This window comes from Lissotriton helveticus, chromosome 3_1 (genome assembly GCF_964261635.1).
Source record: "Lissotriton helveticus chromosome 3_1, aLisHel1.1, whole genome shotgun sequence".
NCBI classification, from domain to species: Eukaryota; Metazoa; Chordata; class Amphibia; order Caudata; family Salamandridae; genus Lissotriton; species Lissotriton helveticus.
The window spans coordinates 576187960-577341392 of record NC_136061.1 but is presented as its reverse complement, the minus strand read 5'-3'; the positions used below and the strand labels follow the sequence as shown (position 1 = coordinate 577341392).

The 1153433-nt window shown below is 44.9% G+C and overlaps 2 protein-coding genes across 12 annotated transcripts; both read right to left on the bottom strand.

Annotated features, from left to right (window-relative positions):
• Positions 1 to 210930: 210930 nt before the first annotated feature.
• On the bottom strand, positions 210931 to 717398 carry LOC144822716 (ADP-ribosylhydrolase ARH1-like). 7 transcript variants are annotated; one of them, XM_078680537.1, is made up of 6 exons: positions 339802 to 339873; positions 326237 to 326310; positions 305273 to 305323; positions 298162 to 298504; positions 258023 to 258383; positions 210931 to 218088 (listed from the first exon to the last, which is right to left on the bottom strand). In XM_078680537.1, exons 1-6 carry the CDS (start codon positions 339860 to 339862, stop codon positions 217701 to 217703), a joined length of 1278 nt encoding a protein of 425 aa, XP_078536663.1. In that variant the 5' UTR covers positions 339863 to 339873; the 3' UTR covers positions 210931 to 217700. The 7 variants fall into 7 exon arrangements, with proteins under 7 accessions (XP_078536663.1, XP_078536666.1, XP_078536668.1 ...); XM_078680540.1 differs by having other exon boundaries at positions 305215 to 305323; positions 339802 to 339852; XM_078680542.1 differs by lacking the exons at positions 326237 to 326310; positions 339802 to 339873 and adding an exon at positions 717336 to 717398.
• On the bottom strand, positions 535313 to 1073884 carry LOC144822715 (ADP-ribosylhydrolase ARH1-like). 5 transcript variants are annotated; one of them, XR_013608680.1, is made up of 8 exons: positions 717336 to 717445; positions 644257 to 644362; positions 636231 to 636573; positions 575913 to 576273; positions 559638 to 559716; positions 553654 to 556001; positions 543999 to 547088; positions 535313 to 535622 (listed from the first exon to the last, which is right to left on the bottom strand). XR_013608680.1 is itself a non-coding variant. In XM_078680532.1 (7 exons), the coding sequence occupies exons 1-7, from the start codon at positions 717394 to 717396 to the stop codon at positions 555694 to 555696; spliced, it is 1278 nt and encodes a 425-aa protein (XP_078536658.1). In that variant the 5' UTR covers positions 717397 to 717410; the 3' UTR covers positions 555505 to 555693. The 5 variants fall into 5 exon arrangements, 4 of the variants coding, with proteins under 4 accessions (XP_078536658.1, XP_078536660.1, XP_078536659.1 ...); XM_078680532.1 differs by lacking the exons at positions 535313 to 535622; positions 543999 to 547088 and adding an exon at positions 707805 to 707878 and having other exon boundaries at positions 555505 to 556009; positions 559645 to 559716; positions 644312 to 644362; positions 717336 to 717410; XM_078680534.1 differs by lacking the exons at positions 535313 to 535622; positions 543999 to 547088; positions 644257 to 644362; positions 717336 to 717445 and adding exons at positions 783683 to 783798; positions 1073779 to 1073884 and having other exon boundaries at positions 555505 to 556009; positions 559645 to 559716.
• Between the last annotated feature and the right edge of the window lie 79549 nt (positions 1073885 to 1153433).

Here is a 1153433-nt window from a genome sequence, read left to right as displayed (position 1 = left end):
TGGGTGTTTGGGCAGTGATCCTTAAGGGGCCTTTTTATACTTGTCCCGGCATGCTAATTAGAAGACCCCCACACCCTTTATGGCTTGAGGTGGGTTTAGAGCAATGTCATGGTTGCCTTTGGGTGGGAACCTTTTCTATCCTTGTACAGTATAAGCATTACAACATTTTATTACTTTGACATCTGTTACTCAAACTCATGGCCTATCTCGGGACGAGTAGGGTTAGACAGCTGTGCTTGTGCGGGAGGGCCATCACAAAACTCTCTACACCTTCTTGACACTTTTATAATGGGCCTCAGGTGTTAAAGCTGTTTGGCACTTCTCCTGGGACAGAGGGATCCCGGGAACAGGCTCTATCTCCAATCCTAAACCCCAGCACCTGTCATTTTTAAGGCCATAGTTTTTCCTGCCAGGCATGTCAAGTTTATGACCAGGGGCTTTGGGTGTGTGTGAATTACATCCTAACAGCTGGCACCCTGTTTCAGGGTCTCATGGGAAGCTTTGGCTCTACATGCCACCTGTCTTTTTTTGCACCTCAAAGCTCAGGGGTGGCTGTGGTTTATTATTTTATAAGGGGTTTGTATTAACCTATTTTTTTTAGAATTACCATAGGTAGGTTTGTGAGGACCCTTTACCACTTTGACACCTACATGCCATATTCTTCCTCCCAGGCCCTGGGCTGGGGGACTCAGGACTGCTCCGCAGCTGTTCAGCCAACAACTGTCTGCAACCCCCCAGTTTTAAACATGCCCAGACATTTCCCTCCTACATGCACTCACTTTTCTTTGCACTTTTAAACACATATACAATTACCCATGTTATGCAGCTAGACCTGTCAAATTTAAGGCCAGCGTTTGCTGCCAGACCTGTCAAATTTAAGGCCAGCAGTTTGCTGCCAGACCTGTCAAATTTAAGACCAGCAGTTTGCTGCCAGACCTGTCAAATGTAAGACCAGCAGTGTGCTGCCAGACTTGTCAAATGTAAGACCAGCAGTATGCTGCCAGACCTGTCAAATTTAAGACCAGCAGTTTGCAGCCAGACCTGTCAAATTTAAGACCAACAGTTTGCTGCCAGACCTGTCAAATTTAAGACCAACAGTTTGCTGCCAGACCTGTCAAATTTAAGACCAGCAGTTTGCTGCCAGACCTGTCAAATTTAAGACCAGCAGTTTGCTGCCAGACCTGCCAAATTTAAGACCAGCAGTTTGCTGCCATATCTGTCAAATTTAAGACCATCAGTTTGCTGCCAGACTTGTCAAATTTAAGACCAGAAGTTTAAGGCCAGACCTGTCAAATTTAAGGCCAGAGTTTGCTGCCAGACCTGTCAAATTTTAGACCAGACCTGTCAAATTTAAGGCCAGAGTTTGCTGCCAGACCTGTCACTTTTCCGGCCAGAGTTTGATGGGAGGCCTGTCACTTTTACGGCCAGAGTTTGATGGGAGGCATCCCACCCTACTACTATCATGACATACATATAATAAAGCATTTTGTGAATGTTTTGTGGGAATAAAAAGAGTTTTGTTGTCAAAAATAATACCATTGTCTTGTTGTAGTTGAAGGCGTGGACAATATTCTTTTGGTTTCTATAGCTTGACACTTAGGGTTTCAGTGCCGATTATTTCTAGGGAAGTGGAGGCCAAGGAGGACACAAACTCTTTGGAGTCAATTATCTTTTCAAGCTTTTCTGATAAGTGGGGTAAGAATGTTGTCTTGATATTGTTATTGTTATTGTTATTGTTATTTTAATTTTATACCGCGCCTAATCACCTGCAGGTCTCTAAGCGCCCAAATAAAGCACAGTTACTGTAATCCCAGATCCAGGGATATACGTATGTGAGAAATCGTATTGTTGGAAAAAATATGCCCAACAGGCTTGTCGACTATTTCAACATTCCACTTGTTGAAGCACTGCTAGATTCCTATAATCGGTGTGGACAATCACTCTATGTTGATCCTCAAGTAAAAAATGTCTCCTTTCCAAAAATATCCCCTTTGATGGCTAAGAGCTCTTTTTCCGATACTGAATAGTTTCTTTCTGCAGGAGTGAATTTCCTAGAAAAGGAAGCCACAGAATGTTCTCCTGCTACTTGATTAGGTTGAATCAAAACTGCCCCCATGTCATATTCAGAGGCATCTGTTTCCACTATAAATGGTTGATATCTGGTTGTTGCAAGATCGGTACTTTAACAAATTCAGATACTAATCTGGAAAAGTCTCTCGAAGCTTCAGGTGACCATTGAAAGGACTGAGTCTTTTTTTAACAATTTAGTAATTGGTAAGACTAGTTGAGAAACGTTTCTAATGAATATTTGATTGTATTTGCCTAGCCCCAGAACCCTTTGTGCTTCCTTTAATGTCGTAGGAACAGGCCAATTGAGTATTGCTTACACTTTTCTATTATCCATTGCAAGGCCAATGGAAGATAACATCTCAAGGTATTCCACAAATTCTTGGTTGAAAAGACATGTTTCTAGTTTAGCTAGCAGTCGGGTCTGGTGTAGGGGTCTGTGTTTGAAATCATGGTCACAGGTTCGAATCCCTGCAGGTCCACTTAGCCTTTATCCTTCTGAGGTTGATAAAATGAATGCCATTGAGTTGGTTAACAATAAACATCTGTTATTCAGCGCCAAGATATCCTTGGGTGAACATGCGCTTTACAAATACTTGCTATGTTTATTTTCCTGTAATCTGAAGAGTACTTGTTTTACATGGCCTACATACTTGGTTGGCTCTTTGGAAAAATTGACTATATCAACCAGATAAAACAGACTACGTTCAGCAAAGACCATAGGACGCCATACGTACCCCTATAAACAATAAGATGGAAACAATAAGTAGTTCAGAGATGCATGACGTGGCGTCAGTAATGGTCCTTAACCCAGAAGACATGCGCAGATGTACCCTTCTGATAAATCTTTTAAAATCAAAAAGCTCCTAACATCATAAATGCTTAAATACAACGTAGAAAATAAATGAAGGGGCAATTGAGTTTAGACAACAACCGGAATGTTACTGACTCCCATGAGCTCCTCTTCACGTTCCCTCTGAATGCTAATCCTTTTAAATGCACAAAAAAAAGTGGCCAAGAGTCATGAACTCTCACCTCCGTGAGCCAGTAATCCCAAGTACTGAATTGTTAGTATGTTGACTGCCACATACCTCAGAAAAGAATACAAGTTTCTCCCCTTTCATTGTGTACTTCCTATCTGGAAACCAGCGCTTTTCCGGGTCTTTGGAGAATGCTCACGATCCTCCAATCATTCGTGGGATGCAAGCCTGTTATTTCCTCCCGCGGTTCATCCAAAGAAACACCCGTCTCGGAATCCTTGAGAGAAAGGCGTAACAAAGCGGTTCAGACTCCTCGTCTGACCGTGTACACAGAATCATCCAGTCTCAAATCCGTAGAGACTAAGGAGGCACAAACAGTACCTCTACCGGCACGGATCCTCAGTGCCCAGGAAGCGGGCTGACGGAGATACAAGCCCCAGATGCAGTTCTCAGAAAACAAACAGGAGACCTCGCAGATTCAAGGCCAGTCTCCTGCAACAGGACACAGAAACAATTACGCACAGTTTGCGGGGTGGACTAACGTGTTTTATCCCATGATGCAGGGCTGCAGGACTCATGGGATTTCTAGTTCCTTGATGTATTTACGGGTTACATGAAGGTAGGCGCCTCGGCAACTGAACCCTGACAGCATGCCCCCTTCCCATGCGCCTTTTCGCTCCAGGCTTAGCAGGGTTAGCTGCATCATACGCACTTATCACAGCAGGGGCATGTATGTTAGCCACAGGTTCCCAGGAATCACCCTCCGATGAATAGGCTTTCCACAAAATCAAGTACCATAACTGGCCCGTCTGTACTTGGAATCCAGGAAGCGACGCACCTCATATTCCAGGTGCCTATCCCTCAACAAAGGTGGAGCAGCGCAACACGGCATCCCCCAACCCGGTTTCAACAGACTGCAGTGGAACACAGGGTGAATCTGCATATGAACGGGCAGACGCAGTTTGTAGGCAACTGGGTTAATCCGTTTTAGCACAATGTAGGGTCCTATGTATCGGGGATGAAAATTACCGCGCACACTAAAACGGATGTTTCTTGTTGACAACCAAACCTTATCTCCAGGTTGGTTTTGCGGACCATCTCCACGATGTCTGCCAGTCCATTTTTTGTATTGTTGTTTGGCATGATTCAAGTGGACTTGGACCTTCTTATGAAGGGACTGGATTTCCTTTATGCAGGAATGTGTTTCAGGTTGGTTTTCTACTTCACTGGGAATGGTTAGTAGAAGAAATTTAGCATGGAATCCATGGTTTGCGAGAAATGATGATAGCCCTTTGGAACTCTGCCAGGTGTTGTTGTATGCCAATTCTGCCAACCATAATAATGATACCCATGAAGCTTTGGCATCTTTGGCATAGCGACACAGGTACTACTTTAGAGTTTGGTTCAGTCTCTCTGTTTGGCCATCGTTTGTGGTTGGAAACTGATGGATAAAGAGGGAATTAACTGTAAAGCCTTGCACCACATCCGCCAAAAACGTGCTATAAATTGTCGGACACAATCACCTCGGGTAGACCATGTAATCTCACCACATTTCCCAACAACAATTGTGCGATTTGCCCTGCTGTTGGTAAGGTGTTACATGGAATGAAGTGAACCATCTTTGTAAGGCTATCTACCACCAGGATAGCAGTGCTATTCTGATTGGCAAACCTGTAACAAGATCCATGCTAATGTTCTGCCATGGTTGCATAGGGGTTGGTAGTGGGATACGTTTACCTTTTGCTTTTGCAGGGTCTCCCTTGGCTCTAGCACAAACATCACAATCCGCCACCCACTCTCTCACATCTTTTGGTATCGTTTCCCCCCAAAACTGTTGTTGTAATATGTAAATGTAAATGTAGTTGAGCTTATATAGCGCACAGCTACCCGCTGTGGGTTTCCCGGCGCTTGCTTAGGGAACCCTTCCTGATATTCCCCTGTGAGATAGCAGGGTATCCACAAGGTGAAAGTCAGGCATCCCGCCGCGAGGGGCCGTTGTGGAGATTAAGCAAGCTATTGCCCAGAGTCGCAGAGTGTGAACCCGTGAGTCGAGGAGGCACCGGGGCGAGAATTATCGAGTCCGTGGAATTTTTAGCCCAAGACCCGTCGAGGCGGATGAATAGTCTTAGCCATACCCTGGTGTCCTGCCATTACTAATTTATGACACCAATCAAATGCCTTACCCTGAATGGTTTAGATGGTAAATACAGTTTATTGTTGTGGAAAGGTAGCCCTTGTTTGACGCTCCGCTGATGATGTGCACCAGCCCATTGATCCCATGATTCAGCAGAGTTGTACTTTTTCACTTCTTCCAGGAAGTTGTCTGCCGTTACCACACATAATACTCTGGCATGAGCAAGGATAGCCTCAGGATGTACATTCTTAGGGTTGCTTTCAGTTCCTTGTCTAGATAAATAGTCTGCCTTTCTGTTTTCAACTCTAGGATGAAAAGTGATAATAAAATCATATACTGCAAAGAAAAGCATCCATCGCATTTGTCTCTGGGAAAACTGTTTTTATGTACTGCAAGTTCCTATGATCTGTATACACTGTCACCTGGTGTTGTGAGCCCCACAAATAGTCTCTCCATTCTTGGAATGCCCTTTTGATGGTGACTAGCTCTTTTTCTGCCACTGTGTAGTTACGTTTGGCAGTATTTAATTTCTTTGACATGCATGCTAATGGGTGCAGTTCCCCTCTATGATTGTCTCTCTGAGAAAGCAGCGCTCTGATTGCCACATAAGAGGCGTCCCCCTCCACAACAAAAGGGTGTTCGGTTTGAGGATGTTTTAAAACTGGAGCAGATGTGAAAGCACTTTTCTCAAAGGCCTCCGTTGCATCACTGGTCCATATGACCGGTTCTCGCTTTCTCAACAATCTAGTGATAGGAGCCATGACATGCGAAAAATGCAGGATGAATCGCCTGTAATAATTGGCAAAGCCTAGGAAACTTGGTACCTCAGGCACATTATTAGGAACAGGCCATTCCTGCACTGCTTTCCCCTTTCGTTCAGTCATCCACAGTCTGGAGGGACACAACATTACTTCCAAAAATTCAACCTCATACACATGAAAGTCGCCTTTGCTCAACTTGCAGAATAAAAGATGGCCTCTGAGTTTCTGCAATACCAACAGCACATGGTTCTCATGCACGGTGGAGCTTTCAGAATAAATCAAGATATCATCAATGTAGACCACCACGAAAGTGTCCACATATTCTTTCAACACGTCATTCAGAAAATACTTAAAAGCCGCAGGGGCGTTGCATAACCCAAAAGGCATGACAGTATGTTCTAATAGGCCATAGCTTGTTTTGAATGCAGTCTTCCATTCATCCCCCTCTCTTATCCTGACCAAATGGTGCGCCCTTGTTAAGTCTAGTTTGGTATAGATGGTGGCCTCTTTTACCTGATCCACGAGTACTGAAACCAGCGGTAGCGGGTATCTGTTTCTAATAGTGTTTTTGTTAAGTAAGCTATAATTAATACACGTTCTGAGATCTCCATTGGCTTTCAATATGAAGAAAAGAGGCGAAGCCGCAGGAGATTGAGAAGGTCGAATAAACCCGATGTCAATGTAGTGATCTAGATACTCTCTGAGATGTTTTGTTTCTGACTCAGACAATGCATAGACCCTGCAAGATGGTATTGTGGCCCCCGCTATCAAATCTATCTGACAATCGTTAACTCGATTGGGGAAGGAGCTTCTTAGCCCATTCTTCACTGAATACATCGACAAACTGGGCATAAGCATGAGGGAGCTGTCTCTTTTTCTGCTGCTGTTACCAAACAAAGAGGATGCGCCAATGCATTTTAAAACGAAGATGTATGTTGTAGATATGAGTTACTGCAGTCTTCAAAGAAGAATTGTACTGTCTTCTTTTTCCAATCTACGGACGGATTATGGTGCCACAACCAAGGCATACCCAATATGATTTCGTATTGTGGTGCCACTATAATGTTCAAAGATATCTCTTCTGTATGTATTTGGTCAGCGACGTTGACTGACAAACTGACAGGTTCCGTTTGTTCAGTATCAGGCCCTGAAGTCAAAGGCTTGCCATCAACAGCCAGCACTCTCTCTGGAAACTTCCTGAGTACTCTGGTTAACGCCAGCCTTTGCACCAAACCCTGATCGATAAAATTCCTGGTGGCCCCAGAGTCAATCATAACCAACATGTGAAGCACCTGATCAACCACCTGTAACAACATGGGAAGCAATATATGGGACTCAGTATCTCTAACTACAGATATCGATAAGGAAGGGACTTTCTACTTAAGGTTGTCTCCTTCTTCCTTATCTACCAAAGCTGAAGTCACTTTTGAAGGTTGTTCAGGTGTCTGTTGTAGAACCGAGACTACCACGTTTTCACCAAAAGGGCTGGCAGTTTTTGGTCTTGTAGGACATTCCCTGACCTAATGTCCTTTCTTCCCACAATACATGTACTGCCCATTCAATCTACCTGCCTCTCTTTCTTCCCATGACAGAGGAGACCGGACAGCTCCTACTTCCATAGGTTCCGTACCGGGTTCATGATCTATGACAGGTCTTCTGAAACCCTATCGTACTTGATATTCATGTGTTCACCTTTCCTTTTTTCCCCACCCCTGTCCGTCATTCGATGATCCAACCTAAGACTAAGATTCATTAAATCCGTACAGTTAGTTGGCTGTGGATCGATTTGTGCAAGCACGTCCTTCATTTCCTCTCTCAACCCCCGATAGTATAAGGACATCCTCTTTTCCTCTGGCCAAACGGTCTCTGCCACTAATCGATCGAATGACGTTAGGTAGGTCACTAGATACTTCCTTCCTTGTCTGAGTTCCAACAGTTCTTTGTCTGCACTAAAAGTGGTAGCTCGCCTGTCAAATACCCTCTCAAACTCTCTACCGAAAGCCCTCCAATCAGATAAAACAGGGTCATAGTTTTTTACCAACGGGATTGCCCAATTAGCTGTGTCTCCTGCTAAGTAAGAAATAGCGAATGCCACTCTTGAGTGATTGCTAGGAAAGGAGGAGGGTTTGCAAGAAAAATGCAACATGACCTGTGTTAGAAATACTTGTACTTTGTGTGGCTCTCCTGCATACCTCTCTGGGGTGAGTAAAGGTATCGGAGGCGGAACATGTACCTGTATCTGCAAAGGAGAAGAGGATGCATCAAACGGGTTACGTGTTAGTCTTTCTAACTTCTCTTTTACTGCGGCTGTTTCCGCCTTAGATGTAGTTAATACCTGTTGCACCAACACAAACGCCTGAAACACATCATCTAAAGTGGCCATCTCTGTACAGCACCCCGGTCGGGAGGAGTTATGTAATTCATGGGTGAGTAAATCTGTCAGAAACCCTTGGGAAGGGAACTCCTCAGAACCGAAATGCTGCACAAAGGGATTCACCTCCTAATCCTCCCAACTCTGTAGGAACAAACTCTACACAGAGTAAAGAGTGATCAAGCGAGGGATAGGGAATATAGAAGGGAACTGCAGGGAATTCGAACTGTGAAATAAAAGAACACAAAGAATTAGTATGGTACAGGAAACAAGTCTACTCTCAGTAAGTTTCAATAATTTCCGTAAATACCATAGAGACACAGAAAGGTGTTCTGGAACTCTATTGCCAACAATTTTGCAGCAAGGGAGGAGCCAAGCCAGTGATCGTAATGGCCGCTTAGGCTCTCAGCTCCGCCGACCTTCTTATCCTGCACACTCATCCTGCTACTTATCCTGAACCCGAGCCACAACTTTGTTACGGAGAAATGATGCTGCCTCCGGTAGTGTGCTCCCGAGATTTCTACCAGCTGTAAAACCGGAGAAATGTCCTCGTTCAGTCTTCGGCCCCAAACAGACATGGAACCGGGGCTTTGGGTGAGTGGGACGGCCAGCCCCTGACGTAGCCACAGTGGCCATCTGCTGCGGGGTGGAGTCGGCCTGCCGGAACAAGTCGATTGAATTAACCACCTTTGCCGCAATTATCCAGCTCCCTTAGCGGGTCGAGTGCTTGCATCACACCGTGGACCCGAGTGCTCATATTTAATCTTTTTCCTGCCCGTGTGCCGCTCGGACATTCTTTCTCCTTCCCCCGATGTTGTTGTGGGAGACATTTTGGGCATCACGTGAGCTATGCCTGGGCACTGAGGACTCTCGTTGGCGATAGCCGTCCTGGCACTTGTCGAGTCTGCTTCCACGCTACTGTATGCAACGCTATGGAGTCTGCCACTCCTTTGGTCGCGGCTCGACTGTCTTTATGTGTGCGACAGGATGGTGACCGGCTGGACGCTCTGGAGAGCAACGTCCTGTCTGCTGAATCACAGCCGGCCGGGGAGCTACCTGTGAGGAGGAATGCTGCGGCTCATGACTACGGGGCAACGCCGGGGATCGGGGATGTTATGGCGGCTCTTGATGCCCTGCGTGTCGCCCTGGATTGCACCGCCCGCGACCTGGGGAGAAGATTAGACGCCATGACTCGCATTGCGGGACGCGCTATACAGGATTGTTCTCGGGTGCAGGGCACTGGGCCACACCTTGCACCCGAGCGAAGTGTATTGATTGCTCCGGCGGACATGGTGATGCTGAAGTACCGGGACCACACCATAGCTACTGGGCTGATTGCTGCCGGTAAGGAGGGGTCCGGGGATTTTGGACCTGCACCGTGGGTGGAGACTTGGCTCCGAATGCTGCTTCTGATATTACAGCTGTGGATCGATGGGGTGGCCCTCCCTCTTCTCCCGGAATTGGTATTACTGAGCCAGATAACATGCACTGGGGACTTACGGTTGTGCATGGAACTTTCCCACAGTGACTTTGACTGTACATTGTTGTTTCCCACCGGCTTTCAGGGGCAGTCCAACGGATTATCCTGGTCACCATGGTCTCCCAAACCACCTAAAATGGCGGCTGGCCAGCTGAACTCAACATGTACAATTGATCGCACGGGCCTGGGCTGAGGATGTTTCGGTGCTTTCTGGTGTTTGTTTGGCTGGTGACAAAGTGGGACACGCATTATAATGAGTATAACGTATAGCGTCATGTGGCACTGTATGACTTGCATTACTATATGTTAATTGACTATTAATCCCGAGATTGATGACTACCGGGGGGGGGGAGGCTTGTAGTTTGCATACGGGAGAGACCGTGAGCCTGTTCGACAGCTCTCCTCTACGCTTCCTTTTTCCCATTTCCTTTTCTACTTCTATGTAGGTTTAACAGTGTGGGGCTCGGGGGGGTCGGTGGCTGGGAGCTCGTATAGTGATTTCTTCTCCTCCTCCGTCTTTCTTACTTCTCTTCTTGTTATATTTCGGATCTTTTATTTTCCTCTCTATTCTATTTCCTCTCTCTTCTATATTTCGGGTTTAGATACTGGGCGACAGGCACGCTGCTAGGGGGGGTAGGCCGTAGCCATCTACAGGTGTGCGGGGTGGGGGGTTGGGGGTAGGGGTTTATTATTTTTCCTTTTTTGTTTCTATGGCCCTTTTTCCTTCGCTCTTTTGGTTCTCCTTTCTCTTTCTTCTTTTTTCGGATTTGGGATCAGTTTATTGGATTATTCACTGAGTTTTCATTGATTTGTTGTAATCCATGCCTTAACTGTTGCTGCATTATTGGTGTAATTGGGCGGGCGTCTACTCGGTGCTCGTAGTAATTGTATGCACGTATATCCTGACTCTCTGCTGCGGGACCCATGTCTTATTTGTGATCGTCTCATTATGCGGGACTTATTGTCTGGCTCACCCATTGTATGACTATACCTTACGGTTAGGCACCTGATACCCACATTTCTTTACGTTATATTGAAGCTTTTTACGTTCTTGATGTCATCCTGATTTAAAAGTAAAATTGAACCTCACCTATCCGGAAATATGAACGATGTGTGCCATGATAATATGTCTTTACTATGCTGCCGTGCCCCGGGATGTTCGGCTACATAGCGGTGTACACTTTCACATAAATAAAGGTTGTAAAAAAAAAAAAAAAAAAAACAATTTTGCAGCAAGATTCTCCCTGCATGAACCGGACACTACAAGAAACAAACCATCAACAATCATAGACAACAGTCATCCCTTCTTAGTACAAACAGACTACATTCATCAAAGAGCATAGGACGCTATATATACCCCTATGAACAAAATGATAGAAACAAGATGCACTCCTCTGATGAATCTTTTAAAATCAAAAAGCTCCTGACATTCATAAATGTCTAAAGACAACATAGAAAATAAATGAAGGGGGAACTGAGTTTAAAAAACAACCGGAATGTTACTGACTCAAAGGAGCTCTTCTTGACGTTCCCTCTGAACGCTAATCCTTTTAAATGCACAAAAGAAATTGCCACAAGTCACAAACTCTCACCTCCGTGAGCCGGTAATCCCAAGTACTGAATTGTTAGTATGTTGACCGCCACATACCTCCAAAAAGAATACAAATTTCTCCCTTTTCTTCGTGTATTTCCTACCTGGAAACCAATGCTTTTCTGGGTCTTTGGAGAATGCTCACGATCTTTCAAATAATTTGTGGGATGCAAGCCTGTTATTCTCCCCCCCCAGCGGTTCATCCAGAGAAACACCCATCTCAGAATCTTTGAGACGCAAGCATTACAACGAGGTTCAGACTCCTCGTCTGACCGCGTACACAGAATCATCCAGTCTCAAATCTATAGAGACTAAAGAGGCACAAACAGTACCTCTCCCGGCAAGGATCCTCGGGCCCAGGTAGAGGGCTGGCGGGGATCCAAGCCCCAGATGCAGTTCTCTGAAAACAAACGGGAGACCTTGCAGAGTCAAGGCCAGTCTGCTACAACAGGACACAGAAACAATACGCACGGTTCGTGACGTGCGCTAGCGCGTTTTATCACTTGATGAACTGGGCTGCAGGACTCTTGATATTTGTAGTTCCTTGATGTATTTATGGGTTACGTGAAGGTAGGCGCCACTGCATTTGACACCTTACAAAACAACAGTTTAGCACTGCAAGGGTAACCAGACTGTACTTGGCCGGTGCTCTTCTGCAGAAAAAGGGAAGTGACGTCTGGCTGTGTGTACCTGTTATGAGCCAGCAAAGAAGAGGGACACTGCACTGCACCAATGGTAAGCAGCAGGCAGTAGCAGGCGGGAGCTAAGTCACATTTACTGACTCCAAGAGGTCTTGCAGACAGCGCATGCATGCTGATGATCGACCCAAAAAAAAGCCTAATATGGAATTTCCAAAAGTAGCCGTGTCTCCATCCTCCTCACCTCAGTGTCTGGATCTCCTCCCCCAGCTACAGGAATGCAGGTAATTCAACTGTTTAAAAGCTTAGTCCTGACCCTCTATCTAGGGCTGTGGCAGGCATATCATCATGCATGTGTTACACCTACTACATATGCACCAGACGTGCACAGGAGATGTAAGTGCATGGGTCTAGGCAGACGAGAGGAACTTTATGCTAGTGGAGCATTAGGCCTTTCTCCAGAAACACAGATAAAAAGGTCTGGTTACACTACTAAATTAACGATATGCTGCCATCATCTCTTCATGTGTTATATCCAGGACAGAGACAGAAGCCCACACCCCATTATGAAGCCATGCTTGGTGTGCCCCTGCAGGTTACTGGACCTTGTGTGGTCAGGGACAGGACTCCACCTCTGCACGCACACTTGATTAGCATGATGTTAGAGCAAAAATGGCAGAATACAAGCTATACCTGCAGTTGGCACTCAGGAATGGGATACTCGTCTTTATACAATGCAGGGGATATTCCCATCTCAACAAAGTATGTCGGTTATCATACTAAAATAAGCTCGGTACAATACGAATGTTTGCTCAATAGTGCTTCATATTATATAGACCAAAGAACATAAATCTCTTTTGACTTATACATGCAATCTATTTATTTACTTTTATATTATTGCTTGACCTTTTCATATGTTTCAATAAAATAGACCTTTTGTCCAGAATTGTTACAGTCAGCCTAGAATTTGGCTGCTGTTCACCCTAAATAGGTGCTGTCTAGATATATCTGTGTAGATGGATGTTCCCTGGTTTGCTTCAAACATAGCGCAGGTGTTAATGACACTACTGCAGAAAAGTCAAAACTACTTTGGGTTACTTTACTCGAGTCAACCACCAGATCTTTTTTATTGGAGGCTCTATATTCATTAACATCCTTTCTGGGAAGAAGAAGGATTAGATTTGAATAAGCGTGAAATATTTCCAGGATGTGAGTTTTGCTTTTTCTGATTGAAAACAATAAACAACATATGTAAGGGTTATCATTTATAAAGTCGCCTACTGAAGCATACATACACCACACTTTTAGCTTTGTCATCTATCTCCATGTCACCCTAGCTAAATTACAGCTCTTGGTTTGAGCCACAAAATCTGTGCATGAAGAAAACACCCAGCAATGTTAACACCTACACGTAGTATTCCAGCATGATGAACAAGCTTATGTCAAATGTACAGTGCTTGGTCTTTCATTTAAAGAAATGGATCCCGTTGAGGCTGACAGGATCATCCAATATTTACAATAACTGCATTGTACAATATTGCAGCCTCTGTGTCAAGCTTTATTCCCCTGATGAGATTACAAAGAACTTCAGTTAGATTCAGGCTCTTGGGAGCTTTTTCAGAGGTTGTTGTTGGAAGGATGTTGGTTTTAGTTTGTTCTACATGGGAGCTGTTGTGTGAGAGGCATGATGTTCAGTCATGCTTTAAACCAGGTGCCGGTACATTTGGCTGCATATAAACAGGAAGTGTTGTGAAGTATTAAAATAGAAGCACTTGTGCCTGTCTCCTTTACAACTTAACATAGCTTGCCGTCTGCAATTTGTGATGATATGGATGGGAATAACCAGGTTTTAGTGTTATGTGGAATTTCATGTGATGGTCAACTGTGTTCTGTATTTTTAATAGGATTACTAGGGGTGCTCCATAATTTCTCTGTGGTAAGTATGAGAAAAGCCACCAGAGACATACCATAAAGTAGAAGCTTCATTAAGAGAATTGATTAACTTTATGATATCTGAGTCCATATTCATTCCTTGGTTCCTCACTTTTAGGTGTATGTTGGTGTGGGAAAAAAAATTCAATTCATGAGCCCAACCTGCCCGTTTGCCAGAAGATTGCCCATCTGCTTAGGAAGTGACCTCTGGATTTCCCATCATCCATCTGGACAGGAAATAACATCACTGGTTTCTCACCAAAACCCTCACTTAAAAAAGCCAAGCAAGAAGACTTTATTGCCCATCTGCACAGAAAGTGATATCACTGAATTTGCCATCATCAATCTGCACAGGAAGTGGTATCACTGTGTAGGAACGTGCCCTTTTTTGACCGGGTCACCCCACTTTTGCCTGATAAATGATGTGATTTTGACGGAAGGTGCACTGTGTTCCTGCTAACCAGGTCCTTAGTGTCAGAGCTCTTTCCCAAAACTGTACAATTATTTACCACAGTTGTCAAAACCTTTACCACCCTCTGTAAGTCCCTAGTAAATGGTATACCTGGTACCTAGGGCCTGAGGTACTAAAGAGGGCCCCTAAGAGCTGCAGCATGAATTGTGCCACCGTAAGGGACCCCTCACCAAGCACACAAGTACACAAGTACATGCAGGCTGTGTGTCTTTGTGCAGACAAAAGTTAGAACAGGACATATCACACATCCCTGGGTGTGCCATGTCCCCTACCGCCCAAAGAAAAAACAATGGCGGGAGTGAAGAGTTGGTGTTCTAGTCAATGAGAGAGAGAAGACCTAACTTGTTCCAGGGAACAAGGTACTAAAGACAAATAAAGCCAGAAGGGAAATCCCTGGAATCCTCAATATATCCTTATTCACACCATTCTTTCATCACTCTATCATATAGCTTTAAGTTAAAATATATAATGGCCAACTAAAATGTAACGTTTACAATGTTGTTTTATTTAAAAAAAGGAGATTTTTGTTTTCTGTAACAATTTTAAAATTTCAGAAATATTCCTGAAAGCATATATATCAACAGTACATAATATGACATGGTACATAGCATAAATACAATTTAACCATAAAAGTCCCATCACAGGCACATTCAAGACGAAACATTTTCAAAAAAAAATATAAACATAACATAATAATCACAATTAATCATAGTTACCCCTTTGACAAAAAGCAATTCTAAAGCTCTTATCTGATCTATCCTAAGATCCAAAAAGCCTTTTAGTCTTTTGTATTGAGCTTACACTACCAGACTTTCTGTATATCTGTAGTCTCTTAGGCTTTGTTAGGATTCTAAAAGAAAATGCGTCGACGCGTTTCGGTGTTAAAAGCCAAGAAATATGGAGACACCTTCTTCAGGACCATGATTCTTTCTGGGGTCACTTTTCTGAGTACTTTAAGTTCCTTCTGTATATGTGGGAAGACAGAAAGAAATCTTAAGTTATGGCATATAGCCATCATATCTGATTTCACCTGAAAGAAATACATAGAACCCTAGATTGTAATGTATTCTATGTCATACATGTTCAAACTTATTTCCGTAGCATTTGCTCATTTTAGTCAAACGGAGCATCTATGATTTCTGTATCTGTAATATATGAAATACTCATTTGGAACTTTTGCCTATCCAGAGTTGAACGTGAGTTCGCCATGCCCATAATTTTATCTATGAGCCATTTTTGTATTTCAGATTGTATGGCTTCATTTCTAAGTACTACTTCTTGATTTCTTCGTAAGTATAAAGACACAAATATACAACTTTAATAATCATAGATCTCCAATCAAAAGACATTCCCTTTCCTATGTGGGCCATATTATTACCTCTAAATTCGTAATGTTATTCTTATGGAGTACATGTTCACAGTTTGGTTATATACACAATACAGAAACATGTTCTTTACCCATAACCTAAGAGACATGAATTCATTACAACATTACCAAGCATATCTCCTGCCTACATTACATTTTAGTGTGTAGCTTTATGTGTTTTTGTCTACACTCACACTCATACATCCACATCACAGTCTACTCGATTACTGACCTTTTTGTTTATCCCAAATTAACTGTATGTAATCTTCTTTGTTTTCTTTCTAGCTGTTTAAGGTTGATATTCCATAACAGTCTTTCAGGGCACCTATTATGGGATAAGCACGATATTTAATAATGGTCTTCCCTGCCACTATAGGGAACAGTCTAATATTAATGGACATTACCTCATTGGGCGAGTATTTGTATCATCTTGTGGTAGCTCTGTCTTTAAATAATGATTCTTTCTCCCGCCTAGAGGGTAACTGAGACACGAAGTGTTTATATAAAGAAGCGTTTCCTCATTCATTCTCTTTTTGCTGCTATTCTATGTAGTTTTCATTACCTACTTTGTTTAGGCTTGAATGGACTTGGGGAGTAGTTCGTAATCTTGACAGCGAGATATGTCTGATAGATGATTCTCACTCTTCGATGTTCAAAACAAGATATGTTCTGTAGGTAAATGCATATTATTTTAAGAATGGTTTATTCTGCCGGGTGAATGTTTTTAGATCACTTTACTTCTTTCAATCCCTTGTCACCTCTAAAATCGTTCGGGATACTTATGTTAGGGGTCTCATCTCCTCCCTCTGCCGATCCCTTGGGCGTAATGGGTGGCTCCTGATTAGATCTAGACGCTTTCTACGTCAAAACACTAACCTGTGTTGCGTGGTGCTCCTCGCTCGTCTCCACGTCCTTTTGGTAATGGGGGTGTGCTGTTTTTTGCCCTCTTTTTATCCTACCTCTAATTAGCCTTAATCGTCAATTGCTTTTGGCAATTATTACCGCACGCGGTTGTTCCCTGATTTAGCTCGGTCCTACGCGGCGGCCATCTTTGAAGGGAGATGTTTACATCAATACTGCGTCGTGTTGTAACCTTATCACAGTAGAACATGCCCTTTAGTTGTGATTAGTCTAATTTATTCAGTTACGTATTATGGTATCCTGCTTTCATAATTCTATTTCTTCTATTTGTGAGAATGCGTGTCTGGGATACTAACACGCATGTCTGGTGGCCATTTTGATTTCTTCTACGATGTTATTCTATCGAAGTTCGCGGCCATCTTTAAAGATTTCGGGAGTATCGTATTACTGTGCTCCCGCATTTTATCTATTGTTCCAAAACGTTGTTAGGAACGACCGATAGGGATGGATCATAGCTCCTAAATACATATGAGGCTTTTTGAGGTTTTTTAGATATACATATATACGGCTAAAAATGATAAAAAACGATAGAATAAAATCGCAGAAGGATTGAAACTGCACAGTAGACACGCGTGTAAATATTGAATACATGTTAAAGGATAATGACCGGTAGACGTGTATCTGAATCCAAGGCCAAGCAGGTACCCATATATTCACAATAAAATATAATAGACAGTCGTCTTTACAGATTAATTAACAAATTAGATAAATTACATCAAATAAAATGCGGGAGCACAGTAATACGATACTCCCGAAATCTTTAAAGGTTCTCACAAATAGAAGAAATAGAATTATGAAAGCAGGATACCATAACACGTAACTGAATAAATTAGACTAATCACAACTAAAGGGCATGTTCTACTGTGATAAGGTTACAACACGACGCAGTATTGATGTAAACATCTCCCTTCAAAGATGGCCGCCGTGTAGGACCGAGCTAAATCAAGGAACAACCGCGTGTGGTAATAATTGCCAAAAGCAATTGACGATTAAGGCTAATTAGAGGTAGGATAAAAAGAGGGCAAAAACAGCACACCCCCATTACCAAAAGGACGTGGAGACGAGCGCGGAGCACCACGCAACACAGGTTAGTGTTTTGACGTAGATCTAAAAACATTCACCCGGCAGAATAAACCATTCGTAAAATAACATGCATTTACCTACAGAACATATCCTGTTTTGATCATTGAAGAGTGAGAATCATCTATCAGACATATCTCGCTGTCAAGATTACGAACTACTCCCCAAGTCCATTCAAGCTTAAACAAAGTAGGTAATGAAGAACTACATAGAATGGCAGCAAAAAGAGAATGAAGGAGGAAACGCTTATTTATATAAACACTGCGTGTCTCATTTACCCTCTAGGCGGGAGAAAGAATCATTATTTAAAGACAGAGCTACCACAAGATGATACAAATACTCGCGCAGTGAGGTAATGTCCATTAATATTAGACTGTTCCCTATAGTGGCAGGGGAGACCATTATTAAATATTGTGCTTATCCCATAATAGGTACTCGGAAAGACTGTTATGGAATATCATCCTTAAACAGCTAGAAAGAAAACAAAGAAGATTACATACAGTTAATTTCGGATAAACAAAAAGGTCAGTAATCGAGTAGACTGTGATGTGGATGTATGAGTGTGAGTGTAGACAAAAACACACAAAGCTACACACTAAAATGTAACATAGCCAGGAGATATGCTTGGTAATGTTGTAATGAATTCATGTCTCTTAGGTTATGCGAAAAGAACATGTTTCTGTATTGTGTATATAACCAAACTGTGAACATGTACTCCATAAGAATAACATTACGAATTTAGAGGTAATAATATGGCCCACATAGGAAAGAGAATGTCTTTTGATTGGAGATCTATGATTATTAAAGTTGTATATTTGTGTCTTTATACTTACGAAGAAATCAAGAAGTAGTACCTAGAAATGAAGCCATACAATCTGAAATACAAAAATGGCTCGTAGATAAAATTATGGGCATGGCGAACTCACGTTCAACTCTGGATAGGCAAAAGTTCCAAATGAGTATTTCATATATTACAGATACAGAAATCATAGATGCTCCGTTTGGCTAAAATGAGCAAATGCTACGGAAATAAGTTTGAACATGTAGGACATAGAATACATTACAATCTAGAATTCTATGTATTTCTTTCAGGTGAAATCAGATATGACGGCTATATGCCATAACTTTAGATTGCTTTCTGTCTTCACACATATACAGAAGGAACTTAAAGTACTCAGAAAAGTGACCCCAGAAAGAATCACGGTCCTGAAGAAGGTGTCTCCATATTTCTTGGCTTTTAACACCGAAACGCGTCGACGCATTTTCTTTTAGAATCCTAACAAAACCTAAGAGACCACAGATATACAGAAAGTCTGGTACTGTAAGCTCAATACAATAGACTAAAAGGCTTTTTGGATCTTAGGATAGATCAGATAAGAGCTTTAGAATTGCTTTTTGTCAAAGGGGTAACTATGATTAATTGTGATTATTATGTTATGTTTATATTTTTTGTTTGAAAATGTTTCGTCTTGAATGTGTCCTGTGATGGGACTTTTATGGTTAAATTGTATTTATGCTATGTACCACGTCATATAATGTACTGTTGATATGTATGCTTTCAGGAATATTTCTGAAATTTTAAAATTGTTACAGAAAACAAAAATCTCCTTTTTTTAACCGCATCGTTGCGGCACATCTTCCCCTGCTGTGCTGGAATATGCAAAAACCCATTGTTCATGACGAGCTGGGCTCGTCATGAGCGTGCTGGGAGGCTACCTCATGACGAGCCCAGCTCGTCATGAGCGTCGAAGGGGTTAAATAAAACAACATTGTAACTGTTACATTTTAGTTGGCCATTATATATTTTAACTTAAATTTTTATGAAAGAGTGATGAAAGAATGGTGTGAATAAGGATATATTGAGGTTTCCAGGGATTTCCCTTCTGGCTTTATGAGTTGGTGTTCTACACAAACACCTGGGGTGGATTCAGCCTCCCCTTACAATTATTAATGAACAGAAAGATCCACTCTAGGGAGAATGCAATTAAATGAAGGTTGATCAAAGGGTAAGTGTGTTCCTACAATAGTAGGGAGCACATCGTGTTTCTTAAATACCCCTCACACACCAAAAGGGCCCTTGGTGTCATGCTTCGTCATAGGGGTCTTCGCATCCCTCTACGGAATGCGGCGTGCTACTACCAACAAATACGTGGGAGCACTGATATAATTAATATGTGTGGTGTGTAGGAACACACTTACCCGTTGATCAACTTTCATTTAATTGCATTCTCCCTAGGGTGGATCTTTCTGTTTATTAATAAATGTCCCCTACCACTGCATATAATATTTGTAAGTCACCCCTAAAGCAGGCCCGCCAGCCCTAAGGCCGGGTGCTGAATATTACATATGTTATGTTATGTTAATTTTTATTTATCAAGCGCATTATCACCTGCAGGTCTCTAAGCGCTGTCAAAAACAAAGATCTAGCCTTCACAGGAGGGGGCTCAAAAAGCTCCCCATGCCTCTGCAAAAAGTACTGTTTTTAATTTCTTCCTGAACGGTAGGAGGGCGTGTTCCTTGCATATGTTCTCCAGCAGGTTGTTCCAAATGTGGGAGATAGATGAGGAGAAGGCTCTACATCCTTTCGATGACTTATTAAATCGTGGATGTAGCTAGGGGCCATAGATGGCTTTATGTGCGATACAGAGGCCTTTGAATTTTGCTCTCTGTCGGACGGGGAGCTTTTTTAAGGAGGGGTGATGCATGTGTTCGTCTGGGCGCTCTAAAGATAAGCCTAGCAGCGTCGTTCATAATCGCCTGCAACCTATTTAGAAGGTTGCCCGGGAGGCCAATATACAGGGCATTCCCATAATCCAGTCGTGATAGTATCAAAGCAGATACTGCCATTCTAAGTGTGTTGCAAAGTCATCCTGTGCCCTGGGCACCCCCCAACTTTCTGCTGACTGGAACTGGTAGTAACTGACTCCGACTGACCCTGGGCTCTATTTAACCAGGCCCAGGGCCAGTGCCAAGCCAAAAGGAACACATTAGAATACAGTTAAGACACCCAACATACACTAGGGTACACTATGGTATGGTGGGGTACCCCTGTAATTGGCATGGCCTACCCATAAGCCCCTACTATGTAATAGGGCAGGGGATTGAAACTACCTGGAAGTCTCCAGTATCCTGGGGCATGGCAGTTTAGAGGCCAGCAGATTTTCTGCACTTGCATGTGTGCACTGAGGACGCCTGAGGTCAGTTTAAAAGCAGAACTGGTGGCCAGGACAGCTTTTAAACCTCAAAGTGTGCCCAAACTCGACTTTAGGGATAGGGGCACTTAAAAATGAAAAACCAACCATGTTTCTGCATATTAGGGACCCCCAGGGTAACACCTAGGTATCCCAGGGGTGGGAGGTCAGTTATCTATATGGAGCGCCCTTATAAAATGAAGTTTTATATGCTTGGGTAAAGTGACATTTTACATTTCACTCCCCACATTGTATTAAAGAGCTGCTCAAATTCGACTTTGATGCTAGAAGAATTGGGTATGGATGATCTGCAATATTTCTGCAGATTCAGAACCCCTGAAGTCTCCTCTAGTTGCACAGGGGGTGGGGGCCCTGTAGAAAATAGGGAAATACTTATAACATATGGTTTTATAAGCCCTGGTGCTGGAAAAGTGGCCCCAGTCATTTTCCCATTGCAAACCCCATGGCCCATAGGTTAACATGGTAGGAAGTTATTGATTAATAAATATTGATTGGAGGGGACTAGCCGGACCATTAAAAGACTTCCCAGAATGGTAGTAGTAAATCCAACAATATTATATTGTTGAATTTCTCATAAAGTGTACATACAATAAGTTATGAGACTTTCTTGTTTGTAAGTCCAAATTCAGCCTTTCAGTGGTCTGTCCAGATTGGTCAGAGTTAAGTGGATTAGCCAGGCTGCTGGGAGGGCAGTGGGCTGTTCTATAGGAATGCCAGGCCAGGAGGTGGTGTTCATAAACTATGCTCTTCAAAGGCAGAGGGGAGGCCTGTGTTTCAGTCCACTCTGACAGTCTTGACCCAGAGTCAGGGTTAGGCTTAAGGAAGGTGTGTGCAGATGGTAGGGGTTGTATTTAGCCAGCTCTTACCTCCTTGCTGGAAAATCAGCCATTATGGATTTGGACGAATGATGCACTCTGGGACAAACTAATGCCACACTCTACAGGATGTGGTCATAACTATGAGGAGTTGCCCTGCTCTCATTGGTCAGCAGTGACCTGGTGCTTGACCCAGAAAATTTTGAATAAGTATCTGAGAGGGGCAGAGCCCTCCAGAGCTGCTGCTTGAAACTAAATGAAGCAAGAAGAGCCCTGCTGGAGAGGTTTTCTGTGCAAGGAACTCTAAGGCCTGACCTAAGAAGACTGCACAATCTGAAACTACAGGCCTGTGGATTACCTTGCTGCCAAAGGACTAAGAGTGGACTCCCTGCAAGCTACAGGTTAACAGAACTCACCTGGACAGCCCCACAAAGAATTCAAAGCCTGGAGTACCAGTGGATTTGTAAGGGTTTTGTTCAAGTGGATTGCGGAATTGAAGTTTCACACTTTCAAGGACCCTCTTGGAGATTCCAGAACCTTGGATTGTGTGTTGGATTCTTTGGGACCCGCAAGCAGAACGCCAGGAAGGTGTTCTAACTGGACCCCGCTTGCTGAAGAAGGCGGCCCACTACAGTGGTGAGAATTCTTCAGAACAATGTATAAAGGTGTGTCCCTGACAGAGAAAACGAAATGATTTGACAGTGACTAATCTTTAAAAATTCATATCTCTGGTTCCCTACAGTGGATTATTTTCATTTTGGTGTCATTTAAAAGATAAAAATATCACCTATTTTTATAAATTGGTGTTGGATTTTTATTTTGTGTTGTGTCTTAACTATTTACTGAAATTGTGTTTTTAAATGCTTTACATACCTGTCTTTGAAGTTAAGCCTGTCTGCTCGTAGCCACGTTACCAAGGGTTGAGCAAAGGAATAATTTTCTTAGACCTATGCTGAGTCTTATCATGTGTTAGTGGCCTTATTGCCAGTGGCAGACCTACATTTGCCCCTACATATAACCCGCTTTCCAACAATGTGTATTAAAGGTGAGTAATGGGGCAAGCTTACGAAGCTGTCTCAGCATGCCTGTGCATGTTCCCACAACTGTTGATACCTTTTGGGTCATAGTGAGCTTGGCATCGATTTTGATGCCCAGACTTTTTGCAGCCACAGCCGACTCTGGGTAGATGCCGAGCTCTTGTGGCCAAAAGACCGCTTTCCACGGGTTGGAATCTGAGGTGACGGCCAAAACTTCTGTTTTAACCCAGTTGATTTTAAGAGAGTTGGCCGTCATCCAGTTGACCGTGAATTTCAGAATGTTTTGGAATCTTAGATGAGCTGTCGTGGAATTATCTATCTGAATGACAATTTGGGTGTCATCAGCATAGTTATAAATTTGACACTCCACATCGTTCAGTGCCGCTATCAGGGGCTGGAGGTAGGCATTAAACAGCAGGGATGATAGTGCCGAACCCTGTGGTACCCCGCATGAGAGCAGTCCCAAATCGGACACATGATCATTCAGTTGTATTCTCTGCCAGCGGGCTTTAAGGAAGGAGCCCAGCCATGTAAGGGCCGTGCCCTGGGTCCCTAGCTCCGAAATCCGTGACAATAGTTGTTCATGATTGACCGTATCGAATGCCGTGGTTAGGTCCAATAGGACCAGGGCGCATATGAGGGTATACCTGCATGAGCAGATATATCCCTGTGCTGGTCAGTTCTGTTATTGCGAGAGCAAGTGACCAGGGAAGCCATCTTCCGACATGTGCTGCACACTGGTGAAAAGGAGTTCCCCAGCTACATGATGGCTTCACTGAAAATAGGTTTGCTTGGTATCAAACATCTCATATTGTTAAACCTACACTGATGCTAGTGTTGGATTTACCAATACATGCACCCAGAGGGCACCTTAGAGGTGCCCTCTGAAAGCCTACCAGCCTCTGGTGTCCTTGCTGACTGGATTCTGCCAACCTGCCACCTGATATGCTGTTCTGACCTCCTAGGGTGAGAGCCTTTGCTCTTAGGGGGCCCAGAACAAAAGCCTGTCCAGGAAGAAGGTCTAACACCCCCTTCCACAGGATGACCTGCTGATTTGCCTCCTTGGGCCGGTGAGTTTCAAAGAAGATGCTGCCTTTGGAATGCACATTTGGCTCCCCTCAAAGGAGAGGAAGCCACCCCCTGTCCAGAGCCCCCTCGGCAACTGGACAGGTGGGAAAATTAGCTAGTCAGATAGACGTGTCACATCCAGGCTAGTACCACCCCTAAGGTAGGCTACTGTGAGGTGAGGTGGACAGGGTTATTCTCACTTCCCACAGGAAGAGGTCATGTTGGAGGTGTGGTGACCCCAAAGGTTAGCAGCCGATTGGCTACTACCCTACACTCCCCTAAATTCACTATTTAGGGGAGTCTCTAGCACCATAGAATCTGATCTTGACGACCTAAGATGAGAGAGGACACGGAAGAGCTGCAAAAGCTGAGATGAGGAAGAAGCAGCTGACTATGTACCAACCCTGCCAGCCTGCCAGCCTGTCTGCATCCCTCATTGAAAACAAAACTAAAGTCGGCTTGTCCTTGTTGGACTTGGCCCTTTCTTACAGGGTCATCCCCGAACTTTTTGCCTTCCTCATATATTTTTTTCTGACCTGTTGTTGATGGGTTTAGGACTCTGGGCACTTTATCACTGCTGTTCAGTGTTAAAGTGCATGTACTCTCTATGGTAAACTTGGTAAGATTGGTCTACACCTGTTTCGCATATTTAATTTACCTATCAGTCCCTTGTAAAGTGGTATCTCATATACCCAGGGCCAGTAAATAAATGCTACTGTTGGGCTTGCAGCGCTGCTTGTGCCACCCACCAAAGTAGCCTTTCAAACCTGTCTCATGCCTCTGCTATTACAGGGTCTGTGCGCGCAGTTTACTGCAGCTGTGATGTGGCACATAAAGTGGTTGCCATGTCTGTGACTCCCCTTTTACTACATATCAGTCACCCCTAAGGTAGGCCCTAGATAGCCCTATGGGCAGGGTGCACTGTAAGTAAAATGTAGGGCATGTGTCTTAACTGTGTGACATGTCCTGGTAGTGACAAACAGCCTATTTGGTTTCTCAATGCTGTGAGGCTGCCCTCTCATAGGAATGCATTGGGGATATTTCAGTGGTAATTCCTGATATGAGAAGGGTGGCGTGATCAAGTTTGGAATAGTGGTAATAAATGCTGTGTAATGGTGTTCACAGATTTATTATCACTATTTTAGAAATGCCACTTTTAGAAGTGGGCATTTCTGTGTTCTATGTGTCTTTGTGCCTGCCTTTTATGTATTGCATGTCTGGCTCCGGATGACAGGGGCTGGGGAGGTGCAGTGGCTCCAGAGGGCCTGTGTGAGTCAGCGCTAGGCTGAATAGACCTGATCTGCATTTGGAGCAGTGGGAGGAGTGGCACCTGAACCTGAATAGGACTGTACCTGCGTTCCACAATGCTGGGTCCGCCCCCCCTGTGGTGTGTCTGGGGCAGGAGGGCACACTAACATTGGGGACTGTTGTTCACGTGATAAGTGCCCCCAAGAACTGGTTTGGACTAGGTCCAAGGCCCTGTGCCAGGGCAGAAGAAAGACTTGAGGAACATAAATATTGGGGCTGTGACCCCATGTTTTGGTTGTGTTGTACCTGCTTGGAACTGTGCTTGCTGAAGGACTGCTGGGCGCCAGGAGGAACCCCCAGAAAGGACTTCCCCTCTGCTGAAGGGCCCTGTGAGCTGGCCTGCCTGGGCCCAGCTCTGCCCTTTGACAGTTTCATGAGAGGGGCACTGCCTACCCCATGTTGTGTCTCGCTGTGGTAGACACCGAGCATGGTAAGCGCTCTACTTTTTCTTGTGCCTGGTGCCCAGAGCATTGTGTGGCCATGCAGCGTGTGTTAGGCTGCATTACCAGGGCCAAGACGTTGCGTAGACGTTGCTCCATATTTTGTGGTCAGGAGCAGCTGAGCTGGAATCCCGAGAGCAGCCGCAAACCGGAAGTCAGGCGGAAGGAGCCTGACCATGGGCGGGGCCGGCCGGAGAAAGCCTGAGTGTGGGTGGGGCTCCCGTGGTGACGAGGAGAGCCCTGCATGTCTTCTGGGCCTGTTGTGGGTGGGACCGGTGGCGAGAGAAAGACGGAGCCTCGGGCGCTCATCTGGCAGCCAGAAGAAGGACCGGAGCCTCACGGACTCCCTTCTGCAACTTCCTGCCTTTCACCTGTAGCAGACAGTCTCTCGCTGAGGAGCCCAAGGAGACCGGGGAGACCAGAGGATGCCCTGGTGACAAGCCCTGTTCAAATTTCCCCAGTCACAGTCACCAGGTCAGTGTGATCCGGGAAGGCCTCCCACAAAGGGGGTGTTGCCTGAAGCTGGGCCGCTGTTAGTTTGCTCCGAGTTCGGAGCAAGATAATGTCTGCAGCTGCACCATCGGATCACGGGCAGCTGCAGAAGGGACACAGGTGGCTAGGGTCCTAGAGGAAAGCCTTAACTTTGGCAGGAGGACCACAAGAATCACTGCCACCCCTACAGAGAGGGGAGACCTCCACAACCTGCACCATAGGATCATGTTTTATGCATTACCAAGGGCACAGTGAGATGTGGGTCGTATGCCTAAATAGAGACATGAGGTTGCTATAATGTGCACTGCTGCTGATGGTGTTTATGTCATACTGTACACGGGTATGGTCTTGCTGATGTGACATACTGTGCAGTTATGGTTAGGCATAAGGTGATTATTATGTTTTGCATAAGATGGTGTCCTAGGTGATGTTATGGTGTTCATGCCTAAGGTGTTTATGCTAAGTGCAATGTTACCAGTAGTTATTGGTAGTCTTCACTAACGGTGATGTTATGACAGTGGCCCAATTGGCCCTGTAGCGTATATAATCCTTGTAAAGTCATACCAAGTGCCAGGTGGCACACTGTATATATGTGATATGTTCTAATGTGTTTTTATGCTAATACAAAGGCTATTTTTTATATAACCTTGTGTGGAGTTTCTTTTGTGGTGTGACTAGTGTGTTGCTGCTGTGTGAGTGTGTTGCACAAACGCTTTACACATTGTCTCGGGGATAGGCCTAACTGCTCTGCCAAGCTACCAAAGGGGTGAGCAGGGGTTATCTTCAGTGTGTAACTCCCTTGCCCTGACTAGAGTGGTGGTTTCAGCCTGGCTTAGGCGCATGCCCTAGGCAACCAGAAATTCGATTTCTAACAGTCCTGCAGCTGTGAGTCCAAAAACTTGAGAAGACTGCATGCCTTCGAAAAAGACTCAAGACCTCCCATTTTCAGCGGACCTGCTCTGACAAATCTCCAAAAGAGAAGACTCTGAGGCCTCCGGTACTGCCAGAACCTGACACCACTACACCTGTTGCCTCTGGCCCAAGATGAAGTAAGCCACAAATGCATACAAGGCTCCCCAGCTCTCCTGCGCTCGAGTCCATCATGATTTCACTCCTGGACTCCCGGACGCCTGCATCCTCTGCAAGTAGGCCACCTCAACCGCGACTGCTCCAGTAAGGAAAAACACAATGCTAAAGAGAAGAGGACCAAAGGTGTCTCCAAGCATCTCAAAGCCTGAATCCACTTGCTGGTTCAGCCGGACTGGCTTCCTAGCCAGAGTCTGCAGCCTCTTTTCACAGTGACCGATCCCCATTGAAGTGCATTGGGCACCCGACACTGTTTTGCACCTTTCACCCGGGCACCCTTGAGCTTCTGGTGGTGTACTGTTGGTGAACTTGCCCAACACTCACCGTAACTCCTGGAGATTGGTCCTGTAAGTTGATGTACTGTACCTGTTTGCAGAACATGTTCTTCCTCTAAAAGGATAACATTGTAGAACTCAGAAATTGCAGTAAGGGCCTGATTACGAGTTTGGCGGTGTTGCAGCGGGCTGCCAGGCCACCACCCCACTGTAACACCGCCAAACCCATAGTCAGACCTCTCACCGGGTTCCGAGTTGAATCCGGTGCAGGCGGTCCAGGGGCGGCAGTCCCTTGGCGGTGCCTTTCTAAGGATCATATATGAGCCTTTGAAAGGCAGTGCCTTGGGAGCACCTTAGCAAGTGCCTGTATGCCATAGACTGTGCAGTCCATACTGTGCAGGAACAGAGGGTGCATGGTGTGCCCGCCTGCCTGTACTCCCAGGCCCAGAGGCAAAAGGGGGGCCCTATGAGTTTCCTCACTGCTACCCTTTTCATGGCAGGCTCACCAACATAATTAGGAGAGCAGTGAGGAAACTCGTAATATGCTCAGCAGTGCTGCAGCCGCACCGCCAGCATGTTGCGGCCTCTGACCGCTGCACCACCACCGCAGGATCATGGTGGTCTCACCGCAGAACTTGTAATAAGGCGGTTGGACCACCAGTGCGGTGGTGCATTGACCCCCACCATGACTAAGTTGTCCTATGGACCTTCGTAGTTGTAATCAGGCACTGAGGGCCAGATGTAGCTCGCCAAATACCGGTCGTTAACGGCCGATTTCGGCCGTTACCGACCGGTATTTGGGATTTGTAATGTAGGGGGCCATTGATTTACAGAATCGGTAATTTTACCGATTCGGTAAATATACAGGGTCGGTAAAATACTGAATCGGTAAATTTACCGATTCTGTAAATCAATATGTAGGTGGCACTGTAATCAGTGCCACAGGCCCTTACCGAATCGTTATTTACCATGGAATACTATTCCATGGTAAATAACAAATTCCTGTGTACATGCACATCTGTGCATGTACACCTGTGCCATGTGGCACACAGACATGCCCTAAGGACATGTATGTGTGTCACATGGCACACAAGCCACAAACAGGGGTGCAACAGGGTGTCAAAGTGACACCCTGTCCCCCTTGTAAATTTGGTATTTTTACCGATTCGGTAATTACCGAATCGGTATCTGCCATTGAATCCTATGGGCTTCAAGGCCCATAGGAATCAATGACAAATACCGATTCTGTAATTACAGAATCGGTAATTACCGAATGCTACGGATTCGGTATTTGTAACCGAATAATTACCTACATCAGATTTACCGATTCATGAATACCGAATCGGTAAAATTCGGTATTTATGAATCGGTAAATCTGATTTACCTACATCGTGCCCTAAGTGTCGTGTATTTAAAGTGAAAAGAATTTATATTTAAAAATGACTCACCTGATGCTACCTCGATGCCAAATCATATATAAAGGTACTTGGTATTTTTATAACCCTTGAGTCGTGTTGTCATTTATTAATCATTGTGTGTATTTTGCAAATGTCTTGCACTCCTCTGTATTAGGCCTAAGGCTGCTCACCCATGTTATCCCCTGATAGAGCACTTTGGGATTGCATAGCAAGCCACTGTCCACTCATAAGAGAACCCCTGGACTGTTTATGCGGTACATCAAATTATTGATATATCACATAAAGAGCCAGCTTCCTACACACTGGATTTCCCATCATCCATCTGCACATGAAGTGACATCACTGGTTTCCTGCCAAAGCTGTCCTTAAAAGAAGAGGCCATCCAGACGACTTCATTTCCCATTGTCCTTCTCCACAAGAAGTGATATCACTTGATTTCCCATCATCCATCTGTACAGGAAATGACATCACTGGTTTCCTACCAACGGTACCCTGCTCTCCTCCTACCTCTCAGGACCCATTTAATGGCCGGTTGCAGTGCAGACGGTTGGCTGGCATGCCAAAAGCAAGCCTGTCAGTTCCTGGAATGCACCCAGTGTAAGGCTCCCCCTACCCACTGATACACTGCTGCGCTCCTCTGTGCCATTAATCCCACTCGTCACATTGCTGCCACACTGTGCCACACAATAAAGAAGGTGTGTTCACATGCACCTCCTGCAAGTCTCATGCACTCTCCCACACCCTACACCCACCCCTTCTGCACCAACAATACCAGCACTGCACTCACTCACACAAACCAGCCGCCCACTTACACAGACCAAACACCATCCAAACAAGACCCCCCCCATGCATGCATGCTTCTCAACACCCGCTTGTTCACCAATCACGCCACAGAGCTATGGCGTGACCGTGCTTGGGACCTGCTCTTTCTCACGGAAACATGGCTTAATCCAACCTTGGCACTGGACATCGTCACAGCCATTCCGGACTGCTACAAGATCGTTAGGCAAGACTGTAAGCACAAGCCCGGAGGTGGAGTCACCATCATATTCAAAGATACCATTAGCTGCACCAACTACTCGGGCACCCCTACCATCTGCATGGAACACCTCATGTTCAAGATACGCATTACGGCCACCTTATCCATGAGCGGAATCTTTGTATACAGACCACCAGGAACCTACACCAATTTTGCCAGTGATATGACGGACTTAGTCACACCCCTCTTTATTAACTCCAGCACCTTCTTCCACCTCGGAGACCTTAACTTTCACATAGAAGAATGAACCAACTCAAACTCTATGACCAGAAAATCTTAGAGACTTTGGCCTCACCTAACACCTTACCGAACCCACCCATACCGCTTGACACCTATTGTACCTGATGTTCTCCTTAATCAGCAACATTGCAGTCGACAAGACAGTAACTATGACCAGGACAGACCATGCCCTCTTCAGTTTTAGCATACCCATATCACACCATCACAGACCTATCACTAATGCCACCCGCCGCAGCTAGAAAAGCATCTCAGAAGAGGAGTGGGCTTCTGCCCTTTCTGAGTACCAGGCCAAACTGCCATCACCAAATGCGATGCAGTGCGCGCAACGAAATTTGTTTTATTTATTTATATGTTTACTAACCTGTTAAACTCCGTAATCCATACATTACTACCCTCCACCCTGCCCCTCCCCCTCCCACGTCACCGCCCTGCAGGACTCCTACTGCCGACTGCGGCTGTCAGCCAGGCTATCTTGAATCCAGTGGCAAAGTGAGTAAGGGAGCCACGTCTGGGAATACCCTGCCAACTTAGGGTGAACAAAGTGATACCAAAGGGGATGATGGACGGAGCGCTAGAGCAAATCAAACACACACCCCCAGTCAACTGATCTGGGTTTAATCCATCATCATTCTTTAGCTCACTCCACCACCCCAGTTCAGACATGACGATATGCAAATCAGTCTGACCCGGTGCCTCTTGGGAACAGTCCAGCCCGAACTGCCAAACCATGTCTTCCCTGGACCTGAAACAAGCATCCTGGGATCGGTTTCGGGTTCATAGCCCTCATCAGCCAGGCTATCTTGAATCCAGTGGCAAAGTGAGCAAGGTACCCACATCTGGGGATACCCTGCCAATTTAGTGCGAACAAAGATATACCAAAGGGGATGATTGCTTGGCAGTGTGGGCTGAACTGTTCCCATGAGGTACAAGGTCAAGACTGATTTGCATATGGCCATGTCTGAACTGGGGTGGTGTAGTGAGCAAAATAACGATGGATTAAACCCAGATCTGTGACTGGGGGTGAATGTTTTGCCAATGTGCAACATTCCGTCCATCATCTTGTGTGTTTTTATATATTCCAGGATAGACAATTGAACTCCTATGTTATCAAGCCCTATAAGAGTGTGGGATGATGAGCATATATCAAGGCAAATGAGAGCTGAAGTAGGAGGATTACTTTTATTAGATTTAAGACAAATGTAGTGTTGCTATCATCCCATGTGGCTATATATACTGCTACAGTAACGTGGCCAGGAGGCAATCTGTTTTGATGTTCGATAGCAGATTATTCTCTTCTTTCCATGCCCATATTGGATTGAGGGGCAATCTTTAAAATTAGTTTTCCTAAAAAAGTCTATTGAATATTGGTCAGTGTTTAAAATGGCTGTTTGGTTTCAAGACCACAGTATCTTTTTAATTATGTCTTATGCACGCAGTTTTTAGTTCATGTGGCGAGTGTTGCAGTCACTAAGCAGTGACTAATGATGGCTCTGGCTGCAATAAGAGCAGACATGCTTAAGTGTATGTCTTTGAATACATGAGCCAGATATGAGTCAAATGATAATCCAGATAAAACAGGTGTTCTTTTGGTGTTCGTGGGGTCCTCAGAGGCGAACGAATAAACCGAAGTAGCTCTGGTCCTTACTTTTTATTTTGAGCCTTTTATTTATCAAAGTATGTTTCCAGTTTTTTTGCGATGAAGTGGTCAGCCAGAGAGGCATACCGTTCCTGAGATTGGTTCATTTATGAGTCTAGACTTTGGGGGTTAGGGCTGGAATTCTTTAATAATTTCATATATTTAAGGCAAGACATTTCATAAACCTGTCACGATCTGTGGAATCACTTATATTTTTTTGACAGTGGTCTTTTAGATTTTGGAATGGTGTTAGGATGGCAGTTTGAATTGCTATAAAATGTCTTACTAATTCTTTAAAGGGCTTTTCTATTTGCGGGTAATCATTTTATTCCAGCCCCTTTTCCTCAGAGGTTTTGTCACTGAGAAAGACTTAAGTGGGATACGAATGTCAAGTACAGTTGCAGGTCCCTGGGAGAACTGCTGAATAGTTATTGTTGGGATGGTCTTTGAACTAGCATGTTATAGAGAACAAAAGGAGGATAGGTCCAATTTCCAGCATGGTCTGACACTCAATACTTTGTGTGGGTACTAGCTTCCAGTGCTGATGAAATGGAGAGATTGACTACAATAACATGATGGTCAGTTCAGGTGATGGCTAATCAAATGTGTGCCCCCAATACGCTGCATTTATCAGTTATTTAAGAGGATGTGGCCAAACGGCTAGAACGGTCGATCTCTGAGCTGGGAGACCAGGTCCGAGTCTCGGCAGGGGCGCTCTACCTCCTGTGATTCTGGGAAAATCACGTAATCTCCCCGTGCCTGCCTAACAAAAACAAGCATTGGCATAGCCAATAGGTCTCGCCTTTAGGACCTTCTAAGTATTTAGCCATGCAACACATTATCCTGGGTGCTGTAACATCTACTGTTACTTCATGATGCTGCATAAATGTGGTCATGTAAGAAGCCTCAGGAAAAGCTTGTAGGGCTGGGGCAGAGTGCTTAGTAGAGCAATCTGCAGCTGTAACAACTTTTTAGTCACCACATCGGATTCCAAAGCAAAGGAAAAACTATAATTCGATGTGAAAAAGAATTCTGGCACCCCAAAATCGTAAAAAAAAAAAAAATGCTGAATTTAGGATTTATGGTTAGAAATCCCATAGAAAGATGTTGCCCATTTGTAGCTCTTGAATTTGCAAGTGTTCGGGTTACACAACCTATTGGTATTTATTTTACCGACCTAATAAGAATGAAAGGCTGCATAAGCCCCGCTGGTTTCCAAACCAGTGTCCCACAGATGACGTCTGTGGGAAATCCTGGAGATGGCCTGAGCCAATGAGACTGTTCATAATCCACTATTTTGTTTAAACTACTACTTTCACACCAGGGAAGAATTACATGTTAAACACCAGTGCCATGTCACTGATTGTTTTTCATTCACTTGGCTTTCTTGTCTATTAAGGCTTTAACAACACCATAAAGGGATCTGTAGAGGTAATTGGTGCTAACCGACACCCCACAATGTATAAAAAAGCACATCTATCTCTTACACTTCCCCATTTTGGACACCGTCAAGCACTATGTCCTATAACATAATAACCACACCTCTGTCATCATCACACATTATATGGAAACACTTAACACATAAGCTCAAAACAAGGACAACACATTCCAACTACACCCCCCATTACAAAGCGTGCTATTTGTGTGGATAAGAGCATCAGGACCCCATAGAGATAGTGTATTGCATTGTGGTGGAAGGGCGAGATTTTGATCGATACCTTATCACTATTGATCTAAACCTCGATCTGGTCGACTGAACCTTTGTTGCCTGTCATTGAGGGAAGAAAGTGCATCTCTTACCAAGTTAGTTCACCCAATAAAGGACTCCGCTCCAAAAGATCACAAACAACTTCTAGCTTTCAAAAGTTTATTGTAAGGTTAGGATAAGCTGCAAATACAGGCATCTCAGAATGAGATTCACGAGATACACAGGTCCAACTACATACATGTGCTCTCTGAAAGCCCTCAGACGAGCAACGGAAATTACCAGCACAAGTTCTAAGAATAATAAAGCTATCAGCATTGACGCATATTGAGATCTCTCCTTCATTTAAGTTGGAGGAAAACACACAGGTTAGGCTGTCCCTACCCTGCTCTAGATGGTATCCCTACTTAACCAAGTCTCAACCTAACAAAAGGTGTCAGCAGTGAATGACCCCCAAGGGAAGTCACTCACTCTTAGTCTCTTGGTGAAAACCTATAGTTCTCCAGTCATGACCCCTCTCTGCCTACCCATCCGCTCTCTAAAGGGTCCTCAGGCATCTGCTCTAACTCCACCCAGGGGTGCTGTCCCTAATACAAAACAGTCAACAACATTTGAGACGCCCCTCGTGAGACGCCCCTCACGTGGTGTAGCTTCTGGCTTTTTCCATGCTGCTTTGTATTGGGCCTCATACGTTGGAGTTGACCTTGCTTCTCAGACTCTTCTCCGGCCCGCTGATACCCCTTAAAACATTCCGGAACCCTCCTCCATGTCTGGGCCGTCTTCTGAACAGACCTCTATTCATATTATTTATAATTGGATCCCCCCTTTTCTCTTGCAGACAGACATCTGCAGCCAAGATCCCAACTCTCATAGACTTCCAAAAAGTTTCGCAACATTTCTCGGCCCAGACCAGTACGTGTAAATCAATGTTGAAACATTTCAGGCCTACAGCATTTCTCATAATAATTATAGCATTCAACTTCTTCATTAATTAAAGCATGTTAATACTCTTATTCTATTATTCAGTAAACACATCTATACATCATGGCCCATTAATGCAATGACCAAAACATTAGTGCAATCTATGTCGTGAAAAGAAACACCTTCCCCTTCCCTTCTAGCTCTGGCCCTGAGGCCTACCACATTCTGCGTTTAACCACATGCCATCTTACATTTTAACAGCTACACGACATGGATTCAGGAATAATCACATCTAATAAAATCATATAGTGTCACACATTTCTGTATTAGTTCCACTTCTACTTAAATCTCTACATTAGCTACACATTCAGAATATAATTGCAGATACTACTAGCACTCATGGCATTTCTCCTCATGATTTGTGCTTACTACGGGTAAGTGTGATGCACTCATACATTTAGGTCAGTTTGCGCTCTCTCAGTTCCCCCCTTTGATGACCTCTCGGGGTCATCACTAACATTTAAACTGCAGTTATTGCTAGCATAACTTGTCTCTGCGCTTCCAGAGCCCTCAGACTCCTGTACTGATTATCTTGTATGGCAGCCAATCTCTGCAGCTGCTCTCTTTGGGCCCTTTCTGACCTTTTTGCTCTGTACCATTTGAATACCCTCACCAATCCCCACAATATGATCCCACAGATCAATATTATGATGATAGGTTTTAGTATATACCACACAAAGCTTTTGCCTAGGGTGGAGATCCACCCTCCAACTTCACTCATTCCGTGGCCCACCTTTTCCCAGACATTTTCTCTACTCAAGTCTTCGATCTCCTTGTGAATATCAGTTATGTTCCTAATAACTTTCTCAAGGGGCTTTGAATTGTCTGGAATGTAAGTACAACATTCCTGGACCTTCAAAGCCTTACAGACTCCGCCCTCTTTTGCTAGTAGGACGTCTAACGCAAGACGGTTCTGAAGAACCATAGCCCTTATCGATTGCATCTCTCCTTCTACCAGCATTAAGGACTGAGCAGTGCTGGCAGACAACCTGTCGACGACTGTTGCCAGTCGTCTAATTTTAACATCATTAAGGATTAGTCCCAAAAGAGGGAACACAGCTCCAAAGACATCTCCAACCATTTCTGCATCTCCTATATCTCTCCTTCCCCTCGATGATGTCTTGCCCTCGATGATCTCTAAGTCTTGTGCATGATATATTTTGGGAAAGACAATTGCTAGGTAACATGATCCATACCAGTTGTCAGGTAGTCTCACGTAGGCATTTCTTCCACATACAAAATACACATTTGGAATCACTTGCATTCCCTTCAGGAAATCTTTAGTATAGTACTCTATATTGAAAGCATGTTCACAGCTGACTTCTCCCACGTATACATTTTCGTAATACGTTTTGGCTCGGTGAAGACATAGCTTTCCTCTCTGCGTCTTATCTAAAGCTATTGGACCACTACTACCCTTTCTCTTGTGTGCCTTCTCTTCCTCGGTCCAATCTGTTTTCCATTGTCCTGATTTTTTCAAAATCTTTTGTCTCCTGTAACGATCATCCACCTGCCCTATGAACTTCTTCTCGACTTCTGACACTTTGCATGTCAGGTTATTTCTACGGGCATGTGAAGTATCTAAGGTAATCCAAGGAATGAAGAACTTGGCCAATCTGTCTTCACTCTTCCAGTAGTCCCATTTGTTCATCTGCTTATAATTTGGGACTTCTGGCAACACTGAATCATAGTTGGAGAAATAGTATTCAAAACTATCTCTCCCATAGAATATACTAAGCAATAAGCTACATGTAATGCCATATGTCAGCGGGAGGTGATGATATCTAATGCCTTCATCTACAGACGCCGGCAACTGCATGCAGACGTAACAGTCCTTAACCTCCATGGCATCCACGTATTCATATAAGAGTTTAGCATAAGCATTTGACCTAAAGTCTCCTTGGGACTCATCTACGTGTAACCTGCGGGCTTCTGCAGCTAATAACGCTTTCTCTTGAGTGTTTTCCCTTTTCTCACCAGCAACAGTGGGTGTAAGCGTTTCTACAGATTTCACATCAGTTACCTTCGCCTCTTCCTCATGTCCCTTTACATAAGAAATTGTTACCACTAAAGCTATTAATATTATCACTCCTACTATTAGTGTACCTATTATACATTTAGCTCTGCGGTTCTGGGTGCCGGCTTCCATTTCGTCAGACAATATGGCTCTCTCTTATCTTGGCACAAAGTTCTTTTCTTCTCGTTCCTTTACAGTCTCTTTTTACTCCTTTTGTCTTTAGAATCCACACAACTGGAAGCTGACAACCTTCTTCGCAAAGGTCCTTTAACAGTTCAATAAAGACAACCCTAGCCCTTCTCCATCAACTCAAGGGAAGGTCCCTAATATTCTCTGCTTCCTGGGCGCTAGGTAATCTTCTTTTTCTGCTCGCTTTATTTACAAAGTCCTTTAAGCATCTACTATCAGGTTTGTGCCTGCAGCTTCGATAGCAAAGTTCAGTATTTCCAAACGAAGATTGTGCTCTTCATGGGCTGTTATCGTTGTACCAAAGTCGGGGAATTGCAATTCTGTGAGAAACATGTGTTTTAACTTGCTGAGGCGGGGAGGTCTGGGGAGCATGAATGTTAGTGACCCTTCTTGTTCGACTCCGGGTACCAACAGTCGTATTTCCACGGTGACGATGGGCTCAGAACTGGACACCACCACCGCTCGAATCCTCCCTGTCTCCTGTTTCAAAGACATTTGTCGCCAGATATGTCCACTCAGGGGTGGAGTATCTTCTGCTAGGCACACGCACTCTTCTTGACCTTCTTCGGTCCGGTGCTTCAGCGCCCTGAGCACCTTCTTCCGGGTCTGAGTCTTCTGATATCGGAGGAAGGGTTATCTCTGGAGTTGACCTCAGGCTAGAGCTCCTTCTTTGCGGCCAATTAGCTTCTCCACGTGCCCTTCTACTCCTTCTCCTTCTTGTCTGTTCTCGCTCTCTGTCAGACCTGTCAGTGTCTGACTCGTACTCCCAGCTACTTTCTCCTTCTGTAGCGTCGTCCGTTTCGCTGTTGTACTGACCGTCCTCAGCTTGGTCAGACTCGTTCCCTGCTTCCGCTGGCACCTCTACAGCTTGGCTAGCCCCCTCTATGGCTTCTCGGTCCTCTGCTGGACGTCTATCCGAGAGAGGAGCTGTTTCTTCCAGAGGTGCTGGAACCCTTCGCGTATGTGACGCGTGGATCCAATTGGGCAGGCCTCCCACCTTCACAGCCGTGTTCGCGATCAGGATGATCTGGAAGGGCCCACGCCAACGAACATCCAGGCAGCTTCTTCTCACATGTTTTTTCACCAGGACCCAGTCCCCAGGGTACAAGTCATGGCACGGGCCCTGGCACGATGGAACCTCGGCAGCCTGCACCTGAAGGGACACAGAATGAATGGCGTCAGACAGCCCCTTACAATAGTCCAGGATCATATCATCTGTGATATTTAACAGTGCAGTAGTTGGGACAGATGGCAGCCTCATTGCTCTCCCCATTAACACCTCATGTGGTGACAACCCCGTTCTTCTGTCTGGGGTACTACGAAGGCTCATGAGGACCAATGGCAGGGCGTCAGGCCAACTCAGGGTCGTTGAGGAACACACTTTTGCAATTCTGGCTTTGATCGTGCCATTGATCTGCTCCACAATTCCTGAGGCTTCTGGTCGGTAACTGCAATGCAATTTCTGATCTATGTTCAGAGCCGCACAAATCATCTTCACAAGCTCGCTGTTGAAATGCGTTCCCCTATCTGATTCCAAAGAGGCCGGCACCCCGAAGCGCGGAATGAGTTCCCTAAGCAGTAACTTGGCCACTGTGAGGGTGTCGCACCTACGTGTAGGGTATGCCTCAACCCATCTGGAGAATACACAAACAACCACCAGGACATAGCGGAGGCGGTTGCACCTCGGCATTTCAATGAAATCTATCTGCATTCGATTGAATGGACCTCCAGACCTTCCTATGTGGCTTAGTGCAACTGGTGTTCTTTTCCCTACGTTCAGCTGCTGACAGGTCACACAACGCTGGCACACTGCTTCTGCTGCTATTCTAAACTTAGGATTGTACCAGGTCTGTCTAAACACTCTCAGCATAGCGTCTCTCCCTAGGTGTACGGGACCATGTATGTGTCTGGCCATTGGGCTCACCATCTCATTGGGCAACACTGCTCTGCCATCTGCTGAGACCCAAAAATGGGACTCACCCACTACACATCCTGCCTTTTCCCATGTTTCTTTTTCAAAATCAGGAGCATTTTCTTGCATGTTTGTCAGTTCGTCCCAAGTATCAACAGTTTCCAATATCATGGCTAATTCAGTCCTTACATTTATTCCACCCACTTCCACCTCTGTGAAAGAGTACCCTTGTTCCGCGCAATACCGCGCGACTTCGTCGGCATATCTATTGCCTTTCGAGACGAAGTCCACATTTCTGGTATGTGCGGTGCACTTTACAACTGCGATACCTGCTGGACATTGCAACGCCTCTAACAACAGGCGCACAAACTCTCCATTGCGAATGGGAGAGCCTGAAGAGGTCATGAACCCTCTTTGAGACCATAACTGCCCGTAATCATGAACCACCCCATAACCATATTGGCTGTCGGTGTATATGGTGACTCGAATTTGATTGCTTGCCAAGCAAGCACGTGTCAAGGCAATAATCTCGGCTACCTGAGCGGAGTGTACTCCTTCCAGGCACCCAGCTTCTACAACTCCAGTAATTGTACAAACAGCGTAAGCTGCTCTCAACTGCCCAACTTCGTCTCTTACACATGAGCCATCGACAAAGAAAATTTCATCTGGGTCGGTCAGTGGCTCATCTACGATGTCGGGTCTGGGTTTGGTGCATAGTTCAGTCACATCGAGGCAGTCATGGTCTGTACATTCATCATCATCCTCGATATCATTTGGGAGTGGCATCAAGGTGGCAGGGTTCAAAACAGAGCATCTCCTGAGGGTCACATTCTCTGCAGCAAGAATAACTTGCTCATAGCGCGTGAGCCTGCTGTTGGTCAGATGCTGTGTTTTGGTCCTGGTCATCAACAGTTCAACAGAATGGGGCACGCACACCTCTAACGGGTGCCCCATGACGATATTTTCACATCTCTCAATGCTGACACCCGTTGCAGCAACGGATTTGAGACATCCGGGCAACGCTGCGGCTACTGGGTCTAAAGTAGCCGAGAAATAAGCAACTGGTCTACGGGCATTCCCATGGATTTGGACTAACACAGACAACGCGCAACCTTCTCTCTCACAACAGTAAAGCAAAAATGGTTTATTGTAATCAGGCATTCCCAATGCCGGAGCACGACACAGGTCCTCTCGCAGCTGTAGGAATGCCATCAAACAGTCTTTGTCCCATGGTACCGGATCGCTCACCTCCTTATGCGTCAGTTTTTGCAAGGGCTTTGCTTTCAGTGAAAAGTTCGCGATCCACTGTCGGCAATAACCCACCATCCCTAGGAACATCCTGACCTCTCTCTGTGTCCTAGGCGCATTCATTTTCATGATCGCCTCTATCCTGTCTGGTGACACCTTTCGTTTGCCTTTCTCTATTCTGTGTCCCAAGTACTGCACTTCTGTCAGGCAGTACTGCAACTTTCCCGGGGACACCTTGTGCCCATTGGCAGCTAGGTGATTTAACAAAGCAATGGAGTCCTCCCTGCAAGCTTCTTCTGTTTCTGACGCCACGAGGAGGTCGTCTATGTACTGGACCAGAACTGACTTCTGGGGCAGCACTAGACTTTCAAGATTTTTCTTCAAAAGCTGGTTGAAGATCGATGGGCTTTCTGTATACCCCTGAGGAATACGACACCATGTTAGGACGCGACCTTCCAGCTTAAATGCGAAAAGAAAATGGCTTTCTTCGTCCAGAGGGATCGAAAAGAAAGCCTGACAAAGATCAATCACAGTGAACCACTCAGCTTGGAATGGAATCTGAAACAGTATCACTGATGGATTCGGTACCACTGGACAACACGAAACGACTATGTTATTAATCTTTCGGAGGTCCTGCACTATCCGGAATTTCCCATTTGGTTTCTGCAGACCCATAATCGGGGAGTTGCATGAACTACCCACGATTTCTTTCAGTATTCCCTGTTTAATCATGGACTCGATCACGGGTTTTATGCCTGCAATCGTTTCTGGAGTCAATTTATATTGGGGTGTTCTTGGGAACTCAGCATGCGGTTTCACTACAATTTTCACTGGGTCCACCCCTTTGACCAATCCAATCTCTTCCCCAGTGAAGTCCCATACTTCTGGTGCCACTGTCTCTCTCAAGTCCCAGGGGAGCTCATCTACTGTCAAAGTAGGGTACAGCTCCACGCATATTCTTGAGTTTGCAACTTTGAAGTCTGCATCATCATCATTGGTCAATACCTCCACTCCCTGAGGTGTACAGTATATTGTACAATTCAATTTACACAACAGGTCTCTGCCTAGCAGACACACAGGACTTGAATCGCAAACCACAAACTGGTGCTCATCGCTGTACTTCCCTATTTTCACCTGTACCGGTTCTGTCAATTGGCTGGTTATTCTCCTGTTTGCGACCCCCACCACTTGTATGGTCTCTCCAGACATGGGCAGGTCTGGAACTGCAGCTGATCTGATCGTGGATCTAGTGGCTCCTGTGTCCACCAGAAATGTCGTGGGGCACCCTGCTACTTCTGCTTCGACATAGGGTCCCCTCTGGTCCACCTCCAAGGCTGCCCCGAGGGTGCAGTCTTCTCTTTCCACTCTCTGTCCGGTTAATGGGTCCACATAATAGCACTCTTCTCCTTCTACAAACAGGGGCATCTGTCTATAGGTCTTACCCATAGTCCCTACTCGGGGAGGTTGCGGGAACTGGGCTCGGGGAGGAGCCCCCCCCCCTTTGAGCACCTTTCCCTGGTATGGCGTCACCCCTCTCGTAGGCGCGCTCTGGACCTCTTCCTCCTCTATCTCTTGTTCTCCTATCTCTACATTGTAGGGACACTCGCGTTTCCAATGTCCCACCTCGTTACACTGGTGGCACCTAGTCGTTTTCTTCAAGGCAGCTACGTCTATTCTGGGTCTAAAGGTGGAACTCTCCTCATTGCCCTTGTTCTGACTGTACTGCTTCTTTCCTCCTGTACCCGTTCCTTGCTGCTGTTGCTGCTGTCCCCCCTTCCCTGCTGCCTGCATCTGTACCACCATCAATTTTTCTTTTAGTTTCTTAGCCTTGGAGTCTATCTCATCACAGCAGTACCTGGCATATCTCAGTATTTCGTCTAGGGGTTTATTTTGCCAACAAATCAAGTGTTGCTGAATCATTAAACTAATATCCGGTCTCAGTCCCAGGACGAACTTGGACACAAATTGCCCTATGTCTTTTGGATCCATTACATCCAGGCCGCTATACTGTTTAAACGCCTTCAGCAATCTCTCATAATATTCGTGGACTGTCTCTTTGGGTTCCTGTCTGGTTCGGTCTATTCTGACCCAATCTATGTCTTGCATTGGCACTTTCTCTTTCAGCCAAGTCATCACTCTCTCGAATTTTGCCATCACAATCTCGGACGGCCCATTAGTCTTAGCATCTCTCTCCGGCTCCGTTGTGGGCCACTCAGCGCTAACCTTGCATGCTGTCCACAGATCTCCTGGTACTACAATGTCAAACAGCGTGTTCAGATCTATCCATAGGACCTTTGAGATTTTTACAAATCTCTCAACTTGCTTGTACCACTCCACTGGGTTTTCCCGCAATTTGGGGAAGGAGGTGGTAAAAGCAGCTAAATCTCCCCTACTCCAAGGGACATGCACATAATTCCCATTTGCGACTTCACGCAAAGGGTATGCTTCTATTCCCTGCAGCCTTCCTGGTGTCGTACCAAGCGTGCTTCTCCTGACGGTCCCTTTCTTGGACCACCTCTCTTCCCACTTATCTAGTGCCCTCCATGTCCTTATTCCAGTGATCAGTTCCCTTATGTGCGTTTTCAGCCCGATCGTTCTCCTCTCATCTAGGTCTCGATCTGTGTAATGTAGCCTGTGGTTACCCTGTAATGCTTTGGTTCTTGACAGGTCCACCATATATTTGCCTGCTAGTTCGACTAACTTCTCATGGATTGCTCTCGCCTTTCAAGTGATGTCCTTTGCCATATACAGTATTTCATCCTGCTCATACATTTCCATTCTCTCTAAAGGCAGGGTACCATCTACCATGTCATCCAGGTCTGACCTTAAGCTGGCAACATCGAGTCTCTTGGCTTTTATCTCAGCTCGTAATATGTCTTTCGAAGGGGGCTCACTGGTCTCCCTACCATCCCAACTCCGAGCTCTACGTTTGGGCTCGGGAGAGTTAATGAGTGCTCTCCCTTGCTCCCATCTCTCCAGGTCCCATGCTCGGCCATCCGATCTTGGAAGGTGATGGAACACGGGCCTGTTACCCCCACTCTTGCTCTGCCCACTCTCTCCTTCTTCTCTCCTTTCACCGTACGCCTCTCTGTTATTTTCCCTCTGGTCGCTACTCTCCCTTTGCCTAGTATCGCTCAGTATCCGATACGATCCTTCCTGGTTCCCCATATTCCCTGGGCTGCGCTCGTGTCCGTCATCACAGGGACTATGGTGCGACCTCTCACAACTCCCATTCAGTTCTCTGGTGCCGGGCACACAGTGGGTACACTTAAAGCTGTTTCTGTACTCTTGCGTTCTCCTCTCCCCTTCACTGAGTATTGGGCGCGCCACCCCTCCACTCCCGGGGCCCCCGTTTTCCAGGTCCGTTCTATCTCCACTCCGGGCCCAATGGGTGACTCCCCTACTATCTCTCTCTCTCCAGTCCCACTCCGGGCTGCTCTCCCCAGCCCCGCAGTGAGTCCGAGCTCTGCTGTCCTGACTTTCCCTTTCAGCTTCCGCAGCTATGATGCTCTTGTGAGCCTCCACTGCCTCATCCCACTTCTTCATGTACTCATTTAGCTCTTGAAAGGATTTTCGTCCAGATCCCCTCATATCCACTGGCCATCTAGGGCCCCCAGGATCCCCTCCTGGATCCCCTGCTGTGTGCACCGGGGTGCTCCACTCTCTTGGTATCGGCATCTGACTTGGGAAATTGATCGTATCGTTCCTCCTTGCCGTCTCTGCTCTTTCTCTGTCCTTCCGTACCCGTTCTTCCCCTCTTGCTCTCTCTGGGTCATATATCGATATTATAGGACCTATGGTAACAGGTACCTGTAGTGCATCTGGTAATGCGTAGGATGTGGCGCACTCCGTTTCCGGCGCTCTTTGTACCACAAACCTCCCGACTACCTGTTGCACCTGACTAGGCTGGGACAGCTCTTTCTTTGCCTCAGGATCCCACTCTGAACTGGGAAGCGGTCCATGCTCTCCTGCATTGCCCCCCTTTTCTCTTTCACTATGCTCGACCTCTCCCCCTGCTCTATTATACGGGGGTGGCCTGTCTGACAATAGTCTGTTTATCAGGCTGTCCTCTGTTTCGCTCTCATCATCTTCTTCTAGGGGGCTTTTATTTCCGGGCACCTCTAACACTGGGTACAGTTTATTGACTTCCATGTTATGCACTCTCCATCTTTTAGCATCCGCATCCCATCTGGCATCCTGTACTGCCCTTACCGATCGTTTCACCCTTTCTTGTCGTCTGTTCATATTCTTTACATGCGCTGCCCTAATCCATGCATCAAGGGCTTCAAACTGGGTCGGTCTAGGCAAGGGTCTCATTGAGGTCATGACTGATTTTAATCGATGTAACACCTCTAATCTGAACGTCCCGTACTTCGGGAACGTCAGTTCCTCATTTCCTTCCGTAATCTTACTCCACTCTGTTATCCAAAGGATCGTATGCAGCCCAACATTCACTGCCATGTAACGAGCCGGCGTACCCTCCGGCGGGGCTTCTTCCCCTTCATCCGATCCCCGCTTCTCTTTTTTAAACGCCGCTCTCAGCCATTTAAAACACTTCATAATTATACGCACAATATCCAGCCTCGCTACTCTGTTTACTTCCTGATGACAATCCACCAATCCTAGCGCGGCTTTGCTAACTTGGCCTATCGCAGCGCGGTCTTTCTCCGGTCGGCCAATCCCAGCTCGACACTTTCTGACGTCTTTGCTAGCTGGCCTATCACAGCGCGGTCTTTCTCCGGTCGGCCAATCACAGCGCGACACTTCCTGACGTCACTTTTCTCCGCTTCGCAGCAGCACCCCTCCTTTCTCAACTCGTCTCCCGGTCATGCATGCGTCCCATTCATACACCGAAAAATGACTACTTCCGACCAAGCGGTCACTTCCCTCGACTGTACGTCCACAGTCTATATGTAATTGTCAACACAACTGACGAAATGTCTATCGTCTCTCTGATAGGTTGCTTACACACACAGTAACCTCCGACCAGCGTCCGTTACTCACGCACTCACTCTTACGTTCCCCCTATCTCGGTCTTTCGGGTGATCAATGGTACCTCATGACCCCCTTCACACTAGTTGACAATTACTCTGGGTGTCCGATACACCCGAACCACTTAAGCTCTCCTTGAACTTAAGATTTCCACCGGTTGCGCGCGCTCACAACCTGTTCCACAGTCACTCTACAGACATTCAACTCCGCCAGACATTACAACATAGATACAATACAAAAACACCGCAATCTAACACGCATGACCCTTTATACTCACTCTCGACCGATACTGCTGCTTTTTCTGTCTCACGTCATCCGGATCTTCTTCGGCGGGCGGTTCTTCCGATCATCGATCTCTAGGGGCCTTGGGGTAAGCTAACCTGGCCTAGGTCACCGTCCTCAAGAAGGCAACCATCCTCTATAGCTACCAACTGGAAGGGCGAGATTTTGATCGATACCTTATCACTATTGATCTAAACCTCGATCTGGTCGACTGAACCTTTGTTGCCTGTCATTGAGGGAAGAAAGTGCATCTCTTACCAAGTTAGTTCACCCAATAAAGGACTCCGCTCCAAAAGATCACAAACAACTTCTAGCTTTCAAAAGTTTATTGTAAGGTTAGGATAAGCTGCAAATACAGGCATCTCAGAATGAGATTCACGAGATACACAGGTCCAACTACATACATGTGCTCTCTGAAAGCCCTCAGACGAGCAACGGAAATTACCAGCACAAGTTCTAAGAATAATAAAGCTATCAGCATTGACGCATATTGAGATCTCTCCTTCATTTAAGTTGGAGGAAAACACACAGGTTAGGCTGTCCCTACCCTGCTCTAGATGGTATCCCTACTTAACCAAGTCTCAACCTAACAAAAGGTGTCAGCAGTGAATGACCCCCAAGGGAAGTCACTCACTCTTAGTCTCTTGGTGAAAACCTATAGTTCTCCAGTCATGACCCCTCTCTGCCTACCCATCCGCTCTCTAAAGGGTCCTCAGGCATCTGCTCTAACTCCACCCAGGGGTGCTGTCCCTAATACAAAACAGTCAACAACATTTGAGACGCCCCTCGTGAGACGCCCCTCACGTGGTGTAGCTTCTGGCTTTTTCCATGCTGCTTTGTATTGGGCCTCATACGTTGGAGTTGACCTTGCTTCTCAGACTCTTCTCCGGCCCGCTGATACCCCTTAAAACATTCCGGAACCCTCCTCCATGTCTGGGCCGTCTTCTGAACAGACCTCTATTCATATTATTTATAATTGGATCCCCCCTTTTCTCTTGCAGACAGACATCTGCAGCCAAGATCCCAACTCTCATAGACTTCCAAAAAGTTTCGCAACATTTCTCGGCCCAGACCAGTACGTGTAAATCAATGTTGAAACATTTCAGGCCTACAGCATTTCTCATAATAATTATAGCATTCAACTTCTTCATTAATTAAAGCATGTTAATACTCTTATTCTATTATTCAGTAAACACATCTATACATCATGGCCCATTAATGCAATGACCAAAACATTAGTGCAATCTATGTCGTGAAAAGAAACACCTTCCCCTTCCCTTCTAGCTCTGGCCCTGAGGCCTACCACATTCTGCGTTTAACCACATGCCATCTTACATTTTAACAGCTACACGACATGGATTCAGGAATAATCACATCTAATAAAATCATATAGTGTCACACATTTCTGTATTAGTTCCACTTCTACTTAAATCTCTACATTAGCTATACATTCAGAATATAATTGCAGATACTACTAGCACTCATGGCATTTCTCCTCATGATTTGTGCTTACTACGGGTAAGTGTGATGCACTCATACATTTAGGTCAGTTTGCGCTCTCTCAGTGGCATTTGTATAGCATTTACTATCTCAAATGCCAATAATATTGTTTAGTTTTACAGTTTCATGTCCTCAGATTGCTTCCTATCTCAAAAAGACAACCCCCACTATATTCCTAAAACCCTGGAAAAAAATTGTCCTTGACTGAAAGCTATCAATCGTTTTCCTCTCCATTCTTTCTGTTGAATGATCCTCTCCTTACCTTCCACCGTCCGCATGCATAGCCTACTTCAGTCGTATTACTTGCCCCCAATTATTGTATTTCTGCAAACTGCCCAGACCTTGTTTCATAGTTCACAACTTCTTGTCCTTTGAAACCACTTCCATGCAACCTAACAGTAATTAATCTCCTCTAGTCTATATATTCACCCCCAACAACCATTTGATGAACTCCCATATCACCCCCTCTAATGATAACAACCGATTCCTATAAATTGAACCTACCACAAGCTAGTGGAATACATGCATGCAATGGTCTTTGGAGCATACGAGTACTACCCATAATAGCCAATTACTACTGGAGTAACTACTAACATTGGGTTCCGGAGAAGCGTAATACGCACCAAAAGGACGTCAACGCCTCGACAGCGGTATTAATCCTCAAAATTACATATATATTGCGCGACTTGTACAGCAGGTGTAAGAAATTCTTGCATGGCCATTCATTTCTTGCACAATGCTGACACCCTGTGGCCAGTTTGGCCTTTATTCTGATTTAAACCTGCCGATTACCTTGCATCATCAGTTTGCCAAGCTCCAACCCTGATTTATTTAATAACATGCTTTCAACAATATTATTTTCCTGCCCATATTGTGCCCAAATGAGAGCACTTGGGAACATATGATTTGCCTTTCCAATAGATTAATACTTCTTGACTGGTTTCTTGATCAAGTTTAATTGATGCATTAAGCACGTGTTGCGGTGACCAAGATTCTGGAAATATGAGCAGTTATTAAGTAGATACGTTTGAAGGTTTATTTGCTACATTTCTAGTTGGAAATTAATGTGCATATTCATTCATCACACAATCTTGTAAATGGTTGCAGGCTTCATGCCAAGTTGCAATGGAAGAAAAGAATAGTGAACTAAGCATCAGTGGCCTACAGCAGTTATCAAATTGCCTTCAAGGATGATGTTGGAGAGAAAAAAGCAGACTTTGCTTTAGCACTGGCAGTGCTCTTCTTGAGCAAACACACAAGGTGATCGACGGAATTTTGCACATTGGCAAAACATTAACCCCCAGTCACAGATCTGAGTTTAATCCACCGTTATTTTGCTCACCACGCCACCCCAGTTCAGTCAGGGCCATATGTAAATCAGTCTTGACCCTGTGCCTCATGGGAACAGTCCAGCCTGAACTGCCAAGCTATGTCTTCCCTGGACCGGAATCAAGCATCCTCGGACCGGTTTCTGGCTATCAGTCGTCATCAGCCAGGATAGATTGACTCCAGTGGCGTAGTGAGCACGGGACCCACGTCTTGAGGACAAGACTAAAAACCAAGAGACTACAAATTGAGTGACCTCCGAATGTTTGCAAAATTGTGCATAATCTAATTGGCTCTTTTTATATTTAAAGAGCCTTTTGGGCAGCAATAGAGTGCTTTAAAATACCAACGGAATTTATAATGTGTGAGATGGATTAATAAACGCCCAAAAGCTTCTGCCCATGTGTGTACCTCAACACATTACAAAACAGACAGATGGGCCACCAGAGATCCTCTCTGTCCACTTTTACGTAAACTATACATAGAGCTATTGTGTTCTTAAGACAGTCGGGGACTATTCCACCTACTAAAGCGAAATGATGCAGACAACGTGAAGGTTTGTACTAGCAACCCTTTCCAAGCAATCATTGGGAAAAAAATAATTAGCGGTGCATTGTGGTGCTCTACACTGATATAAACTAAATGCTGAAAAGACATTTCATAAATGGAAACCTGCCTGGATGTATCACCTCTCAGGAGAGATATTTAGGAGTGGTGTTGACAAAGGAACACCAACAACTGAGGAAAGAGATTGCGAAACGGTTGGAAGGGATGTGTCTACACATGAAATGGTTGAAGAACTTGCCAATTTTCAGTTGCAGGAAGAGCTATTTTGTTTAAAATGTCAATTCTACTTAAAATTCTTTATTCGTTTTTTGCCTTACATTCAGACGCCATGGTGGAGGCCACAGGGCAGACAGGGGCTTCTGGTTCCCACCTGTGGTGGCTAAACTTTAAGTTGTTTACCACTGGTGTCCTGGGGTTTGTTCTACTCTTGGTCTGCAAGCCGGGTCTAGTGCAACCCTTTCCACGCCTGTCCCCCAGGATAGCAACGGTCATCAGTTACAGGCTTATCAGAGAGTTAATGTGGAGGGGCAGAAGTAAAGTATCTAGCAGCGCTAAATAATACACAGTTCAATCTAGTAAACTTGCAGAGTTCCGGGTCACAATTTGGTCTTGTGGTGCTACATCTGCTGAACCTCCTCCTTTTGTAATCTCCTCCTGTGTGATCCTTGATACGTCTGTCCCCCGGCACTTATGGAAGAAGCAGGAATCAGGCTCAGATGCAGATGGTTTACCACAAGTCAAATGCGCCATCAGTTCTTGAATATGGTATTGTGAGTCAATGGGAAGGGAGTTAGTCTGAGTCTCTCGTGCTCCACTGGCGCAGATCTGGCGACTTAGTAAAAAACCGGCCGGCGCCCAGGTAGAGGCCATCCCTAGTTAGAGGCAGCCCTCAGAAGTCACGGAGAAGGCTGGGTGCCGCCTGCTTCTTCTTACACAGTCACCTGTGTTCAGTCGAGTTTCGACCGGCAGCCCTGGCACTCGGTGTAGGTGTAGGCCTGGCTGCTGCAGCCCCGTCTGGTCAGTGACATGACTGCACCAAGATGAGCCATGTCACTTCTTCAAATACCAACAGAATGAGGATGGTGGCCACTGCGTATACTAAGCACTATTTTTGGGCTTCATAGTGACTTAGACTTGCGGGGGATATATCTAGGCTCGAGGGCCCGGCAGGCTGCATCTCACTCAAAACTAATTTTTGTAATAACTATAGTCAAGTCAAGTCAAATAACTTTATTCGGTTATTAATAATAACAACCATAAAAGCATATTTCATTAGACATATGTTAGCTCATACATGCAAAAGAATTTTAAAAACAACATAGAACAAGAGAATCACAAGCAGAATGTACTGTGAAAATATAAAAAGTACTATAAGGATATAAAAAGTTATTGTTAGCTAAGGATATATCTGTCAATGGCACTGTTACCCCTCCGTGCTTTTCTTAAATTTAAGTGCTAATTTTAAAAAGCTGCATACAAATAAAGTGTAATCACAACTTAACAGCTGAAGGTAGTAAAGTGCGGGTATGATTTGTTTAAAATTCAATTTTTTGAGGCAAGGTTTTAAATATAGCCTCCGTGGTACAATATAATAAGGGCAGATAAAGAGAAAGTGAGCCAAGTCTTGCGGAGACTTTTCGTCGCAGCCGCAAGCCGACAACACTTGACCACGGTGGGTCCCCTTAGGCATGGCCAGTAATAAGTGAAATAAGTCCAGGCGAAACCTCGTCAGCAGGAAACGATCGTAACCTGCCATAGGCCATGTCAAGTACGGTTCTATGAGCAAAGATGTTTTTAATAGCACATGTTTCTGTACACTTCCTTTCTTTAATTCACCCTCCTCCCTAGCTAGATATCTAGATGTAATAAAAGCCTTCTTCACATTAACAACATCCAATTTCGTAATGAATTCTGGGGTTAAAAAGAGTTTGGGGCGCCCTAATTCAGTAAAACAATTACTTAGGTACTTTATCCAAGGAACCTTAAGCCTATTTTCCCATGTTAATGCTTCCCTCAAGATTTGCTGGGTAAGAGGTAGATCACTGTTTAACCAGCAATTTAGCCAGCACAGTAAGGGGTTAACAGCTACCTTGTCACTTAGGTAAGGCATACCCAGCTCTTCATGTACAGAAAAGTTGGCTGTTCCCCTTGGAACCCTCAATATCTGTTTTAAAAAGTTATTTTCTACTACCTCCAGGGCTCCTAGTGAGGCATATCCCCATAACTCGCTGCCATAGCAAGCAATAGCACTCTTAGCCTGGTAAGGTTGGAGCAATGCAACCACCGGGCTATTGCCCATTTTTCTTGAAAAGTCAAGTATTGCAGCGTTTGCCCGGGTTACCTCTCCCTTTTTCTTCTGTACCGCGGGTCCCCAGTTCAGTTGGTGGTTGAACAGGACTCCGAGATAGGAGAATGTTTTTGTTGCTGGGATTTTTTCCCCGTTAACATTTGGGTAGTTTGGCTTTTTGTTACCTTGGCCGACCTTCATTACGAAAGATTTGGAGTTGTTAATGCTCAGGTCTCGAGACTTCATAAAGGCATAGAAGGAATTTAACAGTATTTGAAGGCCAATTGCAGTCCTGGATAACAGGACTGCGTCATCTGCATAAAGCAGAAACGGCAGTCCCTTCCGTCCGACATAAGGGTAATCTGCTCCTGTATTTAAAAGGTGCTCTTCCAGGTCGTTAATGTATAGATTGAAGAGGAAAGGGGCTAAAATACACCCTTGCCGGACACCCTGGTGCACTCCAAAGTCTCTTGTCACTTTTAGGTCTTGTGTGTACCGGACATTTGCTCTCGTGTCAGAGTGCATATCTGCTAACAAATTAATTAGGTTCTGCTCTACACCCATTTTAGCCATGGCGTCCCAGAGCCTTCTACGGCTTACGCAGTCGAAAGCCGACAATAGGTCCATGAACGCCATGTGAATTGTACCTTGACGGGCCATGGTGTACTTTCCTATGATCAGGTACAGGTTCAAACACTGTGTGATCGTGGAGTGACCGGGCCTAAAACCATATTGAATTGGGGATATTATTTTATTTTCATCTGCCCATGCAACTAACCTGTTTAGAATTACTCCCCCCACTACTTTGACCACAGAGTTAATTAAAGATATTGGCCTATATCAGATGGGGCTATTACGGTCTCCTTTCTTGAACACGGGTATGATGGTGGACACCCCCCCACGACTTAGGGCAGCCAGAAACCACAGCCGCATTAAGTACAGCGGTGAGGACAGGCGCCCATAGCGATATGCAAGATTTAAAAAGGTCCGGAGGGAGGCCATCTGGCCCTGGAGCCTTATTGCTTGTTAGCCCTTGAATTCCTTTTTCAACCTCACTAATTGAAAAGAGCAAAGAATTCTCCTTAGGTGCTACCAAACTATATTCTGCTTGAAACTCATTACTTTTAAAAATTGAACTAAAATGATTTACCCACTCCTCCTCAGGGATATTTGTACCAAGAGCAAAATTACTTGGGTGATCAAACAGGGGTTTGTTTATTATTTCCCAAAACTTGGCACTATTTCCCAAAGTTTTGGGATCCAAGAGGGTCTCCCAGACACTTTTCTTTACCTCTTTCTTTCGAATGGCAAGGGACTTTTTATACCTGGCACGCATGGCCTTTATGTGGTCCGGGTCTCTGGGTTTAGTTTTCAGGGCCATCTTAAGATCATGGCTAGCCTTAGAGCAAGATTTATCAAACCATTTTGGATTACTGCTAGCATTCCCTTTAACTGGCACCATTAATAACGACCCTACTGTTAATGCAACACCCTCAAATGCAGCCAAGATTTGTTGCGATGATGATACTAATGACACACATAGAGAGAGTTCGGAACTGCACAAATTATTAATAGAGGTGTCAAAATTTTCACAGTTCACCATTGTCCATTTTAGGTGACGCTTTCCATTTATACACTTTAAGGACCCACGGTCTTCACGTGGCTTTCGCTGTTCAAAGATTCCCCCACCCAGTTTAATGCAGATGGGGTTGTGATCACTGTAAATGTTCATTTGGATGGAGAAGTCCAAGACAGTGTTAGCAAGGTCAGCGGATAATAAAATGTGATCTATGTACGACCCATTTGTGTGTCCTTTATACGTGGGGACTATAAAGTCAAGGATTTCACTTGTGCCATCTCCCTATAAGACCAGAGTAACAGTTGCAAGAATTTAGAGAGATATGCTGAGTTCACAACAGGAGCTAAAGATATATTGTGGTATGCAGTGCTTAAGGTGTCTAAAAGCTCTGCTCAGAATCCCACGTCTGGCACTATTACACTTCAGCATGCTGAATACCAAGCCTACCTACTCTTGAATCCATCCCAGGCCTCTACAATCCACTGGCAGAAGTACCCTGACCATTATCTCAGTATTGTGGGTTCCGGCTTTTTAGGTCGAGCCTTGGCAGTGCATGCGCTGGTCTGTGAGGCATGCTGTACTGGGGTATGTACTTGAAGCTCCACCCACTCTCCGCTCATCTTTTTTATTGGCTCCTCTTGCTGTCCTTTCTAAATGGTTGATTCTGATTCGTTAAGTGGCTTGTTAGTCCCTCCTTAGTATCCCTTGTCTGCATTTGTAACCTCCCATGAGTACTGGACTTTTTACTTGTGTGATTACACGGTCTGCTTTATCTAGTCAGTGAGCACTATTTTCATTAAGTATTTTGTCCTACTTAGACACGACTTTCCTGCAAAGGCTTTTAAAACGTGGGTGAGGCTTCAGTTTAAAGAATGGCAGCCGCTTAATTCTTTTGTTATACTCTGCTACTGAAATTAACGCAAACTCACTAATGGTGCTCACAGCTCATAGCCCCTCATCTCCATCCCGCCCTCGTGCGCCATGCTTTAGGTTTCCAAAGCGGTACAAAAGGGGGTGGTGATGGACGGAGCATCTGAACCAATCAAACACTCACACCCAGTCAAAAGATCTGGGTTTAATTCATCACGGTTCTTTAGCCCACTCTGCCACCCCAGTTCAGACATGGCCATATGCAAATCCGTCTGACCCTGTGAGTCCCTTGCTCACTTTGCCACTGGATTCAAGCAAGCCTGGCTGAAGACGGCTGTAATGCCAGAAACCAGTCCTAGGAAGCTTGTTTCCGGTCCAGGGAAGGCATGGCTTGGCAGTTCGGGCTGGACTGTTCCCACGAGGCACAGGGTCAGACTGATTTGCATATGGCCATGTCTGAACTGGGGTGGCAGAGTGGGCTAAAGCACCGTGATGGATTAAACCCAGATCTTTTGACTGGGTGTGAGTGTTTAATTGGTTCAGAAGCTCTGTCCACCTACGACTCTACAATCACCACCCCATTTTGTACTGCTTTGTTCACCATAAGTTGGCAGGGTATGCTCAGATGTGAGTCCCTTGCTCACTTTGCCACTGGATTCAAGCAAGCCTGGCTGAAGACGGCTGTAATGCCAGAAACCGGTCCTAGGAAGCTTGTTTCCGGTCCAGGGAAGGCATGGCTTGGCAGTTAGGGCTGGTCTGTTCCCATAAGGCACAGGGTCAGACTGATTTGCATATGGCCATGTCTGAACTGGGGTGGCATAGTGGGCTAAAGAACCATGATGGATTAAACCCACATCTTTTGACTAGGTGTGAGTGTTTGATTGGTTGAGATGCTCCGTCAATCACCACCCCCTTTTGTACCACTTTGTTCGCCATAAGTTGGTAGGGTATGCTCAGACGTGAGTCCCTTGCTCACTTTGCCACCGGATTCAAGCAAGCTTGGCTGAAGACGGCTGTAATGCCAGAAACCGGTCCTAGGAAGCTTGTTTCCGGTCCAGGGAAGGCATGGCTTGGCAGTTCGGGCTGGACTGTTCCCATGAGGCACAGGGTCAGACTGATTTGCATATGGCCATGTCTGAACTGGGGTGGCAGAGTGGGCTAAAGAACCATGATGGATTAAACCCAGATCTTTTGACTGGGTGTGAGTGTTTGATTGGTTCAGATCCTCGGTCCATCACCACCCCCTTTTGTACTGCTTTGTTCGCCATAAGTTGGTAGGGTATGCTCAGACGTGAATCCCTTGCTCACTTTGCCACTGGATTCAAGCAAGTCTGGCTGAAGACGGCTGTAATGCCAGAAACTGGTCCTAGGAAGCTTGTTTCCGGTCCAGGGAAGGCATGGCTTGGCAGTTCGGGCTGGACTGTTCCCATGAGGCACAGGGTCAGACTGATTTGCAAATGGCCATGTCTGAACTGGGGTGGCAGAGTGGGCTAAAGAACCGTAATGGATTAAACCCAGATCTTTTGACTGGGTGTGAGTGTTTGATTGGTTCAGATGCTCCGTCCATCACCACCCCATTTTGTACCGCTTTGTTCGCCATAAGTTGGCAGGGTATGCTCAGACGTGAGTCCCTTGCTCGCTTTGCCACTGGATTCAAGCAAGCGTGGCTGAAGACGGCTGTAATGCCAGAAACCTGTCCTAGGAAGCTTGGTTCTAATCCAGGGAAGGCATGGCTTGGCAGTTCGGGCTGGACTGTTCCCATGAGGCACAGGGTCAGACTGATTTGCATATGGCCATGTCTGAACTGGGGTGGCGTAGTGGGCTAAAGAACCATGATGGATTAAACCCAGATCTTTTGACTGTGTGTGAGTGTTTGATTGGTTCAGATGCCCCGACCATCACCACCCCCTTTTCTAATGCTTTAGGTTTCAGCATGGCGTCCGCTTTACGATTAACAACATGGGCGCCAGCTAGCACATTAACACAGGAGCCCACTTTCTTTGCCACCAATACACATGAAATGTAGCGCACGAATAATCTAATTTCCACTGCACAGTGCTACTGCACAGCAGGGACACAAATTGAATGCTTTGCAACACCAGGTTGTGTTGCAAAATCAATCGCATCCGGTCGTTGGATTTCCTCTCAGCGCCATTGCAGCATGTGTTAGAGAGAAGGGTAGGTTGAAGAGGGCCCGGCCCTCCTTTTCTTGTGGTCCGTCGGCGCTCTTTCCCGATACCCAGCACATATCCTCCTCCGGCCTTGGTTCTGTGAGAAACCCCACCGTGGCCGCAACAGCCATGAGCAGCCCCCCTACACCCATGGCACTGCCCTTGTGGGAGTCCAGAGCTTCAAGGATAGCATGAAGAAGCACTGCCCTTAGCGTTGTGCTGCCGGTGAAGCTACAGAATCTGGCATGATACATCTTGGTAGGGGGAGGCCAGCAGAGGCCTCCACAGACTCCGCTGCTCCTGCTGGTGGACGCCAACAACTGCCTGCCCCGCTCTACAGCGTCTTCTACACCGACTGGGAGAAGGGCAGCCTACATGAGTGGGACAAGCGGCAAGGCAACGAGCGCCACGCAACGCAGCTGATCGTCAGTCACCTGCAAAACAAGGGCACACCGCCAGCCAAGGTCTGTTTTTTTTTTTTAATAAACAAAAAAGGGCTTAGCGCCTTCCATGAGCCTGGCGCTGCTTTCACATCAAGGTAAGCGGAGAAGCGGCATGCCTGCTCTCCACGCCCGTTTTAGCCTGCTTTCGGCATGCATCCTAGTGTTTTACTGACACCCCAACTTTCCACCATCGTGCCCTACTCGCTTGACTCTTTGCATCCCTTTCCATCCCTGCCACCTGTCACTACCTAGCACTGGCCTCTCCTCAACGATCACCCCTCCCGACTTTCTGTACCTCATAGGACATGTAATCAAGGCCTCCAAGGATCCAGTGATGTACTGTGATTTTGCCCAAAGGTATTGAAAAACAATTTAAAACAATATAAAAAGTACTTCACAAAACCCCACCCCCTCGATCCTCCTTCAGGCCATTTGCTTACTGTCCTCACAACTTTGTAGAAAACTTTGCAATCCTGATCTACCGCCATTTTTTAATCACTCAACATAGCAGCATTACCCCATACCAAGTTTCTTCCAACTTGACTGGTTAACTCTATCACCTTATAGAAAGCTGCTGTTGTAGTTATTTTCTCTCTAGTCCAAATAAATGACAATGGCTTTTATAGATGTGCACTTTGTGCTTATAGTAGTTGCTTTCAGGTTTTCAAAACATATAAATAAAAGCCATTGTCATTTACAATGCAGATAGCTCAAAATCTTGCAAATGTGAGACCTAATGCATTGTAAATGGGAGAGAATTGGGAGAGAATGTAGCCTAACTCCTAGGGCGGTCAACCTTGGAGCTGGGGAACCAGGTGTGAGTCTCGGCAGGTATGTCAACATTCTGTGATTCTGGGCAAAACACTTAATCTCCCCGTGCCTAGCAAAAATGAATGTGTCTGTCTGTAACGTAACTGGTGCTTATGTGCAGAGGTCTGATACCTTCAGGTCTAGTTTGCGCTATATAAAATTACAGAAAGAAAAATGCTTGTTCTTGTTGTGAGACAGGGTTTCCGTCTTTCCGCTTTGTTTTTCCATCTTTCGCTCTCGGGAAATGTCCGAAGAGGAAAAATAAGTGCGGGTCTCCAAAATGAGTGACGGTGGCACCCACTGGCTAAAACTAAGCACTAGTGGTATGGTGTTTCGAGAAACTCTGATTTTAAATCTCAAATATTTGTGAAAGTGCAAAGTGCCTAGTGGAACAGCAATCTTCTTTTTCATTTATCAACTATTTGATAATGCCAGATATAAGGTTTGTGAAAGTTCATGAATATTATGGAATTCCCCAACTAGCATTCTTTAGCTACTTACAGACTCATCACTATTTTATTGCCATTCAACTCTGGCATGGAGCTCTCCATGCCACTAACAATTGAGTATTTGTTTGCATAATTCAACACTACTTACTAGTTTTGATGTCGTCAATATCTGCTGATAGCAAGTAATGAATGGCTAAATGGCCTGGGTGGTCAAGCATATAGATAGATGAATAGCAAGAGTCTAATAACATTTTTTGAAGCACTGCTGGCATTTCCAAATGATTTTGATATAACTATAAGTTATTGGTGGAAGAGGCACACCCTCAACATACATTCGTAATGTCAATTGAGTCACATACAGAAAGTAATATATGCTATCTCAAGGATAAGAAAAAGAGACACAATAGTTGTTTCTTAAAAGACAAGACAACACAAGTTAGTTGGTCTTGTGGAAGCTAACTTTAGATAACAATGGTGGCATCCATTTTGTATAATTTGACATTGTGATAATTCAATGATGATGGGAATTATATACAAATATAACAATTGCTTAATATCATATGACAGTCTTAAGTAAGAGTTTGAATTTTGCTTTTAGTAAGCTGCCTTTAATGCGACGCATTGCAAGGCTTGTACAAAGAGTACATTTCCATGGTATTACATTTCTGCTTGCTTGCATTAGCAACAGGCCCTGTAGGCCTCAAAACGTGTATTCAGCGACATCAGCTAATGAAGACCATTGTGATTGCATTTGGGCCTAAATGTAATAGTTAACTGTCTGGCTTTAGATACAGGGTACTTGTACATAGGGTGATTTCCAAAGTATTCTTGTGTAACGATCTACTGTAAGTTTTCCGAGCTAACAATGTTTCTTCAGTACCTGCCGGGACATGAGGGCCTAGACAAGAACTGTCACACAGACAAATTATTATGAAATGTTGTGGTCTGTGTCTATAAATGCTTGTGTTTTACGTTTGCTATTCAAGCACTCAGCACCCATCTGAGGCTCCCGTGCACGTTGAATAAATTATCTTTATTTTACTCAGGTGGTTATGACGGAGTTATGATTTTGGGTTCTACAGACCTTTTCGGTTTCTACAGTCTAATTTTTAAAGACTTGTTCTCTATTTTCTTGTTTCATGCAAAGCAACAACCACAGGCAATGTGTTTCTTCCCAAAAACAGAGGGACTTCTTCAAGGCTATTAAAAGACATGACAAACAATTCCTAAGATTAACACTCAACAAAAGACAATTTAACAACTAAGAACACAAAAACAATATGATTTGGGTGACCCTAAAATTGTATAGTACAAAATGTAAAGCAATTCTTACAAAAAAGGCAATTCGGCTGAGACAAATATCATCAAGATGCAAAATAGCACTTGTGTCTCTAAGCTAATATTGGTGGTGCATGAGTTGCGTGTTTCATTTATTAAACATTCTATTGTAATAATTCCAAAACAACAAAGAGCAAGAATAAATAATTTATAAATTATTCTATGTTATTGCGTGATGTCTTGTGTATATTTGACTTATAAAGATCTCATATTTGTGACCTGGAGTTTAACTAGACTTATCGGTAAATAACCATACTTTTTAACAATTTTCTTAAAATTTTAACTTCAAGGATAGGTATGAAGTTGATCAGAATGAAACCTCACAGTAAACATCCAAGAGCCATATGTAGGTAAACGGAGAATACCGAATCCTTAATACCGAATTTTACCGAATCGGTATTAAGGATTCGGTAAACGCGATGTAGAAAACATTTCGTTAAAGTTTACCGATTCGTTATGAATCGGTATTAAATACCGAATCCGGACAAATCGGTAAAAAATGAGAAGCTAATACCGAATCGGTGTTACAGAATCCATTACCGAATCGGAAATACCGATTCGGTAATTCAAAAAATCGTAATTTTGTGAATCAGCCAATCCTGAATCACCCAATTACCTCCCAAACAGGAAGTGGCCACACCCAGCCAGGTGCACAGGACCTGGAGCTCACAGTGAGGCAGGCAGGCAGGCAGGTGAGCTGAGGAGCCAGCAGCAAAACTGCCACACAGCCACAAGCAGGACTGAAAAGCTACAAGCATTGAAATGGCAAGCCAGGACAGGGAGAAGGAGGGAGGCGACAGAAAGAGAAAACTCAAGTTCAGTGACAAGGAGCTGGAGGTCCTGATCCAGGATGTCAGCCAAGAGCACCACAAGCTCTTTGGAGCCCAGTCCCACCAAGTGCCAGAGTCACAGAAGAGGCAAATCTGGAGTGGCATCAGGGACAAAATCAATGCCATAGGTGTGACCCAGCGCACCATAGAGGACATCAGGAAGAGGTGGTACGACCTCAGGAAGACAGCCAAACTGAGAATGGCAGAGAGACAGAGGCAGGCTGGAAAAACGGGAGGAGGGAAAAACAGAGCCCCAGTACCAACACCACTTGAACTGATGGTTGAATCCACCATCCAGCAGGAGAGTGTTATTGGCGTGGGAGACGCCGACAGCTCCGCCAGAGCAGCTAGAAAACAAGGTAAGAAGCATGCCCAGCATGCTGTGCTACCCCCTCCCAAACCCCAATCCCCATAGTGGCAAAGGGGCTCCCACTCCACCCCATGTCTTACTGGAAACCTGCAATGCATTATGGGTGATGTAGTCAGAGGGAACACATGAATAGGACAGTCAGGCTAGCAAACACAATAGCATGGTAAAGTAGTTGGCAACGTCAGGACAACCAGTGTGCTCTGTAGGCATGTTGTTTAATGTAATTTCATGGCAGACAGAGCAGTGAGTATATCTACATTTGTGTCATTACAGGCGAGTCATCTCGCAGTGCAGCAGAGAGCAGCCGAGCAAAGTCAACCAGGCCAGAGGGGAGGCAAAATGAAGACGTCAGCAGGCCTGCAGGGACCACAAGCTCGGCGACATCACAGCCATCTATTCCACCACCACAGCCATCACCACAGCGCCAGGGAAGTCCGCAATCCCCTCTCACACAGTCCCCACTGCGAAGATCACCAACACCCCCACCCCCACAGTCAGGCAGGAGGCATGCCGTGGCCACCCTCCAGCAGATGGAGGAGTCAGATGAGGAGGGCAGAGGGGGCGAACAAAGTCCCATAGGGGAAAGATCCAACAGGGAGAGGTCTGGTTCTGCATCCGAGGGTGCCCACATCTCATCCAGACGCCGCAGGGCAAGGCCGGACAGTCCAGAGGCAGCCGAGCAGGGTGACAGTGTGTTTGCTGGACTGGAAGGCAACATGCTGAAGGTCCAGCGCCTGCAATGGAGAGAGATGAAGTCAATGCACAGGGAGGTGGCACACATAAACAAGCATATGCACAGGATGGAGAAGGGCATCAGTGCTATGGTGGAGAACATGAGTGCAGGAATGGAAAGAGTAGCTACTTCGGTGGACAACCTCTGCAGCCAGCTTGAGCAGGACCGTCTAGCCAGGCGCAGGGAGAGACAGAGGCTCCAGCCCTATACCAAGTCGGTGAACCGGCTGGCCACTTCAACATCACTGATGTGTCGCAGGTCCATCGCCATGCAGGAGGAGATGGCGCATTGCAGCAGGGATGTGGCCAGGGGGATGGTGTCCATGACCTCAGTGCTAGAGCAAATGCAGAATGCTAAGGCCGCCACAATGGAAGGGGGGGGGCAGTGAGGGGGCCACCAGCCGTGGTAGCATCACGCCCTCATCCACTGAGTTCAGAAGGCGTAGTGAACGTAACGTGCCTTCACATGAACAGTCCGACACACCAGACAGTGTTGATAGGGAACGGTCACGGGCAGCGCGTGGCCGCAAGAAGTAAGGACCTATGGCTGTTACCATGCATGAGATGGGTGATGTAACCCATGTCCAATTGGACATTGCTCACATTACTGGGGGTGTGCCTAATAAACACCTTAAAATGTAACTTTAACTGGCTCTGTGTCGTTACTCACTCAGAAGTAGTTTGCCGTTATCTCTGCCCGTCTCTGTCTCCCATCATGTTCAATAGCAACGCCTGCTGCGCCGGGCTCTGGCTGAGGGTTGTCCTCGTCATCTGAGTCAGTCAGTTCCACTGCTGTTCCTTTTTTGATGGCCAGATTGTGTAGCATTGCATATGTAGCAATTATCTTGCAACATTTGATGGGGCTGTACAGACGTGCACCTCCAGTTTTGTGGAGGCAACGGAATCTGCTTTTGAGCAATCCAAATGTGCGCTCCACCACGTTGCGTGTGCTCCTATGTGCCACATTGTATCTCCTCTCCCTTGGGGTTGCTGGGTTGAGATATGGAGTGAGTAGATACGGCCGGAGGGCATATGCGCTGTCACCTATGTACAGATGTAAGTGGCATTAATGTGTGTGATCATTTGCTTTAGCCAGGGTGTACATCAGGGTGTGTCACATTTACTTACCTAGTATGTGTCCGTCTCCAAATTCACCTGCAAGCAGACGTGTATGGATGCCACTGTTCCGGAAGATGTACGCGTCGTGGCTACTCCCGGGGAATTTGGCCACGATGTCAGTAATTATGAACTTGGCATTACATATCACCTGTACATTGATGGAGTGGGTGGATTTGCGGTTCCTGTATATGTATTCACTAGCTGTAGGTGGGCAGATGGGTATATGGGTCCCATCGATGCAGCCGATGACGTGTGGAAAGTGTGCCATTTGGTAGAACTCCAGCTTGGTCCTCTGCAGCTCCGCCTGTGTACTGGGGAAGGAAATGTAGTGTTCCATTCTGTCCATCATGGCATCTAGGAAGGTGGTGAAGAAACGGGATAAACAGCTCTGTGACACTCCACCCACTGCAGCTATCACACCCTGGAAACTTCCTGATGCAAGGAGGTGCAGGCAGCAGAGTGCCTGGACATGGGTGGGGACAGCGTGGGCCCTTGGTGTCTGATGCTCCAGATAGGGTTTTAGGTCCCGTATTAGGTCCAGGATGGTCTCAGGGTGCAGTCTGTATCTTTCATGAATTTCTGCTTCTGTCAATTGGAACAATGTGATGCGCAATCTGTACACCTGCTCCTCCCGTCTCCAGATCCTTACTCCAGCTGCTCTCAAGCGTAGCCGCGGTGCAATGAGGTAGAGGCCCGCCATTGTGTTCCCACTGGTGCATTTTGGGCCTGTTTTTATACACTGCACCTGATTACCACATGCTCCAGATAAGTGGTAAATACCGAATCGTTATTACCAAATCTGGTCATATTCGGTAATACCGAGGTTTGCTACATCGCATTTTTGGGGAATATTCCGAATCGTTATTTCCGATTCGTTATTCTTTGTTTCGGTAATTTTGATTCGGAAAATAAGTAATCAGTAATTTATTACCGATTCGTTATAAACGAATCAATTCGGTATTACGTACATCTCACATGGCTAATTACCGGTCGGTAACTACGAAAACTGGCCTGTTTCGGTGTTACCGACCGGTATTTGGCCACCTACATATGGCCCCAAATACCCAATCCAGACATAGAGTATGATGTTTTATCTCACCCAAATTTGTATGACACTAATGTGTGCCCTATCTAGTGAAGAGAAATGTCATAATTTCTGTACATGTAATTCAATTGGAAGTTTGTATCTATATTGTTGTACAAAAATAGGATCAGTATATTTTATTCAATTTCCTGCACATCCTCACTTAAAAGTCCCCATGCATTATAGGTGCCTAAAGAGAAGAAGCAGGGTGTTCTCAAAAACCCCAAGGAAAGGAAAGATAACTTGCTCATTAAAGTTATTATTTATAGTTCATTAACAGATGGGAAAGAGTTAAGTTAAGCCCAAAGGGAAAGTACAGTGATGAAATATCCATTATGTTCAGATGAACAAGACATGTGTCAACAAGTGTCTAGTTGTCAACCAAGATGGAAGATATAAGGGAAGATATACATCACATAGTCCTGAATAATAAATGCATCATACAGGATGTAAATTTCTCCAAAATGTGACAAAAACATGCAATGTGTTTGGTCCCCTCCTATGACACCCAGCAAGGTAGTGGACCGTCCCACAAATACTCTTATCATGTCATTAATATCATTGCTAAATACAAAATCTGAGGACTCCTAAAACAAAGAAAAATGTGTCAAATGCCAAACGAATCCAAAAGAAAAGCTACCATTAACTGCAGCTGGACAGAAAAGAGAACAAGATGCTGCAGATATACGGCAAGAGAAGACTACAAAAGATAGAAACTGATGGGTGAAGAGGATAAACTATTTTATCATTGTATCAACAAGTGCTGCAAATTAATACAATGGAAAAAAGCCTAGAAAAAAGTTGTCAAAAAATAGCAGAAAGCAGTAAATCACAACAAGAACCAGAGTCTTCTGAGAAAGCGATGACAACCAAACCCAATGCCCATCCACTGAAAATATTTCTAGCCAACAAGTCTAGAATTTTCATTTCTATTACGGACTTGGAGGTGAGGATTATGCTTTTCTCTTTCTTTGCTGTTTATTAAATAAAATTCACAGCAGCCAATTTAAATGTAAAATGTAAACAATTACATTTCCCAACATTCTCTTTATACAATGCAACCACTATCACACAAGTCAGGTCAAGACTATGCCAATAAGATATTCAAGTGCCATCTTCATTCCTCTTTCTTTGCCAGCGATGGTGAACAGTCCATAACGTTGCAATTTTGCTACTTCAGAAACTGTAAGAGATCAACAATTAATTAGAGTGAAGAACCACGGATGATTATTTTCTGGAACATCCATAACTGGTTCCCAGGGTCAACCTGCTGGAGCTTGCTCAATCAGTTTTCTGGTCTCCGCTTACAAAAGAGAATACACGTAATTGCTGATCTATAACCAATTGTATAAACAGTTAACACAAATACAGTTATGTCAATAAATAAACAACTGTATCAATATCAGTGATCATTATAGGGTGGGTAAAACATTATGTACAGTCATCATACTTCATCTACAATGTGTTCAGGGTGGGATAATCCTAGCCTCCGAGTCCTCAATAGAATTGAAAATTCTAGACGTGTTAGGTAGAACATTTTTCATTCTCTGACAGGACCAGAGGCTTCAGATTATGGTTGTTTAAAGTTGATCTACTATCACTGAGGCAACATCCCAAATCAATTAAAAGTAAATGCAGACTTTGAGGACAAATCTGGAGCCCTAATAATATTCTGTAACTGAGAACCCAGGAGAAAAGATCTTGAGTCCATAGAACCTCTTAATGAATGAGACCCAAATTTGGAAGGGTCAACACCCGCTTCTCCAAAAAGCCATTTCACCCATCTTGCTTTAAACATTGAACAATACACAATTTAGGGTATTCAGAAAATGCTGGTACAAAATCTGTTTAGTACCAGTCTTTGTCTGCCTGGATAGGATGAAAGAAACTCTACTGGGAGTAAATAAACACTCTACCTGTTAAAATCAGTGCTTTCACGTCAGATACCCTTCTGCAAGATACCAAACAGAGCAACATAGTGAGTTTCGCAGAAAGTTGTTTCGTGGAAAGATTGGAATTAGCTGAGCACCTTTCAAGGAAGGACAGAAAAATATTGGCATCCCACCAAGCTGTGTATTTAGGTCGCAAAGGATTGCTTAAACAAATGCCTTGCATGACCCTGTTAACTAACTAAAGGATGGTCTCCTACTGGTCTATTATTCACTAAACTCCAGGTCCAATCAGACAACGCATCACATTTTAAAGGTAGATTAGTCCAAGAATATTGCGCCCAACATAACATTGAGTGGGTATTTCATATCCCCTATTACCCGCAGGCTGCAGGTTTGATTGAGAGAATGAATGGCCTTTTAAAAGATCAATTGCGTAAATTGTCTGATGGTTCACTGAAAAATTGGAAAGATTATTTGTCTGAAGCATTATTAATTTTGAATAATCGTCCTTATTTGAATTCTGATACACCTTTAATGAGAATGTTGTCCCCCTCAGTTAATGTTCAATTTCATGCTACTGAACATACGATATTGTATTGGGAAATTACTCCTGGGGCTTTGGCTCCGCACAGAGCTACCACTGGAGCTGCTGGTCTTGACTTACATTCATTGAAAGATTTTCTTTTATGACAAAGAGATATTGCTCTTATTGAGACCGGAATAGGTGTTCAAATACCAACAGGACACTTTGGTTTAATTGCTCCGCGCTCCAGCCTAGCACTGAAAGGCATTCAGGTGCTTGGAGGCGTCATTGACAGTGATTATCAAGGAGAAATAAAAATCATTCTCTTGAATAGTGGTGACCTGGATCTGTCATTCAAAATTGCGGATCGCATTGCTCAGTTGGTCATTATGCCTGTCTACAGTGGTGCAGTGAAGAAAGGGACTGCCCCAACCTTGTTAACTGTCTGTGGAGAACGAGGTTTCGGTTCCACTGATAAAAATACAGGAGCTAAAGTGTGGGTTCAGTCACCTAATCAACCCCCTGAGCAGGCTGAAATTATTGCCACTGGTAGTGACAATTTCCTTTTAGTAATGAGACCAGGACAGGATAAATGGGACTCAGTCCCTGCTGATAAATGTTATCTTCATGAATGAATAATGCCTGTTTTTGACTTAGGGCATTGTGTGGACTGCTGCTGCAGGATGTGTCGTCGCTGGAATCCTTTCGGCATGGTGCGTTTGGGGCCGAGAAGGGCCGGGGAGATTCTGGAGTGACTTGACGATCCGAGGTCGTAGATCCATTTCTTCGCTGGATCCTAAGCTTAATTTCTGGACGGAACAGGCTCATTGAATTTCTAATTCTTCTCATTTCTGCATGACGCGTCTTCGTTCCGTCACTGATATGCTGTCTACATGGTTCGTTTCAGTTCCTGCTTCGACTGCTTCTTTGTTTTATTTTTTCAATGTTTCGGAGTCCAACCCTGATTTCATACATTCGGACTTTTCTGCTTACGACTACTGTGCTTTGTGCACGGTTTTGACGGAACTGGATTCCTCTTCGACTTTCTCCATTGCTACTTTTAATGTCACCGACGGTGATATTGGTTATAATTTTACGTATGATCCCCAATTGATTGGCAAATGTGTGCAGCTTACAATCGACAATACTTCCACGCTTTCTCAACATGAGAAGATTTTATGTGTTACTCATACACCTGAAATGTGCTTTTCAGTCCGTAATTCTATGACATGCAGATGTTTCGTTCTTACTGCTAGCCACTACTATAATGTGTTGCTACCTTGTGGATGGCTCTTTTCTTATGGCAACATTTCTTGGTCCTACATCCCAGCGAACATTTCTGGTGGCCCATGTGCTTTATCACGTTTAAGCCTTTTGATGTTTTCTATGTCCCCTTCTTTGCATTCTCGGACTGTGCGTGAAGCACCTTTATTGACTGAAGACTGTGATTCTCACCTTGTTCTTTTATCGAAGACTGAATACGTTAGTTTAGCTGCCTCTATTGTAGGTATTGCCGGACTGTCCATTTACAATTCCAGAGCTATAAGTAGATTAGCGTGTCTTATGGTTGAGTCTATTAATTCTACATATGCTGTTTTATCTGAGCTTTTATTAGATGCACAAGGAGAACGCCGTGCTATCCTACAGAATAGGGCTGCTATTGATTATTTGCTGTTAAAACATGATCATGGCTGCTCAGATTTCGAGGGCCTTTGTTGCTTTAATCTGTCTGACCATTCTAAGTCCATCCAGTATCATATTAATAAATTACATGATTTGTCCCGGGAAGTTTGACAAAATTTGGATCAAGGGTGGTTAATTTGGCTTTTTGGGTGGTTACCTGATTTACATTTACTTCGTCCACTTTTGGGTGGCATACTTTTAGTTGTTTGTTTTTTAATTGCCATCTGCTGCTGTATTCAATGTATACCATCCTTTTTGAGTTTATTTCGTCCACGTGTTATATCAAGATCGATTAGTTCTGTTTCTTATTATTCTACTACTGATGTGCGTGCTATATGATTTGATAATATGTTCGATGTTGTTGGACAATGGTCAAGGGTGGAATGTAGTGACAGAGATATTTGTACTCATTGGTGTGGTTTTGACCATTGCCCACCACCATCTCAGCATATTTTGCTATTGTTTGTATATGTATGATGCTCACTTTATTTCCGACTTTACCTCACCTATTGGCAGAGCTTACCTACTTGCTTTGCATGATCTTATGCCTCCTTTCTATGATCTTTTTTCTTTTTCGGGCCTAGAGGCCTGTGCACGAGAGACGCCATATTCTTTTCTGACTCGATCTTTCGGAACCGCTTGTAGGTGAAAGACCATGTTTTAGTTGCAATGTGTTATACGCTAGCTATGAACCAGAGAGAACCTGTTCTTATCGAAGGAATGTGCTCATCCCGCGCCGAGGTCATAACAAAGGATTAGCTACCCTGAGAAGTGGTCTTGGTAAAAGGTGGCACAGGAATTCAGTGGGAACCATAGCAGGAGTTTGCTAGAAGCTTCGATAAGAAACTGCATTCTATATTAGTGAAGGGAGAGATTTACTGGTCTGACAGTTCTTACATTTCGACAACCTATGAAGTCATGGCGGTCTGGTGAAGCAGTGTGGTGCAGACGTGTATCTACGGCTGTGGAACAGAGAGTCCTGACTGGACCAGAGGGAAAGAGAGGAACGAGTCTCTATTCATCAAGCGAGATGCCTAGGATTATGGTGAGGTGTTCCAAGTTAGCCTATTGTATCTAATCATATATATTTTCTTTTCAGCCTTCATATGTATGAATGTTTTGGTGATTGTGATAATGCTTAGTTATTTCTTTTCTTGTCACCCTATTATTATGTAATAAAGAGATCCCAATGTGCATTTATTTATTTATTTATTTATTTTTAACATTTGTTAAGCGCGAACAATTGCCCACAGGCGTCTCGGCGCTGTACATTTGTTTGCTCTCCTGTGTGGTTTTGTGAAATTTTAGAGGTTAAATAACCATGTTTTCAATTTCTTCCTGAAGGACATAAGATTTGGGCTGGATCTTATGGATTGCGGGAGTGTGTTCCATAGTTTTGGGGCGGCAACCAGGAAACGTCTGTCTCCCCAGTTGACCAACTTAGTCCGTGGTACTACCAAATCGTTCTGTTTTGCTGAACGGAGTGTCCGAGAGGGAATGTATGGGACAAGATGGTCTCTCAAAAATTGAGGTGCTTGATGATGTAGCGACTTGTAAACGATGCACAATGTTTTACATTTAATTCTGTTCCTAACAGGGAGCCAATGAAAACCTCTTAAGGTCTCAGCTATGGGCTTAAATTTGGGAATATCTGAAAGAAGTCTGGCTGCTGCATTTTGGATTGTCTGCATTTTCTTAATAACCCTGACTTGGGCATTGGCAAACAAGCCATTGCAGTAGTCCAATGCTGATAGGACAAGAGCGCTGACCAATGTCTTGCCTACATTTTTGGGAAGAAAAGGAAGAATCTTCCTGACCAGGCGTAGTTTGTAGAACGCTGTGGTGGCCGTCTGATTGGCATGAGCCATGAAATTGAAATTGTCATCAAAGATGACGCCCAGATTTCTCACTTTCGTGGCAGGTTTGGGCAAGGCTCCGAAGGATGATGGCCACCATATTGGGGACCAGTTAGGACTGAGATGGCCAAAAGTGACCACCTCCGTTTTATCGGAGTTTAGTTTCAAACAGTTTGCTGACATCCATTGTCCGATGGCCAGCATGCCTGCTTTGAAACTCTCCGCTACTGTTTCCCCATCATTTCTGACAGCCAGAATCAACTGGGTTTTGTCTGCATATGAGGTAAGGTTCATCCCATGCGCTTTGATGGTTTTTGCGAGGTCCGACACATAGATATTAAAAAGTGTCGGACTAAGGGATGAACCTTGAGGTACCCCACATGGCAGTGATAGCTCTGCAGATTCAAATTGACCCAGGATGACTGCCTGGGATCTCTCCGCCAGAAAAGATGCTAATAGATTTTTTGCTAGGCCTTGCACGCCCATCTTTTCGACACGGTCGACTAAGATCTTATGGTCAACCGTGTCGAAGGCGGCCGATAAATCTAGAAGCACCAATAGTGCAGCGCCACCTTGGTCTCTAATTAGTCGAATATCATCCGCCGCTTTAATGAGCGCTGTTTCAGTTCCATGAAACTTGCGGAATCCAAATTGTGTTTCATCGAGCAGATGGTATTGCTCGATGAATTCCGCAAGTTGAATGTTCATGGCTTTCTCTACTATTTTGGCAAGAAACGGTAGGTTAGCTATGGGCCTGTAATTTTTCAATTCAGTTTTATCTAGGCCGGGTTTTTTCAGGAGAGGTTTTAGTAAGGTCTTTTTTAGGTGGTTAGGAAAGATGCCTGTACGAAACATTAAGTTGCATATTTGAGTTATGACTGGAGTCACAGTGTCCATTAACGGGCGGAGGGTATTCAGGGGACATGGATCTAAAGCCGATCCAGACTTAATGGTTTTAATAATGTCCTGGATTTGGTTTTCTGTGACTTCTGCAAAGAAAGATAGATTGTTGCTTATAAATGGAATAGTTATCTTTTCAGTGCTTTGATTATCACCAAGGTTGAATGCAGAGAAAATATCGTTCACTTTGGTGAAAAAGAAGGATGCCAATGAGTCACAGAAATTTTGTGAGCAGGGGGGATTCAGGTCTGGGACACATCCCGCCAGCTGTTTGGTTATTTCGTAGAGCTTTTTATTTGAATTTTTAGCACTTTCGATTTGCTCAGTGTAGTACTTTTTTTTGGTTTCTGTGATCAAGAGTTTATATTGGGTTAAAAATTCTTTATACGTTTTTCTATTTTCATTATCATAATTTTTCCTCCAATGTCTTTCTTTATTTCTGCATTTCTGTTTGAGTTTTTTAAGCTCCCCGGTATACCATGGTGCTGAAGGGGAACTTCTATTCCTAGACATCCTTTTTACTGGTACTAATTTATTGGCAGCCTGGTCCAACCATGCTTGGTATTGTTCAGTAGCAATTTCTGGGTCATTAGACAGAATGGGTTTTGAGATCTCTAATGCGTCCTTAAGGCTGGAAGTATTAATGTCTTTCCATACCCTAAACGATTCTCGTTTGGGGAATGGTGTTGTTGCGATAGATGTTTTGTTAATTTGTATCATGGCCAGTACCAGGTGGTGGTCGGTCCAAGTCATTGGCAGGACATCGGTCACTAGCAGATTCTCTAGATTGGTAAATATTCCGTCTAGGGTGTGTCCTGCATTATGGGTAGGTCCTTTCACCAATTGTGATAGACCGAAAACCTCCATTTCTGACTGCAGAGACATAGGGCCCGATGTAGGTAAAATAGATTTACCGATTTTTAATTACCGAATCATACCGATTCGGTAATTAAAAATCGGTAAATCTAAGGGGTGGAGATGTAGGAACATCCAGATGTTCCTTTTACCGAATCGGTAAATATCTGTATTTACCGATTCGGTAAATACCGACCGGTAATGCCCCATTCATTCCTATGGGCTTTGAAGCCCATAGGAATGAATGGGGCATTACCGGTCGGTATTTACCGAATCGGTAAATACAGATTTTGACAAGGGTGCAGGGGGTGTCACTTTGACACCCTCTAGCACCCCCAAAAAAGATTCGGGGGCCATGTGGCAGGCATACCTGCCCTAAGGGCAGGTCTGCCTGTCATATGGCACAGGTGTGCATGCACACATGTGCATGCACACCTGAATCGGTATTTTACCATCAAATATATTTGATGGTAAAATACCGAATCGGTAAGGGTTGTGGGACTCAGAAGAGTCCCACCTACATAGCAAAAATACCGAATAGGTATGAATACCGATTCGGTATTTTACAGATTCGGTAAATTTACCGATCGGTAAATTTACCGAATCTGTAAAATTCTGGGCCCTACATACCAAATCTTATTTACCGGTCGGTAACGGCCGAAAATACAGATTTTCGGCCGTTACCGACCGACCTACATCTGGCCCTATGGGCCCGATGTAGGTAAAATAGATTTACCGATTTTTAATTACCGAATCATACCGATTCGGTAATTAAAAATCGGTAAATCTAAGGGGTGGAGATGTAGGAACATCCAGATGTTCCTTTTACCGAATCGGTAAATATCTGTATTTACCGATTCGGTAAATACCGACCGGTAATGCCCCATTCATTCCTATGGGCTTTGAAGCCCATAGGAATGAATGGGGCATTACCGGTTGGTATTTACCGAATCGGTAAATACAGATTTTGACAAGGGTGCAGGGGGTGTCACTTTGACACCCTCTAGCACCCCCAAAAAAGATTCGGGGGCCATGTGGCAGGCATACCTGCCCTAAGGGCAGGTCTGCCTGTCATATGGCACAGGTGTGCATGCACACATGTGCATGCACACCTGAATCGGTATTTTACCATCAAATATATTTGATGGTAAAATACCGAATCGGTAAGGGTTGTGGGACTCAGAAGAGTCCCACCTACATAGCAAAAATACCGAATAGGTATGAATACCGATTCGGTATTTTACAGATTCGGTAAATTTACCGATCGGTAAATTTACCGAATCTGTAAAATTCTGGGCCCTACATACCAAATCTTATTTACCGGTCGGTAACGGCCGAAAATACAGATTTTCGGCCGTTACCGACCGACCTACATCTGGCCCATAGTGTCTTTATCTTCACTACAGTCCAAATGGAAATTGAAGTCTCCTAGCAGTGTTATAGATTTATCAGTAGCGGAGGCTTCTAGAATGGTGGCGATTTCTGTAAGAAATCCCGACCGGATTTCTGGTCGTCTATATAGTAATACGCCTCTAAAGTTATAGGAGGGGGACAAATAGATATCAAATTGAAACGCTTCACATGTTGTGGAAGGAATTGCTGTGGTACGAATTTTAAAAATATCACGAGCAATTATGGCGATCCCACCTCCTCTTTTGCCAGTTCTGTCCAGCCTGTAGGATGTAAATCCTTTTGGGACGGCTATCACAAGGTCTGGGTCCGATGCTTTATCCAACCAAGTCTCTGTCAGGAACATCATATCAATGTTCCTGTCTGTAAGTACATCGGCCGTTTCTTGCCTATGTTTGGCCAGAGAGCGCACATTAATGAGGGCTATTATAAAATTTTGTGTCGTCTGTTTAGGGTTGTCACTTCCCACCGTTTTATTTAGTAGGGGGATTGACGCCTGACAATGCTTGCAATTTAATGCAGTCATAGACGATATAGAGTCTGGGCTATATCTAGTGCATCCTTCCTTAGTTTGTGGGCGGAGGTCAGTTAGCCCGGAGTGAGAGTATAATGGAAGGCGAGCGCATGCGATGGAGCCAGGGATAGTGGCCCTAGACCCGGGTCCGGCGCGGACGGGTGCAGACGGGCTTGCCTTTGGCGGGCCTTCGGCGCGCCGCCGGCGCGCCCGCTGCGCCCGCCCGCTGCGCGGACGGAATGGCCTCATCATTTTGTACTCTGCAGAGGAGGGTGGGAGGCGTCCTGCCACTGGACCGCCAACCCTTCCTCCCTCCAAGATGGCGCCTTTTCCCCGCGTTGTCAGCCCCTAATCGGCCACGCCGGGAGGAAAAAGGTGAGAGGAGTGTGCCTCGGTGCAACGAAAATCTTGCACACGAGAGCGCGGTCATGCAGTGAGAGTTAAAAGCGGTACTGTTAAAATATATACAATTTTTAAAAGTTACCGCTTGTATCACCACAAAAGGAAAGAAAGTAGAACCCCCGGCTTTCCGCCTCAGGGGAGAGTAAACTAGTACACAGAGTGATAATCAGCCCTGCTTAAATATCCTGGAGGGCGGGAGGCGTCCTGCCACTGGACCGCCAACCCTTCCTCCCTCCAAGATGGCGCCTTTTCCCCGCGTTGTCAGCCCCTAATCGGCCACGCCGGGAGGAAAAAGGTGAGAGGAGTGTGCCTCGGTGCAACGAAAATCTTGCACACGAGAGCGCGGTCATTAGTATCATTTGTCTGTTTTCCTTTGAAAGGGAGTAAGTGGGCTCTTCTTAGCCAGGTGCTGTCGTATAGAAGGATGGTGAAATTCCCTTCTTACAGGTAACTGATGACAGGAAGGTGTGCTGCTTCTAATCAGGGAATTAACTGCAAGTGCAATTTCTACCTTATACATTCTGTCAGGGAAGGTCGGGCCCCTTGTCCATGTAAGGGAAATCGGCTCCCAACATGTATGTCCAAATTATAGGTGTTGCTCCCTGGCAGAATTGCGTTGTGTCGCCGGAAGGCCTTGATTCGTCGGAAGACGTTGTGTTGTGCTGTGAGTGCACGTTGTGTCGCCGGAAGGCATTGATTCGTCGGAAGACGTTGTGTCGTGTGGTGAATGCACAATGTTTCGCTGGAAGGCGTTGATTCGACGGAAGAGGTTGTGTCGTGCTGTGAGTGCACGTTGTGTCGCCGGAAGGCGTTGATTGGTCGGAAGATGTTGTGTCGTGCTGTGAGTGCAGGTTGTGTCGCCGGAAGGCGTTGATTCGTCGGAAGACGTTGTGTCGTGCTGTGAGTGCACGTTGTGTCGCCGGAAGGCGTTGATTCACCGCAAGGTGTTGGTTCTTGTTGCATTGTTGTACATATCCCTCAAGACTATGGCTCTGGATTTTCAGTACTTTTAGTTGTATGTGTGAGTCTATTTGCATTATTCCTTTCTCAGGCTGGTATGTTATATGTCCACGTGTGGTGTTTTTATTTGTCCTGAGGAGGACTGTGGTAAGTAGTGGCTTGGGACATGCTATGTTATTGCTCAGCGAGTAGTATGAGTTCCAAATTGTGCTAGAACCGAATTCACTACACCCGTTCATTGCACCAACGCAGCCAGCGTCACCAAGAAGAGGCGTAACGTTTGTGGTTGGCATCTGACCATCAGCAGAGAAGGAAGACTTCAGCTTGTTCTGAAGGCCCAGGCAAGAGCCAACGGTCCCTGAAATGCGCCACACCACTAGATGGAGATGGCCAGGTGTCATCAAAGGATGTTGAAGCCCTGACAGGGCCAGAAGTGGGTGATCTGGGACAGGCAATCGCAGGACAGCTCCATGAGTATAGGGAACCATGGTTGGGATCTCCATTATGGAGTGATGAGGATGAGCTCTGCCTGTTGGAAGAGAGTGTGGGTTGACGTACGAGTTACTTACCTTCGGTAACGATGTATCTGGTAGAGACAACTCTAGCCGCAGATTCCTTCATGTAGCATTATCCCCAGGCTTGAGACTGGCTCCAGAAACTTTTTTGCCACAGCATCATTGCGCGCCGGAGGCAGGATCACGCAACTCCGCCCAGGCATCGTCCGCGCACGTGACGTCAGCGAGGTCACATAAGACCCACCCAGGCGCGCCTCCGTCAGTTTTCTTCAGAGAACTTTTCCGCACCACAACACGGAATCACCAGGTAAAAAACTGTGGAAGCATGGGAACAGTGTGCGAAGAGCAAAAAAATTGGAAAGAAGCGGTGACTAACCACACTACACAGAATAGTGGCAACACTGTAGAACACAAAGACAGGAAAGAAGAAAGAGCAGCCAGAGCCCTGCTCAGCCACCCTGTCAGCACATGGGCAGCCTCCCACTCCCGTGCCCCAGAGGCAAGGAACATGCGTAAAGTCATGGTACACGTAGTAAACCTAACACCCCTATCCAGAAAAAGGGGACCAGTCCCAAGACAGACAGGGACAACAGCCCTCCAAGCCACCCCAACATAGAGGGCAACCACCACAAGGGACAAGGCAAGGCATGGCCAGATGACCCATAAGCAGGGGATAGCACTGGAAGGAAGGAAGGCGCGGGAAGGACAGGGATAGAAAGCAATCTCCCCCCAAGCCTGGAGTAGCCAGAGCAGCAGGGCACCGGAACACCGACCCCGTCCTCCAAGGACCAGGGAGGAACTAACTGCTCCCAGGCAGAGCGACCCATCAAGAACAGGAAGGCACTCACAGGAGACACAGCCCCCCACAGGGAGGTGAGTACCGAAGACCAACCCAACGGTCCTCGCAGAAAAGGGGAGGAAGGGTGGCCATGAAGGAATCTGCGGCTAGAATTGTCTCTACCAGATACATCGTTACCGAAGGTAAGTAACTCGTACATCTGATAGAGACTACTAGCCGCAGATTTCTTCACGAAGAATAGATACCCTAGCAATACCCACTGGGGAGGAGGGTCTGCCAAAGGACCCCACCAGCCAATACAGAACAGAGGGTCCCAAGGGACAAGATCTGCGGACCAGGAAGAACCTCGTCCCTGCCAGTCAAGGGGAACCCCCACAAGCAGAACTCTACTGACTCCAAGGGGATATAGGAGGGAAAAGAAGGCTGAAGAGGCTCGTACACTCACAGCAAAGGAACCCAAGGCAAGGGCAGAGAGGCCGAAGCATCCCACTCCTCCACAAGGCAACACAACTTCCGCCCAAGACCAAAAAGGGAAAATGGAAGAAGAAGCCTAGAGGGCCCAAGGAAACGAGGGAAAAGAAGGTGGACCCACTTCAGATGGAGAGCAGCCTGCTAGCCAGAACAGCACCGGCAGTCAAGCCGCCAGAAGCAGGAAGAAGAGAAGAAGAAAAAGAACAGCCCGAGGCCCCAGGAAGGCAGAGTAGGCAGCACCTGGCAAGGGAGAACACAGAGGCGTCCCAGACCTCAGGACAGGAGCAGGGAAAGGAGGAGATGCCCGGGGACACCACTACAAGTGGACGCTCACATGACCTCAAGGAGCAAAAGCAACCAACACAACCGCCATGGAGAACAGGCACCCGAAGGAAACCAGAACGCTCCAGCAGAGCACAAGCCATATGACCTAGGGTACGATAAGCCCCAAGCATGGGAACCCTCTTCGGAAGAACTTCCGCAGCAGAGGAACAAACAAAAGAGCCACTGGTAAAAAACACCCCCACGAAAGGCTTGCCAAGCAGCCCAATCAAGCAGAAGGCCTAATCTCAGGGCCAGGTCTGCACAACAATTCCATAATCAACAAAAGGGCCGTCCAGCACCCAACAATGCCAAAATCCCAAGTAGGACGCAATGGCCAGAAAACGCACTCCAAAATCAGAACAACCGGCCTAAGAAGGCCCAGACTCAATCAGACTCCAGAATCACTGAGGAGGGGACGGAGGAGGAGGATGATAAGGCGGAGGAGGAGGACGGAGCCCTGCCAGGAGCCTCTGGATGGCGGAGTTGGCCGGGGCATAGAAAAATATACTGCCATCAAACAGAAGATCAATGAGCCGCTCCAAAATGTTCTCTGGGAATACTACATCCCGAATGGCCAAGCATGGTGACGGAGAGCGATCGAGGAAGCCATGGTCCGACCTAACACTTCCAAAATATCCAGGGCAGAGTGGAGAATAAATGCAGCCAGCTCCCGGCCATCCAACGCCTGATGCCGCAAGTCCACCTGACCACCCTCCTGGGACGCTGCAGATCCCAGAGACTCAGCCGAGTCTCATAAACAGGAGGAGGCCCGAGCCAGCACACATAAGGTGTTCAGGGCCCGCAGGGCAGCACTGGTCAAGGCGAACATATTGCGCCTCCAAGGGTCCAGCCAGCGGGCCTCTCGGGAAAGGCAGAGTCAGCAGAGGCGGCAGGGAGGGAAAAGCAGTCCGCAAAAGAGCCCCCTGTCAAGGAAGAAAGGAGTGAACCTTCAAAGGGAAGCAAAATTTCCCTCCCACCAAAGCCCTGGTGGAGGACCTCCAGTAGATGGTTCGCCAAAAAGTGAGCCACTGGGCCGCCCATATGCAGGATGCCCACAGCCGTGGACACCACGTGAGCGACAGCTGCACTTGCCTCTGAAGGGCCCCATGGCAGGCAAAGCAGCTCCTCCATGGGCGATGGCTGCAAATTAAGGCGGCTGTCCCCGAGGCCAAGCGGTGTGGGCAAGGGCCAGACCTGGAAGTCAGAAGGAGCCGACGAATGAGGGACCTGCCGCTCTTCCGACAAACACCTCTGCCTCAGGAAGGGCGGAGAGCCGCCCTTCGGTGGCAGTGAAAAAGACACCACATGGCGACCCGTCTCCGGGGGGGATGACACCAAAATACAGCCTGCCTCCGGAGAAGGAGCGTCCGAGGACGAATCCGCGGCACGACCCCTGCGCGGAGCAGTACAGTCTGCCACCTGAGGCGGAGTGCTGGTACCCTCCGGCATCACCAGACCACGTTCCCCCCAGGCTCCCCGCACCGGGGACCGGAGCGGAGACCGGAGCGGGCCGGCGCAGGCCAGACCTCCACCATCTGTACGGGGGAACAAGATGGCCCTGGGGAGGGACACAAAGCGGCCGAAAAATGAGGTGTAGATTGCTCGGCAACCCATGAGGCGGTGCCAGGGATGATTCCACTTCCGACTCGCCCCCGTCAAGGCAGTCACCTGCGGGGAGGACAAAAGGGGCCTGGAGAGGGGCAAGGGGTCCTCACCCGGCCTCGGCCCGGAGCGGGCGAGGAGGGTTCACCAACCACTGTGGCTTAGCATGGTCCAGCTGCTGCCGGCGCCGTAGCGGCATCACCTCGGCCTTAGACAGGACCGCCCTGCCAAAGGACCGAGAGGGGCGAGGGGATGCGACCCGAGCCTCCGCGACCTCCCTCGACACCACAGGGACTCCCGCAGGAGTTTGCGGCGAGGTAGAGACGCCGTGGCCTGAAGGAGGTGCCTCAGCAGAGCCGCACCCCAACAGAGCCACACCCTCCAAGCCTGGATCCGAACCAGTCGGTGCCGGGGCTGGAGCCGGCACCACAGAGGGTCCTGGGCAAGGCGGGGGACAAGCAACCGAGGCCTGCAAAGCCGCCACGTATGTCTCCATTTGGACTCTCGACGCCCCAAAACCGGGGAATGGTGGATAGGACCACATGCAGGCCCCATCACCCCCTGGTAGGCCGAAACCCAGCCCCCGGGACAAACTGTGACACTTACCCACCGGGGAGCGACGCTCACGTGACATCGGAGAAGGGCGAGGACGACAACCACGGCCGAACCTGAAGCTGTCCGCCAAAGCAGACCAAGGGGAGGACGTCGACCTGGAGAGACGCGCCGAAAGAAGTTACATGCGGGGCTCCCTCCGCGACTTCAGCTTCAACTGTTGACAGACCTCGCAATTGATGGTGCCGTGATCTTCCCCCAAACACCACATACAAATGAGGTGCGGGTCCGTCGCCGACATAAGACGCCCACAAAACGTACAAGTTTTGAGGCCCGAAGGCATTCGCAAACGAATGGAGAAAAAAGGGGGCCCGAAACAGGCCCATAGCAAGGACCTGATCCGCGTTGTACGCGGGAAAGGAAAAAACTGACATAGGGGCACCGGGGCGGGTCTTATGTGACCTCGCTGACGTCGCAGGCGAAGTCGCGTGATGTCGCCTCGCCCCCGGCGCGCAGGGACGCTGTGGCAAAAAAGTTTCCGGATCCAGTCTCACACCTGGGGATAATTCTACGTGAAGGAATCTGCGGCTAGTATTCTCTATCAGATACCCTTGGTATCAAGAGAAAGGGAGGGAAAGCTAAGCATAGAGGGCAGTGCCAGTACTGAAGAAAGGCGTCCGTGGCGGTGGCCATAGGGTCCGAACATCAAGATGAACTTTGGAAGTTGCTTGGATAGGCAAGAGGATAACAGGTCCTTGTCCCAGGAACATCACAGTTTCTGGAGAAGTAGGAAGATGTAAGCATGAAGCTTCCACTCACTGGAGTACCAAAGATGTCGGGAGTTCCAGTCCGCTACAGTCTTCTCGCGTCCCGGGAGGTACACTGGAATGATTGTGATGCGGTGTTGAAAGCAATAATGCCAAAATTCCTTGGCTATCTCAACTAGAATTTGGATTTGGTTCCACCCAGTCTGTTGATGTACTGGACTGCCTAGATATTGTCCATCCTGAGTAGTACGCAACAGCTAGAGGTGTGAGGCATGGAGTCTTGATGACAAAAGAGCCCGCAAACAGTTCCAGGCAGTTTATGTGAAGATGGGATTCTTCCGGTTCTAAAGTCCGCTAGTGGAAATGCTTCCACATCTGGCTCCCCAGCCCTATTGGCTGACGTCAGATTCGGTGACATCTGGCCAGAAGCCGAAAATGGCCCTGCCATTCCAGGCTGTCATGTATTTGAGCCACCTACACAGTTCTGCTGTAGTGTCCAGTGTGAGAGTGATTGTCTCTGAGTATTGTAAATGATGGCTCTTGAGTTGCTGGAAGGCTTGATTGTGTAAGGGAGCTGGGGAAATGGCTTGTATTGATGACGCCAGAAAGCCTACAATCCTGGCTCGAACTCTCAATGAGACTCTGTCTTTGGAGAGGGCGGCCCCAGTTGCTTTCTGGACCAATTTTCATTTAATTTGAAACCAGAGAAATTCTATACATTGGAAGGAGCACAGGATGCCTTTTTTCTGATTGACCAGAAACCCCAGATCCTGGAGCAGCAGGATGGTGCAAGAAAGATTAATTAACAGCATCTGCCTGTCCTGCACCTTCAACATGATGTCATCTAGGTAGATGATAAACCAGACCAGACTCCTCTGGTGCGAAGTTGTTCCTCTACAGGATGCATCACTTTGGTGAAACACCACAGAGCGGAAGACAGACCAAAAGACCTTGAAGTGAACCATTACCTCTCACTTTGGAACTGAAGAAAATTGCAAGGAGGGGGGGGGGGGTAATTGGAATGGAGAGATAAGCATCCTTCACGTCGAGGAGGACCATCCATTCGCCTTCCTGATGGAGGGCTCTGAGGAGAAAATCCGCTCCATTTTGAAGTGCTGATATGAAGTCCAGTAACTGAATTCTTTTAGGTTGATGACTCGGATTTGTGGGGCTAACTAAATCTTGATGTGGTAGGGAAAAAAGATGGCCCTGGGGAGGGACACAAAGCGGCCCAAAATGAGGTGTAGATTGCTCGGCAACCCATGAGGCGGTGCCAGGGATGATTCCACTTCCGACTCGCCCCCGTCAAGGCAGTCACCTGCGGGGGAGGACAAAAGGGGCCTGGAGAGGAGCGAGGGGTCCTCACCCGGCCTCGGCCCGGAGCGGGCGAGGAGGGTTCACCAACCACTGTGGCTTAGCATGGTCCAGCTGCTGCCGGCGCCGTAGCGGCATCACCTCGGCCTTAGACAGGACCGCCCTGCCAAAGGACCGAGAGGGGCGAGGGGATGCGACCCGAGCCTCCGCGACCTCCCTCGACACCACAGGGACTCCCGTAGGAGTTTGCGCCGAGGTAGAGACGCCGTGGCCTGAAGGAGGTGCCCCAGCAGAGCCGCACCCTAACAGAGCCACACCCTCCAAGCCTGGATCCGAACCAGTCGGTGCCGGGGCTGGAGCCGGCACCACGGAGGGTCCTGGGCAAGGCGGGGGACAAGCAACCGAGGCCTGCAAAGCCGCCACGTATGTCTCCATTTGGACTCTCGACGCCCCAAAACCGGGGAATGGTGGATAGGACCACATGCAGGCCCCATCACCCCCTGGTAGGCCGAAACCCAGCCCCCAGGGACAAACTGTGACACTTACCCACCGGGGAGCAACACTCACGTGACATCGGAGAAGGGCGAGGACGACAACCACGGCCGAACCTGAAGCTGTCCGCCAAAGCAGACCAAGGGGAGGACGTCGACCTGGAGAGACGCGCCGAAAGAAGTTACATGCGGGGCTCCCTCCGCGACTTCAGCTTCAATTGTTGACAGGCCTCGCAATTGATGGTGCTGTGATCTTCCCCCAAACACCACATACAAATGAGGTGCGGGTCCGTCGCCGACATAAGACGCCCACAAAACGTACAAGTTTTGAGGCCCGAAGGCATTCGCAAACGAATGGAGAAAAAAGGGGGCTCGAAACAGGCCCATAGCAAGGACCTGATCCGCGTTGTACGCGGAAAAGGAAAAAACTGACATAGGGGCACCGGGGCGGGTCTTATGTGACCTCGCTGACGTCGCGGGCGAAGTCGCGTGATGTCGCCTCGCCCCCGGCGCGCAGGGACGCTGTGGCAAAAAAGTTTCCGGATCCAGTCTCACACCTGGGGATAATTCTACGTGAAGGAATCTGCGGCTAGTATTCTCTATCAGATACCCTTGGTATCAAGAGAAAGGGAGGGAAAGCTAAGCATAGAGGGCAGTGCCAGTACTGAAGAAAGGCGTCCGTGGCGGTGGCCATAGGGTCCGAACATCAAGATGAACTTTGGAAGTTGCTTGGATAGGCAAGAGGATAACAGGTCCTTGTCCCAGGAACATCACAGTTTCTGGAGAAGTAGGAAGATGTAAGCATGAAGCTTCCACTCACTGGAGTACCAAAGATGTCGGGAGTTCCAGTCCGCTACAGTCTTCTCGCGTCCCGGGAGGTACACTGGAATGATTGTGATGCGGTGTTGAAAGCAATAATGCCAAAATTCCTTGGCTATCTCAACTAGAATTTGGATTTGGTTCCACCCAGTCTGTTGATGTACTGGACTGCCTAGATATTGTCCATCCTGAGTAGTACGCAACAGCTAGAGGTGTGAGGCATGGAGTCTTGATGACAAAAGAGCCCGCAAACAGTTCCAGGCAGTTTATGTGAAGATGGGATTCTTCCGGTTCTAAAGTCCGCTAGTGGAAATGCTTCCACATCTGGCTCCCCAGCCCTATTGGCTGACGTCAGATTCGGTGACATCTGGCCAGAAGCCGAAAATGGCCCTGCCATTCCAGGCTGTCATGTATTTGAGCCACCTACACAGTTCTGCTGTAGTGTCCAGTGTGAGAGTGATTGTCTCTGAGTATTGTAAATGATGGCTCTTGAGTTGCTGGAAGGCTTGATTGTGTAAGGGAGCTGGGGAAATGGCTTGTATTGATGACGCCAGAAAGCCTACAATCCTGGCTCGAACTCTCAATGAGACTCTGTCTTTGGAGAGGGCGGCCCCAGTTGCTTTCTGGACCAATTTTCATTTATTTTAAACCAGAGAAATTCTATACATTGGAAGGAGCACAGGATGCCTTTTTTCTGATTGACCAGAAACCCCAGATCCTGGAGCAGCAGGAAGGTGCAAGAAAGATTAATTAACAGCATCTGCCTGTCCTGCACCTTCAACATGATGTCATCTAGGTAGATGATAAACCAGACCAGACTCCTCTGGTGCGAAGTTGTTCCTCTACAGGATGCATCACTTTGGTGAAACACCACAGAGCGGAAGACAGACCAAAAGACCTTGAAGTGAAACCATTACCTCTCACTTTGGAACTGAAGAAAATTGCAAGGAGGGGGGGGGGGGAATTGGAATGGAGAGATAAGCATCCTTCACGTCGAGGAGGACCATCCATTCGCCTTCCTGATGGAGGGCTCTGAGGAGAAAATCCGCTCCATTTTGAAGTGCTGATATGAAGTCCAGTAACTGAATTCTTTTAGGTTGATGACTCGGATTTGTGGGGCTAACTAAATCTTGATGTGGTAGGGAAAAAAGGAGGGGGTGAGGGAGGAAAGGTTGCGGGGTATCCTGAAAAATTCAATCTTGAACCACAAGACGTTGTGCAGAACCCACGGGTCTTGTATAATCGACTCCCAGTTGTGGAGGAAGAGTTGTGTCTTGCCCTCCAACTGCACAGAGGATGGAGGAATATGGTTTACGTGGAGGGCTTGAGGTGGTGTTGTAATTTCCCTGTCCTCGAGGGGGACCTCATTTTTAGTGGTTGCACCATTCGCAACCTCTAGAGGGATAGATGGAGGATTGAGACTTCATATTGTAGTAGCGGTTTCCACCCTGGTAAGATTTGCCTGAGGCTGGAGGATATGGACAGCAGGTCAGCCGTCCTCTGTATTGGCCGGCCCGCCCAAATAGGTGCTGATTGCAGAACACTTTTTGTAGGGATGACTGCGCTTTCTCTACCGCAGTGAAAATCTGCAACAAATTGCTGATATCTCTTACAAACTTGTTGCCAGAGAGATGGTCATTAGCTTTTGGTCCCGGTTCAGCATTAGCCAATTCTGCAAGCTGCGAGTCTATGTGTAATAGTATTTACTTGCGGCGCTCTTCCGAGATGGCGCAATTAGCATTTCCCAGAAGGCACCAAGCCCTCTGGATCCACCCTGCAAGGGTGTCTAGGTCGATGGGGGAATTGGACTTTTTGGCGGAAACCGCCAACTCCAAAATCTTACAAAGAGGGCCATTGAGGTCAAGAATCTTATCTTGACAAGTCTTCCAGGATCTATCAAATCCCTTCTTGGGATCTTTAGATGATCTCTTCAGGAATGTCACCAGGTTGGGGCCTAGCTCTCGGGGTCTCAGTAACTTTGTCCATATAGTTGTGGTGATGGCACTCTAACCGTAGCCTATTGCGGACCTCCTTTACATATCCTTTATGGATATGCCATGTACATGTCTGGTGGGAGGGGGGGTCCAGGCCAAAGAGTGAGGGTGGATGATAGTGTCAGGGTCTAAATCTAAGGGTGTTAAAGAAGGAGGAGTAGAGTGAGAGGAGGTGCAGGGACGGGAACCGTCTACTTGGGCTTTAGTTCATTTTAAAGGGGGAAGTGAAGTCATTGTTGTAAGGGGAGAAGGGAAGATCGGGATCATGGGAGGTGGATGGTATAGGTGGCATTTCCTCTGGAGGCAAGGTTTGAAAGGAATATGGGTGGTCTGAGGTAAAAGACTGTGATACACGAGTCATGATGACGATGTAGGGCCAGTCTTTGGGAGGTGGGGTGTTACCTGTATGAGAGGGACCAGGTGGAGGGATAGGGTTGAGGGAGTAGCATTGCAGGTGGCTTGTGAGGGGTTGTAGGGCAACTGCTAGAGCCCTATTATAGTGTGTCACAGAGGCATGTAGGGCCTCCAACAAATTTTCCTCAAAGAGAGCCTGATCATCAGTCACCTTTAAGTCTTGCTCATCAGCAAAGAACTGGTGCCCTTCCATATCTGTGTCAAATGAGGGACAGAGCAGTTGACAGCAAATATGCTGAAACAATCATCTGAGGTGGGGGCAGCCTCTGTCAATGAAAGACAGAAAAAATGGCGGACCGCAGGAGGCACAACAGGTGACAAAGAAGCCCCTCAGGGAAAGCCTACAATATTGTGTATCTTGCTAGGTGTGGCTGAGTACCCATCTACACACATCTGCATTCTGATGGTCCTTTCTGGACAGGAGGTGAAGGAGGGGCTAACACTTAAACTTTAATAGGTAGTGGCTAACCCCGCATGAAGGACTCATTACCCCCTATAGATAGCCTGGCAGACAGGACTGGGTTGAAAAGGATACTGGTGCACATCAAAACCACTCTTTGAAGTCTCCCCCACTTCAAAGGCACATTTGGGTATAAGTCTTGGGTCTCTGATCCCACCAAATCAGTACACTTCTGGACCTGTGGCTTCTCTGCTAGGAAGAATAACTTATATGCTGCTGAAAGGGCGGCTACTCTGCTGGACTACTACTTTGCTGGACTCTTCCTTGCTGTGCATCTGCTTTGCTGATACCCCTGCTGTCTGCTGTTCTCTTGCCTGGGTGAGGAATGGACCTGCATCACTTGAACCCAGGGTGACTCCAAGGGCTTGCAGGCTTGCCCCCTGTTCTGGAAGTCTCAGGGCCATCAAAGACCTCCTGCAACTCTGCTGCTAGACTTTGCCATCTGTGAGTTCTCCCTCGCCTAAGGTGCCAATGCAGTCCTCAGACATGAGTTTTGCACCTGTTTCTGCTTCAAAATCTCTGCAGTGACGACTTTTCGCCAATCAGAACCAACGCATTTCCCTTCGATGGCGAAGCAGATGCCGATCAACATTGCCTCAGAGGACTGCGTGGCTCAACATAGATGCAGAGCCTGCATCGCTAAGGGGTTTGGAGACAAAGCATTAACTGACTGCGCAGACCAGCACCAACGCTTTGCCTCCAACCATGAGATCGACAACGACACAGCATCACCTTGACTCCTTGAACAGAGTCTTTGACCTCAACGCTTGCTCCATCCAATATATTTTGTCAGCGGGACCTGTCTGGGTCCTGCAGCAGGCGTGCCCTCCATTTCGGTCGGCCTGAACTTTGGATTACCATGGTCCAAGTGACTTCTTAGGGCTATTGACTTCTAAGCACTGTTTTTGGATTTAATCTTTAAACAATTCATACCTGAAGGTATACTTTTGGATTTTTGTCATTTCTGCCTTATTTTATTCAGATAAATATTCTCTATTTGTCTAAAATGGTGTGGAGTCTTGTGTTTTCTCTGAGTTACTGTATGAGTTAATACTACACACTGAACACATTGGCTTCTAAGTTAAGCCTGCCTGCTGTGTGCCAAGCTACCACGGGGTGAACACAGGATCGTTTAGGTTGTGTTGTGACTAACCCTGACTAGGATTGTGGTCCCTACTTGGACAGGGTGCATACTTCTGCTAACTAGAGACCAATTTCTAATAGTTGTACTCTTTCTATATCTGAAATTGAACGGAAGTGCAATTCTAGTCCTGAGATTGGATCCACAAAGTGCCACCATTTTGAGGTCAGGCACACGTGATGTTTCACTTGCTGAAATTCACAGTCAAGAAGAATGATGACTCATTGCTTGGGAAGCCCAGGTCAAGCCTATGGAATCAGGAGATGCAGTTCGGCAGTATGCCGCCTCCCTACCAACAGTTGGAGTCTATCCGTCTGCCTCTCTCTGCCCACCCATCCACCGGGACTAGGAGATGTAGCTCTGCAGCAAGTGCCACTCACTCGCGGCTCCTCGGTATGCCACCAGCCATGCTCTCTCTTCTTGGGCTGTGCTCACTTGTCTGCGCAGTTGGGGCGCCCACAGCCATATATATTTAGGTTTCTCTTGCACAATGCATGCAGCTGTGGGGGAGCGCGAGTGAGACCTCCGACCTTGGTCCTAGGCTCGCACTCTCCCCTTCAGCTCCACTGTGCTCTGCTCTGCCACTGAAGCCCCTCCCGTTGCAGGGTTCGAGACTGCCCTGCGCCTGATTTTGGTATTCTGAGTCTGGTTTTTTGCTCATCCCATATTGTTGCTCGGTGGTTTCTTTTGTTTTTTTTGTTATTTCTTATTGTGCCTTATTGTATTGTATTGTTGGGTGTTGTTGGTTTTCCCTTCCTTTCCCTTCGCTCTTCCAGCCGCCCCATCGCCCCATGACCCCTCCCTCTGACCGCCCGCCTTCTGGCTGCACATCCCTTTCCCCTCCCCTACATAATGGCGGCCGATGTGTGGTCGCACGCAAAGGATACGCCTAATGCAAGCCCGTCTGTGCCCGTCTGCGACCCGACCGCTGCCAGCGACAGGAACACTGGACGTCCTGGACCACGCCAATACAACTCCGCTGCACTCCACGCACTCAACCCCTGGAAGACACACCGACTGCAAAAGATCCTCGCCCAACACCACCCATGGACAATTCCCGTGCAGACTCTGCCGCAGATCCTTCACCATCGACAAAACCACCACAACCGCCGAAGGCTCGTCTGAAGCTTGCACCGCCGAAACCCTGACATGCATCCTCCTCAATGTGCGCTCCCAGCACCAACATGCCGTAGAGATCTGGGACCTGATCGACACCCTCTAGCTAGACGTTGCCTTCTTCACGGAAACCTGGACCAATGCCACCTTCGGCCTGACATCGCCACGGCCATCCCTGACAGCTACAAGATCCAGCAAAAGGACCGCCCCCACCACCCAGGAGGACTCGCCATCGCACACAAGACCCCCCGACTCTCCACATCCAGCATGAGTGACCCCCACTCCAGCACAGAACACCTCCACTTCCAGATCCAGACAAGCCCCAGGACCACACTACGTGGCACCCTCATTGTTAGACCGCCGGGACTTCGCACCCAGTCCACAACCACCATCGCCGAGCTTGGCGAACCCACGCCATCACCTACACGGACTGCATACTACTCAGGGATCTGAATTTCCACCTCGACAACGGCGACAACCCCGACTCCACCACTCTCCTCGATAACCTTGCCAACTGAAGCAGCTGGTCAACACGCCCACTCAGAAAGCCTGACACACCCTTGACCCAATCATCGTGGGAGAGACAAACATCTGCTTCAGCCACACCACTAAGCCCCTCTGGATGGATCACCACTGCGTCCACTTCGCCTTCAACACCACCACCGCACCCAAGCCCCCCGCACCCACCATGGAGGAACTGGGACAAGGTCACAGAGGAACACCTCAACACCACCCTCCTCCAAGACCCCCCCAGCGCCACATCCAACGCCAACTCCGCAGCCATAGAATTTCACTGCTGGATCTCCTGCTGCGCCGACAAGCTTGTACTCTTCCACCACCCCGCCAAACAATGCCCTCTGAAGGCCGCCTGGTTCACCACAGAACTACAAGAATCCAGACGCTCCTGCAGATGCCAAGAGAAAAACTGGCAAAACCAGAAAACCACGGAAGCACGGAACAACCACAGGAGCGCCCTGAAGGAATACAACCAGTGCATAAGAGACACCAAACGGACCTTCATAAGAGACAAAATCCAGACCAACACGACCAACGCCAAGGAACTGTTCAACGTCATACATCAGTTCGCAAAACCTCCCAGCGAAGCCACGGACAAGCTTAGCTCCTACTTCCACCTGAAGATCAAGGTCCTCTACAACCACTTCAGTGTACAGACGCCGGACTCCACAACCCTCCCCCTATGCCGCCGATAAGCTAACCATCATGACCTGGAATCCCGCCAACGTCACACACATCACCGCGACCATGAAGAAAACCCATTCAGGAGCCCCAACGGACCTCTGCCCACCACACATATTCCACAGGGTTGCCGCCGCCATCCCACCCAAACTAGGACAGACCAACAACGCCTCCTTCATATCCGGCATCTTCCCAGATGACTGGAAGCGGGCGGAGGTTAAACCCCTCCTCAAGAAACTAACGACGGACTCAACAGACCTGAAAAACTACTGCCCATCTCTCTCCTCCCCTTAGCAGCCAAAGTCACAGAGAGACTCGTAAAGGCCCAACTGACCGCCTTCATTGAAGAGAACTCCATCCTGGACGCCTCCAAGTCTGGATTCCGCAGCAACCATAGCACAAGACCACTCTCCTTGCCGCTACTGGCGACATCTGCATGCTATTTGACCAGGGGCATACTGCGGCCCTCATCCTTCTAGACCTCTCCGCAGCCTTCGACACAGTTTCACATGGCACACTCGCAGCCAGACTTCACGACGCTGGGATACAAAGAGCCGCCCTCGATTGGATCCAATCCTTTCTCTTTGGCCGAACCCAGAGGATCAGACTTCCTCCTTTCCTCTCCAAACCCACCGATATCAACTGCGGAGTACCCCAAAGATCATCACTAAGCCCCAAGCTCTTCAATATCTACATGGCCCCCTTCGCCGCCATTGTCAGACAGCATGGGCTCAGCATTGTATCCTATGCCATTGACACCCAGCTCATCCTCTCACCCACGAAGATTCCCGAAGACACCAGACTCTGTTTTCAGGAAGGAATGTGGCAGCCTGGATGAAAGACAGCTGTTTGAAGCTCAACTCAGAGAAGACCGAAGTCCTCATCCATGGACCCTGCAACTTCGCCTGGGACCACTCCTGGTGGCCCTCCGCCCTCGGGAATCCACCCACCCCTACAGACCACGCACGAAACCTCAGCATCATCCTCGACTCCTCCCTCCATGAACCGCTAGATCAACGCTGTCGCCTCCACCAGTTTCAACTGCCTGCAAATCCTCCGCAAGATCTTCAAATGGATCCCCCTGACTGCAGAAGGGCTGTCACCCACGTGCTCATAACCAGCAGACTGGACTATGGCAACGCCCTATACGCCGGAATCAACAGAACCCTTCTACACAAACTCCAAACCATCCAGAACGCCGCAGCCAGACTCATCCTCGGGATACCACGTCACAGACACATGACCCATTACCTACAAGACCTCCACTGGATCCCTGTAGAGAAGAGGGTCACCCTCAAACTTCTCACCCACGCCAACAAAGCCCTCAACAACATCGGACCCAAATATATCAACAAGAGAATATCCTTCCACGTACCCAAGAGGAATCTCCGCTCCGCCGACCACGCCCTGGCAGAGGTCCCCGGCATCTGCAGAAATAGAACAGGCAGGAGAGACTTCTCCTACATCGCAGCCAAAACCTGGAACGAGCTCCCGGTGAACATCAGATGCTCCCCGACCCTGCGCACATTCAGGAAGGACCTCAAGACCTGGCTCTTCCACTGATCCGGAGCTGCTCCCCCCTCCAACCCTTCCCCCAGTGCCTTGAGACCCTCATGGGGAAGCAGCACGCTTTATAAACCCCTGATTGATTGATTGATTGACTTGTGAAATCTATAGCATTTATTAGAAATCTTCAAAGGGGCTTACATCCCACCCTCTTGCATTTCTTGCTTTTCATTGGTTCCTGTGATTGCCACCTACTTTTCCTCCATTTCTTTTGGCTGTAGCATACTGTTTCCTGTTGTTCCTCGCTTGTTCCACGTGTGCTTCTCTTCTCAGTTTCTCGGCGACCAAGTATTGTTTCCATCCGCTTATGTGGAACTATTTTTTTAACGTTTTGCTTGCAAAGTTCAGTGTTCTACTGCTCTTGCTCTCCAGTGTGCACCTCGGCTGCATGGCACTATCTGTTTGTTCAGCCCTTGTAATAATTTCCCTGCGGCTGCACTACAGTAAAAGCCTCTGTGAAACCAGGAGCTGCACTACCCATAGCAATGGCACTCACCAGTCCCCCCACTCCCCGGGGCACCAGACACACTCATCAGTCCCCCCAGGCTGCATCAGAGGCTGGGGCTTGTTTTAAGATGAAAACAGCCTGTGCAGCTGCGAACCTTAAACCATTAGTGGTAAGTACCTCATTTGTATGTGTTAGCTTTGTATTTGCCAATGAATGGCTCAAGACTGTCTGCTTGGATTTCTCACATGCTTATTTTACCTTTCAACATGCACTCGTTGAGTGCGCATGCCTTCAAACCCCGACCTTCTTCCTCTCTCCCCTTAACTTTCATTCTCATCTCTTATTTCCCTCTCTCTTCCCATTTTCCCACACCTTCTCTTCCTTCCTGTGCCTTCCTTCTGCCTTCCTCGCTGCATTTTACACCCCTGCCATTCACCTCAGCCTTTCAGTTCTACTTTTCTCCCTTGATTACCCCTTTATTCTTTCCTGTATTTTTGAGAGCAGGTGCCTTAATTAGGTATGGGTCCAGAAACAGACTGTTGCGTTCACTCGTGTTTTATTAGAGACCTGAAAGGCGAAGGCAGCAAGGAAACTATGAAATCTGTAAAAAACACATGCAGCGATAATTGTTTAGTTAGGGAAGAGAAGCTCTGAGCTCACGAGCAGAGAGGAAACTGCTGATGTTCTTTGCTAGCAGAAGAGAAAGAGTGAGGCTGTGAAGTTAACGTGGGATAATGCTATTTGTACAAAGATGTGTGTATATCACATTGTGGGGCAAGCGTGTGCTTCTGTACAAGTGCTGTATGCATTCCCAGTGTTTGAGTGTTTTTATTTGTTCACAGGTGCATGCGCTGCTTGCTTGCATTCCGTTGCAGATTGTACTGGTTTTGTTGTTTTTGATCTGAAAGTCTCGAGCTTGGTGTTCCTGTACTTACTGGTGTTGTGGCAAACATCCAGAGAAAGTGGTCTGACCATAGTAGGGAAGAGCTCTGGTTTAAGTCATTTAAAAAAACAAAAATGCCATTAAGACAATATTAGGGGAGGTCTCGATCGCTCACAGAAACCATCCCAACACAAGGATAATTTCCGCAAAATCACTTCCCATTCTTTAAAAAAAGTTCAGATTTGTTATTTTTATTACCAGTGCATCTCATTACCAATTTACATGTGTAAACGGGATAGCACGGCCCTCCCCGTCCCTTCCTCTGCTTCCTCCTGGCTGCAGCAGCACGCAGTTCAGTAAAGCTGTAAATACCTTCTGTGGCTGTCCTCCAGCCTACAGTGAAATGCTGTCTTTTTTGGACATTTCTCTTCTAAAGGTGACCATAAAACTTAGCAAGTCTCATGCCTCTCTTTAAAACACACCCGTTTAACGAAAGAAACCTCCATCCCAGGCATTTTCAGTTAAAACTATTTCAACTACGTCTCCTATTGTACTTAAACGGGCGTTCCTCCTGGATAGGAAGATCCAGAGGGAAGGAGTGGAGCTCCAGAAACAAAGTGTGAGAAAATTTGTCTTGTTAAAAACTTGTGTAACCACCGAGCCATATCTATTGGGCTCCCAGACCTCTCATGAAAAGTTCCTGCTAACAAGGATTAGGCTGAATCTTTTCCATCATCTGCTGGCTAGGCCAAAAACTGTTAATTTTAATAATATTGCAGTAACTTGCGGCTGCGACGGGAAGTCTTCGCAGGATATGCTGCATTTTATATTTTTATGTAAGTTTTATGAATATCCCCGCAAGCGCTATCTGGTGACTCTTTTAAAAAAACTCAATTTTACACAGATTAGGCCGGCGTTAATTTATTTACAACTTTTGCACAGTGATAGTATTCTCCAAATTACTGAATTTTTAAAATTAATCGTTAAACTGAGAAACTGTCTCGATCAGTAGTGGATTCTTGTGATGAATTTTCTTAAATCCTCTGATTTTTATGTAATGAAGTTAGTATACTCTTGCACTTATTCGCACTTTATCAGATATGTTTCCATAACAAATGTATTTTTTTTTTTTTAAATGTGGTATTATTGTATATGTACTTTTATGGTTTGAACAAAACCGAAATAAAGTTTTCTGACTGACTGACTATTCAAAGTTTTGGACGTTACAAAAAGATTCTGGAGCCAGTGCTTCTTGTTTCAGTGAGCAAACTCGGATTTTCTTTGCCTTCGACAATAAGCAATATACAGTTCAGAGTGCTATTTTATTTGAAGTTTGTTGATTATTACACAGCAACAATTGTATTTGGATGGATTCGAGTATGTTTTTTTGTAGTTTTAATACAGCGCAAACTTGAACCAAGGGTATTAGAGTGCTCTACATAAGCACCAGTTATATTACACAAGCACAAATTCATTGTTCTTAGGTACATGGAGATTAATTGATGTGCACAGGATTCCAAGATGATGAACTAGTGCTCGGACTCAAACCTGGCTCTCCAGCACCCCCTTCTCTATGAATTCCCTCAATAACACTCTCCAACAGTGCACCTCATCTCTCTATAGCCTGTCTCTGACTTACATTTTTTATAGCACTACTCAAAGTTCACTCACACTCATCATCATTAATCTTATTCGACTATTTAAAGATTGCCATAAAAGAACAGTCATTATAAAATAAAACCAATACAATCAAATTATAAAAAACATTAGAACTTATACATGTGTATTGACCATAACAATCATGCTTCTATAGCATTGAGGTAATTCATAATTATTACAGGTAAAATGATCATTTATAAAAACTAATCATGTTTAAAACCATAACAAATCAGTACTCCTATGATCTTATACTTTTCCTCTTAATAATTGCTTTCATAATAAACAAGGTCACACTATAACAGGTCAGGGGGTCACCTAATCGTACCAAGAATTTCATAGCCTCCATATGTGACCTGAAGTTATATGAAATAAATAGTGTCTTTAAATAAACTCAGTTCTGTGATCTGCATGGTACACGTTCTTTGCAGCAGGCACTTTATGAAGAGTCAAAACTGCCACTAGACAAAATTCAGATCTCTCACAAGTAGTAACATTAATCACCAGAGGTATCATGACCTTTTGATTGTTTTCGGAAAACTGCTGGATGCAACAGAGACCGCATCTGTGCCACCTAAGAAAATGACTCTAAGGTGTATAGTTACTTTGCGTCTGAGGAGAAGACACAAACACAGGAGAAGGAGACCCCTGATCTAGCCATGGTCTTAACCAAGGAAGACCTGCTCAGCTCCCTGAAGGACTTTAAAGTTGACCTGCGCTCTGAATTAAAAAGGGACCTATAAGCCTCCATGGCCCAATTAGAAACGGATCCTTCTGAAAAAAATGACTTCACTACAACAGGATGTAGAATCCATCGGAACGAGAATGCTGGATAAGGAGACTTAAACCCAGGAGCTCGACAAACGCACAAAGGACATGAACGACAAGGTTCAACTCCTACACTCGCAACTCCAATTGGCCCTGTTGAAGAATGAAGACCTTCAAAATAGGTCTAGGCGAGAAAATATACGCATTAGGGACCTGGAGGAGGGAGCGGAAGATCCAGATTTAGAGGTGCTTGTGGAAGGCCTCTTCTCAGAGATCCTTGGGCCTAAAAGACTGAAGATTAAAATCGAAAGAGCGCACAGGGTGGGCCCTGCGCTGCCGGGTGAGAGATGCCGCACCCAAGACATTCTTGTCAAATTTTACTCATATAAGGTAAAAGAAGCTATCCTTCAAGAATCCAGAAAGAAAGACTCTATCAACTTTTAAGGATATCGCTGTGTGCTATCCAGGATCTGGCGCAGGAGACCCTTCAGAGGAGACAATCCTTCAGGCCTCTCACAGAGAAACGTAAAGACCAAATAAGATATCGACGGACTTATCCTTTTGGGCTAGCGTTAGAATATAATAACAGTCAGCGTCATATCACGGAGCTCAAAGAAGGCATGGAGCTTCTTGAGATCCCCATGCCAGAAGGTGAGGCCTCCAGCTCCCAGTCCGGACGAAATGACCATCCTCAGTCCATCGCCACACAGTGGGAAACCATCACTAAAGGACGAGCATCAAGGGCCTGACGCGAGGGCGGTAGAAGGAAAGGAAGGCGTAATTGGAATTGACACATGCGAAAGGTCCTGATGCTTGTACAAGTGCACAGGAGGACTTACATAATGACCGACAGACAAGGTATAGGTGGTCAGAGATTTGGTCTTAATCTAACCTACATCAGCCTACGGGTTGAAGGGCTCACTGGGGAAATAAACTGCACCTCAACTAAAGGAGGCACAAGAAGGCCTGCACGACAACAAGACAAGAACAGGACTTTTGCAATACAGTCCTCGGAAGAGATTGGAGCTTTATGGTCACTCAATGTAGTGCGGAGCAGCAGCTAAGGCTACCAAGAGAACAAAAGGTTCGGAGTAGAGACTCCTTTGTCCCACTTGGCTCGGGAGGAGTCTGGAACTGAGCGGACGAGGCTCACGATGCAACTGTTATACAGCTACATTGGACACTGAAACAGAGACAGCAAGGTGACGGGGCGAGGGCCGAGACCCCGGCTCAATGAGAACTGTCGGAACTGCAGGGCACATAAGGGTCCTACAACCACACACTGTTATACTTTAGGGTTTTGTCTTAACTTCAAAGGGAGGGTTCGGGTGGAGGGAGGGCATAGGTACAACAGATTAGGGGAAAAAAGGACGAGGGAGTTTATTGGAGGAATACGCAAAGATATGGGAATCAGAATTAGACGACAAGGGGGAAGCCTCTTTGTATGGCGATTTTGATCAAGATCTCTATGAAGCAGCGCCCCCTGACACTGCGGCGCAAAAGGCCTACTTGGACTCGCTCACCCTACCTAAGATCTCAGAAACTTGGAGGGAACAGTTGGATGCGCCAATCACTGAAGGTACTTCATAAATCCCCAGGGTTGGACGGTCTAACAGCCCTCTTTTACAAAACATACACATCCGAACTATTGCCCCATCTGACATCCCATTTTAATGACATAGCAACGAGACAGGCGGTCACCCCACTATCGCAGTAATTCCAAAGCCGGGGAAGAACCCACAACTTTGCGCCTCATATAGACCGATAGCTCTCCTAAACCTAGATGCCAAGTTTTACTCAGCTATCGTAGCGACCTGTTTAGAAAATCTACTGCCCGACATTATCCACCCTGATCAGTCTGTTTTTATAAAAGGGAGGCAGATGCATGACAACATTCGCAGGACGCTGCACCCTATAGAAAAGCCAACAAGTTCAAACTTCCAGCGATAGTGTTGGGCTTAGATGCGGAAAAAGCCTTCGACAAGGTGGACTGGCACTTCTTGTTCCTCACCCTGGAGAGGTTTGGCTTTGGCGATAGGTTTTTACAAATGATAAGAGCCAATTATTTAAGCCCGCGCTCTACAGTTCAGATTAATGGGGTAAGCTCAGCGTTCTTCGAGCTGGGACATGAAGAACCGGGTTATTTAAGACCCAGCGGCGCCAGGGGAAACACCCTAGTCTCCGGGTCCACCTGTCTTAGAGTACAGAGACACGGGTGATTCTTGGTGACGCCAAAGATCAATTTTATTAGCTGCAGCCTGTAACAGAGATCCTAGAAGTACAACACGGTGTATGTTCTCAGGAGACTGCTCGCTCACAAAAACCAGTCATCCCTTTTTATACCAAATATTATGCTTCAGGCAAATATCCCTTAATTTACAGTTGGCCACTCACATGTTTTCACAGAAAGGAAAAAGGCAGGATCATGATGACAAGTCCATTTTTCAGTTTGTCCAGCCCATAATCAACTATTGGTCAATCCCAACATTCTTGATCAGACAGGTCGATCGAACCCACCATAAAACCGGGCACATCCCCATCGTAAACAGATCATAAAGCAAAGAGTAGAGACAGGTGTGAGCAAGATAAGACATAGTTATGCGCAATAAAAGAGTTTGATGGTGTTTTGTGTCTCGATCCGTAATCTCGATCAGCTACCGGGGAAGGGACTGGTTAAACCAGTTTGGCTTCAGGCAAGAGGGTCGCTCGTTCAGGTCATTCAGAAGAAAGCTAAAGTGTACGTGTGTTTGGAGACTCGTTCGGCCACTGTCACAGGCCTATGTGAGGGCAACCACAAAATGGCTGCCGTACGCAAGATGGAACCTGAGGGTTCAGAACGGACTCCCTGATTTCATGGTGATCTCGTCACTCGAATAGGAAGAAAATACCCACACATCTAGCACTCGCCATATTCGGTCTGCTGATACCAAATTCGTCATGATACGACGACTTTTATAACAAGGTTCAGAATTTCAATACCGCAGTCACTCCTTTTGCCCTTACATAGGCAATAACCTAAACCCATGTCAGTCTGAGTCCAGGTCTATACTCATCAGATCATCAAGATGTTGCTGTAGCATCATCCTATTACTTAGCACGTCTCTTGATAGGGGTTTCCTTACACACGATGTAGCACAGAAACCACATATAGCAGGGGTACACTATACACAAAGACAGAGCAGGAAAAGGATGGCTAAGATCACCCCAATTACCATCAGAGTCTTCCATCCCCACGTGGATAACAGTTCCCAGAACCACCCCATCAACGACCAATCTCCTTTATCCACGTGTATAGATTCGGAGATTTTATGTGCTTTGGAAATGGCCTGGTACACTGTCGGAGCATTGTCTGGAATAAAAACACAGCAACTTGATTGGATCACTTTACATACCCCACCTCGATCGGCGAGTATGACATCTAGCGCAACTCTGTTCTGGAGAGTCATAAGACGATCCGACTGGAGCTCAGCAGTCAAGTTACTAAGGGCACCGGCAGTTTCAACTACGGTGGACTCAACCACCCTCGTCAGTTGTCGTATGTTCCTGCTGTTCACCATAGGTCCCCAAAATGGCAGAAAACCCTTCAAGAAATCTCCCAATTCTTGTCCTGCAGTATCTTCCTTACTGAAGATACCTCTGACTACTCTTGTCTTGTGGTAATCTGCCGCGGCTGTGTAGGTGGGAGGCAACAGGAACGAGACAAAACATGTGCCCGAGAAGTCAGGGGGCAACCATGTGTATGCTCTATCATAGCAGATGAAATAGGTACCCTTAGCTGCTAGGAACGATGGGGAAGTCTGGGACGAAAAAACATACGTCTCAGTGCAAATACTACTCCCTAAGTGAGCTCTCAGATTCTTGCCATTACCCTGCAGACAAAGATGACCCTGATGGGGTACAATCCAAATCGGAGAGGATCTTTTCGCTTGCTGGTTCTTACTCAGACTAGCTCCATATCCGGTCACGTTCCATCCAATATACGCTAGTGTCTCATCTCTCGGGATAGTCTCATAGGAACTAGCTCCTTTAATCATATCGACTATTCCCTTAACTAGAGCACTATTCTTTGGACTATCCTTCACAGAACGTAGGGGGTGGACTTCGCGAGCGTAGATGAACATCGTTCGGTACGCCCATACGGAACCATTGTAGCTAAATGGCAGGACTAGATAAGGAATACCTTTATCAGTAGTATGAGGCATAAGACCACACACCCAACAGTTAGTCGTGTTCACTACTAATTGGTGTTGGTGCAGAAGCTGAACGAAAGAGTTATTAACGAACTCCAACCTTCTAACAGTCTCATGTTCAGGCAGAGGATGAAAAGAATGCGAAGGAACAATAGAAGAAGGTATGGGTTGTGTAGTGGGTGCAAACGTCACTTGAAAAGAGAATATAACATATCCCATTAAAAACACCATTAAGCTAAGCAACATGAAAACGCACAACATTAAAAAACATTTTCTACTCATTATTTCACATATTTTGGCTCTAAAGTTTGTTTCTTCAACAGGTCTCTCCATCTCGAAAAACTCCATCCTCTAACCTTGCTGCTCGCGGAGGTAGGGTGTTCCGTGCTAAGGAATGCATCTGTCAGTCCAGGGAACGCCCTAGGACCAACCAGAACCGTTGACCTTGTGTCTTCGGCTTGCACTCCAAAGACTTGGCGCCGCGACCCTACAGCTGAACCCGGATGGCGGTTCGAAAAACAAAAATCCGTCAAAACAGTATCTCTGATGGGGGAGCTGATCTTTCAAAAAAATAGTAAAGAAAAGGATTTTTATTTTATTAGTCCCATGACTCTTGGTCGCAGATTATAACGGTTCTTGCCGGGCGTTGTGTGGTTGCAGAATAAGGGTTCAGGTTCGGTAGTGTCCAGCCGCACTGACGGTGGCACGGCTTCTTGCAAAAGATTGTCACTTTCACGCTCAGAACTTGTCCCAATTAAACCTGCATCGCTAAAAGGCAGAAAACGAGGCACAGTTTCGGTCTCAGAATCAGGAATGCCCTCCCGGACCCACCGGTCGTACGGTAGAGGCAGAGGAACCCTCTTACAATGTACGCCGTGGATCCAGTTTTTCTTCCCTTGCACTCGTACTGCAGTTCTCGTAGATAAAAGCACCAAGTATGGACCGGTCCAGCGGGGCTGATCGTTCTTTGTCCGTTGAAAGTTCTTGATCAGCACCCACGATCTGGGATCGATTGCATGCCCTGGATCTTCAGAAGTCTGAGGCAGTGTATCATGAACCTGTTGGTGTAAGACACGCAATTTAGCCGTCAAATCATGCAGATAGTCAAGCAATACAGGGTGTTCAATCTCGCTAAATTTCGTCGGCCTCGGTACTCCCCATATGTTTGCCGGGCGACCAAAAATTATTTCATATGGACTAAGTCCCACTCGTGAATGCACAGTCATCCTAGTCGACAAGAGTGCTAATGGCAAAGCATCAGGCCATTTAGGACCAGAGCTCGCTTGTATCTTCGCCAGCTTCAATTTGAGGGTGCCATTGTAGCACTCCACTAGACCAGCTGATTGGGGGTGATTCGCAGCGTGGAACTTTTGGCGGATTCCTAACCCTTCACACACTCTCTTCATCACTTGACCCACAAATTCACTCCCATTATCACTCCAGACCATTCTCGGCAAACCATACCTAGGGAAAAACTCTTTGACAAGTGCTTTAGCTGTGGACAAGGCGGTATTATCTTTTAGGGGGTATGCTTCTACCCACCTTGAGAAGGCACAAACAACCACAAACACGTATTTTAGGTTGTTGCATCTCTCCATGTGGATGAAATCTAGCTGCAAAACCTCGAACGGATACGTCGGAGGCGCAAAATGACCAGCTGGAGTTGGAGTTCCCTTACCAGAATTGTATTTCAGGCAAACCATACAATTCTTGACCACATTCTCTGCACACTTAGGAATCCCAGTATTTTGCTATACTGGAGCCAACAACTTACAGATCCCTTTCACACTGATATGAGCCATTCCATGCGCCATTGTAACCACTGCAAGCACGTACGCATCGGGTAACAACCATCGCTGATGCTCTGACAACTCAACCCAGCAACCATTCGCATCCAATTTACCCGTACTCTCTCTCCATACGCTCAACTCTTTCTCTGTAGCTTCAGCTTGGATAGACTTCACACTTTCTATCGTATCCTCACACGTTCCAACATCACCAATCCATCTTGCAGGGCCTGCAACATACATTCGACTCATCAAATCCCTCGCTTTTTCTTTCGCAACTTTGTCAGCAAACGCATTACCGCGACCCACGTCGTCAGTAAACTTCTTATGTGCACTGCATTTCACAATCGCAACTTGTAACGGCAAGGTAAGTGATTCAAGAAGCTCATTCACCAACTGTCCATTCTGAATCTTCGTTCCATGAGACGTGAGGAACCCACGTTCCTTCCACAAGCGTCCAAAGCTATGAGCCACACCAAATGCATACTGGCTGTCAGTATATATGGTCACTTTCTTTCCTTTCGATACCACACACGCTCTCGTAAGTGCAATCGGCTGCTTGAGCTGAATTATGTGGGATACCTGCAGCTTCAACAACCGTCTGTGAAGTCGTGACAGCATATGCCGCAGTCGTATCACCATTTGGAAGCTTGAAGCATGAACCATCCACCCATAAGGTACCATCACACTTCTCAAGAGGAGTGTCCCCAAGATCCACTCTCCCTTTCGTTTCCTCCTCTGTCCTGAGAAAGCAATCATGCTGTTCAGAAACATCTGTCTCTGCTACAATCGGCAACAACGTAGCTGGACTCAACGTATTGCATCTCTTTATGTGCACATGACTTGCTAAGAGTGTCAGCTCATAACCTGACAATCGAGCACTAGTTAAGTGCTGTGTCTTAGTCTTATTTAACAAGGTATCCACTGCATGTGGAACCATTACAATCAACATATTATTCATCACTAACCCAGCAGATTGTCAAATAGAAACAGCTGCTGCCGCTGTGCCTCTCAAACAACTCGGCAACGCTCTAGCTACCGGATCCAAGGTCGACGAGAAATACGCGCATGGACGTTGCTTGTCCCCAAAAGACTGTGTCAACACTGACAACGTGCATACCTCTCTCTCGTGGACATAAAGCGTAAAAGGCTTACTGTAGTCGGGAGTACCCAACACAGGAGCCGAACACAATGCATCGCGTAATTCAGAAAAACTTTTCTGACAGTCGTCAGACCACGGGAGGGGATTCGGTGTATCTTTACAAGTAAATGCCACCAGAGGTTTGGCCAGCAAAGAAAAATTTGGTATCCATTGTCTGCAATATGACGTAATACCCAAGAAAGCACGCACTTCTCTTTGTGTAGTAGGCACACTCATTCTCGCAATTGCTTAAATTCGTTCTGGGGTCAATCTTCTTCCCTCCTTCGATAAGAGATGACCTAAGTAGGTCACTTCTTGTCGACAATACTGCAACTTCGAAAGAGACACTTTGTGATGGAAATCAGACAAATAACGTAACAACAGCAAGGTAGCTTCCTTACAAATCTCCTCAGTATCGACAGCGACTAATAAATCGTCAACGTACTGGAGAAGAGCAGCACCATTAGGTAAAGCAATCGTATCAAGCTGTGTTTTTAAAGCCTGACTATAGATAGAAGGACTCTCGCAATAGCCTTGAGGAGCTCTCTTAAACCGGAAGCTTTGGCCTCCTAAAGAGAAGCCAAAGATATCCCTACTCTCCTCGGCATTCGGGATGCTGAAGAAAGCATTCTTCAAATCAATTACCGAAAACCAAGTGGCTGAACCCGGAATCATGGTCAGTAAGGCAGTAATGTCTGGAACAACAGGAAATTGCGGAACTACAATCTTATTCACCTCGCGAAGATCGATCACGAACCTATATACAGGTGGTTGTGATGAATCAGTCCTTTTTAGAACAGGCAAAACCGGGCTATTGCACACATTACCTCTCGTTTCTTCAATTACATCTTTCTCAATCAGGTCATGAATGATCGCTAGCAACGCTCTTTCACCTTCACTAGAGATCTTGTATTGGGGAATACGTGGCATTTTAACATTTGCTTTCAACGTCACCACATATGGCGGTATCTCCAATAGACCCACATCATTAGGACCAGTAGCCCAAAGAATATCAGGAAGACAATACAATTCTGTCGGAAGTTTATCCTTTGACAAATACATCGGGGAGACCACCTTCTTACCTAATGTAAGTTGTACTCCCAAAGGAGAGCAATACAATGTCATGTACAATCTTTTCAACAGATCCAGTCCCAACAAGTTCTCACCACAACCTGTCGTCAGAATAAGGGGTGCTTCGAATTCACAAGGTCCAACAGAAAGAGATATAGGACTAGAAATCGGGTTCCTAACCGGGGCGCCAGAAAAACCTACTGAAACATTCGTCTCGCCAGACAAAGGTGCGCCAGGGAGTTTAGAGTGCATAATAGAACTCTTTGTAGCACCAGTATCCAACAGAAAAGGCTCTGACCCACCTGATGTAATCACCTCAACATAAGGTCCACTCTGATCTACTGGAACTGAAACAACTCCCTCTCTTTGTCTATGGCTGTCCTAGCAATCATTACCTTCCATATTCCCACCTTCGACATAGTAGTCGTCAGCATAGTACTGAGTCGTCCTACCAGACGTGTGATTCTGCTGATCAAAACTATTCATTGAATTTTGTGGAGGAAAGGGACGTGTGTTCTGGGGGAACCCTCCATGTCCTCTACCTCTAGGAGCTTGTGGAGCATTCCGACCTCTTACGCTAGTGACACCATTCATACGCTGCGACAAAACAGGGCAACTACTCTTAAAATGACCCTCTTCTTTGCAATATGCACACTGATTAGGGCCTACAGGAAATCGCTGTTGTAGAGGCTCGAACCTTTGTGAGTTTCGCTGAAACTGCGGAGGCTGTTGATAGTCACGCTGGTTACTACGGGGCGGATATGCTTGCTGTAAAAGAACCTTCGTCTTTAGCTCTTTAGTCTTTTTGTCTGCCCTATCCTTCTCATCCTTATCCCTATTTTCATAGTATTGTGCAGTAGCCAATATCTGTGCCGATGAGGAAACAGCCCACGAACTCTCGGATCTTTCAACTTTGTACATAACTCGGGAAGAAAATTATGCACGAACTTATCAACAAACAACTGTTGACCACCTTCAGTACTCATGTCTTGACCACTGTGGTCAATAAATATTTCTTCAAACCTAGTGAAGAAATCGGACACAGTTTCATCTTCCTTTTGCTTACATGCAGACAATTTGTCCCAATTTACTCGCATAGCAGGCATTAAAGTCTTCATGTAAGTAATGATCCTACCAGGAAGTTCTGCAACTACAGGCTCCGGTTTAGCACCACCAACTTGTCGCGCATCGGCAGCACTAATATTGATCCAGGTATCACCTAACTACTGCGCATGGTCCGTGTGCCGGATCAAACCCCATGAAGGTTGTGGAACCACATTTCCAAGCAACATGTCTATATCAGCTAGATTCATGACACATGAGTCTGCAGTCCGTGATAATTCCTTATAGTACCCTGCGGGATTTTTACGAGGATCAGGCAAAGTCTGTTTAAGAGCCAGAACTTCCGCTCGCTTCCGCGGAACATGGACCCAAACACGTTGAAAATGAGCCGGTACGGCTACAATACCAGCATTAACATTGGCCTGAAAGGCCTCTTTCCACACCGGAGGAACCTCTCTCATTGGATATTGTCGCACTTTCTTCCTAACCGAAGGGTCAGGCTCAAACAATGACCGAGAAGGAGACTCGCTCCTGAACGAAAGCAGTGTCGCTACCGCCCTTTCAACATCGAGACCCACAATCGTGCCTTTCGCAAACTCTGATTGCACATTGGACAACTCAGGTGGAGTTAGTTCCAGATCACCATCTTCCCATTCCTCACGAAGGAACGTGCACATCTTATCAAAGACATATCTCTGCTTCGGTGCTTTCCATTGACGGAAAACATTCATAACAGACTCGACATCGTATCTTAAGGGAAGAGTGACCCATTTATGCGCTAAATGATCTAACACTTCCCTCTCTCGGGAATCAGGCAGTTGACTACGCAACTGTTTACGCTCTGAAAAAGGGGTCATACTAAATGACCCAAAGAAAGGGGACAAAAGTGTAGTGACAGTATCAGTCATCCTCTGTCGAACAGAAGGGGAAGTTGACAGGACAGGAGATAAGGCGGACTGAGAAAAGGTCAACGTAGGAGCAGAAGCAGAAGAGGCAGCGAGAACAGGCGGAAAAGTCACAGGAATTAAAGGTGGAGCAAGTAGCAAAGTCGGCAGCCCTTGAGAAGGCTGCACCATAGGAGTAGGAGCCAACTGAAGAGGAGCTGGCGGTTGTGCAACAGCAAGAGGCAAAACGCCAGGAGGTTGTGCAACTAAAGGTTGCGGAGGTGCTGTAGCATTCTGAGCATAAGGGGGTGGTAAATTCAACAAATGCGACATCAAAGGATCTTTCGCAAGATCCTTCATCGCATCTTGCTGAAGAGGCGGCAACACTGGATAGCATTTATCGATCGCCATTTTACGTTGCCTGTGCAACTGTTCACTAGCTTGTTCTTCTTCATTATCTTTAAACTGCATAGCAGCTTGCATTATCGAGATACCCTTTTCTCTTTTATTTTTCTTCGCTAATTTAATTTCTTTCTGTTTGGCTTCCTTTCGCCATAGGCGGAAAGAGTCAAATATCGCCGGCCGGGCTTTCTTCTTAAAAAGTTTAACTTCTAGGGGGGCGTGGCTAGCAGCCGATGATGGCGGCAGCATAAGGGACAGGCTCCGCAGTTGAGGCGGCCTCTCCGACGATCCGACTAATAATCCGACACCTTTTTCGATCCCTGACGGAGGAGACCAGAGCCCAGGACCGGGCGGTGCAAGTGGCGACAAGCAACGTCCAAATCTGACGTCTGGAGACCAAACTCCATCGGAGCAGCGGACTGGCCCGCACAGACTGTTCGAGCCGGGATCTCCCCTGATCAACTTGTCCGGTAGGAAGTGAGGCCGCTCCGGGGGATCCGCGACGGAAGTGCCCGCACATCGTAAATGGCGGCCGGGACCCGGTATGCGCACCGATCGACTGGATACTGCCTGCAGTCGGAGGTACAGTGGCGACGTCTGCCCACCTTAACCGCCACCTCCAGATCCGCATAGTGCACAGCTGGCTGCCGCACACGGAGGGGAACTGCGGAATGTAAAAGACAGCCACCATTTTATAGACGGCAGAGGTTAGTGCGCACCGACAGACCGCGAAGGGGTACTTGCCCCGCTACAGATGACAGATGGCGCAAGGAGCCCGGGCGGTGATCACCGCTGAAGGCAGCCGGGGGTCTGTGTGCGCTGCGGGCGGGTGGGGGTCTCGCCGCGCACTGCGCGCCGACGGAGACACTGCACGACCTCGGCGGCCGCCTGCACCCTGTCGTCCGCCGCGCCGGTGGGACTGTCGGCGCGGTACGCGTGGTGCGGGGGGTAAGGTACACTCCCCCCCCCTTTAGTGCGATTGATTTGTGGACACCTGGGCCGGCCGCCCAATATACAGTGCACACGGGGGCCTATGACACGCCACCCAGCGCAATTCTCCCACAGCGACACAGAGGAGCCACTAACGCCGCAGCGCAACTGGGTACGCCGCCCGGAAGATAGGCACTCCAGTGGGAGCGCAACCCGCCCTGAGGGACGCAGAGACGGAGCGGCTTGCCTGTGCCCAGCTGGTGGGTCGGATCACACCCTGTAGACCGCACCTGGTGGATAAGGGCAGAACGGGCCTAAAGAACTTGGCAGTACCTGGCTCACTGGCGCCCGTGGACAGTAAAGGAACTCCCTGGTCACCCACGAACGTGGGCAAAGACATCAACGCACTGCACCCATCATGGGTGGGGTGGACCGGACACGCTGGAACGGAAAGGCCTGAAAGCCTCGAAGACCGCAAGCATGGCGGGAAAAAGACCGAAGTGTAACACCACGCAGACCCGTAGACCGCTATGCCTGCGACAAGCCAGCCACCTCCCCCACAACAGGAAGAGAGACGGGCGGCAAATCCGCGGATGCCCCAGGGGGAAAGAAGGCGACATTGGACGACGTGATGCAGGCTTTGGCTCAACTACAGTCGACAGTGGGCTCGATCTCAACGGATGTAATGTTGCTCAGAGCCGACCTCCACAAAATGACGAAGAAAGTCAACGCCATGGAAGTGGTCACAAAATTACTTGTAGAGGATGTCTCTGAACATAAGCAGGCGGTGGAGAAGTTGGCGACAGATAACAAGGTACTACGTGAGAAGCTCGATGAGCAGGAAGGGCGCTCCAGGCGGAACAACATCCGCATAATTGGTGTGCCAGAGTCAGAAGGCACGAGAGCCATGGACTTATATGTGGAAAGCCTGATCACGAATTAACTTAAACCAAAAGGACTGTCCGCATTCTTTTCCGTGGAGAGGGCACACCATGTGCCGGGTAGCCAGCCGAAACCTGGGGCGTCCCCACAACCTATTGTTGCCCGACTGTTCAATTTCCGGGACCGGGACGCCATCTTACAGGCGGCCCGGACGTCCCCCCCCCCCGTCAGGCTCCAGAACTCCACTGTGGCTTTCTTCCCTGACTATACGGCGGATGTCGCACGAAGGAGAAGATCCTTCTTCGAGGTGAAGAAAGAACTCAGAACACGTGAGGTCCCATACTCCATGCTCTTCCCGGCCAGGCTCCGGGTTATAGCGGAAAACAAAACATGGTTCTTTGATACACCAGAATCCGTGCACGACTGGCTGGAAGGATGGAGGCCGGGCCCACGCCCTCGGCGAACCAACCGGCATCCAAAGGGCCGTAACGCCGGGCGTCATCCGGAATCCCAAGTATCAGGAGGGGGCCCGGAAAGCGGCTCGCCCCTAAGAGACGACGTTGGGGAGGAGGACAACGAAGATCAATGACCTCCAGGTGATACATTTTGCTAGACTTATTGTGCTGCAAGCCTACAGCCCGCCACTGGACACTGGGTGATGGACCTCCGGGGAAGAGACTGAGGGGCCGCTGACTGCGGAGAGTCCCTTACACTGACGCGCAAGTACACTGTTTTGGGGTTGGGGCATGCACTCTGCTCCTTTGGGGGGGCGGGCAGTTTTGAATCCGTATAGCAGGGGGGCAGGGGGGGGGGGGTGAGTAGGGGAAGGGGGATGGTTATTGTTCGGGACCAGTTGGTCCTAAAAGTTAAAGGTTTGACACATGCACATGCTGATTGGTATGACACTGCCTCTGCACAGCACCACATGACACGGGGGGGTCACATGACAATAGGCATCCTGGCGTTGCACCTGCTTTGTTCCTGCCCAAACACACTGCCCCGAACACAGGGAGTTGGGCCCGCTGCCGGATGAGATCCTTCCATGGGACACGGGATGGGCCAAACCCTGCGGCACTTCTCAGGCCCCGTTGCCAATGGTTGCCATGGCCAGGGTAGATAATCTCACCCCGCCAGCCCCGCTGCAAATTATGTCCTGGAACGTCAGGGGCCTGGGCGATAAGATCAAGAGAGGCCTGGTGCTACAGGGAATTAGGAGGCAGGGACCCGCCCTGGTTCTTTTGCAAGAAACACACCTAGTGGGGGCGGCCACACAGGCACTGGATAGGCGGGGATACCGCATGATTGCGCACGCAGAATTCACCTCAGGGTCTCGCGGTACTGGCATACTGCTGCGAAAATCCTCCCAATACATAGTGAACTCCACGAAGACAGACGACCAGGGCCGCTTCGCGGCGGTGCATGGCCAGTGGGAGGGAAGGCCACTGAACGTGGTCTCTGTCTACATCCCACCGGCGCTACAGGCTGTGGCGCTGCCAGACCTTGGCAAGTTCCTCTTAGGACTCCCTGAAGGAGAACTACTCATAGGCGGAGACTTTAACACAACACTACATAACATCCATGATCGGTTCCCAGTACGAACACACACAGATGGTCCTAGCAAGCTCCAGACTTTTCTGGAAGTGCAAGGGTTAGTGGATGTGTGGCGTATGCTGCACCCGGAGCAACAGCAATACACTTACTACTCGGCGACGCACAATAGCCTCTCAAGGATAGATTACTTTCTCACACCAGGGAACGGTCTCCTCACCATTGACGAAGCGAAGATACAACCGGGGGTATTTCGGATCATTCACCGATCACTTTAACCATGTCTAGTGCAGGCACCAAACGCAAGAGGATCTATCCGATATTTCCAGGGTATCTTAAAATTCCATCTATTAGTAAAGATCTGAAGAAAGCAACCCGACAATATTTCGAGGAGAATCAATCCTCGGTAGACTCCCCTTCAGCATTATGGGAAGCGTATAAAACAGTGTTCAGGGGGCAAGCAATTGCGGTGATAACAAACCACAAGAGAACGCTAGGGAGGGAAGCTTTGGAGCTGGAATTGAGCCTAGAGAGGGCTAACACTGCCCATACGGCTTACCCATCAGACGACACACTACACAATCTGCAACCCCCTCTAACTCGGCTACGTAATGACGTGCAGCACTGGAAGGAACTTCCGTTAACACTGCTGGGCAGAGCAGCATTATTTAAAATGATGGCGCTACCGCGCTTTTTGTACATACTTGAAAATACTCCAACATTGGTACCCACCAGCTACTTCCAGAAGGTGACTGCACTGATATCGAGTTTACTATGGGGGACTCGACCAGCCCGAATAGCCCACACGAAACTTAACAGGAGCTGGTATGATGGCGGGATTGCACTGCCTAATATGCAGCTGTACTACTGGGCGGCCCAACTCAAGATCCTCAACCAGTGGATCCACGCCCCGCAGGACGACCCAGCATTCAAGTCAGACAGGGCACAACTGGGCGCCAACAGTTTACTGGCGCCTCTGTATCGCAAGGGTACGGCGGCGAAACTCATAGGACCCACCAAACATACCGTGCAGCTTTGGTACAGGGCGCAAACGAAACTACACTGGGAAGGGACCATCACGAAACTCACACCACTGTGGGACACTAAGGCACTGGGCCACTTGCGGCGTACTAAGGGTTTCACCCAGTGGGACAACATTGGGATATCAACAGTGGGGGACATGTGGACTAAAGAGGGAGTGGTCCCGTTTGCGTCCCTTCAGGAACAGTATGAAATGGGGAACACTGAGCTGTATAGGTATATACAAATTAGGCATGCCCTCCAGGCGGCGATCCCACCGAATACGATACCCCCGAGTCCTCCCCGCTGGAAGACCGTCTGCTTACAGACTATATGCAGGAAGGTGCAACTTCCTTAACATATCGTAAGTTGCTTAATAATCTACCTGACCCCCTGGAGAAATTGAAGGGCAAATGGGTGGAAGACGTCGGAGATTTTGACGACTCCGAATGGAACGCAGCCATTACATCCCCGCGTGAGGCTGGCATCTCAGCTAAATTCCGCCTGGTACAATTAAAAATCCTACATAGGATATACTATACGAGACCTACTCTACACAAATTGCGGAGGGCAGATCATCCCTATTGTCTCAGGGGCTGCGGTGAGGAAGGCACTTTCATGCACACACTTTGGAGCTGCACGGGCGTTGTGAGTTACTGGCAGCGAGTACTCCGCACTATCGCTCAAACACTTAACACCTCACTGACACTGGACCCACGTGTATGCCTGTTGAACGTGTGGGGACCTACAGATCTAACGTTTTATGGGAGGGTTTGGACAACGATAGGCCTCATGACGGCCAAACGAGACATTGCACAACAATGGGGGGCGGCAGAGCTCCCCACCTTGGCACAATGGAGCAGAAACATGGATATGCTCATGTTAACAGAGAGGGCGGTATACAAACTGAGAGCTAATCCGCGTAAATGGAATGGTGTCTGGCAACCCTGGAACAAGTACAGAGGGGACATTTGTGAACCATTGCCGGAGGAGGATCTTAATAGCTCTGAGGACGAAGAGGACATTGAGTAGCGGCTAGGGGTTACGGAGAGAGGCATACGCAAGGGGTACGAGATTAGTTCAGTACAATGGGGCTTAGTGATGGCGGGGTTAAAAGGATGGGTGTAACTCTGTGCGGCTTGCAGGAATGACTTCAAACAGGGTAGCATCGATACCGGTTAGCAAAGTATACATAAAGTGTATTTATACCGAGTCATGTGTAGAGTTTCTTAGTTACACATAAAACACAAAATGCAGGTTGAATTTATGTTTGTATTGAATCCATTTTTGCTGATCAAATAACATAATTGACCGATAGTGCGACAACGCCCGGGGAAGGCATGAACGTACGTAATTGGACCATCCATATGACGCATTATATGCCGGCCTCAGGGTTGTAGGCACAGATATGTATTGTTGTTGAAGATATCTATATGACCTTGCAATAAAAAAAAATAATAAAAAAAAAAAGTCTAACTTCTAGATTATCTAAAACTTCCGTGTCAAAACTACCATATTGGGGCCATTTAAGGACACCGTCCTTTCTTGTGTAACGGATCCACACTTCGTAATACGTGATGGGGCCCACGCCATGTTTCACATAGAGCTCATAGGTTGGAGTTCCAATCAGGGGAACCGGACACGAGTCCTCCAATCGGGAATCCCTATTACAACCACAACAAAATATTCTTCCAAGTCTGCTAAGACCAGGCATCTTTGCTCACTAGTCTAGCTTCAAACTTCAAGGGAGTATCGAATACGATAGTCTCGTGAATACACAAGTCCCTCGGCTTTGGTACTTGCAAGTCCCAAATCAAAGATCCCAAGGGGATACCCAAAAACTAAACTAAGGACTGGGAGACGCTCCACTCATACTTAACTGAGGTATCGATGTCGGCACCAGAAGACCCGTCTATTGTCTCGCTTAACAAATCATCGAAGGCTCCAAGACAGGGCGACAGTCAGGGCAGCAGTTCTTCGTAGCCGTCAGAAAGCGAGGAACCTCGCAGCAAAGACTTTCGGACCACGACGACATACAGGGGTCGATGAAGTGGTTGGCCTTCCTCCAGAATTTTCACACGAAGCTCCTCACGAACCTCAGGCTTGGACCGGTACCGCTGAAGTCGCCCCACGTAGGGCACCAACTGAAGAACCGGGTTATTTAAGACCCAGCGGCGCCAGGGGAAACACCCTAGTCTCCGGGTCCACCTGTCTTAGAGTACAGAGACACGGGTGATTCTTGGTGACGCCAAAGATCAATTTTATTAGCTGCAGCCTGTAACAGAGATCCTAGAAGTACAACACGGTGTATGTTCTCAGGAGACAGCTCGCTCACAAAAACCAGTCATCCCTTTTTATACCAAATATTATGCTTCAGGCAAATATCCCTTAATTTACAGTTGGCCACTCACATGTTTTCACAGAAAGGAAAAAGGCAGGATCATGATGACAAGTCAATTTTTCAGTTTGTCCAGCCCACAATCAACTATTGGTCAAACCCAACATTCTTGATCAGACAGGTCGATCGAACCCACCATAAAACCGGGCACATCCCCATCGTAAACGGATCATAAAGCAAAGAGTAGAGACAGGTGTGAGCAAGATAAGACATAGTTATGCGCAATAAAAGGGTTTGATGGTGTTTTGTGTCTCGATTCGTAATCTCGATCAGCTACCGGGGAAGGGACTGGTTAAACCAGTTTGGCTTCAGGCAAGAGGGTCACTCGTTCAGGTCATTCAGAAGACAGCTAAAGTGTACGTGTGTTTGGAGACTCGTTCGGCCACTGTCACCGGCCTATGTGAGGGCAACCACAAAATGGCTGCCGTACGCAGGATGGAACCCGAGGGTTCAGAACGGACTCCCTGATTTCATGGTGATCTCGTCACTCGAATAGGACGAAATACCCACACATCTAGCACTCGCCATATTCGGTCTGCTGATACCAAATTCGTCATGATACGACGAATTTTATAACAAGGTTCAGAATTTCAATACCTCAGACAGGGAACACAGCAGGGGTGCCCTCTGTCCCCACTGCTGTTCGCTTTGAGTATCGAGCCGCTGGCAGTCCGGCTTAGGGCAAATCCAGACACTCAAGGAATCAGATTTGGAGGAGATGAATACTAGGTGTCACTACTCGCGGATGACATTTTGCTAACTCTCACAACTCCTAGATCATCCCACCGAGCGCTTCAGACGGAACTAAGAGCATTTGAGGTGGCAGCAGGTTTTCGGGTTAACCTCTCTAAATCTTCCATACTGAACTTAACGCTATAGGAGGGGCAGAAGCTATCAATACAGGAGGAATCATGGGCTAAGCACAGTTTAACATACTTGGGAATTCAGATTACCCCAGGTATAGAAGGTCTGTTCAGGGTGAACTTTCCACCCTTACTTAGACGGGTAAAACAAGAATTACAGCGATGGAAACCCCTGGGTACTCGGGGGAGGCAAGATGGCGGTCTAACGCTAGACCGGGTTTGCAGCACCACGCCGAGCTCAGTCTTCATTATGGCTATTTACACAATCTAAAGCAAAAGACTGTTGGCTATTGAAAAAGGAAAGCTATGGGAGCTGATTAAAGTTAAAAAGCGTCTGTCGAAGCTAAAGTACGCTAGGGTACGCTTTAATTGCATCTTTGCCTTCTCCTTTTTACTGATGGGACGCTATGCTACAAGAAGGGATTCAATGTTGCAACTTCAAAGGAAGCCTCGACAAACGCACAAACCTTCCTGGAGCTTCACCGAGTGCCGAGGCTTTCCCGCACAGCGCGTTAGGAAGACTTCGACGTGCATTGACCGGGCTCCTGTGGGTGTGTCGGGCGGCGCAGCTGTCATATCCGAGAGCTGAGCTTGTGATCTGTGGTTTTGTCTGCCGGGCGCGGCCGCGCTCACAGAGAAGGACGCTGAGGATAACGAGGGCAGCGAGAGCAGCGATGCCGCCACCAAAGAATGCCTCGGCCGCCGCAGCCAGAGCGCGGGTTGCGAAGGCAAACAAGGTACTCCGTAAGGAAGCGGAGCGGCAACAACGCGAAGGCTCATTGGATGGGGGAGATTCCGACAGCATACCAGCCAAAGCCCTGAGGTCGAAGAAACAACAAACAACGCTGCCTGCAAGTAACACTCCAAGGCAGGAAGTCATCGCTGCTAGAAGAAAGTTAAGTACTGCTGGGGGGAGGTCAGTACTTGATTTATTGCTAAAGAAACAATTGGGCCAAGCTAGCTCACAACCCGGGGCTGAGGATGAATTTATGTTTGTGAATGACGGTCAGACTCATATATCAGATGAAAGCCTCCCAGCCCTTACTATGTCTCAGCCTCAGCCTAATGGTGTTGTGTGCTCGAACAATGTAATACCTGACTCCCAAAATGTCTCCGCCATCACTCAGCCCATAATTGACGCTACACCTACCAATCTGTCGGTCATTGAGACCCCTGGGACCCCCGAACCCACACAAAACATTGAGACTGCAGAGGGGCTAGAAACTAATACTAACCAAGTGGAGGAGGGGCATGCTATGTCATTTACAGGCCCTGGAGGGAATATCTTGGGAGTGCAGACTGAACAGACAGAACTGACTCTGGAAACAGAGCTAGACAAAAACCAAACTGTGTATAAAACACCGACTCGACACATAGCCTCTACTGAAGAGCTAACGGCTAGACCTCCACATACTCCCCCTGAGCAGACTGTAATTAATGAAGCTATTTCTGAGTTAATCCCGAATGCAACCCAGATCCAAAATGTTCAGATCCTGGAGGGCGAGAAAGATCTTAGTGAATTCTACTCCTTCTCTGATGAAACCGGAGAGGTTGGAGCCGATGCTGTGGGAGAATGGTCAGAGAGCTACGTATCTACGGAGGCAGAGGAGGAAGAGGAGGAAGATGAGGTATCGGAACCTCACCCTTACTCTTCAGAAGATAGCTATGAGGAAGGGAGGCATAATGTCAACACCGTCAAAGCTAAGGCTAAGTCTAAGTCTAAGTCTAAGGTAGCGCTTAAAATTACGCAAAATAACCCACGTCAACTTGATAACTACCAGGCTGCTACCCCGGCTACCACGGAGATACCTCCCACAGCAGTTGAAACTATTTTGCAAGCGATAGCAGCCCACAGAGAAGAGACTGCACTTGATAGCAAAAGGTCCCAGGCAGCTTTGCGTAAAATGCAAGGGGTTGTCAAGAAACTTACCAAAACCTGCAATCACATAGGTGAAAGAGTGACAGAAATGGAGGTAAGGGTGATGTCGGCTGAAAAAGACTCCTCGGAGAATTCTCAAAAAATCAAGCTTCAAGAAGCAGAACTGATGGATATCAAGTGGAAGCTTGAGGACCATGAAAACAGGCAGCAACGCAATAATTTGAGTAGCTTAGGTGTACCGGAGAAAATGGAAGGGGAGAACGTGCGAGCCTTCGTTATCAAACTGTTTAGCGAGTCTATGCCTGAGATTCAAGATTGGAACTGGGATATGGAAATTCAACGGGCCCATCGAGTCCCGTGCAAGCTACCACCTAAGCCGGGGGTGTACCCCCGTGCCATCTTAGTATATTTCGGAAACTTCTTGCTACGCCAGGCGATAGCAGAGAAAGCTAGACCGGATCGTAAAATTTCTTTCAGTGATTTCTCATTTTTTTCAAGGCCCGATTTTTGCCACGCTACAGTGGAAAGACGATGGCAACTACGTCTATTGATCAAACCTTTTCAAGAAAAGGGAGCTCTGGCGTTCTTGAATAATCCTGCAAAACTAAAAATTGTTCATGGTGGCCAGACAAAGTTTTTTCAGTCCGAAATAAAAGCAAAATCTTATCTTGATGAGATATCCTAGATAAAGTTTAGAGATCAATAGACATATCAGGTACATGCTTAAGAAACAATAACAATTTCTTATGATTGGTCTGTATTATGTATTTGATCATATCTCTGTAATAAAAATTGGGTTGGCTGGCTTGCTGAGAACTATATTGATGTCCGACAGGGTACAGAGGTCTATAGAAATGTATTAACCAACGTCATGGACATGACCTAATTTTCATTTCTTTTGTCTTTTTCTTTTATTATTATAACCATCACGCCTAATATTCTTGATATTGATCTGCTGTTGTTGTCAAACGGTAGCTCAGTAGTGGTGCAGCAACTTCATCACACAGACTCTGGGGGAGTCTGAATGCCTACAACAGGGGGAGAGGGGTAAAGGGGGTAATTTTTGGAATGGGGTTTTGGGAGTTTTGGGAGGGACTCTTGGGGTAGTGGAAAGGGGAGAGTGTGGGGACGGGGGGGTAAAAATAAAAAATAAACCAGGTTTATTAGCAAGAGTATGTATAATTTCTGAAACATTAGCAGAAGAGGTACGACAGGACAAAAGTCTTTACTGGAACAAAAGTATTAGGCAACCTTACTATATTTACAATGGCTAAACTAACTATTCAATCCTGGAATGTAGGAGGGCTCTTATCTAGAGATAAGCATCTTAGACTGGGGGAATTAGTGAAATTAAATCTTGTTGATGTTCTGTGCATCCAGGAGACACATATTCCTTGGAGTAAAAGAGCCCTATTAAATCTCAAGGGATACAACTTGTTAATAACAACTTCCCAATCTTCAACTATAAGGGGTGTTGCTATTTTTGCAAAATCCAGTCTTGGACAGGGAATACGTCACCTAGCTGACACACATGGAAGATGGGCAATTGTTAATTTGGCTAACGGAATTACTATATGCTCCATATATGGATCGAATCATGATGACCCCGCAATATTTCAAAACCTGGAAATAGAATTAGCTACGTGGCAAGGCCCGTTAATTTTATGTGGCGACTTTAACATCTCACTTATACCTGTAGCCTCGGTGCAAATGCAAATACCAAAACAGAAATATATGGGCAGTAAACCAAGGGTATACCGTGCTGTCAAAAGTTTGGTTTAACTGATATTTGGACACAGAACAATCCCGCTGATCACGGTTATACATATTTTTCCCACCCTCATCAGAAACATGTCCGGATAGACTATATCTTCACGTCCCAGGATTTAGTACCTTATTCACATATAAACAAATTACCGAAAATAATCTCGGATCATAATCCTTTAGTTTTGTTAACTACTTATGATATCAATCCTACTCAAAAGAATTCCTGGTCATTTGATAGGAAGCTACTATCTAACAATGAGTATATTAATCATATTAAAATCTGGACTGATGAATTTTTTAATATGAATCGTTTTAGTGCGCCAAGGAATATTGTGTGGGATACCTATAAAGCTGCACTAAGGGGCGAGACCATCAGCTTCCAAAACAAAAATGGGAAAATTATTAAAAAAGAATATGAACTGAAAATCGCAGCCCTAGCTAAAGCCAAAGAAGAACATACTGCCAAGATTATACATAAACAAGAAGCCACCCATTCGATGATGCAGGTAACACTGTTGAAATCAGAACTAAATACTAAACTTAGCCAGAAAGCTGCCCAAACATATCAAGCGCATAGGAAACATATTTATGAAAACGGGGAGAAAGTGGGCAGACAATTGGCACTCTCTACACGCCAGAAAAATGTTAGGAACAATATCTCCTCAATAGTAGATAATGGTCAGACTTTTTCCCACGCTAAAGATATTAATTATCAATTTCAAAGGTACTATCAAAATCTCCACTCGGATGAAACCCCAGCTATGGAAAAAGATATAATATATTATTTGGCCAATTTTCTTATTAACCCTAAAGGTATGAAGCTATTAGATGATGCCACCAAAGAAGAACTTAATAAAGAAATTACACTTCCAGAGGTCAGCGCTGCATTATCATTATTATCATCAGGCAAAGCAGCAGGTCCTGATAAACTGCCGATTGATTTGTTTAAAGTTCTTGCTCACCAATTGTGTCCTATTTTACATGACTTGTTCCTTGGGATTCAATATAATGGTATCCCACCAACTTCTTGGGATGAGGCCACTATAATCGTTTTTCCAAAAAAGGGAAAATCTCCCGAACAGCTAACCTCGTATCGTCCTATATCCCTGATTAATTCGGATTACAAATTATATTCAAAGGTCTTGGCACTCAGACTCAGCAGGATCGTTGAGCATCTTGTCTCCCCGTGGCAACATGGTTTTATACCTGGCAAAGGAACCACGGAACACACCCGCAGGGCAATCGCCTTATTTGATGCTAAAGTTGCCACGGGGGGACAAATGTCGATGATCCTGCTTGACGCTGAAAAAGCGTTTGACCGCGTTTCATGGAAATTTCTTTGGGAAGTTATGAAACGTAATAACTTCGGCTCCAAATTTATCCAATCCATTAAATCAATGTATTTCCGTCCCAAAGCAAAAATTTTAGCAGCAGGGTTATTATCACGACATATCAACATCGCTAGAGGCACCAGGCCCCTGCTTTTTGCTCTATATATCAACCCCCTTGTTTTGAAGTTATTAGAAAGCAATATTATCAAACCTGTTGTTAGTTGTCACTTTGAAACTAGAGTATTGGCCTATGCCGATGATATCGCGGTCACTACACCTAACCCGATTGAGGCTATTTGTAAAATAGAGAAATTAACTACTGAATTTGGGCGCTGCTCGGGTTATTCTCTCAACAAAGGAAAAACGATTATTCTGTGTACTGATAATACCATCTGTTTGGATCAACGAAGAGCTAAAAAGGCCACATATTTGGGTGTTATTCTGTGCACAAATATTAAACAATTACCAAAAGCCAATTTTGATCCTTTAGTGGCTAAAATTAAGAATGATTTTGAAAGGGTTAACAGCCTCCATCTTTCTATCATAGGAAGAGCCAACTATGTGAATATGAATACGTTACCTAGATGCCTTTACTTATTCCGAGCCATCCCACTTGCCGTTGACCAAGAAATGTTAGTACTGATCAACTCACTTATATCTAAATTCATTTGGCAAAATGGGAAGACTCGGAGATCGCTTGCACTTTTATCACTCCCGTTGGACAGAGGCGGTCTTACTGTACCTAATATAATTCTATACCATTGGGCAGCTTTTTTAAAACAGCTTACTCCCATGATTACTGACTATAACTTAGAGAGCTCAGAAGGCTTTGAAGAAATACCCTCCATATATGAGCTTCTCATAGGGCAGGAGGCTAAGGGCTTACTTCTCCGGAAGACCGAGGCAAGAAATTATAAGGGTTTTAAGGGAGAAGTAATGACTAGTGCACGAAGAGTATGGAACAAAGTGGCCAAATATATTCATATTGGGAAGATCAACCGATATACGCCACTCTGGCATTCTAATGTCATTCAAGGTCAGGATTTGGCTTCAGTTGCGAAGAAATGGGACAAGTTGGGAATTAGAACAATTGGTGAGTTTCTAGTAAAAGGTTTTGATGCTACTTTTTTTGATCTGAAAGCCAAATTTAATTTACCAAATGGTGACTTTTTAAAATTTGCACAGGTATTTGCTACGCTGAAAGCTAAAGAGTCCCTAATTTCTCTACATAATATTGAAATTTTGGATGTAATATCTAGAATAAACACTAGGATTGGAACTCTGTATAATAGTCTCTTGAATAAACAAAAAGATGACCTTGACAAAACTGAAAATAAATGGGCTAGAAAATTAAACAATTCTAATGTAGATATCGATAGAGTATTAGAATTGGGCCAGAAGCTACTTATGGCTAGCAATCTTAAAGCGCAATTATATAAAACCATATTTGATCTTTATTTTACTCCTGCTAAACTATTTTCGTGGGGTAAGCGTGAGAATGATTTATGCCCTAGATGCACGCAAGGACCAGCAACCCTCACTCATATGTTTTATAACTGTTCTGAATTGACGTTGATTAAAAATATGTTATTATCTTTTTGGGAAGAAATATTCAGTCATAAAATACCAGAATCAGAAACTCTGTTTTTACTAGGGCATGATTATTCTTTAAATTTAACTAAACCTGAAGAAAATTTTATTTTCATAGGTACAGCAGTATTAAGACTAATTCTATCTGCCCGCTGGAAGGAAGCAGACCCACCAAGCTTCCAGGTGTGGCTAGCACATTTCCTAGCGGTTTGTAGATATGAAACCGCAATATTTGAAACAAGAGGAGTAAAAACTAGGGCGCGCGGAGAAGCTCTCTGGCGTCCAATTTCCAACTGGAAAGCGGGGATTATTCCCACTGGTATTGGTTGATCTGAAATTTATGAACCTTTAAATTATGTTTTCTGAACATATCGTTGTTTTTGAGCTCTTATTTTGATTAATCTGATTTTGAGTTCTTATTTTGAATTTAATGTTTTAGCAATTGTTCAGCTTGTATCAATTTGCCTTACCTCCTCTACGATCTAGTCATATTCTGTTATTTTCTGTAATCTTTGTAAATTGTATCATGCTTTTTCCTGGTTTAAAAAAGAAAAAAAAAGAAAAAAAAAAGGAAACCCCTGTTTATCTCATGGCTGGGCAGGATCCATGCAGTCAAAACGACCCTTCTCTCTAAGCTGCTCTTTTTGTTCCAGGCACTCCCAATAGAAGTGGAAAAGGAATACATATAAGAAGTACGATCTATAATACTTCATTACATCAGGCAAGATGGCAGAGCACTGCTACCCTTTCATGTATTAAGGAGACCTGGGGGGGAAGGAGAGGTGGGTCTCCCAGACATAAAGCAGCACAGTTAAGTGTAATCACAGAGTGGTCCATGCGAGAATCGGACAAGCACTGGCTCCACATGGATCATGCCATCATGGGCAGGACAATTTGGGAATTTGCTGTGGAAACCCTAAAAGGATAGACCAGCGAATGCCTATTTAAGCACCCCTATAAGGACCACTCTTAAGATTTGGGACGCGGTAAAGAGGAGCCGGGGCTGGACATCTTTTGCATCCCTGTATACACCTAGAAACTTTAATCCGGGGTTCCCGCCCTCGCTAAAAGTTGGGACATTTGATGCTTGGCGAGAGGGGAGTTGCAAGGTGCTCTCAGATCTATTCCACAACTACGACATTCTCTCTTTTGAGAATTGTCAATGGGATTTTGGGGTTCAACCGTCAGAGCACTTTCACTATCTGATTCTTAAACATTGGGCACTTCACCTGCCGGTTAGGGAGGCGGCGACTCAAGACCTGACCCCGATAGAATCACTGGTGCGGAAGGCCAGTACGACCAAGGGCACAATCTCTTTTTTTTACAAGCTACTGGTTTCCACTACGTTAGCGCCGCAGCCCCGATACAGATCTACATGAAACTAAGTACTGGGAAGGGAGATAACTGAAGGGGACTGGAAACACCTATGGTCAGACATCACCAAATGTAACCACTCACTTGACTTGAGGGAGGTACATTACAAAATTCTATTTGACTGGTGCCCAGTATCTGTCAAACTCAGGAAGGTCTTCCCCCTCACCGCAGATCTATGTTGGCGAGGGTGCAGTATTATTGAGGATTTCCACCACATTTGGTGGGACTGCCCAATGATCAAGCCATTTTTAGAGGAAATCCTGGCCCAAATGAAGGACATGCTAGGTTACCCATCCCGAGCTCCATAGATGTAATTCTCCTGGGCATTAGAGATACAACGCTTAAAATTAGGATTTTTCTCAGTTTGGGAGTAGTAAAGTTAGGACTCCTAACTTTACTACTATTAAACTGAGAAAAATCCTAATTTCAAGACTTTCGGCATTCACAGAAGGCATTTAGGAGTCCTAACTTTACTACTCCTAAACTGAGAAAAATCCCAGTTTTAAGACTTTCGGTATTCACAGAAGGCATTTAGGAGTCCTAAAGTTAGGAGTCCTAACTTTACTACTACAAAACTGAGAAAAATCCCAATTTTAAGAATTTCGGTATTCACAGAAGGCATTTAGGAGTCCTAAAGTTAGGACTCCTAACTTCTGTGAATACCGAAATGAGTAAGTGCCTTCTGTGAATACCAACATGAGAAAGTGCCTTCTGTGAATACCAAAATTGTAGTAAGTTTAGGATTTTGTCTTAAGTTAGTTCTGTGAATCGGGCCCATAGTACTTAGCGGCAAACTGAATGATACCCATCAGACACCGAGCAGAACCAATGTACTCCATCAGTCAGTCCTTAGCAGTAGCTAGGGGAGGAGGGTTTGCTTTTCCACCACTGGGAGGGGGGTGTAGGAGGGGGGTTGGGGTCTTGGGAGTTTTAGTTATTTTGTCTTTTATCTTTCTGGCACCTGACATTGCATTAAGGGCCAAAGTTGAGCTTCACAAGACGTTCATTCCTGTTTGAAAGGACACTGTGACAGAATTAGCTATGTATCACTTTCAGCATAATGAAATGTCTATCTGCCAAGATGGTTTGCAATTGTTTATACTTAAATGCCAAAAAACAGAACTTTGACAAAAAAAACATCAAAATGAGTCCTTCTCTTCTGTGAAGCGCTTTTATGGTCTTGGGCAAGGTGTGCGCTGTTTAAATTTCCCATAGTAAAATGTGGATTCTGCCTGACACCCACATTCTAATGTAATGCTTCAAGAATTAAGGACAAAGAATAACCTTTGATATAAGAAAGCAATTCCATTTAGAGGCTGACCTGACAGTGCGAAACTGGAAAATCAGGGATAAATCCTGGCTTCCCTGCTTGACCAAAAGTGTGATCCTAGGCAAATGCTTTATTTTAAGAAGCTTCCTATTGTTCTTTATCTCATACCAGAGCAGTTTGAAATATGTGCGCTCAGGAAATGTGGTGAACAAAAAATCATTTCTTGTGTTAGTTCTAATAGCCTATAATGTTGTAATAAGTATTTAGGCAATATTTAAGGTGTACAAAACAAGAATTAATGGTGGGAGAGGCACACCTGAAAATTAACAATTCTCACTAAATAGTAATATGTTTACTCTTCTACGCGTGCTGCGGAGGTAGACGCAATGCCCATACTGCGCCAGTCACTGATAAATAATATGATCAAGCGAAACCGCTTGACCTCTGCGCACTGTTGCGAATCCAAACTGGATATAATAAAATTAATTATCTAATGTACAGTTTTAAACAAACACTTAAACACAAACTTTTCAGTAAATGCATATTTTTTACTGTAATTTATTTCATCAACTCATTATTTTATGTCATAATGTTCTTTGTTATCTGGTAATACAGTATTTTCATCAAAAACTCTATTTGATCTCACAAGTTGCCCATGCCCAAAGCATTTCGGGCCATGCGGCCCTTCGTCAGGGGCTGTACCTGAAAAACATAAACAATGCGTACTTTCACTACATTGAAAGACCTTCAACTTCACAGTTTACAGTTCACTGCAGCAATCAATTCAATCGTTTTATATCTAAAAAAGTGTTTACCATAAACACATCATGAAAAGAATAAATAGCGTCATTTTGAATCAGTGAAAAACATGTGTCATATGATTTACATGGTATTAAACAACTTAGTCCATAGCACTAACTCACTTGTATGGAAATAATGGCTAGAAAACAATGTGGAGTCTTAGAAGTTTCCGAACGTAGAGGGCTTGACGTATCGATATTCTACAATGTAAACAAACCGAAGATGACAAAAGTGTTCAATGTCCATGTTAAGTAAATATGTGACAGGTATTTGTCTCTAAATATTCTACAAGCTCTAATGAAATCAAGAAGAGTATCAACCGACATTGGAATCTATTGATCCATGAGACTTATTTCAAAGAACTTTTCGCAAATAGACCTATTTTTGCTTATAAAAGATCCCAGAATATCAAGGAATTGTTGAAACCCACCTCACGTTCAAGCGCGACAACGTACAAAGGAATGAAGAGATGCCAGAATTGTATTCAGTGCAATAATGTTATGGTGACCAACACGGTGAAGCATCCCCACACAGGAGAAACTATTCCAACCAGGATTAATGCTGATTGCAACACCATGAATGTCATTTATGCGATAAAGTGTCCCTGCGGCTTGTTGTACGTAGGGAAAACAGAACGTAAGATTAAGACCCGCATCTCTGAGAACAAGAGTACGATTCGCAATAAAAATACAAACAGTAGCCTGGCAGTACACTGGGATATCAACAGACATACAATTGCTCATGTTAAATTCCAGATCCTTGAAGTTGTTACTCCCACACCCGGAAAGAACTTGACCAAGACTTTGTTGCAGAGGGAGGTATTTTGGATCAAAAGACTAGACACCCAAGATCCGAAAGGGATCAATGACCGAGTAGATTTAGCATGTTTCCTGTGATTCAGGCACGACATATGTACGCACAAGGACTGGAACATTGTGTGTTTTTTTATATTAATGATTTGTGACCTGTTTAAAAGATGTTTGCTTTTGCTCTAAATTTTCATGTAATATTTCTTTTAGTGAACAACATTGTCAAAATGTCCACATTTCATCTACATATTTCCATCATGGTACGCTTGCACACATGGTTGTAGGTAAACATCTTTGTTTATCCGTTTCATCATGGCGCTCGCGCCGACACTATTCTCTAACCTTCACCTCCTGGGTGATAGTCCGTTTTCGATCGTTACTGACACTAATGCATTATGGATATGGCCGACGTATATTTCGGGCGTTTGGATCGGGTGCTCAAACACGATGGGCTGATTCGGTTTGCTTCGCTGAGGTCTTTTTTTGGTAACAGGTACGAGACATTGTCGTTTGCACACATGAGAGGTGGTTTATTTAACATCCCACACTTATTAGGCTACGCTGTTATTTTTGCAGATGATACTGCTGAAACACCGGCAAAACTTCTGCGCATGGAAAGAAGGTTTCAGAATTGGGCATTGTACTGTCTTTAACACGAAAGGTTGGTTCGGGCGGAATGTGCTCGGTTGAACAACTGTTTTTCAGTAAAAAAAAAATTATGGGGCACTTTATAAACGTGTGCTCTCTTTAGGCATTGAATGTGATAATTATTACGAGTCATAATGTGTTGACCTAGATGTCGTGTTTACGCCATTTTCAGATGTGAGTTCATTGCTCATGACAGTTTTTTTATCGTCGCATATTAAAACGCGTTGTCAACGAATCTTTGTTTGCTCCTTAGAAAAAAGGTTAAATCACATCGCATCCTTGGGGGAAGGATTACGAACGTGCACCTGTTTCCTATTGCCGTTGCGCATCATTATTTTCAAGTGAGTTAAACGCTCAGTGTTTCACATATTTACTTAACATGGACATTGAACACTTTTGTCATCTTCGGTTTGTTTACATTGTAGAATATCGATACATCAAGCACTCTACGTTCGGAAACTTCTAAGACTCCACATTGTTTTCTAGCCATTATTTCCATACAAGTGAGTTAGTGCTCTGGACTAAGTTGTTTAATACCATGTAAATCATATGACACATGTTTTTCACTGATTCAAAATGACGCTATTTATTCTTTTCATGATGTGTTTATGGTAAACACTTTTTTAGATATAACACGATTGAATTGATTGCTGCAGTGAACTGTAAACTGTGAAGTTGAAGGTCTTTCAATGTAGTGAAAGTATGCATTGTTTATGTTTTTCAGGTACAGCCCCTGACGAAGGGCCGCATGGCCCGAAATGCATTGGGCATGGGCAACTTGTGAGATCAAATAGAGTTTTTGATGAAAATACTGTATTACCAGATAACAAAGAACATTATGACATAAAATAATGAGTTGATGAAATAAATTACAGTAAAAAATATGCATTTACTGAAAAGTTTGTGTTTAAGTGTTTGTTTAAAACTGTACATTAGATAATTAATTTTATTATATCCAGTTTGGATTCGCAACAGTGCGCAGAGGTCAAGCGGTTTCGCTTGATCATAATATTTAAGGTGTACCTGACAACTAACTTTACTCTTAGTTCACTAATAGCTTTGTCATCAGGGTGGGGGCAGGAATGGTGGTCAGTTCATGTTTAAAACTGACGTTTAATAAATACTTTCCAAATAAACTAATGTACTACGGAGAAAGGCTTCCAGTGTTAAAGAAATACTCTTTCCTAAATTTTGAGTACACCATACCATACTGTACCATGATGTTCATTGTATGATTTACATACTGTTGCAAAGTCATCCTGTGCTCTGGGCACCCCCCCACCCACAACATGTTGCTGACTGGTACTGGTGGTAACTGACTCTGACTGACCCTGGGCTCTGCCTAACCAGGCCCAGGCCAGTGCTATGATGAAAGAAACACTCAGAATACAGTGAAAACACCATCACACACTAGGGTACACTATGGGTTGGGGTACCCCTGTGATAGGCATGACCTACCCTATAAGGCCCTAGTACATTATAGGGCAGGGGGATTGAAACTACCTCTAAGTCCATAGTATTTAATAGGGCATAACAGTATAGAGACCAGCAGCCCTTTCTGCACTTGCATGTGTGCACTGCTGAAGCCCGATCTTTTTAAAAGTAGCCCTTTGTTGCAGGACTGCTTTTAAAAATGTGAAGTATGCCCAAACTGGACGTTGGTGTTTGGGGGCACTTACAAATGGATAACTTCCATGTTTGGGCATCTAAGGTACCTCCAGGGTCTCCCCTATGTGTCCCGGGGGTGGGGTGTCAGGTACATATAAGGAGGGCCCTTATAAAATGAGTTTTATATGCCCTGGGGTAAGTGAATTTGCACATTTTACTCCCCACATTTTTAGTGCTGCACAAATCGACTTGGGTGCTGGGAGCACTGTGCAGGGAGGAACTGACACCTTTTTACATATTCAGAGCCCCTAAAGTCTTCCCTAGGTGTTTCAGGGATGAAGGTCCTGTAGCTAACATAAATATGTTTTTATAAGCCCTGGTGCTGGAAAAATAGCCCTAGTCATTTTTCCCATTGCAAATCCTGTGCCGCACAGGTTAACATGACAAGAAGTTAATAACTAATAAATCCAGATAGGAGAATAATAAACATAGCATTTAAAGACTTCCCAGAATGGTATTGATAAATCCAATAATATGATATTGTTGAATTTCTCCTAAAATGTACAGACAAGAAGTTATAAGACTATATTGGCTATAAGCCTAGATTCAGCCTTCCAGCGTTCTGTCGTGATTGGTCAGAGTTAAGTGGATTAGCCAGGCTCCTTTGAAGAGGTGATTAAGAGCCCCTGGGGTTAACAAGCTCTGCTGGGAGGGCAGTGTTCTGTTACACAGGAATGCCAGAGTAGGAGGAGGAGTGAGTCATAAACAATGGTCTTCAATGGAAGGGGAAGACACCAGTGTCATTTACAACTCTACTCTTTTGAATCCAGCCAGATGTTAAGCTTAAGGAAGGAATAAGCAGATGCAAGGGGAGAGACTATGGAGATTGGCCATCCTAGGGGTGTGCTTATCCAGTCCTTCTCTCACTGTTGGAAAATCAGCCATGATGAATTTGGAAGAATTGGTGCACTTGGACAAAATAGTGCCCCACTCTGCACGATGTGGTCATACCTTTTTAAATTATTTTTTTTTAATTCTGTTTATTGATTTACAACCAATGCTCATACAGAAATCCGCCAGGCTGGCGGTACACCATCAACCACAACAATCAACACAACAAATTGGAGGTGATCAATACCATTTCTACATACATAGACAGAAGATGAGTTGTCACACATTATGTACCTGATATTCATTAGGGGTTACAGATAATATACCAACGACACTTTAAGGAGTAATCGGAAGGTTTTGCTGAACGTTCGTCAATAAATATTGCTGTAGTGGTTCCCAAATGTCTTCATGTTTAGAAGATGATGGTAGTTCTTCTGCATACAACTCGAGTTTCTTTACAGTAAACCATGTCCTTTATCTAGTTTTCACGTCTTGGGATTAGTGAGCTCTCCCATGTCATTGCTATGCGTTGTTTCGCTAATAGTAAAGCAATCCGTAAGAACTTCCCCACTGCACCTTTAATATGGGGCACATGATGTGGTCATACCGTGGAGCGTTACCCTGCCCCCCATTGGACAGGATTGCCCTCCTGCATTACCCAGAGAACTTGGAAAAAGTATCTGTGAGGGGCTGAGCTCTCAGATCTCCTGCTTAATCCTAAGAGAACAAGAAGGGCCATACTGAGAAGTTTGATGTGCATTCCCTAAGGGAGGGAACTCTGAAGATCGCTACTTCTGCACCATCTAGAACTACAGCCCTGTGGACTACCTTGCTGTAAAAGGACTAGAGAGTGGACTTCCTGCAAGCTACAGGTTAGCAGAGCTCACCTGGAACATCACCACGAAGAATCCTCTACCTGGAGCACTACCAGTGGATTTGTAAGGATTTTGTCTAAGTGAATTGTGGGAACTGAATTCCTCAACTTTCAAGGACCATCTTGGAACTTCCACAACCTGGGAGTAAGTTTGAGGTCCTTTGGGACCCTTTTAGGAACTTCAAGAAGAAGTTCCAGAAGTTTGGAAAGTTTAGAGCAACTTTAGAAAAAAAGTTCCAAAAGTGGACAACTCAACCTGGCCAGCCAAGCCGCCGGCCTTCAACCGCAAGTCGGCCTACAGTCCAGGTTCGTACCACTGAAAAGCTTCATAGATCCGACTTCCAGAGTGTGACTGGGAGTAGGTAAAATCCGAGACCGGCGAACCTTCACTGAATCCAGCCTGGTGAAGAGCATCGAGGAACCCCCCAAGAAAAAGCTATGTAAAAGTTTTTAAGTCTGAAAGAAGAAAAGGTGACTGGGAGCAACCGTGAGAGCCAAGCTGCCTGCCTTCAACCGCGAGCCGGCCTGGATCCTTGGTTCGTCCCGCTAGAAGCTCCATAGGTCAGACTTCCATAAGTTTGACCGGGAGCTCGTCGCAAGCCAATCCAGCGAATACTCACTGAGTTGTCAGAGGAAAGCTGCTACATCACCACGTTCCATACCCACCTGGGGCTGCGTCGTTATAAGCGACTGAACTTCGGAATATCCTCAGCGACAGAGATATTCCAGAACACTATCAGCGAGATGCTATCCGGGCTGCCAGGGGTGATAAACGTCAGCGATGACATCCTGATCCACTCTGCCATGGCTGCTGACCATCACAAGCATCTGAGAAGCACGTTGAGGTGTCTCAGCGAACATGGAGCGACTCTCCACAGAGAAAAATGCTTTTTCTTCCAACCTTCTCTAGAGTTCTTCGGGTTTGTGTTCAACCAGGAAGGCATCCAGGTGGATTTGAAAAAGTCACACGCCATCCAAAACGCCCCAGCTCCAACCACACCTATTGAAGTGAGGAGTTTTCTAGGTATGGCTACATATTGTGGGAGGTTCATTCCCGATCTCACGACCCGTGGCAAACCGTTGAGAGCCCTCACAAGAGCAGATGCCAAACTGCACTGGGGACAGCGGGAAGAGGAGGCATTTCGGAGCATCAAGGACTCGCTCCTGGGAGAGGCCACCCTTGCCTATTTCGATCCAGCAAAACAAACAGAACTACTGGTAGACTCCAGTCCGGTGGGGTTGGGAGCGGTGCTGGCCCAGGAACGGGAGCCAGGCAGGTGGCAGCCTTATCGTTGTTGACCACCACTGAAGTAAGGTACACTAAGATCGAGCGCGAGGCCCTCGCGATAAAGTGGGCCTGTAATCACTTCCACCTGTACCTGACAGGCCAGCCGTTTACTGTTGTCACCAACCACCAACCTCTGGTTCCCCTTTTCAAGGGATCAGCCCCTCATCAACCTCCTCGGATCGCGCGATGGGCTGTACAGCTCCAGCCATATCAGATGGAAGTAGTGTACCGACCAGGGACTTTCTGTCCCGACACCCACCACCACAGAGTGAGGCGGGCGACCTTGAAGGGTCGGAACAATACATCAACATGATCTCAGCAGCGGCATGTTCTCAGGCCACGACGCTTGAGGAAATCGAGGAAGCCACCAAGAAAGACACTGTATACACCCGGGACCTTCAGGCTGTCCAAAAAGGGTCATGGAGGATCTACCTTCAACAAACCAATGCCTGGGCGCCAGAGGACCGTGAAGTGTTGACAAAGATATGGAGGGTAAAGAGCGAGTTGAGTGCCACGGCAGACTAAATACTATTGAGGGGCTTGAAGCTGGTGATACCTCAGGCTCTCAAACACAGAGTGACCCAACTGGCCCACGGAGGTCACCAAGGTGTAACCAAAATTAAAGCGAGATTGAGAGAGATCTGGTTCCCTGAACTTGAAGTAATGGTTGAAGACCTAGTCCGCCGGTGTCCAGCCTGCCAACTAACCAGTGCTCCCGAGAAGCCGGCCCCGGTAATCACAGAAGAAGCCTGCACCCTCCCATGGTTAAACGTGAGCATAGACGTTGGAAGTTTCCCTGGAGGGAAACAAATGCTCGTCATTGTGGATGCACTCTCAAAGTATCCCATAGTAAAACCAGTAGTGTCAACCGCCTTCTCCCACGTGATCCCTATCCTGAAGAGAGTGTTTGCCACGTTCAGAATTGCCCTGGAGGTCCGGAGCGACAATGGGCCCCCGTTCCACGGGGTTGAGTTTGCGACCTTCCTGCGTCAGCAAAGGGATCCGCCACCGCTGCATCACACTTCAATGGCCCTAGGCCAACGGAGACGTTGAATGTTTCATGCAGACTCTAAACAAGATGCTACGCATTGCCGTGGTGGAACAAGCGGATCCTGAGCAGCATCACCATGAGTTCCTCAGGGAGCACAGGAGCACTCCACACAGCACCATGCTCTGGAGCCCATGGTCCCTCATGCTCAAAGGCCCCTGGAGAGATCTGATCCCTATGTGCCCACGAAGGACACCCTCTCCTCTAGATGCCCAGGAAACCCAAGCAAAAAGAGAACGACAAAACCACTGAGCCAGTGCTTGACGCCATGCCGCACCACGGTCACTCCGTCCTGGTGCCACTGTCCTGCTCAAAGACCACCGGCCAGGGGGAACGTTCCAGCCTATCCACGAACCAGGTACCTGGACCGACATTGCCAGCAATGGCACCATGATAACGGATCGGAAAGGGAGCAAGGAAATATCACGAAACATCTCCTGGTTCAAAGAGGTCCCCGCTGAGACTCCAGACGAGCCTCTGGAAGATGCTCCCCCGCTCTCGCAGAGCCCAAGCCGGAGCGTCCTGAGCAGGGAATCAGAAGATGGGGGTAGTGCTGCGGTACCCGCTTCCCCAAGCACAATACCTCACTGTTCACCTCCCAGCCGGCCAACACCCAGTGAACCACCCATACAAAGTCAACAACATTGTTACAGTCTACGGCCCAATCCTCGCCCTAACCAACAGCTTCAGGATTTTGCGTGCTAAGACTGTAAAGACGGAACCCCACCGCACTATGTGGTTGCTAGACTTTGTTCTGAATCCTTCGTTTTCAAAAAACCAAGTTGGAGAGGGATGTAATGGTTAGCAGTCTTGTTCTCTGTTCCGCTGGCCAGAACTTACACCCCCGTCATCCGCAGGCCAGGCATGGCCTGCTGGGTTGAATAAATGGGAAGGGCCCGCTCGGGCCCTTCCCATTTGTGTGCGTGTCCAGTTTTGTGTAAGGTCACCCCCAAGTAAAGATAGGCCTCACCATAATTACTGGCCAAGCTAGACCAGCATATCACTGTCTCTGCTTTCCCTCTCCCTGCCCCTCCCAGTCAGTCAGCAGGCTCCAGCATAGCAGCAGAGTGAGACAGAGAGATGGAGAGGGAGCGTTGGGCTGTAGCCTGCCTCAGAGCAGGGGCACTGCTGGCTGTGCCTGCCCTGCTCCTCGCAGCTGCCCCAGCTGTGGACTGGCTCTGGTCTCCGGGAGGACTGCAGGTATTATAAGCTCTTTATCAGCGCAGCACCCTTTCATAAGCATCGCCCTGGTTTTGCTTTCCTCGTGTGTCTTCCATCCCCCACCCCTGCTCCTCCAACCCCCTCTCAACTCGCCCCCGTCCCTTGAAATCAGTTACAGGGCTCCAGTTAGTAAAAATTCCAAGCCTGGAATCTTCATCCCGACGTCCATTTATTGCACCCGGAACAGCGGCTTTGGGCAAGCACACGCACTGGAGACGAGGCGGGAGGGCATGCAGCGCTTCAGATCACAGCTGAGGGAATGATGCACCTGCCTATGGAGCGCCACATTCTTCCAGCGAGCGCACCTTGGCATGGTTAACTTTTCAAACAGCCGGAAAGCCAGTGGCGGCAGGTGCAATTTAAAAATGGTGAGGTGTAAATGCATGCCCCACATTGGATTTAGTGAGCGAAGAAAACCAGCCCAGCATTTTCAAGAGGGCACTGGGGCATTCTCTTGCAAGACAATGCTGAAAACGAGAGCACACAGAGGTACATTTTACAGCACACTTTGTGCAAACAAATGAGCCGGAGGGACCTTGCATCTCTCTCCATGGGCTGCCATTGGTAGGTGGCTAATGGATTCAAAACAGTAGCCACAGTCCCTGTCTGTGTGGACCTCTTGGCTTGTGCCAACTCCACCACTCAAGTAGGTGTAGAAAGTGCTTAATTGGCATCAGTGGTTGCAGATGGGGACCACTGGCACCAATTTTCGTTATCAGAATTTGACCCAGAGCAAGAGAGAGAAAAACACTCAAGAGGAAAGGAGAAGAAGAGGAGAAAAATGAAAAGCAACGTGTAAAACCTGAAATAATTCGTTAAATGGGCCGGGAGTGCCTGCTGGCGTATTATAGAGGCATGAGGCTGAATAAAGACTACAAATCCTTGGTATTTAGCACATTGAGTAGCGTTGACTGCAGGTTTCTGAGGAAAACTTTGGGTCCTTGGCACCCTACGAATCAAGTACTGGGGTAGTACTACCCTGGCAAGTATTTTCTAAATAAGGCTTTTCCCTGGCAAGCAGTATTTTGCAGGACTATACAATGGTGTGTGCTCCCAGTAGAAGTTATGTATTTAGAGGCAAACATCACTTTGAATGTATCCACATAAGAAATGGAAGCCTTAACAATACATTAACAAAATGAAAAGGGCTAGTTCTTAAAGCTGAATTAAACTGAAATTCTTTTAAAACGGAGAGTGTGACTCAAATGACACGTGTAGTAGTACCTCTAAAGGTTTACTTATTTTACTAAGTGCATGCAGCTTCCTTCTCATTTTTGCTCTCTCACACATCACATTTTACTTTTCTATTTTGCTGGTAAAAAAAATACACCAAACCCTTGACCATAAGCACCTGTGGTGACAGATGAAGACTTTCTAACACTAACACAGTTCATTTTACAGCATCTAACCTTGGCCTGTTTGCCAAATACAGAAAGGCGCTTCCCCTTAAATCAGAGAGATCATCTGAATGATTAAATTGCTGTGGCTGTAATCTGAGAGAAAAATCCCAAAAATATAAATGTGCAACTGTGGGGAGAATAGAAGCGGGGGAGGATGAAGGAAGCGAAGGCTGGGTAGTAAATGAAAACAATAATAAAGATGCATCTCCGGACGAAATATTTTGCCAAAAAAATGTGCAGCGCAACGAAATAGGATTACAGGATCACAATGTGCACACCAGTGTAGCATGCGTTCATGCCCAGAAACAAACAGCCAAACGGAGAGAACGATATTGTATTGAAAGAGAACAGAGGCACTGCCTCCAGGATACTATGAGGTCACTGACACAGTCAGGGCTTGACCCAAGTATATCCTGTGATTCTGGGCAAATCACTTGGCCTTCTGTTGCCTAAATAAATTTGACCTTAAGTAATGTAACAGACGCTCCCGTAATGCGCGCTAATACCTGCGTGAAAACGGGAAACGGCCACTACAACGCGGCCGTTTCAACGAAAAGCTTAACCACGCATGCATTACAACGCATGCGTGGTTACAACAAAAGCCTTACCACGCATACGTTTACTACGAGGTACGTAGTAAAGGCATGTGTGGTAAAGTGTACAATTAAAAAATGGGGGCTGGGGGGGTTTCCCCCCCCAAAAAAACCCACTAACCTTAAGTCGAGAAGTGCAGGCAATCGGCATCGTAGAGGAAGGAAACTGCCGTTTTTTATTTATTACGTATGACGTCACCACGGAAAAAACGTGGAGAAGGATATGCGTGAAAATAGTATTCCGTTGTAACGCATGCGTGGTAAAGGCATGCGTTACAACGGAGTTCGTTGTAAGAACATACAACCCGTGAAAACTACATGACTGCTGAACTGCATGCAAATAAAAAATCCACAAAAGGTTAGTTAAATCAAATGTATTAAATAATTACAGCTTAAAGTGAAAATAGGCACCTACCAGCCTGTATTCTTTTGAGCCTACACTGTGACAAACACGAGGCATGGCTCACCTTCAGCTGCATAACGCTATCAAAAGTGAAAGCACACTCGACTCCACGTGAGGAAAGGAATGAAGAGCGCAGCGAGCTGCACCCCTCCTGTTAATGCTTTTGGGTTACAAACAGGGACCTCTGATGTTCCATACAATCGTTCATTAATGATTTACACACTCAAGATCACAAAAAATTGAATATGTATTGCAACATATTTATTTTAAAATACACCCTCACTGTGCTGTCTCTAAACACTATGCTAGTTTTAGCAGATGAATAAATAATTTGTTGCAGAGGTTGTGCACATACCAGGGCAACATTGTTTGTTGTCTGTTTGGAATAGATTGTCAGCTTTTTTTATGCACAAGGCCAAGAGCTAGGAGATTGTGTCGACAAGAGAACACAATCCTGACAGCAGTTTGTGAATGCAGAATGGACTGCTCTGTAGAGCCTCAGGAAGTCTTGCTGGAGGCTTCTACAGTCAATATGGAATCTGGTGATCTGCATTCTGAGTCTGAGACCTGAGTGAAGTTTGTCTCCTAACTAACTGGTCAAGTGGTAGTTCATATATTTGATCTTATCTAAGATGTACTTTGTAATCTCACCTCAGGAATTTTGTGACCTAATCATATACATAAGTGGATGTACTATAAAGGTAAAAATACGTCAATATAGACTAGATTATTTGGGTTATGGTTCTACATGACCTTGAAAAAGGCACCCGTCCCAGACTGATTTCGCACTTGGGGTTTTGTTGCTGTCAATATCTGAATGACTTGACATTTTCATAGTTCTTAGAAAGATAGGCACAGACGACATCTGTACCAAAAGCAGACATGTTGATGATTCAGCATAGTTTGAGGAAAAATGGCAGCTTTCATGCCCTAAAATGGCGACCTCCACTACCCAGGATGTATTCAGGGCCAAAGGTAAACAAGCTGGACCAGCTAACTCAAATGGACATTATTTCTAAAATGGAACCTGTCCTGTATGTGTTTAAGAACCTAAAACTAAAAGAAGGAAGTCTAAAAGCAAGTGCTCTAAAGAGATATTATTGAGGGAAACGGTCATAACATTTATGACATTCACAGAAAACTTTCTAAGCCAAACAGCCACTAAATTATGAATGAATGTGTTTTTGATTGATCTTACTTATCAGACATGTTCATTATTCATTTAGAGAATAAAAGCACATCCCAGAAATGTGCATTTAATGAGATAGCCATTCAACTTGTTACATGTTCATAACACATCTTGAAACTGAAATGAAAAAGGAGTGTCTGCGCTGGAAGACATGATCCTTACAACACATGGTTTTACCCACGAAGTCAAAAGTGATTCAACAGGCTCTCGCTCCTCGCAAGGCCACTGAGATACACAGCTTTGTGGGAATGACCACATATGATGGTGGTTTCATTTCCAATATCTGAACATTAACAGAGCCACTCAGGACTCTCATGAAGATGGGGTAAAGTGGGCCTGGAATCACAAGGAAGCTACTGCGTTCGAAAACATCAATGAAGCCCTGCTTGATGATGCCACAATGGTGCGCTTTGACTCCGAAAAAGCAACGGAAATAGTTGTGGATTCCATTCCAGTAGGTCTTGGGGCTGTGCTGCCACAAAGGAAAGGCCCGCTATGCCTAGATCAAGAGAGAGGGTCTGGTGATAGAGAGGAGCTGCAGATATTTTCATCTCTACCTGTGTGTGTGTGTGAGTTCAAAGTAATTACTGACCATCATCCCTTGGCCTTCCTGTTTGGAAGGACGGCTCCACATACGCCCTTCGCTTCGAACTGTGGGCGGTGCTGTGACAGCAATACCGGTTCACAGTTGTGTACATGCCCAGGGAGAGGAACCCTGCAGACTTCATGTCCCAGAACAAACAAGCCCAATCAGCACTGACTCGATGACTGAAAAGTATGTACGGACGGTATGCAAAACCGTATGCCAAAGGCCGACGGCTCAAACTGTGCAGGAGATTAGCCAAGCCACGCTTGAGGACGAATCACACCAGTAGAATGTCACCACCCTCCAAGGTGGGATGTGGAAATCTTTCCTCAAAGGTGTCAACCAGTGGATAACCCCTGACAAAGAGCGACTATATCAGCTGGGGAGAGTTTGGAATGAGCTCAATGTAAGCCTGGATGGGCTGCTTCTATGGGGGCACTGCATCACTGTATGGACAATGCTGTGCAAGAGAGTGACCGAGCAGGCACATGCCGTTCATCAAGGAGCTGCAAAGATGCTATTAGGGATGGTACATTGACCATCGACTCAATTTTGTATAACTGACTCCGTTTCCTGTGCTCTTGCCCAGTTCCAGCATGGGAGGAGATACTTTTGCTCTTCAACTGTTTTCGCTCTTCACCGTGAAGAGTAAGCTGGAACATGTTGTGTGGGGTGCACGTTTGGTGCCTTTCACATCATTGAGATTGCTTTTTCTAGAGAAATGTGCAGAATGTACAGCTCTATCTCAGAGTCAAAAAACAGAGGTTTGGACAACTTCCGTCTTGACCTTGACACAGACCAGTACGGTTAGCCTGGCTTTCGTAACAGAGAAAGGGGAGAGGTTTTTAGAAACTTCTCCTCAGGTTGAGAAAAGGTATTAAAGGCAGAAGATCTTGGTTCTTAGACAAAAGCTCGCCAGTGGGGTGGATGCACCGTCACAGGGTTCCCAATCGAGACTTCTCCCTGACCGTCAACAGCTTTCCGGTCGAGCTGGCCAGAATGATGAGTGAATCTCGCTTGGTGAGGTGTTCCCTTTATTTACTTTGTATATATAGTTCATGAGCTCCCTTGCTCCTTGTATATATATCATGTTTTCTTGCTTCGTGCATATGTTACCGTACATTTGACTCCTTTCGGAGTCATTAGGAAACCTGCATTAACCAATATATTTTGCCTTCCTCCTAAAAGTTTTGAATTAATAAATGCACATGTTCTATTTTAAATGTACCTGAATCTGTTTCCTTGCCTCATCTTGGGAGTTTCGATTCCCTTTTCTATGTGTGTCATTGAAAGGTGTAGCAGTACATTTATCTCATCTTGAGAGTGCCGAGTTTAAGGGAGTGCTATTTTTTCGAATCAGAAGCAATACACCCTCTAGCTAACGAAAATTTGCAAATAAACAGCAATTTTTTTTTTAAAATAAAAAAACAAACGCTGTTTCCGGCGCTTGTTTTTAGTCAAGTCTAGTGGTGGGCCAGGTCCTGGGGGCATGGCAATAATTATTACAAAAAAGGAGGAGGGTTGCACTTGGCTCCCCTCCTGGGCAATTTATGCCCCTAGATCACCACCTCCCTGGGGCAGTGTGTAAAAAATAGAGGGGGTACGTGACGATCCCGGCCTCGGGAACCACCACCTCCCTAAGTCAATTGCTTTTGAAATAACTAGGGAGGGGTATGCATTCCCCCCCTCCTGGGCCATATATGGACCCTGGGATCACCATCTCCCCAGGGCTGGCCCGTGAACAACAAAGGAAGAGGGACACACACCCCCCATCCTAGAGCCATATATGGGCCTGGGGAACGCCACCTCCTAGGGCCGGCTCCTGCTATGTCCCGGGGTGCCCTCCTCCCCGGGCATAGCCGTTTGCTTTTGCTTCACCCACCAAAGCAAAAGCAAACGCTCCGCTTCCAGCAAGTGGGATCTGTCAAAATGCTCCCGCTTGCTGGAAGCGGAGTTTTCATCTCTTCCCCTACCCGCAGGGAAAGAGATGAGAAATATTGCTCTTGCACACAGGGAGCTGCTAGTTCCCTAGGTGTGACTACAATGCCAGCTCCCACAGGAGACAGGGAGCCGTCTGGGACAGCGGGCCTTTAGGCTCTCCAGTGGTCCCTTAGCACACTAGGTGCCCTAAGGCTGACCAGGGCACCCAGAGACACATGGCTGGACCCAGAAGGATTGGGTCCCTGGGGCCGAAATCAGCCCGGGAAGAGGGTTGCGTGCCCCGTCCTCGATTGAATTGTGGCGGGGGGACCAAAATTGGCCTGGGGATGGGGTCGGCACGCTCCCTCCACCCAATTAAATTTTTGCAGGGCCATTTTGGCCCTAAAGCTAATTTCAAAGAAATTGAACCTCAACGTGAGGCACTTACAAATATAAACTTAGCAGGATCCCTCATTGAAGTTCTACTGCTGTAACAGACAAATGATCCTAAATCCGGGCTTTGGTGAAGGCAAAGCAAGTGTGTTTTCTCAGCAATTCCGTGTTGAAAAACGATCTAAAATCCTTTGTGGAGTTGACTGCATCGTTGATCTATTGGAGTGCAATCTGTATGTGACTGTGACGAGTCTTTGCTGTACTGTCCATGTGAGCAGAGTCCATGGTTCTCCCTTTAAATTACTATGAGTTTGCAAATGTGCAAATCACTAGGAAGTTTCACCTGTTTCACCCTGCCCAACTTAGTAGAATGCAAAGGTCCAACTGCCTTTTGCAAGGATGATGCACGACTTAACAAGCAGCCATTTCCCAATGAGTTTGATGAGTTCTTGATGCCGAGGAATATGAGGTCATCTCCACCAAACAAAGAAGCACTTACTTCATATAGTTAAAGAGGAAAGACCCTGGTGCTGGTGGGGTTTACCTCTTTGTAGTCTTGTTGCCTCCTCTGTAGAAGGATTCATGTTATCACATACTTCTGTATAAAGACGCACCAGGAACAATGATCAAATAAATAAAATAATGTATGGCATAATTACTTACAATCGTTGCACACTCAACGGTAACACCCACATTGCCAAAACGCACACAAGGTAATTGTGGTGTAGAATACGTATTGGACATTTACCCAAGGAGGTACCACTTAGTAAATAACAAGTAGGAAGTACTCCACTTGGGTAGATAATTTGTGCAAAACTGTGGACACTTCTTGGATAAAAGGGCAGGTGTGGTTACTTTGTGGCTGAGTCACGCACACAGCTACACTGACACACCTAAACAGACCCTTAAACACTCATTCACACACTCACACACCCACGCAGACATTCACAGATGCACTCAGATGCTCATTCAGACACTTATGCACTCACTCAAAGAATTATAGAGCCAACCACAGACTCATTCAGACACTCATGCACCTACTCACAGACCCACTCTCATGGAAGCACTCGGATATCCGCTGAGACACCTACACCTACTCACAGACCCACTGAGACACTCATGCAGACTTACTCAGACTCTCGTTCACCTACTCATACACTCATGCACCCACTTACAGACCCACTTAGATACTCTTGCACCCCCTCACTCACCCAGTGAATCACGTATGCAGTCACTCCTATACCCACACAGACACTCACTTACCCATTCGGACACTCACAATCACACACACCCATTGAGACACTCATCCACTCACTCACACATTCATTCTCAATGGTTACAGGTTGCGGGAGACGCAGCGTGTGGGCGAGCGGCAGGACCCAGCGCCGCAGGAGATCAGGAGCACAGCGGCCCCTCCCCCTTGACACCGGGGGTGATTAGAACGGACCTCGCGACTCCCGCTCCGCGGGAGACGCAGTGTGTGGGCGAGCGGCAGGACCCAGCGCCGCAGGAAATCAGGAGCACAGCGGCCCCTCCCCCTTGACACCGGGGGTGATTAGAACGGACCTCGCGACTCCCGCTCCGCGGGAGACGCAGCATGTGGGCGAGCGGCAGGACCCAGCGCAGCAGGAGATCAGGAGCACAGCAGCCCCTCCCCCTTGACACCGGGGGTGATTAGAACGGACGTCGCGACTCCCGCTCCGCGGGAGACGCAGCGTGTGGGCGACGGCAGGACCCAGCGCCACAGGAGATCAGGAGCACAGCGGCCCATCCCCCTTGACACCGGGGGTGATTAGAAGGGACCTCGCGACTCCCGCTCCACGGGAGACGCAGCATGTGGGCGAGCGGCAGGACCCTGCGCCGCAGGAGATCAGGAGCACAGCGGCCCTTCCCCCTTGACACCGGGGGTGATTAGAAAGGACCTTGCGACTCCCGCTCTGCGGGAGACGCAGCGTGTGGGCGAGCGGCAGGACCCAGCACCGCAGGAGATCAGGAGCACAGCGGCCCCTCCCCCTTGACACCGGGGGTGATTAGAAAGGACCTCGCGACTCCCGCTCCGCGGGAGACGCAGCGTGTGGGCGAGCGGCAGGACCCAGCGCCGCAGGAGATCAGGAGCACAGCGGACCCTCCCCCTTGACACCAGGGGTGATTAGAACGGACCTCGCAACTCCCGCTCCGCGGGAGACGCAGCGTGTGGGCGAGCAGCAGATCCCAGCACCGCAGGAGATCAGGAGCACAGCGGCCCCTCCCCCTTGACACCGGGGGTGATTAGAACGGACCTCGCGACTCCCGCTCCGCGGGAGACGCAGCGTGTGGGCGAGCGGCAGGACCCAGCGCCACAGGAGATCAGGAGCACAGCGGCCACTCCCCCTTGACACCGGGGGTGATTAGAACAGACCTCGCGACTCCCGCTCCGCGGGAGACGCAGCGTGTGGGCGAGCGGCAGGACCCAGCGCCCCAGGAGATCAGGAGCACAGCGGCCCCTCCCCCTTGACACCGGGGGTGATTAGAACGGACCTCGCAACTCCCGCTCCGCGGGAGACGCAGCGTGTGGGTGAGCGGCAGGACCCAGCGCCGCAGGAGATCAGGAGCACAGCGGCCCCTCCCCCTTGACACCGGGGGTGATTAGAACGGACCTCGCGACTCCCGCTCTGCGGGAGACGCAGCGTGTGGGTGAGCGGCAGGACTCAGCGCCGAAGGAGATCAGGAGCACAGCGGACCCTCCCCCTTGACAACGGGGGTGATTAGAACGGACCTCGCGACTCCCGCTCCGCGGGAGATGCAGCGTGTGGGCGAGCAGCAGGACCCAGCGCGGCAGGAGATCAGGAGCACAGCAGCCCCTCCCCCTTGACACCGGGGGTGATTAGAACAGACCTCGCGACTCCCGCTCCGCGGGAGACGCAGCGTGTGGGCGAGCGGCAGGACCCAGCGCCCCAGGAGATCAGGAGCACAGCGGCCCCTCCCCCTTGACACCGGGGGTGATTAGAACGGACCTCGCAACTCCCGCTCCGCGGGAGACGCAGCGTGTGGGTGAGCGGCAGGACCCAGCGCCGCAGGAGATCAGGAGCACAGCGGCCCCTCCCCCTTGACACCGGGGGTGATTAGAACGGACCTCGCGACTCCCGCTCTGCGGGAGACGCAGCGTGTGGGTGAGCGGCAGGACTCAGCGCCGAAGGAGATCAGGAGCACAGCGGACCCTCCCCCTTGACAACGGGGGTGATTAGAACGGACCTCGCGACTCCCGCTCCGTGGGAGACGCAGCGTGTGGGCGAGCAGCAGGACCCAGCGCGGCAGGAGATCAGGAGCACAGCAGCCCCTCCCCCTTGACACCGGGGGTGATTAGAACAGACCTCGCGACTCCCGCTCCGCGGGAGACGCAGCGTGTGGGCGAGCGGCAGGACCCAGCGCCGCAGGAGATCAGGAGCACAGCGGCCCCTCCCCCTTGACACCGGGGGTGATTAGAACGGACCTTGCGACTCCCGCTCCGTGGGAGACGCAGCGTGTGGGCGAGCGGCAGGACCCAGCGTCCCAGGAGATCAGGAGCACAGCGGCCCCTCCCCCTTGACACCGAGGGTGAATTAAGAGCCCAATAATTCCGGTCCTGCGGGCGCGCGCCGGGCTAAGCCTGGGCAAAGGGCGGGCCCTCTGTGGCCCTCAGAGGCCTGAGGAGGACGGGACGGGCCACCCCCCTTGGCTTCTCCACAAGAGGAGGTAAAGAGACTTGGACTCCATAATCTGTGGTTTACCTAATATTTGACTTTATTAATGGACTTTAACTTTTGTACATTAAATTTCCTGATCTTCTCGCCGCTTGGTATTACCTATATTACCTATATACATCTCACCCATTACCAAGCCACATTATGATTCGTAAGGGGGTTAACAGGAAAGTCATTCCTCAGAGGGTTCGTGCCATGGGACACAAGTTCACCACCCAAATGGGATAATACTGCCCATTCCTAGCGAACAGATGCGGGAGACGCAGCGTGTGGGTGAGCGGCAGGACTCAGCGCCGAAGGAGATCAGGAGCACAGCGGACCCTCCCCCTTGACAACGGGGGTGATTAGAACGGACCTCGCGACTCCCGCTCCGCGGGAGACGCAGCGTGTGGGCGAGCAGCAGGACCCAGCGCCGCAGGAGATCAGGAGCACAGCGGCCCCTCCCCCTTGACACCGGGGGTGATTAGAACGGACCTCGCGACTCCCGCTCTGCGGGAGACGCAGCGTGTGGGCGAGCAGCAGGACCCAGCGCCGCAGGAGATCAGGAGCACAGCGGCCCCTCCCCCTTGACACCGGGGGTGATTAGAACGGACCTCGCGACTCCCGCTCCGCGGGAGACGCAGCGTGAGGGCGAGCGGCAGGACCCAGCGCCACAGGAGATCAGGAGCACAGCGGCCACTCCCCCTTGACACCGGGGGTGATTAGAACAGACCTCGCGACTCCCGCTCCGCGGGAGACGCAGCGTGTGGGCGAGCGGCAGGACCCAGCGCCCCAGGAGATCAGGAGCACAGCGGCCCCTCCCCCTTGACACCGGGGGTGATTAGAACGGACCTCGCGACTCCCGCTCCGCGGGAGACGCAGCGTGTGGGCGAGCGGCAGGACCCAGCGCCGCAGGAGATCAGGAGAGCAGCGGCCCCTCCCCCTTGACACCGGGGGTGATTAGAACGGACCTCGCAACTCCCGCTCCGCGAGAGACGCAGCGTGTGGGTGAGCGGCAGGACCCAGCGCCGCAGGAGATCAGGAGCACAGCGGTCCCTCCCCCTTGACACCGGGGGTGATTAGAACGGACCTCGCGATTCCCGCTCTGCGGGAGACGCAGCGTGTGGGTGAGCGGCAGGACTCAGCGCCGAAGGAGATCAGGAGCACAGCGGACCCTCCCCCTTGACAACGGGGGTGATTAGAACGGACCTCGCGACTCCCGCTCCGCGGGAGACGCAGCGTGTGGGGGAGCAGCAGGACCCAGCGTGGCAGGAGATCAGGAGCACAGCAGCCCCTCCCCCTTGACACCGGGGGTGATTAGAACGGACCTCGCGACTCCCGCTCCGTGGGAGAAGCAGCGTGTGGGCGAGCGGCAGGACCCTGCGTCGCAGGAGATCAGGAGCACAGCGGCCCCTCCCCCTTGACACCGGGGGTGAATTAAGAGCCCAATAATTCCGGTCCCGCGGGCGCGCGCCGGGCTAAGCCTGGGCAAAGGGCGGGCCCTCTGTGGCCCTCAGAGGCCTGAGGAGGACGGGACGGGCCACCCCCCTTGGCTTCTCCACAAGAGGAGGTAAAGAGACTTGGACTCCATAATCTGTGGTTTACCTAATATTTGACTTTATTAATGGACTTTAACTTTTGTACATTAAATTTCCTGATCTTCTCGCCGCTTGGTATTACCTATATTACCTATATACATCTCACCCATTACCAAGCCACATTATGATTCGTAAGGGGGTTAACAGGAAAGTCATTCCTCAGAAGGTTCGTGCCATGGGACACAAGTTCACCACCCAAATCGGATAATACTGCCCATTCCTAGTGAACAGATGCGGGAGACGCAGCGTGTGGGTGAGCGGCAGGACTCAGCGCCGAAGGAGATCAGGAGCACAGCGGACCCTCCCCCTTGACAACGGGGGTGATTAGAACGGACCTCGCGACTCCTGCTCCGCGGGAGACGCAGCGTGTGGGCGAGCGGCAGGACCCAGCGTCGCAGGAGATCAGGAGCACAGCGGCCCCTCCCCCTTGACACCGGGGGTGAATTAAGAGCCCAATAATTCCGGTCCCGCGGGCGCACGCCGGGCTAAGCCTGGGCAAAGGGCGGGCCCTCTGTGGCCCTCAGAGGCCTGAGGAGGACAGGACGGGCCACCCCCCTTGGCTTCTCCACAAGAGGAGGTAAAGAGACTTGGACTCCATAATCTGTGGTTCACCTAATATTTGACTTTATTAATGGACTTTAACTTTTGTACATTAAATTTCCTGATCTTCTCGCCGCTTGGTATTACCTATATTACCTATATACATCTCACCCATTACCAAGCCACATTATGATTCGTAAGGGGGTTAACAGGAAAGTCATTCCTCAGAGGGGTTCGTGCCATGGGACACAAGTTCACCACCCAAATGGGATAATACTGCCCATTCCTAGCGAACAGATGAAAATAATTCTCGCAAGTCCGTAGATAGCTTATCCAGCCAAGATTCTCCTTCACTAACAGCCGGTATTGCGCAAAGCCTCTCACTGGAAGAGGAATTAAATATTCTGTGTAAAACTAGGTATGTTCCCGTGGAACCAAGATTTGAACAAAATAGTGCTCTACCCTGTCCTGCAAATAGTATCGGATCATCATCCCATAGCGATTGCCCGCTCGAACCCCCCCTATTACCTCAAAAAGTTAACACCCATAGCATAGCACTCCCCCAGGTCTCATCCGTTAAAAGGAAGCACGACGGGGATAAACACAATGGGAATCACCCAAAGCTACAAAAATTGTGCGTAAGCCCCTCACTGTCCACCACTTATTCCCCCTTAACCTCAGAGGCTGCAGAAGAATTAGACCACCTAGTACCTCCCTACCAATTGGCTTTACTGTCCCAGATTGAACTACTGGGTAAATCTTTTACATTGCCGTTGGTGGAAAAACTAAATACTCTAGGGGACAGGCTGACGGGTCTAGGAGAAATGATTAAGGCCAACTTGCCACCCACTAAAAACTTTGTAAGATCTAACCATTCCCAGCCCCCTGCTGCCTCCAAAGTGCCTATGCAAACTACACAAAGCATTAATGTCCAAATTCAGCCTGGAGCCCTTAATACCTCAACCCCAAATGCTGCTAAGATCCCTTTTAAACCCGTATTAGCACAGCATACTGCTCCTAGAGCAGAGTATAACAAAGCACCTTATATACACCTACCACCGGAGGCTGCCCCATTTGTGTATGTCCTTTCGGGAGTACCAGCACTCACTTATGGAAAAGTCAAAAGACAAGAAGACCTACTAAACAAGGTTATGTATTGGTTAACAAAAAATAGACCCCTGCCAACCGACCTTAATGGAAGAATAGTGAGTGTTAGAAGGGTGGGCTGGTTAGGTTCTCTCCCAAAAGACATTCCCGGTGATCTAGTGCTAGTCAAATTTAGGCACAGACATATTGTCCCGTACCTGCAAACCTGGCAGCCCCGAGAAGGAGACGGCCCTATATCCACCTGGGATTTACATGACTATTACCCCAGCGCGTCATACCCCCCTATCAAGACCTGTGTATTGAATGGTAGTAGTTTTTCCGCTTCTAATCGACTTGAACCAATGTACAATACCTATAAGCATGGAAAGTTCTATTAATTTGCTTCTAGTAAGTGACAATCTGATGTAATGGTGGAACTGGGAGAACTGTGAATGCTAATCCTATGAAAAGCACGTAAACAATAATGAAATTACTCCCTCAGGCTGGGCCTAAGTTTTTTAACTTGTACATACTTTGTGCTATTGTATGTTTTGCTTATGACTGTTTTTAACTGTACGCTTTTATGATTTTAAACCAAAATCGAATAAAGCAAATTGAATTGGAATTGGTTACAGGTTATAGTTAGGAAATAAAATAAAATAAAACATAGAAATTCAATTACAAAACTAAAGGTTACAGGGGCATTATAGCCTTGAAACAATATTATAAAAAACCTTAGAAATTCACTGAAAAAACCAAAGGTTACAGAGAAGTTATAATTAGGAAATGGAATTTTAAAAAACTTAGAAATTCATTGAAAAAAACAAAGGTTACAGGGAAATAATAAATAGGCTCAGATATCACACATACAAAACCAGTGAAATTCAGCAGTTCTTGTTAGCTAAGGTAACTCTAACTTATGCCCCCACAATGCACTTCTTATGACCTCACATATTACATCACTTATGACAAGGTCTGTGACATCATTGATGACATCACTGATGACAACATCCACAGAAGCACTCATACACCCACTTAAACCCCATACAATATCTCCTATACCCTCTCACACCCCACACAACCACTCACATACCCATTTAAAGACCCATACAAGTACTCATACAACTACTCACTCATCCATAGAGCCACTTGCAAACCCACTCTTACAACTAATCACTCACACATACAGCTACTCAACCAGTCACTTATCCATGCAGCCACATATTCACCCATACAGCTACCCACACACCCGCTTATTCACCTATACAGCCACTCACCCACCCACTCATACAGCCTCTCCACACAACCACTCACACGCCCTTACAGGCACTCACATTCAGTCACACAACCACTCACATACCCATTCACACTTCCACACATGCACTTACTCATCCACTCACTCATCCATACATCCAGTCACGCAGACCCTCACTCTACAATACAGTTACTCACACACAAGCTCATTTAACCAAACACCTACTCAAATAGCCACTCACTGCTAATAAATCTATTAACAGCATTTGTTTCAGTGTCTCACACCATACGGCTGCAAATGCTTAAGAAGCTGAGCATTATGGTATGGCACTTATATGGCTGCATTCATTTCTTTTTAACCGTTTTCAGATAGTTAGTCTTCTTCCAATCTTCTCCTCTACATCTTGTCTTAAACATGGGATGCCCAAGGGCTTATCACTAAGCTTCGTCACATTTACATCTATATGGCTTTCCTTGCCAATTTGGTTCATTCCTTTGGAATGAAAAATATTTCTTACGCAGTCAACACACAACTGATCATCTCAAATACAGGCAATTGTACCTGGCCTCAGGACTCTTTTAAAGCACGTGTTTTTGCTGTCATGATCTGTATGAAGGACACCTGTCTTAAGTTGAATGCCAATAAAACTGCAATTCTAAGTCTCAGCCCATTTAACTTTATTTAGTCTCCCACTCAGTGGCCATCGGAAATAGCCTTCACTCCATTATCCTCATCCGTAGTCATAAACTTGGGAGTGACATTTTATTGATGTCTTTTAGTTAAAAAGAAAATCCTGTGCCTGCTGTTTTTCTCGTCTACGTGCACTAAAACAATTGTTGACCTCCTTCCCATTAGGACACATAAATCTACTGTCCATGCAATCATCACAGCTAGGCTTGATTGTACTAACTCTATTTAGCTAGGGCTTTCCTAACGTTTGATCCACTGTCTTCAATTAGTTCAGAACGTGGCTGCTTAACAAATCATAAATATCCATGCAGGTAGCTATTTAAAAAAATCTATAGGATCTTCACTGGCATCAAGTACAGAAAAGAATCAAATGTAAAGTCTTAGTTATAACTCATAGTGCTTTTCATAAGACAGGACCATCTCACATCAGTGAATGGATTTTACAATATTGCACAATACTATAACTTGATTGGCCTCTGCCAACTTCATTCAAATTTCAAAATGTGCCCATGATGAGCAGAGAGTATGCTTATACACTGCATGCAGCAAAACTGTGAAACAAACTCTTTGTCAGTTGCCATCATAAAAATGTTTCATTCACTATTTTCACTATTCAATCACTGCTTTATTTACTGTACAGTTTATTGAAGAGAAATAACTCACGAAAAAGCTGCTTGTGGGTAATATAGATACTGTTAGAAATGGGGGTCTTTAATTGGCAGAGGTAGGTACCTCTGTCCAAATAGGGACCCTTGATTCTAGTCAGGGAAAGGGGGATACGCTTCGGTGATGCAATGGCAACTGCTACGGCGGCAACATGCTTCTCGTTGCATCGCGCTTCCAGCTCCCAGCGACAAACAGTCTCTAGAGGTCCTAAACAGCTGCAGGCACCTCTCTGTAGGTTAGAATAGCCAGCAAGGAAATTCTGGGGGAGCTGGTGGTGAAGTTTTTGTGTCCCTGAGACTTCAGACAGTAGGCAAGCTCAGTTCAAGCCCTTGGAGATCTTCCTCAAGATGACAAAGCAAACAGCAAAGTCCTTTTCTCCTTTCCTTGGCAACAAGTAACCACTGCAGGCCAACCCCAGACAGCAAACAGCTGAGGGGCAGTAATCCTCCTTCAGCTTCTCCTGTTTCTTCTCCTTGGCAAAGGTTCCTCTTTATTTCCCAAAGTGATGTAAAGTTCTGGGGTCTGGGTCCCCCTTTTTATTGATTTGATTTATAAATTTGTAAAGCACGCGATTGCCCATGGGCGTCTTGGCGCTGGGTAGATGCAGAGAGACCAGGGATCTGCCAAGACTAGGATCGAACTGGAAGTAAACAGCCAGGTTTTTACCTCTTTCCTAAACGAAAGCAGGGAAGGGCTATTTTTGATTGCAATTGGAAGAAGATTCCAAGCCTTGGCTGCATGCAGCAGAAAGCTTCCTCCCACCTCCTCCCCCCCCCCACACACCTGACATGTTTGAATTTTGGCACCTGAATCAGTTTTGCTTGGCTAGATCGTAGACTCCTGGATGGCTCATACAATTTGAAATGAGTTTCTAGAAACTGAGAACCCATCCCATGAAGGGCTTTATAAGCCAGACACACAGACTTAAATGTTATTATTTTTTCCATTGGAAGGCAGTGAAGGGATCTTAATCTGTGTGCAATCGGCTCAGACCTGGGAATGTCCAGCACCAGCCTAGGCCCTGCGTTTTGCAAGCGCTGCAATTTTGTTCGTGCTGGACCTGTATCCCAGCTAACAGAAGGTTCCCATAGTCTAGCCTTGATAAGGCCTGAGCTGTTACCACCGTTTTACGGGAATCAAGGGGGAAAACGGCAGGAGCTTCCTAATCATTTTCAAGATGTACCAAATAGTGGATGCATATTTGTTTGACTGGGCGTCAAATGACAATTTGTTGTCCAGTATCACTCCCAGATTTTTCACTTTGTTAACTGGGGATGGGCAGTCGCCTAAACTAGCTGGCCACCACTCTGGAGACCAGATATTTATGTCTGTCCCCAACCGCATGACTTCGCTTTTATCTCCGTTTAACTTTAGGCTATTAAACTGCATCCATTGATTGACTTGCCTCATGCAGTTTTTAAATTGATCTGCCGTCTATTTTGGCATTATTTGCGATTGATACCCCTATTTGGGTGTCGTCAGCATAGGAGACCGGTAGGAAGCCACAATTCCTTATAATTGCTGCTAAAGGTGCCACATACAAGTTAAAGAGAGTGGGACTTAAAAAAGACCCCCTGGGGTACACCACACAGGGAGTTGAACGGTTTTGATGTTTCCTCTCCCAGCTACACTGTGAACGTTCTGTTAGACAAATAAGATGCTAACAGTGTTTTTGCCTTCGTGTGAAATCTGGCTTTGGATTAGGAGTGTATCATGGTTTACCGTGTTGAAAGCCGCTGAGAGATCCAAAAGGTATAAGGCGGCCTTTCCTCCGGCACCCAGTACACTCCTGAGGTTCTCTACTGCAATGAGCAGGGCTGTTTCCGTTCCATGTCCCTCTCGGAAACCAAATTGCGAGTGTTCTAAGGCATTTACCTCCGAGAGGAATTGGGCAAGCTGTTTATTCAGCAGTTTCTCCAGAACTTTTGAGGCGAACGGTATTCTCGCAATAGGTCTGTAGTTCCCAGGTTCCTGTGGGTCTAGATTTGGTTTCTGGTGCCTAGTGGCAGCACTGAGGCTGTGTTCCATGCATCTGGAGAAGCGGCCCGCTTTCACTATTTGTGTGAATAGCCTTCCTAATTGCTCGCTCAACAGTTCAGGAAACAGATGCATCACCTTCGGTGGGCAAGGGTCCGTTAGATCCCCAGACTTAGTTGTCATAACCACCTGAAGAATCTGTTCCACTGAAGGTGGCGAGAAGTGAAACAAGGGATTCTGCTTAGGTAGGAATGGTTCCTCTTTAAGTTCTGTGTTTGGCAGTGTAGGAAGATGCTTGTCTGTCATTTTGAAGCACTCATAAACTGAGGTCAATTTATCCACAAAATATTGGCCCAAATGATTGCAGAATTCAGAGCTAATTACTACCAGTTTGTTACTGTTAATTTTTGTTAGTTTTTTTCACAGTGGTAAAGAGTTCTTTACTAGAATTTTTTGCTGCGTTTATTTTTCATATGAAATATTTGCTTTTTTCTTTTAATATTAATTTTTGGTAAATGGCCAAGGAGGTATTATATTTGTCTTTCAACCGTTGGTCATAGTCAGTCCTCCAGCTCTTTTCCACCTTTCTGCAGTTTTGCTTATGCGCCTTTAGGATTTCTAGTAATTCGATGTCATTATTGGAGGTAAAAATCCCATTGAGAGTGTGCCCTGCCTTGTGGGTATTATGCTTGACAATCTGTTCCATGGCTAGGTTGGACAATGCATCTTTCAATGTTACCGTGCCTGTGTCTAAGCTCTTCTCTAGGTGCAAGTTGAAGTCGCCCAGAACGGTAAAATCAGAGCCCTTCACACTGGAAACCAAGAATGGACTAAGTAATTGTGTCAGTGGTGTTTTAGCCCTAGGTGGTCTGTAAATCTGTTATACACACAAATCCTTTGTCTCAGAAGGCAGAGAGCGTTTGTACCAAGTCCAATCCAGTTCTGGGTGTATTCTGCCAGTGCACAACTTCTTACTTTGTCAGTGTGGGCCAGGGTCATCAGATGCACCATAGGAGGTGGAGCCAGCATTGTGGAAGGCAGGAACAGCCCTATTCAGGCCTAGTTGCCACTCCTCCCACCACTCCCAATGCAGATAGGTCTATTCAGCCTAGTGCTGACTCACCCTGTCTACTGGAGCCACCCCAGCCACGGTCACTCACAAACCAGACATGCAATACACAACCTAGCAGAGGGAGGCTGAATGGTTAGGCAAGAAAATACCTACTTTCTAAAAGTGGTATTTTCAAACACAAATTTTAAAACCAACTTTACTAAAAGATGTATTTTATCATCCTGAGTTCAGGCATACTAAATTCGTTTTTCTGCCGTGTACCCTGGGTCAGTTAGGATTATAAGATGTTATAATCACATACAATGCACCCTGCCCTTGGGGGTACATTGGGCTTACCTTAGGGGTCACTACCATGTAGAAAAGGGAAGGTTTGGGGTCTGGCAAGTGTGTGCACTTGCCAAGTTGACATGGCTGTCCCAGACTGCACACAGGTTCTGCACTGGCAGGCCTGAGCCACATTTTGCAAGCTGCTTCTGTGGGTGGCACAACCAGTGATGCAAGCCCACCAACAGCAGTTGATTTACAGGCTCTGGGCACACATGGTGCACTGTACTAGGGTCTGAAAAGTAAATCAAATAAGCCAATCATGGAGTCGCTAATCCATTACAACAATTTACAAGAGAGAGCATATGCACTTTAGCACTGATCAGCAGTGGTAAAGTGCCCAGAGTCATAAAACTACCAACAACAGGTCAGAAAAAATACAGGAGGAAGGCAAAAAGTTCAGGGCCGACCCTGCAAAAAGGGCCAAGTTCAACAGATACTATGTTAGAGAAAGACATAATAAACATGTACGTAGAAAATACAGAGAAATGTTAGACATTAGATTTTTTTTACAAGGTTTGAAGCTGAAGAACCCATTGTAATAAGGGAGTTTTTAACGTTTTTAATTGATATGCTACAAAGAATAAAATAGTATATAATTTTGATAAATAATTTTTAAGTCTTATTTTACATAGTTCATAGAGTGAATTTATTGTCTGATTTATGAGCTATCTTCAATATTAGGATGATGTGAAATAGATTTTATAAAATGTTGACGTTTGAGGTTGAAATAAAGGGGAATTTGTTTTTTCATTGGTCCAGGGGTCTGTGAAACTCACTTTCCACAACTCTTGCCATTTCTGCTGCTCGGACTGATACACAAAGCATAGGGTGCTCTCTAAGTGGTAGGAGACAAACGAAAGAGGGATCGAGGCAGGCAGTAACTTGCGCGGAAGTAAGAGATGATGGAAAATGAAAAAGACAAATAAAGGGAATGTTGGGCAAGTAGAAGAATTGAGGGAGAAATAAACAGGGAACGAAAAAGATGAAGGGAAAGTGGTAGGAAGGAGGAGAAAGTTGACTGATATTGTACAATAAAGTAAAAGGATGAGTGTGACAGGTACGTGAGTATAATGATATGTAAAGAGAGAGAAAAAACAGGAAACAATGTGCAGGATCGAGTGAGAAAGGGGCAGAAGAGAGAGAGTGAAAACACTGCTATAGAAAGAAGAACCGGGAAGGGTAAAAGAGAACACATCTTTAAGTACGCTTTGATGATGGAGTGGAAAACAAAGGAAAGAGAAAGGAATAGAAATAAAAAGGTTTGAGTGATGGCAATATAAAAGGGCCAGGAAGATTAGGGAGGAAAAGGAAGCTGAAGAAAAAAGGAAAAAGAGAGCACGTAGAGAGGGGTGATGGTAAGGAAGAATGAGAACATTGTACCAGGGAACACAAAAGTGAAATAGCTGAGACAGAAACAAACATATATAAGAATTTAGCAAAGTCATTTGGCTTTGCCTTTTGGCTTTGCTGATATAACCCCATTTGCTTTGCCAATGATTTCTATTGATGCCCTCCAGCATTGGAAAAAAAGTAAAAAACATCAATGGAAACAAGCATTTGCAATGCAATAGGTCTCGCAGTAGCAAAGTTTAAAGTTGTTGGTATTGTAAATGGCATTGTTTATTATCTATTTTTTTAAAGCAACAAATATATAAAAGGTTATTTATAATATTAGTATGTGGAAGTAGGGTAAATGTGATCTATACGGTATTGTGATCAACTATATAAAAGCGGCTACCACAAGTAAAAATTATGTCTTCCTGTAACCACAATATCCTTGGTGCAACAACATCAACTGTTGCATGGCTAAACACTTATAAGGTCCCAAAGGCGAGACCTATTGGCTATGCCAATGCTGGTTATTTTTTGTTCTTGGGGGAAACCGGGCTAGTGCCAGGAGGGTCAAGGGTGAGTGGCAGGGAGGTGAGGAGTGAATGCCAGGAGGGACAAGGGTGACTGTCAGGCCATGGGGGTAAAGGGTGAGTGCCAGAGAGGTGCAGAGCTGTAGAAAACGTCTGGGTATGCACCAATCCTACGTTGGTGGCATAACTTTGCTCAATACCATCTTACACGGATGACATAGCAATTCAGAATTATAAGTAGAGACAGTATACATTTACAGAGCAAACTACTTTGTGCAGGCAACAATAGCTTCTTCGATTCAAGCAGATTTTGGACACCATGCAAATATTCTGTAGCTGGTCTCTGAACTTCAAGGCACAAAGAACATTTGTATAAACATAAAACAGGAAAGAGGAATGACTCGGATAAACTATAGGAAGGTCAATATAATTATATTTCGCAAATGAGTCAGTGTGAGGGAAGTAAATAGAAGGGAAACAGTTTGAAAAATAAAGAATTGATTATGTAGGCGAAACAAATGTTGAGAAACGTACCTGGTGCTACCATACAGGAAAGAAAGCAGTGATGACAGGAGCAGCTACAAATATGCACAGGAGCATTGCGGGTTTAGGCAAGACGTTTCTTAGTAGTCCTTGGAAGGAATACCATGTAAAGTTCTGTAATGCTTTAACGCATTTTGGGACACGGTTTGGTTGCAAAGAGAGATAAAGACTGATGCAGAGGGACAACAAGCTCTGTAAAAGATGTCCAGCAAAAAACCCTTCCACTCCACTTGATCATGAGATTCAGCCAATGTGCAGCGCTTTTACTTCACTGAGGTTTATGTAATTGTATACAACATCCATGACAGATGTTGCAGAGGCTGGGAAGTGATGAATGCCAGAACTGAAAATGAAGTTAGAGGAGCACTATTTTCAGCAACTGCTTCAGGGGACGCCAAATATTGTATTTTTAAAACATATTCTAATTGTTTGGACATACTGCATGTGGGCAAGAAGTTTGATATTATTCAGATGAAGACAGGGTACCACAGTTCAAGGGCATGCTCTAAAATAGAAAATAAAGTCTGCCTGCTGGGTGGACCCTGGCAATAGGTGAACGCTTCCTTTTAGAAAGCGAGAGCACAGAAGACAAAACAAACAATCTTATCCATCTGCGGCCATGGAGGGAGTTCTGTGGGGCAGACAGGCGGGGCGGGGGAGGGGCAGGGTGGGGGGTGGTAAACACTGGAATATTTATGATTGCAGGTAAGTAAACAATTACATTTAAAAAAAGAATTTCGCAGCGCGCCCGGCATCGCATTTTGTTAATGTGATTCTGCACGAGGCGAAGCAGAATATCTTTATTAAACTATAAAAGCCTAGGAGAAACCAAAAAATATATTATTTAGGCATCCCTATGTACAAGACGCCATACTGGAGCAGCACTTGCCTCGTTTGTAAAGCCATAAAGTCTTTTCGTGAATGTTCTGTCGGATCCCGTTGGTGGGGCCGCGAGGAGAGAAGGCTTCCGAGGCCTCTCGGCTGGGAGACTGCCAGGGGTCTGTTCCCAGAGGCCCGTTAGGATGTGGGCGGCTGTCGACACATGTTCACAGCTGCACATCAATGGCCTCTCACATCCCACCCGCAGAGCCGCGCTTTGAAGGGCTGGGATTCTGGAACCGAGACAGTACTGACAAGCGTTTTAGACACGAGCAACCCCCCACCCGCGCCCTCCCCCCACACACACACACAGCACCAGTGGCGGCTGGTGACATGTGAAATAGGTGGGGCGGAAAGTGATAATCATACTGCACCGTAGCGAGCGAGCGTAGCGAGCGAGTCCGAACCCCCTAAGGAGTGTTCGTGTCGAATTCCCCCCGAGAAAATTTTGAAAAAATAGTGGAAAAATGGTGCATTTCCAAGCAAATCTGAGAAAGCAGGAAGGTTAATAAAGCAATTGTGAAAGTGCAGGGATTACATCATTAAAGAGCTGTCATATAACATACTAGGTAGCTGCTCATTCAGTATAACAACAGAGCTTCATCACAGACTTCAAGATACAATGCTGAGAACCTCACAGATTGTTTTCATTTAAACTGCAAACAACAAAACAAACACCTTTTTTGGTTTAAACTGCAAACAACAAAAGAACCAACTAAACAGGTCACAAACTATCACCATTCAACATATTTACTTTTTGTATCTAAATTCAGCACGCCTGTCTGTGCTACCTTTCCATGAGTCAAAACTTCCATTAAACAAAACTCTGATCCCTCTCTCGGAAAAACATGAACAATATCCTTGGTGCAACAGCAATGTTGCATGGCTAAACATTTATAAGTCCCCAATGGCGCTCTGCAAATGGGTCTATAACATAACATAATAGGCCAAAACATAGCATTACTAATAAATAACACCTGCAGCATAACACACTTAAAAATTACATAACATCAGAGCTGTTGCGCAGCACTAGAGACTGAGAACTTAGGGGATCAAAAGTGTTGCTGGCACAGCCTAAGATTGCTCCCATGCACGATGCACCGCCACCACCACCAATTACAGCACGACGTCACGCCTGCCCAGTGCACACACCCTGGCCTGCATATGAGCCTGCCTTTATTATTTCCTCCTGGAAATCGCTGGGCTAACAAAGATGTATGCAGGCGGCCCCTTACTTGTCTGCACTGAACGCCATGGCTTTCTGTTAAACCGACGTTTTCTGAACAGTATTTATGTGAAAGGCCATATAAAATGTAGGCGCCATGACGCTAGGCAACGTGTTCAGAAACTGAACAAATCAGAGTTCATATGTGAACAGTGTAGGCAATTAAAATTTTCATCAGAAAAGTATGCTATGAAATTACCTCTTTTCTTTGGAAAAAGCAATAAACCATTGGACCAGTCACCATGTGATGTGTGTGCTTTCTATTCCCCATGCACATTGACTGCATAATGTCAAGCTAGTAGTTCTGGAAATTAGTGGTGTAACACAAAATTATTCGCCCCCTACTCACCCGCAGGCCCCTAAGCCTCCCATATCTCAAAGATATTTATAGGCCTGTAAATGAATTGGGCCCCTGAATGGTGGGTGCCCACCTGCCCTGTAAGAATTGTGGGCAGGGTAGAATTGGCACAGAAAATAGTTCAGCAAACTAAAATAAATGTAGCCAAAATAAATGTAGCCTCCATCAGTGAATTAGACAACTAAACATGTGACCCATGTTTGCATGCATGCTGCTCTATGGATTGCTGGCTGTCCTCCAGAAGAGAACAGATGCTACGAATGTGTGGTGTGGGAGGAAAACATATGCAAAGCCGTACCCCTTTGGTGTAATTATTTTTGAAGACTGATGTGACCCTTGCCATATTATGAGTAATTAGTTACAACAGCAATTTTGTCTACATATGTGAAGGAACAGTACAGGCACTAGATGGGTTATTATTCAGCCGCGGTTTGTTGAGGAAACGGTTGGCACCTTTGCTCCCTGTGTTTACACCTGGGGTCCTGCCAAGCCAGGTTCCTTGGACGTGGGCCTTTAGAATGGTTCAGCAATGCATGCAAGTGTGACAAGGGATTCCTGGTGTCAGATGGCCATAGGCCAGAGAGTGTCACACAGTGTCACTGACTGTGCTATACTGACCGACTGGAATTGTGGAATTTGCCGGACGGAGAGTTAATAGTTAAAGGATTTAAGGAGGGTCCCACTGAGTACCACTGTGCCGAGAGTCAGTACCACAGTGCCTGCGCCCCTAATGATTGTTTCTTTGTTTTACCTACAGAAAATGGTTGTGGGGCCACGGTCTGCTCACCCCCTCTTTTTATAGGCTGCTTTCAATTCTCGGTACAGTGGGACCGGTTGTGCAGTACCCGAAAGGTCCAAGGAAGAAAAAACTCATGAGGCCACATTGGAATTACGGTCCCATGGAATCTGTCACCTACAGTCCAGTGATGCCTACATTGTTATCCCCTTCAAGACCACCGTTGGAACCAATTTAAAAGCACATTGCTCAAAAGCAGTGAGCTGAATAGATTTACACCAAGTAGGGAAGTATGGGAATTAACAAGGGGAATCAATGATTTGTTTTGGCTCGGGTCAGTTAATTTGCGTGGGGAAGCCCTCGAATGCTGTAGCTGTTGCTGGCTTGAAGGAAACCACCTTCTTTTTAATTATGATTTGAACTCTTTACTTTCGATGTTGACAGGTGTAGTAGTTCCTCCTAATATGTTTTTTAAAACAGAAAACATCGCATTTCAGCTTAACTTTACGAGCCTCATTAATTAAAACATCTCGTGTTGATTTCGAAATTTCTCTTCACACATATTTCTCTGTCTGTCATCATGGCAGTATCAAGGCCTGCAATCAGAGCTGCTGTTCTCTGCTCAAACAAAGCCCTGGGCGAAATAAAACTTGGCACAAGGTACGCACTTGTCATCTTCAATTGTCAGTGTGTTGAGAAAGTAGGGGAAGGTGAGGGGGAGCGAAAGAAGGGAGAAAGACAGACAGACTTAGAACAGTGTGTTTACTACACTTTTCTTTCTAGCCCCAGGTTAGAGGGAGGCTCAGCTGTTGTAGCCACTCCTGCACCCCTCTGAAGATCGGCGCCCGGTTACCCAATGCCAAAGGCTAGCCCGGCTGCTTGCAATGTTGATGGGTGAGCCAGGAGCCTAACTGTATCAAAACCACGTCACAACATGAAAGGCACTCATCTTTATGATGCTTCAAACCTGCTTTCCTCTTCTCTGAGGTTCAAACAAAACGTGCTTTCGCATTGCAACAGCTCCCAGGTGGCCACGTTTCAAATGTAGCATTTTCAGCCAGTTCTAGCAATTTCTCTTGAAGGGACTTATAAATCCCCACTTGCAATCAGGGAAGCTGGAATTATGCGGCAAAGGAGGACAAAATGAGGTATCCGAATAATTTAAAGTATGTAGCAAAACAAAGGTAAACTATTCATCAAGCAAAGGCAAACTGGTTCATTCAATCAGAGCTGTTTAAAACATGAGCAAAGAGTCGGGGGTCCTAACTCCCAGGACTCCACAATAAAGTGAAACAGTGTGCATAAAACACATTTTAACTCTACATCTGGGCCAGAGACGTTTGAAGGCATGAGCAAAGTGGGCTCTGGCTCAGTGCCTCACCCTTTCAGGGGCCCCCTGAGAAAGTCTTGGCCTTATGACCTTAAATAATTCTTAAACAGATTGATTTAAATAACTTTTCCATCAATTGATTTTTAATGTGAGGAATGAAAGAGAGTCTATTACAGACCTTTTGTAGACAAATATGTTTCTTTTTTATGCAACATCCATAAAAATGTTTTTTAGAAAACAGGACCTCACATAAGAGAAATGGGAGAGGGTGACAGAGATTCTTTGCAGTAAGATTGGTGAGCTGCTGCTGTGTACAGTATTGAAAACACACATCACTATCTCTGAATGTTAGATGTAAACACCTTTAGAATTTAGACCAGTGTGCCTGAGCACTGTCAGTAACCTTGCCAAAGAGTCCATGAATGAGCTGTAACTGGGTCATACATTCAAAGCTGTTCCAATCAGCGGCCCCCAAAATACCTTTGGCCCTGGCCCCCCAAAATCCTTTAGATATCCCTGATCTGGGCTTGCCCACCCTACTCAACCTTAACCCTCAGGCTCCCAGACAGTTGAAAAAATTACATTTAAAATAATCTCAGCCCTTCCCTCTCCTTACATGACGTCACGTACACAGCTTCCCCCTCTAGCTTTACCTCACTCTCCACCTCTCTCCACATCTCTGCCCCTTTTCTCATCCATGTCAGCTCTCTCTAGCTCACTTATGTCTCCTCATCACTCTCTATCAAAATACCTCTCGAACCTCACTGTCTTTACAACACACAACTTCATTTCTGCCACTTTCTGTGCCTACTTACACACCTCTACCTCTCAAGCTGCTCTCCCTGCCTAAACGTTCCCTCAAACCTCTCTGCACTCCACTGCTTTGTTCCCATGTCACCTCTCTCCACTCACTCGCCGCTTCACCATCTCCGTTCTACTGCTCTTCCCTCTACTTCATCTCTTTTAATACCTTACACCTTTCTCAGTGCATTTTCCTCTACCCGTCTACCTCCACCATCTCTCTCTCCATCTGTTTCTTCAGTGTCTCTCACAGATACTCATAGTTCTGAGGCTTAGTGGGGGGGGGGCCTTGTGGGGTTTCGGGGCTCCCTACACTGCTGGGTCTGCATTATGTATCGGATTACCCTCTCTTTCCTTTACATCTGTATCAACCTCACCACTCTTTCTCTGCCTCATCTCTGTCTCTGTTTCACCTCTGTATCCCTCCCTCTCTTACTGTTCATCAGCCCTCTCTCGCTCGCTACTCTCTCTAGCATGTCTGCCAATGCCACGTTTCATTTTGCCCTGCTCTCTACCTCACTGGTGTTTTTACATTGCACCGCCCTATACATCTCTCACTATTTCACCTGTCTGCCTCTAACTCACCTCGACTCTTTCTCTACTTCTAGGTTCTATGACTCACCCTTATCCGTTTCTCGACATTCCCGTTTCACAATCTCTAGCTCTCTCTCTCACTCAAATCTGACCTATGTGCATCATTAATAAAAATAAGTTAGACGTTACAACAACGTATTACTAAACAAAAAAAAGATTTGTCATCGTCATAATGACACACATGATGTAGAGATACTGGATTCAGGCACCTGATAGCTATCTCTGCCGCTCGCTCTCCCGTTTACTGAAGGGCCCCTGTTTTGACTTTGCTCACCGAAAGAAATGAAAACCGTTACCCGACGCATAAATTACAGACCCAACTCAGGGCCCCTGGACCCTACTACCAAGGCAAGACTGCATTTATTTGGGAGCTGTGTTTCACACCCTAAGCAACCCCCTCCCCCCGCCACGCAGCCACGCATCTGCATAATAAGTAAAATAACTAAACTATAACTGTCTTTCTTACGTGGGGTGGGTGGCAGCAGCAGGCGGTCCGACCGTCGAATCCACACACACATGACGACACGCAGTCAGTACTGGTGGTCACGATGACGACTACCACAACGAGTAGTCAGCACACAGTCACTCCGTCCTCAGACTCAGTCACGACTCACGCGCCCACTGACTCTAGTCTCACTATAGTCATCACATGAACCAGGCACTTACTTAGTTTCACTTTCCCGTATGGTGTTGTTGTCGTGACTGGCCATGTGAGCAGCTCTCTGGCATGATTCCAGCGACGAGGGACAATGGCCAATCACCGACGATTCTGGCTCAGACCAGCCAACACCCACGCGCGGCACCATTCTGCTGCAGCATCCAACCAATCCTGGCACAGCGCAGAGCAGACTGAAATCTGCCCCTTACGAGACCCGGGGCCCCGAGTCCATGCCTATATTCCATAGTGGCAGAGGGGGGAGTGTAAAGGGTGCGCATGCGCGGGCCAGTCAAAATCTGGTCTTCTCCGGCCTTTTACATGCGCACTCACTGGCAGTACAGTAACGTCACCCTCTGCCTGTGCGCTGCCTGCCTGTCAATCTCTGGCGCAGCACCGCCCCCCACGGGCCGGCCGGCCCACTTCCTTATGGATGCCCGATCCTGTCGGGCTTCTCCCCGGGCCTTAGTGCGCTCGGCACCGATTCATTTTTCACTGTTTGCCATGAATAAAAACAAAATTATTATTACACATGTTGCAGTGCAGTCGGGTCGTCCAAGCTAGTGGGGCAACGCCCCAACGCCCCCAATGGACGCACCGCCACTGCACAGCACAACAGTGTGACATCATCACCAGCCGGGTGCCCCAAATACGAGGACAGTACCAACGAGCATTTTATATTTCCCAACCCTAGTCATGTACAGGCTAGAACATTAACTTGATGGCAAATAAGTAAAACAAATAAACATACATGCTTCTGATACAGAGAAAATGTTGGTTGGAATATATACACACATATATTGACTAAAGGGGCATTCACTATGGACTCCACAAACCAGCATGCAACAGTCTGGTGAGTGCAAAGTTGTAAAACAGCGGTGAGGCACAGGAGGGGCCATGACAAGGCTCAACTGGGAGTGGTCTTTGCAGCATCTAAAGGACCCCCAGGTAAAGGAAGCTTGCTCGGTAACTTGGCACTGAAGAAAGGATACCGTCTGAAACGCGTCTGCCACAAAGGTTACAGGAATTGGAACTTGCGCTTAACAACATCTATTTGAATAAATCCACTCGAACTCAACCAGGTGGTGTCGAACCCTTTTTCTTGAATGGAAAGTTGGGAGTGGGTGGGGGGTGGAGTGGGGGGGGGGGGTGTACATATGTGTGTGTATGCGTGTGTATATATGTATATACACACACACACATATATATCAAATGCCCCGTTTATCCTCCAAAGGCCCAACCAACATTTTTTCTAGTTTTCTATATCAGAAGCATTTAAGGGGAAGCCATTTTAAAGTGACACTTACAAAGCCGACGGGCTTGCTTGTGTATAGTATTTGCACACATTCACACACCATGCTGACATACGTGAAAAGCATGCATAAACCAGCACACCCAACAGACACACAATATCACCTCCCAGGTCCAATGGACAAACAAGAAGTCCTGCACAATGGTCTACACTAATACACGGCACTGTGCAGCACAAGGAAGCAGAGGAGGATGAGGGGGCACTGGGGCATAGTTCACAGGCATAGAGTTTTCTGCAATATGCTAGAACGGAGTGTTGCAAAAATATGTAGAATGGAGGATTAGTGGAGGGGCTGGCAGAGCATGGTGGGTACTAGACAGCGCGGAGCAAAGACTGAGGTTTCAAAAGGTACCATGCCATGCTTTAGCAGCTCATAGCAGGAAGCTACTGTGGGTAGATACCACACATACAATGTCCTCTGCACAATCCACGTGCTTGTACCTGGATGAAACACAGGGGCATTCAAACAGGTTTTCTAGAGATCCATGATATACGTGTGACAGTCAGTAAATCGTTGGCTTTTTTTTTAGCATTTTCTTGCATGGTGCAATATTATGGTAATAATAACAGCTACAAAATCCAGTACGTACGCACCTTGTGGAAGGGCAAACTGGGTCATTTCATTGTGCAATGGATTCCACATGTACTGTATTCTGCGGACTGGGATTGGAGTCATGCGTCACACTGCTCACCAATACATTCATTTGTTTGCAGTTTGTGTTCAGTCTGAGGGGGTGTGAATGTTTAACTCTCTTCTACAAGCCTAAATCCTCTCTGTGAAAAGAACGACTCTCTTTCAGCTTACTTAAACCGTTATACGTCCAGGTTCACCTTGGACTCTCTTTCAGTAAACACCATTACCAGTCTGAAGTGTCTTTGGTATTCCACCCAAACACCGATGCACATCCCTTAAAGAGGTTGAGCTGACACCAAGCGCTGCCTGACTCGGAGCACTACATTCAGAGAACTCATTTCAGGTCCCCGGGAACTTCTCTGTACACAGTGGGCTTTTAAATGCATGGGTGAAGGGGAGTACTCAGTGCCCATCACAACTCCCTTGAATACATCAGAGCTGATGTGAGACTCACACAAAGGAACTGTTAAGCTCTGCAGCAACATTAGACAGCAATTCCTTGACAGGAGTGGACCGACCCGGCTTCCTTCTGGTATTCAAACAACCAATCACTACATTCAATTAATCTGTTCTTAAGGGCTCGCAGTTTTAAGAGCTGTAGAAATAAAGCACGGCCTTCAACCAATCAGAGAACACTGCTTTTTTAAATGAATTTATAAAACTGCAATATCGTAGAACAGTGTGTCCTGGCGCTGGGATGGAAGAAAACCTCTTACACAAAAGCCAGATTTTCGATCGTAAATATCACTGGCCTTGATTACAGAGTCCGCTGTGAGCAAAGCACGTAGCTTGAAACTTTGATCATTCTTTTACTGAGAAATTCTGTATCAGATCAGCGCACAAAATTATTACAGATTCCGAATAAGGCGGAGGTGAGATCAGGGCTTTAAGTGGGATAAAAAACAAGCATTTACAATGCAACGGTTTCGACTTTGGAAAAATTTGAGCTATTGGCATTGTAAATGACAAAATTTGTATTTATGTGTTGGTTTTGAAAACAGATAAATAAATGGCATTGTCATTTACATTGCCAATAGGTCTAACTTTTCCAAAGGCGAAACCGTTGCATTGTAAATGCTTGTTATGTTTGTGCCTTATGATTTCAATTTAACAAAATGTAACCATTGCACCAATTTTGTCAAGGCCAGACCTACTGGCTTGTTTTTAAATGTGCTCAGTTGTCATTCGATATTGTCCAATACGTTTATTATTAATTGTCACGTTTGTTTGTTTCATTTGGCTTTCATCAGTGTTGGCACATGTTACATTAGAGGTTGTGTACTTTTATTGAGCCATGGTCAAGCACTGTACTGAAATCAAATGACCTGATTCTCTCAAAAGGTTTAGACTGTATATTCATTTCTGAGACATGGACGAGAGAAGACTCTGGACCTGAACTAGTAAGCTGCTTTACCTCCTGAATACTTGATTGCTACGCTACACAAACCCCTCTGTAGAGGGGGAGGACTGGCCTTGATTTTCAAAAACTCGCTAAACTGCTCACTAGAACCCTTATGCCTTGGGCCATCCGAAACATACGAGATGGCCCGTTTTAGAATCAAAGTTAATTATAACTCCACATTTTCAGGGCTTTTGGTCTACCCCCTCTGGGTCACTGGTTAAAGATTATCGAGGAATGGAGATTCGTATTGCAAACTTACAGCACTTGTCACCGTATACACTATTTTGGGGGACTTTAATTCCCTTCCGGAGGACACAGACTATAGTGACTCCACTAGGCTGCTGGAACTAATGAAGGACTTTGGTTTCACCCAAGTAGTGGAATTACCTACTCATATGGTAGGACACGCTTTAGATGGTATCTTTGTTAATCACAATGCTCTGGAGGGGGGGGGGATCTTCTCCCGCTGTACTGGACTGACAACTTTCTGGTACCTTTTAAAATTACTTTACAGAATGACAAAGGTCAGCGGCAGAGCAATATCTCTACTTTTGGGAGAGGGAATATTATCACTTCTGAAAACTTAGAAGTTGCTTTAAGTGAATCCCTAGTAAGGATTTATAGACCACTGGAATACACCTTTAAGATCAGGACATAAACCAGAATATCTCCTCCCTAGTTCTCACAGGACTTAATAAATCTTAGACTTGAGTGCAGAAGGCAAGAGCAGAGATGGCGGCGTATGTCCTCAACGGAAGAAAAAGATAAGTCTAAAGAATTGGTGCGTAGGTATAAGTGTGCCATCGTGGCAGCTAAGTCTTCCTATGTTTCTGCAAAAATGAGATTGGGTATTAATACTCCCAAGGAACTTTTTTAAGTGATCAACAGTCTTTCCACCCCGCCGGCCCTGCAAATTGTGTAAAGCTCACAAAGCTTTTGCAATAGTGTGGCAGCTCAAAACAGGAACAAAATCATGAAGAGTGTATCCTGTTTCATTTCTAAGGAAGATGATTCCCCCTTAGATAGAACTGAGGAGGTAATTAACCCTGCCTTGTCTCCCACTCTAGCTGCCTTTCCGCCATTTCTTTTTAAAAATTAAAGAGCTTCTCCTGCATTTAAAATCCAGCTCTCCAGATGACCTGTGCCTTCCTAGAATTCTACACTTGGCCCTGGATTAGGTTGTCTCCTTTCTTGAAAGAGCTTTTAACCATATTCTTACAACTGGGATGTTTCCCCCATCTTGGAAGGAGGCAGGAGTCAAAAAGAAACCCAAAGGAGACCGTGAGAACCTAAGAAATGTGTGTCCTATTTCTCTTTCGAATGCGAAGATCCTTGAAAAATATATTAATCAGGAACTGACGGAGATCCTTGCCACTAAAGATCTTCTGGATCCTTCACAGAATGATTTGCAGAGGGCCACTGCACTCAATTCGCCCTGATGGTGGCTACTGGTGCTATATGCTGCTTGGTGGATCAATGAGGGTCTGCCGCATTGGTATTGTTGGTTCTCTCAGCTGCATTTGATATGGTGTCCCCTTCCCATCTGGTCCATAGGCTGCACCAGGCAGGTCTGAGGGACTCCACTTTGGCCCTGTTGAATTCCTCTCTCATGAATAGGACCCACGTGGTGAGTTGTGGGTATTTCAAGTCAGAATCTTCCCAGCTGCCTTTGTGGGGTTCCGGAGGCCTCTTGTCTTAGCCCAGCTTTGTTTAGTCTGTAAGTTGCCCTTAAGCAAAACTGATGAAGTGTCATATGCGGTTGACACCCAAATTATTGTCTCTATTTCAGATGACTTTCGTGAGGTAGCTGATGGGTTCAAATGTTGCATGACAGAAATAAGTACCTAGATGAAAGAGACTTGGTTAAAACTGAAAGAGATATTCCTGTTTGGTGAGCACATTTTGATGTGGTCTGAATTGTGATAGCCAGAGGTCTGTGGCCCCTTACTGCGTCCTGTCACTGAAGCTAAATATGTAGGTGTAATTTTTGACTGTAACCTCTCTTTTGATTCTGAGACCAAGAGAATAGTGAGCACCTGCTTTCTCATCATCAGGATCCTAAAAAAGAGTTTCCCTTTCATTCCTGCTGAGCTCAGAGTGGTAGTGGTCATTGGCCTTATAACGTCTCGGTTGGGCTAATGCAATTCTCTGTAATAAAATATCAATTAATCTACTCTCAATAAACTTCAGAATGTCCACAATGCAGCTGCTGATTTGATTCTAGATGTCCCTAACCGATTATATGTTAGGGATGGCATTCGGTCCCTTCATTGGTTGCCGATCAGGAAACGTGTGACCTTCAAAGCTCTGTGTTTGGTTCACACTGCCCTGCATTTGCAGGGCCCACTTGCCTTGAGAATGACTTTCCAATGGCATATTCCCAACAGATGTTTGAGATCGTCCTCTAATATGAGGGTGAATACTTCAAAAGAAACTCAACACCTGTCTTTCCTCCCTTCCGTGATGGTTGGTTGTTGTCTTTCTCACGTGACTGCCTCTTCCATCATTGCTAGCGCTTTCACATTCTCGGGTATAGTGCGTTTTAAAAATTCCTAATACAAATACATTTGGAGCTATATATGCAGGCTGCATTAGTGGAACCAATAGAATGTCCCTCTTCGATGATCAGATCGCCTGACTCACACGAGTGCTGCTGGAGAGAGCAGGGGATGGATATGTTAAACTTTCCCTGCAGTTTACACCAGGGCTCCAGAATGGCTGCAGTAGCTGCCATTAGTACGCAGCATAGTTTTTTTTGTTCGATCACAGCAACTAATGTGCCTGGGAGAAAAAAGCTTAAAAACAACATATGTTTCTTAGTTTCCAATTTGAATAAATTGCTTTTATGTTTTGGCAGGATAAAAAAAGCCATCCGTTACAGACTTGTATTGCTGAAGCAAGCAAAGTAGCGTTGATGGAAGTCGAAATTGCACTCCAATTAAATGATGTACATTGTACAACGTGCGTGCACGCGTTCGATGTTTTATATATAGCGACGTTAGGTGGGCCCAAACAGCGTCTCACTGCGTTTGACGCACGTAAAGTCCTAGCCGAGAAGCCGCCATCTGCAGACACCCCAAGCAGAAGGAAGCATCAACCAAAATACTACGTTTACTGAACGGCCACGGGGAAATAACGTGAGCCTTCGCATGTGTCTTAAACCCAGGCGAGGAGTTTTTATTTTCGATTGCATCAGGCTCCCTGCCAGCAACAGTCATTTATTTCGCTGCTGCTATTTTTAGAGCGCCGTGTGTGTGAAATTGTGAAGGCTGAAGTGCCGATCCCAATCCGCCGTGCGCGAGCTGAATTACAGGGCGCGAGGCAGTCTTTATCTCCAAACTCGTTCAGCCCCCCCAAAAACGCGCGTTCGAGTTCAGCAAAGGAGGCTAATTCTGTCTCCGGCATTGACGTCACTAGCTTTCCTTGTACCAATCTATTTTTGGAACTGTGCTGAATTTAATCTGGGAGCCTTTGAACGAAGCTGTCGTGCCATAAAAATACAGATAAAACGTGCCCCGTGTTAACTAATCTTTTCTCGCGATGCTACCCATGCGAATTCAGCAACCTTTTATCGCGGTCAAATGAAATGGTGTGAGCCAGCGCCGTGCAGCAGTACGAGTTGAGACTGGCAGTCACTATCACCATTTCCACATCTGTCAGTATTTGTGCTGTTGATGTAAAGATCCGTGTTGCTTGCTTAGACACAGACCCTTCCTGATGTTTTAGGCCTGGCTCGCGTGGATAGAAATAGCTCTCTGACGCTGTCAGTGGGAGAAGTAAATAGACTTTAGTGGACTTTGAGTACCCTGTTTACACGGCGGGAGGGGGCGGGAGGAGGCGGGAATGGACAGCAAATGTGAATCACGGACGGCGGGAGAGGACACGGACGGCGGGAGGGGGCGGGAGGAGGCGGGAATGGACAGCAAATGTGAATCACGGACGGCGGGAGGGGGCGGGAGGGGGCGGGAGGAGGCGGGAATGGACAGCAAATGTGAATCACGGACGGCGGGAGGGGGCGGGAGAGGACACGGGGGGCGGGAGGGGGCGGGAGGAGGCGGGAATGGACAGCAAATGTGAATCACGGACGGCGGGAGGGGGCGGGAGAGGACACGGACGGCGGGAGGGGGCGGGAGGAGGCGGGAATGGACAGCAAATCTGAATCACGGACGGCGGGAGGGGGCGGGAGAGGACACGGACGGCGGGAGGGGGCGGGAGAGGACACGGACGGCGGGAAACGTGCACAGGACAGCGAGGGGGGGGCGGAAAGGCACACGGAGGGGGCGGGAATGGACAGCGCATCAGTGAAAGGGGAGGGAACGGGCAAAAACGTAACTCCGCCCTGGGAAAAAATCTCGGGAACGCCCCCGAATCTGGTCCGGCCTTGACGGACAGATCTCTGTTCCAATGGCTAGCCTCCATTTATGGAGCTAGCCAATGGGACAGGGGGGCGTATTCCATTCTCCTTACTGGAAATCAAGAGATTTCTCTGGAGGCGGAGCTAAGAGCTCCGCCCTCCAGCCGAAACCTAAAAATGAGGGTTCTCTCAAAGGGGCGTGGCCAGTGTAATTAGGGGTGTGGCTTTAAAACACTTACGCTAAAAATCTGTGTATAGCATAGTGTGCCACCGACTTCTATTTTGCTGTTTCTGTCATTGCATCCAGATATGTGATACAAGAAGTAACATCATACCTACAACAAGTCAGGACTATTGGCTTTTTCAATGGTTATTAGTTGCATAAGATAAATAAGCTGCTGCTATGGCTTGTTATATATAATATAGAAAAAAGCTTCCAATTAAAGCCCTGGTGTCCCTAGCACAATGTTGCTGCTCTTGCGTGTCAGAAAGAGAAGGGAAATGCAGAAATAAAATTACTCTTTAAAGGATTTCCCTTCCCCCACAACGCTGGCATGACGTCATGCCGTAACTTCTCCACTAGTGAGAAGTGAGCAGTGTGGGCACCGTACATCGATGTGCCTGCTGTCTCGAAACGGGTCTCGACTATCAGGCTGATTTGCGCCCTGGCACTTTTTTTCCGGTCTGCAGTGACACTGCAGTCTGGAAAAAAAAAACGGACTGACTGTGCCAGGGCTCAAAACAGAGCCCGATAGAGACCCGTTTCGAGGCCCCCTTTAAACAAGCATTTGCAATGCAATAGGTCTCGCAGCATTAAAGTTAGAGTTATTGGCATTGTGTATGATAATGCCAATAGTTATAACTTTTGCAAATGTGACACCTATAGCATTTGTAATGCAATATGAGTTGTATTTACGTGACTTAGATGTATTGATATTACAAATAACTCCAACCATTAAAAAAACAAAAAACATTACACGCGCCAAAGGAGCTGGGTATATTTAAATCTCGTGTTTCAACATACTTGCGTATACTGTAGCACCGTTACCCACTCTGTGGCTGTCTGTTCCTTTCCCATTGCTTTTTCACCCAGTCTATCAGTGCTATTCACATGAAGGGGTTAGTCTCATAAAGCCAGGACACCAGTTTCCAGCTACTTCCCATGTGTGGAATGTTTGTAAAGTGTCATGCTACGTGTGTTCTACATCTTCGTTCCTCCATATGTCTCATATCCAAAGCCATGTGTCACAGACACCTATATGTCTGAAACTAGGAGATCTGCTTAGATTTGCAGCTTGCTGTTCGTGTAACAATCTCCAGTGGTACGTAGCCAAGCCTCTGTCCACGTAGCCATCCACCAGACCGACACTTCTCTCCCGTCTCCAGCCCCCCAGCTAAAGCAGAAGTGCTAAGGCATACAGGGGCCTATGACCAGTTTTTCGCACTACTTTCCTCAAACACTGCAATGTGATCGCAAACAACTGTGCGCAGTCAATTGAAGGAACATCTTTTACTCAGGCATGTACTAATACTGCAACATCACAGGAAATGTGTGTTTTGTGGTGGGATCCGTTCACTTTTAATTCACTCTCTTAACATTTTGTTTTACATCTATCCCTTATGCTTCAAAATAACTGACCTGCAAACGCGCCAAAACACCACACCAACGCAAGCCTCTTCGCACAAGCAATGCCATTAACAAACTCTAATTTAAACGTGCATTAATTGCGACCTTACATAATAAAACAGTGCAATGTGATTGGCTGTGCCGCACGTCAAAACAATAATACACGCATAGCAACAAACAACTAGACAGAATGCACGTACAGCAAAAACAAACTACAGCGCTTAACTAAGTCCAACAATTAACAAAAAATAGAATCAGTAAGGTAGTTCGTGCATGAAAAATATTAATTATGTGGTCTGTGTGTTGCAAAATAGAAGCTCTTAATTTTGTGGGCGTTGGAAACGGGCACGGAGGGGGCTTATATATAGGGGGCTTCTTGTACACCGTGTATGATCATCGCCGGCCTGGCCCAACTCCTTTTTACCCCGCATCAACCAACCCCAGTATTTACCACCCCCAGCCATGCCTGGTGGAGCGGCCCCCCCTGACCACCCCGTACCATGTGGCGTACTAGAACTATAAAACGTGTATGACTATAGAACGGTAGAACATTTATTATTATCAAATGATTTCCTGAGACCAGAAGAGTGCGACAGCCATAACTGTATATTACTTTTGGTAATCTGCAATCAGGGTAAAAAAAATGCAATTAAAAACGCTTACCAATTGCTACTTTTTTCTTACTTTGTTTCATCTCAATAATTCGTTTAAGAAAACCATCAGTAATCTACGCAAATGACTCCTTCCTTATTTCTGAAGTTTGCCTACTTTTCATAAATGCATTGCTTTCCGGGATCACTGTGGGTTTGGCACTGGTTTCTAAGACAAGCTGCGTGTTACTGAAGACGAGCGCGGTGACAAACTACCGTGGGGCGGGACTTCCGTTTCGTGCTGGAAGCTCGCGCCCACGGAGTGGCTAGCCAGGAGAGGAGCAGTGGTGACGCGTGGCTCCCATTTATTAATAACAAGAATAATAGTAATAATCTGGAATCTGCGGCTTCAAATTTGTGGATCGGTACCTACAACTTGATTGATAGCATTGGCAAAAAGTTTCGCTGTTCTCTCAATCTCTGTAGAGAGGGCATCGTAATGTCTTTTAGACCCTGCTCCTGCCCCTGTATGAGATTTGAGATCTCTCGCACTCCATCCAAGGGCAATTCTGGTGATTCTTTTCAGAAGGCTAGAAAATGTCCTGCAATGGGCACAACTGTCTTATTGACCACACTCTAGTTCTTCAGTGAAAGTATGCAAACGAAGACTACGTTTGTTCTCTCAAAAAGCCCATATCTCCTTAGTAGTCATAGCCATTGCAGGGAACTACTTTGTGAGTAGATGTGGTGCCTGTGAAAGACCACAATGCTGTCCCTAACAATGAAATTAGCAAATGGCTGAAGTGGGCTGGTCCTTTGCAGTATGAAATAACAATGTAAATGAAAAAACTACAGACCAAAGAATGAAGAAAACGGACTGAAAGCCACTGTAATTATTATACGTATAGTTTCCTGTAAGAATATTATACGTATACATTTAAAATCAAAAGGTTTTAGCTAACACTAGACTTAAACATAGTCAAATGCTAAATAGGGTTTTAAAGAGCATTGGCACCAAATTCGGTGGCGGTCTGGAAATCTGAGACAGCTACCAGAGTGCTCCTACATCAGCCCATTAGGACAAGCGACCTGCAGACACTTTAGGCCTGAAACACCTCCGCTTTAGCTTCTTGAAACAGTTTCCTTCTCGGCATTGCCCATAGCCCTGCAGAAGAAATGGAGAAGTGGGAGAAGGAGCAGCTCCCTGAAGGTAGAATTAACAGCATGTGTCGAAGCTTCTGTCATTAACCCTGTGGTGCATGGAAAGCGATTCAGAATGACCCTTTGGTACGCTCACTGAAACATCCTCATTCACAACTAAAATGGTCCCCTCATTGGAACGAAATTGTACTAAAAAAAAGCAACTATTCTATTTAGCAACCTGAGTCTTTTAATAAGACTGACTGTGGACTTCCTAGTAGGCAGCAGTAAGTTCAGCCTTATATACTTTGCTGATGCCCCTACCCGTCCCCACGGTTACTGATTATTTATGTCAAGATGACCAAGGCTTATTTTCCCAGTCAATTCACAACTGTCTTGAAGCGAGAAACGAGGCACTACATAGGCTATCGTTCAAGGGGCAGAACCCCTTTGATTTTCTAAAATAATCCTCACCCACCAGTGTTGCCCCTTGGTCGCATGCTTCTTCATTACGTTCTTCCAGTTCCGCAGTGGAACACTAAGTGCTGCGACCTGAGAGGTACGCGGGAGCTCGGAGTGGTATATTATAATGATGAAAGTGAGTAGGAGTGGGAGGAGTCTTATGCAGAAGGTCAAAAAGACCTGCCTGGTAGGTTAGTGAATCCTTTAATCAGGCCTCTAGGCGGTATAATTAAAAACAGGGAGAAAGTGGGAAGTTTAGGTGATAATGCACCGGCCTTCCTAGGGGTGTACATGTTTCAAGCCAATCCCCATGGCTTTTCTTCAGGACCAAGGATCAAACTCCCCATTTCAACTCTTAAAGTAGTGCTCATATACAATTCTTGTACACACTCTGCATGCTAAAATATAAACTGATGGCACCCAACACTTGGTTGTCACTGCTTAATACCTGCAATATATAATGGAAAAATTAAAATGTCATCAGACATTGCAATATACGTGTATGTCATTCCACACGCTTTTATAATTAATGTTACTTCAGCAGGCTGTGTAAAATCATGCTATGTAGCAAATCATCACCTCAGAGTGATTAATCATGTGGACTCAAAAATTGTTGGTCTTTTTCAAATAGTCTGGATTCACAATAAGTTCACAGCATGCCCTGCTCTGCAGCGGAACGGCAATAACCCAATGATGAAGCATGCCACAAAGGGCCAAAACTGGAGTGGCAAACATGTTAGAGAATTCATACTGAAATGAGACGTGGGGTGATATGGGATGATTAGGAAGATCACCATGGGCGAAGGAGAAATGCAGGGGAAAAAAAGACTGCACTGTGGCGTTAATTTTAGAATGAAAAAAATGAAGTTCCAACTGCACTGTAGCGTTAATTTTAGAATACAAAAAATAAAGTACCCCAGTGTAAAGCTTTTGAGTTGAAGAGATAGCCAAACGGGCTGCTGCCCGATAGGCAAGACTATCAACAAGCATTTGCAATGCAATAGGTCGCGCATTAGGAAATTTGGAGCTATTGGTATTGTAAATGTCAAAATTTCTATTTGTGTTTTAGAAAATAGCAAAATTTATAGCTTTGTCATTTACAATGCCAATAGTTATAGCATGTGGTGGTGTCCCCGAGTGATGTGGTGTTGTCCCCGAGTGATGTGGTGTTGTCCCCGAGTGATGTGGTGGTGCCCCCGAGTGATGTGGTGGTGCCCCCGAGAGATGTGGTGGTGCCCCCCAGAGATGTGGTGGTGCCCCTGAGCGATGTGGTGGTGCCCCCGAGCGATGTGGTGGTGTTCCCTGAGTGATGTGGTGGTGTTCCCTGAGTGATGTGGTAGTGTCCCTGAGTGATGTTGGGTGGAGTTGGAGGGGTGGCGTTGGAGGGGTGGAGTTGGAGGGGGTGGAGTTGGAGGGGGTGGAGTTGGAGGGGGTGGAGTTGGAGGGGGGTGGAGTTGGGGGGGGGGGAGTTGGGGGGGTGGAGTTGGGGGGGTGGAGTTGGGGGGGTGGAGTTGGGGGGCTGGAGTTGGGGGGGTGGAGTTGGGGGGGTGGAGTTGGGGGGGTGGAGTTGGGGGGGGTGGAGTTGGGGGGGTGGAGTTGGGGGGGGTGGAGTTGGGGGGGGTGGAGTTGGGGGTGGGGCGGTGAGGGGTGGAGTTGGGGGATGAGGGGTGAGGGTGTGGATGTGAGGGTCAGTGGGTGAGGGGTGAGGGTGTGTGGATGTGAGGGTCAGTGGGTGAGGGGTGAGGGTGTGTGGATGTGAGGGTCAGTGGGTGAGGGGTGAGGGTGTGTGGATGTGAGGGTCAGTGGGTGAGGGGGTGAGGGGGTGTGGATGTGAGGGTCAGTGGGTGAGGGGGTGTGGATGTGAGGGTCAGTGGGTGAGGGGGTGAGGGTGTGTGGATGTGAGGGGTGAGAGGGTGAGGGTGAGGGGGTGAGTGGGGGTGATAGAGTGACTGAGGTTGTGTGAGGGTGATAGGGTGACTGAGGTTGAGTGAGGGTGATAGGGTGACTGAGGTTGTGTGAGGGTGATAGGGTGACTGAGGTTGTGTGAGGGTGATAGGGTGACTGAGGTTGTGTGAGGGTGATAGGGTGACTGAGGTTGTGTGAGGGTGTGTGAGGGTGACTGAGGTTGTGTGAGGGTGATAGGGTGACTGAGGTTGTGTGAGGGTGCGTGAGGGTGATAGGGTGACTGAGGTTGTGTGAGGGTGATAGGGTGACTGAGGTTGAGTGAGGGTGATAGGGTGACTGAGGTTGTGTGAGGGTGATAGGGTGACTCAGGTTGTGTGAGGGTGATAGGGTGACTGAGGTTGTGTGAGGGTGATAGGGTGACTGAGGTTGTGTGAGGGTGATAGGGTGACTGAGGTTGTGTGAGGGTGATAGGGTGACTGAGGTTGAGTGAGGGTGATAGGGTGACTGAGGTTGTGTGAGGGTGATAGGGTGACTGAGGTTGTGTGAGGGTGATAGGGTGACTGAGGTTGTGTGAGGGTGATAGGGTGACTGAGGTTGAGTGAGGGTGATAGGGTGACTGAGGTTGTGTGAGGGTGATAGGGTGACTGAGGTTGTGTGAGGGTGATAGGGTGACTGAGGTTGTGTGAGGGTGATAGGGTGACAGGTTGTGTGAGGGTGATAGGGTGACTGAGGTTGTGTGAGGGTGTGTGAGGGTGATATTGTGACTGAGGTTGTGTGGGGGTGATAGGGTGACTGAGGTTGTGTGAGGGTGATAGGGTGACTGAGGTTGTGTGAGGGTGATAGGGTGACAGGTTGTGTGAGGGTGATAGGGTGACTGAGGTTGAGTGAGGGTGATAGGGTGACTGAGGTTGTGTGAGGGTGATAGGGTGACTGAGGTTGTGTGAGGGTGATAGGGTGACTGAGGTTGTGTGAGGGTGATAGGGTGACAGGTTGTGTGAGGGTGATAGGGTGACTGAGGTTGTGTGAGGGTGTGTGAGGGTGATATTGTGACTGAGGTTGTGTGAGGGTGATAGGGTGACTGAGGTTGTGTGAGGGTGATAGGGTGACTGAGGTTGTGTGAGGGTGATAGGGTGACTGAGGTTGAGTGAGGGTGATAGGGTGACTGAGGTTGTGTGAGGGTGATAGGGTGACTGAGGTTGAGTGAGGGTGATAGGGTGACTGAGGTTGTGTGAGGGTGATAGGGTGACTGAGGTTGTGTGAGGGTGATAGGGTGACTGAGGTTGTGTGAGGGTGATAGGGTGACTGAGGTTGTGTGAGGGTGTTTGAGGGTGATAGGGTGACAGGTTGTGTGAGGGTGATAGGGTGACTGAGGTTGTGTGAGGGTGTGTGAGGGTGATATTGTGACTGAGGTTGTGTGAGGGTGATAGGGTGACTGAGGTTGTGTGAGGGTGATAGGGTGACTGAGGTTGTGTGAGGGTGATAGGGTGACTGAGGTTGTGTGAGGGTGATAGGGTGACTGAGGTTGAGTGAGGGTGATAGGGTGACTGAGGTTGTGTGAGGGCGATAGGGTGACTGAGGTTGTGTGAGGGTGATAGGGTGACTGAGGTTGTGTGAGGGTGATAGGGTGACAGGTTGTGTGAGGGTGATAGGGTGACTGAGGTTGTGTGAGGGTGTGTGAGGGTGATATTGTGACTGAGGTTGTGTGAGGGTGATAGGGTGACTGAGGTTGTGTGAGGGTGATAGGGTGACTGAGGTTGTGTGAGGGTGATAGGGTGACAGGTTGTGTGAGGGTGATAGGGTGACAGGTTGTGTGAGGGTGATAGGGTGACTGAGGTTGTGTGAGGGTGATAGGGTGACTGAGGTTGTGTGAGGGTGATAGGGTGACTGAGGTTGTGTGAGGGTGATAGGGTGACTGAGGTTGTGTGAGGGTGATAGGGTGACTGAGGTTGTGTGAGGGTGATAGGGTGACTGAGGTTGAGTGAGGGTGATAGGGTGACTGAGGTTGTGTGAGGGTGATAGGGTGACTGAGGTTGTGTGAGGGTGATAGGGTGACTGAGGTTGTGTGAGGGTGATAGGGTGACAGGTTGTGTGAGGGTGATAGGGTGACTGAGGTTGTGTGAGGGTGTGTGAGGGTGATATTGTGACTGAGGTTGTGTGAGGGTGATAGGGTGACTGAGGTTGTGTGAGGGTGATAGGGTGACTGAGGTTGTGTGAGGGTGATAGGGTGACAGGTTGTGTGAGGGTGATAGGGTGACAGGTTGTGTGAGGGTGATAGGGTGACTGAGGTTGTGTGAGGGTGATAGGGTGACTGAGGTTGTGTGAGGGTGATAGGGTGACTGAGGTTGTGTGAGGGTGTGTGAGGGTGTGAGGATCTGAGGGTGTGTGAGGTTGTGTGAGGGTGATAGGGTGACTGAGGTTGTGTGAGGGTGTGATGATCTGAGGGTGTGTGATGTTGAGGAGGTGTGAGGGTGAGGGTGGGTGAGGGTGTGAGGGTGAGTGAGGGGGTGAGGGTGAGGGTGAGTGAGGGGGTGTGATGGTGAGTGGTGTGTGGTGGGTGAGGGTGAGTGAGGGGGTGAGGGGTGTGATGAGTGGTGTGTGAGGGGGTGTGAGGGTGGGTGAGGGTGTGAGGGTGAGTGAGGGGGTGTGATGGTGAGGGTGTGTGATGGTGAGTGGTGTGTGAGGGTGAGGTGTTGCGAGGGTGTGAGGCTGAGTGGTGTGCGAGGGTGAGGCTGAGTGGTGTGTGAGGGTGTGAGGCTGAGTGGTGTGTGAGGGTGTGAGGCTGAGTGGTGTGTGAGGGTGTGAGGCTGAGTGGTGTGTGAGGGTGTGAGTGTGTGTGAGGGTGTGTGATGGGGTGAGGGTGAGTGAGGATGTGAGGGTGAGTGAGTGGGTGGGTGTGAGTGTAAGTCTTTTGTAAGTGTGTGTGTTGTTGTGTTGTTGTGTTGTTGTGAGCTTGTGTGTATGTTTCTATGTGTGTTTGTATGTGTGTGCGTTCTGAGTACGGATATTGGCCTAGCCTCTTAAAGAACCAGGAGAATTATGTTTTGCCCAGGATCACATAGTTCAGTCAAGCGTTGGAGTCGGGACGGGAACGTCGTTTTCTTGACACTACTCAATACTTCGACAAATCCAACCCATTTGTGGAAAAAAAGAGGAGCTGGTGGACTGAAAGCATCAGCAACGCAATTATTCAAGTAAAAAGTTGTTCCACAAATACAGAAACTACAACCAGACCTGCACTGAGCATCATTTAATTTGCACACGGCATCATGCAGGCAACTGCTCCGTGTGTCGAGGCCAGGGGGACATGTGTAATAACAGAGCAATACTAAAACTCAAAGCGCATATTGCCATAATTGTGCCGTTTTCAAGCGCACTAAACAACAAATGCTACTATTGCCCAGTTTAAAGGTGCCCATGATGGGGGTGACATGTCAATCTCACGTAAAGTACTTAATGTATCATTTATTCTGTGAGGCACCTCTCAGAATAAATGACAAAGTATTGCACTTTATGGTCTGTTCAGTCAGTTTCTCATCTCTCCCGGTTTTGCCAAATAAAGAACCTGGAGAAGATTTTGCCCAGGATCACATAGTTAAGCCAAGCGTCGGAACTGGAACCCCGTTTTCTTGACTCTACCCAACACTCGGCCAAATACAACCCATTTGTGGAAAAAAGGAAGAGGAGCTGGTGCGATAAAACCATCGGCAATGCAGTTAGATGAAACTTGGAGAAGACGGGACAAAAATCGTTTTTCATGCAAATAAACGGTAAATGATTTAGCTGCGAATGCTGGTGGCGGGGTCTTCTGATTAGAAAAAAAAACTTTTATCACCAGTTACAAAGTGAGCAGCAGACTTCTGCAAGTGCAATAAAAGAAGCAGAAAATGTGCAGCTCGGCATGATGCTGTGTGTAAGCCAGCATCACACCACTGCGCTCTCTTTGAAAGTACAGGGCTCTGACTGTACAGATGTTTGTTTTTTTTTTAGGATTAAGACTTTGGGAAATGTGCACTGCTCCCGCATCCGAGGCAGTTTACATGCAATGGCTGTGCCCAAGGGAGGGTTTCCGTGACTTCCTGCCTTTGTTGTACTGTATCAGTGCTAAAGGGAAAGCATGCATATCGTGTGGAGGGGAGGCTCTAAATGCGAAGCAGCAGGGGTGTGAGGAAATAACTTCAATGAGCATGCAGCGGCATGCAAAATGCTCCTAATGTGAAGCAAAAAATTCTCTCAATGTGAAGCAAATGAAATCCCGACGGGGTTGGGACAGGAGGAGTGGCACTTCAATGGTTGTAAAAATACAAATTATGCAGTAGCCGATGGATTATGTGACAAATGCGGCAAATCAGCAATTATGTGGAAAAACGGTGTAATCACGGGCCTGATCATACATCAGTCGGCCTCCTACTGTGAAAAGCAGAAACTGCAAAACTTGTGAACTATCCAGAGAAAGCAGTTGTGCGCCATTACCTAAGGAGTCAGACTCATGGCACACGTGTACCATTTCATTTAAGGACTGATATTAAGAAAAGCATAGGCTACAGGGCATGCTATTGCTCACTACACAATCACTTACAGTGCCTTCTACTGTGAGAAGCAGACATTGCACAACTCGTGGATTCTCCATAGAGAGACACTGTGCACAATTACCTGCTACTTGTAAACAGAGACTGTTGGAGACATGAACACTTGCATTCCAGCAGCAAACCATGGAATGCCTACCACTAAGGGAAGCTGAGACTGCAAATCCAAGTAAGGCTGTGTGCGGGGAGAGAGAGGGGAGGTGCTAAAGAGGCTAAAAGGGAGGGGAGAATGCACGTAGCACATTCCAATGAAGTCTGGTGGGGGGCGGGGGTGGGGAGCAGGCATATGGTATTTCAGTGAGCAGCCTTTGATGTGCGAGCGAGTGGGAGGGAACAGCAGGGGGCGGAGAAGCAGATTGCCTTCAAGGCAGGAGGCAGGCAGAAGGCTCGGGCAAGCTCGTGCACGAGAGCACATGCACTCGTGAAAAACCTCTTTTTTGGGCTCATGGTGAAACTCTTGGTTTCACTGCTATAGACTCGTCCTATTCCATTCCTGCGGAATGGAAATAGGCCGAGACCTAAAAACTGCCGGTGCTCAGACCCCTTGAGGCCCGGCCCACTTAAAGCCCTGGGTGAGATAATGATTCCAAAGGATGACCCTGATACAATGATGCAGTTGTCGAGGAGTGATAACAGAAATTCTGCAACAGATCAGCTCCAAGGTACGCACAAAATTTTGACAGATTCCGAATAAGTCGGAGGTGAGATAATGATTCCAAAGGATGACCCCGATACAATGATGCAGTTGTCAAGGAGTGATAACAGTTATTTGGACATCTGTACGTCGAACTTCAATAGGCGGGAAAGGCAAGACTTTAGAGAGCAGGCACATAGACTTAAAAAAGAAACTAGCATTGGCAGCTCGCGGCCGCGAGACGTGGTGGGGGAGGTGAAAACAAGCATTGGCAGCGAGACATGGTGGGGGAGGGGGAGAAGTGGGTGTTACAAGCATTGGCCGCGAGCGGCACCTAAAGAGGCAGATGACGGCTGTGAATGCGCGCGTTCACGCGCACATGCACGCAAGCTTTAGGCCACATGCACGCAAGCTTTAGGCCAGGGTAGCACTTCCAAAAGCCCCTTACTAAATGTCGAGCAACAGCGCATGCGCTAATGTAGGCTTGACCTAAAAAGGAAGCAACTTAAAGAAGGTGGATTTGAAAGAGGAGAGCTGCACATGAAAGAGTAAGCAAGAAAACAAGTGCACTCTAATGGAGTGCTACAAAAAATTAAAAAGCAGTTCTTTGAATGTAAGTAGTGAAAGGACACATACCATCAAATCAGAACATAGTAAAGAAGAAGGTTTCCAAAGGCGGGACACATAAAAAAAGAGGAAGTAAATGCATAGAATGAAAAAGGTGGGAAATGAGATAGACAAGAAAGTCATCCAATAAGGAGAAAGGGGCTGACCTAAAGGGGGAACAGCGTTTACAACGCAACTTTTACAACAAAGTACCTTTACGACGCAACCATTACAGCGCAACTTTTACAACGACTTGCGCTGGGGGGCGCTCTAGGATAGGGAATAGTTTTAATTTACTATCCAACACCTTCTCTACTATCCACGGGGACTGGAGTTGGAATAGTAAATTAAACTATTTACTATCCAGCGCCCCTCAACGCAAGTCGTTGTAACGACTTGCGTTGTAAAACTTGTGTCGTAAAGGCATGCGTTGTAAAAGCATGCGTTTTAACGATGTACATCCGACCTAAAGGCCAGTATATGTATGTATTTGAATGTAATAGAGACAATAGGTGTAGGCAAGGCTGAATAATAGAGCTGCAGCAATTAGAAACAATCTGTGAGGGATTGGAAGGAAGTGTACTGGAAAGACCTCTTTTTGCCTTCTGAATATCGAGCCTACAATATCAGTGGGACAGACTTTTGAGGACGAAATATTGGGAAGAAATATAAGCAGGTAATTAAGTCTAGATTCTTCCTACCTAACTACATATACAAGCACCTCCACAGTACAAATATCTTCAAAGTAAGTAGATGTGGAGTTAGGAATCTTAAATCTATTCTCCCCTATCTGTACTTACCCTTTGATAAGTTCTTCCTCTATATTCGGTCCTCAATATTATTATACCAATATACTGTAAGTGTAGATATTCAGCAGTAAAATTTACAGACATGTATGAAATATATCTATCAGCAGTAAGTGTAATATTATGGTCATTATCATTCCTTGGCAAATGGGCCTAAACTCTCTTTGCACCTCTGATTTGCTCCTTTAATACTGCAATTCAGGAAGTCTCAAAAACATACTTCACCACAATCTTCCAAACTCTTTGACCATAAGGCTTCACTTTTCCTTACCCCACCGTGATGCTGTATTTCTTCATTTGTATCTATTTATTGTTATTTCTTATTGCTAATGTTCCTGCATGTCTCTCAACACCTTCACATGTTGCCTAAATATCCAGAAATATAATTAAGTATTAAGTAAATTCCTGCTTGCCGTGAATTATAAAATCATTTCGAATATTCTTTCTTTCTCATCTGCAAGGATTAGTATCATATTACGCACGTTCTTGGTGTCAAAACTCCTATTGATTGTGAAGGCTCTGCCATAACTGATTGAACTACTCTTTAAATTTAGGACTTAAATACACCATCACTTCAAGCAATAAACAGAGGAACCAGGGCTTAGCAACATAAAATAATACCACTAGGGAGACAAGAGACCTTTCACAGTTACAAGAAGATAAGAATATCCATTTGATGTGCAAATGTCAAAACCGCTTTTTAGGATTTAGATTTTCAGTATTTCATACACTTGGTTAGATGGCTACTTGGGCAAAGTACATTTTTGTGCCATCCCTATATATGGGAAAAGAAGTCTTGCAGATGTTGCTATCTTCTTATTTACTGGTCCATTCTTGTGAGTTTCGATCTGCTCTTTTGAGTTTTATGACTCTTAATTTAGATCCAAAAAGCTCTTGCCTTTGAAACATTTGATGTTTAGGGCGTAGGTATTACACAAAATGTTTTACCTGTGACTCCATGATTTCTAGCCATGTTTCGACTAGCTCTCTAGTTTTCACTAAGGAATGCTTTTTACAGGACCAATACAGGTGTTCTACACCAAGCATCTGTTGTCACATTGAGAGCAGATGCTCCAGGTGTTAAATGTCAGAAAGAGATGGCATTTGTCCCATAGGAAGGCAAAGCAATCAAGAAACACAAAGCAATTATTTGAGGGGTTTGAGGACCAAGCCCCTAGAACATTGTTGTAAAGGAGACCATCTCCAGATAGATTGTTGCCTGTGAAACCTAATCTGTCAGAGAAATAGATGTATGTAGTGCTTCATACAACATTGGTTGAATTCATCAAGATGACCACAGGGGCTTCTGTAAATGTCACCACTAAACACACATGTGCCTATGCTGATACTTGGCTTGGAAACTCAGCTTTGTCTGATTTTTTCGAGTACTGTTCTCCCTTTGTCTAGCTCACCCTTATGGGGAAGCTATGCCTGTGCCTTTGGCTAGTAGCCGAAAAAGGTGTAGGAGCTGTGGTCATCTTTCGGAACCGGTTAGTGCATCTTTTTCACTCACCACCTGAAAGACCTAAACTACACCCACTTTGCTGTATCTGGCAGCATCCATATTTAAATAAGAGATGGGACCGCAGAGAATGGTGAATGTTCCATCAGCATTCTATGGGAGGTGTACCAGTCAGGGGTGAATGATTCACTGGTAGATAATGCCTTGAACAACAATGTAAGAAGTGCTGAAACATTCTTTTCCTAAGGACCCATGAGCAAAGTATAGTCTTATGTTGGAGGCTGGCTATGGCTGGAATTGGGGACTAATTGGTCAATTGTGAAACCAAGACACCTGAGTTCTAGCTGAGGCTTTCTCATGTAACTGATTTGAATGATTACTTTCTATTGCTGTGCCGCTGATCCCTCCCCCATTGTAAGGTGGCAGTACTTACAATCTATGTCCCACAATAAAATTGGATATTTAGTAAAAATAACTGTTTCTTTCGGAGAGGCTCTATTACAGCATGCTGTGCATAATACCAAGCTTGCCTTATGCTCATTCTAGCCTCTGTCACATATGAGCTTACCATCCTCCACTCCTCCATCATGAAGTCCCACCATGAACAAAGCCCACACCTCCTTTAAGAGCAGTGGTATTCTTTCAGCAACCCATGGCATTTTGCACATCAGCCAAAATGATGAACAAATCACACCCCTGCTCTTGAAGGACACCCAGCCACAACAATTTAAAACCTCAATGTCCCCTCAACCACCTCTTCATAATACACATTGAGCGAACAGTCACCTTACAACTGGTCCATTCAAGCCATTGCAACCTGCTACATGTAGCGTCCTCCCCATCATGACTACCTGTCAATGAATACGCCACACACAGAGCTTGGTATTACACATCTTTATTGGTCTGCGTATAACCGCGAACTCAATATTATAAACCTGCATTCATTTGATTTTGCTCCATCACTTACATCATAGTCCTATGAAGTCCACTGGGAGCCAAGATGGTTCCGTCATAGCTAACTCAGACAACACTTCATCTCCCCTTCTGTTAAATAAAAAATATTTTTTTTCCGGATATATACACAATCATAGCTCTTCGATGAGCCTTCGTGACTCTCTGATTACTTGTCCCAATCGGGTCTTAGGAAACTGGGAACTGACAGTGGTAGTACTTACAATCTATGTCCCACAATAAAATTGGATATTTAGTAAACAGAACTTTTTCTTTCGGAGAGGCTCTACTGCAGCATGTTGTGCATAATACCAAGCTTGCCTCATACTCATTCTACCCTGTCACATATGAACTTACCATCCTCCACTCCTCCATCATGAAGCCTCACCATGAACAAAGCCCACACATCCATTAAGAGCAGTGGCATTCGTTCACCAACCCCTGCCTTCTTGCACACCTGCCAAATGATGAACAAATCACACCCCTACTCTTGAACCACACCCAGCCACAACAATTTAGAACCTCAATGTCCCCTCAACCACCTCTTCATAATACACATTGAGCGAACAGTCACCTTAGAACTTCAGGTCCATTCAAGCCATTGCAACCTGCTACATGTAGCGTCCTCCCCAGCATGACTACCTGTCAATGAATACGCCACACACAGAGCTTGGTATTACACATCTTTATTGGTCTGCGTGTAACCGCAAACTCAATATTATAAGCCTGCATTCATTTGATTATGCTCTATCACTTACATCATAGTCCTACGAAGTCCACTGGGAGCCAAGATGGTTCCGTCATAGCTAACTCAGATAACACAACATCTGCCACTCAGTTGGATAAAAAAAAAAAAAATTACAGATATATACACAATCATAGCTCTTCGATGAGCCTTCGTGGCTCTCTGATTACTCGTCCCAATCAGGTGTTAGGAAACTGGGAACTGACAACAGCAGTGTCTATGATCTGTGTTGACGATGAAGGAGCAACAGCAGTCAGGTAGTCTTCAAGTGTTTTTTCAGAGCCAGTCTCTACATTGACATCAGTACCTGACGAGCGTTGAGCCACATGATGGAAATGCAAGGAGTCTTGCCTAATGGACTTCCCAGGATGTTGGGCAGTCACAATGTGTCCTTTGGTGGTCATGACGTGGAATGGCCCAGCAGCAAAGAGAGTATCCGACTTTAGTTTTCTCGACGGATGAGCAAGCACTCGATCTCCTCTAGTGAAAACAATATCTTTTGCATGTCATCGCTTGTGTGCATAGACCTTCATTTTCTTTTTAGAAACCAAGACTTTTGTACAGGTTTCTTCCTCAGTATTTGATCTTCTGTTGGGCCATTGAGGTAACTTGTTCATCATAGGTCTCCCAAACATCAAGACTGCAGGGCTTTCCACTGTGGTCGAGTGAGGGGTCAAAAGGTAAGCTCGCAATGGAGACTTCAACACCGTTTTAAGGTCGAGCTTTTCCAACACAGCACACTGAACAGCTTCCTTTAATGTACTCATGAAACATTTGACAAGGCCATTGGCCTGTGGCCATAGAGGTGTGCTTTTTTGATTCTTCACATTAATATGATTAAGAATGTCTCTGAATTCTCCACTGTTGATCAGAGGGCCATGCTCAGATTTTAAAATCTCAGGAACACCCTAAGTCGCAAAGATGCCATCTAATCTTTAGATGACTCTTTCTTGAGTGATAGACGAGAGATCTCCTATCAACAAAAAACTGAAGTTTTCGTCAACAATCACCATCAGCTGATATCCATTGTCAAGAGGATCGAAGAAGTCAATGGCAATTCTTCCCCAAACATGCTCGGCAACTCTGACATGTTCAAGTAGTGTTGAGTAGTTTTAGATGATAGGCAGTTGCATTGGTCACAGGCCTTCAATTCTCTCACCGAGATGAGGAACCCAAACTTAGTCTCTGCAACTATTTTACAATGTCCTTCATGGGCCACTTCAATTATCTTTTGTCGTAAGCTTTCCGGAATGACAATTTTCGAACCTCTCAGGATAATGCCTTCTTGAGTAACGAACAGTTCATCTTTAACATTATTATACTTCTGGTATTTTCAGTCACGGGCAAGAGGTCGAGTATGTTTGTTCCAAGATCGACGTCCTGCAGCTTTAACATGTCACTATCTTGACTCGTGGCAGTGACAGTTTGTTCTATTGAAATGGAAGCTGGTGTGTTTGATTTCACAATGACATTTATGTAGACTTAAGACGTGTTGGGAGGAGTACTATGACTGTGTATAGGCGCTCTTGAGAAGTAGTCAGCATGGTGTTGATCTTTCCCTGGACGGTGCACGATTGTGTACTGTATTCTTGTAATTGTGTAATTGCCAAAGAAGGTCAATAATGCATGATATTGCACTTTAGCTTGATTGAGTGTCATATCCTCAGAAAAGATATGGCTAAAGAATGTTAACTTGTTCTTATAGAATTTACATTTCTCAGCATTCAAAGTTAAACCTGCATCAGCAAATAAATGACACTCTGGCGTGAGAGCTTTATCGTGCTCCTTCTGAGAAGCTCTACAAAACACATGTCATTGATATAGTTGAAGGTACAAAAGAGGGTGGTGATGGACGGAGCATCTGAACCAATCAAACACTCACACCCAGTCAAAAGATCTGGGTTTGATCCATCACCGTTCTTTAGCCCACTCTGCCACCCCAGTTCAGACATGGCTATATGCAAATCAGTCTGACCCTGTGCCTCATGGGAATAGTCCAGCCCGAACTGCCAAGCCATGCCTTCCCTGGACCGGAAACAAGCTTCCTAGGACCGGTTTCTGGCATTTCAGTCGTCTTCAGCCAGGCTTGCTTGAATCCAGTGTAAAAGTGAGCAAGGGACTCACGTCTGAGCATACCCTGCCAACTTATTGTGAACAAAGCGGTACAAAAGGGGGTGGTGATGGACGGAGCATCTGCACCAATCAAACACTCATACCCAGTCAACAGATCTGGGTTTAATCCATCACCGTTCTTTAGCCCACTCTGCCACCCCAGTTCAGACATGGCTATATGCAAATCAGTCTGACCCTGTGCCTCATGGGAATAGTCCAGCCCGAACTGCCAAGCCATGCCTTCCCTGGACCGGAAACAAGCTTCCTAGGACCGGTTTCTGGCATTTCAGTCGTCTTCAGCCAGGCTTGCTTGAATCCAGTGTAAAAGTGAGCAAGGGACTCACGTCTGAGCATACCCTGCCAACTTATTGTGAACAAAGCGGTACAAAAGGGGGTGGTGATGGACGGAGCATCTGCACCAATCAAACACTCATACCCAGTCAACAGATCTGGGTTTAATCCATCACCGTTCTTTAGCCCACTCTGCCACCCCAGTTCAGACATGGCCATATGCAAATCAGTCTGACCCTGTGCCTCATGGGGACAGTCCAGCCCGAACTGCCAAGCCATGCCTTCCCTGGAACGGAAACAAGCTTCGTAGGACTGGTTTCTGGCATTACAGCCGCCTTCCGCCAAGCTTGCTTGAATCCAGTGGCAAAGTGAGCAAGGGATTCACGTCTGAGCATACCCTGCCAACTTATGGCGAACAAAGCGGTACACAAGACTGATTTGCATATGGCTGGGTTTAAAACTGGAATGGCATGGTGAGCAAAAAAACGATGGATTTAGGCCCAGATCTCTGTACTGGGGTGAATGTATGACATTGTTCTGCATTTTGTCCATCACCTGTTGTTTTTGCATTTGTCACCCCGAGTGGGACGGGTATGCTCAGACGTGAGTCCCGTGCTCTCCATGCCACTGGAATAAAGCTATCCAGGCTGATGAGGGCTGAAAGCCTGAAACCGGTCCTTGGATGCTTGTTTCCAGTCCAGGGAGGACCTGGCTTGGCAGTTCGGGCTGGAATGCTCGTATGGGGCACAGGGTCAAGACTGATTTGCATATGGCTTGGTTCAAACTGGAATGGCATGGTGAGGAAAAAAACGATGGATTTAGGCCCAGATCTCTGTACTGGGGTGAATGTATGACATTGTTCTGCATTCTGTCCATCACCTGTTGTTTTTGCATTTGTCACCTCGAGTGGGACGGGTATGCTCAGACGTGAATCCCGTGCTCTCCATGCCACTGGGATCAAGCTATCCAGGCTGATGAGGGCTGACAGCCTGAAACCGGTCCTTGGATGCTTGTTTCCAGTCCAGGGAGGACATGGCTTGGCAGTTTGGGCTGGACTTCTCCCATGGGGCACAGGGTCAAGACTGATTTGCATATGACTGGGTTCAAACTGGAATGGCATGGTGAACAAAAAAACGATGGATTTAGGCCCAGATCTCTGTACTGGGGTGAATGTATGACATTGTTCTGCATTCTGTCCATCACCTGTTGTTTTTGCATTTGTCACCCCGAGTGGGACGGGTATGCTCAGACGTAAGTCCCGTGCTCTCCATGCCACTGGAATAAAGCTATCCAGGCTGATGAGGGCTGAAAGCCCGAAACCGGTCCTTGGATGCTTGTTTCCAGTCCAGGGAGGACCTGGCTTGGCAGTTCGGGCTGGAATGCTCCTATGGGGCACAGGGTCAAGACTGATTTGCATATGGCTTGGTTCAAACTGGAATGGCATGGTGAGCAAAAAAACGATGGATTTAGGCCCAGATATCTGTACTGTGGTGAATGTATGACATTGTTCTGCATTCTGTCCATCACCTGTTGTTTTTGCATTTGTCACCTCAAGTGGGACGGGTATGCTCAGACGTGAGTCCCGTGCTCTCCATGCCACTGGGATCAAGCTATCCAAGGCTGATGAGGGCTGACAGCCCAAAACCGGTCCTTGGATGCTTGTTCCCAGTCCAGGGAGGACCTGGCTTGGCAGTTCGGGCTGGACTGCTCCCATGGGGCACCGGGTCAAGACTGATTTGCCTATGGCTGGGTTCAAACTGTAATGGAATGGTGAGCAAAAAAACGATGGATTTAGGCCCAGATTTCTGTACTGGGGTGAATAATGACATTGTTCTGCATTCTGTCCCTCACCTGTTGTTTTTACATTTGTCACCCTGAGTGGGACGGGTATGCTCAGGCGTGAGTCCCGTGCTCTCCATGCCAATGGAATCAAGCTATCCAGGCTGATGAGGGCTGAAAGCCCGAAACCGGTCCTTGGATGCTTGTTTCCAGTTCAGGGAGAACCTGGCTTGGCAGTTCGGGCTGGACTGCTCCCATGGGGCACAGGGTCAAGACTGATTTGCATATGGCTGGGTTCAAACTGGAATGGCATGGTGAGCAAAAAAACGATGGATTTAGACCCAGATCTCTGTACTGGGGTGAATGTATGACATTGTTCTGCATTCTGTCCATCACCTGTTGTTTTTAGGTCTCGCCTATTCCATTCCGCAGGAATGAATATGCGAGTCTAATGCCGCTAAACCAGCGCTAAACCAAGACTTAAACCCAAGGCTCTTAAAAGGCTCTCAAAAAGCGGATTTCCACAAGTGCACGTCCTCGTGCACGAGCTTGCCCGAGCCTTCCGCCTGCCAGCAGCATTTCTCCTCCCCTTACCATTTGCTCCTGTGCTTCCCCTGCACTGCTTCACACTTCACGGCCGCCAGGTCGTGACTCGCATTCTCCGAGAGCTTCAAAGCTCCCCTGCACTGCTTCACACTTCACGGCCGCCAGGCCGTGACTCGCATTCTCCAAGAGCTTCAAAGCTCCCCTGGGCTTCTTCCTAGATCAGGATTATGCATGCCGCTCCCCCTTGTTTATTGCTTGTTTTCTTTATCGGCTCCATAGTGCTTCACTCTGGTGTGTGCTTGTTCAAAACACTTCCGTGCAGGCTCCGACTCCCCCTGGCTCCTATCCAGGACAGAGAAGCAGACAGGCCCATCTTCAGCCAATTCTACTACTTGGTGATAGCACGCACAGTGGCCAGCTGGGTGTTGTTGCCCCTTATCTTGAAGTGTCCCTGTTGTCTTTGTACTGTTGCAGCAAAGACTACACGCAACCAGAAGATGCAGTCTGACCCGCCCCCATAATCTCTGTCTCCTACTGCGAAAACTCTCTAAGTAGGAGTTTTTTTCATTACCTTTTGCTTACGTAAAAGCCTGTTTGGCTCAGACACTTCGTGCAGTTAATTACATCATCAGCACCGATGTCAATGTGTTCTGTCGGGATTCATAATTTAAAAAAAGTTGAAATGGCGCAGCGTCTTTCCTCAAAATTAATTTGGAGCTAGCACTTGCAGGTGGGGGTAAAATGTTAGCACTCCGCAGCTTGCGCGTGGCAACATGTGGCACTACAATAAACAGTGCGTCCTGCTTCTCCGCTAAACTGGAAGCCATTATTTCAGTTATGATTATGATAGGCCTTTCTGTCTCATTATATATTCTTGTGTATTAGGTTTTAAAACAATTAACATACACCAAATTGTTTCGGAGCCCCTCAGCGGGCCATGAGTAGTTTGTTCTCTCTGAAGGGTGGTGGGGCGAAGGTGTCCTTAAATGCATCAGGGTGAAGGTCAGATGCAGACAGGGTTTGTTGATCTATTATTGCTTCTTTTGTGACCTCGCCTGCATTATTTGTGGTTTACCCTCCCCCTGCACTTTGAAGAGTGGTTCACCAGATTTTCCGGTGCAGAATTGCACATTAAAGGACTACATCCCTGGGCTTATTAACTAGTAAACTGCACCCGCACCCTGGGTCTAATTTAAGCTGCACTTAAAATTGGATGCAAACTCTTTCTTACCAAAAAGGTACTCTTATTTATTATGACAGGAGATTGATGGCCTATTGAGTGAATCAACTCACGAAAAACTGCACAACTAGGTCATAAGTCAGATTTTGCATCATTGCCAATTGTGTGTATTGGGGATTCGCATAAGTCATAAACGAGGGCGTGATTTTTTAATGTCATTTTTGACACTTCATGAAAAGTAAGAAATCCATTTTTGTTGCACCGCCTATTATAATCAGCAATCCCTCTGTTGAAAAGAACACGCTAGGCCAGGGGTACTCATAGTACGGCCCGCGGGCCGGATGCGGCCCGGCAAGGCTTCCTTGGCGGCCCGCGGACCTTCGAGACAATCGTACCTGTGCTTAAAAAAATAATTTATCAGTGTTGGCAAACACCGCCGCAGCAGTGCTGGGCTCGGAGACCTTGATAATCACCGCTCCCCCGTCCCCCACAGAGCAGAGGCTTTGTTGTATTTCACCTCTTAGCGCCTCTGCTCTGTGGAGCCGGGCGAGATGTTGGTCAGAGTGGAGATGCAGGGGCACTACAATAAAGCCTCAATAATATGTAAATGGTCTTTTAACGACCTGCTAAGTACTTTAGTGCGACTGATGGACGGCTGTCTCTTTGCCCCCCACGCCCCCTTAATCACCCTGATGCGGTGTCCATTCACTCACAGTCGTGTGGACACTCCTAAGAAGGGCACGCGCAAACTGCATTTTAGTCATGAGAAACTTCTTGCCAGATAGGGATCTTTCTGTGTGTGCGCTGAGGAAGCTGTATCAGCCCGGGCTGAAGGCTGACACAGACAGACACACACAGTGAGATGACAGAGGGGGAGGGAGAGGGAGAGCTGGATGGAAAGAGAGATAGAGAGGGAGGGCAGGAGGGAGAGAGGGCAGGAGGGAGGGAGATGGAGGGCAGGAGGGACAGGGAGGGCAGGAGGGAGAGGGAGGGCAGGAGGGAGAGGGAGGGCAGGAGGGAGGGAGATGGAGGGCAGGAGGGACAGGGAGGGCAGGAGGGAGAGGGAGGGCAGGAGGGAGGGCAGGAGGGAGAGAGAGAGGGAGGGCAGCATGGAGGGCAGGAGAGAGAGAGGGAGGACAGGAGGGAGAGAGAGGGCAGGAGTGAGAGAGAGAGAGGGAGGACAGGAGGGAGAGAGAGAGGGAGAGAGAGGGCTGGAGGGAGGGAGGGCGGGAGGGCAGGAGGGAGGGCAGGAGGGAGAGAGAGAGGGCAGGAGGGAGGGCAGGAGGGAGAGAGAGAACAAGAGGGAGAGGGAGGGCAGGAGGGAGAGGGAGGGCAGGAGGGAGAGAGAGGGCAGGAGTGAGAGGGAGGGCAGGAGGGAGAGGGAGGACAGGAGGGAGAGAGAGGGCGAGAAAGGGCAGGAGGGAGAGAGAGAACAGGAGGGCGAGGGAGGGCAGGAGGGAGAGGGAGGGCAGGAGGGAGAGAGGGCAGGAGGGAGAGAGAGGGCAGGAGGGAGGGGGAGGGCAGGAGGGAGAGGGAGAGGGAGGACAGGAGGGAGAGAGAGGACAGGAGGGAGAGAGAGGGCAGGAGGGAGAGAGAGGGCAGGAGGGAGAGAGAGAGAGAGGGAGGGCAGGAGGGAGATAGAGAGGGCAGGATGGAGGGCAGGAGGGGGAGAGAGGGACAGGGAGGGCAGGAGGGAGAGGGAGGGCAGGAGGGAGAGGGAGGGCGAGAGAGGGCAGGAGGGAGGGCAGGAGGGAGTGAGAGGACCGGAGGGAGAGGGAGGGCAGGAGGGAGAGAGAGGGCAGGAGGGAGAGAGAGGGCAGGAGGGAGGGCAGGAGGGAGAGGGAGGACAGGAGGGAGAGAGAGGGCGAGAGAGGGCAGGAGGGAGGGCAGGAGGGAGAGAGAGGACAGGAGGGAGAGGGAGGGCAGGAGGGAGAGGGAGGGCAGGAGGGAGAGGGAGGGCAGGAGGGAGAGAGGGCAGGAGGGAGAGAGAGGGCAGGATGGAGGGCAGGAGGGGGAGAGAGGGAGAGGGAGGGGAGAGGGAGGGCAGGAGGGAGAGGGAGGACAGGAGGGAGAGAGAGGGCGAGAGAGGGCAGGAGGGAGGGCAGGAGGGAGAGAGAGGACAGGAGGGAGAGGGAGGGCAGGAGGGAAAGGGAGGGCAGGAGGGATAGAGGGCAGGAGGGAGAGAGAGGGCAGGAGGGAGGGCAGGAGGGGGAGAGAGGGAGAGGGAGGGCAGGAGGGAGAGGGAGGGCAGGAGGGAGAGGGAGGGCGAGAGAGGGCAGGAGGGAGGGCAGGAGGGAGAGAGAGGACAGGAGGGAGAGGGAGGGCAGGAGGGAGAGAGAGGGCAGGAGGGAGAGAGAGGGCAGGAGGGAGAGGGAGGGCAGGAGTGAGAGGGAGGGCAGGAGGGAGAGAGAGGGCAGGAGGGAGGGCAGGAGGGAGAGGGAGGACAGGAGGGAGAGAGAGGGCGAGAGAGGGCAGGAGGGAGGGCAGGAGGGAGAGAGAGGACAGGAGGGAGAGGGAGGGCAGGAGGGAGAGGGAGGGCAGGAGGGAGAGAGGGCAGGAGGGAGAGAGAGGGCAGGAGGGAGGGAGGGCAGGAGAGGGAGGGCAGGAGGGAGAGAGAGGGCAGGAGGGAGGGGGAGGGCAGGAGGGAGGGAGAGGGAGAGGGAGGACAGGAGGGAGAGAGAGGACAGGAGGGAGAGAGAGGACAGGAGGGAGAGAGAGGGCAGGAGGGAGAGAGAGGGCAGGAGGGAGAGAGAGAGAGAGGGCAGGAGGGAGATAGAGAGGGAGGGCAGGAGGGAGAGGGAGGGAGAGGGCAGGAGGGAGAGAGAAGGCAGGATGGAGGGCAGGAGGGGGAGAGAGAGGGAGAGAGAGGGCAGGAGGGAGGGGAGGGAGAGGGAGGGCAGGAGGGAGAGGGACGGAGAGAGAGGGCAGGAGGGAGAGAGAGGGCAGGATGGAGGGCAAGAGGGAGAGAGAGGGCAGGAGGGAGGGAGGGCGGGAGAGGGAAGGCAGGAGGGAGAGGGAGGGAGAGGGAGGGCAGGAGGGAGAGAGAGGGCAGGAGGGACAGGGAGGGCAGGAGGGAGAGGGAGGGCAGGAGGGAGAGAGAGGGCAGGAGGGAGAGAGAGGGCAGGAGGGAGGGCAGGAGGGAGAGGGAGAGGGAGGGCAGGAGGGAGAGGGAGGACAGGAGGGAGAGGGAGGACAGGAGGGAGAGAGAGATGGAGAGGGAGGGCAGGAGGGAGAGAGAGATGTATGTATGCTGGGTCTGGTGGCTCAGTGGATGAAGGCATCTGCTGCAGGGACCTGTGTGCAACCTCATGGTCACAAGTTTTCTTTTTGTTTTAGCCCCGCCCCCTCCCCCTTTGACCCCGCCCCCACCGGTGCGGCCCTCGGCCACAAACCACACTGTAAATTTGGCCCCCGAGAGAAAGTTTGTAAGTACCCATGCGCTAGGCAGTGCAGTTGTTTTGTTTTAAAGCCGCCACGCTTAACATCACGAAAAGAGTCCATTGAGAAACCCAACCATGATGCTCCTTTTCCGGGTGAAAGATAAAAGACTGAGCCAGCCCTGCTGCATGATCCACGCACGTGTGACCTGCAGTTCATATACAATTCTGCAGCACGTGCTCACTGGGCATCTTTTTTCTACGCTCCCAGGCCTGTTTCCACGAGGGGCTTTGTCTGGAGGGCTCCCCAGCGAAGGAGTAATCATGTTTCAGATAGAGCAATTCACAAATCCCTCTACACCCACCACCCTCCCACTGTGCAGACCAACTCTGCACGCAGGGACAACTTGTCTTTCTTCTTGGCAGCCTTGTTTAGATTTTTCTTTGCTTCATTCGAATCACCCAGTTCCCCAAGGCATCCGTTGATAAAGCAGGTAGATATTTATTAAAAATAACGAGACGAGCAGATGTGCAAGCTGGACTAGGGCGCAGAAAGGTTACCCAAGGTCGCAGTAACCAGACGCTAATTTTAACAACCCTGTCGAGACTGCCCTGACTTAGAAGGAATTGTTTCATTCGCCCAGCTCCCCTGCTTTGCTTAAACCCTTTCTTTCTCCTGCTACATTCAGGGCCTCTCATCGTGCCCTCTTTTCCCAGCTTGCCACCCTGCAGTTCACACCCTTTCTCACAAGAACCAGAGGAATTTGACAACTGTGCGCACTCAACGAAGACTTTGTTTGAATGCCTAGCTCCTGCTGGTTCTCACCCCCAGTCTTTTAAACAGAACTTTATGTGGAAGAATATGTTTGCAAACTGGATCCGACATCTGACAGATGGAGTTTGTCCGAGTAAATTACGCCATTGTCTTGCCACTGGGCACAAGTCTGGGCCTGCTTCAGTAAAGTTTTTCAGGTCACAGGGTTAATGAGCTTGAAACAAAACTGTCTGTATGAGGTGAGGTTACAAGTTTAAATATGTTTAGTCAGTATTTATTATGCTCATTTACAGAGGACCCTGGCACTATCATACCTGTACCACCACGGCATACACAGGGTGTCTGGCGGAAGCTTGGGGTGGCATTGGGGTGAGAAACCAGGCAAAGGGCAGCTGCAGTCACTGTCTGATTAACCAAGCCAAAGATCAAAGTGTAAATGCAGAAAGGGCGTCCATAAATGAGACCGCCTTCCTACTCGTCCACGTGATTTTGTATTGCCTGGCTTGTAGTTGCAAGCCTCCCTGTGTAATTGTTGGACTACCAGTCCAATAATGCAATTTGGTGTTTGGTGAAAGTCAGGCCTTGTTGGTGTTCTTACACATATTATGGGACACTTATCATCTTTGCATCTCATCAGTCCCACCCAACACCTTCCTTCTCCCACAAACTCTTTCTCTACCTTTCTCTCTATCGCCATCACTCTATCTATCTATCGCCCTCACTCTATCTATCGCCCTCACTCTATCTGTCTATCTATCTATCGCCCTCACTATCTAACTATCGCCCTCACTCTATCTATCTGTCTGTCTATCTATCTATCGCCCTCACTCTATCGCCATCACTCTGTCTATCTATCGCCCTCACTCTGTCTATCTATCTATCACCCTCACTCTGTCTATCTATCGCCCTCACTCTATCTATCGCCCTCACTCTTCCTATCTATCGCTCTCACTCTATCTATCGCCCTCACTCTATCTATCGCCCTCACTCTATCCATCTTTTGCCCTCACTCTGTCTATCTATCTATCGCCCTCACTCTATCTATCGCCCTCACTCTATCTATTTATCGCCCTCACTCTATCTATCGCCCTCACTCTATCGCCCTCACTCTGTCTATCTATCTATCACCCTCACTCTGTCTATCTATCTATCGCCCTCACTCTATCTATCGCCCTCACTCTTCCTATCTATCGCTCTCACTCTATCTATCGCCCTCACTCTATCTATCGCCTTCACTCTATCTATCGCCCTCACTCTGTCTATCTATCTATCACCCTCACTCTGTCTATCTATCTATCGCCCTCACCCTATCTATCGCCCTCACTCTTCCTATCTATCGCCCTCACTCTGTCTATCTATCGCCCTCACTCTGTCTATCTATCTATCACCCTCACTCTGTCTATCTATCTATCGCCCTCACTCTATCTATCGCCCTCACTCTTCCTATCTATCGCCCTCACTCTATCCATCTTTTGCCCTCACTCTATCTATTGCCCTCCCTCACTCTATCGCCCTTCCTCCATCTATCGCCCTCCCTCCATCTATCGCCCTCCCTCTATCTATCGCCCTCCCTCTATCTATCGCCCTCCCTCCATCTATCGCCCTCCCTCTATCTATCGCCCTCCCTCTATCTATCGCCCTCCCTCTATCTATCGCATCACCACAGCATCACTCAGCACCACCACAACATCACTATGCGCTACCACAACATCAATGAACGCCACAGCATCACTCGTCGCCACCACAACATCACTCAGCGCCACCACAGCATCAATCTGTGCAACCATTCAACAACAACTGGTTCAAATATGTTCTCTCAATGTTTCAAGCTTTATTACAAATGTCGCAAAAAGATGTTAATATTTCACTTCTGTTCTTGGATTTTCGTCTCAATAAAATACACTGAACATAATCTTCACAAAAGTTATTTACAAAAGTTTAAGCTATTACCATTATAAATTCTAATAACTTTTATTTAAGTATTAATTATTTTAAAAAAAATAAAAGCCATTATTATTTGTAATAGCAATACATCTAAGTCACGTAAATACAACACATATTGCATTACAAATGCTATAGGTGTCACATTGGCGAAAGTTAAAACTATTGGCATTGTAAATGACAAAGCTATTAATTTAGCTATTTTCAAAACCAACACATAAATACAAAATTTGTCATTTACAATACCAATTGATCAAACTTTCCTAATGCGAGACCTATTGCATTGCAAATGCTTGTTGCATTTGTCCCCCAGAGTGGGAAGCGTATGCTCAGACGTGAGTCCTGTGCTCTCCACGGTCCTTGGATGCTTGTTTCCAGTCCAGAGAGGGCCTGGCTTGGTAGTTCGGGCTGGACTGCTCCCATGGGGCACAGGGTCAAGACTGATTTATATATGGCTGGGTGCAAACTGGAATGGCATGGTGAGCAAAAAAACGATAGATTTAGGCCCAGATCTCTGTACTGGGGTGAATGTATGACATTGTTCTGCATTCTGTCCATCACCTGTTGTTTTTGCATTTGTCACCCCGAGTGGGACGGGTATGCTCAGACGTGAGTCCCGTGCTCTCTATGCCACTGGAATCAAGCTATCGAAACCGGTCCTTGGATGCTTGTTTCCAGTCCAGGGAGGACCTGGCTTGGCAGTTCGGGCTGGACTGCTCCCATGGGGCACAGGGTCAAGACTGATTTGCATATGGCTGGGTTCAAACTGAAATGGCATGGTGAGCAAAAAAATGATGGATTTAGGCCCAGATCTCTGTACTGGGGTGAATATATGACATTATTCTGCATTCTGTCCATCACCTGTTGTTTTTGCATATGTCCAATGGTGTGGACTCCACCACATCTTACCCAAGACACAGTTCCACATGTATGACCTACTGGACCGCAGTGCAGGCCTGAAGCAGCGGTCAGCGCAGGGCCATTCACCAAGTGTCGCCGGCTTGAGTTGGATGGCCCCACCGGCCTGCGTAGTTCAGGTTCAGTGGCACCACGTATCGCCGGCTTGCGTTGAAGAGGGTTAGTGGCACCACGTGTCGACGGCTTGCGTTGAACAGGGTTAGTGGCAACGCATGTCGACGGCTTGCATTGAATAGGGTTAGTGGCACCACGTGTCGACCACTTGCATTGAAGAGGGTTAGTGGCACCACGTGTCGTCGGCTTGCGTTGAACAGGGTTCGAGGCACCACGTGTCGCCGGCCTGCCATATGGAATTATGCCTCACTGAGCAAAGTGGATTTGGTGCTGCGGTCGCTGCCACGGACTTGGGGACACTGCCATTCAGGACCCAGTTCCACATGAGAGGCCTACTGGGCCAAAGAGGACGCTGGCAGAGTATGTAAATAGAAAGGAGTAATGTGGGCCAGCGTCGGGGACCAGCGATGGTCTGAGGAGGGTGCAAAGGTCTCGGAACTGGTGCTTGCAGCGGCACGTGGTGGGCCCTCTTTGACACTCATCGGTGTAGGCAGATGAGCGGAGCCTCGTTGGTGCACTGGGGCAGGCAAGAGGGGTCTGGGGACCAGCGGCCCGGGGTGCAGCAGGCGCACAGGGGTGCAGGCCCTGCCGCGCTCGGCACAGGACTCGTAGCGGGCTGAGAGGTGCCACCCTGGCAGAATGAGAAACATTGAGCAGTGCAACAGGCTTTTTGTTCACACCCCTACTCAGGCCTGGCGTACTCAGGTCCAACCCACTACGCACACGCATGCAGGTGGATATGTAATGTGCAACATTTCCGCTTTCTGCCCCACAGCCTGTGGGGACATGATAGCGTCCACTGGCCACTGCCCTCCGTGCCAAAAAATCAATGGAGGAAGAAATCACTTGTCATGAGTAACCAGGGTTTTATAATCTGTTAGTTTCTGGTTCCGATAAAAAACCCTCATTCACGTACCAAGGCTCGAGTGGCGGTGTATCTTGATTCTCCGCCTTGTTTGAGCAACGTGACAGCATCATTAAAGGATTTAATTGTATGCTTCCTCCACCCGGAGGTAGACCACTGGTTAGTACAGGAGTGATTAGTGATCAAAAAAAGATGGTATGTACAGTTAAAAAGGGCTTTCTTAACCAGTTCGGACAAATTTTAATTAATACTGGAAAAGAGCCTAGTTAAAATGGTTCCGCGTGCGTAGGAAGCAGGAGTTAGGGGGCTTCCGCGCTGTCTAATGTCCATGAAAAGGTCGACATGTTTCAGCCATCAACAGCCCATAAGGGGTCAGGTTGGCTTTCTTCAGAACCTAGTATCTATAGTGAAAATAAAGAAAGTAAAGCAACCTTATTTTGCAGGTTGATTCTTGGAATACTTTTCCGAATCTGGGAAGGCCTGTAAGTACCTTCGAGTGTTCGCTAAAAAAACCCAAATAAAACAGCAGTTGTTCACCACATGGGCATTTCCGTGGTTTGCACTCTGTGGTCTGCCAGGCACCTCCAGGCCACACCTGGGATTGGGTAGGTTCACATTCCTTGGTCAGTTACCGTTCTCGCACATGCCTGCTCCATGCCTCTCCTCACATCCTGCTATTGCATGATCATTGTCTCCATGGCATCTGTGGGTTTTCAGGTGTAGCTCTTGGGTGGGCCCCCTTTCATGTTGTGGGTAGTCGTCCTGCTTAGCACCAGCAAAAGGTAGGTGTTAAATCCCAGGTGCTATCACGGCTTATCGCCTGTTTTAGGGGTGCTTCGCAGATCTGGCATTTCGTTGTGAAAGTGGTGTTCTAATTTTTTTGTGTGTTTTTGCACGGGAACGGCTACTCTGCATCTCATATGGGTTAGTTGGTAGTGTCCACCGTAGGGATACATTTTGAGGCAGTTATCGGGGAAATACTGGTGACGTCCAAGGTTTGAACCAGCTTGTGAATGGAGTAGGGAAAGTGCTGTACTTTGGAGGGGTATAATGTACGACTCCCACTCCATCCTGTGCAACAGTGGGGAAAGCGTTGGATTTCGAAGGAGTGAAATTTACTATTCCATGGCAAACAGGGCAAAAGTAGGGAAAGCATTAGATTTGAGAGGGGTAACATTTACTATTCCTACTCCAGTATATGCAACAGTTGGGAAAGTGTTGAATTTCGATGGATGAAATGTACTATTCCCACTCCAAACAGCGCAACATAAGGGAAAGTGTTGAACAGCGAATACGTTAATTTTACTATTCATACTACAGTTTAAGCAAGAGTACAGATAATACTTCAAACGCATTACATATATGAGAAACCCCATGAATGTAGAAAAATATTAAACTGTTAATAAAACATATATTAACATGTATAAAACATTAACATATGTATAATAAAACAAAAAATAAATGTACATTATTACTATTCAGTAAAGAATTTATTACCAATCAATGAATTTTAAGCAATTATTAATTAACTTCCCAACCTGTATTTCTACAAAACTTAGAAGCCCGCACTCAAAATTTAAATAACTCTTCCATAACTTACATACTTAAAATTAATCAAATAATTAACAATTAAGATTAAATTGTCAATTGATTATTACTTAACTCACCATACTAGACCGCTACAAACATAGCATCCTGCAACTAAAATAAAATGAAACTAAATAGGTGTTCCACAATTTAAATATTTAAAATTCAGTTAAATAAATAATTTACAAATAATAAAATAGTTAATTGTACTTAACTTCCCACCTAATACCCCAACTAAAATATAAGTAAAATAGATTAGTATTTCATATTTTATATAATGAAATAACAATTAAATAATGAATTAACAATTAATATTAAATATTTAATTATCACTTAATTAACTTCCCACCCTACATCCCTACAAACCAAGCAGCCCACAAGTAGTAAAATACCAATACAATAAATAGGTATTCCATGAATTACTTAATAAAAAATCAATTAAATCATTAACAATAATAATTGTTAATTACTTACTTAACTTCCCATCCTACTACTTTAAGTTTCCAACCTATGCCACAACAAACCTAACAGCCTACAAATAACATATAATGAAAATAAAACAATAGTACAAAAATTACATAATAAATATCAATTATAAAAATAAATAAAATTTATTAAATCATTCTCAGTTCTTTATTATCTAATTAACTTCCCACCTTATCAACCTACAAAACCAACACTATAAATTACAATAAAAAATTACAATAAAAATGAATACAAAATTCTGAAATCACTTAAAATTACAAGCTATATTTTAATAAACAATTACTATTTATATTAACAATAGTAACATATGCAATTATTATATCAACTAAAACATATTAAAATAATTAAAAAACGATATTTCTAAACACATTATTAGTGAAAACAATATTAAAAACATAAATTTATTTGCAACAATATTACTTACCTAAAAAAACTATATTCTTTTCAACATTAGTGCATTACAATATTTGTATTCAATTATATTTAATTTCCGATATTTCTGTCTCTCGATATTTTTAAAACAATATTTTGCCCAAACACCCGATGGGTTTAGGGGCCGCAATGACAAGTGAATGATGCAGGAGGAGGAACTGGAGCCCATCACTCAAAGGTGGGCAGAATGCCAGGAACAGGGGTAGATGGCAATTTCAAAGGACGGCAGTCCATCTGATACCCTGCTCAGCCCTTTGAAGTAATGGAAATGGTTCCTTACTGTTTTAAAGGGCAACAGAATCAATCCGTTTTTTTTCTCCCCAAAAACCTCTGTGAGCCAGAATTTCAGGAAGAACGGAGAGAGTTGGATGTAAAGTGGGATGCAATCCCATCCCTTGTAGTTCCTTGAAGCCCAGTTTTTTGTGCAATCAGAAGATTATGTTGTTTCTTCCAGAATTTTAGGAGGAACAGCCAAAGCTGGATATTAAGTTGGATGTAATCCAACCGCGGCCCGTGCAAGTAAGAGCAGTGGGGCGGTGGAGCCCAATGGGGGGGATTTTGACAGACTATGCTGAGGGAAACGTATTTATTTATTTAATTTTTCCTCTTCATCGTCTATCGAAATTTCCCACCACTCTTACCTGAAAGGGCCACGGCTGATGTAATCCATCCTTGTTAGCTCCTGGAAGCCCAATTATTTGTGCTACAAGGAAGGTATGCTGAGGTCCATCCAGAATTTCAGAAGGGATAGTGAGATCTGGATATGAAGTTGGATGCAGTTCCATCCGTCTTAGCTCCTAGAATCCCAATCATTTGTGCTAACAGAAGATTGTGTTGAGTTCCCTCCAGAATTTTAGGAGTGATGGACAGAGCTGGATGCGAAGTTGTATGTAATCCCATTTTTGTAAGCTCCTTGAAGCATAATTATTTGTGCCGTAAAAAGATTATGTGCTTTGAGGATTACCTAGATTTAATGTCATCTCTTTACCAGAGATTTCTTAATTTGGTATTTCACCCAGGCTTCTACTACCTTTTCAAACCTTTACAACCAAATCTATCCATGTAATTGCTCACACATTTTTCAAAAATATCAAATACACTGCCTTTTCCTTGTAATTCATACCTTAATTTGAGATACTGTTGGTATACACCTTTTGTATCATAATAGAAGGGATCGCTTCACAATATTGAGATTAGAATAGGTTGCAAACATTCATTACGGTACTTCAAAGTTTTTTTGAATTGACCTAACAGGTTAGTATCTTTCTTACTTGTAGTGGTCTTCCATCCACCCCAATTAATAATTCACTTTCTTACACCGCTCAGTTAGAGTAGTACTGTCAGCTGCAATATATGGCACTTTGCAATACTGCTATGGAAGATGCACCAGGCAACAATTATCAAGCTTTCACAAAAAGTGACACAAAAGGGTTCAAAGGCTTGCATTGACATTTACTTTCGACTACAATTCCAGATTTGCAGAAGAAAGTGGCCCTACAGTAACACAAAATAGTCCTTTGCAATCCTTTGTGTCAAGGTGGTGTCTCATCAATGAAACATTGGTGTTTCAATACAACCACCCATGCTTTTGGTGCAAAGCCCTTTGTACTATAAATGGTAGATGGGGATTATTTGCCAAAAAGATCTACTTAAGACAGGCATAATGTTGGAGAAAAGTTTTAATTTCTCCAAATATTTCCAACTATGAATTTGTGCTTTAATGTACAGCACACTCAAAATTGGACTGTTTTTAAACTATGTGTATGCACAGTATTGTTTATTGGAAGGGTACCATTTCAGTAGAAAACCTATACTAGATATCACAGCACACTCTTGTACTATTGTGCAAGGGTGTATGAATGGCAAAAGGCAGACTAAAGTGCACAAGTGCTAAGGGAGAGGCAGCAGTGCTACATCTTAGCAGATATTGTGCAGTTCTGCTCTCTCTCTTTGTTTCATCGCAATACATCGCAGCACCTTTGTTTAATGTCCTGTGTTGTGCTGTATTAAACACTATGCAACAATATTCTCAACCCAATAATCAGTAAAATCTTGTTGAATTTCACACTGGCCGGCTGTGCTTCAAGAAGATATTCAAAAGCATGCTGTCTTTCTTTCAATGTTTGATGTCAGAGAAATCTAAAGCTGATCAGTTGTAAATCTCAACGAAGACACATGTGAAATGAGTGCCTGACATCACTGTTGTTCCTGCCTGATGTTTGACAGCAAAAAGATTGCGCAACCCCATATTCACCAAATCCCTATCTCATTTAGTACAAGTTTCTCTGCTGGGGAGGAGAGAGTGCCATATTTAAAATTTAAATTAAGCTGCCTGCTATGTAATTTTATGTTTTTAAGTGTATTTTCTGTGATAACTACTTGAAGTGACAACAGCTATGCCAGAACAATTTTCTGTCTTGGGGTGCTAGCCAGGGGGATCAGTTCACCAAAATTATATATAGTATAAAGTACCCCCTCCAACACATTATTAAGGCACAAGAACTTTCCCTAAAACCACTGATGGAGCAGCGATTTCCGTAAATAAAACCTGCTCGGATTAAACCTTTGATAGTGTGAAAATCATTAACAAAGTTTGAGATTAATCTAGCAAATACTGAGGGTAGAGGCTATAGCAGACCGCACCCGACAATTTTTAGATTCCTCATTGTAAATTCTGGACTGCTGAAAGAATTACCGATTGTGAAACCGTACTATGATTCATATGCGGTATGTCGCTAATACTTTCACTTTAGTGATGCCAAATGTAGATGAGTACAATGTATAAGGATGCTCAGACAGGATCGGTGTTACCATGTCACATATGGCTTAGTCATCAGAGAAGGGATGTGATTAGACTCTGTATTTTTATATACTGATGATGCAAAGGATGTTATGACTTGTTTTTCATATTCCTATTGGGCTGATGTTCCCCATCGTGATATTGTTAGAGACAAAACTAAAATGCATATAAAACATCATATAGATAATGTAAAAAAAAAAAAAGAAGTGTACGAGCATAAAATGACCTAGAATGTATTTATGAGACTGGCGTCGTTTTTAATGAAGTTTGTATTCATGGAGAAACTAGATGTGGTTTTTAACATTTTTTTTGTATGTATGTTTTTTTCTATAGCCCTGAAGAAGTCTCTTATTGAGACTAAACGCATCAGCTATAGTCCTTGAGTTTTATGAATATTGAATAAAGAATCGTCTGGAATAAAAAGAAAATACTTGGATTCTGGAAATCTTCTTGATGTGTTCACTACAGTACATCTTGTCTTGACATATTGCTTTTAGTGCTGAACCAACTTGTTTTAAAGTTTGAGATTAATCGAAAAATTATTAACATATGGTTTGCGAAAAAGAAATAAGAAAGGTGCGGGAAAATGACACTGTGCTTAAGTAGGCCACAAACGATTCCTGTACCATGAGCAAATACAGAACAATGTATGTATTGTTTATCAATGTAACTAAGCCATATTAACTACACAGAATAATAGTTTAAAATTATTATTTTTATTCTACTAATGAAAGATTGAAATGAAAATTATGAAACTGAGCTTTTATTCTGAGCGAATAACCAAAATATTTTTTTTCTCCTAGAGCAAACTGCACGCTTTACAAGAAGGCCTAAACACTGATTTAGGGTTGATTTTGCTTTAAAATGTAAAAATGCAGAAAAAAAGTTTTTTACTTTATAGACACCTATTGTGTTCTTTCTTGCTAATGGTTTCTACGTGTTCATTGTATCAGTAGTATTTCCTATAGTCCAAGGAAAAATGTTTTCTTGTGGATAACTTAGCTGGAGAAATGTTTCTATGTTTGTTCGAATATGCTTGTGTTGAGGAAGGAGAAGATTTGATTTTGTTTGCTGAAGGACGGTGATAACAGCATGAAACTAAAACAATGGACGTTTGGAAGGAATGAGTGACCGAAGTGGTGTGACTTAACACCCTATGCTTATAGACCAATAGGAGGAAAGATTTCCCAGATTTTTTTACAAGAATAAGCCTGAACTGATTAACATGAGGGTATCATTATTAGTGATAGATTCTGTTGCGGGTGTTGAGGGAGAGTTCTATCTTTGTGGTTGGTGTTAGATCTATCTGAGGCGTTCGTGTGAGCTGTTTTGTTTAGATTTCCAGGCTGATGCTGTGAGCTGACTCCTTAACTTTGTGGATTGGCCTGGAGGGGACCCAGAAATTAGCCAAAATACAGCAACATCTTTTTTTTTTTTAAATGGGGAAAAAGTGCTGCAGATGAAAGAGTCTGCTTTTTCCCCTGCAAATGGTATCAACAAAGGGTTTTTGGTGCTAAAATCACCATCTTCCCAGCTTTCAGGGACAGACAGATTTTGTCAGAAAACTAACATTTTGTACACAGTTTTGGCATTTTACAGGGACATAGCTTATTTTTGCTACTTTTTGTGCTTTTAACCTCCTTCCATTTAGTGGTAGAAATGGGTGTAAAAGCAATAATGGATCCCGGAAAGCTATACATTTCTGAAAAGTAGACAACATTCTGAATTCAGCAAGAAGTCACTGTGTTGATCCTTCAAGGATTTTTTTATAGAAACTAATAGTTGTACTAATTACCTAACTAACAGCGGCCTAGTGCCCGCGACAGGAAAAGGGCCAAAACATAAAATGGATACACCACATTTTTGCAGTGAAAACTGACCCTTTTTTCTCCAAGTGGCTAGCTGTGAATTTTGAACCCTAGCTCTGCCGACACCTAGGGAAACCTAGCAAATCTATACATTTCTGAAAAGTAAACACCCTGGGGAATCCAGGATGGGGTGACTTGTGTTGCTCTCTCCAGGTTCTGTTACCCAGAATCCCTTGCAAACCTCAAATGTGTCAAAGAAAACACATTTTCCTCACATTTTGGTGATGGAAAGTTCTGGAATCTGCGTGGATCCACAAAATTCCACACACCCCACATTCCTCAAAGTGGCCCGATAAAAATGGTAACCCACTTATCTAGGTGGGTTAGGGCCCACAACAGGAAACAAGCCAAAACGCAACGTGGATGCATCATATTTTTACAGTGAAAACTTACCTTTTTTTGAAAAGTAGACAACATTCAGAATTCAGCAAGAGGTCACTGTGTTGATCCTTCAAGGTTTTTTTTAATAGAAACTAACAGTTGTGCTAACTACCTAACTAACTAACAGCAACCTGGTGCCCGCGATAGGAAACGGGCCAAAACGCGACATGGATACACCACATTTTTACAGTGAAAACTGACCCTTTTTTTCTCCAAGTAGCTAGCTGTGGGTTTTGAACCCTAGCTCTTCTAGAACCAATGGAAACCTAACAAACCTATACATTTTTCGAACTAGACACCCAAGGGAATCCCGGATGAGCTGACTTGTGTGGCTCTCTCCAGGTTCTGTTACCCAAAATCCATTGCAAACCTCAACCTTTGTCAAAAAACACATTTTCCTCACATTTCTGTGATGGAAAGTTCTGGAATCTGTGTGGATCCACAAACTTCCACCCACCCCGTATTCTACAGAGTCTCCCGATAAAAATGGTACCATACTTGTGTGGGTGGGCCAAGTACCCACGACAGGCAAGGGCCCAAAACATATTTTGGAGACATCAAAATTACCAGTCACAAAACTACCTGGTTTTGCAAGGGGGGCACCTGGATTTTTGGCCAGGGCTCGGATGCCATCTAGGGAAACCTACCAAACCCACACATTTCTGAAAACAAGACACCCTGGGGAGTCCAGGGAGGTATGGCTAGCGTGGTCCCCAAACATTTTCCTATCCAGAATCCCCTGTATACCTCAAATTTAGCTGAAAACCCCCCACTTTTTCCACACATTTTGTATGGTATCACCGTGCCGGCAGAAATGTCCTACCACCCAGCGTTCCCCTTGGTCTCCAGATGGAAATTATACCACACTTGTGTGGCTTTCCAATGCAGAATCGGCTAAAACTGTATTTTCTATAAAATGTAGTGCTTAGAAAATTCGCTATGCTATACCCTAATTCCTAAGTGTTTGGCCCTTCCCAGTCACAGGACCTTGGCCCACCCACACAAGTGAGGTATCATTTTACTAGGGAGGGCGAGGGGAACGATGGGTGGTAGGACATTTGTGCCTGCACAGTGAGCGGACACAAAATGTGTGGAAAAAGTGGGGTTTTCCATCTACATTTGAGGTTTACAGGGCATTCTGGGTAGGAAAATGTTGGGGGATCCACGCAAGCCATACCTCCCTAAACCCCCAGGGTGTCTAGTTCTCAGAAATGTGGGGTTTGTTAAATTTCGATAGATGAACGCTGAGCATGGGGCCTAAAACCCAGGTGCCCCCCCTTTGCAAAACCAGGTCGTTTTGTGATAGGCAATTTTGATGTCTCCAAAATACGTTTTGGGCCCTTGTTTGTCACGGGTACTTGGCCCACCCACACAAGTGAGGTAGCATTTTTATCGGGAGATCTGGCCAAACGCTGAGGGGTAGGAAATTTGTGTCAGCCCAGTGACCCCACAACTTTCCCCCACAAAAATATTTTTTTTCCAGCTAAATTTGAGGTTTGCATGGGATTCTGGGTACGAAAACGTCTGTGGGTTCATGCAAACCATACCTCCCTGGACTCCCCCGGGTGTCTAGTTTTTAGAAATGTGTGGCTTTGGTAGGTTTCCTTAGATGGCCGCTGAGCCCGGGACCAAAACGCAGGTGTCCCCCTTAAAAAAACAGGTTGGTTTGTGATAGATAGGTGGGCACCTGATTTTTTGATCCTGGGTTTGTAGACATCATGGGAAACCTAAAAAACCAAGACATTTCTGAAAACTAGACACCCGTGGGAGTCGAGGGAGGTGTGTGGCTTGTGTTGATCCCCAATATTTTCCTTCCAAGAATTCACTGCAAACCTCAAATTTAGATAAAAAGTCACACTGTATTGGGAAAGTTGTGGGATCACTGCACTGCACACATTAGCTACCACTCAGCGTTGCCTTCAGTCTCCCGATAATAATGATACCTTACTTGTGTGGATGGGCCAAGTGCCTAGGACAAAAATGTGTAGAGATTCAGGGGGGCCCAAAGCGGGTTCAAAAGGGAGTTTGTTTATATGATTTTAGGCTGATGCTACTTTGGGCACCCACACAAGTGGGGTATCATTTTTCTCGGGAGACCAAAGGGAACGCTGGGTAGTAGGAAATGTGTGCCTGCGTGGTGATCCTACAACTTACCCACACAGAAATGTGAGGAAAATGTGGCTTTGCAAGTACATTTGAGGTTTGCGGGGGATTCTGGGTAAAAAAACGCTGGGGGGATCCATGCAAGCCACACTGCCAGCCAAGTCTGTACACATACCACCATCCACACACATCACCAGCCAAGTCCTATCCATGCACAGGGCGAGCCAAGTGCCATCACACACACCCCCAGCCAAGTGCTATCCACACACATGGCCAGCCAAGCGCAATCCATGTACACCACCAGCCAAATGATATCAATGTTCACAGTCAGCCAAGCAATATTCTCGCACACAGCCATCTAAGCACAACCCATGCACTCCTCCAGCTAAGCGCCATTCCTGCACACCACCAGCCAAGCAGGGCCGGACTGGGTACAGAAACCAGCCCTGGACAGATTACTGCTTGACCAGCCCTGGGAGGAGGGGGGACGTGCTAGTAAATAGCACCACTCCCGCTTTTGTTACTGGAACCCGATATTTCAGCACTGCTTCTAAACTGGCCCCCAGTGGCAAAATTGCCCCAACGGCCAGAAAACCAGCTCCCACCCCATCTACCCACCGGGTAAGCGTCCGGTGCCTCCTACGGCCAGTCCATACCCACAGCCAAGCACCATCCATGCACACACCCAGCCAAGCCCCAGTCCACATACACCGCCAGCCAAGTGCCACTCCACGCACACCACCAGGCAAGCGCCAATCTACACACAATGTCATCAAGCGCGAGTCAATCCACACGGTAAACAACCTTTACAACGCAACTTTTACCACGCAGTGCCTTTACAACGCAACTTTTACATCGCAAACCATTACAACGCATTGCGCTGGGGGGCGCTCTAGGATAGGGAATATGTTTAATGTACTATCCAACACCTTCCCTACTATCCACGGGGACTGGAGTTGGAATAGTAAATTAAATAATTCACTATTCAGCGCCTAAAAGCACTATGCGTTGTAATGGTATGCGTTGTAAAAGCATGCGATGTAAAAGCATGCGTTGTAATGTCATACATCCAATCCACACCATTAACCAGGCAAGCGCCAATTCACACACACCGGGAGCAAAATGCCAGCCAAAGTTCAGTAAACACAGACCGTCAGCCAAACACCAGTTTACACACACACACACTGGTTTCTAGTGGTTTCTGCCCCCGCTTGGGTGCAGATCAAATAAAAATATTACTGAAACAGCCAAAATGTGTGCCTAAAAAAAAGGGACCACCCTTGCCTCCGGGGCTTCTCACTGGCATGCTCATAAACATATCCCTGGTGCCTAGTGGGCTTTCTGCCCCCCTGCGGGTGGCAGGTGGGGCTATTGCCCCGACCTGCCTTCTGGGGGGGGCAAAAAGCCTTTTTTGGTAGTAGGGGCATTAGCATGTCCATTCTCGGCAGCCCCCATCCCTACGTATAAAAAGAAAATCCCTGGTGCCTAGTGTGCTTTCCCCCGCCCCCCACACACCCAGGAGGGCAGATTAGGGACTATTGCCCCCATCTGACTCCCGGGGAATGCAGTAAGGCTGTGGTAAATATTTTTTGAGGGGTGGGGGCATTGGTATGACCATTTTGGGCAGCCCCCACCTCTATGTATAAAAAACAGATACTTTCCTGGTGTCTTGTGGGAGCAGAAAGACTGAATTGCCCCAAAGATAATTGGGGGTACCAAAAGCCCTTGTCCAAGGGGCCTCTCCCCCTCCCTGGTGTCAAGTGGGTGGATCCCTGCTCGGGGATCACCCTCAAGCAGGGATCCACTAGTGAGGGGTATCATAGGAAAGGGGGGATTCTCCCCTTTCCGATGATACCTCTACTGACTTTCTAGGTGCTCAGGGGGCTGAGGTTGCCCCCTGGGCATGTAGAAAGTGAAACTGAAATTAGCCAATCGGCTCCTTATAGTTTTAGTTTTTATGAAATGACGCTCTTCCCCAGCTCCCGAGGCTGTTGGGGAGGGGGGGGGGGGGGGGGAAGGAAATTGGGGGAGGGGGAAAGGAATTTGGGGAGGGGGAAAGGAAATTGGAGTCGACCTGCACACACAAGCTCCATGGCGCAGGACGGTTTCTGGCCGTCCTGTGCATGGAAGGGGTTCAACACAACAAAAAAGCCTAGATATTTGTTGCAAAAAATATTAGAATCACTTTAATACAAATATGTTTTTAAAAAAATGCATAGCAGCTCAGAATGAGTAAGAACATCCAGAAAGACTCTATCTATATATATAAAAACGAAAGTATGTCAGTCTGTCTGTTTGTCCTTTATGCATTACTACACGATTCAGCCGATCACCATGAAACTTTGGGAAGTTGTTAAGTACACTCCCGCGAAGGTTTCTGGCATAAATTCTTTTAAATATCGGCCCCCCAGGGCCCTCATAATCTTTCGAATACTGATGTATGCACCAGACGGAAAAACAACAAATCGTGTATCCACAAGCACTCGAATAAATAAACAGAATTAAAACACCATTCATCCGATCGCCATGAAACTTTGGGAAGTTGTTGAGTACACTTCCGCGAAGGTTTCTGGCATAAATTCTTTTAAATATCGGCCCCCCAGGGCCCTCATAATCTTTCGAATACTGATGTACGCACCAGAGGGAAAAACAAAAAAATCGTGTATCCACAAGCACTCGAATAAATAAATAGAATTAAAACGACACTTTGAAATGTTTTCCATATTAAAATGAATAAGTTTCAATAAAAATGACACAATGTATATTGAATGTTATAACGAGTTTCCTTGAATTTCCTTTCTTCGGAGATCGCAGCAACACGCGACGGGTGAGCTAGTAATCAATAAAAGCAGTGCAAAAACTTTTTGCCATAAATATCTAATTTCTGCTTGTCTCTATAAAGCTAGAAAAGAAGAGCAGAAAAAAAGAAAGGCAAAGGCAAAATTTAGTTTTGCTCCTTAAAGAGCTGCTTTAATTTTGCTCCGTGACCTGACCTGCCGTTCCCCTAAGACGCTGGCAATAGTCATTGTGACGTCAAAAATCAACTGTAATAAGTGATTGCCATTCCCAACACTCCATGGCTCCCAATGGACTTGCTAATTGCACAGCTCCAGAGACCCATTTCTTTCAGCAATGGGGGAAGGCTTAGGTTAGGAAAAGAATATCAATCATGTTTCTCAGACTTCCTCCTGTCACTGCAGGCTGTCTAGAACTGCTTTTCGCTCCTGGACTGTCACTGAAGAGTCCAATTTCAGCATCTTGGGCAACCGCGCCACTTCTCTCCATCGTGGGTGCAGATGGCAGGGAGATCCCTGGCTCCATTGTGTGTGCAAGGATACACCCTCAATCTCTAGGCCTAACAAGGAGTATGCCTCTGTGAGGGATTAAAGGTGTTGAAAGTGATCTTGCCAAGTGGAGATAAGCCTGAAGGGCTGGCCCCAGCCATATTTAACGCCTTTGTCAGCATGCAAACTTGTCCTAAATGATCATACTGAAAAGGCAGGTCAACGTCTAGGACAGGAAGCAGTGTAGTTCGGATACAGACTTTGGGGCTCCTCAATTGGACCCATCACTAATGACATTTTGATCAATTCCAATATTAAATGCTGAAACATTCTCATTAGAATGACAGATAAAGTTTGTTGTTTGAAATTTTATATAAAGTTGTAACAGGCAAAATACATGAAATATGCCATCAGTAAGTTTAGAAGCAAAGTGCTCAAATCATAAATATAAAGAACTCAGTACGGTTCTATATGAAATTTGGCATAGATTTGCTTTCTAAAAGTGAGGAATAAGGATTTTAGGGGTATAGAAAATTACACGTCCTTTTATAGAACCTTAGCCAAAGACTATCATATATTCTTTACAAGTACATGGTTTTTAAGGTTATGGACCAATGAGTAACAAGCAAGATAAAACATTTAACTGCAAAATACATTTGAGGATTCTCTCGTGGTAGTACTACATTGGATTTCAATCGTGCTCACAGGTTATTCGAGCATGCTAGTTGATATATTGGAGGATAACAGCCTGAGACATTTAGGATGTCCTTTGTTAGGTACAGTGCGGGGAAAGGTTTCCAGGAACACTTTCTCTTTACTAGTGAAAAACTCTAAATTCTTTATTCAGAACAAGAAGCAACAGGAGAAGTTATCACGTGATGTATTGTGACGTCAATGCAAGATGGAAGACAGTGTAAATACAGTTTATGTTAGCGTAAGCTACATTTCTAATTCATTTAATATGAGGAAAAAAAGATCAACTCCCACACTTTGTTCGCGGAGAAAGTCAGTCACAGGTTTAAACTCCCTAAAACTGTGTCCTTGAAACTCTACAGCCCCTTTATCCCAGGTGACTTTGAGGATATCCTCTTTCATGGTTAAGTGGTTGACACGTGCCAGTCTATCCAGCACTCTGGTGCGCTTCTATGGCTGAACCTGTGTACTCTGTCAATTTCAATGTCTTCTTCACTATCTGGCTAGGATGTGGAAGAAGAGATTTTGGACACTATGTGTGAGATTCTGGTCATCTGCATTAGGAGGGACTCCTTTAATGCGGATGCTTTGTCTCATGGAGTGGTTCTCAAAATCCTCTGCTTAGGCCTGAAGATCTTTGTGTTGGTCTTTTAATATCAGGACATCCTGCCTTAGAATCTATATCTAACCTTCTCTCGTATCTCTGGCCAAGACCCTGGTGCCAATATTTGGCAGGTCCTGCTTGACCTCTCTCAGTTCCTTTGTCAAGTCCTGCTTCATAGCTTATTATGTCTGCCCTGAGAGCGCAAAATAGGGATTGCATTAATGTTTAAGTCAGGGGCTATTCTCTGTGGTTGGTTATTGAAGCTGTGCTGTCCCTCGATCTGATGGCTGGGCACATCTATACCAGATCAGAATGTCCCTAACATTGCCGTCTTTTTTAGGTCAAGGCAGCGATTGTGCTGTCTCATTGAGACATGTTTTATACTGTTTATGGACTTACAGCCCCGCCAATTGACTTTTTATTTGTTAGTTCGATTGTGCTTTAAAAGGCTTGCTTAATAGTGGTTAATCTTTCCTCTTTGTCCCTCCTTCTAGTCATTTGTTTGCCCTCACAAAGCGGAGCCTAACTACTGGTATCTTTTCACTTTGATGTTTATCCGATTTTCTTGGGACACTATTTTTTTCTTAGTTTCATGCGCGTGTTTGGCAAAGCTTCCCTTTTCATTTGCGGAGCATTCTCGTTTTTGTTGCTTTTGGAAGGTTCCCTTTTGTTCCTTTGTAAAATGGTATTTTGTCTTAAAAGCAAACACTCACCATGAGCGTGTTCATTTTTACTCTCCCATCGGTCCTTGCCTGTCCCCTCCATGTCGCTGCATGCCCGCCTCCACCTATCCCGTGCCACTGTTTGCTTTTTTATTTTCTTTGGAGTGCTGTTCAGCCAAGTCTTCGTGGAACAAGCACATGAGGCATTGCAGCCACTCACACAGTAATATGATACGGCGCTCCACAAGCACTTCCTATCAGGAATGTTTTTGTTTGGCTGGTTCCCTCTTGGTTCCATAAAGCATTTTAAAAGCCTCTGGAGGGACTTTCTGCGGTCTGTTCATAGTGACATCTTTTAAGTATTATCAGTCTTCTCCCTCTCCTGTGTTGAGCCATGAATAAATGTAGCATTGATGGTGCAGGCGGGCCCATTGTGGAGAGCGGACTTCTCTTCTGGGTGACGCTTGTACACAGTGTGGAAAATAAGCAATAAAAATCAAAAAGACATGAACTGGAGGGAAGCGAGTGATTATGTCGAGAACAACAACCAAAGCAAAATGGGCTTGCCTTTCGTTGCACATCAATAGCAATGTTTCTCCTTTTGTCTTTTCCATTATGGTGAAACGAAAAATTTGTGTAAATAATTAAGAGAAAATGGAAAAGAAGTGTGTGTGTGTGTGTGTGTGGATCCTTTATCACTTCCTTCTTGGCTAATGTTGGACTTCCCTGTGTATTGACGGATGTGGCAAGCACCACAAGTCATTATATATAGTCACAGTACATTGTTTTTGGGATAAAATGTTTTGCAATTGGATTCTGACGTCGCCAGGTTGCATCATCATTGATAAAGTCGGAATTGTGCCTGGCTCACCTTAAAACTGTACAAAATTTGTTTTGGTCTTGGGCATGCATGGGCTAAGGAAAATTTTATTTTGATGTCCTTTGTTCACTTTAGTAAGCCAACAGTCTAGAAAAACAGTTTAACGCTTAAAAAACACAATTTCAGACAAGTACTTTAGATCTTATATGTATGTGTTTTTTTATGTTTTAGAGACAATTCATGTATTAGTTCATTGAATAAATTCACGCAGTATCATGCCACAGGTGGTTTTTTTCTGATGCACATATTAGTTAGTGTAACCAAAGAGGGGGACTGTGGGCTTTTATATAGCTCCAGCATAAATGCCCAAAAGTAATCCAACAAGATGAGTATGCAGTTCCTACCGAGGAGAAGGCTAGGTGTAAACTAATGTACACCGGACGAAGGGAGGGAAAAGGTGAATTCCTCCTTTCGAAATAAGAGCCCTCACACACCCAGCCAGCTATGTGTCCTGCATCATCATAGGGCGTGCTCCTTGACAGGTCGGCACTGCAATACCTGAGGGGCACCCTATGAGGGGCTCTTTGGCAGAGATCTTTTATTCCATGCCGTATTGGTGCAGTGGGTGTGAGGGGCCTGAAAAAGTATAGATGTGTGAGAGGTGGGTCAATAGACTATGTGTGGAAATCGTAGTCCACTCAAAACAATTTTAATGAACCAGGCTCCTATCCTGATTAAAAAGGATATGGCGCAACCCTGTCTCAGTGTTACAGTATATTGCGCATTATCTGGTGGTCAACATGTTTCTTGCCCTCATGTCAAAGTAGACGGCAATTCTTCAGGAGCAAAGCTAACAATGTGATCTACACTACTTGTGGTTGTCTAAATGGGTAAAAACAGATAAACCACAAACAGCACCCTGCGTGTGGTACCTGTAAATCGGTTCAGCCAACCTAAGAAAACAAAGCATATTGATTAGGTGGAGGTGGACATCGTATTAGTCCACTAGAAAACTAAGGTATGTACCATGCATATGAAGTGTCAAAAACCGCTCATGCATGAAAACGGCGATAGAAAATGTGTCATAAAGATTTAAAAACAGGTGTTAAGGAGCCCGTCCTCCTGTGGTAGCTGGAAGAAACACCGACTCACCCTACTTGGGTTGCTGGCTCAGATCATCGACTCCCGTCATGAAAAGACACTCAGAAATGTAGTGTCCTAAAAGAGGTCAAATGGGTAAGGGGTTAAGATTACGGAGTAGCGAATACCACATACCCAACCAGCGATGTGGTAGTCAGGTTGTATTGAGAGTCCAATACAGGGATCACAGAGGAACCCCGTCAGTATGTCATGGGCACCTAGGGCACAACAGACATAACACGGTCTCCCCCTTTCCAGCAATGAGGCAAGAAAAGCCTAAGTGAGGCATTCATTATCTCAGTCTGGTGGGGTCGGGGTAGCCGCAACGTCTGATTGCCTATGACACCACCCTTCCCATCCCAACGTAGTACACACTCGTGTAGCTGTTGTCTCATCTTACAATAGGCACACACAATCCAGGAAAGATGTGGACATCAAATGAACCAAAGCATGCCCCAAAGTTAGTACTTATGTGTGTTCACCGCAGAACAGTCGGTGGACCTACCCCAAACACTGCCGGGACCAGGAGGCAACTGCTGAACTCTCGAGGTGCAGTTAAGCTCACAGCTGCGAGAAGTGGAGGGGTGTGGTGACACAGAGGCACAGGGTTAATGCTCTAGAGCCCGACCTCGTTGGGTCATGCTCCGCCTGGTAGCCCTCTCGGTTGAGGGGAGTGGCAAGTCACGTGCTCAGGTTACGTCCAGAATGGCAAAACCCATTGTGGACAATGTTTTGAAAAAAGGGGCAGACATTTCGGTAAGTCTAGTATCAGCAGGCAATAGTCCTGCAAGAGAGGCAGATCGCGCGCTGTAAGAGATAGCAATACACCATGGGGGTGGATGAGTGTCCAACGACGGAGGGATAATGTAGCCAATCAACTGAAATAAGGTCAGTGGCCTGTGAATCTAAGTCATTAAAGCCCAGAACGCGAGGGGGTGTCAGAGGTTGTCAGTGATCAGGATACACCCCTGCCCAACAGGTATAATGTTAGTGGTGTATAAGGAGACAATGGGGAATAATTTGGCTATTACCAGGGGTGGAATGGTAAAAGAAGGGAAAAAAACATTCATAATGCCAGAGTGTCACGCAGTGTATTCTCACTCTGATTGTACACAGGGCGCTGCAATAATTTTGGTGTAGTGGGGGGCAATGGTGAATAATTCGCTATTGCCAAAAATACGATGGTTCACAAGGGGTTCCATGTTTGTTGATGTGTCATACAGTGTAATGATCAATTTAGAGTCTATCTAAGGCAAGACTGGTGATAGTACTAACATGTATGTGCTACCTAGGATGTTTATAAATGACTTGCCATCTATTAATTGTACTCCAAGGGATGTACTAGTTGAGAACCTCTTTGTCTGTGGCCAGACGATGGACCCATCCCTGTTCAATCCTGAACAGGGTTGTTTTGTTCATTTTGGGACGTGCTTCTAGAATGACCCAGTGTAAAGTGTTTAGTAGATGATGGGGTTGTTCAAAATGTGCACACATTCTGGTATTGGTTCTGTGGCACCTAATGTTGCTGCAGTGCTCAGTGTTGTGAGTCTTAACAGTTTTGGTGGTCATGCCAATGTAGCAGAGACCACAGGGGCAGGTGATCATATAAATACAGTTAGCAACGTTACAATTGGTGTGCTTTCTCAGCTGCTGCTTAAACGTATCAGAAAACACTATCTCCTTGGTGGGTTTAGTTAGGGGACAGACCACACAAAAGCCACATAGGTAATGTCCTGTTACCGGAAGTAGGTTCCAAAGAGGTCTTTGTGGATTAATGTTCAGTGCCTTAGGTCTGGTATGTATCAATAGATCTTTAAGGGTATTAGTTTGTTTGAAGGCAAACCTGGAGGTAGGCAATTGATGTGTCCCTGTGTTTAGGATGCCCCAATGTTTCCCGATGATCTTTCTTATCCTGTTGGAATCTGGGGTGTATGTGGTGACACAAGATAGAGCGTCCCCTGGTTCCCTATGTTGAATCTCTAGTAAGGCATCATAGTTGTTGTTTCTGGCCCTTTTCATAGAGAGTGCAAGATTTCATTTGGGATATCATCTTTTGTACAGATTGTTAGTGAGGATTGCTGCCTCTGGTTTGAAATCCACCAAGGAGCTGCAGTTCCTCCTGGTTCAGAGAAATTGTCCAAAGGGTACATTTTCTCTGAGGGCCTTTGGGTGGCGACTACTAAACAGTAGAAGACTGTTACTCTCAGTTAGTTTCCTGTACAATGTAGTACTGAGTTGCCCATTGTGGAGTCTGATGCTAAGATCGAGGAAGGGGATCTCGCTCTCCAAGATGGTACTGGCGAACTTCAGGTAGGGGTTTAGTGTATTGACCCATTCGCAGAATTCATTACATGTGGATATATCGCCCTTCCAGAGGATCAAGATATCATCAATGAATTGTTTCTATAATGTCAAGTTGTTATAGAAAGGATTGGAGGCGTTGAAGGTCATTCTCTCTACAAGCGCCGCCATGGACAGGCATGCCACACTGGGAGCAAAGGTGCTGCCCATGGAAGTACCCTGGGTCTGATGGTAAAGTTGCTTGTTGTATTCGAAGAAATTATCCGTGAGGGCTAACGTGGCACACTCCAGAAGTCACGGTGTAGGTGACTCCCAGTAAGTTTTACCCAGAGCATCTTCTATTACGTCCAGGGTGGCACGTTGAACGATGTTCGTCTAAAGTGCCTCAACATCCAGGGTAACCAACAAATGTATTTCCTCTGGATGTTGGACCTCCTCAATGAGTCAAAGGACATCAGTGGTGTCCAGAAGAAAGGACGGGTCTTTCTGACAAGTGGTTGTAAAAAATTATCGCAGAACCTTGAGTGGGGTTCAAGAAGAGACCCGATCCTGAGACGATAGGTCTACCCAGGACAGGTGTGGTGCCCCTGTGGATTTTAGGTAATGTGTAGAAGTAGGGCACCTTGGTGTGTACTATGGTTGAGATGATTGTGGAGAGGAGAGTGGTGGGATTCACATTAATGGGAGTGTAATACTTTCGGTTGTTAAGTTGTCTGTGACATTCAATGTCATAGTCCGTGGTGGACATGATCACTACAGCCCCACCCTTGTCAGCCTGTTTGATGGTAATGCTCTGGTGATCAGCCAGGGACTTAATGGCCCTCAATTCAATTGTGAACAGATTGTCAAAGGAGTCAGATGCAGTACCTTCAACTACATCCTTCAGTACAGCTTGTTCAAAGGTGAGTAGTTTATGGGGTACCATACTGTTGTTAGGTGTGAAGGTGGACTGGTTGTGCAGTCCAGAGTTATTGTCAGGGGGTATAGGTTCCTCATGAAAGAATGCTTTGAGTCGCGAAATCTGTTGGTTTTAGGGGTAGGGACGTATCCCAAACTATTTTGTAAGACCCTTTGTTCAGGATCAGTAAGTACCCTGGGTGAGACATTGACCACTAATTTCTTTTCTTTGTTTGGCTCCGTGTTTCCACTGAATGTGTCGGTTGCTCCTGCCATTATACTCTCTTTTGGTCGCCCCTTCTTCACCCTCTTCCTCTTCCCCAGCCTCTGTCTCAAAAAGGGGAGTTGTTGCCAGGTGGGAAGAATTGTGGGTGGCCTTGTGAGTACATTGGAAACTGCCAAAAGGGAGGTCCCTGGTAAGGTGGCATAGTAAAGTTTGAGTAGTGCGGACATGTATTCCGTCCGGAGTTTCTGCTACCCCAGCTGCCAGTGCTAGAATCACTGCTCATTGAGGAGCCTCGTCTGACTGTGTTAGAACCTTCATCTGATGAATTGCCATACATTGGGGGGTTGGAGGGGGTCTGCTGTCAGGTAAGGATTTACTTTTTCTTTAACGAATTTTGTATGCCCTTTTGGAGTTTTGAAATCTTCTGCTTCATTAAGTACTCTCTGCTAATGTGGTTTTCAGTGCTCCTTCTGCTATCTGGATCCTGACCAGTAAGGTGTCAGCAATCCTTTTAGCTGTGTTGATGATAAGAATGAGCCAGCCCCTAGTGCATGTCCATGCTACTAGGGACCACTCCTTTTTGAATACGGCGTCTTCTAGGAACAGGTGAGCGAAGATACTTACTATGAGTCCATTGGGGACTATGTTAGCCCGTAAATATTCCGTCATCATGGCACCATGTAAGGTGATCTTAAGCCATTCCTGTTTCAAAGCGGTGAGTCAAGACCAGTCTTCTGATTGAAAACCAGAAGCTGTGCCACCATCAGTTCGCAGGATGGAGGGTATTCTAAGAATCTCAGCTACCATATCACCAAAACTGAGCCCCTGATGTTCTTCCATCCTGATGAAATGTCAGGGACGGGGGTCGTATGGGAAGTTCAGTTGGTGCAACAGTCTTGGAAGTACCAGATAGTGGGTTGGGCAAGGATCAGAAATGTTTTCTTTCCTGGTAACCTAGAGAGAGTAGTCCCACGGGGGTGCCCAGTGCAAACACTGTAACCAAAGAGGGGGACTGAGGGCTTTTATATAGGTCCAGCATATATGCTCAAAAGTAAACCAATAAGGTGAGTATGCAGTTCCTACCGAGGAGAAGGGACAATAGGTTGGCTAGGTGTAAACTAATGTACACCGGACGAATGGAGAGAAAGGGGAAATCCTCCTTTCTGAATAAAGTATGGAATTGATAAAGTATGGGCACGCCGTGGCCCTCAAATCATGCCCTGTTCGACCACTGGCAATATACACACGTGGCTGCGTCTGGGGGCCTGCAGCAAACATCCAGAAGCTCCTATAAATCTTGGTTGTCTGGAGCGCCCCACAGGTGCAGCAAGCCCATCCAGTACGCATAAATTGTGTGTTGTGTGGCAGGCCCAGGAAGCTCCCACACTAGTCCTGTGCATATGGTATGGGTGATGCGGGCTCACCTCACTCAGCGCTGTCCTACCAATCCTTGAAGATTGCCACCATTTCCTCTTGCTTCAACCTGGCAGGCTAATGGCATGGTATGTGGCCTAGTGGGGCCCAGTCTCCAAGTCCACCTCTAACATACTGTGAGCCAGAGGGTCCCTCGCTTCTCCAGTATGCTCTCCACTCCACCACAAGCGGCACAGTCCCTCTCTCCGCACACCCACCAAGAAGGCCCTTCTCTGGTCATCAGCTGTCCACCGCAAGTGGGAAATCCACCACTACCTTCAACTCCGGAGTCTGTCCCTAAGGGGTTGAGGGGAGGAGGAGGCTGGTGGTCCCGCGTCTTCAGTCAGGGCATCAATTCAGCATCCGGGTGTGCCAACTTTCCCCATGCCGCCCGCACTCCTATTGCTCCTGGCCCCCGGTCCACTGCGACTCTCTTCAGGGGGTGCCGGTTGGGCTGAGCACTATGGCTGGAGCAGGTCCTCAGGCTATGTTAGCACCTGCAGAGGCAGCAGTCTGGTCTATGAACTTCTTCCAATTCTGGGACTCTCCGTCCGTGCCAGTCGCCATTTTGTGCAGCCGGGCCTTGTCGCAGAGTACCCTTTGTTGTCGCAACCTGATTCAGAGCATAATTTCTTGGTGACAGGCTTATCCATGCTATCCCTTGATAGTCAGCTCGCTCTTGCGGTCGAGGAATAGTTGTACATGCCTTTTGCACACAAATTTGGCTGGTGGAAAGCAGTAGAATGGGAAGACGTGTCACACTCCTAAAATATAATTTTTTAAGAACACAAAAATAAAATATTAAAATCAGTGAGTTTACTTAAGTAAACATTATTATGGAAAATTAGCAAAGAAAATGATAATGAGCAGCAGATTTGCAAGCAATCAGTCTTAAAAAGGCCCCAGGTTGTTTAGATATTGTCCATTCTAAGAACAGGCATTTAGCACATGTTAGAAATCATTGTTCTGCCTCATGCCATCCTCTTCTTAACAGAGCTTATACAAAGCCAGTCCCATTGCTTGCAGCCTCTTCCGATATTCCAGATTCTTGTAATTGGCGGGGTTCACTCCTTTGAAGCCATACATGGCTCCCCACCAGCAGGCAGCAATGGCAGCTGTGGAGTCACTATCACCACCATGGAAAAATGCACGGTCTGCGAGCTCTTTCCAAGAATCGCCCGCACCTAGAATGGCGTCGTATGCGATCATGGGGGCATCATGGCCGCTGCTCCCGCCCCAGCCGCTGTAGCTGACCGACTTGTAGAAATCGTCTCGCTCTGCAACACCGTAGGCCTCTGGGAACACAGCAGGCCTCGTGCCATCAAGGAGATCTCTCTTCCTCAGGTAGTCTTGCCACTGATTTTCAAAGTATGACCTGTGAAGAGAAAAAATAAAGGTGCAAATGTTAGCCTCAGTCGTGGTCAGTGTAAGTTATTTTGTAAATTCATAATAATGTATTCGAAACCTTATTGATTGTAGCTCAAGTTGATGTTTGGCCTTATTTGTTAAAAAAAAAAAAAAAAGAAGAGGTATGGTATGTGTTTACTTAATTTATATGTGCTTCACTTGAGGGTTCAGATGCTTTCAGGGTACTGTCTAGTGTCTCCTATTGCATGTTTTATGTATGTACACTATTTTACAGTCCTAATTTCTGCATTCAATACCAATTTTTGTTCTTACATTAAATCCATACACTTATTTTTTAGTTACCCGTGGCATTATTGATTGCGTTCTGTTACTGTGTACTTTATTCATGCTTTTCTTGCCTCATTCTGCATGTTTCATTTGCGATTCATGATTCTATTTCTGCATTCTTTGTATCCTGTTCTACTTTTATGAGCACTAGTATTTGTACTAATCCAGTGTGCTTTATGTTTTCTTTTAATTATTTTACTTCTGGATATTGCTGCAATTCTCGATTTACTTCTAAACTATTTACCTGCTCTAATGCTCTAAGTCCACTTTTTTACTTTCTTTTAGAGTTCTCTATTTGATATGCTATTCTTAATGCTGTTTTTCTATTCTTGCTATTTCGTTGAGCTTTGCACTGTTATTTATTACCGTGTCTCTGTGGTGTCCGTTGTTACTATTTCTAGTACTGTATGCTTTATGTTGAATACTGTAAACTTGTTTTTCAACAGCTGAACACACCATCCAAAAGGAACTAAAGGCAGTCCTGTAATAGAGTATATGAGCTATGCAGAATGGGGTGTTAAGTATTTATTTACATGATTACCAAGACCATTCTCTATGCTTGCTTTCTTGTTTCATTTCGTACAATCTTTGTTTGCTCTAGTACTTTTATTTAATACCCAATATGTGCTGCTTCCAACTTTCTTTTCGTGTTATCAATAACCTACTCTATTCGCTGCATGATTTTCTTATGGTTGTATCTTCCTCTAGTCCTCGATTTCTGACAATTCTGTTACTCATTTATTTTTCTTTTGAAAAATTCTCTTGTTTTGGTTATGTCTTGTTATGTGCTTCTGATTACTCTTGCGTATCCTTAAACTCCATTTCATGTGCTCTATTATGTTTTCTTTTGCGCTCTCTCTCTCAATTGCTTTCAGCGTGTTCCTATCAAATTTTTATGAGCTATCTGTCTATTATTTATGACAGAGTTTATCCAGCCCCATTTTTACTGTTTACTGTTGTACTTCTGTGGTGGTTGGTACAGGATCACTATATTGCATCACAAAAAGATCTCAACTACTGCATCACATGGTAATCCCAGGCAAGATCCAATTGAATTTTGGTAGAGGCGGTGGACCTCTATTCCTTGAACATCCGAGTACTAACTGTTGCTTCTCCACAGTTTGGTACATACTGATACCGTCTCTCCTGGATGTCACAGCCCTTCTACTAATTTAGGATTGCTCTTACTTTCTGTTGGCTGCGGTAGGTACCCTAGGCCAAGTAAGAACTCTCGCTCCCACGTCAGGAAAAGGAAGGACGCCTTCTCAGATAGCCTCTGCTCACCCCCTTGGTAGCTTGGTACGAGCAGCCATGCTTATCTTCAAGGCACATGTGTAAAGTATTTGCAACCACGCTCACCGTGACCCAATGATGACACCACAAAAGGACACAAGTTTCATTGAAAAACAAGTATATGTTTATATAAAAAGATATACTATGCAACCACACGATAAGTTTCCAACATATGCGTATTTGTAATATTCCTCCTGGCTAGTTATTAGCTCAGCCAGCCCTTGTAGGTTCTGGCGGTATTAATGAGCAATTCTAGATAATCCAATGCAGTCCTAATGCAATGCTATGCGGTTCGTAATGCAAGAATCAGGCACTTTGCAATGTAAAAATAATGCAGTTTGTTATGCAACAATCCAGCAGTTCGTAATGCCAAAATATTGCAATGCACAATGCAACAATCAGGTAGTTCGTTATGCAACAATAATGCAATTGCTTAATGCAACAATCGGGCAGTTCGTTATGCAAACTAATGCAATGCGCAACGCAACAATCAAGCAGTTCATTATGCAAACACAATGCAATGTGCAAGGCAACAATCAGGCAGTTCGATCACTGAGCTTTAGACGGTCTCTCCGACTCTCGTGCTGACTTGCGGTCAGTTTCCGCCAACATATGCCCCCAACACGGGTATGGTGAAAACCAAAGTGAAGTTCCACACTCCGGCACCGGTCCTGCCCTCCTTGGCAAGTATGGGCCGCGATACGAGCTTGAGCAGAGGCTCTTGCTGCAAGAACGGGAGAGCCCGAGAGCATCTCTCTCCGAGCCCGCACCCCGCCCCAGGCGGCGACACACATTACCTGGGTGGGGGGGGGGGGGGGGGTGCGAGCTTGCTCTCCTCGCGACTTGGGCCTCCTATGCGACTTGGTTGACTCGGGTCCTTTCCTGATGGGGTTTTTTTCACAGTCCTGCTTCTGGCAATGGCAGACTCGGGCCGGTGGCACAGCTCCCTTGGAGATGCCGGTCTGGGCTGATGGCGATAATGAAGATCTCATGCTGCAACAGGGCTCACGCACACAGCGTCGCTAAGACTCTCTTGAGCATCGGGTGTGCGCGGTCCCAGGGCAATCCTCACAAAGGTCTCAGGCTACACGAAGCACATGCACACAGCCTCGTGGAGACTCACTTGAGTTCCAGGTGCACACGATCACATGGCAGTTCTTATGAAGGTCTCAGGCTGCAAAAAGCACACGCACATAGCGTCGCTGAGACTCGCTTGGCCTGCAAGTGTCCACGATCGCAGGGCAATTCTTATGAAGGTCTCAGGTTGCAAAAAGCACATGCACACAGCGTCGCAGAGACACACTTGAACTTCGGGTGTGCACAATCACAGGGCAATCCTCACAAAGGTCTCAGGCTGCACAAAGCACACGCACACAGCGTCGCAGAGACTCGCTTGGACTCCAGGTGCCCATGATCACAGGGCAATTCTTACGAAGGTCTCAGGCAGCACAAAGCACACACAACAGCGTCGCTGAGACACTTCTGGAAACTTTTGTGTTCCTGAGTTTCCACAACAGGGAGCCCGCTCTCCTCTGGCCCTTGGGGTTAAGTTACTTCAGGACACAGCACAGCAACGTCCTTTCAAGCAGGGTGACACAGCACACATCAAAGTCCCTTTAGCCTCTCCTTGGTTAAAGCAGCAAACCGCAGGCCAGCCCCAGAACACACAGCAAGGGTCAGTCCTTTCCTTCAGTCTATTCAGTTGTTTCTTCCTTGGCAGAGGTTCGAAGTAGGTTCAATCCTTTACAGTCTTGAACAGTTCCATTCCAAAGTCCAGGGGTTTTGGCTCTCATAGTTATACCTCTAAATGTCTTTGAAGTCTTTGTGTTCAGCGGGGCACGAACATCTGTCCAAACCAGTTCTGGGTGTCTCCATGTCAATACCACCTTCTGCCTTTGATAGTGGGGGTCTGGGTCCTTAATCCCTCAGCAGGAGATGGAGCCATTGTTTTATGGCAGCAACCCAGGCATCTTCACCTCCAGGGGCTACTCCTCCTCCCTACAATCCAGATGCAGGTCAGCCTGTTGCTGTCTCTCCTCCTCCCCTGGGTCAAGACATTCTCCAGAGCCTATCAAATTCAAATTCAGACAGTCAATCCACAACCTGGCAGAGACACACAGAAATGTTAAAACACAAAAACCCAGCCACTTCTAAAAGAGTGGTTTCTAAACACGCAATTCAAAAACTACCTTCACAAAAAGATGTGTTATTAAATTGTGAGTTCAGGCACACTAAACTTCACCTCTCCATCTTAAGCCTTTGGGAAGATAGGTTGGAAACATATTACACAGCCTTCCCCATTCTGTCCTATGGGCAAGATGGCCATTCAACAGTGAAAAACGAAATGGAGAGTATTTCGATGTTAGGACATGGTACACACCTTAGTACATGTCCTACCTTTCACATACACTGCACCCTGCCCATGGGGGTATCCTGGAGCTATCTCAGGGGTGTCTGATGTACATAGAAAGCGTAAGGCCTGGAGAGTGGGTGCACTTGTCAGGATAACATGGCAGTTTACCAAACTGCGTGCAGGCACTACAGTGGCAGGCCTGAGTTCTCTCTTTAAGGCTAATTGTGTGGGTGGCACAATTAGTGCTGCAGTCCCACTAATAGCATTTGCTTTACTAGCCCTAGCACACATAATGCACTTTACTTGAGACTTTACTAGTAAGGCAAACATACCAGTCATGGACAACCAATTATCATTACACTTTATACAGGGAGCACCTGCACTTTGACACTGATCAGCAGTGGCAAAGTGCCCAAACCATCTAAGTTGGCAACACCATGTCAGAGGGTCTGGGGAGAAAGCAGAAACTTTAGGGAACTTTAGCCAAAAAGGGCCAAGTTCAACACTTTCTCTATACATTGTCTTCAATACCTTACATTTAGTTTCCTTCCCACGACCTTGATTGCTTCCAATGTTACTTCCTTCTCTGACCTTCTGTACTCCTCGACTGATACCTTCTATTACCTCTTCAGCTTGCTGTGACTATACTAATAACTATATGGAGTTAAGCATAGTAAATACATATTTACTCTGATGTAGTGGGAGGAGATGTGGAGGATGCAACATTTTTGTAGGCCAATATTATCTACCTTGATACAGTAATGTTGTTATGTTATTGTTGTAGTCTTCCTTTTACCTGCTGCACTCTCCTTTCAATAGTTCTCTGCCTACCTGCTCAGCTAGTGATGAGGTCATGTAGAATGTTGGAGTGGGTTTGTATGAGAGGAGTGTCAGTTGATCTGGATGGCTGAGCAGCCAGGAGGCTGCTCCTGGTGGGGCAACTACTGGGGCATTTATAACAACTTAAGAGGCACTTAATGAACTTACCATCTTCCTGTAATTTAAGAATAAATATACATAAGTATCTACAAGACCCAGACTACGCATCATCTTTCATTACAATAGTTATGTTAATATAATTTATAATGTGCATGATTCACCCTGGAAGGTGTATCTCAGCACAGCAGGGCGCCATAGGGAAGCAGCATTAGTATCTGAAAAGTTCAATTTTGAGAAGCTTTCTAGACTGAAAGTGGTCCATACACTTCTGCAGATGGGAGGGTTGCTGATTCCGATATAAGAGGGCCAGATAAAAGAAAGATTTCCCCACAGAGCATGTTTTCCTAATGCAGGGCATAGTGAGAAGAGACTTCACACTGGACCGCAAAGATTTGCTTGGCAGGTACGAATTTCTCTCTCAGATATCTGGGTTCTCTGCCGTTCAACGAATTGTGCACTATGCAATAGATCGCGAATGTAATTCTCTTGTGTATGTGCACAAGAGGGGAAGAGCAGCAGTTCTGGCCAGCATATTCTAAATGAGGCGAGCCGCGGTGTTTTGGACAACTTGGATTTTGTTTAGTAGAGACTCACTAGTGGCGGCCAATAGTGCATTACAGAAGTTCAGGCAGCTGAGCCCTGGTGCCTGTACTAGGGGTTTCCACACTGAAAGTTGGAGTAAAGGGAAGATTCTGCGCAACAAACTCATCATATGAAATCAGGTGCCAGTGGTAGCAACTACATGATCTTTCATAGCGAGAGACTGGTCTAGGCGAACGCCCATATTTTTAACTGATGACTTGGGGGTAGGTGCTACACCCAAGTCAACTGCCCATCAATCCGGGGACCAAAGCAAATAGGCTTTACCAAAGAGCATAATCTCTGTCTTGCTCGTATTCAGCTGGAGAAAGTTCCTAGTCATCCAAGCAGAGATGGCTTTCGTACAAGCGTGCTTTGGTAGTATGTAGGTCTTTATTGAAGAAGATGATAAGTTGGGAATCATCCGCATAAGAAAGGGGCGTTCTGAAGGTTTTTGTCAAGAGGGGCCGCATAGATGTTAAACAATGTGTGTGTGTGGATGTATAGATGTAGACGGCTGTTCATTGGAATCGAACTGTAAGTACAGACTTAACTCTGTAATGCTACTGATTGCTTTATTACCAATTAATAAAAAATCAGTTTACAAAAAAAATAGATGTTAAACAATGTGGGGCTCTGACAAGAGCCCTGAGGCCCGATGGTCTGGGTTCGATGAGTTAGAAAACTCACAAACTATTGTAGGGCAACACTTTGAATACCTATCTCTTCTAATCTCTGGAGCAGTCTATGATGGGAAACCTTGTTGAAAGCTGCCGATAAATCAAGCAGCACTAACAGAGCTGGCAGATTTGCATCCTGGGAGCTTCTGATATAGTGTGTTAATGCTAAGAGAACAGTTTCTGTGCCATGCATGGCTCTAAAGCTGGGATTCAGTGGCCTAGCAAAGGGGGGCGGTCCACCCCGGGCAGCACACGTTTTCGGGGTGGCGGCCTCTCCCTGCTCTTACATTCAGCCACCGCAGGCGGGAATAGCAGGGACTGACACGGGCAGCACAAGGCCTAGCTACTCCACTGGCTGGATTGGGAAGAATTCAGGAGCCTGTTGGGTTCTAAGTGCACCATAAGTTTATTAATGTGTCCTTCCAGAAGTTTGCTTATCAGGGGGACAAGCGAGATAGGGTGGTAATTCAACCGGTAAGGAAGATTGACCTTCTTACAAATGGGAATAACCTGTGCGGCCTTCCAGTCTAGTGGAAGCCTACCTGAGCTCATAGAATGGTTTAAAAAAGAGCATATGGTAGGGGCGAGCTGATTGGCCTAAAATTGTAGAGATCTTGGCTGGCACTATGTCTAAAGGGGACACTGATTTGGTGGTCTTCAGCATTTCACAGACAGAGTCAGCCCTAAGGGGTACAAAGTTCTCTAGTATTCCCGTACTACCAGTGAAGTAGTGTGGCTCACTGGTTAGAGGCGGCAGACCCGAGAGCAGAGGACGGCCCGGGACCAGGGTTCGATTCCCGGCGCGGCAGGTTTCTGGACCAGGGTCAGCGGACTCGATAATTCTCTCGCCTCGGTGCCCACTCTGATCAGCGTTCACACTCGGCAACTCTGGGCATTAGCTTGCCTCATCTTCACTGACGGCCCCACCAGACCGCCGGGGATGCCTGGTCTCACCCTGGAGATACCCATTAAGGGACCATCTCTCAGGGAAGCCAGGAAGGGTTTCGCAGCGGTCGAAGCGCCTTGGGACCCTACGGGTAAGTAGTGCGCTATATAAATGCCTATGCCTATGCCTATACATTAGAGGGGAGGCAGCGGGGGGGATTCTACTCCCAATTGGTCACTTGCTCTAGGCAATTAGTTGTAGATCAAATTAACGCATGCATGCAATATGATTTGTAAAGTATTTAGAACTTATATACCTCTTATGAGGAGTTGTACAACAATGTGTGCCTTACACTTTTTTTTGTATATTACTATCATATTGTGAAATGGTTACTTTCTAGGTTTCTCTGTCAGTGGCATACAACTGTGCTGTTTTTTGTGACTTTCCATATTTCTTACTGTTTTGCTACATTCTTGTATTCTAGTCTTGTTATTCAGTGTAGTACTTGTATTCTTTATGTGACCATGCCCCCTACTTGCAGTTCTTTCCCAGTTGCTCTATGTGATGATTCAATTATTATTTCTTGCTTTAGCTCATTGTACTTTGTACTTTTACTCTTACATTATTGTGTTATGTTACTATGGGCCAAACCTCTTGCAGTATTTTTATTAATTCCAGATTCTAGATTTTTTGCGCAATTTCTAAATATCATTATTGTTCATGTTGTATTGCATGTATTGTTTAAATCTGCTATATTGTAGGGGTGGATGCATGTTTTATTACTCAGTCATAGTCTGGCGAATTCTTGAAATATTAGCCTATGTGAATTCTTAAAATTTCAGCTTTTGTGAACGTGCCTGGAGTAAATGATAAAAGTGCTCCCCATGATGATTGCAAATCCCTTAAACTAAATTGAATTTACCCATGATCAACAGTAGGAGGTGCCAAGGAGGGGAGGTAAACTGATCCATTGCATTTGTTGCTTTTCCTAATAGTGTTTGGGGATCTTTCATTGACGAGACAGATGTGCATTTGTCTGCTTCTGCATACATTTGGAAGTGGACCTTGATAATGCTCAAGTATGCAAATCAGCAGATGCTTAGGGGAGTACAGAGCCCCCCCCCACCCCGCAGCCCAGGGGGAAGAGGGGGCAGGGTTTCTATCATTGACTGTTAGTAGATGTAGGTTTTCACCTCTTTCACTGATGGTGGAGGAGTATGATTATTTGCCAGGCTCCTCAACCTTCCTAGAAGATTAGGTATACATAATAGAGGTCCTGATGAAATGCCATTTGTTGGCTCCCCGACATTTCCAGGCATAAAACCTTTTGACCGATAATTAAGATTTGAGTACACTTACTTGAACTTACATGTGACCACCACTTAGGAGACTTAGACCATGATATCCTACAGTCTCTTTTAGCTCTATTTTTAACCTCAACATGGACCAGATACCCTATTAAAATATATAGACATATGGTTCGTAGTTGATTTTAAGCCACAACATTTTTTTTACTAAATTTCCCTAATCTTCTCACTAACTGATTGGACACACTCACTGTCCCTCAGTCTCTTTATTGGTGACTAAAAGATCTCAGGTAAAGTACCACCACGAGGAGCCCATCGGGCATTGCAGTGCCAGCCCGACGTGGAACAAAGCCCAATGATGAAGCATGACAACCTCAGTTGTGTGAGAGTAATTGTTCCTAAGAGCACATGCTCCCAGTGACTCTACATATAGTCCAAAGTGAGTTCCTAGTGACATTCACAGAACGGTATACTTTTTTAACCGCATGCGCGCTAGCGGTTTTCCCGCTGCGCGCTGCGATTTTAAAAAACCCGCGTTACATGACGAGCTCAGCTCGTCATCCGCGTAGCGCAGGTTATGCTCATGACGAGCTGAGCTCGTCATGAGCGTAGAAGGGGTTAAACTATAGTTCTACTTTAGGAGAGTGTATACTGGACCGAAAATCTCCTTGTCCTCTTGCTATTAGTTCTTACTGGACAGTCTATGGAAATTTCGAGGTCGAGGAAGATTAGAACAAAGGCTTACTTTTTGTGACAAGACAAGATTTATTGAAACAAACTGAAATATTTATATAGTGTAACCGCAGAATGGCTGCACGCTTGAATTGTATAGGAAGTAAGTGATGCTGCTGAAATTGTATCTATTAAAATCCCTCTCTCAACTAGAAAGTGTATCATTGCAATGGACATGAAAAATAGATGGAGAGGTTTTGCAGAAAAAGGTAAAGAAAAGAAAAAAACATATCGAAGATCCTGTATGCAATCTACTTAGTGGGGTTGTGTGATAATGTTAGGTAGAAAAGGAAATGAGTAGAAGGCTGAATAACAGCAAGTCTCTTTCGATTTTTTTAAATGTGACATCAGAAGTTTGCCCTGCCCCTTCCCTTACATGTTCTCGGATACCCCCAGTTAACAATGAAACAAAAAATAAAGAATCATGTGCAAGATTCCAAATAGACACCCATAAAGTTAAGACCACTCATGCAAACCTTTGACTGAAGAGAAAATCTCTGCTCCTTCCTGTTTACTTGAACTGCTCTCATGAGAAAAGTCTAGTTCCTTTTCATACAATTTGTATTGCAGCTTTCAGTGGATAATGCACATGAGGATACATCCATAAGGTGAGGAGAGTGAAAGTGCAGCGAAGGCAGTGGAAGGTGAGGGTGGTAAGTATGCTGTATGATAGAAAAATTATTGTGGGATAATAAAAGAAGAAACCCCTATACCTAAGAAGCAACACAACTGGAACATAGCTAATTATGATAATTATCAAAATTAAATGCTGTTTTGAACTTCATTGCCTCTCCTATGGGTTCTGCAGATAGTTAACATTCTTGTACCCTGTTCACGAATATATCTCTTTACAACGCATGCTTTAGATCGCATGTATTGTTATTCCCGAACCATTACATCGCAAGTTGTTACAATGACTTGCTGTAGGGGGGGAGCTGGACTTGACAATAGTATAATTTACTATCCCTACTCCAGTTTGTGCAACAGCAGGGAGGGTGTTGGATTTTAAATTCAACACCTTCTGCCCCCTACAGCAAGTTGTTGTAACGACTTGCGATGTAATGGTTCGCGTTGTAATGGCATGTGATCTAAAGCATGCGTTTTAAACGCTGTTTCCCCTGTTTACTGGCCTTGTATAACACAAAAAAGGGATGCAATTCCCTTTGGTGGGAGGAAGAGAGTGCTCAAGGATGGAACTGAAGAACCGATCAGGAGGACCGGGGGTTGTGGGTGCGGGAGGGTCAGTGGCATTTCTTCGGGACCAGGTAACGGTACCTACCCTACAATGGATTGGAACCAATAATTACTTGTAGGTAACCAATTCAGAACAGTTCACCCGCACCTGCTGGGGTGAAGGAAGGATCCAACCCTTACGTAAAGATAGAGCTACTCCCTAGGGAAGACAGAGGGCTGCGTCTGGCTGTGGAACTCCAAATGAACTCCAAATGAAGCGTGCAGAGTGTTCGCCTTGCATACCACGTTTCATCCCACCAAACTAACCCCAAGCTGCAGAAGGGAGAAACTTTAAATAAATAAATACACCAAATCCGACCAAAGAACAAGGATGGCAGAAACTTTGCTTTGGGAAATAAAAGAAATTGGACCTAGAAAAATTGGGCCAAATTAAGACACAATTCAAAGTTCAAGTGAAAAATGTGAATACCCTAATAGAGCTAGACAACACAGTCTAATCCCACATGCAGGGGAGTTGTGAACCCCCACCATAGCAGGAACGGTCTTCTTAATGGGCCTCTTCTTGCCGTAGCTCAACAGACAAAAGCTCATTATTAAGCTGGAATACAGCGTCAATCCAAGCCGGAGAAAAGGAAAGGGACAGATGGGGAAATAGAATGGGGAAAAAAAGAAGGAATATCGGAACAAAGGGTGGAAATTATATGAATGAGTGGGTGGGTGGATGAATAAATGGGTCGATGAATGAGTAGGTGATAGGATGAGTGAATGATAGCTGAATGAACAGATGAAAAGATGGAATAAAAGAGATGATGGGTACGTGGATGGACAGGTGAAAGGATGGCAGAGTAAAGGGATGGATGAGTGGGTTAAAACATGAGTAAAAGGATTTCAGAGTGGAAGGATGGATGGCAGGGTGGATGGGTGAATGGACAGCAGAGTGGAAGGAGGGGTGGATGGTACAGTAGACGAATTATAGAATGGAGGGCTGGCAGAGTGAACATATGCATGGCAGAGTGCATGGATAGATGGCAGAATGAATTGAAGAATGTCACAGTGAACGGATGGATGGCAGAGTGTCTATATGGATGAATGGCGGAATGGATAGATGGCAGATTGGATGGATGGTTGAAAAGTGGATGGATGGCAGAGTGAATGGATTTATGGGTGGCAGATTGGATAAATTGATGGGTGGCAGAACGGATGGATGGGTGGATCGATGGTAGAGTGGATGGGTAGACATCAGTTTGGATAGATAGATGAATGAATGAGTGGAGTGGGGAAAGGATGAATGATGGATGACAATCAATGGATGAGAGAATGTAAAGGTGAAATAGTGGATATCAACAGGTGGATGAAAGAGTGAAAGAATGAATGGATGCATGCATGGATGGATGGGAGTGACAAGGAAGTTGTTTTAGGAAGGGTTTGCCTTATTTGCTTGGTGGCATCAGCGCTTTAGTTCAAAGTGGGAGCTATTTTAATGTTCTGGCTACTCACTCGCCCACTTGTAAAAAAGATTAGGCAATTTTACTAATATGGCACCTCCAGGTTTGGCCCGAGAACAATTGCACTAGGGCTAGTAGCAACTCGCTCTGCCCCCACACCACTAGCACAATTGCAACCAGGACACACGAAAGGCAGTCACTGGCCAGTGCAACTGTAGGTCCAGTGAGACCCCAAGCATCAGTTTTCACTTTAAAAGCTGACTCCGGTTACGCAGAAGGGCAGACTTACACCCCCTAACATTACATTACACATGCAAAGACAACCTAAACATATAAACTCGACTTTGTTTTGAGCAGCAGAAAGCAAGACCCATCCCACCATATTCTGCATGTAGTGGGAAAACCCTACACTCCTTCCACCCTACTCTAACTCATTGGGCAACGACATGTCTAAACACACAAGCAACTTCTGCAACAAAGCACTTGCAAAGCAGCAGGATCATTTAAGCCAACCTGGTGGACTAACTGACATAAGTAGTTATTTCCCCATACCTGCAAGAGATCTCTCTTCAGAAAGTGCCTCAACAAAAGCCCGATTGTATTTTCTGCAGAGGTGAATAAGGTGAAAAGTGGGTGCCGTGCTTTATTTTAGCCCACTCATCATTTTTTTATTTTGCATAAACTTCTTTCACACACAAATTCTTAAGACGGAAGTTACCCTAACGCACATGGAGTTTTCTCTATGCATGTGAGGCTTTGTTTTGCTCCCTACCCGAGTCTGTCACACCTTACAGAGCGGACCCGGACAAGGAATATATCCATCAGGACGTCAGCACCAATTAGGGTGGATCTCCCGATGCATACAAGATGGCAGCCTTGAGATAGATGGGAGGCCTCCTTTCAAAGACCACCAGGGAAACAGCCCATGCTGCCACTAGCAGTTAAGCAAACGTTTCCTTACTCTAAATTCTTCTCCAACATTCACAAACTCTAAAGGAGCTCATGGATGCTGATTCAGTGTCATGGGTAGCGAAAGGGACATCATAAACTCTTTGACATTAATGACATCACAGAAAGTGTTGCCACACGACTGTTGAACCTGTGATATTTATTTATTTTATGCGTCTTATAGAGCGCCTGAATCACCACCAAAGGGGTATCTCCGCGCTATGGTAGTGCTTTGAGGTCAGTGTTGGGTAGCTAAAGGGACATTACAGAGTCATCGAGGGGGACTGAAAAAGTGCGGTTTTGAGAAGTCGTCGGAATTGAAGATAGTTGGCACATTCACGAAGGAGAAGTGGAAGTTGATTCCAATATGAGGGGCTAGATGGTAAAATGCCTTCCCCCTGTGCGTGATTTCTTTATCCGAGGAACCACAAGGAGTGATTTCGATCCGGACCGGAGTGTTCTGGAGGGCTGATAGCACTTGAGTCTATCACTAAGAAAGCTGGGGGGGTTTGACTTAAACCCTGATTACATCAATTGACAACACTAAAACTCCACAATAAGTGCATTACTATCTGTTGTGTTTACATTCTTAATTGTACTGTTTCTTTAATTGTATTTATACAAGTTGTGTCATTGCTAGAATATGGAATGTTATACATGTCATGTTACAGTGCATCTTTTGTAAAGGACAGTTGTTCCTGTGATGCTGAACTTACTGGATGACATGTACTGAGCTCTTCGATTAATTAAAGGATTACTTTACTTCATATCCTGGATTTATTCTTCATTTCACTGGCGACGGGATTCGAAGAGCAGAACCTACGTGAGCAACTCAAATTTACAAATTTCTGGAATATTAATAAAGAAGATAAGAAAGAGTTTAAACACTCTCTTCATTTAACAATCTTTTGCTTTATATTACCGTGGAATATTTAGTTTGCTGTGCTGGAAGGTAACAACTTTATTTCCTTTACCGCTATTTGGAATTCTACTTAATTTGTAAAGGATTTCGATTTATTGGACTATTCCTTATTGTGCGATCTAAAGGAGAGTTGCGGGTTTTTTTCCCCCGACATCACCAAATCAACGCGTGTTTGGAAAGGAAACATATCAACTTCAGCGTGTTTGGAAAGGAAACATTTTAATCTTACTTTGTTTCATTCCGTTACTGACACGCACCGCAATTCAAACGTAATCGCCTCTTGGTTCGAATTCTTACACACTTCAGCACGCACCATGTTTCTAAGGTAATTGCTTACTGTTCGAGAGCTGATCGTCTCCTGGTTCTACCTTTGAGGAACTTCTTCTTTGGAATTCTTCCTTGGTTTCCAGATTCGACGCTTCGACGATCTGCATTGAATTGCATTGTGGGTACGCTTGCGTGTGACGTCACACGTACGAGCGGCCATTTTGGTAAAACGTGAAGGTTACAAACAAACATTCTTTACCAACTAGCGTTATCTTCAGCGGTGATTCGCACACCTTGTGTGTTATTTTCATCGGTGATTTGCACACCTTGTGCATTATCGTCATCGGTGATACGCACACCATTGCTTTTGACTTTATTAATTTAGTTGTTAATTAACAATTTTTTTATTTCCTTTTTTTTTTTGGTATCACAGCGAATCTACATTAAGTAACCTTATCATTCTGTGAGGTATTTATGCAGCTTTGATTACTACTATCTTACTATCAATAATTTTTACATAAGTTATCCAGTATCACTATCTGTTCAGCGTTAATTAACTATGTCTCAACCTAATTATAATATTAGTGCACCTCAAGCCTTTTGGGTTTCAGGCAGTGAACCTCCACTTAAATGGTTGGAGTGGAAACCTTATTTTTGCAACTATATTGATGCATTAGATGAAGATGGAAAAATGTCTTATGCTCAAAAGAAAAGACTTCTTTTACATTCTTTAGGTCCTGTAGGATTGAAAGTGTATGAAACTATGACTAAACCTTCTTTTCCTGGAGATTTAAATGTGTAAATGTTGGCACTATTACATTTAGACACTTACTTTGCTCCTAAAGTTTGTATAGGTGTAACTAGGTACAATTTTTTTTCAAGAAAACAAACTAAGGATGAAAACATTGATCGTTATCTTGCTGACCTTAAGAAATTATCGTTAGACTGCAAATTTGGTGTGTTACAAGAAGAACTTATTAGGGACCAAATTGTTATGCATTCTTATAATGCCTCCATTCAAGATAGATTGTGGATTAATGGAGATTCTCCTTTAGATGACATTCTGGCAATCGCACGTAAAGCGGAAATGTTAGGCAGATGTGCTAATGTAATCAAACTTGATAATACTTCTAATTCTAATGAGGTTGTTAGTAAAGTCAATGTAGTTGATAGAAGGAAATTTAACTATAACTCAAAGAACACTATGAGTACTGGTAACAGACCATTTTATGCAAAACATTCTCAAGCTTCCTCAAATTCTAAAGTTAAGTGTTATAGATGTAATAGTTCTGAACACTTGGCAGACTTTAAAGGATGTCCTGGCCTCAAAGTGAAATGCGCTAATTGTGGATTAAAAGGTAATTTAACAAAAGCTTGTAACAGGAAGAAGAAAAACAAAGTTAATTTTGTGAATGATATGGATGAGGATGAAATTCTGGAGAATGATCTGGAAGACAATTTGGTTATGAATTTACATGACAAATTAGTTTTGAAAATCCGTGATGAAGATGTGGTTAACAAACCCATTTGTTTAATGAGTATTGGTGGGGTGGATATTAAGATTTATGCAGATTCTGGTTCGCCCTATACAATTATTAATGAAGAGATGTGGGAATCTTCTTTTGTCCAACAAGTGGGTGATAAATTATTAGCTCCAGACATTCACCCTAAAGGCTATATGGGGGAACCTATTAATATTCTTGGTTTCCATTGGTTTGCATTTAGATTCAAGGGGAGAGAATGTAGAGGGAAGCTATACATTGCAAAAAAAGGTCCACCAGTTCTAGGATGGTTTGACCAAAAACAATTGCACATCATTTTAGACCCGAACAGTCGTGAACAAGTTTTGGTGGTGGATGACAGTACTACCGTAACTAAGGAAATTTTACATAAGTTTCCGAAGGTGTTTAGTAAAACTTTAGGAAACTTAGTTGGATTTGAGCACAAGATCATAATTAAGGATGACGCTTGCCCTAAAGTGCATAAATGTAGAAATGTTCCCATCCTTGTGAGAGATGAAGTGAGTAAAGAATTGGATAAGTTAGTTTCTACTAATATTATTGAACCTGTTGAGGCTAGCGAATGGGTTTCTCCGATTGTCGTTGCGAGACGCAGCAACGGAAAAATTAGACTATGTGTAGATCTAAGATACCTAAATAACAACATTGTAGTTGACAAGTTCCCACTTCCTAAGATTAATGAAATGGTCTCTAGTTTAGGCAATGCACAATGGTTCTCGACCATAGATCTATCATCGGCATATCATCAGATTTCCTTGTGTCCTGAATCAATGAAATTTACATCTTTTGTAACCCCTTTTGGTTGCTTCCGTTATAAGCGGATGCCCTTTGGCTTAGCCTCGGCGGCCGCTGTTTTCCAGCGATTAATGTATCAGCTTTTTAAGGAGGAAAAAGGTATCAGATTTTTTCAAGACGATATACTTGTTTTTGGGGATGATGAGAGTGAGCATTTGTCTAGGTTGGAGAGAGTTTTGAGTATTCTTGAGAGCAAAGGCCTTACGGTAGAGCATTCAAAGTGTAAATTTGCACAAAAGAGTGTGACTTACCTTGGTCATATTATTGATAAAGATGGTGTTAGACCTAAACCCACTTTGGTTTCAGCTATTTCTGATGCGCCTGTTCCTACATGTAAGGATGACATCAAGTCATTTCTAGGAATGGCAGAATTTTGCTCAAAGTATGTTCCTAATTTTGCAAATGTCACCTATAACATTCGGCAACTGTTAAAAAAGAATGTAAAATTTGAGTGGTCTAATTCGTGTGATCAAGATTTCAAAAATATCAAGTTAGCTATTGCCAAAGCCACTTCCCTGCGAAATTTTGATCCATCTCTAGATAGCATAATTACGACTGATGCTAGTAACAAAGGCCTTGGGGCTGTTTTAGTTCAAGTGGATGAGAATGGCAGGGAGAAAGTGATTGCTTATGCTTCAAGATCTTTGTCTCCTTGTGAAGAAAAGTACCCAATAATAGACAAAGAAGCCTTAGCGTGTGCTTGGGCATTAGAACATTTTAAATCCTTTGTTTGGGGGAAAATGTGTTTATTACGTAGTGATCACAAGCCTTTGGTAAAAATTTTAACAACAGAAGGTGTGATCAATGCGTCTGCAAGGTTGGCTAGGATTTCAATGAGGTTGCAAAATTTCGTTTACAAGATTGTTTATGTTCCAGGCAAAAGTAATGTTCTTGCTGATTTTTTGTCAAGGATGCCAGTCATGTTGGAAGAGTGTGACAATAATGAATGGAATGGATTGCAAGTTGCTTTGGTTCATGATGAAGGTCTTTCAGCTTTCAGTAAGGAGGAGTGGAATAAGGAGTATTCAGCAGATGTTATTTTACAGAAGGTAATTTCATTCACTGTTAATGGTTGGCCAAGTAAAAAAGATTTGTTGGATGATGCTATCAGACCTTTTTGGGAGGTTAGGTCTGAACTTTCTGTGGCACATGAAACACTTTTAAGAGGTGAAAGGATAATTCCTCCTGTGACTTTACGTGAAGGGATTATTGAACTCTGCCACGAGGGACATCCAGGTATTGTGCGATCTAAGTCATTGATTAAGCATTTGTTTTGGTGGCCTGGTTGTGATTCTCAGATAGAAAAGGTTGTTAGAGATTGTGTTATTTGTGCTTCTGCAGATAAGACTTTGCGGACTTGTCGTCCTCCAATGTTAGAGTGTTCCATTCCTGAGCATCCTTGGGAGTGTGTAGCAGTTGATATTATGGGTCCTATTCAAGGGAATGATGGCTCCCATCAATTTTTGATTGTTCTTATGGACCTTTTCTCGAAATGGCCTGTGGTTAAACTGGTTGAGAGGGCTGACACGGATTCAGTTCTTTCCTTTCTTGATGAAACTTTTGTTACGGAGGGAATTCCTTCATGTATCCTCACGGATAATGGAGTCCAATTCTTATCTTTAAGGGCGAAAACGTATTTTAAAACATTAGGTATTAGGCACAGAACTACATCACTTTATAATCCTGGTGGAAATGGTGTTGTTGAGCGTTTTAACAGGGTTTTGAAGAATGCCATTCAGTTGTCTCTGAGTAATAATTTAGATTGGCCTACACAAGTGGGGAAGGTGGTTTGGAATTACCGCATCACTAATAATGATTCAACTGGGATTTCACAATTTGTGTTAATGAAAGGTAGGAATCCACGTTCTAAAACCATTCCTGCTTGGTTATTTTCTAGTGATGTCGAACCTTGGTCTAGTGAATTGGTGAAGGCACGTATGGAACTTGTGCATGATAAAAGTAAAAAATATCATGACTTGAAGCATGGTTCTAAAGAAGTTCAGATTGAGGTTGGAGATTGGATTAGAGTCAAGAAACCTTTTAAGGTCCAGAAAGGTGATTCACAATTCTCTGAGCCTTTTCAGGTAGCGGAGGTTTTGAGAAACTCTGTTAAACTTAACAATGGGAAGGTTTGGAATCGGAGTAGGATTGCGAAATGTAGACTTGGTAATTCTCGCACTCTTTGGAAACCAGAAGATTTGGATGTAGATAGTTCTTCTGAGAATGACGAGTTACAGGTTAATCCCGAAGTGGTTAGTTGTCCTAGTATAAGTGAGGTTCCTTCTACGAGTGATGTTGTGGATTCTTCTACTAAGGTTTCAGAAGGAATTGTGGATCCTGAAGGAACGAGTTCTGTTTCTGTGAATGAGGACTCATCATTGTGTCGTCATTCCTCAAGGAAGAGGGTGGTTCCTCTTTGGCTTAAAGATTACATTATGAGTAATAAGTAATTGTCAGAAGTTAATTAGCAGTATTTATATTTTTATATCTTTTAGTGTTTATTTATTTTGTATTTTTTTATTATTAGGAAAGGGGGATGTGTTGTGTTTACATTCTTAATTGTACGGTTTCTTTAATTGTATTTATACAAGTTATGTCATTGCTAGAATATGGATTGTTATACATGTCATGTTACAGTGCATCTTTTGTAAAGGACAGTTGTTCCTGTGATGCTGAACTTACTTGATGACATGTACTGAGCTCTTCGATTAATTAAAGGATTACTTTACTTCATATCCTGGATTTATTCTTCATTTAACTATCTATTTTACATTCCACCTCGCATGGTTTTTGAAAGTGGTGGGGCATAATACTGCCACTAAATTGTAGCGAGCAAGAGAATTGAGTGAGCCAGCCATCCTAAAATTTCAACAGAAAGTTCTTAGGCTCAGAAAGGGCACTCATAAAATACTCAAGCCCTTTCATGGTGTGCCAAGTCAATGAAACCAGATCCTCACTAGGAGTTGACCACATTTTTTCCAAAATGTGCTACAGGTGCCCCAATATATATCAAAAAGTACCTCCATTGTGCCAGTGCCCAGCATTTTGTCATGTGTGCCCCTGTATGTCATGTCTGCCCCCTTTTTCCAAAAATCACATACAATATGCCAATGTCATAATTGTGCAATTTATGCCATCTATAGGTCGCGTCTGATTCTTATGTCAAAAATTACCTCTTGTATGCCAGGGCCAGCATTGTCATGGTGGCCCCCTTCCACTTGTCGCTGTTGTCCTCCTTTTTGTCAAGAATTACCAACAGTGTGCTAGCACCACCATTTTTCTATAGGTGCCTATGCCAAAAACCTCAAAGTATGGCAGCGCCAGCATATTTCCATTGGTGCCCCATACATATACGAAGAATTATATCCATCTTGTAGGTCAGTCCTAGAACCATGGGTTCCCATTATACCAAAAATTGCCTTCAGTAGGCAGTGTCAATATTTTGTCTAAAATGGCTACTATTCTAAGATATGTCTCCAGTATGCCAGCACCAGTATTTTGTCGCGAGTGCTTTGATAAGCCAAACGTTACATTCAATATGCCAAGAGCAACAGTAAACTTGCAAGCATAACACCACATTCTCACTCACGCCCACTTACATTCACACACTCACTCTCATTTATTTCCACTCTCTCTTGCATTCATTCTTTCACTTATAACTCACCCACACTGATTGACTCTCACTCATTCTTACTCCGATCACTAATACTTAATCACTTGCACTTCATTTTACTCTCCCTCATTGCCACTCACTCTCACTTATTCTCATTCTGTGAAATACATATTCCCACTGTCACCTACATTCTCTCACTCATAGCTTCTCACTCACACTCAATTGCACTCACTCTCACTTAGTCTCACTCACTCTGACTCATCATTCTCATTCAGTTACACTTACACTCTCTCACTCATTCTTATTAATTTTCTCTCAGCCGCTCAGTCACGTTTACACTCACTCATTATCACTCACCCTTACTCACTTACTGCCAACCAACCTCACTCATTCTCACTCCCCATCAGTCACTGACTCTCACAGGTATGCTCACAATACCAAAACACACATACATACTGTCTCTCAAACACAATTTCACGAATATGCACACATTCAAAATACAATTAAAAGAAAAATGATACTTACCCAGTAAGCATTAGTTCGAGGCATGTAGTGCTGTAGATTTACATGGTTTGCATAATCCTGTCATTTAGTGTTGGGCTCGGATATGTGCAAGTTGTTTTATTTCTAAGAAAGTCTTTTGAGTCACGAGGTATAGTGACTCCTCCTCTTGCTTGTAATGCGCATGGTCCACTGCTCCATTGTTCGATCGTTTTCCACAAGGAGGGTGAGGATGGAGTGCGAAGGATTGTGAAGTATAGTGAGATGACCATGTGAAAGGAATGTAATACATAAGTAACTCAAACCACCAGAGGTTTCCGGGAAGGAGGGTGGGTGCATGTGTATCTACAGCACTACATGCCACAAACAGATGCTTACTGGACAAGTAACATTTTCAGCTCAAGGCATATGCGGCTGTACATATACATGCTTAGACTGTAAAGCAGTTCTCCCTCATAAGCGGTGGCTAACCTGTGTGCATTGCAGTTGTTTGAAATTGTGTACATAGAACCGCTTGACCCACATTAGCTTGTTGGCAAGCCATGACATCTACACAATAATGTTTTGTAAATGTATGCGGTGTAGGACATGTAGCTGCTTTACATATGTGAACTATAGATAGGTATGTTTCCTAAGAAAGCCATTGAAACTCATTTTTTACAGGTACAGTGAGCTCTTGGAGGGACGTGTAGATTTCTTTCAGCTTTAGAATAACAGGTTTGGATGTGTTTGACATTCCAACGTGAAATGCATAGAAATGGACCTTTCTTTGTGTAGTTTTGAAAAGGCAAAAAAGAGTTTTTGTGTTTTCCCAACTGATTTGGTTCTACACAATATAGTACATGAGGGCCCTTTTACATCTAAAGTGTGTAGAGCCCTTTCCCCAACTAAGCCAGGTTGGGGAAAACATACCGGCAATTCATTAGATTGATTTAGGTGGAATTGAGATACCACCTTTGAAACATATTTAGGATTGGTAAGCAGTACCAACCTATCTTTATGTAGTTAAAAGAAGCTCACTGACCTGTCTGAGTGAAGTGATAGCAATTTAAAATGTGACCCTCCAGAGTAAAAACTGTAGTGTAGGGGCTCAAATGCAGGGCCCTTTGGCCTTGTTAACACAATATTAAGATTTCAAGTGGGAGATGGTGTTATTCTAGGAGGAGTTACTCTTTTGAGACCCTATAAGAAGGCTTTAAGAACTGGAATCCTGAATAGAGAAGTGTGCTGTCTGTTTTGGAGCTATGCAGCTACTGCTACTAGGTGTAGCCAAATAAATGTAAAAGCGAACCCAGAGGTATGTAAATGAAACAAATAACAGACAATGTCCTGAACTTTGTCCCTAGAAGATCAATGTGTTTGGAATGGCAATAATGAACACGTGTTTTCCACTTTGCAGCATAACAGGCCCTTGAAGAATATCCATACGAGTTTGTGGTAGATCTATATAACCAAACACTAGGACTTCAGAAGCTAGATCGAAAGGTTGAGGGACCTGGGTTTTGTCTGCGTAGGCAAGCAGCTACTACAGTGAGCAAGTTGGTGAAAACCTTGCGGGCTGTAGTGACCCCGAATGGAAACACTTTGTAGTGGAAGTGTTGGCCATTCAATACGAACCTGAGTTATTGGGGATGCACCAGGTGAATTAGAATGTGGAAGTAGGTGACCTTCAAGTCGAGTGCGGCCATGAATTTGCCTTTTGAAGTAGAGGAATTACATCTAGAATAGGTCTGAGGCCCATTATTGGTCTTAAGGACCTATCCTTTTTGTGAATAAAGAAGTAGAGTGAATAGATCCCTGTGCCTTGCTGGTGTAATGGCATGGGTTCTATGGCCCCTTTTTTTAACAGACCTTTAACTTCCTCCCTGAGAAACTGTTGATGGTCTGTTGAGAGTTTGTCTTTCAGAGGTGGAATATTTGAATCTGTGGAAGTGAACTCCAGACAATAACCATGTTGGATAATATCCAACATCCACTGGTGTCAGAGGTGATGTTGCCTGAGGTGGGAAAGAACCATTGTAGTCGTCCCCCGACAGGTGCTGTGTGATCGGGCGAGGAGGTTGGTAAGTCAAGGTTTGGTGGTGGTGAAGGAAGGTTTATTGCATCAGCCCTTACCTCTACCTCTGGAATTCTTGCTGCTGTATGAGCCCTTGTAGTATACCCTTGAGTAGAAAGTTTGGGCGTGTGTTTTTTGGAAGTAGTTTGAGATCTCAGTTAGGTAATTTTGGATTCTCCATGATGAGAGGAGTGGCAAAAGCAGCCACATTACGATGGAGTTTGCAGTGCCCCCATGGCTTTAACCATCAAACTATCCTTTTTTTGCTAGAAGGAAGTCCAGTTGAGGCCCAAAAAGAGGTTCCCCATCAAAGGGAAGAAGCAACAGATTTTATTCAACCCCAGGTTTAACACCTAAGACTCGTAGCCAGGTAGGTTTCTGAAGGATGATACTTGAGTTTAGGCCTCTAGCTGCGGTGTCTGCATCGAGGGCTCAGCGAATCGTGGTGTTTAAAATTACCTCAAAGGAAACTGGAGACGCCCTCAAGGAGATGTCGTCCCAATGAGCCCTGTCGTAGCAAGCAAAGAGGCCAAAAGAGTTTGTAATTCTCCAATGGTTGACAGATTGTGCAGTCATCCTTTTAACCGTGGCATCTATCTTCTTACTCTTTATCTGGTGGGGTGCCTTACCAGATGTATGAGAGGTAGCCCTTTTACGGTCTGATGCCACCACTAACGTGTCAGGTGGGAGTAGCCCTTTAATGTATGTGGAGTTGTTGGGTGACGGTTTGTATTTTTTGTCAAACCTGGGTGTGATGACCCTGGACTTGATAGCGTTGTTGAAAATATCAGGTGCGTTTCTGAGCAAACCTTTCAGCATTGGCAGATATTGTGCCGAACGCTGAGGAGACAAGTGGGCCTCAATAATGAATCATACTTTAAACTGGATTGTGTGAGGCAGTGGTTCCCAAACTTTTCTGACCCGCGTCTCCCTTGGCCTATTGGCCATTGGCCATTGGCTACGGCTCCCCTTTTTGTTTCTTTTTGTTGGTGGGTAGGAGGAAGTAAGGGGGATTGAAACCCTGCCTCGGCTTGCAATCAGTGTATGTATGTAAACAAATATACACTCAACCATTTATCTATCACATAATTATTAAATGCATTGATTTTTGGTTTACTTACTACTACACAGTGGAACCAATTTAATCAACCTTAGAATGGCAGTCAAAATTAAAACGTGCATGGGCTGTAACTTTTTTATGGGCATTTTTATATAGCGCAAAACCAACACAAAGGTATTGGAGTGCTTTACACGAGCTTCAGTTACATTGCACCAAGACATGAATTTGTGTTGTAGGCAAATGGAGATTAAGTGATTTGCCAAGAATCCAAGCACTAACGGAGCTCTTGAGTTTCACAGATCCGTGCACAAGTAATTTTTCCAGCACAGACTTTTCTTTGCATTATGGTGCTTGTAGTTTTGTTTGAGACTGTAAATTCAGGACTACGAGTCCCAAAACGGAAAGAAACAAGCTGGATTGGACGAGCAAGCCCACCACCTAGTGGGCGCCAGGTGCAGTGCACCCGGCCTACATACCAGCAGCCGACGGAATTCCTAATGAATTTTTCTCAGCAAATGTGACTGTGGCACCCCTGGCTTGTTTTGGTGGCGCACCAAGGTGCCGCGGCTCACAGTTTGGGAACCACTGGTGTAAGGTCACATTGCGGAAGGTGGAAGCCCCACCTAACAGGTCACCGTAGTTGGTCGTTTCGTCTGAGGGGGAGGGTTTAGCTGGATACAGATCTGAGTCTGTAGTTGCTGGTGGACCCGCATTGTAAGAGTCCCATGTAACATCCTGCTGTGGGATGGAAAATTGGTCTTTGTCCCCAGTCACCTGTATGAGCATATGGAACCCTCTGGGGAGTCTGCTGTAGGGTATGCAGGGGAAGGCGGAGGAGATCGAGTGTGGTGTGCAGCAGGCATTGGTGGGGGACTGGTGTGCACAGGGCTATTGGCCTTGTCCACCTCTTTATTGTGCTTTGGTGGGAAGGGGACATCCAAAGCTTCCTCAAACGACAACTGTCCTTTGGCTGACTGCCCCAGTGAGGGGGTCTGGTGTCTGAGTGTATCATTATATGCTTTTTGCATGAGTCCAACTCTTCTTGAAGTATTTTAAGGACTGGTTCCATCAATTCTGAAGAATGCTTAGAGATGGTGTAAGATTTTGGCTCCAATGTGGAAGTTTTCGATGCAGCGATCTTTGGTGTTGAGGCTTTTGGGTCCGAAGGCAGATTTTTCAGCACGGATATGGAGAGGTGATTTGACTCAGAAGTTTCCGGGTCTGAAGGGCGGCTCAACTCCGAAGGAGCAGGCGTCCGTTCGGGTGCATGCTGCCTGTGCTGTTTTATTGACGCCAAGTTATGGCCTGGTATGTCTGAAGCAGCTGATCAATGCCGACCACAGCCCAAAGGCAGTGGCAGCCGACAACATTCTTTGGTCGATCAGGGGGAGGCAGGTGACTCTTTGTAGAGGTCTGTTGTGGTCGGCGTGGAGGGGGCAAAGTATACATTGTTTGCCCTGGATTGGTATCCTGCATCTCTGTCGTCCTCGAGAGAGAAGGTGCCTCGTCAGCGGCCGATGGATGGGCTTGTACTTCCTGTTCCGGATCTTCAGAACAGAAAAGATTTGGCTTCTCTTCAGCAGTGCATCAAGACACCTTGAGGCATCGAGCTCTATGTTCTTGCAGCGTCTTCTTTGATCGGAAAGACCTGCAACCCTCACAGGTAGCTTCCTCATGCTTGGGGGTATTATGTTTTTATCTAGGAACCTAAATCGATATTTCTATTTTATGCCCTTGTTCGGCTATAATCAATAATATCCCTATAACGGCATAAGGAATCATATCCATATTAGTCATAGCCCATGCAGTCACATTTAGCAAAGCTACTTCCCCGGCCTCCTAGAAAGCACAACGAGTTCTCTAAACAAACCAAACCTCCAGCAACCTGGGAAATCCCCCTTGCTTTTGTTTTGATTTCGTCCTAGAACTCCTGTAAAGCACTGTAAGAACGGCGAGTTCTTAGTGACATCTTTATTGACGTCTTATGTCCAACCTTACGTCAAACCCGGCACCTTTCAGGTATAAATATACCAACGTTGCCTTAAGCAAACACACGGTGGTGGTTTTGGAGCAGCTATCTACTTGCCCGAGAGCCCAGCTGATGCGAGAGCCCACGGACGCTGCCCCTCCCTTTTGACGCACTGAGAGAGACGCTGTCTTTTCTCCTGCCGAGAAATCCAGCTCCGGTGTTTCCAGATACCTTCGCGGGTTACTGGGATATCGAGTTCTGAGAGAGAGATACAAGACCTCCTGCTCTCTAATTACCCAGGTACGGAGCTGACTAAAACCTTAGAGAGAATTCTTGAGTCAGATTCTTGGCAAAAACAAACTTAACTTAAACTGCTACTTACTTACTCCTTCCCACGTATTAGGCTTAGGTCAGGTACACCGCGGTAGGCGTATTTAGAAGCACCAGTTGAGTACGTTAGTCAATGTATATATGTATATATATTTTATCTATTTTAAAGTATCATATGGCTAAGAAACAATATCAATGCTTTTACAGTATTATTTTATAATCCTCCTTTTACTGTACGCACTTTACTTTACTATGAGTATTGCAACTGTGGCAATTCATTTCTCTTGTATGAGAAAGAAGACTGCTCAATAAATAACATCTTTTATTGAAAACGCCCGTCTCTCTTTTCTCTGCACTCTGGTGAAACTAAGTATGCACACTTGACTGAGTGAAATAGCTGTCTATTGTTTTCACACGACTCTAGAGATACACTCTTATTCTGAGGGAGCAAAGTTGTCATGTTATATGGTTGTCGGAAGCTAATCCCTTCTTGTCTAATCAGGAAAGTTAATTCCTTCTTGAACATTCGAGAAAGTTTCTAGTGACCTCTGAGCTAGCTGGCAAACCTTAAGTCTAATATAGTCAGTAGAGACCTAGTTAACCTCAGTCCTACGTCTACACTGCTGAATATATTATTCCAATGCGCAGAGCCTATTGGGAATATAGGAACTACACTACATGGCGCCCAACGTTTGGTAAGGCGATAAATCTAACGCAAGACGTTAGAGTAACTCAGTCGTGTTTTTATACACAGACCCTTTCTCCCGTAAATACTCCAAAAGACGTCTGGAGTGGGTAAAAGGTTAAAATCCGCCGGAACTTAGTAGGAAGAGATTTCTATGTATAGTTTTTGGTTTAGTCAACGTTGAAGGATACAGTGTTCCGAAATATTGTGCACCTAATCTTTGTTTCCTTGAAGCTTGATCTGCAACAAAAACTTTTCTGCCAGTAAAATGGGGGAAAATTAAGAAGAAAGGGAGACAGCTAGAATAGCAGCTCAACTCCTAGAGGATGACACGAGTCTCCTACAGAATGACCCGAATGCTATAATCATTCCGGTCAACATAAGAAAAACTATAACTCTTAAACTTATAGAAAATGGACTGACACCGAGAGGTGGAATAGTCGTATTCGTAATTGAGGCCCATGAATATCGACAGACAGAGGTATTCTATTCATGGATAAACTTTCCAGCAGCAAACGCTGTCACACACGACTTCCACTATTACAAAATAGAGGAACCTCCGGATGAATACACTCCTTTCGAGGAGGTTGAAATCCCATTAAAATACCAAGAGCACCTGCTCTGGTTTAAAGGCGCCCTGAAACATAATAATCACATAACCAGGCTCGGTCCACTAGGTAGACCAGGAGCAACGTGGCCGGTTCTAGCTAGCTACACACCACATCCAGACATTGAAAAAATGTCAGGACCAGAACTTTTAGTCCAGCTAAAAGTACTAATTAAAATACATAGACAATTAGTCCAATATGTAATGCGGACTTCAACAGTCCAACCAGCTATTAACATTCCACAGCTGACCCCTCATCAGGGGAACACAAACAAAATTACACCACAGAACATACAATCATGTCTGAGTAAAGTACCCACAAAACGGGAACAAATTCCATTCTGGTTAGCACAAAAAATAACTCAAATAGAGGCAGTATTTCCGGATACTACCCCTACTGAGAAACACAGAATTCTGACTATCTGTCTTCCAATGGGGATCGCACCACATGTGGAGGACTGTGACACTTGGGGCACAGTCTTTGCTTCCATTTACACAAAAACACATGGTGTTCCGTCCATGGCGATAATACCAAATGTGCTAAGACAGATTCAAAATGAATACGGTGCAGAACCTGCTTTAACTCTGGGTATGAAATTACTGAAAGACTTCAGGCAGGTCTCGGCTATATTATTAGCCAACATAAAAGGAGAAGCAGCATCTGTGGCGATCCGCCAGAAGTTGAAAGAAACAGATATAGCAGACCAACCAATTGAACTTGCCAGAATCATAGAAAAATCCTATGAAGAACTAGGAAGAGATAGTTTGGGTAGGAAACCAGTGAAACCCCAACTAACTGAAAATCCTGAAAAGATATTTATTAAAAATAATCTAAACACTCCAAAAAAGAGCTGGGATGGAAATAAACAATCCACTCCCAAGGAAAAAAGATTCCAGTCCAGAGGAGGGTCTCCTCGGCGGAGAGAAAGATCTCCGGACCAAGGACACAAGTCTCCCCAGAGGGAGCCCTCTGAGAAAAGATACAACCTTAGAAATAGGAATAATCTGAAGAAACCTGATAGATATCAAGACATTGATACACGTCCCTCTCGATCTTTTCAGACTTCCTCGCAGAAATCGGAAAGAAGAGGACGGTCAGAACACAGGGAAGAGCACGTCAAGTCCAAAGACAAGGAACCTGCTCATCAAAGTAAAAAAATACAATTTCCAAGAAAGAAGGTAGCCAGCATTAAAATAGTTAAACATGCCGAGGATACTGAGGACACAACTGAAAAACGGAGAGTGGGCCCAGACAATGCTAGACAGCGCAGCATAAGTGACAATAGTTCGCAGGATCCTGATGAATCATCTGGAGACAGTGGACATGAATGAATACATTCAGGTGGAAACTGCAGATACCAGAGTTAGCGAACCTCATAAAATATACGAGATAACATTACGTATAGAGGGAGATAAGACTAGGAAAGTAAGGGGTCTATTTTGGGATAATCTTTCCAAAGGCTATGACATCCTTTTAGCTGAGAAAGACTGGCCACCAGAGTTTGTCAGGGAGTGCCCTCATGGCGAAGAAATGATTATGCCTGCCTTCTCAAATCATATTCCAATTCATAAAAAATATACATATGCAAGAAAATGGGCAGTAGCCCAAGCTCCTGCATTATATAAAAATCATGTAGGATGGGATGAGGACTCTCCTCCTCACAAAATCCAATTAAAATGTCAACCAACTGCACAAAGGCAGTACCCAATTAAGCAAGAAGCTAAAAAACAGGTCAGGGAGATCTTAGATTAACTTGAATACCAGGGGGTGATTGAAACATGCACCTCACAAATGAACAATCCTTTGTTTCCTGTCTCCAAACCAGACGATACATATCGTCTAGTTTTGGACTACAGACACCTTAACTCATGTTGCAAGACATTTGCAGTACAAAACTCACACAGTGCAGCACTAATGAATAACATCGTGCGCAAAAAATACAAAACAACATTAGACATCTCTAACGGATTCTTTTGTCAAAACATAGCACCTGAAAGCAGGTATTTGACCGCTTTCTCAATAATGGGGTCACAGAAAATTCTGTCGACTCCCACAGGGATTCAAGAATAGCCCAGGATTATTCTCAGCAAGAGTAACAGAGTTACTACAAATATATGATGATGAGGCATTATCATATGTCGATGACATCTATCTAACAGATGATGACTTGGATACTCACTTGAAAAGAGTGAACACCATAATACTTGGGTTCGCAGCAGAGGGTTACAAATTCAACTTTAAAAAGTCACGAATTGCCCATCTAACTGTCCTGTTTTTAGGTTAGAATTATCAAGTGAAGGCAAAAGCCTAGCAGACAATTTCTTAGAAAAGTGTGCTGTACTCCAAGCACCTAAAAGGCTGAAGAACCTACAATCAATACTAGGTTTCCTGAATTTCGGAAGAACTTACATTCTAAATTATACAGAGAGGGTTAAACCTCTCTATGAATTAATAAAACATGATTTTAAACTAATCAATTGGACTCGAAAACACACAGAAATTTTGAGATTATTGCAAACAGACGTTAGCTAAAACAAAATTACCAACTCGCGAAAACACACGCAACCTTGTAATCCGAGTCATCCCAGGAAGATGCGGATTCACATACCTAACCTCTAATGAGGGAGAAAAGGTACCAATATCTTACAAGTCACACTTGTACACACAAGCTGAAAAAACATTCAGTCTTGCGGAAAATGTTGTAAATGCGGTTCAAACAGCTGTAGCAAAAGAAAGAGACCAAGCCCAAGGCAGACAGATAACTGTTTTAACAGCAGAATCAGCCTTCGAGGCATTAGCAAGCCCACACAATTTAATTACCGTGGCATTAGATCCAAAATGGATACAATGGGAAAATTCTCTTGCTACAGAAAAAGTGAAATACTATTTTGACCCGGAAATGGAAAAACAAAAAAATTTAACAAATGAAAAAGAATATCCTCTGCCAATCGAAATTCTGCCCATACAACTTTACGCCTGTGTAATATATACAGACGGATCTGCTCAACCCCCAGTTTGGGGAAAGCAAGCTTACAATGCTACGTGCTCGGTTGTTAAAAACCGGTGGCACGAAGGTAAATTGAGACCACTGGTAACTATGTCTTAATCCGTAAAAGACAATTCAGGTCAACAAACTGATTTATTAGCTTTAAAAATGGCGCTCGATATTGCCGATCGCGAATTCCCCACACTAATAGTGTGCGATTCGCATTACTGCGTCAAATCTTACAATAATGATTTGCAGAACTGGGTTCAAAATGGTTACAAAGATGACACAGGTGCCACAATAAAGCATAAAAAGCTTTGGGAACAGGTAGTTATTTTGCAGAAAGAACTACAAAAGACTCACGTGATACATACACTGAGTCATCAGCGAGATGGCGTTCACGTTGCAGGGAATTCATTGGCTGACACAGCCACAGCGGAAGCAACTAAACGGGCTTCCGTAGCCACAAAAAAGCGTTCAGAAAAATACATAGACGGGGAAACCATGCTGGCGGTAAAAACGTCTTCAAAAGGCGTCTGGGCAGCATTACCCGTGAACTATCCACTCAATTATACATACATAATCGATGCAAGTGGGGGATAGAGTAATTCCAAACACGAACAGGAGTATCCTATTAATAGCAGACGCACACATGGGAGAAGGTCTAGGGCATCGAGGGATCTTAAAATCTCTGAGAGAATTACAATCAGAATACTGGTGGCCGGGAATGAGCCTTCAAAACTACAAATTTGCAATGAGCTGTCCAAACTGCAACAGAGATCGCAGTGGCGAACTGCCCGGAGTATTGCCAGGGCCCTTCGTTTAGATAGCATAAGACTATCAATACGAAATACCCAGAAAAATGCGTCCCATTAATATTTTTAAAGGCTAAATTCACTTAAAAATGTAGACACCAGTGCTCGGCTGACGCCAGAACTGTTATAAAAGATTTGCGAGTCTATATCGGCACATACGCAATTGGCATGCTACATTCTGACCAGGGTCCTGCTTTTAGCTCTCGAGCTTATAAGGAGGCCATGACCAGCATGGGCATTGCATTGCGGTACTCCTGTCCCTTTCATCCTGAGGGAAATGGGATTGTGGAAAGAAAAAACCGAGACATAAAGCAATCTATAACGGCGAGGGTATTAGGTTCGGGTGATGGGTGGGTCCAACATTTAACAAGTGTCCAACGTAGTCTTAACAATCTGCCAAGAAATTCTCTAAAAGGTTTCAGTCCGTACGAGCTATTGTTCGGTACTAGAATGCATATTCAGGACTTAGATAGTCAGACTTCAGTGGTAGAAGAAAAATGCTTTGATATCAAAGATCGTTTGGCTATTTTGCAGGACTTAGATGAAACAAGAAAAGACCTGAGCAACATAAAGTTAAAACAGCAGCCAACAACCACTGAAGATAAACCACCAGTCCCAGCAAGGCCTGTCTGGATTCCAAAGATTGGGGATCTGGTCAGAGAGAAAATCGCGGTGAAGAAGGAATTTGGGCCTTCTTACAGAAAAGCAGTACCTGTCTTAGCTGTCAGCGGAACAAGATCAGTAGTACTACCGCCCCTTGCTGGTAAAAAGAAGAACCGAGTTGTATCCATCGACCTGGTAAAACCACAATCATGTGGCCAATAATAAGTAGTAGGCCCAGTGGACTCCCAAGAAATAGCAGAGTACCAAAACTTGCTACAATACAAGAGGTTCAAACTGAGAGACTAATCACATTCGATAAACCTGCAGTGAATAAAAAAGGACTATGCAATAATGCCATGGAACTTGTGCCTCTTGAAACCCAAATTGCAACAGTTCGTCAGGAAACACCTGTCTATAACGATGTAGCCTCAGCCTATGCTAATGAAAAAGAAAATTCCAAAAGCAAATGAAAATCCGGAAGCGATTCCAACAATTGACAGAACTGCATCTGGCTACTTCATCAATTTCGATGACTTTTCTGAGGATCCAAGCGAGCCTGAAGAACAGCCAACAACAAAAACTTTTAAAGACAAAGCAACAGAACTCTTTCATCAACTCAAAGAAACCTATCTGATTTCCCCATGGATTGAATTTTGGATTGTGTTAGGTGTACTTTTCCTCCTGCTTTGGCTCATCATGGTTCTTTGTTTGGGAAAATTCATTGAGGGAAAATACAGTACAATGGACACAGCAAGTCAGAACATCAACTTGGTCCTAAAGCCACACAAGTCATCTCACATCGAGAAAAGAGAACTATCGTCAGTGAATGTCACAGCCAATCCATTACCCGGTGGGGTAGCTTGGGACAAAACTGATTACGAAATCTATGGCCCGGTCGAGCTCTTGAAATATCCACATCAGTTCAAGGTTTCATTAAGTGACTTTGTAAAACCGAGTGCATTCTCCGATGATTGGGACTTTGAAAGCATTAAGGATATGATGTCAGATTTAGTAATGTCAGCAACATTTACAGAACATTATTATTTACAGGGTTCATCTAATTATGAAGAAATGTATTGCTACAACCACTATGCACATCACTATTTGCATAAATCTGCTCAGCCTAGAAATGTTTTTAATTATAATCAATGGGAACATTGTGCAACTCCTCCAAAAGGTAGTTCGAAAACATTTTATGAGAAATTCCCATATTTCTCAGGGTTTAACACAAGTGATGCTGAAACGTTTTATTACAAATTGTTAAATAAGACAGGAATGAAAACAATGCTGACAAACACTAAATTAATCTATTCAGAAGCATTTTATGAAAAAATGACTACATTTGGTTTTGATTTTTGGAAAAAGAACATTGAAACAAAAACCATATGGGGTACCAAAGATTGGCAGGTCCAAGGTATAGAATCATTATTTAGAGCCTGCATGATCCCAGAACAAATAATATTCTTGAATGACACCATTCAACAGACAACCTGTCTTGGTCTTGCCAAGATAAAGGATTTAAACAAACAGTCTATTCCAAAGCCAACACCTGACAGTAATAGCACTACAGATGTTGAGATAGACGTATCCCATATTTTTAACCAAAACAGAACACATCCTGATTGGAAAAAATGGTTGATCTGGCCCACAGACACAAATAACTGTCAAGATAGATTCCTGAACAAAATACAGGGGTTCAAATTGACCAGGCCAGACCCTAGATACTCCCAGAGACAACATCCAGGGATAGTTACAACATACAGTGTAGGAAAACTCTGCCTCGAATGACTACAGACATCCACACTGGCAGAAATTAAGCAACACTTGACTTTACTTAAAGACGGTGCTGACTTGCGTGATTTCATAATGGGACCACGCAAACAGCGGCAAAAACGTTTCATAGCGGCCGGTGTATACGCTGCATACAACGAAGCTTGGAAAGTAATGCAAATTGAAACAGCAGAGAAAATACAGGAAATTGACCGTATTAATTTGGAAAAATCACTTTCTGTTGTGGACAATGGGTTAATGACTGTCTTCCAGAATATATTCACTGGACAGTGTTGTATCATCTGCTATTGATATAATAGAGCAGGACTTACTAATGTTACAACACGGTCAGTCCCAATTGCGTTCTATTGTACAGCTTGGCTGGACGTTGCAAAATCTGCGTTCAGGCTACGTGCCCTGGCGTTTAATCAACACAACGTCATTATTCTCTATCTTTAACCTTACTGATACACAAATCAGTTTGGCACAAAAAGAAGCAGACTATACGATTCTGAGCATTGAAAAACTTGAGAGATTACCACTGACAATGTCAGAAAGACCTGTCATTGAATGGATAATACACGGAATAATAACAATTCCGATATCAACTTTCCAATTTAAATACTGTCAAGAGTATATACCAGCAGGCCAGTATGAAAGGTTGGGTAAAGGGTACATTAAGTCATCATGGAAATTGCCTTACACACACACATGTTATAGTGAAAAGGAACAGAATGTATTTCTTAGTGGTAACAATTGTAAACGATCACTAAGTGGTATACTTCTGTGTCAAGGTATTAACTTGCATGGGGCCTGTGAGGGGACTTCAAATAACCTTTCATGTCACCAGCATGGCACACCTGCAACACGAATAGAGCCATTCTTTAGCCGGCTTTCTAACGGGAGCTATATTCTAATAGTGGACCACAGATGTTGTGGCATGGTGCCAGGAAAAGCTTATCTTGTGAGCGTTAGTTCCATGGTCACTTGCTGTATGCAAGTATTGTATCCAAACAGCACTCCAGACACGGAGGCGAAAATTTTGCCTTTTTTGAATAACTCTTCTATTCGAATTGATACTTTAAGCAGTATGAAGTCTGTTCTTTCACAGACAACTGTGCCCTTGACGTCATCAAAAGAAACGTATGATCTGCAAGTTGCAAGGACAACAGCAGAGATACATACCCTTTTATCAACAAATTGCCCCGTGCATTTCGCAGAAATACTAAGCCAAATCCTAAATATGTCTGATACCAGCGGTATCCCACATATATTTAAGACAATTTTTTCGGGACTGTTAACTCCCTTCAAAACAGTTCTGGGCATTTTTCCTAATTTGGTCAATTCTGTCTTTTGCGGCCTACCACTTCTATTGGGACTTGTAGCAGGCATTTTATTTTTGATACTTCTGCTTCGATATGGCAAGCCAAGTCAAAGACAAGACTCCAGCAACGATGGAAGAAACGATCCTAGCTATATGCTATTGGGACCGCATAACTAAAGTCCTTGGATTAGCCCGGCTAAGAGATCTGAATATGACATGGTTTCTTTCATTCAGACCCATCTGGCATCTTACCTGTGCTTCGATGTATGCTATGCGGAGAAGAATGCGTGTTGGACGTCTGTCTTACACTACCATCAGCAGTACCATTGGATACAGATACTTTGCAAAGTCCTGTAACGGCTCATGCATCGTGTTGTCCCCAGCGGCTACCAATTCTGATGACGGCATTCGTTGAGACTTCACCACTACGATTAGAGGGTAGTGAAGTACGAGATGAGAGCAACATCACCCAGGTACGACCTTCTGTGAGCATTGCTGATCCTGACATCGATGATAGCAATCATTCTCACGACTGCACAGTTGCGGCATTTTCCAACTTGGTCGAACTTTCACCTGAAGCGGTAGACCACTTTTTTGCAAGTCTGTCTGAAATAATGTTCTCCCCTGAACAAAAAAAATAACTTTTAAGCAAACTAGTACACGGCGTTCCCTGAACTCTGAATTCGGCCTTCGGCTTTGATAGACAAAAACTACTGAACATATTTGGAACTATATTTTTTTTCTCTCTCCACTGAAAACGAAATAGTTTTTTCCCAATTCCAAAATATTTACCTTTTTTCTGGCACGTGTACTCTGCTTAAAGTAGAACTATTCTTAGAGAACAGAGCTTCTATTTTTAGGAACTCTAGAGACAATATATTACCTCAGCCTCTAGCACGTTTACAGCAACTGTGTTTATATGTGATGGAATGGTCTCGACCTTCTTTTCTGTATTTAGAGCCATTTCATGTGTAAATTTCGCAAATCATTCATGCTGTTATATATATGCATCTTTTTTACTGAATGATTACACTGCTTGAATAGCGTACAGTACCTATAATCATTTTCGTGTATATCGTATGCACCATTTGAAATGCTAAAAATTTATTTTGGGGTGGGTTGGAATACACATGCACTTTTATATGTTTACTATTGCTTAGTTTTAGTAATGATGGACATTAGATCGTGGAGTGGGTATTGTGTTTTTATCTAGGAACCTAAATCGATATTTCTATTTTATGCCCTTGTTCGGCTATAATCAATAATATCCCTATAACGGCATAAGGAATCATATCCATATTAGTCGTAGCCCATGCAGTCACATTAGGCAAGGCTACTTCCCCGGCCTCCTAGAAAACACAACGAGTTCTATAAACAAACCAAACCTCCAGCAACCTGGGAAATCCCCCTTGCTTTTGTTTTGATTTCGTCCTAGAACTCCTGTAAAGCACTGTAAGAACGGCCAGTTCTTAGTGACATCTTTATTGACGTCTTATGTCCAACCTTACGTCAAACCCGGCACCTTTCAGGTATAAATATACCAACGTTGCCTTAAGCAAACACACAGTGGTGGTTTTGGAGCAGCTATCTACTTGCCCAAGAGCCCAGCTGATGCGAGAGCCCACGGACGCTGCCCCTCCCTTTTGACGCACTGAGAGGCGCTGTCTTTTCTCCTGCCGAGGAATCCAGCTTCGGTGTTTCCAGATACCTTAGCGGGTTACTGGGATATCGAGTCCTGAGAGAGAGATACAAGACCTCCTGCTCTCTAATTACCCAGGTACGAAGCTGACTAAACCCTTAGAGAGAATTCTTGAGTCAGATTCTTGGCAAAAACAAACTTAACTTAAACTGCTACTTACTTACTCCTTCCCACGTATTAGGCTTAGGTCAGGTACACCGGGGTAGGCGTATTTAGAAGCACCAGTTGAGTACGTTAGTCAATGTATATATGTATATATATTTTATCTATTTTAAAGTATCATATGGCTAAGAAACCATATCAATGCTTTTACAGTATTATTTTATAATCCTCCTTTTACTGTACGCACCTTACTTTACCATGAGTATTGCAACTGTGGCAATTCATTTCTCTTGTATGAGAAAGAAGATTGCTCAATAAATAACACCTTTTATTGAAAACGCCCGTCTCTCTTTTCTCTGCACTCTGGTGAAACTAAGTATGCACACTTGACTGAGTAAAATAGCTGTCTATTGTTTTCACATGACTCTAGAGATACACTCTTATTCTGAGGGAGCAAAGTTGTCATGTTATATGGTTGTCGGAAGCTAATCCCTTCTTGTCTAATCAGGAAAGTTAATTCCTTCTTGAACATTCGAGAAAGTTTCTAGTGACCTCTGAGCTAGCTGGCAAACCTTAAGTCTAATATAGTCAGTAGAGACCTAGTTAACCTCAGTCCTACGTCTACACTGCTGAATGTATTATTCCAATGCGCAGAGCCTATTGGGAATATAGGAACTACACTACAGGGGAAAGGCACAAGTTATACACCTGATAGAGGTCGGTGCGTGGAAATTTGGCGTGGCAACAAGGGCAAAAACAGCATTCGCTCCGTGGCCAAGTGACCATCTCTTGGAGGGAGCGTCGAAGAGGAATTCCGCTACAATGGGTGAAAGCCCGAGAGGGTCACAGCTGAAATAATTTGCCTGGATAAGGCCGACATTGATAGACCGACTAGGGAGGCGGAGAATAGGCATGATCGAAACAATACCGGTGATAGTCTGAAAAAGTAAATGACGACGGTGTCGAATTGGAGCAGAGAAGCACACGTCCGAACAATTTAACAATGGAGTTGAGGACCATGAACATTACAATTAAGAGGAGGAGTCTCTACACCTCATGACTCGAAAGACTTTCTTCTAAAAAACACAAAAAACAACTTGCACACATATCAGTCCAATACTAGATGGCGGGATTACGCTAAGCATATGTAGCTACAGCCACACATGCCTCTAACATATATTTTTTCACTTACCTCAGCTGCCATAGAAGTTCCCATTCCAACTGCTGGTGCTAAATTTATATTACATTACACTAATAGGGAATAATATGTTATTATTTCCCTATTAGTGTAATAAATATTGTGCAAAACAAGGAGGGTGGGGGCCTGGAGCCCATAAGAGTGAGCTGCCCCTTTGTTCTTGCTACTGATTTTGTCACCTCTGAGGCCAGTGGATACAAAGGCTTTGCCAGTGTTCGCAGCAGTGACTTTTTAATGACATAGATGCTGCTACACAACTTATAGCAGCACCTGAGTATTTGTGCTGGAAACAGACTGCTGTTGCCTCTTCACCCTGCCTGTACCATGGTTAACTCATATTCTTTAACACCTTGTCACTCAATCTTGTTTATTTCCCCTCACTCACAGTTGCTCCTAAGTCTATTTCACTCATTCTTGCTCACCCATACTCATTTACTGACAACCAATCTCACTCATTCTCATCCACTGACTCTCACACGCATGCTCACACATACTGACACATAAACGCAAACATACATGCTATCTCACACACAAACACACTCTCACAAGCAAGCACACACTCAAAATACATTTAGAAATATGGTTTTCTAACCTCAACTGCCATTGGAGAGCCCGTTCTAATGCAACTGCTACCTCATAGATAGTGATACCAAAGGGGATGATGGACGGAGCGTTTGAGCAAATCAAACACTCACCCCCAGTCAACTGATCTGGGTTTAATCCATCACCATTCTTTAGCTCACTCCACCACCCCAGTTCAGACATGGCCATATGCAAATCAGTCTGACCCTATGCCCCATGGGAACAGTCCAGCCGGAACTGCCAAGCCATGTCTTTTCTGGACCGGAAACAAGCATCCTGGAACCAGTTTCGAATTTATAATCCTCATCAGCCAGGCTATCTTGAATCCAGGCATACCCTGCCAACTTAGTGTGAACAAAGCTATACCAAAGGGGATGATGGACTGAGCGTTTGAGCAAATCAAACACTCACCTCCAGTTATGCGGAGTGCTTATTTGGTCATCGCTAACTTTATTGCAGACAGTATGTTGTGTTTGCGGAAGTAATTTAGGCGAAATTCATTTCAAGTGAACGCATCACAAGGGGGCGCTTCCCAAGACAGCGCAGAACTGGGCCGGAGTCAGTCATGTGTCAGACTACACAAGACTTATTCTATCCCAAGCCTGCCGCTAAACTTACGGGCCTGCCAGGTATGTACATTAACTTTGCAGGCAAGGCGACTACACCTGTACAAAGCTATGAAACGATATTTAAAATTAAAAGAGAGGAAAGGAAGATTCAATCGCCAGTGCAGCGGTATATCGAGTGACTGGATCTGAGAGAGGGGCAGCGCGGTGCGCAGGCACTGGCCTGAGGGTGATTCAGACACTGGCGCGAGCTCCATCTTGTATAAGGTGAGTGGTGAGCGGCGCAAGATCCCACGGCCCGTGGAGGAAGAGACAGGGTACTGAGTATCAGCTCCAGGGCTGGCACATGACGAGCCTCCTTGCGTCATTTCACAAACACCCGCTCGGTGTAGCTCCTATCAGCCGAATAGAGTGATAGTGCACATGAACATATCATGCCTTCACGGGCCTTGGAGCATTCCTTCCTCTGCTTTAGAAACAAGCTTGCATGTGATCTGCACACAGGATTTTGTTCAAACTAAAGATCAGTGGTGTGATTGCGGCTAAATTCAGTCAAGTCTCTTGGAAGGAGCAGAGGCCTTAAACTGGTGTTATTTTGGGAAGGCTGTGATAGTCAATCTCAGTATGGGTGCCTTCTTACTCTAGTATTCTAGAATTTCAGTCAAAATCTCTAAAGCAGCTTCAAAAGGCACTGCAGCTGCTCGCTCCCGAAGTCGAAACGCCGTGGGATGCGAGGAATGCAGCTGCAGCTTCCCGTGAGTGGTGCTCATATGAAATCTGACACATAACAGATGGCACACTGCGCGCCGCTGCTCGCAACCGCAAGCCGTGGGCGGATACATTTCCTGGGAAAAGTGGGAGATGCACTCGCCTTTGCCCAATTGCGTGCTGTCTTTTTACAAAAGACGCAAGCAAAACCCAAAAGAAAAAATGCTGGAAAAAAAAAACCACTCACGAGCGTGTGGAAAGTCCAGAGTGATTCCTAGAGGTCGTTTTCCTAGGGCAGCGCATGTGCACTGTCAGGGGTTACAAGGAGCAAAGCAAGGCGTCGCATTAGCGACCCCAATGACTTCTAAATAAAGTCTATGAATGAACCTTAAAGTAATTGGGGGCATACGCTATCCAAAATAATGCTATAATACATTACATTTATGTGCTACCTAAACAACTTTTTACCAATTCTATCGGTGCCAATAGCTGGTAGGGAATTGGCTGTTTAGGAGGTCGGATCTGCAGGCAGCAAACAGCGTAAAAAGACCAAGAAATGTAGTGTAACCCTTTCCTTACCAGGATTCCAGATTCTCTGACACAAAGTGGTTGGCGTCTGTGATATACTTCTTAGCCACTGGCAGTACATCCATCAGCCCCTTGCCCCATTCTTGTGGGGGTTTTCCGTTTACTGCGTAGCTAGTGAACAGTGCAGAGGCCAGGGATCCCAAGTATCCAGTAGGGTGGTGATGAGTCATCCGTCCACTTTCTATGCTGACTTCGATCAGTAGGTCCTGCTGCTCGGGCCGTGGGAATCGCAGCCCAATGCACATAGCTCTCATCGCTGCCCCACACCCACCTTCCCTCTTGTTAAATGGAATCTTCCAGCCCTCTGGGACATCTGGCTTCAGGATACGAGCATTGCTTACACACGTGGAACCTGGAACAAAAACATAATGACAAGAGTCATACATCAACTATTTTCCAGTGTAGGGTTGTGTTAATCTAAACACCTAGCCTATCCCACTTTGTTCAATTATGTTTCATTTAAAAAAAAGAAAATTCAAAGAATCATTGAAACGTAACAACTGTCATGAATCCCTGTTTCTACCATCCTGTTAGTGAGGTGCAAAATAAATAGAGTTTATTTAAATATTTATTCCTATGGAGCCAGATTAACAAAACAGCTCTGGGAGCACAACCACAGTTCTTTCACATTTCTGTGCTTCTAAGGCAGTTTTGTCCTAAGAAGGGTGGTCGATGTTTCTTCTGCTCTTTCTGTTAGAGTCAATGCGCGGATGCAAAATTAGAGCCAAGGAAATGTAGAATGGGTGTGCTTCTATGAAACTAATATTAGCATAAAGGCCCATGGGGACACGTTAAAAGGTCTATAATTATGTATAAGGTGCAAATTCACAGCGCCCTAAAGCCCTATTCAGGGAGGGGGCTATTGTAAGCCCACCAGGGATGCCCAGTGGCTGAGGTTCACAGGTCTACTTACAAAGAGTGCACTAGGAGTGCCCTTGAGAATACAACAAAAGATTCCTCTTTTAATCCAGTGGCGGATGCCGTAAAACTTAATTGGGGTTGAGGGTTTGAGGGGGAGGGGGTAAAGGGATTCGGGAAATAATAATAATGTGAAAAAAATACTTGTCGTGCCGCCGACTCTGCCGGCTGCCTTGGTGCTCCTCTTCTTTCCTGCTCCTGATGGTGTCCCAACAATCCCTGGGAAACCAGCACAGGCTGCCCACCTAATCCCAGCGCTGCTCTCAACAGTAGGAGAGCAGTGCCAGGATTGGTCTGAGGGGCCTAGTTTGGAGATTCACGGTTTAGTGAATTTATTGGACCGAGCTAAGTTTAGGGTTGTTTGGGCCTTCGATGAATGTTTATATTAGGAGCTGCAATGTGACTGGTGCCTGTAATGTCACATTATGATCTTCAATAAGTCTGACAGTTTTGCCTACAATTGTGGCAGTTGCTGGGATACTAGAGAGAAAACAAGCAGTACAGGGATACTGAAACGTATTGGGTTCCAGTAGTTGCCCCAGACATCAGAGGTTCTCTAGATATGCTTATTTAAAGACAAAGCGGTGTTCCTCCTCAACCTACTCAGACGGGGGCAACTAGGCTGCCATACTGACGAGCGAACATGGAAGCGCCTTCCATTCTCGACCTCAAATCTAGGCAACCGGGTTCGAGTTATGGCAGGGACGCTCAACATACTGTGAATCCGGGCAATTCACTTAATCTCCGCATACCTAACAAAACAAAAATGTTATGTGTCCTCATGTAACGCAACTGGTGCTCATGTAAAGGGCCCCGACACCCGATTTTTGGGTGTAAAACTCTTTGAATTTGGGTTTGCGCTATATAAAACTTTGAGAAAAAAAAATTCTTAAATCAGATTTGAGGTTTGACCCTATGATGAAAGACTCAGAGATGAATTGCCTAGCGTATTTATGGTACTGCTGGATGATTGTCTCACTTATTTGAGAGGTAGGACAATGTGACTGTGGAGAGTGGATCAAGGGTGTCCATGAAGTTACCAGGGTATACCAGTGGATGAGCAAGGTTTAGTAGTCTATTGTAGGTCCAGGAAGGATGGATGGATTAGTGCCAGATTTTGAGGATATCCACAGAGGTTACATTTACTTACAAAGATACTGAATGTAAATCACATAGTGATTATCCTGAAAGCCTTAAATGGATCCAGCATTCTTCAACCTACAATGAACACCCATGAGACTAAGGTGTCCGCCAAGGCACAATGGCTCCAAACCTTGGTGGGAAGTAATGCTGCTTGGAATTCAATTACCATTAGTCTCAGTAACTAAGTGTTTATTGTTTGAGAAGTGCAGTCATGTATCCCCTTTATGGGAAGAAGGTGTACTGCACTTACTGTTTGCTGGAATAAGCCAATATAACTTAATAACATGTCTGTCTCTAAGACCCTTTCCAGCTCTAGAAGTTGTAAAATAGTACGCATATGGCGCAGAGACATTAATATGTTTCTTACAACTTACATTCCAAATTGGTTAAAAGACATATTTATTAGGTTTTAGTAAATGCTAGGTCTCATTTTGGTCATTTTAGAGCACTTAACAGAGGAGTAGAAGTAAACAGTAAGTGGGTTAGAGCCCAGTTGGATGGGTGAGTAACCTTATGTAGATTCTATGATTGCAGCCTCTGCCTGGTGTTCAGTTCTGCTCAAGACGAGTCTGAATAGTTGAGGAGATTTCCGAACTTGCAATTGGGTCAGTATTACAAGTTTAGACCAAGGGCATTACTGAGTATAGGTCCTAGTATGCCGAGGCATGCGTCTCAAGGGTTCATTCTCTTTAACGACTGTAGGTAAATCCAAATAATGGATTTCAGTAAAGGGCTCTGGTAGGAGCATAATGGAGAACCCGTTTCTGCAGGCATACTGGTCCTTTTCCCCACTATGGTGTATGGACGTTACCCAGATACCTAAATATCTACGTGTCAGGATCCCAGTTTCACATTTTAAGTGATTCATACACAGAAAGGCAGAACTCAATCTGATTTGTTGTCCATATTTATTTGTAGAATCGAAATAAATGGGAAAACACATTGTTTGATTAAATACATTTCCGATCCAGTGTCTGTGCAGACTAATCTTATCCCTTTGGCTCCACATCAGGAAATATGTTCCTTCTCAGTTTTCAGTTGTTGGTCAAATGAAACCTCTATGTTAATAAAAAGTGTGGATTGTGGCCAAATACAAGCCTATAGGGCACTTGACATTGTGTGCAAATTTAACTCGAATTCCTTCTTTCTCCCATGCACAGGTGCTATGCACACTTTAGGGCATGTACTGCAATGGGAGGTTTCAGGTGCATAAGACCTTTTGCAACCTGCACATTTCCATTGATATGCAATATCTTCGGGTTTGAGTGGTAATGAAATGCATTAAACAACGTCAACACGATCTGCATTTAGCACACCTAGCTAAAAAACATTTTACTTGTACTGTGACTTAATATTGTACAAAATCTCTAGACGCACACAAGCAAGAATGTACTTAGATGTGAAAAAATACTAGATGCAAACATATTTTCCAGAACAAACATACAAGTGAATACATATTAATAAATGGAGGCATTAGGTAAATATCGGTATATGCAAAAAGAATGTCAAATAAATAAACACTATAAAGCGAGAGTATCCAGTTTCTGCTGTCTCCATTTCATTCCTCAATCCAAAGAAACATTTTGGTTGGAATCAATTTCAATCTACAACAATAGACTGCCTATTTGAATTTGGTTCACAAAAGAGAAATGGAACATAAGGAACCAAATACTAAGTGGACTCTTTCATATCTGTATTTCCGAGTTTCACGGTCTTTGAGGTTTAGCCTTGTCTCATCCTGTAAATAAATTACGGACAGAGTAGTTGCCCTTATGAGTTAGAATAAGGTTCAGCACTGGCACGTGCGCAGGTAAGCACTCTGCATGCAAGCTTATTATATGGGAGGTCAGTCCTACGGTAAAGATTAAATCAGGTCGCTTGCTAATGCTCTCATCTCTAACTTCGGTGAGAGAGCTACGCTCGACTCTCAGGCTACCTTCCAGCACCATCTCCTAAAGGCATGGCATAGCATAGCATCTAGTGTCTGCTTGTATGTAGTACCAGGTGGGCTATGAATTCAAAGAGCTTTACACATATTCACCACTGACCAGTTTAGTTTTATTTAGTTGGCACACTCTTGCTTTTTTAGATCTACTTTTATCTAGAACCCATTTATCTCTTGATTATCCTGCATTATATTTGTTAATTTGTGTATTCCCAAGCTTCACTGGCAGATGGCTACATATTACCCGATTAAGTCCAACGGTACTTCAATAAGCCTTAGAACTATCTCTGTGATAAACGTATGGGAATTATGGAACTTCAGAAAAAGAGCATAATGCTTTTACGTAATCTTCCAACTCTACTCTGCTGATTAAGTCCATCTCATAATCATCTGAGGTAACATAAGTGCTGTCTATATCAACGATGTTCGTACGCCGTTCTAGAGAAAAAAAAAGAAACTGTAGCTATGCTAGATTTTCACAATATCAGCAGAACATACATTTGCATAACATGAATCTCAATTACCAAGCAGATGTACGATGGAACAATGCATGCCTTTACCACACATCATTCGGCAATCAATGCATTTACCACACATTACCTTTACCACGCATATGACTTTACGATGCATGCCTTTACAACAGAATGGTAAGATTATATCAGGCAAAACTCCTATAAATAAAGATATATATATCGCTCACTGAATGGATCTGCTCAGTATTGTTCAGTGGGTGAATTTGAGACGAGTGCGGCTAAAAAGAAGGGACACTAGCTCTTTAAGAGACTGACAAGGGATTACCCAGGCTCCAATAGGAGCCAACATTTGTGGAATTAAGGACTCCAAGCGGGGATGGCATGGCGCGATAATTACATGCTAGAATAACCGTTTAAACATGCAATTGTTATCGCTTATACTTAAAGATGGCGACTCCCCACGACTACCTATTCATAGCACATCCGCGTCCCGAATACACGGACCGCCGGCGAGATGCGGAAGTGAAATTCACCTCACCGCGGTCACGTGACTGTCGTCAGGGTAGCGGCGTGACTTCATAGTCTTAAAGCGGTATGTACCCGGCGAAAGAAAAGAGTATTGCTAACAAGCAACCGGGTGCTTATCGTATTCAGAAGAATCATCCCTTGTTCTCAAAGTAACATAAATCCTCATTTAAAGATATTTTTAATCATTGTGGGGTTATATTATTACGCAAAACAATGTAAAGGAACAGTTTCGTGCAACTATTCTGAAATCCACATTCAAAACTTTATTAGCAACCTTATGACATAACCATAAATGGCTGTTGGGGTACATTTATTCCCAAAATATATGAGAAAGGGAAAAAGAACAAAACAAGCCACACTCCTAAACTTAGACTATCGTTCTTGATCCTTATGCCCAGGGGGTCATGACTATTAATAAAGGAGGCCAAATTAGTAACTATGGAATATCACACAGTGTTACTTTGCGGAAAAAAATTCTGTTTCCAGCAAGACTCTCGCTATCAGTCTGTCAATCTATCAACGCCTCATCACAGTGCCCCAAGGGATATCGTCTTTCAGGCCTAAGAGGTGGGTGGAAAGGCGGTAGATCCACCGTTGTTCCTTTTCAAACAGGCCTCCTTCTGCACCTTGTTGAGTTGTTCAATGACTGTCCATCTGATGTCGTTGGGGGTATGTTTCATTTGTAAAAAGTGGGTCGTCAGTTTTGTCGTGTTTTTCTGGCATCGAATATTACTGCGATGCTTGCAGATACGAAGTTTTATTCGTCTCTTCGTTATGCCCCGTATTTCAGTCCGCAGGGGCATACGATCAGATATACAACGTTACATGAATTGCAATTCGTATGGTTACGTTGTTCCACTGTTTCCCTGGTTTTGGGTCTAATGTCTTGGTACTTGTGGTCATGTGGCACACGCTGCACCCTCCACAGGGAAAATGCCCAGTGACCGGAGGGAGGCCCCAGGCATTCAGGACACTTTCCTCACTATCCCTTTGATGATTTCTCGGGCGTGTATGGACCAGTGAATCCTTCAGACTTCTTGCCTGTTTATAGGAAAAGAGGGGTTTTTCCCAGTCATGTTTGTTGCTCTTGAGTATATTCCAGTGCTTGCCAATGCAGCGGCTCACGGCATTAGAGACAGAATTATAAGTCGTCACACACGTCAGTGAACACCCTCATTCGTGTCCTTAGGGTAGTCCTCCAACAGGGCATCCCTATGCTGATTCTTGGCCCTTTTACAGCTTTTGTTTAGAATGTGATTCAGGTAACCTCTTAACTGCAGTTTGCTAGTTAGATCTCGAGCTTGTTCTTTGAAATCTGTCATCTCCCTGCAATTCCTTCGGATGGGAAGGTATTGACCAAAAGGGAGGTTCTCCCTTAAGGGTAGTGGATGGAAACTTGAATAGTGAAGAAGGTTATTTTTGGATGTAGGTTTGTGGTAGGTCTTGGTCCGTAAAAGGTCTCCCTCTCTAGTAATCGAGACATCCAAGAAGACAATTTTGTCTTCGGCATACTCATGTGTAAACCTCAGATGGGGGTCACAGGTGTTAACCCAGTCAAAAAAGGAGTGTAAAATCCCCTCTGTCCCCTTCCAGATAATCAGTACATCATTAATGTACCGTTGCTAAAGGATTACATTTGATAAAAAGGGTTGTCAGGAGAAAGGATGTATTTACATTCAAAATTATAGACGTATAAACCCGCTACACTTGGGGCAAATGTACTGCCCATAGATGTACCTGTAGCCTGGAGGTAGATGTCCCCTTGATATTCCCAAAAATTGTGTTTTAGTGCCAATGTCGCACATTCAACTACAAAAGAACGAGAGGTGGTAAAATCCCATGTGGACTGTTCCAAAGTGTCTGTTATCACCCTTATAGTGTCGTCCTGTGGTATACAGGTGTATAGACTTTTGATGTCTAATGATACCAAAAAACAGGGTTCCTCTGGCATCGTGATCGTCCGTAGCATCGCTAGAAGGCTTTTAGTATCCTTAATATAGGTGCTGGTTGCCTGAATGAGTGGTCTTAAACAAAAGTCACAATATTTGGACAAAGGTTCAAGTAACAATCCTATGTCCGAGACTATAGGTCGTCCTGGCGGAGGGTGAAAGTTCTAATGTGTTTTGGGAAGAGTATAAAAATAGGGTATTTTATCTTCCAACGTGGTAAAAAAATCAGCTTCCTGCTTTGTAATTTGTCCATCACGTTCTGCTGTTGTTGCTAGTTCAAAGATGTCATCTTTGAGAGCGGCTGAAGGATCTTCACTGAGGTGAACATAGTTGATGTTATTATTCAGCAGTAGTCTGCACTCTCGATCAAAGTCTTCTGCATTTTGGATGAAAATTCCTCCACCTTTATCAGCACTCTTAAATCAGTATATTCGTGTTATTCTGGAGTGATTTTATAGCTTGAAATTCTGTTGCTTTTACATTTTTAAAAGGATCCGGTTCTTCTAGAGCTTCAACTTCATTAAAGACAGCTTGTTCAACAGCTAATAGTTCTGGGGGTACTGTATGTGGAGGAGGAGTGAAAGAAGATTTTGATCTAAAACCTGTGTCACTCGAGGGGGTCTGTGATGACTCCATCGTCTGCTGTTCAAAAAAACTCTTAAGTCTTAATTTGCGGGGAAAAATCAGTTCACAGTGCAATTTGAAGCAGTCAAGGCGGGGAGTAGGTATGAAACCCAAACCTTTCTCCAAGACTGAGCTTTCAGCTGGACTTAGAATCACTGAGTATACATTTGTGACTAGGCTCTCAGGTTGCTTGGGCCTGCTCTCTGCTCCTGAGTTTTGCTCCTTGTGTTGTTTACCCCGTAACAAATGCTGACCCTGTGCTGGGATTTCATGAATCAAATCTGAGAGAAAACGGTTTTCTTTCATGATTTACTCAAAGAGGTTATGAAAGGTGATCAAGAACCTAAAAAGAGAGCGGATTTTTTGTAAATTCACACTATCTTCCTCAGGCATGTGAGAGTAAAGTTGAGATTTGTCTTGCCTTGGTGTCGGAAAGGCTAGATTTTATTAAAGACACGGAGGCAAGTATTATGGATTCTTTTCTTGCTTTAATAACAACAGCCCCGAAGAAAAAACTACAATACCTAGAAAATCCTGGGAGGAACCACAACATTACGTCACAATAGAACTACCAATAGGACGTCAAGCAGAATTACTCAAAGCAGCAACTCCTCTTTTCTTGCTAAGAGTCAGTCAACAGGAGTTCCTGCGAGCAACAACAGAACAGAACTAAGGGTCAACAGAACTGAACCAAGGTTTAACAGAACTAGCACAAAATCCTCGAGAACATTCCACGGGAGCAGAGGAACGAAGATCCAAAAAGATGGTCTAGCAGAAAGCATATGCCAAGAAAAATCCAAAGGCAAATAGTCTCCAACAAAGTTAGGATGAGGTTGCAGTACTGTATGAAGACGAAGGGACTGCAAAGAAATAAATTACGGAGGGTTAATAAAATGGTGGTGGGATAATTCTAGTCTTTGTGTCTTTACTGAAATCTAGCCTAGGCTGATAAAAGACTGACAGGAAGTGTCTTGAATTGGAAAAAGGGTTGGCCCCCATTGAAACTGGAAATACTTCCTGTAAAATGGATGAACTAGAACAGTCAAATAAGCATCTTGGAGATCCAGACAAACCGACCATTTATTCTGTAGGAGAATGTCTCTAAGATAGAGAATGGTTTCCATCTCATTTTGAAATTACGATATGCTACAAAATTGATGAAAGATTTTAGATTGATAACTTGACGAAATGTGTTGTTTTTCTTTAGAACCAAACAAATAGTACTGATGAACCCTGTGGGAACAAATGAGGTTTGCTCGATAGCCTGCTTTGCCACATGGACCTAAAAAGATTGTTCCTGTGAAAAATGAAGATGGACGGGTAAATGGCGCTGAAACTGGACCTGATAAAGGTCTACACAATAACCTTGAACTGTTTGGACCACACAGGTATCTGACATGAGAGGAAACCAGGCATTTCAACAAAGAGCCAACCTGCTGCCTGTAGGAGGAAGGCCAGAATTAAAAATTCTTACCTGAGTACTGCTCTCCCTTGTTTCTGTATCTCCTGTTCTGGAAACCACATGAACGTCTGGGATAGCAGTGGGGTTTGTAATCCTGGTAATAGTCCTGTTGGGACCCTTGGTTATAGGAGCCTCTGCTGAAGGACTGACTCTTTTCAGAGTAACCGCCGGCAAAGCAACTCCTGCCTTTGCTGACCCTGCCAAAAACCTGGGAGGAACAAATCTTCATAGAAAATTGGGCTTTATCAATTGTCGTAAAAGTGGAGATATATTTATTCATCCTCCTAATAAATGAGTCCCCAAACAAGAGACCAGTCGCTGGCAACCCTCTTCTTTGGTAGAAAGGCTACTAAACTTGGGGGTCTATTTTCATTAATAGGCTCTTGCATTTTTCCTGTGAAATGTATGCATTGGCATTACCCCATATACGTATGGCCCACTGAGTCCAACTGGATAGAGTATTCGGGTGCAGCCTCCATCTTTCCCTCTTTGACCAAATCCAGAATTTTGGCCAATGGTCCCATCAGTTCCAAAATCCTGTCCTGACAATTGGACAAGGCTCCGTTTACTCCTTTTTTTTTTAGATCTTTTTCAAACTCATTAAAAAACAACAACATGTTGGGATCAATCACCGGGGTGGCAGTGACCTTATTGGAAAGGGAAGGACGGGGGCAGGAAGGTTTTAATTTATAACAAGAGGTTTTATCTAGGGCATGTCTCAAACGAAAGGAAGCATAATTGGAATCATGTTCCGAAGGGAACAACTCAGTAGAATTAGGATGGTTAATTATGGAGGGGTCAAACATAGCTTACCCCAAATGATCCACAATATCCTTAGACACTGGGTGAGAAACATCACAATCAAGAGGAGAACCTTTACGCCTTTTCCCTGAAGGCCCATCAACAAGAGGATCAGCATCCTTATATAATAAATTTGCATCTCCCAGTACGTCATCATCATTATCAGTATCCTGTAACTGGGTAATATTTAGGGGAGAAAAAGGGAGCCCGAAAAAGACACCGCTCGGGTAGGAGGACCAGTTTATGAAGAAACGTCTTTAAGAAGCACATTTTGAATCTCTGATATGGAAGTTTCTAAATTCTTGGACACATCCAACAAGGAAACTGAAACAGGTGGCTGCACAGAATCCTTTATAAGTGACTCTAAATTGTCCTTCATAATCTATGCTTGATCAGCGTTAGACATTATAAATGTCAAAACAAGGACCAATAAACACCAGCAATAGCCTGCTTAATACAATTAAATGGATAGAGAGAAAAATGGTGAACAAAGGATTATTTAATAAAGGAATGAATCTAAAATGGGAGAGAGACTTTAAGGGGCCAGGCTGAGTGGAAAGGAGGGCATAGCAGGGCGGGACTCATGTCCTGAAGGAGTAAGCAGAGCCCCAAACGAGCGTGCCTGAAAGCGCTCAACCGCGGGAGAAAACATGCCGTTGTGGAGGTTGCTAAATTCATTTAAGATGCCTAAAGAGCCGCTCTGGGCCCTAACAGCCAAACGGGTAACAGAGTTCAAAGAGCCAGCGCACACTACGGGGTTTGAGGCAGTAATGGAGCACGGCAGACGACGCTCTAACCAACTGCCAGAAAGAAAATGAGCATGTGCACACCAGCGGGGAATCAACCTGTGTGTAAGTAGCGCAAATATTTATAGACGTTAAACTTTAAAACATGAAGCAGAATGAAAACTATCGTAAAACAATAATAAGAGCAAGAGTAGTCATTATCTTGACTACGACCAGGAAGAAAAGAGGAGTTATTGCTCTCAAGATAATTATAGCAGTGCTCGACATTCCATTGGTGGTTCCACTGTGATGTAATATTGAGGTTTTTCCAAGAATTTTATGGGTATTGTAGTATTTTTTTTTCTTGGCTGCTGTTAATTTTAATGCAAGAAAAGAATGCTCAATATGAGCCTCCGGTCTTGTAATAAAATCTGACATTTTCAATAACGTAAGTACTTTCAACAGCAGCAGACGGTAGGCTGATTCTCCTGTGTTCTACTGCAGCCTCCCAGAGCGTTCTAAAGAACAACCTGAGCGCTAACAGTCTTACTAATGACAAAAGTGTGGCAGTCCTGAAGCTATCTTGATTGAATCAAACTGACAATATTTAATAAAAATCATTTAGAAAGGAAGAAAATGGGGAGGTCACATTGTCATGGAAATTATAGTTAGTGCTGTAGAAAAATTAGTTAGGAAACACTTTTAATGAGTTCTCAATTATATTCGTCATCTATTTAATTAAAACACTCCGACAAGCAGGCTGAAACATGCTCAACACCAGCAACGGACTGCCAGTTAACTCCCTGGTAACCAACTGCAGCTTTACCACAGTGTTCTAATGAGCAACTAGAGTGCTAACATTCTGAATTTATGACAAAAGTGTGGCACATCAGAACGCCATCTTGATGGCATCGAAATGGAAAACTGAAACCATTTTCTAGTGCGGATACAGCTGTAAATGAAGAAATTAGGGATCTTCATAACAAAAATGTCTCCCAAGATGGCCACTAGAGAAAAAAAAAGAGCCCAAATGTTGCCCAGTGCCACCCAAACGTAGACCTACCCGTAGCCCAATAACAGAAGTGTGAAAAGCACTGATTTCTTTATTTAAATTTTTTGCAGTTTTATATAGCCCGAAGTAATTGGAGTGCTTTACATGAGAACACATTCATTTTGGTTTTAGGCACAGGGAGATTAAATGATTTGCTCAGAATCACAAGATGTTGACTGGACGTTCAAGCTTGATGCCCAAATTCGAGCCAGGTTTCCCAGTTAGAAAATCAGCAGCTCTGGCTATAACACCACATTCTCTCCCCTAAGTGCAACAAATATTGAAGGGGTCAACTGGATTGGAAAATCATAAAGATAGCAAATAATTTAAAAAGTGTTTTGTTGCAATTTAGAACTCAGAAAATGTGTCCTCATTTGAGCTTTTTGAGAGCATTCACCATAATTTCTATGGGAATAGATCCCTTCTAAAGGAAATGCTTTTAGTTTTACAGTTTTGATTCCATCAAGGTAACTTCAGGTATACCACACTTTTGTAATAAATACAGAATGTTAGTGATCTAGTTGTTCATTAGAACAATAAGGGGAGGCAGAGGTTAGGGGTGCAGGACTGGGAAGACAGAAGACAGAGGCAGCAAGTTGACTCAAAATGCTGGGCAGGCGGGAGGGGCAGTGGCAGCACAACAAACCATGGAGGGAAGGAAAAAAGGGGGGCAAGGACATCAAACCACACTATTGACGGCAGAGAGGAGAGGCAGTGGTAGTACAAACATCCATGCCAACAGACCCGATTCAGGTGGGTAACTCATGACTGTTTTAAGCCCAAAAGCACTTTATTTAAGCTGTCTCATGCCTAAAATCTCCTCATTTTCAATGTAAGTCACTGGGGAAAATCAATTCCCCCGATTTCGTTTCAAAATCTCCCTTTTACAAGTTTGGATTGTTGGCATTTATGGAGCAATGGACCATGAAGGGCAGAATGAATGGGGTAGAGAAATGGGCTCAGACAACAGAGGGCAAGATGGAGGTGGCAGAGGCACCAAACTCGCCTTACAGGGCAAGCACCTGTGGTTATGGCTGCACAATGCACCATACAGGCAAGCAGCAGTGCAGTGCAGTGCAGTACAATGCACAATGGAAAGTATTAGGGAGAGGACAGGCCATGTACACAGTCAACAGAGGGCTTCAGGGCAGGAGGCAAGTGCAGCACACTGACCATAGAGGACAGGCAGGAGGGACAGTTGCAGCACAACGTACCATGGAGGGCAAGAGGAAGGGGGCACACCAAGAACCATAGAAGGCTGGAGGTAGTGGATAGGAGCCTGCACATGGACAATGGAGGGCAGGGGGCAAGAGGTCAGGGCGGGAGCAGAAAGTTGACCATGTAGGACAGGCAGGATCGGCACTTGAAGCACAACACACCAGGGAGGACAACTGTGAGCATATAAGGGCATACATATGGACAGCAGAGGGAAGGTGGGAGGGGGTCAGGGGCAGCAAGCTGACCACACAAGGCAGTGGCAGCATAAAAGACCATGCATGGCAGGCAGCGGGAGGGTTAGTGGCAGGACAACAGCCGTGGTGGGCTAGAGGGAGGGAGCAGGGGCATGTACAAAGGACCATGGAGGGCAGAAGGGAGAGGTAGGGGCTGGACACAAACATCAGAGGGCAGGGGAAGAGGGTAGGGCTTCTTAACAGACCACAAAGGGCGGGCAGAAGACGAAGTTGGAACAAAACAGAGCATAAAGGGCAGAAGGGAGCTGCAGCAAAATGGACCATGGAGGGCACGAGGAGGGTTTAGGAGCATGCAACCAGGACAAAGGCGGCAGAGAGGCAGAGAGGAGGGGGCAGGGACAGGAGGCAGCCATCTAACCATGCGGGCCAGGTAGGAGGCCAAGTGTCAGCTAGACTGAATACTCCGGGCAGACAGTAGGGGCAGTTGCATTTCCATGGAACATGGTGGGCAAAAGGGAGGGAGCAGGTTAAGCAGGAGGGCAGTGAGGGGGGAATAGACTCGAGCGACGAAGGGCAGGTCAGGGACAGCAAACTAACTGGAGGGCAATGGCAGCCCATAGGACCGTACAGGGCAGCAGGGAGGGTCAGGGGCATGGACTAGGGCAAAAGAGGGCAGGGAGGAGGTGGATATGGGCAGTAAGCTAACCATGCAGGGCAGGCAGGAAGGGCAGTGGCAGGACAATGGCCCAATAGGTCTGGAATGAGATGGCAGGGGCAAGAACTTGTACAATGGTGGGCAAGGAGGAGGCGGACAGGATCATCAAGCTTTGTCAGGGGTAGCACAATGGACAATGCCCGGCCCTGCATTTAAACCTCCCCCCCCCACGGTGCATTTCAGTGAACATCTTACTTTACATTTTTTTCAAAAACTTGAAATTCACAGAAAAAACAAAGATTAAAGTGACGTTATAGCTAGGATTTGTAAAAAGATCGAATTTTACATACTAAAATACGTAGAAATCATTGAAAAAAATGTTTAAAGAGATATTATAGATAGGTGGAAATGTTACGTACAACATACCATTCGAAACTAAAAAGCACACTGAAATTTACCAGTTATAATTATCTCAAGTAATTATGACTTGTGACCCAGAGTAACTTTAACTTGCAACCCCGGCATGCACAGTATTGTCAACAATGATGGCATTTCACATGTGATTAGGGATTATATAAATGTAGTCAATTAGTATTTCATGAGTGATTTAATATGAAAGAGTAAAAACAGAGGGATAAGGACCCAAGGCCAATTAAGGGTCAGGGGGGGAGCTGCATGCTCCCTCCCCCCTTAATATAGATGATTTGGCCCCAGATGATGGGGTTCTCAGGCCTGAAGACCAACCCTATGCTGCGCATGCCAAAGGCTGTACGTGGTATGGGGATGGCAGCCTCCTAGGGGTTTAGCCCCAGGGCCTGGAGCCAGGCCAAGCCTATGGTCAACCCCCTCTGAACACTGACAAAGGCTGGGCGCAGCATGGGCTTGGCTGACTTAGGCGAGTTGGAAGCAAGGACTGGCTGCAAGACAAGCCCTGTGGCTCACCCGACAGCAGGTAAGACCAAAGGCGGTGCGCGGCATGGGGTTGGCTGCCTTTGGGTGGCTGCTTGCTGCGAACCCTATACCATAATTAACAAGAGGCTTTCCGCAACGTGGAGTTGGCTGCTTGCGTCGAAGGTCGGCTACAGTCCTTACTCCTTTGGCCGTGTGCAGGCATTGCCGCAGGCCCAGTGACCAACCCAACTCTGAGCAGAGCTGAAAGCTGTGCGGGGGTTGGATCACCTGTGGTAATAAAATAGTACTTTATGTAAGAAAAAAACCCTAGAAGTTCACTGAAAAACCAAGGGTTAAAGTAACATTATAGTTAGGTGAATATGTTGCTGACGACATTAACATTTCGAACTCAAAAAGCCAAAGAAATTTACCGGTTATAGTTAGCAGAGCAAACTATAATTTGCGCCACCGTCCTACCTATGACCTCACATATTACATCAATCAAGACATGTTTTTAATGACATCATTTATGGCCTCGTTGATGACATTTCAAATTACATGATGGATTGCAGCATCCAGGCTTCTTTTGTATACATTACCCTATAAACTAGTATGCCATTAGAACCTTAAAAGTAAATATACAATAGCACAGAATGGCGGGAGGAGACGGTGGCAGTGTCTCCATACCGCTTGCTGGTCAGACTTGCTCCTAGTCTAATGTGATTAGATGACACTGCGATAGTTCGTTTTACAACTATTTTAAAATTGTGCGTGATTTAACATTGTGCCTTATTAGGTTTTGCCTGCAAGTGCACACGTAGTGCGCATGCGCTAAAAAACCTCTTGAGTTCTATATCGGATCGATGACCCGCCTCTGTCTCTCATTGGCTAGCTCCATAAATGGAGGCTAGCCATTGGGAGACAGAGGCTGTCAATCGCGCTTTCTTGGGGAAAACGCGATTCGGGGGCGTTTCTGGTACTTTTTTAAGCCCCGCCCCTTTGTCCCGGGCCGCGCTGTCATTGGCTGCCGGCCCGGGACACCCCCGTGATGTCATTTCCCGGGCCGCGCTGTGATTGGCTGGCCGGCCCGGGACCTGACTTGTTTGCAAAATGTCGATGCCAAACCGATGGCTAGGTTCGTGCACGGGACCTTTAGAGCCTTCGCTTGGCTCCCCCTGCTCATTTGTTGGCTTCTTCCCTAATTATGCAGCGAATTGTGACAAATTCAATTTAAAACAAGCATTTACAATGCAACGGTCTCGGCATTGCAAAAGTTAGAGCTATTAGCATTGTACATGACATGATTAATTTAACACGTGAATGTCGAAACATTTTTAGGCAATGAGCTGTCCTTAGCCCCAGGTGTATGGTATGTGGGAGAATGCACTGAACTGCCCGCAACACATATCATTCGTTTGTTTTTGTATTTAGTTCCTCGTGTATCACTATTGGTCCTTTTGTGAAGCGCTCTGACACCTTCGGGAATAAATACTTTTTTAACACCCTATTTATAGATGATTCACCAATTACATGTGTTTTGACCTTAGTTTTCAGAGAGACTGAAACCATAGTATAGTACTTGGACATATTTACCTTTAGTTCCAACAGATTTAAAAGAGGCAAAGCCTTCCAACAAGAGCTGTAGTCCATTTTCTGTTCTCGTAATGAGAAAGGCGTCATCTGAATATAAAAGAACTGGGATTGGTTGCTTCCCAATTTGGAGCACACCCTTTCCACAGGTTGTTAACTAGTTATCTAAGCCATTTATATAAAGTAAGAATTAAAAAGGGGCCAAACAGCATACCTGCCAAATATCTCGAAATTATTTAGTATGTGAAATACAGTCTCTATCTTGGGAACAGCAAACCTTCCCAAAAGTATCCCAATGCACGAGACAAAGAAGGTCAAACATGGCTTGTTCCACCCCCGTGGATCTAAACAAGCCCTATAATTTTGCACGGTTTACATTGTCATACAGGAGAGGTCCATAAAAGCTGTTTGAATGGTACCTCTCCTGGTTTTCACTTATATCCCTATGATCAGGGACAAATTGTAGCACTGCTAGGGCATCCCCATACCCCAGCGAAACCAAATTGATCATCAGAAATTGTATTATTGTCCTCCGCTCACTTTTCCAATTTGGACAATAAAACCTGACCCACAATTAGACATATAGAGCGATGACAAAAGAGATTCTATCTCCCTTTCTGAATATGGGGACAATAATTGTCTCTTTTAAAGTGTCTGGAAGCGCACCAATTATTGTTGTATGTAAAACATTTGTTAATAAAGGCCCCTATAAATCCACATTAACATAAAAAATGTCAGCTGGCACACCGGTGGGACCAGGAGCTTTCCCGCGGACTCACTTATTAATGTCATTAATCACCTCACCAAGATTGATTTGCTGAGTTATATAAGCAGATGCACAACTGTCCTCCTTCCGGTGCCAGCAGCCCCTGCCGGGGGCAGGCGTGCAGCATGTAAACAAGACATCAAGACAGGGAATAAACACGATACGTGTAAACCCTCAGCACAGGCCCCACCAGGGAGCCAGAGGGGGGCACGGTTTACGCCCCGAGCTGCCCCTTTACGGGATTCTGGGGGAGCCCCCACCCTCCCATTTATTCCACCTCTGTGGATGCCTGCAGTGTCCCTTGAGGTCTTGCTAGGGTGGGTCTGTGGATTCCTGCAGTGTCCCTTGAGGTCTTGCTAGGGTGGGTGGGTTTTCACCCTCAAACCGCATTTTGGTGCACGTGGTGTTTTTTCAGACAATCACTGAAGATGTGTGTGGTCAGGGATGCCATGTCCACATGAAAGCGCCACCTGCCTGGTCATCAGCGCATGTCCCTGTGCGTGCCACCCAATAGTGCCTTGCGAGGCTGGGGTGCTTAATGGCGCTTGCCGCACACAGGCCGTCCAGGCCGTGGTGTTTTGGACATGGCGCCCACGGTTACAGCCCCCCTCATAGCACGCACGCCACAGACCGAGCTGTGTCTTGCTGCGGTTACAACATTACTGCAGCTCTTCATGTGTAGACTTGGGAAGGCTGAAGGAGTGAGTTGGCCCTGCAGTTGCGCCTGTGCAGCACGGCCGGGCTCTGCTGTGCAAGAAGACGGTGTTTGCTGTGATATGTACACATCTCACGCCACACCATAGAAGTGCCCAGGCGCCGCTGCCGGTGTGAACGGCCGCACAATCATGTTCTGTGTGCAGCCCCGGGCCACACTTTGCGCTCTGTGGCCTCAGGCGCGCTGTAATCCCGCAGCGCTTCACGAGCCGAGCTGCAGTGAGCTCACCCGTGCGTGCCAGGAATGCGCTGCTCGGGCTTCCGTCAGGGCGGTGCCTGCAGAGTATAGAGCCTCGGGTTACAGCTCTGCGGCCCTCATGCTGGTGGTGTCTTTATAAACCTCCCGCCCGTCAGTGTGTGCTCACTGCTGTCCCATTCCAGACTCTGGGGTGTCTCTGCAGTGACCGAGCTGCCTGTAGGGTAATTCTCAATAGTGCCTTGAAGACAGCCTTCCTTACAGTATAGCGCCTCGCGTTACAACTCTGCGGCCCACATGCTGGTGGTGTCTTTATGAGCCTCCCGCCCGTCAGTGTGTGCTCACTGCTGTCCCGTCCCAGACTCTGGGGTGTGTCTGCAGTGACAGAGCTGCGTGTAGGGTCATTCTCAATAGTGCCTCGAAGACAGCCTTCCTTACAGTATAGCCTCGCGTTACAACTCTGCGGCCCTCATGCTGGTGGTGTCTTTATGAGCCTCCCGCCCGTCAGTGTGTGCTCACTGCTGTCCCGTCCCAGACTCTGGGGTGTGTCTGCAGTGACAGAGCTGCGTTTAGGGTCATTCTCAATAGTGCCTCGAAGACAGCCTTCCTTCCAGGGTTCAAGGCGCTGAGCTGGTCATTACTGGTGCTTAAAACGTAGAAGTGAAAGCGGAGAGGGGCGGCCAGGCTCTCTACTCGGATACCTGCCTGGTCTCCGCTCCACCGACCCGCCCATCCGGGTGCCTAGAGGCACAGTAAGTGCTTCCCCTCACACCGGGCTGCACTTTAGCAGTGACTGTCGAGCTCAGTCTGGCATTGAAGGCGAGCGGGGCAGCCGGGCTAGGAGCAACATGTACCCTACGTTTCCTTTACGAGTTCAGGATGGGAGCGAACACTGGCAAGCAGTACGGGAGTGAGGGTAGGTGAGGGTGCCGCTGCCTGCTTGAGGGGGCAGAAAGGGGCTGCGCTACTTACTCCGTCCTCTGCAACATAACGGTATGTTGTTGTGTGCCATGGAGCCCCGCTCTGCCCTCGGCCGCTTTCGCCATTGAATACGCTAACTTTTGCCGATGTCTGCATCGAGTCCCACTCGTTTCCTCAGTTTGTTTTTGGGCAGCGTTGTGCGATCGCTATAGTAACAAGCAGTGTTGTAGGCGGGAGGGGTGGTGCGCTTGTGCGTGCGCGTGTGTATGTGCGCTTGTGTGTGTGTGAGAGAATGCAGCGTGGGGGGCCTGTATGTGCGTGCGTGGGTGCATGGGTGCTTGTGTGTGTGTCTGAGAGAATGCAGCGAGCGCGTTCGCGTGATCGTTTCGAATCGCCTCCAAGTCGATGCGCGCGGCCAGGAATGTCTCCTGGAAAGGAGACACGGCCACAATAAGTTCTCGGCGGAGACGCGCTTCCGCGCGTTCAGCCGAGCCCTAAAAATATAAGACATGGAGAATAAAAAGCCAACAAACATGGCGTTTAACAATGGCAGAAGTACGTAGAGCGATCACTCTACAATCGTAGCATCTTATTGTTTATTTATGTCCTGGGCATGCGCTGCTTTGCCTGAAGAATCCTGGTAGGTAAATACATTATAAGCAGAAGTGACGTACTGCGAGGGGGTGGTGAACTGACATTACGGGAAATCGAAAGCTAAGGGAAATAGTAAACAGCAGGGGCTGCGAGCTGCGGTAGAGTACCCCGTGGGAGCTGCAAACTTAGGGCGGAATCACAAGGCGTTCCCGGAGCAGCAGCACGATGGGGACGGCGTTGGGACTATGCTCGGCCGCCAGCTGGGTAAGAAGGGTGCTCGGTATAGCGAGGGGAGGTCTGTAAAGGGTGCTGCATTGACGCAACACTGTCTCACCCCCGCAACGATCTAGCCAGTGGTAACCATTCTCTCACCCTTGTGCATAGATATACTCGCATGTATATGACTTCCGGTTTCCTTTGTGCGGACGGCAAGCAGAGCTGGCAGCCGCCGCATCCCCACCCTCAGTCAGCCTCCCTCTCTGGAACCTCCTCGTCCTGCCGCTTGCCCGGCCGCTGCAGCAGCACCCTGACTCCCTGACCCACGCTAACAGCGCTCGGCGCCCCCCCCCCGACATGGCGAAGATAGAGCAGGTGCTGGTGTTGGAGCCGCAGCACGAGCTGAAATTCCGAGGTAAGACGCGAGGGCCGAGGTAACGCCTGCCCGAGCCAGGCCCGGGGTGGCAGCCATCTTCATAGAGCCCCGGTCCGGCCTTATATTCCGCCCGGTTCGCCTGTCACTGCCCTGTAGTGCCACTCGGTAGCGCTCCCATCCCAGGAACCTCTTCCACTGTACCGTTTGCTTTATCAACACAGTTGTGTCATGGTGTGAGAGCATACACCGGCATCCTTTAGTGTTCTGTTACGCCAGAGGACATTCGATAACTCCTGCACTGCCTGACCTGATCGCTCTGAGTGTGTAGGGTTAATTATGGCTGGAAGGAATTTAAATGCCTTTGTCCGCGTCCCCAAAATAGCTGTACCAGCACTACAGTTCAATCTGGGGGTTTGCCGGCGCAGCCCCCATTGTGGTACCTATGCCACTCTGTTGCTCCATAGCATACTTTCATTGATAAATTGCGACGCCATGGCCAAACAATACCCTTATGTCTACTTTAAAATCATACGTTTTGTGTTGTGCTCACATCATTGTAAGTAGTTAACCATACCCCTGTAAGTCATGTCTCTTATCCTTTCGTATCCATCACATCTCAGCAGAGCATCTCCTATTTCCATAAATCTCTGAAGTTTCTGCATATAGATTTGTTTACAATCACATGCACCTCTTCTTTTTCTCCGAGTGTGTTTGTATCCTCAGAACCGTATAGATAAACCCACTGTAGAAGATGTACTGCTACTTAGTGTAACCCACTGTCATAACATGTTTGTGTTAAGTTAATGTGCTAAAAAGCAAATGTGAGCTACTATGCAAAAATAGATTTTACAGCATTCACACGAACGTTATAAGAATGAAATGCATCGTGTCGTAGGTTTTTGGATAGCAAGCCTGTAACTGAGCAATGGTTGGACAAGATGTATATGGTGAATTCTTTTGAAGAATGGGATTTTATAATTTTGGCTGACCTGGAGTTAATTTTTCCTTTGAGAAACGACACCACCTGTTTCTTCCGTCTGTGACCTGACCATTTAAAAAAAAAATTTGCATTCAACACGAAGGTCTATGCATGTTGTATGATTTCTGGTCAATCTATGGTATTCAATAGCGACTAGCTTTTTTTCCTGTAAGGGTACCTTTTGATTGAGACCAGCTGAAAGCTCCTCTAGCAAAATGCAGGGCATCTCTGAAAATGAGAGCATGTGCACGGAGCTCAGCCTACCGTTTTGAAAAGTGCTCCCCACCCAAAGTATCTGTGTTGTATTTGTCTACCTGTGAGTATTTCTTTTCATGAAGCCCTAGTGTATAACCTCAAATCCAAGTTTAACTTTTGAGAGTTCTATACTTGACATTTCTATCAATGAACATGTTGAGTGTAAAAAAACAGCACACCGCTACATGCGCCTTTTGTTTATTTGCAGTGATGGGGACAGTCAAAATCTGCAGAAGAAATGGCAGAATTTTTTGTTGTGTTTCGTAGAGCTATATATTGCCAAACGGGGCTCTCCATTATTATTTTCACCATTCTCGAATGGATTGTAATCAAGATAATTGAAATATTTAGTTGCTCTGTTACTTATGCTTCTTTTCAGCTACAGTTGGTGAGCCTTGATGGCCTTCGTCTCTCACATAACCCTTTCTGTGTTTTGGTATCAGAATATTCACACCCCTATACACCTTTCTCAGGCCCTCTTTATATATTTATACACCTGACAATACGGGCATGCTTGTTGCATTCACCTATATAGGATATTGGTCTAGGTGGCTTCACTGCCAAGACTCACTACACGGATACTCTCAACTCAGCCAAACTGGCATGTGATCTGCTGTCAGAATTGAGTACCCAAGGCAATGGTGATAATCTGTAAATAACCACTACCGCGGGTATGCCTCATTGTTTTCAGTCATACGTCTTACCATTCTGATAGTTCTACATGCCTTCTTTATGCCTGGAAATTTAGGCAGGTATCTAAAATGTGCAGGTTATTTAACATTTTTAGAAGAAATGCAGAATGTCTAGATTCTGGGGAATAGCTTAAAAATTACTATTTCAGTAGCCTAATGTGCACCTTAGAGTATATTTATTGTTCCCAGCTACCGACCGATGCACTTTTTAGGTCGCAGCCTACCAGACAACGCAGCTGTCTAGTTTGCTAAAGACATATTGGGTACTTTAAGAAAGTTGATATAGGAAGGCATTCCGCCCATAGCTTACCATTGGTTTTGTAACTCACATTTTCTGGCTTTCTGTTTGCTGGCTTTATTTGCTTTCTCTGACTTCAAAGTGAGAGGATTTATGTGACCTTCATGCTGGCATGGGGAGGCGGCGTTCCTGTAGTAAGGCTGTGTAGAGGATATGTTTATTTTCTAGCACACAACAAAATTTAAATGTCTGTAAATGAACTGTGCTGACGTTCAAATCAATGCATTGAGGGATGATATTTCCACATATCATTTGTGCGCTGTATACTTTTATCAGTAAAACTGTATGAGAGTGGAAATGTAATGGTCGTTTCATTTGAAGAAATGTGGTCTCTACTATATACTACCACGGTCTACTCTATGCCACTGCAGAATACTGCGCGGCTGCGCTCTGCTGCTCTACCCTGCGCGGCTGCGCTCTGCTGCTCTGCCCTGCGCGGCTGCGCTCTGCTGCTCTGCCCTGCGCGGCTGCGCTCTGCTGCTCTGCCCTCTGCGCTCTGCTGCTCTACCCTGCGTGGCTGCGCTCTGCCCTGCACGGCTGCGCTCTGCTGCTCTGCCCTGCACGGCTGCGCTCTGCTTCTCTGCCCTGCACGGCTGCGCTCTGCTGCTCTGCCCTGCACGGCTGCACTCTGCTGCTCTGCCCTGCACGGCTGCGCTCTGCTGCTCTGCCCTGCACGGCTGCGCTCTGCTGCTCTGCCCTGCACGGCTGCGCTCTGCTGCTCTACCCTGCGCTCTGCTGCGCTCTGCTGCTCTACCCTGCGCGGCTGCGCTCTGCTGCTCTACCCTGCGCGGCTGCGCTCTGCTGCTCTACCCTGCGCTCTGCTGCTCTACGCTGCGCTCTGCTGCTCTACGCTGCGCTCTGCTGCTCTACGCTGCACGGCTACGCTCTGCGCTGCACGGCTGTGTGTTTATGTGACTGCTCCAGGGTGTATGTGTATGTGACTGCTCCAGAGTGTGTGTGTATGTGACTGCTCCAAAGTGTGTGTGTGTGTGTGTATGTGACTGCTCCAGTGTGTGTATGTGACTGCTCCAGAGTGTGTGTGTGTGTGTGACTGCTCCAGTGTGTGTGTGTTTGTGTGACTGCTCCAGTGGGTGTGTGTATGTGACTGCTCTGGGTGGGTGTGTGTGGGGCTCTGGGTGTGTGTGTGTGTGTGGCTCTGGGTGTGTGTGGCTGGCTCTGGGTGTGTGGGTGTGTGTGGCTCTGGGTGTGTGTGTGTGTGTGGTAGTAATTGCTGTCTGCTGAGCTCGTCCGTAGGGTACAATAGGTCTCACATTTGCGAGAGATTAAGCTATTGGCAATGTAAATGACAATGCCATTTATTTATCGGTTTTCAAAACCAACACATAAATACAAATGTTGTCATTTACAATGCCAATAGCTCTAACTTTTCCAAAGGCGAAACCGTTGCATTGTAAATGCTTGTTTTTAAAATTGAAATCGAAAGTCCGCATTTCCCCGCACCTCACCGCAACAACACTCGCTTCAGGACACACTCCTTTTCGTGGTAGAAGCGCTGGTAGCTGCCTCCCACCTCCCGGTCTAGCAAGGGGGTGATAGGCATTCACACCACTTCCAGTCCCACTAGGAGCGGTTAGCGCTCTAGTGGCTGCACGCAGGGCTATTTAGCCCTCGCACCTCTTTGAGCACGCAGCGATCGCGCGCAGCCCCGCCGAAGACCTGCCAAAGAGCTGCCCGTCTGCGCCCGTCCGCGACAGGACGGGGCCAGGGGCCCGCCACTCTGCTGCCTTTGTATCATGGACGGGCCTACAACCGCCCCTCGTATCAGGTATTCATCACATGCCCTCCTTGCCCTACAACCCCAGGGCAAACACAGATGCATCAACAGATTGTCAGTATGCCCCGAAGGGCCATTTTCCTGCATTTCATGTGGGTTTCAAGCTACCCACTCCAACATTATAGTTGGGTGCCCCAGCGATAATTTAGACATTCCAAAAGGCTGGAAAAGTTTTTTATTAAATGTAAGGTCCCTCCCAAAACATCATATACAACTTTGGGACTCTATACACAGCATCAAACCTGGGATTTGTTTCATAACTGAAACCTGGCTTAAACCCCACACTATCCCCACTATCACCTTAGGAATACCTATGGGCTATAAAATTCTTCGCCAGGACCGGCCTGAGAAAGTAGGAGGCGGGGTCGCCATTATATATAAAGACACTCTGAATATTAGGGTTCTAGAACAAGTAATGCTACCCACCATGGAAGTAGTGATCTTTCATCTAAAAGCTAGCCCTAAGGTACACTGGAAAGGGGCACTCGTATACCGCCCACCCGGACCTAATGCTGGGTTTTCCCTAGCCTTGACTGAACTTTTAGCTCCTTACATGAAAACTAATGAAAACTTTATCTTACTCGGAGATTTTAACTTTCATATTGATGCTGTAGACCATCTTGATACAAAAGCACTTTTGACAGATCTTGCGCTGCTGGGCCTTCACCTTCGTAACAATGGTCCCACCCATACAGGTGGCCACACCTTGGACTTAATTTTTACTTCCCTCCCTAACGTTTATTGTCATCCTCCTAAACACATCTACTGGTCTGATCATAAAATGCTAGACTTTTCTTTTCTACATTTACCTGAAGCTACTAATCACCCTATTACGCAGTCCATCAAACGCAGACCATGGCATAAAGTCACTCCTGCCAGTTTCACACAAGTCTGGAAGCAGCCAGTATTTTTAAACTCGGATGACATTGAGACATCCCTCTCCAAATTTAACTCTACACTGATGACAGCCATTAACACACTGGCTCCTCAGAAAATTATTAAACAGCCAACCATAGCTAAGAGGGAAACATGGTATACTGAGGGCCTTAAAGCAGAAAAGCAGGGGTGTAGGAAGTTGGAGAAACGTTGGAGACGGACACGTAAGGGGGAAGACAAGGATCGATATTTGGTAGCTATGACCACTTATTATAAAAACATTAAAAAAGCGAGGAAAATCAGTCTCACCTCCCAAATTACAGAGGCAGGCAATTCTACCCGAGAGCTATTTAAAATCATACAGGCCTTCACTAACCCAGTAATTTGTGAGAGCCCGGATATTTTTACCCAAGATCTTTGCAATAAAATTTCCCAGTTTTTCGAAGATAAAATTGAGGGGATATATAAGAAAATCATGAAAGTCTCAGGTCCCTTGGAGACTGAGGCCTCTGAAATTCCCCCAACGGTGACCCTTGGGAATACCCTTCTTGTAATTCCAGAAATAACTCTACAAGATTTGACTATACTTATTAGCAAAATGAAGACCGGCTCTCCCACTGATTTTATTCCTGCTAAAATGATTTCCCCCCTGACGGAATCTCTAGGCCCCACTATTCAAAAACTAATGAATCTCTCCTTTGCCGAAGGACAACTTCCACAACCCTGGAAAGAAGCGGTAGTGAACCCCATACGCAAAAACACCACCCTACCTTGGTCAGAGCTCTCCAACCTTCGCCCTATTTCCCTCCTCCCTTTTATTAGCAAACTGGCTGAGAAACACGTCAACACCATCATTTCCAGCTTTATCGAGGCGACAGGGGGCCTGGACCAATCACAATCTGGGTTCAGGCCCCACCACAGCACTGAATCGGCCCTCCTCTCGGTGACTGATAAGATCAAAATGTCACAGGATAGAGGGGGTTCCATGATTCTAGTGCTGTTGGACCTGTCTGCGGCCTTTGATACCGTGTCTCATAACATCCTCCTCAGCCGTTTGCAGGGAGTGGGGATTGGAGGCTTAGCATTATCCTGGCTGGAGAGCTTCCTTTCCAGGAGGTCGCAATCTATTAGTCTGGGCCCCTACCGTTCCACCTCGAAGGTGCTCACGAAGGGGGTGCCACAGGGCTCATGCCTTAGCCCTACATTGTTTAATGTATATGTGGCCCCCCTTGCTGAGATTGTGCGGAAGTATGGGTTCACACCGGTTTCCTACGCTGATGACACCCAGCTACTCTACCCTTTCAGCTCCCTTGGTCCTAAAGTCAAGGAAAACTTTGCTGAGGGTATGAGGGCAGTGTCACATTGGATGGCTGCAAACTGCCTCCAATGTAATGTTGCAAAAACAGAGGTTATGCTCTTCGGCAAAGCAAATCTTCTTTGGTCTCCAGATTGGTGGCCGCTGGATCTGGGTCCAGTTCCAACATCAAAGCCACACGTTAAAAATCTAGGGGTAAAAATTGATCAAAAATTGACCCTTAAGGAACACACCAACCACATTGCAGGATTGTGCTTCCACACCATTGGCCTTCTAAGACGAGTCTTCCCGTATCTTCCTGACACCTATAGGAAGACACTCGTACAGGCCCTGGTTACTAGCCGCCTGGACTACTGCAACGGCCTGCTGACGTTAGCAAATGCAGATGCAGTAGGCCGTTTGCAGGTAGTCCAGAATACTGCGGCTAGACTGGTCATGAGTGCACCGACAAGGACTCCCTCTAAGCCCTTGTTGGATGAGCTGCATTGGCTCCCTATACGGCAGCGCATCAGTTTCAAGATATGCTGTACGGTCCACAAATGCTTATATGGGGATAGTCCTAAATACCTCTCTCAATCACTTGAGCTGTATCAACCCAGCCGGTCACTCCGCTCAAGTAACCAAGCTCTCCTAAAACCCCCTGCAACAAAAAAATCCAGACAGGGAGACCGAGCATTCTCCTCAGTTGGCCCTGCTTTATGGAATAAACTTCCAACAGATGTGAGAATGACCACCAACCATCTGTCCTTTAGAAAGGCATTAAAAACTCTCCTCTTCCAGGAAGCATCTCAGTCCCATTAATACATCTCATTGACTCTGTTAATGTTCTGGCTGGCAAAGCGCGGAGATACCCTTACGGGATTGAGTCCAGCGCGATATAAGAAATAAAAATAAAAATAAAATAAATAAAATAAATAATATAAAGCATATGTAATGCCATCACAAATACAACACCCTTAGGTGAAGCAAGCATGTGTTACGTGCAACACTGACCCTATACCATATTATTGTTCAATAGGTATACAGCTCTTCAGAGAGAGCCATGTTCTTAGATAATCAATGTCTGTTTCAAAATGAATGCCCTACAAGGGACATCTTTTATCTATATCAAACCCCTCACAGTCACCGAACCTAGATTGAGAAATTAAGTTGATATGAGTAGAAAAGTGGGTACTGTTTACTCTATAGAGAGAGTTTACTTTGTACCATACTGTTTGCCAACAGTGAAACTCTCATGAGAAATACACCACAAATTATTAAGAAGTATCTACAAAAAATACACTCTATACAACACTTGTAAAAAACTAGACAATTCTATTAAAATAATCAAGGCATGAAGGTGCTAATGATCATACTACCAGCAGCCTTCATGCTGTAGTAAAAACACTATAGGTCCTCTGAAGGAAAAGAAGGGTACACACAGTCTTCAATGTTATATAGAAATTGTCATGCTGAGATGCTTCTTCCTAATAACTCAAGGCTGCTTACAATAAATAGGGCCTCATTTACGAGGTCCTAGGGGAACTTTTGCGCTGCCAGAGTGTCACTTTTTAGATGCTTCGGTGGTGCAATGTGCAGCAGCATAATTACAAGGCCACGCAAAGCTACTTGGCATGGCTTTTCGTGGCCCCTTTAGTGCAAAACACTATGTCAAAGGGTAGTTCCTTGGTTGTTGCTGTGGGTGTTCCTGGGAATGCGTCAGATTGTAACGCCCCCCCCCTTCCCTCCAGGGTTGGCATTAGGGACTCGCAACTAAGAGAAATATCCTTTTTCTCCTTGTGTTTATCTCATCTCTTCCTGCACACATAGAAGGAGGAAATCACCTCCATTGATTGATTTTGTGCATAAAGGTGTTCTTTCTCATGAGAAGGGGGGGAGGTTTTCGCGAAGCTTCGCCTCACGTTGAGTAATGGTATTAAAGCTATTAGCCTTCGGATGCCAGGTGGAAGTTTACCACAGAATAGACGTATTGATGTGGAGGCGATAGAACTGGAGTCCAGATTGTACTCATTCCTGGGCTGTTGAAAGGCTTCCCCAGCTTGAGTTGGCAAGGATGATGCAAATTCAATCAGTTAGGTGTTCCTAACCATTTTGCATATATTTTCTACTCTTTGCTACTTGTATATACTGCATTTTATTTCAATTGTTCATTTAATTGTTCACTTAATATTTGGGAGTCTGCAATTACTGACATATTCAGCCTGCCTTTTTAAACATTGCATTCATAAACTTGTTGTTATTTTAAATGCACCTGAATTTGTTTGCTTGCCTCGCCTAAAGGGAATGCTATGTCTTTTCCTCGTCTTTAGGGAGTGCTGCTCAAAGTGTATTTAAAGGTGCAGTGGCATATTTGCCTCCAAAGTGGGAGTTTATGGTTTGGGTGTGGCTTATTGGTGAAAAGTCACATTCATTACAGGCCCTTGGTATGTACTATGTACAATCTTTGCCCTGTTCAATTTTTCCGCAGAACCAAAATACTTGAGTGGATCATATTGGACACAAGGCGTGAATGGTCAGCGGCACACAGATGTACGCTTCAACCACACTATTCCCTTATCAACTCCGAGCCCATAAACATTACAAACACCCGTACCAACCTATACCCTTACCAACCCCTAAACCCTTAAATTATCCCTACAACCCATTACCAGTACCCATCCATGAATCTTAAAAACACCCTTACCACCAATACCCTTTTGCCACCCCTAAATCGTAAAAACAGCCTTACCACCCAATACTGTTACCCGCCCCCAACACCCTCAAACATCCTTATCACCTAATAACCTTATCCACCCCAGACCCCAAAACACTCTTACCACCAAATACCATTACCCACCCCTAAACCCTATCCACCCCTAAACCTTAAAACACCCTTACCACCCAATACCCTTACCCACCCCATAATGCTAAAATAAATTCTGCCAAACCCCTAACCCACACCTAAACTCCAAAAACTCTTACCACCCAATACCTACCCACCCCTAAACCCTAAAGACACCCTTACAACCGTATAACCTGACCCAACCCTAAATCCTTCCCAACCAAAAATACAAAAACACCCTTGCCACTCAATATTCTTACCCGCCCCTCAAGCCTAAAAGCACAAGTTACTTACCTTCGGAAACGATATATCAGTAAGAAACAGTAGCTAGTATTAGATTCCTTACCTTAGAATATCCCCAGGCGTCAGACTGGATCCGGAAATTATTGCGTAGCAGTACCCATGCGCGTCGGTAGGTGCCGTCCACGACTCCGCGTCCGTCGTCGGCGTCGTGGGCGCCGTGATGACGTCGTCTGAGTACTTATACGCCGCCTCCGCGCGCTGACATCAGTTCTTATACACAGCTTTTCCGTGCCAGAAACGCAGAGCCATGATAAAAACCAACACTGGTGCCATGACACTAGGGCCCTGAAAGGGGATGACCTTAACCCTAGATATCGGTTCGCAGAACGGGGAGGATGGGTGGGGCGGTAAGGAATCTAATACTAACTACTGTTTCTTACAGATATATCGTTACCGAAGGTAAGTAACTTGTGCATCTGAAAGAAACCGGTTAGTATTAGATTCCTTACCTTAGAATAGATACCCCAGCAATACCAACCCCGGTGGTGGGTCTGCGAACCAATGATCAGACCAGAAAGTCCTGGAGGACGGAACGGCCAAAGAAGCCATCCCTCCGGACTTGGCTGTCCAGGCAGTAGTATCTTGCAAACGTGTGCAGCGAGGCCCACATAGCTGCCTGGCAAAAGTCCTGCAAGGGGACTTCCCAGCTCAGGGCAGTAGTAGCCGCCGTGGCCCGAGTGGAATGGGCTCTCAGCCCAACCGGAGGCTCCTTGTTAGCCAAAGAGTAGCATGACTTGATGCACAACACGACCCACCGAGAGATGGTCCATTTGTGCACCGCCTGCCCCTTCTTTGCGCCCACGTAGCCAACAAAGAGTTGGTCATCCACCCGGAACTGGCGTGTGCGATCTAGATAGAATGACAGCGCACGTTTTGGGTCCAGACGGTGGAGCCGCTCTTCCTCTTTAGAGGGATGCGGAGGCGGAAAGAAGGTGGGCAAGGTGATGGACTGCCCGATGTGAAAGCCTGTGACTACCTTGGGCAGGAAAGAGGGTCTTGTCCGCAACACAACCTTGTCCGGATGGACAGAAAGGAAAGGAGGTTTAGAGGAAAGAGCCTGGAGCTCACTCACTCTCCTGGCAGAGGTGATTGCAACCAGGAAAGCAGTCTTCAGAGTAAGAAGGGGAAGAGGACAGTTATGAAGCGGCTCAAAGGGAGCGCACATCAGGTAAGTCAAAACCAGATTCAAGTCCCACTGGGGCATCACGAAAGGAACAGGGGGAAACATATGAGTGATGCCTCTACAAGAATCTGTTAACAATCGGGGACTTGAACAAAGAAGGCTGATCAGGTAGCCTCAAGAAGGCGGTAAGGGCAGAAAGGTAGCCCTTGATAGTGCCCAGACCAGAGCCCTGCTGGGCAAGAGAAAGAAGGAAGAGGAGAACCTCAGAAAGGGGGGCAGAGAGTGGATCCACAGCCTTTTCTGTGCACCATGCCACAAATCTGTTCCACCTGCAGGTGTATACCGACTTTGTGGAGGGACGCCTGGCTGCCAGAATCACATTACAAACTGCAGGAGGCAAGTCAAAAGGCCTCAACTGTCACCGCTCAATCTCCAAGCATGGAGGTAGAGACTGGACAGGTTCGGGTGGAGGACCGTCCCCTGCTGCTGCGACAGAAGGTTCTCCTGAAGAGGCAGACGAATCGGGGGAATCGACTGACATGCTGAGTAGCTCGGGATACCAGTATTTTCGTGCCCAGTCCGGAGCCACAAGGATGACTTGGGCCCGGTCGCGCTTGATCTTCTTCAGCACTCTGGGCAGAAGTGGAATAGACGGAAAGGTGTACAACAGACCGCAACTCCACTCGCGTCGAAAAGCGCCTCCGAGCGAGTGCCGCCTTGGAAATTCCAACGTGCGCAACTGATGACATTGCACGTTCTCTTCTGTGGCGAATAGATCTAACCAAGGCTCTCCCCACTGCTGAAAGAGGCCTTGCGCCACGTTTGAGTTCAGACGGCATTCGTGATCCATCATGCACCGACGGCTGAGTTCGCCGCCCTGGCGTTCCAGCCACTGCCAGAGGTGCAGAGCCTCCTGGCATAGGGTCCACGACCCCACCCCACCCTGTTTGTTGCAGTACCACATGGCGGTGGTTTTGTCCGTGAACACCTGCACTACACTCCCCCGGACAGAGGGGAGGAATGCCTTCAGTGCAAGCCGGATCGCCCTCAGCTCCAGAAGGTTGATGTGGAGCCGGGACTCCGCCGGAGACCAGAGGCCTCTGATCTCCGCCTCTCCTATGTGGCCCCCCCAAGCCCTGGAGGGACGCGTCCGTCACAACTACGTGCTCCGGTTGGGGTAGGGAGAGGGATCTGCCGCTGACCCAATCGCGGTCCGTGAGCCACCACTGCAACTGTCTTGCAGTGCCCTCCGAGATCAAGACATGGTCGGAGAAGTTACCCTGATGCTGAGCCCACTGAAACTTCAGGTCCCACTGCAGAGCCCGCATCCGCCACCGGGCGTGATGCACCAGAGGATGCAGGAGGCCATCAGCCCCAGGAGCCGCAGCATCAACCTGACCGAGACTCGGGATAAAGGCTGAAAGATCGGAATCAGAGCCTGAATATCCCGAACCCGCTGCTTGGGAGGATACACCCGAAACTGCGCCGAGTCCAGAACCGCTCCGATGAAGAGGAGCTTCTGAGAGGGACACGGGTGTGACTTCGGCACATTGATGGAGAACCCCAGCAGGTGCAGGTCGGCGGCCATAGTCTGGAGGTGGCTAACGACTGTCTGGGGCGAGCCCGCCTTTAACAACCAGTCGTCGAGGAAGGGGAAGACTAAAACCCCTAACCTGCGCAGATGAGCCGCGACCACCGCCATCACTTTCGTGAACACCCGTGGGGCGCTGGTAAGGCCGAAGGGGAGCACGGTAAACTGAAAGTGCTCGTGGCCTACCGTGAACCGCAGGTAATGCCGGTGGGCCGGCAGGACGGGGATGTGAAAATAAGCATCCTGCAAGTCCACCGCTTCCATCCAGTCTCCGGATTCCAGGGCAGCTAAGACCTGAGCCAGTGTCAGCATCTTGAACTTCTCCTTCCGGAGGAAGCCGTTGACGTTCTGCAGATCCAAGATAGGGAGTAGGCCCCCTTCGCCCTTCTTGGGTACCAGAAAGTAGTGGGAGTAACAACCACACCCTATTTCTGGCCCAGGAACGCGCTCGATGGCCCCCTTGGCCAAGAGGGCCGTAATTTCATCTTGAAGAAGTTGCAAGTGATCTCCTGACACGCGGTGGCACTGCGGTGGCATGGCTGGAGGGGTCGCCTCGAAGGGGAGAGAGTAGCCCCTTCGGACGATTTGCAGCACCCACCTGTCTGATGTGACAGTGCGCCAGTGGAGGTGGTGATGGCGAACCCTGCCCCCCAACGGCGTCACATGGGCCTGAAAACTCGGACTAGGAAGGTTTTGAGATGGATGCTGCAGGGGTTGGTGTGGACTGGCCTCGCCGTTGTCCCCCACCGCCACCACGGCGATTTCCACATCCGTCACCGCGCTGAATGGTAGTTTGCGGCCTGTGGCTGGCAGAACGTGTGGGGACGCCCCTTCCTTGGCCACGAAAGGGGCGAAAAGCAGCCGTTTGCTGGCGCGGGGCCGAGAGGCCCAAAGACTTGGCCGTAGCCCTGGAGTCCTTAAAGCGCTCGACCGCATGGTATGCTTTGTCGCTGAAGAGGCGACGGCCATCGAACGGCATGTCCATAAGTGTGTTTTGGACATCAGCCGAGAAGTTGGCAGACCTTCTCTGCGAATCGCCACCGTCGTTGCCATCGCTCTGCCTAGTGAGTCAGTAGTGTCCAGCCCACACCGGATGTAATAACGTGCCGCATCTCGACCCTCAACAAGGGCTTGGCTGAGTTTAGCCCGGACCTCCACCGAGCATTCTGGCAGCACGTCCGCGACCGTATCCCACAGAGAGTGGGTGTAGCGGCCCAAGAGGCATACGGTGTTGACTGACTGCAATCCTAAACTCAGAGAGGAGAACACTTTCTTTCCGTATTGCTCGTACCTCTTGGATTCCCGGTCGGGGGAGCCGACAGGAATGCGGTCTGGGAATTAGAGGCCTGGATGACCAGGCTCTAGGGGTGGGGTGGGTAGACAGAAAGCAAGGGTCGGCCGGAGCCAGGCGGTGGCGCCTGGCCACGTTCCTATCTACAGGCTGACCTGTAGCGGGCTTGGACCAAGTTCCCAGAAGAACGTCTGATAAGGCTTCATTAAACGGCAGCAGAGGCTCGGCCGGCTTGCCTGCGGTTTAAGGACCTCAGTGAGGAGGTTAGTCCTCACGGCCGCGACGGGGAGCTCAAGGCCCAAGGCCTTAGCTGCCTTCATCAGCACCACGCTATAGGCAGCCCCCTCCTCCGTAGCCACGCTAGGAGGGGAGACAAAACCAGTGTCGGGCGAAGTGTCCAGACCACTGGCCTCCCCAAGCTCTCCTGTCCAGTCCGCAGAAGACTGACACTCACGTGCCAGAGGGTCCTCAGACCCCTCCCAATCCCCCTCGTCACCCATCGCCTGGTACTCAGGCTGAAAGGATGGGGCCAGGTCGTAGAAGTAAAAATCTCCCATCGGCGTCGAGAGCGGCGCCGGACCCGAATCGAGGGCAGGACCAGGGACGGAGTCGTCCTGGGATGGTGCCGGGGGCGACCCCTTTGGGGCCGGCGCCGGCGAGGTCGTGAGGTCGACCGGCGGCGACCCGGATCCGCGGCTGGATCCAGTGGGGCCCTGCGGCGTCGGGACCAAAGTCGCCGACTGCGCCGGGGCCGAAGCACCCGGCCCGCGTGGGGACCCAGTCGGGACCACTTGGCCCGAAGGCGCCGCAGAACCCGACGGAGGAGCGAGTGACTTCATGGCCATGAGGAAGTCATCAATCTCCCCCGGCGTCGCGTTCTGCCCAGGGACCGGCAGGTATGGAGCAGGCCGCGACACCTGTGGCTCCAGCGGAGCCGTGTGGGCGGTGTCGCCCGAACCCCCCGGCCGCATCGCGCGAGCGTCGGGGGGAGTCAGAAGAGCGATGGTGCCTCTTCGACTTCTTGTGCCTCTTACCTGAGGACTTCGAGCCCGGAGACCGATGACCTCCTTCCGGACCGGGACCTCGAGCGGCACGGGGCGGACTGCCGAAGCTCGAGTCGCTTACGGGACCGCTCCCGTCTAGCTTTAGACGTCAGGTCCCGGCAGTCGGAGCAGGACTTGTCGTCGTGGTCTGGGCCTAGACAGTGCAGGCACCAGCGATGGGGGTCGGTAACCGACATCAGTTGCAGTCGGCGCAGGGCTTGAACCCCGGCATCCCTACCGGCACCGGAGTCAAGAGACTTCGAAAGTAGATCAAAAAGGATCGTAAAAAGTTAGTCAAAAATTGACTAGGGTACAACTTTTTCCGGATCTGCGCTTGCTGGCATGGAAAAAAGAAGAACTGATGTCAGCACACGGAGGCGGCGTCTAAGTACTCCGACGACGTCATCACTGCGCCCACGACGCAGATGACGGACGCGGAGCCGTGGATGATGCCTACCGGCGCACATGGGTACTGCTACGCAAAAAATTCCGGATCCAGTCTGACGCCTGGGGATATTCTAAGGTAAGGAATATAATACTAACCTGTTTCTTTCAGATACACCCTTATCCTAATCCCTGAATATATTTATATATATATATATATATATATATATATATATATATATATATATATATATACACATATACACACATATACATACACACCTATATATACACACACATAATATATACATAAGAGCCGACTTTAATTATTTTGGCCAGCACAAGGTGTCGTAAACGCTTGTTGCTTTTGCTGCGTGAGAGAGCTGAAATAAGCTGTGGAGAGTGATCTGGAACCGGATTCAAACCGTGAAACAGCTTTGGGGTTTACCAAGCTCACCCTGGCACAGGAGGTCGACTGTTTGTGCCAGGATCGACGCGAAACCCTAAGATCACACAAGCCCCGTACACAACAAAAAAACAGCGGGCAAACAACAAATGCTGGCAGCGTCGGAAGTGCCGTGTCCGGAAGCTCAAACGACAACAATCCGGGTAAAACGGGACGCTGGAATCGCAATCAACGGAAGACGCGGAAGCAGAAACAAAATCAGTAGTCAATCTCTCAAATATCAAACTCACTTCAGCTGAGACTGCGGTACTTAATTTGGGACTCTCATATTGCCCTCCATGCAACATGAATTATGCCGACACCCGCATGGATATTTACAGGTTCACGAGGAAACTCAAACTTAAAAAATTTGTTGAACTACATCCAAAAAAGATTACTGAACCTGAAATTCCATCTAGTCCCACTTTCTCAAGCAGCCAAAGCCAGGCCAACTTCAATACAATCTGGGATTTACAAAATCAGTCCTCCTTGGGGAATCTAAGGGATGTTCCTCTAGAATCAAATGAACAGCGAGTTACCCCTTTCAAGCCAAAATCCACCTTTCAACCAATCATGGTTCATGACAATCTGGACACATTTCAGGAAAGCGTGGTCCGTGACATTAAACATCTTTATTCTGCCATCAACAAGAAAAAGTTTCACATTTCTAAACAAAATCAATGTTACAAACAACTAATTGTGAAACTTAAAAAGAACAATAATGTCGTCGTCAAGCAGGCCGATAAGGGCGGCAACGTGGTCCTGTGGCCTAGGGACATGTATCTACAACAGGCGGATTCACAACTAAATGACATATCCTGTTACCGCAGAAGTAACATTCAGATTGTTAAGAATGCATGGACTGCACAACATCAAAAATTACAAGTGTGGAGAAGTGCGGGGTTACTCACACATGAGGAATTCAAATACCTTAAGAAGGATTATCCTGTCATTCCCTCTTGGTATTTACTCCCCAAGATTCACAAAGACACCCATGTACCACCTGGCCGTCCGATTATCTCGGCCATAGACAGTTCTCTGGAACACGTGTCTAAATACATCGACTTTTTTTTGCAAAGCCATGTTAAAAATCTTCCTTCCTATGTTAAGGATTCCTTTGATTTTCTTGCTAAAATTTAACACTTCATTTGGGAGGACAACATGGTACTCATGACTTTGGATGTTTCATCCCTTTATACCTCAATCAGACATGAGGATGGACTCAGGGCTTTGGACCATTACCTGAATAAAGACTTACCTCTCCCTACGGCACACAATAAAATGCTGGTTGACATGACCAGAATGTGCCTAGAACAAAATTTCTTCATTTTCAATGGCGCAATTTACCACCAGGTCAGAGGTGTGGCGATGGGGGCCTGTTTCTCACCTAGCTACGCGTGTCTTCACGTTGGGCTATGGGAGGAACAGGTCCTAGTCGGTCAGCACCATGATTTCTTTTCTTACAATATTGTTTTGTATTTGCGTTATATTGATGATGTTTTCTTGATTTGGAGGGGCAGTGAGGAAGAGGCCAGAAAGTTTGTTGATTTGATTAATTTAAACACCATTAATCTTAATTTCACGGCGAACTTCAGCACTGAGTCTATCTGTTTCTTAGATGTTGAGGTACTTGTGGAGGGCACTAGTCTTAACACCAGACTGTACAGGAAGCCGAGTGCAGGAAATACCATCTTGCACTCCAACAGTCAACACCCAGCACATTTAATTCGGAGCATTCCCTTTGGGAAAATGCTCCGAATAAGAAGAATCTGCAGTACAGATGCCGAATGCGCGGCTGCGCAGGAGGCATGCAGATTACGCTTCCTGGCTAGAGGCTATTCCACTGAAACTTTGGCCAAGGCCATCACACGTTCCAACTCAGTCAGCAGGCAGGAAGCATTAATACCCAGAATGAGAAATGCTCAACTGAATAATGATGTGACCAAGGATGCTCAAACTTGTTCTTCCAGAGCTATTTTAACATTCAACCGACAACACGGGGCTCTTCGAAGAATTATCAATACGAATTGGAATTTAGTTCGCAGTGACCCTGTGATTGGTCACATGGTGGACACTAAACCGATTCTTACTTTTAGAAGATCCCCCTCAATGTCCAAGGCTCTAGTTAACAATACTTTAGAACCTAAGATGTCTACAACCTGGTCAGCATTGAGGAAGGGTTTCAAGACTTGCCCCCAATGTAAGGCCTGCCGCTTTGGCAGCAATAGGACACATTTCAAAAGTCCTTTTTCCGAGCATCCTACCGCCATTTCCAAGTGGCTCACATGCAAAACAGAATATGTCGTCTATGTGTTGGAGTGTCCGTGTGGGCTACAATATGTGGGCAGCACTAAGCTGCCCGCCCACAAGCGGATTCTCCAACACATACGGGCAATTTCTGGACATGACCAGAATTATCCGGTTGCCAGGCATTTCCAGGACAAACATTTAGGTGTCCCTGATTTACTTCTATTTTTTTTAATTGATTGTGTTGAGGCTTTGAGGAGAGGAGGTGACCGTGAGGCCAAGCTCCGTCTCCTTGAGACTCGATATATTCTGGAATTAAACACCAAAAATCCGAATGGCCTCAATGACAGGGAAGACCTTTACACTTGCCTTTAGAACCATCTTATATGCCTGCCCATGCCTGTCCGGATATTTTAATAACCATTGAACTGTTCCCTATAAAATTGTTTCCTGATGTACATATGATGAATTTTTCTCCTTTTTATCTTCAGTATATAACCATTTCTGATTTTAACTTTGGAATCACCAATGACTAATACTTTGCACTTTGTTAAACTTTGCACTTTACATTATGCACTTTATATGCCTATGACTACTATTGTGACTTGCCCACTTGGGCCCAATTTTGAATGCATATTCTCTTTGTGTCATCCATTTGCTGCTATCGGATTCTCATTATTTGCACTATTTGTAAATACTATATTCTTTTATACATATCGGAATATTTAGGGTTTTAACACTTCAGAATGTACATAGATGAATTTACTTATCGTGTGCATATACATGTTAGTGTTTCTTATTGATCCAGTTTTGCGATTTCTACATGTTTTTAGCTTGTATTTATCAATTTATATATATAATTGGTTGTAAATATGTAGATTGCTTTATCTTGAATCATGGTAGCCCACTTGGGCTTTATCCACTATTCCGGTGTACATGTTTGCAGCAATCACGTTATGAAGTATTTCCTTCATTTCCATGACACAATGTAATGCACTGTCACTTTAAAAGTCCAGCTCGATGCTCGCTGTTTGTCATGTGATCAAGCCTCCTTGGAGGCGAAACGCGTCATGGCGGCAGCGCTGGCTCTTATGGAATAAACACCGTTCACCAGCACCTTTGGGTCGGCTCTTTGTTACAAGTATTCGGACTTTGTTGTTCTGTGTGACAAGCTTCGCTATATATATATATATATATATATATATATATATATATATATATATATATATATATATATATATATATATATATATATATATATATATATATATATATATATATATATATATATATATATATATATATAGGTAAGTCTCTCCTCAACAGAAGAGAGAAGCAGCAGCCACGAGGGGAAGTGTAAGGAGGGGCTTTATTAAAATAACAACAACAGTCTGGTGGCGGCGAATACATTTCGGCGCATTGGCCTTCCTCATTGCCCAACACCTGACAAAGTCTCGAAAAAGCCAGCCAGCCGCTCGTTGATATTGGCGCCACTCCGCTCCTCCCCCATGCGATTCCGCTCACCTGTGGCGGTGCGACTTGTGTCTGCGCACCACAACCCCCAGAATGCATCATGATTACACAGTCCAGGCTGGTGTTGTGGGGAAGGGTGAATGATGTTCCAAAGTGATGAAATTAATCGGAGGCGAGGAAAAAGCAGCTGGGTTAAATAGGCTGATTCGGGTTTGTTCCATTCGAACAAAGTCACTCCTTGGGTATATATATATTGCATCCATCAAGGTCCTGCTATGGAAATTTGTTGTCTAAATGAGACAGAATAAGGGAACTTCGGGGTTGAACTAACAGGGCTACCTTCCCATCAAAACAGATTTCCCTATGTTATGGTAAATGTTGAAAGCCCAACTGTTTATTAATCCATCGTCTTGCAAAACAAAATGGCTCTAAAGTTGATCACTTAACCTCTAGACAAGCTCTTTTTCTCAGTGACTCTCTACTGTTGGGTGGCAGATCTGAGGCAAACCAGAGGTAATTTGATTCCACAAAATTGAAATAACTTAATGGCCACTAGCTGACACTGTGGGACAGGTGTGTGTGGCTGCCCTGCCTACGAAGCGGGACAGAAGTTGTTTGCTAACTGTTTGGTGAGCCCTCTCTGGCTGCATTACAGCCTGCATGGAGAAGAATCCCAGGCTCCCATTTCTTGGTTGAGCGTTCAACCAGGACGCTCATAACCAAGGACGCTCATAACCAATCACAACGCTGCAAAAGCCTGGGTGCATATGTGGCTTAGGCTTCCTGTCCCACATCACGTGGAGCGAGCACAAGTAAGGAACAGAGACGCGGCGGCGGGAACTGGCAGCAAGGTAAGTCTAATTTTTTCAATGCTTTTGTCATTGTGCTGTCACGTTCCCGTGGTAGCCCCCCTCCCCACGCCCTCTCCTGCCCCACAACCCTTGAGTTATGCCGGCCGCCCCTGGATAGAAAACCATATTGAGAACTGTGTGGTAGAGAGGCTAACTTCAGACCTGATTTACAGCACTTAAGTTCATTCAACAGAATGACCCACTGCTTTGTGCAACTGCTGTACATGTATTTATCTGTTCCTGTCCTCCAAACCACACTCCTTACTAGAACAAGGGGGGCTGCAGTGTCTCCAGTAGCAGCAAATACAGGGTACAGAATATATCGGTCACATATGACTGGGCTTCAGAGCTGCAGCAAAGAATAGTACAGTAGTAACTGATTCAAAAAGTTATATTACCAGGAGCTCTGCCGTCCATGTCCTCCATACAGTCCTGGTACTTCTTTGCAATGAGAGAATAGAGCTTGGGCATTTTGAAGTCCTTCCCTGCTTTAGCCAGCGCCTCAGCGGTCGCCAAGTGCATGACTGTATCATCGCTGACTTTCCATCCTTTTACATCGATTCTCTCCAGTCCGCCCAGCTTAGCAAGTTCTGTATGAATCTTCATGCCACTTCTGCAGAACTCCCAACTGCCATTTTTATAGCCGAGAGCATCACCGGCCCCACTGAGCACCATAGCCGCTACATACCGGTCAGTTAGTTCCGAAGACATACCTAGAGAATGCGAGATGTTTTGCAAAATCTGGAAACAAGAGAATATTGAACAATGATTTACATTTTTTCAAACCTCCTACACAGACATACTGGTGGTAAGATTACAGTTAGAGGTTATAATTCATGTGTATGATCCACAAGAGGCAGTGCTTTTGATAGGCCTAAATGATAGAAATATTAGTTTTGCCAATATCGGTTAATAAAATTACATATTCTTATCCCATATCTTGAAAGCATTCATATTACAATTGAGCTCTTACTGCCCTATAACCCTCTTTCCCGGATCCAGAAGTTGCAGACTATTGTAGGCTTCATGTATTCCCTGCCAACCAGGTGCTGCATGTCTTTTTCAGATAGAGTGCTGAGCCGCCAAAATCTCCTGGACTCTTGTAGGCAGCTGTCTAGACCTACCACATGGGAGGTGGTATGAAGATTGAGTCAGATCGAGTATAACACAATTATTCTCTTACTTTTCATATATGTTTTACTGGCAATTACCAATACAAAAGTAAAGATTAGCTATATAGATAAGTCATTAACCATATAGCAAATTAACGCATAAAAACTCCGATATATCGTTACAGAGATTAAATATATGTAAAAGTTATTCAATGTAGAAAACTTCATCCTCTAGAAACTGGATTAAAGGACAACATTTATTAAATGCATTTCTATTCCATCCCTCCCCTTTCTGGGGTTGAGAATCTACGAAATTAAGCAGGTCATTAGTTCCTGGCGCCAATGATCATATATGGGAGCAACCAATACAAGCTTTCTTTCAATAGTAGTAAACTACTCAGGAGAATACAGCTGAACTCAAAAGTCCAATTTCCACCAATATATTAGCATACATATTGTGACACCCTAATTAGTAAATTTGAGTGGGACACAAACATTTTGTAAATATAGCATAGCATGCCAAACATTAGGCATCGACCAGCATATGGCGAACATGTTCAATAAATCTGGAGTTTCTGCCCCATATCTTCAGTACTTACGCTGTTTGTTGAAGGTGGCAGGTATTGATTTAGAGCTGGAGTGAATAGATAATGAATACCCATAATCCAGCTGCATAGAAAGTGACACTACTGCATTTGTGCATAGAAAGTGGCACCACCAAAACTGTCTTTAAAGGAAGAAATCAAGCAAGAGGCCAGGCAAGAGGACTTCATGTTTTTTCATCATCCATCAGCACAGGTGGTAATACCACTGCATTTCCAACCAATTCCCAAGTCAGGACACCTTCTTACTGCAGACTAAGAAGTATAAAAAAGGAAATAAAAACAAGAATGCAGGTCTTTTCCACCTATGCACCCAGGATCTTGAACAATATCGGCGTATTCATGAGCACACCCAAAGCTGCTCCAATGTAAGAAAGAGTTAAAGATTCACCTCTTTAAGGAATACTAAATCGCAATGCATTAACCGTCCACAACTCAGCTTCCTCTCGTTGATATTATGCTGGCTTTTGACCATGTTCAGTGCTCGGTTTCCTTTTCGCTAGGTCTGTGCTACAGAAATACTGTATACATGCATACAAACTAGAGACCACGTGTTTGAATATAGCAAGTAGAGGCTTCTATTTACATCACTAGATGATGTTTCTACAAGAAATGGAGGCGAGTGTAAATGTTTTTTACATTTCACTCCTGCATCAGAAGGGCACCTTCCTGATCGAGCAACAATGCAGCATGCGGACACTTTGGAATGGATTAAAGTGGTTAAATCACCATTGACAGACACTGGGAGAACTGCTTGGATCCTTCTCTATTTTTAATCACCTTGTACTAAGAGAATCCTTCAACATCAGACATCATTGGAAAGTAAGAAGACACAATTTGGCAGGCTTGGTCTTCTCTATTCTGCAATGGTTCATCATAGATGTGTCATGCTAGTGTAAGAGGAAATAGATCGATTTGCCTGTATTAGGTAGATGAAGACACTGACCACCCAGCCCTAGTCTACTTCTTCTGGCATCTACTTCTCAGACTTCTACAGGAAGGGATGTATTGAAATTATATATAACACATAAATACCCCAAGCTAAATTGTACAGCGATGTGTGTGTTGTTTCATCACTAAAAAAAAAAGTCCTTTTTTGAACTGAAGTCCTCACCCAGCCAGAGGTGGCATGCTTCATTATTGGGCTCCTCACACAAGCATAATGCAGAATACCAGTGTGGGCTACAAGCCTCCTCAGTTGTAGGATGAAACCAGAGGGGTCCCTAAGACAGTAATGTGCATGAGGTATGACGAATAATACCGAGAAGGTCAAATGCGGACCCTACGGCAGAAGCTAATTATAGGTTCATCTTCCTTTTACCAACAGTCACTAAAAATGGGGAGTAGTTCTGGCTACGCGGCTTCCTAAACATCTTGAAGAGCGCTAATTGCTAGATGCTACCAGATTAGTTTAATAACTAGCATAGGCACTGAAACAGTCCCTGTGGCTGTATCGAAGGCAATCAGACAAGATTACAATGGTAGCATTTCCACCTACCGCATTCCATAGTGGTGGGTATTGTTCGGGTACTTCCAAAAGAGGATCTTGAAGAAAACCTTTTTATTCTGTGCCATTCAAAAATGTGGCTTGTTCATGTTATCATCATTTCTAGATTGAATTTAGCAAGTGCCTGCTACACTACCCTTCCTGAGTCTATTTACAGTACTCAAGAATTCCGAATATTTCATCATGACTGTTCATAGATTTCAACAGACTTCATAGGTTCTCCAAGGCTCGCAGTAAGGTGCAGTGGTTGCCAGTTTATAGAAGAATCCAGTACAAGGCGCTCTGCCCACAGAGCCTGTTATAAAACAGGCTCCATGCTACTTATCTGATTGCTTCCAAGTCTAAGCGATCCCTTCATTTTAGCCCATGTCTCATGCAATCAGTCCCTCGATTTAAAAAAGCTCAGAAGGTTGATGGTGGTGGGTAGCGGTAAGCATCCTTCTCTTTTGTTACTTCCTCTATGTGCAATGCACTCTGCCTCGGCATGCCCAAAACGGAGGACCAGTCTATGTTATGTTTAGGAAAGCTCTTAATATTCATTCCTTTCATTGATTATCTTCATACCTTTCCTGATGTTGTTAGTAAGGTCAGTGCCAAGATGCCTTAGGGCATTCATTTCGCTTTATAAGAAAAAACTCACCTCACATCTTGTATACGTTTTCAATGAATTTAGTGATTAATCACAAGGCTGGTGCCAATTTTAGAAGAAATCGAGGATCAGTTTCTCAGAGTGCATTGTAAGACAGATGTAGATTTTTCTTTAAGGTATGCCTTCTGTGGTTTTTCCCCAGGATGGTATCTATGTAGAGGCAGTACACCAGCACTCCCCATGTACAGGAATTTATTTATTTATTTTATCCATTTGTAGGGCGCAACAGCTACCCAAGAAGGGTTTCCCGGCGCCTAGACACAGCTAGTATGAGGACAGAGGAGAGGGGTGATGGCTATAAAGTTATTATTGTTCAAATAGCCAAGTCTTAACAGACTTTCTGAACCTGGCGTAATTTTCCTCCTTTCGGATGAAGGGGGGCAGCGTGTTCCAAAGTGCTGGTCCCAGATGGGCGAAGGATCTACCACCTACTCTTGCCCGTTTGAACCTCGGTACACAGAAAAAAGCTGCCGACTGCGACCGGAGGTTACGCTTGGGGGTGTAGGGGTGGGCGAGGGTCAGAAGATATTTAGGTGCAGTGCCCGCTTTAATTTTGAACATATAGTTCAATGCTTTAAAGCGGATTCTGGTTTCAATCCTGAGCCAATGGAGTTCCCGACGGTGGTTCGAAACTCCGGCGAATTTGGGGATATTGCATAGTAAGCGAACTGCTGCGTTTTGCGCCACCTGTAGTCGACCTACTACAGATTTATTTGCGCCCAGATATAGAATGTTGCCGTAGTCAAGCCTAGATGTAATGAGGGCATTGACTACGGTCTTTTGTGTGGAAACAGGCAGCATCCAGAGGATTTTCCTCAACCATTTGACTATGGTGAGGCATAGACCAGTAACTTTACTGGCCTGTTGATTCATGGATAAGGAGTTATCCAGAATAAATCCTAGATTTCGAACGTGGGTCACTGGAGTGGGAAAAGCGCCCATCTGGTCAGGCCAGTGTACGGGATTCCATAGATCTTGCTGTTTTCCCAGGACCAGAATCTCCGTCTTGTCGCCGTTGAGTTTTAACTGATTTTTGGTCATCCAGCTCAGAATATTTAGGAGTCCTTCTTTGAGTAGAGAAGGGGAATTGGGACAGGATTCGGATAGGGAGAATTACATTGTTGTGTCCTGGCTCCTCTAACTAGTATAGGGTGGCAGCTAAATGCTTATGAATTGTTACTCTGCTGTGAAACTAAGGCTGGGTCTGTACAAAGCAGCATAACTATGATATTGTGTACAGCAGGTTACCAAGGCAAAGGGACTGCACAATGAAGACACTATTGTGTGCACTACTTGGTTCCAGTGTTACAATGACAAACAGGCAACCATGTTATCAGCATGGAGTTTCTTGCGCCACATTACAGTATGTCCCTTTTCTAGTCAAGTAAGGCTAATTGCTATAATTAATTTAGACCTTTACGAACAACTATTAGAGAACATGGTCATTCTTCTCAAATACTTTACTTTTTGGAGAAATAAATAACAAATGTTACATTTATAATGCATATTGCTTTTGTGTGATCTAAAAACATTAATATTTAACTAGATTTGACACTTTATGTTCTGGGGCTTTAGAACAGGTGAAAGCATGTTTTTGTTATTATAACATGCTATTAAAAATCATAATTTCTGCGTGTGTTGGAGTGACCTCTGTGCAAGACGCTGCCTATCAGCCAATCATTCTATGTGTTCTGAAGTTCTTTGCACGGTAGAACACCATTTGTTGCAGAGTTATTTCAAAGAAACTACTTTAATCCCAGTTCTCTAGGCCTGGTGGCTTCCTGCATGGATGTACCCATGTCATATGAGAACTGCTGAATGTGGGGTTCGAACAAGAACAATTTTATTTCAATTAAGGATCGTGCAGATTACTGGTAGATTATTACATAGGTGGTAATATGGCCAACTGATTGGCACTCACGCATCCAATCTCAAAGGAAATGGAAGATGCATTTAGAATTAAACCTGTGATTTGCCAATCACATATCCTGCAATCAGGTGAGTTAAACCACTAAGCACAATTTTCGACTGTTCATGTTTTCTGCCTGAAACAAGCATGTTACAACTTCCAGATGAGCAGATTGAAAACCTACGTTTGGTCAACATTCATGCAGGATTACCTTTCTAAAGACAGGCTTAAATTAATTTCATTAGCTAACTGGCCTTTCACAGGAGGAATTTTCAGAGACTTTGCAAATGTCATAGTCTTGAAATAACTTTGTAACCCGGATTCTAAAGTGTCCCTTCACTCTCTCCCATTGTCACATCCCCTTTCCCGGTTGCACCACGTCCCTCCTATGTCCACCTTTTCCATGCTTACCAATTCTTCCCACCCTCTTGATTAGCTTGCGTGACTCTTGGGAGGGATAAAGTGTGAAAAGGAGGGTGAAGCAGCCTCAACGCTGGCATGAAGATGTGCTGACAGCATCACTGGTCTTAGACGCAGCCAGTAGATCTAGTAGACTGCCTGATCCTCCCTATGTTAACTCGAGTTCAGCTCAGGCCCAAAAAGCAGGGGAAGCCACTAGCTAGCATTAGTGGCTAATCCATTCTCATCAACGATATATTGGCGGTCTACCATACTGACTTGCAAGCTTGTGCTACCTCCCTTAGATTTCTATGTCCAAGCCGAACTTTTTGAAGCATTCTAGAAGCAATAAAAATAATACAAAAAACAAAATCACAAATGAAAAATGTCACTGCCTTAAGTTGAATACACTATATGGTACACTTCATTATATAAGAGGCCTTTCTTCATGGTAGTGAGGGAGATTGAGAGACATTGATTCTTTTGGGAGGAGATAGGGCTCAACTACTGAAACTGAAGAGAGACCCTACACAAGTTTCTATCAGCACAAAGGACACTTGACAAAAGGTAGTGACTTTCATTCTCCATGGAGGAGTAGTGACTTTAAATCACTGAAGAGAGGTAGAGACTTTCACTCATTACAGAGGCTTCCAATCTTTCTATACCCCAGTTGTAATAGTGTATCATGACAGCTGACATCACATATTCTGATCCAAAGCAAACCAACTGGTTTTACATGCCTCATATCGCTGTAAAAACGTTTAACTGGTGTGAAAGTTTGTCCTCCTTATTGTTTGCGTGTCTGTCAATGTTCTCCTCCACACCACATATAATTCCTGGCATTATACAGTTGAGGTCACTCCGTTATTTCCTCCACATGGTTTATGTTCTGGGTATTTCTTGCAATGTGATATGAACAATGGCAATTTATGTTTCTGTGTTTTTATGTAGATACGCAGATTATGTAGCAATATACAAGGTGTAAACACTGTATACTGTGATACTCCTGACATAGGTAAACAGCAATTATTATGCTGGTATTGTTCACTACTGAATTCATTGCCGAATGTGATCTCCCTAATGGTTGTCAAATCATAAAGAAATATAAATAAATAAAATCCTAGTGTGAAAATAAACTTTCATACACAAAACTCATACTTAACGTGTGCCTCCTCGCTGCCCTCCACTCTCTCCTACAGACATGGAGACCTATTAAACACAGGTTTACTTCCACATGATAACAAAATGGAATTTGCTGATTTTTTTTCTTTACCTTAATAATGATAACAATACTGCAGCACCACACTCCACTCCAAAAAAACAGATTATACCTTCGCAAAGCCAGTGGCGCCATACTTTTTCTTGCACTGCTGGTTATGCATCTGAAAAAAACAATATAATACTATGTAGACAAAGAAAGGATTACGGGCCCTGGTTGTATAACCACCCTTTCAAATGGTGAAACACTACCACTACTTAATTTAGCTAATTATTAACCATGAGGGGTATCACAGGTCTATCTTCTTTTGAATTTCCAGTGTGACTTTTGACAATGATATTAAAAGAGTAGAAGTGTTTTTTGAATGGAGGTCGTGGGCCAAATTGTATATCCAACAGAAAAAGTGCAGTAGGCGCCCAGAGTCCTGTTTTCACTGTGAAGTTCAACCACTCAAGAGATACCACACCTCAGGCTCTACAACACTAACCACTACATTTACTGAAGAGAATTACTTACCAGGATTTTTCATGAACCTTAGGATAGTCCTGCTCCTTAAAGAAAGCAATTAGTGAGGTCATCCCACCTCCCATTGAACGCTACCAAAGAAGCCTTTTATTTCTACTAACATACAAATATGTCCTTCATATAAAATCTCTCCCTCCCTCAGATTTTCAGTTTTTTTACTAAGCCAACAATTGTGTCATAGAAAGGGAAGGCGGGATCTTACTAGCAAGACTATCCTATGGGTAAAGAAGATAACCTGTAAGAAATTAGTTTCATTACCCCCCAAGTCTGTCCTTTTCCTTGTAATGATCACTAAGTGATGATGTACCCAAGCCAAGATTGACAGACACAATTATAGGCTGCTCAAAATCAAAATGTATTTGCAACAATTACTTCATTGGTGTCTTTATAATAGAAAAAACAAAACGGTCTGTAACATTAGACAACATTTCCAATTTATAATGTCAAAAGACAAGTATTAGATTTCACCCACGTAGCTGCTCTGCATATTTCTTGAAGCAAATAACCTGCTCCTTCAGCCAAAGATAAGCAAAAGACACATTTGATGGACGGAATGCAGAGCAAATCAAAACAATCACCCCCAGTCAAAAGATCTGGGTAAAATCCATCATTCTTTTGCTCACCATGCCACCTCAGTTTAGACCTGGCCATATGCAAATCAGTCTTGACCCTGTGCCTCATGGGAACAGTCCAGCCCGAACTGCCAAGCCAGGTCCTCCCTGGACTGGAAACAAGCATCCTAGGACTGGTTTCGGGGTTTCGCCCCTCATCAGCCACTATTGCTTGATTCCAGTGGCACAGTGAGCCAAGGACCCACGTCTGGGCATACCTGGCGCACTTAGGGCGAGAAAGCAAAAAGACAGAATTGATGGACGGTAGGCAGAGCAAATCAAAACATTCATCCCCAGTCATTATTTTGCTTATGCCCAGATGTGGGTCCCTTCCTCACTATGCCACTGGATTCAAGCTAGCCTGGATGAAGAAGTGCGACATACACTGAAACAGGTCCCAGGATGCTGGTTTCCGGTCCAGGGAGAACCTGGTCTGGCAGTTCGCTCTGGACTGTTCCCATGGGGCACAGGGTCAGGACTGATTTGCATATGGCTGGGTACAAACTGGGGTGGCGTAGTGGGCAAAAGAATAATGGATTTAACCCAGATCTTTTGAATGGGGGAGAATGTTTGCATTGTCAGCATTCCGTCCATCATTTGTTTGCTGTAACACATTCAGCCCAAGATAAAGCTACAACCCTAATCGATTTTGCCAACACATTGCCAGGTAAGTCTAAACCCACTGAAGCACAAGAATGTGAAATAGCCTGTCTAACCACCGACTAATAGTGGAAGTTGAATCCTTTTTAGGTCTCGCTGAGCCTGGGAATGCTCGGAGAGACATTTAGAAGGTGAGTTTTCAAAGTGCTACTGGCTGGCCTAGCGCTTGCGTTCACGAGAGCATGCATGCGCACAGCCGCCATCTGCCTCCTCCGTCATGGGTCATTAAGTTTCTTCTGCCTCCGTCCGATCACTTTCACTTACGTGGTGATCACTTTCAATTTTGCCGCTTACATCCCTTCTCCCCCTCCCTCACATCGCACACCACTCGCCAACCTCGAACTAGTATGCGGGTAGGACCGGCATTACATGGTGAGCCTTCTTTCCCTCGAAGCATCCACCGATCACTTTCACTTTTGGAGCTTGCCTCCTTTCTACCCCTCCCTCCCTCAAATCGCACACCACTCGCCACCCTCGATCTAGTATGCGGGTAGGACACCGGCATTACATGGTGAGCCTTCTTCCCCTCGAATCATCCACTGATCACTTTCACTTTTGCCGCTTGCCTACCTTCTCCCCCTCCCTCCCTTTTTATACAATAATTGAACCACAAGCAAATGGACTGTAATATTCAACTTACTACTGGTTTGTTACTTGACGAGTTGTGTTCCATGCCTCATACATCTTTCCGTCCCAAACTTCTGCCTACATTATTTTGTGCATTTTCCACATTTAAAAAAAAATCAATTTACCACTCGGTGTGCCAGCAGAATTTGTTTCCATTGTCTCACATACCCAACATTGAACTAAGATACTGGTTTATTTTTACAACAATAAAAATGTTCCTCGCATTTTTGTGTCCGGCCAGGAGTTAATCAAAAAGTCACATCGCTCTCCAGACATATTTTCCCAAAGAAACTGCAGATCATTATGTTTATCAGATTTGCTTTTCTATCCGAGGCCTGCGGCCTGGCAAGGGGAGTATAAAAGCATTTCCTCGTTTTTTCTTTTAGTTCTCTCCTCTCACGCTTGAGCTAGATTGCTAGAAGACACCTCAGTGATGGGCCGGTTAAAAGCAACCTTTCAGGAAAGGCACTTTAGAAGAATTATAGGGACGTATTTTCACACTCTCTCTCTCACACACACTCTCGCACGCATACTTTTTCACACTCTCTCACACACACTTTTTCACACACACACACACACACACACACACTTTCCCCCACACACACTTTTTCACACTCTCTCACACATACACACACATTTTTTCACACTCTTTCTCACAATCACACACACACAATTTTTCACACTCTCTCACACACACACTTTCTCACACACACCCACAATTTCTCACACACACACACTTATAAAATGAAGTAAGAGTCACATTAGAGAACACTTAATGCAGAGGTGTTGTTTCATCTCGTGGACCAACTCTAATGCCTCCTACTTTTGTTTTGGGCTTGATCTAACACAATTGGCTTGAGGTGGATTGTGCACATCCTGAATCTATATTTAACACAGTTGTTACATCTTGCTGTTGCCTCAGGGCACACCTGTGTAAAAGAAACAAGCATTGGCATAGCCAATAGGCCTCGCCTTTGGGACCTTATAAGTGTTTAGCCATGCAACAGTTGATATTGTTGCACCAAGGCTATTGTGCTGCATAGCTAAATACGTATAAGGTCCCAAAGGCGAGACCTATTGGCTATGCCAATGCTTGTTTCCCTTACAGGCTATACTGTAGGAAACAAACAACGATTGATCCAAATTCTCTTGTTTTGTTTAAACATACCAAAAGTGTCTTTCTAAAAACCAAATTTGAAGGTACATTATCAAAATCCTAGAAAAACTGAAAAATGAGGTCATATGGAATGAAAAAAATATTGCACTTTGTGCCTTAACTTAGCGTCTGGTCTGAGAACCAACTATCTGAAAATAATTTTCAATATAGGTAACAAATGAACAAAGATGTTAAATCTCCCAGCCATCTTGCATAAGTAATCGCAATGAGGATGGATATCTTGGCAGAAACCCAAGAAATGTCTGCTTGGTCTAGAGGTTCAAATTATCTTTTTTGTAAACCTTCAATAACAGCAGCCGGATCCCCAGAAGGAATCGGAGAAGTTACACCTGGATTTTTTTTATTTTAAAGAAAAACTTATTAGTTTTGTCACCAAAGAAAATGGGTGATAAACCTCGCCCTTGATTCTCTGCAAGAATTAATAGGTACCCATTGAGAAGATAATGTGGAAGGCGCTGGATCTTTAGCAAACCCATCCCCTAAAAATCCGGAATTTTAAATGATCCGTTGACTCTGAGTCCTGGTTCAGAACTGAGCATCAAGAGCAAAAGCTCTTCCTATATGTAGCATAAGCACAGAGTGTGGACTTTTTCTTTTTGAAAATATTTTTATTTCCTGTATTAAACATGGACATATACAATTGGATCCATCGCACTTAACATTACTCAAATACGTGAAGTCCACATATCACATGATAGTACACACATTTGTAATTTTCACGTTTTCTGTTACATTCCCAACCGCTTCCGCATAAACTCCCCCCACCCTCCCTCTACCCCGGCACTTACACATGTATATTCATTTTACACTTGGTACGTAGTCTTAGCTTTGCAAGTATATCTCTTAAGCAGTGCTCTGCCATAGCCACCTCTATTTCCACGTCCAGTATTAGCCAGACATGTCCCTTCGCACCTGAGCCTGCGCTCACCTAGCGACACATGAGGAAGCATCTAGTGAAGGGGAAGTGCCCTATTCGCTAGTCACGTAGTTCCTCGGCCTAATTGTCAATAGAGGATGAAGACATAGCACCGTCATTACCAGATTCAAAAGCCCCAAGCATAGCATTCCAATCGAGTGATATGGCTGGGAGTCTTCCTGAGGCCGTGTGGATTTTTTCTTTATAGTCTGTATGACACAGGATAATTCTCTTCAGCAACCTAGCTTTTGCAACTGAGCCCTCTAGATTTCAAACCATCCGTGTTATCTGATGTATCAGTCTAAATGATAGAATTGGATACTGCAGTGAACTCAGATTGAAAGGAAGAAGGAAATACAGTTGAGTTGCTAATTAGGACAGCAAAGGGAACCAAGGCCTCCTTCACCAGAACAGTGCTATTAGAATTACTGCCACCTGTTCCCTTCAAATCCTCGGAAGCACCCGCTGGAGCAGGGCAAATGGAGGCAATGCATATAGCATTTCCTGGAGCCATGGAAAGGACATCAGTCCCTAAGCCTCCAGACATGGCCTCTCTGTACCAAACCGAGGGAGCAGGGGACTGGCGGAAGATGCAAACAAGTCAAGAGTTAGATGGCCAAATATATCTGCCACCTGCAAAGCTTCATGGCGTAGAAAGATTTCTATTGATGAAGGAATATTCAGACTGTCTGCCTGGAGAAGGACTGCCCCTGGATTGTACACTGCTAGAATCAAAACAAGATTCCCTTCTGCCCAAGACAGAATCTCGCTGGTTAGCATTGCTAAGGCTGGTGATTTAGTGCCCACCTGTCTGTTTCTATATATTTTTGCAATTTTATTGTTCGCCCTGATCAGGACTTGTTTGCTGGACATTAAAGTTACAAAAAAATTCAGATCTCTTCCAATCGCAGCTGCTGCTAAAACTACTGGGAGAGTTTCTACATCTGTGCTCCCCTTTTCATGTTCTGGGGAGACAACTACCACTAAGGTAAACAAATCAATTCTGGAGACTGGAATCTCCATCTCATAATTGGATGAAGCTGGAGAGTAGTGTGCCACGACATATGGTACTAGCGATTTCAGATGGAAGTGGGACCAGGCCACTACCGCCGTGCAAGCTGACATCAACCCTTGGATTCTCCGCCATTAGCAAACCACAGCTGATCTCTTCTGTAATAACTGACAAAGATACAACTGTAGATTTTCCTTCCTCTCCTGTGGCAGAAAGACTTTGCTCAATCTGAGTCAAACAATGCTCGGATGCATTTGTTCTTTCAAGTGGGCCGGCTCTAGGCATGTGCAAGCTGTGCACCTGCACAGGGCCACCAAACCCCAGGGGCCACCACGCCAATATATATCCTTAATATATTAATCCTCTGAGGATGGATACATATTTGCGTGGTGGCCCCTGGCAGGGATTTGGCGGCCTCTGGCTCTGTTCCACTTCTAAACACCCTGACCCCCTCCCCTCTTTACTGGCCTGCGCGCTCCGCCCCGCCCGGACCCCCTCTTCCGGGCCCCCTACCTACGCTCCTTGCCCAGGGCCACCATGAGCCTAGAGCCGCCCCTGGTTGGTACTAGCTGTGATTTCAATCATATAACAGAAACCCAGGTATGGAACGATCTTGCACAACATCTGAACATCTTCCTGAGCCTCTGAAAAATAAAATGCCAGTTAACCAGTCATTTATGTATGGGTATATATGCATTCTGTGCAAATATGCAAATATTGATATGCTACATGGGTAGCCAGTACCTTTGTAAGTATTCTTGGTGAAGAAGCGCGCTCGAAAGGAAGCACTTTGAATTGAAAATGTTTGTTTTCTACTGCAAAATGAAGACATTTTTGGCAATCAATGGAATTATATTCTGCAGATATATCATTGTGAATGCGATACATTTGACATTTTTGCTCACAGTTTTCAAATCTAGGACTGGACAGAATTTCTCAGCTGGCTGAGGAATAAGAAAAATGATGGAATAAAAAATATTTTCCTCTCCATCTGTCGAAATTGTACCGTTGCGCTTTTCTAAAGACAGGATTGCACTCCTTGAAAAATAGCTTGCTTTTTCACCAGTTACTTGGGCATTGGTGTTTTAATGTAAAAAGGAATTCGTGGAATAAATAGAAATTCTAGCCAGCCTGAACTATATTCATAACCCATTTGTCTGAAGCCAGTTCGTTCTTAACAATGAATGAAAAATGGCTCATTTTTCCACCCACCATATCGAATTGTTTGTCATTTGTTCTGTTGCTAGTTTCTTTGGACTGCAACAGTTGTGATTGGGATTTTCCACCTGCCGTGGCTGCCCAACCACGAGCCCGGCCTCAAAAGGGCCGTTTGTTGTGAAATGCCTGATCGTAGCACTTTTTAACAAAATACTACTTTGCAGTCAGTAAAAGAAAAGCTTTTCCTCATTTGCCGCTTTTTCTAAATCATCCAGTTGTGAAGAAAAATGATTCTCACCAGTAATTGGCAAATGTAGAATCAATGCTGTTCGATCCAATGTCCATGATTTTAACCAACGATGCGGAGAACTGTAATAGAGGCTCCAGCCGAGGACCAGAAAAAATCAAATTAAACATCTGCCCAAAATTTGTGCCATAATACCCATATTTGCCCAAAAATCTGTTGGATCCTTTTGATTTTGAAGGCAATCCAATAGGAGTTGAAAGTCCTTTAGCAAAGTCTGAGAGGCGTGGCGGCTTATGTCGCCTCCCGAAACACAACATCTCAGGTTGCATAGAAGCTCTTTACGGAAGCGTCCACCTTTTTATCAATACAATCTGACAAAGACACTTCTTCTCATGCAAGAGAAGATGGCAAAGCCATTCTGGCTAGAACTGTATTGATGTTAAGAAATTAGGGGCATTTCCCCTCATATGAGACTAAAGGATACCTTTTTGAAAGGAAACCTGAAAAATATGTTTTACAATTCTTTACGCTCTTTTAAGTACATTCCCTGAATGACCCGATGGATTGGAAGGCCTTCAGCCACAGGGGTCTTATATTCATCATTTTGAATGTCTTTATGCTGAAACCACAACATGTCTCCAATATGTTTAAGCCTACGTTGCACCTGTGTCCCTTGCACATATCTCACGTTTGAGGTGGAGTCACTTTTATCATATTCGACAAAACGTTCCTCTATTTTTTAAGCTGGTTGTGCCAGAGTTGCATTCACAAGATCATCAATCGTTTCCTGCAGACTTTGCTCAGGAAATAAATTGTTTCCTCTACTGTTAGCGCAGGTGCTAAGGTGCCCGCTTGCTCCTCCTTTGTTAACACAAATGGGCAGCAACTTCCGTATTTATTGATTGCTTAGGCAACGGATCTCAACATGATCTCCTCTCGCGAGAAGAGATCCGTTGCCAAAAGAAACAAGCATTTGCAATGCAATTGGTCTTGCCTTTGGGACCTTATATGTATTTAGCTATGCAGCACATTAGCCTGGTTGCTGAAACATCTACTGTTCTTTACCATGGAGGGAAAGTAAGTACCAAACTGCGTGACACACCAGGTATGGGAACACATGGAGAGAAATATTGTCTTTCAGCGGGCAATAGTATAGTCCAAAGCTCTGGTTTCAATGTCGACAGCTTTTATACCTTATTGGAAGTTGTGCCTGGTTATGTCGGGTTCCTTGGTGAGGGAGAGGATAAGTTGGGTATCATCAGCTTAGGAGATGGGTATGTAATCCCCATGTGAGTGGTGACTTTGGCTGCAGCCACCTTTGTGGCACAATATGGAGAACTATTTCTACTATTTTATCGGTGAGACGTTCTTTCAATTTGATTCCCTACTTGCAGCTAGTTGCAGCCACCATTTTGGTTTTGTCTGCGCCGTTGGATGATGAGGCAATGGAGTTCCAATAAATTACAAGAGAAGACTAACAATTTTAATTGCCATTACAACATCCTTTTTTTAATGGATGGATTCCTCTGAATTGTACATATACACCTATTTTCACACCATTGTTTGTGGGAGATAATGTATAACTGGGGCCTTCACTTCTTACCAGAAATTATGTCTGTTGATTGCCTATTGTCTCTGTGGTGGCTGTGTATTAGGATACTTGTGTTTTACAACTTCATTTTATGTTGCTATTGTTATTTTAGAGGTCCTGCATTAATATTAGTACACCCTAAGGTCGCTGTATTCTTTTATATTGATGGTCTTTTTTTGCTGCTTTACTTTCAGCCACAAATTTCTCATCTTGAAAATGGTTAGGGATATTTTCATCCTTTTCTATTCTTCATTCTTTTTTTCCTTTTTTCCTATCTTTTTTCTTCTTCCTTTAGAATTTCTAATACTGTACCTTGTTAACAGCCAACAAAATTGTCAAGCAAAGAAACAATAGGTCAGAGGCTTACTTTATTTGTCTATTTATCTAAACAAAATTGGAGTTGCTATCCTTTGCAATAAATATTTAAGCATATATTGCGTTTCTAATTAATAAAATTTTGAAGGTAGATGGCTTGTGGTTAAACTTAACATTAAAAGGTAATGAAATTGATCTATGTATTGTGAATAATTAAGGCCCATATCATCCTAGTGCCAAGTTTTGTAACACAGTGTTTAGAAACATTACAGAACATTCTGATTATAACTTTATTTTAGGAAGAAATTGTAAGCAGCTAAGCGATCCCTTTGTCGAGAGAAATTCCTTGGTCAACTTTGTTCTAATAACTATAAAGCATTTACATTTATTGTTTCTCAAAGGGCTCTAACAGATTTGTGTAGAATTTTAATCCTGACCTTGGGCAATACTCAGCGACTCATCATGTACAATATCAAATTGATTGTTTTCAAGACAAAATATGAACCAATCCTTAGTTAATTCTGAAATTGTTTGTATTTTTATGTCAGTCCATGCCAAGGATTAGTCTGATTTCAATATTCTCCATATTAAAGCAAAACAAAACACAGATGGAGATTTAAAATACTTTACTAAGTGATTTCTTATCAGGCTACGAAACATGTGTTAAAGACTTTTTGAGTTTAATATGATAGAAGACACCACAGTTCGATTTGCTTGGGAGGCTCTCAATGTTGGCTCTTGGGCTGGGCTTTCTATAACAAGCTATGTTTTTATTAAGAAGAAGAACGCTAAAAGGAAATCATTAGCTACACTAGATAAGATAAAAAAGTGGAACATAAACATTATAAAATATAAAAATAATAAACCTGATTTTGCAGAACGTATTCATTCTAAAATACAATTCAATAAAAATGCTGTAAATAAGGCTTGTGGGTATTTACTTAACCCTTCCAGGCTTGTGACGGAACCAATCCGTCACAAGCCACGGGTGGCATGTGCTCATGACGGAGTGGTTCCGTCATGCCACGGCCCCTCCGGCCACGTGGCACTGATTCCCCGTGCGGGAGAATTAGTGAGTGGGTGGAGTCGTGACGGACCCATTCCGTCATTAGCAAAGCCCGCCCGTAGCTCGTGACAGAGTGATTCCGTCACAAGCATGGCAGTGCCGCGCGACCCCCTCTCCCCCCAGCCCGCGGCAGAATTACCGCCGTGGGTAAGGAGTTAAACAAAAAGCTAGATACTATGGCGTGTAAATACAGATCTAACTCTCTTCTAGCACATTATCTCAAGTTCAAAAAGAAAACTGTTAAGTTTATTGTTTTTTTTTTTAACAAACTTTATTAAACTTTCAGTTTAAGTTCAGTATCATGGTAGGTACACATGGCATTTTTGTTTTAATTGAAATTTGTCGAGTTATCATCAATAAAGCATTACACAGTTCAACGCACTGTAACCAATGTAGTACATCACATTACATACGTTATGAGCATGAGGACCATGCAAATCATCCATAACATATACTGCGAGGTTCAAGGATGATGGATCCATATCTAAGTCTAGAACTATAAACTGAATTAAGCTCCTCCCCTCCTGCCCTTCCCTCCCCCCTCCCCCCGTTCCTGGTCTGTCTATCTTCTGTCGTACGTCCCACCTCGTGCTCCTAGGTTATCATCATACTCTGATCACTGCAGCTAGTGCGTATTGGGCCAATCTGTGCCGTCTGCTCAGGCCATCGCTATCTATGGGCGTCGTTTCTAGGTATTTCCTAGTTCAGGGTTAGAAAAAGTGAGTTGGATATCTAATTGTTTAAGCTCCTCCAGCATAATGTCCCATTCCATAGAGATGGGATTCTTCCGGAGGCCTCGTGCTTCCTCACGTCTGAATGCTGCGCTCTTGCACTACCCCACCTAACTACTTTGTCCCGCCATGTGTGTATTGGGGGGCTCCTAGGGGATTTCCAGCGCATAATGATTGCTCTGATGGCCAATATGAAAGCAAGGTCTAAAAAGCACAATTGGACCTTAAGGGCACTGGTACGCTTGCGCAACCCCAGTAGGCAGTCCAGGATATTATCAGTGGTGGTGAGGTTTGTGATCTCCCCAAGTGTAGTCTGAATCTGTCCCCAGTAGTCTCGAAGGTGTGGGCAGGTCCATTACATATGAACAAAGCCCGCCTCTTCTGTTCTGCACCTCGGACAGCAATGTTGGGCATCAGGGAACATGTGGTGTATCCGCTGCTGTGTCAGATAGGATCTATGTAGCACCATCCTTCGTATAAATTTTTATTTTACGTTCCGGGAAACCGGTTTGGGGTGCTCTAGGATGCTCTCCCAGGCTTTGTCCGTAAGTTCCGTGTTAGCGTCTTTCTCCCATTTCGCGCGGAGTGCAGTCAGGGTAGTGGAAGGTTGCGCTCTGATACCTGTATAGAGCCATTTCACTAAATCCCCCCCCCATATATAATAAAGTAGGTGTGCTAGATCGTGACGTGGCGGCTCAGTACGTTGAGGTGCCCATGTCATCCTAACATAATGCACAATCGTCGCGTGAAGCAAATAAAGGCGGTCTGGTGCGCCATTATTCCGCATAAAGTTGGCATGGTCTGATAGAACCCCGTCGCCAAACAGAGAACCCACCCCCTCTATACCTGCGACGATCCAGTCCTGTAGCCTGGTCATCGTGAGCCTACCACCCGCGGTTGGTATTCCCAGTAATGGCATATTACTTGCATAGGGGTCCGTACTGGAAGTATACTGTAGGGCTTTTTTCCAGCACCTTAGTGCGGTTATTAACAACGGGGGTCCGTCGGCGGGCATTTTCACTTTCTGGAGCAGTAAATTATGCAGGGTACCTCTGTTTTTTGCCAAAGCCTCGGCTGTGAGATTAAACACATTGATCATGAGTTTTTGATCATGAGTTTTGTCAAATGCTGTCATATAGCAGATAATTCCTGAAATTAAAACATTTGATAGCAGCACTTACCCTTCATGCTGAAAAAGTTTTCTTCAATAGAGTTAATTGACTATTTTATGAGGGCTTTGAATTGGCATGGCTTTGGCCAAAATTTCTTAGATTGAAATGTCTTTTTATACTCTGCTCCAACATCTTCAGCTATAGTTAACGGTATTTGAATTCCTTACTTTCATTTGACGCACAGCAGTAAACAGGGTTGTATTTCCTGTAGATTCCTGCCTGCTGTCCAATAAGACAGCCATTGCAATTGGGATGCATAGTAGTATGCTCGGAAATCAGGAACACCCAACCCTGGCTTTGGCTTTGGCCAAAATTTCTTAGATTTAAATGTCTTTTTATACTCTGTTCCAGCATCTTCAGCTATAGTTAACGGTATTCGAATTCCTTACTTTCATTTGACGTACAGCAGTAAACAGGGTTGTCGTTTACCTTCCTTACATGTTATTCCTGCATTAGAACCATATTCAGCTTGGGTTAAGTCTTCTACAATTTTTTATGGGTTTATGTTTAAAGATAAGCACATTAAATGCACACATGTTGTTTTTCATGTTAAACCAAGTGCTTTCTCTACCAGCTCTCTTTAAGGGACTTTATATTTTGTCCACAAATTCAGATTGCAAGCTCAATATAGCTAAATCAGAGTTTTTACAGTTAAATAAATATTGTGTTAAAGAACCTTATGCTCAAGTTGGTCTATATTTGGAATTCGTCTTAGTTTAAAGATTTAGGAGATCTGGTATTGTAGCTCACTTAAAGATACTATTAATGCAAAATACTGTTGACATAGATAAAATTAGTCGTTATATTCAGTAATTGACCCCTTTGTATCCATCTTGTTGGGGCTGGAAAGATACGATTAAAATGAAGATTTTTCCCATTATACTTTTCTTCTTTATGAGCTTATCAGTAAAACTTTCAAAATTATTTTGTTACTAAATAGATACTATACTCTCCAGATTTCTTTGGAGCAGGAAAAGAGTTCAGATATCACAAGAGAGACTAAAACTATCCCAAAATATTGGTAATGTTACCTTCCTTGATTTTATGAGATAAGGGCTTTTGCTCGATCTTCCTGCAAAACAGACAAGCTATGGTTTAACTTAGACCTGCCAATGATTTCCCAATTTTCTTACAATCACATACTCTTCATAAGTTGTGGATGTCACCGATACTTTTGGGAGCCTATACTTTATTAAAATCATACATGATTCACAATTTACCTATGTTAGAGTGATTTTATAATAGTTTCATTTGGTTTAATAAATGTATTAAAAAGGGTGGAAGGATTTTGTTTTGGAGAGATTAGGCAGAAAAAGGATTACTTTCTGTTTCTCAGCTATTTACTGATGAAATTCCTATTCCTTTTTCTGAATCATCTCAAAAGTAGGATATGCCTGCACATAATATCTCAAGATATAATTCACATATTGGCATGCTTGGATCTGCATTGACCGTTTTGCTGCCTTCTACTGTTGATAATCACAGGATAATTGATAATTCTCTATATTATACTGTGCATGCAAAGACCTATCTTTTGTATAAGTTGTTTGTTTCTTCATGCACTCAGAGGATTAAATTCAATATCGGGCTTACCCAGGAAATGGAATTAGAAGGTAGGTGGCCTATAGATACTTGGAATACGATATGGAAAAAAGTGCACTCTACTGGACGTTCAGATAGCTTAACACAAACCTTACTTTTCTTTTATAGCAGGTTACACACCCCTGATCAGTTATCCAAATTCAAATTAGCTGGTCACCTACCATGTTGAAGATGTGGCCACACTGATGGTTCATATATGGATATGTTTTTATTTTGTCCCAAAGTTCTAGATTTCCGGAAAGCTGTCTGGTTAAAGATTAATGTTATTACTGGGATCTTCTCACCCATTTCCTTTCAAAATGTATATTTAGGTGAATTACATGATATTTGTTCTCACAATGCATTACTGGAAAATTGGTACATTTGTTAATAGCAAATGCTGTGCATGTTGTCACCTCTAATTTTAAAACAAGGAAAACAAATCTGTTCTACTTTGGTGAAACTTAATATATCATAACCATAGACTGGATATATATAATTTTAATTTACTCCAGTTACTATTATGTGTGACAGCTTGTGGTTATCAGTTACTAATTATTTCCCTAAAAACATGCTCAATCCAATTCGGGACCAAACTTGTGATGCTTAGAGTTCATTCGTCATTTTCCACTCAGTTTAAATATCTGTTAATACTATATTTAAGTTGTATTTTTTTCGTTAGTAAGTAAACTCTACACTTCATTACCAACAAAGTGGTCGACCAGGAAGTGGGACAGTACCAATCCTTAGGGGACTCCACAAGATATGCCACTGATCTCAGGTGGAAAGGTTCCAGCTTTCTATCGAGGCACATGTGTTCCAGGAAAAATATGAAATTGCTCAAAGTAATATGTAGGAAAGTGCCCCTTTTTGCATGGTTGCTCCCACTTTTTGCCTAATGTTGATGTACTTTGACTGAGTGTGCACTGGGTTCCGGCCAACCAGATACCCAGGGTCTATGTTCGTACCCTAAACTGTACTGTTGCAAAACCCAATTGGCAACTCTCTGGCTACATGTATGTCCCTTATAAAAGTACCCTAGATACCAAGGGCACTGTGACCAGGGAAGGCCTCTAATGGCTGCAGCACTTATTGTGAAACCCTTAGAGGCCCTGTACCGTTACACAAACACACACGCACTGCCATTGCAGGCTGCATGTTTTGGTGCAGAACAAAGTGAAGAGTCAACATGGCACACATCCCTAGGTGCCTTGCCTACAACCGACTGCCCTGGAATAGGTATGCCACCCCTCTAGCTGGGTGCACTATACCAGGGGTGAGGGTACAGGTGCATGAGCCCTGTACCCCTACAGTGTATAAGTCAATCCTTAGACATTGTAAGTGCAGTAATGCCATAAAGAGTAAACTGCCTGGGAGTTTGTCATTATGAACACCACATCACCATAATGGCTTTACTGAAAACTGGGACGTTTTGTATCAAACTTTTCAGCACATTAAACCCACACTGAAGCCAGTGTGGGATTTAATGAAAAAAGCACTCAGAGGGGATCTTGAAGATGCCCCCTGAAAAACGACCTAACTTTAGTGTCCTGGCTGAGTGGCTGTGCGCCAGCTGCAACCACCTGACATGTTTCTAGACCCCTGGGTCTAGAGCCTGCAGCTCTTGGGGTCCTGAAACAAAGCACATCCTAGGATGAGGTGCCAAGCTCCTCCCCGCCCCTGGATGGGCTGGGTCCACAAAGGGGAAACTTCAAATGCCTACCGCCTTCATGAGCTACCCCAGTCATTTTCTGCTCCCAGCAACTGGCCTCCACCAGTTCTGAGAATCTGCAGGGAAAACAAGTTAGGGTGAGAGGTGTCCCCACCATTGCCAACCCCACCCCTCAGGTGGGGGGGACGAGGTGAAGCACAACTATCAGTCCTTGCCATCTTGAAGATGCAGGGACCCCGCCAACCAGAGTGAGGCGTATGCCCCCTCCCACTGCAGGGTGGCATAATAGGGGGTGTGTCCACCCCAACTTGTACCTACCTGTAGCACCCCTAAATGTAGTATTTACAGTCAACCCTGAACCTTGCTTCCTCAGACAAGAACTGACCAGAAGAAGGACCGAAGAGCCGTGCTGAAGAAGAGGAGGACACCTACTGACTTGTCCCCAGCCCTTCCGGCTTGTCCAGACCTAAAACTACAGCAAAATCCAGGTGTGTCCTGCAGCCAACCAAAGACTTTGTCTCCTGTGAGCATCGGACTTGCTCAAGACCAACCAATCTAACTCTGGACGACTCCGTGTGTCCCCCACCACTCAGCACTCGAGGGGCCCAACACTTTAAGGAGGTCCCAATGAACCTAGCCTGGGTTGCAGTGACTCCTGAACCCCCACAAGCTTCTAACCTAAGCCTGCAGTCACTACCTGTGAAATCTCTCTAACCGCGACCAAAGGCCGCACTCAGACCGCCTCTCTTAACGAAGAGCTCAACCGCGACGGCCCAACAGACTCAGTCTGTAAACGCCTGCAGTCACAAGTTTGCAAAGATCCTATTCCCTGCCCAGGTCACTCAACGCCGCTCAGAAAACCTGACCGTCTCTGCCGCTTGGACCAAGACCGACAGTCCACACTGAGAAACTCTGGGATTCCAGACAACCACATTCTACACCTGGCCGCCTCGGTGCCACGGACGGTGTAGTGTTTGTGCTGGCAATTGGGCACCTTCAGTGCTAACCTCGACCCAAAGAGCTTTTTGTTCTATTAACAAGGTGGCCTGCCCATCGGAAGTCCCCAAGCCAACGGATGTGCTTAGCCCCTTGGCTAACTAGTGGCCCCTGCACTTTGCACCCGGCTGCTTCGGAGCTGCTGGTGGTACGAACTGAGTGCCCACCTAACCGAATCCTACTGAGGACTAAGAGGGTCAGGCGAGTAACCTTGAAAAACTCTACACTGTAGGATAAAACATATTAACTTGTTTCCATTCTCTTAGGAAATGTACCAGTGTGGTATCTAGAGATACCTCACTGAGTAAGAAAAGTAATTATAGAGTAATTTCGACTGCTTATTGCCAAAGTACACATTGCTGTAACAAAAGCTAATTCAATATCAAATGCATATTCGTGATACATTGCCTTTGGGAGTACAATATTGCCTATAAAATAACACTAAATAATAATTTTATGTAAACCAATTGGTCTGAGTTCAGTCTTTGAGTGTGACGCCCTTTCTTGGCTGAGTGTGTACAATAAATGCTTAAAACTACCCTCTGATAAAGCCTTACTGCTCACCCACACTACCCCAAATAGATATATTATCTACTTTTACCTCGGCCTACCTTTGGGGTTCCACTGGACTCTGTACACACTATACCTTACTTTGGTATAGTATATACAGAGCCAGCTTCCTACATGGTATCATCAACTCGTGCAAAACCTCAAAGGTACTTCAGCAGAATCATGTGATATCAAAACAGTACTTAATGATTATGTTTATAGATGAGCTGCAGTCTTCTAAAAATATTTACAATATTTAAAATACGTTTTCTTGCATACTATGGATGTACATTTCTAACTAGAGGCCAAAGTGACACCCTCCATTTGGCTGAAAATGGACTGAGATGGTATGCGAACCAGGCAGTGAGAGTACCTGAAATAAGAGTAGATATTCTATGCAGGGTGGCATGAAGGCTAAATCGAGGGAATAATAAGGCAAAAATAGTTCATTTTTGTCAGTGATTGTGTGTTGATCTTTCACGAGAGTTATGGACTAATGTTTGTAAGTGATGTGATATTAGTATATAAAACAATTGGGTTTTTTTCTTTCAGCAAGATGACTTTGGCCACATGAAGAAGGGCTCTGAAGCCCAAAATGCAATGAATGGCTTTGTGGCTGGACAGAGCAGGAGCACAGAAGGAAGGTATCATGAATATCAGTGAATGCATCACCAAGTGATTACAATTGGAAAATGAATATTCTTAAACCACATAAAACCTTGAAAAAAGATATTTTTATTATGTAATTGATAAATGTTAATTATGAGGAATAAGTGCCAGTAGGTGCCTACAAAGTAATGCGAAAAGTGGGAGACATGAACCCCGATATGGCGAACGCATTACAGAAAATGTATGATTTCAAAGACCGGTTGAACTAACCACCAAAGACAAACAAACATTTGTCAAAATGTTGCCCAGTAGAGACTATAAGAATGATCAATATAGGGCATGCCAATCACAAGGTTTGCTGACTAAATTAATGGAAAATAAAAACCTGCTTCTTAAGGGTATGTATAAAATGCATAGTGTACTAATGCTACCATTGGAAGCATTAGTAAAATATCTATTCTACTGATCGCAATGCGCTTTAGAATGCTGCATATCCGTTTTGAAACTATGTATGATTGGAAGTCGACTTCCCTGTTGTCTCTTTTTCCATTGTGTAAACTGCTGTGATTGGTCTCTCGCTACTCGCTTGTTCTTATTGCAAAAATAAAAATAAAAGGTAATAAAAACATAATGGCATCTACTTGCATTAGTGGCAACAATGTATGTGAGGGCCACAACATATCAAATTATTTTTGGCACCTAAATAATCGGTGTTGGTTTTATTTTATCACCAAGCAACAACAAAAGGCTCCGCTGACCGTGAAAGGTTCAGTAACATGTGCTGGAGCAACGGTGCTGTCTTGTTATTCATGGCGATACAAAAGGGGATGATGGACGGAGCGTTTGAACAAATCAAACACTCACCCCCAGTCAACTGATCTGGGTTTAATCCATCACCATTCTTTAGTTCACTCAGCCACCCCAGTTCAGACATGGCTATATGCAAATCAGTCTGACCCTGTGCCTCGTGGGAACAGTCCAGCCCGAACTGCCAAGCCATGTCTTCTAGGGTGGCAGAGTGGGCTAAAGAACGTTGATGGATTAAGCCCAGATCTTTTGACTGGGTGTGAGTGTTTGATTGATTCAGATGCTCTGTCCATCACCACCCCCTTTTGTACCGCTTTTGGCCACCATAAGTGTGGCAGGGTATGCTCAGACGTGAGTCCCTTGCTCACTTTGCCACTGGATTCAAGCAAGCTGGGCTGAAGACGGCTGGAATGCCAGAAACCGGTCCTCGGAAGCTTGTTTCCGGTCCAGGGAAGACATGGCTTGGCAGTTCGGGCTGGACTGTTCCCATGAGGCACAGGGTCAGACTGATTTGCATATAGCCATGTCAGAACTGGGGTGGCAGAGTGGGCTAAAGAACGGTGATGGATTAAGCCCAGATCTTTTGACTGGGTGTGAGTGTTTGATTGATTCAGATGCTCCGTCCATCACCACCCCCTTTTGTACCGTCTTGTTATTCATTGCATGATAAATGCAAAGTTATCATGATTTAAATGGAAAGAAACAATATCTTGAGTTCATCCTGGCCATCCCAAGGGTCACCTCTTTTTAAAGGCCAAATTAGATCTTTTGTGCTGTCACCTCTGAGCTTTAATGTTAAAAATGTTCTCTTACAAAGAGATCTGACATGCGGCCAATGGCAGAGAACCTTATAACCATAGTACAAGAGGACAGCCAAATATTCTGGTACATCGAACCAACGCAAACTATGGCAGAGAAACTTCTAACCATTATTGCAAGGAAAGCCCTAATACAAGACGACAACCAAATATTCTAGTACATCACCACGGCGTCTCCCTGATCGCGTGGTTTTTCCCACGACTCACAAGGACCCCCATTGCGGGCCTGTGCTTCTACTAGATGCGGTAAGTGTTGTATGTTTATGGTTTGGTTACAAATCGCTATACCCTTCCAATGTTCAGTGGGTTGATTTTTATTTATCTCATTACTATTATTTTTTACAGAATTGCCCTATATTGTGATACCGTAACAGCGGTTTTTGGGTAAGCGAATAATTCTTTGAACGTGCATACTCTCATTCGATCCCCCACTCCGTTTCTAAATCTCCTGTACTATTTCCCCACAGGATTGGTACATTGTCACTATTTATCATTGTAACTTTTGAGCCGATCTCGGCATCCCCTGGTAAGCCTTGTCTAATGCGAATAATTGCATGCTTTAGGTTCACTTTACGTTTCGTTCACTTTACGTTTCGTTTTTAATTCCCCGGTATTATTTTCCCATAGGTTTGGCACACTGCTACCTTTGACTATCGAAAACATTTTTGAAGCCGTATGCGATGTCCCCTGGTAAGCCCTGCTTAATGCAAACACTTACATGCCTTGGGCTTGCTTCACCTTTGCCCTATGGTCCACCGTAATTGTCATCGGAATAGTTTTTGCCATCTGGGCCTTTTGCGTTCTTTTGGAATCCCTTTTTGGGCTAAATCATGTAATCCCTACGCGGCAATGGTTCTCTTTCATTTTTCAATGCAGCCTGATTTGTGCGCGTCTGTTTTGGCAGTCGTTGACCGCACCATTATCGTCACTCACTTTCTAATTTTCTTCTTCGATCACTTTTTAACTCTTGCATGTATAGGCACTAGATGATCACCAACCTTCTATGGCTTTGATCACTTTTTGAATATGTCTTATTATTTCTGAGGTCACGTGCACAATTTTGAAGGACTTGCATGACAGTGGTCTAGTATGGCCGTAATTGTTAACATGCATTGAATGGTGGACATGCTTTAATATGTTTTTAACTTGTTCCATGTCCTTCCTTCCCTCCCTTTCCATCTTTTCCTAATTGTTTATATTGGCAAAACAATAACCCCACAGCGTGGGCACTATGTATAATTGTGTTCATTAGGCAATTCATTGTTGTCCTGAGGATGAACTTTGTATTTTAATTGGGTTCGAAACGTCGTCGACCTTGATACACTAAATGCATAACTATTATGTGATTTACAATTTGCATATGTGTATAAATTGTATTGTCTGTATATAATTTATGATATTCAAGCCGCCATAATTTGCCTTGAAATTCCCCTGTTCGTTTCCCTTGAGTGTGTTAGTTGGACACCGGCTGGTGTCCCACTTGTATAACACTGATTTTTATATGCATTTCATTCATTGAAAATTAAATTGTCCAGCTGGGCACATGATATAGAACTATTTAGTCTATACTTATTTGCATGCAATTCTTCCTGTCTAGGGACCATTGTCTCTGTTGATACATGTCATTATTCAGACGGCATTGTTTAGGCATGCAGGATTAGAGATTTCATTGTTCCGTAATACAATTGCATATTTCTAACACTGTTCGCCGCATATGATGGAGGAGTTTTTTTGGGACTTCACAGGGTTTGAACTCCACCCAGGTTTAGTGTACAGTTTTTTTGTAGAGTCTTTCTTTTACCTTCATTATTGAGATTTTAATTAATCATACAATAAAGCATTTTACATTTACATTACAATACAGTAGAGACAGCAAAACAAGTTGTTCGGGTCTACAGTAACTACTTTTACATTAAACCTCTCAGGCTTGTCCATAATAGCTTTTGGTTTTAAGAGACTTAAACAAGCAAGCCCATTACCAAAATCTGTCACAAAACTGAAAAGTGGAAAGCTTATTCAATTTTCTGAAAATGATGGCCAACGATAGTCTGACTGAACACAGAATCAGTCTAATTTAAGTAACTTTAAATTTTTCAATGTACTTTATTGGCTACATCTCACGTGTCAGGTCCTGATTGAAAGAGAATGAGGAAATGTACCTGAGTTTACTAAAGCTTGTTGGGGAATTGTTTGGTAGCAATCTAAATTAAAAAAACAGAATGGTGCATGCACTCACCTGGTACTGCATGTGTGGATTAGTCAAAAGGCAGACTGAGGCGGAAAACCAATATAAGATGAGATGAAATAGCACTTCAGTCAGGAAGCCACAGAAGACAGTGAAAGGGAAGAGGAGAAAAGACACAGTTAAATGAAAAGACAAAACTGAAGGCAGGAGGAACAAAGGAGATAAGAGGCCACTTCAACCTGAAGGCAGAAAAGCTGGATGGCTTAACTTTAAATCCTATAAATGATGTAACACTATCTTTCTCCCTCAGTTACACTCCAATTTACACCACTGATCTGCAAGCTACACGCAGACACCTCTCAAATTTTAAAACTCCATGCCTAGGTAAGTCAACCATTCAATTTTTTTTAATTTAAACTCCAGTGCCTGCAGCCATGCGTCTATTATGTCCTTATAAAGAAGGGTACAAGAACCAGAATGCAGAGAGCTTTAACTGGAGTCAGGAAACGAAAGCTCTGCACAAATCCCTGCAGTGTCATGAGCCATATTTCATTAAAACGTGTTATTAAAAGAATGATAAACACAATACCAAATAAATGAAATAATAATAACTCAAGTTAATATTTAGCATATATAACACAATCTACCAGTCCCTCTATGTCAATTCACCTTAGCAATTACCAAAATACAGAATAAAGTTATCAGAAACCTAAGTACAGATCAAAATCCCTCAAATAGCTGGTCACAGAATTCCATACTGTGAAAACCTTGAGAAAAAACTTCAATATATTCTTGGTGATGAATGTAGCCTATTACCTTGAACCCAGTTTTGAGAGTTTATTAATTCCGCCTTCAACTTTATCATGATTCCTACTCTTCCACTTCCTAAGAACTACCTTTTTAGCTGTAATCACTGTACAAACACAAGAATTAGATCGGAAAGTTTCATCCCTTTATTCAAAGTCGTCTTCCTGCCTCAGTGTAAGGTTTGTCCCCTGGGTCAGGTGAACCTTTACAGATTTTTCTATCATAAAATCTAGGACACAGTTCCATCTCAGTGGCGAGTATAAATACCCACTTCATTTTAGCATTCCCAACATGTGTCCAATTCAAGTAACTGTTCAGGTTTCATCTTCATTGGATTCGAGTGCATATCCGAGGCAGTTTATTGGCTACATCTCATGTGTCAGGTCATGATGTAAAGCTAATGTGGAAATGCTTCAATTAATGCAATTAAACGGAGTACATTTTCAACCTAATTACTTAATGAGGACACCGTGCCTCACAGACACACCCAGTTCCCTTTCCAAAAAGTTGAAAAGCCCCTTCCCCGTCATGACCTCCTGTTTTAGTTGACACAAGCACCCACCTAGTATAGTTGGCCTGGTACCAACGGGGGAGGGAGGTGGGGGGAAAGGGGTTAAATAATTAAGTTGAAAACGTAGTCAGAGTAATGCAATTACCAGTAAGTAATTGAAGCATTGCCTTCTCGTATGTTTCCCCCCTAATTAATTACTTAATGAGACATACCAAGCAATTACATCGATCAGGACAACTGATTATTTATGTACCACACAGTTTATTTAATCCTGTAACCAAACCTCCTATTACTTCATAGAAGACTGCAATTCTAACCCCAAAACCTCCTTCAGATCGATTCCCTGCATCACTCTGTAATGTTGTAAAAACGTAGCAGGTGGGGGGCGTGGCCGGCGATCGACCAAGATGGCCGCGACCTAGTGAGGCTCCGAGGGTGAGACCGATACCCCGTAATAATCCGGCCAGCTATCCTGATCAAGCATAGACCCAAGCAACTAAACCCTGTGGCGGAGGTGAACCGGCGCTCTTTGACCCTGCTCCGAGCTCTCTGTGACACCGGAGCCCGGAGCTGCATCGAGCGCGAGTTGGCAGCCTACAGCTGCAGCGTGAGCCCCGGCCTCGATTTGGGACAACCGCCGCTGAGGCACCGCTGATCGCCGCCGGGCATCATCGCGGAGCGGAGCTGGGACGACCGGAAGCTGGTAAGTGGTGTGGCGGCCCCCCCTCCGGCCCAGCCCTCACCTTCAACGAGCGCACGGGCGGGATAGCTGCTGCCTTCCCGCCGAACTCCTGGCCGGCTCTGGCGGAGAACCGGTGGATCAGCCGCCAGCGCTGAGAACTGCCGCGGCCCGGACCTGCGCCCTTGCGCCCCTCTGGGACGCACATACATTGGACACGCTCCGTCCCCCCATTGACTTCTGGGGCGCACTCCTGCAGCTTGGGCCGCCTCCTGAGGCAACAGACTTAGCGCCTCTGTGATTGAAGCGTGCTGCCTGTGACTGGTGTCCCCTCGCAGCGCATCAGCGGCGTGTGCAGTAAAGGGGGCGATAGGTGGCACGCCTTGGGAGACGATCGCCTGCCATTCTTTGTTCCTGGCGGACCCTCCAACAGTACGCCCACCAACTTTCTCCAGTGCGTCTTGAGGCAGCACTCCTCAACACCCCACGATGAGCGGCAGGGGTACACGTGGAGCCCAGCAGAGCAAGCTCGACAAATTTGCCTATGCCAAAGACTTTCCCCCGCTGACGGAGCAAAAGGGGTCCAACGCTAAGGGTGCGGAGGGCGGCTCTACTCCTGCCATAACGCTGGAAGACATCATGGCGGCTCTGAACCAGGTACAGACCACGGTGGGGTCAATATCGACAGATGTCACACTTTTACGGGCAGATCTACAAAAAATGTCGTCCAGGGTCACTGCGGTGGAACAGGTCACTACAACCCTTACATCAGACACTGCGTCACTACTGAAAAGAGTCGCGCGATTAGAAGACGACAACAAATTCCTGGTAGACAAAATGGACAAACAGGAAGGGCGCTTTAGGCGCAATAATATTCGCCTAATAGGCCTTCCGGAATCGGAGGGGGGCCTGCCATGGACCTTTACATAGAAGACCTCGTGAAAAACGTACTGCAACCGAAAGGCCTCTCAAAGTTTTTTTCAGTGGAACGAGCACACAGGGTCCCGGGGGGGCGCCCGCGCCTTGGGGCGCGACCGAGACCTGTGATAGCGCGCATATTCAATTTCAGAGATCGTGACGCCATTCTGCAAACAGCGAGGGTCGCGCCGCCCATGCGGATTCAAAATGCAGAAATTTCAATCTTCCCGGACTACACAACGGCGGTGGCGGCGCGGCGGAGAAGCTTCATTGAGGTGAAAAAGACGTTGAGGTCCCGCGAATTGCCATACTCCATGCTCTTCCCGGCGCGCCTCAGGGTGGTAGCTGATAAAAAGACCTGGTTCTTTGATACTCCGGAGGAGGCACACGACTGGCTCGAGGGATGGCGTCCGGCGGAGGGCTCTGGCAGACAGAACAGTAGGCGCAGAAAACAAGGAGAAACCGATGAGTCGGAAACGACCGGACAGGAGGAGAAGAACGAGACCGACCCGACCGTAGACTCTGGAGAATGACTCCTGATGTCTCGGGAGAAGTACTTCTCCTTTTCATTTGTGAACTATGGCCGGTGAGCCCGAACTTTCTTGATTGAGGTTCACCTCCCTTACTAGCTGCTGTGACACTCATAATTTAGCTGGGATGCTGGAACTGATGGGGTCTTCGGGTCCTCCTTGGACTTTCACCCCCTATGCTCGTGTAAGCAACGTTGTTTTTTGACAGGGATCATGAGCACTCTGCTGAGTTGGGGTGGCGGGCAGTTTGGAGTCCGTACGGCAGGGAGACAGGGAGGGGGAGGGAAGGGGGGTATGTTTCTTGTTGTCTGTTCAGTTCTATGTTATTGCGATACAGCGATCTAAACTGCATGGCATGGTGTTTTTGATCACGGAAACTGGTGATTCCCTATTTAACACACTGATCCATGATGACGGGGGCTGATACACGCACTGTTCCACAGGACGGCACGGCTGGGATAACACCATCCCTGTCTGTACTCACATGGAACGTCAGAGGCCTTGGTGACAAAATCAAGCGAGGTCTGGTCTTGAAGTGCATTAAAAGGGAGGGGGCAGCGGTGATACTCCTGCAGGAGACGCACCTCACTGGCGCGGCCACGAAAGCAATGGACAGATGGGGTTTTCGCATGGTAGCCCACTCCGAATTCACCTCTGGGTCCAGGGGAGTCGGCGTTCTAGTAAAGAAACAGTTCCCCCTACTGATACAGTCAGCTAGGTCTGATGCGGCGGGTAGGTTTGCCGCAATACATGCACAATGGGAGGGAAAACCCATAAATATTGTCTCAGTCTACCTTCCACCAGCCTTACAGGCGACGGCCCTATCAGATCTTAGTGCCTTCCTGCTTGGACTCCCTGAAGGAGACCTGCTTCTAGGGGGAGATTTTAACTTAGTGGCTGATAGCTTGATAGATAGAGTCCCTCCGAAATTAGCTCCAGTTGGTACAACACGGTTGGGGGGCTTCCTGACAGCTATGGGACTGGAGGACCTCTGGAGGAAATACAACCCCCTAGACAGCCAGTTTACTTACCACTCAAGCGTCCATAATAGTCTCACCAGACTTGACTATTTTCTTGGTTCAGCGGGTGGCCCGGGCACCGTGCTCAGGGTGGAGATCCGACCACGGGGCATCTCAGATCACTCCCCATTGTTAATCACCTACACGCACCACCAACCCACACGGCGTCGGACCTACCCAATCCGTGCTGCTTACCTCCTTAATCCTACGATCAAGAAAGAGCTAAGGGTACGAACTAAACAATATTTCCGGGACAACGTTGATTCGGTGTCCTCCTGTATCACTCTGTCGGAGGCCTACAAGACAGTGGTTAGAGGGCATGCAATAGTCTCCATTACAGTGCTTAGGCGAGAGGGGCGAGCGGAACTGTTAGCTCTAGAGACGGCGGAGGCAGAGACACAGCACGCAACTGACCCGAACACCGCTACGGCGCACGATTTACAGGTAGCACAACTTCGACACAAAACATACCTGACAGAAGAAGTCAAGCTGCAAATGTCAACCACAAGACACAAAATGTACGAGGTGGGCGACAAAGCGGGCAAATTACTGGCCTGGCTGGACAGACGTGACAAACGGGACAGGTGGATAGCACTATTGACGTTGGTGGGAGGAGACCCCATTAGAGACCCTGGCACCATAGCACACATGCTAGCCCGACACTATGAAACGGTGTATTCGTCCGCTTCCACGATCTCGGAGGATGAGGCATACACCTACATCAAAGATCTCAAAATGCCTGCATTGACTGAAGGGGAGGCACAGGCCTTAGACGCAGACCTAACAACCGACGAGGTACAATTAGCGATCAAGGCCCTGCAGACGGGTAAGGCACTGGGACCAAATGGCATACCAGTTGCCTTATATAAGCAACAGGCGGGCACGCTTGCGCCACATTTGCTGCGCATGTTTACGGAAAGTTTGGAGGTAGGGGAACTTCCATTAGATCAGCGCACGGCCACTATTGTGGCTATATTGAAACCAGGAAAACCAGCTGACCAGTGTGCGTCCTACCGCCCGATTTCCCTCATCAACGCTGAGGCTAAAATCCTCGCAAAACTGTTGGCGATGCGCCTCACGTCCCATTTACCTAAACTCATACACGAAGACCAGTCGGGCTTTATGCCCGGCAGAAATACAGCGCTCAATCTGCGCAGAGTGCATGGTGTAATGGCGCGCGCAACATATCTACTAGAACCTGCGGTGATCCTATCTCTAGACGCCCATATGGCGTTTGACACGGTCCACTGGCCCTTCTTGTTTGCGGTGCTACGCCACTTTGGTTTTGGCCCGAGGTTCTGCTCCTGGATCCGGCTACTCTACGCAAAACCTATGGCGCATGTTGCTGCCAATGGCCACATTTCGGCAGACTTCCCATTGTCTAGGGGCACGCGACAGGGTTGCCCGCTTTCCCCATTGCTGTTTGCCATGGTCCTCGAACCATTGGCCGAATGGATAAGATGGGAGCCCACTATCAGTGGTATCCGCTGGACGGATGAGTGGGAAGACAGAATATTGCTATATGCTGACGCTGTTCTATTATATCTCACCTCTCCCAAGCGCTCGATTAACACCCTGCTGGATGTCTGCACGGCGTACGGCCGAGCTTCTGGCTACTCAATCAACTGGTCCAAATCCACCATGTACGTACTACACGGTCCCGCACCACGCTTGCCGGACGCCTGCCCGTTGCGGATTTCTGCTACCGGGTTCAAATACTTAGGGATGTACATCACAGCTGACCCTACCGACTTCTATACACATAACCTGCAGCCTCCTCTAGATCGCCTCAAACGTGACATACGACACTGGGAATCGCTTCCGCTGACACTGCTAGGAAAGGCAGCCCTCTTCAAAATGATGGCCCTTCCCCGTTTCCTCTACATTTTGGAAAATACACCTTATCCTGTCTCTCCCACATACTTCAAAACCATCGCAGCGCAAGTCTCGATGCTGCTTTGGGGTCCTAAGCCTGCACGAATAGCGCAGGCCAAGCTCACGCGCAGCTGGTACGATGGAGGCATAGCGCTTCCAGACGTTAACCTTTACTACTGGGCGTCACAGTTGAAGATCATTAACCAATGGCTTCATCTCCCCCAGTCTGAGCCAGCCCTAAAGGCGGACAGGGCGCAGGTGGGATTCTCCGGAATGTTGGCCCCCCCTGTATGATAAATCGCTTGTCGCCACAAAGTTCGGCTCTCTACGTCACACGCTCACTGTATGGCATGCGGCGCTGAGCAGGTTGAAATGGCAGGGAGTACTAACACAGCTAACCCCGTTATGGGATGCAAGACAGCTGGGGAAACTCAGACACTCCAAAGGCTTCGACCGCTGGGATACTATAGGCATCTCGACCATTGGCGATCTATGGCAGAAGGGGCAGATGCTGTCGTTTGCAACGCTCCAACAACAATATGATCTGGCACAAACGGAACGTTTCAGATACATACTGATACGCCACGCATTGACGGTAGCGTTAACGTCTGACAAGCCTGTCCCGGAGGCGTCCCCGCTTGAGGACAGGCTACTTACTGACTTTATGCCGTCGAAGGCGACATCTCTGACATATCGAAAACTTGTTAACAATTTACCTGACCCTCTGGAGACCCTGCGGGAGAAGTGGGTACACGACTGTGGAGACCTTGATGACTCGGAGTGGCAGGAGGCGACTGCGTCTCCGAAAGAAGTGGGAGTCTCGTCACGTCTCCGCTTGGTGCAACTGCGCATACTGCACAGATCATATTACACTAGGGACGCACTGCATAAGATGAAGAGGATCTCACACCCATACTGCCTGCGGGGATGCGGGGACATAGGGAACTTCTACCACACGATATGGGACTGCCCCCGAATTGCACACTACTGGGTTCAGGTGATGCGCACCATGTCTCAATCAGAGGGACTCTCCATACTGCCAGACCCCAGGCGTTGCCTTTTAAACATATGGGAACCCAATGATCTCACACAATATGGGCAGAGCTGGATGACACTAGGCATGATGGTAGCAAAAAGAAATATAGCGCAGAGGTGGGGTGGGGGAATGTCACCAACGATATCGGCTTGGAAGCAAGATATGGACGCAGCGATGATTGCAGAAAGGGCAGTGTTCCGAAATAGAGGTTGTCCCAGGAAATGGAAAAGGATTTGGGGGGCGTGGAATAAGTACAGGGGGAACCTCTGTGACCCACCTTCTGATACTGATAGCTCTAGCTCTGATTCGGACTGAGGCTTTAGAACCACGATATTTGTTTGCAGCCCATGTTCTGATTGATATACGAAGTTGCTCCTATTTGAATGCTGTAATTCTGCTGGTTTCTGTTGATGTACTACTATGCCTCAATTATCTTATATGTATACGTGACAATGTATCGCACTGTTATAAAAACGCAAATAAACATATTTTCAAAAAAACAAAAAAACGTAGCAGGTGTAGCCCATGTTGCAGCCCTATAAATTTCAACCAAAGATGCACACTGAGCCCCTAAATGGCTCTAGTGGCTGTACCTTCCACCCCAACTGGAAACGGAGTTCATATTGTCTCTATACACAAATGCAGTCAGGAACCTGATCCACCTATTCAGAGCCTGAGTGGAAGGTTTAGAACCCTTCCTAGCAGGCCCAAAATTCACCGACAAATCCTGAAATCAGAAACTCTATACATATAAAGCAGAATAGCCCGCTTGACATCCAAGGAATGTAACTTCACCTCTTCTGGGGAATGAGGATTAGTATAAACCACTGGTAAAATAAGCTCTTGATCTCTGTGAAATACTTAGGGATGAAGGAAGGACCAGGATGTAAAATTACCCTGTCCTCGAATACCCTAACAAAATTATGCCTTAATGATAAGGAACCCAATTACTCCAAACTCCTTCCGGAAGTAACTGCAACCAGTAAGAACGTTTTCAAGGTATGTAATCTCATATCCACCTTCTCAAGAGGTTCAAAAGGAGACTTCTGCAACAAATCCAGGAATAATGTAGGATCCCATGATAGGCACACTGACCTAGCCGGAGGCTTGAGAGTAAGAAACCCCTTAAAAAGCTACTGGACGAGACTATCTGCATCTAGTAAATTTCCCCAAGACATCCAGAAAGCCCTAATTGCTGTCCATTACATCTTAACAGTAGAAACCTTTAATTCTAGTGAAAACCCATTGTGTAAGAAATCCAGTAGCTTCCCCAACTAACTTGGGGGCTAAATACTTAGTAGCACACCATGTCTGAAAAGTGACCCAATGTCTGGAATAAGAAGAAAGAGTGGAAGCTCTCCTGGAAGACTGAATGGAGGAAGCCACCTTCTCAGAGACCCCTTTTACCTTTACCTCTGCCCTTTCAACCTCCAAGCCGTCATCCTGATGGTTCTCAATAGTTTAACCTAAAGGCAGGGAAATGCTGGGGGGGAGGGAGATGGGGGTCTGGACTACTGGAAGAATGAACCTCTCACTGATCCTCATGGACATTGTCAGATGGCCATGCTGGAGCTACCAGTCTCACCACCGAATCCTCTCGCTTCAACTTGATTCGAAACCTTATAAGAAGAGGAAAAGGTGGAAAAGCATAAAGTATCCCATTTGGCTAAGGACAAGACAGGGCATCCACTGCCCAAGCCCTCTCCTCCCTCAACCTTGAGCCGAACAGGAGAAGAAGGCAATTCTGAGCTGATGCAAACAAATCTGCTACTGGGGTCCCCAACTCCTTGCAAATACTGTGGAAGTCCTGAGAAGAGAGAATTTTCCCTGCTCAATTTGTCTGCTCCGACATTCAGCATCCCCCTAAATAAATTGATCTCAGCTCTAGTAAGTAGTCCTGTGCCTATAGAAAGATCTGATCGGAGATCATCGACAATGCTGGAGATCTTGTGCCTCCATTTTTGTTCAGATAAGGTTTGGCTGTGTTGTTGTTCATTTGAACCAGGACACACTTGCCCTTCAACATGGAAGCAAAAGCAAGCAGAGCCAGATGAGTTGCCTCCAGCTCGCTCCATTTGGAGGACCTCAACTACTGCACCCTTGACCCCATGCCCTGCACTTGCTCCCCAACCAGCCAAGCTGGCATTGGTTGTCAAGATGAGCAGTGTTCCCTGGGACCAATGATCCAGAATGTGTCTCACCATCCTGTTCAGATGGAACCTGGCCCAAAGCACCAGAAAAAATGTCGCTGCAAGATCTCCCTGAATCCAGTCTGCTGCAGCGGGATTGACCTGCACCAACAACTCCGACAAATGTGAGTGAATCTCATTGATCCTCTCCTCTGTCATCAAAACCAATCCTGCGCTGGTTAGAACCCTTGCACCAATGAAAGCCTGGTCCTGAACAGGCGTCAGATGGGACAGATTCTGATTTGTTTAAATAGACGGATGTGCAGTTCCTAGGACAGGTAGTGATGGTCAGGTCTATGGAATAACCTCCCATCGGAGAACGTGTCCTCACACACCCCCAGTGGTGTCATGCTTCATTATTTGGGCGTTCTCCTCATCGGGCCAGCACTGCAATGCCAGACGGGCACCCGCGAAGTGGCTCTATAGCGGAGTTCTTTTTTTGATGAAGTGGTTTGGTGAGTAAGTGTGTGTGGGCTAAGGTGAGTAGTGTAGTGGAGTGATGCGAGTGAGTTAAAATAGGTTAATAGAAACCCGGTTTATTAAACTTTTATTCATGAGGCTCGCTAACCTAAGTAAAAGCAGGGTAGCTCTAACTGGAGAAAATGATTCTATAGAGCGTGCATGCTAAAAGTCTTGGTCAGATGCTCTATAGGATAATTATCTCCATCACTACTCACCTTAGTCCACACACTCTCACTCACCAAGAGGCTTCATCAAAAAAAGAACTCTGCTACAGAGCCCCTTTGTGGGTGCCCATCGGGCACTGCAGCACCGGCCCGATGAGGAGCACGCCCAAATGATGAAGCATGACATCTCTCAGGGTGTGTGAGGGCACTTCCTCCAATGGGATATTATTTCACAGAGTTGACCATCACTACCTGACCTAGGGACTGCACACCCATCTATTTGAACTAGTATTGTTAGGGAGTACGTGTGCTGGACCTGCTAAAAAAAGCTCCTGGTTCCTCTTTTTTGAGAACATCTTCTGATTCACCAGAAACCAATGATGTTCCATAACCAAAAGTACTCTTGTGACATGAGCCACAGAGGTCTCCAGGGAGGATGAGAACACCGGGCATTCATCGAGATATGGAAGAAGTGTGTTGCCCTACTGACGCAGATCCTCCACCAGAGGGGCTACGACTTCAGTGAAGACCAGAGGTGCTGATTTTAGACTGAAAGGCAGCACTCAAAACCGAAAGATTACAGATTCGGATTGATTGATTGATATTTTTTTCCTTCTTCTTAGGCTTGGCAGCCAAGGCCTCAGCTCAGGCACCGCCACCTCAATCATGGACTGGACCTGGGACTCAGTCAAATACGCAGGACCTGTATGGGCCAGTTCCCTAGGCTTCTTAGATCTTTGAGCCCCAGGCAGGCTCCCCTCAGAAGAGTAGAAATCATCCACCTCCTCTGCACAAACTTCCTGCTCTCCATACCAGAAAAAATGCTGTGCAGCAAGGAAGAAAATGCACAATTGAAATAAAACAAGGGCTACATAAATAGCCCAGTTCTACCAACCATAATGCAATAATTAAAACATTAGCATACAGAGCTGTGACCAACAGACAAGACGCTACTGCAGCTCCACAATAATCAGCCCCAACTAACTCAGATGTGTCGATAAAAGAAAACACATTAATGAGCCACCTCGCAACCCTTCATGTGCAGAAATGTATTGCCATGCAACTCACCCAGCGCTATAGCCGCTCAGGAGACACCTTCCCCTACCTTTCAGTCTTCCTCAGGGCAGTTTGCGCTGATTTTTAGCCCCATGGTTAGTCCTGCACTGTAAAATCAGAGAGAACGACATTACGCGTAGCGACCACCCACGTTGAGGAGAAAACTCACGAGGAAGTTGTCTAGCGTTGGACTTTCCTCACTCACGCTCGCCAACTTAACTTTAGCTAGCGAGGAAAGAACTCCGCTACAAGGAGAGTTTTTCTTAACTCCTCAAGTTCGATGGAGTGCAAAAAACTCAGCGAACGGAGCGAAGGTCACTGCCCAGACCTACATATTTCCCTTTCAGAAGCACACCGCCTTCACAGAAAAACTTGCCTTGCTGCCCGAGAAATGAAGAATGTCCAAAAACCGCTCTGACAGCTTTCCATATTCCAAAAAGGTAAGCATTTGAAATAAAAAACAGTGGTGGCTGGCAGGGAACAGGTGTGGCATGACAGGGGATGACAGTGTGAAGAAAAAACCCCACACATGTTCCTCTTCGGCCGGCCGAGTAACTCCTCGCTTCCCTTCCGACATCCCAGAACGGAAGCAAGAAATGGAAACACACACAAGCTCCCGCCCCTAAATCAATCACAACGTTGTAATGCAGCGGTGTGATTGGTCTGAGCGCTGTGGTTCGGCACTCAGAGGGGAATGAGAGCCTGTACATGTTCCTGACCTGTATAATGCAGCCTGGTAAGGAACATGCAAGGGGCACATGACTGTTTGGCCGGCCAGGCATGCGCATATAGAGTGTGCCCAGGACTCCTCCCCCTGTGAGTGTCGCCAGCCCCACAACTACGAAATATAAAATAAGGACGAAATTATTATCGTTTTATTTTTTCACTGCTTTGGAAAACGCCGCTCCTGAAAAAACTGCGCTGCAGCCGCAACTGAGTCCCGACCTCCTGGGGGTCTTCAAGCCTCAACTAAAGCAGGAGGCCGGGGGCTTTTCAACTTTTTGGGAGGGGAACTGGGGGGCATATTACCAACGATTAGCGATATTTATCGCTAACTAGGCTTAGCAACGATTTATCGCTAAGCATCGCCGGAAATTATCGCTGAGATAACGTGCTATTAGCTACGTTATCTCCAAAGCGATAATTTTTCCGGCGATAGCGTAAATATCGCTGAGATTACAGCAATATTCACGCATTAGCGACTAAATGTTCTTAGCCATGTTATCCACCTCCCATTGGATAACATGGCTAAGAACAGGTCTGGGCATGTGTTAGTTTTTGGCGATATTCGCGCTTAGCGCGAATATTGCCATCGCTAAGCCTGCTTTGCTAATAGGCGTTAGGACGTTAGCGACTGCTTTCAGTCGCTAACGGGTTGGGAACGCCCACTTTGCATGTCATTAGCGATAATTATCGCTAACATGCAAAGCGGGCCCCAAACCGCTCGCTATCGCCTACAAGCTGTCGCTAACTGCTGTTAGCGACAGCTTGCTAATAGGGCGAAAGAATTTTTGCCGCCTAGCGGCCGAAAAATACAGCGGCGAAATTTGCCTATCGCCCCTCTTGATAATATGCCCCTGGGTGCGTCTGTGAGGCGCGGGCACCTCCGTAAGTAAATAACTAGTGGGGAAACGTACGATAAGGTGATTATGTCCCTTAGTTTAGTAAGACTTCAAATGTGGTTCTAACATTATCCTCTATGTATAGGGCTATTTAGTTACAGACTTCCCGGGGGAACAGTTGACAAATGAAAATGTGTTTGCGAACAGTTTTGGAAAACTCATACTTACATTCGACAAATAAAATGAACGTATTTTGTAGGAATATGTCTTGTTGCGAGATATGCCTAGAAAAAGGATATCTAAACAAAAACGATCAATATGCGGATTAAGGAAGTTATGGGTGGTGCTGATAGGCGATGGATGGCGCACTTACAGCGCATTGTGTGTTTCACTTTCGGGTTGGTGCCATTTCGCCGAGCATTTCCTTCTCCTCCGGCCATAATTTCAAATCCTCTACCTTCCCATAGTTCGTTGTTCTTTGCTATAGCGCCGCAGCAACTCCTACAAATACTTTCTTTCCTATGAATATCCGGGGTTCCTTCTTTTGCTGCCCATTTCCCCCTTCAACACAACAGTAGTAGTGCTTTGAAACCAAGTACTCCAAGATGCTAGGCGCTATGTACAATGACGAAAAGGCACGCTTATGTATGCCATGGACCATACACAGAAGTCTCTGAACATTTGTGGAGTCAAACTCAGCCCTGTCTGCCGCCACATTCATGCCATACACGATCACTCGTCTACAATCTCACGACGCGGCCAGTCGAAGAACAGACAGGTGGGCAAAGCAACTTTTCCTTTCACTCACCTTTCAACCGGGAACGTCCGTGTGCGACTCTCAGAGCACAGGGTCGCCGGCCAGCTGTCATCTTCCACCTCCGGCTTTTACTTCCTGGTTGAAATATCCATTGGGGTGGTGTGAGCGCACCCTGCTGGACCTTTTACAGCAATGCTTTCCAAAATGAGTCACAGGCTATCGTTCAAGCAAGTGGCAATGAGCCCAACCTAACCCTTTCACTGTCGTGGTGTTCACTATCTTTTATTCTCGCCTCTACGTGGGCAGCTTGCTACACCTTAGTTTCAGGGTGTGTTGGTGTAACTAGCGTGTCAGCGCTTAGCAGTGTGGAGGCTGCGGAAATCAGAGGGGAGCACAGTTTATGGTTTTCAGTAAACCAGTTGTGAACCAGCTTTGAACAGCTCTGCATGTCCCCTTGTGGTATTTCTTAAGATCGTGATAGTCCTCTTAGCAGGCCTGCTACTGCACTTGGTTGTCCATACTTAGATATTGTATTTAATGTTCATTTTCCTAATTGGCATAGGTAGGTGTGGTATGTACAGTATCTATAGACAGACAAGGGCTTTAAGTGGGAAGAAAAAACTGGGGGGTCTCTTTAAGGGGAGTGGTCAATGTAATTAAGGGCGTGGTTTATAAACACGTGAGCTAAAAATCTGTGCTTAGCATAGTGTGCCGCACGACTTGTATTTTGCTTTTTCTGCCACTGCATCCAGATATATGATACAGCAAGTAACATCATACCTACAACAAGTCAAAACTATTGGCTTTGTCAATGGCTGTTAATTGCATAAGATAACTACGCAGCAACTCTAGCTTGTATATAATATTGAAAAAGCTTCCACTTAAAGCCCTGGTGACACCACAAAAATGTTACTGCTCCTGAGTTTCAAAAAGCGAATAGAAAGCCGGAGAGAAAATGACTCTCTTTAAACGATTTCCCTTCCCATACAACGCTCACCTGGCAGTGAGAAGTGAGCAGTGTGAACACACACACATCGTTGATGTGCTTGCTGTCACTGCAGTCCGGAAAATACGGACCACTTGTGCCAAGGAACAAAACAGAGCCCTATAGAGACCTGTTTCAAGGCCCCCTTTAAAAAACTGCAGGTGCTCAGCACTGGTAAGACCCGGTCCACTTAAAGCCCTGGACAGAACTTTTTTAGGTCTCGCCTGCAACAGCACATGATTTCATGTGCTCATGCTTGCAAGAGATGTTATATACAAGTGGCCTGGAGACTGCTTACAATTTATTGACCTTCAATGTCACTCTTACTTTCTGCCACCTAATTGGGTAACATGTGCGGACTACTCTTAATCTTATTTGCTCGGGAGCCTCAAACAAGTAGAGGTAGCTCCATCTTTATTTGGGGCCTTCTGCAGCTGGTGCTGTGATTTAGGTACTTTTTATTGTTACTTCTTTTTTATTAAGTTACTTCTTCCTGTTGTGTTTCTTCTTCCCTTCCTCCTAAATCTCCCACCTTATCCATTTTGCTTCTTAACTACCACCCTACCTTCCCATCAATAGTCGCAGTGCATTAATAAAAATATGGAAACGGTGATGCTGTGGGCAATGGAGGCAGGGTGAGGAGCGTGAGAGCGTAGTCAAATGCATGGCTAAAAAACAAAATATTCTGTAGCTTTTTTCAGTCATTCACCTTCTGCTAACTACATATAAAATTACCCAGCTTAAATGAAAATTAAATGCAAGTTGTGTTAATTTGTAGCATTAATGTACTTTATAAAACCTCTATTAGTTAATGCACTGCACCAGAGAGCCACTTAATTGAAGCTTGGCTGGCCCAGGTTGTGAGAGAAAGTACTGTGAAAATGTAAGTCATTATTTTAAACTTGCATTACACACAAAATAAACTAGGCTGCTACAAAATGAGCAATAATCTTTAAGATAAAAAAGTGCTTCCAAAATATAGATTTTAAGTAAGAGACAGAGTCTACATAGTGCAAACGTTTTTTTTGTAACTGTCTTCTAAAAGCAAACCCAAGGAGATGATGGACGGTGCGCTGAAACTTTTCAGACACTCACCCCCAGTCGCAGATCTGGGGTGAAACCATCATCATTCTTTAGCTCACTTCGCCACCTCAGTTCAGACCCAGCTATTTGTAAATCAGTCTTGACCCTGTGCTTCATGGGAACAGTCCTGCTCGAACTGCCAAGCCAAGACTTCCCTGAACCAGAAACAAGCATCCTGAGTGAGTATGTGGGCAAATAATTAACCCTGGGCGAAGCACTACGCTACGCTCGCAGAGTTTGCGAAGTTTTTGCAACTTCGCACTACGCGAGCGGCACGTAGCATAGTGCGAACATGCGTAGTGCAGCGTAGCGTAGTGCAGCGCGCATTTTTTGCTTGTTCGCGGTCCTGAACGTCATGTTCGCGACCGCGAGCAAGCAAAATGACATCCCGGCGAGATTCTCAACGCGAGGAGGTCAGGTTTCTCATTGTGAGTGGTTGCGCATGCTCGCGACCGCTCTCAATGAGAAACTACCTGTTCGCGTTGAGAAAGCTGCCGCTCGAGTAATAATCTACTCGAGCAGCAGAAAACTACAGCTCGCACTGTGCAAGATGCCGTTTTCAATGCTTGCACAGTGCCGGATGCTTGTCCGCACTGTGCAATCATTGAAAACGCATCTTGCACAGTGCGAACATGCTACTACGCAGCTCGCGTAGTGCTACGTGAAGTTCGCGTAGTGCGAAGTGCACCTCGCGTAGCTTCGCGTAGCGCTACTTCGCGAACTACGCCCGAGACGTTATTTTAGACTGTCTCAGTCAGGATAATGGTCGCTCCATTAGCTAAATTACATCAGTACGTTTTTCGCTGACATTGGACTTTCTGAAAAGTATACCTCTCCCAGGGTCATTAGTAAGTCTGACAAGAGGCTGGTCAAATCCCGTTATGCAGAGTTCACTCTCTCCCAAAGAACAGAGCCAGCGTTTAGACATTTCTCCACAATTACTTTATTACACTATCAACAGGAGATTTAGCTTTTGATCTAAGCCTGGATATTACACCATGGGAGAGGTCACTCCTTTTTAGGTCGAGCTAGAATACACATGCGAAGCATGTGTCTAGCTCGACAACTATTGTCACCCGTCTCCTGGGAATCTGAGACAGGGGCCGGGCACGAGCGTCGACTTCACCTCGTGGGCGCACACGCCCAGCCCGGTGCCGTGCACATCCCCTGCCTCGAATTCCCAGCAAGTCAGCACACAGACACAGCACACACACGCACACACACACACACGCACCCCCCCTCCCACCCCACTCCCACACACAGCCCCCCGACCCCACTCACCGGGTCCCTTGGGCTCCTCTCGTCCCGTCCATCGCCTCTTGTATGCCATCAGAAAGCGGAGAAGCGGGCAAGAACACTCTGCGCCTGCGCAGAAGTGCGTGCGCCCGCCTGACATCACTTAGAGGCTGAACCTTACGGAGGGCAGGCGCGGGCCGCAGGGTCCCTCTGACCAGATTCAGATCATCTTTCACCGCCGCTCCTGTCCAAAGAATCGGATCACGTCGCGCGCCTCGTGGGCAGTTCCTTTGGAATGCAGGGGGAGTCTGCTGTTCACGAGGCGCGCGGCACTGATAAGCAGGCTGGTTCTTTGTGTGAGCATTCCACGAGAATGCATGTTAGTGATGTCAGCACTATGTTTTTCCAGTCGAAGGGCAGCTGCGTGTTTATTTTTGCATCGCGCTTTTACTTAAAGTGAAAGTGTGATGCAAATTAAGAAGCAGCTGCGATCTCATCTTTTCACACGCTGTGACTGTTTGGGCTGGGCGTCCACCGACGGGCTGCTCCCATGGCTCAGCTTGTTGGGTAAGTCTGCGTTTAATGAACATTTTATTGGTCGTGCTGTGAAACGAGCTGGAAAAGTTAATTTTGTCGTCCTTTTTTACTGGTAGTAAATCAATATTTGTTGTGCAGGCTTGTAAGTGATCTAAGATGTAATTGTGCGAGCTCCGGCGTCCCTCCTAGTCGTAGGTGCGTATTTGCGCACTGACTGACAGTCCTGAGACCACTGAGGAGACCATCTCTTTAAAACTACACCTGTTTCACTCTGCCAGGCATCCTTTCACTGCGCATCACGCTGTCCTACTGTGTGCTCTTCCTCCGTTCCTGCCACCTGCTGATCTTTCTATACATACTTACATGAGGATCTTTAAGTCGCGGTGCACTGCTTCCCCTCACCCCAAAATGTACCCCAGGAAGCTTGTAAGTGCCCTCTTGCATCTGTGTCGACAATGCAAGGGGATGTTTGTTTACAGCGGAGATTTCCTCTCCTGGCACACTGCTCTGGGCACGGTAAACACAGGAGGGTAGTGTTACCAGACACAAAAGGTACTATCGCCTCTTTGAAAGGAGAACCGCTTTAATAAAGATTATATAAATATGCCGCTAAAAGGAGCTTCCTCTGCTGCAAGCCTCACAAGTAGGTCCGATTTCGTTTCTCACGACAAACAAAAGTAGTGCATGAATTGTGCTCCCGTGGGCGCTGCTCATGCCAGGACTGACGTTGTAATGGCCCGTTCTTTCATTTAATTATTTTTGACCTTCTATAGCGCCTGCGCAAACCAGACCACTTCTAAGTTCTTATATGCAAAATGCATCTTAAAAAATAATGTGCGCAGTCTTGCTCATGGATGCATTTTTACCGACCTCACTATGATGAAGAGCTGAGTTGCACCTACTAATTCACATATCTCAGGAGGCAGAGCGCACAAACGGCTGTTTCCCTATGTCACCTCTTCAATGCACTCAAACGGAGAGTAGAAACGTGGCGCCCAGAGGCCTAACTTTTATTTGTACAGCAGGTGCAGTGGCACCGGTCCCAGAACCCTGGGGCCATTTAACCCTGATAATTGGTGCTATTTTCCTCGCACCAGGCCCAATGATATCCATGCTACACTACTGGCTCCTCTTTTGACCTCCGCCCATCTCCCCCTCCTATCTCCACGGGGCTTACATCCCTGCTGGGGGCTGCACTGTCAAGCAAGCTCCTTGCTCCTCGGCTTTCCATTTCTAGCTGACAGCCCTGCAAGGGGCAGAGAAAGAGGCGCTGCTGACAGCAAAGTGTGGGATTTAAAAAGCATCCTGAATGAGGGGCTTCATAAGCGCCCCCTCGCCCCCACCGCCTTCAACCCCACCCGTGGTCTGACGGGTCATTGCATGACCTGCATTAATATAATCTGTTTTACATCACTGCACACCCCGGACCTCCTGTGCGTTGGGTCACTTTAAATAACTTGTATTCAGGGAACACACACAGCAGCTCCTGAACCCTACATGCAGCTCTGCTCAGAGTAATATGTCCTTTTCTGCGTTATGAAGCTTTGTCTGCAGAAGTCAGAAGTTTTAAACCTTTCTCAGGAATGACAGCTAACCAGTGGCGGTGCGTCCATTGGGGGCGTTGGGGCGTTGCCCCACTAGCTTGGACGACCCGACTGCACTGCAACATGTGTAATAATAATTTTGTTTTTATTCATGGCAAACAGTGAAAAATGAATCGGTGCCGAGCGCACTAAGGCCCGGGGAGAAGCCCGACAGGATCGGGCATCCATAAGGAAGTGGGCCGGCCGGCCCGTGGGGGGCGGTGCTGCGCCAGAGATTGACAGGCAGGCAGCGCACAGGCAGAGGGTGACGTTACTGTACTGCCAGTGAGTGCGCATGTAAAAGGCCGGAGAAGACCAGATTTTGACTGGCCCGCGCATGCGCACCCTTTACACTCCCCCCTCTGCCACTATGGAATATAGGCATGGACTCGGGGCCCCGGGTCTCGTAAGGGGCAGATTTCAGTCTGCTCTGCGCTGTGCCAGGATTGGTTGGATGCTGCAGCAGAATGGTGCCGCGCGTGGGTGTTGGCTGGTCTGAGCCAGAATCGTCGGTGATTGGCCATTGTCCCTCGTCGCTGGAATCATGCCAGAGAGCTGCTCACATGGCCAGTCACGACAACAACACCATACGGGAAAGTGAAACTAAGTAAGTGCCTGGTTCATGTGATGACTATAGTGAGACTAGAGTCAGTGGGCGCGTGAGTCGTGACTGAGTCTGAGGACGGAGTGACTGTGTGCTGACTACTCGTTGTGGTAGTCGTCATCGTGACCACCAGTACTGACTGCGTGTCGTCATGTGTGTGAGGATTCGACGGTCGGACCGCCTGCTGCTGCCACCCACCCCACGTAAGAAAGACAGTTATAGTTTAGTTATTTTACTTATTATGCAGATGCGTGGCTGCGTGGCGGGGGGAGGGGGTTGCTTAGGGTGTGAAACACTGCTCCCAAATAAATGCAGTCTTGCCTTGGTAGTAGGGTCCAGGGGCCCTGAGTTGGGTCTGTAATTTATGCGTCGGGTAACGGTTTTCATTTCTTTCGGTGAGCAAAGTCAAAACAGGGGCCCTTCAGTAAACGGGAGAGCGAGCGGCAGAGATAGCTATCAGGTGCCTGAATCCAGTATCTCTACATCATGTGTGTCATTATGACGATGACAAATCTTTTTTTTGTTTAGTAATACGTTGTTGTAACGTCTAACTTATTTTTATTAATGATGCACATAGGTCAGATTTGAGTGAGAGAGAGAGCTAGAGATTGTGAAACGGGAATGTCGAGAAACGGATAAGGGTGAGTCATAGAACCTAGAAGTAGAGAAAGAGTCGAGGTGAGTTAGAGGCAGACAGGTGAAATAGTGAGAGATGTATAGGGCGGTGCAATGTAAAAACACCAGTGAGGTAGAGAGCAGGGCAAAATGAAACGTGGCATTGGCAGACATGCTAGAGAGAGTAGCGAGCGAGAGAGGGCTGATGAACAGTAAGAGAGGGAGGGATACAGAGGTGAAACAGAGACAGAGATGAGGCAGAGAAAGAGTGGTGAGGTTGATACAGATGTAAAGGAAAGAGAGGGTGATCCGATACATAATGCAGACCCAGCAGTGTAGGGAGCCCCGAAACCCCACAAGGCCCCCCCCCCACTAAGCCTCAGAACTATGAGTATCTGTGAGAGACACTGAAGAAACAGAGATGGAGAGAGAGATGGTGGAGGTAGACGGGTAGAGGAAAATGCACTGAGAAAGGTGTAAGGTATTAAAAGAGATGAAGTAGAGGGAAGAGCAGTAGAACGGAGATGGTGAAGCGGCGAGTGAGTGGAGAGAGGTGACATGGGAACAAAGCAGTGGAGTGCAGAGAGGTTTGAGGGAACGTTTAGGCAGGGAGAGCAGCTTGAGAGGTAGAGGTGTGTAAGTAGGCACAGAAAGTGGCAGAAATGAAGTTGTGTGTTGTAAAGACAGTGAGGTTCGAGAGGTATTTTGATAGAGAGTGATGAGGAGACATAAGTGAGCTAGAGAGAGCTGACATGGATGAGAAAAGGGGCAGAGATGTTGAGAGAGGTGGAGAGTGAGGTAAAGCTAGAGGGGGAAGCTGTGTACGTGACGTCATGTAAGGAGAGGGAAGGGCTGAGATTATTTTAAATGTAATTTTTTCAACTGTCTGGGAGCCTGAGGGTTAAGGTTGAGTAGGGTGGGCAAGCCCAGATCAGGGATATCTAAAGGATTTTGGGGGGCCAGGGCCAAAGGTATTTTGGGGGCCGCTGATTGGAACAGCTTTGAATGTATGACCCAGTTACAGCTCATTCATGGACTCTTTGGCAAGGTTACTGACAGTGCTCAGGCACACTGGTCTAAATTCTAAAGGTGTTTACATCTAACATTCAGAGATAGTGATGTGTGTTTTCAATACTGTACACAGCAGCAGCTCACCAATCTTACTGCAAAGAATCTCTGTCACCCTCTCCCATTTCTCTTATGTGAGGTCCTGTTTTCTAAAAAACATTTTTATGGATGTTGCATAAAAAAGAAACATATTTGTCTACAAAAGGTCTGTAATAGACTCTCTTTCATTCCTCACATTAAAAATCAATTGATGGAAAAGTTATTTAAATCAATCTGTTTAAGAATTATTTAAGGTCATAAGGCCAAGACTTTCTCAGGGGGCCCCTGAAAGGGTGAGGCACTGAGCCAGAGCCCACTTTGCTCATGCCTTCAAACGTCTCTGGCCCAGATGTAGAGTTAAAATGTGTTTTATGCACACTGTTTCACTTTATTGTGGAGTCCTGGGAGTTAGGACCCCCGACTCTTTGCTCATGTTTTAAACAGCTCTGATTGAATGAACCAGTTTGCCTTTGCTTGATGAATAGTTTACCTTTGTTTTGCTACATACTTTAAATTATTCGGATACCTCATTTTGTCCTCCTTTGCCGCATAATTCCAGCTTCCCTGATTGCAAGTGGGGATTTATAAGTCCCTTCAAGAGAAATTGCTAGAACTGGCTGAAAATGCTACATTTGAAACGTGGCCACCTGGGAGCTGTTGCAATGCGAAAGAACGTTTTGTTTGAACCTCAGAGAAGAGGAAAGCAGGTTTGAAGCATCATAAAGATGAGTGCCTTTCATGTTGTGACGTGGTTTTGATACAGTTAGGCTCCTGGCTCACCCATCAACATTGCAAGCAGCCGGGCTAGCCTTTGGCATTGGGTAACCGGGCGCCGATCTTCAGAGGGGTGCAGGAGTGGCTACAACAGCTGAGCCTCCCTCTAACCTGGGGCTAGAAAGAAAAGTGTAGTAAACACACTGTTCTAAGTCTGTCTGTCTTTCTCCCTTCTTTCGCTCCCCCTCACCTTCCCCTACTTTCTCAACACACTGACAATTGAAGATGACAAGTGCGTACCTTGTGCCAAGTTTTATTTCGCCCAGGGCTTTGTTTGAGCAGAGAACAGCAGCTCTGATTGCAGGCCTTGATACTGCCATGATGACAGACAGAGAAATATGTGTGAAGAGAAATTTCGAAATCAACACGAGATGTTTTAATTAATGAGGCTCGTAAAGTTAAGCTGAAATGCGATGTTTTCTGTTTTAAAAAACATATTAGGAGGAACTACTACACCTGTCAACATCGAAAGTAAAGAGTTCAAATCATAATTAAAAAGAAGGTGGTTTCCTTCAAGCCAGCAACAGCTACAGCATTCGAGGGCTTCCCCACGCAAATTAACTGACCCGAGCCAAAACAAATCATTGATTCCCCATGTTAATTCCCATACTTCCCTACTGGTGTAAATCTATTCAGCTCACTGCTTTTGAGCAATGTGCTTTTAAATTGGTTCCAACGGTGGTCTTGAAGGGGATAACAATGTAGGCATCACTGGACTGTAGGTGACAGATTCCATGGGACCGTAATTCCAATGTGGCCTCATGAGTTTTTTCGTCCTTGGACCTTTCGGGTACTGCACAACCGGTCCCACTGTACCGAGAATTGAAAGCAGCCTATAAAAAGAGGGGGTGAGCAGACCGTGGCCCCACAACCATTTTCTGTAGGTAAAACAAAGAAACAATCATTAGGGGCGCAGGCACTGTGGTACTGACTCTCGGCACAGTGGTACTCAGTGGGACCCTCCTTAAATCCTTTAACTATTAACTCTCCGTCCGGCAAATTCCACAATTCCAGTCGGTCAGTATAGCACAGTCAGTGACACTGTGTGACACTCTCTGGCCTATGGCCATCTGACACCAGGAATCCCTTGTCACACTTGCATGCATTGCTGAACCATTCTAAAGGCCCACGTCCAAGGAACCTGGCTTGGCAGGACCCCAGGTGTAAACACAGGGAGCAAAGGTGCCAACCGTTTCCTCAACAAACCGCGGCTGAATAATAACCCATCTAGTGCCTGTACTGTTCCTTCACATATGTAGACAAAATTGCTGTTGTAACTAATTACTCATAATATGGCAAGGGTCACATCAGTCTTCAAAAATAATTACACCAAAGGGGTACGGCTTTGCATATGTTTTCCTCCCACACCACACATTCGTAGCATCTGTTCTCTTCTGGAGGACAGCCAGCAATCCATAGAGCAGCATGCATGCAAACATGGGTCACATGTTTAGTTGTCTAATTCACTGATGGAGGCTACATTTATTTTGGCTACATTTATTTTAGTTTGCTGAACTATTTTCTGTGCCAATTCTACCCTGCCCACAATTCTTACAGGGCAGGTGGGCACCCACCATTCAGGGGCCCAATTCATTTACAGGCCTATAAATATCTTTGAGATATGGGAGGCTTAGGGGCCTGCGGGTGAGTAGGGGGCGAATCATTTTGTGTTACACCACTAATTTCCAGAACTACTAGCTTGACATTATGCAGTCAATGTGCATGGGGAATAGAAAGCACACACATCACATGGTGACTGGTCCAATGGTTTATTGCTTTTTCCAAAGAAAAGAGGTAATTTCATAGCATACTTTTCTGATGAAAATTTTAATTGCCTACACTGTTCACATATGAACTCTGATTTGTTCAGTTTCTGAACACGTTGCCTAGCGTCATGGCGCCTACATTTTATATGGCCTTTCACATAAATACTGTTCAGAAAACGTCGGTTTAACAGAAAGCCATGGCGTTCAGTGCAGACAAGTAAGGGGCCGCCTGCATACATCTTTGTTAGCCCAGCGATTTCCAGGAGGAAATAATAAAGGCAGGCTCATATGCAGGCCAGGGTGTGTGCACTGGGCAGGCGTGACGTCGTGCTGTAATTGGTGGTGGTGGCGGTGCATCGTGCATGGGAGCAATCTTAGGCTGTGCCAGCAACACTTTTGATCCCCTAAGTTCTCAGTCTCTAGTGCTGCGCAACAGCTCTGATGTTATGTAATTTTTAAGTGTGTTATGCTGCAGGTGTTATTTATTAGTAATGCTATGTTTTGGCCTATTATGTTATGTTATAGACCCATTTGCAGAGCGCCATTGGGGACTTATAAATGTTTAGCCATGCAACATTGCTGTTGCACCAAGGATATTGTTCATGTTTTTCCGAGAGAGGGATCAGAGTTTTGTTTAATGGAAGTTTTGACTCATGGAAAGGTAGCACAGACAGGCGTGCTGAATTTAGATACAAAAAGTAAATATGTTGAATGGTGATAGTTTGTGACCTGTTTAGTTGGTTCTTTTGTTGTTTGCAGTTTAAACCAAAAAAGGTGTTTGTTTTGTTGTTTGCAGTTTAAATGAAAACAATCTGTGAGGTTCTCAGCATTGTATCTTGAAGTCTGTGATGAAGCTCTGTTGTTATACTGAATGAGCAGCTACCTAGTATGTTATATGACAGCTCTTTAATGATGTAATCCCTGCACTTTCACAATTGCTTTATTAACCTTCCTGCTTTCTCAGATTTGCTTGGAAATGCACCATTTTTCCACTATTTTTTCAAAATTTTCTCGGGGGGAATTCCCCCCGAACCCTCCTTAGGGGGTTCGGGCTCGCTCGCTACGCTCGCTCGCTACGGTGCAGTATGATTATCACTTTCCGCCCCACCTATTTCACATGTCACCAGCCGCCACTGCAGCTAACAATGGGCACTGATTGCTGCTGATGAATCGAAGGGCGGGGGTGAAGCAGGCCCGAGTATCTTGATGCGATCTTCATTGGAAACCGTTCACATGCCTACATTTTCTGAGATGTGTGCAACACGGCACGGAAACCTGTAGCGCTGCGCTGGTGCGAACTGCAAATACTGCGCAGCTCTGAATTTACCCCGTGTTACTTGCTGACGTCACTGGTGATGGTTTCGCGAAAAATGTCACTTTTGTGTAATGCTTAAGAGGATTTATCATTGTGTAAAGGCAAATACGTGTGTGCTCCATGCACACCCTCCAGGACCACTCTTTACACACACACGCACCCACCCGAGGCTTAATCAGCAATATGCGTCCCTTTCAAGGAAGTTTCACGCATTGGCCATGGAACAATGGTACTATTTTCCCTCTGTTCCTTGGTTGCGCCTGTTTTCATTTGGCGCCGGGATTTCACGCAAAGGCAGGTACGCACATTTGCGTCACTTAGTGGCTCGTGCCTTGTGTGGAATCCTGGTGGTGCTTGTTTTAATGGCGATTATAGCAGACGAGTCCAGTGAGCACGTCCGGAAATTTCAAATGAGGCAACGTCCGCTTGCAAAGTGAACAAGCATTTGCAATGCAATAGGTCTCACAGTTGTGAGCGTTTGAGCTATTGGCATTGTAATTGGCAATGCCTTTTATTTATATTTTGGTTTTTAAAACATAAATGAAAGGCATTGTCATTTACAAAGCCAATAGCTTAAACTCTCGCAAATGCGAGACCTATTGCATTGCAAATGCTTGTTAGATTTAGGACAGGAAATGTGTAGCGTTTAATGTTTTTCCCTGAGGGTGAAAAAGTGTGGTATAGCAATTTAATTCCTTGCCCCTGTGACGGGATCGCAGAACAATGGCTGCTGCATTTTATAATTTTTTGTAAATGTAATCATAAATTCTTTTAACTTTGATTCAAAGACACTGTGGAATCCTTGGCTTATAAGAAGTGCAAAGAGGCTTTTACGTACCTCCAGTCGATAGATGGTCAACACATCTGTTTCAGTGATTATGGTATATGAGGGCTGAGATCCTGGGGTTCACGCACAGCCAAACTGGACCCAATTGTTTTCCAAGATGACAACCTACCAGATGGTTACACCTCAAATATCCACCTGGATATGAGAAGTAATTGTATGAAAGACAGGTTGTGCCGAGTATATATGCTTAAATTCCTGGAATAAATGTCCCAATATCCAGATACGGTGTAGGTTTTTCAGGAATGTAAGCATAAATACTTGGTCAGCTGCTTTCTTAAAATGTCTATACGTATCAGAAAATCTATGGAGAAGTGTTGAGCTTGAAGGCAGTTCAGTAGCTTGCTAATTAGCACTTTACCTACAGTATTTTATGTATATATGTTTCATTTTTGTTTCTATATTGGTGTTTTAAATGAGACTTTTTAGTCATGATATGTTCCGTGCATAAGTGATGAACTTTATTTTGCACTTTGTTATGCATTGTGTTGGACACTCAGTGAAGTGTATTCATGGTGGTGCTAGTTAGAGTTTATGTCCTTGTTTTAGGATATAGCTGTCCCTCTCTATAATTGTATCTGTTTTTATTTTTACTGATGCTGATTTTTAATATTCCTCATATGAATTTCTTGCTTTGTCTGTACAGTGCACGTTTATGATCTCTATGCAAGAAGGCATAAAGGTTTTGAAACTGATATTACATTGAGTTCAAAAGATTATGGCTTAACCTGTCTGCCCCAGTGTTCTCCACACCTGGAATATACATCACTCTCAACGCTGAGAGATCATTCTGCCATATAAAGATTTCCAAAACCACCTTTGCTAACTTCCTGTTTTTCATGCCCCTTTGCTCATTCAGGTAGGCCTTTTCCACCTGATTGTCGTTCTTACAAGGACCGAGACCTTCTCTAGTTGTGGTGCAAACCTCTGAAGAGCAACATTTGTGTTTCTGACTAAATCTATTGTACTCCCAAACCCTTGTGACAAACTCCCCAATCCCCTCAGCTCCCAACCATCTCATGTTACTAGGCGTGGGCTTGGTTACTGAAAGTATCCCCTTTTTTTCAGGTCGGTGTGGCGCTCTGCCACCACCACTGTAACTGCACTTTTACCTCAAATGAGACTGGAATAAGACGCCTGTAATTCTGTATCACTGTGGATCAAGAATCCGACTAATAGTACACTACTAGTTTCAAATAATTACGCGCCCAAGGGAGTACTGCTGTTGTTGCCAACATTAACCCCGGAACCTTTAACCACTGTCTGGCTGTCACACTCTGTAGTGACATCAACTGTGCAGGCTGTGTGCAAGGAAAAACATCTACCCTCTGGCAGAAAAACTTGTCCCATCTGAGTGTCTATGAAAGTTCCAATGAATGTCTTTGTCTGCTGTGCTGCAAGACAGGGGTTCTGATTTCACTGTGAATCTCAGTGATTTTAGGAAGGAGCACACATTCTTCATACTGGAATCTATCTTCAAAAATAGATGAATCAGATATCAGCCAGTCGTTTGGATATATAAATAGCGGAATACCTTGCAAATGTATAAAAGGTGAACTGGTAGCAATATTTTCATCAACATCTTCAGCGATGAGGACAGACCAAAGGGGAGTGCCTTCAATTGAAAATGCCTCTCCTGAATCGCCAACCTCATACGCTGCTGAGGGTCCATCCTTAACGGGAAACAGAAATACTCATCCTGGAAATTAAAAGTCGCTAGGAATTCCTGACTTGGCAACATTGGGATCACTGATTGCAACATTAACATCCCAAAGGGAACATAGTGTACAATTTTGTTTAGCCACTTGAAGTATTGTACTAGCCTGTAGCTCCCACCCAGTTTTGATGCACAAGAGCCTTTTTCTGTAACAATGTCTACACTACCCCCAACATTGACTCTTTCCTGGATTGGTATAAAAGTAATGCTGGGGAGGATGATCTGAAAATTCTATGGCATAACCTTCTCTTATTACCTCCAAGACCTACTGAACTGACATTCTGGATAAAAATTCATCAACCAGGCTCACACTGCCCTGCACAAATAATCTGGATTTATTGAATTCTTGGGAGTCAGCCTGAGCCTGGGATTACTTAAAAAGTGCTGCAGCTCAACCTGTGGGCCCTACCCTGAAAGGACTTGCCCTGGCTATTTCTGGAAAAAAATATGTTTTGCTGCAGGCCTTCCCACTTAGAAAGTGTATCAATGTGGCAGGTCATAAGCTTGTGGAACTACCCAGGAAGTGCTGGAGCAGTTCCTAAATTACTGAACTACTGGATACTGACGGGGAACCCCACTATGCTTCCGATGGTATTACTCAGGCCCTGATCAGATTCCATCCCAAGGGGAGGTGCAGTCTCATAGGCTTGCTGAGTTCTTTAATTCCATACAACTAATTTGGCTTGATAATAACCATAAACTCTACTTAAATGCCCCTTAAATGCGACATTGTTCAGGCTATTAGCGTACGGCTGGAGGCAGGTCCCCGGGCCAGGATAGCCTTACGGTCTGCCTTTGTAAGGAATAGGCGGAGCTTCTGGCACCCCATCTCCTAGATATACATGAGGAAGTCAGGGACACTGGTTACTTACCACCCTCAGTGAGAGAGATCCTCTTGGTCACCATCCTTAAGTCTGATAAACAAGCTAACAACTGTGACACCTACCGGCCTCTCTCTATGAGCAATGTGGATAATAAAATACTGACCAAAATGATAGCGGCCCGTATCCTGCCACTCCTGCCTGAGATTGTGAGACCAGACCATTTGGGATTTGTACCTCATCGCTTGACAAGCCATAAACTCTGTGCCCTCTTTGTTCTCCTCAACACATTAAAACCACAACTCCCGGCAGTTGCTGCCTTCCTTGATGCGACTAAAGCATTTGATTTGCTGGAGTGGTAGTACTTATTTCCGCTCCTATGGCAAATGGTCTTTAGCCCGGGTTTCCACCAGTAGATCAAGCTATTGTATACTCTGCTGACCACTAGACTTCACATCAACAGGAAGGTTTCAGAACCCATAGCTATGAATAGAGGCACCAGACAGGCTTGCCCACTTTCCCCGATTCTATATGCCATTGGGAGCACGCTTGTGGCAACACCACGCTGAATACGGCCTTTAATACGTATTAAAAGAGAAGTGTGGCTCACTTGTTAGAAGAGGCAGACCCTGAAGCAGAGGTCAGACCCGGGACCAGGGTTCAATTCCCGACGCGGCAGGGTCTTGAGCCCAAATACCCACGGACCCGATAATTCTCGTTTCGGTGCCTACTCGAATCACGGGTTCACACTCTGCAGCTCTGGGCATTAGCTGCTTAATCTCCACTACGCCCCCCCTGCGGCGGGATGCCTGGCTTTCACCTTGGGGATGCCCAGTATGGGTATCTCACAGGGAAAAAAGCCAGGACGGGTTCCCAAGGCAAGCGCCGAGATGCCTACGGGTAATCGAGCGCTATATAAGAACGCATAATAATAATAATAATAATACATGTTGTAATGGCTTGTGGTATCCATGTACATGGAATATGTCACCCTCTACGTGAGGAATTGTCTGTTAACCTTGCACGTCTACTGCACAAATTTATGTGGTACACGCCCCTCCCTGAAAGTGCGATTAACTGATTGAAATCAATACTGTTACCGCTCACCAAGTGCACAGAACGCTTCCCCACCAAGTACCCCCTCAAATGATCAACTGACAGTGTCCAGTATTTAGGGATTCATGTTAGTAGAGATGTGACCTAGATCTGGAGGGAGAGTTATGGCCAGGTGACGTGTATGGAGGAGCGCCTCCTGGTGTAGACTAGACTCCATCTGTCCTTCTGTATTGCCATTGCTAAAATGGTGGTGCTCCTAAAGCTTCTCCAGTTGTTTGTAAACATCTCAATCCCACTCACTGCAGCATTCCTCAAGGGCACACGCTTCCTCAACTCAGCTGATGTTGGCCGGCAAGCAGCCACGTCTGGCCTGGGAGACACTGACGCTCCCTTTTGAGAAGGAGAGGTGTGTGTGCTACTGACAATTAATTTTACTATTTCTGTGCCCAAGTTTGTTTTGCACAGTATTGGGTGCATACTATCCAACACTTGCATATGGTGAGAGTCGGACAATGCAGATGCATGTACTCTGCAAATGGCAGTTTGTACCACTCCGGGAGACCCACGCAGGGACATTAACATAATTCAATGCATGTCCTGGGCCTGGCACTGTCTTTGCCCCAGGGCCAGACTGGACTGACTTTATTCTGCTAATCTCCCCATTGCTGACAACCCAGACTTGCCTCCCACGGCCGATGAGTCTACCTAGCTCCAACTGCCAAAGCTGGGCTTCGAGAAGATGGGCGACCTCCTCCCTAATGGCATATTTCTGTCCCTGCGGGACCTGCAGACCCACGCTTCCTGTTCACTGCTATACATCTTCTTCTACTATAGTGTGTGCAGCACTTGTAAAACCAATCAAAGTCCATTACCCCGTGAACCTGAAACATTGCATGCTCTAGACAGCGTGCTTGCCATCCCCTGCCCTAGGAAACTAATCCCATTCGTGTAATCTACAATGGAAGAAAAGGCCCCTGTGCTTAAACCCACAGCCCTGTCAAAGTGGCAGGCAGGCCTGGGGGATGACCTTACAGGGGACAAGTGGAGGTATTGCTGCTCCCAAAACAGCATGCTGTTGTCAAACTATAAGTTGAAACTCATACATGTAAAATTCCTACACTTTAAATACCATACTCCAGTGGTCCTGCGGAGCATCGGCCTGCTGAAAAAGGCATACTCCATGCGCTGCGGGACTGCAGACACAGATTTCCTATATCTTACTTAGTCCTGCCCGCGATAGGTACCTAGTGGACAGCAATACTGGATTGCATTGACTTGGTGATAGCAGACTGTACCTAGAACCTCGCTCGTCGATCTACAGGGGTTTGTGAGAAACATCCCGACAGGCATTCACCACTCGACGGTAATGTTGCTATTTATTGTAAAACAAAGAGTTACAAGCCATAGGGGTCGCAGGGGTAGCCCCAAACTGTCAGATTGGCTTGTGGATATGGTCTACTGCCAAGAACGCCTAGAGGATTACAGGGTGCTAATGACTGCGAAAACGCACCCTGAGGAATCTTGAGCCCTTTCAGTTACTTATCTTGATCTCAGGGAGGATCAAGTGCCTTCCTTCCTGGCCCAGGACTGTGCCAACTCAATACCTACAGCACTGCCCTCATTGCCTGAGTGTCCTGCATCATCAGTAAGTCCCTGACTGCATGTTACTACATTCAATGTGAACCTAATAATCACATCTGCGTAACCCTGGGAATTTTGATGAGTGTTACTTTGCTGTATTGTTGTACTGTGCTTTATTGTACAAGAAAAAATTAATGAAAACAAAACTGAAAAAGAAAATGCCACTATTATAATCCCCTAAAAATTGCTGGCCACACAAAAATCTCTGCAGCAGGTGTCTTAACCTTGTAAGATATTTTAAAATGCAGCCCAATTGTGACTCATTAAGTAAGCTAACTCAGATTTCCTGTCACCTTTGTCCTTGTTGCCAATTTCTTTGCAGCAGATTTTTTGATAATAATTGTACGAGATTGTCAGACTGTGCTTGTCAAGCTCCACCCCCTTTCCTTTGCCACATCTTCACCTACACATATGTGTTCCTCTGAGGAGTTTTCTTCCAATCCAAGAGAAATTCCCCCATGACCTTATACTTTCATATCCGACATAGTTCAAACTATATTTTACAGTAAACTTACAAACTGTTATGATGGACCGTGTTTGAAAATGAACATCGCTTCAACAAAGTGCACAGATTAAAAAGCGAAGTGTAAGCCTTCAAGTATTGGAACATGCGTTTCAACGCTGAATACTCGAAGTAAAAGTGAATGAAGCAACTGGAAGCTACATAAGCTACATAAGTGAAAGCGATCCTTAGGCGTCCTCCAATCCGTCAGTTAAAAAATACCCTGTACCCACAAGAATTAGAGGAGAAATTCTGTTGGTCCTGAGGAAGGTTGTATTAACCCACCGAAACGCGTTGACCTGGCGTATTTAGTCACCTACATCATCTGGACTACCTCAAACACAGAAATGAATGGATGTATTGTATGTTGAGTGTAGGATGTTATTGAGTATGTAGTTAGGGAGTGTCAGTTGCTGCATGTGTGGTTAGCAGGGTTTTTTCAAAGAATTGTTTGGGGTTTTTTGATATATGAATAATGTATTGTATTTTTAAATGTTTATAAAATATGTAATAATATGATGAAAGTATCCAACAAAAAAGAAAAAAAGAAATAAGTCTGTTTGTATAAAAAATAAAAGAAAATAATGAAAATGATATAAATCTATGTTATCTGTGGTGATTAAAAGGACTTTTTTACTGTAAAATATAGTTTGAACTATGTCGGATATGAAAGTATAAGGTCATAGGGGAATTTCTCTTGGTTTTGTTCACATTGTCCTTTTTTTTCCCTGGCCAAAAGAATTTTATAGAGGGGGTCCCAATTTTTTGCTATTGAGTTTTCTTCCAATTCCAGCACTGGAGACAAGATTTGCAGTAAAAAAATACATTAAGAAAACATTTTTGGGCAAACATGGCTTATCACCAGAGGGAGTAAGACCTCCGTCCCTCAGTCTGGTACACTCTCTCCCCGCAGCTCCGCTGTGCCGTCTCTTGCCTCCAGACCCGACCTCCTCCTTGGGAGGTTCGAGGCTTTTGCCCGCTCCTGAGCCTGCTGCCCGCTCCAACTGGGACCAGCCTGCCTGCAACCACCATAACCCTTTGTCAGCCGTTTTGTTTTTTATTTCCTTGTTGTGCCACTCTTATTGTTATTGTATTGGTAATGAGCCCATTATTGTGCCAGTCTTGCTTTAATCCCACCGCTGTTTATTTTATTTTTATTTTCCTTTGCCTTTCACTGCTGCTGCCCCTGCACCCCACCCCTGGAAACCACTGCCTCCCAGCCTCTCCTCCCTCCCACCTCGGTTACTAAATGGCAGCCTCTGAGGGGGAGCACAAGTAAGACCTCTGACCTTCAGCCTGGGTCCACTCTCCCCGCAGCTCCGCTGTGCTGTCTCTTGCCTCCAGACCCCGACCTCCTCCTTGGGAGGTTCGAGGCTGCTGCCCGCTTCTGCGCCTGATGCCCGCTCCAACTGGGACCAGACTGCCTGCAATCCACTGTAACCTTTGTCAGCTGTTTCCCCCCCTCTTCCCCTGGGGAGTTATTGTTAATGTATTGGTACTGTTCCCATTATTGTGCCTGTCTTGCTCTAATCCCACCACTGTTTATTTTATTTTTATTTTCCTTCGCCTTTCGCCAATGCTGCCCCTGCGGCCCCTCCCACACCCCCCAGAAAACCCCCGCTCCCGCCTCCCAGCATCTCCTCCCTCCCATCTCCCCTACTTATTGGCAGCCGCTGCAAGGTCGCGCCGCCGGCGCGCCAAAGACAAGCCCACCTGCGCCTGTCCGCGACCCGACTGCGGCCAGCGCCAGGAACCCTGGTCCTACAACCTTCCACCGCTACGACTCCACCGCTCTCCACGCACTCAATCCTGGAACTCACAGAGACTGCCAACAGGCCTCACCGAACACGCCACACGGCCAGTTCTCCTGCCTCCACTACCGCCGAACCTTTACCACCACCCCAGCCTCTAACACCACAAATGCCAGCACCGATGACACCCTCAGATGCATCCTCCTCAACGTGCGCTCCATACACAAACACGCCATGGAACTCTGGGGCCTTCTAGACTCCGTCTCGCCCGACACCGCCTTCTTCATGGAGACCTGGACCAACGCCGCCTCCGCCCCCGACATCAACACCGCCATCCCGGACAGATACAAGATCCAGAGGAAGGACCATCCCAACTGCCCGGGAGGGGGCCACGCCATCGCCCACAAGAGCAGCCTCTGCCTCGCCACCTCCAGCGAAACCTTCCCCTCCGCCAAACACCTGCACTTCCATATCCAGACCAGCCACTACACCACACTCCGAGCAACCCTCATCTACAGACCCCCAGGCCCCCGGACACCCTTCGCCACCACCATCACCGACTTCATCGTACCCCACGCCATCGCATCAATGAACTACATACTCATTGGAGACCTTAAATTCCATCTAGACAACCCCAGCGACCCCAACTCCACCATCCTCTGTGACAACCCTGCCAGCATCGGAGTCAAACAAGTTGTCACCACCCGACACACAGAGCAGGACACACCCTCGACCCCATCTTCACTGCAGGTAACAGCTTCCACTTCAGCCACACAACGCACCCTCCATGGACCGACCACCACTGCATTCACTTCAACGTCTACAAACTCACGGCACCAAAACCAGCCCCCCGCCCACCACAAAGGAACTGGAGTAAGGTTACCGACAAGCAATTGAACTCCACCCTCACCTGAGACAACCACAGCTGGGCACCAGACGCAAACATTGCAGCAAGAGGACTCCACACTTGGATCTCCAAATGTGCAGACAAGCTCGCCTCGATACACAACCCCGGCAAACAGCGCCCAAGGAAAGCCGCCTGGTTCGCCACCAATCTCTAAAAAGCAGGCACACCTGCAGACGCCTAGAGAAGAGAAAACCGATAACTACTCCACCCACAGGCACGACATGACGGACTACCACAACCAAATCAGTACAACCAAAAGAAATTTCATCCTCAACAAAATCCTCGCCAACTCCAAGGAACTTTTCAGTCTCATCCAGGAATTCGCCAACCCATGCAGCGAAGCCACAGACGTCACCCCGTCCCAAGACCTCTGCGACAAGCTTGGAACCTACTGCAATCTCAATTTCAGAGGACTCTAACGACAACTTCTTCGACCCCCCACAAGATGCCACAGCCAGCCCTCCACTCCCCCATAGACACAAGCCAGCCCACCAACTCAAACTGGACACCTATCATGACCGAGGACACCGCCACGACCATGAAAGGCATCTGACCCCATCCACAGAGCCAGAGCAGGCGGAAGATCGTTCTCCCACATTGCAGCCAAGATCTGGAACGAGCTACTGGCAGACATCAGACGCACCCCCTCCCTGAACACCTTCAGGAAGACCCTCAAGACCTGGCGCTTCGGCTGAACGGATCTGGGCATTCCCCTCCCCCAGACCACTCTTCTCAGTGCCTTGAGACCCTCAAGGGTGAGTAGCACACTTACAATTCCCTGATTGATTGAGAATTTCAAAAAGGGATATCTAAACAACAAGGAGCATTTTGGGGCAAATGGCTGACACTCACAGACCAGAGAACATGTAGTAAATACTCTTTAAACACAGTGTCTTCTCTTTTGGTTAAGGAGCATTTCGCAGAGCATTTCCCTCTCCTCCATGATATCAACCCCACTGCCCTTCCTACCAAATATTATTCCCAATGCCCCTTCCTACCATGTGTTATTCCCAATACAACAGCGCAGCAGCTTCTAAAAATACTCTCTTTCCTGGGAACATTCTGGGCCCCGCCCAGTGTCCGCGCGCCCAGCCGCCTTCCAGTTGAAAGACTCGCGCCCTAGGCACTTTTAACAGTATGTTTTCCAACAGACAGCACAGTCTTAAACGAGACCTAAAAAGCTCGAGTAATCTTGGGTTTACTATTAAAACATGGGTTTTCTGGGGCGCATCCGAACTCCCTTCACGTTTGCTACGGGGTTTTTTCCCCTTAACATTCGGAGCGCTTTCCAACGAGACTCCGACGATTATGAAGGTCTCAAAAAAAGAAGTCTTTAAATATTTTCTTGAGTCGTTCTCCCCCGTCAGTCCAGACTGCCCTCACATAATTACACTAAATGGATCACTTACCGGCAATCTCAGGATGCGGCCAGTCGAAACATCGGCAGGTGGATAATCAGCGGTTTTTCCACATCCACTCTCCATCAGGGACCGTCCGTCTGTCTGTGTGTTGCTTCTAGTTCAGAGAGACCACGGCAGCTGGATACACCACTCTGCTTCCGTTTAATGTTTATCTAAAATTGCCATTGGGCGTGGCGCGAGCGCGCCCTGCCCGACTCTTTCTAGAAATTCCTCGAAAGTGAGTCACTCGCTCTCTTGCATACACGTCGTATCTCGACAAACACAATGCGATGGCGTTTCCGCCATTTAGAGTTTTTTATTTTTATTCTAGTCCCTGGATTAAAGTCCCAGTTGGATGGCTGTCAGAAATACATTTGGAATGTACAACAGAAGCCTTATTTAGTCTGGAACATCTGAAAATGTGGGTTGCTCCCTTTCTTTTTTTTTAACATGAAAAACACATTTGGTTCTATTTTCAGATTCTATAAAGTATAGGCTAGTTTATGTAAAACTAATAGAATTACGTATTAAATCCTTTATATTCTTTGCTAACATTGTAGTTTTGCCTCGCTTTGCATTCAAATATTTAGAAAGATTAGTCAACTCTCATATACTTTTCCAACTGTTCTCTTCAAGTTCATGATGTTTTGAATATACATTTCAAAGGAAAAAAAGCGGGGCATTTGTATATTTTCCCAATCTTTTGAGTGGCCTCGACAGAAAAAAATGCCTATGCTGCTAATATATTAGCAAGGTGGCAAACCCACTAAGTCTATTATGATGAAAAGATGTGACACAATCTATGTACGACAAACGCGCAGTAGGTAAAGGAAGGAGTGCATGCAATATGTCTGATGAAGAGTTTAATATGTTTAGCATTAACAGGCTAAAACAAACAGCATTTTCAATGCAATCGGTCTCGCCTTTGGGACCTTTTAAGTGTTTAGCCATGCAGCAGATTATCCTGGGTGCTGTGCTGCAACATGGAAGCTTCAACACGAACAGGAACACCGATGAAATGTTACATACTTTCAACACACTACAGATCAAGCAGGAACAACACTACATCTTGTACTGGCAAAAAGAACTACTGATGACAGCAATGTGAGCATACTGGAAATGAACGAGTAATTAGGAGCAAAATCTGAAGCATGTGTTAGCGTATTTAAAATAAAACCAAACCGTAGTATTAGCTCCGTTTTGAAAGGGGTAGTTAAGACATGTATTTAAAGCGTTGTCAGAAATACAGCTTAAACACACACTTATAAATATGTATTGTCACTCGATTCCCTCCATACAGAATTATGTAGTGTAACAAAATGCACAACTAATTCGTACTTAACCAAAGCCAAAGGGTCTCGGTAATCTAAGAGCTAATGTGGGATACTTGTAAAGTGCCCTGTTACTCTAACCGAGTGTCCTGGCGCTGTAGACCTCTGGGGAACCCATCCTGGTTTTCCCTGTGAGATGGTCCCTTTCTGGGTATCTCCAGGGTGAAACCAGGCATCCCCGGCCTCTGGGGGCCGTTGTAGAAATGAGTCAAGCTTAAGGCCCAGAGTTGCCGAGTGTGTTCCCTGGTTAGAGTAGGCACTGAGGCAAGAATTATCAAGCCTGTTGACCCTGGTCCAAGATCCTGCCGCGTCGGGAATTGAACCCTGGTCCTGGGTCTTGGTCTGCCGCCTCTAACCAGTGAGCCACACCACTCCACAAGAGCTAATGGCATTGTCAATGACAATGAGTTTTAGCTATTTGTTGTGGAGCGGATGTATGATGTGTGGAGTGTATTTATGTAGGTTGGTTTGGAATTGTGTGCCGTGGAATTGTGTTATGTTGAGTGGAGTTATGTGTAGTGAAATTAGGTGGCATGGTGTGCAGTGGAAATATGTTTATAGCAATTATGTGGTAATGAGTGTACTTAGATTATGTGTAGTGGCATTGTGTGTTACGGAGTGTAATTAAACTGGTATTTTGTGTTGTGGAGTGGTATGTAGTGTAGTTTAATTATGGGGTATGCAATTGAATTTTTGTGGCATGATGTGGAAATCTGTGGTGTGTTTTGGATTTAAGTGGTGAGTTATTTAATTGTGCTGTTGAGTTGAATTATGTGGTTTGTTGTCGAAATGTGGTGTGGAATGGAAAAGTGTGGAGTTTAATTGTATGGCGTGGATCTGTGTGGCGTTGAATGAAATGAACGAAATTAACATGCTGCGAGTTTCCATCCCTTAGAGACAGCAGCTGCATTATGACGTTAAAATGGAATCACTGAAAACAGCTCAGTGCAGTGCCCATTAGTGAATGTGCACATGTTCTGGCATGGCAGCAGAATAATTCATATAATTATTCATGGCGATGGTACGCTGCTCAGCAGAACATGAACTATGCAGGCTGGGAGACAGTATCCACGGCAAGGAGCAAAGCCCTGAGGGGTTTGGTGCTGTGTACTAGAATAATCTTAGTCCTAGTTTACAGTGAAGAATACTGCTTGCTAACTGGAAGAGTAATTTCACATGTAAGATTATCCCCGATCATCATGCTGTGTCGCTAATAGATTTTTTTCAAGAAAAGTCTTAAAGGCAAATAAAAATGTGCAGAATTGTATAAAAAGCCACAATCAAAGCAGACATATTAGGCAATACCAAAAGTGAATATTGACACAAGAAACACTAAAGCTCACACTGGTGAAAAAATAAAATCTGAGCAAAGGCATTATTTTTCACCAAAAGAACACTGTGCGCTTTTTACATGGTAAAGCTTGCACATAGACTGACAAGTTAAGGCTTTTAAAATATCTGATGAATGAAGCAAAGTGGAAATACTCAAAAATGTTAAAGCTTTTGAGAGCAGTAAATTAGACCTGCTTCACCATGAATGAAGCTTCTTTGCACATGGTGATTTTAAACAGGGCTCTAAGCGGGCCAGGTCGTGCCCGTGCTCAGCACCGGCAGTTTTTAGAAGCAGCTGCAGAGACGGGTCCCTATTGGGCTCTCCATTTTTTCCCTCAGGGTTAAAAGATATACAACACTGCTTTTGATGTAACTTGAGAGAGACTAATTTTTCAGTTTAATATAGCGCAAACTTGGAGCGCTTTACACGAGCACCAGTTACACTGCACAAGGACATACCCCCAGATGCATTAAGCATACATTTTGAGATTCCTTATTTGCGAAAAAGAAGGAATCGCAAATAAGGAATCGCAAAATGCATGCGTCAAGAAATTGCTAAGAAAATTGCAATTTCTTAAAATTCCTTAATTGCGACTCGCAAATATAAGGCCCGCAAATTACCATGAAGTTGTACTTCATGGTAATTTGCGTGCCCTATTAGCGAATTCGCTATTTTAAAAACTTTCATGCATTGCATTTAAGGAATCTCAATTTGAGATTCCTTAAATGCAAATAATCGCAATTTAGCGATTTCTAAAATTGCGATTTTTGCATTTGGGATGATGCATCCCAAATGCAAAAATACCGCTTGCAAAGGGGCAGATTCTGAGAATCTGCCCCTTTGCGAGCGGATTTTTGTTTGATGAATCTGGGCCTTAATCTTTAGATTTTTAGAATCACAGGAGGTCAGGCTCAAACCTGTTTTCTCAGCTTCAAGCAGATTTCTAGCAGTGATATGTGGCAAGAATATCTGTGCTTATTCTTTTTGTTGGATTTTGTGGTGGTAATTTGTTTTGTAGTGTTTTTGTTTTTGTCTTGCATAATTGCTTTGTGGTATTGTTGTGTTGAACTGTGGTTGTTATGTGGCATTTGTTTTTCCTGTCTTGGTGTGCCCTGTGTTGTTTTAGTTGTGTGTCCTCTTTGCTGTTATGTTATTGCGATGTGTTCTGTTGTGATCTGTAATTACTGTAGAGATGTTAGCAAATGCTGTTCCACATTTCTAGCAAAAAAGCATATCATTCTTTTAAAAGTTCGATGGACAAAAACCTGTTTATTGAGGTAAAAAAACACTGCTCCAGCCCGCCAACTATTATGGACACCAGTCAGCTCAAAACTCTCTTTATGTCACTAACTTGGACCCTGAATGTTTACCCCTGGATCCGATTTAACAATATGGGTTTATGGACAGGACCACTGACACAACTGTTACGCATTGCAGCTTCAAATGTAAACCACCAATAGGGATTACTGCAAGAAGATATACTTACTAAAATAAAGTGTTATACAAATGAGAATATCAATATTTTTGTACATTTGTGACATATCGTAAAAGAACTGTTGATTAAACTGATGGGTATTGTTAGAAGGTGGTTCTGACACTATGGGCCACCCGGATTTTTTGCTTTTTGAGCACCTAATTGTTGAGCTTTCACTGTGGGAGAGCCTCATAAGTTGGGACTCACCCACAGTGAACTCTGGATGTAAGAGACTGCATGGGGATTTTACTGGTGTCCCCCTGGCTTGACCAGGCCACTGCGCATCAGCTGGAGTACGGGACACCGGGCTGGATACATGCAGACACATGTGTACATGCATGTAGGGGCTGCGCAGGGGAGATTCCTAGCATTCGCAGCCAAGGAGCAGGTGGAGATAGACTTGTGTGGCAGGACTTATGCAGAATGGGGTGGTGACATAGAATAGGCTTTATACACTGGGAAGAAACATGCCGGGGAAAGTCAGTGTGTTTTACTGTTTTTCACTTCATTAATCCCCTATGGGGATGTGGAGCCCAAGGGCTAAAGTAACTTTCATAAGGCCTACAGATTCCAGTAATGGATGTGAAAAAGAGTATTCTGCAGAGTCTAAAGTCATATTTGTACTGCTTTTGGGTCATCCAGGACGGTCATATTTCTCTGAGCCAGCCATAACCAGACTCTGGCTGAGGGCTGACCTCAGCTGGATTTATTGATAACCTTTTTTCCACAAGCTAAGGCCTCCTCTCCACGAGGAGAACATGGGTGGGGCTACAGGCTCATCCATTAGCAGCCATCACTGGGTGCCAGGCACCAGGCTGCACCAAGGAGGGAAGGCAGCGAGGGGGGAAGGGCTTTTTCAGAAACCATGTGGCCAGAGACCCTGAACGCCGCCATTTTGAACAAACCCAGAGGCTGGACAAGAAGGAGGGAGCAGGGGCAGGGAAGTGATGTGTCGCTGTTTGATAGGACAAACAGAGACTTCCTGCCAGCCCCCTACTCAACTTTTAAATAGTGCGTGCACAGGAAGAGAAGCTCTCTCTGGGGTGTGGTCTGCTGAGGTGGAAGGTGCTGGAGCCTGGCGATTGTGATGGAGCGGTAATTTCTTCTGGTAGTTTTTCAATTTAAAACCCTCATGCTACCTCTAATTTACCGCTCAAAAGGTGTTGGGCCCTTCACACCATGTATTACCTTCAGGAGACTTTAAATAATCATGAACAGTAAAAACTGCAATTATTATTCAAGCCAATAAACAGAGTTATTGAGTATTTTAAAAGGTTTTATTTTCTAGTCAAAAGTTACGTTTTTTCTCTGACCCTTTATTCATTAGTAAAATATCAATCAGGTTACAGAATTTGGAGAACAGGAAAAATAGCATTAATAAAGAACACATTACAGTCTGCATATAAGCATTACATGTAGGAAAGAAAATGTGGCGCAAAATTTCAGTCACAATTCTTAAAGAGTTTCTAAGAAAAATAGTCTTGCAAGGCTAATCAATAATTAAATAGTTGGCAAAAATCTCCCATAAAGAGAAATAAATGCATAAGACAAATAAATCTTTTCAGACCCACTTAATTAGTCAAAGCATAAACTTAAAGTTTAGCATCTAATTCTATCCTAATCAGCTGCACTCTCTGTCTGTCTGTGTCTAAAGAGCAAGAAGCCCCTCCTTCACCAGACCTCAAAGGAATGTGGCCTGCAGTGCCAAAATATGACGTGGAAGCAAGAAACCTCCCCCTGACTCTCCTCGGATGCCCAAGGCTGCACCCGTGACGATCTCGTACCTAACCCATAGGATGTCTGGCCTAATCTGTTCCTTCTCTCAAGAGCTCACACACCCCCCTAATGAGCCTAGAAACCAGCTGAGCTGAGAAAGCCAGCCCCTCCTCCGGAGAGGTCAATATTTATAGTCTAATTCTTGGCAGACTACACAAGGATGTTGCAATTTCAGGAAAACTTGTACGTGATTGGTCAGTCATGATGGCATGAGTTCTCACTACCCTGACTCATCTAAAAACCTGACTTTACCAGTTTTAACAAAAGAAGCGCAAATTATTTAATACATTTAAAAATGTTTGCAACATTTACTAGGAAAAATGTTTCATTCTAATTCATCCTTCCTTCCTTCCACAGTGCAGTCAGATGGATACTTTTAACTAACTGGTACATTGGCACAGTCACAAGAATGTACAGTTAAAGATGTCCTTGACTCCTTTAGGAAAGCTGGTACAGTCTGCGCATGCTCCCTTTTCAGTAAAATTGCATGTCATAGCTTTGCTGGATTCACAGGCAGCCATTTAATTGTAGGCCCCAAAAATAAAACAGACACAAAGAAAATATTATTTTCATGTAAATCAGCCCATTATGTTTCCCAACTCCATACTAATACCCCTTATAAATGTGTACCTAGTCAAGCTATTAGTTTAAAGCTGCTTTTTCTAATTTGTGTACAACATGCAAAAACTTGCAATGTGCAACATAGCATTTTCATGCATTTAGTGTAAAATTTAAAAGCACACCCAGTTAATATAGCGCACACAGTTAATACAGCACACACAGCAACATGCTTTAATGTTTTAGATAGCTTTTAATGCAAAAAAGCATTTAGTCCCCTGTGTAGTGTTTGGTGCATTATTAAGTCACACACATTATAAAAAGAGGTGTTATTAACTGAAAATATTTATCAAAATATGCAACAAGACAAAGTCTTTTAAGACAGAAATAGTGGATTTAGATTGCAAGGATGAGCTGGGAAGAGAGAAACACATTCTATTAATCTTCAAAGGTAAAAAGGCCACTTTTTCTCAACATTGCAAAAAACACATGTTAATTCAGCAAAAGCATTTCAGACTGAATAGGCCTCACTTCCATGTTTTTCATGTGCCATGTTTTTAACTTGCACCAAAATGTGCGTGGCAATTTAAATGCAGTCTGTCTGAAGCACACAAATAAAACAATGCCTGACTGCAGATGAACTCTGCTCCATCAATCCACCCTTCTGATGATTCAAATCATAATAAAATGATTTATAATTCATCACACATATTTAATTTCAAGTGACTTTTTTCTTTTTTAAATTCCAAAAGCTGAGCATATAACAATGTTACTTCTATTTCTAAGCCAAACACAAGTTTGGTCTGTAATCAGATCATATATAGCCAAGCTCAAATGTTTTAGTGCAGAGATCTGTAAGTAGCTTCTTGAAACAGTTAGTCTTCTTTAAAATAAGTAACTAAAATAATAAAAAAGGATTCAACAGGACAGTTTCAGCATTTCTTTGCTCATTGTCATCAGCTTGCCATCAGAATGGCTAATACAGTGTGGCATTCTGTACCTTTTTCCATGCAAATTAGACTACTTAGGTGCTGAGAAACTCTGACAGAGCACCATCAATCCTTTGCACTTTTTCAACCAAGGCCTTTCACTCTTATTTTCACTTTGATCAGATTCAGATATTTCACCACAGCATCTCTCAGATCAAAGCCGTTGCACCATCCATTATGCAGATCTTGTGTAGCAGCTGCAATCTGGTGAGAAACTGCACACTGTACATCAACCAGACCTACACAGCAATGGCTAGTGTTCTCATCAGTGCTTTCCACAAGTGCATTTGCATATGTATTGTCAAGCCACTTTGGTGATGCTGAAACGCAGTCTTTTGCAAACGGTAACTCTGTGCTGCCATTGTGTTGCTTTATTATGCTTGACACTTCAGGCAGATAGCTACAATCCACTCCTTGTCCAATCTGTTGTTCTGCACTCATTATCTTTGAGACCCCATTATGATCTGATTTCAGAGAAACTGGCAATCTATACCTGGGCATCAGTTTTTGCAATAACACATTTGCCACTATGCAGTTGTCCTTTTTCTCAAAAATAGTTCTGATACAACTCTGTTGTGCTGCTTCAAAAACATTTTCTTGAGCCTCTTTTAATTCAACTGTGAAGACTCCATAGAATGTATAGGCTAACAGAACACAAATTTGTGCAACTGAATTAGCATTTCTCTCTCCCATGACAACAGTGACTCTCATTTGAGCAGATATACTGCATGTTATTGTAAGGGCAATCAATTTCGAGTTTTGGGCTGGAGTAACTACTGAAAGCCATGAAGCTTTGACAACATCATGTATAAGGAGCACAGCATGTGCTGCTTTTAATGTGTCATCCTTCAAACATGGGCCATCTACAAAATGGACATTGTTGGGCTGACTCAGACGTTCATCCTTTAAAGTTTAAATTTGGCTTTATGCATATTTTCATGATATTTAGACACTCATATTCAGTTTCATCACAATCCAATTCATTTGCTAACATTTCTGTGAAGTTAGGGTCAAAGGTCATTGGGCAATACATCACAGACCTTTGAACACAGTCATCTTTTTCAATAGGCAATGAGAGAGCACAGCCCTCCCTCTCACTGCAAATTAGTGTATTTTCTTTCAAATAAACTTTCATTCCTAGTGCTGGGGCGCAACATTTTTTCTCTTTCAACTCTAGGAATGCTTTTGTGCAGTTGTTGTCCAATGGAAGCAGATCAGACACGCCCTTGTGTGTCAGCCTCAGTAAAGGCTTAGCCACTACGGAAAGGTTTAGTAACCACTCTCTACAGCAGCTAACCATTCCCAAAAATGTCCTGACTTCTTTCTGGATTTGAGGTGGATTCATCTTGGAATTTATTTCCACCTTCTCTGGTGACACCTTTCTACCTCCCTTTCCAATTTTGTGTCCCAGACATTTATCTTCTTTTTGACAGTACTCCTGACTATTCTCATGCAATGGCACTGTAACATGAACTTGGCAAAAATCAATAAAAGTAAGCCATTCTTCAGCACATGGAATGTTAAAAAATATATTGGCTGGATTCAGTACCACAGGACAACATGGAAAAAATATGCTTTTAATCTCCTGCACTATTCTGTTCTTTTCATTTATTTTCTGTGAACCTGTGATCAGAAAGATGCATAAACTTCCAATCAATTCCATCAAAAATCCTTTTATTTGTAAAATTACTGCAACTGATGGTGTTCCTGAATACATGTCATTTGGTTCTAATTTTAATAAGACATGTTCTGCACATTTTATTAATCTGACATCCTTCTCTGTGAACTCTCTTATTTCTGTTTTTATTATTTTTTCCAAATCAGAAGGTAATTTTTTAACAGTCTTTTCTGAAAATAATGCTACAGCTGTCTCTTGTTGGACCATTTTAAAATGTACATCCTCATCAGAAATCTGAAAATTAACATTATCTGGTGTACAGTAATCTGTGCTGTTTAATTTGCAAAATGATTGTTTTCTTGCTAGGCCAGAGTCACAGACAACAACTTGGCAATTTTCCTCAAATGGGCCTATTTTTGGTGCACATTCTTCTAAAACTGGGTTTGTAATTTCTTTCTTTAAAACTCCTGAATCTGGACTTTCCACTGCCTTCACAATGGAATTGGTAAATTCAGAATTGTGAGGGTTAAAACTCTCATTTTCAACACAGCAACCTGTTGGACTGGATTCTGATTTTGTCTCTGGAAATGATTCACATTGGCTCTGGACACCTTATTCAAATTAATTTTAGCATTTTCCATATTTTGTGGGACCATCTGTGCTTGGAAAATTCCTGCCATTGGTACCTGTTTCTGAACTGACATTTGCATTTGCTTAGCTGGCATATTTTGCACCTGCATTTCTCCATGTTTTTGTGCATCATGTTTAAAGTTATTTTCCTTCATCCACTGCTCAAATCTGTTATAAAGATGGCAAAAGGACACATTTTCCAGCAGTACAACATCCACACCTAAATTTGCACAAACCAAAACACCTTTACTTCCATCCTGTGTTCTTTTAATCTGTACCCAATCAACATCCTTTGCTGGCACTCTGCCATTTAGGAAATAAATCACTGCTATATTTTCCTCCATAACAACAGAAAATGATGGTGCATTCATGCAAACCCTTTTCACTGTCTCCTCACCTGGCCTTTCCACAACAACTTTAGATTCAAACCACAATTCTGTTTGCATGGCAATGTAAAAGAACATTTCCAAATTAATGCACAACTCTTTTAAAATTTCAACAAATCCATCAATTTGTGGGTACCACAGCATAATTCTGTCTCTCAATTGTGGGAGTATGTTCAGAAATGCTGCAAGTTCACATTTATTCTGTGGCATATGCACATACATTTCTCCCACCTTTTCTCTCAATGAGTAAGCAAAAGCTTCTCCCTCTTTCTGCTTATTATTTTTCTCAACTAAATTTGGTGGTTTCTTTTCCTTATCCATTTTCCTTGCTAGGTCTGGTGGTTTCTTTTTCTTCTCATGTTTTCTTGCCCACTTGTTTCCTAATTTCTCAAACCCATTGCATTAAAAAATATATTTTATTTCTTCAATGTGCAAATGCAATCCTGAAAAACACATGTTCTCATGTGCTTCATCATCCATATGTACCCTGACACGTTTCTGAAATGAAAAACTTCCTGAACCATCAGGTTAATAATTTTGAGCCAAATCTGTCAGTCCATTATGTGTAGTTAATGCATATGCTTATTCAGGGAAATTAATTATTTTTCCTGACACTGGTTTACATTTTCATTATTTAAATAGCAGAGACTGTTAATTTCTCCATGTTCACATGTTCCATTTAAAACACTAAGCTGTCTCTCTTTTTCATGGTCTGTGTTAAAATGTTCTCCCATGTTCTCTGTATTTTTAATCACTGCTGCTTCCTCTAAGCAGGTTTGAAAAATCCGATTTTCAAATATATTTATTTTATCCTGGGCTGCAGATGTTGTAAATACCATTTTCCCTCACCTTTCAGTGCTTGGTGTACTTTCTGTTCAATAATCTCTGTATTCTGAAATAAACCCTGGCAAAATCACTCTTTCTGCAGCTCTTTCAACCTTTTCAGTAGGGACCATATTAATTGGGACAGTCATAATTTTTCTAGGCATTATCCGTGCATCTGCAGTTTGTAATTCTTGAACAGAATCAGTCATATTTGAAGCAGTAACACCTGGAGGTATCACTGTCAGTGCTGAATCAACAGGTAATTGGTCAATGTAAAATGTCTGCACAGTTCTCTCAGTCTGTATTTCTCTCTGTTCAACAGAAGCAGTAGCCCCTGTAGTATTTACTGGTGCACTATTTTCAGTATTTTTCATGGGCACCACATAAAGTGGTGGACACTCAGTTAACAATGCATCCATTATTTCATCCCCTGAATCATTATTTATTTGACGCTCTTTTTCGTCACTTATTTTCTTCTCCTGCATCTGGTGCTTTACCTTTTTATCCTCACTTGCTTTCTCTCTTGCTGTCTTTTCCCACAGGCTTAAGGCCTCAAATTGTGCAGCTTTAGATGGTGTCTTTATTTCACATAACACTTCCCTTAATTTGTCAATAATTTGCAATTCAAAAGTACCAACTTTTGGAAACCTCAAAGCACCTTCTTTTTCAGTAATCTTGCACCATTGGTGAACCCACATACATGTGTTTTGTCCCAACTTGGTAGACATAAAATGCACAGGTTTTCCTTCAGGAGCATCACCAATAAAAAACAAATTTTTCACTTTACCTCCTAACAGCTTCTTTAAACCTTCAAACATTTTCATTTTTGCAATAGTTCAATGCAATTTCTTTTCTCCAAAGCTGTCAGTCTCAATTTTAGTCAGTTTTACTCCTACCACTCACCCTCCACAAAATCTTACTTCAATATTTCTCTTAATCAATAACTCTGTTAGTAACAACATAAATACATTCGCTACTCTGTCTGTTGTGCTAAATAAAGGATAGATTTATATTCACTGCGAGTAACACATTCCGCTTATCCTTCACAAAGTAAGACTTTCCGTTTACTCTTCAAACACTACAGGTAAATCCCTTCCGCTTACCTTTCACTCAAGCTCAGAAGAACCTGCTACTCCTTTGGACTTATCCTTCAGGATATATCTTAGTCCAAAGTTTCACCAGCGAACCCTTTTGCTGTCAATCAAGCTCAGAAGAACCTGCTACTCCTTTGGACTTATCCTTCAGGATATATCTTAGGCCAAAGTTTCACCAGCGAACCCTTTTGCTATCAATCAAGCTCAGAAGAACCTGCTACTCCTTTAGTGTGATCCTTTCTAGGTGATATCAGACCAAAGTTTCACCAGCGAACTCTTTGCTATCAATCACTCACACAGAAAATAGTCCCTAATTTAACACTGCCAGCCCTCCTAGCTTCTCAGTGTTATTCGAACAGACGAGTAACCTCAGTGCAGTGTGGCTTCCATTTACCACCCGCTATTCCTTCCCGGGATTCCACAGGTGTGCATACCTGTGTGTTCCAGACAACATAGAACAAGACACTAACTTAACATGAAGAGTTAAAACATGTAATCAATAACCAAAAAAATATGTCCTATGAAATTACCAATATAATCAATAACACCATCAATTCAAAATTAGCAAAATTTCACCAACAATAAAAAAACTTAATATTTTCAACACTTCAGAAATACATGCTAGCATATTAACAACATTTCACAGCCCTATTGATACTCACACCACTTCTTGCATCACCTTCCAGTACTGCTTTGCCAGTCTTCAGGTTCTGAGCATTGGAGTCAGGAATCAGGACTTGGACATTTATCTAACTCGGGCAATTATTTTACTTCCCTCTTAAGGTCAATGATCCATTAGTTGAGTAGTTGATGGTGAAATCAATAATCATTAATCACCAAACTAATCAATAATGACCATCCTCTGATTACCAAAAACTGATGGAGCGGTAATTTCTTCTGGTAGTTTCTCAATGTAAAACCCTCACGCTACCTCTAATTTACCACTCAAAAGGTGTTGGGCCCTTCACACCATGTATTACCTTCAGGAGACTTTAAATAATCATGAACAGTAAAAACTGCAATTATTATTCAAGCCAATAAAGAGAGTTGTTGAGTATTTTAAAAGGTTTTATTTTCTAGTCAAAAGTTACGTTTTTTCTCTGACCCTTTATTCATTAGTAAAATATCAATCAGGTTACAGAATTTGGAGAACAGGAAAAATAGCATTAATAAAGAACACATTACAGTCTGCATATAAGCATTACATGTAGGAAAGAAAATGTGGCGCAAAATTTCAGTCACAATTCTTAAAGAGTTTCTAAGAAAAATAGTCTTGCAAGGCTAATCAATAATTAAATAGTTGGCAAAAATCTCCCATAAAGAGAAATAAATGCATAAGACAAATAAATCTTTTCAGACCCAATTAATTAGTCAAAGCATAAACTTAAAGTTTAGCATCCAATTCTATCCTAATCAGCTGCACTCTCTGTCTGTCTGTGTCTAAAGAGCAAGCAGCCCCTCCTTCACCAGACCTCAAAGGAATGTGGCTGCAGTGCCAAAATATGACGTGGAAGCAAGAAACCTCCCCTGACTCTCCTCGGACGCCCAAGGCTGCACCCGTGATGATCTCGTACCTAACCAATAGGATGTCTGGCCTAGTCTGTTCCTTTTCTCAAGAGCTCCCACACCCCCCCTAATGAGCCTAGAAGCTAACTGAGCTGAGAAAGCCAGCCCCTCCTCCGGAGAGGTCAATATTTATACTCTAATTCTTGGCAGACTACACAAAGATGTTGCAATTTCAGGAAAACTTGTACGTAATTGGTCAGTCATGATGGCATGAGTTCTCACTACCCTGACTCATTCTAAAAACCTGACTTTACCAGTTTTAACAAAAGAAGCGCAAATTATTTAATACATTTATAAATGTTTGCAACATTTACTAGGAAAAATGTTTCATTCTAATTCATCCTTCCTTCCTTCCACAGTGCCGTCAGATGGATACTTTTAACTAACTGGTACATTGGCACAGTCACAAGAATGTACAGTTCAAGATGTCCTTGACTCCTTTAGGAAAGCTGGTACAGTCTGCGCATGCTCACTTTTCAGTAAAATTGCATGTCATAGCTTTGCTGGATTCACAGGCAGCCATTTAATTGTAGGCCCCAAAAATAAAACAGACACAAAGAAAATATTATTTTCATGTAAATCAGCCCATTATGTTTCCCAACTCCATACTAATACCCCATATAAATGTTTACCTAGCCAAGCTATTAGTATAAAGCTGCTTTTTCTAATTTGTGTACAACATGCAAAAACGTGCAATGTGCAACATAGCATTTTCATGCATTTAGTGTAAAATTTAAAAGCACACACAGTTAATATAGCGCACACAGTTAATACAGCACACACAGCAACATGCTTTAATGTTTTAGATAGCTTTTCATGCAAAAAAAGCATTTAGTCCCCTGTGTAGTGTTTGGTGCATTATTAATTCACACACATTATAAAAAGAGGTGTTATTAACTGAAAATATTTATCAAAATATGCAACAAGTCAAAGTCTTTTAAGACAGAAATAGTGGATTTAGATTGCAAGGATGAGCTGGGAAGAGAGAAACACATTCTATTAATCTTCAAAGGTAAAAAGGCCACTTTTTCTCTACATTGCAAAAAACACATGTTAATTCAGCAAAAGCATTTCAGACTGAATAGGCCTCACTTCCATGTTTTTCATGTGCCATGTTTTTAACTTGCACCAAAATGTGCGTGGCAATTTAAATGCAGTCTGTCTGAAGCACAAAAATAAAACAATGCCTGACTGCAGATGAACTCTGCTCCATCAATGGGCAGTTGGGAGGAAGAACCCCCTGACTGCCCCACCAGGGCCCTAACCGTACCAGAAGAAGAGCCCAGGTCCGGTGCGCAGAAGCAGGGGCCTCTGCACAGGGAGCAGAGAGGCCCAGGAGGAGAGCCAGGCAAAAGGCTGGCACAGGAAGCCAGTGAAGACCGCTCCCTGCAGAATGCATCCTCTTGGAGACCCGGAGGGCAAAGGAGAGTGCTCCCAGTGGCTGGGGGCTCCACCAGGAGCAAGAGGATGCAGAAATGGGGAAGATCAGACCCCCAGGGGCTGAGATATGGCCCCCGGCAGGTAGGTGAACTTTGACCCCTAAGAAGGCCGACGACGAAGCACGTGGGGCTCTGCTGTCGGTCTCAGAGATGCCCCCGGGGTGGGTCAGGTCCCCGGGCGCTGCCCCCAGAGGAAGGGAAGCCGGGGAGCACCGTCGCGCTCCCCGTGAAGGTACCCTGCAGGGGGGCCAGGAGCCCACCCTGGCCCCTGCTGAAATTAGGAGGAGGGGGGAGTGCCGTCAAGCCCCCGCAAAACAGAGGAAGCAGGGAGCGCAGTCGCGCCTCCGCGAAAAGGCCCCCAGGGGCCTAGGTCCCCATCCACGGGCCCCAATGTAAAGCCGGGGTGCGCTGTAGCGCTCCCCGTGAAGTCTGTCCCCTACGGGGTGCCAGGAGCCCACCCTGCCCCCCGGCAAAGATGAGACCCGACAGGGAGTGCTGGCATGCGCCTCGCAAAGAGGAGGAGGGGCCCCAGACCCCAGAAGGAATGAGGAGGCCGGCGGAGTGCCGCCGCACTCCCCCACGGTCCAGCGGACCGGAGGAAGAAGCTGCGTCTGCCCGCTGGAGCGGGCAGACCAGAAGTTCCCAGCCGGCTCCCGCGGCAGCACACGAGGGTGCTGGCTGCGTGGGGAGCCGGCAGGGGGCAGCCGGGGGTGGGTTTCCCAGGCTGCCCTCCATCAAGAAGGCATGTGGGGGTCCCGGGTGGGACCGGGACCCCAGCAGAAGGAAAGGCGGAGGTCCCGAGTGGGACCGGGACACCGGAAAAAGAGTGGGGGCCAGAACCGGCCTGCAAGGGCAACCCAGCATTTTCACGGCTGGTGGTGGCCCCTGGAGAGCGGGGTCACCACAATACATGTGCAAAGGTGCTAGGGGAGCTGCTGGAGAAGCGCAGTCTCCCCCCTAGCATGAAGAGGAGTCCTTCCCTAAGTCACATGGGGACTTGAAAGGAATAACCCCTCAAAGGCGCAGTCTGCATTTAACACCTTCTGGACTGGAACTTTTGTTTTACAGCTGAGGGTTTATGGAGAAGTGCATCCAGGACTGAAGGACTGAGTTGGGGATGTCTGGAGAAGGGCATCTCCTGGAGATGAAGAGGTGTAATTGCACCAGAAATGCTTTTACTTATGTTACTTCTTTTAGAGGGACTGAAGGTCACATGTGTAATGTGAAATACTGGTGTAAGGTGATGTCATAAGCAAAGTGGGGTTATGTTGTCAGACATTCCTGTTAGGGTGTCTGGCTGTATATGCGGAATCCTGTCATTTAATCTGTGATGCCTTTAGGGGCTGTAATTGCAATGCTTTTTAATGATACCCAAATGCTATGAGTACTATCATTCTAAAGTGGTGCTTAAACATGTATTCTTGCTGCTGCGCTATGGTGAAGAACCCAGACTGCTAGCCCTTAAGATGTAGAGGTGCATACTACATGGTCAGTAGGAAATGCGCAGTCAGGGTTGTGTGTCACCAAGACAGTGTTCCCTAATTTAAATGCTTGTTGATATACTGGGAGGGGGGTCGCCACTGGGATGGTGCCAGTGCGCAGGTCCCTCGCTCCCGGCTATGTTCAACTAACTGCATTGGGGGCAAGATGATGTGCATACATGGGAGTGGTATTACTGGACCCCACCCCCCCTGCGGGAGGGATGTAGATGTTATGCAATGTCACAAAGTAATTCCAACAGCTTATGTATATTTGTAAATTGGTGCATAGTATTGAGTAGTGTGTGTGTTTAATAAATGTACTCTTACTTTTATAAAGCAAAGTACAGACTGGACTATCAATTATTGAGTGTTATTTTTGCGCACCTGCAAATGGCGATTACTAGCCCACACAACCTCCCTTGAGTAAGCCTCAGACTGCTCTGCAACGCTACCCTCTGAGAGTCAGGCGCTACAATTGGGTGTTTGGTTCCCAGTGAAGGACAAATGTAGTCATGCTATTTGTGCAGGCCTCACAGATGTTGCCTCGTTTTCCAACAGGTATGTTGTAATAGAAATACTTTCATGGATAGTAAACTTCGAGTGCACCAAGTAATCGAAGATCGTCGAACCGTACAGAAACTGCCCATCATAACATGCAAATTAACAGTCAGACATCTACAGCTGCCCTGTTCACTGCATGGCTGCCGCCGAGACGACAGAGGCATCTGGCAATGTGGTTCCTACTGGAGGCAACGTCAGCTGGCCAATGTCATGAAAACTTAGCAATTCGTTGAAAATAAATCTAATTTTGGAATTAAAACGCAATAGAATGAAAACACGGTTTTTGATATGAAAGCTCATAAGAATGGTACCTGAGTGAGTGTGAAACCTGGAAACAAGCAGAGTCCGGGCAAAGGAGACCGCCAGTGCATATTTATACCCTTCGAATATGTATTCCTGATCCTAGCCTTCAGATAGGAAAACCTCCGCTTTCTAGTTTGGCAATTAAGGATTGCCAATAATCATAATAAACCGCAAGGAAAAAATTAAGTTGAGCCGCTCTCTTCAACAAGCCTGCTAGAACCCCCAAAAAATATAATTCCTTTTACATGAACAATCTCTGCAAGTTAATATAAAACTTACAAGACAGACAAACAGTGGGAAACGTGGAAGATGCAAGAAATTGGAAGCAACGATGGGCGCCGAAGCAAGCTGAGCACACATCCGAAGGAAGGTAAACAGTGTAATATGAATAGGAAACAGACCGAAGCAGCAGATTTAAACAGGAAACTTAAAGGCATAGCGAACTTCACAATTCCATTTGATTAAAAGTTGCATGTAAACTATTAATAACACCCATAAGCATGTTTTTGTTTGTACCACAAGGTTTGTACTAGGCAGAAACTTACTATATGTAAAACACTGCGCAGACTGGCAGATGCTATGGCAAACGGAGTGCTATGAATAGCAGCCAGCCATCGCTTACATTGTGCCTCTGTCAGGTCAAACCTCTTTTGCCCAATGTGAGATTTATTGTGTACAGTTGTCCAGCGTGCAGCGGACTAAAGTATATGGGCGGTTTTAGACAAAGCTCATCCTTTTAAAAGAAAATGTTATTTTACTAACATGAGCTTCTGTTAGGATATAACTGAAAAAAGAGCTGTGCACTTTAAAACTATGTAAAAAGAAGCCAGGGTCCTCTGCTACAGCGCTACTGAAACGTTGGTGTGCAGGGGGGGTCAAGTCGTATTTTGCAAGAACCAGAGAAATAAAGCTCCCTCTTAATCGTATTTTGCAAGAACCAGAGAAATAAAGCTCCCTCTTGACTCAGGCTGGGAGGTTCGCCGAGGGAGTTACTTAACCAAAATATACAGACGCGCAAGCCCCCGTGAATCAGATCTGACCGGCTTCCCAAACCTGCCAGCACTGCAGCACGCTTCGCTTCCTGCTCTGCTGGGTGGCTGTCTGGGTTCTGGTAAACACCCTCCTCTTTGTGCGGAGGGGCGTCTGTATAGCGGCTGCTGAACACATGCGTTATATAGCCATCTGGACAGGTCAGGCAAAATATAGTGCAAACTCACCCAGCCAATCCCAGGAGAAAACAAGCATTTACAAATGCAATATTGCATTGTAAACAAAAGTGTGGCCGTCCAAGAACATACGAACGGGAGAAGGGGGGTGATGGTGGGCAGAGAAGTTACAAACTGCGGGAGGGAACGGGGGAGGTAGGGGAACAAAAGAGTATTTAAAGTAAAGGGGCTGATAGCCATGGAAGGAGAAAAATTATGACATGGCTCTCAAGAGGAGGGACTAACAAGCTCAAAACCAATGAGAATGCAGGATTTATAATTTAAGCCAAAGAAAAAGATGCTTGGAAAGTGGGCGGAGCTTCCCCCTACTATAATGTATACTGCATGCGTCGCAAAGCGAGCAGCGCGTTGCACTGCAACGCTATGTGAGACCTAAAAATGGTCACTTTCGAGGTACAGAGTGATGTTTCTGTAACACACTGTTTCACTGAGAGTGAAAGCTCCCAAGGCCTCAAATATTGGTACCGCGTTGATTTATCATGAGAATGTGTCCTTGTATATTAAGTAGCTACAGTTGTATTACCAATTCAGGTTTGATGGAGCAGATTTCATCTGCAGTCAGGCATTGTTTTATTTTTTTGTGCTTCCGACAGGCTGCATTTAAATTGCCACGCACATTTTGGTGCAAGTTAAAAAACATGGCACATGAAAAACATGAAAGTGAGGCCTATTCAGTCTGAAAATGCTTTTGCTGAATTAACATGTGTTTTTTTTTTGCAATGTAGAGAAAAGTGCCCTTTTTAGCTTTGAAGATTAATTAAATGTGTTTCTCTCTTCCCAGCTCATCCCTTGTAATCTAAATTCACTATTTCTGTCTTAAAAGACTTTGACTTGTTGCATATTTTGATAAATATTTTCAGTTAATAACACCTCTTTTTATAATGTGTGTGAATTAATAATGCACCAAACACTACACATGGGACTAAATGCTTTTTGCATGAAAAGCTATCTAAAACATTAAAGCATGTTGCTGTGTGTGCTGTATTAACTGTGTGCGCTATATTAACTGTGTGTGCTTTTAAATTTTACACTAAATGCATGAAAATGCTATGTTGCACATTGCACATTTTTGCATGTTGAACATAAATAATTGAAAAGGTGCTTGAAACTAACAGCTTGGCTAGGTAAACATTTATAAGGGGTATTAGTATGGAGTTGGGAAACATAATGGGTTGATTTACATGAAATTAATATTACCTTTGTGTTTGTTTTATTTTTGGGGCCTACAATTAAATGGCTGCTTGTGAATCCATCAAGGCTATGACTTGTAAAGAGAAGGGTGCATGCGCAGACTGAGCCAGCTTTCCTCATTACAAGAAGTCAAGGACATCTTGAACTGTACATTCTTGTGATTATGCCAAGGTACCAGTTAGCTAAAGTTTCCGCCCTGGCTGCGCTGTGAAAGGAAGGAAGGAGGAATTAGAATGAAACATTTTTCCTAGTAAAAGTTGCAAACATATAAAATGTATTAAATCATTTGCGCTTCTTTTGTTAAAACTGGTATGCTCTAGAATTTTCAATGAGTCAGTAAGGTTAGACCTCATGCCATCATGACTGACCAATCACGTACAAGTTTTCCTGAAAATGAAACATCTTTGTGTAGTCTGCCAAGGATTAGAGTATAAATATTGTCCTCTCCGGAGGAGGGGCTGGCTTTCTTAGCTCAGCTGGCTTCTTGCTCATTTTTGCTTAGGCGTTGCTTCATTCTATGGGTTAGTACGAGATCATCACGGGTGCAGCCATGGGCATCCGAGGAGAGTCAGGGGGAGGTTTCTTGCTTCCACGTCATATTTTGGCACTGCCGGCCACATTCCTTTGAGGCCTGTGAAGGGCGGGCTGTTTGCTCTTTAGACACAGAGATGCACAGAGCAGCAACAGATAGAAAGGCTCTTTAGATTTAGATGCTAAACTTTAAGTTTATGCTTTGACTAATTAATTAGGTCTGAAAAGATTTATTTGTCTTATGCATTTATTTCTCTTAATGGGAGATTTTTTGCAAACTATTTAATTATTGATTAGCCTTGCAAGACTATTTTTCTTACAAACCCTTTAAGAATTTTGCGCCACATTTTCTTTCCTACATGTAATGCTTATATGCAGACTATAATGCTATTTTTCCTGTTTTCCAAATTCTGTAACCTGATTGATATTTTACTAATGAATAAAGGGTCAGAGAAAAATTAACTATTGACTAGAAAATAAAACCCTTTAAAATACTCAACAACTCTCTTTATTGGCTTGAATAATAATTGCAGTTTCTACTGTCCATGATTATTTAAAATCTCCTGAAGGTAATACATGGTGTGAAGGGCCCAACACCTTTTCAGCGATAAATTAGAGGTAGCATGAGGGTTTTGCATTGAGAAATTACCAGAAGAAATTACCACTCCATCAGGTTGAAGAAGGACACCAGGGATGGGATATGCATTATAAATTGCCACTATTCACTCGGGACTCCCGCATCCCAATAGTCCTGTTTGGATTGATGGCACTGTTCCCTCGTTCCTCAAGCAGACCCATGAATTAAAGAGACAGGAGTATAAATAGAGTGATGTGTCGTTGTATAGAGTGCCATTGAAAAAGTATTTTTGTGTGTTTATATTGCATTGTGGGATTTGTAGGTTGGCTTTTTAGTGCCATGAAAAATGCATTCAGGTTGTGCACACTTTGGCTATGCATCTTTGGTTCGTGTGATAGTAGGAGCGTTGGTTATTGTGACTTTGATATTTTAGTTTCACTTTTGAGTTATGCCCACTAATTGGGTCCAAGAGGGCTAGGTGTGTGAAATGAAGTTTTAGGTGTTCATTACGTTTATAGAATGCACTTATTGTGATTGATGTGTTTATTGTTTCAGTTTGTGATTTGATTATCAGATTTTGTCAAAATGCCAAGATCTTGAGAAAAAGACTTGTTGTTGAAACATATCTGCTAAAATTGAGGTGTGTGTTGTGAGGCACCACTTCCAGACCATGATTCGGATTTATCAAAGGTCTAGTTTTGAATGCATATTAGTCTAGATTAGTAATTGTTTATTCTTTGGTGCACGCGAGTTAACGCACTGATTAGGAGTCCGCTACCGCTCCCTGAAGATCTGTTTATGTAACTTTTTTTTGAAGATGTTTGTTTTTCCCTTTTACTTTTTTCTAAGGTAAAGCCATCAATAATTGTTTATCATTTAATCATGGAAGTGGCATGAATTCGCAGTGAGTTGCGCTGTGATTTGTTTGCTGTATGGTGACACGCAGTGACGCGCTGTAATTGGCTAACCTTTGAGCTGGATGTGCTGCAATTAGTAGATTGTGCTGTGAATTGTGCTATAATTTGTTAATTACATGGTTGGATGCTGCACTAGAGTTGGTTAGTTCATGGCAAGAGTTGTGCTTGGAGTGGTTATTTTTGGATAGTGTGGAGGATTGAAGTGGTTTGTAACAAGTGGTTTAATAGAGTGACTTTAGTAAAAAAAAATTGGAATTTCATTTAGGAAATCCTCTATTCCCTTTTGTAAGAGAGACAAATTGCCGCCTGAATTGCACCCACTTATAACATGGCAGTCAACAAGGATTTACACACGTTTGTGGATTAAAGACTAGAGCAGTATCACTTCTGGTGACAAGAACAAACCATTTTCCCTCGATGGTACCTTTAAAGTGAAAAAGCATGTGAATTTGAGACGTGATATATGAAACGGATTGCTGACACAATATCGAGGTAAACAATATCGTTTGATATGAATATTGTGTTCAAAATATTGTTTATCAAAATATTGTGTCCCTATACTTATAATGGAATGCACAAAAATAACAGAAAAATATCATTGACACTAATATCATCCAAAAATATAAAAAATATCGAATTTGTAACATAAATAGAATTTAAATTTGTAAATATTGGATATTTTAGTATATAAAGTTAATAAAATGTATTTAAATTAATTCCACTAATATTTAATACTATATAAAAATATATAAACACACACATATATAAGTATATGTGTGAGTTTATATAATGGATGTATATAAAAATGATTTCTTTTATATTATATCAATCATTTTCTTTATGTATTACTTTGAAATAAACACACACACATATATATACACTACATGCACAATAAAACTATAAACAATATAAACCATTCAAACATTTCAATTTAGACAATAAATTAAATATTACAAATTTAAAACCGCATAAAACACATTTACTAAAAATACAGTAAACAGTTACTATTTAAATATTCACTATTCCCACTTCACTCTGTGCTACAGTAGGTAGAGTTTTGGATTCCAGAGGGGTTAAATTTACTATGCCCACTCTACTCTGTGCAACAGTAGGGAACGTTTTGGACCTCGGAGGGGTTAAAATTATTAATACCACTCTGGTCCAAGCAACAGTACTGAAAGTGTTGGACTTTGGAGGGTTAGATTTGCTATTCTTATTCCAATTTATGCAACAGTAGGAAAAGCGCTAGACTTCGGAAGAATACGATGTACTATTCCCACTCCAGACTGTGCAACAGCAGGAAAAGTGTTGGATATCGGAGAGGCAAGATTTACTATTCTCACTCCAGTCTGTACAACTGTAGGGAAACTGTTGGACTCCAGAGGTGGGGAAGATTTTCCATTCCCACTCCAGCCTGTGCAGCAGTAGGGAAAGTGATGAACTTCAGAGGGGTTAAATTTAGTATTCCTTCTCCAGTCTGTAGAACAGTAGGGAAAGCGTTGGCCTTCAGAGTGTTACTATTCCCACTCCAGCCTGTGCTACAGTAGGGGAAGTGATGAACTTCTCAGGGGTTAAATTTACTGCACCCACTCCAGTCGTTGCATCTTTGATGAGAGTGGTGTCATATCCCTGGCGCTGGTTTGCTGGTTCCATCCATGCTTTCTTCAGCTTTAGCTTCAGCCTGGCCATTACAAGGTGATGGTTTGACACCATATCTGCTCCTCTCATCGCTCTCACATCCTGCAGAGACCTCCGGAACTTTTGGCAATGCAGATATGGTCAATTTGATTCTCTGCTAAATGGTCTGGTGACACCCATGTTGCCTTGTGTATTCTTCTGCGTGTGAACACACTGCTGCCTATCACCAGAATGTTCAGGGTGCCAAGATCTGCAAGTGCTTCACCATTCTCATTCATGTCGACAAGGCTATTGTTGCCTATTACTTCAGTGTACCTGATATTGTTTCTTCCAATTTTGGTAATGAGGTCCCCCATCAGTATGGCTCTCTCAGGGCACTTCTCCAGGATGGACTGGAGTTTGTTTTAAAACTGTTCTATTTCCTCTTCTTCACTGTAATTTGTAGGTGCATGGCACTCGATAAAGCTCATGATGATTCTCTTTTTCTTTGTGCAGAAGGTCGCTTTGATGATTCGGGCACAGTGTGCTTCCCATCCAATCAGAGATTTGTTGGCGATAGCATCATTGTTACTCACTAAGTTTGTGAGGCATTCTCTTCCTCATGGCCAGAATACATCAGCATTCGTCCTGGAGACAGTATTTTCTGTCCGGACTGTGCCCATCTGGTCTCGCTGATGCCAAGCAGGGCACGTTTGTAGTTTTTTATCTCCTCTTCTGTTTAGACTGTCTTGCCTGGCTCGTGCATGGTCCTCATGCTCTATGTCTTGACGGTGATGATCTTGGTTGAAAGAGGTGGATCTTCTTTTTGGCTTCCATAGATCTCTGTGAAGAATATTCTTCTATCGCAAGGCCGGATGTCATTTGGTTGGAGTTTATGTAGTTACAAATTTTTACATGTTGAGTTAACTAGCCTGAAGCATAATCAGCATAACCTCCTCCTTTTGCAGCCATGCTTGGGACCGGCCATGGCAGAGTTATCCTGCAGACCTGGATTTCAATAATGGATCTAGCATGTTGTGTGATTCTGGCCAAATTGCTATCTGTTCCATTGTAACCCTGTCTAGTGCACTGTCTAGAAATGTCCAACTGATGTTGTTACTCCTTCTCCTTATGGTAGTCTGTTATTTGTACATTGTTTGCAATCACTCCCCATTTACACAATAATGTTCAATGTACAGACATATCACAGCTCACACAAATATAGGAAGTAAACTCTTTATTGCAGATTAATAGAAATTATCGCAATATGCACCGCAAGAATTAAATTTACATTTAACATAATTAAAACACCAGCAATCTGTACGTTAAAATTTGCAGAGTGAATATAACCATTTTATTAAAAGTCTAGTGCTTAGCTTAGCACCATTTAAAACAGTTATGGCGAGTCACACTAGTCTAAAGTGCGATGTAGTTGCGCGAGTGACTAGGCGGAGGCTCCGAGGTGGTCTTGCGGTTGTCTAGAAGCGGACATGTGCAGACCCAGTGCAGCCCATAGGCGGTCTTGTGGCAACTCATTTAAAGGGCCTCCTCGAGCGTGAGAGGTGGATTTTACTTTGCCCCACCAGCTGGAAGGGCAGACTTCGTCAGCACTGTGTTCGTGTCCAGATGTACCTGGTTAAAATATGGACACATGCCAAGATCCCCAGGTGCTTCCAGCTGCACCCTTCCACTGCTGTCCTTCACTGTGGGGCTTGAAGTTTTAGCTGTTTTCTCATTCCTTCCTACAGGTTGGACTTTTGTTTGTTGTTTTTGTTTTCATATGAGTTGGGAGGAGTGTTGTGTCCCGTTGGACACAATTGAATGTTGTGCTAGCCACTCCCTTAAGGGCTGGCCTATACTCTCACCCACACCCATCCAACACAGGTGTTACCATTTAGGTTCCCTGCTAATAAAGGAGCCCGAATGCACGTACTCCTGGCCATTACGAGCAACTATGTTTCCGGTGTCGGTTTATGTCTCCTTCAACAGCATGTGGGCCTAGAGCCCACGGATATCACACCTGTAGAGCACAGAGGAGTCGACAAAGCACAAAAGTCTATGGATAAGGCACGGTCTTTAAAACACAGAAGGCAGTTGGCTGCCTGAAACGTGGATTACAGTACCTCTCTTAAACATCTGAGCGGCAGGGTTTCTGACACACAGCAGGCTGCAGACCTCAGAGAACTTTGACACATTACAGCACTGAACTATGGAAGATTTGGCTATCCGAAGACAGCTATTAATTTTACAGGCAGTGACTCGCTTTTTTACTCTTAATAAATTCAGGACACAAAGAGGCAGTCATATAGAGGGCTGGCCTTCCTATCGAAGGGCAACACTCGGGAAGGATGAATGCTACATCTTTTTTCTCCAGCACCTATTACAGCATAATGGGGCCTGTGTGGGGATGGGGTTGAGGGGTGGGGGGTGGGGGTCAGGCTGCTGGGAGCCTAGAACCCCCTCCCTCCCAAGGATTTCTGGTGAGTGGAGCATGCCAAAGGGGCTTGGAGCTTGGCGGTTGGTTTACGGGTAAAAGGGGCGGGGCTAAAAGGCAGGAGTAGGCAGGGAAGGATCCTCTTTTGGTAAGTATTCAACTGGCCACAAGAGGCAGGTAGGGCGTAATATTTAGGGCAGCCCACCCACCCTTTAAGAAAGAAGGGTGAAGAGAAAGAAATTGTTGCTACAAGAGTGAAGTGAAAGGGACAGCTTCGGGTGTACAAGATTGTTTTCATTCTTAGTTTGTAAATTGTATAAAAGAGCACTGACTTGTATGAGTTCAGTGGCGGCTTGTCCATTGGGGCGGTGGCGTGTTGCCCCACAGCCACCCCTGCCGCCGCCACAAAATGCCGCCGCCACGAAATACATTATGTGTATTGTCAATAAATATAAATAATAATGCTCGCAAAATGTTTAAAGCGCGTGGCGGCGTCACGTCACACCGGCTTGGCTTGCTTTCCATGTATACAAACTACGCACCACTTCATACCGTGGCCCGCACATGCGCACTGTGCGGCACAAGCACACTGTACGCATGGCGGGTTGGTTTGGCTGGGCACTCCCTTTCGCGACCTAGATACTCCTCATATGCACAAGTTGCACTTAATGAGGAAGATACTGATAACTGGGGGGCGTGGCGCAAACCACAGACCCCAATGTTCAGAAATGGGCGGCAACTTTTTCAGCACACTCCAATCCTGGCGCTGCTGTCTTTAAGAGAGAGCCTCTCTCTGTAATAGAGCAGCGCCAGGGCGGCGGTTCCGCAGTCTAGTCTGCACTCAGTAGCAGACATGATTGACTTGGCACCGCGTGGGAGGTCCCGCCGAGCTTTATTGTTAAGCCATGCAGTGATTGGGTCATTTCTTCCCTCCTCGGTCACCACCTGTACTGTAACAGTCACTCAGTCTGCAGTGCACCAAGTTCCGACACTGTGATCTCATCGATCTCTCTGGGCCCTGTGGAGTGCGGAGGGCACGTGGCACCTTGAGCCGTCCCGTCCCGAGTCCCGACCACTGTGACTGAGTGAGTTCTCAGTTGTCTCTCGTACTTTACAGCAATAACACAATAATTATCTGGGGCTTGCCTGTCACGGCCAACTTGAGTTTTTAAATGTATTTATTTGCCTTCGGTGACTCACTTTGGCAACACAGAGACAATGCCAGTTCAAGAACGGAGGTTCCGAGTTCGATTATTTAAGGTAGGATAATATAAGGGGAGAAAATTATGTAAATTCGTTCTTTGCACCCAGCGTCCACTAGCAATGCCCAATCACTGTATGGCTTTATTGTTAAGCCATGCAGTGATTGGGTCATTTCTTCCCTCCTCGGTCACCACCAGTACTGTCAGTCACTCAGTCTGCAGTGCACCAAGTTCCGACACTGCAGTCCTGATCTCATCGATCTCTCTGGGCCCTGTGGAGTGCGGAGGGCACGTGGCACCTTGAGCCGTCCCGTCCCGAGTCCCGACCACTGTGACTGAGTGAGTTGTCTCTCGTACTGTACAGCAATAACACAATAATTATCTGGGGCTTGCCTGTCACGTCCAACTTGAGTTTTTAAATGTATTTATTTGCCTTCGGTCGGTGACTGACTTTGGCAACACAGAGACAATGCCAGTTCAAGAATGGAAGTTCGATTATTTACGGTAGGATAATATAAGGGGAGAAAATTACGTAAATTCGTTCTTTTTTCCCAGGCTGCTCCAGTGTAAATCGACATTAAAGTGGGTAGGACGAGCAGTGGCTGTTCTACGTGGGTTACAGATGATTAAAAGGAAAATCGATTGATGGCAAATTGATAAAAAAGTTTTCGCACTATTAAGAAACTGCATATAGTAAGAAAATGTCAATTTACAGCTGCAGCTTTTCCACTTAAAATGTGTCCCACTTGCTACATAATGCAAACCATCTGCTGCTTAACTTTCAGATTTAAAAAAACATTTCCATCACAAATGGATCAAAAAGGATCGAAAGTTATTAAAAAATATGCACATATGCCACAATACTTCTCATAAGGATTAGCAAAATAGAATGGACCACATTTTACTGTTTATTTTTGTATTTAGGCGTTTAAGAGGACAGGGGAGTGGCCATTTTGCCAAGATACTGTAAACATCCCAAACGGGTGTACTGAGAGAATCGCTTTTGTCTTCCGCTGCAAATTCACACCTTAAAGATGTAATTATAATTAAAACAGGGTATAAAATGATCCCTTCTTTGTTCAGATGCGTCATTATTCACACAAATATGCATTAACATAATATAACTAGTGTTTTGAAAGAAGCTGTCATTTCAGGAGGACATTCATACTTAAAAAACATGATGTGTCTCTTTTAAGGTTCAATGTTCAATGTCTTCAATCTTTAAGTGCATCCTAGGGAGGCTTACATAGCAAATTTGAAGGTGGAATTATTTTCATCTACAGCATTTATTCTTAAGGGAAAGAGGTGCTTCCGTGGGCCATATAATGTGAGTTAAGAGTAAACCCAAAACTGAAGGTATCTTCTAAAAAATAGCTGTGGTTTTCTGAATAAATGACACAAGAGGTGTGCACACCAACGCTTGTTCTCTGCACAGAGCAGCGTTGTATATGGCTTAGACTGACAATCTATTTTACTCGGAGGTGTTAATAAAATATTATTAAGAAAATTACAGCCCTATGACTGCTGCAAGATAAAACTATTAATTTGTGGTGAAAAGCATTTTTAATAGGATCTGCTAAATGTGTTTTGCTTTCTTTTTGAATAAATCTGTGCATTTTTATAGCACTGGGCTCCTTTAATATCAGTGTGTTAAAATGTCAAAATAGCCAGACAACAATACCATCGAGTTTCTGTGCATTATGAGATAATTGATTAAGTGTAAACACTACAGACATGTGATAGTACAATTCAATTTCTGGTGAGTGGAGCATGCCAAAGGGGCTTGGAGCTTGGCGGTTGGTTTACGGGTAAAAGGGGCGGGGCTAAAAGGCAGGAGTAGGCAGGGAAGGATCCTCTTTTGGTAAGTATTCAACTGGCCACAAGAGGCAGGTAGGGCGTAATATTTAGGGCAGCCCACCCACCCTTTAAGAAAGAAGGGTGAAGAGAAAGAAATTGTTGCTACAAGAGTGAAGTGAAAGGGACAGCTTCGGGTGTACAAGATTGTTTTCATTCTTAGTTTGTAAATTGTATAAAAGAGCACTGACTTGTATGAGTTCAGTGGCGGCTTGTCCATTGGGGCGGTGGCGTGTTGCCCCACAGCCACCCCTGCCGCCGCCACAAAATGCCGCCGCCACGAAATACATTATGTGTATTGTCAATAAATATAAATAATAATGCTCGCAAAATGTTTAAAGCGCGTGGCGGCGTCACGTCACACCGGCTTGGCTTGCTTTCCATGTATACAAACTACGCACCACTTCATACCGTGGCCCGCACATGCGCACTGTGCGGCACAAGCACACTGTACGCATGGCGGGTTGGTTTGGCTGGGCACTCCCTTTCGCGACCTAGATACTCCTCATATGCACAAGTTGCACTTAATGAGGAAGATACTGATAACTGGGGGGCGTGGCGCAAACCACAGACCCCAATGTTCAGAAATGGGCGGCAACTTTTTCAGCACACTCCAATCCTGGCGCTGCTGTCTTTAAGAGAGAGCCTCTCTCTGTAATAGAGCAGCGCCAGGGCGGCGGTTCCGCGGTCTAGTCTGCACTCAGTAGCAGACATGATTGACTTGGCACCGCGTGGGAGGTCCCGCCGAGCTTTATTGTTAAGCCATGCAGTGATTGGGTCATTTCTTCCCTCCTCGGTCACCACCTGTACTGTAACAGTCACTCAGTCTGCAGTGCACCAAGTTCCGACACTGTGATCTCATCGATCTCTCTGGGCCCTGTGGAGTGCGGAGGGCACGTGGCACCTTGAGCCGTCCCGTCCCGAGTCCCGACCACTGTGACTGAGTGAGTTCTCAGTTGTCTCTCGTACTTTACAGCAATAACACAATAATTATCTGGGGCTTGCCTGTCACGGCCAACTTGAGTTTTTAAATGTATTTATTTGCCTTCGGTGACTCACTTTGGCAACACAGAGACAATGCCAGTTCAAGAACGGAGGTTCCGAGTTCGATTATTTAAGGTAGGATAATATAAGGGGAGAAAATTATGTAAATTCGTTCTTTGCACCCAGCGTCCACTAGCAATGCCCAATCACTGTATGGCTTTATTGTTAAGCCATGCAGTGATTGGGTCATTTCTTCCCTCCTCGGTCACCACCAGTACTGTCAGTCACTCAGTCTGCAGTGCACCAAGTTCCGACACTGCAGTCCTGATCTCATCGATCTCTCTGGGCCCTGTGGAGTGCGGAGGGCACGTGGCACCTTGAGCCGTCCCGTCCCGAGTCCCGACCACTGTGACTGAGTGAGTTGTCTCTCGTACTGTACAGCAATAACACAATAATTATCTGGGGCTTGCCTGTCACGTCCAACTTGAGTTTTTAAATGTATTTATTTGCCTTCGGTCGGTGACTGACTTTGGCAACACAGAGACAATGCCAGTTCAAGAATGGAAGTTCGATTATTTACGGTAGGATAATATAAGGGGAGAAAATTACGTAAATTCGTTCTTTTTTCCCAGGCTGCTCCAGTGTAAATCGACATTAAAGTGGGTAGGACGAGCAGTGGCTGTTCTACGTGGGTTACAGATGATTAAAAGGAAAATCGATTGATGGCAAATTGATAAAAAAGTTTTCGCACTATTAAGAAACTGCATATAGTAAGAAAATGTCAATTTACAGCTGCAGCTTTTCCACTTAAAATGTGTCCCACTTGCTACATAATGCAAACCATCTGCTGCTTAACTTTCAGATTTAAAAAAACATTTCCATCACAAATGGATCAAAAAGGATCGAAAGTTATTAAAAAATATGCACATATGCCACAATACTTCTCATAAGGATTAGCAAAATAGAATGGACCACATTTTACTGTTTATTTTTGTATTTAGGCGTTTAAGAGGACAGGGGAGTGGCCATTTTGCCAAGATACTGTAAACATCCCAAACGGGTGTACTGAGAGAATCGCTTTTGTCTTCCGCTGCAAATTCACACCTTAAAGATGTAATTATAATTAAAACAGGGTATAAAATGATCCCTTCTTTGTTCAGATGCGTCATTATTCACACAAATATGCATTAACATAATATAACTAGTGTTTTGAAAGAAGCTGTCATTTCAGGAGGACATTCATACTTAAAAAACATGATGTGTCTCTTTTAAGGTTCAATGTTCAATGTCTTCAATCTTTAAGTGCATCCTAGGGAGGCTTACATAGCAAATTTGAAGGTGGAATTATTTTCATCTACAGCATTTATTCTTAAGGGAAAGAGGTGCTTCCGTGGGCCATATAATGTGAGTTAAGAGTAAACCCAAAACTGAAGGTATCTTCTAAAAAATAGCTGTGGTTTTCTGAATAAATGACACAAGAGGTGTGCACACCAACGCTTGTTCTCTGCACAGAGCAGCGTTGTATATGGCTTAGACTGACAATCTATTTTACTTGGAGGTGTTAATAAAATATTATTAAGAAAATTACAGCCCTATGACTGCTGCAAGATAAAACTATTAATTTGTGGTGAAAAGCATTTTTAATAGGATCTGCTAAATGTGTTTTGCTTTCTTTTTGAATAAATCTGTGCATTTTTATAGCACTGGGCTCCTTTAATATCAGTGTGTTAAAATGTCAAAATAGCCAGACAACAATACCATCGAGTTTCTGTGCATTATGAGATAATTGATTAAGTGTAAACACTACAGACATGTGATAGTACAATTCAATTGTGATTTCATATGACACCACTTTATTAATGTAATAACTGCACTTTCACAATTGCTTTATTAACCTTCCTGCTTTCTCAAATTTGCTTGAAAATATACCATTTGTCCACTCTTTTTTCAAAATTTTCTTGGGGGGAAATCTCCCCGAACCCTCCTTAGGGGGTTCGGGCTCGCTCCCTACGCTCGCTCGCAACGGTGCAGTATGATTATCATTTTACGGCTCACCAATTTCAAATGTCACCAGCCACCACTGTATGAGTTGTATCTTAGTCTTGTCGCTATTGAGCAGGCGTTGCCAGATTTTACATGGTAGCTAAGATTACAAACAGGTTTGGTTTCGCTGCAGGACAGACGGATCAGCTGGAGGGGATGGGGGTCATTCAGTGTACAGATGTTTATAAGGAAAAGGTCATGTTGGACACAAGTTTTGGTGAAAGACAAGGTTTAAATGGTGTCATTCTGGGGAATAGTTGTGGCAAAACAAGGAGGGAAAACGTAGGGGAGGATGGGGTTCTGTGTAGGAATAGCATGCATTAGCAAGATTTACTTTACTCTGTATGGGCTTTTTGATAAAACAGGTGTGATGCACACCGGTCTCAATAAAAGCGGCCTTTGCACACAATTATGTGCCAATAGTCAATTTGGTACGCAACACCTCGCCTGATGACATATGTTGCCTTGATCCAACTGACAAACATTGGACTACTAACTCTCTGCAACCATTTCTGCCTAATCTTGGTATAATATTGACAGCCATTTTGGAAGTAAAAATGGCCGCCCATGTATCTTTTAACTTTAGCTATTGTTTTTGTCATCGCATATCCACATGGCATAGACTATATCACTCTCTGGAAATAGTTTCTCACACAAGACTTGCTTTAATAGCTGTAAGTTTGTTTATAGCAAGTTATGTAACAAAACTAGTAGAACTGCTCTCTTGCAACTGCTAGTATGCAGTAGTAACTGCTTTTAAATTAAGCGTTCAGATACCCTTTTGGGTCTTGTTCACTTTACATTAAAAATGTCAAGATGAAAGGCTTCTATATCCAATTTTGAAGTGTATTCATAACCCCAAAAGAGGCAAGAACTGCTGGCTTGCAATAATATGAAGAAAACATAAAATCCCTACCGCAACCTCAAAGATTACCTCATATCGAAGTTTTAGAAGCAGTGTTTCCCTTGGAGTAATAGGTGACCAAAAGCGCTGCTATGAACACCTCGAGCTGCATAAACCAAAGAACCCGGTGAGCCAAAGTGCAAAAAAGATTGGGGTACAAGGCTTACAAAACACACAATTTAATATGACCTTGGAAAGGGATTACATGGTTGACTTGCTGGATTACTTTTGGTCACCCTCAACAGATGAAAATGTACAACGTTTGCGGCAAATTGCTGACCCCATATGTCTAAGGGTTCAATTTCTGAGACCCGTAGAAAACAAACCAATCTCAAAATCATGTGAAGTTAATTTGACGCAGCACCAGCTAAATTGGATTATAAAATGAGAACAAATGCCACTTGCCACAAACTTGAGTATTTTGCATAATTTGCTTGAATGAAAACCTTTTATCAAGTTAGCCATTAGGGGATGGACCTCAACAGGCCTGCTGTCAACTGAAGGTGATCTCATCACTACTCACCATACAATATGACTGACCTGTATCCGACTAATTTAAACAAGGATTGGTAAATGCACTAGGTTTCGCCTAAATGATTAAAAATAAACTGTTTTTTGTTGTAAGTTGTAGCTTGTGAGTAGTTGTACAATACAAGTTACAGAAAGACTGATAAAGTACTATGACATGTTTATGTGCAAAAAGGCAATCTATTGTGCTGTTGCTAGTGGTACAGTGCGGGTAAATAATAGCAATATTTTGAATAAATAAATGAAAGAGGGAAATAATAGAAGTAATTGATCGAATTGCAATATTATGTGTTTAGAGGAGTTCTTTTTGGCTCGGTGCCATTGTGTCTGCTGCACCATTTAAATCATGCCCCTAGTGACTGCAAGATAACTGCATTTGAGACTGCCTGTTTAGTAGTAAAATATAGCAATATTTGGTGTTTAGAGGCGTTATGACAACTTTTGGCCAAGGTGCCACTGCACCTCCTGCACCATTCAAATCATTCCTCTATTGCCTGAAGGTAACTGCACTTGTGACTGCCTGTTTAGTAGTTAATTATTGCAATGTTTGGTGTTTAGAGGGGTTCCTAGAGCTTTGAGTCTTGGTGTCTCTCCACCTGTTGCGCCATTGAAATCCTGACACTAGTTCCTGCAAGGGAACTGCTCTTGTGACTGATTGTTTAGTAGTTAAATATAGCAATATTTGGTGTTTAGAGGAGTTCTGACAACTTTTGGCCCCGGTGCCACTGCACCACCATTGAAATCATGACCCTAGTATATATCATGTAACTGCACTTGTGACTGCCTGTTTAATAGTAAAATGTAGCAATATTCTGCGTTTAGTGGGGTCCCTAGAGCTTTTGGTCCCAGTGCCACTGCACCTGCTGCACCATTCAAATCAAGACCCTTTTAACTGCAGGGTCACTGCAATGGTGACGGACTGTATAGTAGTGAAACAAAGCAATATTAGGTGTTTAGAGGTGTTCTGACAACGTTTGGGCCAATGCCACTGCACCTGCTGCACCATTCAAATAATAACCCTGTTGCCTGGAGACGCGCGAGCGCGTCAAACAACATGGCCGCCGCCGTTTGAGCTCCGTGACATCGTCGGCCCGTTTTTCATAAAAACGGAAAAAAAATTGTCATAATTTGAGCGCAAATGAGGTCGCTGGACTATTGAAGGGTTTTTTTACCTATTCTGCGATTTTCAAGAAGTTCTGTTCGTCAGAAGCCTTGCTTCCTTCCTCCTGGTTCCTGCTCCCAGCCTCTCTCTAAAGTACTGCCTGCTCTGTGTGCTCATGCTTCTAAGGAAAGGGCCTGGCTTGGGTCTAGCCACGCCCACAGTCCAACATAGCTGCTGCACTAGTGGTTTTGAAGAGTTTTTCATTGCTCTCCTCACATATTAACTCTAATTTTCCACATTTGTGTGTTATTTACGACTATTTGTGGAGTTTTTCACCTCAAAATGGAAAATAAAAATCCAGTCAACAATAAAAGGAGACAGCAAGTTTCTCTTCCTACAGTTAAATCTAAGGTGGTAGAGTCCTCTGAACCTTCTCTTTCATTAGTTTTGGAAGAAATTCAGGCATTGCGTTTTAATACTGACACTATTGCCTCAGAAGTTAAACGTGTGCGTAAAGATATAGCTTCTCTGTCTATGAAAATTTCTGATAATTCCATCAAAATACAGGATAATAAAAACAAAGTGGACGCTTTCACAGCATTAGTGGCTAAAATACTTCCTATGCATGCTCGACTTTTGGATATGGAAAATCGGAATAGACAGTACAACCTTCGCATTCTTTTAATTTGCCTGAAGAAGTTGAGGGTTCTAATTGTCGATTATATCTGTAATCTTTGCTTCCTGGTCTTTTGAATATTAAGTTCCCAGAAAAAATTGAAGTGGATAAAGCCCATAGAGTCCCTTCTCATCGTAACCCTCGCCATACTAAACCTAGGCAAATGATATTTAAAGTACTTCTGAGCTTTTACCGCGACCGGAGTCGCTGATTATCCCGCCTTGCTGTGCTGAGACCTGAGAACCGGAGAAGAGCTCGTGGCCGCAGAGGAGGGTGAGGCGCCGGCCCCGGGACTGCGAGGACCAGCATACACCAACTACAGCTGGTCCTCTTCCCGTGTGCAGCCGCGCCCCCTCCCAGAGCCGCGCCTCCAGCTGAGCCCTAAACTTCTCGCGGCACCCGCTGCGCGGGTGCCACTCGTTTGCTAAGTGTCTCCTGTTTTCCAGCCTTCTGAGCTTTTACCGCGACCGGAGTCGCTGATTATCCCGCCTTGCTGTGCTGAGACCTGAGAACCGGAGAAGAGCTCGTGGCCGCAGAGGAGGGTGAGGCGCCGGCCCCGGGACTGCGAGGACCAGCATACACCAACTACAGCTGGTCCTCTTCCCGTGTGCAGCCGCGCCCCCTCCCAGAGCCGCGCCTCCAGCTGAGCCCTTAACTTCTCGCGGCACCCGCTGCGCGGGTGCCACTCGTTTGCTAAGTGTCTCCTGTTTTCCAGCCTTCTGAGCTTTTACCGCGACCGGAGTCGCTGATTATCCCGCCTTGCTGTGCTGAGACCTGAGAACCGGAGAAGAGCTCGTGGCCGCAGAGGAGGGTGAGGCGCCGGCCCCGGGACTGCGAGGACCAGCATACACCAACTACAGCTGGTCCTCTTCCCGTGTGCAGCCGCGCCCCCTCCCAGAGCCACGCCCCCCCATCAGCTTCACCTTTTAACCTGACCCCGGAACGCGCCTCGCGGGACGCGCGCGGGTCGCAGCCCGGGCAAAGGGCGGGCCGTCTGAGGCCGTCCGAGGACGCACTAGGACGGGACGGGCCACCTCACTAACCACCTGCTCCTGGTAAGCCTGATCGTCATTATACCTGTTCCCCCATCAGTGTAATATACTCACTCTAATTTAACGAGTGACTTGCAGTAAGTAATTAATAACAGAAATAGTGGTAGCTAAAGACATGGGTATAAAAAAAATTACGATCTAGGACTATATTTATGAAACGCATGGGTACGGAGGACGCTGTTCGTAAATCAACCGATAAGTCGATAAAACAAGGTCGCATTACACGGACCCCGGCGATCACTGAATACTTCTCTTCTTTGATAACTAAAGACGAAATTGATAAAAAATTACTCCTGGAAGAAGAAATACTAAACTCACTATTGGTCACAGGGTCAGAAGTACGAGTGCTATCCAAACTTGGGCCAGCTCCAACACTGATTTTAAGTGACACTGTTTTTGACAAATTGCAAAAGTCCTTTAATAATTCCAACAACTTACAAATCCAGGGACATGAGGAAAATCACTTAATATCGTCAACTCCAAAAAAATGTCCAGGAAATACCTGCGATCTAGAAGATCTTTGTGCAAATAATTCAAAGATAGTACAAAACCAACAAGAGACAAAAATATCTAATAGTTGCCCTTTGCAAGAAAACTTAACGAATCTACAAACTCACGAATCGTCGGTAGATCCTTTTCTTATAAATACCAATTATACAGCTAACATAGTTACACCAATGTCAAAAGCCTTGATTTCCCTACATGACATACTTGAGTCGGTTCTTTCCTTTCTAGGGAACATACTAGAAAACTCAGACCAAACACTGGACGTACAAATCGGAATCCTTAAGCACTTGGTTGAGGAAAAAAAGAAACGGAAAGAACCCCATGAACTAGGGGAAAACCTAATGAAGTATAATGATAATGATCAAAGGAATTACACTAGCCACAAAAACGTTGTTAAAGATCTAGGAAAAAATGACTGTGGTACACAAACATCAGTAATCCCGAAACAAAAAAAGGAGAAGCTAATACGACAACACGAAACACCGATATTCTCCCTGAAAAGACTCTTCAAAGAAAAATCTATTAAAGATAAACATTATCCAATGTTCACAAAGGTAACGAAATCGGATACACCGAAGGAAGAAGACTTGGATGAAAATAACAAAAAAGCTATTTCTAATAAAACATCGGGAAAGGAAAAAGTAGAAAAAACAAATAAATCTATAAATACCGACAGAGTAGAAGGAAAAAGAAAAAGGAAGAGACCAATAAGACGCATACATAGGAAAAATAATCGCAAGCTAAAATTCCAAAAGTTTATAACTCCTAACAATAATCAAGAAGCACCAGAAATTGAACCATCTAAGCCTGGAGCCATGGTTAATATGGAAATTAGTCCAAAAAAAAGAGAAGACAAATTGAAACATCTAGATCCGGCTGCAAAGGCTTTTGTCTCGCATAATGTCCCTGAAGCACTACAACTCCAAAGTATGATCAAAAGTGAGAACAAAGGAGAAAATCACCATGGAGCAGGAACATCATACTCCAGAACACTTCAATTGGAAGAACTCTTCCCAACGGACTTAGCACCATTAAACAGAAGAAGAATTATTAATCTTCTCCACCATATTAAACCCCTGAAATCGATGACTAGCAATGAGATCGATCTAGTAACCTTTCCACAAAAAGATAACAACAAAATAGCTACAGTAACCTTCTGGTCAAACGTCATACCTGGAATCATAATTAGTGAAAAGGAAACACTACACAAACATGGTTACGACGTCTATTTAAGAAGGGATCTCAAAGACAATAGACTTCCTCCTAGATACGACGATCAAATATGGAAAATCTCTAACTCGCACCCCAAAAACCCACTGGGAGAAACAGATGTGTCCCAAGTAACGCTTTCAGGAACTAAGTATTCTGGGAAAGACTTTTTGAAGGTAAAACTGGAAAATGGTGAAAGGTTAGTTTGGCAACAAGATTTAAAGGGAAAGGAATATAGAGAAAGCATCAGATCTTGGTCATGGGTATCTGAGAATTTGAACAGTAATAAATGTACATCATACTTGGGACAACCTGTTTAGCAATGGTCTCAAAATTCTATCATGGAATATAGCGGGGATAACTAAGAACAAACTAACTGAAGCTGTAAGTAACCACCCGGACCTCATAATGTTACAGGAAACCTGGGAAACACAATCATTTTCGCAAAATAGTTATTATGTATATGATATCCCCGCTATAGCATCCACTCGTGGCCACGCAAAGGGTGGCCTGGCCATATTACTGAAAGAGGATTATATGTGGGCCCAGGAAATCATCCAGACCAAATCACAAAATCTGCAATGCCTAAAAATCCATCTAAAAATATATGAGGAAGCAACGAAACAATCATTTCTGCTATTTAATATATACGCCCCTCCGGGCAAGAACTATGACAATATCTTTTTAGCAACCATGGAATCTATCATCCAAATTATCGGAGATCAATTATGTATTCCATATTTAATAGCAGGTGATTTAAATGGCAAAATTTCAAACGCAGAAATTAGAAAATGGATGCTACTTTACGATGACATTCTTGCTGAGTCCTTAGTCCCACAATTCCCAAAGGGATCAAAATGTGATAAAAGAGGAAAGTTATTATTATCGACACTTCCTTCCATAAGAGGTGTAATTCTGAATGGAAATATAGAAGGAGACATTCCTGCATCAAATACCAGACAGGGCAATGGAAATCCATCCATTATTGACTATATTATCTGTAATATGAATTTAAAAGAGAGTGTTACCCACCTAAAAATTCAGATAAGCCAAGAGAGCGACCATGCTCTGTTAATTTTAAAAACAGAATGGAGGACTCAAACAGCTACCAGTAGGCAGCTAACATTTCATAGAAGCACTGTTGTGGTAAATAGTGCTCGAAGAAGAATTTTTTGGAGCTCGAAAGTGTTGGACAGAATATCGATGTTGATCGAACAGAAAGATCTCCTAACAGAAATTATCTTGGATGATCCAATAGAAAATTTCGAGCTCATTATCAATAAGCTAAAAAATCTACTATTGGACAAACTGCAATGCGCCCCTAAAAGTGTGAATAATGAGATCAATAACCGCAACAAAAATAACACACAAAATACCCAATCATCTATAATTAAGAAAAAGTTGAACAGACTAGTACGTGCTCAATATTTGAACTACTCTATGTCAACTAAGAAGGAAATAAATAAACTAAAAAATAAACTTAGAAGAAACAAGCAAAAAATAAAGAAAGAAAATCAAGATCGTAATTGGGTGGATATTCAAGAAGCGGCAAAAGATCTGAATTCCCGGAAATACTGGTCTCTTGTAGCAAAACTAACTGGTACAAAAAAAAAGTTACAAGCAATACCTGTTACTCCAAAGGACTGGGAATCCTACTTAATAGACTTATATAAAGCAAACCCGGTTAACTTTGAGGGGAAAAGTACAGAACAAGGTAGTGATGACGTTGACCCATACGTATACAGAGTTACAACTATCTCAGTGGAATGGAACATAAGAAAAGCTAGGAAAACAGCAGCTTCTGGACCAGACCAGATCCCAATAAAGATCTATCAGGCAAACATAATGGAATGGAGTAAATTGTTAACAAATCTATTCAATCATATTTTTAACACTGGTCAGATTCCTATATCTTGGCAGGGAAGCACCATTATTCCAATATACAAAAAGGGAAGCAGGACAACCGCAGGAAACTATCGCCAAATCGCCTTAATGGATGCTGCTGGAAAAATATTCGCAGCAGAGGTATTACAAAGATTAAAAGAATGGGCTTTCTCATTGAATAAAATTCCTATGTTTCAAGCTGGCTTTCGGCCAAAACATTCAGTAACGGACAACATCGCTATAATACAAACAATAATAGATAAATATGTAATTGGTAAATCCCAGGCGGTATATGCGGTGTTTGTAGATTACTCAACGGCATTCGATCGAGTAGACCGCCCTACTCTATGGTATAAACTTAAGGAACTTGGCATCCCTGATTTACTGCTCCGAACAATAGTGAACCTCCACACTGATACCTGGAGTCAGGTCCAAATGGGAGGCGAACAGGGATTAACAGAAAGGATAAAAACATCTAATGGCCTAAAGCAAGGGTGTCTCTTGGCCCCACTATTATTTTCCTTATACCTCAGCGATTTACCTAAACAATTACTTCAAGGTTCAAACCTGTCCCCTAAAATTGCTAAACAAAATATACAAGTGCTACTATATGCCGATGACATCGTGATGTTCGACCTTACTCCTTATGGTCTGCAACAATCCTTGGATATTCTTCATGACTACTCTAAAACTAACTTTTTAGTCCCCAATTTAAACAAAACAAAAATTGTGGTTTTCTCAAGGAAGAAATCTATTGTTAAATATAGATGGAGTATAGGTGGAGAGGAGATAGAAACAGTAAACGAATATCCATACTTAGGCAGGATCCTCACAAAAAATAACTCTAATCAAAGTCATATAGAAAATCTAATGAGGAAGTCAGAGGTGCATACTGAGGCCCTTTTAAGGCTATATCAGACAACTGGGAATCGGCATTTCTCTTCTTTAATAAAAATATATAAAACAAAAATTCCTCCCGTTTTGTCATATGCAACAGAATACATTCCAATGACACAGTGGTCCTATATGGATCGTAAGGAGGGAAAAATTTTAAAAAGGATAATGAAAGTCTCCGACTCTACACCAGTTCAAGCATTACGTATGGAACTTTCGATCACGAGCTCCTACGCCACGGCGGTAGCAAATGTAATTAGATGGAGCTACAATCTACTCCATGCAAAAGAAGGCACATTAAGATATCTGCTGGGCCAGGAAATGTTGGAGGATGCATCAAAAAATCAAACGTTTTTAAAAAATATGAAAATCATTTTTCAAATGGCAGAGATTACCCCGGAAATGCTAAAAGGTTGGTCAAATGCTCAAATGAAACTTTTCTTGAAATGCTTCACTCCGAAGCTAAGCTAAGCTATCAACTAGACTAGACTACCAACATTGTAAAAAATTGTCTACATACAAATCTTTTGTAGACTCCCTGGAATACAAACAAAAACGACCATATATTGGGTTTTCATTGTCACATGGCCCAAGGAGGACGATTACTTTGTTAAGACTGGGCACTTTACCCACACTAACTTACACAGTAAAATGGCAGCCAGGGGGATCCACGATTTGTCCCCTGTGTGAGGGGGGAGACCAAACCTTAGAGCACCTGTTGTACGTATGCCCTAGTTCAATGGTAACTACTGCACGGAAAAGATACCTCGCTCCGATCTATCGAAACAGCCTCCAAATGAATTTGTTTGCTATAACTTTTATAAATTTCTTAAATCTTTTTTAATATTGTATTGATTGATATGTGAAATTATTTCTTAAAAAAAAATTCTTTTTTTTTTCTCTATTCTGATTGTTGTAAATGTAAATTTGTGGTCCTCTGTTGAGTACCTTTACAAATAAAAACTTTTGACTTTGACTTTGACTTGACTTTGACTTTTTGACTTTTGACTTTTTGACTTTTGACTTTTGACTTTTTTTTGTACTGCGTCATCACCATCTTGTCTTGATAAGAAAAGCTGCAAGAGACATTCCCTCACTAATGGTTAATGATAACAAAATTTTTATTCACCAAGACTTTGCCAAGGAAACTGTTGCTTTACGCAAGGAGTTCTCTGCCTGTCGTCCAGAGTTAAGAAGCCTTGGTTTCAAGTATGGACTTTTTGATCCTACTACAATGCGCATATGGAAAGATAATTTTTCCAAATCCTTTCAACGACCGGAAGAACTGCAACACTTTCTTGACCAACAAGTTCCGCTTTCAATGGATACTCATGACCCTAATACCAGACTCCTTCTAATCAGAAATTTACTGGCAAATCTATGAATAATCTCTATATTTATGGGCTTCAACGGTTCTGGCCATGCTTGTAGAACGTGTGTGCGTTTCTATGTTTCTATTTATGTATCTTGTTTGTCCTTTTTTCCCTCTTTTCTTTTCCTCCTCTCCTATTCTCAAATATAGAGTTACTATTTCTAATCTATTTCTCAACTATGCTTTTTTTCGCCTCTTCTTGTTCCAATACCTTTCTTTCCTGTTTTCTTATTCATAATGGCTACTGTTCAAAATATTAAAGTTATTTCTCTTAATGTAAAAGGTTTGAGACACCCAGTTAAATGTACCAAAATGTTGGATTATTTAGGAAGTTGTAAAGCAGATATTTGTTTTATTCAGGAGACTCATATTGACGATAAAATACTACATTATATGCAAAAAAAAGTGGGTTGATATTGTGTCTTCTCCTGCTAATGGAAAGAAAAATGGGGTTGCTATTTTTTTTGCGAAAAGATTACATTGTCAAGTTTTAAATAAAATATCAGATTCAAAGGGTAGCTATATTATAGCTAAAATTAAAATTCATGAATCTACTTTATTTTTGCTTAATATTTATGGTCCTACGGCTGATGATCCTACTTTTTGGTCTAATATCACTACTGAAGTTTTAAAGTTGGGTAAAGTTCCAATGATTGTTGGGGGTGATTTTAATGTTATCGCAGACCTATTGTTATATAGGTTGTCTACTACTAAATTTCGTCCTCCTAAGGTGTTTCATGCTTTTAAATCTTTTATTCAAACCACCAAATTAGCTGACATTTGGTGTTTACACTTCCCTATTGATAAATGTTTTACCTTTTTCTCCAACCCCCATAATTCCCATTCTAGAATGGATTATTTTTTACTTTCCCCGTCTCTTATCCAATCTGCAACTAATCCAATCATTGGTAATATTGATATATCTGATCATGCTTTAATTTCTTTTGTTTTAAATATTTCATCCTCTTTTACTAAGCAAACTAGATGGCGTATGAATACTGGTATTGCTCTCAATGAGCATAATAAACCTAAATTATTACAAGCTATTCAAGATTATTTTTTGTTTAATCTGGAAAATTCTACTTCTGTAATCAATAGGTGGGACGCATTTAAAGCTTACATTAGAGGTGCTACAATCTCTATTATGGCTCATAAGAATACATTATTCAACGCTAATATTAAAAACCTAGAGAAACAAATTGCTAAATTTGAGCGATTATTTATTACATCCAATAATTCCCAATACAAAGTTAAACTACTAAAACTTCATTATGAATTTAATTCTATCCTCAGTAAAAGAGCTGGTGTCCAACTTACTAAATCAAATGCTAGATTTAGTTTCAATGCCAACAGGTCTGGGAAACTCCTCGCTAATTATTTACGCATTAAAAGAGATAAAACACAAATTACCTTTATTCTTGGTTTTCAAGGCAAGATTGCGCTGTCCCATAATGATATTGTTAAAGAATTTTTGGATTTTTATTCAAACTTATATAACAAACCAGATCTTCATGGCAATTCATTAATTGACGCTTTTTTAAATACTTGTGATTTACCCCAAATTTCTCAATCAGATAGACTTGGATTAGATTTACCCATTACTACTGATGAAATTCTGAAAGCCATAAAATCTCTTCAAAAACATAAGTCTCCAGGCCCTGATAGTATTCCAGCTGAATTTTATAAAGAATTCCAACCTCATCTTTTACCTAATTTATTTCAACTTTTTTCATATTTTAGCTCTTCTGGTACCATTTCAGGTTCTTTTGCTGATGCTTTAATTATTGTACTTCCCAAGCCTGATACAGATCCTACCCTAGTTTCAAATTATCGTCCTATATATTTAATAAATCAAGACTGTAAATTATATGCTAAAATGTGCGCCTCTAGATTAGCCCCTGTACTTCATTCTATTGTCCACCCAGATCAATCAGGATTTATGAAAAATAGATACTCCGCTAATAATAGGAGAACCCTATTACGTGTTATTGAGCAGAGTCCTACTCTTCTTGTTCCTGCTGGGTTTATGGCTTTAGACGCAGAAAAAGCCTTTGATAAAATTCATTGGCAATTTTTATTTAGAACTTTAATGTCATTTAATTTTGGTCCCTCTTTTATTCGTATGATTTCTGCCTTATTTTATGCTCCCACTGCTCGTTTATTTATCAATGGCCAAATATCTACTCAATTTTCCCTTTTTAGAGGAACATGACAGGGTTGTCCCCTTTCACCACTTTTATTTCTGTTGGGAATTGAACCTTTTCTTAATTATATAAGTAATTAGTGGAGTGGTGTGGCTCACTGGTTAGAGGCGGCAGACCCGGAAGCAGAGGACGGCCCGGGACCAGGGCTCTATCCCCGACGCGGCAGGGTCGTGGACCAGGGTCAGCGGACTCGATAATTCTCACCTCGGTGCCTAGGGATCACACTCAGCAACTCTGGGCATTAGCTTGCCTCATCTCCACAACGGCCCCCCACATACAGCAGGGATGCCTGGTTTCACCTTGGAGATACCCAGTAGGGACCATCTCACAGGGAAAGCCAGGACGGGTTCCCCAGCGGTTTACAACGCAGAGATACTCCTTCGGGAGTCGATTCTAGCGCTTTAGAAACCCACAATTAATTAATTAATTAATTGTGATGATATTCAAGGTATTACAATTAAAAATGTTACTATTAAAACTTTAGCTTATGCGGATGACGTGTTATTATTTATCAGTAATCCCATTTCCTCTGTCCCGTCCTTATTAGACATTATTACCAAATACTCTCTAAACTTAATGTTAATAAAACAGAATTTTTCCCCTTAAATATTTTTTGTACCCCTGATATGTTACCTATGGCAGATATTATGTGGCAAAAAAATAAACTGAAATATCTTGGTATTTTATTTTCATCCTCTATACCATCAACATTAAAATTAAATAGTAATTTAATTTTTGATTACGTTAAGACTAAAACTTCTAGATGATCTTTCCTTCATCTCACTTGGTGGGGGAGAATGGAATCTATTAAAATGAATATTGCTCCTAAACCTTTTTACTCCCTTGCTATGATCCCCACTCAATTTCCACTAAAATTCTATAAAGATATTGATAAATTGCTATCCAAATTTCTATGGAACAATAAACCACCTCGAATTTGTTACAAAAAATTAAAAATACCTAAATGCCATGCAGGATTTGGCCTTCCTGACTTTTTTCTTTATCATAAAGCATTCATATTGGAACAAAGTTCCTTATGGTTTAATGCCTCCTCGGTAGTTAAACCTCCTATTTGGTTTGATATAGAGAAATCGCTTGTTTATCCTTTTCCATTACCCACCCTGCTTACAATGTCTTATAAATCCACTATTGTGCACCATTCATCTATAATCAATTCTTCAAGATTAATATTTATTGATTTAGATTTAAATTTTGCTTCTCCCTTAAGTTCTATAATGGATTTATCATTATGGCATAGTTCTGTTGTGAATTTCTGGAATTCATGGATTAAGGCGGGCATATTTTATCTTAAAGATTTATTTTGTGATAATGCCTTTATTCCCTTTGAGAGTTTACAATCAAATTTTAAGTTACCTAATACTGATTTTGTTAAATATCAATCTTTATGTAACTCAATTCTAGACTCATTCCCGAATGGTTTCCCATCTACTGTCACCACAGATTTGGTAATTTATCTTCACGCTGTATCTACCTCTTCAAATGCAGTATCTATTTTGTATAAAAAATGTGCTACTTCAATAGGTACCAATATTAATATAATTTCAACATTTTGGAACACTGAGCTTTCCATGTCCATATCAAATGACTCTTGGAAAGGTATTTGGCTTAATAGCATTTCTGGTTGGTTACCGGTGTCTCTTTATCAGACAAATGCATATATTTTGTTTAATTCTTTATGTACACCGCTACGTCTACATCGTGCTAAATTACTTCCACCTGATACTTGTTGGCACTGTAACCTGCATCCTGGGTCCTTACATCACATGTTATTTGATTGCCCTATAATTTCGAAATTTTGGTCTGAAGTTTGGGACATTATATTGAAAATATTACCTATTCAAGATGTTCTTTCTTATAAATTGTTAATTTGTAAATCAGTTGTTCTTGTACATCCTCTTAATGATTCAGAATCAAACTTGTTTGATTTCTTAATTTCGGCTGCTTTAAAATCAATCACTTTTTGTTGGAAAGTTGCTTCTTCTCTGTCTGCTCATGCTTGGTGGTCATGGATCATTTTTACAAGAAGAGGTGCCCAATTATCATTACATGGAATTAATCATAATCTGCTTTCTTATCAATCCTTCTGGTCACCTATAGATTCATATTTATTGTTTTGATAGTAACTTTCATATTATTCTGTTTAAATTCACAATTTGTATATAAGCAATATTCTTATGTTAATAGTAACTCTACTTTCATATAATATGATATAATATGTACCCTCTTCCTTTACCCCTTTCCCTTCTCTTCACAATAATTTTCTTTTTCCCTTTGATTCATTATTATTTTATTGACATCTAATGACCTATTATAATTTGCTATTAATTTGTATTTATCAATTGATTAGGTTTTATTGCTATTTCACATATTTTTGTATTGTCTATTTATGTCACTTTTTGAAAATTCAATAAAATTATTCTGAACACAAAAACAAAATAACCCTGTTGCCTGCAAAGAACTGCATTTGAGGCTGCCTCTTTAGTTGTAAACTATAACGATAATGAATTAGTGTTTAGTGGGGTGCCTGGAGCTTTGGATCCCAGTGCCACAGCGCCTGCTGCATTATTGAAATCATGACCCTAGTGCTTGCTAAATAACTGCACTTATGACTGCCTCCTTATTTGTAAAATATAGCAATATTAGGTGTTTAGAGGAGTGCTGACAACTTATGGGCCCGGTCCCACTGCAAATGCTGCACCATTCAAATAATGGCCGTTGCCTGCAAGATAACTGCACTTGTGACTGCCTGTTCCGTTGTAAAATATAGCACTAATTAGTGTTTAGTGGTGTGTCTAAAGCTTTTGGTCCCAGCACCACTGCACTTGCTACACTATAGAAATCATGGTCCAAGTGCCTGCAGGATAACTGAACATACTCCCTGTTTAGTAGTAAAATTTAGCAATAATTAGGGTTTAGTGGAGTCATGACAACTTTTGGCCCCAGTGCCACTGCACTTGCGGCACCATTCAAATCTCGAACCTGTTGTCTACCAGGTAACTGCACTTGTGTATGCCTATTTAGTAGTAAAATATGGCACATTAGGTGTTGAGAGGAGTTTTGACTCATTTTAGGCCCAGTGCCACTGCACCTGATGCATCATTCAAATAATGTCCGTAGTGCCTGAAAGATAACTGCACTTGTGTCTGCCTATTTAGTTGTAAAATATAGCAATTGCTGATGTTTAGTGGGGTGCCTGGAGCTTTTGATCCCGGTTCCTCTGCACCTGCTGCTCTATTGAAATTGTGACCCTAGTGCTTGCTACATAACTGTGCTTCGCGTTAGCTGGCCCAAACGACGGTCATTCCATAACAACCCCTCACCTAAACACCTCTGGCATTAACTGGGCCAGGCGGCCTTCCTTGTGGCCTTGAGCACTCAACCTCCTGGAAAATCCCTGGATATGGAAGAGGCTGTTGTGCTCTTTCAAGGTTGGGTCAACATAGCCTTGGACACATGCATCCCGCTCAAGCTCACACATTCTAAAACTACACGGGCTAATGTCTGCTTTAATGAACCTTTGACACTAGCCAGGAAGAACTGCAAGGTCCTGGAACAAGCCTGGAGGCGATCTTATGACCCTCAGGCTAAAATTCAGTGTAGGAATGCAATCAAGGCATTTCACAAACTGGTCTGCAAAACCAGGGCAGCACATTACTCGAGCCTGATCACCACAAGGAACAATCCCAGTAAAACTATATTCTCTCTTTTGAAGGACCTGGTCACACCTCCCTCTGCTTCGGGCAGCACCATACCCTCTAGCTTACCATGTGAAGAGCTGGCAAATTTCTTTCTGGAGAAGGTGGAATGCATCTATCATAGTTTTCATCTAGGTGATGCCCCCAGCGTCACAAGAAGGAAAGTGCCCACACGCCCTGAGAGCTACTCTCTCCCTTTGCTCCCTCTTATCTCTCCTAAAGAGATGGAAGCACTGTTTATCAAAATAAAATCAGGGTCTCCAGATGACCCTCCGAGACCTGACGTTTTTCAAACATTTCAACAGTGTCTCCTGTCTGAGTGCTTGTAGTTGATTAAACTATCTTTAATCTCGGCGGTGGTTCCAAAATCCTGGAAGCATGCCAAAGTGGTCCCCCTACTGAAGAAACCAACACTAGATGTGTCCAAGCCGGAAAATGTCCGACCAATCTTGCTTCTTCCGTTCCTATCCAAAAGCATGGAATCCTATGTTAATTTGATCTTAACTCACTTTCTGGAAGTGAATTAAATACTGGACGCATTCCAGAATGAGATCCGACCACGGCATAGCACCTAGTTGGCTTTGTTGACAGTCATAGAAGAGCTGTGGACCACATCAGACGCCGGCAGAACTACAGTATTAGTTCTGCTGGATCTGAGTGGGGCCTTTGACATGGTCTCCCATGAAATCCTGCTCCATCACCTGGAGGAGAACGGGATCAACAATAAAGCCCTTTCTTGGTTTTCGTCTTTTTTGGCTGATCGGACATTCCAAGTAACTGCTCCTCCTTTCTTCTCCCGTACTCACCCACTTCTCTGCAGTGTTCCTCAGGGGTCAGCTTTGAGCCCCACGTTATTTAATATTTATGTGAGACCTCTGGTGCTGATGGCCAAAGCCCGGGGCATCTCCCTTGTGTCATATGCTGATGACACCCAGCTGGTGATCACCTTCTCTAATAATCCCAGCCAGGATGCGGCAAAATTCAAAGCAGACTTAATGGCAAGCTCGGAGTGGATGACGGCAAATTTTCTGCAGTTAAATTCAGCCGAATCCGAGATCCTTCTGGTAGGCAAGGACTTCCATCTTTGGGGCAATGAATGGTGGCCTCCTGCTCTCGGAATCCTCCCCTCACCCAAACCTGTGGTGAAGAGTTTGGGCATTATGCTGGATAAAGAATTTAATTGGGAGGTGCATGCCAAATCAGAGGCTGGGAAACGCTCCGGCTTGCTGCGAGGCCTAAAGCCTGTACTTGGATTTTTATACTCTCAAACAGGTCAGCTCATTCAACCTCATCCAAGCCTCTATTTTGGCCAGATTGAACTATTGTATCATGTTACTTTTGGGGTCCAATAAATCCGGGATTAATAGACTGCAGTGTGTCCAGAACATTGTGGCCCCGGCTATTTTTGCCTTCCCCAAACACTGCCATGTCTCCAACCTCCTCCATCGCCTACATTGGCTACCCGTTGAACATAGAGTCCATTTTAAAGCGCTATGTATCACGCACAAGATTCTCACAGGCATCGGCCCAGGAATCTTTAGTGATTTATGCTCCTACTATGTACCCACACAAGCGCTGCGCTCGGCGTATTTACTCCTTGCTAGAATCCTACGAACACAGAGAGTTAGATCCGGTGGCAGATCTTTTAAGCGGTTGGCTCCCCTATATTGAACTCCCTTCTTCTTCATATTCGTTGCATTACCGACCACCATACCTTTAGAAGGCTGGTTAAGACCTGGCTTTTCTCCCACTGCTAATTTCTCTGCCTGCCACATCACTCAGGGCTTTCACAAGAACAGCGCAAGTGAAACCTAAAAAGAGTTTACAATGTTAGCTTCATTTTTTTAAATGGGATCAAAGCCTCTTGGCAGGCACCAGCTAGGCCATGCTGCTATTCTGATTTATACATTGTACGCTGCTTGATGCCACAAGGACTGTATGAGACCCAATGTCTCCAAATAAAGCAAGCAAGAGACCAAGAAAATCTCAAGTCTTCTACAATATAAGCCACAGAGATCATATAATTAAGGGTGGGCGTAGTGGGCGTAGTGGGGCTCCGCGGAGCTACGCGGAGAGGGTGAGAAGCTACGCCCACTCCCACACTCCGCGTAGCCCCACTACGCACCTCCCTCCCGCTCTCCCCCGGGCGGCCGCGCATGCGCATTGGTATCCAGGAAAAGGACGCTATTCAAGAGGGAGCCCCGGACGAGCCCCGGACAAGGTAAGTGCTTTAATATTGTTTTAATAAGGCTAATTGCTCAAATAATGTATCTGGGGAGGGCGGGAGGGAGGCGGGTGGCGGCCGACTCGGCTACGCACACGGAGTGGGCGTAGTGTTGCCGGCTACGCTGTCTACGCAAAATGCGTAGAAGGCAACACTACGCCTACTCCGTGGGCGTAGCCGAATCGGGCGCCCAGGGTTACATATAATACCAGATTTTGGAAATTGTCCCTGGGTTCTCTCCAGAAGAGAGGGGACTCAGCAGGAAAGCAGAAGATAGTCCCAGGAAGAGTGCAAACCAAGCCTGGAATTTTCAAAATGAGGTCACTGGCATAGTGCTGCCCTCTGAGGTGAATCTGTGGCAGAATTGGACCTCAGCAAATTATATGTTCAAAAAATTGTAAACCGTTATCATCCTTGGTTGGCAATGAGTGGAACATAAATAAGCATGATTTGACTATAACATAAAATTTGAAAACAATAGGTAAAATATAATGATTTACTGCAGTCTAAAGCTATAGAAAGGAATCCTTCACCCTTGCCACTGGATCTGACCTCAGCTGCAGATACCTGTTTGATGGTATTAATCCAGATGAGAGACGTCCATTTGGAAGCACTACAAGACACCATCAGTTTCTAGGGGACATGTTTTTGAAGCTTACATTTTCTTGTTAGACAATAAAAGCTCACGAATCTATGACAGAATATCGAGAATGCAAATATCGACAGACAAAATATCGGCGCTGGAATATCGAAGGCAAGTATATCGACACCCTATCTACAACATGGTAAGTACAAAAATATCGAAAATAAAATATCGATGTTAAAAATATCGTAATTAAAAATATTGTTTTTTTTCCAGTAAAAAAAAAAAGTTACATTAAATAAATAATACTTATATATAATTTAAACGTATTTAAAAATTTGTTATAATGTTTAAAATGAATAAATAATACATATTTAATATTAAACATTTAATTAAAATTAAACATACAATATATAATATACGTGATCAAGCCTGTTTGGTGAAACGCGTTGTTTGTTTTGCTGCCAATAAATTCTCAAGCACAGCAACTTCTGGAGTGTTGTCGTAACGTTTCCTTGCATATGGGAAATCTCTTTTGGATATTTGGGCCGCCGGGACCCTAACGACGACCCGCTCGCGAGCCGGTACTGGCCAGACACCGGAATTGTGGTTTGCAATATATAATATATATTTAATTAAGATATATATATTTATTAAATTAATTAAAAATATTAACAAATACTATAAATTAAAAATACATCAACACTCATAAAATAATAACATAAATAATAATAAATAATTATATTTAATAAATAACAACAATTAAATATACTTTCAATATTTTAAAAATTAATTAAATACAACATTATGTAACATAATAAATATAAATAATATTGGATAGCGTAAGGGTAAAAATTACTATTCAAACTCCAAAGGGTGCAACAGTAGGGAAAGCGTTGGATAGCAGGTGGGTAAAAATTACTATTTCCACTCCAGTAACTGCAATAGTAGGGAAAGCGTTGGATAGCGTAGGGGGAAAAATTACTATTCCCACTCCAGAGATTGCAACAGTAGGGAAAGCGTTGGATAGCGGGATGGTAAAAATTACTATTCCCACTCCAGTGAGTGCAACAATAGGGAAAGCGTTGGATAGCGTACGGGTACAAATTACTATTCCAACTCCAGAGGGTGCAACAGTAGGGAAATCTTTGGATAGCATAGGGGTAAAATTACTATTTCAACTCCAAAGAGTGCAACAGTAGGGAAACAGTTGGATAGCGTAGGGTGAAAAATTACTATTCCCACTCCAGAGAGTGCAACAATAGGGAAAGCGTTGGATAGCGGGTGGGTAAAAATTACTATTCCCACTCCAGTGAGTGCAACAGTAGGGAAAGCGTTGGATAGCGGGTGGGTAAAAATGACTATTCCCACTCCAGAGAGTGCAACAGTAGGGAAAGCGTTGGAGAGCGTACGGGTAAAAATTACTATTCCAACTCCAGAGGGTGCAACAGTAGGGAAAGAGGTGGATAGCGTAAGGGTAAAATTACTATTCCAACTCCAAAGAGTGGAACAGTAGGGAAAGCGTTGGATAGCGGGTGGGTAAAAATTACTATACCCACTCCAGTGAGTGCAAAAGTAGGGAAAACGTTGGATAGCAAGTGGGTAAAAATTACTATTCCCACTCCAGTGGGTGCAACAGTAGGGAAAGCGTTGGATAGCGGGTGGGTAAAAATTACTATTCCCACTCCAGTGAGTGCAACAGTAGGGAAAGCGTTTGATAGCGTACAGGTAAAAATTACTATTCCAACTCCAAAGAGTGCAACAGTAGGGAAAGAGTTGGATAGCGTAGGGGGAAAAATTACTATTCCCACTCCATAGAGTGCAACAGTCGGGAAAGCGTTGGATAGCGGGTGGGTAAAATTACTATTCCCACTCCAGAGAGTGCAACAGTAGGGAAAGCGTTGGATAGCGGGTGGGTAAAAATTACTATTTCCACTCCAGTGAGTGCAACAGTAGGGAAAGCGTTGGATAGCATAGGGGTAAAATTACTATTCCAACTCCAAAGAGTGCAACAGTAGGGAAACATTTGGATAGCGTAGGGGGAAAAATTACTATTTACACTCCAGAGAGTGCAATAGTAGGGAAAACGTTGGATAGCGGGTGGGTAAAAATTACTATTCCCACTCCAGAGGGTGCAACACCAGGGAAAGCGTTTAATAGCGTAGAATTTTATTTTAGCATACTTATAAATTATTCTTATATTTGAAATAATGTATAAATAATTTTTTTAATACATCAACATCAATAAAATACAATTACTAATTAATAAAACCAATGAAATGTAAAAAAATTAATTGACAATAAATTAACAGCAAACACCATTAAATAATAATAATTAAATATTACTCACCAAATAATAAAAATAATAAAAATAACTATTTATCATAAAAATAAAAAATAAGTTAAATTTAATTTACAAATAAAATTTAAGAAACAATATACAAAATATAAAAAAATTGTAAAAAAGTTTACCAATTAATTAATGATTTTTTCTAGTTATTAAAAAATAATTACGATTTAAAAATATTAATTCCCAATTAAATAAATTAATTGTCAGTAAAAAATTTGTTTAAATAATTAAATATTTACAATTAAATTACTTCCCACCCAATACCCCTATAAAACCACAACACGCTCCAATACTAAAACATCACATTTAATAAAAATTAACAATAATTACCAATTAAATAATTAATTTATCAATTAAAATAATTAATTTCCAAATAATAAATAATTACAAAATACATTATACATCAAATAAATTAATTAATTACAATTAGATTACTTCCCACCCTACTCCCCTATAAACCCACAACCACTCTGGTACTAAAACATAACATTTAATAAAAATTAACATGAATTACCAATTAAAAAATAATTTATCAATTACAATAATTAATTGCCAATTAATAATTAAATTAAAAATTATTTACACATAAATAAATCATTAATTATTTACAATTAAATTACTTCCCACCCTATTCCCCTATAAACCCACAACCTGCCCCGGTACTAAAACATAACATTTAATAAAAATTCACATTAAATACCAATTAAATAATTAATTTATCAATTAAAATAATTAATTGCCAAATAATAATTAAAATAAAAATTAATTACTCATAAAAAAATCATTAATTACTTACAATTAAATTACTTCCCACCCTATTCCCCTATAAACCCACAACCCGCTCCGGTACGAAAACATATAATTTACTTAATAATTAATTTATTAATATATAAAAAAATACACATATAATATAAATAATTTAAATACTTAGCAAATACATATAACACATACATAATAAAAAACATAAAAATAATACTAATATCGATATTAGTGACATCGAAATTAGTTACATCGATATATATGCTATCGATATTACTAACTTCGATATTACTTACATCGATATAAATAAATTTGATATTACTTACCTTAGGATCGATATTCTGTCCAACGATATTCTTGACATCAATATTCATGACCTTCGAAACTTCAAACACGATATTTTGGTAGGTCGATATTTAAAACTCGATATTTTGACTGTGTACCAAAGCTCACACCTGAACAATTTGGTCAATAATAGCTTTCATTATGTAAAACATTTCATTTGACGTGATAATAATTATCAACAAAGGCTGCAAGCATTGCTTAAAGATGCACCTTTTAATCTTAGAACCCTACATTCGGTTTTCCATATGCATTGCTAACAAGTTTTGCCCCCTGTTGTACGGAAGCCTAAGGTTTTCTTGAGCTGTTAATGCATACATACACATGAAAGGAGTGTAATGAAGCAATGTTCAATTAGGATTTAGAACGTTTTGTGAACATGTTTACTGCCAAATACAAGTGGGATCTTCAAGTGAGGCACACTGGTGAGGCACAGATGACATGATTTACACACTGTATTGGAAAAATATGAGCCCATTATTGTCAGGATCGGTCCCAGCCGCGCCTGCATCATGCTAAAAAAACGCTGTAAAACTACGTCACCCATAATCCTTTGAGGCGCACCAGGAAGTTACTTTAGGACACAGAACTTCCTTCCTGGTGCGTGTTATTCTGGTCCCAGTTCGTCTCCGGACGTGAGAGCGGCTGCTCTGCACGTCTGTCCAGTGTTCCTGTGGAGGTCGTGACATTGCCGAGTACTTCCCCTCGAGGTAGGAGAATCTTCGGTCAAACGCTGTATCTCCCAATTACTATGCTGCAGTTGTGGGACTGTCTCCCGGTAGCTGCATTATCATTTCATTTCACGGATCCTGCCTGCAGGTGGCAGCGGAAGCCTGTGAGTCTACTTGACTATCTGCCGATCTGAAGAAAGAAACGGCTTGTCATTTCATTATTCGTTTTCGTAGCATTTTGGGTTCTTGGCAAGTTAGTGCTATTCTGCTGCCATATGGACTTTTGGAACACTGTTAACGAGTCAAGGAAAAAAGCGGAGCGCTGTGGTAGGTTTGCTACGCGTTACTGTGTTTTTCCATAGACTCGATGTTGGAGGGTAATTAACTGCATAGCGGAGCGCGGTAGTGATTTGGAACTACGCGCTGCCGTGTTTACTAAGGGTGGGCGTCCGAATCGGCTACGCCCACGGAGTAGGCGTAGTGTTGCCTTCTACGCATTTTGCGTAGACAGCGTAGCCGGCAACACTACGCCCACTCCGTGAGCGTAGCCGAGTCGGCCGCCACCCGCCTCCCGCCCGCCCTCCACTAGATACTTTATTTAAACATTTACACGGGTTAAAACAAGTTAAAAGCACTTACCTTGTCCGGGGCTCGTCCGGGTCTTCATCTTTGAATAGCGTCCTTTGCCTGGATACCAATGCGCATGCGCGGGCGGCCGCGCATGCGCATTTCTCGGGAGAAATGCGCATGCGCGGCCGCCCGCGCATGCGCATTGGTATCCAGGCAAAGGACGCTATTCAAAGATGAAGACCCGGACGAGCCCCGGACAAGGTAAGTGCTTTTAACTTGTTTTAACCCGTGTAAATGCTTAAATAAAGTATGTAGGGGAGAGCGGGAGGGAGGTGCGTAGTGGGGCTACGCGGAGTGCGGGAGTGGGCGTAGCTTCTCGCCCTCTCCGCGTAGCTCCGCGGAGCCCCACTACGCCCCACTACGCCCAGGGTTAGTGTTTACTATAGATTGGTGTATTTCGGATAGAGGGAGCAGAGCGTAGTAGTGGTCGCAACTACGCGTTACTGTCGCCTTCTGTATGGTCAGAGCCCTATTCATTGTCTGATAAGGAGGATCATTATCCAGACATAGAGGAGCGGAGTGTTGTGGTTCTTGCCTCCTACACATTACCGTGTCCTGAGCTTGCCATTCTAATCACTTGGATGTATTCTTTTTTTTGGATATCTTTCCTTCCTAATTACCAGACTCCCTTATTATTCTTTTCACTCCTTGCTGCTCAGTGGTAGGTTATTATCTATGAAGGTTGCATCAGTACACTGCACACATGTTCCATATGAATGTCCATGTCTATAGAATTACATATGCTTCTCGTTTATATTCCCTTAGGAAATACAAGGGCAGTATTGGAGCGTGAAGATTGTTACGTTATTGCATGGTCTGGTTCTTTTTCTGTAAACAGGTATACCTAGATCCTCTAGCGAGAATTTATGAGTGTAGCTTGTATACAAAGCTGTGGTATTTATGTAAGTGTCCTTTTGTCATTTCAGATTTCCCCTCCATGCTGACCCCTTCCTTTCCTTCCCGTTTTTTATTTTAGTTTATTATTTTTTCCCTCACCTAATGGCTCGAACACCTTGTAAATACTATCAGGGTGTTGGTGACATTTGGAGGTGGAACCATTGATCAACAGCTGGATCCTGTGGAGGAATTCTGACAGAATAACACGCCCACGAAAGTTCACTCTACCCGATCCAGCTGTTCGATTATGGCTACCATGGAGGATGTAATGCAGGCACTGCTTTTGGTACAACAGGACCGAAGCAGCGGCCTTAAGGGACAAGGTAGACAGGTTATCTAGGAATCCTTTTGACTCCTCCTCGCCGCAGATACAGGTCACAGTCCCCCCTCCTATCCCACTGGGTAGTCCTGAGAGGTATTCAGGAGATCCAGCTAAAACGCAAGTGTTCCTGACTCAGATCCTGCTCCACTTTTCATGCAAGCCAGCCTCCTTCCCTAATAATCACTCCCGTGTGGTGTTTGCCATATCATACCTGTCAGGTGACGCCGCCAGCTGGGCGGTGCCCTTGGTGAGAAACAACGATCCTGTACTTTCAGATTGGTCGGCCTTTCGTACAGAATTTGAAAAGGTGTTTGATAGACGGGCCACTACCTTCAGCGCAGATAGGGAACTGTTAGAGTTGAGACAGGGCCGAAGCGACTTGATCACCTATCTAACACGGTTTAATAGATTAGTAGCTGAGACCTCCTGGCTGGAAGAGAAAAGAATGTCTCTTTTTTATCAGGGCTTAAGAGATGGTTTGAAGGACGTGATCGCCCAGATTGATCCCCAACCCTCCACTTGTAGTGATATGATTAATCTAACGTTGCGATTGGATGGGAGAATGGCTGATCGAGGGGGAGATAGGAGAAGATGGGATAAGGGTCCTTCTAGAACGGATTGGACACCTCGCAAGGCCTTGCCTTCCACAGAGAATGCTTCAGAGCCCATGGAGATAGGGGCTGTTAGGGCTCCCCTTACCAGAGAGGAAAAAGAAAGCCGAAGGGTGGCTGGGTTATGTATGTACTGCGGAAAGAAGGGTCATTATGTCAGGGAATGTCCCTCCAAACCAAAGACTTCTGGGGGTTGGAATAGAAACAAACGAGTAGCTGCCACCGCGGTAGGGGCACCTGAGGAGGCCAGCGGGACATCTAAGAGTAACCAGAGCGAGGTTCAATCCTGGAAAGTTCCTTCTCTCACTATACTAGCATTATTGGAATCAGAATCACATATCCTGTTGTCCATGAGGTTAGAGTGTCAACTACAGGTTCATCCGGTAATGGTCATGATAGATTCCGGGGCCACAGGCAATTTTATTGACAGCGGGTTGGTATCTTCCCTATCCCTAGACAGAGTTCTCCGTGACACCCCTGAAGAAGTTCTAGCAGTCGATGGGAAACCATTGACTTCGGGTCTGATTACTGAGCAAACAGAAATGGTAACATTGTCTGTGGATGTGAATGAAGGCAGACACAGTGAAGAGTTATCACTGAATATTATCAAAGCCCCTCAGTATGAGGTGATCCTTGGTATGCCTTGGCTTAGCCACCACAACCCAACGATAAACTGGAAGGGAAAAACGGTACAGTTTATGTCCAAAGATTGTGTAACGCATGTGGAGAGGCATAAGACTGATCTGTCATCACCTATGCTGATTCCTTTATTGGTGTCCACGGCAGCTGAAAAAACGGTGTGTTTACCTATAGAGTATCACAGTTACAGGGATGTTTTCAGCGAGAGTAAGGCTGAGCAGCTTCCCCCGCACAGATTATATGACTGCCGAATAGACTTAATAGAGGGGGATACCATTCCATCATGCAGAGTATATGCTCTGTCCGTACCAGAGACAAACCACTTGAAAGAGTATTTAGATCATTACGTGGACATCGGATTCATCAGACCATCCAGATCTCCTGCTGCTTCCCCTCTGTTTTTTATCAAAAAAGCTAATGGGGAACTGAGAGCCTGTGTGGATTATCGCATGCTAAATAAAAACACGATTAGAAACAGATATCCTCTGCCTCTTATCGCTGTTTTATTGGATCAAGTGAGGTATGCCAAGGTTTTCACCAGATTGGATTTGAGAGGAGCTTACCATTTGGTTCGCGTAAGAGAGGGGGACGAATGGAAGACCGCCTTTAAGACCCAATACGGTTTGTTTGAGTATACTGTAATGCCGTTCGGACTATGTAATGCTCCGGCGGTATTTCAGTATTTCTTGAACGACGTTCTAAAGGAGTTTGTGGACATCAGTGCAGTGGTGTACATAGACGATATACTGATCTATTCTGAGGACACCTCATCGCATCAAAAACACGTGGTAGAGGTACTGCAGAAGTTAAGAGAACACAAGTTATTTTGCAAGATCAGCAAGTGCGAATTCAGCATTTCCACTGTTGAGTTCTTGGGCGTCATGTTAAGTCAAGAAGGATTGCAAATGTCTGAAAGAAAGATACAGGCGGTTCAGGAATGGTCTGTCCCCACCTGTGTGAAAGAAGTACAGAGCTTCTTAGGTTTTGCCAATTACTACCGCCGGTTTATTTTGCGGTTCTCACAGGTGGCTGTGCCCTTAACCAGATTGCTTCGAAAAGGGGTTACATTTCAGTGGTCGACAGAAGCAGCAGAAGCTTTCGAGTATTTGAAGAAAGCTTTTACCACCGCTCCTATTCTTGCCCACCCAAAACCTGAATACCCTTATATCGTTGAGGCAGACGCATCAGATGAGGCCATAGGAGCCATTCTGTCCCAGAGGGATAAAGACACAGGACAACTCCACCCTGTAGCATACCTATCCAAAAAGCTTAGCCTGCCAGAGAAGAATTATACCATAGCTGAGAAGGAGTTATTAGCCATAAAAAGGGTGTTTCAAGAATAGCGTCAGTACCTATGGGGGGCTAAATTCCCAGTCACAGTCTTCACGGACCATAGAAATCTTCAGTGTATGAAGACAGCACGCCATCTCACACAGAGACAAATGAGATGGATGCTTTTCTTCTCGGAGTATGATTTCACCATCACTTACAGACATGGGGTGGATAACCTTAAAGCAGACTCCCTTTCCCGTCGGGATCAGGTGGAGGAAAAGGGTGATAATGATGCCAAGGTGGCCATAGTTGACCCGGGAAGAGTGGTTTGTGTGATTCAGGCGGACTCTTTCTTAGAGATCATTCGTAAGACAAAGGATCAAAATGCATGGGTCCTTTGGGCAACAAAGGGTAACAACCGCTCATTGAAACAAGGTTTGCCGTTTCACGACGATCGGCTGTATCTCCCTACTACGGCGCTGAAAAAGAAAGCATTTGCTTGGTGCCATGACTCCCCTTTGGCTGGTCATCAGGGCGTACAAAAGACCCTACAACTCTTGACTCGTCATTTCTGGTGGGAGACTGAAAAGACCGATGTAACTAACTGGATAGAGCAGTGCGAGACTTGTGCCCGAGCCAAGAATGTAACCGGAAAAAAGAAAGGCCTATTGATGCCCTTGCCTTCACCAAGAAAACCATGGCAGACTATTAGTCTAGATTTCATCACCGGACTACCCCCTGATCAGGGTAAGTCAGCCATCCTGGTGGTCATCGACAGTCTCACTAAATTGGGTCCCTTGTGTGAATCTTCCTACAGCAAGTCAAACGGCACAATTACTATTAACCAATGTTATTCGATTGCATGGAGTGCCTGAGGTTATTGTGTCTGATAGGGGCCCACAATTTGTTGCTAGGTTTTGGAAGACATGGTGTCAGGCTTTGCAGATCAAATCCTCGCTTTCCACCAGCTTTCATCCACAAACAGACGGGCAGACAGAACGTCTGAACCAGACACTGAAAAAGTATCTCCGTTGCTACGCTACCGACGCCCAGAATTCATGGGTTTCCATGCTATGGATGGCCGAGGTAGCTTACAACAATGCTTGGCATTGTTCGGTGGGGGTTTCTCCTTTCCTCGCTACCTATAGTTTTGATGCACGAATCCTTCCTGTTAGCATCCCTGAGGCGGTGTCCAGACAACCCACAGTATTGGGGCAGGTGAGACGACTCCATATCATACACAGGAAGATTAGGGTCCATCTACTACAGGCTAAGAAGGAATACAAAAAATGGGAGGATAAACACCGGATTAAAGGTCCAGTTTACCAAGTGGGAGACAGAGTGTGGTTATCAACTCGCAATATCAGGTTCAAGCTATGCAGTGTGTTTCATCCCCGGTACATTGGGCCCTATACCATAGTGAAGCAGATCAACCTGGTGGCTTTCAAACTGAAATTGCCTGGTACGCTTCGTATACATCCTGTGTTTCATTGTAGCCTTTTGAAGCCTGCTCTTTCTGCCAGGAGACGTGCTCCGCCGCCGGTGGTAAGCGATGCTGGGTCTGAGTATGAGGTTCGGTGTATCAAGGACTCGAGGATAAAGAGGGGAGTTTTGTGGTACCTAGTCTCCTGGAAGGGCTATTCGGCCGAGGACGATTCATGGGAACCTGTGGGTAATGTGCATGCTCCTGCTGCTGTTCGCTCCTTCCATCGCCGATATCCTTTGAGGCCCGGTCCTAGAAGGCGCTAGGGAGGGGGACATACTGTCAGGATCGGTCCCAGCCGCGCCTGCATCACGCTAAAAAAACGCTGTAAAACTACGTCACCCATAATCCTTTGAGGCGCACCAGGAAGTTACTTTAGGACACAGAACTTCGTTCCTGGTGCGTGTTATTCTGGTCCCAGTTCGTCTCCGGACGTGAGAGCGGCTGCTCTGCACGTCTGTCCAGTGTTCCTGTGGAGGTCGTGACATTGCAGAGTACTTCCCCTCGAGGTAGGAGAATCTTCGGTCACACGCTGTATCTCCCAATTACTATGCTGCAGTTGTGGGACTGTCTCCCGGTAGCTGCATTATCATTTCATTTCACGGATCCTGCCTGCAGGTGGCAGCGGAAGCCTGTGAGTCTACTTGACTATCTGCCGATCTGAAGAAGGAAACGGCTTGTCAGTTCATTATTCGTTTTCGTAGCATTTTGGGTTCTTGGCAAGTTAGTGCTATTCTGCTGCCATATGGACTTTTGGAACACTGTTAACGAGTCATGGAAAAAAGCGGAGCGCTGTGGTAGGTTTGCTACGCGTTACTGTGTTTTTTCCATAGACTCGATGTTGGAGGGTAATTAACTGCATAGCGGAGCGCGGTAGTGATTTGGAACTACGCGCTGCCGTGTTTACTATAGATTGGTGTATTTCGGATAGAGGGAGCAGAGCGTAGTAGTGGTCGCAACTACGCGTTACTGTCGCCTTCTGTATGGTCAGAGCCCTATTCATTGTCTGATAAGGAGGATCATTATCCAGACATAGAGGAGCGGAGTGTTGTGGTTCTTGCCTCCTACACATTACCGTGTCCTGAGCTTGCCATTCTAATCACTTGGATGTATTCTTTTTTTGGATATCTTTCCTTCCTAATTACCTTATTATTCTTTTCACTCCTTGCTGCTCAGTGGTAGGTTATTATCTATGAAGGTTGCATCAGTACACTGCACACATGTTCCATATGAATGTCCATGTCTATAGAATTACATATGCTTCTCGTTTATATTCCCTTAGGAAATACAAGGGCAGTATTGGAGCGTGAAGATTGTTACGTTATTGCATGGTCTGGTTCTTTTTCTGTAAACAGGTATACCTAGATCCTCTAGCGAGAATTTATGAGTGTAGCTTGTATACAAAGCTGTGGTATTTATGTAAGTGTCCTTTTGTCATTTCAGATTTCCCCTCCATGCTGACCCCTTCCTTTCCTTCCCGTTTTTTATTTTAGTTTATTATTTTTTCCCTCACCTAATGGCTCGAACACCTTGTAAATACTATCAGGGTGTTGGTGACATTTGGAGGTGGAACCATTGATCAACAGCTGGATCCTGTGGAGGAATTCTGACAATTATGTACACATAGTGTCACCCATATAAACATGAAAACCTCCATACAAGTTGGAGTCTGAAGTAAGTGGTCAGATTGGAGGCTGAGAAATTGGAGTTGAATAGTATAAAAGATTACCAGTAGAAACCAGAGCTAAGTCTCCCAGAGTTCTTCTGAGACGAGGTGTGGTCAGTCTCATCTTGAGTAAAGCTGGAAATAATAAGTGCAAGTGCCCAAAGCGCTGCTCAGACAGCCACGGCCAGCACTATAAAATGTCAGCATGCTGAATACCAAGGATACATAGTCATAAATCCAGCTCGAGCTTCGCTAATTTGCAGCCAGAGACTCTCTGCCACATTATCTCACTATTATATGTATCTGAAAGAGACTATTAGTTATAGATTCCTTACCTTAGAATTACCCCCAGGCATCAGACTGGATCTGGAAAATGTTTCTTCAGCAGTACCCCTGCGCATCGGTAGGTGGCATCGGTCGACTTCACGTTCGTCATTGGCATCATGATAGCAGGAATGACGTCACGGTATCTACTTAGACATTGCCCCTGCGCGCTGACATCAGTTCTTTCTTTTTCCTCACCAGCCAGTGCAGATCCGGAGAGAACAGTACCCGTAATCAATTTTTGACAGGAGTTTTTCGACTATTGATGACTTCTTTTTCCAAGTCATTCGACTCCTGGTACACAGAGGGATGTCACATCGATGGACCGGCTTCAACCTTGTGACTCCTGTCAGAAGTTGATGTTGTTTATGAACCCACATCTTGTGTGCCTCTGGTGTCTGGAGCACAACCACGACCTGAAGTGGTGCGCCGACTGTCAGGCCTGAACCCAAAGTCTTTGTGGGAGCGGTCCCGAAAGCTTCTCGAGGCCCAGCAGTCAGCTCCGTGCCACTCGAGGTCCCGGTCGAGAGGGAGGTCACTGGACCAGTTGCGGAGTCACCTCCTCATTGAAGTCTTCGGGTAAGTCGAAGCTGAAGAAGAGGCACCGCCGCTCTTCACCTTCCCCCCGTCCATCAGCCGATGCAATGCAGTATGTGCAAGGTCATTGTCCTTTGGCTGCGCCTGTGGAGCATGTTGGGTTGGCTCAGAGCTTCCCTCCATTCCCGGGAGCTGCAGTGACCCCTGCCCAACTTTGTACCTTTTACAAAGCCCTCCACTCCATATTTGGGCAGTCCGACTCTGCCGGCGTGCCTTTGGGCCCCGCGGACTCGACTATGGGTTCCAGGCCTTCGATGCTGGTGGCAACGGCTCCGGTGCCGCAGGACCCCCAGGGATCCAGGCCTGAATCCGGATCGGCACCAGTCGACCTTACAACACCTCCTTCGGTACTAATTCCATTGACGACAACTCTCCAACGCCGATTGTGTCCCAGTCAGCATCAACCCCGGCCTCCCCCTCAACTTGGACACGGAGCCGGATCATCTTCGACCGATGCCGGTACTGGTGCTGACCGGTACTTTTGTACCACGTTTATATCCTGGCGTTCCTTATCGCCCTGAGTGGCAGCCAGAAGAGGTTGAGGAGGACTGGGAGGGGTCCATTGACCCTCTGGCAGAACAGCTTGAAGAGCCGGACTGGAGAGAGAAACTGGGTGAGGTCATTGGTCTGGATACATCCCCACACCTTGGTATGTTTTCTCCCTCTACAATGGCTACGGAGGAGGGAGTCTCCTACGCTGTGGTGCTGCGTAGGGTGGCTGAGGACTTGGGCAACCTACCGTGCCAGTTAGACCAACCTCCTGACGGAGGTGCTTCAACCAGCAGCAGCCTCTTTGGAGCCCCTGCTGCCGTTCAATGAGGTCCTCACAGACATTCTTTTGGGCACTTGGTCCAAGCCGAGCACAGGGGCTCCTGTGGATAGGGTGATTGACCAACGTCACCGCCTGGCCCCGGGAGACCCCATTTTTCTCTCCCAACACCCTACCCCTGAGAGCTTGGTGGTTCAAGTCTCAACCTCCAAGGACGTGTTCCCTACTGCTCCCCCAGATAGAGAATCCAAGAAGCTGGTCCATCTTTGGAAGAAGATATTTTCTTCCACCAGCTTAGGACAGCGCTATGCTCTTGGGCCGTTGCACCCACTCTGTGTGGGACACGGTTGCGCAGGTGCTGCCACAGTGACTAGAGGAGGCCCGGGCCATACTCTCCTGTGTGGTCGCAGAGGGGAGAGATGCAGCAAAGTTCACCATTCGATGTTGTTGGACACTGCTGACTCGCTAGGCAGGGCAATTTCAACGTTGGTAGCCCTGAGACGCTATGCCTGGCTGAGGTACACTGGCTTTCCAGGCGATGTCCAATTGACCCTTTTGGACATGCCCTTTGATGGTCGTCACTTGTTTGGCGACAAGGCGGACAGCACGTTCAAGAGCTTTAAGGATTCTAGGACCACGGCCAGATCCTTGGGCCTCGCTACCACCTCTCGCCCCGCGCAGACTGCTTTTCGCCCCTTTTGTGGATGTAGAAGGGGTGCCCCCCCATGTTCTACCCAGAGCCACAGGCCTGCGTAAACTGCCTTGCCACTGCACAGCCAGGGACGTGGGACCCAGCTCCGTGGGTCTGGGGGCCAGTCCACCATTGCCCCCTCTGCAGCAGCCTTCAAACCTTCCTAGTCTGAGCTTTCAGTTGCCAGTGGGCGTCAGGATTCGCCATCACCTCCCAAAACATCAGGTTGGGCAGGTAGGTTTTGCAGATAGTCTGAAGGGTCTAGTCCCTCTACTTCAAGACTACCCCTCCATCCATGCCACCAACATTCCATTGCATGTCGGAGGATCAACTGGCCCTTCTCCGCCTGGAAGCTACAGCCCTTTTGGCAAAGGGGGCTATCAAATGAGTCCCTCTGCCAGAAGTAGGTCGTGGTTGCTACTCCCACTACCTCCTGGTACCCAAGAAGGACAAAGCCCTGCATCCAATCTTGGACCAGAGGGTCATCAACCGCTTCCTCCCGAAGGAGAAGTTCAAAATGTTAACATTAGGTCAGGTTCTGTCTGCTCTCGACCCTGGAGACTGGATCGTATGAATGGAGCAAATTTAGGATGCCTATTTCCACATCCCCATCCTGCCGGCCCACAGGCAGTATCTACGGTTCATGGTAGGCCAGGAGCAATTTCAGTTTATCGTGCTCCCCTTTAGCCTTACCAGTGCCCCTCATGTGTTTACGAAGGTGGTCACAGCTCATCTGCGCAGATCAGAGGTTCCAGTCTTCGCCTATCTCAATGGCGAGCTCGCCCCAGCAGGTCGTCTCCGACCTTCAGACTACGGTAGACCTCCTGCATTCACTGGGGTTCACTATCAACGTGTCAAACTCACACTCGATTCCCTCTCAGAAGCTCCTTTTCATCGGAGCAATTCTGGATACAGCGCTGTTTCACACATATCCTCCCAAACAGCGAGTCCGGGATATTCAGGCTATGATTCTGATGTTTCAGCCTGTATCCTGGGTTTTGGTGAGAATTACCCTGAGACTGCTGGGCCTCATGGCCTCCTGCATCCTGCTGGTGGATCATGCCAGGTGGCATATGCGGGCTCTTCTGTGGGACCTGAAGTTCCAGTTGGCACAGATTCAGTGGAATCTTTCTGATTCAGTCCAGATCTCGGAAGGCACTGCACACCAATTGCAAATGAACCAGGATTGGGTCAACGGCAGATCCCTCTCCCTTCCCCAACCAGAGTTCACTGTGGTGACAAAAGGCGTCACTTCTGGGATGGGGCAGCCACATGGGAGAGGCAGAAATCAGAGGCCTCTGGTCTTTAGTGGGATCCGGGCTCCACATAAACCTTCTGGAGCTCCGGGTGATTTGTCTTGCACTGAAGTCATTCTTTCCCTCTGTAAAGAGAAGAGTGGTGCAGATGTTCACGGACATCACCACTGCCATGTGGTACTGCAAAAGACAGGGAGGGGTGGGGTCGTGGACCCTATGTCAAGAGGCTCTTCATCTTTGGAAATGGCTGGAACATCAGGGCATGTCCCAGGTAGTTCAACACCTGGCAGGTTCTCTGAACATCAAGGCGGACGAACTCAGCCGCAGGTGCATGATGGATCACGAATGGCATCTTCACTTAGAGGTGATGCAAGGTCTCTTTCAGCAGTGGGGAAGCACTGGTTAGATCTGTTCACCACAGAGGAGAACGTGCAATGTCAGCAGTTCTGCGCGTTGGAATTTCCAGGGCGGAACTCGCTCAGTGACACTTTTCGTCACAAGTGGAATTGCTGTCTTTTCGCCTATACCACTTCTACCCAGAGTGCTTAAGAAGATCAAGCGCGACTGGGCCCAAGTCATTCTTGTGGCTCCGGACTGGGCACAAGTAGTCTGGTATCCCGAGCTCTTGAACATGGCCATCGATCCTCCACCCGAACCTGTCCAGCTTCCACCTCCTTGCATGGAGATTGAGCGGCAACAGTTGACAGCTTTCGATCTTCCTCCCAAAGTCTGTAATGTTATCTTTCCAGCCACGTCCTTCCTAAGATGCATAAGGACGAAATGAATCCTCCGGGTCGACCGATAGTCTCGGGATGTTCCTCACTGATTGAACCAGTTTCAAAATACATTGACCACTTTCTTAAACCGTTTATTGAAGAGATTCCAGCGCACCTGAAAGACACCACAGCATTCCTTAATCAAATTACATCAGTTCAATTCGATACCAATAAACAACTATTAGGGACTATGGACGTAGTTTCACTATATACGCAGATTCCTCAGGATCTAGCATTAGAAACTATCACTTTTTTCTTAGACCAAAGAGTCCCCAAGAATTTTAGAGTTCAACTGGCTAAATTTGCATTGGAAAGAAATTACTTCCAATTTGACGGTGATTTCTTCTTTCAAATTAAAGGGGTGGCGATGGGCTGCCCCTTTGTGCCAGAATTGGCGATTTTGTTTATGGGATTGTATGAGAACAAATTCATTTACAACATGAACCTATACACAGAATACATCACAAAATACATGAGATACATCGATGATGTATTTATGATTTGGTCTGGTACTAAAGAAAAGTTGAATGAATTTATGGTTTGGCTAAACCAGAGAATGGTAGACATACAATTTAGTTTTAATTCTTCCAACAACAAAATCAACTTTCTGGATGTACAAATATACGCCGTGGATAGGACATTGGGTACCACACTTTTTCGGAAATTCACAGACCGAAAGAAAGCACTCCATTTTACCAGCCATCATCCCGTAAGCCTTAAACAAAATTTACCATTTGGACAGCTCCTTATAATAAGGAGAAATTGTTCTAATAAGGAGGAGTATTTTCATCATGCCAATGAACTAATGGAACGATTAATTCTAAGAGGGTACCCTAAGAAATTGTTAAAAAATTCAATAAGGAGAGCCTGGTGGGTGCCTAGAGACACGCTACTCCAAAAGAAGAGACGTCCTGAACTAAACAGGGTTGTCTGTGTTACAACGTTTGGACCTCAAACTCACCAGCTGCGTAAGTTGGTTAGGCAAAATTGGCACTTGGTTAAGGATCTTCACAGCGACTTTGATGAATTACCTTTATTCGCTTTAAAAAAAGAAAAAAGTGTGTCCAATCATATTGTTAGGGCAGGACTACCAAGTACTCCAAAATCCACCTTAAGAGGTATGCTGGGTTTACCCTCAGTCATAGGGCATCACAAGTGCGGAACTTGTTCATATTGCGCACAGACTGAGGAAGGGTCCTTATTTACATTCAATGGGATCCACTGGAAGCATGAAACATTTACTAATTGTCAGACAAAAAATGTAGTGTACGGAATTGTGTGCCCCTCCCCTAAGTTGTATATAGGGAAGACAACTCAGGAGGCACTTGCATTCACAGCGGCTTACCCTCCGTTTTCTGCCTTCCGTTGCAGGATGTTTTTGACTTACTGAATATTACAATAACGACATGGACGATAAAAGTAATGCCTTTGCATAGCCCGGTAAGTCGGGAATGGCAGCCCTTGCGTTCTCACCATTTTTCAACCTTTGGCTATATCAAGTTACTGAACTGTTGTTTCCTGCCCTCATTAGGTTATTATGGCCTCTCACATATAAAACAGGTTAGTGCCAACATACTTACGGTATGCCCTAAAAACTCTTGTAAATAATGTCTGTGAGACACAGTCTTATGTTGTGTTTTTCTGTTTAGTGGAATACTGGAAATTGGTGAATACCTACCACTTCTATGTTGGTTAGTGGTGCCAGACCACATTGATAAGGTATGGCGGTTTTACCGACTGGTGGCTTGTTCACTTTTGAATTTGATTTGGTGCTAGCAGACTTTCTTAATTTATTTATTTATTTATTTATTTATTGACATTTTTAGAGCGCGAACAAATACCCGCAGGCGTTTCGGCGCTAAACAAATCGCATGACTTCTGCTCGATGTTAAATGCTCCAGGAGATGTTAAGTAAAAGCTATTGATTAAAAAGTCAGGTCTTTACTTTCTTGCTGAACTGGATGAGTGAGGGGCTCCGCCTGATGTCTTGGGGCAAGGTGTTCCATAATTTGGATGCCCCAACCAGGAAGCGGCGATCACCCCATGCCACTGTTTTAGAACGTGGGACCACTAACTGGTTAAGGGTGGAAGAACGGAGCTGTCTGGAAGGTTGGTAAGGTACCAGCTGGTCCTTGAGAAAATACGGTCCTTGATCGTTAAGTGCCTTATACACATAGTGATTTAAATTTGATCCTGTTCCGGACCGTCAACCAGTGGTGTTTTTTAATTTCATCTGAAATAGGCGCAAATTTGGGTATTCCAGAGAGCAGACGTGCTGCGGCATTTTGTATTGCCTGTAGCTTCGTCGTGACCCTCACCTGTGCATTTAAAAACAATCCGTTACAATAGTCGAGAGACGATAGGACCAAAGAGCTAACCAGTGTTTTAGTGGCTGCCATTGGCAGGAACGGACTAATTTTCCTGATCATGCGTAATTTGTGATGGGCTGTCATTGCTACTTTATTCGCATGATCCATAAAATTGAGGGCCTCGTCGAATGTGACTCCCAAGTTCCTAACCTTGGCTACTGGGCTTGGGGGTGCGCCATATGTAGATGGCCACCAAAATGAAGACCAGGCTGGTGATAAAGGTCCGAAAATAACTACCTCCGTTTTCTCGGAGTTGAGCTTCAGGCAATTTGTTGCCATCCACTCTCCAATTCCTAGCATTCCATTTTGGAAGCGTTGAGCCACTTCACCTCCGTTTCTTTTAATGGCGAGAACCAATTGCGTGTCGTCCGCGTAAGAGGTTAGGCTCATCCCATGTGCTTTGATGACATTAGCAAGGTCCGACACGTAGATATTAAATAGGGTCGGACTAAGGGATGAGCCTTGCGGAACCCCACATGGCAACGAGAGTTTTGCCGATTCATAAAGCCCCAGAGTGACGGCCTGCGTTCTATCTGCAATAAATGATGCAAGCAGATCTCTTGCGGTGTGGCCAATTCCCATATTTCCGACACGGTCGACCAAGATCTTATGATCGACCGTGTTGAAGGCTGCTGATAAATCGAGCAGTACCAACACTGCTGTACCGCCCTGGTCCCGAATTGCTCTAACCTCATCTGCGGCTTTAATTAAGGCAGTCTCGGTGCCATGGTATTTTCGAAAGCCAAATTGCGTGTCGTCCAGCAATCGATGTTTCTCAATATGCTCCGATAGTTGAGAATTCATAGCTTTTTTGACGACCTTGGCTAAGAAAGGGAGGCTTGCTATTGGCCTGTAATTTTTAAATTCATTTTTATCCAGGCTTGGCTTCTTTAACAAAGATTTCAACAGAGTATTTTTTAAAGAGTTGGGGTATGTCCCAGAGCTCAGTATGGAGTTACATACTTGTGTGATGACCGGAGTAATAGAGTACATCACTGGTGGTAGGACTGAAAAGGGACAGGGGTCAAGCGCTGAACCGGTTTTAATTGTAGAGACATTCGTTCTTATGTGGTCGATTGTCAGGTCTTTAAACCTAGTAAAGGTAGGTACCGGTAGTGTGCTGGAAGAAGAGAAGTTCATCTTAGTGGGGTTAGTGGTAAATGCTTGATAAATATCGTCAACTTTAGAGAAGAAAAAATTAGCCAGGGCATCACACAATAGTTGTGATGGAGGTGGGGTCAGATCAGGAACGTTGCCTGACAGTGTTTTAGTAATCTCGTACAGTTGTTTACTTGAGTTTTTGGCTTTCTCTATTTGATCTGAGTAAAATGATTTTTTTGCCTTCACAATCATTGCTTTCTAAGCAGCTAAAGATTCTTTATAGCGGGTCCTGCTCACTGTATCATACGTTTTTCTCCAATGCCGTTCCATATTCCTATTGTGTTGTTTTTGCACTCTTAATTCGTCAGTGTACCATGGGGCTGTCGGAGTGGATCTGTTGTTAGATATAGACTTAATGGGAACTAAGAGATTGGTGGCTTGGCCTAGCCACTCCTGGAATTGTCATGTTGCCGTAATAGGATCAGTAGAAACACATGGTCGTGTACTATCCAGCTGTGTTTTTAGATCTAGCTGGTTTATATTCTTCCAGGCTTTAAAGGGGCCTTGGCCAGAGGGGGTAGCATTCTTACTTGAGGGTGTCTTAATTTTCATTTTGCTGAATATAGCATAGTGATCTGTCCACGGCATCAGTAGAATGTCTGATACCTGCAGACCCTCAACATTGGAAAATATACCATCTAAGGTATGCCCCGCCGAATGAGTTGCGGAGGCGACCAGTTGTCTGAGCCCCAGTGTCTCCATATCTGTAATGAGAGCGGAGGTGTCTTTATGGTTGTTTTGTTCTAAATGAAAATTCAAATCCCCCAAGACCGTAAAGGACTCTTCGATGGCTAAGGATTCGAGTATCGAGCTTAAATTATCCAGAAAGCCTGTCTTTGTTCCTGGGGGCGGTATAAAAGTACCCCCTTGAAATTGCAGAGAGCACTAAACTTAATTGCAAACTGCAGGGCTTCACAAGAGGTGGCAGGAATGGGTAAGGTTCTGACCGCGAACTGTTCCCTTGCTATAATGGCCAGCCCACCGCCTCTTTTCCTTACTCTGTCCTTTCGATAGGCTTTATATCCACTAGGCGTTGCAATTACTAAGTCAGGATCCGATGTGTCATCCGTCCATGTTTCCGTAATAAAAAGAATATCTAAGTTAAAATCTTTGACAAGATCTGCTATTTCCTGGCTATGTTTACATAATGAGCGCGCATTAATAAGGGCCATGACAAAGGAGACATCTTTAGGATTGGTTTGTGGATTAGTGTGTGTCATGACAAAGCTTGTTGGTATCGCGCTGTTGCAATGTGGACAAGAAATGGTTACTTTATTTGGAGCTAGTGTTGGATCATGTATTGTACAGCCTAGAACAGGCCGGGGTCGAAGTTCCATCAGGGAGGTTCGGGAATAGACCAGATTTTGTTTGATAAGAGCCTGGCCAGGGTTTATGGCCCTAGGCCCGGTCCCGGCGCGGACGGGCTTGCCTTTGGCGCGCCCGCTGTGCGGGTTGGAAGGTCTTGTATTTTTATACATGTGTGGGAGAGGTTAGAGGAGGGTGGGAGGATCTAACCACTACACCGCAACCCTACCTTCCAGCAAGATGGCGGCTGAGGTGGGTCGAGCCAGGTGTAAACAGCTAGAAATCAGCTGCGCTGTGGGCAGGGAGAGCGAGTCAAGAGCCTCGGGGCGACGCCAATCTCGCGCCGAGGTGAGGGCGATATTTAAGAAAGTACGGTTAAAATATTTACAAGTATTTAAAAAGACGCTATTTTCTATTCAACAGCGTGCAATAACATGCAGTAACTCCTGGTGCACAGAAAAGCAAAAGATCCCCCGGCTTCCGCCTCAGGGGAGAAATATACGAGTGTAGCTAAGGTTGATTCACATCCCTTAAGTACCCTGGGAGGGCGGGAGGATCCAACCACTACACCGCAACCCTACCTTCCAGCAAGATGGCGGCTGAGGTGGGTCGAGCCAGGTGTAAACAGCTAGAAATCAGCTGCGCTGTGGGCAGGGAGAGCGAGTCAAGAGCCTCGGGGCGACGCCAATCTCGTGCCGAGGTGAGGGCGATATTTAAGAAAGTACGGTCAAAATATTTACAAGTATTTAAAAAGACGCTATTTTCTATTCAACAGCGTGCAATAACATGCAGTAACTCCTGGTGCAAAGAAAAGCAAAAGATCCCCCGGCTTCCGCCTCAGGGGAGAAATATACGAGTGAAAGCTAAGGTTGATTCACATCCCTTAAGTACCCTGGGAGGGCGGGAGGATCCAACCACTACACCGCAACCCTACCTTCCAGCAAGATGGCGTCTGAGGTGGGTTCTGTATTGTTGCTTTTTTGTTGTAGAAAAGTGTTGGTCCTGAGGAGAGCCCCACAATTAGGGGTTTGAAACGCGTCAACCTGACTGGACTCTTTGTCAATCAGAAATAACAATGGAGTTGCTTCTTCTTTAAATAAGGATTTGCCTCCAAAGTACATCTATGACAAAACAATACTGTAAATAGACAGAGATAACACCATTTATATGGTTATAGGATTGGATTGTTTTGACAAAGGGCCATAGTACTTTGTCTCTTTTTTGTATAGTTGTATGTCTGAAGTATGAATGTTGTTGGTAGGATGTGAAAAATTTCTTTGTAAATACATGTAATTTTGTTCGTTATGCTATGTATAGTCTTGTAAATGTTTTGTACATGCATAAATATTTCTTGTTATGACTAAAAAAAGAAAAAAAATGCAAAATGGTCTACTAGTGAAAAATAAAAATTCAACTAGTGACGTAAGTAAAAAACGGACCGGTATGTTTGATTCATAAAATTTACGGTTTGAATATATAAAATCAAGTCCAGTTTTGGCTTTTGTTTCGTTCTTGTATCTTTCCAGCCAGGCGTCCCTCCACTAAAACGGTATACGCCCGTAGATGGAACACATTTGTGGCATGATGCACAGCAAAGGCTGTGGATCCCCTTTCTGCCCCTCTTTCGGAGGTTCTCCTCTTCATTCTTTCTTTGGACCAGCAGGGCTCTGCTCTAGGCACTCTTAAAGGCTATTGTTCAGCCATTTTGGCCTTTCTTTGCCTTCCAGATCAGCATTCTCTTTTGAAGTCCCCTAATCTACATAGATTTCTAAGGGGCATTACTCCCCTCTTTCCTCCTATTCCTTTCGTAATGCCCCAGTTGGACTTGAATCTGGTCTTAACTTCCCTTATGTGTGCTCCTTTCATGCCACTACACAATTGTCCTCTCAGACTCTTGACCTTAAAAAATGCCTTTCTGGTTGCCATCACCTTTATTCGCAGGGTGAGTGAGCTTCAGGCTCTATCTTCTAAACTTCCTTTTCTTGCTGTCCATCCGGACATGGTTGTCCTTCGCACTAGACCTTCTTTTCTCCCCAAAGTGGTTACCTCTTTTCACATAGGACGGACCATCACTTTGCCCACCTTCTTCCCGCCCCGCATCCTTCCAAGGAGGAGGAGTGACTCCACCGTCTGGATCCAAAAAGTGCGTTATCATTTTATTTGGTTTGCACAAAACAATTCTGGGTGGATGATCAACTCTTAGTTGGCTATGTGGGCACCAAGAAAGGTTGGGTCGTGCAAAAACGGACCGTCTCTAGATGGGTCGTCCTTTACATTAAGATCTGTTATTCCTTGGCGAAAAAGGAGCCTCCAGTAGGACCGTGCACCCATTCCAACAGGGTGACGGCAGCCACTACTGCTTTGGTACGTGGAGTTCCCCCTAGTGACGTCTGCCAGGCAGCCATGTGGGCATCTTTGCACACGTTCACTAAACATTATTGCCTCAATATTCAAGTCTGGAGAGACGGCTTCTTTGGCAGTTCTGTTCTCCAGGAAATTCTGGTGTGAACTTAGTTTGCAGACCCACCTCCGGAGTTGGTATTGCTGGGGTATCTATTTTAAGGTAAGGAATGTATAACTAAATCTTTTTCAGACAAACAAGTTACTTACCTTCGGTAACGATATATCTGTAAGAGACATATATTAGTTATAGATTCATTAATGCCCCACCCATCCTCCCCGTCCTGTGAACTGACTTTTAGAGTAAGGGACTCCCCTTCAGGGCCCTAGTTTTGTGCAACAATGGGCAGTGTCTTGCATAGCTCTACGTTTCTGCGTGGAATGTCGTGTAAAGAACTGACGTCAGTGTGCAGGGACGGCATCTAACTAGATATCGCGACGTCATTCCGGCAATCATGAAGCCAACGATGAACGCGGAGTCAACCGACGCCACCTACCCTCACGCAGGGGTACTGCTGAGGAAAAATTCTTTGAATCCATTCTTACACTTGGGGGTAATTCTAACGTAAGGAATCTATACATAATATATGTCTTTAACAGATATATAGTAACTTGTTCTTCTTGCTTTCTACCTTGGTGACGGATTTTCTGTCATTTTCTTCCTCTGTCTAACAGTTTTGTGTTTTTCCACTCTTCTGCTTGTAAGCAATGTCTGATGCTGTATATGCAGTGAATAAAGATGGGACTGATAGATTCGAAGCGATGTAAGTCTTTAAAGCTGGTTCTAATTTGGTCCTAAGAATCACTAAAAGTGACACCCAATTTCTTTTTTATGATCACTTCACCATTTTCTAAATACTCGCCAGGTTCTGTGTCATGCAGGTCACAATTTCAATGATAATTGTTATTTTTATGACAAATGTCTAACAATAAAAAAAAGTTCAAAAGCGCATTCAATCTCTGAACTTTTGCATTTTTTTTGTCAATCCGGCACAGTCATTTCTCAGTTTTTCTTAGATTGTTTATCCATCCTTTTGTTACTAATGGGTGTCCATATATCCACTCCTCACATTCTTCACATACAATGCTTTAGAAATGCTCTAGAAACAGATTATTGCTGTGATATGGGACTGAAGGTAGACTTTTTTTTATGGCCAAGCCTTTAAAAATATGACAAAAATACACTTTTTACCATTTTAGGTTGGAATTGTACCTAGGTATTTGTGCAGAAATGTGTATTAATTTTCCAAACATATCCCCCATGCCTGGCAGGCGAAAGCACAGCCTCTGCTTTGTTTTGTTTTTCTGCATTGTCTTGTTTTTGCGAGTCTTGTTAGCCATCTGCTCACAGGTACTGTTTTCTCAATTTCAGGATAAGATCTCCAAGCTGCTGCACTGAACGCATGCCTGCCAGCTTCTACATTCAGATTTCAAAAGCTGGCCACTGAGGGCCGGCTCAAGCCCACAGCGTGAAGGAACTGGAAATATTAGACCCTGGCATTTGAGGAGCTCAATAACTGTTCATTCACAACATTAATTCCACAGAATGCTCGTCTGTACTTTTAACCTTTGCAATCAAAAGGCTAGCTACAGAGAGGACATCTAAATGTATATGGATGACATGTACCAAAGTAAATAGGCGATTGGGTACCACCGAAATGATGGCAGTGAAGTTTCAATGTATACTGATAGACTTGGGGGCTCCATTTGGGTGCGAGACACTGGGTCGACTGAATTAACTGTAATAAGATGATTTTATGAAGAATTGGAAGATGACGAGGTGTAGAGGTTGTAGGTTTCTTTATTAAGTAGATGGTAAGTATTCAGGTGAGAACCCCACCAGGAGCAGCCCACTTGCTGCTCAGTCTGCTCACAACTCAAGCTCACGCTCACACACTCAAACACAGCATTCTAACCACTCACCAACATTCCACTCATCCTACTCTGGCTGAGCAGCAAGACCAACTATGTTTACATACTACATCACCTTCCCCCTTTTGAACGGAAACAAAAAATGATGCAAGTACAATAATAATACGAATACATAGTAAGTCTGAAAATTGATAACATTGCATCTGAAGGGGAAAAGCCAAGTTAAAATTCATAAAAATATTGTAAGGCAATTCTGATCCTCATTAACCAAGCAAATGAAAGAGAGAAAGCAAAAATTGGAAAAAAGAGAAGAACAGAAGAAATCATTCATAAGAAATGTGAAAAGCATCTGAAAGGGGAAAAGACAAGTTAAAATTCATAGAAAATAATGCAAGGCAATTTTGATCCTTATTAATCGAGCAAATGAAAGAGAAAAAGTTAAAGATGGAAAAAGAGAAGAACAGGAGAAACCACTCATAAGAAATGAGAATAGAGTGTAATAAATAGATTAAGATAGGTGAAGATTGTATCTTGTTAAACTTTAAAATAATTCCAACATTTCATAAACAGATTGCAGATTCAACACGCTGAATAAAATTCCAGTAACGTAAATTAACAGAAGAAGTAGACATCTAAATTGTGATATCTGTGTATCCTAGAGGATATCATGAAGTCATAAGACTTATAACTGTCCACGTAAATGTGAACACCATCATATCATGAATAAAATAACCCCTTTTAAGAAAAACTATGAACCATGCACATCAATAGATGAGAATTCCACTTGTCGGTGGAAGACCCATAGCCGAAGCCTATTTCAGTCCTAATCTGAAGAAGAATTGAGTGAATAGTGTATTTAAATATGAAGGTTGTAGAACCTAAGAATTTTATACTAAATGGGTACTTTATTATGATGGTTACTCAGCCCCTTGTGCATCTCTTAAAATAAATATGGATACACTGACCAAAATGAAGGGTACTTAGCTCATTGCGCATTTTTAAAAACAAATATGGGTAAACTGTCCCCAAGAAGATGGGTATTTAACCCGATGCGCTAAAATTAAAGTGGGTACATTGCCCTATGTGCAATAAATTTAGTATACATTTTATTTTGCACATGACCAGTTAAAATATGTAAAAACGCTCTATTGTCTATTAAATCTTTTGCACTTAAAGCTAAAATGCAGTCTATTGTGCATTAATCAATTTGTAATTCAAAATAAAGATGGACTATATATTATTGAGCATTTCTTATTAAGTATGGGTACACAGGCCTCTTAAATTCTTAAAATGAGGTCATTGTGTCAAATCCATATATAATACTATACATTGTGAAATTAAACTTCGAGCAAACCACCTTCCATATAGTTAATCAAAATAATATTAAGATGTTATTGTAAGACACAAAATAAACCAAGAAGGGTAGAATCAGTGTATAGGGTGTGCACTACCCACACTGTAGATTATCAGAATGTGAAGAGACCGGCTCCAACACAAAAATACCCTAATTGAACCAAATAATGTCTAGAACCCTCAGGAACGGGAACCTAAACAAATAAATAAAGATTTCGTTATGTGGTTGCAACATGAGCAATTTCACCAGGTAAGTATGTAATAGCATGTATAACATTTACTCAATTCATTAAACAGATAAAAATAAAAACTGCAAAAATTTCAGTAAAAGCAGTTAGGTACTGTAACTTAATTTGACTTAAATCAGTAATACAGATACAGTAATGCCATATGAGTCTCAATGAAATATAGGAACCACACCAAAAAGATGGTAAAATGTGAAGTAACATTTCCACAACAAAGTAATGTTGTTATGGTGAGCGGTGTCTCACCCGATCTTGAACGGAGGCAGAGAATTTCCAAAATATATATAGTCACTACTTTTAGTCAATATCAAAACACGAACCAAAGTTGGAGGGCTCGATCTTTATTAAAGACTCCTTCAGTCTCCCAAAACGTCATTGTAGTGGCGAGCTCGATGGAAGTTATGCACGGCATGTCATGAAAGTACTGAAAGATGTGGCTGAAATTCGAAATGGCTTCACGTCTTCCGACGCTTGTACCGGCTGGCTCTCGGCAGATGCGTGTTCCTGTAGACTTCCACAACGTCATATGAGCGGTGAACCTTCGGAGGATTGCACAGAGACTCTTGTGATGTAAGCAGATCGCGTGACAAGGCTCGAGGTAAGAATGTCCTCGTGTACGATTCAAATGTCGCATGATATATGCCTTTAACTGCTAAACATTCCTAAATACTGAAAATGAGCCCAACTTTAATATCAAAAACAAGTATGAATTGGAGCGCAATCTGACCTGTACCAATCGGCAGTGACCTCCCAGGTCTGTTTGCCACCGAGCACACAGTCCGAGGCTCCGCATATTCACGTCTTGAATTATAAAGCAAGAATAAAACTCGTATTTAGGATACAATTCCAATTGAATAAAAGTTCCTTTTATATCCAGTAGATGGCAGCAACCCTTAATTCTCTCTCGCTCAATGGATAAAATACATAACTCTGACCTGACGTTGAAATCGATGTCGAGTGAGCCAGATTACTTTACCGATCTCTCTTTAACTTGTCATTAGAGCTCCGTTGTGTCCTGGATTAGTCGGATTCTCCTCAGATGGGGTTCATACTGATCCAGGATTGTTGGGAGAGTGACAGATAAATCTGAAACTGGTAGGAACAGGTCCGGTATATTTACGGATCCAAAATCAGCAAACAATCAACTGTAGGTATTGTCTTATGAAAAGCCCCGAGTCCTGACACTTCAGCGGGCGACGGTGACGGTCACTGGTGGGGTCTCCAGGTGTCAGGCTTACAAGTACATAGACTCCTTTAAAAACAGCTGTTTTACTTACATTAAATTCAGTTTTCGTTTCCGTTTTAGCTTTTTAATCTTTTGTAAATTCCATTTTCAGTTCGACATCCTTTAACACAGTACATGTAGGTTCTTCCGGATCGTCGCCATATGTAATAAGATGATTTTATGAAGAATTGGAAGATGACGAGGTGTAGAGGTTGTAGGTTTCTTTATTAAGTAGATGGTAAGTATTCAGGTGAGAACCCCACCAGGAGCAGCCCACTTGCTGCTCAGTCTGCTCACAACTCAAGCTCACGCTCACACACTCAAACACAGCATTCTAACCACTCACCAACATTCCACTCATCCTACTCTGGCTGAGCAGCAAGACCAACTATGTTTACATACTACATTAACACTTCCAGCCGGTACAGCCACACCCAAATCCAGCTATTGTTAAGTTATTCGACCCAGAAGAAGATGTTGACCCAGTTTTACCGGGTCAAAAACCACATGTGGATCCTTTTCGCGTCCGAATATAATAATGAGGCGTTTTTGACTCCACAGTCAAATAAATATAAATAGGAAAAATGGGATACTTCTGACTGTATTCTTTGTAAATTTTAGTAAAAACGCAAAACTAGTAGCTTTGAGCATGACAGTTAAAATGATATACTTCACGATTAATGGTGAAATAATGTTCATGGATCCATGGCTGCAGAAAGGGATGTTGGCTGCTTCTGCGCTAAGGTGGAGGAGCATCACCCCACTGCTTTCAGAGCAGGAAAAATAAAAATAAAATGATAACTTAGTTATTATCATTTTATTTTTTATAGCTATGGGGCTGGTGTCAGAGCCTGGAGAGGAGTGGTGCGCATGCCAGTTTGGCTGGACGTCTTGGCCCGGCCAAACAGTCATGCGCACTTTGCATGTTTGCCACCAGCCTGTAATACGCAGCCTGGTGGGGAACATGCACAGGCCCCCAGTCCCCATCTGAGCGCCTGAATCGCATAGCTCAGACCAATCACAACGCTGCATGGCTCAGGGGAGCAAGTGTGCTTCATCCTTCCAGTTCGAAACAATGACAGAGGAGATACGGCAGCCGGCGGCAGAGAAGAGGTAAGTGTGTTAATTTTATATTTTGTCCCCTTTGCCCCTCACCCCACAACACCCATTCCCTGCCAGGATGTTATTAAGCGTTTATTTTATATATCACCCATGCCTAATCCGGAGAGTAGGAAGAGCCGAACTGCTCAATATGGAACTCGAACCACCATGTCATGTCCAACGCTCTCTGTGACATCACAGTTCCTACGATGGGCATATGCCAGAATATTGTAAGCAAAAACATTGTCAGACAGAAGTATTTTGCTCTAAATATAATTTACAAAAACGTCATGCTACTGAGTATAGATTTTCTGTTATTAGCAACTTAAATTAGGCAATATTATTGTAAATGATATTTAGGACATTACATTTTTCTCAGACAGTGTTTTGGTTATGATATCCTGGTACAATACCACTGTGACTAAAACACAATAATAGTACTGAATACTGATCTCATTATCAAGTGACATTCAAATATCTGAAACCACTGTCACAAAAACATACAGTGAAAAAACGTTAACAATTATGGCTTCTGTAAAGGTTTGGGGCATAGCGCTGGCAACGCACAGTGAAGTTCTCTCCTTCCGAAATAAAAATTACGGCACGCGGTTGGACTCTAAATGTGTGTCAGGCGAGAGCTTGAATGAAGGTCATGCCAGCAGTGTTTGTCTCCTCCTATTAGCACGGTCTTTCCTGAACAACCACATGTACAGTTTGTAGCGAGCCACCCAGGTCAGTTGTATGAAACCCCAACCCCACATAGTGACGCACACAACCCTATTTCTCAGTGTGGCCAAAGGGCATAAATAAAGGAGGCTGGGACTGCATCATAATCTGTTATATCCTACCTGTGTGGCTCATTTGTGAGGCAAGCACCGCGTTAGCATTTCAGGCTGGCCCAGTGTGCTATTTAACACTGGCGAGGAGGCGAGTAGGCTTCCGCCGCGAAAAGCACAACTTGTGGTTCTGGTGACTGTGTCAGAAAGACAGACACACTCTGCCACATCCACCTGCTCCGGGGCTGGGGCACAAGTGAGTCACAAGCCTGCAACCCATTGGGTAGGCCTTCTGAAACTGCACAGTCCAACTCCTGCAAAGGCTGCCCGGGGTGCCACGTAGGGGACCCTCTAACAGGGCGGCCGCCTTAGTGCCACAGGAAGGCACATTAGTCGGCACACTAGTGCCCCCGGTCTAGGGACCAGGGGGTCAGTCGGCCGTGACACTTCCGGCCGTGGTGGGGGAGGACAAGGTTACAAATACCCTCTCTCGCTGTTTCGGACTTGTGTGCCTCAGAGGCCGACCTTTAGAGCAAAAGGTTAGTCTAGTACAGAGGTCTTCAAACTTTTGTAGGTTGAGCCCCCCCCAGTTGAATTTTTTTAGATGTTGGGCCCCCCCACCACCTGACAGAAATTTCTGGAATCTGGTACACTACATAATCGACTGCCACGTGCATATCACGGGGCCATATTCGGCAAATAATGTTTAACACAATAAGAATGTTTAGTAAACTGCAGGTTTGTGAATGGGTGTGGTGAAATGACAGAGGCTTATTACACAGCCCAAAACACAATTTTCCAAGATAAAATGTGCGCAAATTATTTTTACTATGATACTTTGTTTTACACATGACCTAGATTAGTAATAACACCACCAACATAAACGTGTGGCCCCGTTTTGATCTCAAATTGCATGAAACTAAAACATTTCTCTGCAAATAGTAATAGACTCTCACATCAATCACATTAGAAAGAAATTAAACAAAACAGTATTTACAAGAATCTGTTTAGGAATTATTCCAGGCCATCAGGGCCAAAACGGAGCTGCCTCTATCAAGGGAACCCCATAAAGGCTGGATTGCAGTGCATGTAAATATGTCCTTTTGTAATTTAGGACGAAAACCTTGATGGGGCACGACATGCCCATACTTGTGTACAAGGTCGAAATTAGACACGAACTTTGGGGGGGCTAACACTCTCATCCAGGGCTGGCCCTAGCACTGGTCGCACATGTTGTAATGGTCTGTTTTGGCGCCCCTCCCCCATTTCCTCCTTTTCCATGAATTTCCTCACTACCACTCACCAACAATGCACCCCTTCTCTCTATAGCACCTTTCTGGCAAACATTTCATTTTTTTTATAGTGCTACTCATAGTTTACCCACACTCAGTTCTTTGATCTGTATGGTACACATTCTTTGTAGCAGGCACATTAAACATCTGCGCTGTGTGAGTGCAAGGTGATCAGAGTGAGTGCATGGTGATCAGAGTGAGTGCATGGTGATCAGAGTGAGTACATGGTGAATGGTGTGAGTGCAGGGTGGTCCGTGTGAGTGCATTGTGATCAGTGTGAGTGCATTGTGATTGCTGTGAGTGCAGGCTGAATGGTGTGAGTGCATGGTTATCAGAGTGAGGGCAGGGTGATCAGTGTGAGTGCATGGTGATCAGTGTGAGTGCATGGTGATCAGTGTGAGTGCATTCTGATCAGTGTGAGTGCATTGTGAGTGCATTGTGATCAGTGTGAGTGCATTGTGATTGCTGTGAGTGCAGGGTGAATGGCGTGAGTGCATGGAGATCAGCGTGAGTGCATTGTTATTAGTGTGAGTGCATTGTGATCAGTGTGAGTGCATTGTGATCAGTGTGAGTGCATTGTGATCGCTGTGAGCGGGTGAATGGTGTGAGTGCATTGTGATCGCTGTGAGTGCAGGGTGAATGGTGTGAGTGCATGGTGATCAGTATGAGTGCATTGTGATCGCTGTGAGTGCAGGGTGAATGGTGTGAGTGCATGGTGATCAGAGTGAGTGCAGGGTGATCAGTGTGAGTGCATGGTGATCAGTGTGAGTGCATGAGTGCATGGTGATCGCTGTGAGTGCAGGGTGAATGGTGTGAGTGCATGGTGATCAGTGTGAGTGCATGGTGATCAGTGTGAGTGCATGGTGATCAGTGTGAGTGCATGGTGATCAGTGTGAGTGCATGGTGATCAGTGTGAGTGCATGGTGATCAGTGTGAGAGCATGGTGATCGCTGTGAGTGCAGGGTGAATGGTGTGAGTGATGGTGATCAGTGTGAGTGCATTGTGATCAGTGTGAGTGCATTGTGATCAGTGTGAGTGCATTGTGATCGCTGGATGTGCAGGGTGAATGGTGTGAGTGCATGTTGATCATTGTGAGTGCATTCTGATCGCTGTGAGTGCAGGGTGAGAGGGTGAATGGTGTGAGTGCATGGTGATCAGTGTGAGTGCATTGTGATACCTGTGAGTGCATTGTGAGCATGAAAGTGAAGGGCGAGAATGAGGAGTGAGTTGTCTGAATGCAGGGTGCATTCCCAGACACTTTAACTAACACAGCAGGTTATTGACGGCAGCGTAGGATTTCAGATATGTTAAACTATTGCTTTGATGGCATTAACCAGGGATCAGGGTGCAGGAAATAAATGTGCTGATCTTGCAACAAACTTCCAGTTTTACGGTTAGGGTTGCCAGCTCATTGTTTATTTTTGTACCAACTGGGCCATCAAAATAGTCACCTAAAGCTGCATTGTCAGCACTTGTCTGTGCATACTTTGAACAGCACATATAAATAGTAGCACTTTTAATTGTGTTCTAGGCCTGCCTGAATGGTCCATGACTGATAATAAAATGGAACAAAGACAGAAAAGTCATATTACAAATGTATACATATTTATTTATAAGTATATTTGGTGTCAAGACAAGCAATTTGCAGGCTGTTTAAAAACACATGGCTGGCTGGCATTTTTCTTTTGGTAACTTGAAGCCCTGTGGGCGTTGCAGCGCTTGTCTGTGTACATTTAAAAGAAACTTTGTCTCCTTTCTGCTAACAGTTTCCTCCCAGGACGGGGTTAAACTGGTAGAGCTGAAATGCTTCAGCTGCTTTGGGAGGCAGGATGTCTCCTTTGCTAAAACTGAAAGCAAGGCCTTTCACCTGCAGTGGGAGGCAAGGAGTCTCCTCTGCTTTGAAATTGAACACAAAGGAACAGGACTGTCTGTTCATTTGCTTTCGTTTTTATCAGAGATCCTTCCTCCCACTGTAGCTGAAGCAGACCAGCTCTACCAATTAACCCCCTCCTGGGAAGGTTAACTGTTCACTCTAAAGCGCAAGTCGTGCCTTATCTATTTCCCCTCCCTCCCCCCTCCTCCAGCTCTCAGTTACTGGAGCTCGCAAATAAACATTTGAAAAAGGTGAAGACTTGCAGGCCTCTGGACAGTAAAAAGACTCTGAAAGGTACGATGCTAGTGTGGAGTGTGCGCCCCCCCTGAGATGGTGTCACGCCCCCCCTGGGGGGGGCGCGCCCCACGGTTTGAAGAACTCTGGTCTAGCACCTCAGCCCCACCCCCCTCTACAACTTGTGGCCCGATATGCGGGCCAGGCCCGGGCAGGACCTTGTTCAATGTACAGATGCCACTGCCCCCGCGAGGTCTGCTAACGCCGACACCAGTTGGCGGGGGACAGGGAGTGGGACAGGGGGTTGGGCGCTTGGGGTGTTAGGCTTAGAAGGCGGCAGCCGGGAAGTCCTGCATGACATCTGCTGTTAGAACGGCCCTGGATGCAGGGGTAATATTTTCCCCAGCACGGCCACCTCACTCACGGTAGTGGGTCCGGCTAAGGCACCACGTGGCATCAGGCGTGATGCTAGGCGAGGGGTAGCTGATCGGGGTGGAGAGAAGTCTCACCCGGCTTCAACGCCGAGGGTCGGGAATGTTAGATCGGAGCCAGGCACCCCTGGCACGTTGTGGGGATGAGGAGGGTGGCGAGTCCCGTTGCCCCCCATGTTGTGTGCAGGCGAGCCCCCAGCAACAGAGCCGTGGGGCGGGGAGTTCAAGGCGGAGCCAAGCTTGGGGACACCCGACGCGTGTGGGTGAGCTTAAAACGTGAGCCTCCCAGTGTTAGGAGAGGATGTTGTCTGTCGGCTACAATAACCCCAGTGACTCGATGGATTCAGGTAATAAAAAATAAATAAATAAATAAAAAGCGAGAGAGAGCACAGGGGCAAGCACATTTCAAAGGGAGGGGGGCAGGCAATAAACCGTGATCAGAGCACAGTATTGCTATCCTTCAGGCAACGCGCACAAAGAATGGTACCCTGTTGGCAGTCTCAGCTGAGAGGCCAAGGATTAAATGGGCAGTGTGAAGAGCTTGTATGCTTGGAATGCACTTGTCAATAAGCACACGTTGGAAGATTAAACTAAACGTGTGGTGAAAAGAGAGAGACTGTTTATGTCTGCTGCTCACAGGAGGCTGTGGGTCCGGGGTGATGTCGGGCGGGCAGTTGGTTTGCCGATGCCCTCACGGTCGGGGGGCAGCGCGACCCTTCGGGCAATGCAGGCAGTGCAGATTTCCTTATATGGTGCCTCTATCGCAGGCTGATATAGACACAGGCTCATGGTCGCGTCCACAACCTGGGATTCTGGGCAAATCACTAAATCTCCCCGTGCCTGTTCATTATGAAGGCGGCGTGGTGTGGGGCAGAGATTTGAGCCCCCGATATTTTGCAGCGCGAGTCCGGCCGCTTGGCGGTGTATGCAGAGGCATTGCTTGTCCTCCTGCCCCCACTCGCCCTTACCAGGAACGTTCTGCGTCTTCAACTGGCGGTATGGCACCGCGCAGATCTCCTACGCTGCCAGCCGGCCAGAGGGGTACGTGACTTGACCTTATGGATCAGCTGATACTTATATTGACAAGTCCAGTTGGTAAGCCTTTATGTTTGAGCGGTCGACCGTGTTCGAGTCTCTGCAACGACGCTCAACATGTTGTGATAATCAATTATCTCCCAGTGCCTTACAAATGAATGTGCTCTCTGGTTACGGAACTGGTGCTCATGTTGCCGCTCTGATACCCGACATCTTGTTTAGTTTGCGCTATATAAAACTCTACATAGAAATAAAATAAATATTCTCAGTTCAGCCCTGAAGGCATGCTAAGATCCAGGGACTGGATCTTATGCAGTGACTGACCACATCGTACCAACACAAGTACCCTTATTGTGGGCAGTCATACGGCTGCGTGCGCCTGTTTTCCCCCCTGCGATATCAAACTCTTGTGCTCCTGTTGTGCGTGGGGAAGCCCTCCGAGAACACCGTATCGCCTCCTCATACCAGGGCCTCATGGTGCTGTCAAATTGCCCATATTGGTTCAGTTTTCGGAGCGATATGGAGGTTGGGAAGTGGTAGTTTTCCTCGAAGAAACACAGGCTGAGGGTCCATGACTGAAGCGATAATGTCCTCGCGTATAACGGACAGGTGGGACAGTTTCTCAACTGGCAAGTAAACAAGGGCACCTCAGTCTGTTGTCACAGGCCCCTTCTTTAACCACACCGCTGCTTGCAAGATTCCCTTCCTGTGCTGGACCACAATTAAAACGGGTGTGGTCATGACGAGCTCAGCTCGTCATGAGCACTGTGCTGCATGACGAGCTGAGCTCGTCATGAGCATGGAAGGGGTTAAGGCAGATTCACTGTGCAGATTCCCAGTTATGCTGGGATTAGTATCATGTGTGTTTCCAGGCATAGGGTACTGCGCGTAAAGCACCATGATCCCAATCTCGAAGAGGTATAGGTGTCCCACCGGCCAGACCTTTGTCATGGAATGGGGGTTGAGGTTTCAGTCCCGGCTCCAGCTAATTGATATTCCTTTGCCCAAATCTAGATGGGCCAAGTCCATGCCAGACAATAACCTAAATCACCTCACTGACGGGCTTAGGCTTAGGTGTTTATGGCTGTCATCGGTGTGGGTGAGCATATTGGCACTGGACCGCATAGGGGCAAAGGCTTCACCCCTCCTAGTAGTCCTTGCGCAGTTTTTGTTTCGTAGGGGCACGCGGGGAGCGTTGCCAGGGACCCGAGATCCACTCTTTGCAAGGGGACAAGGCACAGAAGGTTAGTTGCAGGTTCTCTGCACAAACTGGCCCGGTAGAACATGGAATGCGCTGCAAGCGCCAGTGGTACCTGGGCAACTGTTTCCTGAGTGGTTACCCTTGAATGAGTGTTTCTTGTCGTGCTCTGTCCTTTGCTGGAGTGCATCCAGGTGGTTTAATTTACTTGCAGTCTTGTATAGCACAGACGTGGCCCGAAGGCAGAAGGCTTTTCTACAAGAGCAGGACAACAAGTCAAATGCGTGTTAGTTACAATGATTTAACACATCTGCCAAGCCAGAACGCTATGTGTGACATGCTCAAAACTTCAGTGTAATAATGTGATGTTTCAACGACTAAGGGTGACACTTCCACTGTTACAACAGGGGCACGCTTGATTGGTTAGCAGCCCCGGCCTCTGCAGTTTGTTCCCCAAATTGGTTCCACCCATGGTTTAGGAATTGGCTTCCGGTGCAGGTGCGGTGACTCTGGAAGTGAATTTTGATTAGCTGGTTGCTGGCAGTGTGGTGCCGGGAGAATAGTCTGGTGGTTTTTGCTCCTCTTTACCCGGTCAGCATGCTGGAGCTCACTGTGGAGAGGCACGTGATGTGTTTATATGGGTAGTGTTGCAGTGCTTGGTGTAATGGCAAACGCAAGCAAATGGTTATTATGGTTTCGTGGACATTTATTATTACAAGCGTTATTGTGTTGTCTGCGGGTAAACGCAACCCGAGATTGGAAGCAAAAAACGAAGTCCAAGTATAGAATGTATTAGGCTATTTGGAGTGACAGTAGGGGGTGTTGTAGCCAGCTTTTTGTGCGTTTGTGGATTCAAGTACAAGGCGTACATCAGGGCCACATGCTTATAATCATGCTTGTACTTGTATAGGGAGGGTACATATATTTTATTGGTACCAGCACGGTTTACAAAAGAAGGCAAAGGTTACAGCACAGAAACTCTGTTTCATCCAGAATGCAGGGTCATTAGGTTTGCAGTCTCTTCATTGCAGAACATAAGAATTTTAAACATTCTTCAAGGAAGCCATTATTATCAGGAAGGAAATGAACCTAGAGAGATAATGTTTGTGGGTTTCTTGCACAACAGGATTAAGGGAATTACATTTACTTTTGATAGGCCTGAGCACACACACTTGAGCTCATTACGAGTTTTTAAGGCTGGGTTGTTCCCTCTCCATGGGTAGGTCAATGATTGTGGTGCTTAGTTGGGTTCCCAAAACTGCAGCGGTTGTTGCGCTTCCAGTGGGAAGGGATAGGTTAGGCACCCAATAGCTCACCGAGCATAAGCTCTTCAGAGGGTTGAGCCCTTATGTGGGTAGCAGGAAACGCATGCTTTGCAGCACCAAGTTACCTTTCAGAAGGGTATATGCAGGAAATATGCAAAAGGTCCCTCCTCATTTAATTTCCACAAGGATGTGCGCTGTGGAATTGAGGGCATGTTACAGGGTTGGAGTTACGCATAACATTCCCCACCCGGAGAGCCATGCATCGCGGGGTGGAAGCTGTTATCCACAAGCTGGCTGCTGACCCAAATCCTGGGGAAAGAATGGGTTAAAGCACGAAAGTCTACCATGTATTGAGAATAGTCAATTCCATTTCAAGATAAGGAAGTTATATGCAGAGATTGTTCCGCCCTTCCCCCTGCAGCCCCCCCGCTCCCACCCAGTTGTCTGCTCTATGGTTCACATTAGCAGATGCGGGATGTGCATGACTTTCTCGGGGAGGAGTCAGCAGCAGGGCTGCACAGTCAGGAGACGTGAAGTTAGGTACGGCAGCGCTTATAACATGCATAGTAGGCTGCTGCTTTAAGCTCAAGTGGCAACTGGGGGATTTCCATCTAATAGCAGCAGCAGGAACTGGGAGATCCTCTCATTTATTTTAGATCCTGCTTATTTGAGGTTTACGCAGAGTTTGGGGCAGGTGGAGTTGATAGTGGGTTGGTCAATTTGTCGACATGTTCTAGGCTCTGTGGTCACTTGTGGGGGGGTTTATTAAGGTATGACACTGGCCCTCCCAAAGCCTGAGACATAAACGCGGCGCTCTTATGGAATGTAGACAAGGGGGTTTGATGTTTATGCCTAGGAATTCAATTATTTTGCCCAAGTTCTTAGCTTTGCTTAAGAGGAGAATTATTCATGCAATGGCACTTTGTTAAAATTAGGAGCGCGCTACTGCTATGCTGACAATAGACTCATCCCCATACTCAGGCCTATGGCGAGGTGCACAGGTAACATGTTGTTCCCTTAGATGGTATTTATTTAGTGGTTAAACACGACTAGGGGGGATACCTTTGGCAGTATTTCCATGCCTGAACGTACGTAGGGAAGAAGTAAAAGTGTCCCAAGTTGCGCAACTTGCATATACTTTGGTATAGGAAGTTTGTTAAAAGGTTCATTTGGCCTAACAGTGCCAGGTTAACTGGGACGACTCATACAAGAAACAAACAAGGGTGGTTCTCAACACTGTTGGATAGAAGGGAAGTTCTCAAGAGCAGAACTCAAACGAATTGGCATTAAACACATGACAGACTATTTAAGCGACATGCATAATAGCTGTAAATGTGGTGCTAAAGGGAGGGCATGCCAAGGGAGATATCTTGCATATTACTCTGGATCCCCTCAATCCAACACGAGTAAGTTAAGCGGAGGAAGCCTGGTGGATTTGTTAGACCTGCTATTAGTTTTATTAAAACACCAGATACTATGAATTAGTGCCATTTGTACTCCAATCATAGGTACTTCCAGGACACATGTTGTTCAATACACACACCTCTGGACAGGACCCCGTCCCTTGAGCAAAGGGAAGTAGAACACTCTATGGGTTGGCATGCTTTTGCAGACGTTGGTGGTTAGCTTGCACAGATGGGTGTTCTGCTGAGTTTGAGGGCAGGTTGCATGCTTCATCTTGTCACTTCCTGTCAGAGCCAGCAGACCCCTAGGGTGACAGCGTGCTCAAATACACGACATGTTTGAGGTAGGTCCAGGATGAAAGGTTGTGCTGGGTGAGGCTCAAATCCAAAGTGGTTGTGGTATCTTTCCAAGGGGCACATCTGGTTGGGCAGTACGAAATTTTAAAGTATAACCAGGGATTCCCTCATTTATGTCAGATCCTGCTTATTGGTTTCCGCAGAGTTTGGGGCAGGTTAACTGGCCGCATCTTGTCTCGGTGGGTTTGATGTGTGGTCGGGTCAACTGACCAAATACAGTCATTTTCGCTTGGTATATCGGGGCATGAAGGAATGCCAGGCAAGGTCCTAGCAAAGGCAGGTAGCAGTAGTTATGGGGTATGTGATGTATTATCTCGCTGGTAGGCAGCCCTGCAGGGGGACCATTAACCTATGTCACTCGCATCAGGCAGAGGTGCCCAGTGGAAGCATGAGGAGGACTGCACAGAACAGGACACTGCATAGGTTAGAGGCCAGCGAATTACAGCGGCACTACTGCACATGGCAAAGTAATCCTGGACTGATTCACATATGGGGTATGGTGGTGGTGGTAACTACATCATTTCTCAGGCTCACTCCCTGTTGGGCTTAGCTAACGATCATCTCAATGGACTTTAAATTTACAGCCTCTCTTGTCTCTGCCATACTGTGAGTAGGTTAGCCATGGACTTTTAATAAGTGTTGCAATGGCCCTCTAATGCGATAGTACAGCATCTAGTTTACCAATGCTATATGTACCATCATGAGCACCAGCAGCGGCTCACAGGGGTATCAGTAAAGCTTCCTTTTATTTCGCCTGGGATTGGGGCTGGCAATGTCATCAACATTTGCAGCCAGAAACTGAATAGGCAACAACAGACGTGTGTTTCTAGCTCAGGCATGTCCAAGTATGGGTTATGGTGCCTGAAGTCTGCTCTGGGATGCATGTTCAGAGGTAGGTGGAACGGCAGAACTGAAAGGGGATTGGGTTCGACCGCTGGTCACAGGTTCATTTCCTAGAGGGTCCACCTAGCAGTTCAGTCTGAAGTCATTAAAACAAGTGCCATTAAGTCGAGTAACAAGAACATGTGCAATTTCTCCTGCCCTATATCCTTGGCTGGCAGCCAAGCAGGTTGTGGAAGTTGTCTTCCAACAAGTGTGCTATGGTCCATAAGATTTGGGAAACCCCTGGGTTAAACACAAATGGGCTACAAAGTATTAAAGAACACTTAGCATTCCCAGTTTAAAAAAAAGAGAGGTATTTATACTTATGGTTCCCCTCTGGTTTACACTGTGCTGTCTGCTCCCTAGTATACTAGCAGAAGATTGGAAGGACAAGGCGTCACTTAGGGTGGTGACTGACTGAATGCGATGGACATACTCCGACACGTGCTATACTTGGATAACTGGGTGAAAGAGGAAGTAAGGCATGCTTGTTCATTCTTACTTCCACCAGCATTGGCACTTCCTGTCAGGAGTGGCTTGTCAAAGGTATTGCTCTTCAGATAAGCAATGTTAACATTGAACCAACAGCAAACTAATGGTTAGGTCATGCTGGGCACATATACATAAAGGGCTGGGCGAGGTGGGTACCACAGATACTGGGTCCCCCTCCGAGTTGCAGACTCAGCAGGACAGGCTAACAGGTGGGGCGATATGAATCCGAAGGCATTTAAGGGGACAGCCGGCTGTAAGCCACCTTGGGAGGGGTGGTGTAATTGTGCATGCACAGGAGCAGCTTCTGCTGAAGCAGCGTCCCGGGTGGGGGGGGGATGTCTCCCCTATCACCACTGAGGTCTGACAACTGGGAGGCAATGATTTGACTTTCTAGGGTAGGAGGGTCCTGCTGCCAGAATTGATTTCACCCTGGTATAAGTTGTGCACCCATCCCTGAACAGGGGGGTTTTGGTGTTATCAGTCTAAAGTCCACGAGGAGTTTAGAAAGGATGGGGGCACCGGTCCAGTAGGGGCATGCTGGCCTCCGGTCCTGTATGGGCTTGGACTTGTTTTGGCTAAATCTGGGAGAGGCCCGGTAATCAGCAGGATGTAGGTAAAGATGCCTACCTTGGTGGGGGGCCCTGGTTGTGGTGGTGGCCACCCCCAGAGCTGTGAAGGAGTTACAGGGCGATCCAGAGTCTGCAAGGTACAGAAGGGTACTACATGCAGCAGCACATTAAGGGTGCTAAGCCAAGGATACCCAGGGATGTCTTAGCATGTCCCCTGGAAGTACGACGGCGCCCCGTTTGTCCTACGGGCGGTTGTGGGCCTGAGCAACCGGGGGCTGGCTGGAACGCTCCGCCCCCTTTTGGGGGGCATGAGTAAGTACGTGGACTGGCAGTCTACTGATGGGAAGGGTGGCCCCTCCCAAAATTGGTAAGCACTGTTTGGCGACGGCCACGGTGTAATTTGGCTCATCAGGCGGGCAGGCAGCATAGGGGCTGGCCTGCCCTTAGGTCGCCCGTAAGATAACCCACCTTGTTGGCATACTTGTTATGCAAATAAACCTGCAGCAATATTCTCCACTAACAAGGTGTCTTGTGTTTTTTTTATGTATGTTGCTGTATGAAAACTGAGGCGTGTTGCCGATATTGGCATTATGCAAAGGCTGCCCGGGGGGCCACGTAGGGGACCCTTCGACAGGGTGTCCGCCTTAGTGCCACAGGAAGGCACACTAGCCGGCACACTAGTGCCCCCGGTCTAGGGACCAAGGGGTCAGTCGGCCGTGACACTTCCGGCCGTGGTGGGGAAGGACAAGGGTACAAATACCCTCCCCCGCCCACGATGCAGCCTCTTGTCTGCTGCCCATCTCGCTGTTTCCCGCCCTACCGCTTACCCTGCAGATGGCCAGAGGGTGGTAAGGGGAGGGGAAGAATCTAACTTTTTGTTTTGTGTTGCAGGAGGAGTTACAGGGTGATCCAGAGTCTGCAAGGTACAGAAGAGTACTATATGCAGCAGCACATTAAGGGTGCTAAGCCAAGGATACCCAGGGATGTCTTAGCGTGTCCCCTGTTAGTACGACGGCGCCCCGTTTGTCCTACGGGCGGTTGTGGGCCTGAGCAACCGGGGGCTGCCTGGAACGCTCCGCCCCCTTTTGGGGGGCATGAGTAAGTGTGTGGACTGGCGGTCCACTGATGGGAGGGGTAGCCCCTCCCAAAATTGGTAAGCACCGATTGGCGACGGCCACGGTGTAATTTGGCTCATCAGGCGGGCAGGCAGCATAGGGGCTGGCCTGCCCTTGGATCGCCCGTAAGATAACCCGCCATGTTGGCATATTTGTTATGCAAATAAACCTGCAGCAATATTCTACACTAACAAGGTGTCTTGTGGTTTATTTATGTATGTTGCTGTATGAAAACTGAGGAGTGTTGCCGATATTGGCACTATGTCCTGGCACGCCGGCATGCTTGTGGTGCCCTGAGGTGTGCAGCCTGGAAAGGGCCAATGGTGGTCATGGCATACGGTGACCAGCGGGTGCACCAAGGGCTTTGATCACACTTAAAATCTCCATCCTGAAGTACGCCTCACAGCTGAGAGCTCCTTAATAGATCCGCGGCGTGGGGGCCCCCATCAAGTTTCATTATGCCACTGCATAGTGGATGATGCCACTGTTGCAACAGGAGGTTCCAACCTCCCAGTGCCGGATATCTGTCCAGCAGGGGCAGCATGAACCCACAACCCACTCATGGAGCTGCAGCCATTCAGCGAGTTAGCTGGCGCATCCACAGCGACACTCCATTGCAAGAGCTAGATAGGCTGCCTCAATAACTACTTTAGGGCAGCACAGGAAACGGACAGACCCATTAAAAGATCCCTATTGCTCCTTTATGCAGGGGAAGACATCTATAGGCTCTTTGAACACCTCCCAGATACTGGGACAGATAATGGTATGAAGGAGCCGTCAGCGCACTCAACATGCCCTTTGACCTCCAACTCAACCCCGACTTTGAATGTTTCAAACTTTGACAAACATGACAGTTGGAAGGGGAGTTTTATCGATGCATTTTGCACACATCTGTGTGAGTTGGCGAGTATGTGCACCAATGGCAATCAGTCGAAAGAAGTCTGGGCCCAACTTATTAAGACGTAGGCAATCAACGCCTTATGAAGCAAACACAACACAAGGTAAGTAGTCATAGCCAGCCACAGCACTGGAGCCCAGTGCAGAACTGCTTAAGGGAAAAACTCCAGCTGCACAGCTGTCCTGCCCAAGGAAAGACCTGCTCCAGCTGTGGAACCAATTGGAAAGAGTCTGCCACAGTGGAGAAGAGGGTGGGGAACAAGAGGATATCAGCGCCATCTAAAGCAGTCCGACCTCACACTTTACAACACTGCCAGATGCAGCTCCAGGGGATGCTCTTCATGGGTACACTCCAACCATGAAGAAGACTTCTCGGGTGACAAGAGCATATTTATAATATCATACACTGCACTAGTGACAAATGGCAGGGGCCCCAACCCGAAGTGGTAGTGACAGGAACAACTATTAAGGTGCTGATTGACCCAGGAACATCTCTAAATGTCATGAGTATGGAAATGTACTCATCGTATAAAGCCACAACCAGTTCTGCCACTTACCATTCCGGCAACCACTCCCATTAGCAGGAGTAATAGACATGGTGGTGCAGGTTAGCGAGTGAGAGACACTGACCACGTCCCACAATCCCTGAGAAGGTAAGGAAACATGGCTGGATTGCCACATGGCCGAAGACCTTGGACTAGTCTTCATTGCACGCCTTATCCACACTATGCAAGTAGACCCCCACCTGGTGCAATTCCCAACACTATTTCAACGACTGGGATGCCTCAACCGACCCGCTGTGACCTACACATAGACAAATCAGTGAAGCTCATGGCCTTTCAACACCAAAGAGTGCCTAACCACCTCCAGCACCTAGTGGAAAAAGAGCTTTAGAAACTCGAATGTCTCAATGTCATTGAGAAATGATCCAGCCCCACCCCATAGGTGTCCACAATGGTCATCACAGAGGAGCCCAAGCAACCGAGAACGATCAGGTTGTTCATTGATATGGGCCTCCCCCATCTAACCATCAAAATGAGAGACCTATCACCCCCACCATGGAATACATATCGTCAACCTCAACAGAGCTAAATAGGTCACCAAACTGGATCTTAATACTGGTACCATCAGCTACTGCTAGATCAGGGGAGCTGCTATACCACAAACTTCTTGACACACCTAGGACTTCGATGCTACAAGTGTCTCCGAATACTATCTGCGAGACACTCTCTGGCCTGCATGAATATCAGTGACAATATTCTCAACTTCTCTCCAACTCTTGAGGAACATCATCACTAACTCCGGGCTGTGTTGTACCAATTGAGTGACCATGGCCTCACCTCTTGCCATGAAAAGTGCTCATTCTTCAAGTCACAGATTGAGTTCTTGTGGCTATGTTTTCACAAAGCACAGAATCAAGTGTTTAATGAACTAAGTTTTTGACTCAGCTCTACAAGGTTTGTTTTCACACCCACAAGTGACACAAGTTAACTTTTAGTTCGGTGCACCACAGCTGACTGTGAAAAACAGGTTATGCTAGCCCCACAAAACCCCAACCAGTACATAAATGAGGTGTTAATGCTTCTGGGTTACTAACAGGGACCAGTGATGATCAAAACAATCATTCATAAATGATTTACACACTCAAGAACACTGAAATGAAATTTGTGTTGCAACCTATTTATTTTAAAATACACCCTCACTGAGCTGTCTCTAAGCGCTATACTAATTTTAGCAGATGAATGAATAAGTTTTATAGGCGGTGCGCATACCTGGGCAACAGTGCTTGTTGTCTGTTTGGAGTAGCTTGTCATCCACAGACGCATTGACTGCAGCGTGCCGACTAAGAAGGTGTTTAAATCGCCTCGTACTCCGTGAATTAATTTTGGAGCCGGCCAAGCAACTTTACCTGTGAGTATAGCACTCCTAATTCTTAAGGACCCTGCAGGCTTCACTAACGTTAACTGATAGAACCTGCCACCTTTAATCCCTTAATCTTTTAATTCACCTTGCCTCCCAGGTCACACACATTACGCCAAATTGATCCATGTCCAGGATTTTAGCGCAGATTGTGAGTACCTGGGCGCAATCAATTGACTAATTAATTTTCCCTTTATGCGCTCCGTCGTGTATGATTTTTCCTCACTAGTATTCGAGTGCCATACTGGAATTAACGAGGACTGTTTACTGGCCCTCAGGAGAGTGCCTTTAATTCCCTCAATCAAGAACGCCTACACCATCAGTTTTTTCATTTCAGAGTAGGCATACGCTTAATTTCCTCTCTCCCGCCTGTGCAGCTCAGACCGCGTCCCATGCCCAGCGGACGGTAGGAACCGACCTTAATCTCTTCTGGGGCGAGAAAATCCTCTAAAACCCGAATCTCAGTCTGCCCACAGAACTCACGCTAGGTGGTAGTAGCATCACCGTGATGCCGTTTGGAGATCATCCTGTTGATCCAGACAGTTTGAATAACTCTACTAGACTCAATGTACGCTCATAGAACTCCCGCTGCATGACTGGAAGCAGCACCGCCGTGGCGCTACTTCGGACCTTACACAAATCTACATTACATTCCCTCGCATGAGGCTGAACCATTGTTCTCTTCAAACACAGGGTCAGCTATTTTGAGCACAAGGCCAAGAGCTAGGAGATTGTGTCTACAACAGAACACAATCCTGACACCTGTTCATGACAGCAGAATGGAATGCTCTGCATAGCCTCGAGGAGTCTTGCTGGAAGCTTCTTCAGTCAAGATGGAATCTGGTGCCGTGCTAATCTAGAAGTGCGATCTGCATTCTGCGTCTGTGATCTGGGTGAAGTTTGTCTCCTAACTAAGTGGTCAAGTGGTAGTTCTTATATATTTGATCTTATCTAAGATGTAATTTGCAATGTCACCTAATGAATGTTGTGACCTAACCATATATATAAATGGATCTACTAAAAAGGTAAAATATGTCTAAATAGATTACATTATTTGGGTTATCGTTGTATATGACCTTGAAAAAGGTACCCGTCCCAGACTAATTTAGCACTTGGGTTTGGTTGATGCCTATATCTGAACGTCTTGACACTTTCACAGTTCTTAGGAAGGTAGGCACAGACGACATCTGTGCCAAAATCTAACATGTTGATGATTCTGCATAATTTGAGGGAAAATAGCAGCTTTCATGGTTTAAGATGGCGACTTCCATTACCCAGGATGGATTTGGGGCCAAAGGTAAACAAACTGGACCGGCTATCTAAAATGGACACTATTACTAAAGTGGAACCTGTTCTGTATGTGTTTAAGAACCGAAAACAAAAAGAAGGAACCCTAAAGGCAAGTGATTTAAATAGATACAATTATAGAATAATGGAGGGAAATGGTCATAAAAGATTTATGACATTCCTGGAATACTTTCTAAGCTAAATAGCCACTAAATTATCACTTAATGTGTTTTTGATTTATCTTGACCTCAAACATGTTCATTATACATTTAGAGAATAAAAGCACATGCCAGAAATGTGCATTTGTTGAAATAGCAATTTATCATGTTACATGTTCAATAACATGTCTTTAAATTGAAATTAAAATGGGGTGTCTGCACTGGAAGGCATGATCCTTACAACACAAGGTTTTACCCCACAAAGTCGAAAGTGATCCAACAGGCTCTCACTCCTCGCAAGACCACCATGATATGCAGCTGCCTTGGAATGGCCACATATGGCAGTTGTTTCTTTTCCCATCTCTGAACAATATCAGAGCCACTCAGGACTCTCATGAAGTTGGCTGTGAAGTGGGTGTGGATCACAAGGAAGCCACTAGGTCTCGGGCTGTGCTGCCACAAGGCAGAGGCCTAGATAGAGAGAGACGCCCTGGCGATAAAAGCATCTTCAGATATTTTCATCTCTACCTATGTGGGCGTGAGTTCACAGTAATTACTGACCATCAGCCCTTGGTCTTCCTATTTGGAGGGACGGCCCCAAATTCGCTCTTCGCTTCGAATGGTGGGCGATGCAATTACAGCAATACCACTTCACAGTTCTGTACCTGCCCGGGGAAAAGAACCCTGCAGCCTTCATGTCCAAGCACCCAGCAGTCCAACAAACAAGCCCAGTCAGCACTGACTCAATGACGCAAAAGTATGTATCGATGGTATGCAAAACTGCATGCCAAATGTCTGAAGGCTCAAAATGTGCAGGAGATTAGCCAAGCCACGCTTGAGGACGAATCATGCTAGAAGATTGTAACCACCCTCCAAGATGGGATGTGGAAATCTTTCCTCAAGGATGCCAACCTTTGGATAACCCCTGACAAAGAGAGACTGTACCAGCTCTGGAGAGTTTAGAGTGCGCTCAATGTAAGCCTAGATGAGCTGCATCTGAATCATTGTATGGGCAATCTTGTGCAAGAGAGTAACCAAGCTGGTACATGTCGTTCTACAAGGAGCTGCAAAGACGAACGCCAGCCTGAGAGGAAACTTGGTTTCCCAGACGTAATGCATCAGTCAACAACATGGTGAAAGACTGCATGCTGTACCAATGAACAAGTGGAGCCAAGACTCAAGCACCAGTAACCATGGAAAGCTGCTAAGCACCGTGGACCACCTCGACTTTGGCAGCTTCACAAATAGGCACCTGGCAGTGGTATTGCTCGATTGGAACTCTAAATGCCGATGGTGGAGATGCCAAGGTCAATGGCATGCTACAAAGCGAGTCCTATCCTCAAGAAGATCTTTGCAATGTTCAGTATCCCAGAGGAGATAGAACAGATAAAGAGCCACCATTCCATGGAACAAAATTCAAAGTATTTCTGGCGTGCCTTGGAGTTCAACCCAGGAAGGTGGCTGCAAGCCAACGGAGAAGTCAAACAGATCATGTGCATACTAAACAAGGCAAAGCACGTGAAGTAGATGAAAGATCTGCACTAAAAGCAAGTCTGCACAGATTCCTGCAGGCATACTGGAGTACCCTCACCTAATGATGCTACTGGCGCTAAAAGCCCTGATGCTAAAGGGGTGTGGGTGTGACATGATCCCAACCGTCTCTGCGTTAGGAGGCATGACCCTCACAGAGACACAGAATGAAAAAGGGCAAACAACGACAAAGCAAGCCGGCACAGAAGGGCCTGAGTACCAAACCTAGCACTGGGAGACAAAATATTATTCAGTGAGCGTCACTAGTGGTGGAAGTTCTGCACCCCATATGAAAGAAGACTGTAAATGGTAATTGCAGTGAATGGCACTTTAGTGTCGGCCCACCAAGGCGATGAGACAGCAGCCCAAAATATCTCTCGGTTTAAAAAGGCTAGAACACCAGACACCGGTAGAAGACATGAAACAGACACAGAAGCAGACCGGGATAAGCAGGGACTCTGGGGAGAGATTCAGGAGAAACCAGCTACCAAAACAACAAACCCAAGCAGTCAGAGGGATGGCTGTGAAACAACACGTCTCCAGCCCAGACCTCTGAGCCCGCAACAGATATGCCGACTCAAAAGACCAGGGTTGCACCGGAGTACAACTTACACCCAAATCCAACCCCAAGCCAGCAGCTCCGAGAAAATATATGTCTAGACGGCCATCAAGAAATGAAACTAGATGTGGTCTAACATTTGGTGGGATGTAGTGAGCCACTCAACTCAGTTGTATGATTCCTAAATTTATGTAGTGATGCACGCACCCATATTACTGGGCGAGGCCACAGAATATAAATAAAGGAGGCTAGGACTGCTCAAGGCTTGCCTCATTAGCTGGTATATCCTGGCTGTGTGGCTAATTTACAAGGCAAGACCAGAGCCTGGTCAGCATCTCAGGCCAGCCCAGCATACCATTTAACACAGGTGACTGTGCCAAGGCTCCATGAAGTTATAAGATCAAATGGGTATATATTAATATTAGATTTTAGTATTACTTTGATTGAAATAAGGTGAAATAGGTCGTGTAAACATGAAAGGTTTAATCTGAAGTAGAAGATCCTTTGAGACAGAAAGCTTACACTCATAGAAATCGCCTCTTACGGCTTGGTGGTACAACCAGACACCCTACCATGGTATAATTTATTTCAGTTCCTTGTAATTCCTCACAGCATGGCTCCTACAATAGTAATATGCAAAAGTCTATCTGCCTTTTGCGAGGATGATGCACAGTTTAACAAGCACCCCCTAGCGCATTTCCCAATGATTTTGATGAGGAGTTCTTGATGTTGAGACATATGAGGTCATCTCCACCAAACAAAGAAGCACTCACTTCATGTAGTTATGAGGAAAGACCCTTGTGCGGGTGGAGAGTTACCTCTTTGTAGTCATGTTGCTTTCTCTGTCAGAGGATTCATGTTATCACATATTTCTGGATAAATATGCACCAGTAACAATGATTAAATGAATGAAATAATGTATTGCATTATTACTTAAAATCATTGCAAACGCTCCAGAAACAATTATAATGCCAAAACGCACACAAGGTCACGGGTGAAATTTTCTTCTGCTTCATTCCTCAGCTGTAGTGTAGAACCCATACTGGACATTTACTCAAGGAGGTAGCACTTAGTAATTACCCCGTAGAAAGTCCTCCTTTTGTGTAGATAATTTGTGCAGAACTGTGGACTCTTGTTGGAGAAAAGGGCAGGTGAAGTTCCTTTGTGGCGGAGTCACTCACACAGCTACTGACACAACCACACAGACACTTAGACACTCATTCACACACAGGCACTCCCATACCCGCTCACACACACAACCACAGAGGCACTCAGATGCTCATTCAGGCAATTATGCACCCACTCACAGACCTATACAGACACTCACAGAGCCATTCAGACACTAATGCACCCTCTCACAGACCCACTCAGACATGTGCACCCACTCACAGACCCACTCATACTCATGCACCCACACACACTCACACAGCCACTCAGAGACTAACACACCCACTCACAGACCCACTGAGACACTCATACGGACTCACTCAGACTCTCATGAACCTACTCAGATACTTATGCACCCACTTACAGACCCACTTAGACACTCTTGCACCTCCTCCCTCACCCAGTGAGACACTTTTGCAGCCACTCCTAGACCCAATCAGACACTCAAATACCCAGAGGGACACTCACACCATCACTTACATAGCACTTGAGACACTTATGCACTCACTCACACATTCACTCTAAAAGTTTACAGGTTATAGTAAGGAAATCAACTTAAAAAACCTTTAGATTCACTTAAAAAAACAAAGGTTACATGGATGTTATAGCCTCGAAACAACATTAAAACAATCATTTACAATGCAATGGTCTCCCCATTCTTAAAGTTAGAGCTATTGGCATTGCTCATGACATTATTTTTATTTATGTTTTTTGTTTTTAAAACATAAATAAATGGCATTGTAATTTACAATGCCAATAGCTTAATCGCTCGCAAATGCGAGACCTATTGCATTTGCACCCACACAGACCCACACCCACAAAGCCACCCACACACACATACAGAGCCACCCACACAGAGTCATTCACTTAGAGCCACCCACACAGAGCCACCCACACACACAGAGCCACCCACACACACACAGAGCCACCAACACACACACAGCCACCCACCCACACACAGAGCCACCCACCCACACACAGAGCCACCCACCCACACACAGAGCCACCCACCCACACACAGAGCCACCCACACAGAGCCACACACAGAGCCACCCACACACACACAGAGCCACCCACACACACACAGAGCCACCCACACACACACACAGAGCCACGCACACAGAGCCCCACACACAGAGCCCCACACACAGAGCCCCACACACAGAGCCACACACACAGAGCCACACACACCGAGCCACACACACCGAGTCACACACACCAAGCCACAAATACCGAGCCACACACACACACAGAGCCACACACACACACAGAGCCACACACACATACACAGCCACACACACACACACATAGCCACACACACACAGAGCCACACACACACACACAGAGACACACACACACACACAGAGCCACACACACACAGAGACACACAGAGCCACACACACACAGACACACACAGAGACACACACTGGGAACAGAGGCCTGAAAAAACGCTCACAACGAGGTAACAGGGGGCAGGAAAGCAAGCACAACCAGGGGGCAGGAGAGCAAGCACAACCAGGGGGCAGGAGAGCAAGCACAGCCAGGGGGCAGGAGAGCAAGCTCAACGAACGAGGGGGCAGGAGAGCAAGCACAACCAACGAGGGGGCAGGAGAGCAAGCACAAAAAACGAGGGGGCAGGAGAGCAAGCACAAAGAACGAGGGGGCAGGAAAGCAAGAACGAGGGGGCAGACGCCAGAAAAACAATCACAACGAGGGAACAGAGGCAAGCACAACCAACGAGGGGGCAGAAGAGCAAGCACAAAGAACGAGGAGGCAGGAGAGCAAGCACAAAGAACGAGGGGGCAGGAGAGCAAGCACAAAGAACGAGGGGGCAAGAGAGCAAGCACAAACAATGAGGGAGCAGGAGAGCAAGCACAAACAACGAGGGGGCAGGAGAGCAAGCACAAACAACGAGGGGGAAGGAGAGCAAGCACAAACAACGAGGGGGCAGGAGAGCAAGCACAAAGAACGAGGGGGCAGGAAAGCAAGAACGAGGGGGCAGACGCCAGAAAAACAATCACAACGAGGGAACAGAGGCAAGAAAACGGACACAATCAGGGAACAGAGGCAAGAAAAGCGAGCACTCACCGGAGGACTCGGCAGCTTCTCTACTTCTTCCGGCAGAAATGGCTCCCGAAAAAGCCCCGACATTTTAGGACTGGAGGGCGTGTTTTTCATTCTCTCCTCTTCCCATTGGCTGGAATGTAAAATTCCAGCCAATTGGAAGAGGAGAGAAAGAAAATAGAAAGAACGTAAAAAACACCCTACGCAGGCCGAGACCTAAAAACGGTCAGTCCATGATCTAGTGCACTCACATCAGAAAATTGTTACTCTAAATTGCTGATTTAATCCTGCCTGCAAAGTGAACATGGCTCCCATCAATCGTTATTAACTCGCCTTATTGAAAACGTACTTATCCTGCTCCCTTCATAGAACTTAACAGATATCTGGTCCTCTTAGGACTAGACTACAGCAACATAACTGAGCATACAACAGTTTCAGAGATACAGACTCAAGTGGCCAGCATATACATTAACTAAATTACATATACACTCAACCACTACCTTGATGTTGAACGATTGTACAACCTGCACAAGACCTTCTAGGGCAATTATCTTCAAAACCTTAATACATTAGCACCAACAATTTGAAATCAAGTACAATTGCTCAGATCAACTACATTGAACTCTGATTAAAAAAAAAATATATGAACGAGGCCAGCCACTAGTCATTCACATCATAACATGCTTAATCAAACATTGAGAACACAACGAATTTACCATATGTTCAAGAATTACCTGAAATGGAATGAGCCCTATTTAGACAGGTTTTGCTGACTACACTGTCACAGAGGTATTACCCACCCCTCCTTCATACCCCTCCAATGGCAGGACTGATTATCCTTCTTGCATCTGGTTTATCAAGCTAACCTCATGCCACCAAGCACATAACCCACCCAAGAGAAGTTCAAGTCATCCACTAGGCACTAATTCAGAGATCCTATGGGTCTTACAGTGCTCCAAGTATTGTGAACCTTAACTGGCAGTTGTATACCACACAATCTGCTGCTATAGTGGCATCTCTGTGCCCTTTGCTAGGCTAAAGAGAGACTTTGAAAATATTTTGACTGTAGACAAGCAACTACTCTGGTTTTGTGGACACTGTTATTCTCAATAATCACAGATGCTCATTAGAGCAAAGGAAGGAAATGTACATCTCTCTCCTATTTTTCAAAATAAATACTTACATAACTTAGAGAAAGGCACTCACTGTATTCCATAGAATTTCCTTACAAAAGTGTCTAAATATTGATACTGTAATCACAGATGGGAAAGCCTCAGGAACCTGAGCTCTAATTTTGCATAAACTAAGTTGTCAAAATCTGGCTGCTTGGTAAAGTTCCAGATTAACATGAATATGAAAATGTCTTTCCAAATACAGAAGGCAACAATGACCCAGCAACTGATCCAGAGGTCAGAGATATGACAACCGTTAAGGAGTGACTAGGAAATCGACAACAATCTCTAAATGTTGGACTAAAAACAAAATGGCTGTATTAATTCATACTTAAAATTATACCATTTAGACAAGGATACAAAATACCAGCTAGTTGTATTTGGTAAAAAAAATACTGTTTCACATTGACAAAGGTTTAAAAAAGGCACCATAGTGTGTTTTGGACCATACATGGGTGAAAAACAGCAGTTTGTAAACATACATCTGGATCCTCCACAACAGAGTAAAAATGTATCACATAAGCATACTCTATTTCTCCCATTAACAATGACCGACAAAAAAGCTGCTTATTTCATTGCTGCTCATGTCCCTGCAGTTGAGAGGATGATGGGAACGAGGTTTAGGCGAAACCCCAATTTAGCTAAATAATAAGGGCTGCATGTCACGAAGGGGTTGACTATAATAGCTGATTTAAAAATGATTCGAAGTCACAGCAATATAAATTTGACTTGATATGACAAGAACCTTCTTAATATTCTCCAATACAAATTGTGCAACTGCCCTCAAGTACAGAAAAGAAATATGCATTTTAGGAAGCGATGCAATTCCTACTCCTGCAGAACAAAAAATAAAAATATAACTTCCATAAATTGTGTTTTATTATCATTTTATCCTACATTACAATTGAAGTACATGCTCAAACAAGACACCTCGGGGGCGTGGTCTGGCCACGCAGGAAGATGGCCGCCTGCTAGGAGAGCTCCGCCGAGGGACGGACCCCCTGACGAGCTTCTCTGACTTGCCTGCTCGAGTGGGACGTCCTTTTCGTGATGGCAGGGCTCCAGAACTCGTGAGGATTGCGGCGGTATTCTTCTTTCCTGGGCAGCGGCTCGTATTCCCATGTCAGCGGAGTGACGGTAAGGCGGCCGGCTTCCACAGCGTACGCCTCGGCCTTCCCGCACTTTTGTGACCGCGCCTCTCTTCAGGGCCGCGCCTCCTTAACACCAGGGCCGCTCCTTCTCAGAAGGTGGGGGCGCACTTTAGAAACGCTGTAAGCTGCCTTTTCATCTTTTCGTTGCCAATGTGAACCGTAAGCAACGCCCTCCTCAGGCTACTCTCATGTTAGTTTTCCTCACAGGCTGCAATTAATGCTTATTACATGAGAAAGGCACCTCAACAGGAATGAAGGGAACCTAACAGACTGGCACACTTGTTCTTTCATGAAAACATGTCTACTTAATTACATATGCACATGTGCCCAGCGGCTCCATTGGTACTGGCAGAACTAATATTGCCTGAATTCTCACTTTAAATTTTTGTTATTGCCTAAGGAAGCAACCAATGACTATCATTTGAAGGGGCAGAAATAATGCTACTGGCAGATTCACGTGCAGCTCTACTGGTCCATTTCTCCCTCTCACCAACTGGTTTTGCAACTTGTGCTTAACTGCTTTCTGGGCCATAAGTGACCTTTGTATCAGATTGACTTGACCTTCTCCGTTTTACTATTTTTGTTCTCTGTCTTATTCTCATAATATGGTACCTTACCAATTACACTACTACAAGGAGAAGCAGACGGAAAATACTGACGACTGAATTCTCATTTACAGTTACTATTTTCTATTGTGCGCTCATGTGCTTTGTTTTTCTGTGCAACCATTTACTGTATTTACATGCTTTGCTTATGAGGTAGTTTACGTACGCAAGATTGGTTACTGCGATATTTCATTGATTTCGTGACATATTATTCGCGTTTCTATGGCAATGCTGTCATAATTTTCCAATCTCAGGAGTTACTTGTCTGCTGTTAGTATTGGTTATTTTCTTCCTACGTACACCCTATTATCTCATTGTTATTTGCTATATTCCTGGCTTCATCATTGTCTCATATTCCAATATCTCCTCTATTCGCTACTGCAGACCACCATTGAAAAGGTCAACGGACATGTCTAACAATAGAAATGGTGGTCGTGGGCCTAAACAACCACTTTTCACTGAAGTGGTAAAACAACCCTCCCCTGTGGCAGTTAAAGGTAATGGTTATGCGTCATCTCCTTCATCGCAAGTTGCATTGCCTCAGAGCGACAAATCCTTATCTGACACTATGCAACGCATTTTGCAAGAACTTTCTGGGGTCAATCGTCGGTTAGAGGGTCTGGATATTGCTATGACTTCATTGACTGCAGAAACTAAGTCTATCAGGGCAGAACTTTCTACTTTTCATTCCAGGATTGATGTCATTGACTCTAAAATAATGGACATAGAGGGTCGTCTGGATTCTGTTCAGGGTTCAGATCAAGACTTACTTTTCCTACACAGCAAGATCATCGATTTGGAAGATCGCAGTCGTAGGGACAATATCCGTTTTTTTGGTTTTCCTGAAAATATTGAGAAGCAAGACATGAAGTCCTTTCTTTGTGATGCCCTTCCCACTTTGAGTGGACTCTCTTTTACTCCTCCTCTTGAGCTCCAACGTGCTCACAGATTGGGCCCGCCACGTTCTGGCTCTCCTGCAAGACCTAGACCTATCATTGGTTGTTTCCTTAGACATGAACAAACCAGACAGGTTCTGTCATTGGCTCGTACTCATGGTTCCTTTCTGTTTCAGGGTCATACCATCCATATGGCTGCTGATTTCTCTAAAGAAACGAATGAACAACGGAAGGCATTTCTTTCCATGCGACCCCAATTACGTCAAATGGACATCAAATATGGATTATTTGAGCCTGCGCGTTTTCGTATTACTAGGAATGGAGAGTCCAAAGACTTTTATGATCCTGCACTTCTACAGCAGTTTCTGAATGATATCAGGTCCGAAGATATGGAAACGCAGTCTCCTTCTTATGCTCAATCTTCTCAGTCCATGACCTCATCTACGAATCCTTCATCATCTCAATTACATTCCTCTCCTGAATCTAGACAACGTGGCAGAGATTTCACTCGTCTGTCTCGCTCTCAGGATGGCAAGGATTCGGCTTTACGTTCTGTCTCTTCTCACACCAATACGTAGCGAAGGGACAAGTCCAGGTCGCCTCTTAAGACACCTTCTGATGCTGACTGAATTCTTTTCAATGCTTTAATGTTTAATGACTTTTTCTTATCCTATAAGTTTATAGCATTGTTTATTGTTCATAATGCTTTCACTGTTCATTTAGCTCAACCAGCTTTTAATGCATGGTACAATAAGATTCATTCTCTTTAGTGTTCTATGTAGTACTCTGCGCTCTATTGTTCTTCTATATTTACTACTACTATGTGATTTACAGTTTGCAGTTATTTAATTATTTTCAGGTTTTGCTTATTGTATACTATAAGACTGTTCCCCATCCCACAAGTGCTTTTTCTCTCCTCTTGTTCGCTCCCCTAGCAATGGCGTTGTTTTATTGTTACGCTTCTTGTTATTTGTTTCATGTATTAACTACTCCGGTTTTATATGATATTCTTTGTTTTACTATTTTCTTGGGTTTAAGTTGTGTTTCATCAATTTTCTTTCTTCTCTTCTCTGTTGTATGACTTTAGGGAGTCCTTCCTCCTCTTCTTTTACCTTCTATCTCTTTCCTTTTCTGTGACAAAGTTGCTATGTTTCTCATTACTGCTATCTTCTCCTTCGATATGTTTTCTATTTTTTCTTGTCATGTTATTCTTGTCTAGGTTTTATTTTAACGGTGTGTTCTTATTTGTGGTGTTCTTATTCCTGTTCTCTGTTTTATATTGTGGCTTATGCCTCCTTGTTCTTTACGTTTTGTATTAGGTGATTGAATCCCTTAGAGTATTTATTTGATTGCAGCCTTTTTTCAAAGTTGTCACCCCTTTTATGATGATCCCTTTTCCAATGCATTCCCCTTTCTATAATGTTGTACTTGTTGTTAATTGTGACATTATTTATTTCCTTTCTTCTGTTATACATGGTTTCCCATACTCCTTTAAATAGATTCTAATATTTTCTCCTGCGTCTATTACTCTACCTCTTTCATGCTTTTTCTTTTTTGTGCCTTATCTCCCTCTTTGCTTTATCCTTCTTACTTCCCTTTACTCTTCTCATGTCCTTCTCCTGTAATTTTTAGAATATTGGGGATTTTGCTGTATTGGTTCCTCTTCTTATTGCATTTTGTGACAGTCTCCTGTGGGGACGTACAACAGTTGTTCTAGGCTTTTATGTTGATATTTTATTCTCGTATGCTTTATATATTTCATGTTATCATTTATCCTCTAGATCCCCATTCCTCTTTACTCGAAGGGGGTCCAGTTTCCCCCTGGCGTTGTTCTAAGTGCGCCCAGACCCGCAGTTAACAGTCCAGGTTGCTCTTTTCTCCCTAGACCTGTAGTTAACAGTTCAGGTTATTTTTCTCTTCTACTTTTCATACTCACTTTTCTTTTTTCCCTTTCTTTTTCTTGCTTTCCTTCTTCTTTTCCCTAACCCTTTTTTCTACCCTCTATATACTAGTTTGTTTTCGGTTTCCCAGAGTAGCATTTCTCTTCTTTTTTGTCTCTGCTTTTCCTCACTTCTGGTTCACTCAATACTATTATCATGCCTTCTACCCATCCGTTGTCTGTGATTTCTTGGAATGTTCATGGCCTCACCCATTACATAAAACGTAAAAAAGTTCTTTCCTATTTACATTCTAAACATGTGGACGTTGCTCTGTTGCAGGAGACTCATTTGGACGACATTGAGTCTCACAAACTCAGCAGGGACTGGGTTGGTAAAGTCATCCATAGTTCAGTCTCTAAACCCGATCCCACTAACCCTAACCCTATTCGTAAATGCGTCCTTTTTCGAAAGTCACTTCCTTTAATAATTTTAAAGACATGGTCTGATCCGGAAGGTCGGTATGTTTTTGTCAAATTGAAGCTTGGCAATTCTTTCATTTGTCTTGGTTCTGTATACACTCCTCTCGGTTCCAAAAAGCAATTTTTTCTTCGGCTTAATCGTCTTCTTACGGAAATAAATGCTTCTCAATTTCTCATTGGGAGTGATTGTAATTTAGCACTGGATCCTGTTCTTGATAGATCAGGTTGCATTGACACTCTCAACGCCTCTGACAGAGCCATTTTCGGTGACATTCTTGTTGACACTGGTCTTGTTGATCACTGGAGACTAAGTCACCCGCAAGATAAAGAACACACATTTTTCTTCTACTCATGGTACGTTCTCGCGCCTTGACTACTTTCTTCTTTCGCAACATTCTGTCCGATTGATTACTGATTCCAAAAATTGAGAAGCGGCTATATCTGATCATTTTCCTGTTCTTTTGTCTCTAGATTTGGGTCTTATGGGCCCGGGGCGCAAATCGTGGCGTTTGAATATTAACAAGTATAAAACGCCCAAAGGTAAACTTCTTTTGCAATCTCATTTACGTGATTATCTTCTCAATAATGAAGACTCAGTTTCCTCTAAACGAATGGTCTGGGCAGCTGCTAAGGCAACCATTAGAGGTCAACTTATGCGGGACGTTGCTCTTTATAATAAAAAGCATGCTGCCAAGCAAATTGATCTAGAAAAGGATATTCGCCGACTATCTCAATTATATATTTTGAAACCCACTCTCCAACACCGGAAGCTATTGGAACAGGCGCGTATGTCCCTCAATACTCTTTTTACTTCTCAGGCGGAATATGCCTTACAAAAAATGAAAGGCCGTCACTATGAGCAAGGGGAGAAAGCTGGTCGGTTATTGGCTGCGCAGTTGGGTCAAAGAGAGGCCGCTATGGCGATTCCAGCAAACAAATCAAGTGGTGGGGATATTTTTACTCGACCACAAGAGATAGTTGAGGAGTTTGCCTCATTTTACCGCTCTCTCTACTCCCCAAGTACTCAAGTAAACACGCTAGCGATGTCTAAATTTCTAGATGAAGTACATCTTCCAAGGCTTTCCGATGATGGCAGAGCTCTACTTGAGGGAAATATCACGAAGGAAGAGATTTCCTCAGCTGTATCTGCCTTACCGTATCATAAAGCGCCGGGAGATGATGGTTTTCCTCCTGAATTGTTTTAATGGACTGGTCAGAGTATGATTGATACTCTTCATACTGCCTTTGGGGAAGCCGTGGAGGAGTCCTCTCTTGGTCCTATCTCTAACAAAGACATCATAGCGGTTTTGCCAAAGCCTGGCAAGGATCCTCTCTTGTGCGGTAGTTATCGTCCTATATCTCTCTTAAATTCTGATGTTAAGATTCTTGCCAGCATTCTCGCATCACCACTTCGCAAGGTTTTACCTTCTCTAATCCATAACTCTCAAGTCGGCTTTGTTCCCGGTCGCTCCTCCCGAAATCACTTACGTACTCTCTCCCATGCCCTATGGTCCGCTAAACATTTTCCTGATCATGCCCTACTTCTTTCTTTGGATGCTGAAAAGGCATTTGACCGCATTGAGTGGGAATACCTTTTTACCATAATGCAAAGATTTGGATTGGGCGATCAGTTTATAGCTAAAGTGCGACTACTTTATGATAGTCCATCTGCTCAAGTTAACTGTGGGGGTTTTCTCTCTACTCCATTTCCTATTCGACGAGGTACCCATCAAGGTTGTCCACTTTCCCCTCTTCTTCTCCTTTTGGCTATGGAACCTTTGGCTGCTGCAATTCGTCAATCGGTTGTTGTGACGGGTGTTCCTCTTCCAATTGGTCATTCAAAAATGTATTTATATGCGGATGATATTCTTCCTACACTTACTGATCTCCGCTCTCTCCCTGCTCTCCTCCGTGTCATTGATGATTTTTCTTCTTTCTCTGGCTATAAGATAAACTGGCATAAGAGCGAAGCCTTGCCTATGCCCATTGGAACTACAAAGGATGCAATCTCTGGTTTTCCATTTCATTGGCAACCTTCTCGGCTTAAATATTTAGGGATACTCCTCAATAGGGGATTGGATAACGTCGTCATGGACAATTTAACTCCTTTAATTGCGCAAATGCAAAGAGACTTCGATAAATGGAAGGCCTTGGGTTTCTCTCTTTGGGGACGGGTTCAGGCGATTAAGATGGTCACCTTACCACGTTTTCTTTATGCTCTGGGTATGCTCCCTTTGACTATTCCTCTGGTCACTCTTCGGTCCATTGATTCCAAAATTAAACTTTTTATATGGGGTACAGCTAAACCGCGTCTCACCTTGGCCAAATTCAAATCCCACCAACTGCAGTGAGGTTTGGGTCTTCCTTCTATCGAGCATTATTCCCTTGCCCTGCATCTTTCCCATCTTTCTTTCTTTTTACCTAAGTCTAAAGGCATCCCTCAATGGGTTCCACTTGAACGCCACTTAATGGCTTCTGGCCCTGGTTTGTCCCTTTTATATGGAAAGGGTTCCAGCTCTTGTGACCCAAAAAATCCTATATTATCTGCTATGTATAAGTCTTGGCAAAGAAGTCATCGTCTCCTTAAATCTAACTCGCGGCTTCATTTTCATGCTTCTATATGGTCTAACTCGGCTATTCGGGTTCGAGGTCGCACTGTGTCCTGGCCCCTATGGCAGGAGGCTGGTATTCACTCCCTGGAACAACTGTTTCATGGTGATATTTTTAAATCCTTTTCCCAACTCAGTGAGGAATTCCATTTACCGCCCACGCAATCCTGTAAATATTCTCATCTTCAACAAGCTATCACAAAACATCTTGGCTCCCCACCTGAGATGTTGTCCGCTTCTCCTATTTTATCTTATCTGAATTTATGGGGAACTTTTAGGGGTGTCAGCTCTGGTCTTTACAAGACTTTCCTACATCCTTTATTTTCGCAACCCCTTTCAAAAGCTCTTCAATTGAAATGGCAATCACGTTTATCTGTGACATGCTCAGATACTCAGTGGGATCTCATTTTAGAAGGCCTACATAAGTGTGTCCGAGAAGCTCGCCTTAAATTTTGTATTTTTAAAATTCTTCATGAATGGTACTGGTCCCCGGTCAAATTACATCATGCTAAGTTACTTTCGCAATCTTTGTGTTGGAGATGCTCGGCTTCCGGTTGTGATATAACGCACATTGTTTGTGAGTGCCCGCGTACTAGGTCATTTTGGCTTTTTGTGCGAAAGACTCTGGCTCATTCTATGTCATTGCCCTTACCCTTTACCTCTGCAAATATAATTTTACATGATTTTCGTAGCCTTTCAAAGTTTACTAAACCCCAGACTCGTCTTCTCCATACTGCTCTAGCCACGGCAAAAACGTGTATATTGCGTCATTGGAAGTCTTCATTTCCTCCTTCTCAGGAGGAGTGGTTGGTGGCAATGATACAGCTTCCTATGAACGTATAATTTATAGTTTACAGGATCAAGCTTCCATCTTTCTCCAAGTCTGGTCCCCATTCCTGTAAACCACAGTGGACGATGACTCTGTCTCTACTTCTTCTTCTTCTCTGGCTACTCTTCCTTCTTAATTCCACCTCCTTCGTTCCATGCTCACTTTCTTTTACTCCTTTCTTTTGCGCTCCTTCTCCTTCTTCTTGCTTCCATATCTCTTCCCAATTAATTTGCTACTCTGGGGACTCTTCTCTTTTTCTTTCTTTCTCATTCTCTTTTTCCTTTCTTTTCTTCTTTTTCTTTCTTTCACCCCTATTTTTTGCCCTATGAATTCTAGAGGATTTGTTATTTTCTGCCTCCTTTGTTATATTTTATGAATTGTTTCCTCATTTATGATATGTTTCATTTTTTCCTCTGCATTTGTATCTCCATTTACGATTTATATAAACTTTTCTTAATAAACAATTTCAACACAAACAAGACACCTCAGCAGTATTTTAAAGCAGAAACCCGTCAAGTGAATTTCTGTATATTCTGTAGTTTTTCTAATCCGCTCTCCCTGTGGTTGAGCAAAATCGAATTGCCTCTCACATTTTCAGACAGCTCTGTGAAGGTGATAATAGAGCTGCTCCCTGCTGTCATGAGGCAGAAAATGGCATAATGGGCTAGAAAGAAATAATACAAGCATTTGCAATGCAATAGGTGTCGCATTGACGCTACTTTGAGCTATTGGTATTGTAAATGACAATGCCCTTTATTTATGTTTTTAAAACCAAAACATAAATAAAAGGCATTGTCATTTAAAATGCCAATAGCTCAAATTTGCGTAAATGCGAAACCAATTGCATTGCAGATGCTTGTGATCTGGTGGTTTCCAGACAGACTATCGGTGCCTGCCACGAAATGCCTCTGTGAACTGGCACTGCTAAGCGATATATTGTTCCCTCAAATGATGTGCTCTTGCTAACCTTTAGGGAGAGGGGTGAGGATCAGAATCAGAAGCACACACCCAGGAGCAGTCAAAAGAACAAGGGCCCTGGTACTTACTGTTTTAAAAAAGTAAGTTGAATGTACTTTTCTAGGGGATGAAGGGTGTAGCGGGCGGCGGTGTAAGGAATGGGACAGACATACTTGGACCTCGAGGGTGAAAGGCCACGCATGGACGGGTCCGATGGGAGAGCTGTAGGAAATGTTGGCTATTAGCCTAAACCTGCCTAGCTAGAATGTACGGTTGGCAGCCACCAATTGTGTGTTAACGGGGAAGGGTGTGCCATAATTTACACTGTCACACTAAAAAGTACATAACAAGAGGTACACATCTGTAGGAGCATGTGCTGTGTCCAAGTCATGCAGGAGGCTGTAGCAGATGCATCCTTCATCCTAACTATCCGAATAGCAGCAGACAATGTACTATGGTCCTTATAGAACATATCATAAAAATACAGTGTTCTAAGAAAAAAATCAAAGGGAGTTGAGGTGCATTGGGTGCACGTATCAGGATGATGAATATTATCATCTTGTAACACCTCTACTTCAATAATAGACACCAATGTGCTATTAAACCACTTCTGTGTGGCTGCACATTTTAGGATCATGGAGGTGACGCATCTTGTGTACAGACAGTAAAAGGTTTGAGAATAAATAAAAACAAATCTAAAATAAAACCATAAATGAAAATGAATAGGTATGCACTAAAATATTTTAACTGTGCTGCCCGTACCTGGGCTTTGTACCCAAATAGTACGATCAACACACATCTGCAAGCCTTGAACCTCTCCACTTCCTCCTAATGCCCCTTACCCAAAAAATAAACTTCTGTAGGAGCTACATTGGATGCAACAAAAGAAAATAACACACGAAAATAATAAATAGCGCCCAGCAGTTCAGGGATGCATATAACGTCCCGGCCTCTTTGAGAAACAACCCAAGTCAACATTTCGATTCTACCCGCAGCCTGGCTCACGCTACGAAAAGGAATCAATCGCAGGCTCCTGAAGATGTACTTAAAATGCTGTTTAAAATGTTTGAGACCTGAGAAGAAGTCACCAAGAGAAAAGGCACGCACCTTTTATTGTAACCTTTTACACAAGTCTATTGAAAACTCAGTTGAAGTGAACAGACACCAGAAGCACACACACAGAGCAGAAACGAATAAGAATGCCGACAGGCGCCCCTCATAGAGCTGAAATAATGTAATACCAGCACTGTTCCACGAGTCATCTGCATCGGTAATTGTCAAGAAAATAGTTTCTTACACATGCATCCCATGTACAACTTTCTCCCCATCTTGCAAACATCTAGATGTGCTTACCCCTCCTTCCCAGCCAATACAAAACGCAGGCGATACTAATCGCAATATATATGGCGTTACACATAGTTCTGCCAACATGCCACGTTGCCCGCTATAGGCGCTTTTCTCGTTAGCATTATGATTACGATGGGATGTGCCACGTCAATAACAGATAAATGTCCTTATAGTGACAGGTCAAAAAAGTGCACAGAAAACTGTGGCTCCTCTCTACAGCTCTACAGCCCTAATTCCCCTTCTCTATACGCAGCCAGTTTGAAGGAACACGCTGAAGGTCTTGTGCAGTATCAGTTTACATTTGTGAGCCATCAATATATTTGGCTGGATTCTGGAACTTGTGGTTCTACGTAGACATCCACATACACACTCTCGCTTCTCTTACATTACTATACAGACCTTCATGAACGCATCCTTGTCAAAACACAAACTCTCTGGCGCCAGGCGGAAGGCCCAGGTTCTTCTTCTCCATGGCTTGTGAAGGCTCCGCACTGACAGCTGTTTAGGTACAGAATAAGAACTTCCGACAACTGAAGCGCTGGAAAGAGAGGACCATACACATGACAACAACGATCCTGGTGACGTCACATGCACAGAACAGGGAACGTCGAACGCGAACTACACCAGGACGCCTCCCTCTCCGATCGTATTGGATCACGGCGCATGCGCAAGCACTGTGCTTTAAAGGGACAGCACGACGGATGAGCTGAGCTTGCTAAATTATAGGTTTCTAAATAAAAGAGCACTATCCGTCCGCGCTTGCGCTGTCATTCTAGGCATGCTTCTGGTCATCGGCTGACCACGCTCCACACGTCAACGGTTGTGCTTTTTGGATTTGTTTTTGGTCAGGTTGGTGCAACTGCGGAAATGCTAATGTAAAACGCTGAGGATCGCCGGGCGCGAAACAGCGCAGTGGGAGCGCACGTCGCTGTGAGCGTGCACATCGGATCGCCGGAGAAGACACGCCGACCTCCGAGTCTGCCTGCTGCCGACACTGACCCGCTGCAGAGGGAGAGGGACACGCGGAAAGAGCCAGGTGAGTGGGGGGGCAGAGAGGGAGTGTGTGTGTGTGTGTGTGTGTGTGTGTGTGTGTGTGTATGTATGTATGTGTGTGTGTGTGCCTGTGTGTGTGTATGTGTCTGTGTGTGCCTGTGTGTGTGTAAACAGCATGCTGCGCGTTGCCATCTCTTGTCTGAATGCTGGTTTGCCTGCTGGACAGGAGATGTGTGCACGGGCGTGCCAGTACGTGCTCGTCCAAAGACCAGAATCGCCGCGCGTGCACCGGCCTGTCTCCCTTGAGAGGCATGTCGGTGACAATAGGTCTCAAGAGCGAGACCTAAAAAGGTTACAAGGACGTAGTAATGGCAGGACATTTACCTTCGTGTGGAAATAAAAATACACACCTGAAACCCAACTTCCTTTTCCGTGAAGATATCACTTTGTGTCCTTCGGGTTTGTTCTTCTACTTACTTTTCATATTCATGTCTGACTTACTGTGGGCACCTCCGGCCTCCATAGCAGCAAGCTTGTTGATCAGCACACTCTTCAGCACTGGCAGACATGAGAACTCGCTCCAGCCTAAGAGTTTCTCTCAGCATTCGTCGTCCGAATGAATCTGACAGGCATCTGTCAATAACTCCAAGACGTATTGCTTCCTCATCAATATATTCATTAAACTTACAGTGTTCTGATGAGTGTATCCAGTTTCTCAGAAAATTCATTGATGGTTTCACCAACTTTCTGTCATTCTTGACTGAAAATGTACCTTTCGTAATCTACATTCGGCATTTGAACTTGAGATTCAAGGTGTCTTTAGTGGCTGATCTTGGGGGGCAAGATGGCGGATGCGACCGCATCCGAGTGAGTAGCTCCCTGCTCCTCGCTGTTGTTCTGCTTCCCACCGGGCTTCATTGGTTCGCGGGGAAATCTTACCGCGCTCCCTTATCGACTATATTTCTCCCGCCCGGATTGTGGAGGATTTGCGGTGATTTTATGGGCTGGAATGCTGTTTGATCTGCACCGCTATTGTCGGCGATTGCTGCTTGCTGGCTGGCGTTCCCCGGCTGGGATCGGCGGGGCGGAGCTGCTTGTGGGCTGGTTCTCGGAGCAACCAGGTTGTCAGAAAGTGCAGCCGGAGAAGCGAGGGCTGAAAAAGGCGGAAGAGCTGGGCTTGGAGCCACAGCTCGGTGATGGCTCCCAAAAATCCAAGCACAACCTCGCAGGCGAAGGGGTTGAAGCCAAAGACCCGAGCAACTACGACGGCAATGGAAGGATCCTCGGACAGCACAGGACTACAAAATACAAACGGGACGCCGATTATTGTCCCTGAAGCAGAGCTGATTAATCCCGGCAACGTTGTAGCGTCCCCCCTTGCAACATCAGCAGTGAATTCTGGGATTTGTAGGACTGGAGCCGTCCTGAAGATACCGGGTATGTTTAAAAAAAAAATTATAAATGCTACAGGTATTGAATATGGCCCTTCCGATGATATGACCCCTCTCCAGGCGCCGAATTCTAATGGTGTAAAGAGTATGGACACATTGGCTAAAGCAGCCGAGAAGGTACTGACGGAAGCTCAGGATGGTGCTGCAGTGGTAATGGCTGTCTTTTAGCCGGAGCTGGGTTTGGAAGCACACATTTCTACTATTACGACAACACAGGAAGCTGTATTGAATCATCATAGCTCTGTTATGAATTTAAATCTAGACACTCCTGAGCCAGTTAAAGACACTGTTAAAGATACTGATTCAATTGACTCAGCAGGAAACGTTTACTCGATGTCTGACTTATCTATTGCTTTGGACTCAGAAAGCCTGGAGGGAGAATGGAGAGATGACCTAAGTGAAGCCAGCCTATCCAGCTCAGCCCATCTAGAGGAAGGAGGGAATGAAGAGGGCGAGAATGATTCTAGAAGAATAGAGTGGGGTATAGTAGAAGACACAGTGCGCAAAACTGTTAAGGCTCCAACGATTAGTGCTACCCCCACTCATCTACAGATAGATGGAAGCGGTATAACTATACAAGGCTCCCCTGTATTAGCCCTCTCCGCTCAAACTGAAGTAGACTTGAGGAATGAGAATCAATCTCCGGAAATTACACTAAGTGCCATCTACCAAGTTATGCTTCAACATCGCGAAGAGACTAAAGCTGAGAACTTGCGCACACAAGGAGCAGTGCGAAGGCTCCAAAACAATGTCCGGAGAGTAGTTAAAACCTGTAATGAAATAGCAGCCAGAGTAGGAGAGGCAGAAGGAAGAATTTCTGCAATTGAAGATGAAGTAAATCAACATAAAACTCAGATTTCTTCTTTAGAGTCACTTCGTGAGGACGTAAATTGGAAGCTGTTGGACTTAGAAAATAGGTCCAGGCGGAACAATTTACGCATTTTGGGCATACCAGAAGGAAGTGAAGGGTCCAACATTAGGCAGTATATTGTTGAGCTTTTTACAGAAGCTTTTCCGGAATTAACCCAGTGGCAGTGGGATACGGAACTACAAAGAGCCCACCGGTTTCCTTTTCAGCAGAAAAATGTCAAGGGAGCAGCAAACATAAAACCAAGAGCTATACTAATTTGTCTAAATAACTTTCTTGTTCGTGAAGAATTGTATGACTTGGCCAGGCCTGACAGAAAGCGAAAGGCAAAGGGTGTGGATTTTTTCGTCCTTCCTGACTATTGCCATGCTACAGTTCAACAACGCTGGCAATTTCGTCAACTTATACCCTCTTTTCAGGCCAAAGGAGCGCAAGCATTTCTACTTAACCCGTCAAAGTTGAAGATAATTCATAAAGAGAAAACTTACTTTTTGACTACTGAGAGAGCAGCAAAAGATCTTTTGATGACTATTTAAGAAATGTTCTATAATTGTGTCTCTAGTAGACAACTTTGAAGGGACATCTTTGATCATTGTTCATTGATTTTAATGTTTAGATTTGCTGCTTGGTTTCAGGGTTTTTTCTCTCTCTTTTGTTTTGATAAATTATTTTTTTTTGTTCCTTCCGGTATGATAAATCTGCTTAGGGTTAAATTCTATAGCGGTGGGAGGCGAACAGTGAACAGCGAGACGCACTACGCTTCACATTCCATCACATTTCAGCCCCTATGCCCTCTATGGGTGGGATCCCGGGTATGTTTGGTAGGGGGGAGGGGGGTACTAGAAGGGGGTGGAGGTGGAAGGGTGGTGGGGCAAGTAAGAACAGAACTGGTTGTATCAATATAAGAAAATGCTGCAATAGGTCGAGTAAATATTTTTTTCGATTTTCTCTGTGTTTTTTTATTGGTATGAAAACTCTAATGGTCAAGGGTGAGAATGCTGCTTTTCCCGACCTATCACGTACTAATCTCTTTAAGATATTAAGATGGGTAAACTAAGGATATGTTCATGGAACATCTGTGGGTTGAATAATAGAAAGAAAAGAGGGATAGCATCACAGATACTTCAGAATATGAAGGTTGATATATTGTGTTTACAGGAAACGCATGTAACGTGGAATGATAGACGATGTTTTAACGACTTGGGTTTGTAAATGGTGGGTTGTACCTGTCAAGGTACTACTACAAGGGGAGTAGCAATTTTGATGAAAAGAGGAGTGGGTAGTTGTAAGCGTATTAAAACTGATGAACATGGCAGATGGATAATATGTGAAATCTTTTTGGCGGTAAACTCTTGAACTATTTGTTCGATCTACGGTCCTAATTCGGACGATCCAGAATTATTGCATTTTCTTAGTTTGGAGCTTGCGGGTTGGCCAGATCCCCTTGTATTATGTGGAGATTTCAACATTCACATCGAGGCTAATTTCGATATAAGGAATTATTTGCTTTATTGGGGGGGGGGGGGTGATTTTTAAAGCCATAAAAGGCTTAGTGAAGGAATTTGGCTTGGTGGATGTTGGGTTTGCTAAACGTACTACTGCTCCAGGGTATACTTATTTTTCTGCCCCGCATCAGAAATTTGTCCGCCTTGATTACTTTTTTACCTCCTCCTGACTCAGCAGGGATTTAAGATATGAGATATTTCCAAAGATTATTTCCGATCACAACCCGATAATGATAGAAATTAACGTAGCCTCGAATGTCTTGTCTAAGAGGAATTCATGGACTTCTGAGTGCAAACTGCTGGCAGATCCACTATATATTGAATATATGGGGAAGTGGATAAGAGTTTTTTTAATTTAATCGAGGTTCGGCTTCTAACTAAGTAATCTGGGATGCTTTTAAAGTCGGCATTCATGGAGAGACTCTTTCATATTCAATTAGGAAGCAAAGGGAATCTCGGAAAGTACTAACCACTCATTATACGAAATTGCAGGAGTGCGATGCCGGATTAGTAACAGCCATTATGCTCAGGCAAGATACCGAACCAATTAAAGCAAATCTGGCTATACATAAATCAAGGTTGTATGAAATTTTTGCTAAAAAACTAGCAGAACAGATAGCAGTCTTCTGCCCTTAAGTGTATGAGGTTGGCGAGAATGCAGGTGTATTTTAGCCAAAAAGATCAGGCATAAAGAAACTTTTAACTGCATTAATAGAATACAGGATGATAATGGACAAATCTTTGAAAAACCAGAAGAAGTAGTAGAGGTCTTTCGACAATACTACATTAAATTGTATAATGAGGAAGTTACAACTTATTCCTCTGAGGATGTTTTGAATTTTTGGGGAAGTGGGAGTATCTCTAAAATAACCTTAGTCCAGGCAGGAATTCTAGATGCAGACATTACTTGGGGAAGAGGTGGAAACTGCTATTCTGTCTCTCGCAACTGGAAAAGCAATGGGACCAGATGGTATCCCACTGGAATGTTTTCGAATATTTCATCATCTAGTAAAGAATTAATTGCTTCTTACTCTCCAAGATGCACAGAAAGGTGTTGCACCGGTATCATGGCGGCAATCAATTATCATGGCCTTTTTAAAAAAAGATAAGTCACCTCTCTCGTCTGCCTCTTATAGGCCTATATCCCTAATTAATGCGGATAGTAAAATATTTTCAAAGATTTTAGCTAACCGACTCTCTGGAATAATTTCATCAATTGTTTCTCCATTTCAACACAGCTTTATACCTAACAGGGATACTACGGATCATATACGTTGTCTTATTGCCTTAATGGACTGGGCTGAAGCGACTAAGACGACTCTTGGAATTACCCTGTTGGATGCCGAGAAGGCATTCGACAGGGTAGCCTGGCCGTTTCTATGGGATCTGCTGAATCTGAAAGGATTTGGTCCTCAGATGATCTCAGCTATGAAAGCTCTTTATGTTTCTCCAACATCATGCATCAGACTAGCAGGGCAGAAATCTATCCCTTTTTCAATTCTTCGTGGCACCAGACAGGGATGCCCGTGCTCATCTCTGCTGTTCGCTCTTTATATTGATATTTTTTTAAATAAACGGAACCAGACAGAGGATATAATACCGGTGCAAGTCTCACGCATGAATTATAGAGCCCTTGCCTACGCTGATGATATCGTAGTGGTGACAAAAGATATTCAGAAGGCATTGCCAAAAATCAAAGACTTAGCGATCCATTTCGGGTCTTTTTCTGGCTATAAGCTGAATATTTCTAAGACGCAAATATTATAAATCGGACAGAACCCATCTATTCAAATCAAAACCGTGTCAGAAACTACATATCTGGGCATCAAAATCACATCCCCGGTTTCTGCTATTCCAGAATTAAATTTGAATACAGTTTTAAAGAAAGCAAATTCATCGATTGAGCGAATAGATCATCTTCATCTATCTTTAGTTGGGAGAGCGAATGTCCTTTTTTTACATTTTTTTTAACAAACTTTATTCACAGCTTCATTGATCAAATATTACAGTACAATTGTCTCCTTGATACATCAGCTGGCATTTTATCTTTTCTACCCCATCATGAGATCGTCTCTTCTCATACGTACGCCTTTTCATGTAACAACAGGAGTGTCGTACCTCGCCCCTCTTAAATGGCATTGTAATCATTCGCTGTGTGGAAGAGAAAAATATAACCAAACAAACTACATCCCCCCCTCCCACTGCCCCCCCCCACATGTGATTCCTACCCCCCACCCCGTGTCTCCTGGTAGGCTAACATTTCCATACTACTACATGTGTTACCTCTTGGCTCCCGTGGATACCAATGTGTGTTGGGTCTTTATTTCGGGGTTAGGTCAGCTAGAATCCCTTTGTTCCCCCAATACATTCTCAGTCCTCCCCCTCAATTCTGCGATCCGTGTCCTGGCTCCGGGGCAAGATCAATTCCTTCCAATTCTATGAGCATCAGCTCCCAGTCCAGAGCAATTGGGAATTTTCGGTGGCCCCTCACTTCTTCTCTCCTAAGTGCCGCACCCTCTGCCCTTCCCCACTTAAGCACCTCCGCCTGCCATAAGTGCGTTCCCGGCTCCCTGAGGGATTTCCACCTCATCGTTATTGCTCTAAGTGCCTATAGGAGTGCTAAGTCCAGTAGTTTCAATTGGGCTTTTGATGTCTTAGGTCGTTTGCGCAGCCCCAGCAGGCAAGGCAAAGCTTCCTCCGGCAATGGCAGGTGCGTTACCGTCCGCAGAGTCCGGCCCACTCCCGACCAATACTCTCGGAGTCGCACACACGACCAAATCATGTGTAGGAATCCGGATTCGTCCTCTCCACAACGCGGACATCTGTGGGGGGAGTCCGAGAACATCCTATGTAATCGCTTTGGAGTCAGGTATGCCCTGTGTAAAATCATCGTTTGAATAAATCTAAACTTGACATTGCGCGATACTCGCCTAGGGTGTTCCAGTACTGTGTGCCATTCCTTCTCCGTGAAGTCCCTAAGCACATCCTGAGCCCAGGTGTGCTTAAGCGCAGTGAGCGGAATCGCCGCTTGTGCCCTGACCCCCTTGTAAAGCCATCTCACCAGATGCCCTCCCCCTCCTATATAGTATTGCAAGTGGACTAATTCATGTTGGGGGGGCTGAATGCGTTGTGGTGCCCAGGTGCATTGGATGTAATGCGTAACGGTGGCATGTAATAAGTATAGTCGGGGAGGGGCGCCAGACGCCTGCCTGAAGGTCTCATGATCGAGGAGGTTGTCATCCCCCAAAAAATCTCCTACACCCACCACTCCGACCTCCCGCCACGGGCCTAACACTCTGTCCGTGAGTCTACCTTGGGGTGTCGGAATACCTAACAGGGGGATATTCGCCGCGTATGATCCGGTCAGTTTCGTGTATGCTAAGGCTCTCCGTCAGCATGTGAGAGCCGTATGAAGGAGCGGGTGGCAATCCCCGGGGATGCGGCTCCGCGGGAGGAGCAGGGAATGTAGTTCTCCCCTCCCTATTCTCTCCGTCGTGTAGTCTATTTCGTGCAGGTTCCGTCCCGCTGTCCAGTAGGAGAGCCACTGGAGTTGGCTGGCTTAATAGTATCCTTTAAAATCCGGGGCTCCCAGCCCTCCTGCCTGGGTTCTCAGCTGCAACTTACGGAGTCCTATCCGTCTCCTCCCAACTCCCCATATTAAGGTGGTTAAAAGTGAGTTAAGCGTGTCAAAGATTGTTTGCGGTAACATTACTGGGAGATTAACAAAGAAGTACAACAGGCGGGGAAGCATTACCATTTTGGAGATCGCAATCCTGCCCATAACAGGTAGGGGTAGTGTCGACCAAATCCTACCGACGCGCGGAGTCGTGTGATAGCTCGTTTAACGTTCGCTTCTATCTGATCCTCCTGCCGTCTGTATACTTGGATCCCCAAGTATTTGAACGTGGTTGGTTCCACCGGAATAAGGTGGACTCCAAAGGGTATGGGACCCGGGCTCGGGACATCGCGGAAGTAGAATCCTATCGACTTAGTGGGGTTTATGGCCAGTCCTGAGATAGCTGTGAAGTGGTCGAAGATCTCAGAAAGAGACGTATGGTACAATATGATGTCATCCGCATAGATCGAAATCAGGTGGTGTATGCCATTACTTGGTATTCCTTTCAGTTCCATTTTGGCTCGTAGGGCCATGGCTAGGGGTTCTAGGGCAAGTATAAAAAGCAATGGGGACAAGGGACAACCCTGCCTAGTGCCACGGTGTACAGTATAACGATCTGACACATGCCGCCCCGTACGCGCCCTTGCCAAATGTGCAGTATATAACAGTCTAATCCATGCTATAAGAGGGGCGGGGAGCCCAAACCTCTCCAGGGTGCGAAACATAAAGGGCCAGGACAGTGAGTCAAACGCTTGTTTCAGGTCTAAGGCTATACATCCCGCCCTAGGCAGGTCTTGTGGGGTGAGTGCCATGAGGGCATGTAGTCTCCGTATATTCATAGAGGTGCTTCTGCCCGGGAGGAATCCGCATTGGTCCCTGTGTATAAGGGTAGGTAGATATGTCTGGAGCCTTAGGGCTATTGCCTTGCTCAGTATTTTGTATTCAGTAGATAGCATTGATAAGGGTCTGTAATCGGACATATCCATGCGATCTCTACCGGGTTTCGGCAGCGAGACTACCAGCGCTTGCATCGTGGAGTCAGGCAGTCGGCCTTCCTCTAGCGCCGTCCGATAGACCTTTTCCAGTACAGGCACCAGGATGTCAGGGTAAGCCACGTAGAACTCCACTGGGAGGCCATCCATCCCAGGCGCTTTATTGCGGTTCAGGGACTTGATTGCCACCCGTATTTCGTGTTGTGTGATGGGGCCTTCTAAGTCCCTCTGAGCGTCTGCGGCCAGTGTTGAGAATGGGAGAGCAGCCCGGAAACCGTCAATGTGATCTGGATCTATCCGCGTGGGTTGGGCGTACAACTCAGTCAGGTGGTCACAAAACGCCTTGTTGATCTCAGCTTGTGTATTGACTATGCGCCCCTCGCGCGTCCGTATGCTAGTGATCAGCCGTACCTCTGGGTGTTGCCGAATCAGGTGGGCCAGCAGGGCACCTGACCTGTCCGCATCCGTGTGTTGCCGACTGAGGTATTCTTTGTAGTCTATGACTCGCAGCGTCTCGAGAGTGTCAGCGTGTTCTATATTCTCTTTTCTGCCTTCTTTGCGGGGTTGACCCCCACCTCTAGTTCCAGCGTTTTCAACCTGTCCTCTATATCTAGGAGTTTCCGGTGTACTTCCTGTCGGGCTCCTACCAGTTGTCCAATTACTGCACCGCGTATCACCACCGTCATGGCATCCCACACCACCAGATTCGAGGAAGCAGTATCCCAATTCTCTGCAAAGTATTTATCTAACGTCTCAGACAGGGAGGCTTTAAACGGGCCATCCTCTAACAGAGTCGGGTTTAGTCGCCAAGTAGGGACCGGAGTCGGAACCCTGCCCCATCGCAAGGTAAACGTGAGGGGTCTATGATCAGAGAAGGTTTTTGCTAAGTATTCTGGGTTTTCTACCCTCGGGACCAACGAGTCAGTGCATAAGAACCTATCGAGCCGAGTGTGGAGCATATGAATATGTGACTAATGAGAGTACTCCCTGGCCTCGGGGTGAAGTGCGCGCCATATATCCTTCAAGTTCCAGCCCGCCACCCATGTTTGAAAGTGTTCCGTGAGACGTGATACTCCTGCCATCTGCAGCGGGGGATGCGACCTGTCCCGGCAAAGGTCTAGGATCATGTTCCAGTCTCCTCCCAATATCCAGGGCACACCCGCCCAGTCAGCTAATGCCAGACCCACTCTCTGTAGGAACCTATGCTGGTTGAAGTTCGGTGCATAGATACAGCCAAGCACTACTGGTGAACCATCTAATGTGCCTTTCACTAATATATAACGACCCTGCTCGTCCACCCGTTGGGCCTCTCCCGAGAAAGGTGTACCATGTCTAACCCAGATTGTCGCTCCCCTGGAGAAAGCGGAGTAAGAAGTGGAGTAAATCGTGCCTCTCCATTTTGTCCTCATTTTTTTGGCTTCCGGTGTTGTAAGGTGTGACTCTTGGAGAAAGGTGATCTGGGTGTGATGTCGTATGAGGAAAGAGTGTACTCTATGTCTTTTCTGTACAGCCCCTAGACCCCACACATTCCACGTTGTAAATCTATATGTTCCTGTCGTGTCAGCCATAATCGGGTGTACATGTATTTTAGCAGCTGCCAGGGCTCACAGACCTGGTCCCCTCGTACTAGCCGCCAGGAGACATCCCCCTCCCAACTCCCTCCATAAAACCAAACAGTTATGGCGCAGCAGAAAAACAAAACTGTGTCCAACAATAAAACAAATCTCACAATAGTGGTAAGTCCGGTGCATTCGCCTTCAGGGGGTTGGCTGAGCACCATGTCAGTTATTGTTACGTTAATCGGGCCTTGCTGGCTCTAAGGCAAGCTGTCTATAGGGGCAATATTACCAATGTGTAAAGGAAAACTGCTATCATGCACCCAAACCCAATGTACATGTCGGAGGGGGGACTATTGCACCAGATATGTCGGTGTCAACCAAGGTATACAAATCTAGGAATTGTCAGTGTTCGCTGGTGAAGCACCCACCTCCCTCCTCCTCCCGGCCCAACATTAATGCTACTATGCAGTGGAATCAAGAAATGAAAGATACGATACGGTTTGCAGGCGAATCAACCACTCCCGGGCAGATCTTCCCTCACGCAATTGTCCATCATATCATCTGCAGTGCCGAGAGTGACAGTAGGGAACAGCACCACGCTATTGTCCGAGTCAGAATGGATAATACTGTCTTCTGAGTCAGTTGGTATTTTCTCGGGATCCTCTCTGAAGGTGCCCGCTACCGCCAGAGCGTCCATCTGTGTCTTTTTCTGTTGTTCCTGTGAAGGGCCCCGTACGCGTCCACCGCGTCGTGATCTGAGGGACTCCCTGGTCCTTCCGGTCTGTGTAGAGTTTGATTCATCAGTAGTCTGCTCCTGTGAGGCCTGTTGGCTTCCCTCTAAGTCCATCACTTCTAGCCATTCCTCGACTTCCGAGGGGTTTTCGAAAAAGTGTGTCTTCTTATCATGTATGATTTTCAAACGTGCCGGAAAAAGCAATGCATATTTGAGGTTGGCTTTTTGCAGTCTCTTCTTCACATCCAGATAAGACGAGCGCTGTTTTTGGACCATGTTGGTGTAATCTGGATAGAGGGAGATTTTGTGGTTGTCATACTGGATAAGGGACTTCTCCCGTGCTTTCTGCAGTAGGACATCTCTGTCGCGGTAGTTCAGGATTCTCACTATGAGAGGGCGTGGAGGACGGCCAGCACTGGGTCTGCCCGTCGGGATCCTGTGCGCTCTTTCTACGCAGAAATGTGGAGATAGGCCGTCCTCAGCGACATGGTCTCGGAACCATCGCTCCATGAAGTCCGCCGCCTGGGCCCCCTCACAGCGATCCGGAAGGCCTATCACGCGGATGTTATTACGGTGATTACGCCCTTCCGCGTCCTCCACCCGGTCCATGAGAGATGTAACTTGTTTCTGGAGTTGTTGGATGGAGACAGTGTGTTCCACCACAGTTGGTGTGATCTCGCCAATGGTCATGCCTTGGTCTTTTACTTTGTCCGCTAACTTGCTATGGTCCGCCTTTAGCAGGGACAGATTCTTCGTCAGAGTGCCCATCTTTTGTTCTAGCATCGCCCTAGAATCCCTTATCTCCTGCAATATAATGTCCAGTTTATCCACGTGCTGCCCATCTATTTGTCCTCGTATGGGAGGCGCCGTCGGCGTTTCCTCTTCATCCGTGGGCGACACAGTCCGCGTCGCGGTTGTTGTGCCTCCTGCGCCATCCGCCGTCTTCACGCCTTTGCAGACCATGATGTAGAATGCTCCCGGGCTTCACAACCTGCACCCAGGGCCCTCCGTCGGCGTCCTTCTCTGTCCACACGATACATGGTCTAGTCCCCTCTAGTGGTCGTCCCACACCGGAATGTCAGGGCGCTCCGCTTCAGGATCCCCAGCCGTCGCAGGCTCTCACGCTCTCAAGGGGTGGCTTCCCGTGATTCCACCTCTGGCTTTGACCTGAGGGTACGGGGGATAGCGCTTTTCTGATTTCAGCGTTCTTCGTGGCATACCCACAGGTCTTCAGTTGGGTCACGCTCGCGTGGTACTATCGGTGCCTCTGGGCCACTCCAACCGCGGTCAGGACGCTCCACGTGGCCCACTCCGTGCCGTCCCCGTTGAGGGCCTCTTCAGCTCCCGCCGCACTCACCGTCGGTGTGCAGCCGCAGCGTTCCCACCTCCGCAAGTGCTCGGCCGGGCCTGTAGTTATCGGTGGTTCCCCACCGTCCCGGTAGTGATCGTCCGGGTAACTCCGGCATTGCCAGTCACTGGCGGCCGGTCCAGCCTCTTACCGTGGGCCCCAGCCATCGCCCGTAACCTCCCGCAGTAGGCCCCGCTGCGGCTGCAGCAGCTGGGTCCGGGGGTGCCAGGAGGTGTCAGCAGCTGTCCCGTACCCCTTGAGCCCCCCTTCAGGCAGTTCTTGCGCGAAGGATCTCACCTAACAGTCCCGAGTGTAGGCATAGGCGAGGTGCACGGCCCCCGGCGGGCCAGGAAATCTAGGAAGGGAGGGTGGTGCACCGGGCCTCCCGGCGTCTGCCCCGTATGTCGTCCACGGGGCCCGCCCTCACCGCAGGGGGGCCTCCCGCTTTCTATGCTTGGGGGAGCTCTTCCGGCACTATCCTCTGACCACTCTGCATCAGCACCAGCCCCCTCTGGCGATCGTCCCTCTCCGGAGTACTTAGGCCCACCGCGGTAGGATCCACAGCCGTCTCAGGCTCCCACGCTCCCGGTCTAGGCCCTCTGGTGTCTCCGTCCCGGGTTCCTACCGTGAGGTGCGGAGGATATCGTCTCCCTTCCTATAGCGTTCTTCGTGGTACCTCCACAGGCCTCCATGCAGGTCTCATCAGCATGTCGCGGTCGGCGCCTCCGGGCCACCCCAATTGCAATCAGGTTCCTCCACGCGGTCCACGACGGTCCGCCACCATCGGAGATTTCCACCACCGCAAGTGTCCGGTTCGAGCCACTTCTTCCGATGGCTCACCACTGTCCCAGGATCGATCTCTGGGGCACTTCCGGCGCCGCAAGCCACAAGGCGGCCGGCCCGGACCCTCACTGTGGGTCCCGGCTCCCGCTCTCACTCTCACGCTGCAGGCCTCGCCGTGGTAATCAGGGTTAGATAATTCCGCCGCACCAAACGGCCGGGTCCGAGGTCGCCCGGAGGTGCCAGCAGCCTTCCTGTGGTCCGTACTGTCCCCCCCCCCCGAGGGCTCACAGGGTACTTTAGACCGGATTATGACTAAGCCTGGGCGTAGTGGGCGTAGTGGGGCTCCGCGGAGCTACGCGGAGTGGGCGAGAAGCTACGCCCACTCCCGCACTCCGCGTAGCCCCACTACGCACCTCCCTCCCGCTCTCCTCTACTTACATTATTTAAGGAAAATACCCTTAATAAAACAATTTTAAAGCACTTGCACTGTCCGGGGCACGTCCGGGGCTCCCTCTTGGAATTGCGTCGCCATAGATACCAATGCGCATGCGCATTTCTCCCGAGAAATGCGCATGCGCGGCTGCCCGCGCATGCGCATTGGTATCTATGATGGGACGCTATTCCAAGAGGGAGCCCCGGACGAGCCCCGGACACGGTAAGTGCTTTAAAATTGTTTTATTAAGGGTATTTTCCTTAAATAATGTATGTAGGGGAGGGCGGGAGGGAGGCGGGTGGCGGCCGACTCGGCTACGCACACGGAGTGGGCGTAGTGTTGCCGGCTACGCTGTCTACGCAAAATGCGTAGGAGGCAACACTACGCCTACTCCGTGGGCGTAGCCGATTCGGACGCCCAGGGTTAATTATGACCCGATCAGCGCCGGAGCTCTAGTGGCGCCCGTCTGTTCACATGGCTCGCTAGCCACGCCCCCCAGAGCGAATGTCCTTAAAATGCTGATACTCCTCAAGTTCTTATATATGTTTCGTGCTATCCCTCTTGAATTTTCTCCTAGTTGTTTTAAACAATTGGAGAGGATGTCAGCCAGGTTTTTGTGGGGCTATAAACGCCAGAGAAGGGCTTATAAAAGAATGATCTTGCCAAAGGATAGGGGAGGGTGGGGTATACCGCATTTCTTTTATTATTATTTGGCATCTGTTATACAGTTTATTTGCCCACTGGTAATTGGTGAAAAGGCACGGATACCATTGAGCCACTCACCCTCAATATATGAATTTGCATTAGGGGAAGAGTGTCGGGATGCCTGATCAAGATCATAGAGCCTAGCTACTTTAAAAAAAAAACAAATTTAAGACCGTGAAAGCAGCCTACGCAGTTTGGAGAATAATAAAGCACCAATTAGGTATTTTTAAGATTTCGTTTTATACACCTCTTTCAGCACTAGGTACCCTCCCATTAATCTTTCCAGATTCAGTTATAAATAGGTGGCGTAATTGTGGAATTCAGTATGTGGGTGATCTGTGGCAAAATGACCATTTGATTCACTTTATCGAATTACAAGATACATTTCATATACCAGTTAATGATTTTTTCAAGTATTTACAGATTCATAGCTTTTTCAACTCTCTGGGCACACAAATGCGCTCATCTACGAAGAATTCCGATTATTGATAGTATGTTTAGTAAAAAAACGATTGGACAATATTATAAATTGATAATCTCCTCGTGTCCAGATGATATTGAAATAATTCAAAGTAAATGGGCTATAAAGCTGGCTAGGGACACAACTCATAGTGAGGAATCAATTGCTCTAGCAAACAGAATTTTGATGAGTGGCAGATCACGGTCTCAACATTATATGGCTTTATTTGACCTGTATTACAGATCTCGAAATGGGGGACAACCGTGGGTACTTTGTGCAGTAGATGCGGGGAATATGCAGCAGACGCACCACATATGTTTTTTCGCTGTTCACACTTATCTAAATTTTTGTCATCAATTCAAAGTTTTTGGGCAGTTTTGTTTGGCTCGACGGTTATACTGGCAGATGAACTAGTTTTGATAGGAGTAAATTCGGATACTTTATCAGAAGAGAAGAAATACTTAGTATTTATTCTTATGGCATTAATTCGGGCGTGCATCACGCAAGATTTGATTCGCCCAGACCCCCCATCTTTCGAAACATGGAGAGACCGTCTTTTAGCTACATATAATATTGAAGTCGCTATATATAGAACGAAGGGTCGGAAAAAAGAGCCTTAGGTATGAAGATCTGGGCTCCGGTAATGCAATGGATTCAAGGAGTGTTGGACTAATTGATTATCTGAATTATTTGGTCTCATCATTGTTCTTTTTGTTAATTTAGCCATGTTACATTTACTGTATTCTCTTTTTCTTTTTATTTGACTTAATATAAGAAATGAGCTTATCTTGTGTAATTTTTGCTGAAACGTCTTGATTGGTTGTAAAGATTTTTTCTTCTGATGGCTTTTTTCTTATCAATTGCTATGTTCTGTTCTTCTTGCATAAAATTGTGGGAAAAAAATCTCAATAAAGATATTTTTTTTTAAAAAGTGGTTGATCTTGACTTATTAATGGCATTGATGCCTTTGTTTTCGATGGCATAAGTTGTGGCAAGAGAGACACTTCATTCTATTTCTCCTCAGGCATAATTTTTATCGACACACCATTGTCAATAATGAAAGGTATTAATGAACTGTTTATTTTTAGTGTAATCTTCGGACAATGTTTGAATGAATGTGGTGCTTTCTCATGTCGATTTTTCTTTCTTCACATGCATCCAGTCTGATATGCACACATTTTCCTGAGGTACACAGATATCACACAACCATCTTCTACGCTTTCACTTGATATTGATACCGAAGAACTTTTTGATGATGATTTAGATGACGATCAATTTCGTTTGGTATCGATTTGCCTCAACTGGTGCTGTCACATGTGAGCATGCGTCAAACGCTGCTTCAGGAATATTTAGGAGGGCATTTTGTCTTCGCGCCATGACCCACTTACTTTTTTTCCGCCTAGCAAACTGTTACAAAATGGTTCTCATTCCCACAACATTTGCATATCTGTCTAATGGCAGGACATTTACCTTCGTGTGGAAATAAAAATACACACCTGAAACCCAACTTCCTTTTCCGTGAATATATCACTTTGTGTCCTTCGGGTTTGTTCTTCTACTTACTTTTCATGTTCATGTCTGACTTACTGTGGGCACCTCAGGCCTCCATATCAGCAGCTTGTTGATCAGCACACTCTTTAGCACTGGCAGACATGAGAACTTGCTCCAGCCTAAGAGTTTCTCTCAGCATTCGTCGTCTGAATGAATCTGACAGGCATCTGTCAATAACTCCGAGAGGTATTGCTTCCTCATCAATACATTCATTAAACTTACAGTGTTCTGATGAGCGCATCCAGTTTCTCAGCAAATTCATAAATGGTTTCACCAACTTTCTGTCATTCTTGACTGAAAATGTACCTTTCGTAATCTACATTCGGCATTAAATTGAACTTGAGATTCAAGGTATCTTTAGTGGCTGAGTCAGCTCGTGGCATTTTCTTTATGACTTCTTTTAAGCCTTCACCACCAAGATTTTTAAGGTCATTGATAATCTTGATATCTTGTTATCAGTTTATTCTAGTACATCAATGAAATCAACAAATGTGTCTAAACAATCCATCGGTCACCAATGGCCTGATTTTTGGCGGTATCGAATGGTGGGTAGTACTTTCAAGAAGGTGGCAGCATTGTAATCATTTATGGAAGTGGCTGACATTGAGGATGGAGTTTTCTCCAATACGGCCTTCTGTTCTTTGGGACCTGCTTCATCCATGCCATCTCTAAGGAACTGTCTGTGAAACCTTTTCCTTTTCTTGGTCTCCATTGAAGCCCTTCATTATTCTGGAAACCTTTGGAGTTGTTCTGAGCCACCATCCAGCAGTTATGTTAGTGTGCCCCTTCAAGTATTGGACAGCTCAGTAAGCATGAACCCTGTGCTCCTTCTTGGGTCTCTTTGCCTGTCACGGAGGTCATGAATCTCTATTTATTGAACCTCTGGTAAGTGCAACAACAGTATGCTTTATTATCAATAGTTCTGTTAGTTAACACTTTTACGTATTTTACTTGTGTTTGACGATCTTCAGCGCTTCTTTTCTGTGTCTGTTTGCATTCGCCTTCAGCGTTATCACTCCATATGATGTATAGCTCTATGTTACATAGTAGCGCATTACCTCTCTTTACACAATACCAGAAGGTTCTTGGCTAATGATGTATAGACTTCGTAAGGAAACTTTCCTTATCTTCAAATGTTTCACACAGGCTTGAGTTGTGCTTTGACACCACATACACCAAATGTTAATTCTGCACTTCGACTGAGGCACAAGAGGCACGCATAAGCAGTATGCTGGACGAAGGCAAACTGTCTGGGAGAGCACAGTTGATCTTTGGGTTCCTCCTTCCCTAGCTCGATGCCAGTTGTAGAATCCACCCCAACCTGGGTTCCCGCCAATGACTATGCTACTCACTGACCTTGGCATTACACGTATATATTGCAAAAAGAAGGGGACCCCTGAAACTAGTAAGAAGGACACCTAGACAGGGAAAATACAATCATGTAAACATTCTAGGGCTACTTCAATATGTCACAACCCTTAAATCATAATAGAGGGAAACACAATAGTGACACTAAAAGGTTAGAAAAGTAAAAAATATTTATTTATTCATTGATATTATCTAAATTTCTAATGCATAATAAAAACATGTGTTCACAATAGAACGAGTGACAAACATTTCCTACAGAGACTTTCACAAGTGCACAACATTCTCATTGCTTTCATGCAAAACCATACATACTGTACACACACAAAATAAATTGATATATATATATAACTTTTGCAGCATATATGATACAGATGATACACGGTATATAATGACCAAAGAATAACAATATTTGGATAAATCATTAGGTCTTTTTTTTGGGATGGGTGCAAAGCTGACACAACGCGCGTTTCGACAGAAACACTGGCTTCATCAGGAGTATCACCTCTGAAAGTTGTGCTCACAAAATGAATAGTAGACGTCTCTGAAGATAAAAGAAACATACTAAATGAGCTTCGGCATGGAGATTCCAAAGATCTCCAGAAAGATATATGGAAAGAAACTTAGTCCTTGAGGGTATGAGTCCAGAAAAACGCAATGTAAAAACAATGGGAGGTAAATTCGTCACACATAGACCTCTGTATTATGGCTCTCATGCAGGGATGGCCTATCTCGAGCCCGAGATATGTCCAAGTACTTCAACGATTTCAGGAGAGACGATTCTTGTTAAGGAAATGATGAATATAACGTGGACGAGCTGCTAGTCCTAAGGGCGGCGAGACTGGATGCGGAACGAAAGATGCAGGCAGCTCTTGCAGCTCTGTGCTAATTGCCGGCAACCAAACCGTTGTGAACCTTGAATATTACACGTATTTATTCATCTGTGTGTAACCGCATACTCAACATTCCAAACCTGCCCTCACTACACTACACTCGAACACTTACATAGCAGTACTACAGAGTCCATCGGGAGCAAAAAGGGTTCCAGCATTTTGCTAACTCCCTCAACACTACACTACCCTCATGTAATGTGTATTCAGACCCTCCTGCAGCAATGAAACTGCATTAACTCATCAGTGGGTAACACTCTACATATATTTCTGGTAAAGCTAATCCCTGTATCCTAGTTCCATAAGAAACCCTCTCATTTGCGTAATGCGGTGAGTGGGATTTATTACTTGTTACAGTGCTTGAGAGTTTTCTTTCATTTGTGGTACACTCCTTGTCATTCTCTGATTCAACATGTGCACAGTGGACACACGGGGCTGATTACATGTTAAGCAGTAGAAGGGGGCGACACTTATTGGAGCTGGAATGACAGATTCCAGCCGGTAATTCCTTTGCAGCACCATTCAATTAAGAGTAATTGTTTCCAGAGTGGGGAATAACACGTAGACCTCGTTTCACTTGGTAAAAGTCTGCAAATGAATCCACATTCTGTGTAGAAAAATGGGCCATTTTCAGCTCCAATTTACAGTCTACTTTGCAAGAGGGAAAAATCGGGCAGTGTTTGGGGGATGTATGACATTACAACGCATGCTTTTACCACGCATGCCTTTACATCGCAGTTTTTACAACGCATGCTGTTACAACGCATAGCGTTAAGGGGTGCTGGATAGTGAATAGTTTAATTTACTATTCCAACTCCTGTCCCCGTGGATAGTAGGGAAGGTTGGATAGTAAATTAAATCTATTCCCTATCCTAGAGCGCGACCCAGCGCTATGCGTTGTAATGACATGCGTTGTAATAGTTGTGTCGTAAAGGCACTGCGTGGTAAAAGTTGCGTTGAAAAGGATGTTCCCCGTGTTGGGGCTGTGCTTCTGTCAGAAGCTCCTGCCCAATTCTCACCACATTTTACCACATAGTTTTACTCGCCAATAAAATTAAGCCTAGTGTTCCGGCACCTTGTCAATCCGAGGACAGAAACACTGCGCCTCTTGTGATCAGGCAGAGCAGTACTCCACCAATGAATACTGCTGCTTTACTTGAATCATAATTGGATTCAGAGTGGGAAACGTTTACATCTTCTAGGCTAATTAGCACTAGTTTGTCCTGATGGTCACTCCACATATCCAACCAGTCACGGTCAGAAGAGCCCGAGTGTTCCACAAAGTCAACTGTGAACCGGAATTGTGCCACATAAACATACATACACAATAAAATCATAAGAATATAAACAACTGAATTAGGAAAAATATATTATTTAGTGTAAACATTGAAATATTTAAAATCCCCAAAATACTTTGTGAAAATACTATAAACACTAAAATGTATTTGAAAATAAACATAAATATAAAATATAAAAAAGGAAGTCAATTAATGTTGTAAAATATATTTAACCAACATTATGAAAACTACTGGAGTCTAAAAATATTACAAATACTTTTCCCACTATAGTTTATGAAATGGTAGGGAAAGTGTTGGACTTCTGAGGGGCTATATCTACTATTTCTACTTAAGTGACTTCTAATAATAGGAAAATTGTTGGACTTTGGATGAGCTAGATTTACTATTCCTACTCAGGTCTAAGCAACAGAAAGGAAAGCGTTGGACTTCAGAGGGGTGGATTTTACTATTCCCACTCCATTCTAAGAAACAGTAGGGAAAGCGCTGGACTTTGAAGCTGTGACATTTACTAGACAATACATGTCTACACAAAAGTAGTGAAGAGCATTGGATTTCAGATGAGTAAAACTTACTAATCCCCTTCCAGTCAGCACAACTGTATGGAATATGGAGGGGTAAAATTTACTATTCGCACTCTAGTTTGAGAAACAATAGGGAAAGCGTTAGACTTCGAAGGAGTGAAATTTACTATTTCCACTCCAAACAGGCTAAAGGTAAGGAAAGCATCGAATTTTAGAAGGGTAAAATGTACTATTCCCACTCCAAACAGCACAACATTAGGGAAAGTATTGGACTTTAGAGGGGTAAAATTTTCTTTTCCCACTCCAGTCTCTTAAACAGTAGGGTAAGCATTGGATTTCGGAGGGGTGACATTTACTATTCAAACTCCAAACACTGCAACAGTAGGGAAAGTGTTATACTTTGGAGGCATAAAATGTATTACTCTCACTCCAGCCTGTGCAACAGTAGGGAAAGCATTGGATTTCAGAGGGGTAAAATTTACTAGTCCAACTCCTGTATATGCAGTAGTAGGGAAAGTGTTGGATTTTGATGGATGAAGTTTACTATTCCCGCTCCAAACAGCGCAACTGCAGGGAAAGTGTTGAACAGCGAATAGGTTAATTTTACAATTACTTCGACAGTCTAAGCAAGAGTACGGAAAATACTTCACTTCAAACGCATTACATATAGGAGAAACCCCATGAATGTAGAAAAATATTAAACTGTTAGTAAAACAAATACTAATTAACATATGTATAATGAAACATTTTTATTTACATAATTACTATTCAATAAAAAATTAATTATCAATCAATAAAGGTTAAACAATTATTAATTAACTTTGAATCCAGTATTTCTACAAATCTAGAAACCCGTAAATAACTATTCAAAAACTTACATACTTAAAATGAGTCAAATAATTAACAATTAAAATTAAATTGTTAATTGATTATTACTTAATTAACTTACCATACTAGACAAATGCAAACATAGCATCCTGCAACTGAAATAAAATTAAACTAAATAAGTATTCCACAAATTAAATATTTAAAATGTAATTGAATAATTAATTTACAAATAATAACGTAGTTCATTTTTATTTAACTTCCCAACCAATACCCCAACTAAAATATAAGTAAAATAGATCAGTATTCATATTTTACACAATTAAATAGCAGTTAAATAACGAATTAACAACTAATAATAAATTACTAACCAATTACTAAATTAATTTCCCAACCTACACCCCTACAAACCAAGCAGCCCTCAAGTAAAATACCAATACAAGAAATAAGTAATCCTTAAATTACTTAATTAAAAATCTATTAAATCATTAACAATAATAAGTAATTGTTAATTATTACTTACTTAACTTCCCATCCTATTACTTTAATAAGTCCCCAACCTATGCCCGTAAATAACATATAATGAAAATAAATCAATGGTACGTGAATTACATAAGTATCAATTGGATAAATAAATAACATTTATTAAATACTTCTCAATTATTTATTACCTAATTAACTTTCCACCCTATCCGCCTACAAAATGAACAACCCACTATCACACTTAAATTACAATTAAAAATGTATGAAACATTTGAAATCACTTAAACTTACAAGCTATATTTTAAAAACAATTACTATTTATATTAACAATAGTAACATACAAAAATATTTTATCAACTAAAACACATTAAAGTAATAAAAAAAGGATATTTCTAAACACAATCTTAGTGAAACGAATATTAAAAACATCAGCATTATTTGCAACAATATTACTTACCTCAAAAACAAATATTCTTGTCAACATTTGTGCATCACAATATTTGTGTGTCACTTATATTTCATTTCCGATAATTATGTCTCTCTATATTTTTAAAACAACATTTTGCCCAAACACCCACATGGGTGTGGAGGCTGCAACAACAAGTGCATAATGCAGGAGAGGAGGGACTGGAGTCCACACTGAGAGGTGGGCAGGATGCTAGAAACAAGGGTAGAGGGCAGTTTCAGAGGACGGCAGTCCATCTGATGCCCTGCTCAGACATTTGACGTAATGGAAATGTTCCCCTCCTGTTGTAAAGGGCCACAGAATCTATTCCTGTTTTTCTCCCTCCAAAAAACTCAGAGAGCCAGAATTTCAGGAGGAATAGAGAGAGCTGGATATAAAGTGGGATAAAATCCCATCCCTTCTAGCTCTTTGAAGCCCAGTTATTTGTGCAATCAGAAGATTATGTTGAGTTTCCTCCAGAATTTCAGGAGGGACAGCGAAAGCTGGATATGAAGCTGGATGTAATCCTATCCTTGCTAGCTCCTAGAAGCCCCAGTATTTGTGCTACAAGGAAGACATGTTGAGGTCCTTTTAGTATTTCAGGAGGGATAGTGATAGCTGGATATGAAGTTTAATGTAATCCCATCCATTTTAGCTCCTAGAATCCCAATTATTTGTGCCATCGGAAGACTGTGTTGAGTTCCCTCCAGAGTTTTAGGAGTGAGGGACAGTGCTGGACACAAAGTGGTATGTAATTCCGTCTTTGCAAGCTCCTTGAAGCGTAATTATCTGTGCCATAAAAAGATAATGTGCTTTGAGAATTACCTACATTTAACGTAATCTCTTTACCAGAGATCTCTTAATTTGCTATTTCACCTAGGCTTCTTCTGCCTTTTTGAACCTTTACGACCAAATCTATCTATGTAATTGCTCTCTCATTTTGTAAAAAAGATAAAATACACTGCCTTTTCCTTGCAATTCATACCTTAGTTTGAGATACTATTGGTATACACCACATGTATTAGAATAGAAGGAATAGCATCACAATATGCAGATTGGCTTAGGTTGCAACGTTTTTTGATTGGACCTAGCAGGTTAGAGTCTTCATTACTCGTGGTGGTCTTCCATCCACCCCAATTAATAATTCACTTTCTTACATCGCTTAGTTAGAGTTAGAGTAGTACTGTGAGCTGCAATATATGGCCCTATACAATACTGCTATGGAAGGCGCTACAGGCCACAATTATCAAGCATTTGCACCAGTGCAGTGTCTCAAAAAGGGACACAAGAGGGCACAAAGGCTTGCATTGAGATTTACCTTTGACTACAAATCCAGAGTTACAGAAGAAATTGGCCCAACAGTAACACAAAATAGTCCTTTGCACTACTTTGTGTCAAGGGGGTGTCTCATCAGTGAAACGTGGGTGTTTCAATACAACCACCCATGGTTTTGGTGCAAAGCCCTCTGTACTAAAAATGGTAGATGGGATTTGTGAAAAACATGTCTACTCAAGACAGGCATAATGTTGGAGAAAAGTTTTCAGTTATCCAAACTCTTCCAACTATGTATTTGTGCTTTAATGTACAGCATACACAAAATTGGACTGTTTTCAAACTATGTGTATGCACAGTAATGTTTATTGGAAGGGTACCATTTCAGTAGAAAACCTATACTAGATATCACAGCACACTCTTGTACTATTGTACAAGGGTGTATGAATGGCACAAGGGAGCCTAAAGTGCACCAGTGCTAAGAGAGAGAGCAGCAGTGCTACATCTTAGCAGATATCGTGCAGTTCTGCTCTCTCCCTTTGTTGCATTGCAATACAGCACAGAACCATTGTTTAATGTCCTGTGTTGTGCTGTGTTAAACACTATGCAACCCAATAATCAGTCAAATCTTGTTGAATTTGACAGTGGCCTGCTGTGCTTCAAGAAGATATTCAAAAGCATGCTGTCTTTCTTTCAATGTTTGATGACAGAGAAATCAAAAGATGATCAGTTGTAAATATCAACGAAGACAGATGTGAAATGTTCGCCTCCTTATACTACATCACTGTTGTTCCTGCTTGATGTTTGACAGCACAAAGATTGCACAACCTCATATTTACCGAATCCATATCTCATTTAGTACGAGTTTCTCTAGTGGGGAGGAGCGAAGGAAATATTTAAAATTTAAATTAAGCTGGCTGCTATTTAATTTTATGTTAAGTGTATTTTGATGAAAACTACTTGAAGTGACAACAGCTGTGCCAGAACAATTTTCTGACTGGAGGTTCTGGCCAGGGTGATCAATTCACCAAAATTATATACAATATAAAGTACCCCGTCCCACACATTATTAAGGAACAAGAACGTTCCTACAAACCACTGATGGAGCAGGGTTTTTCGTATATAAAACCTGCTCGGATTAAACCTTCCATGGTGTGAAATCATTAACAAAGTTTGAGATTAACCGAAAAATTATTAACACATAGTTTGCGAAAAAGAAATAAGAAAGGTGCGGGAAAATGACACTGTGCTTAAGTAGGCCACAAACAATTCCTGTAACATGAGCAAATACAGAAAAATGTATGTATTGTTTATCAATTTAACAAAGCCATATTAGTTACACAGAATAATAGTTTTAAATGATTGTTTTTATTATACGAATGATAGATTGAAATGAAAATGGAGCTTTTATTTTGAGCGAATAACCAAAATAGTTTATTTCCCCCAGAGAAAACGGCATGCTTTACAAGGAGGCCTCAATACTGATTTAGGGTTAATTTTGCTTTAAAATGTAGAAGTGCTGAAAATGAGTTTTATACTTCATAGACGTCTATTGTGTTCTTTGTTGTCGATGGCTGCTACATGTTCAGTTTATCATCAGTATTTCCTACCGTACAAGGAAAAATGTTTTCTTGTGGCTAACAGAATGGGAGAAATGTTTCCATGTTTGTTCGAATATTCGTGTGTTGAGGAAGGAGAAGATTGGATTTCCTTTGCCAAAGCAGGGTGATAACAGCATGAAACTAAAACAATGGACGTTTGAAAGGAAAGAGAGACGGAAGTGGTGTGACTTAACATGGAGCAATAGGAGGAAAGATTTCCCAGATTTTGTTACAAGAATGAGCCTGAACTGATTAACATTAGGGTATAATTATTAGTGATAAATTATGCTGCAGGTGTTGAGAGAGAGAGAGGAAGTTCTATCTTTGAGGTTGGTGTTAGATCTATCTGAGGTGTTCTTGTGAGCTGGTTATCTGAGATTTCCTTGGTAATGCTGTCTGTGAGCTGACTCCTTATTTTGCTCCTCACACCTTGTGAGAATAGCCCCAGCTTTCCCTTCTGGCCGGAGGATTAGCATTTTCAGCCACTAGCTGTGCTATAGTTTTTTAGGTTCGTATGAAGATCTGTATTTGCGTTGACTTTATAGAAAATGCTCTTTTGTCTCTTACACTATCCACTCAGCTCATGCGCCTTAATTGAGATTAGATTGGGATTACCTGACTTGTATTCATGTGTGGGAATTCAGATTCAATGCTGTATCTTTGTTTGATCATTTCATATGCTTTAAAAGAAAATAGATGAAAAGCAAAGTCTTAGAGAAACGGAGTTGGTCGTTATTCATTATCCTAAATGATGAGAAGGATGCCGCCAAGATTGTTCTTCTGCCACAAGTACCTGCAGGCCATTGTGTTTGGCCACGCCCACTGAGGAAAGGTGCTATGAATTACGAAGGATGCCGCCAAAACTGTTATTCTGCCACATTCGAGTCCTAAGCCCCTGATGAGGTGTAAACAGTGCTTTAAATGGGCCGGTACTCACCGGTACTGAGTACCGGCACTTCCGAAATTTCTGGCCCTCAGTACCAGCACTTTTTTTTAGGTTAGGGAGAGTACCGGTACCCTGATTGAGGCTCAGGTTACTTATCTCCTCCTGCTCGGGGCAGACGCCGCTCTGCTTCTGACTGAGCCTTTTGCACAATCACTGCTGGCGATTACAGCAGCTCACATTTGAATGGCCCCTGACTGCAGGGGTCTGAGAGGGCTCGCCTTGCGTCATGCTGTGATAGCACAATGGCTATTACACTTAAAGTGTTAAGGCGGGTGGGGGGGGGGGGCGCCCTTCCTTTATCAAATGTGTGAAATGGGCTGGGGCTTCTAGTCTGTAAACTTGTCCCATTTAGGGAAATGCACTGGCCGTACGAAGGTGATTTCTATCTCAGATATTTTTCTATCTTCTATTTTTCCTTTGCTATATTACGGTTTTACTCGTGATTTTGCATTACTTTGTAATATAAATTTGCTAATAGCTTTATTTTAAAACGTTAGGTTTGTTGCTTGCTTAGTATTTTTGCTGACCCCTGGTCATTTCAAACTGCTTAATGGGGTACAGAATGGGGGCGATGGGCAGGGGCACTGTATGGGAGGGTGACAAAGGGAATGCCTCTTTCCGTGTTGGTTGCATATATAGCACACATTTTTGCCTAGGGTAGCATTGGTGCACTGCAATGGGAAACAATAAATAGGAGCCATAATAGGGGGGGGGGGTGTAGGAGAGGATGGAGGGACCATGTCATACTGGATACTTAAATACACCATACGCCACTCAAGACTGAATCTAAACACAATAAGAGAAGGGAGTTGCATCCTGCTGGGGTGTATTTTGAGCGGAGGGGCAGAAAAGTGTTGGATGAAAAGTTGACTTGGTAATGATTAAGCAGTGGCTAAAGGAAGAGATTTCATTAGAATGACTTGGCCCATCTGCTCAGGAATGCCGGAGTACCAATTACCCTCCACTGTGTCTCTCCTCATCAAAAGCCGTTTGCCAACAATTCTCTATCTTCATCTCTTTTAAAAGTCATAAACTGTTCCTAAGCAGAGCACACGCCTCGCATGAGAAATTTTCTGTATCGAAGCACACAGATCAAGCACCCACCTTACCAGTAATATCTGCGGAACAATGGATACTCAATGGCAAATGCTTGATCAGTTGTATATCCTTTGAACACGAAAAAGATGTTTGATTAAAGGTACAGCCGTGATTGAAAGCTGCTGCCGGTTTCATTTAGTTTATTTTCGAAATGTGGCTTTCTGATTCATGTTATTCTTGGTCGGACTAATAACCTGGCAAATCTGATTTAGGCAAGTTTATATTAGTTCCTTCCTATAAACTTTAATATAAATCTGAAAAGATAAACTAGCGACCTGCTATCTATGGAGTGTATTTGCACCTGTCCCTGGAAGTACACTGCTCAGCATGTGATAAGTAGAGGTGATCCTTTCCCGACAGATACCAGAAGCTTTAGCACCTTACTCAGGACAGTAAAATATAAACCTGCTGTTTCAGGCAAGCCTTAAGTCTAGCAGGTCACCATGGTATTTCAGTCCGAATTGGCATGTACCTTTTGCACTCCCATGCTTTGGTGAAAGTGTTGAGCAAACTTGCAGTGCTTTCACACATGCTTAATATGCCTACTTCCGTGTTATAATTTCCAATACATTAAATTACAAAGCAAAAAACTCACCTTGCCCTCCCCCCAAACATTGTGAATTGGTAATTAGAGAGCTTAGATGCTCCTCATCTTAGAGTTTAGTGTTGCAGTCTGCGGAACAAGTGGAGTTTGCATAAAGCCACGTATCTGTCACCTCCAGTGGGTAGCGGAAGCTGGTGCTGTAGAATACCCTTCTACACTGACATGCTTTCCTGCAGGTTGAATGGCTGGCATATGTTTTTGTCTATCAGCTCTTGTTATGTGATAACCTGTACTATTGCATTTTTGCTGATTAACGTAGAGCAAACATAACTAACAAATCCCCCACTAAAATTACTTTTACGTTTCACCATACTAATTCAACACTAATACTTATGGGTTCCAAAGTAGCGTGCTACTTGCGCTACAAAACTCCTTCAGGGGTAGCAAGCACTATATAAATACAAACGTCTTTCCCTCTTCTATCCCGCCGCCTACCCTTCTCTACCCAAATAACTGAATAACCTATCCACTACTCAAATTACTTCATATTTATACTCTACTAATTTTCAACACTAATCATTTATGGGTTCCGGAGTGGCGTGCTACTCGCCAGAAAAGCGCTTCAACACCCATCAGGGATAACAAGTGCTATATGAAAGCAAACCTCTCTTCCCCTTTTAGCCCTCCGCTATCCTTCTCACTCCAAATAACTGACTAATATCCACCACTGAAATTACTTTCACATTTCACCATATTATTTCACCCCTAATCCTTTATGGGCTTCTGGAGTAGCGTGCTTCAACACCCCATCAGGGGTAACAAGCGCTATATAAAGACAAACCTTTTTTCCTCCTCTATCCTTCTGCTATCATTCCAAATCCAAATACCTGACTAAACTATCCACCACTTAAAATGTACTTGGATCTTTCACTATACTAATTCAACACTAATCCTCTATGGGTCCTGGAGTAGAGTGCTACTCGCCAAAAAAGCGCTTTGACGCCTCGTCAGGGGTAGTAAGCGCTATATAAATGCAATTACAATACAATACCTTCGTTAAAGCCGTATTTTTTCATCACTAACTGCTGTCCCCTATAACTGCCAAACTGAAGAAGATCGATACATTTATCAAAATAGCTCCAAACAGTGCCCTAGCAAGGCTTTGATGCCTACAAATTCAGCAGCACCGTTCCCGGAGCCCATAGCTGGTTGGGCATCCTTGCAGGATGGACAGAAGGGGCAGGGGAACAGTACCACCAGTAAAAACTTCGGTCGATATTACAATTTGCCAATGAAAATTAATGGTCGGGAGACTAAAGTTCTGCCAAGTATGAATCTAATCTCATCACAGAGAATCTCAGCCACCGTAGGAGTCCAAGAAAATGGGGAGGGAGGCACCACAAAAAAGAAACTAAAAACCTTCTGATAATTCATTCACCACCAGCAGCCTGCCCACATGTGGTGATGGCAGGAGTTCCACCGTTGAGAGATGGACAGATCGGGTCTCATGGGGATCTGAATAACGAGTGTCTAAATATGGGTGGGAAAGTTCAGGGGCTATCAAACATCAAAAGCCCTCGACATTCTTCTTAGCTGTCAAGTAAGGAGGATTGGTAGGGGAACGAAAGACCGCCCAGGTGGCTGTGTAATCAGAATTAGGATACTCTCAGGAGATATTCTAAAGGGAATGGGTGGAATGCTTTTGTGTTCATCTCAGCTTGTTTTGCTCTCAGTGTGTGTGCCTGCTTGAGAATATATAGTATGGTGCCAAACAACAACAAATACCATATGGCCTTAAGAAGCGGCAAATATGACAAAACAAGGAAATGTTAACATATCATCCTGTTTGGCTTTCATTTTGTGTAATGTGTTAACCTGATTGATTTACATGAACGCATTTCTCATGCGTTTTTATATGTGCTGCAACTGGTACAGAAGTCATTATGTATCATCATATCTTGCCCTTAGCCCCGCCCCTAGCCCCGCCCATTTGACACACCTCAAACTTATTTAAATGAGTACCTGCACTTATTTTTTCCCATTTAAAGCACTGGGTGTAAACCAAACGCGTCGGGAATGGACAATCTTTTGTGAGGAGCTGGTGTGTTCATGCTGCGGCTGCTTCCAATAAACAGATTTGGCATACACTTACATGTGGAGTGACTTTCTCTAATGCAGGCGAACTTGTGGAAGTTGTATTCAATGGCTGGCCCGAGCCGCAGAGAAAGTCCCGATGTGAATTCCTGCAGGTCCGTCAACCAGCGGATTTGCGTTAGGCACGGGTGCCGTTGTTGGAAGAATTCAAGCTGTTCCATTTAACATTACCAAGTGCCCTGATCCACTGCGAAGATACGAACTTTATGTTAAATGTTTGCAGCAGGCAACTCACTAAAGTTATACGGTTGGCACCACAAGTACCAGCAGGCCATTGTGTTTGGCCACGCCAACTGAGGAAAGGTGCTATGAATTACGAAGGATGCCGCCAAAACTGTTCTTCTGCCACATTCGAGTCCTGAGCCCCTGATGAAGTGTAAACGAAACGCGTCGGGAATGGACAATCTTTTGTGAGGACCGGGTGTGTTCATGCTGCGGCTGCTTCCAATAAACAGATTTGGCACACACTTACCTGTGGAGTGACTTTCTCTAATTCAGGCGAACTTGTGGAAGTTGTGTTTAGCGGCTGGCCTGAGCCACAGAGAAAGTCCCGATGTGAATCCCTACAGGTCCGTCAACCGGCGGATTTGCGTTAGGCACAGGTGCCGTTGTTGGAAGAATTCAAGCTGTTCCATTTAACATTACCAAGTGCCCCGATCCACTGCGTTGAATGTTTGCAGCAGGCAACTCACTGAAGTTATACAGTTGGCACCACAAGTACCAGCAGGCCATTGTGTTTGGCCACGCCCACTGAGGAAAGGTGCTATGAATTACGAAGGATGCTGCCAAAACTGTTCTTCTTCCACATTCGAGTCCTGAGCCCCTGATAAAGTGTAAACGAAACGCGTCGGGAATGGACAATCTTTTGTGAGGACCTGGTGTGTTCATGCTGCGGCTGCTTCCAATAAACAGATTTGGCATACACTTACCTGTGGAGTGACTTTCTCTAATGCAGGCGAACTTGTGGAAGTTGTGTATATATATATATATATATAACGGCATTTAAATTAAATTAAATTGAATATGTGGGGACATGTGGGAGGCTATGAATGATAAGTACTTAACTGAAACTTAACAACATAGAGTTGTAAACGTACCCTCCCCCTTGTATCCGGAAACTGTATATAGGTTGTAAATATTTAGGTGTAAATTGTATATATAGTTAATCAACTACAATGAGTACTTTACTGTGAGTGGATTATGTATAAAGTTTGATGATTACATTGTACGATAAAAACACCTACAAAATGGCGAACACCATTATGCCATCATTTAGAAGCAAGGTTGACAGTCTAGACACACAATTGATATGGAAAAGGTATTTTTTTGTACTGCACATAGCACTTTAAAAATGGTCTAGTCACCAGGGTCTCTATGGTCCAGTGGAAGGCTTGTAGAAGCCGAAACGCGTAGGCCGTCCTAATCGATGCACGTTATTTTGCACATGGTGTGTAAATAAACAATCTTTGTTAAACTTTACCTGTTGCTGTGCCGTGACTTCTATAGCAAGGAGCGAATTCAGAAGAGTCTAAGGAATATTGACACGTGGACTGGGACGTGTATCACAGGCACTCGAGGTCGAGGGGAAGCGGTCGGATTTGAATCCAGTCACACAAGGGAAAGTGAGATGGCGACCGACACCTCTGCTGTACCATCAGATTCTCCGTGGTGGAGGACGCTGGAGTTTCAGCGTTGAAGAAACAACCTCGGACGGACCAAGCGGCGAAGACCCAGCGGTGAGTGCGTGGGCTGAGGGGTGGGCGTTTACTACATTACTCGTGAACGCTGCGGTGGCGGTGTGCGAGTGAAGTGGGGCCGTTGACCCCGCCTGCAACCGAGCCGCTGAGGGAGAGTAGCTGGAGCGTGAGGACGCAGCAGCTGAGAGAGATAGAACATCACCGTAAAAGAAATACTGCAATCATATCCCACGCCTATGGTCCATAATCAGTAAAAGCGCATTGTAGCGCGAGTGAAAGCCCATGTTGAAACACCGGAGAAGCATCCCGGGAGGTATTGAAACCGAGTCAACTCTTAAAGTGGCAGTACAGCATTTCTCGAGCCGAAAGAGCACGGAGTGCTCTCGAGGAGCAGCAGGAAACTAACAAGGGGGGAGTCTGATCAACCTGGGGAGCAGGAGTCCGACAAGCCCGTCACTAATATCTATAAATCAACACACCAAGCAAAATTAACAAAACATCGAAAAGAGACAAAAAAACTGTTCAACCTTGCAAGTAACTGAAACATGGCAGATAAATCAAGAAATCGTCAGATGAGTGCGAGTGAACTGCTCAACGACGACAACACTCCTGTAACCAGCACAAATGCCAAAAAGAAAACAGGGGGAGTTGAGAAAGACACCAGAACAGTACTAACCATAGTAAGGGAATTACAACAACAGAAAATCATGGAAATTAATAAATGGTGGGAAAAAACAACTTTGGAAAAATATATAGACTACAAGAGGGTCCCTCAGGGCCTGAGGATACTCATTATGCCCACCCTTAATGAATTGGATCAAGATCTCATCAAATTATGGCAAACAGACACCAATGAGTCTTCTTTCAAGTTGATGAGGACCCTTATCATACATGCAGAACGGAAACTAGAAAAGATAACAAGTGTAATTAAAGCACTAGAACTAGAACTGGCAGACATACCTGCAACTGAGGGGAAAAAGGAATCCATTGAAAATATGGAGAAGAAAGTGGCGAAACATGAACTAGAGGTGGAGAAACGCAAAGCCAATAAATTCACCAGAGATAGGCTGGACTACGCGAACGGACGAATTTACACATTCGCCCGAAAATACGACACCCTAAGAAGCCATGTGGTAATGGATAAAAATGCGGGAACAGTGGATACAGATGCTGTGGATAGCTCGGAGATTAGTTCCAACGATGAGGAGATATCTAGTATGCCACTGGATTTTCGCGGGGAGATGCAGTTGGCCCAGATGATCACGCGGCAGAGAGGGAGAGGAAGAGTCAACACCTGGGAAAGAGGGCAGTCAAAACCTCCAACGAAACCGCCGACAAAAGCACAATCAGAAGGGGCGGAAGACGCAATAAAGCAAAAGAGAGGCAAAGGAAAACTAAGATAGCGATGAAGAAATTGATAATATCTGATAATCTTGTAATCAATCTTTCAAATACAAAATTATCAGATGCACAATTGAAACTACTGATTAAAGGACTATCTTACTGCCCGAACAAAAACATTGATGTACCCAATATAAGGATTGACATGTACAAATTCTGCCGTAAAGTCAAACTAAGAAAATATTTTGCTGAGAAGAAGACTAAAAAATCTGTGACCACAAAACGCATGGAAGAGATATCTCCCACAGTACAAAGGGATTTATCGGCGATAATAACACTAGCATCAATCAAAGAAACACCATCATTAAGTCAAGAAGATACCACTAGCTCGTTTTTAACTGACATTGAATTCTGTAAACTAATGGGCACACCTACGAATATGGGTGGAGAAAGTGGCTTGAAAAGACAATCCAGATTCTGTCCACAACTCCCGCCTGGGAATAAGGCTGATCTTTTTCATGAGGTAATGATAGAAGAAATAGCAAAGATCTCAGGGAAATTGTCCAACTGGAAAAAGAATACGAGCAAAGAGAACAACTTATCACCTGAGGAATATCGAGCAATGTCAGAATTAAAGAATGATTCCACAATAATAATTAAGTCATCTGATAAGGGTGGAAACATTGTTGTGCAAAATACAACTGACTATATTGCGGAGGCCAACAGGCAGCTGGAAAATAGAGATCATTATGAGCCACTAAAGAGCAATCCACTGGAAACATGGAAGGAAGAATATCACTCTCTTTTGTTGGCATGGAAAGACAAAGGTCTGACTGACTTTGACGAATATTCCTATCTAAAGACGGACAATCCCATCACAGCCACAATCTATTTCCTACCCAAAGTACATAAAGCACTTGTGAAACCACCGGGTAGGCCAATTGTGAGCTCAATTGGATCATTACTTGAAACAACATCTAGATTTATCGACATATTTCTCATGAATTATGTAACCACACTACCATCGTTCCTGAGGGACACAATGGATTTCCTCAATAAAATCTCAGGAATCCAATGGAAAGCAAGTTATCTAATGGCTAGTATAGATGTAACATCACTCTATACATCAATACGACATGAGGATGGGATTAAGGCCATTAAAAAAGCTCTGGAAGTGAGATCCATCAGTTATTTGGAACATTCAGCAATGCTGATAGAAATGCTTACTTATTGCTTAACGCACAATGCATTTTTATTTTTGGGGAACGTGTACCGACAGAAGAAAGGTACCGCGATGGGGACATCATTTGTGCCCACATATGAGAACCTTCTGATGGCCATGTGGGAGACTGGAGTGATGGAAGAGGAGAAAAAGCATGAATTAAGAATTAAACTCTGGTGTCGTTTTATAGACGACTTGTTTATAATCTGGGACGGAAACAGCAATGATCTCCAAATATTCATTGACTCACTGGAGAGAAATGATTAAGCATGGGCGTAAAATCCGTTCCGCTCGCGGATTTTGCGGATTTTCGGCAAATTCGCAATCCGCGAACTCTCGCGAACTTGCCGAAAATTCGTAAAATCCGTGCGAAGCGGATTTTTTGCTTGGTCGCACTTGCCAACTAAAATACTACACAATTTCGTGGGAGTAAACACTTGCGAACACGTAGATGCGGCGGGCAGCGACAAAAATTGCGAGATTGCAAAATTTGCAATTTCGCACAAGAAATCCACCAGCAGGCAGCATAAACCTTGAAAATTATGATTTTTATCAGAGTAAGTCCTCAGGTTGACATTTGCCTGCACTTTTTCTTTGCAAGGAGTCCATTTTGGGGGGGGGGGGGGAGGAAGGAAGTGCCCCACAGTCTCCAACTTCCTGTTCCTGTCCAGCAGGCTCCTCCCAGTGCTTTCTTCATGTGCTGGTCACTTTGATTTGGATCTTGACCTGGAAGGATTACTTTTTGTGGATGCTGCTGGATATTTGGATTTTTGCAAAACTGAAAGCACTCAGCAGGTGCAAAAGTTCAATCTTATCATTAGTAACCATTCCCTGTAGTGCTTCCTGAGGGGCCCCTTCAGAGTTAATTTGCCTACTTGCAACTATTCTATGACCCTGCTCTGACCCTCACAGCAGGCTCAGAGAATAGCTACAAGTATACAACAAAGGTCCTGTTAAAAAAATTACACTGCAACAGAAAGCAATTACAGACAAAACTGAAAGCACTCAGCAGGTGCAAAAGTTCAATCTTATCATTAGTAACCATTCCCTGTAGTGCTTCCTGAGGGGCCCTTTCAGAGTTCAGTTGCCTACTTGCAACTATAGGCCACAAAGGTCCTGTGAAAAAGAACTGCACTGCAACAGAAAGCAAATTAGAGATAAAGAAGCAGGTGCCAGCCAGACTGGAAGTTTAAATTCAGTGACACATTAATCAACCCCAAATTAGTTCATGTCAGTTGAAGCAGGGCAGGTGTGCTTGCTTTTTTTCACCCCATAATCTACAGTGATAAACCAACCAGAGGGTGGCAGTGATGTACCAGAGGGTGGCATGGGTGTACCAGAGGGTGGCAGTGGTGAAACAGAGGGTGCTGTGAACCTGTGATGATGAACCAGACGTAGAAACAACATAGTCGCGGCCGTTGCGAGCCGACAAGTAAGTTCGCAATTGCGAACTGGTACAAAACCCTCGCGAACTGGCAGAAACCCTTGCGAACACAAAAAAAAATAAAAAATCCGCAAATTCGCGAGAGTTCGTGGATTTTGCGGATTGCGAATCCGTAAATACGCAATTTCGCGGATTGCCAATTCGCAAAATCCGCCCATGCTTAGAAATGATCTTAACCTCCACTTTACTTCATCAATCAGAGCAACTAATTTGATCTTTCTTGACGTTGAAGTTTTCGTCAAAGAAGGAACCTTGTGTACAAAAATTCATAGGAAACCGACGTCTTGCAACAGTTTGCTTCACGCAAACAGTGGGCATCCATTTAAACTAAAATGGAGCATTCCGTATGGAAAAATGTTGGCGGCAAAGATGAATTGCTCAGAATTGGATGATCTTGCGAAAGAAATTGATGGACTAAGCAAGCGATTCCAAGAACGGGGTTATCCTGTAGAAGTAATCGCAACGGCACGGGAAAGGATGAATTTGAAAAGAAGAGCAGATCTCCTTTTACCAGCGGACAGTAAAAGTGATGGAATGAGACATGAATTAGACAAAAAGGAAAATGTAACACGTTTGATTGTCGACTACAACAACCAGAGCAAAGAACTGAAAAAGGCTTTAAAAAGAAATTGGAACATCTTAATGCTTGATGATACTTTGAAAGAAAGCTTGACCTCCTAGCCTAGTATTACCTACTGAAAAACTTCATCACTATGTGACATTTTAACTCAAAGTCACTTGCAGTTGAAACTCCCTAAGAAAACATCATGGCTAACAACTCCAGGGTTATGGAAATGCTCCAAATGCAAGGCCTGTGAGCATGGCACGAACTTTACAGAGTACAGACTACAATGTGGACGTATTGAAAAAATAAGGGACCACATAACGTGTGAATCTAAATGTGTGGTATACAGACTTATGTGCCCTTGCGAGAAATTCTACATAGGGAGCACAATCAATAAACTCAAACTAAGGATCCTGCAACATCTAAGAGCGATCAAAAATGAGGATACAAGCTACCCTATGGCTATACATTTTGCGAAATACCATCAATCGAACCCCAACTTGCTAAAATATGCTGGAATAAAACTGAGCAAACCATCTAAGAGAGGGGGTGATCAAACATTACTTTTACGCAAACTGGAATCAATGGGCACGGAACATCCTTTTGGACACAATCTGGATGCCGAACTGTTTGTACATCTGTAAAAACTTTCATGGAACTATAAATTCTTCTGCAAATTGAACAATATAATTGTAAATAGTATGAGATTCTTGAAAAGATAAATCGCCATAAAAGAGTACAATTTCTTTCAATCTATGTACAATTCCGAGATAAACTTAAGAACAAGCACATGGATGAGAATGCCATTATGTTGAAATGAAACATAGAGTCCACTTTGAACCAAGAATTTATATTATATATAGTGTACTTCACAGATCAAAATTGCAAAAATCATGGGGAACACTGAATTGCGATATTCACTTTGAAACACACAAACTCTACCATGATAGAATGCAATGATAAGATAAGAGGATTGGTCTTGTGGACATCTGGATCACTGTGTAAATAATGTAAAAAATGTATAGAGGTGTACTAGAGGTGTACTTTACACATCTGAACGGCATTTAAATTAAATTAAATTAAATTGAACATGTGGGGACATGTGGGAGGCTATGAATGATAAATACTTAACTGAAACTTAACAACTTAGAGTTGTAAACGTACCCTCCCCCTTGTATCCGGAAACTGTATATAGGTTGTAAATATTTAGGTGTAAATTGTATATATAGGTAATCAACTACAATGAGTACTTTACTGTGAGTGGATTATGTATAAAGTTTGATGATTACATTGTACGATAAAAACACCTACAAAATGGCGAACACCATTATGCCATCATTTAGAAGCAAGGTTGACAGTCTAGACACACAATTGAAATGGAAAAGGTTTTTTTTTGTACTACACATAGCACTTTAAAAATGGTCTAGACACCAGGGACTCTATGGTCCGGTGGAAGGCTTGTAGAAGCCGAAACGCGTAGGCCGTCCTAATCGATGCACGTTATTTTGCACATAGTGTGTAAATAAACAATCTTTGTTAAACTTTACCTGTTGCTGTGCCGTGACTTCTATTGCAAGGAGCGAATTCAGAAGAGTCTAAGGAATATATATATATATATATATATATATATATATATATATATATATTACTTTCTTTTCCTATTTTCATGTTTACTATAAATTCGCAATGCACTCTGGGGCGCATCATGTGCCCAAGCTCCTTCGTGGAGCGAAACGCGTCATGGATCGACATTAGTCTTGACAATTTGTGAATACATTTTCACTCTGCTCATTCTTTGAAACTGCCTACCGTGTCCTGATTGCTGCGTTTGTGGGGAGGCTTTTCTGAGGTCTGCACCTGATCTTCCTCGCCGTGTATTGGCGACCAGGTATATATATATATATCAAACAAACCACTCCGTCCACCTCCACCAAAGACCTCGGCGGCGAAGAAGGAGAAGCGAACCACTTCTTTGTAGGCAAGATGTTTTATTACAACCTCCTCAACAGCATACGACAGATGACGCGTTTCGGGCTCAGGCGCCCTTGATCACATAAAGGCTGTGACTGATTGTAGCCATTTTTAAATAATATGCCCTTCCCATTCCGGTCACATGTTTAGCAAACTAGCTATAGACATAGCAAACAGACTGCATGATGGTAACAAAACAGTCAATTGAATATTGCACATATATAATTTTGATTCATTATGTCCACAGGACCGCTTATCATGACCTACTGAAACAATTCATACTATACAACTAGATAGAACGAAGATTTAGTTTTAACACTTGTGTCATGAAAACATTTAATTGAAACCACAATCTAATCTCAACCAAATTGGTCCGAAGGGCAATACAAAATTTCTGGATAAATCCATATATATAAATAAAGTGCAATAGAGCAATTTTAACATGACTGCATAAATGCATATATTCCATCGCTAATTAGTGACTCTAAACAAAAGGAATTTGCAAAACAATTGCAGAGCATAGCAGCAATATTATAATTCATTATCAGTGTAATTTTTTCTCAAAACTGTGCAAAATACCATGTGCAAAAAATGTGTTGTTACGTGCAAGATTAAAATGATTGTAAGACAAAAATATATCTAAACAACCCGACCAAGGCTGGGACATGATATATAACAAAAACACAAAGGAACCCCGATGTGTATTAAGGTGGCAACAGCTAGATTGTAGAGAAACAATTCATGAAATCCTCAGCTATATTTAAGGAGACTAATTCTCTTACATAAACGATGCCTTATACCTGTTCAAAATGTTTCAGCCAAAGTGTGAATAAGTGAAAAGCTTAGGAATTGGCAGTCCTCATACAACGTGTATCGGAAACTGCCCAATATTCCTATCTATAATTCAAAATAACAATATGTACATGGTGAAAAGCAAAAATAAAATAAAAAGATATAGGGTTCTATATATCAAGACCAGCGACACAATCTGGAATATAAGATACAATATACATTCCTTCACATCATCAGAATACATATATGTTACAAACATGTGTACATATCTTCGGTATTATTCAGCCCGTTCGGGCATTTGCTGTCGAAGTTGAGAATACATTTGGTTTCTAACCTTCTTAGCAAAGCCTCTCTATTCCCCCCTCGGCGTGGTTTCGGGACAGAGGATACCACATAATACTTCAAACAGGATAAGTTGTTTGCATGTACTTGCTTAAAGTGGCGTGCCACTGGGTAATTGGGATCACTATGTAGAATGGCACGTAGATGTTGAAGAATTCTTTCGTGAACCTGCAGCTTCGTACTACCAATGTAGTTAAGCCCACAGGTACAAGAAAGAACGTAAACTGCAAATTCAGTTTTGCAATTGAAATTCCCAACTATCTTATGTGGTATAGAACTGAATGGAGTATGGTATTCTGTTGTATTGATTCCAAACTTGCACGCACGACATGTGGAGCATTTATAGAATCCATCTTTAGGTTTCAACCAATTTGGTTTACTTTGTATTTCAGGACTCGTAGGGTCTAACACTGCTCCCATGTTTCTAGCTCTACTGAAAGTGATGGTAGGATTGGATGGTAAATTCATTCTAAGAACGGGGTCAGTAAGAACTATTGCCCAATTCTTATTAATGATAGATCTTAACTTACGTTCATTCTCACTATAACCTGTGATTAGTCTTGGACATTGGTCAATTGCAGATGACCCAGAGATTGCTGGTGAATTATATACATCATGCGGGGCAGGTTCTTCCTCAATCTGGGCTGGTAATAAACTTGCCCTAGATCTTAACGAGGTTTTAGACAGGGCTAATGTCAAGATCTTATCAGAATAACCTCTTGCCTTCATGCGCCGCATGGATGCTGCAGCACAGGCATCAAATTCTGCCTCTGTGCTACATATCCTTTTTAAGCGTAATAGCTCCCCATAAGGAATGCTTGCAATCAAGTGCTTGGGATGTGCACTTGAGGCATGAAGTGTGACATTGCCCGCAGTTGATTTCCTAAACAGGGTACTTTCTATTCTTCCTTTATCTACATACAGTTTTACATCCAGAAATTCCAAACTGGAACTATCTATGTGGTGGGTAAAGTGGAGATTCAAACTATTGTGATTGATGTTTTGAATGAATTCCAATGCTTTCTCTTTGCTACCCTGCCACACGATGAAAACATCATCGATGTACCTATAGTAGTGTTTGATGTTATTTTTCAAAATGGAAGAATAGTCCCTTATATATATATATATATACTAGCAGCCCGTCCCGACGTTGTCCGGGTATGAAATAGAATGTGTGTAATGTGTGTATTTGGCAAGGGCAATTTATTTTAAAATCTCGCGGTAGACAACATTTTTTGTTTCATTAGAATAGGGACAGAGAAGGCCCAGCTGCAGCCCTGGTTGATGCTAGCAGGTGCGTGTAATTGGTGTAGTGATCCGCCGCCTGAGCCCGGCTACAGCTCTGGTTGATGTTAGCAGGCGCGTGTAATGTCGTTGAATGAGAGAGTTATCAGCCGCGGGTAAACCCGTTTAATGAGAGAATTGAGTGACAGCGAGTAGGAGAGGCTGCAGTAATTGTCCCCGCAGACACGCTCATTTGCGTGTTCCCCCGCTTGAGGCCCAGATGCAGGCCTGTTTGATGTTAGCAGGCGCGTGTTCCCCCGCTTGAGGCCCAGCTGCAGCCCTGGTTGATGTTATCAGGCGCGTGTAATTAGTGTACTGATCCGCCGCCTGAGCCCGGCTAGAGCCCTGGTTGATGGTAGCAGGCGCGTGTAATTTCGTTGAATGAGAGAGTTCAGTAACAGCGCGCAGGAGAGGCTGTAGTAACGTTACTTACCAGGCCTCCAGGTGAACGCGCTTGTCACGCCCCCAGCACACGGCCACAGCAGACGATCTTCTGATTAATGTACGACCCACATGGCATGAAGGGCTGAACGTAGCACACGCCCCCAGTATTTCTCACGCCCCCAGCGTGCCCCTTGATGCAGCGCAATTGCGTTCACATGGCATGAAGGCCGGACACACGCCCCCAGCGTGCCCCTTGATGCTGCGCAGCAACGTAATTGGCGCTTGTATGTACGACTCACAAGGCATGAAGGGCGGACACACGCCCCCAGCATTTGTCACGTCCCTAGCGTTTGTCACGCCCCCAACGTTAGTCATGCCCCCAGCCCACGCCCACAGCACAACGCAGATATGCCCACAAGGGACTACTTTTCTGGCACGGTTCCTTTACCTTTTAAATGTATAGAGGAGTTGGCCTAATGGCTAAGGCGCTCAACCTCGGACCTGGGGATCTGGGTTCGAGTCTTGGTAATGACACCAAACATCCTGTGATTCTGGCCAAATCACTTAATCTCCCCGTGCATAAAAAAATGAACGTGTGTCCTCATGTAACGTAACTGGTGCTATGTAAAGCGCTCTGATACCCGATTTAGTTCGGGTCAAGTTCGCGCTATATAAAACTCTGCAAAAAAAAATGGTGGCCGTCTGCACAGCCTATGTCCTTCTGCTGCAACTGCCCTTTCCAACGCTGTATTGGGTGTTGTGATTGGTGCTGTGGTTACTGAGATTACCCGCCTCAAAGGTTTGGGCTCTCTCTTTATAATATTAGTATGGATATATTCCTTTTGTTCTAGATCCTCATATGGGGAATAGTACATCTAAATCTTTTGCCAAATCCCTGTCAAACTCACTGATCCGTCGGAGGACCTGATGTAATATGGGCCAAAAGCTAGTGGTATAAATAGGTAGAAATAAGAAATATAGCAATCAAACTGTTTTATAGCTAGTGGTATAAATGTTATACGCTCTGCTTTGGTTACCCAAAACCTTTTTCCCGCTGTGCCGAGCGCTATCACCACTCAAATCCTTAGTGCGTAGCTCCTTCATATGACAGAGAGAGAGAGCATATTTGCAAACATGAAGAATAAAAATAGAATCTTTAGTGCAAAATTAACCCTTCCACTGCTAGGCTTCCCCCCTCCCTGTGCTAAGCCTTTTTTTGCTACTGGGGTAGTTCATGCTACGGCCCCTTTAACACTCTGTCCACATAAGGTATCCATCCTAAATTTGTGTCCTTTTCTTCCAACATCATGGGGATTTTAAAGGTACCCAGGGTTTGTGGATTGCCCTGGAGGGGACCCAGAAATTAGCCAAAATACAGCTTTTTTTTTTTTTTTAAATGGGCAACAAGTGCTGCAGATGAAAGCGTCTGCTATTACCCCTGAAAATGGTATGAACAAAGGGTTTGTGGTGCTGAAATCACAATCTTGCCAGTTTTCAGGGACAGCCAGACTTTTGACAGGAAACCAACATTATTTGACACAGTTGTGGCATTTTACTGGGACATAGCCGATTTTTGCTACTTTTGTGCTTTGAACTGCCTTCCAGTTAGTCGTAGAAATGGGTTTGAAAGCAATTAATGGATCCTCGAAAGTTATACATTTCTGAAAAGTAGACAAAATTCTGAATTCAACAAGGGGTCGCTGTGTTGCTCCTTCAAGATTTTTTTTGTAGAAATTAACATTTGTACTAACTAACTAACAGCGTCCTAGTGCCCATGACAGGAAACATGCCCAAACACAACATGGATACACCACATTTTTACAGTGAAAACTGACCCTTTTTTTAAAGTGGCTAGCTGTGGATTCTGAACCTTAGCTCTGCCGGCACCAAGGAAAACCTAGCAAACCTGTACATTTATGAAAACTAGACACCCAGGGGAATCCAGGAAGGGGTGACTTGTGTGGCTCTCACCAGGTTCTGTTACCCAGAATCCCTTGCAAACCTCAAATGTTGTCAACGAAAACACATTTTCCTCAGATTTCAGTGATGGAAAGTTCTGGAATCTACAAGGATCCACAAAATCCCACACACCCCGCATTCCCCACAGTCACTCGATAAAAATGGTAACTCACTTGTCTAGGGGGCCTAGTGCCCGCAACAGGAAATGGGTCAAAACACATTTTTACAGTGAAAACTGACCCTTTTGAGCAAAGTGCCAAGCTGTGGATTTTGAACCCTAGCCCTACAGGCACCAAGGGAAACCTTTCAATTCCTATACATTTTTTAAAATAGACACCCAAGGGAATCGAAGATGAGCCGACTTGTGTGGTTCTCACCAGGTTCTGTTACCTAGAATCCATTGCAAACCTCAACCTTTGTCAAAAAACACATTTTCCTCATATTTCTGTGATGGAAAGTTGTGGAATCTGCGAAGATCCACAAACTTCCACCCGCCCAGCATTCCCCAGAGTCTCTCGATGAAAATGGTACCTCACTCATGTTGGTGGGCCAAGTGCCAGCAGCAGGGAAGGGCCCAAAACATACTGTGGAGACAACAAAATTACCTATCACAAAACGACTTGGTTTTGCAAGGGGGCAACCTTGATTTTTGGCCCCGGGCTCAGCAGCCATCTAGTGAAACCTACCAAACCCACACATTTCTGAATACTAGACACCCAGTCGGGGTCAAGGAAGGTATAGCTTGCGTGGACCCCCCCACGTCTTCCTACCGAGAATACTCTGCAAACCTCAAATTTAGCAGGAAAAAAACACATTTTTCTCAAATGTCTGTGTGGATAAGTTTTGGGATCACCGGACTGACACAAATGTCCTACCAGCAAGCATTTCCCCCAGGTCTACCGATAAAAATGGTACCTCACTCGTGTGGATGGGCCAAAAACCCACTACAGGCAAGGGCCCAAAACGTATTTTGGAGACATCAAAATTACCTATCCCAAAACGACCTGGTTTTGCAAGGGGGCGTCTGGATTTTTGGCCAGGCTTGGCAGCCATCTAGGCAAACCTACAAAACCCACACATTTCTGCGAATAATACACCCCGGGGAGTCCAGAGAGGTATGGCTTGCGTGGATCCTCCAATGTTTTCCTACCCAGAATCCCCTGCATACCTCAAATTTAGCTGAAAAAACCCCACTTTTTCCACACATTTTGTATGGTATCACCGTGCCGGCACACATGTCCTACCACCCAGCATTCCCCTTGGTCTCCTGAATAAAATGATACCTGGGAACAACAACCAGCCCCAGGCTGATTGCTGTTTGACCGGCCCTGGGAGGGGAGAGTGTGCTAGTAAAAAGCCCTGCTCCCGCTTTTGTTACTGGACCCGATATTTCAGCACTGCTGCAAAACTTGCCCCCAGTGACAAAACCGCCACCACTGCCAGAAAACTGGCCGCCACCTCTCCCGCCCACCAGGTAAACGTCCGGTGCCTGCTACGGCCAGTCCAGACCTACAGGCAAGCACCATCCATGCACACAGCCAGCCAAGCCCCAGTCCACATACACCGCCAGCCAAGTGCTACTCCACGCACACCACAAGGCAAGCGCCATCTACACACACCATCATCAAACGCGAGTCTTATTTATTAATTTTTTTATTTTAGAAGTTTTCTATAGCGCTGTCAAGACCCAAAGGTATCAGAGCGCTTTACAGTTGGAGCATACTATAAAATCAACAGTATAAAATCAACAGAAACATGCAGGTGAGCAATGTACAGTAAAAGAATGACATAGAATAGAGCGACATAATTGACATTAGAGCTACTTTGATTTCAAGGTTCTTATGGATCATATAACTCTATGCTTGCTGTCTGTCCCGTATTGTCCATATCCAAGGGAACGAGTAAGGAATAAGGATTTGAGTTGACTTTCGAATTCCAAAAAGCAGGGTATGGTTCTGATGTGCGGAGGGATGGAATTCCAGATTTTTGGGGCGTTTCCAGTGAAAGAGCAGTCCGCTGTTCTTTTCTTTCTAGTTTTAGGTGGGATGAGTAAGAGGGAGTTAGAGCTTCTCAGATTTCTGGCTTGACCTACCTTTTTAAGTTTTTTTGCCAGGTATTTGGGTTTGCCTGTATGTAGGGCTTTGTGGGTTAGGCAGGCCGTTCCCATAGTCCAGTCTTGACAGTACCAGAGATTGTGTGGCCAGTTTGAGATCCTTTGTTGGAATATAGGGTTTGATTTTGTTCAGAAGTCTCAGGTTAAGGAATGCGCTTGTGTTTCATCATGCTCAGTTTGGGGTCTAGGGTAATGCCTAGGGATTTGACAGAGTCTGTTAGAGTAAGATTCCCTTTGAGCGCATCGATAGCCTTTAACCATTCAGCGATTTGTGGGTTTTCCTCCTTGTTCGAGATGAGGAGCATCTCGGTCTTGTCTGGATTTAGTTTCAAGTGATTGATTGTCAGCCATTCTTGCACATCTTTCAAGACGTCGTTAATCTTTGGATGTCATTGAGAGAGAAAGTTTCCAGATAGATCTGCGTATCATCCGCGTAGAGGTGGAAGCGGATGTTGGCTTTTCTGAGTAATTTGAATAGTGGTTCCATGTAAATGTTAAAGAGTTGTGGAGAGAGCACCGAACCTTGGGGGACGCCCTTGTTGACTTGCTGTGTTTCGGAGGTGAAGTTCTTGATTTTTATTTTTGGTGTGCGATTGTGTATAAAGGAGGAAAACCACTTGAGAACTGCCTCGCCGAGACCAGCTCTTTCTTGAAGAGCCCTGATGAGGAGTTTATGGTCCACTGTATCGAATGCTGCCGAGAGGTCAAGGAGAATGAGTAGGCAGCATTTGTCAGAGTCTAGTGATCCATGGATATCGTCCATGATGTTCAGAATCGCAGTTTCTGTGCTGCAACCTTTTCTAAAACCAGACTGGTGGGGGTCCAATAGGTTGATGTTATCCAGGTGCTGTGTTAGTTGGTGAAGTACGCAACGTTCGAGTGTTTTTGAGAGCAGGGGGAGGTTTGATACAGGTCTGAAATTGTTCAGATCAGTTGCATCGAGGCCGGGTTTTTAGTCGGGGACCACTCCATTTTTTAAGGAGCTAGGCAAGCGCCAATTCACACACACCGCCAGCAAAATGCCAACAAAAGTTCAATAAACGCAGACCGTCATCCAAACTTGTTTAGACACATACACACTCTCCCTGGTTCCTAGTGGTTTTCTGCCCCTGCCTGTGTGCAGATGAGAATAAAAATATGACTGAAACAGCCAAAATGTGTGCCTAAAAAAAGGGAGCGACCCTTGCCTATGGGGCTTCTCCCTGGCAGGCCCATAAACATATCCCTGGTGCCTAGTGGACTTTCTGCCCCACCTCAGGTGGCAGGCAAGGGGCTATAGCCCCGATTTGCCTTCTGGGGGGCAAACAGCCTTATTTTGGTAGTTGTGGCATTAGCATACCCATTTTCGGAAGCCCCCATCTCTACGTATATAAAAATTTTAAATCCCTGGTGCCTAGTGGGTTTCTGCCCCCCGAAGGAGGGCAGATTAAGGACTATTGCCACCATCTGCCTCCCGGTGGAGGCAGACAGGCTGTGGAAATGTTTTTTTTGGGGGGGTGGGGGCATTGGCATGGCCATTTTGGGCAGCCCCCACCTCTATGTATAAAAAAAGGAAAATCCCTGGTGCCTAGTGGGCTTTCTGCCCACCGGCGGATGGATCAGGGGATATTGCTCCCATATGCCTCTTGGGGGTGCAGAAAGATGGAGGGATTTTTTGGGGAGGAGTTGGGGCATTGGCATGCCCATCTCCGGCAGCCCCCACCCCTAAAACAAATAAGACAAATAATCCCTGGCATCTAGTGGGTCTTCTGCCTCCTGGGGAGACAGATCGGGGGCTACTGTCTCCTCTGGGGGCAGATAGACTTGGTTTTTGCTGGGGGAGGTATTGGCATGCCCATCTTCAGCAGCCGCCACCCCTAAATCAAATACAATAAAATCACTTGGCTTCAAGTGGGCTTTCTGCCCCGGCTGGGAGGGCAGATTGGGGGCTACTGTCTCCTCTGGGGGCAGATAGACTTGGTTTTCCTGGGGGGGTATTGGCATGCCCATCTTCAGCAGCCGCCACCCCTAAATCAAACACAATAAAATACCTTGGTTTCAAGTGGGCTTTCTGCCCCGGCTGGGAGGGCAGATTGGGGGCTACTGTCTCCTCTGGGGCAGATAGACTTGGTTTTTGCTGGGGGGGGATTGGCATGCCCATCTTCAGCATCCGCCACCCCTAAATCAAATACAATAAAAACCCTTGGCTTCAAGTGGGCTTTCTACCCCGGCTGGGGGGCAGATTGGGGGCTACTGCCCCCCCAGGGGGAGCAGAAAGACTGAATTGCCCCAAAAACAATTAACCACTTGGATGCTAAGGCTGTTTTGGATCATTAATGCAATTTCCTTTGAAATCAATGGAAACTCCATGACGAGTTACCCTTGTCATTAGCATCCAAGTGGTTAAAGGGAGCAAAGGCCCTTGCCCAAGGGGCCTATCCCCCTCCCTGATGTCTAGTGGGTGGATCCCTGGCCCCCTGAGCCTATCGGCTCATTTCAGTTTCGGTTTCTATGAAATGTAATCAGTGGACTTGCGCACTGATCATCATCATCATCAAATTTCTTTACTTCGGTTACAAGAACCATAAAAGAAGAACAACAGCAAGGTAGAAAATGACGGACAGCATACAACAAAGTCTAAAACTGAATAAAACGGATGCTATTTGAACCGTAGGGCCCTCTAGGGCACACTCATGAACATACAAATATTTAGATTTAGTGGCTAATAGCACCTTGACAAACATTAGACAATTGTTAAAACTTTCATTTACAATACATAAAATACAGTAAAAGTATATTGTTTAAAATTAGAAATCGTAGGGAGTAATTAAGCCCCATTAACTAATTGTGGTCAACTACACTTCTTAGTCATACAGTGGCTGGCTATACTAGCTGAGCCCTCCTCCGGACTTGAGCGCTGATCGTCATTTCACAGAAACCGAAGCTACAGCCTCGAGAGCTGGGGAAGCTCTTCCCCAGCTCCCGAGGCTGTTGGGGGGAAAAGGAAATCAGAGCCATCCTGCGAACATGAGCACAGTGGCCAAGCTATCCTGTGCATGGAAGGGGTTAAACACATCAAAACAGCTTAGATATTTGTTGCAAAAGATATTAGAACCAGTTTAATACAAATAAGGCACAGCAGCTCAAAATGTGTAAAAACATCCAGACAGATTCTGACTTTTCTATAATTACCAAAGCAGTGCAAAACCTTTTTGCCATCAATATCTAATTTCTGCTGGTCACTATAAAGCTAGAAAAGCAGAGCAGGAAAAAGAAAGGCAACATTTTGTTTTGCTCCCTAAAGAGCTGCTTTAATTTTGCTCCGAGACCTGACCTGTTCCCCAAAGCAGCTGGCTCTGGCAATAGTCATTGTGACGTCAGAACTCAACTGTAATAAGTGATTGTAGTTGAGTTCTTACGCCATTTGTTTATGATGGGCAACTGGGTGCGTCACAAGTTGCCTATTATAAAGAAATTAGAGACAAGTTTTTATACAGGGTTTGCAGGCTCCCATGTATTATAGGGGGTTCTAAAAATATAATTTTGATTCTGAACAAGTTAGTGCAGCAAATAGCCATAATATTTCAAGTGGAGCGTGGGCATTTGCAGGAAGGCACAATAGTCTTGAGTCATTTTTTGTGAAAATATGGTTAAATGGTGCATTATGATGCAATATTCCTATATATATATGGATACATTGTGTTACCTTTTGCTCAAAAACCAGTAATTCAGAATAGACCAATAATATATCACAGTGGTTTTAGGATTCATGCATACAGAGGTAAAAAACATTTTTTACCACACCCGCTTCACTTGTCTCTGATGGGCCTCATGTTTTAATATTTGTAAACTTTAGAACAGAGTTATTTTTATATTGATGCACTTTACATGCCTTATTCTTTCATTCTATTTAGAGAGGAGGTGTGCTTCCTGCAATAAGCATATGTATAAACAGAATTGCTCTTCTCTTTACCAGGGTATTGAGACCGCTGACATTAAAACTGACAATCCTAATGTGTGGCCTTGATTAGTATACATGATAGCAAGGCAAGCTTTCCCTCAATGTTTGAGCAAACCTCTTAATAGTGGATAGTGCGGTAATGAGGGGAAGGTGTAGCAATCAAACAAACCCCCTTTAAAGACATAGTTCATCTGAAAAACTATAAACCTACAAAGAATGACAACAATTTTTAAATCATGTGTTAAAAGTCCACAATCACTTATCAGAGGCACAATACCAGAAAATACCCCAACAATTAGGTTGACGTGGTTGGACATTGTCATTAAATCTCCCAATCCCACCACCCGATTGCTCCCTATTGACTTGCTAATTGTACAGTTCCAGAGACCCATTTCTTTCAGCAATGTGGGAAGGCATGGGTTAGGAATAAAAATATCAATCATGTTTCTCAGACTTCCTCCTGTCACTGCAAGCTGTCTAGAGCTGGTTTTCGCTCTTGGACCATCACTGAAGGGTCCGCTTTCAGCATCTTGGGCAATCGTGCTACTTTTGTCCATCATTGGTGCGGTTGGAAGGGAGATCCCTGGCACTGTAGAGTGTGCAAGGATACACCCTCAATCTCTAGGCTCGACGAGGAATACACCTCTGAGATGGATTAAAGGTGACAAAAGCGATCTTGCCAAGTGGAGATAAGCCTGAATGGATGGCCCCAGCCATATTTAAAGCCTTTGTCAGCTTGCAAACTTGTCCTGAACGATCATACCAAAAAGGCACGCCAATGTCTAGGACCGGGAGCGGTGTAGTTCGGATACAGACTTCGGGCCTCCTCAATGGGACCCATCGCTAATACCATTTTGATCAAATTCATTATTCAATGCTGAAACATTCTTATAAGAATGACAGACAAAAGTTGTTGTTTGAAATTTTATATAAATTAGTAACAGGAAAAATACATGAAATATGCCATCAGTAAAGTTAGCAGCAAAGTGTACAAATCATAAATATAAAGAACTCAGTACAGTTCTGTAAGAAATTCGGCATAGATTTGCTTTCTTAAAGTGGGGAATAAGGATGTTAGGGGTATAGAAAATTACACTTCCTTTTATAGGATCTTAGCCAAAGACTATCATATATTCTATACAAGTACATGGTTTTTACAATATGGACCAATGAGTAACAAGCAAGATAAAACATTTAACTGCAAATTACATTCAAGGATTCTCTCGTGGTAGTATTACAGTGGATTTCAGTCATGCTCACAGCTTATTCGAGGATGCTAGTTGATACATTGGAGGATAACAGCCGGAGACATTTAGGATGTCCTTAGTTAGGTACAGTGCGTAGAAAGATTTCTGGGAACACTTTCTCTTTACTAGTGAAAAACTTTAAATTCTTTATTTAGAACAAGAAGCAGCAGGAGTAGTTATCACGTGATGGATTGTGACATCAATGCAAAATGGAAGACAGTGTACACACAGTTTATGTTCGCGTAAGCTACGTTTCTAATTCAGTTTATATGAGAAAAGAAAATCAACTCCCACACCTTGTTCATGGAGAAAGTCAGTCACAGGTTTAAACTCCCTAAAACTCTGGAGGGTGATTGGTGAAAGATCCTGAAACAGGGAGATACTGTGTCTTTGAAACTCTACCGGCCCTTTATCCTGGGTGATTTTGAGGATATCCTCTTTCATGGTTAAGTGGTGGACGTGTGCCAGTCTATCCAGCACTCCAGTGTGCTTCTATGGCTGAACCTGTGTACTCTGTCAATTTCAAAGTCTTCTTCACTATCTGGTTAGGATGTGGAAGAATAGCTTTTGGACACAATGTGTGAGATTCTGGTCATCAGCATTAGGAAGGACTCCTTTAATACGGATGCTTTGTCTCATGGAGTGGTTCTCTAAATCTTCTGCACAGGCCTCAAGATCTTTGTGTTGGTCTTTTAATATCAGGACCTCCTACCTTAGAATCTCTATCTAACCTTCTCTCGTATCTCTGGCCAAGACCCTGGTGCCAATATCCAGCAGGTCCTGCTTGACCTCTCTCAGTTCCTTTGACAAATCCTGCTTCATGACTTATAATGTCTGCCCTGAGGGCGCAAAATAGGGATTGCATTAATTTTTGAGTCAGGGGCTCTTCTCGGTGGTTGGTTATTGAAGCTGTGCTGTCCCTTGATCTGATGGCTGGGCACATCTTTACCAGATCAGAATGTCCCTGACATTGGCGTCTTTTTTAGGTCAAGGCAGCGATTGCGCTGTCTCATTGAGATGTGTTGTATACACTTTGTGGACTCACAGTCCCGCCAATAGCCTTTTTATCTTAGTTGGATTGTGCTTTAAAAAGGCTTTCTTGCTAGTGGTTAATCTTTCCTCTTTGTCCCTCCTTCTTCTCATTTGTTTCCCCTCACAAAGCAGAGTCTAACTACTGGTATCTTTTCACTTTGGTGTTTCTCCGTTTTTCTTGGTACACTATTTTTTTCTTAGTTTCATGCTTGTGTTTGGCAAAGCTTCCCTTTTCATTTGCAGAGCATTCTCGTTTAAGTTGCTTTCAGCAAGTGTTTTTGGAAGGTTCCCTTTTGTTCCTTTGTAGAATGGTATTTGGTCCTAAAAGCAAACACTCACTGTGAGCGTGTTCATTTTTACTCCCCAAAAGGTCCTTGCCTGTCCCTCTCATGTGCTGCATGCCCGGCCCCACCTATCCTGTGTCGCTGTTGGCTTTTTAGGTCTCGCCTTTACCATTCCGAAGGAATGGGAAATGGCGAGAATTCAAGTGCTCGAACTGATTGTCAAACCACCGCTTTTTTTCGTGGCGTTTTCTTCGAGTGCACGTGGCCACAGGCACGCGCTTTTGGCCCATACACTTTCATGGCCATCTGTTCCTCAATGTCCCTCCCACCCTTCGTTTGATCTTGCCGCGAGTTCAGGCTAATGGCCCTCCCCCAGCACAGAGCGCGCATCGCGGCCGCACAGCACATCAAAGGGCTTCTCCCAGCGTGTGCTGTGCGGCTTCTCCTCCCCTAATTATGTGGCCGGCCGTACTTGTGTTTCCCGGCCGCTCTTGTATTTAATTAGCAGCATTTCTCCTGCGCCAGGCCACATCAAAGGCTCTGTGCCACTTTCACCCACACAGCAACACTTACAGACACGCAACGCCACTCACACCCACGCAAGCCCACTATCATCCACGCAACGCCACTCACACACGCAACGCCACTCACACACGCAACGCCACTCACACACGCAACGCCACTCACACACGCAACGCCACTCACACACGCAACGCCACTCACACATTGTGGGTGCAGATTGTGGGTGCAGACTGTGGGTGCAGATTGTGGGTGCAGATTGTGGGTGCAGATTGTGGGTGCAGATTGTGGGTGCAGATTGTGGGTGCAGATTGTGGGTGCAGATTCAGGGTGCAGATTCAGGGTGCAGATTCAGGGTGCAGATTCAGAGTGCAGATTCAGAGTGCAGATTCAGAGTGCAGATTCAGAGAAAACTCAGCAGCACCACCACCACCATTGCAATGCAATAGGTCTCGTTTTAACGCAAATTTAAGCTATAGGCCTTGTAAATGACAAAGCCTTTTATTTATGTTCCAAAAACCAGAACGCAAAAATAAAGGGCATTATCATTTACAATGCTAATAGTTCAGACTCGCGTTATTGCGAGACCTATTGCATTTCCAATGCTTGTTTATTTGCAGCCATTCACAGAGTAATATGATACAGCGCTCCACAATCACTTCCTATCAAGAATGTTTTTATTTGGTTGGTTGCCTCTTGGTTCCATACAGCATTTGAAAAGCCTCTGGTGGGACTTTCTGCGGTCTGTTCCTAGTGACATCTTTTAAGTATTCTCGGTCTTCTCCCTCGCCTGTGTTAAGCCATGAAGAAATGTAGCATTGATGGCGCAGGATGTGCTTGTGTGGAGATTTGACTTCTCTTCTGGGTGATGACTGTAAACAGTGTGGGAAAAAAACAACAAAAATCAAAAAGACATGAACTGGAGGAAGCAAGTGATTATGTTGAGAACAACAACCAAATCAAAATGGGACTTGCCTTTCGTTGCCCATCAATAGCAATGTTTCTCCTTTTGTCTTTTCCATTATAGTGAAACAAAAAATCAACAAACAATTGTGTAAATAATTAAGAGAAAATGGAAAAGAACTAAGGGGCATATTACCAAGGGGGGCGATAGGCAATTATCGACAATTTCTATTAGCAATCTGTCGCTAACAGCATTTAGCGACAGCTTGTAGGTGATAGCGAGCGGTTTGGGGCCCTCCTTTGCATGTCAGCGATATTTATCGCTAATGACATGCAAAGTGGGTGTACCCAACCTGTTAGCGACTGAAAGCAGTCGCTAACGTCGCTATCGCCTATTAGCAAGACCGGCGTAGCGATGGAAATATTCCAAAAACTAACACCTACCCAGACCAGTTCTTAGCCATGTTATCCAATGGGAGGTGGATAACATGGCTAAGAGCATTTTGTCGCTAATGCGTGAATATCGCTGTATTCTCAGCGATATTCCCGCATTTCTCCGCTATCGCCGGAAAATTTATCTCCTTGGAGATAAACGTTGCTAATAGCAAGTTATCTCAGCGATAAATTCCGGCGATGCTCAGCGATATAAAAATCGTCGCTAAGCCTATTTAGCGATAAATATCGCGTGTGTGTGTGTGTGTGTATATATATATATATATATATATATATATATACACACCCCCATCCTTTATCACTTCCTTCTTGGCTAATGTTGGACTTTACTGTGTCTTATCGAGTGTGGCGAGCACAGGAAGTCATTACATATAGTGACAATACATTGTTTTTGTGATAAAACGTTTTGCAATTGGATTCTTACGTCGCCAGGTTGCATCAGCATTAATAAAGTTGGCTTTGTGCCTGGCTCAGCTTAAAACTGTACAAGATTTGTTTTGGTCTTGCACATGTATGGGGTAAGGCAAATTGTATTATGATGTCCTTTGTTCACTTTACTAAGCCAACAGTGTGCAAAAAGTTTCACCAAAAGAAAAAAAACGCAGACAAAAGTTTTAGATCCTATATGTATGTGGCTTTTTATGTTTTAGAGACAACCCACATGTTAGTTCGTCAAAAAAAAAAAATAAGAATAATAAATTCATGCATTATCAAGTTACAGGTATTTTGTTCTGATGCAGATATTAGTGAGTGTAACCAAAGAGGAGGACTTTGGGCTTTAATATAGGTCCAGCATACAGGCCCAAAAGTAATCCAACAAGATGAGTATGCAGTTCCTACCGAGGAGAAGGGACAATAGGTTGGCTAGGTGTAAACTAATGTACACCGGACGAAGTGAAGAACAGGGGAATTCCTCCTTTCAGAATAAGTGCCCTCACACACCCACCTAGTTAGGTGTCCTGCTTCATCATAGGGCGTGGTCCTCATCAGGTCAGCCCTGTAATACCTGATGGGCACCCTATGAGGGGCTCTTTGGCGGAGATCTTTTATTCTATGCCCTGTTGGTGCAGTGGGTGTGAGGTGCCTGAAAAAGTGTAGATGTGCGAGAGGTGGGTCACTTGACTGTGTGGATTAAAACAGGAAATAGAAGTTTGCTCAAAACAATTTTAATTAACCAGGCTCCTATCCTGATTAAAAAGGATATTGCGCAACCCTGTCTCATTGTTGCAGGATATTGCGCATTATCTGGTGGTCAACATGTTTCCTGCCCTCGCGTCAAAGTAGACGCCAATTCTTCAGGACCAAAGCTAGCAATGCGATCTATACTAGTTGTTCTTGTCTAAGTGGGTAAAAACAGATAAACCACAAACAGCACCCTAAGTGTGGTACCTGTACATCAGTTCAGCTAATCTAAGTAAACAAAGCATATTGATTAGGTAGAGGTGGACATCGTATTAGTCCACTAGAAAACTAAGGTATGTACTATGCATATTAAGTGTCAAAAACCGCTCGTGCATGAAAACGGAGATAGTAAATGGGTGAAAAATAGTTTAAAACAGGTTTTAAGGAACACCGACTCACCCTACTTGGGTTGCTGGCTCATATAATCGACTCCTGGCATGAACAGACACTCAGAAATGCAGTGACCTAAAAGAGGTCAAAAGGGTAAGCAATTAAGATCACGGAAGACGGAATCCCACTTACCCAACCGGCGATGTGGTAGTCAGGTTGTATTAAGAGTCCCATGTGGGTATCACAGAGGAATCCCGTCGGTATGTCATGGGCGCCTAAGGCACAAAAAACAACGCGGTCTCCCCGTTTCCAGCAATGAGGCAAGAAAAGCCTAAGTGAGGCATTCATTATCTCGGTCTGGTAGGATCGGGGTAGCCGCAAAGTCCGATTGCCTATGACACCACCCTGCCCATCCCAATATAGTACACCCTTGTGTAGCTGTTGTCTTGTCTTACAACAAGTACACACAAACCAGGAGAGTGGTGGTCATCAAATGAACCAAAGCATGTCCCCAAAGTTAGTACTTATCTGCGTTCACCGAGGAACCATTGGTGGACCTACCCCAACCACTGCCAGGACCGGGAGCTAACAGCTGAACTCCCGAGGCGCAGTTAAGCTCACGGCTGTCGGAAGTAGAAGGGTGTGGTGACACAGAGGCAGAGGGTTAATGCTCTAGAGCGCAAACTCGTTGGATCATGCTTCGCCTGGCGGCCCTCTTGGCTGAGGGGCGTGCCAAGTCACGTGCTCAGGTTACGTCCAGAATGGCAACACCCATTGTGGACAATGGTTTGAAAAAAGGGGCGGCGAATAGGCAAGTCTAGTCTCAACAGGCAATAGTCCTGCAAAAGAGGCGGATCGCATGCTGTAAGAGAGCTATACACCATGGGGGTGGATGAGTGTCCGATGACGGAGGGACAATGCAGTCAATCAACTGAGATAATGTCGGTGGCCCGTGAATCAAAGTCCTTACTCATTAAAGCCCAGAAAGTGAGGGGGTGTCTGAGGTTGTCAGTGATCGGGATACACCCCTCCCCAACAGGTACAATGTTAGTGGTGTATAAGGAGATAATGTGGTATAATTCGGCTATTGCCGGAAGTGCGATGGTAAAAGAAGGGGAAAAAAACATTCATAATACCAGTGTCATGCAGTGTATTCTCACTCTGGATGTACACAGGGCGCTGCCCTGTAGATGGGTTCAATAATTCTGGTGTAGTGGGGGTAATGGTGAATAATTCAGCTATTGCAGAAAGTACGATGGTTCAGGACGGGCTCCATTTTTGTTGACTAAGTGACATACAGTGTAATGTTCAATTTAGAGTTTATCTAAGGTAAGACTGGTGATAGTACTAACATGTTGTAAGTGCTACCTAGGATGTTTCTAAACGACTTGTCATCTATTAAGTGTACTCCAAGGGTTGTCCTTGTTGAGACCCTCTTTGTGTGTGGCCAGACTATGGACCCACCTCTGTTCAATCCTGAACAGGGTTGTTTTATTCATTTTGGGGTGTGCTTCTAGAATGACCCAGGATAGAGTATCGGGTGGATGATGGTGTTGTTTAAAATGTGTACAAATTCTGGTATTGATTCTGTGGCACCTAATGTTGCTGCAGTGCTCAGTGATGCGAGTCTTAACAGGTCTGGTGGTCATCCCAATGTAACGGAATGCAGTTAGCAGCGTTACAATTGGAGTGCTTTCTCCGCTTCCATTTGAACGTATCAGAAAACACTACCTCCTGGGTGCGTTCAGTCAGAGGACAGACCACACAAGAGCCACATGGGTAATGTCCCGTTATCGGAGGTAAGTTCCAAAGGGGTCTTTGTGGATTAATGTTCAGTGCCTTAGGTCTGGTATGTAACAATAGATCTTTACGTTTATTGGTTCGTTCGAAGGTAAACCTGGGGATAGGCAATTGAATTGTCCCTGTGTTTAGGATGCCCCAATGTTTCCTGATGTTCTTTCTCATCCTGTTGGAATCTGGGGTGTATGCGGTGACACAAGTGCAAGGGTCCCCTCTTCTCTATGTTGTATCTCTAGTAAGGCGTCACAGTTGTTGTTTCTGGCCCTTTTCATAAAGAGTGCAACATTTCTTTTGGGATATCCTCTTTTGGACAGATTGTTAATGAGGATGGCTGCCTCTGATTTGAAGTCCACCAAGGAACTGCAGTTCCTCCTGATTCGGAGAAATTGTTCAAAGGGTACATTTTCTCTGAGGGCCCTTGGGTGATGACTACTAAACATTAGATGACTGTTGCTGTCAGTTGGTTTCCTGTACAATGTAGTACTGAGTTGCCCATTGTGGAGTCTGATGCTAAGATCGAGGAAGGGGATCTCGCTCTCTCCGAGATGGTACTGGTGAACTTCATGTATGGGTTTAGTGTATTGACTCATGTGAGGAATTCATTACATGTAGAGATATCGTTCTTCCAGAGGATCAATATATCATCAATGTATCATTTTCATAATATCAAGTTGTTATAGAAAGGATTTGCGGCGTTGAAGATCATTCTCTCTTCAAACGCCGCCAAGTACAGGCTTGCCACGCTGGGAGCAAAGGTGCTGCCCCTGGAAGTACCCTGGGTCTGATGGTAAAGTTGCTTGTTGTATTAGAAGAAATTCTCTGTGAGGGCCAATGTGGCACACTCCAGAATGAAGGTCACAGATGTAGGTGAGTCCCAGTCAGTGTTACCCAGGTCATCTTCTATTATGTCCAAGATGTCACATTGAGGGATATTTGTATAAAGGGCCTCAAAATCCAGGGTAACCAACAAATGTCTTTCCTCTGGATGTTGGACCTCCTCAACGAGTCAAAGGACATCAGTGGTGTCCAGAAGAAAGTTCAGAGTCTTTCTGACAAGTGGTTGTAAAAAAATTATCGCAGAACCTTGAGAGGGGTTCAAGAAGAGACCTGATCCCTGAGACGATAGGTCTACCAGGGACTGGGGTGGTGCGCTTGTGGATTCTAGGTAATGTGTAGAAGTAGGGCACCCTGGAGTACTTGGTAATGAGGAAATCTGCTTCCTTCTTGCTAATCCAACCTTCTAACTCTGCAGTGTGTACCATGGTTGAGATGATTGTGGAGAGGCGAGTGGTGGAATTCACATCAATAGGAGTGTAATGCTTTCGGCTGTTAAGTTGTCTGTGACATTCAATGTGGACATGATCACTATAGCCCGCCCTTGACAGCTTGTTTGATGGTAATGCTCTGGTCATCAGCCAGGGACTTAATGGCCTTCAATTCAATTGTGGACGGATTGTTGAAGGAATCAGTTGTAGTACCTTCAACTACATCCTTCAGTACCGCTTGTTCAAAGGTTAGTACTTCATGGGGTACCATACTGATGTTGGGTGTGAAGGTGGACTGGTTGTGCAGTCCAGAGTCATTGTCAGGGGGTGTAGGATTCTCATGAAAGAATGTTTTGAGGTGTATCTTTCGGAAAAAACCTTGGTTCTCGCAACTGTTGCGGAATCTGTTGATTTTAGAGGTTAGGGACATATCCCAAACCTTTTTGTACGACCCGTTGTTCAGGATCAGTAAGTACCCTGGGTGAGAGATTGACCACTAATTTCTTTTCTTCGTTTGGCTGCGTTTTTCCACTGAATGTGTTGGTTGTTCCTACCATTATACTTTCTTTTGCTTGCTCCCTCTTCCTCTGCCCCAGCCGTTGTCTAAAAAGGGGTGGTTGTTGCCAGGTGGGAAGAATTGTGGGTGTCCTTGTGGATACATTGGGAACCGCCAAAAGGAAGGTCCCTGGTAAGGTGGCATAGTAAAGTTTGAGTAGTGGGGACGTGTATTCCGTCCGGAGTTTCTGCTACCCCAGCTGCCACTGCTAGAATCCCTGCTCATTGAGGCGCCTCTCCTGACTGTGTAAGAACCTTTTTTTTTTTTTTTTTAAAAGACCTTTATTGTCCAACATACAGTATACACAGCTTTGTAGCTTACAACCCAGCCGGGCCAGCTGCAGATAATGATCATTGCATTAAGCGGGATAGTGGAACACAGCTTCAAGGCCGACAACCCTGGGGTCCGGCACGTATGTCAACACGTCACATAATTCAATAACCATGCAATCAGTTGGTATTATGTAAGTGTGTGGTCTATGGGTTTTCCGTATGTGGTCAGTGGATCAGAGTAGTTACGTCAAGCAGACCATCATCGGCGGTAGCGTCAGTCAAGTCTACAAATCTTCCGTGTGTCATAGGTAAGGGTAATCACGTGGGTCTACACGTAGACGAGTACGGTGTCACATTAACGAGTGATGAGGCTGTATAGCATCTGAGCGTGTGTGGGGCGCATAGCTGCCTTGTCTGCCCATTGCGTTGGAAATAACTCCTCTGTAACTCAGCACGCAGGTGGGGCGCCTAAGCCCTAGATGTCACATTCAAAGGCACCATGTGGTATGAAACTGTTTGAATTGTAAGATTGTATGTGTACGGACATGGCCTAAGAGGAGATGAAACCAAATCAGTAATAAACTACAGAACCGTAACATGAACCATGGAGGAGGTAGGTAGGGGTATGTGTAGGTAGAGTTTGCCTTATCTGTGAGCGGGGGTCGGGATCAGCATGTCAGCCGTGTCTCATTGGATAGGTAGATGGGGAATTCGGGGTGGGGGGGTGAGAAAATGTAGGGCACTCGCGCGGCAGAGCCGGGGGGGGGGGGGGGTTTCAAGTGTTCGCGGGGCGCTGTATTCCAGTGTAGCTCCACAATGTCCGGGCTCTCACCGCAGCGTCGCGCGTGGCGGCGCGTGTCCGGGAGGGGGGCAAGCAGCCGCCAGTGTAAAATAGTCGGGCGGTCAAATAGGCGACGTGTGATGTATCGCGCGTGGTTCACAGGAGCGTGCATTGAGGAAGGGGGGAGGCAACACACAAGTCTTCACGTAATTCCCTGGTCCGCGCATTGCTGTAGGAAGGAATGCAGTATGCCGTCCCATTGCTGTGCGATGGGGAACTTTCTGAGCCCCGCTGTCTCCTCCCGGTGCGGGACAGAACTCTCAGCCCTCGCCCAGTTCGTCAGTGACAGACACCAGTGTTTAAGGTGAGGGGGTGTGGCAGCTTTCCACCGCTTGGTGAGTAATCTTTTGGCTGTAATGAGTCCAAGATCCCAGTACCTGGTCTGGACTTTGTTTAGTCGCGTACGCTTGTACAAGCCCAATATACAGGCTTCCCACGTGTGTGGTACTCGCTCTTCAGTGCAGTGCCGGAGCATCTCGGTCACCCTTTCCCAGTACTGCTGGAGGGCGGGACAGAGCCAGAGCATGTGGAGGAGATCTGCACCGAGGAGGGAGCAGCGGCCGCAGGCAGTATCCGTGACCGAAAAATACTTATTTATCTTGTTTGGGGTAAGGTAGGCGCGGTGTAATATATAAAACTGTATGATCTTGAAGCGAGGGCTGCGGGGGATGTTCGCTGGGCCAGCCAGGACCATAGCCCACTCCCCGTCCGTCCAGTCTCTCCCTCTGTCCGTCGCCCATGTCTCCCTCAGGCGTACAGTTGCCGGGTATGCGTGCAGGAGGAGTGCTTGCGTTAACCAATGAATGATGTGTGTGCCGTTACACATGACATGAAGGTACTGCATGAAGTGGTGTGTCGGTGGTTCGCCAGACATGTCCCCCCAAGCGGTAGTCAACGCGTGTACAAGGGACGCGTGGGTTAGGAACTGCCCAGCCGGGAGGGAGGTATCTCTCACGAGGGCCGCAAAGGGCAAAAGAGCGCTGTCAGAGTAGAGGTCGCCTAACGTTTCCACCTCCACAGTGATCCAGCTGTTTAGCCTGGTATTGGTCAGGGTCCCTGCCGTTGTCGGAGTGCCTAACAGTGGCAGTATAGGCGCATATGGTACCGTCGCTCGGGTGAGACGCAGGCAGCGGAGAAAGCATCGGCACGCCACTGCGAGCAGCAGTTGCGACGGCCGGGGAGTCCGTGTCAGCGGATGAAACAGTACATGAATCTGGAATAGGGACCAGACAGTGGCATCTGTGGCCGTGTCTCCCAGGTTCTTACCACCTAGCCAGCCCGACACCCACTGCATTTGTGCTGCCAGATAGTATAACTCCATGTTGGGAACAGCTAGTCCTCCTTCTGCAGTGGGCCTATAGAGTTTCGTCAGCGCAACCCGAGGCCGACCTTTGTTCCAGATCAGGGCTCGCAGCAGGACCTCCAGGTCTCGAAACACCCGGGCAGGTACATAGGTTGGTATATTCGCAAAATAGTACAAGAGCCTTGGTAAGACTATCATTTTTGATAAGGCTATGCGACTTGGGACATTCAGCGGCAGTGTGTTCCAGAACCCCACCTGTGCTCGTGTAGAGGCGATCGCCCTCATCAGGTTACCTTCCAGAATATCTATTGGGTCTCGATAGATGTGTATCCCAAGGTATCTAAACGGTTGGGGTACCACTGTAACCTCTCGCCTCCGATGCGTATGTCACACTCAGGAACGGTAGGGTTGAAGGAGTAGGCCCCCGATTTGGCCCAGTTGACACGCAATCCCGACATTTCCTCAAATGTGCCGAAAATGGCAGCGAGGGACTCCGGGATGGTGGTCAGGTCCCTGACATACAAGAGGAGGTCGTCAGCGTACAATGACACTACATGCAGTCCGTCTGCCAACGGCACGCCCCAGTTTGTTCCCGCCATCCGGAGGGTCGCAGCCAGGGGTTCCACTGCTAAGGAGAACAGTAGGGGTGACAATGGGCAGCCCTGTCTGGTGCCTCTCTGTACACGGATGGAGTCAGAGAGCAGCGCCCCAGTGCGGACACGGACCGTGGGTCTACGGTACAAGAGACCGACCATGGCCAAATAGTCATCCCCCAGGTCGAATTTCTCCATGACCGCTCGTAGGTAGGGCCACTCCACCGAGTCAAACGCCTTCTCCAGGTCCAGTACGAGACACCCCGCTCTCGGCCACTGTCTTGTGGCGTATTCCTGTAAGCGGAACAGTCGGCGGATGTTGTGGGACGTGTGTCTTGTCGGTACGAATCCATTTTGGTCTGGATGCACCAGCGCAGGGACCATAGGGGCCAGTCTGCGAGCAAGTGCGGAAGCAAGAATTTTGTAGTCCGTATTTAGTAGTGCGAGAGGGCGGTAAGAACCCAGCAGCGTGCCATCTTTGCCAGGTTTGAGCAAGGAGACAAGGGTCGCCTCATTGAGAGTCGGGGGTAAGGCAAAGTCGTCCACAGCCGCAGAATACATTTTTACCAAGTGTGGGATCAGGACGTCCGAGGCAACTTTATAGAATTCGGCCGGCAAGCCATCCGGTCCCGGAGTCTTGCCATTTGAGAGGTTAAAGATTGTGTCGCGGAGTTCCTCAGGAGTCAGAGGTGCTCAGAGGTCATCCCCCTGTGCCGCCGTTAGGGTAGGTAAGTGAATATCAGAGAGATGTTCTGAGATGGCAGTCGGTGGGACGTGCAGGCGGGAGCGATATAGGCCTGTGTAATGACGTATGAACGCTTCGTGTATTTGGCGTTGGGTGTATAGCAGCCTGCCGTCACCGGCCAGTATGGACGATATCGGGGCAGACCGATCTTCCTGTTTAATCAGTCATGTCAACAGTTTGCCTGGTCTGTCACCTTGTCTGTGGACCCTGGCAGAGTGGGCTGCGAAGTTGATGTTTCGCAAACGGTCAAGTAAGCGGTCGTGTTTCGCCTTAGCGTCCGTCAGTCGGGCGTTCGCATCCCCCCCCACAGAGCGCTCAAGGTCCAGTAGGTCCGATTCCAATCGCATTAGGTCCTGTTCAATACGGCGTCTCATGTGTCCCTGTGTTCCTAGGCAAAGTCCCCGGGTCACCACTTTGAAAGCATCCCACTCAGTTTGGGGAGAGGACGCTGTGCCAGCGTTGAGATCGAAGTATTGAGCTGATTGTGTAAGGAGTGAGTCGCGGAAGGTCGCGTCAAGCAAAAGGTCAGGTTGGAGGCGCCAGGTGGGAATGGGAGGATGTGGAATGTCCCAGGCGATGACCAATGTGTGTGGATTGTGATCTGAGTGGGTACGGCCCATATATTGGGTGTCCAGGACTAATGGAAGGAGATCAGGGGAAATCATGTACCTATCTAAGCGGACATGTAGTGCGTGCGCGCCTGACCAATAGGAATATGTGCGCGTCACGGGGTTGCGTGTCCTCCATGCGTCTTGTAGGTGCCATTGCTGGGCCCAGTTGAGGAGAAGGAGAGCCTTCGTGGTAACGTGTGCCTGAGCATTAGGTGGGGGCGCAGTTGACCTGTCTAAGTGTACATCTAGGACACAATTATAATCTCCACCAAGGATCCACGGGAGCCCATGCCAGGGCGCCAGTGCTGTGGAGAGGCGCTCAAGAAAGCCGCCCTGATCAGTATTTGGAAAGTATAAGGAGGTAAGTACCACCGGGTGCCCATCAAGTCTACCTCTCGCTATAATATACCGGCCCCCCGCGTCTATCTGCGTATCCATGACCGCCCAAGGAGTGCCTGGCCTTATCCATATGAGTGCTCCCCGGGCATAGGAGGAGTACTCTGTGGCATAAATCTGTCCGCGCCATCGCCTGCGCAGCGCGTGTACCTCGGCCTTGTCAAGAGGTGTTTCCTGTAGCAACGCCACATGGAATTTATGTCGACGCAGATATAAGTATATCTGGTAACGTCTTGATGGTGTGTGCATTCCCCTCACATTACATGTGCAAATCCTGATCTCAGCCATAACAACCGGTGTGGTAGGAAATACACATGTCGTCTGTTAGCAACCCCCCAGGTGACCACCCCCACAAGGCTCCTCGCCTCCCCCCTCCACCCTCCGCAGACATAGATTCCGACATTTCTCTCCAGGGCATAGGCAATTCTCTGAGGTGGGAGGTGGGAAATGTAACAAGGGTAACAAACAGTGCTAAATAGCAGTAAATGCCAAAAGGTCGGCAACGGAACATGTCGCCGTCCAAACGCGCCAAGAGGGCGAAATACTAACGTTCAAGTCTAGGGGGTGGTCTGGGCCAGGGATCAATTAGGCAGTACTTCGATGGTTAACCAATTGTGGTCGATCCGCAACCCTTCCCCGGACCACTAGTCGCTCCCACCATGTGTTCAAATGCGGCGTTCAACAGGTAGTGTCATCGCCAGGAACGTGGCCGCCGGGTCAGTTATGCATACACAAGTGAGTGAGGCAAACACCACTGTCTGATTTCACGGAGTAGGGATGTGTCCAGGCAGCATGGGAGGGTGACAGGAGGTAAGGGGGGCAGAGGGGGGAGAGATACCCCTGTGGACAATCCCACTCTCGTACCGCCCCCACCATGTCCATACCTCCGGGCGAGTACTCACTGCATTAGGGCCTCTCCGTCTGCTCCCATGGCGGCAAGGGACATGTCCAACGATGGTCCAAACTGCAGTGCCTCAGGCAGTGCCCGGCCCGCAGTCTCATCCCCGCCGCCCTGGTGGTGTCCGATGTTAGCATGCGTTGTGTTTCAGTGGGGCATATCAGCCGTTTGCGGCGTGACTTCTGGTAATTCCACCGACAATTGAGAGTCTGGTATCCCGTAGATAGCCTCATCGTCACTTTGAACCATCTGCGGGCTCGCGGCTTGAACATTGTCTGAGGTCTGTGAGGCACTTATTTGGGAGACTCTCCGGAGTGCGTCACGCTGTTCTCGGAGGATTTGGTCCTGTGGTGGGGAGTGGTGAGCCGCGTCGTCCGGGCGGCTGGTCCTGCGGTCTCTGTTCCTACGGCGGTGCCGCGGTCCGTGGCCCCGGGATCTCGCCTCAGGGTTCTGTGCGTTTCTGGGCGCCGTGTCCGTTCCGCTATCCAGCCAGTCGCTCACCTCCACAGGGGTATTAAAGAAGTAGGTCTTGGCTCTTGCCACTACCCTTAACTTTGCGGGGAATAGTAGGGAGTACTTGAGGCCCGCCTCCCGGAGTCGGCGCTTCACTTCCAGGAAATCATGGCGTTGGCGTTGTACCTGAATGGTGTAGTCTGGGAAGAACATCACCGTGGTGTTGTCGATACGGATTTCCCCAAGTCGCCTGGTTTCCCTCAGGATAGTGTCTCTGTCACGGAAGTTCAGGACTTTGAATAGAAGCGGCCTCGGGTTGGAGCCGGTAGCATAAGGTCTCGTGGGTACACGATGCGCCCGTTCCACTACGAATTGTGGCGAGAGTGTGTCCTCCGGCAGCAGACCTCGCAGCCAGTCCTCTACTCGCTGCGTCGGTCGGGCCCCTTCCCATTTTTCCGGGACCCCGACGAGCCTTACGTTGTTGCGTCTCGCTCTCCCTTCCGCATCCTCAGCGCGGTCCTCAAGGAGCTCCACCCTATTCAGGAGATCTTGAACCTGCTTGTCCGTTTGTGAGACTGCTGGACCAAGGTTGTTTACCGTCCCCTCCAACGTTTTGGTCCGATCGGCCAGCTTCTTGGGATCTTCCCGTAGGTGCGTGAGGTCTATGGCAACACTGTCTATTTTGGATTCCAAAGACGTTCTGGTCTGTTGAAGCGATTGTTCCAAGCGTTCCATGGCAGCGAGCACGTTGTCCAACCGCAAGGTTACCTGGTCAGCCGCCATCTTGTGCTGCGACTTGTCGGATTTTCCCTTCAGTGGGGCCCCTCCGGTACCAGTGCGGGTTCTTACTCCTCCGGACATGTGCGAGGCGGCTCGACCAACGATGCAGGCCCGCTGGGCCAGGAGGCAATGCAAACGTCAGTTCTCCGGTCCGTCAACGTTTGTATTGCGTAGGTAGTTGCTCCCGGTGCCCGCCGTTGCGGGACGGAGCAGCCGGCCCCTCGTGCGCCTCCCGCGTTGGTGGTGGGTCCGTGCAGTGGCGCGTCGTGACAAGTCGGTGATCCTAGTCTCAGGCAAGTGTGATCGCAGCAGTCAGCCGAATCCTCAGCCGTGGACGGTCTCACTGGTGCAAGGGTCACAGGCTGCCTCTAGGCCAGCGGGGAGGGTCAGGCTTCACCCCACGGCCGTCAGGGAAGTCGGGGTCATCAATCCGTGGCTATGGCATACCTCCCAGAGTCTGTGTAGAGTAATACAGCAGCGTCTCAATATTCCCAAGGGAGGATCCGGCTCAGCCACTACCCCAAGCCCACAACGACTGTCCCGCGTATTTCCCCTTAGTCTCAGCGGTGGGACTGAGTCACTTGTACAGGCAGCCAGTCGCTACCGAATCTCTCGGGCCAGCTTGTCTCAAGGGGGGCCAGGGGGGAATCGAGGCATCTGGTTCTAGAGATCTGCCCCCTCCACTCAGCATGTCACGCAAGGGGCACCATGGCCGGCGGGATCCCCACACCGCCAACACGTGGGCGCGTGCAGTGTGTGCTGTTCTGCGTGAAAGTCTGCCCCCCACAGGCACGTCGCAGTCACCAGTAGCGGGAGCCCCGGCAGGGGGAGGGGGGGGACCACCGTCGCCCCACTATGTCCAGCAAGGGGGGGATTTCCTTACCCTGACCCTCGGTCCGCATAGCAGGCGCCAGCCGCGTCTTCACAGGCGCCCGAGCAGATGGTTCGGCGGCTTCAACCCAGGACCGGGCGTCGTCCGTCTCACGCCAGCGTCCTGCCGGGCAGCAGCAGTTTGGGCCTCCCGCAACCCCTCTTCTGCGGGGGGAGAGAGGCAGCAGTCCGCAGATCCAGTCGGTCCGCAGGTCCAGGCCCCGGCGCTCTGCAGGCCAGCTCCGGATCTCGTCTCAGGGCTCTGGCAGTAGGTCTCAGCGCCGGGCCCCCGCAGCCGCCCCCACTGACCGGATGGTCACAGGCTCCTCCTGGGTCGCTCCATTACCCAGCGCCTGGGCAGCCAGCATGGCAAGCACGTCTCCAGTTCAGGCCTCCGCCCGCCCCGCACCTCCAGCTCACCCTCAATGCCCCTGCGTCACACAGGGTAGACGCGTGCAGCTGCTCTCCAGCGGTGTGGGGGGGAGCGCAGGGGGCCAGACCGTCTGGGTGACCCCGGGGCCCGTGCCTCGTTGTGTGTGGGAGCGGCGACTCCGGACTTCAGGGCGCGTGATGGGGCCCAGATGCGCGGCCCAAACCACGGCCTCTCGTTGGCCTCCTCGCCGGCTGCGTGACGACCAGCCCCGCCAGGGGAGTCCAGGAAAGTCCGGGGCTGTTGTGCCGGTCCCCAAAAAGCAAAAGTCGGCCAGAATGCCGAAAATGACCTGTCGGTGGTCCGCCCGCAATTTCAGGCGGTTCGGAGGATAAATGCCGGAGAATTGGTCCGGGGAAGGGGTAGCTCAGCTCGGAGCTCTACCCGGGTGCTGCTGCCTGCATCGCGTGCCTAGCCACGCCCCCCCTGTGTAAGAACCTTCATATGATGAATTGCCATCTGTTGGGGTGAAGTCTGCTCTCAGGTAAGGATATACTTTTTTTAAATCAAATTTTGTATGTCATTTAGGAGTTTCGGAATCTGCTTCATTAAGTACTCTTTATTCTCAGTTATCTAATTGTTGATCTCTGCTAATTTGGTCTTAAATGCATAGAGCTAGATTGCGGTTTTCAGGGCTACTTCTGCTAGCTGGATCCTGACCAGTAAGGTGTCAGTGGTTCTTTTAGCACTGTTGATGATAAGAATGAGCATTTCCATACTATTAGGGACCACTCCTTATTATAGACGGCACCTTCTAGGAACAGGCGAGGGAAGTTACTTTCTATGAGACCATTAGGGGCTATGTTAGCCCTTAGATATTCAGTTATCATGGCACCATGTAAGGAGATCTTAAGCCATTCCCATTTCAAAGCGGTGAGTGAAAACCAGTCTTCTGATTGATTACCAGAAGCTGTGGCACCATCAGGTTCCAGGATGGAGGGTGTTCTAAGAATCTCAGCTACCACATCATCACCAAAACTGAGCCCCTGATGTTCTTCCATCCTGATGAAATGTCAGGGACAGGGTCGTATGGGAAGTTCAGTTGGTGCAACAGTCCTGGATGTACCAGGTACTGGGGTGGGTCAGGATCAGAAAAATCTTCTTTCCTGTTAACCTACAGAGAGTAGTCCCATGGGGGGCCCCGTGCAGACACTGTAACCAAAGAGGGGGACTGTGGGATTTAATATAGGTCCAGTGTACATGCCCAAAAGTAATCGAACAAGATGAGTATGCAGCTCCTACCGAGGAGAAGGGACAATAGGTTGGCTAGTTGTAAACTAATGAATACCGTATCAAGGGAGGGAAAGGGGAATTCCTGCTTTCAGAATAAGTTTCCCCCCCACACCCAGCCAGCTAGGTGTCCTGCTTCATCATGGGGTATGCTCCTCGTCAGGTCGGCGCTGCAATACCTAAAGACCTCTTTGGCAGAGATCTTTTATTCCATGCTGTATTGGTGCAATTGGTGTGAGGGGCCTGAAAAAGTGTAGATGTGTGAGAGGTGGGTCACTAGGCTATGTGTGGCTAAAAAGGACATATAAGTCCATTCAAAACAATTTTAATGAACCTGGCTCCTATCCCGATTAAAAAGGATATGGGGCAAACCTGTCTCAATGTTACAGGACATTGCGCATTATCTGATGGTCAACATGTTTCTTGCCCATGTGTCTAAGTAGATGGCAATTCTTCAGGACCAAAGCTAACAATGTGATTTACACTACTTGTGATTGTCTAAGTGGGTAAAAATAGATAAACCACAAACAGCACCCTACATGTGGTACCTGTAAATCGGTTCAGCCAACCTAAGGTAACAAAGCATATTGATTAAGTAGAGGTGGACATCGTATTAGTCCACTAGAAAACTAAGGTATGTACTATGCATATGAAGTGTCAAAACCGCTCGTACATGAAAAAGGCGATAGAAAATGAGTGAAAAAGAGTTAAAAAACGGGTGTTAAGGAGCCCATCCTCCTGTGGTAGCTGGAAGAAACACTGACTCAATCTACTTGGGTTGCTGGCTCATATCATCGACTCCTGGCATGAAAAGACACTCAGAAATTTAGTGTCTAAAAGAGGTCAAAAGAGTAAGCGGCGATGTGGTAGTCAGGTTGTATTGCGAGTCCAATGCGGGGATCATGGAGGAACCTCGTCGGTATGTCATGGGCGCCTAGGGCACAACAGACATAACGCGGTCTCCCTGTTTCCAGCAACGAGGCAAGAAAAGCATAAGTGAGACATTCATTATCTCCATCTGGTGGGGTCGGGGTAGCCGCAACGTCTGATTGCCTATGACACCAACCTGCCCATCCCAACATAGTACACCCTTGTGTAGCTGTTGCCTCGTCTTATCACAGGCACACACAGACCGGGAGAGATGTGGTCATCAAATGAACCAAAGCATATCCCCAAAGTTAATACTTACATACATTCACCGCCGGTGGACCTACCCCAAACACTGGCTGGAAAGATATTAGTTAGGCACGAGTTCCTTGGGGTGGCCTAGAATCATGTTGCCTTGACTGGTTGACCTGCAGTTTGTTTGGTGTTATGCTGTGTCCTCCAGCCCAGATTTAGTGAGAGATATCTCTACATCCGCCGAAGCATAGAATCGAGCACCGTCTTGCACAAAGGAGAACATTGCTGTGCATTCCTCAGTGACAACCATTGTATCACGGTTATGCAAGGACTCTTCCTAATGCTGTGTGTGTGAAAGTCAAGTTCAGAGTGTTGGCTTTTCACGCACTCCCTTTCATAATCAGACCAGATCTTCCTCTCTTTAAAGCACCTTGGTGACAGAGGGGTTATATTTCTGAAGAATGTACTCCTCTGTGCTGAGCAACAAGTTACATTAGTAATGTGACCTCTCTCCTGTGCCTGGACAAAGCTAAGTGAAGCCCAAACTTGAGCAAGGTGGTCCAAACACAACAAGCACCTCACATTCCATTATTTATACAAGAGTGGTACACTTGACGCTGTCCAATAAGGTATCTTTTGCCAAACGCTGTCATGGTATTCCTATAGTGCCAACTTAGCCAAAAGTCAGTGGAGTGCTGTGCGTAGTCAAAGATGAGCATAGTGTTAATAAGCGGCAAGAGAGATAGCTCAGTTCTGGACGGTTACTGCATAGTGATGTAGTGTTCACAGGAAATTGACTCCTCAGAAATTTCCTAAGATGTAGCAGCTTCGGTGCAGTCCAGATGGAAAATATGGGGCTAATCTTCCAGATTTGGTATTCATAGATTCTGTGTCTGTAAACTCCCTACTAAGATGCTAAGTCTTGCTGCAAAAGTAAATAACCAGTATTGTGTTCACCCACTTTTGCTTCTCATAAAAGCTCCCCATTTCTTTTTCTCGACCATGTTGCTCTCTTCCTGCCCTCCATATTGCTTCCGCACCTGTGCCTTTCGTGTTGCTTCTGCCCCCGCCCGCCGTGCTGCTTCATCCCCCACCTGCCCCCTTCATGTTGCTTATCCCCTCATGAGTCCTCTGTTACTGCCGCCTAAAATAAAAAACAGCAAAGCCATTGCGAGACTGTTGGAAAGTGGGTTATTGGTAGGGGCAAATGTAGTTCTGCCACTGGTAATAAGGCAACTAACACATGGTAGGACCCAGCTTAGGTCTTAGAAAATTATTCCTCTGCTCAACCCTTGGTAACGTGGCTGCGAGCAGACAGGCTTAACTTCAAACTCAGGTATGTAAAGTATTTAAAAACACAATTTCAGTAAATAATTAAGACAAAACACAAAATAAAAATCCAACACCAATTTATAAGAGTAGGTCATATTTTTATCTTTTAAATGACACCAAAACAAATAAAAATCCACTGTAGGGAACCAGAAATATGTATTTTTAAAGACGAGTCATTTTCTAGTGTTTAGAAACCAACAGTGCCCCTTTTAGTCATTTTGTTTTCTCTGACCGGGACACCTTTAGAAATTGTTCTGGAGAATCTCACCAAATGTGTGCGCGGCCTTCTCCAGCAGGCGCAATGCAGTTAGAACTCCTTCCTGAAGTTCTGCTTGCGGGTTGCAGGTTTCAAAGTATCCAACACACAATCCAAGGTTTTGGAATATTCAAGAGGGTCCTTGAACGTGTGAAACTTCAATTCCGCAATCCCTTACAAATCCACTGGTACTCCAGGCTGGGAATTCTTTGTGGGGATGTCCAGGTGAGCTCTGTTAACCTGTAGCTTGCAGGGAGTTCACTCTTTAGTCCTTTTGCAGCAAGGTAATCGACAGGGCTGCAGTTTCAGTTGGTGCAGTCTTCAGAGGTCAGGCCTTAGAAATCTTTGCACAGCAAAACTTCTCAGCAGGGCAATTCTTGCTTCAGTTAGTTTCAAGCAGCAGATCCGTAGGGCTCCGCCGCTCTTAGATACTTATTCAAAATTCTCTGGGTCAAGCAGCAGGTCACTCCTGACCAATGAGAGCAGGGCAACTCCTCAAGGCGATAACCACTTCCTGTAGAGAGTGGCATTATTTTGTCCCAAAGTGCATCAAATCTTCCAATCCGTGGTTTGGTTCTTTGACAATCCGGATGTGGTGGCTGATTGGCTTGATGCTCTCCCTCCGGATGAAACGGAATTGCCGAGCAGATCGGAGGAGGAGGCGGCTTTGGAACAGGAATGAGACTGCGACTAGTCCCTTCAATGTAACTTATATTTGTGATGTGTTAGTTCATGTGTAATTTTAGGTTGTTGCATGGCCTTTTGGTAGGATGGTTATTGATGTGACCAAGGGCTCGGGAGGGATTTGGTTGTATTTGGGGTTCGGGCGGGGAAGGTGTAGCGAGATCCTCTTCCAGTTTTTCTTTCTTTGAAGTGTTAGGGGCGACAGGCACTGTGCGGTTTTCAGCGCGCAGTTTGGAGCCCAATGGGCAGGGCAGCTGGGTGTGGGGGAGTTGTGGGGAAATGTTAGTTTTTTATATTCAGAGGTTTGTAGGTATCATCAGCACTGAATACTGGTTTAATAGGCAGCATGTATGGGGGCGCAGGCGCTGCCGGGCAGACGAATAAAAGTATTGAACTGGCACGTTAACGGGTTGGGGGACAAGATTAAACGTAGTGTTCTTCAATTTCTCAAAAGGCAGGCGCCAGACATGGTTCTGCTTCAGGAGACTCATCTGGTTGGCAACTCATATAATGCATTACACAGAATGGGATATAAATTGATTGCGCATTCGGGGTTTACATCAGGTTCCAGAGGGGTTGGGGTATTAATCCGCAAGACATTTCCACTGGCAGTTACTTCCACTTGGGAAGATGGGAGGGGAAGATACATTGGAGTCACGGGCACGTGGGAGGGTCACCACATAACTTTCCTTTTCATTTAGGTCCCTCCGGGGCTTCAGGGCGCAACCTTTGCAGACTTGGGGTCGATCCTTCTCTCACTCCCGGAGGGTTTATTGCTTATAGGAGGCAACTTTAATGCGGTCGTCTCTGGAATGATGGACAGACACCCCCCTCGGGAAATAGGGCGGGAAATGCGATGGCTCCCTGAATTTATGGACGCAATGGGTTTGGTTGACTGTTGGAGATTGCTACATCCTGATCTGGGGCACATGATAGTCTGTCGCGACTGGACTATTGTCTGGTCCCGGCTGCGCAAATCGCGTATGTAACAGAGGTCGCTCACTTGGCCAGGGGGATTTTGGACCACTCTCCACTGTGGATCCATATTGTCGTGAATCGCGGCTCAGCAGGGCGGGGGGCCCGATGAACCCATGGTATTTTCGTAGCCCCAAGACTCGGAAAGATCTTCTTCTTAGAATAGAAGAATACTTTGTCACTAATGTGGGCTCCGTTACCTCGTCGTGGTCCCTATGGGAGGCCTTTAAAACTGTTATCAGGGGCCATGCTTTATCGTTGATAGCGGGCTCTAAGAGGGAGAGGCAGAGGGAGGTGGTGAAGTTGGAGACTAAAATTAATGGGTTGGAGAGGGAACTGGAACAGGAAGTGACGTAGTGCAAGCTGCACCAGCTGCGCCTGAAACAACACGATTATAAAGCGCTCGTCACTAACAGGGCAAAGGCTCTTGGTAGGGAGCAACAGGGTAGACTTTACAATTTGGGAGACAAAGCAGGAAAACTTATTGCATGGTTGGATAAGAAGGATTGGGCCAGTCGACTGCTCCCTGGGCTTTTGACGGAGGAAGGGGAAAGACTCACAGACCCACAGACTATTGTAGATGAATTTGCCAAAGACTTCAAGGTGGTTTATACCTCGGTCTCCTCTCGCCCGGAGGCTGACTCCCATCTTTTACTCCGAGACATACAGCTTCTGCATCTGTCCCTTGAAGATAAAAATGTTATGGATAGTGAGTTAACGACTGACGAGATCGCTTTGGCTATCCGTTCTTTAACTCCGGGAAGGCATTGGGCCCTGATGGTCTCCCTATTGAACTTTACAAGTTTAAGCCAGATCCCCCCGAGGGAAATGTTTTTGGAGTCCAGGGACAGAGGAATTCTCCACAGGGACCAGAGGGTTGCATCGATAGTAGTCATATACAAAGAGGGGAAGGTTAAGACTAATTGTGCCTCGTACAGCCCTATTTCTTTGCTTAATGCTGAGCCCAAGATTATGGCCAAATTATTGGAGAATAGGCTGGTCAAGGTCATCACTGACCTAGTGCATCCTGACCAATCGGGCTTTATGCCCCACATGAATACGGCTTTGAACTTACGTAGATTACACAGAGTTTTGGCCAGAGCTCAGACACTGCAGGAGCCGGCCATGGTCGCCTCACTAGACGCGACAATGGCATTCGACACGATTGAATGGCCGTATTTGTGGCCGGTACTGACTAAGTTCGGGTTTGGCCCCGGATTTATTAGCTGGATACGACTGTTGTACTCCGAGCCACTTGCACAGGTGGTAGTAAATAACAGAGTCTCGGCTGCCTTCTTACTGGGGCGGGGTACCCGACAGGGTTGCCCGCTGTCCCCCCCTTCTCTTCTCACTGGCTATTGAACCTCTTGCCGCCTGGATACGTTGGGAGCCTTCAATCAGGGGTCTGCGGTGGTCCCCAGAGTGGGAGGACCGCATATCTCTATATGCAGATGACATCTTGCTTTATTTGGCTTCCCCCCGTAAGTCTCTTATGGTGGTTATTGATGTCCTGGCCTCCTTCGGGAGGAACTCGGGCCTTTCAATCAACTGGGAAAAATCTGTCTTGTTTGTATCGAGGGGTGACCCTCCGATACCTCCCAGAAATTGTCCCATACAGTTTAGAGTAGAAGGGTTTAGGTATCTGGGGGTCTTCGTGTCCCTGGACCCCTCAGTTAGATATTCTTGAAATTTGCTTCCCCCTCTCCATCGACTTCTGAGTGATATCTCCAACTGGAGAAGGCTCCCTCTTTCATTATTTGGCAGGGCGGGAGGGGAGGCACCTCATTGGATTATACAAATTGACTTTCTTGGTACGATGGAGGCATCTCCCTCCCCGATATTAAAAGGTATTACTGGGCGGCCCACTTAGCGGCAATTAACCACTGTATGTATGGCCGGGTCAATGACCCTGGCTATGCCATGGACAAATGGCTTCTACCCGGTAACAATTATAACAGAGCCCTCTACTCGCGTCCTAATAGGGTGACATTGACAGTCCCCCCTAAACACTCTGTGCGTGTCTGGCATATGGCCACGGACTCCTTGGTTTGGAGGAATAGGTTGACTATGGCCACCCCGCTTTGGGACTCCGAGCAGCTTGGTAAATTGTGGAAGACGAAAGGCTTCGGCAGGTGGCATCTCCACGGTAAGGATGTCTGGGGGAAGGGGAAAATCAAATCATTTGAGGAAATGCAGGTGGAGTATAAACTCGCTCACTCAGAGTACTTTCGATATGGACAGGTTCGGCATTCCCTCCTGTCATTGTTGCCTGGTGATGGTGAACCTTCAGAAGCTTCCCCTCTGGAAGATAGGATATTGGATGGGCATCTCCCCGACAAAACGATCTCTCCAATATATAGAAAGTTGATTAATCACAGGACTGACTCGCTTGAGGCGCTGAGAGATAAGTGGGTACAGGGTGGCATAGAGCTAGATGAGGAAGACTGGCATACGGCGGTGTCCTCTCCTAAAGAGGTAGCAATTCCAGCTCGCCTCCGACTGGTTCAGCCTAAGATTTTACATAGGATTTATCTTATAGGACCCAGTATGGTGCTTATGGGACTTTCGGACTCGGGGATGTGCAAAAGGCAATGTGGGCTGGTTGGCACCTTTAAGCATATTATTTGGGAATGTGAACACGTCACCTCATATTGGCGCAGCATACATATCACTATACAAAGAGTACTTGGAATTTCCCTTTCTCCGGAGGCAAGAAGGTGTTTACTTAACATATGGAAACCCACTGACTTATATACTATGCAGACGCAATGGGTCACACTAGGTTATATGATCGCCAAGCGGAATATCGCTCAATTGTGGGGTGCCGAGCAGGCCCCGTCCTTGGAGGGGTGGGAAAACAACTTGGATTGGTGTATGTTCAGGGAGAAGACTATATATCTTGCGAGGGGATGCCCTCGGAAGTGGTCACTGGTTTGGGGGGCCTTGGAACAGTTACAGAGGAGAAAGTTTTACACCGCCCATGAATGCTGTCCCTGATGATTCCCCCTCTCCGTGAAGTTCCGCTCTAATTTAGAAAATTTGTCTTTATCTTGTGACCCCAAGATGTGTGCTTGGCTACTTTAATTGACCCGCTGAAATGTAATGTTTTGCTGATGTGTGTTTAATAAAAAGAAATATAAAAATTAAAAACATTTTCCAAATCCAAAATGGCTGATTTTCCAGCAGATAGTCAAGACCTGGCTAAACACAGCCCCAGGGATGGCTTATTTCCCAAGACTCTCCCACTACCATCTGCACATACCTTCCTTAAGCCTAGCCCTGACTCAGGGTCAAAAGCGTAAAAGTGTAACTGACACCTGACCCAGGCCTCCCCTCTGCCTTTGAAGAGGATGGTAACGACTCCACCCACTGGCATGGCATTCCTATGGACCAGCACACCGGCCTCCCTGCAGAGCAGGTACCCCAGGGGCTCTTTATCACCTCTTCAAAGCAGCCTGGCTAATCCACTTAACTCTGACCTATCAGGGCAGACCACTGGGAGGCTGAATTTGGACTTACAAACAAGAAAGTCTTATAACTTCGTGTATTTACACTTTAGGAGAAATTCAACTATATGATATTGTTGGATTTACTACTACCATTCTGGGAAGTCTTTGAATGGCCAGGCTAGTCCTCTCCCGTCAATAGTTATTAATCAATAACGTCCTACCATGTTAACCTATGTAACAAGGGTTTGCAATGGGAAAAAATGACTTAGGCCATTTTTCCAGCAGCAGGACTTACAAAACATATTTTATAAGTACTTGCCTTATATCTACAGGAATCCCACCCCATGTGCACCAAGGGTAGACTTTAGGGGTTCTGAATCTGTAAAAATATTGCAGATTCTCCTTTTACTGTGCTCCTAGCATCAAAGTTGATTTTGAGCAGCATTTACCACATTGTGGGGAGTGAAATGTGAAATTTCACTTTACCCAGGCATATAAAAACTAATTTTTATAAGGGTGTACCTTATGGATAACTGACCCCTACCCCTGGGATACATAGGGGAGACCCTGAGGGTCCCTAATATGCCAAAACATGGTAGGTTACCCATTTTAAGTGCCCCTACTACCAAAGTCGAGTTTGGGCACAATGTACTTTTTAAAAGCAGTCCTGGCACCCGGTGCGGCTTTTAAACTGACCTCGGGCTTCAGCAGTTAACACATGCAAGTGCAGACAAAGCTGCTGGCCTCTAAACTACCATGCCCCAGGGTACTGGGGACTTCTAGGTAGTTTCAATCCCCTGCTATATTATATACTAGGAGCTTATGGGGTAGGTCATGCCAATTACAGGGGTTCCCCACCATATCATAGTGTACCCTAGTGAATGTTAGGTGTTTTCACTGTATTCTAATGTGTTCCTTTCAGCTTAGCACTGGCCCTGGGCCTGGGTAGGCAGAGCTCCAAGTCAGTCAAAATCAGTTACCACCAGCATCAGTCAGCAAAAAGTTAGGGGGTGCCCAGGGCACAGGATGATTTTGCAACATAGACCTATTGGCTTTGCCAATGCGTGTTGTATTTTGCAGTCACCAAGGTGTAAATAAGCTGTAAGAGATCCATTAAACGAAAAGTAAATGCAAGATAAGGTAATCAGTGGGAAATGCACTATTGTACATTATAGAACATTTATTAGTTAATGGACTGCAGAGATATGGAGGTATTTGTATTTAACTAGAGAGCCACAGAACAGGAACCTGGTTGGTACAGTGTAGAAGAGTCACTTGTGTATTTTTACTGCTGAGAGGTCCCTCACAGTGCTTTCTGTCTGACAGAAAGCCCTGTGAATATGTAAGTCATTATTGTACCCACAATACACTATAGATTGCAACAAAATGTGCAAAATTGTTTTAAGATAAAAAAAAGGCTTCCAAAATATTGATTATGGTAATACCCTGACAGTAAGTAGTGCAATTTTTTTCTAACTGTTCTATAAAAGTACATATTTCACAGCTCAGTTTAACTCCTTTGAAATAGCTCTAAAAAAAGAATCTGTCAACAGACCTCTTCAAGTGACTCGATCAATTAAACCCAATACCGGCTTCCAAGCACCCTTTACATTTGCAGATTGACCAGTTGCCCACACTTACATTTCTTTCAGGCAGCAAGCATCCTGGCAAGAAGGCTTGTTTAGCAGTATGCTCCTCCCTTCATTTCGCAGCACAGGAGAGTCCCTGCTTATAGTTCAGCTGAAGCATTTCAGTTGTCGGAATTAAAGTTCCGAGGACGGTTGTCTTTCCAAAAATTCAGATAACTCTTTCCCCTCAATTGATAAAGTATGGGCACGTTGTGGCCCTCAAATCATGCCCAGTTCGACCACTGGCAATATACACTGGTGGCTGTGTCTGGGGGCCTGCAGCAAACATCCAGAAGATCGGTTTTGTAGGCTGTGGCCAAGCCCCAAATGACCAAAACGCTCCAATAGATTTTGGTTGTCTGGAGCGCACCACAGGTACAGCATGCCCCTCCAGTATGCATACACTGTGTGCTGTGTGGCAGGCCCAGGAAGCACCCACACCAGCCCTGTGTGTATGGTATGGGTGATGTAGGCTCACCTCACGCAGCGCTGTCCTACCAATCCTTGAAGATCGCCACAATTTCCTCTTGCTTCAATCTGTCAGGCTAATGGCATGGTATGTGGCCTAGTGGGGCCAGTCTCCAAGTCCTCCTCTAAAATACTGTGAGCCAGAGGTCCCCTCGCTTCTCCAGTACGCTCTCCACTCCACCACAAGCGGCGCTGTCCCTCTCTCTGCACACCCATCGAGCAGGCCCTTCTCTGGTCGTCAGCCGTTCACCCCAAGAGGGAAGCCCAGCACTACCTGCAACTCCGGAGTCTGTCCCTATGGGGTTGAGGGGAGGAGGAGGCTGGTGGTGCAGCACCTCCTGCCTCTTCAGTCAGGGCATCAATTCAGCAGCTGGGTGGGCTAACTTTCTCCATGCCGTCCACTCTCCTATTGCCCCATATCTCCCGGGCCACTGTGACTCTCTCCAGGGATGCTGGCTGGGCCGAGCACTACGGCTAGAACAGGTCCCCAAGCTATGTTAGCACCTGTAGAGGCAGCGATCTGGTCTATGAGCTTCTTCTAATTCTGGGACCCTTGGTCAGAGCCAGTTGCCATTTTGTGCAGATGGGCCTTGCCGCAGGGTGCCCTTTGCTGTCGCAGCCTGATCAAGAGAATGACTTTCTTGGCAACAGGCTTATCCACGCCATCCCTCGATATTTAGCTCGCTCGGGGAATAGTTGTACATGCCTTTTGCACACAAATTTGGCTGGTGAAAAGCAGGACAATGGGAAGAAGTGTCACACCCCTAAAATAACTTTTTTTTATAACAAAAAACAAAATATTATCAGCCTGTTTACTAAAGTAATCATTATTATGGCAAAGTAGAAGAGAAAAAGATCATGAGCAGCAGATTTGCCTGTAATTTGCTAGCAATCAGTCTCTAAAAGTCCCCAGGTTGTTTAGATATTGTCCATACTAAGAACAGACATTTAGCGTCAGTTAGAAATCATTGTTCTGCTTCATGCAAGTCTTAACAGAGCTTATACAAGGCCTGTCCCATTGCTTCCAGCCTCTTCCGATATTCCAGATTCTTGTAATTGGCGGGGTTCACTCCTTTGAAGCCATACATGGCTCCCCACCAGCAGGCAGCAATGGCAGCTGTGGAGTCACTATCACCACTGTGGAAAAATGCACGGTCTGCGAGCTCTATCCACGAATCGCCCGCACCTAGAATGGCGTCGTAAGCGATCATGGGGGCGTCATGGCCGCTGCTCCCGCCCCAGCCGCTGTAGCTGACCGACGTGTAGAAATCGTCTCGCTCCGCAACACCGTAGGCCTCTGGGAACTAGGGTGACCAACCGTCCGTAAATTTCACGGACAGTCCGTAATTTTGGCTGTCTGTCCGTTGTCCGTGAAGGATTCTTTAACGGACGCCATTTGTCCGTAATTTTAACCCGGCACAGCTTCCACCCACCTCCCTTCTTGACACCGATGCTGTTCCAAAGCTCAGACACCCAGCAGCATTGGAGAGGCGCAGCGGTATGGCAGCCCTCACACCTCCAGCCCGTGATGAGCTGTTAAGAGGTGCTTGAAGGTGACTGAGAGGGAGGGGCTGCAGGTTCAGGGGCATCTATTCACATGCAAACAGCCCTGAATGCGTCATGTCTCGGCTATTTAGAGGGGCTTCACACATTCCATTTCTACCCAGGGCCCCAAACATCCTAGAACCGCCCCGATTACACCAAGGCAGAGCTTAATTACTGTCACTAAATTGTAAGCAAACCACGGTTCTTCAAACATGCAGTCTATAATTTAATAAAATAAAGAAATGGCACAATCGCACCCACACTGATTAACAAAATATGGAGGACAATCAAGTTAAACCAGTTCTCTTAGAGTATCTCCTGTAAGTACTGTACATCACAGTGGGGGGTGGCATTTTGGACAGAGAGCCTGTCTTCGTTGTCTTGTGCAGGAGGGGGCAAGGAGCCAAAGATGATACTAGAATACTGCATGCCCACCCCTGTGCCCACCCTGGTGGATCCTGTCCCCCCCCGCCTGTGATGGCTCCTGTCCCCCCATGTTGTGGCTCCAGTCCACCCCCGCCTGTGATGGCTCTTGTCCCCCCCTGTGGTGGATCCTGTCTCCGCCCTGGGTGGCTTCTGTCCCAGTCCTGCAATGGCTCCTGCAGCGAGGGTGACGTTCTTGATGGGCCTCTTCTCAAAAGGGCTCAGCTCAAATTAATATGGAAAGGTGGGCGAGTAAGTAAGTGAATGGGATGGGTGGATGGCTGGATGAATTAGTGAAAGGGTTAATGGATGAATGAAAGATTGAATAAATGGATAATGAGAGAGGATGGATGGATTGATGAGTGAGGGGAAGGATGGATGAGAGAAAATGTAAATAGCTGGATGTATGGGTGGAAGGGTAGCTGGATGATGGATGAGGGGAAAGATGGATGAGGGGAAGGATGGATGGATGGAGGGGAAGGATGGATGGATGAGGGGAAGGATGGATGGAGGAGACGGATGGATGGATGAGGGGAAGGATGGATGAGGGGAAGGATGGAGGGGAAGGATGGATGGATGGATGGATGAGTGGGCGAAAGGATGGATGGATGATGAGGTGAAGGATGGATGGATGGAGGGGAAGGATGGATGGATGAGGGGGAAGGATAAATGGATGGGAAGAATGGATAGATGAGGGGAAAGATGGATGATGGATGAAAGGAAGGATGGATGGAGGGGAAGGATGAGGGGAAGGATAAATGGATGGGTGAGGGGAAGGATGGATGATGGCAGGGCCGGCTCGAGGCTCACGGAGGCCCTGAGCAGGGAGTGTAGGTAGGGGGCCCGAGGCCGCCAAATCCCTGCCAGGGGCCGCCACGCAAATATGTATCTAAGGATATATATTGGCGTGGCGGCCCCTGGGGTTTGGCGGCCCTGTGCAGGTGCACAGCTTGCACATGCCTTAGGCCGGCCCTGATGATGGAACAAAGGAAGGATGGATGAGGGGAAGGATGGATGGATGAGGGGAAGGAAGGATGGATGAGGGGAAGGAAGGATGGATGGATGAGGGGAAGGATGGAAGGATGGATGCATGAGGGGAAAGATGGATGGATGAGGGGATGGATGGAGGGGAAGGATGGATGGATGGGTGAGGGGAAGGATGGATGAAAGGAAGGATGGATGAGGGGAAGGAAGGATGGATGGATGAGGGGATGGATGGATGAGGGAAAGGAAGGATGGATGAGGGGAAGGATAGATGAGGGGAAGGATGGATGGATGAAGGGAAGGATGGATGGATGAGGGGAAGGATGGATGGATGAGGGGAAGGATGGATGGATGAGGGGAAGGAAGGATGGATGGATGAGGGGAAGGATGGATGGATGAGGGGATGGATGGAGGGGAAGGATGGATGGATGGATGGGTGGGTGAAAGGATGGATGGATGATGAGGGGGAGGATGGATGGATAATGCGGGGAAGGATGGGTGGATGGATGATGATGAGGGGTGGGTGAAAGGATGGATGATGATGAGGGGAAGGGTGGAAGGATGGATGATGATGAGGGGAAGGGTGGATGGATGGATGATGAGGGGGTGGGTGAAAGGATGGATGATGAGGGGAAGGATGGATGGATGCTGAGGGGGTGGGTGAAAGGATGGATGGATGGATGATGAGGGGAAGGATGGATGGATGATGAGGGGAAGGATGGATGGATGGATGATGAGTGGGTGGGTAGAAGGATGGATGGATGGATGATGAGGGGAAGGATGGATGGATGATGAGGGGAAGGATGGATGGATGAGTGGATTGGATGGTGGGTGGGTGAAAAGATGGATGAGTGGGTGGGTGGATGGTGGGTGGGTGGGTGGATGGTGGGTGGATGAGTGAAATGATGAATGGATTGATAAGTGCAAGGGTGAATGAATGAACGTATGAGTGAAAGGGTGGATGTAAGGATGGATGTGTGAGTGAAAGGGAGGGTAGATGGACAAAAGGATGAATAGATGTGTGAAGGAGTGAAATGATAGATGGGTGAGTGATAGGGTCAATGGATGGATTCATGAGTGAATGAGTAGATAGATGGGTGGGTGGGTGGATGGATGGAAGGAAGGATGGCTAAGTGAAAGGGTCGATGGAGAGAGAAAGGGAGGATGGATGATGACTAAAAAGAGTGGATGGGTGGAAGAATTAGTAAGTGAAAGGATGGCTGGATTGGTGAAAGGGTAAAGGTCTGGATGAATTTAATTTAATTTAATTGTGGGTTTATATAGCGCTAGGAATCGACTCCCGGAGGAGTATCTCCACGCTTCGACCGCTGGGGAACCCGTCCTGGCTCACCCTGAGAGATGGTCCCTGATGGGTATCTCTAAGGTGCAACCAAGCATCCCCGGCGGTCTGGGGGGGCCATTGTGAAGATGAGGCAAGCTGATGCCCAGAGTTGCCGAGTGTGGTTTCTGACTAGAGTAGGCACCGAGGCGAGAATTATCGAGTCCGCTGACCCTGGTCCACGACCCTGCCGCGTCGGGAATCGAACCCTGGTCCCGGGCCGTTCTCTGCTTACGGGTCTGCCGCCTCTAACCAGTGAGCCACACTTCTCCACGAGTGAATGGATGGATGGGATGAAGAGTGGATGGATAAGTGTACAGATGGATAGGGTGAAAGGGTGGATGGATGGATAATGGATGGATGAGTGAAAGGATGGATGAAGGGATGGATGAGTGAAATGATAGATGGAAGGATACATGATGGATAGGTTTGCAAATGGTTGAATATGTTTGGAAATGGCTGGGCTTAATTATATACTGTTGCGCAACCTCTGATGTGTCTGTAAAACGTACCTATTGTCCTGAAGTTTTGTCCTGAATTTTGACCTCCTGTCCTGAATTTGTGTCCTGAATTTTGACCCTTTGTCCTGAATTTTTACCCTCACCGTCCTGAATTTGCACCAATGCCAGTTGGTCACCCTACTGGGAACACAGCAGGGCTCTTGCCATCAAGGAGACCTCTCTTTGTCAGGTAGTCTTGCCACTGATTTTCAAAGTATGACCTGTGAAGAGAAAAAATAAAGGTGCAAATGTTAGCCTTAGTCGTGGCCAGTGTAAGTTATTCTATAAAGTCATAATAATGCATTCAAAACCTTATTGATTGAAGCTCAAGTTGATGTTTGGCCTTATTTGTAAACAAAGCCTCATGGTATGCAGTTGCCTAATTTATATGTGCTTCACTTGAGAGTTTTGGTGCTTTCTTCTGTGTGCGCCCTTATTTCTAATAGAGTTTGTGAACTACTTTTCATGAATTTTTGCTCGATTGTATGCTTTATTTCTAAATTAATCAGTACTCCCTTTTTGGTTGTAATATTTCAGGGTACTGTCTAGTGTCTTCTACTGCATGTTTTATGTATGTACACAATTTTACAGTCTTAATGTCTGCATTTATTAACTTTTTATCGTCCTTACATTAAACCCATACACTTATTTGTTAGTTACTCGTGGCATTATTGATTGTGTTCTAACACTGGGTGCTTTATTAATGTTTTTCTTACCTAGTTCTGCATGTTTCATTTGTGATTAATGATACTATTTCTGCATTCTTTGTACCCTGTCGTATTTTTACGCGCACAAGTATTTGTACTAATCCAGTGTGCTCTATGTTTTCTTTTAATTATTTTACTTCTGGATATTACTGCAATTCTCGATTTAGTTCTACACTGCACTATTTGCCTGCTATAATGCTCAATGTCCACTTTCTTCCTTTCTTACTATTCTTAACGCTGTTTTTCTACAATCTTTGTTTGCTCTACTACTTTTATTTAATACCCAATATGTGCTGTTTCAACTTACTTTTCGTGTTATCAATAGCCTAATCTATTCGCTCCATGATTTGCTTATGGTTGCATCTTCCTCTGGTCCTCTATTTCTGACAATCCTTTTACTCATTATTTCTTTTTCTTTTGAAAAATTCTCTAGTTTTGGTTATGTCTTGTTATGTACATATGATTACTCTTGCAAATCCTTAAACTCCATTTCACGTGCTCTATTTTTTCTTTTGCGTTCTTTTTTAGGTTGAGGTAATCGGCAGACCGGAAGTTCGAGATTTATTGTCAGTAAGAGGGCTGCTTTATCCCTCCCTCTTTTTGGCTCTCCCTCCATTGGCTGGCTTCCTAAACGGAGGCCAGCCATTGGAGGAGAGAGCCGTCCCTCCAAAGAAGCTCCGTCTTTTTCGGATTTGGGGGCGTAAGTTTTGCCGTTCTTTAGCTCGTGACGTCGTCCGTCACTCAGGACAGCAAAACACGCCCCCAAATCCGAAAAATTTCGGAAGCTTTGAGGCAGCCATTTCTGCCCCACCACCGCCGCAAGAAGTCCCGGCGTGGGGATCCCCCCATCGGGTGCTCACCCTGCTGTATATTTAAATTAAAGAGGGAGCCTACCCCTCATCAGCCCCGCATTACCGCCGCAGCCCAGGACACCCGAAAATCGTAGCCGCGCAAGGAGAAGAAGCCCGTCCCCAGCCGCCGCCGACCGGAGAAGCCCAGCAGCCCTGCCCGCGGCAGAGAGGAGCCACCGCCTCCCCAAACAGCCGGTGAGTGCCGTCTCAAATCCGAGAGAACACAAGTCTCACACCTCTAGTCCGTGATGTCCCTCCTGCTGCGCATGCGTGCGCGAGCAGTTTCTTCCCAGAGCACCGGCGCAGTCATCTGATAGTTACTCGCCCTATGAAAAGCATGATTCTGAAGTAATCTGAAGTGTGTTCGTTTTAGGGTTGAGTCACGTTGGCACTCTGTGTTTGATTGCATATCTACAACCTGTACCGTTTAGTCGAAAAGCATCTACAATTGGGTTTCTACAGTTTAGCTTCGCCAGAGACGTTACAATTCACCAGAAAAAATTACAATGAAAACCAAAGAAGATGTCTTCCAGCAGACTTCAGTTAAGGTGAGTAACGTCCTTTACTTCTTTAGTCATCAGTGTGTGAAATAAAAGACATCTCGTTTTTAGGGTGGCCAACCGTCCCGCATTTTGAAGTTTTCCTGTCCAGCTGCTTGCACAGACGCACTGTGGGGCGCCGAGGATTGACCCCCAGTTTGGATCCCCGCCACTTTTACCTTCTCAGAGACCAGCCACTGTCACTCTTTCTACTCTTTATAAAATGTCAAGATGTACCTTTCTAGTTTTTGGGAGGGAGCCGATGTATGTAGCACAAGAGGGGTCCAGAACAATACAGCTTCAAGGATACGTTCTTTCTATTGAGAATAAAATCCAGTCACCTGCGTTAAAACCGCCATGAATTTGTTAATGAATAGCGTGCCAGGGACCTGTCATGAGAGTTTGCCATTGGTGTTTATTCCATTAAGCCTATTTCAAATTGCTGACATAGTATCAGCTCGGTGGATATTGGTACATGGAGAGTATGATTTGCCCAGGATCAAACAGTTTAGTAGATCCGAGAATGCTGCAAGCTCAGTGTTGCCCAAAAGGGTATGCATTTGCCATCATATTCTAATTTGGTGACTATACGGTTGGCACTTCTCCCCTTCCCAGGTAATTTCCTGTCCATTTTTTTTACCATACCCGTGCTAGCAACTTTTGCAGGTATTCTAAATACTCCAATTCTTGCCAAAAGAAAGCAAAGGAAAAAGTTAAAAACCTGATTGCCCAAAAGCACACATTTTGGCCAAACGGGAGTATGGGATAAAAAAATATATGTCTCTGTGTTTTATGTTTCTAATTAGTCCAATAGACCAGATCTGGGGTAGCAGTGATTCTGATGGCAAGGCCAATGGGCTGCCCTTCACAGAAGAGTGTCAAAGTGTTGTGTGCCCTGCCCAGGTTTAGAAAAAGTGTTTATTCCCAGCACAGTTCATGACATTTTGTTTTCATTTTCTTTTTAAACCTAAATAAATGGTATTGTCATTTACAATGGCAATAGGTGAGCATTAGACAGTAGTAGAGAGTACTATCTACTACTCTCTAACGCTCACCTATTGCCAGTGTAAATGACAATACCATTTATTTATGTTTTAAAAAAAAAAAAAATGTCATGAGCAATGCCAATAGCTCTTCCTTTAACAATGCCGAGACCATTGCATTGTAAATGCTTGTCTCAATTGCATTCAGCATGTTCCTATCAAATATTTATGGTCTATGTGTCTATTATTTATCACAGAGTGTATCCAGCCCCATTTTTTTTACTTTTTACTGTTCTACTTCTATGATGTTTGGTACAGGATCGCTATATTGCATCACAAAAAGATCTCAACTACTGCATCACATTGTAAGTAAGCCCAGGCAAGATCCAATTGAATTTTGGCAGAGGCGGTGAACCTCTACTCCTTGAATATCCGAGTACTAACTGTTGCTCAACCACAGTTTGGTACATACTGATAGCTTCTCTTCTGAATGTCATCACAGCCCTCCTACTACTTTGTGATTGCTCTTACCTTCTCTATACATTGTCTTCAATACCTTACATTTAGTTTCCTCCCTACAACATTGATTGCTTCCAATGTTACTTCCTTCTCTGACATTCTGTACTCCTCCACTGATACATTCTATTACCTCTTCAGCTTGCTTTGAATATACTAATAACTATATGGAGTTAAGCATAGTAAATACATATTTACGCTGATGTAGTGGTAGGAGGTGTGGGGGATGCAACATTTTTGTAGGCCAATATTGTCCACCTCGATACAGTTATGTTATGTTAATATAATTTATAATGTGCATGATTCACCCCAGAATGTATTCTCAGCGCAGCAGGGCGCCATAGGAAAGCAGCATTAGTATCTGAAAAGTTCAGTTTTGAGTAGCTTTCCAAACTGAAAGTGGTCCATATGCTTCTGCAGATGGGAGGGTTGCTGATTTCGATGTAAGAGGGCCAGATGGAGATTTCCCTCCAGAGCGTGTTTTCCTAATGCAAGGAATAGTGACAAAAGACTTCACCCTGGGCCGCAAAGGTTTTCTAGGAAGGGACGGAATACGTTTCTGTCAGATATCTGGGTTCTCTGCTGCTCAATGATTTGTGCACAATACAACCGATCTTGAATGTAATTCTCGTTGCGTATGGGAAAACAGTGGCATGAGCGTAAGTGGGGGAGAGTGGCAGTTCTGGCAAGCATATTCTAAATTAGGCGATCCGCTGAGCTTTGGTCAACTTGGCGTTTTTTTAGTTGAGACTCACTAGTGTCTGCCAAAAGGGCATTACAGTAGTTCAGGCGGCTGATCACTAGTGCCTGTACTAGAGCTTTCCATCCTGAAAGTGGGAGTAAAGGGAAGATTCTGCAAAACAGACACATCGTATGAAATCCAGTGGTAGCCACTTCCTGATCTTTCATAGTGAGAGACTGGTCTAGGCGAACACCCAGATTTTTAACTGATGACTTAGGTGTAGGTGCTACACCCAAGTGAATTGGCCTCAAATCTGGGGACCAGAGCAGATGGGCTTTACCAAAGAGCGTAATCTCCATCTTGCTTGTATTCAGCTGGAGAAAGTTGTCAGTCATCAAAGCTGAGATGGCATTCATACCCTCAGACAAGCATGCTTTGGTAGTATGTAGGTCTTTATTGAAGGAGATGAGAAGTTCGGAATCATCCTCATAAGAAAGGGGGTTCTGAAGGTTTTGGCAAGAGGGGCTGCATAGATGTTAAACAATGTGGGGCTCAGACAAGAGCCCTGATGGTCTGGGTTCGATGAGTTAGAAAACTCATGAACTATTGTAGGGCACCACTTCGAATACCTATCTCGTCTAATCTCTGGAGCGGTCTATGATGGGACACCATGTCGGAGGCTGCCGATAAATCAAGCAGCACTAACAAAACAGTCTGATTTGCATCCTGGGAACTTCTGATATAGTACATAACGCTAAGAGAGCAGTTTCTGTGATACGCATGGGTCTAAAGCTGAATTCAGTGGTGTAGCAATGGGGGTGGTCCTCCCTGGGCAGCACAAGTTTTGGCGGCTGCAGCCTCCCCCCTGCTCTTACATTCAGCTGCCGCAGGTGGGAATAGCAGGGACCGACACAGGCGGCACAAGGCCTAACTATGCCACTGGCCGGATTGGGAGCCTATTGGGTTCCAAGTGCTCCATAAGTTGTGTATTAGTGTGTCCTTCAAGAAGTGTGCTCATCAGGAGGACAAGTGAAATAGGGTGGTAGTTCAACAGGTCAGAGGCAGGGAGAGTGACCTTAGTATGAATGAGAATAAATAGTGCAAACTTCCAGTATAGTGGAAGCCTACTTGCGCTCATAGAAAGGTTTAATAAAGAGCATATGGTGGGGGCGAGCTGAATGGCCAGAAATTGCTATGATCTTGGCTGGCACTATATCTAAATGAGACCCTAATTTGGTAGTCTTCAGAATTTTACAGACAGAGTAAGCCTTAAGGGGTACAAAGTTCTCTAGTATTCCCGTACTATAAACATTTGAGGGGAAGCAGTGGGATTCTACTCGCAATTTGTCACTTGCTCTAGGAAATTTGTTGTAGATCAAATTAACCTTTTCTTTGAATTGGTTTGCAATGGCGTCACATAGAGCTTGCGAGAAAGAGGTATCAGTAGAGCATGCAATAGGATGTGTAAAGTATTTAAGAACTTTATAACTATTTAGAGGAGTTCCCCGACTGGCCAAGTTGTACAACGTGCGCCTTACACACTTTTTTGATATTCTTATGATATAGTGCTATGGTTACTTTATAGGTTTCTCTGTCAGTGACATTCAACTGTGCTGTCTTTTGTGGCTTTCCATATTTCTTACTGTTTTTCTATATTCTTGTATTCTAGTCTTGTTTTTCAGTGTAGTACTTGTATTCTTCATCTGATAATGCCCTCTACTTGCAGTTCTTTTGTAGTTGCTCTATGTTTTGATCCAATTATTATTTCTTGCTTTAGCTCATTTTACTTTTACATTATTGTGATTTGTTACTATATATAGGCCAAACCTACCTCTTGCAGTATTTTTATTATTTCCAGCTCTAGATTTTTTGCGCTATCTCTAAATATCATAATTGCTCATGCTATATTGCATGTATTGTTTAAATCTGCTATATTGTAGTGGTGGATGTATGTTTTATTACTCAGTCACAGTCTGGTGAATTCTTGAAATTTCAGCCTTTGCGAACGTGCCAGGAGTAAAAAATAAAAGTGCTCCCCATGATGACTGGAATTCCCTTAAATAAAATCGCATCTACCCATGATCAACAGTAAGCGCTGCCAAGGAGGGGGAGGTAGACAGAGCCATTGCATTTGTTGCATTTCCTAATAGTTTTTGGGGATCTTTCATTGATGAGACAAAAGTGGATTGGACTGCTTCTGCATACATTTGGAAGTGGACCTTGGTAATGCTCAAGTATGCATATCAGCAGATGCTCAGGGGCATAACAGAGGCCCCCCGCAGCTTGTAGGGGCAGAGTTTCTATCAATGACTGTTGGTATATGTAGGTTTGCACCTCTTTCACTGATGGTTGAGGAGTGTGATTATTTGACGAGCTCCTCGACCTTCTTAGATTAAGTATACATAATAGAGGTACTGATGAAATGCCATTTGATCGCTCCCCGACATTTCCAGGCATGAAACATTTTGACCAATAATTAAGATTTGAGTACACTTACTTGAAATTACATGTGACCAACACACTCTGCACTCAAGAGACTTGGGCCATAATATCCTACAGTCTCCTTTAGATTTATTTTCAACCTCAACATTGACAAGATACCCAATTAAGATATATAGACATATGGTTCTTCGTTGATCTTAATCCACAAGCTTTTTTTCTAATTTTCCCCAATATTCTCACTCACTGATTGGACACACTCCCTGTCCCTTGGTCTCTTTATTGGGGACTAAAAGATCTCAGGTATAGTGCCGCCACAAGGAGCCCATCAGACATTAGAGTGCCAGCCCGGTGTGGAGCAAAGCCCAAAAATGAAGCATGACACCCTCAGTTGAGTGAGAGTAACTGTTCCTAAGAGCATGTGCTCCCAGTGACACTACATATACTCCAAAGTGAGTTCCTAGTGACATTCACAAAACAGTATGCATTTTTTCTTATTTAGTTCTACTTTAGGAGAGTGTATACTGGACCGAAAAGCTCCTTGTCCTCTTGCTATTAGTTCTTACTAGACAGACAATGGAACTTTCCAGGTCAAGGAGATTAGCACAAAGGCTTACATTTTGTGACAAGACAAGATATAGAATATTGAAACAAACAGAAATATTTATATAATGTCACCACAGAATAGCTTAGTTGTATCATCGGCCTTTTATAGTATCACAGAACACGGCAAGGAGCTGCAAGCTTGAACTCTATAGGAAGTGAGTGATGCTGCTGAAATTGTAACTATTAAAATCCCTCTCTCAACTAGAAACTGTATCATTGCAATGGCCTGAACAATAGATAAAGAGTGTTGGACTTTGTCCTTTTTGCAGGGTCATCTCTGAACTTTTTGCCTTCCTCCTGATATTTTTTCTGACCTGGTGTTGGTCGTTTTAGGACTCTGGGCACTTTATCACTGCTGTCCAAGTGCATGTGCTCTCTATGGTAAATGATACCAATCAGTCCCCTGAATAGTGGTATCTCATATACCCGGGGCCAGTAAAATAAATGCTTCTGGTGGGCTTGCAGCGCTGCTTGCGCCACCCACTAAAGTAGCCTTCCAAACCTGTCTCAGGGCTCTGCCAGTGCAGGGCCTGCGCACACAGTTTACTGCACATAAAGTGGGTTCCACGTCTGTGACTCACCTTTTTCTACATATCAGTCACCCCTAAGGATAGGCCCTAGCTAGCCCGTTAGGCAGGGCACGCTGTAGGTAAAAGGAAGGGCATGTGCCTTAATAGTGTGGCATGTACTGGTTCTGACACTCAGCCATTTTGGTTTCTTACTACTGTGAGGCTTCCCTCTCATAGGAATGCATTGTGGATTCGCTGATATGTGTTTCAGTGGTAATTACTGAAATGAGCGGAGTAGCATGATCAAGTTTGATATGTTTGGAATAGTGGTAATAAATGCTGCGTGATGGGGTTCGCAGATTTATTATCACCATTTTAGAAATGCTACTTTTGGAAATGGCCATTTCAGTGTGCTATGTGTCTTTGTGCCTGCCTGTTGCGTATTGCATGTCTGGCTCTGGAGTGACAGAGACTGGGGAGGCGCAGTGGCTCCAGAGGGGCTGGGTGAGTCAGCGCTAGGCTGAATAGGCTGAACTGCATATGTAGTAGTGGGAGGGGTAGCACTTGGGCCTGAATAGGACTGTGCCTGCCTTACACAATGCTGGCTCAGTCCCCCTGTGGTGTGTCTGGGGCCAGAGCCTACACTAACAATGAGCTGGTGGTGCAAATAAAAAGATGTAGGGAAGTTCCCCCAGAACTGATTTGGATCAGGTGCAGAGCCCTGTGCCAGGGAAGAACAAAGACACTAACTACGATAAGTATTGGGGCTGTGACTACATGTGTGGAGCTGTTGTGCTTACTTGGAGCCGGAGGAGACTGCGTGGGACCAGGCTGCCCACTGGCCCACAAGCAGCAAGAACACCCAGCACAGCCGCTCATCAGCCAGCCAGGGCCACCAAACAGGAATCCTGGTATGAGGCAGTACAGGGCTTTCCTGTGGAGACCGAAGCTTCCCCTGCACGCCCCAGCAGCAGAGGACCAGAGAGGGCGCAGACGTTGGGCAGGAGGGATCCTCCCTCAGCGCAGCCCCGGTTGTGTGATGACAGCACATTATCAGGAAAAGATCTCCTGGTCGGGGCAGGGCTCTGGCCTCCTCCACAACAGAGTCCTGAATTCTCCGTGTCAGAGTGGGCCGGTCGCACAGTAGTAGACGCTTCAACCGGATTGTGAAGGTGAGGCTGCCCTTGTGCGCATTTAACTACAGCCATCCATGCAGCCCCGGGAGGGGGGTCCAGATGGGCTGCAAACGCCTGTCGCAGTACTGACAGGGAGTGGCAGGGTATGCGTACCCAATTGCCTGCATTGAGTCAGGCCTGACGGGTTGTGGGTTACGTCCTGCCTTTGGTCCTGTGAGAGTGGCTTTGCAGCATCGAAGTGCTGCCACGTTAGTTTCCTTTTACTCCTTGCCTGCTCCATACGTGGGGAGCAGTGTGCTTGCGCCGGATCTCCGCATAGGAACTGGGTGAGACCTCAAAGGAGACCTACAATTCCCAAGTGGGGAAGAATTCGCAAAAAGTACTGCATGCCCTACTAAGAGGCACCAGAGTGAGGTCCCCTCATTGACTGAGGAAGTGGAGGCAACATGCTTGTTGTGCAGTATATTGGTGATCTGCACATGCCTAACATAGGCATAATGGGTGTATGATATGGGCAATACTGCTTTGTTTTGCCTATTATGCACCAGGCTCAGTGATGACAGTTCTGCCTGATGCTCACATGTATGTTGGGTTACATTGCCAGGTTGGCTCTCCATGTACCGTAATGGTGATATTCTAATTCTACTTACTGCGACACATAACGTGTAGTCGAGTAGTTGAGGCGAGGTGGGAGTGGGACTGAGGTGTAGACCCGACCCTGATAATTATGTGCCATTTCTAAGCACCGGAAAGCACTGGCACAAGCAGGTTAAAGTACAATTTCCACAGAAAGTTTGTAGGCTCAGAAAGGGCACTCATAAAATATTCAAGCCATTTCATAGTGTGCCAAGTCAATGAAACCAGACACTCCCTAGGAGTTGACCCCATTTTTTCCAAAATGTGCTAATGATGCCCCAATATATATAAAACGTGTTACTTACCTGTACACTATGGTTCTCAGGTATTTATATCTTTCATAGATTCAAATGCTTGTATTTTCCCCGTCGTCATGGTGGGAGTCTCACGATAAATGAATAACAATAGCAGTAAATAAAACTGCATTGAAAACCATAGGGAAGTAAAGAGTTTGGTAGCCTATCAACATTATTATGTGCTCCAAATGCCAGCCAATCAGCTGCCAGCCCTGAGACCACACTCGCAGACAGAGCCACCATACCTCAGATTTCCAACCTCAAGTGTGAGCCAAGGATGTATCTAGAGATAAAAGTGTCTACCTGAGAAAACAGGGAGGAGGGCGGGCCGCAAGTGAATCTATGAAAGATATCAATACTGGAGAACCATAGTGTACAGGTAAGGAATTCGTTTTTTCTCCAGTATTGAATCTTTCATAAATTCACTGGCTTGTATCAGAATAGAGAGCAGTACTTATACTATGACGAGTTTCCAGTATAGAACCCTTTTTTCTTAGGGCTCTGCTTCTTATTACCAGAATAACATAATGACTTATAATAGCGAAACGTTTGCATGTCTCAGTGCATATCACACTGGAAACATGATACTTGAACATACCCAAATTGCATAGTAAGACCATCCAATGAAACACCTAAGAGAAAACATTTACCAAGAAATAACATAGCATGTCAGATATCGTCTGAGAAATACCTTAGTGAAACGAGTGCCGTAGAAATGCTTGTCCCACCGCTGAATCCGCTTTCCACACTGTGTCCAGAAAGTAATGCCTTGTAAACGTGTGCGCATTTGTCCATGTTGCCGCTCTGCAGATGTCCGGGAGGGATACTCCCGCGAACAATGCCGCTGAAGTTGCCATCTACCTCGTTGAATGAGAGCGAACTCTGGATCGCAGAGGCTTTCCGGCTTTCTCATGGCATAAAGAAATGGTAGAGGCTATCCTTCTAGAAATACTAGACCTTGACAGAGCCAAGCCTTTTCTGGGCCCAGAAAAGGCCACAAACATTTGGTTTGTCTTTCGAAAAGATTTTGTTTTGTCAATATAGAATTTGAGGCATCTTTTGATGTCCAGTGTATGCAGAGATGTTTCCACTGCAGAAGATGGGTTCTTAAAATATGTAGGCAACACAACAGGTTTATTGAGGTGAAAAGCCGAGTGGACTTTGGGAATGAACCTTATCTAGTTTGAATTGAAAAAACGGTTCTGCGATCCAGAAAGCCTGGATCTCACGGACCCTCCTGGCTAAAGTGAGGGCGAGCAGCAAAGCCACATTCCAAGAAACTAACTGTAATTCAGCTTTGTGAACTGGTTCAAACTGGGGATTCATGAGTAGCGCCAGGACTGTGTTGAGCTGCCATGGAATTGACGGATGCTTAAATGGAGGGAACACTCTGAAGAGCTCTTTCAGAAATTCCTTTATCACCCTCTGAGACCAAAGAGATGGACGATTTGGTGTTCTGCGATATCTTGAGATAGCCGCAAGATTTACTTTAACCGATGCATGGGAGAGTCCTGCCTTGGCTAAGTGTAATAGGTAAGGAAGAATTTACTCTGGAGAAGAGTGAAAAGGGTGCAGAGCTTGAGTGGAACACCACTGGCAAAATCTCTTGCACTTTGCTGTCTAAGTTTTATTCTTTGAAACTACTCAAGATTGAGAGAGTATATCTCGGCATTCCTGAAGGATATTCAAGGAAAGAAATTTGTGCTCATGAGGTTCCAGGCTGACAAGTTCAGTGATGTCAACTGTGGATGAAGAACTTGTCCTTTTCTTCAATGAGATTAGATCTTGAATCAAAGGAAACTGCACTCTGGGAGCCACTGACAGCTGGAGGAGCTCCAAAAACCTGAACTGTCTCGGCCATGCCGGGGCTATCAGAATCAAGTGGCACTGTTCTGACCTCATTTTCTGTAATACCCTCAGGATCAGAGGGAATGGGGGAAATGCGTACGCAAACATTCCTGACCAGAGGAGGTGTAGAGCATTTCCCCAAGATCCCGTTTGAGGGAATCTGCTTACAAAATGTTTGCATTTCTTGTTATGGTGATTTGCAAACGGATCCAGAGATGGAGTGCCCCATAAGCGAAATATTCACAAGAGTTGATCCTGAGCTAACTCCCATTAATGGGAAACACTGGCTGATCTGCCTAGAATGTCTGCCCTTGTGTTGTGAACTCCTGGAACATGCTGAACCTGCAGAGGGATGTTGTGCAGCAGAAGCCAGTTCCAAATCTCTTGAGCTTGTCCCAATAGGGGCTTTGATTTTGTACCTCCTTGCTTTAGCAGATAAAACATTGACGTCGTAATGTCTGTCCTGACCAGTACAGGCGAATTGTGGATTCTGGGGAGGAAAGACTGGGGACCCAAGAACACCGCCCTTAGCTCTAACAAGTTGGTGTGTAGCTGAGCTTCCTGAATGGTCCAATGGCCTTGTATTTTGAGGTCTCGTTGGTGTGCTCCCCATCCTTGCAGTGAGGCGTCTGTCGCCATGACATAATTGGGACATTGAGGCTAAAGAGCTGGCCTTTTGATAAGTTCTCCTTGATCCCCCACCATGACAGTGCTGCCTGTATTTGAGGAGTGATGGTGATTCGGTCCTTGAAGGACCCTTGGGATTGCACCCATTGCATGTCGAGTAGATCTTGAAGGGGCTGCATGTGTAGCCGGCAATTGGGAACTAAGGGGCTGCAGGAAGACATCATCCCCAACAATGATTTGAAGATTCTCACTGAAGTGGACCTTTTTGTTTGTAATTTTGACGCCAGACTTAAGATTTTTTGGGTGCGTTCTTCTGAAGGGTACGCTTTTGCTTCCTTCGTCTGGAGCCTGGCCCTTAGGAATTGAAGAGACTGCGATGGAATGAGAGAAGATTTTTCTATTTTGATCCGTGGGCCTAGAAATTGAAAGAGATCCATACAGCATTGTAAGGATTGCAGGGTGTCTTGGTATGATGCGCCCTTTATTAGCCAATCGTCCAGATTTGAATATATCTGGTGGCCTTGTAGTCTCAAGTGCGCTGCGACTGGCGCCATGCATTTTGTGAAAACCCTTGGTGCGGATCGGAGGCCGAAGGGTAACACTTTGAATTGGTAGTGGCGCCCTGCCACCGCAAATGGTAGATACTGCCTGTATTTGATGTGAATCGGGATATGAAAATAGGCATCTAAGAATGCCATGTATTTTCTCCTGAGCAGCATCAGGAGGATTTCTGGAAGGGACAGCATACGGAACGAAAATTTTCTGATGAATTTGTTCAAGCCTCTCAGATCCACTGCCTGCCTCCATTTGTAAGACTGTTTTTTTCGTATCAAGAAAAAATGAGAGTAAAATCCTTTTCCTCGCTGTTGAGGCGGTACCTCCTCTATTGCCTCTTTCACAATGAGCGACAGAATTTCTGCCTTGAGGGCTGAGAGATGTTGTTGCTTTCTGTGAACAGGCGATCCAGAGGTTTTTGTATAAATTCTAGGGTATGGCCTTGATGGATAACATCCAGTACCAATCTGTCCATTGTTATGGACAGCCATTGATGATAAAAACGAGAGAGGTAATGGTTCTACTTGAGTATGACGAGGTAGTCGGCACCTTGGCATTGTCACTGTCTCCGATTGGAGTACTATGATTTTCCCTTTGCCGCAGACTTCCTTCTGCTTTGTTGCTGGTAGGAAGTGTTTGAGGAACGAAACTGCTGGTTGCTGGGGAATTGACGGTAACCCTGTTGGTGATAAGGTTGGTACCTGTTGGATTGGAAGGAGGATCTCTGATTATACTGGCCTCTTCATCCTCTTCTACGAAAAGACTGGAACCTATTTTATTGTAGGGAACGATCGTGCTGCGTCTGTGTCCGATTTCATTCCTTGAAGGGCATCATCGACGTGTTTGCCGAAGAGACTCTCCCCATCAAAAGGCATATCGACAATGTTTGCCAGGACTTCAGGCCTGAATGATGTAGCCTTTAACCAACCTTGTTTGCGGTACAAACAAACCTGGAAGTAAACAAACAGGGTCAGACCCTGGCTTGGCAGTTCGGGCTGGACTGTTCCCATGAGGCACAGGGTCAGACTGATTTGCATATGGCCAGGTCTGAACTGGGGTGGCAGAGTGGGCTAAAGAACCGTGATGGATTAAACCCAGATCTGTTGACTGGGTGTGAGTGTTTGATTGGTTCAGATGCTCCGTCCATCACCACACCCTTTTGTACCGCTTTGTTCGCCATAAGTTGGCAGGGTATGCTCAGACGTGGGTCCCTTGCTCACTTTGCCACTGGATTCAAGCAAGCCTGGCTGAAGACGGCTGGAATGCCAGAAACTGGTCCTAGGAAGCTTGTTTCCGGTCCAGGGAAGGCATGGCTTGGCAGTTCGGGCAGGACTGTTCCCATGAGGCACAGGGTCAGACTGATTTGCATATGGCCATGTCTGAACTGGGGTGTCAGAGTGGGCTAAAGAACAGTGATGGATTAAACCCAGATCTGTTGACTGGGTGTGAGTGTTTGATTGGTTCAGATGCTCCGTCCATCACCACCCTCTTTTGTACCGCTTTATTAACAGAGAGCAGCTTTTTTTTAGCAAAACACCCTCGCCCCCGCACGTTCTCTTTGTGGAGAAGTTAATGTTTACGTTTGTTTTATCGAGAAGGAGTCACTACTTGCACGATCCCAATATAAAAGGTTTGCTCTCCGTGCTTTGCCCCATACAGCGACTACCCACCCCTCCCCCACCTCTGGCAAATAAGCGGCATCTCACCCCCGCATTGTGCTCCGAAGATTCCATTAAAAGAGATCAATGTGCCCAGACGGCCCGGGCAGTGGAGAATCAGTTTCAATTTCTAGACATAGCAGCCGGATTCTTAAGGGAATACCCATTAGCCAGAACGGTCATTCAAAACAGCAGAAGCGAGAGGGCGAGAAGGTAGGCAAAGCAGCCCACGTTTACTCCATGGTGCTCTACGCACTCATCAGATCAGTCGACCTGCTCTTAAAAAAGATAGAGCATTTTTTAAAACCACTGAGATTGTTACTTAGTGTGAGCAGGCGGCTGATACGGCCAGTGCTAGTCCACCCCCCAGAGACCAGCGCGACAGCAGGACACCCGCCCGGCCAATGGCCTAAGCAGCGCAGCGCAGCTCCGGCTCAGCCGAGGCCTCCGCAGCCACACTCCCTACCCCCCACACCTCCCTGAGAAAAGTTACCCTGGAAACCAGCCATGCTATCAGCCATTCCACTAGCACCTTCCCCGCATGCCAACCTGTAATTCGAAGTGTGAAGGACTTCTTATACACGTTAAAATAAACGCATTCCAAGTATACAATTACCAGAGGATTCGTATTTTAGACCACGTTTGTATCCATTTCACCCACGCTCCCAAATCACACGACAACTAGGATATACAATGGTTCCCTTTCTCTTTCTGCCATAATATAGTCCTCATCGAAAGAAATAGCAAAAACATCTATTTCTTTCATTTTGGTATAATCGCGGCACCCGCACTTTACTTTTAAAATGTTATAAGTAAAGAGCGGGTGCCGCGATTATACCAAAATGAAAGAAATGGATGTTTTTTCTATTTCTTCCATTTTGGTATATTCGCGGCACGCGCTCTTTACTTATAACATTTTAAAATTAAAGCGTGGGTGCCGCGATTAAACTAAAATGAAAGAAATAGAGAAAACATCTATTTCTTTCATTTTGGTATAATCGCGGCACCCGTACTTTACTTTTAAAATGTTACAAGTAAAGCACGGGTGCCGCGATTATACCAAAATGAAAGAAATAGATGTTTTTTCAATTTCTTTCATTTTGGTATATTCTCGGCACGCGCTCTTTACTTGTAACATTTTAAAAGTAAAGCGCGGGTGTCATGATTATACTAAAATTAAAGGAATTTCTCATTTAGAGCCGTCCCACTTGGACGGGTTTTGCCTGACTTACGTGTGGGGTAAAAGGTTTATTATTCTTCTTTATGGGGCCATCTGTTTCGCCCCATAAAGAAGATAAGAAACCTTTTACCACACACGTAAGTCAAGGAAGCCAGTCCAAGTGGGATGGCTTCAAAAGAGAAAAGAGTACTCATTAATATCTCTTTTCCAATGGCTGGCCACCGTTTAGCATGAACGGTGACGCCAGCCAATGGAAAAGAGGGGCCGGGCTTAACCTCGCTAGTGAAAGTGCTCTAAAAAAAAAAAAAGATTTTGCGTGCTCGACTGCGCATATGCGCAGCCTACGCTAGCGAGACCTAAACAGGGTACTGTCAGGGGTCAAAAAGAGCAAGCAGGGGGTCGCAACAGCGACCCCAATAGCTTCTAAATAAAGTCTATGAATGAGCCTAAAGCAATTGGGGGCATACACTATATAGATTAACGTTATAATACATTACATTTATGTGCTACCCCCACTTAAACAACTTTTTACCAGTTCTATTGGTGCCAATAGCTTGTAGGGCAGTGGCTGTTTCGCAGGTCGGATCTGCAGGCAGCAAACAGCGTAACACACAAAAGACTAAGAAATGTAGTGTAGCCCTTTGCTTACCAGGATTCCAGATTCTCTGAGACACAGTGGTTGGCGTTTGTGATATACTTCTTAGCCACTGGCAGTACATCCATCAACCCTTTACCCCATTCTTGTGGGGATTTTCCATTTACAGCATAGCTGGTGAACAGTGCAGAGGCCAGGGATCCCAAATAGCCAGTAGGGTGGTGATGAGTCATTCGTCCACTTTCTATGCTGACTTGGACCAGGAGGTCCTGCTGCTCGGGCCGTGGGAATCGCAGCCCAATGCACATAGCTCTCATCGCTGCCCCACACCCACCTTCCCTCTTGTTAAATGGAATCTTCCATCCCTCTGGGACATCTGGCTTCAGGATCAGAGCATTGCTTACACATGTGGGACCTGGTACAAAAACATAATGACAGGAGTCATACGTCAGCTATTTTTCCAGGGTAGGGTTGTGTTAATCTAAATACCTAGCCAATCCCACTTTGTTGAATCAGATTTCATTTTTAATAAAGAAAATTCAAAGAATCATTTAAATGCAAGCACTGTCATAAATCCCTGTTTCTACCATCCAGTTAGTGAGGTGCAAAATAAATGGAGTTTATTTACATATGTATTGCTATGGAGCCACTTTAACAAAACAAACACCTCTGGGAGCACAACTGCAGTTCTTTCCTATTTCTGTGCATCTAAGGCAGGTTTGTCCTATGAAGGGTGGTCGATGTTTCTTCTGGTCTTTCTGTTAGAGTCAAAGCACGGATGCAAAATTAGAGCCAAGGAAATGTAGAATGGGTGTGCTTTCATGAAACCGATATAAGCATAAAGGCCCATGGGGACCCCTTGAAAGGTCTATTATTATGTGTATGGTACAAATTCATAGCGTCCCAGGGCCCTGTTCAGGGAGGGGGCTGATGCAAGCCCACCAGAGATGCCCAGTGGATGAATTCACTGGTCTCCTTCCAAAGAGTGCACTAAGAATGCCCTTGAGAATATAACCAAAGATGCCTCTTTTATTCCAGTGGCAGATGTGGCAAAACTCAATTGGGTTTCAGGGGGTAGAGGGTGGGGGTGAGGTGGGGAGTACGGACGATTTGGGAAATAATAATTAAAAAAATACCTGTCCTGCCGCCGACGCTGCCGGCCGACTTGGTGCTCCTCTTCTGTCCTGCTCCTGATGGTGTCCCACCAGTCCCTGGGAAACCAGCACAGGCTCCCCACCTAATCCCAGCGCTGCTCTCAATAGAATCAGAGCTGTGCCAGGATTGGTCTGAATGGCCTGGTTTGGAGGTTCACTGTTTAGGGCATTTATTGGACTAAGCTACGTTTAGGATTGTTTGGGCCTTAGGTAAATGTTTATATTAAGAGCTGTAATGTGACTGGTGCCTATGATGTCACATTATGATCTTCAATAAGTTGGACAGTCTTGCCTCTAATTGTGGCAGGTGCTGGGATACTACAGAGAGAACAAGCGGTGGAGGGATACTGAAACCTATTAGGTTCCAGTAGTTGTCCCAGACATCAGAGGTTCTCTAGATATGCTTATTTAAAGACAAAGCCAGGTCCCTCCTCAACCTACTCAGACGGGGACAACTAGGCTGCCATACTCCTGACCGGACATGGTAGCACCTTCCATTCTTAAATCAGATTTGAGGTTTGACTCTGTGATGAAAGATTCAGAGATGAATTCCCCGGAGTATTTATGGTACAGCTGGATGATTTGTGCCACTTTTCTCACTTATTTGAGAGGTAGGACAATGTGACTGCACAGAGTGGATCAAGGGTGTCCATGAAGTTACCAGGGTATACCAGTGGATGGGCAAGGTTTATGTGTCTACTGTAGGTCCAGGAAGGATGGATTAGTGTCAGATTTTGAGGATATCCACAGATGCTACATTTACTTATAATGATACTGAATGTAAATCGCATAGTGATTATCCTGAAAACCTTATATGGATCCAGCCTTCTTCAACCTACAATGAACAGCCATCAGACTAAGGTGTCCACCAAGGCACAATGGCTCCAAACCTTGGTGGGAAGTAATGCTGCTTGGAATTCAATTACCATTAGTCTCAGTCCATGGGCAACTAAGGGGCCTATTAGGATGGCGGTCGGATTTTTTCCGGCCGCCACGGTAGGAGAGATTGGGTCGGACCGCCAAGCGTGCTGCGGTCCCGCACATTGTATTATGATATGACCGCCGTATGCATGGCGGTGATTGGGTCCGTCCGCCATGCTTCCAGCGGTCCCGCCCGTTGTATTATGATGGGCCCCGCCACCGCAGCTGACTGATTCCGCAGCATTAACAATGTGGCGGGCGGTACTGGCAGGTGCACCGCTGCGTCGCGAAAAAGAGCATGTAGTGCATTTCACTGCACTACGTGGCAGGCACTACACTGTGCCTGTCACTTGGTACAGTGAAATGTAGTGGGGTACCATGGGTAGCCCCCTAGTGCATCCACACCCCCCCAACAGGAGGGGGGCCCGCAACGGGCCCAAAACAGAATCTCTGCCAGCCTTTCCATAGTGGAGAGACCGCCGCGGAAAAGCTGGCGTCCGCATGCATCCTAATCCGGATGGCGGAAAAAGCGCGGCACTATTTTAGGAGTCCAGCTCCGCCCGCCAGGCCAGCGGGCAGACGGATTTTCACACCGCCGCGGTCACCACCGCCATCATAATCTGATTAGCGGTTTTCAAGGTTACGATCAGGGTGCGGAGGCCACCGCCGGCCCAGCGGTGGCGACCCGCCCGCCATCGTAATAGGCCCCTAAGTGTTTATTGTTTAAGAAGTGCAGTTCATTTATCCCTTTTATGGCAAGAAGGTGTACTACATGTACTGTGTGCTGCAATAAGCCAATATAGCTTAATAACATGTCTTTCTCTAAGACCCTTTCCAGCTCTAGGAGTTGTAAAATAGTACGCATATGGCGCAGCAGAGACATTAATGTTTTTCTAACAATTTACATTCCAAATTGTTTAAAAGACATTTATAAGGAGTTTTAGTAAATGCTATGTCTCCTTTTGGTCATTTTAGAGCACTTGAATGAGGAATACAAGGAAACAGTAAGTGGGTTCGAGTCCAGTTGGATGGGTGAGTAACCTTATCTAGACTTTTCGATTGCAGCCTCTGCTTGGTGTTCAGTTCTGTTCAAGACGGGTCTGAATAGTTGAGGAGTTTTCCGAACTTGCTATTGGGTCTGGATTACAAATTCAGACGGAGGGCATTAATGAGGTAAGGTCCTTGTATGCCCAGGCATGCGTGCCAAGGTTTCATTCTCTTCAACCACTGTTTGTAAATCCAAATAATGGATTAGAGTAAAGAGCTCTGGTAGGAGCATAACGGGGAACCCGTTTCTGCAGGCATACTGGTCTTTTTCCCAAGTATGGTTTATGGAATTACACAGATACCTAAATATCTACGTGTCAGGATCCCAGTTTCACATTTTTAGTGATTTATACACAGAAAGACAGAACTCAATCTACTCTCCTGTCTATTTTTATTTGTAAAATCGAATAAATGGGAAACACGTACTTTGATTATTTGCAGTTTCGATACAGTGGCTCTGCACACTAATCTCATTCCTTTGGCTCAGGAAAAATGTTCCTTCTCAGTTTGCAATTGACGGTCAAATGAGATTTATATGTTAATAAAAAGTGTGGCTTATGGTAACTTGCAAGCCTATAGGGCGCATGACATTCTGTGCACATTTAACTCTGATACCTTCCTTCTCCCATGCACAGGTTCTCTGCATACTTTAGAGCATGTACTGCTATGGAAGGTTTCAGGTGCAAAAGATCTTTCGCAACCTGCACATTACCATTGATATGCAACATCTTCGGGTTTCAAGTTAAGAAATGCATTAAACAACTTCAACACGAACTGTATTTAGCACACTTAGCTAAAAAACGTTACTTGTATATTGTGACTTAACATTGCACAAAATCTCTAGACGCACACAAGCAAGAATGTACTTAGATGTAAACATATTTTCCCAGAACAAGAATGTGAATACATATCAATAAATGGAGAAATTCGGTAAATATCGGTAAATGCAAAACGAATGTCATATAAATAAACACCATAAAGCGAGAGTATCTAGTATCTGCTGTCACTATTTCATTCTTCAATCCAAAAAAACATTTTGGTTGGATTCAATTTCAATCTACAACAAGACTGCCTATTTGAATTTGGTTCACAATAAAAAAGTGGAACATAAGGAACCTGTTAGACGGGGACCCTGAGGGTCGGCCGGATACTGGGGGAGAGATCCCCGAGTGGGACCGTCTCCGGCGATCGTACTGACAAGTTACCTCCCTCCCCACAAACAGGCACCACACCAAGTCGAGTTCAATGCTTTATGTAAGGTTCTTAAGGCAAGGATATCAGCGATACAGGATATCTCGGACCCGGGGGTCCTCTCACTTCTAGTCTCTGTAGGGAAAAGGGGGTAGCGGGACAGTCTTGGTACCGGATCGGTACAGGTGGCGTTAAGAGGCGAGCTCACAATCCTCGAGCTGGAGTGTCTGTGGATCGGGCCGCGGCGGCGCCAGCAGGCCAAGATGATAGTCTCACAAAGCAGAGGGCCGCGGCAGCGCCAGCCGGCCAAGTCGATGGATTCACGAGGCAGAGGGCCGCGGCAGCGCCAGCAGGCCAAGACGATGGTTTCACGAGGCAGAGGGCCGCGGCAGCGCCAGCAGGCCAAGACGAAGGTTTCACGAGGCAGAGGGCCGCGGCAGCGCCAGCAGGCCAAGACGAAGGTTTCACGAGGCAGAGGGCCGCGGCAGCGCCAGCAGGCCAGTTACGGATGAGTTCTTCTAGGGTCTCTCGACTCCAGGATACAACTGCCTTCCTGTCCTGGGGCTGCCTCAGTTATAGGTCTGGCACTCTTTGATGTCCGGACCCTCGCTCTTGGAGGTCGGGAGGTCTGGGATGAGGGAGTCCAGACACCCAGCAGGGGGGTGGAGCCAGCGCCCCAGGAGGCTGGGGGTGCTCGGCACCAGGCGGGGGAGAGCCATCGACACTTCGTACTCCCATTGACCTGCCAAGTGGGCCGTTCACCTCCTGGGTGGAGGGTGGTGCCGGGATGTCGGGGCCTGGTCAGGCCCAGGGTTGGGGTCGGGCTGAGGCCGCACGGCCGCGTGGTGCCGTGTCCAAGATGGCGGCTGGGCCGGGCAATGGTGCTGACGGTGGCCCGGGCCCTGTCCTGCGGGGAGGGAGCGAGCCCTTCATGTGGCCTGTCCAACATGCGTCCCCCCCAGCTGAAGACGGGGGGAGTCACCCATCTTCTTGGGGACTTTCCTCGTCGAGGCGGAAAAAGCGGGACAGGCCATCCGCGTTGGCGTGGTCTTGGCCGGGTCGATGTTCCACAGTGAAGTCCATCCCCTGCAGGGAGATGGACCAACGTAGCAGCTTCGGGTTCTCCCCCCGCATTTGCATCAGCCATTGCAGGGGTCGGTGGTCTGTTTGCACCCGGAAGTGGGTGCCGAAGAGGTAGGGCCGGAGCTTCTTGAGTGCCCAGACAACGGCGAAGGCCTCTCTCTCAATGGTGCTCCAGCGCTGTTCTCGGGGCAAGAGGCGTCGGCTGATGAAGACCACCGGATGGTCGACCCCTTCGGCGTTGAGTTGGGAGAGGACGGCCCCCACACCATGATCGGAGGCGTCCGTCTGCACAATGAACTCCCGGCTGTAGTCGGGAGCCTGGAGCACGGGGGCCGTGCACATGGCGGTCTTTAGCTTTTCGAAGGCCGATTGGCAGGCCGGGGTCCAGTTGACGGTTTTGGGGCTCTTTTTGGAGGTGAGCTCCGTGAGGGGCCCCACGATGCTGCCATAGTCCTTCACGAACCGCCGGTAGTATCCGGTGAGCCCCAGGAAGGCTCGGACCTCCGTTTGGATCGTAGGGGGTTGCCAGGCCTGGATGGCAGCGATCTTGAGTTGGAGAGGGGCCACCAGCCCGCTTCCCACTTGGTGTCCTAGGTAGGTCACGGACCCTTGGCCAACCTGGCACTTGCTGGCTTTGATGGTGAGCCCGGCTTGCTGGAGGGCGTGTAGAACCTCCCGCAGGTGGCGGAGGTGGTCGGTCCACTGGTGGCTGTACACAGCAATGTCGTCCAGGTAGGCGGCGCTGAAGTCTTCCAGGCCCGCCAGTACCTGGTTTACCAGCCGTTGGAACGTTGCCGGGGCGTTTTTCATGCCGAAGGGCATGACTTTAAAGTGGTAGTGCCCGTCTGGGGTAGAGAAGGCGGATCGTTCTTGGGCCCTAGGGGTGAGGCCGATCTGCCAGTAGCCCGCTGTTAGGTCGAAGATGCTCAGGTAGCGGGCGGCCCCCATCCGGTCAATTAGCTCGTCTGCCCGGGGGATGGGATGAGCGTCGGTCCGGGTAACTGCATTCAGCCCCCGATAGTCCACGCAGAACCGGAGCTCAGGGGCAACGCCCGGGGCAGCTGCCTTGGGAACCAGGACGACTGGGCTCGCCCAGGGACTGTCTGAGGGTTCGATCACTCCTAGGGTCAGCATTTTGGACACCTCTGTCTGGATGCAGGCTCGTACCCGGTCTGGTACGCGGTACGCTCGGTGTCGAATAGGAGGGCTGTCCCCGGTGTCCACATCGTGGAGGCACCAGGGGGTGACTCCGGGGGTGAGGGAGAACAGGGAGGCGAACTGCCTCAGGAGCGTTTGGCAGTCTTGGCGTTGCTCCGGGGACAGGGCCTCGGAGAGCTGGACCCCCTTCCACTGAGCCATCCTGCTCGAGGGCCCTCAGTAAGTCCGGAAGGGGTTCGGAGTCTTCTTCTGTCCCAGTATCGGTAGCCATCAGGAGGCTGAGTTCGGATCGCACAAAATGGGGTTTGAGCCTGTTGGCATGGAGGACCCGTAGGGGGTTCCGGGCAGTCTCCATGTCGATTAAATAGGTGACGGGCCCCTTGCGTTCGATTACCTTGAAGGGCCCGGACCATCTGTCTTGGAGTGCACAGGGCTCAACCGGGGACATCACCCAGACCTGTTGTCCAGGTTCGAACTCAATGGAGGACGTGTGCTGATCGTACCACCTCTTCATGTCCTCCTGACTGGCCTCGAGGTTGGCTTTGGCGGCGTCTCGGAACCGCCGGGTCTGGTTGCGGAGAGCCAGGAGATACCTGTAGATGTCCGGGGGAGTTTTCTGGGGAGGCTGCTCCCAACCTTCCTTGACTAGGCTGAGGGGGCCCCGGACGGGGTGCCCGTACAGGAGTTCAAATGGGCTGAAGCCGAGGGACTTCTGCGGGACCTCCCGATAGGCAAACAGGAGGCATGGAAGTAGCACGTCCCACTGGCGTCGAAGGGGTTCTTCTAGACCCCTAATCATCCCCTTGAGGGTGCGGTTGAATCTCTCGACCAGTCCGTTTCCTTGCGGGTGATAGGGGGTCGTGAACTTGTAGGTGACCCCGCATTGCTGCCAGAGGGACTTCATATATCTGGAGATAAAGTTCGTGCCCCTGTCACTGACGACCTCCCGGGGGAACCCCACCCGGGAGAAGATCCCCATCAGGGCCCGGCCCACCACGGGGGCCGTCACAGTCCGAAGAGGGATGGCCTCGGGATAGCGGGTGGCGTGGTCTACAAGGACCAGGATGAACCGATGTCCTTGGGCTGTTCGCGGGTCGAGGGGCCCCACAATGTCTATTCCCACTCGTTCAAACGGGGTGGTGACGACAGGAAAGGGTTGTAACGGTGCTTTGATTTTTCGGCCACTTTTTCCGCTGGCCTGGCAGGTGGGGCAGGCCTTGCAGTGGTTGGTGACATCCTTCCGCATGTGGGGCCAGAAAAAATGGGTCACCAGGCGGTCGTAGGTTTTATCCTGCCCCAGGTGTCCGGCAAGGGGGACATCGTGGGCTAAGTTCAGGAGGAAGTCTCGGAAGCGAAGGGGCACCACCAGCACCCGACCGGCCCCTAGTTCTGCAATTTTCTGCTCGCTGTAGAGCAGGTCTTGGTCCCAGTAGATCCAGTGGGCCCCCGAGGTATCCCCGGTGCTCTGGGCCAGGGCTTGCTGCCGGAGTCCTTCGAGAGAGGGACAAGTTTTCTGTTCGGCCCGGAATTGTTCCTGCGTGGGGCCTCCCTCCTGCCGCCAGTGTGCCAGGTCAGGGACGTCCCGAAGCTGGTCGGATCCTTCTTCGGTTTGGGTCAATGGACTGGCTTCTGGGGCGGCCTCCTCTGGGATGAGCGCGGGAGGAGGTTCTGGCCACTCGGGCTCTTCCGGGCTGGGGACCGCGCGGGCGGTCATGGACCGGGTCGTGACGCAGACCCATTCGGGGAGGCCAAGCATCCCCAGGTGCTCCCTCCGCTCGACAGCTGCCCAGGGAGAGCTTTCAAGATCGTTTCCTAGGAGGCAGTCCACGGGGGCATCATCGCGGACAGTTACTTTTAACATCCCTGTTACTCCCCCCCACTCGAAGGGGACGCAGGCCATGTGGCATAGGCTTTCAGAGTTGTCGGCTGATCGGACAGGGCAAAGAATGTTCGGCAAGATTTGGTCTGGAGTGACGAGGTGGCGTCGGACCGCCGTTACACTGGCCCCGGTGTCGCGGAGGGCTTCCGCCCGGCGGCCATTAATGTTGACCCATTGACCGTACTTCTGTGTGTTGGCGGGAAGGGGGGCCCGCGGAATCATATCTCTCTCCCCTAAGCAGACCAGTGCCATGGCGGCGGGTGCCCATTCAGAGGGATCGGCCTCGTACTCTTCTTGGTCCTCCGGGATTAGTTCTTCCCCTAGGGCCGCCGCTGCAACTTGGCGGGGGGTAGTGTTCGGATTCTTTGGGCAGTTGGGATCACTGGCGTAGTGGCCGGGTCGCTGGCACCTGTGGCACGTAATGTTGGCCCGGAAACCGGCCCGGACGGCAGGGCTTCCTCGGCCAACCGGGGTCGAGGGGTTTCTGGGGGGTGACGAGGGGCCGGGGTCTCTCCCCCGACCCTGACTCCCTCCTCCCCCTCGGGGGCGATACGATCTGGATAATTCGCTGGGTGCGTTCCGGCCAACTCGGGTGCTTTCCCACCGGTCGGCTTCGACGGCGAGTTGTCGAGGGTCGGTTAGCTTACTGTCCAGGAGGTGTTGCCGGAGCTCCACGAAGCAGTTGTTCGACAGGTGTTCCCATACGATAAGGTCAAAGAGTTGTTCGTAGGTGGTTACCTTGTTGCCCTTGATCCACCCCTCGAAGGCTCGGCTAAAAAAGTTCACGTACTCCACCCAAGTTGTACCCGGAATCCGTTTGCAGTCGCGGAACCGTTGGCGGTACATCTCAGGTGTGAGCCCGTATCGAGTGAGGAGGGCGGCCTTCATGTGGTCGTAGGAGGTCATCAGCTGGTCCGGGAGTTGCAGCAGGGCGTCCCGCCCTTCGTTGACAAACCTCCCCCATAATCCGGCTCCCCAATCGCTTCGGGGAATCCGGTGGGAGGTCATTGCCACCTCATAGGCTTTAAACCACTGCTGTATATCATCGTTCTTGTGGTATTCCCGGATGACATCTTTGGGGATGTGAACCTTGGGTTCGGTCGAGGCAGACGGGGTCGGTCGTTCGGGGAGCCCGAGGTCTTTATCCTGTTTCTGGATCTCCAGTGCTTTGAGATTGCGCTCATGTTCGTACTCTAGTTTCTTTTCCTCTAGCTCCCTCTGTCTTTGCTTGTCTTCTCGCTCTTCCCTGAGCCGTAAGTGTTCCAGGGTTATTTTTTGTTCTGCCAGCTTGAGTTCTCCATCCAAGCGAAGTCGGGCTAGTTCTAATTCGTGGAGTCTGGTTTTTTCTCTTTCTCGGATCTCTTCCAGGGAGAGACCCGCTCTTTCTTTAGTTGGTGCGGGGCTCGTTTCGGTTGTTTGTGTTCGGGGTACGGCCGTACCCGTTTCCGCCCAGGCTTCTAGGGCTCGTTTGAAGTCTTCCTTCGTACTCAGACCCGTGGTTGGGAGACCAAGTTCCATGCAATATTGCTTCAGTTCTCGGTGGTTGTAGTCTTCCAATTTTTCCATCTGGAATTTCTCCGTTGTTCCGCTTTCTGTTGTCATGGTGGTCGTGTGTCGTGGGTCGGGTGACTTTCTGTACGATTATGCGTAGGTTCGGATCCCGTCGCTGGCCACCAATGTTAGACGGGGACCCTGAGGGTCGGCCGGATACTGGGGGAGAGATCCCCGAGTGGGACCGTCTCCGGCGATCGTACTGACAAGTTACCTCCCTCCCCACAAACAGGCACCACACCAAGTCGAGTTCAATGCTTTATGTAAGGTTCTTAAGGCAAGGATATCAGCGATACAGGATATCTCGGACCCGGGGGTCCTCTCACTTCTAGTCTCTGTAGGGAAAAGGGGGTAGCGGGACAGTCTTGGTACCGGATCGGTACAGGTGGCGTTAAGAGGCGAGCTCACAATCCTCGAGCTGGAGTGTCTGTGGATCGGGCCGCGGCGGCGCCAGCAGGCCAAGATGATAGTCTCACAAAGCAGAGGGCCGCGGCAGCGCCAGCCGGCCAAGTCGATGGATTCACGAGGCAGAGGGCCGCGGCAGCGCCAGCAGGCCAAGACGATGGTTTCACGAGGCAGAGGGCCGCGGCAGCGCCAGCAGGCCAAGACGAAGGTTTCACGAGGCAGAGGGCCGCGGCAGCGCCAGCAGGCCAAGACGAAGGTTTCACGAGGCAGAGGGCCGCGGCAGCGCCAGCAGGCCAAGACGAAGGTTTCACGAGGCAGAGGGCCGCGGCAGCGCCAGCAGGCCAGTTACGGATGAGTTCTTCTTGGGTCTCTCGACTCCAGGATACAACTGCCTTCCTGTCCTGGGGCTGCCTCAGTTATAGGTCTGGCACTCTTTGATGTCCGGACCCTCGCTCTTGGAGGTCGGGAGGTCTGGGATGAGGGAGTCCAGACACCCAGCAGGGGGGTGGAGCCAGCGCCCGAGGAGGCTGGGGGTGCTCGGCACCTGGCGGGGGAGAGCCATCGACACTTCGTACTCCCATTGACCTGCCAAGTGGGCCGTTCACCTCCTGGGTGGAGGGTGGTGCCGGGATGTCGGGGCCTGGTCAGGCCCAGGGTTGGGGTCGGGCTGAGGCCGCACGGCCGCGTGGTGCCGTGTCCAAGATGGCGGCTGGGCCGGGCAATGGTGCGGACGGTGGCCCGGGCCCTGTCCTGCGGGGAGGGAGCGAGCCCTTCATGTGGCCTGTCCAACAGAACCAAATACTAAGTGGACTCTTTCATATCTGTATTTCCGAGTTTCACGGTCTGTGAGGTTTAGCCTCGTCTCACCCTGTAAATAAATTATGGACAGTGTAGTTGCCCTTATGAGTTAGAATAAGGTTCAGCACTGGCACGTGCAATGTTAGGCACTCTGAATGCAAGCTTTTTATATGGGAGGTCAGTCCTACGGTAAAGATTAAATCAGGTCGCTTGCTAATGTTCTCACCTCTCACTTCGGTGAGAGCTACGCTCGACTCTCAGGTACCTTCAGGCACCATCTCCTAAAGGCATGGCATAGCATCTAGTGTCTGCTTGTATATAGTACCAGGTGGGCTATGAATTCAAAGAGCTTTACACATATTCACCACTGTCCAGTTTAGTTTTATTTAGCTGGTACACTCTTGCTTGTTTTAGATCTACTTTTATCTAGAACTGAACTTATTTATCTCTTGATAATACAGCATTATCCCCACATGCATCATTCTAGGATTTTGCATTTCTTAAATAGCGAAAATTAAGGAATTGCTATTTAGGAAATGCAAATTCCTATGCATCAAGAAATCCTAAAAGTTTTTAGGATTTCTTAATTTTCGGAAATTGCGATTCCTTAATTGCGAATCGCAATTAAGGAATGGCATTACATTGATTCCTATGGGCCTAGAGGCCCATAGGAATCAATGCCGTTTTGCATTATTTTTTTTTTGCACTCACAATTTGTTGATGCATTGCAAGGGTGCAGAGGGGGTCCATTTTAAGAAATGCAAAAAATAGCGAATTGTTTCATGCATCCCAAAAACGTATTTAGGAAGTGCAAACGGCCGAATTTACCGATTCGCACCGTTTGCACTTCCTAAATAGGTTGATGCATGTGTGGGAAAATTTGTTAATTTGTGTATTCCCAAGCTCCACTGGCAGATTGCTACATATTACCTGATTAAGTCCAACGGTACTTCAATAAGCCTGAGAACTACCTCTGTGCTAAACGTACTATGGGAATTATGGATTTTCGGAAAAAGAGCATAATGCTTTTACGTAATCTTCCAACTCTATTATGCTGATTGAGTACATCTCATAATCATCTGATGTAACTTAAGTGCTGTTTCTAGCAAGGATGCTCGTACTTAGTTCTAGAGAAAAAAAAGAAGCTGTAGCTTTTCTAGATTTTCACAGTATCAGCAGAACATACATTTGTATATAATGAATCTCAATTACAAAGCAGATGTATAATGGAGCAATGCATGCCTTTACCACACATCATTTGGCAATCAATGTATTTACCACGCACTGCGTTTGCCACGCATATGACCTTACAACGCATGCTTTTACAACAGAATGATAAGTATATATCAGGCAAAACTCCTATTTTGTGTGTGTGTGTGTGTATATATATAACACCACATCTCTCCCAGCGAAGAAATCAGAGGCCAGAGGGGATTTCAGGAAGGAAACACGCTTTGTTCGGAACAACACAGTGGCGGCAAATGCATTTCAGCATAAATCCTTCTTCAGCGCCCTGCACTGCATGGAGTCCTGCTTCATGTTTGCCCAATCCTGCTGCTTGATGTATGCTAGCACGCCCTGAATTCTCCTCCCCCAATCAAGGAAATGAATCAGCACACCTGTTTGTTGCGCTGAATGTCCCAACTACAACTCCCAGAATACATCATGATTATCTATCTGGGTTGGCGGCATGGGGAGCAGTAAAACACTTAGGTGCGGGCTTGTGGTTTCTCTGCAGGTAGGTGAAGCAAGTAATCCCCCATATGTAGTCCAACGTCCACGGCCACCTCACTGAGTCCCCTCGGACTGCTGCTACCAATTGAAACAAACCCGCAGTAGAGTAGGGGCCGTCATCACGACAATAATGCACCCCAGTGGAAGTAGAATACCTCGATTCTCTCACATTGGCTTTATTTAAAGTTGGTGGTCTCTGGACATCTCGGTCCCCCGAGCCATGAACGCTGTCAGACAACGTGATGCCAGTAAACAGTCTGGGTCGCTTATGCAGCAGGGCCATCTGTTCTGCACCCCTGGCCGGCGCAGCAAATATGACACCATATCTCTCCCAGTGAAGAAATCAGAGGCCAGAGGGTATTTCAGGAAGGAAACACGCTTTATTGGGAACAACACAGTGGCGGCGAATGCATTTCAGCATACAGACTTCTTCAGCGCCCTCCCTGCACTGCATGGAGTCCTGCTTCATGTGTGTGTATATGTATATATATATATATATATATATATATACATATATATATATACACACATACATACACATACATATATATATATATATATACATACATACATACATACACATACACATATATATATATATATATACATATATACACATACATACATATACATACACATACATATATATATATATATATATATATATATATATATATATATATATCTATATCCATTTATCCATTTATATCCTACTGGCGGTTGCCAGTAGGTAGATATAGTTATGATCTATTTTCCATAAGAAATCTGCAACATTCTATTAGGAATAATTTATGGCGCCAGTTGACGAATCTCGCGAAATTTTTAAAACTGGTGGGGCGCTCCGGTCCGCTCCTATCCTGAAAGTCTCGGCATGATTCCTGAAGCGGGGGCCGAGAAAAAAGGGGGTCCCAAAACGTGTTTTTCCCATGAAATTTTCCATAGGTACCGATCACTGCGTCTACAGCACGAATGGCTGAACGGAGTTACACCAAATTTGGCAAAGTTGTAGCCCTCAGTTCAAAATCGTGCCTTTTGCTTATTTGGTGTAAATCCGTTCAGTAGTTCCTGAGAAAATGACATTTAAAAGTACATATATATCTATGGCCGCGGAGGATCCACGGAGGATCCGCGGACCCTGCGGTGCACGAGCTGCATGCTAATTGGCTGTCAACACTCCAAATCAGGAAGTGTTGGCAGTTAAAACGCGCCACAGGGCGTGTTTGCAGACATGTCACCTCAGGCCCAGCCCCTTCCTTCACCATTGTGCAAACACACCCTGTGGTGCGTTTTAAGTTTAGGAATTAATTCCTCTTCAATCTTGAGGGTCCCTGGGGGCCAACTAGCCCACCAGGTACCTCCGGTATGCGCCAGAGAGCTGCGTTGCAGAGAGGTGTTCAGAGGCCATGCCCCTTTTTACACCTGTCTGCAACGCAGATTTGTGGCGCTTACTGGAGGTACATAGTGGGCTAGTTTGACCCTAGGGACCCTCGGGATTCAAGGGGACTTAATCTATCTACTTAAAACGCGCCATGGGGCGTGTTTACACACTGGTGAAGGGAGGGGCCGGGGCCTGGGGTGACGTGTGCAAATACGCCCTGTGGCGCTTTTTAAGTTGGGGAAAAAAATCCTCATCAATCATGAGGGACCCTGGGGGCCAAGTAGCCCACCAGGTGCTTCCAGGAAGTGCCATTGCGCTGCGTTGCAGAGAGGTGGTGCAGGCCGTGCACCTTTTTACATCTCTCTGCTACGCCTGCTCTGTGTCGCTTACTGGATGTACCTAGTGGGCTAGTTGAACTCTACGGACCCTCAGGATTGAAGGGGAATTATTTCCCCAACTTAAAATGCGCCACAGGGCGTGTTTGCTCATTGGTGAAGGTAGGGGATGTTGTAGGAAAGTGGCTCTATATATACTGGACCGAAGTCAAATCAGCGGAACTACGAATTCCGATTTACTCACCTGTTATCAGGAGAGACCTCAGTGCTGCATCTTTAAGCCCAGTACTGATCTTGAAAAGTAATTCTAGCTGAACTTACCAGTAACTTGTATTTCCTTCCATAGGAATCCATTGTCTGGTTTTCACCAGAAATGTTTCTAAGTGTTGATTTTCACAAACTACCAATATTCCTTAAAAATCGCCTGTATGACTTAAACGCATTCTTTCAACTGTTTACAGGAGATGCATCAGTGCTGGATCCAGGATCCACCACTGAGTAAGAAAAAGTAACTATAACACTACTTACCTTCTAAGTGAATTTCCTCCCATAGGATAACATTGGTAATTCTATGTGAAATTTTTTCGAAGTGTCAACTTTTAAAATACAATAATATTCCTTAAAAATCACTACTGTAACCAAAACGATTTTAGTCAACTGTTTACTGGAGATGTCCCAAGACTGAAGTCCTGTGGTTAGAAAAGTAATCCATAAAGTAACTAATTGCATTTAACTAGAAATTCCTATTGAGCTCAATGTTGCATTGTGTTTGAAATTGTGTTGCCCATTGCAACAACTGTAACTACTGTACTTAAAAGTCTATTGCCTATTTGCAAAATATTTAAACTATAGTAATTCATTCTGAGAAAGTATATTTTGTAATGTAATGTATAATGTAATTATAATGTAATTTTAAAAATATAAATATCTAAAAATAAATAGTTTAAACAAATGTAGTAAATCAGTATTAACAAAATAAATAGAACAATTAATACATTTAAAAATTGTCATTTACAAAACCTTTGAAATTCACTGAAAAAACCATAGGTTTCAGACATGTTATAGTTAGGAATTAGCATTTAAAAAACCTTCGAAATCCACTGAAAAAACCATAGGTTTCAGGCCTGTTATAGTTAGGAATTAGCATTTTAAAAAAGTTGAAATTCACTGAAAAAAAACATAGGTTTCAGGGGTGTTATAGTTAGCGGGACATTTCACTCATACAAAACCATTGAAATTCCTCCGATATCGTTAGTTGTACTAACTATAACTCTCGCGCCCACAATCCACTGGTGATGATGTCACATATTACATCATTCATGACATGGTCAGTGACATCACTGATGACATCACTGATTACATCTCAAATGACATCACTGATGACATCAACCACGTGACAATCAGATACACCTCATCATACACTAGTATAACCTTTCATCACTCACTTTAAAATACAAAGAACCAAATTTGAATCCATTGATACACCAATACAAGTTTCTAAAATCCCACTCAATGATTCCTAGATCTATACACACATCTAATCACATACCTAAAGATTCACTCATACATGCTGTCAATGATCAAATATACTAATACACCTATATCGACATTACACACTAGCACACATCCTATTCACTTATGAAGTCATCCTACTTACCTATGCAAAAAATGGATCATACTTACATTTATTTAGCTACACACTTATACAAACACCTCTTCATCTATTCATATAGATAGTAACTCATACTTAGTGTGTTATAAAATCACTATTACAAGTATACAGTTATCCATACAGTCATTCATACAATCACTGAGTATGTATGTATGTATGTATCGCAAACTTCTATAGCGCAAAAACTGTCACCCAGAGGGTATCCTGGCGCTTTGACTCTACCTGACCAATTACGCAATCACAGAGTTACACTGCTCTAGGGAAAAGATAAGTCTTCAAACCTTTTTTTAAAGGGTGAGAGTTCTCCCAGGCTCCTCAGAGACAGAGGGAGTGAGTTCCAAAATTTAGCGGCCGTGTAGCCAAAAGAGCGGCCACCCATCCGTAGCCTCTGGATTCTAGGAACTACCACCAAACATGCCGAGGAAGAACGTAGAGGTCTGGCGGTGGAGTACCATGAAAAAAGCTCTTGCAGCAAAACCGGCCCCTGACCATGAAGGGCCTTGTAGACTAAGCAAGATGCTTTAAAACAAATACGCTGCTGGACAGGCAGCCAATGAAGATCTTTCAGCGCCAAAGAGGAGGGGGCAGAGCGCAACCGAGAAAGGGCAAGCTTAGCTGCCATATTCTGTATGCGCTGCAGCTTACTAATCAAGGTGCTAGGTGCGCCCAGAAGCAGTGCGTTGCAGTAGTCTAACCTACTGAGAATGAGGCCACACACTACCTCCGGTCTAGCCTGCGCCGGAAGCATGGGAAGGATCTTACGCAGAGTACGGAGCAACAGCATGTAAGTGGCGATTGTCTTATTGACAAAAGCATCCAGTTGTAGATTAGGGCCAAACATGACCCCCAGGTTGCGGGCGGAACCCGCCGCCGCCACCGTGCCTAAGGAAGATGTTGGCCAGAAATCCGCCGGCAAAGGACACGGGGTACGGTCTATAGAGCAATACAGCACCTCCGTCTTGGATCCATTGAACTAGAGGGGATTATGTCGCAACCAGTCCGCAGTAGCTGTCATACAACGATGGAAAGTATCTTTAGACACAGCATCTTTGCCTTCAAAGGAAAAGATGAGCTGTGTATCATCGGCATAGTTGATTACCGAGATACCAAAGGATTTGATCAATGTAATTAGAGCTCGGAGATACAGATTGAATAAGATAGGGCTGATTGCCGACCCCTGGGGCACTCCTTGCCCTACTCTTTTGATGCCAGATCTAAAAGGCGGCAGAGCCACCACCTGATGTCTGTTATGAAGGTAGGAAACTAGCCAATCCCGCGCCAATCCAGCTACCCCGATCTCTTCCAGTCTGCTGATAAGTATAGCGTGGCTGACCGTATCGAACGCGGCCGACATGTCGAGCAGCACTAAAAAAGCTGCCCGACCAGTGTCGACCCGTGAACGAACATCGTCCAGAACGACTACCAGCGCAGATTCCGTGCCATGGGCTGGCCGGAAGCCGAACTGCGCCACGTCTAGACAGATGTTGGTTTCTGAAAAACTGGACAGAGACTGAGTGACAAGTTTCTCCATGATCTTGACAGGAAAAGGGAGCAGCGAGATTGGCCAATAGTTCGCGGGGCAGGTAGGGTCCAGTCTGGGCTTCTTCAAAAGAGGAGTTTCCAACATTCAGGCACTGTGGCGGTACTGAAGGACTGGTGACAGGTAGAATAAAGAGGAGGGAAGAGTTCCTCTTGGAACACCTTCCAAAATTTATGAGGCAGCGGATCCATCGGAGAACCCGATGAAACACCATTCGCCAGAGCACAAAAATCCTCGAGAGAAGGGAGAGTGAAACTATTCAGCCGAGGTTGGCCTGCTACTTCCTCTGGATCACCTGGAATAGATAGAGGTGCTGAAACAACCGAGGGCTGGAGGCAAGAAGTGCCTGGGCTGGAAAGTCCACTCAAAATGGTGGCGATTTTGTCCTCAAATGCGGCTGCCAAGGAGTCACAAAGGGACTGAGAGGCCGGGATATTATTCGTGGCACTAGCTGGACATGAGAGGTCGTTAACAATTTTAAACAAAGTCTGCGACTTGTTTGTTGCCTGCAACAGCATGTCCTCGAGATACTTGGCTTTAGCACACTTGATCTGTGCTTTATAATCCAAAAGTGACTGTTTGAAAAAGGCTCTCTCTGGCTCTAAATAATGCTTCCTCCAAGCTCTTTCCACCTATTTACACCGCAGTTTCAGCTGAAGAAGATCATTAGAATACCAAGGCATGGCAAGCTAATGCCTACCCCTAGCTCTCCGCAAGGGAACCACTTTATCCAAGGAATTTGTAACTTGCTGGCACAGCCTTAAGTAGCTCTCTTCCACATTTTCCCCCAAGGAGAAGCCACCGGCTAACAGAGATAGTGGACTAGAATTTTTCAGGAGTCTAGACCATTGCCTACTAAGTTTGGTAGAACCTGAGCTATTATCTGTCACTGGGTCAGCAGGGAGGTATAGGGAGAAATGGACAAGAGCATGGTCCGTCCAACATTGGATAGTTATGTCCCTAATCATGGCTTGAGTGACATCCGCAAAAACTAAATCTAAAACATGGCCCTTCAAATTAGTCTGGGAGAGTACCAGCTGTTGCAGCTGTATATTGCTGCAAAACCTGGCAAGGGTCTCTTTAAGCTGTATCAAATGGCCCATTTGGCCACAAATTAAAATCCCCCAAGACTATTAACCTGGCATGTGTATTAGAAAGATCATAAATAAGATCAAACTGAGATATAGCCAAAGTGTCTCTAAAAATAAACCCCACACCCCCACCTCTGCTCCCCACACGAGGATTATGCCTGATTTTCAGCTCGAGTCCATGTCTCTGTGAAAAAAAGCACATCCAACCCATAGGATTCGATTAAGAGTGAAATTTCAACATGGTGTTTACAGAGGGACCGAACATTAAGCAGACCGCAAGATAGTACCCCGGGGCCACTGGTGATAGTATCCGGCAGGCTACTTACCTTGTGGTGCTGGTCAAGCTGAACAAGCTCCTCCCTAGAGTACACCTGGCGGGAAGGAGCAGGAGAAGCAGCATGACTGGCGCTATTCGCGACCTGAGCGCGAACGGGCGCAAACGGGCTTACCTCTGGCGCACCTCCGGCATGCCCGCTGCGCGCTTGACCGGTAAGCATCTTAAATACTGTTAAGCGCGGGAGTCCTGCGAGGCAAACCTCTGGCCCCTCACCCAAGATGGCGCCTGTGAATCGGCACCTCTGGCTACCCACACCCAAGATGGCAGCCAAAACGCCGCGATACGGTCCCAACGAGCCCTGGATCGCCCTGAGTCCCGCAAAGTGCGGGTGAATAACAATTATAGTGCAGGTAAGATCTATTTATCGCCCCCAAGGATGTCCAAACTAGTGATGAGCGCCTGCGTCCTAGAATCGAGCAGCGCGATAGTGCAGAGTATTTTTAAAAAAATAAAATCACCGCAAGGCAAGCGAGCGCGCAGCAAGCAAGTAAAGTCTACCTGTGCTGAAGTAAGGCCTGCTTTTATGGGCTCCTCCGAGCGCGGGAGTCCTGCGAGGCAAACCTCTGGCCCCTCACCCAAGATGGTGCCTGTGAATCGGCACCTCCTGGCTACCCACACCCAAGATGGCGGCCAAAACGCCGCAATACGGTCCCAACGAGCCCTGGATCGGCCTGAGTCCCGCAAAGTGCGGGTGAATAACAATTATAGTGCAAGTAAGATCTATTTATCGCCCCCAAGGATGTCCAAAATAGTGACGAGCGCCTGCGTCCTAGAATCGAGCAGCGTGATAGTGCAGAGTATTTTCAAAATAATAAAATCACCGCAAGGCAAGCGAGCGCGCAGCAGGCAAGTAAAGTCTACCTGTGCTGAAGTAAGGCCTGCTTTTATGGGCTCCTCCGAGCATGGGAGTCCTGCGAGGCAAACCTCTGGCCCCTCACCCAAGATGGCGCCTGTGAATCGGCACCTCCTGGCTACCCACACCCAAGATGGCGGCCAAAACGCCGCGATACGGTCCCAACGAGCCCTGGATCGGCCTGAGTCCCGCAAAGTGCAGGTGAATAACAATTATAGTGCAGGTAAGATCTATTTATCGCCCCCAAGGATGTCCAAAATAGTAATGAGCGCCTGCGTCCTAGAATCGAGCAGCGCAATAGTGCAGAGTATTTTAAAAATAATAAAATCACCGCAAGGCAAGCGAGCGCGCAGCAGGCAAGTGAGTCTTATGCATACTTATTTATATACAACAACAGACACATACACTGCTTTTTATTTTTCTAGTTTGTTGGACATTAGAGATATATTTGCTCATCACCACACCCATAAAGATATTCCGTCACCCAAACAAATGTTATAACATGTAGTCTTAACTTCATACACCTACTGAATCAACAATTCACACATCTTTGGGCAGTCACACACCCCCCACTGAACCACACACACACATTCACTTCCCATACAAATAGTCAGTTAACTAATCAGTAACTAATATAGATTTTCACATAGCTAGTAACCAACTGGAGAAGCAGTTTACACAACAACTGACAAAGTGATACATATATTCACACAGTTTAGTCACTATCCAATATATTTAGTGAGACACTATAAATTAGTCAAGTAAACAGTGAATCACACTGCTACTAAATCCTCCATCCAGATATTTATATTTATATATCCACTCATTCTTCAATGCAAATTGCTATATATATATATATATATATATATATATATATATATATATAAATATATAATACATATTTAAATAACGAACCAAACCACATTCACTGGATGATGTCATCAGTGATGTCATTTGAGATGTCATCAGTGATGTCACTGACCATGTCATGAATTATGTAATGTGTGACATCACCAGTGGATTGCGGGCGTGAGAGTTATAGTTAGTACAACTATATCGGAGGAATTTCAATGGTTTCGTATGAGTGAAATGTCCAGCTAACTATAACACCCCAAAAACCTATGGTTTTTTCAGTGTATATATATATCACCAAATGTTGTCACAGGACACACAAGACTGTGCACGCCTTCAAGTCATTGGATGCAAATTCATTACAGAAATAAAGAAACGACTTATAAAAGGGTCGTCTTTCTGGATGTTTCAGTGTTTAGACCAATAGTTGACAATCACATCAATCCTATCCTTACATCCTCTTTTTCAAAATGTATCACAAAATTTCTTATGGATGTTTTTGGGAATTTTCGCTTTCCATTATGGGGTGATAAGCTCAAGTTTATGGAATTGACATGATTGTCAACTATGGGTCTAAATGTACCCATTCAGGGCGTGATTTTGTGGTTTGAGAAACAATGTTGTAAAGAATATAATGGCACTATGAGGTCTAATAGTTGCTTGACCTCGGGTACGGAATTACGATTGCTAAAAATGAATTTATAAATTGTAATTTCAGTGATTGTTAAGAATGTTATATTATTAAAATTTTTATGAGTTTCCTCCCAATGGCTTAAGGAGAAATGCTCCACTAGCCATGTTAAAATGGTACATGGTAAAATGGCCGACACTGAACCATTCAAAAAGACCACCCTTTTATAAGTCCTTTCTTTGTTTCTGTAATGAATTCACATCCAATGACTTGTTTTATTTTTAAAAGGTGAAAAATAAATGTGGTAACTAACATTGACGAAGGCCAGGTGGCTTAAACGAGTTTGTTAGTTTTTTACTTTCTGAAGAAGCTGGAATAAATGTATTCAATTAACTACGAGCTGGAGTGCGCAGTCTTGTGTGTTCTATTACAACGTTTGATGAGATATTCCACGAAACCGCCTCCGTGTACTGTGGCACCCGTTATGCTGAGAGCGGCAAACTACAGGCGGTTTGTGTTATTGGATATATCTATATATATGTACACACCTACCTAGAGGCAGTCACTACTAGGTAGCTATAGTTAGGTCAACTGTTCCACAGGAAAAGTATTTTTAGTGTTGCAGATTACTTGGGCATCTTTTGACGAATCTCACCAAAATGTTCCAAAGTTTGAGCATGGAAAGTTTCAGGGTGATCCGTTAAGTGGTGGCACAGAAAAAGGGGGGAGGGGGCAAAAATGCAAAATCCTGTGCATGTTCCATAAATGTAAATGTTTTTGTACTTGTATAGCGCACAGCTACCCGCTGTGGGTTTCCCGGCGCTTGTACGAATATCGCAAGGGAACCCTTCCTGGCTTTCCCGGTGAAGTGTCCACTCCTGGGCACCCCCATGGTGCAGACCAGGCATCCCTCGCGTTGTGGGGGCCGTTGTGGAGACTAAGCAAGCTATTGCTCAGAGTGGCAGCGCGGGACCCATGATCAGAATAGGCACTGAGGCGAGAATATCCGGTCAGGGGAATTAATGAGCCCGAGACCCGCCGAAGCGGGAATCGAACCCTGGTCCCTGGCCAGAGCTCTGCATCGAGGTCTGCCTGCTCTAACCATTGAGCCACACTTCCATAGACTTCTTAAAGACAGGCTAGCTCAGAAACTGCTTAACAGAATTACATTGAGTTTGATAGAAAGCTAAATATTGGTCTGCAGAGTCTGCTTTTTGTGATTTGGTGTAAATCCATTCAGCATTTCTTTAGGAATTAAGGTTAAAAAATAATTGTATATCTGTACAGTGGTTGGTGACAACCTGCACAATATGTTTTGGCAGCCATTACAAGACTCACAGACTTGGTTCCGGTGTCTTGAAAATTAATAAAAAGAATATTTAAGGGAGCAGGGTGAGCACACCCAGACCCCAAAGGGCATGTGGGGTGGACCCCCAAACTCCCCCCCCCCTTTATTGGCTGGCCACAACATGGGCAACATGCTGTGGCAGCACACCCAGGACTCTAGGACATGGTCCCTATTGAAATGCATTGTAGTAAATTCCAGGTTTTGAGGGTCACAAATAGGGGAACGTATAAAGGGTGATAATACATTGTATTTACAATATAAATCATTTGTTGGGGGTACCATTGTAATTATAGGAATTGTAATGTGCTCTAAAGAGATTTTACCCTGTAAAAAAAGCTGACCCTCTGCTGGGATTTCATGAATCAAATCTGAGAGAAAACTGTTTTCTCTCATGATTCACTCAAACAGGTTATGGAAGGTGATCAAGAAGCTAAAAAGAGAGAAGATTTTCTGTGAATTTACACAGGCATATGAGAGTAAATTTTAGATTTTTCTTGCCTTGGTGTCAGAAAGGCTAGATTTTATTAGACATGGAGGCAAGTATTATGCATTCTTTTCTTGCTTTAATAACAGCAGCCTAGAAGAAAAAACTACAATACCTAGAAAATCCTGGGAGGAACCTCAACATTACATCACATTGGAACCATCAATAGGACGTCAAGCAGAATTACTCAAAGCTGCAACTCCTCTGTTCTTGCTAAGAGTCAGTCAACATGAGTTCCAGGGAGTAAGAACAGTACTAGGGGTCAACAGAACAGAACCAAGAGTTAACAGAACTATCACAAAGTCTCTAAGATGGAGAATGGTTTCCATCTCATTTTGAAATGACGATATGCTACAAAATTGTTGAAAGATTTTAGATTGATAACTGGATGAAATGTCTTATTTTTCTTTAGAACCAAAGAAATAGTGCAGATGAACCCTGTGGGACCGAATGACGTGCGTTCGATTGCCTGCTTTTCCAGAAAAGATTAGACTGCCACCCGGACCTAAAAAGATTGTTCCTGTGAAAAATTAAGATGGATGGGTAAAGAACATTAAAACTGAACCAGATAAAGGTCTACACAATAACCTTGAACTGTTTGGACCACCCAGGTATCTGACATGAGAGGCTACCAGGCATTTAGACAAAGAGCCAACCTGCCCCCTGTGGGAGGAAGGCCAGAATTGAAAATTCTTACCCAAGTACTGCTCTGCCCTGTTTCTGTATCTATTATTCTGGAAATCCTATGAACGTCTGGGGTAGTAGTGGGGTTTGTAATCCTGGTAATAGTCTTGTTGGGACCCTTGGTTATAGGAGCCTCTGTTGAAAGACTGACCCTTTGCAGAGTAACATCCCTGACGAAGGGTTTTTAGTGGACAGGTAAAAGTAGGCGCTCTGCTGGTTTATGCAAAAGTACATAGGCAAAAAATGTTATGGTGCTGATAGGAGAGGGGATAAGCCCTATAACCCCTCAATTTTGTGTGGGAGGATCCCTCATAATTACAAATTTCGACCAAAAGTTAGGCACACATAAGAGTAATCAAACAGTATGTATAGGACTACAACATCTTAAAAATAATAGAAACAACGGTAGAGGGATGTGGAATTCCTAGAGCCAGATGCCCAGGACATATTTTTTGGGGTCAAGGGCAACAAGTTTTCATGTGTATTTTGTCCTTGGGACAAGTAGGCCCAACCCCCTGCAGCAGAAATCCTTTGGCTGCCAGTTTGCAGTACCACATTATAGATCAGAGAAGGGCACCGTCTGCAGTTTAGGTAATAGTGTTGTCCATATGCTAATGCTGTTCAAACTTGTATTTATGGTTCATTATTTGAGAGCCTTTATTATTAGGGTGAGTGCTCTAATTAATGTTGTAAGCTCTGACTGCATTACTGACAGTGGTTCCAGTATTAAAATGTGTACATGGATGTTCAAAGTTTAGCAATATGAGGCTATTAATGTGCTCCCAGAATGCCCTCTGATTTGATGCAAATTTTGGCAGAAGCTTGAAAGCAAGATTGATGATTCTTTGTTTTCAAAATAAAATGTTCATAAAAAAATGAAAGCAGAAAAAAACATTTCTCTAAACCACTGTAAAATTGAAGGTACAATTTCTATGCAGCATAATTTAGTAACGTGCTGATGCATGCTAGTATTTCCAAAAAATATTCATAATGGAAAATCAGTGTAACGAGTTTCAATAAGACTAGAGGAAACAAAAATAAACAAGCATTGGCATAGCCAGTAGGTCTGAAATTGGTGGTTAGCTTTTTAGTTTTGTCAATGTGTGACTCGTTTTGGCATGGTTTTTGTAAAACCTCACTGATGTAGGAGCTGCCTGGCCCTCACCATTATAACAAGCATTGGCAAAAGCAAAAGTTGTTTTTGGTCTCAAAAAGCACACAGCCACAGTAGTTACGGGCACTGAACAAAACTACTTTGTGTGCTGATATGCTCCTTGTGAAAGAGCAGAATGCTGTTACTCACAGACGATACAGTGAGAGACAGTATTTTAATAAACTCAAAAAGTCACGGTCAATGCCAGACCAAATTAGGGGCCCAAATATTGAAGAAAGTCTCCAAAGTGGAACTCTGGTATATGTCCTTGAATTAAGTGCAGCTATACGGCTTTCGTGAATTCCCAAGAATTTACAGAAATAGGACAAGAAATAGTACTCCTAAAAAATATTTGTGAACTGCATTTTAGCATGAGCAAAAGTTGCATATGTAGATTTGCTCATGCGAAAATCTGAGTGTTTGCATGTTCACTTTCCCTCCAACCACTTTTTTCCCCAACTCTGGAAGAAGGTTTACGTCTGCCGTTGTCAGGAGTAACCTGCCAACGTTTCTCAGTATGAGAACAGGTTAGAAAAGAGTTGTTGAAAACCCTTAAAACATCTAAGTTAGTAGGTTTGTACAGACTCAAAAGGAATTCTAACCCTGGAACTATTGCTTACCATTTCCTTTCAGCCCTAGTATGTAGATCTGTGGAAAGGTGGCAATATAAGGGGATTGCAAGTATTCAAACACTACTATGGTATGAGCCCTGGCATAATCAGAGAGGCTATATCAGAGTTCCTATATAATGAGATTACTGCCATAATTTATCGCCGCAGTACATGGCACCAAAGGGACAAGTAGATTTTGTTACAGGACAAGTAGATTTATGAAGTAAACTGCCCCATGGACAAGTAGATCCTTTATTAAATTACACACTCCTGCCATATTCATGTAGGTAGGGTGTTGCTTTGTCTTTAATTCAGTTTTCATTGAGCCAAAACAGAAACCAGTCGACACTTGTTTCGTCGAATGTGGAAAATAATTCCGCAACTTCCTCAGGGCTGGGAAGGATACAAAGGATATGTATGATACACATTTCTTTGAGGGTATACATGAGAAGGGTGAAACATGTATAGTTTTTAGTGACATCAAACTGCTGCCAGTGGAAAACCTAATCACCATGAGATTGTGAAACAAAAATACATATTCTCAAAATTGCAGTATGGCTAATGAGTGTGTTTGTCTAAAATAACAGACCCTCAAAAGTGACTTTCTAAAAGTGCCTAAGCAATTTAATTCCTAACTTTTTAACTTCTATTAAAGACAAGAAAGTAAAAAACAAAAAAGGTTTCTTTTTTTTTAAGATTTGAAAGGTACAAGACGCTAAATAAAGGAACCCGGGAGAAAATACTATCTACCTGTATGATGGAGTAAGAGTCTTTGTAGTCTTAGTAGTCGGGAATGTAAACACAAAGAGAAAAGAGGGGAAAAAAAGGAACCATAAGAATAATGGCTCCTGGTGATTTGTAACAATAAGCAAAAGTGTAGTGTTACCAAGAAAACTGGGGAGAGAGAGAATAGAGTGATTACCGCTCTGCTGGTGATAATTCTAACCCGAAACATGAAGTACCGGTAAAGCGGATATCTAAATATGTTTTTGGACAGCGCCTTGTATATTTGATACTTGAAAGAACTACATGTGTCTGTATACTCAATGAATTGTCAAACAAATGTATAATATAACCAGTCACAACTCCGATGTGCTGTTTTTCACAAATATTCTCACTAGCAGGGACATTGATATCCCACAATGGTTGCTCCCTATTCACACACTTTGAAGCACACACATTTAGATACTGATCATGTGTAAATATGTTTTTCCCTTCTCGGTTTCTATATGCTGTTTGATAGCACTACACGTGTGTAGTGGTAACTATTGGAAAGGATTATGAAACGGATAACTAGTTGGAACTCATGCATGTGGCACGCGCATGGGTATACATATGTGCGGTTTTATATTCCCACACTCGTAAAGTATGACTTAATCACTTTATCTCTCCTTTTTTGTCTCTCTTCCTCCGTTTTCCCTTTTCCCCTCCTTGTCTATTTTGTTTCACTAGGGAAAGATTTGTTGCGTTTTTTGTTATTTTGGCCCTTCAAGCTGTAAAAATTAAAAAAATCTGGATAATAATAAAGTTACCCCTCTAGGCCTTTGGCCTGCCTGATAGTGCTAATACACTTCCGTTTTCACATTCACGAGATTTACAAGGTCACAACTCTAGTTTCCTCACATGTCCATTCCCGGAATACAGTGATCGCCGTGAGGAGCTCTAGCGCACACGCTTTAGGTAAGACCATGACTGAACCCCTTTTAATTCTCAAACTTAATGATTTATCGTTGGATTCTGATGTATGATCTGTTTTCAGATCTCACACTGAAAAATGATTGCCCCAATATACGGATTTCCCTCACGGCTCCCTCAATTCTGAAATAACCAATACCACGGTAATTCTTTGATACGTGTTACACTGATAGTCACTCTAATAATATATCGCGATTAAGAGGGTAACTTTTCCCGCACTCTGTCATTTTTGGACACAGGTCTCTTGACATTTTTTTCCAGCACTCCACGACTTCGTTTGGGCAGTCGGGTGAATAATATCACCGGCGTCTTCTTTTAACATATCGCAAGTCGAGGCTACCTGCCTCCTCTTGATGCCCCTAGTATTGTCCCACCATATATTGCATGTAGAGTTTAATTATTTCCTTATTTTATATTCATCCTCAGGCGTTCTTAGAAAGATTAGCCCAGCCGAGTTGGAATTCAAAACACGTAATTTTTAATTGTTTGCAGTTTTATATAGCCCGAAGATATTGGAGTGCTTCATTTGAGAACACATTCATTTTGGTTTTAGGCACTGGGAGATTAAATTATTTGCTCAGAATCACAGGATGTTGACTCGACGTTCAAGATTGATGCCCAAATTCGAGCCTGGTTTCCCAGTTAACACCATAACACCACATTCTCTCCCCTAAGTGCAACAAATAATGACGTGATCAACTGGATGAGAAAATCATAAAAATAGAAATATTTCAAAAAGTGCTTTGTTGCTATTTCAGAACTCAGAACATGTGTTCTCATTTGGACTTTTTGAGAGTGCTAACCATCATTTTTAAGAAAAAAGATACCCTCATTTTGATTAGTTTACAGTTTTGATTCCATCAAGGTAACTTCAGGTATACCACACTTTTGTAATAAATACAGAATGTTATTGATCTAGTTATTCATTAAAACACTAAGGGGAGGCAGAGGTTAGGAGCACAGACTTGGTAGACAGAAGACACGTAGGAGGGGGCAGAGGCAGCAAGTTGATAATGCTGGGCGGGGCAGGGCAACACAACAAACATGGAGGGCAGGGAAAATGGGGGCAGGGACATCAAACCACACCACTGAGGGCAGAAAGGAGAGGCAGTGGCAGTACAACCATACATGCCAACACACCCGATTCAGACCCAATTCAGGTATGAGACATGATTATTTTAAGCCCAAAAGTGCTTTATTTTAGCTGTCTCATGCCTAAAATCTCCTCTTTTTCAATGTTAGTCACTGGGGAAAATCAATTAACTCAATTTCTTTTCAAAATCTCCCTTTCCCAAGTTTGGATTGTTGGCATTTATGGAGCAATGGACCATGAAGGGCAGAAAGAATGGGGGAGGGACATGGGCTCAGACAACAGAGGGCAAGATGGAGGTGGCAGAGGCACCAAACTCACCTTACCGGGCAAGAACCTGTGGTTATGGCAGCACAATGCACAACACAGGCAAGCAGGAGAACAGTGCAGTACAATGGACAGTATTAGAGAGGACAGGCCATGTACACGGTCAACAGAGGGCTTCAGGGAAGGAGGCAAGTGCACACACTGACCATACAGGGCAGGCAGGAGGGCAGTTGCAGCATAGCAGACCATGGAGGACAGGAGGTAGGGGGCAGGGCACACCAAGAACCATAGAAGGCAGGGGGAAGGGGATAGGAGCCAGCACATGGACAATGGAGGGCAGGGAGCAGGGGGTCAGAGCGGGAGCAGCAAGTTGACCATATAGGACAGGCAGGATGGGCACTGAAAGGACAACACAGCAGGGAGGCAACAGTGAGCCTATAAGGGCATACATATGGACAGCAGAGGGAAGGTGGGAGGGGTCAGGGGCAGCAAGCTGACCACACAAGGCAGTGGCAGCATAAAAGACCATGCATGGCAGGCAGCGGGAGGGTTAGTGGCAGCACAACGGACATGGTGGGCAAGAGGGAAGGCGCAGGAGCATGTACAAAGAACCATGGAGGGCAGAAGGGAGAGTTAGGGGCTGGACACAAACAACAGAAGGCAGGGGAAGAGGGTAGGGCTTCTTAACAGACCACCAAGGGTGGGCAGAAGAAGTTGGAACAAAACAGTGCATAAAGGGCAGAAGGGAGCTAAAGCAAAATGGACCATGGAGGGCAGGAGGAGGGTATAGGGCAGGGAACCCAGACAATGGGCGGCAGGTTGGAGGGGGCAGGGACAAGAGGCGGCCATCATACCATGCTCAGGTCAGTGTGCGAAAGGGATTGAGAGACTCGTCTTGGTTATTGAGAGACTAGTTTTTAACAATATAATTTTTGTTTTCTGTTATTAGTTTTAAAATAATACTTAGCATGCACTGCCTTCATTTAAAAAAAAAAAAGAAAAAAGCCATCTTGCGTTCACAAACTGCCAGCATTAGACTCCGGGTAACGACCGCTCATCCAGGTACTTACCACAGATAAATGCTCATCTTGCACAGTGTTATTTTGCACAGAAACTAACCAGTTGCTAGGGCTACGCTTCCGGTCTGCCACGGCTTGTCTGTGCCGATTGAGCAGAGAAACGCAGCTCTGCCCCCAGAGGCCACGCCCCCCGGCAGCTCATGGGCCCAGTGGCAGGAACCTCAAATGGGATTTAAACTGATTGCCGATCCAGACGCGCAGCGGACTAAGGTGGGTGTGCGAAAGGAATTGAGAGACTAGTCTTGGTTATTGAGAGACTTGTTTTTAACACTGTAATTTTTGTTTTCTGTTATTAGTTTTAAAATAATACTTTGCATGCACTGCCTTCATTTAAAAAAGAAAAAAGAAAAAAGCCATCTTGCGTTCACAAACAGCCAGCATTAGACTCCAGGTAACGACCGCTCCTCCGGGTACTTACCACAGATAAATGCTCATCTTGCACAGCGTTATTTTGCACAGAAACTAACCAGTTGCTAGGGCTGCGTTTCTGGTCTGCCACAGCTTGTCTGTGCCGATTGAGCAGAGAAATGCAGCTCCGCCCCCAGAGGCCACGCCCCCCCCAGCAGCTCGTGGGCCCAGTGGCGGGAACCTCAAAGGGGATTTAAACTGTATGCCGATCCGGACACACGCACGGGCGCGCTGCTGGCGCGCCAAAGGCAAGCCCATCTGAGCGCGTCCGCGTCCAGAACTCGGCCAGGGCCAGAAATGCTGCCAGTAACAAACCATTCCCCCAGTACACCAGGACAGAACTGCTCGCACTAAACATACAGGCCGGAAACTGTAAAACCCCACCACTTATGGAGACCATCATAGGCCCCCTCACCTGTCTCACCTGCAAACGCACTAATAATCATGAGAGCAATACTAAAACTAAACATGCCACCCCTCCCAATGACAAGACCCACCCGAAACAGGTTCACTTCGGCCTGATTAATGCAAGATCTCTAGCAAAAAACGCTCTATACATCCAGGACTTGCTGACAGACCATAACTATGACTGCCTCTTCGTCACAGAAACATGTCTGACAGAATGCTCCAACCCAGATGTGATTCAACCCCTTCCCCATGGGTATACCATATCCAGAGTGGATAGAAAGGGATAAAAGGGAGGGGGAATAGCTTTCATCTATAAAGACCATCTGAAATGCACGGTCACCAATATCACCGAACTGAAGGATGCAGAAAGTCTCTGTTTTAATCTAAAAATAGACAACTGCACCTCGTTCGCAGTAGCTCTTGTATACAGGCCCCCAGGAGTAATGGGGACGTTTTTAGATACCCTGGGAGAAAGACTAAGCTCCCTTGTTGTACGATACTCCAATTTCACAATCCTAGGTGATTTTAATCTTCACCTGGAAGACGTTGACAATTCCCACACAAACATTTTTTTTTTAAATTATAAACACCCTAGGACTAACACAACAGATACAGGGACCCACACACCAGGCAGGACGTAACCTAGACGGGATATGCACAAATGCCACTGATCTAACGGCTGGCACTCCAACTACATTAACCTGGTCAGACCATAAATTAATCCCCTTCAAATTCGCCTATGCCAATGTTCAAACAAAAAATAATCCCAGCAAATCAGGCCCCACACGGAAATGGAATAGCATGCCCTCCAACCCCAATCTACAGAGCATGGCAGAAACCACTAAACCTACCCTTACTTGAGATCCAGAAATTACAATAATCTCTTCAATGGATGGATGCTAACATTAGTCAATACTCTAGCCCCGCTAAAGAAAACTGTTAGAAAAAAACAATCAGCACCCTAGTTCACCCCTCGTCTGAAAGCTTTGAAGGGACTCTACCGGCAAGCGGAAAAAAAATGGAGAAAAAACTACGAGGCAGAAGACATGAAACTCTATAAATCAGCACTCAGTGCATATAAACAACAAGTTAAAATGGAGAAAAAAACGCACTATGCTGATCTGATAAACAGGGCAGAGGACAACCAAAAACGTATTTTCAATATTGTGAAATCTTTCACTAACCCCACAACCCTAGAACAGGAAATCCCTCTTTCACAAGATTTATGCAATGATATTTCCGAGTTTTTCGACAAAAAAATCAAAGATCTAACTAGGAATTTTACAAACATATCTCCAAAGTCAAATAAAGCTCAAACAGTAAGAACAGAAAAGGACCTCACATGTTTTAAAGATCTAAACCTAGAACAGTCCAGAAAGGCCATCCTTTCCTGTAAGTCAGGTTCACCATTTGATCCATGAACACCAAAAAATCTGCACGCACTGGTGGACAAAATAAATCCTGTCATCAAGTTAATCATTAACGCCTCCTTTAGGTTAGCAAAAACTCCGGACATCTGGAAAATTGCTGCAGTAAAACCGCTCCAAAAAAAGAAGCTTCTCGACCCTACTACTTTATCAAACCTCAGACCCATCTCACTTCTGCCATGCCTCAGCAAAATTGCGGAGAAACTAGTGAATACCCAACTTAATGAATTCCTGCAAAAATCAAAACCCTGCATCCAACGCAATTTGGTTTCCGACCTGGTCACCCAACAGAATCAGTGCTGCTCCACACCACAGACACATGAAAGTTTGTCCCTGATCAAGGCAAGGAGGCAGTACTGATTCTGTTATCTCAAGTAATTATGACTTGTGCCCCAGAGTAACTTTAACTTGCAACCCCGGCATGCACAGTATTGTCAACAATGATGGCATAGCAAATGTGATTAGGATTATATAAATGTAGTCAATTAGTATTTTATGAGTGATTTAATATGAAAGGGTAAAAACAGAAGGATAGGATCCCCGATGCCAATTAAGGGTCAGGGAGGGAGCTGCATGCTCCCTCCCCTTAATATAGATGTTTGGCCCCAGGTGATGGGGTTCTCAGGTCTGAAGACCAACCCTATGCTGCGCATGCCAAAGGCTGTGCATGGTATGGGGATGGCAGCCTGCTGGGGTTTTAGCCACAGGGCGTGGGAACAGGCTCTATGGTCATCCCCCATCGGAACACAGACAAAGGCTGGGCGCAGCATGGGCTTGGCTGCCGTAGGGGAATCGGATCTAGTAACAAATGGGGTTGGCTCTAATCAGTAAGGCTGAGCCCAATTAACTGAATAATAAAAAGGAATGCAGTACTGGTACGTAATTCAAAGCAAATATTTCAAACCCAAATACAGACAACAGTTCAATATTCAGGGTTGCTATTTAAATAGCTGTTTATTAAAAAAAAATTTTTTTAGGAAATGCACGATTTTGAATTAGTGTTCAAGTTCAAAAACAAAACATATAACAACAAAGGACATCAGGACACCAAATAGTAAGGGTAAAACCTCATCCAAACTCACATTCGTTAGTCATCAGACATATCACATTCAAACCACTCGCATTCAAACATTCAAACTGGATACCTCACACAGCCTGGAGTGACAGTAAACCAGGTGGTAAAGTATATGGTCTGCTCGAGAATCTAAAGCATTCAATAGTGTTCTAAATAATGCACCATTGATAATTCAATTGAGTCGCAATAATTTTCATCATGATTTACAACAATAAGTTTATAGACACAAATCAAGGTGCGAAACAAATAAGCGCCAAGGTGTAATGAGCAGACCCAAAGGCCTACGCGTTTCGAATCCTTTAGAATACCAGGATTCTCATCAGGGCCAGGCGTCTCTGTAAAAGAGAAAAAACAATGTATCTAAAATCTAAAAAGTAACAACGAGCGCTACTACACCTAAGTGATACTCCAGGTTACCAGTCTTTTTATCCAGTGAACAAAGTTTCAAAGAGTGACCTCCTAGACAAGTGAGAAAAAAGAGAGAGAAAAAAAAGAACAAGAAAGTTTTTGTAAACAATGTGTCCTATATAAGCAAATGGCGTTAATGAACTGGGAGTTGAAAAAACAACCTAAAAGTCTGGTTACCTGAGTAACAATTTGCCGTGCCCTCAGCTCACTGGTACCTTTTACTTCAGCTCGCTGGAAAGGGGTGAAAAGGATCTAATGCAAAAAACATGAAAAAACGAATTATGGTGGACCGCCGGGGTAAAGACGAAGTATAAGGCCAGGGAACCCAGCGGGTTCTTACCGTGCAAGTCCTTGTATCGTAGCACGGGAGGTTGGTGAATCAAGGTCGGTTGCGCGTGGAAGGGTGAATCGGTCCCAGGCACCGAACTGGAAAGGGAAATTGTGACGGAGTATTAGCCAAGTTACTAATCTGAATCTGAATCAAAAATGAGTAGGGGCTGCGATTTCTGGGAGGACAAATACCTGCAATGCCGAAGAAGTGGCCGCGTCTTCAATTCCGAACCGCATCGGGAGCACTCAACGTTTAGCGCATGCGCGGGCTCTACCGATGTAGGGTAATGTAGTCCCAGGCGAGTCAGACGGTGAATGACGCCGTCGGAAGGCGGGATTACAAAATGGGAGTCCAACCCAAAGGCACCAGGGGGAGGCTGGGACTGGTAGTTTATAGGCGGGGAAGGTAAAAAACGGGAAAATGTTAGATAAAAAAATGGTTTGGAGCAGACGGGGGCGCTTGAATCAAGAAAGCATATAGCTCAGTGTAACGCAACAACAGCAACGTACGGTCCTGCTGCGTAGGGCTGAAAGATAAAGGGGACATTTTACAGATTACGGAGATCTAAAGTTTGTAAATCTCTGAAAGTTCATTGAGGCCTGACACAGCCGTGTCAAACTTGGCGATCAAAAGTGCCTCCCTTTTAGTTAATTTTAGATCCAGGTCACCTCCGCGTGCGTCCCTTTCAACTTTGGAAATGACTGTCCATTTGAGGTCGCTGATTTCATGTTTCAGTCTCGTCCAGTGGTTGACTAGTGGCGCCGTTTCCACTTTATTCTTAATTCGGGATTTATGCTGTGAAATTCGTTGGCGGATTTTCTGGTTGGTTTTACCAATATACAGGAGTCCGCATGGACATAAAATTCGATAGATAAAGTATTTGGACTTGCAGTTGCTGAATAAGTCATGTTTCCATGAAATACCATTGTGTTGAAAAGCACGATCATATTTATAATCGTGGAAAAAATTTCCCATACTTGGCTTGTTGAATTCAGTGTTTTAATGATCAGGTGAAAGGACTCCGTTATAGGAGTATTTGTTCAAAGCGAGACAGCCAACACGTACACTATGTACTTTTTATGTTTTAATCGTTAATCTACACTGCTCTATATGTTACATCCTGTATATACACCCACACAGCCCTGATGAAGCCCCAGGCCAGATGGCCTTGTAAGGGGGCAAAACATGTGTTGGCTGTCTCGCTTTTAACAAATACTCCTATAACGGAGTCCTTTCACCTGCTCATTAAAACACTGCATTCAACAAGCCAAGTCTGGGAATTTCTTCCACGATTATAAATCTTATTATTCATATTTGTCCTGACCTTCTGTGGATTCATTTTTCTCACCAGTGGGATGGGGGTTACCCACTATCAAGGACAAATTACAATAGTGCATTCTATTCAATAATACGACCAGTAAGGGACTGGGGCCATTCTACTCCCCCCGCTGAACTCTTGAAGCACAGCGTGGGGATTGCTGCTTGCAGTGAAGGTCGGTCACAGGGTCTGGCCATAGTCCTTACCCTGTTACTAACTCCTTTGGCTGTCCGCAGGAGTTGCCGCAGGCCCACTGACGACCCCAACGCTGCGTAGAGCTGAGCAGGGGTTGGCTCCACCTGTTGTAATAAAATACTACTTTCCGTAAAATAAAACCATAGAAATTCACTGAAAAAAACAAGGGTTAAAGTAACATTATAGTTAGATGAATATGTTACTGACGACATTAACATTTCAAACTCAAAAAACCAAAGAAATGTACCTGTTTTAGTTAGCAGTGAAACTATAATTTGCGCCACCATCTTGACTACCTATGACCTCACATATTACATCAATCAGGACATGTTCTATGACATCATTTATGGCATCACTGACGACATCATAAATTGCATCATCCAGGCTTCTTTTGTACACATTACCCTTCAAACTAGTATGCCATTAGGACCTTGAAAGTAAATATACCATATCACAGAATAATATAAAGCATCAGTAATGCCATCACAAATACAACACCCTTAGCTGTAGCAAGCATGTGTTACGTGCAACAGTGACCCTATAACATACTATTGTTCAATAGGTATCCAGCTGTTCAGAGAGAGCCATATTCCTCAGATACTCAATGTCTGTTTCAAAATGAATGCCCTACCACAGACATCTTTGATCTGTATAAAACCCCTCACAGTCACTGAACCTACATTGAGAAATTAAGTTGATACGAGTAGAAAAGTGGGTACTACAAACAGTGTTTACTCTATGGAGAGAGTTTACTTTGTACCACACTGTTTGCAAACAGTAATAATAATAATAATAATAGGGAGATTTATAGAGCGCCTGGTTACGCGCACCGGCGTGTCCCCGCGCTGTGACAAGTGGAAGCGACAGAATCAGGCGGCCAATAGCAGTGCAAGTCTAGCGGATAAGGAGATAGGTTTTAAGTTTCCCCCTGAATCTAGATTCAGATGGCTCCAGGCGCAGCTCCGACGGCAGTCCATTCCAGCTTCTGCCCCCCATCCGAGCCTTTCTTACTTTGGGGACTTTCAGTAGCCCAGCACCGGTGGAGCGCAGGGCACGAGATGGCTCATAGCGAGAAATCAGGTCCTGCAACGGTATCGGCGCCTTACCGTACAAGATGCGGTGGCATGTGCACAGTGCCTTATACTCGATCCTACTTCTCACTGGGAGCCAGTGAAGTGCCTGAAGCGCTTTCCCTGAGGCCGACCTTCTGGGTAATCTCAAGACCAGACGGGCCGCGGCATTCTGCAGTACCTGGAGACGACTGATGTTCTTTCCCGTCGCCCCCAGATATAGCAGATTACCGTAGTCCAGTCGCGCCGTTACCAGGGCATGCACCAGCGTCCTACGGGCCTCCGAAGGAAGCAAATCAAGGATATTCCTTAGGCTTTTTAGGACACTGAAGCATACCCCCACCACTCGGTTAATCTGGGGTCTGAATGTGAGGTCAGCATCAATCCATACACCAAGATTTTTGGCTTCTTGACACGGTGTAGGTGTCATCCCCAGACAGGATGGCCACCATGCCGACGACCACACCGACGGGCCTCCCCCCACCACGAGCACCTCTGTCTTGCTGCCATTTAACTTTAGGCACTAATAGGAGGCACTATTTAGGAGACTAATGCTTACTTTCCCCTGAGGCGGAAGCCGGGGGCTCTCCCTACTTTCCCTTTGCTATTCAGTGCATTTTGCTGGTAATTTTGTTCTTAAAGACTGTATATATTTTAATGGTGCATTTTTAATTACCATCTGTGTCGATCCTGGTGTGAGAGACTAGCGTCGCACCAAGGCTCCCTGCACTCGATTCCCCACGGCGCAGTCGATTGAGGCGCTGACGCCGGGAGTCAGAGGGCTAGCCGCCATCTTAGGGGAAGGCAGGGTAGCGGTCCAGCTCTTGGTCGCCTCCCGCCCTCCCTGGGTATTTAAGGAACCTTTTCCTGCTTGCATTCAGACTAATGCTTACTTTCCCCTGAGGCGGAAGCCGGGGGCTCTCCCTACTTTCCCTCTGCTATTCAGTGCATTTTGCTGGTAATTTTGATCTTAAAGACTGTATATATTTTAATGGTGCATTTTTAATTACCATCTGTGTCGATCCTGGTGAGAGAGACTAGTGTCGCACCAAGGCTCCCTGCACTCGATTCCCCACCGGCGCAGCCGATTGAGGCGCTGACGCTGGGAGCCAGAGGGCTAGCCGCCATCTATGGGGAAGGCAGGGTAGCGGTCCAGCTCTTGGTCGCCTCCCGCCCTCCCTGGTTATTTAAGGAATCTTTTCCTGCTTGCATTCAGACTAATGCTTACTTTCCCCTGAGGCGGAAGCCGGGGGCTCTCCCTACTTTCCCTCTGCTATTCAGTGCATTTTGCTGGTAATTTTGTTCTTAAAGACTGTATATATTTTAATGGTGCATTTTTAATTACCATCTGTGTCGATCCTGGTGTGAGAGACTAGCGTCGCACCAAGGCTCCCTGCACTCGATTCCCCACTGGCGCAGCCGATTGAGACTGACGCCGGGAGTCAGAGGGCTAGCCGCCATCTTAGGGGAAGGCAGGGTAGCGGTCCAGCTCTTGGTCGCCTCCCGCCCTCCCTGGTTATTTAAGGAATCTTTTCCTGCTTGCATTCAGACTAATGCTTACTTTCCCCTGAGGCAGAAGCCAGGGGCTCTCCCTACTTTCCCTCTGCTATTCAGTGCATTTTGCTGGTAATTTTGTTCTTAAAGACTGTATATATTTTATTGGTGCATTTTTAATTACTATCTGTGTCGATCCTGGTGTGAGAGACTAGCGTCGCACCAAGGCTCCCTGCACTCGATTCCCCACCGGCCCAGCCGATTGAGGCGCTGACGCCGGGAGTCAGAGGGCTAGCTGCCATCTTAGGGGAAGGCAGGGTAGCGGTCCAGCTCTTGGTCGCCTCCCACCCTCCTCTTGATGTATAAAAACAGATGGACCTCACGTCCGCGCAGCGGGCGGGCGCGGCGGGCGCAGCTGTCGCGCCGGTGGCGCGCCGAAGGCAAGCCCGTCTGCGCCCGTCCGCGCCTGGCCGACGACCAGCGCCAGTCCCCATGTCGGTTGCTCTGATGCTCGACAGATCTGCTGGTCGCGAACTCAGCTTTTAGAGTTGAGAGTAGTTATGTGCGTGCCAGCCACCCGTTGCTGCCCATGCAGCCTCGCGGGACATTCCTTTAAATGCCCACACTGTGACCATATTTTAACCCCATGGCTGAAACGGTCTTCTCACCATTCGAATCTGGCCAAGCGCCCTAGTTATCCTTTGACGCTGAAGGCGGGTTTGATCAATTGCCGCTCTCTTCCTCGACACTCTAGCGAGATTTGGCTGTCACTCTCTACTCATGCCTGGGACATCCTGTTTCTCACTGAGACCTAGATAAAAGACACATCAAAACCCGACATCCACCTTTCAACACCTTCAGGCTACCGATTGTTGGGTATTAATCGAGAAGGCGCAAAAACTGGTGGAGGTCTTGCTGCCATCCTGAGATCTCATTTTAAGTTAACAATCAGAAAACTTATGAAAATTGGGCTTATTGAAGCCATGTACTTTACCATCTTAGATTCGGCTTCAGTAATTCTGGCTGGTATTTTAGTGTATAACCCCCCCAATGCTTTAGCCTCCTCATTGGCATTATAATTACACATGATAGCGGATCTTTCTCTTAGACATACGCACTTTATAGTGCTTGGTGATTTTAATCTGCATGTTGAAAACTCATTATGCACTCAGGTCACCCATCTACTAGACACTATGCAGGGTCTGACCTTAACCCAATTGGTTCAGGGCCCGACTCACATAGCGGGACACACCCTTGATTTAATATTTTCAAATCATCCTGGGATCACAGTGCATCCCTCTCTGCCCCTCACATGGTCAGATCATTATCTTCTCCCTTTTGACCTAACCCCTCTTTCATTACCAAGTCCTTTAGCACTTGGCAGGGAGTATGGGAGAAAATGGCATAAAGTAACTTGTGCCGCTTTGGATCCTCTCTTTTCCTACCAACCAGACCCTCTATCTAATGACCTTAATGAAGGAGTGGCTAAATTTAATTCCTCCCTTCTACTTGCCATTGACGCCATTGCCCCATTACTACCTATCGCCTCCGCCAGATCCCGGCCATCTGCTCCCTGGTTCTCCCCCGCTCTACGTGAGGAAAAGAACCGTTGTAAAAAGTTGGAACGGAAATGGCGGCAGACTTATGATTCTGAGTCTAAAACTATTTATAAGACTGCTCAAAAAAAAAATCTGAAATTAAAACGGTCTACCATGAGAGATTTCTATGCTCTACAAATTAAGAACGCAGATAATTCTTCTAAAACCCTCTTTAACATTGTAAAAGATTTTGTTAATCCCCCTGCCATGGTGTCTCAGAGTATCCCTAGCCAGTTCTTATGCAATGGATTATCGGACTACTTTCAAGATAAAATCACTAATATTATTTCTTCATTTACTCCTGTTATGGCCCCCCCTATTCCTAGTAATATTGATCCTGAGAAAGTGTCACTGGTGTCCTTTAAAGAGCTTACTATTGAAACTGCATTGAGTCTGTTTATCCAGTGTAAATCTGGCTCTCCTTTAGATCCTGTTCCTGCTAAAGTGATGAGCAATCTGGCTCCTCTATTGATTAACCCCCTCCTTTCTATTTGGAACATATCGCTGTGCACGGGCCAATTCCCGACTGTATTGAAGGAGGCAATGCTTGTCCCTATTCTAAAGAAAGCAGACGCGGATCCTGCGCAATTCAGTAATTATCGTCCTATCTCTCTCCTCCCTAAACCGGCTAAAATCCTGGAAAAGGCTGTTCAGAAACAATTTGCGGATTATTTAGAAGCCAACCAATTGTTACACAATTCGCAGTCTGGATTTAGAACGGGTTTCAGTACAGAGACCGCTCTTTTAGAGGTGTCGGAGACGATCCGGGAGTGTGTGGATAGGGGCGAGAAGGCCATGTTGGTCCTCCTCGACCAATCCGCCGCTTTCGATACGGTGTCTCATGAGATACTGTTGGATCGTCTGGGTCAGACTGGAATGGGAGGCGCTGTCTTGACTTGGATTGGTTCCTTTCTTAAGGGACAAACTCAGAAGGTCTTTCTTAGACCTTATGAATCAGAGGGTAAACCTCTACTTTGCGGCGTGCCTCAGGGCTCTGCTCTGAGCCCTCTGTTTTTCAATGTTTATCTTGCTCCTCTTGCGAGGGTGGTGGAATCCTGGGGGGTCAGAGTGATCTCTTATGCTGATGATACTCAGCTTGTGTTTTCATTTAGAGATCACTCTGACACAAATTTTGCCAATTTTCGCCATTGTTTAAGCAATATATGCTCCTGGATGACCTCAAATCATCTTAGACTTAACACTGATAAGACGGAGGTCTTATTTTTTAATCAGAAAACCCCGCTACCTGCCATTTTGTGGTGGCCCACTGTGCTCAATCCTCCCCCCCTCTCCAGTCCAAACAGTACGAAATCTGGGCTTTCAATTCGATACTGCTCTATCCGGCAAATCTCAAATTAATAAGGTCACGGCAGCTTGCTTTGGCAAGCTACGCATGAATAGAAAGATTTTTCCGTACCTCCCGCTGGATTCCCGCAGAACCATTATTCATGCCCTGATCACTTCACACCTCGACTACGCCAACAGTCTCTATGCCGGAGCCTCCTTGTACCAAATTGAACGCATGCAGATTGTACAAAATGCGGCAGCGAGATTGATTGGCAATATTCCTTATCGCCACTCGGTCGTATCCTATCGTAGGAAGCTACATTGGCTTCCCATTGCCCGTCGCATTCAGTTCAAGGTTCTGACTTTTGCTTTTCGAGCCCTTAATGGGTTAGGTCCGGGATACTTGAGAAAGAGACTTAAACTGTCCCAGTCGGTTAGATCTCTGAGGTCGAACAACTTGCACCTGCTGGTTGTCCCTCGCTTTCACCGTTCCAGAACTGGTGGCAGAGCGTTTGGCGTAATGACTGCTAAGCTCTGGAATAGCCTCCCATTGGACCTTAGGTTTATCTCCTCCGAATCACTGTTCCAGGGCAAATTGAAAACTTGGTTGTTCACTATCCCTTAAGTGTTATTTTTCCTTTCTAAGTCTGCAGTCTACAGCGCCGGGACATCCCCGTCGGGGGTAGCCGCGCGCTCTACAAGCTTAAAAAATAAATAAATAAATAAATAGGCAGTTGGTAGACATCCAGGCTGCCAACTCCTGCATGCCAACTCTAAACTTCTCTGCAGCAAGACCGGGCGCGCGCGATAGGGAGATGGCCAGCTGCGTGTCGTCGGCATACGACACTATGCGAAGCCCATGGCCCTCCACTATGGTACCCACTGGGGAGACATACAGGTTAAATAGAGTTGGGCTCAGGGACGACACCAGTGAAACTCTCATGAGAAATAAACCACAGAGTATTAAGAAGTATCTACAAAAAATACACTCTATGCAACACTTATTCAAGGCCTGAAGGTGCTAATGATCATACTACCCGCAGCCTTCATGCTGTAGTAAAAACCCTATAGATCCTTTGAAGGAAAAGAAGCACATGTACAAAGGCTAGTTCCTGGTGTACACAGTCTTCAATCTTATGTGGAAATTGTCATGCTGAGACGCTTCTTCCTAATAACTCAAGGCTGCTTACAATACATAGGGCCTCATTTACGAGGTCCTAGGGGCACTTTTGCGCTGCCAGTGTGTCACTTTTTAGACGCTCCGGTGGTGCAATGTGCGGCAGCGTAGTTACAAGGCCATGCAAAGCTACTTTGCATGGCTTTTTGTGGCCCCTTTAGTGCAGAACACTGCATCAAAGGGGAGTTCCATGGGTGTTGCTGTGGGTGTTCCCGGGAATGCGTCAGATTGTAACATCACCCCAGGGGTGGCGTTAGGGATTCGCAACAAAGAGAAATATCCTTTTTCTCCTTGTGTTTATCTAATCTCTTTCTGCACACATAGAAGGAGGAAATCGCCACCATCGATTGATTTTGTATAAAAAGGTGCCACTTCCTGCACAAGATCAATCATCCCTGCAAAATAGGTACCCTTGCAACATGGCGCATGGGTGCCTGAGTTGGGGCTAGGCTGCCTTTTTTAGCGCCGGCGCAGGGGGTCAGTCCAGAAAAGCACCGTATTCTGGTTAATACAGCGCATTCCTGCACATCTAGAATGACGCAGCACGGCCCTGCAAAATTGCTTGTGCCACTACGCTGCGCCATTCTATTGTAAATGAGGACCTTAGTATGTACTATGTAGAATCTTTGCCCTGTTAACTTTTTCTGCAGAACCAAAATACTTGTGTGGATCATACTGGACACAAGGCGTCAATGGTCAGCGGCACACAGATTTACTCTTCAACCACACTATTCCTTCATCAACTCCAAACCCCTAAACACGACAAACACCCTTACCAACTCCATAACCCTTAAATTATCCCGACAACCCTTTACCATTACCCATCCATAAACCATAAAAACACCCTTACCAACCAATATCCTTTCGCCACCCCTAATCCGTAAAAACAGCTTTACCACTCAATACTGTTACTCACTCCAAAACCCTTAAACATCCTTATCACCTAATACCCTTAACCCATCCCTAAACCCTATCCACCCCTTAATCCTAAAAACACCTTTATCACCCAATACCCTTCCCCACCCCATAATTCTAAAAATCCCTTATCAGCCAACCCACTGCTAAACTCCCAAAACACTCTTACCACCCAATATCCCTACCCACCCCTAAACCCTAAAGACACCCGTACAACCCTTTAACCTGACACACCCCTAATCCCTACCCAACCTACAAATATAAAAACACCCTTGCCAGCCAATACCCTTACCCGCCCCTCAAGCCTAAAAACATCCTTAACCCAATCCTTGATCTCTCGGTTGGTGTGTACGCGGCTGCATGGGTTGGTGAGTAGCTACATGACTGTCTATATGGGTTATTTATTTGTTGTCCGAGTATCTGTATGGGTGCCTGAGTGTTTGTGTGGGTCAGTGGAGGGGTGACTCTGTTCACAGATGTCTGAGTGGGTGATTCACTGGTTGTATGGATTCAAAAGTGCATCTGGGAAGGGCTGTATGGGTGAGTTAGTGTGTGTATGGGTGTGTTGATGAGTGAATCAATGTCTCAGTGGTATATGTGTGAGTAACTACATATATTTTAAGGCAGTATATGTGAGTGGTGGAGTATATAAATGACTATACGTGAGAGTAAGTTATTTGAAGAGTGGGTGTATAAACGAGTGTCTGCTTGTATCAGTGATTGTATAAGACAGTAAGTATGTGTTAGTATCTGCATAAGTAAGTGATGTGTATAAATAACTCAGTTGGTGTGTATAACTGCATACATGAGTAAATGAGTATGTAATTCATTCTTTGCATGACTTACTAGGTGTGTGAGTAACTATGGATGAGTGGTAGAGTGTGAGTGTATGTATAGGTGTATGAGTACATGTTATAGTACTGTATTGATTAGTAACTGTATGTATAAGTCACTGGATGTGTGTATAGACCTAGGAAATAGTGGGTGGTATGTAGTATCTGGCATTGTTGCGTGTATGGTTTCAAAAACAGTAGTCTGTATTTTAGAGTGGGTGTATCAAAGTTTATATTAGAGCATCAGTAGGTGCATCAGATTATCACATGGCTGTTGTCATCAGTGATGTCATTTGAGATGTCATCAGTGATGTCATTTTAGATGTCATCAGTGATGTCACTGACCGTGTCATGAGTGATGTCATCAGCAGTGCATTGCGGGTGCACGAGTTATAGTTAGCTCAACTAAGTATAACTGGCGAATTTCTCTGGTTTTATATCAGTCAAATGTCCAACTAACTATAGCGTCCCTGAAACCTATTGTTTTTTCAGTGAATTTCTAAGGTTTTTTAAATGTTAATTTCATATTTTAATATTTATAAAAACCTATATTTTTTTATTTGTTTTTTAATATTTTGCAACTCATACTTTTTTTTCTTTAAAAATTATGTCATGTTTTATATCTTCCCCCAAAAATATGTATATCATTTTAATTTTTTTTTAGAAAACTACAGTCCCGTACCGGTAGTCTACCAAGCTTGATCAGCACGCGAATCCTATCCATCACATTTAAATTATGCACATTTCGTGTCCGACGGGTTTGTGGGACCACGTGCCGTGTAAAAACATATACATATGAGGTCGCGCCAGCTGCTACCAATCCGCGCGTTACGTCATGTACATATGGGGTTGTGCGCGTTGCGTATGCAACGAGTGCACGCTGCCACGCCCTGAGTTCCGTCATAGATGTATGGTGTTGGGCCGCGTACGCCATTCCCTCATTTTTTTGGGTCTCAAACTATATCTAAATAACTTTAAAGTGTATATGAGAACAAGCGGTAATCAAAAAAATGTTAAACATTTATATATTTCTAACTGTAATAAACTTATATTATAGTAAATATATTTTCTCAAAATCACGTCGGGTGCGGTCTCCTTGCGCGCAGGTTGGGCTATTGCCATGTGACCATAAAAAAAGAATGTCATTAGTTCATAACATTTCCCATTGTAACAGTTGGAAAATGCCACCCATTTTAGTCAATCTCTGTACTGCATTTGATGAGACACACCTCTTCTGCTTAGAGAGCTTTTTCTAAACTTTTTGCTATGTACAAATATCATACACTACACACAACATGCAACCATCATCTTCATCAATATTCATACTTTGTAAAGTAGTCTTCCACCTACGATAGCCATACACCTAAAAGTTACATAACCAAAGTTTTCTCCACTACCAGAGGTAACATGGTTGCATATGCTGCCCACAGCACAATGTAATGTGGTACGGCCCTGGGGCAGTATCATGCATAGATAATCAACACAATGACACAGATAGATGGTGGAAGTGGGTACGGGCACGTGCGCTCAACACCATTTTATTACCAGGGTCACATATCCAGTGATGTCTGTGCTGGATGCGTCTGGGGTGAGTGTAAAGCAGCCCTAAGAGAATGGTTGCTGCTAGCATCAACTACAACAGTAATCATTGGATCACACACAGTGATTCAACATTAAAAGTATCGATAATTTGTGCTGCAGTAAGGTAGGGACAGTAGATGTGAAATAATACACAAAAAATTCTATTGTGAAAGAACCACAACTTGTGGCATACTGAGACACAATCAATAGATCTGAAATAATTTACAAAAAGATTGTATCATAAACTCTCCATCAGTTCTAGTGTACTCACCTAGCCACATCAAAAGCATTCAGCATGTGCACAGCCAACGATGATGCATGCTGCGGGCGGGCCAATATCTGTTGCCATCAACACTGCATCATCTGCAATAGCGACTCGATCTGAATTGTGAACACTGCTGTCTGCAGTGTAGACCAGACAGAGTGGTCAGCAAAGGCCCACAGCCACATGGCATTGACTTGAGCTCCACATTTTGCAATATGCTAATCAACAAAAAAGCATGTGCGGAGCCTGCAAGGATGCATATGAGTGGTGCAGATAGAGCGCATTGGAGCAATGTCTTTTCCTACAGGACTGCGTCATCTAGAATACCGACTCAATCTCAAATGTGAACACTGCTGTCTGCAGTGTAGGCCAGAGAGAGCGTTCAGCAAGGGCCCACAGCCACGTGGCATTGACTTGAGCTGCCCAGTTTGTAATAAGCGAAGCAAAAAGCCTGCAATGATGCGTATGCGTGGTGCGGACAGAGTGCACTGGAGCAATGTCTCTTCCTACAGGACTGCGGCATCTACAGTACAGACTCAATCTCAAATGTGAACACTGCTGTCTGCAGTGTTGGCCAGAGAGAGCGTTCAGCAAGTGCCCACAGCCACGCTGCATTGACTTGAGCTCCACAGTTTTCAATCAGCAAAAGCCACAAAGACTGTGTGCAGAGCCTGCAATGATGCGTATGAATGGTGCAGACTGAGCGCATTAGAGCATTGTCTTTTTCTACAGAACTGCGTCATCTACAATAGCGACTCGATCTGAATTGTGTACACTGCTGGCTGCAGTGTTAATTGAAGGCAGCACTCACACACACAACCATGAATACTTTTTCTCACTGCCTCTTCACAAAATACAATATAACTTACAGAAAACTCTCCAATAAATAAATCAAAACAATTCGAAATGTGATTTCTTCTGTCCACAGTCTACACTATTCATGGTTACTTTTGACTTGCAAGATGAATTTGGTCACTTTTGAGCATGGGCGGATTTTACGAATTGGCAATCCGCGAACTTGCGTATTTACGGATTCGCAATCCGCAAAATCCGCGAACTCTCGCAAATTTGCGGATTTTTTTTTTTTGTGTTCGCAAGGTTTTCTGCCAGTTCGTGAGGGTTCTGTACCAGTTCGCAATTGCGAACTTACTTGTCGGCTCGCAACGGCCGCGACTATGTTGTTTCTACATCTGGTTCATCATCACAGGTTCACAGCACCCTCTGTTTCACCACTGCCACCCTCTGGTACACCCATGCCACCCTCTGGTACATCACTGCCACCCTCTGGTTGGTTTATCACTGTAGATTATGGGGGTGAAAAAAAGCAAGCACACCTGCCCTGCTTCAACTGACATGAATTAATTTGGGGTTGATTAATGTGTCACTGAATTTAAACTTCCAGTCTGGCTGGCACCTGCTTCCTTATCTGTAATTTGCTGAACTCTTAAGGGGCCCTTCAGGAAGCACTACAGGGAATGGTTACTAATGATAAGATTGAACTTTTGCACCTGCTGAGTGCTTTCAGTTTTGTCTGTAATTGCTTTCTGTTGCAGTGTAATTTTTTTAAAGGACCTTTGTTGTATACTTGTAGCTATTCTCTGAGCCTGCTGTGAGGGTCAGAGCAGGGTCATAGAATAGTTGCAAGTAGGCAAATGAACTCTGAAGGGGCCCCTCAGGAAGCACTACAGGGAATGGTTACTAATGATAAGATTGAACTTTTGCACCTGCTGAGTGCTTTCAGTTTTGCAAAAATCCAAATATCCAGCAGCATCCACAAAAGTAATCCTTCCAGGTCAAGATCCAAATCAAAGTGACCAGCACATGAAGAAAGCACTGGGAGGAGCCTGGTGGACAGGAACAGGAAGTTGGAGACTGTGGGGCACTTCCTTCCTCCCACCCCCACCCCCCAAAATGGACTCCTTGCAAAGAAAAAGTGCAGGCAAATGTCAACCTGAGGAGTTATTCTGATAAAAATCATAATTTTCAAGGTTTATGCTGCCTGCTGGTGAATTTCTTGTGCGAAATTGCAAATTTTGCAATCTCGCAATTGCGAGATTGTCGCTGCCCGCCGCATCTACGTGTTCGCAAGTATTTACTCCCACGAAATTGTATAGTATTCTAGTTGGCAAGTGCGACCAAGCAAAAAATCCGCTTCGCACGGATTTTACGAATTTTCGGCAAGTTCGCGAGAGTTCGCGGATTGCGAATTTACCGATAATCCGCAAAATCCGCGAGCGGAACGGATTTTACGCCCATGCTTAGTCACTTTACTAAACCTATAACTCATCTAAAAAAAGTTCTTCAAGCAAGTATACTAAAACAATATTGTGTATATTTCAATAGACGTTGAAGTTATTTGACTACTGGATTCTGTAATTAAACAATCACCACTCGATCTAAATTGTGAACCCTGCTAACTGCAGTGTAGGCCAGAGGCAGTGGTCATTAACGCCTCACAGCCACGTACCGTTGGATTCGAAAGCACGGAGTTGGTTCCAAATGATCGGAGGGGGTACACAGAAATCAATATAGACTTTAACTTATGACATCCTCAGTCATAGAATCAAGACCCCGTTTCACTGTTCGGACCTGCTGTACCGCGGTGTACTCCACCAACTGGTGTCAACCAAGCACAATAATCATGTGCAGCAGTTAGCTACGCAGGCACAGTGTCTGCTGCACCTCACCGGAGGCAGTTCTATGAATACCAAGCAGCAAGTAATATCGGACATCTTCCATTGTGGGATCAAGAAACTGTTCTACTGTTGGGACCTAGAGTTGGTTGCACCTGGTCGAAGGGAGTACCTTCATCCCCACGCTCAGATGCAGTTCTAACATCGTCCATTGTGGGATCAAGACACCGTTCCACTATTGAGACCTAGAGCTCCTTACACCTGGTTGAAGGGAGTACCTTCATCCCCACGCTCCGATGCAGTTCTAATATCGTCCATTGTGGGATCAAAACACCGTTCCACTGTTGGGACCTAGAGTAAGCATGGGCGGATTTTGCGAATTGGCAATCCGCGAACTTGCGTATTTACTGATTTGCAATCCGCAAAATCCGCGAACTCTCGCGAATTTACGGATTTTTTTTTGTGTTCGCAAGGATTTCTGCCAGTTCGCGAGGGTTCTGTACCAGTTCGCAATTGCGAACTTACTTGTCCGCTCGCAACGGCCGCGACTATGTTGTTTCTACATCTGGTTCATCATCACAGGTTCACAGCACCCTCTGTTTCACCACTGCCACCCTCTGGTACACCCATGCCACCCTCTGGTACGTCACTGCCACCCTCTGGTTGGTTTATCACTGTAGATTATGGGGGTGAAGAAAAGCAAGCACACCTGCCCTGCTTCAACTGACATGAATTAATTTGGGGTTGATTAATGTGTCACTGAATTTAAACTTCCAGTCTGGCTGGCACCTGCTTCCTTATCTGTAATTTGCTTTCTGTTGCAGTGCAATTTTTTTTCACAGGACCTTTGTGGCCTATAGTTGCAAGTAGGCAACTGAACTCTGAAGGGGCCCCTCAGGAAGCACTACAGGGAATGGTTACTAATGATAAGATTGAACTTTTGCACCTGCTGAGTGCTTTCAGTTTTGTCTGTAATTGCTTTCTGTTGCAGTGTAATTTTTTTAAAGGACCTTTGTTGTATACTTGTAGCTATTCTCTGAGCCTGCTGTGAGGGTCAGAGCAAGGTCATAGAATAGTTGCAAGTAGGCAAATGAACTCTGAAGGGGCCCCTCAGGAAGCACTACAGGGAATGGTTACTAATGATAAGATTGAACTTTTGCACCTGCTGAGTGCTTTCAGTTTTGCAAAAATCCAAATATCCAGCAGCATCCACAAAAAGTAATCCTTCCAGGTCAAGATCCAAATCAAAGTGACCAGCACATGAAGAAAGCACTGGGAGGAGCCTGGTGGACAGGAACAGGAAGTTGGAGACTGTGGGGCACTTCCTTCCTCCCACCCCCACCCCCCAAAATGGACTCCTTGCAAAGAAAAAGTGCAGGCAAATGTCAACCTGAGGAGTTATTCTGACAAAAATCATAATTTTCAAGGTTTATGCTGCCTGCTGGTGGATTTCTTGTGCGAAATTGCAAATTTTGCAATCTCGCAATTGCGAGATTGTCGCTGCCCGCCGCATCTACGTGTTCGCAAGTGTTTACTCCCGCGAAATTGTATAGTATTCTAGTTGGCAAGTGCGACCAAGCAAAAAATCCGCTTCACATGGATTTTACGAATTTTCGGCAAGTTCGCGAGAGTTCGCGGATTGCGAATTTACCGAAAATCCGCAAGCGGAACAAATTTTACGCCCATGCTTAACCTAGAGTTGCTTGCACCTGGTCGAAGGGAGTACCTTCATCTCCACTCTCAGATGCAGTTCTAAAATCGTCCATTGTGGGATGAAGACACCGTTCCATTGTTGGGACCTACAGTTGGTGGCACCTGATCGGAAGGGGTACACAGAAATCATCACAGACTTTAACTTCTGACATCCTCAATCATAGAATCAAGACCACTTTTCACTGTTTGGACCTGCTATACCGCGGTGTAGTCCAGCGACTACAGTCATCAAAGCCCAATAATCCTGTACAACAGTTAGCTACGGAATCACAGAGTGTGATGCACCTCAACGGAGGGAGTTCTATCAAAACCAAGATGCAGATAATATCGGACATCGTTCATTGTGGGATCAAGACACCGTTCCACTGTTGGGACCTAGAGTTGGTTGCACCTAATCGGAGGAGGTACACAGAAATCAACACAGACTTTAACTTCTAACATCCCCAATCATATAATCAAGATCCTGTTTCACTGTTTGGACCTGCTGTACCACGGTGTACTGCACCGACTGACTGGTGTTAACCAAGCACAATAATCATGTGCAACAGTTAGCTACGCAAGAACAGAGTCTGATGCACCTCAAAGGAGGGAGTTCAGTGAAAACCAAGCAACAGGTAATATCGGACATCTTCCATTGTGCAATCAAGACACCGTTCCACTGTTGGTACCTAGAGTTGGTTGCACCTGGTCGAAGGGAGTACCTTCATCTCCACTCTCAGATACAGTTCTAACATCGCCCACTATGGTATGAAAACACTGTTCCACTGTTTGTACCTGTTGAACTACTCTGTTAGTAGTATACAGAGCACTCCACGCTGCTGGGCCTCAGGCTGGGCGCTGTGTGCCTGTGTCGCTGTAGCCAGCGTTAATCTCAGGAGTCTTCCGAGCTCGCAGACTTCGGCGCAGGAGCTTCCGCCGGCACGTGGTGGGCCCTCTTTCACATACGGCGGTGTCGAAAAGTGAACTGTGGAGCATATGTGCGTCGCAGTGGCCATGACGGTTTCTGGATACCGCGGTACAAAAGGGGGTGGTGATGGACGGAGCATCTGAACCAATCAAACACTCACACCCAGTCAACAGATCTGGGTTTAATCCATCACCGTTCTTTAGCCCACTGTGCCACCCCAGTTCAGACATGGCCATATGCAAATCAGTCTGACCCTGTTCCTCATGGGAACAGTCCAGCCCGAACTGCCAAGCCATGCCTTCCCTGGACCGGAAACAAGCTTCCTAGGACCGGTTTCTGGCATTACAGCCGTCTTCAGCCAGGCTTGCTTGAATCCAGTGGCAAAGTGAGCAAGGGACTCGCGTCTGAGCATACCCTGCCAACTTATGGCAAACAAAGCAGTACAAAAGGGGGTGGTGATGGACGGAGCATCTGAACCAATCAATCAAACACTCACACCCAGTCAACAGATCTGGGTTTAATCCATCACCGTTCTTTAGCCCACTCTGCCACCCCAGTTCAGACATGGCCATATGCAAATCAGTCTGACCCTGTGCCTCATGGGAACAGTCCAGCCCTAACTGCCAAGCCATGCCTTCCCTGGACTGGAAACAAGCTTCCTAGGACCGGTTTCTGGCAGTTCGAACTGGACTGTTCCCATGAGGCACAGGGTCAAGGCTGATTTGCATATGGCCATTGCTGAACTGGGGTGGTGTAGAGTGCAAAAAAACAATGGATTTAGGCCCAGATCTCTGTACTGGGGTGAATGTATGACATTGATCTGCATTCTGTCCATCAACTGTTGTTTTTGCATTTGTCACCCCGAGTGGGATGGGTATGCTCAGACGTGAGTCCCATGCTCTCCACACCACTGGAGTCAAGCTATCCTGGCTGAAGACGGCTGATAGCCAGAAACCGGTCCTAGGATGCTTGATTCCGGTCCAGGAAAGACATGGCTTGGCAGTTCGGCTGGACTGCTCCTGTGGGGCACAGGGTCAAGGCTGATTTGCATATGGCCATGTCTGAACTGGGGTGGTGTGGATTGCAAAAAAACAATGGATTTAGGCCTAGATCTCTGTACTGGGGTGAATGTATGACATTGATCTGCATTCTGTCCATCAATTGTTGTTTTTGCATTTGTCACCCGAGTGGGATGGGTATGTTTAGACGGGAGTCTCATGCTCTCCACACCACTGGATTCAAGCTATCCTGGCTGAAGACGGCTGTTAGCCAGAAACCTGTCCTAGGATGCTTGATTCCGGTCCAGGAAAGACATGGCTTGGCAGTTCGGGCTGGACTGTTCCCATGAGGCACAGGGTCAAGGCTGATTTGCATTTGGCCATGTCTAAACTGGGGTGGTGTGGAGTGCAAGAAAACGATGGATTTAGGCCCAGATCTCTGTACTGGGGTGAATGTATGACATTGATCTGCATTCTGTCCATCAATTGTTGTTTTTGCAGGTTTCTGGATACCAGCACGTTGAGAACATCATTCACGCAGCCACCTTTGCTCACGGCGTCATCCTTGTGGCGGTGTAACATGCACAGACCTGGCAGACACGTTCGCCATTCTGGAACAAAACCACACCCAGAGAAACATGCCTCTTCTTCATACCCCTACGCTACCCGAGTACGCCGAGCCAGCCCACTACGGTAAACATTTTGGGGGGGGGAGAAGAGGCACGTATGAGTTACCTTTCTGTAATCTTCCCTACTGACTGTACTATCATGGTTGCATCCACTGTCTACTTCACTCAATAGACCATCAATGTATGTTGACATGTACATGTCTGTGCTCTGCAAACTCAAGTCTTTCCAGCACATCCCCTCAACACTTTGCATTGTATATTTTTATAATCGAGAATTACTTGCCACCTTCGCACATACTTTGCTCCCATCTCTCCCCACATTCTGCATTGTGTGGCAGAGGTACCATGCCATGTTTGGTTTGTATACATGGTCAGCCACGGTTCCCACAGTACGTAGTGTTGTTGTACCTGCTAGGTGTACATGTTGTATGTGATTATATAAAGTAGCGCATTTATTCACGAGCAGTGGTTTCTCCCATTTATATATCGTTGTCTTAAAAAGCATACAGAAGTTTTTCTCACAGGTAAAAAGTGCGACCACAATGGCAGTCATTCATTACTATCTAAGAATGTCCAACTACACAGCGCTTCTAAGCTTACAGCCCCCAATCTTGCGTTTTTTCTTAAAAGGACACCAACGCCCACAATCAGACCAACATTCACACCGCTTTCTGACATCAGTTAATTGCTTCTCAATAACATGCACTCCTACGGAGTGTGAGCTGGCATACATATGTCCTTACTGTTTCAAACCGAGTAACTTCCTGTGGCAATGTCTATTCCCACCCACACAAACCAACTCCAACTTGGCCTTCGATCCCTACTTTGAAAACAGATTTCATTAAACAAACCAAACTGAAAGCGCTTTTGTTCACATCAGAAGTGTCCCTCACTTCTACAAAAGAAATCTATCGACTGCAGATACCACGAACTTCAAGTAAAATACACTCCCTTTTAAATATGAACCTCCCATTACACTTTGTGAATTGTGTAACAATTTTCAACACATCTCACACTCAAGGATTGGCACACTTTTTTAACACTGTCTCCTCCGGGCTTCTCACATGCTTTCAAACTTCATTCATTCGATCATCTCTGGAATAACAGGAACAGTGCCCATGATTCTCGCTCTCTTTGCGGCCATCCTACTACTAATTTTGCTTGTAAAAAATGGCTGCGGTCTCTGTGGTAACAACAATGTCTGACAGAATACGCCTCTAAGCGAAGCTACATAAATACTGTAAAAAAATTTGAAAACTTTTTGGCTGCCTGCCTCTATCTATTATTGGAGCCAGCTACAACATAACATTTATTTTCACATATGCAATCTGCGTACAACCATCTTTTTATTGCAAAACTTGCCCATTCGACTGGCGAATGGATCTATGCCTTGCCAACATCCCAACAATCGCTCCCGATATCCAGCAGATAATGCAGTAATTTGAAAACCATGAACTTCATTGTTCGGGCAGTGGAGAAATGGCGAATGCAATGCAAAAAGGTATTGTGGCGGAATGGGATTTCTACGCAGCCGCGAAAGTTCTCCTCCAACATGCGACCTTTCACAACATCGCAGATTGCCTGCTGATTCAAATTGCCGCTTCAACATTCGAGGAATATTACTGTCCCTTCGAGGATATGAATTGGATTGCTTCGCTTGTCTCACACGATGGCAACAATAGCCTTTTGGAACATTACGCATCTCAAGCCGCTGAAGAACTTCTGGACTGGAATCTCCAAGACTTGTAAGAAACTCACGTTATTCTTAGATGGATTTTTTCCATCTTTTTTTACTTTTTCCTTTAAATTTGTTTTAATACACTTCAATTGTACTACATTGATATAATAACTTTCTAGGTATACTCAGACATTTGATCTCTGTCTTCATTATTGCCCTTCACGTCTCCACTCTAACCAGGGATCGGTGATGTATAGCCTATGCAAATACGCAATTTACTTGCTAAATTAGCCTAAACCCGACACCCATTTAGAAACCACGTCTATTTTATGTACACACGTCTCTTTGCCTGCCTCTTATCCACGAAGCCCTTTCACACAAATTTACTCATCCTCAGCCTCTGCTCACGAGCTGGCGATCAAGATAAAAAAACACAACATTGTTTAGGAACTGGTTGGCACAGTGTGGCACTCGTATCCTACCTTCATTTTCATTATACAATTTATTCATTCATGTCTAATAGCTATTGTATATGTCTCATAGAACTGTCACATGTAATGTGGAATTCACTGATGCAGGAGCTTCCGTTTGAATACAGCAGAAAATGGTTGGAGTTTGCCTCTGCTGGATGCCTTAGCTCTCTGCACAAGAATGTTTTTTTGAAAATAGCTGAAGACAATAATGTATGGTTTGACCAGAAAGGTACCAAATGTGCTTCTCAGAAGCGCAATGTTTGTGTTCCTCCTCAAAGTTCCGATGTGGGTAGAACTATTACCAATGCTCACACGCACCAGATTGAATCTACTGTACAAGAGATTGCTGACTGTTCGATTTGTGTTAGAAAAAAACGGAGTACCAGGTTACCTAAGAAGTTTGATAATGACATTTTACAAATTTGTTTTTTTTTGTTTTCTTAAAGGATACATGTGGTAATCATATCCTACCTTTATTTCCATTATAAAATTTAGAGTCATTGAAGTGTAATAGGTATTGTTTGTCACATGGAACTCTAACATGTAATGTGGAATTCACTGATGTAAGAGCTTAGGTTTGACTACAGCAGAAGCGGTTCAAGTTTGCATCAGCTGGATGCCCTAGCTCTTGCACCAGTGGGTCCATTTATGGCACTTAAATAAAGACACTTTCTATATAACTTTTAAACTCCATCGCTTTATTACACACAGCCACTTTCTTAGACACACCTCATTTCACCATTTGTCTACTGTGGCATTGCAACATTCTGCATTATATTCTTCACAATTATTTCTTTATTTCTGCTTGCTAAAACACTGCATTTGAGTCTTCAGACCAGTAGGGGGAGTAGTTTGCTTCCCACTCCGTGTATAGTATAAACGCATACTAACACTACTTACACAGGTTTCATGGGCGTTATAGTTAGCTGGACATTTCAATCGTACAAAACCAATGAAATTCCACCGTTGCCATGAATGATGTAATATGTGACGTCATGAGCAGTACATTGTAGCAGAAATAACTAGAACGGTGGAATATCTATGGTTTTGTACGAGTGAAATGTCCAGCTAACTATAACGCCCCTGAAACCTATGGTTTTTGAGTGGATTTCAAAGTTTTTTTAAATGCAAATTTCTAACTATAACTTCTGTAACACCTATGTTTTTTTCAGTGAATTTCAAAGGTTTTTTAAATGATAATTTCTAACTACAATGTCCCTATAACCTATAATGTTTTTGAAGTAAATTTTATAAAGACGTGTATACTTTTTATAGTGAAAACTAACCTAACAGTAGTCTTTTATAACTTATAATTATGGCTCACGGTTTTATGGTATTTATTTTTTGGGCATTTCCGTCTGTATTTATCCATATTTTTTTAAATAATTGTATCTGTATTTACCCATATATATATTCTGGGTTTTGTGAAAAAACGAATCTGAAATGAGTATATTTCACATTTATTTGTCTGATAAATATGCACTCATACCTGAAGGACTGACCGTTTTCAGTCATATAAACACTCTCAGATGATAAAATATGCACAACCTTGATATAAAAATGTGCATATTTTCTTACATGAGCATTATTGCTCTTTACTAAAATTATTTTATTGTTTTAACCCTTTTACTTTTAGAACAACAGGCCTATTGGCCTGGTAGTCATGATTGACAGCATTTAGAATTGCTCCAAAAATAACCCAATTTCTGTTTTTATCGACATTTTAAAATAAATACAGAGAGGAAAATAAATACTTTTCGGTCTGTATTTATCGGTAAAAATCAGTAAAAACGGAAAACAAGGAGCCCTACTTACAATTTAACAATGTTTACAACTTAATTAGCAGCAATTAACATAAGTGTAACGCAGCACCTATAATACCCGACTTCGAACAACAGCGTTCACAGGTTTGATTCCCGGCTCCAGCAGCATGTTAACCAACCACTATCTCACTGTGGGTAACACCTTGCTTAATCTTTCCAACGCCCCCAGCGCCGGCACACCTTTCCGGGGCGAGCTCTACGCTTTATAAATGTTGGCATTTTTTTAATTTAACAGCACAGTGATGACAAATATTAGCACATATTTTTTTTTCTCCTATTCTGAACAATATCTTTTTTTATGTCTTCTATTTAGATGTTTTTAATCATGAGAATGCTAATGACACAGTTTGCCGGGTAACACTTTTTAAACTCTTCAACCTATGTACATATTAAGGACCTTATGCATGTTACAATGGAAATGGAAACCTTTACAGCTTCACGGTTTGTAACTTTTCTCAACACATTCACAAGTTAAACAGTTAAAACGTGAGCTCGTGTTAACTGTAAAACGTGACATCTAAATGGGCGGAGCCGCATCCTCTTTTCATAGACTACTCAATAACCTAAAAGTATATGAACCACACCCGTTGTTCGATTAGTTTCGTTTTTGCGAGTTACTTATCAGTGTCCATTCTGTGATGCAGGTTCCCTTTTCTAGCGTTGGATTCTTGTTTAGCGGCAACAAAACATATTCCGGAGTTGTAAGTTGTTTGATTATAGCATAGTAGATATTTATAATACGTAGCAATTTGTCAATATTTAAACATTTATATCTAGAAAATAGTGTTATTGCATGTTTTTGCCTTTTTTTCTGTAACGTCAGCAGCTTGTTTTCAGAAGGCTTTTCTGGCTCCTTTGATCTCATATACTGTGACTTTGTATATTATAATATTGACACTGTACTTTACCTCAGAGGTGTTGGTGACCCGTCGGCGCAAACCCTCAAATTTTTTAATTAACGTCACCACCTTCCAGTTGTTAGTCTGTTTTCCCCTGGGGATCATATACTGTCAATATGTATATTATAATATGAACAGTCATGTTGATCTCAAAGGAGTTCATGCCTTGTCGGCACAAAGAGTAAAGATATATAAGCAACATCAACAGCTTCTGGTTTTTAGTATGTTCCCCCCTTTTGATCATATACTGTGAATATGTATATTATAATTTTCACAGTCATAATGATCTCAAAGGAGTTTATGACCCGTCGCCATAAAGATTAAACTTTTCGCCGTCCCGGAGAAAAGAGCTCTGAAAATAATCACGACTCGAAAGTTTTTCGTTATTGATCTTCTGTTCTATTCGTAGCTTTATTTTCCTTTTCTTTTTACTGTAACAATGGTGTCATTCATTATATTGTAATAAGCTGTTCTATTGTTACAGAAGAGGAATTGGAGATTTGTCAGCGCCATCTGAAATACAGCTTACTAACCTTTATATCTTACTTGATCAGATATTTTTTCAGTCAGCATATTTTAAGAAATTGCAGTCTACAAAAATATAGCTTTCATACGTACTTTGTTACTTTAAAAATTTGATAAACCCTACATTTCTGAATGTTATTTTCTAATTTCTATTTTTCTCAGTTGCGGTTCGTATTCACCTTCTGCGACGGAGTTGCGGAGTGAGGCGAGCTGGGAGCAGAAAGGACAGATGTCCGTATTGCAGGCTGGAAGTGCTTTGGAAAAGCAGTAAGTGCAACATAGAAATTATGAACCTGGCAAGAAAGTTACCTTTATATGCGCGAAGGGACTATCAATACTCAAGAATTGTGTGCGTATTTAAGCATCAGAACATTGAAACGCTGTCGTACACTTTTGAAATTGTTTATTATACCCGCGCGCACTCTGTGAGAGAATACGGCATGCACTGATAAAAGAGAAAGACATCACGTGGGCAATTCAAAGTTACAGAGAGGCACCGCCCGTGATCAAGGCTTGTAAGAGCAGAAACCTTGGGCTTAGGTAGCCTCTTGCCAGCACGCTGTTCACCATTAAAGCAGTTTTCCAAAGTAACCCAGCAGTGTCCGTGAGCCTTCTTGAAGAGAAAGGAGGGTTTGGTGGAATTATTACTGGAAGCCGTGCACCAGACTCACTGGCCGCCCACATAGGTTCGGGCTTGGTTTGCTCGGCATTTTGGTGGTATTTAATGTTTGGAGCCCAACCTGCTTGCCCCCTGCAACGAAGTTGCGGAGTGAGGCGAGCTGGGAGCAGAAGGACAGATGTCCGTATTGCAGGCTGGAAGTGCTTTGGAAAAGCAGTGAGTGCAACATAGAAATTATGAACCTGGCAAGAAAGTTACCTTTATATGCGCGAAGGGACTATCAATACTCAAGAATTGTGTGCGTATTTAAGTATCAGAACATTGAAACGGTGTCGTACACTTTTGAAATTGTTTATTTTACCCGCGCGCACTCTGTGGGAGAATACGGCCCGCGCTGATAAAAGAGAAAGACATCACGTGGGCAATTCAAAGTTAAAGAGAGGCACCGCCCGTGATCAGGGCTTGTAAGAGCAGAAACGTTGGGCTTAGGTAGCCTCTTGCCAGCACGCTGTTCACCATTAAAGCAGTTTTCTAAAGTAACCCAGCCAGTGTCGGTGAGCCTTCTTGAAGAGAAAGGAGGGTTTGGTGGAATATATATATATATATATAACTAACAGGGCTACATTCCCAGCAAAACAGATTTCCCAAATGTTTATTAATCCATCGACTTGCAAAACAAAATTGCTCTAGAGTTGATCACTTAACCTCTAGACAAGATCTTGTTCTCAGTGACTCTCTACTGTTGGGTGGCAGAACAGAGGCAAACCAGAGGAAATTTGATTCCACAAAATAGAAATAACGTAATGGCCACTAGCTGACACTGTGGGACAGGTGTCGGTTCCCTGAAACAGAGAAAGAAACAGTGGCGGCTTCTCCGCTATGGCAGAGGAGCATCACCCTACTGCTTAGAGCAGTGTAAAGGATAAGAAATATTAAATGATAATAACTCTTAGTTATTACCATTTTATGTTTCCTTCCTTTGCTGGTGGGCTGGTGGGCATGGCTGCTCTACTCACGAAGCAAGCAGGAGTAGTTTGCCCACTCCTAAGTGTGCAATGACTGTTTGGTGGGCCCTCTCTGGCTGCATTACAGCCTGCATGGAAAATAAGCCCAGGCTCCCATTCCCTGGTTGATTGTTCAACTAGGACGCTCATAACCAATCACAACGCTGCATAGCCTGGGTGCCTACCTGGCTTAGGCTTCCTGTCCCACGCCACAAGGACAGAGAACGAGTAAGGAGCAGAGACGGGGCAGAGGGAACCAGAGGCAAAGTAAGTCTGTAATTTTTTTTTAAGCTTTTGTCATTGCGCTACCACGTGCCCGCAATAGCCCCTCCACGCCCACCCCTGCCCCGCCACCCAGGAGTCATGCCGGCCGCCCCTGGATAGAAAACCATATTGAGAACTGTGTGGTAGAGAGGCTAACTTGAGACCTGATTTACAGCACTTGAGTTCATTCGACAGAATGACCCACCACTTTATGTCACTGCTGTACATGTATTTGTTCCTGTTCTCCAAACCACACTCCTCACTACTACAAGGGGAGCTGCAGTGTCTCCAGCAGCAGCAAATACAGGGTACAGAATATATTTGTCGCATATGACTGGGCTTCAGAGCTGAAGAAGAGAAGATAAAAGAAGTAACTGATTTAAAAAGTCATATTACCAGGAGCTCTGTCGTCCATGTCCTCCATACAGTCCTGGTACTTCTTTGCAATGAGAGAATAGAGCTTGGGCATGTTGATGTCCTTCCCTGCTTTAGCCAGCGCCTCAGCAGTTGCCAAGTGCATGACTGTATCATCGCTGACTTTCCATCCTTCTACATCGATTCTCTCCAGTCCACCCAGCTTAGCAAGTTCTGTATGGATCTCCATGCCACTTGTGCAGAACTCCCAACTGCCATTTTTATAGCCGAGAGCATCACCGGCCCCACTGAGCACCATAGCCGCTACATACCGGTCAGTTTGTTTTGGAGACATCCCTAGAGAATGCGAGATGCTTTGCAAAATCTGGAAACAAGAGAATATTGCACAATGATTAGTGACTGAGAAGGTTGACAATTCAAACCTCCTACACAGACATACTGGTGGGAAGATTACACAGGTAGAAGTTATAATTCATTTGTATGATCCACAAGAGGCAGTGCTTTTGATAGGCCTAAATGATAGAAATATTAGTCTTGCCAATCTCGGTTAATCAAATTATATATTCTTATCCCATATCTTGAAAGCATTCATATTAAAATTGAGCTCTTATTGCCATATAACACTTTTTTCCAGATCCAGAAGTTGCAGAGACTATTGTAGGTTTCAGGTGTTCCCTGCCAACCAGATGCTGCATGTTTTTTTTCAGATACAGTGCTGGGCCGCCAAAATCTCCTGGACTCTTGTAGGCAGCTGTCTAGACTTACCACATGGGAGGTGGTATGAAGATTGAGTCAGATCGAGTATAACACAATTATTCTCTTACTTTTCATTTATGTTATGCTGGCAATTACCAATACGAAAGTAAAAGATTAGCTATATAGATAAGCCATTAACCTTATAGCAAATTAACGCATATAAACTCTGATACATCGTTACGGAGATTAAATATATGTGAAAGTTATTCAATATAGAAAACTTCATCCTATAGAAAATGGATTAAAGGACAACATTTATTAAATGCATTTCTATTCCTTCCCTCCCCTTTCTGGGGTTGAGAATCTATGAAATAAAGCAGGTCACTAGTTCATGGAGCCAATGATCATATATGGGAGCAACCAATACAAGCTTTCTTTCAATAGCAGTAAACTACTCAGGAGAATACAGCTGAACTCAATAGTCCAATATATTCACAAAAGTATTGTGACACCCTAATTAGTAAATTTGAGTGGGACACAAACAATTTGTAAATATAGCATAGCATGCCAAACATTAGGAATCGACTAGCATATGGCGAACATGTGAGTTTCTGCCCCATATCTTCAGTACTTAAGCTCTTTGTTGAAGGTGGCAGGTATTGATTTAGAGCTGGAGTGATTAGATAATGATTACCCATAATCCAGCTGCATAGAAAGTGACACTACTGCATTTCTGCATAGAAAGTGGCACCAGCAAAACTGTCTTTAACGGAAGAAATCAAGCAAGAAGCCAAGCAAGAGGCATTCATGTTTTTTCATCATCCATCAGCACAGGTGGTAATACCATTGCATTTCCAACCAATTTTCAAGCCAGAACACCATCTTACTGCAGACTAAGAAGCAAAAAAAAGGAAATAAAAGCAAGAATGCAGGTCTTTCCCACCTATGCACCCAGGATCTTGAACAATATCGGCGTATTCATGAGGACCACCCAACACTGCTCCAATGCAAGAAAGAGTTAAAGATTCACCTCTTTAAGGAACACTACATCGCAATGCATTAACCATCCACAACTCAGCTTCCTCTCCTATTAGTCGTTGATATTATGCTTGTTTTTGACCATGTTCAGTGCTCAGTTTCCTTTTAGCTAGGTCTCTGCTACAGAAATACTGTATACATACATACAAACTAGAGACCACGTGTTTGAATATAGCAAGTAGTGGCTTCTATTTACATCACTAGATGATGTTTCTACAAGAAATGGAGGCGAGTGTAAATGTTTTTTACATTTCACTCCTGCATCAGAAGTGCACCTTCCTGATCGAGCAACAATGCAGCATGCGGACACTTTGGAATGGATTAAAGTGGTTAAATCACCATTGACAGACACTGGGAGAACTGCTTGGATCCTTCTCTATTCTGCAATGGTTCATCATAGATGTGTCATGCTAGTGTAAAAGGGAATAGACCGAGTTGCCTGTACTATGTAGATGAATACACTGACTAACCAGCCCTTGTCTACTTCTTGTCCTCTGGCATCTACTTCACAGACAGACTTGTACGGGAAGAAATGTATTGAAATTATATATAGACACATATATTGCCCAAGCAAATTGGTACAGAGATGTGTGTATTGTTTCACCACTAAGAATGAACTGAAGTCCTCACCCAGCCAGAGGTGGCATGCTTCATTACTGGGCCCCTCACACAAGCATAATGCAGAATGCCAGTGTGGGCTACAAGCCTCCTCAGTTGTAGGATGCAACCAGAGGGGTCCCCAAGACAGTAATGTGCATGAGGTATGACGAATAATACCGAGAAGGTCAAATTGGGACCCTACGGCAGAAGCTAATTATAGGTTCATCTTTCTTTTACCAACAGTCCCTAAAAATGGTGAGTAGTTCTGGCTAACCGACTTCCAAAACATCTTGAAGAGAGTTAGTTGCTACTCGATTAGTTTAATGACAAGTATAGGCACTGAAACAGTCCCTGTGGCTGTATCTAAAGCAATCAGATACGATTACAATGGTAGCATTTCCACCTACCACCTTCCATTGTGGCGGGTATTGTTGGGCTACTTCCAATACAGGATCTTGAAAAAAAAAACTTCTTTTTATTCTGTGCCATTCAAAAATGTGGCTTGTTCATGTTATCATCATTTCTAGATTGAATTTCACCAGTGCCTGCTACACTACCCTTCCTGAGTCAACTATTTACAGTACTCAAGAATTCCGAATATGTCATCATGACTGGTCATAGATTTCAACAGACTTCATAGGTTCTCCAAGGCACGCAGTAAGGTGCAGTGGTTGCCAGTTTATAGAAGGATCCAGTGCAAGGCGCTCTGCCCACAGATTCTGTTATATAACAGGCTCCATGCTACTTATCTGATTGCTTCCAAGTCTAAGCGATCCCTTCATTTTAGCCCATCTCTCCTGCAATCAGTCCCTCGATTTAAAAAAGCTCAGAAGGTTGATGGTGGTGGGTAGCGGTAAGCATCCTTCTCTTGTGTTACTTCCTCTATGTGCAATGCACTCTGCCTCGGCATGCCCAAAACGGAGGACCAGTCTATGTTATGTTTAGGAAAGCTCTTAATATTCATCCCTTTCAGTGATTATCTTCATACCTTTTCCAATGTTGTTAGTAAGGTCAGTGCCAAGATGCCTTAGGGAATTCATTTCCCTTTATAAGAAACAACTCAACTCACATCTTGTATACGTTTTCAATTAATTTAGTGAGTGCCCTCAGGCATTAAACACAAGGCTGGTGCCAATTTTAGAAGGAATCGAGGATCAGTTTCTCAGAGTGCATTGCAAGACAGATGTAGATTTTGCTTTAAGGTTTGCCTTCTGTGGATGTTCCCCAGGATGGTGTCTATGTAGAGGCAGAACACCAGCACTCCCCATGTACAGGCATTACATTGTTGTGTCCTGGCTCCTCTAACTAGAGTAGGTTGGCAGCTAAATGCTTATGAAACTAAGGCTGGGTCTGTACAAACAGCATAATTATGATGTTGTGTACAGCAGGTTACCAAGGCAAAGGGACTGCACAATGAAGACACTATTGTGTGCACTACTTGGTTCCAGTGATACAATGGCAAACAGGCAACCATGTTATCAGCATGGTGTTTCTTGCGCCACATTACAGTGTGTCCCTTTCTCTAGTCAGGTCAGGCTAATTGCTATACTTAATATAAACCTTTACGAACAACTAGTAGACAACATAGTCATTCTTCTCAAGTAATTTACCTTTTTGGAGAAATGAATAACAAATGTTACATTTATAATGCATATTGCTCTTGTGTGATCGAAAAACATTAATATTTTACTAGATTTGACATTTTATGTTCCGGGGCTATAGAACAGGTGAAAGCATGTTTTTTGTTATTATAAAATGCTACTAAAAATAGTAATAATAATTTCTGCGTGTTGGAATGACGTCTGTGCTAGACGCTGCCTATCAGCCGCTCATGCTATGTGTTCTGAAGTTCTTTGCACAGTAGAATACTATTTGTTGCAGAGTTATTTCAAAGAAACGACCTTTATCCCAGTTCTCTAGGCCTGGTGGGTGACATCCTGCATGAATGTACCCATGTCATATGAGAACTGCTGAATGTGGGATTCTAACAAGTACAACAACTATTTTATTTCAATTTAGGATCGTGCATATTCCTGGAAGATTATTACATAGGTGGTAATACTGCCAACTGATTGGCACTCACGCATCCAATCTCAAAGGAAATGGAAGATGCATTTATAATGAAATTTGCAATTTGCCAATCACACATCCTGCAATCAGGTGAGTTAAACCACTAAGCACAATTTTCGACTGTTCATGTGTTCTGCCTCAAACAAGCATGGTACAGCTTCCAGATGAGCAGATCGAAAACCTACCTTTGGTCAACATACATGCAGGATCACCTTTCTGAAGACAGACTTAAATTAATTTCATGAGCTCACTGTCATTTCAGAGAAGGAATTTTTAGAGACATTGCAAAAGGTCATAGGCCCAGATGTAGGTAAATGTGATTTACCGATTCATAAATACAGAATTTTACTGATTCGGTATTCATATGTAGGTAGAAATTCGGTAAAAAATACCGAATCGGTATGATTCGGTATTTACCGATTCGGTAATTACCAAATCCGTATTTGCCATTGATTCCTATGGGCCTTGAAGCCCATAGGAATCAATGGCAAATACCGATTCGGTAATTACCGAATCAGTAAAAATACCGAATTGTCAAGGGGGACAGGGTGTCACTTTGACACCCTGTTGCACCCCTGTTTGTGGCTTGTGTGCCATGTGACACACATACGTGCCCTTAGGGCATGTCTGTGTGCCACATGGCACAGGTGTACATGCACAGATGTACACTGGAATTCGTTATTTACCATTTAATTGTATTACATGGTAAAAACCGAATCGGTAATGGCCTGTGGCACTGTTTTTAGTGCCACCTACATATTGATTTACCGATTCTGTAAGTTTACAGAATCTGTATTTTACCGAATCGGTAAGTTTACCGATTCGGTAAATATACCAATTCTGTAAATTTTCAGGCCCCTACATCTCCATTTGTAAATACCGGTCGGTAACGGCCGAAATCGGCCGTTACCGACCGGTATTTGCCGACCTACATCTGGCCCATAGTCTTGAAATAACTTTGTAAACCCAGATTCTAAAGTGTCCCTTCACTCTCTCCCATTGTCACATCCCCTTTCCTGGTTGCACCACGTCCCTCCTATGACCACCTTTTCCATGCTTACCAATTCTTCCCACCCTCTTGATTGGTTGGCATGATTCTTGGAGGGGGAAAGTGTGAAAAGGAGGGTGAAGTAGCCTCAACGCTGGCATTAAGATGTGCAGAAAGCATCACTGATCTTAGAAGCAGCCAGTAACTCTAGCAGACGGCCTGATCCACCCTATGTTAACTCAAGTTCAGCTCTGTGGTTTCAGAAAAATATGAACTGGTCTACCCACCTCGAGGCATTGAAGGCAAGGACATCAGCCTCTGTTGGTGGTTTAAAGAAATTTAATGGAGTATATGGAGAAAAATCGGACAGACCAGTGTTAAAAGCATATATAGAAATGGTGCCACCGCAGTTCCTATATGGAGCTGAACTACCTTACCTTATGGGAAAACAGGATGGGACGGAGAAGAGGGGAAGGTCATAAAAAATTAATTATCATTGCCCAAATCCTCAATGGTGCAAGCAGTGAGGTTAGAAACGGATATCACCTCTTGGAACATAATGGTCTGCACGGCCTTATTAAGATTCTGGCAGCGCCAGGGACTAGGTGAGGACAATAAAGTCTCACGGTGGTGCAGGAACGAGATAGTGAGGAGTGATCTAACATGGGCAAAAGGGGTAAGAAAAACTCTGATAAAAGCTTGTAAAGTGTTGAGGCTTAAGATTAGTCCCCCTGACCCTACAAATTGAGGCTGAAAGGAGGGAACTTAGGTCTCTGGGCAAAGAAACCTCACGCGTCAATGACCAGGAGTACCTCAGGGAGAAAAAATCAGTATGCTGTATGGCTTCTTCATGGCAAAAAGAAGCCAACTTCCCGTACATTGATAGATTACCATGCTGAAGTCTGAGAAGAGAAGTGTTAAAACTGAGAATTGGCGTTAACCCCTGTTACACCAACCGTGAAGTAAAAAGAGTAATGATCAATAGTAAAGGGAAATGTAACTGTTCTCTGGGAACAACATGTGATTTACAACACATTTTATTAGATTGCCAAATGGTTTTAGATATACGGAAATACATTTTACGTCCAATTTTTATCAAGTATAGTATAAAAAACAGGGCACAGGGAGCAGAACTTTTACTGGAAATGAAGGATTTAGATATAGCCTGTGCTTTGGGAAGGTTTATGCAAAAAGTAAAATAATTTTTGAAAAGCGACTAGCAGCTCAAGCTTGCTTGCCTACGGGATACGAGTAGGATTCATGGTTGAAAAAGACTTATTGTTCTTACATTGGAAGTGCAAGATTATGCATTTAAAGCAGTGCCCTATGGGAGAGTTTTAAAATAAGATAAAAGTAATTTGAAATGGGCTCAATAATGTATTTTGTTTTAAACGTATGACACGTTTAGGATGTTTTAGGGTTGGAAGTTAATGAATAATTTTAACATGAATCTTATGATGTGGTTTTATGGTGTGATTTGTGATTTCTATGAATTGCATTGTATAAAGATTGCTATGTTTAAGGACTATATAGTCCAAATAAACTTTGTTTGAACAGTGAGTTCAGCTCAGGGCCAAAAGTCAGAGGAGGCCACTAGCTAGAATTATTGGCTAATCCATTCTCATCAACGATATAATGCCTTCTACAATACTGACTTTCAAGCTTGTGCTTACCTCTGTTAGATTTCTATGTGCAAGCAGAACTTATTGAAGCATTCTAGAAGCAATAAAAATAATATCGAAAACAAAATCACATATGAAAAATGTCACTGCCTTTAGTTGAATAGACTACATGGTACACTTCATTATACAAAAGGCCTTTCTTCATGGTAGTGAGGAAGATTGAGAGATAGTGATTCTTTTGAGAGAGGATAGGGTTCAACTACTGAAACTGAAGAGAGACCCTACACAAGTTTCAATCAGCACACAGGACACTTGACAGAAGGTAGTGACTTTCATTCTCTATGAAGGAGTAGTGACTTTCACTCACTGAAGGTAGATAGGGACTTTCGCTCATTTCAGAGGCTTCCAATATTTCTATACCCAAGTTGTAATAGTGAATCATGACAGCTGACATCACAGATTCTGATCCGAGGCAAACCAATTGGTTTTACATGCCTCATACCTCTGTAAAAACGTTTAACTGGTGTGAAAGTTAGTCCTCCTTATTGTTTGCCCATCTATCAATTTTCTCCTCCACACCACACATAATCCCTGGCATTATACAGTTGAGGTCACTCTGTTATTTCCTCCACATGGTTTATGTTCTGGGTATTTCTTGCAATGTGATATGAACAATGGCAATTTTTGTTTCATTGTTTTTATGTAGATACGCAGATTATGTGGCAATATACAAGGTGTAAACACTGTATACTGGGATACTCCCGACATAGGTAAACAGCAATTATTATGCCTGGTATTGTTCACTATTGAATTCTTTCCTGAATGTGATCTCCCTAATGGTTGTCAAACCATAAAGAACTATAAATAAACACATTAAAACCTTGTGTGAAAATAAACTTTCATACACAAAACTCATACTTAACGTGTGCCTTCTCACTGCCCTCCACACTCTCCTACAGCCATTGGAGCACTATTAAACACAGGTTTACTTCCACATGATAACAAAATGGAATTTGCTGATTTTTTTCTTTACCTTAATAATGATAATACTGCAGCACCACACTCCACTCCAAAAAAACAGATTATACCTTCGCAAAGCCAGTGGCGCCATACTTTCTCTTGCACTGCTTGTTATACATCTGAAAAAAACAATATAATACTATGTAGACAAAGAAGGGATTACGGGCCCTGGTTGTTAAGACCACCCTTTCAAATGGTGAAACACTACCACTACTTAATTTAGCTAATTATTAGCCAGGAGGGGCATCATAGTTCTATCTTCTTTTGAATTTCCAGGGTGACTTTTGACAATTATATTAGAAGAGTAGAAATGTTTTTGGAATGAAGGGTGTGGGTCAAATTGTATATCCAACAGAAAAAGTGCAGTAGGAGCCCACAGTCCTGTTTTCACTGTGAAGTTCAACCACTCAAGAGATACTACCCCTCAGGCTCTACAACACTAACCACTACATTTACTGAAACAAATTACTTACCAGGATTTTTCATGAACCATAGGATAGTCCTCCTCCCTACAGTAATCAATTAGTGAGGTCATCCCACCTCCCATTGAACGCTACCAAAGCCGCCTTTTATTTTTACTAACATACAAATATGTCATGCATATAAAATCCCTCCCTCCCTCCAGATTTCCTGTTCTTTTTCTAAGCCAATAATTGTGTCATAGAAAGGGAAGGAGGGGTCTTACTATGAGGACTATCCTATGGGCTGTAGTGTAGTTCCTATATTCCCAATAGACTCTGCGCATTGGAATAATATATCCTATAGATGTGACGAAGGACTTACGTCTACTAGGTCTCTATCGAATATATTAAACTTAATTGTGAGTGCCAGCTAGCTCAGAGGTCACTAGAAACTTTCGCGAATGAACACGAAGGAATTCGTTTCTGACAACCGCATAAACATGACAACTTTGTTTCCCCAAGATAAAACGTATCTTCAGAGTCATGGAAACAATATATAGATATTTTACTCAGTCAATCGTGCATGCTTCGTTTCATCAGAGGTGCAGAGAAACAGAGAGACGGGCGTTTTCAATAAAAGTATTTATTAAACAGTCTTCTTTCTCATGCAGAAGAAATGAACTGCTACAATTGTAATACTGGCTGTAAAGTATAATGCGTACAGCAAGAAGAGTATTATAAAATAATACTGTAAAAGCATGGTATGGTTTCTAAGCCATAAAATACATACATTAATAAATAAAGCTAAAAGTACTCAACTGGTGCTTCTAAAATACGCCTACCCCGATGTACCTAACCTAAGTCTAGTACGACGGAAGAAGTAAGTGTGGTGTAGCATAAGTTTAGTATTCTTTTGCCAAGAATCTATCCAAGATTTATTTATTTATTCAAAGTTTTATATAGCGCGAACAAGATCTTTACAGATATCAGAGCGCTTCACAATGACAAGGTAGGGGCAGTAGGAATGAACAGAGGTAGTGGGAACAATGTAGTAGTCACCAACACGAAGGGATCATAATAACATACATAAAACATATCAATATACAGTCAGGTAAACAAGTAATATGAGACGGCACAAGTCATTGATCCCAATACAGAGGTGTTCAGGTACAACTTGGGTGTGTGGAAGGCTTATACCAGTGTTTTAGTATAGTCATCAAGTAGGGTATAGTGCCAAAGGACAAGGTGAGCATTGACACAAGGCAATGCAGAGTCTCTGATCCAACACCTATAAGGTTCAGGAGATCTTGGCCAGAAGGATGGTTTTCACCTCTTTCTTGAAGAGTGCAGTGGAGGAGATACGCCTTGTTTCAGGAGGGAGCGCATTCCAGATCCTGGGTGCCATTCCTGAGAAGGAGCGCTTGTAGGTTTTCTCTTTCCGGAATCTACGGGGTTTCAGGAGTAGATTTTTTGAGCTTCTATTGGATCGCGAACCTCCTGATATAGACAACTTTTGAGCGAGGTAGTTGGGTGCATTGTGGTGCACGGCCGCGTGTGTCATAACTGCAATTTTTAGTTGTATTCTGGCTTCAAAAGGCAACCATTTTAGGGACTTTAAGTCTGGGGAAATATGCGAATGTTTTCTTGAGCCAGTGATGAGTCTTGCGGCAGCGTTCAGGGAGGCTCTTAAGGGTGCTGTTGTGGATAGCGGGAGTCCGCTGAGGGCCACAATTCCGTAGTCTATTCGAGGGATGACTAACGCTTGTACAGCAGTTTGGAAGTCTTCAGCAGGGAGGAAGGGTTTGATTTTCCTCAGTGTGTTGATTTGGAAATTAGCTGTTTTTGTGGCTTTGCTGACGTGCTGCTGCATGTTGAGCTTGGCGTCCAGTGTGATGCCCAGGGATTTCGCTGAGTCCACGATGGTTGGTTGGACATTGAGTGCTGTTAGGTTGTTGAGCCATGTTTGGGTGGTGGAAATTTTCGCCGGGGTTGAGATGAGAAGGAACTCAGTTTTCAGAGCATTTAGTTTGAGGTGATTATCAGCTAGCCAAGATTGAGTGTTAATAAGCGTGGAATTCAGATGTTTGATATCTTCCGGGGATTGAAGCTTTAGGTACAGTTGTGTGTCGTCGGCGTACATATGGAATTGGACATTAGAAGCTTGGAGCAAGGTGGCGAGCGGTTCCATGACGAGGTTGAACAATGTGGGGGAGAGGGAGGATCCTTGTGGAACACCTAGATCTGCAGGCACAGGTGCAGATAGCACATTGTCGATCTTGAACTTCTGAGTCCGGTTATGCAGGAAGGACGAAAACCATTTGAGAACCGTTCCCGATAGACCCATTCTAGTGCTTAGCAGCTCCAGCAAGTTCTCATGTTTGACCGTGTCAAATGCTGACGAGAGGTCAAGAAGGATGAGGAGGCAGGACTCATTGCGATCAAGAATTTGGAGGGCGTCATCAATTATGTGTGTCATAGCTGTTTCCGTGCTATGTTTCGCTCGGAAGCCTGATTGATGAGAGTTGAGGAGGTCAAATTGGTCAATGTGTCTTGTTAGTTGGAGTTGGACACATTTCTCCAGCAGTTTGGCCAGGGTGGGGATATTGGTGATGGGCCGGTAATTGTTTAGGTCAGACGGATCGGCTGTAGGTTTCTTGAGTATAGGCGTGACTTGCCCCACCTTGAGGGCGTCTGGAATGAGGCCTTGTTGCAGGGAGCAGTTGATTATTTTGGTCCAGAGAGGGAGGAGCAAGGGGATGAAGTCTTTTACAGCATTAGCAGGTAGAGGGTCTGTGAGGTGATTAGAGGGCTTCAGGGTGCAGAGCAGTTTGTGTATTGTTTCTTCCGAGTAGGTATCGAAGTACAGCCAAGATGCCATGTTTTTAGGTTGAGTGTTAGCCATTCTGGTGTGGTTGGGGAATCGGCCTACATCCAAGATGAGGTCATTTCTTATGTTGTCAGTCTTTAGCTTAAAGAAAGCAGAGAAGTCTTCACAGTGTGGGGTGTCACTTGTTGTGCTATTTGATTGTAAGGGTTGTGCCTTTGTTTGGGTCTTGATTAGTTCGAACAGTTTTCTTGGCCTGTTTTTTGCTTGGTCCAACTGGCGGCTGAAGAAGTCCAACTTTGTACGCTTTATTTTCCTGAAGTAGGCATTTCTCTTGTTTTTAAGCCTTTTGAGGTGCAATGCTGAAGGGTCCGCTCTCCAGGTGCGCTCTGCCATTCGCATCGAACGCCTGTCGTCATTGAGTCTGTCGTCATACCAGGGGTTAGAAGTTTTGGTGGAGACTCTCTTCAGTTGCAGTGGGGCGACTTCATTGACTAATGTATTCATAGATTCAAGGTAGTGGTCAGTCAGTGATTGAACATCCGAGGCACCTGAAGGGGGAAGGAGGAGATTGCCGATGTGGGGAGGCAGGGTAGAGGGTTTGAGATTCTTCATGTCCCTTTTCCATGTTTTGGCTTTGATTGGTTGAGCCGGGTTAGGTTTAACTTTTTCATTGATAAAGAAGGTGATAATGTGGTGATCTGACCAGTCGCAGGGTAGAATCGTCTCCAGTTGTGTAGAATTCTCTTTGGCAATGATGAGATCAAGTATCGCGCCTTTGTCGTGTGTTGGTCTATCGCATATTTGGGTGAGGTCAAGCGCATTAAGGAAAGTTTTGAGACTATTCACCACTGTGTCTTTCTGATCGTTCCAGTGGGGATTGAAGTCACCCAGGTAGACTTGGGTGGTCTGCCGACCGGCATTGGAAGTGATCATGTCCATGAGTTGTTGGGTGAATATGAGATTGTCACCAGGCGGGTGATAGATGAGATGTAAAGCACAAACTTGTTTGCCCTCGCTGGTGACGTCAAGGCAGAGGAGTTCACAGGAGGAGAGGGAGGGGGAGGGGATTTTAGTAACGGAGAGGTTGCTTCTAAAAATGCATGCAATTCCCCCGCCCGTCTTGTCCGAAGACCTGTCTAGCCTAATGATGTGATAGTTGGGGGGGACTAGTATGTCCATAATCGGGGTAGAGGCTTCAGTGAGCCAAGTTTCTGTTAGGATGGCTAGGTCCAGATCCCTCGCTGAGACGAGATCAGCGATGTCGGAGGAGTGTCTCTGGGCCGATCAGCAGTTGAGTAGGATGCATTTGAGTTTGGGGGAGAGAGGGGTGGTCGAGCTTTCTAGAGTGAGGGGAACTTTTCTGAGGTTGTTAGGGACGGAGCCTCTGTTGTTGAGTGTTGGGAGCCTCAGAGGGTTTGTGAGAATTGTGGGTATGGGGATGTGCGGGCTGGATATGCGTTTTACCGGACCTGGGCCGTAAGAGCTTAGGAGAGAGCATAGGTCGCGATCCGACAATGGGTTGGGGACACGGCGGGGGCGGTGGGAGTTGTTGCGAACGGGGATAGTCGGCCAGCGTGGATGTCGTTTGAGGCGAGGGTATGTAGGGCGGGTGCGTCCTTTGTAGGGTAGAGGGAAGATGGGAGGTGGTCTGGGCTGTGATGAGAGAAGGTCTTTGATTGCGTGGACATCTTTTTTGATTTGTAGAATATCCTCTTTCACTTGTTGGAGGGTGGGTAACGTCAGGTCAGGGGGTGCATTGGGGATGGCGTAGGTGGTGAGAGCCATTGGTGAATGGTTGTGTAGTGAGCTGGAAAGCGGGCAGGGGATCGATGGGGGGGATATACTAACGATGTTGGGATGTTCTGCGGTGCAAATGGGTGAGATGGCATTCAAAGGGTGGGCGTGTTTGTAGGCGGGGGTGTGGGTGAAGTAGGCGGTGGAGGCGGTGGGTGGGAGGCATAGGTAGTGCCGTCAGTGGGAGACGGTGCCGGCGAGTGAAAGAGTGAGTGAAGGCTAAAGACAGTGGGGGAGACCGGAGGGTAGTGAGGGCTGAGAATAGGAGGTGGGAGAGAGGGGGATGCTAAGGTAGGGGAGGTGGTATGTTCTGTGTGTGTTGTTGGGAGGGTGTGAGTGTCGTGGGTGGGAGTGGGGAGGGAGCAGGGGGGGAAAGGTGTCCGCCGTGGGGGGTATGGGAGTGGGGGGTGGGTAGACTCCGAGTGGTGATGTTGTCATACGGTGGCGTGATGTGGGTGAGAGTTGTTCTGTCAGGTGTGGGAGTGTCGTGGGTGAGAGTGGGGAGGGAGCTGGGGGGGAGAGGCGTCTGTCGTGGGGGGGAGGGGTGGGGGGGGGGATAAACTCCGAGCGGTGGTGTGTTCAGGTGACGTGTTGCGGGGGGGGTTGCTATGTCAGGGAGGAGAGGGATAGGGGGGATGTGAGTGGGGGTAAAAGGGGTCATGTTAGAGGGGCAGTTAGTATAAGAGGTGGCGACATTTGTGTCTGTCCTTGGGGAATGTGGGGCGTTGACGGCAAGTGGGCCATTTACTGGGGTGCTGGGGGTCTTTGGGTCTAATCAGCTCCGTACCGTGGTCTAGAATGAAGGAAGTCTGGTATCTCTCTGTCTCGGGACTCGATTTCCCAACACCCCGAAAGGGGAGCTTGGAAACACTAGAGCTGGATTTCTCGGCAAGAGAAAAGACAACGTCTCTCTCAGTGCGTCTGCTGGAGGGTCGGCTTCCTTCGGCACTTGCTTTAGCGAGGTGCGTTGGACAAGTAGATTGTCGAGCTGCTCCAAACCACCGTGTGTTTGCTAGGGCAAGTGTGGGCATATTTATACCTTGAAGGTGCCGAGTTTGACGTACAGTTGGACATAATAACGTCATCAAAGAGTCGAAGTTCTTTGAAAACTCCATGAGTTCTTGGACAAATCAATATTCAAGCACGGGGAAGTCCCTGACTGCTGAAGCCGAGTTTTCTAAGAAACCGTTGTGGCTTTTCGGAACTGGTGGAAGTATCCATGCCTGTATTTGGACTGCATGGGCTATGTCTAAATATGGTTATGATTTCTATGCCTATATAAGGACAAGGTGATTTATGCCCATATAAGGGCATGAATCGGGAAAATTACAATAGGGTCCTAAAATGCTATACAGCAGGGTAATTAAGATAATCTGTAAGTATTTTGTTTCATTACCCCCAAGTCTGTCCTTTTCCTTGTAATGATCACTAAGTGAGGATGTACCCAAGCCAAGATTGACAGACACACTTATATGCTGCTCAAAATCAAAATGTATTTGTAGCAATTACTTAATTGTTGTCTTTATAATACAAACGAAACGGTCTGAAACATTAGATAACATTTCCAATGTATCATGTCAAAAGAAAAGTATTAGATGTCACCCACGTAGCTGCTCTGCATATTTCTTGAAGCAAATAACCTGCTGCTTCAGCCCAAGATAAGCAAAATACACAATTGATGGATGGAATGCAAAGCAAATCAAAACATTCACCCACAGTCAAAAGATCTTGGTTAAATCCATCATTCTTTTGCTCACCTTGCCACCCCAGTTTAGACCTGGCCATATGCAAATCAGTCTTGACCCTGTGCCTCATGGGAACAGTCCAGCCTGAACTGCCAAGCCAGGTCCTCCCTAGATCGGAAACAAGCATCCTAGGACCCGTTTCAGGGTTTCACCCCTCATCAAAACCAAAGGGGATGATGGACAGAGTGTTGAACATTGCAAGTACCAACCCCCAGTCAACTGATCTGGGTTTAATCCATCATCATGCCACTGGAGTCACGTTATCTTGGCTGATAAGGGCTGAAAGCCCGAAACCGGTCCTAGGATGCTTGTTTCCAGTCCAGGGAGGACCTGGTCTCGCAGTTCGGGCTGGAATGTTCTCACTGGGCACAGGGTCAAGACTGATTTGCATATGGCTGAGTCCAAACTGGAATGGCCTGGTGAGCAAAAAATGATGGATTTAGGCCCAGATTTCTGTACTGGGGTGAATGTATGACATTGATCTGCATTCTGTCCATCAATTGTTCTTTTTGCATTTGTCACCCCGAATGGGATGGGTATGCTCAGAAGTGAGTCCTGTGCTCTTCATGCCACTGGAGTCAAGCTATCCTGGCTGATGAGGGCTGAAAGCCTGAAACCGGTCCTAGGATGCTTGTTTCCAGTCCAGGGAGGACCTGGCCTGGCAGTTCGGACTGGACTGTTCCCATTGGGTGCAGGGTCAAGACTGATTTGCATATGGCTGGATCCAAACTGGAATGGCATGGTGAGCAAAAACCGATGGATTTAGGCCCAGATCTCTGTACTGGGGTGAATGTATGACATTGTTCAGCATTCTGTCCATCAACTGTTGTTTTTTCATTTCACCCCTCATCAGCCAGGATAGCTTGGTTCCAGTGGCACAATGAGCCCAGGAGCCACATCTGGGCATACCTGGCACACTTAGGGCGAGAAAGCAAAAGACACAATTGATGGACGGAATGCAAAGCAAATCAAAACATTCGCCACCGGTCAAAAGATCTTGGTTAAATCCATCATGCTTTTGCTTATGCCCAGACGTGGGTCCCTTGCTCACTATTATTATTATTATTATGCATTCTTATATAGCGCTCGATTACCCGTAGGCATCTCGGCGCTTGCCTTGGGAACCCGTTCTGGCTTTTTCCCTGTGAGATACCCGAACTGGGCATCCCCAAGGTGAAAGCCAGGCATCCCGCCGCGGGAGGGCCGTAGTGGAGATTAAGCAAGCTAATGCCCAGAGCTGCAGAGTGTGAACCCGTGACTCGAGTAGGCACCGAAACGAGAATTATCGAGTCCGTGGATATTTGGGCTCAAGACCCTGCCGCGTCGGGAATTGAACCCTGGTCCTGGGTCTGACCTCCGCTTCAGGGTCTGCCTCCTCTAACCAGTGAGCCACACTTCACTATGCCACTGGATTCAAGCTAGCCTGGCTGAAGAAGGGTGACATACCCTGAAACCGGTCCAAGGATGCTTGTTTCCGGTCCAGGGAGGACCTGGCCTGGCAGTTTGCTCTGGACTGTTCCCATGGGGCACAGGGTCAAGACTGATTTGCATATGGCTGGGTCCAAAATGGGGTGGTATAGTGGGCAAAAGAACGATGGATTTTACCCAGATCTTTTGACTGGGAAGAATGTTTGCATTGTCAGCATTCCGTCCACCATTTGTTTGCTGTAACACTTTCAGCCCAAGATAAAGCTATGATCACTGCCAGGTAAGTCTAAACCCACTGAAGACAAGACTGTGACATAGCTTGTCTCACCACTGACTAATAGTGGAAGTTGAATCCTTTTTTCCCTTACAGGCTATACTGTAGGAAACAAACAACAATTGATCCAAATTCTCTTGTTTTGTTTAAACATACCAAAAGTGTCTTTCCAACAACCAAAGTTGAAGGTACATTATCAAAATCCTGAATAAATATGCAATAAAAAAAAAAACATTGCACTTTGTGCCTTAGCCTAGCGCCCGGTCTGAGAATAATTTTAAATATAGGTAACAAATGAACAAAGATGTTAAATCTCCCAGCCATCTTGCAGAAGTAATCACAATGAGGATGGCCATCTTGGCAGAAACCCAAGAAATGTCTGCTTGGTCTAGAGGTTCAAATTATCTTTTTTGTAAACCTTCTATAACAGCAGAGGGATCCCCAAAAGGAATCGGAGAAGTTACACCTGGATTTTTTTGTTTAACAGAAAAACTTCTCATTAGTTTTCTCACCAACAAAAATGAGTGATAAGCCTCTCCCTTGATTCTCTGCAAGAATTTATAGCTACCCAGTGAGAAGATAATGTGGAAGGCGCTAGATCTTTAGCAAACCCATCCACTAAAAATCCAGAATTTTAAATGACCCATTAACACCGGGTCCCAGTTCAGAACTGAGCATCAAGAGCAAAAGCTCTTCCTATACGTAGCATAAGCACGGAGTGTGGACTTTTTCTTCACAGTCTGTATGCCACAGGATAATTCTCTTGAGCAACCTAGCTTTTGCAACTGAGCCCTTTATATTTCAAACCATCTGTCTTATCTGATGTATCAGTCTAAATGATAGAATTGGATACTGCAGTGAACTCAGATTGAAAGGAAGAAGGAAATAGAGTTGAGTTGCTAATTAGGATAGCAAAGGGAAACAAGGCCTCCTGACATGGCCTCTCTGCACAGAACCGAGGGAGCAGGGGACTGGCGGAAGATGCAAACAAGTCAATAGTTAGATGGCCAAATACATCTGCCACCTGCAAAGCTTCATGGCGTAGAAAGATTCCTCTTGATGAAGGAATATTCCGACTGTCTGCCTGGAGAAAGACTGCTCATGGATTGTACACTGCTAGAATGAAATAAAAAAAACATTTGTATAGCACATGGCTACCAGGAGGCATCCCAGCGCTGAAAGCAGCAGTTGTAGGGAGTTTCACCAGCTAGGGGAATAACAAAGTCTTTAGCAGGCAGTTTACGGAAGGTTAGGTGGTTGGTTTCCTTTCGTGGGTGGGAGGGAGTTCCAGAGCTTGGCTGCGTTAAATGAGAATAGCCGACCCCCGCTTCTGGCTTTCTTGATCCTGGGGACAATGACAAGGTTCATAGTCTCTGAGCGAAGACTTCTCTTGGGCCGGTAGGACTGAGGAACCGGGTTTTAGAACCCAGCGGCGCCAGGGGAAACGCCCAAAGTCTCCGGGTCCACCTGTCTTAGAATACAGAGACACGGGGTACTTCTTGGCGACGTCAAAGATCAAATTTATTAGCTGCAGCCAGTAACAGAGATCCTAGAAGTACAACACGGTGTATGTTCTCAGGAGACTGCTCTACTTTACAAAGCATGCTTTGCTCTTGTGTCTTTAGTACCCCTTGAGGCTGCACTTTAATTTACTAGTCTTTGGTTTTTATAGGTGTTTGGCTCCTCAGTCAACCGCTTCCAATCCAGACGCCCCGAAGTTCATCTGCCCACCGGGCCTGGTTAGTACCGGAACTATTTGTTGTAACGCAACCCGGGAAACCTTGATTCTTACACTTTTTCTCACTTATCACATCAGAGACGTAAGGCTTCCAGTCGAAGCCTACCCGGTCCTTTAGCACCGTACTCACTTTAGTCACCCAGCTAGCGGTTTAATCATTGCCTGCACGCCGCACACCGTACGGCCGCATCCACTTGCCCTATCGTGGAATTATGGCCTCCAGTTGAAGCCTACTCACCTTACGTGCCGTCCAGGATCACAACCACTCTAGTCACCAAATAGCGATGCAATCTTTGTCATCTTGGCGGAAACCGTACGTTCGTACTGAGTGCTTCACTTACCGGGCACTACCACCTCAAGCCGGTATTCGATCACAGTCTGCTCAATAAACCTCCCCAGTCACACATCACTCATTTCCCAGCTCAAAACTATCACTGCCTGAAGCTCACTGGGTCACCAGTTCACCAAGTGTGTTGAAACAACGTGCAAATAGATGACATGCACAATTCCTATTGCAAATGCTTTATATCTTATCTCCACCTTTCCTTCTGTTTATTCCTACAGGCTTCGAACAGCTCAGGCAATAGCTTAAAAACTAGTCCTGAAGATGATCCCAGTTAATAATTGGAGCTAGGGATCGAAACGTCACGTCGACTGTTGTAACAGAACTGCATGTCTCTAACGTATATATTAAGTGCAGTAACTGTTTGTGCATGCTTACGCAAGATTGCATTGTATTGTAAGCCGCCATTTGCTCCAACCCTTTTGCCTGTTTAAATTTTTCTTATTCTTTTTCTTCCCTCTCTGACTTGGTACAGGCTTGTGCCCAGTTTTATTGATTCATGTTGTGTCTTACGCATTCATTTATTTTCTAAAAAATCCTTAAAATAAATCCTTGTCCGGCTGGACAATGACAACTAAGCCATAGTTCTTATTTAAGTCTATGTTGAACTTTTTTTCCGAAAGTATTTGTTAAGCTCAGGACCTTTGTTCTTGATAAACTACTTTACAAAGAAAGCCATCTCTTTTTATACAAAAAATTGTGCTTCAGGCAAACATTCCTTATTTACAGTTTGACCACTCACATGTTTCCATGACAAATGATGACAAGCCCATTTTTCAGTTTGTCCAGCCCAAAATTAATCATATTAAAAATTCTTCTTTCTAACAAGCCGGACAAGAACCCATAATAAAAGACCTCAACCCAAATCATAAATAGGCCATAAAAGAAGGAACAGAAACAGATGAGAAGCAAGATAGAAGGGTGTGTGCATGTACCATAAACTCAGCAATGTCCTGCTCTTTGATCTCTATCTTGACCAGCTAAAGGGCAAGAACTGGTTTGGCAAGGTCAGCTTCAGGCAGCAGGGTCAGTTCACTTCAGGTCAAACAGGAGTCAGCACAAACTCAAGCCAAGGTGTACGTGTCCCAGAGACTTGTTCAGCCACAGTCATAGGCCTATGTGAGGGCAACCACAAAATGGCTGCCATGCACAAAATGGAACCCAAGGGTTTCAGAACGAAATCGTCAAACACACAGTGAATCCATCAATGTAACATGACGGAAACACTCATGCTTGCTGAGCTCACTGTTTACGGTTCGCTGTTACCAAATTCGTAACAGAACCACGACCATTATGACCCAGGGTCAGAATTCACGGAACCTCAGGACTGAATGGTAGTCTGGAGAATGGTGGGGCCTATTCCAGCTAAAGACTTGTGGACAATGCACAGGGCTTTGAAATTAACTCTCTCCTGGACGGGGAGCCAGTGGAGCGATTTCAAAGCAGCTTTAGCTCAATGATGTTTAGGAGTGCCAATTAGAAGTCTTGCTGCCAGGTTGTGTATGGTCTGCAGTTTGGAAAGGGTTGTGATAGGAGCACCCAGATAAAGGGCATTCCCATAGTCCAACCAGGACAAGATGAGGGGCTGAACCATGATTTTTCTTGCCGGGAAAGGAAGAACTTTCCGAATCATTTTCAAGATACCAGGGCACTTAACCGCTGTCTTCCGTGCTTGTACCTTAAAGGTGAGGTCCTGGTCCTCCCATACACCCAGGCTTTTTAACTGCGTCTTAGGGGTTGGAGCCGGCCTGAGAGCGGTCGACCAGATTGAGCTTAGATCAAGGGGGGAATGATTCCCAAAGATCATTACCCCGCTTTTTTCCCCATTCAGATTCTGGAAGGACTCACTCATCCAGTTGGCCATTTCTTCTAAGCATGGGCACAGACTGGGGGAGGAACTTTCGGCTCTAGTAAGCCCAATCACAAGTTGTGTGACATCTGCGTAGGTGACTATGTGTACCCCAAAAGGTAATACCACCTCTGCTAGAGAGCACATGTAATCAAAACAAGATTCCCTTCTGCCCAAGACAGAATCTCACTGGTTAGCATTGCTAAGGTTGGTGATTTAGTGCCCACTGTCTGTTTATATATATTTTTGCAATTTTATTGTCCGCCCTGATTAGGACTGGTTTGCCGCACGTTCACGTTACAAAATTATTCAGATCTCTTCCAATCGCAGCTGCTGCTAATACTACTGGGAGAGTTTCTACCATCTGTGCTCCCTTTTCATGTTCTGGGGGGACAACTACCACTAAAGTAAATGAATCAAATTTAGAGACTGGAATCTCCATCTCATAATTGGATGAAGCTGGAGAGTATTGTGCAGAACATATGGTACTAGCGGTTTCAGATGGAAGTGGGACCAGGTCACTACCGCCGTGCAAGCTGACATCAACCCTTGGACTCTCCGCCATTAGCAAACCACAGCTGATCTCTTCTGTAATAACTGACATGATGCAACTGTAGATTTTCCTCTCTCTCCTGTAGCAGGAAGACCTGGCTTAATATGAGTCAAACAATGTTCGGATGGATTTGTTCTTTCAAGTTGGTACTAGCTGTGATTGTAATCATATAACGGAAAACCCAGGGATGGAAGGATCTTGTACATCATCTGAACATCTTCATGAGCCTTTTAAAAAGAAGATGCCAGTTAACCAGTCAGTTGTGTATGGGTATATATCTGCATTCCGTGCAAATATGAAAGTATTAATATGCTACAACTGCAGCCAGTACCTTTGTAAGTATTCTTGGTGAAGAGGCGAGCTCGAAAGGAAGCACTTTGAATTGAAAATGTTTGTTTTCTACTGCAAAAAATAAAAAGACATTTTTGGCAATCGTGATGTATTGGGACATAAAAATATGTGTCCAGCAGATTTAATGTCATTAAAAAGTTTCCCTCTGAAATCAATGGAACTATTTTCTGCAGATATATCATTTTCAATGATACGTTTGGACATATTTGGTCAGAGTTTTCAATTCTAGGATTGGACAGAATTTCTCAGCTGGCTGAGGAACTAGAAAAATGATGGAATAAAAACTATTTTTCCTCTCCATCTGTCGAACTGGTACCGTTGTGCTTTTCTAAAGACAGGATTGCACTCACCAGTTACTTGTGCATTGGTGTTTTAATGTAAAAAGGAATTGGTGGCATATATAGAAATTCTAGCCAGCCTGAACTAGATCCATAACCCATTTGTCTGAAGCCAGTTCTTAACAATTAATGAAAAATGGCTCATTCTTCCACCCACCATATCGAATTGATTGTCATTTGTTCTGTTGCTACTTTTCTTGGGACTGCAACAGTTGCGACTGGGATTTCCACCTGCCTTAGCTGCCCAACCACAAGCCCGGCCTCAAAATGGATGTTTGTTGTGAAAAGCCTGATCGTAGCGCTTTTGAACAAAGTACTACTTTGCAGTCAGTAAAAAGCTTTTTCCTCATTTGCCGCTTTTTCTAAATCATCCAGTTGTGATGAAAAATGATTCTCACCAGTAATTGGCAAATGTAGAATCAATGCTTTTTTAGCTCGATCCAATTTCCATGATTTTAAGCAACGATGCGGAGAACTGTAATTGAGGCTCCAGTCAAGGACCAAAGAAAATCAAATTAAACATCTGCCCAAAATTTCTGCCAAAATACCCATATTTGCCAAAAAATCTGTTGGATACTTTTGATTTTGAAGGCAATCAAATAGGAGCTGAAAGTCCTTTAGCAAATTCTGAGAGGCGTGGCGGCTTATGTCGCCTCACGAAACACAAAATCTGAAGTTGCATAGGAGCTCTTTACGGAAGCGTCCACCTTTTTATCAATAGAATCTGACAAAAGACACTTCTTCTCACGCAAGAGAAGATGGCAAAGCCATACTGACCAGAACTGTATTGAAGTTAGGAAATTTTGGGCATTTCTCCTCCGATGACTCTAAAGGATACCTTTTTCAAAGGGAACGTGAACAAAATGCTTTACAATTCTTTACACTCTTTTAACTACATTCCCTGAATGACCCGATAGATTGGAAGCCCTTCTGCCACAGGGGTCTTATAGTGAGCAAATAATTCATCATTTGTAATGTCATTATGCTGAAACCCCAACATGACTCCAATATGTTTAAGCTTACCTTGCACCTGTGTCACTTGCAGATATCTCACGTTTGAGGTGGAGTCATCATATTTGACAAAAACGTTCCTCTTTTTTTAAGCTGGTTGTGCCAGAGTTGCATTCACAAGATCATCAATCGTTTCCTGCAGACTTTGCTCTGGAAACGAATTGTTTCCTCTACTGTTAGCGCAGGTGCTAAGGTGTCCGGTTGCTCCTCCTTTGTTAACACAAACTGGCAGCGACTTCCGAATTTATAGATTGCTTTGGCAACGGATCTCAACATGATCTCCTCTCGCGAGAAGAGATCCGTTGCCAAAAGAAACAAGCACTTGCAATGCTATCTGTCTCACCTTTGGGACCTTATATGTATTTAGCTATGCAGCACATTAGCCTGGGTGCTGAAACATCTACTGTTCTTTAACATGGAGGGAAAGTAAGCACCAAACTGCGTGACACGCAAGGTATGGGAACACATGGAGAGAAATATTGCCTTTCAGCAGGAAATGGTATAGTCCAAAGCTCTGTTTTTAATATAAAATTAGGGCCTTAGGTGGTCATACCACTGAAAATATAAGATTTGAAAAAAATATTATTGTCTAAGGGTGCTTGTGGAAGACAATTTCTATGGACTGGAATGTAGAGAATGCTAAAGTGATTCTGGTATTTTTCGGACCTCAGCTGGTTGTTTTCTATCAAGAAAGTTAAATAGAGGCAGTTGCCAGAAAAAGTTAAACAAGCATTTACAATGCAATAGGTCTCGCAGCATTAAAGTTTGAGTTACTGGCATTGTAAATGACATTGCTTTGCATTAAAAAAAAATTTCTTTGCAATTGGTATATAAACATTGTTTGTGAATGGTTAGCTGTTGCTGTTGCTGTTAGCTTATGCTAAGCAAAGTTGGCAGTAATATAGAGTGCTAGTTTTGCTTGTTATAAGCATGCTGATTTAAAGCGCTCCGATACCTGCGGGTAAAGTTTGCGCTATATAAAAGTAAAAACTAATAAATAAATTTTAAAAAGCCTACCTGTACCACGTTCGTTCTTATTCTGCGATGCCACATATCTTTGGGTCCCTGTACTTATTAACTGCACCCAGCTGTGGGAAACCACCATGGCAGGAACAATGTGTTGCGGGGCAGACACAGGCAATGTAGCCACTGTCCTGTGGCTGCACCGCGGGGTAACGGTGTAGGGGCAGGAAGGCAGGCAGGTGGCAGTGCTGTGCCATAGCAGTGTAGTTCTCGGTGTATGCTGGGCCTGCGGGTTGCTATTGGCTGACAAGAAGTGGTGAGGAGGTGCCGGTTCGGTGTGCTTGCTTCCTGATCTTGGGCAGGCGACAGGTAAAAACAAGCAAGCATTAGTAGACCCAGTCGGTCTGGCTGTGGCCTTTTTTATTTATTTACCAACTGTGTGCAAGATGCAAACATATGCCCAACATAGAAAAAATATAAAAATAAAGAAGTAGCCCGGGTACACAAGGTGTTGCACCGAAGGGCACTCCTTTTCAGATGGCTTCTATCACTCAGTCCAAGATAGACAATGGACAGGTGGGTTGACTCATCCCCCCATGCTGCATGCTGTGGGGGGGGGGGTGTATGGATGGCCCTTGAATATAACAATTGATGAAGAGGGTTGACCAAAAAAACCATTATGTGTGTATGTATGCGGGGTGTGGGGGGGGGGATTTTCCAAGCATGCATGGCCAAATCTAAAAAATGTAATTACAAAAATACAGCCACGCTATCAGTAGTGCAGCAGGTGTAGTGGCGATAGAGGCCTCTATTTAAAAGGGCCAACTGTACCTTAATTATGGCTATTATTTACATTATGTACAATCCATCTGGCCAAATGGGCGAGTGTGTGTTTGAAGGAGGCCATTTTTTCCTGCTTGCTTTGGAACCCATAGCACCATTACTAGGTCACTTTAACCATGGCATTCAGGCCTCTCCCTCCCATGGCATTCAGGCCCCTGCCGTATATACCGTAAGAGAGGCCCATAAAGTGTTTGCTGTTACATGTGAATGGGTCTGCTTTGTTGTGTGTGTTTTCTGGGTTCCGTTAAGCTTCTATGGAACTATAACATCAAGGGAGTTTCTACATCTGGTTTTGGGAAGGCACAGCACACTGGCACTCCTGTCAATAATCTGCAGCCATGTAAAAGTACCGCTTGATTTATTCTACCAATCTGAGGATGGGAAATGCGTTGATACAATGTATCTGTCAAAAGACCAGTTGTGGCACAGTCCCTCCTACGTTTATCATCTAGGATGGTCTGATTATTTGTTGTGATATTACGGGGTAAACAAAAAGCCTGCAGCCAATCATTAATATGTTTTTTTAGCCTGTGATTGATGCAGTCTACCTGTATTTGTGGGGTTAACTGTGCAGCTCCCACGTGAGAGGGATAGTTCGGAAACAAACTGGGCCTAAGGATTTTCACTTCCACATAGGAAGTCAAAGCAAACATAGGTATTGAGTGGCTACGTGTTCCCTCAGCGCGTGGCAAACACCGTAGCCGGGCTGTTCGTATTGTGTAGTTGAGGTGAGTGGAACTACTGTTAATGGTCCTAGAATAATCTGGGAAAAAGTACAATCTGTAGAAGCAATATGGTTAAATTAAGTGCGCAATGTTTGACCAGTCTAACCATAACTTAGTCCACATTTGTTCACCTATAAAACTCACGCTCGTGCCCGCGTGTTTTCGCTAGGAAAAGTTCACTCTTTTTATGCCTTGCACACAGACACACGGACATAAAAATGTCCCTCAAAGCTGCATACTCTGTGTGTACCATTCTGGTGCAACATACAAGGGAAGCATGGCTGAGTCCCAAAGACTGTTTGAAAAACGCAAATAGGGGGGCCAAAGCATCACCCGGGTGCGTTACTACATTAGTCAGAACTGGAAAAACGTTTCGCAAATGCAAAATAAGTTTTCTTCTGTGTAATACAAGTCACTTGCCGGACGCAATTTAGCGAAGAAACAATTACTTGCACAAGGTCATTTGTCAGCTGCAACTAAGCGTTTGTTTCTTTGTTGTTGTTTTTTTGCACTTTTAAATAGTGCGAACTCGACCCGAAGGTATTGAATGATTTACATGAGCACTAATTACATTGCACAAAAACACATTCACTTTTTGGAAGCAGGGCAAGAGTAGTGATTTGCACCCAGAAATTCAAGGTTGTTGAACAGACGCTGAGACTCGAATCCCTTCCACAGGTCCAAAGTCGGCAGCTCTGGTTGCTACGCCACATCCGCTGGGGTTTGTGTACATAATTGAGCATTAGGCATCGATTTGCATGGAGAGAAAGAGTGATCCCTGCTCTCCGCAGGGTGTTTGGGGATTTGGAGGGATTCAGATTGAGGATTGTGGTGGGGAGACAGAGTGCACTCTGCTACTTGTGGGGTGTGTGAGGGTGAAAAGGGGCAGTGGGGGATCGGGCTCGCTGTCGAGTGTGAGGGGAGACATGGAGGATATGGAGCTTTATTCAGACCTAGGAGTGTGTTGGGGGATAGAGGTGCCCTTACCCCCAGAGTGGCGTGTAGGGATGGGGCGGAGAGGGATCCTGCTCGTGTAGATGTGACATGGCGGATGGGAGAACGATTTTAGTGGAAGAATGGATTGGGGAGACAGTGATGATGGTAGCTTTGGGATGTTTGAGGACACTATGGTAATAGGAGTCCACCCGTGCTCTCAGGATGAGCGCGCCCTTCCTCAGGCTGGGAGCATGGCCCAGATGGAGTGTCGGGCAGGGCGTCATCCAGCTGACCTGCTCCTTTTGCAAAGCATTCTTTGATTGTCATGGTAGTCTCTGCCCCAAATCCCTGTCAGTATTAGCAGTGTCCAAAGAAAACAGAAATCGTGGGGGAAGCAGGGGCTGGGGAAACAGTGGGGGCGGGGGTAAAGGGGTTCTGGGGCCCAGAGCCCGAACAGCTGGATGGGACTCTTGTTTTGTGTAAAGGAGGTAAAACCTTTATTAACGAGGCAAAGTGGTAGGCCCCATTTTGCCGAAAAATTGGAACATTTGCTACCGAAAGTATTAGGTCTAGTCTGAGGGATTTTCTCCTTTGGTTCAAACGGTCAAGTAAAAAGACATACGTCAATTAATATATTATTTTGTAAAAAATCTGTTATTTTAGAATATGATATAATATGTCATTGCAGCTATATGCGCACATTCATCATATACTCGCCAGTAATTTATTGTTGCTGTTCATTAATAATAGTTGTTCCAAGACTAAACAATTCGTATTACAAATATGTCTGCACGAAATCTAAACGGCAGCAGGGGGTATTTGCATTGATTGCAAATACAATTAAAGGGATTACAGCAAAACCGGACAAGAAACAAAAAAAATGAAACTTTCTGGGAATGTTAAACTAATTAACAGCAGGAAAATTTTTCATTGAAACAAATTGATTAACTGTATTAGACAAGGGGACAGGCACAGAATTGGGACAAGAATGAAACGAACCGCACTCCGGAGGGGTGTGGGGCGCTGCTCCTGGGAAGGGGTCCCTGGGTTTTTCACTCCTCGGCGCCCAGCAGCCGGCCTGATTCCTCCTCTGTGCAGATGCCTCGCTCCGACCCCGGACTCAGCCTCCCCACACCCGCTGCAGCTTCACAGGCAAAGGGAACATCACCGCGCTGCCGACTCGATCACACAATCACGCACAACCTGCTTTTCCAGACAAAGAGCTGGCTACCACGAAGCCCGTGACGTGCCAGGTCGGCATACTTTCAATTCTTTGTCGGGCGGAGGGGCCCGCCTGCACAAACAACCTATGGAATATTTCCGTCTTTAAGAGACTTCTCTGCGCAGTCATGAACATTTGTTTAAACAAGCATTTACAATGCAACGGTCTCGCCTTTGCAAAAGTTAGAGCTATTGGAATTGTAAATGACAATATTTTTATTTGTGTTGGTTTTGAAAACGGACAAATAAATGGCAGTCATTTACAATGCCAATAGCTTAATCTCTTGCAAATGCGAGACCTATTGCATTTGCACCCCCCCACACACACACACAGAGCCAAACACACACACACACACAGCCACACACACACACACACAGCCACATGCGCGCAGAGCCACACACACACGCAGAGACACACACACACAGAGCCCCCCACACACTCACACAGAGCCACACACACACACAGAGCCACACACACACACAGAGGCGCACAGAGCCACGCACACAGAGCCACGCACACAGAGCCACCCACACAAACCACCCACAACACGCTGCTTTTAGGACCTAATTCAGGGCGCAAAATAAATTGTGGTATAGATAAGACTAAGAAATTAGCCTATATATGTTTACAATAGTTTTGAATCTAGTTACGACGTTTGCTCACTGCCCAGTGATTCTGTGCAAATTAGTTAATATCCCCGCGCCATAGGCAATATGGCAGTAGGCAACCTCCTTAACGCAGCAGGATGTGGCGGAATGAGCAGAGCTGCTGAGCAAGAAGCAGTTAGAGTCACGGCGTTCGCTCACCGCCGGGTGATACTGCGCTGGAGATTCTGCGGAGAAGATGCATTTTGCCTGCAGAAGAACACAGGCCTTGTCTGCATTTCCAGTGCTCCTTCTCCTGCCTCAAGTTATGAGCTTCTCAGATCAGTCAGGCTTTAACAGTAGAATATTACAATCAACTTGATTCATTTTTTTGAGGTGTCTTACTGTTTATTTAGTTGCATTGGAGCATTTTTTTTGTGTTTAACTTGTAATTCCAGTTTTTAATATTTTAAAATGTACAGTTGTCAATAGGAAATTCTCAAATCTAATAATCACGGACCTGTGATCTGAGCGTCTCTCTTGTACCACATTAGAAAGCTGCGTGGGAGTGAGGTGAGTGATGGCTTGTGGTGAGTATTAGCTGTGTGGCAGCGATGTGAGTTTTGATTGCATGGCAGTGAGGCGAGGGTGGCTGTGTGTAAGTGAGGTGCGTGGTGACTGCATTATAAAGTGTGGCGAGTGGTGTCGGAAAGCCAGTGAGATGAGCGATGTGTGTGTGCAGATGTGGTGAGTGAAGCCTCTGTGGTGGTAAGATGAGTAAGGACTCTGGGGTGGTGAGGTGAGTGAGGGCTGCATGGCAGGGATGAGAGTGGTAGCTCCGAATGAGTGAGCCTAGATAGCTGTGGGACAGTTTTTTTGATGTTGCAGTTTTATATTGCGCGAACTCGATATCAGAGCGCTTTACAGGGGTACCAGTTGCATTACAGACGTACACATTAATTTTTTTTACGCAAGGGGAGATTATGTGTTAAGTGATTTGCCCAGAGTCACTGGATGCTTGAGCCTCTGCCAGACTCAAACCATATTTCCCAGCTTCAAAGTCGGCCGCTCTAGCTGTTAAGCCACATCTGTAACCGGTGGCTACATGGCAGTGAGGAGAATAGTGACTGTGTCAGTGTGATGATTGGGGATTGAGTGGCTGTGATGTGAATGCAGCGGGGGTAGTGAGGTGAATGGTGGCTGTGTGTTAGTGAGATGATTGATGGTTGCGAGGCTGTGAGGTGAATCTTGCGTCGGGGTAGTGAGGTGAATGGTGGCTGTATGTCAGATAGGTGAATGGTGGCTGTGTGTCAGTGAGGTGAGTGGTGATGGGGTGGCTTTGAGGGGATGTATGACGTTACAACGCATGCTGTTACAACGCAGTTTTTACAACGCAAACCTTTACAACGCATAGCGCTTTGGGGTGCTGGATAGTGAATAGTTTAATTTACTATTCCAACTCCAGTCCCCGTGGACACTAGGGAAGGTGTTGGATAGTAAATTAAATCTATTCTCTATCCTAGAGCGCCCCCCAGTGCAATGTGTTGTAATGGTTTTCGTTGTAAAGGATGTTTCCCCTTTGAGGTGAGTGCTGCGGGGGCGGTGAAGTGATTGGTGCTCGAGAAGCGGCTGTGTGACAGTTAGTGGCAGCCGGGCAGTGCTCACCTGTGCACGGAGCTCCGCATCTGCTTCGCAGTGGCTGCTGGGCCTTAGTATTCCGCATCAAGGGGTACAGCATGCCGTGGGAACACTGCGTGCCGGGGTCAGAGGCATAGCCAGAGGCCATGAAGTGGGAGGCCTCGAGCCCTGCTCTAGCTGTCAGCAATAGACTGCATCAAGACGCTGTTCTGATAATATAATTGCCATCCATGGGCCAAAGAGAGCGGTATTAGAGGGGGCTCTGCCAATACGAACATGAAAAATGCGAGGCATGGAGCTGCGGGCTGATACACATAGCACTGGGAACAAATCACCGGTTAGCCAGCGTCAGCACAGACTTTATATGCAGCGATATGATTACAAAAAGGGGGGGGCAAGGGGCGCCGACCGCAGGCTAAGTTTCACGGCGCTCGCAGCTCTTGACCAATAGAACAGCATCAGCTACTTCGGCATTAATAGCAATGGGCTTTCGTGGCGGGGGCAGCGGACTACAGTTCAAAATACCCGCAATGGTTCTGGCATCAAACTAATACACATGAGCGCCTCGACATGCGGTAACGGGAAGCAAAGTCCCGTAGCAGCAGCGCTTCACCCACCAATCTCGGGGTAACCATACTCACTGTATCGAGGAGCTCCAACCACCGGGCAGGGTCTTAAAAAAATAGGCGCAGGCACGGAAGGGTGGCCGCATCCAGTGATATCACACTGGCGCCGGTGCGGACATCCGTCTTTAAAGCATTACAGCATATCAGCCAGCTTTACAGCATATCAAGTCCTTCTCCCAAATGCGCAAAGTACTCACTTTCCCTACAGCACGCGCCTGTAAAAGGTGACCGGAGGACGGCACGCGCCTGTTAAAGGTGACCCGTGGAAGCGGACGGCCGCACTCTGGCCTCGGCCCCCGCTCGCATGCGGCCGGTAATTGCGTGAATAAGTGAGCCATTGAGAAGCTCTTAATCCGGGACAGGCCCGATGTTCACTCGTGCTGCGCTAATGTTGCGTAACGCTGGGCCTTGCTGGGCATCGAGCACGCAACTCATGCGGGGCTCCGGACAGCAGCCTAGCCAGGGTGCCATGGACCCCAGAGGAAGGCAACAACAATGTGGGCTAATTGGCGTCACTGCACCTGCTGCACCGATGGAAGCCACGCTGCACATACCTGCATGCCCGGAAAGGCGGCGATAAAGAGATCATGTGTGCCTGCAGCCCCAAGTCGGTTTGTTGCACAGTGTGCTGCGTATTGTGCAGTAAGAAGTCAATCTCTAGTCACCTAAGTATATAATGCAAATAAGGGCCATTAACAAGGGACATCATACCCGTCACTATTGCATAGCGTGCAGTGGCACTGGGCCTCACAGGAGCGCCACAAATATAGCTGTCTACCACCAAACCCGGGACTAGGACCATTTTTCCTCGATTACATTTTGGTCCATGGCTGCTGTAACGCCCGTTACTTAGAGCGTAGAAACGGGGCGCCATGAAAAAACAAGCTACAATTGCCAAAAGTGCACACCGTGACGTATCCACAAGCTCAAAGCAGCAAAATGCACAGCTGGCGGGAGTCAACACGGTTTGCTGCAGCCTTAGTGCGTGGCTTCTCAGCACCTGCATTTAATCAAACTATAATGTGGCTAGCAAACCGGGGAAAGAATTTGGAAGAAGCAGACGCGTTCAGAGCACCGGGGGATATGGGTCGTTAGAAAAACATGTACATGCTGTCCCCAAGATGCCGGGGATGGAAGGCTAGTCTTTCCAGGACCAATTCGTTTTACTTCACAGTCCTACTGTCACACAATTGTTTTAGTTTAACGAGTGGGCTAAGCACGTCGTCTTTAGTAGCGCCAGTGGTTTATGACTTTAAATGAACCCATGTCCAGGTTACCTTACTCGCAGACTCCACCAGCACACTGGAATCTTTCCTACCATATTACTAAATGCGGCTTGAAGGACATCAGCCACCACCATGTTGCCTACGGTATCACAACCACATGAAACGATATACCGTCAGTGCGCCTCGAGAGGGTCCAATTATAAAACACCACGGTATACCAACAGACTGCCCCAAGGTCATGTCGGGAGCTACGCCTCACGGAGTCCGCAGACTTCAGAGTGCGTAGAAGTTGAACAAGAAAAACGAACACTCACCAATGCTCCCGATCGAACTCGCCCGCCCCAGCTCCATGAAAAAATGGCGGCCGCAAACATAGTGACAAAAAAATAAAAAAGGCAACACCCACAATGGCACACCGCTGCATGACGTTCTAAAAGGGGTGGGATGAGTAAAAATCGCCGGAACGCCCACGAATCTGCTCCGGCAATGACGGACAGATCTCTCTTCCAATGGCTAGCCTCCATTTATGGCGCTAGCCAATGGAAGAGCAGGCGGGACAAAGCCCCCGTAATGTTCTAACATAAGATTTCGCCTGCGCGAACACTGCTGCGCAGCGGACGCCAGGCGAAAGCTAAAAAGGTTTAGGAAACAAGAAAGCATTCAGCCTCAGGTCTGTAAACCAAGAGTATTTCGCTCTCGAGCAAAAGCCAGGGAGACAAGACGCAAATGCAAAAATTCTTAGACAGATGCATAACATTCTCTCTGGAATTCAAATATGAACACGATGCTGCAAAGGGGACAGTTAACTACACTGAAAAACAAGGTAAAACACATACCAGATATGCAACCCCAGGGCGAGAGAGCGGAATGAGCGGAAGCAGGAATAGACGTGCGCGTGCGCTGCCGAAACCTGCCGTGGGGCGGGACTTCCGTTTTCTGCTGGAAGCCCACGGAGTGCCCGGCGAGAGGAGCAGTGGTGAGGTGGGGCTCCCATGCCCGAGGGAGAGCCCTGCATTTTCGGAGCCTGTACCTGAAAGAGCCCGGTGAGTGGTGGGGTGCATATTTGTGTGTGTGCGCATATGTCTGCCTGTGTGTGCGCGCGTGTGTGTGCGCACGTGTGTCTTTGTGTGTGTGTGTGTGTGTGCGTGTGTCTGTGTACGTGTGTCTGTGTGTACCTGTCTGTTTGTGTGTGCGCGTCCAAATCCATTGTGTGTGTGTGTGTGAACAGCCTGCCGGAATCGGAGCGCGTGTTCACGCGCGCGACCTGATCCGATGCCGGCAGGCTGCGTGCGCGTGCCAGTCTCTAAGTCTTGTTAGTGCTTGAAAGCTGAAACGATCGCAATAGACTCGCTTTGCGACAAGCAGGGCTTTGTCCTGCAATCACAGGCGCGAGACCTAAAAAGAAAGTCCCTCCGCAGAAAGTAATTGTTATTTTACTGACCTCTACTGGTCGTTTTCTATCAAGACAGTTAAATAGAGGCAGTTGAACAGAAAAAAAAGTCCCTAAGCGGAAGTAGACAAGTCCTAGGGCTGATCTCCAGAGCCCACAAAGTACATACACATATAAGTATATACAAAAGTATATACACGAGGTCTCGAATGCTCGACCTAAAAACTGTACAGGCCTACCACGGCGCACACACTCACACAAGTACTGCAAGGTGGCGATGCAAAATCTGAGTGAAATGCTCCTCGGCACAACACACCATGCAATAGATATTGTCTGCACTAGCTAATGAACCTGAGCGGGGTACATATGAGACCAGGTCGGCACTTTTCTCTAACCGCTTCAGCTAATCACTGTAACATTCTTTACCATGAAAATATTAGCTTTCTGTTGTAGCGAGTAGCATTCTTTTAAAAATGAAAAAATGACAACTGGAAGCTTGATGGGAGAGAGTAATCTTATAGGCATGACTTATTTGTATTTTAGCAAAAAAGCTTTGGTAGCGTTCTATGGGAGGCAGGAAGGATGGCCTCATTAGGTGATTACTATAACGAGGAGGAAAGATGTAAGGGTAAAGTCCCATCTATCAAACTTGGCTATCCCCACACACAAAGTAGGCTTTCATCAATTATCGTCACTTCGGAGTCAGCTTCACTTCTTGTCTACTGTCAACCACTTGGACCTCATTATGGAGTTGTGGTGGTGGCATGGGTCCTATCCAAGACCCTCCTGAGTAGCCCCGAGTTTCTTAGCCTGCAAATACTGGACACAGTAATTCCAGGACCTGAAACACCGGAAAGTGGCACAGGGCATATGCGGAGCCTAGCTTAAGCTCTGACAGCACCTCACCCACCTCCCCACAAGAGCAACCCCAGCTGCAATTTACCTACATGCTCCACACAGATGTTAAACTGCAGCAGAAAAGGGCTTGGTAAAGGCCCAGGAATCAGGAACATCTTTGGAAAAGAACCAGGTAAAGCCAGGTTTGCGAGTCATTTCCTTTTTTCAGCACAGGAGTACAATATCACCACCACCCCTCTTGTTCGGAAGACAGAGCTGCACTTTATATTTCTGTATGGCAATACTGGTTTATGTGAAATTGCTGAAACAAAAAATACATGCACAACTTTGAAGTAGTTGTTTAAGGCAGGTTTCACCTACATGGCAATCGCCACTGTGTTACTTTCCTAGACGTTTTAAACCTGTATTACTCATGCTTAACACCTTTCCTTCTGCTTTGTTCTGTTATAAAATGAAAAAAGTGCATAGCTAGCCCAGAGACAGGGCTTTACAGCACTAGTACTGAAGTTAGAAATCAACTGCAACAGCCTGAGAAGAGGATACCCCCAAAAAAGTCCTAGGAGGAGAGAAGACAGGTCTTTAGAGTCTTCCTCAATGACAAGTGGTTTTTGATCTTCTTTGATGTAAGGAGGGAGTGCATTCCAGAGAGCTAGGGCTTTAGAACAACACGAGTGGCCTTCCGCTCTTACTCTCTTGACACGAGGGGCAGTAGCCAGGTTTTGATTGACTGAACAGAGGGAGTGTGGAAGACGATATATGGATAGCAGGTTAGACAAAATGGGGGCCCCCATGGTGATGGAGCAGATTTCATCTGCAGTCAGGCATTGTTTTATTTTTTATGCTTCAGACAGACTGCATTTAAATTGACACGCACATTTTGGTGCAAATTAAAAACATGGCACATGAAAAATATGAAAGTGAGGCCTAGTCAGTCTGAAATGCTTGTGCTGAATTTACATGTGTTTTTACAGTGTAGAGAAAAACTTGTGTTAGTGGCCTTTTTAGCTTTGAAGATTAATAGAATGTGTTCTCTCTTCCCAGTTCATCCCTTGCAATCTAGATTCACTATTCCTGTCTTAAGAGACTTTGGCTTGTTGCATATTTGAATAAAAAAATATTTCATTTTATAAACATCTCTTTTATAATGTGTGTGAATTAATAATGCACCAAACGCTAAACATGGGGCTAAATGCTTTTTTGCATGAAAAGCTACCTAAAACATTAAAGCATGTATGTATTAACTGTGTGAGCTTTTAAAATTTACACTAAAGCATAATAATGCTATGTTGTACATTGCACATTTTTTGCATGTTGTGCATGAATAATCAGAAAAGCTGCTTTAAATTAATAGCTTGGCTAGGTAATCTTTTATAAAGGGTATTTGTATGGAGTTGGGAAAACATAATGGACTGATTTACATGAAATTAATACTCTTTTGTTTGTTTTATTTTTTGGGCCTACAATTAAATGGCTGCCTGTGAATCCAGCAAGGCTGTGACTTGCATTAAAAGAAGAGAGCATGCGCAGATTGTGCCAGCTTTCCTCAAGACAAGAAAGAGTTAAGGTTACTGTGAACTGTGCATTCTTGTGATTGTGCCAATGTACCAGTGTTAGTTAAAGTATCCGTCCAGCCTACGATATGACAGGAAGGAAAATCAGACGGAAACATTTTTCCTAGTAAATATTGCTAAACATATAAAATGTATTAATCATTTGGGCTTCTTTTGTTAAAACTGGTATGCTCTAGAATTTAGAATAAGTCAGGATAGTGAGAGATCATGCCATCATTGGCTAACCAATCAGGTACAAGCTTTTCTAAATATGAAACATTTTTGTGTAGTCTACTAAAAATTAGAGTATAAATAATTACCTCTTTGGAGGCGTGGTTGGCTTTTAGCTCAATTGTGCTTTTAGGCTCATTTGGCTTTTGGGCTCTATTGGCTTAGGCGCGGCTTCATTCATATGGGTTAGGTACGAGAATGTCGCGGGAGGAGATTGCTGAGGAGGAGGCGTCCGAGCAGAGTCAGGTGGGGGGCTCTCTTGCTCATGAGTCCTTGCACGTCATATTTTTGGCACGGCAGGCCACATTCCTCTGAGGTCTTGTGAAGGGCGGGCTGTTTGCTCTTTTAGACACAGAGATGCAGAGAGTGCAGCTGATTAGGATAGAATTAGATGCTAAACTTTAAGTTTATGCTTTGACTAATTAATTAGGTCTTAAAAGATTTATTTGTCTTATGCATTTATTTTTCTTTATGGGAGATTTTTGCAAACTATTTAATTATTGATTAGCCATGCAAGACTCTTTTTCTTAGAAACTCCTTAAGAGTTTTGACTGATATTTTGCGCCACATTTTCTTTTCTACATGTGATACTTATATGCAGACTGTAATATGTTCTGTATTAATGCTAATTTTTCTGTTTTCCAAATTCTGTAACCTGATTGATATTTTACTAATGAATAAAGGGTCAGAGAAAAACTTAACTTTTGATTAGAAAATAAAACCCATTAAAATACTCAACAACTCTCTTCATTGGCTTAAAAAATAATTGCATTTTTGATTGTTTATGATTATTTAAAGTCTCCTGAAGGTAATATATGGTGTCAAGGGCCCAACACGTTTTCAGCGGTAAATAGAGGTAGCATGAGGGTTTTGCATTGAGAAATTACCAGATGAAATTACTGCTGGATCAATGAGAAAGTAAGACCTTATGCACAGTACAAAGGCTATTGAAATGCACAGGCTTCTCCACAGGGAGCCAATGCAGTTTATGAAGCAGACCAGAGACAGGGCAGAATTTTGGGAGGGAAAACAGCAGTTTAGCCTCGCAATTGTGAGCCTTCTGGAGTCTTTTAACCACTTACTTGTTGACTACCAAGTATAGAATATTGCGATAGCCTAACCGAGATAAAATAGCTGCCTGAATGATGACTTGACGGGTGGAAAGGTGGAAACATCCAAGAATGGGCTTAACAGTTCGCTAAAGTCCGAAACATTTGCCTGCCACCGATTTCGCCTGTGCTTGAAAAGTTATGGTGCTATTCACCCAGGTGCCTAGATTATTTACAGCAGTCTTGGGTGAGTGAGGACCCAAATAAAGGAGTCCACCAGTGATCACCCCAGGAGTAGGTATCTTTCATATCAGGAGAATTTCATTTTTGCTTGTATTCAGATGCAAGCAGTTGACATCCTTCCACTCTGGAACAGTAAGCATTCCCCTTTGAAAATTGGCCAGGTCTGACCTGGGGTTGTCAGACAAGGAGAGCACGAGCTGGGTGTCATCCCCATGAGACACCAGCTCAAGCCCAAAGGATTTCACAAGTCAAGCCCTGGGGTACGCCATGGTGCAGATCATGCAATTAGGAACTGTAGGGTGGGGGAGATATAACCTGGAAAGATCGCTCTAAAAGGAAGGAGGCGAACCAAAACAGTGCAGAGCCGCCAATGCCAATATTCGGTGGGCGCTGGAGTAGGATTTTATTTGACACCGTATCATATGCAGCAAATAAATCGAGCAGAATAAAGCTGCAGATCTGCCTCCATATAAGGTGTTAAGGAGATGTTCAGTAGCCGCAAGAATAAAGTCCCCAAGTTTTTGAAAATCAACCTTGTGCCATGCGCGTTTGAGGATTGGGTCTGGACCGGGTGTCTGAGTTTGAAATAAATGCCTTGAAACTTGATGTTCTGTTTAAATAATTTTTTAACAACTTCATCTTATGCAATAAATTGTAAATTTGGCAAGTAGAGTGTCTGCAAAACACCAATTAAAACTGCAATGAGGCTGGTAACCTCACTGAACTAAAGGGCTCAACTATAATGTTCATAGCTCTCAGGGGAGTATCACTATATATGCCACTCTCAGAATGTCCTGACAACAGAACGTTTTGTGATGCAACTTTGTTCTTTTTTATGAGAAACTTTAGTGCTGACGAGGTATTTACAAACTGAAAGAAACTGTTGAGTTTTGTATTACATGATATAATCGGAAATGCTGAAAGCACATTTATTCTCATACCAGCAGTGATTGCACCACAGATACTTTGGCTCTTTATGAAACGAATTCTGAACTAGTGTAGGTCTGCAAGCGGTACTTGTGCAGTGTTGTATCCTTTTCCTCTGCAAGTAAATGTAGACGTGCAATTTATATAATATGCAGGAAGGAGATTCCACCACCTATTTCTCTCTTCTGAAGAATCCGCCTACTACGAATGATTCACAAACGAGATAGAAATGGACAGGAAGTCAAGCATGCCTGCACAGTTAGTTTATTGAAAACTCTTGCAAGAGTTATGCTTTTTTTTTGTTTAAGAAATTTTTATTAAGCATTAAAGCAATAATACACGAAACATGTCATAAAAAATTAGGAAAAAGTACATATGAGTATAATAATAAGTGAAAGACATCAATCTACAGAATTTTATAGAGAGAAAAGAAAGGTATGAAAAGATAGAAAGGAGAAGGAAGAAAGGAAAGAAGCGAAAAGGAGAAAAAAAAAAAAAAAAAAAGGAGGAAAGTAGAAGAAAAGGAAAGAGAAGAGGAGAGAAAGAGGAAGAGAAGGAAGTAAGACTAAGGGATCATGAGGAACAAGAAGCACGCGGTACGGGAGAAGGATTAGAAGAGAGATAGGAAGTAAAGGGAAGCCATAATAAATCAGATTTAATTTTCAAAGGGATAGAGGTAGAAGAGGCAATAGAAATTCTATGTTCATCACATATATAATTCCACCATGTGTGGACCGAGAGTTTAGAATTGTCTTTCCAGCACGATAAAATAACTTTAAATGCAAGTGCAATAAAAAGGTCTAACAACTTAGCAGAGGAGGGTGTACTAATATCAATATCATCAGCCAAAGAACCTAAAAATATGTGTATAAAAGACAATTGTGAAGAAAGAGATAACATTTTCATACAAATATTCCAAACTTCAGTCCAAAAAGATAAAACTGGGGAACAATAATAAAGTTGGTGTTGTAGAGTACCAGGGTCTTTAGAACAGGACCAACATAAGGGAGAGGAGGTTGGAGAAAATTTATGGATAGTAACCGGTGTAATAACAACTCTGTGATAAATAAAAAGTAGGGATTGAGTAATGCGTGCAGCAACAGAAACTTTAAAGAGTCGAGACCATAAACGATCCCACAATGCAGTGTCAAAGGAGACATCCAGATCAGTTTCCCAAGCAGTCTCTACTATAGACTTAAAACGGACAGAACAATCAGATAATAAAAGTGAATAAACAAGGGCAGCTTTAGGTTGTTGAGTGGAAAAAAGAGGATAAAGTGGGGAAACAGGAGTAAAAGAAGAAAAAGAATCAGAGAAAGAGGATAATGAGGATAAATGAGATTGAATAGCAGAGATTATAATAGAATATTCAGCAAGAAAAGAGGCGGGTAAGTTAAACTTATTTTGTAGATCCACAAAAGAAAGGAGATTAGAATCAAGAAAAAATTGATGTACAAACATAATATTCTTTTCTTTCCAGTGTTTAAAGTAAAATGATTTACCTTTATATCGAAGAAATTTGTTGTACCAAACTACGGATGATAAAAAACATTGTAGGGGGGAAAGGGAAGAGGAAAAAACATTTTGCAAGGTAGATTGGCAATATTTCAAAATAGGATACTTGGATATAAAGGTACAGTTTGACATGAAAGGAACATGTTGAAATGAGAAATCTTTCAGAAAAGAGCGTTCCAGAAGCACCCATTTAGGAACAGGAGTATCAAGGAAATCATATGCCAAGGAGAAGGATTGTTTGATAAGGAAGGCAGAATGATAAGAGCCAAAATCAGGGTAACGAACACCACCTTCATTTTTAGGACGAACCAACTTATGTAATCCAATGCGGGGATGTTTATTGTTCCACAAAAATTTTGTGCATAAGGAATTAATACGAGAAAAATAGGATTTAGGGATTTTGAAGGGGAGCATAGAGACTGTATATAAAACATGAGGGGTAATCATCATTTTGATAGTATCTAATCTGCCCCACCAAGAAAGAAATAGGGGAGACCAAATCTGTAGGAGGGATTGAATTTTCTTAAATAACGAATCAAATGTTATCTTAAGGGTATCTTTTAGAGAGGAAGAAAACCATATGCCGAGGTATTTAATTTTAGAAGGACACCATGCAAAGTCAGTATTGTTAAACATATATTGAAAACACAAAGAATTAAGGGGGAGCACTTCAGTTTTGGATAAATTGAGCTTATATCCTGATATTGAGGAATATAACTGAACTTCATCTAAAAAGGGAGGGAGGGAAGATTCAGGATTGGACATGTAAATGAGGACATCGTCAGCGTATGCTGAAAGTTTGGTTTCGACAGAAGGGAATTTCAAACCTGTAATGTGAGGGTTGGAACGAATACGTTGCAAAAAGGGTTCAAGGCATAGGATAAATAATAACGGGGAAAGGGGACAGCCTTGTCTTGTACCTCTTGTTAAAGAAAAAAATCTGGAAAATTGGTTGTTAACAAAAATACTGGCACGGGGAGAGGAATAAAGAAGTTTGATTAACGCTATAAACTTTGGTCCAAAGCCAAACCAGGTGAGGGTGCGAAACATGTATTGCCAATTAATACGATCAAAAGCTTTTTCAGCGTCAAGGGAAAGGGCCGCTAACGGGGTTTTAACATTTTTGCTGTGAGAAAGGACATTGGAAAAAAGACGGGCATTATCCGCAGCAAGTCTGCCCTTAACAAACCCCACTTGATCTGTATTGATTAGGCGAGGGATAATGGAATCAAGGCGAGAGGCAAGGATCTTAGCGAAAATTTTACAATCATAATTTATTAAGGAAATGGGGCGGAAATTCTTACATTGGGAATGATCCTTATCAGGCTTCGGAATGATGACAATGAGGGCGTCCAAAAACGACCCAGAGGCCTTAGCGTCAAAAATAAAAGAATTAAATAATTGAAGGAGCTTGGGAGCAAAAAATGAATGAAAGGAGGAATAAAATTCAATCGGCAGGCCATCAGGACCAGGGGCTTTTGATTTCTTAAGGGAATGAATAGCTGAGGTAATTTCTTGGAGAGTAATTTCACGTTCTAGGTGTGTGAATTCAACCGGAAGGTCAGGGGGGGGGGGAAGGTCTTCAAAAAAAGTTGTTAAGTTAGCGTCAGAAGGGTGAGTATCATCTGTATATAAGGCTTGATAATAATTGTGAAAAACTTCAGCAATGTCTTCATCGGAGGTAACCAGCTTGTTGAGTGAATCATTAAAAATTGGGCCGACAGCTTTGCGTTCAGATTTGATTTTCAAGTAGTTGGCCAGCATTTTACCTGCTTTGTTCTGACCCCCATGATACTTAGATTTTATTTTAAGGAGGGTATGACACGCTTCATTAGTTATAATTTTATTGAGATCTGTTTTGGCATGAATTAGGTCCTGAAGGGCAGATGGGGATTTGGAGGAGAAATATGAATGTTCAAGGGTTTTAATATGTTGAAGTTGATCTTCATATTTTTGCTTGTTAAGCTTCTTTTTGGCAGAAACATATGAAATCGTAAAAGCACGAAAAGAAGCCTTAAAAGCATCCCAAGTGTTGGGAATAGAAGTATCAACAGGGTCATTAAAGGAAAAATATTCATTAAAAAACTCAGTACATTTTTTCATAAAAGTGGCATCAGATAAAAGAAAAGAGTTAAATTTCCAACGACTAAAATTGGAGGGACTAATGGATAAATCCAGGGTAGTGTAAACCGGTGCATGGTCAGAAATAAAAATAGAGCCAATAACAGATTTTTGAAGGGAGGGAAGGAGAGACTTACTGATCATAATGTAATCAATCCTTGAGCGTGTATGATGGACATTAGAGAAAAAAGTATATTCTAGTAAATCAGGATTACACACTTTCCATGAGTCATAAAGAGGACGAGAGGCAATGGCAGATTGGAAGGCCTTATGGGTTTTGTCAGGTTGGAATTTACTTGAAGACAAACGGTCTGAAAAAGGGTCTAACCACTGGTTAAAATCACCAGCAATGATGAAATTAGGACAGTCAATGGATGCAATAAGCAATTTAATGTCTTTCCAAAATTTGGGATCTGGACGAACAGGGCCATAAATATTCAGTAAAACCATCGTTTTGTTATGGATAACCACCTTTGCCATTGCCCAACGACCTTCATCATCATTTTGGGAGGAAATAATTTGTGCATTTAAAGACTTGTGAAATAATATAGCAACCCCTCCTTTCTTGTTGACCGCAGGGGAAAATACAACCTGACCCACCCATTGTCTTTTCAATTTAAGAGAATCAATGTCCGAGCAATGAGTTTCTTGAAGAAATACAACCTGTGAATGAAATTTGGTTAAGTGAGACAATACCTTCTGACGCTTGACAGGATGACCAAGACCACGAACATTCCAAGAGACAAAATTACACATGTCGGAAGGAGGAAGGGATGGACGAAGGGTGGAGGCAACACACAGCAGGGAGATCACTATATAAGGGGAGACAAAAAATAACGGTTAAACATTGGAGTGTGAAAACGCTCATGTCAAGAAGGGAAAGAGAGATGAAATAGTGTGGAATAAAGAGACGGAAAAGTAAATAAAACAGCAGAGGTAGCTTGAGAAGAAGGAAGAAAGGAAAGAAAGAGAAGAGAAAGAAAGAGGAAAGATACATAAAAGAAGGAGATAGGATTAGAAAACAGGTCAAGGCACAAAGGCTTGATCTGAAAGGAGAACAGTAACCAAAACGTATGAGACGCGGGTACACCAGAGAGAGGACAGGACCCACGAGCAATCCATAAACGGACAAAGTAGAAAGGATAGACACAAGGATGTGAGAAGAAAGTCTAGAACAAAATAGAAGGAAGAGATATGATAAGTGAAAATGTAGAAATTAAAGCAGTGACGGTGGAAGAGAAATAACATTGATAGAAGAAAAAGCATTAGCTAGCAGTTTCCATGTTGGACGGTGTGATGCTCATCAAGTAGTCTCGAAGTTTCTGTGGATCATCATACGACTTGGTACGACCATTATGTGTGATCTTACAGAAACAGGGATGAAGAATGCCATATTGAATGTTGAGTTGCCTCATCGTGGGACGAAGGTTCAGGAATTCCTTACGTCGAGCATTGGTAGCAGAAGAGAGATCCTGGGAAATAAAGATGTTGTGGCCAGACCACTGGAGACGACGTTTAGCCCTGGCAGCTTTTAGAACAGCCATGAGTTCTGTGAACTCCAAGAATAGCATGATGATTCCACGTGGTTTGGAAGCGTTGGAATTGATACGACCAAGGCGATGCGCTCTCTGGATGTTGAGAGGATGAGACGATGGAGAGAGTTCCAAAAGTTCTTGAAGAAGTTTCCTAATAAAAGAAACCATGTCTGACCCCTCCAAATTTTCCGGAACACCATAAACGCGTAGGTTGTTGCGTCTATTTCTATTTTCCAAATCCTCGGTGTGCAATTTGAGTTTGTGGATTTCTTGTTCCAAAAGTGGAATCTTGGTTGAGAAGTCTTGGACATCGCTGACACGTTGCTCTAAGTTCAAAACCTTATTTTCCATGACCACCCAGCGTTCCTCGATCTGCTGAAGTTTAGCGTTGGTAGCAGTCATAAACGGTTGAAGACCACGCACCTCCTCAAGGATTGAATCCAAAACAGGATTAGTTGAAGAGTGTATGGGGGAGGGTGGGTCATTCTTATCATTTTAAAAGCGCAATTTTTTCTCTGAGGTGGACCGACCGCCATTTTGTGCCTATGGATGCCTGACATCCTACTCATGCTCAAGGAATGTACTGAATGCCTCAGCGCCCCTACAGGTTTCTTACTCTTCTCACTCCTAATGACCATCAGTCTCCTCCAATGACTTATTGCACTATCTATGCCTCCATGTGACTGTCTTGGTGTTTTACTTCATTTATTCTGCTACTCCATCATGCCATGTTGTTTTGCCGCAATATTAAGCTTCTGAGTTAGTGGATGCTTCCTGTTTGTCCTCGTGTGGCTGCTTCCTCACTCGCACACTGATAAATAGTGTGTCTCAGTGCCTTCTTTTTTGCCACAAGGTGTGCCCCTCTCACGTTTGGGTATCCACGTTTTATTTCATATTCAATTGCATTACTGGACGAAGCTTCCTTTCTTCAAGCAGCAACATGGCAAATCTCTCACCTTCGCCGAAGGTATCACAAACAGGAACGAAACCCAAAAGAGTTATGCTTTTTACAAGTTTTTCACGGATATGATCAACACTTGGGAGATTTACTACTCTGTTAAGAATGTGTCCTGAGGCTGCCGTGTATGAGTTGATGAAACCCCTGCAAGTAATTTAGTAAACCACGGGCTCACTTAAGTGTGTCACTGCTCATGCTGCTTCTGCTTTATATCTTAAGCCCTACTGCATGGAATAACCAATATTGGAGGTCTAGTCATTTCATTTCAGGGGGACATAGATAATTTGGGTGATGCATTTTGGAATAGTAATTTCCTCTCCTTGTGCTGCCTTCTTCCTCATGCTTCTAAACCCAGTCCAGGAAGTCGGAAAGGAATACTATAGTCTGAGATTGTACCAGCTAATTTTCTGGTTCGATCATTGTACCATGATGCTGGGAATTGGGTTTATGGTGGCATTGTGGGAGGTGATTGTGAGTGTAAGTGCTAGAAAACAATTGTCAGTAATGTGGAAGATGGAGAAAGGAAATTGAAAGTCTTTACTAAGCTCCCTCACAGTGATGACTATAGAAGGCACAGAAGATGATAATTTGGAGAAGTGTGGTCTGGATGCTGACTGGCTGTAGCAGTGCAGACTCAATCAATCAATCAGTGTTTTGTAGAGCTCACTGCTCATCCGTTAGGGTCTCAAGCCGCTGGGGGAGGGGCGCAGCTCTGGTGGGGTAATTCGAAGAGCCAGGTCTTGAGGTCTTTCCTGAATCGGTCCAGGTTCGGGCTTCACCGGAGGTTAAGGGCTCGTTCCATGTCTTGTCTGCAAGGTAGGAGAAGGACCTTCCTGTAGAAGCATGGGAAGGTTGCTAGGGAGAGATCAGCTGATTGTAGGTTTCGCTTGGGTGTGTGGAAGGAGAGGTGGTTCTTGAGGTATTGAGGTCCGATGTTGTGGAGGGGCTTGTATGCATGTGTCTGCAGCTTGGAAGTTATCATTCGTTCAACGGGGAGCCAGTGGAGGTCCCAGAAGTGTTGGGTGATGTGGTTGTTCAATAGGATATCAAGGAATAGTCTGGCTGCGGAGTTCTGGATGGTCTGTGGTTTGCAGAGGTGTTTCTTGTGGATTCTGGCATAGAGGGCATTGCCGTAGTCCAATCTGCTGGTGATGGGGGCGTGAGTAACCGTTTTCCTGTAGTTGGCGGATATCCATTTGAATGTTTTACTTAGTATGCAGAGGGGGTTAAAACATGCGGAGAAGACAGCGTTGCTCTCGCGATTCATTGTGACTGATGAGTCCAGTATGATGCCAAAGTTACGTGCATGGTCTGTCAGGATGGGTGGGTTTTTGAGGGCGGTGTGCCACCAGGTGTCATCCCATGCTGATTGGGTGGAGCCGAGGGTGAGACCTTCTGTTTTCTCTGAGTTGAGTTTCAAGGTAGCTGTTCTTCATCCAGGTTGTGGATGGCTTTCACCCTTATTGGAAGTGGTTCCTGGTTATGTCGAGTTCCTTGGTGAGGGAGAGGATGATTGGGGTAATCACCAGCTTAGGAGATGAGTATCTAATCCCCATGTGAGTGTTGACTTTGGCTGCAGCCACCTTTGTGGCACAATATGGAGAACTATTTCTGCCATTTTATTGGTGAGACGTTCCTTCAATTTGATTCCCTACTTTCAGCTAGTTGCAGCCACAATTTTGGTTTTGTCTGCGCCATTGTATGCTGAGGAAATGGAGTTCCAATAAATTACAAGTGCAGACTAACAATTTTAATTGCCATTACAACATCCTTTTTTTTTAATTGTTGGATTCCTCTGGATTGTACATTTATACTTATTTTCACACCATTGTTTGTGGGAGATAATGTATATCTGGGGCCTTCACTTCTTACCAGAAATGATGTCTGTTGATTGCCTATTGTCCCTGTGGTGGCTGTGTAATAGGATACTTGTGTTTTACATCTTTATTTTATGTTCCTATTGTTATTTTAGAGGTCCAGCATGAATATTAGTACACTCTAAGGTTGCTGTATTCTTTTTTCTTGATGGTCTTCTTTTGCTGCTTTACTTTCAGCCACAAACGTCTCGTCTTGAAAATGGTTAGGGATATTTTCATCCTTTTCTGTTCATTCTTTTTAATTTTTTCCTGTTTTCGTATCTTTTTTCTTCTTTCTTTAGAGTTTCAAATACTGTAACTTGTTAGCAGCCAACAAAAATGTCAAGTAAAGAAACAATGAGACTTAATTTATTTGTCTATTTCTCGAAACAAAAATGGAGTTGCTATCCTATGCAATTAACATTCAAGTATAAGGTAGAGGGCTTGTGGTTGAACTTAACATTAAAAGTTTATGTAATTTATCTATGTATTGTGAATAATTAAGGCCCATATCATCCTAGTGCCGAGTTTTGTAACACAGCGTTTAGAAACATTTCAGAACATTCTCATTATAACTTTATTTTAGGAAGGAATTGTAAGCAGTTAAGCGATCCCTTTGTCAAGAGAAATTCCTTGGTCAACTTTGTTCTTAACTATAAACCATTTAAATGTATTTGTTTCTCAAAGGGCTCTAACAGATTTGTGGAGAATTTTAATCCGAACCTCGGGGAATACTCAGCGACTCATCATGCACAATATCAAATTGATTATTTGTTTTCAAGCCAAAATATGAACCAATCCTTCGTTAATTCTAAAAATTGGTTGTATTTTTATGTCAGACCATGCTACGGATTAGTCGGATTTCAAAATTCTCCATATAAAAGCAAAAAACCCCAGATGGAGATTTAAAATGCTTTATTAAGTGATTTCTTATCAGGCTATGAAACATGTGTTAAATAATTTTTGAGTTTAATATGATATAAGACACCCCAGTTCGATTTGCATGGGAGACTTAATTTTGGCTCTTGGGCTGGGATTTATGTAATAAGGTATGTTTTTATTAAGAAGAAGAAGACTGAAAGGAAATCATTAGCTACACTAGATAAGATAAAACAGTGGACCGTAACATTATAAAATAATAAACCTGATTTTGCAGAACCTATTCATTCTAAAATACAATTCAATAAAACTGCTACAAATAAGGCTTGTGGGTATTTACTTAAACAAAAAGCTAGATACTATGGGGAGTAAATACAGATCTAGCCTTCTTCTAGCAAATTATCTTAAGTTCAAAAAGAAAATAAACTGTTAAGTTTATTGTTAATGAACAGGGGTAGAACGTTTTCAGGGATTCAGAAACTTTTGATTGCTTTGTCCAATATTATCAGAATCTCTATAGTCCTGAAAATACACAGCCAAAAAATGTTTCCAAGAGTATTTCGCCAAAATGAATACAAGTGTCAAGGATACTATTGATCTTTCTTCTTTGGAGGACTCAGACTGTTGAGAAATTGCGGATGCACTAAAAACTTCAAGCAGGCAAAACACACGGTCCTGATGAATTCACAGTAGAATTCTATTTGAAATTTCCCAGAATGCTAAATCTGGTGTTATTTAAATTTAGTAGCGATTTCACCTCCATAAATACTTCAAAGGGTTCATTTGCCAAAGCCAAGCTATGCCTTATTCCTAAAAGAATATAAACATCCCAGTTTATGCCAAAATTATAGACCAGTATCACTTATAAACATTGATTGTAAAATATTTGCCAAAGCCTCGGCTGTGAGATTAAACACATTGAGCATGAGTTTTGTCAAATGCTGTCATATAGCAGATAATTCCTGAAATTAAAACATTTCATAGCAGCATTTACCCTTCATGCTGAAAAAGTTTTCAATAGAGTTAATTGACTATTTTATGAGGGCTTTGAAATGGCATGGCTTTGGCCAAAAGTTATTAGATCGATTTAAATGTCTTTTTATACTCTGCTCCAAAATCTTCAGTTATTTTTAACTGTGTTTGAATTCCTTATTTTCATTTGAAGCACAGCACTAAACAGGTTTGACCTTTATCTTCCATTCATTTTATTCCTGCATTAGAACCATATTCAGCTTGGGTTAAGTCTTCTACATTTTTTTCTGGGTTTTATGTTTAAAGATCAGCACATTAAATGAACTGCTTATGCACACATGTTTTTCATGTTAAACCAAGTGCTTTCTCTACCAACTTTCTTTAAGGAACTTTCTATTTTGTCCACAAATTTAGAATACAAGTTCAATATAGCTAAATCATTGTTTTTACAGTTAAATAAATATTGTGTTAAAGAACCTTTTGCTCACATTGGTCTATTTTTGGAATTCGTCCAATGTTTAAAGATTTAGGAGATATGGTATTGTAGCTCACTTAAAGATACTATAATTGCAAATACTGTTGACATAGATAAAAATTAGTCGTCGTATTCGGTAATGGACCCCTTGTATCCATCTTGGTGGGGCTGGAAAGATACGATTAAAATGAAGATTTTTCCCATTATACTTTTCTTCTTTGTGAGCTTATCAGTAAAACGTTCAAAATTATTTTGTTACTGAAATGATGGAATACTCTCCAGATTTCTTTGGAGCAGGAAAATAGCTCAGATATCACAAGAGAGCCTAAAACGATCCCAAAATATTGGTAATGTTACCTTCATTGATTCTATGAGAAAATAAAAGGCCTTTTACTTGATCTTCCTGCAAAACAGACAAGCTGTTGTTTAACTTAGACATGCTATTGATTTCCCCATTTTCTTACAATCACATACTCTTTATGTCTTACTCGCATAAGTTGTGGATGCCACCGATACTTTTGTGAGCCTATACTTTATTAAAATCATCCATGATTTACAATTTACCTCTGTTAGAGTGATTTTATAATAGTCCCATTTGGTTTAATAAATGTATTAAAAAGGATGGAAGAATTTTGTTTTGGAGAGATTAGGAAGATAAAGGATTACTTTCTGTTTCTCAGCTATTTACTGATGAAATTCCTATTCCTTTTTCTGAATCATCTCAAAAGTAGGTTATGCCTGCATAGAATATCACCAGATATAATTTACTTATTGGCATTCTTGGATCTGCATTGACTGTTTTGCTGTCTTCTACTGTTGATAATCACAGGATAATTGATAATTCTCTATATTATACTGTGCATGCAAAGACCTATGTTTTGTATAAGATGTTTGGTTTTTTAAGCACTCAGAGGATTACATTCAATATCTGGCTTACCCAGGAAATGGAATTAGAAGGTGTGTGGCTTATAGTAAGTATGGGCGGATCTAGCGGATCTCGCGTACGTGAATTTGCGTATTTACGGATTCGCAATCCGCAAAATCCGCAAACTCTCGCGGATTTTTGTGTTTTTTGTGTTCGCGAGCGTTCGCGAGGATTTGTGGACCATTTTGCAATTGCGAACTTACTTTTCGGCTCGCAACGGCCGCGACTACGTTGTTTCTACGTCTGGTTTATTATCACAGGTTCACAGCACCCTCTGTTTCACCACTGCCACCCTCTGGTACACCCATGCCACCCTCTGGTACATCCTCACTGCCACCCATTAGGTTTGTTTATAACTGTAGATTGTGGGGGTAAAAAAAAGCAAGCACACCTGCCCTGCTTCAACTGCCATGAATTAATGTGGGGTTGATTAATGTGTCAGTGATTTTGAAACTTCCAGTCTGGCTGGCACCTGCTTCCTTCCTGATCTGTAATTTGCTTTCTGTTGCAGTGAAAGCAAGCACACCTGCCCTTCTTCAACTGCCATGAATTAATTTGGGGGTCATTAATGTGTCAGTAATTTTGAAACTTCCAGTCTGGCTGGCACCTGCTTCCTTCCTTATTTGTAATTTCCTTTCTGTTGCAGTGAATTTTTTTTTCACAGGACCTTTATGGTCTACTTGTAGCTATTCTATGAGCCTGCTGTTTGGGTCATAGCAGGGTCATAGAATAGTTGCAAATAGGCGACTGAACTCTGGAGGGGCCCCTCAGGAAGCACTAGAGTGAATGGTTACTAATGTTAAGTTTGAACTTTTGCACCTGCTGATTGCTTTCAGTTTAGCAAAAATCGTTTTTCTGCAATTTCGCGCCATTTGCGGGGCGCGAATCCGTGCGAGATCGATTTCGGAAGCCGCGAATACGTGCGAATACACAAATTTTTTTTTGCGGCGTGTATGTTCGCGTGATTTTTTGCATGTTCGCAAGGCGCTTGTAGGGATACGTTTGCGAAGTTACCCTAGCGGTCGTACACGGGCGCGGCCATCTTGTTTGCGTGACGTAATTCCGTTTCCGGCCGCTATGTGTAATCTCGCAAAGTGTGCTGCTCGCTAGTACAATTTTGCGCGTGATCGCGAGGAAAATCTCGCGCGAACTTACCCACGCGGTCGTGAACGGGCGCGGCCATCTTGTTTCTCATACATTGCTATGGTTCTGGGCATGCTTTCTGTATCCTCTCTGAATCTCTGCCATCCTTTGCTTGTTTGAAGTTTTTTTGATCTACTTTTACTTATTATCTATCCCTCTATTTTTCTAGCTCTATATTTGTGTTTTCTGCTACTTTTTGTTAATTTTAAACTACTTTTTTAAACTCTTTCCTTTTCTTCTTCCCTATTCTATTTCTTCTTTATTATTTAACTTCATTTCTGCCCAGACCATGGTAAAGGGAGCCGGGAAGCACCCTGAGAAGGGGAAGGGTCCCGCACCCCGTGCCCGGCGCCCGTGCGGGCGTTTGAGGGGGGAGCTAGTGATGCCATGGGAGATCTTTAGCGCGGAGGAGGTGGCCGCACTCATATTTCACGTCCAGCGCCTCCTCCCCAAGACCATCCTGGGAGGCGGCAAGATCGCAACCGGCTATGGCATCCGGGAGCGCCGGAAGCGGTGGGAGAAGGTGTGCCGGGCCATGTTTAAGCTCTCTGGGGTCTGGCGCACCTATAACCAGGCCACCAACCGCTGGACGGATGTCATGGACCGGGAACGCGACTTGCTGGACGCACTCGGCGTAGAGGTCCCCGGGCTTGGTGAGTAGTAGTAGCTATTTCTAGCTATTTCATCACTACTCTGTTTTATCCGGCTCTGTTATTTGCAAATCTTTGTTCTTTACCAAGAGCAATAATGCTGCCGATTACATTGTAGGTAAATTATATTTCAAAATCTTCTATGCATTTCAGGTGCACTGCTCTCCTTCTCAGTAGCCTTGCTTGCTACTATGCTTATTTGTTTTGTATTTTGTGTTCATTTCATTGGCCTGAGAAATTATGTATGAGTGTAGTGTAAAGAACTGCGTAATGCTAGACACTAAGGGTCATATTTTCAATTGCCGGCGCATCCCTGCAAAGTAGCAGGGATGCGGCAGTAATTGTGCGCTATGCCACCACCACCACCCATGGGCCCAAAACGTCACAGAAGCCTTACGCATCTGTGCCGTAAAGGCGGCGCATTGCTGGAGTTGCGTGCCAACGATGGCGCAGCTCCAGCAATGCTCTGGGGTGCCCTATCTCCCCAATGCTGCATCAAGCCGTACGTCGGCTTCAAGCAGGCGCAGTGTTTCAGTCACGCATCATTGTCCTAAAAGTGACTGATTGACATCTTGTAGATTTCCCTCAGCCACTTTTATGATTCATTCCTGCGCAGGAACGCCCTCCCTTGCGCCGGAACGCCCTCTGATGGCGCAGGGCTTTACAACGTGATGCATCTCCCATATGCGTCATTTTTTTTTTAATATACGCCGCACCATGGCGCCTCTTTTGTTCTGCCGCTGCGTCACAAAAGTCACGCAACAATTGAGGAAAATGAGCCGCAAGGGACTTCTAAATCATCCCCAACAGACTGAAGTCCAGTACTTCCTTTAGACACATGGCTATAAGAAGAAATAGTGGTGGTGGTCGGTGGATTGATAGTTTGAGTATTCACTGATCTGCAAGCACGATGGACTTTGTCTGTCACTTCGCGTGCTGCGGACTGCTGCCTGCCAGGCCTAGGCAAACCTTTTTAGTAGTCCGTTTAGTGAGTTACATAGGAACTTTCAAAGTCAACGGTCCGCAAATCAGGCAATACGAATAACGTAGTATACCATATGAGATTGGTCAATATATCCTGTGGAATAGTTGTCTATTTCTCCAAAATATTTTGTTATTGTTCTTTTGAAATGTTTGATTTGGTTGACAAATCTCATCCATGTTTTCTGGTCTTTCTTTCATGTTGTACATCAGCTCCCCCCAAGGGCAAGAGGACACAGGAGGAGGAGGAGGGTGCTGTTCAGGAGGATGCAGGCCAGGATCGGGCAGGCGAGGGCTCCTTTGCTGGCCCCAGTAAGTTTTAATTTTAATATAGAGTACCTATTTTTTCCTAGCGTTCCTCATTCGATTTTTTTCTAAATCGTCTTTGATCTTCTTGTAGACTGGATCTAATTTCTTATCCTGCCTCGACTATGACTCCCTGTGGTATTACTAGATTATTCTTATTAGTCTGTCTGTGTAGCTAACTAAGATTGCACATTTGGCAATTTCATTGGACTCCCATTCTAGTCAGCAATAGCTCTATGCACTGAGTGCAGTCCTCTGGGATTGTCCATAATGTCTTTTCAAGTCTTCTAAACGTTTATGCTTTGACAATTGCCAACAATAAAAAGGTGAATGACCACCAAGAAAGAATAAGATACTACTTTACTTTTGGTTTGGATAGGAGGACAATCCATTCTACTACTGTTGCAGGGACAAATTTGCACAAACCGAACTGTGAACACTAAATAGTGCATTGTTTATCAATTATAATAGGCGCAGGTAGACTTTCTTTCCACATACCTCAGTGATATCAGACTTTGAAGAACCCCCAATCTCCTTACTGACTAGATAGGGTGGCAGAGTCATTTAGCTCCCAAAGTCACCGATGATTGATCCCCAATGATGATTAGATTATCCAGCGCAGGACAAGAGTACGGAGTCACAGTCAAGAAGTGTCAGAGGCACTCATGTTTGCAAAAATTCCAAAACCTTTAGCTCATCCACTCTAGTCTGGAGGACCAAAAACCACAGAGTCTATTTAAGTTTAAAAGCTTTATTAAAACTAAACACATTTATTAAAATCAACTTTGTCATAAAAGTAAACGTTTAACTGAAAATGGAAAAGTGCTTAGTGCTAACGATTAATTGGACACATTTCTTGTGGTCGAGCTGAGCTCTCACCTGGTTTGAACTTGAGCTTGACCCTGATCGTGTTCTTATAAGTCAAGCTTCTGTTAGGAGAAAAAGTGGTGTGTGTTAAAAATAAAAAGCAAGCATTCATCAGTTGTGCCAAAAAGTGCATCAAGACAACAGCCTTCCCTGGAAAAAGGGACATTTTTACTTTAGAGTAGACAGTTACAAATTATTACATTGTATTTCGTTTTTTTAATATTTCTTTATTCCTCCTAGACCAAATATTATATAGTAGTGAGTGGTGTATTCTAACATTCTTAAATGTACTTTGTAGGTGGAACATCTGGTGGCGGGGCCAGCGCGGAGGTGGTGGTGTTGAACGCGGACTCTGGGGAGGAGGCGGTGCAAGTGCCGGACGTTCCTGTGAGGGTTCGCACGGTGGTGGCGGGAAGAGGTAAGCTATATATTCCTTACTTATTGAGATTGAAGACCGCATAGTGTGCTTTCTGCACGGGTGTATTATAAATCAACCAGGTAGTAGCCTCCTCTAAATGTACTTCGACTTAGCTGTGATATATCCGGTTATTACGGTGGACACTCCGTACCTCTCTTAATAACTTTAGTTTAGTAGTAGTACGTCATTCATGTGTGGGTGTATCACTGTTCACTTAATAATAAGCAAAGCACCTAAAGTCATCCCATATGTCATCAAATACATCCCATGTGAAGTGATAGATAATCAAATTATTTAGCTTCTTCATTTTCCTTTTCTAGTACTCATTTGCACTGTAGGGTGAAAGGTAAATTAATTAAGCAGTAGCCCTTGTAACAGAGTATTCTCTGTGCCACCCGTAATAGAAAAGTAATAGCTTCACCACCTGCATGTACTGGACCGGTACAGTAACGCAAGTCTGTCTCACTCATCATGGTGTGCGTCTGTTTTTCTCGGGTGCAAGTTCACTGCGCTGGCATTCTGCCGGCTTGCATAAGATAACGTACCAATTTTCCTAAACAAGAGAGAAGAAGAAGAAGAATAAGACTGGTGTACTGTCATAGTCGACTGTAATGGAAGTCCATAGTGGTCGTAGAATTTGTATATTAAACTCCCACTAATGTTAGAGCAAGGATGCAGAAGTGGGAGGTTAGATAGATACTGTCCTCAATAGTTATGTACTGTGCTTTCAATTTGCTACTTGTACTGTGACACAACTTTCGGCTCAATCACTTTGTGTTATTAATGTTAAGGAGCATTGGTTACAGACTATGTCTTTCTTTCTTCATATAGTTGCTCCTTCCAATTCGACATCACGGAGGGAGCAGGCTCGAATGGCCCGGCAACGGAGGCTGGATGACACTGTCGCCGAATATCGGCGGCTGGTGGCCCTGGAGGAGGAGGACACGCAGTCAACCGGTGGAACCAAAACATCCTCCACTGGGACAGCTGCATCCTCCTCCGTGCCCCCACGGGCTGCCAGCCAGCGCAGTGCTCCAGCGGTACGGAGCCGGGCTACCAAAGCCAACCGCCACCGCCAAGCAGCAAAAGCACCAGCTGCCCCCCACAGGAGTTGCAAGGCACGCCAGCGCCGCTTAGGACTCAGAGTGTCGTACCTGGAGCAGGAGGTCCATAACTATAAGAACTTGGTGGAGGGCCTCCGCTTCGACCATGCCACACCCTCCGCAAGGAGTATGATGCCCTGGCCGCAAAATTCACCAGCACCCTCCAGTAGTGGAGTGTCCCTTGCCCTTTTTTTAGAGACTTTTGGGGGTGGGATTTGGGAGTTGGGTTCTTTTTGGGACTTTTGAAAGACAATCGTTGGGGTTAGGGAGGGTCTTGAGGGAGATTATTTTGTTAGGGCTACATAAATATACTTTTTTAAACTTTATCTGACCATACCTGTTTTTTACTGCTTTTGAGTCTGGTGGGTGGGGGTTTAACAGTAAGTTTGTTTTCCTGAAGAGTCCTAGGACTTTAGTAGTACTACCGTCAATCTCTCGTCTAGTCCTAATACTCCATTATACTACCTCCCACCAAAGGCTTATCTTACCTGTAATTTGTGTTTGAAATTAGGGCTAGGCCCAGGGCTGGCTCCACGGGAAATGGGGATTAAGGTTGGTCAACCTGGGCGGATGAAATGTCCTCATTGCGGTGGTACTAGTGGTGTGACACAGTGGCAGTTGCATGCCTATGGAAAAAAAGAAAACGAAACCTGGTTTGTCCTTACTGTAGCATTACAACGGTTACGGTACGATAGAGAATATAGCAGGTGACAGTACACTAGAACAGTGCCACAATGTAGCCTAAGAAATGGTAAAGTATTGCAAGTATAACTAGTACTTGCGTTGAATTTATTGGACATTGGCTCCTACTACTACAAGAAATAGTACTGAAGCTGAGTAAGTCTAGAATATATCCTCGTATTCCTTCACCAGCCTGTTGCTATGACCTGATCCTCCCCAGCAAGTGTGTGGAATTATTGATGTCATTTAGTCAGAGATCAAGCAAAACCACACAGCCCGGGGGAAGAGGGTTAGGGTTTGGAAAATGGATGGGATTGGGGGTTTCTTTTTGGGTAGGTTTTGTTGAGAGAAAAAAAAAGCACAGCATGGACAAACAATAATTGAAGATAAAGAAATCTTTGGGTACAAACTAAAGCTAACCATATGCAGTCACACTCATAGAAGAAAACAATGGATACTGTATCTGTATGTTGTTGGAGTTGTCCTGTTGAATTTGGTAAGTAAGTTGCATGCAGCAAACAATTCCTCTTATTAGCGGCACTCCTCCATTCCAGCGGACGCTTCGTCCATCAATGTTGGTGACCACTGACAGAAGACACCCTGTCCACTGCCTGCCTGGCGGATGTTGACTGAAACCCGGCCTGTAATTATTGAACGGAAAACAGGAAGTGCTATTACAATACCACTGATAAATAAATATAAGGTATGTACGCTGTGCGGTGCAAAAAGTCACTCTTTGATTTTCCTAATAGACAGTACAATATTTTTGAAAATGCGTACTCTGTCTGAGTCACCTTTTGAAGGATAAATAAGTATGGCCAAATTAATTTAGCGGATCTTTCCCCTCAAGCTAGGTGTACTGTAAACTGTGTTTTAGAACAAAATTAGACCTTCCCAGCAATGCTCCCACCAAGACCCTTACTAAAGCCAGTCGCAAAAATGTAGAAGACCCCCAATCAGATCTCAAAAAACGAGGCCTAGCAGAAAAATGGTGACATAACGTACTTTGAAAGTAAAAGTAGGCCCAAATACCCCCTTACCCACCGTGGATTGTATTCAAACCACTTGCAAGCAAGCAAAAGTATCCATAGCCAGCATCGCTCCAAGAGTGCTCTAAGACCCCAGAACTCAGTTGCAAAAATCTAGAACACCCCGAAACACATGCAATCCTGCTGCTAGGGCTAACCCTAACGAACCCTAAGTTACAAAAAGTGCCAAAAGGCTTTTCATTATGGATTTTGTCCAAACCACTTCTATCCGGTATTAGACCTTCCCAGGAATGCCCCAAGAGACCCGCCAACCCACCCGCAAAAAAGCACGCGACAACACCCCCAAACAGCCAAAAAGCAAAATCTCATACTTACAATATCTCTCGGCCTTCGGTCCAAACGCGCTGTGCAGCTAGGTCATCATCATAACTCCTGTTTTCCACCACGCATTTCCTGAAAAGCAAATTCAATCAAGATTAGACTGTCGCGGCAGTGCTCCGACAGAGACACCAAAACCCACCCACAAACACCAGGAAGCCCCCCAAACAGGCCCCCGAAAACGCTACATTGAGCAAGATGTCAGAAGAAATAGCCCAAAAAAATTCTGCATGGATTTTGTCCATACCACTTCTATCCGGTATTAGACCTTCCCAGGAATGCCCCAAGAGACCCGCCAACCCACCCGCAAATAAGCACGCGACAATACCCCCAAACTGCCAAAAAGCAAAATCTCATACTTACAATATCTCTCGGCCTTCGGTCCAAACGCGCTGTGCAGCTAGGTCATCAATAATCATAACTCCTGTTTTCCACCACGGATTTCCTGAAAAGCAAATGCAATCAAGATTAGACTGTCGCAGCAGTGCTCCCAGACCCCAAAAGTCACCCACAAACACCCAGAACCCCGCCAAAGAGCACCTCAAAGGCAAGCAAGTCAGCAAAAACGGCAAGAAATTTCCGCCTCATATTTGGTCCAAAACACTTTTATCCGTTATTAGAGCTTCACAGCAATGGGCCCAGAACCGTCAACTCACCCGCAAAGAAGTAGAACACCTCCACAAGTGCTGAGTCTTTCTTCATTGGGCTTAATCCAGCCCTCTGCTTTGAGGGAAATAGGAGTCTGGAGGAGGAGGATAGAGGAGCATGTTCTTCTGAACTTGTGAACCTGAGGAATGTAGACTGCGGCACCTTCAAATCAATAAGCAAACAAGTGAAGACAGTTCTGCTGATGGGCTTGTTTTTGTGTAGGTGATTAAAGTTTGAATTAAATTAACTGTGCAAAACAAAGAAAGACAGACACACAGGAATAAAAGTGAATAAGGACGAAAAAGAAAGTTATTGATTCATTGTCTCATTTTCAGGGCTCGGTGTCAGGAAATAAGAATAAGAGTTCGTCATCATACTCTGCGAATTCAGGCAGGATGAGGTCAGCGTCACCGAACAGAGAACAAATTCCCTCATCTACGTTGCTGTCCTCCTCGTCTTTATGCGGCGTGCTTTCTCGTACTTTGTAATCTGGTGGTATGAGATGCTGATTCATCTTAATCATTGTTAGCCTCTCCACATTTTTGGGCGAGAGGCGGCTCCGTTTGGGAGTTACAATGCCACCAGCAGCACTGAAAACACGTTCAGAAGACACACTTGCGAGTGGGCAAGACAAGTAGTTTATAGCCAGGTTGGAGAGCTGTGGCCACAATTGTTTTTTCCCATGCCAATACTCCAATGGCTCATCATTAAGAAAGACCTCTGTTGAGTCATTCAGATAGTCCTGCACCATCGACTCAAGGTCCTCAACGGTTCCTCCACTTTGCTTACTTTTTGCTGTGCCTGTGACCTTTTTTCGAGAACCATACCCAAGCCAAGATAGCCAATCCTCTTCAGCAGCCAATGTTACTCTTGTGTGTGGTGCAGATGATCCGGTTGCCGGTGTCTTTAACGGCTGAGAGGTCACTTGTGCCAGAGCCACAGAAGTGGATTCTTTTGACTGGGGATGGCCTGCTGATGCTGATGTACTGCCTTCTCCTTCAATATCCTACCGTTCTTTTTCAAACCTCTTGGCTGACCAGGCTAGCCAACGTTTGTACTTTTTAACATCTTCATCAGCAAAAGGAAAGAATGCTTGGCCTGCCAGCGCCTTTTTGTAGCGTGGATCCAGAATAGTAGCACAAATGTAATGGTTTTCTGAGTTCATCACCACGTAGGCGCTCTAATAATTTCTCCGACAAAACAAAAGGGTCTTTGTTTTTTTCATCTTTTTCTAACTCAGAAGACACCGCCTTCAGTTGGTGCTCCAGCATGCACAACAATGGGATAGCTTTTCCCAAATTACAGTCCTCCTTGCTGACTGCACGCGTGAAGACCTCAAAAGGACGAAGCATTTCTGTCAGGCTTTTAACTATTTCCCAGTGCGCCGCATCCATCCTCAGGTCCTTCTGAGCTGTACCCAGTGTTAAGAAATAGTGATTGAGTACCGTATACTGCTCATACAGACGCTCAAGCATGTAGAAGGTTGAGTTCCAACGTGTTGCCACCTCCTGGATGAGTGCTTTCACTGGCATTCGACGTTCATGTAGCAGGCTCCTCAGATGCTTCCGGGCCTTAAAAGAATGGCTGAAATGGTTGCACATTTTTCGGCAGGTGGCCATTACCTCGCACGCTGGACTGTCTTTATCACTCAAGAATTTTTGAACTACCAGGTTGATACAGTGCGCCAAACACGGCACTCTGAAATAGTCACCCAGCGCCATGGCCTTAACTACGCCATTATCCGTGGAAACATAACCAATCTGGCGTTTTTTTGGGGACAGCCAGTGAAAGACCTTTTTGTTAAACTCGTCCAAAATGTTTCGTGCTGTGTGACTTTTCTCCAAGCCAAACATGGCTAGTGTTGCATGTTTCCGAGCAGCTTTAAAAACTTGGTCCGGGTCAACACCTGCGTTTAGCTTTGCTCTAACCCCTGAAAAAGAGACCCAGTGTGCAGTGATGCACATGTAATCAGCGCCTGCGCCACTGGTCCACATGTCTGTTGTCAGATGTATAGTTTGAACAGCACTCTTCTGCAAAGCTGCCCCAATCACCTCCAGCACATCTTCATGTAGTGCTGGAACCGCAACTCTGGCAAAATAGAACCGGCTAGGAACCTTCCATTTAGGGCAGAGCGCTGCCACTAATTCTAGAAAACCTACCGCTTCTACAAAAGAAAAAGGGAGAAGGTCTACAGCTAGCATTTTAGCCAGCTTAGTGTTATACAGACGCGTCAGTGGGTGGTTGCGTTCATATGGCGCGTCTGAACAAAACATGGTTCTAATGTTGCCCTGGACCAAGCATTTACGGGATGATAATGACTTCTTTGACCCAATTATGCTCGCTGGTGAACTTTTTCGCGTTGGTGTCTCACTCGCTCCAACACTCTTAGTGTGCCTCACATGGGGTGTGCTGCTGACAGGGGTACTGGGTGTAAGTAAAGTGTTTGACACGTCTTCTGCCTCCTCCTCATCATCAGATGAAACATCAACGTTTTTTTGACTTCCAATTCGGGCTTCCTTGATCGCCTTTAGGTGCGCAAACCATTGGACAGTGTGCTGTCTCTCAAGATGACCTCTCTGGCCTCCGGTACCATAGTTGGTACCTGACTTACCACGACTAACTGCAAGCTTACAAAGGGTACAAATGGCGAACTTTTCCCTTTTTGGGCAAACAGTAAAGAAGTCCCAAACTTGAAGTGTCTGTGGGGCCTGGAGGAGGCGGCGATACTGATGGTGGTGGTCATGCTGCTAATGCCAGATGAAGTGGAGGATCTGGATTGCCCAACTTTTGTACGTTGTGCACTTTCACCGCCACTAATTAAGGTCGAGGTGGATGGAGGTCCCTTGTGAGAAAGAAATATGGAAGCGGTACGAGTTGGTGTACTACTTAACTCCAATGATTGTGGTGTTTCCACTGCCTCCTCGTCGACAACATCATCATCATCACGCTCAGCAGCTTTTCGGGCTAGGGTCAAAATGTCTGTTTGCTGCATGCCCGCTGGGGCTGCAGTGACCTTTATGATGACTGGGTCGTCGTTGTCAGAGTCTTCATCAGCAGCAGTATCCGCCACTTCTTGTTGAGCCTCATCATCACACTCCATAACTCTGAGACTTTGGACGAGCTTCCTTTTACGCTTAACTACCTTTGTCAGATCATGTGCCTCACTCTCAGACGGCAGTGGTGCTGGTTCCCAATTTTGATCCGTATCATCAGAAGGAGGTGTGCTTGAAGAAGATGTAGACACCACCCTTGATCTCTTCCTTGCTAGGGGTGTGGAAGACAATGAATGATCATCAGGAGGAGTGTCTTCCTCAAATGATACCTCGCCTTGTCGATATCCTGATGTGCCCCTACTTCAGGAGGAACAACTATTGTGGGGACTTGTGACCCTCCATGCACCTCTGCTTGCGCATCTCCTTGCGCTGCCTCTCCTTCCACATGTACTTGGGCTTGTACTTGCACATGTGGTTTTTGTTGCGGCTGTGGTTGTTCAACACTCGTCAGATGAGTTACAACAACCTGTGTTGATTGAGGGACATTGCTGCTACTTTCTTGCGATGAGCCAACATCACTGGTCGATGGTGATTGAACAACTAGACTAAGTGCCTCTGCAGCAGTGAAGGGCTTGGACTTAAGTTGGTGTGGTGGTGGTGGTGGCGGCACTGAGTCCAATGGAGCGGGGGTGCTGCTCCCAGCTTGGTCCCCAGCAGATCCCGCTGCTGCTGCAGGCATACTTTTTTTTTTACTCCCAAAAAAAGGGGTGGCCGGCACACCAGTCTCCTTGGTAACTTGCTTCTTCTGCTCCTTACTGGCAACTTTCTTGCTAGAGGAGCTACGGGTAACTTCTTTTGGGGCCATCTTCTTCAGAGCAGGTCAGAACAGCAGGCAGCAGTTGCACGAGTTGCAGAGTTGTCTGTGTCCAGACGTGACGTCGCGTGACGTTATGCTGCACACACACACCGCTGCAGGACTTCTTCCTGGCACTGGTGGATCTCTTGAGTCTTGTGCACCTAAAAGCAATGGAAGACAGAGGAACATCAGTTCAGTTATACACCCCAAAAAATCGAAAAACACAGAAAAAACAGCACAATCCCATGCCATCCATGATGTTTACATTCAAGACACCCCACAGAAAGACTAGGCCCATGCAACACTCACTACCCCTGGGCATAATGGATGAAAAGTAGGCAAAATAGGTGCAGGCCTCAGACACTGCCTCTCTTCAAAATGGCCCCTTGCACCCCAAGCACATGTTGCCTGTACCAGCCAGCACTCAAGATGGCCACCACCACCACCCACATGGCCAGTCCACATCAACAGTACACCCCAAAAAAACCGAAAAACACCCAAAAATCACCACAATCCAATGCCATCCAGGATGTTTACATTAAAGAGAGTGAGACCACACCACAGGCACACTCAGTCCATGCACCACTACCCCTGGGCAAAAGGCCACACCAGCAACCCCAAAAAAACGACAAAAACCACAAAAAACAGCACAATCCCAGCCCATCCATGGCCTCAATGGTGTTTAAATTCAAGAGGACACCCCACAGAAAGACTAGGCCCATGCAACACTCACCACCCCTGGGCAAAGGGCCCCACCAGCAGCCCCAAAAAACGACAAAAACCACAAAATTCAGCACAATCCCAGCCCATCCATGGCCTCAATGGTGTTTAAATTCAAGAAGACACCCCACAGAAAGACTAGGCCCATGCAACACTCACTACCCCTGGGGATAATGGATGAAAAGTAGGCAAAATAAGTGCAGGCCTCAGACACTGCCTCTCTTCAAAATGGCCCCTTGCACCCCAAGCACATGTTGCCTGTACCAGCCAGCACTCAAGATGGCCACCACCACCACCACCCACATGGCCAGTCCACATCAACAGTACACCCCAAAAAAACAGAAAAACAACCAAAAATCACCACAATCCAATGCCATCCAGGATGTTTACATTAAAGAGAGTGAGACCACACCACAGGCACACTCAGTCCATGCACCACTACCCCTGGGCAAAAGGCCACACCAGCAGCCCCAAAAAAACGACAAAAAACAGCACAATCCCAGCCCATCCATGGCCTCAATGGTGTTTAAATTCAACAAGACACCCCACAGAAAGACTAGGCCCATGCAACACTCACCACCCCTGGGCAAAGGGCCCCACCAGCAGCCCCAAAAAACGACAAAAACCACAAAATTCAGCACAATCCCAGCCCATCCATGGCCTCAATGGTGTTTAAATTCAAGAAGACACCCCACAGAAAGACTAGGCTCATGCAACACTCACTACCCCTGGGCATAATGGATGAAAAGTAGGCAAAATAAGTGCAGGCCTCAGACACTGTCTCTCTTCAAAATGGCCCCTTGCACCCCAAGCACATGTTGCCTGTACCAGCCAGCACTCAAGATGGCCACCACCACCACCACCCACATGGCCAGTCCACATCAACAGTACACCCCAAAAAAACAGAAAAACACCCAAAAATCACCACAATCCAATGCCATCCAGGATGTTTACATTAAAGAGAGTGAGACCACACCACAGGCACACTCAGTCCATGCACCACTACACTACCCCTGGGCAAAAGGCCACACCAGCAGCCCCCAAAAAAACGACAAAAACACAAAAATCAGCACAATCCCAGCCCATCCATGGCCTCAATGATGTTTAAATACAAGAAGACACCCCACAGAAAGACTAGGCCCATGCAACACTCACCACCCCTGGGCAAAGGGCCCCACCAGCAGCCCCAAAAAAACGCCAAAAACAACAAAAATCAGCACAATCCCAGCCCATCCATGGCCTCAATGGTGTTTAAATTCAACAAAACAGTTGTATCATGCACCCATAACCAACCCTGGTCCTACTGGATACTGTGGCTACCCACAATATATTTTATTTAATGTTCTGAAAAAGTTCCAAAATTGTAGTTGCAGCAACTGTAATGCCCCAAACAAACTTACTTGTGAAAGTTGATTTCTAATCCAAAAGTGATCCAAAGAAAGCCAAAAAGGCCTCAAATCCAAATATCCAGCAGCACCCACAAAAAGTAATCCTTCCAGGTCAAGGTCCAAATGAAAGTGACCAGCACATGAAGAAAGCACTGGGAGGAGCCTGCTGGACAGGAACAGGAAGTAGGAGACTGTGGGGCACTTCCTCCCCCTCCCCCTCAAAAATGGACTCCTTGCAAAAAGAAAGGCCATGCAAATGTCAACCTGAGGAGTGATTCTGATAAAAATCATCATTTTCTGAAGGTTTATCCTGTTTGCTGGTGGATTTCTTGTGCAGAATTGCAAAATCTCTATTTTGCGAGTGCGAGATTGTTCCTGTCCGCCGCAACTACGTGTTCGCAATTGCGAACTCTCGCGAGGCGTGCTGTGCAAGGTGGCAAGCCGCGATTACGTATTCGCGGGCGCCAAACTCCCGCGGGATCCCGCAGCAAGATCCAAAATGGCGCAGCACTCGCAAAATATGATCGAGAAAAACAACTCGCAAACGCTTAATGACGGAAAGTGAACGCCGTGCACCACGCCGCGCGCCGCAATATTGTATCACCAAGCAAAAAATCCGCCGCGAGCGAATTCACGGATTTTCGACAAATTCGCGAGAGTTCGCGGATTGCGAATTTGCCGAAAATCCGAAAAATCCGCGAGCGGAACGGATTTTACGCCCATGCTTAGCTTATAGATACTTGGAATAAAATATGGACAAAAGTGCACTCTACTTCACGTTCAGATAGCTTAACACAAACATTACTTTTCTTTTATAGCAGGTTACACACCCCTGATCAGTTATCCAAATTCAAATTAGCTGGCCACCTACCATGTTGAAGATGTGGCCACACTGATTGTTCATATATGGATATGTTTTTATTTTGTCCCAAAGTTCTAGATTTATGGAAAGCTGTCTGGTTAAAGATTAATGTTATTACTGGGATCTTCTCACCCATTTCCTTTCAAAATGCAAATTTAGGTGAATTACATGATATTTGTTCTCACAATGCATTACTTGGAAAATTGGTACACTTGTTAATAGCAAATGCTGTGCATGTTCTCACCTCTAATTTTAAAAGAAGGAAAACAAATCTGTTCCACTCTGGTAAAACTTGATATGTCATAACCATAGACTGGATAGATATGATTTGAATTTGCTCCAGTTGCTATTATGTGTGACAGCTTGTGGTTATCAGTTACTAATTATTTCCCTAAAAACATGCTCAATCCAAGTCGGTACCAAACTTGTGATGCTTAGAGTCCATTTATCATTTCCCACTCAGTTTAAATATATGTTAATACTATATTTAGGTTGTATTTTATTCTTTAGTAAGTAAATTCTACACTTCATTACCAACAAAGTGGTCGACCAGGAAGTGGGACAGTACCAATCCTTAGGGGACTCCACAAGATATGCCACTGATCTCAGGTGGAAAGGTTCCAGCTTTCTATTGAGGCACAGATGTTTCAGGAAAAATATGAAATAGGTAAAAGTAGTATGTAGGAAAATGCCATTTTTGCATGGTTGCACCCACTATTTGCCTAATGTTGATGTACTTTGACTGAGTGTGCCCTGGGTTCCAGCCAACCAGATACCCATGGCCTATGTTCTTACCCTAAACTGTACTGTTGCACGGTGACCAGGGAAGGCCTCTAATGGCTGCAGCACTTATTGTACCACCCTTAGAGGCTCTGTAGCGTTACACAAACACACACACACACTGCTATTGCAGGCTGCATGTTTTGGTGCAGAACAAAGTGAAGAGTCGACATGGCACACATCCCTAGGTGCCTTGCCTACAATCCAATGCCCTGGCATAGGTAAGCCACCCCTCTAGCTGGGTGCACTATACCAGGGGTGAGGGTACAGGTGCATGAGCCCTGTACCCCTACAGTGTCTAAGTCAATCCTTAGACATTGTAAGTGCAGTAATGCCATAAAGAGTATATGGTCTGGGAGTATGTCATTATGAACACCACAGCACCATAATGGCTTTACTGAAAACTGGGAAGTTTTGTATCAAGCTTCTCAGCACATTAAACCCACCCTGATGCCAGTGTGGGATTTAATGAAAACTGCACTCAGAGGGGATCTTGAAGATACCCCCTGAAAAACGACCTAACTTTAGTGTCCTGGCTGAGTGGCTGCACACCAGCTGCAACCACCTTACATGTTTCTAGACCCCTGGGTCTAGAGCCTGCAGATCTTGGGGTCCTGAAACAAAGCACATCCTGGGATGAGGTGCCAGGTTTCCCCCCAACCCCCTGGATGGGCTGGGTCCACAAAGGGGAAGTTTCAAAGGCCTAACGCCTTTGTGAGCTACCCCTGTCATTTTCTGCTCCCAGCAACTGGTCCCCACCAGTTCTGACCCCCACTTTGGGTGGGAGAACCTGCAGGAAAACCAAGTTAGGGTGAGAGGTGTCCCCACCTTTGCCAAACCCACCCCTTAGGTGGGGGAGACGAGGTGAATCACAACTATCAGTCCTTGCCATCTTGAAGATGCACCTACCCCGTCAACAAGTGAGGCTTGTGGCTCCCTCCCACTGTAGGGTGGCATAATAGGGTGTGTACCCACCCCAAGGAAAGGACACATTGGTCCCGACTTGTACCTATCTGCAGCACCCCTAAATTTTGTATTTAGGGGCAACCCTGAACCTTGCTTCCTAAGAAAAGAACTGACCAGAAGAAGGACCGAAGAGCCGTGCTGAAGAAGAGGAGGACACCTACTGACTAGGCCCCAGCCCTACCGGCCTGTTCTGACCTCAAAATAAAGCGAAATCCAGGTGTGTCCTGCAGCCAACCAAAGACTTTGTCTCCTGTGAGCATCGGACTTGCTCAAGACCAACCAGTCTAACTCTGGACGACTCCGTGAGTAACCCACCACTCAGCACTTGAGGGGCCCAACACTATAAGGTCCCCTCGGCGAACCTGGCCTGGGTTGCAGTGACTCCTGAACCCCCACAAGCTTCTAACCCAAGCCTGCAGTTATTACCAGTGAGATCTCTCTAACCGCGCCCAAAGGCCACACTCAAGACTGCCTCTCTGACCGAAGCGGTCCGAAGAGCCCAACCGCGAGGGCACAACAAGGTTGCAAAGATCCTATTCGCCGCCCGGTCACTCAACGCCTCTCAGAAATCCTGACGACTCTGCCGGTTGGACCAAGACTGCGAAACCCTGGGATTTCAGACGGCCACATCCTACACCTGGCCGCCTCAGTGCCACTGACGGTGTAGTGTTTGTGCTGGCAATTGGGCACCTTCAGTGCTAACCTCGACCCAAAGAGCTTTTTGTTCTATGAACAAGGTGGCCTGCCCTTCGGCAGTCCCCAAGCCGACAGCTGTGCTTAGCCCCTTGGCTAACGAGTGGCCCCTGCACTCTGCACCCGGCTGCTTGAGAGCTGCCGGTGGTACGAACTGAGTGCCCACCTAACCCGAATCCTACTCAGGGACGTACACTCACTTTTGTTCTTTCAGGACTAAGAGGGTCTGGTGAGTAACCTTGAAAAACTGTACACTGTAGGATAAAATACATTAACTTTTTTCCATTCTCTTAGGAAATGTACCTGTGTGGTATCTAGAGATACCTCACCAAGGGCCAGATGTAGGTGGCCAATTACCGGTCGGTAACGGCCGAATTCGGTCGTTACCGACCGGTAATTGGATTTTGAGATGTAGGGGGGAAAAAACAGGCATTTTCGGTAATTTTACCGAATCGGTAAATATACCGGTCGGTAACATTACCGAAAATGCATTTTCGGTATGTAGGTGCCAAGTTGCACATTGACAAAGGGCTTTGAAAATCGGTATTTTACCATGCAATACAATTGCATGGTAAAATACCGATGCAGGTGCACATGCACATCTGTGCATGTACACCTTTGCCATGTGGCACACAAGCCTAAAACAGGGGTGCCAGAGGGTGTCAAAGTGACACCCCCTGCACCCTTGCTAAAATCGGTATTTACCGATTCTGTAATTACAGAATCGGTATTGCCCATTGATTCCTATGGGCTTCATAGCCCATAGGAATCAATAGGAAATACCGATTCGGTATTTCCAGATTCGGTAAATACCGAATCTTAACGATTCGGTATTTCCACATCTGGAAATACCTACATCTCCCCCCTTCATATTTACCACTTCTTAAATACCGAATCGGTAAAATTCGGTATTTAAGAGGTGGTAAATATGAATTACCTACATCTGGCCCTGAGTAAGAAAAGTAATTATTAAGTAATTTCAACTGCTTATTGCCAAAGTACACATTCCAGTAACAAACGCTAATTCAATATCAAATGCATATTTGTGATACATTGCCTTTGGGAGTACAATATTGCCTATGATTTGGTTCTAGTAATAAAATAACACTAAAGAATAATTTTATACAAACCAATTGGTCTGAGTTCAGTCTTTGAGTGTGTGACACTATTTCTTGGCAGTGCTTAAAACTACCCTCTGATAAAGCCTTGCTGCTCACCCTCACTACCCCAAATAGAGATATTATCTACTTTTACCTCGGCCTACCTTTGGGGTTCCACTGGGCTCTGTGCACACTATACCTTACTTTGGTATAGTATATAGTATATACAGAGCCAGCTTCCTACATGGTATCATCAATTCCTGCAAAACCTGAAAGGTACTTTAGCAGAACTATGTGATATCAAAACAGTACTTAATGTTTATAGATTATGTTTATAGATTAGCTGCAGTCTTCTAAAAATATTTACAATATTTATAATACATTTTCCTGCATACTATGGATGTATATTTCTAACTAGAGGTCCCCCATTTGACTGTAAATGGACTGAGATGGTATGCACACCAGGCAGTGAAAGTACCTGAAACAAGAGTGGATATTCTATGCATGGTGGCATGCAGGCTAAATGGAGGGAATAATAAGGCAACAATAGTTCATTTTTTGTCAGTGAACCTGTGTTGATCATTCAAGAGAGTTATTGACTCATGTTTGTAAGTGATGTGATATTAGTATATAAAATAATTTTTTTTTGCTTTCAGCAAGATGACTTTGGCCACATAAAGAAGGGCTCTGCGGCCCAAAATGCAATGAATGGCTTTGTGGCTCGACAGAGCAGGAGCACAGAAGGAAGGCATCATGAATATCAATGAATGCGTCACCAAGTGATTACAATTGGAAAATGAATATTTTTAAACCATATAAAACCTTGAAAGAAGATATTTTTGGTATGTAATGGATAAATGTTAATTATGAAGAATAAGTGCCAGCAGGTGCCTACAAAGTAATGCGAAAGGTGGGAGACATGAACCACGATGTGGCGAATGCATTACAGAAAAATGTATGATTTCAAAGACCGGTTGAACTGACCACCACAGACAAACAAACATTTATCAAACCTTTGGCCAGTAGAGACTATAAGAATAATCAATATATAGGGCATGCCAATCTCAAGACAAAATTAGGGGAAAATAAAAGCCTGCTTCTTAAGAGCATATATAACATGCATAGTGTACTAATGCTACCATTGAAAGCATTAGTAAAATATCTATTCTACTGATCACAATGCACTTTAGAATGCTGCATATCCGTTTTGAAACTATGTATGATTGGAAGTCGACTTCCCTGTTGTCTCTTTTTCCATTGTGTAAACTACTGTGATTGGTCTCTCGCTACCCGCTTGCTGGACAATGTGCACCCATTGTGTTCTTATTGCAAAAATAAAAATAAAGGTTATAAAAAAACAATGGCTTCTACTTGCATTAGTGGCAACAAAGTATGTGAGGGCCACAACAAATAAAATTATTGTTGGCACCTAAATAACCAGTGTTGGTTTTATTTTATCATCAAGCAACAACAAAAGGCTCCGCTGACCCTGAAAGGTTCAGTAACGTGCTGGTGCAACGGTGCTGTCTTGTTATTCATTGCATGATAAATACAACATTATCATGATTTAAATGGAAAGAAACAATATCTTGAGTTCATCCTGGCCATCCCAAGGGTCACCTCTTTTTAAAGGCCAAATTAGATCTTTTGTGCGGTCACCTCTGAGCTTTAATATTAAAAATGTTCTCTTACAAAGAGATCTGACACTGTTGACATCATCTCAAACGTTAGTACATGTTCCTGGAGGAAACAAAGATTGCACTCTAAAGTGGTAGAGTTGATCTCTTTTGAAGTAGCCCAGACTTTGATGTTGTGCAATTAAACAAAGTGCTCAGAGCCAAAGCACCCTGAAAGGGTCCTGGATTGAACTAAAAATGCTTATGCTCCATCCACGGCCAGAACTTTGGGACAATTAATCATTAAACACTGTTTACAATCACATCACCTGCAATTTACATTACACCTATTTTAAATGCAGTATTTTATAAGTGGTATTTAAGAGGCAGCAATGGGACCCGCCTTTTAGAACTACCCTTCCTCTTTATTTCTACTTTGATATGTAGAAAGTGGTACTGAATAGGCAGCTGTAGAAAAGGGTCTGGTTGAGCCATCACATTTTTGGCACACCACCCCTTGGGTGGTTGAGCTTCACAATGGGCACAAAGCACTTTGGCTTGAATTTGATATGTTGTCAGAACACATGGACTTGATCAGGCGGTTAAACTTGACACACTGCTATATTATCGGTACCTTTTCACCATCTCTTTGCACTATGTGAAAGCAAAACTATAATTTTAACTACATCATAGTTTTGAGGTATTTATTGTAAGCCTGGGTGGTGAACTCCGCTTGCGGAGTTTTCCGCACTCCGCGTTACATGGAGCTCGCAGAGTTCCAAATAACTTGCGTTCGTCAACATCTAGTTATCAAGCAGAGCAAGGAAAATCCACCTCCCGGTGGGATTTTTCCTCATTTGCGCTTGTCAAGGGAAAGTTGGCGAGCGCGAGCGAGGGAAATGAACCTCCCGGTGGGATTTCTCACCGCCGGCGGTCGGATTCTCAATGCGAATGGCTGCATATGCTTAAAACCGCTCGCGTTGAGAAACAGTCCATTCGCATTGAGAAAGCTGCCACTAGAGTAGAAAATCTACTTGAGCGGCAGAAAAGAAACAGCCCCAGCTTGCACTGGGCATGGTGCTGTTAGAGATAATTTCACAGCGTGGACAAATACCTGGCGATGGAAATTACAGCGAACTGCATTTTTCGGGGAACAGTCGGAACACTGCGGTCTAAACCACAAATGTTCCGACTCTGCAAGCCATACCACGCATGCCTTAACCACACATATGCCTTAACCACACATGTGCGTGGTTAAGGTAATGCGCAGTAGGTTTTGCGAACAGACAGAAGCAGGAAGCGATCCACTGTGAGGTAAGTGGGGGTGGGTGGGGGTACTTTTGTGGGATAGGGGTTGTTTTGTGGGCTGGGGGTAGGTCGGGTTCTTCTGAGGGCTCGGGTTGTTTTGTGGGCTGGGGGTGGGTTGGGGTTGCTTTAAGTGGGGCTGTGGGGTGAGTCTGGGTCGTTTTGTAGGCAGGCGGGTCGGGTAGTTTTTTCGGCTGGGGTGAGTCTGGGTAGTTTTGGAGCCAGTCTTCAGGGTTAGGGGTGGTTTCCAGAGCAGGGGGAATTGGGGCTAGTTTTCAGGACTGGTGGGGTGGGGCAAGTTTTCAGTTCCGGGGGGTCAGGGGTCGCTTTCAGGGCTGGCGGGTCGGAGTCGTTTTTAGAGCTGGGGAAGTGTTGGGGTCGTTTTTTTAATTAGGGGTTAGGGTATTAGGCCTCAGGGCAGGGAAAGGGTAGTCGGGGTAGATTTTAAGGCTTAGGGGAGGGCGGCCAGTTCTTAAGGCTGGGTCAGGGCTGGCCAGGGTAAGTTTAAGGGACAGGGTTTTAGGCATTAGGGCAGGGAGAGGGTACAGGGTGGGGGTAGAGAAGGGGTGGGGTATTTGCACCTCCAAGCGGGAGGGGGGAGGGAAGGTACCTTAGGGCGGTGGGGAGGGGGCGACCTTAGCCACCCATACCCCTTTACCATGCATGCCTTTACCATGAAAATTCGGGGTAAAGGCATGCGTGGTAAAGAAATGCGTGGTTAAGACGCTGTCGTTATTCAGACAGCGTTGTTTAGGCATGCGGGATTGTTTTTTTTGCACTTCACGGAGAACGAACTACACCCAGGCTTAGTGTATTGTTTTATTGTAGTGTCTTTCTTTTACCTTCATTATTGAGATTTTAATTAATCATACAATAAAGCATTTTACATTTACATTACAATACATTAGAGACAGCAAAACAAGTTGTCTGGGTCTATAGTAACTACTTTTACATTAAAACTCTCAGGCGTGTCCATTATAACTTCTGGAAAGCTTATGCAATTTTCTGAAACTTATGGCAAACGATTGTCTGACTGAACACAGAATCAGTCTAATTTAAATAACTTTAAATTTTTCAATGTACTTTATTGGCTACATCTCACGTGTCAGGTCCTGATTTAAAGCGAATGGGGAATTGTCCCTGAGTTTACTAAAGCTTGTTGGGGAACTTATTTAGGAGCAAACTAAATTAAAAAAAACTGAATGGTGCAAGTACTCACCTGGTACTGCATGTGTGGATTAGTCAAAAGGCAGACTGAGGTGGAAAACCAATATAAGATGAGATGAAATAGCACTTCAGTCAGGAAGCCACAGAAGACAGTGAAAGGGAAGAGGAGAAAAGACACTGTTAAATGAAAAGACAAAACTGTAGGCAGGAGAAAAAAAAGGAGATAAGAGGCCACTTCAAACTGAAGGCAGAAAAGCTGGATGGCTTAATTTTAAATCTTATATATACGGTAATATTACCTTTATCCCTCAGTTACACTCCAATTTACACCACTGATCTGCAAGCTACACGCAGACACCTCTCAAATGTCATGCCTAGGTAAGTCAACGAATACATGTTTTTTATTTAAACTCCATTACCTGCAGCCATGTGTCTATTATGTCCTTATAAAGAAGGGTACAAGTACCAGAATGCAGAGAGCCTTAACTGGAGTCAGGAAACGAAAGTTCTGCACAAATCCCTGCAGTGTGATGAGCCATATTTCATTAAAACGTGATATTAAAAGAATGATAAACACAAAACCAAATAAATGAAATAAAAACTCAATTTAATATTTAACATATATAACACTATCTACCAGTCCCTCTATGTGAATTCACCTTAGCAATTTCTAAAGTACAGAATAAAGTTATCAGAAACCTAAGTACAGGCCAAAACCCCTCAAATAGCTAGTCACTGAATTCCAAACTGTGAAAACCTTGAGAAAAAACGTCAATCTATTCTTGGTGATGAATGTAGCCTATTGCCTTGAGCCCAGTTTTGAGAGTTTATTAATTCAGCCTTCAACTTTATCATGATCCCACTCTTCCACTTCCTAAGAACTACCCTTGTAGCTGTAATCACCGTACAAACCCAAGAATAAGATTGGAAGGTTTCATCCCTTGATTCAAAGTTGCTTCCTGCCTCAGTGTAAGATTGTCCCCAGGGTCAGGTGAACCTTTACAGATTTTTCTCTCATAAAATCTAGGACACGGTTCCATCTCAGTGACGTGTATAAATATTCACCTCATTTTAGCATTCCCAACATGCGTCTAATTCAAGTAACTTTTCATGTTTCATACTTTTCATGTTTCATCTTCATTGGATTCCAGTGCATATCCGAGGCAGTTTATTGGCTACATCTCATGTGTCAGGTCATGATGTAAAGCGAATGTGGAAATGCTTCAATTAATGCAATTAAACTGAGTACATTTTCAACCTAATTACTTAATGAGGCCACCGTGCCTCACAGACACACCCAGTTTCCTTTCCAAAAAGTTGAAAAAACCCTTCCCCCTCATGACCTCCTGGTGTAGTTGACAAAAGGCACCACCTAGTATAGTTGGCCTGGGACCAACAGGGAGGGAGGGGTTAATTAATTAGGGTGAAAACGTATTCAGAGTAATGCAATTACCAGTAAGTAATTGAAGCATTACCTTCTCATATGTTCCTCCTAACTAATTACTTAATGAGACATATCATGCAATAACATCGATCAGGACAACTGATGATTTATGTACCACACAGTTTATTTAATCCTGTGACCAAACCTCCTATTACTTCATAGAAGACAGCACTTCTAACCCCAAAACCTCCTTCAGGCTAATTCCCTGCATCACTCCGTAAAGTTGTAAAAACGTAGAAGGTGTAGCCCATGTTGCAACCCAAGAAATCTCAACCAGAAATGCGCACTGAGCCCCTACATGGCTCTAGTGGATGTACCTTCCACCCCAACTGGACACAGAGTTTGTTCGTACAAATGCAGTCAGAGATCTCATCCACCTATTCAGAGTCTGAGTGGAAGGTTTAGAACCCTTCCTAGCAGGTCCAAAATTCACAAAGAAGAAAAAATCCTGAAATCAGAAATTCTATCCATATAAAGCAGAATAGGCGCTTGACATCCAAGGAATGTAACTTCACCTCTTTTGGGGAAGAAGGATTAGGATGAAACACTGGTAAAATAAACTCTTGATCTCTGTGAAATACTTAGGGATGAAGGAACAAGACGTAAAATTACCCTGTCCTCCAATACCCTAACAATTATGCCTTCCTGATAAGGAACCCAATTCCTCCAACCTCCTCCCGGAAGTATTTGCAACCAGTAAGACAGTTTTCAAGGAACGTAATCTCATATCCACCTTCTCAAGAGGTTCAAAAGGAGACTTCTGCAACACCTCCAGGACTAATGAAGGATCCCATGATGGACACACTGACCTAGCTGGAGGCATGAGAGTAAGAAACCCCTTAAAAAGCCTCTGGACGAGCCTATCTGCGTTTTGTAAATTTTCCCAACACCTCAAAAAAAGCCCTAATTGCTGCCCATTAAATCTTAAGAGTAGAAACCTTTCATCCTAGTGAAAAACCATAGTATAAGAAATCCAGTACCTTCCCCAGCTCAACTGACTGGGGGGGCTAAATACTTAGTAGTGCACCATGTCTGAAAAGTGACCCAATGTCTGGAATAAGACAAGCATTTGCAATACAATAGGTCTCGCATTATTAAAGTTTGAGCTATTGGCATTGCCAAATAACAATGCCTTTTATTTTTGTTTTCTTTTTAAAAACATAAATAAAAGGCATTGTAATTTACAATGCCAATAGCATAAACGTGCGTCACTGCGAGACCTATTGCATTGAAGGGCTGTGGTGAAAAGTGTAGGAAGGTGGGGTCCATATTCAACAGAGCCATTTTATATTTAAAAAATTAGCTGCAGCTTCCTCTTTTGTCTACAAAAATATTTGTGGCTGAATATAAATAAAATAGATACCATGAGCAGGCTGGATAATGTAATGCACTACTATTGGAATCTCCAAAGTATTTAATTGGGAGATTACAAAGAATCCAGAATGCGGCAGCTAAGCTGGCCTTGATGAGACCTCGCCAGTCTTCTGCCTCCCAGGCCCTGACGGAGCACCACTGGCTCCCTGTTTTGCAGAGGAATCATTTTAAGTCCCTCTGTGTCGTGTTTAAGGCATTGCATGGATTGGGGCCCTTACAGTTGCAGAAAAAATTCAGCTACCTGTTGTCTATGGTCATCTTCGGCCAACTGGGTGAAGGTACCCCCAATTAAAAGAGCTCAACTGGGGGACAAGCCTTCAGTGTTGCTGCAGCAAGGCTTTGGAACAACATACCCTCGGAGTTGCAGTGAATGAATGATCTGTTGCAGTTTAGAAGGAAAATAAAGACCTGGCTCTATCCCAGAGCATCAGGCTAACTTACTTCCTTGTCACAGGCCTCCCGTCACACAGCGCCAGTATACCTGCTGGGTCACGGTGCCCTATACAAGAAGTGCTTACATTGCATTACACAATGATAATAAACGAAAGAGATACTATATATCATAATCAAAATGCAGCGTGCATAGTGTAAATATGATAAAACCCTCAACTTGCTTAGTGTAACATAGGACCCCCACGATATATTTATAATGTGCACCTTACACACTTATATCTATATTGTGTCTTTCATAATCTATTAGAACCCCTGCTAAAATATGACTATGAAATGGCGCAAACATTTATAACATAACACTTCAAAATCTTGGGTATACTGCGTGAGTGTGATAAATCAAATATACGTGTCTTCAAGCAGCTACCTCATGGATTGAACATAGAGACCAAAAGAAGCCATGCCGGTAATTATCACTTATGATGGAGAGGGATAGCGTGATTATTAAATGCTGTGTTAATTATCTCTCAGCACTGGGCAACAAAGAGCTCACACCCAGTCAAGCGTATGCCTTACTGTGAAACTCTGCCACATAGTGTGTATTTCAAAGAGCTCTAAGGCCGCCCCTTCTTGCAGCAACCAACAGGACTACATATCCCATAAGCCCCCTCTCCGTCACATCCAAACTCCTGAACTGGCCCAAACGGCAGTCAATAGGCATTGAAAATGTACATTGTAAGTTCAAATAGACGTCTAAACCATAGCATGCACGATGAAACCGGCAGTTGGAAAGTTCAATGCCTTACGAGAAAATAGTCAAAGAAAAAAAGGTTTCACCATTGTACTTAGGCCCCCGAGATTGATTTTCATTGTATAAACGAATGTGAGCTGAAACACATTCTTATGCTGCAAGTATCACATAGTCTCCATTATGAATGCACCACGCAGTCTATGAAAGTTAATCACTGTGCAGGGTCAGGGAGAACATTGCCAAAAAAATCCACATGCGAAGCAGACCTCACCATATCAGCGTTGGCTAAGATGGTGTCCAGTCACCAGGTATCCACCGGATCAAAGCGCGAGGCATTACGGGTTAGGGGAAAGCAAAGACCATGCGCTGAATGCCACAGAGACCTCCTCGCGTCGAGATCTCCACCTCCCACTCCTCAGTCATCCATTGTTCCTCTTACCTGCGGAATCCCTGGGGGCTAATCAGAAATGCACTACCATGCCACATACTCCAAACTGCGGTCAGCTGAGAAGCCCAAGAACGACTGGTGGTGCGTGAACAGTGCCGACCGCGCGGCCTTGATGAAATATCCAAACACATCCCTGCTCCATACGAAGAGGGCACGCACACAGAGAATACTGAGTTTAAATGCATTGCGGTGGGAGCGCACGAGACGCCGTCGCCGTGAGCGTGCACATCGGCTGTCCCGGTAGCAAGCTCCAAGTCTGTGTGCACGCACGAGTAAGAACGAAACTGAAACGCTGATACAAACAAACTAACGTGAACTGTTCACAAGGCGTGCGTCGTAATCTCATTCTGCCATGCTGTCCACGGTAGAAGCTCACGCGCGCGCCCATCTCTTGTCTCCACTTTGGCTCGTTGTAAGCTGAGCCAACGCTGAGCTGACGACTATAGTTCTCGTAGTGAAAACACGCTTCGCGCGCTTTCGCAGGCGAGACCTAAAAAAAAGAGTGGAACCTCTCCTGAAAGACTGAATGGAGAAAGCCAACTTCTCAGAGACCCTTTTTACCTTTAGCCCTGCCCTTTCAACCTCCAAGCCGTCATCCTAATGGTTCTCAATAGTTTGACCTAAAGGCAGGGAAACGCTGGGGGAGGGAGGGGGTTGAACTACTGGAAGAAGGAACCCCTCACTGATCCTCATGGACATTGTCAGATGCTACCAAGCAGAGTGGGGCCATGCTGGAGCTACCAGTCTCACCACCGAATTCTCTTGCTTCAACCTGATTCGAAACCTCAGAAGAAGAGGAAAAGCATAAGTATCCCCTTTGGCCAAGGACAAGACAGGCATCTACTGCCCAAGCACTCTCTCAACATTGAGTCAAACAGGGGAAGAAGGCCATTCTGAGCTGATGCAAACAAATCTGCTACTGGGGTCCCCGACTCCTTGTAAATCCTGTGGAAGGCCTGCCGGGTCAGACAAAAGTCCTGAGAGTAGAGAATTTTCCCTGCTCAATTTGTCTGCTCTGACATTCAGCATCCCCCAAAATAAAATTGCTCTCAGCTCTAGTAAATAGTCCTGTGCCTACATAAAGATCTGATCGGAGATCCTCGTTAATGCTGGAGATCTTGTGCCTCCGTTTGTTCAGATCAGGTTTGGCTGTATTGTTGTCAGTTTGAACCATGACACACTTACCTTTCAACATGAGAACAAAAGCAAGCAGAGCCAGATGAGTTGCCTCCAGCTCTCTCCATTTAGAGGGCCTCAACTACTGCACCCTTCACCACAGGTCCACCACTTGCAGTGCACCAATCTAAGCTCCCCAACCAACCACGCTGGCATCGGTTGTCAAGATGAGCAGTGTTTCCTGGGACCAATGATCCAGAATGTGTCTCACCATCCTGTTCAGATGGAACATGGTCCAAAGCACCAGAAAATTGTCGCTGCAAGATCTCCCTGCATCCAGTCTGCGGCAGCGGGATTGACCTGCATCATCAACTCTGACAAATGTGAGTGAATACTACTGATCCTCTCCTCTGTCAGCAAAACCAATCATGCGCTGGTTAGAACCCTTGCACCAATGAAAGTCTGGCCCTGAACAGGCGTCAGATGGGACATCTTCTGATTTGTTTAAATAGACGGATGTGCAGTTCCTAGGACAGGTAGTGATGGTCAGGTCTGTGGAATAACCTCCCATCGGAGAACGTGTCCTCACACAACCCCAGTGGAGTCATGCTTTATTATTTGGGCGCGCTCCTCATCGGGCCAGCACTGCAATGCCCGACGGGCACCCGCGAAGAGGCTCTATAGCGGAGTTCTTTTTTTGATGAAGTTGTTTGGTGAGTGAAGGTGTGTGGGCTAAGGTGAGTAGTGTAGTGAAGTGATGCGAGCGAGTTAAAATAGGTTTATGGAAGCCCAGTTTATTGACCTTTTATTCATGAGGCTCGCTAACCTAAGTAAAAACAGTGCAGCCCTAATTGGAGATAATGATTCTATAGAGCATGCATGCTAAAAGTCTTGGTCAGACGCTCTATAGGATCATTATCTCCATCACTACTCACCTTAGCCCACACACCCTCACTCACCAAACGGCTCCATCAAAAAAAAAACTCCGCTACAGAGCCCCTTCGTGGGTGCCCATCAGGCACTGCAGCACCAGCCCGATGAGGAGCATGCCCAAATGATGAAGCATAACACCTCTCAGGGTGTGTGTGGGCACTTCCTCCAAAGGGAGATTATTTCACAGAGCTGACCATCACTACCTGTCTTAGGAACTGCACACACGTCTAAATTAACTAGTATTGTTAGGGAGTACGTTTGCTGGACCTGCTAAAAAAAGCTTTTGGTTCCTCTTTTTTGAGAACATCTTCTGATTCACCAGAAACCAATGATGTTCCAGAACCAAAAGTACTCTTGTGACATGAGCCACAGAGGTCTCCAGGGAGGATGAGAACACCAGGCAGTCATCGAGATATGGAAGAAGTGCAATGCCCTACTGATGCAGAACCCCCACCAGAGGGACTATGACTACAGTGAAGACCTTAGGTACTGATTTTAGACCGAAAGGCAGCACCCGAAACCGAAAGATTACAGATTCTGATTGATTGATATTTTTTTCCTTCTTCTTAGGCTTGGCAGCCAAGGCCTCAGCTCAGGCACCGCCACCTCAATCATGGACTGAACCCGGGACTCAGTCAAATACGCAGGACCTGTATGGGCCAGTTACATAGGCTGCTTAGATCTTTGAGCCCCAGGCAGGCTCCCCTCAGAAGAGTAGGAAATCATCTCCCTCCTCTGCACTCACTTACTGCTCTCCATACCAGAAAAAATGCTGTGCAGCAAGTAATAAAATGCACAATTGACATGAACAAGGGCTCCATAAATAGCCCACTTCTGCCAACCATAATGCAATAATTAAAACATTAGCATACAAGTGCACACAGAGCTGTGACCAACAAACAAGACACCACTCTAGCTCCACAATAATTAGCCCCAACTAACTCAGATGTGTCGATAAAAAAAACACATTAATGAGCCACCTGGCAACCATTTGTGTGCAAAAATGTATTGCCATGCAACTCACCCAGTGTTATAGCAGCTCAGGAGACACCTTCCCCTACCTTTCAGTCTTCCTCAGCGCCCCCATTCCACTGGGTCCAAACGTCAACCATCCTGACTTCTTGAGGTACTTAGCTGCCTTTAATCCCCGCTGTAAATCAATGCCCCGGGGTCAAGCATTGCCAACAGAAGACCGCCGGTAAACTTGCTAAGCTCGCCGTCCTGGAACACAGGGAGACTCAAGCGCCTCCACATCTGGCCCTCCACAGCCCAAGGGGGGCTTGTCCCCACATATTGGTAGTCCTGGGCGCAGTTCTGCGAAGTGACAAAAAACTTTTCTGCACTACATGGAGTGCGTTAACTCACGCAGTTTGCACTGATTTTTAGCTCCATGGTTTGTCCCGCACTGTAAAATCAGAGAGAGCGACATCACATGTAGCGACCACCCACGTTGAGAAATCTCACAGAGAAGTGGTCTAGCGTTGGACTTTACTCACTCACGCTCGCCAACTTAAAATTAGCTAGTGAGGAAAAAACTCCGCTACAAGGAGAGTTTTATTGAACTCCTCAAGTTCCACGGAGTGCAAAAAACTGAGCAAACGGAGCGGAGTTCACTGCCCATGCCCACATATTTCCCTTTCAGAAGCACACTGCCTTCACAGAAAAACTTGCCTTGCTGCCCGAGAAATGAAGAATATCCAAAAACTGCTGTGAAGGCTTTCCGTATTCCAAAAAGGTAAGAACTTGAAATAAAAAACAGTGGCGGCTGGCAGGGAACAGGAGTAGCAGGGCAGGGGATGAGGGTGTGAAAAAAACTAGCAAAAAAACACTGTCCTCTTCGGCCGGCCGAGTCGCTCATCGCTTCCCTAACTTCCAACATCCCAGAACAGGAAGCACAAACAAAGCTCCTTCCCATAAGCCAATCACAACGTTGCAATGCAGTGTTGTGATTGGTCTAAGCGCCGTGGTTCGGCACTCCACAAGGGAATGGGGGCCTGTACATGTTCCTGACCAGGCTGTGTAATTCAGCCTGGTGGGGAACATGCAAGCTGCACATGACTGTTTGGCCGGCCAAATAGGCATGCACACATAGTGTGCCCACCACTCCTCCCCGTGGCTCCTTCCCCGCAGCTTCCAAAAATAAAATAAGAACGAAATTAATATCTTTTTCATTTTTTCACTGCTTTGAAAACCTTAGCGGAGGGGCAGACCCTGAAAAAACTGCGCTGCAGCTTTAACTAAGTCTCGACCTCATGGGGGTCTGCAAGCCTCAACTAAAGCAGGAGGTGGTGAGGGGGTTCAACTTTTTGGGAAGGGAACTGGGTGTTCCTGCGAGGCGCGGGTGCCTCAATAAGTAATTAATTAGGGGGAAACGTACGAGGAGGTGATTATGTCCATTAGTTTAGGAAGACTTAAAATGTGGTTTTAACATTATCCTCTATGTAAAGGGCTATTTAGTGACAGACTTCCCCGGGGAACAGTTTGCAAATGAGAAAGTGTTTCCGTACAATGTTGGAAAACTCATACATTCGACAAATAAAATGTCAATGAACGTATTTTGGGGGAATATGTCTTGTTGCGAGATAAGCCCAGAAAAACGATATCGAAACAAAAACCAGCAATATGCGGATTAAGGAAGATATGAGTGGTGCTGACAGGCGATGATCGAACACATGGCGCACTTACAGCGCATTGTGTGCACTGTGTTTCACTTTCGGTTTGGTGCCATTTCGCCGAGCATTTCCCTCTCCTCCAGCCATGATTTTAAATCCTCTACCTTCCCATAGTTCGTTGTTCTGCTATAGCGGTGCAGCAACTCCTAAAAATACTTTCTTTCCTAGAATATCCGGGGTTCCTTCTTTTGCTGCCCATTTCCTCCTTCAACACAACACTAGGAGTGCTTTGAAACCAAGTACTCCAAGATGCTAGGCGCTATGTACAATGAAGAAAAGGCACCCTTAAGCCATGCACCATACACAGAAGTCTCTGAACATTTGTGGAGTCAAACTCCACCCTCAGCCCTGTCTACCGCCACATTCACACCATACGGGATCACTCGTCTACAATCTCACGACGCGGCCAGTCGAAGAACGGACAGGTGGGGACAACAACTTTTCCTTTCACTCACCTTTCAACAGGGAACGTCCGTGTGCGACTCTCAGAGCACAGGGTCGCCGGCCAGCTGTCATCTTCAACTTCCTGCTTTTCCTTCCTGGTTGACATGTCGGTTGGGGTGGTGTGAGCGCACCCTGCTGGACCTTTTACAGCAATGCTTTCGAAAATGAGTCACTGGCTATCGTTCAAGCAAGTGGCAATGAGCCCAACCTAACCCTTTCACTGTCGTGGTGTTCACTATCTTTTATTCTCGCCTCTACGTGGGAGGCTTGCTTCACCTTTCAGGGTGTGTTGGTGAAAGCGTGTCAGCGCTTAGCAGTGTGGAGGCTGCGGAAATGAGAGAGGAGCACAGCGAGTTGGTCATAAGGGTTCCCATTCGTCTGGCCACAGCAAGGTCTCATTGACACAGGTGAGATGAAACCACACTCCTCGTTAGCATCCTTTTTTTCTGGTGACAATGACGTCGCTGCACCTCCAGGTGTATTCGGGACAAGGACAATTTTGCTTTTCATTTTTGATACATCAGTTAGCTGGTGACTTGACAGAAGTAGGTTGTGTATCTGCTCTCTCTCAGGTTCTGGCAGGTGTCCTTCCAGGCTGGTTTTCAGGTGAGCGGGGAAAGCTGGATGCTCTTGTTCTGAATGTCCGAGAATCACACTGTTTAAGAGTTGAGTTGGCACCTATGAATTTCATGTTCTTTTGTATGAAGAACGTTAGTGCTGTGCATGTTAAACCTACAAATTCAAGAATTTTCATGGGTACCTCAGTACTTCAGGAGGCCCTTGTCAGCCCAAGGTTAGTAAATATCTGTGAGATATGGGAGATGCAGGGGCACCCATCACATTTTGTGGGGAGTCATCATTTGGCGTTATGCCACCCCATCGAACTGGACAGGAAGCCGAGCATGACTGCACATGAGTTGTTTTGTTTAAATTCTTGCAAGAATTGTGTGTTTTAGAAGTTGTTCACAGGCATGTTCAACACTTGGGAGGCTCTCCACTCGCATTCTGAAACTGTGGTTCGTGGTTGATGCAGCGCCTGAAAGTAATTCAGTAGTCGATTAGCATTCACCTTTGCCCACGGCTTTCGTTTCACAGGTTAGGCTCTCATTACAAGGTGTGGGTCAAACAGCATCAGAAATGAACCTATTACTTACTGCTAATCTCCATTACTTCAGTCAGAAGCTCCTAGTCCAAGCCATTACTTGTGAGGCTCTGCATTCCTGCCAGCACCTTCTCTCGTCCTTTCTTTTACACAAATATTGCCCGACAGCTTTTACACCCCCCACCCCCATAAGACTCTTCTCCTCCGCAAGCACTTCCTGTATTCACAAGCTACCTTTATCTGTGCCTTGATGGGAGGGAGGGCCGGGAATCAGATTTGGACAGGAGCTCCTGATTTGGATTAATGTAGATTACTAGTATGTAATCAGTTCATTACCTCCTCATTGTTGTTTTTTTCCCAGTCATTACTGGTGAGAATATACACAAGCCACTGAGGCAATTATAACATAGTACATGTATATTCAGATAAACATTTCCACTCTTAAAAGATGACATATAAATACTTCATAGCAAACACAACAAGATGATGGATGGAGCGCTGAAACTTTTATACCACTCATCCCCAGTCCAGAGATCTGGCTTGAATCTATAGTTCTTATGCTCACTTCGCCATCTCAGTTTGAACCCAGCCTTATGAAAATCAGTCTAGACCCTACTCCTCATAGGAACAGTCCAGCTCGAACTACCAGGCCAGGTCTTCCCTGGACCAGAAACAAGCATCCTGCGACCGGTTCGGGCTGTACAGTTCCCGCGGGGAGCATTGGCATGACTGGGGTGGCATGCTGAGTAAAAGAACAATGGTTTTAACCCAGATCTGTGAGTGGGGGTGAGTGTTTGAAAAGTTTCAGCACTCCGTTCATCATTTTGTTGTGGTGTTATGTTAACCCTTAGTGGCCAGGTTATGCCCAGATGTGGTCCCTTGTTCGCTGTGCCACTGGATTCAAGCTAGCCTGGCTGATGAGGGGTGATACCCCGAAATTGTTCCCTGGATGCTTGTTTCTGGTCCAGAGAGGACCTGGCTTGGCAGTTCAGGCTGGACTGTTCCTTGACAGCTAACCCGTAGCGATACAAAGTGCACCTGAAAGTCCCGCAGCACAGGAGGCTTTCTACACTGGGACTACGTGTCCCAACTTAACTAAGGACTCTTGGAGGTGGGACCAGCATCTTCCTGCACCCGATGGCTATCCTGTAGTGCTACAAAGCATGCCTGAGGATCCGCAGTGCGAGCCGCACCTGGGGAAAGACAGGCTGAGGACGGGCCCGTCTGCACCCATCCATGGGCGGACGAGACTGGGCTGTATCCCCTCAATCCCGCTCACTCCCTTTGACTCGCTAAACAATAATGAATGCAACTCTCTAGGCGTCCTCAAATTTCGCACCGGGCTCCGATTCTGTATAAATTTTGCAATTATTCTTGAGGACCGTCTTACCCCTTTGAGGGAGAAGTTGAACACGTTAGAGGCGGATGTGGGGAAAACTTTAGAAGTACATCAGCACCAACAGAATGCTATCACCAGTGAGCACCCACTTCCAGCCTCTGTTGCAACGAAGTCCACCTCTTTGCCCAGGACTAATCTGCCCTTATCTTCTGATCCTACAGCTCTCAGGTCACCTGGCCATGATTCTCAACCATCTATTGTCCCGGCATTCACAGAAGGAATTTCTAGTCTCCATGAACCTCCTGTCACTCATGAACCCTGTCTTGTACACTTGCTAGCAGTGATCAACCTTCTGCCTGCTTGCTGCCCTTATATTGTGGTTTTGGCCGGTGTCCCCTAGTTGCCAGATTCTAGTCATAAGTCCACCAGCCAACTGCTAAACAAGGCAGCCACTGGCTTGCTAGTCATTCCAGAGTCAACACTCAGGACTACAAGAACATCCTGATGGTATGTATGGCGTGTGGCCTAGATTGAGCCTTCCTTGAAGTCGATCAAAAGCGAATGTGTTAATATTAATTTTAAGCACTCAGCCAAAGCAAGAAACATCCTGACCCAGCACAATCAAACTCAAATTGTGGATAATGTCATTAACATTTTACCTCTGGGTTTCTTTTACAGACCCCCGCTTTTGGCCCATCAACTCCTTCAACCCCTGGGCCCTCCAGTTAATGGTGTTTCTGGTGATTACCGTATTGTATGTAAGAATCAGTTTTCACTTCAATCACATCTTAGTGAGTTGGATTGACTCCCTCTGCCCACTCGCTATCAGAGTTTGTGATCTGACTTTGGGCATCCTATTCAGGCCAGGGTAGATGACCCCTCTGACATTCTGAGGGGGTATAGCCCTCCAACCCCCAATGGTTTGTCAAATAGAGTCCTCCCCACTTTAAAGTAGCCCTCCGAGGCTCCTTATGTGCAGTTATCGCCAATGCTTGTTAAGGCTCCTATTACTGTGTCCATCGGAGAGGGAGTCTTGAGAAGGGGCGCGAGGCAAGGATGGCAAGTTCGAGGGATTATTTCTCACTTGTTAGTTGGAACGTGGCTGGGCTAAAAGGTAAGGTGGTACATCCAGATTGGTTGACTTTCACTGATAAATTTGACTTTGTTGTCATGCAGGAGACCCGGGCTATTCCCCCCATTTTTTGTAAGGGGATGGCCAATGGTGGCCTCTCTATGTGGGTCAAATTAAACCTCAGGATAGAAGTATCTGTAGTATATACAGGCAGCCGCGCACACCAAGCCCTGTTTATTAAGGATAGCAACAGCTCCTTTTGCTTTTATTTGGTTCATTTTTATAATAATGATTTTTCCAATTCTTATTGTCATCTTTTTGAGGGTCTTTTTAGTTTGAGTATGGCTCTGGGACACCAGGGATGGGTAAAAGATTCCAACCACGACTCTTTCTGTGTGGGGACTTTAACGCTAAGCTTGGCAATGAGCCAATGGAGTTAGGCTGTCTAAGTTCTGCTGCTGAAAGTGCACTGCAGGATACTCGGGGGATGGAGCTGAGGAAACCTGTTACCACTTTAGACCTAGTAGATGTCATCAACTTTTTTCAGGGCGTAGAATCAAGTAAACCACCTATAGAGGAGGGAGACGGGCCTCTGTCATAGACTATATATTTGCCTCTAAGCACCTTTTGCAGTCGTGTTTCAAAGGTGCAGTGTTAGAAACCCAGTGGGGAGGTCACAATGCTCCAATGATTGAAGGTATTCTACCGCTGTACAGGGATAGAGCACCATCAGTTCATGCTGGTAATGACCAACATACTAGAGGCGGGCTCAGAGTAATCTGGTGTCTTACAGATCCTAATGCCCCACTGGGTCTGCTTCTCAACAATAATTTGTTGGTAGTTTTTGGGGTGCTTAGGTGAAAATTCGGGGGAAGTTCTAGTGCCTGTTACCAACTGCTGTGCACCTGTATCAAGAGTCACCTGCTGAAACCAGCTGTTTCTGCCCGAGAACCCACGCTGGTTTGATGATAAATGCTCTGCGGCCATCTACCTTTTGAGGAAGGTACTGTTGGGGACTCCAAGGGATGTGGGATAGGTCCAGAAGGCTAGGCTAGTCTATAAATGTGTCCTTATGTAACGGAAACACTGCCTGCATAAAAGAGATTGGGTAACACTTCAGCTTGTAGCTGCCCAGAACAGTAGCAGGTTTTTTGGGATACAATCAATAGGCTCCAACAGCAGGATGCCCCCTAACCCACTCCTGATATATAACACATTGGGCAAGTAGTGGGTGAAGCATTTTGCCTCCATTTACCATCTGACTGAAGATAAGATGTGTGCTGCCATGTTACGAGAGCTTATAGATCATGACACTCCTTTTCAGGTCTCCCTCCAGGAAGTGGAGGATGCAATTGGACTGAGCTCTAGTGGGAAAACTACAGGGCCTGACGGAGTCCCCATGGATTTACTTAAATGAAATGTGGGTCTGTGGGGACCCCTGCTCACTGATCCATTCAACAATTCCTTGTATAATTATATCATGGCATCTTCGACCTTCTCCACAATAGTTCCAATCTTCAAAAAAGCATTTACAATGCAATGGTTTCGCCTTTGGAAAAGTTAGAGCTATTGGCATTGTAAATGACAAAATTTGAATTTATGTGTTGGTTTTGAAAACAGATAAATAAATGGCATTGTCATTTACATTGCCATTAGCTTAATCTCTCGCAATTAATGCATTAATACACGAAGCAATGTCTTTTTTTCTACAAAAGTAGACTGTGCAGATACCTCGTGTGGCTGAATAATGCCAACTGAAAACCTAGGCTCAAATCCCAGCGTCCACGTTTACCCAAATTGTATGATCCTGGGCAGACCACCCTGCATCGTAGTGCCTCGTGTTTCTTCACTGGCAAATTTGGGGACAACAAGAGGTGATTCTTTTCATGTTATGCACTGTAAAAACGTTATTCATATGTGTTTAAAGATATTATGATGTTTCTCAGTATCTAACGAGGCCATATTGTAGGCTGGGTTTGGCCAGGGACTATGGTGTGCATGTGCTTTTTCTAAATTGCCCCACTGTACTTGCACTGTTGTTGTATTTCTAGCACTATGGAAACGTGTCTCTGCCCCTCTCACATCTCTCTGCTTCATGTCATAATACTGCCCACAGACACCCAATAAATCGCAGATTCTACCAATCAAGCACAAAAAGATTTAGCTGTTTACTCAATTCCCTAGAAAGCGCTTCGAAGCCTCGTTCGTCATAGAAAGCGCTATTGAAAATAAAATGCTAACATGGAATGATAATACTGCACTCACCTCTGCACCCCCATGCAGCACACGGCGAGAAGCACACGGCGAGAAGCAGGAGTTCCCCCATCAGCAACCGGGTGGCGAGCCCCTGTATCCGCCCGCACCCCTCCATCCTCTGTGGACACCAGGCCTGGCCAGTAGGAGGCAGTCCTGCTTACACCCAGTTCCAGCGCCTCGCTGGAGTTGTGCACGTTGCTGATTACTGAGCAGTAATCATGTGGGGCGCCTCGACCTGTACTTCTCGGCAGCGGGAGGGGGGGGCGGGGGAAGGCAGGACAGCAAGCACGAACAAGGGGGGGGGGGGCAGGACAGCAGCAAGCACTTATCCCTTTCACCAAAGAGGGCCCTTAAGAATGTGGAACGGAACATTAAACAAGCCCATCATGACACCAAGATACATGCATGAAAGTCTTGGCCCCGAACTACATGTATATATCGGCCCCTGATCGCTCCGCCTACAACATAAGCATGCTTACTCTTGTCCTGTCGTCTTCCTGCATAGGAAGCATGTATGCCTGATGTGGAAATTGGAATACCACCTCCCTCAGGACCTCAGCCACAGCAGTCATCTCCTTCCCAAGAAGCCTGCAGGCTAGCCACAGCCTTTGTGACAGATATTACGGATGTAGGGTCTACTTTCAAAGGACCAATCCATACTTTCCATCTTCCACCTACCAGGTCAATAGACTGTCCCGAATGAAACCAGGCATGTAGCCCTAATGACTGGTCCACTCAACACGCCGATACCATGCATGCTTGCCCATCTACCTTCCTGCTAGCCGCAGCCAAAACATAACATTCGTTTTTACCCACGAACTACTGCATAACTGACCCTGCACTACAACTCAACCATCCTCCCACATCCCATACCTGCATAGCAGTCACCCTCCTTATTTCCACATCATTGAACCAGAATACATTTTTAGTGCACAGGTTTTTGTAATGTAAGAACAATACCCTTCATGCCCGCCCGAAGACACGTACCCCACATACACACACAAAACGGCACTTAAATAAAAGCCTACACTTTGAAAACATACACCCCGAACAGAAACATACCAAAGAAAACATTGCGCATACCCTCTCTCCAATGGAAACGGACAAAAACACAGACTACTTCTAAGTAAACAACTCATAGCCTTAAAAAGCATCACAAATCCCGCAAAAACGTAGACAATGCACAAGAGCACAGGGAACCTACCGAAAATACTTCCCAAAAGAAAAACACCGCATACCCCTCTCATAAAAGAACGAACACTGATTACTCAAGTACCATATACCCCCAAATCACATAGTCTCCGCCAAAGTCTCCCATGCCCGTACAGAAGCCCATAACCCGTATATCCTCTAAAATAATACACTCTGCAATACTGCCTCGATTATCTCCCCCCCCACCCCCCTTACACCCAAAGCAGACACAGCTGCAGTTCCTTACCGGCCACGGACTGCAGCCACACTAACGACAACAGCAGGGCGTCCAACCCCCGCAGGTTCTGCAAGGGGACACCGGGGCAGCTAGTGGAGGGGGCAGGCGAGCCGTCCCATGGACAGAGTCTGTGCTCTCTTTAAAGGCACAGATACCACGACTGCGTCTCACCTCGCCACTCGTGTTGCCAGGTCTGAAATCAAAAACAAGCACACTCCCCCTTGAAAAGAAGCCTACAACAAGCGCACGCCCTACCAAAAGAAAATACTAAACAGGGCCCTTACTGCTCCAAACATATTCAATGATCAGATCCTTCCCAATCTGTGGAAAAGTAAATTTTGCCATGTTCTGTGTCCCTACGTGTCCTCCATGTTATGTTGTATGTGCATGATTAATATGCATATGTATTCCCCATGATCGATTAAAGACGCAATTACAGTTGTGTCCATCTCTAGTATGCCAGTTCCTAGTTTTCGTGAATACAACGAGCATCAGGCCTATGTAAAGTTATGTTGCCACGTTTCTCAGTGTGCACGTTATTTCATTGTAAAATCCCCGTTTCTAGGCCTCAAAAGGGCCCGGACTCAGATTCAGCTCCTGTCTCCTGAACCCTCGCTGAGGAGCGATACAGCCCCCACCTGTATCCCTGACCCTTCACTTACTTCCTGCCTCACAGTGCCCGGCTCGGCCTGGCTCTGCCTGCCAGTCTGCCAAGAGTATGTTATGATTCCAGTTATCAGTCCAGCTCTCCTTCTCTGCATTCCTAAGCTACTGAATCGCATCAATAGTTTCAGTCATCGTCTAGCCTTTACGTCTCCATGTAAGAGAAATACTGTATTTATGGTCATTTAATATTCCTCAACACACACTACATGTAGAATAATGCATGCACCAGTCTTAGTGTCTGTTAGCCTTTGCCCTGATAACTTTTGGATTCTATCAACATGTTCTCTAAACATCAGATACTAGATAGTGTTTAGGTACATGTCGCTCTGACTCTCCAGACTTTCGTCTCTCCTTCTAGCTCAGAAGTCATAGCCCCCAGCTTCTCCCTAGTCACACGTCATTGCCAGTTTGCGCGCACCACTAGGTTAGAGGTCCCGGCTCCTTAGGTAGCCCCCTCCATGTTTCCGCCCCGTTCATGACATATTCTGTTACGTTTACATCACATGTCTATGTACACGCCTCCTGTCACACCCACTTTCATCCTTATCTTTCGCGACTGTTGCTAACTCCACCCACTGTCACACCTACTGTATGTACTGTAATGCAATTGTTTTAGTATATATACTTGTGTATTGTTATTAAAAGCCAGCGCGCTCATTCCAGATCCTGCCCGACAGCTGTCGGGGCCCCCCTGTTGGCTAGCCATCCCAGATCTTCCCCGTGCAGGTTGTCCTGTTCCTGTCCTTTATGCTGTATTAAACCTGCAAACTCCTACTACCTCGAATCTTGACTCTTATTTATTGAGCTATCTGTTATTGTTATGTCCAGTCAAAAATAGAGGTATTATTTATTTATTTACCACATAATGGCGCCCGAATAGGGACTTGCCCTTTCCCCACGCGCCGGAGAAGCCACGCAAGCCCCCTGATCCTCTGCAGCCGTGACGGAACCATACCGTGCACGTGCAGATATTTCTGCTTCAAGTATCCCTCAGGCCCACGGAGGAGACGGAGGTTGCGGTCCAGCATCCAGACGAGGCGGTGGAGGAACGCGGCGAGTCCCGACCAGAGCCCAAGCCGAGAGTCCAAGGTCCGAGGTATCCGGAGGCCCACCCGTAACAGAAGTCCGAAGTTCGTCCGTCCGTCGTCGTAACAGTCCAGTCCAGTCCGAGGCCTTCCGTTCTTGCTGCCCGGTGAGTACCGTTGCTGGGGTAGTATCTAGACAGGGTCAATTTAATTGTCTCTGGTCCGTGGGTTTGGGGTACACAGATCCAACACGAAGTGTCCACTTAGGTGGATGCGGGTCCTGACGTGTCTCTTTATGAGACCGGTAAGTTTCGTACTGTTTTAGCAGTGCATCTAGTTTCTGTTCTAGTCCGTTCTGTTCTCGAGAAATTCATGTATTCTGTTTTCAGTATTCCAGGTAGTATTTTGTCAAAACTGTTAATTTAAATGTCATTCATGTATTTCAATGTCGTGGTATGAAAGTGGTGTAATTATCGTGTTCATTGTGTATTGTATTGTGTCTAGACTCCAGCCCAGTCATGCCATTGTTTTCCAAGTTACGTCAGTTAAAAACTAGAAAAGGTCTGTTAGAAGAAGCAGTTCCTGTCCCGCCTAGGGACAGTCCAGGTCATTTTATGTATCAAAAGCATGGCATAAATGCCATATTATATCTAGATTTGTGGGTGGAGTACACCAAACAGTTAGAAGAAAAGTACAGATGGCCCGTATCGGGTACATGGGATGCCGAGTGCATCATGCGAGTAGAAGAAGTATTATGGAAAGAGAAAGCCAGACAGTCACAGAAAGATGCCATCGGGTTATGGCGCAAAGAATCTCATAAAAGAACCGAAAAAGAAATCAGAAAGTCAGAATTAAGTAGAGAATCCTTAGAAAGAGCCCAAGAAAGGGAACTAATCGAAATAGGTGAACGAGTTAAAACCGAACAGTCAGACAGACAGAGGAATGCCCTCATTAAGGGTATGTATCCTCTTCTTGCCGAGGGCTTGCCAAAAGCAACCCCGGAGGCATCCAGTAATTTTCCGCCACCCTTAGTTCCGACCAAGCTACGTCACAAACCGACCGCAGCAGATATTTTTCTCTCGTCCTATTTGGACGACACAGTCCCAGAATATGCAAATCCTGTTCCACCAGCTCCTGTAAATAATGTAAATCCTGCTCCTCCAGTCACCGGGGCACCTGTTGCAGTACCTGCTACGGTACCCCCGGTCCAGCCCGTAGTACAAATTCCCGCCACATCAGTCACTCTGCCAGCACGAAGAGTATCAGTCGACGATTCCAGTATAGTGGCCGCGGGAGGAGGTCCTCCTGGTACCCCGCCGCCAAGTAGACGTCTAGGGGCAGTCGAGTTACATGAACGTGCGTTACAGCGTACGCCTAAATATAAGTCCATTGCAGAAATCAGGCGACTTCTTACTGAATGCTGTTATGATCCAGTCCCAGGCGAGGATAGTATGGTTATATATTCCGTACGTATAAGGCAGGTGTCCGAGTATTTGGTCACCCTACCGAATATGAAAGAAGATCTAGACAGAATGTATCGTTTCATTCGTACAGGACAAGATCCAGAAAGTATTGCTGAAGTCATGTCTCTCAGAAAAGCTGAGATCCAGTTCATGCTATTAAAGTTTCTGATCAATTGTTTAATACGGGAACAAGATTCCCCGACTAAAGATCCGACCGAAATGAGAATTCTGACAAAGTGGAGTGATAATATAGCCGAGGGTAAGCACAAGACACTCAATAGTATAGAGAGTATGTACAAGAAAATACGTAAAGAAATAATAAGGTTACACGAACAACGCAAAGAAGCACAAGTAAGCGAGAAAGAAAATGACTCTTCTACTGAAGAGGTAGACGACGAGAATACCGCCAGAATAGCGTATGTAGGTAAATCTAGAATTCCAGACCGACATTTACGCCTAGAACACAAGAAAACTGTTCATCTTCCAGCACCAGAACAATGTTCTCTAGAACAAGTATTTCAAGCTACCGATCAAATTCTGAAATCACGAATCGGTTATAGTGAATTAGGTACCATGCATGAACAAGAACTAGCTCGATCAGCAGTCCGATGGATTACTGATTCTACCACTTTTCCAGACGAAATAGTGGCACAAATGTTTCTGAAACTGCCCCCAGCCGAGCAGCGACTGGTGGGTATGTATATGATCCAACACCTCATTACGCTGTATGAGGGTCAACATTCTGATCCAGGTCCGTTACATGATGTCCTGAACGAGTTACTCCAGTATAGATGGAAAGGTTTAGGTACTGATTTAATTAGTGTCATTCTAGAAAAGCGCCACAAATACAGAACGTTTTTGAATCCGCATTTTGTTCATGTCTCACCTCCAGAAAGTAAACCGTTTTACATAGATAGACAGCATCCGTTACGAGAAGTACACCCAGTTAGGACACCAGATGGTGAAATGCAACGAGTATTTGTTTACACCCCAGTTACCAAGATGGAACTCTTAGAGATGAAGAAATTAATTCCCTATATATCAACAAGGAGAGAGGTAGGGAAATTCAAAGACACTCTCTTAGTCCCCGGTTAAATGTCAAACAACAAAAGAAGAGAGGTCTAATCTGGTCAAGTACACGACTACCAGAAATGTGGAGCAAAAGGATAAGTGGATAGTATTGATCACAGTCACTCTAGTTGAGTGGGATCACAGTCACTCTATTTGAGTAAGAAAGCCCTCACACACCGACCTAGTCAGTGTCATGCTTCATCATCGGGCCCCACCGAAGAGACCGAGTGTCTCTTCGGTGTGCTACGACGCCAGAAAGACTGCGGAGCTGGTTGTGTGGGGAGGAAGTGTTGTGAAGATTTCTCAAATTAAAAGTGACTAACAGGGTATCAAAAAAACTTTAATGAGTGATCCCTAAGACACGTGTAAGTGGTATATGTGTCTGAATTTAAAAGCCAAGGTTATTAGGATTTGGTTAAATTCAGCTAAATACCACAAATTAATTAAAATCAGTCAACATGTTTCTGCCTTCAGTGTGGTATGTATTCACCATGGCATTCTTCAGGACTATAACCCCGGCGGTGTGGACACTCTAATAGTCCACCCTGACCTGGGGGCGTGAAAGTGAAAAGGAAAAGTGAAAAAAGTGCTTAAAAAATTGGGAGAGCAAATTGCTCAATCCAAAAAACCCAAATTATGGGTGTATCAGCACCTGTAAGAAAAAACATACAGACAAACAAATATGGACAAACATACAATTAGTATATGCCAGCGTAGACTTATCATAGTGCTCCTAAGATGGTGGCAAACCTATGTGTGCACACAATAACAGAGAACTTATGCACCTTCCAAGTAGCCCTTAGGGATATAAGTACTGGCTAGGAGGTGAAGTGCTAGAGGTGGTTAAAAACTACTGCTTGTAGTGAAGGAGATAAAAACGCGGTGTGAAATCTCCATGAGAAGGGATCAATTTGACCAAATGGTCGGTGACCCCCACAAGATGGTGAAATATGGAGAACATCTCACTTTAAAATTGGGCGCTACTTGCACCATGGGTCTCGGGAGGGGGGTTGGAGCGCGCTTGGCACATCCTACGAAAAAACGGGATGAAAAAGTCAGCATAACCCATACAATCACACAGGCACTTAGCTTTTGTTAATTGTAGTAACCGTTCCGCTGGGGGTGCAGACTCACGCCCTCTGCGCTCGCATCCCGCTTGGCAACCTGCTAGAACCCTCTTGACCGGACCCCGACGATGGAGAGCGGGGCCGGTGAATGCGTTTAAGAGCGCTTTGTTTACGCGCTCGATTCCGGGTTGGGCGTGCCTCGCTGGGTTCGGGTTGGGCGTGTCACGCTGGGAACGAGGCTTGGGGCGCACACGCCCACTTGGGCGGAGCGCGTTTGTGATCAGACCGAGGCTTGGATTGAAAAGCCTATCCCTGCGCTAGCCTAAGGGAGATGGTTACACGCTATTGGTTACTGTTAGGACCATGGGTGATTATTGTTTTCCAGTACATAGAACGGGGAATTTGATCGTTTTCCTATGCTTTCAGGATATTGGTAATGATGCCAATCAAAGGGTTGTTGTAAGAAGGGCAGGACGAAAAAAAACACATACTTATACAACACAAACTTTCAAAAGGATTGGGATTTTACTGTGGACAAGATGTTAAAGTGCACAGAGTTTTTATGAAAAACATGTTGAATGTTGCATGTTTTAAGCAGACCAGTTCTGTGTGATGTCTAACAGCCTACTGGGGTAATGGAGTTCATGTTAGGACTGTGTTCCAGGGGACATCATCGTTGAGCCCAATGATATTTGTCCCCAGACGGTACACCCAACGCTGTTCTTTTTCGAACAGTCTATTTTGTATATTCCTTGTACCATCAACGGTTTCAATGACAGTCCACTTCATGTCATTAGTGGTATGATTCTTTTCTAGAAAATGGCGGCTCAGCTTTGTGGTTACTTTCTTGCACCTTATGTTACTTCGGTGCTCGCAGATCCGTTGTTTCACTTTTCTAGTGGTCATGCCCACGTACCGAAGATTGCAGGAACATGTGATTAGATAGACCACATTGCATGAGTTGCAATTAGTATGATCACGTTGCGTCCACACTTTCCCTTCTTCCAATGCCAAGGTTTTTGTAGGTTGTGTTAAATGGCAAACACTACAGTCCGAGCAGGGGTAATGCCCGGTGATTTTGGGGAGTCCCCACGACATTGTCACTGATGGTGTAACATTCAGTGGATTCTCTTTTGGGCGTGTGTGGACCAGCGTATCTCTTAGACTGCGTCCCTTTTTAAAGGAAAAGAGGGGTTTTTCCCAATCCTTTTTAAAGGTTCTCACAATACTCCAGTGTTTGTTTATACTCTTTTTCATGATGTTGGAGAGGCTGCTGTAAGTCGTGACGCAGGTGAGTGGAATCTGATCTGAATTCTTAGTTTTTTCTTCAAGAAGAGCTTCCCTTGGTTGATTTTTAGCTCTTTTGAATCCTTTGTTTAGGGTGGAGTCGGGATAGCCTCTATTTTTCAGTTTTTCGGTCAGATTAGCTGATTGATTTTTGAAGTCTCTGGTTGTACTGCAATTTCTTCGCAGCCTCAGATATTGCCCGTAGGGGAGATTTTCTTTTAGCGGACGCGGGTGGAAGCTGTTAAATTGCAGGAGATTATTTTTTGCAGTAGGTTTATTATGGGTTTTTGTGGCCAGTGTCGTTCCACTGATTGAAATGACCACATCTAAGAACACGATTTCTCTTTTACTTGTGGTGTTAGTGAATCTTAGATTAGGGTCTAAGGTATTGATCCATGAAAGGAAATCTTTCAGGTCATTCTCACTACCATTCCAAATGAGTAGGATGTCGTCAATGTAGCGTTTCCACAAAAGCATTGACGTAAAAAAGGTGGCAGTTGGTGGTAGGATATGTTTGGCCTCGAAATCAGCCACATACAGCCCCGCCACGCTCGGCGCGAAGGTGCTGCCCATGGATGTCCCAGAGCATTGAAGGTACAATTTGTTTTTGAATGAAAAAAAGTTTTCTTTTAGTGCTATAGTGGCACAATCGATGATAAATTTTTTTGGAGTTTGGAATTCCCAGTTGATTGAGTCTAGGGCCTGTTTAAGGACCTCGATTGTATCATCCTGCGGAATGCTAGTATAGAGGCTTTCCACATCTAATGTTACAAGGGTGACGGAGTCTTCAGGAAAGTTGATTTCTGTCAAAAGTCGTAACAGGCTCTTGGTATCCTTCAGGTAAGTCGGTGTCGACTGGACTAATGGTTTTAAAAAATGATCACAAAATTGTGATAGTGGTTCCAGAAGGGACCCGATTCCTGAGACGATTGGGCGTCCAGGAGGGGGGAGTTTGTTCTTGTGCATTTTCGGCAAAGTGTAGAAGTAGGGTATTATCCTACTTGTATTATTCAAAAATGCAGCTTCATTCTTGGAAATCTGGTCTTGGTCCTCTGCTTGTTTTACCATGGATCTAATTCTTTTTGTGAGATCTGGGGTTGGGTCCAAGGCCAGTGGCGTGTAATTTCTAACGTCACTGAGTAGATCTTTGCAGGTAGTCTCATATGCAGTAGTGTCTTGGATGACGATCCCCCCGCCCTTGTCCGCGGGTTTTATGGTTATGGAGATGTCGTTTTTTAAGTGTTGCAATGCCTCGAATTCAGCAGTACTGAAATTCCCGAATGTTCGCGGGTTTTGGCAATGTTCTAGGTCCTTAAATACCGCTTGCTCAAAGGCAGTTATGGCTGCTGGTATTGTGTGTGAGGGCGGGATGAAGGTGGAGTTAGGTCTTAAGCCTGTGTCACCTTTCCTGACTGATTCTAGTGGGTCTGTTTTTCCGTCAAAAAAAGCTTTCAGTTTCAATTTGCGAAAAAACCCTGCTAATTCGCAGTGCATTTTGAATTTATCGGGTTTGGCTGTGGGGACAAAACCCAGCCCATTCTCCAAAACTTTGATCTCCACAGGAGTGAGTATTCTGGTGGATAGATTTGTCACTAGACTTAGACTCCGCTCGGACCCGGCTGCTGGTTGCTCCGGGTGTGATTCGCTACTGAGTCGTCCTCCTGCCAGGTTACTCTGGGGTTCCCTCTTCTTCTGCCTCGGCCTCTCCGGCCGCTCTCTAAAAAAGGCTGTCTATACTGTTGTTGGTAGTTGGCCGGAGGCAAGAATCCTGGGTTCCAGCCCATAAAAGGGTAAGGTGGCTGTTGAAAAGCATAAGGGTGGGTGCCCATCCCCATTTGTGGGGGGTACCACTGTTGGTGGTTGCCTTGGCTTCCGTGTCCACTTCTGTTCGCTCTATTGCCACGGTTACCCCTTCTTTTCGTTTGTTTAAATGAGTTGTTACTGGAACTGCTGCTATTCGATGAGTCATCATCTGAGTGGTCTTGGTTATTGGCATTGCGTGCTGGTGGGGTGAATGAAGCCGCAGAATATGGATATACTTTCTCATGCTCAAATTTCTTTTGGTCCTTTTGAAGTTTTGTCACCTTTGATTGCATTAGGTTGTCTCTGTATTCGTTCATCTCCTTATTAAGTTCATCTAGTCGTTTTTTGTAGCCTGTGATAGTGGCTTTGAAGTGAGACTCTGTTTCCCTGATTTCTATCATAATGGATTCCGAAAGTCTTAAGGCTGTTTTGATTATTAGAACCATCCAATCGCGTGTGCAGTGCCATGCGATTGCGGCCCAGTCCTTACGGAAGGCAGCATCATTCAAAAAGATGCGTGGGGCATTGGTCACCAAGAGGCCTTTCGGTGCTGTGTTGGTTGTTAAATAGCCTTTCATGATAGTACCATGAAGGACAGTACGTATGTGCTCTTTCTTTTTTTCGGACAAACTGTCCCATTCAGCCGTGTTGGCTATTGCCTGTGATATGTGAGGGTCTGCAAAAACTGCAGCATCTGACATCAACTCCTCGATTTCTGCCTCAGAGTATGTCAGACCCAGGTTCGCCATAGTGAGATGTAGGTTAAAAGAACAAGCAACAAAAGGAAACTATTGTTGTCTTGCTCGTGATAAAAGCAAACTCTCACAGCTGTGCGCTGCTATGATATATATCAACAAGGAGAGAGGTAGGGAAATTCAAAGACACTCTCTTAGTCCCCGGTTAAATGTCAAACAACAAAAGAAGAGAGGTCTAATCTGGTCAAGTACACGACTACCAGAAATGTGGAGCAAAAGGATAAGTGGATAGTATTGATCACAGTCACTCTAGTTGAGTGGGATCACAGTCACTCTATTTGAGTAAGAAAGCCCTGTTGTTTGAAATTAATTCCCTGTCACGACAAAGATCCAGCAGGGTTCCACCGAGAATTAAAAGACATGCTCCGTATGGGAGAATACACGTATCCAGATATTATTAAAATGCTAAAAGTCCTGTTGCCTGCGGGCATATACGAAAAACTCAAGGAAAAAGATTGGGAGGTGGGAGAGAAAAAGATCGATTGGACAGCTCTAGAAGCTGAAGATAAGATACGAGTACCAGGTACCGGTCTTGGAGACAAATGTAAAGAATTACCAGAATTATTAATACAAGTTTTGCCTAGATTATTAGCCACTAAAAAGGAAGACTGGGATGCAATCTCAGCCTGTAAACAGAAACAAGACGAAGACACTAGTGATTTTTATTCTAGATTTGAGAAATGTTTTAGCATCAACAGTGGTTTGAAGACGAGTAGCGAGTCATACCCTCATCTTTTTGTTACTAAATTAGTCGAGAATTCAAGTCCACAAGTTAAAAATCGAGTTTTGAAAGTCGAAAGTACTTGGCAAGCTAGTACCCCGTCCCAAATGCTCCAGATGCTCCAGTATCACCAGAATAGAATCAGAGAAGAGCAAGAACACGAGAGAAGACGTATGAAAGACACGAAAATGAAAGTACTAGTTGCACAATCTGTTCCTCAAGACAGTCAGAAGAGGGGTCCGAATCAAGCCAGTCATCCTGCAGCTCCCGTTAAAGGGACATGCAATTATTGTAAACAGCCAGGTCATTTTATAAACGAGTGTGCAGTTCTGAAACACAACATAGCCACTGGTAAAACTAAAGAAATACCACGTCCGCCTAGACAAGAACAAGTTTCACAGACTTCTCAGCGACAGAATGCACAACAGACAGTTCCAGCACCGCAGCCTATCGCTGCAACACAGCATGTTACACAGCAGATGTACCAGTATGCACAGACAGAGTATCCAGAGTATCAAGCGTATTCATGAAACAGCCTAGAGAGGGAGGTAGGCTTGCCTCTCATCGAGATTCCTGTAGATCAAGAAGGTCCCTATGTTCACAGTCAAGTATTAGGGAAAGACAGAAAGTTTCTGATTGATACAGGGGCAAGTAGGACTACCATTAGTCACGACGAGGTTCCAGGGGCTCCGCTCTCAGGCTCTAGAAATGTTTCCCTTGGATTTTCAGGAAAGCCTATTGTAAACGAGATATCAAAGCCAGTTACTCTGGAAGTAGGTCCATTGTCCCGAACTACTAATCTATTGCTTACGAAGTCATGTCCAGAAAATTTGTTAGGCATTAAGACACTGAAAGAATTAGGTGCAGTTATTTGCTGTTCCCCAGAGGGAATACGTTTGTTTTTACGTGACTTCAAGGGTCACTATGTTTTACGAGATTTTGATCCAAGATTGTCTAATGTTCCGCAGCATCTATGGGCGCAAGGTCCAACTGATGTTGGTTTTATGCAAATCACACCCCATCGTGTGACTCTCAAGCAAGGTATAGTCTTGCCACGAATCAGACAGTACAGATTGCCACCTGAGGCTGTAGCAGCCTTATCCAAAATTATTGATGAGCTCATTGCTCAAGGAGTAGTTGTAGAAACTGACTCCAATGTATGTAATTCTCCTATCATTCCTGTCATGAAACGTACTGATCCAAATGCACCCCCAGTATATCGATTAGTGATTGATCTTCGAGAACTCAATAAATGTATCATTCCCCAGTACCCAGTTGTTCCAGATATCTCATCCCTATTGACAGCCATTGATTCTGAGGCTACATTTTTCACAGTCATAGACCTCAAAAACGCATTTTTCAGTGTTCCAATTCATCCAGATAGCCAGTACCTTTTCGGTTTTTGTTTAAACGGAAGGAGCTATAAATTCACACGAGCTCCTCAAGGTTTCACAGAAAGTCCTAGCATTTACAGTCAAGCACTTAAGAGACAACTAGACAATTTTCACATGCCAATTGACACTGCCCTGCTCCAGTATGTCGATGATCTACTGATCACAGCCCGTTCTGAACGTGCTTGCGAGCGAGCATCACTTACAGTTCTGTATTTCCTAGCCGAGATGGGGCACAAGGTGTCCCCTTCGAAGCTTCAATTCTGTGTCCAGCAAGTGATCTACTTAGGCCACTTACTGTCCAAGTGGGGTAGGCAGTTGACACCTGACCGTATCCAGTTAATAGCGAGTCTTCCACAGCCCAAGACACAGAAGGAGGTACGTGCTTTTATCGGCCTTACTTCTTATTGCCGACAATGGATTCCTCAGTATGCATTTCTAGCCAAGCCACTGATACAGTTAACGACACAGGAGGCAGCCGTATCGACTGTTCTCCCTTGGACATCTGAACATACACTTAGTTTCAATGAGTTAAAGAAAGCTTTATGCCAAGCTCCTGTTCTAGCAACACCGAACTACAGTAAGCCTTTTACACTTTTTGTCACAGAACGTGATGGTACAGCATTATCTGTTCTCACACAAGATCAAGCCGGACAATACAAGCCCTGTGCTTATTTTTCGAGCACACTAGATCCAGTAGCCCAGGCTCTGCCTGCGTGCCTCAAGTCAGTTGCAGCCACAGCACTAGCTATTAGACAAAGTGATTCCATAGTATTAGGGCATTCCTTGACAGTACAAGTTCCACACTCCGTGGAAGTTCTTTTAAAACGAACACAGACTCAGCACTTGACAATTGCACGTTTAACAGATTATGAACTGACACTGTTCCAGCCACACATAGAAATCAGACGCTGCAACGTTCTAAATCCTGCTACACTGTTACCGTCAGTTACTTCAAATCCTGCCGCACATGACTGTGTGGAAGTTGTTAACACTATGACTAAGCCAAGACAAGATCTGACAGATATTCCATTACCAGATCCCGACCTGACACTTTATGTGGATGGTTCATGTATGAGAACAAGTACAGGAGAACTAGTAGCCGCGTATGCAGTGACTACTGACACTGAAGTTATTGAAACACATCGTATTGACACCCTGTCTGCTCAAGCAGCAGAGCTAGTTGCTCTGACACAAGCCTGCATACACGCTAAGAACCTGAAAGTTAATATTTACACAGATTCACGCTACGCATTCGGAGTTGTACACGACTTCGGAGTGCTCTGGCAGGAGAGAGGTTTCATGACTTCTCATGGAACCAAGATTCAGCATGGTCTCCTCATTCAAGCTCTGTTAGATGCAATACATTTACCGACATCTATCGCTATCATGAAGTGCAAAGCACACACGAAGGTTACTGACATCATTTCCCAAGGTAACGATCTAGCAGATCGAACAGCCAAGCTTACAGCCCAGACTCCAGACATTCCAGTTAACAAGACACAGACACACACTCCAGATCCGACTACATGTATGACAGTTAAGGACCCCACTCAAGATGTCATAGATATCCAGTTACATGCTACTCCCGATGAAATCAAGAAATGGTCCGAACAAGGAGGGGTCCAGACAGATCAGGGATGGTTGACGAAGGGAAAAGCCACATGGTTTCTCCCCGACTCAATGGTTCAAGTCATTATCAATACCGCACATAGTCCTGCACACTTAGGAGAAAAAGCCATGATAGACAGTATCCAGAACATTTGGTTTAACAAGCATTTACGAGCTGCAGCCAAGCAGAAAGTCCGTACTTGTATGATATGTTGTCAATTCAATCCAGGTAAAAGTGTCCCGGTGGAACAAGGTGGGTTCCAGCCCCCTGACCACCCTTTTGAAGTCCTCCAGATGGATTATATTCAGATGGAGCGATGTCGAGGTTTCAAGTATGTCCTTGTAGTTGTATGCGCTTTGTCCAGGTGGACAGAAGCATATCCAGTCCCAGATTACACAGCCGCGACCACTGCCAAGCAGTTGGTTCGTGAATATTTCCCCCGTTATGGACTCCCAAGGGTCGTATATTCTGATAACGGCCAGCCCTTCTCATCTGAATTAATGAAGCACGTTTCCCTTTTGTTAGGGTACCAGTGGAAGTTCCATTGTGTACGCCATCCAGAAGCAGCCGGTCTCGTAGAGAGACATAATCAAACCTTGAAAATCCGCATTGCCAAAGTATGCAAAGAAAAAGGTGTAGACTGGTTAGTTGCCCTGCCAGTCGCTCTGTTCTATATGCGCATGGTCGCACATTCCAGATCAGGTCTGTCCCCTTATGAGGTCGTATTCGGCCGCCCCCCGAACATGTGGGGTACACCCAGACCCCGAAGTATTACAGATGTTTCCAGTAATATGCTGACAGATTACCTAGCTTCCTTGATGTCTGCCCTACACTCTTGTCGTTCACAGGTTGCCGCCGCATTTCCAGACAATACCGAGGTGAAACCGCATGAAATCGTTCCAGGAAGTCTAGTGCTTGTCCGGAATTTCGATCGTTCAAGTCCGCTGGAGCCTCGCTGGAAGGAGCCGAAGTTAGTCCTCCTGACCACCCGTACTGCCGTCAAGTTGGAAGGCAGGAAGGGGTGGGTCCATCTGTCTCACGTCAAGGAATTTCATGGACTAAAACCTAAAACTTTTGCCAAGGATTGCATTTTACCTAAAGACTGCCAAAATACTATTCTCAAGGACTGTCCCGCAAATGACATTGATACCAAGCCTCCCCTGTTAGAGGAAACTCCGCAGCAGGAGTATAAAAAGATGCTTCGGTCTAGTAAAATAAGTCAGCCAGTTTAATTGTCTAAGTCCTCCCCTAGGTGAAACGGTTAGACAGGTATCTGACATGTATGAAATAGACCCCCATAGTGAGAGAATTAGTCAAAACTCAATCCGATGTATCGTTTTTCTAAGTTTTATATTGTTTCTCAGCCTAATGGTTACCTGCACGAGTTATGCATTTCATTTATGTTTTCCAATTTCTCATGTAAATATGTTTTCTAATGCTACAGTAGAGCACACGTTTAGTGATCTGCCTCCTCATGAACTATCCTATCGTCTTGCTATGCGCAACAATTCATTTATCCGCATGTTACATTATTCACACCAGACCAGCAATGCCACTAATTGTTGGGTGTGTGGTCGACTCCCCCCTTTCCAGACACCGAAGGGAGTTCTGCCACTGTTTCCTTATCCATTTTCACATAATGGCTCATGTGGAGCCTGGTCCATGTTAACGTCATCCTCAAATGATATGTCCCTTCTGAACAGTACATGTTTTCCAGACAAGCAAGGTCTACCCCACAGAACAGGGTTAGATCTAGAAAATGAAGTTTATAATTTGGGTAATTATTCTTCGAATTTTATGGTCCTGAATGTTCAGTCTGATCCTACTCCAGACTTACCTGCTATTTCAGTACTACCAGTCAAAGGCGAATTATGTGTCAGAAATAATGGTTCCGTACATGTAGGACATAGTGATTGTACTACTATTGTCAAGTATAGTGACAGTGGGAAATTTATTTTCAAAGCTTCACGTCATTCTTATTTTGTTTGTGGTCAGACCGCATATGTTCGTCTGCCCCTCGATTGGGAGGGAACCTGTTACATTGCCTTCCTACTGCCACCAGTTTTCCTAGCCCCATCTGATTATCATAGAAACACACATCTAGTACACATTAGACATAGAAGGGAGATCGAGTCCCCGATTGTCGACCAAACTGAAACTGCTCTAGAACAGTATACAGATTTCAATAGAGGATTCTTTTTCTTTATAGGACCTATCCAGAATAGTAAGTTAATACGTAGATTAACCAGAACCCTTGAAGCAGTAGTTAATGAGACTGCCTCTGCTCTAGGTAACTTAACCGAAGAGCAATCTGCTATGAGATTTGTCGTGCTCCAAAATCGTCTCGTTCTTGACGTCATACTGGCCGATAGAGGAGGAGCATGTAGAGTCATCGGATCTAGTTGCTGCATTTTCATTCCTAATAACGCGCCGTCTGTTTATTCAGCTATAACCAGACTTCATAAAATTGCCCATCAGTTACACCAGAATCCAGGCACCTGGACATGGTCCGGTTGGTTTTGGAGTATAATTTCTGCCTGGGGATGGAAAGTATTGTCCTTTCTAGGTATTGCAGTAGCGATCATATTCAGTTGCTGCCTCTGTATACAATGTGGCCCTGCGATTTGCGGCATTTGTGCTACCTCTTGTATTCCTAGTCCCAAGTCCCGTCCTAGATCCCGTTCCAAGAAAATTCGAGACGAGCAAATGATACTGTATGAAATGATAGATGGTATCATGAATATTGATGTTTCCTGATGGAAACGTAGTGACAAGGAGGGAATGTGGAAAAGTAAATTTTGCCATGTTCTGTGTCCCTACGTGTCCTCCATGTTATGTTGTATGTGCATGATTAATATGCATATGTATTCCCCATGATCGATTAAAGACGCAATTACAGTTGTGTCCATCTCTAGTATGCCAGTTCCTAGTTTTCGTGAATACAACGAGCATCAGGCCTATGTAAAGTTATGTTGCCACGTTTCTCAGTGTGCACGTTATTTCATTGTAAAATCCCCGTTTCTAGGCCTCAAAAGGGCCCGGACTCAGATTCAGCTCCTGTCTCCTGAACCCTCGCTGAGGAGCGATACAGCCCCCACCTGTATCCCTGACCCTTCACTTACTTCCTGCCTCACAGTGCCCGGCTCGGCCTGGCTCTGCCTGCCAGTCTGCCAAGAGTATGTTATGATTCCAGTTATCAGTCCAGCTCTCCTTCTCTGCATTCCTAAGTTACTGAATCGCATCAATAGTTTCAGTCATCGTCTAGCCTTTACGTCTCCATGTAAGAGAAATACTGTATTTATGGTCATTTAATATTCCTCAACACACACTACATGTAGAATAATGCATGCACCAGTCTTAGTGTCTGTTAGCCTTTGCCCTGATAACTTTTGGATTCTATCAACATGTTCTCTAAACATCAGATACTAGATAGTGTTTAGGTACATGTCGCTCTGACTCTCCAGACTTTCGTCTCTCCTTCTAGCTCAGAAGTCATAGCCCCCAGCTTCTCCCTAGTCACACGTCATTGCCAGTTTGCGCGCACCACTAGGTTAGAGGTCCCGGCTCCTTAGGTAGCCCCCTCCATGTTTCCGCCCCGTTCATGACATATTCTGTTACGTTTACATCACATGTCTATGTACACGCCTCCTGTCACACCCACTTTCATCCTTATCTTTCGCGACTGTTGCTAACTCCACCCACTGTCACACCTACTGTATGTACTGTAATGCAATTGTTTTAGTATATATACTTGTGTATTGTTATTAAAAGCCAGCGCGCTCATTCCAGATCCTGCCCGACAGCTGTCGGGGCCCCCCTGTTGGCTAGCCATCCCAGATCTTCCCCGTGCAGGTTGTCCTGTTCCTGTCCTTTATGCTGTATTAAACCTGCAAACTCCTACTACCTCGAATCTTGACTCTTATTTATTGAGCTATCTGTTATTGTTATGTCCAGTCAAAAATAGAGGTATTATTTATTTATTTACCACAAATCCCTAGCAAGAAAGACAGCTGGCACCTGCTTTGGGCTCATGCGAGCAGCCCGTAAGATCCTTCCGCTTATCCCTCCCCAGTCTAGGAAAATTTTGATTCAGGGCCTCATTATATCAAGATTAGACTACGGAAACACCTTATATCTAGGCGCACCTGTAGCTGTCATAAAAAAACTTCAGCACGCCCAGAACGCCGCAGCAAGACTACTGACGGGTACAAAATCTAGATGCTCAGCCAAGCCCTCCCTCAAGGCGCTCCACTGGCTTCCCATCCAAGAACGCATCTCTTTCAAAGCCTTGTGCATCTCCCATAAAATCCTACAAGGCAAGGGTCCTCCAATACTGAGACCTCTCATCAAGCCACACAAATCAGTCCGACAACTCAGGTCGGACAACCTGTTTCTGGCGAGCGTTCCCAGAATAAGGAAAGCTCGCACTGGCGGCCGCCGCTTCTCTTATAACGCTCCCAAGCTTTGGAACAGCCTCCCCCTTAACATCCGCAAAGAAAACAATCTCCTCTCAATCGCAGATTGTTGAAAACCTGGTTGTTCCCCCAATAATCCACCCCCAGGAGTACTGTCAAGCTTTACGTTAGCGCTGGGATGCCCGAGGGTAGCGACGCGCTCTAGAAATCCTGAATCAAATCAAATTAAATCAATTCATTATCGGATCAATATAACTATACTGCAACTATAGTGGCCGGCATCAACAATTGGGCTACAGAAGCACTTTGATATAACAATTGCACTGGTTTATTAGACAGTCTCTGAAATAGGCAGGAGTCCGAAACCTATACAACTAAGTTCTATCGAGTGACACCTTAGCCTAAACAGGTCCAAGTACAGCCTGCTTCTCAGTATCACTTCAGATCAATATTCCTGTCACCTGCCCTGACATCAACGCGCCTGCAACAGCGAAACCAGAAATACCAGAGTCAGTACAAGTCTAGAACAGAGCAACAGGTCGGGCGGGCTGGGGGGAGGAGGCACCGACTTACCCAGGGGGGCAGCTCCGCTGTGGAGATGCGGAGCGTCACCGACTTCTCCTCATCCTCCAGGAAGGCCAGGGCCCGCGAGAGCCGGGAGCCCTTGGCCAGCTTGTTCTTCGGGCGCCATCTTCGGAGGAATGCCAAAAACAAACCTTGGCGGAAAAAAAAATAACATCCGCCCACCACCGCAATGACGATCGCAAGGGGGCGGAGAGGGAAAAAATGTACGGAACGCCTACGAATCGCCTCAGACAATGACAGACGCCTCTCTCTTCCAATGGCTAGCCTCCATTTTTGGTAAGCCCTGCCCCCTGACCGAGCCCCACTCCCGCCTCTACCTCTACTTCTGCTCCCCTCCCCTACATAATGGCCACTGCTGCGGGGGAGCGCGTGTAAAGCCTTGACCTCCGGTCCATGCAATACTCTCCCCGGATGTATGACGTTATAACGCATACTTTTACAACGCATACCTTTACAACGAAATTTTTACAACGCAAATACTATTACAACGCATGTATTTACAACGCATGTTTTTACAACGCAGGTACCTTTACAACGCATACCATTACAACGTAAGTATTGGTAAGTATATATTAATTTTTTAATTGTAAATTAATTGAAATTAATATAATTTAATGTAATGTAATGTAATTTAATTTAATTTAATGTACTTAATTTAATTTCAATGTAATTTTACTTTATTTTTACCCTGTACCCCTGTACCCCAAAAACCCAAAACTGACCCTGAACCCTAAAAATACCCCTTTATCCAAAAACCCAAAACTGACCCTGAACCCTAAAAATACCCCTTTACCCAAAAACCCAAAACTTACCCTGAACCCTAAAAATACCCCTTTACCCAAAAAACCAAAACTGACCCTGAACCCTAAAAATACCCCTTTACCCAAAAACCCAAAACTGACCCTGAACCCTAAAAATACCCCTTTACCCAAAAACCCAAAACTGACCCTGAACCCTAAAAATACCCCTTTACCCAAAAACCCAAAACTAACCCTGAACCCTAAAACTACCCCTTTACCCAAAAACCCAAAACTGACCCTGAACCCTAAAAATACCCTTTTACCCAAAAACCCAAAACTGACCCTGAACCCTAAAAATACCCCTTTACCCAAAAACCCAAAACTGACCCTGAACCCTAAAAATACCCCTTTACCCAAAAACCCAAAACTGACCGTGAACCCTAAAAATACCCCTTTACCCAAAAACCCAAAACTGACCCTGAACCCTAAAAATACCCCTTTACCCCAAAACCCCAAACTGACCCTGAACCCTAAAAATACCCCTTTACCCAAAAACCCAAAACTGACCCTGAACCCTAAAAATACCCCTTTACCCAAAAACCCAAAACTGACCCTGAACCCTAAAAATACCCCTTTACCCAAAAACCCAAAACTGACCCTGAACCCTAAAAATACCCCTTTACCCAAAAAACCAAACATATAACATTTTAAATATAATTATATACTTACCAATACTTACGTTGTAATGGTATGCGTTGTAAAAGTATCTGCGTTGTAAAAACATGCGTTGTAAATGTATGCGTTGTAATAGTTTTTGCTTTGTAAAAGTTTCGTTGTAATGGTAGTGCGTTGTAAAAGTTGCGTTGTAAACGTTACATACCGTTGGAGACAACTGCACCCTGGACAGCTCCAGTACACCTTTTACTCGGGAGCTCATGGGAGTCTCTCGAGACTCGATTATATCCTCGTACCGGCGGAGCAGATGGTCTCTGTAAGGGAAATCAAGCATTTAGCTAGGGGGGTCTCCGACCACTCCCCGCTCTGGCTCACTATTGATGCACAGCTGGGGGCCGGGGGTCGGATTGCCCCGATCAATCCATGGCACTTTCACAACCCCAAAATTAGATCGGAGGTGGTCAAGTGTATGGACTTCTGCTTTGCTGAGAATGAGGGGTCGGTGTCCTCCCCGGTCTCCTTGTGGGAGGCTTATAAAACTGTGATTCGTGGTCAGACTCTGTCCTTGATTGCTAGCGAGAGGAGGAGCAAAAATGAGGAGGTGGTGGGCTTGGAAACTGAAATTACTGGGTTGGAGCAACAGTTGGAGTCTGGGGCTACACCTGAGCGACTGCACTTTTTGGCTCTTAAACAGTCTGAATATAGGGCTTTGGTGACTGACGCGGCCAAGGCAATGAATCGTGTGCAGCAGGGGCGTTTGTATGATGTGGGTGATAAAGCGGGAAAGTTGATTGCTTGGTTATACAAACGTGATAGATTGAATCGGGTGGTGCCTGTGGTTGAGAAAGTGGACGGAGCGCGAGTGGTGGACCTGGTTGAGATAGTCGAGGTTTTTGCCCAGCATTTTCGGAACGTTTACGCGCCGGTCTCGGACAGACCGGAGGAGGACTCGCATTTGTTGCTTCGTGATCTCGCATTGCCTAGCCTCTCAGAATCGGACAGGGTGCTTATGGAGGCGGACTTTTCCACTGATGAGGTTGCGCTCGCCATCCGCTCCCTTCGCTCGGGGAAGGCCTCCGGTCCGAACGGTATACCAGTCGAACTGTACAAGCTATGCCCTGACAAAATGGCGCCGTATCTTTGTCGGATGTTCTCGGCATCGCGAGACCTTGGGTCCCTTCCCCGGGATCAAAGACTGGCGTCCATTGCGGTCATCCATAAAGATGGCAAACCCCGCGAACGCTGTTCATCGTATCGGCCGATATCGCTTTTGAATGCGGAACCCAAGATCCTGGCGAAGCTCTTGGCAAACCGGTTGATCACGGTGATTAGTGATTTGATACACCCGCACCAGTCTGGTTTTATTCCCCATTGGAATACCGCGCTCAATCTTCGCCGTCTTCACGGTGTCTTGGCGAGGGCGGGGTCTCTTAATGAGCCGGCCATCCTGGTTTCTCCTGATGCCTCGATGGCCTTCGACACGGTGGAGTGGCCATATCTGTGGGCTGCTCTTGCTAAATTTCGTTTTGGCCCGGAGTTCATTGAGTGGGTCAGGCTTCTGTATGAGCAGCCGCTGGCTCAGGTGGTGGTCAACGGCAGGGCCTCGGAACCCTTTGTTCTTGGACGCGGCACGAGGCAGGGGTGCCCTTTGTCACCGCTTCTGTTTGCGCTTGCCCTTGAACCCCTTGCTGCGTGGCTCCGCTGGGAGCCCTCGCTCAAGGGTATTCGATGGTCCCCGGACTTCGAAGATCGCATATCACTATATGCCGACAACATATTATTGTACCTGACCTCCCCCCGTAAGTCACTAGGAGTCCTCTTCGACGTTTTGAGTTCCTTCGGAAGGAACTCCGTTTTAGTTATCAACTGGGCCAAGTCCTGGATTTTCCCACTCACTGGAGACTCACCCACTCTGCCCCGCGCTTGCCCGATACCTGTTTCTAGAGGTGGCTTTAAATACTTGGGGATCTATATTTCATTGGACCCCGTGGTACGCTATGAGCGGAATTTATTACCCCCGCTTGCCCGGCTTCGGTCGGACGTTGCGGCGTGGTGTAGTTTGCCTTTGTCCCCCTTGGGAAGAGCGGCCCTGTTCAAGATGATGTCTCTTCCCCGTTTCCTGTATGCCGTCCAAAAAACGCTTGATCTGGTGCCGGCCAGTTATTTTCGTGAAATTGAGGGCCTCCAGAGGAGACTGGTGTGGGGCGGGCGGCCCCGCATTGCATTGGCAAAGTTGACTTTGCCCTGGTACGACGGTGGTATAGCATTGCCTGATATTAAAAGATACTACTGGGCATCTCAGTTTAGCGCTGTTAACCATGCCATGTACGGTCCAGATCTGAATCCCGCATTTGAGATGGATAGGTGGCAACTGCCCGGGGGCGATTATAACAGAGCGCTCTATTCTAGAGCCGCCAGGAAGAACCTGACGGGTCCCACTGGAGTGGCGGTGCGAGTGTGGGGTAGTGCGACTACGGCTACGGGGTGGACGGGTAGGCTGACTAGAGCGACCCCCCTATATGCCGCGGAGAGGTTGGGTGAACTATGGACGTCGAAGGGTTTCGATAGATGGGACCTTATTTGCATCAGTAAAGTGGGCGACCTCTGGGCCAAGAATGGAGTTAAGACCTTTGATGAATTGAAACAGGAGTATAACTTGAATGATAAGGAATATTTCCGATATCTCCAGGTCCGTCACGCCCTGGAATCGGTTTTCCCAGCCGGCTTTACGATCCCGGAGTATTCTCCCCTGGAGGACAGAGTGCTAGACGGATACGTTCCTGACAGCACTATCTCTCTTATCTATAAAAAACTCATCAATGATCGTTCGGACCTTCTTATTCAGCTTCGATGTGCTTGGACTGGCGATGGGCTGGAGTTGGACGATGAAGACTGGCAGACTGCGACATCCTCTCCTAAAGAGGTCGCGATTCCGGCGCGTCTCCGACTGGTACAGCTGAAGATTCTGCACCGAGTCTATGTCACGGGTCCACGATTGATGCATATGGGTTATTCTGCGGATAGGCTGTGTAGGCGTGGCTGTGGTATGCTTGCTACCTTCCTCCACATCATATGGGACTGTCCGGAGGTAGTGATTTTTTGGACTCAAGTGCATGCAGTGATGGATGAGGTGACGGGCGTTGAGTTATTGCCTGAGGCCAGACGCTGTTTGTTGAACATCTGGGAGCCGAATTACTGCATTGTTGCTCAGACTCAATGGGTCACGCTGGGCAACATGGTTGCGAAAAGGGACATCGCTCAAATGTGGGGATCTCAGAGGGCACCATCAGTTCTCACCTGGGAAGAAAACATGGACTGGTGCATGTTTAGAGAAAAAATTGTATATGTTTCCCGTGGTAGGCCCAAGAAATTGGGTAGGATATGGGGTCAATGGAATTCATACCGAGGAGAGATATGCGCTCCCCCACTTATTGAAGCTCCCGACACTCCTCAATCTCCTTGACTGTACGTTTCGGTTTCCCAAGTTCACACAATGCACGATATGTTTCTTGCTCTCTGTCCCCCCCCCTTCTCCCAGGATCTCTCCTTTTTCATAACACCGCTCATTGTTCGCCTTTTCCCATGCCGTATGAGACAGTTATTACATTGCAAGGTACCGCCTCGACTCTTTCTATGGTTAAGTTTTTGTTGTTTATTTTGTATAAAATGTGAAACCTTTTAAATATCCTCTTATTGCCACGAACTTTGGATAATATCATGCTTCTTTGCTGCCGGGCCTTCGGTTATCGGCTGATGAGCTGTGTCTTATTGTGCTACTGTTATTGCATATGCTTGGCCGGCCCCAGCGGTTGTAGGCCTGTAACTGTATTCCTTTTCTTACTAATAAAGGTTTTAAAAAAAAAAAAGAAAACAAAGAAAAATGGAATGCCTTTAAAAGAGAAAAATGAAAAGTTTTCTTTTGATGTTCTAAGAGTAGGTGGTGGTCTGCTGGACCACAGCCTGCTCTTAATAAATGATAGCGTCCACATTCACAAAGTGGAAGGGGTCCCTTGAGGATCCCTTCCCGTTTACGAATGGGTTACTACCTCCTTCATGGAGTCGATAAAGTGCGATTGTTTTGAAACTGCATTCCAGTCGCAAAACATTCATACATGCCCCTGCGACTTGCTATTAAGAAGAGGCGTTCTTTGCATGCCTCTTCCTAGTGGCAACTCTTAAACCCTATTTTGCAAGTCGGTGAAAGGTTGCGGACTTGCAAAATAGGGATAGTATATGCCAGAAGCCTTTTAAGCAGTCTCAAACTTCCCGAATATCCATTTTCGACCGATAAAAATGGTCGTACATCTGGCACTCAGATGTATGAAGATTAAGAAGAGCAGTGTCCTAATTGCGATTTTCTGTGAATCGCAATCAGTAAATCGATATTCCTAATGTATGAAACTCTTTTGAGTTTCATTAGTGACTCCTGATGGGTGGCAACTAGACCTACCTAATGCATATTAATGAGGTAGGTAGCAATTTACGACCCACTAGGATTTGCTGCCATCACAGGCATGGTGGACTTCTGGTGTCTGCAGACCACTATGTCTGCGATTGCTTTTAAGTAAAGCAGTTTTTTAAAATTTTTAAATGCAGTTAATTTTCCTTAAAGGAAAACAGGATGTATTTAGAAAGAAAATAATGAAACGTTTAAGTTTAATTTTTTAAGAATAGACAGTGGTTTGTGGAACCCCTGCCTGTTCTTAAAATACATTTTTCAACATTCTCAATCATGGAGTGGTGCCAAAGGGAAGCCTTCCCGTTTGCGAAATGGGTTACTACCACTTTTAAACTAGTGGTAAATTATTGGTTAAGAGCCCATCACCATTTTTCAGGTGGGCATCATTACTCGCTCCACCATGGAGGTGTTGGGGCCCGAAGGAAGTGGGGTATGACCATAAGTGGTCATGGGGTGTGCAACTGGGGTAAGAGGCAGAGTAAGACCCTTTAAATGAGGGCAGGTAGAGTTTCTCTCTTGAGGCCACACGGGTCCCAAGCTTGCAAGGGTTCCCTGCAAGGTTTCCAAGAAGTAGCCAAAGCAGTAGGGGTCCCACTGGCCGCAGAGAAAACAGAGGCCCCAGCTCTAGGCTGACATTTCTAGGCATTGATATTGATTCAGAAGGAGGAGTATGCAGACACCCACCGACTAAAATTGAGGAATTTCAAACAACCTTGTTGGATTGCCTTGGTTCTACTAAGGTGACCCTCCATCAGCTAGAGAGGTTAATGGGGCAGCTTAACTTTGCACTCAGGATCATACCCATGGGGAGGGCCTTCTCCAGGAACATCACCAGGTCCATGTATCTACTCCATCTAAGCTCAGACTTCTGTATGAGTCTGCCCCTGGGGAGATTCTTAATCTCCTTAACTCCTCTCTAAATCTTGGACAGTTTGCCCCATAATTGGAAGCATGCTCTTGGGCTCCCTTTGCTGAAGAAGACTGGTTTGGAGCCCCTCTGCTGGTCAAATACAGGCCGATATCTCTTCTTTCCAACTTTTCCAAAGTATTGGAAAGACACATTAATTCTCAACTCTCTGCACATGTGACAGGGCATAAGCTATTTCATCCATCACAGGCTGGCTTTCGTCCTGGTCATAGTACTGACCATTTAGTAGTAGTGAAGTTAGGATTCCTAACTTTACTCCTAGTAAACTGGGATAAAATCCTAAACTTACTAATTTTGGTATTCACAGAAGCCATTTAGTAGTAGTAAGGTTAGGACTCCTAACTTTACTACTACTAAACTGGGATAAAATCCTAAACTTGCTACTTTTGGTATTCACAGAAGGCATTTAGCAGTAGTAGATTTAGGAGTCCTAACTTTACTACTACTAAATGCCTCCCGTGAATACCACAAGTAGTAAGTTTAGGATTTTATCCCAGTTTAGTAGTGGTAAAGTTAGGAGCCCTAACATTACTACTACTAAATGCCTTCTGTGAAAACCAAAAGTAGTAAGTTTAGGATTTTATCTCAGATTAGTTCTGTGAATCGGCCTCATAGTGTTTCGTGGAGGACATCAGACAGTGGTTGGTAAGTTAATTTCGCTACTTGCAAGGCTTTTTTGAGGGTGCCTATAAATCGTTCAACCACACCATTAACCTGATGCCAGGAAGGAGTAATCTTTAGAGGTCTGAACGCCAGCTTTCTTGCAAGGTCCACACACTCCTTTCCCAAAATGAGGGGACCATTGTCAGACTAAAGGATAGCTTAGATGCCGAAGGATGAAAATAGTTTGTTTATAATAAGGAAAGTCACATCAGACAAAGTGCTGAGCACTGTCATGACTTCCGGAAATCAAGAGCACTTGTGAATGACTAGTAGCAAATATTGACCCGTTAGTATTGGCTCGAAGAAATCAACAACCCCTCCTTCCAAATCTTGCTTGGTATCAGTGACATTTAAAGTGGGTCAGTAGAGCTGTCTTTACTCAAAACTTGGCATACTTGACACAATCCATATTTTTTTACACAAAGTAGTCTAGCTGAGGGAAACAGGAAACAATCAGAACAGCGAGGGCAGAGCCATCCCTGTTTCAACAGCGCAAGCGTTACCATGCTTGCCTTAACCACGCGAATGTCTTAATCAGGCATATGCGTGGTTAAGGCAGTGTGCGGTCTAGCTGCTGCTGGACGGATCTATGAAGGATTGGTAGAGGAAGCAGTGAGATGATTGGGGCTGGGGACGGGTTTTGAGGGCTAGGTGGTAGTTTTTAAGGGTTGGGGTAGTTTTCAGGGCTGGGGTGTCGGGGTTGTTTTCAGGGCTGGTGGGGTCGGGGTATTTTTTAGGGCTTAGGGGAGGGTAGAGTTGTTTTTAGGGCTTGGGCAGATAGTTAGTTTTCAGGAGTGAAGGGTAGTTTTAGCTCTCAGTGTAGGGTCTTGGGCCGTTTTAGGGCTCAGGGTGGGGGGCAGGGATCAGGATACTTTTTAGGGCTTGGGGGGCAGGGTAGTTTTTAGGGCTCAGAGCAGGTCGGGTAGATTTTAGACTTTAGGGGAGAGGGATAGTTTTCAGGGCTGGGGCAGGGAAGTCTTTGGGCTCGGTGAGGGGCGTTGGTTTTCAAGAGGGAGAGGGTAGTTTTAGGTCTCAAAGCAGGGGTTGGGGGGTAAGACTTACCTGATAAGTCTTAACCACGAATGTCTATGCCATACATGCCTTAACAACGCATATTTTGTTGTAAAGGCATGCGTGGTAAAGGCTTATGCATGGTTAAGACTCTCATGGTTAAGACCTCATGGAACCGACATGCGTGGTAAACGTAGGCGTTGTTCATTCACACAGACCTTTTGTCTGAGGAGCCTCTTGCTGGCTCCTTATCCTGTATGTGCTTCATGGGCGAGTTCAACAACTTGATCCTGGAGCATCCGAGGTATGACCAGGCTGCTTCCACAAAGGACGAACCTCTTTGGATGACAGGCTAGCTCTTCTTTGACATTCATTGCTGCCTTAAGGTCTTTATTCAATCTGTGGGGATGTCTTTTGTGATTCTCTTCTAGTCATCTCTGAGACACAGTACGAGTCTTTACGCACACAGAGTCGGATCCTGTTGAAAGGCTTTTATTATCTCTTGTTTTTGCATTGCACATGGGTGAGTCTGTCAGACCACATATCTGAGGTACTCCTCTGCAATGGATAACATTTTTATTGACATTTGTTTGGGAACATCAGAAATGAAACTTGCAGGGTTCTTGTATTTTCTGGTTCAGTCGATTATTTCAAACTTTTAGCTTTGAAGGTACAGTCCCCACCTCGGTATGCAAGGAGGCATCTTGGTTTTTGCTTTGCCAAATAATTCAACTAGAGCTTGGTGATCTGTCACAACCGTGAAGTATTTTTGATATAGAATGAGTTGAAAATGTTCACAAGCCCACAAAATTTCACAAGATTTCTTTTTGGTCTGAGTATGCCAATTCGAGTTCAGTTCAGTGCCTCAGAGTCATTTGCTCTCTGTGGCAGTATGGTTCAAAGCCTTAAATCAGCAGCCCATTCAGTGAGACTAGCGCTGCTATAGTATGCAAGGTTGGCAGCTGCTGAAAGTTTGTCTCTTATATCTTGGAATGCCAACTTGCTTTGCAGACACCACTTGAAAATAGACCCATTTTCCATAAGTGAGCGCAAGGGTGTACTTATGGAGGTGATATTTGGTATGTATCTTGAACACCTAGTGAGTCCCAGAAATAATCGGAGTGCAGACATATTATCCAGTAGTGGTGTTGTGGGCAGGGCAGTGAGTTTGCTTAGGTCTGGATTCATGCCTTCTGGTGAGAAAATGTGTCCAAAAAATTAAGAGAACTCCTACTGAAGGTGGATTTTTTTGTTGAGTGTTAGGTTAGCATTTTGTAGTGCCTGACAAACTTTCATGATGGCTGTGTCATGTTCCTCTATGGTCTTTCTGTGCACCAGTATGTCCTCACTGTAATTTATACAGTTCAGAATCTTTTGAATTACTTGTCATATTTCTTCCTGAAAAATCTTCGCTGCAGAAGAAACACTAACATTGAGTCTAATATGTAGGTAAAGGTCACAGTGTGTTGCAAAATGTCTTCTGTTTTGAGTTTCTTCTGCCAGTTCTAGTTGATAGTATCCTTTGTTTAGGTAAAGGATGGAGAAATCATGTGCACCATTGAGTTGGTCTATCATATCTTGTATTCTGGGGGCGAAAAGCCTTCCCCTTTGGATTGCTTAGTTGAACTGGCATATGTCAACACACAATCTAATGCCAATACCGACCTTTTTCTTTGGAACAGGGACTGTGGCTAAGACCTAGGATGTGGGACCTTGTGATGGTTCAAGAATGTCAAGCGCCATTACATATTCAGTTCATCTTCATCTTGTTTTTGAAAGCTTAAAGGCATGCCCCTAGAGTGCTCGGCAATGAGTCTTTTTTAAATTATTTTTATTGTTGCATCAGGCGAACATGGGTGCAGGAGACAAAAACAATTCGGGGGAGCGTCAACATTCCGCTCTTCCCGATATTCTGCAACTTTTCAATGTCAGGTACATAGCTTTCATCGTGACGAACTTGTTTTCATTTTCACCCCAAACTCCCTCCCCCCCCTTAACTCCTGATAAAGTCAGCAACTGAGAAGCCTCTATCAAAAGCCCCTCTTCCCGCCCTCCCACTCCCCTCCCTTTTCTGCAGCATACCCCCATTTTCCGCCACCCCCCTCGACCCCCGAGCCTCTCGCATCCTCTAAGTCTTGACACAGTATATAGGTAATTCAACGACCCAAACCCTCCAGAAACAACTATGTTGGATTCAGTGACAAACGTGCCTCCCCGGCTGTCTCCCCTGCCACCCGCTCATTCTCCCCGGACAGTCCTACTCCAGTCCATGGTAGCGCCTCCACTTAGTCCATATTTTTCGAAATTTCCGAGGGCACCCTCTAGCTTTGTAGGTCACTCTTTCCGCCGCCATATACATATCTAAGCCTCTCCTCCATTCATCCAGGTTGGGTTTCCCAGGCGCCCCCCACATTCGTGCTATGTCTCTCTTTGCTACTACCAAAGCCAGCAGCAGGAAAATGAGCAGGTATCGTGTGATGTCTACTTCCGTCGACATGCCCAAAAGCGCCAGTTTGGGATCCCTAGGAATCTCCACCTCCAATATCATACTCAGTTCCCTGAATACCTCACCCCAATATTCCTGTATCACTACGCAGCCCCAGATGATGTGGAAGAAATCGCCTGTCTGACGCTGGCATCGTATGCAAGAGGTGTCGGTCACCCTCCCCATCCGGGCAAGCCTCACTCTATCGAAGTAGGCCCTGTGAAGGATCTTAAACTGTATGAGGCGAAGCCTCGATTTTATGGCCACTTCCCTCGGGTGCATGAGTGCTAGTTCCCAATCCAGGTCCTCCATCGTGCCCACATCTGCCTCCCACCTCTCCCTGAGTGTCCGCAAGTCTCCCAACATATTATTTGTCAGTGTTTTGTATGTCATAGATATTGCCCCCCTCTGTATCTGCTCCTGTAGTAATCGGCCCTCAAGTGGTGCAAACTGGGGTATGTCTGTGAGCGATATGTGCTGAGCTCCCCATGCATGTCTCAACTGCAAGTATTTATAGTATTGGGTGTTCTGGAGGCCAAAGTCCTGCTGTAGCGCCCGGAAAGTTTTAAGTTCCCCCTTTGCTATGACATCTCCCACCGTGGAGATGCCAATGTCATCCCACCTGTGGAATCCCTTCAGTTTATGTAGCTCTGTCAGCCATCTACACGACCATAGGGGTGTCTGTCGGGTGAGCCGTTCATGCCAGCCCATTCTGATTGTCGCTCTGCGCCACGCCGTCAGGGTGATCTTCGTCGCTGGTAGGAGCTGGCGGCCCCCTTTCCCACCATACAAGAAGTGTAATACCGTCTTGTTGCCCCATTTGGATCTCTCTAAAGCATAAGTGGGATGGTCAGCCGGGGCGTGTAACCAAGCATTGATCGGGGCAAGGTGTTCTGCCCAGTAATAGGCCTCCAGATTAGGCAGCGAGATACCCCCATTGTATTGGTGGCGCTGCAGGGTCGTGAGTGCCACCCGGGACTGCTTCCCCAGCCACAAGAAAGAGCGAAGGTCAGCATGGATTGTCCGCAGTGTCGCTTCTGGTAAGGGATAGTACTCATTTTGCAGGGCATATAAAAACTTTGGTAACAGGATCATTTTATACAGGGCGGCTCTGCCTAACATGGTGAGCGGTAGCGGTCTCCATCTATCCATCTCCGCCTTCGCTGCCACCACTACCCTATTTACGTTGTCTGCGTATGAGCGCCGCCTATCCCTGGTGATAAACACCCCCAAATACCGGAAGCCGTCCGTAGTGTGAATGAGCAACTCAGGCAGGCACTCCCCCCGCGGCTCACCTTGCGGGTCGTAGAGAATCGACTTATGCCAATTTATAGTGTGTCCGGCCACTGCCCCAAATTCGCCCAGTTCCTTGAAGAGGGCCGGGATCGTCCTAGCCGGGTCCGTCACATATAGCAGCACGTCATCGGCGTACAGGGAGATCTTCTCCTGGTCTGCTGCCGAGGCCCCCCAGTGAAAGCCAGTCACCTCCTGATTGAGCCGGATACGGATCGCCAGGATCTCAATCGTAAGGGTAAAGAGGAGTGGGGACAGCGGGCACCCCTGACGTGTCCCCCGCTCTATCGCGAATTCTCTCGACATTCGCCCATTAATCCGCACTCTCGCCCTCGGGTTCGAGTAAAGAAGACTCACCCACTGTCGGAACTTGGGTCCAAACCCAAAACGCTCAAGCGTTCCCATCAGGAAGGGCCAGTGGACCGCATCGAATGCCTTCTCCGCGTCCAATGAGAGAAACCAGTGTGGCTCCCTTTTGTCACAGACTTCCTGGAGCCAGTTATGGGTGCGCCGCAGGTTAAGTTTAGTGGCCCTGTCCGGCAGGAACCCGGACTGGTCCGGGTGCACTAGGTCCGCTATGACCTGTCGGAGTCGTCGTGCCAAGATGGTGGCGAGGATTTTATTCTCACTGTTCAGAAGGGAAATAGGGCGATATGAAGAACAGTCCTCCCTGGGCTTGCCCTCCTTATGGATCGGGATTATGGTGGCCAGGGCCAGGTCCGGCGGGAGACCTCCGGAGTCAAACGCCCCCACATAAAGTGATTTCAAATGACGTGCCAGGAGGTCCCCCGTCCGTTTGAAAAACTCCGCCGGGAAGCCGTTAGGTCCCGGGGTTTTCCCAGGTTTCAGGACTGCCACTGCCTCCGTAATTTCTTCCAGGGATAGGTCGGCGTCCAGAGCCTCGCTATTTTCGGGGGTCAACTGCGGCACTTCCATACTACCCAGGAACGACCTTACCACCTCGCAATCTCCGAGGTCCCTAGCCTTGTAGAATTCTTCAAAATAGTTCGCAAAGGCCTCCGCTATCGCGACATCTGTTGATGCTCGTGCCGAACCCGGGAGCCTAATCCAATCAACCCATCTGGCCGCTTGCTCCCGCCTGCTCAGCCATGCCATGAGTTTCCCGGATTTGTCGCCTACATCATACAGGCGATGAAGGGTGGCCAGCGCCTGCGTGCGCGCTTCGTCCGTGAGCAGTTCCCTGTATAGCCGTTGAGTGTCTAGCAGAATCCTTAGATGTCCCTCCCCCTTCGTCCTGTGGTATTCAGCTTCTTGAGTCAAGATGTTGGCCTCCTCCTGCGCTATTTCCTCAGTGCGTTTCCTTCTGGCCTCCCCCACCCTGGAGCTGAAGCGGTCTCTCAACACGGTTTTCAAGGCTTCCCATAGCGTAACTCCCGATTTCACCGACCCCTCGTTTTCCGCCACAAAGACTTTGATATCCGCTCTAATTCCCCCTAGAATTCCAGGAGTCTGGAGATCCCACGGCGACATACGCCACTGTGCCTTTCCACTCCCCCTACCACGTCCTATATGTACAAACAGCGGGGAATGGTCCGAGACACCCCTCGCCCTATATTCTGCCAAGTCCCCCGTCGAGAGTTCCTGCCTCGTAGTGAATATATAGTCCAATCTAGAAAAAACCTTGTGGGCCCCTGAGTAAAAGGAGTAGGCTGCCTGCACAGGATGGAGCCACCGCCACACATCAGTGAGACCAATCGCGTCCATTCTACGGGCCAAAGCGGTCACTGCCGTCACTGCGTGAGAGTCCCCCGATCTATCACTGGTCGTGCACATCACATCGTTGAAGTCCCCTCCCATAATCTGTGTCGTGTCAGCAGTGGCTAGCAGTATGTTCGTGATCTCCTGCATCGTCCGGTTTTGTAATTTGGGTGGAGCATATACTGACAGCAGCGTGTACCTGCGCCTCCTCCATGTCCCCTGTACCCCTGCGAACGTGCCCTGCTGGTCCAGCCAAGTGTGTGTCACCGTGAATGGCGTTGTTTTCCTTATGAGTATTGCTGTGCCCCGTGAGCCCGTCGTGTATCCCGCGTGTGCTAAGACTGTGTACTGCCCACGTGCTAGAAAAGCACAATGGTTCCCCCTCAAATGTGTTTCCTGGAGGAATATGATGTCTGGTGCTATGCGTTTAATATAGGCATTGACCAAGCCCCTCTTAATTTTGGAACCCAGGCCGTTTACATTCCAGGTTAGCGCCTTTACCCCAGCGCCCTCCCGGCTAGGTTCAGCTAGTGTACCTGCCATTGCACTTCACAGTGACCACCGAGTGCCCGATCCCGGGTCCAGGGCAGTAGCAAGGGTAAGCTCTGCTGCTTCACTGACACCACCCCCCTACCCCCCCAACTCCCCAACTCCCCAACGTGAGGAAACAACAGTACCAACATGCCCCCCCCTCCCCCACCCCACCACCCTCCCCTTCTAGCTGCGCCCCAACATGGGACCAAACCATCCATGGGAGTAGGTCATTCGCCCTCCCGCACATCCCTCCCCAGATTAAACTGTGTTCAGTTCAGACACCCAAAAAAGAAACTGTAGGGGGTGTGTCAACTTGCGTGCTCCTTGACGCCGAGCTGCTATCACATCCGAGCTGCATGTTCCTGCCTTCAAGAATGAGAGTCCTGAGTATCTACGATCGGGTCTTGACCCGAGGAGCCTTGTTCTAACTGTCGGATCTCCTTAGCCAAGGGGTGTAGCGATTCGCCCAAGAGGTCCATATCCTCCTCGCCGGATGAGGGGCCTTCCGATCCCTCCACGTCATCCCCCTCGGAGCGTACCCCTCGCCTCAGACTGCTGAACCTTGATCCCGCCACTGGGTCTTTGCCTGGGGATTCCGATCTGCCTCCCCTGTTGTTGGCCGATCCTCGGGTCCTATATGGCATCGCCGCGCTCGTGTGTTGGGTCCTCCGTAACCTCCGTCGTTGCGGCTTCGGCCGCTCCCAGCTCGATCTGTCCCTCACCTCTCTGTCCATTGCGTCCCGACTGGCCGCCTCCCTACTGTTCAAGATAGGGCGCTCCTCCAACCACTGCCAAGCGTCTTCCGGGTGGGCAAAAAAGATAGACTTGTCCTTATATATCACTTTCAGCTTGGCGGGGAAGAGGAGCATGTATTTAAGATTCAGGGACCTCAGTTTCGCCTTCACCGCGTCAAAGGAGCGGCGTTGTTTCGAAACCTCCTGGCTGTAGTCCGGGAAGATCATTATTGTAGTGTTCTCAAGGCGGATCTCTCCCAGGGCCCTGGCCTCCCTCAGAATAAGGTCCCGGTCGGCAAAGTTCAAGAAGCGCGCTATAACTGGCCTGGGTCTCGCGCCCTCAGGTGGCTTGGCCAGAAGCGCCCTATGTGCTCTTTCAATAATAAAGCATGTAGAAAATGGCGCCTCGGGGAAAGTAGCTTTCAGCCAGGTCAGGAGGAAGGCGGCCATGTCCTTTTTCTCAATCCCCTCCCTAAAACCTACAAAGCGGAGGTTATTGCGCCTGGACCTGTTCTCAGCATCGTCCACCTTCCATTGGAGGTGACGGTGCGCAACCTGTAGCTCTGCCATGTCTTTCTTGAGCGTAGTGATCGCCTCCCCGTCTTCCTTCACTTTGTCTTCCACTGCCGTTACTCTTTCGGTCAGGTTCCGGAAGTCCTGGCGCAGGAGCGTCACCTCGGCTCCAACCTCGCCAATCTTGGTCTCTAGGGCAGACCGCGATGCCTGGATGTCCGTTCTGGACGCTTGGATGGCCTCCAGTAGCATGGCCGTGTCGGTGTGGGGGCCTGGATGGTCTGCCATGGACCGTGGCGCTGCGAAATTGTCCATAGGTCCCTGGCGCGGGGGTTTGGGTGCCGGGTTATTCTTCCCCATCTCCTCACCGCACAGCCGCCCAGGAGAATATGCCGGGATCCCTGCTTCCGTATGAGAGCGGCGCCCGTGGAAATGGGATGGTGCTCCGGCGAGGGTCGTCCCCCTCACTCCCTCCGCTCACCGTAGGTGTCTGGTCCACCGCCCTCAGTGGTGCGTCGCAGCAGGAGCCGGGTGTCTTCTCCCGTCGCTCTATCTCCCGCCGCCGGCCATCTTGGTGCAGGTCACCGATCACCGCACGTATATCTCCAACTGCCCACCGCAGGCTCTCGGCCTCCTCTGAATGTGTGTAGGTCTCCGGATTCACCTGGCGGAGGGCGTCGGCTGTGGACCCGCCGGTCGCGGCTCTAGTTAACCCGCGGTCCCTCTTCCCTCGCGGCCGCCATCATGGCCGCCGTCCCCTCGCCGCCAACTTCCTCAGACGCGATCCACCGGCTCCGGAGGGCCGAGACCTCTCAGGCAACTCGCTCCCGTTCTCAGAGTATGAGAGGTATGCTCCGGCAGCGCTGCAAGGTCGGTTTTGACGGATTACAGGCGGAATACGCGGCAGCTTGGCCGGAGTTCCGGTGTGGCACGTCTAGTCAGCCATACTGCCCGCCTGAATGTCACGTGGTTTGTGAGGGTCCCGGGGCCCCGCCGGTCTCCCCTACAGTGGCTGGAGTGTCATCACAGGCGAAACGGCGCCTGCCGTGCCTCTGCACGTACCTTGCTGCTCCACAGGGGTCAAAACCACGGTGCGACTCAACTGGTCCCCACCGTCATGCAGGCCGTGTCTCAACGTAGTGGGCGGGGCCAGTCCTCCGTTCCCCGGGTGTTCCCGCCGTCGGTGGAAGGGTGGCTCACAACGCGGCCCCCAGACTGCTGCAGCGCCCCACTGGGTCCACCACCGGAGTCAATCTCCTTATGCCAGGAAGTCGGGGGACCGAATCGTGGCTCTCAGCGCCGCCGGCGATCCCTCACCACTCCGGGCGCCATCTTGGTGTAGGTCTCTCCGTGGTGGCTGCTCTCCGCCGGGGCTGGGAGGCAGATGCAAGCGCCGGTCCGGGGTGTGCAGGCTCACAGCATTTCCACCGACCTTCCGCAGGTCCGAGCAGTGGGGCCAAGATCCAGCCTGTACTTCGGTCGGCTCGCTCAGTCGCCGGCGGCCGCCATATTGGTGTAGTCGGGCGCACGAGCGGATGATTTCGGAGTGATTTTTCCGTGCTGAGCGCCGATATATTACTCGTTTCTCGCCCTCCGCTGGTGCAGGACACCATCAGGTTCCCAGCCGTCGTTTCGGGGATGATACAGTTTCGGGATTTTGTCGGATCTTGAGGCAGCTCGGCAGGAGCTCCGCTGTGGCACGTCCTAACCGCCCATGCTGTTGGCCACGCCCCCTCGGCAATGAGTCTTATGCCACTGAACAGTGCTGGAAATAGTGCATCAATGTGTTTATGTTCATTTACCAGCACACAGTGTGCAACATGGCATAAAACTACCATGACGAGTCCTAATTTGATCACCACACACAAGCTCAGCAGACATCCTTATCCTGCAGCAGCCTACAACGCATATCTCAGTCTAATAGTAAATGTCTGAGGCACTGGCTGAAAACACATAGGCATTGGAGGGGTTTGTGTGGTCCATTAGCTTATATGCGTAAATCTTCTGTATTGAGGGCAGGTTGGTGTGCTAATGTTGCAAAACCAGTCTCCTTCATTTCGCTGATGGTGTCTCGATTTGATTTTTATTTGATTTTTTATTTATAAAGCGCGCGATTGCCCATGGGCGTCTTGGTGCTAAGTAGACATTGGAGACCAGCTAGCTGCAGAAATGTTTACAAGCCTGCAATGATCAGACGGGTTTTTATCTCCTTTCTAAATGAGATTAGCGAAGAGATGTTTTTGATTGTCGTTGGGAGCATGTTCCATGTCCTAGCTGCGTGTAGCAGAAAACTCCTCCCTCCCCACCGGACCTGTTTAAATCTAGGCACCTGAATCAATTTTTGATGACTGGATGTCAAGGTCCTGGTTGGTTCATACCATTTCAGATGATCTTTCAGGAACTGACAACCCATTCCTTGGAGGGCTTTATATGTCAGACACAAGGATTTGAATTTTATTCTTTTTCCATTTGGGAGCCAGTGGAGAGCTCTCAGTCTATGCCCTATTGGTTCATACTTGGGAATGTTCAACACCAGCCTAGCTGCTGCATTTTGTAAACGTTGTAATGTTGCCAGCTGACCTGGATCCCAGCATATAGCGCGTTTCCGAAGTCCAGCCTAGACAGGGCCAGTGCAGTGACCACTGTTTTGCATGACTCCTGGGGAATGAACGGTAAAAGTTTCCTGATCATTTTCAGAATGTACCAGACGGAAGAGGCTAATTTATTAGTCTGTGCCTCATATGTCAGTTTAGTGTCCAGGAGTATCCCTAGGGTTCTAACCTTATTACCTGGGGATGGAGAGGTGTGGCTCACTGGTTAGAGGCGGCAGACCTGTAAGGAGAGAACGGCCCGGGACCAGGGTTCAATTCCCAACGCGGCAGGGTTGTGGGCCAGGGTCAACGGACTTGATAATTCTCGCCTCGGTGCCTACTCTAACCAGGGAACACACTTGGTAACTCTGGGCATTAAGCTTGCCTCATCTCTACAACGGCCCCCCACAGACGCCGGGGATGCCTGGTTTCACCTTGGAGATACACAGAAGGGACCATCTCACAGGGAAAGCCAGGACGGGTTGCCCAGCGGTCTACAGCGCCAGGACACTCGGGTAGAGTAACAGTGCGCTTTACAAGTATCCCACATTTACATTTACATGGACGCCAGGCTATCAGGCCACCATTCCTGGGACCAGGTTTGCATGTCTGTCTCCAGCAGCATGATTTCGCTTTTGTCCCCCTTTAATTTCAGGCAATTACCCTGCATCCATTGGAAAATTTGTTCCATGCATTTCTTAAATCTGTCGGAAGTCTCTTTGACATTGTTAGTAATTGACACCACGATGTGTGTGTCGTCTGCATAAGAGACTGGGAGAAAGCCACAGTTCCTTATTATTGCCGCCAATGGGGCTACTTAAAGGTTAAATAGAGTGGGACTTAGCGACGACCCCTGAGGTACACCGCATGGAGAGCTGAAAGATTTGGATTTTGCCTCTCCCCGCTCCACCGTGAAAGTCCTGTTGGACAGGTAGGAGGCTATCAGAGTTTGCACCGACTCATGCACCCCTGTGTCTACAAGGAACAGAATGGTGGTCCCACCCACTTCTAGATGTCTGTGATAAGTTCCTTCATGTCCTTCTCAGACTCAGTGGGTTTGATGCTTCGATGAAGAAAACTTTTGCCTTTTGATGTCTCTCATACTACAACACTGATTTGACTGATAATGTTGAAGGTCTTTTACGGGTAGCTACTCCTCTGGCACATTGTTGAGAGTGAAGGCTGCACTTTGATTTCTCCTTCGCAGGGGCTTTCTCCTCAAAACTCTGGAGCACCTGAGTTTCTGCTTTCTTCCCACTCTCACTTCTGAAGACTGACTGAAAGTGACCTGTCTTCTCATAGTGGTGGCACGTACTCTGAATGTGGTGAGCAGGAATCACATCAGAATCAGGTGAGCGTGATGGGATTTTTAGATGAGCCCGAGTTTTCAGTCTTGCATGTCAACTCTTTGACCACTTTCTTTAACTTATCGCATTTCATCACTTCTACCTGATATTAGGCATATGTGAGATTCTTGCCATTGATAGACAATCTTCTAACTTTCATGTGTTTTGTAGTAATTTCTGTTAGAACTTCACTAACTCGCAACAAGCAATGATTTTTATCTTAGCGCTTCATCACTATTGCAGTTACCAAGGGCAAGTTCCGCTGGCTTTGAGCTTGCGATTACCTAATGGTGAATTTTTACGATTCGCTATTTGGTAATTGAAAACAGCTATGTATAAATGTGTGTTTCACACATTTAGTGATCACAAGTGGGTCACAAATAGACCTACCTCATTAATATTCATGATGTGGGTCTCGGTTTGCGACCCCTTGGGAATCACAAAAATCTCAGTGATGATGGTCTGCTGAGGTCAGGAGGCAACCATGTCTGTGAGTGCTTTTAAATTAAGCATTTTTTTAATTAAATGCACCCTGTTTTCCTTAAAGGAAAATGGAATGTGTTTTAAAATGAAAATGTTACTGTTTTCTTTTAATTTTTTAAGAGTAGGCACCGCCTGCTCTTAAAAAAGGTTTTCCACAACATTCACAAAGGGGCAGGGGTCCCTTGGGGAATCCTTACCATTTGTGAATGGGTTATCATCAACTCGGACTTGGTGGTAAAAAGTGAATGTTTTGTGACTATATTTTGGTTGCAAAACATTTCCACACACTACAAGTCGCTATTAGTAAGGGTCGCCCTAAACACACCTCTTCTGAATACCAAATCGCAAACCGAATTTGCGATTCGGAAATAGGTTACCGATTCGCAAATTGGGCCTTTGAACATAAAAAAATGCTGTATGAGGTCGCAAATGCCCCGATTCTGTGAATTGGACCGTTAGCAATCTCAAAAAAGCGACGTGCATCTGGTCCCAAAGTCGCAGTGCTGCAGATGTTCTTTTAACATTGTTGGAAAAGCGTCAGTCATTTCTCCTTGCCTTTGCATCTTCCAATAAAATCTTATAGTCAGCATTTCGTTCCGGAGGAATTAGTTCATCAGTTGTTATTTTAGACAACTGTATGATAGATTATAAAAACCCTCAAATTGATATGTTATGTTTGGCTGGTCCAACGCAGAGCTTGAGGAGGCACATTAGTCTCTTTTCAATGTCAATCCCCAGGGGTATATATCAAAGTATTTTATCCATCACCATCATCTGGGGCCTAAGTTATTCATATCAAGCAGACTGAAGGGTTAAGTTACCCCCAAGGAAAAGATGTTCAGAGGATGCGGGTATGACTACCGTGGGTGACTTCCTAGTCGATGTCAGGTTAATGTGTGCAGCAGGTATTGAGAGAGGGCGATAACCGCATCATGTTTTAGCGCGAGGTGAGGTGCTGAGAAAAGTGAGCAGGCTTTACCTTTTATGTGCAGTTCACAATGTCGTCAGCGTGTAATTTTCTCAACTTGGTAATTGAGTAAAACACCACGAGTTACTGAAAGAAGAGCTGATGCTCAACTTCATTGGTTTCTTCCCTGATTGCAGCTCAATTGCTATTTAAAAGAAATGAGGACACTTGCAGGAGTCTGCGCTTGATCTAGTGTGCAGAGCGTGCTTGCAATCTCCTCCCTGTGTGGCACCCCTGATTACGTCACTGCACCGTGGTGGGATCTGGCATCAAAGCTCAACACCTTCATCTGCTTGTAGTCGCTGTACTCCACCACAGCTTTTTAGGTTTTGCCTGGCGAAAGCTACGCTCTGCGCAGCTTTTTTGCGCAGGCGAAAACCTAATGAGTATAGTAGGGGAGACAGGAACGGCCCCCGTCTTCCATTGGCTAGCTCCATAAATGGAGGCTAGCCATTGGAAGACGGGCCTGTCTGTCAATGCCGGACCAGATTCGGGGGCGTTCCCAAGAATTTTTGGCTTTGGCTACGTCACGCTACGTCAGCCAAAAGCCGGGAACGCCCCCGAATCTGGTCCGGCATTGCCGGCACCCGCCTTCCTTCCTGCTCGGGCCACGCTTTGAACGGGTGCGCAACGTTTTGCTGTGTCCCTGAGGCTGAGCTGCCCCTTTAACTGTGAAGCGGTTAAGCGGCGAAGAAACAAATTCACTCTCACCCCCCCTCCCCCCGCCCTCCCGTAAATGTGGTGGCCGTTTTTATAATACAATGTTAATTTTAGGCGGGTACATAACAGACTTGCATGAAGTGGGGTGCATGACAAGAGGGGTATTAAGACGACTTAATCGCAAAGGGTGCATACGGTAAGGGACGTTTACCCGCATAGGGCCCGCCTACCCGCATCAAATCAAAGGGTCAATGTCAGCATCCAGGGCTGCTTCCCCTCCCCCCCCCCGCGGTGAGTATGCTGGGGCAGGGCGGCGTCTGACGAGGGGACGGGCTATGCGGCGCAGCATTGACCATGGTGGGTGAAGTCAGTGCGATCGCTCGCAGTCACGGTATTACACATCACGCGCTCAGAGCACTGCTCCATTCACCGCTCTGCATGCCCGACAAGAAGCGCATCGTGCACTATTATGTAGGCCGGGGCCCTGCGGAAATGGATGGAGGGGAGATGTGATAACCTTCCGGCGTATACGCAGGATACAAGATAGAATAGATGAACAAGGGCCATTTTAACAACTCCCTTGGACCCTCGTAAAAGTAATTGATTTACATTTAAGGCACTCGCACACACAAGCCGAATTTGAAGTACAAATCCAGCGGAGGTTTCAAATACATTACTACATCCCGAGCTAAATAGGGACAGGCTGCACAGCAAAGGTGTGAGGCTAGGCAACGCCGCTATGCTGCCTTCCCGTTGTTTTTTCACTCCCTAGCGCCTCGAGGATCTCCGCAGGACGGCCTCCCTGATTCTCTTTCGTTTCAGGGCAGTAAATGTGTCCCCTGCCGCAGCCATGCAGCTGTTGCACACCCAGGCTGCTTTACGGTTCAGTGCAAATGAGATGGGGTTGTCACTATCTAATGAGCCTGCCATCATATTTCTCCGGTGCCCCATAGCCCTGGGCCGGAGTTGGAATTAGTCGTGCCCAAACCAACACTCCAACACCCCCCCCTCCCCCCCCCCCACAGCGAGCACTGGCGCCCTGGGCGGCGCTGGTCCTGGAGTGATGGGACGATCGATGACTAAGAAGTCACAGTGAGGCTAGTAACGTCAGTGAGAGCTGCCGTCCTATCGTGGTTCGATTTAATGTGAGTAACTCAGTTTAGTGTTGCTACTTTACTCAGTGTTTAAGGCATGTTGCCTCACTCCAGTCGTTTGTTCAGGCTCAAATACATAATTAATAAGGTGGCTTGTGTTTTTTCAGAGCTTCGTAACGCACGTCTCGTTTACGAGCTATGCAAATAACAGGTATTACGATTATCCAATGTAGGCCCTCGGTACACGTTGTGTGGTGTGGAATTCCTGTATGGAATTACGATCGCACATTGTATGTGGGCCTGTGTTTCTGCATCCAGATTTTCCAGATGTGGGAACAATGGACACGATGTTATGTATCAGGGATTCCAGATGGTAAAATTGCTTTAGGAATGCCGTTGTGAGCTCCACTTGACCCCCAGCCAAGGCGCCGGGGGAGAGTATGTAACACTAGTCCTGCCAGCCAATGTTCACTTCTGTCGCCACACTCGCCCCACATGGGACAACTTGCCGATGTTTACGCCTGGTGTGAGCCGGTGGGAAACATCTACTTTGTCTGAGTCGAACCCCCTTGTGTCAGAATCGGGAATTCTGCAGGAATCCTGTACATTGATAGTGGCCAGTATGGGAAATTCCGGTTGCATCTCCGCAGAGAACTCTTCTCGTTATCAGGACATTGGTGATATTTATGTTGCCGACCTCGGAAAGATGAAAGGATGAGTTGATCATGTCAAGATTAAAGCTAATGATCTGCAGAGGACAGCTGATGTCAGCCGTAGTTGTTTAACTCATTGTGCGATCTTGTTGTCAGTAAATATAATGATAAATGACAAAATACTTTTGCAGTGAGGAACTATTTCTGTTCGAAAACTTAAGTCTAGCAGCATCAGCATGAACACACAAGTAGATAAATAAAGTAGAACCTTGCTGGATCTGTAAAATAGATTTGTTGAGAGGAGCAGGCGGCATGCCCATCCCTGATGACACAGCACACTGTTTTCAGATGTCTCCGATTAGCTCCACGTGAATGATAAAAATGTACTGTGTTCCCGGAAATGTGATTTGAAGCCACAAGTGTGTCTTATCCTGTGCACAGATAAAAATAAATAAATTGACGCACTAGTCATGCAGTTTGCTCAACTGAAAGCCTTCACCTCTCCTGCTTTTCCCAACATTGCTAAAGGGGCAGAGGGAAGAATAAGAACCTAAAACATGCTTCCGTTCAGAAAGAGTGAACCACATAGGTTTAGATTACAAAGTACACCAAACAGTGACGTCTCATAGACTGACATTTTAAATACAATTACAGTTTCGAAGTGATTACACTGTGGAAACTGTAACGTGTTTTGAGTTGGGTTCTGTTTCTAAAAAATGGAGCTTACAGCATGCTACCTTCCACATAATCACCTGGAACTATTCTTTTAGACATGTCCCTTTGCAGCACGACCTCACTCCTTCTCCAAAGTGTTCCCATGCTGCATGTGCTCTATTCACCCGTTTCTGGCCGCTGCAAGAGTATCGCATTTCGACAGCAGTTTCAACATTTTTGTTTCCCTTATTTTATTTTTGACAGTTTCCTATTTTAAGAGTTCTTCTTTTGCTTTTCAAAAGTATTGCTATGGAATTACTTTTTCAGTGGATTTATCCCTTTTTTTTAACTCTTCTGCCATCTCTTTCCTTGCATTCTGTCCCAGAACTTTTGTGAAAAACTTAAGGGAACATGTGAGACATGTCTTAGGGCCTCATTTAGAATATGTCAGGCGGTCTGTTGTCTGTCAGGGTGGAGAAGATATTTACATCTGCCCACCATACTTGGAGAACTTCCCAGGCCTTTTCCAGATCTTCGGGCATTTAAAGACACAACAATTAGCTAAGCGGCTCAGGCAGCTACTCGCGCAGGTGCAAAGGAGTCTTGTCTTGTATATTAGTTTGCTCCTAAGCTGTGAATCACTCCCTCCACGCTGCTCTTTTCACCCAAAGTGTCTCCATGACTGCAGCAGGCAGGGGTGAAGGGACTCCAGGCGGAGCCGGTGACTGTGCGGAACATATGGTATGTATTGGAGGTACTAGCGGGAGAGCTGAGGAGGGGGAGAGGGCAGGACTTTTGTTTTCCCTTTCTTGTAATGGTATGTGATAAAAAACCATGTTTGCCGCTGTATGGGTTTTTATTAAAATGCTAATTAAAATAATGTTTAAAAAAAAGTATGGGTGACTAAAAGGAGAAAGGATCCTTAAGAGTGGATGCTGGTATGACACTTTATTTTGTCTTTTGCAGTCACCTTTGCCCTGATATCTTTAGCTTTGACCAGAAGGGTCCAATCTTGTGCCACTAAATAGAAACAGCTCTTTACCCAAAGGAAAACCGAGGTGAGGCATATCAAACGATTACAATGCAATAACTGCCTAACTGGGCTGGCACTTTCATGATGCGGCGTTCAGTTGCTGTTTTGTCATTAGAGTATCATTTCAGCTTTGTCCCGTTCCCGCCCCCCCTCCCGCTGTCCGTGTGCCCGTTAACCCGCCGCTGTCCTTGTGCCCCCTCCTGCCCCCCTCCCGCTGTCCGTAGTAAGAGTTCATGCAGCAATGTTTGCTGAAGGCCAAGTAGTTCTATTGTCTACCATAAGTGTTCAGTGATTTCTATATAGATGAATTACGAATTACAGAAATGACGAGTGTAAGAATCTGATGGGGTTTTTTTCTGCGGGCCTCTCTGAGTTTTTTAAATCTTGATACTTTTTTTGTTAAACTGGCAAATGGAAAACTGCTAAACAGCTCACGCTGCATGTACGCTGACCCCTCAAACACAGTAACATTGGTTAATGCTGATTGACTTCCGGACTATTTAATAAGGCTGCATGAATGTGGTGGAGGAGAATGTACCAGTAGCATAAAGGTCAGCTGTTGTTTGTGGGCTGCAGTTTAGCTTTACGCCACCCATTTGGGTGACTTTAAAAGCAAAGCGTGCTCAGGACTGCAATTGGAACCCTGAATGGCTGCGGTGTCAGCCTATTCTTCAAAAGCGGTATGTTCCCAAAAGGCCAATTTCTGACATCACTGAAACTGGTTGGTGTCAACAGAATACTGAACACAATCAGCAGGGTGTGATCTTTATTTATAGAGTGTGATGAGCCATGATTACGAGGTCTGATGGGACATATATTTCCTTCCTTTGTTCTATTGTGCTCAGTGCATCCAAAAGCACTGTTGCAAGAGCAAGCACGCATACCTCCCTAGGACCATGGTGATAGCTTTTGCCACAAAACCTATTAGGGCACAGTTCTGCAGTTAGATCTGAGGAATGAGCCACTACAGCATGTTTTCCTTCTGCACAAAGTTGAATTATGTATGCCATCAATAAACTGCACAGACCAAAGTAAACCATTTTGACCTGGAAAGACCTGCTTTCAACATTTGCTGAGAATCCCCTACGTAGTGCACTGAAGCCCACAAGGTTGTGGTGCTTCATGTGTAAAAAGCATAACATGCCATATTTTGACATTGGCCTGCCCTACATAGGTTGGAGTAGTTTGTTTTGTAAAAGGCCCACTTCTTAATAGAATTGTTCTGTGGAAGAGACACAAGGGGGCGCTGTGCTTGCTTCCCTGCCCCATGGCTGTGCTTGCTTCCCTGCCCCCTGGCTGTGCTTTCTTCCCTGCCCCCTCGCTGTGCTTGCTTCCCTGCCCCCTCGCTGTGCTTGCTTCCCTGCCCCCTCGCTGTGCTTGCTTCCCTGCCCCCTGGCTGTGCTTGCTTCCCTGCCCCCTGGCTGTGCTTGCTTCCCTGCCCCCTGGCTGCGCTTGCTTCCCTGCCCCCTGGTTGCGCTTGCTTCCCTGCCCCCTTGCTGTGCTTGCTTCCCTGCCCCCTCGCTGTGCTTGCTTTCCTGCCCCCTCACTGTGCTTGCTTCCCTGCCCCCTCGCTGTGCTTGCTCTCCTAGGTGTGTTTGTGTGTGTGTGTGGCTCTGGGTGTGTGTGTGTGTGTGTGTGTGGCTCTGTGTGTGTGTGGCTCTAGGTGTGTGTGTGTGGCTGGCTCTGGGTGTGTGTGTGTGTGTGTTAGTAATTGCTGTCTGCTGAGCTCGTCCAGTAGGGTACAATATGTCTTACATTTGCGAGAGATTAAGCTGTTGGCAATGTAAATGACAATGCCATTTATTTATCTGTTTTCAAAACCAACACATAAATAAAAATTTTGTCATTTACAATGCCAATAGCTCTAACTTTTTCAAAGGCAAAACCGTTGCATTGTAAATGCTTGTTAGCTCTGATTTGACAAAGCAGCTTAGCCGGTCTGCTCTTACCAGCTGTTTAACATATACATAGACAGTCGCATGACTCGCATGACTCGCGTGTGGCGGGGTTTGCACGGGGCGTTAAACAAAACAAAAAAACGTGCCTTACCGGGTCCCGCACCTCCTCTGCTCCTGGACAGGTCCAGTTCCCGCGTTTACCTGCACTCCTGCAAGGCAGGAACAGTAAGCAGGCATCCTCCCTCCCCACCGCTAAGCCAATCACAATGCTGCAATGGAAGCATTATGATTGGTGCGGACTGAACAAAGCCAGACGCCTGTAGGGAGGCCATTTTCTCAGCCTACATAGAGAAAATGGAGAATGCACATGACTGGATTGGTTAGCCCCAGAGGGTTGACCAAACAGTCAGGGCCCACAGCATTTGGCAAGCCACTCCTCCCCGACCCACCCACCTGCCCGCCCCAAGAAGGCATACGATTCTGCTTTCTCACTCCGCGAGAAGCAGAAACATAAAACGGTATTTAAAATACCATTTTATGTTTCTGCTTCTCGCACTGCGAGAAAGCAATGGGGCGATACTCCTCCGCCCTAATGGTGGAGCCACCCCTGTACATAGAGTAGGTTTTGGGGCTGCTCAGAACACACATTTTTCCAGATTAGGATTCGAACGTCTGTGGCTAAAGTTAAGATGCCTGTGTCACAATGGAGATTGTGCTGAAGCCCTCAAATCACTCCTTGGTAGAATTGACCTTATATGTGTCGTATAAGTCAGGACAGACATTTAAGCCCCTCCACTGTTAAACTTCATTAGCCGAAAAAGATTATAATGGTTTTACACTGAAGTGTTGAGCGGATGCTGCCCTATTTCCTTTCTCCTGATTTTAAATGACAGTTTTCACGTTTCCATTCTACCACTTAAAATAAACCTGCTTTGCTGTTTATCAAATGATTTAATTGAGGTTTGAAGGCAGTATACACACACTATACAGACTGGCGGCTTCAGCCGCAAAGGGAGAGTTGTAAACTGAGGGTCTGATTTAAAGTTTGGTGAAAAGGGACGCAATGGAGTACAATGTCTCAGAAAAACCTGGGTCCGCCCTCCACATTTAGAGATGGGCAGACCTTCAAATCAAATCAGGTATTTGTTAAGCGCAACTACTCACCCGTAAGGGTCCGAAGGCGCTGAGGAGTGTGGGAGGGGGTTCACAGTTTCCAGTCCATCAAGGAGGGGGTCTTTCAAAGAGCCAGGTTTTGAGGTTTCTTGCGAAGTTGGGAAGCGATGTTATCGGTCTGAGGTGGAGCGGAAGGAGAAGGAGCGTCCTTCCGATCTGGTCTTTCTGGTGCTGGGGACCACGGCGTAGGAGAGCTGGGCTGATCGTAGGGTCCATTGAGGTGTGTGGAATTTGAGTTGGCTGCTCAGGTATGCCTGTCCTCTGTCGTGAAGGGCCTTGTGAGCGTGGGTTAGCATCTTGAAGGTGACTCTAGCTTCGATGGGAAGCCAGTGGAGTGTGCGCAGGTGCTGGGAGATGTGGCAGTGTCTTGACAGGTTGAGGACCTGTCTTACGGCGGCGTTTTGGATGTTCTGTAGCTTGTGGATGAGGTTTTTGTTTATTCCGGTATGGAGTGCGTTGCTGTAATCAAGCCTGCTGGTGACCAGGGTGTGAGTGATTGTCTTTCTGTGTTCAAGGGGGATCCATTTGAAGGTCTTACGTAGGAGGCGGAGGGTGTGGAAGCATGAGGACGAGACTGAGTTGATCTGGCGGGACATTTTGAGCTCTGAGTACAGGATGATTCCCTGGTTGCGTGCGTAGTTAGTGGGGGTGTGGGGGCCTCCAAGGCCGGGGGCCACCAGGTGTCATTCCAGGCATCTGGGTTTGGGCCCATGATGAGTACTTCCATTTTCTTGGTGTTTAGTTGTAGGCAGCTGTTTTTCATCCATTTGGCACCGGCTTCCATGCCTTCTCGAAAGTTGTGTCTGGCGGTGTTGGGTTCGTTAGATAGGGGAAGATAGTTTAAGTATTCTGTTGACAGAGTCCATGTTGGCTGTGATGACGAAACACTTACTCCAAGGGCTCATCAGAGTAGGGGGCTCCAGAGGAGGAACAGTATACCACTGACCTTAATAAGCGTGGACAGTATAATGTCTTTTCATCTCGGCCTCTACTACATGTTTCCTTTCCTTGTACTTTACCGTTGGAGGACGGTGTAATCAGTCTGAAGATGTCGACACTGTAAAGTATAAGGAATATTAAGTAAGAAGTTTATTAAACCCCCCTAAAATATTTAAATATATTTGTTACAGATTACTGTAAAATTATGTTATATATTTATTTTAAAATGTAGACCAAATGAAAACAAATGCTACAGTACCATTAACTTAATTTTGAATTTAATATTTAACTACGGTAAAAATGATAAATTACATTAAAACAAATTCTGAAGTTTGAAATTAAAATAAAATTCCACCTAAAGTAAAAAAAAGTGTTTATTATGCCTTAATAATTAGTAAAAGTGATTAATCACATTTATTACATGTTGTGTTATTATATTTTAATACAATTTATTGCTATATGTTTTTAAATTAATAGAAGTTATATTAAACTATTTTATAATTAAATTATAAATATGTATTATTTGATACATTGTTAAGATCAATTTACATTTATTTTTAAATATTTTATATAATGTAATTTAATTTAGCAATATTTCCTATGGAGTTTTATAGTAAGTTACTTAGGGCCAGATGTACGACCATTTCATTTTGTGAGTCGCAAATTGCAACGTTTTACGAGTCACAATTTGCGACTTTCAAAATGGAATGTACAATAGTGTCTGAGACACTGTTTGTGATTCTCAAATGGGTTGCAAGGGACCTGCCTCGTTAATATTCATGAGGCAGGTCACAATTTGCGACTTATTGGGAATGGCCTGCTGGGGACAGCAGACCCCCATGCCTGTGATTGATTGTTCAATTAAGCAACTTTTTTTTTTCAAATGCACCTCGTTTTCCTCAAAGGAAAGCTGGATGCTTTTACAAATAATGAAATATTTTCTTTTCATTATTTTATGGCAGGCAGGGGTCCCTGGGACCTATGCCTGCTCTTAAAAAATATTTTTGCCTACATTCACAAAGGGGAAGGGGTCCCATGGGGATCCCTTCCTATTTGCGAGTGGCTTGCCACCTACATGAAGTTGGCGGTAAATTGCAAGTGTTTTGTGACCGCAAATGTGGTTGCAAAACAATGGAACATACCATTCTGACTCGCTATTAGGAAACAACGCCCTTGGCACGCCTCTTCTTAATACCGACTCGCAAATACTATTTTGCGAGTCACCGTCTCACAAAATAGAGTTTGTACATACCACCACCCTTTTTAACGGTCGCAAACAAGCTGTTTTCTCATTTGCAACCGCAAAAAACAGTCGGACATCTGGCCACACTCCTTTATGGAAGGGTTTGCAATACCAGTGGTTGGCCATGTTTTGTTGCAACTTATACATCCATAGATTTGACTTCATCTCCTTTTTCAGGGGGGGGGGAGTGGTTTACTTTAAAAAAAAATGTTTTATTCATTGTTCATTTTGTCAGTTCCAACATAACCCACACAACAATACAGACATATTACAGGACAATCATGCCAAATTTTGATATATTCATGTATCCCCTTATATAGGAGTGAGTACATGTACAAATAGTACCACATTGCAAGACCAGTTTAAATTGACCCCACCAATTGACGCAATAGTTATCATGATTTTCATATTCCCGGATTCAATAGCAGATAGATTGTAACCGGTGCTGATATATTCTTGGATGTAGAGGCAGCAGGAAGCTCCTCCGCGTATATATTTAATTGATCTCTACACTGCAATATATCTCGTAGCAACTGCTCCAAGTTAGGTGCAGATTCTTTCCCCCGGTTCATGGCTATAAGTCTTTTGGTCACTAGTGTGGCGATTGTCACCAGTTTACAATTGCATGGTTGCAAGTATTTAATCAGTCTCTACAGGCAGACCTGTGGTGTACAGTCCACTCTTCCCATTACCATGTCTGTCTGTGCCTGCACCACCCTTTCCCAAAACTGATACATCACCGCACATGTCCACGCTAGATGCACATAGTCTGCCTCTATTTCCCCTCATCTAATGCATTGCAAGCTGGCTCAGAGACCATATTTGTAAAATTGTAGGGGGTAGTGCAGTCAAGGATTTCGGCCTTTGTTTCTGCAAAGTGTTATACATGCATGTTATGAGCCTTCTACTTGAATTACTTGTCAGCATCGTCTGCAACGCCCCCAGTGATGCAGGCTCTTCTGGGAAGTTCTGGTATAATGATCTGACCGCTGCCCGTTTTCTCATATATACAAACGTCCAGGGCTTTAAGTGGGATGAAAAAACTGGGGGGTCTCTCAAAGGGGCGTGGTCAATGTTATTAAGGGCGTGACTTAAAAACACGTAAGCTAAAAATCTGTGTTTAGCACAGTATGCTGCCCGACTTGTATTTTGCTGTTCCTGTCATAGCGTCCAGATATATGATACAACAAGTCACATCATACCTACAAGTCAGGACTATTGGCTTTGTCAATGGTTGCTAGTTGCATAAGATAAATAAGCGGCAACTATTATTATTATTATTAATAGGGACTTATAAAGCGCAACTTAACCCGTAGGCATCAAGGCGCTAGAGGATGGTAAAAAGACAGCTAAAGAACTCAAGAGTCACCGAGGGAAAAAGTTACAGATATGCTTTTTGAAATAGCCAGGTCTTAAGAGCTTTGCGGAACAAGATATGGGAAGAGATCCCCTTAAGCTCACTAGGGAGCGTATGCCAGAGTCTGGGTGCAAGGAAACAAAAGGCCCTCCCCCCCATCTAGCTTTAGATATTCGGAAAACAGCCAGCAGATTTTTACTAGAGGAGCGAAGTGCTCTACCGGGGGTGTAATAGCCCACAAGAGCACGAATGGCTTCAGGCCCAGACTCATTAAGGGCACGATGTGTAAGGCACAGAGCCTTAAAATTAATCCTTGCCTGCATGGGAAGCCAATGCAGGTTCATTCTAATAGCCGTGCCCGAGGAGCGTTTAGGAGCCCCCACAACAAACCGGGCAGCCGCATTCTGCACAGTCTGAAGGCGCTGGACCAGACCATTGCTAATGCCCAAATAAAGCGCATTGCAATAGTCTAGCCTAGATGCAATAAGCGCAGCTGCAACCTGTTTGCGTGCATCAGGAGAGAGGTAATGAATAATTTTCCTGAGAATCCTCAGAGCATTGCAACAGGTGGACACAGTCCTGCTGACCTGCTTGTCAAGCGAGAGAGTGGTGTCCAGGATGACCCCAAGATTGCGAGCAAAGAGGGACGGCATGGGGCAGGTACCAAGAACAGAAGGCCACCAGTCCATAGACCAAATCTCACTCTTACCCCCAAAAATGAGGACCTCCGTCTTCTCCCCATTCAATTTAAGGAAGTTCTTGACCATCCATCCGGCGAACGCCTCCATACAGTTTTTAAAATTATGGGCAGTTATGGTCACAGATTGAGAAATGGAGACCATAATCTGCGTGTCGTCGGCGTAGGAAAGAGCTTCCAACCCAAATATAAGCCTGGCGAGTGGGGCAACGTAGACGTTAAAAAGCGTCGGGCTCAAAGAAGAGCCCTGAGGCACCCCACACTTCACAGGCTTGATGGGTGACATAAATTCGCCCAGCTGAACCCTCTATTTCCGTTGAACAAGGAAAGATGATAAAAGACTAAGTGCAGGGCCCTTGACTCCCAGCTCACTGAGTCGGTTAGCCAGAATGGTAGGGGACAGGGTGTCGAAGGCCGCCGTGAGGTCTAATAACACCAGCAAGGTGGTCTGGCCGGTGTCGACCTTACACCGGATGCCATCGACAACCACTGTAAGCGCCGACTCAGTGCTGTGAATCTTGCGAAAGCCATGTTGTGAGGGATCCAGAGCATTGGTATTGTCAAGGAAAGCACTCAGATGAGAGTTAAGATAAGTCTCCAGGAGTTTAGCAGGGGCAGGGAGAAGGGAAATGGGACGAAAGTTCTTTAATATCCCAGGATCTAAAGTGTTTTTTTTTAGTAAGGGCTTGACAATGGCCAGTTTCCAAGCCAGGGGATACTCCCCCTTTGAAATGACCAGATTCATTATATCCATCAAAGGGGGCAGAATGGTCGGTCTACAATCTAAGAACCCTCAAAGGGCAGGGGTCAAGCGGCGATCCGGACTTAAGCTTGTCCAGCAGCATACTAAGATGTTCAAGAGTGATAGGGGGAAACTGAAAAAGGGATGGATGGCAGTTGGATTTCCGGTATAGGGATTGCGGGAGTGGAGGGAGGGTAGATGGAGTTAAGGGCCTCCAGGTCTGTATAAATATCCAAGATCTTCACGTGGAAAAAGGTGGAGATCTGATCACACAGAGCCTGGGAGGCTGTTATAGGATCAGGAATCTGAATAAGGGAAAGGTTATCAACTATCTTGAACAAATCCCTAGGTGACTTAAGAGAGGATGTTAATTTGGAGTAATGGGCCTGTTTTTCTGTCAGAACCGAGGCTTTATAGCCTTTGAGAAGGATTTTATGTTTATTCTTCTCTAAGGGGTCCAAGTGTGCCCTCCAGAGCCTTTCCTGCCTCCTGCATCCTTGTCTGAGAAACCTAAGGGATTCCGAGAACCAGGGGGCCGAAGGCCGTTTCCTGGCAGAATAGCGTTGCCGGGCTGGCGCAAGCGAATCGTCAGCCTCCGCTATGATGTTGGACAGGTCAAGAGCCGCAGAATGAGCATCCCCAGTAGGTCGGGATTTAAAAGTGGATAGAAAGGGGGTAAGGGAGTCGTTATTAATTTCCCCGAAATTCCTCCTCAATACCCACTTTGTGTAATCAGGCTGTGAGCCAGTGGGAGAGGAGAAAGAAAAGTCAAGGGGAACGGCGAAATGATCCGACCATGACAAGGGAAGGGGGATGCCGGTCTGGAGGCGAGAATCGTTACTAAATACCCCGTCCAAAGTGTGCCCAGCTAAATGGGTGGGGCTAGTCACTAATTGTTACAGGCCACATGAAGCTAAGGAGTCCAACAGATGGATCGTATCAGGGGAATTATGATTTTCCAAATGGAAATTAAAATCCCCTAAAATAGTTAGACTAGGTCTGTCAATATAGGGCTCAATAATCTTAAGGAGTTCTAAGCTAAAAGTGGACCTATGGCCAGGAGGTCTATAAATCAGTATCCCAGTAAAGAAGATCGTGGGGAGGGATTCAGAGTGAAATACATTGCTTGAAAATGTTCGAGCGAGGAGGGCAGATGAACAGTCCGACATTTTATGGAGTTATGGTACAGTATCCCCAAGCCTCCTCCCACTCGACCCACTCTGTCCATTCTGGCCACAGAGTACCCATTCGGGATGGCATTTAACAGGTCAGGTTCAGACGAGTCCATGGCCCATGTCTCAGTAATAAAATCCCAGGAGGGTTTTCTCTGTGAAATAAAATCCCTAAAAGAGATGTTATTTTTGACCAGCGAGCGGGAATTAATGAGGAAACCCGTATGAACAGTGGTGGACGAAGGAGGTGGCATAATAGGAGGAAGGCAGCGAATTGCTGTATCAGAGGCTTTACACTGGGTAGGAATGTCATTGCATCCGCAAACTATAGCGGTTGCAAACATTTCAGGGGCACAGGTGTAATAGCAGGGCAGTTTAGATGGTTTAAGCGCTCGCAGAACAGAAGAGGAGTATAGGGGTTCACCTAAGGTATAGGAAGGCGAGGGGACAGCGTACCTGGCCCCTGGCGCCTCCTTGTCGCTGACGGGCGCAGACGGGCTGGACTCTGGCTCGACTCCGGCGCGAGTGCGGCGCAACCGCTGATCGCATCCGCTGCGCGGAGTCATGACTAGTTGTTTAAGTACTGGCGACTAGAGCGCCGATCCAAGAGTGCCCAACGTAAGATGGCCGCCGCCGATTTGCACAGCCCCGGCGCCTCAGCCCTTCAATCGGCCGAAAACCGCCCGGGGTGCGTGAGTCAGAGGATTAGAAATGACTATCAGCGGACCAAAGTGCAGGGTGCTAGGAACTCGGTGCCACAACAGAGTGTGTTAGGAAATAATCAGAGCATCACGATAAAATCCGTGAGCGCTGAGTGACAAGGAAGGGGGGGAACGGACACAAAGGAGCAACAAACAAGAACAAGATAAAATGTTTAAAAAGCGCTATCTGATTAAATGACTCCCGGCTTCCGCCTCAGGAGAAATGTGAGCAGCAATCTCGCGCCTGCTCTCCAAGGGCTGTTTAAACTGGCGACTAGAGCGCCGTTCCAAGAGTGCCCAACGTAAGATGGCCACCGCCGATATGCACAGCCCCGGCGCCTCAGCCCTTCAATCGGCCGAGAACCGCCCGGGGTGCGTGAGTAAGAGGATGAGAAATGACTATCAGCGGACCAAAGTGCAGGGTGCTAGGAAGTCCGTGCCACAACAGATTGTGTTAGGAAATAATCAGAGCATCACAATAAAATCCGTGAGGGCTGAGTGACAAGGAAGGGGGGGGAACGGACACAAAGGAGCAACAAACAAGAACAAGATAAAATGTTTAAAAAGCGCTATCTGATTAAATGACTCCCGGCTTCCGCCTCAGGAGAAATGTGAGCAGCAATGGCTTGTATATAATATTGAAAACACTTCCACTTAAACCCCTGGTGGTGACACCACGACAATGTTGCTGCCACTGAGATTCAAAAAGAGAAGGGAAATCCAGAGAGAAAATGACTCTCTTTAAAGGCTTGACCTTCCCCTATAACGCTCACCACCCGCACATCGATGTGCCTGCTGTCACTGCAGTCCGGAGAAAAAAAGCGGACCGCCTGTGCCAGGGCACCAAACAGAGCCTGGTAGAGTCCCGTTTCGAGGCCCCCTTAAAACTGCAGATGCACAGACCCTGTGGGACCCGGCCCACTTAAAGCCCTGCCAACGTCGACAGGAGGGTGGAGGGCTGTGTCTGTGCGAAAGTCCCTTTTTTTAAAAGCTGCCCCACGTTGTTCAGATCGCACAGGGCTGTAAGACCCGCCTTTCTTCACATGGTTAATGCGCTGGATTCCTGAGTAACAGAGATAACTGGGTGACATTTTAAGGGCAGTTCTGGTGCATACAATCTGGCCCTAATTGTTCTCCCACTCAATTTTTGTTTTTTTTGTCTAAGAGTTTTTTATTGAGTTTTCAGAGAAATACAAAAAGGAAATAAGAAACAAATTTATTTATTTATTTATTTATTTTACTGATTTGTAGAGCGCATGGCTGCCCGTGAGCGTCCCAGCTCTAAATGACAAGAACCAGCTGTAGTTGGACCTCACGGGAAAAGCCAAGTTTTAAGTGCTCTGCGAAATGAGAGAAGATTGGGTTGGGCTCTGATGTTTGGGGGTAGAGTGTTCCATAGTTTGGAAGCATTATATGAGAACAATCGACCGCCAGAGCGGGCTTTCCTAATTCTAGGTACAGAAGCTAGATTACAGTTGGAGGATCGAAGCGTTCTTTTAGTGGAGTGAGGTGTGATGAGGTTTTGCAGTATAGGTGGGGCCTTACCGTGCAGAATTTTGTATGTAGTGCAGAGAGCTTTGAATTGTATTCTCTCCTGGACGGGGAGCCAGTGTAAGGTGCTCAGAGCGGGTTTGGCTGAACAGCGGCGGTGGGTTCCTGTGAGAATGCGGGCTGCGGCATTTTGTACTGTCTGGAGCTTTGACAGTGCTTTTTTGGGGGCCCCCAGATATAGGGCGTTCCCGTAGTCCAGGGGGGAGAGCACAAGACCATGGATTAGGAGTTTACGGGATTGTGCCGGGAGTAGAGGTAGGATTTTCCTCGCTGACCGTAGGAGGCCGTGGCACGTTCCAGCCGTTTTCCTTGCCTGAGTAAAGAAATTAAGGCCTTCGTCTAGCCATATACCCAGGCTCTTAATTTCTTGTTTCGGGACGGGGGGAGTACCCATGCAGGGTGGCCATAGGGATTTGGAATGGTAGAGAGATTTATTGCCCAGTATCATTATCTCCGTCTTGTCGTTGTTCAGCTTGAGGTGGGAAAGGTTCATCCAATTAGTTATTTCAATTAGACAGGTTTGGAGGTTAGGAAGGGAGTGGTCTTGCTGACTTAAGGATACCACCAATTGAGTGTCGTCAGCGTAGGTTAGAAGCTTAATCCCAAAAGGGGCGACGACTTTCTCAAGGGGGGACATATAGACAATAAAAAGGGTCGGGCTCAGGGACGAGCCCTGAGGGACCCCGCAGCTGATGGCCGTGGGCCTGGACGTGAAGTTGCCATCTGCTATCTGGAAAGATCTATTCTCGAGAAAGGACCTAAGCCGGTAAGAAGTAACATTATATGTCAGAACAATAAAACATAGTAAAAATAGTGTATGAACAAATGATGAAAAGATGTAATAATAATAAATGTTACTAGAAAAAAGAAGAAAAGAAGGGAGAAATGAAAGAGAAAAAGAAGGAAGATAAAAGTGTATAAGATTAAAGATCATGGAAGTAGAGAGAAAGGTAGAAGAGAAGTATTAAATATAGAAGCATGTGAAGCAAGATAAGTTGTGAAAGGTAACCAAAGAAGATCAGATTTAATTTTCTGGGGTACTGAGGAAGAGGAGACAGTAGCAATCCGATGTTCATCACAAATGAAATTCCACCAAGTCACTGAGGATAGTTTAGAACTGTCTTTCCAACATGACATAATAACTTTCGAAGCTAATGCAATAAATAGGTCAAATAATAGGGATATAGGAGTACAACTTGCAAAATCAGGTAAAGATGAACCTAGACAAATGTTTTGCAATTATAACGTTATATTACATTAAAAATAATTCATACAGGTAGACCAAATAGAACGCCAAAAGCTCATAACATTAGTACAGTCAAAAATTTGATATCCTAAAGTTCCAGGTAAAATTAGAGCAAGACCAACATAAGGGAGGCAAAGTAGGGGAAAACTTGGATATACAAACAGGGGTTAGTACTGCTCTATTATAGATAAAGTAGAGCGATTGAGTATGCGTGCAGCAGCTAAAATTTTGAATAACTTAGACCTTAACTTATCTCAATCAGAAACAGATATTGATAGAGCTAAGTCGGTTTCCCAGGCTAATTCTGTAAGAGATTTAGGTCGTTCAGTAACATGAAAGGAAAGTAATTTATAAATATGAGCTGCTTTAGGTTTATGTTCTTGAGAAATATTATAAAGAGGTGTAGGTGGAATTATTGCGGTGGAAACATTGGAGAGGTCAAAAGTATTTAAATGAGATTGCAGAGCTGTTGATATTAAAACATATTCAGCAAGAAAAGTGTCTGGTAAACAATATTGCAAATTCAACATTGAAAAGGGAATGACAGAATTCAAATGAATGAGTTGATGCACAAACAGAATTCCCTTCTCCTTCCAATGTGTGTAGTAGAATCACTTACTTTTATACTTAATGTATTTGTTATACCAAATAGTAGAGGACAATAAAACATTGAAGAGGGTCAAGACCATCCACAAATATGTTATATAATAGGGTTTGGAAGTATTTCAAAATAGGATTATTAGCTGTAAATGTACAGTTAGACATGTAAATTATATTACGAAAAGAAAAATCTTTAAATAAAGAACGTCCTCTCGGAATAGGAGTGTCACCAAAGTCAAAGTAAAGGGCAAAAAATTGTCTGATTAAAAATGCATCATGATATGTTTTGAAATTAGGAAAACGTACTCCTTCCAATTTGGGGCGCTTAAGCTTTGCAAGAGATTTGCGTCTGTGTTTTTTGTTCCAAAGAAATTTAGTGCAGATAGAACTAAGTTCAGAGAAATATGATAAGGGGATTCGAAAAGGTAACGTAGATAAGGTATATAGGATATGAGGGACAATCATCATTTTACTTGTATCAAGTCTACCCCACCAGGATAAATGAAGAGGTGACCAGGAAAGTAGCAGAGATTGGATCTTATTGACTAATGCATTAAACGTATGTTTAAGGGTGACATTCAAAGTCGCAGAAAACCATATACCCAGGTACTTTATTTTATTGGGACAGCAAGTAAAATTAGTATCATGAAACATATTTTGGTAACATGAGCAATTTAATGGTAATAATTCTGCTTTAGAGAAGTTCAATTTATATCCCGAAATACTGGAATACAATTTAACTTCTGCTAGGAAGGGAGGAAGGGATGTAATAGGGTTCGACATATAGACTAATATGTCATCCGCGTAAGCTGACATTTTAATTTCTAAAGAGTTATAGGTGATACCAGAAATGTGAGGTTGAACACGAATATGTTCAAGGAATGGTTCAAGGCATAAAACAAATAATAAGGGTGATAGAGGGCAACTTTGGTGTGTACCTCTATATAGGGAAAAATATTTAGAAAAACAATTATTTACAAAAATACTAGCTCTGGGGGAGGAATATAACAATTTAATATATGATATAAAAGTTGGGCCGAATCCAAACCATTGAAGAGCTTTAAAAATGATATTAGCAAACATACGAGCATTGTCCGCAGCCAATCTGCCCTTAATGAAACCAGATGGATCAGTTTTAACCAACAATGGGATAATACTCTCCAGGCGGGTTGCAAGAATCTTTGCAAATATTTTACAGTCCTAATTGATTAACGATATCAGGTGATAATTTTTACAAAGAGAATGGTCTTTGTCGGGTTTGGGTATAAGAACAATTAAGGCTTCCATACAGGAACCCGAGGCTTTGGAGTTAGAAATAAAGGAATTGAAAAGGGCCAAATGTTTGGGAATGAAAATGGAGGAAAAGGTAGAATAAAATTCAATGGGAAGGCCGTCAGGACGAGGAGCTTTGCACTTCTTCAAGGATTTAATAGCATCAGTTATTTCTTGTAAAGTAACATCTTTTTCTAATAAAAAATATTCATCAGGTAAGGAAGGGGGGGAGGGAAGGCCAGAAAAAAAGGTTTCTACATTTTGAGGAGAGGGATTCGTATCATCGGAATATAGTGGCTGAAAATACTTATGAAATACATAAGCGACATCCTCATCCGATGAGACAAGAGTATTAATAATTTCATTCAGAATAGGCCCTATATGTTTACGTTCAGATTTGATTTTTAAGTAGTTGGCCAACATCTTACCAGCTTTATTTTGACCTCCATGATATTTAGATTTAATTTTAAGAAGAATATTACGTGTGTCAACGGTAGCTAACTTATTAAGCTCAGATTTGGCCTTAATCAGATCATGCAGTATTGAGGGGGATTTAGAGGTAAAATATGCATGTTCCAGACGTTTCCGTTGCTGCAAGGACGCAGCATATGTTTTACGAGCAATTTTCTTTTTGTTTGCAACATAGGAAATAGTGAAATCACGAAGGGATGCCTTAGCATCCCAAGTGTTAGGAGTGGAGGTGTCAGCCGGGTTATTAAGTATGAAGAATTCATTAATAAATTGAGTAGCTGCTGTAATAAAATAGGTATCGGATAATAAAAAAGTATTTAACTTCCATCTACTAAATTTAGGGGAATTTAAAGAAAGGTCCAAAACAGAAAGAACAGGTGCATGATCAGAAATGAAAATAGAACCAATCTCAGATGATAAGAGCGATGGCAATATGGATTTACTAATCAAAATATAGTCCATTCTAGAACGAGTTTGATGAACATTCGAAAAAAAGGTAAACTCATGAGAGTCAGCATTACAAGTTTTCCAAGTATCAAATAATGGACGAGAGGCAATGGCATATTGAAAGGTTTTGTGGGATTTATCTGGGTTAAATTTACATTTGGATTGTCTGTGGGAGTAGGGATCTAACCATTGATTAAAATCACCAGCAACTACAATATTCGGAAAGTCAATAGAAGCAAGTAAAATTTGTATGGAATTCCAAAATTTGGGATCTTGTCTGACTGGACCATAAATTTTCAAAAGAACTAGTTCTTTACCTTCAATAACAACTTTAGCCATTACCCATCGTCCCTCAGTGTCATTGTGAGTAGACAAAATTTGCACTTGAAGAGATTTATGAAACAATATTGCAACACCCCCTTTGTTACCAACTGAAGGAGAAAACACCACTTGACCCACCCATTGTCGCTTTAATTTGAGCGATTCAGTGTCATTACAATGCGTTTCTTGAATAAAGGTGACCTGAGCATTTAATTTTGATAAATGAGAAAGTACCTTTTGCCTTTTGACGGGGTGACCAAGACCAGAAACATTCCACGTGACAAAATTACACATAATGGCGGGTTGGGAAGGTGAGATGTGGAAGGAGATGACACATTGTAAGGAAACATCTAAAGGAAAAGAAACACCACATATCAGGTAGACGTAAACAACACATCATGAAAACATCAACAGCATTGATCAACACATGCAACCTATGAGATGTAAATGAAATGAAAAAACAACAACAAAAAGAATGAAAAAAGGAAAAAAAAGAAGGGAGAATAAAAAAAAGAGAAGGTAGATCAAGGAAAAATATCCAGATCTAAGAGAACAATGCAAAGAGTGGTGCATGGGGTGCAGCTGTGGAGACGGAAGATGGAGCAACGGAGGATGAAAGAAATAGAATAGAATTATGATAAGCCATCAGAGAAAAGAAAAGGAACAGATACAAGAAAGTTAGCGATGAGGAGAGGTGCCAGAAGCAGAATTCATAGACAAGTTATGAAGAAATTATTTCAATTTAGTAGGATAATCAAAGGAATGTGAGGAGCCCTCATGAGTGATTTTGCAAAGGCATGGATGTAAAATGCCATAACGAATATTCAACTGTCTCATTTGAGGACGAAGAGACAAAAATTATTTTCTTCGTGCATTGGTTGCATTGGATAGATCTTGAGACAGATAGATGGTGTGACCAGACCAAATGAGACGACGTTTTGCCTTTGCTGCTGTGAGGACACACATGAGATCTGTAAATTCCAAAAATAGCATAATAATGCCTCTAGGCCTGGAAAAATTTGGTTGTAACCGTTCAGGTCTGTGGGCATGATGAATATTCAATGAAGGCATTGAAGGAATTTCCAATAATTCAGGGGTGAATTTCTTTAAAAAAAGAAGCATGTCTGTCCCTTCAATATTCTCCGGCAGGCCATACAAGAGAAGGTTATTACGTCTATTTGATTTTCAAGTTCCTCAGTGTGGAGTTTGAGGCGATGGATTTCCTATTCTAAAAATGGAATCTTAGTAGAAACATCATGAAGATCGCTAATGCGTTGCTCCATATCTAGAACTTTAGAGTCCATACTGATCCATCTATGCACTATCTGTTGGAGTTTCTCATTTGTCGTAGACATAAAAGAGTTCAACCCCCTCACCTCATCTACAATGGTGTCTAGAACAGGATTTTAGAAGACAATATGGGTGAAGGAGGGTCATTTTTAGCTCTCTTGGGTTTAGTTCCTGTAGACGTAGCTTTAGTAGAAAGAGGTGCCTCAGCTGCCATTCTGGAGTATCGTGGAGAATGAGATGTGATTTTTAATAAAGATTTTAGCCTACCCATACACTCAAAAGAAACACATCTTAGTTGAAAGAGAGGCAGAAAAAACAAGAGCAAAAATATATATCATAGAGCAATTCGCAGACCAGCACTAGGTGAATGAGCCTTTAGCAAAACAAATGACCCAAATACTGTAAAGTGCTGGAGGGTAAAAGGCATATCCTTATAAGGGAGAAGGCATGTAGTAGCAGACGAAAATATATCAAGAATATGGAAAGTCCACAAAAATAGTGCAGACTCATTTGTAAATGAGGAAAAGATGAAATCCATTCTTGATGTAAATGACTACTATATAGGCAAAATCACAGCGTAGAGGAGAGGGGTCTCACACTGCAGTAGAAATTCCTGAAAAGAGATCCCATAATATGAGATCCTGAATAGAGGCCATATATCATGAAGGAGCAAGAAAAAGCAGTAAAGCAGAGGCAGAGAATCACACTGCCAGGTAATTTTGTGATGGACAGAGGACCTGTTACCTGAGGTGAAGATTGTAGATATTCTATCTAGCGGCAGCCGATACAAAATGGCGACCGCGCGCGTCCGAATAAAAGAAAATTCCTCAGTTACTGCTAACTGCGTGAAAGTCAATTAAAGCAGCTCAGGCAGTTCGATATGCTGCTAGGAAAGCGCAAAAGCTAAATATTGCATCAGGCAGAGCTTGTGGAGATTTTAGCGAGCGGCGGCCGATACAAAATGGCGGCCGCTAGGGTCCGAATGTGAAGAAATTACCTCCGTTGTAACAGCTCGCCCGCGGTCCGAAATGTTGTTAAAACAGCTCCATAAGCTGCTTGGAGCGTTCAAAGGGCAGAGACTTGCATCAGCTTGCGATAGTATGTAGAAATATCGACTGGAAAGTCCTTAGGAGCTCCCCGATCGAGCAGAGCTCAAAGTGAAGCCGCCATCTTGCCACGGAGCTAGACCACGTCCCCTCACACTCAATTTATAACTGGCCTTCGTAGTAGTTTGTATAGTGTTTATTTCCAGTAGTGGGATCTCTGCACGTTCATATCGAAGGATGGCCATGAGAGGGATTGGGTGAGTGTCATCACTTTCTATAGCTAAATGTGGTAAACAGTGCTTTGAATAGTACCAATAGTTTGCAAACTGTGCTTGTGCACATAAATAATAGAGGTACAAATCCAGTGCACCAATCCCTCCGGTTCATAGGGCTTTGTTAATCTATCCCAGTTGCACCGTGATTCCTTCCTCACTCAGACCAATTTAATCATGCAGGTTTAAAAGGGTTTTAAAAACGCATTAATCAAGAGGATGGGGATGTTCACCAACATATTCAGAAAGTGGAGAAATATGACCATTTTCATTATTGGTATTCTAGCTGCTAGTGATAACGGCAGTTGCACCCATCTAACCACTCTCACCTCCAATTCTGTAATAGCCAATTCATAATTCTGGTAATGACCACTTCTGGTTCTCCATCTACCCATATTTCAAGGTATTTGACACATTCTTAACTAACCCTGGGCAGTGAACTCCGCTCTGCTCAAGGAGTTTGCAGAGTTTTCTGCACTCAACGTTACGCGTTGCGTAGCGGAGTTTTTTTCCTTGCTCGTGTTCGTCAACGTCAAGATGGCGACCGCAAGCAAGGAAAATCAACCTCCCATTGAGATTTTTCCTTGTTCGAGATCGTCAACATCAAGTTGGCGAGCGTACAAAATCAACATCCCGGCGAGATTTCTCAATGCGGGGGGTTTCTCATTGCGAGTGGTCGCTATACTCATGACAGCTCGCGTTGAGAAACCGCCTGTGTTGAGAAAGCTGTTGCTCGAGTAAAAATCTACTCGAGCGGCAGGAAAAAGAAAGCAGGGACCGCTTGCCCTGTGCATGGTGCCGTTCTCAATGAGTGCACAGCGCAGACAAGCATCTGGCACTGTGCAATCACCGGGAACGGCATTTTTTGATCGTACTCCTCTGCTCGCGGATCTCCGCGTAGTGTGACGGAGGTTTTTTTGCACTTTGCGGAGTTCCGTGTACTGCAACTCCGCGAACTCTGCCCAGGTTTCTTCTTAACACCATTCAAGTGGGAACTCAGTGGCTGGCGTGAGCTGGAAAACAGTCGGTTTGTCCCAATTGAAACATAAGTTTGAATGCCATTCATATTTTTATATTCACGGATGAGTTGCAAGCTATTCCCTTGGGTCTCGAAGATACAACACCCTATCATCTGCATACAGAGATATGGCAGGTGGGCGCTGCCTAAACCAAGGTGCGGCTGCCGTGTGTCCCTGTCTAATTAGACACAGTAGTGGCTCTAACTCGAGGACAAATAATATTGGTGACGAAGGGCATCCCTGCCTTGTTCTCCTGCATATCTAGACTGGACACAAAACAGTGCTGTTGATTCTTACTCGGCCACTGGATCTATATATAGTAGACGTATCCACCTCAGGAATGCTAGTAGCAAATTCATGCATTGTAGCATCATGTGCCCCGGTCATGCATTGTAGCATCATGTGCCCCGGTCTGCCTCCTTCCTCAGAGGAAAGTGGTATCCAATATCTAGACGTATGTTTCACTTCTTGTTCTGCTGGTTCATTACACTCAGTGATGCATTGTCTCATCTCTGCTAATATATTTGGTTTGAGTCGCACTTCGTAACCTCTCTCTCACCACACAAATTTACTCTCGGAGGGGAAGATTCACAGAACTAATCTGATATAAAATCCTAAACGTACTACTTTTGGTATTCACAGGAGGCATTTAGTAGTATTAAAGTTAGGAGTCCTAACTTTACTACTACTTAATGCCTTCTGTGAATACCAAAAGGAGTACGTTTAGGATTATATCTCAGGTTAGTTCTGTGAATCGGCCCCTTTGTTTTTCATTTGAGAGAGGAGTGATCAGAGCACCCCTGCCTATAACCCCTTACACTCTCCTCGAATGGTTATCTTAAACGCTTCCCACAATGTTTCCCTCTCCTTCACGAGCCATCATTTTCCTGAATATATGTTACCATTGCTGTTTGTACACTACCTCTAAACTAGAGCCATGCAAGGAGGCAGGCTGCAATCACCACTGGAATGGTCTGTATACTTGCTCAGGGAGAACCCGTTTTAAAAGTACTAGCGTATGATCCAACAATGTCCTTGGTAAATGCCGTACTACTGTAGCCCATATACACACCTCTCACGACACCAGCCAGTAATCCAGAAGTTGTGTAATGATGAGATAAATGTTCCTTCCCTGGCATGAGGGTGTTGTGCCCTCCATATTTACAATCCCATATTCTGCCAAATTCTGTTGTATGACTGGTGCTGAGTGTTTACCATGCCAGTTTGTGGAGGCGGACTGATCCATTTATTTGTATTAAGGTCTTTTCCCCCAGATCACCACCGTAGGGAACATTTCATACAGGTGTCCCACCGAGCTTAACATAAAACTCGAGTCGTCAACTCTGGGGACATATACATTGGCTATTGCCACCTTGGTGCCCCCCAGTATTCCCTGCATTACAATATATCTTCCTATGTCATGTCAAGAGTAAATGGAGGCAGCACCAAGTTTAAAGTAAATCAATGAAGCCAAAAGTTTATTCCAAAAATATTTTTTCTTTTTATTTTCTTATTTCTCAAGGTGCACAAGACAGCCAACGCGTTTCGCTCCCACAGGAGCTTCGTCAGGGCTGAAACAAACGTGAAATATACATATATGTTAAAATACACGTACTAACACAAAATACAAACACATTTAAAAACAAATACAACATACAGTATACAAGCGAAAACACCAAAAGGATGACACTACGTCTACAAGGACTCAATGGATACAATAACCACATAACTTAACAGATTTTATATATGAACAAAAGATCATCTAAGAATGATTAAGTCATTAAGGTCGTTGGCCCACATGGGGAAGCAGGCTTAAGCAAAGAAACAGAAGGAAGAGGGAGGGGAAGTAGCGGGGAGAATCTTAAGAGAAAAGGAGAGATTATGTGAGAGAAGAAAAAAAATAAAAAATAAAAATATAAAGAGTCAGTTGTAAAACAAGAATATTAGACAAAAGCATGTTGATAAGGAAATAGTTCTATACAAAACAATGTAAACCCAAAATCCCTAAAGTCAAAACTAAATAGTAACAGGTAATCCCAAGAGTATACCATGAGATTTCTCACCAATTATGATGAACGATAAGTCCTCCAATAGTGCAGTCAAGTTTAATGGAGAAGCTCTAACCAGTATGATAAGCCCCGGAACTAGGAAAAATTATATATATATAAACGATTTGTAATAGTCACCAAATTGCAAACTCCACGAGAGAATAAACAATGAGGAAAACATCAATGGTGTAGAGCGATACTTAAAAGACAAATCAATTAGAAGTGGGCCCTGGAAGAAGCAACATTAAAAATAATCCAATGGGACTTGATCTGAAGAGTGGAAACAAAGTGACAGTTCTCTCACCTAATATAATTATTCCTAGCCAGGAGTAAGGTTATCACATAGGGCCGTCGAGTAGTCAATATAGATTTCATAGGCGGACTGTCCCAAAAATATATCTAAACAAAAGAAGATAAATAAAGAGATCACAACAAGGGGGACATGCGGCTTCCGAAGCGCTTTCATTTACTCGCAATTCTAAAGTGACTGATTCCATCTGCACACAAGCTGTGTTATTGTAAGTCTGCTAATAGCGTCGGGCCTACATAACAGTATATATTAAATGGTAGTATAGAGCATCTTAAGCTTTGTCACACAAACAAAAACAACAACTCTAAGTGAAAAGTTACTCACATTAGTATTCTAGGTATAGGGCATAGAGCAACGTTTGCGCAGTCCTTGATAAGCTGCCAAACCACGAGCTGTAATCAGAGGGTAAATCAACATAAATAACGAGGCATTATTGATCTATAGCCAATCCTAATAAATGCCCACATGTATCGACTGTCGGGAGTCTACATCTATGGCAGTCTAACTACTTATATAGCACATCCACTGTGCTCAAACTCTATATGTTCCCATTGGTCCAAGTTGCCCCCATACGTAGTATAACAGCATGTCCAAGATACATCCCCATGAGCATGAACAAATATATAATTCTAGTTAAAACAAGTGCAGCGTTTATAGACATCACATGAAAAAGAAAACTAATATAAAGCATTCTAGCCACTGTGATCAATATCCATATGGCACATGTCAAGGAACCATGCACCATAGAAGTTACAAAAAACCCGCGCTGTCATGTTGATCACATGTTGAGAAACGCCTCAATAATATATTAGGAATGAGTCCATAGTCAAAAAGAGGCTCCCAAGACCCTTAAAGTAGAGCCAATCTGAACGAAAATAATGACTGACTCAAATTTGTAAAATAATCCGAAACGAAGCCTCACAACGCGGCTTACCTGCAGGAAAGTATTGCAGCACGAACAGCCCAACGCGGAATCACTCGAACAGTGGCCGTGGAGACGGGACAGCTTTTAAAGGAACCCGCGCCTCGGTCATGTGATACCGGAAACCAACCTTAAAGGAAATAGAGGACGGATGCATCACGTGAACGGACCCACCAATGTAAGGGGCATATATGTAGAATCAAAACACGTAAGAGAGGCGGCCTCGGTCATGTGATACCGGAAACCAACCTTAAAGGAAATAAAGGACGGATGCATCACGTAAACGGACCCACCAATGTAAGGGGCATATATGTAGAATCAAAACACGTAAGAGAGACGGCCATGATAGAATGAATATGACGGTAGTGAAAACATAGTGAGTGTAGGCAATATGCTACATGGAATAAGTATAGAATTGGAAAAACGGTAAAGGACCTAGCCGTTTGCTGCCAGAATGCCGACAATTATAATAAATAATAAACTAAACAGATTAATTCACAATTATATATGGATTCAGATCACTAATATTTGTGTAAGAACAGGAATAAGATAAAAAATAAAGATATGAAGAGAAGCAGACACACGAAATAATAATATTTGCACACAAAGAAAAACAAAAAATAAAGGTTAAACCAAGCTGGATAACAAACTAGAGTGTCTGTATATAGGGATAAATCTAATCTAATTCAATACAAAAATCCAATAATCAAAACAGGTCAAAGAGCGTCCACTGCTGAAGCAAACGGCGCAATATTACAACAATTTGAGAGTAACAGAACTTACTAGCGATGTGCCCAATATGGACAGCATTAAATTTAAATAAAAAGCCAAAGAAACATGAAAAACTTGGTATTTTGATTAGAAATTACAGTAGAGAATACATCATACAGGCATGATGTAGCTCTTTAACAGAATTATATCCTCAACTGTATATTCCATAGTTTACCAATTCATGCCAATTAAGAATTTCAATCTTAAAACAGAGGTACCAAACACTGGCATGTGAACAAAAAAATGGAACAAGGGGTACACTATAGAAAGTGGTGAAGCTCATTATCAGAATTATGTCCCTGATTGATTGCTCTTAATCGACAAATCCATTTGGCTTCCTCCCTCCTTAGGGTTAACTCCCTGTTCCCACCCCTTTTATTACAAGGGATATGCTGGATCGCGTGGAACCAAAAATTGTCATTATCTAAATGTTCCATATTGTAGTGTTCCATGATTGGATGTCTGATGTCCCTGTTAATAATTGCCCTTCGGTGTTCTTGGATTCTTAATTTCAGCGGCCGTATACTGCTACCCACATATATACGGCCACAGGGGCATCCTAGGACATAGACCGTGTAGGGAGTGTTACAATTACAAAAATGTTTGATTTTAAACATTCGATCACTATTGTATGAAAATGAGGTGATCTTATTCTTCCCATCTCACAGACATTACATGATCCAAATGTTAAAAAGCCTGGTGGTTTTGGAGGTAGCCAATTCCCCTCTCTCGGTGGTGTGACTACATAACTGGGACACAATTAATTCCGTAAGTAAACACCCCTCCTGTAAGTAATCAATGGTTTTTCACCTATGTGGTTTTTTATACCCTCAATTCCAATTAACAAGTGCCAGTTTTTCCTGAAAATATTAAATATTTTGTCACTGCAGGACGTGTAATGGGTGACAAATCTCACTCTGTTACATTCTTTATCACTTTTAGTACTCTTGTTCTTGTTGGCCAGGGTGGAATCCCTATCTACTGACTCAATTCTGGATACCGCTCTATCTATAGTTTTGTGATCATAGCCACGTTTGAGAAATCTGAGTTTTGTATCATTTACATTTTCCCTAAATGTGTCTGGTTCGCTGCAGGTTCTGCGTACTCTTTATGAGTTCACCAAAAGGAATATTTTTAATTACTGAACTAGCATGCGCACTAGACGCAAGCAATACAGAGTTACAGGAGGTCTCCTTCCTATACAATTTGCTGTGAACCCGACCATCCTTTTGGTGAACTCACAAGAGTACGCAGAACCTGCAGCGAACCAGACACATTTAGGGGAAATGTAAATGATACAAAACTCAGATTTCTCAAACGTGGCTATGATCACAAAACTATAGATAGAGCGGTATCCAGAATTGAGTCAGTAGATAGGGATTCCACCCTGGCCAACAAGAACAAGAGTACTAAAAGTGATAAAGAATCTAACAGAGTGAGATTTGTCACCCAGTACACGTCCTGCAGTGACAAAATATTCAATATTTTCAGGAAAAACTGGCACTTGTTAATTGGAATTGAGGGTATTAAAAAACACATAGGTGAAAAACCATTGATTACTTACAGGAGGGGTGTTTCCTTACGGAATGAATTGTGTCCCAGTTATGTAGTCACACCACTGAGAGAGGGGAATTGGCTACCTCCAAAACCACCAGGCTTTTTTACATGTGGATCATGTAATGTCTGTGAGATGGGTAAGAATAAGATCACCTCATTTTCATACAATAGTGATCGAATGTTTAAAATCAAACATTTTTGTAATTGTAACACTCCCTACACGGTCTATGTCCTAGGATGCCCCTGTGGCCGTATATATGTGGGTAGCAGTATACGGTCGCTGAAATTAAGAATCCAAGAACACCGAAGGGCAATTATTAACAGGGACATCAGACATCCAATCATGGAACACTACAATATGGAACATTTAGATAATGACAACTTTTGGTTCCACGCGATCCAGTATATCCCTTGTAATAAAAGGGGTGGGAACAGGGTGTTAACCCTAAGGAGGGAGGAAGCCAAATGGATTTGTCGATTAAGAGCAATCAATCAGGGACATAATTCTGATAATGAGCTTCACCACTTTCTTTAGTGTACCCCTTGTTCCATTTTTTTGTTCACATGCCAGTGTTTGGTACCTCTGTTTTAAGATTGAAATTCTTAATTGGCATGAATTGGTAAACTATGGAATATACAGTTGAGGATATAATTCTGTTAAAGAGCTACATCATGCCTGTATGATGTATTCTCTACTGTAATTTCTAATCAAAATACCAAGTTTTTCATGTTTCTTTGGCTTTTTATTTAAATTTAATGCTGTCCATATTGGGCACATCGCTAGTAAGTTCTGTTACTCTCAAATTGTTGTAATATTGCGCCGTTTGCTTCACCAGTGGACGCTCTTTGACCTGTTTTGATTATTGGATTTTTGTATTGAATTAGATTAGATTTATCCCTATATACAGACACTCTAGTTTGTTATCCAGCTTGGTTTAACCTTTATTTTTTGTTTTTCTTTGTGTGCAAATATTATTATTTCGTGTGTCTGCTTCTCTTCATATCTTTATTTTTTATCTTATTCCTGTTCTTACACAAATATTAGTGATCTGAATCCATATATAATTGTGAATTAATCTGTTTAGTTTATTATTTATTATAATTGTCGGCATTCTGGCAGCAAACGGCTAGGTCCTTTACCGTTTTTCCAATTCTATACTTATTCCATGTAGCATATTGCCTACACTCACTATGTTTTCACTACCGTCATATTCATTCTATCATGGCCGCCTCTCTTACGTGTTTTGATTCTACATATATCCCCCTTACATTGGTGGGTCCGTTTACGTGATGCATCCGTCCTTTATTTCCTTTAAGGTTGGTTTCTGGTATCACATGACCGAAGCCGCCTCTCTTACGTGTTTTGATTCTACATATATGCCCCTTACATTGTTGGGTCCGTTCACGTGATGCATCCGTCCTCTATTTCCTTTAAGGTTAGTTTCCGGTATCACATGACCGAGGCGCGGGTTCCTTTAAAAGCTGTCCCGTCTCCACGGCCACTGTTCGAGTGATTCCGCGTTGGGCTGTTCGTGCTGCAATACTTTCCTGCAGGTAAGCCGCGTTGTGAGGCTTCGTTTCGGATTATTTTACAAATTTGAGTCAGTTATTATTTTCGTTCAGATTGGCTCTACTTTAAGGGTCTTGGGAGCCTCTTTTTGACTATGGACTCATTCCTAATATATTATTGAGGCGTTTCTCAACATGTGATCAACATGACAACTCGGGTTTTTTGTAACTTCTATGGTGCATGGTTCCTTGACATGTGCCATATGGATATTGATCACAGTGGCTAGAATGCTTTATATTAGTTTTCTTTTTCATGTGATGTCTATAAACGCTGCACTTGTTTTAACTAGAATTATATATTTGTTCATGCTCATGGGGATGTATCTTGGACATGCTGTTATACTACGTATGGGGGCAACTTGGACCAATGGGAACATACAGAGTTTGAGCACAGTGGATGTGCTATATAAGTAGTTAGACTGCCATAGATGTAGACTCCTGACAGTCGATACATGTGGGCATTTATTAGGATTGGCTATAGATCAATAATGCCTAGTTATTTATGTTGATTTACCCTCTGATTACAGCTCGTGGTTTGGCAGCTTATCAAGGACTGCGCAAACGTTGCTCTATGCCCTATACCTAGAATACTAATGTGAGTAACTTTTCACTTAGAGTTGCTGTTTTTGTTTGTGTGACAAAGCTTAAGATGCTCTATACTACCATTTAATATATACTGTTATGTAGGCCCGACGCTATTAGCAGACTTACAATAACACAGCTTGTGTGCAGATGGAATCAGTCACTTTAGAATTGCGAGTAAATGAAAGCGCTTCGGAAGCCGCATGTCCCCCTTGTTGTGATCTCTTTATTTATCTTCTTTTGTTTAGATATATTTTTGGGACAGTCCGCCTATGAAATCTATATTGACTACTCGACGGCCCTATGTGATAACCTTACTCCTGGCTAGGAATATTTATATTAGGTGAGAGAACTGTCACTTTGTTTCCACTCTTCAGATCAAGTCCCATTGGATTATTTTTAATGTTGCTTCTTCCAGGGCCCACTTCTAATTGATTTGTCTTTTAAGTATCGCTCTACACCATTGATGTTTTCCTCATTGTTTATTCTCTCGTGGAGTTTGCAATTTGGTGACTATTACAAATCGTTTATATATATATAATTTTTCCTAGTTCCGGGGCTTATCATACTGGTTAGAGCTTCTCCATTCAACTTGACTGCACTATTGGAGGACTTATCGTTCATCATAATTGGTGAGAAATCTCATGGTATACTCTTGGGATTACCTGTTACTATTTAGTTTTGACTTTAGGGATTTTGGGTTTACATTGTTTTGTATAGAACTATTTCCTTATCAACATGCTTTTGTCTAATATTCTTGTTTTACAACTGACTCTTTATATATTCTTTTTTTTTTCTTCTCTCACATAATCTCTCCTTTTCTCTTAAGATTCTCCCTGCTACTTCCCCTCCCTCTTCCTTCTGTTTCTTTGCTTAAGCCTGCTTCCCCATGTGGGCCAACGACCTTAATGACTTAATCATTCTTAGATGATCTTTTGTTCATATATAAAATCTGTTAAGTTATGTGGTTATTGTATCCATTGAGTCCTTGTAGACGTAGTGTCATCCTTTTGATGTTTTCGCTTGTATACTGTATGTTGGATTTGTTTTTAAATGTGTTTGTATTTTGTGTTAGTACGTGTATTTTAACATATATGTATATTTCACGTTTGTTTCAGCCCTGACGAGGCTCCTGTGGGAGCGAAACGCGTTGGCTGTCTTGTGCACCTTGAGAAATAAGAAAATAAAAAGAAAAAATATTTTTGGAATAAACTTTTGGCTCCATTGATTTACTTTAAACTTGGTGCTGCCTCCATTTACTCTTGACATTTCTCGTCTGGGATTCCAGTGGGACCCAATCACAGCAGGTCCTGGAGGTTTACAGCACAACTATATGCAACACTTTATGGGACTTCGGAAATCTGAGGTGCTTGCTAGTTGATCCGCTGTGGGACATTTTACTTTGGAATATCTTCCCATGTCATCTGTTTTGGAATGTGTAAGTGCAAACGATGTGCCCTTTTTAACCAACAGCAGCCCTCCCCTGGAGTAAAATGAGTAGGATAAGGCCACCTGCACCACTGCCCATCTCGCACCTATCTTCAGTTCGGTAGGAGGTGAGAGGTGTGTTTCTTGTAGCAATGCTGACTGTATGCGATGGCGGTCCAAGTATGCCAGCACCTGCCTCACCGTCTTGGGATTATTGAGTCTTCTCACATTCCATGTTAGCAATCTAGTGTGGCCCGCAGGTTGCGATATGTCAGTAATATGTTTAATGTAGAAATTGTGGTTTGTTGATGGGGGCAATGTACTGCGTCTTCTGCAAACAACATGAAAATACTCCCCCACCCACTTCAGCACTCAAACCTTTGCCAAAGCCTTCCCAATCAACTACAGAAACAATGTTCCAACTAGTAACATTAGATATGACATGCACATCTATTAATGCTTGCATACTGCATAACATCATACGGGGTATACCCTCTTGGGGGAAACTGGATGATAAGTGTTTCACCCGATGTAAAGGGGTGGCTGGTTCCAATGTTGACCTTTAAAGATTCAGTCGTCACCACCTTGTGGTAGTCCATTGGAAGCCTTATGCGGGAGCTACTTTTTGTGGTGTCAATCTACATGCAGGTACATTTGACACGTTTGCAATACACTGTTCCGTCTTAATTTTGGCGGCTTCATGCCTGGTCAGTAGCACTCACTTCTGGGGTTACCCTCCCCGCTGCATAGTCTATTCATCATCATTATTGAGCACATTCGCTCCTTATTTCTCCCATACTTACAGTCTGCCACTTTTGGTGCATCCCACTACCAATCTTCTGGGGTAGTGGAGGGAGAGTCCGATGGGCTCTTATGCTGGTGCTGTGTTGACTTAAGAAACTCCATTACTGGGGGCGTGGCTAGGCGCCGATCGTAATGGCACCGTAGCTCCGGAGCTCCGGCAGGGCATGCATTTAAAACCCTGAAATCCGGCATAATCCGTACATCCCGGCAGCTATGTCTGTGCAGTTGGACCCCCTGTAGCCAAGGACCGACGGTAGGGGAAATCCCGCAGCTCCAGGCGCCAATATACCGCCGCAAACTGAGCCGCTGAAAATCACCGCTGCGCGGCCCTGGCATAGACGGCGCGGGGTGGAGCCTCGTAACGGGCGGCAGAGTGCTGCGGCTGGGGGCCACGGTACGCGAGACTCACGATTTGGGCCTGAAGCAGCCGCGCTCCTCTCAGCCCCGGGAAAGCTCCACATCAGACAGCCGGCTGACGAGCACCACAGTGAGACCAAAGATGGGGAGATTTATAGTGAGCACTCTGTTCCCCCCCTCCCTCTCCGACATATGCAGTGTGCACAGCCCCAGAGATAGTAAAACACCCATACAATGCCCAGATAAGCAGCAGACAGGTGGGAAACTGCACTGTATATATGGTCCATCCCTGAAGGCGTGAGGAGTGCAGGCAAGACATTGCAGTCTGCTACGGACTGGGATAAATTGCAAAGGGTGCCAATGTGAGCGCCAACCACTGAGGAGGAAGCCGAGATTTGCACAGTGTATGAGGGAGTGGAAACCAAGCGGGGGATTCTAACGCATATATGCCCCATCCCTGATGGTGGAATGGGTGCGGGCAGGACTCTGCAGTGCACATTGGCAAACGTGGAACAGGAATAAGGAAGATCCTGTGTATCAGGTGTGCAATACGCCAAGTTACAAAGGGCGCAAAACTAAGAACAAGCCACTGTGAACTTCATTGTCGCCTGAAGGTAGAGCAATCCTGACGGAAGTGAGCCGGAGGACTTGGCGGGGGGCACAGTAGGAGCAGACCCCCGACGGGGGCGGTGAGGACACACTACAAATAGCGACAGACACGTTGCATTCCAGGCAGACGCCGAAGGGATAGTAGGGACAACTCCGCATTCCGGAGTGCCAATACTGAGAACGTACGGCTCACGTTCTCCCAACCCGGTTTAAAGTTATTGTACAGCTGTGCCACTGCGGCGGTCCAGACGACTTCTCCACATCACCATGACGAAACCAAAGACTGGAACGACCGCAGTTCAGGTCAACAAAATGGACAAATACGCAGTGCCACGAAGGTTTGCGACGGACTCTGGAGTTAATGAAAAAGCCACGCCAGCGGAAGAACCTTCGCTGGGCTCAATAATGGCAGCTATACAAGCGGTTGGAACTAACCTAGAGACAAAAATCGACAAGGTCACGATCGAAATGAATCTTATGCGGGCTAATATGCGGAAGACTTCGGAAAGGGTTACGGCCACAGAAGAAAATATAGGTGATCTGCAAAAGGCCATGTGTGAGTTGGAGAAAAAGGTACAAAAACTGATACATCAACATAAGGAAATGGCACTGCACCTGGATGATGAGGAAGGACGAGCCCATCGTAACAGCATACGAGTGGTGGGGGTGCCTGAAGGGGCAGAATGGCCCAGTGTCAACCTCTTTCTAGAAGACCTTATCCTTAATCAACTCAAACCCAAGAGACTCTCTCCATTATTCTCCATCGAGAGGGCGTACAGGGCTCCAAATCCAAAGCCACAGCCTGGTCCACCGCCCGCACTATTATTGCTCTTATCCTGAACTTCCGTGACCGAGATGCAATCCTGCAAGCGGCTAGAGTGAAAGGAGATCTTCCCTACGATAGCGTGACGATCAGATTCTTCCTGGATTTTACCTTGAAAGTGCAGAAAGATTTCTGCACTTCCGCACATACTTTGAGGGCGATAAGCGGGCGCTTAGGGACAGAGGTATAAAGTACATGATGTTCTTCCCAGCTAAATTGAAGGTACTAGATGGAGAAAAATCTTGGTTCTTCACGACACCGGACGACGCCCAGCACTGCTTGATGATGGGCCGGCCACATCCCAACGCCGCAGAGAAGACACAGCCAACAGAAGTGGTAATTCATATAACAGAGACACAGATCGCAGGCCCGAAGATGGGCGGTGCTCACCGTCAAGATCCAGAAGTTCCAGACCTGGGAGGCCTGGCAGTGACATTGCCCGCTCCGGGAAGTGAAGGACTGCACTGACGACAATGGTCGGTAGATATTTTACTTATTGACTGGAGATGCTCGGTCTCAGTTGGGGGCTAAAGACACTTATATACATCATCTTGGAATGTATAATGTGATTGGGATTGCTGCGGGCCCGAGAGGGAGTGACTCACAGGCGCCACTCCGCGCCACCCTACGTACATGATTTCTTCATTGTTGGGGATCATAGGCACTCTGCTAATGGGGAGGTGGGTAGTTTTGAACCTACTAGGCAGGGATGCAGGGAGGGGGGTATGTTTGGGGGGTAGGTAGGGGGATGTTACCATTGCTATCACTGTATCTTCTTAGTAGATATGCATATGCATATAATGTTGAAGTTCTAATGGTTCTAGATCTGCAGTTGTCACTGTATATACACTTGGAAACTGTACACGTCACGACTATCGCACCTCAACTCAATACAAAGACTACCGTGCCCAATGGCATCACATGACCTACCAACACAGTGTACCACACAGCTGAAGCTGTCCTTTCTTTCCTGGAACGTCAATGGCCTCAGGGATAAGATAAAACAGGGTTTAGTACTACAATACCTGTAGCGTATGTTTCCGGCAGTTACACTGCTACAAGAGACACACCTGACGGGTTCCACGTGTCGGCCCTGGATAGATGGGGTTCCAATTAGTGTTACACTCTGAGTTCTCGACCGGATCCCAGGGGTGGGGTAAGTGATACGGAAACGGTTCCTCCTCATTTTCCACAGTGCATTTAAAGATGACCAAGGCCGCTTTGCGGTGGTGTCTATGCAGTGGGAAGGGTGCCCGATTAATTTCGTATCTGTCTACATACCACCTACACTACAAACTCCCGCCCTACGGGATTTTGGGAAAATTTCTCTTAACAGTACCAGAGGGAGACTTGGTGATAGGTGGAGATTTTAATATGACCGCAAACGACACACCAGATCGCACACCGACCCGCCCACAACATAGGGTTATAATTTTAAAGAACAATGGTTCGAGGTGGGCCGTGAGAGGTCCTTAGAGGGAAAAAGAGCGAGTATTTAATAAGTCGCTAGGGAGCAATGGTAGTAGGTAAGGATAAGAGTTTTTTTATTTTTACTCTTTTCTCTTAACGATATACATAAATATATATACTGTATTGCAGGTGCTCAGGTGAATAATACGGTGCAGAACGTGACATAAGTGATCAAAGTGAACGGACTGTCACACAACAACAAGGATAAAAACACACAACAATTATATACAATAGAACAAGTGAAATTCCTTGGGTAGGTCGACGGCGTTTCGATCTATATTGTTTTAGATCTTCATCAGGACAGTTGAGCCTCCTTGCCGGTGGGTAGGGCAAGGATAGTCATTCGTACAATACAGCTGGTTAGGTGTCGCTTTTTTTCCAAAGAATTTTAAAAATTATCGGAATTACGTCTTCCAATGAGGAATTCAAGTAGCGCTCGTTCACTTCTATGTAGGCAAGGGTCCTACTTGAAAGAAGATTAATCAAATTAAAACACAATCAGTGTAGAAGGGGGTTCCAAAAGCGCATTCGTCGCTATGGTAGAAATTGGCGCCTGAAATGAATCGTCGTAGTTCTGTGTGGCAGGAGAAGGGGGTCCGAGTACCTCTTTCGCAGTAGCTCACCCAACCATTGTTCTTTAAAATTATCGTTCTACCCCAGGTTCTACTGTATGGGGTTCCCTTGTTTATAACAAACACAACATAGGGTTAGCTCACCTCTAACAGACTTCTTAGATGCCCACGGCCTGTTAGACATATGGAGGTTCCAAAACACCAATGAGAAGCACTACACATTCCAATAGCCTCTCTCGTATAGACTACATGTTAGTGGCAGTGGACAACCTGGAGAAGCTAGGTAGGGCCGCACACCTACCCAGGGGAATCTCTGACCATTCACCGGTCACGGCAGAATTCACTGCACATCGCACTACGCAAAGACGTATGTATCCTATATACCCGGGGTATCTCCTGAACTCTAAGATCAAGAAAGCTTTAGTCCGGGCAACTGCGCACTACTTTTAAGATAACAAAGCCTCAGTCTCTTCCCCAGTTACCTTATGGGAAGCATACAAACTAGTAATAAGAGGTCATGTGATATCGCAAATTGAGGGGCATAAGAAAAGGGAGAGACAAGATTTAGAAAAAATGGAGCGGGAGGTAGAGGGATTGGAGTCCCAGCAGGTCATAAACCCTACCGATGGGATCGATCACACTCTGCGCATTCTGAGACAGGAATACTGTGAAAGTCTTCGAAACGCCGCCCTGTCCCGCATGGAAGCCACTCAACACTGAATCTATGAATCCGGAGATAAAGCAGGCAAGCTCCTCGCGTGGCTTGATAAAAAGGAAAGATCACGTAAATGGATAGCGCAGATTAAAACAGAAGAGGGCGTAACCACAACATACCCACAACTCATGGTGTACACACGGGCACTGCACTATGAGCAAGTCTACACATCCACAAATACCACCACCACACAGGAAGCCCTAGCTTTTCTCAAAGATATTCATATGCCTCAGCTCTCACCCCAGGTAGCTGACGACCTAGAAGCTAATCACAGTAGATGAACTCAAAGTGGCTATCACTAAAATACAATCTGGGAAGGCTACCGGCCCAAATAGTATTCCGATAGAACTATATAAGTGCACAGCAGAAAAGATAACCCCATATCTATTGTGTATGTATGAGGCAGATCGAGAAAGAGGGACACTTCCTAAAGACCAACGTCTAGCCACTATCGTAGCCATCCATAAACCAGGCAAACCAGTAGAGGAATGTTCATCGTACCGCCCGATCTCTTTAATCAATGTGGAGGGTAAAATATTAGCAAAAACACTGGCACTTCGACTCGCACCATACCTCTCTTAACTGATTCATCCGGATCAGTCCGGTTTCATGCCCAGTAGGAACACCGCACTAAATCTAAGATGCCTACACGGAGTATTGGGCAGAAAACACACTATACTAGAGGACGCAGCAGTCCTATCACTGGATGCAAAGATGGCCTTTGATTCGGTGGAATGGGCCTACCTATTTGCGGTGCTCCAACACCTGGGATTTGGACCAAAATTTTGCTTGTGTGTACACTTACTATACATAGACCCCATTGCGCACATAGTAGTGAATGGTCATATATCAAAGGAAATCATGTTGGCCAGAGGGACGAGACAGGGCTGTCCACTGTCACCCCTACTATTTGCATTGGCCTTGGAGCCGCTTGCGGCCTGGGTACGGTGGGACCCTATGATAAGTGGATTAAAGTGGAGGGAGGAATGGGAGGACTGTATATCCCTCTGTGCTGATGACTTATTACTATATATCACCTCGCCTACACGTTCTCTACATGCCATTCTTAATACCTGTGCGGTGTTCGGTTCCGTCTCTGGATATGCTATTAACTGGGATAAATCTATATTATACGTTTTGCAAGGGGATCCTCCACAGCTGCCGAGAGGCTGTACAGTCCAGATAGTCACAAATAGTTTTAAGTACTTGGGTATCCATATTACCTCAGATCAAGATTCCTTCTTTACCCTCAACTTACAGCTCACCCCTGCAAAGATTGAAACGAGACACCAAACACTGGAGGGCACTACCACTTACATTGCTGGGCAGGGCAGCCATCTTTAAATGATGGCCCTGCCCCGATTCCTATACGTCCTGCACAACACGCCATACCTAGTCCCAGACACACACTTCAAAGCAGTAAACTCAGAGGTAATGGCCCTTTTATGGGATGGCAAGCTGGCCAGGATAGTTGCGCACAAGCTGATGCGGAGCTGATATGAAGGCGGAATAGCCCTGCCAGACAAAAAGGCGTACTACTGGGCATTGCAACTCACGGTAATTAACCAATGGTTACACGTACCAGACACAGATCCCACATATCACTTAGACAGGATAACCCTGGGGGTTGGAGGGGTTAACAGAGCGCTTTATGGCCTACGCAGAACCAGTAACCTCATGGGCCCAGCTAAACATACTGTTCACATTTGGCATACAGTCAACAGACAGCTGGGGTGGAAGGGTAGATTACACAGCACACCCCCTTTGGGACCCAGGCCGACTAGGAACATTGGGCAATAGCAAAGGGTTCCGAAACTGGGACATGATTGGAATCTCCCGGCTGGGAGACCTGTGGCGTAATGGGGAGGTGGTAAGTTTCGCCTACCTGCAAGATCAGTACCAGATGGCCCAGAGGGAACAGTTTAGATACGTGCAAATCAAACATGCCATAGAGGCGGTCTTTCTCCCAGCCGAGACTCTCCCTGAGTCGCCACCCCTAGAAGACCGATTGCTCACAGACCACTTATACAAACGAGCAACGTCACTGACATACAAAAAAATAATAAATAACCGGGCGGACCCACTTGACCCTCTCAGGGAAGCATGGCAGATGGAGGTGTGAGAAATGGATGACCCTGATTGGCGAGATGTGGTAGCGTCACCTAAGGAGGTGGCGATTCCCACTAAATTACAGCGGGTACAGTTCAAAATACTACATAGGTCCAATTATACTAGGTTGGTTCTGCACAAGATGGGAAGGTCCACTGACCCGAATTGCCTGCGACGGTGTGAGGAGGTAGGCACCTTCTATCACACGCTGTGGGACTGTACGAAACTGGGACCGTACTGGGAAGCAGTGGTGCCGACCATTGCAGAGGTAATGGAGAAACAAGTCCTGCTGGAGCCCAAATGTTGTCTTTTAACTATATGGGGATCTATGGATCTTACACACGCCGAACGACAATGGGCTACGACAGGCATGATATTAGCCAAGAGAAACATTGCGCAAAAATGGGGGGCTGAAAACATACCATCTGTGGTGCAATGGGCCAAAGATCTGGATGTGGCAATGGTGGCGGAGAAGGCCACGTTTGTGAATATGAAATGTCCCCAAAAATGGGGTAGAGTATGGGGAAAGTGGAATACGTATAGAGGACGTATATGTACCCCTCCCCCCGAGGAAAAAGTGACTCAGAAGATGACGTGGTGAAATGGAATGGAATATCTGTAATGTAATGAAGTGTTTTTGCAGATGGTTACTTGTACATGCAGATCTTAATGTTTACACTCAAGTTTTTATGAAAAACATTTTTTTAAAGAAACTCCATTACTGCTCTTGGGTTGGTGTAGATTTTGTGCCTCCCATCGTATTCCACCCAAAGCCGCGCCAGGTATAACATTGCATACAGCATATTTGCTGCTTGCAATTTTTTCGTAATTTGAATGAATTCCTTGTGCGCCTCCTGCACAGCCATTGTAAAGTCCGGAAAAGAGGCCCCATTATATCTTTGTTATTGGGTGGATTGTTTTCCCTAGATAAACAAAGCACTGTGTCATGGGCCCAACACTTTAACAATTTGGGTATTATGGGTCTCGGGGTGGCGTGCCATCAAGGCCCAATGCGCTCGCTCCATTATCACTACTGATGAGATTTGTTCCGCCCCAAATACTTTCTTTTTCTTTCTTGCTATAGTCTTCCAATCTCCCCTAATTCGTGGACTCTGGCACTACGATAATTCTCAGGTTGTTACGCCGTGAGCACGCTGCAAGGTCCTCATTCCGTGCTTGGATCACCACCTCCAGGACTTTTTCCATATTCGGGCACTTAGCAGTGACTGTCTACGTTCCATCCTCCACAGTAGGAAGACGCTGTTCCGCCTCCGTGAGCCACTAGGCCTTTTTATCCAATTTCGTGGTTATGTGATCCAGTCTTAGATTGAGTGTGTCCATTTTGCCATCAATCATTTTGGGACTTTGCTGCTTAGCTAAAATTATAGTGTTGTCTCTATAGATGGAGTCTCCTGCTCGGAGTCTGAGTGCGCATGCTGTTCTGTCTGGGGGATACGTCGGCTTTCTAGCGTGAGCCATGGTTGCTGCTTATCTCTTTTCCCAATTTTGACTTTATTTGCCTCTATACTCTTGGGTTTTCGTGGATCAGTCAGCAGCTGTCCTCTCATTATTCAAGGGCCTTACACCACTGTATTTTTACTGCGATGCCTGTGGCCCTTCAATCAAATGCAACACCAGCTCAGGAAACTGCACAGGTCGATGTGGCCAGCCGTTAGCTTTGCCTGATATCCCTCTTTCTAGGGGCCACTCCAGTCTATGCAGTTCATCAGGCCCTCCAGCAGCAATGTGGTTATTATTTATGTAGTACTGTACCTTCCTTATCAGCGTTATGGTCTATCTGCCCAGCTCTGCCGCTAATCTCACCCCCATCCCCCAAAGGGGCTCCTAGTGCAATCCAATGGGGCCAGTGGGGATTCTTGAATTACCTAATAATAATAATATGAATAATAATAATAATAATAATTATAATATCATGTATAAAGCACCTGGTTACACCAACTGGTGTGTCCCCGTGCTAGAAAGTAGCTGCATATGCGGCTAAAACATAGTGCACGCCCTCACTGCACAGGCCATGGCCCACTCACCGCACTTCCAACAGGACAGTCACCATCCAGTCAAGGCCCAGCACCTCTGTTCAACAAGGAAGCTCTTCCTGCCACCGTTGATTGCCACCACTCAGCCGGGTCCCGCCATCACTGCATGGCAAGCAGGTGCTCCGAAGTCCTGTTCGACTTCCACCCACCTCTTAGGGTCAAGCACTGGGGCCGCTACTCTCCATTGTCACGGCCCACCACCTTGAGCCGAGGTGAGTCTATTCGCTGATCAGGTCAGCTCACAGCCACTCGGGGCCTACCTTCACCGCAGGCTGACATTGCCTCGGAGGTGTTGGCAGTTCATCGCTCTGCCGTCGGAGCCAGCCCACCAGCCTTCTTCCACTCACATTTGTCTTGCCCACGCCACCAGTTATCTTCCGGGTCCACTGCACTGTATTAAATACCGTTGCCCCTGGCCCAGGCTCTCGGTCAGCATGGCTCCGCCATTTGTAGGCCTGCGTTGCTCCAAGAGATCTGTCGTAGTTGCAGCCCAAGAAGTGTCCACATGGGTCAATTTGAACACCATGCACTCACCACTAATTGTCTCCACAATTTGCTTTGTTGTAAGGCTGTGGATGGCAGTCTGCAGTGCGCATAATCATTGGATTACTGTGCCGAGCTGGCAGAGCTGCACTAAGGTTACAGCCATCTTGATGTGGGCTCTCTAACACACCCCATGGGTAAAGAGGTTTTAATCTACACTTTTGAGTAACTTCTGAATAGTCAAAGCAGTAGAGTTTCTCTGTACAATAGTAAATTATAAGTGTAATTTACTCACAAGTGTAATTTACCTTTATGAATATCCCTCTCTGTTTTCCTGTCCATCACTAGTAAGAAAATCCTGGTGGTGAAAGACAAAAACAAAATACAATAATGACCCCCACATCCTGGGGTAAAAACTCCCAGGGTTGGATTAATTATTATTTTGTTTTTCAAAAAATAAATTGCGCTTTGGGAGTTTGATTTTGAAAAAGAAAGGCCATCAAAACCATTAGCAGCCATTCACCCAACTTTTAGTACATTGAAGGGAACTGCCGTGACAGTGGTTACCTACAAAGTACAGAGAGGACCACTGGGCCGACGATCATGTCTAAATTTGGTGGGCAGTGGTCTGTCTGAGTCACGGTGGAGGTAATGTCCACTGCCACTAGGACAGTGTACTATGCCCACCAAACTCTAAATTAGGTCCCAAATAGAGTCTTAAAGGTACTCCAGGCAACACGATCTGAATTCCAGTTGGCTGTGTCTGGCCTTATCTGACCTTGAATATCTATTTAGCCTTGTCAATGGCAAAAGATGCCGCTATCTTTGAGCAATACATATAAGTAGTGTGCTTGTTCATGCATACTCAATACCCAAGCTCAACAAGCATTTGCAAATGCAATAGGTCTCACATTTGTCAGAATTAGAGCTATTGGAATTGTAAATGACAATATCTTTTATTTATGTGTTTTGGTGTGGAGTGGAGTGTATGTGTGAACAGAGACACAGCTGTAGAACTGCCCAGAGGACTTAGAATGAGTAATTACCACTGGGACCAGAGAAGCAGCTGCAGCACTGTCTAGATGACTTAGAATGAGGAATTACTGATGAGACCAGAGAAGCAGCTAGCAGCATTGTCTAGAGGACTTATAATGAGGAACTACCGACGAGACCAAAGAATCAGCTAGCAGCACCGCCTAGAGGACTAAGAATGAGGAATTTCTACTGTGATCAGAGACACAGCTGCAGCACTGCCTAGAGGTCTAAAAATGTGGGGATTTCTTATGGGACCAGTGTAGCAGCTAGGAGCACTGTCTGGAAGACTTAGAATGAGGAATTCCACTGGGACCAGAGAAGCAGCTAGCAGCACTGCCTAGAGGACTAAGACTGAGGAATTACCACTGGTAACACCTGCAGCACCGCCTAGAGGACTAAGAATGGGAATTACCACTGTGAACAGAGACACAGCTACAGGACTGTCTAGAGGACTTAGAATGGAGGAATAACTGACAGGACCAAAGAAGCAGCGGCATCAATGTGTAGAGGACATAGAATGAGGAATTACTGATGGGACCAGAGTAACAGCAAGCAGCATGGCCCAGTGGAATATGAATGAGGAATAACCACTGGGACCAAAGTAGCAGCTAGCAGCACTGCCTAGAGGACTAAGAATGGGGAACTACACCAGGAACGGAGACACAGCTGCAGCACTGTCTAGAGGACTTTGAATGGAGGAACTGAAGCTAGGACCAAAGAAGCAGCTGCAGAACTGTGTAGAGGACCTAGAATGACGAATTTCACATGAGAGCAGAGAAACAGTTAGCAGCACTGCCTCGAGGACTTAGAATGAGGAACTACCGCTGGACCAGCTTAGCAGCTAGAAGCACTGCCTAGAGGACTTAGAACTAAGAATTATTGACAGGACCAGAGAAGCAGCTAGCAGCACTGCCTAGAGGACTGATAATGAGGCATTACCACTGGGACCAGATAAGCAGCTGTAGCTCTGTCTAGAAGACTTAGAATGAGGAATTATCACTGGTACCAGATAAGCTGCTGCAACATTTTCTAAAGGACTTAGAATGAGAAATTACGACTGGGACCAGAGAAGCAGCTAGAAGCACTGGCTTGAGGTCTAAGAATGAGGAATTACCTCTGGGAACAGAGACACAGCTGCAACACTCCCTAGAGAACTAAGAATGAGGAATTACCACTGGGACCAAATAGGCAGCCAGCAGCACTGCCTAGGGGACTAAGATAGGGGAATTAACACTGAGAACAGAGACACAGCTGTCATATTTATGACCAGATAAAGATCAAGATTTACAGACCAGTTTACGGAAACAGAGCAACAGTGCTCCTAGCGAGTGAAACATATTTAATGCTAAAAACAAAGGATTGGGTGAAAGAGAGCTAGCAAGTAAAGTCACATTTCTAACATTCTAACTACATGACTGCTCAATTCGATCTTCAGTGACCCACACTCTGTAGATCATACGTGAAAGATTAGGTGCAAAGGGGAGAACACACGGAGAAACGGTGGGTTGGAGGGGAAAGCACTTATACTGGTCAGCTACTTGCGTTTGAAACTTTTCCAGAACACGAGGCAGGTAATCGGAAAAAATAGTGCATGAAATGAACTGAAATGGACAGAAGCAAAATTAGTTCTGTAACACAGCCAGTCGGTATGGGAGGGAACGACATACCAAAAGGAGTGACAAATGGGCAAAGTTTAGCAATCAAAAGTAAGGAATTTAGAAAGTTATCCGGAACGCCCAATGACAAGCGATAAACCGGCTTCAAGCCCATGTACTGAATACACCATGCCTGAAGAAGAAGACAAACTCTGCTACCACTTACGGAGGAAGAGGAAGACAGACCATGACACCACTAATGAAAAAAGAAGCAGACAGACCTGCGGCCGCTAATGAAGGGAGATCGACACAGACCTTGCTACCATTAATGATGGAATATGGAGAGAGAATGTGTTTTGACCAATGAAAGAGAAGGGAAACAGACCCTGCTACCCCTAATGAAGAGAGAAGGCAACAGACCATGCTACCACTAATGAAGAAAGAGGGCAACATACCCTGCTACCACTAGTGAAGAAAGAGGGCAACATACCCTGCTGCCACTGATGAAGAAAGAGGGAAACAGACCCTGCTGCCACTGATGAAGAAAGAGGGAAACAGACCCTGCTACCACTGATGAAGAAAGAGGGAAACAGACCCTGCTACCACTGATGAAGAAAGAGGGCAACAGACCCTGCTACCACTAATGAAGAAAGAGGGCAACAGACCCTGCTACCACTAATGAAGAAAGAGGAAGATAGACCCTTCTACCACTAATGAATAAAGAGGGCAACAGACCCTGCTGCCACTGATGAAGAAAGAGGGAAACAGACCCTGCTATCACCGATGAAAAAAGATGAAACAGACCCTGCTGCTACTAATGAAGAAAGAGGAAGATAGACCCTGCTACCATTAATGAAGAAAGAGGGAGATGGACCCTGCTACCACTAACAAAGAAAGAGGGCAACAGAATCTGCTACCACTGATGAAGAAAGAGGGAGACAGACCCTGCTACAACTAACGAAGAAAGAGAGCAACAGACACTGCTACCACTAATGAAGAAAAATGCAACAGACCCTGCTACCACTGATGAAGAAAGAGGGAGACAGACCCTACTGCCACTAATGAAGAAAGAGGAAGATAGACCCTGCTACCATTAATGAAGAAAGAGGGTTATAGACCCTGCTACCACTAACGAAGAAAGAGAGCAACCGACACTGCTACCACTAATGAAGAAAGAGGGAGACAGGCCCTGCTGACACTAATGAAGAAAGAGGAAGATAGACCCTTCTACCACTAATGAATAAAGAGGGCAACAGACCCTGCTGCCACTGATGAAGAAAGAGGGAAACAGACCCTGCTATCACCGATGAAAAAAGATGAAACAGACCCTGCTGCTACTAATGAAGAAAGAGGAAGATAGACCCTGCTACCATTAATGAAGAAAGAGGGAGATGGACCCTGCTACCACTAACAAAGAAAGAGGGCAACAGAATCTGCTACCACTGATGAAGAAAGAGGGAGACAGACCCTGCTACAACTAACGAAGAAAGAGAGCAACAGACACTGCTACCACTAATGAAGAAAAATGCAACAGACCCTGCTACCACTGATGAAGAAAGAGGGAGACAGACCCTACTGCCACTAATGAAGAAAGAGGAAGATAGACCCTGCTACCATTAATGAAGAAAGAGGGTTATAGACCCTGCTACCACTAACGAAGAAAGAGAGCAACCGACACTGCTACCACTAATGAAGAAAGAGGGAGACAGGCCCTGCTGACACTAATGAAGAAAGAGGAAGATAGACCCTGCTACTACTAACAAAGAAAGAGGGCAACAGACACTGCTGCCACTAATGAAGAGAGAGGAAGATAGACCCTGCTACCACTAACAAAGAAAGAGGGCAACAGACCCTGTTACCACTGATGAAGAAAGAGGGAGACAGATCCTGCTGCCACTAACGAAGAAAGAGAGCAACAGACCCTGCTACCACTAACGAAGAAAGAGGGAGACAAACCCTGCTGCCACTAATGATGAAAGAGGAAGATAGGCCCTTCTACCATTAATGAAGAAGGAGGGAGATAGACCCTTCTACCACTAACAAAGAAAGAGGGCAACAGACCCTGCTACCACTGATGACGAAAGAGGGCAACAGACCCTGCTACCACTGATGAAGAAAGAGGACAACAGACCCTGCTACCACTGATGAAGAAAGAGAGCAGCAACAGACACTGCTGCCACTAATGAAGAAAGAGGAAGATAGACCCTGCTACTACCACTGATGAAGAAAGAGAGCAACAGACCCTGCTACCACTGATGAAGAAAGAGGGAGACAGACCCTGCTGCCACTAATGAAGAAAGTAATGAAGAAAGAGAAAGATAGAACCTGCTACAATTAATGAAGAAAGAGGGAGATAGACCCTGCTACCACTAACAAAGATGGAGGGAAACAGACCCTGCTACCACTGATGAAGAAAGAGGGAGACAGACCCTGCTACCACTAACGAAGAAAGAGAGCAACAGACCCTGCTACCACTGATGAAGAAAGAGGGCAACAGGCCCTGTTACCACTGATGAAGAAAGAGAACAACAGACACTGCTGCCACTAATGAAGAAAGAGAGCAACAGACACTGCTGCCACTAATGAAGAAAGAGGAAGATAGACCCTGCTACCATTGATGAAGAAAGAGGGCAACAGACCCTGCTACCACTGATGAAGAAAGAGGGAGACAGACCCTGCTACCACTGATGAAGAAAGAGGGAAACAGACCCTGCTGCCACTGATGAAGAAAGAGGGAGACAGACCCTGCTACCACTGATGAAGAAAGAGGGCAACAGACCCTGTTACCACTGATGAAGAAAGAGAACAACAGACACTGCTGCCACTAATGAAGAAAGAGAGCAACAGACACTGCTGCCACTAATGAAGAAAGAGGAAGATAGACCCTGCTACCATTGATGAAGAAAGAGGGCAACAGACACTGCTACCACTGATGAAGAAAGAGGGAGACAGTCCCTGCTGCCACTAATGAAGAAAGAGGACAACAGTCCCTGCTACCACTGATGAAGAAAGAGGGAGACATACCCTGCTACCACTAACGAAGAAAGAGAGCAACAGACCCAGCTACGACTGATGAAGAAAGAGAGCAACAGACACTTCTACCACTAATGAAGAAAGAGAAAGATAGACCCTGCTACCACTACTGAAGAAAGTGGGAGATAGACCCTGCTACCATTAATGAAGAAAGAGGGAGACAGACCCTGCTGCCACTAATGAAGAAAGAGGAAGATAGACCCTGCTACCATTAATGAAGAAAGAGGGAGATGGACCCTGCTACCACTAACAAAGAAAGAGGGCAACAGAATCTGCTACCACTGATGAAGAAAGAGGGAGACAGACCCTGCTACAACTAACGAAGAAAGAGAGCAACAGACACTGCTACCACTAATGAAGAAAAATGCAACAGACCCTGCTACCACTGATGAAGAAAGAGGGAGACAGACCCTACTGCCACTAATGAAGAAAGAGGAAGATAGACCCTGCTACCATTAATGAAGAAAGAGGGTTATAGACCGTGCTACCACTAACGAAGAAAGAGAGCAACCGACACTGCTACCACTAATGAAGAAAGAGGGAGACAGGCCCTGCTGACACTAATGAAGAAAGAGGAAGATAGACCCTGCTACTACTAACAAAGAAAGAGGGCAACAGACACTGCTGCCACTAATGAAGAGAGAGGAAGATAGACCCTGCTACCACTAACAAAGAAAGAGGGCAACAGACCCTGTTACCACTGATGAAGAAAGAGGGAGACAGATCCTGCTGCCACTAACGAAGAAAGAGAGCAACAGACCCTGCTACCACTAACGAAGAAAGAGGGAGACAAACCCTGCTGCCACTAATGATGAAAGAGGAAGATAGACCCTTCTACCATTAATGAAGAAGGAGGGAGATAGACCCTTCTACCACTGATGACGAAAGAGGGCAACAGACCCTGCTACCACTGATGAAGAAAGAGGACAACAGACCCTGCTACCACTGATGAAGAAAGAGAGCAGCAACAGACACTGCTGCCACTAATGAAGAAAGAGGAAGATAGACCCTGCTACTACCACTGATGAAGAAAGAGGGCAACAGACCCTGCTACCACTGATGAAGAAAGAGGGAGACAGACCCTGCTGCCACTAATGAAGAAAGTAATGAAGAAAGAGAAAGATAGAACCTGCTACAATTAATGAAGAAAGAGGGAGATAGACCCTGCTACCACTAACAAAGATGGAGGGAAACAGACCCTGCTACCACTGATGAAGAAAGAGGGAGACAGACCCTGCTACCACTAACGAAGAAAGAGAGCAACAGACCCTGCTACCACTGATGAAGAAAGAGGGCAACAGGCCCTGTTACCACTGATGAAGAAAGAGAACAACAGACACTGCTGCCACTAATGAAGAAAGAGAGCAACAGACACTGCTGCCACTAATGAAGAAAGAGGAAGATAGACCCTGCTACCATTGATGAAGAAAGAGGGCAACAGACCCTGCTACCACTGATGAAGAAAGAGGGAGACAGACCCTGCTACCACTGATGAAGAAAGAGGGAAACAGACCCTGCTGCCACTGATGAAGAAAGAGGGAGACAGACCCTGCTACCACTGATGAAGAAAGAGGGCAACAGACCCTGTTACCACTGATGAAGAAAGAGAACAACAGACACTGCTGCCACTAATGAAGAAAGAGAGCAACAGACACTGCTGCCACTAATGAAGAAAGAGGAAGATAGACCCTGCTACCATTGATGAAGAAAGAGGGCAACAGACCCTGCTACCACTGATGAAGAAAGAGGGAGACAGTCCCTGCTGCCACTAATGAAGAAAGAGGACAACAGTCCCTGCTGCCACTAATGAAGAAAGAGGACAACAGTCCCTGCTACCACTGATGAAGAAAGAGGGAGACATACCCTGCTACCACTAACGAAGAAAGAGAGCAACAGACCCAGCTACGACTGATGAAGAAAGAGAGCAACAGACACTTCTACCACTAATGAAGAAAGAGAAAGATAGACCCTGCTACCACTACTGAAGAAAGTGGGAGATAGACCCTGCTACCATTAATGAAGAAAGAGGGAGACAGACCCTGCTGCCACTAATGAAGAAAGAGGAAGATAGACCCTGCTAGCATTAATGAAGAAAGAAGGAGATAGACCCTACTACCACTAACAAAGAAAGAGGGCAACAGACCCTGCTATCACCGATGAAGAAAGAGGGAGACAGACCCTGCTGCCACTAATGAAGAAAGAGGGAGACAGACCCTCCTGCCACTAATGAAGAAAGAGGAAGTGAAGAAAAAGGCCAACAGACCCTGCTACCACTACTGAAGAAAGAGGGAGATAGACTCTGCTACCACTTATAAAGAAAGAGGCCAATAGACCCTGCTACCTTTATTGAAGGAAGAGGGATACAGATTTTGCTACCACCAGTGAAGGAAGATAAACAGAGACCCTGCTACCTACCACTAATGAAGGGAGAGGAAGACAGACCTTTCCACCACTAAAGGAGGAGGAAGACATACCCTGTCATCACCAAGGAAAGAAGAGACCAGAAGTCCCCCAGCACACTAAGGATAGAAGATGGAAGCATAGCTAGGGAGAGGGAGGAAGACCCTGATACAACTACCCCTCGAGATAGAAGAGAGAGGAAGGCCTGGCTGTCACTTAATGTAGGAGGGGAAACCCAGACTCTTCTATATGCCGGGGCATAAATAGCAAAGTAGCGCTACGCGAAGTGCACTTCGCACTACGTGAGCTACGCGTAGCACTATGCGAACTGCGTAGTGCGCGATCATTGCACAGTGCCGGATGCTTGTCCTCACTGTGCAATCATTGAAAACGGCATCTTGCGCAGTGCGAGCTGTCTTTTACTGCAGCTCGATTAGATCTTTACTCGAGCTGCAGCTTTCTCAACGCGGACTGATAGTTTCTCATCGCGAGCGGTCACGAGCATACACGACCACTCGCGATGAGAAACCCGACCTCCCCATGTTGAGAATCTTGCCGGGAGGTTTATTTTCCACGCTCGCGATCGGCAACTTGATGTTGCTGATCGCGAATGAGGAAAAAGTCTCGCCGGTATGTCATTTTGCTTGCTCGCAGTCGCTAACTTGATGTTGAGGACCGGGAGCAAGGAAAAAATTACTGCTGCACTAAACTACGCTACGCGTGTTTGCACTGTGCTACGTGCAATTCGCGTAGAGCGAATTGCCCAGGGTTACTCTTCTAACACTATATGAAAATGAAGGAGGTTAATGGAGACCCTGCTAATTTAATGAAGAATGAATTGGGGACAGATCTCACTAACGTTAATCCGCAATACAGGTCAGTAATTAAATGATCATCTTCTGTGATCTGCGTTCATAACATTGAACCCTGCAAGGCCAATTGTGATTTCTGTGCTTCGGATCTGGATACACTAGCACAATTAAATTAAGCAGTAATAACACCTGTTATTTACAGTGTCTAGAAACAACAGATCTGAACTATATAACGAAGATTTCATTGCTAATAAAAGATGATTACGGTAACCCCTTCTTCCACTTATACAAGAACTGGAAAGTAAGTCCTGATACCATAAATAAAAATAAAAAGGAAAGCTGACTCACGGACGTTTAGGGAGGAATGCAGGCCACACCACCACTAAAGGAAGGAAATCAAGAACAGCCTGCCTTCATTAATGAAAGATGGAATAAGACAGAAACACCAGTGATGGATGGAGGAAGTAAGACCACCCTGGTGGTCCATACTATTATACCATGGCTGGAGTAGAGGCTGCTACAAACTTTCTTTGCCACCCCTCTGCATCAGGGTCATTGCACACTTCTCGATGTGTACATGTAGTTTTTATTTTCATCTTTATCATATGCACTGGAGAGTATTAATTCACTTTATTGGCCTTGTCAGTAGGGATGGGCGAACAAATAATTGCAGCTGGTGTACTTATCTACTCAGCACACTTTCTTTCTTCTGCTATTTTTGTTGCTCTGACCGACAACGAGTTAAGGTATACACGGGCCGGACTATGTCACGGGCCATCGTGATGAAAATATAACAATGACAATGCATACAAAATAAACTGTATGTGCTTTTATCCTAATTGCATCAGAGATTGGTATCGTGTTTACATTGACCAGAGAAGGTGAATAAAGAAACAAGAAAGCGAACATTCATGGCTATTAAAAAAAACAAAAAAAATGTTTTTGGGAAACCACTCGTGAGTAAACATGGTGCATGGGGAACGTTTCTAGTTTCTTCAGAAGTGGGGGGAGACAATTGACTTCAATGCATTTGGAAATGGGGGGATCAGAGCTGATGACACCCTACAGGGAACAGTTTGCTGTAATTGTTACAATTACCTTTATATAGTGCTTCCTGCCCATGACGAAGTCCGTGATTGACTCTCGCCCAGTATCGATTAGCCTGTCGCATGACCTGCTTCTTTCTAATAGGCCCTTTTCTACCATCTGCAGATATAACCATTGCTTCAGGAAGTGCTCCATTCACAAAGGCGCCATCCCAGCAGGAGTGTGGGCCCAGGACAAAGGGCGCCCAAAGGCAGACAGTTAAGTGCCATTTACCGTTAAGCACTGCGAATTGACTCTTTCTGGTCTAAACGAGTATCCAAGGAACATAGAAGCGCGGGCCACGCCCCTGAGGGCAAGCCACACCGCTATACTTACTACACTGTCACGGCAGTCGTGGAATGAATACCGCGGCGGTGCCATACGAGTGGCGATCAGCTGCACTATAGCTGCACTGAGGGCTCACGGTGACTCTGTCCGGACTGGCCTCACTGACACTCGAGTCAGCCACTGGTGGGCATCTGGATCCATCAGTGCTTAATTTGTATAATATTAAGTGCCGGGGCTCTGAGCAGGAGGCCACTGCAGCTTGCACCACCCATCGCCTCTGTCATTGTTGCCAAAACAACTACTAAGCATCTCTCTCGCATGTAAATGCGATAGTTCAGATTATTCCAGGTCCCCAAAGCTAAAGGAATGGCTAAGGAGGCAGGTATTAGTAATTTTTAATGTATGTTGTTTTCCTAAACAGCTGTTATACTGCTCATCTCTAAATTACATGAGCAGCGCCACCTTGTGGCAGAATTCCCTAAGTGTGGCGTTGACAAATAGGTGTTGGTACTGAGCACCGGAAACCAATTAAGTGTTGGTGCTCAGCATCGGAAAGCTCTGGTTCAAATTAAGCACTGGTGATCCATACAGCTGTAATGAGCTTGCAATGGAATCAGTCTCGCATTGACTTGAGGTAGAGTAGGCAGTGGTTAAATGGGGACCGACCATTAGTAGTTCTGTCGGCGGTCGGCAGGGGAGCAGTGGGCTCTGGTCACGGGATCACAGTCACATCCGAGGAATGAAATATATATTTTGCATGTGTTTAATGGAAATATTTTTATTTATGCAACAGACCAGATGGGACAGCGGACACCTCAGCAGAAAAGGCACCGCCATGAGTCGGACGAAACAGCAACCTTGGTGGGGGCAGCAGGCAGGCACTGTTGTGGGAGGGGTGAGGTGGTGTAGGGAACGGCATAGGGAGATTAAAAGATTACGTGACGGGCCAAGCTGAAAAATGAAGCTGAAGGTTTTAGGGCAGGAACATGAGCAGAGGCTGGACAACCACTTAAAGAGTGCTGTTCAAGTTTGGGTAATGATGTGAAGAATGTTAGCACATGCAACCAGGGCAGTCATAATCGGAGGAAACAAAAGCCCAAAATGAGGGCTAGTCCTAGCCCCGGCCCTATGCCGTTCCCTACATCACCTCACCCCTTCCACAACAGTGCCTGCATGCCCCACCATGGTTGTTGCTTCTTCTGACTCATGGCGATGCTTTTTCTACAGAGGTGTCCGCTGTCCCATCTGGACTGTTGCATAAATCAAAATATTTCCTTTGTAAATGCCTGCTTTTGATTGGTGGATTGGTTTTATCCACCAATCAAAAGCAGGCATTTACAAAGGACAATAAGAGAAGCCAATTGAAAACCTGGGCGGTGCTTAATGCCCATAGTTTAGGAACAGTGCTACAGCTCAGTTTGCTGTAACACTTTTCGCCCTAAGTGGGATGGGTATGCCCAGTCATGGGTCCCTTGCTCACTGTGCCACTGGATTCAAGCTAGCCTGGCTGAAGAAGGGTGACATACCCTGAAACCGGTCCCAGGATGCTTGTTTCCGGTCCTGGGAGGACCTGGCCTTGCACTTCGGTCTGGACTGTTCCCATGGGGGCACAGGGTCAGGACTGATTTGCATATGGCTGGGTCCAAACTGGGGTGGCGTAGTGGGCAAAAGAACGATGGATTTAACCCAGATCTTTTGACTGGGGGAGAATGTTTGCATTGTCAGCATTCCGTCCATCATTTGTTTGCTGTAACGTAGTCTAGGATCAACATGCCTCGCAGAGCAGTGCATGCGCTGCCCAGGATCAATCTAAAAACAGATCTGAACATACAGTGCACACTGGCCGCTTTAAAGCAGCAGGAGCAAAGACAAAGGCAACAATTAGGCTCAGAGTTCCCAGGAGGCAGGAATATGTCCGAATCCTAGCAGTTTGTTGTCATCATGTACCATCAATAGCTATGTAGGTCACTATTTTATACCTCTAATAGTATGTGCAGAGAAAGAGCGGATTGCCAATAGACTATGGAGCTGGATATATGTACATTCAACAAATCTTACTACCTCCATATCCAACTATATTAGAATATTGAGTTCCTCCTTTAAAGTTTGGAGGGAAATAAAAATCCTCCAATGTCTGGAGAAAACTGGAAATCATGAGTAGAATTTCCTCCTCTACAAGGATAGTAATGGGGAGGGATTTCCACCGTACGTAGCAATATATTCCATATTTAAAATGTGTTCCATAAAGTTCAGAACTATACGGCACACATTAAATATACAAATATGTTCATGCGTGCAAAGGCGTTTCACGTTTGACCATTATAATCAGCGGCACCACCACTTTTATCTGTGGACAGAACTAACTTTAGACAAACTTTAATTTCCATATTTCTTCCACAAGAGGGCAGCAGAAAGCCATTTATCATTCAAGTTGACCTTGGTTAAAAAATAGTTTCAATACACTACCTTTTTAGGTCTCGGCAACGAGAACTATTGTCGCCTAGTAAGCTAGCAAGGGACTACAGAGAGGTGGACGAGCCGACCAGGGTCTGTGGACGCGCACAAAGGCAGGCAGGCAGGCAGGCATGCGCCAGACACACACACAGACAGACAGACACACGCACGCACGCACGCATGCACACACACACACACACACACTCTCACACTCTCTCTCTCTCTGCCGCCCCCCCCCCCCACCACTCACCGGGCTCTTTCCCTCCGCATCGGGTCAGTCACGGCAGAAGGCAGACTTGTGTCTTCTCCGGCGATCTTCAGCTGATGTGCACGCCCACGCTGCGTCGTGCGCGCCCGTTGATCCTCAGCTTGTTTACAATAGCGATCGTTTCTTCCGCTAGCACTCCGTGGCATCTCAGACGCACAGCAGGTAGCATTAGCACCTCTTGTTTTAAAATGCGTTTGTTTATCTAGGACGGACACGTTTACTGGTTGCTTGTTATTTATTGTCTTCTTTCCTCTGCTTTCCCCTCCCACCCCCTGCATGCGTTGCTTCTTCCCTTCCCACCCAGTGTGTATTGCTTCTTCCTAACCCCCAACCCCCCACGGTCGGTGTTGCTTCTTTCCCTCCTACCCCCATTCAGGGTTGCTACTTCACCAGTCACCCCAGAAAGTGTTCCCTATTCTCCTATTGCACATACGACATGCTTTCCTACAAGGACACCTGCTTTTCCACTCCCTGCTCCTCATCTCTGGCCCGCCCCGGGCGTCGTGCTTTAGGTTTTCGCACTGCGCCAGCTTTCATATTAACAACACTGGCGCCATGCTTAATATTTTGACAGGAGCCCGCTTTTATGTTTTTTTTTTTGGTATTCATTAGCATTTTTTTACAGTAGTACAGCACGCTACACGTAATCTTCAACAAGGGCAGCCACGCAGCCCGCCTAGCTCTATTTCAACATCTGCCGCTCCTAATCAGCAACAATGGTGGCTGCACCTCTACATCTTTTTCGTGTTTATCCAGTTGGTTCCTTTGTGAGATCTACACAACTATGTGCCTTTCCATTCAGTGGTCTGGAGTGCAGGTTTGCACGTATGTCGCAGTTTATTCAGATTCCTAACATACCGCGGTTTTGCACCAGCACTGGTGTGTTTCGGGCGGCCTTCAAACTGATTTATGTTCTGCATCTCTTCCCCACCAAAGCAGTGTCCAGTCCGAGTGCGCTCTTCGAGGACTTGTCGTTTCACTAGTTCTAGGAGCAGCTCGTGTGAGCACCAGTGTTTACAGGCGCACAGGCTGTTCATATTACTTATCGTCCCTGAGATATTTATTACCTATCTCGACTCTAGGGCAGTCACAAATTCTGACACTGCTTCCTACCAAGGACCTTTTATGGCCACATAAGAACCATTGTTTTTCTAAAACATTAGTCAACCCCAGGTTCACTTATTAGAGTCCCCTTGTTTTCCTTACTACATTGTTCTCACACGGCACGCCGCACTCTATTTCAACATCTTACAATGCTTTTTAGGTCTCGGCAACGAGAACTATTGTCGCCATGTAAGCTCGCAAGGGAGTACAGAGCGGTGCACGAGCCGACCAGGGTCTGTGGACGCGCACACTCAAAGGCAGGCAGGCACACACCAGACAGACACAGACAGACACACGCACGCACACACACACGCACACACACACACACACAGCCTCCCTCTCTGCCCACTCCCTCTCTGCCGCCCCCCCCCCTCTACCCCCACTCACCGGGCTCTTTCCCTCTGCAGGGGGTCAGTCACGGCAGCAGGCAGGCTCGGTGTCTTCTCCGGCGATCTTCAGCTGATGTGCACGCTCACGCTGCGTCTCCTGCGCGCCCACCACGCTGTTTCGCGCCCGTTGATCCTCAGCTTGTGATTACTACTCCTTCTAACCCGGATTCTAAATTACTATTTCTTGGTTCTCTAACTCCACTCTGTTGATTCGTAACAAACTGATATTCAGCACATTTCACAGTCTCGCTTTTGCTTCTCATAAATACAATAAGATTATTTTAAGCAATGTCTACCCTTCTTTTGGTTCTGTGCCTATTATGCTTCGGACTATAGAGTTTTAGAAAGTGTGGTGGAAGATTCCGTGATATCAGCGGTGTGCACAGTGCAGAGTGAGTGTGCAGAGTGCAGAGTAGTGAGTGCAGAGTAGTGAGTGCAGAGTAGTGAGTGCAGAGTAGTGAGTGCAGAGTAGTGAGTGCAGAGTGAGTGTGCAGAGTGAGTGTGCAGAGTGAGTGTGCAGAGAGAGTGTGCAGAGAGAGTGTGCAGAGAGAGTGTGCAGAGAGAGTGCAGAGTAGTGAGTGCAGAGAGAGTGTGCAGATGAGTGAGTGTGCAGATGAGTGAGTGTGCAGATGAGTGAGTGAAGATGAGTGAGTGCAGATGAGTGAGTGCAGAGGAGTGAGTGCGCAGAGTAGTGAGTGCAGAGTAGTGAGTGCAGAGTAGTGAATGCAGAGTAGTGAGTGCAGAGTAGTGAGTGCAGAGTAGTGAGTAGTGAGTGCAGAGTAGTGAGTGCAGAGTAGTGAGTGCAGAGTAGTGAGTGCAGAGTGAGCGTGCAGAGTGAGTGTGCAGAGGAGTGAGTGCAGAGGAGTGAGTGCAGAGGAGTGAGTGCAGAGGAGTGAGTGCAGAGTAGTGAGTGCAGGGTAGTGAGTGCAGAGTAGTGAGTAGTGAGTGCAGAGTAGTGAGTAGTGAGTGCAGAGTAGTGAGTAGTGAGTGCAGAGTAGTGAGTAGTGAGTGCAGAGTAGTGAGTGCAGAGTAGTGAGTAGTGAGTGCAGAGTAGTGAGTAGTGAGTGCAGAGTAGTGAGTAGTGAGTGCAGAGTAGTGAGTAGTGAGTGCAGAGTAGTGAGTGCAGAGTAGTGAGTGCAGAGTAGTGAGTAGTGAGTGCAGAGTAGTGAGTAGTGAGTGCAGAGTAGTGAGTGCAGAGTAGTGAGTGCAGAGTAGTGAGTGCAGAGTAGTGAGTAGTGAGTGCAGAGTAGTGAGTAGTGAGTGCAGAGTAGTGAGTAGTGAGTGCAGAGTAGTGAGTGCAGAGTAGTGAGTAGTGAGTGCAGAGTAGTGAGTGCGGAGTAGTGAGTGCAGAGTAGTGAGTGCAGAGTAGTGAGTGCAGAGTAGTGAGTAGTGAGTGCAGAGTAGTGAGTGCAGAGTAGTGAGTGCAGAGTAGTGAGTGCAGAGTGAGTGTGCAGAGTGAGTGTGCAGAGTAGTGAGTGCAGAGTAGTGAGTAGTGAGTGCAGAGTAGTGAGTAGTGAGTGCAGAGTAGTGAGTAGTGAGTGCAGAGTAGTGAGTGCAGAGTAGTGAGTGCAGAGTAGTGAGTGCAGAGTAGTGAGTAGTGAGTGCAGAGTAGTGAGTAGTGAGTGCAGAGTAGTGAGTGCAGAGTAGTGAGAAGTGAGTGCAGAGTAGTGAGTGCAGAGTAGTGAGTAGTGAGTGCAGAGTGCAGAGTAGTGAGTGCAGAGTAGTGAGTGCAGAGTGCAGAGTGCAGAGTAGTGAGTGCAGAGTAGTGAGTGCAGAGTAGTGAGTGCAGAGTAGTGAGGGCAGAGTGCAGTGCAGGTATGTGCAGTGCAGTGCAGGTGAGTGCAGGTGAGTGCAGTGCAGTGCAGGTGAGTGCAGTGCAGGTGAGTGCAGTGCAGTGCAGGTGAGTGCAGTGCAGGTGAGTGCAGTGCAGTGCAGGTGAGTGCAGTGCAGGTGAGTGCAGTGCAGGTGAGTGCAGTGCAGGTGAGTGCAGTGCAGTGCAGGTGAGTGCAGTGCAGTGCAATGCAGGTGAGTGCAGTGCAGTGCAGGTGAGTGCAGTGCGGTGCAGTGCAGTGCAGGTGAGTGCAGTGCAGGTGAGTGCAGGTGAGTGCAGTGCAGGTGAGTGCAGTGCAGTGCAGGTGAGTGCAGTGCAGGTGAGTGCAGTGCAGTGCACGTGAGTGCAGTGCAGTGCAGGTGAGTGCAGTGCAGTGCAGGTGAGTGCAGTGCAGTGCAGGTGAGTGCAGTGCAGTGCAGGTGAGTGCAGTGCAGGTGAGTGCAGTGCAGGTGAGTGCAGTGCAGTGCAGGTGAGTGCAGTGCAGGTGAGTGCAGTGCAGGTGAGTGCAGTGCAGGTGAGTGCAGTGCAGTGCAGGTGAGTGCAGTGCAGGTGAGTGCAGTGCAGTGCAGTGGAGTGCAGTGCAGTGCAGGTGAGTGCAGTGCAGTGCAGTGGAGTGCAGTGGAGTGCAGTGCAGTGGAGTGCAGTGCAGTGCAGTGGAGTGCAGTGCAGTGCAGTGGAGTGCAGTGGAGTGCAGTGCAGGTGAGTGCAGTGCACACTGCACTGGAGTGGAGTGGAGTGCAGTGCAGGTGAGTGCAGGTGAGTGCAGTGCAGGTGAGTGCAGTGCAGTGCAGTGCAGGTGAGTGCAGTGCAGGTGAGTGCAGTGCGTGCAGTGCAGGTGAGTGCAGTGCGTGCAGTGCAGGTGAGTGCAGTGCAGTGCAGGTGAGTGCAGTGCAGGTGAGTGCAGTGCAGTGCAGGTGAGTGCAGTGCAGGTGAGTGCAGTGCAGTGGAGTGCAGTGGAGTGCAGTGCAGTGCAGTGGAGTGCAGTGCAGTGGAGTGGAGTGCAGTGCAGGTGAGTGCAGTGCAGTGGAGTGGAGTGCAGTGCAGGTGAGTGCAGTGCAGGTGAGTGCAGTGCAGGTGAGTGCAGTGCAGGTGAGTGCAGTGCAGGTGAGTGCAGTGGAGTGCAGTGCAGTGCAGGTGAGTGCAGTGCAGGTGAGTGCAGTGCAGTGTAGGTGAGTGCAGTGCAGTGGAGTGCAGTGCAGGTGAGTGCAGGTGAGTGCAGTGCAGGTGAGTGCAGTGCAGGTGAGTGCAGTGCAGTGCAGGTGAGTGCAGTGCAGGTGAGTGCAGTGCAGTGCAGGTGAGTGCAGTGCAGGTGAGTGCAGTGCAGGTGAGTGCAGTGCAGGTGAGTGCAGTGCAGTGCAGGTGAGTGCAGTGCAGGTGAGTGCAGTGTGTGCAGTGCAGATGAGTGCAGTGCAGGTGAGTGCAGTGCAGGTGAGTGCAGTGCAGTGCAGGTGAGTGGAGTGCAGGTGAGTGCAGTGCAGGTGAGTGCAGTGCAGTGGAGTGCAGGTGAGTGCAGTGCAAGTGAGTGCAGTGCAGTGGCATGCAGGTGAGTGCAGTGCAGGTGAGTGCAGTGCAGTGGCGTGCAGGTGAGTGCAGTGCAGGTGAGTGCAGTGCAGGTGAGTGCCTTGCAGGTGAGTGCAGTGCAGTGCAGGTGAGTGCAGTGCAGGTGAGTGCAGTGCAGGTGAGTGCAGTGCAGGTGAGTGCAGTGCAGTGCAGGTGAGTGCAGTGCAGGTGAGTGCAGGTGAGTGTAGTGCAGTGCAGGTGAGTGCAGTGCAGTGCAGGTGAGTGCAGTGCAGGTGAGTGCAGTGCAGGTGAGTGCAGTGCAGGTGAGTGCCTTGTAGGTGAGTGCAGTGCAGTGCAGGTGAGTGCAGTGCAGGTGAGTGCAGTGCAGGTGAGTGCAGTGCAGTGCAGGTGAGTGCAGTGCAGGTGAGTGCAGGTGAGTGTAGTGCAGTGCAGGTGAGTGCAGTGCAGGTGAGTGCAGTGCAGGTGAGTGCAGTGCAGGTGAGTGCAGGTGAGTGCAGTGCAGTGCAGTGCAGGTGAGTGCAGTGCAGTGCAGGTGAGTGCAGTGCAGTGCAGGTGAGTGCAGTGCAGGTGAGTGCAGTGCAGTGCAGTGCAGGTGAGTGCAGTACAGGTGAGTGCAGTGCAGGTGAGTGCAGTTGAGTGCAGTGCAGGTGAGTGCAGTGCAGGTGAGTGCAGTGCAGGTGAGTGCAGTGCAGTGCAGGTGAGTGCAGTGCAGTGCAGGTGAGTGCAGTGCAGGGCAGGTGAGTGCAGTGCAGGTGAGTGCAGGTGAGTGCAGTGCAGTGCAGGTGAGTGCAGTGCAGTGCAGGTGAGTGCAGGTGAGTGCAGTGCAGGTGAGTGCAGTGCAGGTGAGTGCAGTGCAGTGCAGGTGAGTGCAGTGCAGTGCAGGTGAGTGCAGTGCAGGTGAGTGCAGTGCAGGTGAGTGCAGTTGAGTGCAGTGCAGTGCAGGTGAGTGCAGTGCAGGTGAGTGCAGTTGAGTGCAGAGTGGTGTGTATTGACAATGTAAATGACAATGCCATTTATTTATGATTTAAAGAAAAAAAAAGAAATGTCATGAGCAATGCCAATAGCTCTACCTTTAATGATGCCGAGACCATTGCATTGTAAATGCTTGTTTTTCTTTTTAACCTTTAGAGACAATCCGAAACTACAATGTTTTTCACTATAATAACAGATAGATTTGTGATCCATGATTTCTTTAGAATGGTAGGGTTCCCACCTGGCCGGATTTATACCGGAAATACCGGTATTTTAATGTCCCTGCCGGATCAAAAATAAGTACTTGTAAAGTGTTATAGAGCAGCGTTTACGATCCCTGACTAGTTAAGGCAAAAAAGTACTTTTGCAACAGAATACATACGATTTTGTTTAAAGTGCTATTTAGTATCATATCTGGGACTTTCAAAGGTTCTTAAAACAACAACAAATGGCCGGTATGGTGGCAACCCTAAAGGGTAGATTTACAATGCTTTCACTGCGGCAAATGCTGTGCTGCATGGAGGAGAGAGTAGAGAGAGTGCCCAAGTTACTAAAATAAGGGACTCTCCTCCTCTCTCCCTTGCGCCGGCGCTGAAATCAGCTGCTGTGCACCACGGGGACACCTTTGTGCCATGGAGCACTAGCACATTGAGTCTAGCATAGGTTTTGTAATGGAAGGGAACCCTTCCAGTACAAAATAATATGCTAAGACTAACTTGAAGCCTTTTCCCACTTTGTATGTGTGCTGTACAGTGCAGCACACCTGCATTGACGGAAAAGGAAGGAGAAATGAAAGCATTTGTTCTTCCTTACTTTGAAAGGGAGCATTTTTCTCATGCTAAACCTTGTTTAGTAAATTGGGTTTAGTATGAGAAACCCTGGGTGGTTGCATGGGGACGCTCATGTTCCACCCATGGTACGCCACTTGATGCTAAGTAATGCAAAGCTATATTGTAAACAACAAGGGACCCCAATTTAGTCAACAGTGCTGTTTTGCATTTCTCTCCCTTTATTTCCAGCTCTAAACAAGTTTAGCACTGGAAAGTAAATCGGGGAAAAAAGATTTTGCGCCTATTTGTGTAAATTTTGTGACACAAAAACGGCACAAAATCTTAGTAAATCTACCCCTAAGTGTAATCCATGCATCCTTAGATAAATTAGCACATACATGCCTGATTAATATTTATTCAAAGAGAAAAGATCGTAACAGCAGCTCTCTCTAAATAGACGCAGGAAGTGGCATGTCATTTGAATGGAAAAACAAAAAGCCTTTTTGAACCGTTTTTAGTGTTTTATTATTAATTTTGGGTCAAGATAGTGTGATGGCCGGAGCTGCCGACTTTGGAGTTGGGGTTACGGGTTGGAACCTCAGCGTTGGCTTAACATCCTGTGATTCTGGGTATGTCACTTAATCTCCTAGTGCCTAACAATAATGAATGTGTCCATGTGTAACGTAACAGGTGCTCATGTAAAGCGCTCCAATACCTTCAGGTCAAGTTTGCGCTATATAAAACTATTTTTAAAAAAACTGAATCTATAAATGTTAATTCGTTTGCTGCTACATGAACATCCAAATGTTCCTTCTTACCTAGTTACCTAGTTGGTCAAAAAAGTTTTACTTTTATTAACCCCTTCCATGCTGGTGCCGGAACCGCTCCGTCACCAGCCTCGGTTGCGCTGTGCTAGTGACGGAGCGGTTCCGTCACGGCCCGGCCGCCGCGCCTGCGCAGCGTGTTTTATTGAGCGGGCGGGGCCGTGACGGATCCGCTCCGTCACAAGCACAGCGCGCCCGAGGATCGTGACGGAGCGGTTCCGTCATGAGCATGGGAGCGCCGCACGGCCCCTCCCCCCCTCCCCCTAGCGCTGCGGCGGAATTGCCGCCGCAGCAAAGGGGTTAAAGAAGATACTATATCATATTTTTGTTTAGCAGCCATCAACTCCGAGTCCAACTTTACTGGTGATACTGGGCAGTGGGGAAGGGCCTGGGAAGACATAGAAACTCAGGACAGTTACATTCGACATTTGAAAAGCATGGATTCAAAATGGCGGCATCAACGCTTATGCCTGTCTGGATTTTCCCATACTACCCCACTGGACTTTGTTACCGCTTCTTTGGGATGCCTGGAGAGACTGGTACCTCGTTCGAGTTTTCCACAATGCACAGAGGAGTCGATAAAGCACAAATGTGTATGGAGAAGGCTGAGCCTGCAAGACACAGGAAACAATGGGTTGCCTGAAACCATGGGTGTCAGCAGGGCTTTAAGAGGGATGAAAATCCTGGAGGGTCTGTCAAAGGGTCGTGGCCAAAGTAATTAAGGGCGTAGCTTAAAAGCACACTACAATCTGTGCTTAGCATAGTATTTTATAGCCTTATAGCCCGCCGCAGAGGGCTATACCGGCTATTAAAGGCCCTCTCCAGCGCTAAAGGCCCGAGCCGAAGGCGAGGGCCTTTAACAAGGGAGAGGGACTTTAATAGCTGGTAATAGCCCAGCTACGAAGGACTATAAGGCTATTAGAACATTCTGCCACTAGAGGGCAGAATGTTCTAACAAAAAAAGAACAAAGCCTTATGGGAGCGTGAGGGGATTGGAATCCCCTCAGGCCTTTTGAAGCCTTTGTTCACAGCCAGAGCTGTGAACAAAGAAACATTGGAATGTTGGAGCTACAGGCTTATACCAGCCATTATAAGCCCGGAGCACTCCATTGTTTTCAATGGAGCTCCCAACATTCCAATGTTCTAATGCTGCTTCTGTCATTGGCCCAGAGATATAATACAAGTAACATTACACCTACAACAAGCCAAGACTATTGACTTTGTAAATGGTTGTTAGTTGCATAAAATAAATAAGCAACAATTATGGCTTTGTTGTATATAACAATGAAAATGCTTCAGTTCTGAAATGATGAGACTGAAAGAACCATGACGAGTCTCTTTGAAGTTGCATTAAAGACAGTGAAGGGTGGCACTCCTGCAGAGGTAAGATTTTTTTTTCCACCCTGAGAGTGAGGGCAAAAATCGAGAGCCCGATAGCGAGCCGTCTCAGCACCTGTTTTGTTTTTAGCACCAGCAGGACCCTGTCCACTTAAAGCCCTGGGTGTCAGTGAGGCCCCTAATACCTCTGGATCAGCTGGGCATCTGAAACACGAAGGCTGCAGCGTCAGAGACACAGGAGCACGCAACTCGAGTCATTAGAGCACTGAACTCTGGAAGGTTTGGAATTCCTAGAAGTGAGAACTCAGTGAGACGAAGTTAAAAAGTATGTGAGTGATTGATGAAGGAACAGAAGAAAGGGAACAAGTGAGAATGACGGAAAGTCAAAAAAGGAAGTAGGGAGATGAAAGAGGGAGAACTGAATTTGAGAAAGATGGGGAGAGGCCCGCATGTACTGCCCCTTGCCGCGAAATGTACTTTTTTACTACATACAAATACATCATTTACGGCTTATGTACAGATCTTCATGAGTTGGGTCTTACTCCTGACTTCTGAAGTGTGACATAGCACTGACTTACTCCTGTATGTCGAGGAGCAAAAAGGAGAGGACACAGAGGATTGGGCACATAATGCACTTCTGAGTCAATGTAACATTAGAGAATGAGGACTGGAACCTTCAAATAAGGATCATTAGAGAGCTGTGAATTCGAAATCTGTAAGTAGAAAGGTTGTATTTCACAGAGGGCTTAACACGTCTGTACATATCACACGCGTTCAGATCTTGTAGCAGGGGCACCAGAGAACCGCTGTTGCTGGACGAAGGATAACTCAGAAAGCAACGCTTAGTCAGAAGGTTTAGAAAAGAAAATCAGGTAGGAGGAGGAGGAGGACAGGAGGCATTTTCTCTTGGGATAATAGTATGCGGAATAGTGCACTCACAACATACAAGTTGTGGCCCTTCACTCCATGGAGAGACCACTATGATTAAGGTGGTTTGACCAAGACATAGCCTTTTATTCACACAGTGATGGCGAGAAATGGAAAGCATAGTTAAGCAAACATCTGGTTACGAGACTACAGGATGCAAGATCAGCAAACTGCAAAGAGGTTGTACAAGAAAATACAACAATTGTCTCCACTTTTCCATTACAGGCCAACTCTACAGAATACATTGTGCCAATAAGCCCCGTTTTTCTTATACATCACCTATGCCCTTCTCCAATGGCATCAGAAAGATTAGTGACAATGCTTTAGTAAACACAAGGAGAACTGGGGTGGCGAAGTGAGCTAAAGAACAATGATGGATTCAACCCAGATCTGTGATTGGGATGAGTGTCAACACTCCGTCCATCATCTCCTTGTGTTTGCTTTGTTTGCCCTAAGTTGGCAGGGTATGCCCAGACATGGGTCCCTTGTGCACTTTGCCACTGGATACATGCTAGCCTGGCTGATGAGAGGTGTTACCCTGAAATCGGTCCCAGGATGTTTGTTTCCGGTTCAGGGAAGATCTGGCTTGGTTATTCGGGCTGGACTATTACCATGAGGCATAGGGTCAAGACTGATTTGCATATAAATGGGTTTGAGCTGGGGTGGTGAACTGAAATAAAGAACGATGATGGATTCAGCCCAGATCTGGGACTGGGGTGAGTGTCTGAAAAGTGTCAGCACTCCGTCCATCATCTACTTGTGTTACCTTTGTTTGCCCTAAGTTGGTAGGGTATGCCCAGAAGTGGGTCCCTTGCGCACTTTGCCACTGGATTCAAGCTAGCTTGGCTGATGAGGGGTGTTACACTGAAACCGGTCCCAGGATGCTTGTTTCCAGTCCAGTGAAGACCTGGCTTGGTTATTCGGACTGGACTGTTCCCTGGAGGCACAGGGTCAAGACTGAGTCCAATATAGCTGGGTCTGAACTGGGGTGGCGAAATGAGCTAAAGAACGATGATGGATTCAACCCAGATCTGTGACTCAGGGTGAGTGTCTGAAATGTTCAACACTCCGTCCATCATCTTCTTGTGTTTACAAAAATACCTTAGTGACAGTTTCCCCTCCATCTCACCGAGGGATGGGCAATGAATATCCTTCATTCCAAACCAAAAGGTCAGCAGCTACACCAGGGTACTGCATAGCGATCCTTCCCTGCCAGGGTACCTGTCACCAGGCGAAGCACCCCTAGAAAGCTCAACTCCAGGCATCACAGGGTAGGGCAGAAAGGTCCAGGACAACTAGCAGGTCAGTCCCCTCTCCTGCCAGCCCAGTGCCCACAGAAGTCAACACCTCACCCAGAGGTCAGTCAGTAAATGAGGCCAAATATTGGGTAACCCCCCGCCCCTTTCTGAGTGGGTGGGTAAGAGTTAGAGAGAAAAAAAGTCCGCTCCTTGCCTTAAATGGCTCTATCACGTGGCGGCGCCTCTTGATGACATCACAGCAGCCTTCATAGCGAGGCACCAATGACGGATCCATACTCCCCTCCTAGGCTCCTCCCAGTGTCCCTTCTGCTATTTGTGGGGTGCACCAGGACAGGATATAATCTGGATACTTTGAAATAGACCTCTGCATTATTCTCTGTTACTGGGTAATTAGTGGGGGTTGCCGGGTCACTGAATCCCACAACTTCTTTAACCCGTTGGCTGCTGCCGTCGGCCATTGGCCGACGGCAGCACTACCTCGCTGGTGTTGCCGTCGGCCAATGGCCGACGCGACCGCGCCCGTTTTTTAAAACGGCCGCACTGCCGCAAAAAAGCGGAAGCAGCCAACGGGTTAATAAAGGACTAAGGCCCTGATTACGAGTGTAGGCCGTATTTATCACACATGATAAATAACAATACCACGGGAAATGTGCGTTATTGAGTAAATACATGCAGATTTTGGTGCATCACGAACGCACCAAAATCTGTATGATCGGTAAATACCATATGGTTTTCTCCCGTTAAATTTCAGCAGGTATGAACTGCTGAAATTGAATGATGGTTGAGGTATTTACCACATCCGATCATAATTGGATGTGTTAAACACCTAACAGCTCATAATTCCAACCTGTGCGTTAACAGGGGTTTACGAACAGGTCTAAATTAACTGCCCAATTCCTAATCAGGGCCTGAGTAGTACGGAATCAGTGAGGTACGTGCCACACATGGTAAATGCCAACAGCTCGGGTGGGGTATCTACTGGGTGTGGTAAACACCACTAGCTCTGAGTTTCTCACCTTGGAAAGAGGCGCAACATGAGGATGTGATAAATCGCTCCCAAATCGCATGCTTTGTCTTTTCGCTGGACAGTTTCCCCTGATAATGTTCACCAGCTGTGATATGTCATAGCAAAGCAAAAAGGGTCATTCATTACTACCAAACTTGGAATTCCGATCGCTGCCTAAACTCCTGCCTAGTTGGCTAACTATGTGCAATATTTACCAGAACATGAAGGAAGCAGAAATATACATTGGCCAAATATTCATCTCACAGACCTGCAGACTCTTGATCCTGTTTAACTGCAGTCTTTGGGGCATATTTACAAGCCGTCTCTGCCACCAGAGCTTCACTTTTTTTGATGCTCCGGTGGCGCAGCACCATTTTCCATATTTGCAACGTGGCACTTAGCCACGTTGCGTGGCTTAACTCCACCTTGTAAATAAGCCACTTTCCACCGCCATCCTCTGCGGCAAAGGGGTGTGCAATGGGTGTTGATGTGGACATTCCAGCCCAACCCCCTATTGCTTTTTGATGCAGCCCCAGATTTACAAGGCTGAGGCAGTGCCAGAAACTATTGAAATGGAATACCAGGTGTTAGAATTGCGATACGAGGAGAAATGATTGATTTTTAATCGTTTTTTTACTCTTTCCATGTGTGATGAATTCTGCAGCATACATAGAAAGGTGCACATTTCCATTATTGATTGTTTATGAGCAGTAAGGTGTCCCTTCCTGCATATAAACAATCAACCCTGCAGCACAGGCACCCTAGCAAAATGGCGGTAGGGTGCCTGCACTGGTGCTAGGCTGCTTTTTTTGTGCCAGCGCTAGGGGAAACACAGGAGTGCACCGCATTATTGTGCATACTGCGCATCATTGCGTTTGGAAATGTCAGAGTGCAGCGCTGCCAAATTTGGCGCAGCTGAGTGTTCCAACATTTTATTGTAAATATGCCCCTTATAGCAACAGTGTCCATAGTCCTTCTTTGATTTTGTAGGTGTACTTTTGTTACTACGGGCAGTCGGTTTCTCCATTTGTCGCGGACTTCACATACAATTCTTTAGAAATACTCCTGGAATAGATCACTGTGTGAAATGTTTCTGGAGATAAGCTTTAAAATATGTGAGAAAATACACAAAAATACATGGAATAAACTTTTTTTTCATATTGGGCTGGAATTGTACCCAAGGATTTGTACCGAAATGTGTATTTATATTCCAAACATATCCCCCGTGCCTGGCAGGCGAAACCACAGCCTCTGCTTTGTCTTGTTTTTCTGCATTGTCTTGTTGTTGCGCGTCTTGTTAGCCATCTGCTCACAGGTACTGTTTTCTCAATTTCAGGATAAGATCTCCAGGCTGCTGCACTGAACGCATGCCTGCCAGCTTCGACATAAAGATTTCATAAGCTGGCCACGGAGGGCCGGCTCGAGCACACAGCGTGAAGGAACTGGAGACCCTGGCATTTGTAGAACTCAAGAATTGCTAATTTCACAGTATGATTTTCCACAGAAGGCTCTTCTGTACGTTTAACCTTTGCGGTCAATTATAATGAGTGGGTTAAAAAACAAACACCTGGTTACCGGGAGGCCATAGAAAGGGTCATGGATGGCAGGTATCGAAGCAGCCCTAGATTGGGTACCACGGAAATTATTGCAGTGACGTTTTCATTGTATTAGGATCTGGCTCCATTTGGGGGCGGGGACTCTGGGTCGACGGAATTGACACTTCCACCGGGTATAGCCCCACCGGCTAAAACCAGTAAGTTATACAAAACAGGATGCCGACCCGTTTTATCGGGTCAGGAGCCACACGTGGATCCCTATTCGATTCTGAGTGATAGCCCCCTTTTTTGACCCACTAGTAAAATAACTATAAATAGGGAAGATGTGTATATCTATCTGTATTATCTGTAAAATTCAATAAAAAAACAAAACTCGGGGCCTTAATCATGACAGTTAAAATGAATGATATACTTCACGATTAATTGCAGGTGAAATACTGCTCAAGTATCCATGGCTGTAGAGAGGGATGTTGTAACGCTCTTGTAGTATACATCATCCAGAGTAGTAAGAGTGGAACTGCCCAATATGGGCTCCAACGACCAGGCCATGCCACACTCTCTGTGACTGCAAAAAACAACAAGTGATGGACTGAATGTGGATCAATGTCACACACTCCCCCAGTCAAAAGATCTGGGCCCAAATCCATCGTTTTTTTGCACTCCACACCACCCTGGGTCAGATAATGGCTTTATGCAAATCAGCTCTGACCCTGTTGCCCCATGGGAACAGTCCAGTCCGAACTACAACAGCCATATCTTTCCCAGACCGGAATCAAGCATCCGAGGACCGGACCGGTTTCGAGGTAACACCTCTCTTCAGCCCGGCTAGCTTGACTCCAAGTGGTGTGGAGTGCCTGGGACCCACGTCTGGGCATCCCCAGCGCACTTAGGGCGGCAATTGAAAAAAACAACAAGTGATGGACTGAATGTGGATCAATGTCACACACTCCCCCAGTCAAAAGATCTGGGCCCAAATCCATCGTTTTTTTGCACTCCACACCACCCTGGGTCAGATAATGGCTTTATGCAAATCAGCTCTGACCCTGTTGCCCCATGGGAACAGTCCAGTCCGAACTACAACAGCCATATCTTTCCCAGACCGGAATCAAGCATCCGAGGACCGGACCGGTTTCGAGGTAACACCTCTCTTCAGCCCGGCTAGCTTGACTCCAAGTGGTGTGGAGTGCCTGGGACCCACGTCTGGGCATCCCCAGCGCACTTAGGGCGGCTCTGGGAAAGATATGCTGTTGTAGTTCGGACTGGACTGTTCCCATGGGGCAACAGGGTCAGAGCTGATTTGCATACAGCCATTATCTGACCCAGGGTGGTGTGGAGTGCAAAAAAACGATGGATTTGGGCCCAGATCTTTTGACTGGGGGAGTGTGTGACATTGATCCACATTCAGTCCATCACTTGTTGTTTTTTGCAATTGCCGCCCTAAGTGCGCTGGGGATGCCCAGACGTGGGTCCCAGGCACTCCACACCACTTGGAGTCAAGCTAGCCGGGCTGAAGAGAGGTGTTACCTCGAAACCGGTCCGGTCCTCGGATGCTTGATTCCGGTCTGGGAAAGATATGGCTGTTGTAGTTCGGACTGGACTGTTCCCATGGGGCAACAGGGTCAGAGCTGATTTGCATAAAGCCATTATCTGACCCAGGGTGGTGTGGAGTGAAAAAAAACGATGGATTTGGGCCCAGATCTTTTGACTGGGTGAGTGTGTGACATTGATCCACATTCAGTCCATCACTTGTTGTTTTTTGCAATTGCCGCCCTAAGTGCGCTGGGGATGCCTAGACGTGGGTCCCAGGCACTCCACACCACTTGGAGTCAAGCTAGCCGGGCTGAAGAGAGGTGTTACCTCGAAACCGGTCCGGTCCTCGGATGCTTGATTCCGGTCTGGGAAAGATATGGCTGTTGTAGTTCGGACTGGACTGTTCCCATGGGGCAACAGGGTCAGAGCTGATTTGCATAAAGCCATTATCTGACCCAGGCACTCCACACCACTTGGAGTCAAGCTAGCCGGGCTGAAGAGAGGTGTTACCTCGAAACCGGTCCGGTCCTCGGATGCTTGATTCCGGTCTGGGAAAGATATGGCTGTTGTAGTTCGAACTGGACTGTTCCCATGGGGCAACAGGGTCAGAGCTGATTTGCATAAAGCCATTATCTGACCCAGGGTGGTGTGGAGTGAAAAAAAACGATGGATTTGGGCCCAGATCTTTTGACTGGGGGAGTGTGTGACATTGATCCACATTCAGTCCATCACTTGTTGTTTTTTGCAATTGCCGCCCTAAGTGCGCTGGGGATGCCCAGACGTGGGTCCCAGGCACTCCACACCACTTGGAGTCAAGCTAGCCGGGCTGAAGAGAGGTGTTACCTCGAAACCGGTCCGGTCCTCGGATGCTTGATTCCGGTCTGGGAAAGATATGGCTGTTGTAGTTCGGACTGGACTGTTCCCATGGGGCAACAGGGTCAGAGCTGATTTGCATAAAGCCATTATCTGACCCAGGGTGGTGTGGAGTGCAAAAAAACGATGGATTTGGGCCCAGATCTTTTGACTGGGGGAGTGTGTGACATTGATCCACATTCAGTCCATCACTTGTTGTTTTTTGCACAATCTCTGTGACATCACAGCTCCTATGACGGTTGGATACCAGAATACCGCCAGCAGTAATATTGACTGACAGAAACATTGTGTTCCAAACACCTAAAATGTATATAAATATCATCCAACTGGGAATATATTTTCTGTTATTAACAACTTGAATTAGGCATTGTTTTTGTAATTGATATATAGGACATGCTGTTTTCTCAGACAGTGTTTTGATTAGGGTATTCTGGTACAATACCACTGTGACTAAACCACAATACTAATACTGAATCCTGATCTGATTATCAAGTGAGATTTAAATGTTTGATACCACTGTCACAAAAACATGCATTGAAAAAACTTTTAAGATTATGCTTTCTGTAAAGATTTTGGTCACTGCGCTGGCAATGCGTTAGTTCGTGCCTATCAAAACTTTTCAGCCAGAGCCAGTGTGGATCTGGGCATTCAGGGCCTGATTCACAAAGGGCCTCCGCACTCGTGGTGGAGGCCCGCAGCCGTGGGGAGTAATCTCAACGATGAGAATTCCCGTTGCGGAAATTCCGCATCGAGTGTGAGGACTCCGTCACAATTGCTGGGCTTCCGCCACGTGTGGGGAGACCATTTGTGAATCAGGCCCTCAGTCTCTGTTTGTCACTTGATAGGTGAAGCACACTTTAAAATGTTCAGATGAGACTGGTTGAACATTTAGGGATAGAGGTTCTCTCATTTTCAAATAAAAATTATAACAAAAATGGTGGGACTCTAAATGAGCGTCACTTGAGAGCTTGAACAGAGGCCATGCCAGGTAGGAGTACAGGCCTTTCCTGCACAACCACATGTACAGGTTGTAGTGAGCCATCCAGCTTAGTTGTATGACCTCTGACCCCACTTAGAAAGCGGGGCCCACTCAAGGCCTATCTCATAATATGTTAAATGCTGAATGCTATATGCTAATAGTAAAAGTAAGTGAAAATGCTATGACCTGATTGGATCCCTCCATTGTGCACTTCACACTCGCCGCAAATGGCACATCAACTTTTCGCAACTTGTCCAAGATCACCCAGCAACAATGGACTGACGCCCTCAGCTCCACACAGCCCAAAGATGACACCAACTTGGATCAGGCAGACAGAACTCCACTGACTGGATCACCAGCGCCGCCAACTAAGTCACTCCCACCAGACCTGCCAGTACACACAGACACTCCAAACAAGCCAGCTGGTACACCCTGGGGCTCAGCACAACAAAACGTAGGGTCAAACAATTTGAAAGAAGATGGCCTACCAGCAGGAACCACACCGACCGAGCCACATTCAAGCAGCCCTCAATGACTACTACCAACGGATATACAGAAACAATGGAGAGAGCAAGGGTTATGTTCACCAGAGTGAACGGGGAGTACTCCTGTACCCCTGGATACAATAGTAGAAAAAACAAAATGAAGGAGTACCACCAGTGAGAATTCACAAGTCACTGTGTCGGTGGATGGTTTTCACAAAGTAGAGGAAAACTCTTTTTCTTAAAAACCCCTCACTCATCACCTAGTGATGACATGCTTCATCATCGGGGTCCACCCTAATGACCTAGCGTCATCAGGGTGTGCTTCAACACCTGATTGCAGTGGAGCAGGTTGTGAGTGGTGGTGCGTGAAAAATGAAAAAAATCAGTGAGTTAAAAATTGTCCTGGTTTGAACTTGTAAAATAAAGATTTTTTATTGGCAAGCAACTGGACAATATTAAAATCGTGGCGAGATAAAATAGGGCAACAATGAGCCTGTGTATCTCTATAAATAATGGGGTCTATGTGTTAGGTCTACATGTTTCAACCTTAATGGTTAAGGTTAACCAGGTTTTCGTCAGGACCATACAACCAAGTGGTGGACGGTCTGCGTCCCCTAAAAGACGCACCCAATCCTACCACATGGGACCACTGGATGGCGAAAATGCGCCCGTGGTGTAAGCTCGCTCCACACTGGGTGAGCTAAAAAATCAAAAAAACCTGTAAAAGAAAATACCGACATTTGTCAAAGTATTGAACATATTTACAAGCCTGTAACGTAGTGCAGTGCTTCAACGTTGTGTCAGCATGCTGTCACACCCAGTTACATGGTGAATTCAGTGGTAGCATCATACGTCTAGCGTTACCAGTGTTGGGCTCTACTCCAGCATACTTCTAGAGGAGGGAAGTGCAGGTGCGAAATGTGGGACAGTGTAGATTACCCACAACTTGCACACAGAGGGAATATCGTAATTTTCTCTATTCACAACTCACACGCAGTTCATAAAATGGTCACCGCGTGTTACTTCCTCGCATACCGACTAGTTGGTGCGAGACTATATCCAATTCGATCGTGCATGCATTGTCAAAGAGAAACTGTACAACACAAAATAAGACAAACACAACATAGACACAAGACAGACAGAAAGTATATATAACCAAGGCTCACTCTCAATGGAGTGTTCAAGGACTTCATGGGACGGGGGAGGTTACCCTCTTTAAAACGTATTCTGAAAGAGAGTGATATTATTAAGAGGTAGATAAATGCGGGTAAGAAATATCATCCAACTCGTGTCCTGGGCGCGTTCGTTTTTGGCGCTAGTTGAGAAAAGACACGCCCGCAGGAAAAAGGGTACTTTTACTCACAGTTAGTTGCCGAGGTATTCAGTTTGTAACCTACTGCCTGCACCGCCTTGCTCTCTCCATTGTTTCTGTATATCTTGGCAGCGCACAGCTGTGAGAGTTATTAAATAGCAGCACTGTCTTCTTTACTGTCTATACGGAGAAGGCGACACAACTATTGACCATGGCAGACACTCAAGGCTTAACATTCTCGACTGATGAAATCGACTCTATCATGGGCAATCTTGCGGCGTTTGCGGATGCAAACATAAGCAGTACAATATCCCAGACATCAGACTGGGACAAATTGACGGAAATGAAAAAGAACAGAATAAGAACCATTCTACACGGCACTATATTAAAGGAATATGTGACAAACCAAATGGCACCTAAAGGCTTACTAGTATCTAATGCCCCTCGTATCTTTCTGGACGATCATGAATTCCGAAGAGACTGGGCACGTATAGCATGGCATTGTACCCATGATTGGATCATGCTGATCCTCAAGACTGCCCTACGCCTCTCTGAAAAAATCCAGATCGAAATACAGGTGACTGAAGCACAGATAAAAGCTAGCATCACGGGATATAAAAAGAAACTAGATGATCTCAACAAAGAGATGAATGAATATAGGGACAACCTTACCCAACAAAAGGTACAGAAGTTCCAGAAGGATCTTAAACGCTTTTCCTTTGTAAAGGCCTATCCCTATTCTGATGCTGACTACAAAGCTTCCACAGGACCAGATCAAGACTCTGATGCATCCAGCAACACGTCCAACAGCTCCAGCAATAGTGGTAGTTCAGGGAATGGAAACCAAAGACAAAGACAAAGAGGAGGATTTAGAGGACATTATCAATGGCCACAATACAACCAACCTCCTTTCCCGACACCATTCATGCCAGATCAATCATTCCCCATGTATGGATGGCAACCACCATTCCAACCGCACTTCTTTCCACCCAGCCAGTACCGCCCTCCTTTTCAGAACAGAGGCAGGCGCGGCAGAGGTCGGAAGAGAACCGGAAACAATGTACAGTGGGAAGACGAGGACCCAGTGGGCAACAATACGAGGAGCAGAGCAGGAGCGAGCAAACCAGGACCAAGCAACAAGACGAACTAGTCACCAACCTTTCCTCAAGGAGTCTCACTACAACTGAAACTAAAGTGCTGAACAAGGGCCTGGGCTTTGTACCCACGAGACATTTGGACAAATTCAAACTACATTGCGAATTGGCCAATTTCTTTCGGAAATTGAAACTCAAAGCATTCTTTGAAAAACACCCAAGCAGTGAAAATGACGAAACACCTAACGAAACAGGCCTCAAAATTAAGTCTAAGTTCACACCACCTCCACACACTATCCCTGTGGAAATCCACACATTTGAACAGGCCGTGTTCAAAGACATTGAAGAAATGAGGGAACCCAGACAATTTGAAAACAATAGCAGGGCAGAATGCGAAGCAATTTTGCAATTGAAGAATGACGCCTCAGTCATAATAAAACCAGCTGACAAGGGCGGTGGCCTTGTTGTCATGAATAAGAGTGATTATGACACTGAATGCAGGAGGCTACTCAGTGACATCAAGAGCTACCAACCCCTATCAAGAGATCCGACTGAGGAATTGAGAGCAGAAATTTTGGAACTTGTTGAGACAACTGAGGCCTCTGGTGCAATCTCTAAACAGGAAGCGGATTACCTCTGTAAAACGGAAGGGAAAATCCCGTATTTCTATACTTTGCCGAAGATGCACAAAGGAAAAATCCCCCCGCCAGGAAGACCGATCGTGTCAGGGATCGGTTCACTCTTGGAACCGCTCTCTAGGTTTTGCGATTTTTTTCTGAAACCGATCGTACAAACTACTCCAACGTACCTCAGAGATACAAAAAACCTGCTGACACTCCTGAACGATGTACAAGTAGACGATGAAACCATCCTACTCAGTTTTGACATTGAGAGCCTTTATACGAGTATTCCTCAAGATGCCACCCTGGATGTTCTTAAAAGCGTTCTGGAAAATAACAGTTGGGAACACCAGACACCAAAAGCGTTTATCTTACAGTGTGCCATGCTCGCACTCAAAAGGAACTATTTTGAGTACGAAGGCTCCCTGTACCTCCAAATCGGTGGTACATCTATGGGCAGTGTCTTTGCTCCTAGTATAGCCGGGCTATATGTCCATAACTTTGAAGAAAGGCACATCCTTACACAAGAGAACCCCTACAGAGATCACATCAAGTTTTGGCGTCGTTATATCGACGACGTCATGGTAATCTGGCAAGGACCTGAAGAAACACTCAGAGACTTTACTATCTGGATTAATACTCGAGATCCACACCTCAAGTTTACTCACACGTTTGACAAACGACAGATGATCTTTCTGGACATAGAAATTAAGAAAGAGGGGCAGGAATTAACAACCAAAACACATTTTAAGCCCACTGCCAAGAACAATCTACTGAGGTACGAGAGTTTCCATCCCCGTCCGCTCAGAGAAAACCTGCCATATGGCCAATATCTGAGACTACGGCGGAATTGCAGCAAACTATCAGATTATAAACTTCAAGCTAAAGACCTCACGTGCAAACTGAAACAACGAGGGTATCCAAACAGAATAATTGAGAAGTGCCAAAAAAGAGCAAGGAATCAACCTCGTGATTCTCTACTTGAAGAAAACATGTCCCGGAATGATTCTATTCCCCTCACATGTGTTACAACGTACAATTCCGTTTCAAACAATGTGAGTAAGAGCATCAAAAAACATTGGCAAATCCTCAACACAGGCGCGCTGAAATGGGACAAACCACTTTTTTCTTATAAAAAAGCACCAAGTTTAAAAGACAGCCTTGTCAACACAAGGCCAAAGAATGCAACGATCAACTCTAACCCTAGCATTACTGAAATGTGGAACTTGCCACCAATTATTGGGCACTACAAATGTGGGGATTGCAGTGTATGCCATCTGACAGAGAACACGAAAACACTGAATCTTGAAGAAGGCAGAGTGTGGGAACAGCGTAAACACACGAATTGCAACAGCACCAACGTTGTGTACATGATCACATGCATCTGCGGAAAAAACTACGTTGGTATGACGACCAGAAAGGTCAAACAACGTATTTGTGAGCATCGTAGCACAATACGCTGCAGAAAAAACGCCACCAAGTTGACGGACCATTTCCTGGATGCGAATCACACTCCGAATGACATGAGATGGACTGTCATTGAGCAGATTCCAAACGGACCCAACTCCCAAAAGATCCTACATGAGAAAGAACAACGTTGGGTGTACCGACTTTCCACTCATATCACGGGCCTTAATGATAATGTCCCTTGGGCCTCAATACTTTAAGCCTACCCACTACCCTTTAAGCAATATTCAGCCTACTCCTAACCATCTAATGAGTTGTCTACAAACATGACCGAAGCACTCTTGTAATTTTAACTAGTCATGGTCCGTTCTGGTTAGTATGACCACGCCTAAATCATAACATTGGTCTTTTGTTGGGGTCTTCTGGTAATATACACCCCAGTTCTATCTCAGAACCCCCCCTTTAATATGGCTATCTACGATGCTATTACCAATATTTCACCAGCCATTCAGGTCTTTGTACACAATTACTGAAATACTCCTGATGGTCTTTTGAATATTTAATAATTTTGGAATATTGTACCTCCTAGCCTGGGATTAACCCCAACTACCCAGCACGAGATTCGATCCCTCGCCTTAACTGTAACCAATTGAGGCTATGCGGCCACCGTCCTAGTATTCCTGTCGGCCTTCCGCGCACGTGATCGCGGCTTAACCACGCCCATCACGGAAGCGCCCACACTCTATTTCACTCGCGCCTTCACCCAGCCCAGTACTAGCGGGGCGGTGCAGGCAGTAGGTTACAAACTGAATACCTCGGCAACTAACTGTGAGTAAAAGTACCCTTTTTCCTGCGGGCGTGTCTTTTCTCAACTAGCGCCAAAAACGAACGCGCCCAGGACACGAGTTGGATGATATTTCTTACCCGCATTTATCTACCTCTTAATAATATCACTCTCTTTCAGAATACGTTTTAAAGAGGGTAACCTCCCCCGTCCCATGAAGTCCTTGAACACTCCATTGAGAGTGAGCCTTGGTTATATATACTTTCTGTCTGTCTTGTGTCTATGTTGTGTTTGTCTTATTTTGTGTTGTACAGTTTCTCTTTGACAATGCATGCACGATCGAATTGGATATAGTCTCGCACCAACTAGTCGGTATGCGAGGAAGTAACACGCGGTGACCATTTTATGAACTGCGTGTGAGTTGTGAATAGAGAAAATTACGATATTCCCTCTGTGTGCAAGTTGTGGGTAATCTACACTGTCCCACATTTCGCACCTGCACTTCCCTCCTCTAGAAGTATGCTGGAGTAGAGCCCAACACTGGTAACGCTAGACGTATGATGCTACCACTGAATTCACCATGTAACTGGGTGTGACAGCATGCTGACACAACGTTGAAGCACTGCACTACGTTACAGGCTTGTAAATATGTTCAATACTTTGACAAATGTCGGTATTTTCTTTTACAGGTTTTTTTGATTTTTTAGCTCACCCAGTGTGGAGCGAGCTTACACCACGGGCGCATTTTCGCCATCCAGTGGTCCCATGTGGTAGGATTGGGTGCGTCTTTTAGGGGACGCAGACCGTCCACCACTTGGTTGTATGGTCCTGACGAAAACCTGGTTAACCTTAACCATTAAGGTTGAAACATGTAGACCTAACACATAGACCCTATTATTTATAGAGATACACGGGCTCATTGTTGCCCTATTTTATCTCGCCACGATTTTAATATTGTCCAGTTGCTTGCCAATAAAAAATCTTTATGTTACAAGTTCAAACCAGGACAATTTTTAACTCACTGATTTTTTTCATTTTTCACGCACCACCACTCACAACCTGCTCCACTGCAATCAGGTGTTGAAGCACACCCTGATGACGCTAGGTCATTAGGGTGGACCCCGATGATGAAGCATGTCATCACTAGGTGATGAGTGAGGGGTTTTTAAGAAAAAGAGTTTTCCTCTACTTTGTGAAAACCATCCACCGACACAGTGACTTGTGAATTCTCACTGGTGGTACTCCTTCATTTTGTTTTTTCTACTACCAACGGATCACAGCCACAAAAAAAGAGGCCCAGACTCACCAGATCGAGACCATCACCAACCAAGCCAAGGAACTCTTCATCATTGTCAGAGAATTTACCTGCCAGTCAGCCACCAAAAGTTCCATCCCCTCTTCACAGGAACTCTGCAACGCCCTTGCTGACCACTTGCACAACAAGATACCAACCATCTACAAAAACTCAGTTCCCCAACCCTCCAACCCCCTCAGCCTCTGATCCACAACCACTGCCAACTACCCGCTCACCGCATGGAAACAACTCAGCACACCATACATAACCACTCTTATGAACTCTATCCACTCGGAGCACCCTCTGACCTCTGCCCACTTGGACTCTTCCACCTAGTCTAAGACAAGATCAGCCACCAACTCATCACCATCAATGCCTGGATAACCACAGCCTCTTTTCCTGATGCCTGGAAAAACGCTGAGGTCAGACCCCCCCCCCCAAGAAAACCTCAGTAGAACCCAGAAAACTCCAGAACTACCATCCCATGCCACTGCTCCTGGTTCCTGCCGAAGTCCTGGAGAAGGCCATCAACCTACAACTCACTTAACACTTGGAGAGAAAAAAACCTACTGGATCTTTCCCAATCAGGCTTCAGAACCAACCATAGCACAGAGACAGCTCTGATCAACACAACGTACAACATCAGTGCCTTACTTGGCAGAGGAGAATCAGCCTGATCCTGCTTGACCTCTCAGCAGCCTTCGATAGGGTCTCCCACAACACACTCATCAACCACTTATGCTAGTTTGTTATCACAGAAGACTTGCTTGGATGGATGGTATCCTTTCTCACAAGATGCACCCAGAAGTCCGACTCCCGCCCTTCACATCGCAAGCCAAACACATCGTCTGAGGCGTCCCCAAAGTTCATTCCTCAGCCCAATACTCTTCAACATCTACAAGACCCCTCTCACAGACATCGTCAGTTCGCACAACATCAACATCTCCTACACAGATGACACCCAGCTCGTCCTCTCGCTCTCAGTCAACCCCACCTTGACTAAGACCAACTTCCACAACTGTATAAATCACATCTCAGTCTGGAGACCTCAAGAACTACCGACCCATCTCGCTTCTCCCTTTTGCTGCTATAGTCGCGGAGAAAACAGTCAACTCGGAACCGACAAGATTCATCGAAGACAATGCCGTCCTCTACCATCTCAATCCGGATTCCGAAGCAACCACAGCACTGAGACCGCCCTACTTGCCGCCACAGATAACATCTGCACCCTCCTCGACCAAGGCCACACCACAGCCCTAATTCTACTTGACCTATCAGCAGCTTTTACACCGTCTCCCATCGCACACTTGTAACAAGGTTACACGACACCAGCATATGAGGAACCGCCCTCGACTGGATCCGATCATTCCTCACCAGCAGAAGCCAAAGGATCAGACTGCCGCCTTTCCTCTCTGAACCCACGGAAATCAGCTGCCGATTTCCACAGGGTTAATCTCTCAGGCCGACCCTCTTCAATATCTACATGGGCCTCCCTCGTTGCCATCGTCCGACAACACAGACTCAGCATTGTATCCTATGCCGATGAAACCCAGCTCATCCTCTCCCTCACCAGGGACCCACCACAGCCAGACTCAATTTCCAGGAAGGAATGCAGGACATTGCAGCCTGAATGACCAACAGCTGCCCAAAGCTCAACTCTGAGAATACAGAAGTGCTCGTCCTCGGAACCACCCCTTCAGCATGGGACAACAACTGGTGGCCCTCCGCCCTCGGCAGCCCACCGACCCTCTTCCCCCGGACCATGCCAGAAACCTTGGCATCGTACTTGACTCATCCCTCTTCATGAACCAACAGGTCAACACAGTCGCCTCCGGCTGCTTCAACACCCTCCGCATCCTCCGTAAGACATTCAAATGGATCCCCCTGAGTCAAGGAGGACAGTCACCCATGCACTCATCACCAGCAGGCTGGACTATGGAAATGCCCTCTACGCCGGCATAATCAAGTCCCTACTCCAGAAACTCCACACAATACAAAACACCGCCCCCAGACTTGCCCTCAGCATCCCTCGACACGAGCACATCAGCCAACACCTACGGAAGCTCCACTGGCTCCCAGTTGAGAAGAGAGTCACCTTTAAGATCCCGACCCACGCCTACAAATGCCTACACAACACCGGACCTAAAAACCCCACGCATCCTCAGAGCCAAAGCAGGAGGAAGATCCTTCTCTTACATCCCTGCCAAGACCTGGAACAAGCTCTCGACAGACATCAGACATGCCCCCTCCCTGAACACCTTCAGGAAGACTCCTAAGACCTGGCTCTTCAGTTGAACATCACTGCTGACCCTCCTACAGAATGCGTTGACTGACACATAGGGCTTTAGAAGGATTTCCTCCCTCACCAGGAGCCAGTGTAGGGCAGCCAGGGATTAGCCTTGAGAACATTCTAATTCTTGCATGTTCGCATGACCTGTCAACATCCCATGCAGCAGAAACGTGGACAGAACTCATGGCCAGCCCATCCACCTATCAGCAAGTGAAATCGCTAATCATCAAGTCGAAGGTGATCGACGTCATACGAAGCTGACCCAACACGAGACGAGAAGGCGCAGTCGGTTACAACACTGGAGGTTGGTGAGCTTCACAACTTTGCAAGAGCCTTTTGCAGTGGAGAAAGAGGACTGGGAACGAGAGGGATAACTGCACCATAAAAAAAAAGCAGTCTGGACCTTACACTTGATAACACAGACAGATGCAGCTCCAGGAGACACTCCTCCTGTGCACACTCTGACCATGAAGATAAGGACGTAATTCTAACATCGTACACTGCACCAGCCAGCGGCACCAGCATGTGTGCAAAGTGGTAGTGACTGGAACATCTTTTAAGGCACTATTAGACACTGGAATATAAGTAAACATCATGAGTATGGAACAGTACTTTCAGCTAAGGCCGCGAAGTGGTTGCAACGTAGGCCTGGATCCGGCAAGTATCAGTGCCTCAGTTATGCATGCTTTCCGATGTGTGAAGGATTGGTGGGCAATCCAAAAGGCCGGTACCACAAAATGCAAATGAGCCGAGAGCGGTGGCCCTCGATCAGCAAGAGCCGCGATGCAGCTACTGAGAGGTAGCAGTTGGCTCCAAGGGAATGCCACATCAGGAGTCAAACACAGGTTGCAGGTCCTCTTCGGTCAATTTTGCAGGTGCTGCAAGGCGATGGTAAATCCGTGCAGATTATCCTGTAGGTGAGGGCCCCGATATGTGGATAAATCTGAAGCGAAGGGCCCCAATTGATGACAGCTGCAATGTGGTCACCATTTTGTGTTGGTGGCCCCAAAAGAGTGAGTACCTCGGTCTGGATTGAGGCACTAGGGCAGCAACCGGAAGCGTTAGCGGGTGGGGCACTCGATTCGGGGCAGTGGCTCCCACAGGCAAGGACAAAGTAAGGCTCTTCTGCCCAGCCCTGGCAGGAGCTCTCTCAGAGTACTGACATGTTGCCCGGGCGCTTGGCTCTGTCCCTCTCCAAATTGGATCTTAATACTTACTACCATCAGCTACTGCTAGATCAAGGAATCCACTATATCGCAACCTTCTTGACACACCAAGGCCTGCAATGATACAGCTGCAGAATTATGAAATCTCCTCAGTGGCAGAGGTGTTTCAGAATATCCTCCGCAAGACCCCTTTTGGCCTGCAAAGGGCCATGAATATCAGTTACGATGCGCTTGTCTACTCACTTAAGGGACATCATCACGCAGATTGCAAGTGGTTCAGAACGCAGCGGCCAGATTGCTTTGTCAGACCCCCATATTGACCTCTGCTTCAAACTCCCTCCGCGATCTTCATTGGCTCAGGGTTGAGAATCATGTGAAATTCAAAGCCCTGAGCTATATGTTCAAAGTTAAGTCTGGTAGTGCCCCTGAATACTTAAAATCCATCGTCCAGCCTTATATACCATCACGCTCTCTTCGCTCTTCTACTCAGGCCAAATTCTCAGTTCCTAGGATCAAACTTTCACGATCGGGCGGTAGGTCATTTTCTTACCTGGGTCCTCTTCTGTGGAACTCTCTCCCTCCACCTCTTAGAAATGACACTGTTTTCAATAATTTTCGTAAGCAGTTAAAAACCTGGTTGTTTAACCAATAAATTGCTTGTAAATAATTATAACCTGGCTGCTTGACCTTTAAACGTTTTCCCTTTATCCCTGTTTGGCGGCGCCGGGAAACCTTTTTGGTAGCTGTGCGCCTTATAAGATTAAATAATAAATAAATAAATAATCACCGAGTCCAGGCTGCATTTCGGTGAACATGGCCTCAACTTACATCGTGAAAAATGCTTATTTGTCGAGCCACAGATCGAGTTCTTTGGCTATGTTTTCACAAAGGATGAATTCAAGGTGAACCCTAGGAAATCAGAAGTGATTGAACAGGTGCCTGGTACTTGCAAGACCACCAAGGTACACAGCTTACTGGAATTAGCCACATATTGTGGTTGTTTCATTCTCAATTTTGCTACGTTATCATAAGTGCTCGGGGCTCCCATGAAGATGGATGTGAAGCGGGACTGGCATTACAATGAAGCCACAGTGTTTGAAATTGTCAAGCAAACCCTGCTTGACTTTGCCACAATAGCTTACTTTGACCTTGAAAAAGCGAATGCACTAGTTGTGGATTCCAACCCAATAGGTCTTGGGGCCATGCTAACCAAAGAGAGAGAAGCTAGTCAGTGGGTGCTCAGTGCCACAGAGACCCGTTACGTCCAGATTGAGAGAGAAGCCCTGACAATAAAAAGGGACTGCAACCCTTTCATATTTACCTGTGTTGGTACGAGATCAAAGTAATTACTAACCCTCAGCCTCTGGTCTTCCTGTTTGCAGGGACGGCCTCACACCTGCTTTTTTTAATCAAATGGTGGGCAGTGCAGTTATAGCAATACTGGTTCACAGTTATGTACTGGTCCAGGATGAAGAACCCCACAGACTTCTTGTCCCAGCACCCATCATTATAAGTAGCAAACCGAGCCAGCACTCACTCAAAAATATGTATGGATGGTAAGCAAAACCTCAAGCAGAATGCCTGAAGGCTCTAACTGTGCAGGATATATGCCAGACCAAGATTGAGAATTAAGCACTCCAAAGGTTGCCACCACCCGCCAACGTGGGATGTGTAACACTTTCCTCAAGAATGCTAACCAGTGGATACCCCTGACAAAGAGTGACTGTACCATCTGTGAGAGTTTGGAATGAGCTCAGTGTAACCCTAAATCGTCTGCTTCTTTGGGGGCACCGCATCGTTGCTATATAAGAGAGTGACCGAACAGTCGTGTCTGCCATCAGGGACGACCAAAACATTAAATCCCTCCCAAGAGGAAAGGTGTGGTTCCCGGACTCGAAGTAGCAGTCAGCAACATGGTGAAAGGCTGCATGGTGTGCCAACTAACAAGAGAAGACAAGACCCCAGCACCAATAATCACAAAAGAAAGCTGCAAATCACCATGAATAAGACTCAGCCTCAACTTTGGCAGCTTCCCGGATCGGGCCTGGGTGGTATTGGCCGATGACTACTCCATATACCCAGTGGTGAAGTTGACTGAGTTGAAGCTGTTCTGCAAATCCAGTTCCCCTCACCTCAAGAAGGTCTTTGCAATGTCTTGATATCACAAAGGAGATATGGACAGATATTGGGCCACCATTCCAAGGAACAAATTTCAAAGAATTTCTGGAGTGCCTTGGAGTTTGACACAGGCAGATAACACCACAGTGGCTCAATGCCAATGATGATGTCAATGGTACAAGTGCAAACGGTTCAAGGCAATGCATGTGACAGTAGATGAAGGATCAGACCTAAAAGCAATTCTACACAGATTCCTGAGGGCGTACAGGAGCACCACTAACTACACAACACAATGGGTGCCATGGGCCCTGATGAAACACGCATCACATACAGAGTAGCCACCACAGCACACCACCAACTCATCAAATCCACAAAGAAGATTTCCTTCCAAGTCAAAATCCTCATCAACACCCACAACTCCAAAGAACTCTTCTCCATCATCATGGAATTTGCCCAACCTGGCAGTGAAACAAAAGACGTCCCACCCTCCCAAGACCTCTGCAACAGACTCAGCACCTTCTTTCACCTCAAGATTAAGATGATCTCTGACAACTTCAACAACCAAGACTTCTGCACTGCTTCAGCTCCCACTCCCAGCGACACCACCCAACAGACCCTGCTCACTTTTTCCTCGCTCATGACAAAAGACACCTCAAAGACCATGAACAGTATCGACTCCAAAGCACCCTGAGACCCATACCCACGCCACATCTTCAACAGAGCCGCCACGGCCATTGCACCCAAACTATGCCGGACTATCAACTGCTTCCTCGAAACCGCCACATTCCCTGATGACTGAAAACTAGCCGCAGTCAACTCCCTCCTGAAGAAATCCTCTGCAGACCCGACAGACCTTAAGAAGTTGAGGCCCATATCCCTGCTTCTTTTCAGAGTTAAGGTCTTTGAAAAGGCCATCAACACCCAGCTAGTACACTTCACCGAGGCCAACAACGTCCTAGACATCTCCCACTCTGGATTCCACAGCAACCACAGCACCAAGACTGCCTTACTTGCCTCCACCGACAACATCCTCTCCCTGTTCGACCAGGGCCAAACAGCAGCCTTCATCCTCCTGGACCTCTCGGCTGCCCTCAACATCGTCTCCCACCGCACACTAGCCACCAGACTCCACGATGCCGGCATCTGCGGATAGGGCCTTGACTGGATATGCTAATTTCTCACAGGCAGAACCCAACGAGTCAGACTCCCACCCTACCCCTCGGAACCAATGAAGACCAGATGTGGAGTGCCCCAGGGATCTTCCCTCAGCCCCACCCTTTTCAACATCTATATGGCCCCTCTTGCACCCATCGTCAGAAACCAAAGGCTCAACATCGTCTCCTACGCCGACGACACCCAGCTGTGGGTCAAAAGAATCAGCAGTGTACTCGCTGTCCCATACACACTCCCAGGAGGATCACAGACCCTGGACAGAGCCCTACGTGGCTAACTCTCATTCGTACACTGCTATTCCAAAACTACGTGTTTCGAGTGACACTCCACCGGACACGTAAACGGGTCCATTCATTGCTTTTACAAATCACTTTTTGGAAACACCATTCCCAACACAGCCGGGACGGAAGTACAACAGGCGGAGAGATCGACCAACTTTCAGCTATCTCGCCTAATAGCCCTGAAGAACACGTGATACTTAGAGTGTTGTATTATTTGTTTGACTGTTTTTGTCGTGGTTTTCCCAATATTTAATCATTTCAGAGATGCAGAATTTGCTCTGCATATCACTATGGCGTGTGCACAGGCATCTTGTATAGAAATTTGTTGACCTTGTATCTGTTTAGGGGTTTAGGGTTATCCCCCCGCCAGTAGCACCACATTTTACTAAGAACCTCTTCACACTGACGTACACACGAGCAGGCGCCATGGCATACTGCACTGATCAAAACCCTTTTCTCGTATTTACAACTTCCTAGAAGGTCTGAAAGCCATAGCCACATGGATGAAGAAGAGCTCCCTAAAACTCAACTTCGAGAAAACAGAAGTCCTCATCCTTGGCTCCATTCCCTCCACATGGGACAACACCTGGTGGACCCCAACCCTGGGACCCCCCACCGGCAGACGGATCACGCACGCAACCTCAGCATAATACTAGAATCATCACTCACGATATACCGATGGATCAATGCCGTATCCTCGGCCTGCTTCAACACCCTCCGCATACTCTAAAAAACTTTCAGATGGATCCCTTCCAAATCTTGAAAAATGGTCATGCATGCCCTGATCAATAGCAGACTGGACTACGGAAATACCCTCTATGCCAAAATCAACAAGAAACTACTTTGGAAACTGCAGACCATCCAGAAGGCCTCAGCCAGACTGACCCTAGACATTTCCCGTCGCAACCACATCACCCAACTCATCCGAGATCTCCATTGGCTCCCCATCTAAAGAAGAATAACCTTCAAGCTTCTCACTCATGCGTACAAGGCCATCCACAACATCGGAACAGCATACCTAACAATCGCCTCTCCTTCAACGCTCCCAAGAGACACCTCCGATCAGCTGACATCTCTGTCCACCATCCCATGCATCTACAAGACCAGAATGGGAGGAAAGTCCATCTCCTACCTCGCAGCCAAGGCCTGGAACAAACTCCCCCTCCACCTCCTGCAAATCCCTACCCTGTTTCAGTTCAAGAAGGACCTCAAGACCTGGCTCTTCCAATGACCCCTGCACTGAACGGAGTCACCCCTCTTCGCCCCAGCACCTTGAGACCATTGCAGGTGAGTAGCTGCGCTTTACCAACCCTGCTTGATTGATGCTGAAGGGGATGGGTGTGACACCATCACTATGGGCCGAGTGTGGGATGCATCAGTGCATGATCCTACAGAGAAACAGAATGAAGGACACAAACAACAACAAAGCAGGCCAGCACCGAATGGGCCCGTGTACCAAACCTGCCACCTGGAGACCATATATTAATCTGTCACCGGCACCCAGGGTGAAACTTCTGCACTCTCTATGAAAGAGGACTATGGATGGTAATTTCAGTGAATGACAACGCTGACAACTGGCTCACAGTAGCCATTGATCAAATCTCTCCTCTGAAGACAACAAATAACCGGAGGCTTCCAGCACCATGGTTCTCAGGTCTCCTTAAAAAGGTGCTAGAAAGGAAATGGAGGGTCAACTATGACTCTGTTGCCAAAGTCAATCAATTACAAAGCTGCAATGAAACCTTACCATAAACCTATTAGTGGAGCCCAATCAGAATATTTTGCTAATAAAAGCACCCACGCAAAAAATGCCCCAGGAGAAATCTTAAAATTTGTTAATTCTTATCTCTCTCCAGATGCATGTCAGTTATTCGTATATCCATCTCAATGTCTTTGTGATGAACTCTCTAGGTTTTTTCAAGAACAAATTGCCAATATTTACCAGGATTACTCATCCTGCTTTAAGACTCTGAGTTTTATCTCCAGCTTAGCTTCAGCAACCGGACTTCACTTTTGAAATTTAAGACTATCTCACTAGGTGAATCAGAAGTGCCTATCTCGGGTGTTATCATGAACCCCCACAGATTCATGTCCCTCTCATTTGATCTAATTGGTAATCAATTTTATTAGCATAGGGCCAGATGTCCATACGTTTTTAGTGGTTGCAAATGGAGTATCGGCCCTTTTGTGACTGCTAAAATGCCTTTTGGAGTGTATAAACCCTATTTTGCGAGCCGGTACACTATTACTGACTCAAAAATAGGGTATGTGAATCGCTATTAGGAAGGGGCGCGCCAAAGGCATTGTATAGGTATGATTCTTTTGCGCTGGAATGTGGTTGCAAGGCAATTGCAGTTCACCCCTTCCCCTTTGTGAATGGTAGCGAAAGCATATTTTGAGAGCAGGCTGCGGTCCCATGGAGTCGCAAAAAATCGCAATTCGAGACTAGCAAAATGAATTATTCATACATCTGGGCCTCAGATCTTAACGAAGTTTTCAACATTTCTCTTTGTACAGTCACAGTACTACAGTCCTGGGAATAAGCTCAAGCTTGCCCATTGCTAAACCATCAGCTGACCTGGCTGTCCTTACTAATCTCAGGCCCATATCCTACTTATTGCTTCCTCTAAAATATTGTAAAAGTTGATTAACGTTCAACTTTCTAGCTATTTGGAATCACACTCATTACATGCCTCTCAGTCAGGCTTTAGACCTAAACACGACATGACAACATCATTGCTGGCTGCAACAAAGCACATTAAAATCACTCATGACCAAAGCAGAGCAGCTGCCTTTGTGCTCGTTGACCTGTCAGGGGGAAACAAAAACGAACCTGCCAGCATTACCGGGAACTGCAAGATATCGCCGTAGGGGAGCCCGGGCGGAGGGCTGCTGAATCCTTTTGACCCCTCAACTGCTGGGGTTGCTGCCTGCCTCCCGCTGCCCGCCCCCACTACCATCTGGGGAAGCGCCGGCCATAGCGAGGAGGGCAGGTTAAGGGACTGCAATCCCCAGCAGCCCAGGGAAAACCACGTGACCTGCCACAAGCGCCAGGAGGCGCTTTAAAACTGCGACAGCCCTGCAGAGCGGGGGGAAACAAAAACGAACCTGCCAGCATTACCGGGAACTGCAAGATATCGCCGTAGGGGAGCCCGGGCGGAGGGCTGCTGAATCCTTTTGACCCCTCAACTGCTGGGGTTGCTGCCTGCCTCCCGCTGCCCGCCCCCACTACCATCTGGGGAAGCGCCGGCCATAGCGAGGAGGGCAGGTTAAGGGACTGCAATCCCCAGCAGCCCAGGGAAAACCACGTGACCTGCCACAAGCGCCAGGAGGCGCTTTAAAACTGCGACAGCCCTGCAGAGCGGGGGGAAACAAAAACGAACCTGCCAGCATTACCGGGAACTGCAAGATATCGCCGTAGGGGAGCCCGGGCGGAGGGCTGCTGAATCCTTTTGACCCCTCAACTGCTGGGGTTGCTGCCTGCCTCCCGCTGCCCGCCCCCACTACCATCTGGGGAAGTGCCGGCCATAGCGAGGAGGGCAGGTTAAGGGACTGCAATCCCCAGCAGCCCAGGGAAAACCACGTGACCTGCCACAAGCGCCAGGAGGCGCTTTAAAACTGCGACAGCCCTGCAGAGCGGGGGGAAACAAAAACGAACCTGCCAGCATTACCGGGAACTGCAAGATATCGCCGTAGGGGAGCCCGGGCGGAGGGCTGCTGAATCCTTTTGACCCCTCAACTGCTGGGGTTGCTGCCTGCCTCCCGCTGCCCGCCCCCACTACCATCTGGGGAAGCGCCGGCCATAGCGAGGAGGGCAGGTTAAGGGACTGCAATCCCCAGCAGCCCAGGGAAAACCACGTGACCTGCCACAAGCGCCAGGAGGCGCTTTAAAACTGCGACAGCCCTCCCTCGCGGGACGCGAGCGGGACGCCGGGCTAAGCCCGGGCAAAGGGCGGGCCCTCTGTGGCCCTCAGAGGACCTGAGGAGGACGGGGCGGGCCACCCCCTTTGGTTTTCACACCTGATACTACATCACGAAGGTAAAGACTATTTCCCTTATTAACATGACTTCCAAAGTGGATCACCCAGCTAGTGTTGCAGGAACTGGGCAAAAGTTTTCATGGTTAGACGAGCTAAACCTTTTATGTCAAACCACCTATGCACCATCAGAAACCCCCCTTTCGCCCAAAAGCGACATCATACTATCAGGTCATTCCATTTTTTCGGAGCAGCCCACATTACTTAATAAAACTCGTAGTCGTCATATTGCACCCCCCCAGGGTTCATCGGTGAAAAGGACTCAAACACCGCCTCCAGGCTCATGCATTGTTAATTCTCCAACGATTCCTTCGACTGCTGAGGCCCAAGATCCCTTAAGCCACCTTATACAACCAGATATATTACCGCTCCTTGAAAAATTGCTTAGCTCCCTGATAGCCCCATTGTTGGAAAAAATTATCATGTTAGGGGATAGGCTTACTGGACTAGAGTCAGCAATCAACTCAAATTTGGCGGCTGACAAACACTGTGACACATTTAACCGTCCAAAGTCACCTCCTACTCACGAAGGCATTAAACGGGATAAAAGCTGTCAAATACAATTAACTGGACCTAGTACACTGGGGCAAAAAGTAACCAAACACTCTCCAAGTGTCCCCTTTCCCCAGTTGACCGCACCTAGAGCAGTTCATGATAAGATTAAATCAATCCATCTACCACCAGAAGCAGCCCCATTCGTGTGCATACTTGCTGGCATCCCTGCTCTTCCCCCTGGAAAAATGGAAAGTCAACATGACTTACTTAACAAAACCAAATTCTGGCTGTCAAAAAATAGGCCACTGCCTCGTCACCTATATGGAGCAATAAGGAGCGTCAGGAGGGTGGACTGGCTGGGTTCCCTTCATAAGGATCTTCCTGGGGACTTGGTACTCGTGAGATTCAGAGACACAAACATTGTCCCTTACTTGAAAACCTGGCCGCCACAAGAGACAGACGGTCCAATATCTATATGGGACTTATATGACTTTTATCCCTCAATCCCTGGTGTTCCCCCTTTTTCGAAATCATACCCTACATGATCGGTCTACATCATGATCTTTTCGGGAAATACTGGGAGTGGTAATAACTAATCCTAACCCCCATTTTCACCATCTCAACCCGGGGGTGGATGGGAACTAATTATGTTTGGGACCTTGTCCTACTGTTTTTGGATTAGATTGGACTTGGCAATCATGGAGTGTTGTTGAACTTTGCAAGGTCCTACCTAAATTTACTCCTCTTTTTAGACTTTTTAACCTTTTTTCTTTTATTAAAGTTGACACTGGTTCGTTTGATTTTTCTTTTTAAATGATGATCATCCTTTTTTTCTATCTTTTTATTTGAATGAAATTGTCTAAATGTATTGTATTATTTTTCCTGTTACTGTATGCTTATATGATATTCTTTGGTAATATCGAATAAAGCTTATTTTGATTTGATTTGATTTGATTTTGATTTGACCGGTCAGCAGCATTTGATTTAGTGTCTCACACCATACTACCACGCATTCTGAAGGAGCTGGGCATGTGTGGCATGTCACTTCGATGGCTGCATTAATTTCTTTCTAACAAATTGCAGACAGTTAGTTTTCCTCCATTCTCCTTCTCTTCATCTGGCCTTAAGTAGGGGATTCCTCACGGCTCATCACTGAGCCCACCCCTATTTAACATCTATATGTCTTTCCTTGCCAATTCGGTTCTGCCCTCTGGACTCAAAAAGATTTCTTAAGCAGTCGATTCACAGCTGATCGTGTCAATTGCGGACATTTCTCTCAGGGCTCAGGGCTCATTCAAAGCACGTGACTCTAATGTTGAGATCTGTATGAAGTATACCCGTCTTAAGTTGAATACCAGTAAAACTACGATTCTGAATTTAGGCTCCCCTAATTTTATTTGGTCTCACACTCAGTGGCCATTTGAAATAGCCTCGACTTCATTACCCTCATCCATAGTCATAAACTTTAGAGTGAAATGTTATTGATCTGTTTTTCAACCACCAGATTTCCGCTGCTGCTGCATGCTGTATTTCTCTTCTAGGAGCACTCAACCAAATGGTTGACATCCTTCCCATTAAGACACATAAATCTAATGTCCGTTAGATCATCTCTGCCATGCTTGATTTTGCTATCTCCCTTTATCTAGGACTTCCCAAAAGTTTGAAATAGTTCAGAATGCCACGACTCAACAAAACCTCAATATTCCCCATAGGCAGTCTATTTCCAAACATCTGTACTGTAGGATCCTCACTAGCTCCCAGTCCAGAAAAGAATCCAATGTAAAGCATAAATTATAACTCATAGTGCTTTCCATAAGACAGGACCCTCTTACATCAGTGAGTGGATTTGACCTTATTACCCCATACTGTAACTGATCTGCCTCTGTTAACTTCATTCAAATACCCACGTGTGCCCATGTTAGGCAGGGAGTATGCCTGTCAGAAAAGCTGTGAAACAAACCTTATCATTATACTTATTTTTGCCAGTTGCCATCATAAACGTGCATTCTGAAAAAGTTGAACTCTTGGGGGCATATTAGCAAGGGCATTATCGACGTTTTTGTGGCACTTTATGCCACTAAAGCGGCAATTTGTTTATTGGCCTCTCAGCAAGCTGTCGCTAACAGGCGTTAGCGACAGCTTTGTGGCAACAGCGCCCAGTTTTACTATCGCCTTGCATGCCAGCGATGATTATCACTAATGACATGCAAGGTAGGCGTTCCCAACTAGAAGCGACTGAAAACAGTCGGTAACATGACTTTCCCCTATTAGCAAGGCAGGGGAAGCGATAAAAAAGTTGTGCTAAGCGCGATTATCGCTAGTATTTAACACCTGACTCACCTGTATCCTCAATGGGAGACGGATTTTCAGGCTAAGTCCACCATGGAGTAAGTGCGTGAATTTCGCTGGATTTCCAGCGATATTCAAGCATTCCGCCGCTATCGCTGGATATTTTACCACAGTGGAGATAAATGTTGCTAATAGCATGTTTTCTCTGCTAAAATATCCAGCGATAGGCAGCGATAAAAATATACGTGCTAAGCGCGTTTTGCGATAAATATCGCAAGTTCTTGCTAATATCCCCCTTGGTTCTTCACAGAGTACTAACATTCTAATGGTGGGACTTAAGGTCTGATTTAAAACTCGGCTGACAGGTTACACCATCACAACGGTGACGGATATTCTGTCCGCCAAAATATAAATCCCATAGGAAATAATGGGACTTATATTTAGGCGAACGGGAGAACTGTCACGGTTGTGACAGAATAACCCATCCGCCAAGATCTAAATCAGGCCACTAGTCCTTTTGGTCATGTATCCACCCTCTGTTCTCTTGCTTTCAAGATGCCCTTGTGGAAACCTGTTTGCGCTTTATAAATTAATTAATTATTTCATTCATTCATAATATTCTAGATCCTTGTGGATCATGAGATAAATATTCTTGTTATAATTTTGGATATTATTAAGAGAAGGTATTATGCCCAAAGCAGATTGCTCGCTAACTGGTGTGAGATGGGAGACAAACAGAAGATAGGACAGGCAGCAACTGGCGCAGAAGTGAGAGATGATGGAAAATGACAAAGACAAATAAAGAGGAGGTCGGGCAAGTAGAGCGAGTGAGGGAGAAAGAACAGGGGCAAAAAAGATGGAGGGACAGGGGTAGGAAGGAGGGGAAGATTAAGGGACATTGTGCAATAGACTAAAAGGAGGAAGATTAAGGGACATTGTGCTATGGAGTAAAAGGATGAGCATGACAAGGAAGCGAGAATAATGTTATGTGAATAGAGGACAAATGCACGAGATATTGTTCTGGACTGAGTGCAAGAGGGGCCCAAGAGAGGGAGTGAAAACCTTGTTAGAGAAAGAAGATGGGATGGAGCAAAAGAGAAAGTTGTGGTGATGAAGGAGAAGACTCGATTATTTGAAGAGGTAAGTTTATTACCAGGAGTCACCAGACATATTGCGCCAGCACAGCTGCTGCCACCAACTGTCATAGATCATTGACAAAGCATCATCAACATTCCAAACTCTCTACATTCCACATCATCGAAACCCCTTTAGCATTCCACTGCCTTGTCTAGAACACCACAAAGACATTAATAAGTACGCTTTGAGGATGGAGTGGAAAACGAAGCAAAGAGTAGGATTAACAATAAAAACGTTTGATCAAATATAAAAGGGCAGAATATATTAGCGAGGCAAAGGAAGCTGGAGAAAAATGAAAAAGAGATCAAAGAGAGAGGTGTGAGGGTAAAGAAAAGAATGAGAAAACTGGACCAGCGACTGCAAAAGTGAAATGGCTAAGACCGAAACAAACATAAATAAGCATTGGCAAAGCCAGTCGGTCTCGCCTTTTGTTTTTGGTGGTGCAAACCTATTTGCTTTGTCAATGATTTCTACTGATGCTGTCCAGCATTGGTAACAAATATATATATTTTTTATTTGTGATGCTGAACAACATTAGCAAAATAGGAAGCAACTTGAAGAAGGGGGAGTTTAACAGGGAAGCAGCACCTGAACGAGTGAACAAGCGAACACATGCATTATCATGGAGTGCTAAAACAAAATGAACAAGCATTGGCATAGCCAATATGTCTCGCCTTTGGGACCTTTTACGTGTTTAGTTATGCAGCACAATATCCTTGGTGCAACAACATCAACTGTTGCATGGCTAAGCACTTATAAGGTCCCAAAAGTGGCACCTATTGGCTATGCCACTGCTTGTTAAAATTGTTGTTAGAAAGTGTTTAAGTGATATTGTAACATAGTAGCTGGCTGCAGTTTGTGTGCTTGGTTGGGTCATAATTTATTCTGGTCTCTTTTCACAAACTGTAATAATAGTACCTGGCATAATTGAAATGCTCCTTATTTGAAAAACATAACTAGTAAAACAGTCATGGATGTTATTTAAATTTCCTTTTTTATTCTTGTGGCATAGGCTTGCAATAAAAAATTGAAAACAATAACCAGTACACTAGCTTGCTAAGGTCAGACCTGTTGGCCTTGCAACTGCTTGTTTTCTTCTCTTTTTTGCTGAGGGGGAGTGGCAATGTACAGCATAAAAGTACTGATAATGCTTCAGAGCATCATCCGTTCAACCTGTGTTTTTGGGATGAACTCTGCATCTTTCCTCGCCTTTTCTCTTATCCCCTATGCAGCACAGTTTCATTTTTTATGACAGCCCCCCTAAAGATACTATAGCGATTTGCAAGCAAACTTCTTACTTTTAAAAAATTGAAAATAAATTAGTTGTAGCAAAAGTGAATTGATTCATTAAAAAAAATCCTATTTGCCTTTGGAAACTGAAATCTGGTAAAACAACTTCCCCCTTTCCTGCATCTTTTTTCCTTGTGTATCGCGGCTTTGAAGTCAATGCTAAAGTCCATAGAAACATTAAAGCAGAGTTGCGGTATGCCCAGAACAGGTCTTCACCGTATAGACCTGGGCCAATGCTAGTTGTATATGTGTGTGATGGTGCATTGGTTAGATGATGGTGATCCAGCGCCCCTGTAGAAAAACTGTCTCAACAACGCTACCCAACACCATGATACTCACCATTAATCATAAATCACTCACAAGGCCCATAAACCAACGAGACTATTTTTGGGCAACTGAATCATGTGACCTAATTAATCAGAACCTATTCACAAACTATTTACACATTTATATACATCTGCAGTTTATCATTTCTTACCATGGTTTTTATGCATATATCATTTTAATTAAGTCACTAAGGTAAATGGATCAACTAATGGTAACTAGACCATGAATAAACAAGACCAGCTTGTCGTTTCAAAATCTAATTTATTAATTTCATTCTTCAAAGAAAAAGCATTTTATGTAATAAATCATTATTTTATTAGAAAATAAGCAGCATTTAATGAGGAATGATCAATTAGGCTGACATTTCAAAGCAATTCAGTAAGCATGTATTAAGGCAAAATTACAGTTTCCAATCCCTCAAGCTAATTCCCTAACTAATCTTTGCTCCACCTGTAAGGGAAAAAACATTTGGGCCTATTATCCTTACGTGCGCCAAAAGTCCATCAGCACGACACGCCCTTCAGGAATCGGAAAGCGAGAAGCACCCTCCTGTCAAAGGGGTCAGGCTTTATACCTTTTCTGTCTGCCTAATCTCACTAAATTGTATTCTTTCTCTTGCCATCCAGAGTTTTTATTGGCTGACAGATGTCAGTCCATGTCAGCTCATCACTTTTTCAATCCAAAAACCAAGCCTTTTCTTTGGCTCCATTGTCCGACTAAATACATGACTTTAGCTTCCTCGGAAATGCAACATTCATCAAGTAACAGACCGTTACTTCCTTAGCCTGGCAGACTTGCCGCATCCTGTCCTTGATTTTGTCATTCTCAGAGCATGTCCTGCACAAAAGTCATTCATCAGTATTTCTTTGACAACTGTCATTGTGGTAAAAGTTTCCACTTCAGAATACGTGCAAGGCTCCACTCTGGACAGGATTCTAAACACCATCTTTAAAACGCTAGGCATTAAGCCTCTCCCTTGGTAACTAGTATTCAAAGAAACACAAGACATTAATTAATTAAAGTATTGAAACCCATTCTGTTACCCACCCCCTTTGCTAATTATTATCCCATTAATATATGTTACCTAGCTGAAGCACACAGAACTGCGTGTTTATATCTACCATCTTCATTTAGGCCGCAAAGAATCCTTCATGAGCTAATGCCACATAAAGACGAAAAGACATAACATAAGCACACAAAATAAGCACATGCCATTAATTAAACAGCCGCATTTAATACTGACAAAGACAATAGACAAGGTTAGTTTATTATTTTCAACGCACTTTCAGATGCAACATAGAGCACATAGATTAGTCCCTTGTGTCGTGTAATGCATTTTAAAACTAGGTTGATTAGTACTTTTCAACATACACTGAATAATACAGTTATGATATTATGGAAGTTTAACTTTGTGAGCCAGAACAAAATTTTATTCTGAACCTCGCTCCATCAACTCCTTCATCTGGTGATTTCAAAATCACCAAACTACACCCAAAATTTTTTGCAAAAATTTAAACCCTTGAACATGTTTTGACTTTCACTGTATTAGTGTTTCTAAAGTTTCGATTCTGCTGTCTGCTTGTAACTCTCATACTGTGATCTGCGAAACTCTTCTAATTCTATTTCCTTATCTTGTTCCTTTCTAAGCTTATAAATCCTTTTCTTTTCCCTTAGATATTTCTTTCTTTTGTGTAGCATGCAACTAATTTTCAACAAAAGTATCACAAAAACTATAACTAATAAAGGAGTCAGTATTTTGCCTAAAATTGAACTACCAATCTCTGGAAACCAGGTTTTGATTGCTGCAAATCTTTTGCTCAAACGTTCTGAAAAGTCTTCATCTTCTAAAGGTACAATTTCTGAATGTAATTCTGTAATGTGTTTAATGTACATCTCAATATTCTGGCTCTTATCTGGAATGAATGTGCAGCAATGCTGGACATGTAAAATTCCACAAACTCCTCCCTCTTTTGCTTGCAGAATCTCTAAAGCAAGACGGTTCTGCATAACCATAGATCTCATAGTAATAAGTTCAGTATCCAGTAGCTGGAAACCACCGGCAGTATCAGTAGACAATCTGTCAACAATTGTAGACAGTTTTCTGATTTTAACTGCATTCAGGGTTATACCCACAAAAGGTATTACTGCACCAAAAATATCTCCCAAAATTTCTGAAAAACTTTCTCTTTTGAATCTACTCAGATTGCTAATTTCAAATGAACCCTTTTCATTTCTGTCTACATGAAAAATCTTTGCAAAAACCAATCCAACATAACAAGTCCCATACCAGTGGTCTGGGAGATTGTAGTAAGCTATGTCCCCACATACAAAATAAATTGCAGGGAAAATTGGATCCTTGCCACCTTTCTAATCCCTATCCACCCAAAATTTGATACGTATCCTCGCACTGACTTGCACCCACAAAGTAATTGTCAAAAAGCGTATTGTCTCTCCTAATACAAAGCTTTCAACTAACAGGTTTATCTATGTGAATAGCAACATTTTCTGATGATCTACCATTAAGCTTTTCATCCTCAATTTGCCAAAACTTAGATTTGGTTTGTTTCAGCATCTCATTTCTTTTATAAATTGCTCTTCTCTCTTCAACTAAGTTTAAGAAAGATTTCTCTTCAGCTCTCAATATACAAGTTAAATTGTTTCTAAAAGCATACTCATAAGTAAGTTCATTAGTTACAATGAAAAATCCCCTCATCTGTTTAGCTTGTTTATGCTTATTCAAGCTTTTATCAACTTTTAAATTTGCAAACATTTTGTCGTAGTTTGAATAATAGTACTCTAAACGACCTGTTTGATAAAACAGACTAGCTATTACGCTGCAAGTGATGCCATAAGTAAGGGGAAGCATATTATATGTCACCCCCTCCGAAACAGAAGAAGGTAGTTTCACACAAATGTAGCAATCTTTAACATCCATGAACCTAACATATTCAGATAAAAGCCTTGAAAAAGTATTGCTAGAAAAATCACCAACAGATCTATCTTGGTGGATCTCTGGTTTATGACCAATAACTCTGTTAGTTTTGCCTGCTGTACCATGATTATCTTGTTTAGCCATAGCTTTGCTTGTCATATTAGCTTTGGACATTTCCTTGTCAACTCCAAAAGGGAAAATGACAGCTAAAATTAACCAGACCAAGATTATTAAAACCACACAAATAAAATACATTTTGCAACATCTTCTTAGGATAGAACATCTTGAATTTCTGTTAGTAGTAGGCATCTTTACTCTGAAACAAGAGCCTTACAAAACAAATAAAAAATTCAAAATTACTAAATATACTACTACTAAATATACCCCCCTGTTTTACTTTATTTTTTTTTAAAGAAAACCCTACTTTCTAACAACTTTTCTTCGACCTTACGTCTTACATCAATGTATTTTTCAGCTAACACAATTTCTTCGACCTTGTGTCACCTAACACAATTTCTTCAGCCTTATGCCAAATGCAAATTACAAATTTATATTTAAACATAATCAGTCATTATCACTTGTGTCATTTATATCTTCCTGACTACTGCTATTCACCTCCACCACAGGTGGGATGATAATATAATTCCACTCAGGGAACTTGTACTTTTGGTTAGGCTTTACAACTGTTTTTGCTCTATTGCTAATTACTTCTATTTTCTTTCCTGTTTGAATTTTCTTATCTGTATCTCCTTTCTGACTTGATATTTCGGTAATTTGCTCTTTTGATCTGTTCACCAATTTAAATTTTAGGCCCTCATTTTCATTAGGCCAATTATCACCTTTTCTTGGTAATTTCTTCTTTGGTTCAGATTTGTTACACTCTGCTCTCCAAGCTCTCTTTCTAAAATTTCTTATTTCGGAATCTTCATCACTTTCATCTGATTCCGTTTCTGAGATTTCAATCCTAAATCTAGGTTCTTCTTTACTCGGCAGTTTCACTCTGTTAGGAACATCATCCTTATAGCAGGTACTCGGAATTTCGTCTTCTTCTTCTTCTGCAATAACTTCCAACTTCCCAGTTTCAGAATTACCGTTCCTGCCTTCAGAGCTTCCAATCTGCTTTTCAATACTCTCCTGATTTTGAATTACCACTTGATCAGACTCTTCTTCTGCTTCTTTTTCTAGCAGATTTTCATCATCTTCTGAGTCTAGTATCACAATTTCTTCAGTATCTTCATTCAATGCTTCATTCGCAATTGAACACTCCAGATGTCGACCTTCTTGTCGATCTTCAGGATCTGGATTTCTTTCAGGTTCTTCTTCAGAATCTGAATCGGTTGTAGTGTCACCTTGGTCAGGATTTTCAGGTGGTGGCACACGAATGGTGTGGCTGGCGTAAATCCACCTTTTCAATCCTTTGCACTTTACTGCATTTGTTGTGACAAGTATCACCTGTCTTGCTTTCTGCCACCTGGGTACTAGGCAATTTCTTCTCCGGTGTATTTTTGTCCTCACCCAGTCTCCTGGTAACAGATCATGAGCTTGTTCCTTCTCTCTTGTTATTACTTCAGTTCCCACCTGATGGAACACAGAAGTCACGACGTCAGAAAGGTTCCTACAGTATTCCAAAATGACGCTATCATTTATACTCATTAACTTTCCAACTGGTACAAATGCTTGTCACATGACTCCACCCATGACAATATCATGAGGGCTTAGACCTGTCTTTTTATCAGGAGTACTTCTCAAAGACATTAAAACAAGTAGAAGTGCATCAGTCCACGTTACTCCTGTAGCTAGACACATTTTAGCTATCCTATTCTTGATTGTACCATTTATTTGCTCAACAACACCTGATGCTTCTGGTCTGTAGGCACAATGCAGCTTTTGTTTTATATTCAATGCTTCACAAATCATTTGTAATAATCTGTTTTCAAAATGTGTGCCACGATCAGTTTCAACAGTCACTGGAAAACCGTACCTAGGTATGATCTCTCTTAAAAGCAATTTTGCAACAGTAACTGAATCATTGTGACGTGTTGGGAACGCTTCCACCCATCTTGAAAACAAACAAACTATCACCAGAACGTACCTTAACCTGTTATGGGGTGGCATGTCAATGAAATCCATTTGCAATCTAGTAAAAGGACCACCCTCCCGTCCTATGGTTCCCATGCTCACAACTGTTTTTCTGTTTGGGTTAATCTGCTGGCAAGTCAAACATCTCTGACAAAAAGATTATGCAATTAGTCTGAATTTTGGGTTGAACCATGTTTGCCTAAACAACCTAATCATTGAATCCCTTCCAATATGTCCTGGACCATGATACATTCGAGCCATGTCAGCAATCATGCTATTTGACATAACTGGTCTGTCATCTTTGTAAACCCAAATCTCATCTTCTTCTCGCTGTCTGCAGCCTGCTTTTAACCATGTGTTTTTTTCCTCATCATCTGCCTCATCCTGTAAATCTTTTACTCCTTGCCATGTCTCAATACAGATGTTAGGATAAGTGAATTCAAAACATGTTCATTGTTTTTCTTCCGATTGATTGACATATTATTTTTCGCGCAAAACTTCGCGATTTCATCAGCATAAGCATTTCCTTTAGTTATATAATCATTGCCCTTTTTATGCGCTGTACATTTCACGACAGCGATTTTCTCTGGAAGCTGAATGCCATTGATCAATCTTTTGATCAATTTTGCATTCCTGATCGGAGTTCCCGCAGAAGTAAAATAACCTCTTTGAGACCAGAGCTGGCCATAGTCATGAACTACGCCATATCCATACTGACTATCAGTCACTATGGTAATCCTTAACTCCTTTGCTCTCTCACATGCACGAATCAAAGCAATCAATTCTGCTCCTTGAGCTGAACGAATTCCTTCGAGACAGGAAGCCTCAACTACATCTGCAACTGTGCAGACAGAATATGCTGCTCTCAGAACACCTTCATCTGTTCTTAAGCATGTATCATCAACAAAGTAAACAAAATCTGATTCAGTTAATGGGACATCCTTAATGTCCTGCCTGGGTTTGGTGCAATATTCTAAAACATCCAAGCATTCATGATCAATGTCATTCTCACTTCTGATTTCTGTTACTGTACCATCAGGCAATAATGTGGAAGGATTTAAATTCACACACCTTGCTATCGAGACATTATCTGATCCCAAAATTACTTTTTCATATTTGGTTAATCTGTTACTTGTCAAATGCTGTGTTTTGCTTCTGGTAAGAAGAATCTCGACTGAATGAGGTACATACACTTTTACAGGAAATCCCATTATAATTCCTTCACTCTGTTTAAGGCTTACACTTGTTGCAGCCTCTGCTTTTAAGCAGCCAGGTAATGCTTTTGCAACAGGATCAAGAACTGCTGAGAAATAGGCTATTGGCTTTCTCAGTTTTCCATGTCTTTGAATTAGAACTGATAATGCACAACTTTCCTTTCACTATAATACAGCTCAAATTCCTTCTCGTAATCTGGCATACCTAATGCAGGTGCTTCACACAAACTTCTTTTTAACTGCTCAAAAGCTTCTAACTCAGTTTCTGTTAGAATAATCGGGTCTTTTATGTCTGCTTTTGTCAGTCTCTGAAGTGGTTTTGCAATTACTGAAAATCTACTAATCCATTGGCGACAATAACCAACCATTCCCAAAAACATTCTGACCTGTCTCTGTGTTTTTGGAGGTTGCATTCCCTGAATCATTTTAATTCTCTCAATTGTTACCTGCCTGATTCCTTTTGCAATTCTGTGACCAAGATATTTAACCTCTTGTTTGCAAAACTGTAATTTTGCTGGAGACACTTTATGTCCCTCATCCGCCAGATGATTCAAAAGAGTAATGGTATCTGTTACACAGTTATCTCGTATTTTTCCAGCCACAAGGAGGTCATCTATGTATTGCACTAATGTTGATTTTCCAGGCAAATCTAAGTTTTCCAACGATTTCTTTAACAATTGATTAAAAATAGATGGACTCTCTGTTCACCCTTGAGGGATACGACACCATGCTAAGATGCGATCCCGGAACCTAAACACAAAAATTTGCTGGTTTTCTGGATGCAATGGAACAGTAAAGAATGCATTGCAAAGATCTATAACTGTATACCATTCTGCATCATGCGGAATCTGATAAAAAATTACTGCTGGGTTTGTAACAACTGGGCAACATGGAACAACTATCTGATTAACCTTTCTCAGGTCTTGAACAATCCTGAAAGTTCAGTTTGGCTTTTTAATCCCCATAATCGGTGAATTACATGGACTGCTTTCAATTTCTTTTAGAACACCCTGTTTTATGAATTTCTCAATTACAGGTATGACACCTTCAATAGTTTCTGCCTTCATTTTATACTGAGAAATGTTTAGAAAATCTACTCCTTGTTTCACTGTTATTTTAACTGGGTCAACATTTTTCATCAAACCCATTTCACTTCCTGTCAAATCCCACATTTTAGCATTGACTGTCTCTTTTAATTCATCTGGAAGATTATCTTTATCAAATGCAGGAAATATTTTACTTTCCTCTGCTTCAACCATTAACATTGTTAACCTGTACAGCCCATCTTCTTGTGTTTGAAGCTCTATACCATCCGGTGAACAATATATTTTGCAATTCATCTTGCAAAGGATGTCCCTCCCTAACAAGTTTAAAGGACTGCTGTTACAAACTACAAATCTATGTTTGTCTTTAAATTGACCAATTTCAACTTTGACAGGTTCTGTTAAATCTGTTTTAATTTGTTGATTTGCTACGCCAACTACTTGGATGGTGTCACCAGGGAGAGGCAGGTTTTCTATTTCCACTGATCTGACAGTAGAACGGGTAGCACCTGTGTCCACAAGAAAAGTGATTTCTACATCATTCACTTTACCATTTACAAATGGACCTGATTGGTCTACCTCAAGAGTGGCTCCAAGCACACACTCTTCCTCCTCTCTCAGGCACCGTCATAAGTAATCCTCAGAATCACTCCCTCCATTTTCTTTCATCAAATATTGTTGAGAAGCATTTTGCACATTCACTCTTTGCGATCTGTTTACCTGCTCTCCTCCGCAGAATCCCGTTTCTGTATTGTATCTGTGCACATTTACACAGTTTGGAAGTGGCGGTTGTGGAATCTGACTCTGCTGATTCACTACCTGTCGCTGTTTCTGTTGCTGCAGATTTATCTCATTCTGCATCTGTGGATTTAATGTTGTATTTTTAAAATTTCTGGGCGGATTTTTACATTCGCGCTTCCAGTGTCCAATTTCGCTGCAATTAAAACATGGATGTTTTTGCTTTAACTCTTCAATATTACCCATCAATCTAGGCTTATTACCCTTAAATTTTCCTTGATTCTGATTAATATTTTTGTTTTTCAGAATTGCTATCTGCTGTTCAGCTACCTTCACCTGTGCTCACATAGCTTTCTCCTTTAGCTTCTTTTGTTTTGCTTCTATTTCATCACTACAATATTTTGCTTTTCTCAAAATGTCATCAACTGCTAGTGATTGCCAACCAACTATTCCATTTCTAATCATTTCACCAATTTCAGGTCTTAAGCCATAAACAAACCTGTATATGAAGTGGCTCATGTCCTTTTCACTTAATTTTTCATAGCCACTGTATTGTTTAAAAACCAACAGTAACCTTTCATAAAATGAATGTACTGATTCTTTTGGCTCTTGATTTGTTCTCTCTATTTTAACCCAATCAACTTCTTTTGGGGCAATCTTGTTTTTCAATCACACAATTACTTTGTCATACAGATCCATAACATCTGCTGATGGAGCACCTGTTATTCTATCTCGAGCAGGTTCTTCTTTGGGCCAACTTACAGAACTTTTACATTCTATCCAAAGATCCGATGGGACAACAATGTCAAAGAATCCATCAAGATCAATCCACAGAACTTTTGAAAAATTAATAAATCTATCCACCTGTCGATACCACTCCACAGGCTTTTCTCTCAGCCGAGGGAAATCATTGGTGAACAATAAGATGTCCTGCCTTGTCCAAGGAACATGCACAGCCCTACCTCCAGCTATTTCTCTCATTGGAAACTGATTTGCTACTTCACCTCTTTCTCTTCTGTCTTCCTCTCTTTTCTTTGTCCATTTTACTCTCCATTTACTTAATTCACCTAATCTTTTTAGGAACACAATTAATTCTTTTATATGAATTATTCTTCCTGCAGTGTTCAAGTTTTCAATGTCTTTTTCAGTAAAATCTACTCTGTAATGTTTTCCCAAATTCTTCTACCTGCTCAAATCAACTTCCAATTCAAAAGCTAATTCTTCTAACTGTTCATACTTGGTTTTAGTTTTCCATTGCATGCTTTTACAAATAAACAATAATTCTTCATCCTGATACAGCTTTAAATTGTCAGGTCCAATTGTGCCAATAATTAATTCCTCCAAATCTGCTTTCAATTTTGCAACATCAAGTAATTTAGTTTCTGGAGTCTTTGGGGTATGCGTTAAATCTATTTTATTTATGCTCTTTTCTGGCGATTCAGCATCAGATTCTGCACCTGTTGGTGTTCTGCATAACGGACTTTGATTAAAAGTTAATTCGGGCATCATTGTTTTTTCTCGGTGAATTTCTGACAAATCTGAATACAAATTTTCAGCCACTTTCTGGATTTCTGCATTTAATGGAATAGTTAAAGCTGAGTGTCTCACCTCTCTTTGATCAAATACTGGTTGAACAGGTCCAATCATTACTGGTACTGTTACTGCTTCCATGCTTTTTGTTAACTGCTGTATTAATTCATCTTTTGTTCGAAAATATTCTGAAGTATTTGGCCTCACCACTGCCCTACGTGTACTCTGGACACTCCCAAACTGACCAACACTCCCTCACGTCCAATATTAGCAGCGCTTATAAATGCAAGATCGCTTCCCAAACACAAGCTCGAAATTGCTGAATTAATAGACACTTATAAACTGGATCTTCTGTTTATCACGGAAACCTGGGGGGATGAAGCCTCCGGTCCAGACTTCAAAGCTGCTACCCCTATCAACTTCAACGTGTGCAGATTAGACAGACCCAAGAAAAAAGGTGGAGGTATAGCCATAATGTACAGAGACCATTTTAAACTCTCTACGGTACAAACCACATGTCCCGAATACGAGGCCCTTCTTTTTACTTTAGGCCTCTCTGCTAAATCATCATTTAAGGGCATGCTAATTTATAGACCTCCGGGATCGAGATCTAAGTTCTTAGCTAACTTAGGAAACATAATCGAAGGGACTGCAGGCTCCCCTTATTTTACCTTACTGGGCGATCTTAATTTTCATTTGGAAAACCCCAATGACCCGGATACTACACATCTAATCACGGATCTAGCTGCCGCCGGTCTGATGCAAATGGTGGAATCCCCCACTCATCAAGCGGGTCACACCCTGGACGGCCTGTTCACCAACAACCCCCAAATAGCCGTTACCCAAGTAATCCCCCTGATATGGTCGGACCATTCAGCAATCTGCTTCTCCATCGAAGTAAGCCCCACTAAACCCCCGCCTACATCTGTTTCCGAATCCACGTATAGAGACTGGAAACATATCAACCTATCTCAGCTAACAGAGATAATGCAACAAACCCACATCCCCATCGAGCAGGACCCTACGCTGTCTTCCTCTAACTATCTAAACAACTTAACCACGGCTTGCAACAAACTAGCCCCTATTAAAAACTCACGCCGAAACAGGAAATTACCATCAGCACAATGGTTTACAGAGCCCCTCCGAATTCAGAGACAGCATTGTAGGAACCTCGAAAGGAAGTGGCGCCGGCAATACAACCCCATAGATAAAACAAATTATAAAAACGCTCTTTCCATTTACAAAAAACTCATAAACTTAGAAAAAGGTCGCTACTACACCGCTCAAATCAACCAGGCAAAAAACTCAGCAGGAGAACTGTTTCAGGTGGTTACTCTTTTGTCCAATCCACCTGCCCCACGATTAGAAGGCTCACAACCCCTAGCAGACGATTTGGCTAGCTTCTTTGAGGACAAGGTCAGCTCCATCTTTCTGACTTTCTCCCAATCATCTTCTATCCCCTCCCTGACATCACCTCCTATAAACAATAATGTCAGTTTTACTTCTTTCAACCCGACGAATCAAGAACAAATCCGGCATCTGGTAACTAGCACTAAATCGGGATCCCCCTTAGACCCATGCCCTCCAGCTATTCTGAATCTTATTCCAGAAGCCATTTCCCCCGCGTTATCTACCATCTGTAACGCCATGTTCTCTACAGGCATTTATCCATCGGTCTGGAAAGAAGCAATTATTAAACCTCTCCTCAAGAAACCAACGTTGGACCCTCTTCTCCCTGCTAGCTATAGACCCATCGCCTGCCTTCCCTTCCCAGCTAAGATCTTTGAGAAGGTAATGAATACCCAACTCTCCAAATACATCAATGACAACGACCTTCTAGACGACACTCAGTTCGGCTTCAGACAGGGCCATGGAACGGAAACTGCACTGCTCAAGGCAGCAGATGAAATCAGAACAGCTATGGACAAAGGAGGTGCAGCGGTCCTAATACTACTGGACCTTTCCGCTGCATTTGACACGGTCGATCATGTCACTCTGATCGACCGTGTCTCAGCCTTAGGCATAAGAGACAAGGCCAAAGACCTTATCGCCTCATTTTTAGCCAACCGCCCACAAACAGTCAAGATGGGTAATTTTATCTCCCAGACCTTCTCCCTTCCCTGCGGAGTTCCACAGGGTTCCTCGCTGAGTCCGACACTTTTCAATATCTATGTGTCGGACTTAGCGAGAGTAATAAAATCCCATGGAATTGCCCTCACAACGTATGCTGACGACACCCAATTAGTGCTATCAGTGCACAATGACGGAATATCTGTCGCAGCAAACTTTCAGGAAGGGATGAAGGCGATAAGCTCCTGGATGTCATCCAACTGCCTCAAGTTGAACTCCAACAAAACGGAGGTGATGACATTCGGGAGCTTGCAGCCGGCCTGGTCCCCCCAGTGGTGGCCATCACAGATGGGCACGCCCCCCCAGCCAGTGGTCAAGGTACGAAATTTGGGAGTCACTTTTGATAACAAGTTGACGTTCCTCCACCACGCCAATTCTGTGGTATCCTCGGCTTTCTTCATCCTAAAAAGAATAAAGAAACTTCTCCCCTACCTGCCACAATCCGCCGGTAAAACATTGATCAGTACCCTAGTGTTCTCCAGAACAGATTATTGCAACTCCCTATTGCTGAATGCTCAGGAAAAGGTACTTAATAAGCTCCAGACAGTGCAGAATGCCGCGGCTAGAATTCTTCTATCCATTCCCAAATTTACTCCCACCTCCCCGTACATCAGAAAACTGCACTGGCTCCCCATCAGGAGCCGAATAAAGTTTAAGGCACTTTGCATAGCCTATAAAACCTTGAACAATCCCGGACCTTGGTTCCTGAAAAAAGCTCTCTGCCCATTGGAACATCAGAGAACACTACGATCGGCATCAGCCCACCTGTTAAAAGTCCCTCGAACAAAAAAAACCAATTGGGGAGACAGATGCTTTACCATCGCAACTGCCAAACTATGGAACACTCTGCCACTCCACATTAAAACTGCCCCCACGTTGCTAAAATTCAGAAAAAGTCTCAAAACCTGGCTGTTTACCTCTTAAATCTTTTCCCCTACTGAAGTGACGATCTGTAACATTAGCGCCGAGACACCCGTACGGGTATTTGATGCGCTTTAAAAATTGCGATAAATAAATAAATAAAATAAATTTCCCCACATCCTTTTGTTCTCATTACATTTCTTGGGGTTTCATTTCTACGAACTGAGGTTTCAACATAATTTCTGTTTTCTCCAGATATACTGGAACTAGATCTTGTTTCTACTCTTTCAGGAGTTTTCGCATTATTCGGGTATAATCTGGGTGATGCCTCATCAATAACCTCTCTAGGAGGTGAACTTGGAGTAGTTCCTGGAGGAACTCTCAGGGAAGAAAATGAACAAACTGGTTGATAAAGAGACTGTCTCTGTTTAGTAATATAAATTTCTTCTAAAACTGGATCTTCTAATTCACTTTCTTCAGCATTATTATTTTTCTTTCGGGCATTGTTTTGACTAGTTGCCTCACAAAATCTTGCTGGATACAGACCCTCACATGCACTACGTCTCCAACGACGCATTCTATCCTCATGAGTTTCTCGATCACTGTCTAATCTGGTACCTCTTGTTATACCTTTGTTTTCCCGTTCCAATTGAAACATCTCATCCTCCCATTCAGCTAAAGCCTCAAAATGTGTAGGTCTAGGCTTTGGTTCAAGTGTCATCATCTTGTCTCTTAAATTTTTCATAACCTTAATGTTAAAAGAACCATCTTCCGGCCATGCTAAAACACCATCTTTCTTGGTATAATCCATCCAATTCTCAAACCAAAGACAAGTATGATAACCATATTCACCTTCCATATAAGCTGCAGGTGTCTTGTACTTATGAAGTAACTTTCCACCTCGCGTTTCAATTTTCTTGTCAGATTTCAATTTATTTTTCAATTTCTGAAACTATGAACGTTTCTTTTTCTGCTTAATATAATAATCCATGTTTTAAATCTGTTTCCCTTGCTTTAGAAAAGAACGTAACAAGGAAGTTAGTATTCCGCTGCACCAGCCAATCCGTGCGCGAAACTCACTAACAAGCCAATCAGGTTAAGCTACGTCACCACCTTGCTCAACCAATAGAATTGCTGTTTTCAGGATAAGCCAATCAGCTGTCAGCTCGTCTTAGTCACATGAACCAATCAGCGCGCTTGCTGTGACGTATGTTAGCCAATCACAGCGCGGACCCTGTGACATTCACTGCCGCTGCAGCTTCTTGTTTCTCGCTCCTAGAGCTCACCCCTCCTTCACAGCGCCATTTTAAACAAAACTTTTCAATGGAATTCAGTTAGTAACTCCAGAAAAACAAACCATCTGTCTGTTTCACTAAAATAAAGTGATAGCTTTTACAGTCACTCGAGTATTCCTTTGCGTGAAATAGACGACGCTATTTTCACAGAATATTAATTCGTTGATAAAGTAAAACTACTCTACCCTTCTAACAGGTAATAACAAACTTGTTTTCCTCTGAATGCACATAGAGTGACCATTCAAAGTTTGACTTGATCATATATTATAAAAAATTAATTTACGCACATTCAGACAGAAAATATCCCTAACCATACATACATGAATCTTGGTAGGACTTTAACCAACCAATGAAACCCTCACTCACGAATAAAAATAGACGACGCTACCTTACCCTTCACTCAAGCTTGGATAAACTCTACTACTCTTTTCACAGTGAGTTTTAAAACAGGACAGATGTCCCTATACTCGAAAGCTACGATTTCATAGACAACCCTTACTATACATTTTACCTAGTACACCTAGAAATCCCTAAACTTGTGCTGTACGACCACAACACTAGTGATATATGACAATACCACTGTTTTGAAACAGAACAAATGCACTGTGCAACTTCACCTGTTACACTACTCTTATGCCGGCACAAAACCAGGAATTTTCACACTGCTGGAAAAACCTTTCGACTACATATAACATCTGAACAAACTCAACATATGTTAAACATCAATCCTATGTAATTACCATGTAGCATGACAGTTACCATAGCAACCGTAACTCTGCTACCAAGGAATTGATCCAGCGCCCCTATGGAAAAACTGTCTCAACAACGCTACCCAACACCATGATACTCACCATTAATCATAAATTACTCACAAGGCCCATAAACCAACAAGACAATTTTTGGGCAACTGAATCATGTGACCTAATTAATCAGAACCTATTCACAAACTATTTACACATTTATATACATCTGCAGTTTATCATTTCTTACCATGGTTTTTATGCATATATCATTTTAATTAAGTCACTAAGGTAAATGGATCAGCTAATGGTAACTAGACTATGAATAAACAAGGTTCAAATAGATGAGAGAGACCCCCTATGAACACCAGGGGATTGGAGTACTGTACCAGTAAAAGAAGGTTTATCCCTTGGCTCACACACTTCTACTTTCGTATTTATCTCAAGTTAATTCTGTGCACACAATGTATACATTACAATCTTATCCACACACTTGTATAGTTTAGACCATTTATTTATAAACATTTTTACTCTTGTACACAATTGGTTTAAAAATCACAAAGCAATATCACAATGTTGTATAAAAAGTTTTTCCTTCATACGCATAAAAACATACACTACAATGGTTAAAAAGAGCAATGAAGGTTGATTGCACTGAATTTATAAAATGGAGAAGATCACAACAAAGGAGAGACATACACGAGACACAAACAATTTGTCATTAGAAATTACACATCTGAGACTCAAATGATTGTCACAAACTAAGCCTAGGCCCGTTATTTTCTGGACTCCAGGGTAGTTTTTTCTCACGATTGTGTGTATGCGGCGTCGACACGTTTCGATGGCTTAATATCGATACTGTGCCATCTTTTTCAAGACTATAAAATTCAGTCTCTCCTATATTCTGATTCAGAAAAGGGGGTGGTGATGAACAGAGTGTCTGAATTAAGCAGACCACTCTTACCCAGTCCAAAGATCAGGGCTTGATCCATCACCGTTATTTAGCTCACTGCCCCATCCCAGCTCAGAACCTGGCTATATGCAAATTAGTCTGTCCCTGGCCCAGTGCATCATGGGAACAGGGCAGACCAAACTACCAAGCCAATTCTTCACCAGAAAGGAGACAAGCTACCGGGGACCGGTTTCTGGCATTTCAGCCTCGTCGGCCCGGCTTGCTTGAATCCTGATGGAGCAGTGAGCAAGGGACTCATGTCTGAGTATACCCTGCCACACCTATAGTGGCCAAAAACGATTCAGAAAAGGGGGTGGTGATGAACAGAGTGTCTGAATTAAGCAGACCACTCTTACCCAGTCCAAAGATCAGGGCTTGATCCATCACCGTTATTTAGCTCACTGCCCCATCCCAGCTCAGAACCTGGCTATATGCAAATTAGTCTGTCCCTGGCCCAGTGCATCATGGGAACAGGGCAGACCAAACTACCAAGCCAATTCTTCACCAGAAAGGAGACAAGCTACCGGGGACCGGTTTCTGGCATTTCAGCCTCGTCGGCCCGGCTTGCTTGAATCCTGATGGAGCAGTGAGCAAGGGACTCATGTCTGAGTATACCCTGCCACACCTATAGTGGCCAAAAACGATTCAGAAAAGGGGGTGGTGATGAACAGAGTGTCTGAATTAAGCAGACCACTCTTACCCAGTCCAAAGATCAGGGCTTGATCCATCACCGTTATTTAGCTCACTGCCCCATCCCAGCTCAGAACCTGGCTATATGCAAATTAGTCTGTCCCTGGCCCAGTGCATCATGGGAACAGGGCAGACCAAACTACCAAGCCAATTCTTCACCAGAAAGGAGACAAGCTACCGGGGACCGGTTTCTGGCATTTCAGCCTCGTCGGCCCGGCTTGCTTGAATCCTGATGGAGCAGTGAGCAAGGGACTCATGTCTGAGTATACCCTGCCACACCTATAGTGGCCAAAAACGATTCAGAAAAGGGGGTGGTGATGAACAGAGTGTCTGAATTAAGCAGACCACTCTTACCCAGTCCAAAGATCAGGGCTTGATCCATCACCGTTATTAGTCTGTCCCTGGCCCAGTGCATCATGGGAACATGCACTGGGACAGGAACAGACTAATTTGCATATAGCCAAGTTCTGAGCTGGGATGGTGCAGTGAGCTAAAAAACGGTGATGGATCAAGCCCTGATCTTTGGACTGGGTAAGAGTGGTCTGCTTAATTCAGGCACTCTGTTCATCACCACCCCCTTTTCTGAATCATTTTGTCCACCATAAGCGTGGAAGGGTATACTCAGATGTGAGTCCCTTGCTCATTGCACCATCAGGATTCAAGCAAGCCGGGCCGACGACGCCTGAAATGGCAGAAACCGGTCCCCGGAAGCTTGTTTCATTCCCAGGATAAGAATTGGCTTGGTAGTTTGGTTTGCCCTGTTCCCATCATGCACTGGAACAGGAACAGACTAATTTGCATATAGCCAAGTTCTGAGCTGGGATGGTGCAGTGAGCTAAAAAACGGTGATGGATCAAGCCCTGATCTTTGGACTGGGTAAGAGTGGTCTGCTTAATGGAGACACTCTGTTCATCACCACCCCCTTTTCTGAATCATTTTGTCCACCATAAGCGTGGAAGGGTATACTCAGATGTGAGTCCCTTGCTCATTGCACCATCAGGATTCAAGCAAGCCGGGCCGACGACGCCTGAAATGGCAGAAACCGGTCCCCGGAAGCTTGTTTCCTTCCCAGTATAAGAATTGGCTTGGTAGTTTGGTTTGCCCTGTTCCCATCATGCACTGGGACAGGAACAGACTAATTTGCATATAGCCAAGTTCTGAGCTGGGATGGTGCAGTGAGCTAAAAAACGGTGATGGATCAAGCCCTGATCTTTGGACTGGGTAAGAGTGGTCTGCTTAATTCAGGCACTCTGTTCATCACCACCCCCTTTTCTGAATCATTTTGTCCACCATAAGCGTGGAAGGGTATACTCAGATGTGAGTCCCTTGCTCATTGCACCATCAGGATTCAAGCAAGCCGGGCCGACGATGCCTGAAATGGCAGAAACCGGTCCCTGGAAGCTTGTTTCCTTCCCAGTATAAGAATTGGCTTGGTAGTTTGGTTTGCCCTGTTCCCATCATGCACTGGGACAGGAACAGACTAATTTGCATATAGCCAAGTTCTGAGCTGGGATGGTGCAGTGAGCTAAAAAACGGTGATGGATCAAGCCCTGATCTTTGGACTGGGTAAGAGTGGTCTGCTTAATTCAGGCACTCTGTTCATCACCACCCCCTTTTCTGAATCATTTTGTCCACCATAAGCGTGGAAGGGTATACTCAGATGTGAGTCCCTTGCTCATTGCACCATCAGGATTCAAGCAAGCCGGGCCGACGACGCCTGAAATGACAAAAACCGGTCCCCAGAAGCTTGTTTCCTTCCCAGTATAAGAATTGGCTTGGTAGTTTGGTTTGCCCTGTTCCCATCATGCACTGGGACAGGAACAGACTAATTTGCATATAGCCAAGTTCTGAGCTGGGATGGTGCAGTGAGCTAAAAAACGGTGATGGATCAAGCCCTGATCTTTGGACTGGGTAAGAGTGGTCTGCTTAATTCAGGCACTCTGTTCATCACCACCCCCTTTTCTGAATCATTTTGTCCACCATAAGCGTGGAAGGGTATACTCAGATGTGAGTCCCTTGCTCATTGCACCATCAGGATTCAAGCAAGCCGGGCCGACGACGCCTGAAATGGCAGAAACCGGTCCCCAGAAGCTTGTTTCCTTCCCAGTATAAGAATTGGCTTGGTAGTTTGGTTTGCCCTGTTCCCATCATGCACTGGGACAGGAACAGACTAATTTGCATATAGCCAAGTTCTGAGCTGGGATGGTGCAGTGAGCTAAAAAATGGTGATGGATCAAGCCCTGATCTTTGGACTGGGTAAGAGTGGTCTGCTTAATTCAGGCACTCTGTTCATCACCACCCCCTTTTCTGAATCATTTTGTCCACCATAAGCGTGGAAGGGTATACTCAGATGTGAGTCCCTTGCTCATTGCACCATCAGGATTCAAGCAAGCCGGGCCGACGACGCCTGAAATGGCAGAAACCGGTCCCCGGAAGCTTGTTTCCTTCCCAGTATAAGAATTGGCTTGGTAGTTTGGTTTGCCCTGTTTCCATCATGCACTGGGACAGGAACAGACTAATTTGCATATAGCCAAGTTCTGAGCTGGGATGGTGCAGTGAGCTAAAAACGGTGATGGATCAAGCCCTGATCTTTGGACTGGGTAAGAGTGGTCTGCTTAATTCAGGCACTCTGTTCATCACCACCCCCTTTTCTGAATCATTTTGTCCACCATAAGCGTGGAAGGGTATACTCAGATGTGAGTCCCTTGCTCATTGCACCATCAGGATTCAAGCAAGCCGGGCCGACGATGCCTGAAATGGCAGAAACCGGTCCCTGGAAGCTTGTTTCCTTCCCAGTATAAGAATTGGCTTGGTAGTTTGGTTTGCCCTGTTCCCATCATGCACTGGGACAGGAACAGACTAATTTGCATATAGCCAAGTTCTGAGCTGGGATGGTGCAGTGAGCTAAAAAACGGTGATGGATCAAGCCCTGATCTTTGGACTGGGTAAGAGTGGTCTGCTTAATTCAGGCACTCTGTTCATCACCACCCCCTTTTCTGAATCATTTTGTCCACCATAAGCGTGGAAGGGTATACTCAGATGTGAGTCCCTTGCTCATTGCACCATCAGGATTCAAGCAAGCCGGGCCGACGACGCCTGAAATGGCAAAAACCGGTCCCCAGAAGCTTGTTTCCTTCCCAGTATAAGAATTGGCTTGGTAGTTTGGTTTGCCCTGTTCCCATCATGCACTGGGACAGGAACAGACTAATTTGCATATAGCCAAGTTCTGAGCTGGGATGGTGCAGTGAGCTAAAAAACGGTGATGGATCAAGCCCTGATCTTTGGACTGGGTAAGAGTGGTCTGCTTAATTCAGGCACTCTGTTCATCACCACCCCCTTTTCTGAATCATTTTGTCCACCATAAGCGTGGAAGGGTATACTCAGATGTGAGTCCCTTGCTCATTGCACCATCAGGATTCAAGCAAGCCGGGCCGACGACGCCTGAAATGGCAGAAACCGGTCCCCGGAAGCTTGTTTCCTTCCCAGTATAAGAATTGGCTTGGTAGTTTGGTTTGCCCTGTTCCCATCATGCACTGGGACAGGAACAGACTAATTTGCATATAGCCAAGTTCTGAGCTGGGATGGTGCAGTGAGCTAAAAACGGTGATGGATCAAGCCCTGATCTTTGGACTGGGTAAGAGTGGTCTGCTTAATTCAGGCACTCTGTTCATCACCACCCCCTTTTCTGAATCATCTCCTATATTCTGGGCACTGGATGGTTGCCAATTTCAGTAATACTCCTGTTTACATTGTATTGCAGGTCCTGAGCGATTTGATCACGATCTCAGAGCTTCAGGCGTTGTTTTTTCATAGTACTGTAGTCTTGTAATAAGTATTTTAAAGCCTTGAGTCCGTCTATCTGTTTCTTGTTTTGATTCATACACACTTGATACCTCTATTCCATGCAGGTGGCGATTTAGACTGTTGTTTGGCGGACTCTAGATCTTATTTTGGTTTTCCGTTCTATCGATATGCCCCGAAAATGTTTCGTATTACTTTAAGGTAAGGCCGGTGTGTGAGTAGTGTGCGACCCCACCCCCATTTGCCACAAAATAAGCACATGCCATTAATTAAACAGCCGCATTTAATACTGACAAAGACAATAGACAAGGTTAGTTTATTATTTTCAACGCACTTGCAGATGCAACATAGAGCACATAGATTAGTCCCTTGTGTCGTGTAATGCATTTTAAAACTAGGTTGATTAGTACTTTTCAACATACACTGATTAATACAGTTATGATATTATGGAAGTTTAACTTTGCGAGCCAGAACAAAATTTTATTCTGAACCTCGCTCCATCAATGGCGTCCCATGCGCTGGGCTTTTTTGGCCATGTCAGACAATTTATGTCGTACTGGACTTGAGCCTCCTCACTGTCCAACGTGCATTCATCCTTCCTTGTGAATAACCCATTAATGAATACACCTTGTTTAAACCTGCTGCGCCCGTTTCTGTTTCGTCCCTACCTGCCTGCTGATTCAGTCCTTGGGGACTGCAACGCTTCATTTGCTGCCCACGCTGCCACGGACTTCCCGCTGACGCTTCCTCGGGATACAGGTGCCGGGGAATACAGATCCCAGCGTGCCCCAGATGCGCTCCCTATCAGCGCCACAGCCAAGCGCCTGGAGAAGCTTAAAAACATTCCAAGGCTCCCGCAGCATGGGTCCCTTGTGTAAACCTGCTGGTGCCTGTTTCTGTTTCTTCCCTACCTGCCTGCTGATTCAGTCCTTGTGGACTGCAATACTTCCTTTGCTGCTCACGCTGCCATGGACTTCCCGCCGATGCTTCCGCGGGATACGGGTGCCGGGGACTACAGATCCCAGCATCTCCCAGAGGCGTCCCCTACCAGCGTCACACCCAAGCGCCAGGAGGCTCTTAAAAACGTTCCAGTTCTCCCAAAGCACGGGATGCACGCGGGAGCTGCCCGGGAGAAGCCCGGGCCCGTCCGCGCCTGTCAGAGTCCGGAGGAGGCTGGGCAGGGCCACCCCTCTAACTTGCTGGACCCAGGACTAATCTGGGACTACTCAAAAAGGTATTGTGACAGAGTTTGCGCCCATTGCAGGCATTTGATCCCCCTGACTACCTTTATTTACTGCTATTGGAGGAGGAAAGGTTGGGCCACCCCTCTTCCATTGCTCTTTTTGTGTCGCTCAGGCTTTGGCTAGCTGCTTTAGATATCTTTGCACCAACTGTAGAGTTATACATATTTTGATTTTATTACTTGTGTTTCATTTGTACCAAGTTGTTATGAGCAAGGTTAATCGTAAGGGGGCAGGCGGCCCAGGGGTTGTGGGCACTCTGGACGCATTTCTTTTGTGGGCAGAGTCCGTCCTCATACATGAAATTGAGCTTACTCAGAGGAGACTCTCTTTAGATCCTCGTCGAGCTCCTCTGAAGCTCTCATGCCCGGTCCCCTGCTAAATTCTGAAACAACAATTGACTGTACGCCTCCAGTGGCTTCCATGTCTCCAGTATATCTATTAATTGAAACAATTAATCTAGCCAGCACTCTAACCTCTACTCCCTCCCCCTCAGCCAAGATCCTTACACGGCAGCAACGATCAGTCCAAAATAAGGATTGGGTGGGCGTTAACACAACCAAAAAAAGGAAAGCGTGTGCACTGCCACAAACCATGCACTCGGCTAGTAAAGTGGCAAAAACTAGAGGGACTGCTCGTGGTAAAAAGGGTGGCCCCCATGGTGCTCCAGATCCTGGTACTTCATGTCCATTAGACCACATTATAGCCAAACTGGAAAAGAAACTACCAGCAATGCTTGACCCCCTACTTACAAAACTGTCTGGTATAGACTCAAGATTGAGCAAAATAGAGCAACATTTTTTTTCCCCAAAGTTTACGTTGAGCAACATATTTTCTAGTGGCTTGAATTAACCCAGTCTGGCTATGGCACACACAACACAACCGTCCACTACTGTAGTTGGTCCCTGTGCAAATAGTGTTGCGCAGGTTCCCCCTGCAAACCCCCGTAGTGTAAATACCACCACAGAAAAGGCCAGCTCCAGGAGGGAGCACGCTAGATGCCACGATCAAGGGTTGACACAGGGTGGCTTGGAATCCCTTAGCGACTCCCTCAATCTACCGCCCGAAGCCACCCCATATACTATCATACTTTCCAATGTGCCTGCCTTATTAACTGACAATGGGGAACATTGGTCATCTCTTAGGAATAAGGCCCTTCATTTGTTGAATGTTAGAACTGGGCTGGGCAATCACCTATTCCAAGAATTTAAAATGATACGAAGAACTCCATGGGTGGGGAAATCACCCAAATCCATCAGGGGTGACTGTATTGTGTTGAACTTTGGGTCCCCATTGCTAGTTAAAAGCATTTTAGATAGGGCTCGTGCTAGGCATTTGAGCAGGGATGATATTAGTATTCTGCCATTAGGTTTTTTTACCGGAACAGTTCTTTCCAAGCAACCGGAAAGGTTGGCCATAGGGACTTACCCCGTGTACAAGGTCCATATGAATATAAAGTACCAACCTTTAACAGATTTGAACCTTTTTCAAACCTGAATGATATTGACTGACTAAGTCGTCCACTGGTTCCTAATATGACCCCACCTTTAATGGTTGAGTTGGGAGAGGGTGACCGGGTTTTAGGGAGTGGTTGTGGTACAACCCCTGTAGCCAACCTCCAGACTGAAGGGGCTATCCTTCCTGTGGTGAGGTGTGGCTTATGCCCAAAGCTATTCTATAGTGATATTAATAGCGAGATAGTCGGTCCCAAACTAGCTTAATTGAACATCGCGGGCTTTTAAAAAAACTGCCTCAGTTTAATGGTCCACAATCATAGAGGAGCAAGACATTCTGTTTTTTCAAGAGACTTGGGCAGTGGACCAGGTATTCCGTCAAGGCTTTTTAATCTTTTCCAAAGCTGCGGAACAGGGAGAGTGCGGTAGACCAAAAGGGGGACTGACTACTTGGGTCAGGCAGTGTGACCAACTCAAGACGGAGGAGATTTATATTGATTGTAGGGACATTCTCATAATTAGGCTACACATGGGAAATATACCAGTCCTGCTACTCATAAATATGTTTTCAAGGGGTTTGCAATGTGGGATAGCTTCTCCAATGGTTGCATGTTTAGACGCTTTTTTATTAGAACATAGAGGCGACAACAATGTAATAATAGCCGGAGATTTTAATTGTACGTTCGAACCCCAGGATCTCCATGATACAAATTTTAGCACAGAGGAGGACGCTCAGTGGTTTATTCCCCTCTTGGATCTTCCTACAATAAATAGATGGTCGAGTGCAGCACTCCAACGAAATGTTTTTGTCTGGAACAAGGGGTGAGAGCAGCAAATGGGAGATCTAGATCTGATAAGCATGGTATGCCCACCTTCAGTACGGGGCAACGCACAAGTCGGATAGATTTTTTCCTACTCAACAAGGAGTTCTGGTCCAATTTAATAGACATGGTGGTCTGTGAACGACCCGAAAGTGACCATAACCCGTTAATACTCTCTCTACGTCCTTTGTGTATATCCCATGGAGCAGGGTTGGCCCCACGTGTAGATTATGTAGAGGCCCAAATGACAAATGATATTCGACGAGTTAAATGGGCAAATGTGATTAAAAAGGACGAGCATGTGAAAGAAATGAGTAGGTTGGTAGCTAACGCCGTTGATGCTCTCCAGACCGGTGCTGTGCAGGAAGACTTTAATTGTATTGTTGTGCAGGTCCATGATGACCTTTTTACTAAGCTTAAAGGCTTTTTTATTACCAAAACTAAAAAATCCTCAATTTACTCAGGCAACAAAGCTGCTGCCTGGTATAATACTTCTTGCCGTATGACATATAGAAGTTTAGCTCTAGCGATTAGGTCTAAAGACAGGGAAGACATACGTAAGGCTAGGAATGCATACAAAGTAGCTCAACACCGTGCCAAAAGGGTCTGGGATGACCAACATTGGACTGAACTGCTTAAAGCATGTACCAAGAGAAATATGACAGCCTTCTGGCACATGGTGAAGTGGGGCAGTGGCCTTTCTAACAATGTGCCCACGAATCACGTAGAGCTAGACCAATGGGTCTCCTATTTCAAAAGCCAGTTTGCCTGTGCTGGAGCTGCACATGACTTGTTCGAAATGCTGCCCCCATCTCAACTTTACACTTCTCTAAGAAAGAAGTGGAAAATGCTCTACTCTTGGTTCCCAGAGGCAGGGCGCCTGGGCCTCATTGCATTCCTGCTGATCTGTTTCTCCACGACATTGATATCTGGGCATCATATATACAGCTTCTTGTGAATGCCATTGCCAAAGGAGCACCCATGCCTGGCACCTGGGCAGGAGCAGTAATACTTCCCATCTTTAAAAAAAGGGGATCGCTCCCTACCCGGGAACTATAGGCCTATAAGCCTCATCGACTGCATCCAAAAGGTGCCAGCAAGGGTGGTACTCAGTAGAATTCAGGCTTGGATGGAGGAATGTGATATCCTTTCCCATCTACAGGCGGGCTTTCGGCCATGCACTGGCACAGTAGATCAGGTGCTTAGGTTTATACTTATACACTGGTGTACTGTAATATTAGGGAAAGGTACTATCTAGGCAGCCTTTGTCGATCTTAAGTCGGCATTTGACCTCGTCCCTCACACCAAGATGTGGCGCACATTTTTAAAGCTAGGCATGCCGCTAGACATTCTGGCCTTTTTGATCAAGTTACATGCTGACAATTATGCGCAGGTGAGATAGGACGCAGGGGGAAGTACCACTGAACAGTTCCAGGGTGAGAAAGGGGTGAGACAGGGGTGCGTTTTAGCACTCACCTTCTTCTCAATTTTCATTAATGGGGTCGTCCAATACTTTGAGAACTTTCCTACGGATGCTCCGTCTTTAGTTGGGTCCAAGATCTCTTTACTTATGTTTGCAGATGACACCCTCATTCTCTCCAAGAAGAGACAGGGCTTACAATGCGCCCTCACAAGGTTTGAGGAGTTTTGTGAGGACCATGATCTTATTGTCAATGTGGACAAAACAAAATATATGGTCCTACATAACTCCAAGAACATTGTGGGTAGGGTCAAAATGAAGGGAGGTACTTTGGAACAAACTGAGATTTTTTCTTACTTAGGGGTGACAATTGACAAAAAAACTAAGTTGGAAGCCTCAAATAGACTGCCTCATGGCTAAGCATGCCCAACTTTCGGGAGCTCTGCTGAAGGAACAGAGATTATCACACACCAAACCAATTGACCCTGCGCTACAAATTTATAACACTAAAATTGGCACCTCGATCTTATACGGGGCAGAGCTGTGGGGATACCCCAATTTGGATGCTCCGGTGGTAGCACAAAACAAATTTCTGAGGTCCATAATTGGCCTCCCTCAGTTTACCCCGCTATTACCTTTATATCTAGATTTGGGATACCATACAATTAGGGATGTGGCACATTTTAGGCCAGTCGCATATTGGAGGCGGATTTGGGTGACACCCGAGCTCTCACACTATGCCCTGGCTCTCTTGGAGGTCAGACAACTAAATGTCTCCAGAAAAATCCAGTGGTTAAGGTGTGTCAAAATATTCTTTGTGAGATGGGGATGAGCCGTTTATGGACCTCCCCTGCCGAAAGTATATTTCCAACCAAAATAGAGTTAAAGGCAGCTTATTGAAACTTGATAATTATGAGGCGATTTGCAGCTTCAACTAATCCCTCTTTGTCTAAAACCTTCCTTGATTGTAAGCATGAACCTAAATATGAGGGCTATTGGGATCTAATTACCAATACTAAAGATAGGAAACTGTTTTCACCAGTTTAGGGTGGGATCGGTCCCAACAAATGTTTTTACTAACAAGTGGTGTAGTCTAAAAGCTAGCGATTGCCCCTTCTATCCTGATTTGAGAGAATCTATAGGACATATTTTATTTGCCTGCCCGGTGTATCAGAAACCTAGGTCACAAATGGCTGAAACCCATATGTTTAAACTTGGGGACCAGGTCCAGTAGCGAGGCACTCAGGATATTCAAAACATCAGTGGACAGGTCCATTGTGATCGCTGTTGCAAAGTTCCTGGGTTGGGTGTGGGTGATTTGATGGAACGAAAGGAGGCATAGGTAAATGCCAACGCCATGTCCGGTATCATGATATGATTAAATCTACACTATGCACTTTACTGTACTGTATTGATGTTTTTTTGTAATTCAAAGTAAGGAAGGTCGATTTTCCAGGCGGCAGTTTTGCTGGGTGTATTTTAGTGTTTTTAAATTATTTATTGTATTATCATGGAATTCCAGGATGGATGTTTTAATCTAAGACATCTTTGTGCTATATTTTTTTTTTACCTCTATATGTATGTTGTTCTAACTTTTGTGATTTTCTTTTTGAATCGAAATAAAGTTTATGAACTGAACTGAACTGAATACATCTCCCATGTACTCACTGCAACTCTTACAATACTTTCTTCAGGCATAGTTAACTTTTGACTTAATATCTTTATCTTATTCTGTGACCTCGTCCTTTTGTTTGAGATGGTTTTCTGTCATGAAATCACAGTGTGTGGATTAGACACATAACTGGGCAAGTCCATATTTAAGCCCGCGGACATTACTAACCAGTTTATTTTTCCAAGTGAACACTGCATTGCCGTTTGCAAGAGCTGCCGGGTAAAATCATGAGTGATATGGGTGCGGGTGAGCAGAGCTCATTACACATTCCTGGGAGCGGTGGGGAGGAGAGACCTGATTAAGAGCCAAGGAGGGATGGGGAAATTGAATTAATTACTGGGAGCAGCTGGAACTCTGCGTGGATCGCTCCCTTTGGGGAGATCTAGTGGAGGAAGAGACACCGTCAAACAGGATTACAAACAAGCGCACGTGGATTAGACACATATAATTGGGCAAGTCCATGTTTAAGCACGCGGACATTACTAAACAGTTTCTCTTTCCCAGTGAACACTGCATTGCCGTTTGCAAGAGCTGCCGGGTGAAATCGTGAGTGAAATGGGTGCGGGTGAGCAGAGCTCATTACACATTAGTGGGAGCGGTGGGGAGGAGAGACCTCATTAAGAGCCAAGGAGGGACGGGGAAATTGAATTCATTACCGGGAGCAGCTTGAACTCTGCGTGGGTCGCTCCCTTTGGGGAGATCTAGTGGAGGAAGAGACACCGTCAAACAGGATAACAAACAAACGCACGCCTAGCACGATTGCAAAAAATACCCGCGAGTGGTGATGTGAGCGGTGCGCACTCTCGTCACCGCAAGTGCTACCTTGCTGGCCACCAGCTTGCTACTACGCGCATGCGCGTGCGCTCTTGTGCGCGTGATAGTAAACTGGTCGCCGGGAAAGTAGCACTTTTAAAAGCAGCTACTAAATGTCTCGGCCAGGGCAGCGCATGCACTGGATCAGGCTGAGACCTAAAAAGGAGTTGTCTGAATTTAAGCAGTGAAACAACACATGCCATCCAATCAGTACATAGTAAAGAAGATGGTTTTCCACCGGCAGGACACAGAAATGAATAGAAAGAAAAGTCGATAAATAAAAACGAGGAAATGAGACAGACAAGAAAGTCATCCAATAAAGAGCAAGGAGCTAACTCTTTAGAGTTTTATGGATCTTTCTGTAGATACCATACGGGTTTCCCTTTGAAACTATTGATATCCGGGGCGTATGTATTGCACAAAATATGCTTTATCTGTGACTCAATGATTTCCAGCCCTGTTTCCCAATAAACCTCCAGGTTTCACCAAGGAATGCGTTCTCTAAGGACCAATGCATGTGTTCTACATCAAGCTTCTGTTCTATTTCGAACCGATGGTACAGGTATTGCAAGTCAGAAGGGGATGGCTTTTCACAATGGGAAGGCAAAGCCATCAAGGACCACAAAGCAATTATTTGTGGGGTTTATGGACCGAGCCACCAGAACACTGTTGGAAAAGAGGACATGTCCAGGTAGATTGTAACCTGTGAAACCTAATCTGTCAGACATGTATGTAGTACTTCATACAACATTGGTTAAAATCCTCAAGGTGGCCACACTGGCTTCTGTAAATGTAATCACTGAACACACCTGTTTGTATGCTGATAGCAGAGTTGGTACTAGCCTTCGTAACTCAGTTCTGTCTGTTTTTGTCAAATACTGTTCTTCCTTTGTCCATCCCACCCTTCTTGGGAAGCTAGATCTGAGCCTTTGGCTAGTAACTGAAAAAGGTGAAGGAGCTGTGGTTATCTTTCGGAACCTGTTAGTGCATCTTTCTCACTCACCACTTGAAAGCCCTAAACCAGACCCAGTTTGCCGTATCTGGCAGCATCCATATTTAAATAAGAGATGGAACAGCAGAGAATGGTAAATGCTGCACCAGCATTCTATGGGAGGTGTACATAGCCAGGGGTGCCTGAATGATTCACTGGTAGATAATGCCGTTAGGTACAATGTAAGAAGTGCTGAAACATTTCTTTTCCTAAGGACCCATGAGCAAGGTATGGTCTTATGTTGAAGGCTGGCTATGGCTGCAATTGTGGCTAATTGGTCAACTATCAATCTAGGAGACCTGAGTTCTACCTGAGGCTTCCTCATGTAACTAATTTGAATAATTTCTTTCTGTTGCTGTGCCGCTGATCCCTCACCTATTGCAAGGTGGCAATGCTTACAAACTTACCCCCAGATGCATCAAGCATCCATTTTGCGATTCCTTAGTAGCGAAAAATAAGGATTCGCTAATAAGGAATAGCAAAATGCTATGCATGTAGAAATCGCAAAACAAAATGCGATTTCTTAATATTCCTTAATTGCGACTCGCAAATTGCGAGTCGCAATTAAGGAATACCTCCCCATTCATTCCTATGGGCCTACAGGCCCATAGGAATGAATGGGAAGACATTCTCAATTTGCGATTAGCAATTAGCGAATCGCAAATTGAGAATGCAATTTCAAGTGTACATGAAATGAATCTGTGCACATATGTGCAAACACATGACCTACGGGCATGTGTGTGCGCAACATGAAACTTTGAAAAATGCACAAAAGTGCACTTTTCAAAGTTTTTGCAAATTACCATGAAGTTCAACTTCATGGTAATTTGCTCCCCCTATTAGCGAAATCGCTATTTTTTTTTACTTTGTTGCATTGCATTTAAGGAATCTCCATTTGGGATTCCTTAAATACAATCACAATTTAAGGAATCTCAATTTAGAGATTCCTTAAATTGCGATTTTTGCATTTGGGATGATGCATCCTAAATGCAAAAATACAGGTCGCAAAGGGGCAGATTCTAAGAATCTGCCCCTTTGCGACCAGATTTTCCTATCATGCATCTGGGTCTATGTCCCTCATTAAAATGTTTTATCTAGTAAATATGACTGTTTCTTTCAGAGATGCTCTATTACAGAATGTTGTGCATAACACCTAGCTGATTTTACGTTCATTCTAGCCTCTGTCACATATGAGCTTAACATCATCTCCTCCGCCTTCATTAAAACCCCCATGAACAACGATCTCCCCTCCATTAAGAGTGGCAATCTTTCATGAACACCTTATTTCTTGCACACCTGCAAAATGCTGAACACCTCTACCCCTGAAACCACACCCCAAGCACAATGGTTTTAAACTTAAATGTCTCCTCACCCACCTCTTCATAGTACACTTCGAGAGAACAGTCACCTTACATCTTCAGGTTCATACAATCCATTGAAACCTGCTACCCGCATGAAATGAGTAATCAAACCTTGCTGCAGCAAAGAAACTGCCATAACTCCATATTTCTGGTGAAGCTAGTCCCTGTACCATTGTCCCACAATAATCCCTCTTCGTTGACTGTGTAATGCAGTGAGTGGATTTATAAGATTTACATGTTACAGGGTTTCCCTCCATTTGTGGTACTCCTACTCATTCTCTGTTTCAACATGTGCACTGTTGACATATGAGGCGGATTACATGTTAAGCAGTAGAAAAGGTCGGGACGTATAGGGGCTGGAATTACGTATGCCATCTGGTAATTCCTTTGATGTACCATACAGTTAAGAGTTATTTATTCCAAAATGGGGGATAACACATAGACTTTAATTTACTTTGTAAAATTCTGCATATTAATCTGTATTCTGTGTAAAGTAATGGGCCCTTTTACGCTTCAGTTTACCGCCTACTTTGCTTTAAAGGGAGAGATCGGACAGGGTCTGGCGTCCTACTGCTGTCAGACCCTGTCCCATGCTCACTAGATTTTACCAGGCAGTGTTTCTCGGCAACAAAATTGGGCAGAGTGTTTCTGCACCTTGTAAATCCGAGTACAGGAAGACCGCGCCTCACGCGAAACACCACAGCAGCATTCTACCAGGGAATGCTACTCCAGCTGACACATAATTGGGATTGGAGTGGGGAACGTTCAAGTCTTTTTCATATCTCCTAGGCTAATTGTCACTAGTTTGTCCGTATGTTCCTTCCAGGTGTCCGACCAATCACTGTCAGAAGAAACCCAGTGTTCCATACCCACACTTGACTCGCGACATGGAACTGTGGATGGGGAAACGATTTAGCTATGCATGCAAACTCTCACATATTCAGAAGGTCTCTAGTACAATTAACTCCCTGAAATGTGGTTAGTCCCAGTGGACAAGAATATGTACCAGATTTCATGGTGCAGACTGTCCTTAGGGTAGGACATCCTATGCCATAAAACCATGAGCGAGGATGCTTCAACCACTCCCCATGCATATGGAGGGTGCATGGATGGTCAAAGTGGAGAAAAGAGGGCAATGAGGTGTTGGGGTTAGCAAGTACTTGTGTAATGGCGGATGGGTGTGGGGCCGCAAGAATGAGAGCATGTGTTGTGTCTGAGTTTCAAGTATTACATAATATGTTGGGGGAATAAAATGTAGAATGTTAGAATATGTATAAATAGAGCTGTTGTGGAATGTTAAGGGTATTTTCCTGGAAGTGGAGGGCTGGTGTTTGGACTTGTATGCTGCAGTGCTCCAGGATTCAATAAAGAGTTGAGGTCATACTTGCACTTACTTTGTGGATTCATATATGTTGTATAGAAAGCAGGTCTTCACATGTTCACTTGAAGGAAGATGTTTATTTCATCAAGAGAAAACCCAGCACATAGACAGCGCCAGGCACAGCCAACCACTGACCCCGTATTCAAACCATGAAATGAAAGCATGACCTAATGGAATTCTACATGATCATTCCCCAGCTTGTCATAGGCAGTGCAAGCTCATTACAACACACCTCACTCCCTTCTCAACAAAACCCCATACACTTACACAAAAATGTCTACGATGGAACAAGACACACGATGACAAAAACAAAACAAAGACTCTGTGCTAGAGGGTGAAACATAGGAACAGGAAGATAAACCCCCAAATAGTCCAAAAAACTCCTAAGTGTCCAGACCACAGACACTATACCCAGACGTAATCCCTCAAATGACCAGGAGGTCTCCTCGCACTCACCACTCTTAGGACCTGAACCCCACAGTACCACCATCACCACTCCGATGAATAACCAAACCCCAACTCTCTTGTTCATTCCAAACTCACCGTCTCCCATAAGGAGCCCAGATGAGCAAATTTCTCCACACCCGGTTTTAATCTCCACATCATCCTATCATTGTTATGGGCAACTCCCCTGAGATTCCATGTTTGACCATTCTCCAGTTTGACCCAATTTCCTCTAGCAGACTTCATTTTATAGGGTCCTCTGAATTTGGACAACCCCTTTCCAATGCTACCAAGTCTGACCCTGACCCAGTCCCCCATAGTGATTAACCATCTTTGCTAGATTCCCCACTCAACTTCTTGGAACCTGTCTCATGCATCTCTGAAGGCACTAACTTAGTTCCGGGTCACCTACCATACATCAGTTTGAATGGAGTTGTTCCTGTGCTGATACAGACTACGGTGTGGTAAGCCCACAGTATATGTTTAGAAGCATCCCGCAAAGACAACCCCGCACTACTAGCCATCTGCATTGTGCCTTTCTCCAGCATATTGGTCCTCGCCACCAAACCCTTTCCTTGGGGATAGTACAAAGACATACTCACATGCTTCACACCCATATTTTCTAGAAAACCCCTCATTTCCTCATAGGTAAGTTGATTGCCATTGTCTGTCACCAAAATAGATGGAATACCTTCTGTGCTTAACACTTCATCCAGAACGGTTATGGTAAACCTACTGTTGACATTCCTCATAAAGACCACCTCCCCCCAAATGGATTTAGCATCCACCAGAACAACTGCAAATCCCTCCAGTTCAGGAAGAAACGTCATGGGCCAATGAAATCCAAATAAACTTTCTCCCACACTACGCTTGCTTCAGACACATACTGTTCGTGTTCCACGCCTCTCAACCCTACTTGTATCCGCTTCTCAGAGTCTTTGTAAATCTCACACTTCTCCACCCACCTTTTGACCTGTCCATTCATAAGCACCCACCAAAATGTTTCTCACATTCTTTTGAGCAATAATGTCTAACACAGATGGCCTGTGTGGGCCAAGTGCACCAGTTTAGATCTGATCCCACTAGGTGGCACACATGTCTCACCTCTCATCTCAAAACAATCATCTTGGACAGACAACACATGCACTACCTTATAAAAAGGCTTCCCATTATCAAACAACATTTAGGTTCCCCTGCTGCAAAGCCGGTGCCTGGCGGGTCATTGCCAAAATTGTTATATAGAAAGCGAGTCTTGCTTGAAGGAAGACATTTCTTTCATTAGGAGAAAACCCAACACACAGCCAATGCCAGGCCCAGCCAACAACCCACCAACCGATAAAATTATGGAATGAAAGCATGGCACAATGGAATTCTACATGAACATTCCTCATCATGCCATAGGCAGCACAAGCTCATGACAAAAGTATACTACATTAATTTGCTGACAAGCTGAATCCTGGAGGAACCTGTCATGTGCGCTACGTGTCAATTACCGTGCATTTTTTTTATTGATAGCTCTGTGAGTAAGATAAATTGGGCCTCTGGAACTTGCACGGATGCCTCCAAGATTTTAAGTATTGTTGATTGCGTGGGTGCGTGATGGCTTTTGGTCTGTTATTGTTGAGGTCAACCGTCTAGTGGTGCTGAAGGATAACGTGCCATCGTAACCCCGCAATTACAGCAATTGAAGAAGTGTGTGGCGTGCGGACAGCATTACCTGCAGGATTCTTATTTTTGTTCTTATTCTTATTTTTTTTCAAAGGAGGCGTGCGCATGGATTCCTTCACTGCCGACTACTGACGCAGCGGGCACCACTCGCGTGCATGAATCCCTTCAATGCTGATGTCGAGCACATTGATTGCTGACGTAGCTCTCAGTGTTATTGCGCTTGGATTCATTCACTTTTGGTGCAAATTACCCCTGCCCTGCGTCACAACGTTGACATCGTGTAACGCAGAGCTTTCCAAAGTGTGTGCCGCGACACCTTACTGTGTCGCCTCCACTCTGTGGGTGTGTCGCCTGACAATGAACCCCCCCCCCCCCCCGCCCCTCGTGTGTGGCAGCCCGGGCTCAGACCGCTCCCGGGCACACACACAGCCGCATCCGAGCACTTCACAGGTCATTAAAAGACCGTGTGCCTGTTAAAGAGGCTTTGTTGATGTTTCACCCCTTCTAAGAGCCCCTGCAGCGCCACCCTACCTACTGCTTAATGTTTCAGCCCCCTCTCACCCCCTGAAATGTGGCTCTAGTTGCGCCTCTGCTCTGGGGGGTGTCTGCTGCTGTTAATATGCTCTGTAGTGCCTATCTCCACCCTGGGCCCAGCAGGCACCAGCCTCGCCTGCCAAGCACCAGCCTTAGCCAGGGGCACCGGCTGCTGCGAACATGAGTCCTGCTCCTTGACCTTGTCGGACACCTGGCAGTGGCAGCTTCCGAGCAGTTTCGGAAGGAGTTTCTGCTTGGCCCACTGGTTCAAGGCGCTGCATCTTATTACTTAGCAAACTCAGGCGTTAGCAGAGAGGTAGGGACTCTGTCCAGCCTCAGGTCCTTGGGCTTTTTATCGTATGACCTCCGCATTTATTTATAAACATTACATCATTGTATTTGTCTATTTTATTGAATTTATTTCTCATTAGTTTCATTAGAAGGGTAACGGCGAAAGGGTGCCACAGAGATATTGGGGGTGGGGGGCAGAGATAGAGGGAGTGATAGAGAGGGAGAGAGCGAGCGAGGGAGAGGGGAGAGACAGAGAGAGAGAGATACTGAAGGATGGAGAGAGGGGGCGAGAGACATACCGAGGGAGAGAAACACAGAGAGAGGAAGAGAGACTGAAGGATGGAGAGAGAGAGATAAAGAGAGAGGAGGGATAGAGAGGGGGAGAGAGACTGAAGGATGGAGAGAGAGGGCGAGAGAGATACTGAGGGAGAGAGCCAGAGATAGAGAGAGAAAGAGAGGGGGAGAGACTGCAGGGAGATGGAGAGGAGGGAGAGAGGGAGAGTCGGGAGAGGAAGAGGAGTGAGAGGGAGATAGAGAGGAGGGAGAGGGAGGGAGAGGGAGAGGAGGAAGAGGAGGGAGAGAGGGAGAGGAAGGGAGAGGAGGGAGAGAAGGGAGAGGGAGATGAGTGAGAGGAAGAGGAGTGAGAGGGAGACGGAGGGAGGGAGAGGGAGACAGAGGGAGGGAGAGGGAGAGGAGGAAGAGGAAGAGGAGTGAGAGGGAGACGGGAAGGGAGAGGAGAGAGAGGGAGAGGAGGGAGAGGAAGAGGAGGGAGAGAGGGAGAGGAGGGAGAGGAAGGGAGAGGAAGGGAGATGAAGAGAGAGAGGGAGAGGAGGGAGAAAGGGAGAGGAGGAGGAGATAGAGGGAGGGAGAGGAAGAGGAGTGAGAGGGAGAGGAGGGAGAGGGAGAGGAGGGAGAGGGAGACGAGTGAGACAGAGAGGAGGGAGACAGGGAGAGGAGGGAGAGAGGGAGAGGGAGAGGAGACAGAGGGAGAAGAGGGAGAGGAAGAGTAGTGAGAGGGAAACAGAGAGGGAGAGGAGGGAGAGGGAGATGAGTGAGAGAGGGAGAGGAGAGGAGGGAGAGGAAGAGGAGGGAGCGAGGGAGAAGAGCAAGAGAGGGAGATGGAGAGGAGAGAGAGGGAGAGGAGTGAGAGGGAGACGGAGAGGAGAGAGAAGGCATGTGTCAATGTGTGCATGGTTATATTCTTGTTTCAGGCACACACCTAACCTTGCTTACACCCAGTTTTGCTAGTCACTGTCTTTGTTAGAACCTTCCTGCTTTCTCAAATTTGCTTGAAACTGCACCATTGGCCCACTATTTTTTCAGAATTTTCTTGCAGGAGTACCCCCCACAATCCCCTGTAGGAGGTTCGGCTCGCTCGCTGCGCTCGCTCGCATTAACGTGTCACAAGATGAAGATTGTCGAAAAAGTGTGTCACTGACGTGGAACGTTTGGAAAGCTGTGGTGTAACGTATCAGTGTCGATGTTAATGTGTTCTTGAGGTAATCGGAGCAGGAGTGTAGCGGTGCGGACGCAGGTTATGTGTGTAACTTGCTTGTATAATTCTGCATTACATGGTTTTCACGTTATTGTTTCTGGGACAGTTGTTGGTAATATTAGATGTGGAGATATGTTTCTGTGACAAATTGTGGGGCATCTTATCAAGCCTGGGCGATAAAATTATCGCCGCTTTATCGGATGTCCTTCACATTTAACATGGGCTTCGATTGGAATTCCATAGAGCATATTATCAAGCCCATTATCGCCACTTTATCTGCAGTTTCCTGCCGATAAAGCGGCGATAATTTCATCGCCCAGGCTTGATAATATGCCCTTGTGTCTTCTGTTTCCATCTCGATGTGAATTGTTCTTCAGCAGCTTTACGTTTACGAAGCGTTCTTCTGGAGTGTGTTGTGGGAACCTCTGTATGAGCCATGTGTGCTTCACACATATTTTCATTAACGCCTCTGCAGCCTTTTCTTGCATCACCTGGGGATCCTCTCTTAAGTGCCCAGAGTAGAAGGATTACTTTCTAAATTATATAGATACAACTGGTTAGGATGATATAGCGCAGGAATGGAAGAAGGTTTTCTGCATTCTTTTGGTACCCAGGGGTTGAAAGTATCAAACAGAAGTGACAAGAAAACCAGATCATGCTTTGAAGGTGATGTCTTTGATAATGGTTTGGGGGCTTTGGATGAATAGTATTCTCCTTGTGTATGTGTATATTGCAATTTAAGGGTTAAATGATTTTCAAGGGAAAGAAGGAAAACATTAACCAATTAATGAATATGTATCAGCACTTAAGAAATTACCAATTATGTGAATGTTTGGTTCTCTTCATTGAAAAATTCATTTGAGATCAAAATATAATACATGCTAATTACCAATATGTTCAGGAGCGTATGGGGATTCACAGGTGGGTGAAGTCATTGGATTCGTACATAAGGAGGAGATTTCTAATAAGTGTGCCAAGGTTGCTTTAGTGCAATCTACAGATGGTAAGGATATTGTTAGTAGGGTTAAACAAAGGAAAGGTTTAAAAAATGGTAATGGGAATAATGTATCTTCTAAATGGAATGAGGGGTGCAAACAGAAGGTCATGGGCAAACAGGAGGGGTACAGCAAATCTGATTCTGAAATGCAGAAGTGTTACTTGTGTGGTAGTGTAGGTCATCTTGCTTATAGCAAATGTTGTCCTGCCATTAATCAAAAGTATTCACCATGTGTTATTAAAGACCATTTCGTGTGCAGGAGAAACAGTCAAGTGGAGAAGGTCAGAATTATTAATGAAACTTATTGGGATTCATCGTGTGATTCTGGCACTTCAGTGGACGATAAAAGGAATGAGTAGAAGGACTGTGTTCTTGGTGCGAATGACAGAGAGGGTAAGATTGGTGTTTGTGTTTTGTGAAGAGATACCAGAAACAAACCTGCGTGCCAAATGAAATTAGGGGGGTTCGATAAATATTGAATGTTGCAAATTCAGGATCCTCATTACCATTGTGAATGGGGAAGTGTGGAAAGAAAAGATTGTTGACAAACTATGTTATGATCTTAGGTCGCCTGATGTCTCTCTGGAGAGTTCTACAGGAGAGCCTATTCCCATGGTCGGATACAGATTGGCAACATTTGATTTTAAAAATAGGAAGGCCATTGGTAAATTATACATGCCTACGGATGGAGTGGATTGCCCAAAGAGCCTTGGATATAATGTTGAAGCTGAATAGTAATGAGCAAGGTTTAGTGGGAGCACATATACTGGATATGGAAAAAAGTATGAATTTCCAAACTTTTTTTGTGGTGTTGAGTGGTTTGTGCCATAGGATTGTTTTGAAACGAAATGCTAAGCCTAAGGTTCATAAAATAAGAGACTTGCTTGCAATTATGAGAGAGGAAGTTAAATGAGGGATTGAGAAACTCCTATGAGCTGGTATTATTCAACAAGTGGAGGCAGCACAGTGCATTGCGCCTTTTGTGATGGCATGATGGTTGAATGGTAAAATACGTTTGTGTGTACACCTGAGGGACCTTAACAGGAATATTGTGATGTAGAAGTTCACTATCCAATGATGTAAATGTAAATGTGTGTATACTTGTAAAGCAAATGAGATGTTCACTTTGACTAAAGGTATGCAGTGGTTCTCTTCAATTGATTTATCCTCTGAATACCATAAGAATCCTTTACATCCTGAGAGTGAGGAACTGACAACATTCATGACACCAATGGGGTGTTTTAGGTTTGTGAGAAGAACGTTTGGACTGACCTCAGCGGCTGAAATTAATGTAGAAATTGTTTAACAGATTTGAAGGGACTCTGTTTTTTCAAGATGATATCCAGGTGATGGACCAAACAAAAGCATGATAAAAGGTTAAGAAGGATGTTTAGAAAATTGATAGAATGGGGTTAACAACTGAAATTACAGAATGCAAATTTGCTGTACTGCTGTTAAGTTATCTTGGTCATGACTCGACGACGCCGGCATACAAGGAACTGCCTTAGACTGGATTCGCTCTTTCCTCTTTGGCAGAACACAAAGAATAAGACTCCCGCCCTTCCTCTCCAAACTCACAGAGATCAGATGCGGAGTGCCCCAAGGATCCTCCCTCAGCCCAACACTCTTCAACATTTGCATGGCCCCCCCTTGCAACCATCATCAGAAAATACAGAAAATACAGACTCAGCATAGTACCCTACGCCGACGACACCCAGCTCATCCTCTCCTTCACCAAGGAACCCAACATCACCATTCACAGTTTCCAGGAAGGAATGTAGGGCGTCGCATCCTGGATGAGCAGCAGCTGCCTGAAGCTCAACTCAGAGAAAACTGAAGTCCTCATCCTCTGATCCACCCCCGCCATGTGGGACAACAATTGATGGCCCCCGCCCTTGGAAACCCTCCCACCCCCACAAACCACACCCACAATCTCAGCATCATACTCGACTCCTCAATCACCATGAACTGACAGATCAACACTGTGTCCTCCACATGCTTCAACAACCTCTGCATACTCCGCAAGACCTTCAAATGGATCTCCCAGTCTCCAGGAAGACCATCGCACACGCACTCATCACCAGCAGGCTAAATTACGGAAACTCTCTATATGCTGGAATCAACAAATCGCTCCTTTGCAAACTCCAGACCATCCTGAATGCCGCAGCCAGACTTGTCTTCAGCATCCCACGACATGACCATATCACTCAGCACCTCTGCGACCTCCATTGGCTCCCCGTCAAGAAGAGAGTTACCTTCAAGTTGCTCACACACACATACAAGGCCCTCCACAACACCGTACCCAAATACCTCAATGAAAGAATCTCCTTTCACGCCCCAAAGAGAAACCTCTGCTCTGCCGACCTTGCCCTGGCCGAAATCCCCTGCATGCAAGGAGCCAGAGCGAGTGTGCAGATCCTTCTCCTACATCACGGCCAATACCTGGACCAGCATCAGACAAAACCCTACATTGCAAGTCTTCAGAAAGAACCACTAGACCTGGCTCTTTGGATGACCTCGGAGTTGCCCGAACCCCGGACCCCTCCTAGCACCTTGAGACCCTTACGGGTGAGTAGTGCGCTCTATCAATCCCTGATTGATTGATTGATTGATAAGGGACTACCTACATCCATGTTGTGTTATAGCTCCCAGCCCAACTTTCACTCTGCTCTATCGGCTCCTGTTTCAAGCTTACATTCTACTAAAATGAAACTGCATCAATCAATCAATCAATCAGTGGTTTATAAAGCACGCTACTCACCAGTGAGGGTCTCAAGGCGCTGGGGACGGGGGTGCAGCTCCGGATCAGTCAAAGAGCCAGGTCTTGAGGCACTTCTTGAAGGTGTGCAGAGTGGGGGAGCGTCTGATATTGACAGGGAGCTCGTTCCAGGTCTTTGCTGTGACATAGGAGAAGGCTCTTCCACCTGCTCTGGTTCTGCAGATGCGCAGGGTCTAAGCCAGGGTGAGGTTGGCGGAGCGGAGGTTTCTTTTGGGTGAGTGGAAGGAGACTCTTTCGTAGAGGTATTTGGGTCCGATATTGTTGAGGGATTAGTAGGCGTGGGTGAGTAGCATGGAGGTCACTCTCTTCTCAATGGGGAGCCAGTAGAGGTCTCGTAGGTTCTGGATCATGTGCTCATGTTGTGGGCTTCCGAGGACAAGTCTGGCTGCAGTGTTCTGTATGGTTTGGAGCTTGTGTAGCAGGGTTTTGTTGATTCCGGCGTAGAGGGCGTTGCTTTAGTCCAATCTGCTGGTTGTGAGTACGTGGGTGATGGTCCTTTTGCATTCAAGGGGGATCCACTTGAAAGTCTTGCGGAGGATGCGGAGGGACTTGAAACAGGTGGAGGCGACGGCATTGATCTGGCGGTTGAAGGTGAGGGAGGAGTCTAGAATGATACCGAGGTTCCGGTTGTGGTCCGTCAGGGTGGGTGGGTTTCTAAGGGCAGGGGGCCACCAGGAGCTGTCCACCACAGTGGGGGAGGGCCAGAGGACCTCTGTCTTCTATGAGGTCAGTTTTAGGTAGCTGTTGCTCATCCAGGCTGCAACATCTTTCATTCCTTCTTGGAAGCTGAGTCTGGTATTTTCGGGGTTCTTCATGAGAGAGAGGATGAGCTTGGTGTCATCGGCGTAGGATACTAAGCTGAAGCCATGCTGTCTGACGATGGCGGCAAGGGGAGGCATATAGGTGTTAAAGGCGTGGGGCTGAGCGAGGATTCTTGTGGTACTCCGCAGTTGATCTCAGTGCATTCGGAGAGGAAGGGAGGGAGTCTGATCTTTTGGGTTCTGCCGGAGAGAAAGGAGCGGATCAAGTCAAGGGCGTTTCCCTGTATACCGGCGTCGTGGAGTCTGGCTGCAAGAGTCCGGTGGGAGACGGTGCATCACTTACTAGACATTGATGAACAAAAACAGTGACTTGATCTTTGGGTATGGTACCAGAATATCATTGTTAGAATATCGCTCAACATAAACATTGTGTTCTAATCATCGTTTACAAAATATCACCCCTTTGGAGTTAACAGTAGAAAATGTACACCTCAAGGAACTTTATTTTTGTAAACAATATATAGGGCACAATATTTATGTCAGACAATCCTTCTATGGACGGAATTCTGGGTTACGACTGTCTTTCACTATGTCCACGACCGACGTATGGGAAGATATTTCATTTCAATCAATCATTTGGTGCAGTTTATAAGAAATGCACATTTCCATAAAACATACAATGTACATATGCAAAAGAAATACTCTTTTGGACACAATAAGTTACTTGAACTACAGATAATGCACAGAAAGTCTCCCCTGCTGGAAGCAATGTTGGGATCCACCCTCTCATACGCAAATTGCAAACTTGACCTGACAGCAGTATTAAAATCATCAGTACCCATAATCATGGTTTACGCTAGCTGTCCTGAATACCCACCTTCATTTAAGTGCCACATCTCCTGGCTTCTCACATTTTGCTTTCCTCTCCCTGCCTTCCAGATAAAGTTTGCAGGACAGTAATTAATTGTTGTAACCTTCACAGATTTGCACAAGGTGAGGCTGTCCTTTCCATTGAGGATTCAGTATTCTAATAAAAATGGTCTCCACCACTATTATCTATAACTAAGGTATGAGTAGCAACAAAAAAAGGTAGTGTATTTTTTCTTCTTTACACATGGCAGAACAATTGCCTAGATTTGCCCGTAAAATTTAGAAAAGGCAAAAGAAGCCTGACAGAAAGCTCCTGAGGCGGAAGCCGGGAGTCTAGCTCTCTTTTTAAAAACTTTTACCTTGCTAAAAATTTTCACTTTACTTACTGTTGTCACTCTGCCCTGAGCACTCCCCCTCCTTCGCAATCGCCGTTATTTCCGCGCAGCCGATGTTGACGCTGCCGCGGGACTGAAAATTCCTTTTGCCGCCATCAGCGAGGGCAACGAGGCCACGCCTACCGGCTAGAGGCCACGCCCCCCACCCGCTATATAAGACGCGCTGAGCCAATAGCACGCACTAGCCTGACAGAAAGCTCCTGAGGCGGAAGCCGGGAGTCGAGCTCTCTTTTTAAAAACTTTTACCTTGCTAAAAATTGTCACTTTACTTACTGTTGTCACTCTGCCCTGAGCACTCCCCCTCCTTCGCAATCGCCGTTATTTCCGCGCAGCCGATGTTGACGCTGCCGCGGGACTGAAAATTCCTTTTGCCGCCATCAGAGAGGGCAACGAGGCCACGTCCCCCCTCTACACCATAAAAAAATGTGCCTGGGCCGGACGCGCAGTGGACGCGCAGCGGACGCGCGCTGCGGGTGCGCCGCCAGCGCGCCAAAGGCGCGCCAAAGGCAAGCCCGTCTGTGCCCGTCCGGGACCAGCCAGGCCTAGGGCCAAAACCTATGCCCGATTCGCTAGGGAGACGTATCAGCTACACTCAAGGAGACCTCATGTCACTAAGACCTCTTAAAAACTCGAACTGTCATTATGTATATAACAGAGAAAAGGTATTCCACACCTGTGATATTTGCAGCCCACCCCCCCCCCCCCACTTACGAACCCTACTCCATCCAAATGGCCCTCCTGAACTGTAGATCCCTTCCCAAACATTCCCTTGAGATCAACTCCCTACTGCAGGACCATAAACTGGACATCCTGTTTCTCACTGAGACATGGTTGACACTCAACTCAGAGGCCGATATTGTAAGCACTCTCCCCCAAGGATACTTAATCCACTATCAGATTAGACCCATTGGCAGAGGAGGCGGCCTGGCTATACTATACAGAGACAACTTCGTATGTAGGATAAAAGATATTGGCATCGCCGAATGCGAGAGTTGTCATTTCCTTATACAAATCTCACCTACAGTATCCCTCGCAGGCGTACTTATATACCGCCCACCTGGATGCCCCAGACACTTTGCTAATGCCCTGATAGAAACGGTTACTGTCTTGGCATCCTCTGCCCCCAATTTTATGATCTTGGGAGATCTTAATCTTCATTTTAATGACCCTCTGGACCAGGTTGCAACCGACCTCCACCTCGATCTCACCTCCTATGAGCTGGAACTTATCAATACGGGGGCAACCCACAACAAAGGACATCTGTTCGACCCTATTTTTTCCAACGCTCCTGCTTTAAAAGCTATCCCCCCCTTGCCTCTCCCGTGGACAGACCATTTCCTGGTCCCTTTCTTCTGGACAGTCATGACCAGGCCACCTCAACCCCCTAAAAAACATGTAGTGGACAGGGTCTGGTCCAACCTCTCGGTTGAGAATTGGATCTGCAAACTAGAACATTCGTACCCCCCTCCGGCCCTCGACCCTGTGACGGCAGATGCTAACCTTGAAATCTGGCTCACAAGCTCTCTGGACTCTATTCTCCCAAAAAAAACATTCTCAAAAAGGAGAAGAGAGCCGACTCAGCCCCCTGGTATACGCCAGAGCTGAAACTCCTTAGAAAAGGATGTAAGAAGCTGGAGCGCTCCTGGAGGAAAGACTGGGCGGATGCCAGCAAAGATGGCTACCGCTCCGCCGTTAGATTATATAAGGCTGCTCTGCGCAGCACCAAGAAACAATTCTTTGAAGACAGAATCCAAATCTCATCGAACTCTTCCAGAGAAACCTTCCTTATCATCAAGGAAGTGCTCAAGCTACCGGAACCTCCCCTGCCCCAAGACAACGCTGGGCCCAAATGCAACAAATTGGCGAACTACTTTGACACCAAGATCTCTAACATCTTGGCCACACTACCCCAAACCGATACTGGAACTGATACCAGCTTCCAACCAGCACCGCCCGACACCCAGCTCAACGCCTTCGGCCCTGTATCAATGGACGAGGTACTTAAATCCCTGGCCCTAGTCAAAAGCGTCTCCCCTAATGACCAGGTACCCATGCGAATCTTGAAGCAGATTGCAACCACCATTGCCTCACCTGTCACTGACCTCATTAATGCTTCACTTCTGCAAGGAGTGGTTCCACCTGGCTGGAAGAAAGCTACTGTCAAAGCCCTTCTAAAAAAGCCTCTATTAGACCCGGCAGTTTTGGCTAATTATAGACCAATCTCTCTTCTCCAGGGACTGAGCAAAGTCACGGAGAGACTGGTCAATCAAAAACTGTCTCATTTCTTAGAGTCTAACGGCCTTCTCAGGAGCTCACAAACTGGCTTTCGCCCCGGACAGGGCACGGACACCGCCCTTCTGGCAGTCGTCGAGGAGACAAGATGCATATTGGAATCAGGGGGATCTGTGGCAGTGATCCTCCTGGATCTAAGTGCAGCTTTCGACACTGTCAACCACCAAGTCCTCATTCGGCGGCTAACAGAGTTGGGGGTGGTAGGAACTGCCTTGTCTTGGCTTACCTCATTTCTTACCAACCGCACCTTCCAGGTATGGGAGAACAACTCACGATCGGACGCTATCCCCCTCCAGTGCGGGGTACCACAAGGCTCCTCTTTAAGCCCCACATTATTCAATGTGTACATGGCCCCACTGGAGGAGGTGGTCGCCCCATTCGGAATCAAAATCGTGAGCTACGCTGACGACACCCAACTGGTTGTCTCCCTATCCCAACATGCTCAGTGCCCGGACTCCCTACACTCCTGCCTGTGCGAGTCCTCCCTTAAACTGAATGGGTCCAAGACAGAAATCATGCTATTAGGGCATAAAGGGCCCTCCTTGCCCCCCAACATCTGGCCCACCTGTCTGGGAGAACCCCCTACCCCAAAAAATGAGATCAAAAGTCTGGGGGTATGGATGGAACAGGACCTCTCATTCAAGACCCAGGTCAAAAAAATGGCGGGAGCATGTTTTGGCCTCCTCCGATCAGCACGGAAGGTTCTGCCTCTTCTCCCATACTCCTCTAAGAAACTGCTTATCCAAGGTCTTTTCCTTTCCAGATTGGATTATAGCAACGCTATCTTCCTTGGGGCACCAGAAACCACCCTTAACAAACTCCAGCATATTCAGAATGCGGCGGCACGACTCCTCACGGGCACCCCAGTCAGATCCTCAGCCAAACCGGCACTTAAATTACTGCACTGGCTCCCAATACGTGAAAGGGTGAAATTCAAATCCCTATGTATCGCCCACAAACTGCGGCAGGGCAATGGGCCCCCCATACTGAAGAAATTAGTCCTGCCCTACAAAGCCAACAGACCACTTCGCTCAGATGGCGAGCACCTGGCCATGGTGCCTAGAGTCAAAAAGGCACGCACAGGATGCAGACGTTTCTCGGTTAACACAGCTAAACTGTGGAACTCCCTCCCCCTGAAACTTCGGGCCGAACCCTGCCACCTGCGCTTTCGGAAACTTTTAAAAACCCACCTGTTTCCCTAATTCCTCTGCACTTATCTCTTGGCTTCTACCGTTTCGATCTCTCTGTTTTGGTTTAGCGTTGGGATGCTTGCGGGTAACTATGCGCTCTATAAATCGACATTCATTCAAGAAGCTGAGGTGAAATAGCAAATAAAGAGATCTCTGGGGTGGAGATTATGTTAACTCTAGGCAATCCTCGAGAGACATAATCTTCTATGGCACAAATAACTGGTTTATAAGGAGCTTGCAAAGATGCAATTACGAAGCCACTTCGAATCCAGATCTGTCCATCACTCCTGAAATTCTGAAATTCTGGAGGGATCTCCACACAATCTTCTGATAGCACAAATAACTGGGCTTCTAGGAACTAGTGGGGAAGGGATTACATCCAACTTCATATCCAGCTCTTGCTAGCCCTCCTGAACATTCTGAAGGGAACTCAACCTAACTTCCTTATAGCTCAAGTAACTGGGCTTCTAGGAGCTATCAAGGATGTGATTACATCCAACATTATATCCATGTTTCGCTGTCCCTCCTGAAATTCTAGAGGGAATTTCACATAATCTGTTTATGGCACAAGTAAATGGGCTTCGAGGAGCTTGCTAGAATGGATTTACATCCCACTTCATTTCCAGCTCTTTCCATTCCTCCAAAAATTCTGGTGTGAGCTCAAGACTCACCTCTGTTCCAGCACATTTGAGGACATAGGGCTAGTGCCCTATTAAGGCGAAATAGGGTGCTATTTTCTGATAGTGGCAATTAATGACAGGAAAATGCAAAAATGTCTTATCTGTAATGGGGCTTCCTAAATCAGTGCACCGTTGCTTTGAGGGCGGATGTTCCATCCTGCACCAAACAGGTGTGAAAGACAAGCGACCAACTACAAAGAGCAGACCTCTTCCGCGTTGGCATGTACCCATCTCTGGTGCACCGTCTCCTACAGCTTTCTGTAATGCGTGATCTCTGTTAGCCTTCTCTGAGAGAGTACGCCCTGCTCTTTCCCCAAGTGAGGCACGAAATGGTAAAAAGTTTAATGCAACTTATTCACAAAAAGACAATTTTGTGAGTCCTGTGTATATTGTTCTCTTAAACTGAAATCCGTGGCTTTAAGACCCGTTCTTCACCCGGTACCTCATCTAACATGCCATGTTCTTCGTCCCCATTACAGCCCGCGAGCAGGACAGGCCAGGAAGCCATTTCAGAAGTAGGTTTTAGCCTGTCGAGCAAGGCGTGGAATTGTTATGCAAACGTTTTCCCTTCCTACCTGTGCGCGATGCGGTCTACTGTTTGTCTAAGGTTACATTTCGTCCGGAAAATTTGTATAGAGAACACCGAGAAACAAACGATGCGCATCCACCTGCTGCTGACATTCTCTGATATATATTACCTACTGGCGGTCGCCAGTAGGTATATATAGTTAGGATTTTTTCTCTATGGGATTTTTGAAAATTCTATGTCTAATAACTTTGGCGTTTGTGGACGGAATTGGCTGAAATTTTCAGGAAAATGGAACATTTTGTTTCTGAGCAGCCCCTGAAAATTGGGGGGGGGTCGTCAAGGGGGGGCCGAGAAAAAAGGGGGGTCCCAAAACGTGTTTTTGCCATGCAATTTTCCATAGGGCGGTTGGCCTCACTTTTAGCTCGAACGGCTGAATGGATTTCCACGAAACTTGGCAAAATTATAGATATTGAATGCCCGATGTGCCTTTGCTAGGTCTCAAGATATGTGGTCCTGTGAATTTTGAGTAAATTAGGTTTAAAAAACAGATATATATCTAGAGCCGCGCCCGGTACGCGTACCGGGGAGCGCTCCAGGCGCGCCACGCGACTTGCGCACGGCAAGCTGATTGGTTCTCGGGTGTCTGTAAACATTCGAAACAGTCCGCAGCGGCCGCCATCTTGTGTCTCGGTAGGATTGAGACACAAGAGGTGGCAAGAATCAAAGGGGGGAAATGAGCAAAAGGGGGCAGGGTACACCCCCCTGACCCCCTACTTTTGATGTGGGGGCCATAAAAGGCTCCCGCGGGTAAAAAAAAAATAAAAAAAAAATTCGATTTTCGCGGCGGTGAGCGCCCGGTACGCGCACCGGGGAGCGTATGGGGGAGCGTACCATGGAGATTAAAAATGACAGACTTTAAAAAAAAAAAAAAAAAAGCTTCTTTTTATAAATTGGAGGTAGTTCTGAAAAGAAATTTTTTTTGATTTTGTTGTTTTATATATTTTGTTTTTGTTTTTGTTGTTTTATTTTTTTTAGACTTTTTAAAACAATTTTATATTTTTTTTGGATTTTTGTCAAGGGAAAAACAAAAACAAGGATTCCAAAACTGCTCAACAGGAGCAAAAAAAATTGAAAATTTAGGGACTGGAAGAGCAGCGGTGTTGCTGTTTCTTTAGGGCAATGAGTTCAACACTCTGCTCCCCATAGCAGAGCAGTTCGTCACACTCCGTGCACAAAAATTTGATGCCTGCAAACACCGGCTGAATGTTAGGGACCATTCTTCCATGGGGTGGTCCCGAAGGTGTTGCTCCACCAGTGGAGGTGCTGCCGCCATCTGTGGGTACATTCCGTGCCAGCTCTCTGACACTCTCCCTGGCAAAGTTGTTAGGGTGTCTTCTTTTCACATGCCTGATCAAATTAGCATTCCCAAAACTATATTTTTTCAGAGGATTGCCTCTGGATAAACTACTCCCACATATTTTGCAGGTTACTTTGGGAGCGTTGACTTTTTTCTGTCCTTCAGGGATGTCGTAAAATTTCCAGATGAAATGTTTTTTTTTCTTTTGCTGAGGAGGGTCCTCATCTAAAAATCCATCTGAATCACTGCTGGATGACTCTCTTGCAGCCATTGCTGGAGATCAGAAAAGTAGGAGATAGAGTAGACAGAACAGCTCTTGCTCTCTCCAAGTACAAAGCAATAGTGAGAGAAATGGGTGGGTTTCACACAATTTGGAAAAAAAAAAGTTCTGAACCAATGAAAAGTGTTATTTTAAAGTCACATGGTTTGATGCGCTTACGCTACGCGCCCCGGGGCGCGTCCCGGGCGTGTATCGTAAGCGCATCGGGGCGCTTACGTTGCACGATCGTATGCGCTTCCGGGTGCGCTTACGCGGTGCGTCATAAGACGCATCTCGCGGCTACGCGATACGTGTCTTATGACGCAAGGCGTGGCGGCTACGCGATACATCACGATGTTGTTTTCATTCGCGGCAATAGCGCTTCCGGGACGCGCATTAGTACGCGCCCCGGGGCGCGCCGCAAGATTGCGCTTACCCGTGCGTTCACCTGTCCGCGCCCCGGGAGCGCACCAAAAATAATATTTAAAAAAATAAAAAAATTATAAAATATAAAATTCGATTTAAAATGTATTATTTTTATAAAGATTTGCTATTAAAAAACCTATGAAATTCACTGAAAAAACCATAGGTTATAGACCATATATAGTTAGGAATTAGCATTTACAAAACCTTGAAAATTCACTGAAAAAACCATAGGTTATAGACCATATATAGTTAGGAATTAGCATTTAAAAAACCTTATTTTACTCACACAAAACCATTGAAATTCCATATATAGTTAGTTGTACTAACTATATATCGCGCACCTGCAATCCACTGCTGATGATGTCACATATTACATCATTCATGACATGGTCAGTGACATCACTGATGACATCACTGATGACATCTCAAATGACATCACTGATGACATCACTGATGACAACATCCAGTGACTGTATGTTTCTGTAAAGTTAAAATATGTCTTATATATTGAAGAATGAGTGGATGTATAAGTGTCTGGATGATGTATTTAGTAGGTGCATGACTGACTGTATAAGTGAGTGATTAAATGTGTCTCACTGAGTGCATGGGTTAGTGACTAAACTGTTTTAAATTGTGCACCATTGTGTCTGTTGTTTTGTAATCTGATGCATGTGTTGATCATTAGCTATATGACTAACTATATGGGTTATTGATTAGTTGGCCAAGTATTTGTATGGGAGACTGAGTGTGTGTGTGGGTGTCTGGGAGGTGTATGACTCTGTGCATAGATGTGTGAGCAGTTGATTCACTAGATGTATGGGTTCAAAAGTGCATGTGGAAACAGCTGTATGGGCGGTTTACTGTGTGCATGAGTGTATTGGTGAGTGAATGGATATCTCAGTGCTACATGTCAAAGTAAGTACATATGTAAAACACAGTACATGTGGTAGTTGACATATATAAATAACTGTGCATAAGAGCCAGTGAATGTGTGAGTGGCTGTATGGATTATTGTGAACTTGTATCAGGGATTGTATAACAGAGTAAATATGTGTTATTATATGTTTCAATAAATAAGGTGTGTTTAACTATATAGTTGAGGAAATGGAGGTGTGATTGATTCTTTGCAAGACTGATTAGGTGTGTGAGTAACTCCATGGATGAGTGACAGTCTGTGAGTGTCTGTTTACACTGAGTGTATCTAAGGTTATATTAGAGTCTGAAGAGGTTCATCGTATCATCACATGAATGATGTCATGAGTAATGTCATCAGTGATGTCATCAGTGATGTCATTTGAGATGTCATCAGTGATGTCATCAGTGATGTCACTGACCATGTCATGAATGATGTAATATGTGACATCATCAGCAGTGGATTGCGGGTGCGCGATATATAGTTAGTACAACTAACTATATATGGAATTTCAATGGTTTTGTGTGAGTAAAATAAGGTTTTTTAAATGCTAATTCCTAACTATATATGGTCTATAACCTATGGTTTTTTCAGTGAATTTTCAAGGTTTTGTAAATGCTAATTCCTAACTATATATGGTCTATAACCTATGGTTTTTTCAGTGAATATATATATATATATATATATATATATATCAGAGAATGTCAGCAGCAGGTGGATGCGCATCGTATACATCGTATACATATATATATATATATATATATATATATATATATATATATATATATATATATATATATATATATTTTTTTTAATGTAAGGCCAAATAGGATATTTACCATTCTATGTAAAGCAGGGATGTGTATGTATACATACAGTATTTATACAGATCCCAGTGGACATTTTTAGGCTAGCAGTCCAGGCTGTAAGTTTGGTGTAAGTCATAGCGCTGTTTTAGCAGCATGAGAGTTAAGGAACTTCTCAAATCGATAACTCCAAGACAGAAAGGTTTCAGGAACTCAGGGCCATAACAGGATTCCGATTAATCAGTTTATTGTAAGTTTTGAAACAGATTCAAATATATCGCTCTTAGCATGATAGAATTAAAATATAAAGAGAATAAATCTCCGAAACCAATTCACCCTATACAACAAATAAAAGCTACCAATTCAGTCATAGTCATATAGGTTATTAAAAAACAAAAATGTAAATTAGATTACATCAAACTATTTAAAAGGAAAAAATCCCAAAGTTCCCTAACTATTCCTACACTACGGAGAAAAGGACATCTAAACTAAGTGGTTCAAATGGAAAACATAAACGCTCTCAGCTGTCAGAGCCCTTCTAAGAGAAAGCTCTAACTACAGTCACCGAGAGAGCTCTGTTCCTCGAAGTGTCTGCCAGAGAAGTGTCAACTGTCCCTAACTTTATAAGTGCAAGAACAACCGTCCAATATAGGCTTTGACTAAACAATAGGTTCTTCTCTAAACTAACGATGTCTTGTCCACCTGCAGTAAGAAGACAAATGCATGCACCTTTTCACAGTACAAGCGAAAGCAAAATCATATGCTAGTTTGGAAGGGAATTAGGCAAATTCGGACCTACCATTTTGCTAGCTTAACATCACACGGGTTGCAATACATCTATCCTGGGACTTATAAAAACATGTTATATCAAACACTCAACATCATGAATACCCAATTCTACTAAGTTATTATTACAATGATAATGTGTTTTTTTTTTATAAACTTGTTTTTATTGTTGCATCAACGAGCATATGTAAAGAGTGAAACATCTGCTGGCGTAGCATCAACATTCAGCCACTGTCAGCCGTTTGCGCAACTTTTTGTTTCTAGAAAACTCTAATTTTGGTATTTGTGTCCACAACTTTAGGAATACAGGCATGGTAAAATGCAGCATACCCCCTCTACTACCCCCCTCCCACCACAAAGCACAAACATTACATCAGCCTATTCTTGGTCTCGCTTACCCCACCTTGTCCCTGTAGTGTGTCTATTCGAAGAGCTCACAGTCTGCAATGTTACATGTGGTATGTCCGTAATGGTCTCAACCTCCCCCTCCCCGGACACCCCCCCCTTGCTGCCCACCCTCCAATCCATGATATTGCCTCCACTTTGCCCACACTCTTCGGAGCTTTTTTGGACAGCCTCATGCGTTATAAGTCACTCTCTCTTCCGCCATATATAAGTCCAAGCCCCTCCTCCACTCCTCTATGTCAGGTGTTTCCGTTGCCCCCCAGTATTTTGCAATGTCCCTTTTTGCTACCACCAATGCGAGTACCAGGAAGATAAGCAGTGGACGTGGCAGGTCCACCTCGTTTGTCATGCCTAATAGTGCCAATTTTGGTTCTTGCGACAAGGCCACCCCTAGGACCTCCCCTAACTCCGTGAATATGTGCGTCCAATATGTTTGTATTCTGTCGCATGCCCAAATAGTGTGAAAGAAGTCCCCTTGCTGTTGACGGCATCTAAGGCAGGTCGGATCATCTCTTTTCCCCATTTTAAGGAGTCGTACCCTATCAAAATAGGTTCTGTATAGCACATTCAGCTGGATGAGGCATAGTCTCGATTTGATCGCCACCTCCCGGGGGTGCATTAGGACTATCTTCCAGTCCAGATCTTCCATATCTCCCACCTCCGCCTCCCACACGCTCCTCAGCCATGCCAAGTCCCCTAGCATGTTATTGGTCAAAGTTTTATATGTGAGGGATACCGCCTGACCCACGAGCTGTTCCTGAAGAAGCCTACCTTCCAATGGTGTATATTCCGGTATCTCCGTGAGCTGAATATTTTGGGCCCTCCAAGCGTGTTTCAACTGCATGTATTTGAAGAGTTGTGTGTGGTGCAACCCAAATTCAGTCTTAAGTGTCTGGAAGGACTTCAGTTCCCCCTTAGCAATCACATCTCCGATATTCGATATGCCTATGTCATCCCATCTTCGGAAGCCGCGCAGCTTACTGAGTTCTTTTAACCATTGACAGTGCCATAGCGGCGGCTGCCGGGTAGGCCTCTTTTCCCAACCCATTCGCTTTGTGGCCTTGGTCCAGGCGTTCAGTGTGATTACCGTTGCTGGTAGAAGTAGTACCCTCATCACACCTCCGTAGAGATAGTACAATAGATTTTTGGTGGACATTTTGCACCTTTCCAACGCATAGGTTGGGTGTAAGTGTTCTGCCCAATAGTAGGCCTCTAGGTTGGGGAGCGAAATCCCCCCACTATAATGGTGGTGTGGGAGCGTCGACAGGGCTACCCGCGGTTGCTTACCCAGCCATAGAAAAGTTCGAAGGTCCGCGTGAATTTTTGGTATCGTCGTAGCCGGGAGCGGGTAATATTCGTTTTGGAGCGCGTATAGGAACTTAGGGAGGACAATCATTTTGTACATTGCAGGCCGGCCCAATAGGGTGAGCGAAAAGGAAAAACAAGGGAAACCCTACTCACAGCGGAACCAGGGCAGTGCGTTTATATAGAAAGACAATGGTTCCTATGGCATATTACTTTTATACAACTTAGTAATTATAACAGGCTCAATGGCAATTTAAACATTAGAGGGAGGGTGGCAGAAAAAAGGAAAGACACACAACTGTACCATAAAGGATATTACCTTATATTTAAGTTTGCATATGATTCAATTGCGACATACAAATATTATACAAGGTGCAGTGTATCCCAAGTGAGTAGTGAGCGACAACCTCGTACCAGACGAATGATCGGAGACAGCCATTGAGCAGCACGACATATACGCTAAGATAATCTGTGACACTTGGCGTAGGAACGGCATTGACCGTGAACACTCTAAATAGGACACGCTACCAGCTGTGTAAACAGTGTGCCCGGCTGGGTTCACTGTAAGTAAATTTATTTTACATTCTCACGTATGGGCTATCAACACCCTGGTGCAAGATGTCCCTCACTGCCCAGTCCTGACGAGACCTTTATTCTAAGGGTCGAAACGCCGTCGACGCACTAGGAAACGAACCAGACCAATACAGTTCCTATAATTATATAGTAGCTGGATAATCATTAGTTGGAATAACTTGTTCAGAGTCCAGTTTCCTGTTTTGTAAATATTCACAGCTGAAACCTGTATAGTTCACCTGTTTATACACGTTTTTGTTTCGCTCACTACTCACTTGGGATACACTGCACCTTGTATAATATTTGTATGTCGCAATTGAATCATATGCAAACTTAAATATAAGGTAATATCCTTTATGGTACAGTTGTGTGTCTTTCCTTTTTTCTGCCACCCTCCCTCTAATGTTTAAATTGCCATTGAGCCTGTTATAATTACTAAGTTGTATAAAAGTAATATGCCATAGGAACCATTGTCTTCCAATAGGGTGAGCGGCAGTTGCCTCCACCTGGTCATATCCGCCACCGCGCCACCCATTATCCGTTCTATATTCTTGCTAAATGAAAGTTTCCCATCTAGGGTAACGTAAATACCCAGATACTGAAACCCTGTTGACCAGTTGCTCCGGTAAGTTCTCCCCTCGTTCCAAACCCTGTGGATCATAGAGGACCGACTTGTGCCAGTTTATGGTATGACCCGCCCTTGCGCCATAGCCATCTAATTCCCTAAACAGTTCCGGGACCATAGTTTCAGGTTTAGTAATGAACAGTAGCACATCGTCAGCATAGAGTGATATTTTTTCTTGCGTGGCAGCTGAGATTTCCCGTGAGAAGCCACAGATCTCTGGATTCTGTCTTATCTTTGCCGCCAGGATTTCGATGGTTAGCGTGAACAGAAGGGGGGACAAGGGGCAGCCCTGGCACGTACCCCTTTCGACACGGAATTCGCGGGATAACCTCCCATTCACACTGACCCGTGCTCTCGGTGCCGTGTAAAGAAGCTGGACCCACCTCTGGAATTTTGAGCCGAGGCCAAACCTCCGCATCGCCGCCATCAGAAATGGCCAATGTACTGCGTTGAATGCCTTCTCCGCGTCGAGTGAGAGAAACCAATGAGGCTCTCTCCTTCCCTTGACTTATTGCAACCAATTGTGCGTGCGTCGGAGATTTAACTTGGTTGCCCTATCCGGCAGAACCCCCGACTGGTCCACGTGTATGAGGTCTGGAATAACCGATCTCAAACGGTTTGCTAGAATAGTCGCTATAATCTTCACCTCCATATTTAGGAGGGAGATGGGACGGTAGCAGGCACATTCGTCTTTCGGCTTGCCCTCCTTATAGATCGGAACGATGGTAGCCAGGGTGAGGTCTGGTGGTAAGCTCCCCACCTGATATGCTTCCGTGAAGAGGGCCTTAAGGTGTCGTGTCAAGAGATCGGTCGTTGGCTTAAAGAATTCCGCCGGAAATCCATTCGGCCCCGGCGTCCTACCCGGTTTTAATTTGGCTATGGCTTCAGATATATCATCTAGCACTATATCCGCTTCCAGTGCTGTGTGCGCTTCGGATGACAGTGTGGGTACCTCCGTGTGTCCTATGTAGTGCAGCGCATCCTCACTGGTCCCCAGGTCTTTAGCCGCATAGAAGCGCTCATAGTGCGACGCAAACATGTCTGCTATCGCCTCATCAGTGCGGACCTGACTTCCATCCACCGACTTGATCTGTTCTACCCATCTTGCCGCCTGTTCCTTTCTGCTGAGCCAAGCCAGGAGCTTGCCGGATTTATCCCCGACGTCATATAGACGGTAAAGGGTTGCCAGGGATTGGGTCCGTGCCTCGTTTGAAACCACCTCCCTGTATCTCCTCTGGGTATCTAGCAGTTGTCGGTGAGTCCCTTCGTCTTTTCGTGTGTGATACTCCTTCTCTATGGCCAAGATTTTTGTTTCCAGTCCGGCAACCTCGGCTTGTCTCGTTCGTCGATCTTCCCCCAACCTACTCTGTACTCTATCCCGTAAGACCGTTTTCATCGCCTCCCAGAAGGTGACCCCTGAGTCGACTGTTCCTTCATTCTCCACCACATACACTTTAATGTCCGCCCTGATACCACGTAAAATCTCCAGCGTTTGAAGGTCCCACGCCGCTAAGCGCCATTCGGCTCCCCCCTCCCCCGCACCCGCCCCATCTGTGCATGTAAGGGTGAGTGGTCCGAGATGCCCCTCGCTTTGTATTTCGCCACGTCGTCCGCTGTTAGGTATTGTCTCGATGTGAATATATAGTCTAGCCTCGAAAAGACTCTATGTGCCCCTGAGTAGAAAGAGTAAGCTGTCTGCGTAGGGTGGAGCCACCTCCAAACGTCCGTGAGTCCTATATTAGTCATCTGCTGCGCCAGGGCTGTCTGTGACCCCCCCCTACGCGCTGTCCCTGTACGATCCTGCACTTCACACATTACATCATTAAAGTCGCCACCCACTACTTGTATGGTATCCGCTGTGTCCAGGAGAATGGATGTGATTGCTTTAAGCGTGCAGGCCTGGAGTTTCGGTGGTGCATAGACCGAAATTATAGTATACATGCGCCTTCTCCATGTCCCTTGCACTCCCACATATGTCCCCTGGGGGTCTAGCCATGTGCGTGTGATGCAAAACAGGGACAATTTTTCAAGTAGTATCGCCACCCCTCTGGAGTCTGACGTGTATCCTGCATGTGCCAGGACTGTATGGCGCCCTCTCGCTATGAACGCACATTTAGTGCCTCTAAGATGCGTCTCCTGTAACAAAATGATATCCGGTGCTACTCTCTTGAGGTAAGCATTCACCAGTCCCCTCTTAATTGTCGACCCCAGGCCATTCACATTCCAGGTTAAGATAGTGACTCCCTTGTCACCCTGTTGCGGTGCAGCTAATGTACTTGCCATAGTGTAAAGTGATCCTCATTCACAGTTTGTCCCTGTGATGGATGTGCGGTACGGTGTATCAAGGTGCATGCCTGCATTCCCAGATGACTGCATTCAACAAACTGTTTCCCCCCCTCCCGCCCAACTTCCTTCTAACAGAACTGATCGAAAATCCCGCATCCCCGCCTCCCCCACCCCACCTTCCCCTCCCGTCCATCCCATCCATACAACTATTGACGTGCAGGACTTCCAGGAGGCAGAGGTCTGTCGCCCTCCCACTTGTTATCCCAACTAGGTGATCTCTAGGGCCCTAAACACAGGTTCCCAACAGGTCACACGGGGCTCGATTGTCCAGCCAACTGCCGGACAGGACCGCCCGTGCCGTGCAGGTCACGAGAGGTGCCAACTAACCAGCAAACAACAGTGTGTGTCCACACAAATGAAAAAGTGTTTGTAACTTGCGTGTCTCCATGGCTAGGAAGCTGCTGTTTCAGATCTCAGCTCTACAGTTTCTCAGGAGTGGGAATCTTGGGTTTCAATTTCGCGCTCCTCCGAGTTGCCAGTCGCTCCTTGTTCCAGTTCTCGGATGGCGACAACTAGAGGGTGGAGAGAGTGCTCAGTCTGTTCCTCCACATCTGACATAGGATTACTTTCTTCATTTTCCGTCTCAGTCTCGGTTTGGTGTGCCAGACAACTGAACCTAGATCCCGGCGCCGGGTCGTCTTCTGTGGTTGGAGCCCTGCCTCGGCCTCCCCGACCCGTCGTAGTGTGGTCCGTGTATGGAGTGACCTGCGAATGTCTTCTGGTCCGTGGGTTTTGCGACCTCTGGGCCTTGGGTGGGCTCTTCCGGAAACTGGCAGCCGCTATTTCATTTTGGATTCTACGACCTTCCTCCTCCGCTTCCCGTAGCAGGGGTCTCTCTTCCAGCCATTGCCAGGCCTCCTCCGGTCGGTTGAAGAAGTGGGACCTTCCCTTGAATAAGACTTTCAATTTCGCTGGGAAGAGGAGCATGTACGATATGTGCAGGTCACGCAGTTTTGCCTTCACAGAGTCATAAGAGCGTCTTTGCTTTTGCACATCTTGACTGTAGTCAGGGAATATCATGATAGTAGTGTTCTCAAATTGCAGTTCTCCCTTTTTTCGTGCTTCTCTTAGGATGAGATCCCTGTCAGCAAAGTTCAGAAATCTTGCTATTATCGGCCGTGGTCGTGCCCCCTCCGGTGGTTTCACTAGCAGGGCTCTGTGTGCACTCTCGATGACAAAACAGTTTGAAAAGGGGGCCTGAGGAAACATTGATGTTAGCCATGAATGCAGGAAGGCCGCGACATTGGTCTTCTCAATTCCCTCACGAAATCCCACGAAGCGTAGGTTGTTGCGCCTCGCCCTGTTTTCGGCATCGTCCACCCTCCACAGCAGCTGTCTGTGTGATGCCTGTAGCTCTGACATATCTTTCCGGAGTGCGGTGAGGGATTCTTCCATTTCGCCAATTCTGGTTTCCGCCGTGGTCACCCGTTCCGTCAAGTTTCGGAAGTCCTGGCGCAATAGCAATACTTCAAATCCCACCTCACCTATTTTGGTCTCTAGTGCCGCTCTCGAGTCTTGAATGTTCGTCCTCGAGGCTTGGATCGCCTCTAACAGCATGGCGGTATCTGTGCGTGCGTTCGCTCCCAACAAGGTCGTCTCCTTCTGCGCCCATGTAATGGCGTAGTTGTCGATGGTGTCCTGCCTCGCCGTTTTCGCCACCTGGTCTCTCTTCCCCATCACGTCCTAACTCCCGGGTCAAGGAGTTGACCGCAAGGGTAGCAGGTGGGGATGGCGGGGGTGGGGAGGCGGTCCGGTCAGATTACCCCCGGGCTAGCCTTGCCTGAAGAAACAGGGCGGGCGATGAAGACAGGGGCCAGGTCAAAGTCCGCGCTGCCCCGGTGTACCCTCCTGAGGGGCTGCGCCACTAGCCAAGACCCGCCGTCTGAGCCGGTTCCTCCTTCTCCCTACTAGCGATAGGGTGGGGCCCTCTGGCAGTCTGTGCCCTGTGCTACGATGGTCACTTTCCGGCTCCCAGTGGTGTTAGACCCTGGGGTCAGCGGGGACCCCCAGGCTGAAACTGCAGGGGTCACGTACCTCACATCTATCCAGGCGAGGTGTCGCGCCTCCGGGGCCAGGTCTCAGGTTTCTCGGCGTGTATGAGGGCCAACTTCCAGAATGGCGTTCTCCGAGGACACCGCGCAGCGGGGATCCCCCCACCAACGTGTCTCCTACGCAGCGTTTCAGGTCGGAGAGTTGCCCGGTCCCGAGGGGGGGGTCGGGGGAGTGCTGCCGCTCGCCCTCCCTGCACAGAGCTGCTTAATGTGAAGTCCCCCACCGGGGGGGGGGGGGCGGAGAACGCCGGCACAATCCTCGTCTCGGACCGCACTGTCCGCGGCAGCGCCGATGACGTGCCGCCTCCAAGGCAGTGAGGGTCACCATCCAGTATTTCGGGCGCTCCTCTCTTCCAGCCACGCTCTTCCGGTCAGGCGCTCCACCCCATTCTCCCGCGGATCGCCCCTACCGGCCGGATAGATCGCCGCCGGGAGGCAGGGCCCAGCGGGACGTCCCCTATGTCCTGGCAGCCGCCGGAGGCTCCGCCGTCTCCGTTTTCCGCACCCGGCGGAAGGGAGGTCGTGGGGTCGCTCTGTCACCGGCCAGAGTCTAGTGCTGGAATCGGGCGGTTAGCGTCCCCCCAACGTGGCCGGCTCCGAGATTGAGTCGCTGCAAGGTTCAGGCCGCTGGAGCCCCGGCGGCCGCCATCTTGGCACAGGGGGTCTCGCGCCGGCGAGGTTTCAGTCGAGATTTCGACACTTTCTCGAGGGGATTTCGTTGTTTATTTAGGCAGCGCCGGCTCGGCTCTCATTCCGATCCCCAATTCCGTAACTTTATTTCGGGTTAAGCAATATTTTCGGCGGATCGAGCGCAGTTGTTCCGGGAGCCATGCAAAGTCACGTCCTACCCGGCCATGCAGTTGGCCACGCCCCCCCTTACAATGATAATGTTAGATCAGATCACAAACAAGTTTAATGGTCACATTATTCTTAGGTGCCAATATAAAATTCAAAGCAGTCAGTTACATTTCAAATACACATGAAAATACGATTGAAAAGAAAAATACTTTAACATCTTGAACATGAACTCTTTTAGTCCTAAATTAGTTACACAAAATACACATGAGTGCGGACTACTCATGATTATAATGCACTCCTTTGAAATTCTAAGAGAAAAATTGAAGCAAACGTAAAGTGCAAAATGACGCTTCTCCAAAACTCCCTCTAATGGCGTATCAAGCCATCAACGCTCTCCACATCTTATCAGAGGTACCTTTTAGATGAACCTATCTAAACCATCGTGGTTGCATTTAATTTCCTTTTGAAATTTGTAAGTCATAATAATACTCATCTCTTGCATTCTCTAACCACAGTTCATCCCGTTTCTGTCTCTCTATCTTTTGCTCTCTCGATACTTCGGTACCCCTTAACCAAAATGTACAAGCCAAGCACACATATCCCAACTATGAACAAGGGTTTCAAAATATATTCAATTAAGCCACTCACCAAATTTGCAAAAAACCTGCCAAAAGCATCAAATCAATTTCCAACTGAATCCCACACTCCTTCAGTTGCCAAACAATCTAGGTCTTGGTGAAGGTCAGTAATATTCTTTATATATGTTTGCAAATCTCTGCTCTTATCAGGGATATAAGTACAAAACTGCTGTACCTTTAAAATCCTGCAGACCCTGCCCAGTTGGGCGAGCAGTACGTCTAACGCAAGGCGGTTCTACAAAACCATTGATCTAATAGCAACCATTTCAGCATCGACTAGTAACAATGATCCAGCTGCGTTAGTCAATAATTTAACAACTACAGTAGACCTTTTTCTAATCTTAATGCCATTCAGCATGATTGCTCAAAAAAAGTTTCTTACAATATCTCCAGCACTCAATCCACCTTTATGTCTTGATTTTTCTTCCCACACTGGATAGTCAAAATTATTCACATCATAAATGATTGGAATTACCACTCCCTGATAACAAATTCTGTACATCTGCTGGGTAATTTGAAATAAGCATTCTTCCCACAAATGTAATAAACTCCAGGAATCACTGGGTCTCTCACATCCACATACATCTTGCATGATCCACAGACTTCAAAGATGGATCAAATTCACTGTTTACTATAAATATAGAGCTATGGTCAGTCTGTTTGTGGAATACACGTAATCTCCCTTTATCCCTTTACGTTGCCAATATAGTGATAATGCTTCTGTCTAGCCTGCTGACTTGTGATCTTTTTCCTCTTGTGTCCACTCTTGAGTGCGAAATCCAACCTCAGCATTAGCCACACCTGCTCTAAATTTATTTTCCACTTGGTCAATATATATATCATGCCATGTGATCAAGGTAGGTATCAGCCGAAACGCGTTATGGTGGTATGAAAGAGTGCTGAATAAACACTTCAACGCACCACTCTCATTTCGAGCGGAGAAGGAGACAAGTGTTTCTGATATTTCTGATATATATATATATATATATATATATATATATATATATATATATATATATATATATATATATATATATATTTTCACTAAAAAAGCTATAGGTTTCAGGGACATTATAGTTAATTTACACCACAAGCATCAAAGTCTATCATGATCTCCTGACGAAATGGCGAAACAAACAGATGTTAGACATGAATGAATTTCTATTTCTCAGAAACCCGGAGCCAATAACACCCACTTTTTACCAATTGCCCAAGGTACATAAGGATCTACTGTGTCCACCTGGACGCCCTATTGTGTCCTCCAAGGGAAGTCTCACGGAGAATTTATCAATATACATTGATTCTTTTCTTTCAGATTTCGTAGTTGATCTAAAATCATATGTCAAAGACACCAAGGACTTTATTGGGCAAATCGAACAGATCACATGGGACCCTGAGTACATACTAATAACCCTGGATATTGCCAGCCTCTACACGAGTATACAACATGAACATAGTGTAGAGGCTGTAAGATACTTTCTTGATAAAAGACCAGCCAAATATCTGGAACATGGTAAAATGTTGATAGAATGTTTGAATTTCTGTCTAAGAAATAACATTTTCCTTTTTCAGGATGACCTATACCGGCAAACCAGTGGTACTGCGATGGGAACCTGCTTCGCCCCCAGCTACGCGAATCTTTTCATGGGCTGGTGGGAGGAGCAGGTTGCCCTAGCAGGACAAAATCAAAAATGGGCCAAAAATATCGTGGTCTGGCGTCGATACATCGACGACCTCTTCCTGGTATGGAGGGGCTCCTCCACACAGGCAGAGGAATTCATTGAGGACATTAATTTGAATCAGTTACACCTGAGGTTCACCTCTGACATAAGTAAGACTGAGGTACACTATCTTGACCTAAGGGTTTTTGTCAACCAGGAGAGGTTAGAAACATCCCTCTATAGAAAGCCCACTGCCGGCAATAGCATATTACATGCCGGTAGTAGTCATCCCCCCAGTCTTATTCGTAGTATCCCCTACGGCGAACTTCTAAGACTACGGCGGAATTGCTCTCTAGAAAGAGATTTCGTCATCGCAGCAAGGGGATGCATCGCTAGATTTTTGAACAGAGGGTATGATGAGACGTTGCTTAATGATACCTACAACAAGGTACTGAGAATCCCCAGAAAACAACTTCTTGTCCAAACCATGGGGACCAAGAAATATTCGGAGAACACAGGTAAATTTCGTATGGTCACAACCTATTCTGCTGAGGCAAACAAGTTGAGGAAAATACTCAATAAAAGCTGGCACATATTACGAACTGATCCCGTAATAGGGAATGATGTGCCTGATAAACCTCTTCTCACATTCAGGAAATCCAAATCTCTCAGGGACAATCTGGTACAAAGCCATCTTAAGCCGATTGAACCCAAATCAAGTGGCAAATTGAGAGATATGAAGGGCTTCTACCCATGCGGCAAGTGTCGTGCCTGTGAAAATAGCAGAAGGACATTAAAATACAATGTCCCAGGTTTGAGTCAACCAAGGTTAATTAACAAATTCATTACCTGTACAACCCCATACGTTGTATACTGTTTGGTGTGTCCATGCGGACTCCAATATATCGGCAGCACGATAAACAATGTCAAACTCCGAATACTAGAACATCAGAGAGCAATATCTAACAAGGATGCTGCTTATCCTGTTGCTCGGCATTTCGCAAAGGTCCATGGCAGCAACAGAGAACTGTTGCGGTATTTTGGCATCGACCATGTACCAATGCACCCTAGAGGAGGAGACAGACTCTTGAGTCTTCGCAGACTAGAGTCCAGATTTATTATTGATCTGCAGACCAAGAGTCCTCTTGGGCTTAACATCGGGGAGGAATTCACAGTACATTTGGGTCGCTAACTGATATGGAAAATAGAGAGGGCGGAATAACATCTCATAGAGATAATGAATGACAAATGAATAATCCAACTCATGGTATTAGAAACTACATGAGTCTATCCTCTCCCAGGTAGCCATGAATGACGTCACTAACAACATTCTAACACCATACACATTCCATTCTGGAATGGGTTCTTTGGTTCAATTTATGATTCACAATGATTTGTTCTAAATTTTGATTCATATGATGGGTCTCTCGTATGAGTTCTAGCATTTTGTAAATATCTTTATTGTAAATATTTTCTGATGTAAACATCTCACATGAAATGAATGATGTATTGAATGCATGATGTAACCTTTGCAATCCATGTTTACATGCACATATATCTCTCTCCCACACATTTACCTTTTTTTGATTTATGGTACGGCATGCATGAGCCTGGTATTTTGAATCGTCTCCGGTAACTCAATATATATTGTAACACCGGAGAATTGCCGATACACGGCGAGATTTAATTCCTATCCCTGGTGCAAGTCAAGCCATGAAGGGTCCTGAATTTATGGTGTATTTTTTGGTGTTTACAATGTAATTGGGGGCTAAGCCAGAAATAAGCCGATTCTCGGCAAAATGAGGTGTTTATTTTCATGCTTTATTTCTGTGCATTAATTTGCTCTGGCAAAAGCGGTCAATGAATTTTATTGCATATAAGTTTGTATTTGAAAACTGTATTGTGACATTTATACTATACTATGCAATGGCCGCCATGTTTCCCCAAGCGCTAATGAATTAACACCTATACTGGTACAACAAGTCCGCTTTCACCTTATGTGAGGGCGTGTACTAATATGAGCCGCGCGCAGCATTTCATTGACACTGAGGAAGGACTTTGTGTTTGAAACGCGTCTGTCATCTTTCGCCTGCTGTAAGCCGCAATAAATCTTTTTTGCTGTACCCGGAGTGCTTAAGTTTTTCCTTCGATTTGGGAGAACCACGGAGCTTTTATATATATATATATATATATATATATATATATATATTTTTTTTTTTTTTCACTAAAAAAGCTATAGGTTTCAGGGACATTATAGTTAGTTGAACATTTGACTCATATAAAACCAGAGAAATTCACCTGTTATAGTTAGTTGAGCTAACTATAACTTGCACGCCCCTCAATGCACGGCTGAGGATGTCCCATATTACTCATGACATGGTCAGTGACATCACTGATGACATCACTGATGACATCTCAAATGACATCACTCATGACATCATCCAGTGAATGTGTGTTTATGTAAAGTTTAAATATGTTTTATATATATATACATAAAGGTGTATTGAAGAATGAATGCATTTACAAGTGCCTAAAGGGATTATTTTAAATATGCTTGACTGACTGTATAAGTGAGTGATTGAATGAGTCTTACTGAATGCATTAGTTAATGACTAAACTGTGTGAAAGTCTGTATTAGTCTCTCTCCGTTGGTGTGTAAGCAACTGCATGGGTTGCTGAATAGCTACATGAGTGTCCATATATGTTATTGATTTGTTGTGTATCTGTATGAGTCCCTGAGTGTCTGTGTGGGTGGGTGCGTGGGGTGGGGTGTATTAGTCTGTGCATATATGTCTGAGTGGGTGATTCAGTGATTGTATGGATTAAAAAGTACATTTGGGAAGGACAGTATGGGTGAGTTACTGAGTGTATTGGTGTGTTGGTGAGTGAAAAAATATCTCAGTGGTATATCTGTGACTAACTACACATGTTTTAAGGCATTATATGTGAGTGTTGGAGTATATAAATGAGTATATGTGTGACTAAGTTATTTGAAGAGTGCGTGTATAAATAAGTGTCTGCTTCTATCAGTGATTGTATAAGACGGTAAATATGTGTTAGTATCTGTATGAATAAGTGATGTGGTATGTCTAAAAATAACGAGTTAGTGTGTATACCTTTGTACATGAGTAAATGGGTACGTGATTGATTCTTTTCTTTACTGACTAGGTGTGTGAGTAACTCTATGGATGAGTGGCAGAGTGTGACTGCATGTATAGATGTATGAGTGCATATTATAGTCCTGTATTGATGAATAACTAAAAGTATAAGTGAGAGGATGTGTGTGTTGACCTAGGAAATCGTGAGTGGTAAGTAGTATATGGCATTCTTGTGTGTATGGTTTCAAAAATAGTAGACTGCATTTAGAATGGGTGAATCAAAGTTTATATTAGACCATCAGTATGTGCATCAGATTATCACGTGGATGATGTCATAAGTGATGTCATGAGTGATGTCATTTGAGATGCCATCAGTGATGTCATCAGTGATGTCACTGACCATGTCATGAGTGATGTAATATGTGACATCATCAGCAGTGCATTGCGCGTGCATGAGTTATAGTAAGTTCAACTAACTATAACAGGCAAATTTCTCTGATTTTATATGAGTCACATGTTCAACTAACTATAACGTCCCTGAAACCTACGTTTTTTTTGTGCATTTCTAAGGTTTTTTAAATGCTAATTCCTAACTATAACATGCCTGAAACCTATGTTTTTTTCAGTGAATTTCAAAGGTTTTTTAAATGTTAATTTCACATTTGAATGTTTTTAAAACCTATACTTTTTCAAATTTTTAAAAAATATTTTGGAACTCTATCATATATATATTTTTTTAACTTTAAAAATTAGGTAATGTTTTATATCTTCCCTAAAAAATGTATGTTTTGGATTTTTTTTGTTGTTGAGAAAACTGCATCCCATACCGGTAGCGTACCAAGCTCCATCACCACGTAAATCCTATCCGCCATATTGCTAAACTTGTAAATGATGCGCATTTCGTATCCGACGAGTTCGTGGCACCACGCCCCACATAACATCATAAATGCATGAAGTCACCCCCGCTGCAACTTTGGTATCCAACGGGTACGCAGTACCAAGACACCCATTACGTCATGTACATATGGGGTCACGCCCGCTGCGCGTTGCGTATGCAACGAATACACGCTGCCAGGTCCTGTGTTACTTCACAGATGTTTTATTGTCGCGCCGGGTACGCCATTCCCTCCTTTTTCTTTTTTGTCTCAAAAGTTTATCTAAATAACTTTAAACAGTATATGAGAGCAAGCGATAATCTAAAATATTTTAAACATTTATATATTTCTAACTGTAATAAACTTATATTATGGTAAATATATTTTTCTCAAAATCGCGTCGGGTGCGGCCTCCTTGAGCGCTCGGTGCGCGATTGCCATGTGACCATAAAGAAAAGCATTTGAATGCTTCATAACATTTCCCATTTTAACAGTTGGATGATCCCACCCATTTTAGTCATTCTCTCTGCTGAGTTTGATGAGAGACACCTCTTCTGCTTAGAAAGCTTTTTTGAAAAGTGTTTTCCTGTATGCACATATCTTATACTACACACAACATGCAACGATCATCTTGATCAATATTCATGGTCTATACATTAGCCTTCCACTTGTGATTGCCATGCATCTCAAACATTCCATCAAAAAACAAATGTGTGTTACACAATGCCCTGGTGTGTGTGTGTGTGCACGTTATTGTGCTCCCTTTTGGCTTGGGTATTCGTGGCTCTAAGAAGTATCAGGAGCCACGGGCAGAGTGCACATCCTAGATCACATGTGCCAAACAGTAAACAGCAATGTGTAGATTTATTTTGCTGTATGCTCTGTTGGCAGGCTTTACCAATATAGTAATGTGTTATATGTGAGACTTTCATATTCACATTTGACATGCATTGCTTGACTGTAATGAGCGTTATCACTGTGTATGACGTAGCCTCACTGCTGATCCTCCCTCCATCCATGCACATTCACATCTGTACGCTTCGCGATAGCAACACTTTCAAAAATACCGCACACCATTGACATGCGTGTCTGCACACATCCACAACCTTGACAACAACATGTAATGTTCGCCATTCAATCTTTTCAAACACCATCTCATTAGGGATAGTTGCCGCCCTCCCGACACTTGATACACTAATGTAAATTGCATACTCTGCGTGATCAAAATTACAAAAGAAACACACATAAGTACACTTCCTGGCCAGGCAGGAACTGGACAACGCCCAGGTCCCAGGAATAATTATTCACACCCCTACGCTGGCCTGGCGTACCCAAGCCCAGCCCACTTTGCGTATGTATGAATAGGATAACCACGACGCCACATGTCCCTCTTCTTCCACACTGCCTCAGTTGATATGTCCGCATTCACCTCGCATATCACAATGCGGAATTAAAAAAAAGAGATCCATGAGGTGTACACCATCCTGGCAATCAACACTGGCTTCAAATTGTGAGCCTTACTGTCCGTCGTCTTCAAAAGGGATCCATGAGGTGTACACCATCCTGAAATCTTCACTACAACTGAATTGTGAGCACTGCTGCCCGTAGTGTTTGATCACACAACAATCACAGCAGCTGAGCAGAGCGGCCTGGGTGCACAAGGGCTCCAATTGAGCACGCTGCGGCGGGAGGGGTGGGGTACATCAGCCTGGCTGAAGCGATGTGGCTGTGCGTAATGATGTGATCTCTGACCTGATTCAATCTCATCTCTGTTTCATTTTAAAGAGCTGCTGGACCGTACTGTAGGCCAGAGCCAGTGGAAAGCGCTGCCCTACAGACAGCTGTTGAGCGCAGTGCTGCGAGAGGGGTGGGGTGCATCAGCCTGAGTGCGCACGTGCAAATAAGCGATCTTGCCGTGCATAATGATGTGATCTCTGACCTCATTCAGTCACATCTCTGTCTTATTTTAAGGACCTGCTGGACCATACTGTAGGCCTGGGCCAGGGGGCACCGCTGCTCTACAGACACATGGCGTTAGCTTTTACGGCACTGTAGTGAGCTTGTTACTAAGTGTACATGCACACAGCCTTCCGCCACTGCATTAGATGCGCACATTATGCTTCTACCATGCACTCTGTTCCTTTCTATGTGAACCTTCGTATAACGTATTATTATTTAACCTTGTGTTTTCTCGTGCATTCCAACTCCTCTTTGAACCATGATTACCACTAACAGTTGGTAGATCGTACTTCAAAACGAAGGATGCATTTAACTCCTGTTTTCTAATAAGCTTGAAATAAACCTTCATTTACCTCCAGATGTTTCCACCATTAAATTATTTCTCCCTTTTCAGACACTGAATTGATTGGCTCAAGATGGATGGAGCGGGAGCTCACCCCGCGTTGATGCCCTGGGCATTCTGACGCCTTCCATTGTGATATCAAGACACCGTCCCTGACCAGAGACCTGCTCTCCTACTGTACAAACGTACCCCGGACTCGGAGCTTGCACCAACAAGTCGTGGGACACACCAGTGGTGGCAGGTTAGCAGTGAAGCCTCGGTGTGAAGGACCTACAATTGAGCACAGTGCGAGGAAGGGGCTGGGGTGCAGCACCCTGGGTGCACATGTGCAGGCAAGCAATTTTCCCGTAGCTAATAATGTAGGACCATATTATCAAAGCGTGGGGATAACATTATCGCTGCTTTAGCAGCAGGAAACTGCTGCTAAAGCGGCGATACTGGGCTTGATAATATGCCCATGTGAATTCCCATAGAGGCCCAGGTTCACACCAGAACCTGGGCTTCTATGGGAATTCACAACAGCATATTATCAAGCCCCTTATCGTTGCTTTAGCTGCAGTTTCCTGCTGCTAAAGCGGCGATAACGTTATTGCTGTTCCTTGATAATATGGCCCCTAATCTCTGGCCTCATATGTTTCACTTTAAGGACTTGCTGGACCATACTCTGTCTTGCGGACCCCAGCGTCCTAGACAACCGGGTGAAGGGAGGGCAAACACTGAGGGCTTGGTGAAGTAGGCCCTCTCTTCTTTTGACTCTCCCTCCCCTCCTCCCTTCCACCCACTCCCTCTGCCTCCCATTCTCACTATCCTCCTTTCATTCGGACTACCTTTCTTTACCTCTTCCACATAGCACACATACATTGTTGAATTATTGTCTTGAAGGTTTTCTACGCTGCTTCCGCTGGAGTCCAACCCACATTTTTTATATTATACTGTTTGTTCTATTAAACTTACATTTCTATTTATTTGTGTTTTAATAAAGGTTATTTTTTAAAAATAAATAACTGAGTGTATAGGTCTTCTTTTTCTGGCAACACTTATCTATAGTTTATTGTTAAAATCATCTGCTTATAAGAGATTATGAGGGCAAACCTTTGTAATATTACAGTGCACCTACCAAACATAATCCAACTGACTATTACACAAATGAATCCTGGGAAATTCTACAACTGCAAGAGTTCTATGAGTGTATCACTTTATAACACCATGAGTACTGCCCATGTGATTACAGAACCAATAAGGCTTCAGGGACTGCCGAGGCCCACCATGCATATTTAAGTAACTGCCAGAAACCGGTCCTCGGAAGCTTGTTTCCGGTCCAGGGAAGGCATGGCTTGGCAGTTCGGGCTGGACTGTTCCCATGAGGCACAGGGTCAGACTGATTTGCATATGGCCATGTCTGAACTGGGGTGGCAGAGTGGGCTAAAGAACGGTGATGGATTAAACCCAGATCTTTTGACTGGGTGTGAGTGTTTGATTGATTCAGATGCTCCGTCCATCACCACCCCCTTTTGTACTGCAGCCAATCAGCAGCAAGCTTGTGCCTGCTCGTAACGCCTCAGCCAATCAGATGGCAGAATTCCCAAATATCGCTATCTGTAAATTTTGATATTTCTCAAAAACTTCTGAACGGATTTACACCAAATAAACAAAAGCGTGCTTTCTAGACCAAAACCCTTCTCCCTGCCAAATTTGGGGTAATTCTGTTCACCCGTTCGACCTGTAGCCTTGTCCAAAGTTTCCTATGGAAATTAAAATGGAGAAAACACGTTTTGGGACCCCCCTTTTATCTCGCCCCCCCTTGACGAATCACCCCCAAACTTTCAACATAGGAGCTGATATGAACACAGAATTCCTTTTGAAAATGCTATGAAGATTCATCAAATGACGCCAAAGTTATAAGCAAAACAAAAAGCACTCTTCCTATGGAAACTAGGTCCTACGTATAACTACCTACTGGCGACTGCCCGTAGGTAATATATATATATATATATATATATATAAATATATTCAGGCTCGGTCACACACAGTGTGAAGCACTCATGGTACAACAGGTTTGTTATCAGACATTTCTTTATTAAGACGCGATTTGGCGTGATGCCTTCATCAGTTACAAGAAATGATTTATAGTCCCAGTTTGTTCGTTGTTAAAATACAATATCCTCAATCCTCATTGGATGTTCTCGGGCCAATGGCATGGTTGCTTGCTCATCTCTTCCGCAAATGCAGTGATCTGTAATGCCGCGCCCACTTGACCCCCGGAGTCTAGCACCATGTCCCCCTTGCCAGCTGGTGCATCTGCAATGTAACCGCAGGCGTCGGTCAAATGGCTCAACGTTCTCGGGCTTGTATAGCTCGTGACCTTGTTGGTCGACGGTGCACGCATCACAGCAGCGGTTCAAGCGAGTAAGAAATCACAGGCTCCAAGGTCCCACCATGCTGCTGAACTCTTATGGCGGGTGCTGTAATTCGCGAGGTAGGAGTTATATATATATATAGACAAAACTTTACAGCAATGTTGAAGTTAAGCTATGATATTCACTGGTTTTGTAAGAGTGAAATTTGAGCCTAACGATAATGTCCCTGTAATGTTTTTTTTTTTTCAGTGAATTTGTAAGCTTTTTTCATTCTATGTCTTAACTATAAAATTCCTGTAACCTTTGCTTTTTCAGTATATATATATATATATATATTCACAGAAAAAACCATAGGTTATAGACCATATATAGTTAGGAATTAGCATTTACAAAACCTTGAAAATTCACTGAAAAAACCATAGGTTATAGACCATATATAGTTAGGAAATAGCATTTAGAAAACCTTATTTTACTCACACAAAACCATTGAAATTCCATATATAGTTAGTTGCACTAACTATATATCGCGCACCTGCAATCCACTGCTGATGATGTCACATATTACATCATTCATGACATGGTCAGTGACATCACTGATGACATCACTGATGACATCTCAAATGACATCACTGATGACATCACTGATGACATCTCAAATGACATCACTGATGACATCACTGATGACATCTCAAATGACATCACTGATGACATCACTGATGACATCTCATTTGACATTACTGATCACATCACTGATGACATCATTCATGTGATGATACAATGAACCTCTTCAGACTCTAATATAACCTTAGATACACTCAGTGTAAACAGACACTCACAGACTGTCACTCATCCATGGAGTTACTCACACACCTAGTCAGTCTTGCAAAGAATCAATCACACCTCGATTTCCTCAACTATATAGTTATACACACCTTACTTATTGGAACATATAATAACACATATTTACTCTGTTATACAATCCCTGATACAAGTTCACAATAATCCATACAGCCACTCACACATTCACTGGCTCTTATGCACAGTTATTTATATATGTCAACTATCACATGTACTGTGTTTTACATATGTACTTACTTTGACATGTAGCACTGAGATATCCATTCACTCACCAATACACTCATGCACACAGTCAACCGCCCATACAGATGTTTCCACATGCACTTTTGAACCCATACATCTAGTGAATCAACTGCTCACACATCTATGCACAGAGTCATACACCTCCCAGACACCCACACACACACTCAGTCTCCCATACAAATACTTGGGCAACTAATCAATAACCCATATAGTTAGTCATATAGCTAATGATCAACACATGCATCAGATTACAAAACAACAGACACAATGATGCACAATTTAAAACAGTTTAGTCACTAACCCATGCACTCAGTGAGACACATTTAATCACTCACTTATACAGTCAGTCATGCACCTACTAAATCCTTCATCCAGACACTTATACATCCACTCATTCTTCAATATGTAAGACATATTTTAACTTTACAGAAGCATACAGTCACTGGATGTTGTCATCAGTGATGTCATCAGTGATGTCATTTGAGATGTCATCAGTGATGTCATCAGTGATGTCACTGACCATGTCATGAATGATGTAATATGTGACATCATCAGCAGTGGATTGCAGGTGCGCGATATATAGTTAGTGCAACTAACTATATATGGAATTTCAATGGTTTTGTGTGAGTAAAATAAGGTTTTCTAAATGCTATTTCCTAACTATATATGGTCTATAACCTATGGTTTTTTCAGTGAATTTTCAAGGTTTTGTAAATGCTAATTCCTAACTATATATGGTCTATAACCTATGGTTTTTTCTGTGAATTTCATTGGTTTTTTAACAGCTAATATCTGTAGCTGTAAAATGTATTCTTCTTTAAATCCAAAAATATATTTTATATGTTTATGAATAATTTTTTTTTAAAATATTTTTTTTTCTTCGTTCCCGCTTCGCGAATCGGGAAGCTTCCCGTTAGCTGACCTTGATGCCGCGAAATAGACCGCGAGCCGGTAAACGTTTCTTTACCGCAAGTGCCGCGTTAGAAAACAACATCGTGACGCCTCCCGTCCGCATGACGTTCCACGTTGTCGCTTGATACGTCATATGACGTGCTACGTTAGCAAACTGGTACGCGAAGCGAGTGCCAAAGCGCAGGTTTCTGGAAGCAAACCGGGAGGCCCTGCAAAGCGCTTAACGTAAACACAGCAAGTCATGTGACTTGGTAATAACACTTTTCATTGGTTCATTTCACTTTTGGTTTCCTAATGATGTAAGACTAGGTCATATAATCTAAAATGAACACTTTTGATTGGTTGAGAACTCTTGTTTTTCCCAAATGATGAAAATCCCTCCTTCTTTCCTCACTCTGACTTTCATCATTGTGAGAGAAAGACCCTTTGTGATCACTGAGCAATGGCTTCTTTAGTAGCTTCAGCTGGTGCTTCCCCACCACCTCCACCACATCCAAGGAAGAGTGGACCACCTGCTCAAGTTGTAATTCAACAAGAAGAAGAAGAAGAGGAACAGGAGGACGAGCACGAAGAGAGGCAGTTTTTGCCTGAGCAGCCCAAGACGTCTCACCGGAAAGAAAACTTCATTTGGCAATTTTTTAAAATTCCCAAAGGTCAGAAAAAAGTAAATGCAAGATACGTAACTTGCCTTATATGTCAAGATAGACTGTCCAGAGGGACCGACAAAAAATACAGTTTCGGAAACTACACAATGCATCGCCATATGACTAGGTGGCATCCTAACAACTACAGTGCTGCACAGTTTCGGAACGACCTAGATAATCTCCCTATTATGGCCAGAAGATCTGTTGTACCGGAAGTAACGGGACCAGAGGGCAGGGAGATGGTGCCAAATATACAAATGAGATTTGGTGAAGTAAAACACACCTGCGTATTTTGCGATGGATTCATTTCCTACGGAGAAAGAAGCATCACTCTGATCAACAGAGCTATTGACTATCATATGCAAGTTTGTCCGAAACGCCCAAAATAATAAATACTTCTTTTTTTTGTTTTGTTGCTCCTGTTGAGCCCTTTACAATGAATCGTTTTCATTGCCCCCTCCAAGAAAAACCCAAAAAAATATAAAACTGTTCCGAAAAATTCAAAAACAGTAAAAAAATGTTCAGAAAAATAAAAAAAAAAGTTCTTTTCAGAACTACCTCCCCGTTATTAAAAAATTGGTACAATATTTGGAACTGTGCCAACCTCTATTTCTCTTAGTTCGCTTCCTAGTTCGCTCGCTGGTACGCGAACTGGAAGCGAACCAAAAACAGTAAGTATAAGGGAAGGAAACACACACTTATGTTAAAAGAAAGACAGCTATAGGGGAGTAAACTAGAGATACTATTACCCATAATCCACTACTGATGATGTCACATATTACATCATTCATGACATGCTCAGTGACATCATCAGCAGAGGATTGCGGGTTTTTTGGCAACATGCCTTATCCACGGTTTAATAACGCTGCCTTTTGCTTTATATAAGTTTTCAAATTGTATGAAATATATACCAATAGGTCTTTATGAACCTTTAGGTAGTGCTTTTGTTCATGAGGTCTGGTCGCTTCCATACACATACAGATGTTTCAAAGATGATCAAGAAGTTTATCTGAATGGAGAGGAATGCACTGAGACGCCAGATCATTCACTAATGTGTAGGCACATACAGTTACACGATTCATGCAACAAACACCGACCAAATATGGCTTGCGTGTTGCAAGGCACGCCAGTTCCTGCTATCATCCCCACGTTCAAGTTGTTGGAAAATGGTAGTTATTTGATGCTCAATAATGAAGATTGTTCTGAGTTAATTAAAAAGTATTCCTTTTATCGTAACAGTAAGTGAACGGGTTATTTGCTGCAGAAATGTTCTATTTCCTCCCACACATGAACATAGGGAGTTTTCAATCTGGCCACAAATACCAACCTTGGGACACGTTTCAACGGCATGACAAGAATAAGAGCTCTTTTGTCTCAGAGAGAGGTGGCCTTGAGTTCGGCCCGTGAAACTTTCGTACTTCACATAGCGAACACCCGTACACAGGTTTGCCTTTCAATTTCAGCAACATGTTTCCGACTATCTTTAACGCATCCTCCACAAAATCCCTGGCACACTTTTTTAAAGTTGTTACCAGTGGTCTCGTGACTTCATTTGAGAAAATCTTTGGAGTCATCCCTGCTCCCTTTCATTCCATTTTCTCCACTCTGGTTCGTGGATTGCATTTTTACTTGCATTACCAGCGGACGCTCTTGTGCTTTTTTACATTTTTAAATATGGATGTCCCTCCTATGCAACCTCCGACCCTGCAGCTGCTGACACTGTTCCGCAATCGCATGCTAGAATATTATGGCACAATGCCGTTGGCGATATTAAGCACGGCATATGGATTATCTTTTCGGTTCTCCTACTTCACCTGTGTCCAGCCTGTATTTCACTGCCTGACCTGTGATTTCGATTGGGCCATTGATTTGTGTCTCTGCGGACCGGTTTCTCCTGACGTCGACTTTAATCAGCTGATGACTCCTATCATTACTCACGAGTTGATTTGTCCTGGCGAAAGGATTATGGCTGTGGCATTGATGCATGGACTACTTGGTCCCTGGAATTTACTGGCGGCAGCACAGTCTTTCTTGGAACACAGCTTTCTTGAAAACCCACCGAGCTGTCCTCTGATGGTGATAGAGGATCCGGTGCTGGGAGAGCACGTATGTTCTTTTCCGCTTTTAAATTGGATGGCTGAACTGTTTTCGGATGAAGACGGTGACTTCCTATTGGAGGCTGTTGCAGCTTATTTTGCATACACAGTTATGTCATAGACCTTTTTCATGTTTGATATGCTGAGTACTAGCATTTCATTGACAATTCATTGACTTATTTGTCAAGTTTTTATTATTTACCTTGCCTATTGGCTTAAGACTCGATAAAGTACTTGGCTGTTTTATTTTTCTTTAGCATTGAATTTTCCTAGTTTTTAATGCTTTACCTTGCGGACCGTCCACATATAAACTTGCAATCTGCTCTCATGAGATGGCACTTCTATTATCTTATTCAGTTCGTTTCCGGATCATGAGGAGGTGTCATCTAGGTCCTGGATATCTTTACACCGTGTTAAGTTAGCATGGGCTCATTACCGGTTTAAACGCCATTTTTCCTTTTTTGCAACTTCTGCACACGACACTTAGTTGTTGCTTTAGCTTTCCACCTAGTAGTTCATCGTGGTTTACATGAGAATAATATGTTATTGGTCTACTATCTGCTTTACTTGTTAAACTATATCTGTACAGCGAGTGCTAAAGTTTCAAGAACAACACGATACAGAATTGTTATGAGGTCTGATCTCCACGACTTCATACTCATAACATAAGTGCAACTTCTGCCAATTCTGGGCATGAGGCGGGTTTTATATTGCTTTGCCGAACACACATACACAACAGTTGATGCGGTTCACATGAAGAGAGAGCTGGTGTATGCTGATGTGATTCCTTCAAATCTAAGACACTAAAGTATGGACACGCCCTAAACCAACACAAAGAGACCTTCTTAGCAAATAATATAATATGTGTATTAGGGAGGGTGAGATATAAGCAGCCGCGGGCCGTGGAGGGAGTTACGATGGGGCAGGGAGGCGGGGAGGGGGAGAAGCAGGGTGGAGCCCTCTCTACCTTGCCCCTCCCCCTCCCCGCCTCCCTGCCCCACCGTAACTCCCTCCACGGCCCGCGGCTGCTTATAAGTGTTGCTAACTCTTATTCATTTACAGCATGTTAACATACTGTCACCATTCGCTTTTTATGTACTAGTAACTATGCTGGTAATTTTGCTACTGATAATATGTGTACTTGTATTCTCCACCCTGCTTCTCCCCCTCCCCGCCTCCCTGCCTCACCGTAACTCCCTCCACGGCCCGCGGCTGCTTATAAGTGTTGCTAACTCTTATTCATTTACAGCATGTTAACATACTATCACCATTCACTTTTTATGTACTAGTAACTATGCTGGTAATTTTGCTACTGATAATATGTGTACTTTTATTATCTAAGGTACTACGCCTGAGAAGACGGCATTAGTAAATAAACATTTCAAATACACATGTGTTCTTCTTAACTCCATGTTCTGGTTTCTAAGAAATATATAACGACCGACTGTTCATGAGTTCCACGTATCCTGAGGTACTATAAGTTCATATTCTGGATTGTCTAAACATTGAGAGTTTGTTATATCCAATGTGACACTGTACCTAGCTTGCTAAATAGTTTTTGATTACTAACGTGAGTTTTGGGACACCCTAATTCGCCGAGGTTCCAATCCTCTGTCCACAGTTCTGTGTGAGAACAGAAACCCTGCGACAGGGGCACCCCCGACCCTTGCTGGAGCTTCATCACACTTGCGATACAACTCCAGCAATGCGCCACCTTTACGGCACAGATACATCACGCATCTGTGCTGTTTTTGCCCCATGATGCGCCGCATTGTAAATGCAGCACACCATAGGTGACGGAACAGCGGCACAGAATGACTAACACATCCCTGGTGATGCGCCAGTCATCATAAATCTATCCCTATGCTTCTTATCTTGTTAGAGATGAACCGCCATATGTATCATAAAAGTTATTTGCATTTCCTAAATAGCGAACTTTAAGGAATAAATAGCGATTCTTTACCATTCCTAGTTTGCGATGAGCTATTTGCTAATTAGCCGAATGTAGCCCAATGAAGCCCAATGTAGCCCAATGTAGCCCAAAGATGGCCGCCAGACACACAAAAAAACAAATGTAGCCCAAATATCAGCCAGATGTAGCCCAACTATAGCCCAGTGACAGAATGACCAATCAGCTTCGCAAACCTCCGTTACGCGAAGCGGAGCGCTGTTACAGATATATATCTTTTTTTGAACGTTAATTTCTCAAAATCCACTGGAGCACATATATTGAGACCTAGCAAAGGCACATCGGGCTACCAGTCCCTAATATTTTGCCAAGTTTCGTGCAAATCCATTCAGCCGTTCAATTATTATTTTTATTATTTTTTTTTGCCCCGCGGGGCCCTTTTAAAACCTCCACATCAAACCTAGGGGGTCAGCGAGGATCTACTATGCCCCCTTATAGTTATTTCCCCCTTTGTTTTGACCTCCTCTTGTCTCTCGATCCTACCGAGAGACAAGATGGCGGCCGCTACGGACTGTTTGGAATGTTGACAGACGCCGGAGAACCAATCAGCTTCGCTTCACAAAGCTCCGTTGCGCGAAAAGTCCGCGAACCAGAGCGCTAACCGGTCCGCTGTTACAGATATATATCTTTTTTTAAACGTTAATTTCTCAAAATCCACTGGAGCACATATATTGAGACCTACAAAAGGCACATCGGGCTACCAGTCCCTACAATTTTGCCAAGTTTCGTGCAAATCCATTCAGCCGTTCGGGCTAAAAGTGAGGCCAACCGCCCTATGGAAAACTCAATGTTAAAAACACGTTTTGGGACCCCCCCTTTTTTCTCGGCCCCCACTGGACGAACCCCCCCCAAATTTTCAAGGGCTGCTCAGAAACAAAATGTGCCATTTTCCTGAAAATTTCAGCCGATTCCGTCCACAAACGCCAAAGTTATTAGACATAGAATTTTCAAAAAACCCATAGAGAAAAAATCCTAACTATATATACCTACTGGCGACCGCCAGTAGGTAATATATATATATATATATATATATATATATATATATATATATGCATATGTGATCCTTACTCGGTGCGCACAACAGCGGATGCAATCGGAGGGACCAGTGGACTGTTGATGAAATAAAGAAATTTTGGAATTAAAACTCCGGAGTGCAGCATTTCTTGTATTTAAAAAATAAATAAATATATATATATATATATATATATATATATATATATATATATATATATATATATATATATATATATATATTAAACCATGTTAGGAGAATGTTGGCACAACCTACTAAAGGAGAACAACGGACTTAAACTTAAAGTACCATGTTGCACTAGGCAGACACGCCCTGGAGGCGGGACCTTCTTACAACGATTTACCTCACCTGAAGTGCCGCTTCTCCATGATGCCATTCCCCTGATCAAGGGCGGACAGCACGCCAGAAACGTGTAGGGATGTTTGGCTGAATCTTCTCTGCCCATGAAGCTGTTTTCTGTGCTGCCTGGCGGAATAAATAATTGTATTTTTATAAATATATATATATATATATATATATATATATATATAGTTATATATATATATATATATATATAGTTATATACTGATCAGAAGGTAACTAACCTCATAAATCCGGATACAGCAGGAGCGATGTCTGATGCTTATTTCCTACCTCCCCTGATGTGAAACACCTCTTGCGAGCAATGTACACAACTCCAACAAGGGTATCACAGCCGGGGGAAGGGGAAAAAGTGGATAAAAAAACCCATAAAGTAGATGCAGTGTAAATCAGTAGGTCTGGTTGTGGAAGACGTTAAGAATCACTCCTTCCTACCCAGGAACCCTGCAAGGACAAGAGAACAGGTCATGCACACATACACCCTCTACTGTTTCTATCAATCAAACTAGGTGTGCAGGCAAACTTACTTTTGGACACTGCCGCTGTTGCATATCATATAAATCACAAAAATAGAAAAAATAAATCAAATGTAAAAGAAAAAACACAAAAGTAATTCCACTTCTTAGAAGCAGTTCGTAATTACTGTAAGGAGAGGTTATGGCCACAATGTCATTCGAAAAAGTACTTATCTGAACCCGATGCTCTATCAGGGTCTGCGCGTAACCAGCTCACCCATACTTCAAGCGGTTTGGCAGCATAAACAAATGTCTTGGATAATGGTGGCCATATTCCCGACTCCCAATGAATGCAGTGTTCTCCGTGAACACACGTTCGATTGAGGCAAAACAAGCCTATCTAATCCCGCGCGGCATGCGCGTTACTAACCAAAGTCAAGTCTCCGTTTTAGGCACAAACAAACACCTCCATTGCAATCCGGTCTTCGCGTTTTTTAAATACACGCGTAACCTTCTAAAGCCTCTTTCGCATGTGCTACAGCATTAGGGGGAGAAACGACTCCAAGAATCAGGATAACCACAAAACACGAGTTACTCCAGGCGTCCACAATAATCAGGTGACAAGCACCCGTATCAAGGAAGACAGTGCTTTTGTACCATAGAAAGAGAAAACAGAGTGGGGAATACTGGCCCTATGACTTCTGGGACATGTAGTCCAACAGGCATACATCACACATACAGGGCAGATTGTGACAGAACCCCCTCACTACGACCGGCGTCCCGGCGGTCCACCAGGCTTCCCTGGAAACCGTGCGTGGAAACGCCACAGCAATCCCGGGCAGCGCAGATTGGAACGGGGTTCCCGGGAGCGATCCTCAAGGCCAAACCCTTTCCAATCCACCAGGTACAACACCCTCCCTCTCACGCTCTTGGAATCAAGGACAGCCCTCACCTCATACTCCAGCTCACCTTCCACTACAAAGGGGCAAGGTTTCGAAGACAACCTAGCACTAGGATTACAAGGTTTCAATAATGAAACATGGAACGCAGGATGAATGTGCCAGGAAGAAGGAAGGGCGAGTCTCATCGCCACAGGGTTAATAATACCTTGGATAGCGGGGCGCTAGGTGGCGCTTGACCTGTATGGCCGCCATTGAGTAGAGCTCTCGCCAGGCCGGGAGTAAAACAACACTTAATCCTCATCCTGCCTTAATCAAACGCGCCCTAACCTGCATCAAACCTCGGCGGAAGACCTCCGTCTGCCGTGGGGAGAATTCCGGCTCGGTAGCTACAACGACTATCCTGTAATCGGCAGTCGAGGACTCAGGGGCCGACAGGGCGCGCAGCGCCGGTGCGAGAGGGCGGATCACGACTCTACGCAAAACGGCGGTCGCGCAGGCCGGCTGTGTGCGGCGCTTATCAAGCGGAGGACCCTCGGCGCCCGGGCGGGCCGCCACCTAGATCCGGAGGACATCTCGGATGGCCTGGAGGTGAGGCTGTCAGATTCACCTACTGCAGTGTGAGGTGTGGAGTCGGCACCGCGGCAGAAAAATGGCGCGGCCCTCGGCAGAGGAGTGACACGGCCGCCATTTTGTGGGCCGGTAACTTGCTGAGCGCTGCCCGCCTGGGTCCGAGAAAGGCTTCCCTGCCCCGGGAGGGGCGGACACGCACAGGCAGAAGTGGATGGTCCCGAGAGGCACAGGAGGCAACACCCCTGACAGTGGTGTGATCGGAGGAGCCCTGCAGTCCCCCGGCCCCCCTGCATCACACAATCAAGCCCCGGTGGACTGCCCACGAGGTGAGAGAAAATTGTAGTGCTGCTGCGGGAGGTTAATCTGTCCTGGAAGCTGGATGTGGGGCGAATAGAGGGTGATCGGATCCCTTCACATGAGACAGCTGCCCCCCTAACCCTGTTCTTCCTGTACCACCGACTGTGGTTGAGCCAGCGCTTCATTAGTAACCGGGTCCGCCTAGGAGGGGCGCCCAGGAGCGAGCCGGGATGGGCAAGCTGGAGCAGCGGCAATCTAAACTCCCCTTTGATACACGCAAAACGCCGGGAGCGACTTCTAGCACTCAGGGCACAGCTGGCTCTCCTGAACCACGTGATGACAGTTGGAAGGCCCTTTTGGTCAGTATGCAGCAAAGCCTCACGTCCATAGACTCAAAAATAGACTCCATGACCCTCCGCTTGGATAACGTGGTGGCGAAGCTAGATGGTCACGAGGAACGTATCAAGGGAGTAGAGCAGAGAGTGTCGGACTTAGAGGACGGGGCAACGACTAGCAGACAACATATAGCGCACATGGACAAGCTCCTAAAAGTTATTGCTGAACGCAATGAGGATTTGGAATCCCGTTCCTGAAGAAATAATGTACGTATGCTAGGCCTGGCCAAAACCACCAATACAGGGCGCCTGGAAGACTACATGGAACGTCTGCTGATAGAACTTTTTGGGCGCAACGCATTTTTCGGCGCACCTTATTATCCAGCGCGCGCACTGCTCCCTGGCGCCAAAGCCCCCTCCGGGCGCAACACCGCGCCCGATTATTATGACATTTCTGAACTACAGAGACAGGGACACGCTTCTTCACCTGGCAAGAGAAAAGGGTGAAGTGCGCCATGAGAACACCACCTTGTCATTCTACCCCGACTTCACCCAAATGGTGCAGGACGCTCGACGAAAGTTCCAGGCGGTGAAAAAACAACTCCAATCCCGCAGCATCAAATATGCGATGCTATATCCAGCACGCCTACGGATTCATCACAGAGGCCGACAACATATCTTTTCAACGCCCCAACAGGCGGAAGACTTCCTGAAACATGACAGGCGCTCTGCATCTGGAGAGACAGCTGCAAGGAGGAGATCGCGCTCTACCTCGCCTTCATCGGAACCCTCATGAAACTTGCCACCTAAGTTGCTGGATTGCGGGCCGGAGAGCCCTATGGCGACACCACGTCGAACATCGGGAGGGTGAAGTATGACACTGTTACTGACTTGAAGGCATGATATGACTCTTGGCCGCCCACCCCCGTCCCGTCGAAACGACCCCTGAAGCCCAGGTGGTTGTAGATGGGTGAAAAAGGGAGGTGTGTCGGAACTGGCGAGAGCTCCTAGCAGCCCCCACTGAGGGCATTATCCCTTGTTGGACTAACACTACTGTGTTTGTTTAGTCAGGGTTCATTGGTCCATTTGGGTGTATGTTGGCATCTAGGGACCTGTTTTCGGTTAGGGTGGGGGGGTATCATACTCTGGCAGGTTGGGGCAGCCGGTGTGGGAGGACAGGGGAGGGAGGGGAAGGAGGGAAACAGTTTTACGTGGGACGTTGAGTTAATGGAGGGAAGTGGCCAGGTTGGGAATCAAAAGGGACGTGTGACTCGAGTGGATGAATGTTGCGGATGGAAGAGAGCCCTCAGCGGGAGTTCAAAGGGTGTTTTTTTCCGTAAATGCAGGATAAACAGGTAGACATTACTCCAGGCGTTAGCGTGATGTCATGGAATGTGAGAGGGCTTAATGACCCCCTGTAAACGGAGACAAGTACTGGGCTATCTAGATAGACACCATGTTAATATTGCTTTCCTGCAGGAAACGCATCTGGCACGGGGATCCACCCCTAAATTTGCATCCAGGTGGGCTGCGCATGGCTGCTTTGCATCGTATTCCACCTACGCAAGAGGGGTGGCCATCCTGGTTAAACGTGGGCTGAATTTTGTGGAGAGGGGGAGAGAAGAAGATCCAGATGGACGGTACTGCTTGTTGTGGGGGTTCCTACAGTCGCATGACATTGCTCTTGTGAATTACTATGGGCCTAATGTAGATGACCCACACTACCTGCAATTGCTACATGGTAAAGTGAGAACGCTGGGGTGTAGGTACCTCATCTGGGGTGGGGATTTTAATACTGTAGTGGATCCGGCGTGGGACAGGTCACAGGCTGCACCGGCGCATTATACCACCTCCCAGCGCACCTTGCAAGATATAGTTAAAGGGGAGGGATTAATAGATGCATGGCATTTCTTACACCAGACACACCGGAAGGGCACACACCACTCCTCTGTCCATAATTCCTGGGCTTGGCTGGATTATATGTTTTTGGCGAAAGGAATGACTGCCTGGGCCCAAAGGGCGACGCATATGGCTAGGACTTTTTCGGACCATTCCCCTGTGTACGTCTCTCTACAAATACCTGTGGATACTGCTCCCTATCTTGGCTGGCGGCTGAATTCCTCACACCTGCAGGATGCTGCTTTTAGGTCCGAATTGGAGCAAGAGATAGCTGACTTCTTCCCTAGGAACACTGCCTCAGTAGCGAGTCTTACTACTGTCTGGGAGGCCTTCAAAGTGACTGGTAGAGGGTGGTGCATTGCTAAGGGTGGGGGTATACTGAAGGCATTGCGAGGTACCCTACACGCTTTAGAGACTGAGCTGAGGGCACTGGAGCGAGAGGCTGGGAGAGCCACGGATCCCTCCCCCATACAGGCGCGCATTAGGGAGAAATTGTTGGAATACACCGAAGAGGCAGAACGTGAATGTAGATTCCGGGGGAAACCGGGAGAAGCTAGGAGATACGGGGAGGGAGATAGACCGGGGCAGTCATTGGCTGGAGCTGTACGACCTCCGCGCTTCCAAACCTTTGTTACAGAACTTCAGGATGGTCAAGGGGGATCGAGTAGATCATTACCGGAACAATTGGTAATATTGACTGAGTACTATAAAACGCTTTATACCTCACAACACAGTGCCACGGTGTCATTAGAGAGCTACTTCGAGGACGTGGCTCTTGCGTGGCTAGGCCCAGGGCAGCAAAAGTTCTTGGTGGCCGACCTTGAAGTGGACGAAATTAAGGACGCAATAATGGGTATGGCCTCCGGCAAATGCCCAGGGTCGGATGGGATCCCTATTGACTTTTACAAGACCTATGTCCACATTCTCGCTCCTATCCTTAAGGCAGTATTTTACGAAGCGCTGGAAGAGGGCGTACTCCCAGATACTATGCGAGAAGCGCACATACTGTCCTTACTTAAACCGGGTAAAGCCCCCGATCAATGTGACTCTTATCGGCCCCTGTCCTTACTGAATAGTGACACGAAAATATTAGCCAAAGTCCTTGCCACGAGGCTGAACCTCCTACTTGAAAAATTGGTCTTGCCTGACCAGGTGGGCTTTGTACCTAACCGGGCCACCTCGCACAACTTACGTACACTGCTTGCGATCATCCAGGACATCAACCCTAAGTGCGCGGCGGAAGCCGTCTTTCTAGACGCTACCAAAGCGTTTGATTCCCTGGAATGGGATTACATGTTTGGGACTCTGGCCTATATGGGGATGCCGGGACAGTTTCTTAGGTGAACTAAACTCTTGTATGAAGCACCACTGGCTAGAGTATTGCTTAACGGGGCGCGCTCTGAGCCCTTTCGGATACACAGGGGGACGAGACAGGGGTGCCCCTTGTCGCCTGTTCTATTTGCTATTGCAATCGAACCCCTAGCAGCTAAATTGCGTCAGCACCATAATCATAGAGGTCTCAACTACCCTTCCCGCCATGTGCTCGTCTCCCTTTATGCGGACGACATCACCCTCTATGTCTGCAACCCAGGGGACAACCTTAACCCCGTGTTGCGTGAAATCACGACATTTGGTGCGTTTTCAAGAGTACAAATGAATTGGGGTAAATCGGCTGTATTCCTGCTGACTGACCGTACTGCCCCCCCAACCCCTAGATTACCCCCTGCAATGGGAAGAATCTGACTTTCGCTACCTGGGGATATATATTTCCAGAGATAAAGACATACTAATGAGATCGAATTACGGCAGGGTCATTTCCAAAGTTACGGATAACATCACCTCCTGGCTTAAGCTTCCGCTATCCATGGCAGGGCGCATATCGCTCATCAAAATGGTGATAGTGCCTAAATTTCTCTACTTGAATATTCCTTACTACCCCGGAGCGCATTTCTTTGCCACTCTTAAGACGCAGCTTGTGCGGCTGATCTGGGGAGGGAAGCAGGCACGCCTGAAGCTGGACACTATGATGCTGCCATATAGATTTGGCGGTTTTGACGTACCAGATTTCGAAAGATATTACCACAGTGCACAGGCGCATTTCGCAGCCTATTGGTTTCGTCCCCCCCTTATATGCCCCATTTGGCGGTGGAAGACGGCCACATGGCACCGGTCCCCCCGGCGGGGTATGTGTTTGCACCATATAAGCCAGGTAATCGGGACCCCACTACGGTAGACTGCACTGTGAAGGCAATTTACTGGCTAGCGAAGGTGGAGGGCATAACGCGTCTCTATTCCCCCAAATTGTCACTGCAAGCGTGTCCGTTATTAAAGGTTACCACCGAGAAAATTTGTCAAAATAGGCTTGTTCGACTTGGCTATCACACGTGTGGCGACCTGTTCCTTGATGGAAAATTCCGAACAAGTGACCAATTTTTTGGGGAGGATCCCCATGAATTCATGGAACGGTTCCTTTACACGAGACTAAAGCAGTGTGTGAAGAATATATGCCCTGACTTCCCGACGGAACCGGAGACATTCCAATCTCTGCATTTGATGCTGTAGGGTGAGACGCTGAAACACGCTACATCTATTTTATAAGCTAGAAGCAGATCGGTTTCCCCCGTGAACCAGCTAGGGCTAGAGCGGCCTGGGACAAAGACCTGCCTGTACCCCTCACGGATGAGTAGTGGGAGATTGCATGCACTCAGACGGAACGCATTTCCGGCAGTACCAGACTCAGGATACTTCATTTTAAATTTCTGCACAGATTATATCACACGCCGGAGCGCCTACACAGGCTGGGGTTACGGCAGGACGATAGATGCCATCGGTGGGGGAGGAAGTCCTAGCAGGGTTAGCCGATATGCTGGGGATCACCATTGAGACATCACCAACGACCACTCTCTTGGGCCTGACCACACACATTCCACCCCACATAGGAAGCTGCTGTCGCTGGGTCTGCTGCTCGCGAAGCGCCAAGTGGCATGCCGCTGGGGAAGGGGCAGGGCGCCCAAGTTTAAGGGGTGGACACGAGATATGGTACTGTGGCAGGAGAACTTGCATGCATATGCGGAGCTGATGCCCTTACACTCCAGGCCTAAGGACATTTGGGGCCCATTCTTGGCATTTCTCAGGAAACATCAAGGGGAGGAGGAGGAGGTGGCTGCCGAGAGGGTGGCAGAAGTGTAAGTCCTTACTTATCACATGTATGCTGACGCCTGTATGTACTGCATGCTTTGTATTCTCATCCGCTATGTCTACCATGAAATAACTGAACTGGCTGTGACATTTACGCTCTTCTGCTGTTGGCAACTCTGATAACCGTATTTCTTGGACTTTAATTGTAGTACCTTGTTTGACTTGTGTATCCACTGAACCTAGACATTGACTTATGACCTTGTGTCATGGGAAGATGAAATAAGATGCTCACCGTAGTCCTGGTTTCCTTCCTATTGTGGGGGAGGGGGGGAGGGAGTTCCTTGTTCTGTGTAACTCAAGAATGGCATAATGACATTTACTTGATATGACTGTAACGTGATTTACTGAAAAAGAGCTATAAATAAAGTTTAAAAAAAAATAATAATACCTTGGATAGCATAAGGCCCTACGAATTTAGGCTGCAATCTAGTGTTTCCCTTGAACTTCAGGTGTTTTGTACTAAGCCACACCTTATCCCCTATTTGATAGGTAGGCTCTTCTTTTCTCTTTCTGTCAGCATAACGTTTATCTCTATCTCGGGATTCACTCAGATGTTGCTTAGCTTCCTTTAGGACAGATTTAAGATGTTCATGGTGACCCTGTATTGTAGGATGGGAGGAAATAATAGGTTGTGTCATGGGCAACATATTAGGGTGATATCCATTGAGGCAAAAGAAGGGGGAACAACCCAAGGAAGAGTGAGTGGCATTATTGTATGCGAATTCGGCAGTCCATAATAGCGTACTCCATTCTTCACTATGTTGGATGGTAAAACCTCTAAGGTATTGTTCCAAGGTTTGGTTCAACCTCTCCGTTTTGCCGTCAGTTTGGGGGTGATAACTCGTAGACAAACGAGCATCGATCTTCATGCTGGTGCAAAGAGCCTTCCAAAACCTAGACGTGAATTGCGTACCCCTGTCAGTAATCAGGATCGAAGGCAGTCCATGTAATCTTACCATATGTTGCAAGAATATAGTAGCTAATTCTCCTGAGGTTGGTAATTTACTCAGCGCTACAAAATGCCCCATCTTTGTTAAATGATCGATGACAACATGAATGGTAGTATAACTTCTAGAGATGGGCGTTTCAACAATAAAATCCATAGAAACCGTGTGCCACGGTGAAGGGGGCACAGGGATTGGCCGTAATAACCCTACAGGGGATTGATGGCTGGTTTTGGCTTGAGCACAAACAGAGCAGTCAGTGATATATTCCATTGTGTCCTTCTTCATCGACACCCACCAAAAATAGCGAGACAAATTCTGCAATGTCTTTTGTTGCCCCAGATGGCCCCCTAATGGAGAATCATGAGTCCACTGTAGTACTAGCAGCCGTAAAGAACCCGATGGAATGTAGAGCTGCTTATCATGAAATAACAAACCATCTTTCTTACAGCGATGCGCAGGATCCTCAGCCAACCATGCCTGTACATCAGTGACGTCGCATTGTTCTTTCACCTCATCCAAGAAGCTATCAGTTGTTATCACAGCCACGATATCAGTTTGGAACAGAGCCTTGTGTAAAATAGAAGGAGGTTCGTCATTCATCAAAAGGGATTCAGAATTAGGCTCTGGTCTAGACAAGGCATCCGCCTTCCCATTCTGGGGACCCGGTCGGTATTTACTAACAAAATCAAAATCGGCAAAAAACAGGGACCATCGGAGTTGCCTAGGGGTTAAGGCCTTCGCACTTTTCAAAAACAGGAGATTACGATGGTCCGTAAAAATCTTAACTGTGTGTTTGGGCCCCATCAAGTGGTGTCTCCATTCTTCGCATGCTCGTTTTATTGCGAGCAATTCTTTGTCAGTGATGCTATAGTTGATTTCTGAGGGAGACAAATTCTTAGAATAGTATGCAACTGGATGAACCTGCCCAGTCTCAGGGTGTCTTTGGGAAGCATCTGTCTCTAACAGAAATGGTTGTTCCGGGTCAGGATGTCGCAGAATAGGAGCACTAGTAAAACACCTTTTCAACGTCTGAAAGGCTGCTTCCACTACATCATTCCAAAGAAATGGAGTTCCCTTTCGCAAGAGCAACTTCATTGGTTGTATAATGGAGGAAAATCCCTGGATGAATCTCCTATAAAAATTGGAGAATCCAAGGAAGCTCTGCAGACTTTTCATACCAGTGGGGGATTGCCACTCAATGATAGCATCAATTTTCTTTTGATCCATACATATGCCCCCTGGGCTGATGACATACCCCAAGAACTCCACCTCTCTGGCGTGAAACAAACTCTTCTCAAGCTTGGCAAACAGCGTATGTTGCTGCAGACGTTGTAACACAGCCTTCACATCTAGTACATGCTGATCTTCCGTTCTGGAGTATATTAATATATCATCAATATAGACGATACAAGATACATCCAGCAATCCTCTTAGCACGTCATCCATAAAGAACTGGAAGGCGGCGGGGGCATTGCACAGGCCGAAAGGCATGACTCGGTATTCGTACAACCCATATCTTGTACGGAAAGCTGTTTTCCACTCATCCCCTCTTTTAATCCTTACCAGGTGGTATGCTCCTCTTAGATCTAATTTAGTGAACACCTTGCCTCCTTTTAACTGATCCAACAACACCGGTATCAAGGGGAGAGGATACCTGTTCTTCTTTGTGACTTTATTAATCGCTCGGTAGTCAATGCACGCCCTCAAGCCGCCTTCCTGTTTCGGAATAAAAAAAAGCGGCGATGATGCGGGTGAAGTGGAAGGGCGTATGAACCCGGATGCCAACAACTTCTGTTCAATACGTTTGCAAATATGCGTTTTCAGCTTCAGTAAAAGCATATATTCTACTACATGGGATGCTTGCTCCTGGTTCCAATTCAATAGCGCAGTCATACGCCCTATGAGGAGGTAGTCTGCTTGCTTCTTGTTTGCTGAATACATCCGCGAATGTAGAATAAATGACAGGTAAGGAAGAGACTAGGCACACACTCTTCTCCCTGCAACCCGATGCCAATAACACCGCTAGATTGTCCTGGTTATTCCTGGATGGTATATTACTTTCTTTTGTACAATTCTCAGCACAAAATGAAGAATTCATATCGATGGTCCTCGCTGCCCAGTGCACATGTGGATCGTGCATAGTTATCCATGGCATGCCTAATATTAATTTGAAATTCGGGGCATCGATAAGATCAAATTGGATATGTTTGAAATGTGTTAATCCCATCTGCATAGGAATAGGGTGAGTGTGATAACACACCGGTCCAGAAGTCAGCTCTGTGCCATCTACTGCCTTTACAGGTTCAGGCCTTAACTTCCGGATACAAGCGATTCCCAATTCGTGAGCATACTTCTGGTCGATAAAGTTTCCAGTGGCCCCACAATCCGAAAGTGCATGAACCTTCCCTGTAGACACTACCAAGGTTACACACACATTCATGTGAGCCACAGAATTTTGAATGGTCTTAATCAATGCGGGAGAGACCTCACTTTTCTCCAACCTCAAACAAGGAGTCTCCATCAAGTTTGAGGACTTTAGTTTTCCACCGTCTCTTCCATCCATCCCACCACAGGCACCTTCTTCCCTTCTTGCTTTTCTTTATAGGGGTACTTGGTTTTGGCGGTGCAGTTCTTGATAAAATGACCAGCTTTACCGCAATACATGCACAGCTTCAGCTGCCTCCTTCTTTGCCTTTCTTCTGTGCTAAGGGGACCACATATACCACCTACTTGCATCGTCATGTACTTGGCATAATCAGTATGCGGAGTCCTATTGCTAAAGTCGTGAAGGATGCGCGTTTGGTATGCAATGGGCACCCATTGCGTTTACACCAGTGGGCCACGCTGGGAGCCGCGCACCCCTCATGCTTACACCAGAGTGCCGCGCTGGGAGCCGCGCACCCCTCGCATTCACACCAGGGGGCCGTGCTAGGGTTGCAACTCCAAATTTTCGCAAAAAAAACCCAGCTCGTACCATTCATTTATATTTGCCCCGGGACCCCATCTCCCGGGGCATGCTTATCCTTTATTTTATTTTTTCTAGGGGGGGACCCCATGCCCCGGAGCCTGGCCACTTCGTTGGGGACCGTGGGGGAAGTCCCAATACCCCCACATTCCCACAGGCTCCCTGCATCCTCCAGGAGCCCGCATTGCTTTTCCACATGGGGAGCTGCTGACATGAAGCTCCCCTTGTGGAAAAGCAATCTGCTTTGGATTTCGAAGAGAGAGCATGTTTCCCTGCTCTCTCTTCCAAAATCCAAACCAGAGTTTGCTATGGTAGGGCGGGAGATGTGCTCCCGCCCTACCATAGTAAACAGCAGTGTCCCGGGTTGGGCACCCCGGGACACTGCAGGAGTTGGCCCTGGGTGGTGGCGGTCCCCAGGGCCATCGAGGCTCCAGAAGGGGTGCTGTATGGCCCTTCTACCAACTTTTGCAAAGCCCCAGGGAGGTGGTGGTCTCCGGGGCACGGGGTCCATAACGGACCCCCGCATTTACACAGTTAGTGCCCCTGGGAGGTGGTGGTCCCTGGGGAATGTTGGGGGGCTTGAGCCCCCCCACACAGGTAATTTTTTTTATTAAAGAGAGCCGCCCATGGGTCCCCGCTATATATTTTTTAAATACCCCCGGGACAGGGCCCACCCGGGGGCTTAAATCTAATGAAGCGCAACATTTTTTTTGGGGCCCTGGGTGTCTTTGTGGGACCCCCAGAGCAGGCCTAGGGGGTCAGGGTGTTTCTACCCTGTCCCGTTTTCTTCTTTCTCACCTTTGTTTCCCTGTTTCCTTGTGACTCGGTTCTACCGAGTCACAAGATGGCTGCCAGCACTTGGTTTGGAGTGTTGACAGCCTATTAGAATAAAGCTTGTGGTCGGGAGGGTCCACGGATACACCGTGCCTCTAGATGCCATTCCCGTGATCAAGGGCGGACAGCATGCCAGAAACGTGTAGTGATGTTTGACTGAATCTTCTCTGCCCATGAAGGTGTTTTCTGTGCTGCCTGGTGGAATAAAGAATTGTGTACGTTGCTTGTGGGCCTCCAATTGTGGGTTCTTTAATTTGGAATATATATATATATATATATATATATATATATATATATATATATATATATATATATATATATATATCCAAACGGCTTCGCTCGAAATTTCGTGGTCCAACGGCGCTCTCTCCACCGGTGTCAGACTACTAAGCAGAGCCCTGCTTGGTAATTATTGCACAAATCTCTTTAGATTTATTTCGTCACAAATTCAGCATTTGAAGTTACTTCAAATGCTGAATTTGAGACGAAATAAATCTAAAGATTGGGAAATAATATCTTCGTGAGTGCGGACTTCTTCTCTTTATTCTAAAGAGATTTGTGCAATATATATATATATATATGTATATATATGTATATGTATATGTATGTATATATATATATATATATAAATTCACTGAAAAAACCATAGGTTATACACCATATATAGTTAGGAATTAGCATTTAAAAAACCTTATTTTACTCACACAAAACCATTGAAATTCCATATATAGTTAGTTGCACTAACTATATATCGCGCACCCGCAATCCACTGCTGATGATGTCACATATTACATCATTCATGACATGGTCAGTGACATCACTGATGACATCACTGATGACATCTCAAATGACATCACTGATGACATCACTGATAACAACATCCAGTGATTTTATGTTTCTGTAAAGTTTAAATATGTCTTACATATTGAAGAATGAGTGGATGTATAAGTGTCTGGACGAAGGATTTAGTAGGTGCATGACTGACTGTATGAGTGAGTGATTAAATGTATCTCACTGAGTGCATGGGTTAGTGACTAAACTGTCTTAATTTGTGCATCATTATGTCTGTTGTTCTGTAAACTGCTGCATGTGTTGATCAGTAGCTATATGAGTAACTATATGGGTTATTGATTGATTGTCCAAGTATTTGTATGGGAGACTGAGTGTGTGTGTGGCTGGCTGGGAGATGTGTGACTCTGTGCAGATCAATGTGTACTTATATCAATGATTGTATAACAAGGTAAGTATGTGTTAGTATATGTTTGAAAATGTAAGGTGCTCTATGTTTAACTGTATAGACAAGAAAATGGAAGTGTGATTGATTCTTTACAGGACTGACTAGGTGTGTGAGTAACTCCATGGATGAGTGGCAGAGTGTGAGTGTCTGTATAGGTGTATGAGTGCATATGATAGTGTTGTAAAGATGAGTGATTGTATGTATGAATGATTGTATGGGTGAATGAGTGAATGTGTGTGTAGACGTAGGAATCAGTGAGTACATATGTAGTAACTAGTATTGGTGTGTCAATGGTTTCAAAAATTATACTCTGTATTTAACACTGGGTGAAACAGAGGTTATATTAAAATGTGAGGAGATGCATTGTATTGTCACATGAATGATATCATCAGTGATGTGGTCATTGATGTCAAATGAGATGTCATCAGTGGAGTCATCAGTGATGTCATTTGAGATGTCATCAGTGATGTCATCAGTGATGTCACTGACCATGTCATGAATGATGTAATATGTGACATCATCAGCAGTGGATTGCGGGTGCGAGATATATAGTTAGTGCAACTAACTATATATGGAATTTCAATGGTTTTGTGTGAGTAAAATAAGGTTTTTTAAATGCTAATTCCTAACTATATATAGTGTATAACCTATGGTTTTTTCAGTGAATTTTCAAGGTTTTGTAAATGCTAATTCCTAACTATATATGGTTTATAACCTATGGTTTTTTTCAGTGAATTTCAATGGTTTTTTAATAGCAAATATCTATAGCTGTAAAATGTATTCTTATTTAAATCCAAAAATATATTTTATATGTTTATTAATAATTTTTTTTAAATATTTTTTTTGTTTCGCTCCCGGTCCGCGGACCGGGAAGCTTCCCGTTAGCTCAATTTGATGCCGCGACCCGGTAAAAAATCAACATAGTGACGGTATCGCGTTGCCGCGTAATGCGTCTTATGACGTACTGCGTTAGCGCACCCGGAAGTGCCCCGGGGCGCGGACCGAGGCGCGAAACGCAGCTCCCCGGAAGCGATCCGCGGTGCTTCGCGAAAACGCGACGTATCGCGTTGCCGCGTAATGCGTCTTGTGACGTACCGCGTTAGCGCACCCGGAAGTGTCCCGGGGCGCGGACCGGAAGCTAACCGGGGCGCGTTCCGCAGCGCGTAACATGAGCGTGAGAGGTCATGTGACTTGTTTTTTTTTTTTTTTTTCAAAACCTTTATTGGAGTAAGCATAGAAAAGTACAAGAATGGGCCTACAACCTCACGGGCTGGCCGCTAATAACAAGGCAAAATGCATGTAAGAAAATATACACCCGTGGATAGGTACAGCTCAAGTACAGAGCGTTACTCTATAGACATCACAGAACAATTCGTATTTTTATTTTTTACAAAAAGAAAACATAAACACTAAAGGCGAATGGACGATAATTAAGGTCAGCCCAAAGAGCGGAGGGGACGGTTCCACGATCAGGAGAACACACCCAGAGCCCGGAGGCTCCAATCAAGTCGGGGAGGGGGGGAGGGGAGCAGCGGGGAGAACCGGAAGTATAAAAAAACCTTACGGAAAGGTTCCGGGAACTCTAGTCTAGGGAGAAAGGACAATCTCAGCAGTGTTTTCAAGGGGAGGGGTGCAAATATCCCCACGATAATCATTCCACTGGCCCCAAACCTTCGTCCACGCCCTGGGTCTGCCCCTGGCCACATAAACCGTCTTTTCACGAAACATGGACCAGTCCATATTATCCTCCCACCTCGAGACCTCAGGGGGCCTGGAAGCGCCCCAAAGTTGCGCGACATCCCGCTTCGCAATCATGTAACCAAGGGTAGCCCATCTGGTCTGGGCCACAGAGTAGTCAGTGGGTTCCCATACATTCAACAGACATCTGCGAGGCTCCGGTCGCAGGGCCACCTCCGTAACAGCAGTCATCACCTCAAGCACAGCAGTCCAATAAGCAGCTATAACCGGGCACTCCCAAAGGATATGCAAAAAAGTCGCACTCAAGCCACATCCACGCTTGCATAGCCCATCCGAAGAAAAGCCCATCGTAACCAGACGCGGACCAGTGACATAGACTCGATGAAGAATTTTAAGCTGAACCAAACGGAGACGGGCGGGAATGGCCACCTCCTTGGGAGAAGAGAGCGCCGATTGCCAATCCTCGTCGTCCAGTTCCAACCCATCGCGAACCCAAGCCTCCCGAAGTCGGACCAGTAAGTCCACCCGATTATTAATCAACTTCTTGTAAATCAGAGAAATAGTATTATCGGGAAGATGCCCATCAAGGATACGGTCCTCGAGGGGGGAAGAGTCAGGCAAGGCCTCATCAGGAACCAAGACTGAGACGAGGGCATGTCGGACCTGCAGGTAGCGAAAAAATTCCCTACCACTCAAACCATACTCCGCCTGGAGGGCCTGGAACGACTTCACACAACCATTCGAGTACACGTCACCCACCTTACAGATCCCAATCACATCCCAGCGGTCGAAACCCTTGGTAGACCAGAGTCCGCCCAAACGTTCGGACGCATAAAGCGGTGTCGCTAGCGTCAATCGATCCTCCCACCCCAAACTCACACTCGCAGCCCGCCACACCGTTACTGCAATCCTGGATGGGCCCACAAGATGGCGCCCGGCCGATCGGGAATAAAGCGCTCTAGTAAAGTCCCCACCTGGAAGCTGGAGTCTGTCCATCTCGAATGCAGGATTACGACCCGGGGAAAACATCACATGATTAATGGCAGACAACTGGGAAGCCCAATAATATCGCTTGATATCGGGGAGCGCCATGCCCCCGTCATACCAGGGGATGGTGAGCTTTGCGAGTGCGATACGGGGTCGCCCATCCCATATCAACTGCCGTTGAAGACTCTCAATCTCTTGGAAATAGGTCTTAGGGATAGCGTCATAAGAGTTGTGAAGCGCGTAAAGGAATCGCGGCAAGGACATCATTTTAAACAGGGCCGCCCTGCCCAGCGGTGATAAAGGAAGCTTGCGCCAACGGGCCACATCCAGTCGCAGTCTAAGCAACGGTGGGAGGAGATTATGCTCAAAGCGGAGCGTCGGGTCCAACGTAATAAAAATCCCTAAGTACTTGAAGCCCGAATGGACCACTTGAATGGGAAGTCTACTCGGCAAGGGGGGCAAAACCCCCGAAAGAACATATACACAGGACTTGGCCCAATTAATAACGAGGCCCGAGTTGGCCCCAAAAGAAGCAAGAACATCAAACAGAACAGACAGAGATTTACGCGGGGAGGTGAGGTATAAAAGGATATCGTCCGCGTAAAGCGAAACGCGGTCCTCAAAGTCCGGAGACCAGCGAATCCCCTTGAGAGACGGTTCCCACCGGAGCCAGGCAGCCAACGGTTCCAAGGCGAGAGCAAACAGTAATGGAGACAAGGGGCATCCCTGACGGGTACCCCTGCCGAGGGTGAAAGGAGCCGAGACCCTACCATTCACCACCACTTGCGCCAGAGGCGCCGCGTACAGCAGCTTGACCCAACCAATAAAATCAGGCCCAAAACCAAATTTCTCAAGAGCCGCCCAAAGATAGGGCCACTCCACCGTGTCGAAGGCCATGGATGCATCCAACGATGCCAAAATGGCCGGCTCCGTCAGAAGCCCCGCCCTCGCGATCGCGCCATGAAGACGACGTAGGTTCAGAGCCGTGTTGCGATGTGGGATAAATCCAAATTGATCCGGATGGACCAAGTCACTAATGACCGTCAAGAGACGGGTGGCCAGGAGTTTCGCCAACACCTTGGGTTCAACATTTAGTAGGGATATGGGTCTATAGGAGGAACAAAGATCACGTGGTTTGCCCTCCTTGGGGATGACAACTATCGTGGCTAGTCTCTGGTCATGTGACTTGTTAATAAAACTTTTCATTGGATCATTTCACTTTTGGTTTCATAATGATGTAAGGCTAGGTCAGGTGACCTAAAAATAACACTTTTCATTGGTTGAGAAGTATTGTTTTTCCCAAATGATGAAAACCCCTCCTTCTTTCCTCACTCTGACTTTCATCATTGTGAGAGGAAGACCTATTTTGCTTGTTGGAAAATGGCTTCATTGGTAGCTTCAGCTGGTGGACCCCCACAACCACCTCCACCTCCTCATGGGAAGAGAGGACCACCTCCCCAGGTCATTACCAACACTGAGGAGGAAGATGAAGAAATGGATGAGGAGGGAGAAGAACCACAGTTCTTAGAAGAGGTGCCCCGGGTTTCCAGAAAGAAAGCCAGTTTCATCTGGCAGTTTTATTCGATCCCTCGTGGCCAAAAAAAAGTCAATGCGAGGTATGTCACCTGCCGCATATGCAAAGAACAATTGTCCAGAGGGACGGACAAAAAATATAGCTATGGAAATCACACAATGCACAGGCACATGACAAGGAAGCATCCACTAAATTACAGCCGGGCGGAAATAAGGGATATGCTTGACAATCCAAGACCAACTCCTGTGGCCAGACCAACAATACCGATTTCTCTAACACCAGAAGAGGCACGGGAAACTGTGCCAAATATTCAAGAAAATTTTGGGCACATGATTCACTTATGTATGCACTGTCGTGCATTATTAGCTTGTGGCAACATGAGCATCAATGCACTCAACCTGGCGTATGAACACCATGATTGCCCTAACCGCCCCCAGTAATTTTTTTTTGCTCCTGTTGAGCCCTTTTCAACGCCTGTTTTTTGTTGTTTCCCCCCCCCCCAAAAAAACCAAAAAAAATATAAAATCGTTCAAAAAATACAAAAAAAACAAAAAATGTTCAAAAAATACAAAAAAAATATAAAACAACAAAAATATAAAAAAAAAAGTTCTTTTCAGAACTACCTTCCCTTTCAAAAAAAATTGCTAGAATGTTTAGCACTCTGGCAAGCTCTATTTCTTTTGGTTCGCTCCCGGGTTAGCTTCCCGGTACGCGGACCGGGAGCTAACCAAAAAAAAAGTAAAAAAAAAAAAAGTGTAAGTATAAGGAAAGTAAACAGAGAGTGATGTTAAAAGAAAGACAGCTATAGGGAGTAAAGAAGAGATACTGTTTAATAGATCTATTTACCGAAGAAAAGACAGAAGAGGGTATAATTGTGAAAAACAAAATAGATAACGAAGTGAAAGAAAAAAAAAGAGAGTATAACATTAACAAAGAAGAGTTTCTTGGAGAATGTGAGTGAATGTTCAAAATAAGATTAAAACATGAGGAATAACAGAGAGAAAAAATAGAAAACAGAAAACAAAAAATAACAGAAAAAGATTAATTGAAACAGCAAAGAAATGTAAGTAACATAGAGCCATATCATCAACATAGGCAATAAAAGTTTTGCAGCTTTTATTGGCAGAAATGTGTCGCTAAAGCTGCTTTTGTGGCAGAAAACTGCCGCTAAAACCACTTTTGCACCAGTTTTCTGCCAATAAAAAGAGCAATAATTTTATTGGCTGTGTTCATAATATTCCCCTTAGTGTGCTTCAACTACACAGAGAAAGCATTATGAACAAGTAGTGATAGAGTGATCAGTCAAAGACACTAAGAGTAATAGAGACGGAGTGAGTGAACAAGAGTGAGGAACTATGAGAAGAGAGGGACTGAGGAAAAGAGTGGAAGGAGTTGAGTAAGTAGGTAATAGAGAAAGGAATGAGGAAAGTAGCAAAGGCAGGAAACTGAGGGTTAAAGAAATGAAGCTGTGGAACTAATAGTAGGTGAATGTGATAGAAATGTAACGAAAAGAATACAAAACATTTACCTTATAATTGTCGTTAAATTACTCACTTTTTGTTTTTATACTTTCAATCTGTGAAAGAGAGAACAAACATTTGAAAAATATTAAAACATGTATTTAAAAATTAGAAAAGACAAGGGAAAAGATTGAAGGACAAACAGTTTTTCAACAACTTTGACACTTACAGAAGCTTCTGCTTCTCCAGGCCCCCTACACAGTCCTAAAGATATACATTTTAAACTAACAGTATCTTGATGCAGATGAAGTGAGGCCTATCTTAAAACATGGTGCATCTTTTGCATTGCTGTTGTTTCAGAAAAGTGTCGCAAGACACTAAAATTTTAAATAATTGCTTCAGGATGCCAATAAGATGTCTACTATCCAGAGGTTTGTTTGAGGTGAGGCCTACTCAGGGTTGCAGATGAGATTTACACTTGTTGAAGAGTACAGAGGAGATAATACATGTGAAGGTCTACCAATGAAGTGAGTCATGTCCACTGCACTCTTCAACAAAGTCCAAACCTCCTATGTTTCCCTGGACAGACCTAAACTTGATCTGCACAATGTGATTCGTAATGATAGGAAACACAGGTGATGTAAATGAAATACGTGCAATTTATTTTGCTCATTTCACAATCACATCACTTGTGTTTCCTTTGCTTAGGTATCTCATTGTGCAGATGTAGTCCAGCATATGAAAGAATACGCAGAAGTGCAGCACTGCATGCAACAACTTTGACACTTACAGAAGCCTCACCTTCTCCATGCCTCCTACACAGTTCTACATATACATCATAAATGCAAACAGTACAGAATTAATTATACATGTTAAATGGTTTATTTTTGCTGTTCTCAGAATGTATCAAAATTCACTAAAAACAGTGACTTGAAGGTATTCATCATATAACAGCGGGGAAAAAAAAACACAATCAAAATGATTGTGTTTAAAAAACCCATACAACATAAGAAATCAAAATTCAGAACTCCTTAAAGTTAACTTACTTTCCATGACGTCCAAGGATGTCCTATGAACAGCTTACACTCTTTTGTGCTGTTATTACTTTCAGCCCGCCACTTTCTGAAAGAAAATCTCCATCGTTTTTAAAAACACGTTACATGCAATAAATGACTTCTTGCTCTCTACCACAAGTTTCCACAAGGCCAAATCTGGTCAGAGCCATTTATAACTCTTGGATTTCTTGTAAGCCAATCCCGTCATTTGGCATTTCCGCAACTTTCAGAATTAAAATGTTGAAGATCATTTTCACAATCCTGGAATAGTAATATCTTCCCCTTCTTGCTCAGTCATGTTCTACATTTCCTATGACACTGATACTGCTTACTATGAAGCAGACTTACACTACCTCTATGACTACTACAATTATTTAATTCTCTACATCACTTTTAATCACAAAGCAATGTAAAACAGTAGACAGCATTGCAGACTTACATTCCCTCTACTCCATGTTTTGATTGGCTGCTTCAATTAGCTTATAAAAAGAAACAGTTTTTCTGAACTCATTCAAAGTGCACGTATTTCTCCATGACGTCCAGTCCTATGGTTAGAAGTTATGTCTCTGAACTACACTTATCCTCAAGGCCAAATTGTGTAGGAGCCATTAGAACTTCTTGAAATTCCACAGAGCACATCCCGAGATTATTTCCCTAAAATTTTGGTTTTAAAAACACCAGGTAAGAGTTTTTAAGGTCATACGGCAATTTTTTTTTGAAAATTAAAACAGAATCATTGCAGAATGACCAGCCATTTCTAGACTTTAAATAAGCTGTGTAATGTCCTGATGTTATTGAAGGGCCGTCATGATATATAATTGCTGCAGTTACAAAAGTCCTTCCTGATATTGACAACTGCGAAGCTACAAAATTTTTAATTAAAGTTGTCAATTTTGTTCCATCAGGCCTACATCGTTGGAACATTAAAATGACATACTGGCCATATGTTCGTATAAATAATGTGGACATCATTTCAGATTTACATTGGCTACACTCATGTTGTGATCAGCTGCTTTTACTAGCTTATTAAAGGAGACTGATTTACTGTCTGGCAAAGTTAAATATATAAATCTTTCTGAGTCTACACTAGTAGTACTTGATACCATACAGTTCTCGCAGTCATGCTGCCATTGATAAGAAAGCCCAAACAGCTGATCTACATTTACACCTTCAGCATGTAATACATCAAGCATATACATTAAAAACTCCTGACAATCTTGCTGAATATTTTGAGAGAATTGTGTTTGGCCTGAACATCTGTCTAACAGATTTCGAATTTCAGACACACTTTCTATGTTTCTTCTATCAGTGCTACATTTCTCTAACACAGAATTTAACAAACTGCCAAATCTTTGATCAGAATTGACCACAATCTCTTCTTTTACATTTTCTAGAGAAAACAAAACATTAACCACTACATTAGCATAGCAGTTGACACCAGAACTGTTTTCAAATTGAAAACCAACAACATCTTCAACAGAATCCTTTTTGTTTCTGCTTGTAATTTTAGGTTCATCGACTTTTCGTCTTTTTGCTACAACCTCCCCAGTATTGGTCACATTTCTTCGTTTCCGGCCTACCACACGTTTCTCAAAGGATACTGAGGCAAATGTGGCGCATACTCTCTTCTTAACCTATTGTATTCCTTAACACAATCTAGATCAGCACAAATGTTTGTGACATCACACTCAATCAAGTACAATCCCGATAAAGTTCTAACTCGTGACAATGCCACATATGCCATACCCTCCTTGAACACAGAACTGCCAATATTCACCAATGCACTGTCTACACTTAAACCTTGCGATTTATGGATTGTCACCGCATATGCCAAGCAAACAGGAAACTGCTTACGGCGAACATATAAGTCTTTTACAAGCAAAAATCTAGCAGAGCAACGACCAATTAGCTGTACTTCCTCAATGCCATCAAATTTAATTTTTAAAAATTCAATTCCATCTCTATTTCTGTATTTTACAAAATCAACAACATTACCCATTGATCCATTTACCAGACCTCTTTCAACATGTAAATTCCTTCTTAAAATTATACGGCAGTTCAAGCACACATTCAGAGTCTTTTCAAAACCTGCAGTATTAGATATACTCTTCTCTAATGAATCCAATTTTGTTTTCAGATTCTCAGACAAAATAATTGTTGATCCCATATGCTCTACTCTGTCAATAGCTTCCAGTTTCACAATCTCTTGCTTTTCTAAATGCAACATTTTGTTGTTGAATTTGGCACATTCTGCAAGAGTTGGCATCAAACATATTCCAGATTTCTTATCAGTAATTTTCTGAAAAATATTCTCAGGCACAACATCTTGTTCTGGATATAAATTTGACAGTAATCGTGCATGTAAAGCTTCTTTCCCATGCTCGGTCACTTTTCCAATTCTAACATCTTGTAGAATAGTCTTGTAAACTTCATCTTTCGCCTGACGCATATTTTCATGCAGTTCAGCATAATTGAAGTTTAACCATATATTGACGTTGCCAATGCTGCCTAGGCACTTCCTGGTATCTTCATGCGTGAGCATTTTGAACACAGGTTGCCCTTTCACTGGTGTCAGCTGCAGAAGATCTCCGAAAACAATGATGTGTTTGCCACCAAATAACACATCATACTCTGTTTTGAGAACTTCTTGCATCCTCAAATGCACAAAGGCAAGCATGACATTGGAAACCATGCTTACTTCGTCAATGATAAGAAGTTTCATTTTCCTCAAGATTCTTGAAACTTCAAAACAAGCATCTCCAGATAGCTTGTGATATTGTAATTTGTTGTCATGCTCCACTGGCAGCATCAGTAAACGATGTAAAGTAATCCCTTTAATGTTATGTGCTGCCAGTCCAGTTGGAGCGGTGACAACACAAGACAGCGATGACTCTGTCCTTTCCTGCAAATAGCATGAAATTGCTTTAATGAGGAAACTTTTTCCAGTTCCCGCTTCTCCACTCACGTACAGTCGGACAGGCTTCAACGACGTACATGAGCACTCTTTCTTGTCATGACTTAATCCATGATCAATTTGCATGGTAACTTCGTCATATATTTTCCTCTGCTCAACGTTGAGTTGTCTTTCCAACTCTTCTAAGTTAACCGCATCCTCCTGAGCATGTGCCATGGCTCTTTCCACTTCATTCATGGCAGTGGCAGCTTCATTTTCGATAACAGGTCCTCCTAGTGGATCCTGACTCAATGAAGCAGAACTCTGACTGTCCTGAGAACTGTCTCTGGCAATCTCGGCTGCAATCGTTGCTTCCTGCTCAATTTCCGCATTCAACATTTCTACATATTTGGGAAAAGCAGGACATTCTATGGTCTCCTTGGCGGCATTGAAAGAGTCTTCGTAACAGAGGAAATCTCCAAGCAGTTCCTCTTCTGCACGCCAAGGCTTGAAAAGTTGCAAAAGTGCTAAATAGAAAAACTCCTTTTTTTCAGGAGATTCGCCACTCAATTTTCGATGGTTTACCAAGTGGCATTTTCTTTGCTTGACCAGACATCCCTCACTTCCTATTACAGCATACACTCCTTTCTCAGTATCTTCTTTGATGTTCCTCTTGAATATGTAATTTTGAAGAACCTCATACAGACAAACATTGTCGAGGTGACTGCTTCTATTTGGATAATATGTATCCAACATGTTGGTCTTCAAAATGTCGGTACTGTTTGGCTCCTTTTCCGCCAAATACTCAATTTCCCGCACAGGTTTCAGAACTCGATTACGCGTTGCAGCAAGACCAAGACTCGCCCAAACGATACTCCTGGACTTGGCATAGAGACTTGCTGAAGACAACCGGTCAGAGCATTCGTAAGCTCCAATTTCTCGATGCGACAACATCTTCAGACTGAAACTGTACAACTTCTTGCTGAGGCTCTTTTCATGGGAAATGTCCTCCCACATATCCTTCAATTCTGTCTTCTCTTTTTTGGTGATGTAAGACGTCACATACCGAGCCACAGCCATACAGTTATCAGCCACAAACTGTATATCCATGTTAGCATTCCACATGGACAAAATCACCGGGTTGTAGTCGTTGATGTACTTGGACTCTTCGTTCCTCTTCAAATTGTATGTGGTTTTAGGTGATTTCTTCATGACATTATGTCGCAGCGAAGACATCAAACTGTTTACTCTTCCTTTAGAAATCACCGGTCGTGGAAAACCGAAACGACATTTGGTGTAGAACTTGTCCTTGTTTCGGAATTTACGACGGCAGTACTTTCCACATCGATGGCTTTGGAAACGCAGAACTTTTTCTCTTAGGCTTTTCTTCTCCTTTGCGTTTGGAACAGCACACGTAGAATACTGTTGGATGAAACTCATCACTGAGTCTTCTGGATCCGTTCCAAATTTAGGTGCATCCTTGATCCACAGCAACATATGTATATGAGGAGCACCTCTTGCTTGGTACTCCTTTCTCCAGAAGAAATCCAACACCTCTCCAAGAGGTGGATTCTTCTTATTCATGATGAAAGACATCATAGCTTCAAATCTATGATTGAAGTACCTACATACATTGACTGGATCCAAAGAGCACAGTTCTCCGGGTGTCTTGAATTCGATGTTATCTACGTTAGCATTTGCCTCTCGTAGAAATTCAAGTAAGTCTTCCCAGCCATACTCGGCACAGCTCAGAGTGAGGAACCATGTGGGAGTACCTAAGTTCCTCAGCATACATTTTAAATCACCATGACGACGGTACCAGTACTCATTAGTACCACGCTGACACGCCATGAGATTAATCAGGTGAGAATCCAAAATACTGTCTTGGACATTGACTTTATCCATAAAGTCACTTGCCGAGATGTTTTGCATGTGTATACCACTTTTCAAGATGTGGTTCACTGCATATGACAGTCCAGACAGATCGCTTTCAAACAGGAGATGAAACAAATAGGGAATGCATTGTCGAAACCTAGCATCTCCTGCATACAATCGCAAAGTCCGGTATTCAGAAGCAGGAATTTGATGAGGTCGCTCATCATATCTTCCTCCCTGACCTGTTGGAAAAAGCTGTGGGAAACACCGAGCTTCCAAACTTTCCTCCCAAACACTAATGGGACTCCCTTTGGCTTGTTTCATTTGAAACAACTCAATAGCATTCCCCATGACTTCCTTGGAATGCAAAGGATGAACACTATAATGTTCATATATTTCTTCACTAGTAGAGGGTTCTACTTTCTCAATTTGACCAGCACACAAATCGCTATCCTCTTCCTCACTTACTTCCTCTTCTGCAACATATACATTCTTATAGTATTTATTATTTTTTTTCAAATACAATGTTGCCTTTTTAACTTTCCTAACATCTACTAAATCTTGCCATATTTTCTTATTCTTTGTCGGAACCCCATTAACTAAGATGACCAGAGGTTCCTCTTCCACTTTTTCTACTCCAATTGTGTTAATGTTTTTCTTCAAATCTAGAGGCAAATAAACAACTCTTCCCTTTAATCCTCTCTGTAAATCTGATGGAGGCAATTTCCCTGTCTTTGGCTCCATTCTTACAATAGCCTGAAAGGGATGGATACTTTGAATCAAAATAGATTCATAAGTATTTAAATCCTTCAATTCAGAAGGAATCTCAACCAATTCCAGATTATTATGAACTGCTCTAGCAGGCATCTGGTTTTGATTTAATTTGCAACAACAATAAGTACACACACGTTGATCCAATCCCAAATCAAAACAATTTTCTACCATCAAGTATGTTGCGAAATCCTTCCATTCACTATTATCTTCCCTTTCACTTTTTGCATATAAATCCACTAACTTAGTCTGATTCTTATAATAAGTGCGTCGACAACACACACAAGTGAAATTAGGCCTCTCACTTGATTTCACCTCAAACGTCGCAATTTCCCTCTGGAAATTATCTGTACTGGAAACCTGTACACTATCTTCCACATGACCCTCTTCTTCTTGCTCAATTTCAACATTCTCCTCTTTACTTCCAAAGTAACAAAACTCAATTTCTTCACATATATTCTTCACATCTATTTCAGAACCATGCAAAAGAGCAGCGCATAATTGTTTAAGCATAATTGCTGGACTCTTAGCATAATACAACATTCTAACTAATTTCCTCACTTTATTATGATGCACTGCTAGCATCCTGAAATGATGAAAAACACTCTGGCATACTCTCCTGGAAAGACAAGCCAGTGAATGACCATGCAAACCTGTCACTTCTCTTACTCTGCAAGGATCTAATTCTTGCAACAACCTTATTTTCTGCTTCAAACTTTTCTTATTAAATGACCGTACAAAATCACAAAGCAAATTGATGGAATCCTGTCGCACACTGCAAATACTACTACACTTCCAGGTGTACACAGGACCCTTAGCACGTCTTCCTAAAACCTCATTACCTAACACCTCTTCTGCCTCTGTTGTCACAAGTTTTTCTTTTTCAACTGGACAACCATCTTTCACTTGATAAGCACGACCACTGGTGTCAACTGCATGCACCAAATCATTATCCTGGAAATAACTCTCCTCATTAAAAAATGCCTCACAGCTTGAACTATGCATCCATTCTCCAGAAAAAACTTCACAAAAATTACTACGATTAACTATTCTCTTCCATCTACTATTTCTTTTGAAATCATAAATTGCCTTGTTTAGCTTCCTAATTCTATTGATTATCAAAATAAATAACTTACGTTTAATTTCAAATGCCTGATCAATAACTTTCTCAACTTTTTTTTTCTCTTATAAAAAACCAGTTTCTGTTGACCTTTCTTAATATTTTTTAACAAATTGCCAATTATCCTGTTGCGGAACATTCGTTTACGAATCTCCCTAAACTGTTGTTTCCTTCTACTATCATGCACAGAGTTATCTCTTGCTCTAGCAGTAACATTTTTGATTGGCCTTTCCTTTCCATTTGAATTCCTTCTCGTTTTATGGACTGAAACATTTTCTGTAGTAATATTTTTTTTACTACACATATTTCTTATGAAATATTTTGTGCTCTTACCCGGTGCTTTCTTCGTGACTTGACAAATCTTTTTGTTAGAGGACTGCTGCTTATTTTCTTTAACCTGCTGTCTTTGACGTTTTGCAGCCTTTCTCTGTCTTTCTATTGTTGGCATGGTGAAATCTTGAAATGATCTGCAGTTGAATCTGTGGTAAAATATAATAAAAAATGTTATTAACCATTATTACCAAACAGTAAAACAATAACAGTGATCAAAAACTTAACACACTACTTGACATTTTAAATAGAAGATTTTTTAGTCCTTGCAAATTTACAATACAGAAATAGCAGAAAAGAAATGACATTTATATTTATGTTACCTGTGCTATTTTATATGTGAATCTGATCTAATTTTATGAGCATATTTTAATATTTTATTGAAGACACTACACATAACCTGCTTTTGAAGGTTTCTTTATTTTTAAATTAAACGGTTTACCTTTTTACTTTTTATTAATTATAAATTTTAAAAATAAATGTTTATATTTCCATAGGCTCAAGCAGGTCAGCTTCCCATCCTATGTCATATAATTCGGACAAATCTGCATCCTCATCACGCTCTTCTTCATCCTCAGGATTTAAATCATCCAAGGGATCAACATCCACTGATGTTTCAATTACAAGTTCAATGATGAGGTCAAAATCAACTGATTGCAGATTGTCGCTCATGTTGAGGTTGTCTTTATCTTTAAAGAAAGATAACAACAATGAGATGTTGCAGAGTAAGAGACAAATCTCAGAGATTATAATAGTAAAATTGTTTAACAAGAGTAATATTTTGCAGCTATTATTTAGCCATGTCCAGCAATGCTGAGCAGGTGAAGACTATGTCTAAATTTTCAGTGAACAGGACTCATCTCTTCTTAACCTTGGATAAGCCTCACCGACTCTGTGTGTCCTGCACATACTTAAATGTAAAGGGGCAGATTTATGTTAAATGGCACATCCCCAGGCATGCACCAGTTAACGTGCACCACTACTCTGCCACCCATGGTGTGCCGTATTTACAATCAGATAGGAGAAAGCTTCGTCAAAACCCTGCGCCTGCTTTAAGCAGGCATAGGTCTTGACACAACATTGTGGAGATGGGGCACCCCTGAGCCTTGCTTGAGCTGCATCGCACTTGCGATACAACTCCAGCAATCACTACCTTTACAGCACAGATACGTCACGCATCTGTGCCATTTTTGCCCCATGATGCCCCGTATTCTAAATGCAGCACACCATGGGTGGCGGAACAGCGGCGCAGGATGACTGACACATCCCTGGTGATGCACCAGTCATCATAAATCTATCCCTAAGCTTCTTATCTTGTTACAGATGAACCGCCATATGTAGCATGAAACTATTTTGCATTTCCTAAATAGCGAATTTTAAGGAATAAATAGCAATTTTTTACCATTCCTAATTTGCAATGAGCAAATTGCTAATTGCAAGTTACCCATTCATTTCCATGGGCTAGGAGGCTCATAGGAATGAAGGTTTAATTTGCGATTAGCAATTTGCTCATCACAAATTAGGAATTTTTCCAAGGGTGCAGGGGTGTCTCAAGAACACCCTGCTGCACCCCTGAAAAAGAAATTTGGGGGCATATGGCAAAAATACATGCCCTAAGGGCATGTGTTGGCGTCATATGGCACCTTTTGTTTTTTTGAAAAAAAGCTTTTTGAAAAGAATTCACAAATTACCACCAATTTACCACAATAGTTTCCAAATCCTTAATGTCATTTTTTACATATTTTTTGTTTGATACATTGCATTTAAGTAGTCACAAAATTTGCAAATCCTTCAGTGCAATTGCAAAATAAGGAATAGCAAATTTTGCTACTCCTTATTTTGCATCAAACTTGTTTGATACATACCATTTGTCTAATTAACATTCGCAAAGGCCGAAATTCGTAGAATTTTGATCTTTGCGAATGCTAATTAGCTTGATACATATGGCCCCAAGTGAGGCCTGTCTTGCGACATGGTGCATCTTTTGCATCACTGCTGCATCGGTTTCATGTGGTACGTTTTTTTTACACCATGACATATCTGCCTAAATGCATCAATTTGTAATGTTGTCGCCTCATAGCAAATCTTTTGCACCGCCGCTGCATCATAAAAGTGACGCACAGTGGCACAAAAGAGGCATACACCTATCATAAATCTGTCCCTAGCATTTTAAAAGATTAATCCAGGATGACGATAAGGTGTGGCCTATCCAGAGGTTTGTTTAAGGTGAGGCCTACTCAGGATTGCAGATTAAAGTTACGCTTGATGAAGAATACAGAGGAGATAATACATGTAAAGGCCTACCAATGAAGTAAGTAATGTGCACTTTATTGCGCCAGTCATCATAAATGTATCCCTAAGCTTCTTATCTTGTTACAGATGAACCACCATATGTACCATCAAACTATTTTGCATTTCCTAAATAGCAAATTTTAAGGAATAAATAGCAATTCTTTACCATTCCTAATTTGCAATGAGCAAATTGCTAATTGCAAATTAGCACCGCCGCTGCATCATAAAAGTGACGCACAGTGGCACAAAAGAGGCATACACCTATCATAAATCTGTCCCTAGCATTTTAAATGATTAATCCAGGATGACAATAAGGTGTGGCCTATCCAAAGGTTTGTTTAAGGTGAGGCCTACTCAGGATTGCAGATTAAAGTTACGCTTGATGAAGAATACAGAGGAGATAATACATGTAAAGGCCTACCAATGAAGTAAGTAATGTCCACTTTATTGCGCCAGTCATCATAAATGTATCCCTAAGCTTCTTATCTTGTTACAGATGAACCACCATATGTACCATCAAACTATTTTGCATTTCCTAAATAGCAAATTTTAAGGAATAAATAGCAATTCTTTACCATTCCTAATTTGCAATGAGCAAATTGCTAATTGCAAGTTACCCATTCACTTCCATGGGCTAGGAGGCTCATAGGAATGAAGGTTGCAATTTGCGATTAGCAATTAGCTCATCACAAAATAGGAATTTTTTCAAGCGTGCAGGGGTATCTCAAGAACACCCTGCTACACCCCTGAAAAAGAAATTTGGGGGCATATGGCACACATACATGCCCTAAGGACATATATAGGCGTCATATGGCACCTTTTGTTTTTTGGAAAAAAATGCTTTTTGAAAAGAATTCGCAAATTACCACAAACTAGAAGTTGGTGGTAGTTTCCAAATCCTTAATATCATTTTTTACATATTTTTTGTTTGATACATTGCATTTAAGGAATCGCAAAATTTGCAAATCCTTCAGTGCAATCGCAAAATAAGGAATAGCAAATTTTGAATTAAGGACATTTTAAGTAATTTCCACATGTGCAGTGTTTTCAAATTATGATTTGAAAATCGTTTTTGGGGAAAAGTAATGGTTTGCAAATTTATGACAAGGACATAATGGTGTATGCTTCTCTATAAGGCATTTCAGTGTCTCTGATGTCATTTTTCCCATATTACATTATAAGACCTTTCCCCATGGAGCACATTCCTTGTAAATATGCTCCCACCTGTGCATGGTGAATTTAGATTTTGACTGTTTGAGTCACATAGCCATGTTAAAAGTCACCCCAAAAAATTGCAAACGCTTAAAAAAAACACATTCATGTGTCTTAAGGACATTTTAAGTCATTTCCCCGTGGACAGTGTTTTGTAAGTGGCGCAAAAGAGGCATACACCTATCATAAATCTGTCCCTAGCATTTTAAATGTATCCCTAAGCTTCTTATCTTGTTAGACATCAACCGCCATATGTATCATATAACTATTTTGCATTTCCAAAATAGCGAATTTTAAGGAATAAATAGCGATTCTTTACCATTCCTAATTTGCGATGAGCAAATTGCTAATTTTAGCTCATCGCAAATTAGGAATTTTTCCAAAGGTGCAGGGGTGTCTCAAGAACACCCTGCTGCACCCCTGAAAACGAAATTTGTGGACATATGGCGCACATAAATTTTAACAACATTCCTTTACCTCAAATACGATTTTCAATTCATAATTTGAAAACACTGCCCACAGGGAAATTACTTAAAATGTCCTTAAGACACATGAAAGTGTTTTTTTATTGCCTTTCCAGCATGGTTGGGTCACTTTTAACATGGCTATGTAACACAAACATTTAAAATCTAAATTTCCCATGCACAGGTCGGAGCATATTTACAAGCAACTTGCGCCACAGAGAAAGGTCTTACATTAAAATGGGAAAAATAACATCAGGGACAGTCAATTGCCGTATAAAGAAGCATACACCATTATGTCCTTGTCATAAATTTAAAAACAATTCCTTTTCCCCAAAAACGATTTTCAAATCATAATTTCAAAACACTGCACATGGGAAAATTACTTAAAATGTCCTTAAGACACATAAAAGCGTTTTTTGATTGCCTTTGCAGCATGTTTGTATCACTTTTAACATGGCTATGTAACACAAACATTCAAAATCTAAATTTTCCATGCACATGTGGGAGCATATTTACAAGCAATTTGCGCCACATAATTCATAATTTTCTCCTAAAAGCACACTATTCTCTATCTAAATTAAAGAAATATTTTCTCACCTTAGCAAATACTTTGAGTTTGAAAACAGTCTCAGAAACACACCAATTTGTCTTCAGCAGAGCAAAAGGTATGCACTCCAGAGTCTGCAGCTATCAAAAGCACAGAAATGCTGTAATTCTTCACACATATCTCTCATGTCACCCAATCAAAACTCTTCCCTCACTTTTTTTCAAATGAAAACCCTTCCCCCCTCTGCCCTTTCTGCCTTTTCTGCATGGCAACCACCTCTTGGAAGACTTCTGGTGTTTGCAAGTTCACACAACTTTGTTGCAATTGAACTCTGAACTCTCAGTGCACCTGCATATCCAGTGCATTCTTTCATTTAATGATTTTTTATTGACCATTCAAAATACATCTTTCAAAGAACACATCCGTGCACCCTAACTTTCTGTTTTCAGCAATCAAAATCCACCAATCACTGTTACTGCTTCATGAACACAGAAACTCCACAGTTTTTTTCATTTTAAACTCTCATTTTTTCAACTGCCATTTCATTGCCACACTTCATCTGACTGCAGGAGAACCTTCTCTCACCATGTTTTCTGTCTGGATTGTTGGACATAGTTATATTCACTGGGCTCAAAGGTACGTTGAAAACAGGAAATTACCTAACCTCAATTTACAAGATGTGGAAATTAAGTGGTTTGGCCACAGAGGATTAAAATGTCACCAATTGATACCATTGGTGAAAACCTTTATGCATTTGCCCAAACCTGACCTGTTAATTGTGCACTGTGGAGGTAATGACTTGGGCACTTTGACTGGTGTAGGTCTGGAAATGCTTTTAAAGGACACCTTTGAGCAATTAATGGCACTTTTTCCTCAGACTGCCTTGGTATATTCAAATATATGCCAAAGACAGAAATGGAGGTGGTCAAACCAATTTTGTCCACAAATTGAGAAGTCGAGGAAGCATGTAAACAAATCTGTTTCAGCTTACATGAGAGACCATGGAATGGGCTCCCTGTACAACAATAACTTGCATTACTACATGCAAGATATCTACAGAGGAGATGGAGTTCACTTCTCAGATGAGGGCAACAGAGTTTTCACTCTGAATTTAAGAATGTGCATCGGTACCTACTTATAAGTACCTAAATGTACCATAAACCCAAAAGCTCTTCTCAGAGCTACCCTACATCTGATCACTCACAATTATTATTTTACTCTAACATTTTTCACTAATTTTCAACAAAGTACGCTCCCTGGGGCGCTACCCGGTACGCGAACCGGGAGCTAACCTCGCGAATTTTTTTTTAAAAATGTTTTTTTTTCGCACATATAAGCCTCCTCAGCCACCCTCAGAAAACCTAGGGGGTCAAGATAACTCTACCGTGCCCCCTTCTACCCATTTTGAACATTATTTGCCCTCCATCTTGTATCTTAATTCGACCGAAACACAAAATGGTGGACTCCCGGAACGCTTAAGGTTCGCGAACCGGGGCGCTCAACGGTACGCGTACCGGGTCGCTCCCTGGGAAGCGCACCATCAAAAAAGGTGGGAAAGTAGTTCACAGAAAAGCCACTGGAGACAATTTCACCAAATATGGATTAGCTCATACTACATACCAATCCCTACCATTTTCACAAATTTGATTGGAATTCCATTTAGTCATTTAGCCTGTAGACCTCTCTAAATACCCTGAGGTAAATTACTTCACAAAACACATCTGAAGTGTTGGAATTGACAACCAATGAAAATGTTACTTTCATTTTCTACTTTTTTTACCTGACATTTCATTGGTTATATACCTGAATATATATAAAGGAAGAGAAGAAAACACAGCCATTTTGACTACTACTTCTTGCTGTACATTTCAATAGTATTTTCACTAATTCCTTCAACTTCTTTCTAAAGGTAAGTTTTTATTTTTAAAACTGAAGTATATTGTGCACTATAAGTTAATATGGTAAACTTTTTCTGATAGATATATACTATCCCTCTGTAGTAGTTATAGATTTAGAGAGACTTCTCTGTTATAGTTATGGATGGAGTTAGGCTTCTCTTGTATAATTATGAATTTACTTACGTTAAATCACATACACTTTTTTATATTCCTACTTCCACTCTGATACTATACACTGCCCAAAGATAAATTCACTGATAAAAAATGCCTATCTAAAATTATTCCCAACATTGCCCTATCTCTACTAATATATATTTTTTTAATCCAAATTTCAGGCAAAATGGAAGGCGAAAACCAAGTTTCTTTTGAAATGGACCTGCAAGAGAGCAGCCAAGAATTGATTGATACAATTGATCAAATTGACATTGAATTTTTCGATGAAACTTGGGACAATGAACTACTGCAATGTGTACAAGCAGTAGATAACCTCCTTGCAAATGAGGACATTTTACACCCTCAGAGACTACAATGTATATTCCATGATAATTATGAAATTTCTGACAATGAAATGTTAGAAAGTTTAATAAATTATGAAACACAATCACAATAAAAAAAAATGCTTAAAAAATAAAAAAATAAAAAAATAATCAACAAAAACAACAATCAATTAACATACAGCATTTGAAAAGTCTATCATTCATTTTTCATTGCAGTACGCTGCCCAGAACGCTTCCCGGTTCGCGGACCGGGCGCTCCCCACGCAAAAAAAAAACAAAAAAATGTGTTTGTTTTTTTTGCCCCGCGGGGCCCTTTTAAAACCTCCACATTAAACCTAGGGGGTCAGGGAGGATCTAGTATGCCCCCTTATGGTCATTTTCGCCTTTGTTTTGGCCTCCTCTTGTCTCTCAATCCTACCGAGAGACAAGATGGCGGCCGCTCCGGACTGTTTAGAATGTTGACAGACACCGGAGAGCCAATCAGCTTAGCTACGCGAAGTTCCGGTACGCTTAAGGTCCGCGGACCGGAGCGCTGCCCGGAGCGCGCTTACAGATATATATCTTTTTTTAAACGTTAATTTCTCAAAATCCACTGGAGCACATATATTGAGACCTAGAAAAGGCACATCGGGCTACCAGTCCCTACAATTTTGCCAAGTTTCATGCAAATCCATTCAGCCGTTCGGGCTAAAAGTGAGGCCAACCGCCCTATGGAAAACTCAATGTTAAAAACACGTTTTGGGACCCCCCTTTTTTCTCGGTCCCCCCTTGACGAAACCCCCCCCAAATTTCCAAGAGCTGCTCAGAAACAAAATGTTCCATTTTCCAGAAAATTTCAGCCAATTCCGTCCACAAACGCCAAAGTTATTAGACATAGAATTTTCAAAAAACCCATAGAGAAAAAATCCTAACTATATATACCTACTGGCGACCGCCAGTAGGTAATATATATATATATGTATATGTATATGTGTATATATATATATATATATATATATATATATATATATATTTATATATATTTATATATATATATATACTGCTCCGGCTGCACTCTTGATGACGGGTGCAGATATAAATGGATTATGATATAAAAAGGTTATGACCTGGGAGTTTGCCTTTTTTCTGATGAAATAAGAAATAAATATGATAAAGTGAAATCCAGCGAGTGCAAGATTCATTACCCTCTTTGCAAGAGAGGGTGTGTGTGTATATTTTTTCGGCAAGGCTCTGCCGAGGATCCCGCACCGGAAGGAGAAGCGCCATGGGTCCGGAGCTCGGAGCTACCTTTGTTTGGATATATATATATATATATATTACCTACTGGCGGTCGCCAGTAGGTATATATAGTTAGGATTTTTTTGAATAGGGATTTCTGAAAATTCTATGTTGAATAACTTTGGCGTTGATGGACAGAATTGGCTGAAATTGTCAGGAAAATGGCACATTTTGTTTCTGAGCGTCCCCTAAAAGTTTGGGGGCGTTTCGTCAAGCGGGGGCCGAGAAAAAAGGGGGGTCCCAAAACGTGTTTTTAACATTGAGATTTCCATAGGGCGGTTGGACTCACTTTTAGCTCGAACGGCTTAATGGATTTCTATGAAACTTGGCAAAATTGTAGAGACTGTTTGCCCGATGTGCCTTTGCTAGGTCTCAAGATATGTGCTCCAGTGGATTTTGAGAAATTAACGTTCAAAAAAATATATATATCTGTGACAGCGTCCCGGTTAGCGCCCCGGTTCGCGTACCTGACGCGTAACGGAACTTTGCGAGGAGAAGCGGAGTGGCTCTCCGGTGACTGTCAACATTCTAAACAATAAACGAAGGGGGAAATGAATGAAAGGGGGCAGACCCCTCCTGACCCTCTAGGATTGATGTGGGGGCTATTAAACGGCCCCGCGGGGCAAAAAAATAAAATAATTTTTTTTTCGATTTTCACGGGGGGAGCGCTACCCGGTACGCGCACCAGGGAGCGTACCGGAGAGCGATTCATGGGGAAAAATAGTGAAAAAAATTATATAATCATAATAATAAATAATAAAATAATCATTTTGAGTGATCAGAGGTAGGGTAGCTATGAAAAGAGCTTTTGGGTTCTGTGGCTATTTTAGGTACCTACAAGTATGTCCCACACACACCCACACGCACACAACCCCACACCCCCACACCCACACCCACACCCACACACTCCTCACACACACCTCACACACGCACACCTCCACCCACACCCAAACACCCCACACACCCACACCGACACCTTACACATCCACACCCACACCCACATCCCACACACCCACACTCACACACACACCTCACCTCCCCAACACACACACACACACGCACACACAGATACCTCACAGACACACCCCACACATCCCACACACACACCTTCCCCCCCCCACACACACACACCTCACAGACACATCCCACACATACATACACATCCTACACACATACCCCCACACCCACACACACCCCACACACACTTCACACACCCACACTCCCACCTACACCCAAACACCCCACATACCCACACCCACACACACACCTTACACACCACATCCTCACCCACACCCACATACCTATACACCTCATCCCCCCCAGACACACACACACATACACACCTCACAGACACACCCCACACATCCCCCACACACACCTCCCCCCCACACATGGGGAAAACTCAGTGAAACACTAAAATAATAATTTAAAGTGCTTAGAGGTAGGGTATCTCTGAATAGAGTTGTTGTGTTGTGTGGGTGATTTAAGTACCAACATGTAGGTACCAATGCAGAGTCTTAAATTCAATGTACACCTTTTTTTATGTAGATATCTAGCATGTTGGTATAGAAGTTATTGTGGTATATGGAATCCTTACTATAGTCTGTCAGGAAAGCAGAAAGAACATGGAGGCAGGAGATGAAAAAGAGATGTCAAATACACATTGGAGATAATATAGTGGGAGAAAGGAAGTATCTATGAGCAAAATTACTATGTAACACAAAAAAGTTGCACAGTATACTATAAGTCTGACTTTACATTATAATCAATTTGGTACTAGTTTATTACATATAATAATGAATAATGTCTCGAACAATTTTTGATTATTAAATATACATTTATTTTTCTGATTCTTTTTCAAAATTTAATAGAACGTCTAACATTTGACTGTCTGAAATGTCTTCTTTTTAACTGAACATAACTTCCAACATTTGAGTGTCAGAAACGTCCTCATATTGAATTAACAAATCCACAGATTCTACACATTGTAGAAGTTCATGGTCCCGTGATTCATCCATGAATTCCAAGTCAATGGGTTCAATGATTTCCTCATTGTTCATCTCTTGGACAATTTCAAAGGAAATGTTCTGTTCTCCTTCCATTTTTGTGCTGAAATTTGCATTAAAAAAAATCAGTAGGAATATGGCACTGTTGGGTTTAAGTTCAGACAGGTAGTTTTGATTTTTTAATAGTGAAGTTCACTTTGGGCAATGTATGGTAACAAGCAGGAAGTAGAAATATTAAAAAGTGCCTGTGAAGAAGTGTAAGTAAATTCATAATTATAGCAGAGAAGCCTAAGTCAATCTATAAATATAACAGAGGAGCCTATCTCTATCTATAACTATAGCAGAGGGACAGTAAATAACTGTCAGAAAATGTTTTTAATAAATAACTTAGAGTGCCCCTTAGAAATTATCAACTTACTTTATAGAGAGGTGAAGAAGACAAAATGCGAAAATCCTTCCAAGATGTACCTCAGGTAGTTGTAGTCAAAATGGCCGTGTTTCCCTCTCATTTTTCATTTATATTCATGTATATAACCAATCAAATGTCAGGAAAAAAAAGTAGATAATGAAAGTAACATTTTAATTGATTGTCAATTCTAACACTTCAGATGTGTTTTTGTGAAGTAATTTACCTCAGGATATTTAGACAGTGCTACAGCTCAAATGGCTCAATGGAATTCCACCAAATTTGGGAAAATGGTAGGGACTGGTATGTAGTATGGCCTATTCTATATTTGGTGAAAGTGTCTCCAGTGGTTTTTATGTAAATTAACTTTTTTTTTTTTTGGAGCGCTTCCCGGTGCGCGCCCCGGTACGCGTACCGGCAGCGCTAAGGGAGTCCTCCATTTTGTGTTTCGGTAGATTTGAGTCAGAAAATGGCGGACAAACAACGTTGGGAATGGGTATAAGGGGGCACGGTTGGCACTCCCTGACCCTCTAGGTTTTCTGAGGGGGTCTTAGGAGGCCCATATAGGCCCAAAAAAAATATATTTTTTTTAATTTTTGCGGGGGGAGCGCCCGGTATGCGCACCGGGAAGTGTACCGGGGAGCGTACTTTGGTGAAAAATAGTGAAAAAAGTTAGAAAAAGATAATTATTTGGAGTGATCAGAGGTAGGGTAGCTCTGAAAAGAGCTTTTGGGTTCTGTGACTGGTTTAGGTACCTACAAGTAGGTACCAATGCACAGTCTTAAATTCAGGATGAAAATTCTGTTCCCCTCATCTGAGAAGTGCACTCCATCTCCTCTGTAGATATCTTGCATGTAGTAACGCAAGTTATTGTTGTAGATGGAGCCCATTCCATGGTCTCTCATGTAAGCTGAAACAGACTTATTTACATGCTTACTCGATTTCTCAATTTGTGGACAAAATTGGTTGGACCACCTCCATTTCTGTCTTTGGCATATATTTGAATATACCAAGGCAGTTTGAGGAAAAAGTGCCATCAATTGCTCAAAGGTGTCCTTTAAAAGCATTTCCAGACCTACCCCAGTCAAAGTGCCCAAATCATTTCCTCCACAGTGCACAATTAACAGGTCAGGGTGTGGCAAATGTAAAAAGGTTTACACTAATGGTATCAATTGGTGACATCTCAATCCTCTGTGGCCAATCCAGTTGATTTCCACATTTTGTAAATTGAGGTTGTGTAAATTTCTGTTATCAGCATACCTTTGAGCCCAGTGGATGTAACTATGTCCAATAATCCAGACAGAAAACATGGTGAGAGGAGGTTCTGCTGCAGTCAGATGAAGTGTGGGAATGAAATGGCAGTTGAAACAGTAGGAGTTTGTAATGAAAAAAACTGTGGAGTTTCAGTGCTAATGATTCTGTAGCAGTGATTGGTGGATTTTGATTGCTGAAAACAGAATGTTAGGGTGCATGGATGAGTTCTTTGAAAGATGTAATTTGAATGGTTAAGAAAAAATCATTTTAAGAAACATTGCACTGGATACGCAGGTGTACTGAGAGTTCAGAGTTCAATTGAAATATTGTTGTGTGAACTTGTAAACATGAGAGATCTTTCAGGAGGTAGTTGCTATGGAAAAAAGGCAGAAAGGGCAGAGGGTGGAAGGGTGTTGATTTGAAAAAAGTGAGGGAAGAGTTTTGATTGGGTGACATGAGAGATATGTGTGATGAATTACAGCATTTCTGTGCCTTTGTTGGTTGCAGCCTCTGGAGTGCATACCCTTTGCTCTGCTAAAGAAAAATTGGTGTGTGTCTGAGACTGTTTTGAAACTCAAAAAGTATTTGCTAAGGTGAGAAAAGATTAATTTAATTTAGATAGAGACTAGTATGCTTTAGGGAGAAAATTAGGAAGAAAGTTGTGTATTTAAAATGTTGCTTTGTGTCAAGTGTTTTACAAATAGATTTTGTTTCTTTGAGAAATTGTAATTGGAGATAATGTGAAGTATTAGTACTGACAGGGTGTGCTTGTACATAGGAGCTGTGCTGTGTTTTCAAATTATGACTTGAAAATCGTTTTTGAGGAAAAGGAATGCTTTTTAAATTTATGACAAGGAAAAAATGGTGTCTGCTTCTTTAAACAAATATTTCACTTGCCCCATGATTTAGGGAGAATAATTTGCTTACTTGATGTGTTTAAAAACGTTTTTTGAAGTCATTTAGGTTTCTTAATATGTATTGCTAGAGTTTTATAGCCAGCATGGGCCATATTTGCAAGGCCTTTGAGCCACTTTCACGTCATTTTCCCTATGTTAAAAGTGACGCAAAAGTGGTGCAAGGGCCTTGTAAATACGCCCCCATGTGTGTTAGGTCATTTTTAAGTCGCTTCCCCATGAATCTGGGTGAATAATTTGCTTACTTGATGTGTTTAAAAATGTTTCTTGAAGTCATTTAGGTTTCTTGATATGTACTGCTAGAGTTTCATAGCCAGCATGGGGCATATTTAGAAGGACTTTGAGCCACTTTCACGTTATTTTCCCAATATTAAAAGTGACGTAAAAGTGTTGCAAGGGTCTTGTAAATACACTCTCATGTTTGAGCCACTTTCACGTTATTTTCCCCATGTTAAAAGTGACGCAAAAGTGGTGCAAGGGCCTTGTAAATACATCCCCATGTGTGTTAGGGCATTTTAAGTCACTTCCCCATGATTTAGGGAGAATAATTTGCTTACTTGATGTGTTTAAAAACGTTTCTTGAAGTCATTTAGGTTTCTTGATATGTACTGCTAGAGTTTCATAGCCAGCATGGGGTGTATTTACAAGGACTTTGAGCCACTTTCACGTTATTTTCCCCATGTTAAAAGTGACGCAAAAGTGGTGCAAGGGCCTTATAAAATATGCCCTCATGTGTGTTAGGTCATTTTAAGTCACTTCCCCATGAATCTGGGTGAATAAGTTGCTCACTTGATGTGTTTAAAAACGTTTCTTGAAGTCATTTAGGTATCTTGATATGTACTGCTAGAGTTTCATAGCTAGCATGGGGCGTATTTAGAAGGACTTTGAGCCACTTTCACGTTATTTTCCTCATGTTAAAAGTGACGCAAAAGTGGTGCAAGGGCCTTGTAAATACGCTCTCATGTTTGAGCCACTTACAGGTTATTTTTCCTATGTTAAAAGTGATGCAAAAGTGGTGCAAGGGCCTTGTAAAATATGCCCTCATGTGTGTTAGGGCATTTTAAGTCACTTCCCCATGAATCTGGGTGAATAATTTGCTTACTTGATGTGTTTAAAAACGTTTCTTGAAGTCACTTAGGTTTCTTGATATGTACTGCTAGAGTTTCATAGCCTGCTTGGGGCATATTTACAAGGCCTTTGAGTCACTTTGACGTCATTTTCCCCATGTTAATAGTGACGCAAAAGTGGTGCAAGGGCCTTGTAAATACGCCCCCATGTGTGTTAGGGCATTTTAAGTCACTTACCCCATGATTTAGGGAGAATAATTTGCTTACTTGATGTGTTTAAAAACGTTTCTTGAAGTTATTTAGTTTCTTGATATGTACTGCTAGAGTTTCATAGCCAGCATGGGCCATATTTACAAGGCCTTTGAGCCACGTTCATGTTATTTTCCCCATGTTAAAAGTGACGCAAAAGTGGTGCAAGGGCCTTGTAAATACGCCCTCATACCTCAACTAGTGTGTTAATTGTTTGCCTACTGTTATTGGTTTACTGTTTGGAAATAGTGGTTAATACCTTTTTAAAAAAATATTTACCACAGATTCAACTCAAGATCTTTTGAAAAATTAAAAAATGCCCTCAAGGCAAAGAAAAAGAAAAGAAGCAAAGCAACTTACACCCCACCTTGGTAAACCTTTGCAGCAGTCCTCTACAATAAAAACTTGTCAAGTCACCAGAAAAACTCCGGGTAAGGCAACAAAATCTTTTTTAAGAAACATTTGCAGACGAAAAAGTATCACTACAGAACATGTTTTAGTCCAGATAAGAGAGCCAATTTAAACGGGAAGGAAAGGCCACTCAAAAATGTTACTGCTAGAGCAGGAGATAATTCAGTGCATGGTAGTAGAAGGAAAAATCTGTTTAGGGACATTCGTAGACGAATGTTCCGCAACAGGATAATTGGCAATTTGTTAAAAAATATTAAGAAAGGTCAACAGAAAGTGGCTTTTTATAAGAGAAAGAAAAATTTTGAAAAAATTATTGATCAGGCTTTTGAAATTAAGCGAAAGTTATTTATTTTGATAATCAATAGAATTAGGAAACTAAGCAAGGTAATGTATGATTTCAAATCAAATAGTAGATGGAAGAGAACAGTTAATCGTAGTAATTTTTGTGAAGTTTTTTCAGGAGAATGGATGCATAGTTCAAGTTGTGAGGCATTTTTTAATGAGGAGAGTTATTTCCAGGATAATGATTTGGTGCATGCAGTTGACACCAGTGGTCGAGCATATGAGGTGAAAGATGGTTGTCCGGTTGAAAAAGAAAAACTTGTGTCAACAGAGGCAGAAGAGGTGTTAGGTAATGAAGTTTTAGGAAGACGTCCTAAGGGACCAGTGTACACCTGTAAGTGTAGTAGTATTTGCAGTGTGCGACAGGATTCCATCAATTTGCTTTGTGATTTTGTACGGACATTTAATAAGAAAAGTTTAAAACAGAAAATGAAGTTGTTGCAAGAATTAGATCCTTGCAGAGTGAGAGAAGTGACAGGTTTGCATGGTCATTCACTGGCTTGTCTTTCCAGGAGAGTATGCCAGAGTGTTTTTCATCATTTCAGGATTCTAGCAGTGCATCATAATAAAGTGAGGAAATTAGTTAGAATGTTGTATTATGCTAAGAGTCCAGCAATTATGCTTAAACAATTATGCTCTGCTCTTTTGCATGGTTCTGAAGTAGATGTGAAGAATATTTATGAAGAAATTGAGTTTTGTTACTTTACTAGTAAAGAGAACAATGTTGAAATTGACCCACGAGAAGAAGGTAATGTGGAAGAGAGTGTACAGATTTTCAGTACAGATAAGTTTCTCAAGGAAATTTCCACGTTTACAGAGAAATCGAGTGAGAGGCCTAATTTCACTTGTGTGTTGTCGACGGACTTATTATAAGAATCAGACTAAGTTAGTGGATTTATATGCAAAAAGTGAAATGGAAAACAATAGTGAATGGAAGGATTTTGCAACATACTTGATGGTAGAAAATTGTTTTGATTTGGGATCAGATCAACGTATGTGTACTTATTGTTTTAACAAATTAAATCAAAACCGGATGCCTGCTAGAGCAGTTCATAATAATCTGGAATTGGTTGACATTCCTTCTGAACTGAAGGATTTAAATACTTATGAATCTGTTTTGATTCAAAGTGTCCACCCTTTTCAGGCTATTGTTAGAATGGAGCCTAAGACAGGGAAATTGCCTCCTTCAGATTTACAGAGAGGATTAAAGGGAAGAGTTGTTTATTTGCCTCTAGATTTGAAGAAAAATATTGATACAATTGGTGTAGACAAAGTGGAAGAGGAACCTCTGGTTATCCTAGTTAATGGGGTTCCGACAAAGAGTAAGAAAATCTGGCAAGATTTAGTGGATGTTAGGAAAGTCAAAAAGGCAACGTTGTATTTGATGAAAAACAATGAGTACTACAAGAATGTATGTGTTGCAGAAGATGAACTAAGTGAAGAAGAGGACAGCGATTTGTGTGCTGGACAAATACAGAAAGTAGATGCCTCTAAAAATGAAGAAATATATGAACATTATAGTGTTCATCCTTTGCATTCTAAAGAACTCATGGGGAATGCTATTGAGTTGTTTCAAATGAAACAAGCCAAGGGAAGTCCCATTAGTGTTTGGGAGGAAAGTTTGGAAGCTCGGTGTTTCCCACAGTTATTTCCAACAGGTCGAGGAGGAAGATATGATGAGCGACCTGATAAAATTCCTGCTTCTGAATACCGGACTTTACGATTGTATGCAGAAGATCCTAAGTTTCGTCAAAGCATTCCCTATTTGTTTCATCTACTGTATGAAAGTGATCTGTCTGGACTGTCTTATGCAGTGAACCACATCATGAAAAGTGGTGTACAGCTGCAAAATATCTCGGCAAGGGACTTTATGGATAAAGTCAATGTGCAAGACAGTATTTTGGATTCTCACCTGATTAATCTCATGGCATGTCAGCGTGGTACTAATGAGTATTGGTACCGTCGTCATGGTGACTTAAAATGTATGCTGAGGAACTTAGGAACTCCCACATGGTTCCTCACTCTCAGCTGTGCCGAGTATGGCTGGGAAGACTTACTTGAATTTCTACGAGAGGCAAATGGAAACATTGAAAATATCGAATTCAAGACACCCGGAGAACTGTGCTCTTTGGATCCAATCAATGTATGCAGGTACTTCAATCATAGATTTGAAGCTATGATGTCTTTCATTACGAACAAGAAAAATCCACCTCTTGGAGAGGTGTTGGATTTCTTCTGGAGAAAGGAGTATCAAGCAAGAGGTGCTCCTCATATACATATGCTGCTATGGATCAAAGATGCACCCAAATTTGGAACAGATCCGGATGACTTAGTGATGAGTTTCATAGAACAGTATTCTACATGTGCTGTTCCAAACACAAAGGAAGACAAAAGTTTAAGAGAACAAGTTTTACGTTTTCAAAACAATCGTTGTGGAAAGTACTGTCGTCGTAAATTCAGAAACAAGGACAAGTTCTACACAAAATGTCGTTTTGGTTTCCACGATCAGTGATATGTAAAGGAAGAGTGAACAATTTGATGTCTTCGCTGCGACATAATGTGATGAGGAAATCACCCAAAAATACATACAATTTAAAAAGAAACGAAGAGTCCAAGTACATCAACGACTACAACCCAGTGATTTTGTCCATGTGGAATGCTAACATGGATATACAGTTTATGGCTGACAACTGTATGGCTGTGGCTCGGTATGTGACGTCTTATATCACCAAAAAAGAAAAGACAGAACTGAAGGATATGTGGGATGACATTTCACATGAGAAGAGCCTCAGTAAGAAGTTGTACAGTTTCAGTCTAATCGGAGCATACGAATGTTCTGATCGGTTATCTTCAGCAAGTCTCTATGCCAAATCTAGGAGTATAATTTGGGTGAGTCTTGGTCTTGCTGCAACACGTAATCGAGTTCTGAAACCTGTACGGGAAATTGAGTATTTGGCGGAGAAGGAGCCAAACAGTACAGATATTTTGAAGACCAACATGTTGGATACATATTATCCAAATAGAAGCAGTCACCTCGAGAATGTTTGTCTGTATGAGGTTATACAAAATTACATATTCAAGAGGAACATCAAAGAAGATATTGATAAAGGAGTTTATGCTGTAATTGGAGGTGAGGGATGTCTGGTCAAGCAAAGAAAATACCAATTGGTAAATCATCGAAAATTGAGTTGCGAATCTCCTGAAAGAAAAGAGTTTTTTTATTTAGCTCTTTTGCAACTTTTCAAGCCTTGCTTGGAGATTTCCTCTGTTATGAAGATTCTTTCAATTCAGCCAAGGAGTCCACAGAATGTCCTGTTTTTCCCAAATATCTAGAAATGTTGAATGCAGAAATCGAACAGGAAGCAACAATTGCAGCCGAGATTGCTAGAGATAGTTCTCAGGACAGTCAGAGTTCCACGTCATTGAGTCAGGATCCACTAGGAGGACCAGTTATCGAAAATGAAGCTGCCACTGCCATGATTGAAGTGGAAAGAGCCATGGAACATGCTCAGGAGGATGCGGTTAACTTAGAAGATTTGGAAAGACAACTCAACGTTGAGCAGAGGAAAATATATGACGAAGTTACCAACCAAATTGAACATGGATTAAGTCATGAGAAGAAAGAGTGCTCATGTACATCGTTGAAGCCTGTCCGACTGTACGTGAGTGGAGAAGCAGGAACTGGAAAAAGTTTCCTCATTAAAGCAATTTCATGTTATTTGCAGAAAAGGACTGAGTCATCGCTGTCTTGTGTTGTCACCGCTCCAACTGGTTTGGCAGAACATAACATTAAAGGTATTACTTTGCATCGTCTACTGATGCTGCCAGTGGAGCATGATAACAAATTACAATACCACAAGTTATCTGGAGATGCTTGTTGTGAATTTTCCAGAGTCTTGAGGAAAATGAAACTTCTTATCATTGACGAAGTAAGCATGGTTTCCAATGTCATGCTTGCCTTTGTGCATTTGAGAATGCAAGAAGTTCTTAAAACAGAATATGATGTGTTATTTGGTGGCAAACACATCATTGTTTTCGGTGATCTTCTGCAGCTGACACCAGTGAAAGGACAACCAGTGTGTAAACTACTTACGCATGAAGATACCAGGAAGTGCCTAGGGAGCATTGGCAACGTCAATATATGGTTAAACTTCAATTATGCTGAACTGCGTGTAAATATGCGTCAGGTGAAGGATGAAGATTATAAGAATATTCTACAAGATGTTAGAATTGGAAAAGTGACTGAGCATGGGAAGGAAGCTTTACATGCACGATTATTGTCAAATTTGTATCCAGATGAAGACGTTCTGCCAGAGAATATTTTTCAGAAAATTACTGAGAAGAAATCTGGGATATGTTTGATGCCAACTCTGCAAGAATGTTCCATCTTCAACAACAAAATGTTGATTTTAGAAAACCAAAACATAGTGAAACTGGAAGCTATTGACAGAATTGAGCATATGGGAGCAACAATTATTTTGTCTGAAAATTTGAAATCTAAATTGTATTCATTAGAGAAGACTATATCTAAAACTGCGGGTTTTGAAAAGCCTCTGAATGTGTGCTTAAATTGCCGTATCATTTTGAGAAGAAATTTAAATGTTGAAAGAGGTCTGGTAAATGGATCAATGGGTAATGTTGTTGGTTTTGTGAATTACAAAAAAAGAGATGGAATTGAAATTTTAAAAATTAAATTTGATGGCATTGAGGATGTACAGCAAATTGGTCGTTGCTCTGCTAGGTTTTTGCTTGTTAAAGACTTATATGTTCGCCGTAAGCAGTTTCCTGTTTGCTTGGCATATGCGGTGACAATCCATAAATCTCAAGGTTTAAGTGTAGACAGTGCTTTGGTGAATATTGGCAGTTCTGTGTTCAAGGAGGGTATGGCTTATGTGGCATTATCACGAGTCAGAACTTTATCTGGATTGTACTTGATTGAGTGTGATGAGACAAACATTTGTGCAGATCTAGATTGTGTTAAGGAATACAATAGGTTAAGAAGAGAGTATGCGCCACATTTGCCTCAATATCCTTTATTTGAAAAACGTGTGGTAGGCCGGAAACGAAGAAATGTGACCAATAGTAGGGAGGTTGTAGCAAAAAGACGAAAAGTTGATGAACCCGAAATTGTAAGCAGAAAGAAAATGGATGCTGTTCAAGATGTTGTTGGTTTTCAATTTGAAAATAGTTCTGGTGTCAACTGCTATGCTAATGTAGTGGTTAATGTTGTCTTTTCTCTAGAAACTTTAAAAGAAGAGATTGTGGTCAATTCAGATCAAAGATTTTGCTGTTTGTTGAATTCTGTGTTAGAGAAATGTAGCACTGATAGAAGAAAAATAGAAAGTGTGTCTGAAATTCGAAATCTCTTAGACAAATGTTCAGGTCAAACGCAATTCTCTCAAAATATTCAGCAGGATTGTCAGGAGTTTTTAATGTATATGCTTGATGTTTTACAAGATGAAGGTGTAGATGTAGATTATCTGTTTGGTCTTTCTTATCAATGGCAGCATGACTGCGAGAACTGTAGGCTATCAAGTACTACCAGTGTAGACTCAGAAAGGTTTATATATTTAACTTTGCCTGACAGTAAATCAGTATCCTTTAATAAGCTAGTAACAGCAGTCGATCAAAACATGGAGTGTAGCCAATGTAAGTCTGCAATGCTGTCCACATTATTTATACGAAGTTATGGCCAGTATGTCATTTTAATGTTCCAACGATGTAGACCTGATGGAACGAAATTGACAACTTTAATTAAAAATGTTGTGGCTTCGCAGTTGTCAATATCAGGAAGGACTTTTGTAACTGCAGCAATTATATATCATGACGGTCCTTCAACAACTTCAGGACATTACACAGCTTATTTAAAATCTGGAAAAGGCTGGTCATTCTGCAATGATTCTGTTTTAACTTTCAAACAACGTTTGCTTTTTGACTTAAAAAAATTCTTACCTAGTGTTTTTACAACCAATATTTTAGGGAAGGAAAGTGGCCTACGAAGATTGGAGCAGTTGATAAATTTTAATCTGCTGTTTTAAATTGCTTTGTGAATAAGAGTGATCATGATAATTAAACATGTAAAGTAGTCATAGAGGTACATAACTGGCCTATAATGATTCAAAGAGTTGATATGATTTACTCTGTTGTTTAAAATTGCTTTGTTAGTAACTGAGATCAAGAGAATGAAAAAATTGGAAAAGTCATAGAGGTAGTGTAAGTGTGCCTCATATTAAGTCGTATCAATGTTATAGGAAATGTGAAATAAAAGTAAAGTAGAAGGGGAGATATTATTAGTACAAGATTGTGAAAGTGATTTTGGACGTTTTCTTAATGAAAGTCGGGGAAAAAGAAAATGACGGGATTTGCTTTGAGGAATTCGAAGAGATTAAATTGGCTCTTACACGATTTGGCCTTGAGGAGAAGTGTGGTAGAGAGCAAAAAGTCATTCATTGTTTCTAACATATTACTCAAAAAGAAAGAGCTTTTCTTTCAGAAACTGGCGGGCACGGATTTTTTAGAGCACAACAGAGTATAAGCTGTTCATCGCATATCATTCGACGTCATGGAAAGTAAGTGTAGTTTTGATGCGTTCTGATTTCTGCTTTATTATATTATTTGGGTTTTTTAAACACAATCATTTTGAGTGTGGTTTTTTTTCCCCGCTGTTATATGATGAATACCTTCAACTCACTGTTTTTAGTGAAATTTGATATATTCTGAGAACAGCAAAAATAAACCATTTAATATGTATAATTAATTCTATATTTTCTATTGTGATTTTTAATTTATACTCATCTTCTCTCATGCTTACTTGTCTTTTACTACCTTATATCAATTCTCATTACATACTCACATTGCCTTTTGTTTAATTCTCTTTCACCCTTGACCTCTAACTCCACTTATCTTTCAACCTTTGTTTCCTTATTCCAACTCTGCTTTTTTCTTTTCTCTCATGCACCATTTTCTAGCTTTTAGACCCTCTGCCTCGGTTCTCTTTTCCATCTTTTCTCCCTTTTGTTTTCGAAATTAAATAATTTTGGGTTCTCCTTTTTTGTTGCAATCAGTTACTTTAACTCACCTTCACTCATTTATCTTTCTTTGTTGCTTCACTTAGTCTGTATCTGACACTCTTTCCTTCACTTTCTGTGTCCCCTCTCTCCCTCACTCTCTTTTCCTTATTCACCCTTTCCTTATTTAGTTTACTTTACTCACATTCTTTTAGTATCTTACACATCTTTAGTTTATTTTTCTCTTCTATCCTTCTTTTCTGTCACTGAATCTATCCTCCTTTTTATTCACTTAGTAATTTATTCTATTTCTATTTCTTTTGGACTCTGTCTGTCTTTCACTGTTACTTTATTTTCCTTTCTGGATGTTTATCTCTAACTTTATTTCTTTGTAAAATTGTATGATTTTCAACCTTATGCCTTGTCTTTTCTATTTTTTAAATACATGTTTTAATATTTTTCAAATTTTTCTTCTTTCTTTCACAGATTGAAATTTAAAAAATTATAAGTGATGGAGTTAACAACAACTATAAAGTAAGTATTTAGTACTTTTTCCCAAACATCTCTATCACATTCAACTTCTATTACTTCCACTGCTTTATTTCCTTAACCCTCAGTTTCCTTCCTTTGCTTTTTCCCTCATTCCTTTTCAATTACTTACTTACTCCACTCCTTCCACTCCTTTTGTCAGTCCCTCTGTTCTCTCAGTTCCTCACTCCTTTTCACTCAGTCCGTCTCTCTAACACAAACTGTCACTGTCTCCTCACTCTTTTACTAGTTGTTCTTTATGCTTTTTCTCTGTAGTTCAAGCACACTATCTTATTTTCATTTTTTTGCTGCTTCAATTATTCTTTTTATATCACTTCTTCTTTTCTTCTTTCTGTTTTTTCTCTCTGTCATTCCACATGTTTTAATCCTATTTACTTTCACTCACTGTTTTTTTAACACCTTCTCTCAGGGTTGTTGTTTTAGTCCGGTTCTATCCCTGCCTCTTACTCCACATCTTTTATTCTCTTTCTTTTTAATTTGAAGATTCATTCACATTCTCCAAGTAACTCTTGTTTATTATTCTTCTACACTCTTTTTTTCTTTCACTTCCTTTTCTATTTTTTTTTCCAATTTTTCCCTCTTATAACTTTTCTTTGTATAATTATCTATTATACAGTATCTCTGTGTTACTCCCTCTAGCTGTCTTTCTTTTAACATTATTCTCTCTGTCTCCTTCCCTTATATTCACTCTTGATTTTTTTTTCCATTTTTTTTTGGTTTGCTTCCGGTTCGCGTACCGGCGTGCGAACCAGGAAGCGAATCCAAAAAAAAAAATTGCAAGAGTGCTAAACATTTTAGCAATTTTTTATAAATGGGAGGTAGTTCTGAAAAGAACTTTTTTTATTGTTTTTGTTGTTTTATATTTTTTTATTATTTTTCTGAACATTTTTTTTATTTTTTTATTTTTGGAACAATTTAAAAAAAAAATTTGTTTTTTTTGAGGGGGAACAACGAAAAACAGGCATTAGAAACGGCTCAACAGGAGCAAAAAAAAATCACTTTCTGGGGCGTTTTGAGCACTTGTGATTTTCAAATGCTCTGTTCATTAAAATCACACTCATCTCCCCGTCGCAAAGTAGTCCCCCACAATGAACACACACTAGCTTGATGTGATGAAAATTTTTTGGGATATTGGGGACCGTCTCCCTCGCCTCTGGTCCCGAAAAACTTTCCTGTGTTGAGGTGGTGGCCACAGGAGTTCGTGGGTTTTCACGGAGGTCACGCACCTCAGCCACGCTGTAATTTATTGGATGCCACCTTTGCATGTGGCGATGCATGGTATAGTTCCCAAAGCTATATTTTTTATCTGTGCCTCGGGACAGAACTTCTTTACAGATCAGGCATGTGACATAACGGGCATTGACTTTCTTTTGGCCTTCTGGAAATGAAAAAAATTGCCAAATGAAATTGTTCTTATGGTGGGATTTCCGGGGCTGTTCAGGCAAGAATACTCTTTCCTGTACCTCCTCTTCCTCTTCTTCCTCCTCTTCCTCAGGGTTGGGAAGGAACTGGGTAGGTGGTCCTTCCTTCCTAGGAGGTGGTGGTGGTGGTGGGGGTGCACCAGCTGCAGCTACTAATGAAGTCATCTCTTATTAATCAAAATAGGTCTTCCTCTCACAAAGTTGAAAGTCAGAGTGAGAAAAAAGGTGGGGGCTTTCATCATTTGGGAAAAGAAATGTTCTAAACCAATGAAAAGTGTTATTTTTAGGTCACATGACCTAGCCTTACATCATTAGGAAACCAAAAGTGAAATGAACCAATGAAAAGTTTTATTAACAAGTCACATGACCTGTTACGCTTACGTTACGCGCTCCGCGCCGCGCCCCGGATCGCTTCCGGGGTGCTGCGCTTCGTGTCTCGGTTCGCGCTCCGCGCCGCGCCCCGGATCGCTTCCGGGGTGCTGCGCTTCGCGCCTCGGTTCGTGCTCCGGAGCACTTCCGGGTGCGCTAACGCGGCGCGTCATAAGACGCATTACGCGACAACACGATACGTCGCGCTTACGCGACGCGTCACGATGTTGTTTTCTAACGCGGCAGTTGCGCAAATGGAACGTTTACCGGTTCGCGGACCGGGTCGCGGCACCAAATTGAGCTAACGGGAAGCTACCCGGTGCGCGGACCGGTAGCGAAACAAAAAAAAATAAAAAAAATATATATACATAAAAAAATTGTATTAAAACATATAAAATATATTTTTCAATTTAAAGAAGAATACATTTTAAAGCTGTTGATATTTGCTATTAAAAAACCATTGAAATTCACTGAAAAAACCATAGGTTATAGACCATATATAGTTAGGAATTAGCATTTACAAAACCTTGAAAATTCACTGAAAAAACCATAGGTTATACACCATATATAGTTAGGAATTAGCATTTACAAAACCCTATTTTACTCACACAAAACCATTGAAATTCGCATATATAGTTAGTTGCACTAACTATATATCGCGCACCCGCAATCCACTGCTGATCATGTCACATATTACATCATTCATGACATGGTCAGTGACATCACTGATGACATCTCAAATGACATCACTGATGACATCACTGATGACATCTCAAATGACATCACTGATGACATCACTGATGACAACATCCAGTGACTGTATGTTTCTGTAAAGTTAAAATATGTCTTACATATTGAAGAATGAGTGGATTTCTAAGTGTCTGGATGAAGGATTTAGTAGGTGCATGACTGACTGTATGAGTGAGTGATTAAATGTGTCTCACTGAGTGCATGGGTTAGTGACTAAACTGTCTTAATTTGTGCATCATTATGTCTGTTGTTCTGTAAACTGCTGCATGTGTTGATCGATACCAAAAAACAATGGTCCAATGGACTGTTAGTTCCAAAGTAACAATTAGTTCAACATTTTATATTTCACATGGTAGAGTAATCATGAAGCGAAAAACAGCCAAAATACATAACCAGTGGTGATGAATTTATTCTCTTACCACTAATCCTCGTAATATTATTTTTGTATATTTACAAGTAATACAGGGTCAAAGGGTTGCCCCAATCAGAGCGTGCACAAATAGAAAAGTTAAGTGGATTTAGTGATGCAGAAGAAAAGAAGGAAATTGGCAAAGATCGTGACATAAAAACAATTGTATATTTCAAAAACAAGGATCAATAATCATCCCCACATCAAGACCTGACCATATATTAATGTAGCAACAAATCATTCAAGATTTTTTAAGACAAGTTGTGACTAGTACATCCTGTGCACATAAAGCAGAAATAATAATGGTCCAGGTCAATAATCAGTAATAAGCGTCGACGTTTCGACTCGACTAGTGGCCACACGGTGGATTATGCCTGGGCCGGGCGAGTCTTCATCAGGACTAGATGGGCAACCGAATATTCTTGGGTGACCCTGAAGAGACAGAGAATAATCTAAATAGGCTGTTGACTAGTGAATACTAGATTAATAATGCCAAGACAGGGATCATATAGCTTACCCTGACGTAGATAGATGTATCTATGTTCAATTTTTTGGTTCCAATTAATGAAGATAACGTCCTCCTAAAAATATATAATTACATTCTAGTGAGGACCAATTTACAATCGATATTAAGCAATAAAGCGTTAGAGAATGGCAACTCAAAGATAGTTACCTTGAGGTATAAATGTATATCCCTCTGGAAAAATTCCCATGCAGTTCTCAAATTTGACATGCAGTTCTCAATTTGCCCCCTCCATTGTTCCAAGGGTTACCGGAATCTAAAATGACATTCCAGGTATCACATTAGTTGAATTGGAACTATTAAGAAAATTAATGTAAATGTCGAGGCGCTGCTTATGGCCAAGACCTTACCGTAATTTTAGGGCAGGTATTATTAGTAATTGTTTATTCTCCCCAAAACGGCACGGTGTATACTCCACAAACCGGCAGAGTATATGTTCTCACTGTAAAAACGAAAGGGAGGGACAGTCAGGGTCGTCGGTGGTATAGAGAGCCTCAATGTTTTATATTGTAGGTAAGGCTCAGTAGAAATGTTAAAAGCACTTACCTAACTGGCTCTTGAATAATTCATTCGCGCTGAACCTAGTTCTGTCGTTCAAAGCGGTTCACACGGAGAAATGCCCTCGCATAACCGGTGTTTACACTATTAGTAGAAAGCGACGATGCCCCGCATTGTGGACAGAACAGGATTTCGGCCGCCATGCTTGAATGGTGATTACTACCGTTTTTGTGTCTCAGCAATCAGAACACGGGGGTGTATACTAAACTTACGGTGTTCACCAGAGTGTCAATGCTAACATATATTTTGCACAGGCATCTGGGTGAGCAAAGGCAGTCAGGGCATGAGTATATCATTCAGTCATATCCATGAATGATACTAAGCAACTTAATTGCGAGATGGTAATTTTGCATAAATAAATAAAAATAGAAATAGACCATTTACAATTTAAACATTACAAAAAAGAGACAAACACAATTACAACAAATGTTTTCGGCATAATAGCAACACAGGCATTTCAGAGCTTAAAGTAGTAGTGACAAGGACATCACAGGATGTCTGCCTAGTATCAACAATATTACAGTGTGTGACACAATAACCCAGACAGATTGTTTAAATCAGGCATGTCAAAACCAACTCACGTTATATGTGGAGTATATTTCATGTGCATATCAGTACAGCTTGCTTGAAAAAGGCTAATGTACAGAAACTAGGTATGCAGGAATGACACCTGTCTATTAATCTCTTCCATTTCGTTGAGTCCAGATTTTACAGTGTCCAAGAGGTGTATCCATTTACACTCTCTCTTATTCAAAACACCAACCAGGTCCCCTCCTCGGGGGTTGATTGTGACCTTTTCAATCACCCACCATTGAAGGCTGTTGGCATCGTGATTAAACCTGATGAAATGGTCTACTAAAGGTGCCCCCTGAGTTTTACACCGTATTCTACTGGTGTGTTGGAGGATTCGGCATTTGACTTTTTGGACAGTCTGTCCAACATATAGGAAACCACATGGGCACTTGATGGTGTAAATGACCCCTGTTGTGTTGCAGTTACTGTGGCTTTTTAAAGTGTAAGTTGCATCATTGTGTATGAAACTTACGCATTCTAAAGTCAAAGCACAGGCCTTACACCCACCACATTTGGTGTGTCCCAACACTGGTGCATGACCCCAAAGTGTAGTCTGTCCAGCTTGGCGCGGTGATTTCAGCAGGGATTGTACCAAATGATCTCGAACGTTTTTACCTTTTCTAAATGCATGTAGCGGAGGTGGCATTCCCCCTAGTTCCTCCTGCACTAAGTGCCAGTGACGGTTAATCAGTTTCTTTATAACACTACTCTTTGTGTTGAAGGTTGTCACACATACTAGGCGTTCCTCCTTCTGTTCTTTATTCTTGGTCTCTAGTAGCTGCTCACGGTGGTTATGCCACGCACGCTTCCGTGCCCTTTTTAGGAGACGCGGTGGATAACCCCGTTCCAGTAGTCTACTGATTAGTAGAGAGGACTCATCGAAGTAGTCCTCCTTCTTTGTACAATTCCGTCGCAACCTCAGGAATTGCCCGAAGGGTAAATTATCCCTGAGGTTGCGAGAATGATGGCTGGTGTATCTGAGGAGGGTATTCCTCTCACTACTCTTTCTATATAGAGTGGTATATAGAGTCCCTGCTTCTGCCTTGATTTGAATGTCCAAAAAGTTAATAGATGTTTTATCTGACTCCAAGGTAAATTGGATGTCCTGTGAGAGATCATTAAGCCAAAGGTGGAACATTGACAATTGGTCTTTACTACCTTCCCATATTAATAGGACGTCGTCAATGTACCGGGCCCACAGCGATATATGATTCTGGTAAGGGTTGCTCGAATTGAGAATGAATTGTGATTCATAGTCGCTCATATAGATGATCGCTAGGTTCGGAGCAAAGCTGGCTACATGGCGACGCCTTTTGTCTGCATGTAGTATCTGTTTAGGAACACGAAAAAGTTTTTTGTCATTGCTAAGGTGAGCAGGTTAATAATAAACTCAGTAGAGACTCTGTGGGGGGCTGGTCTGAGATTGAGAAATCTCTCCATACACTCTAGAGCTGCCTGCTGTGGGATGTTAGTGTAGAGGGAGGTGATGTCCATAGTGACTAATAAAGAATCACTATGGTCATACCTCCGTCCTTCCACCAGCCGAATGGTTTGTGTGGTATCACGCAGATATGTTGATGTAGCGGTGGCTATTGGTTTTAAAAAAACATCAACAAACTTGCAGAGAGGTTCTAGTAAGGAACCACACCCCGAGATAATGGGGCGGCCGGGAGGGTCAGTCAGCCGCTTATGTACTTTAGGAAGGGTATATATTGTTGGCATCCGAGGATGCTTATTGTTTAGAAATTCAAACTCAAGTTTATTTATCTGGCCTTCCTCCAAAGCAGTTTTTGTGATGTTACTGATAAGAAGACTGACTTCCTTTGTGGGATCTTTTTCCAGGAGAGTGTAATTTCCTTCTACAGTCAATTGGGAAAGAACCTCATCCTTGTATTTATCTACATTCTGAATAACGATTGCTCCCCCCTTGTCCGCGGGTTTAATGACTATACTGTCATTATTTCTTAGATTGAAAAGAGCTTCCTTCTCTTGTTTGCTTATATTGTATTGGACATACTTCCGCCTAGCAAGTGCGTTGTCGATGTCACGTATTACCACCTGTTCGAAGGCAAGGATTTTGTGATCCAAAAGATGTACAGGCGGATTGAATTTGGAAGGCGGTCTCAAACCACTACCAGAAAAGGTCGGATTAAAGGGAGTTTTATGAAAATAATATTTTAGTCGTACTTTTCTGAAGAACTGATGTAATTCAATCTTCAGATTGAAATTGTTGGGCATGGTCGTAGGGACAAAGGATAACCCTTTTGATAGAACGTCTTGCTCAGCAGTGGTAAGCATATAGTCTGACAAATTGATGACAGGATTGTCTTTTTTATAGACTACCATCTGTAGTGCTTCTGGCGGGTGCGAATATCCCCCTGGTATTCTTGTTGGTTCTGGGGCTGTCTTTTCCCCCGCCCCGTGCCTTGGTTCCAGGTGACACCACGACCTCCCCTGGGTCTCCCCCAGGGGCGGCCTCTCCCACGGGGGCTCCACCATTGTTCCTGGCCTAAAAAAGGTTGATGTTCTGAAACGTTTTGTCCAAAATTGTTGCTGTTACTGGTTGCGGGGCCACCGGTACTAGTACTCGGTTGTTCCGAATCACTTCCTGACCCACTCCCAAGGGATGAGCCAGAGAAAGTACTATACTTTCTATAGCCTCCTCTGCCTCTACTAGAGAGGCCACCTCTTTGATCCCTTTGGTAATACCCCTCCTGGAGATATGGGTAGGTGTACTTCTTATCATACACTTGGATGTCCCTGGTAACTTTATCTAGTTTAGTTCCCTGGGTGTAAATGTCGAATTCACGTATGGTCTTTTCCAACCTTTCTAGGGCTTCTTTCGCATTTACCAAGGCTTTGTCATCCACAATCTCTTTTCTCAACTCGGCTATTTCTCTAGTTAGTCGTTCGACCTCCTCAACCGCTGTTTCGATGCCCAAGACCATCCAGTGTCTTGAGCATGTATTTGATACAAAACTAAAGTTTTCCTTGAATTTTGGATGTTCTAGGAAAATTGCTGGCTCATTCCGTACTTGGAGACCAGTGGGAATCACATTCGCTCTCAGATACTTAGCCAAAGTATGACCGTGTAAACGAGTTCTTATGAGTTTTTTCTCAAGGCGTTCCAATTTTAGGATTTTGCTGTTCAAGGATAAATCCCCCCCAGTAGTGTTATCCGTAAGAAAAGTACCACCGCCCTCTTCCTGGAGGAGTTTGTCTATATAATCCTCAGTGTATGTCAGAGTTTCTTTTTCCGACATCATTCAATGTTGCAACCAAAACATAAATCAATTACCAACAATAAAACAATACATAAATGAAACAAACAACCCTCGCAGATAAACTGCATTAAGGTAACCATTAATATAAATGGGGTAACCCAATAAGTCCAGGACCTGGGAATATAACGATACCAAAAAACAATGGTCCAATGGACTGTTAGTTCCAAAGTAACAATTAGTTCAACATTTTATATTTCACATGGTAGAGTAATCATGAAGCGAAAAACAGCCAAAATACATAACCAGTGGTGATGAATTTATTCTCTTACCACTAATCCTCGTAATATTATTTTTGTATATTTACAAGTAATACAGGGTCAAAGGGTTGCCCCAATCAGAGCGTGCACAAATAGAAAAGTTAAGTGGATTTAGTGATGCAGAAGAAAAGAAGGAAATTGGCAAAGATCGTGACATAAAAACAATTGTATATTTCAAAAACAAGGATCAATAATCATCCCCACATCAAGACCTGACCATATATTAATGTAGCAACAAATCATTCAAGATTTTTTAAGACAAGTTGTGACTAGTACATCCTGTGCACATAAAGCAGAAATAATAATGGTCCAGGTCAATAATCAGTAATAAGCGTCGACGTTTCGACTCGACTAGTGGCCACACGGTGGATTATGCCTGGGCCTGGCGAGTCTTCATCAGGACTAGATGGGCAACCGAATATTCTTGGGGTGACCCTGAAGAGACAGAGAATAATCTAAATAGGCTGTTGACTAGTGAATACTAGATTAATAATGCCAAGACAGGGATCATATAGCTTACCCTGACGTAGATAGATGTATCTATGTTCAATTTTTTGGTTCCAATTAATGAAGATAACGTCCTCCTAAAAATATATAATTACATTCTAGTGAGGACCAATTTACAATCGATATTAAGCAATAAAGCGTTAGAGAATGGCAACTCAAAGATAGTTACCTTGAGGTATAAATGTATATCCCTCTGGAAAAATTCCCATGCAGTTCTCAAATTTGACATGCAGTTCTCAATTTGCCCCCTCCATTGTTCCAAGGGTTACCCGAATCTAAAATGACATTCCAGGTATCATATTAGTTGAATTGGAACTATTAAGGAAATTAATGTAAATGTCGAGGCGCTGCTTATGGCCAAGACCTTACCGTAATTTTAGGGCAGGTATTATTAGTAATTGTTTATTCTCCCCAAAACGGCACGGTGTATACTCCACAAACCGGCAGAGTATATGTTCTCACTGTAAAAACGAAAGGGAGGGACAGTCAGGGTCGTCGGTGGTATAGAGAGCCTCAATGTTTTATATTGTAGGTAAGGCTCAGTAGAAATGTTAAAAGCACTTACCTAACTGGCTCTTGAATAATTCATTCGCGCTGAACCTAGTTCTGTCGTTCAAAGCGGTTCACACGGAGAAATGCCCTCGCATAACCGGTGTTTACACTATTAGTAGAAAGCGACGATGCCCCGCATTGTGGACAGAACAGGAGTTCGGCCGCCATGCTTGAATGGTGATTACTACCGTTTTTGTGTCTCAGCAATCAGAACACGGGGGTGTATACTAAACTTACGGTGTTCACCAGAGTGTCAATGCTAACATATATTTTGCACAGGCATCTGGGTGAGCAAAGGCAGTCAGGGCATGAGTATATCATTCAGTCATATCCATGAATGATACTAAGCAACTTAATTGCGAGATGGTAATTTTGCATAAATAAATAAAAATAGAAATAGACCATTTACAATTTAAACATTACAAAAAAGAGACAAACACAATTACAACAAATGTTTTTGGCATAATAGCAACACAGGCATTTCAGAGCTTAAAGTAGTAGTGACAAGGACATCACAGGATGTCTGCCTAGTATCAACAATATTACAGTGTGTGACACAATAACCCAGACAGATTGTTTAAACCAGGCATGTCAAAACCAACTCACGTTATATGTGGAGTATATTTCATGTGCATATCAGTACAGCTTGCTTGAAAAAGGCTAATGTACAGAAACTAGGTATGCAGGAATGACACCTGTCTATTAATCTCTTCCATTTCGTTGAGTCCAGATTTTACAGTGTCCAAGAGGTGTATCCATTTACACTCTCTCTTATTCAAAACACCAACCAGGTCCCCTCCTCGGGGGTTGATTGTGACCTTTTCAATCACCCACCATTGAAGGCTGTTGGCATCGTGATTAAACCTGATGAAATGGTCTACTAAAGGTGCCCCCTGAGTTTTACACCGTATTCTACTGGTGTGTTGGAGGATTCGGCATTTGACTTTTTGGACAGCATGTCCAACATATAGGAAACCACATGGGCACTTGATGGTGTAAATGACCCCTGTTGTGTTGCAGTTACTGTGTTTTTAAAGTGTAAGTTGCATCATTGTGTATGAAACTTACGCATTCTAAAGTCAAAGCACAGGCCTTACACCCACCACATTTGGTGTGTCCCAACACTGGTGCATGACCCCAAAGTGTAGTCTGTCCAGCTTGGCGCGGTGATTTCAGCAGGGATTGTACCAAATGATCTCGAATGTTTTTACCTTTTCTAAATGCATGTAGCGGAGGTGGCATTCCCCCTAGTTCCTCCTGCACTAAGTGCCAGTGACGGTTAATCAGTTTCTTTATAACACTACTCTTTGTGTTGAAGGTTGTCACACATACTAGGCGTTCCTCCTTCTGTTCTTTATTCTTGGTCTCTAGTAGCTGCTCACGGTGGTTATGCCACGCACGCTTCCGTGCCCTTTTTAGGAGACGCGGTGGATAACCCCGTTCCAGTAGTCTACTGATTAGTAGAGAGGACTCATCGAAGTAGTCCTCCTTCTTTGTACAATTCCGTCGCAACCTCAGGAATTGCCCGAAGGGTAAATTATCCCTGAGGTTGCGAGGATGATGGCTGGTGTATCTGAGGAGGGTATTCCTCTCACTACTCTTTCTATATAGAGTGGTATATAGAGTCCCTGCTTCTGCCTTGATTTGAATGTCCAAAAAGTTAATAGATGTTTTATCTGACTCCAAGGTAAATTGGATGTCCTGTGAGAGATCATTAAGCCAAAGGTGGAACATTGACAATTGGTCTTTACTACCTTCCCATATTAATAGGACGTCGTCAATGTACCGGGCCCACAGCGATATATGATTCTGGTAAGGGTTGCTCGAATTGAGAATGAATTGTGATTCATAGTCGCTCATATAGATGATCGCTAGGTTCGGAGCAAAGCTGGCACCCATGGCGACGCCTTTTGTCTGCATGTAGTATCTGTTTAGGAACACGAAAAAGTTTTTTGTCATTGCTAAGGTGAGCAGGTTAATAATAAACTCAGTAGAGACTCTGTGGGGGGCCGGTCTGAGATTGAGAAATCTCTCCATACACTCTAGAGCTGCCTGCTGTGGGATGTTAGTGTAGAGGGAGGTGATGTCCATAGTGACTAATAAAGAATCACTATGGTCATACCTCCGTCCTTCCACCAGCCGAATGGTTTGTGTGGTATCACGCAGATATGTTGATGTCGCGGTGGCTATTGGTTTTAAAAAAACATCAACAAACTTGCAGAGAGGTTCTAGTAAGGAACCACACCCCGAGATAATGGGGCGGCCGGGAGGGTCAGTCAGCCGCTTATGTACTTTAGGAAGGGTATATATTGTTGGCATCCGAGGATGCTTATTGTTTAGAAATTCAAACTCAAGTTTATTTATCTGGCCTTCCTCCAAAGCAGTTTTTGTGATGTTACTGATAAGAAGACTGACTTCCTTTGTGGGATCTTTTTTCAGGAGAGTGTAATTTCCTTCTACAGTCAATTGGGAAAGAACCTCATCCTTGTATTTATCTACATTCTGAATAACGATTGCTCCCCCCTTGTCCGCGGGTTTAATGACTATACTGTCATTATTTCTTAGATTGAAAAGAGCTTCCTTCTCTTGTTTGCTTATATTGTATTGGACATACTTCCGCCTAGCAAGTGCGTTGTCGATGTCACGTATTACCACCTGTTCGAAGGCAAGGATTTTGTGATCCAAAAGATGTACAGGCGGATTGAATTTGGAAGGCGGTCTCAAACCACTACCAGAAAAGGTCGGATTAAAGGGAGTTTTATGAAAATAATATTTTAGTCGTACTTTTCTGAAGAACTGATGTAATTCAATCCTCAGATTGAAATTGTTGGGCATGGTCGTAGGGACAAAGGATAACCCTTTTGATAGAACGTCTTGCTCAGCAGTGGTAAGCATATAGTCTGACAAATTGATGACAGGATTGTCTTTTTTATAGACTACCATCTGTAGTGCTTCTGGCGGGTGCGAATATCCCCCTGGTATTCTTGTTGGTTCTGGGGCTGTCTTTTCCCCCGCCCCGTGCCTTGGTTCCAGGTGACACCACGACCTCCCCTGGGTCTCCCCCAGGGGCGGCCTCTCCCACGGGGGCTCCACCATTGTTCCTGGCCTAAAAAAGGTTGATGTTCTGAAAAGTTTTGTCCAAAATTGTTGCTGTTACTGGTTGCGGGGCCACCGGTACTAGTACTCGGTTGTTCCGAATCACTTCCTGACCCACTCCCAAGGGATGAGCCAGAGAAAGTACTATACTTTCTATAGCCTCCTCTGCCTCTACTAGAGAGGCCACCTCTTTGATCCCTTTGGTAATACCCCTCCTGGAGATATGGGTAGGTGTACTTCTTATCATACACTTGGATGTCCCTGGTAACTTTATCTAGTTTAGTTCCCTGGGTGTAAATGTCGAATTCACGTATGGTCTTTTCCAACCTTTCTAGGGCTTCTTTCGCATTTACCAAGGCTTTGTCATCCACAATCTCTTTTCTCAACTCGGCTATTTCTCTAGTTAGTCGTTCGACCTCCTCAACCGCTGTTTCGATGCCCAAGACCATCCAGTGTCTTGAGCATGTATTTGATACAAAACTAAAGTTTTCCTTGAATTTTGGATGTTCTAGGAAAATTGCTGGCTCATTCCGTACTTGGAGACCAGTGGGAATCATATTCGCTCTCAGATACTTAGCCAAAGTATGACCGTGTAAACGAGTTCTTATGAGTTTTTTCTCAAGGCGTTCCAATTTTAGGATTTTGCTGTTCAAGGATAAATCCCCCCCAGTAGTGTTATCCGTAAGAAAAGTACCACCGCCCTCTTCCTGGAGGAGTTTGTCTATATAATCCTCAGTGTATGTCAGAGTTTCTTTTTCCGACATCATTCAATGTTGCAACCAAAACATAAATCAATTACCAACAATAAAACAATACATAAATGAAACAAACAACCCTCGCAGATAAACTGCATTAAGGTAACCATTAATATAAATGGGGTAGCCCAATAAGTCCAGGACCTGGGAATATAACGATACCAAAAAACAATGGTCCAATGGACTGTTAGTTCCAAAGTAACAATTAGTTCAACATTTTATATTTCACATGGTAGAGTAATCATGAAGCGAAAAACAGCCAAAATACATAACCAGTGGTGATGAATTTATTCTCTTACCACTAATCCTCGTAATATTATTTTTGTATATTTACAAGTAATACAGGGTCAAAGGGTTGCCCCAATCAGAGCGTGCACAAATAGAAAAGTTAAGTGGATTTAGTGATGCAGAAGAAAAGAAGGAAATTGGCAAAGATCGTGACATAAAAACAATTGTATATTTCAAAAACAAGGATCAATAATCATCCCCACATCAAGACCTGACCATATATTAACGTAGCAACAAATCATTCAAGATTTTTTAAGACAAGTTGTGACTAGTACATCCTGTGCACATAAAGCAGAAATAATAATGGTCCAGGTCAATAATCAGTAATAAGCGTCGACGTTTCGACTCGACTAGTGGCCACACGGTGGATTATGCCTGGGCCGGGCGAGTCTTCATCAGGACTAGATGGGCAACCGAATATTCTTGGGGTGACCCTGAAGAGACAGAGAATAATCTAAATAGGCTGTTGACTAGTGAATACTAGATTAATAATGCCAAGACAGGGATCATATAGCTTACCCTGACGTAGATAGATGTATCTATGTTAAATTTTTTGGTTCCAATTAATGAAGATAACGTCCTCCTAAAAATATATAATTACATTCTAGTGAGGACCAATTTACAATCGACTCAACGAAATGGAAGAGATTAATAGACAGGTGTCATTCCTGCATACCTAGTTTCTGTACATTAGCCTTTTTCAAGCAAGCTGTACTGATATGCACATGAAATATACTCCACATATAACGTGAGTTGGTTTTGACATGCCTGGTTTAAACAATCTGTCTGGGTTATTGTGTTACACACTGTAATATTGTTGATACTAGGCAGACATCCTGTGATGTCCTTGTCACTACTACTTTAAGCTCTGCAATGCCTGTGTTGCTATTATGCCAAAAACATTTGTTGTAATTGTGTTTGTCTCTTTTTTGTAATGTTTAAATTGTAAATGGTCTATTTCTATTTTTATTTATTTATGCAAAATTACCATCTCGCAATTAAGTTGCTTAGTATCATTCATGGATATGACTGAATGATATACTCATGCCCTGACTGCCTTTGCTCACCCAGATGCCTGTGCAAAATATATGTTAGCATTGACACTCTGGTGAACACCGTAAGTTTAGTATACACCCCCGTGTTCTGATTGCTGAGACACAAAAACGGTAGTAATCACCATTCAAGCATGGCGGCCGAAATCCTGTTCTGTCCACAATGCGGGGCATCGTCGCTTTCTACTAATAGTGTAAACACCGGTTATGCGAGGGCATTTCTCCGTGTGAACCGCTTTGAACGACAGAACTAGGTTCGGCGCGAATGAATTATTCAAGAGCCAGTTAGGTAAGTGCTTTTAACACTCGCAGTCCGGCTTTAGAACCGGCTACAGCACTGAGACTGCGCTGTTGGAAGTGTCCGAGATAATCAGGGAATCAGTGGATAGGGGCGAGGAGGCCATGTTGGTTCTCCTCGACCTATCCGCTGCATTTGACACTGTGTCCCATGGTATACTCACAGCCCGGCTACTGTTGCAGGGTTTCTGTACTCACACAGAACTGTGCACAGAGGAGTGGAACCTCGGCAAATTAGGATGTCCCAAAACTTACCTTAGCAACCAACTCACCCCTTACCGAGCTAGCTACAGTGTCTCATTGGACATATCAAACTCCCAATGTTTAGACAAACCAGAACATGAACTTACAGTACCTCAGGGTACGTGGGACTCATGAACACTCTTTCGTTATATTATCATTACAAACCAGAACATGGAGTAAAGAAGACACATGTGCATTTGAAATGTTTATTTACTAATGCCGTCTTCTCAGGCGCAGTATCTTAGATAATACAAGTATACTTATTATCAGTAGCAAAATTATCAGCATAGTTACTAAGACATAAAAAGCGAATGGTGACAGCATGTTAACATGCTGTAATGAATAAGAGTTAACAACACTTATATCTCACCCTCCCTAACACATATATTATATTATTAGCTAAGAAGGTCTCTTTGGGTTGTTTTAGGGCGGGCCCATACCTTAGTGTCCTAGCATGAAGGAATCACATCAGCATACACCAGCTCTCTCTGCATGTGCACCGCATCAAGTGTGTTAACAATTCTCGTGCAAAGCAATATCAATCCCGCCTCAAGCCCAAGTTGGCAAAGGCTGCACTTGTGTTATGACTATGAAGGCGTGGAGATCAGACCTCATAACAATTCCATATCGTGTTGCTCCTGAAACTTCAGCACTCTCCGTGCAGACATGTTTTATTAAACAAAGCAGATATCAGAGCAATAACATATTATTCTCACATTCACCACGGCAAACTACTAGGTTGAAAGCTAAGTCAACAAATAAGGGTCGTGTGCAGAAGTTGCAAGAAAGGAAAAATGGCGTTTAAATCTCAAACGTACCTATGCTAACTTAACACGATATAAGGATATATAGGAGCTATACAACACCCCCCCATGATCCGAGAACGGACTAAATAAGATAACAGAAGTGCCATCACATGAGAGCAGAATCCAATTATAAACGAGCATGAATAAAAATTCAATTATAAAAACTAATGCTAAAAAATAGCCCACAAGTATAATGTGGCTCAAGCCAATAGGCAAGCAAAAATAAAATGTCTTGACCAAAAGTCAATAAAATCAAGGAAATGCTATCAATCAGCATGTTAATTTGAGGCAGTGTCTATGATAAGACTGTATATGAAAAGTAAGCTGCAACAGCCTCCAGGAGGAAGTCACTGTCCTCATCCGAAAACAGTTCAGCCATCCAATTTAAAAGATGAAAGGAACATACGTGATCTTCCAGCACCGGATCCTCTATAACCATCAGAGGACAGCTCGGTGGGTTTTCAAGAAAACTTCGTTCCAAGAAACTTTGCGCTGCCGACAACACATCCCAGGGACCCATTAGTCCATGTGCCACCGCCAAGGCCATAATCCTTTCGTCAGAACAAACCAACTCGTGAGCAATGATAGGACTCATCAGTTGATCAAAATCGACGTCAGCAGATATTGGTCCGCAGAGACACAAATCAATGGCCCAAAGGAAATCACAGGTCAGGCAGCGAAATACAGGCTGGACACAGGTGAAATAGGAGAACCGAAAAGATAATCCAAAAGCCGTGCTTAGAGTCGCCAACGGCAGTGTGCCATAATAATCAAGCATGCGGTTGCGAAACCGCGTCAGTAGCAGCTGAGCGTGGTCTTGCACAGGAAGGGCATCCCTATTTAAAAAGGCAGAAAACCGCCAATGCGCTGGCCGCTAATGCAAGTAAAAACGGGAACCCTCCAAATAAGGATGAAAAAATAGAATGGAAGAAGGCAGGGATAACTCCAAAAATCTTCTCAAAGGAAGTCACGAGACCACCGCTAACAACTTTAAAAAAATGTGCTAGGCCCGTTGTGGAGGATGCGTTAAAGATAGAACGGACCATGGCTCCGAAATGCAAAGGCAAATCAGTGTTTAAAAGAGCCTGAACCTCCGTACGGGTGTTAGCAATGTGAAGCACGAAAGTTTCACGGGCCGAGCTCAAGGCCACCTCTTTCTGGGACAATAGAGCTCTTATTCTAGCCATGCCGCTGAATTCTGCTCCCAAGGTCGGTATCTGTGGCCAAATGGAAGACTCCCTATGTTCACGTGTGGGAGGATAAAGAACATTTCTGCAGCAAATAACTCGCTCACTAACTGTTACTATGAAAGCTATACCTTTAATTAAACCACAACAGTTTTCATTATTGAGCATTAAATAACTACCATTCTCTAACAATTTAAAAGTTGGGATGATAGCAGGAACTGGCGTGCCCTGTAAAACGCAAGCCATATTGGGTCGGTCCTTGTTACATGAACCGTGTAACTGTATGTGTCTGCACATTAAAGAATGATCTGGCGTCTCAGTACACTCATCCCCTGTTAGATAAACTTCTTGTTCATCCTTGAAACATCTGTATGTGTATGGGAGTGACCAGACCTCATGAAGAAAACCGCTACCTAAGGGTTCAAAACGACCTATTGGCACATATTTCATACAATTTGAAAACTTATATAAAGCAAAAGGCAGTGTTATTAAACCGTGGATAAGCCACGTAGCAGCAGTGGCCTCTGCCACAGAAAAAGGCAAAGATTCCAACCTTTCAATATGTAGCATAGAAAAGGAAGCATCACGCATTGAAAGCAAGCGTTGTTTGTCTGTCAAATTAAACGGTGCAAACAAAGAGGAAACGTTCATGTATCCCCAGGGAACTTTACCCATTTTCAGAGTCTGAAGTGTCCATGCAAACTGCATGATTGACCGTAATTGATTTTGACCATGGTATAATACAGACACTTCATCATGCACAATATCAACAACAGACGACACAATATTATCTAATGTGTAAATTCTAGAGGAAAGCACGTTAATGCTATTGTCAACAACTGCAAGCACTTTCTCAAGATTCGCCTGATCAATAGCCCTAAGGCGTGAAGCAGCTTCAATCTGTGACAGTTTCCAAATTTCATTGTAAACCCCATATAACCACCTTTTCGACCTGCCACTAGCTGGGCCTTTAATGAAATCATTTAAATCCACGTCTGCATTCAGTTTGGAAAGGTGATACTTAACCGCAGGTAAAGTTGAATGTTTCAGCCAAGCTTGACACAACTTGCCCACAGAGTAAGAGGTGACAGTATGACTCAAATCAAACCGGGGATCAGATCTAACAGTCTTAAAACCGTCAGTTATATTCAAAAATCTTTTTTGGCAAGAATCAGCACTACGGTGCCAAAGCAGCCAACCCTTAGGATTCATACTGGAAATGTTAAAGGAGGAATTAAGAAGCAGAGCCTGTATATCTTTAATGGACAATTGAGTAAAATTACTCCAATCCTCATATTCCTCCAACTCCGGGAAAGACGGGGTGTTCAACCTTTTAGATGTAGCCAATCCAAAGCATGTGGTCTGGGAAATGGTTTCATTTAAAAACAACATATGATTCGGGATGAGACATGCACGGTGCAAAGCCTCAGTGCCTCGTACCTGCCAGGCCCTTGAACCCCAAACCGATTTAAGGTCTATGGTTTCCTTCCATAACTCATAGCCCCCAGTAACTAATTGATTTAGGAAGGCCTTCGAATACAACAATTTGGTATCGGTAAGTCTAACCTTGGACAGTGGCTGTCTTTGAAACCTAAAATAAAAGGACTCGGGATTGGACTGATTAAAGTCAGTGAAATAAGTATACTTTTTAAGAAACGTTTCTGAACTCCCTTGTGTAGGTGCCGGGCAATGTTCCCACTGAGTAAAATTAACAGCATCCCTTCGGGAAGATGTTTTGTGTAAGAAGTGATTGCCATAATGTTGGTAACAGAACAATTCACCATAATTAGCAGATTCTAAATATAAATCCTCAGCATCAAAAGCAGCATAGTATTTCAAATCAGAAAACAAACTTTCCACAGCATTAACATCCCAATCATCAGAACGAATGTTTTGTTTCACCACATCCCCCATATTCACTCTAAGTACATTAGGAACATTAACGACTTCCGTTGGGCCATGAATTTGAAACCGAACTGCATCCCACGCGATTCCATCCAGAACAGGCCAGGCTGTGATGTTAACCAAAGTCAAGTCTCTTTTTAATCTGTGTGTAGAATGTGAAGAGGAAAGTGGGGCCAATGTTCCGTTTAAATGAGTAATGCAAGTTCTCTCCTCGACATAGTGTCCATTCATAATCCGAAAAAAATAAAACACAAAACCAATTGACATAAAAAGGTAAACCGAAAAAAGGACCAGCCAAATGTATATCCAAGGAGGTATCAAAAAATGTTTTTTAAACAGGCTAGCATATACTGCAATTTTAGAGGGTTTTTTCGAGGCAAGGGAAGCAGAGTCAAACGAAAATCTGGATTCCGTGGCTAAACGAGTTTGCAGGTCAGGCATGGACAAATCAGTGGGGTATGTATAGTCTGTCTCATCCATATCAGTTCCGGGCAAATTATTTAATAATGGACTGGAAACAGCAGGTAATTCGATGGCCACCTCAGGTTCATTATTTGAAGCAGTGGGCAGAATTGAATTTCTCACAATGGAAGGACAGGAAACAGCTGGTGTCATGCTAAGAAGAATCGGCCACTCTGTGTATCTTGACATTGTCAATAGAAATAAACCTGTTTTCCTTACGACCTGGAAGTGGTGGTAAAATGACTGTTCTTGTGCCCTTCACTCCAAGGACTGGGACCGGAGCTCGATAGGAGGGACCAAACTCTTTCTTGTTGTCGATCTTCTCCCGAACCAGCTCTCCAACTTGGGGTAGCCAGCCAACTACCGGGATCTGCAACGCATCATCCGATGTGGAGGGCAAATGTTCCTTTGCAAGAGTGTCTCTGGTCTTTTGTAGATTCTGTAAAACATTGCAATGTTCATCTGCGTCAAAGGAAGTGGCGCGAACCACTGAGTCTAGACCGTCAAGGTCAGGGACGTACATCTTGATGCCAAAGAGCATTTCGTATGGGGTCCGCCCACCCAGAGACCTTCTAGGGAGATTATTAAGAGCACGCTGCACGCCATAGAGGTGAGCCAGCCAGTTTCTGCCAGTGCCTATAACTCGGGCTGTCAAAGATTGCTTTAAATCACGGTTCATTCGTTCAACTACACTATTACCCTCAGGTCTGTAGGGTGACGAAAACTTGACTTGGACCCCCATCGAAGTCATGGCATCCTTATACGCCTTAGAGGCGAAAGCCGGACCCTGATCCGAATGGAAGGTACCACAGGCAAAAATCCCTATAAAGATACGCAAATCTCTAATGACAGTCCGTGAATCAGCGCTGCGATGTGGCCATACCCACACAAAGCGTGTGCATGAGTCAACTGCTACTAAGATGTACTTATACGCAGTATCAGATGAAAAAGGACCGCAGTGATCTAAATAAACACAGCCTAGTGGTTTATTAGAAATGTACAACTGAGTCTGTGGCGGACGCGTAGCAGTTGAAGGTTTAATCTGCTGGCATATGTCACAAAGAAGGACATAATCACGCGTCTGTTTGTACAGTCCCCGCCACCAGAAACGTAATTGTAATTGAGTTACAGTGGCCGAGACGCCCGCATGCGCAGACGCCACACCTTCATGAGCCGCTGTAATCAAGTCTGCTCTGCGATCCGAGTTGGGAATCAGCCGTTCCCCAACATCAGGAATTGTCACAAAAGGAACCTTTTCGGGACTTAAGTGGTATTTATACTTCGAAGGGAATCCAGCAGGATGTTTACTTCCCTTCTCAGAGGCAGCAATCGCTGCCAAGATGTCGCTATCAATCTTGGTTTTAGACCTAGTAACTGCTGCAACTAAGTATGTAGATACTGCTGATTTCGCTGCTTCATCAGCAAGCGAGTTGCCAACAGCGTGAACTCCTACGCGCTGATGACCGAGAGTATGAATCACATAAACGAGTGGCAACAGAGCCTTAAGCTCTGCCACTCGAACCCAGATCATTTTATGTTTTATTGTGCTACCCTTGGAATCATGAAAGTCATTTTGAATCCAAAAGAACAAGTTTTCATTGTAAGACTGGACACAGTAGTAAGAATCACTTACAATTAGAGTAGTAACACTTGGATCTGCGTACTCCAAAGCTAGTAATAGAGCACGAAGCTCTGCCAATTGAGCGGTGCAATCGCCCAGGGGCAACGTGTGTACCTCCCTGGAAATGAACTCATCATTCAACATAGCACCGACCACAATGGCGCATGCGGAAACGTAGGCATGTTTAGAGCCATGCGCAACCTGCGCCGACCCATCAGTGTAAATGATGCAATGGAAGTCCTCCAAAGGTCGCATCGCCAGAGGAGCAGGATGAACGAATTCATACTGCAAGTACTCCTGCGACCGTAAGGAAGCGTCAAAAATAAACATGACATCCGAGGATGACAATGACGCAGCCCACTGAATCCACCGAGGGTGCAAAGCTTTTGAATTTGGTACACTCGCTTTCGTGACTGCCTCCAAATGAGGACAGGGTGTTACCACTAGCATGCGTTTCCCCTGTGACAGAGCACGTTCCTTTAGAATAGCCATCTGTACAGCAGTTAAAACCTTTTCTACGGTGGGAAACCGCATCTCAGCCGAGGTGTACAAGTGTGACTTGTAAGCAATAGGTACTGTGTCACCTTCATTAAAAGTGAGGTACGTGAAACCCACCGTCCCAGGAATTATTCTTATGACCAGGTTGGTGTGGTTATCACGAGTCAGTAAATATTTAGAAGCGAGCAGATCAGCCTGTAAGGATTGCAAAATGGCTGAATGCTCAGGCAGCCAGCATGATTTTGAGAAAGTTGGTTGTATCAAAGCATACAAAGGCTTGATACGCTGGGCATATTCCGGAATGTAAGTTCTGCCGAAATTCAAAAAGCCCAGTAAAGACTGTAATTTTTTCAGTGTTGTTGGAGCGCGTAATTGTGCGCACTTCTCTAAGAAGTGAGGAGCCAAACCTCTACCTTCATTGTTGAGCTCATAGCCCAAAAACAACACTGTGTGTTCAGCAATGTGCGATTTTGCAAAGTTAAATTTGTAACCCATGTCTGCGAAGTTGCAAACAACAGAATTTACACGACACAGATGCTCCCAAATATCATCGTCTGTGAGATATATGTCATCCACATACGAAAAAGCATCAGGGTCGAGTGCCTCCAGAATAGAGACAATGCGAGCGGTAAATATACCAGGACTATTCTTGTAGCCCATTGGAAGACGCCGGAATTGCTTTTGGACTCCAGCGCTCGTAAAACTGGTCCATTGGGAGCTAAAGCTGTCCAAACGGTGGGCATAAAAACCATTGGATATGTCAAGCGTTGTCTTGAAACGCTTACGCACGAGACTATCCACTAGGGCAGAGCCGTGGGTATTCTGTACAGCACAGTTACGGCAATGCGAGTTTAAATGCCGGTAATCCAAAACCAAACGATATGATCCGTCAGGTTTGTTCACAGTAAAAAGGGGATTATTCATCGGTGACACACACGTTTCAATAACTCCCTGATATTCCAATTGTTCAAGGATTTCCGCGACGGAAGATTTTGCTTCACGCCGAATGGGATATTGCGGTTGAGGCTGCGGCTGAGACCGCAACGGAATTTCGTGGCAAGGCGACAATCTATCCCAACCACATTGGTTACGGTACAGAGCCGGCGCGAGAGCCCGAGCCCACTCTTCTGCAAAATGCTGCGCATGCTCTTTCGAGACAGTGTTCGCGAAACTGGGAAGGATCACCTCCTCCCCTCGCGGCGCCGCGAGCACAAAAGGTGGGGGCCAGTCAGCCTCCGAAAGTAAAATATCATATGTAGAAGACAGATTCTCCCAAAATACACCTTTAACGGTACGCTGTATGTCACCTTCAATTAACAGGACAATTTCATATAGTCTTTCAGGGGGAGCAAGTCTCGTATCCGCTGTTTCTATCACAACGTAGACATCAGTCGCTGTCACCCTCAGTAGTGGACGCAGCGCCTCTCTGACTATGGTTATCTCCGCCGCGCTGTCCAGCAAGGTCAGAGCCCACGTCAGATTCCGAAGCCGCGTTCTCACTATCTGTGGCATATCGATGCGCTGTTAAGGCTGCGACTTTCTTTTTCGCAAACTGCGGACGCCTAGGCGTAGAATCCTCCTGCTTCACTGCGCCGTCCGTCTGGCGGGACTGGCCACGTCCTTGTTGGCCACCACGTCCACGTCCACCCCCTCCTCCTCCACCGGTCTTCTGGGCCGATGTGTCCTGAAAGGAACGAGGAGAGCGTTGATCAGAACCCTGAAAACGATCAGGCGATTTAATCATCGCGCGGTCGCGCAAATCATAAACTTTTTCGGGTGGCGCAGGAGCTTGTATTGCAGGAAAAGTCCCCTGAGTCTGCGTTGTCTGCTTCCCCTGTGTCTGTTTTTTAGGCCAATTTTGTTTCTTGGACTTGGGCTGGGCATCTGTCACTGCAGATTGTCCCTGTGGTTGTTTTTTCTCCTTCACTGGAAAATATTTCAGACCTCTACTTGTGCGGCCAATCGTTTTATAAGCGGCCACCACAATCTTTGCTAACTGGCGGGGTTTGTCGGCATCGGGCAGAGCAGCCAAAGCATTCGACACCTGAAAGTTAACTGCATCTCCTTTAACATTGGAGAGAATGAGATCACTTACAATCTCAAAAGAACCACACAGGCGCATACCCAATTCAACCGCTGCCTCTGGACCGTGATCATTCTGAACACGTCTAACGATTTCAGGCAGGGCAGTCATAGACGGGGTGCCGAAGCACCTTGTATAAACTGCCGCAAATGTTTTTCCCCAGCTGTCACAGTCAGCAAGTTCAGGAGTAATATCCTTCGGTAGAGTAATCGTCAACATTCTATGTTTATCAGCAGGAGTAGAATTCGGAAAAACCGCCTCCAGTTGATCAAACTTCTCTGCTAGCCAGAATGGGAAGTCATCGTTGTCAACAGGACGCGCACCAAAAACCGAATTTACCATCACTGGATTGAGACGCATTCCGCCTCGTTCCATGGGAGCGGCCGCACCCCCCTGGGGACCACCAGGAAGATGTCGACCGATGTATTGCACTAAAGCACGAATCACGGAAATGGAGACTACATGTAGCCTGCGAATTTCTACCAGGGTACAAGCCCCGTGATTCGGGTGCGGGGTAAAGCCATCCAACGCAGGCCAATTAGTACCTGGAATTGAGAGTGGACCTAACCTCGCACGGGACAAAGAGTGGGGGAGGGCGCCATCAAACCAAACTCGATGCTGCCAATGATCTATAGGTATTTCCAATGCCCTGTATGGCGTATATTCAGCCGGGACATCCGAGGCGGTGTAGGAGTGGAACAAACCAGAATTAGCGTCCACAGCCGGAAACGTAACCCAAGAGTAAAACAACTCGTAAGGAAACGCCGGATCTGCACTTACCACGAAAATCACAGCCATCCCATCTACTGGGACCTGGTACGCCTGAAGATGGTTGCGTACCGCTACGCGACTATGCTGCGCAATAGCCACCGCTGCCGCCATTACAGAATTGGAAACAAGAAAACACAAAGAATACTTTGTAGCACAACTGGGTAGTAATTCAAAGAAACCGTTTAAGTAAGAATCAAGCTTGAATAAAGACCTATTTTAAAAAATAGGTAGGTTTCACCAACACCCCGTTTTCCGGAAACGGACGTGAAGGGGTTAAGGCATGAACGATAAACTACTCGAGTGTCATGATATAAGACCACCGAAACCGTTGGGCGCCATGTTGCAGGGTTTCTGTACTCACACAGAACTGTGCACAGAGGAGTGGAACCTCGGCAAATTAGGATGTCCCAAAACTTACCTTAGCAACCAACTCACCCCTTACCGAGCTAGCTACAGTGTCTCATTGGACATATCAAACTCCCAATGTTTAGACAAACCAGAACATGAACTTACAGTACCTCAGGGTACGTGGGACTCATGAACACTCTTTCGTTATATTATCATTACAAACCAGAACATGGAGTAAAGAAGACACATGTGCATTTGAAATGTTTATTTACTAATGCCGTCTTCTCAGGCGCAGTATCTTAGATAATACAAGTATACTTATTATCAGTAGCAAAATTATCAGCATAGTTACTAAGACATAAAAAGCGAATGGTGACAGCATGTTAACATGCTGTAATGAATAAGAGTTAACAACACTTATATCTCACCCTCCCTAACACATATATTATATTATTAGCTAAGAAGGTCTCTTTGGGTTGTTTTAGGGCGGGCCCATACCTTAGTGTCCTAGCATGAAGGAATCACATCAGCATACACCAGCTCTCTCTGCATGTGCACCGCATCAAGTGTGTTAACAATTCTCGTGCAAAGCAATATCAATCCCGCCTCAAGCCCAAGTTGGCAAAGGCTGCACTTGTGTTATGACTATGAAGGCGTGGAGATCAGACCTCATAACAATTCCATATCGTGTTGCTCCTGAAACTTCAGCACTCTCCGTGCAGACATGTTTTATTAAACAAAGCAGATATCAGAGCAATAACATATTATTCTCACATTCACCACGGCAAACTACTAGGTTGAAAGCTAAGTCAACAAATAAGGGTCGTGTGCAGAAGTTGCAAGAAAGGAAAAATGGCGTTTAAATCTCAAACGTACCTATGCTAACTTAACACGATATAAGGATATATAGGAGCTATACAACACTACAACAGCTGGGGATTGGTGGCAATGCTTTGGCATGGATCAAATCCTTTCTGGCCGGTCGGTCCCAAAGGGTACTGCTGCACCCATTTGAATCAGAAGAAAAACCCCTCCTGTGTGGGGTGCCTCAGGGCTCTGCCTTGAGCCCTCTATTGTTTAATGTTTATCTGGCCCCGCTTGCCAAGGTAGTTGAGTCATGGGGTGTCAGCGTGGTCTCTTATGCTGATGATACTCAGCTGGTGTTTTCATTTAGAGACCACTCTGACTCCCTCTTCTCCAACTTTCGAAACTGCCTTGGCAACATTTGCTCATGGATGGCGGCCAATCATCTTGCTTTAAACACTGACAAAACTGAGGTCCTCTTTTTTAGTCGGAAATGTACTCCCCCCGCAACTTTATGGTGGCCTACCGTCCTCAATCCTCCTCCTATACCAGCGAAGTCTGCTCGTAACCTTGGTTTTGTATTTGACAACACCTTGTCCGGCAAAGCCCAGGTTAACAAAGTTACAGCGGCCTGTTTTAATAAGTTGCGTATGATTAGGAAGATTTTTCCTTTCCTCCCCCTGACTTCCCGTAAAACGGTGGTCCACGCACTTATTACGTCACATCTCGATTACGCCAATAGCCTATATTCCCAGGTCCTGGACTTATTGGGCTACCCCATTTATATTAATGGTTACCTTAATGCAGTTTATCTGCGAGGGTTGTTTGTTTCATTTATGTATTGTTTTATTGTTGGTAATTGATTTATGTTTTGGTTGCAACATTGAATGATGTCGGAAAAAGAAACTCTGACATACACTGAGGATTATATAGACAAACTCCTCCAGGAAGAGGGCGGTGGTACTTTTCTTACGGATAACACTACTGGGGGGGATTTATCCTTGAACAGCAAAATCCTAAAATTGGAACGCCTTGAGAAAAAACTCATAAGAACTCGTTTACACGGTCATACTTTGGCTAAGTATCTGAGAGCGAATGTGATTCCCACTGGTCTCCAAGTACGGAATGAGCCAGCAATTTTCCTAGAACATCCAAAATTCAAGGAAAACTTTAGTTTTGTATCAAATACATGCTCAAGACACTGGATGGTCTTGGGCATCGAAACAGCGGTTGAGGAGGTCGAACGACTAACTAGAGAAATAGCCGAGTTGAGAAAAGAGATTGTGGATGACAAAGCCTTGGTAAATGCGAAAGAAGCCCTAGAAAGGTTGGAAAAGACCATACGTGAATTCGACATTTACACCCAGGGAACTAAACTAGATAAAGTTACCAGGGACATCCAAGTGTATGATAATAAGTACACCTACCCATATCTCCAGGAGGGGTATTACCAAAGGGATCAAATAGGTGGCCTCTCTAGTAGAGGCAGAGGAGGCTATAGAAAGTATAGTACTTTCTCTGGCTCATCCCTTGGGAGTGGGTCAGGAAGTGATTCGGAACAACCGAGTACTAGTACCGGTGGCCCCGCAACCAGTAACAGCAACAATTTTGGACAAAACTTTTCAGAACATCAACCTTTTTTAGGCCAGGAACAATGGTGGAGCCCCCATGGGAGAGGCCGCCCCTGGGGGAGACCCAGGGGAGGTCGTGGTGTCACCTGGAACCAAGGCACGGGGCGGGGGAAAAGACAGCCCCAGAACCAACAAGAATACCAGGGGGATATTCGCACCCGCCAGAAGCACTACAGATGGTAGTCTATAAAAAAGACAATCCTGTCATCAATTTGTCAGACTATATGCTTACCACTGCTGAGCAAGACGTTCTATCAAAAGGGTTATCCTTTGTCCCTACGACCATGCCCAACAATTTCAATCTGAAGATTGAATTACATCAGTTCTTCAGAAAAGTACGACTAAAATATTATTTTCATAAAACTTCCTTTAATCCGACCTTTTCTGGTAGTGGTTTGAGACCGCCTTCCAAATTCAATCCGCCTGTACATCTTTTGGATCACAAAATCCTTGCCTTCGAACAGGTGGTAATACGTGACATCGACAACGCACTTGCTAGGCGGAAGTATGTCCAATACAATATAAGCAAACAAGAGAAGGAAGCTCTTTTCAATCTAAGAAATAATGACAGTATAGTCATTAAACCCGCGGACAAGGGGGGAGCAATCGTTATTCAGAATGTAGATAAATACAAGGATGAGGTTCTTTCCCAATTGACTGTAGAAGGAAATTACACTCTCCTGAAAAAAGATCCCACAAAGGAAGTCAGTCTTCTTATCAGTAACATCACAAAAACTGCTTTGGAGGAAGGCCAGATAAATAAACTTGAGTTTGAATTTCTAAACAATAAGCATCCTCGGATGCCAACAATATATACCCTTCCTAAAGTACATAAGCGGCTGACTGACCCTCCCGGCCGCCCCATTATCTCGGGGTGTGGTTCCTTACTAGAACCTCTCTGCAAGTTTGTTGATGTTTTTTTAAAACCAATAGCCACCGCTACATCAACATATCTGCGTGATACCACACAAACCATTCGGCTGGTGGAAGGACGGAGGTATGACCATAGTGATTCTTTATTAGTCACTATGGACATCACCTCCCTCTACACTAACATCCCACAGCAGGCAGCTCTAGAGTGTATGGAGAGATTTCTCAATCTCAGACCAGCTCCCCACAGAGTCTCTACTGAGTTTATTATTAACCTGCTCACCTTAGCAATGACAAAAAACTTTTTCGTGTTCCTAAACAGATACTACATGCAGACAAAAGGCGTCGCCATGGGTGCCAGCTTTGCTCCAAACCTAGCGATCATCTATATGAGCGACTATGAATCACAATTCATTCTCAATTCGAGCAACCCTTACCAGAATCATATATCGCTGTGGGCCCGGTACATTGACGACGTCCTATTAATATGGGAAGGTCATCCTGTGATGTCCTTGTCACTACTACTTTAAGCTCTGCAATGCCTGTGTTGCTATTATGCCAAAAACATTTGTTGTAATTGTGTTTGTCTCTTTTTTGTAATGTTTAAATTGTAAATGGTCTATTTCTATTTTTATTTATTTATGCAAAATTACCATCCCGCAATTAAGTTGCTTAGTATCATTCATGGATATGACTGAATGATATACTCATGCCCTGACTGCCTTTGCTTTCTACTGAGCCTTACCTACAATATAAAACATTGAGGCTCTCTATACCACCGACGACCCTGACTGTCCCTCCCTTTCGTTTTTACAGTGAGAACATATACTCTGCCGGTTTGTGGAGTATACACCGTGCCGTTTTGGGGAGAATAAACAATTACTAATAATACCTGCCCTAAAATTACGGTAAGGTCTTGGCCATAAGCAGCGCCTCGACATTTACATTAATTTTCTTAATAGTTCCAATTCAACTAATGTGATACCTGGAATGTCATTTTAGATTCCGGTAACCCTTGGAACAATGGAGGGGGCAAATTGAGAACTGCATGTCAAATTTGAGAACTGCATGGGAATTTTTCCAGAGGGATATACATTTATACCTCAAGGTAACTATCTTTGAGTTGCCATTCTCTAACGCTTTATTGCTTAATATCGATTGTAAATTGGTCCTCACTAGAATGTAATTATATATTTTTAGGAGGACGTTATCTTCATTAATTGGAACCAAAACATTGAACATAGATACATCTATCTACGTCAGGGTAAGCTATATGATCCCTGTCTTGGCATTATTAATCTAGTATTCACTAGTCAACAGCCTATTTAGATTATTCTCTGTCTCTTCAGGGTCACCCCAAGAATATTCGGTTGCCCATCTAGTCCTGATGAAGACTCGCCCGGCCCAGGCATAATCCACCGTGTGGCCACTAGTCGAGTCGAAACGTCGACGCTTATTACTGATTATTGACCTGGACCATTATTATTTCTGCTTTATGTGCACAGGATGTACTAGTCACAACTTGTCTTAAAAAATCTTGAATGATTTGTTGCTACATTAATATATGGTCAGGTCTTGATGTGGGGATGATTATTGATCCTTGTTTTTGAAATATACAATTGTTTTTATGTCACGATCTTTGCCAATTTCCTTCTTTTCTTCTGCATCACTAAATCCACTTAACTTTTCTATTTGTGCACGCTCTGATTGGGGCAACCCTTTGACCCTGTATTACTTGTAAATATACAAAAATAATATTACGAGGATTAGTGGTAAGAGAATAAATTCATCACCACTGGTTATGTATTTTGGCTGTTTTTCGCTTCATGATTACTCTACCATGTGAAATATAAAATGTTGAACTAATTGTTACTTTGGAACTAACAGTCCATTGGACCATTGTTTTTTGGTATCGTTATATTCCCAGGTCCTGGACTTATTGGGCTACCCCATTTATATTAATGGCATGTGTTGATCAGTAGCTATATGAGTAACTATATGGGTTATTGATTGGTTGCCCAAGTATTTGTATGGGAGACTGAGTGTGTGTGTGGGTGGCTGGGAGGTGTATGACTCTGTGCATAGATGTGTGAGCAGTTGATTCACTAGATGTATGGGTTCAAATGTGCATGTGGAAACAGCTGTATGGGCGGTTGACTGTGTGCATGAGTGTATTGGTGAGTGAATGGATATCTCAGTGCTACATGTCAAAGTAAGTACATATGTAAAACATAGTACATTTGAGAGTTGACATATATAAATAACTGTGCATAAGAGCCAGTGAATGTGTGAGTGGCTGTATGGATCATTGTGAACTTGTATCCGGGATTGTATAAGAGAGTAAATATGTGTTAGTATATGTTTGAATAAGTAAGGTGTGTATAACTGTATAGTTGAGAAAATGGAGGTGTGATTGATTCTTTGCATGACTGACTAGGTGTGTGTGTAACTTCATGGATGAGTGACAGTCTGTGATTGTCTGTTTACACTGAGTGTATCTAAGGTTATATTAGAGTCTGAAGAGGTTCATCGTATTATCACATGAATGATGTCATCAGTGATGTGATCAGTAATGTCAAATGAGATGTCATCAGTGATGTCATCAGTGATGTCATTTGAGATGTCATCAGTGATGTCATAAGTGATGTCATCAGTGATGTAATCAGTGATGTCACTGACCATGTCATGAATGATGTAATATGTGACATGATCAGCAGTGGATTGCGGGTGCGCGATATATAGTTAGTGCAACTAACTATATATGCGAATTTCAATGGTTTTGTGTGAGTAAAATAAGGTTTTGTAAATGCTAATTCCTAACTATATATGGTGTATAACCTATGGTTTTTTCAGTGAATGTTCAAGGTTTTGTAAATGCTAATTCCTAACTATATATGGTCTATAACCTATGGTTTTTTCAGTGAATATATATATATGTATATATATATATATATATATATATATATATATATATATATATATATATATATATTTATTTATATATATATATATATATATGTATATATATATATATATATTACCTACTGGCGATAGCCAGTAGGTGTATATAGTTAGGACCTAGTTTCCATAGGAAATCCGCAAAATTCTATTGGGAATAACTTTGGCGCCGGTTGAGGAATTTGCTTGTAATTTTCAAACATTTAGGCCAGCTCTGCTCCGCTCCTTCCCTGGAAGTTTCAGGGGGATTCGATATGCGGGGGCCGAGAAAAAAGGGGGTCCCAAAACGTGTTTTCCACATATTATTTTCCATAGGACGTTCAGACACGGCTACAGCCCGAACCGCTGAATGGAATCACACCAAACTTTGCAAAATTGTAGGGACTGGTACGCAGAAGTGCCTTTTCTATATTTGGTGAAAGTTTCTCCAGTGGTTTTTACGAAAATTACCGTACGCGTACCCGTATGCGCACCCGTACGCGTACGAACGCGTACGTGCGCGTACTTCTCCGTGCACGAGCTGCATGCTGATTGGCTGCCACTGTCTGTCAACACTCCAAAACAGCAATTGTGGGCAGCCATCTTGTGCCTCGGTAGACTGAGGCACAGGAAAGCAGAAAAACAAACGTGTAGAACTCAAAAAGGGGGCAGGGTAGAAGCACCCTGTGCCCCTAGGCCTGCTCAGGGAATCCCACAAGGACCCCAAAGGAAAAAAATAATTTATTTAAAAAAGTCGCGGGGTATCATTAGAGATGTCATCAGTGATGTCACTGACCATGTCATTAATGATGTAATATGTGACATCATCAGCAGTGGATTGCGGGTGCGCAAAATATAGTTAGTACAACTAACTATATAGGAGCAATTTCAATGGTTTTGTATGAGTGAAATGTCCAGCTACCTATAACACCCCTAAAACTTATAGTTTTTGGAGTGAATTTCAAAGGTTTTTTAAATGCTAATTCCTAACTATATAAGGCCTGAAACCTATGGTTTTTTCAGTGAATATATATATATATATATATATATATATACATATATATATATATATATATATATCCAACTGCGGAGTCGGTGTCTAGAGCCGATTAGTAGGAGTTTGGGAACGGATATATATATATATATATCTATATATATATCTATATATATATATATATATATATATATATATATATATATATATATATATATATATATATAGATATATATATAGATATATATTACCTACTGGCGGTCGCCAGTAGGTATATATAGTTAGGATTTTTTCTCTATGGGTTTTTTGAAAATTCTATGTCTAATAACTTTGGCGTTTGTGGACGGAATTGGCTGAAATTTTCAGGAAAATGGCACATTTTGTTTCTGAGCAGCCCTTGAAAATTTGGGGGGGGTTCGTCAAGGGGGGGCCGAGAAAAAAGGGGGGTCCCAAAACGTGTTTTTAACATTGAGTTTTCCATAGGGCGGTTGGCCTCACTTTTAGCCCGAACGGCTGAATGGATTTGCACGAAACTTGGCAAAATTGTAGGGACTGGTAGCCCGATGTGCCTTTTGTAGGTCTCAATATATGTGCTCCAGTGGATTTTGAGAAATTAACGTTTAAAAAAAGATATATATCTGTAACAGCGGACCAGGCAGCGCTCCGGTTCGCGTACTTTACGCGCAACGGAGCTTTGTGAAGCGAAGCTGATTGGTTCTCCGGCGTCTGTCAACATTCCAAAAAGTCCGTAGCGGCCGCCATCTTGTCTCTCGGTAGGATCGAGAGACAAGAGGAGGTCAAAACAAAGGGGGAAATAACTATAAGGGGGCATAGTAGATCCTCGCTGACCCCCTAGGTTTGATGTGGAGGTTTTAAAAGGGCCCCGCGGGGCAAAAAAAAATAATAATAATAATAATCGAACAGCTGAATGGATTTGCACGAAACTTGGCAAAATATTAGGGACTGGTAGCCCGATGTGCCTTTGCTAGGTCTCAATATATGTGCTCCAGTGGATTTTGAGAAATTAACGTTCAAAAAAAGATATATATCTGTAACAGCGCTCCGCTTCGCGTAACGGAGGTTTGCGAAGCTGATTGGTCATTCTGTCACTGGGCTATAGTTGGGCTACATCTGGCTGATATTTGGGCTACATTTGTTTTTTTGTGTGTCTGGCGGCCATCTTTGGGCTACATTGGGCTACATTGGGCTTCATTGGGCTACATTGGGCTACATTTGGGCTCCAACATATATATAGGCCAATGTAGCCCAATATATATTTTTCAAAGTTAATTTTCGTAAAAACCACTGGAGCATATATCTTGAGACATAGCAAAGGCACATCGGGCTACCAGTCCCTACAATTTTGCCAAGTTTCGTGGAAATCCATTCAGCCGTTCGAGCTAAAAGTGAGTCCAACCGCCCTATGGAAATGAAGGAAATGAATGGGTAATTTGTAATTAGCAAATAGCTAATCGCAAACTAGGAATGGTAAAGAATCGCTATTTATTCCTTAAAGTTCGCTATTTAGGAAATGCAAAAAACTTTGATGATACATATGGCGGTTCATCTCTAACAAGATAAGAAGCATAGGGATACATTTATGATGACTGGCGCATCACCAGGGATGTGTTAGTCATTCTGTGCCGCTGTTCCGTCACCTATGGTGTGCTGCATTTACAATGCGGCGCATCATGGGGCAAAAACAGCACAGATGCGTGATGTATCTGTGCCGTAAAGGTGGCGCATTGCTGGAGTTGTATCGCAAGTGTGATGAAGCTCCAGCAAGGGTCGGGGGTGCCCCTGTCGCAGGGTTTCTGTTCTCACACAGAACTGTGGACAGAGGATTGGAACCTCGGCGAATTAGGGTGTCCCAAAACTCACGTTAGTAATCAAAAACTCCTTAGCAAGCTAGGTACAGTGTCACATTGGATATAACAAACTCTCAATGTTTAGACAATCCAGAATATGAACTTATAGTACCTCAGGATACGTGGAACTCATGAACAGTCGGTCGTTATATATTTCTTAGAAACCAGAACATGGAGTTAAGAAGAACACATGTGTATTTGAAATGTTTATTTACTAATGCCGTCTTCTCAGGCGTAGTATCTTAGATAATAGAAGTACACATATTATCAGTAGCAAAATTACCAGCATAGTTACTAGTACATAAAAAGCGAATGGTGACAGTATGTTAACATGCAGTAAATGAATAAGAGTTAGCAACACTTATAAGCAGCCGCGGGCCGTGGAGGGAGTTACGGTGGGGCAGGGAGGCGGGGAGGGGGAGGGGCAAGGTAGAGAGGGCTCCACCCTGCTTCTCCCCCTCCCCGCCTCCCTGCCCCACCGTAACTCCCTCCACGGCCCGCGGCTGCTTATATCTCACCCTCCCTAATACACATATTATATTATTTGCTAAGAAGGTCTCTTTGTGTTGGTTTAGGGCGTGCCCATACTTTAGTGTCTTAGATTTGAAGGAATCACATCAGCATACACCAGCTCTCTCTTCATGTGAACCGCATCAACTGTTGTGTATGTGTGTTCGGAAAGCAATATAAAACTCGCCTCATGCCCAGAATTGGCAGAAGTTGCACTTATGTTATGAGTATGAAGTCGTGGAGATCAGACCTCATAACAATTCTGTATCGTGTTGTTCTTGAAACTTTAGCACTCGCTGTACAGATATAGTTTAACAAGCAAAGCAGATAGTAGAGCAATAACATATTATTCTCATGTAAACCACGATGAACTACTAGGTGGAAAGCTAAAGCAACAACTAAGTGTCGTGTGCAGAAGTTGCAAAAAAGGAAAAATGGCGTTTAAACCGGTAATGAGCCCATGCTAACTTAACACGGTGTAAAGATATCCAGGACCTAGATGACACCTCCCCATGATCCGGAAACGAACTGAATAAGATAATAGAAGTGCCATCTCATGAGAGCAGATTGCAAGTTTATATGTGGACGGTCCGCAAGGTAAAGCATTAAAAACTAGGAAAATTTAATGCTAAAGAAAAATAAAACAGCCAAGTACTTTATCGAGTCTTAAGCCAATAGGCAAGGTAAATAATAAAAACTTGACAAATAAGTCAATGAATTGTCAATGAAATGCTAGTACTCAGCATATCAAACATGAAAAAGGTCTATGACATAACTGTGTATGCAAAATAAGCTGCAACAGCCTCCAATAGGAAGTCACCGTCTTCATCCGAAAACAGTTCAGCCATCCAATTTAAAAGCGGAAAAGAACATACGTGCTCTCCCAGCACCGGATCCTCTATCACCATCAGAGGACAGCTCGGTGGGTTTTCAAGAAAGCTCTGTTCCAAGAAAGACTGTGCTGCCGCCAGTAAATTCCAGGGACCAAGTAGTCCATGCATCAATGCCACAGCCATAATCCTTTCGCCAGGACAAACCAACTCGTGAGTAATGATAGGAGTCATCAGCTGATTAAAGTCGACGTCAGGAGAAACCGGTCCGCAGAGACACAAATCAATGGCCCAATCGAAATCACAGGTCAGGCAGTGAAATACAGGCTGGACACAGGTGAAGTAGGAGAATCGAAAAGATAATCCATATGCCGTGCTTAATATCGCCAACGGCATTGTGCCATAATATTCTAGCATGCGATTGCGGAACAGTGTCAGCAGCTGCAGGGTGGGAGGTTGCATAGGAGGGACATCCATATTTAAAAATGTAAAAAAGCACAAGAGCGTCCGCTGGTAATGCAAGTAAAAATGCCAATCTACGAACCGGAGTGGAGAAAATGGAATGAAAGGAAGCAGGGATGACTCCAAAGATTTTCTCAAATGAAGTCACGAGACCACTGGTAACAACTTTAAAAAAGTGCGCCAGGGTCTTTGTGGAGGATGCGTTAAAGATAGTCGGAACCATCTTGCTGAAATTGAAAGGCAAATCTGAATTAAAAGTATTCCTTTTATCGTAACAGTAAGTGAACGGGTTATTTGCTGCAGAAATGTTCTATTTCCTCCCACACATGAACATAGGGAGTTTTCAATCTGGCCACAAATACCAACCTTGGGACAGATTTCAACGGCATGGCAAGAATAAGAGCTCTTTTGTCTCAGAGAGAGGTGGCCTTGAGTTCGGCCCGTGAAACTTTCGTGCTTCACATAGCGAACACCCGTACAGAGGTGCAGACCCTTTTCAATTAACTCAGAACAATCTTCATTATTGAGCATCAAATAACTACCATTTTCCAACAACTTGAACGTGGGGATGATAGCAGGAACTGGCGTGCCTTGCAACACGCAAGCCATATTTGGTCGGTGTTTGTTGCATGAACCGTGTAACTGTATGTGCCTACACATTAGTGAATGATCTGGCGTCTCAGTGCATTCCTCTCCATTCAGATAAACTTCTTGATCATCTTTGAAACATCTGTATGTGTATGGAAGCGACCAGACCTCATGAAGAAAAGCACTACCTAAAGGTTCATAACGACCTATTGGTATATATTTCATACAATTTGAAAACTTATATAAAGCAAAAGGCAGCGTTATTAAACCGTGGATAAGGCACGTTGCCAAAAAACCCGCAATCCTCTGCTGATGATGTCACTGAGCATGTCATGAATGATGTAATATGTGACATCATCAGCAGTGGATTACGGGTAATAGTATCTCTAGTTTACTCCCCTATAGCTGTCTTTCTTTTAACATAAGTGTCTGTTTCCTTCCCTTATACTTACTGTTTTTGGTTCGCTTCTAGTTCGCGTACCGGCGAGCGAACTGGGAAGCGAACTAAGAGAAATAGAGGTTGGCACAGTTCCAAATATTGTACCAATTTTTTAATAACGGGGAGGTAGTTCTGAAAAGAACTTTTTTTTTAATTGTTTTTGTTGTTTTATATTTTTTTTATTATTTTTCGGAACATTTTTTTACTTTTTTTGAATTTTTCTGAAGTTTTATATTTTTTTGGGGTTTTCTTGGAGGGGGCAATGAAAACGATTCATTGTAAAGGGCTCAACAGGAGCAACAAAACAAAAAAAGAAGTATTTATTATTTTGGGCGTTTCGTACAAACTTGCATATGATAGTCAATAGCTCTGTTGATCAGAGTGATGCTTTTTTCTCCGTAGGAAATGAATCCATCGCAAAATACGCAGGTGTGTTTTACTTCACCAAATTTCATTTGTATATTTGGCACCATCTCCCTGCCCTCTGGTCCCGTTACTTCCGGTACAACAGATCTTCTGGCCATAATAGGGAGATTATCTAGGTCGTTCCGAAACTGTGCAGCACTGTAGTTGTTAGGATGCCACCTAGTCATATGGCGATGCATTGTGTAGTTTCCGAAACTGTATTTTTTCTCGGTTCCTCTGGACAGTCTATCTTGACATATAAGGCAAGTTACGTATCTTGCATTTACTTTTTTCTGACCTTTGGGAATTTTAAAAAATTGCCAAATGAAGTTTTCTTTCCGGTGAGACGTCCTGGGCTGCTCAGGCAAAAACTGCCTCTCTTCGTGCTCGTCGTCCTGTTCCTCTTCTTCTTCTTCTTGTTGAATTATAACTTGAGCAGGTGGTCCACTCTTCCTTGGATGTGGTGGAGGTGGTGGGGAAGCACCAGCTGAAGCTACTAAAGAAGCCATTGCTCAGTGATCACAAAGGGTCTTTCTCTCACAATGATGAAAGTCAGAGTGAGGAAAGAAGGAGGGATTTTCATCATTTGGGAAAAACAAGAGTTCTCAACCAATCAAAAGTGTTCATTTTAGATTATATGACCTAGTCTTACATCATTAGGAAACCAAAAGTGAAATGAACCAATGAAAAGTGTTATTACCAAGTCACATGACTTGCTGTGTTTACGTTAAGCGCTTTGCAGGGCCTCCCGGTTTGCTTCCAGAAACCTGCGCTTTGCGACTCGCTTCGCGTACCAGTTCGCTAACGTAGCACGTCATATGACGTATCACGCGACAACGTGAAACGTCATGCGGACGGGAGGCGTCACGGTGTTGTTTTCTAACGCGGCACTTGCGGTAAAGAAACGTTTACCGGCTCGCGGTCTATTTCGCGGCATCAAGGTCAGCTAACGGGAAGCTTCCCGATTCGCGAAGCGGGAACGAAGAAAAAAAAATATTAAAAAAAAAAATTCTTCATAAACATATAAAATATATTTTTGGATTTAAAGAAGAATACATTTTACAGCTACAGATATTAGCTGTTAAAAAACCAATGAAATTCACAGAAAAAACCATAGGTTATAGACCATATATAGTTAGGAATTAGCATTTACAAAACCTTGAAAATTCACTGAAAAAACCACAGGTTATAGACCATATATAGTTAGGAATTAGCATTTAGAAAACCTTATTTTACTCACACAAAACCATTGAAATTCCATATATAGTTAGTTGCACTAACTATATATCGTGCACCCGCAATCCACTGCTGATGATGTCACATATTACATCATTCATGACATGGTCAGTGACATCACTGATGACATCACTGATGACATCTCAAATGACATCACTGATGACATCACTGATGACATCTCATTTGACATCAATGACCACATCACTGATGATATCATTCATGTGACAATACAATGCATCTCCTCACATTTTAATATAACCTCTGTTTCACCCAGTGTTAAAAAGAGAGTATAATTTTTGAAACCATTGACACACCAATACTAGTTACTACATACGCACTCACTGATTGCTACGTCTACACACACCTTCACTCATTCACCCATACAATCATTCATACATACAATCACTCATCTTTACAACACTATCATATGCACTCATACACCTATACAGACACTCACAGTCTGCCACTCATCCATGGAGTTACTCACACACCTAGTCAGTCCTGTAAAGAATCAATGACACTTCCATTTTCTTGTCTATACAGTTAAACATAGAGCACCTTACATTTTCAAACATATACTAACACATACTTACCTTCTTATACAATCATTGATACAAGTACAGATTGATCTGCACAGAGTCACACACCTCCCAGCTAGCCACACACACACACTCAGTCTCCCATACAAATACTTGGGCAATCAATCAATAACCCATATAGTTACTCATATAGCTACTGATCAACACATGCAGCAGTTTACAGAACAACAGACATAATGATGCACAAATTAAGACAGTTTAGTCACTAACCCATGCAGTCAGTGAGACACATTTAATCACTCACTCATACAGTCAGTCATGCACCTACTAAATCCTTCGTCCAGACACTTACACATCCACTCATTCTTCAATATGTAAGACATATTTAAACTTTATAGAAACACACAGTCACTGGATGATGTCATCAGTGATGTCATCAGTGATGTCACTGACCATGTCATGAATGATGTAATATGTGACATCATCAGCAGTGGATTGCGGGTGCACGATATATAGTTAGTGCAACTAACTATATATGGAATTTCAATGGTTTTGTGTGAGTAAAATAAGGTTTTCTAAATGCTAATTCCTAACTATATATGGTCTATAACCTGTGGTTTTTTCAGTGAATATATATATATCCAACACGAAGAGTTGCCCTGTTAAAGGAAGCCACACGCATGAGGTAAGTATTCACCACTTTAATTGAAGAAAGCTGCAGATCAGGACACTTCCAAAAGTCAATGTACCCGATGCGTTTCGTGCACCATTGCACTTATTCATGGGTAAAAAAGTCATTAAGCAGCTCCTCGCATTTATACAGCACCTGATGTTCGTGATGAGGCCCGCCTCAAAGAGAGTTCCCAGGCACACTGCCTGCTGGCCCCTGTAGTGCTGATATCTTCTTTTCTCAAGTGAGCTGCAAGCATTGCCACCATTCCGACTAATTAAATCCCAAGTGGGTTTGGAATGAGTCTTTGGTAACCTTGCTGCACCGTAGAGCTTTCTTTAGCGCCCACACATTCCTCTTTCACAGCAAGGCACCCCCAGGTGCCGGCATGAGACCAACTGTATGGTGGAGCCTCCTCACGAAGGAACCGACCGTATCAAATCCAACACGAAGAGTTGCCCTCTTAAAGGAAGCCACACGCATGAGGTAAGTATTCACCGCTTTAATTGAAGAAAGCTGCAGCATGGGATCAGGACACTTCCAAAAGTCTATATATCCGATGCTTTTCATGCACCCTTGCACTTATTCATGGGTAATAAAGTCATTAAGCAGCCCCTCGGATTTATACAGCACCTGATGTTCGTGATGAGGCCCGCCTCAAAGAGAGTTCCCAAGCTCACTGCCTGCTGGCTCCTGTAGTACTGATATCTTCTTTTCTCAAGTGAGCTGCGAAGCGTTGCCACCATTCAGACTAATTAAATCCCAAGTGGGTTTGGAATGAGTCTTTGGTAACCTTGCTGCACCGTAGAGCTTTCTTTAGCGCGCCCCTTCATTCCTCTTTCACAGCAAGGCACCCCCAGGTGCCGGCATGAGACCAACTGTATGGTGGAGCCTCCTCACGACCGGACCGGCCGTTTCAAATCCAACACGAAGAGTTGCCCTCTTAAGGGAAGCCACACGCATGAGGTAAGTATTCACCGCTTTAATTGAAGAAAGCTGCGGCATGGGATCAGGACACTTCCAAAAGTCTATGTACCTGACGCGTTTCGTGCACCCTTGAACTTATTCATGGGTAATAAAGTCATTAAGCAGCCCCTCGCATTTATACAGCACCTGATGTTTGTGATGAGGCCCGCCTCAAAGAGAGTTCCAAGGCGCATTGCCTGCTGGCCCCTGTAGTGCTGATATCTTCTTTTCTCAAGTGAGCTGCGAAGCGTTGCCACCATTCTGACTAATTAAATCCCAAGTGGGTTTGGAATGAGTCTTTGGTAACCTTGCTGCACTGTAGAGCTTTCTTAGCGCCCCTTCATGCCTGTTTCACAGCAAGGTACCCCCAGGTGCCGGCATGAGACCAACTGTATGGCGGAGCCTCCTCACGACTGGACCGGCCATATCAAATCCAACACGAAGAGTTGCCCTCGTAAAGGAAGACACACGCATGAGGGAAGTATTCACCGCTTTAATTGAAGAAAGCTGCAGCATGGGATCAGGACACTTCCAAAAGTCTATGTACCCGATGCGTTTCGTGCACCCTTGCACTTATTTATTGGTAATAAAGTCATTAAGCAGCCACTCGCATTGATACAGCACATGATGTTCGTGATGAGGCCCGCCTCAAAGAGAGTTCCCAGGCGCACTGCCTGCTGGCCCCTGTAGTGCTGATATCTTCTTTTCTAAAGTGAGCTGCGAAGCGTTGCCACCATTCCGACTAATTGAATCCCAAGTGGGTTTGGAACGAGTCTTTGGTAACCTTGCTGCACCGTATAGCTTTCTTAGCGCCCCTTCATGCCTCTTTAACAGCAAGGTACCCCCAGGTACCGGCATGAGACCAACTATATAGCGGAGCCTCCTCAGGACCGGACCGGCCCTATCAAATCCAACAGGAAGAGTTGTCCTCTTAAAGGAAGCCACACGCATGAGGTAAGTATTCACCGCTTTAATTGAAGAAAGCTGCAGCATGGGATCAGGACACTTCCAAAAGTCTATGTACCCGACGCATTTCGTGCACCCTTGCACTTATTCACGGGTAATGAAGTCATTAAGCAGCCCCTTGCATTGATACAGCACATGATGTTCGTGATGAGGCCCGCCTCAAAGAGAGTTCCCAGGCGCACTGCCTGCTGGCCCCTGTAGTGCTGATATCTTCTTTTCTCAAGTGAGCTGCGAAGCGTTGCCACCATTCCAACTAATTAAATCCCAAGTGGGTTTGGAACGAGTCTTTGGTAACCTTGCTGCACCATAGAGCTTTCTTAGCGCCCATTCATTCCTTTTTCACAGCAAGGTACCCCCAGGTGCCGGCATGAGACCAACTGCATGGCGGAGCCTCCTCACGACCAGACCGGCCGTATCAAATCCAACACAAAGAGTTGCCCTCTTAAAATAAGCCACACGCATGAGGTAAGTATTCACCGCTTTAATTGAAGAAAGCTGCAGCATGGGATCAGGACACTTCCAAAAGTCTATGTACCTGACGCATTTCGTGCACCCTTGCACTTATTCATGGGTAATAAAGTCATTAGTGGAGCAAGACCACTGACTCATTGTCAGTGAAATTGCTCTCCCACCCTCGCAGCTCCACCATTAAGTGAGGTGCCCCTGCCCCTGCACTCTTGAGTGTTGGTGATCGAGGCCCTCCTCCACCCACAGGTTTCCCTGCGCCTCATCCCTGGTGGTCCAGTGGACCTCTGTCTCCTTTCTTTCTTTCTGCTCCTTCACTCCTTTTTCTCCCCTTTCTATCTTTCACCTTTCTGCACCTCTGCTCTTTTGCGCCTTATTTCTGCCCATTTCCCTTTCTCTCCCTCTGCTCCTTCACTCGTTTTTTTTCCCTTTCTATCTTTCACCTTTCTGCACCTCTGCTCTTTTGTGCCTTATTTTTGCCCATTTTCCCTTTCTCTCCCTCTGCTCCTTCACCCGTTTTCACTCGTTTTTTTACCCTTTCTATCTTTCTCCTTTCTACTCTTTTCTGCATCTCAGCTCTTTTGTGCCTTATTTCTGCTTATTCTCCCTTTTTTCTTTATCCCTTCTTTCCTCCCTTTACCTTTCCCCGCCGCTGCTGCCCCCGCGGCCCCTCCCCCCCCCAGCACGACCGGCCCAATCCAGCTCCCCTCCCCGCTCCCGCCTCCCAGCTGTCCAGCCCTCCCCGACCCCTACTTATTGGCGGCCACTGCGGGGACAGGCGAGCAAGACCACTGACTCATTGTCAGTGAAATTGCTCTCCCACCCTCGCAGCTCCACCATTAAGTGAGGTGCCCCTGCCCCTGCACTCTTGAGTGTTGGTGATCGAGGCCCTCCTCCACCCGCAGGTTTCCCTGCGCCTCATCCCTGGTGGTCCAGTGGACCTCTGTCTCCTTTCTTTCTTTCTGCTCCTTCACTCCTTTTTCTCCCCTTTCTATCTTTCACCTTTCTGCACCTCTGCTCTTTTGCGCCTTATTTCTGCCCATTTCCCTTTCTCTCCCTCTGCTCCTTCACTCGTTTTTTTTCCCTTTCTATCTTTCACCTTTCTGCACCTCTGCTCTTTTGTGCCTTATTTTTGCCCATTTTCCCTTTCTCTCCCTCTGCTCCTTCACCCGTTTTCACTCGTTTTTTTACCCTTTCTATCTTTCTCCTTTCTGCTCTTTTCTGCATCTCTGCTCTTTTGTGCCTTATTTCTGCTTATTCTCCCTTTTTTCTTTATCCCTTCTTTCCTCCCTTTACCTTTCCCCACCGCTGCTGCCCCCGCGGCCCCCCCCCCCCAGCACGACCGGGCCAATCCAGCTCCCCTCCCCGCTCCCGCCTCCCAGCTGTCCAGCCCTCCCCGACCCCTACTTAATGGCGGCCACTGCGGGGACAGGCGAGCAAGACCACTGACTCATTGTCAGTGAAATTGCTCTCCCACCCTCGCAGCTCCACCATTAAGTGAGGTGCCCCTGCCCCTGCACTCCTGAGTGTTGGTGATCGAGGCCCTCCTCCACCCGCAGGTTTCCCTGCGCCTCATCCCTGGTGGTCCAGTGGACCTCTGTCTCCTTTCTTTCTTTCTGCTCCTTCACTCCTTTTTCTCCCCTTTCTATCTTTCACCTTTCTGCACCTCTGCTCTTTTGCGCCTTATTTCTGCCCATTTCCCTTTCTCTCCCTCTGCTCCTTCACTCGTTTTTTTTCCCTTTCTATCTTTCACCTTTCTGCACCTCTGCTCTTTTGTGCCTTATTTTTGCCCATTTTCCCTTTCTCTCCCTCTGCTCCTTCACCCGTTTTCACTCGTTTTTTTACCTTTCTATCTTTCTCCTTTCTGCTCTTTTCTGCATCTCTGCTCTTTTGTGCCTTATTTCTGCTTATTCTCCCTTTTTTCTTTATCCCTTCTTTCCTCCCTTTACCTTTCCCCGCCGCTGCTGCCCCCGCGGCCCCTCCCCCCCCAGCCCGACCGGCCCAATCCAGCTCCCCTCCCCGCTCCCGCCTCCCAGCTGTCCAGCCCTCCCCGACCCCTACTTAATGGCGGCCACTGCGGGGACAGGCGAGCAAGACCACTGACTCATTGTCAGTGAAATTGCTCTCCCACCCTCGCAGCTCCACCATTAAGTGAGGTGCCCCTGTCCCTGCACTCTTGAGTGTTGGTGATCGAGGCCCTCCTCCACCCGCAGGTTTCCCTGCGCCTCATCCCTGGTGGTCCAGTGGACCTCTGTCTCCTTTCTTTCTTTCTGCTCCTTCACTCCTTTTTCTCCCCTTTCTATCTTTCACCTTTCTGCACCTCTGCTCTTTTGCGCCTTATTTCTGCCCATTTCCCTTTCTCTCCCTCTGCTCCTTCACTCGTTTTTTTTCCCTTTCTATCTTTCACCTTTCTGCACCTCTGCTCTTTTGTGCCTTATTTTTGCCCATTTTCCCTTTCTCTCCCTCTGCTCCTTCACCCGTTTTCACTCGTTTTTTTACCCTTTCTATCTTTCTCCTTTCTGCTCTTTTCTGCATCTCTGCTCTTTTGTGCCTTATTTCTGCTTATTCTCCCTTTTTTCTTTATCCCTTCTTTCCTCCCTTTACCTTTCCCCGCCGCTGCTGCCCCCGTGGCCCCTCTCCCCCCCAGCACGACCGGCCCAATCCAGCTCCCCTCCCCGCTCCCGCCTCCCAGCTGTCCAGCCCTCCCCGACCCCTACTTAATGGCGGCCACTGCGGGGACAGGCGAGCAAGACCACTGACTCATTGTCAGTGAAATTGCTCTCCCACCCTCGCAGCTCCACCATTAAGTGAGGTGCCCCTGCCCCTGCACTCTTGAGTGTTGGTGATCGAGGCCCTCCTCCACCCGCAGGTTTCCCTGCGCCTCATCCCTGGTGGTCCAGTGGACCTCTGTCTCCTTTCTTTCTTTCTGCTCCTTCACTCCTTTTTCTCCCCTTTCTATCTTTCACCTTTCTGCACCTCTGCTCTTTTGCGCCTTATTTCTGCCCATTTCCCTTTCTCTCCCTCTGCTCCTTCACTCGTTTTTTTTCCCTTTCTATCTTTCACCTTTCTGCACCTCTGCTCTTTTGTGCCTTATTTTTGCCCATTTTCCCTTTCTCTCCCTCTGCTCCTTCACCCGTTTTCACTCGTTTTTTTACCCTTTCTATCTTTCTCCTTTCTGCTCTTTTCTGCATCTCTGCTCTTTTGTGCCTTATTTCTGCTTATTCTCCCTTTTTTCTTTATCCCTTCTTTCCTCCCTTTACCTTTCCCCGCCGCTGCTGCCCCCGCGGCCCCTCCCCCCCCAGCCCGACCGGCCCAATCCAGCTCCCCTCCCCGCTCCCGCCTCCCAGCTGTCCAGCCCTCCCCGACCCCTACTTAATGGCGGCCACTGCGGGGACAGGCGAGCAAGACCACTGACTCATTGTCAGTGAAATTGCTCTCCCACCCTCGCAGCTCCACCATTAAGTGAGGTGCCCCTGCCCTCTTGAGTGTTGGTGATCGAGGCCCTCCTCCACCCGCAGGTTTCCCTGCGCCTCATCCCTGGTGGTCCAGTGGACCTCTGTCTCCTTTCTTTCTTTCTGCTCCTTCACTCCTTTTTCTCCCCTTTCTATCTTTCACCTTTCTGCACCTCTGCTCTTTTGCGCCTTATTTCTGCCCATTTCCCTTTCTCTCCCTCTGCTCCTTCACTCGTTTTTTTCCCTTTCTATCTTTCACCTTTCTGCACCTCTGCTCTTTTGTGCCTTATTTTTGCCCATTTTCCCTTTCTCTCCCTCTGCTCCTTCACCCGTTTTCACTCGTTTTTTTACCCTTTCTATCTTTCTCCTTTCTGCTCTTTTCTGCATCTCTGCTCTTTTGTGCCTTATTTCTGCTTATTCTCCCTTTTTCTTTATCCCTTCTTTCCTCCCTTTACCTTTCCCCGCCGCTGCTGCCCCCGCGGCCCCTCCCCCCCCAGCACGACCGGCCCAATCCAGCTCCCCTCCCCGCTCCCGCCTCCCAGCTGTCCAGCCCTCCCCGACCCCTACTTAATGGCGGCCACTGCGGGGACAGGCGAGCAAGACCACTGACCTATTGTCAGTGAAATTGCTCTCCCACCCTCGCAGCTCCACCATTAAGTGAGGTGCCCCTGCCTCTGCACTCTTGAGTGTTGGTGATCGAGGCCCTCCTCCACCCGCAGGTTTCCCTGCGCCTCATCCCTGGTGGTCCATTGGACCTCTGTCTCCTTTCTTTCTTTCTGCTCCTTCACTCCTTTTTCTCCCCTTTCTATCTTTCACCTTTCTGCACCTCTGCTCTTTTGCGCCTTATTTCTGCCCATTTCCCTTTCTCTCCCTCTGCTCCTTCACTCGTTTTTTTCCCTTTCTATCTTTCACCTTTCTGCACCTCTGCTCTTTTGTGCCTTATTTTTGCCCATTTTCCCTTTCTCTCCCTCTGCTCCTTCACCCGTTTTCACTCGTTTTTTTACCCTTTCTATCTTTCTCCTTTCTGCTCTTTTCTGCATCTCTGCTCTTTTGTGCCTTATTTCTGCTTATTCTCCCTTTTTTCTTTATCCCTTCTTTCCTCCCTTTACCTTTCCCCGCCGCTGCTGCCCCCGCGGCCCCTCCCCCCCCAGCACGACCGGCCCAATCCAGCTCCCCTCCCCGCTCCCGCCTCCCAGCTGTCCAGCCCTCCCCGACCCCTACTTAATGGCGGCCACTGCGGGGACAGGCGAGCAAGACCACTGACTCATTGTCAGAGAAATTGCTCTCCCACCCTCGCAGCTCCACCATTAAGTGAGGTGCCCCTGCCCCTGCCCCTGCACTCTTGAGTGTTGGTGATCGTGGCCCTCCTCCACCCGCAGGGCTGCGGGCGCGCCGCTGGTGCACCGAAGGTGCGTCAAAGGCAAGCACGTCTGCGCTCGTCTGCGACCCGTCCGCGACCAACACCAGGAACCCTGGACCTCCGCCCCGCCAACGCTACGACCCAGCAGCACTCCACGCACTCAACCCAGGCTGCAACAACAACTGCAAGCTAGCATCACCAGCCGACACCCATGGACCCTTCAGCTGTCACCGCTGCCGGCACACCTGCAGCACCGCCAAGAACACGGATCCAGCACAACCCGCCCACAAGAACACAACCGAACCGAAGACCCTGCAATGCATCCTCCTCAACGTCCGATCCCTCCACAAACACGCCACAGAAATCTGGGACCTCCTCGACAGCACAACCCCAGACGTAGCATTCTTCACCGAAACCTGGACCAACACCACCTCGGGACCGGACATCGCCATCGCCATCCCCCAAGGATACAAGATCTCCAGGAAGGACCGCCCCATCCACCCAGGAGGAGGAATCGCCATCATCCACAAATCCAGCCTCCGCCTGAGCACACTCTCTGACGAGTCCACAGAACTGATGGAACACCTTCACTTCAAGATACTGGCCAGCCCCACCGCCGCCCTCCGAGGAACCCTCATCTACCGACCTCCTGGACCCCGCGGACCCTTCGCCAACTCCATTACGGACATTATCTCCCTTCAGGCCATCGCATCCACCAACTACACCCTGCTGGGAGACCTCAACTTCCACCTCGACAATCAACTGGACCCCAACACCACATCCCTCCTGGACAACCTCCACAACATTGGACTCCGCCAGATCGTGACCGAGCCCACGCACTCAGCAGGACACACCCTCGACCCCCTCTTCACTACAGGAAACTTCATCACCTTCAGCCACACCACCGAACTCCCATGGACCGACCATCGTTGCGTCCACTTCACCTTCAGAACACCCACCATCCACAGACACCAGCACCTGCTTCCACAAAGAAACTGGACCAAAATCACCGATGACCAGCTCACCTCCTCACTCAACAACTCCACCCCAACCATCGCGGAAAACGACGACCCCAACACCGCAGCCCGAACCCTGCATAGATGGATCTCGGACAGCACCAACACCATAGCCCCCCTCAAGAAAAACAACAATACCCGTGCCAAGAAAGCCAGATGGTTTACCACCGAACTTCGAGAGTCCAGGCGCACATGCCGCCGCCTCGAAAAGGCCTGGAGAAACACCAAATCCACAGAAGCCCACAACAACTTCAGAGCCGCCACCAACGCCCACCATCAACTCATCAGAGAAACGAGGAAAAAAGCGATTGAAGACAGAATCTCCACCCACGCCCACAACAGCAAAGAACTCTTCAGCATCATCAAGGAGTTCGCCCAACCCACCAGCGAGTCTACCGACATCCCTCCCTCACAAGACCTCTGCGACAAACTCAGCATCTTTTTCCACCACAAAATCAAGAGCATCTACGACAACTTCGACGAAGACAACCAACACACTGAACCCTCACCAACCACCCCCGACACCCGGAAACCAGCGATTGATGACTGGACAGCACTCACCACCGAAGACACACTGAAGACAATGAAGTCAATCCACTCAGGGGCCCCCACGGACCCCTGCCCCCACCACATCTTCAACAGAGCCGCCAACACCATCGCACCCATGCTCCGCCAAACCATCAACCGCTCCCTGGCGACCGCCTCATTCCCCGACGACTGGAAACACGCCGAGGTCAACCCCCTCCTAAAGAAATCCTCAGCGGACCCCACTGACCTCAAAAACTACAGACCCATCTCCCTGCTCCAGTTCCCAGCGAAAGTCATCGAGAAAGCCATCAACAGCCAACTCGCCACATTCATTGAAGAACATAACATCCTCGACTCCTCCCAATCCGGCTTCAGAAAAAAACACAGTACGGAAACCGCCCTCCTCGCCGCAACAGATGACATCCGCACCTTACTGGACAAAGGAGAAACAGTAGCCCTCATCCTCCTCGACCTATCAGCGGCGTTCGACACAGTCTCCCACCGCACCCTAATACGCAGACTCTACGATGCAGGAATCCAGGACAAGGCCCTCGACTGGATCTGCTCCTTCCTCTCCAGCAGGACGCAGCGGGTCAGACTCCCTCCTTTCCTCTCGGACCCCCCACCTATCACCTGCGGAGTCCCCCAGGGCTCCTCCCTCAGCCCGACGCTTTTCAACGTCTACATGGCTCCACTTGCCCACATCGTCAGAACCTACGGACTCAACATCGTGTCATATGCAGACGACACCCAGCTCATCCTCTCCCTATCCAACGAGCCCAACACCGCCAGACGCAACTTTCGAGAAGGCATGGAAGCCGTCGCCAAATGGATGAAAAACAGCTGCCTACAACTAAACACCAACAAAACAGAAGTACTCATCATGGGCCCAAACCCCGACGCCTGGAGTGACACCTGGTGGCCCACCGCCCTCGGAAACCCGCCAACCCCCATCGACCACGCATGCAACCTGGGAATCATCCTGGACACCGAGCTCAAAATGGACCGCCAGATCAACTCTGTCTCATCTTCCTGCTTCCACACCCTCCGCCTCCTTCGTAAGACCTTCAAATGGATCCCCCTCGAACACCGAAAGACAGTCACTCACGCCCTGGTCACCAGCAGACTCGACTACGGCAACGCACTCTACGCCGGAATAAACAAAAACCTCATCCGCAAGCTAAAGAACATCCAGAACGCCGCCGCAAGACTGGTCCTCAACCTGCCAAAACACTGCCACATCTCCCAACACCTGCGCACACTCCACTGGCTCCCCGTCGAGGCGAGAATCACCTTTAAGATGCTCACCCACGCACACAAGGCCCTCCACGGCACCGGACCAGCATACCTGAACAGCCGACTCAAATTCCACGCACCCCAAAGGACCCTACGATCAGCCCAGCTTTCCTACGCTGTGGTCCCCCGCACCAGAAAGACCAGATCGGGAGGCCGCTCCTTCTCCTTCCTCGCGGCCAAAGCATGGAACGCCCTTCCGCTCCACCTCAGACAGACAACATCGCTCCCCATCTTCGCAAGAAACCTCAAAACCTGGCTCTTCGACAGACCCCCTCCTTGATGGAATGGAACCTGCACCCCCCAACCCCCCCCCCCCCACCCCTAGCGCCTTGAGACCCTTACGGGTGAGTAGTCGCGCTTTAACAAACTCCTGATTGATTGATTAATCAAATTGGGTTTCTTGCATTGATGGATATTTACCGGCTGTTCCCAGTCGGTGAAGAAAGCCCACCGCTGGAGTGCGGGTCCATGCAGGGTCCTTAACGGGTGTCAAGCAACATGGAATGAAGGTGAGCCGGCGCTAATGCAAGGTAGCGCTTGCTCAAATCACAGTGGCAACGAAGGAGCAGGACAGTGAACCGACGGTTTCTCGCATCTACCCACTGGGGATTGAAATGTGTTTTATTCTATTTTAGAGCACTCCCACTGGGGATTAATGTAAGGACTACTACATCCAGATGGCCGTGCTGTCGGCCACACCCTGGTCGACAGGTGGCTTCAATTGAACTATGAGAACAACAGCTTTCTAAGGTAGTCACGATATAACGCCACTGAGGAAGGGAGTATGTTGACTCTTGAAACGCGTCTGGCGTGGATTATTGTTGATGCGACTTTCCGCCACGTAACTGTCAGCAGGCTGCCATTAAAATGTGAAAAGAATTGCTTCAAGTGGCTTTCTTCAAATTGGGTTTCTTGCATTGATGGATATTTACCGGCTGTTCCCGGTCGGTGAAGAAAGCCCACCGATAGAGTGCGGGTCCGTGCAGGCTCCCTAACGGGTGTCAAGCAACATGGAATGAAGGTGAGCCGGCGCTAATGCAAGGTAGCGCTTGCTCAAATCACAGTGGCAATGAAGAAGCAGGGCAGTGAACCGACGGTTTCTCGTATCTACCCACTGGGGATTGAAATGTGTTTTATTCTATTTTAGAGCGCTCCCACTGGGGATTAACGTAAGGACTACTACATGCAGAAGGCCATGCTGTTGGCCACACCCTGGTCGACAGGTGGCTTCAATTGAACTATGAGAACAACAGTGCTCTAAGGTAGTCACGATATAAAGCCACTGAGGAAGGGAGTATGTTGACTCTTGAAACTAGTGTGGCGTGGATTATTGTTAATGCGACTTTCCGCCATGTAACTGTCAGCAGGCTGCCATTAAAATGTGAAAAGAATTGCTTCGAGTGGCTTTCGTCAAATTGGGTTTCTTGCATTGATGGATATTTACCGGCTGTTCCCGGTCGGTGAAGAAAGCCCACCGCTAGAGTGCGGGTCCGTGCAGGCTCCTTAACGGGTGTCAAGCAACATGGAATGAAGGTGAGCCAGCGCTAATGCAAGGTAGCGCTTTCTCAAATCACAGTGGCAACGAAGAAGCAGGACAGTGAACCGACGGTTTCTCGCATCTACCCACTGGGGATTGAAATGTGTTTTATTCTATTTTAGAGCGCTCCCACTAGGGATTAACGTAAGGACTACTACATCCAGAAGGCCGTGCTGTCGGCCACGCCCTGGTCGACAGGCGGCTTCAGTTGATCTATGAGAACAACAGCGCTCTAAGGTAGTCACGATATAACGCCACTGAGGAAGGGAGTATGTTGACTCTTGAAACCCGTCTGGCGTGGATTATTGTTGATGCTACTTTCTGCCACGTAACTGTCAGCAGGCTGCCATTAAAATGTGAAAAGAATTTCTTCGAGTGGCTTTCTTCAAATTGGGTTTTTGCATTGATGGATATTTACCGGCTGTTCCCGGTCGGTGAAGAAAGCCCAGCGCTAGAGTGCGGGTCTGTGCAGGCTCCATAACGGTTGTCAAGCAACATGGAATGAAGGTGAGCCGGCGCTAATGCAAGGTAGCGCTTGCTCAAATCACAGTGGCAACGAAGAAGCAGGACAGTGAGCCAACGGTTTCTCGCATCTACCTACTGGGGATTTAAATGTGTTTTATTCTATTTTAGAGCGCTCCCACTGGGGATTAACGTAAGGACTACTACATCCAGAAGGCTGTGCTGTCGGCCACGCCCTGGTCGACAGGTGGCTTCAATTGAACTATGAGAACAACAGCGCTCTAAGGTAGTCACGATATAACGCCACTGAGGAAGCGAGTATGTTGACTCTTGAAACGCGTCTGGCGTGGATTATTGTTGATGCGACTTTCCGCCACGTAACTGTCAGCAGGCTGCCATTAAAATGTGAAAAGAATTACTGCGAGTGGCTTTCTTCAAATTGGGTTTCTTGCATTGATGGATATTTACTGGCTGTTCCCGATCGGTGAAGAAAGCCCACTGCTAGAGTGCTGGTCCGTGCAGGCCCCTTAACGGGTGTCAAGCAACATGGAATGAAGGTGAGACGGCGCTAATGCAAGGTAGCGATTGCTCAAATCACAGTGGCAACGAAGAAGCATGACAGTGAACCGATGGTTTCTCGCATCTACCCACTGGGGATTGAAATGTGCTTTATTCTATTTTAGAGCGCTCCCACTGGGGATTAACGTATGGACTACTACATCCAGAAGGCCGTGCTGTCGGCCACGCCCTGGTCGACAGGTGGCTGCAATTGAACTATGAGAACAACAGCGCTCTAAGGTAGTCACGATATAACGCCACTGAGGAAGGGAGTATGGTGACTCTTGAAACGCGTCTGGCGTGGATTATTGTTGATGCGAGCAGGCTGCCATTAAAATGTGAAAAGAATTGCTTTGAGTGGCTTTCTTAAAATTGGGTTTCTTGCATTGATGGATAAAAAAAAAAAAAAAATAATATATATATATATATATATATATATATATATATATATATATATATATTACCTACTGGCGGTCGCCAGTAGGTATATATAGTTAGGATTTTTTCCCTATGGGATTTTTGAAAATTCTATGTCTAATAACTTTGGCGTTTGTGGACGGAATTGGCTGAAATTTTCTGGAAAATGGAACATTTTGTTTCTGAGCAGCCCCTGGAAATTTGGGGGGGGTTCGTCAAGGGGGGGCCGAGAAAAAAGGGGGGTCCCAAAACGTGTTTTTAACATTGAGTTTTCCATAGGGCGGTTGGCCTCACTTTTAGCCCGAACGGCTGAATGGATTTGCACGAAACTTGGCAAAATTGTAGGGACTGGTAGCCCGATGTGCCTTTGCTAGGTCTCAATATATGTGCTTCAGTGGATTTTGAGAAATTAACGTTTAAAAAAAGATATATATCTGTAAGCGCGCTCCGGGCAGCGCTCCGGTTCGCGGACTGAGGCTGATTGGCACTCCGGTGTCTGTCAACATTCCAAACAGTCCGGAGCGGCCGCCATCTTGTCTCTCGGTAGGATCGAGAGACAAGAGGAGGCCAAAACAAAGGGGGAAATGACCATAAGGGGGCATAGTATATCCTCCCTGACCCCCTAGGTTTAATGTGGAGGCTTTAAAATGGCCCCGCGGGGCAAAAAAAACCAAACATTTTTTTTGTTTTTTTGCATGGGTAGCGCCCGGTTCGCGAACCGGGAAGCGTTCTGGGCAGCGTACTATAATGAAAAATTAATGATAGACTTTTCAAATACTGTATGTTAATTGATTGTTGGTTTTGTTGATTATTTTTTAATTTTTTTATTTTTTAAGCAATTATTTATTATTGTGATTGTGTTTCAAAATTTAATAACATTTCTAACATTTAACTAGTTTATGAATTACATATAAAAATGATTAAAGACTCAAACAATTTTTTAATATTACATACAATTTTATTTTTCAGATTGTTTTTCAAAATTTAATAGAACGTCTAGCATTTGACTGTCCGATATGTCCTCTTGTTGAGTGAACATAAGTTCCCACATTTGACCGTCATCATAATGGAGTAAATGATCGACAGATTCTACACATTGAAGTAATTCATAGTCCCGTGACTCATCCATGAATTCTAAGTCATCAATGGGTTCCATAACTTGTTCATTGTTGCTGTCCAGAACAATTTCGAAGGAAACATTCTGCTCACCTTCCATTTTATTGCTGTAATTTGCATAAAAAATAAATATATCAGTAGTGATAGGGCACTGTTGGGTTTAAGTTCAGACAGGTACTTGTGAGTTTATAACAGAGAAGTAATCTCTGGGCACTGTATGGTTTCAGGCGTGAAGTAGTACTATTAAAAAGTGCCTGTGAAGAAGCCTAAGTAAATTCATAATTATACCACAGAAACATAAATCAATCCATAATTATAATAAATAAGCCTTTCTCAATGTCTAACTCTTACAGAGGGATAGTATATAACTATCTGAAAATGTTTTCAAATTTATAAAATAATATCTCACCTTCTAAAAACAAGTTTAAGTTGTGAGTGAAAATGATCTTGCAATGTAATTCAGGAAGTAGTAGTCAAAATGGCTGTGTTTCTCTCTCTTTCTTTATATATATTCAGGTACATAACCAATCAAATGTCAGGTAAAAAAAGTAGAAAATGAAAGTAACATTTTAATTGGTTGTCAATTCCAACACTTCAGATGTGTTTTGAGAAGTAATTTACCTCAGGGTATTTAGAGAGGTCTACAGGCTAAATGGCTAAATGGAATTCCAACCAAATTTGTGAAAATGGTAGGGATTGGTATGTAGTATGAGCTAATCTATATTTGGTGAAATTGTCTCCAGTTGCTTTTCTGTAAACTACTTTCCCACCTTTTTTGATGGTGCGCTTCCCAGGGAGCGACCCGGTACGCGAACTGGTGAGCGCCCCGGTTCGCGAACCTTAAGCGTTACGGGAGTCCACCATTTTGTTTTTCGGTCGAATTAAGATACAAGATGGAGGGCAAATAATGTTCAGAATGGGTAGAAGGGGGCACGGTAGACTTATTTTGACCCCCTAGGTTTTCTGAGGGTGGCTGAGGAGGCTTATATGTGCGAAAAAAAAACATTTTTTTAAAAAAAATTCGCGAGGTTAGCTCCCGGTTCGCGTACCGGGAAGCGCCCCAGGGAGCGTACTTTGTTGAAAATTAGTGAAAAATGTTAGAGTAAAATAATAATTGTGAGTGATCAGATGTAGGGTAGCTCTGAGAAGAGCTTTTGGGTTTATGGTACATTTAGGTACTTATAAGTAGGTACCAATGCACAGTCTTAAATTCAGAATGAAAATTCTGTTGCCCTCATCTGAGAAGTGAACTCCATCTCCTCTGTAGATATCTTGCATGTAGTAACGCAAGTTATTGTTGTACAGGGAGCCCATTCCATGGTCTCTCATGTAAGTTGAAACAGATTTGTTTACATGCTTCCTCGACTTCTCAATTTGTGGACAAAATTGGTTTGACCACCTCCATTTCTGTCTTTGGCATATATTTGAATATACCAAGGCAGTTTGAGGAAAAAGTGCCATCAATTGCTCAAAGGTGTCCTTTAAAAGCATTTTCAGACCTACCCCAGTCAAAGTGCCCAAATCATTACCTCCACAGTGCACAATTAACAGGTCAGGTTTTGGCAAATGCATAAAGGTTTTCACCAATGGTATCAATTGGTGACATTTTAATCCTCTGTGGCCAAACCACTTAATTTCCACATCTTGTAAATTGAGGTTAGGTACATTTCTGTTCTCAGCATACCTGTGAGCCCAGTGGATATAACTATGTCCAACAATCCAGACAGAAAACATGGTGAGAGAAGGTTCTGCTGCAGTCAGATGAAGTGTGGCAATGAAATGGCAGTTGAAAAAATGAGAGTTTAAAATGAAAAAAACTGTGGAGTTTCTGTGTTAATGAAGCAGTAACAGTGATTGGTGGATTTTGATTGCTGTAAACAGAAAGTTAGGGTGCATGGATGAGTTCTTTGAAAGATGTATTTTGAATGGTCAATAAAAAGTCATTAAATGAAAGATTGCAGTGGATACGCAGGTGCACTGAGAGTTCAGAGTTCAATTGCAACATTGTTGTGTGAACTTGCAAACACCAGAGGTCTTCCAAGAGGTGGTTGCCATGCAGAAAAGGCATGAAATGGCAGAGGGGGAAGGGTTTTCATTTGAAAAAAAGTGAGGGAAGAGTTTTGATTGGGTGACATGAGAGATATGTGTGAAGAATTACAGCATTTCTGTGCTTTTGATAGCTGCAGACTCTGGAGTGCATACCTTTTGCTCTGCTGAAGACAAATTGGTGTGTTTCTGAGACTGTTTTCAAACTCAAAGTATTTGCTAAGGTGAGAAAATATTTCTTTAATTTAGATAGAGAATAGTGTGCTTTAAGGAGAAAATTATAAAGAAAGTTTTGTTTTTCAAATGTTGCTTTGTCTCAAGTGTTTTACAAATAGATTTTGTTTCTTTGAGAAAATGTAATTGGAGAAAATGTGAAGTATTAGTACTGACAGGGTGTTTTTCTGCATAGGAGCTGTGGAGTCTTTTCAAATTATGACTTGAAAATCGTTTTTGAGGAAAATGAATGGTTATAATATTTCTGACAATGACATAATGGTGTATGCTTCTTTATAATGCAATTGACTGTCTCTGATGTTATTTTTCCCATTTTAATGTAAGACCTTTCTCTGTGGCGCAAATTGCTTGTAAATATGCTCCCACCTGTGCATGGCAAATTTAGATTTTGAATGTTTGTGTTACATAGCCATGTTAAAAGTGATACAAACATGCTGCAAAGGCAATCAAAAAACGCTTTTATGTGTCTTAAGGACATTTTAAGTTTTTTTCCCATGTGCAGTGTTTTGAAATTATGATTTGAAAATCGTTTTTGGGGAAAAGGAATTGTTTTTAAATTTATGACAAGGACATAATGGTGTATGCTTCTTTATAAGGCAATTGACTGTCTCTGATGTTATTTTTCCCATTTCAATGTAAGACCTTTCTCTGAGGCGCAAATTGCTTGTAAATATGCTCCCACCTGTGCATGGCAAATTTAGATTTTGAATGTTTGTGTTACATAGCCATGTTAAAAGTGATACAAACATGCTGCAAAGGCAATCAAAAAACGCTTTTATGTGTCTTAAGGACATTTGATGTCATTTTTCCCATATTACATTAAAAGACCTTTCTCCGTGGGGCACATTCCTTGTAAATATGGTTACACTTGTGCATGGTAAATTTAGATTTTGACTGTTTGAGTTACATAACCATGTTAAAAGTGACCCAAAAAAATTGCAAAGGCCTTCAAAAAACACTTTCATGTGTCTTAAGGACATTTTAAGTCATTTCCCTGTGGGCAGTATTTTCAAATTATGACTTGAAAATCGTTTTTGAGGTAAAGGAATGTTGTTAAATTTTATGTGCGCCATATGCCCCCAAATTTCTTTTTCAGGGGTGCAGCAGGGTGTTCTTGAGACACCCCTGCACCTTTGGAAAAATTCCTAATTTGCGATGAGCTAATTGCTAATCGCAAATTGCACCTTCATTCCTATGGGCATCCTGGCCCATGGAAATGAATGGGTAATTTGCAATTAGCAATTTGCTCATCGCAAATTAGGAATGGTAAAGAATCGCTATTTATTCCTTAAAATTCGCTATTTTGGAAATGCAAAATAGTTTGATGATACATATGGCGGTTGATCTCTAACAAGATAAGAAGCTTAGGGATACATTTATGATGACTGGCGCAATGAAGTGGACATCACTTACTTCATTGGTAGAGCTTTACATGTATTATCTCCTCTGTATTCTTCATCAAGCGTAACTTTAATCTGCAATCCTGAGTAGGCCTCACCTTAAACAAACCTCTGGATAGGCCACACCTTATCGTCATCATGAATTATTCATTTAAAATGCTAGGGACAGATTTATGATAGGTGTATGCCTCTTTTGCGCCACTTACAAAACACTGCCCATGGGGAAATGACTTAAAATGTCCTTAAGACACATGAAAGTGTTTTTTTAAAGCCTTTGCAATTTTTTTGGGTCACTTTTAACATGGCTATGTGACTCAAACAGTCAAAATCTAAATTCACCATGCACAGGTGGGAGCATATTTACAAGGAATGTGCTCCATGGGGAAAGGTCTTATAATGTAATATGGGAAAAATGACATCAGAGACAGTGAAATGCCTTATAAACAAGCATACACCATTATGTCCTTGTCATAAATTTACAAACCATTCCTTTTCCCTAAAAACGATTTTCAAATCAAAATTTGAAAACACTGCACATGTGGAAATGACTTAAAATGTCCTTAATTCAAAATTTGCTATTCCTTATTTTGCGATTGCACTGAAGGATTTGCAAATTTTGCGATTCCTTAAATGCAATGTATCAAACAAAAAATATGTAAAAAATGACATTAAGGATTTGGAAACTACCACCAACTTCTAGTTTGTGGTAATTTGCGAATTCTTTTCAAAAAGCTTTTTTTCCAAAAAACAAAAGGTGCCATATGACGCCAATACATGCCCTTAGGGCATGTATGTGCGCCATATGCCCCCAAATTTCTTTTTCAGGGGTGGAGCAGGGTGTTCTTGAGACACCCCTGCACCCTTGAAAAAATTCCTAATTTGCGATGAGCTAATTGCTAATCGCAAATTGCACCTTCATTCCTATGAGCCTCCTAGCCCATGGAAATGAATGGGTAATTTGCAATTAGCAATTTGCTCATTGCAAATTAGGAATGGTAAAGAATCGCTATTTATTCCTTAAAATTCGCTATTTAGGAAATGCAAAATAGTTTGATGATACATATGGCGGTTCATCTGTAACAAGATAAGAAGCTTAGGGATACATTTATGATGACTGGCGCAATAAAGTGGACATTACTTACTTCATTGGTAGGCCTTTACATGTATTATCTCCTCTGTATTCTTCATCAAGCGTAACTTTAATCTGCAATCCTGAGTAGGCCTCACCTTAAACAAACCTCTGGATAGGCCACACCTTATCGTCATCCTGGATTAATCATTTAAAATGCTAGGGACAGATTTATGATAGGTGTATGCCTCTTTTGCGCCACTGTGCGTCACTTTTATGATGCAGCGGCGGTGCAAAAGATTTGCTATGAGGCGACAAAATTACAAATTGATGCATTTAGGCAGATGTGTCATGGTGTAAAAAAAACGTGCCACTTGAAACCGATGCAGCAGTGATGCAAAAGATGCACCATGTTGCAAGACAGGCCTCACTTGGGGCCATATGTATCAAGATAATTAGCATTCGCAAATATCAAAATTCTGCAAATTTCGGCCTTTGCGAATGCTAATTAGACAAATGGTATGTATCAAACAAGTTTGATGCAAAATAAGGAATAGCAATATTTGCTATTCCTTATTTTGCGATTGCACTGAAGGATTTGCAAATTTTGCGATTCCTTAAATGCAATGTATCAAACAAAAAATATGCAAAAAATGCCATTAAGGATTTGCAAATTACCACCAACTTCTAGTTGGTGGTAATTTGCGAATTCTTTTCAAAAAGCTTTTTTTCCAAAAAACAAAAGGTGCCATATGACGCCAATACATGCCCTTAGGGCATGTATGTGCGCCATATGCCCCCAAATTTCTTTTTCAGGGGTGCAGCAGGGTGTTCTTGAGACACCCCTGCACCCTTGGAAAAATTCCTAATTTGCGATGAGCTAATTGCTAATCGCAAATTGCACCTTCATTCCTATGAGCCTCCTAGCCCATGGAAATGAATGGGTAATTTGCAATTAGCAATTTGCTCATTGCAAATTAGGAATGGTAAAGAATTGCTATTTATTCCTTAAAATTCGCTATTTAGGAAATGCAAAATAGTTTGATGATACATATGGCGGTTCATCTGTAACAAGATAAGAAGCTTAGGGATAGATTTATGATGACTGGCGCATCACCAGGGATGTGCCAGTCATCCTGCGCTGCTGTTCCGCCACCCATGGTGTGCTGCATTTACAATGCGGCGCAGCATGGGGCAAAAATGGCACAGATGCGTGACGTATCTGTGCTGTAAAGGTGGCGCATTGCTGGAGTTGTATCGCAAGTGCGATGCAGCTCCAGCAAGGCTCAGGGGTGCCCCATCTCCACAATGTTGCGTCAAGACCTATGCCTGCTTAAACAGGCGCAGGGTTTTGACGCAGCTTTCTCCTATCTGATTGTAAATGCGGCACACCATGGGTGGCAGAGCAGCGGTGCACGTTAACTGGTGCATGCCTGGGGATGTGCCATTTAACATAAATCTGCCCCTTTACATTTAAGTATGTGCAGGGGACACAGAGTCGGTGAGGCTTATCCAAGGTTAAGAAGAGATGAGTCCTGTTCACTGAAAAATTAGACATAGGTTTCACCTGCTCAGCATCGCTGGACATGGCTAAATAATAGCTGCAAAATGTTACTCTTGTTAAACAATTTTACTATTATAATCTCTGAGATTTGTCTCTTACTCTGCAACATCTCATTGTTGTTATCTTTCTTTAAAGATAAAGACAACATCAACATGAGCGATAATCTGCAATCAGTTGATTTTGACCTCATCATTGAACTTGTAATTGAAACATCAGTGGATGTTGATCCCTTGGATGATTTAAATCCTGAGGATGAAGAAGAACGTGATGAGGATGCAGATTTCTCCGAATTATATGACATAGGGTGGGAAGCTGACCTGCTTGATCCTATGGAACTATAAACATTTATTTTTAAAATGTATAATAAATAAAAAGTAAAAATGTAAACCGTTTAATTTAAAAATAAAGACACCTTCAAAAACAGGTTATGTGTAGTGTCTTCAATAAAATATTAAAATATGCTCATAAAATTAGATCAGATTCACATATAAGATAACACAGGTAACATGAATATAAATTCCATTTCTTTTCTGCTATTTCTGTATTCTAAAATTGCCATGCACTAAAAAATCTTATATGTAAAAATGTAAAGTAGTGTTTTAAGTTTTTGATTACTGTTATTGATGTACTGTTGGGTAATAGTGGTTAATAACATTTTTTTATATATTTTACCACAGATTCAACTGCAGATCATTTCAACATTTCACCATGCCAACGAAAGAAAGACTGAGAAAGGCTGCAAAACGTCAAAGACAGCAGGTGATTGAAAAAAAGCAGCAGTCCTCTAACAAAAAGATTTGTCAAGTCAACAAGAAAGCACCGGGTAAGAGTACAAAAACATTCATAAGAAATATTTGCAGTAAAAAAAATATAACTACAGAAAATGTTTCAGTCCAGAAAAAGAGAAGCAATTCAAATGGAAAGGAAAGGCCAATCAAAAATGTTACTGCTAGAGCAAGAGATAACTCTGTGCATGATAGTAGAAGGAAACAACAGTTTAGGGACATTCGTAAACGAATGTTCCGCAACAGGATAATTGGCAATTTGTTAAAAAATATTAAGAAAGGTCAACAGAAAGTGGTTTTTTATAAGAGAAAAAAAAAAGTTGAGAAAGTTATTGATCAGGCATTTGAAATTAAACGTAAGTTATTTATTTTGATAATCAATAGAATTAGGAAGCTAAACAAGGCAATTTATGATTTCAAAAGAAATAGTAGATGGAAGAGAATAGTTAATCGTAGTAATTTTTGTGAAGTTTTTTCTGGAGAATGGATGCATAGTTCAAGCTGTGAGGCATTTTTTAATGAGGAGAGTTATTTCCAGGATAATGATTTGGTGCATGCAGTTCACACCAGTGGTCGTGCTTATGAAGTGAAAGATGGTTGTCCAGTTGAAAAAGAAAAACTTGTGACAACGGAGGCAGAAGAGGTGTTAGGTAATGAGGTTTTAGGAAGACGTGCTAAGGGTCCTGTGTACACCTGGAAGTGTAGTAGTATTTGCAGTGTGCAACAGGATTCCATCAATTTGCTTTGTGATTTTGTACGGTCATTTAATAAGAAAAGTTTGAAGCAGAAAATAAGGTTGTTGCAAGAATTAGATCCTTGCAGAGTGAGAGAAGTGACAGGTTTGCATGGTCATTCACTGGCTTGTCTTTCCAGGAGAGTATGCCAGAGTGTTTTTCATCATTTCAGGATGCTAGCAGTGCATCATAATAAAGTGAGGAAATTAGTTAGAATGTTGTATTATGCTAAGAGTCCAGCAATTATGCTTAAAAAATTATGTGCTGCTCTTTTGCATGGTTCTGAAATAGATGTGAAGAATATATGTGAAGAAATTGAGTTTTGTTACTTTGGAAGTAAAGAGGAGAATGTTGAAATTGACCAAGAAGAAGCGGGTAATATGGAAGATAGTGTACAGGTTTCCAGTACAGATAATTTCCAGAGGGAAATTGCCACGTTTCAGGTCAAATCAAGTGAGAGGCCAAATTTCACTTGTGTGTGTTGTCGACGCACTTATTATAAGAATCAGACTAAGTTAGTGGATTTATATGCAAAAAGTGAAAGGGAAAATAATAGTGAATGGAAGGATTTCGCAACATACTTGATGGTAGAAAATTGTTTTGATTTGGGATTGGATCAACGTGTGTGTACTTATTGTTGTTGCAAATTAAATCAAAACCAGATGCCTGCTAGAGCAGTTCATAATAATCTGGAATTGGTTGAGATTCCTTCTGAATTGAAGGATTTAAATACTTATGAATCTATTTTGATTCAAAGTATCCATCCCTTTCAGGCTATTGTAAGAATGGAGCCAAAGACAGGGAAATTGCCTCCATCAGATTTACAGAGAGGTTTAAAGGGAAGAGTTGTTTATTTGCCTCTAGATTTGAAGAAAAACATTAACACAATTGGAGTAGAAAAAGTGGACGAGGAACCTCTGGTTATCTTAGTTAATGGGGTTCCGACAAAGAATAAGAAAATATGGCAAGATTTAGTAGATGTTAGGAAAGTTAAAAAGGCAACATTGTATTTGAAAAAAAAAAAAAAATACTATAAGAATGTATATGTTGCAGAAGAGGAAGTAAGTGAGGAAGAGGATAGCGATTTGTGTGCTGGTCAAATTGAGAAAGTAGAAACTTCTACTAGTGAAGAAATATATGAACATTATAGTGTTCATCCTTTGCATTCCAAGGAAGTCATGGGGAATGCTATTGAGTTGTTTCAAATGAAACAAGCCAAAGGGAGTCCCATTAGTGTTTGGGAGGAAAGTTTGGAAGCTCAGTGTTTCCCACAGCTTTTTCCAACAGGTCAGGGAGGAAGATATGATGAGCGACCTCATCAAATTCCTGCTTCTGAATACCGGACTTTGCGATTGTATGCAGGAGATGCTAGGTTTCGACAATGCATTCCTTATTTGCTTCATCTCCTGTTTGAAAGCGATCTGTCTGGACTGTCATATGCAGTGAACCACATCTTGAAAAGTGGTATACACATGCAAAACATCTCGGCAAGTGACTTTATGGATAAAGTCAATGTCCAAGACAGTATTTTGGATTCTCACCTGATTAATCTCATGGCGTGTCAGCGTGGTACTAATGAGTACTGGTACCGTCGTCATGGTGATTTAAAATGTATGCTGAGGAACTTAGGTACTCCCACATGGTTCCTCACTCTGAGCTGTGCCGAGTATGGCTGGGAAGACTTACTTGAATTTCTACGAGAGGCAAATGCTAACGTAGAAAACATCGAATTCAAGACACCCGGAGAACTGTGCTCTTTGGATCCAGTCAATGTATGTAGGTACTTCAATCATAGATTTGAAGCTATGATGTCTTTCATCATGAATAAGAAGAATCCACCTCTTGGAGAGGTGTTGGATTTCTTCTGGAGAAAGGAGTACCAAGCAAGAGGTGCTCCTCATATACATATGTTGCTGTGGATCAAGGATGCACCTAAATTTGGAACGGATCCAGAAGACTCAGTGATGAGTTTTATACAACAGTATTCTACGTGTGCTGTTCCAAACGCAAAGGAGAAGAAAAGCCTAAGAGAAAAAGTTCTGCGTTTCCAAAGCCATCGATGTGGAAAGTACTGTCGTCGTAAATTCCGAAACAAGGACAAGTTCTACACCAAATGTCGTTTCGGTTTTCCACGACCGGTGATTTCTAAAGGAAGAGTAAACAGTTTGATGTCTTCGCTGCGACATAATGTGATGAAGAAATCACCTAAAAACACATACAATTTGAAGAGGAACGAAGAGTCCAAGTACATCAACGACTACAACCCGGTGATTTTGTCCATGTGGAATGCTAACATGGATATACAGTTTGTGGCTGATAACTGTATGGCTGTGGCTCGGTATGTGACGTCTTACATCACCAAAAAAGAGAAGACAGAATTGAAGGATATGTGGGAGGACATTTCCCATGAAAAGAGCCTCAGCAAGAAGTTGTACAGTTTCAGTCTGAAGATGTTGTCGCATCGAGAAATTGGAGCGTACAAATGTTCTGACCGGTTGTCTTCAGCAAGTCTCTATGCCAAGTCCAGGAGTATCATTTGGGCGTGTCTTGGTCTTGCTGCAACGCGTAATCGAGTTCTCAAACCTGTGCGGGAAATTGAGTATTTGGCGGAAAAGGAGCCAAACAGTACCGACATTTTGAAGACCAACATGTTGGATACATATTATCCAAATCGAAGCAGTCACCTCGAGAATGTTTGTCTGTATGAGGTTCTGCAAAATTACATATTCAGGAGGAACATCAAAGAAGATACTGAGAAAGGAGTGTATGCTGTAATAGGAAGTGAGGGATGTCTGGTCAAGCAAAGAAAATGCCACTTGGTAAACCATCGAAAATTGAGTGGCGAATCTCCTGAAAAAAAGGAGTTTTTCTATTTAGCACTTTTGCAACTTTTCAAGCCTTGGCGTGCAGAAGAGGAACTGCTTGGAGATTTTCTCTGTTACGAAGACTCTTTCAATGCCGCCAAGGAGACCATAGAATGTCCTGCTTTTCCCAAATATGTAGAAATGTTGAATGCGGAAATTGAGCAGGAAGCAATGATTGCAGCCGAGATTGCCAGAGACAGTTCTCAGGACAGTCAGAGTTCTGCTTCATTGAGTCAGGATCCACTAGGAGGACCTGTTATCGAAAATGAAGCTGCCACTGCTAAGAATGAAGTGGAAAGAGCCATGGCACATGCTCAGGAGGATGCGGTTAACTTAGAAGAGTTGGAAAGACAACTCAACGTTGAGCAGAGGAAAATATATGACGAAGTTACCATGCAAATTGATCATGGATTAAGTCATGACAAAAAGAGTGCTCATGTACGTCGTTGAAGCCTGTCCGACTGTATGTGAGTGGAGAAGCGGGAACTGGAAAAAGTTTCCTCATTAAAGCAATTTCATGCTATTTGCAGGAAAGGACAGAGTCATCGCTGTCTTGTGTTGTCACCGCTCCAACTGGACTGGCAGCACATAACATTAAAGGGATTACTTTACATCGTTTACTGATGCTGCCAGTGGAGCATGACAACAAATTACAATATCACAAGCTATCTGGAGATGCTTGTTTTGAAGTTTCAAGAATCTTGAGGAAAATGAAACTTCTTATCATTGACGAAGTAAGCATGGTTTCCAATGTCATGCTTGCCTTTGTGCATTTGAGAATGCAAGAAGTTCTCAAAACAGAGTATGATGTGTTATTTGGTGGCAAACACATCATTGTTTTCGGAGATCTTCTGCAGCTGACACCAGTGAAAGGGCAACCTGTGTTCAAAATGCTCACGCATGAAGATACCAGGAAGTGCCTAGGCAGCATTGGCAACGTCAATATATGGTTAAACTTCAATTATGCTGAACTGCATGAAAATATGCGTCAGGCGAAGGATGAAGTTTACAAGACTATTCTACAAGATGTTAGAATTGGAAAAGTGACCGAGCATGGGAAAGAAGCTTTACATGCACGATTACTGTCAAATTTATATCCAGAACAAGATGTTGTGCCTGAGAATATTTTTCAGAAAATTACTGAGAAGAAATCTGGAATATGTTTGATGCCAACTCTTGCAGAATGTGCCAAATTCAACAACAAAATGTTGCATTTAGAAAAGCAAGAGATTGTGAAACTGGAAGCTATTGACAGAGTAGAGCATATGGGATCAACAATTATTTTGTCTGAGAATCTGAAAACAAAATTGGATTCATTAGAGAAGAGTATATCTAAAACTGCAGGTTTTGAAAAGACTCTGAATGTGTGCTTGAACTGCCGTATAATTTTAAGAAGGAATTTACATGTTGAAAGAGGTCTGGTAAATGGATCAATGGGTAATGTTGTTGATTTTGTAAAATACAGAAATAGAGATGGAATTGAATTTTTAAAAATTAAATTTGATGGCATTGAGGAAGTACAGCTAATTGGTCGTTGCTCTGCTAGATTTTTGCTTGTAAAAGACTTATATGTTCGCCGTAAGCAGTTTCCTGTTTGCTTGGCATATGCGGTGACAATCCATAAATCGCAAGGTTTAAGTGTAGACAGTGCATTGGTGAATATTGGCAGTTCTGTGTTCAAGGAGGGTATGGCATATGTGGCATTGTCACGAGTTAGAACTTTATTGGGATTGTACTTGATTGAGTGTGATGTCACAAGCATTTGTGCGGATCTAGATTGTGTTAAGGAATACAATAGGTTAAGAAGAGAGTATGCGCCACATTTGCCTCAATATCCTTTGTTTGAGAAACGTGTGGTAGGCCGGAAACGAAGAAATGTAACCAATACTGGGGAGGTTGTAGCAAAAAGACGAAAAGTCGATGAACCTGAAATTATAAGCAGAAACAAAAAGAATTCTGTTGAAGATGTTGTTGGTTTTCAATTTGAAAACAGTTCTGGTGTCAACTGCTATGCTAATGTAGTGGTTAATGTTTTGTTTTCTCTAGAAAATGTAAAAGAAGAGATTGTGGTCAATTCTGATCAAAGATTTTGCAGTTTGTTAAATTCTGTGTTAGAGAAATGTAGCACTGATAGAACAAACATAGAAAGTGTGTCTGAAATTCGAAATCTGTTAGACAGATGTTCAGGCCAAACACAATTCTCTCAAAATATTCAGCAAGATTGTCAGGAGTTTTTAATGTATATGCTTGATGTATTGCATGCTGAAGGTGTAGATGTAGATCAGCTGTTTGGGCTTTCTTATCAATGGCAGCATGACTGCGAGAACTGTATGGTATCAAGTACTACTAGTGTAGACTCAGAAAGATTTATATATTTAACTTTGCCAGACAGTAAATCAGTCTCCTTTAATAAGCTAGTAAAAGCAGCTGATCACAACATGGAGTGTAGCCAATGTAAATCTGAAATGATGTCCACATTATTTATACGAACATATGGCCAGTATGTCATTTTAATGTTCCAACGATGTAGGCCTGATGGAACAAAATTGACAACTTTAATGAATGAATGAATGAATGAATGAATTTGGGTTTTCTATAGCGCATGGCTGCCCGGGAGCGTCCCAGCGCTGAGATTGCAAGAAACAGCTGAGGGTGGAAGTAGAGGGATGAGGAGAAAGGTTATTGAGGGAAAAGGTGAGTCTTGAGAAGTTTCCGGAATTTCATGTGATTCGGCTCGGAGCGAAGTTGAATTGGCAAAGTATTCCAGATGGTTGCGGCCATGACCGAGAACCGACGTCCTCCAGTCCGGGCTTTTTTAATTCGATGTACCGTGGCCAGGTTGCCTTGGGCTGATCGTAGGGACCTATTGGGTTTGTATAGGGAGAGCATGGTTCTCAGCATTGGGGGTCCTTGATTTTGCAAGGCTCTGTGAGTGGAGCATAGAGCTTTAAATTTGACCCTTTCACGGATCGGCAGCCAATGTAGTGCTTTAAGGGCAGGTTTGGCTGATGCTCTGCGAGAGGTCCCCGTGAGGATCCTTGCGGCGGCATTTTGTGTTCTCTGTAGAACATTAATCGTAGCTTCCGGGGCAGCCAGGAAGAGAGCGTTGCAGTAGTCTAATCTTGACAGAATTAGACCTTGAATGAGCGTTTTTTGGGATGATGCCGGGAGAAGTGGAAGAATTTTTCTGGTTGACCGTAGTAGACCCACACATGTACCGGCTGTTTTTTTTGCCTGTGTAATCATGGAGAGGTTCTGTTCCAGCCAAAAGCCCAGACTCTTAATCTCAGTTTTGAGTTCTGGGCGGGGTCCTAGGCATGGAGGCCACATGGTAGAGGGTAGGGGTGGTAGTTGATGTCCCAGAAGCATGAGCTCAGTCTTTGAGCCGTTGAGCTTCAGCCTTGAGTTGGACATCCAGCCATGAATACCTTCTAGGCAGTCATGGAGGTTTTTCAGTTTGTCTTCTTCTAGCGAGAATGAAACAACCATTTGGGTGTCGTCAGCATATGTGACGGCTTTTATCCCAAAAGGGGTGACCACATCCTCCAGGGGGGCCATGTATGTATTAAAAAGAGTAGGGCTCAATGACGAGCCCTGGGGAACCCCACATTGGAGGGGGAGGATGTCTGATCGTATGTTCCCTTCGCAGACCTGAAAGGTACGGTTTTCCAAAAAGGATGAAAGCCAACGAAGTGCCGTGCCCCTCACTCCCAACCCAGATAATCGCTGGATTAGGATCTTGTGGTCCACCGTATCAAATGCAGCGCTTAGATCCAGGAGGATCAGTAAAACCGATCCCCCTGAATCCAGGATGCATCTGGTCTCCTCGACCACTTTCAGGAGAGCTGTCTCGGTCCCCTGCCCCGGACGGAAGCCTGTCTGTGAGGGGCGAAGGAGATTGTTAGATTCGAGAAAGGCTGACAATTGCTGATTGACCGCCCTCTCAGCAATCTTGCTCAGGCCTGGTAAAAGAGAGATTGGACGAAGGTTGGACAAATCTGAGGGGTCGTGGCCTGGTTTCTTCTGTAATGCCTTGACAATTGCGTGTTTCCAGTTGGGGGGGACTACTCCTTGGCTAAGGGAGGCGTTGATAAGGTTAGTGGCCAGGTAAGCGATAGTGGGTCCAATTTGTTTAAGGATACGGATGGGGGCGGGATCGTTGGGGGAACCACTTTTCAAGTCTGAGAGGGCTTTCAAAAAGTCCTCATTGGACAGCAGATTAAAGTTATCTAGAGTTGGACTGGTGGTGGGAGATATAGAGGCAACCAGGAAACTGTTATCAGCTTTGGGTGGGAGTGATTGCAAGATATTGGTGATTTTATTTTGAAAGAAACCAGCTATTTGGTTACATCTAGCAACCGTGGGTTGTTGATTAGAGGGGGGATTGGGTATTTTAAGGAGCTCTTTGACTATTTTATACGTCTCACGAGTTGAATTAGATGCTTCTTTAATTTTCTTTTCAAAAAAGGAGGATTGGGCTGCTTTACGGGCTGCTTTGTAGGACCTCATTGCTGTTTTATATTCTTCCTTAATAAGAGGATCCCAGTTTTTCCTCCATTTTCTCTCGTGGATTTTGCAAATTTTTCTTAGGTTCCTAAGTTCTTGTGAGTACCATGGAGATTTGAATGTCTTACTTTTTTTCTTCAGGTCTATTTTAGGGGCGATTATATCCAGGGAAGAGGTAAGCCAACTAGTAAAGTTGTTGTCTGCTTTTGCAGGGTCGGAGTCTGCCAGAGGAGCGGAGCGTGTGAGCTCCTGGGTCCAGTGCTCAACTGAGAGTCTGGACCATATTCTATCGTGTTCTTTGGGGGTAAGTATGTGGGTGGTTTTTAAGGGGGTTTGCCAGGTAAATGGGATGAGAAAATGATCCGACCAGGGGAGGGGAAGTGGGGGTTGAGCTTCGATTTTCGGCAGATTGGTGAAAAGAGGGTCCAGAAGATGTCCCTTGATATGGGTTGCATCTGAATTGATTAAATGAAGATCAAGTACTTTTAGTTCAGAAATTAGGTTCCCAGCAATTTTGTCTGTGCTGTCCTCAAAGTGCAAGTTTAAGTCTCCGAGCAAGATGAAATTTGGGGCCGAGGTGCAGGATGAAATAGAGGACTCTAGTAATGAGCTCACAAAGTTTCCTAGGCTGCCGGGAGGTCGGTATATAAGGATACCTGAAAGAGAATTGTTGGGAGTTAATAAAAAAATTTGTGGCTTCGCAGTTGTCAATATCAGGAAGGACTTTTGTAACTGCAGCAATTATATATCATGACGGTCCTTCAATAACATCAGGACATTACACAGCTTATTTAAAGTCTAGAAATGGCTGGTCATTTTGCAATGATTCTGTTTTAATTTTCAAAAACAAATTGCCGTATGACCTTAAAAACTCTTACCTGGTGTTTTTAAAACCAAAATTTTAGGGAAAGAATCTCGGGATGTGCTCTGTGGAATTTCAAGAAGTTCTAATGGCTCCTACACGATTTGGCCTTGAGGATAAGTGTAGTTCAGAGACATAACTTCTAACCATAAGACTGGACGTCATGGAGAAATAAGTGCACTTTGAATGAGTTCAGAAAAACTATTTCTTTTTATAAGCTAATTGAAGCAGCCAATCAAAACATAGAGTAGAGGGAATGTAAGTCTGCAATGCTGTCTACTGTTTTACATTGCTTTGTGATTAAACGTGATGTAGAGAATTAAATAATTGTAGTAGTCATAGAGGTAGTGTAAGTCTGCTTCATAGTAAGCAGTATCAGTGTCATAGGAAATGTAGAACATGACTGAGCAAGAAGGGGAAGATATTACTATTCCAGGATTGTGAAAATGATCTTCAACATTTTAATTCTGAAAGTTGCAGAAATGCCAAATGACGGGATTGGCTTACAAGAAATCCAAGAGTTATAAATGGCTCTGACAAGATTTGGCTTTGTGGAAACTTGTGGTAGAGAGCAAGAAGTCATTTATTGCATGTAACATGTTTTTAAAAACGATGGAGGTTTTCTTTCAGAAAGTGGCGGGCTGAAAGTAATAACAGCACAACAGAGTGTAAGCTGTTCATAGGACATCCTTTGACGTCATGGAAAGTAAGTTAACTTTAAGGAGTTCTGAATTCTGATTTGTTATGTTGTATGGGTTTTTTAAACACAATCATTTTGATTGTGGTTTTTTTTCCCCGCTGTTATATGATGAATACCTTCAAGTCACTGTTTTTAGTGAATTTTGATACATTCTGAGAACAGCAAAAATAAACCATTTAACATGTATAATTAATTCTGTACTGTTTGCATTTATGATGTATATGTAGAACTGTGTAGGAGGCATGGAGAAGGTGAGGCTTCTGTAAGTGTCAAAGTTGTTGCATGCAGTGCTGCACTTCTGCGTACTCTTTCATATGCTGGACTACATCTGCACAATGAGATACCTAAGCAAAGGAAACACAAGTGATGTGATTGTGAAATGAGCAAAAGAAATTGCACGTATTTCAATTACATCACCTGTGTTTCCTATCATTACGAATCACATTGTGCAGATCAAGTTTAGGTCTGTCCAGGGAAACATAGGAGGTTTGGACTTTGTTCAAGAGTGCAGTGGACATGACTCACTTCATTGGTAGACCTTCACATGTATTATGTCCTCTATTCTCTTCAACAACTCGAAATTTCATCTGCAACCCTGAGTAGGCCTCACCTCAAACAAACCTCTGGATAGGACACATCTTATTGGCATCCTGAAGCAATCATTTAAAATTTTAGTGTCTTGCGACACTTTTCTGAGACAACAGCAATGCAAAAGATGCACCATGTTTTAAGATAGGCCTCACTTCATCTGCATCAAGATACTGTTAGTTTAAAATGTATATCTTTAGGACTGTGTAGGGGGCCTGGAGAAGCAGAAGCTTCTGTAAGTGTCAAAGTTGTTGAAAAACTGTTTGTCCTTCAATCTTTTCCCTTGTCTTTTGTAATTTTTAAATACATGTTTTAATATTTTTCAAATGTTTGTTCTCTCTTTCACAGATTGAAAGTATAAAAACAAAAAGTGAGTAATTTAACGACAATTATAAGGTAAATGTTTTGTACTCTTTTCGTTACATTTCTATCACATTTAACTTCTATTAGTTCCACTGCTTCATTTCTTTAACCCTCAGTTTCCTGCCTTTGCTACTTCCCTCATTCCTTTCTCTATTACCTACTTACTCAACTCCTTCCACTCTTTTTCTCAGTCCCTCTCTTCTCATAGTTCCTCACTCTTGTTCACTCACTCCGTCTCTATTACTCTTAGTGTCTTTGACTGATCACTCTATCACTATTTGTTCATAATGCTTTCTCTGTGTAGTTGAAGCACACTAAGGGGCATATTATGAACACAGCCAATAAAATTATTGCTGTTTTTATTGGCAGAAAACTGGTGCAAAAGTGGTTTTAGCAGCAGTTTTCTGCCGCAAAAGCGGCTTTAGCGACACATTTCTGCCAATAAAAGCTGCAAAACTTTTATTGCCTATGTTGATGATATGGCTCTATGTTACTTACATTTCTTTGCTGTTTCAATTAATCTTTTTCTGTTATTTTTTGTTTTCTGTTTTCTATTTTTTCTCTCTGTTATTCCCCATGTTTTAATCTTATTTTGAACATTCACTCACATTCTCCAAGAAACTCTTCTTTGTTAATGTTATACTCTCTTTTTTTTTCTTTCACTTCCTTATCTATTTTGTTTTTCACAATTATACCCTCTTCCGTCTTTTCTTCGGTAAATAGATCTATTAAACAGTATCTCTTCTTTACTCCCTATAGCTGTCTTTCTTTTAACATCACTCTCTGTTTACTTTCCTTATACTTACTCTTTTTTTTTTTTTTTTTTTTTTTGGTTAGCTCCCGGTCCGCGTACCGGGAAGCTAACCGGGAAGCGAACCAAAAGAAATAGAGCTTGCCAGAGTGCTAAACATTCCAGCAATTTTTTTTGAAAGGGGAGGTAGTTCTGAAAAGAACTTTTTTTTAAAATATTTTTGTTGTTTTATATATATTTTTTTTTTTTTGAACATTTTTTGTTTTTTTTGTATTTTTTGAACGATTTTATATTTTTTTTGTTTTTTTGGGGGGTGGGAAACAACAAAAAACAGGCATTGAAAAGGGCTCAACAGGAGCAAAAAAAAAATTACTGGGGGCGGTTAGGGCAATTATGATGTTCATAAGCCAGGTTGATAGCATTTATACTCATATTACCACATGCTATCAACGCACCACAGTGCATACAAGTATGTTTCATGTGGCCAAAATTCTCTTGTATGTTTGGCACAGTTTCCCGTGCCTCTGCTGGTGTCAATGAAATTGACGATCTTGATCTGGCCACAGGAGTTGATGTTGGATTTTCCTCCAAATCCCGTATTTCCGCCCGGCTGTAATTAAGTGGATGCTTCCTGGTCATGTGCCTATGCATAGTATAGTTCCCATAACTATACTTCTTATCCGTCCCTCTTGATAATTTATCTTTGCAGATCAGGCAGGTGACATACCTCGCATTCACTTTTTTTTGGCCAGGAGGGATTGAATAAAACTGCCAGATGAAACTGGCTTTCTTATGGGAAACCCGGGGCACCTCTTCCAAGAACTGTGGTTCTTCTCCCTCCTCTTCCTCCATTTCTTCCTCTTCCTCCTCTGTGTTGGTCATGACCTGGGGAGGTGGTCCTCTCTTCCCATGAGGAGGTGGAGGTGGTGGTGGGGGTGCACCAGCTGAAGCAACTACTGAAGCCATTTCTGAAGTATTAATAAAGGTCTTCCTCTCACAATGATGAAAGTCAGAGTGAGGAAAGAAGGAGGGGTTTTCATCATTTGGGAAAAACAATAGTTCTCAACCAATGAAAAGTGTTATTTTTAGGTCACCTGACCTAGCCTTACATGATTATGAAACCAAAAGTGAAATGAACCAATGAAAAGTGTTATTAACAAATCACATGACCTGTTATGCTTACGTTACGCGCTCCGGTCCGCGCCCCGGATAGCTTCCGGGTCGCTGCGCTTCGCTCCTCGGTCCGCGCCCCGGGGCACTTCCGGGTGCGCTAACGCGGTACGTCATAAGACGCATTACGCGGCAACGCGATACGTCGCGCTTTCGCGCCGCGCCGCGGATCGCTTCCGGGGAGCTGCGTTTCGCGCCTCGGTCCGCGCCCCGGGGCACTTCCGGGTGCGCTAACGCGGTACGTCATAAGACGCATTACGCGGCAACGCGATACGTCGCACTTTCGTGACGCATCACGATGTTGATTTCTAAAGCGGCAGTTGCGCAAACGGAACGTTTACCGGTTCGCGGACCCGGTCGCGGCATCAATTTAAGCTAACGGGAAGCTTCCCGGTTCGCGGACCGGGAGCGAAACAAAAAAAATATTTAAAAAAAAATTATTAATAAACATATAAAATATATTTTTGGATTTAAAGAAGAATACATTTTACAGCTATAGATATTAGCTTTTAAAAAACCAATGAAATTCACTGAAAAAACCATAGGTTATAGACCATATATAGTTAGGAATTAGCATTTACAAAACCTTGAAAATTCACTGAAAAAACCATAGGTTATACACCATATATAGTTAGGAATTAGCATTTAAAAAACCTTATTTTACTCACACAAAACCATTGAAATTCCATATATAGTTAGTTGTACTAACTATATATCGCGCACCCGCAATCCACTGCTGATCATGTCACATATTACATCATTCATGACATGGTCAGTGACATCACTGATGACATCACTGATGACATCTCAAATGACATCACTGATGACATCACTGATGACATCTCAAATGACATCACTGATGACAACATCCAGTGACTATATTTTTCTGTAAAGTTAAAATATGTCTTACATATTGAAGATTGAGTGGATGTATAAGTGTCTGGATGAATGATTTAGTAGGTGCATGACTGACTGTATGAATGAGTGATTAAATGTGTCTCACTGAGTGCATGGGTTAGTGACTAAACTGTCTTAATTTGTGCATCATTATGTCTGTTGTTCTGAAAACTGCTGCATGTGTTGTTTAGTAGCTATATGAGTAACTATATGGGTTATTGATTGGTTGCCCAAGTATTTGTATGGGAGACTGAGTGTGTGTGTGGGTGGCTGGGAGGTGTATGACTCTGTGCATAGATGTGTGAGCAGTTGATTCACTAGATGTATGGGTTCAAAAGTGCATGTGGAAACAGCTGTATGGGCGGTTGACTGTGTGCATGAGTGTATTGGTGAGTGAATGGATATCTCAGTGCTACATGTCAAAGTAAGTACATATGTAAAACACAGTACATGTGAGAGTTGACATATATAAATAACTGTGCAAAAGAGCCAGTGAATGTGTGAGTGGCTGTATGGATCATTGTGAACTTGTATCAGGGATTGTATAAGAGAGTAAATATGTGTTAGTATATGTTTGAATAAGTAAGGTGTGTATAACTGTATAGTTGAGGAAATGGAGGTGTGATTGATTCTTTGCATGACTGACTAGGTGTGTGAGTAACTCCATGGATGAGTGACAGTCTGTGAGTGTCTGTTTACACTGAGTGTATCTAAGGTTATATTAGAGTCTGAAGAGGTTCATCGTATTATCACATGAATGATGTCATCAGTGATGTGATCAGTAATGTCAAATGAGATGTCATCAGTGATGTCATTTTAGATGTCATCAGTGATGTCATCAGTGATGTCATCAGTGATGTCATTTGAGATGTCATCAGTGATGTCATCAGTGATGTCATTTGAGATGTCATCAGTGATGTCATCAGTGATGTAACTGACCATGTCATGAATGATGTAATATGTGACATGATCAGCAGTGGATTGCGGGTGCGCGATATATAGTTAGTACAACTAACTATATATGGAATTTCAATGGTTTTGTGTGAGTAAAATAAGGTTTTTTAAATGCTAATTCCTAACTATATATGGTGTATAACCTATGGTTTTTTCAGTGAATATATATATATATATATATATATAAATATATAACTATATCACCAAATTCGACCCCTCTACCAGGAATCAATCAGAGGCACCTGGGGCTTCAGGAAGATTCTTTATTGACATGGCATGATGCGTTTCAGCAGGTGTGCCTTTTTCAAATGCCTTCACACCGGGCTATAGCTCCCAACGCAGTTTTAAGTGTTTCGCTTTTCCCCTATTGGTGGCAGGTCAGCTGGGCCGAATGCTAAATCGGAGCATTGATGCAGCCCACATCGGTGAACTACATCTCGCAGCAAGCACCATGGCGGCTTGCTCAGTAAGTATCTCTCAACTGACACAATTTCCTCATAGTGAGTGCTGAAATATGTGTTAAAAGCTTTGTTGGCGCATATAGATGCGAGTCCGATACATATGCATCAGTGATGTCATTTGAGATGTCATCATTAATGTCATCAGTGATGTCACTGACCATGTCCTGAATGATGTAATATGTGACATCATCAGCAGTGCATTGCTGAACTAACTATAACAGCCGAATTTCTATGGTTTGTGTGAGTGAAATGTCCAACTAACTAAAATGTCCCTGAAACCTATGTTTTTTTCAGTGAATTTCTAAGGTTTTTTAAAATGCTAATTCCTAACTTTAACATCCCTGAAACCTATTGTTTTTTTAGTGAATTTTAAAGGTTTTTTAAATGCTAATTTCTTACTATAACGTCCCTGAATCCTATCGATTTTTCAGTGAATTTCAATGGGTTTTTTAAATGCTAATTTCGAACTATAACGTCCCTGAAACCTATGGATTTTTTATTGCCTTGAGGCCCATAGGACTCAATGGCAATTACCGAATCGGTAAATACCGATTCGGTAAAATTACCGATTTGTCAAGGGGGACAGGGTGTCACTTTGACACCCTGTTGCACCCCTGAGTCTGGCTTGTGTGCCATGTGGCACACATACATGCCCTAACGGCAAGTATGTGTGTCACAAGGCACAGGTGTACATGCACAGATGTGCATGTACATAGGAATTCGTTATTTACCATGCAATAGTATTTCATGGTAAATAACGAATTCCTAAGGGCCTGTGGCACTGTTTCCAGTGCCACCTACATCCCATATTACAGATTCTGTACATTTACGGATTTGGTAATTTACAGATTCGGTAAATTTGCAGAATCGGTAATTATCTGGCCCCCTACATCTGAAACTACAAATACCGGTCGGTAACGGCCGAAATCGGCCGTTACCGACCGGTATTTGGCCACCTACATATGGCCCAGTATCTTTTAATTGTCTTAGAGCCTCTTGTTCGTAGGCTTCCTTTGAGAAAATCACAATATTTCCCCCTTTGTCGGAGGGTTTGATTTGATGCTATTATCATTTTTCAGGGATTTGATGGCTTCCCATTCCCTCCGTGTTATATTCGACAGTCTCATGTCCATTCTGCTTTTAGCCAATTTTTCCAGGTCCATCAAGATAGCTTCATTAAAAACATCAATGGCATCGTGTGGAGCATTGGGGAGTTTCTTAGATTTCTTTTTGAAATTACTAGGGTCTCTAATTTGCACCACAGTAGAGGAATCCCCATGTTGGTTATATGTGTCTGTTTCGCAACTTTCTTGTGTAGGAGCTAACATGTTTACGAGGTTATTTAAATCTTCCTCAGTCGTTTTTACAGAACTCTCCTCAAGGCCTGCCACGCCTTTGCTGATTCCCCGATTTGTGGGGCGCAGGAGGAATATTTTCTGGAATTTTAGTTTTCGGATGTATCTGAACACATCAATTCTGGTGTTGACTAGGTCGAACTCAGTGGATGGGCAGAAGCGCAACCCCTTCTTCAAGACACTTGGGGCCAGATGTAGCTCGCCAAATACCGAATGATAATAGCATCGAAATCAAACCCTCCGACAAAGGGGGAAATATTGTGATTTTCTCAAAGGAAGCCTACGAACAAGAGGCTCTAAGACAATTAAAAGATACTGAATGTTTCTATCAATCGGTGGAATCCTCTTTTCCTTTCCTGGTGGGGTCGTCTTGACTCCATCAAAATGATGCTTGCACCTCTAGTACTTTACTCCATTTCCATGATTCCCATTCACATCCCAGACCATTACTTCAAATCGATAGATTCTACTCTGCTAAAATTTCTGTGGAAAGGTAAGAAGTCTCGAATAGCCCTTTCCGCTTTAAAAAGAGATAAATCCCTGGGCGTAGTCAAATTTCCTAGTTTTAAGTCTTATCATAACGCTTTTTCCTTAAAGCAAGCCTCGCGTTGGCTCTCTTCAGATCTTCCCCACTATCCCCCTCTTTGGCTAACGTTAGAGTCTTCTTTCCTTCATCCTTTTGACTTTAGTGAGGTTCTTTCCTTTTCTTCGAATGTAACATCTCTTCGCTCCCCCATTATTTCTCGTTCTCGCTCTCTTCTTCAACCTTATTTACTATCCTCTTACCCTTCTATTTCCTCTACTCAAAACCAACCTATTTGGCATAATAAACATCTTAAAATTCGTAATCGCTCATTATATTGGAAAACCTGGCATTCTCTTGGTTTAAAATGGATTTCTCAACTTCTTTCCGATAATCAACCTCTTCCTTTTCAAGACCTCCAAACACAATTTTCGTTGCCATCCTCTTCTCGTACTCAATATTTATCACTGATCCCTTCCCTTACCCAATACCTATCTTCACTCCCTGCTACCAACTCTATCCCTATACCATATCTTCCTGTTTCTAATGCCCTCGATCGGTCCCCTTCTGCTTCTTTTCTATATAAGTCTACTCAATCTTTTACTGAGCGTGCCAAATCTAAAGTTGAGTTGGCTTGGGAAAAAGATTTGTCTCAAATTTGGTCCTTCACTCTATGGGATAAAATTTGGTCTAAGATTCAAAGTACCTCCAGAGCTGCTAATACTACCCAAACCTTATTTTTTGTTTATAACCGTACACTATTTACTCCATTAATTCTGTCATCATTCTCCTCAGATACTCCCTCCACTTGTTGGTCATGTCCCTGCCCTTCAGCTGATTTGATTCATATGCTGTTCGATTGTCCTCCCATTTTTCATTTCTGGCAATTGGTATGGTCCCAAATTCAAAAGATTTTCAAATTTCATTTTTCCTTCTCCACTGTTCATATTTTTCTAGGTTCTCTCTCTCCAATTTTTACCGACTCGACCCACAAACATAAATTACTTGACCTTTTGATAGCCATTGCCTTGCACCATATTACATCACATTGGAAACAGGCTAAAGATGTTTCCTTTAATGCTTGGTGGAATGCAGTCTGTTTTAATCATCGTCTAGACACTAACTTTGTTTCCCCCGTCTCCCTAGCAATCAAACGTGATCTTTTATGGCTTCCCCTTACCGAGTATTTATCCAGAGTTGGCAGAATCCCTCCCACCTCTCAAGTCCGCAATGTTGAAGTCCAAAAACCACCGTGATTGCATTTTCTTAATTGTTTGTAATGTTTTTTCATATCACTTATGTGTTTTATTATACAGGTTGTACCTCAATTCCCCTATGTTCATGAGCATTATTGTGTACCCTATTTTTCTGTTTGGATATTTTAATCAGTTCTGCTTTTTGTAAGAGAGATTTCTTATTTTTTATAACTTATGACTGTTTCTTCATTTTCTGTCTTTGCTTCTTTATACTTTAATAAACTTCAAACTTAAAAAAAAAAAGATACTGAATGTTATATTACTATTAAAAGAACAGAATATGTCCAAAGCACAATTGACTACCAACTACTATTAGAAGGGTGGAAGGAAGATGGTATGCTCAATATGGATGAGTTTTTATTCCTTCAATGTGAAGCACCAATTCTGCCCACCTTTTACCATCTTCCGAAAGTCCACAAGAATGCCAAAAGACCATCAGGGCGACCGATTGTATCGTCTATCGGAAGCTTATTGGAAAATACGTCGCGCTTCATAGACTCGTACTTGGCACCGATTGTAAAGGACTTGCCCTCTTATGTTAGGGACACACAGGACTTTCTCCGAATGATGAACAACATCACATGGGAACCAAATTTGCTTCTCATTACATTAGATGTTGTAAACCTTTACACCTGCATAGCACATGAGAACGGCTTGGCGGCAACTAAATGGTTCCTGGACAGGAAACCAGAAAGATATCATCAGCATAATGAAATGTTATTGAGCATGATGAGATTTTGCCTATATAATAACATCTTCCTTTTTGCAGGGCAACTGTATAAACAAACAAGGGGCACTTCTATGGGCACTTCTATGGGCTCGTGCTTCTCCCCCAGTTATGCGAACTTGTTCGTTGGCTGGTGGGAGAAGCACGAGGCCTGGGGGGAGGCCAATGACCACTGGACTGATAAAAATACTCCTGTGGACTAGATACATAGATGACCTCTTTGTTGTTTGGCGCGGCGATCGGGCCTCGGCTGAGGAGTACATCGCCGCGCTAAACAACAATGACTGGAATCTGAGATTCACCAGCACAATAAGTGCCACCACTGTCTGTTACCTGGACTTAGAGGTTTTCATAGAAAATAATATTCTTCAAACAAGACTCTATAGAAAACCCACGGCAGGTAATGCCGTACTTCATGCGGCTAGTCACCATCCAAGGTGCTTGATACATAATGTCCCATACGGTGAACTCCTACGAATGAAGCGTAACTGCTCGACGGAGGATTACCAACTGGCCAAAGTAGAAGCCAGCAATAGATTCTTGAATAGGGGATATTCTAAGAACACACTCAAGCAGGCAGAAGAAAAGGTGGCCACAGTGAATAGGAGTGACCTTTTGGTGGTAAAACCAACTTTAAAAGGGGATGAACCTACTAGGATGATAACTAATTTCAACACGAAAGCAGGGGAGGTAGTTCATATTTTCAAGAAAAATTGGCACATTTTGGATACTGATAGTGTGCTTAAGAAATACCTTCCCGAACGACCGCCAATTACTTACCGGCGTTGTCAGTCTCTGGGAGACCACCTAGTCCACAGCCACTTCTCCTCTAAACAGCAACCGAACACACTATTCAAAGCTAAGGGTTTCTTTCCTTGCTTACGCTGCAAGGCGTGTAAAAATAGCAAAAAGGTCCTTAGCTACCCGGGAAGAACTGGTAAAGATAATCCCCCCAGAACGATCAAAAAATCGTTAAACTGTAATTCAGAATATACAATTTACTGTCTTGAGTGCCCCTGCAAGATGAGATATATAGGTAGCACTATCAATCCCACCAAACTGCGTATTTTGGAGCATCTACGTGCCATCACGAACAATGACAGGTCTTATCCCGTGGCACGCCACTTTGCAGAACTACACCAAAGCAACAGGGATTTGCTTAGTTACTATTGTTTAGATCAGGTGGATCGACAAGAGCGAGGTGGTGAAAGAGTCAAGGCACTTCGTACCTTGGAATCAAGATATATTATTGATCTTAAAACCATGACACCATGGGGGCTAAATAACGCTGAGGAGATGGGGGTACATCTGTAGGTCATTTAGAGAAGGAAGTGGGCTGAGGTTCTATTCACCTGGTCACATAAATATAAGGAGAAGCCGACACACTGTAATTAGAACTCCGGTTTTCCTCTATACTAGACAGTTTGCTATCCCTTCATTGATATAAAGGAGAAAAATTGCCCATATAGGGCTACACAACTGACAAAGAATAATTAGAGACACAACAAGAATATACTAAATGCCAGATATACAGTGCACTTGCGTGCCACATGTGTGGAAATCCATGAGGGATAACACAATGTGCCACGTAAATTTATCAGGGTGAAAAGTGTCACCAAATCATGCTCAAAGTTTGTACTTATTTTAATAATCAACTGTTTGTGGTTATAATGTTTTTAAAATGCACTTTAACACTTTATTGATTTGTATAGTTGTACCCATGAAATGAATTGGCGGATACACACTCAAAGATGGCCACCAAAGAAATGTGTCTGCAGGATTGCACACCATTTTCTATGTTGTTGAAACCTTTGGGCCATGAAGTGGGTAAAATGGCGACACTGCTTGAGCACAAACTGACACTGACGAAGCTACCGATCGAAACGCGTCTGTCGGGGGTGAGGGGTCTGTAATAAAAACATCCTGGAACTGGATACCTGTGTGCTTGTCCTTTTTGGTTCAACGGAGCCGAACGTGTTGGGATTTGTAAGTGGCTCACCACCGCTGGATTGAAGCACCCGGGAATAGGAGGAGCGTCGGCGGTGAAAAGTCCTGTGCAGCAAAAAAAAAACAACAAAAAAATGATATATATATATATATATATATATATATATATATATAGCTATATATATATATATATATATATATATATAGCTATATATATATATATATATATATTCTCGCTGTTTTCACTGAGCCCAGTGTAAACAAAATGAGGGCGCACTCTTGCAGGTAAATTCCAATAATTAATTTATTCTTCAGTCATTTTTCAAACAGACTAACAACCTACGTGTTTCGGTATTCCTATACCTTAGTCACGGTACACATACACATTTATAACCTTTCTTTAGCCACCTGGAACCCTTAAAATTACCTTTACCTCACTTTACTTTAAGTGCCGTGACTTCTGTGCAAACAACGTGAACCCTGGGGATTCGATGTGATATATATATATATATATATATATATATATATATATATATATATATATATATATATATATATATATATATATATATATATATATATATATATATATATTGTATAATGTAGCATGTAAAGTATTACATGTATGTATATAGATACAGAGATACACACACACACACATAAGATGTATTTATGTGGAACCTATTGAGATTGAGACAAAAGAAAAATTGCGGGAAACATATAAATATTAACCTGCCAATGAAAAAAGAAACGGATCCAATGATGTGAGTTTGGACAGTAGGCTCCAGTAGATTTATCCTGGAGGAAATTAAGATAGCACGCTATTGTCATCGGCAAGAACCACTAAGGGACAGCCACATCACATACAAAGCTGTATATGTTAATGTTAGTTTTTGCAATTTTTGAACTAAAACCTGGGGTATCTACTCTTTCTGTGTGTCTTGTTATCAAGCTGAAAGGGTTGTTTTTACGTCGGGCCTTCCAGACAGCACATGGTGTATGGTTGCAAAAGACATATTGAGGGTTTACTAAGAACGCACAAGAGCTTGGAGGCCACCCTTAGCTTAACATTAGTAGCTTTCCTGGCACTCTCATTTGCATGTTTCTTAATAGATGTTTTTTGTCAGTCTTGCGTTTGTCCCTGAAAGCCTCGTAGTATCTTTGATTGGCTGTCTTCTGTGGTCCCTCTGCTCGGTCTTAGGGAACTACGTTTTTTCTATTTGTTTAAGCATTCCAATGAGTGCATGTGATTTCCGGCTGTCTCCCTTGTGTGCTTTATCGCTCCTCGCTCTCTCTATGTCTATGTGCTTCTCTCCCACCACCCACACTTTTGCTGCTCTCTTGCCCTTGAGCTTCTTTCCTCCACGTCTGCACCCCAGTTACGTAATTAGATCGTTTTTTACACCGTTTTGCGCAGATGCTGGCAAGACCTATAGGCTTTGCCAATGCTTGTTGCAAAATGCAGCCCGTGTGCTTGATTATTCCGTTTAGTGGATGTTTCACTGTAAACAAAAGATATACTGTATTCCATCTTACTCGACCTTTGTCAGCCCTACTAGCACTGATTGTCCGAAATGTAGAACTCGACACCGTCTCTGCAGCACACACATTAACACACTGGGCTAATTTCCTGGTTTAAATAATGCTTCAGAATACCTGGACACTCTGTGAGTTGCCCACCCATGGCTTGAGAGGGTACGAAGGCTGTCACCTGACCTTGCCACGTTGGTGCCCGCCCGTGGCTTGACAGAGTCTGGAGGCTGTCACCTGACCGCACCCAGCTGTGCACAGCTGATCTTCTGTAGCCTGGTGCTCTGGTTGCAGCTGGACATGGCTGTCATTCCCTATCCCTCGTCCATCTCCTCTCAACGCATGGCTCCTCTGCGTCCGGAGCGTCCCCCGTCGTTCTCTGCAAGAGCCCCAGTTTTAATGAACACCTCACGAAGCCAGCTGAAGATATACACGTCATACTCGCAGACATCAGTGTCTTCATCGGTAAAACATTGCCTTCCAGTGACAGGTGCCTCCCCTCCCCTCCTCCCGGTGGCGCCTGGTCACGGGTGGCAACAGACGCGTGTCTTTCCTTCGACTTTTTCACTCTCAATACGAGGGAAGTGAACGAGAGGCCTCCACAGGACACCGGCATCCAGTCACGTATATTATACTGACGGAATCCCGCTCTGTTGTACGGCTCGGGTATCATTCATTGTCAAGACGCCTGATTAGGAATAGCCGAAAGCTGGAGGAGGCCTGCTGCTCTATGCGGAAATATAATACATGTCTCCGAAAGGCTACCAGGCTTATAATAATGACGAGTGGCACCAGATACTCAAGTTTTGCATAAATGCCGTGTGCAGTAGGCAATAGCATTGGTCACTCTAAAAGTAACTCTCTCATTAGTGCCCTTGGAATGATGAAAGACAGAAAAGTCGAGTTTGTGCCTTTTATGTCCCAATAGATGACACTTAATTCAGGTAGCCAGCTAGGAGGTCAGGCCCTCGGTAGGATTCATACACGAGGCACATTCGAGTGTTAGGGCCAGATGACCAGCAATGCTGATGCCTTGGCACAACCTCCTGTCGGATTTATGGCACCATTTAATTTCTAGAACTTGCCCTATACTACCTTAAGTGACCCTAGCAGGTGGCTTTGGTGATATACATTGTGTTTCATGGGTCTTAGATATAAGATTTGACATCCATATTAATAGTTTCTCCAACCTTATTACCGCCAGGTATGAATCCGTTGTTAGGCGTTGTGCCTGTAGCACCGGTGTAAGTCACAGGACATGTCTGTGTCGGAACCTGTAACATCGGTATTACATCACTGGTTGCTCTGCTGTACACATTTCTACCATATACCCACCCAAGGGAAAGGCTCTGCTGTTGGAGACTTGACACTGTAATATTTAATGTTTCCTATCCTACCATTCCAAGTTGAATTTCGGTCGGGGTATGATGACACTTATGTGGCACAGAATAGGAAAAAGAAAGTGTCAGATAGAAAAGAAGGAAGGTGCTTTACACATTTTGAAAAGTGATGAAGGACCTTCCAAGTTACATTTCCAGGTTATGTGAAAAGCCTAACAAGTCAATGATTTTTATCCAATATCTGTACATATTTGTGTTGCCAAATGTATCAATTCACAAGAGATTTTTAAACCTTTCTTAAAGTAAAGAACTATACCTCATACTCTCCACATTCACCTCTAAATTTCCAGGAATTATTTCAATTGCTAAATAGAGCCTTAATGTAAAAAGATTTTTTTTAAGCTAATTCCGTTAAGAAAAATTAGCTGGATCATGCATCATTTGGCTCAATTTTCTCAACATGTTCCTCTTCTCGCATGTATTATAAATCCTTTCTCTCACACATTGCATTGACTGAAAGGCGATTTTTGGGCAAGACAGGTGCAATGTGTGTGAGGAAGAGGAACGCTTGAGATACAGACAACGAAGTGTGCTGGAGACTCTTCTTCCCAGAGTTAGCATTCCAGAATGAACCTATTGTGGCTTTTAATTATGTTAATTTAATTTTGCATTTAATTATATTCATTTAATTATATTCACTTTATATATTCTTTTTTCACTTTCCACACTCTGTTCATTCCTCTCTCTCATCTTTGTTTTCCCATTCGATCTGCTCATTTAGTTCACCACATGTGCTCTATCCATCTTGCACTATCCACCGGAACTCTTTAATCTAGCTACTCTAACTATTCTTTTCCTTTTGTCGGACCTATGTACTACCCACACCTTACCGCTGCTTGGTGTATTCACTCTACATGCTCACTATGCCACTGTATCACTCAGTTTGTGCCACGCGAGCCAATATACTTACCTGGCACACGACTTTTGTCTCTTCATTCACATTACTTACAGTCTACTCACACTAGTTGTTCCATCCAATGAACGCACTCTATCCCCTATTCGTTTTTGTTCACGGTGCTCATATGAGCCATTCTCCATACTCACTCAACTCACTTAACTCGATCTGCTCACTTAACTAACTCTATTCATTCACTTATGACATTTACCTTTCTTAGCGCCTCAGTCTACTGGCCCAGGTAACTTAATTATCTACACACTCAACTAAGTTTAGGAAAGTGAGATGATGTCACCAGCCCTCCCCCCCGCCCCCCAACTATCAGGTGAGCATCAATAACAAGCTGTCCACTAGAATAATGTAAGCTTACAATAGAGTGTTTGGCATTGTGAGAAAAGTACTTAGGGCTTGATTTATAGTTTGACACGAGGCTACTCTGTCACAAACATGATGGCTATCCAATCTACCACTCTTAATGCATTTGTAATAAGGCGGCCAAGAAATCAATCAAATTTGTGAAGGAGTATCCATTCATACTCTAAATCAGGTCCACAAAGCCGATAGCCATTGAAACTAAATGTTGTCCTATCAAGTTTCGTATTCTTGTGTGTCTCTTATCAAACTATGGTAAGGTCTTTAAACACTTCTACGCTATCATGTGTGTGGGCAAAAATGTAATCGCCTTTTTGACACACCCACACACACATACGTGCATGAATACAGGCACGCACACACACATAAGCACACACACACACACACACTGCAATAGCACATCAGTTTGTTATCCCTGGTAAATTCACTTGACCAGTTGCTCCTATATGGATTTTTGGGCATACAATTAACATCTATGAAGACAATTTCAACTGATTCCACTTAGATCTTCAAACTGCCTTTGGGGTCATATGGTACCTGTTGGTCTCAAATAATGCTGTAACAGTAGAGCTTCACTTGTTTCTTCTGCTGAACAGGTATAGTGCAGTGCCTTGTCTAGCAACCCATATTCAGTAGTTGGATGCAAGTTAAAGCCAGTTTCAACCCCCTCAATCAAGGAGTATATTTTGGGTCTTGTGGTGAGTGATCTTATTGAAGGTGCATAATATATTGGAGGGTGTGGAAAGCTTGCATGGTGGTGGCCACAGTGAAATCCATGGGAAGCATTTGGTATGTAAGAAGGATGAAAATGATTCCAAACTGGGTGCCACCCTCTGAATGACATTGATTCGAAGGAAGTCGTTTGTAACCAGTTGAGTGGAATTTTCACCAGAAGCATAGAGGAATAGACACACACGAATAATAAGATCTCAGCTCACTAACGTATTCTTGACAACCCCATATTTCATTCTTTCTCTCCTCAGTTCTGCTCACGGCACAGGCAAAATGTCCCACTAATATTAGTGTGTCAACTGTGAAATACTCACTTCTCTGTTGATTTGGCTATTAAAAATCTCTCTGACTCAGGACCTTAGACCCAGGGAAATTGTCATCTAGTTCGCCATGTTCTCGCATCAAGTCTTTCGCTGCCACCTCCTCGAGCAATGTTAGATGGCACTGAAGAAAAACGAAATAGAAATTGACATTCTTAACATTTTCCTAATAGCCAAAATAGCCAAAAAATAAGTGACAGTATGACAAAATTACCGACAGTACATCATCTATCTATTTTGCCTTTTGTTTATATGATCATATTATGTAGATGGTGGACAAATTTGCACCAACTCACAACAACTGAAAAGTGCAAAAGTGCAAACGTTTTTTGCACTGAATGACCAGTGCAAAACGTGCATTTTCCACAGGTTGATTGGTGCAAAACTGCCCAGCAGATGTGCAATGTGTGCAACCTGACCCTCATTTTTAGGTCTCGCCTGAGACCCTGCATGCTCTGAATGCGCTCTCGCTTGCGACTGCTATTGTATACAACAAGGGGCTTGAAGCCCACCTATTGCTTAACATTCATTGACTTCATTGTCGCTCTTATTTGCTGCCTCCTAATTGGCCTGCGCTTGCTGGCTTCATTTCCACTTCTTTTGGCTGGAGCATGGACCAAGTACAGATTGCTCCAACTTGATGGCTGTCCTTCTGCTGAACGCACTGTAATTGAGGTACTACTTTCATTTTTTCTTCTCCCCTGGGTTTCTTGTTACACCTCTTGCAGTTTGTAGCTATGTTTTACTATGCCACACACACTTCAAAGAAGCTAATTTCTCATTTGAAATGGATGTTTCTGGCAACAGTTGATATCTGTTTCCAAATGCATTTTCATTAAGACATGGACATGGGTGCAATTGTTGTCTTTATGTTATAGAATTTTTGGGCAAATAATTTTTTTCTTTTTCACACATGGGGAGATTACTTTGCCTGGGGGAAATTTGTATTACGCCGGGCTAATCAGAGTAATTTTAGTAATTATGCATTACTCTTGTGATAAGAAACTATGCGATTACGCCAGCTTCAGTAATTAGGGGTCATTTGAGGGGAAATCCTATTGCAGGAGCACTGATAGAACGAACTAAGTGAGAGGTAATGGCTGCTGGCTACTGTTGTTTATATCTTGTATAATTTAGTGCTATTTTCTGCATCCTCTGGACCATTTTGGATGCAGGGGGACATTTTGCACTATGATAAAAGTGCTAAATGCTGAATTACACTTCTTACGTAATCACACAAAATTAGAGTAATTTTGTAGTAATGAAGAGCAATTACGCTACAGGTATATGCGCTAGTTTTGCCTACCAGTAGAGATAAACAGATTTGCTCAGAATCAAAGGTGTGTTGTGCCGACACCTAACAAGCATTCGCAAAACAAATTGGTCTTGCCTTTGAGACTATTGCCTTTGCTATTGCCTTTTGTTCCTGCTGTACATCATGGGCATTGCAGTCTTTGGCAATGATTTGTAGCCATGCTGTATAGCAGCTAGGCTGCTGTGCAGCATGGTGGCTAAACATAATAATAAAAAAAGGACTATGACACATCCAGCGCTATTGAACTTTAAAAAAAAAAGCTTATTAGCTCTGCCCGCATCATGGTGCTTTTTGATAACCTCTTCCATGCGCCAGACGGCCCCCGGCCGTCTAACTTCACAGCGGGCGTGTGCGTCGGTCCGTCTGATGTGTGCATACGGGGAATTCGCACGCACATAGGGGAAATGTGCGCCGCATAGAAGCGGTTAATTAGTTTTAGCCACACTGGAAAGCATCCATGCTACTGTACATCATGGCTACAAAAAACTATCTAAGGTTGTAGGTCTTAGGCAAGACCTATTGGCTTTGTCAGTGCTTGGTTTGACAAAGTCATAGGGTGGTTGTGAGCAACAGTATCCATATCCTTGGACTGAGTTCTTCCTTTAAAAACAAAAAAAGAAGGTGCATATAGTAAGCACCGGATGAGGTAGTGATTTCCAATTGTTGTTTCTCATCGTTTTTACAGCAACTATTAATCTAGTGGGAAAACAAAATCCATAAATGACACTTGCATTACTGTGCCTGCTGAGATATAGTTTGTATTCGCCAACATTACGATCAGAGCAATAAGCATACATTACCCACTGCTGCTTCCGTGAAGAGCAGAGCTCATTATGACTCCATCTTTTTGACAACTCTTCACTGCACTCACCAAGAAGAGAAAGAACCAATGACATAGAGAGGGTGGCGGGGGGCCTGATGGTAGTTAGTTATGAGTGTACATGTCTATTGAGTTTTACATAACCTGGGTTACACAGGGAGGCCGCCCTGCCTGAGGGAGGAAGTCTGAAAACAATAGAATAGTTCTTCCTGAAGGAAGCTTGTCTGTTCAGTGGCGGCTGGAACAGGTAAGAGCGTGGGGTGGATCGGAGTCGGGTGGGGAGGGTTGATAAAGTCGACAGTGGACAGGATAAGTAAAATTATATAAAAAAATAAATAAAACAACTTACTTTACTGAGTCGGTAGATACGGCGAGCACAAGGTAAGTGTTTTTTTTTTCTTTTTTATTTAAATTTACTTATCCCGTCGTCTGTTGACTTCTCCAACCCCCATTCCGCCCACCCCTCCCCACTCGCCCGACGCTCTTACCTGTGCCAGCCGCCACTGTGTCTATTGCTCATTGAAATGGAAAAGGTATAAGTTAGTAGTCGCAGGTGAAACTTGAACACGCCTGCAAAATTCACCTACGTTTGTACATTTTGCGTTATGCTTGTTTCCCAAATTATGCTATGTCGCATAATTACACTGTCATTTGCTGCAAAATTGTAGTGGGTGTAGAGAGCCGTCTGGCCTTTACCATACATTGTTTCTTTCTGCATGCACTCCTTGGGGCGGGTTTGTCCCGAGGAGATAAATAAAGGACGGGAGACCGGTCAGGGTTTTCCCATCAACAGTGAGCCAAGCAGTGGTGTGGATTATTTCAAGAGCTGCGCAGGGCCTTAACCCCACAGAATGCACCACGCTACATTGGTGACGAGGCCGGTTGAACTCCGTGCCTCCAGGACGTACCTGCTGTGCGGACTGCACCGTCCCGTGCCGCTTTGACGCCTGAAGAGGCAGAGTCGCCCCTGGCGAGCCTGACATCGGAGCTCTGGGGTTTTCCTTCCACTGCCCCCGACGTGGCTCTCCCGTTGCGCGCTCACGCCGGCGCTAAGAAGGGGCGAGGCTTCCACTGCCGCTGCTGCCTGGGAGCTGACAACGGACCGAGCGGCCGCATGACCACACCCTGCTCGGCCGCAATGCCCTGAGTCCTCCCTGCCTTCCGCTGCATGCGTGCACGTGCTTTATGAGCTACAAGGTGAGCGCGCTCAAGACGGCTGCTCGCTCCTGCTACAGAGCTTCACTGTGTGAACGGGTGAGCCACCAGGAAGCTACTGAGGCGCATGGGGAAGACAGTTTCTGCCACCTCCACAAACACACACTAGGCCTAGGGTCACAGTGGAAAAGAACTGCCTCTTTCCAGTACCAGATCCCTCAGGGTACCAGTACTCCCCGGGAAAAGGCCCCTTTGGCAAGTCACATCACAAGCACATCACAAGCATCACCAGGCGTGTGCCCTCACACCGAGCCACATCAGACACTGAGCTAGCGGCGCTGAGATCCTAGACCTAAGTGCGCAAGGAGAGTTACCTGCCTGCCCTGGGTCACAAGGGGAACAGTGACACTGGTACAGCTCCCACGCGCAATAGAAGCACGACCCCGTGCAACCATGAGTGCGCCACTGTTGTGTCCTAGCTGACACAGTCTAAGGGTTAAAAATGTAAGCCTACACTTAACACCCACCCACCACTGATGTCACAACATCACGTGACACAGTTAATAAATAGAGCAGAGTGCTCGTGGCTCACTAACCCACTATCTAACTGGTGTCCGTGTCGCAGTCCTTTCCCTCATGTGGGCCTTGGGCTCATGACATAACATTTGGCGACGAGGAGTGGCAAAACCCCCGGCGTGCCACTGCTAAAGAAAAAGGGGGGAGAATGCAGCCTGCCTATGGGCACCCCCTACGTGGAAGCAGCGCCAGCCACTGAAAGGCCCACGGGGCGTGTGGCGTGCCCCGGGCCTAGTCGTTGAAGAGGAGGTGATCGGGAGCCCAACCCCGCACCTCTCTGGCCCCGCCGTGCACTGACATGGGGAGGGAGGCGTACAAGGAAAGCGGACCGGACAGAGCCCACCTGCACCAGCCGCCACTGATCCCCCGACACGATGACGCCGTGCAGAGCCCACCCGCCACGGCCGCAGCTGGCTATAAGGCCCGTAGGCCAGAGGTGAGCCCGGGTACTGCGAATGGCCCCGGGGGGTCGCGCATGCCAGGAGCGACACCCCCTATCATTGAACCTCAGCGGAGCCCACCCGCATGGTCAGGCGCCCCGCCGGGCGTGATGCGGCCGAAAATGAACTTTACATAAGGCAAGACCAGCGGAGCCCACCCGCGGCCTGCCTGCAGCGTCCCCGCCGCGCAGCGTGTGAGAAGTGTGGCGGCGGGGTAAAGAAAAACGCCCGCAGCGTGTAGAGTGCTGCTGGGCGCTGTAAGCCGACAGCGGAGCCTACCCGCGGGGCCATGGTGCCCGAAAATGAACATTAAACAAAGCAGCGCCAGCGGAGCCCACCCGCGGCCTGCCTGTAAGTGGCCCCCGTCCCCGCCGCGCAGCGTGGGGAAGTGAGGCTGCAGCGGCGGGGGGATAAACTTCAAAGGCAAGCGCCCGCAGTGTGTGAAGAGCTGTGGGGCGCCGACGTTAAAGCGGAGCCCACCCGCTGCCTCGCCCGATCGAACATGGCCCCCAGCCCCCCCTGCCCGCGCGAGAACTGTGAGGCCGGCAGGCAGGGAGGACAAAGAGAACAATGCCCGCCAGACAGTGCCCCGTACGACCGGACATGGCCCCCAGCCTTCCCCCTGCCCGCGCGCGAAGGGACTGAGGCTGCCGCGGGCAGAGAGCAGGATTAGTGAACGCTGCCACAACAAATGGAAATCTACAAACGGCCAGCACCTTCAACAGTAAAAGAAATAAAACGAACTGCAAATGCAGCAATGCATGCTGCTAGCCACGGATAAGATCCTTCCTCCATCTGCAACTCCCTCGAGGTGTTTTCTGCCCTACTGCCACCATGCTAATAAAAAAAAATAATAAATTAGTTAAGACTTACCTGAATCAGCAGTGGCTCCAGCACCCCTCCCTCCGGCATGTCCACGAAGCAGGTCCTGCAAGCTGGGGCAGCAAAAGAAAATTTCAGGAAGGAAAGAAAGTCACCAAGAGGAGAAAGCTGCTACTGAAGGAAAGCCCAAGCTACACTGCCATCTAGTGGACACTGGGGAGAATTGCACCAAAAGAAGCACAGATGAAGCAAACAAGCACAAGAAAGCACAAGGGAAAGCCTACAGAACGAGAACAAGCCTGCAGCGACGCGGACGTAGACGGAGACCCATCACCACTGCAGAAGTGACGCATGTGGCCACAGGTGCTCACCGCAAAAGCAGGAGAGGACAACAACCTCACGCTGGACGTCGAGGGAGAGTCAAGACGTCTACCGCAAGCAGCAAGATTCAAAGGCAACCGATGAAAGAGCGCAAGTGTACCCCGGATGCGGACAGTACAGGACAGCGCCTAACAGAGAGGAAGCCACACCCAAAGCACCAGAAGACGTGCGAGGCAAGTACCTAAGTGTGAAGAAGAAAAGTGCGATACGCACGTGGAATAGCGCCGCCGCCAAAGAATCTAATGAACCGCAAGGAACAAAGCTACACTGAAGATGTACCACGACGGTACCAAGTGAAGCAAGAACTTGCCACTGACGTGCAACGGAAGAGTAACGCAAAGTTACCCTGCAGCCAAAAGGAGGCGAAGCAACCAAGCACGGTCAACGCCCCAAGAAGTTAAAGAGCCTCACCCGAATCACGCACGAGAAGTGCACCCACCGGAGAAGGTCCAAGGAGAGGTGACGTAACCCTCCGGTACCTGCAAAGCATAAGAAGAGCGCAGAAGAAAGTGCGCCAACTCGCAGACAAAAGTGCGCCAATGCAAAAGCCGGTCACCCAGGTCGCCGGAAGGCTGACCCGCCAGAATGGTGCAGCAAAGGTATTCTGCCAAGAAGTCAGGATGAATATGTCCTGCCAGAAGACGTCCGTGAACTGAGAGATCAGAAGACCCGGAGAGACGGACGCAACACCAACAATAATTGGAAGTAATAGGAGGCAAGAAAGAAGATCGTAATGACCGGTCCAGTCACCGAAGAAGGGAGAGAAGACAGTGTCCTAAAGACAGGACAAGACCAGACGGAAACAGGCGGAGTGCACGCCTCTTGAAGAAGCCTGGTCAGCAAGACAAAGAAAGAAAGGTGACCGCACCATGTCGCGAAAAGGAGAAGGGAGAAGAGTGGCACGATGCCATGAAGAAAAGAACTGAAGTAAGAAGTCATGTGGCACGACGCCATCAGGAACATCTGGAAAAGGTGAAGAGAGGTGTAGCAAGTCCACTTACCTACAAGAAGAAGAGATGACACACACCACAACACCGTGTACAGTGAACCACACGTCCAGGAGAACACTGATAGCACCAGGAACAGATCAGGCATCTATTCACAAGACCCCGACGACCCGTGGACGGTAGGAGAGCACATGCCGGACCATTGGCAACACCCACCTTTGGGATCGAGCGGAAACCTGGAAGCGGAGGGAGCTCAGATGGCCTGAACAAGGAGAACTGACCATTCTACACCAGCCCGTGGAGATCCAAGGGGCAAAGGCCTCTGGGACACCGGTGGCAGAGGGTCCCGACACGAGAGATGAATTCATCGCCGTCTAACCTGCACGTCCCAGGAAGAAGAGGAACTTGTGCGCAAAGGCAGGAGTCAACGACTACCCTTCAGGGGGAGCTACGGACTTTGTGAGGTAGTACCCTCATAGTCTCCTCCATTCACACGCAGACTGTGGAGTTGGAGCAACGCTGTGGAAGAATACCCGGCCCAGTGGAAACCTGAGGGAAAGGGCCTCCGGGACATCTCGTGGCAGGAGAACACCCAAGAGAGGGGCGTCCTAGTGAGAAGAATGTCCTTCAAACACTCCATCCTTTGTAATGTAAAGCCAAGCTGCCTACAGTGAAGAAACCGACGGACCAGTAGAAGACAATATCCTTCAAGTCCAACATCTGGTCATCCTGTTTGGCGTCACCCTCAAAAGCAAGATCTCAGTGGACTGACCAACACACTTCCAAGGCGCAAGTGCAGAAGAGCACGCCCACCGAGAACCAGGACGTTAAGCCAAGAAGAACTAAAGTTTCAGCAGCAATTTCCACCGTCGTCATCAAGCAAGCAGCTGAAGAGACTCAGTGTAAATTTTTAATTATTGTATATTTGTGAATTTCCTCCCACAGGTTCGGACTTTAGTCTTTCCTTAATTTTTATCAAATTTTGGGAGGAATGTTGTGTCCTAGCTGACACAGTCTAAGGGTTAAAAATGTAAGCCTACACTTAACACCCACCCACCACTGATGTCACGACATCACGTGACACAGTTAATAAATAGAGCCGAGCGCTCGTGCTCGTGGCTCACTAACCCACTATCTAACTGGTGTCCGTGTCGCAATCTTTACCCTCATGTGGGCCTTGGGCTCACGACATAACAGCCACCTCAAGCAGGCACAGCAGGCCCTCAAGCTCACGCGGGGGACCCACGGAGGGTTGTCAATTAAGCCTAGGCGGTGAAATCCGCTCCGCTCGCGGAGTTTGCAGAGTTTCCCGCACTCCACATTATGCGGAGCTTGCGGAGTTACGAAAAACTCTGCTTCATGAAGCGGAGCAGAGTTTTTTTCCTTGCTCGCGTTCACCAATGTCAAGTTGGGGAGCACGAGCGAGGAAAATCAACCTCCAGGCACGATTTTTCCTCGTTCGCGATCGTGAACATCATGTTGGCGATCGCTTGTGTGGAGAATAAACACCCAAGTGAAATTTTATAATGCGTGGTGGTCAGGTTTCGCTTTGCGAGTGGTCGCAAATGCTCGCGACTGCTCGCGATGAGAAACTGCTTGTTCTCGTTGCGAAAGCTGCCGCTCGAGTAAAAATCTACTCGAGCGTCAGAAAAGAGAAAGAAGGGACCGCTTGCGCTGTGCAAGGTGCCGTTCGCAATGATTGCACAGTGCGGACAAGCATCCGCACTGTCCAATCACCGTGAACGGCATTTTTCTATGGAACTCTGCCGCTTTTTGAGCTCCGCTTAGTGCAACAGAGTTTTCTTTGCACTTTGCGTAGCTCGCGTAGTGCAACTCGGCGTACTCCGCCCAGGGTTAGTGTCAATGCCCAACTCAAGTACACAGCCACTTTACCATCTCCCCTTCACCTCCCTTCAGTGAGACCACTGACCCAGCCACGGTAGCCCCACGCTGGAAGGCTTGGATCGGCCGCCTGAACCACTATTTTAAAGGTACGCGGGAAACAGATGGGACAGTAAAAAGTTTGCTGCTCATATACTATGGCGGCGCTGAGATCTATGACCTTTTTGAAATGCTGCCTGACACTGGGGATGACGATGACTACGAAGCAGCTGTTGCCGCGCTCAACAGGCATTTAGACTCCCAGCTCAACCCTGATTTCGAGCGAATCAAACTACGACAGGCGAGGCAGTCGGACACTGAATCAGTGGATATGTTTTATGAGCGGCTGCAAAGGTTAGCGAGCACAAGCACCTTCGCCGATCGGAGACAGGAGATAAGTGTTCAGGTGATCCAGGGGTGCAGCTCGGTACTCACGCAGAAATTGATCATCCGACAACCCAGAATATCCTTAGACGAAATTCTTGTCCTGGCCACATCTCACAAGCTCTCAGATGCTCGGGTGGATGAAATGGAGACTGCCTTACGCAAAAGCGCCTCCACATCCCACGTTCCCAGATTCGCGTCAGTCAAGGAAGAGAGGGTTGAAGTCATCCAATGACGCCTGAACACCTTTCGTGCCACCTCGTTCTCAACACCAAGTGGAATGTGCGGCAACTGTGGCAGAGAACACCCACCAGCAGGAATATGTGGAGCAAAAGGGAAGACCTGCCCCCGATGTGGAAAGCCTAACTACTTTGCCAAGGTGTGTAGGAGCAGCAGGTCTCGACAGGCCTATACCAGACCTCGGGGAGCGACGCAATAATTGCGACAGCTGTCAAGCAGCGATCCTCAAACACAGGAGGACGGCCCACCATAGGGGCGCAGCTTTGCCCTGGAAGATGACGACGTGATGTGTTCTTCATATCGTTTGTCAGCCGGTCCAACAAGCACAGAAGACTGCCACTGACATGCTCCGTCAGAGTAGAGGGGTCCACTGTTCAGGCGTAAATCGACACAGGTGCATCTGTAAATGTTATGGATTCAGATCAATATGAGTGTTTGTCTCCATGGCCCCCGCTCGCCCCTACGAAAGCCAGGATATACACATACGTAGGGACACTTACAGTCCCCCACAGAGGGGTGATGGAGGTGACAGTCACTAGTGACAAACACTCTACGACGTCCAGATTCCACATCACAGAGGGGAAGACAGGAAACCCTCCTCAGCTGCCACATGGGGGAACACCTGGGTCTGTTTTTTTTTTTGCCAATCAAGTGCATGACTCTCACGCCAAAGCCATCCTGCAAGAGTTCCCGAAGCTGTTCGAGGGGCTGGGGAAGCTGAGAGGGAAGCAGTTGAAACTCCACATCGACTCCATGGTCAGACCGACAGCCCTGGGACACAAGAGGGTGCCTTTCCATCCAAGTCCTCAGGTGGAAGCGTAGCTAAAGAAGCTGGAGGACCTCAACGTCATAAAGAAGGTATCTGGCCCGACTCTGTGGGTATCTCCGCTGGTTGTTGCACCAAAACTAAAACAGCCGCGAGCCATCTGACTATGCGTGGATATGAGACTACCAAATCAGGCGGTCAAGAGAGAACATCATCTCACACCCGCCATGGATGACATAGTGGTGGACCTAAATGGCGTCATGTGTTTTTCAAAACTGGAGTGGAACGCTGGGTACCACCAGTTCGAACTAGAGCCGGAGAGTAGATATATTATCACGTTCGCAACCCACGTAGGCCTCCGGAGATATAAGAGACTGAGTTTTGAGGTGTTGTCAGCCACGGAGGTCTTCCAAAATGCCATCAAAGTAGCCTTGTCTCGCCTGCAGGGCATTATCAATCTAAGTGATGAGATCCTAGTGTTCTGGAATACCCTAGAGGACCACCACGCTTACCTCCGAGCCATCCTTCAACGTCTGGAAGACTGTGGCCTAACTCTCCACAAGGTAAAGTGCTCCTTCTACTAGGAGTCCATATACTTTTTCGGATACATCTTCACACAGGACGGGCTGAGAGTGAATCCCAAGAAAGCGATGGCCATACGATCCGCCAGCACCCCGAAAACGGCAACGGAAGTCCGCAGCTTCCTCGGAATGGCTACCTACTGTGGCAGATTCATACCGAATCTGGCCTCCCTATCGGAATCTCTTCATGCCCTCACGCGCAATGACAGCCCTTAGGAATGGACGGCGGCAGCAAACATGGCGTTCAACACCATCAAGTCAGCATTAATGTTATGTTATGTTATGTTATATGTATTTGTTTTGCGCACAGCTGCTCCAGCTAAGGAGCGTCCTGGCGCCACCAACAAGATAAAGCACAACACAACAGCAGCTAGAAACAGAAGAAAGCTAAACAGAGGAACTAAAACAGAAATGTTTTGATAGCTTTCCGAAAGAGCATTAGGTCCTCCAACAACCGGATTTCCACCGGGAGGGAGTTCCAGAGAGTTGCTGCCTTGACACAAAAAGAGCGGCCACCAGCACGACAGCGCCTGAAACGCAGGACCACTGCAAGGGCCTGGCCAGCAGAGCGCAGAGCACAAGCTGGAGCATAAAGGGACAGAAGATTAGACAAGATCTGGGGCCCCATGCCCTTCAAGATTTTAAAAGCCAAACAAAGAACCTTAAAATCAATTCTCTTCCTGACTGGTAGCCAGTGGAGAGAACGAAGAACGTTGGAGACAGGGCAAAATCTGGGCAGACCGACTATCGCTCTTGCCGCGGCGTTTTGTACCCGCTGCAGGCGAGAGATCTCTGCCAGATTAGCTCCCACCAGGAGAGAACTGGCATAATCGAGGCGAGAGATAACCGTAGCCTGAATCACCAACTGCCTAGTTGGGGCATCGAAGAATCTAAGCACGGGTCTCAAGCCTCGGAGAACGCCAAAACAGCAAGCTGCTGTTTTCTTGGTGTGGCCAACGAAAGAGAGATCAGCATCCAACCAGACTCCCAGGTTTCTAAGTTCCAAAACCGGGTTGGTGCTGGACCCAGTTCTGAGGGCCACCATCTGTCGCCCCAAAGCTCTACTCCCTTCCCGACAATCATAATCTCAGTCTTGGTGGCATTAAGCTGGAGGCAATTCGCCGTCAGCCAATTGGCCACAGCCTTCAGTCCTTTCTGGAACCTGGGGGCATCCTGATCCGCGTCCCCGCTGAGAGTAACCACCAGCTGAGTGTCATCGGCATATGAGACCAAGGTCAGGCCCCATTGCCTAGCGACCTCAGCCAGCGGTCTCACGTACAGATTGAATAACGTGGGACTCAGCGAGGACCCCTGCGGAACCCCCATGGTCAGAGGATAGTATTTGGACTTGAAGGGGGGAATAGCCACGCAGAATGAGCGACCGTCAAGGAATGAGCGGAACCACCGTAAGGCCTGTCCTCCGACACCAATCTCCCCCAGCCGATGTAACAAAATGCTATGGGAGACAGTGTCGAAGGCGGCGCTGAGATCTAATAATAGCAGCGCCGCCGTCTGACCAGCATCTAGGACCGTACGCAGATGCTCTACCATGGCCAAGAGAGCCGTCTCCGTGCTGTGCCCAGCACGGAAGCCGTTCTGCGTAGGGTCCAAGGCTTTAGTCTGGGCCAGATGTTGTGATAGGGCCAGGTTGACATGCGCCTCCGCTATCTTTGCTGGCCAGGGCAAGAGCGATATAGGACGGTAGCTCTCCGGTTTCGAGGGGTCCAGTGCAGGCTTCTTAATGATTGGAGAAACCACCGCCTGCTTCCATCTGGTTGGAACCACCCCTGATTCCAGTGAAAGATTGACTAGGGTACAGACAGCAGAACGACCCAGAAAAGTCTGTTCTCTGAAGAGAGCCGATCTAACTGGATCCAAAGGAGAGCCTGATTTGATCTGAGAGGAAAGTTTGTTAAACCCATCCAAAAGAAGTGGGGGAAAAGAGTGCAGGATGGACAGACTATGATCCTCTGCTCGGACTTCCGAGACGGGCCCGACCTGGGGAAGGCCCGGTAGATGGCCTGGACCTTCTCCAAAAAAAAGGCAGCCAAGACCTCACAGTGAGAAATAGACCCCACTCCCACGGTGGAGGTCCTTTTCACCAGGAGATCCTTGACGGCCTTAAAAATAGTCTTAGACGGATTTGTACTGGTGCGGAACTCCAGGGCATAAAATGCCACACGGGCTCTACAAATAGCACGATGGTAAATCCTGACGGAAGTAGCATAAGCAGCTTTCAGATCAGCCGCATACGTCTTCCGCCACGCCCTCTCTGCCCGCCTACAAACGCCCTTCAGGGCACGCAGCGCACTGTCATACCAAGGGCTCGACGGTCTAACACTAACTTTACTGGATACAATAGGGATCAGAGAATCCAGTGCCCTAGATATCCACGCACAAAACTGGTCGTACCCTGTTTCCACATCATTCAGTATGCCCAGCGGCTCTTCCACTAAAAACTGATGCAGGTCTTCCAATTTTAGTTTATTCCAACGCCGCCTTGGCACCCTCCTAGCCAGTGGAGTGGGGAGGATCTCAGGTATAGAGATCCGACAGGTCACCAAAAAGTGATCTGTCCAGACTAAAGGAGAGATCGCCATAACCTTGACCTCACCCAAGTTGGTAAAAAGGGGGTCCAAAATATGGCCTCCTACATGGGTGGGCTGAGTTACCGTTGTGAAAGCTGCATGGCATCCAGATCGGCTAAAATGCTGTTCGCCGTCGGGTTGGTCTGAGTATCAAAGTGCAGGTTCAGGTCGCCTAATATGGTAAAGTTCGCGCAGCCCAGAATGAGTGAACTAACAGCATCTGGGAAAGCATTTCTGAACGCTGCCTCACTACCTGGTGGACGGTATACAACCATCCCCGAGAACGTGAATTGAGGGCTGACTTGGATCTTAAATGAGGCACTTTCGCAGCCGGCGATGTTAAGGCCACTCCACTTACAGTTAAAACAAGATCTGACTATGATGGCTATGCCACCACCTCTCGTAGGCCGATTCAATGTATACATGGAATATTCAGGGGGGCAGGCTAGATTGATGATAGCCGCATCCGCATCCTGAAGCCATGTTTCAGTGATAGTAAAAACATCCGGCAACTCATTCTCAATAAGGTCATATATGGCTTGATAGTGTTTAGCCATCGATCTAACGTTCAGGTTCAACACCCGTAGAGTGGAGGCCGGACCAGGGGTCCCGGGGGCAGATAATATGTCCCTCCGACGGACACCTACCGGGGGATCAAGCATCCACGCATCACAGGGACAACAATAGGGTCCACAGAGGGGACACACAGGCGGTAACTGACATATATGAACTGCCAGACCGATAGACCATAGACTCTCTCTAGTGTAAGTGATCATGGCGGCTAACAGATGTGAGCCTGGCCAGCACAGTCCTCCTACCCGCAGCGTCCCGCACGGCCTTAGCGCGGACGGGCGCAGACGGGCAGGACAAAGCAGTGATCGCATACTTTCACCGGGGGAGCCACACAGAGTTGGTTGTGGATGCCAGCCCCGTTGGCCCATGGGGCGGTCCTCCTCTAAGAACACAGCCGAGAGACATGGGTGCCGGTTGCCTATTGGACACTGAAACAAGGCATGCCCAGATAGAGGAGAGGCACTTCCAATTAAGTGGGTGTGCCAGCACCTTCATCTGTACCTTTATGTACAAGAGTTTCACGTGGTGACTGACCACAAGCCATTGCTCCCACTATTTGCAGGGACATCGAGACTGGCAGCCCCAGGATTGAAAGGTGGGCAAGACAGCTGCAGGCATACAACTTTAAGGTCATATTCCGCCAGGGAGAGCACACAACCTGGCGGACTGTCTCTCCAGACATCCAGAGACAACGGATGCAGAATGTCCGCCCTGGCATACTCGGAAGCCTTTGTCAAAATGGTTACCCATGAAGCGTGTCCCAAAGCAGTGACACTGGAAGAAATTGTACTGGCAACTGCCAATGATGAAACGCTAGCAAGAGTCAAAAGCTCCCTGATGAACTATGGGTAGGCACATTTCCTATATTGTGCACAGGTGCTCATTGCCGAAGACAACCATGCCCGAGAGCAACTGTGGAGGATCCGCGGCAAGCTGAGCCATGGAGAACATGGTGTCGTGCTGAGAGGCCATGTCATGGTCATCCCAAAAGCGCTGCAGGAGAGGATTGTAAGGCTAGCACATGTTGGGCATCAAGGTCTGGCGAAAACTAAAGCACGCCTGCGAAATAAGGTATGGTGCCCAGGCATGGACACCATGGTGGAGGACATGATAAGGCATTTTCACTCCTGCAAGATCACCGGCAGTGATCTTGCACCAGCACCAGCATCAAGTTCACTGAGGAGAACCAAGTGAAATACCCTGGTCCAAAATCAGCATCAATTTTGGAAGCTTCCCGGATGGCCGCAACATGCTGGTGTTAGTAGACTCTTTTTCAAAGTTCCCGATAATCGAAGTGATAGCATCAACGGCGTTCATGCACGGGAAAAAGGTCCTGGAGAAAGTCGTTGTGCTTATGGGCCTACCCGAAGAAATCTGGTCCGACAACTGGCCCCCATTTCAAGGCCAAGAGTTCCAGGAGTACCTTGAGAAGAAGATGATTCAACACCGGAGGATCACTCCACTGTCGCCACAGGTGAACGGAGAGGTGGAACGTATCATGAGGACCCTCAACTGGGCCCTGCGCATCGCAGTGAATCAAGGAGAAGATGCCGACTCCGCGCTAAACCAGTTTTTGGATGCTTCCAGACATACCCCTCAAAGCACTACCCACTGCACACCATGTTATGTTATGTTATGTTAACGGTTTGTGTAAGCGCGACAGCTGCCCCAGCAAAGAGGCGTCACGGCGCTGAAGATCAACAGGTGCAGTACCGATAGAGGTGAAAGAACTGGGACAGGCAATCCTAAGGAGGGGGAAACAGATGGGTCTTAACGGCTTTCCGGAAGGCAGACAAGTTCTCCATAGAGCGAATGTTCATTGGCAAGGAGTTCCAAAGCTTAGCTCCCAGCCCCGGAAGGAGCGACTGCCAATGCGACAGAGTTTCGTACGAGGTACGATCACTAGGTGTTGACCTAAGGAGCGCAAACTACGTTGGGACACATATGGCGTAAGAAGCGGGCACAGAAGATCTGGGCACCTGGATTTAAGGATCTTGAATGCCAGACTAAGAGTTTTAAACTGAATGCGGGATTCAATAGGAAGCCAGTGCAGCTTTCTGATCGTGGCTCTGGCAGAGCATCTACGGGGAAGACCCACCAGAGTTCTTGCTGCCGAGTTCAGAACTCTCTGTAGCCGTGCTATCTCAGCTTTATTTGTGCCCAGAAATAGTACGCTGGCATAGTCCAGGCGAGAAAGGATCGTGGCCTGTACAATAAGCTGCCGAACTTTGGAGTCAAAAAATTTCAGTATAGGATTGAGACTCCTCAGCAGGCCCACACAGGTAGCTGCCACTCTTTTGGTGTGGGTCTGAAAGCTGAGCGAGGAGTCCATCCAGACTCCCAAGTTTTTAACTAATGATTTGGGTGGTGGGATAGTGCCCAAAGAGGATGGCCACCAGTGCTCATTCCAGTAGGTGGTATTCTTCCCAACAAGCATCTCATCTGCTCTTCAAGAGAGCCCCATGGGACAGCATCCCGACTGACACTGTGACAGCTCCGGTGAGAGACAGTGCGGCCATACAAGCCAGGAGGACAGAGATGAAACAGAATGCAAGTGTGGCCAGAGGAGCGAAAACGCCACAGGTAGAAGTAGGAGATCGTGTGGTGGTCAAAGACAGACACCCTGGCTGGAAGTTCCGGACGACATACAATATACAAACCAGAATTGTGGACGGTGGTCCGCATTCAAGTAACAATGATCTCCCCACAAAGAGGGCAACAGGTGGTCACCCGGAACGTTGCCTGTTTCAAGAAAGTGCATGCCCATTGTCATGGATTGTCACTGGAGAGTTAGTGGGTAGGTCATGTTTGGTCAAAGGCACTGGTGTCTGCTTTTGAGGATCATAACTAGTTATGTAAAGGTGAACATTGGGTTAGTGTGTAGCTAGTTAGTGTGGCCATGGAGAATGAATTACGCATGGTGTGGTGTTATCAGAGCTCAAGTCCCAAAACAAAGTAATGAGGGGGCTCATTAGCACATGCAGACACGTCACGCCCCTGTAATATCCCTTTTCTAAAAGGGAACGGGCCTACTGAGATACAATCCGAACTGCATATAGCTCTGTAGCTATATCTTTACAATGCCTGTACTCATATCTAAACCAAACGCAAGCCTTTCTCAGTTTTGGTCCGTGAAAGGAAAGCAGTGAATGTTTGAGACAGTGAGTGAGTCTGCATTTAAATTAAAATCCACGAATTTACAAACATGTTAAAATTGATATACCTGGTAGACAACTAAATATACACTTAATTAATTTAGATATTGATTAAGAATGTGTGCGCTGTTAACGTTGTTTTGTGTATTTGGAAATAAAGAAGTTGGACGCTTAAATCAATTATTTGTGATACATTAATATATTTGTGACATATTAAAAACGGTGACATGCTGCACGACGTCTGTAATCTAACAACGCCTGAGGACAGCATTTATGCTTTACTAAACAGCAAATAAATGCAGCCACACTAAAATGTGGGAAGAATATTTTCAATCAGTTTTGTTTTTCGTTGTTCTCATGTCAGAATTCCAAATACCTTAGTGTAATTGAAGTTTGAAATGGCTGAAAGTGCCGAGTTTCTTAAATAGTTTTATGGAACTTGGCAATTACATTTTAGACTGGTTTGACAGAGTATATAATGTGTGCTGGTTTTATATTTTTGAAATAGTTACCACTTTGATGTTAAGGTGTTCCTACATGTATTATAATTAGGGCTTCTGGTTGTATGGTATTTTTTTTATTTCCATCTGTATTTATCCATGTTTATTTTTTTGGTGCAATTTTATCTGTATTTATCCATATTTACTTTGTGTTTTCCATATAAAAGAAGGTTTAAAACTACATTTCCATATTTATTTAACAGATAGACGTGCACTCATACTTTGATGTCTGTCTTGTTTTAGCTAGTTAAGCTGCCAAATATTACATAACTATACATCCACTGGTAAATACTAGCATTATACCACAAATGTATATTGACACATACCATTATTTATAGAAATTTCATCCTGTTTTTTAATTTTCCATGCTGTCCATCTGCTCAACTGTTAGGCTATAATTCATGAAAAACAGCACAGAGAGTAACTTAAAAGCAGCACAATTTTCCGTATTTATCGACTTTTAAAAATAAATGCAGACAGAAAAGACATTGTTGTCTGTTTGTATTTATCTGTAAAAACGGAAAACAGGGATCCTTAATTATAATCCAGCAAACCCATGGAAGGGTTAACGTTTTGCATTTTTTTTTTGTTGAAACTTTTTAAAAAGTACACATCGATTCAAATCGGTCATTATTATGACAAGCACCGTTGTTGATGACACAACATACAAGGCAACACCATTGTGCATGGTACATGTATCAAAACATATCATTAAGTCCATCACACCAACTTATAAGTTTGCAAATTCCCCCCCCCCTACAGAGATGATGTCCCATGATGAACACATTGCCCATTTTTTAGTCACTCAAGTCCGGATCTGAGTGCTCGGGTGGGAGGGCACAAATGTTGCCCCTAAACATGTTCCATTTTCCCCAGACACGCTGCCGTTTTCGGGGACAGCCCCTGTTGATAAAGACCGTCCTTTCTGCAACCATGGCACCGTCCAGATCGCAACACCACTGCTGGTGAGAGGGGATCGATGGTGCCCCCCAGTGTCGTGCAATATTCCTCTTTGCAAGCATGATACCAAGGGTTGCCCAGGTTTGCTCTGCGTGGTTAAGATCTGTGGGTTCCCACACATTAAGCAGGCATCTCTGTGGTTCGGGGGGGGGCGTCGTATCCAGATACCTGGGAGATCGTGGCCATAACAGCCCTCCAGTATTGAGTAATGGAGGGACATTCCCATATGGTATGATAAAAAGTACCCTGGAGACAATAACCCCTCAGGCAGAGCGGTGTATCTGCCCTCCCTATTTTGTGTAGTGTGGGTCTTGTGTAGTATGTTCTGTGCAGTATTTTAAGTTGCACAAGTTTCAGTCTGGATGGGGTTGCCACCTCCCGCGGGGATGCCAGTGCCTCCTGCCAGTCTTGTTCGTCCATTTCCCCCACCCCCACCTTCCATTTCTGCTTTAGGTTAGTTGTGGGATCTTTCTGATTGTTAACCAGCTTCTGGCATGTTAATGATATAGCCTTTTTGGTTAGTTGGTCCATCAGCAAATGATCCTCAAGTGAAGAGGACTCAGGTAAATCAGTTTCTTTAGGTATGGCCTTCGTCAGTGCATGCTGAATTTGCATAAACCGATACCGTTCCGTCTCTGCCAACTGGTATGTTGCCTGCAGCTGCACGAAAGGGACCACCTCGCCCTTCTTTCATAGGTCGCCGACCCTGGAGATTCCTATGAGGTCCCATCTCGCCAAACCCTTACTCGTACGCAGCCTGCCAAACCTGGGAGAATCCCACAGTGGCATACGTTGAGTGATCACCCATCCCGTCCCAGCACTTGCGCCGTGTATCATATATGTACGATGTGAGCCGCGGGGCCGACCAGTTTTTTTGGGGGGGATTTGTCGTATAGGCACTGAGAATTCCATCCGCACCCAGCATATGCCCGTCCATGCGTAAAGCTGGTTCGTCCTGTGAGGCGTGTAGCCATTGATTATTTACAATAAGCTGGGAGGCCCAATAGTATAAACGGACGTTGGGTAGGGTGATCCCGCCATCATACCAGCTTGCACAGAGTTATGCGGTGCGGCTTACCTTCCCACCGGAGGTGGCCCACCTCCGCCTCAATGGACTTAAAATAGGAGTTCAGAACCGGTATGGGTGTATTTTGCAGTGCGTATAAAAACAGAGGGAGAGCCATCATTTTAAATACAGCTGCCCTCCCCAGTAGCGTCAATGGGAGGGAATGCCAGCTTTTGACATCGCTTTTCAGCCTCTTCAGAGGCGGGAGCAGATTGCGCTCAATGAAATGCTCAGGACTAGACGTAATATTGATACCGAGATATTTAAAACCATCCTCAGTGATCTGTATCGTCACCCCACGGGGCAAGCGTGGTGGGGGGCCTTTTAGAATATAAATCACTGATTTCGCCCAGTTGATGGAATAATCGGAGACCTTACCATAGGATTCGCAAATGTCGAGTAGGCAGCTAATGGATCATCCCGGTTTTGTCATATATAGTAATATATTGTCTGCGTACAGCGATACGGTCCTCCCATCTCTTCGTCCACTTCAGTCCTTTTATCACGGGGTCTCTCTGTATCCACACATCCAGTGGCTCCAGTACTAAGGCAAACAGTAGTGGGGAGAGAGGGCAGCCCTGTCTAGTCCCCCGTCCCTGCACGAAGTCCTCTGACAATCTCCTATTGACCACCACGTGTGCCATTGACCTTGTATAGAGCAGCTGTATCGAGGCACAGAATTTAGGCCTGAAACCAAAATGTCTAAGTACCGCAAAAAGAAATGGCCACTCCACTCGGTCAAAGGCCATACTGGCATCTAGGGAGAGGATGGCCGCTTCCTCCTGGATAGAGGGCCTATTAGCCAGTATGCCGTGCAGTCGCCTAAGATTCATCACCATGTTCCTTCTGGGCATAAAGCCGGATTGGTCTGGGTGTATGAGTGTTTCTAAGTGGGGCTGCAGTCTTGCCGCTAGAGCCTTTGCCAGTATTTTCGCTTCAGCCTTAAGTAGAGAAATTGGTTGGTAGGAGGTGCACTCCTGGGGGGGTTTGCTCAGTTAGAGTATCGTTATCAGCGTCACCACCCTTTGATCACGCGGCAATACCCCCTCTTTCAAACTGGCTTGATACATTCTAAGTAAGTGCGGCACCACCGTATCCGCCTCCCATATGAAAAGTTCCACTGGGATACCATTCGGCCCTACTGCCTTCCCTGACTGGAGGCCCTTACCGGCTGCAGAAACCTCCTCTGCCGTGAGGTCAGCCTCTAGTAGTTGTACGTCTTATGGTGTCAGTCTTGGAAGTTGTAAGTCTTTTAGGAATTCTAAATTCTCCTCAATAGTTGTCATTGCTACAGGAGTGTACACTGTTTCATAATGGTGTGCAAAAGACGCGACCATGTCATTGGGGTCCGTCACCATCTCCCAGTGGGCAATCTCAGCTGCGCTACCCAGCTGCTGGCACTTTCTTTTTTATCTAGCCATGCCAGCAATTTGGCAGCTTTGTCCCCTACTTAGTAAATCGTGTGCTGTGTTTTCGCCATGCGTGCCCTGGCTGCTTCCCATACGTGGTCTCTGTAGGCATGTTTAGCGAGGTGGAGTGCGTGGGTATTTGTGTCGTTAGGGTCTCTGGTGTGTTTGCCCTCTGCCCGGTCAACCGCCTCTTCTAGCTCTAATACCTTCTGTGCCATGTCTCGTTTGTGGGCAGAGATCGTTTAGATCAGCGGTCTTGTAGGCTTCCCATAGAACAATTGGAGAGGTCACTGACTGAGTATTTTCCTGAAAGTAATGTTCTGAGGTCTTATGTAAGGCTTTCTTTATACTAGGGGCTTTAAGTTACCCCGGTTGGATGGGGAAAATACATCTCCTTCCTGTGAGGTGTGATGTGTATGTCAACAGTATTAGCGAATGTTCAGATATGCCTCTGGGGAGGTGTTTGATCTCCTGTATACTATCAATGCACGTAGGGGAAGTGAGAAAGTAATCAATATGGGAAAGACTATTATGGGACTACAACGGGCCCCCAAAGCAAGGAACGTATGCCTTTTCGTGGTGGCATTGCCGCCATGGAAAGGCATTCCCCTCAGCCCATCCTAATATGGCTGGCGGTGTCTGATAGACACCGCCACCATATTAGACCTTTAGATATTTAGATCTTCCCGTCCGCCACGGTCCCCCCGCCATTATAATATGGCGGGGGGAAATAGGTGGCAGGCGGGCAAGGATGGCGAAAGGATCGCCACCGCCTGCATGGCGGTGGTGATCCGTCCGCCATCATAATTGACCCCCAAGTTTTTCCATCCGCTACTACTCGCAGTTTCGCCGGAAACAACATTGATAAGGGTAGTTCTCTGCGTCTAAGTTCTTTTTTAACTTCAAGGAAGCTCCTACGACGCTTTGTAACTGCCGCCATATAATTCGGGAAGAAGGAGACTACCGAGTTTTGAATGCGTAGCAGTGGAGCCACCCTTGCTGTTTGTAGTATGGCGTCCCTATCTCGAAAGTTAAAGATGCGGGCCAGGACAGGTCTAGGGGGAGCCCCAGGGTGGGCTTGCCCCCCCGGTGCCGTGTGTGCTCTTTCCACGGAGAAAAAGGTTGAGAGCCCCCTAGGTTGGAGTCTGGTTTTTATGAGGTCTTCTATGTAGAGATCCATGGCCAGGCCTCCTTCGCTTTCCAGTATGCCCGTGATTCGCACGTTATTGCCCCGGGAGCGCCCTTCCTGGTCATCAATCTTCACCGCCATGAGTTTATTTTCGGCTTATAAATGACTGACTTTTTTAAGCAGGGTGGTATTGTCTTTAGTAAGGGTCTTCGTCACTTGCTCCACTTCAGCGACCCTGGTGGCCATTTTTGGGAAATCTGCCCTCAAGAAGGAGACATCAGTGGAGATTGCTCCCACCGTTGATTGCACATCGGTGAGTGCGATCATAATATCCTCCAGGGTTACCTTGGCTGATCCCTCTAGTACCGGGGCCTTGTCGTTCAGGCAGGGCTGGAAAGTCTTTCGCGTAGGCGTATTTATCCAATTTGACCTGGGACGTCATGTGTGGGCGTCTGCCCCCCATCTGCGGCTAGGTTAATGAGGCACTGGTCGGTAATCGCCACCGCCTGCCGCGTGACCTCATGCCACGTGCGGCCTGTCCGTTTTCTTGCAGCACCGCTGATTCGTGATTCTTTGGGGCGAGAGGCAGTTGGCCGTGTCTTATATCAGTGGTCCTGCGGGACTACACCGCTGCAGTTTTCCACACTCCTTCCCCATGGGCCCACTCTGAGTCTTGAGGCCCACAGCCGATGGGTCCGTCTGTTATTGTACACGGGGCCCTGGGCGGTTTTTGTGCTTACTAGAGCTGTTGATGCGGGATTTTAGGTAGGGAGCCTTTTGGAGCAGGGGCAACGTTTCGCCCTAGCTGTCTTCAATGTGGCTGCGCACTGATCCGTTCGGCGGCGTCCCGGGCGCTGCACAGCTCCCCTCATCACTTTCTGTGCTTTCGGCGTTGCACTCTCCCGCCATGAGGGGTGCCGTGTGGGCGGGCGCATTCCAGTGCTGGCTCCGTTCACCATCACCGTCACCCACCGCTCCACCTTCTGCCTGCCAGGATGCGCAGGTCTCAGGCAGGCCTTTGCATTAATTTAGGTCCCGGCTTCGGCCGCATGACTAGGCCGCTCCTTTCTCCGCGGTCTCAGAGCCGTGCGGAGTGTCGATGTTGGCCAGAAGTGGGGTCGGCGGATGCCCTGCTCGCTCCACTCGCATTGAGTGTCTTTGGGGCAGAATTAGTGACCGGATAATGTATCGGATTGTTAGGGGAACCTGCGCCTTCCCCGGAGCTCCTCTATGCTGCGGCCATGTTGTTCGGCTGCAAGCCAACGTTGTGCATTTAATACATCTAGAGGTAACCTCCTGCCGGTCCGATCTTACAAAGGAGCTGCCAGTGGAATGGAGGCTTGACAACACATTGGGTTCACATTGCAAGTGTATGTGATGCAGTAGTCTGAAAGTGCGATAAAATACTCTGGTGGAGCACATCGTCAGACCACAAACACCTATCAGCCACCTTTTGGCCTTGGACTAAAAGGACGGAGTACCCCCCCCCCCCCTCCCCCCCCCACACACACACACACAACCCCACCACCCACTTCCTTAAAGCCCAAATCTCGGAAAAAGGAGTAGAAAAGGACAAATCTCAGTGACAAAAAACTGAATAATGGGGTGAAGAGATGATAGGAAAAGGAACCCGGAAGTGTTGCGATGCAAAAAGCAATGTTCGGAGCTCCTCAAATATGTTTACCAGAACATATAATTATTGCAGGGTCTCATGGCTGAGTGGACTAATGCGGCCACGGTAGGAGACAGTGTTCGACCTCATGGTCACAGGTTCAAAACCCAGTGGGTTCACTCAGCCTTTCATCCTTCTGAGGTCCATAAAATGAGTACCCTTGGGTAACAATAAACACCTCAGCACCAAGATACCCATGGGTGTACGCGTGCTTTACAAATACATATATTATGTTATTTATGTGCTTCAGAAGGGATAGATTGACAGTGACCCACAGGAAACTGGGGGAGGAAGCCATAATGGATTGGGACAGATAGAACTCAACCCCCGCTCTGACCAAGCCCGATGCCAACACTGCGTCCTTATGGAGAAGGTACTCAGGCCTACCTAAGCTAACAATGGCATATCCCAACACCCGCAGGGCCCATTATATTGGAGTCCTGTCCGAAACGGAACACTCTGAAACAGTAACTGCATGTTGTCTTCAAGAGGGATGTAGCATGGGTACTTTGGACAGCATGTCATAAGGTCACTGTAAAGGGTTTTGTGTAATTACTGTGAAAAAATCTTTGTGACTAGCAAAGATTTTTATCAATGCTAGAGTGGCGCATCATGATTAGTTATTGTGCAGCATCATAAATGGAAAGTGTGCATAGTTGTGTGTTATTAGTACAGGATATTACACATAGTTTATGCAAAAGGTTAGGCTTGCTAGTTGAGAAAAGTATGTGTGGTTAATGTGTAGAATTATGGGTAGAATTATGTGTTTAAAGTGGGTAAAATTACGAATGGCCAGAAGATAGTTGCACTTGGGCAAGATTACAGATGGTTAGTTGAACTTTATGAATGGATAGTCAGAATGATTTTTGTGGTTAGCAGGCATATTTATTCATAATTATTTCGGTCGATTAGGTATGGGTATTATGTGGAATATTGTACCGCTACTTCGGAGGATTACTTCTAGTTAGTGAACTGATTTACTTGTCATTTAAGTGGAGGAATGTTTGGCGTAGTGGAGTTTTAGTTACTTAGAGGGAGATCAGACAAGTAGAAGGAGGCTCTGCTCACTATCCTAGTTGGAGATGACTGGCTCTTTTTATTAGAATTCCATACAAATGTATAAAAGTATCAATACGTTATACTGAGAATACTCTACAATCAACATTTTTCACCTATGCTTAACTCCATTATCTCTTTTACTTGGCGTAATTTAAAAAACTTTTCTTCCTACAATCCATCAAACTTTCCTCAGATCATTCTAGAGTTTCTACAACTTCCATTGCAAGTGCAAACAGGGATTCATATTTCCAACCGTTCCTTATTTTGTTGGGCGACCTGTCAAATTCCGGCGATAGCAGGGACTTCCATACATTGGTATTTAGCAACCGAGCTTTAAGGTTGGAACTAAAAATTAATGAACAAATACCTTAGTTCAATCTTATTCTCTATGAGATAGGCCCCAGTCAAATAATCCATGGACTGGGGTCTATCTGCAGGTTTGCACACAGAGAAATATGCTGAAACACTTTTGTCTAAAAGGCGGCCAGTTTCGGACATACTTGTCCCATATACCATAAGTTCTCAATGCTCTCATTTTGGCATTGAGGTCAATATTGTTGAAATAGTGGTATTGGTTCTGTGTAGAAGGAACGTTGTGCAATATCAAAATGCATAAAATTGCATTCTAAAATGCCTCACAAAATACACACAAAATTCAACCTGAAGGACTCCGTCCAGACCGATGGAAGGATGAATAGCTTAGCTTCTGATTTCCATTTTGCTAAAACATTTTACTATAGTAGACTGGACATTTTATCTAAGAAAACAATACCATTGCCCAACTCCCTGAATGGCTGAAGGTTCACCAAATATTCTCTTAATAAGGTTTACTGTCCTGGCTAACTCCACCACTTGCGGGATCCCAAATGTATCAATTATCTGTCTGTAAGAAAAAGTGTACCAGCCTTTGCGATCAGCATTCGAGATACTGCTGATCCCCATGATATTAAATGAGCTCTTGAAGAAATAATCTTCCAGCTAGGTATTGCCCTTCTCACGTCTTCTTTTTATTAACTGCATGCGCGCTAGCGGTTTACCCGCTGTGCGCTGCGTTTTAAAAAAAAACGCGTTACTTGACGAGCTCAGTTCGTCATCCGCATAGCGCAGGTTACGCCCATGACGAGCTGAGCTCGTCATCCGCCCGAAGGGGTTAATGCCCGTGCTAAAGAATGTATAGTGATGACGAGTGGCTCATAGGGCCCAGGGGCGGCTCTAGGCTCATGGCGGCCCTGGGCAGGGAGCGTAGGTAGGGGGCCCCGGAAGAGGGGGTCCGGGTATGGGTCAGGGTGTTTGGAAGTGGAACAGAGCCAGAGGCTGCCAAATCCCTGCCTGGGGCCTCCATGCAAATATGTATCCATCCTCACAGGATTATTATATTAAGGATATATATTGGTGTGGTGGCCCCTGTGGTTTGAAGGCCCTGTGCAGGTGCACAGCTTGCACATGCCTAAGGCCGTCCCTGCAGGGCTAGACAGGGATCACAAACCAGCCCTGGCAATTACATCTGACAGGCCGGCCCCGGCGTGGGCATGGGATGGGGAGAACTAGAGGGGGGGGGGAGGAGGAGCTGGCGGGAACACTGCTGCTGCGCTTTTGTTACAAGGGGCCAATTTTGCACTACTGCTGCAAAACAGTCCCCCCAGTAACAAAAACGGCCCCCACCCTTCCGGCCCACTGGGAAACGCCGGGTGCCCGCTATGGCCAGTCCGGCTCTGGTGGCTCAATAAGTGTAGAGCAAATAAAATCATTGACCGGGAGCTCCCTGCCAGGGTCCTCGGTCACATTCACTGAGCTCACAAACTAAAATAGCCCATTATCACTGCAGTGACTTTTTGATGCAAATGGCTAATGAGTCTCTTACGGTGGAAATAGAAAGGAAAATACTTTAGAGTGGAAAAAATAAATTTCCAGCTAACTATATTAAAAAAACCTTGGTATCCGTCAGGTTATGGAAAAGGGGATCTTAATATATCTTATCAATGACCTCAACCAGATCGTGGGCATTAACTAAGGATTGAAATCCTAGCATAAGGATGTTTTGAGTCTTGTGTATGGCAGAGGCATCTTTATTAGCCACCCACAATGTGGATGTTTACGTTGGGTCACAAGTTTATAATCTGAAACGAGATAGCTGAAAGGACTACACAAACTCTGCAAATCAGGCCTTTTATCGAGGTTAAAAAAGCGAACTATGATGTCCTTTAAAAAAGTCTAAAATTTCCCCTCATTACAAGACATATTACATGGTTTTACGAAAGGGCCTTTCAACCTCTAACTAGATGTATTATAAAACTTGGTTAAAAACACACCCTTCCCACAACTTTTTCCATTATTGAGGCTTGGTTAAAACCCTTGGGGGCTGATTTACAAGCTCCTTGCACCACTTTTGCGTCACTTTTCCCATGTTAAAAATGACGCAAAACTAGCGCAAGGGGCTTGTAAATCTGCCCCTTGGTACTTTGTCCTCCGTAATAGCGCTATGCACGATGGTTCAAATTAATGGACGTGTAAGAGTTGTTAAGGATAGAGGAATCCTTTTTATGATCTGCATGGTGTATCTTCTGATAACGCAGCAAGAGCGCTCTAATCTTTTCCTCACCATTTGTAATTCTACCAGTCTCAGAAGCTTGCAAATACCCTATCATATTCTGGCTTTCTTTATTCTGCCTAACCATGCTAACATCTTCCCTGTATGTTTGAATTCCTCGTATCACTATTGCCCGTAGATACTGGCCTTCATCATTTCCATGTGGAACTAAAATGTATTTGCCTACTTTTGACAATAAGCCATCAACGTTTATTCTCATTAAAGCTAGTCTTTAAAAAAGCTGTTCAGCCTGAGAACTTTGCTTCTGCAAACTAGATTTCCTTGTGATTTTGCATAATAGTGTTCAAAATAATCTGGGCATGCATTGTTGCTTAAATGCATACCAGATCACGGCTAGATTGGTTATCATTAAGTTTCAATCGATCAGGATGTATAAAGCACGGCTAATCACCCAACAGGGTATTCAGGAGCTTGCTGGTCCTGGAGGCTTATTCTAACAGCAAGGTTTCGAAGACCATTCTGGATTCCAGAAGTGAGGTGATGGCCTGGAGTTGCATGGGGAGGCTGCTCCAGGTCTTTGCTGTGATGTGGGCGAAGGAGCCTCCTCCACTTCTGCTTCTGTAGATGTGGGGAGTATGGGCAAGTGGGAGGGAGGCTGAGCATAGTCTTCTCAAAGGTTGATGGTAGTTCAGACTGTGGTTAATGTAGGCTGGTCCTTGGTTTTGTAGAGCCTTGTGTGCGTGGGTCAGCAGCTTGAATTGGCATCTCTTCTGAACTGGGAGTGAGTGAGTTGCCTGAGGTGGGGTGTGATGTGAGTTCAGCGGGGAAGGCCGAGGATGAGTCTGGCTGCAGCGTTCTTTATGGTCTGAAGTCTCTGTAGTAGGTGTGTGGCAATTCCCTCAGAGTGCATTGCCATAGACCAGTCGGCTGGTAATGAGGGCCTGTGTCACAGTGCACCTCATGTGTAACCACTTGAAGATCTTACATTAACATGTGCAGAGTGAAGAAGCAGACAGAGGAGACAGCGTTGATCTCTGATTTCATGGTGAGCTTGTTGTCAGTGATGATTCCAAGGTTTCTGGTGTGGACAGAGGGAGTGGGTTTGGATACTAGGTTTGATGGTATGGTGGTCATCAGGAGCAATTTCATGTTTCCATGTTCAGCTGCAGGCAGTTTCTCTTCATTTATTAAGAAACGCTTGTCATGCATCTGTAGAAGTTGGTTCTGTTGGTGGTGGCGTCGTCGGTGAGTGAGTCTATGAATTGAGTGTCATAGGAAATTATTTTGAGACAATGGGATGTGAGGATATTGGCCAGTGGGGTCATCTATGCATTAAAGAGAGCTTGAGGCTGAGGGATGAGCCATGGGGAACACTGCATGTGATCTCCTTGGGTTCGGAGGTGAAAGGTGGGAGGTGATCCATCTGAGCACATCCCCTTGGATATCATTGCGGTGGAATATTTTGATCAGCGTGTGTTGGGATTTGTTGGTGAAGGCTGCCAAGAGGTTGAGGAGGATAAGAGCAGCAGTTTCTCATTGGTCGAGAAGGGTTCGAATGTTGTCGGTGGCTGTGACCATGGCGGTTTCGGTGCTCTGATTACTGTGGAAGCCGGATTGGAGGCGTTGAGGAGCTGGGTTTGCTCGAGGTGTGTCATGAGTTGCTTGTTGATGATTTTTTTCCAGTAACTTCACTGGGAATGGGAGCAGTGACATTGTCCAGTAGTTTTTGAGTTCGCTGGGGTCAGCTTAGGGTTTTTTTGAGCAGTAGTCTGACTTTGGTGTGTTTACAGGAGTTGGGAAATATTGCAGTGGTGAGAGAGGTGTTGAGCAGGGTGGTGAGTTCCTCGTTGATTCTTTGGTTTCGAAGGTTGAAGTTGTGGTGCAGACATGTCTCTGTGGGAGCTCCAGAGTGTATGGATTTCATGTTGGAGGTGATGTCCAATGTGGAGAGGAGGTGTTTGTGTCAATTGCTGTGGTGGTGTATCTATCAAAGAAGTCTATAGATGTGGGTTGGGGTTTGATGTTTCTCTATATGGTTGTGATCTTCTCATGGAAGAAGTTGACACGGTTGTCATACAGCTCAAGTGAGGGTGTGATGTTGTTTTTGCTGGCAGCCGGGTTGGAGAATTATTTAACAATGTTGAAAAGTTCCTTGGCGTTGTTGGTGCTGGTTCCAACATGTGCAGCTATGGGTCTCTTCTTTGTTGCCCTCAGCAGGCGGTGGCAGAGGGTGAGGGAGGTCTTGTAGGCTTCCCTGTCGGAGGTGTCCTTGCTGGTGCGCAATCTCCTTCTCCAGCTGTTTGCTGACTTGTTTCGCTGATCTGAGTTTTTGGGTGCTGGCCATTTTGAAGGATTTTCTCTGGATATTGCTCTTGATCGGGACAATGCTGTCAGCGTAATTGGTGATCCAGGCTTTAAACTTCTTTAATCCCTGTTTGAGGTTGGCAGTGGTGGTAGGGCTGGCGGTGTTGAAGGCGTCCGTCCAGCTGGGCTCTGAGATTTTGTCCCACCTCTGGTGTGGGGCACTAGTCGTCTTGGAGGTGGTTGTGCAGGGGCTGAAGTGGATGAAGGGGTGATTGATCCATATTAACTCTGTAACATGGCTGTATTTGATGCAGTTGCTGGAGGTGAAAATGGGGCACAGCATGTGTCCTGTGGTGTGTATAGGGTCGTGAATGATCAGGGTCAATCTGAGGCTGCTCATACTGTCGAGGAGGTTTGCAGTGTTGTTGTCATTTGGGCTGTTGCTAAAATAACTAGTTCATCCAGGAAGATGTAGCCCTTGGAGCCTAAGGCTAGAGGCAAAATGAAGTCTGCGATGGTATTGCAGAAGCTGGAGTGTGGGGCTGTGGGTGCCTCTGATTGTTGTCTTGTCTCTGTGGAGCTTGAAGTTGAGATGTTCCATGGTGGTGGTGGTGTTGTGGGTGGTGATGGTGCACTGTATGGTCTCATTGTGGATGATGGCTGTTCCTCCTCCTAGCTTATTGGTGCAGTCCTGGTGAGTTAACGCTGTGGCAATGTCTGGGGTGAATGTGGGATTGAGCCAGGTCTTAGTGTGGAAGACGATGACGGATGCAAGGGTAGTGATGAGGTCCCATAATTCAGTGGAAGGCTTGCATAGTGAGCTTGTGTTGAGAAGGGCGCTTGAGAGTTGGTGGTTTTTGAGGTCGAGTTTACTCGAACCTATTGCAGTCAATCCAGAAAGCTGACTTTTTACGATCCGGATTCTCAACAGTTCACGAGAAGCGAGTCACGTGACAAGCTCCTCGTGCACGAGCTTCCCCCTGCCAGCAGCATTTGCCACATCAAAGGCTTCCGCTGCCCCGCCCCCGCCGTCACTTATTCACGGCCGCAGGCCATGCCTCGCATTTACTTCCCCGGCTCTGCTCCCCGCCCCGCCTCCTCTCTATCCCTTGCTCTCCTTCACCCTGCCCCCACCACCTCTCGATATTGCTGCTTGTTTTGTTTGTTTTCTATTGTTTTTTGTTGTAACTTGCTGCCTTCCGTCTGATGTTCTATCCCTAGCTGTTCTGCAAATAACATTCTTTGTTTCTAACACCCACAGCTTAAAAACCGAAGCTCTGCCCAGTAAAAAGCAAACCAGCATCCCACCGGAGTTACAAACAATCTTTTGCTCAGCTCCCAAGCACGTAGTTTAACGAATCTGCAATAGCATGCTGAACGTCTCCATCTCTGTTTGTGCCACATTAATTTAACTGAAACACAAGACATGTAAGCACTTAAACTTCCGTCTGATGTTCTATCCCTAGCTGTTCTGCAAATAACATTCTTTGTTTCTAACACCCACAGCTTAAAAACCGAAGCTCTGCCCAGTAAAAAGCAAACCAGCATCCCACCGGAGTTACAAACAATCTTTTGCTCAGCTCCCAAGCACGTAGTTTAACGAAGCTGCAATAGCGTGCTGAACGTCTCCATCTCTGTTTGTGCCACATTAATTTAACTGAAACACAAGACATGTAAGCACTTAAACTATGTACTTTCAGAGATCTAAATTTTTTAGGCGTTATTTACCCCGGGTTACTGACTTTTCCTTCCGCGGCATCGGTCCCTTTGAGGGCGTGACTCACTGAGAGCCTATTGACTGCCTGTTGCATCAGTACTTGTGTGATTTAATTAGTAATATACTTGTTTTCCTCATGCAATTATTGCACCGGACTAATAATGGCCAATACAATGGTATTTCCGAACGAGTAAAATGGTCGCTTGAATGGCTGCACTGCCATCTAAGGACAGCACGGGTTGTTGCAGGTTCATTGCCATTTGTAAAATAGAGCACCAAACTGAGACATATTTCAGTTTTGAGTCCGATTTCTGTTTTAACAGTCCAGAATGTTTAAGTGGACTGTGCCGGAAAAAAACATGGGACCCCGTTCAGCTGGGTTCGATGTTGAATGAGAGACACAGAGCAGGCACTTAATCATTTAAAACGAAAATAACCTATTGCATAGCAAATGCTTGTTTTTATTGTAGATTTATATAGGGCAAATTCAACCCAAGGTATCGGAGCGCTTTACATCAGCGCCGGTTACGTTACACAAGGACACATTCAGGCACCAGGAGATTAAGTGATTTGCCCAGAATCACAGGATGTGGACGCGACCCCGAGGCTTATTTCACATGCATAGCTCCAGTGGCCGTGGTCTCGCCAGCCTGCACAACAAAGTGCAGTTGGAACTTTCCAGTGCAAATTGTCAGGCGCAACCAGTAAAATTGGCTCAGTGGGTTAATGCATCAGTTTGTACGTATTGTAACTTATTTAGTGCAAATCTAGTGTTGCCCAACAATGGTCTTATTACCCTCTCCCCCTCCAAATTTCTCCAGACATCTGACCACGCTCAGCGGGCTCCGGCACATAGTCCTTGCCCGAGCCTTCCCCCTGCCAGCAGCATTTCTCCTGCACTCGACCCAACCCCCTCCCTCTCCATATGGTGCGCTCTGCCTCAGGCCAGCATCTCTCCTCCCATAATTATTCATTCACTGCAGGGCCTGCGTCTCGTCACCCTTCCTCCCCCTGCCAGCAGACTTCAAAGGCTCCCCCAACGTGCGCTCGGCTGGCCTCACACCCCATCACCATATGCTTGTTCTCTGAAGATCTTTCTGAACCCTTCCATCTGCAGACCTCACACCTCATCGCTTTCCTTTTAAGGGCCCTCTTTTCACTCTCTCCTCCACCTACTTTCTTGCATCTCCTTTACTTCACTACCCCCTCCTCTCCACACACAGCACACCCATTCTACTGTAAGCAATTATTTAATTTTCTTTTACTTTCACCCTACCAGTATGTCAACAACCGTATACCCCTATGCACACATTCGCATAAAATCTGAATTACATTTGGCACCTCCTGTATTGGCCTGTGCACTCCGCAGGTGAGGCACGTATTGGCTGAGCATGTATTTTTGAAACCTCTAGACTAGTGACTCATTGACGAGCAGTTTGAAAAACTCTTTGCTTCAGCCTGAACTCCAACGATATCAGTCGTGGCCCGCTGGAAAACACTCACCCGCAGCCTGAACGCACACAGATACACAGAGAGGACTCTTTTGATAGATTGTACGCACTATACAAGAGTGATATGTTGCATGGGAAAAAAAAACTCCAGAAACACGACATCCTGAAAAAAAGCAGATGCTCATAGGGAATGCAAGAGTAGGTAAAATGTGAAATTGAAACGGGTAAAAAACATCGCTAGATTATTTTAATGAGATGTTAATATTGACATATGTTCTTGGATTTTCGTCACAATAAAATACACTGAACATAATCTTCACAAATGTTATTTACAAAAGTTTATGCTATTGCCATTATAAATTACAATAACTTTTATTTAAGTATTAATTATTTAAAAAATTTAAAAAACATTGTTATTTGTAATATCAATACATGTAAGTCACGTAAATACAACACATATTGCATTACAAATGCTATAGGTGTCACATTTGCGAGAATTATAACTATTGGCATTGTAAATGACAAAGCTATTAATTTCGCAATTTTCAAAAACAAAACATAAATAAAATATGTGTCATTTACAATACCAATAGCTCTAACTTTCCTAATACGAGACCTATTGCATTGCAAATGCTTGTTTCAGGTGGTGTCCGTGGTGTGTTCTGGGTGTGGCTGGTTGGTGGGCTGTTGTGTGAGCTGTGGCAGGTGAAGTGGCAGTGGGTGCAGGTGAAGTGGCAGGTGAAGTGGCAGTGGGTGCAGGTGAAAGGTCCTACCGTGGAGCATGGGTCAGTGCAGTGGCAGTGTTTATTGCGGCATCCGGGGTCGAGGGTGTAGAGCCCAGCGATGGTGTAACTGCAGAGGGGGAGGGCCAGGGGTGTTGCTGCTCGACATGGTCCAGGCACAGATGGGCACAGACAGGCTTGCCTTTGGTGCACCAGCTGTGTGCCAGCGACGCGGACAACCTGCATTTAGTAGGTCCTGGGATGGGCAAGGCTTCTGTCGGTTGGAAGAACAGTGAGTGAGAAAACATGGGAGAGAAAACATGGGCAGCAGTGTTGTCACTGGATCAGTCTGGAACAAGCAGTAACAGGGGGCCGAGGCAAGTGGCAGGTAACTTGTCCAGGTGCCTACTGATGCGGTCAAACTGCAGCCTGCATTAAATAGTTCTGGGATTGGCAGTGCTTTCATTGTCAGGAAGAACGGTGAGTGGGAAAACCTGGATGGGAAAACCTGGGCAGGAAGACCCAGGCAGTGGCGGTGTCAATGAATCAGTATGGAATAAGCAGGAACTGGATGCCAAAGGCAAGTGGCAAGCTAGTTGTCCAGGTGCTGACATTTGAAGAATGTAGTTGCTAACTCCATTTGTGATTTTATTAATACTTCTCTTGCACCATTGCATATCAAATTCCCATCTAGGTGTACAGTACTCAAGGGAGAGAGCCTCGATATAAAGCTAAACAGTGGTAGATCAGAAAACATGTTCAGGATATAGAGACCCTACTTTGTATCAAGGTGGGATGTGTTGGTAAATAGTTAATCCTGTCTGCAGATTTGTAGTTGACAGAAGTGCAGCAGTGTATTTGAGGGTAGTTGGGAAATTGGATAAATAACAGGAGGCTTTGGATAACTGGCTCATTGAGTAACGAGTGACCTGGTATAGGGGTGGGAAGAAATATTAGTGGCAATAAAGGCATCCAATGTATTTGTGCAGGATTCCACAAACTGGTGTTGGATAAGTGTGAGGTGAGTGCCTCACCTCAGGGACAAGTTGGTGGAATAGGTACATAGATATATACCTACAAAAGGGGGAAAGGGAACAATCCTGTCAATACACATTACAATAGCACTATATATCTATACAATATAAATACTAAGAATTACAAAGTATAACTATAGATTTGTTTCCCGTGCATAGAAAAAAATAAATCATGTAATAATGAGTATGAGTAATGTTAAAGTGATCTTGATGTTACGCTGAAGTGCGTTCCTATCCCATAGTCCATAATCTTTGGTATGAAGTTTGGCATCTTGAAGTAGGTGGGTTGCATTCCGGCTGATAATGGTTGTCTTGATGCCTTGGCCTATCAAGTAGGGGAAGGGACACATGGTGGAGGAGAATCCTGGGGCTAATCCCCTAGACAAATACAAACCTGAAGTATTGAAGGACAAGAGTTGGAAACATGGAAAAATGAAAATGACAGGATAGATATAACCAATTACAGTATGGGTCCCTACAGCATCCTTGCGCATTCAGCCAGAGCAAAGCTGTGCCCACAACATCACCACTATCTCATTTGGCTCTAAAAGCTGCATCAACTCAGACTACATACATTTAGCCATCCATTGCCATCTCATTCATATTCCAAACAAATGTGGACACATGGACATCCTTAGGGACCAGGTCATCATCACAACTAGCCATGCAGGAAACCCAATAACTCAACAACAAAGTGTGCCATCCAGAGGTTAGAGAAAGACACTCTGAAGAACTTCAAACCACCCCACACAAAGCAAAACACTCATCACTGACTTCAAAGATACCAAATAAACCAACACTATCAACATCTGACAACAGACACAGAGCTGTATTTAACACCAACAAACACTGTTGACCCCACATTAGACAACTGCAGTGAACACTGTACATGCAGGCACAGCATGATCAACAATTTCTTCAAGAATTAGTGTAACAAAACCAGAAGGAATTTCAGTGACACCATGTCATTAACCATCATCCTGCTCATTCAATGAAGTAATGAACTTAATTTGATGCTTTTACTTCCAAAGGGATGTGTTGTAAATTTAAGACTGGCGTGATGCTCTGCCTTCTATGCTGGGCAGCCCAACCTAGGATAGTCATCAACATTCGCAATCAAAAGAGGTTGACAGAACAAGAAAGTGTACTCCAAATCTCTTTTAATTCATTATTTTCAAACACTAGTAAATGCTTGGTCAACATGTGTTTCTCGATGTGAGATCGCTTCTTCATGGTCAAAGTGTCAGTGTTCCACATTTTGACACTACGAGATAAAATTCAAAACACAAAATTTCCTATTTTTGTTTTTACAGAGACATCCATATGTTTAATTATGTGTGATCCTAAAGTCATACCAACATTAATTATGATAATCTATTTTTATGTACCTTTCAAACATAAATAATCGTAACATAATAGAGAATACTCATTACAGCCTTACTATATTCTCTATGTTACCTTATCGTTGGACCTGACATCCTTGGCGTGGTTTTCCCCCAATGTATTGCCTTCCATCCTCCTGGTTCTTCTGTCTTTGTTTTTGCTGGTTGAAGGATACTGTGTTAGTAATCACTGCTAACTGGTGCTTGTGCTCTCTCTTTTAAACATGGCAACATTGGCAAACACCCAACTGACATTTAATTTACTTGTAATTCCTGTACCCAGGGCCTGTAAACTAAATGCTTCTAATGGACTGTTAGATCTGGGGGTCTCTAGTTGGCAATGGTTATCACCTTTGTCCAAATAGGGACCCTTACTTCTAAGTCAGGACAAGGGGATTACTCTCCTTAATAACCCCTGCTCACCCCCTTGGTAGCTTGGCACGAGCAGACAGGCTTATCTCAGAGGCAGTGTGTTAAGCATTTGTGAATATACACAGTAATACAGTGATAGCACTACAGATGGACACAACACAGGTTTTATAAAAATAGGTATTCTTTATATAGACTTAAGCACAAGACCACAAACGACAAAAATCCACAATACTATACTAAAGTTTACTTAAAGGATGATAAAAGTCTCTTAGTTCAAGTTGTTGGTAAATGCAACAAAGTTCTCAACAAAGTTCTTGGATACGGCATGAAAAGTAAACAAAAGGCTCGCAGAAGGGGAGATGCGTCAGTTCCGTGACCCGGGGGAACGGTTGCGTCCTTCCTCAATGCTTGCGCAGAATAGGGGACTCGTCGTGAGCCTTACCGGTGCGGAGGTGATGCGTAGATTCTCGACCTGTTGCGGTGTGCAAGATGGCGCCTTGATGCGATGCCGATGCGATGATCCAGTTGCGATACGGGAAGATGGCGCCCTTGATGTGGCGATGCGATGACGATCTGGCAGCCTTGCGACGACTCTGTACTTTGGAGCCGCGACAGGCCCTGCGATGCGCTTCTCCAGCGATGCGATGACAGCTGTCTCGATGCGTGGCGCTTCTCCAGCGATGCGACAGCAGACAGCCTCGATGAACACACGCTTCTAGGGAGATGCGACGAACTCTCGCCACTCCGGCATTGCGATGATTTCAGCTGCGGCGGCGACACGCTTCCTCTCGATGCGTCGCGCTTCCAGCTCCCAGCGGCACGCAAGTGACTGGAGTCAGAATTCACAGCAAGGAAATTTAGGAGGGAGCTGGAGGTGAAGTCTCTCTTGGTTCTTCTCCTTGGCAGAAAGGTTTCTTGTTCCAGAAGTGATCTAAAGTCTGTGGGACTGGGTCCCAATATTTATACCCCAAAATCCTTTGTTCTCTGAAGGCAGATAGGCCTCTGCCTAGTTCAAACCAGTTCCTGAGCACTGTGTTTACATGACTCTTCTGTTCCTTTCACTGTGCAGGGCAGAAACATCAGATGCCCCACAGGAGATGGAGCCAGCACAGGGGAGGGAAGATGCAGCTCTGGAGCACTCTGTTGACAGGATTCCCCTTCTCCTTTCACTGTGCAGGGAAGAGACATCAGACAAGCCACAGGGGGTGGTGCCAGCATTGTGGAGGGAAGGCCCAGCCCTATTCAGGTCCCAGGTGCACTCTCCCCCTCCCATCTGGAGGTAAATCTCCCTATTCACCACTGGGCTGTCCCAGACTGTCTCCTGGAATTTCCCCAGGCCTGTCACACACAAACCCAGACAAGGAATACACAAGTCAGCAGAGGCGAGCTCAAATGGTAAGGCAAGCAAATACCTACTTTCTAAAAGTGGTATATGAAAACACAGAATATTAAAATAAACTTTACTAAAAGAAGTATTTTATTATTCTGAGTTCAGGCATACTAAACTCGAATTTCTACCATGTTCCCTGAGTCAGTCTGGATTGTAGGGATGTAACAATCTTCACTGCCCATTCTAGTCTATGTGAACAGATAGCCTTCAATAGTGAAAAAAGAAAATGGCTGAAATTCACTACTAGAACATGCTACACACATCAGAGTACGTCCTACCTTATACTTACAATGCACCCTGCCCTTGGGCCTACTGTAGGGGTTTCTAATAGGAAGCAAAGGGAAGGTTTAGGGACTGGCAAGTGGGTGCACTTGGCCAAGTCGACATGGTAGTCACAGACTACACAAAGGCCTTGCAATGGCAGGCCTGAGACACACTTTGCAAGCTGCTTCTGTGGGTGGCATAACCAGTGCTGCAAGCCCACCAGCAGCATTTTCTCTACAATCCCAGGGCACACATGGTGCACTGTACTAGGGGCTGAAAGTAGATCATATAAGCCAATCATGGAATCCAATCAGTATATCAATTTAACATAGGGAGCACTTGCACTGTGGCACTGATTAGCAGTGGCACAGGGCCCAAAACATACAACCAGCAAAAATAGGTCAAAACAGAGGAGGCAATCCGTCAAAAAATGGAAGGTAGACTCACGCCAATGATGTCAGGTCTAACATGGACCTGCAGCACTGATAGTGCCATCCACTTAAATAGCCCTTTAAATGTGTATCAGGTCTACCATTGCAGCCTGTGTATTCAGTTTTAAACTGACTTTCGACCTGGCAAAATAACCTTTTAGCCGGGCCTAAACCTTTCCTTTAATGCATATAAGTCACTCCTAGGGTACGCCCTAAATAGTAATAGGGTATGGTGCAGGGTATTTAAAGAGTTGGGCATGTACATTTCTTTTTTACATGTCCTGGTAATGAAAAACTCTTAAATACATTTTTCACTACTGCAAGGCCTACCTCTTCCATAGAATAGTGGGTTACATTTAATGAGTGATAACTTTCATTTGGGAACAGATAGGAATGTGTTGTTTTGGTGTCTCAGGAATTGTAGAATTTGAAACCCTCTCTAATGGTAAAGTAGGATATGAAGTCACAATTCTGAAAATGCCACTTTGAGAAAGTTGGCATTTTCCTGTCATGGCATCACCATTTGGCCTGTGACGTTGATCCTGCGTCACATGACTAGGTGTATCTGGTAGTTGATTTTTGTGTATTGTTCCCAAACAGTGAGACAAAGAGGAACAGGTGTGGCAGGATGGGCCATCTCTGACTTGATGTGAGGGAGGAGCTGTTACCTACCACACTTGTACATCACAAAGGCTCCACCTGAGCACACTTACAAAGTCCCCATTGGTTTTGCTTTGTTCGCCCTAAGTTGGCAGGGTATTCCCAGACGTGGGTCCCTTGCTCACTTTGCCACTGGATTCAAGCTAGCCTGGCTGATGACAGCTGATTAGTTAGAAACTGGTCTCAGGATGCTTGTTTCCTACCCAGGGAAGACATGGCTTGGCAGTTCGGGCTGGACTGTTCCCATGAGGCACAGGGTCAGACTGATTTGCATATGGCCATGTCTGAACTGGGGTGGCGGAGTGAGCTAAAGAATGATGATGGATTAAACCCAGATCAGTTGACTGGGGGTGAGTGCATGCGATGTTCAACACTCTGTCCATCATCCCCTTTGGTTTTGCTTTGTTCGCCCTAAGTTGGCAGGGTATGCCCAGACATGGGTCCCTTGCTCACTTTGCCACTGTATTCAACCTACCCTGGCTGATGACAGCTTATTAGCCAGAAACCGGTCCCAGGATACTTGTTTCCTACCCAGGGAAGACATGGCTCTGCAGTTCGGGCTGGACTGTTCCCATGAGGCACAGTGTCAGACTGATTTGCATATGGCCATGTCTGAACTGGGGTGGCGGAGTGAGCTAAAGAATGATGATGGATTAAACCCAGATCCGTTGACTGGGGGTGAGTGCTTGCAATGTTCAACACTCCGTCCATCATCCTCTTTGGTTTTGCTCTTTTCTCTTTTAAACATGGCAACATTGGCAAACACACAACTGACATTTTATTTACTTGTAAGTCCTGTACCCATGGCCTGTAAATTAAATGCTACTAGTGGACCTGCAGTACTGATAGTGACACCCACTTAAATAGCCCTTTAAACTTGTCTCAGGTCTACCATTGCAGCCAGTGTATGCAGTTCTAAACTGCCATTTCGACCCGGCAAAATAAACATTGAGCTCGGCCTAAACCTTTGCTTTTAATGCATATAAGTCACTCCTAGGGTACGCCCTAAATAGCTATAGGGAATGGTGCAGGGTATTTAAAGAGTTGGGCAAGTACATTTCTTTTTTACATATCCTGGTAATGAAAAACTCTTGAATTCATTTTTCACTACTGCAAGGCCTACCTCTTCCATAGAATAATAGTGGGTTACATCTAATGAGTGAAAACTCTCATTTGGGAACCAATAAGAATGTATCGTTTTGGGGTCTCTGGAGTTGTATAATTTGAAACCCTCTTTAATGGTAAAGTCGGATATTAAGTCACAATTCTGAAAATGCCACTTTGATAAAGTTGGCATTTTCTTGTCAGGGCATCACCATTTGGCCTGTGAACTGGATCCTGGGTCACATGACTAGGTGTATCTGGTAGTTGATTTTTGTGTATTGTTCCCAAACAGTGAGACAAAGAGGTACATGTGTGGCAGGATGGGCCATCTCTGACTTGATGTGAGGGAGGAGCTGTTACCTACCACACTTGTACATCACAAAGGCTCCACCTGAGCACACTTACAAAGTCCCCATTGGTTTTGCTTTGTTCGCCCTAAGTTGGCAGGGTATGCGCAGCCATGGGTCCCTTGCTCACTTTGCCACTGTATTCAACCTACCCTGGCTGATGACAGCTTATTAGCCAGAAACCGGTCCCAGGATACTTGTTTCCTACCCAGGGAAGACATGGCTCTGCAGTTCGGGCTGGACTGTTCCCATGAGGCACAGTGTCAGACTGATTTGCATATGGCCATGTCTGAACTGGGGTGGCGGAGTGAGCTAAATAATGATGATGGATTAAACCCAGATCCGTTGACTGGGGGTGAGTGCTTGCAATGTTCAACACTCCGTCCATCATCCTCTTTGGTTTTGCTCTTTTCTCTTTTAAACATGGCAACATTGGCAAACACCCAACTGACATTTAATTTACTTGTAAGTCCTGTACCCAGGGCCTGTAAATTAAATGCTACTAGTGGACCTGCAGTACTGATAGTGACACCCACTTAAATAGCCCTTTAAACTTGTCTCAGGTCTACCATTGCAGCCAGTGTATGCAGTTCTAAACTGCCATTTCGACCTGGCAAAATAAACATTGAGCTGGGCCTAAACCTTTGCTTTTAATGCATATAAGTCACTCCTAGGGTACGCCCTAAATAGCTATAGGGAATGGTGCAGGGTATTTAAAGAGTTGGGCAACTACATTTCTTTTTTACATGTCCTGGTAATGAAAAACTCTTGAATTCATTTTTCACTACTGCAAGGCCTACCTCTTCCATAGAATAATAGTGGGTTACATCTAATGAGTGAAAACTCTCATTTGGGAACCAATAAGAATGTGTCGTTTTGGGGTCTCTGGAGTTGTATAATTTGAAACCCTCTTTAATGGTAAAGTCGGATATTAAGTCACAATTCTGAAAATGCCACTTTGAGAAAGTTAGCATTTTCTTGTCATGGCATCACCATTTGGCCTGTGAACTAGATCCTGGGTCACATGACTAGGTGTATCTGGTAGTTGATTTTTGTGTATTGTTCCTAAACAGTGAGACAAAGGGGAACAGGCGTGGCAGGATGGGCCATCTTTGACTTGAGGAGAGGGAGGAGCTGCTACCTGCCGCACTTGTACATCACAAAGGCTCCGCCTGAGCACACTCACAAAGGATTTGACAGTAGTCTTTTGTGGCACCAGACAAGCTGGCGCCAGTGCAGGGAGGCAGGAAATTCCAAGCACATCTGGTGGGCCTCCAGGACCTTCTCCTTCTTAAAAGTGGGCACCAGGTATAAATATTGGACCCTCGGAGCCAACTCTTCAGTACACCTCCGGGCCTGTGGTAGACTCAGAGTGACTGCTGCTCTGATGCCCTTCTGCCCTGCTGCTTAAGTGAAAGGACTGGACCTGCATCTTAATCCCAGTATCCCCAGAGTGACTCCAAGGGCTAGTCGGAGGGCCTCTTGATCAGCCTCACTGACAGAAAAAGATTCAACCACCTTAAACCCAGCAGCTGGACTCTGTCTGCTGTGAGTCCTACCCCACTAAGTGGTGCCACCCCAGTCCTGAACCATTAGAAGTGGTCCTCCATGTGCTCAGCTAGCACAGCTGTGATCCTGTGAGTGGAGCTGATACAGATCGACACATCTCTTCACAGCCACATCGGAACCGCCCCAGCACGACACATCCGTAATGCGGGACCTCATATCACAGTCCACAGTATCATCAGAACCGCTACTGCATGAAGCATCCTCAACACAGAACATCGCTTGCAAGTTCCTTATCCACAACATCCTCGATGGCCATGCAGGAATCCATATCACAGCCCACTTCTTCTTAGTACAGCCGCTGTACGACGCATCCTCAGCGTGGGATCTCGCAATGCTCACAAATAAGGATTTACGGTACTTTGTTCAGTGGGCCTAACAGGGTCCCTTGTATCCGGCCAGCACTCCATCGTGTTTGACCTCAACTTGTGACTGTGCCCTGGTTTGACATGACCAGATATCCACATTTGATGCTATGTGCTTCCAAGCACTATTTCCACTCAAGTATTTAAAAATGCATATCCCCGGTTCTACTCATTGCATTTTTCTAAGTTGTATCTCAAATTATAACATTTTACTCAATTTTTCTTAATTGCTGTGGGACTTTTCTTGTGTTGTGTTTTCACTTTATTACTATTTGAAGTGCTTTATAAATCGTTTAAACACTTCATCTAAATTAAGACTGATTGCTTTTGTGCCAAGTTACCAGAGGGTTAAGCAGAGGTTCATTTGGGGTTTGCTTTTGACTTCACTCTGACAGAAATTATGGTTTCACCCCCCTCAACCACTAACTCAATTTCCAAAACTTTTAAAGTTGTACATCAGTCAAATCATGCTTCAACCCCATAGAGTTGCAAATTGATGTTCGCTCTTGCTCTCATCTCACATCTCTCAATCCACTTTTTCCACAACATTTTCCACCTCTGTTTTTGCACATGCATTTTCTAAGTCAACTCTCTATCAATCATAACTTTCAAAATCGCCATATTAATTCAAATGATTGTTTTGTCAAGGGGTGTGGAATCCTACTCAAGCAGCAACCACAATCCTTGTCAGGGTGAAGTTACAAGTAAACCACAAATTAACATGTGCTGAACCCTCTTGTAGCTTGACACGGTGCTGCCAGGCTTAACTTGGAAGCAATGTGTAAAGTATTTGTGCAACACTTCATACAGTAATTAAATGAAAACACACCCTCCCGCCTCTTGCCAGCCCTGCCCAGCACCTCTCCCCCATCCTGTGACCAAATTATTGGAGGACACAGCACTGCCGTGCTGCCAGCGCACTAAAGGCGTGCCGAAGGCAAGCCCACCTGCACAGATCCGTGCCTGTACTGTGCCCAGCACTAGCAACTGTGGCTCTCCTGTCATTCAAATATACACCACCGCAGAGCTCAGAGCCCTGGATCCTGGGTGCATTAACAGTTGCTGCTGTGCATCCTCACACACCACCAGAGGACTGTTCTCCTGCCAGCAGTACTGCTTCTCCTGCAACACAGAAGCAACCAAAAACACCAGACACTGTGAACGCAACTGCATCCGCCATGCCAACCGAGACTGCCTGGGCACTACGCTAGTGCATTCTACTCCATGCATGATCACTCGGAAAACACACCATGGAGATCTGGGACATGATCTCATCCCTCACCTCGTACATCATCTTCCTCACTGAGGCCTGCCTGAACCCCCTCCACTATACCCGAAGGCTACAAGAAAACACACCGGAACTGAAATACACATCAGAACAGAATCAACAAACTTGGAGGTGGAATCATCCACAAGGACACCACGTTGCACAACCTCAGACACTCAACCCCAATAATGGAGCAACTCACTTTCCAACTTTACACAGATGAAAAAAGCACCATCAGAGACACCCTCACTTACAGGCCACCGGGACCACGCCCCAGCTTTTACAATGCCATCTCTGACCTCATTGTCCTGATCACTTTTGACTCCGAGCACCCATCTTTCTACTGGATATTAACTTCCACCTCATAGACCAAGGCAACACCAACACAACTGACCTCCTGGAAAGCATGAGCAACATCAGCCTCAAACAACTCATCACCAACGCCCACCCACATCGCCGGACACACACTCAGCCCCTTTTTTTCATCCAGCGGCAGACTCAAGTACAACCACATCTAGCAGCTAATCTGGACTGTCCAATACAATGTCCATTTCACCATAGCAGGATCCACCAACATTGTCACCACACCCCTCGACCTCCACGCACAGTAACTGGACAAACATATCAGAAAACCAGTGGAACAACACTCTCAACTCCCATCTCGCAGACACAACATCCAACCCAGAACAGGCTGTGAAGAACTTCTCCCTGTGGGTCACGGAATGCGTAGACGCAATTGCCCCCACCAAGCAAGCCAAACCCAAAGTATCTGCCAGAAGAGGCAGTTGGTTCACTGCAGAGCTGAAATCCACCAAACACAACTTCTAACAATTAGAAAAGAAGTGGCGTACTAGAGAATAGACAGAAGACCTTCACCTCACTTCACCTTCAAGAGAGCATTCAACCAATACCTCCATCTTCTGAAGGAAACAAAGAAGAACACTCAAGCAGACCACATAGAAGCCAGCACACACCACAGCAAAGTGCTATTTGCCATCGTGAAGGAGTTCTCCAACCTCACAGTCACCAGGAATAACATCACCCCCCCCAAGAACTTGTCACCCTGGGGGACTTCTTCCACGATAAGATCTTAGCCTTCTACGAGAACTTCAAACCCCAACCCGCTGCTGCCAACAGCCATGGGTGAGAGCATCAGCCTACTCACACCCAGGAATGCAAACCCTGAACACCTGATCACCTGTTGGGACCCTCTCACTACCCAAGCCACAGTCTCCATCATGAACTCCGTACACTCGGGAGCACCTACAGACCCATGTCCCCACCACATCTTCAACCTCAGGAGCAAGATAATTCTCGATGAGCTCAAGAAAGTCCTGAATGCCTCCATCACCACAGCCGCCTGCACTGAGGATTGGAAATATGCTGAAGTGAGGTCCCTCTTGAGACCATCCGCTGACCCAGCAGAACCTAAGAACTACTGACCCATCTCCCTGCTTCCCTTTCCAGCAAAGGTCCTCAAAAAGCCAATCAACCAGCAACTCACCAAACACCTTGAACATTACAACCTCCTGGACCTCTCTCAATCCTGAGCCAACCACAGCACTGAGACAGCCTTGATCACAGCTACCGATGACATCAGGACCCTCTTTGGCTGTGGCAAAACAGCAACCATCATCCTCCTGGACCTATCAGCCACCTTCAACACCCGCTCCCACCGGACTCCACCAAATCGAAATCAAGGGAACAGCCCTCAACAGGATCTTATGCGGCGTCCACAAGGATTGTCCCTCAGGCTCACTCTCTTCAACACGTACATGACCCCTCTGGCCAACACCATAAAACATAATCTCCTACGCCAATAACACCGAGCTCATTCTCTCACTGTCACAAGACCCCTCCACCACGACGGTTAAATTCCACAGATGTATGATGAACTTTGGCAGCTGGATGAATGATTGCTGCCTCCAGCTCAACATGGGCAAGACGGAAGTCCTCATCTTTGGGACCAACACCTCACCATGGAACGATGCATGGTGGCCTGTGGAAGTAGGCCCTCCCCCTGCTTTGACAGACAACACCTGCAACCTGAGCATCATCTTGGACAGCAAGTTATCTGTGCAGAAACAGGTAAATTCAGTCCTATCCACCTGCTTACACACCCTATGCATGCTCTGTTAAAATCGTCAGTTGGTTCCCAATCAATACCAGAAGGACCATCACTGAGGCCCTCATCACCAACAAGCTAGACTTTGGGAACACTCTCTATGTAGGAATCACTGTAAACCTCCTGAAGAGACTACAGAAAATATAAAACTCAGCAGCAAGACTCATCCTTGACCTCCCCATGCGGACACACATCACTCTGCACCTCAAGAAATTTCATTGGCTCCCGATCCAGAAGATATGCCAGTTGAAGAGGCTAACCCACTCATACAAAGCCCTGCACAATGAAGGACCATCATTCATCAACAAACAAATTAACTTCCATCAACTGACCAGACACTTACAATCCGCCTTTCTCTACCTTGCAGACACCCCTGTATCTGCCGAGCCAGCAGCGGAGGACGCTCCCTCTCACAGCTGGCAGTCAAAGACTGGAATGACCTCCTCTGCAAGCTTTATAATCCTGATTGATTGACTAATTGATGCCCTGTTCTGCCTTTGAAGTGGGAGAAGCTTCCAGAGGCTGCCCCTTAAAGTGCACATGTGTCCTGCCTTCCTGGTCCTGGCTGCAGCCCTCAGCATGGAAGCAGGAACATAACTTATTCAAGTGTAAGTATGTCTGTGTCCCGGTCCTCTCTCCCATCCTGCGAATGATGGCCTATCCAGGCACACCTAAGCTCTTTATTGTGTGGGGCTGTCTAGGGGAATACACAAAGCTCAACTACACACAACCCGGTGACCCAGAGGCAGGCAGCAGGCACCAAATAGCTTAGGCAGGAAAATGCCAACTATTCAAAAGTAAAAAGAACAATTGATGGACAGAGTGCTAAACAATGTCAAGCATTCACCCCAGTACAGAGATCTGGGCCTGATCTATCGTTTATTTAGGCCGGGCGAAGTTCTCGAAGTTGTGCTATGTGGAACTCAGTGATGTGTCAAAAAAACTCTGCAGCGCGATGCGGAGTTTGCTTGACATATGCAATGCGAAGTGTGTTCTTGCGCCGGAAATCACGCATAAGGTCACCACACGGTTAGCATGGGCCATCTTGTTTTTTGCTCTGTTTATGGTGCTGGGGCCTACTTTTGACCCCTCCTTAGTCTGTTTAATACTACCCCTCATTTTTATTCATTATCTTAACGTGTAACTTTGTGTTTGTGTATTTTACATTTTTCTATTTTTTTTGTACATTTGCAAGACTTTTGTGCTTTTTTTATTTTTCACTTTACTTTCTTATTTTTTATACTTCCTTCTTTCTTTTTCCTTAGTGTTTCTTCTCTTCCTCCCACCCAGCGCCATGGTAGAGCAGGGGAGTGGCAGCGCCGACCACCTGAATCACCCATAGCGGTCGCACCAACCGCCTACCTTGTGGTCGGTGGAGCCGTGAAAGGGTGTAGCCCCATGCCATTTTTCAGAGGTGGAGGTGTGCTCGTTTTTTATGTGCAGCCTTGCCTTCACTCCACCCTCGCAGCAACTTGGTAGCAGATACGGCCTTCTGAAGCATTGTCAGCGGTGGGAGAGGATGCTCCGCAGCTTTTGGACCCGGTGCACCGAGCAGCAGCTTAGGCACCGGTGGTACGACATCCTGTATAGGTATAGGACCTGCTGGGTGTGGAGGTTGCGGGGCGCGGTGAGTAATAATTATTTGTTGTGTTCTATTTATACTAATATTTTTTTCCCAAATAGCAAGCATGCTGCTCGCGCTCAGGTAAGTTAAGTTTATGTTACAAATATTATGTGATCATCATCTAGACAGGTGCTCGGCGGCGCTACCTAATCCTACTCATATGCACTTGCTTGGGCTGTTTATTTCACAAGTCATGAAGAGACTCCTCTGTCATGTCACTAAGATAGTAGTTATTAGTGAGTTAACGCATTCTATCACTTTTCTGTGCCTTTTTTTGTTGTTGTAACTCATGCAGTCCCAATCAATATCCCAGTGATGTGTAGTATATGCATGCATCTATGCATTGAAATAAATGCTGACTGAGTTGGCCCATCAAAGAAGGTTGAACTTGTTTGCCTTTCCCTATCAAAATATTTTTGGGGAGATTATTATTAAGTGTAACACTAATCTTATTTTATTTCTTACATTAGCATCCAGGGGCAAGAAGAGGGATGGGCCAGGATTCATCAAGGCGGGTGAGGGAGCAGAAGGTACCTCCACAAGTCCCTCCGCAAATGGCTCTGCTGGCACCAGTAAGTCCTCCAGTTATTAATTAATATTTCCATAACTTTCTCAGCTCCGCATTTAGAATGATTATTCCTTTTGATGTACCTGTCTCCTAATTTGTTTCCACCTCATCTTCGTTTCATTTGTTTCCTAAATTCTTTTTGTCCCTGCATTATCCTATTTAGTTATTTCTATATTTCAAGTTCCTGTACTAGACTTCAAACTGTCTGTACTAGTCTGCCTGTTCTGTAGCTTCCTTTCTTCTGCATTGTCAGTAAGCTTTCCTTCTCCCCTTATATATATTGTGTATTGGTGACACTGTAAGACTCCAGGAAACGATTTTAGGTCAGGTTCTCTTCTGTGAAGATTACGTGCCCAAGTAAGGTACTGTACGCATGTTTGTTGAGAAGGCTTTCCTTTTCATGCTCATGCTCAAACAGTAACACGAGAGAGAGGCCATGGTCTTGGTGGACCCACCCAATGTTGTATATTTATTATAATCATAGTTTACCAGCAGTTGATGACAATGCAGCATGGCTGGAAGTATGAGGATGGCCCCATTGCATTTGCCAAACAATCGTTGATCAATTATCCACCCCTTCATTGCGCTTAATTGATTCATCGTAGTACTGCCCCTCCATTACAAAAAGCTGTTGGTTGGCTTGACTAGCTGGCTTTTCAAACATTACCAACCAACAAAATGCCCAACTGGATATTTTGAGAGAAGATACTGTAACCAAACTGTAGTGATGTATTGTGGTTGTATTTTGATTAAAAAAATAATAGGGGGAGGGTTCTGGCATCAAAAATGTGTAATGTTTTTTCTAGCCGCACAGACCACCAGTGCCAGGGCCGGCAGCGAGGGCACCAGTGAAATTGATGCATCAGCAGCAGTTGAAGGGAAGGGTTCCAGCAGCAGCGGCGGCGGGAAGCGGTAAGTCACATTGCTTACGGATTGACAATTATGTATGTATGTATGTATGTATTTCGATTTATATAGCGCACGAATCACCCAGGGGTCTCAAGGCGCTTGCTTAGGGAACCCGTCCTGGTATTCCCCTGTGAGATACCCCGGCAGGGTATTCACAAGGTGAAAGCCAGGCATCCCGCCGCGAGGGGCCGTAGTGGAAATTAAGCAAGCTATTGCCCAGAGTCGCAGAGTGTGACCCCGTGAGTCAAGTAGGCACCGGAGCGAGAATTGCCAAGTCCGTGGCATTTTTGAGCCCGAGACCCGCCGAGGCAGGGAAACAAACCCTGGTCCACGGCTGATCTCAGCTTCCGGGTCTGCCGCCTCTAACCACTGAGCCACGCTTCTCCACTTATTTATTAGTAATAAACTCACAGCAAGCACGTTAACTCGTGAACACCCCGCTTTAGCAGATACAGTGGGAGTTGAATAGTAAATGGCATCTACTATCTGCAACTCAGCAGACAAAGGTTCATAATGAACTTTAACTACAATGCGGGTGATGGAAAAGGGAAAAAAGGATGGAGGGCAAAAGAATGGGTGAAATGTAATATAAGTGAAAGATGCATGGGTGAATACATGGGATGTTGGTAAAAGGTTCGTTGAGGGCAATGTTTGGATGGATGGATATGTATGGATAGATGGTTATCAATAATGAAAGACTGGATGAGATAATGTAAAGCTTAAATGGTGTGTTTCGAATCCAGACTTGGATGGGTCGAGGGAGCTATTTGCCTCGAGGAATGCAGTCAGCTGAATATTGACGGTCTTCTCGATGACTTTAGCAGGTAAGGAGAGAAGAGAGATGGGGCGGAAGTTCTTGAGGTCTTTAGTGTCTGCTGTGGGTTTCTCAGCCCGGGCACACACAGGCAGGGTGAAATGACGGAGAGGGAAGAAGGGAAAGGGAGGGAGACAGAGGAAGAGGGAGGGAGGGAAAGGTAAGGAGATAGAGGGGAGGGAGGGAAAGGGAGACAGAGGGAGAGGGAGAGAGGGAAAGGGAGACCGAGGGAGAGGGAGGGAGGGAAAGAGAGGGAGAGGGAGAGGGAGGGAGGCAAAGGGAGGCAGAGTGAGGGAGGGAAAGGGAGACAGGAGAGTGAGTAAGAGAGGGAAAGGGAGACAGAGTGAGGGACGTAAAGGGATGGAAAGGGAGACAGAGGGAGAGTGAGGGAGGGAAAGGGAGACAGAGGGAGGGAGAGGGGAGGGAGACAGAGGGAGAGGGAGGGAGGGAAATGGAGACAGAGGGAGAGGGAGGGAGGGAAAGGGAGGTAGAGGGAGGGAGAGGGAGGGAGGGAAAGGGAGGCAGAGTGAGGGAGGGAAAGGAAGACAGAGGGAGAGTGAGGGAGGGAAAGGGAGAAAGAGACAGAGTGAGGGAGAGGGAGGGAGGGAAAGGGAGACAGATAAAGAGTGAGGGAGAGAAAGGGAGGGAAAGGGAGACAGAGTGAGAGAGGGAAAGGGAGGTAAAGGAAGACAGAGTGAGGGAGGGAAAGGGAGACAGAGTAAGGGAGACAGAGTGAGGGAGACAGAGGGAGAGAGAGGGAGAGAGAGGGAGAGGGAGGGTGGGAGAGCGAGAGAGAGAGAGATAGAGAGAGAAAGAGTGCAAGAGAGAGATGTGTGTATGCCGGGTCTGGTGGTTCAGTGGACGAAGGCGTCCGCTACAGGGACCAGTGATCAACCACAGGGTCAGTTTTTTTTGTTGCTCTAGCCTCGCCCCTCCACAACTGACCCCGCCCCCACTGGTGCAGCCCTCGTACACAAACCACTCTGTAAATTTTGCCCCCGAGAGAAAGTCTGTGAGTACCCATGCAGTAGAGTAAGTTAAGTTTCCTTTCCTTACTGCATAACAAATGTATTTGTTGGAAAAATAAATTATAAAGTGTGGAGGAAGGTGAGACCAGAGAGTAAAGTGGGACTAAATAAGTGCCTTGACTTTTGTGGGTGGGATAGTCTGTGATGAACGTGCCAAATGCAATTTATATCCCTTTCCTTAATCCTCCCCATGTACTGCAGTGCATCACGTTTTTCCTACTCTCTACTTACGGCAGACAGGATGTCCGCATGATTGATTTTATATGTGACGTGTATCAATATTCATCTGCCTTGAGGTCAGGGTAAGATAGAAAGGCATTTTGGAGAAGAGCAGGGCCATTGGAATAAAATAATTGTCTATTACAGCTGCTCCAGCTGCGGACTAAAGAGAGTAGCAAAGTACACTAGAGCGCCAGATGAACTAGCATGTCTCCATTAATTTAGCACAACAAGAGAGAGAATACCTGTCCTCCATGGTTCACAATGCCTTACTCATTAATGAGAGGTAATTGCTTTTATTTTCCACACAAAGTGTCTGTTTAGTTTTTACTAGGAAGTCCTTCAAAACAATTCTTTAGTTTTACATAACACCATTTTTTTTTAAACGTTTGTGCTGTGTTTATATTCTGCCTTTATTACTTTCTAACAGGGTGTTTGCCATTTGCCTTTAGTTTTATGTGAGGCAGTTGTGGGTAATCGCTGTGAATCTAATCACATCAAGTCGAATGGGCCTAGAGGGCCAGCAATGTACTGCTACTGTGCCACCCACTACATAATTTTAAACAAGTGGTTTGCACAGAGCATTGTTTACAATTTCTCTTTTTTCTTTCTAGCTACTCCTGCTGGTCATCCATCTCAGCAGGATGTCAAAGCCTGGCTGTGGCAGCCGAAGCTGGAGGCCATACGAGATGAGTACCAGCGGTCGATGGCTCAGGAGGAGGAGGAAACCTGCTGCCCAGGGCCTCAGGCCGCCCCCAGCGCCTTCAGTCACTTAACACCAGCATTGCAGTCTGCTGTCAGTGCACACCGCCATTCCATCACTGCTGCCACCCCCCCTCAATTTCTGATTGCAACTTCTGCTGCATCATGCAGAGGCTGCATTGAGTAGAAGCTAAGCAGATAAAGAGGGAGTGGCCCACCATTAGTACCCTCTTCTGCCCCTTTTTTAAACTTTGTTCTGGTGGTTGGGACTTGTTGTGGGTGGAGAAGTTGGGAATGATGGGAGTTGGGACTGGGACAGTTTGGACTTTCATTTTTTCTGGCATTTTGGGCTGTAGTTGGACCACTAAGGGGAGGTGGGAGGGGGAGACTTCCAGTCCCTTTGCATTGCCTATATTGCCGACAAGTATAACAAAGCTCCATTGTTCTCTTACCTGAATAGATGAAGCGAGGGCTGCATGGTTTCCCAAGGTGCCATGGTGGTGGTAGTCGCTAGCACCACAACGGTGTAGGAGAAACAAGGTCCCACTTCCACTTAGGTGAACTCCACTGTAGGATTAATCAGATTATTCCTCGCAGCCAACTAAATTGAAATAAAAAGCACTTAGTTAGTAGGTTATATATAATATTATAACATAACTTTACAAACAATTGAGACCAGACTATTTTACAACAAAGAATACCTAATAGTGAAAATATAATATGCAATACTAAATTATTCAGAGCAATGGTGAGCTAGTATTCTAATTACAACTAAAGTAGCAAATAATCAAATCATGAAGTGGACTCAAAGTCTGGAGTGGACAAGGTTTAGCTTTAATGCAACGCAATGCCTGAATGATGATGTGGACGAGTGATGTTCTTCTATACCTAAAATATTGCTAATTTTTTTATGTATGGTTGGGAAAATGGGACCAGTGTGAGCTATTGTTTAGGTAATAGAAGAACTGATGATCCTGCTCTGAGTTGGTGTTGCTTTCATCACATCCGCCCCACCAAGTGTGTGATCAATTAATGGTGTAAATTATTAAGTCACACCTCAATAAATCGCATAGCCCGGGAGAAAGGGTTAGGGGTTTGATGAATGGATGGGAAAGGGGATTTGGGGAAAGGTTTGACAAAGACAAACACTACACAAAGACAATATTCATCTGAGCAGTGAGTATCCAACCATCATCAATTTGTTGTGGGATGAGACGAATGAATGAGTATGACACAATTAATCTTCAATTTACTGCAAAGCTTGCAAACAGTCCATCATACCCAGAGAGACTAGAGTTATATTATAGTAATATATATCTAAATGTTCTGTGACATAGGTTTCAAAAATAGTAAATAGAAATTTAGTAGGAGTGAAGCGAACAACACACACAGTTCTAAAAAATTATTATTGAAAGAAAATTGACACTGTAATGCCAAATTGAGCAGCGCAACTGTATTTTTCTTAGATTGTCTGTCAATCTTGGGTGCCTGGCTGAAGCAATCTGGTAAGGTAAGCATGAGTATTATGGTGCTTGTGCTTTTTGTGCAGGAGAAAAAAATTATAATGTACAATCAAGAAGAAGGACAGAAGATAAGCTTCATGAGGTGTGTACAAAGAATACTGAGAGGCAGAGCAAGAACATAGTCCTTTGCAACCATTTATTTTATGACTCTATGTGCGATCAATTAAGTGAGAGCAATTCAATTACAAAAAACAACAATCACAGACAAGTGGCTGTATGTATCGGGCCGATCAAACTCGCAACTGTCATGATCATCATCATAGTATTTAGCCTAGCGTGTGCATAATGTGATGATGTGATGTGACTGACATCATCACGTCTGTCTCCAGTTACCTACATCATCAGGCTGCCCATCCAACCACATAGTTTCAAATTTGAGCCAGCCAGCACACAGACTCAGCCGCATTTCATTTTAGTAATCAATGCACCTCTCACCAGTCCACAGACAGAGTTGAGGAGCCCTCTTAGAGTCATCATCATGTTGGTTTGCGTGAGGTTGATGACTTCCTTCTTCTGGCAGTTGTTGAAGTAGTCACAGCTCATGCCTTCCATCATCCTCCTGACTCAGAGTAATGAATATGTGTAACTCCATAGACTATAATGACTCTAGTCCCGACTGCCCCTCTCAAATGAGAGAGATCGACCTGTAGTGTAGGGCAATGCTGTTGATGATGAACAATAAGAGAACCACTTTGTTGTGCTGCATATCGGTGAGGAGGAACTCAATCTCCCAGTTGCCCCAGCACCATTGGACTAGCGCTCTAAAGCGCGCAATGTTCCCATGGTGCGGGACGGGCGTGGGGACGATCCCGGGATGCGCTGGCCAAAGCACGGCCAAGGGCAGGCCCATCCACACCCGGAGGAGGCTGGGCCCCACCTCTAACGTTTGTGGATCTGCAGCCTTTCCAGGGACCTAGTCGATGAACATGGGGAAGAGAAAGGCCACACTGCAAGACCAAGTAGTTGAGGTTGTTAATACTTTGAACTCCTTCCTCACGAGAACAGTGGATGTGCTGTCGAAAGAGATTAGAGAGAGGTGGGAAGGCTGTCTGGAGGTGCGGCGAGCTTATTACCTCTTCATACTCCTCTCCTAAATGACGATTTGTTACTGTGGGCTGCTGTTGATTCACCTATTCAAATTGAGGCTACAATAATGGTCCCCAAATCTCTGCCTAATGGTACGGGCAGTCAAGAGCCTCCTGCCTCCCCCAACAAACCACTGGTTAAAAAGAAAAGAGTTGGTAGGCCCTGAAGACTGACTAAAATGAACACTGGACTGGGGGGACAAGGGGTCTTCTGTGAAGCTCGTAAGTGAACCAGGGAAGTCTACACAAGACCTGGAAAGCATCATGGCCCGACTCTTGCAGCCATAATAAATAATCTTGAGTGGATTGATGCCAAGTTAGCAAAAGTGAGTGATAGGGAGCGAAGTGTACGCCAAGGTTCTAGTAGAATTGATTAACCTGTACAGAAGGCTAACTGTGCATGTCAGTGTAAATGTAAAAATCCCCCTCTCACTAGCACACAGTTTATACTTAGAACCGAGTCCTTACGGCACGCCTCACGCATCCAGGCTAATAAAGAGGCAGGTGCGGGTGGGAGGGGTTAAGCTCTGATAATATCATTTGTACGGCTAATTTGTTCTCCCCCCGGCTGCATAACCCTTTGTGTTGATCTTAGTAAATACACCACCATTGCAATACTCTCAGATGGAAACTACCCAACAACTAATGAACAAAGTATCAAATTGGCTGTCTAAGTTTATTCCGCTCCACAAATGCTTTAATATTGCCAATTATATCATCATGGCCAGACGAGTTCCCTGGGTGGGTAACTCCCCAAAATTAATTGGGGGGATTGTGTACTGATTAACTTGAAAAATCACCATCTTGTGAATTATCTTTTGGATACAGTACCCTATTCCCCCGTAGCATCAACACAAATTGTTGCTTTATCGTTGGGGTTCTTTTATAGACCCCTGGTGCTAAACGTCTGGACAGAAGGATAAATATTGATCTTGGCCACTTTGTCCCTCACCCTCCGCCCCCGTAGTCATCCATAATCGATGGAATGATACAATAGGCATAACACTGGATAATACATTTGTGCCCCTTGAGGGCATAGAAATCTGTCATTGGCGCAAGAAAAGCAGTGTGACCCAACATTTGCTGAAACAGCAGGAGGTAATCTCACCAATAGTTAATCAGCCCCGGGACCAGAGAAGAGATATGGTCAATACATTAAGCTGGAATACAGCGGGGCTTAAGTCTAAGCAGGGAAATGAAGATTGGACTAGGACCATCGAATGCTATGACCTAGTTTGCCTCCAAGCAACATGGGAAGTTGATATGGTTTATATTGATGGGTTTCGTGCAATACAAACAGCTGCTATTCCTTCATGGTCAGGTAGACCTAGAGGAGGTTTACTAACCTTGATAAGAAATACCTTGTACGTAAACATAGGTGAGATAGATGTCCAGTCCCCCTACTACCACCTCATAGTATGTAGTGGCTTCGGGGTAGAGGATATGCTCCTAATTACCTTTTATAATAACAGCTTCGAGGGTAATATGTCACAAGTAATTCACTCACTTCAAAAATCAATTGGTTGAGCAATAACCATCCACCAAAACCCCTTACAAATAGTTTGGGTGGGAGATTTTAATGCTCATAGCTGCGCTAGAACAACAAAGCCACTCTTTGGGTTGGTAGATGAAGAAGGGGTTGTTCCTTACCATTTTCTACACACTCAGTATGGGACGAATTGAATAGGCTCCTGGTCATGGGTAACCAGTAATACTTGATCCTACGGATGAGCACACTGGCCCTTTGGTAAACACATTTGGGGACATAAAATATGGCTCCACGCTTGATCACCTAGTGGTGGCGTTTTCTTTTAAGTAGTTTTTTAACAAGATATGAACCTTGCTTCAGCTTTTATCGATCATGTTGCACTAATATTTCAAATTCATTTGGAAGGGTTGTTTTAATAGTGGGGTTTGAAAAATTCTAGTTCCATGAATAGCAGGAAGGAATGAAACAGTGTTAAAATAGGCAAAAATAAATAAAGCTGTATTACTACCTACTATAATTGTGAGTACCCAAAATGAATTATCAACTTGTATTGACCTGCATAGTGACCCGCAAATTATAGTGCAGACCTTTGTCTCACTGCTGAGCATGGTGGAAAGTAATTTACAAGCCTGGAAGAAACCCTGTGTATTAAAGAACTCAAAGCCCTTAAAGAAAGCCAAGGAATAAAGCCTTGGTCAGCTCTCTCCATTTGAAATATAAGAAATGTAGGTAGGATAAACTTATAGCTTTAAAAGAGGATGCCTGGGACAAATTACAACTAGCCTCAGCTTTAAAAAGCTCTTAAGAATTCTGGGCAATAGTCCTCTCACCATTTTTGAGCCAAGATACAGGACCCTCCCTGAGTGTAAACATGGGGGAGGATGCTTGGGTGGACCACTATTCAGCTAAATTTGGGCTAGCCCCAGAAAGGGAAAACCTTACTGAAGATCACCCAAACTGTGGTGTGGGTATCCCCATTACCTTTTCATTGGCAGAGATAGGAAACAGCCTTATGCAATGTAGCAGCGTGATGGGTCCTGTCGGTGCCCTCATTGCTTTTTTCTTTGATTACCCTGAACTTTGGATACTGTTTCTGACAAATGTTTAAAATGCAATTATGATAAGGGCCCCCCTGCTTCATTGAAAATGACAGTTATTGTGCCAATACACAAGAAAGTGGCTAAAGCATTGCCCAAAAACTATAGGCCAATATCACTTTTGGACGGAAAATGTAAAATAATGGGCCATTTGTTGTTAAACAGACTTGAGAAATGGGCTGCTGATAAAAATATTTTAATCCCAGAGCAATACGGTTTTAAAAAAGGGATGAGGACACTGGATCAGTACTTAAACCTAAATTTGGTTGCAGCAATGTCTACCAATTTCAAAGGAGGGAATGTTTTTATGGCGTTCCTGGACCTCTCCGCTGCTTTTGATTCTGTGTTGCACATTAAATTATGGAATATTTTGAAAGACATGGAAGTGGATGATATACTTTTTATCCATCAATTATACTCCCAGTTCTGTGCATGTGTTAGGTATTGTTGTGTAGTTCTTATAAAACCTATACAGGATCTGTGCGTTCGGGAAGCATACACTGTAGGATTGGTGTGGGACTGATTCTAAACTCCCCCACGAGTATGTTGGCCTTCTATATCAGCTAGCTCACAGTGCCACTAGAATCTCCTCTTACCAAGGAGAGAATAGTTCTTGGGAACCATCGAACACGACAACCCTGATTCCTCAGAACAGTGGAAACAATATACCACTTTTAGCTCAGTCACTCGTGCTTACTTAGTCTGTCTTAGAGAGATACACAGAATAAACAGGCTGGGCATTTTCAATAAGGATTTATTGAACAGTTGTTATTCTGGTGTAAAATAGATGAGTTGCAACAACCAGTAGACAGTAAAAGATATAAATGATTAGCAGTACTATGAAAGTAAACGGATGGTATAGCTCTACCATCTTGCAGTAATCATGAATACATATGAGTATATAAAAGACACTAAAAAGATGCATACTCCTACTCTGCCTCCCTAACTAAATGTACCTAAGTGTACCTAGCATGTGTGTAGGTGTTAAACCAAGAATCCTTCTAGGATAATGTCAACCCCATTACCTGAAGTGAGAGACTGTGGGACCCGTCCTGGTCTCAAGTTGGACTATCCACGAGGGATGTTAGACCACTGTGGGTTGGAGTGACTGCATGCAGGAACCTCAGTGTCTCTGGTCAGTGTGTCGGCCGGGAAGTCCTGGTCTCCCCTGTCTATCTTAGCAAGATGTGATGTATATATACCCATAGTACTACCCAGGGGTCCTACCTCACTGTATTACTGTGTCGGTCTCAGGATGACGTTGGGCATGAACTTTATAAATAGATATTGTACACGAGATAGTAGTCCTGCTGTGCTTCCAATAATCCGCATGCATAATGTATGGGGTTTCAAACTAGGGAAAACCCGCGTTCTGAATGCAGTGTTGTATCTAGGTAAAAGGTCAGTCCCTGTAAACCACTATAAGTGTAATGTAGGGAAGAATATAGGTGAACGGTAAGAAAGTTACCTGGACCTATTTTATGGTGCCTATATGGAATATAACAGTATGGCAGCCAGGGCTAATGCACAAGATCTTTTCCAATTCTCCGGGGTGTTAGGCAGGGATGCGTTCTAGTCTCTTTTTTGTTTTCACTATACACAAACGGCATTGAATCGGCAGTGAATCATGTAATGACTGACATGCCCATGGTAAACAAGAAAAAGATTCCTATCTTGTTATATGCTGACGACACCGTATTGGTCGCTAGGACAGGCTTAGCCCTGCAAAAACTAATAAGCAACTATGTGTCATATATGGCTGCATTAGATCTTCGGGTTAACAAATCAAAAACTTATGTCCTAATAGTGGGGAAATAGCCCAAGAAATTACCATCGTTTTTTATTGCTACTCAGAAAATTTAAATAACTAGGGGCCAGATGTAGGTAAATATATTTTACCGACTCATAAATACCGAATTTTACCGATTCGGTATTTATGAATCGGTAAAATATAAGGAGGGAGATGTAGGTAAATCCAGATGTGGATTTACCGAATCTGTAAAAGTCGATATTTACCGATTCGGTAAATACCGACCGGTAATGCCCATTCATTCCTATGGGCTTTGAAGCCCATAGGAATGAATGGGCATTACCGATTCGGTAATACCGAATTTCACAAGGGTGCAGGGGGTGTCACTTTGACACCCTCTAGCACCCCCAAAACAGGTTCGGGTGCCATGTGGCAGGCATACCTGCCCTAAGGGCAGGTCTGCCTGTCATATGGCACAGGTGTGCATGCACACATGTGCATGCACACCGGAATCAGTATTTTACCATCAAATTGAATTTGATGGTAAAATACCGATTCGGTAAGGCTTGTGGGACTCAGAAGAGTCCCACCTACATATCAAATTTACCGAATCGGTAAAAATACCGATTCGGTATTTTACAGAATCGGTAAATTTACCGATCGGTAAACTTACCGATTCTGTAAAAATATGCCCCCTACATCTCAAATTCCATTTACCGGTCGGTAACGGCCGAATTCGGCCGTTACCGACCGGTAAACGCCTACCTACATCTGGCCCTAAGACCTTCTTATATTTAGGTGTACTTTTTAATAATTGAGGGTCCTGGACAAACATGATAGAGAACAGATGCAATGTGCTAGAAAAGAGCGCCATAGCTATATCTTCATTCACAAAAAAGCTGAGTACAAAGCCTTTGGAACCAATTAAAAAGATGTATTGCGCTAAAGCTATTGCTTCAGCTACATATGGAGCAGGGATTTGGGGTATAACTAGAACTGAGCTATTGCAACAGAAAGAAGATGGCTTTTAAAAAAAGTTATTTTCCCTCCCAAAAGGTTACTCTAACTACAACATGCACCAAGAGCTGAATGTTCCATTTATATCTGACTTAATATTCATACGTTTGCACTCAATTTGGACCGGGGATACATTAGAACTTACCCAAAATATTATTAAAGACTGTTTATCCCTTGAACAGGCGCTTCAGGTTCCATGGCTGGGATATGTTAAGGTTACCCTGTCAAAATTGAGATTTGAATCCGTATTTTCTGGTCCTCTTACTTGTATGAATACCCCTAAAGCAGACATAAAATTTCACGTGAAAGAGCATAGGGATAATGAAAGATATGCATTAAACTGGAATAAAACCATGGTGGGCCTTCCACCTGCCCTTGGGGAAGCAAACTCATATCTGGTGTCTGTGACAAATCGCCAACACCGATATGTAGTCTTAAGATTTAGATTAAACCTGATCCCTTGTATGCTTGGCTTCCCATCAGGGCTGTATGCAATCAACAGACTTCCAGTTTGCCCCTATGATGGCATCTCCATCCAATCTAACCTAAATGTTATATTTTTCTGCAAATGTTATACTTGTGCACGGAAAAAGTATATTCGCCCATTGTTTTTGAAGTATAAGTTTGTGCAGTGTCGCCCAGCTCTGGCTTTTCTCCAAACGCTTCCTGGCCCTTATGTAAATTTCTCTGTTGCATCCCACCTTTGTCTGGTTTTTATTAAAAAGAAGATTGTTTAGATAATAACTTGTATTTTAATTGACTGTGGGACTTTATAATATTTATAATATGAATTGAGGTCGTGTTTAAAGGTCTTTCCTTTTTATGTGATATATTTTTTGATTCTAGTTGCAGTCAGCAGATGGTAGATAAATCTGCCCATTGTCTGCAATCCAACCTGTCTTCGCACTGGGATTAGCACCTTATGATATATTGAATGAACTCACCATGTTTTAACCAGCGATTTATATAAAGTTTTAACATGGTTCCTATCTGTGTTTCATCTGTGTTTTATTTTAGGTCAGATATAAATGGAACATTCAGCTCTTGACAGGAATGTTCAATGACTTTAAAATGTGTATTTTACAAATTTCTGTACTTTTATGATCATAATGTTTAAGATCAAATAAAGATATTTTTATTTGATTGAGTATTTTTTTATGTAGACTAGGTTTGTGTTTGTTGGCTAAATGGATTGGTCAGGTTTTTGAGGAGTGTGAACTAGAAAATAAAGCACTTTGGACCTGGCAAACACATCTCGCTAAATGTCAAAGGGGAAGGAAAAAATCACCTTCAGGAAAAAAAGGATTAATTGGTAGGCCACCAACATTGTAAATCATCACAAACACAATCAAGCATAATAATTATAGTTAAACACCCACTCTCACTGTGTGCCACCACATGAATCGTCTCAACACACTCACAAAGAACAATCACTTATAATATATATCAACCTTTGGTGCATGACATTTACCTGTGCTAATTCAAGCCAGTTGTACATTGCTGATTCATGAACTACACATTGGCCAGTCTTGTAAAACAGATATTGTGGGACAGTCCTACTAGAGAAATAAAGAAAGGATAGATAGGCATGGGATGAGAGCAGGCAATGTCCAATGTCCTTGAAGGGAATGGGGGAGGCGTCTTCACTGCACAGTGGCCCAACTCGAATGCGGCCATACATGTTTCTTAAATGATGGGATTCCATTAGTTAGTCAGACGCATACTAATCTAATGTTATCCTAGCTATTTCTTTTTTTTCTCAAAGAAGTTCTTTGGTGACCCAGGCCTACTCAGTAGACAAGGAAGTAGAGTTTGTCCTCAAACTCTGGGTGTTCACCCAGAAGAAGTGGGTTAGATAAAACTCTACCATGACCAGAGTCTGACCAATCACCCTCATCCTCCTCCTCTCAATAGTCATTGATGCTCCACCTTGCTCAACCTATTTTGCCTTCGCCTCTGCACTGGACTTAAGCCCTGCCTTTAGAAACCAATCAAATGCAGATTTTGGGGCTGATGTTCCTGTTGTTGCTGGTGTTGTTGCTGTTGGTTTTGGCAGTTGTGAGCCAACAGCACTGCCCTCATGATCTTAAATTAAAGGCTGCACCACAGAACTTGTGCCATGGAGTGGACCTTTAATTCCCAGCCATTCGTTTTCTAGGTCGCTGGCTTGCTCAGCAATTTAGGTCTTGTAGTTTGAAACATCCCTGTCTAAAAAAGGAATGAAAGTGGCCAGTAATGGCTTGTACCGTGGATATGAATTGTGGCACAAATGTAATGTTTGGATGACACAATGCCTCTTTGCACCCTTGTATTAAAAGATAAGTGAAGGATTAAGCTCTTAACAAACATCTTTGTTTTTGTCCACACCTGTGTACATTTCAGGCACCTCCTTTAGCTGCTCCTGTAGCATATGCAACAACTGGATAGCTTGGCCCATGGTACTGTCCTCTTTGCTCACTTCCCATGTGCAAACGTCTGAAGGAAGTAGCATCTCTGCCAGGCATTTGACTAGGCCCCAGTGATCCATATCAATGATCATGCCTTTCACAGTTGCATCTCCTCTCTGCATGACATATTCATTCATCGGTGTGCACTGCTCAAACAGACGCTCCGGCATGTAATAAGTCAAGCTCCAACATGTTGGCACCTCCTGTATGAGTGCTTTCACTGGCATTCTATTATCATGGTGAATGATCCTAAACTGCTTCCGGGCTTTAAAAGAATGGCTGAAATGAGTGCAGATTCTTCTGTAGGTGGACAGTAAGTTGCTGACTCGGTCTTCTTTTCTGAGAAAACCCTGTACAATGTTGTTGATGCAGTGCGCCAAAACACAGGACCTTGAAATAGCCACCATATGCCATGGCCTTAACTATATTACTGACATTGTCCGTGGCAACAAATCCAATGTTAATCCCTGTTGGTCGCAGCCATTTAAAGACCTTGTTGTTAAAGTCATCCAAGATGTTTGCAGCAGTATGGGATTTCTCCATAGCATACATGACTACTGTTGCATGCTTCCGAGCACTAGTAAACAATTCAGCAATGCCAACAACTGTAGATATCATTTCTCTAACCTACACAAAAGGGATCAAGTGTGCAGTGATGCACATGTAATCAGTGGCTTGGCTACTGATCTACATGTCTGTCATCAGGTGGATAGTATGAACAGCACTCTGCTGCAAAGCTTGAGCAAACCAATTACAACACATCATGATGTAGTGCTGGAACAGCAACTCTGGCAAAATAGGTCCGGCTGGGAACCTTCCATTTTGGGCACATGGCTGCCACAAATATTAGAAAACCTACTCCTTCCACAAAAGAAAAAGGGAGGAGCTCCAGCGCTAACATTTTAGCCAGCTTCGCGTTGTACATCCGTGCCATTTAGTGGTTTGTACTGCCCCTCTTGCTTAATCATGCCAGGAATAGAAGCCTTGATTTTTTTCTTTTCTGGTGCCACTGATGCATGTGACTTCTTGAGAGCAGAAGATGGTAGGCTCAATGTGTGTCTCAGCGGGGCAGTCACTGTATGCTCTTGCCTTGGTGTCTCCACCGGACTCTCGTACCTTTGTGATGTTGCTGATATGGGCGATAATACTGCACTGCTGGGGGCAGGGATTATTTGCGTGACAAAAATGTCACCTTCTTGTTTACCTTCACCTTTCACTGTGATCCGATCGGATTCCCTGCTCTTAACCCTTTCACCAACACCTCTTGCAGCTTTTTGGGCAATAAAGTACTCCTCCCAGCAGATTGTGTGGTGGTTTCTCAAATGGGTTGTTTGACCTCCGGTACCATAGTTTGTACCAAGCTTACCCCAACTAAAACTTGCTCCACAAATGGAGCATATGGCAATGTTTAGCTCCTTATTGCTAACCCTGAAGCAGTCTCAAACTGGGAGGTCCATTTTCTAACACTGGTGCCACTGCCAATGTCAAAAGAAGTGGAGGTAGGTCAGCATTTTGACATTTGTCTCTCTGCAGTGCCTACATCTACTAAGGTGGTTGTAGAAGTAGGTCGCTGCTGGGGCCTTCAAAATATGAAAGCTGGCGGTGGTGGTGGCTGTATCTGTGCCACATCCTTCAGAACAGGTTAAGCTGTGGTAACGTCAGTCTCCACTAGGGCTGGGCCAACATCCATGATGACTAGCTCATCATCATCCTTCTTTTCTTCATCCATAACTCTGAGGATTTAGGAACCTTCCTTTTCGCTAGCCTCTCCTGGCATGTCTCAGACTGAGGTGGCATCCAGGTGGAGTCTTGATCATCAGACAGGGGACTTGGAGAAGAAGATGGTGGAGTACCCCTACCCCTCCCTTTTCTTGCTGGAGATCTGCAAGACAATGGATCTTCTGAAAGAGGGGCTTCTTCTACTTCCTCAGCATGAAACTCAATCTCCTGAAGTGCTCCTACTTTAGGAGGAATGACTATTGTTGTCCACTTAGCTGAGTTTCCACCAACGATTGGGTACTACTTTGCAAAACAGATAAGTCCAATTCAACGTCACTGCTCATCGCTGTTGTCGTGATTAGAATGGCTGCCACTGTGCCAGATATGGGCTTGGGCCTAGGTTGGGGTGGGGCCGTTGATGCAGGAGTGCTGCTCCCATCTTGCTCCCTGGAGGCCGGTGCAGTAAGTACAAGTTTGCTGAAATTTTTCTGATCGGCATACCAGTGGTGAAAAACAGCTTCTTCTCCTATCCACTGGCCACTTTCTTGGCAGTACCTTTCATTGGGGCTATCTTGAAGGTGTCAGTTGGTAGTGGCACTTAACTTCACTAACTGAAGAGATGTCCATGTTGTGTGGTCAGTTACATGTCACGTTGTGTACAGGTCTTTTGTCTGGCTGTACTGTGGGTAATGTCTCTTTTCTTGTGCAACTAAAAGCAAACAAGCAAGAAGAACATCAGTGAAACATGGCATTGTTGCAGGTGATTTAGTAGTACAAACAAACAGTATAATCTAGTGTGGTTACTTAAGTTATAAATAATTAACAATACAATGTATCCATTTGTAAACTCCACCAACATAAACTTTCATGTGCACTCAGGAAAGATATGAAAGAGCAACAACAACATACAGATGGAACTGTTTGGTTTATATGCATCTAGTTGGGATGTGGCACTCAGGGAGGTGCAAGTGACAATTGAATAATCCTTAGGAAATTAATGCTGTTGTGCGGCTATGTGCCTATAGCAGTCATGGGGTTGATGCCAGATGTTAGAAGGGAGAGGTGTGGCTCCGCGGCCAGGGTGACTGATGCTGGAATCTGGGGATCATGGTTTGATCCCTGGCATCGGTAGCAGATTAGCCCAGCACCATGTGACTCTGGGCAATAGCTTGCTTAATCTTCCCGATGGCCCCCAGCGCCCGGAGACCCTTATGGGTGATTGTTCGCACTTTACAAATGTGGATTATTATTAGAAAAATGGGAAAAAGAGAAATAGAAAACGAATAAAACTAGTTAAAACAGAAGTGAAAAAAAGTTGTAAAAATAAATACGAAATAAATAAACAAAAAAGAAAATTAAAACATTAAAGATTTGTATTTACTTTAAAAAAATAAAGAAATTAACAAGAAATGCAAAAAAATTGAAAACATTTAAAGAAAAAAAGTACAATAAATGTAAGCAAAATTTAAAAAAATTCAATTAAATGTAAAAAAAATTGTGAAAAATGTATTGATTTAAAAAATATATATAATTGCTGATGTACTAGAGGAAGCGGACTACCATGAGAATTGAAACCCACGGGTGTTGGGAGGCAAGGAGAGATGCAGATGAAAAATGCAAACAAAAGTACATAATAATTTGTAAAACACTGTTCAAAGAGTACATTTAGTATGAGCATTGAGCCTGAAGCGTAACAAAATGGCCTCCAGCCACATGGTCAAACACCAATCAATCAATCAATCAATCAGGACATTTGTTAAGCGCGCTACATACCTGTGAGAGTCTCTTGAGAAGTCGTCTGAGGGCAAGGAGGTCTTGGGTCTGCCGTAGGTTGGTGAGGAGGGTATTCCAGGTCTTGGCGGCGAGATGGGAGAAGGATCTGTCACCGGCGGTTGTTCTTCGGATGCGTGGCACTGTGGCGAGGGTGGCAGAGCGGAGCTTGCGGGAAGGGGTGTAGAAGCTGAGTCGTTTGTTGAGGTACGCTGGGCCGGTGTTGTGGAGGGCCTTGTGTGCGTGGATGAGGAGCTTGAAGGTTATCCTCTTGGTGACGGGGAGTCAGTGTAGGTCTCTCAGGTGGGGTGTGCTGTGGCTGCGGTGGGGGATGTCGAGGATCAATCGTGCCGAGGCGTTCTGGATGCGTTGCAGCCGTTTCAGGAGTTTGTTTGACGTTCCTGCTTAGAGGGCATTTCCGTAGTCTAGCCTACTGGAGACGAGGGCCTGTATAACTGTTCTTCTCGTTTCGGTCGGGATCCACTTGAAGATTCTGCGGAGCATTCGTAGGGTGTTGAAGCAGGATTAGGAGACAGCATTGACCTGTTTGGTCATGGAGAGGATGGAGTCGAGGATGACCCCCAGGTTGCGTACGTGGTCAGTGGGTATCGGGGCTGTTCCCAATGATGTTTGCCACCAGGAGTCGTCCCATGCTGAGGGGTTGGAGCCGAGGATGAGCACCTCCGCTTTGTCCGAGTTCAGCTTCAGTCCAATCAAGGGTCATGGCCAAAACAAGGAAGACATGCAGGCCTATGGCAAAAGCATGCTGGCTTCCTAAGCAAAATGGCCACCAGTCACATGCTCACAACAACAACAACCAGCAAGGAGGCATGGCACAGCAAAGAAGACATGCAGCCCTTTGGCAAAAGCCCACTGGCTGCCTACACAAAATAGCGACCAGCTACATGGTCACAACAACAACAACTAGCAAGGAGGCATGGCCACAAGAAAGAAAACATGCAGGCCTATGACTAAAGCACACTGGCTGCCTACACAAAATGGCCTCCAGCCACATGTTCAAACAACAAGTAGGAGGCATGGAAAACAAAGAATACATGCAGGCCTATGGGCACTGTCTATACAAAATGGCCCAAGGCCACATGGCATGGGGAACAAAGAAAAATGGTGGCCTAAGGCAAACACACTCACACACTGGACAGACAAACAACATAGTAACACTGGGGAAAACAGCATTAATTCAGCAATGGTCAACACACATCCTCCAAAGGCAGGAAAAAACAACATAAAATACCCCCCGAAAAACACATTTCGTAATTAAATCCAGTGCCATCCATGGCCTAAATGATCCTTGAATTCAACAGACACCACAGAAACAGTTGTTCCATGCATCCCTGACTAGTACTGGGCCTACTAGCTAGAAGGCCCATTGTCAGACTAGGCCACATAGTGTATTAAATGAAAATTGCAAATCTATCAAAAAACATGGAGAAAATGTACTAAACTGTGCAACATTTATCCTTTACAAAAGAAGAAAATTTGCATGCAAAAAAACCACTAGGCCCCTACTGAAACTGCAGGTCGCCAACCAGGATACATTTTCAAAAATCAAATAAAAGTACAAATAAATCATGGTTCATTCCACCTATCAAGCAAACAGCAACCTTTTACAACAGTTTTTTTAACTCACTTGTGAAAGCTCAAATACAAGTCTTTAAATACAATGGTATAAATACAACAGACAAGAAAAGTGATACTTTCATATCCAAATCCAAATGAAAAGTGACCAAGAGATGGATAAAGCACTGGGAGGAGCCTGTTGGACGATAACAGAAAGTTGGAGACTCTGGGGCACTTCCTTCCTGTTAGTAAAAAAAAAATAACAGAAAGGACTCCACACAACAAAACAGCACAAATGGTCAATTTGAAAAGGTTTTTAAATCCAAAGTGTCATTTCATGGAGATGTAGTGCTTCTCGAGGAGAGAATCTTTCCCAGGTTACAGCAGCGGTTGATCGCACTCATTAATGCTCGCATACATCACAAAAAAAGCATTGGAAATCGCCGGCAGAGCCTAAAGCCGCGCTAGCAGCAGCAAAGTCCCACAGGAGCTTGCTGCTGCCTAGGAAATCTCATTGACGCTTGTGAGTGCCCAGTAAGTCTCTCGTTGCTCTCCGAAGCACGCAAAACAACATTTTGAGTGCGCCAATGACAAAAAACTCTGCTGTGTTGCAGAGTGCGGAGTTTAATGGTAACTCTGCATTACCCACGGAATGTGCATTGCATAGTTCCGAAAACTCCACAAGTGGAGCAGAGTTTTACGTCCAGGCCTAGTATTTTTCCTAACCATGCCATTCCAGTTTAAATCCAGCCAAATTCAAATCCGTCTTAACCCTGCTCCTCATGGGAACAGTCCAGCCCAGATCCTACCTGGACCGGAAGCAAGCATCCTGGGACCGATTTCGGGGTATCACCACTCATCAGCCAGGCTAGTTTAACTCCAGTGGAATGAAGAGCACAGGGCTCATGTCTGGGCATACCTGTCCCACTCGAAGTGACAAATGCAAAAAGAACAATAGAGGGACAGAATGCTGAACAATGTCAAACATTCATCCCAGTGCAGGGATCTGGGACTAAACTCATAGTTGTTTTGTGAACCATTTAATTCCAGGGTAAACTCAGCCATATGCAAATCAGTCTTGACCCTGCTCCCTATGGGAACAGTCTAGCCCGAAACTGCAAGGTCAGGCCCTTCATGGACCGGAAGCAAGCATCCTGGGACCAGGTTCAGGGTATCACCCATAATCAGCCAGGCTAGCTTGACTTCAGTGGCATGGAGAGCATGGGACCCACGTCTGGGCATACCCATCCCACTTGGGGTGACAAATGCAAAAAGAACAGTTGATAGACATAATGCTGAACAATGTCAAACATTCACCTTGTACAGCGATCTAGGCCTAAATCCATCGTTTTTTTGCTCAGTCTGCCATTCCAGTTTAAACCCAGCCATATGCAAATCAGTCATGACCCTGCTCCAAATGGGAGCAATCCAGCCTGAAACTATCAGGCCAGGTCCTCCCTGGACAGGACAAAAACATTCTGGGACTGGTTTCAGGGTTTCACCCCTCATCAACCAGGCTAGCTTGGCTCCAGTGGCATGGAGAGCACAGGACATGGGTATACCCAGCTGTGGGGCTGGGCATACCGTCGCACTATGAGTGTCAAATGCAAAAAGAATAATTGATGGACAGAATGCTGAATAATGTCAAACATTCTCCCCAGCACAGAGATCTGGGCATAAATCCATAGCTTTTTTGCTCACCATGCCATTCCAGTTTAAACCCAGCCATATGCTAATCAGTCTTGAACCTGCTCCCCATGGGTGGAGTCCAGCCTGAACAGCCAGGCCAGCTCCAAAGGTGGCATTTTCAAAAACTGTAATTTAAAATCTGACCTCACCATAAGAGAGGATTTTTCTTTATAATTACAAAGACACAAAACATGAACTGGTTACATGTTCCCATTTGAAAGTTACCGCCTATTAATTGTCATAAGTTAACTTCAATTTGTAATAGTGAAAAATGAATATAAGAGTTTTTCACTACCAGGACATGCAAAACGTTAAATTATTACGACATAAATACAGTGCACCCTGCCCTCTGTGCTGTCCAAGGCCTACTCTTTGGGTGTCTTATGTGTATTAAAAAGGAAGGTTGGGTCTGACAAAAGATGTATTCTGTCAAGTTGAAAAAGCTGTTTAAAACTGCATACATAGGCTGCAATGGCAGGCCTGGGACATGTTCAAAGGGCTACTTAAGTGGGTGGCACAATACGCGCTGCAGGCTCACTTTGATATACAGCCTGTTGGTTCTTGTTGTACCATTTTGCATTAAATATGTCATTTGAGGATAAGCCAATCTTACCAGGTTAGGAGGTGAGAGCACATGCACCTTAGGACTGATTATCAGTGAGGCCAGCAAAACGAGATCAGAAAAAATGGGGGAGGAAGGCAACAAGTTTGGGGGGAGACCACCCTAAGACTGACAGGTCTAACACTACTAATGATCCAAGGGCTACACTACCTGCTCTTTCTATCACTTCCAGGGTTTAGTACCATTCAGAATCGCTCAGTCACACCATCCTTTCAGATCAAAAACATATATCCATCCTAACTTTGCCTATATTGCTTTACAAATATTGGTAAAGAGTTAAAACTGTGGAATAATCTTCAGTGTGTTCTTTATATCAAGCAAACAATCCAGAAAAAACATGAAAACATCTTTTTTTTTTTAAAGTTACACAGGACCCGATTCACAGAACTAATTTACGACAAAATCCTAAACTTACTCCTTTTGGTATTCACTGAAGGCATTTAGTAGTCTTAAATTAGGATTTTGTATTAATTTAGGATTTTGTCTTAAATTAGGATTTTGCCCTAAATTAGGATTGTGTATTAAGTTAGGATTTTGTCCTAAATTAGGATTTTAACTTAAATTAGGATTTTGTCTTAAATTTGGATTTTGTCTTAAATTAGGATTTTGTCTTAAATTAAACTTAAGTTTAACTTAAGTTTGTCTTAAATTTAATTTAAAACAAAATCCTAATTTAGGACATAATCCTAATTTAAGACAAAATCCTAATTTAGGACAAAATCCTAATTTAGGACAAAATCCTAACTTGAGACAAAATCCTAATTTAGGACAAGATCCTAATTTAAGACAAAATCCTAATTTAAGACTACTAAATGCATTCTGTGAATACCAAAAGTAGTAAGTTTAGGATTTTGTCGTAAGTTAGTTATGTGAATCGGCTCCCCCATTCGATAGTCTTTCTCTTTATATGCGTCAATTACAACCCTTTGATGTTGCCATACCTCTAGACATCATCTGGCAAAATACCTTCTATACATCAGAAATGCATAATTCACGATAATGGACAATCCTTTTCTACACTCTCCGTTTTGAATACCTATTTTGGTAAACGCTTGAAAACACCATTATAGAAGGTGCACCTTAATAAACCCTTAACCTCAGTAATATTACATTTGGCCCATTACGTACTTCTCAAATTCTCTTTTTGGCATCAGTAATCTGGCATAGTGGCTTTGGCTCCTGTGACAGCATGCAAAATATTGCTTCAGAATGGCCGCCATATTTGTAGTGGGGAGCTAAAATAGCCGCATCATATGAAGACGACAACACTCTGTCACTAGCAGAGCACACACGTCTCTACTGACCACCATACCCACCTCTCTCACACAAGGTGCTGTGGCAATCTCAAAACTGGTTAGGTCTCCACTATTGAAAAGGCTATCTCTATGACCATATAAAGCCCAATCTCCAACTTCCATTGAATCCGGCTACATAAGAAAATGAAGACAAACACCCTCCTGACGTGGTAATGCTCAGGAGCAGTAGTATGTATTAAATAGCAAAATGCCATGACTAATATTTTGTTTCCCTTCTGCACTGTACGCATTGGTCTTTTATGACTTGTAGGTACCTTTTTACATATGAATTATCCAATGTTAGAAGTACTCTTCTACAAGTGTGATTGCTTTAGCTTGGCCTACAGCAGTTTGGGGCTGTAAAGGCCATTCATTTGTCACTTTGGGATATTTGTGACATATAGAATTTATACCTGTTGTGCACTTTGCGTGCAGTTTTACTGTGCTCATCACTAACAGCCAAATAAGCCAATTGGGGTTAGCTAGTTACACACCTGGGGCCATATTATCAAGAAAGGGCGATACATTATCGCCGCTTTTATCGGCAGGAAACTGCAGCTAAAGCGGCGATAATGGGCTTGATAACATGCCCTTGTGAATTCCAATAGAAGCCCAGGTTCTAGGCTTCTATGGGAATTCACAAGGGCATATTATCAAGCCCATTATCGCCGCTTTGGCGGCAGTTTCCTGCCGATATAAGAGGCGATAATGTATCGCCCTTTCTTGATAATATGGCCCCATGTTTTATGGGTTTGCACAAATGCATGGGAGGTGATCCGCGGCCCTCAAGTACCTAGAGGTCCAAATAAGCCTACAAGTCCATCCAAAAACATAAACAAACTTTGTAAGACCATGCAAAAGGACCATTTACTATAATAAAGGAGCAATAAACCTCCAGCAAGCCTGTCTGGCTAAAATATTCAAAACCAGTGAACCAGTGATTGTAAACGTGCCAACTCGTAAGAAAGGTACAGATACTGTGTTGGTACAGACCCTAGAAATGCTGAAAAAGGGTCGAGTGGCAAAGACCATTGTGCATTAGCATTGCTGTGAGATCCAAATGATGTTTACAATGTTGCCGTGTGTTTACTTTCAACCCAGTGACTGGAAGCCATGGCCAGGATGGAAGTTCACCGTCAGGTGAGATTCAGCAGCAGTTGGAGCATTGCATGTATGGTGACGTGAGAAACAGGCGTGACCCAATGACTTGCAGGATAAGAGTAAGATTTGAAAGGGAGATGACCCCCGGTTTCTGACTTGCTGTTTAGTGGTACAAAGAACATTTATGATTACAGGTGAGTTGAAACTAAGTAACTCAGTATTGCCTTTCCTCCCAAAGATTAGGATTTACGTTTTTTTTTTCAAAAGAGGAAACCAATATATTTTAAGTTTAACACAGTGAATCTAACACTAAGGCAAACATCAAATCCCACACCCTCTGTGATTTGTCACACATTTCTTATTTAACAGATGCAAACTCGTGTAGCCAACTACGAGGGGGAGCTGGCCTCCCTTACATTGCTATATCAGAGCATGCATCTAGTAATTGTAACTGGTGTGACCATTACTGAGTGAGGGCAGCAGCCAAATTCAATCCCTTAGAAAGGGAAGATGGGTGGCTTGTAGCTCAGGGCCTGTCATGGAGTGACACAAATAGGGCCATGGGTAGGCCCTACAGCCAGATGTAGCAGTCCTCATCTGAAGTTAAGGTCATCTCTGTGCACAACGTCAATGGGATCACTGCTTAGGTCCAGCCAATGTAGGCAGAAGGAAGCACTTTACTAATTGGGGCCATGGACAAATTCCAATCCCTGATAAAACAAATCTACCTTCACAATCTTCCCACTCCGAGAAAGTTGAATCCATGATCATTTGAGTAAACCCATTTCTCACACATTCCTCAGTTTGTTAACCTCCTCAGCCTCGCGGTACTCCCATCCAAACATTTGTGCATAGAGACTGATGTTTTAATGACTGTGTAAGCTATATGACCCTGAAGAGATTACATAGCAGGGGCAATTCTGAAATACTCAGTCAAAATGTAATGAAGTTGAATTTGTGTCCAGCTAACCAAATTTAGCCAGATTAAGTGACACGACTTTACAAGTATGACAAACTAACGACCATTAAGGGCTGACGCTGTAAATTGTGACAAACGGGCATATTGTAAAGAGAAAACATGATGTAATAAACTGGCCTAATGCAACAAACAAGCATGATGCAAAGAACATGCATATTGTAAGCAACCAAACATGATGTAACACATGAGTAGAATGCAGCAAGAAAACCTGGGACTCCATATGGCATACAGTAATATGCAATCATGAAGTGATAACAAGCCATGATGTAACAAAGGTAGATGATGTAAATAAACAAGATTGATGCTAAAGATTTTTATGATGTAATAAGCAATCAAAGTGTAACAATGTCAGACCCTACTACTAGACAAATAGCTGCTACTAGGGGATGGGGTTGTTTGGCTTTGATGTTTGGGGGTCTGTCCAACAATGACTCTGAAAACTGGACTATGTACAACCCCATCAGCACTTGACTATCAGTGGTATTGATGACGAGCAGTGAGAGGCTTCTCAAAGAGGTATTGTTGTGGGAGCAAATGGGTACCTAAGAACCGAGACACTTTAAAATGTACCTCAATCAGATTTCCCACATTTAGTAGGTCGGATCTGGTTTCACACCTCAATTTCATGAGACAATGCGTCCAGCATTAAGGCCCCTCCACAAAATATTGAAATCAAGAAAAATACAATACAATAAATAATTGGCCCACCTCAATAACTGAGTTCTAGATCAATGGAAAGAGTTTTTATTAAGAGTTACATTTGTTTTCCAAAAAGAAAATCCGAAAGCAGGATTTTATTTGAAAAATTAAAAAAACAATGACCCTCATGTCATGGGAGTTTTCATCCCATGGCTGGGGGGCATTGATTACTTTGCAGTGCCGCTTACCACTAGGTTTTTCTTGTTGGTGACTGGCATTGAAAAATGCCTATATATCCTCCCATCTACATTAGGTGGGCAGACTTATAGCCAATTCTCTGACAGCTCTGACTCCATTTGAGAAGTTTGACCACAGCAGAGACGGAGTAGTCTTCACCATAGCCAAACTATGATCCGCCCGTATTTAAACTGGGCAGGCACACTAAAATCTTGGCGAGGAGAGAATTCTGACGACGTTACCACAGAGTTCTGTAAGGTTCTGTGTTCAGAACCTGGGGCACGAGCTACCTTGACAACCATTGTCAAAGTGGAATGTAGAGTGTTGGTGAGTTTGACAGTTGCTGTCTGCTGCTTGCTCTGCCGGTTGCACCAGTACTTACTAAAATAAATCTTGGAAAATGTTCCTGTGAGCTGTGATGTTTTGGAGACCTTTTAGTGGAGATGGACCGAGGACTGGTAGAACAGGTGTTTTTTTTCCAGAGGACTGATCATGCCCTCATCTAAAAAGTGAAGCTCAGCAAAATGTGTCACTTTGCTGTGGGTTGGAGGCACCTGTGGAGCCACATGAGCCGCTTGTGGTCTTTTTCCACTGATTTGGGGGCCGTGGCAGATGTTGACGTCAGTGTTCGTCAGACATCACCAAGTGCCTGACGCGAGGCAGGAGGCCAAGTGCAGCAGAGTCTCTTTTTTTTAGAGTTTTATATAGGGCGAAATAGAACTGAAGATATCGGGTATCCGAGCGCTTTACATAGCACCAGTTTTGTTACACAGGGAAACATTCTTTTTTTTTATGCACGGGGAGTTTAATTGATTTGCCCAGAATCACAGGATGTTGTAGTGCCGTCGCCGACGCTCGAACCTGGTTCCCCAGCTTCTACGTCGACTGCTCTAGCCATAAGGCTACATCCTCTCCCCTAACCCAAGTCTGCTCACTCCCTACACACTCGAAAGGCGCTGCTCAAGACTGGATCAATCACCAAGAAATCAACATCAAAGCTTATTGCTATAGACCCATGCGATTGGTCTGACCACCACGCTATCACTTTCCTACTACCTGGGAACCTCAAGACACGAGCTCCGCAACAGGTGGCTCCTAAACGCTGAGTTAGAGACACCAAGAACCTTGATCCCAGGGAACTGGCAGCCCGTTGCCAGTCTGACCTACCATCCCCCATATCACAATGGTCAATGACCTCAACGATCATTACTCTGGGACTATAACTAACATCCTTGATGACCTTGCCCTGCAAAAAACTAAAAAGAACCCAAATCAAAGACAGAAACACGTGGTTCAATGGATCCCTCAATAGCGAGAGGAGATCCCTGCGGCAGTCAGAAAGAATCTGGAGACAGAACCCTCAGCCGCTCATTTAAAACTACTCCGCCAGGCCAGAAATGCCTACAACAGAAACATCCTCAATTCAGAAAAAAGAATTCTTCAGATCTGAACTGGGGGATGCCAAAAACAGACCCCGCAAACTCTTCGAACTGGTCAAACACCAATCAAACAAATCTTGTTTCCTGGCTATGACGATGCTGGTAATGCACGTCGGGAAGGCAGCCATATTGTTCATTCAATTGCCTGGCAACCTTGGAAGTGGGTGTTCAGTATGCAAGCTCCGGATATGGAGTTTGTAAGGAGCTATGCTCTGTGTTTTGGTCACACGTACAGCATTTCAGGCCAGCATCTATGTGCATGGAGCGAATGTAGTCTTCGTGACTCTACACATATCATTGATACGCACACCTTTCCAGGCCTGCATTCCTGCTCCAGCAGTATTAAGCAACAGTGAGCATCAGTGATGCGCACACCTTGGCATTGTGAGTACCTTTTAGCTATAATTCATGTTTGAGAATTCATGCCCTCCATCGGTTATACGCTCACCGAATAATAGTGCATTGTGTTTCACGGTGCGTGCACTTTTTGGTGACACACACACCTTTATATGACTAGTAGTTTGAACTTTCACTATGAAAGTGTTTTATTTCAACATGCAGAGAGGGCTTTACTTTGTCTAGTGCAGTGCAGACGTTTTTTTTCCATTGTTTATCTTATCCTGTTTCATGCAGCATTGTTATCTATTGTTGTGCAATTTGTGTGTGTGCTTTTAAGTTCAATATAGTGTACTGCCGTTATAGTTAAAGCATTCAGAAATGCAGCAATCGGTGCTACCACCTTACCTTTTTTTATCCACTCTGAGTAACCCTCCAGTTGAATGCGAAACTTGGTTGGTAGGTTTTGATGCTTATTTGGAAGCCATAGAAAAGGACGTGTATTCCGAAAAGTAAAAGTTGGCTCTGTTGCATCATTAGTTGGGCACTGAAGGCAAGCAGCTATCAAAATGTTGGATTCGCAATTCAAGAAGAAGCTCAACATTATTACGGAAAGGCACAAGTTTTATATGAGGAAGCAAGTTCCGATAGAAACAGAGGATAATTTCACAAGTGACCTCAGTAGTTTGACTGCAATGTGTGATTACAAGACATTCAAGGAAGATGTTACGAGATCCATTAGTGGAAAAAAACCAACAGCAAGAAAGTTCAAGAAAAACTTTGACGGCAGAGAACCTTTTGATAAAGCTTAAGAAATAGCAAAAGGTGTAGAGTCGTCTGCAACATACATCGATCAGATGGCATTGGAGACACGTGTCCACACTGTTGTTTCAGACAATGTGGTCAAGAAAGGGGAAAATAAAATGGCATCTAAACAAAAGAACACTTTCGAGAGCCTCCCCCAGACATTCCAGTCATGGGCTACAGGCTATGGGGCCATGACTGCCCCCAGTCCCTGGACCTTGGACCCCGGACTGGGCACTGGGCGGCGGGCAGCTGATTTTCTCGTGTTTCTTTTCCCCTTAGAGGGGGAAAGAGCCATGGGAAAGACCTGGGGAAGACCCATAGGCTCTTGAAGCCCAAAGCCGTGAGCACCTGTTACTCGCCACACTCAGAAAGGGGGTAAGCTCAGAAGCCCAAGCCCACAGTCCCCCGAAGTCCGGGCTCCTGTCCGTTATCTTGCCACAGGCCTTGACTGCCCATCGACCCTGTATACGGGACCGGATCCTGAACGCACTGCACAGTGCACAGGTGGAAAAGGGTGAGGACCCCCTTGGTGCAGTGCACAGTGTGGTGCAGCCCATGCGCAGCAGCCTGTACACCGCTAGTAACCAGATAGGACTTTGACCATTAGTGAACAGTGTGGTACAGCCCGTGTGCTGCCAGCAACCAGATCGGAGGCAGCGGAGGCCAGGCTGCAAGCATTGAAGCACTAGTGTGGAGCATGTGCCTGAGTGAAGGTAAAGTCGCAAGGTCATGACACTTAGCTATAGATGCAGAGGTGGCTGGTATCATGTCGGTGCAGCTTGCGCTATCAGGGTTGGTGGCACGTACCAGCTCTGCACCTCCTTACATACTTGCAGTCACTGGGCCAGTGGTGCAGCTCCCCAATAACCTTCTACCTAAATCTCTCCGGTGCCGTCTCTCCCACATTCCCCAACGCTATGAGACTTTACGTGCCACAACAGCAGGATGTAGCCCCGTACAAGCCATCCACCCTACAAAAAAGATGGCGTGCTCGTATCGCTCCCCCCAGTGCTCAGTGGAAAGATTTTACCAGATGGAGGTGATGCTGTGCAACAGCCAGAGCACCACGCCGCCCCACAATACACAGCGCGTACCTGGCCCTTTCCCCAGCGCTTAGTTGAGAGCACTTATCAGGGGGAGAAGAGGCGTTGCAACCGCTCCAGATCACAACTCTCGACCCATGAGGTCAGGCAGAGGGAGGAAGGAACTACCAGATGTTCAGCAACGCAGGAAGAACAAGAAAGGTGGAAAAAAGTCCCCTATTAGACCTGGGGAGTCCTCTCCGTTGATCCTGAGGTTTTATCAACAATACTCTACTTCAACCGCCCTATTACTGACACCTGTATCAGATCCACATGCCACAAATCTCAAAAAACATGGAACAAGTTTTAACAACGCATGGCTGTTTGTTGACAGGCACCCAGAAAGTCAGCAGAGCAGTAGGCACTTTAGACCGTCATAAGACTCTGGGACTTCTTCAAGAAAACTCCTGTTGTCGACAGGACAGTCAGTAGTACAGATAAGGCCACAGGAAAAGAAAGCATCCTCACCATACACTCTAACCTGGAGTATCCAACAGGGATTCCCCTGCTATTCACATTTCATTCTATGATTCACCCGTCCCCGCCATCACCGGGGGACAACGCCCTCTTCGGTAGCCTACCCGAGGTGAACGAGGCAATAAAACCTGTAAACTCAATGAAAAAAGGTGCATCGTTGGTAGCACCTGTTCTTAATGAAAAGTGTGACCTGCAGTCACCCCCTCGGATGAGCTCCTATAAACACAATCTTTCACCAATAGTCCTATCAAGTGACATTTCACCTATTATTTCACATGGCACACCCTCCCTGAAGGAACCCCCTCAATAGGATGTGGAAGGCAATCAGATCCCATTTACTGATATCATCTCTAGTCTACCAAAGGCTCAATGGACCCAGGCTCCAACAGGATAAATAATAACACTTTCACCCATGAGATCCCTCCACCTGGATAGCTCAAAAAATTCCATAAACGAGCCTGGAGGTACATAACAAAATGACCAATCGCTTTTGGAATTCTCCTTCTTTCACATATATCCCAGCGGGAACCAACAACAATCCACATTTGTAAAGCGCAAACAATCACCCTTGAGGGTCTCCAGGCGCTGGGGGCTGTCGGGAAGATTAAGCAAGCTATTGCCCAGAGTCACACGGTGCTGAGCTAATCGCCGCCGGCGCCGGGGAAGAACCGTGAACCAAGGCTCACAAGACAGATGTGCCCTTGAAATAACAAATGATAGCTCTAGCACATTCTGGCCTCAACCTCTACAAACTTTGCAATCCCCAGTCTCAACTTTAAAAATATTACTGTGATAAATTGGACGTGCAAGTTGATCTTTTGAGCCCACTGGCTGTTTTACAGCAGGAATAGACAACAAATTGGACACCCTATACAAACTCATCATAAGAGTGCAATCAAACATACACTTGGTGCAATCGGTATGCTGCTGCTCTCTTGTAATCAAAAACCTGTCCTCGCTCCCAACGTTCCTTAGTACAGTTTTAACCGAAATCAAGGGACTCCATGGTGGACCCAATCTAAGCCAACAACACACAGTTGCAGCCACTCAATGAGCTCCCACAGCACACAATGGTGCAATGACATCAAGAACAGGAAACATCAGGGGCGTGGCTAGCCGAGCTGCGAAATGGCCGCTGCCTAGACGAGCTCCGCCGACTAGGTGATTAATCCTACATTTATCCTGCTTCATCTGTGCCACAATCGAACTATTTACAGTGCACTGAGGAGGTGTACCTTGGAGACGTCGGCGGTGAAAGTTTGGAGAGCGGACGTGCCGATTTAACGGAGTTATGGTCGATAACTGGAAACGGCGGCAGCGACATGCAGACTGGCGCCGGAGAACGCAGGGCTGCCTCGAAAATAAAGTCCGCGGCAGCAGAGGCCCTGGTGCGCTGCAGCTGAAACTTCTCTGGCTATCGATGTAAGCTACAGTATAACGAATTCATGCACATTGGAGGGGAGGTATGTCCATACACATGACTGGAATGACACCGCGGCCCTGGGACGGACGTGTGGAACGAGTGGAAAAATGACTGGGTTTATCCGAACCCAAGGCTGTGGCTGCGCAAAGTACGGCGGCGGGCTGCTGGGCGAACAACATTATGTGATTGCCGCAAATATATCTGAGAAGTACGTCGAGGCTAGTTCTCGGAACTGACTGATCTCTATGATTGCAGCGAAGTAAGGTGGCAGAGATTCGTCTTGTTCATTGTGTGAGGAGACAGGACGAGCAGGTGGTCTCCCTGCCTATTCCAGCCACTACCAGAACTTGGGGGATACTGCCGTGGCTGTTGGATTTACCTGGGCTATTGTTGCAGGGCAGTGAGGTGTGACCTGCCGGTGGGCAGCGCCATTGAAAGTTTGGTGATCCTGTTCGCAATGGTGGTGTGACGCAGATCCGCCATTTTGTCCAACCTGAAGATCCTGCATCAGGACCTAGCCACGTGTTGGCCGGATACGTTGAGGTGGAACTTGGACATATAGACCTTGCGACTTGCTGGGTGCTGCCACATACCTGCGCTCCTAACAACCGGTGTCAAATATGGGAAAGCAAGAATTGAAGCAACCTAACATAACTTTTGATGCCCGATGTTCGGCCAGGCAGGCGGATTCAGACACTGGGGCGCAGGGAGGGCCT

Bases quoted from the DNA above. Each gene is read 5' to 3' on its own strand.
- LOC144822715 (XM_078680532.1), bottom strand. From the start codon at position 717,396: ATGACAGCTGGCCGGCGACCCTGTGCTCTGAGAGTCGCACACGGACGT. The intron at 576,274-636,230 runs GTAATATGACTT...TTTTTGTACCAG, and splicing joins CATGGACGACAGAGCTCCTG to GTCCCACATGTGTAAGCAAT. The intron at 556,010-559,644 runs GTTCCCAGTAGG...TTGGTCACCCTA, and splicing joins GATGGCAAGAGCCCTGCTGT to GTTCCCAGAGGCCTACGGTG.
- LOC144822716 (XM_078680537.1), bottom strand. From the start codon at position 339,862: ATGACAGCTGGCCGGCGACCCTGTGCTCTGAGAGTCGCACACGGACGT. The intron at 305,324-326,236 runs GTGAGTGCATGC...TGTTTTTTTCAG, and splicing joins ATCCACACATGCAGTACCAG to ATGCATAACCAGCAGTGCAA. The intron at 298,505-305,272 runs GTATAATCTGTT...TCTTGTTTCCAG, and splicing joins GCGCCACTGGCTTTGCGAAG to ATTTTGCAAAACATCTCGCA.